This window comes from Bubalus kerabau, chromosome 4 (genome assembly GCF_029407905.1).
Source record: "Bubalus kerabau isolate K-KA32 ecotype Philippines breed swamp buffalo chromosome 4, PCC_UOA_SB_1v2, whole genome shotgun sequence".
Taxonomy (NCBI): Eukaryota; Metazoa; Chordata; class Mammalia; order Artiodactyla; family Bovidae; genus Bubalus; species Bubalus kerabau.
Window position 1 is genome coordinate 129,561,557 of NC_073627.1, and position 1,084,221 is coordinate 130,645,777.

The 1,084,221-nt window shown below is 45.9% G+C and overlaps 12 protein-coding genes, 8 long non-coding RNA genes and 1 pseudogene across 40 annotated transcripts; 11 read left to right on the plus strand and 10 right to left on the minus strand.

Annotated features, from left to right (window-relative positions):
• The first annotated feature begins 26,315 nt into the window (after positions 1 to 26,315).
• On the plus strand, positions 26,316 to 29,279 carry FOXE1 (forkhead box E1). Its single transcript, XM_055578600.1, has one exon. It carries the CDS (start codon positions 26,340 to 26,342, stop codon positions 27,459 to 27,461), a length of 1,122 nt encoding a protein of 373 aa, XP_055434575.1. The 5' UTR covers positions 26,316 to 26,339; the 3' UTR covers positions 27,462 to 29,279.
• A 169-nt stretch (positions 29,280 to 29,448) lies between these two features.
• On the minus strand, positions 29,449 to 35,753 carry LOC129650291 (uncharacterized). 2 transcript variants are annotated; one of them, XR_008713699.1, is made up of 4 exons: positions 35,632 to 35,753; positions 33,552 to 34,118; positions 31,763 to 31,845; positions 29,449 to 31,390 (listed from the first exon to the last, which is right to left on the minus strand). It is a non-coding gene; the product is annotated as an uncharacterized LOC129650291 (long non-coding RNA). The 2 variants fall into 2 exon arrangements; XR_008713698.1 differs by having other exon boundaries at positions 35,472 to 35,750.
• Positions 35,754 to 37,293: 1,540 nt separating this feature from the next.
• Positions 37,294 to 37,663, plus strand: LOC129650964 (60S ribosomal protein L22-like 1; annotated as a pseudogene).
• Positions 37,664 to 62,431: 24,768 nt separating this feature from the next.
• Positions 62,432 to 73,373, minus strand: TRMO (tRNA methyltransferase O). 2 transcript variants are annotated; one of them, XM_055578602.1, is made up of 5 exons: positions 73,218 to 73,373; positions 71,042 to 71,216; positions 70,054 to 70,211; positions 66,439 to 67,080; positions 62,432 to 63,011 (listed from the first exon to the last, which is right to left on the minus strand). In XM_055578602.1, the coding sequence occupies exons 1-5, from the start codon at positions 73,291 to 73,293 to the stop codon at positions 62,887 to 62,889; spliced, it is 1,176 nt and encodes a 391-aa protein (XP_055434577.1). In that variant the 5' UTR covers positions 73,294 to 73,373; the 3' UTR covers positions 62,432 to 62,886. The 2 variants fall into 2 exon arrangements, with proteins under 2 accessions (XP_055434577.1, XP_055434576.1); XM_055578601.1 differs by having other exon boundaries at positions 62,432 to 63,146; positions 73,218 to 73,372.
• Positions 73,374 to 75,124: 1,751 nt separating this feature from the next.
• Positions 75,125 to 85,131, minus strand: HEMGN (hemogen). The gene is made up of 3 exons (XM_055580252.1): positions 84,883 to 85,131; positions 79,053 to 80,116; positions 75,125 to 76,682 (listed from the first exon to the last, which is right to left on the minus strand). The coding sequence occupies exons 2-3, from the start codon at positions 80,041 to 80,043 to the stop codon at positions 76,576 to 76,578; spliced, it is 1,098 nt and encodes a 365-aa protein (XP_055436227.1). The 5' UTR covers positions 80,044 to 80,116; positions 84,883 to 85,131; the 3' UTR covers positions 75,125 to 76,575.
• A 43,070-nt stretch (positions 85,132 to 128,201) lies between these two features.
• ANP32B (acidic nuclear phosphoprotein 32 family member B) lies at positions 128,202 to 152,296 on the plus strand. 2 transcript variants are annotated; one of them, XM_055578605.1, is made up of 7 exons: positions 128,202 to 128,575; positions 137,971 to 138,120; positions 141,108 to 141,230; positions 146,584 to 146,773; positions 149,422 to 149,546; positions 150,823 to 150,898; positions 151,819 to 152,296. In XM_055578605.1, exons 1-7 carry the CDS (start codon positions 128,522 to 128,524, stop codon positions 151,884 to 151,886), a joined length of 786 nt encoding a protein of 261 aa, XP_055434580.1. In that variant the 5' UTR covers positions 128,202 to 128,521; the 3' UTR covers positions 151,887 to 152,296. The 2 variants fall into 2 exon arrangements, with proteins under 2 accessions (XP_055434580.1, XP_055434578.1); XM_055578603.1 differs by lacking the exon at positions 128,202 to 128,575 and adding an exon at positions 128,899 to 129,006.
• Positions 152,297 to 165,646: 13,350 nt separating this feature from the next.
• On the plus strand, positions 165,647 to 185,461 carry NANS (N-acetylneuraminate synthase). The gene is made up of 6 exons (XM_055580253.1): positions 165,647 to 165,888; positions 169,260 to 169,475; positions 176,802 to 176,901; positions 177,860 to 178,014; positions 183,265 to 183,531; positions 185,224 to 185,461. The coding sequence occupies exons 1-6, from the start codon at positions 165,757 to 165,759 to the stop codon at positions 185,431 to 185,433; spliced, it is 1,080 nt and encodes a 359-aa protein (XP_055436228.1). The 5' UTR covers positions 165,647 to 165,756; the 3' UTR covers positions 185,434 to 185,461.
• Positions 185,462 to 190,433: 4,972 nt separating this feature from the next.
• Positions 190,434 to 213,268, minus strand: TRIM14 (tripartite motif containing 14). Its single transcript, XM_055580254.1, has 6 exons — positions 213,018 to 213,268; positions 210,384 to 210,479; positions 202,462 to 202,695; positions 198,905 to 199,067; positions 195,611 to 195,700; positions 190,434 to 191,690 (listed from the first exon to the last, which is right to left on the minus strand). Exons 1-6 carry the CDS (start codon positions 213,231 to 213,233, stop codon positions 191,155 to 191,157), a joined length of 1,335 nt encoding a protein of 444 aa, XP_055436229.1. The 5' UTR covers positions 213,234 to 213,268; the 3' UTR covers positions 190,434 to 191,154.
• Positions 213,269 to 218,066: 4,798 nt separating this feature from the next.
• CORO2A (coronin 2A) lies at positions 218,067 to 285,617 on the minus strand. The gene is made up of 12 exons (XM_055578606.1): positions 285,435 to 285,617; positions 243,278 to 243,478; positions 230,686 to 230,802; positions 229,597 to 229,746; positions 226,958 to 227,137; positions 226,147 to 226,263; positions 225,339 to 225,443; positions 224,517 to 224,613; positions 223,438 to 223,550; positions 223,027 to 223,117; positions 221,984 to 222,258; positions 218,067 to 220,961 (listed from the first exon to the last, which is right to left on the minus strand). The coding sequence occupies exons 1-12, from the start codon at positions 285,600 to 285,602 to the stop codon at positions 220,830 to 220,832; spliced, it is 1,746 nt and encodes a 581-aa protein (XP_055434581.1). The 5' UTR covers positions 285,603 to 285,617; the 3' UTR covers positions 218,067 to 220,829.
• LOC129650295 (uncharacterized) lies at positions 268,274 to 269,135 on the plus strand. The gene is made up of 3 exons (XR_008713700.1): positions 268,274 to 268,429; positions 268,520 to 268,648; positions 269,093 to 269,135. It is a non-coding gene; the product is annotated as an uncharacterized LOC129650295 (long non-coding RNA).
• A 4,877-nt stretch (positions 285,618 to 290,494) lies between the features above and the next one.
• On the minus strand, positions 290,495 to 332,992 carry TBC1D2 (TBC1 domain family member 2). 4 transcript variants are annotated; one of them, XM_055578609.1, is made up of 14 exons: positions 332,760 to 332,895; positions 332,548 to 332,661; positions 329,765 to 329,906; positions 325,217 to 325,364; positions 319,766 to 319,899; positions 315,720 to 315,904; positions 307,429 to 307,803; positions 302,775 to 302,885; positions 300,963 to 301,156; positions 299,151 to 299,627; positions 294,751 to 294,871; positions 292,455 to 292,640; positions 291,606 to 291,727; positions 290,495 to 291,023 (listed from the first exon to the last, which is right to left on the minus strand). In XM_055578609.1, the coding sequence occupies exons 3-14, from the start codon at positions 329,886 to 329,888 to the stop codon at positions 290,816 to 290,818; spliced, it is 2,385 nt and encodes a 794-aa protein (XP_055434584.1). In that variant the 5' UTR covers positions 329,889 to 329,906; positions 332,548 to 332,661; positions 332,760 to 332,895; the 3' UTR covers positions 290,495 to 290,815. The 4 variants fall into 4 exon arrangements, with proteins under 4 accessions (XP_055434584.1, XP_055434582.1, XP_055434583.1 ...); XM_055578607.1 differs by having other exon boundaries at positions 332,548 to 332,992; XM_055578608.1 differs by lacking the exon at positions 307,429 to 307,803 and having other exon boundaries at positions 332,548 to 332,992.
• LOC129650298 (uncharacterized) lies at positions 309,532 to 327,558 on the plus strand. 2 transcript variants are annotated; one of them, XR_008713702.1, is made up of 5 exons: positions 309,532 to 309,667; positions 314,245 to 314,378; positions 316,315 to 316,407; positions 320,662 to 320,825; positions 326,778 to 327,558. It is a non-coding gene; the product is annotated as an uncharacterized LOC129650298 (long non-coding RNA). The 2 variants fall into 2 exon arrangements; XR_008713701.1 differs by lacking the exon at positions 309,532 to 309,667 and adding an exon at positions 310,115 to 310,286.
• A 195-nt stretch (positions 332,993 to 333,187) lies between the features above and the next one.
• On the plus strand, positions 333,188 to 334,278 carry LOC129651618 (uncharacterized). The gene is made up of 2 exons (XR_008714245.1): positions 333,188 to 333,323; positions 333,408 to 334,278. It is a non-coding gene; the product is annotated as an uncharacterized LOC129651618 (long non-coding RNA).
• A 23,436-nt stretch (positions 334,279 to 357,714) lies between these two features.
• GABBR2 (gamma-aminobutyric acid type B receptor subunit 2) lies at positions 357,715 to 730,449 on the minus strand. 4 transcript variants are annotated; one of them, XM_055578611.1, is made up of 19 exons: positions 730,129 to 730,449; positions 610,967 to 611,104; positions 579,163 to 579,333; positions 538,563 to 538,664; positions 525,652 to 525,717; positions 509,606 to 509,806; positions 493,285 to 493,521; positions 458,053 to 458,113; positions 440,690 to 440,770; positions 436,911 to 437,061; positions 434,258 to 434,390; positions 418,059 to 418,166; positions 410,427 to 410,549; positions 369,098 to 369,208; positions 366,254 to 366,478; positions 364,288 to 364,470; positions 363,784 to 363,913; positions 360,840 to 360,957; positions 357,715 to 358,141 (listed from the first exon to the last, which is right to left on the minus strand). In XM_055578611.1, the coding sequence occupies exons 1-19, from the start codon at positions 730,447 to 730,449 to the stop codon at positions 357,976 to 357,978; spliced, it is 2,826 nt and encodes a 941-aa protein (XP_055434586.1). In that variant the 3' UTR covers positions 357,715 to 357,975. The 4 variants fall into 4 exon arrangements, 1 of the variants encoding a protein (XP_055434586.1); XR_008713705.1 differs by lacking the exons at positions 357,715 to 358,141; positions 360,840 to 360,957; positions 363,784 to 363,913; ... (13 more) ...; positions 610,967 to 611,104; positions 730,129 to 730,449 and adding exons at positions 392,715 to 392,962; positions 411,175 to 411,190; XR_008713704.1 differs by lacking the exons at positions 357,715 to 358,141; positions 360,840 to 360,957; positions 363,784 to 363,913; ... (13 more) ...; positions 610,967 to 611,104; positions 730,129 to 730,449 and adding exons at positions 392,715 to 392,962; positions 410,640 to 410,653.
• Positions 426,113 to 426,751, plus strand: LOC129650301 (uncharacterized). Its single transcript, XR_008713706.1, has 2 exons — positions 426,113 to 426,313; positions 426,501 to 426,751. It is a non-coding gene; the product is annotated as an uncharacterized LOC129650301 (long non-coding RNA).
• Positions 469,644 to 476,741, plus strand: LOC129650302 (uncharacterized). The gene is made up of 4 exons (XR_008713707.1): positions 469,644 to 470,541; positions 472,029 to 472,092; positions 472,666 to 472,847; positions 476,031 to 476,741. It is a non-coding gene; the product is annotated as an uncharacterized LOC129650302 (long non-coding RNA).
• Positions 730,450 to 765,059: 34,610 nt separating the features above from the next.
• Positions 765,060 to 817,916, minus strand: ANKS6 (ankyrin repeat and sterile alpha motif domain containing 6). 5 transcript variants are annotated; one of them, XR_008713709.1, is made up of 17 exons: positions 817,290 to 817,916; positions 810,428 to 810,918; positions 805,620 to 805,664; positions 804,740 to 804,944; positions 803,868 to 803,974; positions 802,093 to 802,241; positions 800,592 to 800,790; positions 799,742 to 799,791; positions 796,647 to 796,850; positions 795,451 to 795,604; positions 792,404 to 792,573; positions 783,410 to 783,596; positions 778,475 to 778,542; positions 776,039 to 776,155; positions 768,743 to 768,839; positions 767,201 to 767,315; positions 765,061 to 767,080 (listed from the first exon to the last, which is right to left on the minus strand). XR_008713709.1 is itself a non-coding variant. In XM_055578614.1 (16 exons), the coding sequence occupies exons 1-16, from the start codon at positions 817,634 to 817,636 to the stop codon at positions 767,049 to 767,051; spliced, it is 2,619 nt and encodes an 872-aa protein (XP_055434589.1). In that variant the 5' UTR covers positions 817,637 to 817,916; the 3' UTR covers positions 765,062 to 767,048. The 5 variants fall into 5 exon arrangements, 3 of the variants coding, with proteins under 3 accessions (XP_055434589.1, XP_055434588.1, XP_055434590.1); XR_008713708.1 differs by having other exon boundaries at positions 765,060 to 767,080; positions 767,201 to 768,839; XM_055578614.1 differs by lacking the exon at positions 767,201 to 767,315 and having other exon boundaries at positions 765,062 to 767,080; positions 783,410 to 783,593.
• Positions 817,917 to 833,964: 16,048 nt separating this feature from the next.
• Positions 833,965 to 837,710, minus strand: LOC129650305 (uncharacterized). Its single transcript, XR_008713710.1, has 3 exons — positions 837,000 to 837,710; positions 836,369 to 836,582; positions 833,965 to 834,794 (listed from the first exon to the last, which is right to left on the minus strand). It is a non-coding gene; the product is annotated as an uncharacterized LOC129650305 (long non-coding RNA).
• Positions 835,987 to 868,015, plus strand: GALNT12 (polypeptide N-acetylgalactosaminyltransferase 12). Of its 2 annotated transcripts, XM_055578616.1 has the most exons (10): positions 835,987 to 836,421; positions 846,498 to 846,667; positions 851,739 to 851,928; positions 854,876 to 855,061; positions 856,267 to 856,384; positions 858,078 to 858,254; positions 860,309 to 860,440; positions 863,407 to 863,520; positions 865,363 to 865,509; positions 867,576 to 868,015. In XM_055578616.1, exons 1-10 carry the CDS (start codon positions 836,057 to 836,059, stop codon positions 867,714 to 867,716), a joined length of 1,740 nt encoding a protein of 579 aa, XP_055434591.1. In that variant the 5' UTR covers positions 835,987 to 836,056; the 3' UTR covers positions 867,717 to 868,015. The 2 variants fall into 2 exon arrangements, with proteins under 2 accessions (XP_055434591.1, XP_055434592.1); XM_055578617.1 differs by lacking the exons at positions 858,078 to 858,254; positions 860,309 to 860,440.
• Positions 868,016 to 952,481: 84,466 nt separating this feature from the next.
• COL15A1 (collagen type XV alpha 1 chain) lies at positions 952,482 to 1,055,355 on the plus strand. Of its 6 annotated transcripts, none has more exons than XM_055578619.1 (42): positions 952,482 to 952,600; positions 953,053 to 953,153; positions 953,232 to 953,317; positions 987,163 to 987,710; positions 989,215 to 989,289; positions 990,839 to 990,919; positions 996,080 to 996,227; positions 999,542 to 999,651; positions 1,002,584 to 1,002,736; positions 1,003,657 to 1,003,809; positions 1,005,788 to 1,005,937; positions 1,006,454 to 1,006,594; positions 1,010,134 to 1,010,193; positions 1,011,356 to 1,011,448; positions 1,012,841 to 1,012,966; positions 1,013,544 to 1,013,606; positions 1,019,618 to 1,019,653; positions 1,020,070 to 1,020,210; positions 1,020,389 to 1,020,454; positions 1,021,264 to 1,021,299; positions 1,021,404 to 1,021,487; positions 1,022,909 to 1,022,974; positions 1,025,382 to 1,025,417; positions 1,027,938 to 1,028,000; positions 1,030,412 to 1,030,480; positions 1,030,590 to 1,030,625; positions 1,034,857 to 1,034,910; positions 1,035,005 to 1,035,064; positions 1,036,505 to 1,036,573; positions 1,036,689 to 1,036,730; positions 1,039,057 to 1,039,102; positions 1,040,880 to 1,040,960; positions 1,041,371 to 1,041,420; positions 1,041,516 to 1,041,617; positions 1,042,497 to 1,042,641; positions 1,046,408 to 1,046,472; positions 1,047,765 to 1,047,893; positions 1,048,041 to 1,048,100; positions 1,048,860 to 1,048,919; positions 1,051,334 to 1,051,519; positions 1,053,117 to 1,053,232; positions 1,054,232 to 1,055,354. In XM_055578619.1, exons 2-42 carry the CDS (start codon positions 953,143 to 953,145, stop codon positions 1,054,443 to 1,054,445), a joined length of 4,110 nt encoding a protein of 1,369 aa, XP_055434594.1. In that variant the 5' UTR covers positions 952,482 to 952,600; positions 953,053 to 953,142; the 3' UTR covers positions 1,054,446 to 1,055,354. The 6 variants fall into 6 exon arrangements, with proteins under 6 accessions (XP_055434594.1, XP_055434599.1, XP_055434596.1 ...); XM_055578618.1 differs by lacking the exon at positions 952,482 to 952,600 and adding an exon at positions 952,644 to 952,862; XM_055578624.1 differs by lacking the exon at positions 952,482 to 952,600 and having other exon boundaries at positions 952,643 to 953,153; positions 1,003,657 to 1,003,713; positions 1,054,232 to 1,055,355.
• A 5,277-nt stretch (positions 1,055,356 to 1,060,632) lies between these two features.
• Positions 1,060,633 to 1,065,457, minus strand: LOC129651619 (uncharacterized). Its single transcript, XR_008714246.1, has 4 exons — positions 1,065,189 to 1,065,457; positions 1,064,519 to 1,064,638; positions 1,062,948 to 1,063,014; positions 1,060,633 to 1,062,312 (listed from the first exon to the last, which is right to left on the minus strand). It is a non-coding gene; the product is annotated as an uncharacterized LOC129651619 (long non-coding RNA).
• Between the last annotated feature and the right edge of the window lie 18,764 nt (positions 1,065,458 to 1,084,221).

Below are 1,084,221 nucleotides of genomic sequence, written 5' to 3' on the forward strand. Positions count from 1 at the left end.
GCAGCGTGACCTCGGTCAACTAACTCAGGCTCTCCGGGATGCTATCCTTATTGCTTTTTAATGAAGATCATTATTCCTACTTCATAGGGTGGATAAGAGGATTACAACTTACTTTCACCATTGCTGACTTTGTATTCTTCCTTCTTATTGTAACCTGTAAATCTTGACTCAATTTGTATATTGAGAGTCAATCCAACCCATGTTCCCAGAAGGCCTTGCCAGGCTCTGGGAAGGCAGAGCCCAGTTGGGCCAGCTTCCTGCCCTCCAGGAGCTCCCAGTCGTGTGGGGCAACTGGACACAAACTCAGAGAACTACAGCTGACAGCCTGAGTGCCATGGGGGAGAGATACAGTGGAGGTAATGAGGTGTCTCCAAGGAGAGCTATGGTACCAGAGATGGGTCTCAAGCCATGAGTAAGATTTCAACAGGCAGATGTGGACAGGGAGTGCATACTAGGTTGCCTCACCTCCCTGAGCCTCAGTTTCCTCTTCAGTAAAATACAAATCCTACCATCTACCTTTTGCCTGCTACTGTGAGGATTAAGTGGGATAAAGCCAGGGAAGCACCTACCACAGTGTCTGGTTCATATTAGGCACTGGATAAATGAAGGCAATTACTTTTCTATTATGCTGAATAATAAAACCCCAGTGGGTGGCCCCCTTCCATAATGGAATTATCTTCTCCTTCCCTGTGACTCACCTCCAAGAGCTGGCCCAGGGGCTGGGATGTCCCAAGCTCCTGGGCAGGTTGGAACTACCAAGCTCCCTAGAGTAAGGCCTTTATTCAAAAAAGATCAGTATTCAGGAGAGCTCACCTCATCTCACACCCCCACTGTGCAAACACAGATCCTTGGTCCCCGAGAGAAAGCTTGACCTCAAGTCCAGATTTCCACCATCTCAGAAGACAAAGTCCAGGTCCTCCCAGCCTTGTCCTAAACAGCCTGCAATGCGGGAGTCCAGAGAGACCTGCTGGGAAGAAGTAGGAGCACAGGGTGCTGGAGATCTGGGTTTCAATTCACCCAGTTGCTGTCTGAACCAGAGTCACAGCCCTTTCCCCTTCTAGGCCTCCATGTTCTGAGACTGGCTGGAGTGGGTTGAAATTCCCACCCTTGGCTGACCATCAAAAAACCATGAGGATAGCATAGACCAACCAGTGCAGACACAAGTAGGGTCCTAGTGGTCCTGTCCCAGGCTAGGCATGAAACATTTGCTGGTGGGGGAAGGATAAAACATGCAGAGCATGCAGTACGTATTTCCCAAAGTGAAAATGAGTCAAGCACACACCTCCTGCCTGCCCCCTCCTCCTCTCAGCGCCCAGCTCTGTGTCTGATACACGCCGGCTCCACCTCAGGATGTCCAGTGTGTGTCCTGCCAGCTCCTCTTCCTGAGGAAGATCCATATTCCTGAAGAAGAGGCAGGGACCTCATGAGGTTTTTTTAACTGAATTGAAGTATAATTTATACACCATTAAATTAATATATTCTAAGTGTATAATTCAGGACTTACAACATAAATCTACAGAGCTGTGCAACTACCACCTAGTCCAGTTTAAGGATGTTTCCATCATCCCCCTAATTTCTCTCATGCCATCACTCCCCATTCGCAGCCCCAGCCCCAGGCAACCACTAATCTGCTTTCTGTATCTGTAAATTTGCTTTTCCTGGACCCTTCATATAAGTGGAATCATATGATATGTAGTCTTTTGTGTCTGGCTTCTTTTACTTACCATGATTTTTTTTTTTTTTTTTTGGAAATTCATCCATGTTGTGGCATGTGTCAGTACTTCATTCCTTATCTCATTCATTTCACATCCCTGGTACAGTACCGGTGCCCAGCACATAGTAGGTACACAGTAAGGGGCTAAGGACTCTCACATGGGGACCAGAAGACTTTCCAAAATGAGAGCAGCTATGAACCAAAGAAATTCCAGTCACTCCCCAAGCTGCGAGATGATTGAGGTGCTGTTCTCCATGCCCACTGCCAATGATGTGAATACAGCACTTTGTTATCAAACCCATGATTGTACACCAGCTGTACACCAGCTCTCAACTTCAGAGGTGTGCTGCAAATCCATCTACTTATCCTGAATTATTCTGCCCTTATTCCCCCCTCATCCTGTTTCTGAAAACCATGGTGACTCATTGCTCTGCAATTAACTCTCTTTCTTCAACAATGAATTGCATGAACTAGTTGGAGAAAAATGATATTCCAAATACAAATAGTCTCCAACTATTACCATAGACTTGTCCTTCTCTCTCCTCTAGTCTATCCATTATTCTTCATATACTGGGGGACTCTATTTGCAGGTATATGCATGTTTATAGTTGTTACCTAATTTAATACTTATTGATGGATTACATTTTTATGAACATGTATTGTCCTTCTTTACCGCTTGTAAACTTTTTACTTGAATCTATTTTATCTCCAAAAGCACAGGCAACAAAAGCTAAAATAACAAAATGAGACCCAAACTAATACATTTTCTCACAGCAAAGGAAACAATCAACAAAATGAAAAGGCAAACTGTGGTATGGGAGAAAATATTTGCAAACCATTTATCTGATAAGGGCTCGCCAGGTGGCTCAGTGGTAAAGAATCCACCTGACAATGCAGGAGACACAGGAGACATGAGTTCCATCCCTGGATCAGGAAGATCCCCTGGAGGAGGAAATGGCAAACCACTCCAGCATTCTTGCCTGGGAAATCCCATGGACAGAGGAGCCTGGCTGTCTACAGTTCATGGGGTCGCAAAGAGTCAGACACAACTAAGCAATTGAGCACACACATATCTGATAAAGAGTTAATACCCCTAAGTATATAAAGAACTCATACAATTCAACAGCAAAAGAGCAAATAACCCTATTTTTTTAATGGGCAAAGGACCTGAATAGACACTTTTTCAAAAAAGGCATACAGATACATGGAAAGATGCACCACATCACTAATCATCTGGGAAATGCAAATCGGAACCACAGTGAGCTAACACCTCACACCTGTAGCATGGCTATTATCTAAGTTAAGAGATAAAAAGTGTTGGTGAGGATGCGGAAGAAACTGAACTCTTGTGCTCTGTTGGTAGGAATGTAAATTAATGCAGCCAGTGTGGAAAACAGTGTGAAGGTTCCTCAAAAAATTAAAAATAGAGCTATCATATAATCCAGCAAGCCCACTTCAGGGTGTGCATCTGAAGGAAACAGAATCACTGCCTTGTGGAGATGTCTGCACTGTAGTGTTCACTGCAGCATTATTCTCAACAGCCGAGGCACGGAAACAACAGAAGTCCGTCAGCCGAGGAATCGGTAAAGAAATGTGGTGTATACACACCATGGCATATGTTTTCAGCCTTAAAACAAAAGGAAATTCTGCCACTTGCGACAACATAGATAAACCTGTAGAAGATCAAGCTAAGTAAAATCAGCCAGACACGGAAAGACAAACATCACATGATCTCACTTATATGTGGAATCTGAAAAACAAACAAACAAAAAGAGCAGAACTCATAGCAACAGAGAGTAGAATGGCGAAGAGACTTCCATCAAAGGGTACAAACTTTCAGTTACAAGATGAATAAATTCTAGAAGCCTAATAAGTTCTAGAAAACTAATGTCTGTAGTTAACAGTAACATATTATATACTTGAATTTTGCTAATAAAGTAAATCCCAAGTGTAAATCCTAAGAAAGTAAATCCTACACAAAATGGTAACTATGGGAGGTGATGTATATGTTAATTTTATCAGGATAATTAGTTTACATGTATATATGTATACACATATATGAAAGAAACATGTTGTAGACCTTATATATAATTTTATTTATAAAAAATAAGTTTAAAAAATTTTGATCTGGGACTTCCCTGGTGGTCCAGTGGCTAAGACTCCTTGCTTCCAATGCAGGGTGCACAGGTTCAATCCCTGGCCAGGGAACCAAGATCCTATATTCTGTGTTGCACGGCAAAAAACAAAAAGTCAATATTTCATTAGTGAAAAATTTTTTAATTATTTAAAAAATTTTAATCTATTTTGTCCAATAATACTGTAGCCATCCCAGTGCTCTTTTGCTCATTATTTGCATAGACTATGTTAAAAACATCAGATGCCCACTTCCACAGGACAACTAATAGACCTGTTGAATCCAGAATGAGGCACCAGGTCTCCATAAGTCTTGGTGGTGTGACCATTAAGAAGTTTCCTGTTTCTGTTTTCCTTTCCTATGAATCTTCACAATAGTCCACTAGCAAAGCAGTAACCTAAACTCTTCTTACCACCTGAAGTGGTTGAATTATCAGAGCCTACTAATAGAAGAACAAAAAAAACCCCATAAGGTAGGAGGCAATGCATCCCATAAATATGTACATAGCACATCTAATATGCTGTGGAAGACCTTCAACTCAAGTGATTCATTCATTCCTTTATTTTGTAGCCCCTGAGCACCTATTCTATGTTATGGCCTGAGATGACATAGCACTGGGGCATTCTTGGCCCCTGTACTCGATGATTTAGAGGACGATGCAGGCAAGAGGGGCCATTTTAAGACGTTGACATGCTATACATTTCCAAATCTTTGAAGTGGTGAAAACAGCACAACCTCATAGGACTACTATAAGTGTTGCTGCTGCTGCTGCTGAGTCGCTTCAGTCGTGTCCAACTCTGTGCGACCCCATAGATGGCAGCCCACCAGGCTCCCCCGTCCCTGGGATTCTCCTGGCAAGAACACTGGAGTGGGTTGCCATTTCCTTCTCCAATGCATGAAAGTGAAAAGTGAAAGGGAAGTTGCTCAGTCGTGTCTGACTCTTTGCGACCCCATGGACTGCAGCCTTCCAGGCTCCTCCATCCATGGGATTTTCCAGGCAAGAGGACTGGGGTGGGGTGCCATTGCCTTCTCCCCTAGTACAGTAAGCACTCAGTAAATGTTACCTATCATCAATCATCAACATCATCACCACCAACAACCTTAATTACTTCTTTGGAACCTTTATCCTGCCAGTTAAATTTTAAAATATTGTACTATAAAAACATTTAGCATAAACATTTTACATTTTAGTGTAAAAATGTTTTAGTATAAAGTAAGTTGGAGAAAGCCCTGCTCTCAGAAGACCTCCTCTACCTCCAGTTCTATCTCCAGGCAGGCTGCCTCCAGTTCTTCTGCTTCTGAGAAGAGCTGACAGTCTCTCTGTGGCCTTTCTACCTAGGATTAGGGTCCTGGTTTTAAAGCCCAACAGTGTATGCGTTCCTGAGGGCAGGATGCAACCCCACTAGCAGAGGTGCTTAACATGCTGGGTGCAAGACTGAATGGACGAGTTGAACTTTCTTGGAGCTTCCAGATCCACAAATACTTCCTGCACAGTAATGTTTCCCTTTCATTTCATGCATCTGTATTCTGTTCCTCTCTCTAACAGCACTGAGTACTCCCTGCTTTATATAACTGAGGTGTCTCTCCACTCAGAACCATGAGCTCCCCGAAGCAAGGGACCAAGGCTGAACCATCTTTGTATCCAGGGTATGTATCACAAAATTTTACTCAAGACTGAGATATAAATCAGTTCAGTTCAGTTGCTCAGTCGTGTTCGACTCTTTGCGACCCCATGAATCACAGCACTCCAGGCCTCCCTGTCCATCACCAACTCCCAGAGTTTACCCAAACTCATGTCCGTTGAGTCGGTGATGCCGTCCAGCCATCTCATCCTCTGTCGTCCTCTTCTCCTCCTGCCTCCAATCCCTCCCAGCATCAGAGTCTTTTCCAATGAGTCAACTCTTTGCATGAGGTGGCCAAAATATTGGAGTTTTAGCTTTATCATCATTCCTTCCAAAGAACGCCCAGGACTGATCTTTAGAATGGACTGGTTGGATCTCCTTGCAGTCCAAGGGACTCTCAAGAGTCTTCTTCAACACCACAGTTCAAAAGCATCAATTCTTCGGCGCTCAGCTTTCTTCGCAGTCCAACTTTCACATCCATACATGACCACTGGAAAAACCATAGCCTTGACTAGACGAACCTTTGTTGGCAAAGTAATGTCTCTGCTTTTGAATATGCTATCTAGGTTGGTCATAACTTTCCTTCCAAGGAGTAAGCATCTTTTAATTTCATGGCTGTGATCACCATCTGCAGTGATTTTGTTTAACTAAATTGTTTTGCTATTAAAAAAATATTTTATATTCCAAAATATTAACCATATTTTTATACTAGAGAAAAACTGAAAGTAATTTAAATATCCAACAATAAGAAAATGACTGAGTTAATTACAATGAAGCTTGATGAAATATTCTGCAGCCATTCAAAATAACAAGCATGAACAATGAGTAACAAGACAGAAAAGTTTTATGAATTGAAGTTAAGCAGAGAAAGTAGGTCATAGAGATGTTACACACTCTGACTACAGATCTAATTATCAACGTGTATTAAATGCTAAGCACTATATAAACATTTTCTCACCTACTTCTTATGACTCTTTGGATTAGGTATTATAATTCCACTTTCACAGAAAAGAAAACAGAGGTTTGTAGAGGTTAAGTACCATGCTCAAGACGGCAACCTACCAGGCTCCCCCATCCCTGGGATTCTCCAGGCAAGAACACTGGAGTGGGTTGCCATTTCCTTCTCCAATGCATGAAAGTGAAAAGTGGAAGTGAAGTCGCTCAGTCGTGTCTGACCCTCAGCGACCCCATGGACTGCAGCCTTCCAGGCTCCTCTGTCCATGGGATTTTCCAGGCAAGAGTACTGGAGTGGGGTGCCATTGCCTTCTCCATCAGATGAAGGCTAATTAGCCAAAAGAACAAGACTTGATTAGAGAAGGTTGAAACTTTCAGCCCTTCCTTCCCACCCCTGACCTGGGAGGGGGCGAGGGGCAATCGGCCGGAAATTGAGTTCAATCATCACTGGTCAATGATTTGTATGAGTGTATACAATCAATCATATGTAATAAAACCTCTGTTTTTTACCATCTGAAATACCAGGGAAGCACAAGAATACTGGAGTGGGTAGCCTATCCCTTCTCCAGGGGATCTTCTTGATCCAGGAATCAAACTGGGGTCTCCTGCATTACAGGTATTCTTTACCAGCCAAGCTAAGCCTCTATTTAGGGAAAAAAAAAAACTAAAAGATGAGTCTGGAGAGCTTCTGAGTTGAGGAACACATCAAGGCACTCAGGCGGTGGTGCACCCTCACGCCATGGGGAAAGAATCACCTCAACTCTGGACTCTGGGATATTATCCCGTGTACTTCCTCACTTGGCTGTTCATTTATATGCTTCATAATAAACTGCAGTTGTAAGTATAGCATTCTCTGGAGTTCTGTGAATTGTTCTAGCAAATTACTAAACCCAAGGAGAGGAATTGTGGGAAACCCTGACATTGTAGCCAAGTGATATGGCACATAACCTGGGAACCCACTACTTGCAAAGTGAGGGCAGTCTTGGGACTGAGCCTTTAACCTGGGAAATCTGACACTGGCTCCAGGTAGTCAGTGTTGGAATTGAATTGAATTGTAGGACAAGTAGTTGGTGCCAGAGAGCTGAAGAAGTGGTACTGGAAAAGAGAGCATATATGTGATGTGAGGGGAAGAAAAAGAAACCCTCATTCCCATTTTACAGATGAAGATCCCAAGACTTGGGAGACGGAAAACACGTTGTCCACAGTCACAGCCCTGGCAAAGGCTGAGCACAGGGTCTGCTGGACCGAGCTGAAGTTCTAAATTTGTCGTTAACTCCCTCACCTTCCACAGGGGATTAGGGAGGCCTGCTTCCTTCCTTCATGAGAGGCTTCAGGGATCCATTGAGATGATGAACATGGAGCCACTCTGTAAACTGGAGAGATAAGAACTGAAGAACTAAAGGGTCTGACACGGGTTCAAATCCCAGCTTCACTGTTCGTTTCCTGGGTGACCATGAATCGTTAACCTCTCTGGACTTATTTCCTCACCTACAAAATGAGGGAAATAGCACTGACCAGTGAGGATTTAATTAGATATCAGATGTCAGGCACTCCACACACTTCCTGACACAGTAAGGTCCAGTAAATGGTAGCTCTTAATCATAGCAGCATGTTAAATACAGAAGGTCACTAACCATAGTGTTTATTTTTTAACCCAAAGGCAGGAAGACATAGTGTCAAAGCCAGACTGATACAAGGGATGTGATTTACATGGAAATAAGAAAATTGTGAATAAACAAAACTAGCCAGGCCAGGTGTGAAAATAAGACCCTGAGGCTCTGGTATTTTTAGAAGCCATTTTCCCTGTCACTCTTGCTTCATTTCCCTAGCTCTCTGTGGATCTGGGTTTTTAAATAATTTGACTGCTGATCTGCAAACAAATCCTCATTCAAGGCGATCAACAAGTGTCCTCCATTCCTTTTCATTCATCCAATTATCTGACCATTTAGCAAACATCTACCCAGCAGCTGCTTTGGGCCAGGCCCTGCAGTAAGGGCTGGTGACACAGTGGTGAACCCAGACCCATTCCTGGCACCAAGGAACTTCTAGTCGAGTCCGGAAAAACAAATCAATCATCTGGTACCAGAAGGGGACAGCTTCCCTGAAGAGGTGGCACATGAGGAGCTACCTGGTGAATGGTTGGGACAGAGAGGTGAGAGCAGGTCAGAACCAGGTAAGAGAAAAGCCAGAGAGATGCTTTGGAAAAAAGGGCAAGTAAGGAGATGTGGTGGAGGAGAAGCCTGGTGATACATATCTCATATATGTATGTATATTAATATATTTGAAAATAAGAAATAAACGTGTCATTACTCACAGATTATAGGATTATCTACATTGAAAAGAAGTTGAGAACAAATTATTAGATTTTTTAGAAGAATTGAACCAGTTACTGGATACAAATCAATCTTTAAAAAAAAAAAATCAGTTGTATTACTATCCATCAGTAACAAACAAGTAGATAAAAGCAGTTTAAAAACAGCTAACATTTCTTAAGTCAGACAAACAAAGATAAATACTGTATGATCTCACTTACATGTGAAATCTAGAAAAGCTAAACTCATAGAAACAGAGAGTAGACTGGTGGTTGCCAGGGGCTGGGGAGTGGGAGAAATGAGGAGATGTTGGTCAAAGGGTACAAACTTCTGCTTATAAGAGGAGTGAGTTCTGGGGATCTAATATACAGCATGGTGACCATAGTTAACAATGCGTTGTTGTACACTTAAAAGTTGCTAAGGGAGTAGATCTTAAGTGATCTTACCACCTGCTGCTGCTAAGTCGCGTCAGTCGTGTCCGACTCTGTGCGACCCCATAGATGGCAGCCCACCAGCCTCTGCTGTCCCTGGGATTCTCCAGGCAAGAACACTGGAGTGGGTTGCCATTTCCTTCTCCAATGCATGAAAGTGAAAAGGGAAAGTGAAGTCGCTCAGTCGTGTCCGACTCTTAGTGACCCCATGGACTGCAGCCTACCAGGCTCCTCCATCCATGGGATTTCCCAGGCAAGAGTACTGGAGTGGGGTGCCATTGCCGTCTCCTCCACCACACAACAAAAAATGGTAATTATGTGATGTGTTTACTAACTTTCTTGTGATAAACATTTTGCAATTTACACATGTATCAAATCATCACATTGTACACTTTAAACTTACACAATGTCACATGTCACTTATATCTCAATAAAGCTGAGAGGAAAAAAAACAACACTGAACATATCCAATTTTATCCAAACAAGACAAAGTATTAGAAATAATTTTAATAAATGTGCATAATCTTTATGGAGAAAAATAGAAAATATCATTGATGGACATCAAGGAAAATCTAAATTAAAATGATAAGTAAAACATGTTCATAAATTGGAAGTTTTAATGTCATGTAAACTTTTAGCCCTAGTCACCAATGTATGGGATATACAGAAGATAGAAAACATGTTAAATTATACTGTAAGAACACAATCCAAAACATGGAAAACACTATAAAACCAACAATCCAGTTTCTTCAACAAAGTCCAAGGAAAAAATTAAAGATAGAGTGGAAATTTCTATATTAAATAAGACTTAAGACCAATCAAGACCAATCCCAAGTATTATCACAATTTAAAAAAATTTTTAAATCTCCCCAAAATATAAAAATAAAATAATTATGTTCATGAGCAATCAGAAATCTGAAACTTTACTTTTAATAAGCCATCAAGTTGCCCTTGATAATATTAAGGAATTATTATGGCTTTTCTTTTTGGGGTATTTTTGTTGTTGTTGTTCAACAATGATATTGGGGTTTTATCTTTTACAAATACATATTGAATTACTTACACTGAGTGTATATGAGGTCTGGGATTTGTTCCAAAATAATGTGTTAGTAGGGGAAGATAGGGATACAGATGGGACAGAAGTGAACAGGACTGATGGTTTTGGAGCACCAGTGTGTGCAATATTGAGCACTTGAGAGTACATCATATCATTTATTTTGTATATGTTCAAAGTTTTAAATTTTAGATTAAATGTATATCAAATATACACAGAATTTCTCTAATCCATTTATAGATTCAATACAATCCTAATCAAAATTTTGAGACTGATTAAATAAATGTAATATATGTGTTAATAAAACCCTCAGCAGGTTTTAAAATGATGTTCTTGAAAAATATTTAAGTACATTGAAACTTGTTTACACATGTTGTTAAAAGGCCAATTAAACAGCATTATGTGTAGTCAATGGCATTTATGTAAAAAATAGACCAGCTGAGGACCAGAACTAAGATAAGTTTCTACAGAAGGTTAAGTATTAAGAGAAGTTAATTTAGGTGAGTAATTCTTAATCTTCACTATGCACTAGAATCACCTATGAGAACTTAAAGAATATGCAGATGCCAAGGTCCCACAAAAATCCATTTTAACTGGACCAAGATGGGATCATGCATCAGTAGATTTTAAAACCTTAACAGGTGATTCTAATATGCAGGGCTGAGAACCAATGATCTAGATTTGCAAAGAGAAGCACAGATGGATGGATGGAGAGTAGAAAGATAGACAAATGATAGATATATAGACAGATAATTCATAGATAAGTCATAAATAATTCATACAGATTTTTATTGCTAGATAGAAGACTGGTAGATAATAGTTGATTTGAAAGTCTAAAGGGAGGGAAGATGGGGGGAGGAGAGGAGAAGAAAGAAGGGAATATGGAATGACATATGCAGATCAGAAATGAGCCACAACTCCTTGTCTAGTTGAACAAAGACGAGAATGATACACAAGTGAATGTGGAAAAATATGATAAAACAAAAAGTGAATATGTCTAGCTAATACATGAAATTTGAATTGCTTATTCCTTTATTATATTTATTCAAATCCATACCCTCTACTCACTTTACAAGGATCGTTTGATATCTTAAAAGTTAAAAAATGGGGACTAACAGCTTAATGAGTAAGCAGTTTCTGTTGTGGGGTGATGAAAATGTTCTGTAACTTGGAGAGTGCAAAGGTTGTACAGCACAGTGAGTGTAATAAATGCCCCTAATGGTAAATTCTATGTTCTATATATTTTATCACAACAAAAAATACATTAAATAAAGACTGATAAGGGACTTTCCTGGCAGTCCACTGGTCAAGAATCTGCACTTCCACTGCAGGGGGCACAATTTGATCCCTAATGAGGGAACTAAGATCCAGCTTGCCTTACAGTGCAGCCAAAAAAAAAAAAAAAAAAAAGAGTAAAGACTAAGATGGGAACCAATTAAAAGGAGCAGAGGATGTTACCAGGCAGTTGGGATGAGTTAACTATTGCTCTAGTACTAAATTTGTTCCAAGTCTCCTAGCTGTTAAGGCAAAAGAAGAACTGTGGCAGGGTTATCAGATTCTCTGTATATATTGAGGGCTGTTTGTATATCAGGGGCTACCTCTTGTTTCACGTAGCCCACTTGTGATATCACATGCCCAGAATTGAAAATGGGAGTCCTTTTGGAAGGTTTGACTCAGCTGAGAAAGGAGGATTTGCCTTGGCCGTGTGAGGCAAGTCGGAGCTTAGCTCCTTCCTCACTAGAGTGCATGGCACCTGCTTAGACTGTCATTAAACTGCTCCCAAGAATAGCAGCTCCTGCCACTGCACAGCCTCGGCCTCAGCTGGTGGGGCTGAATGGCTGTTTGTTCAGCCTGAGCCAGGCAGAATCAGCCCTGACAGTGATGGCCCAGTCGGTATTATGTAAGGAGACCCAGCTTACCTGCCTGTAGACAGACAAAGCGGATGATTTGACAGGCAAAACAGAGCCAGCCTCTTCACTCCCAGGCAGCCAAGGGGCTATTCAAAGCCAGGGCCTGGAAGATTTTCATGAGGTGCTGACATATGAAGCCGGAATGCAGCAGGGACAAGGCAGAACTGACACCCCGTGCAGTCAGGCATGGCAGGTGTCTCCGGCATCCAAACTGGGACTTCAGGAGCTTTGACTGGGCCCCACCCATGAGGGAGGGAGAGAGAGCGAGCTTTGGGAGAGAGGCCCCAATTTTCAGGCCTGAATCTGCAGCAAACCACACCTTTACCACTGCCCTCTTTATTGTTCAATCAAGGAAAACATTCCAAGCCTTTGTCATGTGACACAGGACTCAGGTGTAAAGAGCTGGGAGTACTTGAGGCCTCGGTTATTGGTCAAGCTGTCCACACCCGGGGCTAGTGGAGGCAGCAAAGGAACAGGTGCTGAGTGCCCACCACATGCCAGACACTAAGGGCTTCACCCCCACAGACACTGATTTCACCCTCACAGGAGCCCTACAAGGTAAGTTATCTCTATGTTGCACATGAGAAAACAATCTCCCAAGGAGGAACTTGCCCAAAATCACTCAGCTGGGAAATGGTACACCTAGGATTTGAACCCAGGTCTCCTCAGCACCAAGATGTATGTTCTTTCTACCTAAAAGCTGGTTCATAAGACCCACAGGCCCCGGACTCACACCCTGTTTGCAATCAAAGCGGCTTTGGCACTCTCTAGGCCTGTGCTCCTGGTTGTATCCCTTCCCTACTTGGGGCTTCAGTAACCCCATCTGTAGTGTAAGGCTCTTGGGAATACTGGATGAGATAGATGTTGAGGATATTTGGTTGTTCAGTGGTGTTGGGTCAGTGATTCTGGGCTTCATTACACTTTTCTTTTTAATCAGTGGTTGTCTTTATTTTTTTTTAATTGAAGGATAATTGCTTTACAATATTGTTTCTGCCATACATCAACATGAATCAACCATATGAATACATATGTGCTCTCCCTCTTGAACCTCCTTCCCACTTCCTACTCCTTCATCACACTTTTTGATTGTTCTCAAAAAACCACCTCCATTCCCAGAGCGGTGGGGGTGGGGGGGTTATATATATAAGCCAGACCTACATAAATAACTTTCTCTGGTCCCGTCTCAGGATTCTGAAAAAACATTCTCTTCCCAGTGTCATGAGCACCTTAAGAGCAGAATTGCATCCAACTTGTCCACGCACAAAATCGTCAGCACAGAGCCCAGCATTTACTAATGACTTAACTGAGTGATCAAAAACATGAATGAATGGTTTGCCATGAGATATATCACATATTGTGATGAAAGGAGCTGGGCAACCGAACACCTGGTCCTGACTTTGCCATTAACTCACTATGTGGCTTTGGGCCCTCTCTGGACCTCGGTGACCCCATTTACAAAATGAATTAGGTACTGTCTAGCAGCCCATATCAGCTCTGATTTTATAGGGTTAAGAGGAAAGAAAGATCACACTTTCTGCAGTGATCTTCCCCCGTCCATTAAAAGCTAAAGCTATACCATAGTCACATAATGAGGTTAGTCAGGAAACACTCTAAATAGATGGCAGATCTGTAATCCCTGGTTCAATCAGAAGCAGACAAGCAACATTCTTAAGTCAGGTCCTTTGGTCTATGGAACAGAGACTCACTCATGTATGCCCAATACTTTACAGTTTGCAAAGCACCTCCTCTCCCTTCTTTCATTTGAACCTCAGCACAGACTTATGAGGGGACAGGGCAGATGTCACCACCACATTCATTGACTTGCCCCCAAGGGTATAAGGAAGAAAAGTAGAATTGAGATGTGAACCCAGAACCAATTCCTGACCTCAAAGTCTGCTTCCTTCCCTTCACAGGGCTCACTTGTACACAGGAAGTGAGGAGACAACCTCAATCAACCAAAACAAGATTTGGAGGGTTTACCATTTACAAGTTTACCATCTGGGTGTAAAACTTGCCTGGCACGATGGAGCATTTTAAAGTCAAATTGGGGGCAGAAGGGTATAGTGCACTGATACCAGGTGGGCTTGTGGCCACAGAGAGTCAGCTGTGCCGGAAGAAGAGTCCAAGCCCATGTCCAGGCTTTGTATGCCATCTCCGTGCAGCCGCTGGAGATTAAGATACTGAAATGCTGTGATGCCCCATAAATAAACAGCCACTGCTGAGCCCCCACACCCCAAGCTGTCCTTCCCCTGTGATTCCCTGGAATGCCCCTAAGATTCTGTAACTAAAAGGTTAAAGCCTGAAACAGCAAGAAGAGGTGGATGGCTATTGTCCTAGCAGGCTTCCATTCTGATTGGGCCTGGTCCAGCACATTTACTCTAATTGGTCAATACCCTTGGCTTACTGATTTTTTTTTTTAACAGCTTTATTGAGCTACAATAAGTACACAAAAACCTGTGCATGTTTAATGCATTATTTTGATGAGTTTGGACATATGCATATATCTGTGATACTATCGCTATATTCAAAGTGATAGATATATCTGTTACCTCAGAAAGATTCATTATATCCCTTAATTTCTGTGTGTGTGATAAGAATATTTAGCATGCAATCTACCCTAAATTTTAACAAAATTTTAAGTGCACAACTATAGGTACTATGTCCTACAGGAGATCTCTACAACTGATTCACCTTGTATAACTGTAACTTTATAGCCATTGAACAACTCACTGTTTGTTAAATGTTTACTAGTACTCCATCTGGCTAGAGAGACTATAGGGAGTCTTTTAGTGCTTTTCAATTATTTTGAGTGTGAGAATACTTTTTAACAGCTATAAATTCCACAGTTCTCACAAAATGCATATAAGGTAGACATACGTACATATAAGGTAGACATATTTTTCAGTAAACATGGATTGATAAATTTCAGGTCCAAAAAATTACCAACATTTCAATAACATCTTTAAATGGATTTGTATTTTATTTAAGACAAAACTTTACACACACTTAAAAAGCAGTCATACATATAGAGGCAAGACCTATGAATGACTTAATCAATAGACAATGCCAAGTAATCTTGTGGACTGGAGCATACTTTGCATTCTCCTCTTCCATGGGGTAAGAACAACTATTGATCAAGCCAACCAAATCTTCCCCTCCCATTCGATGACTAAATAAACAGCCTGGAGAGGAAACAGAACCTTCTCAAACCCACTGTTGGGCTGCACCTGCAGGCCTGTAAGCCCTATACTTGCTGAGCCACAAGACAGAAGAAAGAGCTCAGAGACAGAGACACAGTGCTTTATTGGACAGAAGATCTCATCACAAAATGGTTCTGGAATGACATCCCTTCGTGGATGCGGACAGCAGGCAGCCATCTTTCCTACCGTCGGGGGAGGGAGGTTACCAGTTATGGAGGGAACTGACATCAGGTTGGTTCATTGGTTACCAAGGAAATGATCAGAGGCACGTGCCCCTCACTACCCTTTGATAAACTGTCCTAATGGAGACCTTCTGATCTAAAGTTTAGAACAATCACTAGCTGGGGCCAGCGGGCAAGTACCTAGGCATTTACTGATTAGGTTCTATGATCAAGAGGGAAGGTCAGTCAGATGAGTAGAGTATAGGTGAGGCAGGGACTGACTGAGCAGGGGAGGTAGAGAGAGAGAACAGCCATCCTGGATGGCCTGATCATACACCCACTCACTATTTGAAGCTAAAACTTGAAGCAGTTTCACAACCAAAATTTGTTGCATCTAGGGGCATTGAAATAGGAGGTGTTGACTGGGCAGAAGACATCTCAAGCTGGGCCACAGGTGACTCTTCCATTATAAGGCAGATATCATTCATGAAGACAGCCAGAGTAGAGACTTACTGTCTTTCACTGTTGGAGGTCAACCTTACAGAGGCCACTCAGGCCTTTTAGAGTAGAGGCTACAGGGAGGTTTTGCAACACAGCTCAGTCTCTAAGGAGAACCCAGGCTGCTAGCTAAAACTGAGTGATCAGAGGCCCTGCACATTTTACTGTCCACTAGAACTTACTCCAAGAGGTCTTCTGAGCCCTGGAGGCAAAGGACACTGTGAGGCAGAGCTGAAAATGTAATAGCATGTGAACAGACTACGGTACCACAATGAAAGTCTATGGGCTTCAATAGGAAATAGAGCGGGGGTTCAAATCCTTCTTAGGTTTATGGCCTTGGTGGAGTTTTACTTAACTTTCCAGATTTCAATTTCTAAATCTGTAAAATGGGACTGTTCTGAGGACTGACTAAATGAACTACATCAAAGCCTGATACAGGTACATTGTTCAACAAATGTTCCGTTTCACAGAATCATTAGGAAAATTCAAACTCCTCTCCAGTAGGAAAACTACAGCTTGACAAATCTTTTTTTTTTTTTCCCAGAACTGTAAAGACTGACAAATTGTCAATTTTGTCAAATTTTTAAAAATGACAATTCTGCCCATTTTTCCAATGCTTTGTTCTTTCATTTCTTCTTCTCCCCAATTTCCTCAAATCCAGCAGTATTTCAAAGCAGCTTTAAAGCTAAAGCTTTGACCCATTTTAACATGGGTCAGTTCTGCCAACTACACCTGGCTAAGCCACACCCAGATTCCTGATCCATAGAAACTGTGAAAGAATAAATGTTTGTTGTTTTACGCCACTAATTTTGGGGGGTAATTTGTTACACAGCAAAAGATAATAAACACATCATTAGTCCTGAGGGAAATGCAAATTAAAGCTGTAATGAGATACCACTATATACTAAAAGGGGTAAAATTTAAAAGATTGTACGAATAGGTTTTGGTGAACAGATGAAGTAATTCAAACTCATCTACTGCTAACAGAAATAAAAGAAATACAGCCACTTTGTGAAAAGTTTAGCAATTTCTTAAAAATTTAAGACCTACGTATTTATTGAAGGTATTTAGCCACACAAAGACTTATACAAAACTATTCATAGCAGCTTGTTTAAAAGAGCCAAAATTGGAAACAACCCAAATGTCTAGCAACAAGTGAATGGATAAACAAACTGTGGTATGTCCATGTAATAGAATATTATCTAGCAAAAAAAGGATTTGATTATTATAATAACATAGATGAATATCAAAATAATTACGCTCAGTGAAAACAGACAAAAAATACACTGTTATTCCATTTATATAATGTTCTATAAAATGCAAACTAGTCTGTAGTGACATAAATAGATCAGTGATTGCCTACAGATAATGGTGGGGGGTGGATGAATCAATCACATGGGGCACAAGGAAACGTTTAGGGGTGATGAACATGTTAATTATCTTGATTGTGGTGAGTTGCAAGATGTCCTGGAGACAACATGGTAGAACTATATTAAAAAACACAAAAATAATGGGGAGGGAGGAGGGAGGAGGGTTCAGGATGGGGAACACATGTACACCTGTGGCGGATTCATTTCGATATTTGGCAAAACTAATACAATTTTATAAAGTTTAAAAATAAAATAAAATTTAAAAAAAACACAAAAATATTCTTTATTCCATAAATCTCACTCTTAGGAATTTATCTTAAGGACAGTTCAAAGTAAACACCAAGTTCTTTATACAAACACATAGCAGCATCACCTATAGGAGAGATATTGGAGACTATCTAATTGCCTATCTACCATAAAAGGATTAAATCAACACAAGACCATGTCACTCCCAACTAAAGATGAAAAATGGGAAGTAAAGGGCAACATGCAGTTATGTTTACAAAATATTGTAAATGAATTGTGTATAGACTATAGAATTGTACACACTCTATTGTTACACCTATGCAAAAATATATAGATGCATAAGAACACAAAGGAGAAAAAAAAAACAAAACATAGAAAACAACCTCAGTAGATGAATGATAGGTAATTGGTATGTGGGTGACTTTTTTCTTCCAGCTTTATCTTCTGTAATGTTATGATGTTTTCATAACAGTTTTTTAAATGTCTTCTTGTTGGTTTTGGCTCAGTCTCCCAACCTGGTGATTATTCTGAGTCTTGCATCTGTCAGCTACCAGCATCAGCACCTCAGTGTGGTCAGCCCACAAGCCCAATCAGCTTCCCTTCTATGGCTTCTTCTGTATCATTGATAAAATGCTGAACAGAGCTATGGTGTGGTGTGAAGAGCACACTCTTTTCCTCCATTGCTGTTGGTCTGCTTATGTTATTTCAATTCCATATTTGACTAAAAGCCAGTTCCCAAGGGAGAGGACTAGGAGATGGGAAGCAAAGTGAACCTGAGAAGGAGGCAGAGATGCTTACCTGAGTTTGGACTGTATGAATCACTCATTGAGTAAAATCAGTGTCAATGATCCCAGGCCAGCAAATGCCACCACAATCAGCCCCACAAACTACATATAGGCTATATATGAGAAAGTTAGAACTTAGCAGGGGAAAAAAATGATAGAAGCCTGTAGATAGAAGCTATTCTATTATTGCACTGAACCAGTGCTAAATTCCAGCAGTTCATTTGGTCCCCGCACCTGGGATCAGTTTGGCCTGGCCAGGACTCAAGGAAGACAAGGAGCCACATATAACACTCACTAAGGATGAGAACCCCTAAAGGGACCCCAGGAGCAGTCTCTCACCTCTTCTCTACTCTTGGTGTATGTCCAAATCCATATCAGGAGGGTAAGCCCATGGCCCCCAGACTCCTACCCTACTGGGTGGCATGTCTTCAGGACTGAAGAATATGCCTCTGAATATGCCCAGTTCCATGCTGAAGCTCTCCTCAACCCTTGTGCCAAAAAGTTGGGCCAGATCTGCCTAGACAGAAACCAGAGATGCATAACAGATCCAAGGCCCTAAGTTACCAGGACACCACAGGGAGAGGTTGCCCCATGACACTCTCAGACTTCAGTCCAGCAGAATCAAGCTGGACCAACTGTGCCTCTCAGATAGCCCCAGGCTCATCCCGGGGGCCTCCATACCTGAATCTAGGGCAGAATATGCTGTTCAGCATCTGAACCTTCCCTTAGGCCCCGTCTACTACCTGTGAGACCCCTGCTTTTGGGCTTTTTTGCAGCTGTCCTCCTGCCTAGATGACATATCAAGTCATTACACCTTCTAAAGCCAGTGCTCTGCCTGTTCTCCTGGATGTCCCCCCAGTGCCCAGTTAGTCATAGGCCTGAGACTTGCTGCCAGGTCTCCTGGCATGTTAGTGTACTTCATGCACAAAATTGCTTAAAACCGTATCTGTAAACAGAAGAGTTTTGCAAGTATTTGCAGTTAATAAAACCTACCTTCACAGCTCTCTTATGACATTAGTATATCCCCATTTTGTAGATCAAAAAGCTGAGGTTCCGAGTGAATAAGTGGCCAAAAGTCACACAGCTGAGAAGAGGTAAACATAGGAACTGACCTAGGCCTGGGTGACTCTGAGTAACTGGCTCTCACAGCAGGGCCACATTTTTTTTCTTGGGCCAGGCTCTGTGCTGATGACCCAGGTGCCCAGTTGCAGGAAACTATACTTCCTGCCATCAAGAAACTCCCCGAGAAGAACAGCAACAGTCACATAACCAAATTACTACACCACAAAAATGTGTGACAAGTGCCAAAATCCAGTCATGCTGGGGCAGGCTGAAAGAGGGAGTGTTCGACTTGGGCAGATCAGGGAGGACTTCCCAGCACAGTTCATCAGCACAGTTCTTCTGCTGATTGTCTCTGCACAAACTGGGCTACTTGGCTGCTCAATAGGTCCTCAATGACTCCCAGCCCATTTGGGCTTATGGGGGAGTGGAGGGGGGCTGGTCCAGGCTGAGGGCAAGAACTTATATGAGAGAATGGAAGAAGACTTGGCAGGGAGTCCTCTGAAGCTGGGGACAGAGAAGACTAAGGGAGACAGCAGGGGTGGGAAGGGGCTGTATTGTGCTGGAGGGCTCTGACCTGCCTGTCCAGGGAAGGTGTACTTGATCTTGCCCTGGAGGAGGGGAGTCATTGAGGGCCTTTGAGCAGCCAAGTAGCCCAGTTTGTGCAGACAATCAGCAGAAGAACTGTGCTGATGAGGACTATTTGGATTCTTAGGTTTTTCCAAAAGGCTGGCATGTGGAACTTTGTGTTCCCCTCTTCCCCAGCCAGGCTCAGCACAGCTCAAGGAGCTGAGAGCTTCCAAGGTGCCTGGGCAGAAAAGCTGAGGATCAGGACAGAACCTGTGTCTGTCCCAGCCCTGATACTGTCTGCACCATCCTCTGGGAGGGAAGGGGCTGGTATGGGCAGCCCAACCCTGGCTGAAGTGTGCAGGCTCTCTTCCAAGCGATTCTGGGGAAAGGTATCCAGGAAGGGAGGATGTGAAGGCCGGTTCATACAGATAGGCAAGAAAGGGGGAAGCTGGCTCAGACAGCAAAGCGTCTGTCTGCAATGCAGGAGACCAGGGTTCGATCCCTGGGTTGGGAAGATCCCCTGGAGAAGGAAATGGCAGCCCACTCCAGTATTCTTGCCTGGAAAATCCCATGGATGGCGGAGCCTGGTAGGCTACTGTCCATGGGGTCGCAAAGAGTCGGACACGACTAAGCGAAGGAAAGAAAGAAAAGAAGACTAAGAAAGATATACACCTTCAGGCTAGACAGAGAAACAATGACAAAAAAGCCTGAAGGAAAGAGGCCAGAGGCGAGTTTGGCCACCCATGCACGCATGCATCCACAGACAAGTGTCTTTGGGCTCCCTCACTATTGCCCCCGCGGCGCTGCAACCAGCCGCTGGGTGGGCTGGGTCCCTGCCTGAGCACTGCACCACGCTCTAACCTTCTGGGTCCGCATCCCGCCCCGACCCTGGGAGCCGAGATAGCTTCAAGGTGGAAGTGCCCTGATGGTCACGGCGGGGCAGGAGGCCTCAAGGAGTAGAATCAAAGGCCTGGGGCTGAGCCTGGCCTGGGGAGGGAGGTCAAATCACTGTTTCTTCCTGTGTCTCAGACAATACTTGAACCCAGTCTGGTGCATTTCCGCTTTGAGAGGGAGAGGATAATCAAGGCCCTTTGAGATCGTATCGCAAACCGGGAACTCTGTCCACTGAAATGAACATTCACAATCTTCCCCGCTTCTTCGAGTCCCAAGGCCACAAGTAGAGCTCAGATTAACCAAGACATCAGGATGCCGGATGATTCTGGAGAGCCATTCCTGCCCCACAGGCCCTCGAACCCAAAGGAGGACCTGAGCCTACTGAGAACTCACCTCCTCCTCCGGCCGTGGAGGGGGCGGGGTGGGGGTGGGGGGCACAGCTTTCCTAGGAGAGGGCCCAGGCACAGCCCAGCTCCCTCCCGCTGGTTCTGAGCAAAATCTACCTTGAGCTCCTCTGTCCTCGGCTCAGGAATGCTCACAGCGGCTGGGAAAGGGCGGAGGAGCTAACCTAGAGGCGGGGGTTGCTCAGGCTCCACTCAGACCCCAACACGCTGTACGCAGCGGGACAGGTCCGCGTCCTCCGGAAGGTTTGCCCTTTTCGCTGCAGCCGCCGCGGAGCTCCTGGGCTGTCCCGGCCGGCTCCTGAACTCCCCATTCCGAGACCAGGGGGCAGCGCTGGGAGAGGGCTCTGAGTCAGGGATTAGGAGCTTCCTCGAGGTGAGCTGGGTGAGCTGGGAGGCTGGCGGCAGGGAAGCAGAAAGCTCGCCTCTCTGGGCCCCAGTTTCTCTGCCCCGATGATGGTAATTCTCTGTCCACGGTATTTAAGTGAACCAGCAGGAGAAAGCGTTAGAAACCGTGTTGTTCTGACTAAGCTCCGGGGGTCCCTGCGCCTCCGTGGAGCAAAATAAGGTCACACTCTTGCAAACTCGAAAACTTCCAACACTCTCCCTACACACATACTGCCTTCTAGGCGGGCAGAAAACAATTTACTTTAATCTAGGGCTACTTCTTTGAGGACAGCATCTCATTCCCGCGTATGAGCGGGAACGACTTTAATTTACCCCAGCAGCCTTTTTTTAAACAACCATTTTTGTCTTGAAAACAATTTAAAAGACAAGATGATCACGGGTTGGCGATATGCCCCACTTCATCCTCTTGACTCCGTGGAAATGAAACGACAGGAAGTCCGGCACTTCCAGATGGAGAAACTGAGGCCTAAGAAGGACAACAAATAGTTCAAAGCTGCTGGGCCGAGTGACAGCTCTCACTCGGTGCCACTGCTGCAACCAGCGGCTAGGCTGAGCGCGACACAGGGCTGACTGCCTTTGTGGCACTCTGAGGCCATACCTACAACCCACTGACCCTGACTGACTGTCCCAGAGTAATCCAGAAGTCCCTGTGTTCTAGCTGCCCCGAGATTCTTAGATCTGATTGGCAAGCATCTGGGCCTAGGGCTTCCATTGTCCCCCTGTAAGGAGACTGGTGAGGGCCAGGACTTCAAGCACAAGTGAGGACAGAGAACTCAGGAAAAGACAGAGAGGCTGCAGGCCCAGGAGGTAAGGCCCCAAATACCTGTGTTTCCCTTTCAGTGTAGAACCTCCTCTACACAACTTTAAGCAAGCCCCTTTGACAATCTGGGCCTGGTTTCCTTCCAGCTTGAATTTCCAAGATTTCCTTAAGAGCAGGGTACCTCTGCATCTGTGTCCAAAGATGTGGAGGAATTTCCCATAACTCCTAGAATCCCCTCCTTTATATTTACGAAACTCTCCGAGGGCACTTCAAAACTCGGTAGTTAGGGGAAGAGCTCTAGCATCTTCTACAGATCAGCAGCACTCCTCCTCTCCCCCCAAAATTTAACATAAAATAGCCTGTGAGGGGGAAGGTTTTTCCAAAAGGTGCTGAGGATACACTCAGGGCTGTAGGTAGTCAGAAGAGGATGGAAAGCACCCAGCATCTGTTCATATCAACATCAACCCACCCCAGCTGGACTAGAAGAATGATTTCCAAGGGACAAGAGCTAACTCTGTAGCTCTCAAATGGTTCTCAATGGGTCTGTTAATCCTATACATATTAAGGAGCACTGCCCCAGAGAAGAGGTGAAGACTGGATGAGAGGAAACTGAGGAAGTGGCCTGGCACTGAGCGGATCTTTCTGTATAGTTTTGATCCAAACGGGTTAACTGTCCCAGTTCACTCAAATCCTTTAATTCAAATTTTACATCTTCAAAGTACAGAATTTTGAAAAGTGTTATTAGAATAAAACATTTATGGAACAGCATTTTAAGGATTCTTTGTTTATGAAATTCTAGAATCACAGTCTTAATAATTCTAATCTCAGAATGCTAACGCTTGGTCTGATGCATAGGCAGAGCTCAGTAGCTGAAAAGTTTGAGAAAAAGGAATCGGATTTCTAGAAGAGTGTGTCCACAGTCACAAAACAATGAGGATCAAAACATCCTGAGACATGGAGGCTTCTAACCATAGTAACTGGAGCTTAAAAGTCTCTGTCTTAAAGTCATTAAAGCATATGGTCACAAATATTATAAGAATTGTTAGGTTATTTGAGTTATAGAATAGTGGATCTAGTACTAATATTTTAGAATGAAATAAGAGAGATGTGGATTTATAGGACCCAAATCTTCCAATCAGACATTCCTAGACAGGAATTAAAATTAAGCAATATGTACCTTAGAGCTGCAAAAATGTCTAAAACGGAGAAGTTACAACTGCCAACAGTGGCATCATATTTTCAGGCACAAAATCTTACTCCCAGCATCTTAATATATAAGGAATATGCTTTTATACTCTGAACAGAAGTTTAAAGTCATAGAGATATAATCACAGTCAAAGAATTTAGACACTGGTCATAGAATCTTAGAATTACAGAAACACATTATTTGATTTAGGGATTCATGCTAGGATAGTAGTCCAAATTTTAACATTTGGAAATCTGAATCTTGGAACCATAAAATTCAGTATTAAAAGACTGCTATGATGTAATCTGGTTAAAATTTAACAACTTTAAACCTTTCCCCCTTTGAAAAAAAAATAGGATGAAACCTGGATTTTCGCAGCGTGGTTACTTTGGAAGAAGGAAGCTGGGAGTGTTTTGAGCAAGTGAAAAGCCTCTCCAGTCGTTCGAGTGTGCATCCGCGGAGGAAGGTCCTCATGCAAATTGTTCGGATTGGCTTCCATACCCGGATCGGCGGAGCGAGGACTTGGACTCTTTGCCTCCTGCTTCCGAAGGCAGTTGCCCAGTGCTTGGTGGGGCTGGATCTACCCGGAGCTCGTCGCCACGAAGAACGCGACTAAAACCCTTGAAGCCTGGCCGCCCGTGCTCTCGCGGCTCGCTCCCCCCAACCCTGCATCCGCAGCCGGAAAGCTGCATCTCGGCCGGAGCCTCTGGCTGTCGGCACCAAGTCTCGAAATCCTAAGGATAAAAGCCTTCCTCCTTCTCCTTCCAAGATCTGCACGTGCTTTTCCTCCTTCAATTCTCAGAAAGGAAAACTGTGGGCTTGCGGGTGGGAAGGGACTGGCCCAAGGTCTCCCTGCAAAAGATCATAAAAAGAATCCAGATCTGCGGGACCACCGACGCAGGAAGTCTTGGGTGAGGCCGAGCTCGGTCTTGCGGGGTGGCAGAAAACGAACTCAGAAACCAGACACCCTCGAAGCAAACAGGCCCCCCGTGCCCACCCCTTTCCAAGGAGACGCGCCGGCGGACGGCCACAGCTCCCCCTTCCCCGGCCCCCACTTCTCTCAGCCCTCCGCCCCGCTTCGGGATGGAGCGGCTCGGCTGCTTGGAGCCTTCTTGGCCTGAGCGAACTGGAGGAGATCACCACGAGAGGGCAGAAGCCCAGCCTTCATCCTCTTTAAACTGTGCTTCACTCCCCATCATATAGAGAGGGGTCCCGAGCCACCCAAAGATAAATGATTGGAGGTGGGGGTAGTGCGGTGTTTCCCTAAATATCAGCAATGGAAGGACACGAGATACAAAATCTCGGTACAGTCGAGGAGCCTAGCACCCAAAGAGGGAAAGTCGCTGCCTCTGACACATGGCGAGGAAACGCACTAACACAGACGTAGGCAGGTATGAGGTGGCTAATCCGCGAAGTCGCGGTGGAACGGTAGCAACTTACATCCTCTATAAGACCTAGGAATTCTGTCTGAAAGACGAGGGACTGGATGGAGAATGGCCAGGGAAGCCTTGACTTAGGGTTTGAGAATCATCCCAAAGACCTTGGGAGCCAATCACTTGGGACTTCTCCCTTCCTCGCCCCCACCCACAAGAACCAAGAGCCCCCTCAGTCAATTCTCACCCTCTCCAGCCAAAAAAGTGAAGCGAGCCCTTCCTTTCACCTGTGGGTCCCAGCCTTCTATCCAGGCTGGTAAAGTCCGAAAGCGCCGAGTTTGCGCGCCGACAGTCCCTGCCTCTCTCGGCCTCATTCTCCCCGTCGGTGCGCAGAGAGAACCGGCCGGGGAGATCTCCAAGCGCCTTCGGCGCTCCGATCATGTGGTTCCCGCCGCGCCGCCACAGCTGCTCCTACCTGGGGAGGTGCGCCGGGGCCCAGGGGGCGGGTAGTCGGGGGGCTGGGGGCGGGCGGGGAACCGGCACCGCCCCGAGCTTCCCGGCGCCTTTAAGGAGGAGAAACCCGCGGAGGGAGGAGCCGGTCCGGGTGTGTTCAGGGGAGCGCCTCGCCAGAAGTATTGGCGGCTGGAGGCCAACCCTTCGGAGAGGAACAGTGGCCGGCCACCGCGCCTGGCCCACGCCGCGACCTCGCCACCGTCGCCTCGACTCCTTGCCCTCCGCGCTTTCAGCGGCTGCGGCCTCAGTGACGCGGCCTAGGCCGCCCCCAACACAGTGCCCACGCCTGCACTAACTGCTACCATTTCAGGCCTTTGGGCCCGCAACCTCCTCTGCACTCGCGACCTCGACGGTTATCCTCAGAATCAGCGGGAAGCCCAGAACTGATGCCAGCGCCTCAGCCCCAGGACCAATTCCAGACCCGTTGATCGCCTGGCACCAGCGCGCAAAGGACCCTTCAGCCCTAGACAGGAGTCTAATTTCAGTACCAGCGTCGCTGCCGGCGCCTGGCTTCGAGGTCCAGAACACGAGCAGAGCCGTCGGTGGGCGGGACACTTGAACCTCTGTCTGCAGACCGCCAGTCCGGAAACCGCCGACGCCAAGCCTCCTGCGAGCCCCTGCCAGGGAAGCTCCCGGTGCCAGCTGCGAGGACCCTCTCAGCTCTTTGCAAAGGGAACCAGCGTTGGTCCCCGCGACCCAGTGTCCCGGGCCCCGCAGCTCCCAAAGCCGTCGCCCGATCCTCGAAAGCAGCGGGGACGCCTCGGGGACGCGGGACGGCTGCGCCATGACGGCCGAGAGCGGGCCGCCGCCGCCGCCGCCGCAGCCGGAGGCGCTGGCTGCCGTGAAGGAGGAGCGCGGTGAGGCGGGGGCCGGCGGGGTACCAGCGGAGGCCGTGGGTCGCGGCGCCGGTGGGCGGCGGCGGAAGCGCCCCCTGCAGCGGGGCAAGCCGCCCTACAGCTACATCGCGCTCATTGCCATGGCCATAGCGCACGCGCCGGAGCGCCGCCTCACTCTGGGCGGCATCTATAAGTTCATCACCGAGCGTTTCCCCTTTTACCGCGACAACCCCAAAAAGTGGCAGAACAGCATCCGCCACAACCTCACACTCAACGACTGCTTTCTCAAGATCCCGCGCGAGGCCGGCCGCCCGGGCAAGGGCAACTACTGGGCGCTCGATCCCAACGCCGAGGACATGTTCGAGAGCGGCAGCTTCCTGCGCCGCCGCAAGCGTTTCAAGCGCTCTGACCTGTCCACTTACCCGGCTTACATGCACGACGCGGCCGCCGCCGCCGCTGCCGCTGCAGCCGCCGCCGCTGCCGCCATCTTCCCGGGTGGGGTGCCCGCTGCGCGCCCTCCTTACCCTGGCGCGGTCTATGCAGGCTATGCCGCACCGTCGCTCGCCCCGCCGCCCCCGGTCTACTACCCGGCTGCTTCGCCAGGCCCGTGCCGCGTCTTCGGCCTGGTGCCTGAGCGGCCGCTCAGCCCAGAACTGGGCCCCGCGCCATCGGGGCCCGCCGGTTCCTGCTCCTTTGCCTCGGCCGGCGGCTCTGCCGCTAGCACAGCTTACCAGCCGGCCGGCTGCGCCGGTGCCCGACCCGCCAACACTTCCGCCTATGCGGCCGCGTACGCTGGCCCCGACGGCACGTACTCGCAAGGGGCCAGCGGGGCCCTCTTCGCAGCGACTGGCCGGTTGGCCGGGCCCGCTTCGCCCCCCGCGGGTGGCAGCAGCGGCGGCATCGAGACTGCGGTGGACTTCTATGGGCGCACATCGCCCGGCCAGTTCGGAGCTCTGGGGCCCTGCTACAATCCTGGTGGGCAGCTCGGAGCGGGCAGTGGAGGCGCCTACCACGCTCGCCACGCGGCTGCCTATCCAAGCGCAGTGGATCGGTTCGTGTCCGCCATGTGAGCGGAGCATACAGGCGAAAATTCATAGATACCTCGACTGTCCTTACGAACTAAGTATCGACGAAACCTGAGGACAGGACTGGACAGAGGGCCGAATTGAGAGCCACGTGGCAGGGACCGAGCCGGCGTGACAGGCGCAGACTCCCGGTGCACCGCGTACACCGGGCGCCTACCGGGCGGCTTTGAAAATGGGAGGTGGGGAGAAGCGTCCGAGGCCCATGGACTGGGACAATAGACCCTCATAGAGGCGCAGCTCCAAAGGTCTTGCCTTGGACATTCTAACCGGGGAGGGCCCTTAGCTCTAAAGGGGGCACAAGGTAGCGTCTACTCCAGAGTCTAGAGGAATGGTGGAGAATCACATGATTTCACTCTTCCCTGTACTTTTCAAAACTCTTTTTACACAGTTCGACCTCTTGTGCCTTTGACTATCTTACTACAATAAAAGACTCCTATAGCGTCTTCCTACATAAGGTGAGGAGGACAAATTTGCAAAAGAAGTAACTTTTTTAAAAAATGGGAAAGATCTCTGTTTAGCTTGACCGAGGCCTGCTTTTCCCAGCCTCTGAGAACTGCAAACCTGGCTCTGAATCCGGACTGTGCTGGGTTGCCACAGTGTGACCCATTTCCATCACTCACACCCTGCAGTGTTCCCATGTGATATACAAGAGAGCTGTAGAATCCAACCGTGCCCCATATGATCTTTAAGGGCCCATCAGGGTTGCTGCCGCCCTGCATATTTGGCAGCATGGATGGGCCACCCAAGGCCTAACCTTACTCCAGGGAATGGGAACAGAGCTCATGGCAAGCAACTCTGGATTAGCTCCAGGCCCCGATTATGTCATAATTTCAGCATGATGTGCTGATCATTCAGCAGCTATTACTGCTGGGTCATAAATGTGGTTTTCCAATGATGCAGGTAGAAATACATTTGTCTATTGCCCACTCTTTCTTTTCATTAAGCCCTGGACCCAATGGGTGAGTTAAAAGTCAAAGAGATGACAAAACTCTCTTGAGTCTCTTGGTGAGGGCTTTCATTTTGCGGGCTGGCCCTTCCATCCCTGGCACCTTTTCATGCAAAAAAAGAAAGAAAAACTGGGGCAGTCAGTTAGGCAGGCTTAGAAAGAAACTGGTATTTAACTTTGTTTCCATTTATTTCTTTTAAGCTACAAGATGACCAAGATCAGAAAAAAAATAATAAATCCAACCATTTCCCCACCTTTCTCAGGAGATATCTTGTAAGTTTTGATTCTGGAGCAAAACTTTCAAGCATTAAATATTTCAGAGGCTCGTTGTGCAGTTGCAGATAAACTTGAGTGTTCATATGAACTGTTTCTAATAAAGATCTTTGAGGTGAGTTCTGGCAAGAGAAAGGCAGCCTCTTTCTGTGTAATTAATTTACTAGGGAAGAGTTGGGGAGTGTGGGAAAGAAGACTGAAAACCATTGGTAATTTTTAATTTCATGGATTGCTCTATCCTGTTCACAAAGACATGTGAATGTGATTCAGTCCAGACGGGTATCTGTCTAAAAAGTGCTGCCCAATAGAAATATCATGCAAGCTGCCCATGTAACTAAGATCTTTCTGGTAGCTGCATTTATTTTAAAAACAAGTGAAATAGTGAGATTAATAATATACTGTATTTAACACAATTTATCCAAACTATCATTTCAAGGTATAATCAGTGTAAAAATTGTTGAGGTAGTTTATGTTTTTCATACTAAGTCTTCAAAATGTGGAGTGTATTTTACACTTACAGCTCAAGTTTGGACTAACCACAAGCCAAGTGCTCAATAGCAGTGTGTGGTTGATGGCTACGGTGTTAGCAGGAGTCGAGACACTGGTCCTTCCTAACTCTGACGGTGGTAATGGACCACCTGGAGGCAGGGAGCAGCTGCAGCACTGATCCTACGACCAGTAGGTCCCGATTTCAGACCTAGCCCTGTGAGCTTGGAAATGCCTAGGTGTTAGGCCTCCCTTATCTCCCTATGGATCCTTGCAGGTTGAAATTCAAAGGTTCTCCTGTGCAGCTAGACAGTCTGGCTCTCCCAGGCAGAAATCAGGATGCCTTGCCTAGCTGGCTGCTGCTGCTAAGTCTCTTCAGTCGTGTCCGACTCTGTGCGACCCCATAGACGGCAGCCCATCAGACTCCCCGTCCCTGGGATTCTCCAGGCCAAGAATACTGGAGTGGGTTGCCATTTCCTTAGCTGGCAGTAGTCAGAAATTGAAAGGCTTCCACCCCAGGGTCTTGTCCTTGGCTGCCTAAAGCCCAGCTAGGGGATTAGGGCTGGAAAAGGGCAGTCTATGCGCCCGGTTAATGCGGTGGTTGACCCTTTCTCTGTGTTTTATTTAGCAAATCCAATGCTTTGACAGCGCCATTAACCAGTCCCTTCTCTAGGGGCCTCATTTGTGAGTAGGAATTTGTGACCCCTCGCTCAGAGTCCTCCTAAAGTTAAACGAATCAAGAGAGGTAGATACGCTGTAAACTGTAAAGCGCTTGGCACACGAGGGAAGAAGGGCTTTACAATTAAAAAGCGCCGGCTTATCCCGAAGCCTCCTGGAGCGTCGAGGTAAAACCCGGGTGAAGGAGAAAGATGGAGAGGCAAAGTGCACGCGTCTTCACTCCCAACTCTCTCTGGAAACTGGGACGACAGGTGATATGGCGCCAAAAGCCAGAGTATGTGACGGGAGAGGGGACGCTGCGAGTTGGGAACTGGGTGCGCACAGCGAGAGCCCGGAAAGACAGCGGGACTCTCGAGGTTTTGGAGAACGTCGGCGCTTTTCGGCCTCCTGCCTGCCGGCGGCACCCAAAGCTCGCGGGCCACCCGGGCCCTTCAACCACAGACGGGCCGAGCCGAGTCTACCCTCCACGCGGCCGAGCCGTCCGCGCGATTCTAGGACCTTGAGAGCATTCATTGCTGCGTCGAGCGACAGTCCAACTCTCCGAACGCCCAAACCGCCAAACAGGACCTCCCCATCTAGGGGCTCAGAGTCGGGAGGTGCGTTTCTTTGTTCTTCTTCCTATCTTGAAACCAAAAAAATTGTGTGCCCCTCTCTGGGCCCTGCACCCCCAGCGTCGTGTGCACAACCCCCCGGGCTGTGGGTAATTAGATGCGTTCTTCTCTAATTTCCCAAGGCTCGTTAGAATTCGCCCCAGAGCTGTAACATTTATTTTCTTTCAAATTAACTTTGCTTGCAATTAAGTTTAAGAAACCAGCAACAAAAGCAGTCTTGGCCCGAGGTCGTTTACTACGAAAACGGATTAAGGAATCTTCCCCGATTTAAGGGGAAAGATTCCTGCAGCGCTAGGGGAAGCGTTCCCACAGCAGAGGCCAAGGGGGAGTAGGAAGCTGCTTTCGGCGGCTGTGGATGGTGACGGCATCGGCTTCCTCAACTCGACGACCCGTGCGCCTGAAAGAGTAAGGGTAACCTCGCTGAAATGAACTCGTGAGCGTTTGGGCTGAATTCCACAGTCATGACATGAAGCTGCTGTACACAGTTATAGTTTATCCAGAACACTCATAAACATAATCTCATTTACTAAGAACTTTGTGAGAATGTTTTCATTAAAATTACATTTTTATTACAAAATTGGTACACTTTCATTGTAAAAAAAAAGACAACAACCACAGAAAGAAGAGTCAAGGTAACATTAATTCACCCAGGGAAAGCACAGAAAACACCTCAGTGAGTATCTTTTCTAGTTTTTGTTTTTCCTTTGCAAGAGGCCTGAGTCCCAAATTTGTCACTGAAATACTTTGAGATCTTGACCGAGCTTGTACCAACCGATGTTGCACTATCTACAAACCTAGGTGGCAGGTTCCCTTTCATGCTCACATTCTTGAACTCCTCTTTTTTTGGTCATCTGAATCCAGGATGCTGTTCTCCAAGAGCCAGTAGAAAGGCTGAGAGCAGGCTTGCTGTCCCTGCTGTCCTGCACAGGAGACAAAGGCCTTGTAGCTCTAAGTGTGGGCCATAGACTACCAGCATGGGCATCCCCTGGGAGCTCGACAGAAATGCAGACTCTCAAGCTCTACCCAGATTCACTGAAACACAAACTGCATTTCAACAAGACCTGAAGCATTTCTCTGCCCTACGTAGAGAGGCAAAGCTTTAGAGAAGTGTGGGGCGGGGTGTCGGTGAGGGGTAAAGTGTTACGTTGTTGATCAGAGACCCCAGAATAACTTCCAGAAACTTCCTGTTTCTGAGCAAGAACCCCAACCAGAGATGGCTGCAGAGAGAGATGGCTGGGGTAGAGCCCTTCACCTCCACCCTTGGGTACACTTTACAGTCTTGGAATCCTCACCTTTCGAAAGCATCTCATCTCATGTTCCGTGTCTGATGGGTGTGAGTGTGACAGTGCTTCAGTGAGAGTGTATCTGAAACCATCTTGAAAGCTGGGGTGTCAGAGCCTGGCCAGGAACCCAGGCTCCTGACTCCCTGCTGAGCTACTTTGGAGACCTTGGGCTCTGGTCTCTGTATCCTCTAAGCAGCAGTCATTTGCCTAAATAGGGATTAAGCTTGGCAACTCTAACCCCAAGTCTGGGCTAGTTGAGGTTTAGGAGAAAAATAAAGCTCACTTTTCAGGACCCAATAGCCAGCAGGAAGAGCTGAAGGATCCTCCAGTAAAGCAGTTTAAGGGTCCCTTGAATAGCCCAAGATTATGAGTGCCCTAATGAATCCCCCCAACCCCCGCCATCCCCACAGTCCCCCTATCCCCACCCCCAATACACACAGCTTTCTAGAGAATTCAGTTTCTGTGCTCATCCTGTTCCTGAGAAGTGCTGACTGCTGGGGCTGGCATGACAGAATAACTGGAGGGAGCAGGGAAGGTCCCTGGTGAAAGTTGTTCAGACAAGGGGCATGTACCAGACTGGATTTTCTTCCCAGGATCACAGAGCAGCTTGGTGGAAGAACCAGGACTCTCATCTCAGTGCTCACATGAGTTTTCAATAATAGGAATAAATAGGAATACGATGTGTGTGTATAGAGCTTCTACAGAGCTAAAGGGACACATGACTTAACCCAGATCTCATAGCTCTAAGTGTCCAAGCCTGACTAAAACCTATGCCTCCCTCGAAGGAGACTACATTTGATTATCATCCTCATAAAAGGCAATGTGGAAATGGAAGTAATCAGATGGGGGTGGTGGTGAAGGTGAAGGAAGTAATCAGATGGGGGTTGAGGGATGGAGAAGGAGCAACTGGGTGGGGGCCCTCCATTCTATGGATGGGTAAAGCGAGCCTGGGATCAGTTAAATACAAAGCTTAGAACTACCCAGAGGGAAGGCAGTGTGGCTAGTGCTTTTCAGCCCAAACTGAGCAGTGAACTAAAGAAAAAGCAGAGCAGACAGGTAGGGCAGAAGAGGATGGGAGGCCCTCCCTCTTCTCTCCAGGTAGAGGCCAAAGCTAGCAGAGCTCCTGGGATGGAAAGGACGACTGCTCCCTGTGGAGCTCCCCATTCCCCTCTGCCAGCCCCACAGCCCCTCTTCTAAGAGCTGAGGCTCTGATTTCCAGTTCAGCCCAGAAGGGTTAACCAGGTGCAGAGGCACGTAGTCAGAGAGGCGCTGGGGATCAACTGTCAGCCCCTCCCAGGTTGAGGAAGGGACTGGGAGCCAGAATCAGGGTGGATCTCTGCCCTGGTCAGAACACCGGCTTATCTCATTATCTGAGAACTTGGAGCGGCTTCCCAGCTATGATTTTTCATGCATGGAGGCAATCAGCAACCAGAGATGAAGTGTGAGAAGCACAGCCTCATACAGCCCAACTCTCTCCACTGCTCTCAGCCGCCTGTAGCCAGCCAAGCCCGCCCCTGGATGCTGTTACCTCCACCCCCATTCTGCCCACACTGCCAGCCTCACTTCCAGAAGCTGAGCTCCAGTCCTGTGGGCTCAGGCTCCGTTTTGTCTGTACCAGAGAGCCCAAACTCCTCACCTGTCATTTGGGGCCCTCCATGATCCTTATGCCAACCCACTTCCTGGCCTCATCTCCCACAGTTGCCCTTCCTACACCTCTAGGCTCCATCCAACACCCCCACTTGCTGTTCCTAGACACCCCTATGTGTTCCAGTCACCCCAAATTTGCTTTGATCATCACCTCTCCAGGAACCACCTAATCCCATCTTGCACCTCCAAGGACAAAACCCAGCAGGAGCCTCCATCATCCCTCTCCTGGATCACAGCATCAGCCTCACACACAGAGCTCCCTGATCCCTCCACTGCTCTCCTCACTCATTCCTCACAGCAGCCAGTATGTAACTCAGCTCAAACATGAATGGATCATGTTATTCTGTTGCAGAGGTCCAGACCTCAGGACAAGGGAATGAGATTAGAAGCACGGTGTGTTCGTGAGCAGCCCTGTGAAGGGTTTCTTTTTTTTTTTTTTTTTTAATTATTTATTTTTGGTTACGCAGGGTCTTTGTTACTGCGAGCAGGCTTTCTTTAGTTGCAGCAAGCAGGGGCTACTCTTCATTGCAGTGGAATGGCTTCTCATTGCGGTGGCTTCACTTGATGCAGAGCACAGGTGTATGGGTTTCAGTAGTTGTGACACACAGGCTCTGAGGCATGTGGAATCTTCCTGGACCAGGGATTGAACCCATGTCCCCTGCACTGGCATCAGACTCTAATCCACTGTACCACCAGGGAAGTCCAAGGGTTTCTTACACTATGAGAAAATTATACTTAATATGAGCATTTTCAAAATTTCCCCCTCCCATGTAACACTTTCCTTCTATCCTAGATTTCATCCAAGCTTCATACAACTACTCAACATTGGGGTGTGTTCACGTTTTCTCTGTACTAGTGCTCAAAAGAAAGAACAGTGTCCTATCAAGGGAACTGGACAAAGGGTTCTTTATGGTAGAGCTGAGATGCAGCATACTGAGGACAACTGAACAGTGGGCAACCCTGGACAGGAGTAAAACAATATGCTCTCTTTCTGGCTTATTCAAGAAGGTGTGCCAGATACTCATAGTTGTCATTCTGCCCCCTCTCTGCTCACAAGACTCTGATTTTGTTCAGGTTGTAATTGGTCATGTGTTGTAGGGGATGTCTTACACCCATTGGAGTGCCCACTGGCTCAATCTGGACTTGTCTAAGGTAGACATGGTGATGATTCCATCACTCCTGCCAGTGATTATTGAGAAACAGGCCCAGGATACTTTCCAGGCCAGTGAGATGTCCAGAAAAGTCTGCTCAGGACTTCTGGGAAATATTTCCTTGTTTTTAAAGCAACAGGGGGAAATAAATAGCCATTTTGTTCCTCTTAATGTTGTTAGAGTGTGACTCCTGCAAGTGTGACAGACATGTTGGGCTCGGAGGGTACCAGCCTAAGAGAACAAGACAACCTGCTGAGGATGGCAGAGTCAAAAGGTGGGAATAACCTGGGTACCTAATGACATCACTGAGCTACTGAAAGAACCAACCCTGGAACAATTCGTTATACCTGTGTTCGATAACAAACATCCTGCCATTTAAACCTCTTATCTTTGGTCTCTCTGTTACTTGCAGCCAAATACATCCTAACCAAAGAAGGTGACCCTTTTGGAGGCAGGAAAAAATTGATTCTTGGTTTTCCTGTTGAGATTTCCTTTGCCATTCTTATATTTAAAAAAACATACAGCTGAAAGGTAATATAATCTTACCCCTTGATTTATAGAAGGAAAAAACAAGGTTGGGTTTTCCCAATGGCTCATCAGGTAAAGAATCCAACTGCAATGCAGGAGACATGGGAGATATGGGTTCAACCCTGGGAGGGGAAGATCCTCCAGAGAAGGAAATGACAACACACTCAAGTATTCTTGCCTGGAAAATTCCACAGACAAAGGAGCCTGATGGACTATAGTCCATGGGGTCACAAAGAGTCACACACGACTGAGCACATAAATAAAGAAGGTGACTTTCCATAGCTGTACAAGGAGCTAACATCTTAGATCCTTGTCCAGGGCTCTCAGCACACCATTGCTCTTCCCTAGCTTCAAGTGGTTCAGCCATGGCACAGCTGACTAACATAACTCACATTATCCATGAGTGGCTTTGTTCATGCTGTACTAAGAACTTCCACATATGCTCTCCTTTAGATCTTCACAACTGCCCTAGGAAGTAACAGTTTTCAGGTGCATTTTTTCAGATGAGAAAAGTAAGGTCCAAGAAAAGAGGGCAAGCGCAAGGTCACAGACCTTTGTCTGCAAGGGATTCAATCCAGGTGTAACAAAGTTCACAGCAAAATGAATCAAGCATGTGAGGATCTGTGCTCCTTGGATATGGGAACCGGGAGGCTTGCGTGTTGGTTTGACTGCAGCTTGGGGGAAATCCTTTCTCGTTGAGTAGGGTGGATCCTCCACACGCCCCTGACTTACCTCCACAGGGCGTGTGAGGCTTAAAGATAAAGTTTGCAAAGTGTGTGGATCTGTTTGCTCCAGATCCTACAAAGCAGGACGGTTAGTGCCAAAGCTGAGGGGGACGTGGCTTTAAATGAGCTCTACCATTATGGGCCTCTTTTCACCCTCCTATCACCCCACCCTGACCCACCCAGCTTCAGCCAGCGATGGTCCCACCAAGGCAAAGGCTGCAGGAGCAGGCCTGTGGTTTCCAGAACACCTGGGAGAGGCTGTGGGCAGCTGGGTGATTTCCAAATTAATTGTAGGAGAAACCTAACAAAACAATCTGCAGGCTAAGCGTCCCGGGAGCTCTCCATGAGACTGACAGCCTGGAATCCAGCAAGTACAATGCAGCGACCACAGACGGGAGGGCCTTTCCTCCTTGAGGGGAGGAGGGCCGACTTCCTTCCAACAGGGGCCAGTCTGGGCCTGCAGCCGGCCTGATAGGAGAGCAAAACCCCAGAACTGAAACAGGCTTTCCACCCAAACCCCAAACTATAATGAACATAAATGACTTTTCCGAAACACTACTACAAGGTTGGTTGGCCGGTGAGTTACATGCCCTGGCAGACACCTCGCTTCTCAGTAAGTGGCTTTCAAATCTCTCACTCTCTTTTTTTGTAAATTGTATTTATTTATTTTGGCTGTGCTGGGTCTTCCCTGCTGTTGAGGCTTTTGTCTAGTTTCAGTGAACAGGGGCTACTCTCTAGCTTCAGTGCGTAGGCTTCTCATCGCAGTGGCTTCTCTTGTTGCAGAGTATGGGCTCTAGGGCATGAGGGCTCAGGAGTCGTGGTTCTCAGGCTCTAGAGCACAGGCTCAACAGCTGTGGCGCATGGGCTTAATTGCTCCGAGGCATGTGGGATCACTCTGGAGGGATCGAACTTATGTCCCCTGCATTAGCGAGTGGATTCTTGACCACTGAGCCACCAGGTAAGCCCTTTCAAGTCTCAGTTTGAAGATTTCCTCCTAAATCTATCCTCAGGAAACTTGGGCTGCCCCCCACTACACACAAATGCATGAAATGAATCGAGAGTCTGATATACTGTTAGTAAGGGTCAAATCTGAACACTGTTCGGTACTTTCCTATTTTCTGAGCAGTTGCCCACCTTTGTCACAAACACACTGGTTCGAATCCTGGCTCCAGTACCTGTGCAAGTCTAGCCTCAACTTCCTCAACAATAAAATGGGCACAACAATGCCTTCCGTCTCTGATACCAGTCACAATGGCTAACATTCAGTGAGCTGCAGTGGGGGTAGGGGGGTGGTGGGCACTATCTAGTGCTTTCAGTCTCCACAAACTCCCCTGAAAGGTAGTGACCGTGAAGTAGAACAGGAGGAGCAGTTTGAAGCCAGGCATTTGGGCACCAGAACTTCTAATTGATAATACTTTGCATCATGAGGCTCCTGGGTTAGAGGAGCACTAGGCTAGAAGTCAAAAGACTCAGGGCTGCTCTCTGATTGCATGGCCAACCTTCAAGATGGTGCCGAAGAAAGACAAGGAAGCCCAAGAAGTCAACCTGGAAGTTTAATTTGGATCTTAATCATCCAGGAGAAGATTCTGGAAATTTTGAACCGTTTCTATGTGAGAAGGTTAAAATGAATGGAAAACCTGGAAATCTTGGGAATGTTGTTTGCACTGAATGCTTCAAGAATAAAATCATGGTTGTTTCTGAGAAACAGTTCTCTAAAAGGTATCTAAAATATCTTACCAAGAAATACCTTAAAAAGAACAATTTTGGTGACTGGCTTCAAGGGTTGCATCTTATAAACTTATAAACTTCGTTACTTCCAGATTAGTCAAGATGAAGACGGACCTGAGTCTGAGGAGTAGTGAAGCCATCCCTTATAGGCCTTTGCTTGCCAATAAAACAAATGAAGCATACAAGACAAAGAAAGATCCAGAAATTGACTTAGTTTATCAGTGAATGGAAAACATTGTACACAATATGTTTCTAAATAGTCCATGGGTAAAAGAGAAAGTCTAGAAGTTGGGGGAGAAATTAAACATGGAAGTGAATGAAAATGAAAATACAGCATACCCAAAGTTGTGGGAAATAGCAAAAATAAAATGCTGAGAGAAATTCATAGCACTAAAGGCATACATTGTGAAAAATGGAAAATCTCAAATCAATAACCTAAGCTCCACCTCAAGAAAATAGAAAAAAAGAATCCAGTCAGTAATATTATAACTGTATGGTGACAGATGGTAACTAGACTTATCAGGGTCATTATTCTGTAACATACAGAGCTCTTGAATCACTTATATACCTAGAACTAACATACTGTTGTAGGTCTATTAGGCTGGAAGGAAAGAAGGAAGGAATCAGGGAATGGTGGGAGGGAGCAATAAAGAGTCAAAATCATTGAAACTGAAGATGGAAAAACAATAGAGAAAATCAAGGAAATAAAGAGCTAGTTCTTTGAAAAGATGAATAAAATGGTAAAACCTCTAACAAAACTGATTAAGGAAAAAAGACACAATCACCAGTATTAGGAATGAAATGGAAGCTATCACCACTACCCTACGGATATCAAAGTATAATAAGGGAATTCTACAAACAACTAAAAACACATAAATTTGACAACTTAGATAAAATAAACCAATGTCAAAAAAACAAAAAATACCACAACTTACTCAATATGAAATAGATAATTTGAATAGCCTTCTAAGTATAAAGGAAATTGAATTCATAATTTTTTAAAACTCCCCAAAAGAAATGTCCAGGCCCAGATGATTTCACTAGAAAATTCTATCAAAATTTTAAAGAAATACCAATAACACAATCTCTTCCAAAAAATAGAAGAGGAAAAAATACGTCCAATTTATTTTCTATAAAGCTAGTATTAACCTGATGACAAAATCAGATTAAGGTCATATGAAACAACAACCATAAACCAGTATTTCTCATAAATATAGACAGAAAAGTCTTCGATAAAATATTAGCAAATAGAATTCAGTGATATATGAAAATAATTATATAGCATAACCAAACACAGTTGACTTCAGAGGACGTGAGGCTAGTTCAATAGGAAAAATTAATTACCACAAGCCACCATATTGATAGACTAAAGAAGAGAAAAATCACATAATCATATCACTGCATAAAAAGCATTTGACAGAATTAATACCTATCATGATAAAAACACTCAAAAATATAGGAACAGAAAGGTTCTTCCTCAACTAGACAAGGAATGTGTACCAAAAATCTACAGCTAACATTATACTTAGGACTGAATATTTTTCCCAAAGATCAAGCTCAAGGCAAGATGTCCATTCTCATCACTCTTATTCAACATAGTACTGGAAGTTCTACCCAGTACCAAAAAAAAAAAGTCTAGAAATTAAGAGTTACATAGAATGGAAAAGAAGAAATAAAACTGTCTCTATTTTCAGAGGACATGACTGTCTACAGTGAAAATCCAAGGGATTCCATAGGGAGAAAACAACAACAACAAAACTCCTAGAACTAATAAGTGAGTCCAGAAAAGTCTACAAGCTATAAGACAAACATATCAAACAATTATATTTCTATGTATTAACAATGAAAGTGTGCATACCAAAATTAAAAATATAATACCATTTATAATCACCCAAAAAAAACAGGTGGTAAATCTAACAAAACATGTACAGAACTTGTATGTTGAAAAGTATAACATACTGATGAAAAAAAACAAAGAAAGTCTAAACAAACAGAAATCATATGCACGGTTGGAAAACTCAACATATGAAGAAGTTGATTTTTCCCGAAGTAGACACACAGGTTTAAAGTAATTCCTATCAAAATTTCAGCATGAGTTTTTACTGATATAGACAGGATCACTCTAAAATATACGTAAAGGCAATGGAACTAGAATAGTTAAAACAATTTTGAAAAAAGAGTATATTTTTAGTCAGTTTAGACTGCTATAATAAAATACCAGACTTGGGGGGCTTATAAACAATAAAAAAATTATTTCTCACAGTTCTGGGAGAGTGCCAGCATAGCCAAGTTCCGGTGAGAACCCTCTTCCAGGTGCAGACTTCTGACTTCTCATTATATTCTCACATGGTGGAAAGAGGACAAGAGAGCTCTCTGGGGTCCTTTAAAAAGGACACTAATTTCATTCATGAGGGTGCTACCCTGACCTAATGACCTCCAAAAGGCTCCATCTCCTAATACTCTCACATTGGGAATTAGGATTTCAACATTTGAATTTTGAAGGGACATGAATATTTAGTCCATTTCAGGGAGAGGAATCATTTAACCAATTTCAACACTTCTTATATCCTATAGTATTCAAGACCATATTGGTATTGGTAGAGGAACAGACACACAGATCCATGAAAAAGAATGCATTGCTATGCTAAGTCACTTCAGTCGTGTCCGACTCTGTGCGACCCCATGGATTGCAGCCTAACAGGCTCCTCCGTCCATGGGATTTTCCAAGCAAGAGTACTGGAGTGGGGTGCCATTGAACCCCAAAATAGACCCACACATAAATAACCAACTGATTTGGGACAAAGGTGAAAAAGCAGTCCAACAAAGGAAACACACCCTTTTCAACAAATGGTGCTGGAGCAACAGGACATCCAAAGGCCAAAAAAAAAAAAAAAGAAATTTGATCCTCAATCTAAATTTCATACTTTATGTAAAAATTAACTTTATGTGGATAATGGACTTAAACATAAAATGTAAAAGTACACAACTTTTAGAAAAAAATGGGAGGAAAATCTTTGGGATGTAGAATTAGGCAAACAAAAAGTTCTTAGAAATGACACAAAAAAGCACAATGCATAGAAGAAAAAAAGTGCTAAATAGGACTGTTAACATTACAAACATTTGTCTAGGAAAGACTGTTAAAAGGAAGAAAAGACAAACCACAAACCAGAAGAAAGTATTTTCAAACCACATGTTTGACAAAAGATGCCTATCTAGAATATATAGACAAATCTCAAACTCACCAGTAAGGAAACAATCCAACTACAAAATGGACAAAAGAGATATCGCACCAAAGAGGATACACAGATGGCAAATAAGCACATGAAAAGATGTTCAACATCATTAGTCAACAGGGAAATGCAAATTAAAACCACAATGTAATATTGCTACATACCTATCACAGTGACTACAAAAAAAAAACAGTGACAACACCAAATGCTGGTAGGGAGTTAGAGAAACTGGATCAGTCATACAATGCTGATGGGTATGTAAAATAGTACTGCTGCTCTAGAAAACAATTTAGCAGTTTCTTATAAAGTTAAATAGGTAACAACCATACAATTCAGCAATTGCACTCAGGGGCATTTATCCCAGAGAAATAAAGACTATGTTCACACTAAACTTCCTATGATAACAGCCTCAAAACTAGCCTCCTGACTTCTAGTCAAGCGCTCAGTCCTCTACACCCAGATCCACAGCAGAGCTGCATTTAAGTTCCATTCTCTTGAGCATGACTAGTCTGTTAAATGTGACAGGTGAAAGTCATTCAATCCAGTGCTGCCTGGATGTGCAACTCCAGGGTCACCATGCACATAATACAATACTGTCAACTCTCATCTCAGATGTCTGCTTTCACTCCCAGAACATCCTCTTCAAGGCACCCCAACATCCAAGCCAACTAACCACGCCTCTGACAAAACCAGGAAGGAGCAGAGTAGGGAAAATCTTGTCTACAATGGGTTCTCAACTCAGCATGTCCACCCTATTCCTTCTGCCTTTGCCAGTAGACAAATGGCAAGAAAGGAGACGGGACCTACTCAAGACGACCCACCAGGTCAGTGGCAGAACAGGACTCTGAGCTGTCAGCACTAAGCTGGTGGCAGTGGGGCCCATCCACCCACCTTGCATGGAAGCAGCCCAGGGAATTAGCGCTGATGCCAACGCCCCATTCTGGAGCTCCTGACACTTCTTGGACCTAGGCCCTTTCGAAAGGAGCATTTCAAATAGGAGCCATCAACACTTACAGAGGGTGGGTCTTAATCCATAGAGGATCACTAGCTTCACCCAAGTGATGGGATATCCATCGGCACCTCCCATTCTTCTACCAATTATCTATCTGCTAATTATCTGGGATTTAGACTTGACACGGAGCAACATGGTCATTAAACACATATTTGCACAGCTTATTCATGTTAGTGGGGCTGCTCAGTCTAACTGGACACGCCCACAATGCTGCACAACATATTTACATTTGGTTGGCTGTCAACAGCCAATAAAGGACTGCAGGATGTGTTTCCTTCCAAAGTGACTTGGCTCTCAGCAAAAGCTTTCTGCAGGCAAGCTGGGTGTCTTGGCTTTTTGGCAGTACTGACTGAGGCTTAACTCAGAGCATGCATTCAATCACTTGTCAGATATTCATTAGCTCGAGCACTATAGCAGCCATAACACTGGCTCCAGGAGATTTTACAAAGGTGAATGAGACACTGTTCCTGCCACCGCAGAGTTTACCACCAATCAAGGAAACACGTGTAAGCAGAGAGAGCTAAGGGCCCTGAGAGAGGGGAAAACAGCATGCCATGTGAACACAAGCCCAGGAGAGATCTGTTTGGCCTAAAAAATAAAGGGAGGCTTAATAGAGGAGGTGGCATTTTCAGCACAGAAACAGATTGAGAGAGGAACTAGAAAAGCAAGGGCCCAGAGATGTGCCAGCAGAACAGGTGTGACTCAGTGTGGATGGCACACGTGCCATAGGTGGGAGGGAGATGCCCTGGGTCGTATCACAGAGGGCACTGAATGTACTGCTAGGGTTTGGAAATGTTTCTGCTGGTTATGAAGAACATGGAAGGAATTTTGCTTTGGTGTGTGGGTGGGTGTTGGTAAACTTTTAATTGAAGTATAGCACACATACAGAGAAGTGCAAACCTTTTCACCAACTGACCACACCTCTGTAAACAGCATCCAGCTAAAGAAAGAAATCATTACTAAAAACCCAATAGCACTCTTTCAGGAACTACCCAATCACAAGAGAAAACAGTATCCTGATCTTAACACCATAAAATAGTTTTCCGTATTTTATTGTTTTTGGCTTCTTTCACCGAACACAATGTTTTCAAGACGCATCCATGTTGCCATATATAAAAGTAGTTTTTTTTTCATCTTTATGTTAATATCCCATTGTATGAAGATATGACAATTACTAATATTAATGAGCATCACCTGGTTTCCAGTTTGGGGCTATAAAACTTCTTGCATCTGACTTCTGGTACTGGTATGGATGTCCATCTGTTTGGTACATATCTAGGAGTGGAATTGTGGGTCATGGGGTATGCATGGGCTTCCCGGGTAGCTCAGCTGGAAAAGAATCCGCCTGCAATGCAGGAGGTCCCAGTTTGAGCCCTGGGTTGGGAAGATCCCCTGGAGGAGGGCATGGCAACCCACTCCAGTATTCTTGCCTGGAGAATCCCCATGGACAGAGGAGCCTGGCAGTGCAGACAGTCCATAGGGTCACAAACAGTTGGACAGGATTGAAGTAACTAAGCACGGAACAGGGTATATATATGTCTACTTGAATAGATACTACTAGTCTTCTACAGTTGTTTTGTCCATTTACACACCCACCTAACACAGAGTGAGGTGCTTAGAAAAGGGGGAGCTGGCACACAGGAACCAGCCAGGAGGCCAAGCAATACAGCCCTGGGGAGGCATAATGAAATCAGTTGCAACAGAACTGGAATTTAAAAAGGCTGATAAAAAGAGGCAGTATAGGGTGGAACACGTCGGATGAGGAGGCAAGGGAGAAGTGTACTTGAGAGATAGAGAAAAGTTCCTGTATGGGGTGGCTGGTTGGGTGAGGGGTGTTAGGTTTGAAGGCAGGAGAAAAACATCTTAGTTTGGGACACATTGTGTTGAGATGCAGGGCTGATGAGATGATGATGTCCAATAAACTGCTGGCTACCTGGTCTGTTTGCTAAAGGATGAGGTCAAGGCTGGAGACACAACGTTAGAATTTATCATCACAGAGACAGGAATTGAAGCCAGGGGTGTGGCTGAGGTTTCCCAGGAGGTGCTGTGTGGAATGCAGAGGAGGCTGAAGACCAGCCGCCCACCTTGAGGGGATGAGAGGAGGAAGAGGAACAAGAGACAACATCGCTTCCCTCTGAAACGCTGGCGGGGGCTGTGAGGCGTGAGTCAGGCCCTCCGAGCCCCAGCAGCATCCAGGGGTCCGACTCACCAGCCACAGTTGCCTCCTGAATGAACTTGCATCACTAACCTCAAGGCTGAGTTGCGAAATCCGCATCAGATTGCGTACCTCTGGCGGCGTCCTAGGGACAACGGGCACCAAAGACTCATAGCATCTCGGGGCAGGGAGTTCTCTTCCCACCACCACAACTGCCCCGCCAAGATGGTATCCAGCACCCCAGGCAGGAAACTCAAATTTCCCACGGCAGCCCATTCCACAGTTGAGCAAGTGAGACAAGAAAAACCTTCCCTTATAAATGCCATCTCATGACACTGGAAGTCAAAAGAAGAGAAAACAGCAACCCTTCAATGGTGAGGACCCTGGATAGAGTAAGATGCAAGGGGCTTTGTATTCTGGAAAATCTTTCTACTAACGTGTCCCTGACCACCTTCCTGTTGGGGTCATGGAGCTCCACTCCTCACCGGAAGCTGCAGTGATTTCACTACCGCTCGCACCTGGGCTGGGTATGTGCTCATCCGCTGCAGGCATTCCTCTGGCTTCATCAAGCAGTGAGTCCTGCCCTGGATGGTGGCCAGGCTCTCAGGACTGAGGCGGTGCATGCCACGGCACAGATCCACTGGGCTGGACACGCGGAGAGAACGAGCGGCGGCTGGCAGAGAGCGAGCCCACTGTGAGCACAGCAGGCACCATGCCATGCGGTTCAACATTTTTTTTTTTTTCTAAATATTTACCTGCACCCGCTATGCGTGGGTCTCTGGAGAAGAAGAAGGAAGTCAGATAGGATTAAGAAATGACTTCCCCCATTCCCCATCTTGGGGAGAGCCGTACAAGAAATGGGTGTAAGAGACAGAGACGGTGGCTGGAAAAAAAAAAAAAAAAGTTTTTTTTTTGGTCTTGCTTTTAGAAATTTTCAAAACACCCACCTAAGCAACCTCTGCTGCTGCTGCTGCTAAGTCACTTCAGTCGTGTCTGACTCTGTGCGACCCCATAGACGGCAGCTCACTAGGCTCCTCTGTCCCTGGGATTCTCCAGGCAAGAATACTGGAGTGGGTTGCCATTTCCTTCTCCAATGCATGAAAGTGAAAAGTGAAAGTGAAGTCGCTCAGTCGTGCCCGACTCTTAGCGACCCCACGGACTGCAGCCTACCAGGCTTCTCCATCCATGGGATTTTCCAGGCAAGAGTACTGGAGTGGGGTGCCATTGCCTTCTCCAAGCAACCTCTGCATGATCTGAAATATGGAGATTTGGTTTCTGGAAAAGACATCAAAGGAAAACTGTCCTTGAGCCTTGAAAGAGAGGGTCTCATCAGCCACTATTAACTGACAGCATGAGCCTCCAATGTGTTATCCTTGGATACACATCTGCCAGCTGAAGAGACGCCTCACTTTCTCCCGACTACCAACCATCCAGTCCATCAGACCACAGACAAGATTCTTAGGAATTTTCCAAAACCGGCAGACTTTGGAAGTGGCTAGCTTCTATCCAAGTTGACAGAACAGGGTTAACTTTCTGGTTCTACAGAATCCTTTTTCCTTGCCTTTGCTTTATATAGATGCTCATCTTGCCTATTATTATACACCACACCCGCTGTTTTCTCAATACGCTTCCCATCATCTTCATCCTATTACTTTGATGCCCTATGGGCATGCTGCTGCTGCTAAGTCGCTTCAGTCGTGTCCGACTCTGTGTGACCCCATAGACGGCAGCCCACCAGGCTCCTCGTCCCTGGGATTCTCCAGGCAAGAACACTGGAGTGGGTTGCCATTCCTTCTCCAATGCATGAAAGTGAAGTCGCTCAGTCGTGTCCGACTCTTCATGACCCCACAGACTGCAGCCTACGAGGCTCCTCCGTCCATGGGATTTTCCAGGCAAGAGTAAAGGAGTGGGGTGCCATTGCCTTCTCCACCTATGGGCATAAGAATTGCCTAATCCACAGGCATGGAATTCCACCCAGCATAGCATATGACCTGTGCGGGGTCATACCTGTAAAAGTGGTATGGGGATGGCCCGTGGTCATGGGATGAATAGCTTGATAATCACCTAATGAAGTTGGAGGCAGCCAGCCTCACAGACTGCTGAAATGCCCTTCTAAAGGCACAATTGATATAGGCAACACGCTGAAGGAACAGAGTGCCATTCTTCAGGATGCAGTGCATTTATTAAATCAGAGACCTCTATAGTGTGTGCACCCCAGCAGGAAGGACAGATGGCCTGGGAGGCAGCTGTGGCTCCACCATTACCCAGTGTCCTACTATATGCATCTTTGTGCTTCCCAGCCCAGCACCTCTGGGCTCTGCAGGGTCACGCCTACTCAATCTCATATGAAGCTACCAGTATGGGAATATGTATTACAGTTTATCAGTTGGACTTCTTGATTAGAATTTATTTTACTAATCAGTGTTTTACTAATTATCTCATCTTCTTGATTGTGGTGGTGGTTTCACTGGTATATGCCTATGTCAAAACTCATCAAATTGTACATTTTAAACAATTGTGCCTCATAAATCTGTTAAAAAGAAAATTTGACGATGTGAAATGCATGATCTCAAAAGAAAAAAATGTTGAGATTATTTCAATAGAGAAGGTGGTAAAAATATAAAAAATAGATGAGGGATGAGGGATGGTATGGGGAGGGAGGAGGGAGGAGGGTTCAGGATGGGGAACACATGTATACTTGTGGTGGATTCATTTTGATATATGGCAAAACCAATACAATATTGTAAAGTTAAAAAATAAAAAAAAAAATTTTAATTAAGCAAAAAAAAAAAGAAAGAAAGAAAGGGAATTCATCAGAGAGGATTTTTAAGTTGTTTACTATGGTGTATGTTTATGGGCCGGTCTCCCTCTGGTCACTTCCACACCGTCTTTTAAAAAAGGCTGCATTGCTAATTCTTTTATGTGTAAGTGGATTTTCCTGAGAATAATGAAGGGAGCAAAGCATGAGTTGTGCGTCTGTGTTGATGCAAGGCAAAAACAGATTACGTGGAGAGGCTGGAGCTAAAGACTTCAGTGTAAATCCCTGGAAATGAGCAAAAAATTCCAGAACTGAAAGAGCTTCAAAGTCTATGGAATTGATGAAGTTCAAGTTGAGATTTCCCAGAGGTCAAGAAGGATCCGGTTAATATCTAGTTCTAGGTGGAAGAAATAGGAAATAGCATAAGATAAATGATATGATGAAAAAATGGAGTGGAGAGTAAAAAAGACCCAGAGAAGAGTGGAAGAATTTAGAAAAGCTTGAGGGACTGCTAGGCTGAGAGGCTATCCCCCACCCCTCAACCACCACCCTAGAGAAACTGAGAATGAGCCCCCAGCAGAAATCAAGGGTTTTTCTTTCCTGTCCCTCTTCCCAGTTTTCTAAATTAACTATGTTGGCCCAGAGAAACAACTGAGATGGGAACTCTCATGAAAGAAGATACTATCATCTTTGTGGGAGAGAGAGAGGCTAGAACAGAGACTAGTAGGGCCTTTGTCCAATACCCCAGACCATCTGTTTGGTGTTGTAACTGGCTCTGGGAAAAAACCCAACCAAGCAATTCAGGGGCCATGGATTGGATTATTAAGAGAGTTCAGAAAAACTGAAGAACAGTCCTCAACACTGGTTCATCAGTCATATCCCACCCCAACCCTGCATCCAAGGTTGGCCAAGCCTTTCCTTTGTGTTAGAGCTGATCTAAATAGCAATGCTGAGCCTCTAATCAGACACTGAAGCCACAGTGCTGTCCTGGAGCAGAACCTCACCTTCTGGAGCAAATCCTGTCTGAGAGTTTGTCCCTTTGTTCAGGAGAGGTCTACCAATGGAAGAAAATCAACTGCGAACCCCACACAGCCAACTTTTGAGATTTCAAAAAAAAAAAAAATATATATATATATTTTTAATCCATTTTATAAATGAATGAAATAGAAACACAGAGCTCTGTTAATGCAATGTAGAAAGATTTATCTGTGAATAATAATTTGTCTAAAGAGGGGAGAATAAGAATTGAGTCCAAGCCCCTCATTCTCTTCTTGTTTTTCAGCATCAGTGTGGAGGGAGGAAGAGGAACAAAGAGGGAGCATGTGGTAGGTAAAGGTTCTGACTATTCAGTCCATAGTACTCCAGGGTTAACCTTAATCTCTCCTTTTCCTGAGACCCAGGTAGACATCCACAGTCTGCTAGAGCTCACCCTCTTAGAAAGCAAAGCCCTCATCGGAGAGAGTCACAGGAAGGAGTTACAACCTACCGCACTTCGCTGGTTCCCTGCTAGGTCCGTCCTAGGAGTGGAAGAACGGTGGAGCTGGCCGGTGGGTCTTGCCCACCAGGTGGCAGTGTGAGACACAGTGTAATGGATATCCGGAGGCAGACCTTTGGGGTCCTGATTTGGGACAGATTGTTTTAACTTTTCTAAGGCTCAGATTCCTCCTCGAGATACACTTGACCTTCATCCCTCACAGCTGTCCCATACTTGAGCCTGTCTATTGTCACTGTTTGACCTTGCATGCTAATGCATGGGGCTCTTGAAGTCTAGTCTCCCAAGAGCCTCCCTCAGAGGGCAGTTTTTTCCCCCTAATCATTTATTCATCTATTCTTTGTTCCTTTGTTCATTTACACAAAATTTTCCCTTTAACAAAAACACCGAGTATCTGCGATACATAAGCCACTGAGCACAGAGCTGTGCTAGATTCAAAGATGCATCAAAAGCTTCCCCAATTATCTAGAAGACTGGTTCATTTGGTTTTGCTCAGTCTCCTATAAGACTCTTTGCTCCTTCCTTCCCTACATGTGACCAAGTCTTCTGATTTCCTAGGAGAATTTTCCAGAAAGGAGTGCACATGACATGGGACCTGCTTGCTCTTTGGGAAAGCAGGTATTGACGAATCTCTTGTCTTGTCCCCCTCTTCCTAGCATGGATTCTGTAATTGCAGGGCCCCCGCGCAACCATGGTTGACATGGGAGGGTAATTCTACAGGGAAGGGAATGTGAGAGGAACCCTCAAGGAATAAAAGTAGCATCTTCGAGTCAGTGATATGGAGAAGGTGGCTCCTGCCCAGCCTGCTGAGCCCTCACATCCCCGTCCTGCTCCCAACCGTAGTTTATACATCCTGTTTTTGCAGCCATCTGGGCAGGCTTCTTGATGAGGACAGTTTGTGGAAGACCCCTGCTGGGAGCATCATGATAGGGTGATTGTAGCAGTCACCTTCCAATGTCTGGGAGGTTGGGAAGTTGCAGTGGCCTCCGCATTCCTTTGCCTTCCACAGTTCAGAGCCCTCCCCTCCCTCAGAGGTTCCTTGTCACTGGGGAACTCAGCCAGCAGGTGTGCTGAGCTGGTAGCCTATCTTCCTCAGCCCTGACCTCCAGGGGCTCCTGGAGACACAAGTCACAAAAAGAGCTCATTTCCGAATTATGGAGGACAGAGAAAAGGAGGAAGCAACTTACCAAGCAACTGAGGCAGACTACCAAGGAAATCTTCCAGGACTACTTCAGAGTCTCTTGTGGACACACAGGACACCCACAGACTCCCAAGCCCTGTAGAGCATCATAGACAAACCACAGGGGCTGCAGTCCAGAGCAGTTCCCAAGTCCCGAAGTTCAAAGGGACTCTTTGCAGCAGAAATGGAGCCAGCTCTTTCAGGGTCTCCCCTCTCAGCACAGTGAGTCCCTGGGGCTACTGTCCTGGCCTTGGGTGGCTGGTCCCCACTAGGGTCTCTCTTTGTCTTATTCAGTACATTCCCAGTCCATATTCAGGCTAAAGAATCCCCACTGTAGCCCCAGTCCACTCTGATCTTGAATCCCACCCCTAACTCAGGCCTACATTCAACCTCTCTCAACCTCTCTCCTACTCTGTCACCCTAGACAGGGCCTGCGCCAGTGTCCTTCTCTGAACCCCGGGATGAAGTACAGTCTCTCAGGCCTAACTCCCAGAGCAGCACTTACAGCATAAGCAGCTGGAACTCTTGGTCCAAAGATCTCAGGAAAACTTTCATCCTCTCACTCCCAACATTCCTCAGTGTAACGTGGCCTCTTTGCCCCCAAGTACCAGGCTCCATAATGGCTGGAGAATCTCCTACTAGCATTGAGATCTGGGGGTAGCTTGAGCACCACCTTTCAAAGAGTTTCATCCAACACTGGGCCCTCCTGGTACAGAGACAGCCTTGGGGCAAACTGGCAGGAATTATGAACCTTCAGAGCCCTCTGTGGTGGGGCCAAAGCAGCAAGAAGAATCTTGGCCACAGGACACTGATGGAACCAGGGAATTTCCATGTGAAAGTGCTGGCAAAGTGACCCACAAGAACCCTGGCATGTTGCCTGAGGAAGAGCTCTCAAACAACCTAGGTTTTTAGAAAGCCACCCTGTGAGGAGTACGGGGTCTGACTCTGAGGAGACAGGAAGTGACTTGGTATGTCACCTGGGGATTCAAGGGAGAAATTAGATCAGAGGCAACTGGAAAACACCCTGAAGATTCACCTGGACAAGAAGTTGAGTAGATGACTCTGGCAGGAGCCCTATAGGTGAGTGTAGTTCATGGCCTGTGGCCACCTGTACACTGCCTCCTCCTGGGAGTCAGGAGCACCATCTGGATACCTCTTGGAAACGTAAAAAACAAATGATTTCTTTATTGTTGTTTGTGCTGGGTCTTCATTGTTGTGTGGGGGCTTTAGCTGTGGTGAGCAGGGGCTGCTCTTTGCTGCAGTGCATGGGCTTCTCATTGTGGTGGCTTCTCTTGTTGCAGAGCACAGGCTCTAGGCAGATGGGCTTCGGGAGTTGCAGCTTGAAGACTCGAAAGCTTGGCTCATTAGTTGTGCAGTACGGGCTTAGTTGCTCTGCAGCACATGGAATGTTTCTGGACCAGGGATCAAACCCATGTCCCCTGTATAGGCTGGTGGATTCTTACCCACTGTACCATCAGGGAATTACCCTCTTGGAAGTTTTCCTGCCTGATCCAGATGTTAGACAAGCACCAGAAGCCCGGACTATATGGTTTGGGGTACAGCAAAGTTAGGGCTTACCTCTCAAGCTCCTTGAATCCATAAACCATTTAGCTAATAGAGACTCAATCATGGCCTCTTCCTCAGCCCACCTTTCTCTCTCAGCCACCCATGGGATGAGGGATGGCTAAGCTGAGGGAGAAACCCTTGGCAGGTCAGGAGACAAGCTTATCACAAAAGTTCAGCCCCCATCTTGGACAGTCCTCTCCCGGTTGCTCAGCTGTGAACAAGGAAGCTCAGATGGCCCTGAGATGTTGGCCATGGTCCACACAGGACCTTAAGTCTGAGGAGAAGAGCAAACAAACTTTTTAGCTTCTCACACCCATCATCATGGACAAATTGTGGCAGAGTGGGAATGTACAGGGGACGAGAGAGGCAGTCTGGAGTCACTCCAAGTCAAATAATGGCAGGACATGACCCAAGAAATGAGAGTGGAGTCATGTCCCAACAGATTCCAGTCATGGAGGAGCAGAGACATAGAGGCAGAGAAAAGAGAGGAAGAGGTCTGGAGGGGAGCATCTTCTTTCTACTTTAGGAAAAGGATGCTGGAGATTAATTTAGGAATTCCTTTGAAGGCCAAAGAGTCCAGGGAAGAAGTCCAAGAAGACTGCAGCTCCTGAGCCACAATTGAAGGATGTCCTGAGGGCCAGTGAGCTGGGAGGTGCACAGAAACTGAATGGACGTCTGAGTGGTCAATGGGGTCCAGTGACCAAGGAATTGTCCTACCCCCTGAAGAGTGCTGGTTGCCCAAGATCTGGAACAGCCAAGCCTTAAAGAGTAACTTGCTGATGGACTGAGGCTGATACTGGAGATAGAGATGCAGAGCCAGTCTCAGGATTTTCCCATTGAAGTTCTCCTTGGCTCAGAGAGTCTGCCTGCTCCATTTCCTTCCATCCATAAATCAATTTGAGGAGAGCTGATATTCTATTTTAATGATACCATGTTCTCTAATTCACAAACACTGTAGATCTCTCAATGTATTTAGGCCTTCTTCAATTTCCCTTGGCAAAGTTCTATAATTTTCTGTGTACAAATATTACACATATCTTGATAAATTTTATCTCTTTTTCATATTTTTACATAAATGCTATTTTGAGTTTCTAGTTGTTCACTGCTAATATAGAGAGATAAAATTGATTTTTGTTTGAAATTCCTGGTGGTCCAGTGGTTAGGACTTTCACTGTCATGGGCCTGCGTTTGATCCCTGCTTGGGGAACTAAGATCCTTGCAAGCCATGTGGTGCAGCAAAAAAAAAATTTTTAACTTTTTTAATTTAAAAATTTTTGGTTTTTTCACCTTATATTTCATATAACTTTTGTTAAACTCACTTATTAGTCCTGTGGGGTTTTTTTGTTGACTATTTAGGACTTTCTACATAGATGTATCACATATAAATAAGGAAAATTATATTTCTCCCTTTCTAATCTGTGTGCTTTTTCTTTTTCTTGCCTTACTGCAATAGCTAGTACCTGCAGTACAATACTGGATAGAAGTGGTATGTATAGACATCCTTGTCTTCTTGATCTTAGTCTGGAAAGCATTCAGTCTTTCACACTAAGTATGATGTTGGCTGTAGATTTTTTTGTAGATGCCCTTTATGAGACTGAGGAAGTTCCATTCTATTCCTGGTTTTGTGACAGTTGTTACCAGATTGGCTATTTGGTCAAATGTTTTTTCAGCATCTATCAAAATGAGCATAGAGTTTTTCTTTTTCAGGTTGTAAATGTGGTGAATTACGTTGATTTATTTAATGTTAAAACCAACTAGACATTCCTGGGGTAAGTCCTACTTGGTCATGATATATTATCCTCTAATATGTTGTTGTATTAAATTTCCTAAAATTTTGTTTAGAATTTTTGCAAATGAGAGATAGTGGTCTATAGTTTTCTTTCTTGTAATATTTTTGTCTGGTTTGGGCATCATGGTAATGTTGGGGTCATAGAATGAGTTGGAAAGTATTCCCTCATTTTCAGGATTTTAAGAGCTTATTTAGAATTTTTTCCTTCCTTAAATATTTGATAGAATTCACCAGGGAAGTCATCTGCACCTGAAGTTTTCTGTGAGAAAAGGTTTTTAACTACAATTTTGATTCCTTTAATAGATATAAAGGCACTTCAAGTTATTTATTTCTTTAATCAGTTTTTATAATTTGTATATTCATAGTTTTTGTTCATTTCATGTTTTTAAAATTGGCACTTTATTATTCCCTTTAAGTATCAGCACAATCTATAGAGGTGTCACCTCTAATTCCTAATACTGTTAATTGATGTTTTCTTTTTTTCTGATCAGTTTAGAAAGAAGTTTATCAAATTGACCCAAAATAACCAGCTTTTGGTTTTACTGGTTTCTACTTTTAATCTCCTGTTTCCTTGATTTCTGTTTTGGGTTTAGTTTTCCCTTTTTGCTGCAATTTACTGGGATTTTAGCAGGGAGCAGAAACAACTGCATGAGTTCACTAAATGTTTATCCAGAAATCAGAGATGTGATCTGAGGGAGAGAGGTGGTGGACTTGGTTTTAGTTTCACTTTATGGCTCTCCCACTGGAGTTTATGGAACCATTTATAGATTCCTCTAGGCTGGAAGGGCTTCCCAGGTGGCACAGTGGTAAAGAAACTGCCTATCAATTCAGGAGACACAAGTTTGATCCCTGAGTTGGGAAGATGTCCTGAAGAAGGAAATGGCAACCCACTCCAGCATTCTTGCCTGGGAAATCCCACAGACAGAGGAGCCTTGGGGGGGTGGCTACAGTCCATGGGGTCACAACGAGTCGGATACAACTTAGTGACTAAACAACAATAAATATGTTTCTGGGCTGGAAACCTTGGAGTTATTAGTGTTTAAAATGTTGTTTGTGCAGTCTGATAGACTCAGGATTTATGTCCTAAATTTTCCCGCTTTCTAACCATGAAACCTTGTAATTTAATGCCCTTGAGCCTCAGATTCTCATCTGTACAACAGAGATAACAGTATTTTTCCTTATAATGAGATAATGCATACTGATACTCTTAACTCCAGTACCTAACATGTTAGCTATTATTACTTTTTCATGACTTTCATCACAAAAATCTATCCTGCCTTAAAAACCCCTTTTTCATTTAAGCATTTTGTCATGTTAACCCTCCTGCTAAATAAACTCCCGTCTTCCACTGCTCCTCTCAAGAGTGTGGTAGTTAAATGCATAAGCTAGCTTTTGTTTTATAGCAAATCATCCCAAAAACAGGGACATAAAAAAATGAACAAGTTTCCCCTTCATGATTCTGTGTATTGGCTGGGCCATCTAGGCCAACTCAGAGTTGGATGATGTAGGATAGCTTCACTTATATGTCTGGTAACCAGTTTGGTGTCTGCTGAGACTCAGCCATGTATCCCTAACCATCCAGTAGGCTAACCCAGGCTTGTCTGTGTGGTAGGACCCCAAGAGGAAGAGAGGGCAAGCTCTGATGACCAAGCTCCTCCCACCACAGGATCCAGCAGATAGTCTGTGCATGGCTTCACTAATCAGTCCACTTTATGTTGCTTGTTTTCCCCCTTGCCTGTTTCCAAGCACTTCTTACTCGTGTTGTCCTCCTATATGTTAGGTAACTTTGAATGTGATCTTTTATCTTCGCAAATACAGGATGCTGGGCAAAGAACTAAGGAATAAAAATCTCCAGCTCCGATATGAGGGGGTCCCTGACTTCCTGTCCCTGAAGTCCCTAGATAACCCACCTAACCCCTCTGGGACTCCGTCCTGCCTTGGCTCTGCCAGCTCTCTCAGACCTTGATTCCTCCCCAACCCAGGTAGAGCCTGAGCCTCCAATCTGTCAACAGCCCTACTCCACCACCACCAACATACTCTGCCACCTGCCACTGTGCCAGCCTGCCCTTCCTCCTAGTCTGCCCCACTTCCATCTCCCCTTGACCTAAGGGAACAGCTAATTCCCAGTTCTTAGCCTCTCCTTTCCTGCTGACTGAGCTCAGAGTTCCCATTCTGACAGTGGGTAAGGGCTGGCCCTGGGGACCCAGGGAGAGCAACCCCCATCTGTCACATGGCCTGTGCTAAATGCAAGTAGACAGAGAGCTAGTGGGTGTAGCTGACATCCACTAACGCATCCTGCAAGCAGAGACCCATTCCTTCTTCCAGATTGGATGAACTGCACAGGTATGGGTCTAAGGTGCTCTCAGCGGCTCAGCCCTCTGCCAGAAACACCATCCATATAGGCGCCTGTCTTCTGCCTGGAGGCACAATGCCTTATCCAAAACCTTGTCTCTGGGAGAAGAGAAAAGATCAGTGCATACTCGGGAACAAGCTGCCCAGCCCCAGCAGTTTACCTGCCCCAAATGGCTCAGCTCCACAGGTGATGTGTGACCTGAGTGGTTTCTGGTTCTCTGATCCACACATGATGCTCTAGGAGAAAAAAATGTCTCTAACTATATTTACCAGATCTTTTTGGGGGGGAGAGGACAAAGATACATAGTTTAATATTTATATAATTGAACTTATTTAAGTTAGGACATTTTATTCTCCTTATGCTCCACATATCGGAGAAGGCAATGGCACCCCACTCCAGTACTCTTGCCTGGAAAATCCCATGGATGGAGGAGTCTGGTGGGCTGCAGTCCATGGGGTCGCGAAGAGTTGGACATGACTGAGCGACTTCACTTTCAGTTTTCACTTTCATGCATTGGAGAAGGAAATGGCAACCCACTCCAGTGTTCTTGCCTGGAGAATCCCAGGGATGGCGGAGCCTGTTGGGCTGCCGTCTATGGGGTCGCACAGAGTCGGACACGACTGAAGCGACTTAGCAGCAGCAGCAGCAGAAGCCTGCTCCACATATAAAAACAACACATGCAAGACTTCCCTAAGTGGTCCAGTGGTTGAGTCCACCCACCAATGCAGGGGACAGAGGCTTGATCCCTGGTCCAGGAAGACTCCACATGCCATGGAGCAACAAACCCATGTTCCACAACTGCTAAGACCAAGTGCTGCAACTACTGAAGCCCACTCACCCCAGAGCCCATTTTCTGCACCGAGAAGCCACCACAGTGAGAAGCCCATGCACCACAAACAGAAAGCAGCCTATGCTCGCTGCAACTAGAGAAAGCCCATGTGCAGCAACAAAGACCCAGCGCAGCCAAAAAATAAATAAAAAACTTAAAAATAAATAAAAATAACATTCTCATGATTAGAAAAAAATCTACAGTATACTACAGAGAAGAAAGTGAAAAGTTCCCGTAGCCGCCAAAGAACATGCCTCCCCACCAAGCAACCATTGTTAGCATACCTGTATTTATCCTTCTAGAAGTTTCTACATATGTGTAAACATGAATTTGTTATAATCCTGTTTTACATGTATGAATAGAACACTGTAACAGTTTACTATTTATGTTGTATTGGTAAATTTTCTCATGTGGCTATATGACAAAATCTTTCCAAAATGTAGTTCATGATTTAGAAGCACGTGATAACTCAAAAACCTATTTCATAAATAACTTTTCTAGAACTCAAAACACCCTCTCAGAGAAATAATGTTCTAAGTCAGGGTCCGTAAACTTCTGTAAAGGGCCAGATGGCAAGTATTTTCAGCTTTGCAGGCCATGATCTCTGTCACTGGTTCTGTTTGGGGGGCTGTTTGTTTTTGTTCACAATCTTTTTAAAAAGTAAAGACCAACCTTGTCTCTTAAGCTGCACAAAAACAGGCTGTGGGCTAAATTGGGCCTTCAGAGTATAGTCTGCTGTGCCCTGTTTGAAATACCAGTTAGGCTCCCAGCTTAGCACCCAGAAGCAAAATCCACCCAAAATGCTGCTAAGATACCAAATGAGTCAATATATTTTAAATGGCTTTGCAAACCATAACATCTACACCACTGTGAAGAATTACGACACTTCTTCAGTGTTTAGCATGTGGGTAATTTTTTAAAAAATAAAATTTGTTAACATTGAATTAAAAAGTTCTATATATCTTGAATTGCATGAAGAATTAGTGAAGAATCTGAATAGAATTTTCCAGTTATCTGCAAGGTAGAAGAGGTGGGCAACCGTGTTATATCCAATCCTAATGTTTTTGTCAACACAATGTAAATATGCTGCTGCTGCTGAGTCGCTTCAGTCATGTCCGACTCTGTGCAACCCCATAGACAGCAGCCCACCAGGCTCCCCTGTCCCTGGGATTCTCCAGGCAAGAACACTGGAGTGGGTTGCCATTTCCTTCTTCAATGCATGAAAGTGAAAAGTGAAAGTGAAGTCGCTCAGTCGTGTCTGACCCTCAGCAACCTCATGGACTGCAGCCTACCAGGCTCCTCTGTCCATGGGATTTTCCAGGCAAGAGTACTGGAGTGGGGTGCCATTGCCTTCTCCTCAATGTAAATATACGTGGGCCCAAACTTGACTGGTTTGTGTGGCATAAGTTCATAGGCCAAGCAGCCCCCTCCATCAGTAAAGAGAGTGTACCACTGAGTTTCCGTCTCTTCCCCGAACTCCTGTGGGCACTGAGAAAGGCTTCTCTTGTGCTTGTCACTTACATTCACATGCACTGACCTAAATCTTGAGTTCTCTGTGAGTTGCCCTTCTGGTAACTCACAAAGGCAAGAGAAGGGGCAGACAGCAGAATAACAAGGATGCTGGAGAGTCATTTGAGAACTCCTTAGATGAGGAACCTTATTTTTAACAATGGCCAAAAATCCTTATTGTATTTCATTGAGCTTTAATCCTTATGACTCACCTCTTTTCTGTCAGAGAGGTAGAACTTACCTTAATAACTGCACTTTATGATTACAATTCTACTTTCATACAAAAGAAGTGCAGACTACCCTGAAATACTTGGGCTGGCATTAGGAAAGAAGGCGGGAGAGAAAGGGTGCTGAGAAGGATCATGAGTGAGGAAGGGCCTGAGCTGGGGGTGGTGTGCAGGCAGTGAAGGCAGCTCCTGGTACATATACAATTTCAGGAGGGAGAGCCAGGTGGGCAGGTGGCATAAAGTCACCTGGGTCCTTAAGATGGGGGCACTTTGTCAGTTCCCTTAGCAAAACATCCTATAACTGGCTAAAAGAAGTTATTTAAAAGAAAATTCTGTAATGATAATAATAATAATAAAATAATAAAATAATTCCATACTTGAAGCACCCCTTGATTCTCCTGAGTCTGCTTATCCAGTCACGTAAGCCAGAGCAGGCTGTCAGAGAAAGCGCGTTGATGATGACAGGTACAATTTAAAAACGACCTAAGTTGGACTTCCCTGGTGGTCCAGTGGTTGGGGAGTCCACCTGTCAATGCAGGGGACACAGGTTTGATTCCAGGTCTGGAAGGATCCCACATGCCTCAGAGCAACTGGACCCATGGGCCACAGCTCCTGAGGCCTCGCACCCTAGAGCCTGTGCTCTGCAACAAGAGAAGCCACTGCAATGAGAGGACTCTCAGAGTAGTCCCTGTTCACCACAATTAGACAAAAGCCCACGCAAAGCAACAAAGCCCCAGCACAGCAAAAATAAATCTGTGAGTCTGTTTCTTAAAAGTTAAAATTAAAATGACCTACGTTTACAGACCACAGAAGAGTTTAGAAAATACTTTCCCAAGCATTATCCTTGTAACAACAACTCCATAAGGTCAGGGAGGTGGAGATGGGCTCAGTGACTCGCCCAAGGTCACAGAGGTAGCACAGGGCTGAGCAGAAAGCAGTGCGTGAAGTTTCTGAGGCCAGTCACAGAGCTCCCCACATCTCCCACGCTAAGGAGGTGCCAGGCAGATCTAGTGGGAATGGGCATCCCTGCCCCTATTCTCCTCCCTCTTCATTTAGTGGTTAGATTCCCATGAACATCACTCTAGGTGAAGCATGCTGTGCTTATGAAGCATCTGTGTGTGTTAGTTGCTCAGTCCTGTCCAACTCTTGGCGACCGCATGGACTGTAGCCCGCTAGGCTCTTCTCTCCATGGAATTCTACAGGCAAGAATACTGGAGTAGGCTGCTATTTTCTTCTCCAATGAAGCATATGGAACCTCAAATAAAGCATCTGGGTCAGCTGAGCATCTGCCCCTGCACAGGGGAAGGTATGAGAGCCACAATGGGAAGGGAACCAACTCCAGGGGCAGGTCAGATGACAGGGATGACATCCTGAGTGCTTGGCCGACCAGCTGTGTGAGCCTGAGCACATCATTTAACCCCTGGTCAATGTAGAGAAAGCAAGCAGCCCAGTGCCAAGGACCCACTAAAAGTGTAGTAACTGATACAGATTTCATTATAATGGTACCTTCATCCTTTGGGACCTTATCATAAAAAGAAAACTACCAACAAGAGCTTGATAAACAAACGGCTCATCAGTTCAGTTCAGTTCAGTCGCTCAGTCGTGTACGACTCTGTGACCCCATGAATCGCAGCACCCCAGGCCTCCCTGTCCATCACCAACTCCTGGAGTCTACCCAAATTCATGTCCATCGAGTCGGTAATGCCATCCAGCCATCTCATCCTCTGTCGTCCCCTTCTCCTCCTGCCCCCAATCCCTCCCAGCATCAGAGTCTTTTCCAATGAGTCAACTCTTCGCATCAGGTGGCCAAAGTATTGGAGTTTCAGCTTCAGCATCAGTCCTTCCAATGAATACTCAGGACTGATCTCCTTTAGGATGGACTGGTTGGATCTCCTTGCAGTCCAAGGGACTCTCAAGAGTTTTCTTCAACACCACAGTTCAAAAGCATCAATTCTTCAGTGCTCAGCTTTCTTCACAGTCCAACTCTCACATCCATACATGACCATGGGAAAACCCATAGCCTTGACTAGACGGCCCTTTGTTGGCAGAGTAACATCTCTGCTTTTTAATATGCTATCTAGGTTGGTCATAACTTTCCTTTCAAGGAGTAAGTGTCTTTTAATGTCATGGCTGCAGTCACCATCTGCAGCGATTCTGGAGCCCCAAAAAATAAAGTCTGACACTGTTTCCAGTTTCCCCATCTATTTCCCATGAAGTGATGGGACCAGATGCCATGATCTTCGTTTTCCGAACGTTGAGCTTTAAGCCAACTTTTTCACTCTCCTCTTTCACTTTCATCAAGAGGCTCTTTAGTTCCTTTTCACTTTCTGCCGTAAGGGTGGTGTCATCTGCATATCTGAGGTTATTGATATTTCTCCTGGCAATCTTGATTCTAGCTTGTGCTTCTTCCAGCCCAGCATTTCTCATGATGTACTCTGCATATAAGTTAAATAAGCAGGGTGACAATATATAGCCTTGACATTTCCTATTTGGAACCAGTCTGTTGTTCCATGTCCAGTTCGAACTGTTGCTTCCTGACCTGCATATAGGTTTCTCAAGAGGCAGGTCAGGTGATCTGGTATTCCCATCTCTTTCAGAATTTTCCAGTTTATTGTGATCCACACAGTCAAAGGCTTATGGGTTTCGCTAATTCCAGCCTCCACACACTGGAATAATCCATCCCACACCTTAAGCCAACTACAATTTTCAAATTTAATAAGTGGCACTAATCCTTCTCCTCTCTCTATATATGTGATTGACAAGTATCAGCATTCCCTGTGCTAGTTACTGTTTTGGAGAGCTGGAACAGATGGGCGGAAAGCCAAAATTACCTGAACAGCTTGAGCTCCTGGAGTTACTCTCCAAACTAGTGAAAATTATCAGCTCTCAGGGCTCCCCCTATAGGCACCAGAAAGCCAAGGCTAACCTGGAAGGTGGATGTCATTTGTGTCCCTTTCTTTAGAAAAAGTTCCCGAGATGAAAAGGATTGGAAGGTTTACTTCCAATGACTTCTCTTGCTGAGGGATGGAAGTTCATAACCTAGAGATATGAACTTCCTCACAACCGGACATTTTCTTGCCTAGAGACAAAAACTCACACAGGGGAGTCAAGGATTGGGGGTGGGTAGAGGCTATAGAACTTGTATGAGAAACAGCTAAAAAAAAAAAACCATGACAGAGTGATTAGCCTCACCCTCTATGGCCCTGCCAGAGAGTGTAGTTATCAGAGAACAGACCTGCTCTCATGTAAAGGAGACCCTTTAATAATGAGCTACACAGGGCCGGGGTGAAGGGTCGTCACTGAGGGGCTTATGCAGGGAGAAAAAGGCCAAACACTGGGAATACTGAAGAGACTGATGAGCTGGCAGAAAACTAAGCTGGATTATATTTAGGGTTTTAGTTCTAAAACCCTGAGAATGTATGTTAAAACCGCAAACAATGGAAGAGTCCTCTTGCTAGAAAGTTGACTGGTATGGTCCTCAGAGTTATTTTCTCCATATTAAATATCAACATTTTGTGTTTCAAGACCTGAAAGTGAAAGTGAAGTCACTCAGTTGTGTCCGACTCTGTGACCCCATGGACTGTAGCCTACCAGGCTCCTCCATCCATGGGATTTTTCAGGCAAGAGTACTGGAGTGGGTTGCCATTTCCTTCTCCAGGGGATCTTCCCAACCCAGGGATGGAACCCAGGTCTCCCACATTGCAGGCAGACACTTTTACCGTCTGAGCCACCGGGGAAGTCACTCAGTCTCAAAGTGATTTTAAGAGATAAGAATTCAAAATCAAAATAAAGGATGGATTGTTACCTATGTCCGTTTCCTAGTTTTAACATTATACCATAGTTATATAAGATGTTACCATGAGAATAAGCTAGGTGAAGGGGTCACAGGCCTTCGGCACTATTTTCGCAATTTCCTATGAATTTATAGGGTTAGCAGTAAAGAATCCACCTGCAATACAGGAGACGAGGGTTTGATCCCTGGGTGGGAAGATCCCCTGAAGGAAAGCATAGCAACCCACTCTAGTGTTCTTGCCTGGAGAATCCCCATGGACAGAGGAGCCTGGCAGGCTATAGTCCATAGGGTCACAAAGCATCAGACACATTGAAGCGACTTAGCACACACATGAACCTATAATTGTCTTGAAATAAAAAGCTTTTACAAATCAAATTAAAAATACTTCCCCAAGAGGTTCTAGGTAACCTCAAAGACAACCCAGTTTGTTTCCGGAATGCAGTGTCATGAGCCACAAATGACTCTGCAAGTATCTACAGGCAGCAGGGCTCATTTCAAAACCATGATCAATCAGCTATTAAGATTTATGGTTACGATTAGGAAAGCCTGTGTCATGCTGACAGGTGTCTAATTTGGTTATGCTGATCATAAATCTTCAGCTATCTGGGATCACATTGCTAAAATCATCTATGGGCAATACGTTCTTGAAGCTGCTTCCTGTGTGGTGCTCACACAGGAATCGTGCACAGACTTAATTACTCTCTTTATCTGACTGTAATACAACAATGTGCTTGTGTCTTCTTCCTCCACAACTATGACTGGCAACAAGAATGGCATCCAGTTTAATCTCAGTCTACCACTGAAACCCCACTCACGGTAGTTCTCAGTCAATGGTCATAGAATAAATAAGAAATAAATCAGTAATTAAGTTATTTTTCTTGGACTTCTCAGAATGACTTTCTTTTCTGATACAAAGGCATCCAAAGAAATCCTAAAGTCACCATTTTGGAATCAGTATTAAATATATACACATACGTGGGTGCGGGGAGCAAAGTCTCTAAAGATCTTTATAACAACTTTATTTTGATTTGTTAGTTTCTCAAGATATCATAACTCAGTTTGATTTAGAACAAAATAGAGAGATCAGGCTTTTTCAGACAAAAAAAAACCCAACATGAATGGCTGAACACATCCCCTAACTTCTGCCCAGTTTTACCAAGTACCAAGGACAACTTACTTCTTTCAGAAAACCCTGACATAGCATCACCTTTGGATTCTTCAGTATTAACTGATCAAAAGCAATCATGATATAGTGATTTCTCCAAATTCTATACCTCTTAGTTTATTAAAATACATGTTTTTCAAATAAATATTGTGAACAAGCCAAATCACCAAATGTGTGAGATCACAAAGTGTCATGTTACTTCCTTTTGCAAAGAAGGCACATCATTAGCTTGTACTGGTAACCCAACAGCCACACCCAAGTCAATCAGGCTGTCTTACAGGCTCCATGGAGGATCCTCACGAACCCAAAGACACCGGGGACTCCGCAGGCTTGCTCATTTGAACAGGCTCAGAAGCCGGCTTGATCCTTAGGACTTCCGCAAAACCATCACCAAACCAGCATGTGACGTGTGCCGTGTCTACTGTAAAGTAAAAGAGACGATCTTGGCAGAGCTTCCGTCGATATACAGACCGAGGATCAGCTGACAGCACAGCCTCGATGGCATGCCTTGCTTCCTCCGCTGACTGAAAATATTTAAATGAAGCCTGACCAACACCTGCAATAAGAAGAACACAGCTTGGGAATTCTCTGGTGGTCCAGTGGTGAGGACTCCATGCATTAACTGCCATGGGCCCAGGTTCAATTCCTGCTGGGGAAGTAAGATCCCACAAGGCACACAGCCCCCACCCCCACCCCACCCCAAAAAAGGACCCCATGACTTAATTATCAAAATCAAGCAAGTCAAATTTCAGTACAGTGAGTTTCAAAGTGGAGGCTGGTTGGAGCCTTGAATATCACTTGGAAATCTACTTAGTCATCATAAAGAATGTGGTACTGTCATTATATTAAAGTGGTACATATTCAAGTGGTATATTCAAGTGGTACTGTCATTATATTAAATTTATGCACACTCAACCCAGATTCGAAATCTGCTGAGCAAAGAAAATCATGGCAATAATTTTCCTTAGTCTCCTAAGCAGGACAGCTGAACTTTCACTTTTGTGCACCCAAAATGTCACTTTCTATGCTCAGTGTAGAAAGTGAAAGTCAGTCACACAGTCCTATCCAACTCTTTGTGACCCCATGGACTGTAGCCTGCCTGGCTCCTCTGTCCATGAAATTCTCCAGGCAAGAATACTGGAGTGGGTTGCCATTTCCTTCTGCAGGGGATCTTCCCAACCCAGAGATTGATCCTGGGTCTCCTGCACTACAGGCAGATTCTTTACCAACTGAGCCACTAGGGAAGCTCAACATAGACTTGAATTCAATTCCTTGTCATTTTCCTCTCACAATGCAGGCATGGTCACTGAAAGGCATGACAGTCCCAGCATGCTCAGAAGGCCACACATAGCCAGAGCACTACCTAAAGGCAGGGCAGGGTGCCTCAGGCAGGGGAGGTGTCACACACCCACAAGTAAAAGTAACGCTACTTTCTGTAGGAGAAATGGGAGAGCCCTTGTGAGAACAGTGAAGCGGGTAGACTAAGGTCAACACCATCACTGGGAAGAGGCTACCCCATTCCCCAGGTTTGTATGTCAGTAAACACAGGAAGCGGAAACATTTCCTATGTTTATAACACTGTGGGTGTGTTATAATTTTTAGAAATATATTACATACAAAACTTAAATAAAAGATTAACTGTGACCTAATTTTTAATAGCTGCCACATAACATACATCCAAACAAAGACCAGGCTCTACCAGGAAGGCAGGTGCTTTACAGAATGTTGTCCCTGTTCAAAATATCATCTGGAGTGGTACTGGGGGGTGGAGGTGCTGTCTTTATCCTTCTGAAAACAAATTCAGATTTTAGAAAACAGCCAAATATCACTCTGGACTATGTCCAATTAAAAAGTTAGTAAGTAAAGTCATGAAATACAATCTCTGGTCAAAAACTGAGGACTAATTATGCAGTGCTAAGATTCCTTTCGTGTTTGGTACATAAAACGATTCTAAGGCCACTCTAAAAAGAAGGGTTCCCAAGACACCACACTCTTCAGTAACTGTTTCCCGTAGAAGCTCTAGGTCTTCCCTTGGCTGTTCATTTGGCGCAGGTGCCCTTCCCTCACTTCCCTGCCTACTTATGTTTCCAAGCTCAGCCCAAATACTTACCCTTTCCTCCAAGAAGCCTTCTCAGATTTCCTCCCCAAGGAGATAGAAGCCTCCCCAGATTTTCTGCTCCCCAAGTTAGAATACACTCTCCTTCCTGTTCCCACAGCACTCTATTCCAGTGCCAATCCCACCTCTCCATTCCAACATCTTTTTATCCTTTCTACACTCTAAACTTTCTGAAGTCATTTCTTATTTCTGTCCTGGCTCAAAATTCTGCTGCTATAAATCAATCAGCACCCATTTTATAGTTACAGTTCATTATTTCTCTTTTTAATCACTTTTTAAATCAGTAAGACATAATGTAGCCTCTCAATGAACTACAGTTTGAAAAACACAAAACTTTCCAAAGCAGGAAGCATTTCATGATAACCACCAGACAAGGGGCAAATATATGGTACCTTTTAGGCAGCACTGCTTTGTTCTACCACAAAATCCTTTTTTTGACTTTCCTTGGGAATGCCCTGGTGGTCTACTAGTTAGGACTCCAAGCTTTCACTGCTAAGGGTGTGGACTTAATCCTTGGTCAGGGAACTAAGACACTACAAGCCATGTGGGGCGTGACCCCTCCAAAGAAAAAAAAACACCCAAAACTGACTTCCTCTTCCCATGAACTGTTCTGCTGCTGTTTAGTCACCAAGTCATGTCCCACTCTTTTGCAACCCCATGGACTGTGGCCTGCCAGGCTTCTCTGTCCAAGGGATTTCCCAGGCAAGAATACTGCAGTGGGTTGCTGTTTTCTTCTCAGGGATCTTCCTGACCCAGGGATCGAACAGGTGTTCCTGCATTACAGGTGGATTCTTTACCCATGAGCCATTAGGGAAGCCCCCCCATGAACTAGATGCAGTGATTAAACAACGTTCATAAAACTTTTAAAATAAAGAGATCAATTTAAAAATTAAACGTTCTGTTTAAACATAAAGCCTTAGGATAGAGTGAGAAGCACAACCACCCAGTGGCAGGTGAAATCTGACCTCTCCTTGGCAACAACGAAATGGCTACTTCTTACTGGAACCACTGAACCCACTTCTTAACGGGCCCTTCCTTCATTCTAGACAGCTGCTTGGAATCTGCTTGTGGGCTTGAAAAACCAGATAACAATGTTTGTTAACATTATGTATTAAACAGGTACCAAGTAAAAGACCTGTGGCGGCTCTTCTGCAGTGCTGGGACTTTACAGGGACAATTTCTGTGGTAAGACACTCTTTCATTCTTACTACTGGGCTCTGTGCCAAAGGCTGAGCTATTGGCCACCTGACAGTTAAAATAAGATGAGACATTTCTCTAGTCAGCGAGTGAAACAGATGAAAGAAGATCTACCTAAGTATAGAACAAGCACAACTTAGCGTCTGCATGCCATTTGAGAACTCCAAGAACTACTGCTACGAGTTGACAAGAGGCCCTATTCCTGAGCAGCAGCTGTCCTGAGTAAACACGTGACTGAGTGGCTGGGACTCTGTGCTGAACAGTTGCTGACTGAAAGCCATCAGATGATGACATTGTCCAAGTTTGATTTTATACTCCTACGTTTCTTTACAAGTCATAATGACCAATACTCTATATACCTGCCCTCAGAAATAGCAATTTGGTCTATGGCCATACCACCCTGAACATGCCTAATGTCATCTTGGAAGCTAAGCAGGGTCAGGCCTGGTTAGTATTTGGATGGGAGAAACACCAAGTTTGCCAAATCTCCTAGCAAAGGCTCATCTCTTATTCACAAACAAGAAGTGGAAAGTACCTGGTTCACCTGAGCTGAGGTGCTCAAGGTCCATCTCTGCGTGAGGAGTAAACCGGACTGCCAAGGTGGCCACAGGGGCCTCTCTCACCCAGGCAGGGACCAGGCTGCAGTGGGCTGTACCGGCCACCCTGGAAGGAGCCTTGGGGGACATCTCTGGGCCGTGTCCTTCTGGGGCCACTGCTTCTTCCCCTCTCTTCAGCCTGCTGTCTTCTTGTTCCTCTGAAGGGCTCTTCTCCTGGATACGTGGGCCACTTTGCTCTTGTGCCACCCTGGGACTGGATTCTTCACCCAACTCTGCTGCTCTCTTCCTCGGCTCAGGTGAGCTTTGCTGGGTGTTTGCTGCGTCATCAGATCCCACATTGTTTTCCCCTGAAGTTCTATCTTCAGGACATTTGGGTTTCTCCGTAGTGCGGCGGCAGGGCTGTGATTCCTTGTACTCTGAGAGCTGTTGCCAGTCACAGCTATCAGTCTTGCCTTCAGACTGGGACACGGTTTTTGGTTTATGTTGGTTATTCTGTAAGGTGAAGTCCCCTGAAGACTCAATCAAAGTTTTCGGTGAGTCATAATCAGCTATGTAGGGCTTTATGTCTAGTACAGGTGTGCCATGAATCATGTCAATTCCAGAAAGGTAGACAGCTCCACCTGTAATGTGAAAAACATCTTAGAGATACTAACAATGAAGAACAGCACAAACGATTAGAGACTCAACACCATCTGCCTAAACCTCACCAGGCTTAGTCACAGTTCCTTCACACACCAGGCTCTCTTACACTTGGTGCCAATACACACTTCTCTTTCTACCTAGAAACTCATTCTCTTTTTAACCTGTCAGACTGCTGCTTGCTCTTTAAGGCTCTCATGTAATACCTGCTTTACAGAGCCTTTCTGGCTCTTTCAGACAAAAGTGTTCTTTCCTCTGGGTTCTGCAGAGGAACCTGTGCTCAAACTTCTCCTGGCACCCTTGTCACGTGGTCTGGCAATGGCCTGCTTAGAGTCTCTCCCCCTAGACAGTGAGTAGGCCTTCGAGCACTAGGTGGGGCCCACTCACCTTTGCATCACTGGAGGTTTCTAACTTTGTTCCAAGTACATCAGAAAGATAGTTGCTCAGTCGTATCTGACTCTTTTGAGAGCCCATGGACTGTAACCCACCAGGTTCCTCTGCCCATGGAATTTTCCAGGCATGAACACTAGAGTGGGTTGCCATTTCCTTCTCCAGGGAATCTTCCTGATGCAGGGATTGAACCCAGGTCTCCCGCATTACAGGCAGATACTTTATCGTTTGAGCTACCAGGGAAGCCCAGGTACCTCAGAGTCCTGAGTATCACCTCTGTGGGACTGACGATGGTTTCTACTGTGGCAAACAGCATCTAAGGTGGCCCTGTGATGCTCATCACCTAGTGGTGTATGATCCCCTCCTCTTGAGTATGATTTGATATCACTCCAGTGACTATGGTATCTAAGACTCCTGCATTTGCTGCAGATTCACTTGACTCTTCTTGTGGGCTTGATGAAGCAAGCAGCCACGCTGGGAGAGTCCATATAACAAGGCACTGTGGGTGGTCCTTAGGTGCTATGGGCTGCCTCTAGGAGCTGGAGGCAGCCACCAGCCAAAAACCAGCAAGAGGTCAGGACCCTCAGGATCACAACTGTAAGGAAGTGAATTCTGCCTACGACCAGAGTGGGCTTGGAAGTGGATTCTTCCACAGTCAAACCTCCAGAAAATAACTCATTTCACATGACACCTTCACTGAAACTTGGTGAGGCTCTAAGCAAGGACCCAGCTAAGCTGTGTCCCAACTCCCTAACCCATAGAAACATCATAATGTCTTAAACATGTAATAAATGTGTGCTGTTTAAACTGATGGGGTGTGGTAATTTGTTACACAGCAAGAGAAATATAATATTCCATCATATAATTAAGCAGAATATAAATCAGATTACCAAATACTAAGGAAAGGTCTCCTGCTGTCCCACTTACACAGCTGTTGTCCAGTTAGTAGACTCTGCTGCAGAGTCTACTAACTTGACCCTTGGAAAACTGGTCCAGTGAGAATCAAAAAACCACATGTGATCACACTCGATCCTATCTTCATTTAAGAAAAACATGACTAACAAAGGACTCTGATTTCTAAAACATGCTTATTGTGAATGAATCTGGAACTCTGGAAAGAAGATTTTGGACTTTCTAAGTGATAGATTGTGCCTAATGATGTCTGCAAAAGACACGGGGTTACAAGTGAGAGTTCAAGGGATTTGAAGTCAGACTAACTCTTGTCTGGATGCTGTTGGGTAAATTATCAAACATCCAAGACCTCAGTGTCCTCATCCACAACAGTCAGACTGCTACTCTAGCAAGTCCACGAGCCACTGTGAGATAACATACATGAACACGCTTTATAAACTGCAAAGCACCACAAAAACACTGGTTATCCTTATACTGCTTGCTTACAGGAGTGTCTATAGTGCTGCTGTGTTTGTCTTCACCTCTTTGATTTGATCTTCCCCATTAGAATGCTAAGCTCTTCTGGAGAGCAGGGATTTTCATCTATATTTGTTTGCCACTATATCCCCAGCACCTAGAATAATGCTTGACACATATTCAGTGCTCAGAAAATATGTGTGGGTTGCACAAACAATCATAAAATGTTCCAGTACTATTACCCAAGTTGGTTAGCCATCAAAAACTGAGAAAACTCAAGTTGGATTGGCTCTAGAATTTTTCTGGAAAACCTAACCAAGGCCCTGTTGAAATAATCCAGCGAGGGAGTTCAAGCTCTCAGAAAGAACAAATGAAGTAATGGCTCTCATCTTTTTAGTCTGTAATGTACCCTTAGAGCCTTCGTAAGATCCTCAAAAAAATATCCCACAGTGAATACTTCTCCTTTGGCCACTTTACAAACAAGCAAGCTGATGCCTGGAATGTCCCGATTTCCCATATAGCTGCCACTCCATCTTCTGCCTCTTTCACAAATGTGCTGATCAGGTTGGAGGGATTTGAGAACCAGAAGCTTTCAAAAATGAACAGCTCAGTAGCAACATTATACACAAGCACGCAGTTAAAACTAATCTAGTATTCCACACAGGTTCTCCCACAATCTGACAGATGTTCAGTCTATGGGGTCTTCATCCCAGCCCTCTGCCTCATGTCTCAGTGGACAGCAGCACTGCAGCTAGGATGCTCGTTCATTCCTCGGGGCTGCAAGGAAGAAATGACCGACCACCGCAGGTGCTGACCATACATGCACGTGCAACCAGTTGCTGTGTGTTAAATTTTGAGCGTGTCCAGTTATTTTTAGATCATTTTGTATTTACAGAATTTCGAGTTAGAAAAAATTTGGTTGCTAATTTAATGACTGTGAAATCTTAAGAGTTATTTTGAAATAATAACTTCTGATAAGTGCAGTGACATAAACTAACTCTGAGCATCCTATGAGAGCTTATTTCAAAGTGTTTCAATGTTCACATTCCTTTAATCATTTCATTCTCTTCAATATCTGGTGGGTCTCAGGGGCTAACACCATTTGTATTTCTGTGAATAACAGCCAGTGCTGAGTACAACATTGATTTTATAAGACTTCTTTTGGTTAAGGAAGAAAAGGTAAAAGTATAAATTACCTTCTACCCTTTCCAGTTTGGCCAGGGTCAGTCCTATTGCATTGGGACGATGTGGGCTCCTTGTAGAGAAAACGCCAGTCTTTGCACCATTCAGCCTAGGAGGCTGTACTTTTGCCTTATAGCTCAAATGACCATTTTTGTGAAAAACAAACAAAATCCTATGGAAAATAAACCAAATTACTGAGTAAGAAAAGAAGACAAAGAAATTAATCTATCATAATGATATGGAGGAGGAAAAAACTATAATCCTCACAAACTAAAACAGAAAGAATGCCTTTAATGGTATTTAAATTTTGATCAGCGGGGGAAAAAATGTTGGGGTGAGGAAGAATGAACAGAGACAAAATTTAAGTGACGGCAAGTAACGCTAGTATAACACAGGCCTTAATATAGCTAACACTTTACTTAAAAGTATCAAGATTTCTAAGGTCTCTTTCGTCTTTTAGGAAGAGCAGACTTAATACTTCACAGGTCTAGAGCAAAGTCCATAAACTTTTTCTTTAAAGGAGCAGCTGGAAAATATTTTAAGGTTTGCAGGTCAACCAGTCTCTGCTATGAACATTCAACTCTGCTACTGTAGCACAAAAGCAGCCACAGCCAACACATAAATGAATGCTCGTGGCTGTGTTCCCATAAACTTACTTAAAAAAACAGAAGATGAGATGGGTTTGCTCCATGGGCCATAGCTTGCTGAACCCTGGTCTAGAAGACAGAATAATGACCCATGGGCAGCACTGAGGCCTACTGATGGATTTCAGTCATCCATCACAGTTAGAACAACTGCAAATGCAGTGTGCCCCCTCAGTGGATCCCACACTTCCCTGAGGGCGTCCAAGTTATGCCAACATTCACATTCATGCCTATAGTCCAAGAATCCCATGCAATAGACAGGGGTGGTCTGGATGGCAGTCTCCAAGGGTACTTCCAACTGGAGTACTCAGAGACAAGTTCTGGTTCAGAGTACATTTCTAACTATAAAACAACTTACCACACATGAGAAAACTGTTCTAAGCCCATCAAGGAATGTTCAGGATTATTAAAGATGCTTTTTCTAATCCTTAAACAAGCCCGTGAATGGCTACAAATGGATGGCTGCCTTGGAGTACCATTCTTGGCTGAGAAACAGGATTCCAAGTAACCAATTGGCTCAGTTAAAAGATTCCCTACAGAAGAAAATTAGGTAAGAAATCATTAATCAAAAGGTCAAGTAGAAGGAAATAATGCCATTTGCAGTAACACAGACAGACGTAGGGGCGTCTCTGATAGCTCAGCTGGTAAAGAATTCCCCTGCAATGCAGGAGACCCTGGTTTGATTCCTGGGTTGGGAAGATTCCCCAGAGAAGGGATAGGCTACCCATTCTAGTATTCTTGGGCTTCACCGGTGGCTAAGAAGGTAAAGAATCTACTTGCAATGAGGGAGATCTGGGTTCAATCCCTGGGTTGGGAAGATCCCCCAGAGGAGCCCATGGTAACCCACTCCAGTATTCTTGTCTGGAGAATCCCCATGGATGGAGAGCTTGGCTAGCTACAGTCCATGGGGTGTCAAAGAGTTGGACATGACTGAGCGACTAAGCACAGCACAGACAGACCTAGAGATTATCATGCTAAGTAAACCAGACTTCATGCTAAGTGAGAAAACCAAATACATGATACTGCTTATAGGTGGAATCTAAAAAAAATTATAGAAATGAACTTATTTACAAAACAAATGGACTCACAGACACAGAAAACAGATTTGCAGTTACCAAAAGGGGAAGAGGAGGATAAATTAGGAGTTTGGGCTTAACATATACACACTATTCTACATAAAACAGCCAAAAATGACCTATTGTACAGCATGGAGAACTATACTCAATATCTTATAATAACCTATAATGGAAGAGAATGAATAAAAAGAATACACACATACATATAACTGAATCAGTTTGATGTACACCTGAAACTAATACATTATATATCTACTTTATTTCAATAAAAAATTTTAAAAATAAAATATAAAAATTTTTAAAAGAGAAGGCACAATTTTCTACATAATAGTGTTAACACAATGTATTAAAACCCACCATCATTATTTTTCTTTTCCAAGCAAGCAAAAACAAATAAAAAAGGTCAAGAAAAAATGTAGGAAAACATGTTTTCTTTAACAAATTGACTTCATAGTTTTAAAATCTACCAGATGTTTCGTGCATGCGTGTATGCTCAGTCGTGTCCAACTTTATGACGCCCTGGACTATAGCTGGCCAGGCTTCTCTGTCCATGGAATTTTCCAGGCAAGCATACTGGAGTGAGTTGCCATTTCCTACTCCAGGGGATCTTCCTGACCCAGGGATCCAATCTTCACTTCCTGCCTTGGCAGGTGTATTATTACCACTGAGCCACCAGGGAAGCCTCTACCAGATGTTCAGTCCAGTTTAGTTCAGTTCAGTCACTCAGTCATGTCTGACTCCTTGCAACCCCATGGACCACAGCACGCCAGATGTTATTCAACTATAAAACAAGATTCTTAAAACATTCATAAGTACATATAAATATCCTCATCATTACATATGCCTTGTTATATCCTTTTAGATAATAAACTGGAAAGAACATGGGTGAAAGGAAAAATTCATTTTTAGAAGACTTACTATAATTCAAATTCTATGCTACCATAACTATGTATGTGACCTTGGTCAGGACTGTGGAGTATTTCAAATAGAGGGAATAAGGTGCACAAAGTTAAGTGACAAATTTTCTAGCATAAGAAGGGAACAAAACAGTTTGACTGGAGTGTGAGATACAAAGCAAAGAATAATAAAAGATGAGGAAACGGGTTGCATATAAGATGCTTTCAATTGAAAACAACACAATACATGAAACGAACTAGTTTTAAGCAATAAAGGGAGTGCATGGGGTCACAGTACACAGTAGTTCTTAGTGTACGTGGCTGTTCTGCCAAGACCTTGCCAACCTTAGCCACCAAAGAGCAAGAGAGATGACATCATCCCGCTCGCCTCAGACACATCACGTGGTGGCCTGAGCACATGATCCGTAACTTCGCAATAAACAGGAAAAACGACCCTTGCCATTCAAGGTCTCGCATGTCCCGTCCCCCCTCTGCAGTGAAAGCGGTTCCCAGCTCTTGGAGGTCTTAACGCGTGCAGAACCGCCAGCCTCTTAGAAGTTACCTGTCTCCAGGGCCGGTTTCACACACCCGCACGGGGTCGCTGTGGCGCGAGGCCTGGACTCTTTCAAGTCGCGCATGGCTACGGGTCATAGGCGCCCACCCAACGCGTTCAAACCTTCCGCTTCCGGTTTCCCTACCTGGCGCCTGCGTAGTAGCTGTGCCGGCGGATGGCGCCAAGATCGAGCACGCGCGGGGCGGGGGCGCTAGGGGAGTGAGGCGCCGGGCGGGGGATGTCAGAGGCTACCGCTAGGTGGCGATTAGAGGTTGGAGGCCTTATCCCGCTTCTGAATCTGTGTCTTGTGCTGTCTCGCGCTGACCCGCTTCAGTTTTAGGGTCCAAGTTACCGCCCTTCCCATTGAGAACAAGTCGATAAAGATTTATGCATAAAGGTACTCGAAATGATAAGCAACCTACTCATCCAACGCATGGCGCTAATTTTTAAATAAGAATATGTATATACAGTTATCACACAACGAGATGACGGGATGTTAGAAAATGTTAATACTTCTTGAATAGTAGGAATGCACAGATGGTCGTTTATACTTCTCTGTATGCTCCCAATTTTTCCATAATAAAAGGATGTTTCGTCAGAAAAGAAACGCAAATAAACCTCGTTTCAAATCTAATGGATGTGTAGCTCTACACCAGACTAGGTAGGGATAAGAAGTGGGGACTATTCCTTGTGCTCCGTACCTCACGATAACTGAAGCGAGAATGAAACGGAGTCAACGGCCATATACATTGGGATTGTAGTGGTTGTTCGGGGGAAGCTCTAAAAAGTTGAGGGCCTACAAGAATCAGTTTTCAGCCACTGCAATGACCAGTTAACCCTGCAGCTAGCCTGGCCTCTTAACGTGTGTGTGTTAGTCGCTCAGTTGTGTCCGACTCTTGGTGACCTCATGGACTGCGGCCCGATAGGCTCTTCTGCCCATGGAATTCTCCAGGCAAGAATGCTGGAGTGGATAGCCATTCCCTTCTCTAGGGCATCTTCCCCACCCAGGTACTGAACCCAGGTCTCCTGAATTGCAGGCAGATTCTTAACTATCTAAGCCACCAAGGCCTCTTACCTACTTACTTATAACCTCATCTCTCACCCGTATATTTATAAAGTTTCTCTGTATACTTAATTCTACTTCTGAGTTTTTTATCCTGTTTTTTCTTGGGCGGGGGGGAGGGAGAGAGACATATTGCCTGCAAAACAAATTATTCAAGGTCATAAAACTCCACAGATTTAAAAGTTTAACAACCATGAAAAGCTGTTCCTAAACATGTTCATTTGTCATGAACTAATATACCACTATCAGAAAATAACCATCAGAAGGAGTCAAAGATTTAAAGAGAGGATTGTAGGTTTTAAAACAAAAACTTTAAAAACTGATAAAATTCATACCCCTACATGTCCTCTGATAGGTTTTTTCCAGGTGAAATTGGAAAAGAATGCCTTTATTCTGTTTTCAGGAGGGAACAGTTCTGGGCAGCTATGAAACAAAAGTAAGTTAACTGTTGAGCTTTTTGCACGATGTAAAACTCGAGCCGTAATGGCTGCAATTTTCCACTAGATGGGGGTGTTGCTAAAAGTGATAGTCGCTTTGTGGCCCAACAGAGGTATTTGCCTTCTTGGCCTTAGATACCATATACAATGATAGTCACGCCAAAAATACGATACCAAGTGTGACATGTTCTGAAATGCACAGCAGACTTGGAGACGTTGATGAAGTAGATTGTTACTTGATTTAAAGGAAAAAGTTCTCTTTATGGAAAGCAGGGACTTAAATATGTAGCACTTTAATTATATGATTTGCAATTTTTATTATCTTGTCTAGAGGACATATGGTTATATAAATAACCATTATATGTGATTATTTGTAGTTTATGATACAGCCTTTTCTCTAGAGGTAGGATCTAGGGATCTGCCTTAAAAAAACCAAACCCTAAATGATTCAAAGTAGGTATCTGCCTACACTTTGAGAAACACTCCTCAGTATAATAATTCCTTTTTTTTTTTTTTTTTAGTTGCAGCCCAGAGGATCTTTGTTGTGGTGTTCAGACTTAGGTGCCCCGTGGCATATGGGATCTTAATTCCCTGACCAGGGATCAAACTGAGTCCCCTACACTGGAAGGTGGATTCTTAACCACTGAACCACCAGGGGTGATCCAGTATAATGATTTTTAATCTTTCATTTGAGTGAAAGATCCTTCTGAAAATCAATTAAACCTTTGGATCTTATCACATATCATATTAGATTTAATATCATAAAATTCATGGATTTTAAAGAACAACAGTTGCACCCACAATGAGAGGAGGTTAGCCCAAGGTAGGACTAGATGGATTCTTGCCAAACTTTAATTCTGCTATTCCACATGGACCTTGCATTAACTGTAGTACATTGCATGCACTTCTTGAAACATATCTTGAATTCACACTTCTCTGTGTCACATACAATAATGCTGCTATCCTCACCTATAATACAAATCTTCTCCAACTTTCAAGGGTCCACTTGTGTAATTTTTTCAGGTCACTCTGGCAAAAAAGTGAGTATTCCCTTGGTTGTATCTTCTATCCAAAGAGCATTAGCATTACTCTCTTCTTTGTAATTATTTGTTTTCTGTTTTATTCCTCCACGAGACTAGATTAAACTCCTAGTAGGTAAGGACTATGTGTTATAGGTCTTCTGACCATCACAGTGCTTACCATGATGTCCACACAGTTAAACATGTACTAATGATTTAATGTACATTTTGCACAATTACAATATTTTAAAAGTGAAAATAGAAAATCAAAATTCAAATATGCAAGTACATACATCACTCCAAAATATCTTTAAAGAAGTCCTAGAATGATAAGAATTGTTAAAATTATTAAATTACTAAAAGCTAACTTAAGCCTACATAAAATTTTGATATTGTTACATTAATAATTGATCAAAGTTTACAAGAAAACTATATACTTCCCCAAATTTTAATTGTTCAGCCTTAAAAATGGAAAAAAGGAGGGCTTGATAATTTCCCCCAAGAGCAAACATTTCTTTGATTAATTCTTAAGGGGAGTAAAGCTATTAAGTCTGTTCCCACCACTGTCCTCTCCCCAGATTACACATACATATACATATGTGCACACACACACGTGCACACACATACACACTAGCAGAATATTGTCTATGTGGTAGAGCCTGAGAAAAAACATTAATTCTCGCTTTCAGATATAGTCTATATATCTATAGACTATATATCTATAAGCGGGGAGATACTGTTAAAATATTAATGAATATTGTAGAGATTTCCACCGTATTTTGAGAAAATCACACATATGATGTACTAAGATGTGTATTTTGTTGGATGACTATGATGGTTGAACATTATTAAAATAAAACATAACTGTAGATGTCATTTTCTGGGTTACTTTCTTGAGGCACATTTGGAATTTCTATTATCTCTGGTTCTTCTGCTTTGGGATTTTCCTTCATTTCTGTAAAACAAAAAAAAAAATATGAAAATAGATTCAGTGAACAGTATTGGGACAATTGGCTATCCATTTGGAGAAAAAAAAAAAAACTACCTCACACTTTGCACAGAAACAAATTTCAGATAAATTAAAGATTTCAATATTAAGATACAATAAATGTTGTAGAAACAATAGAATATTTCTTTAATCTTAAGATTTTAAAAGCCTTTCTAAGCAGACCACAGACTAAAAGCCATAAAGAAAAAGATTGACAGGTTTGAATCATTAAAAACTAAAATCATGACAAGTTTGAGTAACTAAAAACTAACATTAAAATTTTGGTCATATAGATGTCCAAACCTCTATAAACAAAGTTAAACCACAAACAACAAGAATAAAAATGCTTATGACTCAACTTATATGTAGGCAAAGATTTAATAACTATTATTTAAAGAGATTTTTAATCAAAAAGATAGATATCCAAAATATAAAATGGAGCAAGTAGTCAAACAGGTTATTCTCAAAAGGAAAAACTTAAATTCATAATAATTTTAAAAGCAAGCCTGGTAGCATAGGTCATCAAAAAAAGTGGAAATTAAAACAATTAGGTTGGTTGGTCTTTAAAAATCTAGCAGATAGGCGCAGATTTTGAAAACATAATCATGTGCAGTGTTGGCAAGGGCATGGGGACTAGGCACTTAAATAAATTCTTGGATTCTGTGAATTGCTACACATTTGGGCTAGTCTGACTGAATGTATCCAGACTTTAAATCCTGGTACCCTTTGGCCCAGCAATTCAGTTTCTAGGAATTTATCCAAGGAAGTAATCAGATCAACTTAAGCTTCCAGTGCCTTAGTTTCCTTATCTATAAAATAGGGACATATTATTCATCCACTCGGGTTTCTAACATTGAATAAAGTAATTCACAAAAAATGTTTAATAGAGAGTTTGGCAGATAGAAAGTACTATATAAATTTTAGTTAAACAACCGTTACTTCCCATGATGTTCATTAAACACTGGTATAACAGTAAAACTTGTCAGTAACCTAGGTGTTCATCATTATAAGGACTGGTTGAATAAATTGCTGTATATATAACATAATACTGGACGACTGTTACAAAGATGTCATTACTATTACAAAGATGGCCACAATATATATGGCATGTAAAAAAAACAGGTTATAAAATAGAATGTACTGTACCATCTCATTTGTTAAAACAAAAACTTAACATTGGGGATCAGAGATAGGAAGTGGTATCATAGGGCACTTTATAGTCACTTAGATATTGCTTTAATTTATTATAATGAACATTTATAACTATCATTATAGCAATATTATAATCAGCAAAAAGGAAGACATTTCTACTTGTTTGGCAAGAAAAGAGAAAACAAGATAAGCATTAATTGCCAAAAAGCATAAAATAATTAATTAATTGCCTGTCTTAACCTCACTGGGTTTAGAACAAAACCCTGAGAATCTGGTGTTGTGTTGATTAGAGGCGCGTCTCCAGCAGGGGACTCCTGTCAATACAGGTAGTGTTTCATATGTCTACTTTTACTGTAATTTAAAAAAGGTATTTCCTCAAAACCTATATTGCTTGGAACCCAACTTAAGCCCAGGTTTTTGTTGCACTCATATTTTAGGAGAAAGAGAAAATAAGCTACCAAAGGAATTTCTTTAGAAAACAGTTCCCTGGGGATAGGCTGCTAGGCTCAACCCATTTTCTACACTGAGAACAGGACTGAATAGGAGAGCCAAGGCTCTCAGTTATGTCCCTGAGACAAGTAAAATTGAATAAAGGTCACATTGTTTTTAAAATACTATGCTTTTCAGGGACAAATATTGAAATAGGTAAGCCTGTTAACTCCTATAACAAGGAGTTCCCTAGTATCAGGATCCTATTTTATGTCTTTGTATCTTTCTCAGTACCTTGAACCATGAATTTACTTGCCTTTAGTTTGCCATGAAATGTTAATTTTCTAGAAAAAAAACCTTTATTCACCAAGATTTTGTGTTAATATAAATATAATTGTCCAAAATATTTTGCACATAATTGACTCTACATAGGGTTCATTTTTCTTCACCTACTAAAGCTTCCCAAAATGCATAGTATATACAGGTACCCACTATATACACTTATAGTTTCAATTATTTTCTTTAAATTTCATGGAAATATACCAAATATCAAGTGAATGATAAACATTTTTCACTTAAAACTGGACAAAGACATCAAAGATACCTATTGAGATAACTGGGATAACCCAGGATTGTCAAAGAAGGCTATAAATCAGTGGTCCAAGGGAGAGACGCCTATTTGGTGCTCTGATTATGAACAGGGAGCAGTTAAGAAATGGCAGTGTCACTAACTTGACCCCAGTAAGAAACCCATACCTTGAGGAAAAGTATAGACATCCTTAGCATCTTCCTGGTGTGCTTTAGGATCCTGGTCTTGGGGTCCACCTATTTCCTGGTATAGTTTGGGAAAGCATTCTTTAGGAACATCTTTGTCTTTATATGTCTTAGTAGAGAGGTCTTCAGGCCCAGGTGTTTCTTGGTAAATTTCAGGTGCATAGGCTTCAGGTCCTGGTGTTTCTTGGTATATTTCAAGTGAATATTCTTCGGACCCAGGTGTTTCTTGGTACATTTCTGGGGGATATTTTTCAGGAACAGATGTTTCTTGGGTTGTTTTATGAGAGGGGTCTTTAGACATGGCAATTTCTTTATATATTTTATGAGAAAAGTGTTCAGGTTCAACTGTTTCCTGGTGTATTTCTGTAGAAAGCTCTTTAGGCACAGCCATTTCTTGCTGTGTGTTAGAAACAAAGCTTTCAGTCTCAACTATTCCTTGACCTGTTTCAGAATCGGGTTCCTCAGGCTCAGGTCTTTTCTGGTATGTTTCAAGAGTGGAGGCTTTGGGCACATCTGGTTTGGGGTGTGCTTCAAGAGAGCATTTCTCCAGGTCAGTTGTATCTTCAGATGTTTTCGAAGAAAGGACTTTGGCTGCAATGTCTTCTTGGCATGTTTTAGGAGAGACGTCTTCAGGCTGAGCCATATTACGGAACATTTTGAAAGGCTGGTCTTGAAATATAGCTATTTCTTGGCACATTTTAGGAGAGAGGTCTTCAGATTCAGCCATATCTTGGCATATTTCAGAAGGTTGGTTTTGTACTGCTGTTGCTTGGTACTCAGAAGAATTTTCCTGAAGGGTAACACTTTCTTGACCTACTTCAGAAAGATGTTTCTCAGGCGCAACTCTTTGTGGGGACACTGCCGGAAAGAGAGCTTCGGTCACACTCCCAGGTGGCTCGATTTCTTTCTCTCCAGGTGCTGGCGCTTTCTCCATCATTTCCTTTTCTAATTGTGATGGAAGCTCTACCTTCATTTCTGTATTTTGTTGTCTCTTTCTGCCTCTTTCACTTCTTTTCCCTGTTCTTTGCCGCTTGTGTTTTTTCTCTCTATGGGGAAATCAGAATTACTATCAAAAATAGGACTCCAGAATTCAAATAAATGTTTGGCAGTAACTGTCCCAGGACTCCCACTGCCTTGTGGCGTGACTTTGAACAAGCCACTTAATCTCTCCAGGCCTCAATCTCCTTGTGTGTACAATGAAGAAGCAGTGCTAAATGTTCTCAATTGTCCGGAGAGGAAATGACCCTTAGGCTTTTTTGTCTTTGATGAGTCCTTCAACAAGCACCTTCTTAGTGAGCGGGGTGTGTGTGTGTGTGTGTGTGAGAGCGTATACTTAAACTTTGGTTATAGAAAATGTATCACTGATGTTATAAATGAACAGACTGGCATTCTGTTTTACGTAATAGTCTCTTTGGGTTTAGCCTGTGTGAATTCGTTTCTCTATGCCAGTGGGAAAAACTGGTATGATTGTGTTGCTAAATCTGCAACGCAGCCCTGCTTCACATCTGTGAAGCCTGCAGGTGATGAGCCTGGCTTGCTCATTTAATACAGTGTCTTCTTGCCTGGAGAATCCCAGGGACGGGGGAGCCTGGTGGGCTGCCGTCTATGGGGTCACACAGAGTCGGACACGACTGAAGTGACTTAGCAGCAGCAGCAGCAGCTTATGTAAAATAGGCTAAGAGGCTGCAGTGTGAGTTGAATGAGATGTACTATAAGCCGGGTCCAAAGCTACAAAAACATGTTCTTGAGGTAAAGCAGCTTGGTGAAAAGGTGTGAGTGGTCATATTACACCTACTTTGAACTGATAGTTTAAGATCTAGAAGATGGAAAGATATGCATGAGAACTGCAGCCAATGACAAATTGTTAGGTATTGCAAATATAACCAAATACAGAAGGCTAATACAGATGGACTGGGGGAGGGGGAGGTACTATAAATAAGCATTTCATCACTTTCTAAACTTACTGAAACTCTCTGTTCCATGCTATCTGCCCCATAGAGCCTTCTCTAACAGGCCACAGGACTGAAATGCTCTCCATGCTTACCACTCCTATAGGATTTATTATGAGGATTATGCTTAATGGAGAAACCCAAATTCTTTTAGTAAACTGGACTTTCTTTCAAGATGAATGAAACCAGTGTTTTTTACACCTCTGCAGTTCTCATAGTTCATGCACACTCAAAAAATGTATACCCTGTTCTACTTTTGTTGTGTCTGAAAAATTCCCATAATTAATTTTTTTAAGACTGTCTCATCAAAACCAGTTTGAAGTCAATATTTTAAAGGTTTATATTGTAATAGTATAGTTTAAAAGAAATATTAAAAATAATATAGAAGGTAGAAATAATATGATGATACGAAGGTAAAAATGATAGCTCAGCATTTTGAAGTTTAAGTCCAAGTAACCAAGGTAACAAGATAAATTTTAAAGTCCTTATTAGCAAATTTTTAAAAGATGATGTATAAATTTTTTTTAATTTGAAACGTTTTTAAAAACTGATGTACGTGAATTCTTCAGGAAACACTTATTATCCTAGAAATTAAATCCTAAATAATTTGCTATGTAGATCTCTATATGAGGGAGTCTGAGTAATACAATGTTTCATGTTCTTTCTGGTAGTTTCTCAAAAGATACAAATATATCTGTGTGGTCTAAAATTTAATCTGTACTCTTAATTATTAGCTATGTGATCATGGGCAAGTCAAACTCCCTATGCCTCAATTTCTTCAGAGGTAAAATGGAGTAAATAGTGTCTGCCCAGCCTCATGTAGTTGTTGTAAGGGCATGTAATAACTTACATGGATGAATTGTCCAAATAGAAATCTGTACTCATATTAATATAGAATATACTATATATATATATATATATATATATATATATATATATAGTGCTTCCTCATGTCAGGCGCTGTTTTAAGTAATTTACTTATTCTGTTATCTCATGTAATCTTCACATAAATTTACAAGGCAGATACTATTATAATCTCCATTTTGCAGATGAGAAAACTGAAGCACAGTTTTCTGAGTAACTTGCCCAAGGTGAAATGACTGGGACATGAGGGAGCCAGTCTTCATATCAAGTCATCTGACTTCAGCCACCGGGCTCTTAACCATTACACTCTGTCCTTTCTCTCTGGAACTGAGGTTTCACTGTAGTGAGAACAGCCCTCAGCAGTCTAGAAATGCGTCACAACAGCAAGGCCAGCCCGCTACCAAGAGGCTCACCAAGGTTCCACCTACTCCAGTGATTTCTTCAGCCTTGGACCCCTCCCCCAACCCAATGAGTACAGAAACCCAATTCTAAGAGCATAGTGAAACCAGCCTCATCCATTTCTCGAGTCAGGGCTCAGCAACCAGCTCAAAGGGATTGATACATAAACCTAAAGACCAATTTTTAAATAAACTGTGAGAAAAGCAAAGTGACAATGCACTTCTTCTCTGTAGCAGGTACTTGCTTTTGCTGCTGCTGTTGCTAAGTTGCTTCAGTCGTATCCAACTCTGTGCGACCCCATAGATGGCAGCCCACCAGGCTCCCCAGTCCCTGGGATTCTCCAGGCAAGAACACTGGAGTGGGTTGGCCATTTCCTTCTCCAATGCATGAAAGTGAAAAGTGAAAGTGAAGTCACTCAGTCATGTCCGACTCTTCACTACCCCATGGACTGCAGCCCACCAGGCTCCTCCATGCATGGGATTTTCCAGGCAAGAATACTGGAGTGGGGTGCCATCGCCTTTTCCAGCAGGTACTTGGGAAGCCAATAATGACCAGAAGGTTGCTTGGTGAGTATGGAATTCAGGGAGCCAACTGGGTATTCTTCAACAGAGTCACCTGTCAGAGGACCTGAGTACAGAAGGTTCCGCTACAACATATATGCATTCCTGAAAAACCTCACTTTCTGCAAAATCATGCACTAAAAGTGACAGCGCTTATGGGAAGAAAAAAATTTAGTTGGGGCAAATGAGTCAAATCCTATGCAACTTTATAACACTAGGATAAACAATAGTTGGTACTGGGGAGATAACTGGGATAGTCCAGACAGGCAGCTTTTTCTGTGGGGAGGCTGCCTTGGGGATGGTAAAAAATGCACAAAAGCACCAGTGTGAATGCAGGCTTTCAGTGCTGAGATCATTCAAATGAGGATGATGCTCTGAGCCAGCAAGGCTGCCACAGAGTTGAGCACAGGAGGAAGTGCAACCTGCTATATGAGGAGATCTCTGCAGAGCTAGTGATGTCCTTCTCTGCAGAAGGAGCCCAGATGCAGGCTGAAAAGAATCCTATCTACACAGCAGCCAAGTTGAAGGCTTTTTCCTTTCCTGCTGAAGTTTTTAATTCTATTCCCACTATTCTGGCTTCTTTTGACTAGGAAAAATTACAAATTAACACAACTTCCACGTTAAACTGACACCACTCTATTTACCAATTATATGTGAGCTAACTGGTGTTATAGAAACACACGTTGTAGCAGAACAGACAATATTCCGTCCACAGTGAGAATAGGAACTTAAAACACCTGCATTGTATGCTTTTTTAAAAATGATGCTTAGAAAAATGTATACCTATGTTATTTTTGCCACCAAAGGACACATTTTTCCAAAAAAGAAGAAATACATAGCTAAATCTTAATCAAAATTCTGTAAAGGGACTTCCCTGGTGATACTGGATAAAAATCCAACTGCCAATACAGGGGACATGGGCTCAATCCTTGGTCTGAAAAGATTCCATATACAGACGAGCAACTAAGCCTATGCACCACAACTATTGACCCCTTGCTCCAGAGGTCATGAGCCACAACTACTGAGCCCATATGTTGAAACTACTGAAGCCCGTGCACTTAGAGCCCATGCTCTGTAACAAAAGAAATCACCTCAATGTGAAGCCCATGCAGCACAATGAAGAGTGGCCCCTGCAACTACAGAAAGCCCACATGCCTCAACGAAGACCCAGCACAACAACAAAAAAAAATTTTTTTTTTTAAAAGAAGAAGAGAACTTAGATCAGTGGCACTCAACTGGGAGCAATTTTACCTCCTCTTCCCCCACCCCATGAGGCATTTGACAATGTCTGCCGGCATTTTTGGTTGTCATAACTGGGGAGGGAAAGTTCTATGGGTTTCTAGAGGCCAGTGATTCTCCTACCCACAGTTCTAGTGACACCAGCGTTGAGAAACCCTGGCTCAGATGGATGTTGTACTGTGGCTCTTTGGGTTCCCCTTTTCTACCTCCAAGCAAGCAATACTTCTGTTTTCACAGTTATATTCTACATGGGGCCGTTAGATGCTGCCTACTGTATAGTCATGCTCATGTCTTCCCTCCCTGAGATTCCATACAGCTGACTTTGGACACAGGAACTCTCAGACTCTTCCATCACTCATTTACAGACAGTGCTTTGGTTTACTCCATGGAGAGTTAACTACACTCATTAAAGAAGAATTTTACTAATAGAAAGCTTGGAGAACAAGCTTGGGGGTCTTCTCAATGGTGTCTCCTACTCCCAACAACAATGGTTATATTACTAAAGTGGTTGAACAGCAGGCCTCTCTACAATATACATAATTTGATCACCTGGTAAAAGAGAGCAGCAAGAAGATTCTGTTCCCATCACTTTACTAGCTGTGTGACTTTAGGCAAGAGATTTAACCTTCAGAGACTTGGTTTCTTTCTTTTTTGGGGGGGGGGGCGATGAATATGGATAACAGCTCCTGATTTGTGGGATTGATGAAAAGATAAACTATAGTGTATAAAAGTTCTCAGCACCTCTTAAGTAACATATGCTAAGTAAATATCAGTCCCTTCTCCCTTGCAGTGATACTATACCGATATTGCCATTGTGAAGTTTGCTTTTCTTGTGCTTCAGCTTTTCTTTTTCTGAGTTGCTCTCTGTTTCGCAGACTCCAAGTTCCAATGACTTCTGTAGGATCCAAATGAAATTTATGAGAGAGAGTGATGAATTATGGCGTTAACAGCAAGGAGTCCTATAGCAAAATGATAGAATCCCCTTGTGTCTAAGTTTTTCTCCTACCCTTTTGAGGACAAGGACTATCTCTTATTTATCCTTGTGCCTCCTGAAGCATGCCTGGGAGCAAACATTCAGTCAACATTTTTTTAATGAAAAGATCAGTATTTGTACATAAATGTGCTATTAATTTCTTCAAAATAGTGTGCATATTGTACAAACATAAAAGGAAAGAAAAAAACCAGCCATGTTCTGCCATCCTTAACATTATAACCTGTTTTCATTTCATTCCTCGTATTCATTCATCTGGTGTGGTTTAGTCGCTAAGTCATGTCTGACTCTTGCGACCCCATGGACTGTAGCCCGCCAGGCCCCTCTGTCCATGGGATTTTCCATGTATTCATCTAGCCCCTATATTAAAGTTGCAAGGATTGCATACCACAGTTTTACCATTTATTAACCATCAGAAATAAATTCCATCATCTAGTCCTCATAATTGTAACTTTAGTGACTACATGATATTTAATCTAGTTGATGCATTCTCATTTATCCACTCATTCCACTTATACTGAACTTTTAGGTTGTTGCCAGTTTGTTTGTTTTGTTTTGTTGTTGTTGTTGTTGCCACTGTAGATCAACTATAATAAGCAATTCACACACAGGTTTTTTTTTTCTTTTGTATTTTTTTCCTTTGGATGATGTTTCTCCAAGTTCTTTGGAATATTAAAGTTACTATCAACAACAGTACTGCTGCCATCCAAGACTGTGAAAAGTTAATGGGTCTTTGATGTAGAACTTCTTAGAGCCAGTGGAATGATTTCAAATTTGCACTGGGACCTCCCAAAGTGAACATACCTCATGGACCATGACACCTGTTGATTTTAGAACAGCAGTCCTTAATGGTGAACTTGGATGGGGGAAAATTATAGCTTTATTTTTACCAATCTAAATGCCCATTTCCTTCAATTATGAATGTAGATAACAAACCACAGTGGTTTTAGCAGAATATGACTTTGTCACAAAAAGAAATTATGGATTTTTTTCCATATCACATTACAGTTATTACAGATACCTTAGAATATCATTTATTTGAGATGAAATATTTGATTTGATACAGTGGTAATGAGATCCATCACTGGATCTTGTTATTTAATGCACCTGTAAATAAGCACATATATTATTATATCAGTTTTTTATTTTGATGCTTTTCTTAATATAATTGCTTCCTTTGTAATCATATGTAATTAACTTTATGTATTTAAAAAATTTAGTCTAAGAAGGTGTCTAGAGTTTCATCAGAAAGCCAAAGGGATCCGTGGTATACAAAATGTTTAAATCACTGTCTCAAGGCCTAGGGTTCTGCAAAAGCAGCCAAAATGCTGCTTTAGGATATATCCAAAGACTAAGATTAGTCAGTCAACAGAATAAACACTCTTATAGTTCTTGCTACTTATTGCCAGATACCTTTCCAAAAGTTACACTATATTTGTGCTACATATATGGCTGTACTTGTTTTACCACACCATCCATTATTGGGTATTTTCATGATCATATATATATATAATTATTTATTATTTCCTTGTGTTTCTCTTGCTTACTAAAATCTTAGTGCTAGAAGTCAGCTCAGAAAGTTATATAGCCTCTATTCTTCCTTTCTAATACATGAATGTACCCACCCAATGATGCCCCTTTTTGGCCAGACCCATACAAAGAGGAAAATAATCCTAGCCCAATCCTTCCCAACAGCCACTGTCTCTTAAGGTTTCTTTCATTACCTGGAACATGGGTCTCTTCTTGATGATGATCAGGTGTCTGATGGAGCTTTGAGAGAGACTGGTCTTTTCCCAAATCCATCTTGCTGCAGTATCTTCCTGCTTTTGGTCTGACTTCCACAAGAAGCCTTTTTAAAAATGTCAAAAGTAACTAACAGTTAAAAAACACACATAGACAAGTTCACTTGTCACTTGACTTCCCGCCTTAAAGTTTTATCTAGCTGGACCACAGCTGTGGGCTACTTCTACTTTCTTTATCATCCTGCACAGGTGTGAGCAGGGTCATGGCTGATGCTATGTCCTCGTCCGTCAGCACAGTGGCTAGTTATGCAGGCAGCCCCGCAGCCACAGGCTAGTATATCCCAGCCTCTGGCATGGCAGCCATTTGTCTCTGCATGCTCAGAAGTGCTCGAGTCTGATGTTCCTTTTCACACACAGAGGTGGCATAGCATAGGAAGGACATGAAGTTAGCACTTAACCAGCTTGATATCCTTGAACAAATCACTTCCCATTTTTGTGACTCTCTTTCTTCATTTTCAAAGCAGGTAAATAATTCCTGACTTGCCCACCTCACACAGTTCTTGTGAAAGTGAATATAATGAATGTGAAAATTATAAAGATGTGAAGTTAATCTTGTAATGTTTTCCTGCATGTGGCATTTTTCACCTTAACTGTATGCAAAGTAATGGAAAGTCTTGCTGTTAGATAATAGACAAAAAGATATGAATCAGGAATTCAAAACTAATTTGAACCCTCTTCTGCTTACCAGATCATTCATAAGTGACTCAAGACAACTAGTGAAATCCTCTGTATTAATCCAGGGAAGGTCAAAAAGCATTTCTTAATGAAAGTATCAGCACATTATGTCACAGAAATTGAAACCAAAGTTGAAACCAAAGGAATCACCTGTCTTCAATTGGTCACCCCATTTGTGAAGGCATAGGGGCACAGAGCACCAGGATTGTTCACCTAGGAAAGAAACACTGACTACCTCCTGATATGGGCAACTAGTCTGTGAAATGAAGAGTTAACAATGTGTCTGGAGTCAGATGTTGAGTTGAAGAGTGTTTGAATTCCAGTGTTGCCACATTCCCTAATTCAGTTACCTTAGGCAACTTAGAAGGCAATGGCACCCTACTCCAGTACTCTTGCCTAGAAAATCCCATGGGTGGAGGAGCCTGGTAGGCTGCAGTCCATGGGGTCGCACAGAGTCGGACACGACTGAAGACTTAGCAGTAGCAGCAGTAGCAGTAGGCAACTTAGTTTTGGAGCCAGTACACTCCCTACAATATGAGGCAATATTGGTATGCATCTCATGAGGTTAATGAGATGATTGAACCAAACAATGTACTGGACCTTCCCTGGTGGTCCAGCAGATGAGAATCCCCTCCCAGTGCAGGGGCCATGGGGTCCATCCCTGATCTGGGAGGATTCTGCATACCAAGGAGCAACTAAGCATGCGCGCGAAAACTAAGACTGGGCCCTAGAGCCCACCAGCCTCAACTACAGGAGCCCTCATGCTGCAACTACGGAAGCCCATACACCTAGAGCTTGCCCTGCAATAAGAGAAGCCACGGTAATGAGACGCTCGTGCACCCCAACAAAGAGTAGCTCCTGCTCACGGCAACTAGAGAAAGCCTGCACGCAGCAGTGAAGATCCAGGGCAACCAAAAATAATAAATAATAAAATTTTAAAATAATAAAAATAAAAACAAAAACTGGAAGTGTTCATTAAATTTAAAACAAAAACAAAAAAACAATGTACATAAAGCATTTTATAGGTGCCTGGCATATTGAATACATGGTGCCTAGAATATCTAGCCTGCTTAATAAATGTTTACTTTTCAGGCAAGAATACGCGAGTGGGTTGTCATTTCCTCCTCCAGGGGATCTTCCCGACCCAGGGATCAAACCCCCGTCTCCTGTATTGTTGCTGCTCCCATGATGGTTAGACTCCCACACTGTATCTCCTAAACTGCAGGTGAATTCTTTACCTGCTGAGCAATTAGGGAAGCCCTTTAATAAGTGTTAGCTGCTATTATTAGTAATAAAAATATAGTGGCAAGATTTTGGTAAGTCAAGTCACAGTTTAAATGTTTTAAAGAAACTCAGAGAAAATCTGAAGGAGATTCTTTATGAAGAGAAAACCTTTATCATGTGAATAGATGCCCTTCACATCCATAGACTCATAAGGCTTTAGCATCCCTTCCTAAACCATCTAGTCCCTCCTCCTATTTTATATACAGAGAAATTGAGAACCAAGGAGGGGAAGGATTCACCTGTCCTAAATTTTCTTACTTTTTGCTGTCAGCACATCTTACTGATTATAAGGTGGGTCATCTTGTCATGCTTGATCTTACCTGGGTAGGAAAATGTACGTGTGATATGAACATATGAGAGAAGCAAGCTTCTTAAACACACTGAGAATTCTATAACAAGCACTCCAGGACTTACCACCAAAACTTAATGTGGAATTTAATAACCAGATTCTAAGCTCTAGCTTTAAGTTTCTTGGTTCTGCAGACTTTCTCATAAGTAAATCTCTATCTAAAAACTCAGACAGCTTCAGGGAGTCCCTATTTCAAGAAGTCCTAAAGGAAATGCAAAGTGTGATTTGTAATTTATCTCATGGTAATTTTAAAATTTTCTGATACAGGGTTTTAAAAACTCAAATACAGGTTTAAATAACTTTGAAAATTAAAAGAGTGTTTTATAATTTAAACAGGCTTTTAAATACTAGTGGCCTTATTTGAGATGTTTTAAATCTGACTGACTAGGTTATTTCTTATGATAATGAAATAAGATAAGCTTTTAGAATACTTCTGGGGCACCTTACAGAAGATGCAAAATTACTTCTTAAATACAGTTATCCTTAAAGCTTCTAAGACCCAGTTCAGTGATTCAGCAAACCTTACTGAATGTCTCCTCTGTGCCATGTACTGAGCAAGCTGTCAGGCTGCAGAGGTGAACAGATGTTTGTCTCTGGGTCCTGTGTACTGTGAGCCCATAGAGATATGCACATCTTTATTGGAGGGAAATAACATTTAGACTCTCTACACCCTGCTGCAGCCTCCCCAGGCTGTTTCCACCCCTGCTTCATGTTCTGATATCTCGAAGCAGAATGTGGAGGGACTATGTGAAGGTGGGGTCTCAAGTTAACAGTAAAATTAGGCAGCAGTATTGGGTGGAGGGAGCTGGTGGAGGGAGTTTGGAGCAAACAGATTGGAAGTCAGGCAAGGTGTCTCTGGTGTGATAAGCAGGCTACAGCATGAACTTGTCTGGAACAGAAATAGCCACATAGTAAATTCACAAGCCATAGTTCATTGTCCTTTCCCTCTGCAGTGAAGTCTAGAGTAGTTAGCAGAATGTATCACAGAATGTTAGGCATTAAAGACTGAATATTTTTAACGAATGCTGCCTCTTTCTAGAGTTATTTATATATCTACAAGATACCTCTCTCCAGGCCACAAATTCTCTGAGGGTGGAGACCACTCCCGATTCACCTTTCTATCCCCAAGGTATAATCTAGTAGGAGGCTTGGCCCAGAGCAGTCCCCATAAACGCCCTCACTCCTGTGTGCAGTGCCAGCCTCACGGGCGTGCTGCCTGTGCAAGTACTTTACACACACACACAGACGCTGCTGTGACTTAATTATAGTAACACCATCATTTGTTCCAGAGTTGTTTCTACTGTCATTCACTGGCCCTGACCCATGTGCTGAAGACATAGCAGTTAAAAGTAAGTCTCTGCCCTTACAGAGCCTACATGCTAATGGGAAGAAATCAACAATATGCACATAAACAAAAAGATGTATTAATATCAGATGGTGGTGAGAGCTTTGGAGAAAAGTGAGCGGGGAATAGGAATGAGGATAGGATAAGGAACAAGGGGGAAAAGCTGCTGGTAGTTGCTGTTTTAAACAAGGTGACAGTTGAGCAGAACTGGAGACTGAGGGGCCAGCTAGGCAGCCCTCTTGGAGGATGTTGGCAGAGAGGCACTGGTGAATGGCCCGAGGTGAGGGAGTGGCAGGAGGTAGGTTCTGAGAGGGAGCTTATTGCCCTTGTAGGGATTTCTACTCTGAGAGATGGATGATCATGGGATGGTTCTGAACAGAGGACTGATGCCATCTGATTTTTTTTTTTTTGGCTGTGCCATGCGGCATGTGGGATCTTAGTTCCCTGACCAGGGATGAAACCCAGGCCCCCTGCAGTGGAAGTGTGGAGTTTTAACCAGGGAAGTCCCTGACATATTTTTAAAGGATTATTCTGTCTACTGTGTGAAGAACAGACCATGGGGACAGGGTGAGGAGGTGGAAGCAGGGAGACCAATTATAAGGATCACACATAATCTAGACGACTAAGGCTTGGACTGTAATGGGAGTGGTGAAGAAGAGGTCAGACTCTGGAGTAGCTTACAAATTGGATAGGGAATGAGCAATAAAGAGGCAAAGACAAGGTTTTGGTCTGATCGACTGGAAGGATGGAGTTACCATTAACAGATGAGGAAGACTGGGAGGAACAGGCTTGCAGGAGATGATCAGGAATTTAGTCTAGGACATGCTGATAGACTAAGGAGAAAACAGCAAAGGAGCAGCCAGTGTGGGTAAGAATAACCAGGGCAGTGCAGGGTTCTGGAAGTCAAATGGAAAAACTGTTTCAAGGAGGGGGTAATCAACCAAATCAAATTGTGTTCATAGGAAGGTAGAAGAAAGATTGAGAAGTGTCCTAAGAATTTAATTAATTATGGACTGGAGCCCAGAAAAGTTAAGTGACTTGGCCAAGGACACACAGGCAGGACCAGTGACATAATTTACAGGGCCCAGTCCAAAATGAAGATACAGACCTCCTCCTTCAAAAAGTGTTAAAAATGTCAAGACAGCTACAGCAGAATCTCGAATGCATCACAGGGTTCTACTTCCACATGCACTTGCCTGAATCTTTGCAGCAAACTTATAAAAAAGCTGTTAGTAGCCTCGTTTTCCAGAGCATGGCACTGGTGCTCAGAGTGTTGAGGGGCAGTCTCCATGTGAAACCTGAGCCTGCAGCCTCCAAGTCTGGCCTTCTTCCTACTCAGACACTGGATATTGAGAGAAAGAACTGCCTTCCTGTCTCCTGACCCACGCGCAGCAGGCTTAAGTATTAAAGCCCTGTTCACGCACATCAGAGGTCTGGTTGAACTGGGCCGATGTAGGAAGAGGGAAACATGCTGCTAAGAACTTCTGCCCTGGGACTCTTTATGACAGGGGTGAAAAGGGAGCATTGGCTACTATTCAGTGAGAAACATGACTTGATAAAAAAAAGTTCCCCCAAACTCACGTAGCTTTAGGTCACATTGATAGAAATACAGAAATGATGGTCACTTCACTACACATTGGCTTGTCATCCCATACGTGGAGGGTTATACTGTGAAGACCACGTGAACGGGATTTGAGAGCATATAGGAAAAAAGAGCAAGGGATTTGGGGCTCTACCATTTCCTGGCTGTGTACCTTGAGGGGAAATTGCTCGATTCTTTCTGGTCCTCAATTTCTTCCCTTACAAAGCAGAGAAAAAGTAATACCTCCCAGGGATTCTGGGAGGATAAAAGAAATCGTGAGAGCTTTCTATAAAATGAAAAGCACTGCACAGACAGACATGCCATAAACGCGGGCAGCATTAATAGTATTATTAGAGAGTTCTTATGATGCACCTGGGCATTTTCCTGAAGTGCTTTTGGGTGGAAAAAGTAAAGAAGGGGAAGCTATCATATGCCTTTTTTTCCCTTAGTGTTCTTTCCTTGCTAAAATACCTTTTCAAAGCTTTTAAATTCTTTTCTAAGAGTTGATCAAGCTTTGTTTCCTGAGTGGAGAGGGAGAGTTTCTCAGTTTCCTCTTGTCTCATAGCCTGTTGATATGTGATAAATAAGTCCCCTGTCTCTGCTGAAACAGATGCTGCCGTACACATACAGATAACATGGTCTCAGACTTTAGAATGGCTGTAACCTGACTTTCAATCTAGTTTGTTTTGAATTCCCTCCTCCGGCCTCCTCCACCAATATTGCTTTCTACGTCTTAATGTATAGACGGTAAGCATCTCTGGATAAACACTGATGTGTGGTCATTTAACTGAGGAAGAACAATACTGCTCCCACCTCGATCCCCCATCACATCACTGTCCTTACATTCCTGAACTTTCAGAACAGTATACACTCACGTCTACCGCTTCCTTTTCCCCACATCACTTCTTCTTTCCTTTGCATCTCCAATCTAGTTTTCTCTTCCACACATTGTTTGCTCATAAGTCAGCAATGACTTCCTAATGGCCAGCTCTGGGGATCCCTTCTCAATTCTCTCTATGACCTCACTGTAACTCACAATTCCTCTGAACAACTTCTGTCACTCTCTTCTTGGTTTTGGTGGTAATGTTCTTCATCCCTCCCTCCTCCCCGTCATCTTCCTCCACACACTTCTTTTTCACCCTTCTAGCTGTGAGAAGTACTACTCAAGGATGACTCCTTGAGTCTCTTCTCTCTCACTCTTAGGCAGTCAAGCCAACTGTATACCTTTAGCTATTCTCTCTATGCGGATATCTTCTAAATAATTATCGGTCTGAGTTCTAAGATCACATTTTCAAGTGTCTCTTGAATATCATTCTTCACCTGAATATCTCACTGCACCTTAAACTTAGCATATCAAAAAGCAAATATATTTTTCCCCTAAAGCCAGGCTCTCCTGTGCTTTATTTCTGCCGTTCTTAACTATTCTGCTGTAGAAGAGCAAAGAGCAGCACCATGTTCCTGGCTGTCCAGTTCTAACTGGCGATCCAGTTCAGAACTGTCTTTGCCTCTGCCCCTTCACTTGGCTTTTCAAATCCAGCTGGACACAGTTCTGTGAGTTCATTCTTCCCAGTGTCCCACACATCCGTTGCTTTTTACCAATGGTAAAATACCATTGCTTTTCCCCAAGCCATCATCCCAGTGGGGGATCTCAACTTTTCCTTGAAAGTATTGGAGAAGCTTCTTAAGTAGTTAATTTCCTTCTATCTCCCCTCACCTTCCCCAGATTGTCCTGTACACACAGCCAAAACATTCCCCATAAAATAAAGCTGGCTCTGAGGGCTTCCTGGGTGGCTCAGTAGTGACGAACCCACCTGCCAATGCAGGAGACATGGGTTTGATCCCTGATCCAGGAAGATCCCACATGCCAGGAAGCAATGAAACCCATGTGCCATAACTATTGAGCCTGTGCTGCAGAGTCTCAGAACTGCAACTACTGAGCCCATGTGCCGCAACTACTGAAGGCTGAGCACCCTAAAACCCATGCTCTGCAACAAGAGAAGCCACTGCAATGGGAAGCCTGTGTATGACGATGAAGAGTAGCCCCTGATCACAACTAGAGAAAAGCCCAAGAGCTATGAAGACCCAGCACAGTCAAAAATAAATAAATAAAATTAAAAAAAAAAAAAGAAACTTTGGCTTTGAACTGCTCACTACCCTGCTTAGAAGCCTGTAAAGTCTCAGTATTTCATGTAAAATAAAGACTAAATTTGTCAGCCTTGTATTTAAAGTCAATTTCCCAATCCTCTCTGCCATGACTTTCCTGACAATACCCAATGATCCAGTCAAATAGTGCCACTTGCCCCCCCATTTTGGCCTTGACTCTATCTAACACCCACAGTACCTCTACTCACACCTCCTGGCTGTTCAGTGCTCCTCCCCTGTGTCTGCCCATCCATATAGTGAGTGCCTCTGTCACAAAGCCTTTGATGATGATCATGATGATGGTATGCTGGTTACTCTACAAACCATAATAGGCAGTGACATGTTACAACACGTTACAAACACTTGAGATCACTTGATTCTTCTAAGGAGTATTATCCCCATTTCTCTGATGAGGAAATTATGGTTTAAAGAATTTAGATTACATGCCAAGGTCACATAAGCTCATAAATGCTGTAGTTAGGGCTCAAGACTGAAGCAGTCTGACTCCAAAGTTCACTGATTTAACCATTCATTCTTTTCTACTACCTTTCCTACATGGGGTGATTTCTCCTTTCTGAGCTGAAGTGTCACTCGATCTGAGCCTCCTTATGATAAATATCATGTAATGTTTTTCATCTTACTGTTCACATACACATATCTTTTCTATAATATTCATTCAGTAAACATTTATTGAACACTCACTTCATGCCATCCCCTTTACTAAGAACTGGAGAAGAGACAAACAGGAGTCCTTTCCTCTAGTCCTTAGTCTAGTTGAGGGTGGTAGACAGCAAGTAACTAAATTTAGAATATAATTCAGTGTGATAATTTCAATATCAGTATTTCAGTATGTTCTAAGAGTAGAGATAGAGTCTTTAATTTTGCTGTCATAGAAGTGGAAAGATAAAGATATTACATAGTGCATCCTCTAGCTGTAATTCTCTTTAATTGTAACTGCTTTGGAATGACTCTACATTGGTCAACAAGTAGAATTGGGAAAATGATGAGGTTCTATGTGTGTAATAGTACTACGCATTTTCTTCACTTTACAATAGTATGAACCCTTTCCCCTTTTATTATGGAAATAATAATAGCCAATACTTATTGAGCACCTGCTTGTCTTATCCCAGGCAGTCTTCTAGGTATCTTTACATATGATAATTCGTTTAGTCTTTACAACAGCTTTTAAGGCAGGTACTATTGATAACTCTGTTCTGTAGATGAAGAAACCGAAGCACAGGTATTGAACCTGTGCCCTAAGTCACACATCTAGTAAGTGGCAAAATTGGGTGGTTTGGATCTAGGAGGCCATTTGCTTAACCACCTTACTGTCCTGCCTCTCAATTTTACTCCTTTGATATTTAATAGAATAAGGCAGAAATATATTTTCTTTTTCAGTCCCTTCTCTCTTTCTTTCCCTTTTCCCTCTCCCTCATTCTCTCCCTCTTTCTGCAATTTGTTGTCTATGTAATCTGTGCCCCCAAAGTATGTACAGTGCTGAGAATACAAATGCAAATAGAAACCTCCATAGAAAATTAAGGGGACACAGAGGTGGGACATCCAACCAAGATGAAGAGATGAGGTCAAAGGAGTCTTCCCGGAATATGTGATCTCGAGCTGAGTTTTGAGAGTGGATAGGACTTTGCTACTATGACACAGTCAGGCTCAGAGGAACAAACACAGGCTCCAGAGTCAGATCTAAGTTCATTCAAATCAGATTCTGTGCGGCCAAGATCTTCCAGCATCGATTCCCTCATATATGAAATGGGTATTACTACACTTACCTTCCATGACTATTATGAGAATTAAGAATGATGACTCTTGAGGACTTCCCCGGCCATTCAGTGGTTAAGACTCCACCTTCCAATACAGGGGTGCAGATTCAATTCCTGCTTGGGGAATTAAGATCCCACATGCCAAACAGTGAGGCCAAAAACAAACAAATAAATAATTTTATAAAAAGAATGATGAATGTTGGAAAGCGTCTGGCACATAAGACTTTCCTGCTCTGGCTGTCATTATGATTGTTCATAATCTCAATAACAGTAAGTGAAATAGAACCACTAAATAATAAAGCTAAGTGAGGCATGAGAGTTATTTTATAGAGGGAGTCAATGTCACACAGGCCTAGTGGCAGCTGGAACCGGAATCCAGATCCTCTGAGAATTCTACCATTTTCCCTTTACCTGACTGCTATTCCGAACCCTTCTCTCTACAAGTCAATCTACGTTATCCCCTGGTTTGATGAAGTATTTCCGAAACTTTCCAATTGTTACATTCTCTCTTCATGATTTTTACCATATTATTGTCATAACATCTTCTGTATTATTATTTATTTAATTATTTCTTCAAATAAACTTATTTTTACTGAAAGTGTTTAAAATGAAAATTTCATATCACCAATGTCAATGGAAAACCAACAATATCACCTGTGAAGTCACAGGTTTGTGGTATATAACAAATTCTTCTAAGGCACATTCAAATACACACCAAACTATTAAAGTAAAAGATATTTCATCTGAAATTTTCTGTACTACCCCAAGTGGAATGAATGCATACCACCTCTTGAGAAATGCTAGCCTATGCAATTAATCACTGAATTCTTTTTATTTCACAGAATTTCTAGATCATGTCCAAATTATCCTAAAATCAAACTGCCCTTTACAGTACCTCATTTATAATTCAAAAGGGACAGAACAAAAGACTCAAAATCATTCCCTGTCCTGCCACTGACCCAGTGTTATCATATCAGCTACTCTCCACAGGGTCTCTAGTTGAACATTAACCTCTCCCATTTTTGCTCTTTCTTCATCCCTTGGAATTTTAGCTACTCTGGCATAGAATATGTACTAGTACCTAACATGATGCTTTCATCTTTTAAAAAATATTTTTTCATAATAAAAAAAATTAATTAACTTGGCTGTGCTGGGTCTCCCTTGAGGCGAGCGGGGGCTATCCTCGAGTTGCAGTGCATAGGCTTCTCTTGTGGAGTACGAGCTCTAGGTGCTCCGCTTCAGCAGTTGCAGCATGCAGTCTCAGTAGCTATGGTAAGTGGTCTTAGTTGTCCCGCCTGAGACATGTGGGATCTTCCTGTGTCAGGGATCAAACCCATGTCCCCTGCATTAGCAGGCAGATTCCTAACCACTAGACCACCAGGGAAGCCCCACTTAGTCTTCTTTACTTGGAAACTTCACCTCCCTGCTTCCAGCAGATTACATCCCCTGGGCTTGATGTTTAGATTAGAATAACCTAGACGAGTCCTTGAACTCGGCTGATGAATTGCAACCTTCCAAATGGTTCAGACCCAGTGCCCGCCGAGGGCCCAGCACAAGGTATACATTCAAGTAAACGGTCATCACCTGAACCAGTTGCGGTAGAGGGGACTCTAGCTAGAACTGCTGCCACTAGATGGACATAAAAGGCAACTGCACCATTCTCACCTGTCAACTAGGCTCTGGCATTTCCCCTTAGAGGCAGCCGACCATGCTCCCTTATTCCCTTGACGCTCTCTGTTCCCCCTCCCTACAAGTCCTCCTCTGAATGAATTAGCATCAAGGATGTTTGCATACCGAACACTAAGCTAACTGATATTCTGCCACAATCTGTTCAACAAATGTTAGGCTTTTTTGTATTGTGTGTGTGTGTGTGTGTGTGTGTGTGTGTGTGTTTTAGTGACACTTTGGTTGTATTTTTAGCCAGGTTGGAGAGGGAAGAGAGGGAATTACTTGGGCAGGCAGAAAACATATTTCCAGGTCTTTCCTTGTTGGTATTCTCCTAAGCAGCTGTGAACACTCTTAACAGATGGAGCTCAAGATGTGATCAGATCTGATTTTATCAGCATGTATCCTGGGCAAGTTCAACGTGAGGATGAAGACTTCCTTTGTGCTTCTTTGTGTTCTGTATTGTCACCCTCTATTGTTAATACTCTCATCTCATTTTAGGAAAGCCAGCATTTCTCAGCTGTGATAGACACCAGTGTGGGAGTCGTGTAGCAAAGTCTGATATTCCACTGGAAGAAAAAAGCAAGCAGTTCTGGCCCAGTGCTTTGTAAAGATTTTTTTACTATTATTAATTTTAAATTTTCATATATTTTTTTTATATATGGTTGCACTGGGTCTTTGTTACTGTGAGCAGGCTTTCTCTAGTTGTGGTGAGAGGGGGCTACTCTTCGCTGTGGTGCAAGGGCCTTTCATTGAGGTGGCTTCTCTTGCTACGGAGCATGGACTCTAGGTGCCCGGGCTTCAGTGGTTGCAGCACGAGAGCTCAGTAGTTGTGGCGCGTGGGCTTAGTTGCTCCAAGGCATGTGGAATCTTTCCGAATGGAACCCATATCCCCTACGTTGGCAGGCAGATTCTTACCCATTGTGCCACCAGGGAAGTCCTGGCCCAGTGCTTTGTGATGAGCTCTCCCCTCCCCATCAGCAACAAGAACGTCTTATTTTTAAAGTGTCAGAATGTTCTTGGTAGTCAAGAGAGAAATTAAAACAAACCCCTACAGGATAACCATCTTCAGAGATACCCAGCAATATACCCAGAATTACCCATAGTTCTTCTATCTGATGGACTTGGTCTTCTTGATGAAAATAAAATAGGCTGTTATATGTTATTATTGCTATAGCCTTCATTATTGAAATTGGATACCATACTTCACTTCTCAGGAAACACTAACTAATGGGAGTAATTATCACCCTGAAGAGTATGTGGTGCAGCAGATAGAGCCTGGACTCTTGGATTAGAAGATAAGCAGGGTATCTATTTCCACAGAGCTGTTATTAACTTCTGTTTTTATCCAGTTCAGATGGGTGTACAACACTTTGTTCTCAAGCAAGGAGACTGGACAGAATTGTCAGGCAGAATTTAAATAACTTGGTTCATCCAACCAAGACAGACTTTCCTTTCTAGAAAAAGCCTACTCCTACCCTGATCTATGTAAAACTCCAATCCTGTATCCAACTACCAAATATGGCACCCACAAGGATTCAGACACCTCTCTGAGGAGGAATGAGTACCACAGAAAGTGAAAGAAAGTGAAGTCGCTCAGTCGTGTCGGACTCTTTGCGACCCCGTGGACTGTAGCCTACCAGGCTCCTCTGTCCATGGGATTTTCCAGGCAAGGGTACTGGAGTGCGGTGCCATTTCCTTCTTCAGGGGATCTTCCCAACCCAGGGGTCGAACCCGGGTCTCCTGCATTGCAGGCAGATGCTTTACCATCTGAGCCACCAGGGAAGCCAATGAGTACCATGAACCTTCACTAATCCAGTCAATTCAATTCCCCTTTAGTGGAAATTAAATTAAGATCTCAAAAATACATGGTGACAGTTCTGCTTTCTAGTCTTACATAGAAATTATACCTTTAGCTCTATATTCTAGTTATCTCTGACAGAGGAAGTGAACAGCTGGTCAAGTAATAGAGTTGCCTCAGAGTAGGGAGTTAGAGTGGAAAGAATAGATTGATGACTAGGTGATACACTAAGTAAGAAATGGGCTTGAGACTTTTTGGTAAGTCAGACAGGGATGCTTAAATGGGCAGGAGAGCTATCTGTTTTGGAAATTACTTGCAAACTTACAATTGTACTATATGGAGTTATGTGAACCTGGGACAGAGTGAAAAACAGTTTATAGAATTTCAGAGCTGGAAGAAATCTTTCATGTCATCTAGCCAAATTTCCCAAGAGATGTCTGAAAACACTGTACAGACTCAATTTACTAGAAAATGTTTCTCATTTCAAAAATTTTCTCAAAGAAAACTCCACAGAGACTTTTACAAATAACCCCATGAATTATAGTTCTGATTATTACTTCACAACCAACCCTGGGAAAGTCGCTTCATTTTTGCTGGTCTTTGCTCAAAACATGCCCTTGGGCAAGTCACTTCACCTCTCTGGATATTAGTTTCCTTATCTATAAACAACAACCCAGTTCTGTCTTGCCTGCCCCTCAGGGTGGATAACGGGCTCAAAAAGATGATAGAAGTGCAAAGTCTTGGTAACCACTGGATAGGCTGTATTTTCTAAAACATAAGAAGCCTTGCTACCAGCACCTTCATTCCCCTGCCAGTGACCTCCCCTTGCTAAGCAAGAGTAGCAATGTGTCATCCCTCTCCATTCTATTAAGATGTTTCTCCCCCTTGCCCATAATTCTTCCCCATAGAGTTTACCCACAGATGTGTCCCTTCAAGAACATTCTCCAAGGGGCCCTGTGTATTTTTCGTGAAAGACAATGATTGGACTTGTGCAGGTCACAGAGTCTGAGAGGGAACAAGTCGCATGCATACAGGGAGGCTTTCAGTGGGAGCAACTGCAGGCCTCCTGCTTTTCCACCCATCCTCCGACCAGTGCCTCTTGGCCCTCAGCCTCTGTGAGTGTGGGTGAACCCTGAGGAGTGAGGCAGCAACCACACAGAGGACCCTTCTAGCAGAACCTCATAATGGCACAGATGGGTGTTCTTTCTAACAGACATTTAGTAAGTGTTTGTTATGAGTCAGGTCCTGTGCTTGCCGCCAGGGGTAAAAGATGAGTCAGACATGCTGCCCACCCTTGAGACCTCACAGTTTAGTAGGAGAAACCAACTCAGGAGTGTTATGTACAGGCTATGTTATGACCAATGCCCCCACAGTGTTTGGGAACAACTGATGGATCCCTTGAGTCTGTCTGAGGGCAGGGTGGGCTTCTCAGAGGCTGTAAGATTAAAATCTAAATAAAGGTGTAGACATTCTCCAGGGGGATTAAGGGTGGTGGGGGTGGGGGAGCATTTCAGACAGGAAGAGCTGCGAGGATACAAAGGCAGAGGGATGTGAGAGGGCAACTTGGTTCTGGGTGCAGTAACAGAGGAGCCGACATGTGAGCTACACATCAGAAATTGAAAGGACCTGAATCCCAAGGGCTAGCTGGGGGCCCAAGGAGAAGCCTTTATGACACTGAGGGGTTCCAGCAAGTAGAATGTCATGGTCAGCTAAAGTTCTTAGAGCATTATGGGGGCTGGGTGAGAAAAGACAGAGAAGATAAATTTACTGAGGGTATTAGAGGAAAGGACAGATTCTAGACAGATTTAGAAGGTAGAATCGATAGATCTTATGAGAAATTCCAAGAGCAACAGCACAGGAAATTAAAAGAGAAAGAAGGCAGACTGAAAATTTTGTGAGGGCCCACAGGTAAGATGACAACATATCTTGGATCAAGCAAATAACACTCCCTGATTTCCATTTCTTGACTGCCTGGCTGAGATGGCCTATGTAATGTTTATGGACAGGAGGTCAAGAGCTTTCATCACAAATTATTTTTAAAGCTACAGTGGTGGAGTCAGCAGTCCTGGCTGGCTAGGCCAGAGTTCCTCATTCTTCCCTTCCTGTCCCATGAGTCTTAGCCCCAAAGTTAATTGTTTTGTCCAGGAGGATGCCTTCCCCTGATAGAGAAAGGCCACACTTTGTTTGTGCTGTGCTGTGCTTAGTCACTTCAGTCATGTGCGACTCTTTGCAACCTCATGGACTGTAGCCCACCAGGCTCCTTTGTCCATGGGGATTTTCCAGGCAAGAACACTGGAGTGGGTTGCCATGCCCTCCTCCAGGGGATCTTCCCAACTCAGGGATTGAATCCAGGTCTCCCGCATTGCAGGCAGATTCTTTACCATCTGAGCCACCAGAGAAGCCCATGAATACTGGAGTGGGTAGCCTATCCCTTCTCCAGGGAATCTTCCCAACCCAGGAATCAAACCAAGGTCTCCTGCATGGCAGGTGGATTCTTTGCCAGCTGAGCTACCAGGGAAGCCACACATTTTGGTTAAGGATTGACAAATAACTGTGCCAGGATTGCCATACTAAGTACTGCCTAGACCCATGCATGACCACTAACTGTGTAACTCAGAATGCTTGGCAGTCTATAGCATACACTCACAGATCATACATGTGGTGAATTCCCAGAAGAAGTGATGTTTGCGCTGGGTCATAAAGGGGAAAACAAAGAGAATATAAGTACATTACAATGATATCCTACCTGTCCTGGCCCTTATTTATTTATTTATTGGCCAGATCATGAAGCATGTGGGATATTTGTTCTCCAGTCAGGGATTGAACCAGCACCATTTGCATTAGAAGCACAGAGTCTTAACCTCTGAACTACCAGGGAAGTCCCTAGCCCTTTTTAAGAAGTACATCTAGAATGTTCTAGACCAGAACTGTCCAATAGGAATTTCTACAATGTTGGGAATATTCTTCTGTATGATCCAATATGGTAGCCATGAGTCACATGTGGCATTTGAACACTCTGAATATGGCTAATGTGACTAAAGAACTGATATTTTGAATTTAATTTTTATGAATGTTAATTTAAATAGCCACCTGTAGCTAGTGGCTATCAAGTTGGACGGCACAGCTCTGGAGCCCACTTAGCAAGCTGAGATTCTGTTTCACGTGGTCTTTTTTTGCTTCACTCCTTATGCCCATCTCTGTTCTCTTCTGCCTAGCCCCTCCAGTTTGATGTACTAAATGACTAACTCCTAACTTCCAACATTGGTCCTGTTTCCTGGTTATTGATTTCCTCTGTCTCTCATCAGAGCAGAGCCCTGGACTATCTTCCATGTGACTCATACCTTAATACCCCCCCAGCCTGTGTTGGTGTGTTGGCCCAGAGAAAATAGCTTCAGAGAACCTGTTTTCCCATGCTGGGCCCTTCACCAGGCCTTATCCACTCCCTCCCGTCTTTTTCTGTTTCTTTTCTAGGTCGCTTTAATCGGCCAGCTAGTAACCTGGAATATCCTTTGGTGTTTTCCCTCCCTGCCAGCTTGAGTTAGAGTTGAATTGAGGTGTGCATATTTGGATGGGGAGGGAGAGAGACATAACTGCTTGAATAAATACTTTGATTTCAGGTCTCTGAAAATAGGTGAAGAGCTCCATCCTGAGACCTCTCCTGTCAGGCATTTCAAGCTTTGATTTATAAACGGATAGCAATATCGATAGGTTGATTACACCTGTTGATGGAAAGGATTGATTCAGGACACAAAAAAGTTTCTTGATAGACCAAAGCACTGAGCCAAATTTAACAAGATGTAATGTAATGGCGATAAATCTCAGGTCCTGTTTTGGGGTCTAAATGGATCATTGCCTAAGTACCAATATATGGCTTAAAAGATTTGGTAGTTTTAGCTAATCAGGAATCAGTGATGGATAATGAGAGAGACAATATACTCTGGGAAAGCACTAATGGAATCATATCCAACAAGAGCATTCGCATCCAACAGAGACCTACTGATTTCCACCCTGACCAGACCACACCAGGATCATTGCTTCAGGTTCTGAACGCCTCACTGTTTTTATTTCAAGAGGGGACACTGACAAGTTGAGTCACCACAGTGGTAAAGGCACTGGTAACCTGTCCCATGAGGACCTGGGACAACTGAGCCTTACAAGAGCAGACCGTGGGGACAACGTCACTGTCCTAAATCTCTACAGGATAGTCACAGGACAGAAAGCAGACATGTTTTACATGGCTCCAGAGGGCAGAGCAAAAACAGACAAGTGAAAACTCAAGCAGATTCCAGCTCAGAATGAGGAAAATGTTTCCAATTGACAAAACTGTGATTCGGGTGGTTTATCCTCTGCAGAGGCGAAGTTTGTTAGAGACCCTGGAGAAATGATGTTAAACAGGCCCCAGAGCCAGTCTGCTCAAATATTGATTGTCTCCGCAGTGATGGATAACTAATTCAAAATGTGTAGGCCCTGTATATGCTAACCCATTTAGCTTTCAGGTTCTATATTAAGTGTCACTCCTCTCATTCTAGCTCAGCATTCTCAGTAAATAACCTTGGTTCCTTGTATGTGGGAAACAGGTTTCAAGCACAGAGTCTCTAGCACCAAGCAAAATGGCAACATAATTTTAGCTCCTGAGCAAAATGGGTCTCACAATAGCATCAGTTTGGTGTGCACATTAACATTTGAATATGCTGTATAATAAGCGTGCTAATTACTCTGAGAAGAATACTTGAAGAATAAAATAAGCTTTGATCATTAGAGGAGAAAGGGGCTAGCAATTTACGGCATGGCTGCTTGATATTCAAAAGTACATGACAGCTCTCATCGCAGGTAACAGGTAATTACTGTGATTATAAAATGTAATGACAGCTGCAAGAAGTGATCAGAAGTTTATTGGAAATCAGTTTGTGGTACAGTTTGTTTTTAATCACATTTAGATTTATTACTCATAAAAATGTGTCCTCATTTGATGGTTTGGTTCCTTCAAGCAGTTCGAACATAAATCCACTGCTGTTACTAATCTCAGCTTTGTAGGAAGTAGCCAAGTTTTCATTGTGAAGCTGAGGTGGGGAGGCCTCAGGTTGGATATGGGAACATGATCATCACTTTGTGCTGGGACAGAAGCTGTCATGGGGAGCTGGCTGACACCCCACACCCTGGATGACCTAGACCAGCGGTTCTCAGAGTCTGCTCTGCAGACCTCTGGGGAATCGTGATACTCTTTCAGGGGGTCCATAAGGTCAAAATTATTTTCATAATAATATTAAGATGTTAGTTGGCTTTTTCACCGTATTGAAAGACTTCAAATTATATGACTCAACTTATATAAAATCTGTGTGTGTGTGTGTGTGTGTGTGTGTGTTAGTCGCTCAGTTGTGTCCAACTCTCTTTACAATCCCATGGACTGTAGCCCGCCAGGCTCCCATGGGACACGCCCATGGGATTGTCCATGGGATTCTCCAGGCAAGAAAACTGGAGTGGGTTGCCATTTCCTGAGAGGCATTTATAGAGACTGCTCTGTTACTAATCTCAGCTTTGTAGGAAGTGGCCGAGTTTTCATTGGAAATGAGAAGCTGAGGTGGGGAGGCCTCAGGTTGGATATGGAGCCATGACCATCATTTTGTGCTGGTAAGGAGTTTCCAGGGGCTAGGGGAGGCCAGAAGGGGGAGTGACTGCTTAATGGGTATGGGGTTTCCTTCAGCAGGGAATGAAAATGTTCTGGAACTAAGTAGTGGTGGTGGTTGCACAACTAAATGCTACTAAATTGTCTCTTTTTATATGGTTAAAATGGTGAATTTTGTTATATTTTACAACAATTAAACAAATAAAAAAGGAAAGGTTGCATATTAAAGGAAGCAAAAGGGGAGTTCCCTGGCAGTCCAGTGGAAGCTCCTGGCCTCTGGAGCTTCCACTGCAGGAGGAATGGGTTTGATCCCTGGTCAGGGAACTAAAATCCCACATGCCACAAGGCACAGCCCCCCCAAAATAAAATAAAAAATAAAAGAAGCATTAGAGCTTCTTTCCATCCACAATATTAAAGCTGCTGGAGGGTTTTCTAACCCTGAAAGTTCTCTTTGCTAGGTCTTTCAATAGCTGTAACTCTGAAAGTATGAAACATTTGTCCTTATTCTCCTAACGTGCTAAGCCCTTCAAAACTACTTCTTTGAACTTTGCCTAATGCTAGTCTATACTTGAAATATCCTTTCTCTCAACCTGGAAGGCTACTACCTGTTGTGTGAAGTCCATTTAAAATGACATTCCCTTCAACTGCTGAAGCCTGCATGCCCTAAAGCCCATGTTCCACAACAAGAGAATCCACTGCAGTGACAAGCCTTCACAGCGCAGCAGAGTAACTACCCCCAAACCCCACGCAGCAGCAAAGACCCAGCAAAGCCATAAATAAATAAAATTCTTATTTTTTAAATGACATTCCCTTGATGAAATCTTCCTGGGCCTCCACCCCCAACCCCACCCCAGAAAATTTGGTCCCTTCCCTCAGTCTAGGTTCTTACAGAGCTTTGGTTGTGTTCCTTATGTGGTACTCCTGACATAAGATCTTGTCACCTTGTATCACAGTTACAATACATAACACCACTTTTTGTCTCTCTTAAAAGGTATTTCTTAACAGTATCTTCTTTTTATCTCTGAAGCCCAGTACACACACACACACAAAGCGCTCTCCAAATGTACTAATTAATAGCTTTATGTTAAGTACTTTTCAAAAGGCTTTATAAACATTGACTAATTTAATCCTTATAACTTTATATACATTTTATAGATGGTTAAACTGAGGAAAGAAATACTTTAGGACATGAAAAGATGTTAAAACAGCAAAACGGTGTGATAGCAAAACCACATGACGGCCTTTGGTGTCACACTTGGGTCTTGGTCGGTGCTCAGTAAATGGCTGTTCATCTGACTGAGTAAAAAATGTTGCCTGCCACATGAGTAAACAAAGGATGTTGCAGCCATCAAATTAGCACCTTACAGCACCCCAATGGTGAGCCCTGAGGGAACTCAGGATACAAACCAGATGCCAGCTATCAAGCCAGCAGCCTCTGCAGCCACTTGCCATGGTGTGCCCTGAGGAGACTCAGGATAGGAAAACCCAGGGCACTGGTCACAGGAAAGTTGGGGTGCCTATCAAAGGAATTATTTCACTGAGCCCAGACTTCTGCATCTTCCCACACACAGAGAAGTATTAAATTCATTAACTTGAGTTGTCTGGTTTTCTTTCATTAACAATAATATTTTGGACTTCCCTGGCGGTCCAGTGGTTAAGACTCTGTGATTCCAATGCAGGGGGCATGGGTTCCATCCCTGAACATGAGTTTGAGCAAACTCTGGGAGATAGTGAAGGAGAGGGAACCCTGGCATGCTGCAGTTCATGGGGTTGCAAAGAGTTGATTATGACTTAGTGACTGCACAACAAATCTTTTGAAGTTCTGACTATCGGCTCTTTGTTGCAAATACTCCTGTATATCCTAGCTCCTCCTCCCTTACCTCCTCAGAGCAATCTCAGTGATATCTGAGAGGCTCTGTCCTGGGCTTAAAGCTCTGTTTTGTCTGCCAAATAAAACATAATTCTTTCTTTCTTTTTTTTTTTTAGTCGCTCAGTTGTGTTCAACTCTTTTGTGACCCCCCTGGACTGTAGCCCGCCAGGCTCCTCTGTTCATGGGATTTCCTAGGCAAGAATACTGGAGTGGGTTGCCATTTCCTTCTCCATAAAACATAATTCTTGACTTTTAGGTTGTGCATATTTTTCAGTTGACATGATAAAAGAAAAAATGGCTAATAATATTAAGTAAATGAAAGAGATTCATTCTTGTGACTTGTTAAATATTTCCATATATTTTTTAGACCTCATAGCATGTGAGACCTTGGAGAGACCTTGGTTGTCTCCTCATGCAAGTTGGAGATTGGGCAGGGGGAACTCCAAGGTGATCCGGTGGAAGAAATATGGATCTGGAGCCTAAGAGGTGAGATTAGGAGTAGTAGAGCAGAGTGCTTAAAATAATAAAGAGAGGAAGGGCAGCTTTAAATTATTATCAACCAGCATTTAAGAAACCCCCTACCCAGAAGAAAGGGAAAGGCCAGAGAACTAGGAGATGGGAGAGTCCCAGAGTAGTGCAAGCTGCCCCAAGACATGCATTATCAACAGGTGATACAAAGAGTTTCAAATTAAAGAACACTTCAAGGCTTCCCAACAAAACCAGCTGCCTTGACTTGTCCCATCCCACCCTGATGGGTCTCCCCAGAGGCAACTTCTGCCAACGTTTTTAGCTATTTCTTCTGATGTTTACCTCGTATTTATAGACACATGCTTATGTTCTATGCTTTCGTTTTTTCCACTTTAGATATTATCTATTGACTTTTATCAGAAGATTAGGATTTAGTTCTCTTCTAGCACCTCTAAAAGCTGAGTGGGCACTAGTAAGCTGGAAACCAAGTGACCCATCTTAAAGACAGGCAACTGCTACTCAGCAGGTTATTGCTAGAGAATGCAGCTCCCCACTGGCAGAATGTACCAGAGTAACACTGACACTTATGTTCAGATCAGATCAGATCAGTAGCTCAGTCGTGTCCGACTCTTTGCAACCCCATGAATCGCAGCACGCCAGGCCTCCCTGTCCATCACCAACTCCCCGAGTTCACTGAGACTCACGTCCATCGAGTCAGTGAGGCCATCCAGCCATCTCATCCTCTGTCGTCCCCTTCTCCTCCTGCCCCCAATCCCTCCCAGCATCAGAGTCTTTTCCAGTGAGTCAACTCTTCACATGAGGTGGCCAAAGTACTGGACTTTCAGCTTTAGCATCATTCCTTCCAAAGAAATCTCAGGGCTGATCTCCTTCAGAATGGACTGGTTGGATCTCCTTGCAGTCCAAGGGACTCTCAAGAGTCTTCTCCAACACCACAGTTCAAAAGCATCAATTCTTCGGTGCTCAGCCTTCTTCACAGTCCAACTCTCACATCCATACATGACCACTGGAAAAACCATAGCCTTGACTAGACGAACCTTTGTTGGCAAAGTAATGTCTCTGCTTTTGAATATACCATCTAGGTTGGTCATAACTTTCCTTCCAAGGAGTAAGCATCTTTTAATTTCATGGCTGCAATCACCATCTGTAGTGATTTTGGAGCCCAGAAAAATAAAGTCTGACACTGTTTCCACTGTTTCCCCATCTATTTCCCATGAAGTGGTGGGACCAGATGCCATGATCTTAGTTTTCTGAATGTTGAGCTTTAAGCCAACTTTTTCACTCTCTGCTTTCACCTTCATCAAGAGGCTTTTTAGTTCCTCTTCACTTTCTGCCATAAGGGTGGTGTCATCTGTATATTTCAGGTTATTGATATTTCTCCCAGCAATCTTGATTCCAGATTGTGTTTCTTCCAGTCCAGCGTTTCTCATGATGTACTCTGCATATAAGTTAAATAAGCAGGGTGACAATATACAGCCTTGACGAACTCCTTTTCCTATTTGGAACCGTCTGTTGTTCCATGTTCAGTTCAAACTGTTGCTTCCTGACCTGCATACAGATTTCTCAAGAGGCAGGTCAGGTGGTCTGGTATTCCCATCTCTTTCAGAATTTTCCACAGTTTATTGTGATCCACACAGTCAAAGGCTTTGGCATAGTCAATAAAGCAGAAATAGATGTTTTTCTGGAACTCTCTTGCTTTTTCCATGATCCAGTAGATGTTGGCAATTTGATCTCTGGTTCCTCTGCCTTTTCTAAAACCAGCTTGAACATCAGGAAGTTCACGGTTCACATATTGCTGAAGCCTGGCTTGGAGAATTTTGAGCATTACTCTCCTAGCGTGTGAGATGAGTGCAATTGTGCCGTAGTTTGAGCATTCTTTGGCGTTGCCTTTCTTTAGGATTGGAATGAAAACTGACCTTTTTCCAGTCCTGTGGCCACTGCTGAGTTTTGCAAATTTGCTGGCATATTGAGTGCAGCAGTTTCACAGCGTCATCTTTCAGGATTTGGAATAGCTCAACTGGAATGCCATCACCTCCACTAGCTTTGTTCGTAGTGATGCTTTCTAAGGCCCACTTGACTTCACATTCCAGGATGTCTGGCTCTAGGTGAGTGATCACACCATCGTGATTATCTGGGTCATGAAGCTCTTTTTTGTACAGTTCTTCTGTGTATTCTTGCCATCTCTTCTTAATATCTTCTGCTTCTGTCAGGTCCATACCATTTCTGTCCTTTATCGAGCTCATCTTTGCATGAAATGTTCCTTTGGTATCTCTGATTTTCTTGAAGAGATCCCTAGTCTTTCCCATTCTGTTGTTTTCCTCTATTTCTTTGCATTGATTGCTGAAGAAGGCTTTCTTATCTCTTCTTGCTATTCTTTGGAACTCTGCATTCAGATGCTTATATCTTTCCTTTTCTCCTTTGCTTTTTGCTTCTCTTCTTTTCACAGCTATTTGTAAGGCCTCCCCAGACAGCCATTTTGCTTTTTCGCATTTCTTTTCTATGGGAATGGTCTTGATCCCTGTCTCCTGCACAATGTCACGAACCTCATTCCATAGTTCATCAGGCACTCTATCTATCAGATTTAGGCCCTAAATCTATTTCTCACTTCCACTGTATAATCATAAGGGATTTGATTTAGGTCATACCTGAATGGTCTAGTGGTTTTCCCCACTTTCTTCAATTTAAGTCTGAATTTGGCAATAAGGAGTTCATGGTCTGAGCCACAGTCAGCTCCTGGTCTTGTTTTTGCTGACTGTATAGAGCTTCTCCAACTTTGGCTGCAAAGAATATAATCAATCTGATTTCGGTGTTGACCATCTGGTGATGTCCATGTGTAGAGTCTTCTCTTGTGTTGTTGGAAGAGGGTGTTTGCTATGACCAGTGCATCTTCTTGGCAAAACTCTATTAGTCTGCCCTGCTTCATTCCGTATTCCAAGGCCAAATTTGCCTGTTACTCCAGGTGTTTCTTGACTTCCTACTTTTGCATTCCAGTCCCCTGTAATGAAAAGGACATCTTTTTTGGGTGTTAGTTCTAAAAGGTCTTGTAGGTCTTCATAGAACCGTTCAACTTCAGCTTCTTCAGCGTTACTGGTTGGGGCATAGACTTGGATTACTGTGATATTGAATGGTTTGCCTTGGAAATGAACAGAGATCATTCTGTCGTTTTTGAGATTGCATCCAAGTACTGCATTTTGGACTCTCTTGTTGATCATGATGGCCACTCCATTTCTTCTGAGGGATTCCTGCCCACAGTAGTAGATATAATGGTCATCTGAGTCAAATTCACCCATTCCAGTCCATTTTAGTTTGCTGATTCCTAGAATGTCGACATTCACTCTTGCCATCCCTTGTTTGACCACTTCCAATTTGCCTTAATTCATGGACCTGACATTCCAGGTTCCTATGCAATATTGCTCTTTATAGCATCGGACCTTGCTTCTATCACCAGTCACATCCACAGCTGGGTATTCTTTTTGCTTTGGCTCCATCCCTTCATTCTTTCTGGAGGTATTTCTCCACTGATCTCCAGTAGCATACTGGGCACCTATTGACCTGGGAAGTTTCTCTTTCAGTATCCTATCATTTTGCCTTTTCATACTGTTCATGGGGTTCTCAAGGCAAGAATACTGAAGTGGTTTGCCATTCCCTTCTCCAGTGGCCCACATTCTGTCAAATCTGTCCACCATGACCTACCCATCTTGGGTTGCCCCACGGGCATGGCTTAGTTTCATTGAGTTAGACAAGGCTGTGGTCCTAGTGTGATTAGATTGACTAGTTCTCTATGAGTATGGTTTCAGTGTGTCTGCCCTCTGATGCCCTCTTGCAACACCTACCGTCTTACTTGGGTTTCTCTTACCTTGGACGTGGGATATCTCTTCACGGCTGCTCCAGCAAAGTGCAGCCATTGCTCCTTACCTTGGACGAGGGTTATCTCCTCACTACCGCCCTTCCTGACCTTCAACATGGGATATATATGTTCATATACACATAATTAAAACACAGCCAGAAAACTGACTTAACAAAGTTCACATCAAAGTACCACATCCAAGTGTGTGGTGTTAGTCACTCAGTCATGTCCAACTGTTTGCAACCCCATGGACTGTAGCCCGCCAGTCTTCTCTGTCCATGGAATTCTCAGGCAAGAATACTGGAGTGGGTTGCCATTCCCTTCTCCAGGGGATCTTCCTGACCCAGGGATAAAACCCGGGTCTCCCACACTGCAGGAAGATTCTTTACTGTCTGAGCAACCAGGGAAACCCATAGTGTTGTTTTGACTCAGCCCAGCACCCACGTCATCAAAGCTGACCTCGATGTGAGATGGTTCCAGACAAGCCCCAGTGCTCCTCGACCATATCCAGATAGATACAGGTCACTTCTGGAAGCCTTTCTCTCAGCGGTCCTAGCATATCTCTGTGGACTTGTACCTGTAGAAGATACTATGGGGGTTTGCCCTGATCTCCTCTTCAGGGGAACACATCTGTCCCTCAGCTGCTGGGAATAGTCTTGCTCTCAGCCTCAAGAAGCCATGCCCCCAAAGTTTTATACCCCCTCCCAGGGTGCAGCCTCAGGCCCATGACTGTCTGATGTGGGAACTCAAACATCCGGCCCCCTTACTTCAATCTGTGACAACTCTGAAGGGTCACCCGCATCCTTGAGTTCTCGGGGTCAGCTGAGACTTTGGTTGTAACTGCCACTGCACCTACTTTGCTGGTCAGTTTCTCTCCACACCCACCTCTGTCTTCTTCGCATCCCGATCAGTAACCTTCTCTCTTAGTAAACCTTCAGCATCCAAGTCTCATCTCAGATTCTGTTCCCAAGGAACCCAATCTTACAACGGTGCTTGTTTCTGAATCAGTAAAGATGACAAAAGGTAAGATTATGCTGATGAATTCAGATAAGTTTGCATGCCATGTTCTAGAACCAGGGATGGGATCCACCTCTCCAGCACACATAAGCTGAACAAGAGGGGATAGGGACTTTACTAAAGGGGGAAACTTTTGTTTACTTTACTAAAGGGGGAAACTTTTGTTTACTAAGGGAAGAATCATTGGTGAGGCAGCTACACAGATCTTTGGCTCTATCAAGAGAAGTCAGAAACAGTTTATGTTAAAAAAAAAAACAAAACATGCCTTTCTTTAAAGTTTTTTTTTTAAAATGTGGACTATTCAAAAAGTCTTTATTGAATTTGATACAATATTGTTTTTGTTTTTATGTTTTGGTTTTTGGGCCAAGAGGCATGTGGGATCCTAGTTCCCTGACTAAGGATTGAACTTGCACCCCCTGCATGGGAAATCGAAATCTTAACCACTCGACCACCAGGAAAGTTCCCCTCATGATGTTTTGATGTTGAAATCTAATTGAAATATTTTGAAACATGGTCTAATACTGGCCCACATTTAAGAAGTTTGTGATCTTGGCCAGAGAGAACACAGGTGTATTTTGCAGCCCAGAGAGCTAAGTTGACACTAATGGTGATCATGAAGTCAAGATTTCAGCTCAACCCAAAAGGTTTCCTAATGATTTGAGCAATATGAAAATGCAATGAGGCACCTCAGGAGGTAGTGAGTTCCTTGGCACCGAAGGCCATTGTTTGAGTCTTGTTAGAATTTGAATTATATGATTTTTGAATTCCTATTCATTGATATCCATATAAAGTGCTGTATATACATATCACCCATACACTCTTCAGCTAACGTCAATAGCAAACAGCAATGGGATTGCACCAATGGTTCTACTGAAACACAACTCAATTTCCTTTTCCTGGAAAACACACCGCACTTGACTCGTGGCTTCTGGATACTTCAGCATCAAAGGAAATAAAAGGTGAAAAGAGAAGCGTGAGTTTCATTGCCCTATTCTAGTCTTAGATACAAAAATGTCACCAGCAAATCCATTATGAGACCCTCTGTTGCTTAGAAATTAGCATTATATTCTAGGTATCAGAGCTGGAAGCATCTGAAAGATCATGCAGTCTTGCTCTTTCATTCAATAGGAGAAACCACAGAAAAGAGAAGGAACCCACCTGAAAGACATAGCAAAGCCAGGATTAGAATCCAGATCTCTTTACTCTTGAAGGTGAGTTCTTGCTACAACCCCAAACCCATTTTTTATTTTTATTTTGTCATTAAATTGCTATCGGCAAGTTATCCTGGACTGATAGGACTTCTGGGCTAATGGACCTCAAGATTCTCACAGACAGGAGGTAGCCAGACTCTGTCTTTTTCAGCAGTCTAGAATGCCTAACCATTTATAGAGATAGTTTATTTGATTCTGTTTAGAATCTTTTCTAAAAGGTAATATGCGCACATGGTTTAAACAAAAGAGGTATACACTAAAAGTTTCACTCCCACTTCTTCCCCCAATACCTCTTTCCCCTCCTATAGGTGATCTTTCTTATTAGTTTCTTGTGAATCATTATAAGAAATTTGAAATTACTTCCCCTGATTTTCAAAACCATCTTGGTAGGGTGGGGATATGCACTCATCTTCATTTTACCTATGAGGAACCAAGACTTAGGGAGCCTCAGTGAATGAAAGAATGAAAAACTAACCAAATCCAAACTCAGTGTTTTTTCCAGAATGTCACTATGACTTTCAATAGCCCCACCATGTGTGGTAAAAGCTTAGCTACCAGGCCCAGGATGAAAGGCACAAGTGGGCCCAAAAGGCAGGTTGAGCTGCTGAACCAGAACCTCCTTACGTTTCCTAACACAACAGAGCCTGCAAAGGGAGTGATCAACCCAGGTCCTTCCTAAAGAGAAGGAGGACATACCAGGCAAATGACTACCTGGAAACAGCACTTGTTTCATCCTGCTCCTTCATTCCATACATCTGTCACAAAGCCCTGTCAAGCTTTCCTGTGAAATATTTAATCTATCTGTCCCTCCCTTTCTTCACAGCAAAAACAGTGGTGTAGACTTCAGTTACCTTACATGTGGGTTGCTGTCACAGGCTTTTAATTGGTCTCCTAGTGCACAAACAGCTTTAACCTAAATGAGCATGTATTACACCCAATTTCCATTTGTAACATGGGTGTAAATTATGCTGGTCCTTTAAAAAGTCTATTTTGTAATCTTTCAACTCCATGCTGTGGAAACAAGCCCATTAGTGTGTTAGTGGGAAAAAAAAAGGTAACGTAAAGAAGACTTGCTCCAGCTCAGAAATAAAGCTAGTCATAAGAGAGAAGAGACTTGTTTAGAAAATGGATAACTAAATCACAATGTATCCATATTCTGGAATAGTACTCATAAAGAGAAATGAGCTACTATTTTACTCAACAACCCAGATGAATCTCAAAAATATGTTGAGTGAAAGAAGTCAGACACACAAGAGTACAGGTAGTACGATTTCATTCGTATGAAGTCCCAAAGCAGGCAAAGTCGCCTCTTGGGGCTATAATTGAGAACGAGGGTTGCCTCTGATGGGGCACTGGAAGGAGTACACGGGGATGCTATAGCAATGTTTTCTGTCTTGACTGGGGTGCTAGTTACACAGTTGAACACCTTTGTTATAAGAAGCCAACTGAAGATTTTCCTGGTGGTCCAGTAGCTGAGACTCTGTGCTCCCAATGCAGAGGGCACAGGTTCAATCCCTGGTTGGGAAACTATGATCCCACATGCCGTGCAGCACAGCCAAAAGAAAAAAATTTTTTTTCAAATTTTTAAAAGTTACCCCCAAAGTCACCAATTGTAAGTTTAACATCTGTGCATTGTACTGTAATTATTCTTCAATTTAAGAGAGAAAGATGGGAGAAAAAGCAAGCGAGAGGGAAGCTGACCTTCTCAGGCTAATGCAGAAAGGAGAACCGGATGTCCAAATACAGTGGCTTCAGAGTAATCCCTGCCTTCTCTCAACTTCTCTCTAAAACACATTTGAATAAATTGGGAAATTAGGGATCTCCCAACACTGTACAAAACTTGAAAGAAATGTCATGCCAGAAACTTAGCAATGTTTCTGCTCTTATAAAGTGTGTGTTGCAGCTGGATGGAGCAAATCTGACCCAATTTTGAGCTCCTATGACGCCCACCTCCATTCCAGAAGCAGACCGCCTCAGAAAGGGTGGGGAGGCCCTTGGTCCCTCCCACACCATCTGTCCTCTGTGCTCTGGGGACTTCCAAGCCCTTTTGGAATAGATCTCAGGCAGGCAGAGCACCTTTTCCCAGCATCCATACCCACAGTCAGGAGCCACTTCTGCCAGCTTGCATGCTTTTTTTTTTTTTTTAAGGAGACTTTACTCACCCTTTTTATTTATTTATGATATGTACACACTACTTTATTTATTTAGTTTGGCTACACTGGGTCTCCATTGCTGTGCGCGGGCTTTTCTCTAGTTGCAGAGAGCAGGGGCTGCTCTCTAGCTGCAATGCCCCGGCTTCTCATTGCGGTTGCAGAGCACAGGCTCTAGGTGCACGGGCTTCCGTAGTTGCAGTACAGCGGCTCATCAGTTGTGACTTGTGGCCCTAGAGCGTGCAGGCTTTAGTAGTTGTGGCAGGTGGGCTCAGTAGTTGCTCCACTACATGTGGGATCTTCCAGGGTCAGGGGTTGAACCCATGTCTCCTGCACATTCTAAGAGGTGAATCCTTTTCCTCAGAATTTCCTCAGGAGGCATCAAATGCTCCACTGTCTTCTAGTTACCCATGTTCTATTAAGTCTCATGCATTTTGATTTTTGAGCTTTTCATTATAACTTTTTTCTCTCTTAGGACACTTGCATTTGTTTTTTCATTACAATATTCCTTGATAGGCCATTTCAGTCTGGAAATCCAAAGGAACTGTGTTGTATTATTGCTTGATAATTTCATCCTTTACAGCTATAGGTACTGAAAATACTGGCATTTGGAGGTCTCTCCATGGAAATGCCAGCTTGCTTCCTGATCACCATGAAGTGATACCCACTAGTCTCTAAGACCTACCAGCACATCAGAGTTTCTGATCACCTTTTAAGTCCCTCTCTTGTAAATGTGAATGGATATTCAAGGATGACCACATACTCAGGAAAGACTTGTGAATATTAACAAAGAGAAATCGCACTAAAACAGAGTTGGGAGGCCAGAAGGGGAGCTCTCATGTATGTACTACACAACATCAATATAGATCCTCACAGGTAGAGACCTCTTTTGCATCTCTGGGAGGAAGTGACACTATTATGCTGCCTTGGGAGGAAGAAAAATTTCTCCTTGCCTGGTAACATCTCAGCCAGTTTCCTCCAATGGACTTTTTGTTTTTAACAGCGCATCCCAATTTCTCCTCCTCTTCTATAAAAGAATTTCCTTTCTTTTTCTTAACTGGACTTGCCAGTGGTTCACCGCAGTTGCGTGGCCCAAGTTGCAATTCTTTGCTGGTCCCAAATAAATTCACTTTGCTGGTAAAATAACTGGCTGTTATTGTTGCCGGTTAGCAGACTCTAATACAAGAGCCAGAAATCTGAGCTAGTAAAAAGGAACTTGGAGGGGACTTCCTGGTAGTCCAGTGGTTAAGAATCCACCTTGTAATGCAGGGGACATGGGTTCAATCCCTGGTCCCACATTCTGTGAAGCAACTAAGCCTAAATGCCACAACTAGAGAGTCCCTGTGCCACAATGAAAGATCCTGAGTGATACAATAAAGACCCTTTGTGCTGCAAATAAAACCCAACACAGCCAAATAACTACAATTTTTTAAAAAAGGAACTTGGAGAAAATGGAGACAATTCAGATATCAGAATAAAACTTATCTCCTCAAAGATAAGTGGTGTTACATCCATGAAATAAAAACAGGATGCTATAAAAATGAATAATTATAAAGACAAAAAAAGAGCCCTCCCTTGGAAATTACAGCTAAAATAAAACAAAATTTGGTTATCTTAGATGTTTACTCTTAAACCAGTCACTTTCCTCAGAAAAGAATCTTCCAATCTCCTGCCTTCAGAGATAGCTATTAGCATTCTGTAACTAAGTGGGGAAAGGGGTGTCAGAGGGGTACCTATATTTGGGATGTGGACTCCATTTTATCTTGTCTCTATTTCTTGAATTCTGATTAGTCAGATATTGGAACTCTGAGACTGATCCTTTGATGTTATTTGTCCTTTAGTATATTTCATTATCTTTTTGTTCAGTTTCTGGGAAATTTCCCCCAACTTTATCTTTAAAGCCTTTTGAGGATTTGGGCAAGTGTGGTGATAAGCATATGAGTTAAATCCACCACTGTTGTTGTTGTTCACTAAGTTGTGTCTCTTTGCAACCCCAGGGACTGCAGCATTCCAGGAATCCACCATGACTAACCAGAAATCCTTCTAATACCATTTTACATCTTGTCTGATTATCCAGTTGACTCTTGAACAACACAGGGGTTAGGGTTGCCTATCCTTCCTAAAGTTGAAAATCCATGTAAAACTTTAGAGTCAGCCCTCCATATCCAATTTACATCCATGGATTCAGTGAACCTTATATTGTATACAGATGTAATTCATATTTATTGAAAAAAATTCACATATAAGTGGTCCCACACAGTACAAACCTGCACTGTTCAAGGGTCAACTGTGTATTCTTTGGGGGACGAATGATAAGAAATAGGAAGGGAGAAATGTGCTGGGGAGCACAGGACTGGTGGTGTCACTGTGCATTCTGAAAGGTGTGTTCTCCACCTTTTACGTGGTTAGTGGAGATGCACTCTCACCTGGGCCTGATGTCTCCGAGTCCAGGGCCACTCCAAGCCCATGTCTCCAGAGAATAAATTTCTGGTCTTCTGCCATTTGTCCACTGGCTTCCCATTTGCTAAACTGTCCCAGAGGGTATAGACAGAAAAATAAGTGAGTAAAGAAGGAGGTCCAGAAATAGACTTAAGAATAGGAAGAATTTGGTATGTGATACAGGTTACATTTCATATTCTTCGAGGGAAAGATGGTTATTTAACACATGGTATTGAGACAAGTAGCTAACCATTAAAAATAAAGAAAATTAGACCTTTACTTCAAGCCATACATTAAAATATTAATCTATATAGATTTCACATAAAAATGAAACCAGAAGTATCAGATGAAAATATATGTGAATACTGATTTAATCTTGGGATGGGAAAAGCTCTTATGACATGAGAGCAATAAACACATAGATTAATTTTATCTTAAATAAAAATTTAAAATTTTTTCATCACCCTCACCAGTGTGTGTGTGTGTATGTGTATGTTTATTAATACATACATACAATTTTAAAAGCAAACAAACAAGTGGGGAAAAATAGCTTGAAGATGAATATCAGGCTAAGTGTTAATATTCTTAACATATATGGAGCACTTGTTAATAATTTTAAAATACCAACAGGACATAAACATGTAACTTACAAAAGAAAACAAACAGCCTTAAATACTTGAAAAAAAATTCAGCCCTATTAGTTATACACATAAGTACAAATTAAAGTAAAAATGATATATCATTGTCAACTTGCCTAATTGATTAAAATTTTTTACAGTTTTATTGAGATATAATTCAGATACCATAAAGTTCACTTCTAAAGATGACAATTTAGTAGTTTTTGGAGAAGGCAATGGCACCCCACTCCAGTACTCTTGCCTAGAAAAATCCCATGGACGGAGGAGCCTGGTAGGCTGCAGTCCATGGGGTCGCTAAGAGTCAGACATGACTGAGAGACTTCACTTTCACTTTTCACTTTTGTGCATTGGAGAAGGAAATGGCAACCCACTCCAGTGTTCTTGCCTGGAGAATCCCAGGGACAGGGTAGCCTGGTGGGCTGCCGTATATGGGGTTGCACAGAGTCGGCCACGACTGAAGCGACTTAGCAGCAGCAGGAGTGTATGTTCAGAGTACTGCAACCATCAGTATCAAATTTCAGAGCATTCCTGGGGACTTACCTGGTGGTCCAGTGGCTAAGACTCTGCACTCCCAATGAGGGGGCCTAGGTTGGATCCCTGGTCAGGGAACTAGATCTCACATGCATGCAGCAACTAAGAGCACAACCAAATAAATACATCTTTTTTCCCCTAAATTCCAGAGCATTCCTGTTACCCCAAAAGAAACCCCACACTCAGTTCTGTCTGACTCTGCGTGACCCTATGGACTGTAGCCCACCAGGCTCCTCTGTCCTTGGGGTTCTCTAGGCAAGAATACTGGAGTAGGTTGCCATGTCTTCCTCCAGGGGATCTTCCTGACCCAGGAATCGAACCCTCATCTCTTCCATCTCCTGCATTGGCAGGCAGGTTCTTTACTGAGAAGCCCTCTTTGTACACTGGTGACAAATCAAATCTTGCAGACAGTTTTGGGTGAAGTAGCAAAGGATAGCTTTAGTGCTTTGCCAGACAAAGGGAGACACACCAGGTTTCTACCTCAAAAACTATGTGTCCCACTCCCAGAGAACTTGAGTCTTGCTTTTTCTAACAGTGGGTCAAAGGCAGGGTCTCTGACAAGATTAGGGTGTAAGCTGGTCTTGCACTCCCTCGTCTCAGTCTCCTCTCAGGCGGTGGATCTCCCAGTCCTAAAGAGTTTCTCCAGTCTCTTTAATCTTGCCTCAGGTGATTCCTTGGCTACTCCTCCCTTGATTAGCAACTGTTCAAATCTGTCCTTTGGAACTCATGGAAGGTCACTCAGACTCATGGCTGGGGTCTTGACTATAAGAAATGGGGGACAGAAAGGCCTTTGTGCCTGGGAGCCCCACAGGGCCCCACTCGGTTTCATTAGCAGTCACTCCCGATTACTCCCAGCCCTTGCTGACCACTAATCTATTTTCTGCCTCTATGAAAAAGTGAAAGCATTAGTTGCTCAGTCGTGTAGGATTCTTTGGGATTCTGTGGACTGTAACCCACCAGGCTTCTCTGTCCTCATGTAACCCATGCACACTCCTCTTGCATGGAATTCTCCAGGTAGCCATTCCCTTCTCCAGGGGATCTTCCTGACCCAGAGATCGAACATGGGTCTCCTGCATTGTAGGCAGATTCTTTACCGTCTGGGCCACCAGGGAAGTCTGTGTGGATTTTCCTACTTTAGACACTCCGTATAAGTGGAATCACACAGTCATCTTGTCAAAGTTCTTTCAGTTAGCATAATATTTTTACAATTCATCCATGTTGTAGCACATATCAGTACTTCATTCCTTCCAATGACTGAAAAAAAAATCCCATTGTATGTATATACCACATTTTGTTTATCCATTCATCAGCTTATGGACATTCACATTGTTTCCAGTTTATAACAATTATGAATAATGCTGCTATGAACATTCATACACAAATTTTGTAAGGACATATATTTTTATTCTGTTGGGTATATACCTAGAGGTGAAATTGCTGCCTCTATGTTTAACTTTATGAGGCACCTCCAAGCTATTTTCCATAGCAGCTGCACAATTTTACATTCTCCCCAGCGATGCACAAGGGTTCTAATTTTTCCACATCCTCACCAACACTCATTGTCCATCATTTTAATTACAGCCATCCTAGTGGGTGTGAAGTGGTATCTCATTGTAGTTTTGATTTTCATTTCCCAAATGCCTAATGATGTTAAGCTTTTTGTGCTTATTGGCCATTTGTATATTTCCTTTGGAGAAATGTCTATTCAAACTTTTCTGTCCATTTTTAATTGGGTTTTCATTTTGTCATTGAGTTCTAATAGTTATGTATTCTGGATACAAATCCCTTATTAGATGTATGATTTACAAATATTTTCCTTCATTCTATGTATTGTCTTTTCATTTTCTTGATGATGTCATTTGAAGCACAAAAGTTTTAAATTTTGATTAAGTCAAATTTATTTCTTGTTTTCTTTGGTTTGTTGTACTTCTACTGTTGTATCTAAGAAAGCTTTGCCTAATCCAAGGTCATGAAGATTTACTTGGTTTCCTCTGAGTCTTATAGTTTTATCTGTGTGTGAGCTCAGTTGCTCAGTCATGTCTGACTCTTTTCAACCCCTTGGACTGTAGCCCACAAGGCTCCTCTGTCCATGGAATTTTCCAGGCAAGAATACCTGAGCATGTTGCCATTTCCTACTCCAGGGGATTTTTCCGACCCACGGAGTAAACCCTCACCTCTTGTGTCTCCTGCATTGGCAGGCAGATTCTTTACCACTACACCACCCGAGAAGCCTCTTATAGTTTTAGCTTTTGTATTTAAGTCTGTGGTCTATTTTGAGTTAATTTTTGTATTTGCTGTGAGGCGGAGGTTCAACTTCATTCTTTTGCATGTGGATATATAAGAATTGATGCTTTTGAATTGCGGTGTTGGAGAAGACTCTTGAGAGTCCCTTGAACTGCAAGGAGATCCAAGCAGTCCATACTAAAGGAAATCAGTCCTGAATATTCATTGGAAAGATTGATGCTGAAGCTGAAACTTCAATACTTTGGCTACCTGATGCGAAGAACTGACTCACTGGAAAAGACTCTGATGCTGGGAAAGATTGAAGGCAGGAGGAGAAGGGGACAGCAGAGGATGAGATGGTTGGATGGCATCACCGACTCTATGAACATGAGTTTGAGTAAGCTCTGGGAGTTGGTGATGGGCAGGGAAGCCTGGCGTGCTGCAGTCCATGGGATTGCAGAGTAGGACATGACTGAGCGGCTGAACTGATATGAATCCAAGCACATTTTGTTAAAAGACTATTCTTTCATGTTGAATTGTCTTGGCACTCTTAGGTCTTCCACCTTCTCATTAGGTGAAAAACGATAAAGATTTTTAAAGATAATATCCAATTTAAGCAAAAATGAGGGGAAGCTTTACACACTGCTGAGGAACAGCCTCCGAAGGGTGATTTGCCATGTATATCTGATTTGAAAAATATATACTGATTCAGGAGTTGTACTTCTAGGAATTTATTTCAAGGAGATAACTGTAAAAGGATGTATGAATGAACTGTTGCTCAGTTGTGTCTGACTTTGTGACCTCATGGACTGTAGCCTGCCAGGCTCCTCTGTTCATGGGATTCTCCAGGCAAGAATACTGGTGTGGGTAGCCATTCCCTTCTCCAGGGGATCCAATGGTGAACAACTGAAGTAACATAAATGTCTATCAGAAGATGAGGTGAATAAATTGTGTTACAGCTGTACAATGAAATATGATGCAGTCTTTAAAATGATAAAATGATTTATTGACTTGGAGCAATAACTGTGACGTACTGCTAAGTGAAAAATAAAAGCATGTTACAAAGCACCCTTTATAGTAGTATTCCACTTATATATTTTACATATGCATCTACATTCATAGAAACAATTCACTGTTAACAAGAAATGTTAACAGTGGTTGCTGCTAGGTAATGGGATTTTAGCTAGCTTGTATTTTCTTCTTTATACTTTTGGTGCTTTTTATGTATTTGCACCATGAATATGTATTGTCTTTATATTCAGAAAGAGAAAAGCTATTTTCATTTTGCAGAAGAATGTCCTCAAGGAATATATATCGTAGAAGATTATTCAATGGCATGGAAATATGTTCATAATATGTTAACTGAAAAAAGCAGGTTATAGTATCATCCCACTTAAATTTTTTAAATGTAATACACACAGTATTTCCTAGGTACTATGATACCTTTTTTCACCACTTACTATTTCTGAAATAAAAATGTCTCTTGCAATCAATATGAATATTTAATGTAGTGGTTTCCCCCCTCCCTGCCTGCCTGCAAAGCTGTTATTAATGAGATGATCCTTCTGGCAATCTGAGACCTGAGAAAGTGCCATATGTGTGTAGAGAAAAGACTGGAGGAATAGACACCAAAACGTGAGCAATGCTTAGCCCTGAACTGAGATTTTAATTTTTTTGTTAAGCATACTTTCCAAGTTTTCTGTAGTATGTGCATAAACAAACATAAAAGAAGTCAGGAAACTGGCTGCTCCACTTTTCAAAGAAGCAGAGTGTGAGGGTATTTGGGACTTTGGGCCTTTACAAAATAAGAGACTAGCAAATTAGGGTCACACACACCACCTCAGTAGTGTCAGAGTCTGGAGTAAGGGAGGACTACCTTGCACGCCCATCAAGGGGCCCAGGCTGGGCAGGAGCTGGTAAAGCAAACTTTAGAACAGATAGGAGAGCTCAGTGAGCAGAAGCAGGGCTTTTGGATCAATCTTAGTTCTGTGAGGACAAGGAAATCCCTAAGAGGTAGGAGAGAGTCCAGATGGTGGGGATGCTGGCTAATTATGGATGAGAAGGATGCCCAACACTGTGAAGCCACACAGATATTTTCCAAGAGTATATTCCCAGTCACTCAAGAGAGACCAAGGCTGCATGAAAGTGAACATGAGTCCACCCTTCTTAAAAGTCAAAACTTACATTGGTTAGGGAATTCCCTGGCGGCCCAGTGGTTAGGACTCGTCACTTGAACTATGGTGGCCCAGGTTCAATTCCTGGTGAGGGAACTAAGATTCCACAAGCTGTGCAGTACAGCCCCCCAAAACAAAAACAAAACAAAAAATACCTTATATTGTTTTGAGGTGAGCCCTTCCCTCAGCCAAAGGGGCAGAATAAATACAGGAGATGAAGGGCATGGAGCAGAAGTGGAAGATTAATGGCCAGAGTAGAACTTCAATAGCCCCTCAGGAGCCAGTAAGCTCTGGGCCTCTGCTAAGGAGAAGCGAGGGGTGGGTATTAACTCATTGAGCTTCCCCAATGACTCAGCCGGTAAAGAATCCTCTTTCAATGCAGGAGACACAGAAGACATGGGTTCGATCCCTGGGTTAGAAAGATTCCCCAGAGAAAGAAATGGCAACTCATTCCAGTATTTGTGCCTGGGAAATCCCATAGACAAAGGACCCTGGTGGGCTACAATCCATGCAGTTGCAAAGAGTCAGACACGACTGGGCACATAAACTCACCACTTATCATAGTAGGTGAAAAAACAAGTATCTGATGCCAATATTGTTTTTAAAATATGTATAATAATAGAAAAAAGCTACAAGGATATACATCTTAATGGTGGATATGTCTCAATAGCAGGAATCTAATTTTAAAATTTTTTCTTTAGTTTTTTTTTTAACTTCCTCTCCACCTCCTCCTTGAGCATGTAAATCTTCTTAAAATAGAGAAAACAAAAAGGATTTTCAAAAGCAATTGTAAAGACTAGTGGATCAAAGTAATGAGAATGAATACAGTGAGATTTTAATTACATAGAAATCCAGGTTCTTACTAGCTATGTGAGTTCTACTTGACTTTGCTAAGCCTGTTTCCTAAACAATGAAACGGGATTATAAAGTCTTGTCCCAGCGAGCCATTGCCAGGATGATCTGAGATGCAATGTACACAAAAAGTCCCAAGCACAGTACTTGGCATAAAGATAGTGCTTAATAAATATTAAACTCGACTCTCGGTGGTCGAAGCTCTCCCTTGCTGCCCCCGGAAGGCCAAGCATCTACAGCTGTTTCAGAGAGCAAAACGAATCTGGCTGTCTTGGCAGGGCCCCTTACTGGACCTGCAGCTGCCTGCACACCTGACACTCTCCCATCTTCTTTTTCTTGCCATCTGGAGACTAACAGGATCTCATTCCTTAACCCATTTTCACCCATTTGCCTTCCTTCTCTGTCTAGTGTCTCAGCTGTCTTTCGATAGTATTTTTGAGTACACGTGACATTATTTCAACATAACACACAATTGCAGGGCACCTATGTTCTAAAGATGGCCCCAGGCTCCTGCTCTCCATTCATATCGTCCAGAAATATTTGTATGAGCTCATAGTCTCGCTGAGAATTTAGATCCTTCAACAGCTCCCACGTGTTGCCTAACTGCTATAAAAGGCACACACACCATGCTGTAGAGACTCAGAGGGTAGATTTACCAGTGCACGCACATGTGTATGGGAGAGGAGGGAAAGAATGGAAGTATTTAGGATTTAAAGAGTAATGATTTCTTCACCCACATCTGTTTCATATACTGTCTTTCCTAAAGAGAAAAGGTGCCCCTTCTGCTAAACTGGTTTCAAGGCCAGTTAAGCCAATGCCTGTGTGGGGCTCTTCCCTCTCATCTTCAGATTTGTTAAACTCTGTACATATACTTAAAGTTTGTGGAAGGCTCTGGTCATCTGATGACATTACTGGGATGGAGAGCAGGTCCAAGGAGTTACAAACTAGCTCAGAGTGTTCTCCTTAGACATTTTGGAGATAGTTGGAATACATACATTCTGATTAACAACCAGTTTTAAGACTCAACGGAGTGCCAAAACAAGGTGTTGTTTGATATCTGTATTACTTATTGGACAAACATTAACATCAGTAGAAGTAAAAAGAGATTTACCCATAGTTCAGATTCCCTCACAAACTAAGATTTTTTCTTTTTTCCTTATTCCCTTCTAGTCGTTCCAAACCACAAATTCATGGTCATGATAATAATTGGGGCTTAGATGCAGTTCAACATTCTACTTCTTTCTCACAGCCAGATGCATACACAGAATGATGTTAAGTACAGCATATCCAAAACCAGGGCAGTGTGACAACAGCCCCTTCAGGCCCGTGGACTGACAGTCCAGTGGAAGATGTTGGCAGGGCAGTGAGACACACCCTGTTCTGCCTGTGTTATTTATGCCTCTGGCAGTGAAGCCCCTGACAAAGAAGCATGTCACTGGAACACATGCTCTTTGTTCACAGAGGTGCATGCCAGCACCGGCTGTGTCAGAAGGGACAGTACTGGGTCTGTAGTCTCTCCTTTGGCTCTTTTGCTTTTTTATTTGCTGCACATTGTGGCTATGTTTATTAATTACTTTGTAGCTTAATCTTATAAAACACACATTTATCTTTTGAGTCCTCATACCCTTGAGTTGGGCTTCCCTTGTGGCTCAACTGGTAAAGAATCTGCCTTCAATGCGGGAGACCCAGGTTCAATCCCTGGGTTGGGAAGATCTCCTGGAGAAGGGAACGGCTACCCACTCCAGTACTCGGGCCTGGAAAATTCTATGGGCTGTGTAGTCCATGGGGTCGCAAAGAGTCAGACATGACTGAGTGACTTTCACTCACTTCACTTCATGCTTGAGCTGCTCATAAGGAGAGGATAAGTACCCCAAGATTTTGCCCTCTTTCTGTAAGGATTGATATCACCTCTCCCATGAGCTACCCAGATTCTACTCTAGCACAGAGCTGCCACTTCTCCTTCAGCATCTCCTCTTTACCTACAAGATGGCACCAGCAGCCTCTGTTTGATATTAAAGGCTCTCTACAGATTGTACCCAACCTACTGTTCCAAAGCAGACATCCACGCTATATGACTTCATTCCATAGACTGATGGTGTACCAGAAGAGACTGAGGCCTTGGAGTCAGACCCATCTAAGTTCAAACCCTGGCTGCACCTCTTGTTGGTCACTTCTGCATCTGTAAAAATGAATAAAATATAATCTACTCGACAGGGTAATCTGAGGATTAAATTAGAAAGAACAGTATTAAGCCCTAAAAGTGGATGCTCAATCATTGCTTGTCAACTCATGTAACTAATTTGCCCACTTCATCTCGCCGGCCCTGTGGTTCCCATAAGCTTACAGTTACAGACTTCCTGTGACATCCTGAAGAGCACTTCCCTCATTTCCCTCACTCATAGAGATGTCTCTAAGGCTAATATTTTAAAGACTTAGGAAACAACATACTGGAAAATTTTTTTGTTTGTTTTCCATAATCCTTCTAAAATTTTTTTGTTTTGGCATTTTAATGCATCTGATGTTTTTAAAATTGATAGTTTTGTTTGCCACTAAATGAATTTAGGTTAAAAGGAAGAGTGCAGTCTTTCTTAACATTCAGAAAAACTGAGGTTAACGCATAGAATTATGCTTTTCTCTATTCATAAGTTGTTCTCAATCTTGGAGGCCCTCGTCTATACTAGAATTAAGATGGTATCTGATCTGACAAATGACGTGTTTACTTATTTTAAGCGGAATGTAACCTTGCATTACTTCCTGGAGGTCTGCAAAGCCGGCCTAGGGCTCTAACCCTGTCTCTCAGGGAGCTCTTGGAGGCAGCCCATTACAAAGGCTACCTGCCAAGCTTCCCCGAAATGGAGCCCATCAAGAATTCACACACCTCACAGGGGTGCCCTTAAAGATAAAAGTATTCGGGGAAACTCTGTAACTCCGAGGCCCCATTAGAAATGCTAATTGCTGCCTTCGTTAGCCTATATTTAAATGTTAGAAAACCCAGGGAGATCCTCCAGGACTGGGGGACTCTCGGCTCCTCTGTGGCTTGGGCAAGCGGCCCGGGCTACCCGGTCCCCGCCGGCCGCGAAGGTCGACTCCGCCCGGTGCCACGCGGTACAACACCGGACCGCAGCGCTCCTGCCGCCGCCTGGGGTCTTCGCAGCACTTTCAGACCCATCCGCCCAAAGAGACTGGGGGGTCGGCCTGCTGGCCCCACACGGTGCGGAGGCGCGGAAGGAGAACCCGAAAGCCCTTGTCCCACGCTCTCTACACCTTTCCCGCCTTCGCGGGTGTCGGGCTGGCCTGGTCGAGTCTTCGAGGAAGAATTTGGTCTTAGGGACCCCCGAAGACGGGCAGTAATTTACTCCCCCCAGCCCTCCCAGCAAACGTCCAAGCGAGGGGGTGGAGACCCGCCTCCGGACGCGTGGAGGAGGGACCCCACGGTCTCAACTCAGCGGCAGGCGGGGAAGCCCCCAGGCGGGTCTTACATCAGCCACCCCACGTACGATCGGAGGGCGGGAGTAAGTCGCTCCAGTCCCCGGGGCTGCGCCTTTCTCCCTCTCCCACCCCCAGCCTCCGCCCCTCCCGCCGCGCCTCTTCCCCGCCCCGTCCTTGGTGCACAGCGGCTGCCGAGCCGAGCGGCGCCGCGCGGGGCCGAGTCGAGCCGAGCAGCCACCCGCGCCGCGTCGCCGGTTTAAGCGCAGTGCGGGGCCGCGGCCGGGGGCGGCGGTAGTGAGACCAGAGCTGCGCTCCAGCCCCCTTTTCCCTCCATGGTTTCTCTCCGCTCCCGCGAGTAACTTGGCTCCGGGGGCTCCGCTCGCCTGCCCGCACGCCGCCCGCCACCCAGGACCGCGCCGTCGGCCTCTGCCTCGAGCAGACCCCTTCCGACGGCCCTCGCTGCGCAGGCTGGGACGCCTCTCCCCCCTCTGCCCCCGCCGCGGAAAGTTAAGTTTGAAGAGGGGGGAAGAGAGAGAAACATGGACATGAAGAGGAGGATCCACCTGGAGCTGAGGAACCGGACCCCGGCAGCTGTAAGCAGACCCCCTTCGGGCGCCCTCTCCCCCCGATGACTTGCATGTAATGGTGGCCACCTGCGGGGCCCGGACCGCGGGTTTGCCGGCCCCGGCGCGGGGAAGAGCGCAGCTCGCGGGCTCGGACGGGGAAGGCGGGCGGGCGATGAGGGGGGAGCGAGCGCGCGGGGATTAACTCTTTGGCGCCCGCGGTTGCCCGCGGCCGTACGGGGAAGGCAGTAGGGTAGGGGAAAGCAAACTTTGAGCTCCTCGCCCGCCGGGGTCCTTTCCCTGAGGAGCGCGTGTGCGTGTGGCCGGCAGCGAGGGAGGGAGGAGGGGATTGTGTAACGCTGGGAGCCATGTTTGCAGCCTCCCGGGATGCGCGGCCGGGCGGAGGTCGGGCCTGCCGAGGAGCCGCGCGGCCAGCCGGAGCCGGGCCCGCTGCGGGCCAGGTTGGGCTCCGCGCGCCCCAGGCCGGCGGGGGAAGGGGCTCGGGGTGGGGTGGGGGGCGGGGGAGGGTCTCCTCAGGCCAGGCCTAGCGGTTGGCCCCGGCCGGACTCGGGCAGGGGCCGAAGGGCGAGTAGGGGGTTCTTCGCCTCTAAGGGGGACGGGAAGCCCCCTCGGGCGCCAGGGGGCTAGAGCGGGCGCGGCTGGGCGCGCGCGGAGCGGGGGAGGGGCGAGGCCGGGCGGCGTAGGTGGCGCAACCGCCGCCCCTCCCCGGGCTAAGTTTGAAAAAAGGACGCGGTTCCCGCCATTTTTCAAGCCTAAAAATAAAACTTTCTCCCCCATTTCTCTCGCTCCGCTTTCGCCCCCGGCCTTCCCCAGTCCCGGCCTCCCAAAGCGGGCGTCGCTCGGCCGGGCCGGCCGTTGTGGCGTAGACGGCTTCTCCCTCCCCCCGCGCCGCGGCGGCGGAGTCCGGGGGCCCCTGCCCGGGAGGCTGGCCCCTCGGTGTGGGCGGGCGGCGGCTCCTCGCGTCAGCCCGGGCGCGCCACAAGCCGACACAGCGCCATGTTGGCTAGCACTCGTCTCCCTCCGCCGCGTGAGCCAACATGCTGGCTCGGCCTGCCAGGCCCCGCTCGTCTGTCCCGGCGGTGGCTGTGGGCCGCCGCTCGCCAGGCCGAGCTTGCGGCTTGTTTGGCGCCCGCCTCGCCAGGGCTCGGCTCGTTCTGGCGGGAGCTGCGCGCTCCGGCGGCCGCCGACTCATCTCTTGGGCGCACTGCCGTCCCCTCCCCCCTTCTTAAAAGGGCAACGCCAGGCGGCCGCCTCCGCCCGAGTCGGGCGTCTAGTGGAGTGGGGTACTGACGGGTTTGGGCTGGGCTCTCGGGCCGGGAGGCCTCTGCCTCCGCACGTGCTACAGGCTGTCGACCGAGGCCAGCACTCGCCTGCCGCGGCGGGTGGGCCTTTTAAGAACCGTCTTTCTTTTCCCCTAGTCCTCCTCGCGAACTAGAGCAGCTTCCTGCGGCCCTCGCCGGGGGGCCGCACCTCTGCCAAACCCCCTTTTCGGGTGAGTGGCGTCCTCTGTCCCCGGGGCAGCCCATGAGGAGTCCTTCCATCTCCGCCCGGGCTGGCGATGGGCTCGCTTCGTGCAACCAGAGAGTTGTGGGTAACAAGTTGCCCACTTGTGGAAATTTGTCAACCCGGCCTTCCCTTGTGCGCACGAGGTTTTGAATCCCTGAGGTCCCCACAAATGAAGTGCGGGGTTGTGGCACCTCGTGGCCTCCCCACTCGTCCCTGGAGGACCTCGAGGGGTGAGCGTCTCGATTCCGTCCTCCCGAGTTTTAAGGTTGAGGTTTAACCGCGGTCGTCCCTTCCGTCCATCAGTCAGACATTTTGTTTCGGCCACGTGCTAGTATCCTGAACTGTTAAGCTTCTTCACACCGTAAACTTGCAGAGTTGTGATCTCATTTTGAGGCGTTGTTAATTTAAGACGTTTGAATTATTACTGCGTAGTTCCAAGTCAGTATAATATGGAGGTATTTGATTTAGCCAAATTTTCCAAAAGAAAATACACAAGAATCTTCACAGTGCCTTAGAATGTAACATTTGAATTCTTCGAATGTGCATAAAGCACTATTAAAATACTCAGCTAAGAGCACCGTTGTTCCTTCTGGGAAACACAACTGGGCTGGTTGTATATGGATAGTCGTGTGGCTATTTAACTTAAAAGGTTAGTCTGTCAGTTGCACTGTTCACATATCAGGTACTCAAGCCACAAGTGACTATTGGCTACTTTATTGGACTTCACTCTCCTACTGTAACCCACGGGTTTTATTAAATAAATACTTATGTGCCAACAGTATGGCAGGGCCAGAAAAAGCAGTGTGAATGAGGCAGAGAGCAGCCCCTTCCCTCCTGAAGCCTCAGAACCGGGTGGGGCCTGTTGCATTGTGCAAGTTAGGGGCCTTGGGAGAGTGCCTTGGGAGCCAACCAGGATTATGGGGTAAGAATGGCTCCCCTAGGGACTTAAGGGATACTGAGTAAGGCTTAGGTTTTTAAATTTTTTAAATTTAAAAATGTCTTGCACAAAAGCATCATCTTTAAGGTAAGTGAGAAGTTACAGAATGATTCTAAGTCAGCTAGTCACGGGGCTCCATGTGTTGGGGAGCCAGCTGTTAGATTAGGCTTGACCTCTGGGATCCTGTAGACTCTTTTCATCTGGGAAAAGAGGAAGAATCCTGTCTCTTGTAAACCTATTGGTATAAGACAAGAGGCTTTTAAATGCACAACAGTATATTCCTTGGTTGACCTTGATGTCATCGAGTGAGATGAAAGACTGAGGAGGGTAAGTGGAGTTTGATCTTCAGTGTTTTTGTTTGAAGATCAGATGAGCTTTTTTTTTCTGTGAGTACGGCTTGTTTTTATTTTTATTAATTTTTCATTTTAATTGGAGGCTAATTACTTTACAATATTGTATTAGTTTTGCCATACATCAACATGAATCCTGTTTTTATTTTTTTATTTGGAAGTTTGAAGAAGGCCCTGGTAACAAACACTTTATCTTCTTGTGTTCTTTAAGATAAAGTGTTACCACTTTACCGTAAGACAGACCAAGAGAATAGGTTCCATTTCACCTGTTACTAACAGGTGTGCTATTTACCTAAGGGAGCGACTCAAGAAGTACATAATTGAGTTTTTTCTGAGTCCAATACACCTCTTTATATCAGAAGTTTGTTCTCATAGTGGAAAAATGGCTTAAAATGGCATTATAAAGTTATCTTCAAAAAGAATAGTGATCACTATTTTAAAATACAGGCAAAGGGTAAGAATTATTTTATACAAAATATTGGTGTTGTCAGTTGTTTCATTGAGAGCAAATTGTATAGCACTAGAACATGCCAGGTACACCACAGAAATTGATGGTACTGTCAGATGTGGAAAGAGACACGTGCGGTAATGAGATACTGATACAGTCTGGATCTGGATCTGGAATTTAGATATATACCAGAATAGGAGGAAAAAATGTCTTTATGTGAGGCTGTCATTTTCCTATTATGCCAGACATGCCACTGTTACGAGCACCTCAATGAATCTAGGGACATCTGTCCTTGATGTTCCAGTCTGTTCAAAGTTAGAAAGTCTGTGCAGCTGGTGGGAACACGGGTGGCCTGTATGCTAAACTGAGACATTTTATATTCCACAAATAAGCATACTTTTTCCTTAGTCCCAAGATACTGACAAAAAATTTTTTTAAAATACATAATGTGAGGGGACTTCCCTGATGGTCCAGTGGTTAATACTCCATGCTTCCAATGCACGAGCATGGGTTTGAACCCTGGTCAGGGAACTAAGATCCTGCATGCCACATGGCAGTGGCCTTTTAAAGAAGAAAAAAAAAAGTCTATAACGCAGGAAAAACCTTTCCCCCAACTTTTGGCATTTATTGTGTCATGATTTTAAACTCAAGGGCTTATTCAGATTTGCTGCATGGCAGCCAATTGGGTTCTTTTTCTTGTATTATATAGGATATATATTTCTTGTATTCTTTAGTTTACAGCTTCATTGAATGAAAAATTAGATACAGATAAGCTAAAAAAAATAGATATAGATTTAAAAAACTTAAAAAAAAACAAAAAAAAAACAGAAATCTCACAAACACCCATTCTACCACCAAGATATTCTGGTATAGTCCACAGGAAAAGTTTTTTCCGAACTTGGATCTTGCGAAATGAATATAACACCTTGTTAAAGTATAGTAAACATCTGTCTTGCATTGTTAATGTCTACATAGATCATAATTTAACCATCCTCATTAGGTGGTTAGAAAGTTTTTTGCTGTTTTAATTAGTATTGTAACAAACATTTTGTAATGTGAATCTCTGCCAAATTGCTTTTTAGAATGGTTCTCTTTTTTACCTCCCCACCAGTAGGATGAGTGTTTCTTTCCTTCATACAGGCAGTTTTGCCACTCAAACACATTTCAGTACTACTAATGTTCTATTGTCATTTAGCATTCTTTTAAAATAGTAGCAGGGTGGAAGGTCTGAAGGTTGGTTAACTCAGAAAGATGGAAATTGTCAAGGATGGCAAGAGTTACTTTTCATGTGTTTGGATTATTTCACTCACTATAATAACCATTTATTTTCTAACTAAAATAATTGATAACTTAATGATCTTTAATTCTCCATATTGTCTTTTCCCCCTCTTATAACTGTTGTAACTGATAATTGGGGAAGGTCACTCCAAGAGTAGCTAGGTAGCTTGTTCAGTGAAGAACCAGCCTGCAGTGCAGGAGATGCGGGTTTGATCCCTTGGTCAGGAAGATCCCCTGGAGAAGGAATCGGCAACCCATTCCAGTATTCTTGCTTGGGAAATCCCATGGACAGAGGAGCCTGGTGGGTTACAGTCCATGGGCTCCCAAGAGTCAGACACAACTTATCGACTAAACCACCACCAGCCAGGGAAATGGGAAATGAGACCAAGTGGACAGGATGAAAGGAAAATTCCTTGATCTCCTCTGTGGCTCCTAGCCCCAATCTCTGTAATTTGGCTACCATGTATTTCAATTTTCATGGGAAAACTAGAGTATCAGCTTTGCTGATAGCTGTGGAAAACTAAAAAGTTGCGTAGGAAATAGTTTGGATTTTTGTTTTTAGTTCTTAAGTGTTTACCTTAAATTCGTGTTTGAGGAAAAAGAACTAATTTAGTTGGAAAATAAGGGATGAGGAAGAGTGAACTTGGCCCCCAAAGTTGTCATGTATCTTCAAGCAGAAGACCAAGTAACTGTGCCTTGGATCAAATAGTGGTAAGTGGTACACACAGATGTACAATTGCCTACCAACATTCCCTCCTGGGAGGGTTTGGGACATAAGGAGGAAAACTAGGGCTGTTTTCCCTTGATTCGAACCTCCCATTTATTCTCGGTCTATATCAGGAGGCAGTGACGACATACGTCCCCCATCCCGTACACCCTCTCTTGTAAGGTATTCTGGATCCTGTCACACTCAGGAAGGCCTTCAGGGAGAGGGAAGGCCCAGTTAATCTCATATGCTGCTGACATAATGCCTGAGAACAGACACCTTTCCCTCAAAGTCCTGTTTAGAACTTTAGGCTGGCTAGAAGGGTGCTTATGGCAGGCTTTCCAGGCCTGTCATCCTTGGGCACAGCCCTAAGTGAACCCTTCTTTGGTCTCTGCTTTCTGCAGTAATTTCCACTCTGCTGTGTGCTTTTTTGTGGCTCATCTTCTTGCTGTGACTCTGTACTTTGTTCTGGGGTTAACACATTTCTTTACTACATCCTTAGCCTTGCTGGAAAAGTTCAGGGACATGACTTCACTGCTGAGCCATACAGCCCTTCCCTGTACTCACCCCAATAAATTGTTTCCTCCTACTCATGGAGAAAATTAAAGGTCTCAGGTATGTATTCCCTGACTTCTTCTCACTCCCCACTTGTAAACTTACCAGCTCCTTTTCTTATCCTATCTCTTCTCCCTCCTCGAGAGAGTAGAATGACATCTCATTTTTAATACGTATCTTTTATGATTTGTTGTAAACAAATGAGTTTGTTTACTGATTACCTTTTTATGACTTGTCTGCTTTTTTGTCATTATTTATTTTGGGGTATTTGGTTTTTTCCCTCAGGGTAAAACCAATATGCTCAAGAAAAAGGTAACTATATGCATATACCTAGAATTTCCATATATCAAGAAAGGTAACAGAAAAAGCTTGAGAGAGGTTGATTGTCATTTTAAGATAAAGAACTTGTAACTCAAAAGATTCTGATGTTTGTTTTTTCACCTAGCAATAGATTGTGAGGAGATAATCCTTATTACAAAAGAAATTTCACATAAAAAGATAGCATGACATTATTTATAATAGGGAAAGTTGGGTAACATGTTCATTAGGGAGTATTGTAATTTATGTTACATCATACCTTTTAATTTCTTTAGACATTAAAAAGTATAGTTGTTAATTAAGTAATACTGTTCCATGTTACTGTATTTAAAATATACAAAGACTGAAAAAAAAACCCAAAATATTAAGTGACAAACAGCAACATTCTTTGCATGTGATTATGCCTATCATCAGAAAGTAGTTTCTTTCTATATCCAGGTTTCCTGTTTTCATCCTTTCCTCAGTCCTCTACAATCCTGACACAAGTTCCTATGCCAGTTTTTCCGTGTTTGACTGTTGTAAATGCTCTTTCTCACATTGGAATATCCAGTTTAGTTGCTCAGTTGTGTCCGACTCTTTGCAATTCCATGAACCGCAGCACGCCAGGCATCCCTGTCCATCACCAACTCCGAGAATATAATGGTAACTAAAATAGGCATGACCCTGCCATTGTGATGCTTGATGAAATTTAAAATCTAGCACTGACTGTTTTTAACCTTAATTTTTTTTAATAGATCAATAATCTCATTGTAAAAGTGTTAGATAAGATTATGGAAGAGTTCCCAGGACAGTCACTTTTACTCCCTGAGAAGAATATAAGAAAGTGAATGTGTGACAGGTTACATAAATGAAAATATTTTATGTATTCATCCCCCAGTGTCTCCTGGAGATGTCTCTCCTTGATGGACAAATTATCTAATTTTTTTAATCCTCCCCCTTGCCCCAGTAGCTTCTTATGCCTTATTTTATAAGCCTTTCTACGTGTTTGAAAGTAATGCTTCACATTTGGGTACTACTACTACTCATTCTTCTCAAGTTTCCTTTGCAGGATCCCCAGGATTCCATCCTTGGTTCTCTTCGTAGGAATTCCATCCTTCCACTATTCTCTGCTCTGGTGACTTCCAAATACAGAACTTAAACCTTGAACTCCAAATTATCCTGTCCAACTCCTTGGGGATACTTTGACCTGGACTTTTCATGAGAACCTTAAACTTGGTATTCATTACATACCTGCTCCCCTTCCCGCGCCCAAAGCTGTTCCTTCCTATTTCCATCCAGTTGCATAGTTCCCATTTCTTTAAACCAGAACCTTAATTCCTCTCCATCTTCTTTCAGACCCAACAGTTTGGTTTGCAGATTTGGACCACTTTAACATCTTTTTTTCCCTACCAGTTTCTTTTTCTTGATTCCTATTCTGCTGTTTGCTTCAGCAGACTTGTTCTCTTTGACTCTAATTAAAGCGGAATTTTACCAGTTGAGAAAAATGTCCAAGAGGTGATTTCACCCATGAGCTGGGAGACAAAATGGCCATCTAAATTTCTCCTTATTTGGCTTTTGGCATATTGGTGTCATTCTGTATAACATTTTTGGATTCTCTGTCAGATATAGTCATAGAAAACCCCCAAATCAAATGGAAATATTTAGTTATATTGCAGTATACTGCTTAGGTTGGTGGGTAGTTACAGTTGACTTTTTTTTTAACGATTTCTTGGTTTTCCTTTTTTTAATGCAAAAGAGAGACATGTTTGTAGAAGATTTAGTACAGACAGGAATAAAGTAAACCACAAAGGTCCTTGTCATTCTACACCTTTTCCCAGAGGTATTTTCTCAGCTTTCACTGTGGCTAAAGCACTACTTTCTACAACAGTTCTACTTCACCTTGAGGACACTGAGGCATGGATAGGTTAAGTGACTTGCCTAAGGTCACAGAGGTTGTAAATGGCAGGGCTAGAAATTGACCCTAAGCATCTGTCTCTGGTGCCCAGCTCTCCTCAGTTTACCTTAAGTTTTCAGATAGGCTAATTTTTATCAGAAGACGGAAGACTGTCCATAAAGAGAAAAGTGGAAGGAAGGGAAGAAAGAAACAAAAAGATGTAATGGCCCTGTGTGCATCCTGAGAGCAAGGCTTCTAAAGAGGAAGTAGAGTAGTAGCGAGTGAGAAGTGGTGGTGGTGTGGGTATCCCTGACTCTCTTAAATCTGTTTCCTTCTCTGTAATTGGGGGGAGGGGGGGTATGGTGGTAAAAAGAATAATGAGTTAATTCTCCATAAATGTTAGCAATTACTAGAGTGGTATCTTTGGATTTTATATGGGAGGATAAAGATACTAACTCCTATTTTCATTTTAGAGCTATCAGCATCTCATACATGTTTGATTACTCATTAATGCCATTAAATGTGTTAGATTTACTGCAAGAATGCCTTTGGCAGTTAAAACTTATTTGCATCCGTGTAAATTTATCAAAACGTGTTTAAAACTGGGAAGTGTCAGAGTCAACCACAGGGCAAGAACGGCAATAGAGATTAGCATGGTAGATATTTACACAGTAGGCTTTATTAAATAATCAGTATTCAGAATTTTCACACGTGATACTCTTGGATGGGTTTGAATTCTGAATTTCAGGACCTCTAAAGGAGGAGATTTTGTGGCCTGAAAAAGGAATCTAATAGCTAACTGTTCTCTTCCTAGAAATAGCTTTTTTACATATAAAACAAAATGATCTTGGTTTTGAATTTAAGAGCTCTTGCATCTTGGTCTTTTCCAAGTGTCAGGATAATCTTAGTAAGGATTAATGAGACCAGAGGTAGAAGTGTGTTAGTCCAGAAACCTGTAGCCACAATCTCTTAGTGACCTTGCTGGAAAAGTGAAGTTTTCTTCTTCTTGTTTCAGTCTCCTGGGCCTTGTGGCCTAGAGTTTATGGGTGGGATGGGCCGAGAAGAGGGGTGGGTATCTTCTCCTGCACTTGTAGTTAAAGCGCCTCTTGGAACAGACTTGGGAAAAGGACTAAAGGATAGGGGGTATTGTTTCTTCACTTAACATCTTAAGAGCTATAGTTTCTGTCTGGAAAGTAGAGTTAAAATCTTTATTTGTAACCATGGTGTGACATTTCACCCTTGATATCTATTAGAATATTGTTATTAAAGGCTTAATCATTTTTTTCATTTATTTATAACTATGATCTGGGTCTAAGTAGAGGCTGCCCCTATATGTGAGTGATTTGTTGGGTATTTATGGTTGGAGGTTTTGCATTGTTCTTTGTTTTCTGTATGTTTTTGAAAGCTTTTCTTCCCTGCTTTGTCACCTACAGGTTCGAGAACTTGTCCTGGACAACTGCAAATCAAATGATGGGAAAATTGAGGGCTTAACAGCTGAATTTGTGAACTTAGAGTTCCTCAGTTTAATAAATGTAGGCTTGATTTCAGTTTCAAATCTTCCCAAACTACCTAAATTGAAAAAGGTAAGTGCTTTTTCTTTTAACAATAGAAGAGAACCATTCTGGGGAAGGGAAAAATAAACAATTCTATCTGTAAGGAAGCATTTAGTGTAGCAGAGAGCACATGGCCTTTGTAACTGGGCAGATATGGAACTCAGTGTTCCATCCAGCTCTGTCATTTCCCAGATGGGTGAATCTTTCTCAGGTTATGTAATCTCTCTAAGACTCAGTTTCCTCACCTGTAAACTGGTGATACCACCTGATCTTGCGAAATTGCTATAATGTTTGGAAATAATACATGTTGGATGCTCAATAAATAGTTATGATGAATAATTTAGTACTCAGTAATTGTTATGGATTTGTTGCTGTAATGTAACTACATTTTGTTCTTAGTATGCTCTGGTTTAGGAATCATGGGTTCCTCCTGCTTTTCATGTTTAATGTTGATTAAGGGAGGATTTAAGTATAGACCTTTCAGATTTGTAGCCTATGATATTTCAAATCCATTATGTAATTCTTAATGACTAGGGAGTTTAAAATGTGTTGTGACTGACTGAGAATTCACTTAAACAAAACTGCTGTATTTCCCTTGGCTAGTTAATGGTCCATTGTTAGGGCTTTATTGGTCTAATTATAAACCAATCGCTATCCTCTCTAACACTGTCCACCCCCACCCCCCCACAAACAGACACACACACCCATCCCTGCCACGCACCAAGAAAAAAAAAATTCTCAAGAAAAACGTTTTTTGTGTCTGGGCGCGTTAACCTGTCACAAAGCCTCTGCCAGAACTGAAAGAAACTTAAGATCTTCTAGCCTTGTTTATAGGCACAGACCCAGCAGTAGACCCAGACAGGTACAGTAATTTGCCTAAAGCCACCCACAGAAGTGGTTTAGTACTAGAGCCAAAACTAGAACCATAGCTCTTATTTGCTAACCCACTGCCTTTTCCATTACATATAAAAATGTGTGTGGTCTTGGCAGTGTTGCACAATTCTCCACTGTTTACCTAATCTCTTTATTAGGGAGTTTAAGTTGAAGCTTCATCTAAGAAAGATACACATAGAAAACTGAAATGCAATTTAGGCAACAAATAGGTAGGCTGTTCCTATATGCTTGCTTGAATCTTGAGAGGGACTTGTTTTTTGGTTAAATACATGAATTAAAATCCAGAAGTGCTGTGTGTTTTAAATGCTCAGGCAATGCTCATGAGTTTCAGGGCAACTCTGCTATTAAAAAGAATTCTGTTATATTTAAATTTGTAAATTTCTTTTCTTTTTTTCTGTTAGGTATCTGCTTTAGAGGTTCAAGTGTAATCCATTTTTGCTTATGTAGGTTATCATGACATTGGAAACTCTGTAACTGATGGCATTTTAGCCTGTATCTACATAAACCTGATACTGGCAGGTCCCTACTGTGTGTTTTGTGTTCCCTTCTGCTTTCCTAGCACCCTGGTACATTTTCCTGAATTACTGTTGTCTCTGTACTGTCATACTTATTCAGAAAGTCACAAGAAGCAGGTTCTGAAAGAAATGTCACGCGTTTCCTAAATTACACATTGATTTCATTTCAAAATAAATATGCCACTGAATGTTTTGGCAGATTGCCTTGTTATCTCTCCTCCCTAAGATACTCATGTTAAAAGGTTGTGAATATTATATATGTCGATATTGTAACCAACCAAGAGAAATTTTAGATATTTTACTGGACTGCCCATCAGAAGGGGGAAAAAATGTATTGAAATGTTGTATTTTTCTCTTCTGAAATGCTTAAAAACACCTAAACAGGCTTCTTGTCTTTTAAACTCTTTCTTTTGGTGAATATTTAAATTTTTAAGAGTTCTGCTCTGCATCGTATACTTCATTTCATTGCATGTCAGTCTAGATTACATAAATTTTCATTCTGTTCTAGGTGCCTAGCATAGGGAGGAGCACTGAAGCTAGGCTCCCTGTGCAAATCATAGGCTCACCACTGTAACAGCTGTTTGATCTTGGGCATGTTGCATAGTCTATTCTTGGTTCATTTTCCTCATCTGTAAATGGGGGTAATAATTCTACTTACCCATAGGGTGATTGTGAGATCAAATGAGTTCATGGATTTCTAGTTCTTCGAGCAATGCCGTAAGTACTTGGGTACTTAACACTTAAGTACTATGTCAGGATTAGATACAGTTACCATTGTGGTTGCTGGCAGTTAAAGTAGAATTGAAACCAGCTGTCTGGCCTCAGTTCTCTCATCTTCGAAATAAAGAGTTTGAATTAGATGCTCTCAACGGGTCTTTACTTTTCCAGGCTCCAGTTCCTTTCACTGTAATATTCCTTGGTGAAGGCTTATTCCTTCATTGGCATACCACTTACCACTCAACTTGACCTGCAGCAAAGAAATTAGAATTCTTATAAAGGCTAGTGATAGATTCGTGTAAGAAGTGTCCTCTGGGGAACTGGTTTCCCCAGCCCTGAAGCTATTGCCCCATTCCCTTTCTTGAAGTCATGGAACTTCTTTAAGGGCTTGTACCATTCCTGTAGCCTTCAGGGCAGCATTCCCTGGTGGCTTCCAGATGTAGAACCCCATGGCAAGTCAGCACTGTGCAGAAACAGATTAGGTTTCAAGTGGGCATCACGAGTTTTGCTTGACACACAGAATAGCTGCTTAGAATGCACTTACCTTTCCTGGCACATATAGCGTATGGCAACTTCTCAAAGAATTCTAATTTGTTTTGACCCACTTCTTAGGTTAGAAAATGTATTCACTGATGTTAGGGGCCAAACTGTTAAAATTGGCAGCTGATTAAGAAAATGCAACTCTCTCATCCTTACACATCTCTCCTTCCCTGAAGTGTTCCTAGGATCTGTAATTTGGGTTTAATCAAACAAAATGAACATACATGCCCTAATAAAAAAGAGGTCATTTGGTCTTGGTAAGTGTGTGAGAGCTGTATTTGTTATTTCTAACACTTTAATGATACCTGTTTCTCTGTGTGTTTGTGCGCTGTGTGCATTTTCTCTTAACAGCTTGAGCTCAGTGACAATAGAATCTGTGGAGGTCTGGATATGTTAGCAGAAAAACTTCCAAATCTTACACATCTAAACTTAAGTGGAAATAAACTGAAAGATATCAGCACCCTGGAACCTTTGGTAAGTAATTGAGAATTTGGAAACCAGGACTTATTTGGTCATTTTCATTTTCATATTTCTTTATTGTGAGGGAAATAACTGGAAATAATAACTGAGAAGGTGGTGGTTTTTTAATAATACTTTTTATAAAAGGAGTCCAGAGTAATAGATCAGAACCTTTAGTTACACGTGTTCCTGTGACTTTGCTCTCCCTCTCTGTTTATTGTGGCCACTAACTTCAAAGGGGAAGTCTTTTCTTTTTTGTTCTTTTTAAATGTCATATATTGACTATAGCCTTAAACATTTATCTTAAAAAATTTTCCCCAGACTGGCCAGGCTACTCTATACTTTTATAGAAAAGGCTGTCTATATTGGGTTGGGCATCTGATTTGATGGAACAGGCCAAAGGCAGCTCCAGTGAGTTTTAGGTCTTCTGATTCACAATTTTGAGCTCCAGCTGGCTCACTCTTTGCATGGGAACCCCCAAATTCTCCTCCTCTTACATGCTGGGATAAACTATGGAAAGTTACATTTAAGTGCCAGTTGGGTTATAGACTTTGTTGTGTGACCTTGGGCAAGTTGCTTCTTCTCTCTGGGCCTCAGTTTCCTCCCTTATGAAGCAGGAAGGATAGTGATCCCTGCCTTACTTATCTCACTTAGGAGTTCTGAGAATAAAATAAGGTAATGTACTTACTTTGTAAGTTGGGAAGCTGTGCTGATGGGGGTCTAGTTAAGTGGAAGTTGTAGTGACCAGAAAAGAGCTTATGAAGCAATGTGGGGGGCCTGTTGCTCTCCTTTGCTCCATGAATTTTGCCCCCCCCCCTCCCTTTTTTCCCCCCTGTTATAGGTACACTCAGATACTTGGGCTCCTTCCTTTCTCACTAGTTCTGTTTTCTTCCCAGTTAATGGCGGGTGGGATAGCCCCACAGACTCTCTTCTTTTGATGCCACCTGGAAATTCCTATGATTTCAAGATTGTTAACTTGACTTTTTCCCCTAAACATGACATTCTGTTCACAGACATAGAATTCAGTTTTAATGAGACTGATGAAACTCAGACTTTTTTCATATCACCCAAGGAAGCCTGTGGCAGCTTTCTTTTTTTCTGTTTTACATAAAGTCAGTATTTCCATTGGACTTAACTTGCAGACATTAATTGGGAGAGGGGCTAGTCAGGAGATAGGAGCTGTCTTTCAGGATCCAGCAGAGCAGAACTCAAGAGGAAAAGGCATCCTTCTGCTGTCTCTTATCTTTTCTGACATCACAATATATTAAAATACTTGAACTTTTTATCATTTGCATAGAATATTGATATTTCAAGGGAAGATAAGAGTTAAATTATGACTTCCTTTAATGAAGATTTCCTGCTGGAACTAAGAGTTTTTTTCTCTCCTAATAAGTAATCGAGGCTGTATTCCAGTGTAAATTTAATCACTGTTTACCAAGACCCTTGTTTTTATGTTTCGTTAAGTGGAGTGCATTTAGCTCATTTCTCATAAATGTTGGGAGCCTGTTGCTCACCTTTACTCCATGTTTTGCCCCTTTTTTTCTATTAGGTACACTCAGACACCTGGGCTTCCTCCTTTTTCACTGTTGTTTTCCTCCAAGTCAACATTTCTTGTGTATAAGCAGACTTTTATTGCAGTTTTCCTTATTCAGAGATGTTAACATTTGCCCATTGTATCCTCATGTAATGCAGAGAAGAGAGGATGTTATTTTAGAAATGAGGAGACTGAGTTTAATTACACAGCAGCTTTAGAATAAATGGTGAGCAGGAATTCAAATCCAAGGCCATTCTTTCTACTGCCCTTGGAACCTGTTCTCTTTTTAACGTATAAATTTACTCCATACCCCAAAAAACCTAAACTGGGAGTTCCAGTACTAAATTAAGCTCTGATGGTCTCCCTTCGGTCCCGTGGGCTATACTAAACCTTTGTTGTGTGTTCAGTGACAGCCCTGTCAATTCACAGTAACTGTAAGCACAGGAACCCCTTGTCTCTAGAACATACCTTTCCTTGCTAGATCACTGGCCATTGCCTAATTCTCATGGCAACCTTAGTCTTTGATGTTTCATCAGAAGCTGTTGTCAGTGTCCTAGCATTCAGAGGCAGAGCAGAAGCAAACGTTGTGTAGGGATTGTTTGCACGAGTGTTCCTGACCTGATAAGTGATTTATATAGTGGGACCCTTTGGCAGTGAAAGTCTTAATCCCCTGAAACAGTGAAATATGAGAAATAATCATTATATAATATTTACTGTTGTTGGAAGATCTACTGTGTGCCATACACGGTAGTGGATGTTTTATGTATGTTATCCATTAATAATCTTCAACATTTCTACAAAATGGATTGAAATAACATGGCCCTCATTTTACACATGAGGAAGCTGAGGCTTAGGGGAAGCTGAATCCCTTGTCCAGAGTCACATACTTGGCCTGCCAGTGACAAAGCCATGGCACCGCACACCCAGGACTGTCTGGGGAAGGCAGAGCTCCTGCTATTCTCCTGAACTTGCTGTTCCAGTTCCTGGGGGTGCTAGGTGGGTCTTCCTGAAGTTATAACTTCAGGATAAATCTGTAGGAGGAGGTGAAGAGGGGAAGTGTTGGGTCCATTTTAACTTCTGAAAGTATTCTTCAGTGGGGAAAACACCATCTCATCCTCATCAACCACATGCATTTTGAACACCGTCTACGTTGAGCCCAGTTCTTACAGTCAATGCAATGATTGTGAATGCCTCTGCTTACTACAGGGACATTAATCGAGAGACAAAGAAGGCATCAATTCAAACTTCCTTGGACACCTTTTTTAAGAGACCTGGGCCATCCAAACCATCCCCCAAAGCCCTTCTAAATTCTAAGAAGGCAAGCAAAATTATTGTTAATAAAATGTTTACTGTTTATTATGGCTAGCCTATTAGTTTTAGGCCAAATTTCTGAAATGGTAGAGTTGTGATTTTTTTTTTTTTTTTTAAGCAGTATTTACATATTACATTGGGATCCTGAATAATCTGTGTGTAGTGTATTTGGGGTCTTAAAGCACAGTTTTAGCGCTTTAAAGTTCTAGAGTACTCCAGTTATTTGGGGTTTGTTGTTTATTTGCTTTCACTTCATTTTCTAGCATACTGTTCAGCATGTCCAAGTTATTCATAATGGTTCCGTTCTGAAGAAGTGGCAAAAAATGTTATCGATTCAGAGTTTCAGAAACTGGAAAGCCTTGGAGGCCCTGTGTACTAGGCTAGTCAAAAGAGTTAGAAAACGGGCTTGGAGCACTGTTGAGCATGATCGGGAGTTGTATGTATTTTTGCACATCCATTCCTAGGAAATAATGTTGACCAATAAATGGCTCGTTCCTTTGAGCGAAGAATTTTATACTGAGCCTCTGTGGGAAAGCTACCAGATTTACTCATGGTTCTATCGTAAGGGGTATAGTGTCAACATATTTGTGAAGAGAAAAGTTTCCCCAGTTACCTGGTGTGGTATTTCAGCATTTTTTCCCTCTTTGGCAAGAAGTCATACCTGGACTTCTTGGGGTCGGGCTGTCCTATTCTGAAAGCTACATGACATAAAAGTCATTCTCCCTACAATCAGGACCGGGGACAGCTTTCTTAAGACTTTAGGTACTAACTTAATAAGCACATTATTGGATCTACAAACTCGTGGATAACTGCACATTGGTGTTTTGAGGAATACATTTTCCTGTTGCTATAATAACCCTGTTCCATGTTCCCTGCCTGGCTCTATGTTCACAAGGGCTGTTCACTGAGAATAAAGCCAGTGTGGGAACCTTTTTGGTAAGGAATATGAAGGTTTGTGAGTGCAGGGGTCAGCAACCCTTGCCTCCGCAGGGCCGGGTAGTAGATCTTCTAGGCTTTGTAGGCCATATAGTGTCACAGCTTCTCCACCTTGCCATTGTAGCACAAAAGAAGCCATACGTAGTACATAAACAAGTGAGCATGGCTGTGTTCCAGTAAAACCTAGTTTACAAACACAAGAGGCAGGCCAGAGTGGGTCAGCCAACTGTCATTTGCCAAGGTCGGCTTTAGAGCAAAGATTTTTAAGTCATTTTGTAACTCCCAGCAATTACACGGATACTTCAAATCCTGAAGACAGAGTTTTGTTTCATTTCTGTATCTTCCCAGGTGCTTGTGAACGTTGAAGTAGATTTCCCAGTAAAGCATCAGTCTTTAAACAGCATTTATTTTTTTTGCAATTTACTTCATAAAGAGATCCTCTTAGTAATATTTAGAGAATGCCAACCTTTTTGTATTGACTCAGAACCATTGAAAAGTTAAGTTTATGAATCCATATATCCATGTTCCCCACCCCCACTCCCTATTTTAAAAGGCACTGAGCCACATAGCCGTTTACATTTTGTGTTCACTCTTTATCATTTGCTCCCTCGTTTCCTCCCTGGGAGGGTCTGTTGTCACTTTCTGTTGCTATCTGCTTACTTGCCTGTAATACTACCTCTGCCCTCCCGATCTGTTAATTCACCCTTAATCAAAACTTAATAGACCTGGTATTGAAATACTAGTACACTGAGGTAATAAATGATCTGAGTAGAATACACAGATATTTTCCTATCAGTTTGGCTGCTCAGAAAACTTCCTGGGCCAAGTTTTTAGATCTTAACTATTTTAGATAATGAAACAGGTTTCAAACAAATGAAGTATTGCAACAAAACTTTAAGGTATGGTAAAATCAGAAGAATTTTGTATCAGGAAGGTCTGGTAATAGCATCAGTCTTTGCCCCCAAAACTAAAAAAGAAGAAAAGAGTGTAAAGTTTCTCTTACTTTCGAAGTTTCAACCCTGAGTTCCCCTTGTTTTCCCCCAGCTTACATTGACTTCTGTCTTCCAGAAAATACTTATATCCCCACACCTTGTACTTTACTTTGTTCCGTTCTCAAGTGTTTCGCATCTGTGTCCCTAAGTAGAAATGTCAAGGACCTTGATGCTGGCTGAATTGATATGACTGAAGAAAATGTTTCCCCTATTTTCCTACCACCCCAAAAGCACTGATTGCTTGATAACCCAGCATGGTCTTATTGGTCATTTGATTACTCAAGTCTCTGATTTGTCTCATACTGTAAAAAGATCCACATTTAATATTTAAAATTCATATTTCTTAAGATTATTCATTCATAGTGCCAAAAGGAAACAGTTCTCTGAGAGGACAGAGGTAGAAGGGAAGACTAGTTAAAAATCTAGTGACCAGTCATAAAGATTGCGATGGACTTGAGATGTTTTCCTATGTACAAGGCTGAATAGGTAGTAGCTTATTGAATTCAGAGTCTAGAATTTTACCATTTTAGGAGATGGTTTTTGTTGCTTATGTTCCTTTGGTTTAGGAGGTATGTTTCTTGATCCTTTTCTTCAGAAAAAGTTGGAATGTCTGAAGAGCCTGGATCTGTTTAACTGTGAGGTTACTAACCTGAATGACTACCGAGAGAGTGTCTTCAAGCTCCTGCCCCAGCTGACCTATCTGGATGGCTATGACCGAGAGGATCGTGAAGCCCCAGATTCAGATGCCGAGGTGGATGGTGTGGATGAAGAAGAGGATGATGAAGGTGAGTGGGCACTGAATGCTCTTGCTATCAAGAAAAATAATCCATGCACGTAGGCCTTCTGTTAAATTTGGGGTTCTTAGGATGTTGAATCTGCCTGCAATGCAGGAGATCCAGGTTTGATCTCTGGGTCGGGAAGATCCCCTGGAGAAGGAAATGGCAACCCACTCCAGTATTCTTGCCTGGAGTATCCCATGGACAGAGGAGCCTGGCAGGCTACAGTCCATGGTATTGCAAGAGTTGGACATGACTTAGTGACTAAACTACCAGGACTTTGAAGTCTTCAAATGATTCAAAATAGACAATGGTTTATTAGCTAATTAGTTTTGAATTTGGAGTGTTTATGGTTTACTAAAACGACCATTGCCTCAAGTCTCGTGCCTTTCTCCTAGCAGTTCCCCTTTCTTGACTACTGCCTATTTATCCTTACCATCTCACCTTTGTCAGCACTTCCGGGAACCATTTTGTGATGCTGGAGTTCCTGTGTGTGCCCGAGCATTCCCTCGCTTACCTTTCTCATAGCACTTGTTACTCTGCCATTCTTGTCTGTTCTGACTTTGCTATGATTATCTTCTTATCTCTTTATTCACAGGCCCTTGCACTTAGTGGGTACTTGGTACATGATTTTTACATTCAAATATAAATATCTTTCCTACTTTTGATATATGGCTGCTGCTGCTGCTAAGTCGCCTCAGTCGTGTCCAACTCTGTGCGACCCCATAGACGGCAGCCCACCAGGCTCCCCGGTCCCTGGGATTCTCCAGGCAAGAACACTGGAGTGGGTTGGCCATTTCCTTCTCCAATGCATGAAAGTGAAAAGTGAAAGTAAAGTCGCTCAGTTGTGTCCGACTCTTAGAGACCCCATGGACTGCAGCCTACCAGGCTCCTCCGTCCATGGGATTTCCCAGGCAAGAGTACTGGAGTGGGGTGCCATCGCCTTCTCCATTGATATATGGGTTTTAAAAGGTAATGATTTGAAAGCACTGTATGTTGAATTCCATTTTCTCTTTAATAAAGGAAATAATCTTGGCTATAACATGGAATTAGAATATACTTTTTACTTTAGACATTTGATCAAGGTTTTTTCATCCTATTACCTTTAAGAATCTTAATTTTCTACCCAAACTAATCCTCCTGCTTAGCTTGTGCTTTCCTTACACAGTGACTTATTTAGTAAGAGTCACTCTTAGGATAAAGGTTTTTCACCTGAGAGGCTTAGAGGACGCAGAGCTATTAGTTATCACATCAGTCAGCATGAAGAAAATTTACTTTCCTGGAATTCCTCATGTTGCTGGAATTCACAGTATTACTATATTTGAAGTATTATTTTTGATATCTCTTTAAAGATAGAAGTTTATAAGGCAGAAGTAATCAAGAAAAGTGAAGAACACCATCAGGAACCTTGGTTACAATCAGTAGCATAGTATTCTGGAAACATTTTACAGTTTTGTTTTGCAGCAGATTTGAGACAAGGCACAAAGAATGGGATGTTAGATGGTAAAGTGAATAGGACGCTGAATAGGATGCTTCATCTTGTTCCAGATGTTCATTTCACTTAGTCCCTTCACTGCTGGATGTCTGTTTCTCTTACAAATCAGTCTGGTTATCTATTTAAGTTCACCTTAAATGGGTAGAGCAGCCACTTGTGTGCAGAAACCTGACGAGTAAAAGGCAGTTCTTAAGAGCAGGATCAGTCAGGCGAGTATTTGAGAGTTTCCTGCATGCCAGGCTGTAGGAAATAGTTTTAAGAAAAAACAAACATGGTTCCTGTCCCCTTGGAGCTTACTGTCTACTAAGAAGAGAAATGTTAAGTAATCGTAACTAAATAAATAATGATAAGTGAGCAAAGTGTATAGTAATGGAGAAGGACCCAGGTACTTGTGTGTGAGCATATGAGCTGAGATTGCGGGTCTGGCCTGAGGAAATGATGTTTAACTGAGACTTGAGGGCTGAGCCAGTGTTAGTCATAGAGGAAGGAAAGGGAAGAGGCAGGAGAAAGCACAGTGAGCTCCAGGACCTGGAGAGGTAAGAACTGCTTGCCTAGGGGCCTGCACCAAATGCAGTAAAGATACAGGACACAGGTGCCTGGCCGCCACCGCTGTCCCCGTCGTGGAGTTGTTATGGGTGTTCTCCAGGTTCCTGATTTGCACAGCTGGTTTGTGGTAAAACAGGTTAACACCAGAGAAGAAGGTTGGTGAGGGTTTTTTGGTTGTTTGGGGGTTTTGTGACTTTGTACTATGGAGAATTTGAGACATAGACAAAGGTAGAAATAACAGTAAAACTATTAGGTTCCCATTACTGAGTTTCAGCTGTGATTGGCTCATACCTGATCTTATTTTATACACATGCACTCCTACCCACTTCTCCCCTTCCTTATTTTGAAGCAAATTCTAGACACTGTATCATTTCATCAGTAAGTATTATAATGTACATAAGACTCCTGGCCTCTGGATTTTATTTATCTCAGGTCAGAAGAGCTGAGCCTTAGCAGCTTTTGAGGAAGGAGGTGACTGTGGTTCATGGTTTTTTCCCTGATATTGGTATGGCCCAGCATTTGTCTGTGGGCCAACCCAAAGCTCCCTGCCACCTCAGTAGGTATACCTTGTGAGACACACAGGGTGTTTGATGTGTTCCTTTTGGACTGTTTTCAGAAGGAGAAGATGAGGATAAGGAGGAGGATGAAGATGGTGAGGAAGAAGAGTTTGATGATGAAGAGGATGACGATGAAGATGAAGATGTAGAAGGGGAGGAGGATGAAGATGAAGTCAGTGGGGAGGTCAGTGCACCTCCTGGCTGCCCTGCTTCCCTCTTGTAATTAAAGTGTGGATTGTTTGAAAAAGAAAGTCTTCTGAAGAAATTAGTATACTTGTAAATAGACTAATAGTGGTCTGACTAATTTAGCTTTTGTCCCCCTTTTAGTAAGTATTAATACTAAATGGAATGCTTACTGAATGCTAAACTAGACAGTGCTTGGCTCTGCAGAGTATGTTTTGACCCTTTAACTTTGGGAGGCAGTAACAAGTTGAGTATTCATTCATTAGGGTGAGAAAGCTGGGAACATTGAGAACTGATGAGATGTCCTTCCTTTTGTTGTATTGAAATGAAAGGTATCTTCACCAAGTCTAAACTTCTTGTATATCCAGCTTAATGAAATAAGTACATTATGTACCTTCTGTGATAAACAGTTAAGGATGCAAAGTTGAAAAATGTGGTCATACTCTGAAGGAGCAGAGAAGGGGGTCTAATTTATGGGACACGTAGTAATAACAGAATCTCTGAGGAGCTGAAGAAGAAGCCATAGCTATCCTTCTAACCATAGAAGGATAGGAGAAAGGAGTGACTTTAATCCTAATGGGGATTTGTAAAAACAGGCCAAGAAAATTAGATGTCATCAAAAAAAAAAAAATGTTCTTTTATCGTACAAATATAAGACTGAGCATTTGTATAATCTTGTAGGTAGCTAATGAAATTAAGTTTCTGAATGAAGCATTTTATTTAAAAAGTGGTGGGGGGGGGGGGTTGGATATAGAAATATTTGTCCAGGGACTTCCCTGGTGGTCCAGTGGTTAAGAATCCACCTGCCAGTGCAGAGAACATGGGTTCAGTTCCTGGTCTGGGAAGATCCCACATACCTGGGAGCAACTAAGCCTCTGCGCCGTAACTACTGAAGCCCACAGGCTCTGGAGCTCGTGCCCCACAAGAGAAGCCACTCAGTGAGAAGCCCAGTGCACCGCATCTGGGAAGAAAAGAAATCTCTGTCCAAACCTGCTTTGAAGTTGAAGGTTTTAAAATTAATTCTGGAGTTATCCATTGTAAGTTGTATACTAATTAAACATCTGGAAAATACTTCTGAAAAGCAGTTTTTAAAGAAAACTTTTAATTAAGCCCATTAAAGAAAAACCAGCAGCTCTCAGTATCTTAAATAGATAAAAGTAACATTACAGTTTTCTCCTTGAATGAACTGTTAAGTTTATTGACAATTCTTATTTTTCTTTGTACTTCTTAGCTGGGCAGAATTAATCTAATAATGGTATGCTGTTTAACATTTTTAGGAAGAAGAATTTGGACATGATGGAGAAGTTGATGAAGATGATGAAGATGAGGATGAAGACGAAGATGAAGATGAAGGTGGGTTAAGGCATGCACTTTGGTCCCCCTCAGTTAAAGATCAAGGGAAGTGTTCATTAATACAGAATTTGAAATCATGGAGAAGAAAATAAAATACCTTTGGCCCTGGTGGTCTTCAGAGGCACAGATAAAAGGCCTGTTCGTGTGTGTGTGGCTCATCCCCTGCTTTACAGCAGTTAGTAATGCCTGTGTGAGGGAAGGAGGCCCTGGCCTCACTCCCCGCATGTTGTGTTTTTAGACCCCAACATTTGTGTTACTGTTAGGCATGAGATGCCTATGTTCATAATAATTGGAGTGTAATCTTTGCAGGATAGATAAATAGCACTGTTCCAGTTTTCCTTTCCCCACCACAATTAAAACCAAAGAAACCCTTGTTTGTTAAAAAGTAGATTTTAACACTTGTGTAAGTTTCAGAGCGCTGAATTGTTTGCTGCGCTTTCTGTGAGTTTATACCTTCCAGCAGCATCTTTGCTCTGTGCCTGTCTCAGAACTAAATTTACTTTGGATACAGCAGTGATCAGTGCCTGGTCTCTGCCTCCAGGGAGATTTTTAAACAGTTTAGTGCAGATTTAGTTAACTTCATAAAAGTAATCATGAGTTTACTAGTTGAAAAGACAGAACAATATGAAAGTCTCTGTGTCTCAAATACCTCGAGTCTAAGAAATCTCTTAAAAGTTAATATGAACTACAGTTTGAGTCTTGCCATATTCTAGGCTAAATACTTTGCACTGGTTCACTTAATCCTCAGAATAACCCTATGGAGTCAATGCCATTGTCCCCATTTTCCTAGTGAGAAAACAGGCTTAAGGAGCTCATCTCCTAACCATTAAATTTATTGTTGTTGCTTCCATTTGCAACAGTTAGGCAAACTATACATATGCCTTTCCAAATGTCTCAAAGTGAATTTTTTTCTCGTACAGAAGAGGAAGAAAGCGGGAAAGGTGAAAAGAGGAAGAGAGAAACAGATGATGAAGGAGAAGATGATTAATAAGACCCCAATAACCTGCAAAAAAAAGAACTGTTCAGTATTGGTTGGACTGCTGACATGGATTTGGTAGCTTTTTTTTTTTTTTTTTTTAAAGGAAAAAAAAAAAAGGTAGCTGTGATACAAACCCCAGGACACCCACCCACCCAAAGAGCCAAAGAATAGTTCCTGTGACATTCCACCTTCCTCCATTTAGTCCCTCTTGGAAATCCACCACCAAGCTTGGGGACTTCACCCCAACAAAATTGTAAGCGTTTGTTAGGTTTTTGTGTAAGACTTGCTGTAGCGTGGATAGCTGTGATTGGTGAGTCAACTGTCCGTGGCTACCAGTTACACCAAGATTGTAACAGCATTTCTACTTTCTGTACAACAAAGAAGCTTTGTAAATAAAATCTTAACATTTTGGGTCTGTTTTTTCATGCTTTTCTTTTCAAAGACACTTTTTTACATTAGGACATTGTGACAACTGGCAAAAAAATATTTTTAAGAATTTAAGTGAAATAAACACATTCCTCTTTGATAAAGCCTAGTTGTATGCTTACATTTGTAAATTAAGACTTTGTAAGCCTGTGTTAAAACACACTAAAGAACTGGTTTCTTTGGTATTTTTTTTAATTAGTGGTTGTTGAGAAATAGACAAGTGTGTAGGATCTTTGAGCATTTAAACCTAATCCTCGATGACTATGGGAGTAAAGGAGGTAGACTTCTGAAAAATGATGTTTGAAATTCAGTGCTGTGGAACCCCTGAAAGGCAGTAAAAAGTCATGTTAGGTTCAAATAATAGATGAATTAAGGAAAGGAGGGTCATATAACGGAGAAGAGTGCCAGGAGATCTGGATTGTAGTTCTGGCTCTGCTGCTGGTTTCCTGTGTGACCTTGTGTCGCCCTCTGGATTACCTCCCAGTCTGTAAAATCGAGGGGGTGTGACCAAATGGCTTCTCAGTCTTTTGCAGCACTGATGGTCTCTGACCCTCACTGACAGGAAGGTCTGAAGGAAAAAACGAGCTTTGTGCTAAGTAAGGCTGAAACACGTAGGGATTGACTGACAGGTGAACAGAGGACGGTTTGTTACCAAGACAGGCGTGCTGAGGAGGAGTGACATGTGAAAAGCTTGGCCGGGGAGTGGGTAGGCACTGCCTGAGGTCAGCTCGGCAGCTTTTTTTTTTCTTTCTTTTTCCAGAAAGATGGAAATTTGCTCTCTTACAGATCTTAAAAGGATTTGGGGGAGGCGTAAAATACTCGGCAGTCTGTATGCAGTGGTTCAATACACGTGTGACTGTGTGTGTCAATAATTTTTGTAGTGGAAGGAAGATCTGAGGATTGTTTTGGTAACTTATCTGTAGGCTACTGGATGAGTGGGTTTTTACACAAGTAAAAGCAGTGTTAAAGATTGGAACCTAATCTGAATTTAGTTCTAGCAAAAGTTACATAGTGTCAGTGGAGCCCCCTGATGCTGGGAAAGATTGAAGGCAGGAGGAGAAGGGGGCGACAGAGGATGAGATAGCGGAATGGCATCACCGACTCAATGGACATGAGTTTGAGCAAGCTCCCAGGGATGGTGAAGGACAGGGAAGCCTGGCATGCTGTAGTCCATGGGATCACAAAGAACTGTACATGACTGAGCGACTGAACAACAACTAGGCTTTAGAGTGGAAGTTGCTTTTTACAAAGGAATATTAGGAAAATTAATTTCCAGTTTGACATATTTTCCCCAACACAAGGTCTTAATCAGTGCCCTTTGGCACACCTTCAATACATTATAAAGTGATCTGTACAACCTAAGCGTCCTTAGGTTTTGCATATATTGTCAAATAACAAACAGTAACTTCCGATGATTTTGTTTTCCTGCTTTTTTCAAGTTTATAGAACTTTTTGGTATCTTCCAACCTCCTGGGATATGCCAGGCTCTCCGTGGCTGGGCAAGAGGAAGGGGGTTGGGATGGAGACAAGCCAGTCCTTGGATGCTCACCAGAAATATAAGGAAGAGAAGACACGTGGGAGTGATACTTACCAAGACCTAGAACAGGTGGTCCTGTAAGAGGGTAATTCAGAGGTAGGAAGGGCAGCTTTCAACTGGGAAGATTTGTATTCGAGCCATACACGCGGTTATGAGTGACTTTAGAAATATGAATGGAGAAAGGAGGGAAGAATGATGGACAGAGGTCACGGGTAGGGAGTTGTGTACGCTTGGGTTCAAAGAGGCAAGTTTGAGTAGAGAATGAGGAAGAAGAGAGGAATGGCAGGTGAGACGGGAGCAGTGATTTGGGACCTTATCCCAGGGGGGCTTGAACGGCAGAGCTTTTCTATGCATTCACTTTACAAAATGTCATTTTGACCTATGACCTGTGGCCAGTGAGGATTTCTAGGGGACTATCAGACCTGCTTTTCCTTGTCTTAAAATGAAAATTTCCAGAAGCCTGTAACATGCAGACCTCCGATAGGGCCGTGAGGCCCAGGTGCTCTCAACTAAAGACTTAAACTTCTTGAGAAACAGGCATTTTGGTGATGAGGTCACAGAGCAAACCCTGTTTCTGGAGTTCTCTCTCCTCTGAAGGAGACATTAATGGAGTGGACTTGCTCCCAGCTTTTGCAGTGAATGTTTTAAACATCTGAGCTGGGTGGGAGCTGTGATGGGCTGGATAACTGCTCCTTACCTGTTCCTGCAGGGTAGGGAGAGGGGTCTCTCCCACACACAGCTGCCCTCCAACCAGAGTAACGACCCTGTTCTGTGTGACACGGAATGTCATGATTGCATTTGTCTTTTAAAAACAAAGGGTTAGGGACTTCGCTGGTGGTCCAGTGGTTAAGAATCAGCCTTGCAGTGCAGGGGGTGTGGATTCAATCCCTGGTCAGGGAACTAAGATCCAACATGCTTGGTGGGCTGCAACTAAGCCCACACGCCACAACTGCTGAGTGAGCCTGTGTCCCACCAATGGAAGATCTCACAGGATGCACCTAAGACCTGAAGCCAAATAAATATTTAGAAAACAAAAGAGAAATATTGCTCCCTGTACATACGGGGAAACAGGCATAGGAAAGCATCAAGGACTGGCCCAAGGTTTCCTGATGAGAAGCAGTGAAAGAACCAGGCCCTGTTCTCAACTTTGCTCTTACCTTTAGTTTACTCCTGCTGTAGGAATCCCGGCCCTAAAGAGTGAATGACACTTCTGATGCAAATGCAGAGCACTTTGTGTAAAATGCTAGCCCACACTCATCACCACCGCTGGGACCTCTACCTAGTACACGTGCGAGCCGAGTTAAGAGTCGTTTTCATTTCTGGCATCCTATTTGGGCTGCATCACCCTCCCATCAGAGAAAGATGAGACAGAACCAAGTGGTTCTGTCCCTAGGCTATGACCTTCCCTTTTCTCCAGTCTTGTCAAGTTGTGCAGACATCAGTCTTAATGAGACTGGTGATGCCACTGTGTTGACAGTTTGAAAAGGGAGTCAAGTTACCAACTGACTTAAGCTTCACCTGCCAAACAGTTGCTCTGCAGGAAAACCACCAAGATTGAAGCAAGTGTAGAAGTTCTTTCTAGAGCCAATTAGGTCAGCTTCCTAATCTCCAAGTATATTACAACTTGTCCCAGAGGTGTCAGAAGGGCATTATAAAGAAAATGACCCTTACTCTGTCTTGTTAAGGGGACTTGACCCAGACCAGCTTGTGTATGTTCGTTAGAGCACTGCCTCAGCCCAGCCCTGGAGAAGAGGAGTGGAGGTGTGGTGAGGGAAGCCTCAAAGAGAAGCCAGAGATCTGTTCTAGCCCCAGCCTGGCCACTAGCTAGTATTTGACTCTCCTGAGTCATTTCCCTTCTGGGAACCTTCAGTTCCTTGACTGGAAATATGGAGCCCAAGCTTAAGTGAGCTTGCAGCCCTGATATAGCTATATACATCAGAACGAGGTATATATACTCCAAGTTCTAACCAGCAATATGATAGTAGTTACTCAAGCTGTTACTCCCAACTACCCCGCCTTCCTGAGGAGCAGGTAAGGATTTGGGCTGGTGGAAAATATGAAAGCTGTGCCTTAGGCTGATGGAGTAGAAGGGGATAGACCTGTAGCAAGAGGTCAGTGAGGAGGCGGTTACCGTTATCTGGACAAGTGTGCGTGAGGGCTGCACCACTGAGACTGATGGTGAACGAGGTGTCTTCAAAAAACTGCAATAGGGATACTAGTAAATCCATTTTACTACTGCAGTGTTGGAGAAGACTCTTGAGAGTCCCTTTGGACTGCAAGGAAATCAGTCCAGTCAATCCTAAAGGAAATCAACCCTGAATATTCATTAAAAGAACTGATGCTGAAGCTCCAATACTTTGGCCACCTGATGCGAAGAGCCAACTCATTAGAAAAAGACTCTGATGCTGGAAAAGATTGAAGGCAGGAGGAGAAGGGGATGACAGAGGCCAAGATGGTTGGATGGCATCACCGACTCGATGGACATGAGTTTGAGCAAGCTCCAGGAGATGGTGAAGGACAGGGAAGCCTGGTGTGGTGCAGTCCATGGGGTCACAATGAGTCCGACACGACTGAGCGACTGAACAAGTCAGACTAGTCAGTCTGGGGAGTATTTATAGCCTTATAGACTCACCTTAGCATGTGCAGGATGTATGTCTGCCCCTGGGGGGCACTAATGTTCTGAGTTGGAGGGAGGGAGGCAAACTGTATTCCTCACTTCACAGCTGTGGAAACTGCAGGATTTAGAGGTGAAGAGCCTCCAAAGTCAAGTAGCCAGTAAATAGCCAGCCTGGCTGGAGTTCCAACCCAGCTCTGCCCAAATTCACAGCTTCTGCTGATGGCTAAATGCTCCTCCTCAGGGCTGTCTGGCTCCTGACTCTGTTCTAATGAGAAAGTTAGTGGGCATATTTCTTCTCAGTCTGGAGAAAAGTAGATGCGGGCTAACATGAGGTTCAGGGCAGAGTAAGAACAGAGCTGGTTTTCAGAATTGGGACCATGAAATGCTTTAGGGGTGCAGGCAAACAGTGAACATTCTACAAATACAACTACCACTCTTAATCATAATACTTTCACACTGAGAGAGGCAGCCCTGCCATATAACAACTTAGTGAGCCAGCAAAAGACACTCTGCTTCTTGGAACTCAGTTTTCCATTCCTAAATCGGGGTTGCCCTGCACACTCTCTGCGTTAAGTTAATGAGTATGAAAGTGCTGGACACCATGAGGGGTAATGTGGAGAACTGCTGGGAACAGCCTACACCATGGGCTCCTCTCAGTGGCAGACTCGGCTGGCCTGCCTGCAGCCAGGGTTCTGCACAGCAATGCACCGAGGAGCTGCTGCAGCAGCAGCAAGTGGGTGAGAAGTGGGCATCTGAGCAGAGTGGGTGCTTGGGCCCTGGAGGAGTCGGAGTGGGTGACAGGACCCTGGGGAAGCAAGTAGTCCTCAGGATCCCAGCCAGCCCCTAAGGAAGGGAATTCCTTGACTTGGTCCATTCCAGTGCTAGGTCAGGACCCTGCCTTGTCCCTGATATGTCATATGGTTCCCTGCCTGCTGGGACACCAATCCATTGTTACCCTGTTTCTGTAGCCACCTGGTGCTCCCTGCCTGTCGACATCCTATTCTACAACCTCTCTGCCAAGCTTAGGCCTGACTTGTCCTAAGCCCCACTTCTGACACAAGGATGATGGTCCCCAGGTTTTCCATAGTATGCTGCCGTTTGCAGAGCTCACATCCATTATCTTGTTCCAGAGAGGCAGTGTGAGGATTCCCACCCCATCTTTCAAACGAGGGAACAGTCAGGGTGACTGTTGCAAGGCCCCCAGGTGCAGAGCACTTGTACTTCTTTCCTTGCCTTGGACTAATCGAGGGGGAAAGGCCAGGGATGAGCCAGTAACTAGACTACAGGACACAGTCCACTGAGCTTGAGTGAGCTCATCTCAGAGGATCCCTTACGTGGATGGGAACTTCTGAAACCCAGAGTGCTTGGGTGCTTCAGCAAGAGGAAGATAGAGGGCGATGGAAGAAATGAGGCTGAGGAAATCCAAGTTCCCACATCATGGGCCACTTGAGGCCTCTGTGTCCCACCCAGGACCCATCCTCTCTAGGCTGCTCAAGGGACCTCACCACAGTTGCGCTCTCCTGATGCCACTCGTGAACTTTCCGTGACTTTCTGGCACCACACCCCCCAATCCTCCTTTCCAGCCTTACTTCCTTCCCCTAGTCCCCACACACCCTCCTAGCCATCTGAACATTCCTGTGTGTTTCACCTTGCTTGTGCTGCCTCCTCTGTCTGCACTTTTCCTCCATCTGCATAAGCAAATTGATCCCAGGAACTTCCGTGGTGGTCCAGTGGTTAGAGTCTGCCTACCAATGCAGGGGACACAGGTTCCATCTCTGGTCCTGGAACTAAGATCCCCCATGCCATGGGGCAACTAAGACCATGCACAGCAACTACTGAATCCTTGTGCCTCAACTACAGGGAAGCCCACGTGCCCCAGCAAAGATCCTGCATACTGCAACTAAGACCTGATGCAGCCAAAAATAAATAAAAAACAGACAAAACATAAGCCAAAAAAGACCCACCCCAGTTTCAAGAGCCAGTGCAAAGGCGTTAGCCTCTCCAATGACCCAGCAGACAGGAGACTTTCCTCCCTGCATTCCTTGTTCCATGACTTTGATGGCCTCGTTCTCACTGCGCTGGCTCTGGCTGCTTTGCTCCCTGCCTCGCCTTCCCTGCCAGGAAGTGAGAGCTCTGGGTTGTAGGCCTGAGTCCCTTTGCTGTGCCTCCCACACCAGTGCACTCGGTGCACATCTCCTCAGTGATTTTTACCCATGGCTTCCTGGGGCCGCCGTAACCAAATACCAGAGCCTGGGCGATATAAACAGCAGACATGTGTCATCTCACAGTTCTGGAGGCTGGAAGTCCATGGTCAAGGTGCCGGCAGGGTTGGTTCCTCCTGAGGGCTGTGAGGGAAGGATCTGTTCCAGGCCTCTCTCCCTGGCTGGTAGATGGCCATCTTCTTCCTGTGTCTCTTCAAGTGGCGTTCTTGTGTATGCGTTTGTGCACAAATTTCCCCCTTCTATAGGGACATTTATCTTGGATTACAGCCCACTCCAGTGAACTCAATTCATCTGCAATGACCCTTTTTCCATGTAAGGTCACATTCTGAGGGACTGGGCATGAGGACTTCAACATACACATTTAAGGGAGGGGTCATAATTCAACTCAGAATGCCAAACACAAGAACTGTGAAAACCTCTGGGCAGAGAATGGCAATCACATGCTGAAAAGCCCCCACTTGGGTGTTTGGACTTAAAAGCAATGTGATTAAAAGGTGGACCTGGGTGCTCAGGTTTGGAGAGGAGAGTCAAATACAAATTTTTTGTGGACACATTTTTTTAATTTCTCTTGGGAATATATTTAGGAGTAGACTTGCTGGGTCATATGGTAATGAGATAATTAACCTTTTGAAGAACCACCAGACTGTTTCCCAAAGAGGCTGCACCATTTTCATTCCATCAGCAGTGTATGAGGGCTCCAGTCTCGCCACACCTTTATCTGTCTTTCTGATTCTAGACATCCTGCTGAGTCTGAGGTGGTATTTCACTGTGACTTTGATTTGCATTTTCCTGGTAGTTAATGACATTGAGCAACTTTTCATGTTCTTGAAATATTGGAATGTTATCTTTTAACACATTAGGATCAATCTGGTTGGGCTTGAGTTGGCAGTATCACATAGTTGAGACCGGGTTGCTATAGGGTGTTCTGGCGTACTGGGACTGTTTCTAGAGATGGTTGTGAATTGAGCAGGCAACCACATAAGCAGTCAGACTGGGGTTGGTGATGAAGATCTGGGAGTTATCCATGAGGGTGTACCTCTTGAAGCCCTGTGAATGGATGATATTCTCAACGACAGCATGAGGGAGAAGGAGTGAAAGTTGTTAAAGTTTTGGGGACTCTTGGAAGTTAAGAGTGAGAGGGCAAAGGGGAGACAACAGATTCACTGTTGTTTTTTTTTTTTTTGGCTGCTCCGCACAACTTGCAGGATCTTAGTTCCCTGACCAAGGATTGAAACTGGGCCACCACAGTAAGACTACCTAGTTTAATCACTGGACTGCCAGGGATTTCCCTAGACCCACTGCCCTTAACTGGGGTGGTGAGGGGGTAGGACCTTTCAGACAGCAGGGTACGGTGGAGGGTGAGGAGGAGATGAGGCTGGTGACAGGCACAGACTGTCAAGATGAGATATGAGGAGGGGGACGGTCCTCCAGGCCACAGGCAGTGGAAGCAGGCCATGGGGCAGGGGCTCAGGACGAGACTTCTTTCTCTCGAAGTCTCTGGGGCGAGAACTCTGGGCAAGCAGGTCTCACATGCCTGGTCTCACACGGTTCTCGCTACTGCTCTCTGGTGGTGGTGGTTTCCATTCGGCAGGAAGTTGAGAAGGAACAGGGCTGGGAGTAGAAGCCGGGCTTCGCTTATTCCAAACACTGCGATTTTTTTTCCAGGACACTATACTGTTTCAACCTCCTGTGGGGGCCAAGCTTGCAAATAGATTATTATCATGTGGAAGGAATTTGGGATGGGGGTCTCAGCTTCAGTGTTGATCCTTCAGACAGACCCTTCCTGACAACCTGTGTGAAAAATGTCCCCCGTTAGTCACACACAGCATTCAATGGCTTTCCTTCACGCCCTTCTTATGACAGTTCATGATTTTATAGCAATGTGTGAATATAGTTTACTTTCATCGTAAACTACTTTTACTGTAAAATGCAGTTTATAGGAAGAGGCCCCACACTCTTTGTTCCCCATTCTATTCCTGGTTCTTGGCATGGTGCCTGGCATGCAGCAACCCAAGAATCATGTGTTGGATGGGTGAGTGAGGTGGCATTTGGAAAGTGGAGGCAGGTATGGTGTGTACCCCATGTCAAAATCCTTCCAACAGAGATAGTGTGAAGTGACTTCCATCTCCCATACTGCCCCAGGTGTGACAGTGGGCTTGTTCACTCTGGGACAGTATAAAAATGATGCTTCTGTTCCAGAGATGAGGACCAAGGTTGAGGAAGCAGGAACTGGGTATAAGTCAGGGGGTGTCCATCAATGGTGCCTATAAATGGAGCGACTGAGAGAACCTTGGGAGAAGCAGACTCTTTGGCCATTTGACACCAGGACAGGTCCTTGGTGGCTGGGGGTTGGGGAGCTTGGGTGGATTAATACTTCACTTCTTCCTCAGAGGAACTTTCCAGAAAACTGACTTCAGGGAATGGTCGTGTTCACCTAAGAGGCTGAATGCAGCCTGAAGAGTAAATACGTGAAGTCAATTACGCCTCAGTCTTCACTGTCATCTTTCCTTTCCTGTGCTTAGCCATTCAGAAAATTTTTATCAACACCTATGAAATGTTATGTTCTGTCTGTGCTTGGTGCTACGGATATAAGAGGAAACAGCTGAGGCCCTGTTCTCAAGGAGCTCTTTGTTCTGGAGAACTCAGTTACAATACAAGGCTCTAAGCCACATAAGGGCAGAGGTCTGGTCTGTCTTGTTTGTTCACCATGGTGTCCCTAGAACTTTGCCCTGGGTTTAGCACTGACTAGCTACTCCAGATGGTTCCAAGCCAAAGGAGCTCACACTCTATAGAGAGAAAGACAGACAAGAGGCAGTTCCATAAAGGAGGGAATAAAGAAGGTCATGCAGGAACATAGAGAAGGCTGTTGGGGAGATCAGAGAAGGTCCTGAGAGGAAGTGACTTCTACCCTGAAGGACTTGCAGAAGGACCTGCAGAAAGCAGGGGCTCAGCATGGTGGGTGTAGGGAAAGAGGGAGTGTGCAGGTTCAGGAAACCACCTGTGTCAAGGCCTGGAGGAGAGAACACGATCCTTTAGAGAACTCAGAATAGTCCACTGTAACTAGAACGTGGAGCAGTGACAAAAAATTAATCAGAGTTCTAGGTTGAAGGAGGCTTTGCAGGAATTAACTTCAGGAGAGGCCAAGCACAGTTGAACTAGCTACTGAGGTCCCAGGCCCCAGCGTCTCAGTTCTAGGAACTATGTCCAATCCTTGACCTTGACCCTTATGACCCAGCACTCTGGGTGCCGCAGTTTCTCCAAAACTAAGTTCTTCCTTGCCCTTTCCTTCCAAAAAAAAAAAAAAAAAATCCCTCATTGGTTTTGTTTTTAAGACCTTCCCACATGTCCTCATCCATTTCAACAGACTGAACACTGACTCATTACCCAAGCATGGAAACTGGCTTTAAAAACAAGAACAAGAGTAGAATAAAAATTGCATCTTTTCCTCCTTATTTGTGGTAGGCACTAAATAAGTGTGTATTTTAATGTATTGAAAGTTCTTATTTAACCACAAGTAACATTAGCCCAACTTCCTTTCATGGTATCATTTTTTAAAATGTGACGTCACATTTTTTTCTTTAATTTCCACTTATATATGAATTATGCAAAACCATAATGGTTTTCTTTAGTCAAGTGACTGAGTTACTTTAGTGCTGGGTTTAATTTTCTCTGTAATCAAGGCCTGTTGCTCAACCTCACCCAGCTGTGAAAAGCCATTTAAACTTGAGAGACCTAAAGCACGTGGCATCTAGTCTAGACATATTGCAGATGAATGAACCCCGCTGCAATCTCCTTGTTCCTTGGTTACTTTCTTGCTGTCCATCCAAGCTCCTCAACCCCAGCCACTGAAGGCCTGCTCTGGTGTCAAGTGGCCAAAGAGTATGCTTCTCTCAAGGTTCTCAGTTGCTCCATTTATAGGCACCCTTGATGGTCACACTCTGACCTACACCCACTTCCTGCTTCCAAACTTGCACTTCCTTGGAACCCCTCAACTTTAGGACAACTCCCCCCACCCCCAGCCCATGGTCCATTTTCCAGCTGCTTTTTAAAAAATATATAATTTTTTTTTATTTATTTGTGTATGGCTGTGCTGTGTCTTCACTGCTGTGCAGGCTTTTCTCTAATTGCAGTGAGTGGGCTTCTCATTGCAGTGGCTTCTCTTGTTGCAGAAAACAGCATCTAGGGTGCATGGACTTCAGTAGTTTTGGATCATGGGCTCAGTAGGTGTGGTTCCTGGGCTGTAGAGCATAGGCTCAGTAGTTGTGGCCTATGGGCTTAGTTGCTCCGAGGAGTGTGGGATCTTCCCAGACCAGGGATTGAACCTGTGTCTCCTGCACTGGCAGGCAGATTCTTTACCACTGAGCTATCAGGGAAGCCCCTTCCATCTGCTTTTAACAACTGAACTTTTTCAAGAAAAGATCCATTTTTGCCTCCTCTGTTTCCCCATCATCCCTTGACCACCAAATCTGTTTTCTCTAGCATTCCCCCTGTTCCCATGTTCCCCACTGAGTTCTTGCTCCTCATTCTCACGCACTGCTCTGGGCCTTCAGCTCTGTGGGTCTCTCCTCCTCAGGACACACCCTGCTTCTCTGTCCTTCCAGGGCAGCTGCACAAGGCTCACTCCTCCACTGCTCAGTCCTCTGCACACTCTCTCCTTCAGGAGTCTACGTAGTCAGTCTTTCCTCACTCAGAATGGCTTCTGGATTTCTATCTCCAGCCCAGACCCACATTGAGACTCAGAGCTGCCTCTCCTCCTACCTAATTAACAGTTTCACCTGTATATTTATTTTTAATATTTATTTACTTTGTCTATGCCTCGTGGGACCTTCAATCTTCTGTTGAAGCATGTGGGATCTTTAGTTGCAGTGTGTGGGATCTAGTTCCCTGACCAGGGATTGAACCTGGGGCCCCTGCATTAGAAGCCTGGTCTTAGCCACTGGACCACCAGGGAAGTCCCTCACCTGCATATTTATACCAAGTGTCCCAAACCTACCCTTCTCCCTTCCACCCAGAAGCGCCTCTTCCTCTCCCTTCCGTTGTTGTTACTTTGCTCATTAGTTCTGGAAGTCAAGCGGAGAATCAAGTTTGCTTTTTCCTTCAAACTTATTTCTCAATTTTGTTTGCAACTCAGTATAGGGTATTGCAATACGTGAACCATGAACTTCCAGATGTTCAAGCTGGTTTTAGAAAACCAGAGGAACCGGAGATCAAATTGCCAACATCTGCTGGATCATTGAAAAAGCTAGAGAGTTCCAGAAAAACGTCTATTTCTGCTTTATTGACTATGCCAAAGCCTTTGACTATGTGGATCACAATAAACTGGAAAATTCTGAAAGAGATGGGAATACCAGACCACCTGACCTGCCTCTTGAGAAACCTATATACAGGTCAGAAAGCAATAGTTAGAACCAGATATGGAACAACAGACTGGTTCCAAATAGGAAAAGGAGTATGTCAAGGCTGTATATTGTCACCCTGCTTACTTAACTTATATGCAGAGTACATCATGAGAAACGCTGGGCTGGAAGAAGCACAAGCTGGAATCAAGATTGCTGGGAGAAATATCAGTAACCTCAGATATGCAGATGACATCACCCTTATGGCAGAAAGTGAAGAGGAACTAAAAAGCCTCTTGATGAAAGTGAAAGAGGAGAGTGAAAAAGTTGGCTTAAAGCTCAACATTCAGAAAACCAAGATCATGGCATCTGGTCCCATCACTTCCTGGGAAATAGATGGGGAAACAGTGGAAACAGTGTCAGACTTTATTTTTGGGGGCTCCAAAATCACTGCAGATGGTTATTGCAGCCATGAAATTAAAAGACACTTACTCCTTGGAAGGAAAGTTATGACCAACCTACATAGCATATTCAAAAGCAGAGACATTACTTTGTGAACAAAGGTCTGTCTAGTCAAGGCTATGGTTTTTCCAGTGGTTATGTATGGATGTGAGAGTTGGACTGTGAAGAAAGCTGGGCGCCGAAGAATTGATGCTTTTGCACTGTGGTGTTGGAGAAGACTCTTGAGAGTCCCTTGGACTGCAAGGAGATCCAACCAGTCCACCGTAAAGGAGATCAGTCCTGGGTGTTCATTGGAAGGACTGATGCTGAAGCTGAAACTCCAATACTTTGGCCACCTCATGCGAAGAGTTGGCTCATTGGAAAAGACCCTGATGCTGGGAGGGATTGGGGGCAGGAGGAGAAGGGGACAACAGAGGATGAGATGGCTGGATGGCATCACCGACTCGATGGACATAAGTTTGGGTAGACTCTGGGAGTTGGTGATGGACAGGGAGGCCTGCGATTCATGGGGTCGCAAAGAGTCAGACACGACCGAGCGACTGAACTGATAGAGTATTGCAAGAGCCCTAGGCTGGAAGGCAATCCAGGGTCCTAGTCCCAGCTCCACCGCGGCTTTCTGGATGGCTTGTGGACAAGTCAGTGAACTTTTTGAACTTTATGCATCTCATATAATAGGACCAGCAACCACTTATTGAAAGCTTACAGGCCAAGTACTGTGATCAGGGTGATCTATACGCTATCTCACGAACCTTAGGATGTAGAAACTATAATTTTTCCAGTTCAGAGAAAAAGGAAAATAAAGCTCACAAGGGTAAGGTATTCATGATCAACAGCAGGGATGGGCTCGAACCAGCTCTGTAATTGTAACTCCAGAATTCATTCTTTCCATTACACCGTAGGGCGCATTCTCTCCACGCCCAAGGAAGCCAGCCTTCAGCCTCCTTAGGGGAATGTTTGCTCACCGATGCAGGCACCCTACGACCGAAAGAGGTTACGCTCGCGGCTGTGAGCCGCACTCCAAGCTCTGGACTTCCTCTTTCCGCCGCACCGCTCTCCTACAGGGTGGCTCCGCCCCCTAATCTGATTGGCTGTCGGGAGCGAGGCCGTGCTTGGGGATTGGCTGCCCGGCGGCCAAGGACTGACGTGGCGGGGCCGGTGTGTGTGTGTGTGTGTGGGGGGGGGGGCCGGTGTGTGGGTCCCGCTGGGCTGCGGACCTAACGCTCCAAGGAGGTGGCGGGACCCTGACTGGTGGTGCAGCAGGGAAGCGTAAGCCACCACCATGCCGCTGGAGCTGGAGCTGTGTCCTGGGCGCTGGGTGGGCGGGCAGCATCCATGTTTTATCATTGCCGAGATCGGCCAGAACCACCAGGGCGATCTGGACGTGGCCAAGCGCATGATCCGCATGGCTAAGGTGAGGGGACGGTCTAGACAACTCGGGCACTAGCCCGGGGGCGGGGGGCGGGGTAGGGAAGGGCCTGGAGGAAGAGCGGCCTGGGCCGGGGTGGGGCGGGGCTGCGCAGAGACCGAATCATCCTCGCTCTGCCTCTCTGTGCCCTGCATCTGGCCTGGCGTCCAGCTCTCCAGGTCCACTTCCAGACGTTTCGAATCCTGTTCCTCATCCCTTTGCCACCCTCCTGATTTGTTTGCATTACTACAGTTGCTCCCTAACCCGACCTCTTTCGCCCCTTTCTGGTGGCAGAATGATCTTTCTGCAACACAGATTTGATGAGCCTTCAGTGGCTATGTACTGCCACTGTAGAGTCGAAACCCTTTAATAAAGTCTTCAAGACTTTAATGACCTGACCTCTTCCAGCCTATCATTTTTGAAATCTCTGACATTTTCTGCGACAGTGAATTACTTCCAGGAAGTTCCTGAAAGTTGCTGTTGTCTCTCTCATCTGCCATTCCTTGTAATTACTTCATAGAATTTTGAGAATAAAATAAAGATGTAAAGCTCTTAGTACAGTACGTGGCAAATAGGACTCAATACATGTTAGCTATTAGTGATATGATGTTAATGAACGCTCATGCTGCCTCTTCTCTTGGACGCTTTCTCCAACTCCTCCTTTCAGAGTTGGGTTCCCGTAGTTTTTCCCATGGCATTGCATTGTCAGTGTCTGTTTAAACTTTCTGTTAGACTGTGAGTGCTCTGAAGGGGGGACCTGTCACATTCTTCATTGTAAACCCAGTCCCCAGCATAAGATCTGCACTGTGATTTCTTGATTTAGAGGTAGTTCACTAAATCTTTTTTTCCTTTCACTTCCCTTCAGCCAGAGTTGTTCTGTCATTCATAATTAGGTTTTATTTTACTCTTTCAGGACTAACTCTGCTTTTATGGAACCCTGCAGAATCATAAAGATACTTTATTTTGGGACTTCACTGGCAGTGCCGTGGTTAAAACTCTGCTTCTACTGTAGGGGATGTGGATTTGATCCCTGGTTGGAAAACTAAGATCCTGGGTGCCACGTGGCCAAAAAAAGGAAATACTTTTATTTTAAATTTTTATTTAATCATTGAAGTATAATTGATTTGCAATAATATTAGTTTCAGGTATACAACATAGTGATTCAATATTTTTATAGATTATACTCTTCCATTTAAAGTTATTGCAAAATAATAGTTGTATTTCCCTGTGCTGTACAGTATATCCTTGTTGATCATTTATTTTATACATAGTAGATGGTACTTCTCAATCCCACACCCCTTTCTTGTCCATCACTCCTTCCCTCTCCCCACTGGTATCCATTTGTTTGTTCTCTAGATCTGTGAGTCTGTTTGAAACCTAAGTTTCCACCAACAAATGAATGGATAAAGATATAGTATGTATGCACAATGGAATATTATTCAGCCATAAAAAAGTGAAATTCTGTCATTTACAACGATGTGAATGGACCTGGAGGATATTATGCTTAGTGAAACAAGTCAGAGAAAAACAAATACTGTATGTTATCACTTATGGGTGAAATCTAAAAAGTAAAATGTGCTTTTAAAGAGTAACAATTGCCAGAACTTTTTAATGCTTACTGGGTCAAGTGCCTTAAATGCACCACCTAACTTTCAAATTTGATGCAGAGGGTGTGTTACACCTTGACTTATTTGTCAGTTTGCTTTTTTGCCGGTAGAGAAGCAATAAAAGCTTGAACAAAGAAACCATCAGCAGTGGGGTAAAACAGGGACAGTGATTGTGTTTTCTGAACCTAGAGTTGACCATAGCATTAAACAGATACAGAAATGTACCTCATTTAGGAAAGAAGTGGAGAAAAGAAGGGGAGGAACTTTCTGTCCTCCCAGTACAACTGCTGTCGTGTGGGATGTGGTAGAACTTTCTCTGATCTCTCCTCATTAGTACTTTCTGCTGTTTTACTTCACTTTATTACTTCCTATAAAGGGAAGGTTTGCCTAGATGGAGACAAGCTTTGTAACCTCTTGAGTGTAAGTCTGCTTCTTGAGGCAGACGTGAGAAGCAAAGGAGGGAAGCGTTGCGCTATGAAGATCATGTCGTGCAGCCCCCAGAAAAGCCCTCTGGCCGCCTCTGCCAGAGAGTCTCCACACAGTTTTGGTCAGGTCCCTCTAAGCCTTGGGATCTTTATCTAGACAATGAGGACTCAGTCGTCCAAGGTCACTTTCAGGTCTAATGTTCTTTGAACTTCTTTCTAGCATCAAGTTTTGACCATGCCATTTTGTGGCTTTTCCAGGAGTGAAAGTGACGCTCTGAGCACAGACATTTCTGGAGCCCAGGTTTCCAGCAACATGAACACCTGTGTGTCTGTAGCAGTGTCAGTGAGCTGAGACTTGAGAGAGTTTTCCTTAATCTTTCTACCGAGTGATTTAAAAAAAAAAACACACAATTTTGAGAGCTTGGAGGCTGACTGGCAATAAAATTATAGCTTTTAGAGTCAGATAATCCAGCTTTTATATTATAGCTTCTGTTCAGTAAAGCTGGGGCATTTCTAAATTTTTTTGCTTGCCGTTACCCCAGAACCTCTTGTTCAAACAAGATGCCATATAGAAACCACATGTGCAAAACAGCTAACAGCCACCCCCATCAGGGGCTCCTCAGAAAGTTACAGGCCTTGGAGCTGTTCCACATGGCCATTTGTATAGATAGAGAAACTGAGGCCAGAGATAGGGAGTGACTTATCCAGGAGAGTCAGAGTTAAGGCAGATTCTTTTCCCCCTAAATTCTCGTCCGTGCTCATATCCTGAGTTATACAACTCTGCTGAGTTATACAACTTAAAATCTTGATTGTTTGATTAATTATTTTTAATATTATAATGTAAAGCGAAGTCCCCCCACTTTTTTTTTTTCTTTTTTTTACATTTTAAGAGGGAAAAACAGAGGGGAACTCCTATCCCCAGCCTTTTCTTCTTTTGAGACTTCCTTGCTTCTGTTTCTCTTCTTTGGGAGTTCTTAAGAACTCTGTCATTCAATGTTGGCATTTGTTTGTTTGTTAAATATTTGTTTATTTACTTGTTTGGCTGCATCAGGTCTTAGTTGCTGAGCCTGAGTGAGAGAGTGAGTGGTCTGAGTTGTGGCATGCAGGATCTTTTAGTTTTGAGATATGCGGAATCTAGTTGCGGTATGTGGGATCTAGTTCCTTGACCGGGGATTGAACCCTGGTTCCCTGCATCTGGAGCATGGAGTCTTAGCCACTGGACTGGCAGGGAAGTCCCCTTGATGTTGTTTTTAAAGATAATGGTTTAATAGCAGCTGCCCCAACATTTCTCTTCTCTCTGAGAGCCCGTGACCAAAAATTAAAGGAACCCTAATATGTGTTGCAGGAGTGTGGGGCCGATTGTGCCAAGTTCCAGAAGAGTGAGCTGGAGTATAAGTTTAATCGGAAAGCCTTGGAGAGGCCATACACCTCGAAGCATTCCTGGGGGAAGACATACGGGGAGCACAAACGCCATCTGGAGTTCAGCCATGCCCAGTACAAGGAGCTGCAGAAATATGCCGAGGAGGTTGGCATCTTCTTCACTGCCTCTGGAATGGATGAGGTGAGCCCTCTGCCATTTTACCAGACTTAGGGGACAACAGGTGGCCTGGTGTCTTGGTGTCTTTGACTTTAAGCCAGCTGCAGGCCTTGCTCTCTTTACACTGTTCTGTGTTTTCTGAGCTAGAGTTCCCCATAACGTTGACCAGGTGAATGTCCAACTAAACAGGAGGCCGGGGGGATTGGAGGCCCAGTGAAATTTGGAGGAAAGAGAACTATGGTTTTCAAAACAGGCTGTCTCTGGGAGTAGGGGGCAACCACCTGGAAACCCAGCGTCCCTCAAGCCAATGGGAGATCCCACTGGGCCAATTTGCTCCCAGTGGAAAGTGGCCTAGACTCAGAATCGGGAAACTGCAGTCCTAACAGGAGTCCTCCTGTTGCCGAGTGGCTGTGGGTGATCTGGGTGGGGTGACACTGCATCTTCTAGAAGGGAGTGGCTCCCAGGATGGCCATGCCCACATCCTGGAAGAGACCAGCTGGTGCCAGGTCTCAGGTTCCATCTGCTCTGTGACCTGCCTCAAGACTCCTTCGTGGGCTCTTTCTTCAAATATAAAAAAATTTAGTTATAAAAATAATGTCACAGAAAGTTTAGAAAACAGGAAAAAAAAGGAGAAAAACTGCTCTTTGTACATATTTCCTCCTGAACTTGTTTTATATGCGTATTTTATTACCTGGTTGTTATATTTTGAATGTTTAGTTCTGTGTTTGCTTCTTCCAGTTAATCTTATACCACAGTGTTTACCCATATCCTGGTTTTCTTTCTCAGCTTTATTGAGCTATAATTGACATGTAACTCTCCATATCTTTTGCTGAAAGTTATTAATCGTGGTATAGTATTTCTTTTGAGGATTTATAATATATGTGACCATTTCTTTATGTTTGAACATGAGGTTACTTTCAGCTTTTTGTGCTTTTAAATGATGCTGAGATGACCATCTTTCTGTGTTTTGAGTTTCCTTAGGATAACTTTGCAGAAACAGATCAGTAGACGAAACTTAACATTTTTAAGGCTCTTGGCTAGTGATTCTTTTAGTCAGGTAGGGTATTTGAAGAGACTCCAGTTCATTCTGTAGGCCTCTGACCTCTGTGTTACTGTTCCAACCCTAAGCTGTGCCTGTAAATTACATCAAAAGAAGCATCACTCTAGTCTAGACCATTAGTAGATTAAAAAAGGAGGGGAAGCAGAGAACCTAGATGTCTGGGAAACTTGACAAGTTCAGGCATCAGTTCCATAGCCCAGATTCATTCTTTAATTGACAGCCTTCATAAGCATGACATTCTTCAGATCTAGTTGTTCATCTAATAATCATAATTTCCTACATCTGAATTTGATGTTATAGTTTATGAAGCATCTTCGCTTACAGTAATATATTTTATCCCTACTATGTCCCATTTTACAGATAAAGAAATGGAGGCTCCAGGGGCTAGAATGTCTATGCAATGTCGCACAGTTAGGAAATGGGTCTTGAGGGCAGATCTGACACCTTTCTGGGGTCCCCCAGTGGCCACCTGGGTGCTGGTCCAGGCATGTACAGCTTCCCAGAGCTCAGCAGAGCCTTTGGGCTTCCCCCTGTTCTTCACCACCCTCCATGTTGGTGGCTGGAGAGTCTTGGACCCATGTTGCCCCTAGGACAAGGGCACAGATTTTTTCTTTTTTTTTGGCCTCATCATGTGGCTTGCGGGATCTCATTTCCCACCAGGGACTGAACCCAGGCCAAGGCAGTGAGAGTGCCAAATTCTAATCACTAGACTACCAGGGAATTCCCAGGGATAGATTTTTTAATAACAGCTTTATTGACACATCATACAATTCACTCAATTAATTTTAGAACATTTTTATCACCCCAAAAGGAAGCCCTATACCCGTTAGCAGTCATTCCTCAATTCCTTCAATTCTCCCAGCCCTACTGCTGCTACTGCTGCTAAGTCACTTCAGTCATGTCGGACTCTGTGCGACCCCATAGACGGCAGCCCACGAGGCTCCCCCATCCCCGGGATTCTCCAGGCAAGAACACTGGAGTGGGTTGCCATTTCCTTTTCCAATGCATGAAAGTGAAAAGTGAAAGTGAAGTCGCTCAGTCATGTCTGACTCCTAGTGACCCCATGGACTGGAGCCTTCCAGGCTTCTCCATCCATGGGAGTTTCCAGGCAAGAGTACTGGAGTGGGTGCCATTGACTTCTCCTCTCCCAGCCCTAGGCAACTTCTAATCTGCTGTCTGTCTCTATAGATTTGCCTTTTCTGGACATTGTATATAAAAAGAACCAGACAGTATGTGGTCCTTTGGGTATATATATATATATTTATGGTAACTCAGTGTTTAACTTCTTTGAGGAACTGCCAGACTTTTTGAAAGTGGCTGCACCATTTTACGTTCCGCCAGCAATGTATGAGGTTTTTGCCTCTCATTCCTGGTAAGTCCAGGTGGAGGTTATTTACCTTCTTTGTGCTTCTGTGTCTTCAGCTGAACTCACCTCGCAGGGTTGTCATGAGGATTAAACGTGATCACCCGCAGAAGGCGCAGCACGCAGCCAGCGCTCGGCCACATTAGTTACAGTTGAGGAAGCAGCCCGGGCTGAGGGTCAGGAAATCCAGGTCCTTGCCCTGCTCTGCTGAGTTCATCTGCATGTGAGCTTGGCAAGTTGCTGCCCCGCTCTGGGGCCTCCATCTCCTTTCATGTGTGAAGAAGCTGTCATCCAAAGGCTCTCCGTGCTCGTTTGTCCCGAGTCAGCCTAGAATCTGGCAGGGTCACTAAGGTGACTTGGACCTGGAATGAGGACTTTCCTGTTAAGACTGTTCCCAGACACCTGAGCTCCCGGATGTGGGCTCTGAAGGGAATGCCTGGCCTCTGCTTGCAGCTGGGCAGCCGCTGCTCAGGAAGTCACTTCTTTAGGTCTTTTGCTGCAGGGTGGCTTTGAGGTTAAGAGTCAGGAGCAGAGAGGGGAAGGAGAGGAGTCTGGGTGTTGGTGGCTGGGGCTGCCTCCTGGTTTCCCAGGAAGCACTTTGGTGTGTAAATTTGAGCTCTGCAGCCACACTCAGGTGCTGACACACTTGCTCTGTGAGCTTGGGCTGGTCACATAACCTCTTTGAGCCACAGGTGTCCGTCCATCTGTGACAATGAGGTAATCAAGATGCCCACCCCACAGCTGCAGTGAGGACCTGGTGACATGAACCTGGGGGCTTGCAAGATTTGTACCCACTGACTGACAGCTGTTCTGTTGCTTAGAATCCTTTTCTCTGCTTCACACTTAAAGGGGCAGGGAGTCTTTTCTGTCTCAGGAATGCTGTTTGCTCCCCACTGGTGTCCTGACAGACCAAGGCACAGGCAGCGAGGAGAAATGTATTTTTTTTTTTAGATTTATTTATTTATTTTTGCTGTGCTGGGTCTTTGTTGATGTGCATGGGCTTTCTCTAGTTGTGGAAAGCAGGGGCTGCTCTTCCTTGCTGTGCGAGGGCTTCCCGTTGTGGCATTCTTAAGAGCCTTTGCAAGAGTGCCATTTGCTTTGCTCGCCAGGTCCCTTTTTGCTGAACCAGCAAGTCCTGTCTACCCGGCTGTTCGAGGTGGGTTGGTCGCTTGTTCCGTGTTTGTCTAGAAAGCAGCTCTGAGAATTCACCCCCGCTGACTTCCTCATGGACAGTAAGCATGTACTGAGTGCCAGCTTTCTCTACCGTGTGTGCTGCCCTGAGCGTTCTTTGTGTGCTGAGGAAAGGTTAAGGCATGGTGGAACTTTATGAAGACCAAGAAAATACCAGGGCACCTGGTCAGAAGCTGCACAGAGGCCTGTGGAACTCGACTGAAATGAGCAGAGTGCCTTTGGTCGAAATGGAGAGTTTTGTTGAGAAAGCAAATGGGAGCCATGACGTAGAGGCGGCCCTTGGAGGACCAATTCCAGCAGAGCCACCCTTCCCTCCTCGTGCCTGCCCCCATAGTGCCTGCCCTCGTTCCTCCAACACCCCTGCTGCAGGGCACCCCTGCCTGTGTTGTGGTGTGCTCTGACTGGGCTGAAGGCAGGCTGGGCCTTTTTGGCTCCATGCTTCCCTGCCCCCCATCCTTTCCTCAGCCTGGGCAAGCCCTCCGGCAACTGTTCTCCCAGCTTGGTGTCAGAGATCCCGAAATCAAGGGGAGTGGAAGCAGCTTTAGAAAAACCCCATTTCCACTCCTGTCTTTTCTGTTACCCCTTAGATCAGCAGGCTCCCAAATTTCTCATGGGATACATTATGGAAAGGGGGTTCCTCATTAATTCATTAATTAAAAGTCCCTTCCCCAAATAAACAAGGGTTCTGTGCTGAATACGTGTGGGAAACACTAGGAGTAAATTAGCTAGAGGAGTGTACTCACTAGGACCCTCCAAGGTGAGGTCTTACAGTGCAGTGTTTCACCCAAAACAGTTTGCTGGTAGGACCCTTTGCTCTGTGTTTAACTCCTGGATGCCTAGTGAGGGTCATACTCGATTGAGTTCCTTTCAGACAGGCTCAGAAAGCCTTTGTGATGTGGGGCAGAGGAGAGGAGAAGTTATGAGGCTGCCTGGCTGCGTTGTATCGATATCCCGTAGATGGAAGGGGGACTGAAAGCAGCATAGACAGAGGAAGCCAGGAAGTCCACAGAGAGAAAGGCAGCCACTGGCGCTGACCCAGCCTGACGGGGCCTGGGCCCAGTAATACTGCCTCAGAATGGAAGGCTACTGAAACTGGCACCCTTTGCAGAAGAGATTAATCCAAAATGGCAGTTTTCTAAGTGGCCACTAGGTGGGGCTGGCTCCCTAGGAAGGCTGCAAGAAACCAGCTGCACCTTTCTCTGCCAATAGGAATTTACCCCTTTGCTCGCTTCAAAATTGTAGAGCTCCATGCATATTTTCCTGGAGAAGGAAATGGCAACCCACTCCACTATTTTTGCCTGGAAAATCCCATGGACAGAGGAGCCTGGCAGGCTACAGCCCACGGGGTCGCAAAGAGTTGGACACAACTGAGTGACTTCACTTTATGTAGATTTTACAATCAGCCATAGGTAAGCTTTTGCAAAGCATTTTTCCTACATTTGGCCCCTCCTTGCCCCTATGTGCCCTGCGCCTCTCCTGATTGGGCTCATCCATCTCTTTATGGCCCTGGGGACTCTGATCATGAGCCATGCTCTCACAAAGTGGAGCATTAGAGATGAAATTTTGCACAGGATTTTCCCTCTTAAAATAGAAAACACTCTCTTCATCTGCCAGATAGAGTGGGGAGGGTGGGGACACTAGACTTTATTCAATAAATATGTTTAAAACAAATGCTTTTCAGTTTCATCTTAGGGCTGGTTAATAGTATGAGACACACATACACAGGAGAGAATGACCTAGAAAACTGTGGAAGGGAAGAGAGAGACAAGGAAGACATAAAGCAGAGGGGAGGAGGCGGCGGTGGTTTAGCACCTTGGACGTGAGTGGTGCTTTGGCCATCCTGAAAGGTGTCTCCTAGACTGAGAGTGTCATCTGCCTTTGGCCTGTTCACTGGCTGGTTAGGCACTGTATGTCTCTCCAGAAGCTCTGCTGCTGCTGCTGCTGCTAAGTCGCTTCAGTCGTGTCTGACTCTGTGTGACCCCATAGACGGCAACCCACCAGGCTCCCCCGTCCCTGGGATTCTCCAGGCAAGAACACTGGAGTGGGTTGCCATTTCCTTCTCCAATGCATGAAAGTGAAAAGTGAAAGTTAAGTCACTCAGTCATGTCCGACTCCTAGCGACCCCATGGACTGCAGCCCACCAGGCTTCTCTGTCCATGGGATTCCCCAGGCAAGAGTACTGGAGTGGGTTGCCATTGCCAGCAGCTCTGCTGCTGCTGCTGCTAAGTCCCTTCAGTCGTGTCCGACTCTGTGCGATCCCATGGACTGTAGCCCACCAGGCTCCTCCATCTATGGGATTTTCCAGGCAAGACTACTGGAGTGGGGTGCCATTGCCTTCTCCAACCAGCAGCTCTAACCCCTACTTATTAGAGGAAAATGATTCTCTGAGTGAGGCCAGTGATTAGAGTAGCTCATCATCTGCTGGGAAGATGGGAGAAAGCTCAGGCAGTACTAGTTTGATTCAAAGAACCTGCTGGCAAGAACTTCCCTGGTGGTCCAGTGGTTAAGACTCACCACTTCCAATGTAGGGAGCACCAGTTTGCTTCAATCCCTTGCTTGGGAACTAAGATCCCACGTGCTACATGGTAAGACCAAAAAAAGAAAAGAAGTAAAAAAATAAAGAACCTGCTGGCAGAATGACCTCATACTGTTCCTTACCACCCCCAAACCCTTTGGATTTCCATGCCAGTAACCTTGCTCCTTGCTAATCTAAGTATGTTTCACAGAGCAGTAACAGTGGTATTACTGAGGAGCTTACAAGAAATGCAGACTCTTGGGCCCCACTCTAGATCAACAGAATCAGAACGTGCATTTCATTCATCCAAGATCCATGGCAGGTTTGTGTGCCTGTATTAAAGTGTGAGAAGCACTGACCTAGCTAACTTCCAAACTTACTTCTGAGACTTGGCCAGCATTTTAAGATAGATGGAACTTAGATACTGGGAAATATTCCAAGGCATTGACTCTCTCTACTTCTGATTTTCAACTTCAATTAAAAAAAATAGTAATGAAAAGTAATTTGGGAAGTTTTGGTAATTGTACACCAAATTGAGATTTTACTCTTAAAACTTGTGGTCCACTAATTCCTTCAGGAGGCATTTGCTGACATTTGCCAATTTCCTGAGGGTTATTGATGAATCCCAGATAAGGATGGTGAAGGGCCCTAGAGAAGTAGCCTCAAACAGTCAGATTGGTTTTTTTCTGTGGGCAGCATAATTTGAGGTCTGAAAGGGCTTGGGTTTGATGGACCCTGCCAGCTGTGGATCAATGTGTCAGAGCTGAGCCATGAAACACTTCATTTCTTCTACTTTTGGCAAGGATTGAAATGGCCTCTCTTTTCCTGGCTGTTTGGTCCTGAGGCAAGGATAAGGCCTTTGAGGGACACTCACTTTCTCAGTGCCTACTTGTCTAAGTCAAGATTAGGTCATGACCTTTCTTGTTTGTTCACTGGGCCCCAGGCCCCCAGGGAAGGAAGGTCTGGCCAGGGGTCTGATTCTTTTCCAGATTCTCATAGACAGTGTGCGCCAGGGTGCAGTGTTTGTTGGACAAATGGATGGGTGGATATGAGTGAACGAATGTTTGAATTTGAATGAAATGACTGATAACGAATCTGTGTCTGCTTTCAAGTTGCTGGGCAAGAGAAGGGGTATTTCTATTTGTAGGTGGCTCCTCGCCAGTCTTGAGGATGGTGATTTTGAACCGTGGTGAATGTGAGCCCCCCCTTTGATTTTTGTAGATGGCAGTTGAGTTTCTGCATGAACTGAATGTTCCCTTTTTCAAAGTTGGATCTGGGGACACCAACAATTTCCCGTATCTGGAAAAGACAGCCAAAAAAGGTGAGTGTTTAATTTTTGTCATACAATCTGAATCCAGACTTTTTGTGTTTTTACACCGTTGGTAATAACCCACTAAAGAGTCTGCTGAAGACAGATTTTCCAATCAGCATTTACTCCCACTTTTTCATGTGCTGAGTTGAAAGAAATTAAAGATATACAGTTTTTATAAGAATTTTTAAAGATTTCTTTTTTTGATGTGGACCATTTTTTTAAAAGTCTTTATTGAATTTGTTGCAGTATTGTTTCTTTTTTATGTTTGTTTGTGGGCCATGAGGCATGTGGGATCTTACCTCCTTGACCAGGGGTCGAACCCATACCCCCTGCATAGGAAGGCGAAATCTTAAGCCCTGGACCACTAGGGAAGTCCTCATAAGAATTTTAAAATGAAAATTATTTTTAATTTCTAATAAAATACTTATATAAAATGAAGGATATGACAGTATAAATGAAACTCCTTAGAGGCAGCTCTGACTTGGAGAAGTACTCTCTAGGTATATTAGAACATCCAGCCTCTGCACATCAGAGCTTGTACAGTGGTTCTCATGTCAGTACTGGGACTGAAGCAGGTCATATGATGATGATGCTTTCTACTTACTTCATAGCCAAGAATCTGAGACCACACAGGTAGGACTTGGCAGCTCAAGGCCTCACCCTCTTGAATCTGGGGCATGCTCACCCTATCACGCTGTGCAACCTCTTAATACAATGAGATGCTCATCTTTCTCTAAAGAGTGTCAGATTCCTCTTAATTTGGTTCACTTTGCTGCACAATAATGTTGTGGGGTGAAGGGAGTCTACGTTTCTTGTGGTTGAGGACAGAAACCCACCGACTTCGCCTGTGTTCCTCCACTGTGTAAGAGTTGTTTGAATGATGAGACCAACAGCAGGGGTGTGCTTAAAGGGAGAATCGGAACCTCTGAAAATAAAGTGATGATGGTACTGGTGTTGGGTCCTTCAGGCCGCCCAATGGTGATCTCTAGTGGGATGCAGTCCATGGACACCATGAAGCAAGTCTATCAGATTGTGAAGCCCCTCAACCCCAACTTCTGCTTCCTCCAGTGCACCAGTGCCTACCCGCTCCAGCCTGAGGACGTCAACCTGCGTGTCATCTCGGTGAGCACAAGGGAGGGCCCTTGGCTGACTGGGTCATTGGCTGTGGGAAAGATGCAGCCAAAATTTTAACCAGCCTTGACATGCTTTGTAATTGGGACATCCTTCCAGTGTTCTGGCCTGGAGAATTCCATGGACTATATAGTCCATGGGTCGCAAAGAGTCGGACGTGACTGAGCGACTTACACTTCCGCTTGATAGTCTTGCTGTTCCAGAATCAAATTAGAACCAACTATGGAGTTAAGCAGTCAGATACATTCTTAAAGATTATAAATTAAATTTTCTTAACACCAATCTTAATTTCTCTCATTATACAATTTAAGGTGGAGTCTTTCAGGGTTTTTTTGTTTTTTTATTTGTTTTTTGTCGTTTTAAGGTAGAGTCTTTGTAATTGGCCATATACATTTTTTTTGCCTGTGTGTATTGGCCATTAGGGGTCCCTTTTCTGTGAATTGCTGGCTTTTATCTTTTCTTAATGAGTTATGGATTTGTTTTTGTAAAATATACATACAATTTGCCATCGTAGCCATTTTTTGGTGTCTAGTTCAGTGGCACTAAGTGTGTTCACATTGTTGTGCTACCATTGCTATGTCCATCTGAAGAACTTTTTCTCATCTCAGAGTCATATCATATTCTATACTCATTAACATTGAGTGCCGTCCCCACCCCCACCAGCTCCTGGCGGCTGTCATTTTATTTTCTGTCACTACGAACAAAGCTAGTGGAGGTGATGGAATTCCAGTTGAGCTATTTCAAATTCTGAAAGATGATGCTGTGAAAGTGCTGCACTCAATATGCCAGCAAATTTGCAAAACTCAGCAGTGGCCACAGGACTGGAAAAGGTCAGTTTTCATTCCAATCCCAAAGAAAGGCAATGCCAAAGAATGCTCAAACTACCGCACAATTGCACTCATCTCACACGCTAGGAGAGTAATGCTCAAAATTCTCCAAGCCAGGCTGCAGCAATACGTGAACCGTGAACTTCGTGATGTTCAAGCTGGTTTTAGAAAAGGCAGAGGAACCAGAGATCAAATTGCCAACATCTGCTGGATCATGGAAAAAGCAAGAGAGTTCCAGAAAAACATCTATTTCTGCTTTATTGACTATGCCAAAGCCTTTGACTGTGTGGATCACAATAAACTGTGGAAAATTCTGAAAGAGATGGGAATACCAGATCACCTGACCTGCCTCTTGAGAAATCTGTATGCAGGTCAGGAAGCAACAGTTCGAACTGGACATGGAACAACAGACTGGTTCCAAATAGGAAAAGGAGTACGTCAAGGCTGTATATTGTCACCCTGCTTATTTAGCTTATATGCAAAGTACATCATGAGAAACGTTGGACTGGAAGAAACACAAGCTGGAATCAAGATTGCCGGGAGAAATATCAATAACCTCAGATATGCAGATGACACCACCCTTATGGCAGAAAATGAAGAGGAACTCAAAAGCCTCTTGATGAAAGTGAAAGTGGAGAGTGAAAAAGTGGGCTTAAAGCTCAACATTCAGAAAACAAAGATCATGGCATCCGGTCCCATCACTTCCTGGGAAATAGATGGGGAAACAGTGGAAACAGTGTCAGACTTTATTTTGGGGGGCTCCAAAATCACTGCAGATGGTGACTGTAGCCATGAAATTAAAAGACGCTTACTCCTTGGAAGGAAAGTTATGACCAACCTAGAGAGCATATTCAAAAGCAGAGACATTACTTTGCCAACAAAGGTTCGTCTAGTCAAGGCAATGGTTTTTCCTGTGGTCATGTATGGATGTGAGAGTTGGACTGTGAAGAAGGCTGAGCACCGAAGAATTGATGCTTTTGAACTGTGGTATTGGAGAAGACTCTTGAGAGTCCCTTGGACTGCAAGGAGATCCAACCAGTCCATTCTGAAGGAGATCAGCCCTGGGATTTCTTTGGAAGGAATGATGCTAAAGCTGAAACTCCAGCACTTTGGCCACCTCATGTGAAGAGTTGACTCACTGGAAAAGACTCTGATGCTGGGAGGGATTGGGGGCAGGAGGAGAAGGGGACGACAGAGGATCAGGTGGCTGGATGGCATCACGGACTTGATGGACATGGGTCTGAGTGAACTCCGGGAGTTGGTGATGGACAGGGAGGCCTGGCATGCTGGGATTCATGGGGTCGCAAAGAGTCAGACACGACTGAGTGACTGCACTGAACTGACTGATGAACATGACTACTCTCGGTTTCTCAAATAAATGGAATCATACAGTATTTGTCCTTCTGTGTCCACCTGCTTTCACTTAGCATAACGTCGTCAAGGCTCATCCATGTTGTAGCGTGTATTAGCATCTCATTCCTTTTTAAGGCTGAATAACATTTCATTGTGTGTGTATACCACTTATGGCTTATCTGTTCATCTGTTGATGGACATCTGGGATGGTTCCACCTTTTGGCTATTGTGAATAATGCTGATATGAATGTTGGTGTGCAAATATTCATTTTTCTTCATATTGAATTGTAGGAGACCTTCTTGAAACTTCTGAGTTTTCCTGTTCTGTTATTTACCAGCTCTCTGATTCTTTCAGTACAGTATTTGACATTCTGAGGTTTTCTCCCCCTGATTATGTAAGCTCTTATACATTTTTCTAGAGAGTCTTTCCTATTTAACTTTTAAAAAAGTAATCTTTTTTCGAAATGACATGGCTGTCTTTGTAACTAAAATTTTAGTCCCTCCCAGTTTTGTAGTCTTTTCTCCATTGCTCGCTCATCTCTAAATCATATTATTTTTAAAAATAAAACATGATTTAAGAAAAAAAAGAAACTCAGCCCTGATGTATATAACATAGAAAGTGAACATCCTCTATAATCCCATCCCACAGATTACCATAATTGACAATTTAGTGTGTATGATGCCAAATATTTTCCTCAGTTTTCTTCCTTTGTGAAGCGTGGTCCTGTTTCCCTTCCACCGTCCCCCTCCTCACCTCCCTGGTGTGCTCATGTCCTTTATCCTGAGAGCAGGGCATGATCAGAGTTGAACTGCCCGCCAGCCCCCGACCCCTACCAGCCCAGCCCACCCCATCACGGCAGGGTGAGTACTCTGACCTACAACCTGCACTTCCTTGTCCAGCACACGCTCTTAAGCCTGGTTTCTGAGGCCTTTGCCACTCAGCCGTCCTAATCTTTTATTAACTCCCGTCTGGGTCTTTCTGCTGTACTCAGGCCTTCTGGCCGCCCTCCCTGACAAGGCTTACTCGACTTAGCATGTCTTTTGTTGCTTCCAGTGAATTACAGATAACCAATTAATTAATTATTTAGCATTTCCACCGGAGGATTGAGATTGGGCTGTCTGTATTATTGATGGTGATCTTTGTGCATATAGCATGTTTGCTTTCAGTTCAGTTCAGTTCAGTCGCTCAGTCGTGTCCGACTCTTTGCGACCCCATGAATCCCAGCACGCCAGGCCTCCCTGTCCATCACCAACTCCCGGAGTTCACTCAGACCCATGTCCATCGAGTCCGTGATGCCATCCAGCCACCTGATCCTCTGTCGTCCCCTTCTCCTCCTGCCCCCAATCCCTCCCAGCATCAGAGTCTTTTCCAGTGAGTCAACTCTTCGCATGAGGTGGCCAAAGTGCTGGAGTTTCAGCTTTAGCATCATTCCTTCCAAAGAAATCCCAGGGCTGATCTCCTTCAGAATGGACTGGTTGGATCTCCTTGCAGTCCAAGGGACTCTCAAGAGTCTTCTCCAACACCACAGTTCAAAAGCATCAATTCTTCGGTGCTCAGCCTTCTTCACAGTCCAACTCTCACATCCATACATGACCACAGGAAAAACCATTGCCTTGACTAGACGAACCTTTGTTGGCAAAGTAATGTCTCTGCTTTTGAATATGCTCTCTAGGTTGGTCATAACTTTCCTTCCAAGGAGTAAGCGTCTTTTAATTTCATGGCTACAGTCACCATCTGCAGTGATTTTGGAGCCCCCCAAAATAAAGTCTGACACTGTTTCCACTGTTTCCCCATCTATTTCCCAGGAAGTGATGGGACCGGATGCCATGATCTTTGTTTTCTGAATGTTGAGCTTTAAGCCCACTTTTTCACTCTCCACTTTCACTTTCATCAAGAGGCTTTTTAGTTCCTCTTCATTTTCTGCCATAAGGGTGGTGTCATCTGCATATCTGAGGTTATTGATATTTCTCCCGGCAATCTTGATTCCAGCTTGTGTTTCTTCCAGTCCAACGTTTCTCATGATGTACTTTGCATATAAGTTAAATAAGCAGGGTGACAATATACAGCCTTGACGTACTCCTTTTCCTATTTGGAACCAGTCTGTTGTGCCATGTCCAGTTCGAACTGTTGCTTCCTGACCTGCATACAGATTTCTCAAGAGGCAGGTCAGGTGATCTGGTATTCCCATCTCTTTCAGATGTTTCCACAGTTTATTGTGATCCACACAGTCAAAGGCTTTGGCATAGTCAATAAAGCAGAATTAGATGTTTTTCTGGAACTCTCTTGCTTTTTCCATGATCCAGTGGATGTTGGCAATTTGATCTCTGGTTCCTCTGCCTTTTCTAAAACCAGCTTGAACATCATGAAGTTCACGGTTCACATATTGCTGCAGCCTGGCTTGGAGAATTTTGAGCATTACTCTCCTAGCGTGTGAGATGAGTGCAATTGTGCGGTAGTTTGAGCATTCTTTGGCATTGCCTTTCTTTGGGATTGGAATGAAAACTGACCTTTTCCAGTCCTGTGGCCACTGCTGAGTTTTCCAAATTTGCTGGCATATTGAGTGCAGCACTTTCACAGCATCATCTTTCAGGATTTGAAATAGCTCAACTGGAATTCCATCACCTCCACTAGCTTTGTTTGTAGTGATACTTTCTAAGGCCCACTTGACTTCACATTCCAGGATGTCTGGCTGTAGGTCAGTGATCACACCATCCTAATTAAATGCGAGAGATGCTTTCTGAGTCAGTTTAGGCATTTGGTTATAGTTCTGGTGTTATTCCTGGTGGTTTGCGCAGTGTGACACATTCTTCAGATGTGTTCCTGATAAGAGCAGTCATTAGTTTTCAGCCTTCACAGTGTGCTGAGTGCCCTCCACGTGCTCACAGCAGCTCCCACCAGCTATCGTCGTCCCCAGAAGGAGAGGCTCCGAGAGCCTCAGAGACTTCCTGGAGCTTCACAGATAGTGAGTGGCTGAATGGGGCCTCAGATCCATCAGCCTGACTCTGGATTGTATGTGGAAAGCACTACACTGTTTAACCTTTTCCTTTTTCTATTTTAAAGGAATACCAGAAGCTCTTTCCTGACATCCCCATAGGGTATTCTGGGCATGAAACTGGCATAGCGATATCCGTGGCTGCAGTGGCTCTGGGGGCCAAGGTCTTGGAGCGTCACATAACTTTGGACAAGACCTGGAAAGGGAGTGACCACTCGGCCTCGCTGGAGCCTGGAGAGCTGGCCGAGCTGGTGCGGTCCGTGCGCCTCGTGGAGAGGGCGCTGGGCTCCCCGACCAAGCAGCTGCTGCCCTGTGAGATGGCCTGCAATGAGAAGGTGGGTTCTCCTGGCCTGCCAGGTGCCAGTGTTGAGAGGAGCTATGTGGGCTTACCTGAGAGGCAGCAGGAACCAGCCCTACCTGAGCCCAGAACGGTGGGGTGATGCAGGGATGTTGCTGCGAGCCCCTGAGGTTTTTGGAGTTCATGTTAGCAGCGGGAGGAACTTACTGAAGAACTTTAGCTGTTCCTCTGGTTCCCTGGCATCATATGACGGCTTTCCATTAAGTCTCTGTGGCCCCAGCGCTGAAGACCCTGGTGGTGTCTGGGGCCTCATGAGGCATGCGGAGAGGTAGAGTCTGGGGTCCCATGTTGTAGGTAATCCTAGAGGCATGTTCAGGTGGAGGGGTTCCATGAGGCAGGGGCAGGAGGGCTGTGATAAGTCAAGGAATCACTAAGCATGGGGAGAGACTGGAAGCATGGGGCAAGGGTTCTCACGGGCTTGCTGGGGGATAATGCATACATTCCCTTGGGAGCCCTTTGAGCTAGCTGTGCAGCATTAACCTTCAGACAGAGTGGACGAGGGGAGGCCAGCAAACTCTGCCTGGCACAGGGGCCATCGGGCCTTCCTGGAAGCCAAGGCCTAGACCTGGCTCAGCCTCTGAGTCGGGGCTGCCAGGGGAGCAGGCACTCACTACTCTGATGCTGCAGGCTGTTTGGGCCAAAGCCAAGATGCCACACCAGGCCTGCTCCAGGAGGGTTGTCTTTTATTCCAGTGGGGCCTACTTGCTGCTCTCAAAGATGTATATACACTGGAAAATTAAAATAACAGTAAAAAGAAACTAACTGCCTTGTATCAGAAGAGAGGAGAAAGCTGGCTCAGAAACTGGAATAAGAGTTTCAGCAGCTGAACACTGAATTTTGTTCTGAGCATCCTGGCTCTGTGGGTAGACGGTGAGACACCACAAGACGTAACATTTGATAATCATCTGCTAACAAGACCTTTGTCCTGACATAAATTCCAGAATGGATTCCTTGGCCCTCACCTGGAAGATGCAGAGTTAGATACTTTGTGGAACAGCATTTATAGACCAGACCTTAGAACTGCTGGTTCTGAGCTCCAGGTCTCCTTCATTCCTCTCGTTGCCCAGCCTGTCTGCCCCTTCCATGCTTGTGAGCCCTCCATATTCCTGTTGTACTGAATGAGGAGGCCGTAAGGTTTGTGTCCGTCGAGCCGCGGGCCAGGGGTCAGGGATCCCAGGTTCTCCTGGCTCCTTGCAACCTTGGCCAGCTTACCCGCCCTCCGTACACCTCCATTTCCATGTGTTTAAAATGTGATACTGAACTGGATGATGACAAAAGTAATCACCATTTTTATTTACCAAGTCTGTGTTCCAGGTAGATTACGGGCATTATCATCACTAATCCGACAGGATAGAGGCACTGTTATTTCCCATTTTGCAGAGACTCTCAGCCTCGCCTTGTCCCCAGCTGCCTGGGATTTGGGTCTTGCTCTCTTTGGCTACATAACCTGAGTCCTTTATTGTAAAGGCCACCCCTCTGAGTCTGAGTCCACCCCACACTGGCCAAGACCCTGCTGTTTGTGAGCTATTGTTCTAGGCACCCAAGGGGAAAACAGACTCCCTGCTTTCCAGGGACCTTGTGTGAGAAAACTGATCAGGGACCCTGGGGGTAAAACAGCGTGTGCTAGTTATTTGTGTGGCTGGCACTGAATCTTAAGTTTTATCCACAGCTGGGCAAGTCTGTGGTGGCCAAAGTGAGAATTCCAGAAGGCAGCATTCTGACACTAGACATGCTCACTGTGAAGGTGAGTGAGCCCAAAGGTTACCCTCCTGAAGACATCTTTAGCCTGGTGGGCAAGAAGGTCCTGGTCACTGTGGAAGAAGACGACACCATCATGGAAGAATTGGTAGAGAATCATGGGAAAAAAATCAGATCTTAAAATAAAGTGCCATTCTCTGAATTCTGAATTGCCTTGCTGGTACCATCAGGTGCATTTGGGTGAGGTGGGGCAGGACTGCTGGTCTCTGGGGATCCCCAGGCAGCAGACATTTTGGGGCCAGGCCCTGGGTCAAGCCCGTTGGAGGGATACAAAGAGCAAATATAGGCAGCCTCTTCCTCAGGTTGGCTGGCCCAGAAGGCGCAGTGGGCTCAGAAGCTTCTCCTCATTGCCCATTGCAGTGCAGAGGGGTGAATGCTAGCTGTATGGGCCCTTCCTTTCAGCCTGCCTTCTTCCAGCCTGCAAAGCCAACCCTAATGACCCCAAATGTCCCTTCCTTCCAGCTCTCTCCCCTTATCTCCTGCCTGCCCTGGGTTTTTTTTTTTTTTTTTAATATATTTATTTATTTTAATTGGAGGCTAATTACTTTACAATATTGTATTGGTTTTGCCATACATCAACATGAATCCACCACGGGTGTACACGTGTTCCCCATCCTGAACCACCCTCCCACCTCCCTCTGCCCTGGGGTTGAATCCAATTAGCTATATAGTGATCACTTGGCATTAGAGAAGAAGGGGTTGGTCAGTGTCTTACAGGCAGAGGAATGAGCAAAGAGAGGGAAATGGCATTTATTCCTTCATTCAACAAGTGTGGAGGGCTTGTCACGTGCCAAGCCCTGCTCTGTGGCCTGAGGATGCAGGACTTCCGTTCTGATGGGGATGAATGCTTCACAAACCAGGAGCACAGGAAGTAAACCACAGCGTGTTAGAAGGTGACATGTGCAGTGAGGTGTGTGAGGGAGATGGGGAGCGTGGGGCTTGGTGTGTTTGCAGCTTCTGGTGACTTGTACGTATGCCAGTGATGCTAAAATCAGCCTTTCTAGGATTTGCAGTGAAATTACACCCAGCTAACAAAATAGCCTCACTGCTGGACTTCCACTACAGCACGAACCTTTCACAGACATTCCATATCATATTCCTCTTTGTTCTTTTGAACCAATACTGAGATTATTTTCAGATTCTTAATCTTTGTTCGTATTTATTTGACCTGGTTACTGTAACTCGTGTTTCAGAGTGTGTCTTGGGGTCTCTCTTCAAATGTGTGAATTTGCCTTCTGAAGATTCTTTACTTGTGAAGATAGGGCCTCCCTCTCCTGTGGGTCCCAAGACAGTTTCTGGAAAGGCACCACCCTTATGGCAGAAAGTGAAGAGGAACTAAAAAGCCTCTTGATGAAAGTGAAAGAGGAGAGTGAAAAAGTTGGCTTAAAGCTCAACATTCAGAAAACAAAGATCATGGCATCCGGTCCCATCACTTCCTGGGAAATAGATGGGGAAACAGTGGAAACAGTGTCAGACTTTATTTTTGTGGACTCCAAAATCACTGCAGATGGTGAGTGCAGCCATGAAATTAAATGACGCTTACTCCTTGGAAGGAAAGTTATGACCAACCTAGAGAGCATATTCAAAAGCAGAGACATTACTTTGCCAACAAAGGTTCGTCTAGTCAAGGCTATGGTTTTTCCTGTGGTCATGTATGGATGTGAGAGTTGGACTGTGAAGAAGGCTGAGCACCGAAGAATTGATGCTTTTGAACTGTGGTGTTGGAGAAGACTCTTGAGAGTCCCTTGGACTGCAAGGAGATCCAACCAGTCCATTCTGAAGGAGATCAGCCCTGGGATTTCTTTGGAAGGAATGATGCTAAAGCTGAAACTCCAGTACTTTGGCCACCTCATGCGAAGAGTTGACTCACTGGAAAAGACTCTGATGCTGGGAGAGATTGGGGGCAGGAGGAGAAGGGGACGACAGAGGATGAGATGGCTGGATGGCATCACTGACTCGATGGACGTGAGTCTGGGTGAACTCCGGGAGTTGGTGATGGACAGGGAGGCCTGGCGTGCTGGGATTCATGGGGTCGCAAAGAGTCGGACACGACTGAGCGACTGAACTGAAGTACCTGCCAGGTGGGAGGATTCAGTGCTGGGCGTATAGTGTGGCAGCAGACAGTCCCTGTCTGCTGGTACTTCCACAACCAGGCCCTGCATGTGTGAACTTCTGAAATGTTTTCCAAGTCATGGGAGCTATAAGAGTGGGCCTAGGAGACGAGGCGTTGGCCAGGGAAGCTGTCCTGGAGGTTGTGGCACTCTTAGATCAGCCTTGCAGGTTCAGAAGTGACTGAGGGAGGAACTGTGGGATTTGAGGCATGGGAGGGGCTGTGGGTGTCCAGGTGATGGTTGGGCAGGGATGGCCACATGGAGAGGAAAGAAAAGATTTGGAAGGTGGTCAGGAAGCAAGCAAGGTCTTAAAGCCTGCTGACTTTGACTTGCATTCTATAAGCAATGGGAAGCCATGGAAGGCATCAGAGCAGGACATGGGGAACTCAACCTTGGGCCTCTCACTCTTAGTGCTTATCCACCCCACCTTGTATGCAGCTTGGCTTCCTGGGCAGGCAGTCTCCTCCTCATGGTATGGGCTCCTGTCCACCAGGCCTGGCTGTGCCGGGCCACCTCTATGCCCTCTGCTAGGCTGTCTCCCACAGGCTATCATCACTGTCCCCTTCTCCCTGACAAAGAAGAACTGCAGAAACAGAAGAGATGATGGAAGGTCCCTGAAATCTCTAAATATTAGTAAGTGACCACAGATGGCTTCAATGTCAATCAAAAATTACAAATATTATCTTGGATAGGAACAGCTGGAAGGCAGGATTTATTTCCACATGAGTTCACTCAGTGAACTACCTTTAGAAATAGTGATCTCCTCCTGCTATTAGAGATACTCCATCAGGGACCAACTGACAGCAACAAGGGATTTGTGGAGAGGGTGGGAGATGAGCAAGGCCCCGTGCAGGCCTAGGTTCCGGGTACTTGAAGCAACAGAAACTCCCAATGAAGAACACGGTTAAAAGGGATAGTATTCATGTTTTATTAAAACAAACCACATCTGCAAGCAATTTGCTCTTATTAATAAAAAAATTTCTACAAATTCAAGTCTGCAAAGACAGTAAGTGATGGGTTACCATTTCAGACCTGGACCCCAACAAAGCTCAGTCCTGTGTTGAATGCTGCCGGAGGCGCCTGCTCCTGTCAGATGGCAGCTAGGACTATCGGCTGTCTTAGCACTGCCATGCCCAACAGGAACCCACTGGCATGCCAACAGGTCCTGGCATGGCACAGCACTGTAGTTTTCAGGACAGTTCACATCCTCTGGGCTCATTTGAGCCTCACACCACTGCTAGGTAGGGTCATTAATCCCACTTTACAGATGATCTCCCATCAAGTACAGCGACTAGCCTGAGATAATGACTGTGGACAAAAGCTGCAGTTTTTGCCCTTTATAGTTCAGCTCTGACTCTTGCTACAATACATGAACCCAAAACCTCAAATCTCCCTCTGGGTGTAAGACTTCCTCTCAGAGCCCATGGAAGGTAATCCAAAGATAGATTCAATCCCACAGAGTAACCAGGCAAAAGCAGGACATCACAGGCCTCATAAGAGAGGGGCCAGAGCAAGTAGGCACCGGCTCGAGACTGGCTGCATTCACCTAAACACGGTGAAAGAGCACAGACCCCAGCCCCACCACTAGCTGTGAGATATTGGGCATGTTATTCATTCTCTAAGTTTTGCCATGTGTACAACTGTCAAACTGTCTTTCTACTAGGGGTGATGTAAGGATCGAATGAGTTAATAGTTGTAAAGCATTAGAACAGTGCCTGGCAAAATAGCAAGGATTTCTACTTGGACCCTGTGGCTGTGAGTCTGGGAATAAGTCTTACAGAGATGAACAGAGATGTGGGGTCAAGTGTACCCATCTCCCTCTGTCAGGAGTGCCCTCTGCCTGTCAGAATTCAGCTTGGGGCCATCCCCGGTAGAATTAATTTCCCTTTTCCTGGAGTGTAGTGTTTAAAACATCTAGCCAAGCTAGAGTTTTAAATGATTTGGTTAGGACTAAAGCCACTTTTGAAGTTCCTTCTGCCTTGTATTCTACTTGTATTACACTGCTTCATATGAAATTACTGTTTTTAGGTAAAAAAAATTAAGAAACCACTGGATATGGGCAGTTTTATATGGTTCAAACTAATTAATGCACTGAGAGTCTGTTTAAACCACGGAGATTCAGCCTTGCATGTTCCTCATCCTACCACTGCCCTCCTGTCAAGCACCTAAGAAGATAACTTAAGACAGTATAACTTCAAAACCACATAAGGAATTCGACAAACAGGATGCTGAACGTTCAGAACCGAGGCACAGACCCTAGAAAGAGGCCTTTCCCTCCCTCCTGGAGGAGCTGACTTCCTGCTGATTTAACCTTCTCTATTGACAACATCACTACTTTCTGGAAAGCAGGGGGTCTCTGCATTTCCTTGGCAACATTTTGGACCTGAGGAAAACAGGGATGCCTGAGCTGCCCAAACCCCACTCATGGTGAGTTCCTCTCCTTTTGATTCCAAGACAGCTGGGAAAACTGCCTGTGTTGCTTAGCAACAGTCATCTGCTGATTTCTTCCCAACACCCCCTAAGAAATGAATAAGCAGTAAAATCTTCCAGGCTGAAAGCTGGGCTGGAAGGGCTGGGCCAGAGACACATGGCTGGGTGCTGGGGGGTGGCCCAGTCCTTAATCTCTGTGGGTGACTTGAGGCAACTTTCTTTCACGACCTTATTCTCCCCAAATGTACAATGAGGTCAGGCTGGGTGATCTGTGAGGCCCTCCCAACTCAGCTGTTCTGATTCACTAGCAGTCAGCTAGTGGTCATCGACTCACTGCCTTGGAGGGAAGGGACTTTTTGAAATTTTCAGGGTGAGGAAGGCGTAGGACATGGCTGCCCTTAGAAATCTTCCAATCTAATTGGAAAGACAGGTTGGGGAGACTTCCTGGGGCAGTTAAGCCTGGGGAGGGAAGACAGGCAAAAAGAAGAAAGGGCTTTCCTGTATAAATGTGTTTGTATGGGAAGGCAAAGGCACGGGTATACAGGTGCAACTATGTGACCCAGTTCTGATTGAAAGGTCTCAGAAAAGAGCAGTAGGAGCTAGATGAGGGTATGTACTTTGGGGCAGACTAGAAAAGCCTTGAATGCTAGGGTTAAGTGATTCCCCTTCCCCTCTCCCCATTGTAGTCCTTGGGAAGCTTTTGATAGTTCTAAGAAATTAAGTGAGGTTACAAGCAGATCACTCTGGCTGTAAGGTAGAAAATGAGCTTGGGAAACTGTTCAGGCCAGGAGGCGGTAAGAACCTCTTGCAGCTGCTCGTAAGGGAGGTGACATGGACAAGCTGAAGTAGAGTGAAGAGGAGGAAGCATATCCAAGGGACATTAAGGGATAGAAGAGTCCTAGCGACTCTCACTCATTCACATATTTATCTTGCGCCTACTATGTGCCAGGCAGTTCTGGGTGCTATGTGAGCTGATGCTGGGGATCATGTTCACTGACATGGTCAGGGTGCTTAAGGCTCACCTGTGGGTGTGTGCTTTCAGGAACCTGAACTAAAAGGCAGTGTAGTATGAGTGTCCTGGTGGCAGTGGCGGGGTCGCACGAGAGAGCAGCAGGAGAGGACCTGCAGGTTTAGGGCTCGTTTGAAGCTCGCCTACTAGGAGAGGAACTGTACAAAGCACAGGGAAGGACTGGTGGGGGAGACGATGGGAATGCTTACAGAGGAGGTCATAGACCAGCTCCGTCTGGATGCGGTAGAGTAGAGCCGTGGAGAGCCTAAGGCGGTCACTAGGGTCTCGGCCACTAGGGCAGCCGGGAGATGCTGATGGCCCCTTCCCAGAGCCGCAGGGCCGGGTACAGCGGCTCCTGGAAGGCGGCCCGGAAGGTGTGTAGGTGGCTCATGCCGCCCGTCACATCGTAGAAGGCCAGGACGCCGGCCTCGTAATCCAGGAAGACACCGAGCCGGTCAGGGTCGTGGCGGGGCCGCAGGCGGCTGCGCTGGCAGTCGTGGAAGGCCCAGTACTCGAGGTCATAGCGTTTGAGGCACCAGGACTGGCGGTTGCAGCCCAGGCGGGCGGCGTCCGAGGCCCCGTGGCGTCGCAGGGAGCCGTAGGCCGCGCCCACCCACCAGCCGACGCCCGCCTCCTGCACATCCACTTCCCAGTAGTGGCGGCCGGCGGCGAAGCAGTCGCGGCCCAGCACCTGCCACAGCGCGTCGAAACGCAGCGCGGCAGTGGGTCCCAGGCGGCCGAGGAGGCTGCAGCGTACCGTCAGGAGGTCAGCAGAAAGGCGCAAGCGCGCGTGCATCGTGTCGGGCTCCAAACAGGGCGTGCGCGCGTCTGCGGAGGGAGGGGACACCGGGCCAAGCCTGAGGGGCGGGGCAAGCGACCCCGACACCGCCCCGCCCCGCCCCCGGGAGAAAGACAGTGCGCGCGCAGGCTGTCCCGCGCTTGTTCAACGAAGAAAACTGGAAACACGCAAATCACCAGTGAGGAGGTGATCGGGGAACACGGGGAGGAGACAGCATTTTAATACACATCCGTTGTACAGCTTGAATTTTGTACAGTGGAATTTGCTGCCAATTTCTAAAAATTTAAAAATAACCCTATCACTATTTTAACACTTGGGTGTCCTTCCAAAATTTTTTACTTGCCCCTTTATGGTTTTTTTCTTAACATTAGTGTCATACCATACACTCTTGGTAATTTGTTTTTTAAATGTATTGATGTATTTATGAACATTTTACCACGTCGTATAATATTCTTTTATAAGAGCATTTTAATGGCAACGTTAAGATTTTGATGTATAGATGAATTCAAATTTAATCTATACCTTCCCCCTGCTTTAAAAAAATATTTAAGCTTTTAAGAAGACTTTTAAAAACACTAATGAATACATCTTTATATGTCTGATTATTTAGGCTATATTCCTAAAAGAATTGCTGGGTCCATGGGGATGATTGCATTTTTAAGGCTTTTGCCAAACTGTCCTCCAGAAAAGTGGTGGTGATTTGAACTCCCAGTTACAGTTCTTGTTGCATTATACACATTTGGAGACATGAAGTTAGAGAAAAATCTAGGTCTTAGGGCATGTGGATGTTCAACTTTAGTAGATATTACCAGATAATTTTCTTGGTAGTATTTTGGAGTTTTCTGGAGAGCGGTTTTATATATCTTTTATTAGATTTATTCCTAAGTTTTTAGAAAGTGTTACTGAAAATAATGTTTTAAACATTTCATTTTCTAATTGTTTATTGCCAATACATGACCTAAATCAAATCCCTTATGATTATACAGTGGGAGTGAGAAATAGATTTAAGGGCCTAGATCTGATAGATAGAGTGCCTGATGAACTATGGACGGAGGTTCATGACATTGTACAGGAGACAGGGATCAAGGCCATCCCCATGGAAAAGAAACGCAAAAAAGTAAAATGGCTGTCTGGGGAGGCCTTACAAATAGCTGTGAAAAGAAGAGAAGCGAAAAGCAAAGAAGAAAAGGAAAGATATAAGCATCTGAATGCAGAGTTCCAAAGAATAGCAAGAAGAGATAAGAAAGCCTTCTTCAGCGATCAATGCAAAGAAATAGAGGAAAACAACAGAATGGGAAAGACTAGAGATCTCTTCAAGAAAATTAGAGATACCAAGGGAACATTTCTTGCAAAGATGGGCTCGATAAAGGACAGAAATGGTATGGACCTAACATAAGCAGAAGATATGAAGAAGAGGTGGCAAGAATACACAGAAGAACTGTACAAAAAAGATCTTCATGAGCCAGATAATCACGATGGTGTGATCACTGACCTAGAGCCAGACATCCTGGAATGTGAAGTCAAGTGGGCCTTAGAAAGTATCACTACGAACAAAGCTAGTGGAGGTGATGGAATTCCAGTTGAGCTATTCCAAATCCTAAAAGATGATGATGTGAAAGTGCTGCACTCAATATGCCAGCAAATTTGCAAAACTCAGCAGTGGCCACAGGACTGGAAAAGGTCAGTGTTCATTCCAATCCCAAAGAAAGGCAATGCCAAAGAATGCTCAAACTACGGCACAATTGCACTCATCTCACACGCTAGGAGAGTAATGCTCAAAATTCTCCAAGCCAGGCTGCAGCAATACGTGAACCGTGAACTTCCTGATGTTTAAGCTGGTTTTAGAAAAGGCAGAGGAACCAGAGATCAAATTGCCAACATCTGCTGGATCATGGAAAAAGCAAGAGAGTTCCAGAAAAACATCTATTTCTGCTTTATTGACTATGCCAAAGCCTTTGACTGTGTGGATCACAATAAACTGTGGAAAATTCTGAAAGAGATGGGAATACCAGATCACCTGACCTGCCTCTTGAGAAATCTGTATGCAGGTCAGGAAGCAACAGTTCGAACTGGACATGGAACAACAGACTGGTTCCAAATAGGAAAAGGAGTACGTCAAGGCTGTGTATTGTCACCCTGCTTATTTAACTTATATGCAGAGTACATCATGAGAAACGCTGGGCTGGAAGAAGCACAAGCTGGAATCAAGATTGGCGGGAGAAATATCAATAACCTCAGATATGCAGATGACACCACCTTTATGGCAGAAAGTGAAGAGGAACTAAAAAGCCTCTTGAAGAAAGTGAAAGAGGAGAGTGAAAAGTTGGCTTAAAGCTTAACATTCAGAAACTGAAGATCATGGCATCTGGTCCCATCACTTCATGGGAAATAGATGGGGAAACAGTGGAAACACTGTCAGACTTTATTTTGGGGGGCTCCAGAATCACTGCAGATGGTGACTGCAGCCATGAAATTAAAAGACCACTTACTCCTTGGAAGGAAAGTTATGACCAACCTAGATAGCGTATTGAAAAGCAGAAACATTACTTTGCCAACAAAGGTCCGTCTAGTCAAGGCTATGGGTTTTCCAGTAGTCATGTATGGATGTGAGACTTGGACTGTGAAGAAGGCTGAGCACCGAAGAATTGATGCTTTTGAACTGTGGTGTTGGAGAAGACTCTTGAGAGTCCCTTGGACTGCAAGGAGATCCAACCAGTCCATTCTAAAGGAGATCAGTCCTGGGTGTTCTTTGGAAGGACTGATGCTAAAGCTGAAACTCCAGTACTTTGGCCACCTCACTGGAAGAGTTGACTCATTGGAAAAGACTATGATGCTGGGAGGGATTGGGGGCAGGAGGAAAAGGGGAGGACAGAGGATGAGATGGCTGAATGGTGTCACCAACTCAATGGACATGAGTTTGAGTGAACTCCAGAAGTTGGTGATGGACAGGGAGGCCTGACGTGCTGCAGTTCATGGGGTCGCAAAGAGTTGGACACAACTGAGCGACTGAACTGAACTGAACTGAACAACTAATTTTGGTATGCTGACATAACATCTGGCAGCTTTTCTAATTCATTTGTTAACTCTAATTTATAGCTTAATTTGGATTTCTGTAAAGAATCATATCACCTTTGCATAATGATCTTTTTTTACTCTTTTCCTATCCTTAGAGCTTACATTTCTTTTTCTTGCCTCAAGTCACTCTCTAGGACATCTAGAACAATGTTGCATAGTAGTGGTTATTCTGGACATCCTTTTCTCCTGTTCCTGGGTAAATATCCAACAGAAATGCATATAGTTGCATCAAAAGATATATACAAGGATGTTCATATCAATATTATTCATTATAGGCCAAAGCTGAAAAAAAAAATCTGTACACACATGTACTTTAAAAATGTCTGGAAGAACATATGCCAAAATATTAACATTTATTTCTGGGGGAGGCAATTGTTTTCTTTTCATATAAGTAATTTGTAATTCTCTACAAGAAGCATGCATTACTTGTATAATTTTTTAAGGACCAAAGATATCCATAATGTATCAGTAAATGAAAACACAGATTACCAAACAGTATGTATAGTATGACATCATGTTTGTAAAATATATATATATTAAATATTTATCATTGTATGTTTATATAGATATGCCAAAGAAAGTTAAAAGGGCAAATAGTAGTACTTATCTACTGCTACATGTCTGCTTGGTAGGTAAGCAGAAAAACTTCCAAAGCTCTTCAGTGATTTATGAGTTATTTTCTTTTAAAATATTTTGTTTTCTACAGTGAACATGTATTATTTCTGAATTAAAAAAAAATACCTGATAATAAGGGTTGGAAAAAACCAAAGGTGTGTCTCTCAGGAAGAAAGGGAGGCCCCTCTACTTCAGTGACCCTCCTTCCCCACCGTTACACCTCACCCTCTTCCCCCTCTCCCCACACCTGGGGTCTTACATTTTAAGAAGAGTGATCGCTCTGGTGAGGGGCTTGTTTTCAACAAGGAACCCGGCTGGACACAGGAGCCCGAGAGCTGACAGTTCCTACCTGTAATGAATTGTGAGAAATCAGTGCCTGGTGTTTGGGCAAGCAGCACAAACTACAAAACATTACTAAAAATATTACAGAACTGGAGATTCACATAATCTCTCCCCAAGAATGGTATGCAAATTTAAGTAGGAAATGCAAATTCACAGTAACAGGGAAACTCCAGGACAAGGCTCAGATCTACAGAGAAAAACACACTTTTCAAGACTGGAAGCAAATTGAGCACTGGCAGGCCAATGTGAGCAAGCCCCGGACATGGGGAGGAAACTGCAGGCTCCAGGACCATGCTGAGAATCAACCATGTATTCAATGGTCAAGGAAGGGGGCAATTTCATGGCAGACATGCAAATTCTAGGATAAAGATAGAAAACAGGAAATTAAAGCTGAGTCCTCAGCAAGGTCATATTCATCCAGGTCAAAGGGAGTTCAGGTAAAAGGTCCTACTCGTTTCATATTCATCCAGGTAAAAGGTCATACTCATCCAGGTAAAAGAGAATTCAGGGGAAACTCAGGTCACAGTCCCTGTCTATAACAATTCAATCAGGTAAGTGAGGAGAGAAATGGGCGTGCTTGAGCTATGCCGCAAGGTAGAAAGTGCTCTGGATCCAATAAGAGACATGAAAGGGCTCCAGGGCTTAGAGGGGTCAGTGAAGGCTTCCTGGAGGAGGAAGCACCTCAGCTGGCCCTTAGATTTGGGGAAACTTTGGACACCCAGAAAAAGGATGGGAGGCTTTCCCAAGAATATAGCAGGAGCAAAGACAGGTACTTGGAGTATTATGTAAAGTGAGGAGCCAAGGAAGGTGTTTGAAGGAGCGTAGACATGAGCAGAAGAATTTCTAAGCCTCTGATGGGGAATGGATGGGGTAGGGTGAGAGTAGAGACATCCTGTGGGTAGGCTCATGGCTGACCTGGGGCAGCAGGGATGGAAAAGGAGCCAGGTTCAGCATATACTGCAGTGGTACAAGTTCCAAGGCTTGACTCTACTGGGAGTGGGGAATGAAGAGTAGATTGGAGGCAAGCAGCAGCGGTTTGGGGGTTAGCGGGTGGAAGATGCTGGATTCCATTTCAGCCTGTTGAACCTGCAGTGTCTGTGGAACTCACAGGTAGGGCGGTGAGGCGGGATGCTGGAAGGGCAGTGGTGCTGCAAGACCCCCATCTCCTTGGAGCCTTCCTGGGAGGCAGTACCTGTCAGTATTACCTGCGATAGTGAGAATGATGGCCTCATCTGGAGGTGGATGAGGGTGATGGCCTGGGAGGCAACAGACTCCAGGGGAAGAGAACACAATCCCTGGGACCAGAGTCTGTCTTAATTCTGCCTCGACTCCTACCAGCTGTGTGACCTAGGGCCAGTCAATTAACCTCTCTGACCCTCAGCTTCCTCATCTGTAAGATGGGGGATAACAAAGGCGTCTACCACATACATGGGGTGGAGCTGCTTGTTGTGCTTTTTAGCAAAGCACAGAGAATACATGAAGCAAATGACCGTTGGTAATCTTGCCATCAACGTGAGCTTCAATCACGGTTTGCCATTTTTTGATCATGGAGCGTATTTTGACATGGATAAGATCCATACCATGAAAGGCAGTTTTTGCCCTTAACATCTTCGGGAATTAGCTTTAATTCTCTAAACGCAGCTTCATCATTCTACAGATCAGCAAGACTCACTTCAAGAGGTGACCTTCAAGGCCATCAGATGCAATTTGGGTTGCTACAGTTCTTGTGACTAGGGTTTTTCCAAAATTTCTTATTTGGAACATAGCTGCTGCTTTCACAACCTTTCTTAGAAAACGGGTCAACCACTCACTTTCTTCTTGGTTCCTTTTTGCTGCCTTTCGTCAAGCACTTGCTCTTGCAAATCCCTATAGTGCTACTCAGACAGCCAAAAGGGCTGTTCATTCCAATTCTAAGTGCTCTTTTTCATCTCAGAATATGACAACTTCTTTCTAGTTGTTCAGTTCAAAATCTTTGGAGTTTCCTTGGTATCTCTCTTCTTCCCTCTTGTGCCCACATCTACTCCAATTGACTGCTTCCGCCCCTCGCCCTTTGCTCTTCCTCCAGCAAGTCAAACTCACAATTGCCTTGTGCCTCAGGACCTTTGCACTTGCTTTCCCCTCTACCTAGAAGACATTTTCCCCAAGATGTAACAGCAGCAGTAACAATACTAGCTAGTGCTCACAGGTGCTTATTACGCCTGAGCACCATTCTGAGCACTTTACATGTAAGAACCCACTTTAATCCTTACAACAACTCTATGAGATGGGACTATATTATCTTCATTCTATGGATGCAGGAACAGAGGCATGGAACAGTTAGGTGCCCTGTTCAAGATGGCAGGGTTAGGAAGTGGTGGACCTGGGATAGAAGCCCAGGCAGTGTGGCTCCAGAGTCCATGCCTGTGACCACTAAGCTCTCTGGGCCATGCTTCAAGTCACCTCCCACATCCCCTTCTCAAAGAGGCCTTCCCCACTTCACCATAGAAAATAGCTCTTTCTCCTGGTCACCCTCTATTCTCCTTACTCAGTATTATTTTTTCAAGGCACTTCTTATTGCTGATACGTATTCATTAGTTGACTGTCTTCCCCTTAAAAGACTGAGCACTACAAAGGCAGAATCACTGTTTTGTACCCTGCTGTGCCCAGCACTTAACAGGGGCTCAATAACTGTTTTGAATGAATCCTAATAACAGAGACGAAGGAATGGATACTTCTGAGCACCTGCTTTGTGTCAGGCCCTATGGTGACCTCAGAGATGGACCCAAAGTGGTTCTTGCCCTCCAGGCATTTAAGAGAGGCAGAGAAGGGCCATATATCCAGCTCATAATCACCCCCAGGCAGGAGATGGAGCAGGCCCAGGGCAGAGGGGCAGATGGCTGAGAGAGCAAGGGAGCCCATGGAAGGGCTTCCCAAGTAAGTGCCTTGACCAGGTAGAGGAGGTGGGGGGAATTGGTCCGTCCAGCTGGGAGCTGAGTGCAGGCAAAGCTGAGGTGAAGCAGGACCCCGGGAGCGACTGAGGGGCAGGAATAGAGCAGAGCGGCTGTGAGAGACAGGACCTCTCTCAGGACAAGTAGGAGGTGAGGTTGGCAGGGAGGGTTGGGCCCAGCCTTGGGCCTCTGTGCGGGAGAGACATGATTCAGACATGACTGCACCATCTCTAATGACAGGACCAGGGAGTGAAGGACCCAAGGTTGGTCACACAGTGACTTACTTTCCTTAAGGCGGACATCCAGTGGCGTCTGCAGCAGTCTCTGCATGGCTTTCACGAGGTCCTTAAAGAAGCTCTTGACGGGCTCGAATGAATGGGGCACGGGGTGGCACAGCTCCCCCAGGCTCATCTGCTGCTGTATCTGCTGCTCAGTGGCTGTGTACTCCTGCAAGGGCATGTGGGGCTCAGGGTAGCTTGGGGCCATGTTCCAGTCTCCACCATCATGCCCAGGAACAAACCCAGCCAGCGAGCATAGGCCCCACCTGGCCCTGACACCTGCTGCCAGCCCAGACCCTGTCCCCAGGAGCGGACCCCCACCCCCAGTGCTGGGGGGCTGTTGGTTCTTCTCTCCCTCCCTGCGGTGTGCACTGAGGTCCACTCTGCATTAGGGGGCAAGGGAGGGGGCAGGCTGATTGCCCTTGCCTTTAGCTCACTACCTTGAAAGGGACCCCAAAGCTTTACAGACACTGTGACAGGGATTGGTTTGAGGTACGGGGGAACAAAAAGAGTGAGGGGCCAGTTTTCCTGGGGGAAGGTGCTCCTGGGGCATGTCCAAAATGGACAACAGAAAACCACGTCCCCCAAAATGAAAGCCAACGACTCTGGAAGCTCAACTGGAAAGCTGACTGAGGGGACATGCCCACCACAGTGGGGGGCTGTCTTGTTTTCTATCTGGACAGTACCTTTTATTAAATACCCTTCCTGTGTTAAGTGTGGCTTTGCTAAGCGGAAGCTTGAAAACAGTCCTGGTCCCCCTTGCACCCATAGCATCTCCACTCCAAGTTCTGGATGTGGAAGCAAGGGTGGGCGGTGACAGTGGCGTGTGGCTGTCAGGGGCAGCAGTGGGGGAGTTCCAGGGGGTGGCCCTGGGTCGGTGGTGTGAGCTGTGACATCTTGCCCAGGGGAGAAGCAGTGGGGTCTACACTGGAGCAAGCCTGTGCCACAGCCTTGGCTTCACTCCTGTGGCCTGGTTTTTATCCCGACTTTCTGGCCCTCCTGCAGATCCTGTGTGCTACCCAATACTTTCATAAACTGCTTTCTTGCTTAAAACAGTTACAGAGGATTCTCTTGTTTGCACCTAAGATTCCCTGTCTGCACTTTCTGGAGAGTTGTCCCAGGCAAGGATTTAGAAGATAGAAGATTGCCTTAGGCGAGCAGGCCCTGGCTGGTTGGCAGTGCTGCCCAAGATGGGAGGGGCAGATGGATTCCCCAGGAAGGAAGGAAGGTGGCTCGGCAGGAGGGATGCTGGGCCTTGGGAGGGGTTGTGGGTACTCTCTAAGCCCTGTCTACCTAGGAAGCTACAAGTCTAGAGCCCGTCTTCATCTGGGTGAGGAGAAGGGAATTTGTGGGGAAAGAGGGCTAAGGTCACACCCAGAGGGCTGGGCAGGGAGCAGCTCTGGGTAGCAAGAGGGTGACAAGAGGGAAGATGGGTGGGGTGGGGCTGGGAAGGGGAATGAGGGACAAATGGGACCACCTGGTAACACCAAACTGCAGCATTTAGCATAGGGCCTGACACATAGAAGGTTCTTGATAAATGTTCATAATGGAATAAATGAATGAACGAAGCATATCTATTTCTTGCCTTTGCAAACTCAAAGAACAGCCATATAGCCACGTATCTCTCTGCCAGAAACCAGCTGTCATCTTGGATTCCCCTAATCACCAATCCTGTCATATCTCTCAAACCTGCTTGCTTCTCTGCATCCCCACTGCCCCTGCACTGGTCCAGCCCCTCCTTATCTCTCTCCTGGATACCTGTGGTCTCCTCCCTGCTTCCCTTCCAGCCTCAGTCCTGCATGCCCAGTCCAGCCTCCAACCTGTCACAGTGTCCTTTCTAAACCATTGATCTGACCATGTCATCTCTCAGTCCCAAACATTCCCCTGACCCCTTTTCTCTTTACAAGACAAAGTCTAAACTCCATGACTAGGTATATAAGATGCTGCATCAACTAACTCTGGCCTCCTTATCCAGTTGCATCTCCTAACAACCCCTCCCCTCTCGTAAACCTGCCCTGCCTCCAGCCAGGCTGAACCCAAGTGCTTCTCCAGCCTGCCAACCTCTCGCAGGCACATGGTTCCTTCTGCCTGGTATGTCCTCTCTGCCCCATCCCTCTGTATATACCCAGTGAGCTCCTCCTTATCCTCTCACACCAGCTCTACCGTCACCTCCTCCTGGACGCCTTCCCTGATTCCCCATACACAATTGGACTTCTTTGGACACACCTTTACTTGATAATTTGAAATGGCCAAGGCCACATAAAGGTATAAGAGTGTAAATATCCTCCAGGGACTGGCTTGACTATTTTGTACTGACTTATTTGCCTGCCTTATTTTGCAGCCAGAGCCCATGCTCATCTGTGGTTATTCTCAGTGCCATCTTTACTTAGTTGTACTCTGTCTCATCCTACAAACCTTTAAAGCATCTTACAAAAGTTTGCTGCTGCTGCACAATTTTCCTTTACTGAGAAAAGTGAAGCCAAGAGAGAACCAGGATAAGAATGTAAGCTAGAAGCCAGTAAGATGAGGCACAAACTATATGAACAAAGTCTATCCCAGCTATATGAAACATATTTGGCTCTGAGCTTCCCAGAAGCCATGCCAAAGAGAAAGAGGAAGAGTCAGATGAGTAGAAAAGCAATCCAAGAGCACAGGAGACTGCACAGGAGCCTGGTGGATCAGATGGTAAAGAATCTGTCTGCAGTGCAGGAAACCCAGGCATGCTCCCTGGGTCAGGAAGATCCCCTGGAGGTGGGCATGGCAACCCACTCCAGTATTCTTGCCTGGAGAATCCCATAGACAGAGGAGCCTGGTGGGCTACAGTCCATGGGATCTCAACGAGTCGGACCCTGAGCGACTACACTTTCACTTTCACTGACAGAAGAGTTTCTCCCATGGCTCTCTGAAGACAGAAACTCCACCCTCAACAGCAGGCTTTCACTCAGTGTAGCAGTGAACATCACAGGACTAGTTTTTAGACTCTCCTTCAGTATAACAGCCTCCAACAGAGCCCGGTGGCCAAGGAGTCCCGTCCTTCTCTCCCCTTTGAGCAAACTGTGACTCAGCTCTTGAAGTCTGCTTAGTAGATTTTGCAAGGATACTGGATTTTCCAAGAGTGATGTTTCGATTAAGACTGTATAGTCAGAGGACCAGGCAGAGATGTCTTGTGGCTTTAGATTCAGACAGACCTGATTCCTACCAGCTGTATAACCTTGGATGAGTTCCTGCATCTCCTGGAGCCTCAATTTCTTCTTAGTAAAATGGGATGAGAATATCCAATTTGCAGAGTTCTTAGTAAATATTAGAGCTAAGATACCTAAAGTGCTTGGAACACAGAGGCCCTCAAAAATGGTGGCTGATAATGTCATTTAACTAGTCCAAGATGTATATTATCTTCCTAACAATGTATATTTTCTGACTTGTGTGGGGGCAAGGAAGTCTACATGCTGGCAAAGAAATTCTCTGTGCTTTTACTCAATGTATGAACACTGTGTTCAGTGCCACATTAACCAAGATGAAATATGGTGGCCAGTGTCCACTGTGGAGCAGAAACCCAGCATTACCTGCAGCAGCTGTACAGGATTGGTTTCTTGGCTGATAGTCCAGACCCTGTTGGACAGAGTGTTCATGACATCAATTTGTTCCCCACAAGACTTGATTTGCTCTGTGTATGCCTGCAGGGCAAGCTGTGTGTTTTTATCAATGAATTTCTTGGCCAGAGCTTCCTCTTCTTCAAGTAGTAATTTGAGTTCAGTAAATTTCCCGGTCAGCCAGGTTTTACTTGACTCTGCATGAGCCTAAAAAACAAACGAACAATACAAAACCAGTTGTAGATGATATAATTGCCAACCAGGAAATCTAAAATAATCAATATGAAAAGAAACTATTATAACTTCTGAAAGGAGAGTTCAGCACTTTAGCTTTTTTATAAAAAGCTTTCCTAAGTACTAGCTATAACCCATTGGAAAATGTATGGAGAAATAAAGATCATTTTTAAAGCAGCAGAAAAAACAGCAAAATATTTAAAATTAAACCCAACAAAAACTGTAAAGGCCTAGATAAATAAAAGCATAAAATTGTATGGAAAGACAAAATCTGAATGCATGGAAGAAAAACCATATCCTTGTCTGGGAAGATTGATTACCATAAAAATGTCATTTGTCTCCAAATTGGTGTATAAATTGGATACAATCCCAATCAAAGTCTTAACATGCATATTAACCAAATGTTAAATTATTGTGAGAGAGAATAAGTACAGGAAAAGTCAAAAACTGTTTTTTAAAGGATCAATGAAGGGGAATTCTCTGGCAGTCCAATGGTTAGGATGCCATGTTTTCACTATTAAGGGCCGCATTTGATTCCTGGTCAGGGAACTAAGTGGAGAAGGCAATGGCACCCCACTCCAGTACTCTTGCTGGAAAATCCCATGGACGGAGGAGCCTGGAAGGCTGCAGTCCATGGGGTCACTGAGGGTCGGACACAACTGAGCGACTTCACTTCCCCTTTTCACTTTCATGCATTGGAGAAGGAAGTGGCAACCCACTCCAGTGTTCTTGCCTGGAGAATCCCAGGGACAGGGGAGCCTGGTGGGCTGCCGTCTATGGGGTCACACAGAGTCGGACACGACTGAAGCGACTTAGCAGCAGCAGCAAGGAACTAAGATCCTGCAAGCCTCATGGCATAGACAAAAAATAAATAAATAAAAGATCTGTGAAGGATGAGCTGCCTTGTTGTTCTTTAATTGCTAAGTTGTCTCCGACTCTTTGTGACCCCACGGACTTGTAGCCCAATCAGGCTCCTCTATCCATGGGATTTCCCAGGCAAGAATACTGGAGTGGGTTGTTATTTTCTTCTACAGGGGATCTTCCTGACCCAGGGATGGAACTCGGGTCTCCTGCATTGCAGGCAGACTCTTTACTGTCTGAGCCACCAGGGAAGTCAAAACGAACTGTAAAGATGCAGGATTTAAAAGTATGTGGTTTAGGCATAGACAAAAAGACCAAGAGAAAGAATAACTTAGAAAAGTATAAATATATATACTTGAATTGTATATAATCATGTATTAATATTTATAATATAATTGTTTATATAATTATATATTAATATTATATAATTATATATAATTCAAGAGATGGTATTGGTACACATGCAATTAATCATCTATTTGATAAAACTGTTAGATACTTACTTTATTCTGTATACAAACATAAAGTCAGACAGAACCCCACCTGTGAAGTACTCTTGTGAAAAATGTAAATCTGAATCTGATAAGCCTCTAGATCTAACTTAAAGACATAATTTAGAAGACATGTAGAGGACAGAGGAGCATGTTTACCATCAACTTAAGAAATAGATCCATTAACTGCATTTTGAAAACTTTATTTCACTCGTAATTCAAACAAACAAAATATGACATTTATAAAACAACTGGGAATGTGACTACTGGTTGGATAGTTGATGTTATTAAGGAGGCATTGTTAATATGGTGATATTAATATGATATTAATATAATATGATATTAATATGATGATACCTGATTTAAAATACTTTTTTTATGTATTTAAAATTGATACTTGATTTTAAAAATGAGTCCTTATCTTATAGATACAGGTAATATGCTCAGAGTTTTACCAATGAAATTATAAGTCTGGATGACATGTATGTATGCTTGAGGTTTTCCACAATAAAAGCTAAACAGACAATTCTAAATAAATTAAGGCGCTATACATTAAAAAATAATAAACCTATCAAAATGAAATATAGAACAATTTTATTTTAACAAATTTGGGAAGGGAGGACCTCAGTAAGACTCAGATAGCAAAAAGGGAGTCATGACAGGTTGGATCACATGAAAAAAGAAACTCTTCGCAAGAGGTAAGGCATTATAAACAAAGCTACATGACAGGTGACAAACTACACAGGCTTACTGTCCATAATATATAATTCAAAATAAATCATTCCGTTTAAAAATGGACCAGAGATATACAAGTGTCAATTGACATATGAAGAGGTCCCTCAGCATCCCAAACAATCAAAATCAAGGAAGTGAGCAGCACTATATATATATATATATATACTGGCCATCAGACTGGAAAAAATGCTAACTGATGAATAACACCAAGAATCCGTAAGGGTGTGTGGAATAGGCATTTACATACACCGTGGGTGGCAGTGTCTATTAGTAGCTATTAGAATTTGTAGAGGGTGATATAACATCGAAATTTTAAATGCTTAAATCCTTTGATGAAGCAACTCCTCTTGCAGAAATTGATCCTAGAAAATGTTTTCACATGTGCATAGAGATTGGTGTAACAAGACACTCACTACAGCATTGTTGGTGACAGAGAAAAGTTGGATAAAAGTTTCAATATGAGAAGTACATGTATGTTCATTGTACAAATTATGCATTCACACACTGAAATAACATCCAGTGATTAAAATGAATTCAGTGTTCTGATATGTGCTATAATTCGGATGAATCTTGAAGATATGATGCTAAATGAAATAAGCCAGACACAGAAGAACAAATGTTGTATGATTCCACTGATATGAAATATCTAGAATAGTCAAATTCATAGAGACAGGAGGTAGACGAGAGGTTACCAGGAGCTAGTGGAAGGGGAATCAGAGAAGGCCATGGCACCCCACCCCAGTACTCTTGCCTGGAAAATCCCATGGACGGAGGAGCCTGGTGGGCTGCAGTCCGTCACTAAGAGTCGGACACGACCGAGCGACTTCACTTTCACTTTTCACTTTCATGCACTGGAGAAGGAAATGGCAACCCACTCCAGTGTTCTTGCCTGGAGAATCCAAGGGATGGGAGAGCCTGGTGGGCTGCCATCTATGGGGTCGCACAGAGTTGGACACGACTGAAGTGACTTAGCAGCAGCAATGGGAGGGGAATGGGAAGTACTTGCTTAGTGATTACAGAGTTATGTTTAGGGTAATGAAAAACTTTTGAAAACAGTGCTGATGGTTGCACAATACTATGAATGTAATTAATGCCACTGAATTATACACTTAAAAATGGTTAAAATGGTCATTTTTACGTGTATTTTGCCACACACACACACGAAGAATGCAGTGGACCTGCATTCTTGTCATGGAATGTAATTAATGTCACTGAATTATACACTTAAAAATGGTTAAAATGGTCATTTTTACGTGTATTTTGCCACACACACACACGAAGAATGCAGCGGACCTGCATTCCTGTCATGGAAAGCTCTTCAAGACATCCTGTGAAATGAGGCAAGCTACAGAATAATACATACAGGATGGTCTCATTTATGTAAAAAATCACAAAATAAAAACTGTATATGGATATCTGCATCTGTACGTCTGCAAGTGCATTTAAAATATCTGTCCGGTCATGTCTGGGGAGAGGTGTGGGGTGGGGAAGATGGTCAAGAGGGATTCTTACTTTGTACTTGCCAAAGTTCTACACTATATTCTAATACACTATTTAAATTTTTTAAAACTGAAATGTGTTTATGCATTACTAGTGCAATTAAAAACTAAAATCATAAAAAAATTAGGCCAGTATCTTTCCTCAGACCAAACATTTATACGACCCACAAGCAGGAAGATCCTTGGTATCCAGGCAGGCATGGGAGTGAGCAGGCTCCCCTGTGGTGCCATGTTCTCTCCTTAGTTGGGCAAGAATGTGTGGTTTGTCAGGATCCAGGGGATGAGTTCCCAAAGTCTGTGCTTCCCTTACAGTGTTCTACGCAGTGGTCAGGCTCTGAGTCTAACTTATGCCACCACATGCCACAGAGATATTAAACAGTTTTTGGCTACCTTGGGAATTAGTCTACAACATGGTTTCTATGAGTCAGCAAGCCTGTAAAGTACATCTTTGTTGAATGACTAAGTGAAGGAAAGAAAATGTGTTCTAAACCCTTGATTTATCAACACATTTTGGAGGCAACATATGTACATGGAGGACCTTTTTCTAGAAACTGAGAGCAAACGTCTTCTCCCAACAAACCTGTACTCCAAGCAGTTTCTACAGATCCACTTTTTAAAGAATATACAAAATAAGCTTAATGATACCACACATTGTTATAAATCTCAACATAGAAAACTTAAGGTATAAGCAACCTGAGACTGATTATGCAATATGGTTTAAAAAAAGAAGAGAGAATTCTGGCAATGAAACAAAGAAGTACTCTGGTTTGGGCCACATCAGTTCAAAGTGAACCGATATACTATATATATATTATATATATTGTTGTTTAGTTGCTAAGTCATGTCCGACTCTTTGTAACCCCATGGACTGTAGCCCACCAGGCTTCTCTGTCCATGGATTCCCAGGCAAGAACACTGCAGTGGGTTGCCATTTCTTTCTCCAGGGGATATTCCCAACCCAGGTGTCAAATCCAAGTCTCCGGCGTGGCAGGAGGATTCTATACACTGTGTATTTATATACTTTTTTTGTTGTCATTTACAAAAGTATCAAAAGCTCAATGTAGAAAATTTGGAAGATTTGAAAGAAGACTATAACCACTCTGATATATGGTCATCTTATTCCAGTTTGAGTAAAAAGTTAGGGCAGCAGGTAAGTGTTGATTTTCCCTATACCTGGATGTGTGTAGGGAAACACACATCTCAGCCCCCCTCCCCGGAGCCGTGATGGGGAAGCAAAGAGCCTATTAAGGAAAAATCATTTAAAGGGTATTGGGTGGGGACTCAAGATCAAGCCCTTCTTGATTGCTCTCTGGAAAGACGTGGTTGGGTAGGCCTGGTTGTTGGCTTCTGATCAGTAGACTTTGGCCAATTATGAACTTTATTGGTTTTAATTTGTTTACCAAGCTGTTTCATGGGCTAATTTCCAAGCAGATGATCTTTGCCCTAGTACTGCCTCTGAGAAAGCGAGGACGGAGAAGCATGATTGCCCCAGACCTCTCTGCCACAACCGAGCCTGCTGCAGTTTGGTACAACGCACCAGAGTCCCCACAAACGTCTGTGCCTGTTGAGCCAGGTGACTCATGCTAGGAACGTGTTCCAAAGGAAATAAGTCAAGGTGCCAAATATCACTGCAGTGTTGTTTCACCTGAGTGAAAAACTGGAAGGGATCTAAATGTTCAACCTTGGGAAAATGGTTTCATGAATCATGGTCGAGCCATTTAATGGCACACACAGCCTCTAATACCAACACTGATAAACAACTTTTAATGACATAGGAAAGGGTTAGCATCTTAAAAAACAACCACAACACCCTACCCGAGTAATGACATATGTGCTGTGCTTAGTCACTCAGTTGTGTCCGACTCTTTGACCCCATGGACTGTAGCTCTCCTATCTAAGCCACCAAGGAAGCCCAAGAATACTGCAGTGGGTAGCCTATCCCTTTCTCCAGGGGATCTTCCTGACCCAGGAATCGAACCAGGGTCTCCTGAATTGCAGGTGGATTCTTTACCAGCTGAGCTAACAGGGAAGCCCAAAATGACATGTGTGTGTGTGTGTGTGTGTGTGTGTGTTAGTCACTCAGTCGTGTCTGACTCTGCGACCCCATGGACTGTAGCCCACCAGGCTCCTTTGTCTATGGGATTCTCCAGGCAAGAATACTGGAGTGGGTTGCCATTTCCTTCTCGAAAATGACATAGTTTAGTCAAAAAAGGGAGAAGGAGCAGACATGGGAAATCTTCCTTCCTACTACTTTCAAACACATGGAAATGCTGAGCAAATTTTAAAGTTACATAACCAGATTAAAAAAAAAAAAAAAACCCACAATCAAACAAACAAAAAGGAAATCCCCAGGTCCCCAAAACAAAGAAGGAACTTGGTATCAGAACCACGGTGAGTGACCTGGGTGGCATGGAGGTGGAGGGGCATGAGACAGCCACACCATGCTGGAGCCTGGGTCATCTAGGAGGGCGCTCTGGGCACCTGGCATCATTCCAGTTGGGAGTGGGAACAGGGCCATCTGACCCGAATCAAACCAGATTCACAGAAGGCTGCTCCATCCATGAACCAGGCACCAGTAAAAGTCTATCCACTGGCGGATGGGGCAAGGAATCTTGTCATCTACCCAGGGTCATGCACTACTTTTCCAACTTTCCATAAATCTGTAATTACTTCAAAATAAAGTTTAAGTTGGGTGAGTGAGTGTGTTAGTTGCTCAGTTGAGTCCAACTCTTTGTGACCCAGTGGATTGGGGCTTGCCTGGCTCCTCCATCCACGGGATTTTCCAGGCAAGAAGACTGGAGTGGGTTGCCATTCCCTTCTCCAGGGGATCTTCCCAACCCAGGGATCGAATCTGGGTCTCCTACATCGCCAGCAAACTCTTTACTGTCTGAGCCACTAGGGAAAACTAAAGTTGGGGAAAGCTTCAAAGAAAACCATTCCTTAGATTAAGCTGACACCTGCCCCCCTTAAGACTTTCCACACAAATCCTAACTTTTTCCTCGGGAGCCTCCAGACCATGTCTGCTCAGAGATTTACAGATAGTGAGCCTGTTCTCGGGGCCGAACATCCCCAAGCACCTCCCCTATCCCTTTGGGTGTGCCAACTTTTAGTTCCCATATTGTCTTAGACTGATGTTGCCTGAGCCCAGAGCTGTGCTCTTGAAGACGACATGATTAATAATTAAGCAAGGGCCACAGGTGTAAGACATCTGTCCTCAGTAAACTGGGGCAGGCTGTCATTCAAAAGCTAATGGACGCTGGACAAACAGGGGGCCAATTCTGTGGCCTAGTCTGGGTGCTAACTATTTCCATGGTCAGAGCCAGTCTCACTGCCTGACTTGAGGTAGCCAGTCCGGGTTCACAGAGCCCTCAGTGAGACAGGCCTTGGGAGGGCATCCCACCCCAGCCCTCACTTTGAGGAGCCCTCACTTCTCAGCGGTGGCTGAGAAGGGAAGGGACTAGCCAAGTTCACCTAAAAGGCTCCTAAAGAGCAATAATACCATTCTCACAGTTAAAACAGCAGCTAGGATCATGTCAGTCCCAACTTCCTACTTAAAACTCACAAAAGAATCCACTTAAGTAAACATTGTTACGACAGGATTAGCCTGAAGAACATGTCATGAAATATATTTAAACCTATTTGCTGTTTTTCAGCAGTGAAACTGAAAGTGTGATTTGTATGTTCCATTTTCTTTGCTTAAGGCAACTTGGGGTGTAGGAGGTGGAGGACTAGTCTGTCTAAGAATATGGCCTTGGAGATGGAGGGAGAAAAGACCATTCCTCCACTTTGTCAGGCGTTTTGGGACAAGGCTAGGCCTCCGGGTAGAGGCAGATTCACTGCAAAGCTAATGAAAGAGAAGCCCCAGGCCACTCTCTAGCATGACCTCTTCATGGTCTTGCAACTAATTTTGTGCTTTTTCTTCAAAAGGGTCCCCTAAATTACATAAGCTCCAGACCCCACCAAACCCCCCTTTGACGTTGGTTTTCATTTTCCCTGGCTCCATATTGGGGAGAACCCTGTGTCAGAGCAGAGAAGTAGACATCTCAACTAGGATCAGGAAGAATCCCCCACTTGCCTTGAGCTTCTCAGCAGCATCTTCTATCTGGGTTATGTTGCCAACTTGCTGCTGCTTCTTGGTTGCCAAATGCTTTAAGCATTCTTGGGTGAATTTCTGTATGTGAAAAAGTTAGGACAAAAGTCTTAATGTTGTCACTTTTGAGATAACAAGTCACTCCAGGGGTCATCTCCTCTCAACCCTGTATATTTTTCAGTGGAGGTATCTGGAACTCAGAAGGTATGGCGACTTGCCCAAAGTCATGAGGCAAGTTGGAAGGTGAGCTGGGACTAGGGCCCCTCTGATCCTCAGAGGCCCACATCAGGTATTCTCTGAACCTTGAGGTGCTCCCTTCTTTCTAGAACAGTCCTACTTGTGACCTGCTTTTCCAGGCCCTCTAACAGGATTTTAGGGAAGCAGCTTGGGCTCAGTGGAAGAGCATTCACTTCTAGAGTGAATCCTGAGTACTGTTAGTGCTGGGGTCTGTTCTAGGAGCTGCCTTCACAGAACCTCCCTCCAGGGTTGTCTGTGGTCCTCTGGCCTGGATTGGTGTTCAGAGGACCTGCATGTGTAAGAGGTCCCCTCTCCCACCTACATGGCACCCTTCCATATCTCTGCTGTTTGCAATTGCCGTTTCTTCAAAGACCTGCTCTGTGGACTCCCCTACGCTGTGACCTTACCTCTGCCTTACCTTCTTATGGCTCACCTTACATTCATCTGTTGGACCAACTATGCACTTTCTGAGGGCAGATCTGCTCCATTCTTGGCTCCTGCTCCCCAACAGGCACAAGGGGGTGTCCCTAAAGTGTTTGCTGAATTGAACAGAACTACCAGGGGCTGCCAGCTTCAAGTGGAGAGCTGGAGCAAGCTATGTATGAGCCCAAGTCCCAGAGTCGGACAGGACCTGCTAGGTCTGAGTCCTAGCTCTCCTTCCACATGACCTAGGCAAGTGGCCTCACCTTTCTAAGCCTCGGTTTCCTCAGCTGCAAAAAAAAAAAAAAAAAGGTGGGGGGACAACCCCACAGAGTTGCTGTAAAGAATGAGGACACAAAGTGCTTGGTGTAGTGCCAGGCACACAAAATGCTCAGTAGGTGTAGCTTATATGGGGGATTGGGAGTGAGCGCTGGGGGTGGGAACACAATAGGAACCCAAGGATAAGCCATGGCCTCACCTTCCACCTTCCAGGAGCACATCCTCCATCCCCCCCACCCCCCGCCCTTGAATCTTCTGGTCAAGCTCCTGTCTGTCAGCCAAGGATAATGTGGCATCCCGGTGCTTGAGCCCTCCAGTCACAGGGTGCCTCTCCTGTCTAGGTGCTTGGTGAAGCCCCACTTACTCGTCATGGCCAGTTCAATGGCACCCCCCACCCAGGAACTCTTCCTGGGCTTCCTGTCCCTGGTTCATTCTTCTTCTCTTTGGCTCCCACTGACCACTGCCTCAGGCTCCCCAATTACAATACTTATCATACTGTGTTGTCACTTGTTTGTTCTTCCCCTACTAGCCAAGGGACGCCTCCAGCTCGGGGAAGAATTGGTCTGTTCCTTGACTCATGGCACAGGTATAAGCTGAATGGATGTCTAAGGAATGAATGGGTGTGTGGTTACAAAAGAAGTAGGTGGACCTACCTATTAGAAGATGTTATCTCTGAAAAGCAGCCTTGTTAACTCTGAAAACAGCATTTTGAGGAACTATTGTTATTATTAACTATTTTATAGATAAGAAAAAGAAGATCTTGGAGGCAGAGGAAAGCCTTGAATCCTGGGCTCCACCTGCTAGATTAGCCCAAGGTGGTCCATTCTCACCTTGGAGCTTCAAAGTCACAATGGCTAAATCAAGTGCAGGGAATGGCTGTAGGGCTGGATTAATCACTTCCTGAAGGTAGAAGTGGTAGAATCAAATCTATGAGAGGAGCACCTGTCTAGCCCAAAGAGGGCTTTGCAGGGGTTTGGCCAGTCACTGGACAAGTTGGCCACTAGGCTGGAACAGGAGTCCAGAGCCCCCTTCCACTATTAGGATTAAGCATGGATGAGCGCTCCAAAGTGAGACTGGGCCCGTGGGGAGCAGTCCTGAGTTCAAGGCCCAGCCTCTGCCTCCAGAAGCCTCTTTTTGTCGGCGAAGCGGTTGACCTAGCTCCCACTGACTGCGGTTGACCAGCTCCCACTGGCTGTTAGGCGCGTGGTATGGGGCGTAGGGAGGGGGAGGGGCGGGGTTGGGCAGACCGGCCCAACCCCAGGGCCATGGGGACCCACAGCCCCTCCCAGGAACTCCAGGAGGGAAAACCAGAGGAGGCGTGTGTGTGGCTTTCCGGAAACACAGTTGTTTTCTAAGCTGGAGGGATTTTTTCATCTTTGTTAAAGGCAGCTTTTCTTTAGGTCCAAAGGCCGTGGGGTGGACCCACCGTGGTGGATGAGGTCCAGGATACCCGGCCAGCCGGGCGCCCAAGTTCTTACTCCCAAACCCACCTCTTCTGATGCTTAAATGATGGCCTTGGCTCGCCGGTGCCCTTCCTCAGTCTCTCTTTCTGAACAACAGGTCGGCCTCCGAGATGGTCCCCGGGCCGCCTTGCCGGTCCCGGTTCCAACCGGGAACTGCCAGTGGGACCCAGCACGCCCCTCCCCGCCCGTTGCTGCGGGGCTCGCGCCCCAGCGTCCCCACCTGCACGCGCGCCGCCTCGTCCAGCGCCAAACCGATCGGGTGGCCGCGATGCGAGCCCAGCACCGGGCAAAGCGCGCACACGCAGCGGCGGCAGCGGCGACAGAAGAGCTCAACCACGCGGTCGCCGTGCTCTGAACAGGGCCAACCGCGCGCGTCTTCGGACTCCGAGGGGCCCAACCCCCCAGGACTCCCCTTGAGCACCGCCGAGCCCGCCATTCACCCTCCAAGTTTCTGGGCCGCGGCCGAGCAGCAGCGAGAGGCCCATGGGGAATCGAAAGCTGGGCGCTGGGGCGGGGCGCGCCCAGTTCCGGCAGGGAAAGGCGGGTAGCAGGGCGCCGCACGCAGGCCGGCCGGAGGCGGGGCAGGGGGGTGCGGTGGCGGGTACGGCCGCAGCATCAGCCCCCTGAGGAATGCGCTGTGCCGTCCGGTCCACCTGCCCCGCAGTGAATGAATGCTCAGGCCTGGGTTCCCGGCTTAGTGTCTGGCCCAGAGGCAGCCACAGCAGAAACGGGGGTCACATCGAATGGGCTACCTGGAAGGAGGTGGGCTTCCCCGCTAAGTGACCCTTGTCTTGATCAGGAAAACTGCAGCCCTGTGGGTGGAACCAAAGTTGGCAGTGGCCTTCTGGGATGTTGTGCGTTACCTACATTTTTCATTTTCCCTTAATTCTCTCTTGCCCTTTCCCCAAGAGAAATAACCATTCCTGCAATTGTGAGAAACCGTTCAGGAAACTCCGATTGCCCCCATGCTAAAGTTTCAGCTTCTATGGAATGTCGGTTGGCATTATGGAAGCTCCTCAAAATATTAAAAATAGGACTACCGTATGATCCAGCAATCCCACTTCTGGGTGTATATCCAAATAATATGAAGTCAGAATCTCTGTGGTATCTGCACCTCCATGGTCACAGCAGCACTATTTACAATAGCCAAAATATGGAAACAACCCAGGTGTCCATCAGTGGATCACTGGAGAAAGAAGATGTGGTATATGTATGTATAGTGAAATATTATTCAGACTTAGAAAGGGAAATCCTACCATTTTCTAAATAAATGAGCCTAGAAGACATTACAGAGAAGGCAATGGCACCCCACTCCAGTACTCTTCCCTGGAAAATCCCATGGATGGAAGAGCCTGGTAGGCTGCAGTCTATGGGGTCGCTCAGAGTTGGACACAACTGAGCGACTTCACTTTCACTTTTCACTTTCATGCATTGGAGAAGGAAATGGCAACCCACTCCAGTATTCTTGCCTGGAGAATCCCAGGGACGGGGGAGCCTGGTGGGCTGCCGTCTCAGGGGTCGCACAGAGTCAGACACGACTGAAGCAACTTAGCAGCAGCAGCAGAAGACATTATGCTAAGTGAAAAGCCAGGTGGAGAAAGACAAATACTGTACCATATATAAATATGTGGAATCTAAGGGGAAAAAAAAAAGTCAAACTCATAGGAACAGAGAATAGAAAAGTGGTTGCCAGGGGCTGATAGAAAAAGGTAGGGTGGGGGAAAAGGGTAAAAATTTTAAGTTACAGAACCCATAAGTTCTGGGGATCTAAGGTACAGCATGGTGACTGCCATTAATAACACTATATTGTGTACTTGAAATGTGTTGAGATTGGCTCTCAAATGTTCTTCAGTTAAGTTCAGTTCAGTTGCTCAGTCGTGTCCAACTCTTTGCAACCCCATGAATCGCAGCATGCCAGGCCTCCCTGTCCATCACCATCTCCCGGAATTCACTCAGACTCACGTCCATCAAGTCAGTGATGCCGTCCAGCCATCTCATCCTCTGTCGTCCCCTTCTCCTCCTGCCCCCAATCCCTCCCAGCATCAGAGTCTTTTCCAATGAGTCAACTCTTCAAATGAGGTGGCCAAAGTACTGGAGTTTCAGCTTTAGCATCATTCCTTCCAAAGAAATCCCAAGGCTGATCTCCTTCAGAATGGACTGGTTGGATCTCCTTGCAGTCCAAGGGACTCTCAAGAGTCTTCTCCAACACCACAGTTCAAAAGCATCAATTCTCTGGCACTCAGCTTTCTTCACAGTCCAACTCTCACATCCATACATGACTACTGGAAAACCCATAGCCTTGACTAGACGGACCTTTGTTGGCAAAGTAATGTCTCTGCTTTTGAATATGCTCTCTAGGTTGGTCATAACTTTCCTTCCAAGGAGTAAGCGTCTTTTAATTTCATGGCTGCAGTCATCATCTACAGTGATTTTGGAGCCCCCCCAAATAAAGTCTGACACTGTTTCCACTGTTTCCCCATCTATTTGCCATGAAGTGATGGGACTGGATGCCATGATCTTAGTTTTCTGAATGTTGAGCTTTAAGCCAACTTTTTTCACTCTCCTCTTTCACTTTCATCAAGAAGCTTTTTAGTTCCTCTTCACTTTCTGCCATAAAGGTGGTGTCATCTGCATATCTGAGGTTATTGATATTTCTCCCAGCAATCTTGATTCCGGCTTGTGCTTCTTCCAGCCCAGCATTTCTCATGATGTACTCTGCATGTAAGTTAAATAAGCAGGGTGACAATATATAGCCTTGACATACTCCTTTTCCTATTTGGAACCAGTCTGTCATTCCATGTCCAGTTCTAACTGTTGCTTCCTTACCTGCATATAAGTTTCTCAAGAGGCAGGTCAGGTGGTCTGGTATTTCCATCTCTTTCAGAATTTTCCACAGTTTATTGTTCTTACCATGCACAAAAATGGTAATGTGAGGTGATGGATGTGTTAATTAACTTGATAGTGATGACCATTTCACAATATATTTATATATTAAGTCATTATCTTGTATACCTCAAGAAATCACAAGCAACATAAATATATACAATTTTGTCAATCACACCTCAATAAAACTACAGGAAAAAAGTCTCAGCTCCTGCCTACAAGGTCCTTGCCTCTTTAAAATTAAAAAAAAAAAATTTATTATTTATTTGGTTGTTCTGGGTCCTCGTTACTGCATGTAGACTTCTCTTGCTGTGGCTTCTCTTGTGGTGGAGCACGGGCTCTAGGGCACATGGGCTCAGTAGTTGTGGCACATGGGCTTAGTTGCCCCATGGCATGTGAGAATACTCCAGGATCAGGATTGAACCTATGGCAGGCAGATTCTTACCCTCTGGACCACTAGGGAAGTCCCCCTTGGCTCTTAGTACCCATGATCTCTGCCCTGTCTATGCTACCCTTTGCTTGTTTCCAGACCAGGGAGTAGGTACTTTTCTCTGTGTGGAACACTGTTTTCCTCAAATGCCCTTTGCCTTGTTTACTCCTATTTATCCTTCAGGTTTCTGCCTAAATATCGTTTCCTCCAGGAAGCCTTCCTTGCTTCCCTTCCAAAAGCAGCCTGCAATGTCCCCTACCTTGGCCCTCCCTTTCCTTCCAACCACAACAGAGGACTCTTTGGAGGCCAGGAACCAAATCTGTCTTGCCTGTTTCCCAGGGTGGTTTCTGGCCCAAACAAGTAGGTGGTGGTGTTGTTGTTGTTTGTTGTTTAGTTGCTAAGTCGGGTCTGACTCTTTGCAACTCCCATGGACTATAGTCCACCAGGCTCCCCTGTCCAGGGGATTTCCCAAGCAAGAATACTGAAGCGGATTGCCACTTCCTCCTCCAGGGGGATCTTCCTGACCCAGGGACTGAACCTACGTACTTCCCTGGTGGCTCAGACGGTAAAGTGTCTGCCTACAATGTGGGAGGCCTGGGTTTGATTCCTGGGTTGGGAAGATCCTCTGCAGAAGGAAATGGCAACCCACTCCAGTACTCTTGCCTGGAAAATTCTGTGGACGGAGGAGCCTGGTAGTCTACAATCCATGGGGTCACAAAGAGTCGGACACGACTGAGCGACTAAACTTTCCAAATTTCTCCTGCATTAGCAGACGGATTCTGTACCTCTGAGCCACCAGGGAAGTCCCACCTGTCCTCTAGTCTCCCATAATTCCCCATCTACCAGTCTCAATAACACAACATGGTTAACACAGGGATTCTCTACATAACCTTGCACTTGGTTCCTGGAAGGCCAAGATCACATTTCTTCATTTCTGCACCTCTAAGTCCTTGTGCATGCAGATGGCTCTCAGCAAAAGTTGGTTGTTTGAAAGAATGAAAGGATTTATTTTGGCTGTATGAAACAGTTTCTGAGGCTGTTGGCTTAGCTGATTCTAAACTCTGAGAAAGCAATGACTGTCTTGCCTACCTGATATTATTCCCAGAACTTTGCCTGGAACCTGGCATTTAGTGGGTAAGTACAAGGGCAGATGAGAATTCCAGGGAGAGCCCATTCAGTATAAGGAGAAGCACTCCTTGTTGCCAGAAGTGGGTGAACCTCACTGGTCCTCTTTCCTCTGGACTGTGGGGGGCAATTGGCGCTACTCATCACATCTCCCTGAAACACACTTTTCTCTAACCTTCCAAGATCCCACATCCCCTGGATTTCCTTGCACCCATAGCCACTCCTCTGATGTCATCTCATCCTCCTCAATCTCAAACTGTCCAAAGAGCTCATAGTCATCTCTGCAGGACACTCCCTAGGCACTGCACCTCTCCATCCAACTGCTTTCCTGGCTTTTCAAAACAGATCTCTCCTGCATCTGTCCCTACAAAATATACTCCTCTCCCAGGCTCCCTCCAAAAGTTCACTGTATGCCATCTTGCTTTCACAAAAGACCTACATTAGTATTTGTTTTCACTAACAGAAAACTGAAGCAGATTTTCGCTTTTATTAAAAAAAAAAAAAAGGCAAAAAAGCAAAAAAAAAGAAATTCAGCATTTGTTTTGCGGAGTGATTATAGAGGCATCAGGCACCTCCTAGCACCCCAGGCAGTGAGTGCGGCATTGGCAAACTCCTGCGGGAATGACACTCAGCATTCTTAACATTAACTGTCTTAGCTTTGAGCTGTGTCTGTGAACATCTGTGCTTCCCCTTGACTTATTTTGCATTAAGATAATTGCTTCTTCACTTTTTAGCCATTTTGGCTTATGAAAGGTTTCATGAGCACCTTCTCCTTTCAGATAGCGAGCGAAACCTGTATTTGTGAAACAAGTCAAAGAAAACTCCATGTACTAAAATGTATAGGCAGATGTTTATTATTTTGTTACCTTCTTTCCATTGCACAATTCCACATCTACTTATTTTCACTTTTAGTTTTTTTTTTTTATAAAGGTACAAGGAATTTCAGAAACAATATTAAAACAATCAAAGGATTTCAGGCACGGTTTTGTATTAAAAGCATAGCTCAATTTCTGACTTCCTGCTTCCCTCTATGATACAATCTCAAATGATTGTAGATACACCCCAGAGCTCATCTCCCAGTGCTGTCTTCACTCTCAGAAAGTTCCTGAGTCAAGAGTCGGGGGTTCTTAGGGTATGGAGTAAGGAGATGAGTACACAGTCTGCTTGTCCTGAGCCTGAGGGCCCTGCAAATGCTGGGCAAGTCCTACTTCATCAGCCAAGAACAAAAACAATTTTTTTAAAATGGCTTAAAAAAATATCTGATAAAAATTACCTATCCCTCTCCCTTGCTGTGAAATAATTTAAATAATTTATTGTAGATGTAAAAAAAAAAGGAAAAGAAGTTTGTTCATGGATACCTTCATATTGTTTTTAAGCACGAGGTACGGGTCCCTTAGGGGTGGGAAGAGCTTGAGCAGGAAGGCTCCGTGTGGAGGAGGCATGTGGGCAGCTCCCCAGACAGGACCTCACCTTCCTGCCTTTCAGCTTGTGCCTTGGGCTTGATGATTCTTCATTCTCTGAGGCTAGGTATTCCCTTTTGAACTTGGGGATAACAGAGCCTAGCTCACCTGTTTAAAGAGTAGGACAGGTCAGTGAGTGGGGTGAGAGGGCTTTGTAAACTGTGAAGTGCTGGTCACAGATGAGGTGGGGGGAGATAACCCCATTCAATGGAGCTCTGCTTCCCCGACAATGCCTGAGATTCGGCCTTTGGCAAGCTTGGCAGGACCCAGCAACTTAGTAAACACGACAGGGAACGTGGGCATGTGGTGTGTGTGTGGGCAAATGAGGGGACTCAGCCATGGCAAGGGGAAGGGGGCCATCAGGAGCACACAGCCTTCATCGTGCTGCAGTCAGGGGTCCCAGAGACCCCCAGGATGATGTTTCCTACTTTTTAGGAGCTTTCAGCCTGGACTTAGAAGATGGGGTTGGAGTCCCAGATCCTGTCTGGCACTCACTATCCTCATCTTCACTGAAAATAGGTACAGATGCACCAGTCCACTGGGTCTCTGTCCTGTGTTGCAGAATCATCTGGGAACTTAAAAAACATATACCAGGCCAGGCCCTACTCTGGAGATTCTGCATCAGTGGTCTGGGGTTGGGCCTGTACATCTGTGGTTCCTGAAGGCTCCCAAAGGAATTCAAAGGTACAGCCTGGGTTGAAACATACCAGGCCTGAGTGGCCTCCTGCAGTTCCCATCTTAGTTCCAGGATCACCCTGTGCTTTGGGCAAAACTCATGGCTGGCACAGCCTTGGTAAGGAGGGGCACATTTAACTTCCAGCATTCCCTGCCTCTAGCTGCATTGTTGTACTGACCACTGTGAGAGAGAGCACCTTAGAGAAAGGGCTTAGAATACACAATAGAGAGACACAGAAAAACTGTCAGTCTGGAAGGGAAGTCAGGGTCATCCTTCCCCAGAAGCCCTCCTGGGTGGGTGCCGATGGGGCTCTCCTGCCACACTTCCAGGGCGGGGGCTCCCCACCTCCTGGGGACCTCTTCTGTTACCTTGGGCTGAACTCTACCTACATCATCCTGGAGGAGGCAGGCTCTATGACCTCAGGGCTTTGGTGGTGGCAGTCAGTGGTCACGGGCACCACTCTGCTGTCTGCATCCCCACCTAAGGGACAGTGTCTACACATATTTGGCTGATTCTGGTTGAAGGGAGAGAGGATGGCCTTCTGTCTGTGTTCCACCATTAGGCGGAACCTTGACTTACTTCCTGGAAATTAAACTTCCTCTGCCCCTATGTCGTTTGAGTTCCTGCAGCAAACCCAGATCATCACCCTGCAAAGTAGCTTTCCTCAGGTCAAGGCCAAGGTTTTTTCATCTCAGGTGGCAGATCCTCTAAAGGACAGCACATTCCAGGGGCCTCCTTGCTCAGATGGAGAAAGTGAGACCAGAGAGCGAATGACTTCTGAGAGGTCACAGAGCAAGTCAGGGGCACAGATGAGGCCAAAACCAATGGATTCCTGCCCTGTGGGCTGAGAACAGCACATGTGCTGCCTCGCAAACAGCAGATGGACCCAGGAGAACAGGAGCTCAGCCCAGCCCAGCCATGGATTCTCTAGGGACCTTGATTACCTGCCTGTATCTGGGCCTCAGTTTCCCCACCTATGAAATAAAGAAGCTGGACCATGCCACTTCTTTGCAAACTTCTAATTTTTAGTAGGAGAATTATGTATTCCATAAAAGCCAATGTTACAAAACAAAACAGCCCTCCTGGCTTAATCTTCCCCACCCTGCCTTGCTATGAACCACAGCTTGAAAACCAGAGGCAGCTTCACCTCCTAGGTCCTTCCAGCTCTAACTTTGTACAGCATTGTTTTCCCCTTGAGAAATTATCGTGGACCCTTCAAAACAAGTAAACCGAAGGCAAGGTATCATCTAAAAAGAGTCAATTCAGACACCATTGTTTTAAGAAGGCAAATGGAAAATCGGCAGCAGGTCCCACTGGAATCTTTCAGCGATGAAGAGTTTCATTTCTGGTAAAAAATATAGAAATAGTAGCTGTTCTCGGAGGACCTGTGGTTTGATTCTGGACCTCCTCATGGAGCCGACTGGTGTCCCTGAGGGCGAGGAGGGCAGAGGACTCTGTTCAGAGCCTCGGTGAGCTCATACGCAAGTTTCTGATCTCCAGTTCCAATTGTTTGGCCTGGACCTCGCGCTGGGTCACCAGCTCCCGGAGCCTTCGGATCTCGTCTTGTTGCCGATAGAACATCTGCAGCAGCTGGGGCAGCACAGAGCAGAGCGGAGGGTCACTGGGCTGTCCTGGGATGCAAGGGTGCAGGACCCCAGCAGAAAGCACTGACTTTGCCCCTTTGTCACTCAGAAAGGGGGGTGATGATATTAACATGGCTGAGACCTGAGGGGGCAGCCACAGTAGATCTTTTACAAAAACCTTGTTGTCTTCACCCAGGAAATGAAATTCAAAAAAGAACTGACATTTCAGGTATTTCTTGTTTCCTTAGATTTCCCCATGGGTGGAGAAAAGGGTACTTGACCCTGAAGTTCCAGAGACTGGAGTTTTCACCACCACTAAACTGTGTGACCTTGGACAGGTTACTTACCCCTCTGAATTTCAGTTTCTTCCCCTGGAAACTGGGGGTCAGAAAACTAACCTCAGCATTATTACAATTGCTGCCAGTGTACAGGATGGCACTAGATGTTGGGTGTTTCCCCTAAGGATCTCTGTTATTCCACTGAATGCTGACAATACCCCATGAAGGCGGGAAGTAGTATTAATGCTCCCACGTCACCACTGTGGAAACTGAGGCTGGGGGGGATTCAGCCCCTGAGTCGCAGAATTAGCGCTCAGGAGAGCCAGACTCAGAATCCCTCCACGAGACACCAGCCCTTGTATCTGTTAGATGCTACTTACTCCCGGGGCTGTTGAGAAAACACAATCAGATGATACGAGTGCCTATCTAACTGGGACCCGGCACACGGTAGGCACTTAATAAAAGTTGACTCTAAGAGCACAGAAAATCCTAGAGAGTCAGAACCGGAGGGACTTTAATACCCAAGTCAAACCCTTGTCTTTTTACAGATGGTTCCTCACCATCTGTAAGTAAACCCACCATATCTTGGCATGTGGATGGTGCTTATGACGTGCTTGTTAAGTGAACCAGCAAGGTGAGTTAAGTGGCCAGGCCAGGCCACACCGTGGGTCATTTTTCTCACCCTCACTTTCTCCCTCCCCTCCCCAGCTGCTCCCCTCCCTTGGTAGACCCAGCCCCGCCATGTTCGCACCTCATTCTCTGTCTTTGGTGGGGGGCATTCGAAGATGTCAAAGCCATCTGAAAGCCAGGTTTTCTTCTCCTCCTGTCTGTGTTCTGCCGCCCACCTTGGCGCCTTCTCCTCTAGCAGGGAGAAGGGCCTCTGGCCATCCTCTGCAACCAGGCTTTCTGTCTGGTTGAAGAGATGAGGCGAGGTGGGGGCCGTGGGCACGGAGAGGGTTCTCTCTGAGGGCAGAGGCTGCGGGCTCAGAGGCTCGGCACCAGGTCTAAGGGACATCAGGACGGGCTCTGGGAGGGAAGCAGAGGGCTGTGAGAGGCTGGAGAGCCCCTGAACAGACGGGCCTGAGGGGTGCTGACACACACGGAGCCGCAAACAGACACAAAGATACATGCCACACGTGTGCCCCATGCAGACAGGCACAAGCCCACAGGCTAGAGTGGAGTGCAAGTGCACACTCATGTGATTAAGCGAGGCTTGGTTTGCAGGGGCTGCCCCAGAACACCATGAGCTCCTCCCGCCTGTGCTGCACTCTGCCATCTACCAGTTCACAAGTTCTCCCAACACCCGCCTCCCACTGTGCAGGCCCTTGTGTTGGCAGACCCAGGAGTGAGGGGCAGGGCAGGCAGAGGGGGCAGAAGGGCCCGTGCAGGGGCCACTGCCTACAGGGTCTCTGGGGTTAAAGAGTAATTGCAGAAGTGGTGGGAGGATGGGCAGGGGATCCAGCTGGGACTGTCCAGTCACTCTACACGGCCCAGGGTATAAAGACATTTTCCATGGAGCAAAATTCCTTGAATTGGGGGGAGTTTCCTGAGCCACTGGGGGCAAGCCCCTTCCTGCCTCGATCCACGTATATGCATCCTAATGGCCAGAGTCTCACCAACTGGACCCCCAGGAAAGGCCCCTAGTCGCTCTTAACCAACTGTCAACCACCAATCCTCTGGGGTTATGGGTTACGGGAAGACACAAATATCAGCCAGACCCTCTCAGCCACTTGGGGCCACTGGACACTCCAGTGTCCCCCACATTCACCTGGGCCTTTTCTCTGCCTTCCTCACCTTTATTCATCCCACTGAGCCACTCCTGGGCTGTCAGAGAGGGCTGGGCACTGGCCGTGGGCGGGTAGATGTCCTCTTGGTAAGATTCTGACTGCAGGAGCAATCAGGACAGTGAGAGTGGGGATGGTTGGGGGAACCTCTTAGAGAGCCTGGGGTGCAGACTCTCCCCCCGACCCCTGTGAGTGGAGGAAACTGAGGCCCAGAGCAAAGGGACGTGCCCCAGGTCGCGGAGCAACTCAAGAGCAGCAGTAGGTGGAGGGCACACTGCCCATGAGAAAGGCTTCCCTTTGAGGGGGGCCATCAGCCTCCCGGTGGCTCCCAGGGGCATGGGCTCCAGCCTCCAGGTCCCAGGCTCCTCCTCCTCCAGGAGGGGTTCCTCCCTCCCTTGGAGATGGCTCCTACCGCCCTTACCCGTCGGGGTACAATCATGGATACGGGCTCGATGAGGCTTTTGGTTGTGATCAACTTGTAGAAACGGAAGATCTCACAGGAGGACACGTCGAGACCTCTCTTTGGCATAACACCTGTGGGTAGATGACGGAAGAGGGCCAAGGGATTCCTCAGCTGGGGCCTGGGGCAGCAGGGCCCCAGGGTGAGTGGCAAAGCCAGGCTGCACACCTGGATGTGAACAGAGACCACCCTCCTCCCATTGTTCTTCCCTCAACAAAGCGTCCTACATTGGGTCAGGCCCTGTGCTGGGGAGATGGGGTTGGAACCATCAGACTTTGCCTCCCATCTTCAAGGATTTTAGCCAGACTTTTACAGGAAGTGTGCTCTGCTCTAGGCCCTCCATCACTATCCCCACAGCTCCCAACCCAGATGGTCTTTATTAAAAAAAAAAAAAATTATTTATTTAGGTTGTGCCACTTTAAAAAAAAATTTAGGTTGCGCTGAGTCTCAATTGCAGCATATAGACACTTAGTTGCGGCACGTGGGGCCGGACCAGGGATTGAACCCAGGCCCCCTGCAGTGGGAGTGTGGCGCGTGACCCGCTGGACCACCAGGGAATTCCCCTAGATGCCCTTACTACAGCGACTCCAGCTTCCCTTTGATTAATGTCAGCACGCTCTTATCTTTCTCCATTTACTTTTAATCTAGCTGTGTCTTTATGTATAAGTGGGTTTCTTGCAGAGGGCGCAGAGGTGCATCCTGTCTTGTTTCTTACCCCTAAACACACTTAAAAACTAGGGCCTCTCTTAGGTCAGTGTCCCCCATCTTCTTGCTACTGTTGTAACTGCTCAACTTTCAGCTACGACACCTTCATACTCTCCCCATGCCTTGCTCGGCTTCCCTTTTGGCTCCTCAGGTCTTGCCTCCTCCAGGAAGCCCTCCCTGGCTTCTTCCTGCGTGCTCCCAGAGAACATCCCACATACCTCAAGTAGAGCTCCCATTGACTCAGAGTGTTGACCTGCCCAGCTTTTAGGGCAGGGCCTGCAGCTGACTCATCCCTGTCTCCCAGGCCCCCCGTGGCCTCTGTGTCCCACACTCACCGATCCCCTTCTGTGGATTATAGGAGTGGTATTCCGTCAGGTAGTTCAGGTGAGGTTTGTTGGCACTGATCTCATAGTAGTGGATGTTCCTGTCTCCCTGCGGAAGAGAGGGTACCATTCAGGGCCGGGTCCCACAAGCCCCCTGCCTGGCCCCACTGCCACACCTCAGAAACCTGATGCTCACTATGAGTGATGAGCTGGCAGAGCCACCTCACACAGGGCACACCAGGGAACGGTCACCAAGGCAGCAGGGGGTCCTCACTTTAACACTCAATCCCCCCAACCATGACCCAAAGCCCACCCATGTGTCTCCAAGGCAGAGGCTTGAGGAGCACAGACCTGAACCCCACTCCATCCAAGAGCTGCACACGAAGGTCAAAAGTGCAGTGTCCTGAGACCATTCAGCGGGTCTTACCCCTGGGGCACTTCGGGTGGTCGTTGTCATAATGACTGGGTGGGCGGGTGGCTGCTGTGCCTGACACTGGGGTGAGGGGCCAGGGATGCCGAGTACAGGACAGTCCTACCCGGTGAAGACCCCCCTCCGCCCCAGATTCGAAGGTGCCCCTGCCAAGAAACACCAACTGGTCCCTCCTCATCTGGACCCAGAATTGCGGGGTGAGGGGGAGGTCAACTAGCTCAGGGTGTCCGGCCAAAGCCCTGGCCCCAGGTGTTCCTGTGGAGCCAGGAAGGTGGGAGAGGGCTGGGGGCTCACCACAGGGGTAGAGGATCCAGCCACTCTTGCCTGGCCCTGCCCCTGCCTTGCACTCCAAGGGCCCCAGGCCAGTGGGACCAGGCAGCGCCTCCCTCCTGTGCCAGACTGACCTTTCCCACCACGTAGAGCATGTTGGTGTCCGCATCATAGAAGGGAAATAGCACACCTGAGGAGCCATCGAGGTCCACCTCTGTGACAGGCACAGAGAGGTCATCCTGCAAATGAAGGAAGACCAGGAAGGCCTGTGGGTCACTCATGGAGGACCTTGGTGGTGCTAACATAAGAATTCCTGCCCCAGGGCTCTGTGTGTGTGTATGTGTGTATGTGTGTGTGAGAGACAGACCACCTCCTTTTGCCTTGCTGGCATTTTGCCTTTAACAAATCACTTCTCATATGCATGATGTCATTCCAGCCTTCCTCCTCCTGTATTATATCTACTATGAGGCAAGGAGATTCAGAGATAGAGAAGAAGTCTGTTCAACTCTGGACAAGAGCTCCTTGAAATCAATACTACTTGGCCTGGTCTTCACCCTCTTCCTCACCCCCACCCACGTTGAACAGGCAGCTCTTCTTGCTCACATGCCTCCCTATTTCATCCTAAGTCCTTGCTCCAGCTGTTCCCCCCATCCAGAAGGCCCTTTGCTTCTCCGACCCCACCCCGAGTCCTGGTCCCAGGCCCAGCCACCTCCCCTCCCTGACATCAAGGCTTCTCCTAAGTCCTAACGCCTCCCTCTCCTCGAATGACAAGATGCACAAGGTCTGGGTGAGTGCCATCAGGCTGCTGGCACCTCCCTGGTTGTCATCAATCAGTTTGGTCAGTGAGTGAATGCATGAATGAACAGATGAAGCAGCACTCGGCTAGGGGGTACTGGGGAGGGTGCGGCGAGGGGCGCTGGTAGGGCTGCTCTGGTGACTCACCTGGTCCCAAAGGGCCATCTGCCGGTTGTTCCACCGGGATGTGCCTGTGGACAGCAGCTTCTTCAGGTTTCCCAGAAACAGCACTTTGTTGGCCCGGTGCCCTTTATAGTTGGCTTCCTGGAGTGACATGTGTGGTCAGGGACTCCTTGGCTTCCACCCAAAATGCCTTCTTTTCTCATCCCAGCTTTGCCTGGGGGAATCCTTCCAGAGGCACCACCTCCAGGAAGCCTTCCTGGATCTTTCCCATCCATATAAAGTTTCTCCCACTATTTTTGTTGCGGGTTCTTTTTTAAATTAAGACAGAGGCAGACTTCAGCCCAGCTCCATGTTTTTGCTAAGATTATTATTGAGCATTCACTACATGCAAGTGGGTACTGTCACCTGGGTTATTTCATTTAAACTTCCCAGAGGAAGGACTAATGTCCTATTGTTGCAGATGAGAAAATAAAGCCTCAGAGAGCAGAAAGCGCTTGTCTAAGGCCACACAGTGGTACCTTATGGTCTCCTGACTCCATGTCATGCCTCTTGACAGAGCCGAGGCATATTGACAGCTTTGGAGTTAGACCAGGTTCAAGTCTCTGCTTTCAGTGTGGGCAAGTCCCTTAGCCTTTCTTAAGTCTTACTTTTCTCATCTGAAAAATGGGTATGATATATTCAACACCTCCCAACAGATGGGGATAACATGCATAAAGACTTTGGCTAGAACACTGACAGCCTTACTGCTCTGTTCTCAGAAGCCCCTATGCTCCCCCCGTGCCCACTCCACTCCTTGCTCCTCCGGCCCCAGGCTGGACCCCAGGCTAGCACTAACCTGAAGGACAGTCCCTGCTCGGGGGTCTAGAACCCGAATCTTGCGGTCTTTACAGGCAGTGGCCAGCAGGCTGCCGTTGGTGTTGAAGGACATGGAGAGGATCACATCTTGGTGACAGTTAATTGTCTTCACGGGGCTCATGATTACAGACTCCTTTGAATCCAGGTTCCAGACCATCACCTGCACAGCAGAGAGCCAGCTCTGAACCCAGCCCCACCCCCAGCCCCGTCCCAGTCCCCACAGTCACACGCCAGCCAGGCTGCAGTGAAACATGGTATCCCCAGAGGGAAGCCACAGATGGCAGTCTGGCCAAAAGGCCTCGGGTGAGAGGATGGATCTGCCCGCTGAAGTGGCCACGTGGCAGGAGGGGGAAGTCAGCAGTCAGCCTGTCTAGCAGTGAAAAGAAAACACCATCTGCTTGGAGCAATGAAACATCCATGCTGGGAGGACCCCAGGGAATCAGCTAATCCAGGGGGTTTCAAACAGTCATTAGGAACAGTTTCCACCGCACAGTTAATAAGGGATGCTGTGTTTAGCTGCACACGCTGTGCAGTGCACAGCTCCAGGGCAACCCATTCCCATAGTCCAAGATGTGAACGGAGCCCCCTGGAGTTGTGTACAGATAAAACTGTACAACCATAAGCAGTGAAGTGAAAGGCGCTCAGTCATGTCTGATTCTTTGCACCCTATGGACTATAAGTCCATGGAATTCTCCAGGCCAGAATACTGGAGTGGGTAGTCTTTCCCTTCTCCGGGGGATCTTCCCAACCCAGGTCTCTCACATTGCAGGCAGATTCTTTACCAGCTAAGCCACAAGGGAAGCCCATAAGCAGCAGCACACCCTATCTAAACAGATAACAGAGCACTTCTGATCAGAATGGTGTAGAGGACCTTTCAACCACTCCCATCCCACCCTCTTATCCATCACAGAGGCTTCTGAGGTGCCTCTGTAAAGCCTTATAGAGTTGTGAAAGGAAGAGTTTAGAAGTTATGATGGTATAAACCCCATTTATGTACAGACTGAGGCCCAGAGAAGAACAAGGACTTTCCCAGGTCACACTGCAAGTCAGAGACTGAGTGGGAACAGAATCAAGATCTCCTATGCTGTGAATTTTCTCATTCCACAGGGCCCACAGCTTGCTAACTTGACAGTCAATGAAGGAGGGTGAGGCATCTCTGAGCAGGGTCCAGCTCACCCCCTCCAGGAAGACTAATGAATTGAATAGTGTCCCACACCAAAACTTATGTCTACCTGAAACCTCAGAATATGACCTTATTTGGAAATAGGGTTTTCACAGATTTAATGAGGTCTTGAGAAACCTATATGCAGGTCAGGAAACAACAGTTAGAACTGGACATGGAACAACAGACTGGTTCCAAATAGGAAAAGGAGTACGTCAAGGCTGTATATTGTCACCCTGCTTATTTAACTTACATGCAGAGTACATCATCAGAAATGCTGGGCTGGAAGAAGCACAACCTGGAATCAAGATTGCTGGGAGAAATATCAATAACCTCAGATATGCAGATGACACCACCCTTATGGCAGAAAGTGAAGAGGAACTAAAAAGCCTCTTGATGAAAGTTGAAAGTGGAGAGTGAAAAAGTTGGCTTAAAGCTCAACATTCAGAAAACGAAGATCATGACATCCGGTCCCATCACTTCCTGGGAAATAGATGGGGAAACAGTGGAAACAGTATCAGACTTTATTTTTGGGGGCTCCAAAATCACTGCAGATGGTGATTGCAGCCCTGAAATTAAAAGACGCTTACTCCTTGGAAGGAAAGTTATGACCAACCTAGATAGCATATTCAAAAGCAGAGACATTACTTTGCCAACAAAGGTTCACCTAGTCAAGGCTATGGTTTTTCCAGTGGTCATGTATGGATGTGACAGTTGGACTGTGAAGAAAGCTGAGTGCTGAAGAATTGATGCTTTTGAACTGTGGTGTTGGAGAAGACTCTTGAGAGTCCCTTGGACAACCAGTCCATTCTGAAGGAGATCAGCTCTGGGATTTCTTTGGAAGGAATGATGCTAAAGCTGAAACTCCAGTACTTTGGCCACCTCATGTGAAGAGTTGACTCATTGGAAAAGACTCTGATGCTGGGAGGGACTGGGGGCAGGAGGAGAAGGGGACGACAGAGGATGAGATAGCTGGATGGCATCACCGATTCAATGGACGTGAGTTTGAGTGAACTCCGGGAGTTGGTGATGGACAGGGAGGCCTGGCATGCTGCAATTCATGGGGTCGCAAAGAGTCGGACACGACTGAGCGACTGAACTGAACTGAACTGAAAGAAGTATCAATACAAGGAGGCTATACTGGATTTGGGTGGGTCCTACAATGACCGATGTCCTTATAAGAAGAGAAGACACATAGATACACAGAGAAGAAGACAGAAGATGGAGGCAGAATGCAGTGATGCAGCTATGAACCAAGGAATGCTTGGAGCCCCTAGAAGCTAGAAGAAGCACAGAAGGACTCTTCCCTATAGCCTTTGGAGAAAGCATGGCCCTTCTAACATCTTGACTTTGGATTTCTGGCCTTCAGAACTGTGGGAATACATTTCTGTTGTCTTAACCCACCCAGTGTGGTTCTATGTCAGGGTAGCCCCAGGAGACTAAATACACAAACCCACCTTGTAGTCGTAGCCAGAGCTGAAGAGGATGTTGGCAGCTGTGGGATGCCACTCCACCAGGCCCACTTTGCGGGCGTGGCTCACCAGCTCCTTCCTGAAGGCTGTGAGGTTCTTGGTCAGCAGCTGCTTGGGGATGTCCCAGATTTTAATCTGTCAGGAGAGACATGGCCCAAGGGGAGTATTAGCTGGGGTCCCCTCACACCCCGACAACCCTGAGCAACAACATTGGCACTGCCCCGCAGAAGGGCCAGGGCAAGTCTCTCTGTATCTACCTGTCATTCAGTGGAGAGGCAGCTGGGGCTCCTCAGAGGGACAGGGGCTTTCCCAAGGTCCTCCAGCCCAAGCAGGGGCTGGAGATGAGCCCAGGCTTCTGGGAACCTGTGCCATCCTAACCAGTAGGTGAGTGGATGGGCCATAGACCTGATTCCCAGGCTGGAGATCACAGCAAGTCCACCTCTCAGCCTATAGAGAATATCCCTCAGAGTACAGTGGTCCCAAAGGCTCAGGGGAGAGCTCTGAATGCCAAGAGGAAGGGTTTATGCTATATCCTCAGGGTACTGGGAAGCCAGCGCAGTCTCTGGAGCAGGACAGGGCAGGGACAACCCCCAACCCCTTCTGTGAGAGAGGCCCCCTTGGATGGCCCAGAAGAGGAAGACTAAAGATGAGAAGGTGGCATTTAATGCTCCCAGTCTTATCCTTTTAAATCTTCCATCTAAGTAAGATCTTCCTTCCCCACTGTCTATGAGATTATATGGCATAATATTTTCAAGCCACAGTAAAAAATGCCCTTCACAGCATTTTATAGTTTCCCCAGAAGATGTGCATTCCCATCAGGAAATGACACTGATCCGATTGGACAGTTGGGAGCTATTAGGCCCATTTTATAGATGGGGAGACCGAGGCCCATAGAGAGGAGGGGTGGCACCCCAAGTCCCATGGAGCCCAGAACTTCTATCTAATTCATGCCTTCCTCACACAGTGACCTCACCTTGTCAAGGATGGAGGAGTCAGGAGCGTCAGAGATGCATCCAGATGCCATTCTATCTCCCTCTACCCCAGCCCCACTCCTTTCAGGAAAGGGGCACTCACCGTGGCATCTTCAGAACAGGAGGCGATCTCAAAATCATTGAAAGGGTTCCATTTGACATCTAAGACATTCCCTCTGTGCCCGCAGACCTTCGGGTAGTGGGGGTCCAACTTTCCTGTCTGTAAAACAGTACCCAGGGAGGCTGAGGAGAGGATGCGGCTAATTCCACTTTAGCATCTGGAGGACGGTCACTAGGGCAGCCATCAATCACTGAGTGGACAGGAAGACGTAGAGGGCAGAGCTAGTAGTGAATCCAGGACTTACCACTAATCCCTGTGTGATCCTGGGGGAGTCACGACACCTCTCGGAGCCTCAGGAAAATGGAGGTAGTAATATATTTCAGAGAGTTCGAGTGAGGGTCATAGGAGGTGAGGGATGGGAAGGGTCTAGCTCAAATGTCTAGCACACAGTAGGTGTTTAATAAAAGGACATTTCTCTTCATATACTGCTGGCAGGAATGCATAAATGGTACAGCCATGGAGGAAAACAGTCTGGCAGCTCCTCAAAAGGTTAAACAGAGTTACTGTATGACCCCATAACTCACTCCTAGGTACAGCCCCGAGAGAAATAAAAACATAGGTCTACAAAAAAACGGTACACCAATGTTCACAGCAGCATTATTCAAAATAGCCCAAAGGTGGAAACAACCCAATTGTCCATAAATGGATAAATGGATATATAAAACCGTAGTGTATTCATACAATGCAATATTTTTCAAAAAAGGGAATGAAGTCATGTCCAACTCTTTCCGACCCCGTGGACTATAGCCCACTAGGCCCCTCTGTCCATGGGATTCTCCAGGGAAGAGTACTGGAGTGGGTTGTCATTTCCTCCTCCAGGGGATCTTCCCGACCCAGAGATAAGAACCTGCATCTCCTGCATTGCAGGCAGATTCTTTTATTGCTGAGCCACCCAGGAAGCCCCAGTATATTCATAAAATGAAATACGTTCAAAAAAGGGAAGGAAGTACGGACACACGCTACAACGTGGGTGAACACTGAAAACATCATGCTAGCTGGCAGACACCAGACATAAAAAGCCACATATTGCATGATCTGCTTAGATGATCTACCAGATGTGGTTCTGCTGCTTGAGCAAAGAAGCACACTTCCTGGTACCTAGAATTCTGAACCCTGACTGATACATGTGAGAAGTCCAAGATAGCGGTAATTCCCTGGCTGTCCAGTGGTCAGGACTCTGCGTTTTCACTGCTGGGGGCCTGGGCATGTCTCAAGTTGGGGAACTAAGATCCCAGAAGCTTCTAGGTGTGACAACAATAACAAAAATCCAAAATAGTTAATCCTTAGAGACTGAAAGCAGACTAGTGGTTGCCTAGGGCATGGGGAGTGACTGCTAATGGGTATGGGGTTTCTGGGGGTGATGAAGTTATTTTCAAATTAGTGGTGATGGTTAGACAGCATGTGAATATCTAAAACCCACTGAATTATACAGTTAAATGGTGAATTTTACAGTATGTGAGTTATGAAAGTGAAAGTCACTCAGTCATGTCCGACTCTTTGCGACCCCATGGACTATACAGTCCATGGAATTATCTAGTCCAGAATACTGGAGTGGGTACCCTTTCCCTTCTCCAGGGGATCTTTCCAACCCAGGGATCGAACCCAGGTCTCCCAGATTGCAGGTGGATTCTTTATCAGCTGAGCCACAGGGGAAGCATATGAGTTATACTTCAATTAAAAAGAAAGGGTGGGTTTTTCCTGGGGCACAGTGGATAAGAATCCACCTGCCAATGCAGGAGACACAGGTTCAATCCCTGATCCGGGAAGATCCCATATGCCATGGAGCAACTGAGGCTGTGCACGACAACTACTGAGCTGGTGCTTTAGGGCCAGGGAGCTCCAACTACTAAAGCCTGTGCACCCTTAGAGCCTGTGCTCCACAACCAGAGAAGCCACCACAACGAGAAGCCTGCGTACTGCAACTAGAGAGTAGCCCCCATTCACCGCAGAAAAGCCTGCGCAGCAACGAAGACCCAGCACAGCCAAAAATAAATAAATCAAAAAAAAGAAAAAAGAAAGGGCATTTCCTCCCTTCCCCTCTTTGCTGCTGAGAATTCCTGTCTAGGGGCTGGGAGGACACACAAGTTTCACGGCCCTGCAGCTGAGAACTCCTGGGTCATAAGAAAACTACACCAGTTCAAGCACAGAAGCTGGCAGCTGGCAGGGACCAAGACACTGATTTTACTCATCACACTGCATGGCCCTGGCAGTACAGGGCCCAGAACGCCCTCTGCCTGCCAACGCAGACACCGCCCACATCCGCTACCCAGCCTCAGGTGTTAGAGCCCACCTACCGGAAGGCTCCACCCTTATATCTAAGTGAAGGAGACAGGGGAGAAGAAAACTGGCTGACACCCACCCATCTGGCAGATCATTACAAGGAGCCTGGAGGACAGGCCCAATGCAAAGTGCTGGGTGAACATGAGACGCAGTACTTGACCTCACATAACTAATAGTCTCTGGGATATTTAAAAATGTATTTTCAAGGACAGAGTGAACTCAGGGAACATCCACAGGCTCTTCTTCCCTCACCTGCCCAACTCTGCAGAGCCCCCTGCACTCTTGTGGGATGTCCTGAGACCATGCCCAAGGGAGAGGAAGCAAAGACCAGGGACGCTCTATGGCTTTGCCTCCTAGGGCTACAGAGAGGGCAGCTGCCGTGACTACAGACATAGGACATCCTATTACCTCTGGCAAACTAGGAGACAGACACCTGAGCCTCTGGTTCATGCAGCTTAGCTCTGAAAATAGGCCATGGTCCCAGGCTCCCCTTCAGAAATCCTCTGCCCAATTCTGATCTCATTCCTTGGGAAAGGGTCTTAGACATCTCTCCCTAGACTGGATCCCTTCCAGGAGAGGGAACTCTATAAAGCACATTATTTGACAAATTGGGACTTGAATGGTAGACAAAAGTATTGTAAAGCTCAACTGAGTGAATTTGACAATGTACTGTGGGTATGTAAGAAAAAATTCCCATTTTTAGGAAACATACTAGTATTTAAGGATAAAGGGAAAAGATATAGGTAACTTACCATCAAAGAGTTTAGAAAATAAAAAAATACTTTCACATACATTGGAAAAGACCCTGCGGCTGGGAAAGATTGAAGGCAATAGGAGAAAGGTGGCAGAGGATGAGATGTTTGGATAGCATCACCAACTCAATGGACATTAATCTGAACAAACTCTGGGAAATAGTAAAAGAGAGGGGAGCCTGGCATGCTGCAGTCCATGGGGCTGCAAAGAAGTGGACATTGCTGAGCGACTAAACAACAACAGACATTCAGAGACAGAGAGAGAAAATAAAAACTTTGGATATGTCATTTGATAGTGCTGTGTGAGGAGGTGAGCAAAAGATCAATTTCTTTCAGATTGTTTAGCCTTCTTCTTGGATGAAGAAAACGGGCCCCTGGGCAGGCAAGAGAGCAGCAAGGCAGCACCTGGAGGGAGGGCCCTGCAAAGAGATCTCCGCACCCACAGGCCCAGCTCAGGTCTCCATGGGACCATCGCTCCAGCCACTACGTCATTCTCTACTGTCCTAAAATATGACTAATAATCTCTTCCTTGCAGGGTGATGAGGGTAAAATGATGTACTGTAGCTGAAAAGTCCAACAGTGATCTCCTATAGTAAGTGCTCAAATAAGAGCTTTTATTATATGTGCATGTGTGTGTACACGCACATGCATGAGTGCTAAGTTGCTTCAGTTGTGTCCGATTCTTTGTGACCCTAGGTACTGTAGCCTGCCAGGCTACTCTGTCCATGGGATTCTCCAGGCAAGAATACTGGAGTGGGTTGCCAACATACACATACATCTACATATGTGTATATATACATGTGTGTGTGTATATATATATATATATATTTTTTTTTTTATAAAAGTTTTTGGTTGTGCCTCTTGGAATGAGGGATCTTAGTTCCTCCCTGACTAGAGATGGAACCCACATCCCCTGCATTGGAAGCACAGAGTCCTAACCATTGGACGGCCAGGGAAGTCCCACACATGTACACTAAAGTTGAGAAAAAAAGACTGGAAGGAAATGCATCAAACTGTTATTCATGGTTATCTCTATATGGTGAGCTAAATGGGTGTGGCTTTTTAAAAATCATCCTCTGTATCTTAAAATTTTTTCTAAACTATAAAAACTGTGTAAAATTTTGCAATAAAAAGGTATTTAAGAGGGAGGTTCAAGAGGGAGGGGACGTGTATACCTATGGCTGATTCATGTTGATATATGGCAGAAACCAACACAACATTGTAAAGCAATTATCCTTCAATTAAAAATAAATAATTTTTTTTAAAAAAGATATTTAAGACAAGACTACAGACTTTCTGAAAAGATAAGGTCCTTGCAGGATTAGCTAAAAATTTCTGATAAAACTGCAGTGTCTGAGGGGCTCTGCGATCAGGAATGGTAAAAAACACAGCAAAGCTCAACTAGCATGCACCTATGGCAGGCATTACTAATGGATCACTGACCACCCCCACCCCCACGCCCAGGCTGGAGGAGGAACTTGCCCAGGGTCATGGGGAAGGTGAAGGGCAGAGTTGGGCTGGAGCCCAGGGTGAGCCTGTGGCATACTCACTGTGGTCTGAGGGAGCACCAGCCCTGTCTGAGTCAGTGTCCTGACCCCCTTCCTGCACACAGCCTTTCCCTTCTCTTGGATCATTTCCTGGGCCAAAGGGCCAAAGCAGTCAGCAGCACTGTCTTTGGCTGTGGCCTACCCAGGTGCTCTCAAGGCCTTGATCTCTGCACTCTGGCCCAGGCCAAGCCCCAGTTTCTGCCCTGAGAAAGGTTTCTCGAGAGAGCTGATTGTCCCTGGCCTTGGCTGACTGGAGGCAATGTGCCCAGGAGCCCTGTTCAGACTCCAGACTCCAGCTCTGTGAGCCTCAGACTCGGAGGTACCTGAGAGCCAGGCCTGGCTCTGGTGGGCACTCCTTCCAGGCCTCCAAGAGCAGAGGCCCCAGCCTCACACAGCTTCTCTTCCTTCTTAGTAAACAAAGGATGGCAGGTGGTCCCCAGAGGCTGGTCGGCCCTGTGCCTAAGAGGGTTTCTGTGGGAGGACCCACATTAATAGACATTAGCCAGTCTGATGGGCTATTGACCAGGCTGCTAAAAGCCCTGTCAGGACAGGGATATTTATAATCCAGAGGCCATTGCTGCCTTTCAGCCCATTAGGCCAGCAGTCAGCCAAGGACAGGACTCTGATTTATGGATGTGCGTGCGTGTGTGTGTGTGTGTGTGTGTGTGTAGGCTCTAAATGGAGGCTTCCCAGGTGGTGCTAGGGGTAAAGAACCTGCCTGCCAATGCAGGAGATGTAAGAGATGTGGGTTCGATCCCTTAGGAAGATCCCCTGGAGGAGGGCATGGCAACCCACTCTAGTATTCTTGCCTAGAGAATTCCCATGGACAGAGGACCCTGGAGGGCTATGGTCCATAGGGTTGCAGAGAGTCGGACACGACTGAAGTGACTTAGCGCACACAGCACAGACTAAATCAGAGGAGACACACCTGTCCCCCTCCTAGACGCCAGGGAGCTGCTCAGCCTGGAGAGACAGCACCTCCGAGTCTCTGAGGGGCTGTCCCGGGGCAGATGGGGTGGACGGGACTGTAGGACCCAGAAGGCAGGAGCCAGGTGGGGTGGGACAGGAGAGGCTGTGGGGTTACTGTCGTGACCTTAGGGCTCACAGGGAACCTGCCTCTCGGTCAGTTTCCTCATCTACTAAGTGGCAACAGTAGTAGAATCTCAGGGTGGATGTAAGGATTAAATGAGTTCATACACATACAGTGCTTAAGACTCTGTCTCGGGAATTCCCTGGTGGTCCAGTGAAGGACTCAGAGCTTTCATGGCCAAGGCCTGGGTTTGTTTCCTGGTCGGGAAACTAAGATCCCACAAGCTGTGTGGCATGACCAAATGAAAAAAAAAAAAGACTCTACCTGGTACATGGTGAGCTTTCAGGAAATTCACTAATATAAGTTCATCAGAACTAATCACAATTACCCAGCTTTATTGTTGCTCAGTACTTTGCAGGGGCCAGGATGTACTTAGTGAGGCCAAGGGGTCCTCAGTGAATGCACTCAAGCACATTATTACATCTATAAGGAACATGTTTGCAAGTATTTTTCTTTAGGAACCATAATTTCAGGAGTCATTTATGTGCCAGGCCCTGTGCTAGGGGCTCTGATCAATTATTTAATTTCCCTCCAGCCACCCCAGGAAGCAGTGCAAGAATCCCCATTGAGAACGCAGAAGCTGGGGATAGCAAGGGTTGATAATCAGAGCCACTCCAACCACGGCAGAGCTGTGAGAACTGGGAATGCTTTCTCTCACTCATGGTCTGTCTCTTGCTATCCTCACATCATAGTTATCATCACATCATGCAGGCCTTTCAGTGAGGATCTACTATGTGCCAGATCTTATGTCCCATGCAAGTGGCGGCAGAAGATGAATTACTCATGATCTGTGCCCTCCAGGAGCCGCCAACTTGTGGAGGAGGCAAGATATAGTTGTACTCAGGGCCTCATAGGCAGAAGAAATGCCCTGGGGGGGGGTCAATCCAAGAAGGCTTCCTGGAGGAGGATGCCTTGAATTGGGCCTTAAAGACTTTGACCAAACTAGGATGAAGGGGAAGCATCGCAAGTCAGAAAGGCTGGGCCATACACAGATAGGTTTCAAGTAGAGAGATCGTAAAGCAAACAGGAGGAAAGGTAGACTGATGGGTAGGAAGGTAGAGAAGTCCAGACAAGAGGGGACAGGTCACCTTGCATAGAGAGAGATGCACATGGAGAGATGGATAAGTGGACAGATGAGACGTGTCCTAACTAGAGTCAGTGAGACTTAGCCAGAGGGCTGCCCAGAGGAAACAGCTGAGCAGGGAAAAGATGACAGGAGTGTTCCCTAATCTTGCAAATACACGTGCTGCTAAAATGCAAATCATGTTCCCAGGAGGATTTAGGGAACGCATCATTCAACAGCCCTCCTCTCACATGCACAGATGAGCCTGGGGAGGGTCCACTGTATAACCCCACACCCAGGACTGGAAGTGGTGAACAGTGGAGGCTATCTGGTAACCTAGCTTGGTCACCTCCAGAGGTGGGGAGCCCATGTCCCCGCTAGGTGGCTTATTTCACTTTCAGACCTTGTTACAAACTGTGAGCAAACACTTCTTACTTGGAACTTAGTATAGCCTCCCTGTGGCCCTCCCCACTCCCCTTACTCTCCACTTCTGGTTCCAGCTCTGTCCTTTGGACCCCAAAGGACACCTCCACCCCACGCCACCTCCCTGGTCCCAGGCCAGCTCTGTTCCAGGCTGAACAGACTCTTAGAACTGGAAGAGACTTTCTCCCCCAAAGAAAAACAGTAAAACAGTCTAGCACACACCCTGCATCTCTACATTTCTAGAAGGGGAACCTGAGTATGGAGGGAACAGGTGTATGCTGTGGAGGGCTCTGAGGTTTACAGCGTCAGCTGGGATGTGGATCAAGAGTTCTGGTGAGAAAGGCAGGACTTTGTGTGCAGGCAATGGGAGAGGCGGTGGGTCCTAGGAGTGACATGGCATGACACAGGCTTAAGCAGGGTCTGGCTGGCCTTCAAGAGCACAGCAGTGAAGTGCTCCCCTCCCCCTGCTCCCAGGCACCTGTTCACCATGCGTCCCTTTGGCCCCCCAAGCCCATGCCCTCCTCTGGCCTGGTCTACTCCCAGCGATGCTGCAGGGCTTGACCCCAGAGCTCTGCCTGTTCTTACTGGCATTCTTCCCGACCTCCACACCTCATAGCAAAGTCCACCTCCCATCTGATCAGGTGGGTCTGCCATAGGCCTGGTGCCAGGGTCCAAAGCCCAACCTGGCATGTCCCCCAGGCTCAGGGCGGGCGTGTCCCCAGACCTCCCTCCCCACTGAGCCTTTGTTCCCTGAGCGCAGCCCTTGGTTGCCTAGGCTGCCAGCGCCACCCTGCAATGGGTTCACCCTGGGTCACAGGGTGGAAGAGAAAGGGACTGTGGAGTCACTCCCTTTAGGACACCTGACACCACATGGGGCAGCCTGGCCCTTCTGAGAATAAATCCCATACATGGTGGTAAAGCCAGGAATCTTCCAATCCTGTGCTAAAATAAGGAATTCGCTAGCTTGTCCCTTCCTTTCTTCCTTTACTGACATTCTCTGTGCCTGGATGGGACTTAAACCCTGGTAACTGACAAGGAACCGATGTAAACCAGAGCCAAAACTCAGGCGTGCAGGTCGGCTGAATGAGAGTGGGGCCCCAAGACCATGTCCAGGTCTGGGTCCACACCGTTCCTGCTCAGGGTCCTTCAGACAGTCAGCTCCCTGAGCCTTGGCATCCTTATCCATATAATGGGGCAATACGTCCCATAAAATGGGCTAATAAAGGTGCAGCGCAAGCTCTGGTCCTGCTGACCACATGGAAAAGGGCCTGCAGGCCTGTGTGCCCAGGTAAGCACTGCACCATGGGACCAGCAAGGGTCCTTTTCCTCTCTCAGCCTCTCCCTCCTGCTCCGTCACACTGGATGTGGTTACTCAAGAAAATGTCAACCAGATGCAACGTGTGGACCTTCTTGATGCTGATTCAAACAAACCAGGAGCAAAGAGGCATTTATGAGGCAATCAGAGGCTTTTTCACATAATAGGAAATTGCTGTGATCCTGGCATTGTGGCATCATAACCACATTTGTTATGTCACATTCTGTTATGTCAATAACAGAAAATGTTATTATTTTATAGAATTGCAAACTGAACTCTGTGGGGGTAAAATGACAGTCTGGGCTTTGCTTTAAAATATTTCAGGAAAAAAAAGGGATGGATGAAGCAAGCATGGCAAAGTCTTCAAAATTCTTGAATCTGGGTGTGAAGAGTTCACGATATTGTTTTTACCTACCTTTGTGTTTGAAAATTCTTTTTGTAATTATAAAAAAAAAAAGAACTGGAATAGAGCATAGCTGCTGAAAAACAGCAGCATTGGCATCACCTGGGAGTAGAGACGCCAGATTTAACAAATAAAAAGATGATCCCTGGTAAAATTTGAATTTCAGATAAATAGCAAAGGACTTTTTAGAAGTTATGTTCCATGTAATACTTTACTTATGCTATAAAACTATTTGTGAAAATAGCTTGGCAGTTTCCTATAAAATGGAACATGTAACTACTTTATGATCCAGAGATTGCACTCCTAGGCATTTATCCCAGAAAAATGGAATTCACTTATGTGCACACAGAAACCTGTACACAAATGTTTATAGCAGTTTCATTCCTAACAGCTCCAAACTGGAAACAGTCCAGATGGCCTTCAACAGCCAAGGGTTCAACAAACTGTGCAACCACACCACAGAATACTGCTGCTGCTGCTGCTAAGTTGCTTCAGTCGTGTCTGACTCTGTGCGACCCCATAGACGGCAGCCCACCAGGCTCTCCCGTTCCTGGGATTCTCCAGGCAAGAACACTGGAGTGGGTTGCCATTTCCTTCTCCAGTGCATGAAACTGAAAAGTGAAAGTGAAGTCGCTCAGTCATGTTCAACAATTCGCAACTACAGAATACTACTCGGCAATAAAAAAGAACAAGCAATTGATACATACAACAACCTGGATGGATCTCCAGAGAATTCACTGAATGAAAAAAGTTAAGCCTGAAAGGCTACATACTGTATGGTTCCATTTGTATGATATTCTTAAAAAGCAAATGTATAGAAACAGAACAGATTTGTTCAATCAATGAAAATGTGTAAGTATCAACTGTGTGTGCCCACCGGGTGATATATGGGTAAGCAAAGAACTGGTTCTCCCCAACTCCTCCCACATTGCAAGTACATTAAGAAGTACTACCAGAAGAACATAAGTGACTCTAATTCAAAGCACTCAGGGCATGGTATCCTAAGAAAGCAATGTGCTATGGAATATATAATAAAAAGGAGAATGCTCTGGACATTTGGAGGAGGGGAGAAAAGTGACTATTCATGAACAGGGCACACATTTCCATTTACTTAGATCATCTTCATTATTAGCCTGTCAATGATGCTCTGTAATTTTCTTCTATTCAGTTTTGCTTATTAATTCCTGGGTATCTACTCTTTTCATTCTACTGGAAATATTTACATTTTTCTAAGCACTCTTGTTATGTAAAAATGCAATTCTGACTTGGATTCTGATTTTTCATCCAGTCACCTTCCAAACACTGATTATTTTTTCTAGTAATTTGACTCTATGTTCTTCTGGTTTTCTATGTAGACAATCACATCAGTAAATAATATCTTATTTTATCTCTTCCTTTTCAATCCTTATACCTTTAACTTATTTTTCTAGTCTTACTATGCAGGCCAGCACCTTTTATATTCTTTTTTTTGGGGGAGGGGGAGGTGTTAGTTCCCTGACCATGGGTCATACGGCATAATGAACTGAGGATACAACATCACTTATTTAATATTCTTGCCAAAAACGTATGACATGAATCTAATCACAAGAAAACAATAGGTCAAATTCAATTTTAGCAACATCCTTCAAAACAGCTGGGCTTTACAGCTTTAAAATGTCAATATTATGAAATGAAGTAGACTAGTCTAATGAGTAAACTGACAACTAAATATAATGCATGATCCTGGGTTAGACTTGACCAGAAATAAAATTTTTTTATACACACATACAGAGAGAAAGATATTAAAAAAAGACAAAAAGTAAATTTGGCAGAATCTTAACAACCAGTGAATCTTGGTGAAGGATAATCATTTATTCAACTATTTTTGCAACTTTTCTGTAGGGTTGAGAGTCTTTCAAAACAAAACGTTTAAAAAATTCTGTTTCCTAGAAGACAAGAGCCAGGTGGGGTGGGACAGGAGAGGCTGTGGTGCTACTTCCCTAGTGGCTCAGTGGTCAAGAATCCACCTGCCAGTGCAGGAGATACGGGTTCGATCCCTGATCTGGGAAGATCCCACATGCTGCAGAGCAACTAAGCCAATGCAGCACAACCATTGAGCCTGTGCGCCTTAGAGCCCGTGCTCCGCAACAAGTGAGGCCACTGCAACGAGAAGTCCGAGCACCGTGACTAGAGAGAAGCCCATGCACGGCAACTGAGCACAGCAGAAAATACATAAATTAAAAAAAAAAATTATGTTTCCTATGTTAGTGAAGATCCCTTTTCCTAGTTTGCAAAGAATTTTTATTTTGATCATGAATGGGTACTGAATTCTGTGTGTGTGCTTGCTCAGTTACTTTAGTCATGTCTGACTTTTTGCGACCCCAAGGACTGTAGCCCGCCAGGCTCCTCTGTCCGTGGGATTCTCCAGGCAAGAATACTGGAGTGGATTGCCATTTCCTCCTCCTGGGGAACTTCCCAACTCAGGGATCAAACCCACGTCTCCTGAGACTCTTGCATTGGCAGGCAGATTCTTTACCACTGAACTACCTGGGAAGCCCAATATAAGCATTAGTACTGCAAATTTCCCTTGAAGCACCACTTCCCTGCATCCCCATAATTTTACTGATATATTTCATTTTCATTCATGTCCAAGTATTTTTAAATTTCCATTTTGATTTCTCATTTGATCTAGAAGTTGTTTAGAAAGGTGTTTTTATTTATTATTATTATTTTTTTTGGCCAGGCTGATCGGCTTGTGGAATCTTAGTTCCCTGACCAGTGACTGACCCTGTGCCCCCTGAAGTGGAAACATGGAGTCTTAACCAATGGATCACCAGGGAAGTCCCTAGAAAGGTGTTTTTAAACTTCTAAATGAATGAGAGTTTAAAATTTCTCTTTTGTTATTTATTTCTAACTCAACTGCATTGGGATCAGAAAACCTGATCTATGAATCCATTTTGTGTGGTTTTAACTTCTAAAGTCCTTTAGGGCTCTAAGTCTGTGGTTTGTTTCTTCAGCTGATGCTTACTCATGCTTACTTACATGCTTGGTAGCTCTCAGCTTATGAACTTGCCTAATCTTAATCTGTGGGAGTCCTGTTGACACTGAGATACTTTTCTCTGGAGAAACTTTCTATCCAAAAACCAGCCCTCCAAGTCCCTTCAGAGATGCTGCCTCAAGGCAGAGACTCAGGATCCTGAAAAGATCTGCTGTTAAATTAATCTATATGAAACTGCCATTTTGGGAATCAAAGTCTGTTAAATATCAGCAATTGCATACGTCCCAACTTATGCTGTCAACGATTGCCACAAGACAAGCCTGTTCTTCCTGTTCACCTGCTGCTTACCTCTCCTACTTAGATTCCGCCTCAAGGTTCTTTTCTCTCTTGGAGAGAGGAGCTGGCTTTGGAGACTTCCCCAATGTCTTGTGAGCCCGGCAATGCATTTAATGTTATTCAGGAATGAATTTGCAGTGGAGTCCTAAACGTAAGACTCCCCATAGGAGTCCTAAACAATTGCAAGAAGCTGAAATCCCAGGAGAGGAATACTTTTCCAATGAAGAAACCAAGACTGAAAGGGGTGAAATGACTTATTCATGGTCACACAGCAGGGCTAGGACTTGAACCCATGTATGGAATCCACACTGAGGCTCTTTCTACTTTCCCTCTGTCCTGTGCTGCCTCCAGAGAGCTGTTTGGGTCTGGGCCTAGCAGGCGTCCTTACCTGGTTCAAGGGGATGACGAGGAAGGCACCCCCACCAGTACACTCAGTCACGACTGCAATGAAGTGGGGGTTCACAGCGCAGAAATGATTGTCTTGGACGCTGTGGGTGATGGGTACAGAGTCGTAGCAGTTCTCCTTGCTGGCTGGTTTGCCAAAGACGTGGCGGAACTTGGAGCTCCGGTACTGGGGGTGCCATGACATCTGTGAGAGACAAGTGGGACAGAAGAGACATGAGGTTCACCAACTGAGAACAGGACATATGGAGTCTCACCTCCTCTCAAGGTGAGGGTGTGAGCAGAACAGTGGTCAGTTCTATGAGGACAGTGGCATGCTAGGAAAGGTGCCCCGGTGAAAAGGCTAGAATTGTGGCTATTTGGAAGGGCCTGGTGAGATGGTGTACAGTTTGCTTTTCATTCCTTCGAGTGCAAACACAAAAAAGCAGAAAAACTGGAGAGAACTCACCCCACCCCTTTCCTTATCCAGCACCTTACCAGACAGCCCAGCCTCCCTACCAAGCCCAGCCCAGCTAAGTGGGTTAACACTGCATCCTCTGGAGCCAGCCTGCCCGAGGTTCCAATTCCAGTTCTGCGCTTACCAGTTGGGTGGGCAAATAACAATTTCTGAAGTCTTGGTTTGCTTATTTATAAAATGGGGATAAAGAAAGTATCTGTCTCAGATGCATCATGAGATTAAATGAGATGATACACTAAGATCCCTTGCTCAATAGTAATAATTACTACCACTATTATCATCCAGGCATCTTGACCTTCCCTCACTCCTCATCCAGCCTTCTATTTGTTCACTCAATGTGTACTGAGCACCACAGTGCGACTAGGCCCTGTGCCAGACACTGGGGGTTTGGAGAGAGCAAGCCTGAGTCCAGCCTTACAGGAGAGAAGAGTCCCATGAGTGAGGCCATTAGGGGAGTCTGAGCCACTGGGACCCAGTGTATCATAAGTAATAATGGAGGTTTGTACATGGCAGTCAGGGAGGACTTGCTGCCCTCAGAGGAAGTGACACGTGAGCTGTGATTTGAAGGATGGGTAGGAATTGGCCATGTAAGCTAGACCAGGGTAAGCTGGGGAAAAGGTGTCCTAGGCAGATGGAACAGCCTCAGCAAAGGCCCTGAAACAGAGGCCAAAATGGAATGTTTGGAGAACTATATATGCTATATATGTAAGATTAGCAAGATGCTAAAAAGAAAAATAAATACACACACACGTATCCATGTAAACTGGATGATGTGAATGAGGAGAACAGAAGCTGGAGGGGTAAGCAGGGCTATATCATGAATGGCCTTAAGAGGACCCAGGGCTCATTAGTGGCCAAATCTATGGTGCCATGTGGCCTCCTCTTGCCCCTGCTGCTGCTCAGTTCAAACCCCTTCCTCTTGGTCTTGTTGACCCACTAGGCCCTCCCACCCTCTCTCCCCATGCAGCCAGATGGACTGTTCTGCACAGCAAGCCTGGCTGTATTCCTCCAACCTAGGCCCTAACCTCAGAGCTCCCTTTGATGCTCCCCATTCACTGCTGCTTTATAGGATCAAGGCCAAACTCAGCTTGGGTCCCACCTCATATTCCAAGATTCCCTTTTTCTTGCTCATCTTCTAAACGGCACCTTCCAGATAAAGAACACTACCCAGTCTCCCTGGTACCTAGTGCATTTTCAGTCCTCTGGGCCTTCATTCTTGTCTTTCCCTCTGCTTGGCTTGCTCTTCCCAGGCCCTGGTTGTCTGTACTCGTCTCTCCTCTACCCCAGCTCCCAGGCGGCCTCCACCAAAGCCAAACCGAGTAGCAGAGATCTCATTCTTCTGTCTCTCCTCCCTGCTCTGAATTGGAGTTTGGTGTCAGGGCTCCTCTACCAGCTTGCAGGTTCCTCAACGGAAGGCCTGGGGCTGCCCCAAGAATGCCCAGCACAGTGCTTTGCCCACCCCATGCTCCCAGGCACTTCTCAGGAAAAGGCATGTTTGACTGAGAGGTAAAGACAGGGCTGGTGCTGACCCAGCCTGGGTGGTCTGCCCTGAGGCTCTTCTCTGTGCTCAGTCCAAAGGCACAAAATTAGGCAGTTGACCTCAGGAGGTCACAGTGATCAGGGGCCTGACACATGAGCCAAGCCCCTTATACAGCACCAGGTAGCCCATCAGCCTCATGGCAGCAGGTCTGTCCTGTGAAGCTCAGACATTTCAACCCTCCTTTTGGGAGCTTTGCCCAAAACCCTGGTGGCATTTGCCAGAGCTACGGGAAGCAGCACAGAATGCAGGGGCTGCTTAATTAATGCCCATTTGATCCCAGAAAGGATGCGAGAAGCCTTACAGAAATAGAGAGAACACAGATAGAAGGAAATAAAAAGAAAAAGCCCTGGTGAGGAAATAGGGACAGAGGGAAAATCAGGAAAAAAGAGATCACTAGGAATGTAGAGGGAGCAAAGCTATGAATGTGGGTTGCCCGATCCTGTACACAGAGGAGGTGGGCCTGGGGGATTTGTGTCTGAGCTTCCTAGCTGTCAATTCAACACGGGCAACAAATCAAAAAGGGATTTATGTACTCAGTGCCTGTAAGACAAATGCCACCATTTGCTAAGGAGCCACATGGCTCTTCTCTACACCAGGTCCTGAGAGAAATAAGTCCTATAGATTGTCTTAGGAAAGAGGAGCAAAGATAATGGTCTCCCTTCAGTTCAGTTCAGTCCCTTAGTCGTGTCCGACTCTTTGCGACCCCACAGACTGCAGCACGCCAGGCTTCCCTGTCCATCACCAACTCCCGGAGCTTGCTCAAACTCATGTCCATCAAGTTGGTGATGCCATCCAACCATTTCATCCTCTGTCATCCCCTTCTCCTCCCACCTTCAGTTTTTCCCAGCATCAGGGTCTTTTCCAATGAGTCCGTTCTTCGCATCAGGTGGCCAAAGTATTGGAGTTTCAGCTTCAGCATCAGTCCTTCCAATGCATATTCAGGACTGATCTCCTTTAGGATGGACTGGTTGGATCTCCTTGCAGTCCAAGGGACTCTAAAGAGTCTTCTCCAACACCACAGTTCAAAAGCATCAATAGATTCAAGGGATTAGATCTGATACAGTGCCTGAAAAACTATGGACAGAGTTTTGTGACATTGAACAGGAGGCAGGTATCAAGACCATCCCCAAGAAAAAGAAATGCAAAAAAGCAAAATGGTTGTCTGAGGAGACCTTACTAATAGCTGTGAAAAGAGGAGAAGCGAAAAGCAAAGGAGAAAAGGAAAGATATATCCATTTGAATGCAGAGTTCCAAAGAATAGCAAGGAGAGATAAGAAAGCATCCTCAGTGCTCAGTGCAAAGAAATAGAGGAAAACAATAGAATGGGAAAGACTAGAGATCTCTTCAAGAAAATCAAAGATACCAAGGGGATATTTCATGCAAAAATGGGCTCAATACAGGACAGAAATGGTATGGACCTAACAGAAGCAGAAGATATGAAGAAGAGGTGGCAAGAATACACAGAAGAACTATGCAAAAAAGATATTCATGACCCAGATAATCACGATGGTGTGATCGCTCACCTAGAGCCAGACATCCTGGAATGCGAAGTCAAGTGGGCCTTAGGAAGCATCACTACGAACAAAGCTAGTGGAGGTGATGGAATTCCAGTTGGGTTATTTCAAATCCTGAAAGATGATGCTGTGAAAGTGCTGCACTCAATATGCCAGCAAATTTGCAAAACTCAGCAGTGGGCATAGGACTGGAAAAGGTCAGTTTTCATTCCAATCCCAAAGAAAGGCAATGCCAAAGAATGCTCAAACTACGGCACAATTGCACTCATCCCACATGCTAGTAAAGTAATGCTCAAAATTCTCCAAGCCAGGCTTCAGCAATACGTGAACCGTGAACTTCCTGATGTTCAAGCTGGTTTTAGAAAAGGCAGAGGAACCAGAGATCAAATTGCTAACATCCGCTGGATCATGGAAAAAGCAAGAGAGCTCTAGAAAAACATCTATTTCTGCTTTATTGACTATGCCAAAGCCTTTGACTGTGTGGATCACAATAAACTGTGGAAAATTCTGAAAGAGATGGGAATACCAGACCACCTGACCTGCCTCTTGAGAAATCTGTATGCAGGTCAGGAAGCAACAGTTCGAACTGGACATGGAACAACAGACTGGTTCCAAATAGGAAAAAGAGTACGTCAAGGCTGTATATTGTCACCCTACTTATTTAACTTATATGCAGAGTACATCATGAGAAACGCTGGACTGGAAGAAGCACAAGCTGGAATCAAGATTGGCGGGAGAAATATCAATAACCTCAGATATGCAGATGACACCACCCTTATGGCAGAAAGTGAAGAGGAACTAAAAAGCCTCTTGATGAAAGTGAAAGTGGAGAGTGAAAAAGTGGGCTTAAAGCTCAGCATTCAGAAAACGAAGATCATGGCATCCCGTCCCATCACTTCATGGGAAATAGATGGGGAAACAGTGGAAACAGTGTCAGACTTTATTTGTTTGGGCTCCAAAATCACTGCAGATGGTGATTGCAGCCATGAAATTAAGATGCTTGCTCCTTAGAAGGAAAGTTATGACCAACCCAGACAACATATTAAAAAGCAGTCATTACTTTGCCAACAAAGGTCCATCTAGTCAAAGCTATGGGTTTTCCAGTAGTCATGTATGGATGTGAGAGTTGGACTATAAAGAAAGCTGAGTGCTGAAGAATTGATGCTTTTGAACTGTGGTGTTGGAGAAGACTCTTGAGAGTCCCTTGGACTGCAAGGAGATCCAACCAGTCCATCCTAAAGGAGATCAGTCCTGAATATTCATTGGAAGGACTGATGCTGAAGCTGAAACTCCAATACTTTGGCCACCTGATGCGAAGAACGGACTCATTGGAAAAGACCCTGATGCTGGGAAAAACTGAAGGTGGGAGGAGAAGGGGATGACAGAGGATGAAATGGTTGGATGGCATCACCAACTTGATGGACATGAGTTTGAGCAAGCTCCGGGAGTTGGTGATGGACAGGGAAGCCTGGCGTGCTGCAGTCTGTGGGGTCACAAAGAGTTGGACACGACTAAGAGACTGAACTGAACTGAACTGATGAAATATTGCTCTTCACAGCATCGGACTTTACTTCCATCACCAGTCACATCTACGACTGGTGGTGTTTTTGTTTTGGCTCTGTCTCTTCATTCTTTCTGGAGTTATTTCTCCACTGATCTCCAGTAGCATATTGGGCACCTACCAATCTGGGGAGTTGATCTTTCAGTGTCCTATCTTTTTGCCCTTTCATACCATTCATAGGGTTCTCAAGCCAAGAATACTGAAGTGGTTTGCCGTTCCCTTATCTAGTGGACCACGTTTTGTCAGAACTCTTCACCATGACCAGCTGTCTTGGGTGGCCCTACATGGCATGGCTCATAGTTTCATTGAGTTAGACAAGGCTGTGGTCCATGTGATCAGCCTTGATCACATGGTTGTTTGTGATCAAACACAAACACTTGGTTGGTTTTCTGTGATTGTGGTTTTCATTCTGTGTACCCTTTGATGGAGAAGGATAAGAGGCTTATGGAAGCTTCCTGATGGGAGAGACTAACTGCGGGGAAAACTGGCTCTTGTTCTGATGGGCGGGGCCATGCTTAGTAAATCTTTAATCCAATTTTCTGTTGATGGGTGGGGCTGTGCTCCCTCCCTGTTATTTGACCTGAGGCCAAACTATGGTGGAGGTAATGAAGATAATCATTACCTCCACCATAGTTTGGCCTCAGGTCAATATTTCATCGGACAGAATGTGGTCCACCGGAAAAGGGAATGGCAAACCACTTCAGTATTCTTGCCTTGAGAACCCCATGAACAGTATGAAAAGGCAAAATGATAGGATATTGAAAGAGACATTCCCCAGGTCAGTAGGTGCCCAATATGCTACTGGAGATCAGTGGAAAAATACCTCCAGAAAGAATGAAGGGATGGAGCCAAAGCAAAAAGAATACCCAGCTGTGGATGTGACTGGTGATAGAAGCAAGGTCCGATGCTGTAAAGAGCAATATTGCATAGGAACCTGGAATGTCAGGTTCATGAATCAAGGCAAATTGGGAGTGGTCAAACAAGAGATGGCAAGAGTGAATGTTGACATTCTAGGAATCAGCGAACTAAAATGGACTGGAATGGGTGAATTTAACTCAGATGACCATTATATCTACTACTGCAGGCAGGAATCCCTCAGAAGAAATGGAGTGGCCATCATGGTCAACAAAAGAGTCCAAAATGCAGTACTTGGATGCAATCTCAAAAATGACAGAATGATCTCTGTTCGTTTTCAGGGCAAACCATTCAATATCACAGTAATCCAAGTCTATGCCCCAACCAGTAACGTTGAAGAAGCTGAAGTTGAACGGTTCTATGAAGACCTACAAGACCTTTTAGAACTAACACCCCCAAAAAATGTCCTTTTCATTATAGGGGACTGGAATGCAAAAGTAGGAAGTCAAGAAACACCTGGAGTAACAGGCAAATTTGGCCTTGGAATATGGAATGAAGCAGGGCAGACTAATAAGAGTTTTGCCAAGAAAATGCACTGGTCATAACAAACACCCTCTTCCAACAACACAAGAGAAGACTCTACACATGGACATCACCAGATGGTCAACACCGAAATCAGATTGATTATATTCTTTGCAGCCAAAGATGGAGAAGCTCTATAGAGTCAGCAAAAACAAGGAAAGGAGCAAGCAAAACAAACAAAAACAAAAAAAAAGGAGCTGACTGTGGCTCAGATCATGAACTCCTTATTGCCAAATTCAGACTTAAATTGAAGAAAGGAAGGAAAATCACTAGACCATTCAGGTATGACCTAAATCAAATCCCTTACGATTATACAGTGGAAGTGAGAAATAGATTTAAGGGCCTAGATCTGATAGATAGAGTGCCTGATGAACTATGGAGTGAGGTTCGTGACATTATACAGGAGACAGGGATCAAGACCATCCCCATGGAAAAGAAATGCAAAAAAGCAAAATGGCTGTCTGGGGAGGCCTTACAAATAGCTGTGAAAAGAAGAGAAGCAAAAAGCAAAGGAGAAAAGGAAAGATATAAGCATCTGAATGCAGAGTTCCAAAGAATAGCAAGAAGAGATAAGAAAGCCTTCTTCAGCGATCAATGCAAAGAAATAGAGGAAAACAACAGAATGGGAAAGACTAGAGATCTCTTCAAGAAAATTAGAGATACCAAGGGAACATTTCTTGCAAAGATGGGCTCGATAAAGGACAGAAATGGTATGGACCTAACAGAAGCAGAAGATATGAAGAAGAGGTGGCAAGAATACACAGAAGAACTACCCAAAAAACATCTTCACGATCCAGATAATCACGATGGTGTGATCACTGACGTAGAACCAGACATCCTGGAATGTGAAGTCAAGAGGGCCTTAGAAAGCATCACTACAAACAAAGCTAGTGGAGGTGATGGAATTCCAGTTGGGTTATTTCAAATCCTGAAAGATGATGCTGTGAAAGTGCTGCACTCAATATGCCAGCAAATTTGCAAAACTCAGCAGTGGGCATAGGACTGGAAAAGGTCAGTTTTCATTCCAATCCCAAAGAAAGGCAATGCCAAAGAATGCTCAAACTACGGCACAATTGCACTCATCCCACATGCTAGTAAAGTAATGCTCAAAATTCTCCAAGCCAGGCTTCAGCAATACGTGAACCGTGAACTTCCTGATGTTCAAGCTGGTTTTAGAAAAGGCAGAGGAACCAGAGATCAAATTGCTAACATCCGCTGGATCATGGAAAAAGCAAGAGAGCTCTAGAAAAACATCTATTTCTGCTTTATTGACTATGCCAAAGCCTTTGACTGTGTGGATCACAATAAACTGTGGAAAATTCTGAAAGAGATGGGAATACCAGACCACCTGACCTGCCTCTTGAGAAATCTGTATGCAGGTCAGGAAGCAACAGTTCGAACTGGACATGGAACAACAGACTGGTTCCAAATAGGAAAAAGAGTACGTCAAGGCTGTATATTGTCACCCTACTTATTTAACTTATATGCAGAGTACATCATGAGAAACGCTGGACTGGAAGAAGCACAAGCTGGAATCAAGATTGGCGGGAGAAATATCAATAACCTCAGATATGCAGATGACACCACCCTTATGGCAGAAAGTGAAGAGGAACTAAAAAGCCTCTTGATGAAAGTGAAAGTGGAGAGTGAAAAAGTGGGCTTAAAGCTCAGCATTCAGAAAACGAAGATCATGGCATCCCGTCCCATCACTTCATGGGAAATAGATGGGGAAACAGTGGAAACAGTGTCGGACTATTTTTCTGGGCTCCAAAATCACTGCAGATGGTGAGTGCAGCCATGAAATTAAAAGACGCTTACTCCTTGGAAGGAAAGTTATGACCAACCTAGAGAGCATATTCAAAAGCAGAGACATTACTTTGCCAACAAAGGTCCGTTTAGTCAAGGCTATGGTTTTTCCTGTGGTCATGTATGGATGTGAGAGTTGGACTGTGAAGAAGGCTGAGTGCCGAAGAATTGATGCTTTTGAACTGTGGTATTGGAGAAGACTCTTGAGAGTCCCTTGGACTGCAAGGAGATCCAACCAGTCCATTCTGAAGGACATCAGCCCTGGGATTTCTTTGGAAGGAATGATGCTAAAGCTGAAACTCCAGTACTTTGGCCACCTCATGTGAAGAGTTGACTCATTGGAAAAGACTCTGATGCTGGGAGGGATTGGGGGCAGGAGGAGAAGGCGATGACAGAGGATGAGATGGCTGGATGGCATCACTGACTTGATGGATGTGAGTCTGAATGACTCCGGGAGTTGGCGATGGACAGGGAGGCCTGGTGTGCTGGGATTCATGGGGTTGCAAAGAGTCAGATATGACTGAGCGACTGAACTGAACTGAACTGAATGAAGATAACGGTGACCTCCTTCAAAAGGTCCCATGCAGGCACTGCTGCTCGCAGTGCCCCCAACCCTGCAGCAGGCCACACCTCCACCAGGGACTCCTGGACACTCATGGGCAAGTCTGGGTCAGTCTCTTGTGGGGTCACTGCTCCTTTCTCCTGGGTCCTGGTGCGTACAAGGTTTGTTTGTGTCCTCCAAGAGTCTTTTTTCCCAGTCCTGTGTAAGTTCTGGGGGCTCTTTGGTGGGGTTAATTGTGACCTCCTCCTAGAGGCCTTATACCATACGCAGGTGTATTGCACCCAGAGCCCCTGCCCCTGCAGCAGTCCACTGCTGACCCATACCTCTGTAGGAGACACTAAAACACAGTTGTGTCTCAGTCTCTGTGGGGTCTCTGGGTCCTGGTGCGCACAGGGTTTGTTTGAGCCCTCTTAGCGTCTCTGGCGGGTATGGGGTTTGATTCTAAACGCTATTTCGCCCCTCCTACCTTCTTGCTGGGGTTTCTCTTTTGCCCTGGAACCTGCGGTATCACCTTAAAGTTGCTCTAGCACCATGCAGCCACTGCTCCAGTGCCCTGAAGCTGCCACTTTGGCAACCTGCAGGTAATTAGTGGCAGCTGAGGAGTTGCCTGGGGCCTGGGCTGGGGTTAGCAAGTCAGCAGGCTCAGCTCCTGGCCCACACCCCTGTCTTGAGCAGCAGTATCCACTCCAGCGTTCTTGCCTGGAGAATCCCAGGGACGGCGGAGCCTGGTGGGCTGCCATCTATGGGGTCGCACAGAGTTGGACACGACTGAAGTGACTTAGCAGCAATAGCAGCAGCAGGGGAGGGAGGGGCATCTGTCTGTGGCCCTGATGCTCCAGACACTCCATCACTCCCCTTATATCCCAGCCGCCCTACAGTTAGTCCTAGCCTAGGCTTCCCAGGTGGCTCAGTGGTAAAGAATCTGTCTGCCAGCGCAGGAGAGGCAAGAAACTCCGGTTCGATCCTTGGATCAGGAAGATCTCCTGGAGAAGGGAATGCAACCCACTACAGTATTCTTGCCTGGGAAATTCCATGGCCAGAGGAGCCTGGTGGGCTATAGTCCTTGGGGTGGCAAAGAGTCGGACGCAACTGAACACATTAGTCCTAGCCAGTGCATCGTGGGCAGGCATGATATGTCACCTGCCTGTGGCCCTCCAGAACTCTCGTCCTCGGCTGGAGGGATGAGCAGGCCACAGGTTCCAGATGGTGCAGATTCCCTCATCCTGAGTCCCCCAGGCACTCTGTGAACACAGTACCTCTTGCCAACTGACTCATGTTGGACACACAGCGTGACAGAGAATTACATTTGTGTAGTGAACCACTGAGAAACAGCAGAGGTATTTGTCACCCAGCAGACCCTACCCCCGGTGGCTCTTGGGCTTCCCTGGTGTCTCAGCTGGGAAAGAATCCACCTGCAATGCAGGAGACCTGGGTTTGATCCCTGGGTTGGGAAGATCCTCTGGAGAAGGGAAAAGCTACCCACTCCAGTATTCTGGAGAATTCCACGCTGTATAGTCCATGGGGCCAAAAAGAGTTGGACACGACTGAGTGACTTTCACTTTCACTATCGCTTACCACTCCTGACTAACGCAGAGTTGGATATGACTTAGTGACCGAACAACATGCACTGCTCCTGCGTGCATGTATTTATCAGTTCACGAGTGAGTTTCAGGACTCAGCAACTCAGAAAGCAGGAACTTTACGTTCCCCACAAGCAGGTATTTGCCTGGAAATGAGTACTATAGTGGGCCCTTAGCACTGTGAGGCCTTGCCCACAGGCTGGGCCAGAGCACAGATCTGGGCCAGGTCTACCCCATGTCACTTGTCCCATCCTGCCTGGTCCCATCCAGCTGGGCCCACATCAAAGCCATGGCAGGCCTTCTCAGGTGGAGCAGGCCAGCTCCCTGGGGCACAAAGCAGAGGGTGGCTCCTTCTGCTGCTGCTATCCCAAGGGTGCTTAGCGGGCCAGATGCCACAGGATTAGGCTCTTTGGGCTGAGAATTCCCTGCCCTGCAAAAAGATTAGTCATCACCGGGTTTAACATCCTATTGAGGGTTTTTTTAAAACAACAACAACAAACTTTTTATTTTTTGGCTGGCCACTTAGCATGCAGGATCTTAGTTCCCTGGCCAGGGATTGAACCCACACCCTCCCCCGTATTGGGAGCATGGAGTCCTAACCATTGGACCACCCGAGAGTCTCCATTGGGTTTCTTTCTTACTGCCTGACAGTGGACTAGTTCGATGCCCCTACAACCCTCCTGAGGCCTGTTGTCCTCATTCGGTGCCGAGGGAGCGACTTGAGCAAGATCACAGGAGTAGGAGCAGCGGAGCGGGTAAGCAGAAGCCACTACCTGGTCTAGATGCCCCTCTTCCCAACTCCTGCTCCCCTGGGACTTTTGAGAGAGATGGAGACATAGATAGGGCACAGAGACCCAGACATTGTCCTGCCTGGCCCCAAGGGCCTGTCCTCCTAGCCCAGCCCTGCATCATTGCAGGACAAGGGTTAGTTGCAGGGTGGCTGAAACCGAATCCAAACTGGGTGTGGTACAAAGCAGCATAGCAGATTATTCATTAATGGTGCTGATCCTGGCTGCAGAGAGAGAATGAAATTACCTGATTTGGTCTTCGAATGTCAGGGGTGGGGAGGGTTATCCACCGATTCCAGGCTACTATTGTCCCCTTAGTAAGCTTGTGTTCCACATCTAATATTTGGAATTACACTTTATTCTTTCCCTTAAAACCCAACTTTGTGGTCATCAAGCTGCCTCCAGACACACCTCCTGGGAGGGTATGAATCACCACACTTAACTTCAGCCACAGTTAATAGAAGATTAGAATCAAAAGTTTCTTAGCTTCACAAAGTAAAAAAAGATGATCATAACTGTATTTAAAGGTGATCTACAAAGACCAAGAATTAACACTAATTATGGATAGGTCCCAGATCTTGACTTCAATCCTGGGTTGACAGTTATGGAACAGGAAGGAAGAGGGCAGGGCACAACCTTTGAAATTATGTCATAGCCCAAGGGCACAACGTAAACTGATTAGATAGAACCAAACTTGTTCAAGGCAAGTCAACCTGACTAGACCTTGATCCTCAGGATACTCTCACTAACACATCAGCTAGCTGACACACCCAGAGGTGCCATGACAGTTCCAAGGTCAATCGTCAAAGACCAAAAAGTGGGCAGTGGCCCAACCCCGGAAATCCACACCCTTTCCCCAAAATAGTTGGAATAATCCTCCCACTCATCAACCTATGAAATTACTCAGCCCATAAAAGCTAACCACACTGTATCTCGAGGCTGCACTCACCCTCTGCAACGGCCCACACTCTGTGGAGCGTGTTTCTCTCTGAATAAAAGCCACTTCTCACCTACCAGTTTGTCTCTCACTGAATTGTTTCTGAGATGAGACATCAAGAACCTGAGCTTCATTTGGCTCTGAAACCAGGCCTGTGATCGCAGTTGGAAGACCATGGGTTTTGACTGGGTTCAAGTCCCATATATTGAGTTTTGGCTGGGTTGGAATCCCAGCACATGGGTTCAAGTCCCAGTCTGAGGTAAACGGTTTCAGCTTTCCATCACAGAGTTTATTTTGATCCTGGCTTTGACCCTAAACTTGACAGGAAGTTTCTAATTCCTTTCTAATTCACCCTCTCAGATCCCCCACCCTCACCCCCAGGACCGGGTGAGATATCTGGTTCAGGAAGCCTAGGCCCAGTTGAGGTCGAGGCCCCCCCTTGCTATCAAGACAGGTCTCTGCCTAACCACAGAGCCCTCCTTTATTACCAGGCAGAAAGAAGAAACCACAGGTCTCAGCTACTTCTGAAGTCAGGCCCTGGCTTAGCTGCCACTTCTTGGCACTAGGTGTCTTTATTTTTGCCTCCAACAGGCCAGTGACAGGGTCTGAAGTGATGGGGGAGGGGGGTGGGGATGGGGCAGAATCCAGGGAACTGGGACCTCAGGGTCTCACCCCACAGGCTTAGTTTTCTTCCGTCTTTCGAAACAGGGAGAGTCCTTGTTGCCCCCCACAGAAGCAGTGACACCAATTGTTCCAGTTTGTCCAGGTTGGGGTGTGGGGTCGGTATTCCTGGGATGCAGGACTCTCAGTGCTAACATCAGGAAACTTTTGGACAAACAGGGAAAAGTTGGTCACCTTGCCACCTACCGTAGAGGCCTCCAGAAAACTTTTATCCTATTCACATGCAACAATTCTACCATAAATCATGAGTAGCCTTGACTCTGACAACTTGCCTGTGAGATGGAAGGCTCCAGAACGACTTCTTAAAGAGCCCATCATACTGAATCAAAGAACAGAACATCTCTAAGCAGAAAAAGCCAAGGTCTGTAAAGTGAAAGTGATGTCGCTCAGTCGTGTCCGACTCTTTGCAACCCCATGGACTGTATGTAGTCTACCAGGCTCCTCTATCCATGGGATTTTCCAGGCAAGAATACTGGAGTGGGTTGCCATTACCTTCTCCAGGAAATCTTTTCAACCCAGGGACTGAACCCTGGTCTCCCACATTATAGGCAGATGCTTTACCATCTGAGCCACCAGGGAAGTCCCAAGGTCTGTAAAGAGAGGTGAATATGGGTACATGCTGTATACTCAGTTGTGTTCCCACTCTTTAGCACCCCATGGACTGTAGCTCCTCTGTCCATGGGATTTCCCAGGCAAGAATACTGGAATGGGTTGCCATTTTCTTCTCCAGGGGATCTTTCTGACTCAGGGATGGAACCTGAGTCGCCTGCATTGGCAGGCAGGTTCTTTACCACCGAGCATCAGGGAATAATTTAATTCAATCAGCAGATTTATCCACTACTGACTTAGTGCTTATTCTGTGCCAATCCAAGGGCTGAGTGCTGGGGTAAGGGGGCAGTTCAGTCACTGTTCTCCACCTATGTGTACTTCTCAGGGACGTGGCTGAGAGCAGGAAAGGATGAGATGCCACGATCTTAAAAGGATGCTAGAGCACAGAGCAGTGGTTTGCAATTTTGAATGCACATCAGACTCACTTAGATCATCCATTAAGGGACCCAGGCACCAGCTCTGTCCAACATGGGAGTCTCTAATCACACATGGCTTCTAAATTAAAGTTAAAATCAATTAAAATGAATTAAAATATAAAATTGGCTCCTCAGTTGCACCAGCAACATTTCAATTGCTCAGCAGTCACACATGGCTACCAGGTACTCAACTGAACAATATAACTACAGAACATGTCCACTGTGCCTTTGTGACCTGGGGCCAGTTACTTAACATGTCTATTTCTCACTAGTAAAATCAAGCATAATAACAAATAACAGCTCACACATTGCTTACTATATGTGAAGTATGTTCCAGGTACTAACTTGATCCTCACCAGGTAAGTATAGCTGTTAGGGAACTATTGACTGAAGCTGCCCTCCCTGGCCAGGCACAATATTGACCGCTTTCAATAGTTATCTCACAACAGGAGGGCCCAATAAGGAACATGTTATCTCCAGACTGAAGAAATCGGGAGGGGCCAAAAGGAGGGCGCAGACGCCAGTCCCTAATATATCCTACCAACTTCCCAGAAACCTTTGCACATTTGGTTTCCATCTTGGCTGAGAGATGCACGTGACACTAGGAAGGATCTTGAGTCAGACCAAATATGGGCACAAGGAAGATGACTGCCCGGAGACAACCCAGAAAGTAACCATTACCATAAACCCTGAGACTGCCATCCATGTGGCAGAGCAGTTCTCCTGGGTTCCTTCACCCCACTGCTCTCCCTTCAGGTGCCCTTTTCCAATAAAGTCTTCCGCTTTCTCAGCACATGTGTTTCCTTGGACAATTCATCTTTGAGTGTTAGACAAGAGCCCACTCTTGGGCTCTGGAAGGAGTCCCAGAGCAACATTATTATCACTACATTATTACAGATGAGAAAACTGGTAGGTTAAGTAACGTGCCCAAAATCATGCAGCAAGTACACAGATGAGCTGGAATCCAGAACCCAGGAGTTTAGTCCTGGGTCGACACTCTCCTATGGGGCTGCCCTGACAATTAGAAGAAATAATCCATAGAGTACATGGACCAATGCCAGTGCACATTGTTCCCAACAAATGTTTGCTGTGAATGTCAGGGGAACCATTGACTGAAACCGCCCACACTGGCTAGGTTCCATAGTAACCACTTGCATGAGTTGTCTTAAACAGGAGGTCCTGGTAAGGAATGTGGAACTAACAAACTACTACCAAGTGGAAGAATTCAGGAAAGGTCAAAAGGAGAGAGGAGACGCCAGTCCTACCAACCTCCCAGAATTATTTCACTGGAATTTATCTTGGCTGGCAGATGTGCAAATTGAGACTGTTCACCTGATGCGAAGAACTGACTCGTTGGAAAAGACTCTGATGCTGGGAAAGATCAAAAGCAGGAGGAGAAGGTGATGACAGAGGATGAGACGGTGGGATGGCATCACTGACTCAAGGGACATGAACTTGGGCAAACTCCAGGAGATGGTGAAGGACAGGGAAGCCTGGCGTGCTGCAGACCATGCAGTCGCAAAGAGTCGGACACGACTGAGCAACTGAACAACAAAATGTGATTTAGTACATGACAGGGACGTGTTGAGGGCCCAACATTTTGGGGATGTGAGTAAAAATCCCAAACCAGAAAGGGCAAAGCAGCCTGCTAGGTGCAGAACTCTGACCCTCAGTAATCATCACATTGATGAGCCACATGAAAAACTAACAACCCCCGTGGATCCAGAAGAACCTGGAGACGAAAGGCATATATTCGTGCATGTCTCTGGCGGCGCTCTCTAGGGTACAAAAGCCTGCAGCTTCCTAGACTTCCCCTTAGCTCCAAAGGGCAGATTCAAACACTTATTAATCTTGGAGGTGAGGGAATGCAGAAAGAAAGGAGAGGCAGTCAAACAATAGCACAGTGATAAAGCAGAGTTCTGGTTCATCCTTAAGGGATATACGTAACAATATATCTTTGAGCTCTCCTACAGGAACTAAGGCCCCCCTACCTGGTTGAACCAACTTTTAGGCTGAGCACAAGATTCCTGGAACACCACTCAAGTGCCTCACCACCAACCAATCAGAAGAAAGTCACGCACCCTGAAGCCCTCACCCTAAATGTTGCCTATAAAAACTCTTCCCTAAACACCACTAGGGAGTTTGGGTCTTCTGAGCAAGGACCACCCATTCTCCTTGCTTGCCCCTGTAAGAAACCTTTCTCTGCTCCAAATTCTGACTTCTCGGTATGTCTGGCCTCACTGTGCATTGGGCACATTGACTTGGGTCTGGTAGCAGAGGCCAGCAGCCTAGTTTGCCCCTGTGCTGAGGGGACTGAGGGTCTTGGTGGGAGTGGGAGGGGAGGGTGGCAGGGCAGAGGAAGCCCTTTGGTTCTCTCCATGGGCACAGCCAGGGCTTCCCTGGTGTGGTTCAGCAGTAACGCATCTGCCTGCAGTGCAGGAGACCCAGGTTTGATCCCTAGGTAGGGAAGATCCCCTGGAGAAGGGAATGGCAACCCATCCCAGTATTCTTGCCAGGAGAATTCCATGGACAGAGGAACCTGGCGGGACTACAGTTCATGGGGTTGCAGAGTCAGACACGAGTGAATTACTAACACTTTCACTTTCACACGGGCACAGCCCAGGCCGGAAAGCAGAAAGAAGCTGCCTGGGGATGATTCCCTCATCAGCCAGTCCTCAGCTGCCTGTGTTCAACAGCAGCGGAGGCTGCGGAGCCCTGCAGCCAGCATGTAGACACAGTGCTGTCCCCGGGTCCGCTCTGCCTCAGTACCCTCCCGCCTCTGCCTTTGTCACCCCTCCTCCAGCTCTACGGTTCTTCTGGTCCACACAGATGCCTCCCCGCAGGCCCACAGGAAATGCAGATTGAGTCCGAGAGAGCCAAGGCCTTTTTCCTCTTGATGAGATTAGGCCTGAGTGAGTGCCTCCTCTGGACATCTGACACTGCCCAGAGCCAGGTCCCTGGGCCCCAGGGGGGAGCAGGGCATCTCCTGAGATGACCCAGCCTCCTGGCCCCACGGTGCCCTTACTCTTGACCCTTCGCTTAAGCTGTGCAAGGCCTGGTCAGCCTTTTTTCTCATTGACTCTGTTTCTCCTTCACCCCAGCCCAGGCTTCCTACTCTGCCCCGACCTTAACCCTGTCATTTCCCTTAAGAGCTCCCCCTATCCCCGCCTCACAGATCACCTCTGTCCTCAGGATAAAGCCCTCTGCTAGACTTGTGTTTTGAGGCCCCTGCTCATTTCCTGATAGCCTTCCCCTCTGCTCCACACACTGCCCTTTGAGCCACACTGATTTATCTGAGCTCCCCTCAAAGTGTTGGCTTTCCCAGACACCCCATCTTTGCTCACAGCCCTTCTCTCAGCCTAGACCCAAGTCAGCCCAGGTAATGCCAAGGTTGGCCCTCAGCTGGGTTCCTAGGATGCCCCCTCCTCTCATTCCACCTTTCTGGGCTGGTTCAAATAGGACTGCCCCCAGGGAGCCTCCCAAGCTCCAAGGCCTGGGCAGTATCTCTAGCCCATGAAGTACCCCATCCTGCTACTCAGGGAGGGGAAGAGGAGGCACCTGGTTCAAATCCTGGATCCCCATTTGTCTCTGGGTCTGCCTGCAATGTGAGAGACTCTGGTTTGATCCCTGGTTTGGGAAGATCCCCTGGAGAAGGGAATGGCAACCCTCTCCAGTATTCTTGCCTGGAGAATTCCATGGACAGAGGAGCCTGGTGGGCTACAGTCCATGGGGTCGCAAAGAGTTGGACATGACTGAGTGACTAACACACATGTCTCCCTCACGGGGCCTTATCTAGGATTAAAGGAGGTAACAGATGTAAAATGCCTTGCCCGTGTCTGGTACTGTAATTGGATACAAGTTCATGTGCCCGATGCATGGTGAAGCTAAACCAATGCAAAGTACGGAAACACTGGAGTTTAGAAGAGAGAAAGTTTTACTGCAGGGCCAAGCAAGGTGCTCATGCTCAAAAATCCCAAACTCCCCGATGGTTTTGGGGGAGAAGTTTTTAATAGGAAAAATTTGGGGTGAGGGCTGCAAGGTGTGTGACTTTTTTCTGATTGACTGGTGGTGAGGTAACAGGGAGGTGTTCCAGGAATCTTGGGTCCAGCCTGAAGATTCCATCCTCCCCCTGGGTGGGGGCCTTAGTTCCCACAGAAGAGCACAAAGGCATTGTTTTAGATATCCCTTGAGGAGGAACTTGGATCCTGCTTTAGCTACATGACAGCTAATTTTTCTTTTTTAAATATTTATTTATTTGGCTGTGCCAGGTCTTAGTTACTATACCCAGGATCTTCGATCTTCATTGCAGCTTGTGGGATTTGTAGGTGCGGCATGAGGAAGCTTTAGTTGCAGCCCACGTGATCTAATTCCCTTACCAGGCCCCCTGCATTGGGAGCTGGGAGTCTAAACCACTGCACTCTAGTTTCTTGATCGTTTCTCCTTTGTTTCTGAATTCCTTATTTCCCTAACTAATAGCTTTTTGCATTTGCCCTTTGGAACTCTGGGAAGATCTAGGAGACTGAAGCCTTTATCCTACGAATAAGAAATGGGAGAGCCAGAAAGGCTTTTTGTGAGACCCGGGGGGCCTCACAGGGTCCTGCTTGGTTTCAGTACTAAGTAGAAGTTCAGTTGATGGATGTTTCATTCCATTTCTCCTGTCCTGTTCCCTGTGTCCCTTCCTTCTTTCATCCAAGCCATCCAAGCCCAAGTGGTCCTCTCCCTTCAGCTTTGGCCACCCACAGGCCAGACCCCACAGGCAGGTACCCAGAAGGAGACTGCCCTAGCTGCTCTTCTGAGCTTTCACTCACTCCACAGACCTCTCCTGAACACCCTCTCTCTGGGTACCAGGAGCCAGGGACTGGGCCTCTCACTTCCACAGGAGGTCAGGTTGGAGAGTCCTAATTCTGATGCCAATCTGCTACATGACCTTGGACAAACTTGTCCCCTCTTGGGTTCTGTTTGTCTACTCATAAAACGTAATGCCTTTGCCCTACCCACCTGTTAGAACCATCCGTTGAGGGTTCTGCAGCCTGCAGGCGCCAGACCCTGGGGCCACAAGGGCAGTGGGACTGTGAGCCTGGCAGCCACCCCAGCCCCCAGAGCTGTTCCTACCTTGACCTCCGGAGAAACAGAGCAGGGCTTCTTCCTGTCTATGCCCCCTGACCAGGCCCTGACCAAAACTCCACAAAGATTTATTGCCCCACAATTTCCTTATCTGGGAGTTTCGAGAGACAAGGGTCACAGAGACTTTTTAAAGATGCCTCCTGGAGGTTGAAAATCTGGTAGCTTCACTTCCTGCTCAACCATCCACTCTCTGGCACAGCCTCTGGATCTGTCTTTGGAAAGAGAGGGACACTGAGACCCCGAAAGGGAAAATGCCTCATTTAGAGCCCCAAGGTGACCCTGGGGGAGGACTGAAGCAGCCCTGGGATGGGCACCCAGCCAGGGGGCCTAAACTCTGTTGTCAGTGGACCCACACATCACCCTGCCCAGCTGCAGGGACCTGGGGCCCAGAGTGAGTCCAGGTAGCATCCCTGGGACCCTCTCTGAGCCCTGCCTGCACCAGATGCTGTAGGGCAGAGGCAGGAACAATCCTTACCCCCTGGGAGCCCAGATTGAAGGGAAAGGCCAGCGAGCTCAGTTCAGGGCAGTAGGGAGATTGAAACCCAGTGAGTGGGTGAAGACCACCAGGAGGCTCTGTTTGATCTCAGCCTTCAAGGCCGAGCAGAGTGAGCCCAGGACAGAGCAGGGCCAGCACTGCAGGGGGAGGGCTCAGTGAAGGCAGACAAGGGGCTCATGGTGGGGGGATGGGCAGGCAAAGGCATATTCAGGGCACCCAAGGGTCCAGTTCAGCTGGGGCCTGAGCAAATGCAGAGGAGCAATGAGGGCTGAGGGCTTCCCAGGTGGTGCAGTGGTGGAGAATCCGCCTGCTGACGCAAGAGACGCGGGTTTGATCCCTGGGTTGGGAAGATCCCCTGGAGAAAGAAATGGGAACCCATTCCAGTATTCTTGCCTGGAGAATTCCATGGACAGAGGAGCCTGGTGGGCTACAGTCCATGGGGTGACAAAGAGTCGGACATGACTGAGCAACCAACTGACTGAATGAGGGCCAGAAGCTGGTTGGGCGAGGCTCTGAACACCCGCTGAGCTGGCACTTGAGTCCATGGAGGGTCAGGTGTCAAAGTCTGTAACCAAGGTGTGGCCTGTTGGGGCTGAGGCAGATTAGGAGGGCAAGAATTTTCTTTCCTCAACTACGGGCTGTGTTCAAGGAAGAAATAAGTGAGTTCATTTCATGCCCGGCTCCTATCTGCTGGAGGGGCTGTGGAGCACGTTGAGATGAGGAGGATTCTGGACTCAGGAGGAGACAAGCCTCACTGACCAGGGAAGAGCTGGCAGGCAGTTGACCAGGGGTCAAGGCCTGACTGCCCCGCCGCCACCCCCTAGACCTCAGCTCTTTGAGAGAAACACTGAGTCAGGAGACCCTGCCTCCAGGTCCATTCCTGGGCCACTTCTCAGCAGCTAGAGTTTTAAATCAGAAAAATAGCTTCCTTTCATCACTTAACCCATCTCCCTGTGGAAAGAGTCCCCAGGTACGACTGAGGGCTGCTTGCTCCTGCCTGAGCCTGGGCAGCCCAATATTTCATTTCCTGGTCAAGCCACATACACACACACACAGGAGGGTGATGGGAAATTCCTACCTGCTTCTCCCCCACTTGCTTATCCACCTGGAGGTAAATGCCCCTGCACAGCCTTAATCAATTCCCCAGGCATTGTCTGCAATAGACACCAGGAGAGGATGGTGAGGCCTTCTCCCCATTTCCAGCCTCCCTGGACTCTGCCCACACCTGTTCAGGCTGGTCCTGCAGGCCAAGGAGGGAAGGAGGGTGGGATATCCAGTGTAGGACAAAGAGTAGAGGAGAGATGTCAGCACCTCTGGCTGAGGAGGCCCTTCTGCTCCGGGACTGACTCTGCCAGGACCTGTGATAGTATCTCATTTACACTTTGTAAGAATCTCTCCAGAGAAGGAAATGGCAACCCACTCCAGTGTTCTTGCCTTGAGAATCCTAGGGACGGGGGAGCCTGGTGGGCTGCCGTCTATGGGGTCGCACAGAGTCGGACACGACATTTCCCTGGTGGTCCAGTGGCTGAGAGTCCACCTGCAGCACAGAGGACACAGGTTCAATCCCTGTTCCAGGAAGATCCCAAGAGCCAGGGAGAAACTGGACCCATGTGCTACAGCTACTGAAGCCCACAGGCCTAGAACCCGTGGGCCTGCAATGAGAGAAGATGACATCGCAATGAAAAGCCAGAGCACCGCAACAAAGACCAATCTCTCTTACAGTGGTTCTCAAGTTTGAGAGCACATCAGGGTTTCCTGGAAAGCTGATTACTACCCAGACCGCTGGGCCCATCCTTGACTTTCTGATTCAGCAAGTCTGGGGTGGATCCTGAGAATCCTGCATTTCTAGCAAGTTCCCAGGCAGCACTGATGCAGCTGGTTCAGGGGCCACTGTGAGAACCACCGCTTTACAGCCCTGCTCTGTGATTTACAGAGACCTTCCCATTCACTGTTTAATTCACTCCTCACAACCACCCTGGGGTGGGGAGAACTAGCCCCACTTCCTGGATGGAGCAAGCTGCACTCAGCTGGGAGCGATGAAGGCACTTTCCTGAGGTTACACAACAAGAGGGAACCTGATCTCCAATGACTCTGTGAGCACACAGCCACATCCTAACTCAGGGCTACTGGGGGCCGTGGTCCTGGGCTTTCTTTCTCCAGTATTCTTTCAATACACAAATGCAGTTCAGGCCAGCATTAAGAATTGGACAGGTGTTCTCACGACAGCTTCTGAACAGCTATCTGAATAACAGGCATCGAGGGCAGGTGGTCAAGACACTGGCTTCAGAGTCAGAGACCTAGCCACCAACCCAACTCACCTTCCCTGTGTCTCAGCACTACACGGCACCTCCCAACAGCCAGGCTGCTGTGAGATGAGGCAAGTAGTGGGACAGAGACCCTAGCCTTGGCACACAGTGAGGCCTCAATGAACCAGTGGGCACAGACAAGAGCAGTGAGAGATGTAAGGAAGATCCAAAATCTCTCTGTGTTTCAGTTTCCTTAACTGTAGACTAGGGTCAAAAACAAAAACTACCTTATAGGGGAATCATAAGGATTCCATGCATTTATCCATTCATGTTGCCTTAGAACAGTACCTGACCCAGGGCAAACTGCGTTAGTGTCCTACGTATGGTCCCTCTGCTAAGCATGATAGTTTAGCACTGAGTGCTCACTTTTCATCCACACATGGAAGCAAACCATTCAAGAATAGAACACAAAACAAAAAAGAAAACATTAAAAATCAAATCAAAACCAAACAAACAAACAGAGTAGGCTGTGAGTGCAGGCGTGCTAAGTTGCTTCAGTCGTGTCTGACTCTGTGGGACCCTACAGACTGTAGCCCATCAAGCCCCTGTGTCCATGCAATTCTCCAGGCAAGAATACTGGAGTGGGTTGCCATGCCCTCCTCCAGGGGGATCTTCCCCACCCAGGGATCAAACCTGCATCTCTTGTCTCCTGCATTAACAGAAGGATTCTCTACCACTAGTGCCACCTGGGAAGCAGGCTGCTGTTGCTGCTAAGTCGCGTCAGTCATGTCTGACTCTGTGTGACCCCACAGACGGCAGCCCAACAGGCTCCGCCATCCCTGGGGTTCTCCAGGCAAGAACACTGGAGTGGGTTGCCATTTCCTTCTCCAATGCATGAAAGTGAAAAGTGAAAGTGAAGTCGCTCAGTCGTGACCGAGTCTTCTTGACCCCATGGACTGCAGCCCACCAGGCTCCTCCGTCCATGGGATTTTCCAGGCAAGAGTACTGGAGTGGGGTGCCATTGCCTTCTCCGCCAGAGCAGGCTATGCGCAGTCAAATGAATGTGCTTCATGACACACAACAGTACACTTAAAAATGGTTAAAACGATACATTTGATGTTTTGTGTATTTTACCACAATAATAATAATAATAAGATAAAAAGAAACAGCAGCCCCATATTAGAGTGCCCAGCTCTCCTGCACTCCTCCACTGTCTCTGCCCCTGCTTCCATGCTTGTTTTCCCAGGGAGCTCCTGCTTCTTTCAACCCGCCCTGAACTCTGTCCTTAGAGTTAGTCCCTGGTGTGACTTCAGGGGGTGCAGGACAGGTTGGTTCCCCCCTCACCTTTTCATTCTGGGCTAGTCAGGGGCTCCTCTGCCTAGGCCTCCCGCAGAAGGGGCCCTGTGGGGGACGATCCTTACTACTCTTCCAGGCAGGTGCCTTCAGGACAGCCTCGCTCTGCTCCCAGGAAGAGGGTGGATCTTCCATCGACCTCCCTCTGGCTTGCTGGCCCTCTCTGTGGAGCTGGCTCTGCTCCTCATGGTGAAGGAAGGGGCCCCTTGAGGGAGCAGTGCCCTCAGTGACCAGCACATGCTCCCACCGGGCTTCGGCTGGAGCCCTGCTCTGTTCAGGGAAGGTACACAGTTACTGAGACCAGGGCTTGGGCTCCAGTCTGCTCTGCCGTCTTTTGCTGTGTGACCCTGCTCAAGTCATTGTCCCTCTCTGGGCCCCAATGCCCCAGCCATAAAATGCAAATGTGCATCCCTGCCTGAGACCCTCCTAAGGCTTTAGGGAAGCACTGAAGGGAGAATAGAGGCAAAGGTGCTTTCTTTCTTTATTATACGACATGACCATGTTGAAAAGTGGCAGAGCAGTGGTTACAGACACGGTTGGGAGCCCGTCTACTGGGGTTGAATAGCAGCACCTCCTCATACCAGCTGGAAGACCTTGGACAGGTTAGTCAATCTCTCTAGGCCCCAGGCTTTCCATCTATAAAATGGGGTGGTAATTAATAAACGAATTCATATCTGACAAGCACTTATAGTACTGCCTGGCACACGATAGTTAGTCACTAAGTCGTGTCCAGCTCTTTGTGACCCCATGGACTGTAGCCTGCCAGGCTCCTCTGTCCATGGAATTTCTCCAGGCAAGAATGCTGGAGTGGGTTGCCATTTCCTACTCCAGGGGATCTTCCCAACCCAGGGATCGAACCTGGGTCTCCTTCATTGCGGGCAGTTTCTTTACCGGTAGTCTGAGCCACCAGAGAAGTCAAAAAAGTGCTAGTCGCTCAGTCAAATGCAAGATAAATTCAAAATAATTAACAGCAGCTCCACCGTGGGGCAGATCTAGAGTACTATGCTAAAACACAAGAATGTGTGTAACAAAACAGAAGCAGATTCACAGACATAGAGAACAAGCTAGTGATTTCCAGTGGGGAGAGGGAATGGGGAGATGGGGCATGGGATTAAGAGACACAAACTACTATGGATAACATAAATAAGCACCAGGGATATATTGCACAACACAGGGAGATATAGCCATTATTTTTTAATAACTTTATCTGGAGTATAATCTATATAAACATATTGAATCACTATGTTGTACACCTGAAACTAATAAAATATTTTAAGATGCATATACTCAATAAAAATAATTTAAAAAATAAGTAATAACTTCTATAGACTACTCACTGTGAGGAGGCACGGTTTTAAACTGTTTACCTGTATTAATGGATTGAAATGAACATTTAGCAAAAATGAGTCAGGACTTTGAACAGGGCTTACAGATTAAACCAGAAGCACAAAGAGCCCATGTTCCTTTTCTCTTCAAAGAGGCGACACCTAAAGACCTAAAGATCCAGGGATGGGAGGGGTCATCTGTGCTCAGAGCCAGGAAAATCTCCTTAACTGGAGGAAAACAGAGGAAGCCTTGCACCCCTCCCCCACCCTCAGCAAAGATTTCGAATCTAAAGCTCTAATTCTTATCTAATCTAATTCTTAGCCAGGCCCACTAACTCCCTCTGTCAAATGATCTTATTACATCTGGAGGCAAGAAACAGACACAGCATCCCAGGACTGCCCAGGGTCAGGGACCCAGAGGGGCACGCAGCCCAGCTCTCCGCTCTCCTTTTCCACACCATTCCATCTGAAAAGTCTGCAGATCTAGGCTTGCCCCATTCTACTGTGGAGAAGCTCACCCCTTCCGGGGACAGAAGAGCTCAATGATTAGACTTCCTCCTTTTACAAGCGGAAATCTACAGTTTCCTCCATGGCCCTGTCTCCATCCCTGGAGCCCCACCAACCACATCCGTTTCTCTGCCCCACAGTGGCCCTTCCAGAGACCTGAGGCACCTGATCACCTGTCCCCGGGGTGGCTCTTCTCCAGGTTGGGAGTTTCTTGGGTGACTTAGTTTCCCATCTCCCCATTTTAGTTACCTCCCAGTAATGCTCCAAGCTGTCCCCATCTCTTACCCAGTTTGGAAGGATCATAGCCAAACCCTCCAGATGGAGGCTAAGAACCACTCAGCAGAGCAGGTCTCCAAAAATAACCCAGACTTTGCATCTCAGAGAAGCAGAACTGGCCAGACCCCACAGAGATCATGAGGTACAGATGGGGAAACTGACTTACTGTGCCCAGGGCCACCCACACAGGGCAGAACCAGGAACAGGATCCAGGTCTCCAGCCCTCAAGCCTAGGAGAGTCCTCTAAGATGGGGAACAAAGTTTCCTTTGATCCTGCGTCTGGATACAGCATTAAATATTTTATTTCTTATCTGTGTTGCTGTTCTTGAAGGAACAAATTCCAAGGATAGCTGGGGAAGAAGGTCTTCTAATTAGAAGGCCGAGGGTCATATCCCCTAGCTAGGGTCTCCCAAGGCTTAGCCCTTTGGAAGGTGGGCTGTCTTTCTCCAGAGTAAGGTTCAGACTGGGGGAGATGGGGCTCCTTAGGAGAAGGAGAGGAGACAGACCCCAAGTCTTTGCTGCTAGAAAGTCCAGCAGAGCATGAAGGGTAAACTAAAGCACATCAACTCAACTCATATTTTCTAAGTTCCTAGTTGGAGACAGGCCCTTATGTTGGGCTCTGTGGGCCCAGAGGGAGTCTCGGAGTCTCTGCCCCGACACAGGAAGAAAAATGAACAAATCGCATCCCACTCAAACAAAGGACGATCACAAACGTGGTGGTATGTCAGAAGTGGCAGCAGCAACGAAAAGACCAGGAAGTTAGAGCAGTGGCACCCAAAATGTTTTGATCATTTACTACTTTCAAAGGGAAAAAGATTGAGCTCACCCACCCAAATATATTACATACAAGTAAACATGGGCTTCCCTGTAACTCAGATGGTTAAGAATCTGCCTGCAATGTGGGAGATGTGGGTTCGACCCCTGGGTAGGGAAGATCCCCTGGAGAAGGGAATGGCTACTCACTCCAGTATTCTTGCCTGGAGAATTCCATGAACAGAGAAGGCTGGCAAGCTATAGTCCATGGGGTCCCAAAGAGTTGGACACGACTGAGTGACTAACACTTATGCACTAACAGACATAAGGCACAATCTATACAAGAGGCAAGATTTAATATTAACCAGAGTGACTAAATCTCTACTTCAAATAGGGTCCTCCCCCTCAAAAAATCTTGGACTAACTTCTTGCCTCATGGTTGTTTTTTTTTTCCCCTTTCCTTGTGGGTGATGAACTGATTGTGCTAAAAATCCAAGTGTTCATTCTCCCATTCTCTTATCCTCATGCACTAGCATTATCAGAATTACTAACAATTCAGTGACCTGGTAGGAATCTTTTAAAATCGCTTGCCCATTTATTGAGGGTTAGTTTAGTTAAAACTAGTCAATATAATCCACAAATCCAATCTGGATTAATTAATCTAGATTGACCTGAACTGACGGACCAGGTTAATTAGTTGAGATAACCTGCCTAAAATGAACTAAAGAGTGGGGTATCCTTATCACCCCTTTCTCAGAGACTTCTGGAGACATGAGACATGAGGCTGCCTGACCCCTTCCTGGAGAGGGGGTCAGTGTGTCTACACCTGGCAAATGATGGCAAACTTGAATTATTTTCTTGTTTAGATAATATTTTTTCCTGCACTGCACTGAGCATTTTGCGTACCTTCTTGGATGCCATCAGAATAGAAAACAGGGAGATGCTCAGAGAAGATATTCAGGCTGCAAGGGCCGGTAGGGATGAACCAGTTTAACCCCTCATTTTGCAGGTGAAGAAACAAAGACCCAGGAAGGGCTATAACTGGTCCAAGGTCACCAGGCTAGTCAGTGGCCGATCCCAGAGGGATTGCAAATCTCTAGTTGTTGATGGTAACACCTCTCTGTTCTGGCCACAGTCAGCCCCTTCTGGCCTCTCTCATTGGGCCATAGGCAGCTCCTTGACCTCTCACCCTTGGGGCTGCCTCTCTTGTGATGTAAGATCACCTGCTGGGCGGCAGGGAGATGTGCATCTCAGCAAAGGTTACAAGTGCTACCAGGATGGAGGACATGGTGTCTCAGTAGGCCACGGTTCTGAGAGTCACTCTGAAGCCTCACTTTTGTTATCTGTGAAATGGGACTAATCAGGTTCAGCTGTTGTCTGAGTGCCCATGTGGTCCTGGCAACATGTCTATACAGGGAAGTAACCCCAAAGGCTATTACTACTGTCCTTATTACTACCGCACAATTGCACTCATCTCACACGCTAGCAAAGTAATGCTCAAAATTCTCCAAGCCAGGCTTCAGCAATACGTGAACCGTGAACTTCCTGATGTTCAAGCTGGTTTTAGAAAAGGCAGAGGAACCAGAGATCAAATTGCCAACATCTGCTGGATCATGGAAAAAGCAAGAGAGTTCCAGAAAAACATCTATTTCTGCTTTATTTACCATGCCAAAGCCTTTGACTGTGTGGATCACAATAAACTGTGGAAAATTCTGAAAGAGATGGGAATACCAGACCACCTGACCTGCCTCTTGAGAAACCTATATGCAGGTCAGGAAGCAACAGTTCGAACTGGACATGGAACAACAGACTGGTTCCAAATAGGAAAAGGAGTACGTCAAGGCTGTATATTGTCACCCTGCTTATTTAACTTATATGCAGAGTACATCATGAGAAACGCTGGACTGGAAGAAACACAAGCTGGAATCAAGATTGGCGGGAGAAATATCAATAACCTCAGATATGCAGATGACACCACCCTTATGGCAGAAAGTGAAGAGGAACTAAAAAGCCTCTTGATGAAAGTGAAAGAGGAGAGTGAAAAAAGTTGGCTTAAAGCTCAACATTCAGAAAACAAAGATCATGGCATCCGGTCCCATCACTTCCTGGGAAATAGATGGGGAAACAGTGGAAACAGTGTCAGACTTTATTTTGGGGGGCTCCAAAATCACTGCAGATGGTGACTGCAGCCATGAAATTAAAAGATGCTTACTCCTTGGAAGGAAAGTTATGACCAACCTAGATAGCATATTCAAAAGCAGACATTACTTTGCCAACAAAGGTTCGTCTAGTCAAGGCTATGGTTTTTCCTGTGGTCATGTATGGATGTGAGAGTTGGACTGTGAAGAAGGCTGAGTGCCGAAGAATTGATGCTTTTGAACTGTGGTGTTGGAGAAGACTCTTGAGAGTCCCTTGGACTGCAAGGAGATCCAACCAGTTCCTTCTGAAGGAGATCAGCCCTGGGATTTCTTTGGAGGGAATGATGCTAAAGCTGAAACTCCAGCACTTTGGCCACCTCACGCGAAGAGCTGACTCATTGGAAAAGACTCTGATGCTGGGAGGGATTGGGGGCAGGAGGAGAAGGGGACGACAGAGGATGAGATGGCTGGATGGCATCACTGACTCAATGGATGTGAGTCTGAGTGAACTCTGGGAGTTTGTGATGGACAGGAAGGCCTGATGTGTTGCGATTCATGGGGTTGCAAAGAGTCAGACACAACTGAGCGACTGAACTGAACTTAACTATTACTCTGGAAGGCTCTGTTTAGGAGGGTGAGATCTGGGGTGCCCTTAGAGCCCAAGCATTCTGTCTCTGACCACAAACTGCAGCCCAGAACACCATAGGACCTGGAGTTCTACAGCACAGTGGTCCCCAGGGTGTGTCAACCCAGGCCTGGTAAAGTGGTGGGCATTTGTAGGCATGGATCCTGGGCCTTCTGAGGTATTGGCTAGAATCCTGCTCCTGTCTCTAGGGCTCTCTTCCCTCCTGCTGTGAAGGGGAAGCTGGGGGTGGGGAGACAAAGGCAGTAGGGAGCTGAGCAGTCAGCTGGGTGCAGAAAGTAAGAGGGGCTTTTTCTATAGAGAGCTTAAAAACAATAATAAAATCAACAAAAAGCCTGGCTTCATTATCATGATGTGCCTACAGTTCTAAACAATGTCAGTGATAAAACATTCCTTCCTGCCAGGGTAGGCTGCTCCCACCTCTCTGCCCTTGGTGTCTGGCCAGCATCTGATACTATTCCCTTTAGATTGAGCCAGACCAGACTGTATGTTCACCACATCCCAAACAGGCTCAGTGTGCTTCCCGTGCCAGCCCTTGGCTTCTGCTGTTCCTTTGCCAACATCTCCCTCCTTACCACTCTGTATGTCCAGCTGCTACAAGGCCCAGCTTAGATGCTTACTCTTCCAGGAAGTCTTCCCACATGCAGTTCCAGCCATCCCCTAGCTGGCTCTGACTATCCTCCCAAGATGCAGACTAAATGGTGCCATGTTCTCAGCTCGAGATCAAGATAAGTGAAAGGGATTACCCTCTGAAATCTGGAATCCACAGCACAGAAAACCATACCAGGGAGTCACTTCTCAGCTGTGTGACTTCAGACGAGCCCCACGACTGAAACAGTCCGACCCGCTTCCAGAGTCACTAGTTCAAGCACCCCTTGCTGACCACACCCTCCCTGCTTCCAGCTTACTGGCACTTCCAGATGTGACCCACCCTCTGTCATCACCCCTGAAAAGTGAAAGTGAAGTCGTGTCCGACTCTTTGCGACCCTGTGGACTGTAGCCTACCAGGCTCCTCTGTCCATGGGATTTTCCAGGCAATAATACTAGAGTGGATTGACATTTCCTTCTCTAGGGGATCTTCCCAACCGAGGGATTGAACCCGGGTCTCCCGCATTATAGACAGACGCTTTACCGTCTGAGCCACCAGGGAAGTCTCACCCCTGATGGATCAATAAAAAACAGGTTCAGGCTCAAGGAGCGAGCTTTGGACCAGAGACCCCTCTCCAGGACAACATAATCCCTCAGGCTTGGATCCAGTTTTTCTGAAAGGCCAGCTTGTAGGATGGTGTCTGGGCCATGTGATATTTGCATACCATGATGCCCATTCCTTGTCCCAGCAACCCAGGAGATCAGGCCAGGCTTCACCCACTGCAGACACCTTCCCCCGTGAGAACTTCCACCACTGGCTTCCTCTGCCTTCTCTCCCCTACCTGCCCATTCTCTCTTCACTCTCTTTCTTCCAGCCAGTTCTGTGGTCTGTCGTCTCACTCTTAAGAACACCATAAAATCTTTCTTCCTCCTGACTTCTCTCATTATTATCTGGCAAAACCCTGATGCTGGATGAACCAGGATATCTAAACACTTTGGGGGAAAAAAATTGACGGAAACCCACAGGGTGAGATCCTTTTCCACTACTGCCTGTTTCCCCCCAGCACCCTTCCCTCTGTGAGTCAGGCCTTGCGAAAGGCACAGTGGGCAAGTGAGATCCCAGCCGTGTGCTCCACGTGTGTGCATGTGCAGTCGCTCAGTCGTGTATGACTCTTAGTGACTCTGTGGACTGTAGCTTGCCAGGCTCCTCTGTCCACGGGCTCCCCCGCCCAGGGGATTCTTCAGGCAGGAATACTGGAGTGGGTTGCCGTTTCCTCCTCCAGGGGATCTTTCCGACCAGGGATCCAACCCACTTATCCTGCATTGGCAGGCGGATTCTTTAACACTAAGCCATCTGGGAAGCCCCTTTCTCCTTGTATCTAAAGCCAATCCATCATTCACCCCTCCCTCCTCTATGTCCTAAATATCTCTTAAACCATGCACATTGGCTACTGTTCCCACAGCTACCACCGTGTTCTTACCTGGTCACATAGTCTTCGATAGCAAACACCTTGCCCCTGATCTTTTCAAAAGATGGAAATTCAAACTTCCCTGGTGATTCAGTGGTTTAAGAATCTGCCTTCCAATGAAAGGGACATGGGTTTGACCCCTGGTTGGGAAACTAAGATCCCATATGCCACAGAGCAAATAAAGCCTGTGTGACATACCTAGAGAGCCTGTGTGCCACAACCAAGACGAGGCCCAACCGAAAAGAAAAAAAAAGATGGAAGTCTGCCCACGCCACTCCAGTCCATTGCTGCAAGGTCTGAAGGGTCTGGCCCACTCTTATCTCTCCAGATTCACCTTGGGCAGGGATCTGAGCTACAGACACTTGGGGCTTTGAATTCCTCAACAGCCCATTTCCTCCAGCCTCAGGGCCTCTGCACAGGCTGTTACTCTGGTCTAGAATGTTCCATTCTCATGGAGCATATTCCACCCTCACCCAGCTACTCCCCTGCTTATCTTTCAGATCTCAGCTCAAAAGTCCTTCCCTTTACAACAGCCTTCTGCAGTGATCCTGGACTAGGGACATTTCTCCTCTCTGCCTGCTCCATATGCCCTCTCTTTTCCAGGTTTTGTGGGACTCTCTGGGTACTGCACAACTCTCCTTTGATCTGTGAGCTCACTGAGGCAACCCCTAGATTATCTGTTTTGCTCCGTTTGATATCCCTAGCACTGAGCTGTGTGATGCAGAAAGTGATCAATGTGTGAACAAAGGTCTTGTTCAAATAACTCAATTGAAGAATTACTTATTTAGGGAATGAATGAGTGGGCCAGTCTAGGTGAGGTTGTAGGATTATCTGTGCTGGACAGGCCTCTGCAGTCTCTCTCCAGGGCAGGCCATGGGCCAACCTACTCTTGGAAATGGTCATAACAAGGATGAGATTAATGACTCAGCCAGTAAGCTCTCAAGACTCCCTCCTGTCCACGAGCTCCTCAGCCCTCCTCCAGGCCCCCCATTACTCAGAGCACCTGGCATTTAATGGCCAGTCCACCGGGGCATTTCTGCACTGACAATACGTTTACGCTGCTGAACATTATTCCCAAGAGTCAGAGCTCAGGAGCTGGTCTTTGGAGTTGGATTAGGAGCAAGTGGTGGAATCCAGTGAAAACAGGGTTCGAATCCTAGCTTTACCTCTGGCTGACTGTGTGATCTTGCAAGCCACTTCGCTGGGCCCTGGTTTCCTCATCTGTAGAAAGAGGCCAAGAATATCTAGCCACAAGGTTGCTGCACATATTAAATGAGTGGATATACAGTAAATTAAGAATCTAGGTAGGGGCTGGTCACATGTCATATTTAGCTGATTCTAAGACACAGTTTTTAACATCTTTGAAACTGGGATGCAGCTTACAGTTTAATTGCTTGCCCTTTTTCTTCCTAATGGATTATAAAATAGTGGTATATCTTACAACAGGCGGTGCTCTGCATTCCATGAAATAGCACTGCGGCTGCTGCTAAGTTGCTTCAGTCGTGTCCGACTCTGTGCGACCCCATAGACGGCAGCCCACCAGGCTGTCCTGTTCCTGGGATTCTCCAGGCAAGAACACTGGAGTGGGTTGCCATTTCCTTCTCCAATGCATGAAAGTGAAAAGTGAAAGTGAAGTCATTCAGTCGTGTCCGACTCTTAGCGACCCCATGGACTGCAGCCCACCAGGTTCCTCCGTCCATGGGATTTTCCAGGCAAGAGTACTGGAGTGGGGTGCCATTGCCTTCTCTGTGAAATAGCACAGTAACTCGATTTTTCTAGTCTCTTTGCAAAGAGGTGGGACAATTTGTGAGAGTCCCAGGGACCAAAGACTGAGAATCCACATCGCTGAGGATGAAGGGTCTTCTGGGGTCTGGCACGCTGAGGGGGAAGCCTGAAGCATCACAGAATCTGAAAGCACAGGCTCCTCCCCAGCCTGGCGGCCTCTGGACCACTTGCAGCTGCCCCAGTCCCACTTGGGGGGGGAGGGTGCGGCCCAAACTCCAGCAGGACCCTCACTTCTCTGGATCTGACTCTATGCTTCTGCTGATGTTGCCCGGGGTCCCTGGCTTTGGGCAGTTAGTCATAATGCTGACTGCTTACCTAAACTTCTAGTCTTTGTCCCAAAAGAGAGCCCTGGGAACCCCTCTGAAGACCCCTGGAGACCTCTCCTCCCATGTGATACCTACATCAAGCCATCCGTGGCCCCTGCCCTCAACTGTTCTGGAAGACCAGCACTGAGGATCCACTCCCCAGGCTTTACCCAAGTCCTCACGCTGTGGGTATCTCCTTAAACCATCCAGCCTGGTGACAGGAGACTGGCTGGATTACTACACCATCTACATTCCATTTTAACACACATTACATACAGCCACCTCTTTACGGAAATAAAATGTCTATCACAAAAAAAATTCAAAATTCAGAAAAAAGAAAACAAAATTTTGTCATCTAGAGATAATCAACCAGCTTGATGTGTGTTGGCCTGAAAATTTTTCTGTATTTACCTGTGTGTAGATCTAGTCTTTCTTCATATTCCAAACCAAATCCCATAACCAAAATGGGCTCACTCCGTACACTGCTCTTTTCCTTGATTTTCCAGGTAAGACAAATTTGCAGACCTCTCACTACACAAGCTGGTTTCTTCCTGGTGACCTCACGGTGCCCCTCATCCTCTCCATCCCTTCACCTGGAAGGTCCCTAGAGCCCCCCTTGGTCAGGTCCTTGAGGCCTGGCCTGGGTGCCCAGCCTCTAGCAGGGTGCAGGGCTTATGGCCTGAGAGGTTCCTAGGGACACTTGCCCTGCTTCCTCAGGACAGGACTGTGACTGGATCGCACTCACCCTCGGGGCCTCCTCAAAGCACAGCTGCACCCCAGCACAGATACACTCTAGAACCCTTAAATCAAGGGGTGCGAAGTGATTCGTGGCTGTCTGTCCCTGCTGGGCTTGACCACAGACCTTTCAGAACAGACCGAATGTTCTCCTGGACTCAGATGCTGCCTTGATATTTCCCTAAGCCCTGGGGACTTAAGATAGCACAGTAAACAACAGAGAACAGGTGCCTGGCATCCACAGTTCATTGAGTGTTTGCATGCTCTCTGTCCAGTTTTGGAACTCACAACCACCATATTCATTAAGCAAAGCAAGTGTTTATTATCCCCATTTTACAGATGAGGAGACAGAGGCTCAGAGGTGGGGCAATTTACCCATTGACCTTTCTTGCTTCTCTCCCCTTCAGAGTTTGGCCAACTTCAAATCCCACTAACAACCTGGCCCAAGCATTACTTCCTCCAGGCAGCCTCCCCACTCTACCTGCCTCCCCAGGCTGCATTAGATGCTCCTCCTTAAGGGCCCATAGCTCTGGGGTTTCCCTATCTGAACTGAGCCCCTCACCAGAATGCGTGCCCTTGAAGGTACTGATGGATCTGGCTTATTCCCATTCTTACTCCCCAGGCACAGTAAAACCTCAATAAATGGCTGCTGAGGGATAACAGATCCCAATAGATGGAATGAAGATGGTTACGATTATTAAGGCAGGAAATGCCCTCCCCACTTTACAGAAGAGGACAAGGGGTAAAAAGAAGGGACAGGACTTGCCTACAGAGCATGTCATTGACCAGGACAGGTCTCCCTCTTCAGAAGGCTCTTTTGTTCCACTGTGTTCCTTGTTGCTTGCCATCTTAGATGCCAAGCCTCTGCTTGGGGTTCATTTCCATCTCCTCCTGCACTGGCTAGGCCTCCCTGGCCAAGCAGGTGTGAAAGGGAGCACTGAGGAGGGGGCTCTGGCTGGGAAGGCTTAGTCCCCCAGCCTGGGCCAACACCCTGGGGTAGCCCTAGGAACAGCAAGAGCAGTTGGCTCTCTATTGAGCTCTTCCATGAGCTATGCCCTGTGCCAGAACTTTCCATCTCCATTTCCTTCGTCCTGCAGCTAGTAGGTGGGGAGAGAAGGATCCCAGCCTGAAGCTCACCCAGTGGCAGTGCTGGAATGGGAAGCCAGGGCTGCATCCCTGGTAGCAGGTGGCCCAGGGAGTTTGCTGGCACCAGCGCCAGAAACAAATGCACAGTCAGAGTACCAGAGACAACTCCCAGGGGGTCTGCAGGCTTGGCAAGGCCCCAAACTCTCCCTCCCTACCCTAGTCACCTCCCAGCAAGGCTGCTGGAGGGCTGAGATTCTTGGGCCCAGGGAAGACAGGCCCGCCCTGGAAATGCCCAGCACTCTGTATGTGTAGGTCATGGCACCTGCCAGCCTCCTGCAAGCTCTGGGCTCAAGGCCAAGCTGGAAGCAGCTGTCATATCAACTCTACAAATCCTCAGCTCCCTGTTTCTTAGAATGAGATCGCACATATCTGCCCCCAACTGGCTGAGAGATGCTAACTAAACAAGGCCTCACCTTTCACTGGGCCTTAACTTCCCTGTCTATGAAATGATGCTGGGGGTGGGGTGAGTGGAGGCTGTGTGTCTCAATAAACTTACCAATGGACATTCTAGTTTGCCTACAGGCAACGTAGCTCAGTGATTAAGACCCTGAACACTGGAGTCAGATGATATGGGTCCAAATGTATGACCCTGGGCAAGCTGCCCAACCACTCTGGGCCTCAGTGTCCTTATCTGCGAAATGGGGATAACAGTAGAAAAAGAGACAAAGTAGACATTACTAAAATGTTTATATTGATTATCTGAGATAAAAAGAGAAGACTGAGTGATTTATTTTGTTTTCCTCTCTTTTTTCTAAATTCTCTATTATCATCAAATATTTATAACAGAAAAAACAAATATACTTTCTTGGCAAATTAACTTCATTGAGACATAATTCACATATAATCTAATACACCCATTAAAAATAATAAGTAATAGTAACTTATTCTATAGATTGTTTTGAAGATTGACTGGGCCAGTTAAAATCTTAGATGGCATCTGAAATAAAAGAGGTGCTATTAAGAATTTGTTAATACCGAAATCAGATTGATTATATTCTTTGCAGCCAAAGATGGAGAAGCTCTATACAGTCAGCAAAAACAAGACCAGGAGCTGACTGTGGCTGAGGTCATGAACTCCTTATTGCCAAATTCAGACTTAAAATGAAGAAAGTAGTAAGGAAAATCACTAGACCATTCAGATATGACCTAAATCAAATCCCTTATGATATACAGCAGAAGTGAGAAATAGGTTCAAGGGATTATATCTGATAGAGTGTCTGAAGAACTATGGATGGAGGTTCGTGACAAAGAACTATTGACGGAGGGATCAAGACCATCCCCAAGAAAAAGAAATGCAAAAAGGCAAACTGCTGTCTGAGGAGGCCTTACAAATAGCTGTGAAAAGAAGAGAAACGAAAAGCAAAGGAGAAAAGGAAAGATATAAGCATCTGAATGCAGAGTTCCAAGGAATAGCAAGAAGAGATAAGAAAGCCTTCCTCAGCAATCAATGCAAAGAAATAGAGGAAAACAACAGAATGGGAAAGACTAGAGATCTCTTCAAGAAAATTAGAGATACCAAGGGGACATTTCATGTGAAGATGGGCTCGATAAAGGACAGAAATGGTATGGACCTAACAGAAGCAGAAGATATGAAGAAGAGGTGGCAAGAATACACAGAAGAACTACCCAAAAAAGATCTTCACGACCCAGATAATCACGATGGTGTGATCACTGACGTAGAACCAGACATCCTGGAATGTGAAGTCAAGAGGGCCTTAGAAAGCATCACTACGAACAAAGCTAGTGGAGGTGATGGAATTCCAGTTGAGCTATTCCAAATCCTAAAAGATGATGATGTGAAAGTGCTGCACTCAATATGCCAGCAAATTTTCAAAACTCAGCAGTGGCCACAGGACTGGACAAGGTCAGTGCTCATTCCAATCCCAAAGAAAGGCAATGCCAAAGAATGCTCAAACTACCACACAATTGCACTTATCTCACACGCTAGTAAAGTAATGCTCAAAATTCTCCAAGCCAGGCTTCAGCAATATGTGAACCGTGAGCTTCCTGATGTTCAAGCTGGTTTTAGAAAAGACAGAGGAACCAGAGATCAAATTGCCAACATCCACTGGATCATGGAAAAAGCAAGAGAGTTCCAGAAAAACATCTATTTCTGCTTTGTTGACTATGCCAAAGCCTTTGACTGTGTGGATCACAATAAACTGTGGAAAATTCTGAAAGAGATGGGAATACCAGACCACCTGACCTGCCTCTTGAGAAATCTGTATGCAGGTCAGGAAGCAACAGTTAGAACTGGACATGGAACAACAGACTGGTTCCAAATAGGCAAAGGAGTACGTCAAGGCTATATATTGTCACCCTGCTTATTTAACTTATGTGCAGAATACATCATGAGAAATGCTGGACTGGAAGAAACACAAGCTGGAATCAAGATTGCTGGGAGAAATATCAATTAACCTCAGATACGCAGATGACACCACCCTTATGGCAGAAAGTGAAGAGGAACTAAAAAGCCTCTTGATGAAAGTGAAAGTGGAGAGTGAAAAAGTGGGCTTAAACAACATTCAGAAAACGAAGAGCATGGCATCCGGTCCCATCACTTCATGGGAAATAGATGGGGAAACAGTGGAAACAGTGTCAGACTTTATTTTTGGGGGCTCCAAAATCACTGCAGATGGTGACTGCAGCCATGAAATTAAAAGACGCTTACTCCTTGGAAGGAAAGTTATGACCAACCTAGAGAGCATATTCAAAAGCAGAGACATTACTTTGCCAACAAAGGTCCGTCTAGTCAAGGCTATGGTTTTTTCTGTGGTCATGTATAGATGTGAGAGTTGGACTGTGAAGAAGGCTGAGCACCGAAGAATTGATGCTTTTGAACTGTGGGGTTGGAGAAGACTCTTGAGAGTCCCTTGGACTGCAAGGAGATCCAACCAGTCCATTCTAAAGGAGATCAGCCCTGGGATTTCTTTGGAAGGAATGATGCTAAAGCTGAAACTCCAGTACTTTGGCCACCTCATGCGAAGAGCTGACTCATTGGAAAAAACTCTGATGCTGGGAGGGATTGGGGGCAAGAGGAGAAGGGGACGACAGAGGATGAGATGGCTGGATGGCATCACTGACTCGATGGACGTGAGTCTGAGTGAACTCCGGGAGTTGGTGATGGACAGGGAGGCCTGGCGTGCTGCGATTCATGGGGTCGCAAAGAGTTGGACACGACTGAGCGGCTGATCTCATCTGATCTGATCTGAGCGACTGAACTGAACTGACTGAAATAAATAAGGCCCAAAGCCAGCATGGCTTCCTCCTCCTCTGGCTTGGATTCCTATTTCACCCCAAGGACCAAGCTCAGCAGATCCTCTGCCCCCATGTTCAATGGTTCACGCTGCCCTGGTCCAGCTTCATCATTCCAGCCCTAGACTCTTTCCACAGCCTTCTCTCTGTACAGCAAAAGAATTGCAGTAACACTCAAATGTGGCCATGTTCTTTCCTTGTTCAAAGCTTTCCATGGCTCCTACTAGGCTTGACCAAAAGCCCTAGCTCCTCTATGAGACAATGTTTCACCAAGTTACTGAAACTCTCTGTATCTCTGTTCCTTTAAATGAAAAAGAGAAAAATCGTACCTCCCTCAAACTTACAGAATTCCATACTGCATGAGACGGGGTACACAATCTGACCACGGGCCTCCCTCACCTGTATCCTCTTCCCTCTTACCACTACTCTAGTCTGCTCTTCCTGAAGGTGCCAAGCATGGTCCTACCTTAGGGCTTTTGCACTGGTCATTCCTTCTACTTGGACAGCTCTTCCCCCAGGAATCAGCCAAGCCTTCTTCCAAAGGTCACCTTCTCAGTGATTCTCCCCAACAACTATTTGAAACCACAACTCTTCCCTTTCATTCTCCCTCACACACATGAAATATCCTTTTATGTTTTATTTGGTCCATCTCATTTATCACCACCTATTTTATTTGTCTGTCTTCTTTTCCTATGAGACTGTAAGCTCCTTTAAGATAGATTTTTTTTTTTTAGTCTATTTTGTTTACTGTCAAGAACCCCTCCTCACCATACCTAGAAAATAACCTAGTGCAGTGAAGGTGTTTAATAAATGAAAAGTTGAATGATCAAATGTGAAGCCCTTAGGAAAATCGGGCAGGTGGTAACTACTCAATAAATATTAGCTTATTATTATTGTTATTGATAATTCAAGGCAAGGCTCCCATGTTCTTCCTCCACGACTTTTCTGAGCTTACACAGTAATCTAATCACTCTTTCCCCTACAGCACCCTGCCAATCTCTCAATTATATGGTAAGGAACACAGTGCTTTTTAATTATATCTTTTTCCATTCAGGCTGAACCAAATAAAATGGCCATTTCTTGTTAAGTCAAAAGTAGCCAGATATTGGCCTTTTCACATAGTTTAACTTAATACGTTTCCCATGGTGGCCTGCAGGCCCCCGGGAGGCACCTCAAGGTCTAACACAGTAGGTGTCCAGTAAATGTTTGCTCCAACTCCTGGCCCTTCATAATAGGTGTGATTGCTAAACACCTATAATCTGTTCTGAAGGAGGCAACATAAAACAATACATGGAGAATCTTGGTGAATTATTTTCTGATCCTCCTGGAAAATCTCTGTCCCCTAAAATAATCCAGGTTCTGGCCATTTCGAGATAACAAAGCTCTAAGGCTGAGGGAAACCCCTTCCCTAGAAGAAAAATGCTAGCTAGTTGTTTGCCTCTAAGAGGATTTATTTAATGATGGGGTCATGGGGTAGGGAGGCTGGAACATTCTTTGGTTATCCTTGTGTTCCCTGCTCCTCCTAATAAAGGCTTCTGCTACAGAGATTTGCTCAGTCTAGAACGTGAGTTGTCCAGAGCTCAAGGAAATTCAGCAATCACTGAATCTACCCCACTTCACAGGTAGGGGAAGTGAGGTACAGAAGAGGGCAGGAATTGACCTGAGATCACAGGATGGGGTGAGGAAGAATCTTCGCCGAATCTATGCTGACATGAGTCTTGGGGCTTTCCCTCTGGACCACACTGCTCCTGTGTTAGCCAGACTCTGGTAATGGAAACTTCAGTATCATTATTTTAAAAGCTGTACTTTTTAAATGAAATGCTTATTCAGCCGTAGTAAAACACCAAGCGCTTCTTTACCATAAGATAACTTCTTGTAAATAACAGCACTACACTCATCTCTCCTATAATTACTTCCTTAGGGCAAAGTCCTCAAAGTAGAAGGCTAGGGGCAAACAGAAGTTAGGACCATTTTCATGGACTTTTGGAACAAGCTGCCAGATTGCCCTACAAAATTAAACGCTACTGGAGAATCCCTATAGCTTTACCAGCATAGAGTTTTATCCTTTTACATTTATTTCTGCTAATTTTATAGGAATAAATAGAGTGCTTTCATTTACTATATGGTATGTGTTTTCAGACACACACACACACAAGTCCTGGGGTTGCTTGTCTGCTGTGTGATCTTTGACAAGTCACATACCCTCCAGGGACAGAGGATATCTATCTGTAAAATGACGGGGTTGAATGAGATGATTTTTTAAGATTCCTTTCAGCTTAGATATTTCATAATTCCATGGTGCATTTTAAAATTATTGACCTAGGATGACTGTTTAATACCCAGGATCTGCCATACCTTTAAATCAAGGTCCAAACAGCTTGGACTAGTGGAACAGGAAAGCAGAGCCCGGATTATACGCAGGTAGAGATGACAGGAGACATAGGTAGTGCTTAAGCCTGTGCGAGGGAGCTACACTTGAGTGACAGTACAGATACTTAGTCTGCTTTTATGAGGGAATAATAACACTCATCTGTGGTCTGGCCTCAAGTCCCGTGCAGCTCCACCATGCCCAGAAGGTGAGGTCCTGGTCACTCTACTTCAGCCTGAGAGTCCCAGACTTGCAGTCAAAGGTACCTCACCCTCAGCAAGTGCTTGGCCAACCTCTGCTCACACACCTGTGAGGACCCAGCGGGCACCCCCTGCCCCAGGAGCCTCGCCCTTTTTTTGTCTGTAAGAAAGCTCCCAGGTGAGGGACAGGTCTCGCAGGAGGACAAGGGAGACTAGAAGGCTCAGACCTGATGCTCTGAACCTGCTCCCTCAATCAGGGTGGGTGACAGGAGAGGATACGGTCTAGAGAGAGGCTCCTCTGGCTCCTCTCACTCCAGACCTAAGGCAGCTCACCTGCAGGTAAAGTTGTGAACAAGCCCCAGGCTGACTACTGCCCTCTCTGGGGCAGACACCTCAGCTCCCTGGTCCCGCCTTTGCTCTCTTCAGCTTCAACAGGAGAAACAATGCTGGATGTGGTGGTGTTTATCTCTGAGGAGTCCAGATAACTACCCCAGGGTGGGAGGCAGGGAGGAGTCAGATGTTGTCTGTGTGCTCAGAGCAGGACTAGCAGATCCTAGCTCTGTTTACAGCTAGTGAGATTCCCATAATACGGGGTGTGCAACTGGGCAGCAAGACCTTCCAAAGGGCATCTGACCAAGGGGCTGGGCCAGATGCCAGGATTCTTCTTTACACAGAGAGTCTGGAGCCACACACAGTCCCTCGGACACCTGCTCTGTCCCAGACCCAACCCCACCCAGACATGGCTCTCCCTGTGCTGGAGCCCCTCTGGGGTCCATGCATGGACCTAGCCCTATCACAGCAGGCTGGGACACTGAGCTGGGCGTCAGCACCTGGTGGGGAAAGGAAGGGAAGGGGAGGGCAGGTTCCACACCATTCCCTAAATCCAGGTGCCTGCACAGGTCTGGTCTAGGCAAGTCTGGGGCCGAGGGCCCCACTACCTCCAACCCAAGGCTCTCGCCGCCCCAGACCGCGAGGTAGACTTAGCTGGCAGACTCTGATGGCCCCACCCTGCATGCCCAGGCCAGCTCCACAGGGACCTGGGGGGTGTCCGCTCCCCCTGCCTATTTCTCGTGCCCGGAAGCTGAGGCCCAGCAGATTTCTTAGCCAAGAGAGGGTAGAGTACCACACGGGTCCCGCGGGGCACCCAGGCCGCTAGCGGGGGCCGGGAGGGAGGCTGACGGGCACGACCAGCCACACCCAGCATGAGCCGCGCTCATTCCGGGTGGGCTGTGCAGACAGTGCCCATGCGAGCTCCGCGCCGTCGGGAGGCTGGAGCCTGCGGCGGCCCCTACTCTAACAGTCAGGCGAGGAACGTGCCACCACTGCGCCCGCTATTCCGACGGGGAAACTGAGGCCTGGAAAGGAACAGTGCTTTGTGCAAGGTCACGCGGAGGGGCTGGAAGCCAGGTCCCCCGCGCCCCGCCAGGTCCCCCGCGGTGCGCCGAGCCCCAGCATCCCTCCCCAGGCGCTGCAGCCCAGAGGCGCAGCGCGCACACATCGCACAAACCGGGAAGGTATGGCCGGCGGCCCGGGGCCGCCCTACCTTGATGACTGCCGCGCAGGTGGCGGTGGCGGTGACGGCGGCGGCGGCGTCCAGCTCCGACTCCGTGCTCTTCGCCGCCGCCGAGTCCCGGAGCCCAGCGCCGCCGCCTCCTCCTCCCCACCGAAGTCTGCGGGCGGGGCCGGTGGGCGGGGCAAGGGCCAGGCACATGCCCCGCCCTCGCGCCCCGCGAGTTCGCGGGGCCACCCCTCCTTTCTCCAGCCCTCGGCCGCGCTCCTGGCCCCCGGGGCTGGTCCCGGGGCGCGCACACGCGCGCAGAACGGGCGCGCACACCGGCGTGCACAAGCCGCAGTGATTGGGGCGGGCTACCGGGCTAACCGAGCCGAGGCTGGGGACAGTCACACTCGCCTGCCTTCGCGTCCCGCCGCTCCCTCGCCGAGTGGCTTGGAACAAGGGACTCGACCTTCCGGGAGCCTCAGTTTCTCCCCTGGTGAAAGGGAAACAGTAACTGTGTCTGCCTCAGAGAGCTGTTTGAAAATTAAATGAGAAGATCTAATTTACCCGCCTGGTGAAGTGCGTGCGCAGAGCCGGCCTCAGGAGCAGCGCTCGTTGAACCTGGGCTGGTGGAGTAATTCCTGAGGCTTCTCTGTCCGCCTGCAGGAAGAGGGCGGGGAGGACCCGGAGGACGCCCTTCTTTCCCTCTGCAGCCAGGAGGGGGCGCTGCTGCCCGTTCTCGCCTGCTATGGGGTTTTGCATGCTAGGCACTGGGACAGAGATGGGGGTGGTCCAGCCTTTTAGGAATACCGTCAGCCAGCACTTAATGAGCCGGGCACAGTTCTAGGCACCTTCAATGCATCACCATAGTTTACGTCACACAAACCCATGAGGTTACCTGTTACTCATCTATTTTACACATGAGGAAGCTAAGGCACAGAGAGGTTAAGTAGTTTGCCTAAGATCACACAGGTAGTAATTCAACCCTAGGCAGAGTGGCTCCCAAGCCCAAGCTTCTAACTACACTACCACACCACCTCTCTTGTGAAGAGCTCTTTGTTTAGTGGTGTATCTCTAGGAGCTAGAACAGTACGTGGCTCAGTAAGTGTTAATTCACCTCAACGTCTTAATTCACCTAGTGCCAGGGCCAGTAACTGGTGCATCCCCCACCCCCTTGCACTGTCATACATCTGTGCCTTTGTTCATGCTGCCCCCTCTGCCTGGAGTTCTCTTCCCTCACCTCCTACTGTCCTTCCTTCCAGGGCCGGTACCGACGTCCCTCTCTGGGAAGTCTTCCCAGATTCCAGTGGCTGTGCCCTCCCAGCCGTGTATCTGCCTTTTACCCCTCTGTGCCATGATAGTGGGTGGCTGGGACCACGTTTGGGGACAGGCAGGTTGCCAGGGACCTTTCTGGGGGGCCTGGACATATGACCAGTGGGGAGGCCATTGGAGGGCTCTGCAATAGACACACCCTGGGACTCTGCCTAGAGATGCTGTGTAGGTGTGCTTATCCCCCTGCCCCTTCCATCCCCCTAACGCTGACCCATTTGATGAAGACTACCTGCCCAGTAGTCACGTACGGTTGTAGAGCTGAACTGTGAAGAAGGCAAAGCGCCAAAGAATTGATGGCTTCGAATTGTGGTGCTGGAGAAGACTCCTGAGAGTTCCTTGGGCAGCGAGGAGAGCAAACCAGTCAATCTTAAGGGAAATCAACCCTGAATACTCACTAGAAGGACTGATGCTGAAGCTGAGGCTCCAGTATTTTGGTCATCTGATGTGAACAGCTGACTCATTGGAAAAGCCCCTGATGCTGGGAAAGACTGAGGGCAGAAGGAGAGGGTGTTAGAGGATAAGATAGCTGGCTGGATGGCATCATGGATGCAATAGATGTGAACTTGTGAGGGACAGGGAGGCCTGGCATGGTGCAGTCCATGGCGTAGCAGAGTCGGACACGACTGGGCAACTGAACATCAACACCCGCTGACTATCTGAATTGCACACATGCGGAAACTGAGGCCAGAACGGGAATGACCTATCCAGGGGTCTCTAGCTAGGAAACACACAATAGGTCTGGTCCCAAAGTTGGGTCCATCTGCTAGGACCTTCTATTGGGCCTTATTGCTGATTGAGATAGGCCAGAAATCCAACACCTTCCTGTGTCAGCATGGCCTTTGTTTAATTTGCTGTGTGTTGGGACTTTGCTGGTGGTCCAGTGGTTAAGACTCTGTACTTTGAAGGCAGAGGGTGCAAGTTTCAACCGGTGGTTGGGGAACTAAGATCCTATATGTTGTGCGGTATGGCCAAAATTTCCTTTTTTAAAAAATTAACCTGCCACATGTAGGTAAATGTCTTCTGGGTGACCAGAACCTGTTTTTGCATGTGTGTGAGGGAAAGTGGCAAGTTCTCCCCTATCTGCCCAGCATGGAGCTTTCTGTACCATGTGGTCCTGTGCTCATGGCAGGGTGAGCTGAGGAAGGAGGGGACCTGTGCCTGGGAGGATCAGGGTTAGGGGGAGGTTCTGAACATGCGGGAGAGCACCCTGAACACGGGCATCCTGTAGAAGTTAACATATATCTCCCACTTTAGGGTTCGGATCTTCCACAGTGGCCCCCTGCTGTTTTGAGGAGCCCCTTTATTCTTAGGGATATTGCCCAGGAAGGTTCCCTGGGTAACTCCTTTCCCTCACCTGTAGAATGGAGCGTGTCCTGATTGCTGGGGGCCTCGTGTCTGGGAGAGGGATGCTCTGAGCTAGGGGGCCCACCCCTGGGGTAGGGAGGTGGGGCTGTGAGGGATCAGATCCTCCAGCCGGGAAGGCAACAATCCCTGGGGATGGTGGGGGCGACAGCTGTGGTGCGGGGCCAGGAACCTGACACTGGGGCTGCGCCCCAAATGCCTTTCAGGAAGAGCTGAGGGAGGGTGGGCAGGCTCCCAAGGAGCAGCAGCCGCCCCGGAGATTCTCGGAGTTCGGCCCCACCCGCCCCAAGTCCCTGCTACAGCCTCCCTTGTCAGGTGGATGGTTCTTCCTTCCATTTTCCTTTGCCTGGGGTACCCCATGGCCCTCACGGCTCAGGGGGCCATAGGCCAAGCTTGCCCTTTCTCCTGGGTTCTTGGGGGAGGTGTTCTAGCTTGGAGGAGCTCTCCCTGGATTTTCCAGTTAGCAGCCTCTAAGGCTTAAGCATGGCTTAAACACTTGTGGCTTTTGTGACTTTGGGCAAGTTGGCTAACCTCTCTGAGCTGTCTCCTCATCTGTAAACCGAGCTCTGTCTGGATGAGTGGGTGCTCTAGGACAGGCAGTTCACATTCCTGGCTCTTGCTCCAGCTCCCCGATACAGGGCCGGAGGCCCCACTAGTCAGTCCTCGTTGCCTGTGGTCCCCAACCCTGTCGCTGTACCGTAACACCCATGCCCCACAACAGGCTCTGACCCAGCACCCAGGTGGTACTGTGGGGCAGCCAGGTAGGAACCAGAGGTGACACAGTGCTGGGTCAGCTGCATAGTACCACCCCTCCCAGTGAAGGAGGAGGAGGGGACGGACACTCAACTTTGGGCAGAACTTCTTTGCCCGGGCGTGGCATGTGTGTATGTGTGTGTGGCAGGGGCGGGCGGGGAGAGAAGCAGAGGGAAGACAAGTGAAGACAAAGGATGAGGGAAGGAGGAAAGGGAGGTGGGAGCAGAGGCGGGTGGCAGACGGGAGGGGAGGGGTGGGGGTGCGTTATCCAGCAGCCCTGGTCTGAGCTGGGGTCACGTGCTGTATTTTTGCCAAGGAGGGAATCTGGTTTTAAAGGCTGGAGTCAGAGGGACCAGCTGGACCCAGTCTCTCCTGGAACGGCGGGCCTTTTCTGGCCCTTAGGGCCTTCCCGGTGATGCCTTCTTTATGAAAAGGCCATTCACTGCCGAGGCTGTGTGCTTCACTCTGTGCCCGGCAAGCAGACGCAGCACCAGCGTCATCTCCTTTAACCCTCCCGGCATTCCAGGAGGCCAGACCCCCCAGTCTTCCTGGTGATGGCCCTGAGGGATACAGCCTGCAACCTGCTGGGGGTGCAGCCAGGACCCCCCCACCCCAGGCTGCCCTCAGACCACCATCATGCTTCACAGTTACTGTTTGGTGGTGAAAGGACCTCAGCAGACGAATAAGTCTGGCAAATATGAAAAGGCCGTCAAGCCTTGGTGTAGTGTTCACAGCCGCCCTGATGAATGTGGGAGGAAAGGAACCCTGAGGGTCCTCTCCCTGGGGCTGGTGGGGGTGGTGATGGGAGGGAACAAGGGGTCTGGTGCGCCAACCCCTCCAAGTTCACGCTGGTGGGTGAGAAAAGGGCCTGTCCCTTGTCCCCAGCAATGGGTGTGGCCTCCCTCCCAAGCCTCGAAAAGAACCTTGGATCAGAGCAGGAGGCTTTTCTGTGAGAAGCCCTACCCTAGTCCCTCATAGCAAAGATTGCTGAGCCCAAGGCTAGCCTGGCAGACAGTCACAGGCTTTGCTGAGGAATGAGCTGCTCACATCACTTGTGCAGCCTCGACCCCCTGCACGGAGGGGGATGGGGGAAGCCTGTCTGCTGAGGAAGGGCCTGGAAGAGCCCAGAAGAACTGGAGCTGAGTTCTGCACAAGCTAGCCCTGACCTGGCTGCAGGCTCTGTCTGTCTCACCACCTTTTTCTCTCTCTCTCCCAACCACCCAGTTTTCAAAGAGGTGACCCTTCTTGCCCCTGACTATGAAGTTGGTGGTGGGAGATCAGACTTTGGCCAGCTAACCAGGGCTCTCTGTTCAATCCCCACACCAAGTTTCTCTTGGTGGTGGACAAGGGTTTCCCTAGAAACCCCCCAACACCCAAGATGGGCTGTGAGGAGAAAGGAGAGGGCAGGTGCAAGGCTCAGGAAATGGGTGGGTGGGAGCTGGGCCTGGATCAAAAGCCTAACCAGTATTTGAGAGATGCTGTCGCCCACAAAGATGGGAGCTGTAAATGCATATGGACCCAGCTCCTCCAGGAACCAGGACTGGCCCTGCAGAGACACCATGAGAAACAGCAGCCAGAGACGTCCTAGGCTGAGAAGGCCCTGGTGGTGCGGCATCCTGGAGCCCCAGGCCCACCCAGGAACAACCAGTTACTGAGAACTGTTTAGGTTCCAGAGCTTGTGAACTATTTCCAGTATTTACACTGTTATACACAGATAAAACTTAGAGAATGTTCAAGGTTAACCCTATAAAGACAGCACTCTTGCTTGTCTGGGTGCTAAAGTGCTCTGTGGAGGAAGTGAGAAGGGGTGCTCATGAGGAGAAAACCCAGTCAGTGGCTTCAGAAGCCAATGTTTCAATGGGGAGACTGAGTCCCAGAGAGGAGAAGGGACTTGCCCAGGGTCACACATCGCTGCATGGCCATCCTTCTCTGGGCCTGCCAGCCCAGGGCGAGAAAGGGCTTGGGGAGGGCAGGCAACCATGTCAGGGCTCTGCCTCCCCCTCATCCTCGCTCGGGGAACCCTCAGGCACCGCGGGGCCCTGGGCTGCCCGGGTCTCCAGGTACTCGGCCTTGAGCTGCTCCAGTTCGTTCAGCTCGGCCTCCAGCCGCTCCCGGTGGGCCGCCCGCAGCTGGCGCAGCTGTTTCATGGGAAAGGGGTTCATGTCGTTGAAGGCGATGTGCATCAGCTTCCTGGGGAGAAAGCAGAGTCAGAGTCAGTAGGCATCCTGGGCACCCCTGCCCATTCACTCTGCTCAGGCAGCCGAGGCCCCTTCCTGAGAGGAAACAGTGACTGAGAAGACAGTTTCCACTCGAAGTGATAAGTACTGAGGCAGGAGGAAATCTAGGGCTGAGGGACCTCTAACCTTGGAAGAGCAAGTTGGTCAGGGAAGGCTTCCTGGAGGAGGGGACTGTGAGCTGAGTTTTGAGGAAAAAGCACAGGTGGGCGAGACAAACACGGTGCTGGTGGGAGTGCAGGGAGGCATTCTTAGCAGAAGAGCCTGCAGGGCCAGAAGCCCAGAGATGGAGGCTGTCCTGGGAACTCAGACAGCTCTGTTGGGCAGGATCCTAGGGCATGGGTGTTGGGGGCAGGATAAGCTGGGCAAGAAACGAAACTGCGTGGGGTCCTTGAATGCCATGTTAAGGGGACAGATTCTGAGGCAGTGGGATGTCCCTAAAGATTTCTAAGCTGTGATGGAGGGTCAGTGCTCTGCTCTGTGTCCTGGGGTCGTGCTTATGGGGGTGGTGGAGGGGCGGGGGAAGAGCGGGTCTCACCGGCTGTCACAGATGGTCTTGGTGAAGAAATGCAGGTACTGGTAGATTTCCAGGCTATCCTGTAGCCTCAGGAGTGCCTCCTCATTGTACTTGAAGATGGCCAGGGCATAGCGGAACACCACCTGGGGGGCAGAGTCGGGTGCAGGGTGGGGATAGGGAGCCAGGCAGGGAAGCCCCAGAACCCACACCCCCCAGGTGGTGTGGACGGCCCTGGACAGGCTGCAGAGATGGGAGGGTTGGAAGAAACATGTGGGGCAAAGCCAAGGCGGGGGTGGCTGGAAACCACATGGGGAGCTCAGCTGGCAATCTGGGGATTGGGAGCCTGACTGTCCTGGGAGCCGGGGCAAGGTGTTGCCCCTGTTGGATCTAATGAGGGCAACCCTGTCTTTACATGGAGTGCTAGCAGGAATTGCATGGAGAGATGGATCCGAGGGTGCTTGGTGAACTGTGAGGTCTACCACCATGGGGAAACGTGGCAGAGGCCAGGGGAGGGCCTGCCTAGGGTCTCCTCGCAAGGAAAAGGGCAGAGCTGGGAGAAGCTGCCTCGTCTAGGGCTCGGTCTGAACAGGAGGAGGAGGAGGCAGCAGTGATGTGCCTTCTGGGCAGGCTGAAGCCCCCTGTTCAGGGGAAGGGAATCCTCCCAGCTCTAGGATGGTCTTCAGAGGCAGAAGCGCCACTTCCTCTCAGGGGTGCAGAGCACTTGAGCTAATGAAGCCAGGCTCCCTAGAGAGGTCCCCCAGAGCCCCACTGGGTGGACTCCATCCTCCCATTATCCAGGGGCAGAATCAAGACCCAGAGGAGGCAGGGACTTGCTCAGGACCCTCCCGCTCGCCCTCTGCAGTGCCCTACCTTGATGCCCTCGTAGAGGAAGGCGTCCCAGACCTGGAGGAGGATGTTGCTGATGAGACTGTCTGCAAAGACCACAAGGAACCAGTTGAAGGTGATGAAGGACAGGTCTACGTGGCGCTGCCCCAGGTGGGCCATCAGCCTGGGCAGCTTCTCCAAGAGGAGGTCCTGTAGCACCCGCTGGTCCACCTGCAGCCAAGAGAGAACCTGTCGGCTGCTACCCTGCAGGAGGGGCTGCCTGCTTCCCATCTACCCCTCACGCCCAGCCGGTCCACACACAGCCCTGGGGCTGCTCCCAGTGGGTCCTGCCGTCTGGGGTCACACAGTGTCCAGAGGAGCTGGTGCCCAGCCTGACAGGGAGACACGTCACTCCATAGGTGAGTAGCCTTCCAGGTTGGGAGCTCTGATGCAGAGGTCTCTGTAGATCAGAAGTTCTTAGCCCGTGGAGTTTGGGCCCCTTTGTCCTGAACCCCAAGCCAAGCAGGAGCTGAGGCTTGGATCGGTTGATACCACAGCCTCAACTTTGCACCTATTTTGGGTCTGATGCACAAGATACTCAGGGCAAGGTCGTGGGGCCCAGAGGTGATGGTGCTGAGCGTGGTCACTGTCATGCCTCTGTCCTTGTTTCACTGGACTCGGTTGATCACTCCCAGCAGTGGCTTCTTCCCTGCCCTAGGACGTGGTTGTTCTGTGGCTGCTCCTATCTCAGTGATGAGCTCATTTTAGGGTCCTCTTGCTCTTTCTTTCTTGAACTGCTGGTTTCTCAGCCCTCTCCCCATTTCAGTCTTCTTCCAGACTTAGCTCTCAGCTGTGGTGAACACCCTCTTCCCTCCTTCCTCACCCTGAACTCCAGGTCCACTGTGGCGCTCAAAGCCTAGGGTAACCCACTAAATCTAAGATGCTACTGAACCCACTGAAGGATGCATGGATGGACTGATGATGTCTGAGATTTACTTCAGAGTCATCAAAGTAGGGGGAATGGTGTGAGTATAGGTGAGAATAGTACTAACCTCCCTGTGTTGGTAATTATTGAAGCTAGGTAATGAATACATGGAGGTTCATTACACTTTCTCTCTGTTTTTGTACATTTGAAATTTTCTGTATTTCAGAAAATACATGACCAGAGATGGTGTGGCCATCCTCTGATCATAACAGACAGCAAGAAGGAGCCTTTAGCTTTCTCATTATCTGTGAAAAATAATCCTCCATTTAAGCCACTATTAGGAGAGATTAGCTCAAGTTGGAGGAGTAGAAGGAAGTGAACTCACCCCTTCTTATGAAAACAATAAAATCACAACTAACTGCTGAACAGCCATCATCAAAAAAATCCCTGGAACCTACCAAAAAAGGCACTATTAAGTTGGGCCTCCCTGCCACACAGCAGAACACAATCCTCACCTGGTTTACCACCTATTTCCTGATGACTACTAAGTCTTCCTCTCCATCCCTGATCTCTCTCCTCACCTCTCCACCCAGAATGAGAAAACAGTGCGGGTGCCTGAAGTAGGAAAGGGGAACAGGATGGGGGGCGGGGGGTGGTGCAGGTAATGGCTTGGTAGGTTTCGATGGGGAGTGAGAAGGTTCCCGCTGAGTAGCATCCCTCTCTTCATCAGGCAGATGCACCGATGCAGCAAGTATAGGACAAGGGGTGAGGAGGGAGAGGCTGGAGGGAGGAGGTGTGAGATGGCCTCGCATTTACACCCCTCAACAATCCCAGGAAGCAGTGCTACGCCCATTGGGAAGCAGGCAGGCCTGAGGTTCGGAGAGGTGATGCCACCTGCCAAGGGCAAAAGGCTGCTTTCCGAGGGGCTGGTTCTGACCCTAGCTCTGCCTGACCCCAGGGCTGACCTGCGCTCAGAGGGCAGCGGAGGGGCTGTGAGAGGACAGAGGCAGCTGTGCTTCTCAGTGGGCGATTATGGGAGCGTGTGAAGCATCCCAGTCATCCCGCCCTCCCAAGTCCCAGCTTCCTTGTTACCTGACCTCTCTTTTGAAACTCTTAGCTGGCAAACACCAAGTGACACTAGATTTCCTCCTCCTCCCTTCCCTAGGATATCTCATAACATAATGTCCTCCCTGGAGTAACAACCACCTATGGTGTGGGCAGGGCCCTGACAATTCTCAAGGCCATCAGCTCACTGGAATATCACAGCAGTCCCAGAGCAGGGTTTATTGGCCCATTGTACAGAGGGAGAAATGGAGATTCAGAGATTCATTGGCTTTTCAGAGATTCATTGGCTCCTAGGAACAATTCCATGGCACCATCCTGCATGGCCCCCAGTCCTCTCCCTGACCGGCTCACCTGGGATGCCAAGAGCGTCTTGCTGTAGTAGTCCGCTGGCATGATGGTCTCCACAATGGCCACCAGACACCAGAAGGCACTCTCCTCCTCATCCAGGACCAGCAGAGCGATGGCCGCCAGTCTGGAGTGGGAGGAAAGGAGGCCGGGAGTGACCCGCGGCAGTTACAACCAGGCAGCCTGGGGCAGGTGCGGCTCCCTGGGGCGTGTCCTCCCCACCACACTCCCTAACCAGGCTGGTGTTCCTGGAAACTGGGGCGAGATGAACGTGCTTTTGAAGAGGACTACCTAGGGGATTTATGGAGCAATGGGGATCATCTTAGAGCAGGGCCTCTGGAGTCCTGTAGCTTCCTTACTGGGTGACTGTGAGCAAGGTCCTTAACCTCTCTGAGCTTCAGCCTCATAATAATCACAGGACTGTTTCAAGGACGAATGAAGTAAATACACGCTAACTGCCAGCACAGTGCCTAATGGGCTTCCCAAGTGGCGCTAGTGGTAAAGAACCCACCTGCCAACGTGGCAGACATGAGACGCGGGTTCGATCCTTGGGTTGGGAAGATCCCCTGGAGGAGGGCATGGCAACCCACCCCAGTATTCTTGCCTGGAGAATTCCATGGACGGAGGAGTCTGGCGGGCTGTAGTCCATGGGGTCGCAGAGTCTGGCGCAACTGAAGTGACTTAGCATGCATGCACAGTGGCTAACATGCAGTGAGATCTCGTTATAAAGTTTAGCTGCCCTCATCTTAATATTCATGGGCTTTGAGACCTTGGCAAGCGTGTTAGTCTCTCTCAGCCTCACTCTCATTACCTGTCCAGTGGGGTTAACAATATCCCTCTCCCAGGCCTGTGACACACGAAGGCGACAGACACACAGCATCTTGCTCACTGTCTAGCACCTACCAGGCACTCAGTACTCAGAGTCCTTTTCTCCTTTGCTTCCCCTCTCCCCCAGACTTATCACGACGCTCTAGAGATCATGGATAAAAAAGAAGAAAACCCCACAGTGCTGAGCAGGGATGTCTGCCTTGAAGAAGCACTATTTTCTCTCCTTCCCTGGCAGATTTCATCCAGCATCTTTTTTTTTTTTTCTTTTTGGTTGTGCCAAACAGCATTCAGGATCTTGGTTCCTGACCAGGGATCGAACCTGTGTCCCCTGCAGTGGAAGCACAGAGTCTTAACCACTGGATCACCAGGGAAGTCCCCAGGGTGAATCTGAGAATACATTGCCCAGGAATGTTCACGGCATTATTCATAATAGCCAAAAGGTAGAAACAATCCAAATGCCCATCAGCTGGTTAGTGGATACTCAAAGTATGGTACATCCATGCAGTGGAATGTAGCTCGGTAAAAAAAGAACAAAACATATGCTACGACAAGGATGAACCTCAACAACATGCTAAGGGGAAGAAGCCTGATGCAAATGACCACACATCATATGACTGGCATATGAAATGTCCACAAGAGCGCTCACAGAAACAGAAGGAAGATTTGTCATTGTCCAGGGCTGCAAGTGGGAATGGAGAGTGACTGCGAATTGGTACATGATGTCTTTTAGGGGTGATGGAAATGCTCTAAAGTTGAATTGTGGTGAAGCTACACAAGTCCGTGAGTTTTCCATATCATTGAGTTGCACACTTAAAACCGGTGGGGAAAAATGGTCAGTGATGAGAGGCTGCTGGCATTCACTAGGGGCCTATCAACCTCTTGGGGCTACAGCCAGACTTCAGCTAAATATATTCAGGCCTGAGAAGGTCTGCAAAGGAGGGTGATGTGGGAAAGAAAACACTATTAATACTTTAAATAACTCTACTTATATATTAGAGAGAAATGAACTTTAAAATTTTGCTCTGAACTAGTATTAAATCATTACTATGATATGTGTCTTGCTCTAAACAGGCTGGGTTTGTTGCATAAAAGCAGGTTCTGTCCTCTTGAGACACCACACATGCAGTTCTAATGGCTGCCACTGGAAGGCAGCACTCAGACAAGTGAAAGGGGCTGGGTTTGAAGGGCCTTTGAAAGAATACAGAGCACTCTCCACATTTCAACAGGCTCTATTACAAATGTGTGTGTGTGTGCGCGTGTGTGTGTGCATGTGTGTGTGTGTGCACACGTGCTCAGTCATGCCCGACTCTTTGGTATCCCATGGACTGTACGAATAACCTTCTATTTAAAGCAATAGTATGAATATCTGCCTAAATGCCAATAAATACAGCATTCAAAGAAAGAAGTAAAGAAATACCCCAGCTGCTCGTCTACAGCCTTCAGCAGCCTTTGTGCAGCCTCTTCCCACCCCGGGAGAAGCTTCTTTCTTTCTACAAGCCTTCCACAAGGCTTACCTCCAGACACTGTCTTGCTATGGGAATTTCCCCCTGCTCCTTCAGCATAGATTCGACTCCAAAGCTCATATGTGGCTAACCCCATTCTTGCTCCCCAAAAAGTTATATCAGGAAAAAAAGTTTCTGAGTGCTCTCAGCACACTCTCCGCCACACAGCTCCCATTGTGAGTGTGTGGGCACACGGTAGGAAGGACCAGGTCTGGGGACTGGAGACCAGGGTTAGCAGTTGGCTTAGCCCCTATGCAGAGTGAGGCCCAGGTCAGGTTCCTTAGCTTCTCAGACACTCTGTTGTGTCAGCTGCGCAATGTGGGCACCAGTGCCCACCTCTCAGGGCTTTCCTGAGGATTAGATGACATCAGGTATGTACCTGGCATCCAGGAGGCTCTCCTTAAGTCTTAGCTCCTACCTGACCTTTGCGTGAAATATACAAACCATTCATACTAATCTCATAGCTTTCAGTTCCCTTCAAATCTCATCTTAAAGAGGATTCAGAAGTTTTGTCCTTTCTGAATTTTAACATGTTCAAACAGATAAGTGTGCACGTTTCTGCTCAGCTGCTGAATGAATAAATGTATAAATTTCTTCAGACACCCCCTATAGCAGATGTTTAGAGTAGTGTGAAATCTGAACAAGTTTCCAAAGAGGCATAGACTGAGAGGCATTACTGTTCAGGTTTAACTCTGAATTCCCAGAAACTGTACATGTATAGGGCTTCCCTGATGGCTCAGTGGTAAAGAATTCGCCTGCCAATGCAGGAAATGTAGGTTCAATTCCTGGGTCAAGAAGATCCCATGGAAAAGGAAATGGCAACCCATTCCAGTATTCTTGCCTGGGAAATCCCATGGACAGAGGAGCCGGGTGGGCTACAGTCCACTGGGTCGCAAAGAGTGGGACGTGACTTAGCAACTAAACAACAAGTGCTCAGTTTCACCCAATTTGAGCTGGAAAAAGGTATTAAAAACAGCTACGTTTGGGAACCATTCCAATTTGAGTAGGGACACTCTGAATATTTATTCTGTGTTAAGTAAATGCCATATACTCCCTATTCTGAAAAAAGAGCTTCTATATGAATGGCTTATGTAAATTTTGTCTGAGTATATATGTGTTTAAATTAAGTTGAACCAAAACTTGCTTTGGGATATATTTGAGATTAGGCCACCTCTATGGGGGCAGCCTTGAGAGCTCCCCATAGTACTGGAAAGGCACCTCTCTGTCTCTTTCAAGCCTCCCAAGAAGTCAGAGAAGTCAAACAGATGGGGACAAGCACTCAAAAGGACATGTTGAAGACAGAGTTGGGCCAGAGTCCCAGCCCTACCAAGTCACCCCATCCCAGCTCCCCCCTATCATCCCTTGTCTCCTGCTGTTGAACCAGAAGTAAAAATGAATCCAGGATGGGCCAGACTCCTTCCTTTGGGAATTTAGGCCTGCAACATGAGGGTGTCAACAAGTGGGTTGCTGAAAGCCTTGACTCAGGGGCTAAGGTCTCTATTCTGACAGTCCTGATGGGCCGGAAATATCCACAGAATGACAGTAAGATTGGTCTGCTGAGAGAGAAGGAAGCAGCCATGTATTATGAGAGGTCAGAGACCTCCACAGAGGGCTGTAAAGTCTCAGGGAACAGCATCTCCTTGGAATATGGCACGAATGGGACCCCCTGGGGTTGTGCCGAGGCCCCACTAGAGACAGCAGTTGCCTCGGCTTACAATGACCATCTGCCCCCAGCCCTACTTCCTTTCTCAACTTTCGGGAGCCTCCTCTGTCACATTTACAAATTCTCTTTTCCTTGGGCTCCTCCGAGTGGATTTTGTTTAAAGCAATGATCCCTGACCCAGGCAGTGGGCTACACGACCCTAGTGGCCCTCTTGTGTGCTCTGTGGGAGCGGCACCACCCTGCGGACACATCACAGGGGAGGGCACGGGACGAGGAGCCTGGGGCTCTGACCCAACTCTGTTTTCAGTGTGATCTTTCACGTGCTTGTGCCCATCTGGTTGACCTCCCTGGCTTCTTGGGTGGCTCCAAAGGGACAGAGAGGTGCCCTGGAAGGTCGAGGCTGTGTAGCTTACCTGTTTAGGCCCTGGCAGTAGCCAATGGTGGGGTTCTGCCAGGAGAAGGCCAGCAGCACCCGGCGGAGCTTGTCAGGGAAGCTGGAGGTGGGACAAGTGAAGTGCTTGTTATTGGGGAAGGTCCGGTTCAGGTCCAGCTCAATCTGGCGGGCAGCGGAGTGCTTGCAGGCCTGGCCCCGGCTCAGCAGCGCCTGGTAGCAGCCAGGGGCCTGCAGGTGCTGGACGCGGAGGCGGATCAGCCACCTCCAAACACGTGGCCGGTGCTCGTGGGGCACGCCCGCCCGCAGCAGCTGCTTCAGTTCTGCTGAGGGGGCCAGCTCGCCCAGAGTGGCCCAGCGCTCCCGCAGTGGCCGCTCCACGGCCTCGTGGGCCAGCAGGTGGTGGGAGTGCACTTCCAGTGCCTGGATCTTGGCCAGCAGCCTCAGGTCCTCCACCTCGTAGTTGGGCACCGTCAGGAAGCCGTACTCGTCATACTCACTGCCAGCAAAAGTCGGTGTCAGCAACACTTTGCAAGGCCCTTCCCCAGATAAGGGGCAGTGAGGAGAGGGTGAGGCTTTGTTGTAGGTTGGCCATGTGGCTCCGGGCAGGTCACTTCAGTGCTCTGGACCTCAGTTTGCTCTGTACAGTGGGTACAGGAGCTCCTGCACTTTCTCACGAAGACCCAGTGAAATCCTCGGATGTAAACTGCTAGGGGCTAGACTAGACAGTGCCTGGTACATAGCAAGTGCTAAAAGAGATATGCTCATTCATTCTGTGCAAACATAAAGGACCCTCGGGACTTCCCTGGTGGTCCAGTGGTTAAGAACTTGCCTTATTATGCAGGGGACGTGGGTTCAATCCCTGCTTGGGAAACTAAGATCCCACAGGCTGTGGAACAACTAAGCTTATGTGCTGCGGCTAAGAAGCCTGTGCCCTCTGGGGCATGTGGGCTACAACTAGAGTCTGTGCGACACAATGCAAGATCTTGCATAACGCAACAAAGATCCTGCATGCTGCAAGTAAGACCTGATGCAGCCAAACAAATAAGTATTAAAAAAAGAAAAAAGAACCCTCTTATTACTCCATGAAGCCTTAGGCCCTAGGAGGCTTGTACTACCATTGGACAGCCACACTTCCGCAGCCAGGAAGCCCAAGGCCAGAAGGGGAGCAGGCAGCACCAACAACACGCAGGACCGGGCAGTGGAGACCCATTCCGCACAGCCTTTCAGCAGTCAGCATTCATTTGCCCCTATTATGTGCTCTGCCTGTGCTATCTCATTTAATCCTCATGATCCTGCGAAGCTGGTGATCTCAGCCTACGTCTTAGGGAGGCTGAGTAGGAGGCTCAGAAAGGTAAAGTGACTTGTCCAAGGTTACACAGTGAGAAAGCCAAGTCCGGCTCCAAAGTCTGGGTGCTGGCCACTGGATCACCCAGCCTCTAGGGACCTTTGACCCCAGCCACAGCCCATTCTGTTTTATTTAACTGCCGGGGTCCACCGTCCTCAGCAAAGGCTTGGCTCAGAGGAGGCAGGTGGCTTGTGTCCCCTCCTCCCCTCTCTGACAAACACCTCTGGGAGACAGTCTGGGGCAGCGGGACAAAACAGAACTTGGGAGGCAGGCCCATGGCAGCTACACTAGTGTGCTGTGTGGCCTTGGGCAGGGGCCTGCCGCACCTCTCGGCTATAAAATGGGGTTCATCCCAACCACATGCTCATCCGTCTGAAGGTCCAAGGAGGTAAGGGATGGGCAGCACTCACACACGGTCAGCAGCACTGGCAGCAGGGTGGCTGGCGGCACCCGGGGCCTGCAGACCCAGCCCTGCTCCGGGCTCACCTGATGGTGCTGGGGCTGAGCACGACGCTGTCGGCCGAGGCCTCCCTGGCTTCCCACTGCAGTGCCTCCTGGATGAGCTGCCTCAGGAGCTCCGAGCACTCGCCGGCCTCCACCCCCAAGGCCTCCTGCAGCCTCCGCAGCCCTGCCAGGTACTTGCTCTCCACCCGACAGTTCTGGGCTTGGAGGTAGGCGCACTGTGGGAGGGAGAGGTCGGGGGTGGTCAGGCCACCTGGTTGGGCTTGGGCCAGAGGCCTGAACAGCTTTAGGCAGTCCAGCCCTTCCAGCTGTCATCTCCCATCCCCCCAGCCCCAGCCATTCATATGAAGAAAAGGAGAGGAGCTCCGAATGCAAGAGTTTACAGTAAGGCAGAAAGGGCCCCAGGCTAGAGAACCAGGCCCAGGGCTGGAGCTAGATTCAGAAACAAGAGGGGCGAAGTGGGCAGGGGCAGCACAGGCTCTTGCGTGGCCTGCAGTCCCATCCTGTTCAGCCACTACAGGCTGGGTGACCTACAGCAAAATTTCTTAACCTCTCTGTGCTTTAATGTCTTCATCTGAACATTGGGGATAATAGTGTCTGCCTCAGAATTCTTGTGTGACTCAGATGAGCCAAAGCCCTTGCAGGGCACTTGGCCCAGAGCAAGCTCCCTGTAGGGGGCATACCCAAGCAGTGCCCAGGGGATGGACATGGAGCTCTGGACACTGCCCTTGTGCCTTCTAATGTCACCTGGGGGGGCTTTTCCTGTTCCTCCAGCACACCATGTCTCTCCCACCTCGTGGGGCACACACTGCACATTCCCCATCTGCCTGCCCCCATATCTTCCTGTTTCTTTGTATGCCTCATGATATTTTGTTGAAAATGGAACATCTGAACCTAATAAGGTGGGGTGGAATTAATTAAAGAAAGCTCAGCGAAGAAAAGAGTCCTGTCAGGCCTGTTTGGGGACCTCTCAGGTCCTGTCCCCTGCAACACTAACTGCTCCAAGCAGGAAGAAGTGTACACCTACATCTCTGATGGGAAGGTGCCTCCACTTCATTCTCGAGCAGGAAAAGCAGAGACTTCAGCAGTCCAAACAATGAGAAGCCTCCATACCTCTAGTGGACTTTCTGGTTATCACAGTCCCTCCTAACCCTTCCCTTTTCCCTATAAAAAGCAAGTTTCCCTTCCCTGTTCCTTGAATTTGCCTGCGGTTCACCACAGTTCATGGATCCCAAGTTGTAATTCCTCTGGTTAGTCCCAAATAAACTTGCTTTTGCTTGTAAAATAACTAGCCACTGTATTATTAAAACTGACAGTGGTAACTCTGGGAATCAGGTTCTCCCTCTTACTCTAGGGTTTGCTGTTTTTGATTGTTTATACCTCAAGGATAAACAATAAGGTATAAACTTAAGTTCTTAGGTCTTTTCTGTGCCTTTCCCTGGGCACATGTGGTCACTTTCTAATTTCCCCCACATCTGCAGTTGTTTTGGAATATATAGTTAATACCTGGCTCCCAAAAGGGGGAAAAGAGAAGTATGAAGTTGGCAGGGGGTTGGGGGGAAGGGTGCTGGCCCTTTAAATCCAGGGGGCCCTGGGCTTGCTACAAAGTGGGGAGGTAGGACAACAGTGGCTGCCTGCCTCTTCCTCTCACCCCTGTGATCAGAAGCAGCAGCCAGCAGAGCAGATCTCTGACATGTGGATGAAGTTCACGAAGGGCACAGTCTGGAGGGCGAGCAGTCGGGTCAAGAGGAGAGAGTGAGACAGTGGTGAGGGGGTGAGTGGACTGGAAGGGTGGCTGGAGACAGAGATGGCCAGACCTGGGCTCCTGACCCTCACCTTCATCAGGAGGGCCTTCTCCTTCTCAGCCACCTTCCTCCAGATCTTTGTGACCTGGTGGATCTCAGAGTTGAGAAAGCGGTTCTGAGTCCGGTATGCTTCCATGTCATCCTGAAGAAGAGAGCAAAACATTTAATGGGCTGCACCAGAACCATCTCCCTGGTCCTCACTCTCAGATGTGCTGCCAACACTTCCTTCAGAAATATCCAATTAATTCCCAATATTGGCAAACAGAAAAGGAACTCTGATAGAAAAAAAAAAATATTGATAGTCCCCTTCTCTAATCTTGATACCAGTGTGATATGGTAGAGAGAGCATTAAGCCTAGAGTTCAAATCCTGGCTCTGATTTCTGGACGGGAGGCCCACTGAGTCACTCTGACTCTGCTTCCTCTTCTATAAAAGGGGCAAGTTTCAACAAACTCACTTGGCAGCTGGAGACTAAGTGAGCTAATGTGTACACTGCTACAAGGAGCAAAATAGCAACCATCCCAGTAGTGTTTGTTTTTTAAATAAACATATTTTGTCACACATTGGTGATCATATTGAGCAATTTTGGGTGAAAATTTTTTATGTAGTGTCACTTTGTAAATATTTTTCTGTGTTTCTACAGAAGCTTCCTAAAGATGATTTTTGACGTCTGATGACTATTCTATGAAGTCATAGATGACATGATCTAATAGTCATAGATGACTATTCTATGAATTTACCATAACTTAGATATAATCCTTCTCCTGTTGCTGTTTTTTCATTTGAGTCCTAGATGTTTTTGGTTTGTCTCTCTTATGAATAAATCTGTGAGGCCTATCTCTAAGCCTAGAGTTCTCCTTTTTGCAAGCTGTCCAGTGGAGGGAGCATGAATCCTCCTGTCTGGGGCAAGGAGAAGCTGACCACCCCTGAGGCGGGTGAAGCAGGAGCCTGAAACAGCGACCACAGCCACCACAGCCGTGGCTCCGTCTTTATTCTGCTTGGAAGGACTCTGCAGAAGCAGTGGACAACACATGTTCACGTGATTCCAGGGCATTTACTAGCTGAAACTCAATCCCTTTCTCTTGCATTCAAACAATTGTACTGGGCTGGCTGTAGGTGAGTGTGAGAGACTGCTGCAGGTGTGACTAGATAGGACTGATAGGGGCAGAGTAAGTAGGTGATTAAATAATTCATAACTCAGGGAACTCACACTGGGGCTCTGTAACAACCTAGAGGGGTGGGAAAGGGTGGGAGGTGCGAGGGAGCTTTAACAGGGAGAGGACATATGTATACCTATGGCTGATTCATACTGATGTATGGCAGAAACAAAACCAATATTGTAAAACAATCATCTTTCAATTAAAAATAAATAAATTGAAAAAATAGCAAATCCCACTAGGGGATTATAAATAGAAAAATCATAGCAGACCCTTGTAAGTTAACGATTACTTGAAAAAGGTTTGCCTAACCGCAAAACCAAGCAGGCTTGCTTAGCAACCAACCCAAGCAATAGAAGCACTAGACACGCCCCCAGGTAATAAAACAATGGTGGCCTGAGACCACATCCTGCCCAGTGAGCTCAGTAAGTTAGGACACGTTCTCTGCACACATAAAAAACAATAATTTGTGGACCTAGCTTGACCATGGAAGGACAAGAAAACTCCCCTGCTCAACTTGGAGAAGCTGATGATGGAAGCAGGATGTCTACTCAAGAAAGACAAAGAAGGTCTTCTCGCCGTCCCTACTTTTCTTTTGATTATGAAACTGTAGCCCAGTAAGCTCTCTAGCATGGCACTCTCTCACCTGGCCTCTTGTAAGCCTCACAAACGTCCTATTTCAATAGATCACTCCTTATCTATCACTCTGCATCTCGTTGAATTCTTTCTGTGCTGAGACATAAAAGACTACGGTACTGGAGCTCCTCGGAACCCCCTGAAATGCCACCCATCTCTTTCAGGCCCTGGTTAAGAACAGCACACCTTGCCTGTGGCACTTCAACAACGGGGATGAGTCACTTGCGCATGGCTGACAGGCCATCCTGACCCTCTCCATTAGATCCCTCCCAGCCCAGAAGCTCCAGTTCACGTCCAGGGGCTCTCCAAGGCTTGGGACATGTTGCACAGGGTGCCCTGCTTGCAGCCCAGACAAAGAGGGCAGGGACGAGTGCCCCGTGGAGCAGCTGTGGGCCTGGTGGCGTCCGGGGGTGGCGTCCGGGCAGTGCCTTCCCGTTCACTCACTGCCCTACCCTGAGTGTTCTTCTTGGCTCAGAACTGTAGGAAGGAAAAAGAGAGACCTCAGAGAAGAGAAAAGCCACGTGACTGTCACCAGGAAAGCAAATGAAGAAAACACAACTGGAGAGAGGGGACAGGGAAGAAGTGTCTGCCCACCTGCTCTCACAGGGACGAGGGAGCCGGGAACCCTCTTTGGAAAATGGCGTGTAGAGCGGCCCTGGTGCTAGTGGGGAGGGAGCAGATGGGACATGGGGAGAGCCAGGGTCTGGCTGCCATTTCTGCTGTGTTACCCTGGATCAGTGCTTCCTCCTCTCCAGGACGTGGCTGGCCCTGCCAGCCAAGCCCTGTATTCAAGAGGTCAGTGATTCTGTTCTCACACTGACAGTTTGGACAACAAGGGGCGATTTCCTCAAAGTTGAGTGTCCTCAACCACAAGGGCAAGCAGGAGATGTGAACACGTTCTGTCCCCAAACCTACAAACAGTGGAGTTTTGATGGATCTTCTATTTTCTCCTGGATCAAACACCCAAAGGCTAAAAGTAAGGGAGTCTAGTACATACAACTCTTTCTAGCACAAAACACCTCCACGGTGTCAGCTGAAGGACTGATGGCTTTCTAACAACCTCGGGGGAGCAGCTGTCAATGTAAGCATGGGTGATGTGCATCGTACCCAGAGTCTCTTCATCTCTGAGCTCACTGACAAATTCCTGGACATGCAAATTCAGGGGCACATTCAGTCTCCTAGGTGAGTCCATGCTTGCGCAAGTCCATTTTTCTCACCCCCATGCTGCTTCACTGGGTCTTCAACAGTGGGTTCCAGCAGAATGGCACAGAAAGGAGAAAGACACTTAGCAGGCGGAGCAGAGTAGGAAAGCAATCTGATGGAAGCAATCTTCCCTCTTTGTGAGGGACTCAGAGCTTCCCTTATGGCTCAGCTGGTAAAGAATCCACCTGCAGTTCGGGAGACCTGGGTTTGATCCCTGGGTTGGGAAGGTGCCCTGGAGAAGGGAAAGGCTACCCACTCCAATATTCTGGCCTGGAGAATTCCATGGACTGTATAGTCCATGAGGTCAAAAAGAGTTGGACATGACTAAGCAACTTTCACTTCAGAGCTTTCTAACAACCTAGCTGCATCTGCATTTGAAAGATTCTGTTTTCCTTTTGAACTCAAAAGAATTTCTGATTTTAGACCAAATAAGGGAAAAGGTTCAGAGACTAGTTATGTGCTTTTTCCTGCTGAAAAAGAAAGGGAAAGAAATTTGGGTTTCGTGTCATCTTTTATCCTTCTAACAACTAGGACTGGCTAGGCCGTGTAATGTAAAGGCAAGATAACTTGCCCAAGGTCACACAGCTAGCAAGAGGCAGTCTGCCTGACTTCAGAGCTTGGGGAGTGGCTATTGCACCACACTGCCCACTGGTTTCTCAAAAGCTCCTGCATTCCTTTATCTCTTTTTTCCTTCCCCCCGCCCCCACGACCCCCAGCAATAGCAGTTCTTTGATATAGCGGTTTGGGATTCCCATGGTAATCCGAAGTATATTTATGTGGCTGTGAGTGCCAGGGTTGGGGCAGGACTGACTGGGGCTATATGGCTGCCTGTAGGGACGGTGGAGGCTGAAAGCACCTGTCCCCAGCTCCTGTCACCATCCTCCAGGGAGGAGGTTGCAGCCTGTGGCAGGCATCACACCTTTAATAAAGTCCTCACCTCCTGAGCAGTAACTGGTCCCTGGGAGATGGGTGAGAGCCACGGCCTGCACGAGGGTGAGAAAGGGATGACAGTGGTGGCTAGAAGCACTGGGAAGGCAGCAAAGCAGACAGAATGATCAGAGAAGGGAGCTGGAACCCGGGTCCAGTCCCCTAACTTCCTCCACACACAGCCCTGGGCAAGCAACTTCACCTTTCACAGCCCTGGCATCCTCATCTGTAGTGGGGAGCACATAAGTGGCTGCCTTCCAGGGCTGGTGCAAGGATTAAATGAAGTGATGTAGAAAGAGCACTTAGGATGGTGGACGCCTCACCATCAACAATCTGTATGTAGGGCTACCGATTATTATTGTCATCATGACCAAGTCACAGCAGCACAGGTCACCACTTGTGTGCAGGACTGCTGAAGAGGGCCACTGGGCACCTCGGTGGCTTCCAAGGACATCAATGTGGCACTGAAGGAAGCTGACCAGGCCGGCCCCAAAATGCTTAGGAGTTCTGACTCCAACTTGGGCTTTTCCATCTCTACTCTGATAATTTAGAGATACGTTCACGTTTCAGCTTAGAGTATCATGAAAACGTCAAGCTGCATTGGGTCCTCTGGATAAGAAAGTGAGGGAGTGTGCAGCAACGCTTCCACCAACATCTGTTTCAAATATGAAATTCTCCAGATTAAAGATCATCCCATTTCTACCTAGAAAACCCCTGGGGTCAAGATCAGTGTCCTCCCCAAGGGCCCAGGGCCCCTACCTACCTTTAGGTGCTCCATCTTCTCCTGTTGGCTCAGGAAGTCCTTGTCGGCCTCCTCTGGGGCCTTTATGAAGTCCTGGGTGACCTTCTCAGAGAGCTTGCAGATGACCTGCTGCTTGGCCTGATTCTTGTCCAGGAGCAGCTGCACGTGCTGCTGCAGTTCCCGTATCTCCTGCTCCTGCAGGCTTGCTGTCTGCGCCAGGCTCTCCCGCTCCCGCTCCAGGGCCTCCACCCGCCGGCTCAGCTCCGCAATCTGCCGTACTTTGTGACGCACCAGCTCCAGCCGGTCCTTGTCCTGGGCCGCTGCCAGGTATGCGATGGACACCCTCTTCTCCTGCTGGGCTGCCTCTAGCGCCTTGTGCAGGATCTTTACAAGATCCTGGGAAAGGAGAAGCGCCCACTAAACTCAGGGAAGGCCTGTGAGGTGCCAGAGGCAGGCCGAATGCTGTCATCAGTTCTCCTACAAGCCCTGGGAGGTGGTGGGTATCATCTCCTGCATGCACGCCAAGTCGCTTCAGTCATGTCCGACTCTGGGCTGTAGCCTGCCAGGCTCCTTGGTCCATGGGATTCTCCAGGCAAGAGTACTGGAGTGGGTTGCCGTGCCCTCCTTCAGGGGATCATCCCGACACAGGGATCGAACCCGTGTCTTTTATATCTCCTGCACCGGCAGGCGGGTTCTTTACTACTAGAACCACCTGAGAAGACCATCATCTCTTGGGCTATCTCATTCTAGCACCCACATTCTCTCTTTCTGTTTAAAAGAGCTTTAGGGACTTCCCTGCTGGTGCAGTGGCTAAGACTCTGAGCTCCCAGTGCAGGTTTGATCCCTGGTCAGGGAACTAGATCCTGCAAGCTGCAGCTAAAGATCCAGCAAGCCACAACAAAGATCCAAGATCCTGCAAGCTGCAACTAAGATCTGGCGCAGCCAAGTGAAAAAAATTAACGTGTGTGTGTGTGTGCGCGCGCGCGCGCGCGCGCACTCAGTCATGTCCGACTCTTTGCAACCCCAGGTAGGAATACTGGAGTGGGTTGCCATTCCCTTCTCCAGGAGATCTTCCCAACCCAGGGATCAAACCTGAGTCTCCCACACTGAAGGCATATTCTTTACCGTCTGAGCCACCAGGGAAGCCATAAAAAAAATTAATAAATATTAAGAAAAAAGAGAGAGTTTTAGTTAGACACATGGATCCCCAGCAAAGGATTACATCGCCCAGCCAAGCTCACAGCTAGATGTGGCCAAGTGATTATTCTGCCTAAGTGGGATATGAGAAATGCTGTGGGCAGCTTCTGGGTCATACCTTCCAAACCACTGCACACACACTGCCCTGGCCCAGTTCCCTTTCCTTCTGCCTGGGAAATGGCAAGAACTGAAGTAGCCACGTTGGGCTCACAAGCAGAACTTGCATGTTGAAGATGACACAGTTGTCCTGCCAGCTCAGAACTTCACTCTGGATTCCTCAATGTCAGAGAGAAATTAACTCCCAATATGTTATAGGCTTTAAGGCTTTAAGCTTTATAATACTTTAAGGCTTTTGCCCGTACTCTAATACATGTCTGTTTCAGAAATGAACAAACGAAGGCCCAGCAGAGTGGAATTTAATCCCAAGTCATTCAGCCACTGAGCTGCCTGTGCTTGGTCAGTATTGAAGGTGGAGTGGCAGCGGTGTGGCATGGCTCTTCCCTCTCACTCCTGAGGCAGATGTTCATAATCAATCTCAGTATTCCTTCCTGCTAACCCTAGCTGAGGCCTCAGAATCCTTCTGAATATGGCATCCACGCAGTCACTACCAATCAAGTTGAGGCGGCATTAGAGAGAAAACATGCTGGCAATCCTCACACCAAGCCACAACACCTGGGGCTTCATTCAATCCATCTGTATCCACACCTCTGCCTACCAAACGATGCCTGTGAGGCTGGTACAAGCAAGCAGCAGGGAGTTCAGAAGCAACAGACCTTGATTTAGTTCTTCGCAGGGCCACCTGATTCATTCAAGTAAACTGAGCATTCAAGGTTTGGTTCCCTGTGCCTTTGAGCTTCCAACCTTCCCAGCACTGGGGACCTGTTCTGCCCCAAAGCAGGGATATGAATCCATCTGGGGCCAGGACCAGGATATCAGAAATCAGGCAGCTCAGCAGCCAGTCTCATGTGAACCTCAGACCTGCAGGTGGGGTCTTTAGGTCACACTGCCATGCTCCATGCCAGTCTCATCTGGAAAAATGTGGTTCCCTGGAGACACATTAACTGTATGTATGCCAAAGCATTAAAATAAATGATTGGCTGGAGAGGGTGGTTTGCTAAGAACAATTCCATTTTGGAGGAGAACTGCCCCAAATCATAACTTCATTTGAGAAGCTAATGATAAGACCAAGTTAGCATACAACTTCTGAAACCTTGGTACTAGTGACTGTCCCTTTTCTGGTTCTTTCTCTTCTATCCATCCATCTAACCTGTATCAAGTGCTCACTCAGTGCCAGGCCCCATGCCAGGCCCTGGGACCCAGAGAGGGACCAGTCACCATTCCCACCCTCAAGGGCCACAGAGGCTGGTGGGAGCAAAGGTGAACCACTGCTGAGGAGTGATTTACTGCAAGAGACGGAAGCAGGGGTGTCTGTCGGGGCACAGGGCAGTGGGCAATGACTTTCGTCTGGGGTGGAGGCAGGGGTGCCAGGGGGCGGGGCGATCAGTACACTTCATATAAAGGTGGAGCAGCTTAAACTGATCCTGAAGAATGAGGAGGGCCAGAGATGGTCAAGCAGCAGGTGGGAGACATGGGGCAGATGGAGGGAGCTGAGGATTGGGAGGACTTTGCAAATGGGGCTGAGCCAACTGCTTACGCAAAGGCTCAGTGGAGTGAAAGAACAGGTATGCAGCTGCAGGTCCTGGGTGTGGAGGGGAGGTGGGTGAGGAGGGCGGTTGAAAACCAAACCGGAATGTTGGGAATTTTTAGAACTCAGCTCCGCAGGGCTGTGCAAAGAGAGATTAGCATTCCTGTGGCTGCCGGTAACTGAGAAGCCCAGACCATTTTCTGCTTCAGCTGAGATTTGGAGGCCACCCTGGGTAACTGCCTGGTGAATTAACCCCACGCAGGCCACTGTTTGGACTTGCCCTAGCCTCAGAATTGGGTGGGTATCTGTCCCCCAGGCTTGGCACAGTCAACTCCGAGGCCCATTTCATTCCATCAGCTGTCTCCCTCTTCCCACATCTGGCTCTCAAAATCCAAGACCAAAACACCAGGCCAGGAGTCTGTCCTCTCAACCCAGGATCTGGGCACCAGAATGAGACAGGAAGAAAGGGACCCGGAGATAGTGGAGCCAGAGCAGCAAGTGAGAGGAGGAGCAGGAATGGATCATGGATTTGTGAAACCTGGAGGCTGGCCGGCCCCGGGAAACCACCTGGTCCAGTCACCCCACTGTCCCATGGGGACACTGAAGCTCAAGGAAGCAGAGAACTAAAGGGACCTGGTGGATCCTGAGTGGGGAAACTGCAGCTAGAGCAGAGGGCTCCCAACTCCAGTCCTAAGACCTTTGACTTCTCCATGATGTGTAGTTAATGGGTTTTGCATAGAAATGCTTCTTTTGATTTCTTTAAAAATAGAAATAACCCATATTCATAGCAGCATTATTCACAAAACCCAAGACGTGGAAACAACCCAAGTGTCTATTGATGGTGCATGGATAAATGAAATGTGGCATACGATGGAATATTGTTCGCTCTTAAAAATGAAGGAAATCCTATTACATGTTACAACATGGATGACCTTTGAGGACTTTATGCCAGGTGAAATAAAGCAGTCACCAAAACACATATAAACATCAAATAGAAATACTAAAAACAAAAAGCAAAGCTAGAACATCCCATTTTGAAGCTGCTTTTGTCCTTACAACACGTGAAAGCAGCTCTCCAGGTCAGTCATTATCGAACAACATGCATTTGCAACAGTTCAAGAGTATTCCTTGTATGGAGCACATGATAACCTTCATCCCATCCCCGAGGATGGACACCTGGCTTGTTTCCAGTTCCCACAATCCCCAGCAAGGCCTTAGGACCCAGGCTTAGAAAAGCTGGCTGAGTGATACTTTTAATATTTCTTAATCGAATCATTGTTTGGCCCACCTTAGATTTTAACAATGGGTAACAAGTTGTCATTTTAGTAAGTATTTTAAAAGTCAATAAATCATTTATCTTATGAACGAGTTGATATCTTCACCACTCACTAAAATCAAGGTGGGTGGGTCCAACAGTGCTTGTGGGAGGAGCACTGGACTGGGCATCCTCTTACCCCTAAGGGGCTCAGGGCCAGCTGTGAGCAGGTGAAGGAGCCCTGGGTTCAGAGTTACAGAGGCCACGGTTCCCATTCCAGATCCAAGAAGGTGGACCTAATGTGCGTATTTCAGAAAATGGAATCTCAGCTTTCTCGTGTGTAAAATAGATAATGGTCCTATGCCACCAAGAGGCACCAAAACGATGACAGAGAAAGTGTGGCAAGCGTCCTTCCCCATGCTGAAATATCCCTCTCGATCTTTCAGTGCTGAAGGCGCCCTCTCAACCCTCCCTCTGTGACCCCAGGACCTGTATTCTTAAGTCTCTATTTGCAGTTCTGGGGAGTGAGGGCTTGCACTTTGCTCCAACCAAGTGTCCTAAGCGAGTTACACACCTTCACCAAGTAATCCTGAGTGCACTAAGCTGGCCACAGGCAGGGCCCAGGAGGAGTTCGTCCTGCTTAGAAGCCAAGAGATGGCCAACATTACCACAAAGGCCAGCCTTCCATCTGCTGGAGCAGACAGCCTTCAGGTTGGGTGCAAGGCTGTCGACTCTAAAAGCCTGACTGACCAGGCCAAAGCTGCCTGGTAAACTCTGGACACCTCCCAGAGTCCAGATCTCCTTTGGGGCTAGCACTGCAGGGGCCTAGGATGGGTAATGACCTCATGGGTATAGGAATCACAGGAAGTGCGTTCATTTCTCCTGAAGAGCAGTTGCGGTGCTTGTGACTGACATGGGGCTATCCTGTGAGACTACAGAGGAGGCAGCTGGGCTGTGAGGAGTCCTGTACTTGGGGAAGGATATCAGTGCCCAAGGCCTGGCTCTTCCAGCTGTGTGACCATGAGCAAGTCACCCACCTCCTCCGAGCCCCTTGAACAGGGTGCAGTGAAAAGGCAGACTCCAGAGCCTGATCCCTGGTTTGGTGCCCAGGAGGTCATGGGCATGCAGAACCTCCCAGGACTCTGGTGTCTGTCAGGAAAGGCGAGGATAACTGCTGTAAGTTAAGGAGACAGTGCATGAAGGGCGCCAGCCAGCACAGTGCCGGGGCCAGCCTGCACACCAGCAGTGACTTGTGCTCACATTTTCTCCATGTTCCGGGCAGTGGAGTCCCCATGTACCTCTGTGCCCTCCAGAGCAGCCAACAGAGCTTGAGATACGAGCTCTTTACTACTGGCAGTGTCTGCCTGGCTGACTGAGCCAGGACAAGACCCCCAGTTCCTGGATCCTTTTACAGCCTAAGGCAGGAAGGTGGTATCTTCCCACTGGAGAGACACAAGCAGGTATCTGTTAGCGCCAGGCCCAGGAAGCCCAGTGGACTCTTTCTGCAGCTGAAGCATTAGACTTAGATGGTCTCAGATGGAGAGCTGCTCTCTGACCAGCATTTCTGAGTGCCTAGGGTACCACTGGGCACCCCAAGATGGTGCCAGCCTCCTCTGTCTCATCTCTGGGTCAAGAGTCTACCTCTTCTCCTTCCTCTCTTTGATTTTGGTATTTGGGTTGCGGGCAAAACCCCAGTTGGTAAAACTGGGGTCCCCGTTCCAAATGTGGAATAAAGGTAAGGACAGCCTCTGGCCCACAAGTAGAATTCCCAGAGGCCCTCGGGGTGTGTGCGGGAAGGAGTCAACAGGGAGGGCACAGAATGCCGAAGTCACAGCCAAGATGACCACACTTGCATGTCTGGGGCAGCTGCTGGGTGCCAGGTACTGAGTTTTGTGAGTCTTGACACAGGCTTTTTCAGTAAAACATGATAGCCCTATTTGATGATAGCTCCATTTACAGAGGAGGAAGTGGAGGCTGAGAGAGGTTAGGGAACTTGCTCAGGGCCAGGACCGTCTTATTTAAAGGTCTGTGCATTGAATTGCCCACTAGACTGAAGTGCATTTGGGAGATGGGTCGGAGAGCAGGCAATTCACTCATTCCCTGAGGCAAAAGCTCAGCCCCAAGACAGTCTCTTCCCACTCTCTGTCCCAAGAAAGTGCACGAGTAAGAAAGTCCAGATTCTCTAATGCTTGAACAACTTCTCCCTGATGTTTTCAGGCTGACTGTAGGGGAGCTGTCAATAGCCTAGGTGGCCCTTACTAATGTCCAAGAGCTGGCCTCATTTAGTGAAGAATGAAGAATCCTCCAGGGTTGCACAACCACTAGGGGCAACCACTAGGTCTCCCAGGGCTTCTTCACTTGACAAGAAGGCAATGGCACCCCACTCCAGTACTCTTGCCTGGAGAATCCCATGGACGGAGGAGCCTGGTAGGCTGCAGTCCATGGGGTCTCTAAGAGTCGGACACGACCGAGCAACTTCACTTTCACTTTTCACTTTTATGCATTGGAGGAGGAAGTGGCAACCCACTCCAGTGTTCTTGCCTGGAGAATCCCAGGGATGGTGGGGCCTGGTGGGCTGCCGTCTATGGGGTTGCACAGAGTCGGACACGACTGAAGCGACTTAGCAGCAGCAGCAGCAACACCCTAAGAGGAAAGGCCACCCACACTTCCTAGAAAGAAGGGAGAAGATGCACAGAAAGGAGAGGAAGTGTCTGCATTCTACATTTCTCTTCCTTTCCAGGTCAGGTTTGGGACTTCAGCTGTCCTGGTCCAGGAATCAGGAAACTGCTACAGCTCAGCTTAATGCCCTTGGTTCTCAGGAGCAGCCTCATGACACTCACGACAGGAACACACCCTCACGACGGGAACACAAAGGTAAGGGGAGACAAGAGTGATGGCTGGGGTGCTAGGTGTCATCAGAGGAGACTTCATTTGCTGTAAGGATATATTTGGGTGCTGTAAGGGCTGTGTCTTTTCTCACTGTTTGTTCTCCAGTGCCTAGAATACGTGTGTCTGTAACAGGGCCTCAGAGAAGCCTGGGTGAATAAACAAATGAGCAGAGAACACAGGAATGGATGAGTTTCCTCCTTTGAGGACTCTAGTCACCTGCTGCTTCATTAAATGTAACCCCTGACCTGCCAGGTATGAAGGCTCTGCTGGTTCCCAAAATAACTGTTTAGGGTGAGAAAGGCAGAGAAAGGGCCAAAACAAGGTAGGGAGAGTGCTTTTCTGGACTGTGTTCTCCAAAAACAGAACAGAACGGAAAAGAAGAAACCAACAAAGGAGAGACTATTTAGAAGTAAATACAGTATACTCTTTACCTCCCCAGGAGCAAGAGCAGAAGTAATGCAGAAAGAGACTCAGGGTTTCATAATAATTTTCGTGTTGGGTTTTCTTAGCCAAGGCTCAAGCATGCGAGTGTAGGCCTTCCTCTCAGAGGAGAAGGAGCCTGGGACCTCAGCGGGGCCCATCTCTAGAGCACCACGGGCCCTGAGCTCAGGATTTTCGGTAGCAACTGTGCTGGTGTAATCATTCTTATTGTGCTAAAGAGAACCTACTGCCTCTGCTGCATCCCCCACTGCTGCTCTGCCACGTGACCCTGACTACTTCATGAGGTCACTGCCAGATGTGAACCTGATCTACTCTCTGGGTGGTAGGATTTTTGAAGGATTTGCACGTCTGTGTATGTGTGTGACCTGTTTTCTACAATGACCATGTAGCTCTTTCTTTTAACTGCTAGAATTAACTTCTCTCTCTACAACACTTGAACCTTCCTCCCTGTCACTGTCCTCTGTGCTTAGCCCTTGGGCCACACACAGAGACCTGTCTGCTTTTTCTGTCCCGTGACAGTCCTTCAGAAATCTATACCCAGTTACCAGCTGCCAGCTCAAAGATCCCCCAGTTCCTTCAGTGGCCCCTCCCAGGAGCTTGCATGCAGAGCACTCTCCTCCAAACACTGTCCCTCTTCAGGTGTGGGGTCAGGTCATGGACAGTCTCCCAGGGGAGATCTGAGAGACCCTGTCCTTGGTGGCCTTCGGCCACCTAGTCTGAGTGACAGCATGTCCCTGACTGATCAACAGCACAGTATTCCCAGCCACCTGCAGTTTGGCCGTTTAAGGACCTAGACTAGCGAACACACCATATCTGATTTGTCCAGGGGCACCAGACCCAGAGGGGAGCACCAGAGCCTGGGGCCTCTCTGGGGCCAGAGCTCACCTTCTGAGCCTTTAGCTCCTTGGTGAGCATCAGAACCTGCTGCTCCAAGGCCAGTACTTTCTCCTGGGCAGTTCGGTTCCGCATGAGCCCTTCACTGAAGAGCGGGAAGGTGTTGCTCTGGCTCTTGGCTTTCCGAATGAGACTGGTGGTCAGAGAGGACTTCAGAGAATTTGCTGGATCCTTCCCTGCTCAAAAGGAGAAACACCGAGGTTGTGATCAGCGGCCTCAGTAGTTCTCAACCTTGGGGTTGCTGCAGAAGCCCTGGAAGGCCTGGTAAAATGTAGACTGGGGACCCAACTCCCAGAGTTTTTCCATCAATAGGCCTGGGGAGGGGCTTGAGAATTTGCATTTTTAACCGTTCCTAGGGGATACTGATATAACTTGTGCAGGGATCACATTCTGAGAATCAAGAAATTAAATCAACATTGTTTACACTGTGCTGGCTGGCTCATCCAGCCCATCCTCCAAACCGTGCCTGTTCCCTACTCTCTGATCTCAACCTGCAGGTGCTACCTCCTATGACCCTGCTGGTGTCTGCCAGGTGGCCATCTCCTCAGCCACAGGCCCAGGCTGGATGTACTTTTTCTTATTTCAGGATTCCTCCTCTACACTCCGGGCAATTTTCAAAGCACACAGATCTGTCCACTGACAGGAGCACAGAAGATCCATACTCTGCCTTCTCGTCCCAGTGAGTAATGGAAACCTTCATTTGATTCTAATTACAAGCTAAATTAGGAGAGACATACTTTCCATAGCTGAATGTCTCAAGGCTATATCCTTTTATTTCCTCTAGAGCCTGGGTCAGCAACCAATGGCCCATAGGCCAAATCAGGCCCTGGCCTGCTTTTGTAAATAAAGTTTTATTGGAACCCAGCCCTGCTCATTTATGTGTGCATTGTCTGCACTGCTCTCACACCACAAAGGCAGAGTTGAGTACTTGCCATAGAGACTGCATGGCCTACAAAGACTCAAATATTTGCTATTCTGGCTCTTTGCAGAAAATGTTTGCTGACCCATGCTAAATTTTATTCTTAAATCAAATCTAGAGTTTGAAAAATCAATTGCCCAGACCTTGTCCCATCCTACTCCCAGCCTGTGCTTTAGAGCTCTGCCATCAGCCTGCATACAGGGCTATGCAATGGTCTCAAGGTCAAGAGATCTTCAGAATTTTGACTGCATGGCATACACCATGTCTGTTATGAGGCCCCAACAGAAATTCTTCTCAGCTCTTAGTGCCAGAAAAATCTTTGCTTCTTTCAAGAAAATATGTGTTTATAGTTTTATGGACATTGAAAAATAATCTAACTGCTTACATTTCCCTCTTTGCCTTGGCTGCTGAAAAGCTCAGAGCCACATTTGCTGCCTACTTTGGTACAGTGTAGGATTTTTTTCTTGAGCCATCTAAATTTTCTAACTCAATTTACTCATTTATCTTCCCCCAATATACATCTTAGGGAGTCATACCTAGTCCTTTTAGGACTATGATGTTAAAACTAAGGATGAGATATGAGATCCCAGGGGAGAGGACAGATAGGACTCGCAAAATGAGCCAGATGACTTTAGCAACTTTCTTCAGGGGCCAGGCCAAGGGACAACCAGATAGTCTGGAACAGATGAAAAACAACTCCTTGGCCTTGTTGAAGGTAGGAACAAAATGGTCTTTTTCTAGACTTAAAAGAAACCTGATTGTTGTTGTTGAGTCACATGGTTGTGTTCGACTCTTTGTGAACCCATGGATTGTAGCTTGCCAGGCTCCTCTGTCCAGGGATTTCCCAAGCAAGAATACTGGAGTGGGCTGCCATTTCTTTCTCCAGGGGATCTTCCCAACCCAGAGATCGAACCCTCATCTCCTGCTTTGTAGGCCGATTCTTTACCACTGAGCCACCAGGGAAGCCAGGGTTGCCACGGAAGCCCAAAAGAAATCTGGTTGGGCCAGGTACAAAGCAGCCTGCAGTGCTCAGATGAATGCAATGCTTCTCTCTCTTGCCATGGGGTCTAAGACAGCAGCGAGGCTCCCTGGAGCCCTGCTACCCTCTAATAACACTGCTGTCCAGCAGCCCTGAGGGCAGGCAGGGTAGTATCACTGTGCCTATCTTACAGTTGAGGAAAAGTAGGCCTAAGGCAGTGGTTTTCAATCAGTGCCCTAGGATTTCACGGGAGTGCCTCAAAGGCTGACTAGGGAGAGGCTCTGAGAGAGCCTAGACTCCCAGTTCTGCTTTTATCTGCTTTGTGTATCAGATTTTGCTTGTGGGGACAAGGTTTCATGACAATAAAGAGGTAGATTTCAAAGGCAAGACTTAGAAATGAGGCTTCAGGCAGCAGTATGGGGCCAGATTGTTGGGCCTGAATCTTATTCTGTATTCACTGTGCAGCCATGAGCCAGTCACTCCACACAACCGTCCCCAGTCCACTTGGTTATTAAATGAGGACAACAGTATTTACTGCTCAGGTAGTTGTAAAGACTAAACGGATTAATGGACTGTAAAGCCTTTCATGTATGTGGATGAAACTTGAAAAGATCCCGCTTTAGTAAAAGACACCCATCACAAAGGACTATATGTGGTAGATTCCATTTCTATGTAATGTCCAGAAAAAGTCAATCTATAGAGGCAGAAAGAAGATTAACGTTTGCCTAGAGCTGGAGGAAGATGGAGACTGAGACTGATGATTGAGCAGTACAGGGTTCCTGCTGAGGGTAATAAAAATGTTTTACGGATTTCTCAGTTCAGGAGCCTTGGGTTCAATCCCTGGTTGGGGAACCATATTCCACATGCCACAACTCAAGAATTCATAAGCTGCAACTAAAAGAGTCTGCATGCTGCAACTGGCACAGCCAAGTAAATAAAATAAGAAAAAAGAAAAGTTTTTAAATTGATTATGGTGATGGGTTGCACAACTCTGTGAACATACTGAAAGCCACTGAATTGTATGGTTCAAAAGAGTGAATTGCATGGTATGTGAATTACTGGCAATTTGATCTCTGGTTCTTCTGTCTTTTCTAAATTCAGCTGGTACACCTGAAAGTTCTTGGATATCTTAATGAAACTGTGACCACCGCCCCCCGCGTTCCCCACCCCCCCCCCAAAAAAAAAGGAAAAATGTTTAGAGTAGCCCTGGCACAAAGAACCTGCTATTGATTTGATATAGTACTGATTTTCTCTTGGGCTGTTGGTTCACCAGACAGTGCTCCACAGCAGTGCTTTCTAAAGTCACTTCTGTGCAGCCCAGGGGTTCTCTCTACCATAAGACTTAGCTAGTTTTTTCCCAATTGTTTCCAAGTTAAAATATGTCCTAAGGGTATGAATGCCCATTCAAAGATGCCAACCCACCCTGATGGGTCACTCATATTTTGAAAAACAAATAATAAAGTGCCATATCATGGTAGGAAAGAATACTTTGAAGTCACTTGTTCTGCTTCTTCAGGCTGATCTGATTTTAATCATCCCAGAAAAGCATTTTCATATCCTTTCCTTACAAATTGAAAAAAAAAAAGAAAGAGAGAAAAAGTGAGAGATATTTTCCTTTATTACTTCAAGAATCATTGCTTGGTGTTTCAGTTTGGGAAAATGAAAGGTGTTCTGGAAATGGATGGTAGTGATGGAAAGTGATGGTAGCACAAGAAATGTGCAAGTACCCTATACTTAAAATTGGTTAAAGTGGTAAATTTTGTTATGTATTTTTACCACAATTTAAAAATAAAAGTGGGTGGGGGGACTTCCCTGGTGGTCCAGTGGCCAAGGCCCTGCATTCCCAATACAGGGGACCCAGGTTCAATCGCTGGTTGGGGAACTAGATCCCACATGTCGCAACTAACAGTTTGCATGCCGCACCTAAAGATCCTGCCTGTTGCAAAGGAGATTCAGCACAGCTAAATAAATTCAATTAAGAAAAAAAAAAAATCGTTACTGCTGCTAGACCCATGGAAGCCCAGGAGGACTGATCTGGATCGTTCCATCTTTGACATAAAAGCAGGGATGCTGGTTTAGGGGAAGACAGAGGACACCCACTTAGTCTCTGAAGGCAGCTTGGGGGGGGGCAGAGCTCACCTGGGGCGCCAGGGCCAGTGGGAGAGGGCTGCTCCTCTCTCTGCGTCTCCTCGCTCAGTGGAGAATCTTCTCCGGGGGGTCTGTGGTTTGCTCCTTGGGTCTGCTTGTTACCCCGGATGTTACACATTGTGTTTCTGAAAGGAAAATAGAGGGTCACGAGGCTGATGGCCTTGCTGTGCTGCCCGCTGCCCCTGCTGGTGCTCAGGCTACATCCCCAACCCCGATCACGGCCTGATCAGCCTGCCTGACTCCAGGCTCCCTGCAGGATGCACCCCATCTGAGCCTCTCCCAATACCCTCATCCTTCTCCTTCCGCTTTTTCATCATACACATCATCTTCCGTACATAACGTTCCTTGTAAGCAATACAAGCTTGACTCCTCTGCCTCCAACTCCACTGCTGGAATGTAAGCTCCATGAGGGCAGGGGTGTTTGTCTGCTTTGTTCACTGAAACAGACCTGTCGGATTAACTTTCCTGAAACCTTCACCTGGTCTTATAACGACTTGGCTTAAAAAGCACTAGTGGCTCCCGACTTCCGCTGAGAGAAGCTCCAAGCAACTTCCAGCCTCCTGCTCCCTTTGCTTTCTTTCCCTGCTCAGACCTGTTCTCTCAGCAGCCTTCACTGATCACCTCACAGCCTCCAAGGCGCTTACTGCACTTCAGAGGTGGGCCTCCCTTTGACCAAGCACTTGCCTAGGCTAAGTAATGGTGTCTTTTCTTCAAGAACTGGGCACTAACCTACCTGCATGCCTGTGGGTACCTGGCACTGGGTCACATGCGCCCAGAGTGCAGACTCAACAGATTTTTTTTTCCAACGTGGGCCATTTTTAAAAAAGTCTTTATTCAATTTGTTACAATATTGCTTCTGCTTTATGTTTTGTTTTTTTGGCCACTAGGCATGTGGGATCTTGGCTCCCCCACCAGGCATCAAACCTACACTCCCTGCATTGGAAGGAGGAGTCTTAACCAGGGAAGTTCCCTCATCAGTGTTTGCTCTGCAGGAAGGAACTCGGTATCACCAAAAGCTAACCAGGCACTACAGACCACAGAGAAATTCACAGTAAGTTGAAATGGATGAAAAGGCAGTTTAACTGAGTTTATTTTCCCTCTGCAAAGCGATAAAAGCAGATATATTCCAAAATATAAACAAGGAAGAAAAAAATGAAGAGTTCACTACATCCATGTTTTTTAAACAGGATATGAACCATTGTACAAGCTGCTCACTTGTGTCCGACTCTTTGTGATCCCAGGGACTGTAGCTCTCCAGGCTCCTCTGTCCATGGGACAAGAATACTGGAATATTGGAGTGGGATTGCCATTTCCTTCTCCAGGGGATCTTCCCGACCCAGGGATCGAACCCGGGTTTCCTGCATCACTGGCAGATTCTTTACCATTTGAACACCAGGGAAGCCCATGGTAGACTGAAAAATCAGTTTGCTATCATGAGAAACATCTAAAAAATGGAATAGAAAATATCAGAATGCATCCCACTTAGAAAGGGTTTTCTTTTGTGAATTACATATATGCATACTGAGCTATAAAATAAGATGGTCCTCTGTGTGTGTAAGTTTTTGATAACTAATTCAATCTCTTTACTTGTTATAGGTCTACTTAGATTTTCTATTTTTGAGTCAGTTTCAGTAATTTGTTTTACTCGGTATTTGTCCATTTCATCTGAGTTATCTAATTTGTTAGCATATAATTGTTTATGGTATTTCTGGAAGGAAAGTTATGACCAACCTAGATAGCATATTCAAAAGCAGAGACATTATTTTGCCAACAAAGGTCCGTCTAGTCAAGGCTATGGTTTTTCCTGTGGTCATGTATGGATGTGAGAGTTGGACTGTGAAGAAGGCTGAGTGCCAAAGAATTGATGCTTTTGAACTGTGGTATTGGAGAATACTCTTGAGAGTCCCTTGGACTGCAGGGAGATCCAACCAGTCCATTCTGAAGGAGATCAGTCCTGGGATTTCTTTGGAAGGAATGATGCTAAAGCTGAAACTCCAGTACTTTGGCCACCTCATGCGAAGAGTTGACTCATTGGAAAAGACTCTGATGCTGGGAGGGATTGGGGGCAGGAGGAGAAAGGGACTACAGAAGATGAAATGGCTGGATGGCATTACTGACTCGATGGACGTGAGTCTGGGTGAACTCTGGGAGTTGGTGATAGACAGGGAGGCCTGGCGTGCTGCGATTCAGGGGGTCACAAAGAGTCGGACACGACTGAGCCACTGAACTGAACTGAAACTGAATAAATCTTTATATTTTTGTAAGGTTGGTAGTAATGTAGCCCTCTCGTTTTTGACTTTAGTCATTTTAGTCTTTTATTTTCTTGGTCTTTCTAGCTAAATGTATGTCAATTTTGTTAACCTTTTCAAAGGACTATCATTTGATCTTAAACTTGTTTTTAAAACAAAATCCAGCCTTTTGGTGTAGATGAGTCCAGAATAGGAAAAGAATGAGATTGTTCTCTTATGGCGAGTACAGCTGACTGATAGAAGGTAAAATTAATCAATTAAATTAAGAACAGAGAAGAAATTAGAACTCAGCACTCCTAACACCTGAACTTGAATAAGGTACCCTTGACTCCCTGGGCTAGACATTTCCTCCTCCTAGTTCTTACTATGAAAGTATTAGTTGCTCACTTGTGTCTGACTCTTTGCAACTCCATGGATTATATAGCCCGTCAGGCTCTTCTGTCCATGGAATTCTCCAGGCAAGAATACTGGAGTGGATAGCCATTCCCTTCTCCAAGGGATCTTTGCAACCCAGGGATTGATCCTAGAGGAGCACTATTACCGATTAGCACTCTGTGCTGGTCTTGTACTGAGCCCCATGACATGAATCTCACACATGATTTGGCGAAGACCCTGGGGAACATCCTGTAGCCAGAGGCACGGTCTGGTGGGGTGACTGCACTTTGCCTTGCCCAGGGACTGCAGCCTCCCCACCATGTCCAGGGTCTCACAAGTAGTCACTCCTGGCGTATGGGAAGGCATAAAAACCCCAACTTTGTTCAGTAAAGATCGTTCTAAGCCCTTGCATATGTCTCTGCTGGGGACAGGAGGCTCACTAACTACTGTCACAGACCAGGTGGCCACAACCCACCCAAACTACTGTGCTTGGAAGAGGCATCTCCACTCTATTGACTTTGCTTAGAGCAGTTTGTGGATCATTTTCTGTGTAGGTTTAACTAGGTCTGAAAGGCCTGGTTGAGCATGGCAGCAGTGGTCATAAAGCCTTGTTCTGGAAGGACAGATAACCCTGGGCAGGTCATTTATCCTCTCTGAGCCTGGGTTTTCTCATGGGCAATGAGATGAGGGATAGATCCACAACCAACAATGACCTGGCCCTTGCATGGGCCAGGTCCAAGAGAAACACTAGGAATTCACTCATCTCATCCTCACCTACACAGACTCAACTCATTTACTCCCCACAGGAGCCCAACAAGGTAAGTCCTGTTATAACCTCCACTAGACAGGAAGAATTGAGACTTGGAAAGGTTAAGGAGTCAAAGCCACAGAGCGAACAAGTGGTGGAACTGAGCCACAGATGTGGATGTCTAACCCATGTCTGAGAACTTAACCATTAGATGCTACTTTTCAAGTTTGTCCAGACATCTCAGTGAGAGCATAAAGCACTGAGCACAGTGTCCTTCCTTGAGTATGACTGGGGCTCATGGCATTGCCAAGAGCAAATACCAAGCCCAGTCAGGCAAGGGCGTGCAGGAGACAAGGGTCTTTCCAGGGCTGTGAGGCAGACAGGGCACTTGCAACACCATCTCACATTTTCTGTGGGTTATTTCAAGTAACTGAGTGATCCTCGGAAACTTCCTTTTTTGCATGTTCTTGGTTCCGTTTCTCTTGTTTGGTGGCCGTCAGTAGGCATGATCCTGGTTTGATCTTCGTGACACCACTCTGGACACACACTGGCTGGGTGTTTGGGTTCCTCAGGCTCCCTCTCCCCACAGCAGGCTCACCCCCTGTACCCAGCTCCTTCCTGCTTCACCCAAGGGAAGATCCTCTGCAGGGTGCCCTCCTTGTCCACTCATCCTGGGGGGCTCAATCATGCCGCATACCCCCAAGTCTCTCTCTCCAGATCAGATCTCTCTCCTGAGTTCTAGGCCTTTCCATCCAAATACCTGTGGTGGTAGTTCCATCTCTAGCCAGTAGGCCCTAAAGGACACTCATCGTTATTTTCCCTAAAATCTGTTCCTCTCCTGGGAACAGCACCACTCCCCTACTAGTTACCCAAGCAAATTCAAACACTGAAGTCGACAGAGAGGAATGCTATATTTGAGTCACACAGAACCAAGGTCTCTAATTCAAGTCCAGCAAACAATCTATTCTGCTTTCTAAGAGGCCCCAGCTCATCTGACGTCCACAGAGAAAACAAGCACCCAAACAGGATCAGTAGTGGGTATCGTCTGAATTCCCCAAAGCTTCCACCCCTTCAATTAGAGCAACAATAAAAGCAGCAGATAATATTCAATATTTAAGTGCTCACTGATACCCAAGCACAATTCTAAAGCAGTTTACCTTTAAACTTCTTGCCCCAAACACACATGAGGCAAACATTACTGCATTTACATTTACTAACAATCTGAGTGAAGCACAGAGAATTCAAACCTCTTGCCAAGGGTGGAATAGCCTATGACTGGTGGGGCCAGGATACAAATGCAGGCAGTGTGGTCTGAGAGCCAGGCTATAGTGCTGTCTTCTTATAAGCTGTTTAAAACAAAGCCTGCCAGTAGGAAATATAAATTATATATACCACACATGAGTAAATGAAAAAGAAGCTGAGACATAATCGACATACAGTAAATTACACATGCAAAAAGTGAATAATGATGCATTTGACATTTGTAGAAAACTGTGAAGCCATCACTCCGTTACACTGAATAGATCTCAATTATGCGCATATGTATGGATTTCCCTGGAGCTCAGTGGTAAAGAATCTGCCTGCCAATATAGGAGATAAGAGTTCTGTCCCTGGGTTGGGAAGATCCCCTGGGGAAGGAAATGGCAACCCACTCCAGTATTCTTGCCTGAAAAAATCCCATGGACAGAGAAGCCTGGTGGGCTACAGTATATAGGGGTCGCAAGAGAGCTGGACACGACTGAGCAACTAAACAACAACAACAATGCGCATGTGTGTACGGAAAATGTGAGGAAGGAGGTGCTAAGAATGCTTGCCTGGGTAAAAGGACTATGGGTAATTCTAAAATTTATACCTTTCTGGGTGTTTCTAATTTCTTACAGACAACGTGTACTATTTTAAAAATCAGAACAAATGTAGTATTTTAAAGTAATGATGGCATGAATTGGAAATAAAGAGCCTAACCCCCAACCCAGGTCCACCTCCCCGCAGGGAAGTCATACCAGATTGCTGTAAGCTCTGAAGGAGGGGCTGCCTGCAGCTTGGCAGGCCCCTCAGCTGCATGGCACTTACTGTATTTCAGTTCCCAGGTGCTTGAGGGAAATATTCTGAAGGGCCGAGGGCTTGGCATGGACTGGCTGCCAGGCAGCTGCCACACCCACAAGATCAGTGGGTGTTTTCACGGGACACAGGAACGCCTCCTCCTCCTCCTCCTCTTGCCCTGGGGAACAAAGAAAAGGGAAATCATCCATGCTCTAAGTCACTGCACTTAGGAAGACAAGCCGGGCAGTGTTATGATTGGGAGCAAGTGAGAGTCTGTGAGCTGCAGAGCAAGGCTTCCCTTTAGGTTAACAGCAGCCAGAGGCAGGCTTTTCGCCAAAGGTTTTGCTGGGACAACCTTCCTGGAAACCCCCTTAAAAATCTGCAGAACTGTGGATATTTCTACACCTGAGAATTCATCCCAAAGAAGTTCTAGGAGATGCAGACAAAGCTTTATGAGCCAGGAGGTTCATCCTGGCACTGTTTGGCCTCACACTAGAAATAACATTAAGGATCTGGGGAGAGGTTAAACACATCATGATGCCTTCAGGCAATGGACTATCACTCAACCATTGAGAACAATGCTAATAAAGAATGCTTAGGAATATGGGAAATATCCACAGGATATAAAGTGGAAAAAGTTGAGATTCTAGTATGATCTCAACTGTCCAGAAAAAGTCTCAAAGAAGTACACTCTGCAATCTTAACAGAGGTCAGAACTGCATGATGGGGTTAGAAGTGGGCAGGTTATGCTCATTATAGTTTACTTCTCCCCCCACCCCAAAATTTTCTACAGTAAACATGGATTCTTTTTATAAACAGAAAATATATATTTATCAAAAGCAGATGTTAATAACAAGATTTTATAACACAGGGAAATTTTAGGGACACAATACTGAGTGCCAAAAAAGCTAAGTAGGGCCTTTTGTATTATTATATGATCAGAGATATGTTTAAATAAAAGGCAGGCAGGAGTCCATGACATTACATTAACATTGGCTGTCTCTGGGTGATAGGCTTATGGTTACTTTTTCTTCTAGTATTCTATGTTTCCAGTATGTTCTGCTTCCTCCAAAATGTTTAATAGTAAGGTAGGTTTCAAGGCTAGGAAGCATTATTTGAAGTATAAAAGAGAGGGAGGCAAAATATTTCAAGGTCAGTTTTGAGTGTTACAAAAAGTGGGAGAGAACTCAGGCCACTGGAGGGGTGGCATGACCCTGATCAGGCAGCCCCTGAGGACGACAGGATAGCAGACACTCTTCGTTTGGAGCCCTCTCACTGAGAGAGTACAAGATTGCAGGGGTAGAGGAAATTTATTTTTGCACTACATCTACACAGAGGGCATGGGTGCAAAAACATAAAAAACACAAGCACGCCTCTGAAGGGCTAAGGGCTTGGCATGGATTGTTTTATGGGTTCAGTTCCAGACAGATGCCCCCATAGAAAACAGAACTGATATGACCCAAGGCTCTGGTGTGGGGTCTCTGGGCCCCTCTCCAGCCTAGAGAGGGAGGTATACATGCCCTCAGGGAGGTGCCCACACAAAAAGCTTTCAGCAGCATTTCTTGTAATTCTCCTTTTGCCTGAACTGTAGGGGCTGCCACATCACCAGTCTGAAGAAATCAGCACAATGAAATTGCCTAGCCAGAAGGCCGCTGCTTCCCCAAAGGGCCCTGAACACATGGCCAGTTGCCCCCACAGCCTGAGGGGTGTCGGGGGTGTGTGTGTGTGAATCTGAAGACTAGGGTTCAAATTTCAGTGCTGACATTTTCTTGCTGTGTGACCTTGGACAGGTCTCTTGACCCCTTCGAGCCTCAGTTTCCTCTTCTGCAAAACGGGAATAACTACCTACCTATGATCTCTGTGAGGATTAGGGAATGTGAGGCACTTCAAGTGTGAGAACAGAGTCAGTAAGTGGTATATGTATTTCTATGATGATATACATAAAAGTCCTTCTTAAACTGTGTCCTACTTTGGCAAAATGTTATTATTATTATTATTATAGATCTGCTGACTCCCCCTTGATCCTCCATGGCTCTTATAGAGACCAGTGTTTACGGCAACTATAAAATAAAGGTGTTTAAAATAAAGGTGTATAAAATAAACACTTAAAGGCCGCAGAGAACATGCCTTGCAGATTGCTCAAGGACATGATTAAACACTTTTGTAGAAGATGAAGTGTCCGTGACTCAAAGTCAGATGCAAGCCTGTTGGTTTTTGCTCCCCTAGGAGCATGCCTCTGCTTCCTCCCAGGAAGGGTGGAGGCTGGAGAGGTGGGGCAGTCTGCTCTAGCGGGGTCTGCCAACTTGCTCAAGACTCCGGAAATGTCTTTCTGGGGGAGGTTCCTCAGGGCCCTTGTGTCCAGGAGGGTGGAGGCTGCTGTGGGATGAGAAAGGCTTCAGAGGAGAAGCCTACATCCTGGCTTCCTGCATCTTACCCCCACCCCACTCCCCAACCCACCCCCCCCACTCCCCAACCCACCCCTCCCACTCCCCAACCCACCCCCTCCCCCACCATGCCCCGCCCCCGGACCCCTGCAGGAGACTGGTGCCTGTTCATTAAGGCAACTCCCCTCCCCCCACATCCACTGCAGGGGCAGGCCCAGAAGAGGCCCACTGAGTGTGCTGAACCAAAGGCATTCTTCTGACAACCTGGTTCTTTGGACACTTGGGAATCCTGTCAACGGAAGGCTTCCTTGGTACTCCTAGTCTGAGGTTGATCTGGCAACTGTGTCATTCAGCTACAGGTTCTGGCGTAGTCAGGGCTATTGGCTCTCCCAGAGATGGGAGAGGAGGGAGAGAAGCGCAGAAGCAAAAGCAAACACACCCTTCCCCAAAGAAAGTGCTTAGCAGCATAAAACACACAGAAGGTTCTCTGGGGAAATTATGAATGATTATCATAAACCATTAAAAAGAAGTATTTACCATGGCAGTGTACAGACACATTCAGTAACTGCATTATTAGGGCAGTTCTCAAGCACTGAGCATTCACTATGTATCCAGCATTATGCTAAGGGCTATATATTCCTTTTCTCACTTAATGATAAAATTCAATGTACTTACTGACACATTCATTCAGTAGATACCCAATGTGCCTGGCAGGGCATCAGGTACTGAGGATACAGGTGACAGAGACATGGAACCCACCCTTGGAGGGTAGGGAGCAGAGACTGACAAGCACACTGTGATTAGAACATAATGTTAACTGTCTGCAAAAAGCGTTGAGGGCTCACAGAATCCAGCTGGCAAAGTCCTGGAAGGCTGCCAAGAGGAAGTTAGCAAGGAGGTGACAGTGGAGTGTGGCTGGAGAGTATAAGCAGGAATGTGTCAGGTGAACAAAAGTAGGCAGGGATGCCTCTGGTGCTGCTGAAGTGCACAGCACAAGGTGGGCACTGGGCGCACAGGCAGAGGTGAGACCAGGAAGGACAAGGCCTGAATCTGGTGCTAAAAAGCTGGGCCTGGGACATGGAGGGCGGCCATGGAAGGGGGTGCGGCTCAGGCTCTCATTTGAGAAAGCTCGCTTGGGCTACAGTGAAGAGGTGGGGTCTGCGGTGGCAGGCTGGGACACGCGGACACTGGAGAGGAGGCTGCTGTGGTTGTCCAGCTAAGAGTGGAGGCCTGACCCAAGACAATAGCAGTGAGGGCCTGGATCTGATGTGCACGCCAGAAAGCAGACATCGCCGGCCAAGGCGACTGACTGGACTGGCTATCTGAGATTCAGGAAGGGGCAAATGGTAAATGAAGGCCATTGGCTGAGGGAAGGAAAAGTGGGGAGAAGGATAAAGGCAGATGAGCTCGGTCTGTAATGCATCTGGGTACTAGGGTCTAGGAGGTGGCTGGCCACAGGTCCTGCCCTCGCCCACGGGGGTCCCTGTCAACTGATGGTGAAGCATAATGGACACGCTACAGCCCTGTGGGTGGTTTTCTGTCTCAGTTCTAAAACCTGCCAGTCACAGTCCTGGCTGCAATATGGGTGTGGGAGGGTATGAGCTCCAGGACTCCTCCATGCTGAGACGTTTTAGGATTTGGGTTCTTATGGGTCACCTGGGGGTGAAGGTTCTGCCTTATAGAAACATGGGATAAGATCACAGATCTACTCGACTCACAGCACAAAAGCATTTATGTCAGAAGCAACAACAATAACTGCATTTTCTCATTAACCTTCCTCACAGGTTGTGAAATTTCTTGAAATCTTCGCATAATTGCCATCATCATAATATTAGCTGACGTCTACTGAACTCTGACAATGCTCAGACGTCATTCCAACCACTTAAGCTGCGTAGATTCATTTAATCCTTATAATAACCCTAAGAAGTAGGTATAGTTTATTAACCTCATTTTACAGGGAAGGAAATTGAAGCTCAGAAAGGTTAAGCAACTTGCCTAAGATTACACACGATGAGGATCTAAAGCCAGCCAGCATGGCCTCAGAGCCAGCCATCCCTGCCATGGATGCTATACTGTTGCCCTAGCTGATCCTGAGTCACATCCCTGACTCCTCCCATTCACTCCCAACAGGAGGGTAGAGGCTTGGTCACCAAAAGCCCTGGGTGTGTGAATAGAAGGCAAGCCTGTTGGGTACCTAGCTCAAGGCGCAGGGTAGGCCCATTCCCAGCCAGGGCAGCGTCGGGGGCAGCAGGAGGTGCAGGCAGGCTGTTGTGGAACTCCCAGCGCTTCATCTGCAGCTGCTGCAGCCAGTACAGCATCACTTGCTTGGTGGCAGCCTGAGAAGCACAAGGGTTAGTTGGCAAGGTCCTGTGCCCACACGGTGGGACTGGGTGAGGGATGTGAGAAGGTCATGGGAAGTTTGGCAACTCTCTCCTTCCTGAGAAAACAAAAAACTGCCACTGTGGATAGGTGTCCATCTTTGAAACACCACATGCTCCTCGGTCATAGAAGATAACGAGGCTCTGATCTTCCACTCAGAGATATCTTAACCTTTCTGGGCCTCAGTTTTTTCATCTGTACTATGGTGATGATAACACTCGGTCCATAAGGTGGTTATGAGGGTGAAATGAGGGAAGGAAAGTGTCCAGCAGAGTTCCTGACATGCAGCAGGAGCTCCAAATGTGCTCACTGGATAAAAGAGTTTGGAGACATTGAGAGAGAGGGAGAGAGCTTTGAAATTCTCACTTGGCTGGGGCCCGGGTAGCATCACTACCTTCTTGTGTGACATCTCAGTGTCCTAGTCAACTTTGTGGAGTGAGGAGAATCCCTCACTTTCTGAGGATGATACGACTGGGACCTGGAAAGTCATATGCGCTCAACAACAATTCAGTGGCACCTCCAGGCAGCCCACACAAGGTACGCCTGACACTGGTCATCAGTCCCCCAGTACTGGATGGTCCACACACCTACTCTCACATCCATTACGTTGCCTGATCCTCCACTGGGGAAGCAGGGTAGGAGTGCTTGGCCCCTTCTATAGATGGAGAAACTTGGAGAAACTAAGGCTGTGAGGTGGCCCAGGCAGGTGGTGGTAGAGCTGGTCCCAGAACCCGGGTCTCCCACTTCTAAGCCAGAGACCTGTTATAATTTATGGCCAGGAGATTGTGACTTACAGAGAGAAGGCCTGGGATCAGATGGGCTGCAGAAGCTGGGCGGCTCGCTAGGATTGGTAAGCCTCACAGAGATGACCACAGTCAAGGCCATGTGAGAATATAAGCAAGCAACCAGGGCAAGCCCTCTTCTCAAGAGGGCCAGGGGTGAGGTGTGCAGAAGGCTGGAGGCTCCATGAAAGGGGCCCTCAGCCTGCCATGGAGGGATCAAATCAGATAAAATGCTGTCCACCATTCTCTTTCTATATATCAACGCTTTCCATGAGAGACCTCAGCTTCTTCCAGGGCTTCACCATGACCTTGTGCTCACAAACTCCCACTCATACCCAAACATCCAATTTTATTAATTCTCTGGACATGTGTATATTGAGCATCTATGGTATGTGTCAGGGACTGTGGTAGGCAGTGGAGACACTGGTGAGCCCACATGGCCCCTCTCCTCTTAAAACTTAAGAATCTACCAAGGGGACATATGACTGCATGTCCTGTTGTTTCCTCATCTGGGGTTCCCTCCTGTCAGTGACTGGCCCAACCAGGCAGTCAGCCAGTTACACAAGCCATCCTTGACTCCTCTCTCATATCCATAGCCACCTGCATATGTCTCCTTTCCCAGTGCTACAACTCAGCCATCATTTTCTCCTGATGGACTCTCACCCACCCCCCACTGCAGCCTGGTCACAAGACTGGCCTAGTCATTAAAGTGCAACTAAAAGCTGTGAGCTATATCCAGGGGGCTCAATAGATTCTCCATTGGCTGGAAGTAGGGGTGGGAGGGAAGCAGTCTACTGGCACACTCCTCTTTGAGTGTGAATTCCAGAACTCCTAGCCCACACCAATCTTTCTTTCCAGTTAAGTTCTAGGCACTTTCACTGGACAAGAACTTTCTGATCTTGGTTCTGTCACTATGTGTGCTCAGTCAACAAATACGTGTTGCGCACCCACTAGATGCCAGCAGTGGTCTAGGCTGAGATTAATTCAGCAACTTGTGATGTGCCAGGTGCTCACATACCTTGTTTTAGTCTCACAAACTATCTCGGTACTAAGAGGTTAACTTGGCCAGAGTCACACAGTTAGTAAGTAGCTGATACAGAATTTGAATCCAAGCCTGTCTGATTTCAAAGCGCATGGCCTTTGCAATGCTTCAGGCTTTTCCAGTTAAATATGATAATAAAACAGAACTTACTGATGAGAAAACAGGTTTGGCTATGCTTCAATGAACAATGTAGGTTGATCAGTGAAACCTAAGCGTTTATCTCCCAATCTCTGCCAACGTTTTCTCAGCATTCACTCCCCTTGGCTACAACATCAAGAAAAGTAATTCAGAATCCAGGCCTTGAAAGAGGATTGCAAAGCTCGAATCTTGACTATACTTCAGCCCTAAGTAAGAAAGTTATGGTAACTGCCTAGTTTTTTGTTGTTAAGCTGGTTAAGTTTTGTCTGACTGTTTTGCAACCCAATGGACTGTATCCTAAAAGTTTTGATAGGGTACTGAGAAGTAGGGAAGCTATGAGATTCCAAGTGTGGGCTACACTACTTTTACTGGTGTGACTCAAACCAGTCCCTTTACCCCTTTATGACTCAGTTTTTTGATCCGTAATATAGGTCCATCATCCCGGCCTTTACTGCAGGAACCTAATGAGGAAATGGGTGTGAATGCGCTTTGAAAAACACAAAACCCTGGGCACCCAGGTTCACTGAGGTGATCGGGGTCGGTGATTATGATAGGTTTATTGTGACCACCCACCTGTGCTCGGCGGTGCCCTGGGATCCCATCCCGGCCAAAAAGGGAAAACAGTGCTCCATTTACCTTCAAGGTAATTATCCGGTTGGGAGTCTTGATTTCGAAAGTCCCCTCCTCGGCGTCCGCCTTGCAATCAAACACCGCACTGGAGAGGTCGATGCTGTCCAACGGATTCGCATCCTGCGCGGTCCGCGAATAATACAGGTGACATTTCCTCTCGTCGAAGAAGAACCAGCGGGATTTCCAGCCCCGAATGGGCCCCTTGCCACCAAACTTACTTAAATATCCACAAAGCTTTTGGGGGGTCGCCTCCAGGGGCCGGGTACAGCCCTCCGACTCCTCCGAGAGAGACACCTCGGGAACCTTGGCCGAGCCAGCAGGCTCTTCGGACCACAGGACGGAGGAACCAGACTCCGCGGGGTTCTCCTGCACGTCCTCCATCGCAGAGGGACTGGAGGTTAGTGGCCCAACCCCACTCAAATCTTGAAAACTCAGGTGATAACCTTCCAAAAGGGAGTGATCGGACGGGGGCGGGGCCAGTGGCGACCCGCCTCCAGGAGACGACGGAGGGACTCGGTTGGCTGCAGCTTGTGAGCCTCATAGATCGAAAGCCCGGTGGGGGCGGATGGCCACGCCCATTCGGGCCTCGGCCGCCAGGACACGCCCCGGCACGCCCTCTGCCGGCTCCTCCTTTCCCGCCTACTTCAGGCTTTTCCTCATTGCCTGTGCGCCATCTTTACTGGGGGCAGCTTCCGGCATGAGGCAGTCCACAGGTTGAAGGCGTGGTGTCTCTGAATTAGTTAACCCGCGGAAGGGAAACTGAAAGAGACGCGGGTCCTCCGGTACACTGCTCTGGTAACTCTCGTAATGGCGTGGAAGGCTGGTCCTTTCTCGCGCCTCATGGGCCTCTTGCCTTTTCTCCCCAGGTACCGCTCCGGTCACCGTCGGACGGCGGACCGCGCGGCCATTGGCTGAAAGGGACGCCCTGCTCAGTGTCGCCACATCCGGCACCGCTCTCGGCGTGTGGGGCTCGTTGGCTCATTACCCGCGGCTGTTTATTCGTGATTCACCCCTGACCGCGGCGGCCTCTCCGCCCTCCGTCCCAGCCTCCTTTTCTGGCTGCTTGCGTTACCTGGGGCGTCTGGTCCGGCTGCTACCCTGAAGGAACCCGGTGCCTGACTGGGGTTGGACTCAGCATATTGTGTACACAGACAAATGTGTACCTAGGCCCTGACTAACTCGCTCAACTTCATGTCTCATTCTACCACTTGACCTTAAGTTTTTCCCCTAATCTCCTGTCTTAGGCGCATCTCTTCTCTTGGGCTGTAGAACCCATTTCTGTCAACCTCTTTCGAGGCATCACGGTGCCCTAGCCCTTTCTTAGCTCCTCTCCCTTTAGCTTCTCTTTCTCTCCTGCTGCTAAGTCGCTTCAGTCGTGTCCATCTCTGTGCCCAACAGGCTCCTCTGTCCCTGGGAGTCTCCAGGCAAGAATACTGGAGTGCGTTGCCATTTCCTTCTCCAATGCATGAAAGTGAAAAGTGAAAGTGAAGTCGCTCAGTCGTCCTCGACTCTTAGCGACCCCATGGACTGCAGCCTACCAGGCTCCTCCATCCATGGGATTTTCCAGGCAAGAGTACTGGAGTGGGGTGCCATTGCCTTCTCCAGTCCTTAACAAAATTCTCGTTTCCGGGTAAATTATGACCAGAGACTGAGATTGTCTTTGCCAGTACAGTAATTTTTTAAATACAGGTTCACTGCAGAAATTATAATAACAGTATTTCCCAAGTCCCTAGTATATGGGATAATGTCTCTTAATAAGCTAATGAAAAGAAGTAACATCCTCCAAACTGTAAAAGGGCCACAAGGTTAAAACTGTTTTGATAGATGATTTCTAAAACTGTTTTTCCTATCTTCCCCTTGTGTTGCTGGGAACTAAATTTGCATTCTTTGTTACTGATTAATGCTGGCGGGCCTTCTTGCTAGTTTTGCTTGTTCCTTTTAACCCCAGTCTCAAGACTTTCCTTAAATACTCCTGGTTTCTCCCAGAAAGCAGTTCAGTAATTTTCAGGAAGTTAGTCTGCTACTGTCCTCATTTGCTGTCAAATAAATATATTTCATTTTCCTTTATCCTTAGAACCTTCTTATTATCCTCAGTCTGTATTGGGAAGGAGGACCGAATTTTCAGTTACAAAATCAGTGATATGTTAATTATACTGTTGTTCCAGCCAAAGAGGGGTTTGAAAGCAATAAAATCCAAATTTAGTTCAGGTGTACCTTTCTATGAGTTGGTTCCTGGTATAGTCAGTCATTCCTTCCAGTTGGGTATCAGGGTTAGGACCCATTACCAATGTTGGTAGAGGTTGCTCCCGAGGTTATTCCTCCAGGGACCCTTACAGGGCTTGTGCCACTGCCTACAAGGACTAGCACTGCCAGGTTAGGAACAGATCTCCCTTCTTTTCTGAGTTTAGTTCAGTTTAGATGCTCAGTTGTTTCTGACTCTTTGTGACTCCATGAACCGCAGCACGCCAGGCCTCCCTGTCCATCACCAACTCCTGGAGTTCACCCAAACTCATGTCCATCAAGTCGGTGATGCTATCCAACCATCTCATCCTCTGTCATCCCCTTCTCCTCCTGCCCCCAATCCCTCCCAGCATCAGAGTCTTTTCCAATGAGTCAACTCTTCGTATCAGGTGGCCAAGGTATTGGAGTTTCAGCTTCAACATCAGTCCTTCCAATGAACAGCCAGGACTGATTTCCTTTAGGTTGGACTGGTTGGATCTCCTTGCAGTCCAAGGGACTCTCAAGAGTCTTCTCCAACACCATCAATTCTTCACCATCAATTCAACACCATCAATTCAAAAGCATCAATTCTTCAGCGCTCTCTTTTCTTTATAGTCCAACTTTCATATCCATACATGACTACTGGAAAAACCATAACCTTGACTAGACGGACCTTTGTTGGCAAAGCAATGTCTCTGCTTTTGAATATGCTATCTAGGTTGGTCATAACTTTCCTTCCAAGGAGTAAGCGTCTTTTAATTTCATGGCTGTAGTCACCATCTGCAGTGATTTTGGAGCCCAGAAAAATAAAGTCTGACACTGTTTCCCCATCTATTTGCCATGAAGTGATGGGACCGAATGCCATGGTCTTAGTTTTCTGAATGTTGAGTTTTAAACCAACTTTTTCATTCTCCTCTTTCACTTTCATCAAGAGGCTCTTTAATTCTTCTTCACTTTCTGCCATAAGGGTGGTGTCATCTGCACATCTGAGGTTATTGATATTTCTTCCGGCAATCTTGATTCCAGCTTGTGCTTCCTCCAGCCCAGTGTTTCTCGTGGTGTACTCTGCGTATAAGTTAAATAAGCAGGGTGACAATATACAGCCTTGACGTACTCCTTTTCCTATTTGGAACCAGTCTGTTGTTCCATGTCCAGTTCTAAATGTTGCTTCCTGACCTGCATACAGGTTTCACAAGAGGCAGGTCAGGTGGTCTGGTATTCCTCTTCCAGAATTTTCCACAGTTTATTGTGATCCACACAGTCAAAGGCTTTGGCATAGTCAATAAAGCAGAAATAGATGTTTTTCTGGAACTTTCTTGCTTTTTTCCATGATCCAGCGGATGTGGGCAATTTGATCTGTGGTTCCTCTGCCTTTTCTAAAACCAGCTTGAACATCAGGAAGTTCATGGTTCACGTATTGCTGAAGCCTGGCTTGGAGAATTTTGAGCATTACTTTCCTAGCGTGTGAGATGAGTGCAATTGTGCGGTAGTTTGAGCATTCTTTGGCATTGCCTTTCTTTGGGATTGGAATGAAAACTGACCTTTTCCAGTCCTGTGGCCACTGCTGAGTTTTCCAAATTTGCTGGCATATTGAGTGCAGCACTTTCACAGCGTCATCCTTCAGAATTTGGATTACCGTATTTTTCTTCAATACTGTATAAATTCCAATTTCCATAAATCTGGATCCACATGATCAATATTGCTAGAGTTACTTTGGTTTTAAAGTAATTTGTGTGAAACTACAAGCACAGAGGGTGGGACACAGTAAATGTTAACTATAATTAAAACTCAGTAAAGACGACCTTGAGGCAAAAGGCAGTAAACCACAGACAGGATGGTAGATTATATAGTAGAATTCACACCATGTAAAACTTGGAAATACTACAATTACAACTGGAGATTTTAGCACCACTTTTAGCCTTTGTGAGATTTGCTGGAAGACAGCCACAAAAAAAACAAAGATACAGAGATCAGAATGCAATGATAAGGTTGAATCAATTAAATAGGGATTACTTAGTTTTTTTATATTATGCTCCATGTCATTTTGACATGGAGACATTTTTGTTATCTAGAAAGATTTCATGCCAGCAAATACTTTGTCATGAAAATTTGAAAATAATAACAAAGTTAACCAATCTAATCTCTTGGAAGTAAAAACAAATTTTCTAAATAGCTATTGGGTAAAAAGGAAAGTAGCTGCCATTATGAACTATTTGGTGGAGGAAGTTAAAGACAGTAAAAGCTGTGCTTATCAATATTCAGCTTGAATGCTTAGTCACTGGTGTCATATGGACCTCCAGTATTTGAATTCTAGCAGCAATGATTATTAATTGTGTGATCTTGGGACATAGACTAGAACACTGCCATTCTTGTGGGTAAAGAGTTGGAAGGGGTATTGCACGTTTCTCAACTTTTTCATCCTGTTACAGGTTGAATTGTCACCCTTAAATTCATATGTTGAAGTTCCAACCCCAGTATCTCAGAATGTGACAGTGTTTGGAGATAGGGCCTTTAAAGAAGTAATTAAGGTAAAATGAAGTCAGTAAGGTGGGCCCTACTCCAGTTTGACTCATGTCTTTATAAGAAGAGATTGACACACACATACACACCCACACATGCATGGGTGCTAAGATCTGGGGAAGACAGCCATCTACCAACCAAGAAGAGTGACCTTAAAAGAAACAGCCCTGTTGACACCTTGATGTTGGATTTCTAGCCTCCACGATTGTGAGAAAATTAATTTCTGTTGTTTAAAGCCCAGTGTTTCTTTAGGGCAATCCTAGTAAACTAATACATTCCCTGAACGACAAAGAGCTTCCTTGGAAACCCATCACAGCACAGTTCATAATGAATTAGAGCAGCCATGAAAACCCTCTGAAACTTTATTTTATAAACATAAATAGCTGCAAATTCATATCAGTTTAATATAAAGTATTTTACATTAATTTCTAAAAAGCTGAACAGTGGAACCCTACTCCCAACCACTTCCACGCCGAGGGATGGAGGAGAGGCAGGGTTACAGGCCCCAGCTGGGGTGCTATGTGTCCGGAAACCTGGTCACTAGAATTTTCATTGGCCCTTTATAACCTCTCTGGGTTTTGGTTTCCTCATCAGTAAAATAAGGATAACAATTCCTCCTCAGGGCATCCCATTGAGTGTTTGTGCAGACTAAAAAGTAACTATGGAAAATTTAGGGGTTGGTATCCCTAATCTGCAGTAATGTTAACATGCTCATGGTGGGAATTCCATGATGGGCCAGTGGTTGGGCCTCTGTGCTTCCACTGCAGTGGGCACGAGTTCCATCCCCAGTCAAGGAACTTGGATCCCTCAAGTTGCAAAAAAACCAGAAAAACATGCTCTGGATTGCTCCAGGGGAAAAGAAGAGGAAGACGGTAAAAATAGATTTAACTTTTAGGTTTAGGGATATTAGAGGGAAACTTCTGTTAATCTGGATGCATTAATTGCTGTGTGTTCTAGTGGATGCACTTCTGGTTATTGCATCAAAATACAGTAACATCCTTCCTCTTCTTCCCCCTCAAAATTTAGTAACATCCTTCCCCTTGAAGAATGCAAAGCTAGAGGCTGTCAGAAAGCGACACCTTGTGGCCTTTGTGGTGTACTGTCCTGGGGTATATTGGGCGTTCCCAGGCTCTGAAAAAGTTGGCTTAAAACTCAACATTCAGAAAACTAAGATCATGGCATCTGGTCCCATCACTTCATGGCAAATAGATGGGAAAACAGTGGAAACAGTGACAGACTTTATCTTTTGGGGCTCCAAAATCACTGCAGATGGTGACTGCAGCCATGAAATTAAAAGACGCTTGCTCCTTAAAAGAAAAGTTATGACCAACCTAGACAGCATATTAAAAGCAGAGACATTACTTTGCCAACAAAGGTCCATCTAGTCAAGGCTATGGTTTTTCCAGTGGTCATGTATGGATGTGAGAGTTAGACTGTGAAGAAAGCTGAGCGCCGAAGAATTGATGCTTTTGAACTGTGGTGTTGGAGAAGACTCTTGAGAGTCCCTTGGACTGCAAGAAGATCCAACCAGTCCATCCTAAAGGAAATCAGTCCTGAATATTCATTGGAAGGACTGATGCTGAAGCTGAAACTCCAATACTTTGGCCACCTGATGCGAAGAGCTGACTCATTTGAAAAGACCCTGATGCTGGGAAAGATTGAAGGCAGGAGGAGAAAGGGATGACAGAGGATGAGATGGTTGGATGGCATCACCGGCTCAATGGACATGAATTTGAGTAAACTCCGGGAGTTGGTGATGGATAGGGAGGCCTGGCGTGCTGCAGTCCATAGGATTGCAAAGAGTTGGACACGACTGAGCAACTGAACTAAACAGGCTCTTTTGCTAAAGGGCTTAAAGTGAAGTAAAAGTCGCTCAGTGGTGTCCAACTCTTTGTGACCCCATGGACTGTACAGTCCATGGAATTTTCCAGGCCAGAATACTGGGGTGGGTAGACTTTCCCTTCTCGAGGGGATCTTCCCAACCCAGGGATCCAACCCAGGTCTCCCGCATTGCAGGCAGATTCTTTACCAGCTGAGCCACAAGGGAAGCCTCAAAGAGCTTAAAAGAGGTACCAAATAATGTTCCCCTTTCCCCACAATATATTGTAAACAGGAAGGTTAATAATTTGACATCTTTAAAACATATATATTTTACATATTCCTTCAGCCTGTTTTTTAGTGAAGGGTAGAGAAACAGATTTTCTTTTAACGAAATCATGTATTTCTTTGTATTCAATATAAGGGTTGATTACATGCACTAAAGAACATTTTTTATTAAGTAATTTGGAGTTGCCTTCAATATTGAGTTTTTTTACTTATTAATACTTTGCGACAATTTCAGTTCTCTTATTAAGGAAGGAGTACAGTCCTATTTAAAATAGGATTTAAAAATTTTAGGCTTTCTGGTCAGGAAAATGTCATCATATAATGTCTAACATTTATTTTTGAGTAATATTTTCAATTGATAATAAGCCCAGAGAATTAATGTTTATTTGACAGTTTTTATTTTTAAATATATTTATGATTTTGTTCTTTCAGTGTTGCTGCTGCTGCTGCTAAGTCGCTTCAGTCATGTCCGACTCTGTGCGACCCCAGAGATGGCAGCCCACCAGGGTCCCCCATCCCTGGGATTCTCCAGGCAAGAACACTGGAGTGGGTTGCCATTTCCTTCTCCAGTGCATGAAAGTGAAAAGTGAAAGTGAAGTCGCTCAGTTGTGTCCGACTCCTAGCGACCCCATGGACTGCAGCCTACCAGGCTCCTCCGTCCATGGGATTTGCCAGGCAAGAGTACTGGAGTGGGGTGCCATTGCCTTCTCCTGTTACTGAGATATAATTGACTTATAGCACTGAATAAATTTAAGGTGTATAGCATAATGATTTGAGTTCATACATCATGAAGTGATTATCATAATAAGTTTAGGAACATCCATTATCTCATGTAGTTACAGAATTAAATAGAAAATTTAATGGAAAAATATTTTTTCCTTGTAAAGAGAATTCAGGATTTACTCTCTTAACTTTCATATATAACATACATACAGCAGTATTAATTATCTTTATCATGGACATTTTATCCCTAGTACCTATTTATCTTATAACTGAAATTTTGTACCTTTGACTTCCTTCATCCATTCCCCACCATACCCTACTTCTGACAACCATAAATCTAATCTCTTTTTATGAGTTTGTTTGTTTTTGAAGTATAATTGACTTAAGACACTGTGTTAGTTTCTTATACACAACATAGTGATTTGATATTTCAGTACATTTCAAAGTGATCACTGCAGGAAATCTATTTATACTCTGTCCCCATACAAAGATTAAATAATTATTGATTATATCCCCCAGACTGTACATTACATTCTTGTGACTCATTTATTTTGCAACTGGAAGTTTGTACCTCTTAAATCTCCCTCACCTATTTCTCTCCCCCCTCAACCCCCTCTTCTCTCGCAACCACCTGTTTGTTCTTTGCATCTGTTTCAAAAACCCTGATTCTGTTTTGTTATATTTATTAATTTGTTTTATTTAGTTTAATTTTTTGGCCACACCACCTGGCATGAAGGATCTTAGTTCCCCAACCATGGATCAAACCTCTCCCCCTGTAGTGGAAGCTAGGAGACTTAACCACTGGATTGTCAGGGAAATCCCACTTTTCTTTTTTTAGATTCTGCATATAAGTGAAATCATACAGTGTTTACTTTTCTCTGTCTGATTTTGTTTTTACTTAGCATAATGGCCTAGCTTTATCTGTGTTGTCACTAATGGCAAGAGTTCATTCCTTTTTGTGGCTATGTAATATTCCATTGTGTATATATGCCAGATCTTCTTTATCCATTAATCTGTTGATGGGCACTTAGCTTGGTTTCATATCTTAGCTATTATAAATAATGCTACAGTGAACATAGAGATGCACGTATTGTTTTCAAATTAGTGTTTGCTGGATTGTATGGTAGTTCTATTTTTAATTTTTTGAGGAATCTCCTAGTGGCTGCACCAATTTACATTCTCACCAACAGTGCATGAGGCTTCTCTCTTGTGCACAACTTTACCAACACTTACTATTTGTTATTTTTTTGATAATAGCCATTCCTATGGATGAGGTGATAGCTCATTGTAATTTTAATTTGCATTTCCCTGATGATTATGATATTGGGCATCTTTTCATATGCTTGTTGGCCATCTGTATGTCTTATTTGGAAAAATGTCTGTTCAGATCTCTGCTGCCCGTTTATTAATTGGATTGCTTGTTTTTTAAATGTTGAGTTGTATGAGTTATTTGTGTATTTTGAATCTTAACCCCTTATCATATAAGTTGCTTGTAAATATTTTCTTTCATTCAGTTGGCACCGTTTTTGTTTTGTTGATAGTGTCCTTCACTGTGCAAAAGTTTCTTGGTTTGAAGTAGTCTCATTTGTTTACTTTGGTTTTGTTTCCCTTGCCTAAGGAAACGTCCCCCCAAAAAAAAATGCTGCTAAGATTGATGTCAAAGAGCATACTCCCTATGTTTTTTTAAGTCTTTAATCCATTTTGAGTTTATTCTTGTGCATGCTGTGAGAAAGTATTCCAGTTTGGTTATTTTTGCATGTAGCTGTCTAGTTTTCCCAAATACATAATTTTAAGGGAATTTTATTTAAATTTATTTTTTAGTTTTACTTAAACACACAAGTCATTTGCAAATAAGATTCTCACTGACAGTTTTCCTATAAAAATATTGAAGTAGGCAGACAGAGAAACAATGTTTAGTTTTGCATGTATACTTCATAATGTCACATGATCTCAGAAGTTAAGATAGGCTTCCCAGCTACCTGGCAGGGTCACTGTAACATAACAAGTGTCCACTACGTTGATCAAATTTTGCATGATTGAACATAATGGAAACTCAGTTCCATGTGTCCAGCACACACTGCATAGCATTTAGTTGTAGACTCTTGAAAGAAATGACCTGACATTGAACAGTTTTATTTTATATTCCCTTTCGAATTCTGAATGTAAACCAGATTCTGGAAAAGGAACTTCAGTTCCAAGGAAACTTTCCTTTTTAATTGTTTTATATTTTAAAGAATCAAATAATGTGGGAGAGTATTTTTTGTTTAATTTTCACTGATTTGTAAACGAGAGAAATGAAAATCCGAACCTCTTGTATTTTGTGTTCTTGGTGGGCTTGGCCAGAAATGTAGCCACATCAGTTAATGGGTAGGGAAAAGAAATTCCTATGGGAAACTATCAAATCTGGCACTTTCATCATTTCTCCTCTAGCATCTCTGGAGTTAGACTGTCTGGATTTAAATTCTGGCCCTATCATCACTAGATGTGTGACTTTGGACAAGTTAGTTAACCTCTCTGTGCCTGAGTTTCTTCTTCTGTATTTCTGAGGATAATCTTTTTTAAGAAATTAAAAAGTATATTTTTTTGTTTGAAGTACAGTTAATTTGCTCAGTCCTATCCGACTCTTTGTGACCACATGGACTGTAGCCTACCAGGCTCCTCTGTCCATGGGATTTTCCAGGCAATAGTCCTGGAGTGGATTGCTATTTCCTTCTCCAGGGGATCTTCCCAACCCAGGGATCAACCCGGGTCTCCCGCATTGTAGACAGACGCTTTACCATCTGAGCCCATCTGAGTCCCATTTGGCTTCCCTGGTGGCTCAGACGGTAAAGCGTCTTTCTACAATGCAGGAGACCTGGGTTCCATCCCTGGGTGGGGAAGATCCGCTGGAGAAGGAAATGGCAATCCACTCCAGGACTATTGCCTGGAAAATCCCATGGACAGAGCAGCCTGGTAGGCTACAGTCCATGGAGTCACAACGAGTCGAACACGACTGAGCGACTTCACTTTTCACAGTTAATTTACAATGTTGAGTTTCAAGTATACAGCAAAGTGATTCAGTTATAACTAAGGATAATCTTAATACCTATTCTGTAGTGTTTTTACATGTGAGATAAACCACCTAAAGTGCTTACATAGTGTCTGGCCTATAGAAAGCATGTAGTAAGTGTTGGCTACTATTATTAGTATGAGTTTTAGGAATCATAGGTTTTTTGAGCTAGTAGGACTCTCAGCATTCTTTTGATCCAAAATTGTCCAAAATCTCTAATTTTTATTCCAGTCTAGCAGATAAGATGGTTTTTCTATTTATTGCAGGTCATTAACAGGATGCTCTGAACTCTTCTAAAAGGTAGTCAACTAGATAGTAATCTTCCTTCAAGGAGGAATAATGTTTCTTTAAAAATGTAAATGCTTTTGAACTGTGGTGTTGGAGAAGACTCTTGAGAGTCCTTTGGACTGCACGAGATCAAACCAGTCAATCCTAAAGGAAATCGGTCCTGAATATTATTGGAAGGGCTGATGCTGAAGCTCCAATATTTTGGCCACTTGATGTGAAGAACTGACTCATTGGAAAAGACCCTGATGCTGGGCAAGATTGAAGACAGGAGGAGAAGGGGACGACAGAGGATGAGATGGTTGGATGGCATCACCGACTTGATGGACATAAATTTGAGCAGGCTCCGGGAGTTGGTGAGGGACAGGGAAGCCTGGCGTGCTACAGTCCTGAGGTCGCAAAGAGTCGGACACAACTGAGCAACTGAACTGAACTGAACTGAAAGACATAAAGTGGCCACTGTCCTGGAGGTGGTGTGCATGGTGATGGGCGCATGACCCGTTAGTCCATGCACGTTTCAGGAGCTGCCTTTCTCCTTTCCATTGGGTTATTGGGAATCTCGCTCAAGGGCTGAGTGCAAACAGCCATTTGGTGATTTTCTGTGCTGTTCACATGCACTGCAAATCTTTGGGAGCACAGAGAGAGAGGGAGGATTGAGATAACATAGCTCTATCCTACTGTTTCAAGTGAAGGTTGAGAGTTAGTAGAATACAGCCAAAGTCACTTGATCACTCACCTGCAGAGAAAAGGCAAGTAATAATATACATGGGTTAAGTGGGTTGAGTACAAGGGGAAAACCCTGTAGTGCAGGCAGAGTAATAAATGTCAGTGGACACTTGGCTGTGATATTGGGTAGAGTGGGGAGTGGTGCTGGCCATGGTGAGCTAAAGAACATAAGACCTGTGGAAAGGAGCACCTCTGCTCAGCTCTGTTTCAATAGCAACAACAAAACACTCTGAAGGCAAACAGTGTACAAATAAGAGCAAGTACATCTGTTTGCCCCATATGACATGCATGTCACCAGTTTGCAACCTCCAAACAAAGGTCTTTGGGCTTACGCATTCCAACTTCTCACCTGATATAGGGATTCCCTCTCTAGCCTCCCTATTTGAACACTTCCGGAGAGTGGCCACTTCCTCATGAGGCTCTCTGCTGAACCGAAACTGTCTCTTTGAACTGGCTGCAGGTTGTCCTCCTTTGTCCCTTTGTAGAGATGAGGAGTAAGACACATCTTTGCTAGATGATGACTTCCCGCAGGAGGTAATAGTTGTCATGCTGGGCTTCCCCGCTGCCCCCGTCTTTCTTCAGCTGTGACATGACATGGTTTCTGGGCCTCACTCTCTGGTTCCTGTCCTCCAGAGCTGCTTGTCCAGAAGCCTCATGATGAGAACTGCAGGTATGAGGGTAAGGCAGCTCTTGTACACACTTTGTAACTTTGATCTCCAAGAGGCCAAGCAAATAGGGACGTCTGTCCTGCCAAGTCCTATCTTCCTCCTTTGACATATTTTGGGTCCATCAGAGAATGGGGAAAGAAAGATCTCACTTTTGCAAAGCCATCTGGAAAAGTGGAGGGGTTTTACTGAGAAAGGAGTTTCTTTGAAGATGATAGGTGTTTACTCTGGGACCCTGAGATGCTCAGAACAGAAGGAGATACAGAAGCCTACTCTGGAAGCTCAGCCTTCTCCTCTCTCCTCAGCCTCTTAAGATAGCTGAAACCCCCACAACCTTCCTCAGTGTCCATTCAGCCCATGGGAAACCTATATCCTATTTTAATCCACTTTATGGGAATGCTACTGGCTACTCTGGCCCTCCTCCTCCCCTCAGGCTGGGCCATCTTTTCCAGCCCCTTTCTCCACACTCTAGCAGCACCAGCTCTAGGCATTGGGCAGTCCAATGGTTCTGAAATTTCAGATAAAAGGTGTTGCCAGTCCTTTATTGCTGAAGGGGAGAAGGTATGTACAAATACTTCGGGTGCCCCTAGTCTTACAGGGGCAGGAGAACATGTCTAATGCCCACCCTGCTCCCTAGGGAATGGGAAAGTGATGGCTGTTGCTCCATGAACTCTACAGTTTCTTACTTCCTCTACTTTTGACCAACAAGTCCCCACTCTACCATCCTTCAGGCTGTATGTATGGGGTCAGAAGTGATTAGTGAGTGAACATGCATGTTGGGCCTGCTCTGCAGAAATCACATGAAATCACAACTCCGTATAGGCCCTTCATTAAGATAACAGCCTCACATCTGGTGGCCCTTTGAACTCAGAATGGAGGCTCTAAAATCAAATCCAGAAATGCTGGTAGCAGTCCACCATGCTTTCCCAGTGCTAAGTTAGAAGTTACTTTGAAGTAACCTCTACAAACAGTGGGAAGAGGGTGGCCTGGATTTTCTCCCTTCCCTGGGTTCTTCCCATACAGTGCAGACTGCTTGAGCTTTGATAAATGTGCATGAGACACTTTCTCTAGTTTCAAGAAATGGTCTAGGTAGAATTGTTATATGGATTTCCCCCTATTGGGTGAGCCATTGTAGCATGAAGTTGTGAGAGGGAAGGGGTTCAATGCATGGGTTTCCTCTTTTTAAAAAAACTTTATTGAAGTATAGTTGATATACAGTGTTGAATTAACTTCTGCTGTACAGCAGAGTGACTCAGTTTTATACATATATCTATGTTCTTTTGGGAGAAGGCAATGGCACCCCATTCCAGTACTATTGCCCAGAAAATCCCATGGACAGAGGAGCCTGGTAGGCTGCAGTCCATGGGGTCTCTAAGAGTCGGACACGACTGAGCGACTTCACTTTCACTTTTCACTTTCATGCATTGGAGAAGGAAATGGCAACCCACTCCAGTGTTCTTGCCTGGAGAATCCCATGGACGGAGAAGCCTGGTAGGCTGCAGTCCATGGGGTCGCACAGAGTCGGACACGACTGAAGTGACTTAGCAGCAGCAGTAGCAGCATATGTTCTTTTTCATATTCTTTTTCATTCTGGTTTATCATAGGATATTGAATATGCTTCCTTATGCTATACAGTAGGACCTTGTTTATCCATCCTATATGTACTACTAGTTTGTATCCGCTGTTAATAATCTCAAACTCCAAATCCTTCCTTTCTCCACCTCCCTTCCCTTGGGAATCACAAGTCTGTTCTCTATGAATGTCTGTTTCTGTTTCATAGATATGTTCATTTTTGGGGTAGTTTAGATTCCACATATAAGTGATATCAAATGGTATTTGTCTTTCTGACTGACTTGGCTTAACAGGGTAATTTCTAGGTCCATTCATGTTGCTGCAAATGAAATTGCTTCATTCTTTTTTATTTCTGAGTCATACTACATTGCTTATATATGTAACACATCTTCTTTATCCGTTGATTTGTTGATGGACGTTTCGGTTGCTTCCGTGTCTTGGCTATTGTAAATAGTGCTGCTGTGAACACAGGGTACGTGTATCTTTTTGAATTATGGTTTTGTCTGGGTATATGCCCAGGAATGGGATTGCTGTATCATATGGCAACTTTATTTTTAGTTTTTTGAGCAATCTACAGACTGTTTTCTATAATGACTGCACCAGTTTATCTTCCTCCCAACAGCTTCCCTTTTCTCCACACCCTCTCCAGCATCTATTATTTGTAGACTTTTTAATGATGGCCATTTTGACTGGTGTGAGGTGGTTTCTCATTGTGGTTTTTCTTCCCTGGCTGCATTGGATCTTTTTTGCCGCTCGTGGGCTTCTCTCGTGGTGGTGTGTGGACTTCTCTCATTGTGGCTAATGGGATCTTAGTTCCCCAACCAGGGATTGAACCCAAGTCCCCTGCATTGGAAGGCAGATTCTTAACCACTATACCACCAGGGAAGTCCTTCATACAGCAGTCTTTATTTAAAGTCTATTTTGTCTGATATGAGTATTGCTACTCCAATTTTCATTTCCATTTGCATGGCATACCTTTTTGTATCCCCTCACTTTGTTTGTGTCCTTAGATCTGAAGTGAGTCTCCTGTAGACAGCATATATATGAGTCTTGGTTCTGTATCCATTCAGCCAGTCTCTGTCTTCTGGTTGGAGCATTTACTATATTTACACTTAAGATAGTTATTGATATGTTTGTTCTTGTTGCCATTTTGTTAAATGCTTTGGATTTGTTTTTGTAGCTGTTTTTTTTTTTTTTTTTTTAATTCCCTTTTTCTTTTGTTCTCTTGTAATCTGATGACTCTCTCTCTCTTTTTTTTTTTGGGTTGTGCCCTTGTGGCTTGCGGGATCTTAGTTCCCTAACCAGAGATTGAACCCAGGCTCCCACAGTAAAAGCGCCAAGTCCTAACTACTGGACTTCCAGGGAACTCCTTGACCATCAAGGATTGCTTTTTCTTTTGTGTGTGTGTGTGTATCTGTTGTAGATTTTTGGTTTGCAGTTAACATGAAATTTTGATATAGCAGTCTGTATATATACAAGATTGTTTTAAGTTGGTTATCTTAATTTCAACTGCATTTCCAATGTTCTGCATTTGTACTCTCCTCATGAAAGAGTATAAAACCTTGCTGGCTTTGATACCATATTTGTATGCACATGATTTCTTATCTCTACTGTATGTTTGCTTTTACCAATGGGCTTTTCCATTTGTAATTCTCTTGTTTCTAGAAAAGTTGTTAGAGAAGTTCCTTTAGCATTTGTTGCAGAGCTGGTCTGGTGGTGCTGAATTCTGTTAGCTTTTGCTTGTCTGTAAACCTTTTGATTTCTCTGTTGAATCTGAATGAGAGCTTTGCTGGGTGTAGAGTATTCTTGGTTGTAGGTTCTTCCCTTTCATCACTTGAAATATATATTGTGCCACTTCCTACTGGCCTGCATGATTTCTACTGAGAAATCAGCTGATAACCTTATGGTAATTCCTTTGTATGTTATTTGTTGCTTTTCCATTGTTGCTTTTAATTTTTTTTTTCTTTGTCTCATTTTTGTCAGGTTGATTATTATGTGTCTTGCTGTGTTCCTTTTTGGTCTATCCTGCCTGGGACTCTCTGCGCTTCCTGGACTTGGGTGACTGTTTCTTTTGCCATGTCAGGGAATTTTTCACATGTCAGTGAGTTTTTCACATTTTTAAAATCTCTTCAAATATTTTCTCAGGTCCTTTCTTTCTTCTCCTTCTGAGACCCCTATAATATGAATGTTGATGCATTTAATGTTGTCCCACAGGTTTCTTAGACTAACCTCATTTCTTGTCATTCTATTTTTTTTATTCTATTCCACAGCAGTGATTTCCATTAGTCTGTTTCCCAGGTCACTTAATTGTTCTGCCGCATTTATTCTGCTATTGATTCCTTCTAGTGTATTTTTCATTTCAGTTATTGTTCATGTCTGTTTGTTCTTTAAATCTTCTAGCTTTTTGCTAAATACTTTTTGTATTTTCTTGGTCTGTACCTCCATTCTTTTTCTGAGATCTTGGATCATCATTGTTCTGAATTCTTTTTCAGGTAGATTACCTATCTTCACTTCACTTAGTTATTCTTCTGGGGTTTTCTTTTGTTCCTTTGTTTGGAACATATTTCTATGTTATCTAATTTTGTTCAACTTTCTGTATTTGTGGACTCCTTTCTGCAAAGTGAAGGATTGTATGTCTTCTTGCTTCTGGTGTCTGCTCCCTAGTGGGTGAGATTAGGCCAGGGGCTTGTGCAGGCTTCTTGTGGGAGGTAACCACAAATAGGTTTACCTGTGTTTTCATTTTAAGATCATCTGCTGCTAAGTCACTTCAGTCGTGTCTGACTCTGTATGACCCTATAGACGGCAGCCCACCAGGCTCCCCCGTCCCTGGGATTCTCCAGCCAAGAACACTGGAGTGGCTTGCCATTTCCTTCTCCAATGCATGAAAGTGAAAAGTGAAAGTGAAGTCGCTTAGTCGTGTCCGACCCTCACCGACCGCATGGACTACAGCCTTCCAGGCTCCTCCATCCATGGGATTTTCCAGGCAAGAGTACTGGAGTGGGGTGCCATTGCCTTCTCCGTTAAGATCATCTAAAACAAATTAAATAGGTATATTCTGGGTCATCTGAGTCCAGCTAATTCTATTGAGGCTATTTGTTGTGCTGTGCTCAGTTGCTTCAGTCATGTCCTGACTCTTTGCGACTCCATGGACTGTATGTAGCCTGCCAGGCTCTTCTGTCCATGGGGATTCTTCAGGCAAGAAGACTGGAGTGGGTTGCCATACCCTCTTCCAGGGGATCTTCCCAACCCAGGGATTGAACCCAGGTCTCCCGCATTGCAGGTGGATTCTTTACCCTCTGAGCCACCAGGGAACCCCTAGGCTATTTAAAAAGTATAAAGGGTATATTCCGGCCTTGGACTGATGTGTTCAAATTTCCTCTCTCCATCCCAGCTGTGTGATACAGGACAGCACTTACACCCTGTGCCTGAGTGCCTTTAGCTGCAGAAGTGTGGCAATAATCGTTCCTACTCTGGGGTCCCCGTGAGATCTAGGTGAGATTATGCTTGCAAAGCCCTGCGCCTAGTGCTTAATGAGCATCAGCACTCAATCACCATTCGATTTGTGTATATTATCTGGATGGCCCCACGATTGTCAGTAGCTCATGAGAAAAAAACAAAGGTGGATTTAATAGAGAAGTGATGTGTTAGAGTTGAGTGAAGGCCAAATGATATTACAGTGTGCTGAATAAATGAAGTTTTCACAGTAGTTTAAATAAAGAAAAGCAGTGTGATAATTGAGTTATCACACCAGGCAGGCTGAACTCAAAGAGACACGCCTAGGAACAGTTGGTACTGTGCTTGTGTTAAGAGCTGCAACTTACTTTTCAGCAAAACCTCATTTATTCCTTTAAATCTGTGTTGTTAAGATGTTTTTATTGGTCTTGTCATTTTCTGTACATTTAAGTCTAAGTCTATTTGGCTTTTATATGGAAGATATAAGCATGAGTTTACATTTAGTTTGAACATATTTAGGTAACTTGCTGTATAATAAAGCAAGTTACCTAATGCATTTTAAAAGGTATCCCTGTGGTTTCAAGTACTACCCTAGGTCTTTTGCATTGGAATTCAGATGGAAGGAAGCAAATGTTCTTCCTCTTGGTGGAGGGCTCTAACTGTCCTGTTAGGGTGTGGTGGACCAGAGCAGAGACCTTGAGCATGACCTCAAAATCAAAGCCTGCCCAACTGACAGCTCTTCAACACCACCAGTCTGCAGGCTGGTGGCTTCTCCAGTTTTAACCCCCACCAGAGCTTTGTGTGTGGACTTGATTTTGTGATCCAGTTGACCACAGTGTTACTGGCTGTGTGCTAGTTGCTCCGTCATGCCCGACTCTTTGCAACCCCGTGGACTACCCCGCCAGGCTCCTCTGTCCATGAGATTTTCCAGGCAAGGATACTGGAGTGGGTTGCCATTTCCTTCTCCAGGGGATCTTCCCAACCCAGGGATAGAACCTGGGTCTCTTGCACTGCAGGCAGATTCTTTACAGACTGAGCTACTTTCTAGTATTTCTGCCTTTGCAGTCAGGATCTTTGAGATGTCTCTAAGGGATAAAGTGTTTCCTGTTACTTATGTAACCTGGATGTCAGCAGGGGTTACACTGCCTAGTGAGATCTGGAGGGGATTAATCCAAACTTCCCATCCCTACCATACCTGACTCTGGAAGGCCAGTGCCTTTCTGGTATATGTGTGGATTTCCACAGACCTTGTACTTATGCTAACCTCTGGCTCCCTGTTTCTGCTTGTGCAGAGAGATTATTTTCCCCTCTGCATCTTCTTTTATCCCTACTTTGACTTCCATCCAGATGTAGAATTTGTCCCTTTCTTTCATTTCCACTAAAACCCCTAAGACTTCTACTTGTATAGTAAACTTTACTGAAGGTTTAGGGGTATTTTGTGGGAGAGAGTGTAGGGAAGGGTAGAGGAGATTTTATTTTATAGCAAATGAAGGACAGGGGAGCCTGGCATTCTGCAGTCCATAGGGTGACCAAAGAGTCGGGTATGACTTAGTGACTGAACAAAATGACTTGACATCAAATGTTTAATGCTTCTGTTCTTCCAGATCTTTTGGCCACTCTGCTCTCTTCCTCTCTCACCTTTCTCTTTCCTTCTACTCCTAAATTTCTAGTCCTTTCAATTGGAACTGTTCTTCTCTCTCTATTTTAGCCTTGTCTTCAGAATCTCACTTTTCTCCCCCACCTCTTGTCAAGATAGTCTCCCTAACAATGAATGTCCTTCCCAAGATGCATTCTGTTGTGAGGGAGTTAGATTGTGGGCTGCACCCTGCACTGATTGAAGCTCTTCACTTTACATTCCTCTTGTCTGGGAATAAAACAAATATCAGCTTAGTGCTTGCAAAGCACTTTCACCTACATGAGCCCTTGGGTGAGATATGCCCATTTTACAGATGTGGAACCAGAAGCTCAGAGAGGTTGAGTGAATTATCCAAAGCTACATAGCCAGATGAGTTGGGGAGTAGAAATCTGCACCCAGATCTGAAGATTTTCATCTGTGACCCATGTCATTGTACATAGGATGAATGCTGTCTGAACCTTCCGGCATCGGAGGCCGCACGGATTCCAGTGTAGATGATTAACATAGGATAACCCAGTCGGCCTAAACGGGGAGCGTCAGGGCAGCCCCAGCAGTCCGTTGGTGTGTGCATTCTGCAGGAGGAGGACGACCAGTTCCCACCCCATCCCCACTCTCCCTTCCCTCTTTTGCTGGCTAGCTCTTTCTCACCTTCAGGTCTAGGTGTAGAACTGGCTGCACAATGTGTGGGACTCAGTACAAAATGAAAATATTGAATTTCAAAATGAGCAAAACATTAAGCTAAGTATTGGACTCTTGGAAGCAACTATACCATCACATGCCCAGGAAGGCAGACCTGTAGGGAGGTTACACCCCCAGGAAGCATCCTCTGGCTGCCCATTCTGAGCTTCCCACTTTGAGCTTATTACATGCTGTCTTTGTTTCTTCTTTATGCACCTGCTCCCCTGTTACTCTGTGAGACACGTGTCCTGTTCACTGCTGTTCCCATGTTCCCAGCACAGGCCCTGACAGAAAGCAGGGAGGGGCTTAGTAGATGCCCTCTGGGGGTTTGGGGCCCTTGGAATTGGGACCTGGAGGAACCAGGTGGTGAATAGTCATGTCCAGGCAGGACCCACCCAGGCCTGTAAGAGTTTAGACCCATTGTGACTGAGGCTATGGGACTTGGCAGAGGTTTAGGGCATGGGGTACAGGTTGGGTAGGGACTAATTTTCTCTTCAAGAGACTGTGTTAATCATTAATGCCCAGAACCTCAGAGACCCTACTGCTCAGGACCAAGTAAGGTGTAACCAGTCAGGGAGATGGGGCATAGGCAGAGGACAAGCTCAGAGAGCATGGAACAGACAGCTCCTTCCTGGGGCTACACAGCCTGACCCACACTGGGCCTTCCTTAGCCTCCTTAGGCTTCTAAGGCCCCCTCTCCCCTTACCTGCCCTCTTTGCTCAGTGGTGGGTGTGGGAACGGATATATTTTCCTAATGTCTCCTCATAGCTAAGGGAAAAGAGGGGGGCAGAATTATCAAAGTTTCAGACAACAGAGAGCCTCAAAGGCAAGTATGTCTTTAGGGATTGCTGATCCTTGAGCCCAGATGATGTCAGAGCTGTTTCTCTTTTTTCATTTCTCTCCAGTTGTAAGGCAAGATTTGAGACTAAACTCTGGCTGAAACCCTGGAAGGGCTCTGATTGGCTGGGCTTAGGTAATGAGCACATCTTTAAGCCAATCTGTGTGTCCAGGGAATGGGACTTCCCTTGTGGCTCAGCTGGTAAGGAATCTGCCTGCAATGTGGGAGACCTGGGTTTGATCCCTGGGTTGGGAAGATCCTCTGGAGAAGGGAAAGGCTACCCACTCCAGTATTCTGGCCTAGAGAATTCCATGGACTATATAGTCCATGTGGTCACAAAGAGTTGGGACACAACTGAGTGACTTTCACTTTCTTTCTGTGTCCAGGGAAGGGAGCAAGGATGGTTCCTTCAGGGTCCCTCCCATAGGTCCCTCTCCTCCCCTAACAAACAGAGCTGTGTTGCCAGGGGAGGGGCAGGAATGGGCAGGACAGGCAGAGCAGCCAGTGACTACTGGTATGTTTTCTTTCTTTCTTTTTTTTTAAAAACCCAGCACCACCTCCTCTCCCTGTCCTTGGCTTCTGAGCCTCTGGAGTCAGATCCCATGAGGATTCTTCTAGAGAGGAGACTGCTGAGCATGGAGAACAGTCTGGAAGGTCAGGGCTCTGGCTGGTGCCCCAGGTTCAGTGTTTTCTAGACACTTTTCCCACCTTCCTTCAGAGCATATCATCCCAGGGTCGTTTCCACAGCACAGGGTAAGGAGACTACCAACCAGCATTTTCTCAAAGTGCTTCAACTCCGGAATGCTTCTCTTTGAGGCTTGGAAATAGTCTTTATTTTAGTTTTACCTCAAAAACAAGCTAATCATAACCAAAGAAAGTCAAAGAGACCCCTAAATGAAAGAATGAGGTGCCCACCGTTCTTGGGTCCTTTAGACTTCAGTTACCACAGAGCTGCTCCCCAAGGTCAAGCAAGGCATGAAGAACTCTACTGATGATGGTGATGAGCATTTTCTTCAGTCCCGTGAGAATTTTCAAAAGTGTTAGGAAGAAAGGCTAAAGTTTTCTTCAGTTGATTCCTTATTTAGTGGGGAAATAGGAAGACTTCTCAATAACCTGAGGTGGTGGAGCAGTGTCTCCCTGCTGTGGTTGTTCTGGGTCGTGTGTGAGGAAGAAGCTGTATCTCAAAGTGAGAAAAATCCAGGCTCCATGCCTGCCCTCTCAGGACTGTCTGCTTGACCTTGGCTCCTGTCATTGGTCCTCAGCTTAGCCTATGTGTGAAGTGAGGGGTTGGACAAGCTGACCCCTAAGGTTCTTCTTAACTCCTAATTTCTGTGAGTCTAGATCAGGTAGAGAAGGCAGATTAATCAGGATTCTGGTTCTGTCCCTGCCTTCACCGTGACTCATTTGGTGACCTTAGATAAACTTGTTGGACCTGTTCCCCACCCTTGACCATCCTGTCACAGAGGAGGGCTGTGTAGAAGGTGGTCAGGATTCAGAGGACCTGATCCTTAGGCTCACTACTGAGGATCTTGTGCACTAGGAAACTCCAGCCTGGATCCAGCCTTCTAGTGAAGTCTGTGGGTCCAGCCCCCCATTTTGGGGACTCTCACCCAGTCACATGGCTTCAGGCCTCCCTGGACCACTTTGACCACATTGGCCTTGCTTAGTCTTCCAGACCTGGAAACTACTATGGACGTGCCTCAGCCACAACATTCAACTCTGCAGGAGCCTCGTCAGGGACTGTTCTGAGCCAGTGAGAGAGCTTGATGCTGGGGGAGTTGGGGACGTGGAGGAAGTAGATGTACCTCCCATCCTTGGGGAACTCGTGGTCTGTGGCGGAGAGGAAGGGCCAGCATGAGCCTGTACCCAGTGTGGTGGGAGAGGGACAGCAGAAGAGAACATTTCCGGTTGAGGGAACTAAGAGGGCATTTTGGATGAGACCTTGAAGGATGGGGTGGACTTGAGATGGAGCTGTAGACTGAGGGCCAGTGTGGTGAAGGAAGTGCAGTCTGTAGGGCCCAGGGGAGGTGGGTGATGTGTCTGGAAGGAGCTTGGGACCAAATCTCCATAGGCTGTCATGGCCTGGAGTGGGAGTCAGGGCCAGGGAGGCAGTGAGCTTCTAAACTGGTCAGGAACCTTTTGGTTGCAACTACTGGGAACTGAACTTGAACTAACCTAGGCAGAAAGAGTGATTCATTGAGAGAACTGACAATCTGAGGACCAGGGGTCTGCTGTCCTTCAGAAACAGCTGACCCGGTGCTTGGACACCACCATCAGGACACATCTCTTGATCCTGTTTCTCTCTATGCTGGCTTCATTTTCCTCTTCTGTGGGCAACTTCTCTGCCTTGGAAACAGACTTACTGGCCCAGCTGAGGTCAGGTTCCCTCCCCAGGACCTATCACCAGAAGGCAGTAGGGCTGCTCTGCTCCTGTCTGCAGAGGCAGCATCTGAAGGAAGGGACATGCTGGCCAGACTCCCCCAGAGCTACCCCGCGAGTTTCTGAGCAGAAGGCTATGGCCTGATTTCACCTGCATTTGGGGAAGAGTAGGCATTAAAGACAGTTTTTTTCCTTTTATTCATAAAAACAAATTTGCAACAATTTATTAAAAATTTATACCATGCAATAGGGGTATGAGAAACTCCTCATTTACATTTGATTCTGGCAGTTCCAGTCTAATTTAAAGCATTTGTGCACTAACGTTCATTGGAAAACACCTTCAGGCTGAAGCCTCTTAGGAAATGTATGGTGTGTTTGCTGCATATAAAAGAACAGAACCGTTAAATAGCTAGAGTCACTTCTGTGGGTCTTGTTATTTGTGGGGAAATTAAAAAAAAATTGGGTGAACCTACAGTATCATTAAGACAGAGAATGTACTGTGTGGGTTACTCTAGAAGACTGTGCACGCTCAGGAGTCACAACGGGTCACGGATGCACACACTCACCTCCGACTGTCCGATACTTTTGTTTTTTTTCCTGCTATGCTGGATTAATATTTCTACAGGTATTGTTATTTTTCTGTGTGTGTGTGTGTGTATACATTATGTACAATGAATTGTCTCTTTCCCCTTGAAAAATTAAATGTGATCCTTTAAATTAAATCTGGTTTGGTGAAATCAAGAAAGCAAGTAAATACTGTAATACACAGTGAGTGACAACACCGATTTTTAGTGCCTAAACAGTGACTTCAACTTGACCTGTGATGTGTTAACATTTTTTTTTCCCCCTAAAAGCTACATTCCTCCATAACCTCTCTTTGGGGGAGCGGGGGGGAATGCTATGCTACGTGAAATAGGGTGTTTTGAAATGTTGGCGACGGCTGAGACGCCCATGGGCCCTTTTGTCAAAACCTGGTGGTGACAGCGCTGTATCCCTGGCTTCCGCGCTCTGGGAAGAGATTATTGCCTGCCTGTTGGAGCTGCCATTAGGTTTCTTTAGGGAGTTGAGCGACTGCTCAGCTGTGCAGACGTCCCGGACATTGTCATTCAGGCCTTTCTTTAGCAGAGAATGAACCTGTCTAGGAATGTCACAGAAGTCATCGGGAGCCCCTCTCCAGCTGGGTGGATCCTGGCAGAGGGCTGTGCTGGGTGCTTCTCTGGGCTGCAGCCCTGACTGTCCTGAGGGCTGAAGGTCATGGTCATCCTGATACCTCACGGGTCAGGGCCGCTTCACTGATCGGTAGGAAGCTTTTCTGGACAAGATCAAGTTTTGATCCTCAGAGCGACCCTGTGAGGTAGGCAGGACGGGTGTTATTTCAACCCCAGTTTGTTAGTGAGGGAAAACAGGCTCAGAGAGACACAAGAGACCTGCCCAAGGTCATGGAAGGAGTTAGCAGTGGAGCAAGGGCCTGAACCCAGGTCTGTCACTCCCAGGCCAGTGCTCTTTGGGGTTCCTTTAAAAGCGAAGAGTGATCTTATGAATGAGAATCAGTATGCTGATTGATTACCCCACCCCACCCCTCACCCCCGACTAGGGCAGAGCCTGCCAGCTTGTCTGGATGAAGGCTGCCTTCTGGAAGGTAAGGGAAGTGCTCAGCTAACACTCTCCCCATGACTACAGGGGTGTTCTCTAGCAGATGCCCCAGATTCACTTTGGTCAGAAACAAAGTCAGTGGAAAAAAAACAAAACAAAACCCCAGCCAGCCCTTGGGCCCTGATGAGAGAGGTTAAAGTGCACAATCTTTCTTTATCGTGTTTGCTGGGAACAGACATTCTATGATTAGCTGGGGTGCTCCCCTTATTATGGGGAGCACCTAATAGGAACACAAAGACATGGCCGACTGTGGGTGAATGCTGCAGAGCGTGTCTGCAGTGACGTGCCCTAAATCCCCACGGTCCCGGAATGGGTGTTATTGTGTTAATGTGTGAGTCAGCCTACTCTGGTACCCCAGCCCTCGGCCCGCAGAGCTATGCCCGGCCCTGCTTCCCACAAGACTCCCTGTTCCAGGAAGGCTGCGGTTGGCTGGACTGGCCGCTGGAGGCCTGGCTGCCCTGCCTGCCTCCTTCCCCAGAGGGGAGAAGGGCTGGCCTGGGGGGCCACAGCCAGTGGCATGTGTGGAGAGGCAGAGGCGGTTTCTCCAGAAGCCTTCGCCTCTTTTCAAGGCTGCTCAGGGCCACTCAGTGACTTCTAGCTGGAGTTCTAGAGACTTTCTCCTTGTCTAGGATTTTTTTTTTTTTTTTTTGCAAAGTTTCAAATATCCTAGCTCCTCTTCCTTTGCAGACATGAAGGAAGAGGTCATTTTCATTCCTCTTCTTTGTGAAAGAATAAAAACTTCACAAATAAGGCGCGAGGTCAGGTGCCAAGTGCCCCCCATCCTGTGCACCGCATGCCATCTGAGTAGTCCCACAAGGCCAGCCGTGGCGCCAGCTTCTCCACAGCCAGAGCTGACAGTGTTCCTGCAGCAGCTGCCTCTGCTCTGTGTGGTTCTGTCATGGGGGAGGCCCCGGCCCCAGGCCTCCCACCCTTACAGGCCCGAGACCATAACTCGGAAAGAGGGTGGCACGTGTCTGTGACGGGGGCTGGCGGTGGGGCTGACGCAGGGGCTGACACAGCTGGCGTCCACGCCTCCAATGGACGGGAGGTAGGCGTGGTGGAGGATGGGGAGCTGGAGGGACAGCCGGCGCTGGATGCTGCGGCAGGGAGAAAAGAAGGGAGGAGTGTTAGTGAATGCTGGCTGGTTGTGCTCACCAGGAAGGGCCCTGGACTCGCTTGGGCCAAGAAGCTGATGGTAGGGAGTGCAGTTCTCTCTCAGTCCAGGGTCTGACTTCCTGTCATCCAGTCACTTACCTATCTGGCAGGTGTTTAATGCAGGCCTACCTGTGCCAACTGCTGCCCGGCAATAACCACGGTGACAGTAAGCAGGGAGGAGGCAAGGCTTCTTGAGCTTCCAGTGCTTCCTAAGAACAAGACTTTGCCCTTTGAACAGGGCTTTGCTGCAAACACAGACAGTTCTCTACTCTTGCAAGTCTGCAAATGGACTTGGCTTTGGGTTCCATCCCTGAAAGGCTTCTCAGCTGCTCTGTCCTTGCTCATTGGCGTCCCTGATGCTGGCCAATTCCAAAAGGTTCCTTCCTGGTCTTGTGGCTTCTTTGGTGACTAGTGTACTCTTTCCTACACTGGAATGGGGCATTCAGGGCTCCCCAAGATCTGCTTCTTGCCAGGTTCTTCAGGTGAATATTCTACCTGCTCCCACCAAAAATTTTACCCTCTTGTGGCTAGTTTTCCCCAAAACCCTGCTTATGGGCAGTCTTCCAAGCCTCTGCACATGCTGTTTTCCCAGCCTAGAAAGCTCTTCCTCTGCTTTCCCTCTAAGGTCCAGTTTAAATGTCATCTGTTTTGTACTACCCCCACCCCCACCACCAGAAGATGAGCTCTTTCCTCCTCTGAGCCCCCAGAACCCTTGGCAAATTCCAAGAAATGCAGTAAAAAAAAAAAACAAAAAACCTGGGGCTGGGTAAGCAGGATGACAGAGGAGGAGCAGAGACTCCTTGCTCGCTGCCTACCCTTCTGCCTGCCTTCTCGTTAGTCCTCATGGCCAGCAGGCAGCAGAGTCACCTCAGTTGTTGTGAAGACTGCTTTGGGGGATGTGCACGGGCCACTGATCCCCTGCTCTGCTGTGTCTTGTACAATGCTCCACTGCATCTAGGAAGTTGCATTCCCTGAACTCTTAGGCCTCCTTGTGTCCCACAGGCCATTCAGGTGGGAAAATCCCTAGACCTTCACAGAAGCCACTAGGCAAAAAAAGTATTGCTATTCCCATGATAAAGATGAGGAAAGGGTACAGAGAGCCTGCTCTTCTGGGTCCAGAAACAACCAGAACCAGGGAAGGTGAGGCTTCTTCTGATGAAAGACAGTGCTTTATGGGGCGGTAAATCAACTCACAGGGCACCTGGTGTGTAGGCAGGGTGTTGGTGGGGTTCTGAGACGCTTGGAGCCAGAGGCAGCGCTACCCCCGCTCCCTAAGGACCTGCTGGCCAGAATCGTGTCTCCCAGTGTTCATGAGAGATTAGTGTGTTGGAGACCTCATTTTGAAATTCAAGTTGAACTTGTATAATGTCATTGGTGTTGGCAAAGAGTCCAGGAAAATAGGGAGCTGGAGAATGAACCTGACCTGGGAAAGGGTGTTGTGCCTGAGCACCCTGAGCAGCGTGGGATCTGTGTGTTGCTGTCAGAGCCATGTGCTCTGCTGTCTGTTAGGATCCTGTTTGCTTTTTCATTAATTCAGTGCTAGAAGCTGTGTTCAATCCAAGGAACATAGGAAGGACTTACACCTTACTTTCAAGGTGCTTGCCTTCTAGTGCACGGAACTCATAGGTAGGTCACTGATGAATGCCATTAACCATCAGTGATTATACTGGACCCATCAGCTTCAAGGCCTTGGAGCTAAGTGGGTCGAGAGGCTCTTAACTCTGTGACTACATGGCCCCAAATGACACTGCAGTTGGTGAATGGGCTCCTTTTGCTGGCTCCTCCCCCCATGTTGTCACTTCCTAGGGAGCAAGTTTCAGGGTTGACATTTCTAATTGCTGCTTCTAATCTGTTGTAAACTGGGAAGAACTAAAAATGACCAGTGGGGACAAAGCTGCCAGAGATGTCCAGGGCTTTGCTTAGATGTCACATTCTCACTGAGCCTGCTCTGACTTCCCTGTGTAAAATTATACTCTCTTAATTTTTCTCCAAAGCACCTATCATTTACATACAGGGATTTGCTTTTTTGTTAAGTTATTGTCTTGCCAGATAGAAGGTAAACTCCATGAAGGGAAGGATTTTTATTTGTTTTCTTCACTTCTGTGCTTGATACATATAGGTCTCAGTAAATTAGTGTTAAGTAAATGTATTCATTTTACATGTAACAAAGGCTGTGTGCCTGCTCAGTGGGTTCAGTTATGTCCCACTCTTTGTGAACTGTAGCCCGGCCAGGCTCCTCTGCCCATGGGATTCTCCAGGCAAGTATACTGGAGTGGGTTGCCATTTCTTTCTCCAGGGGATCTTCCTGACCCAGGGATCAAACCCATGTCTTCTGCACTGCAGGTGGAGTCTCCTGCTGAGCCATCTGGGAAGCCCAACAAAGGAAGAGAACATGGGATTTGACATTGGACAGACCCAAGTTCAAACCCTATCCCTTGCATTTGGCAACTGGTAAGCTTTGGCAAGTCACCTCGCTTCTTTGAGTATTAGTCTTCTTATCTGTAAAATAAGCATTGTAATTTGATCTGTATCATGAAATTACCGTAGAGTTCAAATAAAGTAATGCATGTGAAAACATGGTGCCAATTGTAAACTCTTGTGCAGTACTCTGGCAATAATTCCAAAGGAGAAGGCACTTACTGTTCTGGGGAGTTTATATCTTCTATAGGATCTTTGCATGTTCGAGAGGGCTCTGTTGTGTTCCACTGTAGCTGGGGATTTTGATCGAGGTGATTTTTTAAAACGGCCTTTCCCCCATCTGAATGCAGAACAACAAAATTGCAATAATTCTGTTAATTAAAAAAAAAAAAATCAACAGTGTATCCATTTTTAGGATACTGCCCAAGAAGGGAGAATGCAGAAGAGCCCATCTTCCCTGAGTTCTCTAAGCGCTGGTCCCTGAGCTGCTCTCTTGAGCCCAAGGCAGGGAGCCTAGAAGCTCCCATCCAGGGATGGACACGGCATGCTGGAGATGTGGATGGTGCACCCTGGGACCTCCCTTTCTATAAGAAAAAAGGGAATCAAGTTGACCAATGTAGGTAACATAACTTAGTAATGAGAGGTTCTAATATGAAGGTTCTCTTCTTTGGTGTGTTAGGGATGTAATGACAAAGAAAAAAGAACTCCAAGATTGCCACAGACTGAAAAGAATAATAGTAGTAAACTGTTGGTGAGAGTATAAACTGTCATAATCTTTCTGGGAGGTACTGTCAGTAAGTATCGAACACTTTAAAAAGTATGTTTCTTTTACTCAGAATTTCCACTTTGAGAAACTATCCCAAAGAAATAGTTAACAATCTGTGTGACGATATATACAAGATGTTTAAATCACTATCCTTTACAATATCAGAAAGTTGGAACTAACCCAAATTTGTGCAGTAATAATGGATTTGTTATTTACTAATATGTACAAATGGGGCCTCCAAAGAAATACTGCATAGCCACAAAACATGATGCTCTCAACCTTCTTTGTACTTCAGAACCACCTGGACAGAACTAAAGAAATATAAAAACATGATCTTGACCTGAGAGATCTGGATTCATTTGGTTTGGAAAAGAGCTTGGGTGTTTTCTTTTTCTGCTGCAGGGGGCAACCTTATATGTATGTCATTTTGCATCCACGTGAACACAGTCAATCCTCTTCATTCATGGATTCTGTGTTTGTGAACCTGCTGACATCTGTCTGTAACCCCAGAGTTGAACACCCATGATGCCTTCACTGTCATTTGATAGCACACACAGAGCATCAAAAATCTGAGTCACTCTCCCAGCTGAGGTTGAACAAGGCTCTGCCTTCTTGTTTTAGCTCTCATGTTATAAGTATGCTTATTGTGGTCTCTGAAGTACCACATTGTTCACAGTTCTGGGTGTTGTGATGGCGATTATTTCACTGTTTAGAATGGCCCCCTTGCCTAATGCTGAAGTACTGTCCAGTGTTCTGGTCAACCTCTTCTTTTGTGGTTTCTCTGTTTTACAACAAACTGAAAAGATTCCCCTTCCCCTGCTGAGATTACAAAAGAAACTCTCCTATGGCTTCTTCTGGTACATTCATGGTGTCACTTTCTTATATTTAAATCTTCTATCCATCTGGAATTTATTTTTGGGTAAGTTGTGAGGTAAGGATCTAACTTTATTCTTTTCCAGGTGGCTACCCATTTATCCCAATGAAATGTATTGAATAATTCATTTTTCTCCACTAATTTGAAGTGCCCAGTTTCCTTGTTACTTATCTCAGTCTAAACTTTTAACAGTCAACCCTCAATATATAAGAATTTTATAATATTGTTTATAAAATAAAATACTTATTACTTATAAAAGAGAAACTAAAGATTTTTCATTGACTTAAACAAACTGATTTTATAAAATTAATGACTATATGCTAATGACAGGATGCAAAGAATAGAGAAGTATATAAAATGAAATTAATTTTCTCACCCACTCTCCTCACATACTGTCCCTTTCACACAGGTAGATACTGTTAACAATCTGGTGTTTGTTCTACCAAATTTTTGTTTAAAAAATGCACTCATACAAACACATATACATACATGTGTGTGCATTTGTGTATATCTTAATTTTGGTCTTCATTGAACTTTTCTTAGAGATCATTCCATATCTGCACAAATAGATTTTTGTTGTTTGGTTACTGAGTCATATCTGACTCTGCAACACCATGGACTATAGGCTGCCAGGCTCCTCTGTCCATGGGATTCTCCAGGCAAGAATACTGGAGTGGGTTGCCATTTCCTTTTCCAGGGGATCTTTGACTCAAGGTTCAAACCCACATCTTCTGCATTGGCAGGCAGATTCTTTACCACTGAGCCACCTGGGAAGCCCTGCACAAATAGATACACCTCACTTTTTAACAGCTGTATCATGTGCCTTGTTTGGGCTGTATCGTAATCAACAAAACCACCCCAAATGACAAACAGGTAAGTTAATTCCAGCTTTTCTCACCTATAGGTAGTGTTACGATAAGCACTGTGTGTCTACACCTTTGACCATGTGCGACTGTTTCCAAGAGGCAGCCTCTTGCTAGGGGAATCGTTAGTGAATGAGCTTAACATCTGACATTTAGAGAGTGCCAGACCAACTTCCAAAACATTGCAGGAAAATGTCCATTTCTGTATGCTCTTAGCAACACTAGGGATCTTTTAAAAATTTTTGCCTAAATGTAGGCAAAAAATGGACTGCTGTTCTTCAAGTGGTTGGTGGGATTGAGCGTCATGTCATCTTATAGACTATCCCTTTCCTGTACATTGATGAGGTGTGTTTGAAACTGTAACGTTGGGAGAAGTATGAGTACATTATTCACTAAGAACAGTGTGCCCCTAATCAGAACACTGGGAATACTGGCCATGCTGTGGACATGTGGAGCTGAAGCCTAGGGGACTGAGGAACAGAAGTGCCGTGTGTAGGTGGATCCCCAGGTGGGACTCCAAACACTGAACTGTGCTCAGAAGTCATGGGTTTCAGACACTCCAGCTTGGCTTGTGGGACTTCAGACCTGCCCTGCACTGCCCCTCTGAGTCTCAGGGTCTTCATCTGTAAAATATCTCATACCCAGGGTCCCGCCTCCTCCTACCTGTGCTCTCGGTGAAGTTCCCCAGGTTGAGGATGTCGTTGAGCTCTTGGTAGTGGTTCTGTTTAATGTAGGTGGTCTTTTCTGGTGTGTCCTGCAGCTGCATGGTGACCTCTTCCAAGTCTTTGTCCAGCTAGAAGACACAGGCTCCAGCTGAGTGAGAGCTCCTGCCCTGGCCCCAAGTAGGAAACTGAGTTTTCCCAACTCATTGCTATAATCTGGGGGCTCACAAATCTCTAAGAACTCCTGTCAGAGAATGTCTTGAATTGGGCATCGCTGGACCCCATAGCCTGGGCCAGGTGGGCAATAAACTCCTGTCAGATTCTGTCTAGTTTATGTTCCCCCAGTTCTTGTTGCAGCCATAGTGACAGGAGATGGGGCTGCACCATCACGACGTGGCGATGCTCTGAGGGGATGTGGGAAGTGGCAGCCCGGAGAGTTCCTGCACAAGGCAGAAGGGCTCAGGTGGGAGGACGGGGCCCTGATGACCAGCCCTGTGGGAGGTACCTCTGTGATCTTCATTCGCAGGCGATGGTTTTCTGACTGCAGGCCCTCCAGGCGGGATGTGCTTGCTTGGTTCACGCTGGTGACTGAGGTGGAGGTTTTAGAATCTTCTTTCTTCTGATTCTGAGTGAACTGGAATCGTCTGTTCTGAGTTGCTGCGTCTGGGTTTGTTCTCAGAGTGATGAGCTGAAAAGACAAAGGAGGGCTGAAAAGAGGACTCTGGGGTCCATACTTCCCCCATGTCCATCCAGCTGCTTCCAGGGGTCCTGTGCCGGAGGCAAGATGGGACCCTGGGAACCACACCGTCTGGGAGTGAAAGCCCAGTCAGGCTTTCTCTGTCCTTTTGTTTTGTTTGTGCCCTTGGGCAGGCCCTTCCTTTTGCTAGGTCTTGGGTTTTTTCCTTGCTCCTAGATGTCTGGTCTCCTGACCCTGATTCCATGAGAATCCCAGCCATCCTGCAGAGCCCACCCAGTGCCCCTTAGCCTCAGTCCAACTGAGCCTCATTCCGCCTTAGCCTTACTCCACACAGAAAATAAAAACAGTTGTAGGCGACAGCTGTGAAGACAGTACGCAAGCTTGTGCTTGTTAGAACCATGGCCACAGCCTCTGTTCACCAGGACCTCATGGTTCAGAGGCAAGGAGCACGGATGGAGAAGGGATCTTCACCAGGCCAGAGTGCTCACCATACTGCTCTGGGCCTGGGCTTGGATCCGTGGAGGGTCTGTGGAAAGATGGTGAGGATAAAGGAAGTCTAGGGAGAAGGAATGGCAAATGCAAACACAGGGAGGCCTGGGGCTCAGGGTGCTGATAGAGAAGGGCAGCTGTATGGTGGACAGAGTTCTTTGGGAGAGACAAGGAGATCCAATGGTCCTGGAAGGCAGTCCCGTGTTGGGGACTCGATCCTGGAGCCAGGAACGCAGTGAAGAGCTATAGAGGGTGAAAAAGCATAGTGACCCGATAAAAGCTGGGCTTAGAATCATCTGGCATCTCTACAGGGTGGAGGGGAAGTCAGAGTGCAGGCAAAGAAGCTGTGGTGTTAACCTGGAGCTGGGGAAGGTGTTGACAGCTAAGGGAAGGAGTGTCTGCCAGAGGCATTCTAGAACAGAGCTGACACTGCCTTGCCCAGGAGGCCGCAGGAGCCGTGGGACCCCAGTCGTCTCTCTCCCCCTTTTCTAAGGCAGATGCTCCCTAATCTGGGTCAATGGCTTCTCAGCTGTTTCTGTTTCCTGCTCCTCCTCTTATTCTTGAAGGTCAGGTTTCCCTCTATACAGATCAGCCTAGTGCAGGGGTCAAGGCCTCTGGTTCACCTGCCCACTGCTGGATAGGATAATGTTTGGAAAATATCTCTCAGGTCAGCCCTGCAGATGAATGAAAAATATAACCATTAAAAATGGTTATTCCTTTTGATCCACTAGTACTACTTCTGTGACTCCACCTTAAGGTTATAATTAGAAATAAGGAAAATGTATTATGTAGAAAAAAAAAGTTCATTTATAAAAATCTGGAAGAAACTGTAATACTCACCAATAAGGGATCAAGTGGATGAGTAAATTACAGTACTTGCCCTCAATTATGATTATAAACTGTGGGACAGTACAAAGGGCAGAAGTTAAAAAGGCAAACTACAAAGTATACGATAATTGTAGCTATATCTGAAAAAGCATCGCTGCGTAAATCATTAAAAAAAAAAAAGACTGTTAATCAGAAATACTAACAGTAAAAAAACCAAACCATAATATTAACAGTGATTATTTTTGGGCAGCAGGACTATGTAAGATTTCTGAAAAATCTGGTTTTGCTTTTCTGCATTTTCCAAACTTCCTGTGATGTTAACTGTGGTCATTATTATTTTTTTTTTAAAGTGCCTAAAACTTTCAGAAAGCAGAAGAAACATGGCAATCCCCTTGTGAGGGAGCCAGAGGCCAGATGCCAGGGAGGTGAGGGTGGGCTGTTGGCGGCCGCCCCATACCTTCGGCACGAACACCAGGCAGAGGGTGATGGTGCTGCAGAAGATGATGACCAGGGCCACAATGCAGAACTGCACGTTTGGCTGGTCCCGCGTCAGGAAGGACACGGCTGCCCCAATGATGCACATGATCCCCACGTTGTAGACACTCATCCCGATGTACTTGCTGTCGTTGAGCGCGGGGATGCTGACGTTTCGGGTCTCCCAAGCTAAGAAACAGCCGAACAACTGGAACAGTGAACAGAGAGGGGAGATGGTTGTTAGCAAGTGGCGGCATGCGCTCCTGCTCTGAGAAGTGACTGAACTGAGGGTTTTTCTGTCACTCCTGCCTACGCTGCAGTAAGGGCCAGCGGGATTGCTGCTGGCCAGGTCTTCTGGATCTCACAGTCTGTCCCTACCTGTGGCCCTGGGTTGAGTCCTGCCTAGGAAATGCAGAGTGGGGTGTTACACTGTCTGTTCTCCTTTTACTTCCACCACTGGTTTACACACAGGTTCACAGGAGGCCACAGTGGGAAGGAATTTCAGACATGGTCTCAACCACATCCCCTCCCTTTACAGAGAGCTGGAAGGCCCAGAAAGGATGGAACTTGCCCAAGGCCACAGAGCAATACGGTGACAAAAGTGGACTGTCTCTAGACATTCAGGCAGGTCTTTTTTCTGTTAAACCAGGCAGAACTCATGTGTCTAGGACTTCTGTTATCCTCCAATGCACTGAGCCACCAAGAATAGTGAGACTCCATTTCCTAGTTGTCCTTGAAGCTAGGTACAGCATATGACTGGGTTCAAGACAGTGGTTCAAGAAGTGGTGTGTATAAGCTCCAGGAAGTGTCTTCAGAGGAGAAGGCTGTTCCTCTTCCACCTTCTTAGTAGATGGAGTGGAATGTGATGGCAGGAGCTTAAGCAGTCATCTTAGACCATGATGTGGAAGTTGTATGATGAAGGTGAGGGAGACAAGATGCAAAGGGCTCAGATTCTAGGAGCCTCCACACCAGCCCTTTTGCTTACCTGAGAGGGAAATTATCTATTCTTAAACCACTATTATTGTGAGTTCTCTGTCACTTGCAGTTCTGAGAAGTCAAAGTGTTAAGTCACTGAGTTGTGTCTGACTCTCTGTGACCCCATGGGCTGTAGCCTTGCAGCCTTCTTTGTCCATGGGATTCTCCAGGCAAGAATACTGGGGTGGGTTGCCATTCCCTTTTCCAGGGGATCTTCCCAATCCAGGGATTGAACCCAAGTCTCCTGCATTGCAGGCAGATTCTTTACCATTTGAGCCACCAGGGGAAGCCCTCACTTAAAGCTCTATTCCTGACTAGTACATTTCCAACAGAAATGAACAGGATAGAAGTCAAATGTGATCTGAAGTAGGATGTGCTCTGAAGTACGCTCATCCCAATGTACTTGCTTTCATTGAGCATGGGGATGCTGATGTTTCAGGTCTCCCAAGCTAAGAAACGACTGAACAACTAGAACAGTGAACAGAAAGGAGAGATGGTCGAGGGTTTAGCCTCCCCTCTGAGGGTTGGGCAGGTTGCAGAGAAGGTGCAGAGGGGTGCTGGGTGGAACGGTGGTGTGGGAGGGAGAGCTGACCACAGCCATTGAATGGTGCAGGGGCCTCAGCTGGGGTCCAGCCCCTCCAGGAGGCCATCCTACAAAGGGTTCCTTTCCCTCTGGCTTTATCACTGAAGAAGTCTGGGCATCCAACAGCTGCATGAACCAGTTAACATCATCCCAAGGGCCTACACTATCTCATAGGGCTTCTATCCAGATGAAATGAGAGGATGGATGTGAAAGCATTTCATAAGCTGGTATATCCATTATAAGTTAATAATTATTTTGTAATTTGTATTTTTACAACCATAGTTGTTTTCCTCTCCTCTAGGTGTGTTATCTCACAGACTGTTTAATTGTTATTTTTAATTCCAATCAGAATGGGAACCAGAAGCCCAGGAAACAAGATACTGAGAGAGGGAAGGAAGCCACACTGCTGAACGCCTGCTTCATTCTGGTTTCTTCAATCCTACAGCTGGGTGTGGCTGTCTGCATCCTAGAGGGGAGGAAGCAGAGGCCGGGCAAGTCCACAGACCTGCCTGGGTTCTTCTGGCAATGTGTAGCAGGGCTGGATGTGTGTCTGGGTACCTCCTCTCTGCCACAGAGGCAGACGGTGGCTTAACTTTCCTGTGGAAGGATCTGAGGGTGCAGTGGCCAGTGTCCTGACCCCGAAGGTATTTAGGTGCAGGTGTGTTTTGCACAGGATGTGGAGAGAAGATTCAAGGGTCAACTCAGGATACGGTCAGGTGGAACTGCCCTTTCAAGTCCTTCCCAACCTTAAAATTTGACAGTTGTGTGAGGTGGGCTTGGTATGTGATCTTTGTATAACAGATGAATGGAGTGGAAAGAGTATTGGGTTTGGAGGTTACCAGGTGGCCGCTAGCAAACCCTTGAACATGTCTGAGCCTGACTTTCTGCATCTGCAAATGGAGATGATTCCACCCACCTCCCACAGGATATGAACATGCACTGGATGTCAACAGACCGCTGTCAGGGAGCAAGACAGTGGCAGCTGGGAGGCACACTCACAGGTTTGGGGGTTATTCTGCCACTTACCAGCTCAGTGACCTTGGGCAAACCAAGCCTCAACGTCTTTATCAGTGAAATGGGGATATTATTTGTACGTATCTTATATGGTTGCCGTGGGATTGAAATGGTACGTGCCGGGCACTGAGAGTGGCAAAGAGCAAGTGCTTAGTCCTGGGGGTTCTGTTTACTTTTACGTTGATGGAGACCCCTAGGAGAGGGAGCTCTGCCAGAGAAATATCTCCCCTACTATGCCTGTAGCTCTGCACCTACCATGAGAAGCCCCTTATAGGCATAGACGATGCCAAGCCAGATGGTCATGTGGGTGTTCTCACAGTGCTCCAGGAGAGGCCGGATGGAGATGTCCCGTCCTGCTGGGTCCGGCTGTGTGAAGAGAAAACAGAAACCCAGGGATGGCACTGGCACCCTCCTAACAGGCAGGCCCTGTTGCATAGCCCATTTCCATCCCCTGAGCCACAGCCAGTGCTGCCATCCAGGAGCCCGTTTGAACCCCATCTCTTGTGTCCCATGGGGCTCAGCCCGCAGCCAGCATTGACTGCTTTCTGCTTGTTGGTTGTGATTAGCTCTAAACTTCAGTTATCTGAGTTTTTTATGCCTTTCCAACTTGAATCAGAGCGAAGAGAGTAGGGACTGGGTCACTTCTGTGCCGTAGGACATAGCATAAGACCTGGCCCAGAGCAGGCATCCACCCATAGCATGTGTTAAAAGAGTGAAGGCAAGAATGAGGCAGAGTCAGGGCAGGAGGCTTCGGGTTTCTCTGGAATTAACTTGGGTAGTTGGAAATATAGTATCTGGTGGCTAGACCAAGCATGGGGCCTGCCAAACCCCTTGAAGGAGACCCTCTTGCCCACCACCTCCATGGAGGAAGCAGTGGTAGCAGCCATGTTATGTACCACATGACGAACTCTGGGCCAGAGCTGATTTTACAAGGGGTAGACCCCTGAACTCAGGCAGCCAATCCAGAGGCTTGTCAGAGACCTATGCACTTTCCTAGTGCAAAGTGCTCTGCCTCAGAGGGGTGGTAGAGAGGATTCAACCCAAGCGTCCTTCTCTGAGGAAAGTGAGCTGAGAAACTCCAGGAGAGAATCAGCCAGATGGTGGTAAGAGGAGAAAAATACAACCAGAGAATGAAAAAATATAAACTGCACATATATTTTTAGTGAGCCATTTGAGAGTTAAGTTTCAGACATCATGGCCCTTCTTCATCCCTAAATAGCATGTATTTCCTAAGAACAAAAAGATTCTCTTATATAACCACAGATACCTACCAAATTCAGGAAATATTGATACAGTATATTATCTAATACACTACCTATTTTTTAATTTTGCTGATTGGTCCAGTAATGTCGTTTTAGGACCCAGTCAAGGACCATGTGTTACATTTACTTATTGTGTCTGTAGTCAGCCTTGGAACCAGCCCTTTATCCTTCAATCTCAAGACGTCAGGAAGCCTAAAAATAAACCCACATACAACTACAATCAATTAATCTTTGACAAAGGAGGCAAAAATATAAAATAGGAAAAGACAGTCTATTCAGCAGTGGAGCTGGGAAGGTTAGCTGTATGTAAAACAATCAAGTTAGAACACACCCTCACACCACGCACACAAAAAAACCAAAGTGGCTTAAGACTTAAACGTAAGATACGACACCGTAAAACTCGAAGCGAGCAAAGGCAAATCATTCTCTGACATAAATCATATCAATGTTCTCTTAGCCTCTCAAGGCAGTAGAAATGAAAACAAAAATAAACAAATAGGGCCTAGTTAAGCTTAAAAATTTTTGCACAGCCAAAGAAGCTATTAAAAAAAGCCAGGAAATTCTGTGGAGATCCAGTGGGTAAGACTCTGCACGTCCACTGCAGGTGCACAGGCTTGATCCTCGGTTAAGATCCTGCATGCTGTACCCAAAGAAGCAAAAACAACCCCAAAACAGTCTGTGGAGTGGGCAAAAATATCTGCAAATGAGGCTACCAACAAGGGCTTAATATCCAAAATATATAAACAGCTCATACATACAATTCAAAAACAACGAAAAACCTCCAAACTGAATCAAAAAATGGGTAGAAGACCTTAATAGACATTTCTCCAAAGAAGACATATAGATGGCCGACAGGCACACGAACAGATGCTCAACATCACTGATTATTAGAGAAATGCAAATCAGAACTACAATGTGGTAGTACCACCTTATACTGATCAGTATGACCATCATTAAAAAGTCTACGAATAACAAATGCTGGAGAGAGTGCAGAGAAATGGGAAACCTCCTACACTGTTGGTGGGAATGTGAATTGGTGCAGCCACTGTGGAAAATGGTATGGTGGTCCCTTAGAAAATTAAAAATAGCATTACTATATGATCCAGCAGTCCCACTCCTGAGCATACACCTGGACAAAACTATAATTCAAAAAGATACATGCAGTCTTATAGTCGCAGCAGCACTATTTACAACAGCCAAGACATGGAAACAACCTAAATGTCCAATGATGGATGGATGGATAAAGAAGATACATATATACAGTGGAATACTACTCATAAAAAAGAAGGAAATAATGCAGCAACATGGATGCAACTAGAAATTATCATTCTTGGTGAAATAAGGCAGAAAGAGAAAGACAAATACCATATTATATCACTTACATGTGGGATCTAAAATATGGCACAAATGAATGTATCTACAAAACAGACACACAGACATGGAGACCAGACTTACGGTTGCCAAGGAGGAGGGTAAGGGGGAGAGGGATGGACAGGGAGTTTGGGGCTGGGAGATGCAAACTATTAAATTTAGAATGGATAAACAACAAGGCCCTATTGTATAGCACAGAGAACTATATTCCAATCTCCTAGGACAAACCATAATGGAAAAGAATATTAAAAAAGTATGCATATAACTGAGTCACTTCACTGTACAACAGAGATTGGCACGGCACTCTAAATAAACTATACTTCAATATAAAAAAGACCTCAGCCCACGTCAGTCTTTCATGTCACTGGCATTTCTGAAGATTCCAGGTTATTTTGTAGAATGTCTTTCCATTTGGGTTTGTCTGAATGTGCTTTCATGACCAAATTCTGGTTATACATTCTTGGCAGGAATCCTAGGTAAGTGAAGTTCTCATCTCCTTGGTGTTTCACATCAGGGTCAATTTATGACACTATGTCCCATTATTGGTGATGTTTGTGATCATTTGGTTGAGATGATGTCTACCAGATCCCTCCACTTCAGAGGTACCTATTTCCCTCTTGTAATTAATAAATAATCTGTGGGAGATACTTTGAGACTGTGTGAGTATCCTGTTCCCCCACAAACATTAACTCAGTGGTTGCAGCTTCCATTCATGATTCCTATTTTGAGTAATATTACTTTGGTGGCTGCAAAATGGTGATTTTCTAACATTCCGTTTAGGTACTTGGCAATATACTGTTAATAAGATATTTCCTTTCCTGCCACTCATTCATGTATATCAATATAGACTTACGATCCTTTTAGACTCAGTGTTTTATAATCCATTACTGTTATTCATTTTGTTTGAAATTTTCCAGATTTGGCCAGTAGGGAACCCCTTCATGCTGCCTCCTGTGGTTTTTCAACATGTCCTCATAGTTTTTTGGGAGCATGTTCCTACTTCTAGGCGCAAGATGTTCCAGGCTCTCCTTGTATTCTCCTTGCTCTAGTCTTGGAATCAGCTATCTTCCTGAGGAGTTCTGGTTCTTTTTAGCAGAGAATAGTATTTAGAAACATATCTGGATACTTGATGTGCTCACTGTTGCTGGGCTATCATTACTTCTACACCCTTTTATCTGTCTTGCTATCTGTCTATCTATCCATCCACCCACCACCACTCTAGCTATCTCTTCATCATCTATCTATAGCTATAAATAAAACCCAATGCCACTGCTTCTTGCTTACTCTCCCCCATTCCATATTTGCATTTTTATTCTCCCTCAGTGAGATCCCTGGTTTCTAGCAACATCAGGATATTCACCCATTTTCTCAATTCTGTAACAGACACAAAATAGTTTCAAAATTGCTACATCCACACACTACCAATAACAAATTTACTGTGCTGAAGATTTCCTTGTAAATTTGTTTGTCTGCAGCACAGATCCCACTGAGGGTATCTCATCAAAGAACTGTGTTCTGGATGTTGCCTTTTAAGGCCCATGATAAAGGCCCACTTCTGAGGGTGAAAAGTAGGCACCCCCAGGGTCAGTCACAAGGAAGAAGGGGCATGTTGGTGGGATCCAGGGATGGGAAAGGTCTTGGTCAGGTGGAGGATAGAAACACTATTTCTTTTAGCCCTGCTCACTAGATTTGACTTTCAAGGCATGCCATTGTCTGGGTACCTGGGGAAAGATGATGCTCCCACATGGATGCAGGAAGATGGGAGGGATGGGGCCAGTGGACTCAGGCCATTTTGTAACTAGATCATCCAGTGGCATGTTCTCAGGATGATTCCCCTTTCATTGTCCCAAGTCACAGAAAGCCTCAGCTTAGCCTCTGGAGTGGTGGCCGTGGGGACCACAAGAGCCCTCTGCAGTGGTGGCCATGGGGAAACACCCCAGGGTAAGGTCTAGAGATTTCCTCTCCTCTGCTACCGACCCAGATTCTAAGAGTGGCGGGGGCTTCTTGATGTCCTTTCAGTGTTTAATTGAGGAGACTGGGAAAGGACTTGGCCCCAAGGTCAGCAGTGACCTAATGGCACAAGTGGGTTTCCTCCAATGTCTGACAACTAAGCAGACCTCAGAATGCAGTAGCACAGGCCCATTACAGTCTTACGTGAACAGCAAGCCCATTAATGATGGTTGGGTCTGTTGTTCTACAATGAAAGGCGATAATTTATGATGAACTCTTAGATTCTGGGTAGAAAGGACTGATTCTGTCATACTCCATTGTTCAATGTAATGAACAGTCCATTCATGGGAAGCTGACAATGACTGCTTGGCTTATATACCCCCATGGACAGAGCCCCTTCCTCCCACTCTTGGTGAGATGGCTGCACAGGTTTTCTTTCTTTCTTTTTTCTTTTTATTAAACCAGAGCCTTCTATACCTCCCACCACTGATATCAAACTCCTGTGTCTGCACGCTCTTCCTCAGGAGGGCAAGATCTAAAGTGAAGCATGTATTGCCTCTCCCCACAACTTGGCCTGGTCCTCCTAAACTGCTTCAATTTACTTTTGATTGGCAAACCTAGAACTGAGCTCAACACTTCAGGTGGTAGGTACTAGGCACCCTTGCTCCAGATCTCCTTGGCTTTCTAAATAACTGCCTTCCATTGGTGATTCACATGTTCCTTATGGTTAGGACCCCCTAGGTGGAGGCTTCCCTAGTAGTCCAGTGGTGAAGGCTCCATGCTCCCAATGCAGCGCACCTGGGTTTGACCCCTGGTCAGGGAACTAGATCCCACATTCTGCAACTAAGAGTTCACATGCCACATGAAGATCAAAGATCCTGCCTGCCGCAGCTGAGACCCAGCCCAGCCAAATAAACCATATCTTTTAAAAAGACCCCATAGGTAGTTTGCATGGAACTGCAGCTAGCTCTGTCTTTTCCCTTTGGCAACTGACATTCCAGCCTCATTACCCTTTGCCTTGTTAGTAACCCTCTCCTCATGCCCTCCATCCTGCTCTGCTCTGCCCTCTTCAAATCCTGAAATCTAAATTCTTGTATCCAGTCTTTCAGTCCCCCATTCACCCCATTAACTGCAAGCATAGCCTTGCCTGCAGAGGTGGGAGGGAAGCAAAGAAACAAGGGTCTGCCTAGAGTTCGAGGGTGATGGTTGGTAGAAATGGTTCTACTCCATCTCCCAGCATGCAGGCACTGACGCAGAAATAAGCCACATGTACCTGCTGGCCATCAGTGTCTCTCTCACACAGCCCCATGTCTGTGCACACTGGTCACAGATCAGTGATCTGGGGTGGTTTTATGAGTGATGAAGTTTATGTACTCATGGGGCTAGAGGACAGGGAGTCTGAATACAAAGTCAAATGAACCCTGAATTGAGTCTCAAAGCAAACGTAACAGCCATGTCCTTTCTTGTATGATCCATCTTGACAGTGCCTGGGGCTGGAGTTCAGAATGCTCTGAGCAGTCACACACACATTCCCGACCAGGCAACGGTAGAAGGCACGGGACCTGGGCCACTACCCGAGCGCTTACCTGGTGTCATTGTCGTGCACCAAAGCGCCACTAGAGGGCGCCAAAGAACCGTGTGGAGGGTCCGCCCGGCAGCTGAGGATCACCCTCTGCTGGGCATACAGAGCTACTTCTGAGGCTCCGTGGGGCCACAGGTGGTGAGCTGCCAGGAGCATCCTGTGCTATTCGAGAAGGCACTCAACTGGCCTTAAATGAAGCCAGACTTCAGGCACATTGGAGGAGCTACCCCTCTACACCCCACCCCCCCCACACTTTGGGGCAGTGGGTGAAGCAGAGTTGGGGGAATATGGCGGGATACTGGGGAAGGAGGGGTCAGAGGGCCCAGGCTGTACCTGACCGTGGCGCTCCCCCTGCTTTTAGTGGGCTGGCCATGGAGGCCAGCACCAGGGAGCACAGAGCATTGACCCCTGGGATCTGATGTCAGGGCCTGAGCCAGGATCTCAAGCCCTCTTCTCTGTACAGTTGTGCACTGTGTTATTTCCACTGGCCTAAGACTGTTTCCCTTTTCCCAGATGACTGGCCTACAGGAACTTTCAGTTTGCTTTTTCCTCTTTTTTATTTTCCTTCCTTCCTTGTTGTTCACCTGGGCAATTTCCTAAGTAATCATTTATTCATTCATTGCATAACTGTTAAGTACTGCACTGCCATCTTCCAGGTAACTGTTTTGGGCATGGGGAAGGCAGGACTGATGAGAGCCGTGTCCTCAGGGGGCTTCCATTCTAGTAAGATCAGGACAGTTTCATGAGAGACGACCTCAGAGGGGAATGGGCTGGCAGTAATAGCCACCCTAACACCTAGAGCTGCCTTGTCCTGAGTGGCAAGTGTGCTAGTTGTGGGCCTGTGAGCTCTATACTTGTCTTGTTCAAGGTGCATAAGAACCTAACAAGGTGTTAACCTCATTTTACATGAGGAAACATGCACCAAGAGGTGAAGAAACTTGCCCTAAATCTCCAGCTATTAAGTGTCAGAGCTGAGATTCAAACCCAGGTTTGTCTGATTCCCAAACAAGTGTTTGTTCTTTCTTCTCTGTGTGTGTCCCCTAACCGGCCCTGCCTCATATTCCAAGGAGACAGTGGGTCTAAACCTGTTCTCTAGACTGTGAGGTACTGCTCAGGGAGAAATGGCTTAATTGCTAAACATTCGACAGGGGCCTCCCTGAAGCCCCTGGAGCCCTGGGAAGGCTGTGCTTTGGTGCTGTGAGAAATCAAGCTGATAAAACGCTCTTTCTGCCTGACAGGGCGCAGTGCCCAACAGAGCGGCCACACCTGTCTGTGATGGCTGGAGGCTGCACGTGCTCACACCTGACTCTTGGTCCGGCCACTGCTCAGCAGGAGGCAGGCAGACGCTGCCCGGGAAAGCCTCCCCCATCTGTGCAGTGAAAGGAGAGCAGCTGGCCTGAGAGTCCCTCTGCATGATGCAATTATTCACAATGTAGGTCAGTGGCCCCTACAAACATCCGGCTTTGTCAGGCTGCACAAGTGGACCAGCAAGAGTCTGAGCATGGCTTGAAACCTTGAGGCCTGAAAGGTCAAAGGGCTGGGTCCTGCTATAGATTCACTGGATGACCTTGGGCAAGTCCTCGCCTTCTTCTTGACCTCAGTTTCCCATCTGCAAATGAGCCCAGGGGTTAATTTACAGTATAGTTAATGTAAGCCTGAGTAACTGAGAGATGACTCTATTTGTCTTACATCTCACAAGTGTATTTGTCCTACATCCACTCATTCAGAATCGACTTGGCCAGTAGTTCTCCTGTGCCTGCTGTGTACCGCGCACTGTGCTGGATGCTGGGGTCTGGCTGTATACGGATGCTTGCCTTCTTGGAGAGTGCATCCCGGGGAGGGCACAGCAATGTGACGAACCACAGGGCACAGGTACAAGTAGAGAGGTGAGGGGTGTTCCTGAGGGGAACTACAAGGCTCTGATGGCTACCAGCCATAGGACCCACTTCAGATCAGGTTGTCAGGGAAGGCTCTTCTGGAGTGGCGACATTTAGTTTGAGACCTGAATGGTGGAAAGACCAGTCAAGTGAAACCCTTGGGGGAGAGCATTCCTGGGAAAGTGAACAGCAAGGTGGCAAGACCTGAAATGACAAAGACTTTGGCATGTATTAGGAACTAAAAGGAGGCTGGTGTGGCTGGAGTGTAATAAGTGAGGGGCCAGCATTGCTTCTCACTCCTTATATAATGTGCACACAAACCACCCCAGGGGCTTGTTAAAGTGCAGAGGGCTCAGTAGGTCTGGGTGGGGCGAATCTCAGGGATTCCCAGGGATTCCCATCAAGCTCCCAGGGATGCTTGATGATGCTGGTCCAGCACTGGCCTTTGGGCAGCAAGGCCTCAAAGGATCTTAAGCAACAGGATGACATCTGGTCCTCAGCTTAGCAGGCCTGTGGTTAAGAATGCAGACTTCTTCAAAAGGGAACCCTCCTACACTGTTGGTGGGAATGTGAGTGGGTGCAGCCACTGTGGAGAACAGTGTGGAGGCTCCTCAGAAAACTAAAAACAGGATTACCACATGATCCAGCAATCCCTCTCCTGTCCTGATACCCAGACGAAAGCACAATTCCAAAAGATACGTGCACCCCTATGATCACAGCAGCACTATTCACAATAGCCAAGACACGGATACTACCTAAAGGTCCACTGACAGATGAACGGGTAAGGAAGAATGTGGTGCGTATGTAGACAATGAGCACTGCTCAGCCATAAAAAAGCAAACAATGCCATTTGCAGCAACATGGATGCAACTAGAGATGATCATACCAAGTGAAGTGAGTCAGAAAGACAAGTGACACCTGATATCACTTACACGTGGAATCTAAAATATGGCACAAAGGAACCCATCTATGAAACAGAGAGACAGACAGGTGGATGCCACAGAGGGAGGGGGTTGATGGAAGGATTGAGTGGGAGGTTGGGGTTAGTAGATATAAGCTTTAATATAAAGGATGGATAAACAAGGCCCTACTGTGTAGCACAGGGAACTATATTCAATATCCTATGATGGCAACCCACTCCAGTGTTCTTGCCTGGAGAATCCCAGGGACAGGGTAGCCTGGTGGGCTGCCGTCTATGGGGTCGCACAGAGTCGGACATGACTGAAGTGACTTAGCAGCAGCAGCATGATAAACCACAATGGAAAAGAATATATAAAAATGTATATATACACGTAACTGAATCACTTTGCTGTCAGCAGTAATTAACACAACATTATAAATCAAATATAGTTCAATTGAAAAAAGTGAAGACTGCTTTTGTCACTCACACACCTCTGACACAGAGTGTCAGCTGAGCACAAGGGCAGACTTGTCATTGCATGTCTGCGTGTTCAGACCCTGGGTAGGGAGGGTGAGGAGCCTGGTGAGGGGGCATGAAGGGCGCCATGTGCGTCCCCTGTGATTGTGGGGCCCTTGGCTCCGGTCTCAGACCTTTCAGGCTGCCACTGCTGTAGGTAGCTCAGCTTCCCAGGCCCCACCTGGCTAGAGATTCTTTAAAGGAGGGGGTTCCTTCCACCTTTTGACCAGCTCCCAGAAGCTGGCTTTTGGCCTCCTTTTTAAATTTTAATTTCAAAGCTGATTTTTGAAATATATGGTAAAATTGGTAGGTTTCTCTCCTGGAGGTGTGTGTATAAATGTGAGTTTGAGTGTGTGTGGCAGGGAGAGGTGGGAGCATGTCTGATGCTTCTGGGCTGCATTTCAGTCTTGAGCTGCTTCTCTTGTCCTGGGAAGGCATGTGAGTCAGCACTGCCTCTTTTAGGGGAAGATTGTGGGGTGGGGCGGGGGTCCCACCAAGGAAGCCAAGGCAGGGAGAGAGGGGCCACTGGGCTCAGATCCCAAGTCCATCCCTTGCCAGCTGTGTGACCGTGAACACATCTCTAAGCCTTTCTGAGCCGTGATTTCCTCATCTGCAACCTCCCAGGTTTGGCACAGTGATCAAAAGTGGTAACTAGCATGTTTAGCAGGCTTTTGAAACTTGAAAGCCTGCTCCTTATGTGTAAACCATCATCATTATCTCCCACTGCAGAGAGCCACAGAGCGCTGGAGCCAGGAGGAAACTTCCAGACTTCTCTGGGGCCGGTTGCTTATCTCAACAGCAGCAGCCCCACATCTCCGAGGCAGCAAAGCTCTAAGCTGTCATTTCAAGGTAAGATTTTCTTTTTAGACTGTTTGATTATGAGTTTAGGTGGATTTTTTCAGAATCCCAGATCTAGAAGGGACCTGTGAGATCACCCACAAGGGTTTCTGTCTGGGGGCACTTCCGGCAATTATTTCCATGTGATTCTTTGTCGTGAGGGACCGTCCTGTTCAGTGCAGGGCACTCAGAACCTCTGGTCTCTCAGCACTGAATGCCAGGAATGTCCTCTGGTCACCATGGCAGCCAAAATCTCCCTCCCCAGGCTTCCTCACTTTTAAAACACTAAAGGGATTACGTTCTAGTCCAATTCTTCTTTTTACAGATGGAGAAACAGGCCCAGAAAAGGACTCCTAGCAAGTGGGTGACTGACTGGAGACACGGGCGCAGGTGTTCTGACCTTGCTCCCATGCCCTGCGCTGCACAGCCTCGTGGGCTGCTCACCAGCCAACATTTATTGGAATGGACCATTCCCAAGCGCCAGTCATGGCCAAGTCAGCCCCTGGAGCTGGCCTGAGGGCCAACCTCTGGCTTTTGGACTTATCCAGTCTGCTGGTACTGTGCACCCTTGCTCAGGTGTGCCTGGGGCCCAGAGCGGCTCACCCTGTCCTCACTGGCCCTACCCGCCTGGAGTCCTGCTTTGTGGAGGGGAGATGAAGTGGGGGAGGTGGCTGGGGCCTGGCTGGGGAGGGCAAGGAGCCTGGGCTCAGCATTGGAATGCCTGGTCCTGTTCAGAGCGGCATCCTGAGTTTGACCTTGGAATCTAGCAGAAAATCCTGTGGTCGTGTAAGGGTCATAGCTGAGGTAAGAATTATCTTGGGGAAGTTAAGGGCTGACAAGTGCAATAATAGGTCCTAACATTTCTAGTAACAGCTCATACATGCAGTCATATTAAGGGCTCTTTCTGATTTTGACCTCAGGAGCCAGGAATTTTATACTCATGTTGCAGGTGAGGACACTGAGGCTCAAAGAAGACAAGAGACTTGCTTATGGTGACAGAGCAAGTCAGAGGCAAAGCCAAGCCAGACCTCTGTCCTGCAAAGCAAGTCGGGGCAGCTTGGCTTCTGTGGCTTGGTCCTGCTCCCCTTCCTGTGGATACAGGCCTGCAGGGGTGCCCCTGCTCTCTGCAGGCCTTTGAGGCCTCTGGGGCAAGCTCAGAGCAGAAAAACTCCCAAATGTTGCTGCTGAATGCAAAGCCAAGAGGTGCTTGAGAGGGCTTGGGGGCTTCCACAAGGCACTCTGTGAACGGGTGATGGTGCCGCTGCTCCGCTTTACTTCATGGTCTGCAGCGCCCTCCTGGCACAGGGGTAGGGCGTCACATACTTCAGCGGGTCTGACTGTGCTGGGTAGTGAGAGACCAGGGCCCAAACTGGCACTTCCCCAGAAGAAACGATGACCCAGTGCTGAGGACAGGGAGGTGGCCCCACACTCCTCAAGAGAGAGTCACCAGGGAATGGCTGGGCCCCGGGTGGGAGCCTTCCTCGGCCCTAGGGCAGAGAGACACTCGTGCCCTCAGGCAGTGTGCAGGGCTGCAGGTGTGCTGAACTTCACCTCTACAGCATTTAACATTTTCAGACTTCATAGTCAGTATTTAAACCTCAGGTGATTCCACACAACACCCAGATTTCTGGCCTCTTTTGGAAATGAGAGACTCAGCAGCACAGGGCCTGTCTGTGTGCATGTCACTGCTCCTGAGCTGGGCCCGCCTCCACCTTCCGGTATCCTGGCCAGCACGGCTCCAGTATTCGCTACAGAATCAAACGAACGCTTGGAAGGGCTTATAATTCTAAGGGCATATTTGAAGCAAGTGTGACAGCTGTTCTTTCTTAAGTTGGTAAAAGAACTGGAGAGAGAGAGAGACAGAGAGAGCAGTGGTTGAAAGCAACTGATGTGGGTGAGGACAGGTGTTCTTCACTGTTGGAGAAATCACCACTGTCTTAGCAGCTGGAGGAGAATTCCCTTCGGGGGAGCAGCGACTTTTGTGGAAAGCGCTGGCTCTGGGAAGGTGAGCGTCATGGGCACCAAGTGTTCAGAGGAGGCCAGGGGCCCTGCGGGAGCCAAGAAAGGGATTGGCCGGCTCCTGGAAGAGAGGACTGAGGAGGGGGCAGGTGGCTGGGCCACCGTGTTCCTCCCCCACAGACTTGTGCAGCTTTAGAAGTTCTACTAAAATGCAGGATGTGTTTGGTTGGTGAGAGGAACGGTGGGGGATCTGGCAGAAGGGCCTGAGACTCACCCTGGGTTCTATGGGGTGAAAGAGAGATGGCATCCATGACCTAGGAGCTGGACTGGGCCTGCCAGAAAGTGGGGAAAGAGCCACAATCTCTGGGGTGCTTGGGATGTCCTTAGGCTCCCCCACCTTGGGGGTGGAGGCAGTTCTTCCCAGCCTGCCCTGGGATATGTGGAACTGTGGGTTAACTGTTCCCATGATCACCTGGTTTGTGTGGAACTGGTGTTGAGTAGAAAGGTCTGCGGGCCCACTGTGGGCAGGCAAGCCCTTCCCCTCCAAGTGCCAACGCTTGGTGATTCTGTGGTGGCAACACCACACAGGAAGCACACTGCCTGGCTTGGCGGCCTGGAATCTGGCGTGCGCCCATGTTCAGCAGGACTGGGACTCCTAGACCCTCATGCTCTAGCCTGGCGGGGCCCCCATGTTTCCCAGGGGGCGCATGAGGACCATGAGTGCCTGCATGCCCTCCACCCTGAGAGCGATCAGACCCGGCATATCTGTCCAGCGCTGACTCCTGTCTCCCAGCCTCATCCATGGCCCGGTCCCATAACCTGCCTCCTGGTCCTTTGCTGAGCATCTCCTTGTCCTGCGCTGCCCTTCCTTCACCCCGTTCCTCCATCTCTGAAATCTTCCCAGGTCTTCTCACCCCAAGCCTGCCCCTCCAAGGCCCCAGTGCTTCCGGCCTTTCTTTGGGGAGGACTGTGGCCTCGTGGTATAGTGGACTTCTTCCTCCCTCTACCTGCCCCCCCAGGCCCTCCACCACTTGTACTTCCTGTCCCCTGACACGTGCTAACTACTCACCGTGTGCCAGATTCTGGGCTAAGTCCGACTTCCTCTAAACTGTTGCCATGGAGTGAACCCCAGTACACCCCCCATTTTAGGGGGTGCTGGGTAGGGCTCGGAGAGGCTGAACCATGGGCCCAAGATTACACAGGCATTCAGTGACAGCTGAGACTTGAACCTGGGCCTGCCTACTTCCCAAACCTTTTCTTTAGATGCCAATCCAGAGCTACCTGTAGCGGTGCCTGTTACTGGTGTTACTGGTGTGCCAGTAATGGATTACAGACGTCCCAGGATGGTGTTATGTCTTGGGGTGCAGGGCTGGGACCAGGCATCTCCAGCCACAAGCAGACTGGGCCACCCAGGTCCCATGAGAATCATGTATCACAGTGTGAAAAAGGATGGAAAATCCTGCCCTAAACTGGACTTGATCTTGGCCCTTGGTCGGCCCAAGGCAGTTCGCTCACCCTGTAATTTCAGCCTGGCCTGGGAATACCTGCTGAAGCTTCCCTCCCACATCCTACCTCTAGGCCAGCACCCCCCAGGACAAAGGATCTCCGTGTGTGGGTAACTGTCCCTGGCCTGGGATAAGATTGGTGGCCCCAGAAGTGAATGGAGCTTCCAGGGGGCACTGCCCAGCTCAGCCCTTGGCCAGAGAGGCCTCTCGCCTGCTCAGCCTTCAGACCTCCCGAGCTTAGACCTCAAGGCAGCTGAGTGGCCCTGCTCAGCCCTGGCCTGGCCACAGCCATGCCTTGTCTCTTGTCACCCTCTCACAGGAGTCTGCTGCTAGCTCAGGGCACCACCTGGCTGGTGGTTCATGTAGACCCTGCTATCAAGTCAAGGCCAGCTTGGTGTGAACGGGGAGGTGACAGAACTAGGGTGCAAAGATGCTCTAAACCAGGGGGCTGGAGTGCTGGGATCCTGGACAGATCGACTCTACTCCACTGCGCTGGGCACACCACTCACATTTATGCTTTTCAAGTGTCATTAGGTCTGCCTGACAGCGCTAGGAGTTTAGCTTCATTGCCATTTTGCATAGATCTTGAGCCCAGGAATAGACTTACTCACCCAAGGTCACACAGCAAGAAACCCGGGGAGCTGGCATTTGAGCCCAGGGTCCTCTGTTGTTTGTACGCCTACCTGGGAACTCTGGCTAATTCTGGGAGTCCCAGCTCCCAAAGGCAGGTGGCTTCCTGGACAAGCCTCCAGGGCTCCCTCTTGCGTCTCAGAGTTTACAGTTTGCCAGTAGCTACAGGCAGCCACTTGCCTGGCCCCCAAGTGAGGGTCTGGCCCGGCTCTGTCACATGCTCACTCCGAGCCCAGGTTCTCCTTTGGGACGTGCTGGAGTCACCTGCTTTGCGAGTTGTTCTGAGCATCGAGCAAGAGCATGAGATGAAGGGCTACAAAGCAGAGACGCACCCCCTTGGTAACACACGCAAGAACAATGCATCTGTTTCATTTGCCTGTTGCCATTCAAAGAAGCAAGTGGACTGGGAGCCCCAAAAGGTTGCAGAGATTGCTTCAGGATAGGAGGGAATCCCAGGGCAGCAGCGGGCCGGGAGCGTGTGCACGACCTTCTTTCCTCTGCAGGGCTCCTTTTCTGGGGCAGGTTCCTCTTCCCTGTCAGAGCTTTCTCCTCCGCACCAGTGTGGGGTTTCCAAGGTGAACAGGATGCTCCAGTTCACTGTAGCTATAAAGCTGTGCTCCGTGTGTCTTTCACACCCAAAAGCAACAAACAGAAGTCTTCTGAGGTCACACTATTCTGGTTTGTAATCACACAACTTCTGGGCTCAGATACACTGAAGTGTCTTCTTTTGCCTCCTTTCCGTACTGTGCAGTCCCTGCCAAAAACTTGTCCAACCTTTCTTTGCACAACTCTGGTGATGAGACACTCACTACCCTCTCCGGAAGCCCAGTGAATTTCTGGATAGGGCAGATGGAAAGGTGAATGTTCTTCCCCCTCCTGAGCTGAAGCTGGACACTTCTGTGTCCCCAGAAGTGCCCCCGCTGACCTTGGCTCTTCCCTCTGGGGCCCTGCAGATCATGATTCCTCTCTTGGACCCGGGACAGCCCCTCTGAAGTGCAGAGACAGCCACAGTGTCCCTCTGAGCCTCCTCTTTGCCAGGTTGACATCAACCCTTTCTGTGTGGCACAGTTTTTTGTTCTTTGCCCATTCTGGCCGCTCTTCATCTTGTCACTGTCTCCACAGGGCCTGGGGCCCAGATAAGACACAAGACTCCAGGAGGATCTGAGAGAGTGAGACTGCTGTCCCCTCCCCACGCCTAGGGCCCGACTCACCTGGGGCTGTCCCTTGAGCTAGCCCTGGTTATTCTGCAGCCAAGCTATACCATGAAGCTTGACGGTCCAGACTCTCAGTGTCCACATTTGGGGGACTGCTGGTGCTTGGAATAGCCCCACACACACACCACAGCTCCACCCCAGTGTTCCTTAGAGATTTACGGAAGCATGGATCATGTGGAGCAGGGCCCTGAGAGTTTTCTCAGGCCTCCTTGTCACCCCTCAAGGCATTCCAGGCTCACCTTTTCCGTGCAGGGTGTGCTGCCCATGTGCCATTCCAAAAAATAGGCCACCAAAGGCTACTTATAAGTGGCTTTACTGATCTCACTGAAAAACAGTTCAAAAGACTCAAACAAGAGGAGGAGTGGGCAGTGCAGAGGTGAGATGGACTTGGAGGGATCAGAACAGCAATGTAGATTTAAAGAAGGTTGATGTCATACATTTCTCCTATGAACTGACGAGTGTGATGTGGCTTTGGCACAGCACAAAGTAAGCATATGCTCACTTCCTACTTTGACTTAGCATTTTTCACATACTTAATTCCGTGCGCCCCTCTAACACTCCAATGTAAGGCAGGATAGGCAGTGTTAGCTCTGTTTTACAGATGAGGAAACTGAGGCTCAGAGTGGGTAAGTGGACTGACCAAAGGGAATGAAGGACTGGCAGAGGCTACAGCTCCCCAGATGCCCTGCCCGCAAGCCCACAGTTCTCAGCCCCTGTGCGTTAGTGGGAGTCTATGACTAATTCTGGCTGGTGGGCAGTGGGCAGACGTGACGTTTGACCCTGATGGCTGAAGCACAGGAGAGCTGTTTGCAAGACCTGTGTGCTTCCTGGTGTTGGGCTTCAGATCTTGGAGCTGTCTTATGGGAGATGGTTGCTATGGAGACCACCCAGCTTCACAGGTGGACTTTGTAGGAGTGAGGAGTAGAGCTTTGTTGCACTCACCTGCTAAGATTTAGGGGCTCTTTATTACTGTAGCCTCGCGCAGCCTATTGTGATTTATATGGAAGAGCAATTATTTGTTCTTATGTTATCCTGTGTCTGGCACTGTACTAATAAGGACTTTGCACACGTCCCCTCACACAATCCTTGAAGCTGTCCTGCGAGGAAAGGATTATTGTTCCTCTCTACTGCAGGGGAAACGGGGACACAGAGAAGCAGAGCAATTTGCCCAGGGTCACAGAGCCACGAAAGTGTGGGCTCGGAACCTGAATTTGGGTCTGTCCGATGGGAAAACCTCGATGAGCTCTGATGAGTTGCAGAAACAGGTGCTATTGTGTCCCAGCACCCCGTAGGGCTAACTGCTTCCTCGGAAGATGGAAGACTGCACAGACTGCTTTTCTCATTCAGATTTTATGCCTGAGTAAAACCCTTGTGCTGTGATTTATTATAGCAACACTGATTTTCCAATTTCAAGACAACAATGCAACTTGAAATAAAATGGAAAGAAAACATTGAAACATTTGAAACCTTCACTTTAGATCCGTATTACGTCTTGCTTGAACTGTTCCAGGCCTGTATCATTCTCTCCTCTTTTCTCCAGTCTCCCCTCATTCCAGCTGGCTGCCACAGCCACCTTTGTAAAGCCGAATCTAGGCATGCCCTCTGCGATTCAGAACCCACAGAAAGGTTCCTGGTCCCCTCCACCAGTACTTCCTAAATGACATTCCTCATATATATGATGTAAATATGCGACATCCTGCAAGTGAAAAAGGAGTTCCATGGCCAAAGGAGTTTTGGAAATGCTGATTTAAAATATTTATTATTGGACTTCCCTGGTGGTCCACGGGGTAAGAATCTATACCTGCCAATACAGGGGACATGGGTTCGATCCCTGGTCTGGGAAGATAGCACATTCCACAGAGCAACTAAACCTGTCCACCACAACTACCATACTGAAGCCCGTGCACCCTAGAGCCTGTGCTCCACAAGAGAAGCCACCGTAATGGGAAACCCACATACCTCAACTAGAGAATAGCCCCTGTTTGCTGCCACTAGACACAGCCCATGCATAGCAACAAAGAACCAGCACAGCCAAAAATACATAAGTAAATTATTTATTATTGGGACTTTCCTAGTGGTCCAGTGGATAAGACTGCTCTCAAGACAGGGGCCCCAGGTTCAGTCCCTGGTCAGGAAACCAAGATCCCACATACTGCAGCTACTGAGCCCACGAGCCCCAGTACAGCCAATATACATATAAATTAATTAAATATTTATTATTAAAAATTAAAGTTAAAAACTTCTGGTTAAAAATTGTAAACTGTGGGACTTCACAGAGCCTTTAACATGCTAAAGCCCACTGTACTTTTCCAAGAGGCAGATTCATCATTTTGGGCATTTCTTGGACTTTTGGACCATGAAATCTCCCCAGTCTCTTTCATTTGGGGGTACCTAATAGAATTAGTATTCCATGATGTATAGTCAGGGAGGATGCTGGCTCTTGGGTAAAGTTTGGACTTCTCAGCTAACATTCAAGGCTTCCTGAGACCTGTTCCCAGGTCACTTTCCAGTCATCTCACAAACCTGTTCCTCCATCTACCCCAGGGTTCAACCCCTCTCACTCCTCCTCCTGGACATGTTACTATTTATCACTCAGGTTGTGGGACTCTCTGAGCTGTGACCTGGAGAGGAAATGAGGATTGAGGAACAAAGTCAGAAACAACACAACGTAGCTTCCATCTGGGACAATGTTAAAAGCACCCGATCAGTGATGTGGCTGAGAAGAAAACGGGAATGATGACTGTGAGACTAATTGAAAGCCGTGTGTTTACCGAGGCTCAAAGAATCCCTTTTAGAAGTGGGAACTGGGCCCACATATGCCAACAAACAAGGCAAAATGGGTGCATGCTCAAAACAAAAAGCACGAAGATGTGCTGGGCAGAACCAAAGATATTGACGTAATTAATAAAGTAATTAACACGCACAGGAATGCAAAAGCTGCCAGGAGGCTGATAAGAGAGGGTTATTAAAAAAGAATGAGCAATGTAGCAGGGAAGTGAAATTAAGTTTTGCATTTCTTTTTTTATTATGGACCCCCAAAATACTCTATAAGTAATAAATAGGCCTTGATTTACTGCAAAAATACCAATAGGCTGGGGCCAGAATTTGCTGTTGACCCTCTCCCTGGCAAAATAAACTGACCGATCACTCACTCAGTCAGCCAGTCTCTGAGAATATGGGGGGACCTGCACCCAGTGCTGTAGATGAGAGTAAGGTGATTAAACATGTCAGATCAGAGGCCAGAGTGCCTGACCTCTAGTCCCAATCCTGCCACTTAGAAATGCTGAAACCTTGCAGCAGCTATTCAGCCTCACTGTTGCCATCTGTAAAATGGGTGTAAAATCCTGTGTATAACACAGGATCTCCTCATACAATTAGGGATTAAATATACAGATAGGAGTAAAGCCCCCTGACCAGCACCTGGCCCGTGAATGACTCAGAGTCAGCGGTTGCTGTTAATCACCCCATCTCCACCACCCTGCAGCAATCTATACAACAAAAGAGTTCTCAGTTAACATATAAATTCAGAAAATGTTTCAAAGGATTCACTAAGAAGATCAGAGCAAACTCACGTTCCCTCCTCATTTCTCCTGTCTGGTTCCCGGAGCATTCAGGGGATGGGCAGGAAAGAAAACAGCCACAATGAGGACCGGTGTACACTGGTAGCTTATCCCAGTCACTCCTCTGGCTTTGGGACTTTGGGTGAGTCTATACCTCGGTTTCTCCATCAGGGAAATGAGGGGTTGGCTTAGGTGATTTCTTAGGTCATTTCAAGCTCTGAAATTCTATGAGTCATGTGTTATGTTAGTCACATTAGCAAGCATCCATTACCAAGACAGCAAAAATGACCCTCCTTGGAGGCTCCTCTTCCTCCTTGGCTATCTTGCAGCTCTATTCCTGGCCCTGGGGTCCTCCTGGGCCCTCAGGCTGGAAACTGCAGTCATGAGACGACTGTGCCTCCCTCGTCTACATGCCCACCCGCCCCAAGCCCTGTGTCTCGGGTCTCTGCCCATGTCAGCATCGGGCCACCTTTGGCCCCAGACCACGGGGTTTGGGCTCTCATGACCTCAGCACAACAGTTCCCCAGCCTGTCCCTCCCTCAGAAAGGTCTCTCTCTCCCACTGCCACTTTTCTTCTTTGCTCACATTGTTATGAAAAGCTAAACAGTACAATGAACACTTGTGTACTCTCCTTCAGGATTCAGAAATTTCTAACATTTTGCCATATCTGCTGGCTCACTCTCTATATATAGACTGTCCCCAAACCATCTGAAGGTAAATTTCAGGCTCCATACACTTCAGCATGTAGTCCTATGTGACCACAATATTATTATACCTACGGAAATAGTAGTATCTCCATAATATTTTCTGAGAGCCAGAATGAACTTTTTAAGGGGTCCCTCACGCTGCTCCACTGCTGAAGTTCCTTTCCTGGCTCCCCACTGCCTTCAGATTATGTTACAAACTCCCTTCAGCTCTGCACTTACTTTCTGTCCAAGGTAGCCAGATCCAACAGATTCTTGAATTTCTCCCCAGACATACCCTCCACCTTCCTGCTCATGGATTTTCATCCTGGAACCCCACTGCCTCCAATATTTTCTCCTCGAGGTTTTGTCCATTATGTAAAGCTCAACTAAAATTCCACGTTGTCCAAGGAATCTTCTAAGGTTTTTCTAGTTGAAACATATCTTTCTTTTCATATCTCCATAATACATGGGAAGCTAGTATGATGACATAGTTCAAATATGGAGGAAGGCAGAGACAAAAGAGACAGAGAAATGGACTTCATCTCGGATCAAACTGCCTGAACTCTATGTTACCTCTGGAATTTTCCAGGGTGCTAATACGTTTCCTCTAGGCTCAGTGGTAAAAGAATCTACCTGAAATGCAGGAGATGCGGGTCTATGGGCTTGAGCCCTGGGTCGGGAAGATCCCTGGGGAAGGAAGTGGCAACCCACTCCAGTATTCTTGCCTGGAGAATCCCATGGACAGAGAAGCTTGGTGGGCTACAGTCCATGGGGTCGCAAAGAGTCAGACACAACTTAGCAACTAGACCACCACCACTGTGTACTCCAGTTTGAATTAATGGTAGCCAAAAGCACCCTAATGAATACTGCAGGGATTAGGGCTGACAGTCCTTTAGCCTTCTAAGGCTGTGAAGCAACAGTAGAAAAATACAATGCATTATACTCCAGGTACACTGGATGCTTCCTGTTTCCCAAGACCATTTTCCCTTCCTCCTACCCTTGCCTGAATTCCCTCATCAACCTTGTCCTGTCTTTAAAAAAAGAAAAAAGAAAAAAAAAAAAACTGAGGTAAAATTCAGAAAAATTCACTACTTAACCATTTTAAACTGTACTTTTTAAAGTTTACAACATTGTTTAACTGTATCTACTATCTAATTTCAGATAATTCTCACCACTTCAGAAATCTCATACCCATTAGCAGTCACTCCCCCGTTCCTCATCCCTCTAATCTAGGTTCTATCTCTATGGATTTGCCTGTTCTGGATATTTCAGATAGATGGAATTGTACAATATTTGGCCTTTTGGCATCTGGTTTCTTTCACTGAACATTATATTTTCAAAGTTCATCTATGCTGTAGCATGCATTCTTATTTATGGCTGAATAATATTCCATTGTATGGATATACCACATTTTATTTATCCATTCATCAGTTGATATAGACATTTGGGTTGTTCCCACTTTTCTGGCTGTTATACATTGTGATGCTATATTTGAATACACATTTTCATTTCTCTGGAGTGTATACCTAGGAATGGAATTACTGGGTCACATGGTAACTTTAATTTTTTGAGGAACTGCCAGACTGTTCACACAGCTTCTGTTTTCTCTGTCTAAATCCTACTGTTCTTTCAAGAATTAGAAGAAAAAGTACCTCCTCTTTCATGAAACATTTTTCAAGGCAGAATGACTAACCACTTCCTCTGTGCTCCCCCAGGGCTGGAGGCTAAGCTATCCCAGCACTTACTACCTGCAGTGATATTCTCCATTTATACACCTGTCCCTCCTGGACTGGGGGAGTCCTAAGAGCAGGGATTATACCTTAGCCGTGGCTGTGACCCCAGCATGCGGCACACAGTGAATGCCCAGTAATGTGAGTTTGGCCAATGAATGAACAGCATATGTCTCTTGAGTGTCCTCATGGTACCTAGCCTAGCTTACAAGGGCTTCTTCATCACAGAGGGTGGGCTGTGCTGAGAGCCTCCTAGATGTGGGAATGAGATCATAAGGGTGGAGCAGGGGGTGTGGACACATGAAAAAGCACGTGGAGGGGAGTATGCGTGTGTGGATGCAGTCCTACAATGCTTGCCTGAGTTCAGAGACTGCCATGAAACCAGCTGAATGAGACTGATCCAACTGGCTTATCCTAGAAGAGGGAAGAAAACACGGGGGAATGAAAGGCTGTGAGGATGCCTGATGATCAGGGAGGTGCTTGAGATAATCACAGTGACAGGCCTCAAGCTGGGGCAGACCTCTGCTCCCCAGGAGGCAGCTTCCCATCCATCATCTCACAGGAGAGTCAGCATGGGGTATGGAAGGAGCCTGCCTGTGGGGAGCGGTGGCCTGGCTGAGTGCCTCTGAACCCCACTTGCTACCTGTGTGGTCCAGAGCCCATCAGTTCAGTTCAGTCACTCAGTCATGTCCGACTCTTTGTGACCCCATGCACTGCAGCACACCAGGCCTCCCTGTCCATCACCAACTCCTGGAGCTTGCTCAAACTCAGGTCCATCGAGTCGGTGATGCCATCCAACCATCTCATCCTCTGTCATCTCCTTCTCCTCCTGCCTTCAGTCTTTCCCAGCATCAGGGTCGTTTCAAATGAGTCAGTTCTTCCCATCAGGTGGCCAGAGTATTGGAGTTTCAGCTTCAGCATCAGTTCTTCCAGTGAATATTCAGGACTGATTTCCTTTAGGATTGACTGGTTTGATCTCCATGCAGTCCAAGGGACTCTCAAGAGTCTTCTCCAACACCACAGTTCAAAAGCATCAATTCTTCAGCACTCAGCCTTCTTTATGTTCCAACTCTCGCATCCATACGTGACTACTGGAAAAACCATAGCTTTGACTAGACAGACCTTTGTCAGTAAAGTAATGTCTCCAGAAATGCATTCAAAGTAGAACCATGCATTTAAAGGTGTAAATCTACTCCATAGGCAGCAGCACTGCTCAAGACCTCCCTGGGAGGCACGCTGAGCCATCATGTTACTTTCCCTATAAAGGCAGGAAATTCTGAGTCGGGGGGTGGGAACAAAAGTCACAATGATGGGTCTCCTGGGTGTCAGGCTTAGTGCTAGGCACTTGAACACATGACTCCAGTCAGTGCTTATGGTAAACCTGTAAGGGAGGAGCATATATTTCCTTATGGCCACTGAGGCTCAGAGATGGTGAGTCACTCAAACAAGGTCACACAGCTAGGAGGTGGCAGAGTATGGATCCAACCTTGGATCATAGTGTTTAAAGCTACCTTGTTATTCCTCCAAAGCCCACAGTGCAGGAGCCTGGGTTGGTGAATGCATTCCATTTCCTTGGTATGCGAATACATTTTCAGAAGGCTGCCATATATATTTAATAATTGGTATGACCATATAATCTCTTGTCAGCCAGCTTCCTTTCTGCTGCAGGATGCAGATAAGAAAGAAAGAGCAGAGTGGACGCAGGAAAATCCTACACACCTGTTGGCAGATTTCACTCTGGCCCAGAGTTACCTTCTTGATTTAATTCCCCAAGACTTCTATGTCTGAATCATGTAGGAAAATGACTTCTTGGGTGAAATATTAAAAGGCCACACGTGGATGTTCACAGCCTCCCTCTGACAGCTCTGGTGATAATGGCTCAGAGGGAGAAGCGGGCTCTGCAGCCTGCATCTGGGAGTCAGATGCGAGTCCTCTGAGATTCCTAAGCCAGGAACATGCTAGGCTGGGCTCAGGGGGCCCAGTGACAAGGAGTCAGACACAGGAAAGCGGTAAGATGAGCGACTAGCTCTGAGGGGGTTCAGGGCAGGGCTGCCTGCTAGAAGCAGGTGATAGATAACGTGTCATCTAATATCTCACCTTCATTGACTGGTTTCAAACTGCTGGGCACATGCATGTGCTTCATAGGCACACTGTCTCTTTTAATCCTAACCCCAAAGCCTTAGGAGGTGGGACCCATATTATGCATGAAGACACTGTGGGCCTTGTAAGTTGCCACTGATTCTACTAGTTTCCTAGGGTTGCCACAGAAATCTCCATAAACTGGGTGGCTTAAAAGGAATAGAAATTTATTCTTGCACAGTTCTGGAAGCAAGAAGCCTAAAGGTGTTGGCAAAGCTGCGCACCCTCTGGAGGCTCTTGGGGAGAATCCATGGCCTCTCCTCACTTCTGGTGCTCCCAGAATTCCTTGGCTTATGGCCGCATGTCTCCTAGCTCTGCTTCCATCTTCATATGGCCTTCTCCTCTGTGTCCTCTCCTCTTCTGCTTCTTTTAATGACACTGTAATTGGATTTAGGGCCAATCTGGGTAATACAGGATGATATCATTTTAAGATTTTTAGTATAATTGTATCTGCAAAGACTCCCCTTCTAAATAAGGTTGCATTCCTGGGTAAGGATGTTGATATATCTTCTGTGGGTCACAATTCTACCCACAACATTACCTAACTTCACACAGTAAATGGCTGAGATGGGATCTGAAGTTCAGCCTAACTCCACAGTTCATCTGCTCAACCACTGTGGGCTAAAACTGTGTACTTGCCTGCTGTGTGACTGTAGCCATGCTATTCAACCCCTCTGTGCCTCAGTTTCCTCACCCGCAGACTGGGGTAACAGACAATAATGGTAATACTTCATGAGGTTGTTGTGAGGATAAATGAGTTGATCAAAGGAAGCGCCTGGAACAATGTCTGGCACAAAATATGAACTCAACAAAAGCTGCTGCTATTATTACTTTTGCTATGGTTGCTATCAAGGCAATGCAGCTTTGCTGGCATCCTGGATGGAGGCTGAGCAGACCTGCAACTGAGGATGAGGCTGGACCTGGAAGCAATGCTCTCAGATCTGAATTTGCTGGGTTTGAACATCTGCTCACAAGTGCTTCACTCTTAATGAAATATCAACCAGATAATCACAGATGAGAGACTTAAATATCTATAAGACAGCACTCTGCACAATGGATTATAATAATTTTCAAAGCATCAATGAAGGGAATGTTTCTTTAAAACAAAACCAAGTAAAACATAGAACCAATGCAAAAAGAAGCAGGAAGTATGAATAGACCAACAGACCAATCCCAGCAGAACCGATCCTGAGTCATCTAATACCACCTGGCCCAGGCTGGGTGTGTTTCCAAGATATAGGTCTTCTCAGGCCAGTCAGTTCATCTCTCTAGCCTGTTTCCCCATCTCCAAAACAGCAGCGTCAAGGTGCTTTGTAAACTGTGCCTGCTGTAGAAATGTGAGGCACTCTTATTATTACAGTATGTATTTGCCAGTGTGGGACAGATGGGGCCCTGGGGTTAGGGCCCCAATCCAGAAAAGGGCAGAGGGTGGGTGGGCTGGGCACTGAGAATTGAGATGACAATGCTATTGTCCCCTGAGCTCTTAGGGACCCACATGTTGTGTCAGTGTCTTCTGAACTGAACTGAGCATCTTTGGGTCATGTTAAGTGTTCCATCCTACGTCAAGGTCGAAGTGATCCAGTATTTGAAGTTTAATCCACTGTCTCTTTAGGGAGACACTCCTAGCCAAACAGTGGCAGAAATAATGAACATCCCACCAAGTGGCTGACGGTTCTATTTCAGAGAACTGTGGGTGCCGAGGTGCCTGGACACCAGTTCCCTTGTCCCTTGCTTCCCTGTCAGTTTCTGTGGTTGATGGCTTCCTGCAGCTGCAGGCCAGGTGTTTTTAACCTGCCTAAGTTCTGGTCTGCAACGTGCTCACCCTCTGACTCTCAACTGCAATGAAAAGTGCTACAGAAAACAGAAATCTCGTAGTTTTTCCTTCTTTCTTAGCCCTTGCTCTCTGTCTTCCCTGAGGGAAACAAATGTATTTGAACATTTTCAGGACTTTCAGGAAAACGTGAGCGTGGAGGGACTCTTTCAGGTCTGTGGGGTCTGCACATGTGAACCTTCCCAAGTGGCCCCCCTCCAACTCAGTCTGCATTTTCTTTGTCCCCATCACAGTCTCTAGCCAGGGGTTGGAGGGAGGGGTGGTAGGGGGCCTGGGAGTCTGGGCTTCAGGGTTCTTAGATTCAGGTTTTTCTTCCCTCCTCTTTTAGGCTTAAATGTACTGTCCTGGGTCTGTTTCTAACTGGTATCCAAAGTGCAGTCCTGGGCCCTTCCTAGAGGCTGGTGAGGGTCTGGGTTCAGAAAGTTACAACCCTGGCTGCACACTAGAACCCATGGCAATTGCTAAAATATCCCAATGTCCAGGCCTCTTTCTAAACCAATTAAATCAGAATTAATGGGGTGTGTGGCGTAAGTACCAGTACTGTGAAAAAGATTTTTTCTGGGGTGACGTGACCAGGATTGGAAACTACAAATCTACTCTACCTTTATGTAAATAACTCTTACAGCTCAACAATTAAAGGATAAATAATTCAGTTACAAGGAATGGTCAAAGGACTTAGGTAGATATTTCTCCTAAGAAGATAATGCAAATGGCCAATAAGCACATGAAAAGTTGCTTAACGTCATTAGTCATTCAATAGCGAGTCTTATCAAAACCACAATGAGATACAACTTCATACCTGGTAGGATGACTATAGTCAAACATGCAGGTAAATAACAAGTGTTGGCAACAATATGGAGGCCCTGGAAAGCTCAGGCATTGGTGGTGGGAATGTAAAACGGTGCAGCCACTGTGGCATGGTCTAACAATTCCTAAAAATGCTAGAAAGAGTTACCATATGACACAACTATACTACTTCTATATATATGTGTGTGTATATATACACATATATACATATGTATACACACACACACACACACACACACACACCAGCGTGGTTATCTGGGTCATTAAGATCTTTTTTGTATAGTTCTTCTGTGTATTCTTGCCACCTCTTCTTAATATCTTCTGCTTCTGTTAGGTCCATACCATTTCTGTCCTTTATTGTGCTTATCTTTGCATGAAATGTTCCCTTGGTATCTCTAATTTTCTTGACGAGATCTCTAGTCTTTCCCATTCTATTGTTTTCCTCTATTTCTTTGATTGATCACTGAAGAAGGCGTTCTTCTCTCTCCTTGCTATTCTTTGGAACACTGCATTCAGATGGGTATATCTTTCCTTTTCTCCTTTGCCTTTAGCGTCTCTTCTTTCCTCAGCTATTTGTAAGGCCTCCTCAGACAACCATTTTGCTTTTTTCCATTTCTTTTTCTTGGGGTGGTCTTGATCACTGCCTTCTGTACAATGTCACGAACCTCTGTGCATAGTTCTTCAGGCACTATGTCTATCAGATCCAATCCCTTGAATCTATGTCACTTCCACTGTATAATCATAAGGGATTTGATTTAGGTCATATCTAAATGATCTAGTGGTTTTTCCCTACTTTCTTCAATTTAAGTCTGAATTTAGCAATAAGGAGTTCATGATCTGAGCCAGTCAGCTCCCAGTCTTGTTTTTGCTGACTGTATAGAGCTTCTCCATCTTTGGCTGCAAAGAATACAATCAATCTGACTTCTGTATTGACCATCTGGTGATGTCCACATGTAGAGTTGTCTCTTGTGTTGTTGGAAGAGTATGTTTGCTATGACCAGTGTATTCTCTTGGCAAAACTCTGTTAGCCTTTGCCCTGCTTCATTTTGTACTCCAAGGCCAAACTTGCCTGTTACTCCAGGTTATCTCTTGACTTCCTACTTGGGCATTCCAGTCCTTTATGATGAAAAGAGCATCTTTTTTTGGTGTTAATTCTATAAGGTCTTGTAGGTTATCATAAAACCGTTCAACTTCAACTTTCTTTGGCATTAGTGGTTTGGGGCATAGACTTGGATTACCGATATTGCAGACATCCTGAAATGCAAAGTCAAGTGGGCCTTAGGAGAATCACTATGAACAAAGCTAGAGGAGGTGATGGAATTCCAGTTGAGCTCTTTCAAATCCTAAAAGTTAATGCTGTTAAAGTGCTGCACTCAATATGCCAGCAAATTTGGAAAACTCAGCAGTAGCCACAGGACTGAAAAAGGTCCATTTTCATTCCAATCCCAAAGAAAGGCAAAGCCAAAGAATGTTCAAACTACTGCACAATTGCACTCATCTCACACGCTAGCAAAGTAATGCTCAAAATTCTCCAAACCAGGCTTCAGCAGTACATGAACCAAGAATTTCCAGATGTTCAAGCTGGATTTAGGAAAGGCAGAGGAACCAGAGATCAAATTGCCAACATCTGCTGGATCATCGAAAAAGCAAGAGAGTTCCAGAAAAACTTCTACTTCTGCTTTATTGACTGTGCCAGAGCCTTTGACTGTGTGGATCACCACAAGGTGTGGAAAACTCTTAAAGAGATGGGAATCCCAGACCACCTGACCTGCCTCCTGAGAAATCTGTATGCAGGTCAAGAAGCAACAGTTAGAACCAGACGTGGAAAAATGGACTGGTTCCAAATTGGGAAAGGAATACATCAAGGCTGTATATTGTCACCCTGTTTATTTAACTTCTATGCAGGGTACATCATGCAAAATGCCAGCTGGATGAAGCACAAGTTGGAATCAAGATTGCCAGGAGAAATATTAATAACCTCAGATATGCAGATGATATCACCCTTATGGCAGAAAGTGAAGAGGAACTAAAGAGCCTCTTGATGAAAGTGAAAGAGGACAGTGAAAAAGCTGGCTTAAAACTCAACATTCAAAAAACTAAGATCATGGCATTGGGTCCCATCACTTCATGGCAAATAGATGGGGTACCAATGGAAATAGTTATAGACTTTCTTTTCTTGGGCTCCAAAATCACTGCAGTTGATGACTGCAGCCATGAAATTAAAAAATGCTTGCTCCTTGAAAGAAAAGCTATGAAAAACCTAGACAGCATATTAAAAAGCAGAGACACTACTTTGCCAACAAAGGTCCATCTACTCAAAGCTATGGTTTTTCCAGTAGTTATATATGGATGTGAAAGTTGGACCATAAAGAAAGGTGAGCGCCAAGGAATTGATGCTTTTGAACTGTGGTGTTGGAGAAGACCCTTGAGAGTCCCTTGGACTGCAAGGAGATGCAACCAGTCCATCCTAAAGGAAATCAGTCTTGAATATTCATTGGAAGGATTGATGCTGAAGCTGAAACTCCAATACTTTGGCCACCTGATGCGAAGAAAAGTCCCTGATGCTGGGAAAGATTGAAAGCAGGAGGAGAAGGAGATGACAGAGGATGAGATGGTTGGATGGCATCACCAGCTCGATGGACCTGAATTTGAGCAAGCTCTGGGAGTTGGTGATGGACAGGGAGGCCTGGTGTGCTGCAGTCCATGGGGTTGCAAAGAGTCGGGCATGACTGGGCAAATGAACTGAACTGATACTCACATACACACTCAAGTACATACCCAAGAGAAGTAAAAAATGTGGTCACACAAAACTTGTACATAAATGCTCATGGCAGCATTACACAAAATAGTCAAAAAGTGGAAACTACCCAAATATCCATCAACTGATAAATGGACAAATGAAATGTTGAATATATCCATATAGGGGAATAGCACTGAGCCATAAAAAGGAATGAAGCACTCATACATGCTACAACATAGAAGAACCTTAAAAACATTATGCTAAGTCAAAGAAGCAACATACAAAAAGTCACATATTATTGTATGATTCTATTGGTATGAAACCACCAGCATCAGCAAATCCACAGAGCCATGAAGTAGATCAGTGGTTGCCCAGGGCTGGAGAGGAGGAGAAATACAAGGTGATGGGTAAAGAGAATAGGGTTTCTTTTAGGGGTGATGAAAATTTTCTGAAAGTAGATAGTGAGGATGGTTGAACAACCTTATGAATGTACTGGATGGCATCACCAACTCGATGGACATGGGTTTGGGTGGACTCCGGGAGTTGGTGATGGACAGGGAGGCCTGGCGTGCTGCGGTTCATGGGGTCGCAAAGAGTCAGACATGACTGAGCGACTGAACTGAACTGAAAACCACTGCAGCATATATTTTAAAACCAAACTTTATGGTACGTGAATTATATCTAAAAAAAGATATCTGCCATGCAGAATGGCTTGGAAAGGGCTACAAGTGGGAGCAGGCCTGCTTAGAAAGTCGTGGTAACAACAATAAACAACTTAGTGACCTACAGAGTGACGGTTCTTGACTCATGGTCCCTGCTGTGCAGTGTGTGTGAACGTAGCTCTGCCTCACAGCGCCCCCTCTGGGATGGGAGACGATGGTACTTTGGACCTCAGTGGAAGGAGTGAAGTGGTGGATAGGGATAGCATTTGGTAGTAGAGTGTGCAGGACTAGCACAGACCTTCTCTGAGAATATCCCACTGATCTGATCATAAGATTGCCCTAAGACTGGCTTCATTCAGTTGTATTGAGTGCGTTCTACATACCAGGCATATTTGCAGGTACTGGGGATACAGCAGTGAATACGCAATTTTGCCTCCTCCCTATTCTCATGGAGTTCACACTCTAGTGGAGGGTGGGCAGCTGTGAGTGATGGGAAGTGGATGGGAGGCACTACAGTAGCCATTACGGCTGAACATCAGTACCGATTTCTTTCTCTCCTGGGTGCACAGTAGGTCTGCTCTTTCTTGCCCTGCTGAACCAGGCATGGAGAATTAACATGTTAGGGTGAATGAAATATGAGTGGAAGTGACATGTGACAGCTTGGAATGGAAACTCTTGCCAGGCATTCTTTCCCTTTGCCACAATATCCATCCTAGAAGGTGCCCCACCAGCTGTGTCCTGGGGTGAGGATCTGCGGGTGGAGGCTACAGTTGATTCTCTATGAACAAGTGCTACGATGAGCAAAACCTAGCACACCCAGTCCTCTTTCACTTTTCACCCTCTGAGGGACATTACATCCAAACCCAATCCTGGCTCATATTTTAGAAAAGCAAGCCCAGTATCTCAGCACATAAGGCAAACACAAAACCAGGAATCTGGAGACATGTGTCATGGAGAAGACGACAGCCCATCCTGTGTGGATCTCATCTTGCCCATCAGACTGTGCAGACCACATGGGAGCCTGAGCGTGGCACACAGTAGGACTCCCATCAATGATGAGGGAGCGACCGGGTGACACACGATTTACAAAGAGGAGGACTGGTTGGAATTCCCCCACAGAACAGAGGCAATGTCTCCATGTTGCCACAGCCCATGTTTCTGCCAACATGGACATGGCAGGAATCATATTTAACGGCTGTCTTTGCTCAAGAACTGGAACGTCTTTACTATGTGATCAAAAGATGCCAGTATGGCAGATAATTTTCCAGCTGTTTTGCCCCCATGGTGCTTGGGAATTCCTAGTACACAGCCCACCGCCTGCAGAGCACCTGGACAGGTAGAGACCAGAGGATTTCTCACCACAGGGCCTTCCCCTGGTGCAGTGGGATCTGCATCTTTAGCTTGGTGTCCTGAGGGGCCTCAGCAGCCTAGGTACCTCCTGAAGACACTAGGGAAGCCAATCAGGAAGCTGAAACAAACTGCAGTCTCCCATGGACCCAAGATGCCTTCTGAGGAGAGATGTTCCAGAAACCCAGCTGTGGGTTTCGGGCAGAGTGGCCTGTCCACAGCCGGAGCCCACAGTGCCGATGGCAACTGGAGCTGAGCCGGGATTCCTGCCAGAAGGTAAATGTCTGCATCCTTACAATGTCTCTGTGGCATATCATTCCAGTTGAATCTCGCCCAGTGTTCTCAGTTAATAACTTAATCTGGAACTTACACCTTGTCTCCTCTCCCAAAGGACCTGAGGTACCACATAATAAAAGCCCAAACACAACAGGACAGTTAAAAATAAAGACGAACGCTCAGAAGGCGAGATAATCCTTCAGGAACTCGAGAAACGATGGTTATGACGGCTGAGTGTGGAATTTGGCTCCAACTTTCTGGCAGCCAAGGTTAAACAGAAAACAGAGTGTCTTATTCAGTAGGGACTGCTTGATCAAAAGAAGGAAGCAGATGCAAGTTCATGCCCGGGCGGAGTGAGGGTGGGGTCAGGGGTGAGCACAGCCCATTCCCTGGCACTTTCGTGAGGATCTATCCTGTGGATCTTTATCTCTGGAGCATTAAGTTACACACTGAACAACAGTCTTATAGAAAATGCTGAATCATTCTTCAATTGGCAGCTTTAGCTTCGTAAGTGGGCCCTTGATAAAAGGTGAGAGTGTAATATTAAATTAAATTGCAACTCAGCAAAGACATTTCTTGGTGAAGTCGGCTTAATGGGCCCAGACAGATGGGGTGAATTTGGACATATGGAGGCACAGGGAGAGAGTTCCAGGTGGAGGGAACAATTTATTCAGTAAATATTTACCGAGTACTTACTGTGAGCTAGGCCCTGCCAGTGGGTGCTGGGGACACGCAGATGGCCTTGGCCTCTGAGGAGGTCACAGACTAGGAGGGGCCAGGTGCACAGACAGATAATTACCAGTGTTGCGACCAGATGAGGGGCCAGCAGGGTGAGGCAGGGGCCCAGACAGTGGCATCCAGGGCAGCCTGCTGTTCCAAAGGCTCCTGGAGAAGATGCTTCTGACCGCCTCTTGAAGGTCAAGTAGGAATTTTTAGCATGGAGATGGCATATTGGGGTGGGAAGGAGGGTGTCCTGGGCAGAGGACAGCAGGTACATGGGCATGGAGGGAGAGAGTGGGACATTCTGGAGAAGTGCCAATATTAAGGGGAGCTGAGCACAGGGGCTGAGGGAGGGGGCTGAGAGATGAGGTGGGGCAAGGGGCAGAAATGAGGCCAGATCATTGAGGGCCTCCTGAACTGCTAAGGAGTGAGCTCACCCTCTGGTCGATGGTGGGGGCAGGATTTAAACAGCAGAATGACAGGGTCAGGATGTCAGATGGTGTAGCCCCTCTCCTGGAAGGGGTTAGGGTGCTGGGGTGCTCTCAGCAAGTGGAGCCACCCAAGGTCCACGACCCTGGCTGGGATGAGGTTTGCCTCAGGTGGGGCCTGAGCAGGGCCATCCAGAACCCACAGATGGCTTGCTATGAGAGACCTGTCCTGCTGTTCAGGGCTGGCAGCGATGACCCGCTGGCTAGAATGTGACCTTGATATTGAAGCCTTGGGCTACCAGGATGCCCAGGGGCAGCCCACAGAGCAGGGTGCACCCTGCACACCCCTCACCCTGGCCATTCTCATATTTCTTATTTCAAAGTGAACAGTGTGAGATGGAGCTTGGACAAGCTTTATGAAGATACCAGATGTGTCTGCTTTAGGATTGGATTTTTTTTTTTTTTTCAGCACAACTATAGAGGGAGGCAGAAGATGAGAGTTAAAATTATTTAAAACTCTTATGTATTTGCCTCTTCCAATATCTGTTTCCATAGAAACGTAACTGGAATAAGACACCAGTTTCAGCGCCAAGTGCAGCCCATGACTTCCAAAGCCCCCATCTGCTTCCAACAGAAAGCACCGCCAAAGCACAGAATTTGGAGGGAAGTTTGAAACACTCCTCTGGCCCAGAGTGCCCTTTACTCAGTTACTGTCCGGATGGCCAGAAAGCCACAGAGCCCAGAGCCTAGGTGGTTCCTGCGGTAGACTGCCTGGCAGCCCGTGCCGCCAGCCTGCTGCCATTTCTGTGAGTGAACGTCACACACGTGGCTCCCGTGGGTGACCATCTGCACGTGATTCCATCTCTGCCGCCACCTGTCTGGGAAGCAGATGGGAGGAGCTCAGGGAACACAAGGCAGCCTGGGGATGCTGCCTGAGGGGCTGCTGGGGCTTCAACGCTGGTGGTCTTTAGTGCTGTCGGCCTTCAGAGGTCATCTCCCCTCCCTTTCAAAACCCCTTCAGAACAGCTAGGTGGAGGCATAGGCCGTGGCCCGGTAGAGAAGGAAGGCTTGGAAAAAAGCAGACAACCCTTCCATCTAGATTCACAGGCTGTCTTCACACTATCCTTATACACTGCTTTCACTATGAGGGAAATGATCTCAAATTATTTTCCTTAAAAGAAAAAAAATTCCACTTGGGTGTGTGTGTATGCACACACATACACAGTGTCAGTTCTTGGTTTTCATCTTACTTGATCTAAAAGCAGCATTTGACACGCTTCATCAAAACTTCCTTCTTGAAACATTTCCTTCGTTTGGTTTCCTAGACACCAGACTCATCTGATTTTCTTCCTGTCTCTATGGTTTCTCCTTCTAGGTCTCCTTTGCTGTTTACCTCCTACTTCCCAGATCTCCAAACACTGGGGTAACTGAGGGTCTGTCCTTGGTCCCCTTCCTGTCCCCATCTATGTGCCCCCGCCCCGGCCCCGGTGCTGTCACCTAAGGCTTTGTGTCATCTATATGTTGACTGCATCCAAGCTCCCCTCTCGAGCTCACCTTCTCCCTGAACACACCCATGTGTCCAACACCTACTCACCATCACCACTGGTAGAGTAGGTAGACAAAAAGAGAGTTTTCCCCTTTTTTCCAAGAATACAAATTGTATTTAAAAAATCTTTTTAACATATTTGGCAGATTTGTCCACACCTGCTACATCTGAAATACAGAAACAGCCAATCTTCCCATCAGAGTCCATAAAGCAGAGGATGCAAGGGGTGAGGTGCCACGCAGGAGCACTGAGGACTGGGACATGTCACCAAAGTGGAGGTAGCCTGTTAGTCCTTGTCTTGGTTGGAAGCCTTTGTCTCTGGAGACCTCTCCTTCCTTCTTCAAACACCTCCCATGCAGGGACAGCTTTCTCTCCCTTGCCCCCATCTCTGGGGAGCTCTCTCTCCTGGCTCCCCACTTCCTTACTGATCACCGGGTCAGAGTCCCCTTGCCTGACCTCCTCCTGTTTCCATCATTGCTTAGCGATTCCTTGGGCTCCAGTCAGGGTGTCTTCACTCTGACTGGACCCATTCCCTGGGTGACCACACTCACTCAGCCCCACATCTCCCATGTTCAGTGTGTTGACCACCCCTCTCCCAAATCCCTATCTACTGGAAGAACTGCTCCCTGTGCTCTAGGACCCTGCATCGTCTTCTGAGGGCCTCTGCCCAGAAAGGAACCCCTCACGTTCCCTCCAGAAACTGCTCCTCATTCTGTACCTGACCTCGTGATGAGGTCCAGTGTCCATCTCCCAGTCCATCACCCATCACCCAGTCAGAAGTCCTGGCACCGCCCTTGCTGCCTCCCTGTCCTTCCCCCTTAGAGTTGATCAATCGCCAAACCCTGTCACGTCTGCTTCTGTAATGTCTCTCAAATCTACCCACTTCTCTCTGTTCCCACTGCAACTGCCCCGCTTTAGATCTCCATCAGCTCCTGCCTGGATTACTACAAAAACTGTCTGAGCCATTTCGGCCCTTTGGCCTCACCCCTTCATCTGTTCTCATCCTGCAGCCAGGAAATCTGATCATGTCACTCCCTGATTAAATGTCTTTAATTTTGAATTTTAAACTCCTCTGCTTAGCAAACAAGGTCCCTAATGACCCAGGCTCCACCTGTGTCATCATTTGTCCTTCCTGTCAGCTCCCCAGGCACCCTCAACTTTGGACAGCAGAACCATGTTGTATATATTTTTAAACCATTTAGAGAAAATGATAAACTAACATCAAGTTTAATGTTGAGAAGCTAGGTGCTTTCCCTCTAAGATCAGAAAGCAGGCAAGGCTGTCCTTTTTCACATTCCTGTTCAACATTGTACTGGGAATGCTAGCTGACACAGAAATAAGACAAGAAAGGAAACAGAAGGTATATGGATTGGGAAGGAAAAAACAAAATTGTCCCTTTTGTTGATGACATGATTATGTAGAAATTCCTAAAGAATCAACAAAAACACTCCTGGGACTAACAAGCAATTATAGCAAGGGGGTATGACTCAAAAGACTTGGTAAGATGCAAAAGTCAGTTGCTTTCCTATACAATGAGCAATTGATTTGAAATTTAAAAATACACCATTTATATTAGCACTGAAAACAAAGTAAAATACTTAGGTATAAATCTAACAGAATATGTATAAATTTATGAGGAAATCTATAAAATTCTGACAAAAGAAATCAACATAGAGCAAAATAAAAAACTTTTCCATGTTCATGAACAGAGACACAATATTGTCAAGATATCAGTTTTTTCCAACTTGATCAATAAAGTCAACACAATCCCAAACAAAGTCCCAGCAAGTTACTTTGTGGATGTTAACAAACTAATTCTAAAATTTACACAGAAACACAAAGACACAGAATAGACAACACTATACTGAAGAGTAAAAGTCAGAGAACTGATACTCAACTTATTCAACTTATTAGGACTTAGTGGTTTCACTGCTACAACCCAGGGTTCAATCCCTGGTTGGGGAACTAAAATCCTGCAAGCTGTGAGACATGGCCAAAAAACAATAACAACAAACAAAAACTAAAATATACAAAGAATTCTTAAAACTCTAATTAAAAAGTGCATAAGAGATCTAACCATATACCTCACCAAAGAAAAAACATAAGTGGCAAATAAGCATATGAAAAGATATTCCACATCATACGTCATTCGGGAATTGTACATTAAAACAACAATGTGATACCACTACACACATTAAAATGGCTAAAATCCAAAATACCAACAACACCAAATGCTGGCAAGGATGGAGCAAGACACTCCCACTCGTTGCTGATGTGAATGCAAAAGTCACTGATAGTTTGGCAAAACTAAACATAATCTTAGAATATGATCTGGCAATCTTGCTTCTAGGTCTTTACCCAAACTAGCTGAAAACTTATGTCCATATAAAACACAAAAATACTTAGAGCAGTTTTATTCCAAACTTGGACGCAACCAAGATGTCCTTCAGTGGGCAAATAAATTGGTATATCCATACAACAGAATACTACTCAGTGATAAGAAATGAGCTATCAAATCATGAAAAGACATGGAGGAATCTTAAATGCATGTTGTTAAGTGAAAGAAGCCAGTTTAAAAGTGTTACATTATGTATGATTTCATCTATATGACATTCTGGAGAAGGCAAAGTCATGCAGACAGGGAGAGGTCAGTGGTTGCCAGGGGTTGGTAAGGCATAGAGGGTATTTCAGACGGTGATACTGTTCTATGTAACACTGTAATGGCGGATACACAACTTTACGCATTTGGCAAAGCCTACAGAAGGTCCGGGGCTTCCCTGGTAGCTCAGCTGGTAAAGAATCCACCTACAATTGCAGAAAACCCTGGTTTGATTCCTGGGGCAGGAAGTTCCCCTGGAGAAGGGATAGGCTACCCACTCCAGTATTCTTGGGCTTCCCTGGTGGCTCAGATGGTAAAGAATCCACCTGCTATGTGGGAGACCTGGGTTAGATCCCTGGGTTGGGACGATCCCCTGGAGATGGACATGGCAACCCACTCCAGTAGCCTGGAGAATTCTATGGACAGAGGAGCCTGGCTGGCTCAGTCCATGGGGTCCCAAAGAGTCAGACATGACTGAGCGACTAAGCACAGGACATAGAATGTACAACATGAAGACTGGATTCTATGTAAACTATGGACTCTAGCGGATAATAATGTATCGTTATTGGTTCATCAATTGTAACAAATATACCACATAATGCAAGATGTTAATAGTGGGGGAAACTATGATGTTTAGGGGAGGACATATATTCAAAAGCAGAGACAGTATTTTGCCAACAAAGGTCCGTCTAGTCAAGGCTATGGATTTTCCAGTGGTCATGTATGGATGTGAGAGTTGGACTGTGAAGAAGGCTGAGCACCGAAGAATTGGTGCTTTTGAACTGTGGTGTTGGAGAAGACTCTTGAGAGTCCCTTGGACTGCAAGGAGATCCAACCAGTCCATTCTGAAGGAGATCAGCCCTGGGATTTCTTTGGAAGGAATGATGCTAAAGCTGAAACTCCAGTACTTTGGCCACCTCATGCGAAGAGTTGACTCATTGGAAAAGACTCTGATGCTGGGAAGGATTGGGGGCAGGAGGAGGAGACGACAGAGGATGAAATGGCTGGATGGCATCACTGACTCGATGGACGTGAGTCTGAGTGAACTCTGGGAGTTGGTGATGGACAGGGAGGCCTGGCGTGCTGCGTTTCATGGGGTCACAAAGAGTCAGACACAACTGAGAGACTGAACTGAACTGAACTGATGCATGGAACTCTCTATACTTTCCATTAAATTTTTCTATAAACCTAATAAGTATAAAAACTTTTTAAAACTGCACTGGGACGACCCAGAGGGATGGAATGGGGAGGGAGGAGGGAGGAGGGTTCAGGATGGGGAACACGTGTATACCTGTGGCGGATTCATTTTGATATTTGGCAAAACTAATACAGTTATGTAAAGTTTAAAAATAAAATAAAATTAAAAAAAAAAACAAAAAAAAAAAACTGTTAAACATCATGTATTTAGAATAATATCTAGCACATGACAAGTATTATAAAAATATTTATTACATACAAATGAATAAATGAGGAGCTGGGAAGCCCCCAGTAGGACTCCAGAATCAGTTTCATTCCCCGGACACTTGTACCGAGAGAACCTCTTCCACAAGTTATTCCAGAACTCTTCTGTCGTTCTCGAGCCTGTCACCCTGCTTATTTGCTCCCGGCTGCTACCAGAATCTACGCAGTCTAAAGTGACTGTGCTTATCTGCTTGTGTACTGTCTGCCCCCACTAGCCTGTGGCTCCATGAGCTCAAGGTCACACTACTGTGTTCATCCCTGTCTCCCAGGGAGGTGAGGTCTCGGTTCAGGAGGGTGATCTACAAAGCCCTGTCCTGCAGATGTGGGCAGTCCCGCAGGGGTGAGCAGGGCAGAGCTGCACACAGCAGGGGTGAAGCAGACATGCTGAGTGTCCCGAGAGGAACACCTAGATGCTGGGGACAGGAGTGGGGAAGAGCAGGGGCTTAAATCTGGTGGAGCTCAGGAACACATCAGCTAATACAAGGGCCTGGAACTGAAGTTCATTTACTTGTCAGAGAAGGTTCTGGAAGAAGGGGACAGCACGGACAAAGGCTTGAAAGTACAACACAGAGAAAGGCCTGCAGTTGGACTCCTGAGGTGTTCAGAGCATCCTGGGAGACCAAAGGCATCCGGGGTCGATGTGGTCTGAGGACAGGAGAGAACAGACCACAGAGATCTTTCATCACCTCACCCCCAAGCATAAAATTTCTCTCTCACTGGGGGTTCTGGGGAAAACAGCCCCTCGAGGAGAATTTAGGACCCTCAGTCCCTGGGCACACTGCTCAGTCGTCCTGCTGAGTCTGACAGAGGAGGGTCTGAGGGAAATCAGCCGACAGCTTGGCGATGTTTGGTGGGAAAATGACAATAAACCGACAGGACTGTGGGTGGACAAATCAAAGGTTCTGCTGCCATGGCAACAGAATGACAGGGCAACCCTAAAATTAGAGGAGCAAAGAGGATCAAGCCGGGAAAGGTTTGGAGAGAAATCTCAGCAGATACTTAAAGAGAAACACAGAGACAGGGTACCGGGGCCTTGATCCAGGGATGTGGCCAGACCCCCTTCAGAAGGCTAGAGCCCACCGGCAGGACCCCTCCTTCCCAGGCTCTTCTACACAGAGATGCACTTCTGTGGCACCCGGCAGCTCCTCCATTTGAGAGCCATTCCCTGGAAGGTGTGGAATGGGCTCGGCCTCTAGGCACAGAGCCATGGAGAGAAGCAGTGCTTACCACAGAAAACAAGGAAGGAAGGTGATGTGAGTGATGGTAAGCTGTCACTTACACTAATCGCCTGCACAAGATCCATCTCCTGTAAATGGTCCAAGGGGTCAGGCTTCCTGGATTTATTTCTGGAGTCAGCTTATTCAGACTGACTCTAACCCCGCAGCCTCTCCCACCAGAGCCAGATCCCAGGGACCCTGTTGCATCTCAGCCCCCACCTTAACCCTGAGTGAAGGTGGCAGCCCCCTGCCTTGCCGGCTGCCGTCGGGCTCAACACCAAGCCATCGAGGTCTGTTCTCTGCTCACCTGCCCCAGCTCCAGGTCTTCCCACGGGCTCTGCCTTGCTATTTCTGTTACCTAATTTTAGGCTTTATCTGCAGAACGTGAAAACACTGCTTTGCCCAACCCACTTCACAGACCAGTCAACAGTCTATGACAACACCTGGAAACTACACAGCACTGTGGTACACTGGAAGACAGGACGGGGAAGCGGCTGAGGCCAATCGTTGGTGGTGCTGCCACCAAACTGCAAGGTGACCTTCGTGTGTTAGTCACTCGGTCCTGTACGACTCTTTGCAGCCCCGTGGACTGTAGCCTGCCAGGCTCCTCTGTCCATGGAATTCTCCAGGCAAGAACACTGGAGTGGGTTGCCATTTTCTTTTCTAGGGGATCTTCCCAACCCAGGGATAGAAACCGGGTCTCCCGCATTGCAGGCAGATTCTTTTACCGTCTGAGCCACCTTAGGTGCCTTATATAATCTCTCTGGGTTTCTGCTTCCTCATCATTAAAATGGGAATTCAGGATAGCACCTAGTCCACAGAGTTCCTGTGACAATTAGTGAAATTAACACACACCTCTAGCTACTAGCATCATCATTATCATTACTCTTATTAGCATTATTGCTTATGATTATCGTCTCCCTAGCCAGGGGGCCCAGTCAGCCAATAACAGCTCTTCCTCCTGTTCACAACCTGTCTGGATTTCCAAATCCTGGTGGTAGGTGGTGAATTCCCCTGGGATGGAGTTGGGGGCAGGGCCCCCTCCTTTGTCAACTGTGCAGACAAGTGATGACCAGACACCACCTCCCCTCAGCCACAGCCTGTCTGCCTGAGGGGCCTCAGCTGAGTTCCTGCCCCCTTGGCCCACGAGCACAACCAGCACAGGTCTGTCCTCTGCCGAGCCTGGCTCTGCCTGTCTGGAGCCCTGCTTCCTCCCAGGATGGACACTTAAGGCAGTGAGATGAAGGCACACAGCCCTAAATCCTTCCCCTAAATCCATGTTGTCAGGAAACGGCATTCTCTGCCACTGCTCCGACTGTATAACTTCTTAACTAGGCTCAGCGAACCCTCTGCCTGTCTCCAGACAAATGAGGCTGGGCAACTTATTTGCTAGAAAACCTTGTCCAGAAGGATAAACACCTATGTTCTCAATGCATAAAAATGACTGTTTCCAGTTTAGTTTTAAATTTCACACTAAATCCCACAAAAAGATTTCCACAATAATGCAGTGAGAGCACTAGAGAAAACTCCAGTTTTCTCAATAGAATCTGCTAACCTACAGGGAAATGAGATAGTAAAGCCACTGCCTTCAAGCTGGCTCTTTCCAACAAAGGCGTCTTTAACTCTTCTAAGAGAAAGTCATCTCTGCAACTTCCTTAATTGTGAACTTCCCTAACTGGAGCATTCTAGGAAGACCAATGTGAGTTAAGAGCAAGGCCAAATGCAAGACTACTAAAATATATATTTAATGGTACTTTTATGTAAGGTTCTCCTTTTTTTGACAAGACACCACTTTGAAGATTCTCTAGTAACTAGGAGGAGCTATCAGAGTGTTTATTCCCTAACAGCAGTCCTGAGGGGACTCACTTTAAAGGAGAGATTAAAAAAGCACTGTAATTTCTTGACTGAAGCATCATATAAATGGGGGCTTCTACAATGTGTAAAGAATACACTGGTTTAAATGAACCAAACTTTCTCCTTAATTCTGCATATAATAATACATCTAGGCAAACGCACCATCTTTTCCCAGGAGTGACGACCTTATATTTGGCCTTCCTGAGTAATACCTCAAGGGAAAGGAACAGAAATAAGGAGATGTTCCTGATAGGGATTGTGGGTCCACACAGAGCTATGATGAGTTCCTTGTAATCACCTTGATTTCTTCTCAAGAAGCACAGCTGGGGCAGCCAGGGAGACATACGGCCTCCCTCCCGCTGGTGCCGGGCGCTTACCTCCATGCTGTACCTCTCCACCGTCCTTCTTAGGGGATCTACAGCCTGCCAGCAGATCAGGATGCACAGGTCAATCAGCAGCATGCCCCCGACGATCACAAGCAGTTTCTGGTCCTTGATGATCTGCAGAAAGGCCAGGGCAGAAGGGATGTAAGAAGGCTTCCCAAACAGCAGCCAAGGGGCTGGGTCAGGTGGGTGAGTGAATGGCTCCACCTGAAAATTCCCCCAGGCTCCTCATCACCCACGGGGTAAATCCAGACAAGCTCCCTTGCTTGGCATTCAAGGCCTTTTATGAGCTTGGCTTATCTACACCCCAGATACACACATATACTGAGTTAAGTTTGATGACTCTCAGGCTCTGGCTGTGCTGTGGTTTTTCACCCCAGGCCTTCATGGGTGCTGGTTCTTTTGTCTAAAACACTCTGTTCTATGTGACAGACTGCTAAAATCCTTAGAGACTCAGATGCACTGTCACCTCCTCCATGAAGCCTCCCTAACTCCCACAGAACTAATTACTCCTACAGCATTTTGTTCCCATACTTATACTTAATAAGTTCAATACTTATTATTATGGCTAGTAATAATAGTAACTACAAGAAGAATAAATACAAATGCTATCATTTAGTGAACACTATGCCTGCCTCGAGGTTGATTGTTTTATATATATCGTCTTATATAAAGGCAGATACTGTTATTATTCCCATTTTTCAGCTGAAGAAACTGAGGCTAACACTGGGGGCTAACTAACTTGCTCAGTGGAATAGAGCTACTAAGAGTTAAAGCCTGCAAGCTCCTCCTCTCTCCAGACAGCACACCCTCAAACATTTATAGCACCTACCAGATGCTACAGTGACCAGGTGCTGTATTAAGTTGTATACAGTCTACCCTCCTCAGTAAACTGGGGAACCCCAGACAGAAGGGAAGCCTGTATTATTTATTTGTTTACCTTCAGCACCTAGCAGGGCCTGGCATGCAGTTGGTACTTAAAAGTTTGATGGATTGAATTGAGATGAAGGAATATATAAAGAAGAAATATAACTCTTGTCCCACTTTGCAGCTGGGGATATCTTTATTACACTGTGAAATTCCTACCCCACTTTATGTCCATTTGATGGGGACTGGCCTGGGGACAAATGCTGTCAGGGGCAAAGCGAACCTGTATTATTTCACTCGGTGGGTGTTCACGTGTCCTCGCCCCCCTCCCCTACCCCTGCCCCAGTGCCAAATAAAAGCTAACGTGATGAAGTAGTTCTGGAAAAGACTACAGAAAAATAAACCACAAAACTGAAGTAGAAGCTTAAGAAATATCACCAGGTCTGGCTTTTAATGAGTAAAGCTATCCTTAAAGGAGAAATAAAAACTCAAGCGGCCTCTGTGGCTAAACTGTGAAAAGAACAAGAGAGTATTGCTGAGTTAAGGCCAAAGGGATCAAATCCACCAAAATCACTTGACCTGGGGGCGGGGTGCTGACCAAGTCCCATCATCTGAGATTTTACAGAAACATTCAGGGAACCCCTGATAGCTTTAGAAACCTGGCTTGACCCTTGCCCTCAGGGGAACCAGGTCACACCCTGTTAGCCTTGAGAAATCGGGGTAAAAGGAAGAAATGCCCGAGGAACTTAGGGCAGGCTAGAAGGGGGCTCCATACCTGATGCTCACCCAGCTTCCCTGACTTTCTTATCGTTCAGCTTTCTCTTCAAAAGCGGCACAGACTCTCCTCCGTTATGTCTGTGCACACTGATGCCATGAAACTCAGTTCTCTCTCTGAGGCTAGGAGGTTACTAGCCTCCATCCTCACTGAATGAGAGATTGCGAGTGAAGGCACCCAGGAACAATTAAATATCAAGTTCTGGAATCAGATCTGAGTTTAAGTCTTACTAACTAGCTGTGTGTCCTTGGTAAATTTCCTAATCCATCCGAGCCAGTTTCCTCATCTACACAATACCGGATGATGACCACACAAACTGATAGATTACCATAGTCTGGTCGACTTCACTTTCACTTTTCACTTTCCTGCACTGGAGAAGGAAATGGCCACCCACTCCAGTGTTCTTGCCTGGAGAATCCCAGGGACCGGGGAGCCTGGTGGGCTGCCGTCTATGGGGTCGCACAGAGTCGGACATGACTGAAGCCACTTAGCAGCAGCAGCATAGTCTGGTTTACAGTTCCTCATCAGTAGATGTCCGCTATTATTATTAAATGTTACTCCCCATGGTTTTTCAGGGCACAGATCAGCAAACTATGAATTTGGCCCACTGTTTGTCTTTGTAAATAGTTTTACTGGAACACAGTCACATCCATGCATTTATGTGTTTGTCTCTGGCTGCTTTTGTTCTATAACAGCAGAGTTAAGTGGCTGAGACAGAGGCTGTATGGCCTGCAAAGCTGAACATATTTACCATCTGACTTTTTACAGGAAAAGTTGGCTGACATCTTCTTTTGAGAAAATGGCATTTCTTTATTTCTTCTAAAGACCTCAGATACTTTGACTTGATTCAGACTGGTCTCCCACTAGGCTCAGCTCATTGCCTACTTCCAGCGATGCCATTCCAGAAGGAATAGAGCGTGGATGGTGCCCCCAGGTTGTACAACCAGCAGCCCTGCCTTCCTGCCATCACTCAGATGACAGATACTCTCCTGGCATTTTTTTGAAGCTGAGCCTGGATGAAATTCTGAGCCTGATGGTATTATTTACAACAGTATGAAGTTATATATGTAGCAAACTTTCTTTGTCTTCCCAAAAACATCTGGCTGCAAAATAGATCTCATCTCTAAGTTACTGCTCTAGTCTCAATGTTTCAACTTGGTCCTAGTAAGAATAAGAGGCAGAATAAAGATGGTGGTAGTGAGGCTTCTCAATTCAAGATTTTAGGATTGATCTTTAGGGAAAAAAAGGTTACATACTATAAAAATACTGAATTTAGAAGCATTAAGTGACCACATGTCAATACTTCCTCTAGCAGGCTTTGTGTCGCTTAATGTCTTTAAAAATGTAGGCATATGGGGTAAAGTTTGTATTTGTGTGTGTTTGGGGAAGGCATGACACGGTGAGGAGAGGGAAGACAGATGAAGTGGGAGCTAAGGAAGGAAGAAAAGGGTGAAAAGACTGAAAAACGTGTCAGACTGCATTTACAAATTTAGTTAAATCTTGTATATGTGTCAGTAAAAAAAATTAAGGGGCTCACTTTTAAAAAGTCTAAACTTAAAAAAAAGCCAAGAAAATACAAAACAATGACAATAGAAACTGACCTTATGGCTCCATAAAAGGTTGGAACCAAGGAGAATTCTAGTTTTGCCCTGTGACTGCTACAACCCTTTTAAAGTGATCTGGTTCCTGACTTGAGATTTTGGTCTGGGAAAGGTAAACATGTCTTTTATATCCTCTTAACTTCCTCTAATTTGGCTGACAAATGATACTCAGCTCTAGTGCCACAAGGCTGTTATTGGAATAACTAGAAACCCTAGAGCAAAATATGTCTCACATTGGAAAGGTGTGTTCACCTGGCTTAAATCATTTTCACAACAGACTAAACTGGTGACTGAATCTTGTACTCAAGGCTTTCGACAGTGTCTCAGACAGACCCCCTCCCTGGACACCTGCCTGGCTCTCACTTTGCCCAACCCCTGGGGGGTGCAGCAAGTCCCCTTGTCCCAGGCAGCATAGCAGGCTGTGGCCACATCACAGCTCCAGCCTCTGCGGAGTTTTCAGACAACTCAACTCCTGAAGTCTTCCCTGGCATGTTCTGCCAATTGTTGCCAGACAATCTGAGTGTTCTTGCTTAGTGATCACATGAGTATTGGAAAACTAAGACTAGTTCTTTACTACCAATAATAATATGCATGAATCACATATTGACACAAAGGAACCAATACTGATTCTTCAAAACCTCAATGGACTTTTCATAAATGACAGAGCCACAGAGCAGGAGGGGCCCAAGAAGTCACCTGTGCCTGTCAAACTTTGGCTTGCATCAGCTTCGCTGAGAGGGCAGGTGGAAACACATATTCCCAGGCTGCAGGAACCTGGCTCTGAGGGCTGGGGTTGGGCCCAAGAAACTGCATTTCTAACAAGCTCCCAGGTGATGCCAATGATGCTGCTTTACAACTTATACTCTGGGTAACCTTGGTCTAGACAGAAACCCAGGCTGTATATTAGTACAATTTGGAGAAGTCTAGTAACTCCTACTACCCACTCCAGTGTTCTTGCCTGGAGAATCCCAGGGACGGGGTAGCCTGGTGAGCTGCCGTCTATGGGGTCACACAGAGTCGGACACGACTGAAGCGACTTAGCAGCAGCAGCAGCAGCAGCAACTCCTACTGGCCAGCTCCAGCCCAGGAGGTGTGGGCTGGGTTACTTTTTGTAGTTTTCAAAAGCTCCCGTTTGACTGTAATGTGCTCTGATTGTCAGCCCTGAGAAGGACCAGGTGGCCAGGCTCCTCATCTTACAGACAGAAGGGTATGTCACAAATGCTCCTGAGGCCCAGTGAGAGCAAGGCCTTCCAGGTGAGCACAGGCAGTGGGTGGCAAAGCCAAGCTCTTTTCTCCCTCCAAACGCAGCCTGTAGTTTTCCCAAGATGGTCCGGTAAGGGGGGTGGGGAACAGAGAACGAGGCTACAGCTCCCCTCCCCCATCTGGAGAGCAGTTCCTAGAATAGCCCTGGTGGTGAAGGGGCAGGTGGTGGGGCTGACACCTGAGAGGTACCACTGGGCAGAGGCAGAATCACAGCTCAGGAGACAATACCATTTCAGTGCACCCCCATTCCACAGACAAGGAAACAGGCCCTGAGAGATTAAGTGCATGTGTGTTAGTTGCTCAGTCGTGTCCAACTCTTTGCAACCCCATGGGGCGTAGTCCACCAGGCTCCTCTGTCCATGGGATTTTCCAGGCAAGAATACTGGAGTGAGTTGCCACTTCCTTCTCCAGGGGATCTTCCTGACCCAGGGATCAAACCCGGGTCTCCGACTTTGCAGGCAGACTCTCCACCATCTGAGCCACCAGAGAAGCCCTTCATCTCAGCAGGGAAGAGATGAAGAGGTTTGCCAAAAGGACCCACAGCAGGTCAGCGGTGAAGCAGGGAGTAGAAGCCTGCTCTCCTGCTGTGCCTGCTGGCCCCACCGCCTTGGGCTCGCTGCTGTCTGCACGGGCGTGAGGGTTCATGACCCAGGCAACAGGATGGCAAATGCAAGTTTGGGATGAAGAACTGGAAAAGAGGCACCATGATCCAGAGCAGGGTGAGGTTACAGTGCAGGATCTTCGAAGCAGATGTCTGTGAATGGGTTTTACACACATCAGGGGTTTAAAAAGTGTGTAAGGGGGGATGTGGGGGGTAGAGGGGGAGATGAATCAAGAAGAGGACTTTTTTTTTTCTTATGTCTTCCCATAAAAATGGGAAGCACCACATTCATTAGTTTATTTATTTTTTTTGTTTGTTTATTTTTTTATTTTTTTAAATTTTATTTTATTTTTAAACCTGAAACACTGTATAAGTTTTGCCAAACATCAAAACGAATCCGCCACAGGTATACATACGCTCCCCATCCTGAACCCTCCTCCCTCCCCACACCATCCCTCTGGGTCGTCCCAGTGCACCAGCCCCAAGCATCCAGTATCGTGCATCGAACCTGGACTGGCAACTCGTTTCATACATGATATTACACATGTTTCAATGCCATTCTCCCAAATCTTCCCACCCTCTCCCTCTCCAACAGAGTCCATAAGACTGTTCTATACTTCTGGAAAGTGGTGTCATGATGTTATCTCACCTCATCTCCAGGTGACAGGATGGGGGATATGCTTCCTCTATGACCTCAGATCAAGAGGGAGGCTTAAGAAGAACACTCAGATGGCTTGAATGCTAGGCTCCCTGCAGCCTGGGGACCTGGTGATCCTATGTCTGACTCCTGCCTGAGAAACCCCTGGAAGGATGATGGGTCAGCTGCTCCAGTGTGGAGCAGAAGAGGGGAAGCGGCTACAGCCGGATCAGTCTCCACCCCTGAGTGTGTAGGAGTGAAGGATGTGTAAGTGCCTCCTGAACAGCAGTGTGGGCTCCAGGTGAGGGAGGGCTGTGCCCAAGGCAAGCTGGAGGGGCGAGCCCAGGAGAGGGGCACTGCCACGTGCCTGGGGAAGGAGCTACAAGTGGCCAAGCAGGGGAGTATTTCCCCCATGTATTGCCCCCATAGGGAACTGCAGAAGAGTAAGTCCCAGGAATGGGGGCTTGGAAAATCCCACAGAAGGACTCCATGAGAGCCTAAGGTGAAAGCGAAAGTTGCTCAGTTGTGTCCAACTCTTTGCAACCCCATGGACTATATAGAATTCTCCAGGCCAGAATACTGGAGTGCCTAGTCTTTCCCTTCTCCAGGGGATCTTCCCAATCCAGGGACCAAACCCAGGTCTCCCGCATTGCAGGCAGATTCTTTACCAGCTGAGCCACAAAGGAAGCCCAAGAATACTGGAGTGGGTAGCCAATCCCTTCTCCAGCAGATCTTCCCAACCCAAGAATTGAACCAGGATTTTTTGCATTGCCGGTGGATTCTTTACCAACTGAGCTATGAGGGAAGCCCATGAGCGCCTAAAGGGCCCGCTTATCCTCTCAGGAGCAGCAAGGTCAATGCCGCTCCTGGCAAGTGAGGTCTTCCCTGCCCCTTCTACCACTTGAAGCCCCAACTCCTGAGGGTTCGGAAACCTTGGAGATGGGATGGTGGGGAAGAAACTCAGCCTGGCAAGACAGAGAGGCAGCTCATCCACAGCCGCTCCTCTCCCAGGGCAGGTGACTGGCTGCTCAGGACAAGCTGGGGGAGGGAGAGGAGCTGCCTCTGAATGCAGTTTGGGGTTTTGAATTAGTTATGATGGACTCCATGTATTCATTGTTGACCACACAATCTTCTAAGTCAGGAGACTTGCCTGAATTTTTCTCTAGGAGTAAGGGAAAATAAGTGCCAGCTGTTGGAGGAGTTAAAAAAGACCAGTGTGGGGAAAGCTCTCTGAATGCATCCTAAGGGTTGAGCTTGATCAACACGGTGTTTACAGCCAGCGACACGGGTGGCAAACGCTTTCCTTCCACATGAAGGCAGGGCTCCTGTCCTCTAAGGGCCTCTCTGAAAACGGCAGCACCGCATCAGGCCCCTTCCCTGTTTCACTTTCCTCTTTCAAGGGCTTCTCACTGCCCACAGGTTACAGTTCAAGTTCCTAACTGTGGCTCCTGCCTTCCCCTGCAGCCTCCTCTTGTACCCTGTCCCCATGGACCCCTCAGCAGCTGAACTCTCCCCTCCCTTGCCCAGGCCTCCCTGCACACTGTTCCCTCTGGGAGATGGGTAACCCCCCAGCCTCTGCCTCCCTCTCAGCCTCCAGGTGTCACTTACTACACGACCCCTCCCTGAGTGCTGTGCCCCAGTATCCCCCATACGCACCCAACCAGCCCTTATTACCCTGTCTTGTAAACAATTTGTAAAGCGTCTGATCTCCCCAGGAGGCTGAAGGTGTTGGGGGTTTGGGTTGGAAGCGGGGAGGATTGTGTTTAGCTTGAATCCTCAGCAAGCAGCCCAGTGCCTGGCTGTACAGTAGGCGCCTAAGAAGTCTTTTAAGAATAAATACTGGGTGAACACTGCAAATACTCTGCCACGAAGGAGCCATTACCTTCTTCTTCATTTTCACATTTTTGAAGATGGCGTGGACTCTCCATGTCTTTGCAAACATTGCCCCGAACGCGGTGGTGTAGCCCACGGTGAGAATCCAGGTCCTGACCTAGAGGCCATGAGAAAACAGAGGGTCAACATCTCCCAGGTGGACGGACCTTGTCTTTCATGAGAGTGTCCCAACAGTGGGGCTCTGGATGGTAGGGGCAGATGCTCTACTTCACATATGGTGGAGTTTCACTAGCATCCACAGTCCTTCCATCACATGTCAATCAGATAGACCTTTAGTTCTATCGACCACTCACCAGACCCAGGGCCCGAGGTGCGGAGGCATGTGAGATTCAAACTCTGCCTTCCATGGGCCCACAGCCCAGTCACTGAGAGAGGCACAGAGGGTCCCTGGGACCACTGAGGGGTCATAGACCAGCCTTCCGGTCCTCCCTTCCTCCTTTCCTTCCTTGATGGCCTTTTGCGTGCCTGCGAGGTGACTGTAATTGCTGATTTCTCTGCCTCCTCACCCAAGTCTCTAGGAGACCAGGCGGCCCCAGGAAGCTCTTCTACAGTACTCCTTGCTCCTGGGGTGTAGACAGTGGGGAGGGGAGGGTGCTGAGCCATGGGGGCTGAGATGGGGCAGGACAACAAGCTTGCATGGCCCTTCTCTGGTATTAGTGACCCGGCCACTCCTCTAGGCAGGGCAAGACTCAGCCAGAACTGGCCCCGGGGACACCTGGCTGGCAGCGGCACTAGCCCAGCTCCCGGGCATCATGAGGGGCTGCTCAGTGATGGGGTGGAAGGCCAGAGGAGAAGGGTTGTAACCTTTCCACTCCCACCTTGGGACTATCTCTTCAGGCCTTTAGAGAAAGACAGGAGTGACACTGCCTGGGTCTAGCCTTGGTCCCCGAGCCCACACTTGGACCTGAGGTCCTTGCTTAGTAGGACTAAGGCTTTATTTGGCTGTCACCTGATCCCCAGGACTAAAGTGTGCCCTGATCCCTGGCCCCAGGCCAGTGGCTGCCAGAAACCACCAGCCCTGATAAGAGCAGAGAGCCTGATTCCTGCAGGCGGGGGTGGCTGGTAACCTTCTGTTAGGTCGTGGGGGCTCCTGAGTGCCCCCCTCCCCACCTGCACTGCCATCGTGGCCAGGCCCCAGCCTCTCCTGAGTCCACCCTCACTGGCTGGCCTGGACACCCTCCAAGACCCAGGGGACGCACCTCCTGGGCCCCCACACGGCCCAGCCCCGGGCTGTGTGGCACTACTTTCTGGGGCCTCCCACTCATGGGGATGAAAAGGCTGTATGCTCTGTGAGCCCTGACTATGGTCTTTCTTCTGTTCTTCCTCAGCTCTGCTGAGCTGAGTTAACCTCTGAAAGGCCCCCACCTGCCTCGGCTGAACTCAGCAGGAAGGAAGGAAGTATAGTAGGGAAGAGAGCGACAGCTAGGGTGGACAGGTCAGCTCTCCATGCCCAGAGCCCAGCAGATCTGCCAGGCCTCAGCGGCCCATCCAGCGCAGGGCTGCGAGCAGTTGTGTAGGAGGTTCCCAGATACGCTCCCTTCATGCAGTCCCTTCACTCTGCCTCTTAGTAACTTGGCTCCCCAGCTTCTTAGAGACACAACATTTCCCCTTTCCATTTTATCTGCAAAAATAGGAACTGGCTAGGGAGATGGAAAGACCAACCCCTAAGGAAAGACAACAGCATTACGGTGACTGGTCAGAAACACAGACACATGAGGTGTGAATGCTGATAACAGTACAGGTGAGGACTCAATCTTTTTTTTTTTTTTTTAATTTTGAAAATTCCAGACAGGCAAGAATGAATCACTGTATTCTACAGAAGGTGTAGGATGGCCATATTATACAACAAGGATGCAAGAAAAGTAAGCGGAACAGAGACAGGGAAGGAGTCAATTACTGGGAACTTAGACCTGAGCTTATTCGATGGTAAGATTTCACATTCCTAGCCTGCTGGAGTTACATAGGACCTTACAGATCATTTCATTCATCCATTCATTTGTTCATCTGTTCATTCAATAAGGATTACTAGGTCAGAAGCTAAGTATATAATGATAAAAACAAACGAATAAAACCACCACCACCAAAACCAGGGTGATTTTTTCTAGAGTCATCAGTTGAGTGAGAAAACCCCTCTGTAGATGAAGTAATTGAGACTCAGGGCATTGAGGTATTTCTCTCAACCCTGCAACCTGGCTCCAGAGCTAAGCCTGGAACTCAAGGCCTTGACCTAGTCCAGCCCTTTCTCCTCCTCATCCTGCTGCCTGTCCCGCAGAGAGCCTCCTGACCCCAGCCGGGGCCACCTTGCCCAGGAGGCAGCCGCCAGCACAGCTCACCGGGGCAAGCAGCTGGCCAGCCTGAGAACACTTCCCTGGCTGACTTCAGCACACTTTGAGAGCTAGTCTTTGTATGAAGACCAGTGGTCTCCAAGTGTTTTTGACCATGTTCCTCTATCAGCAAAAACTATTTAAAAACATGAATATATACAGAACAAGGACATTTTAAAAAGAACGGTAAGAGATGGAATATTTTTCTTCATAATGTGGCAGACAAAGACCTCAAAGACCTTTTACCTGGGTAAAAGTATTACTCCATTATGCTTGGCATTATTATATTTGCTTTGACTTATGCTTTCTCTGGGGCCATTATTTTCAGGCCACTTGTCTACTCTGTAGGGCCAAACTCATTAAGACAAAATAGTACAAATGAGTTAAGTTAGTTAAAACTCGACGATATACATTTAACTGGGCATCTGGAAACTGCAATATGGTGCCATAAACTGAAAGCAAAGAACGGGCGAGGATGCCTGGTCAGAAAAGAGGGAACCCACAGGGCCCAAGACCTGCTGGTAAGGTTCACTTAAGCTGGTGTCTGAGAACCTGGGTTTGGGGAGGGTCCCACCATTTGCCCAGTGATAAGAGTGACTCTGTGCCTGAACGGTTTGTGCAAACAGTGCGTTTTATGCCACAAATCTGCCCTCCTTCTGAGAGCCTGGAGTTTGGGTAAGTGTTCGGGAGAGGGGACCTAGGTGACTGGCCCCCAGTAAAAACCGTGGGCGCTGAGTGTCTGCTGAGTTCCCGAGTATACATTTCATGTGTTGTCACAAGTCAGTGCTGGGGAATTAATGGCATCCTATGTGAGTCCCCTGGGAGAGGCTCTGGGAAGCTCGAACCTGGTTCCCCTGACTTCATTCCACGTGCCTTTTCGCTTTGCTGATTTTGCTTTACCTTCTGTCTCTGTAAGTAATCACTGCCGTGAGTACACTTCTATGCTGAGTCCTCCTAGAGAATCACTGAGCTAGGGCTCATCCCGGGACCCTGGACACAATGCCCTGGGGCTGGCTGGTGTCACAGCTGACCAACCACTCCGTCCTCAGTAGAGTTCCTATATGAGACAACCATACACATCCACTGCCATTAGATTTTAGTAAAGCTTAATTTCTTTCATTTTTTCTACATATAAAGTAAGTAAAGGCTGTAGTATATTCTTCCACAGCCTCCCTGGTGGCTCAGACAGTAAAGAATCTGTTTGCAATGCAGGAGACCAGGGTTCGTCCTTGGGTCAGGAAGATCTTCTGGAGAGGGGAATGGCAACCCACTCCAGTATTCTTGCCTAGAGAATCCTATGGACAGAGGAGCCTGGTGGGCTACTGTCCACAGGATCGCAAAGAGTCGGACATGACTGACCAACTGTCATCCTCAATTTCTTTCATTTGTTTTTACATATAAAGTAAGTAAAGGCTGTAATATATTCCTCCACAAGATGATCCCAGGGGATTCACGTCCCTTTGGAGACAATCTGGAGCTCTTCAGACAATGATGAAACAACAATGGAAAAAATATTCTGAAAGCAGGACAGTGGGACCCCTACCAGCAGGCTCGGGCTGCCTCTGCTCAGGGTTACCCCTGGGCTTGGCCTTTGCAAAAGGAGGTAGAATTTCTCTCTCCACTCTGCCATCATCATTTTAAGATGGAAATGGACCCTGGGGCTCAGTCCTGAGCCCGCTTTGTCCTAAAAGTGTCCTAAGAGTCCCTGGGTTATCATTGCCACCCTCAGGCGTCAACCATTCTCCTTGTGCTGACAATGCCCTTAGCTCTTTCCCAGCTCCTACCTCTCTTCCGAGCTCCAGACCTGCATATGCCACCATCATGGAGACCAAGGTGACACTTAGGTGTTCACCAAACCTTCACACTCCGGAGCCAGAGCTGAGCCCATCAGCCCTTCTGCTGAGTAGCTCCACTGCCAGCTGATTCAGGCAGGGATGGTGCCTTTATCTACCTGTCACCAGAAATAGGGACCTGGAAGTCCCCCAGGAACCCTCTCCTCTCCCCCCACATTCAGTCCCCAAGTGCTTCTCCTTCTGCCACCCTTCCCATGCTCTAAGAGGTGGGGCCCCATGCCAGCACCTCCCAGCTCCTTTGCTCTCTTGTGTCTGTCTTGATGTTGGGTACCATCAGGAGACTGGAGAGGGCAGAAGAGAGAAGATGGGGTGTGCACTCCCTGTGGCCACAGCATCTGTGCCAGCTCTGGCTGCAGCCGGGCTCCATGTGTGGTCTGGCCTCTCTGGGTATAGGAAGACCCTCTTCTTTACCCCTTCAGGCCCAGGAGTGGTGAGGGCTTCCTGCGATGGCCTCTATACCAGCTGCCTTAACCCCACCCACACCTGTGTAGGTGGTCCCTCCACTGCACCTCTCGAGTGAAGCACCCAGGTGGACTCTGTCTGCTTCCAGGACTTTGACGACAGTCTTACTCCCACGTCTCTTGCTAGTAACCCCTCCTCTCTGTTCCCGTGGTGCCATCCAGATGAGCCATTATGAGCGGGAACTCTGGAGTGAGACTGACAGAAGTTCCAGTCCTTGCTCTGTCACTTACTATCTATGTGAACCTGGGCAGGTCATATAACCTCTTTGAGCCTCAGTTTGCTCATCTGTGAAGTGGGGGCAACTAATGTATCCGACATTGTGGTTGTGTGGATGAGATGAACGAAGGTGTGTAAAGGACTGAGGTTCTTAATCAAGACTTGGCTTTTGTCCATGTATCCCTTATCACTGCTGACGGGAACATGGCATGAGCCTCCAGCTGGCCTCCTGCCCCTCAGCTCATCTGCTGCTCATCCATCAAACACCCCCCAAGGAGGAACAATCCTCCACAGCAAATCTCAGCAAGTCTCCTTGACTTTAAACCCTTTATTGCCCCATCGAGCCCACAGGTTAAACTCCAGATTCTTAGCAGGGTGTGCCCTCCATCGTCCACACCCCTCCTGCCACAGCCCATAGAGCATTTCACATCCAAGCAATCCCACACTGCTTCAGCGTCCCCGCGCACCACACGGCTCACGCTGGGGGCCCGGCACTGGCTATTTCTTCCACTCAGAATGCCATCCCCGCTCTCTAAGTTCCTTCGCAAATTTTCATGAGTCCTCCAAAGTCCAGATTCACAGGCCATCCCCTCTGAGAAGCCCTCCCAGGTCTTGCAAGGAGGTCACAGCTGCCTCCTCCCTGCGACTTCTGTTCTCACGCATGTCTCTGCTGTGCTGGTCACACTGAGATCATGTCCATTTGATTACCTGCCTGCCTCTCCCTACGATATGGTGCAGAACCTACACTGCCCACCTTTAAATCTCTGGATCCAGCGCTGAGGGGGTGATCGGGCTAGGTGGGCTCGCTTAGGAGGTAATGAGATCTCTGTCACCAAAAATGTGCAAGCACTTGAAAGGAAGACCACAGAGGGAACTGGAGCACTGAATGGCAAAGGAGGCTGAGCTTATGGCCTCAGTGGTCCCTTCCTCGCAATGAAGCATCTGTGAGGTAGTGAGCTCCCCATCACTCTATGGATTCAAGCAGACCTAGGAGGACCCTGTGTATCAGGGTGTTATGGGGCATTTCCTGCACTGGGGAAGTTTTATTTGATTTCATCCCATGTACCTTCCTTCTGGGTGGTTCTATGATGCCAAATAAACTAGAAGGTTCTGCAGGGCTATAATGATTCTGTTTCTAATTGTTGTTGTTAGTTGCTAAGTTGTGTCTGACTCTTTTGCAACACCAACCCCTGGAGGAGGGCATGGCAATCCACTCCAGTATTCTTGCTGAGAAAAATCTCGTGGACAGAGGAGCCTGGCAGGCTACAGTCTGTCAGATCATAAAGGGTCGAACAACTGAGACAGAAGAGACAGAAGCAACAACTGAGACAGAAGCAACTGAGACAGATGAGCCCACCAGGCTCCTCTGTCCATGGGATTTCTCAGGCAAGAATACTGGAGTGGGTTGCCATTTCCTACTCCAGGGGATCCTTCTGACCCAGGGATCAAACCTGCATCTCCTACACTGGCAGGAGGATTCTTTACCACTGAGACCCCTGGGAAGCCCCTGTTTCTAATACAAGTCCACCGGTTCATCAACCCAAAGTCTTAAACATACTTATTCTAATTAAATAATTATTCTGATGTTAAAGTCTTCCTTTTTCTCTCCTTAGCCATAAAGTTTCCTGGCCCCTCTGCACACAGAGTGATAGCAACCATGGGAGGCAATGCTCATCTTAGTCTCAACTACGAAGAAGGAAAAAACAGTGCACATCTCCAGATGGAAAGAAAAATCTACACCTGAAACAATTCTGTTTAGATGCTCGCTCAATTGATTTTGGGAAGGCCTGCCTGGCAAAGTGAAGGGCTTTCAGTGCTCTTTTGGGACTAGCAGGGAAAGAGACACAGAGCCCCTCCCACAGTTCTGTTCTTCCAATGTCTGGGGGTGGAGGAAGCTGTGTCGACTGGATGGATGCTGGGTGGCGGGGGGCAGGCGGGGTGGTTAGCTGTTTGCCTGCTGTCCAGAAAGGTTAGAAAAAAGGGCCTTTTGTTTCATTCTGACCATCCACCCGAGATGATCAATAGTGAGAAGGCAGGCAAGGGAGACCCAGACTATCCAAAAGCAAGCCCCAGACCTCCGTTACCATGAGGCGCTATAGCCTGGAGCTGAAAGGCTAGGGTTCAGCCTGGGATCTCCAGGGTCTGCCTTGTCTTCCTGGGAAGAGGGTGGGTGCTGGAGAGATTTGCAGTGCTTCCAAACACAGGGTGCCTCTGAAGAGCATGCTTCAGAAACAGCTCCAGAAGACTCTGTCTTACCCAGGGTCCTTTAAGTAAGATCTGCATTGAAAATCCTTCCAGGGTTTAGAGTACAGCAAAGACTTTCTGGGCTTCCCTGGTGGCTCAGTGGTAAAGAATCCACCTGCAGGAGATATGGGTTCAATCCCTGGGTTGGGAAGATCCCCTGGAGAAGGAAATGGCAACCCATTCCAGTATTCTTGCCTGGGAAATCCCATGGATAGAGGAGCCTGGCGAGCTAGAGTGCACAGGGTCACAGAATAGTCATATACTACTTAGTGACTAGACAACAACAGCAAAGACTTTCTGGGGGAACAACTCCAGGGCTCATGGCACAAACAAGGGTACTTTGGGACTCGAGTTAGGGCCAATGGGGTATCTTAGGAGCCCTGGTGCAAATCAGAGAAAGCCACCCCCTCTCTGAGAGGAAGAGTTTCCAACAGGAACCCCTCGAGACCCTTTGTGAAAGATCCCCACCTCCATAAGACCTACCAGCCGAAGAACTCGATCCAGAGAGCAGATCACAGGCTGAACTCAGCGCCTGCCCACTCCTGACACCAACAGCCTTATGCAGTGCACAAAGCACACAACTGTACTTGGTGGCCTTGACTCAGGCTCAGAAACAGGGAGGAGGCCCTTCTCCCCTTCCCCCTGACAGCCCTGGCAGTGGCTGGAGGTTGGGGAGCTTCCTGGAAGCATAGCGTGGAGAGAGGCAGTGGAGACAGGGGGGTGTGGGTGTGTGCTGGGGAGGGGGCCTGATGTGTGGCTCCATGCAGCTCTGTGGACTGAAGATGTGGATAAGTGGGTGCTGGGGCAAGAGCAGAAAGTGAGGCAGGCAATATACAGGCCCCAGGCTGAGCAGCTGCAACTAGTTTAGGCTCTGGGCTGAGCAGCTGCACCTGGGCTCCTGCTGACATTTCAAGATAAGATACCAGCAGGAGCACTGGATCCGGATCAGGTGAAAGACAATGAAGACAACATCTTCATTCTTGTGGCCAAGGGGAGGGCCCAGCCTGACGCATGCACAGAAGAGGCCCTCACTCCAGGGGAGGGCCAAAAGGAGGAGGAGGCACCAGCTCCTAACATATCCTGCCAACCTCCCAGAAACCTTTGTGCTGGAAGCCATCTTGGCTGAGAGATGCACGTGCCACCAGGTCAGGACCCTGAGTCAGACCAAATATGGGCACAAGCGTGATGACTGGCCAGAGACAACAGGAAAACTGCCCCCCGCCCCATATAAGCAACCTAAGCCGCCCCTATTGCACACAAAACACTCTGAGTTCACCCATGTGCTCTTCCACACATACTGGGCTTCTAATAAACACTTTTATCTTTTCACAGTCTTGGTGTCTGCTGAATTCTTGCTTCAAGGAAGACAGACTGAGGTCCTTCTCCCAGCCATTCCACCGCTGGAATGAGAAGGGGAGGTGGATATGCCCTCAGGACTGCAGCTGCTAGGGAACTTGTGAGCAGACAGGAGGCATCTTTCAGGACTTCCAGAAATAACCGCAGCTCATTCTGAGGGGGTCTCCTATTTTAAGTCTCCCCGATTGGTCCCTCTGCATCTGGCCCTCACTCATGTAGGCCTGTCTGCATCAGGGCATAAAACACACTGAGTGGGAGTTATTTAACTACATCTTCCCATCTGCACTGTGGACTCCCTGTGGGCAGTCATCTGTGTGTCCTGCTCTGGGCCTGCAGAGCCTGGCAGACAGAGGTGCCTGGGAAATGTTATCACATATATGAATGAATTGTAAGACAAGGATCCGGGCTTGCAGTAACCCGTGTGAGGGTGTGTGGGACGAAGGGACATCATCTGACATCATTTGCTGGAGGTTTGGGGAGCCCCTGGCACTCTCCTCAGCCCCCTCCTCTGGAAGCTAGAGGTCTAGGGAACTTTTCACAACTAGAGGCCCCTGATGGCCAAGCACAGAGGAGACGGCGGGTGGGAAGGCTGCAGGCTGCCCAGGGTCCTAACTGGTCGAAACAGACTTTGTCAGCACCAGTCCCTATAACTACAGCCCTAAGTTGCTCTAAACCAGCCAGGAAAGGCCACCATCAAACCTTGTGGGCTTCCCCTGGGCTAGCTTTCCAGCCACCTTGTGAAATCACAGAGCTCTTTATTGTGGCCAGCCACAAAATCATGGGATCACAGGCTGAAACAGTCCCCAAACCACATTCTTACATCAGATTCTCTCTCAACTGTCTCAAACAACAACAAAAAATTCTCCAAGCAAAAAAATAATCACAGATATTTATGGTCTTTCACTTGAAAACATCGCTAATTCCTATCACTCTTCAGTTTACTGGGAGGTCAGTTGGGTGTTCCCAGGTAGCCTTTTGAGTCAGTTATAAAATCCTAGTATCTCTGGGGGGCTTCCCAGGTGGTGCTAAGTGGTAATGAAACTGCCTGCCAATGCAGGAGACGTGGGGTCAGGAAGATCTTTTGGAGGAGGGTGTGGCAACCCACTCAAGTATTCTTGCCTGGAGAAGCCCATGAACAGAGGAGCCTGGCAGGGCTACAGTCCATAGGGTCGAAAAGAGTTGGACATGCCTTAAGTGACTTAGCACAGCACAGCACAGCATCTCTAGGAGGGCTGGAAGAGGACACTGTGCTTCCAAATCCAGTACCTGTACCCCCCCACTATTTCAACCCTTCCCAGCTGCTGCCCATGCAGAGCTCGTTCATACACCTGTGAGAGGGTGGGCAGCTGAGAGCATGCTCCAGGACCCAGAACCCAGCGCTCTGTCCTGTGACTGGATGGATGGCCCTGCTTCTGAGATTCCGAGGTAGAGGTCTATGATCCCCTTTCCTCCTCCCGCTGATCCTCATGGGACAAGGTTTCTGGTGCTTCCATTGTCTTACATCACTGGTCTCCAACAGACAAACTCAATAATAAAGCATGGTTTCTAATCTTGACCTTGCTACTCTAACTGTGGTCTGTGGGTGCAGCAGCAGCACCCCAGAGCTTATTTGAGCTGCAGCGTCTCCAGCCACCCCAGACCTAACAGTCACCTGAATTCCCCAAGATCTGCAGGTGATTTACGTGCCCTTTGAGCAGCCCTGTCTGTGCGGGCAGAAGTCAGGATGGTGGTTACTCTGGGGAGAAGGGTGCAGACAGTAGCTGGAATGGGGTAGGAAGGGCTTCTGGGATGCTGGTAAGGGCCTGTTTGTTGATCTAGATTCACAATTGAATCCAGTTGTGAAAACTCACTGAGCTATACACTTATGAAATGTGCATGTGTGTATTTACTTTAATAAAAGGTTAAACAATAAAGGAGTCGGGATTCTCAGCAAGTGGAGGTAGCTGGGAGGTAAAGCGGAGCTGCGCTCCTCAGCGCTGCCATCGGAGCCGCGCTGCGCTGAGCTGGCTTATGCAATGACTGGGGGCTCATGTCCAAGTAAGTGCCCTTGGAGGTCTCACGTGCATCACTCTTCGCTCTCTGACAGCCTGCCTCCAGGCTTCTCTTTGCACTCAAGGTGGCAGAAGTACAGCAGCTGGGCTTTGACTCAGGCCCCGAGTCTATCCCTGATCCAGATCGAGCAGAGCAAGGGCACAGAAAGATGGAGGTTTTGCCATGGACACACCTACACCAAATCAGTCAGCATCAGCCTCAGTTTTCCAGCCTCCTCTTCATCCCAAGTTGCTCTGTTTTATTTGTAACTCTCTTAGAGGTGTCCAGAGGTGAACACAGTGGTCCAGACACAGTCTCATCACTCATTCATAACGATGGTGACTGGCGCTTATTGAATCTTATGTGACAGGCACTAAGTGCTTTACATGCACTATCTCATTTAACCCTCACAATCCTATGAGAATGCCCATTTTACAGGAGTCAACTAAAGCTCAGAGATGTTAAGTAGCTTCAAGTCACACAGCAGGGAGGTAGTATAGTTAGGATTTGAATGCAAGCAGTCTAACGGAAATTCTCTTATACACCAAGCACTATGATATTACTTTGGGGATGTATAAAAAAATAAATGAATAAATACACTAAAACAACTGAATTATACACCTTAATAGGGTGAATTTTACAGTATGTGAATTATTGGCAATCTCTGTATCTGTGTGTTCCACAGCTATGGATTCAAACAACAGGGAACAAACTGAAAACATTTTTTTAAAAAAATTCTAGAAAGTTCCAAAAAGCAAAACTTGAATTTGCCACACCAGCAACTATTTACATAGCATTTACATTGGATTTACAACTATTCACATAGCATTTGCATTGTATTAGGTATTATAAGTAACCTAGAGATGATTTAAAGTACATGGGAGGACTGCGTAGGTTATATTCAAATATTACACCATTTTACATAAGAGACGTGGACAACCTCACATTTTGGTATCTGTGGGGGTTCCTGGAACCAGTCCCCAGTGAATACTGAGGGATGACTGTATACCCCAAGTTTAAAAAATCTGAATAGACAAATATTTTAGTTGAGATACATATTGTTCACATCTCTAAGAATGTAGTTGACCTGTTTCTCCTGGTATGAACCAGCTAACAAAAAAATAAAAATATTTCTTTAAAAAAATGAATGAACTGTCCCAGACATCTCTGTAGTCCGACAGAGCTGGTTCCATATTTCAGCCCCGCCACCTAGCCATGCATTAGAGCTTCGGCTTTCTCTCTTATGAAGCAGGGACAGAACCTTGCATGTAGTGGCTGTGGAGATTTGAAGGAGAGGCTGCACCTGGTGGCTGGCCCGAGGTGAATCACAGCAGAGAGTGCTCGTTTATGAGGGCGCAAGCTTGGGTGGGGCACATGGCGCTGCCGAGCGCCTCCACGCCCAGGAATGCTCTGGGTGCCCCTGCAGCTGTGGAGACCCGCACTTGATCGAGGCCCACCTGGGTCTTCTTGCCCTCGCCTGCAGAGTCCTTCCTTACCCCTCCACACTGTGCAGGGCTTTCTGCCTAGGATTCCACAAGGGAGGCAAGCACCTTGTTTCTTCCCCACCTGCCCTGGTCACTCTCTGGGCTGCCAGGGGCTGGGATTCCTGAGCTGCGTGAGCGAGTGTGAGGGCTCTCCATCCCCCTGGCACCAGGGCTCTGGCCCACACCCAGCACTTTCCTTATAGGTAGCTCTGTGCCCACAGGGGCCACGTTGCTATGGCGACTCCACTACCCACACAGTGTCCAGGGAGACAGCACGGTGTAGCTGGAGCTGTTAGCAAGACTTGCTGAAACTACGCTGGGAAGATGCCAGGAAGGGTCAGAGGGAATGGGGGATGGAACTGAATGTAACTGCTTCCCTAGCTCTGAGTGTATGTGTCTGTGTATGCACGTGCACGTGTGTGAATGTGTGTTCACTCATGCACTCACCCACTGCCCTTCTGAGCAGAGGCACAGCCCCTAGAGAGGCACAATCCCGTGACTGTCACAGGTTGCTTCCTGAGGTGATGTTCACTGTTTATCTCAGTGTTTAGTTTCTATGTTGAAAACTAAAAGGGGAAAACGTGGCACTCACATGGCAGTGGAACAGAGTGAAGGGAGACTTCTACCGCTCCACATCTGAAGCTGCTTCCTGAGCCACCCTGCCTCTGTCCTCTACAATTCCCTGCAGAATGCAGAGTGGACACCAGGAGACTGTACCTGATGGGGAGGATGATGCCTGCTTCTTCCTACTTGCCTTATGCTCCAGGTGGCTTCTCTAAATAGTCTCATGAAGACCACACCACAGTCCTGCCTGAGGCTTCCCGGTTGGCACTAATGGTAAAGAACCTGTCTGCCAGTGCAGAAGACAGAAGAGGCGTGGGTTCAATCCTTGGGTCAGGAAGACCCCCTGGAGGAGGGCATGGCAACCCATTCCAGTATTCCTACCTGGAGAATCCCATGGACAGAGGAGCCTGGTGGGCTACAGTCCATAGGGTCATAAAAAGTTGGACAAGACTGAAGCAACTTAGCATGCAGAGCACACACAGTCCTGCATGGGGGTTTATTGTGCTCATTTCACAGATGACAAAACTGAGGCTCAGAGGGGCTAAGTCACTTCCACAGTCTGGAGGCAGTATGTGTACGAGGTAGGAGTGACGCTCAGGCTGTTGAAGACCTGTGCTCACCGCCCTAGGGGGCCCTGCTCCACCTCCGTCTCCGCACTTGGTGGGAGTTTACTGGGGGTGTCTTCTAGGTGCAGAAGGAATGCAATCCAAGGCACCACATGAAATAAAGAGCCAGCCCCCCTGGAACAGCAAGTGGAGGACCACCCAAATCATACCCACTGAGACTGGCACTTAGGCTCTAAATTCAAGAGCTTTGGGTTCCCCTTCCTGAGCAATATTGTGGATTATTAAATAAGTGACCCTGGTCCTAACCACGTACACATTTGTGCTGACCCAATTCAATCCACAGTAGTTATGCCTTTCCCCCACAGTTATGAATGTGGGCTCCCCCATGCAGAACCTCTGAAGCAGCCCTGACTGCAAATAAATGAATCCTTGGGGTGGGGAGAACCAGGCCCTAACATCTTCAGAGCCCTCATGTTCCAGCTAATGCTTATTTGTACAGCGCTTTATGCTTTATTCATACCGTCTTGCCAGGCTTCCCAGGATAGCCTTCCCCTTACACACAAATGAGCGTGACTCCCAGAACGGGATGTCAGGCTTCATTAAAAGAAAGCATCTGGGTGTGCAGGATGTCCTTAACCAGGCTCCCTAGTCTGTGTCACCCGGCATCTGAAATTTGGGGCACACTCCAGGGAGCATATGTGCTCTGACAGCCTTTGGCTCGTGGGCAAGGTGAGGGGGCAGGAGCACCCCTCTGGGAGGGAGTGGCTCCCTGAGGGCTGGGACTCAGGTCTCAGCACCAAAGACTGGACCTCAGGCCAGTGGCTGTGTTCCCAGATGGCAGGTGCCAGTGACAAGGAGCCGGGAGGGACCAAGTGGAGCTCTGCCCCTTGATTCTCAGCTAGGAGATGAAGGTGGGCCCCTCAGTTCTTGGGGAGTCACCGTGAGAAGTATAAATGAGAAGACACCAAACTGGCCCCTGGAACCATTTTCATTATTGCTATTGTCACGGTCTCCTCAAACTTGGGGAGGGAGTCCCCAGGGACAGAGGGGAGCTAAATACCCTCCTCGTTTAGCTTTTTCAGGATGCCTCAGGAGCAGCCCCTTCCTCAGGCCTCACTACTGCCCAGGAAAAGCGACCACAGACACACACGGTGCCATGAGCCCACAAGGCTGCACAGAGCACATAAGTCACGCGGATGCAGAAATGAAGGGGGACCTCATGCGCTTCACACCATCCCCAGTGAGCAAGACACAAACTGCAGTCATCATCCTTGTGTCAGGGGTCACACTTCTGAGGGAACAAGCCACTAACCCACAGCCACAAGGACTTCCAGCAGTCTGACGCAAGGTATATGGGGGTCTTGTGACTCTTGACTTCACCTCCTTAACCCCTAGAAGGGCAGACTGAAATGGAGGCAGAATAAAAAACTCTGAGTGGGAGGCCTGAACCAGGTGAGCTCTGGAGCACGTAGGGTCTGACTACCCTCCGGGTCCATCCCAGAGAGAAAGGATGCCTGAGCAGCCCAGGGACCCCCAGGGTATTGGGGACTTGACTGTGCACTTCTCAAATGGAACCTTTCAAAGTATGTGTTCCAGGGACATCTCACTAGCTAGTCAATTCATGATGAAGTTACTGGTGATTAACAGAGTCAGTCCAGCGTCATCATCTGCAGGAATCAGGGGAGCATCATCATGGGCTCCGGGGCCCTCCCTCCAGTCCACAGGCTGTCCCAGAGTCTAGGGACCCACTGTGGTCCTGAAAGTCCAAGATGTGGCTGGTGACCTGCAGCACATTTAAGGGGTCCTCCATTTGTTTATCCCTCGATGCCAACCTATACTTCATAATCATCCAGTAGTGGGCAACACTGAGACCACAGAACAGCAAATATAATCTATTCATGAAAGGGACTGCTTCCCCCAAAATGGACCTAGACTGCTCTCAACACCTTAAAGGAAAATAACCTTAATACAAGAGTTGCTTTTGGATTAATCTGGTCAACCTGATCCTTTGACCGTCCCTTCTAGCTCTGGTCCTCCAGGCAGAGTATTAGATGAATTACTGCATTTGGGATAAGAGAGAGACCCAAACGTCTAACCTAGTTTTGAAATATCACCATAAAGTCCAGAAATAAATCCCAGCTGGTCAGCCTCATCTTAAAAAGTAACCAAAGATACTTTCAACCGAGAGTTCTACACAATGGCTAAAAAAATTAAATTAAAAACAAAACTAACAACAACAACGACTTGGCATCAACATTTTTAAATAGGTTAATTTTCAAAACAACATTGCTAAAATACAGTAAATAAATTACACTGTTTGGGGCTTCCTTAAATTTATGCATTCTCAATGGGAGTGATAGTAGTTCCCAAGGGGGACAACACTGGTTCTTGAATGTGAATAAATATTACTCTTTTATGTAGAAACTATAGGGTTGCAAAGAGTAGGACACAACGCATGCACAAATATATATATGTACAGCACATAAACAGACATACAGCATATCTTTGGAATTTAAATTTCAAAAATGGATAATTAGAAAAAAAAAGTCTAAAGAGGCTTCTTAGAGGGGCAGTTAGCAAAAAAAAAAAAAGGGGGGGGGAGCTGTTGAGAAACAGTGCTATTAAAAAGAGGATAAGGATCATGATCTTTTCCATACAACTCGAAGTCATCCATGCAGATATCTCTCCTTACATTCTGTGATGGCTGTTAAGGTTGACGGGCAGAAGTATTCCTTCTTGCATGGCCCTGACCCTGACTCCAGGCATAATGCTTTTCTGGGGGTGGGTATTTTTCTCCCTTACTTTTCAAGATTACCCTGTCAATCTTAGTGGGCTGTCTTCTAGCAATGGCCTGTTAAATCCATTATCTTAATTTTACAAGCAATACTTAATTTTATAAGCAATATTCTGTTCTGATCTGAAAGCTACACCATGTTTGCCCTGTTGAACTGCTTGAATGGCTGAACAAGTTGCCTGCCACCTGTTTATGCATTTTCATGCAATTTGGGTTGTATCTGTGTTTCTGGTGATCGTGGCCACCAAAGAAAAGCTTATATCACAAACCACTGGAACGTGCAGAATGACTTACGGTGCAAAGGGTTTCGAAAGTCTTTTCAGAGACAAAGGACCCATCAAGGCCAAAGAGAAAGATGGATGCATAGGAAAGCATTCCTCCCAGGATGATAAGGTTGTTCATATATGGACTCGACATCTTTATCAGCCTGACGAGAGAAAGAGATACTACAGTTAACCGAACTGCTAATGTAACTATTTCTTCAGCAAATATTTTCTGAATGTGTATCTTGTCACCAAAGCTAGAGGGGAAGAGAAAAATGGAAGCCCTGGTTTCCTCCACTGCCCCCTCCCCAAGGTGCTGCCACCTCCAAGGGGCTTGTCTCCCCGTCACTAAAGGACCCAATGCTATCTATTTCTAGATGTTGATTTTCCTGTCTTCTCAGTCAAGTTCACCTATCACTTCTCTGGGGATAGCTTGTAGCGTTGGCTTCTTCAACCATGAATTTTTACTTTACACAAAGACATTGAGTCAACATTTTTTGGGGGAGGCGGGGCGGGGGGGCTGGGGCTGGGAAGATAGCCAAATCTAGAGAATTCTAATCTAAGTTCAGCAACCTGTCACAATGCTGGGCTATACCACACTCTCCCGTGCTGAGTGGACCAGATCTAGGAGGCATATAGGTGAGAATTCAGGGCTGCTCAGAACTGTGGTCATCAGGTGGTAAGCCAGCATCCACTGGGGCTGCCTGAAGCTCACACTGTCCAGAGCACAAACAGGGCCACGTACATGTGCCTCTCAGCACCAGGTGACGGAGGTGGACAATGGAATCCCCGCCCTCACTCTCCCCGTCTTCAGCAGGCGGTGTTAAACCATCAGACGGCTGCCATGTACCCTCAGAGGTGCCTGGCTCCCCCAACACACTCTGTTCAGAATGTTCTGGGCTTTCAGGTGCCCTCATGGTCCAGGTGCTCTTTGGCAGATTGTAATTACAATCAGTTGTTCCCTGAGCATTTCTTTTGCATTCTGCAGTTCTGTTTATCCATCCACACTTAAATGCAGTGTCAAAGTACTAATAGTCGAGAGATAAAAAACTGGCTATAAATTGTGGACCCCTCATGGGCTTTTGAATTAGGAGCCCTGAGCCCAGCAAGCACCTGTGTAACCCCTCAAGGTGCACCCCCAGCAATCCAATTAGCACACTGAGTTTCCTCACCTATAAAAGCACAGATGTCCTTGACTAGGGCACACGCGAAGCTGAGAGGGGGCTGGGTCCCTGAAGGTCCTTTTGCACACCATGAATCCCTAAGGCTCCTTCAATCTTATTACCATAGGAAGCTGGGGAGGGGAGAGGCCAGGAGTCCAGGCAGGCTTCCTGGGTGGGGCGGACCTTAGGGATGAGTAGCATTAAGGCAAAAGGAGACAAGAGCGGCAGAGGATGAGATGGGTAGATGGCATCATCTACTCAATGGACATGAGCTTGAGCAAACTCTGGGAGATGGTGAGGGACAGGGAAGCCTAGTGTGCTGCAGTCCATGGGGTCACAAAGACATTAAGGAAGAGAGAAGAGAGGGGGATCTGAAACTACAGGGACATTTATTTCCTATCTCTTTGCAGACTCTTTAATCTGCAAGGCCAGTGAAAAAATTTATACAGAATCCAGCCTACTGGAAAGAGTAATCCCCACCCCCACCCCCGCCACCAGGAGGCCAAGAGGGGGCAGTTAAGGAATTAAAGGAGCATAGTCATACCACAGGGACCACTTGCTGCTATGATGAGAACTCCTGCAACTTGTAGGAAGGAAATCTAACATTGAGAGCTGACTATGTGCTCAGACCTTGCGCCAAGTGCTAACAGGCATGGTCATCATTCAAGGTTTGTACAGAGTAGATGAGAGATGCTTCAATTTTTTTTTCTTTTGAGGCAATGTATGTGATAATAAGACAACAGAGAATAAAACTCGTTCTTCAGGAAATAGGTTTGACCTAAGCAGCTGCCTCTAAAATAAAAAACAAAACAAACCCCAAAACAACAACAAAAAATCCAGAGCCTCCAAATCCGGCTTCTGCAAGCAGGGAGAGAGAAGAACTTCTCTCTGGATTCCGCGTGGTCCTACAGCCCGGGAGGCTACGCTGTGTGGCTTCTGGGCCCGATGATGGCAGAGCTGCCCCGCTGGGGGTAGGCACGGGGTTGTGTGCCTGATGGCCCACACGCTGAGCCCCTGCTCAGCACTCCTACAACAGGGTGGGGAGCAGGGTGCAGGGATTTGCTATGGAAACCAGAGAAGCTGGCCATGCTCCGTAAATACCACTGCCTGGGGTGGCAGCCCATTCTACCCCCGGCTGACCAGAATAACTCAGAAAGTGAGCTGCTCTCCTCCGGAGAGGGAAGGGCAAGTGTTCGGGAAACCCAGGGGATGGGCTCTGCCACACGCAGCCGCGCAGCCTCGGGTGGTGGTGCTCCAGCCTCCGACACTGAGCCAGCACTGTCTTATGGAACTGGGATCATTATTCCAGGGCCAGTTGAGACGATGAAGGAGGTTCACTTCCTGCCCGTGATGTGCTGTACGGATGGGGAATGCCCTGACTGAACTCAGTGGTCCCCTTCTGGCAGTGCTTTCTAAAGGCCCTGGGGAGTGGGGCAAAGACGTGTGGGGGATTCTACACTTTGTCTATGAGGCTTGTCAATCCAGAAAGCACTATCTGAGAGAAGGGCATGAGTGACTTACTTCTGATTCCGATTCTTGATGTTGAAGAAGAGAAAAGCGCTGGCCATGATCATTCCCAGGATGGTAAGGGCGGAGAGGATGCTGTAGAGAGGCAGGGAGATCTTACGAAGCTGCTCCAGGATGATGGTCTTGTCTTTTGGTGGTTCAGACCCTAGAAGATCAAGGAAAAGGCATGAGATGAGTCCAGTGCCCAAATCAGACCCCGAGAACATCCTTGCCTGGCTGTCCTTGACATCGGCCCCCTGTGCACACAGTCTGCGCAGCATGTGTTCCTGGGTGAGCAGACTCCAGCGGCTGGCCAGCATGCCCAGCAGGGAGCCTAAGTCAGGACTTATTTCTTTCTCAAAACAGAATCAATAAGGGATTTGTGATGCATTTAATAGCCATTAGCCATTAGAAGACTAGAATTTGATTTGGTCTACCACCAAGTTGAAAAACCATCACCATTTATTCCCCAAAAGGTATTAGTGGTTTGGAAGGGGCAGGGCTGGGTGCTGGGAGTGGGTACCACTGGGTGCCTCTGAGGGTGAGGAACTCGGCTTGAGCTCTTAGGGATTCTGTTCCAACACACGATCAAGATGTCAAGGGCTGGACACCTTGCCTGTCAACTCCATGAGACATGCAGGTGCTCTGGCTGTGGATTTTTCTGCCTCAAGGTCATTATGTTATAAAAGCTCTTTCTGGTTTTTCCACTCTCATAAGACTCACTAACCGCGGGAGGCAGAAGCTACTGGCAGTCCTCTCCCTCCCTGCTGTGCCAGGACTGGACAGAAACTGTAGGCTTCATCCTGCCACGTGGCTATAGCGATGGCCCTGTTTATGTTTCAGGGACAGCAGGCACCTGGGGGGAGCCACGAGGGCCTCAGAGGAAACTCATCTTTATGGATGGTGGCAAAATCATCCTGTTCTACCAGGAACAGACTGCAGGGATACCCCCTCCTCACCTTCCCACCTCTCGTTTCTTACAAATCCCCCCTTTCTCAGTTGCTATTTCAGGTCAGGTTGCTGCTATGGGACTGTGAAACTTAGGAGTGTGTCTCGCAGTGGGGATGTGTGGAATCAGCCAGATGCTCAAAAGCGGTCAAACCTGGGAGAACCACTAGGGTTCACGGTGACCCCACCATGGCTGTGCCAGCCTCAGCTATGCCTCCACTCCCAGAAGACAAGCAGAGGATGGGCAGATGGGGTTGCAGGGACTGAGAACTCCCCTGAACACCTGTGTTTAAAAACTGTGCTAGCAAGTTCAAATGTGTTTGGAAACATCCAGTGGATAAAAAGAGTATGAACCATCTAAACAGTATAGGGGAGCTGTCAGGTTCAGAAACAGCCAAGAATCCTCTGGCTTGATTAATGTAAAGCATTAAGCACATCTATGCAAGATAATACACGAGCGACTTGGAGGCCAAAAGTCAAGGCAAAAGCAAACTCAAGGTGACAGAGGTAACACCATCTCTTGTCTCTAGAAGTAAAAGCTCAAGCCCTGGAAAATTTTCCTGCTACTTCCCCTCCTCCTCTCCTCTAATCCCCCTCCCCCACATAGCGTGGGCTGCATTATCCAAGAGCCTTCTGGGTAGAGAGGATTATTCCCATTTTACAGGGTGAGGGAATAGTTTTCCAGGTACTAAGTGGTTTTTACAGATAGTGAGTGGCAAAGCTGGCCAGATTGGAACCCAGATCTGCCTCGCCAGAAGCCTGTGCTCTCAGCACTCTGCAAACTGCCTGTAGTGGTAGGGTACAGGTGGTGTGAGAGCACAGCACAGGGAGGCCTGAGTGCAAGGCAGGGAGCAGAGTGCAGTCTTGCCCGATGGGCTCAGGAAAGGCTATAGAAAGGAGATGGTGTGGGAGCGGAGCCTTGGGAGGAAGGTAAGTAGTTGGCTGTTTGCGAGGAAGACATGGACGAAGGGGCATTCTGGGCAATGGGCCCAGCACAGGCGAAGGCACATTTGCAGAACTGTAAGCGGTCTTGTGGAGACTGGAAAGAGGAGACAGAGAAGTGGGGGCAAGGTGCCATCCTGGAGGTCTTGGAACCACCCCTCTCTGTGAGCAACAGGGACTAAGTGAGCCTCAGAGTGGGGTGTCTTTCAGTGCAACATTATAGTCAAGGGTGGAACAGACTTGAGGGGGTTAGACTGCTGGTGGGTGGGTAAGGCCCAGGGGGCTGGATGAGAGGTGAACCCAGGTGGGGTGAGGACAGGAGAGCTGGGCTCTGCCCTGCGTCCAGAGGCGTCCTGACTCGGCTCTGGGCTCAAAGACTGGTCATCCACCCTCTGGACGGTGCAGGGAAGCTCTGAGAAGCAGGAGGTGAGCCAGGAACAGCTGCTGCCTCAGGGTTACCTTGGCCTCGTGCTTCCTAACTAGAACCAGCTACTATCCTGGCTGGGCTGTTAAAATTTTTTACTCACATTTTTCCTCTCAGTTATGTTTTGTGTTTTTAGTTTATTTTTTGTTTGAATTTTTCTTTCAGTGTGTAAACCCAGAATCCTTATTCAGCAAACCCAGATCTCCCGCGTCCAGAAGCAAATAGCCCTGTCTTGGGGATCAGACTCTCGTGGTTAGAACTGGCTTTGTCTCTCACAGGCTCTGTGAATTTGGGGTTTTCTGAGCCTTTTTCTCATCTGAACAACAGGGATCACGGGACTAACGAAACCACCTTTCAGAATTTTTCTGTGGCTCCACGAGGTAATATGTGACTGCGGGCTTGGTGACAGCTCCCTCGGTGGGAATGGGAAGACCACACCTCCTCTCTGAGACCACCTGGAGCTTCAAGGAATCCCATAGATCCAAAAGCTGACCAAACAGTTCATGGGATCGCCTTTTCTGGTGGCCTTGGATTTAAGAAGGAACTCCAGGTGCAGAAAGCCAGATGTCTAGTCTTTGCATTCCCAGTGGAATCCAAGTAACAGCATCCTGGTGCTGTGGGTATACAAGCTTCCTCCCCAGCCACTCCTTGATGAGGCTGGCCATCTACCAGCCCCACTCCCCCATCTATCCATCCATCCACCCACCTGTCCTTCCATCCATCCATCCACCCACTTCCTCACTGACTAATACGCTCACCCATTCACTCATTTATCCTCCCACCCACCCATCCACTGACTTGATCAATCATGAATTACTTTTTCATCACATATCACTGAGCCCCCATCATGTGCCAGACCCTGGCTGGTGCCGGGAATTTAAAGTCAAATAGGATCTAGTCAGGGAGCTCATGGTCGAATAGCATAGTAATTTCAATGCAAAGGGACGGCGGCCATGGGAGTGACAGAGATGAAAGACTGTGGAAGCAAAGAGAAAAGCGCCATGAACTCAGTTGGGTTCACCAGGGCAGGCTGAACAGAGGAGGAGTCACCTGATCTGGTTCTTAGTGCTGAGGAGTTCTCCAGCAGAAAAGAGGGAACGGTCTTCCCAGAAGAGCAGCAGGTGGAGGGGCCTTATTACCAGCCCATCCACGTCTTCTCCGAGGGGGAGATAGAACAACATTTAACTGGGCCACACATGAAAAGAATTACTCCTGGTCATTCAGTGGTTTAAACACAGATGTCTTGGTGAGAGCTAGCACTCCATGCAAACACAAGTGGCCCGTCCAGGGGCTGGAACCCAGCTCCCATGTGAGTGATGGTGGCCCGTCCTCAGGGAGTGAGTGCACGGACTGAGAGGAGAGGATGTTCCCTCTTTCCCATGAAACCAGTGACTCCGAGCTTGTCCCCAGCTCTCAGACAATACCCAGGCCCGGGAGGACCTGAGCAGGCCCCCTCCTCCGAGAAGTCCACCTGCCTTACCTTGGAACCTGATGGTGTCGTTGATAATCTCCAGGGTGTCAGCCACAGCGTTGTATTCTCCCACCTTCACCTCCCGGCTGTCTGTGGGAAACAAGGGACCGTGGCTGGTTAGATCTGAGTCCTGTGTTTGTTGTCTGGGTGCTCCTGTCTCTGCTCTTGCTTGCCCACAGGCCACAGCTATATTCCTGCAGGCTTTTCCTTTCCTCCATTGCCTTTTCCAGGTGGACTCACAAACACTCTCTCACATGGTCTCATCAGCTGGTCATTCATCCTCTGCAGTACATCTATGGATAGGGAGTCTACCCCCCACCAAGAAACCGGACTCTCCGCCTGTCACCAAGTCTTTTGTGCATTATCAAGCCGAATGCTTTCTCTGTAACTTTACTTTGCCATCTGGCTCTGCCCTCTAGGACCACACAGACCACCCCTGCTCCCTCTGCCCCAGGAGAGCTCTAGAGACTTAAAGATAAAAACACATCATCCCTCTGGCAGTCGCCTGGAACCCCACCTTTTGTTGTTGTTTAGCTGCTAAGTTGTGTCCGACTCTTTTGTGACCCCATGGACTGGAGCCCACCAGGCTCCTCTGTCCATGGAATTCTCCAGGCAAGAATACTGGAGTAGGTTGCCATTTCCTTCTCTGGGGGATCGTCCCGACCCAGGGATTGAACCCCCATATCCTGCATTGCAGGCAGATTCTTTATCACTGAGCCACCAGGGAAGCCCCCGCCCTCCAACCTCAGTGCCCACGCATCATCGGGATGGAGACATCCTTGGGTTTGGAGCTGGGGTAGCAGGGGTGGGGGGTGGAGAGAGCTGGAGTCATTGGCACGTACTGAACATCATCACTGAACATCACTTCTACTTCCCACCATTTCCAGGCCCCGACTTAGACCATACCTCACAACATCACTGTCTGATAGTGTGTAGATCCGAGGACTGACCAATACCCTTTAGGCATGATCTAAATTCATGTGAGTAGTCAGCAGCAAGTAGAAAGGACAACTCCCTCCTTTATTCCACACGTTATATTCCTATTAATTCATCCTGAAGCAAAATTCACATTCTTCAGAGGCCGCACTGCTCTATGTTACACCCAGCACCAAGTCTCCTTTATATGTTCCTGTTCTGGGTTCCTCCAGATAGATGCACTTGTTCAGGTATCTTTTCAGATCCAAGTGATACATGTGAATTTACCTTCATCTTTGATACTGTTCTGTTGGCAGGCTTAGATCATGAAAAGACTTGTCCAGGGTGGTGGTAGGAGGAATGGAGAGGTGGGGATTAGATTTGACAAGTTGTTTTTTCTCCAGGTAAAATGTGGACAGCTGGGTGATCAGCGGGTGGGGAAGATGGGGAACAGGGGAAGGAAGCAAATGAGGGGCAAGGGAGCTCAGGGCCATTCCTAATGGGGAGCCCAGGTGGGGCCAAAGAAGGTGGAAAGATGACAAGTTCCAGTTTGGACATGCTGAGCTTGAGATACCCATGGAGAGACATCCTTGGGTCTGGAGCTGGGGGAGCAGGGGTGGGGGGTGGAGAGAGTTGGGCTCATTAGCATGTAAACTGGGAGTTGGAGCAGGGGGCAGGAAGGAGACCTCCAGGGACAGTGCCAAGTGAGAAGAGAAGAAGATCAAGGGCAGACCCTGGGAAGCACTGATCTCTGGGGTGGGCAGAGCAAAGACGAAGCGAAGCGATTGGGGAAGAGGGGCCAGGATGTCAGAAAGGGACAATTTCACAAGGGAGCTGGCCAGCCATGCCACATGCCACCAAGACAGGGACAAGGATCCTCTTGAACAGAGAGTTCATTCAAGGTGGGGTTAGAGGCAGAGAGACAAAGGCAAGGAGTAGAGAGTGGGGCCCTGGAGTAACGCACACTGGGACAGGGTGGCGAGTCGGCGGGGAAGGGCCAAGGGGATTCAACTTTATGTGCCTTTCCTTGTTTAGTTCTCACAGTTGTGTGGAGTTAAGAGGTTTCAGTCCCACTTTACAGATGAGAAAACTGAGGCTCAGGCAGGTTACAGCTTTGCCTAGGGCCCCACTGATCCTAAGAGCAGAGTCGAGGCTCAAACCCAGGACTGTTTCCACATGTGGCTACCTCAATGGGATCTCTGAGAGGTGACAGTTTTGGGCCTGGGCTGCCCACTCCATGGACCACCTGGGCATTCTGAGTATAATAACTACAGAGAGGAGTGCCCACCTGCCCAACAGAGGGGCAGGAGGGTACCCAGAGCTGCAGACCCTGGTGCTCAGAATGCCCAAGGGTCATAAAGGGACACAGCAGCAGGAATTCCAAGACCGTGGCGGGGGAGCTGCCCCTGGGGCTCTGGCTCTAAGTGGGTTTCTCTGCAGAGACGCAGGTGTGCTGCTGGCTCCTTATCGAAACTCAGGAAATGAAACAGGGAATCCCACTGGCCACATTTCTGCTTGCGTTCCTTTGACTGGAGGTGGAACAGGGGACTGTAAAAGTCACTTCCTTCTCCCTGCAAAGGTCTCCCCGCCACTTGTGGGGGGGCCTCATACTGTGTAGGCAGCTGTTACTTGCCGGGGTCACCCAGCTCCTAAATGTCACATTAGCAGACTCGGCTGGGAGCTCCAGCATCCCTGCTCTGGCCTTTTGAAGTCTCAGCCCTAATCAGCTCCCACTGCTCAGAGGAGGCTCTGATTTATTTATTTGGTGTGGGGAGGCAGCACATGAAATATGCAGGCTGATTGGAATAAATCACCAGGAGCCGGAAAGTGGTGTGGCTGGCACCTCACCGCGCCCCCCAGCCACACAGCCCGCCCCTCTGACTCACACACCCCACTGTACCATCCATCCTGCGGCACCAAAATAATACTCAGCTTCCTGCAACGAACACCATAATCACCGTAATCTCTCCCTGGGGGCACTGCTTGGAGGCTGGGGGAGGGGAGCCTCACACATTCCTGCATCCAGAGTTTCCCAGCAAACCCTGAATCAGGCGTAATTCACCCCAGCGTGCAGGTGAGGGAGGAGCCTCAAGTTGGTAAGTGGACACTGAGGGCCACATGCTGGGCAGCAACTAAGGGGTTGCCTGAACTTGAGTCTCAGTTCCGAATTCAGAGCATCTTCCTACGCATACTGAGCAACCAGGGCTGCTGGTGATTCGGCCCATACTTATTGAGTGCCTACTGCATGCCAGGCCCCGCCTGAGCTATTTCATAATGAAGGATCCCTCACAAGAGCAGGTGGTGGAAGCTTAGCTATGTTCTCTTCCCTGACCGAGCTGACCTTGGACGTCTGGGTGCTGAAGGCTGTGCATATGAAATCCCTTAATCACTTCACTCACTCAATAAACGATGGGGTGCCAGGCTCTGTGCTGAAGTTACAAAGATTAAAAAATAATTCACAGTCTCTGACCTTGTATTTTAGTGACTGTGACCTCACCCAGCTCTACCTGGGTGGGCAAAATCTTCCCAGTTGCAGGTCCTACGTCCCTTCCTGCTGTGCCCTGTGAGTGGCTGGGCTCTAAGTGTAAAATGGCAGCTCTCACAGTGGCTGCGAGGGCTACAGAGGAGACGAGAGGCAGTTTCTGGCTTGGGGCCTCACTCACAGCAAGTGTTCAATAAGTTGTGGCTATTTGAGTCATGACAAAAGTAACTGTGAGCTATTTGTGGGGTTCCTGAACACTGTGTGGATCACAATAAACTGTGGAAAATTCTGAAAGAGATGGGAATACCAGAACACCTGGCCTGCCTCTTGAGAAACCTATATGCCGTTCAGGAAGCAACAGTTAGAACTGGACATGGAACAACAGACTGGTTCCAAATAGGAAAAGGAGTACATCAAGGCTGTATATTGTCACCCTGCTTATTTAACTTATATGTAGAGTACATCATGAGAAACGCTGGGCTGGAAGAAGCACAAGCTGGAATCAAGATTGCCGGGAGAAATATCAATAACCTCAGACATGCACATGACACCATCCTTATGGCAGAAAGTGAAGAGGAACTGAAGAACCTCTTGATGAAAGTGAAAGAGGAGAGTGAAAAAGTTGGCTTAAAGCTCAACATTCAGAAAACTAAGATCATGGCATCTGGTCCCATCACTTCATGGCAAATAGATGGAGAAACAGTGGAAACAGTGTCAGACTTTATTTTTTTGGGCTCCAAAATCACTGCAGATGGTGACTGCAGCCATGAAATTAAAAGACACTTACTCCTTGGAAGGAAAGTTATGACTAACCTAGATAGCATATTCAAAAGCAGAGACATTACTTTGCCAACAAAGGTTCGTCTAGTCAAGGCTATGGTTTTTCCTGTGGTCATGTATGGATGTGAGAGTTGGACTGTGAAGAAGGCTGAGCACCTAAGAATTGATGCTTTTGAATTGTGGTGTTGGAGAAGACTCTTGAGAGTCCCTTGGACTGCAAGGAGATCCAACCAGTCCATTCTGAAGGAGATCAGCCCTGGGATTTCTTTGGAAGGACTGATGCTAAAGCTAAAACTCCAGTGCTTTGGCCACCTCATGCGAAGAGTTGACTCATTGGAAAAGACTCTGATACTGGGAGGGATTGGGGGCAGGAGGAGAAGGGGACGACAGAGGACGAGATGGCTGGATGGCATCACTGACTTGATGGATGTGAGTTTGAGTGAACTCCGGGAGTTGGTGGTGGACAGGGAGGCCTGGCGTGCTGCGATTCATGGGGTCGCAAAGAGTCGGACACGACTGAGTGACTGAACTGAACTGAACACTGTTACTACACTATGGTGCTTTCTTACTACCATTGTTTCCCACAAGGGTCTCTCTGCTTGGAAGGTGGCTTTTCCCTCCCTCTAGCAAACCAACACGTCCAAATCCTATCCACCTCTTCCAGGAAGGCTTCTGCGAGAACTGCTCCTCTCCAGTTGCTGTGGGCTCAGGGCACTGGGTGACATGTGAGAAGCTGTGCTGGAGCCATGCCCTTGGTGTGCCCAGGCCTTGTGATTCCTGCCAGCCCGTCAGTTCCTGAGTGGAACCTCAAGTTTCGCTTCGGCGGTCCTGGGCAGCACAGGGTCCCCTCCCCTGCACTAGGCCCAGCCAACCCCACCCCGCCTGGCTCTTCAGGGGAAGGATGGTGTCCCCTGTGTTTCTCCCTTCACCCACAGCCCAGCCACTTTCAACTTTTAACTCTTGGGCTCCTTGGTAACTCTGTTGTGCAAAGAACATCAACCACTTATACAGACGTGCAGACTGCAGAACAGGGGACTTATGGACAGGCTAGAAAGAGGATTCACAGGGGCAGGAGAGAATAGAGCAGGGTAGGGGGGAAGAGGGTGTGGTATTGCATCTGCCACTGGCTCGCTTCCCTGCCCCGCTTGCCCTGCTGGAAGTTGCTGCTGACTTATTTTGTGACCTTGGACAGATCATGCTCTTTTTTTGGGCCTCAGTTTCTCCACCCACAAAGTGCACTGCAGGGGTTCCAATAGTTCTCAGCCCTGGCCAGGCACTAGAGTCACCTGGGGAATTTCTAGAAAATTCAGATGCTTGGGTCCCAACATGGATCCATTATATTAAAATTTCTAGTTGTGGGGCAGGGTCGGGTGGGGTTGAAGGGTGAACCCTGGATGGCAGTATTTTTAAAAGTTCCCTAAGTTGACTAATGCATAACTAGAGTTGAAAACTGCTGGATAAAACCATGAACCCTGCAACGCTGACACTTTCTGTTCTCAGAGGCTCAAAATACTGTAAAACACAGAGTCCCTTTTCCTGTAGGATAATACCAGTTCCTTGTTGTGGTGCAAAAAAAAAAAAAAAAAAAAGTGTTTTCCTAGAAAAGTGCATTTTTTATTTTTCTTTATTTCAAACTTTGGATTTGGACGATACATAAAGAAAATAAGTCCTGTTGGTGAAAATTAGGCTGCCGAAAAAAGTCCAGTCTGAAAATACTCTCTGGCTGTGGGCCCGAGAGCATCCACGAGACAGCTGGGGGACCGCTTCAGTCACAGAGCGATCCTGCCTCCCTCCTTCCTGCAGCCCGTGGGTGGGAGGGACAGATGTAGGGTCGCCTGCCTCCTGCTGCAGCTGGAACCCCACATCCTGCTTCCTGGCCTCTATTCCCCTCCCCACCAAAGGTTCAGTCTTCCTCAACGGACTCAAGGTCTGCACTGAGGGAAGTATGCATGTGTCCTCAAGTCGTTCAGTCGTGTCTGACTTTTCATGAGCCCATGGTGTGTAGCCTGCCAGACTCCTCTGTCCATGGGATTCTCCAGGCAAGAATACTGGAGTGGGTTGCCATGCCTTCTTCCAGGGAATCTTCCCGACTCAGAAACTGAACCCCCATCTCCTGCATCTCCTGCAGATTCTTCACCCACTGAGCTACCCCTGGGAAGCCTGAGGGAAGAATATGTGTCCTTTTTTCCAGTGGTCATGTATGGATGTGAGAGTTGGACTGTGAAGAAGGCTGAGCACCTAAGAATTGATGCTTTTGAACTGTGGTGTTGGAGAAGACTCTTGAGAGTCCCTTGGACTGCAAGGAGATCCAACCAGTCCATTCTGAAGGAGATCAGCCCTGGGATTTCTTTGGAAGGAGTGATGCTAAAGCTAAAACTCCAGTACTTTGGCCACCTCATGCGAAGAGTTGACTCATTGGAAAAGACTCTGATGCTGGGAGGGATTGGGGGCAGGAGGTGAAGAGGACGACAGAGGATGAGATGGCTGGATGGCATCACTGACTCAATGGATGTGAGTCTGAGTGAACTTCGGGAGTTGGTGATGGACAGGGAGGCCTGGCATGCTGCGATTCATGGGGTCGCAAAGAGTCGGACACAACTGAGCAGCTGAACTGAACTGAACTGAAGGTTTAATTGTTGTTGTAAACATCTAGAAATGTAAAACTCTGAGATGTAAAACAAAAGACAACCTTGGCTCAGCGAAAGTCAAAGATTCTATAAAATTACTCCATTCTAGGACTCAGGGAAAGGAAAGCGCTCTGGCTGGAGGACAGGGCCCCTGGAAGGGGTCTTGGTTTTGCCATCTTCTCGGTAACCAGTCCTGGGGAAGTGCCCTCCTCTGCCTGGGTGTTGATAAAACAAGTGGGCTAGACGTGGAAATCTCTGTGCCCTCTTGCTCTTGTTCCACGATTCTGCAACTGCTCTGAAGGGTCTTCCTCACTCCAAACTGAAGCGTGCATCTTAAGACTTCCTCTCCCAGTCCTGGCTCTGCCTGGGGTCACACATCATAGCCACTCCTACTCCTGACCAGGCTTCAGAGACAGGGACATGGCGATTTTGAGTCTTGATTCTGCTTTTCTCCGGGCTGGCCAGCCATCCCTCGGGAAGTGATTTTTTACTTCATTGACCCACCCACGCCATGGACAGAGGAGCCTGGCAGGCTACAGTCCGTGGGGTCACAAAGAGTCGGACACAATTGAGCGATTGAGCATGCATGCACACACCCCATCCCGCGAAGTCTGGTCACTGCCTGTGGACAGGACCTCGACAGCCACTGTCCTCCCATGGGGCGCAAGCAGGTCTCAGCAGTACCTCTCAGCAGCACCAGGCAGAGAGGGCTCCCTGGGCCTGGAGCCCTCCCCTCAACTCGTCTCTAGCACAAACGGTACGCCATTGCCACATTTTGAATAGGTTAACTTCGTCGACTTTTGTTTTGAGATTTTTAACAGGCTAAGTGGACACTGGCCAAATGCCCCAGGAGTATAATAATCTTGCCAAGGGTAGACTTGTCCACTGATTTATGCAAACTGTCCCAGAGACAAAAGCTGAATGCCTGAGGAGACACAGAACATGCACAGATACAATGGGTTATTTGCATCTAGAACACCTTTCCTCACTTCTTCTTGGCTAACTCCTGCTGGTCCTTTAGAGTTAATCTTGAACGCTGCCTCTCCCAGGTAGCTTTCCTGGAATCTGCCAAGTGGAGCAGATTCAGACTTTCCTCTGAATGCCCTTATCACCTATAACACTCAGGTGGGGGTCCTGTGTCTGCCCCCTACTAGACCAAGGTTCCCTAATGGCAAGGGCTATGTCTTGTCCATCTCAGTACCCCTGTGCCATGCTGATGCCACGAAATGACCATTGAGAAACTTAAAAAGCCCAAACCATAGGGTCAAAAAAAAAAAAGAATGAAAATTAGCACATCAAAATTAAGAACTTCCGTTCATAAGGGACTTTAAGTTTAGAGACAAAGCCTAAAGCCCCAATGCTGCTGCTGCTGCTAAGTTGCTTCAGTCGTGTCCGACTCTGTGCAACCCCATAGACGGCAGCCCACCAGGCTCCCCCGTCCCTGGGATTCTCCAGGCAAGAACACCGGAGTGGGTTGCCATTTCCTTCTCCAATGCATGAAAGTGAAAAGTGAAAGTGAAGTCACTCAGTCGTGTCCGACTCTTTGCGACCCCATGGACTGCAGCCTACCAGGCTCCTCCGTCCATAGGATTTTCCAGGCAAGAGTACTGGAGTGGGGTGCCATTGCCTTCTCTGAAAAGCCTCAGTAGGAAGCTGAAATAGAAATTATGTGAGGAACTCTTGCAAATCAACAAGAAAAAGGCAATACCCTCAAAATAAAAGTGATCCAAGGATCAGAACCGACAATTAACAAAAAATGGCTGACAAGCACAGGAAGAAATGCCCAAACTCATCAGTAATCAGGGACAAATGACACTTAAAACCACAGTATAATATTACTTTATATCTTCAGACTGGCAAACAATGAGAGAGATGGGAAACACAAACTGAGGGTGGGAGGTGGGGACATGGAATTCCTCATGCTGATAGGAGCTGCGTGGGTAGGGACATTTCTGAGAGCTGTCTGGCAAATTTTAGGCATGTTCAGTGTTGACACCCCTTCTGACCCCACAATTCAGCTCGTGGGCATTTGTCCTCAAGAAACGCCCAGCTGGGTTCATAGGGAACATGTCCGAGGACACTCACTATGTGTGGAGGCAGGGAGTTGAAGGTGATCTAGGTGGTGTCATCAGGGGAGTGGAGGGCTATGTCCTGTGAGGGCCACGGCCTAGATGTACACTCGGCCATGTGGAGTAGCTTAAAAACAAAGTACTGAGTGGGAAAAGAAAGAAACATCCAGTTGCTTTGATGCAGAGTCAAAATATGCACACAAAACAGCAATACACATTTTGCAAGGACACATACAAACACAAGATATGCATTAAACACTTAGAATGCTTGCCTTTCTTGGGGCAGATGAGAATAAATAAGGGAAATAAAGGTATAGACAAACAAGCAGAGGGGCTTCCATGGACCAGTGATAAGAACATTCCATGAAATGAGGAGTGTGAAGTGTGTCCTGAGGAAGCAAGACAGCACCTTGCTCAAGCAGTTCTGGACATGGTAAATCTGGGATCATTGTGAAGAGTGTCCGTGAGAGAAGCAGGAAGCCCGTAGCTGTCATGGCTCTCATCTGCGTTAGTCACTGAGCCAGGCTCATTCACAGCCTCATGTCAGTGGATTCTCACCATTACTTTTAAGCAAGGAAAACCTTTCATTTTACTATTTCAACTCGTTATTGACCAGAGAGGTATTAACACATCTTTTCTTAGCCAACTGTTATTCACAGGAGATATTTCAATACTCACTTACGTAACAAATCGCCAGCCACAGGTGTTAGTTTCTGCAAAAATCCCCTGGTCAATAATGTGTTAAAATAAGTGCTAAAAGATGGCTCAGAAAGATTAAGCCACAATGCATGGCTAGCAATGATTAGGTATGCCTGCTTCGAAACTCATAAACTTTCCACATGATAGGAGGTAAGTTCCCTGTCACCGGAGGCCTTCAAGCAGAGACAATGCTGTAAAGGAAAGTCAGGGTTCCCCTCAACATGGAGAGTTTGTGGCTCAATGAAAGACAAGGTCTGCTAAATACTTCTGTCTTTCCAAGCCATCTTCCTTGAGCTCCAAGAAAAATAAGCCCTGGATCATGAGGATGAGAGGCATCAAGCTCAGGGTCAGACTTCCAGCCTGAAAGAGCCCATATTCACGCGTGTCCTTCCATTTCTGCTGACCCACAACCCTTCAGGTGTAACCTGCAGTTTAGTGGACTGTCTCCACTCAACTACGTCAAGCTGAGAGGCAGTCCAACAAACTGCTCTTTCAAAACCCACGGCTTAGTGAAGAGGGCTATGATACATGCCTTCACAGAAGGAAAAGGATATTAAAAATCAGCCTTGAGTTTCAAACTGGAGTCAAACTAGCTCCGAAAGTTTTCTAGTAGGTTCTTGGAAATTATCTTCCCTCTTTTATAGGCACTGGCACTTGGCCAGGGAGATTATGAAGCCCCTGTGGGGAGGGGCCGTATCTTATTCAACTTGGCTTTCCCAGAGGAGCTGGAAAAGCACCTGGCAGATGCTCAGGAAACGCACACTGAATAGAACCATATCTGTTACCCTGAAGACCAAATGGTAATTAATGTTTGCAAGTGGGGAGGACAAGCCTGCATTTCATAGGTACCTTCTGAATGACAATTATGTCGTTAGATGGTGGAAGACCCCATTCTTTCAGATCAGGTGCTGAAGTATAAAACTCCAAAGTCTGAGTCCTTTATGCTGCACAGAAGCAGTGCAGAATTCAAGCAGATTGTCATTCACCGAATTCTTACAAACAGGCCTAATGAAGGCAGGGGTGGTGAGTTAGAGCAGCAGATGCTGGGGTTTCACCAAGAACAGCATAAACAAGGCTCTAATCATGGCTTCACTCAACTTCCTTCCCTGCTGCAAATTCTGAGCCATGTTTAGACTTCGTTAGTAACATGGATTCTTTCTTCTCTTATGGGGAAAAAAAGTGCCAATTCCCTAGTATTCATCCTTATCTATATGTGATTTGGTGCAAGTCAGCAATGGCCTGGAGGGAGGGGTTCTGAACTTGGGAGTTGAAAGGGGGTTAGGCCCACTGCACCCCAGGTGTGTGGTGAGGGGATACTAATACCTGCCTTACCTACAGCCATGGGTGGATCCCTCAGAAGGGTGCCTGGGACAAGAGAGAGTGCATGTAATTTATTTGGGAGTGATCCTTGAATACTCTAACAGAATGTGGGGTGGTGAGACAGGGAAGGGAAGGGAGCTAGGGCAAGGTGCATTAATGAGCAGGTTCCTGAGAGCCCAGCTGAGGCTCAATTCCATGGGGACCTCAGTAGACAGAGCAGACACACCTTGGGGTTCTTGGGAGTTTCCAACCAAGGGAGGAAGGACACTGGGGGATTTATCCTCTACTCCTCATCCATCCCCAGCTCCGGGCTGCCCTGGAAGCATTCTCTCCCTGGATATTGGCCCTGCTCCTTGCACAGGGTGAAAAGTACAGGTGCTCTTACTAAGGTGATTGTTTGGAACCATGAGTGTTCAGGGACTACGGGTGGGACAATGATGGCATCCGGCACACCTGCCCCCTCTAGGATTGTCCTGTTGGGAGGTAAGGTCCCTGGGAAGTCTTGATAATGGAGTGAATGGAGGAAAGCCAGGGGTGAGGAAGGTCATGCTTGGGCTTTGAATCCCTCTCTGGATTCAAAATGTTTCACCCTCAAGAGGGACCAGGAGGTCCCTGACACATTATTTTAGAGGTAGTTCTGTCTATCCAGCACTCCTAAGTTTGCAAAAAAAAGTCCATTTCTCTAGCCTGGGACAGCAGTGGCCGCCATTGTGAGGTAGGTTTGGTTTATGTTTCTGTGGTCAAGACCAGCCGCTGTTTGTCAGACATTCTGCCTAGACTCAAGCCACTGGAGACCACAAATAAATGCACATGCTTTCAAAATTCCATGAGCTGAATCACTCACCAATTCAGCAAACATTTACCAACAGCCAGTCAGGAATGAGGCAGCATGCTAGTGAGGTGACTAGTTTCCTATCACCCAGAATTTATAGAGCAAGATCTCATACAGTCCAGCCCCAGGGGACAGGCAGGGTTGGCATTAGCGTCATCCATTTTCCAGAGAAGGAACTGGGGCTTAGGGAGATGAAGTGACTTGCCCTGGGTCACATTGCTGGTAAACTTCTGAGCAGAGGCTTGAATTCAGGTCTTTTGCCTGCAGATTAATTCAATAAACTTGCACCAGGGTCTACTGTGTGCCACGCTCTTGCGATACCAACCCTACACTTCTGGAATAAAAAAGTCGAGCAGGACCGTGGATTCCTGGCTCTCCTTTTCATCTTTTTCCCTAAACTGCCTCCCATTTCCAACTACTTTGTGTTTTAGTTTTACAAAGACGGTAACAGAGCCTCCTACTAAATGCTTTCTCTACAACAGATAAAAGGGTTTAGAAGGCACCAGGAACTTTATAAACAAGAAGCCAAAAACAGCATCTTTCAAGGTCTTCAGAGGGAGGGTGGGATGGGCCGACTTCCAAGATCCTGCCAGCGAGCACTGAGGCAGCCTGGGTGTCTCTGCAAAGGGAGCCCCACTGCTGGGGCTGGCTATTTGTAAGTCAGCTCTGCTGTGCCACTGTCCCCACTTAAAAGAGGGCAGGAGGTAAGGGAGAGAGAAACAGACAGGGAGAGGGAGGACTTGAAGGGCACAGCAGAAAACAGCATAGCGACCTCATTGAGAAGCCTTTTTTGAGGTCAGTGGCATGAGGCAATTTAGGATCTAGTAACCCCAAGGTTTCTCAAGAGGTCAGGTGGTCTGGTATTCCCATCTCTTTCAGAATTTTCCACAGTTGATTGTGATCCACACAAAGGCTTTGGCATAGTCAATAAAGCAGAAATAGATGTTTTTCTAGAACTCTCTTCCTTTTTCCATGATCCAGCGGATGTTGGCAATTTGATCTCTGGTTCCTCTGCCTTTTCTAAAGCCAGCTTGAATATCCGGAAGTTCACAGTTCACGTATTGCTGAAGCCTTGCTTGGAGAATTTTGAGCATTACTTTACTAGCATGTGAGATGAGTGCAATTGTGCAGTAGTTTGAACATTCTTTGGCATTGCCTTTCTTTGGGATTGGAATGAAAACTGACCTTTTCCAGTCCTGTGGCCACTGCTGAGTTTTCCAAATTTGCTGGCATATTGAGTGCAGCACTTTCACAGCATCATCTTTCAGGATTTGGAATAGCTCAACTGGAATTCCATCACCTCCACTAGCTTTGTTTGTAGTGATGCTTTCTAAGGCCCACTTGACTTCACATTCCAGGATGTCTGGCTCTAGGTGAGTGTGAGTGATCACACCATCGTGATTATCTGGATTGTGAAGATCTTTTTTGTACAGTTCTGTGTGTTCTTGCCACCTCTTCTTAATATCTTCTGCTTCTGTTAGGTCCATATCATTTCTGTCCTTTATCGAGCCCATCTTTGCATGAAATGTTCCCTTGGTATCTCTAATGTTCTTGAAGAGATCGCTAGTCTTTCCCATTCTGTTGTTTTCCTCTATTTCTTTGCATTGATCGCTGAAGAAGGCTTTCTTATCTCTCCTTGCTATTCTTTGGAACTCTGGATTCAGATGTTTATATCTTTCCTTTTCTCCTTTGCTTTTCGCTGCTCTTCTTTTCACAGCTATTTGTAAGGCCTCCCCAGACAGCCATTTTGCTTTTTTGCATTTCTTTTCCATGGGGATGGTCTTGATCCCTGTCTCCTGTACAATGTCACAAACCTCATTCCATAGTTCATCAGGCACTCTATCTATCAGATCTTGTCCCTTAAATTTATATTCCTGCCTCTTGAGAAACCTATATGCAGGTCAGGAAGCAACAGTTAGAACTGGACATGGAACAACAGACTGGTTCCAAATAGGAAAAGGAGTATGTCAAGGCTATATATTGTCACCCTGCTTATTTAACTTATATGCAGAGTACATCTTGAGAAATGCTGGACTGGAAGAAGCACAAGCTGGAATCAAGATTGCCGGGAGAAATATCAATAACCTCAGATATGCAGATGACACCACCCTTATGGCAGAAACTGAAGAGGAACTAAAAAGCCTCTTGATGAAAGTGAAAGAGAAGAGTGAAAAAGTTGGCTTAAAGCTCAACATTCAGAAAACGAAGATCATGGCATCTGGTCCCATCACTTCATGGGAAATAGATGGGGAAACAGTGGAAACAGTGTCAGACTTTATTTTTTGGAGCTCCAAAATCACTGCAGATGGTGAGTGCAGCCATGAAATTAAAAGATGCTTACTCCTTGGAAGAAAAGTTATGACCAACCTAGATAGCATATTGAAAAGCATAGACATTACTTTGCCAACAAAGGTCCATCTAGTCAAGGCTATGGTTTTTCCAGTGGTCATGTATGGATGTGAGAGTTAGACTGTGAAGAAAGCTGAGTGCTGAAGAATTGATGCTTTTGAACTGTGGTGTTGGAGAAGACTCTTGAGAGTCCCTTGGACTGCCAGGAAATCCAACCAGTCCAATCTGAAGGAGATCAGCCCTGGGATTTCTTTGGAGGGAATGATACTAAAGCTGAAACTCAAGTACTTTGGCCACCTCGTGTGAAGAGTTGACTCATTGGAAAAGACTCTGATGCTGGGAGGGATTGGGGGCAGGAGGAGAAGGGGACGACAGAGGATGAGATGGCTGGATGGCATCACTGACTCAATGGACGTGAGTCTGAGTGAACTCCGGGAGTTGGTGGTGGACAGGGAGGCCTGGTGTGCTGCAATTCATGGGGTTGCAAAGAGTCGGACACGACTGAGTGACTGAACTGAACTGACTGAATCCCAAGATAGAGGTCAGGCCCACCCTCTGGGTACAATTCCAGAAAGGTCCCAGAAACAGTCTAGGCCAGCCTATCTTGGAAGTGAACCAGAGAAGTGAAGGAACGAATTCACTGCCCCAAAGCCAGTTCCTTCCCATGTCTGAGCTTTAGTTTCCCCTCTGAAATAAGATGATAACCAGGAGACCTTCCAACTTGGGCAGCCTACTCAACAAATCAGTGCCTCTCCATCCTGGCAGTAAGGTACATCCGAGATCCTATGAATTTGGAAAACTGTTGTGCTGATGTGAACATGCTCCCAGCACGGTATGCTCTGCCAACAAAATCAGTGTCTGTTTTAAAAACATGTAAATGGGAGTATCTGCAAGGCCCGGCTCTGACAGTCAATAAAAGCTGGACACTAAAGTGGCGAAGGGAGGACAGTTGGGCACAAGTGTGCATCTGAGCACGAAGAGGTTGGCACTTGGGGAAAGCTGAGGTCTAGTCCCTGCTCTGCCACCAGCCAGTTGCGTGTCCCTGGGTGGAACACCTCCCTTCCCTCAGTTTCTCCATTTATACCATGAAGTAGTGGGGTGAAATCATTTCTAAGGCCCTGCACATGTGACACCGTACATGTCATTAAGGGTTGGGAACATCTCTTAAGAGGTAGGCGGGCTTCCCATGTGGTGCTAGTGGTAAAGAACCTGCCTGCCAATGCAGGAGACATAAGGAGACATGGGTTTGATCGCTGGCTTGTGAAGAGTCCCCTGGAGGAGGGCACGACAACCCACTCCAGTATTCTTGCCTGAAGAATCCCATGGACAGAGGAGCCTGGTGGGCTATGGTCCATAGGATCACAAAGAATCAGACACGACTGAAGTGACTGAACACACACGCATGCTCAGGGTAGGCAGAGAAAGTGGCACCCAGAAGGTTTCAACGCACCAAGAAAATGTGGATTTGTCCCAGGCAAGTATCATAATTTTTGAGTAAAAGCTAATCATGATAGCTACTACTTGCTGAGCAGGAAAGATATGCACATGTTTCTCTGTGCCGTGTCATGTAGCTCTTCCCACATCCCAAGACGGTAGACAGGATCATATCCCTATTTTATAGATGAGGACACTGGCATGTGACTCAGAGTGGTGAGTCACATGCCTATCTATACACTGGACTTGTGCTCAGATGGTTTTCAACTCACCTCTGAACTGCTGTTTGCTACAATGCTTTCTTTACAAATGCCTAAAACCAGTCATTGGAGTTGGTGTCTAATCCTAACATTCAGGGGAAAAAAAGGCAATAAAATTGGCATTCACTTGTAGCTGTGATTGGCCAATCAATATTTTACAAAATATTCTCCCAGAACGATATAATTTGAGAACTGGAAATGTGACAAGAGAATTTAGTTGCAATCACTCACTCAAAAAAAAAAGTAAGTATATCTTTGCCAAGATGCTTACATTGTTCAGCCAATGAAGAAGTAAGACTTAACAAATGGAAAAATAATTATGTTTGCCTAAAATTACATCTTTTGTGCACACCAGAAAGCTGACATGCGTTTCAATTATCCGCCACGGGAAGACAAATGGGTAAATCTACAAAGTCGCATTATGGAACAGTGGTACCAGAGAACACCTGATTGAGCTGAATCTGGTTGAGATTTGCCTGAATGGATCTGAATAACTTGATTTCATTTTTTGCTTTTCCCTGGATGATTCTGGGATCTGCTCAAAATGAGTGGACACAGAAGGCACTGCTCATTTCTGGATTTTCCAGAAACATTCAGATACTGAAAAACATTGCATTAATGAATGGTCTGTCTCATGGTTCTGCCTAACAACCCTACTAATGACCATCAAAGGCTGAATCGAGGTTCCTCCAGGCAGAACACCTGGCCCAGCTCCTCACAGATGCCCTATGGGCCTCCATCTCCCCCTCGTCACATGAGGAGCATTGTCTGAATGGCTGCAGAGGTCCCTTCTGATTCCGACACCAGGAAAATCGAACAAATGATTCGTTTTCTTAAAACAAAATAAAACAAAAATGGCCTGAAAATAGTGTGTGTGGGAAGGTTACAGATTAAAGGGGACTAAAGAGACACAGCAATCAAATGCAATGAGTGGACCTTGTGTGGATTCCCTAAGAAACCAATTACAGAGTCATTTTCAAAATAATTAGAGGAGCAACATAGACTTGGAATAAGCATATTAAAATATGTTAAATGCTTAAGGTACAATAATAGTATTGCGGTAATGTTTTAAAAAGTCCTTATCTAGTAGAAATGCATACTGTGATATTTATAGATTGAAATGAGATAATGTCTGGGAGCTGTTTTAAAATATTATAGCAAAAAATGGGGGGTGGGGAATGGGGCGAGTCAAGATAAACCAAGACTGGCAAAACAGAGAAAACAGTTGAAGCTGGGTGATGAGTACATGAGATTCACTGTGCTATTATCTCAACTTTAGTGTCTGTTTGAAAATCTCTGTAATCAAAAGCTAAAACAATGCCAGATTCCTCAGAATACTGGCACTGACTTAACTGCCACTCCCCATACATTCATGCGCCTGAGTCATGTGGAAAGACTGAATAGCCCTGAGAAATTATGCAGTTGAGAAAAAATATTCTAAATAAGTTGAAACTAATGTTTTCACAGAGTATTTTCTATTGACTTTGCCTTCTCTTATCTGGAACATTGTACTTTCATTTCTTCTGACATCTTTTATTGCATAAACACAACATCTCTGAATATAGAATTCATCAACTAGAAAGAATAAGCATAAAAAAAGCCTACCTTGAAATTGAGTAAATTTAATGGTCCCCATTCTCTCCCCGTTCCGGAATACAACTTGACCCTAAAAACAAAACAAACAAGAACAAAGAAGAAATGCCATATTAGCCCGAACACTAGTGATCTCAACTGAAATTCATTAATTGTAGAACGCAATTATTACTGGAGAAAGAGCAGACTCCTGAGGAACCACAGATGCAAAATTAAACTAATTGTTTTTAGAATGGTTGTGACTTTATCTGGATAATTTGAGGAGCACAAAATAATGAAACCAACACATGTATATTAAGGCCAAGATATGCACCATCATTATCATCATGACTATTTATTAAACACCCATGTGCCCTGGACAGGGTCTTCCAGGGTGGTTGGAAAGATGGAGGAAGAGATGAAGCCCTTGGTGCCTGGCCCTGGCTCTGCTTCCATGCCCCACCCATAAAGATGCTGGTCTTTGCTGAGGCTGTTTATCTGAAGGGTCAGAAGGGATACAGGAATACAGGGTCGAGGCCTGTATTTCTTATTAAGGACAGAGAATGTTTCTGTAAGTCCTTCGCAAGTGGTGATGTCAGCCCCAATTATAACTGGGCTATGGGGCAGCACAAAATTAAGCTTCTTGAGCCAGTGAGACCTGACTAGTGTCACAGGCAGCTGAGCATCCCTCATTAGGGACCCCAGGAGCTAAAGACAAGAGTCATCTGCTGCATCTGCTTTGCTGGCTGATACCCGGCTTCCATATGCTGGGCTAAATAAGCCAGGAACATAAATTTAGAGAGGGTGTGGTCTCTCTTTGTCTATTTACGGTCCACCTAAAATTCTGCAACCGTGCAAGGAAACTGACACAGGTCATATCAATGAGCGTTTATGACACACTTGAGCGGAAAGGGGGGATGATTCTAATTTTACAGATCAAGAAACTGAGATTGAAGGAGGTTAGGCCAAGGTCATTGCCAGTGAGGCTGCTAGATTCAAACCCGAGTTTGATTTTAAGGCCTGTGCAACTTTACCACAGCATGTTGTTTCCGATCCAGAAATAAATCTCTTCCATTCTTTCCATTAACATGAAATTAAGAAAATGAATTGTCTTAAGGGTACACAGCTTTACGAGCAGTAATAAGCTTGCATTATCAGGGAACAGCACAGACGATACCATGGATTCTATGCAATTCTCAAGAGAAAGTGACAGAAAGTACATGTCTTCCCATGGTGGAAATCCAAAGTCTGAGCCCCTGAAGCTTTTGGAACAAAGAGAATCACTTAACCTGTTGTCGCAATGAGAGACACGTTCTAAGGCTACTTTGACACCTTTTTGAAATCCTGAAGACAGCTGCGAGTAGTATCAGTTTGAAACTAACGCCCACTGAATTCTATATTCAGGTGACGGTAAGCAATTCCCTGGAGTGTGAAAACACTTCAGCGTAAGGTGAGACAGGAGCTGTGATTTTATTTCTAGGGATGATTGAAAAACATAGAACATCTTCCAAAGGATCACTTTTATGCAAATGGACCACTTTGCAAGGGTGGAAAAGATGCAGATATTGTTCACAGGACATTTCTTTGTTTGACAGAGGTGGACATCTAACTAATTCACCCATCTTCTGCCAAGCTTTGAAGAACTCCAAAGAGCTCTGGATATAAAATGTGGACAAATTCTGAGGACTCTTTATTAAATGAAAAAAGTATATTGAAAGGTATTCAATGTGTGGATGGAATAATACTGGAGTGGAATACAGGACGGGAGAAAGAATTTCCTTTCACTTTTGGGTTTTTTTCTTTTTTTCCTTTCTCCTTTACTTTTTAGATAAAACTAGTTCATCTTGGAAGTAAGGTCTGTCATATTTTATTTTTCTCACAGTAACTATGTTTGTAAACAGGAGCTCCTCCTATCTCAATTTTTCAGGTAATGTAGTGGAAGGAGGCCAGCGTCTCAGTATCTCGAAGCTGGGTTCAGGGCCCCCTCGGGCAAGTCCCTGAGCACCTGAGTTATGGACCCTGCACAGCTCCTGGTCTTCAACAGGCACTCAGTAAATGGCACCAGTAATTTTTATCTAAATATACTTCATAGCAGAGAGCTGAAATAAAAAAAGATTTCAAGCACCAAGAAGCTTTCCAACCTTTGGGAAGACATTTTCAACATCACATGATTTTAGCTGGCAAAGGGGTAAACTGTTGGGCCCTAAGCCAAGGTGGCTTCACAGCTCAGAAACATCAGCCTCTAAGTGACTGAGTTCCCAAACCACATGGGCCACTGTGTGTTCAAAGGGAGAAACCTCAGAGCTCTGTGACTATGGTAACTGAGAGTACTGTGGCCACATGGGTGGGTAACTGGCCATGTCGAGGGTCTGCACCAGAGAAGGGCGGTGAAGCTTGCCAAGCCCCCTTCCGAGGAAGATTCGACATGTGATTCTCTCCTAAGGTTGTGACCATGGCATCTGCTGGGTTTGACAGTTGATGCCAACTCTGCAAACTTGACCATGGCTGACTGGATGGGGACCACCGTCCCAGCCAAGCCCACCTGGATAAGACTGGACGTGAGTGAGGAAGGCCACAAGCCCACCAGGTGATGTTCATGAAATTCTGCCTGATGGATGTCCTCCATGTGAGCAGGTGCTCAACTCACAACATTCCACAAATATTTACCTGCTCCAGGCCAAGTCCTCTTTTAGGTGCTGATTTCTGCTCTCAGAGACCTTTACATATGATTAGGACAGACAGGCAAAACATGTTCACCAATAAATGAATGAGGTCACATCAGTTACTCAAGAGTGCTGTGAAGAAAATCAAAAGGCAGCACCTGGGCGGTGGAAAGAGTCTGGTGGCTCACATGGTAAAAGAATCTGCCTGCAGTGCAGGAGACCTGGGTTTGATCCCTGGGTCAAGAAGATCCCCTAGAGAAGGGAATGGTTATCCACTCCAGTATTCTTGCTGGAGAATGCCATGGACAGAGGATCCTGGCAGGCTATAGTCCATGGGGTTGCAAAGAGTCAGACATGACTAAGCGACTAACACACTTTCAGGGAAGACCTCATTGAAGAGGGGACATAAGAGCTGACGCCTGCACGGCAAGAGGCAGCTACTCCAGGCGAAGGGAAAGGCCAAGACAGAGGCCCTTGGGTGGGAAGGATCAGAAAGGGCCAGCAGGGGGAGCGAGGTAAGGTAGGCAGAGTCTGGGGGCCCCAACTGGGCTCTGGAGGGGATGCTGAGTGCAATGAACAGACATGAGGGTGGGGAACCTAAACAAAGAAGTAATATGATCTGATTTAAGATTTGAGACGATTGCTCTGGTTCTTGGAGAGAAAGTGGGAGTAGGGACATGGGAGGGAGGCTCAGGCATCTGGTCATCCAGGTGTGAAATGACAGTGACTTAGACTACAGTGGTGGTCACACTCTCCCACTGACCAGTCCAGAGTGCATCGCCAAGGTGCCTGAGCACTGTGGCCGGGCAGCAGACACTTCCCTTCTACTTCTATCCTCTGGGAGGGTATGTGGTGAGCACCGTGGTGTATGACCAGATGTCCCCAGGATACAGACATATTTCCCTAGCATCTTGGCTGCTGCTGGGTTGCTCGAAGGGTGACGATTAAGGTTAAGTCCCTCCCTGGGCTCAGCCTACATCCACTGGTCAAAGTGAAGGCACACAGCAGTTTGAGTCCCCTTGCTCAGGGCAGCTGTGAAGGACCGTGGGCTCCAGAGGTCCCCCAGGGGTGGCTGAGGCCGGGACTGCCGCTGCGCCCAACTCAGCTCATCCGTCTCCCTAATTCTGCTTCCCTTCTTTGGTTTTGTCCTGAGAGCCTCCCTGATAAACCTCCCATATGTGAATCTCTGTCTCAGAGTCTGTTTCATGGGTAACCTGGCCTAAGACATCTGCCATCAGAAGTCACTGGAACAATCTCTTTTTCACAAACCAAAGGAGCCTGAGCGATAACTGGTGGGAACAGAGGCGATGGGTTCTGAGTCAAGTCCGCATGGCAACTAGACTCTGGTTTCACGGTGGCCTGGAAAGCCATCTTAGCCAGGAAAGCCGGGCCGGCTTTGGTTTCTAAAACCCCAGCTTGATCAGGGATTATTTTCTGCTCTTCTCCCCACACGCATATTCTTTATGTACATAGAAATGCTGAGACTCTCCTTAAGCTTTTGTTGCGTGTGGTCCAGGCTGTAACAGAGGATCATTCCATCGACCTGAGACCAAACCACGTGACGCATTACATTCCAAAGCAATGGTGTTCGGTAACTGTGGCTGGGGTGGGGGCTGGAATCTGTCGGCTCCCAGTCCACACTCACTCTACTATGTCCTCCTCTGTGTCACAGGGGCCCACAGCCCAGAAACCACACTTCCCAGAAGCCCCTGCCAGCTGGTGTCTATTTAGGTTCTGCTAATGAGAAGCATTCACAGGGGGTTAGAAAGTATGCAGCAGGGAAAAGCTTTTTTAATTTTTTTTTCTTCTTTGGTTGCAGCAGCAGGAGCTGAGTGACTGCAGGTGTCCAGGGCCCCAGCAGCTCCGCACTGTTAGTGTGTGTATCGGGGCTCTGGCTAACTGCTCAGTAGCAGTGTTGGGGTCCCAGTGGCAAAAGAAATTGCACTGGCAGGAGCCTCAGAGGCCAGAGTGCTGGGGTCTCCGTTATTTTATCTGCATTTCCAGTCTGCTCTGTGGCCACTTAAAGACTCCGTGGAAGTTGGAATCCATTACCAATCAGCATGCAGCCAAGAAAACAGAAAGTACTTCAGGCATGTCAGAGGCAGTGGCAACACCAGTCCACTTACTGCTCCTGCAGCCCAAGGGGCCTGGTCATTTTCTGTAAATACTTCTCTCTGGTGACAGTGCCTACCTGACTTGCTCCTCCACCCCTTCCAACAAAGTTGTAACCAGTTCCCCGTATTAAATCTCCCTCTGAAATGCCTGAAGTGCTTTCTGCTTTCTTGACTGCATGCTGATTGATAACGGATTCTAACTTCCAAAGGAGCTTATAAGAATGACCACAGAGCTGATTTGGAATGCAAATAAAATAATGGAGGTAAAACCCCAAGTGGATAGTTTATAAGGAATTTTCTTCTTCCTGAAAGAGATGTTGCTCATGTCAAAGACAGCAATCTGTTTCATAAAAGCTGATCCAAACAGTTCAGGTTGAATTGGGACACATAAAGCTGAATTTTCTTTTTTAGAGGAATCTTCAGAACACATAGGATAACATATGGAAAAAAGACTTTAGTTTCTGCATTCAACAGACAAGAGTAAATTAGCCACCAGTGTGACCTTGAACAGTCCTTGAATGTTTCTGAACACCAATTCTCCTACTTGAAAAATAGGAAGAAAAATACTTCTTGGGATTGTCTGTGAGAACTGCTGCTGCTGTCTGTGAGAACTAAAGAAGACAATTATGAAAAAAGCAAAACCCAGAATTGCTGCACACAAAGATTAACTCTTATAATCCTCCAGATAATCTGAGTTTGCAAAATTCCACCATGATGTCAGTTGAGAATCCCCAGAAAAATCAGCAGAGAGTAAAATGAACACTAAGGATTCCTGCAGTCAGTAAGATTCAGTGGTACCCTCTTAGAAAAATTAATTCTGTTTTCACTGCTCATCTTTAATGTTTCACCACTAAGCATGAATAAAATTTATTCCAACAACAGTTTATGAATTGCACAGGCCAAGCCCTACATTGGAAATTTTTTTTTAATCTCTTTCAATTTTACATTAAAGGGCAGGGACACCCTGCCTGGAAAATTATCTGACGCCGGGCTGGAGCTGAAGGCTACAAAAAGGGAAGACTTGCTTGGCTCAGCCTAATCTCACGAACTCTGGGCCCACTAAGGGACACAGTCTCAGCCGGACACATGCATTTAGGGAAGGCGTTCTGTCTTTAATACGGCTCTAACTGCGCTCTTGTCTCCAGGCAGTTGTGTTCGTCTTTGGGAGATGTGAGCAAACATGATCAGCTGAGTGTTTGATTTATGCTGTGGGGAAACAAGATCTGCCCTGACATGCCACACAGACAGCAAAATCTCTAAGAAGATGGAAGCTGAAGGGTGCTGGGGGACCCTGGCCAGCCCATCACTGTCTGTGTGGATGATTCAAGACCACTGTAGGCTGTTCTGCTGCCAGCCCTTTACCTAGGACAACACTGGTCTCAAATGAATAACGAGGACTTTGAGAAAATTTGGGGGTTATATTGCTGGTCAGATTTCCCATAAAGAGTAGAGCTCCTCATCATGTAGGTTTGAAGAAGAAGGTGTTTTCTGTTTCCCAGCGGATGACAGGGCATAAAAGAGAAATACCGAGAAACTGGGTATATCTACCCACATGTTCTGCAAAGGTGAAAAATACTCCGTTTTTCCTTGCATGTCCCTTGGGCTATAAGATAAGGCATATTTTGCATACTATTTAAGATATTTTCTTACATAAAAATGCTTTTGATAGACCTAAGTCTTGAGGAAAATTTGATGTATCCATTGAGTCTTCAGCAGCTGGTTTGCAGTGAACTAAAAGGAGGGGCAGGATGGGAAGTGTGCCCTGTCCACTGCCATCCTTCTGCTGGTGCCATTAACTGCAGGGGCATCCTTCTGAGGGATCGTGATCAGATGGCCCATAGGGTTAAAGTGGTGTCCAGCCACAGAGGGAGTGGTGGTCTAAGGCAGGGTTTAGTGAAGCGGAGAACAGTGGAGACCAAGAGAAGATGGTTGGCTGGCTGGCCTAAGAGAGGTGGGACCAACTCTCTCATTTCTTCCTGTAATGATACAAGAGTCAAGCTTATTTAGAATAGCAAACTATCAGATATGAACGAGATATCCAAGAAATAAGGAAACACTAAAGTGAGACAGATGCATGGTGAAATCTTATGATACACACATTGAATCAATCAGCACTGTTGAGCACCTATATGTCAAAGTTGTGCCAGGCAGGCAATGGATAAAGAGTGAGCAAAGTTCATGTGGTCCTAGAGTGTGTGCAGCTGGCAGTCTGGTGGGAGCTACAGACATTAAACAATAAATACACTGATAAATATATAATTACAAACTACAGTAAGTGATATAAAGGAAAAGAACAGGGTAGTACAAGAGAGAACTGCAAGACCCCAATTAGACTGGGGATCAAGGAGGACTTCCGGAGAGATGGCATTTGCATTGAGACCTGAAGGAGTTAGAGTGAGGGGAGAGTTTCCTCCTGGGAAGAGGAGCTGCAAGTACAAAGGTCCTGAGGCAGGAAAGAGATTGGGAAGTGGGAGGAGCTAAAGCAGAGCCAGTGGAGCTGAGCGGAAGAAGAGCATGGAGTGGAGTGGGCAAGGGGGTTGTTGTTCAGTCGCTAAGCTATGTCCAGCTCTTTGTGACCCTGTGGACTGCAGCACGCCAGGCTTCCCTGACCTTCACTATCTCCCAGAGTTTGCTCAGATTCATTCTCTGCCGCCCTCTTCTCCTTTTGCCCTCAATCTTTCCAGCATCAGGGTCTTTTCCAATGAGTCAGCTGTTCACATCAGGTGGCCAAAGTATTGGAGCTTCAGCATCAATCCTTCCAATGAATATTCAGGGTTGATTGGTTGTTCCTGGGTTGTGGGATTATGGCTTTTTTGTCTTTTTACTTTTCAATATTTTCCAATATCCTCTAATGAGCATGCATTACTTTAATAACAGGAAAACTTTACTGAAAGGCTATTATAAGGAGGCACATATTTTACAGATAAAAATAGCAACATCATCACCAACAAAATAATACTCCCTCTTGGAATAGATTAAGTTTTACTGACAGCTTAGAGTTTTCCTGAATAAGAGCCAAGGATCTGGGCAAGCATAAGCACATTTCCCCCTCAACTTAGAAGAATGGAAAGAGCAATGAACAAGGGGTCTGAGAGGTAGATTTGGGCCGTGCTCTGCCATTTTCCAGAAAGGGAAGCTGGGGCAAGTCCCTTTTCATCTCTGTCTCAGGTTTTTCTCTGCAGAACATGCAGTGATAACAATCTTTAACTTATTTTTAGCTCTGCTAAAACACTTGTGTATGTTATCTAAGATTTTTTTCCCGGGGTTCTCCTTTATTAATTAATTCTCAACAACAACCTCAATGGAATGAACCATGTATTATTATTATGATCTCCATTTTAAGGATAAGAGAACTGAGGGCCTGAGAAGAAAGTTGCCTAGGGTCACATCTAGAGGCAGTAGAACTGAGACTCACCCTACACATGTCTAACTTCAAGCTCAATCTTCTGACCACATACTACCCTGCCTTCATTTCAAAAACTAGTCACTGATCAGAAAATTAGCCCTTTGTGGGGGTGAGAGTGAGTCCCAAGCAGCCTTGGGCTAGGGGGAAGAAGGAGGAGTGGAATAGGAGGTAGGTAGAAGAAGGAGTCAAGAATGTGTTGGTAACTGTTAAACTGGCTTTTTGGGGTGGGGGCTGATCTGTAGTGTTTGCCAATTTCCATAGTGTAAATATTCCCACCAAGGCAGATTTCAAGCGATCAACCATTAACAACTGGCTCTAGGCAGCCTGCAGGAGCTGGTTTCAGCACAGTGGCCTGGTCAGTCTTCTCAGGAATATGAAACTGAAGAGAAATTCAAAATGCCTAGTTTTTAATGGCTCAAGGGATGGATGAGAATCTCTTCTTAAAGCGGGGCAGGGGGAGGGTGTTTCCAATCAGAGTGGGAAGAGCTAGAGGAGGGGCTGTCCCATTACTTCTATTGTCTCTCAGCATCCAAGCTGCCCTGGTCCACTGGGCTCTGTGTGGCTGGACCTGGGACTCTGTGGGCCATGTCTCCGAGCCTCCTTGTCAGCTCTGCCAATAGCCAACCCTAGAGTGAGTGGAAATTGGGAGAAGACACAGACAATACTGTTCTGTAACACTTGACACTTGCTGAAGGGGTAGAGCTTAAGTGTTCTCATGACTAAAAAAGATAAGAAAAAGGTAAATCTGTGATGTGATGGCTATGTTAAGTACCTTGATTGTGGTGATCATTTTACAATGTATTCATACATCAAATCATCAGATTGTACCCCTTAGATATATATCATTCCTATTTGTCAGTTATATCTCTATAAAGGGTGGGGGGAGAAAAACTACTTTGGCTGCTGTGTGGAAAATGGATGGTTACGAGAGCAAGACTGGAGACAAAGAAGTCAGTTAGCAGCTGATGCGGAATCCAAGTGAGAGATAAGGGTGACACAGACAGAGAAGAGCTGGGAAGGAGGTGGACTCCTCGGGGCCTAGAGGGGGCTGGGATGTGAGGCGTGCGGAAAGCGGAGAAGTGAGGAAAGGCTTTTTGATTCGATGGTGCCACTTCTCATCAGCACAGCTGGAGCGGGGATCTGGCGGGGCCAGTGAGTGGGGTCCTTGCCCGGGTTCCTGGGTGAGCGGCCATGTAGCTCTAAATCCAAGAATCACGGAGCCTCCTCTAAGCTTTTTGCCCCCACCCTGAACCTCCCTTCTTTCCTGGTCATTTGCAGATGCAAGCATCCCCATGATTAGAAATATTTAATTTTGCTTTACTGTATGTTCTATTTTTGTTAAATAGATTAGTCTCCACAAGGAAAACCAGACTGCTGACCAGTCAACCTGAAAGTCTGAGACACGCAGTTTGCAATCTGTTGGAATCTTCACTTTAAGTCAGGTGGGCTGCAGACAGGCCTGGGGGCCAGAGACAGAGTTCAAATGAGGCAGCTGGTACTGCAGCAGTCCAGGCAGACTGCCAGGGGGCTTGGGCTGCAGGAGGTAACCAAGCAGAAAGAAGGGTACAGACTGGAGAAATAATAAAGAAAAAACGGTCAGGACTTGGTGATGCAAGGACTAGTGTTTCAGAAAGGGTGTGGGGCTGGGAGGTAGGCTACTGAGGTTCTAGCCTGGGATCCTCCACTTGATTTGGTTGTGATCTCTATTATATAAAGAGATAAAATCTATATTATCTGAAAGCTGGGCTAAGAATTCCCCTTACAGAGGGAACAAACTTGATGTAGAGAGGAATCTTGATTAGAAGAAAATGTTGGAGAATATCTTCAAAGCCTAAGGGCAAGGAAAAACTTCTCAAACAAAACTTCAAAAGGACAAACTATAAGGTAAAAAATTTGATTATATCAGAAAAGAGCGCTTCTGTTAGACAAAGGCCCCTGAACAAAGTCAATAATAGGCAGATGACAGAATGGAAGCTTTTGTAAGGTCTACAATAAAGATGATATTAACATCCAGATTGGACACAGCTCCTGAAAATTAACACTACATACAAGCAGCAAATCCATCAGAAAAATGGGCGAAGCACAAACAAGCAATTTACAAAAGAGGAAACCCAGAGTGAAGAGGCACATGAAAGGAGGCTCAATATCATTAGAAATAAAATTGATGTCATTTTATACAAATGAAATGGCAAAAATTAGAAATACAGATCATGCAAGTATTGGTGAGGACTTGATAATGATCTAGTGTGTCACTGGTAGGATGTCATAGGAGCAGATATTCTGAGCAGCATCTGTCACTGCTTAGTCCAATTAAGTGTCCACACACCCTCTGACCCAGAATTCCACTCGTGGGATACAGCCTCGAGAAGTTCTCACAGGGGACTCAGAAGAGTGCTAATTACACACATTACAGTGTGTGTGTGTGCATGTATGTGTCTGTGTGTGGGAGAGATGGAGGTGACCTGGGGAGAGTCATCAGCAACAAATTAGATATACAATGAGCAAAATGAATGGATGCATATGAATTAATAAAAAATAAGAAGAGAAGAAAACATATAACACAATACCACTTACATAAATTAAAAACACACACAACAATACACATTTTGCAAAACTACATACCAAAAAAAAAGGTATACTTAGATTTATTAGAATGCCTGTTGTGGAGAAAGGAGGGTGGCAGTGGAGAATGGGGATAAAAAGGAATGAATAAGTGAATGGAGAAATGAAACAGAGTTGGGCCAGTTCTCTGTACCTGAGGAGGTTAAACAAAATAAAACAGAACCTAGACTTTGTCTTAAGGGCATTAGAAGTCAGCTGGAGTCAAAGGGGTCTGTGGTATGTTCATCTGTATGTTGTTCATTCAGTCATTCATTCATTCACTCATTCATTCATCATGTACTGGGGACCTTTCTCCGTTGGGCCAGGTTTGCTGGGCTCTAGGGACAATGTAGTGAACAAACATATTCCTGGGCTCTGGTCCCACTTGTCAGGCTAAGCATGGTCTGCTCTGGTATTAAATGGATCCAAGTTTGGGCAAACCAGGTGGTCCACAGGCCTGGGGATATTGCCATCTTCCCATTTCTTGGATGAGGAAAACGAGGCTCAGTCAGGTGAGTCACATGCCCCGGGTCACTGCTGTGAGACCGCAGACCTGGGGTGTGAGCTCAGGTCTGCAGAACTCTGAAACCTCCTACTTTCCCTCCTGCCCCAGTACAGTTCTGCCCTAGATGGGCTGTAGTCCCAGCATCAGCTGCCTTAGCTTACTCACTCAAGGAAGGCCTGTGAAGGCTTCAAGGAGGAGGCATAAAAGACCCAGGCTGGAACCTTACAGCTAAGTCACTCCTGAATTCCTGACTCACAGAAACTGTGTGAGATAATAAAAGTTTATTGTTGCTTCAGGCAACTACATTTTGGGATAATTTGGTATGAAGCAATAGATAATAAATACAGGGTCACAGGAGGAAACAATTCACCCTGGATGGTTCAAAAAGGACTTTATTAAGGATCACTTACTGAGAGAGGGGCAGATTAAAGCAGCAGACAAGGGAAGCTTATGTGCCTGTACACTAGCAAAGGCATGAGCTGTTATTTGAAGGCAAGGAAAGAGTGTTGGTGGAGCTTCATAAGATCGGGAGACACAGAGAAGACTTAGCCCTGGAGGGAAGGGCACAGCTATTTTAAGAGACGCAGCCCCAAAGTAGTGGTGGAGGTAGAGGGGCTGCACCCTGACCCCTCTTGCTCCTCCCACCCTCCAATCTCCTGCCTATGTTCTCCACTGACCAAATTCAACCGGAAGCCCAAGGACAAGAGATCCTGGGTGATCTATGAAATCAGCCTCTCAGGGCACAGAGAATGGTAGAAAATGGGTCCGTGGGAGAGAAGAAAAAGAGAGAAAAACCAACAGAGGGATCTTCTAGACTCTACTCTCAGTCTTGAAGTTTTGTGAAGCTGACTCTATGCAGGGCTGGATCGCATGACTTCAGTTCAGTCGCTCAGTCGTGTCTGACTCTTTGTAACCCCATGGGCTGCAGCACACAAACTCCCAGAGTTTATTCACATTACTTAGCCCAAGCCAATCAGTACAGCCTATCCTCTAGCTACAATCACTGGTTCAGGGATGGGCACATGACCCAAGATAGCCAATCAAGGCTAAGAGGGATCTCCAGGGATTTTGTTGGCACTTTTGGGGAAATGGGCTTCTCCACTCCCACCACCTCTAGACTTGGTGCTGTGATAATGGGAAGAAGAAGCAACTGGGCTGAGGATGGAGCAGAGAAAGCAGAGCCAGAGATGGAGAAATGACAATGCTGCATCCTAAACCTCACAGTTGTCTTCGGTTAAGTACGGCTTTCAATCACTTGCACCAGAAGAGTCCTGAATGAAATAGTCTCACCCATAGCTTTGATGATCTTCGTGGCCCCTGCTTGGGGTAGGCTGGGCAGAGATCATTAATTCCATTTTATAGATGAAGAAAATGAGGTTCAGTTCTCTTTATCACTTGGCATCCAGCTCGTTTAAATTCATAATTAAATTCACAATGCTAGCCTAGGTCTTTGCTATATATTTTGTCTTTACATTGTATGGTTTTAGATTCCTGACTTCTGTTTCAGTGGCCTTGATGTATGTATGCCTATTATTGACAGCTGCTTCAAACTCTTTTTAAGTAGATGGCACTCAATAGTAATTTTGATCAAACAAGCAAGCAAAGCATGTAGATCTCCGCTGCTCTCCCTCTCCGTGCATCTCTCTCCTCTCTACTGCTCTGCCTGAAAATTCCAGCCTCCTTGGACTCCCTAAATTCAAATTTTCAACTCTCCTCAATGTGGAGAAGCGTCAACCAGGCTCTGTTTGCCTGCCCCCTCTCCCCATGTTGTGGCCTGGAAACCCTCCAGGCAGTAGGCTGGGCAACCATAAAAGTCATGCTCTATGTGTCCCTTCTCGCAGAGGTCACTCTCCTCTGTGATCTATAGTCCGATGTCAGAAAACTATTGTTTCACATCATTTGAATGTTATTTTAGTTGCTTAAGCGTGCATGCATGCATGCTAAGTTGCTTCAATTGTGTCCGACTCTTTGCGACACTATGGACTCTGCTGTCCATGGGATTCTCTAGGCAAGAATACAGGCTTGGGTTGCCATGCCCTCCTCCAGGGGGGTCTTCTCGGCCCAGGGATCGAACCTGTGTCTCTTATGTCTACCTGCACTGGCAGGCGGGTTCTTTACCACTAGCACCATCTCGGAAGCCCAATTGCTTAATGCAGGAGGGTCTATCCAGTCCTTGGATATTATTTCTCTATCTTGACCAGAAGTAGAAGCTCCCCTCCCGCCGATGCAAGTGCTCCAGACGCGCTCCCCCTAGACTCTTGCACCGGCTGCCCATTGTCTGGATCACTCTTACCCCAGTCATTGCACGTTTCGCTCTCTTACTTCCTTCAAGTCTTTTCTCATTGTTACCTTCCCAGTGAGGCCTCCTCTCGCCATCCTGCTCCCCTCCCCTTCCACTGGTGGCATTTCCAATCCTCCTTCCTCCTGCATGTTTCTTTTTTCTTTTTCTGTTCGAATAGCAAGCATGCCTTCTGACCGACTATATGATTTACCCATTTACTGTGTCCATATGGACCGCCTCCATGCACTAGACTGTAAGCTCTCTGAAGGGTCTCTGTTCACCTGGCTCACTGCTGTACCCCTAGCTCCCAACACAGTAGCTGGCCCAGTGTAAGTTCTCAAGAATGATTCATTAAATGAATAAATGATTGAAAAGATGACAGAAAAAAAAAAAAACCCATGAGCACTGTCATTAAGGTTAAACATTATGATGTCCATAGGGGAGAGCCGCTAGCACCCCTTCCGTGTGAAGAACAGGCTGAGGACAAACAGCTGGGAATGCAGGTTAGAGCCTGAGGTGGGGGGTGGGACCCCTAAAATGCCAGGCTGTATCCTGTAGGCAGTGGGGGTGGGGGTGGAAGCTCTCAATAAGTAATAACATGGTCATAGGTTATTCAGGAAGAATAATGTGCTGAGTGCACAAGCGAGAGCCAGAATAAATGAGTGGCAAAGGGGAGAGGGAAGAGAGGCAGTACTTGGGATTTCAGAGTCAGCAGAGGCTGGCAAGTGGAGGGGGGAATGGAGATGACGCCTGGAGACATTTCTCTAGAAACATGGCTGGCACACTAGTGCAAACTCGGGTTCCAAAGGATTCCGCGGGGGTAGGTGGGCAGGGGTGCACGATGAACCTGGGCACTGGAGGTGGCTGACAGCGTGCCTGAAACCTGGTCCCATCCTTCCCACCGTGTGAATGTGGGCAGGCCACACAGGCTCTTGAACGCTGGTTTCCTCCTCTATGAAACAGTACTAACCACACCTCCCTCACAGGCAGGGCTTGTTCCCTGGACATTCAGTACCTTGGGGATTTAGTAAATTTCGGTTCCTGTTTCGAAAACCTTTTCTCTTGCACTATTTCAGCATCACAAGAAGCCTGAGAGATCTGAGAGGCTCTTCTCTGGTCACGTCAGACAACGTCCCCCCACCCCACAGATGAGCTGAGGCACAGAACTCATCCCGAGCTGAGGTCCACAGCTGTCCAATGGAGGGGACATCTGATGAATCCCACTGCCTCTTATGATTGCTGCTACTCATAAAAACGGGTAGGAAGCAAGAGCCCAGGGAGGAGATGCCAAGCTGGACATCTGCTCCAAATCTCATTTCTGTGGGGGTGGGGTGGGGGAAACAGGACTCACTTCCATTACACTGGAGTTTAGAACCTCAGGATACTCTGTTCACAAGAGACCTTAATTCCCAGGACAGCTGTCTAGTGGCTAAGGCCATTAAACATGGATTACTGAGGCAGCTCTTTATAAGCTAGTTGATAGGATGACTAGATTTGAGGACAAACAGGGAATTTTTTTGAACATCTCAGAAAGCACTGCAGAGCCTGCACATACTGCAGGGCCCTGCCAAACGACTGAAGGGGAACTGACGGTGGTTATGGGGATTAGCTATTGCTACATACGGCTTCCCAAGGATCCTGTGTGCTGAGGAGAGAATCTAGGTCACTGTTCCATCACATACTGTGGGCCTGTAATAATATGCACATGTGTACGTGCGTGTATAAGATACATACATACACATATACAAAATCCTGTGCTCTTCATCCATGTACACTAAGAGGCTACAAGAGCTGATCAGTCACAATTAGTAATTAACTGTACACACCCTAAGCCCTCCAGACCTCATTAGCCCTCCAAAAGACTTTTTCAAGCTAGCCTATACCCTGTGTTAGGGTGTGTAACACTCTATGTAATTTTTATTATACATATTCAAGATGAAATTGCATAACATGCCCTCAGTTAACTAGACTCCAACTAGTGGGGATCAACTCAGCAGAGGCTGGCATGGAGGAGAAAGTAGATGGAGTCAGTTCTTCCAGGCGGAGAAAATTGCGGCCCCCACCAGGGCAGGACACACTGAAGGCCTCTCTGACATTTGCTCCCACACTTTCTCCCCTATCTGCCCCACTGTTTTTGAAATTGAATCACCAAGCAATATATTATAAACAATCTATGCCATTAGATACTTTTCCATAACAACTATTTTTAGTGGCTGCCAACAATTCTACTGGAAAGATGCATCACAGTTTATTTAGCTAAGCCCAACCACTGGGCATTTAGGTTATTTCCAGGGTTTCCTCTGCCCCTCCTGTAACAAACCATGTTGTCACGAGCACTCCAACTGGCCCTGTCTTTGCTCATGTCATGACTGCTTCCTGAGCAAAACACTTCCTTTTCTAGAAGTACAGTATTCTAGGTCTAAGGAGACACAGTACTCCTCACACAGGGATGGAAAAGTCTGGGTGCTTATTTCTAGAAAATATTTTCTTCCTTGCTCCAATTATCTCTGATTTTCCAAACCCAACCTGTTCTTTGAAGTCAAGCCCAACTGTCTAGACTAAAAGTCTAGGCCACTGGCCCAGGGGCTCCTTCAATGTTTAAACCAATAGGATATGAGTCACGTATGTCACTTAAAAGACTTCAGTAACCAAAACTAGTTCATCACAGTAATCAAGTTTTGTTTCTGCAGCATTAGGAGGGGCGATGGCACCATCCAGTTTCCCCTGGGCCACCATGCAAATTTTCAGCTTATCTAGTGTTAAAATGTACAGAATATCGTAGAATCTATACATGAATTTTTTTAATTTACTGCAATAATCTTCACAGTGTATATAATTTGAGAACCATTCAGTTCACAATAGGAAGCAACTGCATGAGGAGTACATACTTGATCATCCCCTCTTTTCTACCATAACTGGTCAATAACCTTGCCCTGTGGTTTTCCTCCTTGAATCCACCTGCCTCTCTGTGTACTCCACTGCCGTGGTTGGTACCTCATCCTTGCAGTTGCTCTTGTCTCCTTCTCCACTGTTCCTTCCCACTGCAGCCAGGGGAAGCTTCTCAAGAACAGCAACCAGGTTCCTGCTGATCTTGGGATAACAGGCACGACATGATCTGTCCTCCACCTACTTATCTCCCCCACACCCAGGCTCATCCCATCCCACCCTCAGCTCCAGTTACATGGGCTTTCTGTTGCTTTCTCAAAGGTGCCCCCACCCCAAGGCCTTTGCATTGATTCTTCCCTTTTCCAGGAATAGCCCTCCAACCTTTATGTAAAGATCTGAGACTTTTTTGAGGTTACCACTGCTAAGGTGGAGGGGACAGCATGCAAGCCTAGGTCCAAGGACTCCATGTCCAGTGCTCGTTCTGCCACTGCTAGCTTCCTCTCCCAGCAAGCTGAAGAAGCACCCAAATGAAAGAGTGTCACTTCAGTTTTGCCTGGCATTTCTCTCAAATGCTTTCAGAATCATTTTTGCAACTGAAACATCTCTCAAAGCAAGAAAACTAGTTCATCACAGTAATCAAGTCTGTCATAGAGGATGTGTGATGATGTTTGAAAATATAATCCTATGAACATCAGAACTGACAACTCTGAAACATCTCTAGGCTAAATCTGCTAATAACGGTCTTTAGCATTCAGGCTGGCACTCACATGGGTTTGGTGTGATACATTTCACAGCAGAAATGCCCTAACAAGGAGCTTCCTCAAAGAGTAACCGGGTAGAGGACAGATTTTAATGAGGCCCAGTCCCTGAAAGGGTGAAGTGTGAGTGAAGAAGAAAGGCCTGAGATGAAACATGGATTTCTGTGTGAGTCCGATGACAAGTGGGACCTCACATCAGAAAATGTGGCAAACACTTTCTAGAGAGGTCAGGACCTGTATAGAAAAGGAGTCAAGACATCAGGGCTATCACCTCTGAAGATCCTCCAGGAAAAAAATGTGTTTTGATTAGAATGAAGCAGACACATATGAACTGCCAATGCCTCTTCTAAGCCTGCTGTTCACTCATTCACTCCTTCTCACCCACCTATCCACCCACCAACTTATCCACTCATTCATCTATGTCTATCCACCCACCTGCTCATCTACCTACCTATCACCTACCCGTTTATCAATCCATCTGTCCACCTACCCACATGTCTATTCATTCAGACACCTACACATTCATCCATTAATCCATCTACTGATCTTGCTCCCTCTTTCTCCAGCACCCATTCATCTACATCCATTCACCTACCCACATATCCATCCATCCACTCACTTATCCACTTGGCCATCCAACTATCTGCTCATCTGCCCAGTCCTCTCGCCGGTCCAACTGGCTAGCCAGTCTTTCCTGTATTCCTACTATGCCTTAAGTCCTGAGGAGATGCTGAAAGAGGGTGGAGACAGGAGTGGTCATAAAAATATCTCTGATGTATTTGTTCCTTTACCATCAGCTGGAACTCAAATACAGGCCAAACTGTGGACCCGAGAACAGAGGTGAACCTCAGACAGACTGCACCCTCTAGGAGTAGGCAGTAGAAGCCTCTGCTGTAATGCTAACCAACCACTTGGGAATCAACATGACTGCACAGCAGGGACTGACGCGAGCATTTCCACATCGTGCTGCTTGGGTTCAAGGGCCATGTTTCAGTGGACACCACAGGCAGCTCCACCTGAAGCAGCTTGGCTCCTGCCTGTTTAATGGACACCCCCTGAACAAACACATTCTATTACTAATACCACACGGATGTGGTGAAAGGGGATCAAAGAGAAAAGGCTATTAACCCTACCACCAAAAACTTGTGTGTACAAGTACGGCTCTATTTGCTGCTTTGATAACTGTACACGCTGGCTAAGGAAAACAAAGTTAAACTGCTGGTCAATCTCTCACTTGTTCTCTCTCTCATTCTCTTTCCTACTCTTTCAAGATTCATTTCTTAGCCTTTTAAGAGGATGATCATAGTGCCTTTCAAGACAACGTGAGGATAAAGCAAGAAGGGGGTCACTACTTCTAAAACCTCCATCATACGTGTGCCACGTTCACAAATTTCAGCCATCTGTGCTTTTATTAACTATCTGCCTTTTTAAAAAAAACTAAAAGAGAAAAAGAAGATGTTATCTCACTACCTTAAATACCAGCTATGCTTTTACAGTACACATTAAAATCAAACAGAGCTATTAAAATAGAGTATAGGTCCTCAAAAAACTAAAAATAGAAAAATTACCATATGATCGAGCAATTCCATGGCTGGGTATATACCATAAGAAAATGAAAACAGTAATCCAAAAATATACATGCACCCCAATGTTCATAGCAGCATTATTTGCAATAGCCAAGATAGATATGGAAGCAACCTAAGTGATCATCAACAGACGAATGGATAAGGAAAGTGTGATATATACACATATATACAAACATATATGCATGCTGCTGCTGCTAAGTTGCTTCAGTCGTGTCTGACTCTGTGTGACCCCATAGACGGCAGCCACCAGGCTCCCCTGTCCCTGGGATTCTCCAGGCAAGAACACTGGAGTGGGTTGCCGTTTCCTTCTCCAATGCATGAAAGTGAAAAGTGAAAGTGAAGTCGCTCAGTCATGTCCGACTCTTCGCGACCGCATGGACTGCAGCCCACCAGGCTCCTCCGTCCATGGGATTTTCCAGACAAGAGTACTGGAGTGGGGTGCCATTGCCTTCTCCAATATATATGCATATGTATATATATATATATATATATATATATATATATATATATACATGTGTATACATACATACTTATACAATGGAATATTATTACTCACCCATTAAAAAAAAATTCCACATCATCTGCAACAACATGGAGGGATCTAGAGGGCATTATGCTCAGTGAAATAAGTCAGAAAAATACACTGTGTTGTTACTTATATGTGGAATATAGAAAATAAAACGAATGAATATAATGAAACAGAAACAGACTCACAGATACAGAGAATAAGAAAGTGGTTAGAAGTGGGAAAAGGGAAGCAGGGAGAAGCAAGATAAAGGTAGGGGATTAAAAGGTAGAAACTAATATGTATAAAGTAAATTGGAATCAAGATTGCCAGGAGAAATATCAATAACCTCAGATATGCAGATGACACTACCCTTATGGCAGAAAGTGAAGAGGAACTAAAGAGACTCTAGATGAAGTGAAAGAGGAGAATGAAAAAGTTGGCTTAAAGCTCAACTTTCAGAAAACTAAGATCATGACATCCGGTCCCATCACTTCATGGCAATTAGATGGGGAAATAGTGGAAACAGTGGCTGACTTTATTTTTCTGGACTCCAAAATCACTGCAGATGGTGATTGCAGCCATGAAATTAAAAGACACTTACTCCTTGGAAGGAAAGTTATGGCCAACCTAGACAGCATATTGAAAAGCAGAGACATTACTTTGTCAACAGAGGTCCAGCTAGTCAAGGCTATGGTTTTTCCAGTGGTCATGTATGGATGTGAGAGTTGGACTATAAAGAATGCTGAGCACCGAAGAATTGATGCTTTTGAACTGTGGTATTGGAGAAGACTCTTGCGAGTCCCTTGGACTGCAAGGAGATCCAACCAGTCCATCCTAAAGGAAATCAGTCCATCAGTCCTGAATATTCATTGAAAGGACTGATGCTGAAGTTGAAACTCCAATACTTTGGCCACCTGATGGGAAGAGCTGACTCATTTGAAAAGACCCTGATGCTGGGAAAGATTGAGGGCAGGAGGAGAAGGGGATGACAGAGGATGAGATGGCTGGATGGCATCACCGACTCGATGGACATGAGTTTGAGTGAACTCCAGGAGTTGGTGATGGACAGGGAGACCTGGCGTGCTGTGGTTCATGGGGTTGCAAAGAGTCAGACACGACTGAGCGACTGAACTGAACTGAAATGAGATATTAGGATACATTGTATAATACAGGGAAATACAGCCATTATTTTATATATAATAATTTTAAATGGAGCATGATCTGTAAAAACATTGAATCACTATATTGTACACTTGAAACTAATATAATATTGTCAATCAATTATACTGAATGTTTTTCTTTTAAAGAGTGGAGGCTTGGGTACCAGCTAAGATCATCCCCTCTCCCACCTCTGAGGCACCGTCAAGGGTCCTGCCACCAAGGCAGCCACCCTCGAGTCCTTCTCAGGGGCCTGACCAGGCTAAGCTGAAATGATGGTTTGGGCCAGATTCCCCATTAAGCCTTTGTTTCATCTTTACGCCTGAAGAAATTTGTTTGCTGAGTTTTAAATAGAAAAGAATGGTTAACAAAGTCTTCCAAAGGGCAAATTTGAAAAAAAATAAAGTAACATCAAGTATAATTTTATTGTTAATGTAAATGTTAAATGAGGAACAATGATATTGGGCTTATATGTAAAATCTCCTTTGAAAAACAAGTTTGAAAACCAGTGGAATAGACTGATAAATCGCTGTACATGCAATGAACATGAATACCCATAAATCACACCTTTAGGATTGTGTGTGTGTGTGTGTGTGTGTGTGTGTGAGACTGTGCTACTGTGTCTATGAATATGAGAATGTGCATTACCAAAGATGGCAAGAGCTGCAAGAATGCAACCGAAGCAGTGATATGGGGATCCACTAACCCCAATATCTCCTGGAAAATTAATTACAGGTGTTTGAGGGTCTAGAGAACTGTGTGTCATTGGTATCCAAACGGGTCCTTGCTCATTATCCTTGTACTAATTTAGCACTTACTATGGCCCAGGCATTCTGCCTGTCTAAACCTCTTTAATCCCCACAACCCAGAACTTCCCTGGTGGTCCAGTGGTTGAGACTTCACCTTCCAATGCAGGGGTTGCAGGTTTGATCCCTGGTCGGGGAGCTGAGATCGAACATGCCTCATGGCCAAAAACCAAAACAACACCCCCCCCGAACCCAGAAATTCAATAAAGACTTTAAAAATGGTCCACATGAAATTTAAAAAAAAAAATCCCCACAACCCTTTAAGGTATGCCCTATTGAGAGTCTCAGCAAGGCCACTACCATGGGGAACTGCCCATGGGCAGCCGCCTAGGGACACATCTCTCCTGGGCCCAGCCATGGTCAGTGACTGACGGACAAGAAGATCCAAAGGCTCAGGCCCCGTGCCTCACTCTGGACAGCAATGAGGGCCATCCCAGCTCCAGAACTCCTCTAGGATTGGCTGCAGCCTCAGCTACAAACTTCAGATCAACTTCTTGCTCTGCCCAATCCTGCCATCCTCACTTCCTTCACACTATTGCCTCCTAAGGAAGACAAAAGTGGGCACCTCCCCACATCCAGTTCCTTCCGTACCTTACCCCCACCTCCACTCCCTGCTCCACAATCTACATTGCTCTGTTTAGACTCCAGGTCTCTTTTATTGTCATTTAGTCGCTAAGTCACGTCTGACTCTTTTGTGATCCCATGGACTGTAGCCGGCCAGGTTCCTCTGTCCATGGAATTTCCGAGACAAGAATACTGGAGTGGGTTGCAATTTCCTTCTGCAGGGGATCTTCCCAACCCAGGGATCAAACCTGTGTCTCCTGCATTGGCAGGTAGATTCTTGACCACTGAGCCACCTGGGAAGCCCCCAGGTCTCTCTACTCAATGAAAATTAATAAAATTTCACTAAAAATTGTCATCAGGAGGCCAGAAGGGGGAGCTCTCACACACAAATCACTCATATTATTCACTTTCTCAACATACATCCCAACAGAGAGAGACATACCTTGTATCTCTGGCAGGAAGCCACCCTAGCTTACTATTACCAGCAGGAAAGACTTCTCCTTGCCTGGCAACAGGTCTGCCAATGAGAGACTGTCACAACTCAGCCAATACAAAGCCACTATAATTCAAACTCCCCATTTCCTTCAATGGACTTTTGTTTATAATACCCCCTTCCAACTTCCCCTTCTCTATAAAAGAGTTTCGTCTCCCATGCTGAACTGGACTTACATGTGGTTTGCCATGGTTTCATGTCCTGAATTGCAATTCTTTGTTGCTCCTATATAAACCCCTTTTGCTGGTAATAGGCTTCTTTATTGTTTTAGGATAACACTACCAAACACTGGTTTAAGCAAGAATTCTAGAAAGCTTGAATTCCACTGAAAAAGAAGAAAGGGGGTGAAATGGTATTGCAATTCCATGAGAAAAGGAATCTTTCCAGCTTCTTTCACCCCCTTCCCACAGGGCTGGCCATTAGCTTGGCAGGCACAGAGGCTTACATCCAAGTGTGTGTTAGTAACCCATGCTCAAGTACTCACAGGCTGAGCTGGCATCCATTAGCGTTCAAAGCTTGTCAGCTGAAATTTATGTCAGCTGTCCTCCCCTGATCATAGACGAGTTCCCTCCTGCTTAGCAAGCTCACAGGCTAACACACCTTGACACACACTGGGGGGCATTCTGATCTGATGCAGAGAGAAATGCATGGGGTGTATTAGTATTACAGACCTCTTCAGATTTGTTTTCCATACAGGATCTGGGTGTATCTTTATCTAAAGATTTTCCTTAATAGTGGGGATACCACTAATGTCTAACTACATTACTTACTTTAAAATGTTTGCTCACTATTTATATTCTCAACATTTTAAAATGTACATTCTTAGGTTTCTGTATTGGAAAGGCAACCAAACTTTTGCTGGGCTAATAACTGTTTGGTTGGACATAGCTTGCAAATACTATAATTTCCCTTTAAAATGAGTTAGCAAATCACTTATGATATCTTGACAAACACTTGAAAATAACTAATAAATATCCCCATAACAAATCATAGCTTAAAACGATCACTCCTAATGGGGAGTTATTGTTCAATAAGGACAGAATTTCTGTTTGGAAAGAGTAAAGCATTTTGGAGATGGACATGGTGATGGTTTCCCAACAGTGTGAATATGTTCAGGGTCACTGAATTGTATACTTACAAATGGTTAAAATGGTAAATTTTACGTTACATACATTTGATTATAATTTTTAAAAAAGGAGGGATGAGGTAAAAAGATTGAGAACCATTGCCATAGAAGAAGCTTTATAATGTGAAGGATCAAAACAAATGGTTGGAAAGAATTAAAAAAAAAAAGATATCTGAGTGTGAAGTGTAAGTGCTTACAGGACCCCGCAGGTCTGTCTGATTGATGAAGTTATGGTGACTTCAATTTTCTCTTTGGTGCTTGTCTTGTGCTGTTTACATTTTCTGTAATGGAAATGTGATATTTCAGTAATCAGAAAAAGAAATAAATGTGTATATGTGTATAAATGTAAATATATGTGAATAAGAGGGTAGTAAAGTACCCTCCCTCTCCCCAGTCAGGGACGCAGTGAGTAAAAGGCAAGGTGCTGCTTCTAGGATGATCTGGCCAAACTGAGACGTGTAGAACATCCCCCCAGATAGCAGCAGCTGGGTGTCAAGGAGGATCGCCCACCTAGAAATGAAAGACCTCAGTCTTGGCTTCAGCCTTGCCTCTTATTTACAAAGAAAGCTGAGCACCGAAGAATTGATGCTTTTGAACTGTGGTATTCGAGAAGACTCTTGAGAGTCCCTTGGACAGCAAGGAGATCCAACCAGTCCATCCTAAAGGAAATCAGTCCTGGATGTTCATTGGAAGGGCTGATACTGAAGCTGAAACTCCAATATTATGGCCACCCAGCTCCTCTATCACGAGCTTTGTGAGCCTGGGTAAACTAACCTCTTAGTTTTCTTGCCTGAAAAATGCTGATAATAACAGTCTATAACATCTCCACTGTGTGGGATTGTACTGAATATTAGTTTTGTAGGGTTGCCTTAACAAAATACCCAGACTGGGTGATTTAAAAGAAATTTCTTGTCTCACAGTTCCAGAGGCCAGAGGCCCAAGACGAGGGTGTCAGCAGGGCTGGTTCCTTCTGAGGGCCATGAGGGAGACTCAGCTCCCCAGCTATCGGTAGCTTGCTGGCAGTCGTTGGCATTTCTTAGCTTCTGGAAGCACCGCTCCATCTTCTCGTGGGGCTCTTCCCCATGGGTATGTCTGTCTCCCAATTTCCACTTTCTATAAGGACACTATTTGCACTGGATTATCCAGTATGACCTCATCTTGACTAATTACATCTGTAAGGACCTGATTTCCCAATAATATCACATTCTGAGGTACTTTTCATTAGAGTTCAACACATGTATTTTTGCTGTTGTTGTTCAGTCACTAAGTTGTGTCCAACCCTTTATGACTCCCATGGACCGCAGTACACTATGCTTCCCTGTCCTTCACTATCTCCCAGAGTTTACTCAAACGGAGGTCCACCGAGTCAGTGATGCCATCCAACCATCTCATTTTCTGTCACTCCCTTCTCCTCTTGCCCTCAATCTTTCCCAGTGTCAGGGTCTTTTCCAAAGAGCCAGCTCTTTGCATCAGGTGGCCAAAATATTGGAGATTCAGCTTCAGCATCAGTCCTTCCAATGAATATTCAGGGTTGATCTCCTGTAAGATTGACTGGTTTGATATCCTTGCTGTCCAAGGGACTCTCAAGAGTCTTCTCCAGCACAACAGTTTGAAAGCATCAATTCTTCACACTCAGCCTTGTTTGTGAGAGTGGTCCAACTCTCACATCCATACATGACTACTGGAAAAACCTTAGCTTTGACTATACGGACCTTTGTCAGCAAAATGATTTTCTGCTTTTCAATACACTGTCTAGGTTTGTCATAGCTCTTCTTCCAAACTCATAACAGGGGTTATTATAAGAATGAAATGAGATACTACATTTAAGGGCCTAGCAGATTACCCAGCATATAGTGAGCACTCAGCACTGTTAGCCGTTCCTATCATCATGACATCAGTTACTACAGCAATGTTAGTACAACCACCATGTCACTGAACCTTCCCTTAGTCTGTTTCTTGCAGGCACCTGAACAGAATCTGTACACAGGGCTTCTGCTGAAGTTCTCATAAGATGGTACACTCCCCTACACTGCTTCTCACAAGGAAACAGCTATTTTTGCCCTGACTTGAGGAAGTCAAACCTTCAAGCTTTGGAAGGCTAGGCATCAATTCAAACAAATTGCTAAACCACATTATTTTGATCTTTCAAATTTAGCTGACAGCAGAAGGAGTAGGTTTCTTCCCTGTGCTGTACATTATCTGCAGTCATTTGTAATTGTGTTTAAATAAACGGGGGGAGAGCAGCCAAGCAGTACCCCAGAACAGATCTGAAGACACTTGCATTTAGAATCAGAAGCCCTGGGATGTGGATCTGAGAGAGGCTCACTAGCAATACACTGTGGGACCCAAGCATAGCTACTTTGCCTTGCTGAGCTACAATTTCCTAATTCATTCAGTCAGCAAACGTGTTTCATAGAGTAAGGGCCACTATTACACAGGGATACAGAGAGGATTACAGGCCCCAGTGCCAGGTAGGGGCTCAGAGGCTCACTGTCCAGTGGGAAGGGGCAGATGGACACATAAATAACCGAGTGCAGAGTGGGGACCTCGATATCCTTTCCTATTAACATGGGGAGAATGGTTCCTGCTCTCTCTCCAGAGCATCTAATATGGTTGTTTGGACAGTGAGTTCTTTGCAGGGCAAGCCTTTTATCTTACTCTTCCTGCCTGGCCCAGGCCTGGCTGATAGGGTGTGCTGGGAATGCTAGTTGAGTTAATAGAACACCTAAATGGTTAAGAACATGGGCTTCTGAGTCAGCCAGACTGGTCAGCTTTGAATGCAGTGACACTGGCTATTTGTAAGATGCTCAGTAAATCATTTATCTTTGCTCAGTCTGCTCAGTCTTTTTTTTTTTTTTAAATAATGATATGGTTGCTAATTAGCTAAATCATTCACTCATTTAATAGATATTTAGTAGGCATCTACTATGTCCTAGGTACCCAGTTCTAAGTCTCAGAGATATGGCAGAAAATGAAACAGACAATGAATAAGAAAAAAAGAGTGCACATCAAGTCAGGTAACTATTGTGAAGAAGAACGAAAGGGATGGGACTGCAATTTTGAATAGGGTGCCAGGGAAGCAGGTGTGGATGCGTGGACAAAGATGCGACGTCGGCTAGAGAGGCAGATGCAGCTCACTAGGAGGAGCACTCCTGGCACTGGAAATTACACATCCCCTGCTGGGTGGCTGTCTTAAACATCGCATTCAATAACGTGTACAGTGCTTAGGATGCTGCCTGGGAGGCAGTAGGAGCTCATTAATTGAGAGCTATTATTAGCATGATGTTAATAAATGTAATTGTATTGAGGAAAGAAGAAAGAGACTATAAATGTACCCTGTGCACAGGGCAGTCACATCGAGGATTATTGTTATAGTTGGTGTTTATTACTAGCAATTAATTACCTCCAGGAAATGCTCCTGACAGTCTGAAGTTACAGAGGGCCCAAGAGCCACTCCCTCTCTCCTCAGGCTCTGGGATTTGAGTCCTAGTGAAATGCTGATGGGGAAGACTCGGGAAGGGGTAAAGGCTGGGTTTCTCTCCTGCCTCACAGAGGAAACAGTGAGAGCCCTTCATGCCCATCCCCACATATACATGTGTCACGGAGATTTCCACAACCTGCGTGAAACAGTGACACCAGATGTCACAGCAGTAATTTGGGAATCAGTATCAGCAGATTCAAGAACTATAGACCCTGTTAATACTTCTGTTGTCAGTTCTGATTATTTATTGGATAGCAAAAGTCTTTAGTTTATAGAAGCCTGGAAGGCAGCAGAGTAGGAGAGTGTGACTGAATTTCTCAATTGTGTGTGGATTCAATCCCAAGAAGTTAACTCAAGGTTACCAGTGTTTACTGAGATTCCTCCAGGTGTAAGTGCTAGGCGAATACTGAGGGGACCGGACCCACAAATCTGGGAGCTGCTAATTCATTGGAGAATATGAATACGGCTTTCCCACAGGCAGACTGCAAGAGGCAGGGCTAGGAGCCGGGTGCAATGGACTATAAGGGAGAGGAGTCTGGAACTGGCTACCTGGTGTGGGGGAGGTGACAGGAGAGGCTTGGTGCTAAACTTCATGCACAGTTAACAATTAGCTTACAGTAAAAATTCCCTCTTTAAAATGTTTAAATTTCCCACAAAGACACCTAGATGTCTCAGATTGGGTCCCCTGGAAGTAGAGCCTAGGACAGGGAATCATGTGCAAGGGATAGATTAAACATGTGTTCTCAGGAGACTCCTGTAAGAGAGAGAGGAAGAGGGAAGAGGCCAAGCTCTGTGCAATGTGTTTCCAAGTAAGGCAAGTCTCAGCCTGATCCTCCAGGGAGCCCCTGGAGGTGAACAGCGCTGGTGTCACCAACACACCACCCAGTCATCCCTGCAGGCTGCTGGGGGGGCGGTGTGTGAGTCCCAGGCACCTCCAGGCTAGGAGGTTTCCATCCGTGGGGGACACTGGCAGGGGCACCTGCACAGCTGGGGAATGGGCAAATCTCACCTAACTCCTAAAAGGGCAGGGATCTGGCTGGGGCACCAACAGCACCTGCTGCTGTTAGTTTTTGTGTATGATACTGAGTGATAATTCTTAGGGCTGTGGGACCCTAAGTGGCATGGAGCTCGACTAAAGGGAGGAACAAAGGGAGGACTGTGACAGATGTCTTCCACCTTTCAGGTGACTATCAAATCCCTAGAGTGAATGGTGGCAGCAGGAAGAGAACTCAAAAGCATTCCTACAACCTTAATACAAGTTCACAATTTGCTGAGAGAATTAAATGAGATAATATATGTGAAACAGACTGGTACTTAGTAGAGAGAGAATGATGGTTAGACTTGATTCTAATATTCCTTGATTTAGACCTGCATAAACTGGGCTTTGAAAAATCATCATAATAGCATGGGAATAATAATAATAGTAATGATGATGATACCACTGGGTACTAAACACCGTTGTTATTTCTCATATCAACCCTATGAAGTAGGTTGTATTTCCCTACGTAGATGAGGAAACTGAGGCACAGATAGGTAAGCAATTTTCCTGAGGTCACACAGTTCTAAGAGCTGGACTGAACTGTGGCCTCCTTTTGCCTGACTTTTCAAATCTTCATTTCCTGTTACAGTTCATCACTGCCATGCCCTGGGAAATGGTGGATTTTATGTGAGTTTGAGGGTAGGCTGCTTAGCCAGGGAATAAAGGGAGAGAGATTAGGTTCCCAAACCAGCTCCCATGTTAAGTTTGTATATAATGCAATTTCAGTGGAACTCCTTGGGTCTGGGTGGGGTGGAGACAAGTAGGGTGCAGAGGAAGTTCTGGAAGGGTTTGCTGTTGATCCTGGACAATAGCCAAGAAACACTCATGAAAGGGAGACCTGAAAACAGAAAAGCCTGAGTGGCGTCAGGACCTAGCACGAGGTCACTGGGACAAGTCCCGTTTTCTGGGACACGCAGTTGGCACATCACGCTCGGACCATGGCAGAGTTTCTGACAAGCTCTCCAGTGATTGCTTCGAGGATAAAATCGAAACAGGTGGAATCAGGAGAGTCCAGGGGATGGAGTCATGACTGGTTGAATGACCAGCCCCCAAAGGGGTCAAATCCTAAGTTGGTAGGCTTTTCTCTACTTCTGGGTGGAGTTCCTAGTACTCTAGTTCTTGGCTCACTCAAATTCAGCCTAAAAAAAAAAAATCTAAGGCAAAATGATGATATCAAATAGAAGGCACAAATGGGTGGCTGGTGGGAAGCTTCTGTATTGGAGAATAAAGCCAGGACCCCAGAGATCAGAGAGGCAGGAGAGATAGGCGGACTTGAACAACACGAAGTTTAATTCATTCATGTGTGTGTGTGTAGTATAAAGTTTCCTGTTTGATAAAAAAATCAACCGTACAACTTCAGGGTCACAGCATGGCCAGGCAACAGTGGGAATGAAATAAATGAGGCTTCAGTCAACAGAGTGTCATTTTCCTGGGACGAGGAGCTGGTTAGCTTCCTCTAACGACCTGGTTCCAAGAACTTAGTGATTGGGATCCCAGCCAAACTGAGCTTACTCCAGGATGTCCTCTTTTCCAGGAAAAATATTGATTGGGGATGGGGGCAGTATTTGAGTCTTAATAGAGATTGTGAAGAAGGCTGAGCGCCGAAGAATTGATGCTTTTGAACTGTGATGTTGGAGAAGACTCTTGAGAGTCCCTTGGACTGCAAGGAGATCCAACCAGTCCATTCTGAAGGAGATCAGTCCTGGGATTTCTTTGGAAGGAATGATGCTAAAGCTGAAACTCCAGTACTTTGGCCACCTCATGCGAAGAGTTGACTCATTGGAAAAGACTGATGCTGGGAGGCATTGGGGGTAGGAGGAGAAGGGGACAACAGAGGACGAGATGGCTGGATGGCATCACTGACTCGATGGACGTGAGTCTGAGTGAACTCCAGGAGTTGGTGATGGACAGGGAGGCCTGGCATGATGCGATTCATGGGGTCGCAAAGATTCGGACACGACTGAGCGACTGATCTGATCTGATCTGATCTGAGAGATAATTTTGTAAAAATCTCCCATAAAAACTTGAAGTTTAAGGGGCACACTGGTGAAGGCTGGATTCCCATTCTTCAGCAACAAACACAAACAGATCATTGAACTCTGCAAACTGCCACCTGCTGTCTTTGTAACCTTCTTGGCGAGATCAATTAGTGATAACAGCCATCAGAGGTGACTGCCTGAACTTAAGGCTGCAGGCCTCTCCCAAGATGTTAAATTGAGATGTCGAGGCCCGCAGCTGTTTGAGAGAGGCTGGGCGAAGGATGAAGATTGGGTCTATTATTATATCTGGAGGAACTCATGGGTCACCCTCTTTGCCGCTGTGATCGCTTCTATACGAGGTCCACCCACAGGGAATGAGGAGGTGATCACAGGAAATAGTTTAGAAAGAATGGGCCCTATTCTCACGGTCAAAAATATTCCCAAGAGCCCCTTTCAATTTCTCCATGCCCAAGTGCTCATGTAAGCCTCCCAGCCCTGACCCAAGTGTGGGGTAAAGGCTCTCAGTGACTTCCTGGAGAAACTGGTGCACACGATAGGATACAATGAGATTCTATGAATTTAGCCTTTGTCATAGGCACCACAAAATAAATACGGCGTTGTTTCAAAAGACAAACCAGAAGAAACATTCACTAAAGGAGGGATACTGCTGGTTAGAGCCCTCGTATCTTGGTCTGACACACCCAAAGGATAACTGGTTGGAATTAAAACATGTTCACCCCCTCAAAATTTAAGCTTTGGTTTTTTACCTGGAAACTCAGCACACATTCCCAAGTAGCCTTTGAAGGGTTATGGATATTAGCTTGTTGATGAATTCAGTGTCTCTTTGGTAGAAAAGCCTTCTTGGAAGAGTCTATTAAACCACAGTATACAGCCTGAGTGCTAGGGAGGAGGGAACTTAGCAGCGCACCCTCACTCCCCAGGGCATGGCACAGGGAGAACTCGCAGCACAGGCACCTTGCGGTTACCCACACATGGAGTTCTGCTTACTGAACTGCGGGAAAATCCAGGACAGCTTCCTGGTTTTTCCTCTCATAAGCAGAATGGAGTCCCTGCTCCAAGGGTCTGACCTTGGACAGTGACTGGCAATTGTTATCTACCATCTCTCTACCACTGGGTAGGGAACCCACAGACCACATCATTCTTCTTTGTGCTCCCAGCTCCTAGCACCCAGCACAGGATCTGCTAAGGAGCGAATGAATGGAGGAACAAATACATCTGCCAGAGCCCCAAGCAATTCTCAAAACGTTGCTATTTGAGACTCACCAGGACTACTTGTTAATAATGGGAATTTTCTGGCGCTACTGCAAAGCCACTCAATCAGAAGTTCTGAGGCAGGGCTAGGAAATTTGCATTTTTAACAAAGTTCCCTGGGAGGTTCCCACATGTGTATAGACGTTTAGGAATCCTTGCCTTAGAGGAACTCTGCTGACTGGGATTCTCAGGATGCTCTGGGCTTTTGAGACCTAACAGCCAGTTTGAGCCTGAGTTTTATCAGGTGTTTGTTAGAAGAAGGGTTTCCAGGTGAGAAAGCATTCTGAGATTTGCAGAGCAGAGAGGTAACGACAGGGCCAGAAACCGGAACTGTGGGCTCAGGGAATCAGAGGTAGCAGGCGCCCCAGACCATCAGTGTACAGCTGGGGACACAGGTCCTATTCTCCAGTGTTCTCGGAGGAAGGTGGCTGGGAGGAGAGCTCTTAAGAAAATTAAAGACACTAGGGCCCCAGACTAAGCCAGAGTCCCGACCTGGGGTGCCCGAAGAAATCTCTTTAACACACCAACTGGCAGCCACAGGCCTGGCTCCCAGGCGAGAATGCATACTGAATCAATTGAAATTGAGTCACGGATATAATTAATTTAATGTGTTTAAACGATTTTCCGTATAGTAAACAAGCTGAATGAGGGTGACCCAGAATAAAGTGTCTGCCTGAGAATGGAAAAATGGATACTGTGTGTGCTGTATAATGAAAACCCTTCAGCAAACAGAAAATGCTTCAATTTATTTCTACCTCCTGTTCCCTTCCTTTCCAACTCTTTATTTATGTCTGAACTTGGCCTTCTGCGGTCTCCTTGGACCACAGGGACACTTTTTATTTGGTCAGAAATTGGTCTTTTTTCTCTGATCAGAAGACAATTTTAATGAAACCTGTCTCGAGCCCAGTGACAAGCACATATTAATATGTGACGAAGGGGATGAGGAAGGGGAAAAAAAACCTGAAGACCTGTTTCACTATTGCAATCTTTTTCTCAACTAATGGAAGATCTGTATAAAGAGGAGAGAGACAGCACCGGTGTGGTGACGGCAGGCCCATCTGAGCTACTGTCCTGCCTAAATTGAACCCTCTCTCTGTGTGACTTTGAAACTCCCCATCCGTACCTCAGACACTCCTCTGCAACCCGAGGGGGTTGAATTTGAGGATCTCTAAGATCACTGTCAGTTCTGACATTCCCTGAATCATGAGTCACAAATGAGACCAGGCATAAATATGAGTCAAGGAATGTCCCATCAAAAAGAAACTCATCTTCAAGCTGTGTAAAGCCTTTCAGGCAGCCTCATCTAATTGCGCATCAAGTAGGGATCATGTATTATTTGGCAGCATTTAGGAGTAGTTATAAATGATCTTCACCTAAGCTACATCAGGCATCTAGACAAAATGCTGCATTTTAGAATTAGGAGAGGCTTCCTAGATTCTGTAGCTCTCTATCCAGCCACTTCAACTTGGGGTACTACAAATCCATTCTACGAAATAGGAAACCAAGCGTGACAAGATGGCCTGAAAAATGGACCCATATTTTGAGACAGCTTTGCCACAATGCTGCTGTGGGACGCCTGGTGAATTCCGCCCTTCTCTAAGGCTCTGTCTGTGAATTTGTTCCATGGACAGAAAGGACTTCTAAAGCATTTGGTGCTCTGTGGAGCCTTTCTGAGGGAGAGGTCTCAGGAGAGGTGAGGTGGGATGGGATGTGGAGGGGGCTGATCTGGAAGGGCTCTGGGCTCTTCTTCCATTCACCTGAGAATCTTGTCTTTAATTTATATTACACACCAGGGACCACGTACAATCTGATAACAAGAAGTTCTGAGGATAAAACAAAAGAACTTTTTGAAACCACTGGGCTGAGGAAAGCTGTTAAAGTTTTCAGTCTGCCTCCAGGATGCACTGCAGACATGACCTTTACCGATAACTAACAAGAGCCTTCACTTCCGAGCTGTGGGAACAGATGTCCAGGTCTCAGGTCAAGAGGGGCTCTATTTAGGAATTTGGAACTCTCCTTCTTTTTAGCAAACCTCAATGTTCCCCAATGCCCAGAGCAGTGGTTCTAAACTCTACTGTGCATTAGGGGGTCTGTTAAACCACAGATGGCTGTGCCCCAACCCTGAGATTCTGATCCAGTGGGTCTGGGGTTAGGCTCAAGAATTTGCATTTCTAACCAGCTCCCAGGAGATGCTGGTGCTGCTGGTCAAGGCACACTTGGAAAACTGTTGGCCTGTAAGATAAGGCCAGCCTCCTTAGCTTTCCCTACAGAGCTGTGCCCCAGCTCACCTTCCCAGCCTCACCACCCTCCCTTTCAATATTCCCAACAAAGTACATGCACCTCACCACACTCCATCCAGCTGGACTGCCAGCCCCCGTCTGCAGGTCTAAGGCACAACCCCAAAGATTCCACTTCCAAAGTCTTCCATGACTTCTTCATCAAAGGTCACAGAAATCCCTCTAGGCTCACACAGGCTCTCCCGTGTTGCTGAGCACTTTCAACCTCTTAATGTCATTTGAGTCCAGGTCTCATCCCTGCATCTGGACCACAGACTTTAGGACAAGGAGTCCATCTTATCTCGGAGTCCACGCCATAGTCTACACTCAGCACCTGCACAAGTCCTGGCCTGTCAGACCAACAACCCAAACCTGAGCACATGCGCAAAGGAACATGAACGTGTAAGAAATACCCCAGTTAGCTCATCTTATATACTCTCAAGACAGACGGATTCTCTAAATGCCCTTTTAAATTAGAACAACGGGCAACACTTTAGCCATTTCAAACTATTCTTTAGGCAAATTTCCCTAATTTTCTGGGAGCACTGCTGCCGCTGCTGCTGCTGCTGCTAAGTCGCTTCAGTCGTGACCGACTCTGTGCGACCCCATAGACGGCAGCCAACCAGGCTTTCCCTTCCCTGGGATTCTCCAGGCAAGAACACTGGAGTGGGTTGCCATTTCCTTCTCCAATGCATGAAAGTGAAAAGTGAAAGTGAAGTCTCTCAGTCCTGTCTGACTCTTCGAGACCCGACCCTATGGACTGCAGCCTACCAGGCTCCTCCATCCATGGGATTTTCTAGGCAAGAGTACTGGAGTGGGGTGCCATCGCCTTCTCCATTCTGGGAGCACAGTCAGTGACAAATACATCATTGTGAGACATAAATGACTACCACTTATGTTCATGACCAGAAGGTAGTGTGATGCAGCTTTTAAGAGCTAGACCCAGGTTCAAATCCTAACTCTACCTCTGATTAGCTGTGGTACTTAAACGTGCCAAGCTCCAGGCTCCTCAGCTTTATTGGGGGTGGTAACAGCACCCACTTCCTAGGGATGGCACACAGATGCAGTGAGACAATTATTAACCACAACAACCACGAGCATTTCCTCCGCGTCTACATGTGCCTAGCACTGGGCATACATCATCAAGCTAATCTACATAAATGCTTAGCACACATCTAGCACATCACAAGCATTCAAGAAATAGTGATTCTCATCGTTCCCAATTTTCCTGACTTCTGTACAAGACAGCCATTATTATTCCCATTTGCCAGCTATTTCAAGAATCTTAAAACTCAGAACAAGTAGCTTGCTCAACCAACTGCTAGGGCAGTTTTTAATTTGTAACAGCTAATGTTTATGACTGCCTTGCCAGGTAGGTATTATTTCCATTTGGGGGCTGAAAAAACTCTGTAGTCTGAAGACCATAGCTTGAAAGTGAATGCCCAGAATTTGAACTTGACTCTGGATCCAGAGCTTCTGTTGACTCACCCCCACCCTACCGCCTGGTGGATTCCACCTGCTCTGTGTCAACTCACTATGGCCTTTCTAATCCACAAGTTATAGACAGGTAGTTTCCCAACACATCAGACAGCGTTACTGGCCATGCCCGTTTCAGCAGCCTTGCAATCACAGAGCCCACAGGAAGTTATTTCAACAAGCGAGAAATGAAGCATATATCAGAGGGCCTGTAACACAGTGCCTCTTGCCCTGTGTGTCACCAAGGGGAGCTAAGGAAAGCAGAGCCCAAGGGGCCTGGGACTGACCGTGACCCCGAAGAAGTTGGTCTCGTTCATGGCATTGAGGATGATCTTGCCCAGCGTGTGGTCTGTGTAGTTGAAGTCCTGGATCCGCTGGTGCCGGCTGCTGGCGTGCAGCGTCTCCATAGCCCTCTGGAGCGTCTTGGCGATGACCCAGATGCCGTCATAGGCATACCCGTGGAACTTGCTGGGTCCTACTCCTGACCGCTTGTTGTTGTACTCTCTCTCATACTGCTGTGGCGTCTGGAAAATAAGGAGACCAGGGACACCAAGTTACAGCCAGCCAGGACACGAAGCACACGGTGCTGAGAGCTGACACTCCCCAGTGCTTATCATGAGCCAGGCACGGTGCTAGGCTCTTAACGTGCATTATCACATCTAACCCCCACAACAACCTTGTACACTGGGACTATTACTGTCCCCATTTACAGATGAGAAAATTGACTCAGGAAAGCTAACTTGCCTAGGACCAAGTGAGTGGCAGGGCTGGTATCTGAAGTGGAAGGAAAAATGCATCCCGAGCAGGCCTCCTCCTGACATTAGCTGGGCCTGGAGCTACAGCAACAGTGGAGGCCCATACACCATATGTCTAAATATTAAGTTATAGACAACAAACAGACTGTTGAATAAAATATTTTCTATCTTTTTGTCATAATGGGTTAAAGGAAGGTAAATAAACCTTCCTAACAAGCTGGAAGGCCAGGTTTGAATTCAGAAGTCTGAGACCCCTCAGAGCTTCAGTCTGGACACAGAAGCACAGGGGAAGCTAACTTTGCTCAGGGGCCCACCCCCTTCTCTTCCCACTTGACTCCATCCCACAGGCCAGTCAAGCCAGTCCACCTTCTTCTGGCATCAGTAGTCCCATGACCACCCTGAGGCTCAGTCCTCCCTGAAGAGGCTCCTTGGACCCTGGATGCGGCTCCAGGCATTTGGGCAGGGAATTCAGGGGATGGCCCAAGATTGGGAGGGGTGTAGGCTCCGGGTGGGCAGGTCCCTGTGGCCTTGTGGATTTTGAACCCTGTGGGGCTTGAGTGAGGTCCTCTTAGAGCATGGGACCCCGGGCAGGTCCTAGGTGTTCAGTTGTAAGGTCCCTTCTGATCTCTACATTGTGCTCTTCCCTTTCATCTTCCAGAATATAGCAAGGTCTGCAAATAACTTCACATTAAAAAATTTTTTTTCTCCCATTGAGCTGGATTTCATAAAATAATTTCATTGGTAATATTAACATTCTGATTGAGGCCACAAAGTAGTGAAACTGCCTTTTTACTCTCGTCCCTGAGGCTTATAGATCCAAATGAATGCTGCTCCAGGGGAACCCATTACCCTCAGCTCTTCATGGGCCTTTTCTCAAATCACTTCTGAACTCCTCTGCCAGAAATGTCATCAGAGCCCATGGCTTAGTCTTTGGATAAATCCTCCTTGGGGACAAATCAAACATAGAAACCAGAACTCATTGTCAGTTTATACCAGAAAAGGCCCCTTAGAGACAGTCACACATGCCCTCTCAATCTGCAGCAGGAGACACAGAGAGGTCTAGAGACTTGCCCAAGGTCACACAGCATGAGTATGTGTGTGTCTCTGTGTGTATAGCTAGACTGGTCTCATTTTATCTTTGCTGCTTCTCACACGTTTGAATTTTGAAGTCATAACTGCCTTTTGAAAACCACCCCAAGTTGTTTGGGGCCAGTTCTGGTATCCGAGTAGAGTGGTGAAGCTGAGCCATTGAAGACTGGGTTACTCCACGGCTGGATCTCAAGTCTCTCACCCTTGGCTCAAGGCATTAGCAGAGCCTGGGTAAAACCAAGCCCCTCCAAATGTGGAATCTGCAGACAACCAAATGAGGAATCTGCCTGACCAAATGTGAATGGTATCCCAGCAACAAATCCACCACCTTTAAAAAAAAAACCAAAAACATTTTGGCTCCTATTGGATAGCTCAGGTTTTATCTATTTATGATTTCCTTTGGAAATGCATCATGTTCAGCCATCACTGTTCCGTTCGTCAGTCAAAATACCTGGCAGAAGTTCTTCAAATCTAAGGGTTCTTCAAGGAGACAGCACCGTCTCCAGCCCAGCCCAGCTCCTCAAGCCCTTTCTCATAGGTAACTGCACCCCTCCACCTGGAGGCTGGCTCTCCACAGGCATCCTCTGCCTGCTCACTTCTTATCAGGGAGCATGAGATAGTGTATTATGAGGCTTCCTCTCTTCCCTGAACCTGTTGGGTCTCCTTCATTCACACCAGACTTGTTTACACTTGGGGCTGTTGCGCTAGATGCCTCCTCTGCCAGGAAGCTTCTGCCCCAGCTCTTGCCTGATATTCTCGGCACACAAACATCAGCAAGTGTCGTTTCTCAGGGATGCTTCCCTGACCCACCCTTTCTACAACCTCCTCCTGCCAGGCAATCTCTATCCACTAGTTTTATCTTCTTTATTGCAATTTTTACTTCCTGCAGTGCATCTACCCAAAGAATTAAGCTCCAAGGGGTCAAGGGTGTTATCTTGATCACAGAACCCAAAACAATACCCGCAGAGACCTTTTCTAAGCATCAGTTTCTCCATCTGAAAAGTGAGAAGGTTGGACCAGGTGATCTAGAAGCCTCTTCCCGGTGAGTGATCCATGGAGGAGCCTGGCACAGTGGTTAAGAACACAGGATTTGGAAGCAGGTTTACCTGCCCTCCAGTTCCAGCTCAGTGGTTTGGTAACGTGACCTGGGGCTGGGGTCCTATCTCCTACAGGTCTCTGCATCCTCCCATCTAGGTGGCTGTGACAGGTCCATGAGGTGAAGAGCGCACAGCATCGGTCCTATGTTCAGGATGTGTTGGTGCCCCAAGAGCTCCAGTCACTGCTAGTAATAGTACAGGTGGTTGTTCACCTGGCCACCTGGAACAACTGCGCACCCAGGATGCCCTAAAGACCCAAGACTTCGCCTGTGCCGATAGGAGGTAACAGCCCTCCAGTGTGTGAATGGCCTACTTTTACTTCCTTAGCTAATTTCCAATTATTGGACATTAAGGCTTTTTTCTAATTTTTCCCAATTACAGGATTGCAAAAAAAGCACCCTTGTATCTAAATTTTCTGAACACATACTGATAATTATTTTTTCGGAAGAAATTTCCAGATATATAATTGCTGAGGCAAAAGGTATAAAACCCTTAAATGCTATTCACATATCTACAGGGCCAAATTATCCTCTCCAAACATGAAAAGCTAAAATTCCACTCTATATGAAAGTGCCCATTTCCTTGCATCCTGGACCACAATAGGCATTTCTTTCTTTCTTTCTTTTTTTTAAGCTGCTCAGCATGCAGGATCTTGGTTCTCCAACCAGGGATCAAACCTGTGCCCCTGCAGTGGATGTGCAGAGTCTAACCACTGGGCCACCAGGGAAGTCCCTCAATTTTTAAAATCATTGTCAGTTTCTCAAGTTAAGAAAAAAATGTACATCTTTTTTCATTTTAATTTGCATTTCTCTAGTTAACTATTTAGAGTGATCTCCACATATAGATGGGCAACTTTCACTTCTGAGGTGTGTTTCCTCTTCATACCATATTGGTATGGTGAGAGTTACAACTTTTAATGCTTTGTTTCAACATATCCTTGTTATTTTTCTATTTGGCTATATTTTTCTTGATTTTAAAATGTAATCTGGGGGAATTCCTTGGCAGTCCAGGGGTTAGGATTCCATGTTTCCACTGCAGAGGGCCTGGATGCTATCCCTGCTTGGGGAACTGAAATCCTACAAGATGCGCAGCGTGGCCTAAAAGAAAAAGAAAAAAAGAAATTTGGGTATATTTCAGGCTATTAATTCAGCTATTGGCTATTTTTAAAGTATCAAAAATTTACCTGAATGTCTATTTATCTAATTAATTGCTTAAGCATCAAAGGAATGAGGCCTATTGAATTCTTCTCTCCAAGACTTTGCTGCTCTGAGGCTTTTTCTGATGCAGGCAAAGGCATCCAAGGGCTGGTGGTGTCTCTTTGAGTCCTGTTTGTTCAACCTAATGAGTACATTCAGATGACGTTTCAAGACTTCTTCTCTATCCAGGACATGCCACTGGGGCCTCCTTGAAGGTTTCTGCGACATTCTTAAAGTTGTTGCTGGTGGGAGGAGTCAGACCTTCGGCGAACAGACACAGTATTGCCTCACCAGGAGGTAAATGAATGTAGTTTTTAAACTTCTTTGATATAGTTTATTGGTGATATTTCCATGTGTGTAGATAATAGAGGGGATCAAGATCAGACTGTTTATTCAATTTGACATTGGGGGCCAACACAAGCCCCTATATATTTTTTAGGTGTACCTCTTATAAATCCCTATCTTTTCTATCTCATAAAACTGTTCATCAACCAGAGGAAAGGGGGTTGGAGAACACTGGCAATGTGCCTGTTTACCTCACTTCTGTGGGTAAAGTCCTTGGAGTGGGACACCCGGGTAGCTTAGCCCTGAAAGGTGACCTCATTCTCCCTGTCTTTGCAAGCACCACGCTGAACTCATTGCTACCACACTCTGTCCGGGACCATTCATCACTGTTCCCCGGTGAAGCCGGCGCCGATCTCCCTCAGGCAAAACAATGACAGCAGAAACAGACACTCTCACAATTGTCTGAGAAAAGCTCATAGTTGTTCTTAAAGCAGGTCTCCAATTATTCAGGGCAGAAGAATTTCTTCCGCTGTAAAGCAGACACTGAAAACTGATTGATTACTCACGCTCTGAGGTCAGGTTTATCTTGAGAGGCTAAAAGTTTCTGAGAAAACAAGTTTTATACGAAGAGTCCCAATTACTGACAGGTTGTGCCCCACATATTTTTGAGAGGCAGTTGTTGGAACATGGAACATCTTTTCATACAGAAATTATGTTATAAATAGTGGTTAGGTTCCCAGGCTAGCCCACATAAGTTTGCTACCCCACACTGTGACTAAACGTTACGGGTCTGTCATTTCAACAGAGCCAAACTGAGTCCTGCTTCTTGGGAGACGGAAGTCTCATGGACAGAAGAGAGGAGAAGGGGGAAACATCTCCTTCCATATCTCCAACTGCCACCTCCCAACCCCGCAGAGCGGCAAAACCAGCGGAGTTTCTCTCTCGCACCCTTTGTGGGACATTGCAACCAGAGTCTCCTTTGGAAGGTACACTAGGGCGCAGTCTCTTTTCCTCTAGTTCGTAGGTCATCCAAGGAGCCTGTTGAGAATGCAGGGCCCTACATTTTGTTTTATTGTGTCTGTGGGATAACTTCGACAACTGTATTTTATTTTATTTTTTTCAGTGTTACAGCTCTATTTTATTTAGAAGATAGCAGGAGAGTGAGAGAGAGAGAGAGAGAAAGAGAGAGCGTGCGTGCACGCTGGAGATAGAGTCCCAGAGAAAGCGCTTTGGCTCCTCCTTTTATATGTTTTTTCCTCCACCTGGGCCTGCCCTATGCAAATTGGGCTTAGCCAGGAGTGCTGTTTGTTCTGTCTGAAGTCTTCACTCTGGTCCTCGGACCTTCCTTGTCTTTTAGCCACCACCATTTTGGACTCCTTTTCCCTATTCTACCTACCTAACATTCCCCCCTCAAGAGATGGGAGGCCCAATTCTTGACAACTGTATTTTAAAAGATCTTTTAAGACTTCAAGAATACATAAATTGGTTAGCATTGATTAAATCCCTCTCACAATCTGATTATTGGATTTTCTCAATAGCAGCTTCCAGGTGTTTTCTGAGCCCTTTCTCAGACTCTTTCAGTGCTGGGAAAGTCACTATGTCCTCAGGGAGAGCCTTCCACTTAAGGAATGCTTGACGTCTATGAGATCAGTCTTCCAGATACAGAGTTTATACCTATCTCCCTGTAGCTTGCTATGTCTTTCTGTGGAGCTGCAAAGAACATGTCTGCTTCCTCTTATCCATAACATCTCTCAAAGAGCTGAAGTCAGTGACATGCTTACCCTGTCCTCAATGCGCTATTCTTCACCTTTTAAGCAAAACAGTCTCAGTTCAGACATCCAATCTATGACAAGATAGACTTATGGGGACAAAATAGACTTCATGGGAGACTAAAGCTCCCATGAAAAACATTAAGGAAAGCAGAATAAAATATAAATATAGCTATCCAAAGGTATCAGAAAGCAACCAGGACATCTAGGACTTGAAGAACCAAGATCCTGGAGGGAAGAAAAATGTTTTGAGAAGAGTCCAACATTCTTTGCTGCTTCCCCTGGAGGCATTTGTTGATCTGCAAGTGGGAAGGCCAGTTGTAGGAACAGAAAACAGTGGATCAGTGTTTTCATCAGTCCCTCAGAGATGGGAAGACAAAAAACTATAGTTCAGGGTTATCAGGGTGGCAAGGCTTATAGGGCCAAGGTCTCAGAGGAAGAGGAACCACAGGATACCAGTATGCACACTGACATCTGCACTTGTGATATTTGGTGATAGCTAAGCTGCATAAGGGGCTTCCCTGGTGGCTCAGAGGTTAAAGCGTCTGCCTGGAATTCAGGAGACCTGGGTTGGATCCCAGGAGAAGGAAATGGCAACCCACTCCAGTATTCTTGCCTGGAGAATCCCATGGAGGGAGGAGCCTGGTAGGCTACAGTCCATGGGGTCGCAGAGTCGGACATGACTGAGCAACTTCACTCACTCACTTACTCAAGCTGCATAAGGAGGATGGCGTGGCGAACCACTCCAGTATTCTTGCCCGGAGAATACCCATGGACGGAGGAGTCTGGCGGGCTACAGTCCACGGGGTCGCAAAGAGTTGGATATGACTGAGTGACTAAGCACAGCACAAGCTGCATAAAACAAGGAGGATGAGAAGCCAAGTGAAAAGTGGTGGCTAAGGGGATAAGAACACAAGCAGGTATGTTTAAAGTCTCAGGACATTAGGAACAAAAGTTGGAATCCAGGGCCAGTAAACATCCCAGGATTTTAGTCTAGAATGTTAAAGGACAGATAGGAATAAAGTCAAACCAAAATAGACCAGATATTATGAAAACTAAAGCCAAGCCTGGAATCATCTCAGTTCTTGACTGGATAAAGTGAACTGCCCCTATTCTGTTTGCTCAAAGAGAAAAATCTTCTCTGAAGAAAGATAATGCCACCTGTAGCTTCTTTCATTTTTCATATCGAATTCAATTAATTAAACTTACTAGGTATACCAGGTAATAGGATCAAATCTTAAAAAAAAAAGAAGGAAGAAAGAAAGAAAGAAGAAAAATAGGCAACAAAGCAGATCTACAGGTGGTTCATATCTTGAATGTATTAGGCCTGGACTTTAATGTAGCAGGTTTATATGTTCAAGAAAATAGACAAAAGATACAGAATATCACCAGAAAACCAGGGAGCAAAGAAAGAAAAAAAAGAATAAAATTAAAATCCTAAAAATGTTAAAATATTAATACAACAAATGAAACTAAGAACTCAATAGATGGATGAAACAGTATATTAGACACAGCAGAAAGTAGGTTAGTGAACTGAAGAAATGTTAGTAGTAAATATTCAGCCTGAGGCACAGGGAGGGAAAAAGGACAGAAAATAAGCAATAAACATAAGAGATACATGGAATGTGTTGAAAATGTATAGCACATGTATGACTGGTGTCCTAAAATGTGAGAAAAGGTTAAAAAGGTAGAAGCAGTATTTAAGGGATATTTTCCTAGAATTTCCCCCAATACATATCAATCCACTGATTCATGAAGTTCCATTATGCTTAAACTCCAACCAAGATAAAACCAAACAAAACCGTTCTTCAGCACAGCATATAAAACTGCTGAAGAGTCAAGCAAAGATAAAATCTTAAAAGCAGTTAGAGAAAAAAAAAAAGGATGCATTATCTTCAAAAGAGCAACAATTAGTCTGATGGCTGATTTAACAGAAACAAGGGATTCCAGAAGACAAGACATTTCAGAATGACCTCTGAAAGTGCTAAAAGAACACAACAGACCACCTAGAATTCTACACCTAATTAATATATCTCTCAATATTAAGGTGAAAGAAAACTTTAGACAATCAGAAACTGAGAGAATGTGTCTCCAGCAAAACCAAAAAACATCTTTTCTTTCTTTACAAGAAAGACCAAGAGAAGTTCTATAGGCAGAAAGAAAATGATCATAAACAGAACAGAAATGAAGGGAGGAATGAGAAGTAATGAAAAGTGTAAATATATGAATAGATCTAAATGAAACATGACATCAGGTTTAAGGACATCCAAGAAAACCTTCTAGAAGAACAAAGATGAGGGACTTAACATTACCAGTCATCAGGTCTTAAAAATCTTCAATTATTAAGGCAGTGTGGTATTGGTTAAAGGATAGGCAAATAGACCAGTGGAAGAGAACAGAAAATCCAGAAATAGATCTACACACACTGAAGCTAAGTCATTTCAGTTGTGTCTGACTCTTTGCGACACCATGCACTGCAGCCTGCCAGGCACCTCCGTCCATGGAATTCTCCAGGCAAGAATACTGGACTGGGCAGCCATTCCCTTCTCCATGGGATCTTCCTGACCCAGGGATGGAACCTGGTTCTCCTGCATTGCAGACAGATTCTTTACTGTCTGAGCCACCAGGGAAGCCCCAAGAATACCGGAGTGGGTAGCCATTCCCTTCTCCAGGGGGATCTTCCCAAACCAGGGATCGAAACCTGGTCTCCCACATTTCAGGCAAATTCTTTACTGTCTGAGTCACCAGGGAAGCCCACCTCAGATGTTACATAAAATCAGTTTCACATGATTTCTATATCTAAAAGTGAAAGGTAAAACAAACTTCTCAAAGACAAGATAGAAAAATATCTTCATGAGCTTGGGTGGGCAAAGTTGCTTAAATTAAGACACACATGATGTAAGTAATAAATATAACTGTCTAAGAATTCATACCCAGAATACAAAAAGAACTTTTACAAATCAGTGAGAAACATGCAGAGAATCCAAGTGGAAAAATGGGCAAAAGACTTGAATAGTCAATTTATAAAAGAGAATATCAAAATGGCCAATAATAATATGAAAAGATCAACAACTTCATTACTTATCAAAGAAATGTAAATTAAAATAAAAATAAGATACCACTACTCATCCACTAGATTGGCTAAAATTTAAAAGCTAACAACGCCAAAAGTTGGTGAGTGTGTGAACCAAATGAAACTCGCAACCTCTGCGGGTGGGTGTGTAAATTGGTACAACCACTTTAGAAATCTGCTTGGCAGTGTCTATTATAGCTGAGCATATGGATTCTCTATGACTCAGAAATTCCACCCCTAAGTATGCACCCAATAGTACTGTGCACATATATTCACTAAAATACATCAAATACCTATAAATAAATCAAATAAAAAACACGCAAAAATTTCACACAAAAGATTTCTGAGGGAAATTGAATGGATGGAAAGACTCTATATTACAAAGATATCAGTTTTTCCTAAATCAGTCTATACAATCAGTAAAATTCCAACAACAAACCAGAAAAGGTTTGTGCATATAAATTGACTCATTACTCCTTTCTCCTGACTTCAAGGCTGCTGCACTGATGAAGGAAGAGAACTACAATTTATTGAGCACCTATTGTGTGCTTGGCACTTAGCAAGGTATTTTCCTCGTATTACTTCATGTAATCCTTCTAAATCTGTAAAAGACATATTACTCCAGCATAATCAGAAACAATTTGAGAAAGGCCAAATGACTTGCCCAATGTCACTATATCACTGTTGATTAGGTTCAGTTATATAATATAACAGACAAAAAATTATTGGTGACTTAAATGAAATAGTTTATTTGTCTCTCAAGTAAAAGTTGTCCATGGGTAGGTGGTGCAGGGCTTCTACGGCAATTCCACAGTTTAACCAGAGACTGAGGCTCTTATCTTTATGCCCCGCTATCCTAAAGCTGAGCACCGAAGAATTGATGCTTTTGAACTGTGGTATTGGAGAAGACTCTTGAGAGTCCCTTGGACTGCAAGGAGATCCAACCAGTCCATTCTGAAGGAGATCAGTCCTGGGATTTCTGTGGAAGGAATGATGCTAAAGCTGAAACTCCAGTACTTTGGCCACCTCATGTGAAGAGTTGACTCATTGGAAAAGACTCTGATGCTGGGAGGGATTGGGGGCAGGAGGAGAAGTGGACAACAGAGGATGAGATGGCTGGATGGCATCACTGACTCGATGGACGTGAGTCTGAGTGAACTCCGGGAGTTGGTGATGGACAGGAAGGCCTGGCGTGCTGCGATTCATGGGGTCGCAAAGAGCCGGACATGACTGAGCGACTGAACTGAATTGAACTGATCCTAAAGTTTCCTTCTCAAGGTCACCTGTTGATACAAAATGGCTGCTATAATTCCAGCCATCTCATCCATATTTCAACCAATACAGAGGAGAAGAAAGAAGAAGGGTAAGCTCTCCTCTAAAGTAGGCTTTTAGAAGTCTTGTATAATACTTCTACTTAAATCTCACTGGTTAGACTTAGAATCCTGGCTCTATCTAGCTGCATGGGAGGCTGGGAAATGTATATTTTCAGATGAGTGGCAACATACCCAGTTAAAAATCAGAGTTATGCTACTGAAGAGGAAGAAGGGCTAAGGATGTTGCATGAACAACTATCTGCCACACCACACCTTTCCTCCTGAGCCCATGTTCCTTTGCCACACGGCCCGTCTCCCAGGGATGTGAATATCTAGGGAAGTAGCCGGTAACAGGAGCTTTGTGGGGAAGGTGGGGGCAGAGGCAGCAGCATCATAAAGCTTGACTCCCTGGGGAGCATCTCTACTTTTCCATATCACCTTCTCATCCTCCTCTCTAGAGCCCAGAGCTTCCTAAAAGCCCCAGGTTCTTTGTTATGGAGCTCCCATGGCAGTGACAAAGAGATGTGTGCAGCTTTTCCCAGGTCATTGCTCTAATTTGAGGACTCATTAGATCTCTGTTTCCTTTTGTTCTGCTGTGTTGGATAAACAGTCGTGGGTGGTCACAGAAGTTTCTTGCTGGAAAACATTACAGAAATCTTCCAAAGAAAGAGCCTGTGCCTTTGGTGGAGGGTTGGGGCCACTTCTGAGGTTCCCACTGATTCCAGGGTTCTGTGAACACATCCATCTGGTGCCTTGGCCTAACTCTGTGTATCTCAGCAGGAGAATGGTAACAGGGAAGAATGTCCTTATTGGAGAGGCTAAGCCATCACTGGAATTTTATACAAAAATTATAAATACTCACAGTGGAAACAATCCCAATGGGACATTGAAAAGTGAAAGCTGACACTGGAAATCACCAATGTCAACAGAGTCACTTTAGGGGAATAGAGTGGTGATGGGGAACAAGGAGAAAGAGACACGAGAGCCAAATCAAGTATCCAGAAGCTATTTACGGGAGGTTCTGGAAAATTGAACTCTGAACGTGCTTGGGGAAGCCCAAAGGTCTGCACTTGTCCCATCACTGGGAATTCCAACTGGCAGGGACTGATGAATGTGCTGGGAGGGAGACCTTGTTATTCCTCCTCCCAGAAATCTCCTGGATGCCAATGAACAAGCTGGGGCAGCTTGGCACTAGAGACAGGCATATGGAAGAGAGAACTGCAGAGAATGCATTCCAGGAGGGCCCACTATTCCACCCGATTCTGTGACTTTATCATGGGTCACCTCTATCCTGGGGGTTCCAGAGTTTAACATTATAACCATATCACACAGCTCACTGTAATAACTCAATATCATACTTACACAGAATCAGAGAATTTTACTGTGAAAGGATGCTTGGAGTTATATAGTCCAAATCTCTCATTTTCAGTTGAGGAAACTGAGGCCCAGGGATAGTGAGGGTCTAGCTGAGGTGGCAGATGGAGGCACTAAATCTCCTGATTACTAGACTTATGCCATCCTGTTCTGCCACTTAATAACAGGCCCACTAAGACATCACAAAAAGGGCCAACTTGGATGTGCTCTGCTCCTAGGCAAGTCCCAAGTTGAGAGGAAGAGCATGGTAGAGGGCAAGAGGCAGTGAGTGGGAATTTAGCAGTCCTGGTTTCCAGTCCCTGGATCTGTCCCTGACCTGCTGGGTGTCATTATCAGTGTCCTGGGGTAGCCATAACAAATTTCCACAAACTCGGTGGTTTAAACAGAAACTTATTGGCTCACAGTTATAGAGGCCAGAAGACTGAAACTAAGGTGCTGGCAGCGTTGGTTCCCTCTGGAAGCTCCAAGGGGAATCCATTTCATGCCTTTCTTCTAGATTCTGGAGGCTTCCAGAAATCCTTGGAGTTCCTCGTCTTGTAATTCCAATCTCTGGCTCCATCTTCACATGATCTTCTCCAAATAGCAAACCTCCTCTGCCTTTTTTTTATAAGAATATTTGTCATTATGGCAACCCACTCCAATATTCTGGCCTGGAGAATTCCATGGACGGAGGAGCCTGGTGGGCTACGGTCCACAGGGTTGCAAAGAGTCAGACACGACTGAGCAACTTCACTTTCACTTTCAGGTAGTGGCGCTAGTGGTAAAGAACCTTCCTGCCAGTGCAGAAGATATAAGAGATTCAGGTTCAATCCTTGGGTTGGGAAGATCCCCTGGAGAAGGAAATGGCAACCCACTCTAGTACTCTTGCCTGGAGAATCCCATGGACAGAGGAGACCGGGGGCTACAATCCATGTAGTTGCACAGAGCTGGACACGACTGAAGCAACTTAGCATGCACGTCTGCAGGTAGTCTAGGATAATCTCATCTCAAGAGCCTTAAATTAATTACATCCATAAAGACTCTTTTCCCAAATAAGGTCATGTCACAAGTTCTAAGTGTTAGGAACCGGACATATCCTTTTAGGGGCCACTGTTCCTGTTTAACCCACTACAAGGATCCTGGGTGTGCTATTCCCCTTTCTGCTCCTCAGCTTTTCTGTGTGTAAACAGTGAGGGTGGAAGAGTCCACTGACTTGGTTCTATAAGTGTTTGCTTGTTTTATGGATACTGACAGACCCCAGAATACAGGTACTTACCCAAGAGCCTGTGCCATGCTGACCAAGGTCCCCAGCAGTCACATATACCACAAAACCAAATTCAAGAACTATTTCATGACTTTCTAGAACTTTCTTGAGCCATATATTCTTGAGGGTTGGTTGGGGAAGTTGGCTTGTGGTCAGACCACAAATAGGAATGCCTCATTAACTCTGGGCCCCACACCCTGTTGAGAGAGCATTCAACACGATCAAGTACAGAGAATGGGCTGAGCATGGGAAGGGGCCTGACAAACACAATCTGTGCAGGGCAAGGGCCAAGGGGAGGTGAGTGAAGCCTTCCCTTCAGAAGCAAAAGGAAGAAGTGGCCCAAAACCTCAGTAATCAAGATTATAAAAAAAAAATCAAAACGAATGCAAAAAAAAAATCCACGATAAGCAAAAATTTAAATAAAGACAAGATGTGTTTCTGTAATTATGTGACTCAAATCAGTTCACCCTAATGGTGACCTTGTGGAGCCTGTCTTTATTTAACATTTTGATATTTGATTTTCCCACTGAGGTCCATGGCACCCCCTTAAATTCTACCCTTAGACCTGGTCCTGGAACTATGAGTTACAACTGGAGGGGTGGGCCCATGAGGGACAAGGAACGCCTACAGGGATATGGTGGTTGCCAACAGGACCTGTGGAGGCCCAGAGGGGCCAGTGGGGAAAATTAGGGGATCAGTTGTAAGTCCTGTGCCACTGGAAGGATCTGAGAGTCTGATGGGAGGCTGGTCTACATGACCCATTGTTGTTGTTTAGTCGCTAAGTCATGTATTTGTGACCCCATGGACTGTAACCCACCAGGCTCCTCTATCCATGGGACTTCCCAGGCAAGAATACCGGAGTGGGTTGCCATTTCTTTCTCCCGGGGAACTTCCTGATCCAGAGATCAAACTGGAGTCTCCTGCATTGGCAGGCAGATTATTTACCACTGAGCTACCAGGGAAGCCTGTCAGGAGAGCCCTAAACCCAGAATCCCAGAGGCAAAGAGGCTGAAAATTTCCCTGTGTAACTTCAATCTTTCAACCTTAATATTGTAAGAAATGCTGCCTCTTGCCTCACTGACTGTGGGACAGGGGCTGGGTCATCTGGAATTTCAGAGCTGCCCCAAGCAGGAAGGCTGCCTGGCTCTGCTCCTGATGGCATTGCTCCATCTGGGGAGGCCCAGGAGTGGGTAACCCACACTGTGGGTGAAGTGAAGAGCCCCAGGAGTAGCTCCAAGGTGCCCATTCATGTGTATAGTGATATGGGGATGAGGTCAGCCTCTTCGTGTGTGCATGCTAAGTGGCTTCAGTCGTGTCTGACTCTCTGCAGCCCTATGGACTAACTAGAGCCCGCCAGGCTCCTCTGTCCATGGGATTCTCCAGGCAAGAATACTGGAGTGGGTTGCCATGCCCTCCTCCAGGGGATCTTCCTGACCCAGGGATCAAACCCTCTTATGTCTCCTGCATTGGCAGGTGGGTTCTTTACCACTGGTGCCACCTGGAAAGCCTCAGACTCCTCACTGGCCCCAAATTTAAAAAGTTTAAATTAAAAAGGAAAGCCAGTGGCTTGGAAGGTGTTAAGATTCCCAGGTAGCTCAAATGGTAAAGAATCTGCCTTCAGTGCTGGATATCTGGGTTCAGTTCTGGGTTGGAAAGATCCCCTGGAGTAGGGTATGGCAACCCACTCCAGTATTCTTGCCTGGAGAATTCCATGGACAGAGGAGCGTGGCAGATTACAGTCCATGGGGTCGCAAAGAGTTGGACGTGACTGAGCAACTAATGCTTTTTGGAAGATGTTATAAAGTAAAAATGTTTATTCCAAAAAACACTGCAAAAAAATGATCTTCCCAAAATGCATTCCTGTGCATTTCTACATCCATGCCTAGGTAGCATTCACGCTCCTTGGAATGACATTTGCAGCCCTTGGGGCGTCTCATAGCCCTTACCCCCACTTAGCTTCATAGATCTCATGTGTAATCATTTTCATCTTTGGTCTTCCTTAAGTTTCTCTTTTTAATTATTATACTGTCTGCCTGCGTGGAAATTTCTTCTTAGTTTTTGTACTTTCCTCAAATTTTATACTATTTTTAGATTAAAGTATAGGGTATCCCTGGACCCAAGAATCTTCTCTAATAAACTGCAAACTTCAACACCTTTAAAAATAACATTTACTGAAATAAAAATGAGTTGTTTCTACTTATTATTCAGCATGTCCCAACACTTTATATGGTCACTGACTCAGGCATGAAAATACTTCTTTCAACATTTTCTACCCAGAATGTTTTTCCAGGCCCTCTCACGTGCCACATGATTTAAAGAGCTGCTTATAAAATGTGTCCTAATGATTTGCCATTTTTGGACAAATCAATAAATCATTCTTGTAGTATTGGCTCTGATTGAGAATAAATAATGGATAAAACTAAATAAATATATATTATATATATTTACTTTACTATGAAACTGATTCTTTAAGTGAAATTGAAGGTGGGTGGAGGATTTAAAAATCTGAGATCAGAGGAGACAGAAAAGAATCATGTGCCCTGCTGTACTAAACTGTGGCTGGTGGTTAGAACTGAGAGATGGATGTTGCTATTGTCACTGGGGCTGTCACCATCTGATTCTTGATAATGCTTTCAATGATAGAGAATAGTATACTTAGGAAATACTTTTACATACACCATGCTACCTGTTCTCTCACAGCCCTATGATAAAAGCATGCCAGGGGTTAGTCATCCCTAATGGGAACATCCCTAGTGGAGGCCTGAGTACGTAAGCACCCTGCCAAGGTCCTCCTCCCAGCTATGGCAGCACAAGGTGCCAGGCATCATGCCAGCCACATTGCACAACCTGCCAACCAGTCCTCCTTTTGACCCCAGAGGAGGATATTTGCACTGCCATGATACAGATGAGAAAAACAGCAGCTCAGAGAACTCAAGCTCAAGGTCACACATCTGGTAAGTGGCAAAACTGGGGTTTGGACCAGTCTTTCTGGTCTTTAGTACCTGTTTCCCCAAGTCTACTTGAGGGGTTATTCTTCTCCTCCAGGCTGACAGGAGCATCAATGAGACTGAGAAATGACATTCCAGGTCAGAGGGTACAGGGGATGAAATGGTGGTCTCATCTGAAAGTCAATGCCTGCAGTTGGTACTATAAGAGTCATGACTCCATCCCTTACACATACACCATGTTATGTGCTTAGAAAGCACCCTTACCTCATTTGATTCCCACAATTCCCTAGAAGAGGGAGACAGCCAGATATACTCCTTTAACAAATACAAGATTTGTTTATACTCCTATAACAAATAACAAATAGAGCCTCAGAGAGGTCAAATGATTTGCTCAAAATCACACAGCAAAGGCCAGAACAAGATCTGGGCGCTTTCTGCCGACATCACTGGACAACATGGCACTGACCTTCCCGGAGATGGTCTTGATCTGCTTGGAGCTCAGGGGCTCGAAGTCCACGCCGATGTAGCCCTCCATGGCAGCAAGCAGATGCTTCCGGAGACAACGGGAGGAGTTGGCTTCTGCGTGCACCTGCTCCCACCAGGAAGGCTCATACCAACCCGGGATGATCCACTGGTATTTGCTCCCATACATATTCTCCTCATATGCCTGCAAGAGATGGGTTGATCATGAAGGCACCAAGAGACAAACATTTTTTTCAAAGCTTTGAAACCTGTGGGAAAGGTGGGGGTGTGGGGTGGGGGGACTCGGGCTTCCTCATACCAGAGGATTTGTTAATTTCTCCATTACTTGCTTGGTCTCCTCCTCATCATCTCTCAAGGTATCCAAGGTTGTTTATAGGAAACGTATACTAAAATAATAAAACACTGAATAAAAATGAAAACATAAGTGCTTGGGAAAATATAAATTATAATATGCTTACTGGAGGTAATATGCTTATTGGTGGTATCTTCCTGGGTCAGGAAGATCCCCTGGAGAAGGTAGATCCCTCCAGGTAGATCCCCTAGAGGCTACCCACTCCAGTATTTGTGCTTGGAGAATTCCATGGACAGAGGAGCCTGGTGTGCTGCAGTCCATGGGGTCGGACATGACTTGGCGACTGAACAACAACAATAACAAATAAGAATCTGCCTGCAGTGCAGGAGACCTGGGTTCAATCCCTGGGTGGGGAAGATCCCCTGGAGGAGGGCATGGCAACCCACTCCAGTATTCTTGCCTGGAGAATACCCAAGGAAAGAGGAGCCTAGTGGGTTACAGTCCATAGATCCACAAAGAGTTGGACATGACTAAGTGACTAACACTACTGGAGGTAAAGGGAACAGAGGATAGATGAGTCCACTGAAGGTTCCAACGCTATAGGTGATGACCTTCCTGGCAGCCCAAGAGAAAAGGGCAATGATATTAATTGCAGAGCTCTCACTTTCACTAAGGAGAAAAAACACCAGTCTCTCAAGGACGCAAAATGTTTTCTAGGCTTTAATCCCTAAAAAAAAAAAAAAAAAAGCCTCATATGGAGGATACTGTCAAATTAGCTAGCATGGTATCAACAGTGTCCCCACAACAAACAGATTTCATAAGGCTATTTTTGTATAGATTTTTACGAAAAGCTGGGATCATAATCTTAAAATATAATTCAGGGGGGAACAATTTTGCAAGGGGGCCAAGAAAATTTAATGTAAGCATGCAACTTATGTAAGATGCCACTTGGCAAACTGAACATCCCTCTGAATCTTTACCCAAAGCATGGTGGGCATAAATCCAGATCCTAAAAAAAGTCCCTTATATTTATATGCTTTGCGCCCATCTTATTGGTTCTTCATGTTCACCATTTGAGATGGTCTGGGCAAAGTTTATCAATCTCATTTTAGAGATGAAGAAATTGGGAACCAGAGAGGGAAAGTCACTTCTGCAAGGTCATAGAGTCTGGAACCTAGGTCTCCTCCTCTTATGCTGCAAAGCCGCACTGCCTAACTCCCATTTAAGCAAAAAATTGTCAGACTGTTCTCATACACCCCCACTTGGCTTTAATTCTTACTGTGATGATTTTACATCAGGAAAAACATGCTTTTTGATAGCTTATATGCACCCAGAAAGTCCCAAAGTGTAGGAAAGTCACATTCCATCAAAGCTGAGTCCAGAATGGAGTTTTTGAGTAGAGCTCACAGCCCTCTCAGGAATCAAAATGCCCGGAAGTGACTACAGAGTGATGGTTATGCAAATGCTTTAGGTGTGCTGTAATGAACTGCATACATTTAAAATGTGAGCCTAAAACAATCCAGCAATTCATTCCTGGGGAGTTACCTATGTTAGGAGCACACATGGGGAAAACAATTCATGTTACACCCTTTATGTTCCTTGACTTACAAGAAAGACAGCATAGAGGCCAAGAGAGTGTGGAGAGAGGAGCCTGTAGGATGGTTCTGGATGCCTGGGAGGTTTTGGTTGCCCTCCACTTAGGCTCTAGCATGCTAGGCCAGGGTCTGCCCAGAAAGGTGGGCTAGAGCCCCTATTCTGTCTGGTACAGAATAGTTATTATCAAGTCCATGAATTGGAGGAGTGTTCCTTTCATCCCTACATCTGGGGAGGCAATTCTAAAATTCTCTCAACACCTGAAAAAGCCCAGCCTGGAGTGTGAAGCATCTGCTTGGGGGTAGAGGTGAATTAGAATATTTGTTCCTTAACTTAAGCTCAGATTCCATCTCCATGGCCTCTATTCATTGATTCAGTGAAGTCTCCAGAGAGTAAACTGAGATTGTTTCATAAAACAGCTCTTCAACTATCTCAAGTCAATGATCACATTTCCTGTTCTCTAGAGTCCTCCAGTGATACGGAACTTTCACCTCCCTCATTCTAGACACTGTACTTTTCATGATGCAGCCTCAGATCGTAGTCATTTTCCCAGCAACTACATTATACTCTTGCCCCAATCAAAGCTGTTGTAGAAAAACACAGCCCTTATATTACAATCACATAACAAAACCGCAGTTCAACAAAAGAAGGCAGCCACCTGGGCTCCCCTCTAATAAATGGGGTTTAGCCCACAGAAACTTTTTTTTTTGTTTTCTAAAGATAATCCCAGATCCTGGCTGGGGGCTAAACCTCTGAACAAGAGAGTCATTCCAATGATTCCAGGTTATTTAATCAGTGGTCAAACCTGTGAGGGGGATTCCCTTGTGTAGTACTAAAGAATCCTGCAATTGAGGAGCCACAGGAGATGCGGGTTCAACCCCTGGGTCAGGAAGATCCCCTGGAGCAGTAAATAGCAACCCAGTCCAGTATTCTTGCCTGGGAAATCCCAAGGACAGAGGAGCCTGGTGGGCTACAGTCCATAGGGTCGCAAAGAGTCAGACATGATTGAAGCGACTTAGTACTCACTCACTCAAAACATGTGAGACTTCACAACTCTCACCTTTCACTGGCAGAGAGGAACTCACATATATTGAACCCCTATTATGTGCTTGGTCATTTATATACAGTATCTTATTCTCACAATAGCCTTATGACGTGTATGCTATTATCTCTATTTTATAGACAAAGAAATTGAGTCTTACAGATTGAGGAATTTGCCCAAACACATTCAGTTAAGTCAAGAGGACAAGACCCAAAGTCTTTTTTTTTTTTTTTTTTTTAATTTCCTTCCATTCTTAGTAAAACAAAGTAAAACTTTTCTGAAGCTTTCTTAATCTTTTCTTATTTTGGCCACATCACTCAGCTTGTGAGATCTCAGTTCCCCAACCAAGGACTGAACCGGGGCCATAGCAGTGAAAGCCCAGGATCCTTAACCACCAGGCCACCAGGGAATTAAGTTTTCTCAATCTTAAAAGGTGAGGCAAGATAGCCCCACCTATTAAGAATATATGGTAAGTAAGAGTCAATAGACAGAGAGACAACATGAGGAGGTCTTTTCATAAGACACAAAGGCAGATTTGCATTCCTCTCTGGAGAAGGAACGGAGAAGGCAATGGCACACCACTCCAGTACTCTTGCCAGGAAAATCCCATGGACGGAGGAGCCTGGTAGGCTGCAGTCCATGGGGTTGCGAAGAGTCGGACATGACTGCGTGACTTCACTTTCATTTTTCACTTTCATGCATTGGAGAAGGAAATGGCAACCCACTCCAGTGTTCTTGCCTGGAGAAGCCCAGGGACCGGGGAGCCTGGTGGGCTGCCGTCTATGGGGTTGCACAGAGTTGGACACAACTGAAGTGACTTAGCAGCAGTAGCAGCAGCTGGAGAAGGAAATGGCAACCCACTCCAGTGTTCTTGCCTGGAGAATCCCAGGGACGGGGGAGCCTGGTGGGCTGCCATCTATGGGGTCGCACAGAGTCGGACACAACTGAAGCGACATAGCAGCAGCAGCAGCAGCAGCAGCTAAGATCAAAGACCATGTGATCATTTGGAAGCAGCATCCCAGGAATCTGCTGTGATAGCTGTTTGACCTGCCACTGTTCTATTAGGTGTTCCTTGTGAGTGAATTTTCCACAGAAGCTCAGTCCATTTGAATGACAACATATTTTGTTTAGAACATTAGTCAATTTTGATGAAGATAAAATTTTTTCCACTGATCTCCTGGGGAAAAGAAGACTATAGTCAAGCCAATTCTGTGCCACATAGCATCTGGGTAATCTGGCCCATAACTCCTTGGATCTTGCTTTTCTCACCTATAGCCTTTGGAAAGCAAAGCCCATCTCATTGGGTTGGTGTAGGAATTAAATGAGGAACAAAAAAGCAACCTAATCAAAAATGGGCAGAAGATCTAAACAGACATTTCTCCACAGAAGACATACAAATGGCCAATAGGCAAATGAAAAGATGCTAAACATCACTAGTTATTAGAGAAATGTGAATCAAAACAATAAGATTTCACATCACATGGTTAGAATGGTCATCACTAAAATACAAACAACATTATATTTACAATATCTACAAATAATAAATGCTGGAGAGAATGTGGAGAAAACGGAACTTTCTAACACTGTTGGTATGAATGTAAATTGGCACAGCCACCATGGAAAATAGTACGGAGGTTCCTTAAAAAAACACAAATAGAATTGTTATCAGTTCAGTTCAGTTGCTCAGTTGTGTCCGACTCTTTGTGACCCCATGGACTGCAGCATGACAGGCCTCCCTATACATCATCAACTCCCGGAGCTTGCTCAAACTCATGTCCATCGAGTCGGTGATGCCATCCAGCCATCTCATTCTCTGTTATCCCCTTCTCCTTCTGTCTTCAATCTTTCCCAGCATCAGGGTCTTTTCATCTGAGTCAGTTCTTCGCATTAGGTGGCCAAAGTATTGGAGTTTCAGCTTAAGTATCAGTCCTTCCAAGGAACATTCAGGATTGATTTCCTTTTGGATGAACTGGATGGATCTCCTTGCACTCCAAGGGACTCTCAAGAGTCTTCTCCAACACCACAGTTCAAAAGCATCAATTCTTCTGCACTCAGCTTTCTTTATGATCCAACTCTCACATCCATACATGACTACTGGAAAAACCATGGCTTTGACTAGATGGACCTTTGTCAGCAAAGTAATATCTCTGCTTTTTAATATGCTGTCTAGGTTGGTCATAGCTTTTCTTCCAAGAAGCAAGCATCTTTTAATTTCATGGCTGCAGTCACCATCTGCAGTGATTTTGGAGCCCAAGAAAAAAAGTCTGTCACTGTTTCCATTGTTTCTCCATCTATTTGCCATGAAGTGATGGGACCAGGTGCCATGATCTTAGTTTTTTGAATGTTGAGTTTTAAGCCAGGTTTTTCACTCTCCTCTTTCACTTTCGTCAAGAGGCTCTTTAGTTCCTCTTCACTTTCTGTCATAAGGGTGGTGTCATCTGCGTATCTGAGGTTATTGATATTTCTCCTGGCAATCTTGATTCCAGCTTGTGCTTCATCCAGCCCAGTATTTCGCATGATGTACTCTGCACAGAAGTTAAATAAGCAGAGTGACAATATACAGCCTTGACATACTCTTTTCACAATTTGGAACCAGTCATTTGTTCCATGTCCGGTTCTAACTGTTGCTTCTTGACCTACATACAGATTTCCCAGGAAGCAGGTAAGGTATGATCCAGTCCTGGGCATATATCTGGAGAAAAATCTGATTTGAAAAGACACATGCACCCCTATATATGTATATATATATATAGCTGATAATACTTTGCTGTACAGCATAAACTAACACAACATTGCAAAGCAACTATACTCTTTGTATAAAATAAAAACTTAAAGCTTAAAACAAATGAATAAAATAAAGGATACATAGAACCCCTATGTTCATAGCAGTACTACTTATTTACAGTAGGCAAGACACGGAAGTAACCTAAATATCCACTGACAGATAAATGGGTAACAAAGATGTGGTACAGCCAGAAGGAAATGGCAGGACATACTTAAAGTGATGAAAGAGAAAACCCTACAACCCAGATTACTGTACCCAGCAAGGATCTCATTCAGATATGAAGGAGAATTCAAAAGCTTTACAGACAAGCAAAAGCTGAGAGAATTCAGCACCACCAAACCAGCTCCTCAACAAATGCTAAAGGATCTTCTCTAGACAGGAAACACAGAAAGGGTGTATAAACTCAAACCCAAAACAGCAAAGTAAATGACAACGGGACCATACTTATCAATAATTACCTTAAATGTAAATGGGTTGAATGCCCCAACGAAAAGACAAAGACTGGCTGAATGGATACAAAAACAAGACCCCTATATATGCTGTCTACAAGAGACCCACCTCAAAACAGGGGACACATACAGACTGAAAGTGAAGGGCTGGAAAAAGATATTTCATGCAAATGGAGACAAAAAAAAGCAGGAGTAGCAATAATCATATCAGATAAAATAGACTTTAAAATAAAGGCTGTGAAAAGAGACAAAGAAAGACACTACATAATGATCAAAGAATCAATCCAAGAAGAATATATAACAATTATAAATATATATGCACCCAACATAGGAGCACTGCAATATATAAGGCAAATGCTAACAAGTATGAAAGGGGAAATTAACAATAACACAATAATAGTGGGAGACTTTAATACCCCACTCACACCTATGGATAGATCAACTAAACAGAAAATTAACAAGGAAACACAAACTTTAAATGACACAATGGACCAGCTAGACCTAATTGATATCTACAGGACATTTCACCCCAAAACAACGAATTTCACCTTTTTCTCAAGTGCACATGGAACCTTCTCCAGGATACATCACATCCTGGGCCATAAATCTAGCCTTGGTAAATTCAAAAAAATTGAAATTATTCCAATCATCTTTTCTGACCACAATGCAGTAAGATTAGATCTCAATTATAGGAAAAAAACTATTAAAAATTTCAACACATGGAGGCTAAACAACACACTTCTGAATAACCAACAAATCATAGAAGAAATTTTAAAAAAATCAAAATACGCATAGAAATGAATGAAAATGAAAACACAACAACCCAAAACCTATGGGACACTGTAAAAGCAGTGCTAAGGGGAAGGTTCATAGCAATACAGGCTTACCTCAAGAAACAAGAAAAAAGTCAAATAAATAACCTAGCTCTACATCTAAAGCAACTAGAAAAGGAAGAAATGAAGAACCCCAGGGTTAGTAGAAGGAAAGAAATCTTAAAAATTAGGGCAGAAATAAATGCAAAAGAAACAAAAGAGACCATAGCAAAAATCAATAAAGCTAAAATCTGGTTCTTTGAGAAGATAGATAAAATTGACAAACCATTAGCCAGACTCATCAAGAAACAAAGGAGAAGAATCAAATCAACAAAATTAGAAATGAAAATGGAGAAATCAGAACAGATAACACAGAAATACAAAGGATCATAAGAGACTACTATCAGCAACTATATGCCAATAAAATGGACAACTTGGAAGAAATGGACAAATTCTTAGAAAAGTACAACTTTCTAAAACTGAACCAGGAAGAAATAGAAAATCTTAACAGACCCATCACAAGCATGGAAGTTGAAACTGTAATCTGAAATACTCCAGCAAACAAAAGCCCAGGACCAGACGGCTTCACAGCTGAATTCTACCAAAAATTTAGAGAAGAGCTAACACCTATCCTACTCAAACTCTTCCAGAAAATTGCAGAGGAAGGTAAACTTCCAAACTCATTCTATGAGGCCAACATCATCCTAATACCAAAATCAGACAAAGATGCCACAAACAAAGAAAACTACAGGCCAATATCACTGATGAATATAGATGCAAAAATCCTTAACAAAATTCTAGCAAACAGAATCCAACAACATATCAAAAAGATCATACATCATGACCAAGTGGGCTTTATCCCAGGGATGCAAGGATTCTTCAATATCCACAAATCAATCAACATAATACACCACCATACGATTATCTCAATAGATGCAGAGAAAGCCTAGGACAAAATTAAACATCCATTTATGATAAAAACCTTCCAGAAAGCAGGAATAGAAGGAACATACCTCAACATAATAAAAGCTATATATGACAAACCCACAGCAAACATTATCCTCAATGGTGAAAAATTGAAAGCATTTCCCCTAAAGTCAGGAACAAGACAAGGGTGCCCACTCTCACCACTGCTATTCAACATAGTTTTGGAAGTTTTGGCCACGGCAATCAGAGCAGAAAAAGAAATAAAAGGAATCTAGATTGGAAAAGAAGAAGTAAAACTCTCAGTTTGCAGATGACATGATCCTACACATAGAAAACCCTAAAGACTCCGCCAGAAAATTACTAGAGCTAATCAATGAATATAGTAAAGTTGCAGAAATCCTTTGCATTCCTATACACTAACAATGAGAAAACAGAAAGAGAAATTGAGGAAACAATTCCATTCACCATTGCAACAAAAAGAATAAAATACTTAGGAATATATCTACTCAAAGAAACAAAAGACTTATATATAGAAAAGTATAAAACACTGATGAAAGAAATCAAAGAGGACACAAATAGATGGAGAAATATACCATGTTCATGGATTGGAAGAATCAATATAGTGAAAATGAGTATACTACCCAAAGCAATCTATAGATTCAATGCAATCCCTATCAAGCTACCAATGGTATTTTTCACAGAATTAGAACAAATAATTTTACAATTTGTATGGAAATACAAAAAAACCTCGAATAGCCAAAGCAACCTTGAGAAAGAATGGAACTGGAGGAATCAACCTGCCTGACTTCAGGCTCTACTATAAAGCTACAGTCATCAAGACAGTATGGTACTGGCACAAAGACAGAAATATAGATCAATGGAACAAAATGGAAAGCCCAGAGATAAATCCACACACCTATGGACACCTTATCTTTGACAAAGGAGGCAAGAATATACAATGGAGAAAAGACAATCTCTTTAACAAGTAGTGCTGGGAAAACTGGTCAACCACTTGTAAAAGAATGAAAACAGAACATTTTCTAACACCATACACAAAAATAAACTCAAAATGGATTAAAGATCTAAATGTAAGATCAGAAACTATAAAACTCCTAGAGGAAAACATAGGCAAAACACTCTGACATAAATCAAAGCAGGATCCTCTATGATCCACCTCCCAGTGTATTGGAAATAAAAGCAAAAAATAAACAAATGGGACCTAATTAAACTTAAAAGCTTCTGCACAATGAAGGAAACTATAAGCAAGGTGAAAAGACAGCCTTCAGAATGGGAGAAAATAATAGCAAATGAAGCAACTGACAAAGAATTAATCTCAAAAATATACAAGCAACTCCTGCAGCTCAATTCCAGAAAAATGACCCAATCAAAAAATGGACCAAAGAACTAAACAGACAGTTCTCCAAAGAAGACATACAGATGGCTAACAAACACATGAAAAGATGCTCAACATCACTCATTATCAGAGAAATGCAAATCAAAACCACAATGAGGTACCATCTCACGCCGGTCAGAATGGCTGCTATCCAAAAATCTACAAGCAATAAATGCTGGAGAGGGTGTGGAGAAAAGGGAACCCTCTTCCACTGTTGGTGGGAATGCAAACTAGTACAGCCACTATGGAGAACAGTGTGGAGATTCCTTAAAAAACTGGAAATAGAACTGCCATATGACCCAGCAATCCCACTGCTGGGCATACACACCAAGGAAACCAGAACTGAAAGAGACATATATACCCCAATGTTCATTGCAGTGCTGTTTATAATAGCCAGGACATGGAAGCAACCTAGATGTCCATCAGCAGACGAATGGATAAGAAAGCTGTGGCACATATACACAATGGAGTATTACTCAGCCATTAAAAAGAATACATTTGAATCAGTTCTAATGAGGTGGATGAAACTGGAGCCTATTATACAGAGTGAAGTAAGCCAGAAAGAAAAACAGTATACAGTATACTAACACATATATATGGAATTTAGAAAGATGGTAATGATAATCCTGTATGCAAGACAGCAACAGAGACACAGATGTATAGAACAGTCTTTTGGACTGTGTGGAAGAAGGCAAGGGTGGGATGATCTGAGAGAATAGCATTGAAACATGTATATTATCATATATGAAATCGATCGCCAGTCCAGGTTCATTGCATGAGACAGGGTGCTCAGGGCTGGTGCACTGGGATGACCCAGAGGGATGGGATGGGGAGGGAGTTGGGAGGGGGGTTCAGGATGGGGAACACATGTAAACCCATGGCTGATTCATATCAATGTATGGCAAAAATCACTACAATATTGTAAAGTAATTAGCCTCCAACTAAAATAAATAAATTTAAAAAACCCTTCACTTTCAATTCTTACATCACAGTTTTAATAATATAAAAATCATGATGTGAATCAACATAGAAAAAAAAAAGATGTGGTACATATATACCATGTGTACCACATGGAACATTACTCAGCCCTAAAAATGATTAAATAATGCCATTTGCAGCAATATGGATGAACCTAGAGATTTCATACTAAAGTGAAATGTCAGACAAAGAAAAATACCATATGATATCACTTACATGTGGAATCTGAAATATGATACAAATGAACTTACTTACAAACAGAAACAGACTCACAGACATAGAAAATAAACTTATGGTTACCCAAAGGGGAAGGGGGAAGGGATAAATTAGGAGTTTGGGATTAGCAAATACAAACTAGTATATATAAAACAGATAAATGACAAGCTCCTACTGTATAGCACAGGGAACTATATTCAAGATCCTATAATAAACCACAATGGAAAAGAATATGAAAAAATATACATAACTGAATCCTTTGCTGCTTACCAGAAACTAATACAACATTGTACATCAACTATACTTCAATAAAATAATAACAATAATAATAAATGAGGTAATATGTGTACATGCTTGGCCAACACTATGTGCAGGAACATTTCAGCTGCTCCTTCTCATCCCATTCTCATTTTGGTAACTCAAGGCTTTATTCTGAACATTAGCCATTGTTTGGGCTATGGGCAGTGATACTTTTGAACATAGGGAAGATTGGTCCAAATACCAAATGGGCCCAGACTGTTGTTCTTGGCGTTTTTGATCCGTTTTTGATGGGTTTGTCTCCTTCCCAACTGTCAGGTCTAGGCTGTCACTTTCATTGTCATTAAATCCCTCTCCCCACTCTGAATCTGCTGCTTTTAAATTGCTATGGAAAGCAGGGATTGTTAAACATATGTGTAGAAAAAAAGTACACAGGTTTTGAGTGAGGGTCTAAAAGGCTCTCCTGCAAAGGAGGTGGACTGGGCTTAAATATAGCATCTAATGTCTACAGCAACTGCAGAGAAGCCTCCGGGCCTCCATTTCAGCATTCCCACATTCAGAAGAGCTGAGATTGTGGGACACTGACCTTTAAGAAGCTGCTGGTATCTTTGTCTGTCTCCTTTGCCAAATAGGGAGTTTTGGGGTGGGGTGGGGGGGTGGTGTCTGCTCTTCCCAGGGTCCCCAGTGCTGAGCACAGTGCCTGATGTATAAAGGGCATCCAATAACTGGTTGTAGAGTGACTGACTGAACACACTTTCAGTTGACTTGGTCACCTTGGTTTTCATTTTTTTTTTTTTGCCTCTAGTAGACCTCTAGTAGGTCTCAGGCCCTGTGGCCACCAAACAGCCCTGCCAGGTAATGATGGGCCGTCCTAAGCCCATGTTCTTCAGTCCCATGAACCACTCTGTTCTCATTAGCTGCAGACAGGTGGCCATGAGGTAATTTTAAAATCCAATTTCCTCTTTTTATTAAGTTTCCTTTTGCCTTCTCACCTCCCTATGCAAGAAGGATCTTTCCCTTTTACAGGCATTTCACAACCACAACAGCAATAAATCCTCACATCAGTAACGCAGTTCACAGTTGGGATGATGGTCATCCTTTGGTGACCTTGTATAAGCCTCTCAACCATCCAATGAGGCACATGAGGCAGAGGTCATCGCTTCCACTTTAGAAGTGAGGCAGCTGGGGACTGGAGTTGCACAGTGGCCTGTCTGAGGTCACACAGCTGGCAGAACTAAAACCAGAACCCAGGTCAGAATGCTCGAGAATTTAGAACAGACCACCAAGCAGAGAGAAGTGACAGGTCACGTTCATCCTTTGCTGGAGCCAAAGTGAACATTTTGCCAGAGGGCTATAAAGAGGCTTTGCATTTGTTGGACTCTGCTCTCTCATTGGTGGCAGGTCCAATCTCAAGAACACGCAGCAACATGCTGCAAAGTTTGCACTGCATGTGGCATTTGGATGGCAAAGACACGGCTGTCTCCATCTGGTTGCGCCTGGACCCTGACCCTGACACAGGCAGCAAGGCCCTGCATCTCTGCTCTAAGCAGCCTCTCCCTCCACCATACGTCAGAGTCTTGATCCAGTGTGAAGACACTGAGAAGACTCTCCTTGGGATCTTCCATGCCTGCCAGAAGAGCTCCTTCCTAAGCACGTAAGATGGAAAGTCCTGACCGAGAGGTCCATCTGAGGATCTGACACACGGAATAAATGCCAAACACAAGACTTCTGAGAAACACTTCAATGAATGAAGATGCCAGCAAAGACTCTAAGAGAAAGGCCCCTTTAAAATGCCCAACGTCTAAGAGGAAGAGGAAAGTGGGGATGAGAAGGTAAGACGATGTCCCGTGCTGTGGAAGGCAAGCAGCCTGGGGCTTTTGTTCAAGAGGGAGACAGCCAGGCCGTCTGTTCCGAAATGGAAACCACACTGCTGGGAATGCCACTCGGAAAATAATCCCAGCACGGAGGGCAATCACAGCCACACCTTGGCTTAGGGTTTGGCTCAAATCAGAACAGGAGGTCTGTCTACATTTTGTACAAACAGGAGATGGTCAGGGCCCAGTGTGACGTCTTCCCGGGTCATTTTTATTGATTTATTTTTCCTATTGGATCAATAATCACTTACCGTGTGCCAGTTGTTTACAAGGCTTTGGGGATATGTGGGGATAAAATTCATCTTCTTCTCTAAATATTTATGTCTTCTAATTTGGAGCATTATTTTCCTTTTTCAAATGGGCCATTTCTGGACCTTAGATGGTAACATGTGAGGTATTATGAGTTTGAAGTAAAATGTATTAAATCAATTTGCTCTGTTTTTTCCATTTTTCTCTCACTCCTCCTTAGATTTTCATATGAAAAACTCCTTGTTATCCTTAACTGAGACATAGGATGCTTAACACAATCTTGTAAAGTTTACCAGTTAGTAACCTTGCCAGCCCAATGGTGGTTCATTCCATCCTCAGAAACCTACATAAACAAAAAAATATTGCTGACATCTGTGGAGAGTTCACTGTATGTCAGGCATTATGCAAAGTGTTTTTGCTCATTTAATCTCTGCAACAACCCTATGAGACAGGTGTTATTATTATCCCCATGTTACAGATGAGAAAACTGAGATTCAGAAAGTGTCAACAAGCCCATATTCAGTTACTAAGCTGCAGACCAGTGGTCCAAGCCCAAGGAGACTGATTTTTGAGTGCTAAGTGCTAAACTCAAGAGACGTCCCTGAAACCGCAGCCAGTAGCTTCTGCCTCCTCCCTTCTATTTTGAGAGATCGGGCGGTTCCCACTTTGCTCCTGAGCCTTCACAAGGAAACATCCTTGTATGACTGTGTTTTCCAGCCACTGCTCTCTCCTCACTCCTGGCCTCTTCTCAGTTCCTTCATCTCTTCTAAAACAGGGCACCAGGAGCTGAGCAGGACACCCTGGGTGGGGCCTCTCCAGCAGACGGCTGAGAGACCACCCACCCTGGTGTGGGTGTGTAGCCAGATGGCCACCTTGGCTCCCTGCCAGCTGTGCTCACACTGGTTACTCAGGGTAACCTTGAGGTCACCTGATACTCCAAGTATCTTTTGCTCTAAATGCACAGTACTCCTCAGCTGTGCCTCTACCACCTCAGACACAGGCAGCCCAATTTGTTCTAATATAACCTTCTATTGTATGTTAGTCACACAGTTGCGTCCAACTCTTTGTGACCCTATGGACTGTAGCCCACCAGCTTCCTCTGTCCATGGGATTCTCCAGGCAAGAATACTGGAATGGATTGCCATTTCCTCCTCCAGGGGATCTTCCCAAACCAGGGATCGAACCCGGGTCTCCTGAGTTAGATTTAGCCTTCCTAGATTTAACCAAACATTCCAGCTTGGTAAGGTTCTTTGCACCCTGGATCTAGCTTCCAACATAGTCCATAACTTCTAAAATTCCTATAAGCATATTTTTATAATCATCCAAGTTACTGAAAAAAGGTCAAAGAAAACAGAGGCCTGTGGCCCATCACTAGAGACAAGACCTAGAATAACCTCATTCTAAGAGGAGGAACTTATTGGGTTGACAATGACTCATGTGACTAGGCTCTCACTCTGTTGACTTCTCTCTTGACCCTAGGGTGCAGGAGCGGGAGCCAGGGCATCAGAATAAAAAGACATAGTTGCCGTGTTAGAACTCTTACATGTGCTCAGTTTAGACTATCGCGTGGAGGAAAGAGGATCTGATTGGGAATCAGGTGAACGGGGATGGAGTCTTGGCTCTGCCCTTGGACAAGCCCCTCCAACCTCTCTGGACCTCTAGTTCCTCATCTATAAAACAAGGGTAACAATAGTAGCTTCACTTGCTTACTGAAAAGCTTAAATGATAAAAGGTTGAAAAATGTACTTTGTCATCTATCACACACCAGACAATGAAAAGGATTTGGTGGTAAATACTGAAAGGTTGATGGTTTGTGCTAAGCCTGACACTCTGAGCCCGGCTTACAGGGCAGGAAGGGGTTTGAGGCGCCCCTGTCCCACCTTGGAATCCTGTGTCTCCCCCTGTGTGGTGCACACAGCGCTGCTCCATTAAACACGGCTGGGTTGAGGAGACTGAGAACTAGCTGGCAGCACAAAGGCAATGGTTAGACAGTGGGCTGCTGCTGCTGCTGCTGCTAAGTCGCTTCAGTTGTGTACGACTCTGTGCGACCCCAGAGATGGCAGCCCACCAGGCTCCCCCGTCCCTGGGATTCTCCAGGCAAGAACACTGGAGTGGGTTGCCATTTCCTTCTCCAGTGCATGAAAGTGAAAAGTGAAAGTGAAGTCGCTCAGTTGTGTCTAACTCCTAATGACCCCATGGACTGCAGCCTACCAGGCTCCTCTGTCCATGGGATTTTCCAGGCAAGAGTACTGGAGTGGGGTGCCATTGCCTTCTCCAGAAAGTGGGTTAGTGGATTAGTAAACTGAGGTTCCTGGTTTTTCCACAGCTGAACTGTTCTGAGCCCAGGGGTTTTAGCTCCCCGAAAAGAGCAATGAGAATAACACTTCTGCTTCCAACACGCCAGACTCTGGTCCTGTTGAAATGGATCAGGACCCTATGGTCCTTGCCCACTCCATGTCCCCTGCCTGCCTTTTGTCTGTGGAAAACTTTGGTCAAAGATTAAGTTTAATCAGAGAAATGAGACCAAGCAGAATCAAAGGAAAACAGTCAAAGAAGCCATATAATAATAATGTAGTTATGAAGCATAGTCAAGGACCTTTAGTTTCTTCTCAAGGGCTATAGATAATACTCTGAGCCATTTCCTATGAGTTGTCTTATAGATACTGAAACCCCAGGTGGAGAAGTTAACTACAGGATGACCAGACTGTACCCACGACATAATTCTAAGAAATGGCCTCAAAGAAATGGAAACAAACAGACCTTGGAACTGAAGATTAATTGTACCCAATCAACCAAGATAACACAGGTCAGACCTCTGATGACCAATTTGATGATGACTGTCAGAGCTGACTATGCTGTTTCTGAATGTAGCCCCCTCCATCTGTCTATAAAAGAGCTTCCCCACTGACTGTCAGTGGTGGGGAGCTGGCCTTTGGACAGATATCCACCCTCCTGCCAAGTTGCCGCCATCTGAAATGAAGCAAACTTTCCCTTCCACCAACCTGGTATGTTTATTGGCTTCTAAGTAGCGAGCAGCCAGATCCCGCATCTTTCCATAACACTATGATGCTATTTAAGGATCAGGCAGTAAGAATGAATCCAAGAAGAAGCTTCATGAACCTCCCCAAAGACACAAAGGACACAACCAAAGTGTTACTTACACAACAGAACACTTTTGCTGCCATATTCTGGTCAAACTGGCCGAGGATGATCCGCACGTCATTGCCCTGTGGACAGAAGACACGGATATGGAGGTGAGCATGTGATCGGCACAGCCCAGGAGGCCACAGGCTGCAGGCCGAAGCGAATGGCTCGGAAGGGCCTCTCCTTCCCTGCTCTCCTCCAGCAAGAGCAGGCAAACACTGGGGGACACTGACACAGCGTCTGCTTTCCAACCTCACTCTACGCTTAGGGAAACTGAGGCCAGACGAGAGAAAGGAACTTCCGAGGTCCCCAGGGTAGTTGGCAGCAGAAAAAAGTTCCCAGCCAACACCCCACCCCTCAGTATGCTAGGCTTTTCCACCTTCCAGGAGTCCACAGAGCTACCCAGTTAAGGCATTTCAGAGTCTCTTCGAGTTCTGAGCTTTGTTCAAATCTCAGCTCCACTCGGGTGGCGTCAAGTGGCTCTTTTCCCCAACTTGGCCTCAATTTCCTCATCTGCAAGATGGGAATAACTTACTTACAGTGCTTACTTAGAGAGCTAAATGAAATTATCCTTATAAAGTGCTTAGCATAGTTACTGACAAAGAGGAAACCCACAGCTAGAATAAGTTTTTTATAACCTTCTCCCAACCCATGCTTCTCTTTTTATTTCAAAGGAAAATCTATATTCAAACGTTCTATAAATAGTTATTATCTTATTACCTCAATGGGCTTAATAGGTATATACTGTACCATAGGTTCTGTGCCGCATGCTAAGTCGCTTCAGTCATGTCCGATTCTTTGTGACCCCATTGACTGTACAGCCCACCAGGTTCCTCTGTCCATGGGATTCTCCAGGCAAGAATACTGGAGTGGATTGCATTTCTAGGGGATCTTCTCGACCTAGGGATCGAACCTGCATTTCTTATGTCTCCTGTGTTGGCAGGTGGGTTCTTTACTGCTAGTGCCACCTGGGAAGCCCCACCATAGGTCCTTTGACTCATTTATTCATTCAACAAAGATTTACTGAGTGTCTTCCTGAAGTTATCTCCTGGGTCAGGGTAAGGGGTTCTCGGTTGCTTTCTAGGGGACGGGATCCAGGCTGGGCCCTGCCCCATGGAGAACAGGCAGAAGGAGGATATACAGGCAGCCTCCAGGAGACAGCCAGGCCTCAGCCCACACGCTTGCTCCCAATTGCAGTCCTACCCTCTGCACTGAGATTCAGCCCTGCAGGTGACGCTACCTTCCTGACATTTATCCCGTCCTTCCCAGCAGGCCGCAAGGCTCTTTGATGCATAAAGAAGAGAAACATCCCTTTAAACATCAGTTTTTAGCATCTTTCAAAATTGGAAAGTGCTGACTGGGAGGCCATTTTACTCATCATGTACTTTAGCAAAATAAAAAAGGCTTGGATTCTAAAATCATCCTTCGTTTACAAGCAAGAATGGAAAGACGGAAAAAAAAAAAAAACAACCTTGCTCTGAAAGGACTTTAAAAGATCTTTAACAGAGCCCAGTCGAAGGAAGGCAAGCCTTTGTCATCACCACGTCTGCAATGCTATAAAAAGTTCTAAGCTGCTTCCGTTCTGTGGCCTTGCTCCTGGGACACTTTAGGGTCTTTCTGCTTATTTGCTAAATTTTTTATAGAATCTCTTGCTGCTAACACTATTCACCTATCCATATCCATCCAACAAACATTTATGAAGCATCTACTTTGTGCCAAGCTCTGTGTTGCTAAACATGGTACAGTAGAAACAGCTTATTGGATTTTGGAGTCAGAGAGACCTTGGCTGACATCCCAGCTCCAGCACCTGACCCTGGGTCTTAATCTCCTGCAGCCTCGATTTTCTCATGTCTTGAAACAGGCGTAACACTCCTTAGCTGACCCGGTGGTTGTAGGATTCATGATTTAATGAACCCACCTCTGCCCCCTGGTGCTGGCTTCCGTGATGCTCCCTCCTGCCTCCTGGTCATTCCTGCTCAGATTCTCAATCAGCCCCTCATCCTTCTGCTCACCCCTAATGCTGGTGTTCCATACAGTTCTCCCCCTCATCACTCTCCCTGGGCAACCTCATTCATGACCCCAGCACAACTCCCCTCTGAAAGCTGTGGACTCCCAAATCTCTCTCCTGAGCCGCCTTTTCTCTAGCTGTCCCTTGGATACCTGGATTACATGTGGATTCTCCCAGGCACCTGAAGTTCAACGTGTCCCAAGTGAACTCACCATTATTCCCAAAATGCCTCTTTCCTCCTCCTGTACTGCCTATCTCTAGAATGGTGTTGCCAACCTCCTACTCCCTAAGATCAGAAACTTGGGAGCCACCTGAGGTTCTCTCCTCTCCTCACCCTAGCCATAACCAGGGCCTGTTGGTTCCCTCTGCTCACTAGCTCCTGAATGCCTCTGGTCTCTCCAGCCCCGTTGCTCTGGGTTGAGCCACCATCACTCTCTACTTGGTGAACCACTACAGCCTCCCAGCTGGATCTCTCTGCCTTTAGTCCTGCTCCATCTATCCAGTCTCCACAGAGCAGACAAGGGAATCATTCCAAAATTCAAATCTGATTGTGTAAAATCTTTCCATGTCTTAGACCTTGACAAATCAAGGTCTGAGCTCCCTAGAACATCTCAGATTCTTTACCAACTCACTCCTGCTCATTTCAATAATCACATTTCTTGCCATACCTCCACATCCCAGAGAATGAACCACCTGAAGTTCTCTTAGATTGTCTGCCATACACTCATCCATTCATTCACTCACTCATTCATCCACTTTCTCACTTGTCCTCTCTTTCTTTATACAAGTTCACGCATCCAGAATGCCATTCCCTCCCACCCCACTCGTTCTGCTCTCCCTTCCTGCCTTAGCTCAGGAGCCCCTACTCGGAGAAACCATCCCTGTCCCACTTTCTCCTCTGTGAAGTTCTCTCCTGGGACCCAAGGGATCACGGATCTACTTAACTCCTTCCTAGAGATGCAAAAGGCTTTCCCAAATCCAGCACAGCACCCCAAAGCCAGCACTCTCACCTTGGTGCCTCCTGACCATTAGAGGGCCCTGGAGAAAGAGCCTATCCAGGGCTAGGTTGCACTTGATGCAGGAAGATATTCACACCCACTCTGATTCTAGATGGTGAGTAAAGGGCAAGGTGCTGCAAAATCTAGGAGAAAAGAGGACAAGCCAGCAATTGGTGCAGGTGGAGCCTGGATCAAGTGTCGGGAGAGGACAATGGGAAACGTGACTGGAGTGATACTTGGGGGGTGCCTTGAGAAGCATAAAGAGTTGAAGGTGCTCTCAAAATGGGATATGTGTACTCCCAGGGCAGAGGAGTTCTCCTGAGAGTGTAAAAACTGCAGATATACCTGGTTGTTCTTTCTGGAGTAGCAGTTTGTTGGAAGACTCAGGGGTGAAGGGGAAGATTCAGGGGTGAAGGGAAAGATTTTGGATTGGGGGAATCTTAAAAATTTTAACACACCCACACTATCACAAAAGTTCCAGAATCTTTTCAATGTTGTATAACTTGTATGGTTTGCTTAAAATCCAGAGAAAGGAAAGAGCTTTGTTGGCAGAGGACCCGCTTCTGGCCATGGCCACCCACCTCCCTGCCAGGGGTATAAAGGCACTCTTCTCTATAGATGAAAGGGCTTAGGGGGCAGTTGAAGGATTGCCAGAGGGTAGGGGAGGACAGCCATGTCTGAGGATGAGCGTGCAGAACAGTGCTGTGACGTTAGAGACCCTGGAAGTGGCAGAGGGCAGGGTCTCAGAAGTCCCCGCCATGGACTTTTGCTTGGCTCTGCAGGGGGCTGTCTGGAGTGAACATAGATGTCCTGAGATCAGACAAATGACAGCTTCTTCTTAGAGGGCTAGCTCTACGGTCATGGATGGTAGCGGAGACCTGTGTTTACACCCTCAACAGGCCACACTCACAGGCGAGTGCACACATGGAAGGAACAGCCATGGGCTGGGAGGCCCCAGAAGGTGTACTCAGTCCAATCCTTGGGTGGATTTCCTTTCCTTTTTCTTGGCTCCTCTCATCTGTTGTCTAGAAAGAAGCCCTTTGTCTCTGGGGCCCTTAAAGGGAGCTAAAATCTCACACAAAAATAACACTTAAGAAGCATGACTCAATTCAAAGCACTAGTGTATAACCCTCACAAATGACAGCTCCTGAACTCTTTCTAGCTATTGCCTTAGGAGGTAGGTGCTATTATTATGCCCACGCTGGACAGTCTCATGTGCAAACTGAGCCCCAGAGCCTTAAGTGCACAGCCTAGGCAGAGCATATGCTGGTGGTCCTATGGCACCCCCTCCTTGGGGCTGGAGCACCAACCCAGTTGCAGTGAGGGTGGGCTGCCACCAGGTCCCTCCCTTTCCTGGAGAACTTCCCTCAGCCAAGGGGAGCTTCCAGGCCCTGGAAGGTCATGTTGCACCTCACCCTCTGTAGCAGCCAGTGACTGACTCACACGGTAGGAAACTCCAGCCCTCTTGTTGAAAGGTGGGACCAGCTCTGTGGTGCAGATTGTGCGCCAGAGAGCCAGCAAGGCTGGGTTAAACCAGTCACCAGCCAGACATTCTGACCTAGCTCCCCTCTTGCCCTACCCCACGTCTCTCCCCTTCTCCTGAGCACACTCTTGATAAATCTCTTTCACAAGGGTCTCAGACTCTGTTTTTAGGGAGTTCAACCTAAGACATCAGGTCACAGGGATAAGAAGTGGTGGCTTTGGCCTCGACCCAAGGTGAGTTTGGCCCCAGAGCCCAAGCATTTGACCACTAATCCCTATATATTCCCTCCCGAGCTGAGAAGGCCAACCCCCCAGGGCCTGGGCTGCTGGGGCTCCACACCCAGTCTGCTGCAATGACAAAAGTACCTTGGATTTTGAAGTGGAAGGACTTGAGGGGCAAATGCAATCCTGAGACATTAAAATAGCTGATGTGCATGTAAAAGAGCAGGAAAGCAGAAAGCCGCCCATCTTGCTTCCCTGTGACAGCAGTGTGGGGGTTCTGCTAGAAGGTCAAGGTTGACCCTGACACTGACCTGTGAATTATCTGATGTCTCCTGACACCTGAGCATCTGTCTAAGCCCACGTTTAATAGCTTCCTGGCTTTCTACAGCTTACTCTACCCACTAGGTAGCTGAAAAATCAAAAGATACCATCTTCAATGTTGTAGAAAGGGGTGCCGTGCAATGAGCACAAGGTGGCTGAGCGATTAGAGGCCCGCCATGATGTGGGCTGGGAGGCGGCCTGGCCTGCGACAGTGGGCGCACTGGTGAAAGGGTCAGAAGCCCAGGCCTGCTCCTGGCCCCTCACTTTGGTCTCGAGACCTGGGGTAAGCCTGAGAGGGTTTGCCTAGATGCTTTCCAAAGTTCCCCCTGGCTCTGACAGACTGATTCCACACCCAGAATGAGTATTCTCTTTCATTTAGCTAAAATTAGTTCTTCTTAGACTATTTTTCCTTCCCCAAAAGCAGAGAATCAGAAGCCATATTCTCTTAAGGATAGGAGTGAAAGAGGGAACAGCCCCAGCAGCCCTGGTGAAGCATGGCACTTCTTTAAAGTTTATCATTTTATCTTGAAAATTCATGTATATTTAGCATTCCGATAATGTATCTCTGTTCATCTGAAGATAAAAATAATGCTTTTCTTCCCATGTCTCTGAGAAAAGCTGGCCTGCTGGGAAGATGCACCACATTTATTCTGTAGCTTCAAGTCCCCTTGGGGTACTTGTATGAACCTCAAGTTCAGGCAGTCAGGCTGGGCTTCTGGCCTGTGGGGTAGAGAGTAATTCCCACTAGGACTTTCCCATGGAGCAAAGTGGGGAACAGTCCTCCTCAAGACCTGTCTTTGTGGCCTTCCTGTAATAGCTTCCCAAAGATGTCCATGTTCAAATCCCTGAAAGCTGGGGACATGCTATGACACGGCAAGGGGGAGTTAATGTTGCAGATGGAATGAAGGTTGCCAGTCATCTGATTTATAAAACAGGGAGATTTCTCTGGAGTCTGAATCCTGAATGATGGGTTGGTGGCTGCTCCTGAAATTGATAGGGACAACGTAAAGGGACAAAGGAGGCAATTAAACAGTTAATCCCACTAAAGGATCATAAATAAGGAAAAAAGTATGGGAGATCTTGTAAGTGACTGATTCATCAAGAGAGCAGTCTTGCTTAACAACGAATGCAACAGAATCATGAGACGTACCCCCAGACAATAAAACAAGGGTGGCATAAGACCCACATCCTGCCCAGTGAGGTAGGTAAGTTAATGACTTCTAGGACATGATCCTCTGTACACATTAAAAACAAAAATATAGGGAAAAGATGGTCTTAAATCGAAACCTGAGATGATTTACCATATTTTAGTATATTTTACCACCTTCCTGCTCATTTTCATAGCTCCACGACAGTCCTAGTTCGACTATGCAGGGACAAGAAAACTCCCCTACCCAACATGGAGAAAGAACTGATGGTGGAAGCTTGACGTCTACTCAAGTACGAGGAAGAAGGTGGCCTTCTCCACCTCCTCACTTTCCCTTTGATTATAAAACCAGAGCCCAGTAAGTTCTCAGTGCCTTACTCCCTTGCCTGCCCAGCTGTGTCTCTCACAGCACCCTATACTAAAAACTCTTCCCTTACCTGTCACTCTGCCTCTGATTGAATTCTTTCTGCACCAAGACAGAAGAACCCTATGCTGTACTATGTCCTGGAATGCGTTCTGTGGCTTCAAAATGAACAGAGGATACATCTGGAGCCTGGTGTTCTCCCTGACACAGTCCTGTGCTTCAGCGCGGGCACCATGGAAATATTCAGGGCCCTGCGAGGGGTGGCCTCCTAGCCCAGCCTGGTGACCACTTACATTAAACATTCCTGATCAAAAAACAGGTCCATCCAGAGTGAGCTTAAAGCCCTGGGGTCTTCATCTCACAGAGATGGTTTTATTTCCTGCCTTTCTTTTTTTTTTTTTTTTCACTTTGCAAACTCCATTTTTATTTGGATTAAAAAGCTTTAGATGAACAAACATATGATACATACATATTGTAAGACTAGTTACCACTTGAACCTTTTTTGATACAGAAGTTAGAATAAACCAAGTTTTAATCAGGTTTGAAAATGTTCAAATTCAAAAGTCAACAACACCAATTTGGAGATTTTACACAAAGAAGAGTCCCCTCTTAATCTTCCTCATAGGAAGAAAAGGAGGAGCCTGCCTTTCTTTTATACAAACTTTTATATATATGTGCTAAATCAGCCTGATTAATCCCATTATTCAGTTCCTCTACGTTCTTGCTTATTTTTGAATGGCTGATCTGTCCAAGACTGAGAGAAAAATGTTGTACTGTGTTTGCGTCACTTCTTCTTGGTATTTTAACAGGCCATTCTTTATATATTTCAGTGAGATATAATTTAGAGCAATACTGGTCCATGAGTATGCTATTCTCAGGGTGAATTGTACCTTTATCTATAAAAAACCACTTAATCCTGGTCAATGCCTGTACCTTGAATACTCTGTATTCTAATGTGAACATCGGATCCTTGCTTCAGTTTGGTTTGCTTGATATACCTTTGCTTGACCTTTTACCTTTGACCTTTCTGTGTCACTGTGTTGTAAATATAACTATAACTATAGCTAGTTCTTTAAAACACAACCTGAAAGTCTTTGCCTCTTTATAGGGAGTTTGACCTATTTGAATTTCTGGTCAGAATGATTATATTTGATTCTCAGTATTAGTTTATGTTTTCTGGTTTTCATGTTTGCTTTGTTTTCTGATATGTGGACTAGATTTTCTTTGCTTTTATCTTCTGTGTTTCAGGAGCTTTGGGTTCTGCTTATGTTATAGTATTAACATATTTGCTATTAAGTTATTCAAAGCCCTTTAAACTTATATTTTTCTAATTATGAAAATCATAAGCAAAATAGTCTCTTTTGAGCCCCACTTCTAATTAAGATCAGGACTTTTTTTTTACTCACATTTTGGCCTCTGTTAATGGAATTTGGGTTTTTATATCTCAATTACTGTTAATTCAGTATTTATTTGCAATATATGTATATTCGTGTTTGCTTTCAAAATGAACTTCTGCATCTGCATGTACTTTTATAACAACTACTTAGTTCTTTCTACGGTTTCCATGATCCCTGCTCACCTGCTTCTGTCATGACCTCAGCTATAAAGTTAGCTGTTGTTCAAGGCAGGCTGACATAGGACTTCAAGGGTTAACTTCAAGGGCACCTGGCTAGTAATACAGCATGTGAACCTCACATGTGGGAAAATGTCTCCTAGCTGCTCTGTCGTTTCTGGGATTGAATGCTGCAGGGGAGTCGAGGTAGACTGGTTTTGCACCTTTGTGGGCAATTTTTTTTTTTTTTTTTTCTGGCCTAGGTACTTGTAGATTTTCCCTTTTGTGTTTGTATTTCAAAACTTTTAACAAAATGTGTCTGGGTATGACTCTCTTTTCACCAATTCTGTAGAATTGGTGAATGTAGAAAGGCCAGCTAGTCTGCACATATAGTCTATATATTTCCTTACGAAACTGTTGACTTTGTAGTTATAAAATGGTTCAATATTGGCAATTTTGTATGGTCCCATCTAGGAGTTCTCTCTTGAATCCTCTTAAGTTTGTTGCTTATTTTTTTAAATAAATATCTTGAGAATAGTTTTAGATTTATGGAAAAATCACAAAGAAAGTATAGAGAATTTCTAAATGTCTCTCACCCAGTTTCCCCTATTATTAACATCTTACTTTAATATAGTACATTTGTTACAATTAATAAATCAATATCCATTCATAATTAACTAAAGCTCATACTTTATTCAGATACTCTTAGTTGTTGTTGTTTTTTTCTTCTCTAGTGTCCTTTTTCTCCTCCTGGATCCCATTCAGGATACCACATTATATATTGTTGTCATGTCTCTGTAGGCTCATTTTGGCTTAAGCATTCCTTAGTTTTGAAGACCGAAAAAGTTTTGAGGAGTACTGGTCAGGTATTTTGCAGGATGGCCTTCAACCAGAATTCACTTCTCAGTTAGACTGGGTTTATAGGTTTGGGGGATCATATCAAAGGTATATACTATCAACAGGACTTACCATGTAAATGCTGACCTTGGTCACTTGGCCAAGGTAGCATTGGTCAGGTTCTTCCACTCTAAAGTTACTCTTCTTTTCCCCCTTTTCATCCTGTGCTCTTTGGAAGGAAGACACTTAACAAGTGGGTACTTCTGCTCCATTTCCTTGGGCCTGAAATATCTACACAAATTATTTGGAATTCTTTGGCACAGAAGATTTGTATATTCTCTCCCATTTACCTACTCAGTCATGGGCTTTTGTTTTATACTCTGGGTTATAATCCAATACTACTTTTACTGTATTGCTCAAATGTTTCAGTTCTGGCCATTGGGAGCTCTTTCAGTGGCTACTTCATTTAGTGGTGAACAATTCTGACACCGCTCCCCCTCCAAATCAGTGTGTGTTGTTGATGTGGTTTGAGCACGTCCTCAACTTTCTGGCACTACAGGATGCTCCAGGATCATTTGGTATGTTTCCTATCCCAGTCCCAGGTCAGCCATTTCTCCAAGGATCCCCAGTTCCTTTCCATGGAGAATGGAAGATCTGGGTGGTAGCTGAACTTACTGATACTCGGGTGCCTATTTTGTTTTAGATTTTGGTTCTGTTTCATTTGTCCCAGTTTTCCCTCAGCATCTATCTTCTCCAGTGTCCATAACTTATCTTTCCTCTCATTAGATTGATCTCTTTGACCATTTCCTCTGAATTTTGGGAAAGTATTTCAAGTTTGTCCTGCATATTATTGATTTTTATTTTTTGTGGCATTAACTCTGCTCTCTACTACCGCCAAAGCAGATTTTAATTTTGCTAGTCACTATTTCAGAGAAGGCAATGGCACCCCACTCCAGTATTCTTGCCTGGAAAGTCCCATGGACGGAGGAGCCTGGTGGGCTGCCGTCTATGGGGCTGCACAGAGTCGGACACGACTGAAGCGACTTAGCAGCAGCAGTCACTATTTAGTTTTCTTCCTTGTCCGCTGTACTTCCTTCTCTATCTTATCCCACCAGATATTTGCTTCTTCTCTGAGCTCTCCAGAAGTTACTTTTATCTGAGTGTTTTATCCTTGTGTTCTGTTGGCTTTGTCTGTCCAGATTTGTATTTGGTTTATGCCCACTCAGCAAATTTGTCGAGCAAATTAGGTTTGATTCCAGGTGGTGGAGAATAAAACAGTGATCCAGACATACAGAAACTGCTGCTTCCTAGAGCTATCATCCTAGTACGAAGAGACAGACAGCAAACAACTGGGAAAAATGAACAGGAGGTCATATATTGTTATGGGGTGATCTGCATCTCCCAAAGATATGTTGAAGTCTTAACCCCTGATACCTCAGAACGTGACCTCATCTGAAAACAGCATCATTGTATTAATAGATGAAATCAGTTAAGGTAAGGTGATAATGGAGCAGGGCAGGCTCTTAATCCTCCAAGACTAGATTCCTAAGAAGAAAAATATGTGAAGGGAAAGAGGGGAAATGTCAGTTTAGGCAAAGGAGTTACATAGCTGCAAGTCAAGGAATCCCAAGGATTGCCAGTTGACACTAGAAGCTTTGAGAAAGGTACGGAAGAGTCCCTGAGCCTGCTATAGAGCATGGGCTTGCCAACATCTTGACCCTGGCCTTCTGTCCTTAAGATGTAAGAGAATAAACTTCTGTTGTTTTAAGCCACCTAGTTTATGGTGCTTTGTTATGGCAGCCCCAGGAAACTGATACAGATATCCATCAGTGAAATGGAGGAAATTAACAGAAAGGGGGAGTGGGAGTGTGAGGGGCCGGGATTTAAATTTTAAATAAAGCCTCTGGGAAAGGGGGACAACTGAGAAAAGACTAGAGGAAGGTTTGAGAAGTAGCTACGCAGGTGGTGAGGGAAGAGCACTCCATGTTGAGGGGAGCCTTTGCCAAGAGACTGAGCGTGCTGTCCTTGGCTCTGTCTCCCGGGCTTATGTGATGCTGGAACCCTCTCTCAGAACCGCAGCTGTGCGGGGTGGTGGGGGAGCTGGACCATGGTGTTGCCCAGATCCGAGTTTGAATTCCAACGCACCACTTTCCAGCTGGGTGACTAGGGATGAGGTCCTTAACCTTGTTGAGCCTCAAGTTCCCTATTTGTGAAATGAGGATACAAAAATCCCCTCTGGCCCAGGGCTCTGGGGAGGACTGAATGGGCAGGTGAAGCCAAGAGCTCTAGCCCTTGCTCAGGGCTCTGGAAAGGCCAGCTGCTATTTCCATCAGCATTCAGATCACTCTTGCTTCTGGTGGCGTTGGCTGGCTGGTGAGCAGAGCACCAAGCTCTAGCCCCAGTTCCTTGCAGACTTTCAACGAGTGCGTCTGCTCCACACACAAGGACTCTTTAAATTTTAAAGCCCACAGAATTCCGCCGGGCCTCCCAGGTGCAGGAAGCTATTTCCAGTGCCCACCCTGGGGAGACACTGCATGTGGCCGGAGAATGTCAGCGCAGCACCAGGGTCCCAATCACCCCAGGTGGTCCCTGCAGAGCAGGCACTCCTCCCCTCTGGATGCTCTGGGCCCCACACAACCCGAGTCCACCCTCAGATCACATGGCCTGTGGGGAAAGAGCTGGGCACACACCCAGGCTACCAGCAGGCCCTTCCTTACTACCGTTTCCTCATCGGCAGAGGCTTCCGGGGCTGAAATATCATGTGCACATGTGGTGTCTGCTCCTGGGCAGGTGACAAACAACTGGTGCTCTGCTCCCTTGTCCCCATCTCTGTGTCTCAGTCTCCCCGTGTGTGAACTGAGGGCTTCATAAGCTCTAAACGGCCACCTGCTCTGATCAGTATAATCTGGGATCACGCCAAGAGAGAAGGGACATGTCAGCAGTTGGCATCTGAGGCCGCAGGCTACTTTCAGTGTGGGCATGGGGAATGGAAGAGTAGGGTGACAGCGCTAACTAACGTCTGTACCTACATACAACCCCCAGAAGCTCCCCGCTGCCTGGCACAAAAGACCAAACTTCTTAGTTCAACATTCAAGGCTCATGGAAACTGGCTCCAAACTCTATTTCCAGCCTTGGCATCTTTTCTGTGCCCCCATCCCGATACTCCAGCTTCCTGGAATTCCTGCTGATCCCAAGTACAGAGCATGGCCGCCCTGCCTCTGATTTTTACCCTGCGGGTCTCCACCCTGTCCATCCTCCATGGCTGTCCCTTCTCTGCAGCCGTGTCTGAATCCTCTCCTGGGTGGGATGAGTCACTTTCTCCCTTTGTTCCCCAGCCCCTCTGTTCCTGGCTTCCCTGGGAGGTATCTGCCTTCAGACACCTGAGGACATAGGCAAGCCTGATAATGGCTGTGAACCCAGGAGAGGGTCTGGCACAAACATGGCGTTTGAGAGAGTTTGGGAAATGAATTGCAGATGACAGCTGGGGACTACTTACAACTGCAAACATCTAGTTGACCCTTCTGTTCCTGGAGTGAGTGTCACTGGAGGGGGTCAGGAGCCTGAGCTTTCAGTTCCAACCACATTACTTCCTTGCTGTGGGTTTGGGCAAGAGAGGTTCTGACTGTGAGCCTCTTCACAACAGGAAGGAAGCTCCCTGAAGGCAGGGGCCAGGTCTGAGTCTTTAGTGTTCCCACTAGCCTGTCCTTGAGTGGGTGCCAGTGATATCTGTTGTGCCCTGCTTGCCTCTCAGGCTCTGCTGAGAGATACGAAATCACCCAGCAATTCCACATGGCCATGCATCTGGCAAGCAGGCCTCTGGCCAGTGCTGGACAACAAGCAAGGGACAGCCAGCTCCTGGGAGCTTTTCCTCACATCTCAAATGCCAAGGACAAAATGAAACAGCCTGAATTCAAGACTCTTTCAAAGTCAGGGATTTGGGGGAACCCCACGAACATGCCATCAGTCTGGCCTCCAGGCCCTGGCCAGCTGCACGTACCTTAAGCTTTTTGACACTGGTGCAGGGATCATTGGAGAAGCTCTCGGTGTCTGAAATCTCGATGTCCTCACCATACAGAACCCCAGTCAGGTCGTTTCTCACCTGCCAGCAAAGAGAGAGCAGAGGGTGGGTGTGCCGGCAGTCATAGGAAGGGCCACTTCACATGGGTCTGGGAAGTGGCTCAAATGGGTGAGGTGATTTTCTCCATCGATATGAAAAAGGAGTAGGTTTTATCTTCATTAAAAACTAGATTGTCCCCTGGGACCTTGGAGATTCCCCTCCCCTGAGGACACACAAGCAGAAGGAGGCCAGACAGGAATTTCCTGGAAGAATTAAGACAAGCATCCAAGTCACTGGACTTTCATGCTGGTGTTTCATATCATCTCCAAATCAGATTAGGCAAATACATCACACTGTCTCCAAATTAGACTATTCAAATACTTCCCTATTTATATTTTTCATTATTTCTTTGCAATATGACTTCATTTCTAGGGTGAGGAAATAGCTGAGATATTCAGATAGACAAAGCAAAAACAGAGGAGAGGGTGGGGGGTGCGGGACCAGCCTATGATGTTAAACATATCAATGCATCTCTGACACACAGAATAACTAACACCTATGTGCTTAGAGCAGACAGCTGCAAGCTCCAGTGTCATACGAACTAGCCAGTGTGTGAAGCAGTCTGTGCGGAAGGATACTAGGGAGTGGTGGGGCCTGGCAACAGTGTGGCGAACTAACGCTTCACCTAAAGACAGCACTTGCCGCTCAACTCCAAACGTGCTATGCCAGAATGTTGGTCCCGAATCACCAGACCTTCTGATTTGGAAGGGAGAAATAAGAAATCCATATTTTTATTTATTTTTTGGCCACACTGCACAGCATGCAGGATCTTAGTTCCCCAACAAGGGATTGAATCTGTGCCCCCTGCAATGGGAGCATGGAGTCTTAACCATTGGACTACAGGGAAGTTCCTAGATTTTTAAAATAAAGTAGGATCCCTCACATCTTAAAGGGCTTCCCAGGAGGCACTAGTGGTAACAGGAAGATCCCCTAGGGAAGGAAATACAAGCCATTCCAGTATTCTTGCCTGGAGAATCCCATGGACAGAGGAGCCTGGCGGGTTACAGTCACACAGAGCATCTCAGCACTGAGCATCTCAGCATGAGCACATTTTAAAATGTTGACACTATTTTCAAATTAAAAAAAAAATAAAGTTAGGATCAAAACAAATAAATCTGAAATCTGTATGCGGTCCATGTCTATGACTGTACACACTTGGACAGAAAGCCATGGAAACTAGACTGTGTTTTAGTAGAAATAACCGCGTGGGAGTTTGGGGACCCAGATTCCAGGTCTTGCTATGTCACTGACTTGCTTGTGACCTCAGCCTCTCTGAAGGACCCTTTCCCTCTTAGCATTTCAGTCTCTTCCTCTTTAACTGAAGATGAGCTTTGAAAGCACTTCTTGTCTATACCTGTTAAGATAGCTATTATCAAAAACCAAAACCCTGCAAGTGTTGATGGGAATGTGGATAAACTGGAAACTGGAACCTTGTGCACTCTGAACATTTCTCATCATATGGTAATATGATCCAGCAATTCTACTTCTGGGTATATACCCCAAAGAAGTGAAAACGGGGACTCAAAGAGGTATTTGGATACTTGTGTGCATAGTAGTATTATGCCAAAATACTTCTGGAAGCAATGTCCATCAACAGATGAGCAGATAAACAAACTGTGGTTTATACATACAATGGAATATTATTCAGCCTAAAAAGGAATGGAATTTTGACACATGCTACAATATGAATGAAGACATTATGCTAAATGAAATAAGCCAGATGCAAAAGGACAAAAGTATGATTCCACTTAGGTGAGGTACTTAAAGTAGTCAAGTGCATAGAAACAGAAAGGAGAATAGTGGTTTCTAGAGCTGGGGGATGGGGCAATGGAGTTGTGGGTACAGAGTTTCTGTCTGGGATAATGAAAAGTTCTGGGGATAACTGCTGGTGCTTCTTGCACAACAATATGAAGGCACTTAACGTCCCTGCACTGTAAATTTTACAGTGGTTAAAATGGCAAGTTTGATGTTATGTACATTTTACCATGATAAAAAAGTACTTCCTGTTTCAACAACTGATAGATCCTCCCAATGTATATATCAAAACATTTTGAATAATTTGGCCCTGACCCCCACACAGACGGGGAACAAAAAGGGTTGCGGTGGGAACTGCTGTATTTCATTTTTTTAAAAGAAATATGATGCCAATAGAGGAAAACGTGAACACACTAACTCTGGGTAGCAAGACCATGGGTGTTGAGTGTTCTGCGCTATGCTGAATGCTTGAAATACTTTGTGATGCATACGTTTGTAAGAAGAATGAAACTGTCTCAATCAGGGTGAACCTCGTCCATCTTTAGTTTTTACCTCTATTTTGATGGAAGATTGGGAACTAGTTGGTTGAAAAAAAAGTTGACTTTGCCATTATGGTTTATTTCTGCTGCGTCAAATCCTTTTTGGATGCAGGTAGGGTTCCATTATTAGGTTTCTGTGTCATGGGGGTGCTGTGGACCAACAATTATTGATATGCAACATTAAAATGTGCAAACTCAGCCCTGCCAGAAGGCAAAGCAGCCAATGCACATACTACTAAGGCATGCACAGTTGAGCCCTGGCTCTCCATGTCCTCGCCACCCAAACTGAAGGAAACTTCTTGAGCTCTTTTGAATCTGTCTTTTCACCTATAAAATGGGAGTTATACAGCATGTAACTTACAGGGCCCAGCAAAAACACTGAGGATGGGAAATGGCTTTGTAAATTCTAAAGTTCCTTATGCTGCCTAAAAGCTGGAATGATCATTTCCAGGTATAAGACCCAGCATCAAGGCTGTCAGTGGCTTGCCATATCTATCTGTAAATAAGTGTTGTCATGAGAGCTGTATATAACTATGGCAGAAAAAAATATTTTATAGGCGCTCAGAACTCAAAACAAACCAACCCGAAACACCCTAGAGGTCATCTCATTTCGCCCCTAATTTCACAAATGAGGAAGCTGAGGTGTGACTCCCCGGCCAGTGCTCTCTGAATGGTCTCAAGTTGGCTCTTTTGGATCCTGCCAGATGTGGACAGTTCCTGAGGCTTATGAGCCAGAACAGGTCAGAACAGATGGTTGGTGCCGTCAGCCACTCACTGACCATAATTTCAGCACCAAGAAGTCTGCTCAGTGGGAGTATTTACCCTAATGGACATTTTTAGGGAAAACAAATGCAAAAAACTAGTAATAAATGGTATTTTAAAATAACCAAAGCATGGTAAAGAAATAATGCAATTGATCTACCTCACAAGGAAATAAATTCATACTCTCACATGTAGATGGAAGGATCATTCAATGCACTGATCAAAGATTACTAAGTTAGAAAAAACACCTTTCTTTTTTTTTCCCCCATTCTGGTACTGCAAGTATCTCTTGTTTTACAGGGCCAATGTCTTTTATCAGCTTGCTATAAACTGCATTTCAGCAAAGTGAATCCTATTTTTTATTCACCTCCACTATAAAAGCAGAAATATGTTCTTCCTGGAAAGGAGTAACACTTAATTCTCAAGAAAATAAAATATATTCACACATACACACATGCTCAAGTACAGCTGGAGTCCACCTGGGCCCTCATCTGCATTTGGGGCCTTGGGAGGCAGCCATCAGGAGTCTAATTTGCTAAAGGTCCTGGCCATCCTGGAAGGAAGGGAGCGAGATGGGTGCTGATGGGCCGGGAGGGGATGGAGAAGAAGGCTGCCCATCACCTGGAAGGGAGGGCCAGGCTGCCAATGGAATGAGGTGAGTTGGGCCCCGAGTGCTGCTACAAAGAGGACTAGGAAGGGTTGGGAGTCCTCAAAGCCTGGGTCCTCAGGACCAGCTCACAGGGCTGAGACTGCCTAAGGGAAGAACTCTCCCTGCTTCTGGAGCAATGAGTCCTGGCCCTGGCCACTGGAGCAAATCTGAAAGGAACCCAACTCACTTGGCATCAGGGAGAACCAGGGGGTCAGAACTCTAGGAATAAATGATAAAATATAGGCTTAGAGGCAACAGCTGTTGATTTTTTTCCCCTTAAGAACTGGTATGATATGAAACGAGTCGCCAGTCCAGGTTCAATGCACGATACTGGATGCTTGGGGCTGGTGCACTGGGACGACCCAGAGGGATGGTACAGGGAGGGAGGAGGGAGGAGGGTTCAGGATGGGGAACACGTGTATACCTGTGGTGGATTCATGGTGATATATGGCAAAACCAATACAATATTGTAAAGTCAAAAAATAAAATTAAATTAAAAAAAAGAACTGGTATGGACTGTGGATACAAAGTCATACCAGAAAGCCTGTCCCTAAAGCAGTGGTTCTTAAAGTGCAGCCCTGGACTAGTAACACCAGCATCACCTGGGAGAACCTGTTAGAAAGGCAAATTCTCGGGCCCACCTGAGACCCACTGGGTCAGACACTCTGGGGTGGGGTCCAGCAATCTGCGTTTTAGTCGGCCCTCCAGGTGATTCCGACATATGTTCAAGTGTGAGGACCACTGTCCTAAACGAGGCAGGATAACTTTAAAATGAATATGAAAAAAAATGCTTTCTATGGCTTGGATATTGTCCCCTTGATTAGGAGACCAGCATGTGTTGATGTGAGTAAGGCAGTTGCCAAATGGGTGAGTAGGACTGGGATCCACATTTAAAAAGACATCACATCTAGAATGATGGAGGGGACAGTCACCATCTAGTCTACCCACCTCAGAGTACACCTGGAGTGCTGGGCTCAGTCCTAATTGGATTTATCAGGGATCATGACAAAGTGGCTCAGGCTCACAGGAGAGAGGTGTGGCTACAATAGGGACCAAGAATCTTCTAAGAAAGACCATGGACATGGTGGCAGAGGGGTTGGAAGTATAAAGGTCACAAAGGGTGATATCAATGACTCCTCAGGGATTCCGGTACAGCCTTGGGAATCACAGATCCAAATCCAAGAATTTTAACACTTAAACTCATATTTCAAGCCTAAGGAAATCCAACATCTTGAAAGAAGTCAAGAGCCAGGCAGAGTCAGTGGCTTTAGGGGAAAGCTCAGAGCTGGGAGCACCGTCTTGCTCAGGCCAGAGGCAGAACACACCATCAGGTCAGATCAGCTGTCTGAACCTCGAGTCCAGGGGGTCGATCCACAACTTCCCCCCAAGCTGGTTCACGGACCGTGGGAGAAGGGGTGACAGGGACCTGTCACTCCGATGAAGCCATCACAATGGCCTCTCTCCTCCAACCACGCACACAGCCTCTATCCACAGGCTTGGCACTGGGGACACACAGCTGGTCCTGCGAGGACAGGCTGGAGGAGGAGAAGGGGATCAGAGGAGAAGGTGAAAAGCTAACGGAATCAGGAGAGTTAGAGGTGAACAGGCTATTCGGGAGAATTTCTTGGCTTAGTGTGGCTGAGTCCATGTGACCCGTTTTAGGCATAAATGGGCCCACCCTGTTCTATGAGGGAGGCTTGTCACTGCCTCTGAGCAGGCCACAGTCCAGTCCACCTGCAGGCCTCCTCCCTGCTCCGAGGCAGCACCTCTCCGCTAACACACCCAGCTGCCCAGGTGATTCTCCCTCTCTGGAAATCACCTAGAGACTGGGCTTACGAAATAATGGCATTGTGTGCTGCACCCTAAATAACTGCCTTGTGGGTCAGGCTGTTGTCCCGGCTTCAGGGTCCTGGGACCACATTTGCACGCCCTGGAGGTTTCTGTCCGCCTGCAACCTTCTGCCACACACAGGTAGGGCCCACGAACTCCCTTCCCCTAGACAGCCCCCACCGCAGCCCTGGAACCCCTCTTCCTCCAGCAAGGCAATGTAAGGAGCCTGAGGCCAGGAGGCCGGCGTGGCGAGGGGCCTTCTTACACCTCAGGTTTTCACTCAGGGCTCCTGTTTCATTTCATTCCATCTCCTGTCCAGTCACTCCCTAGCCTGTGGGCTCCATCCTTTTCTGGACTGCTACCTAGCACCTAGGCACCATCTTCCTTTACACCTGGGCCTCTCTCCTGCCCCAATCAATAATTACGTCTCTTCTTTAATCTTCAGATCTTTCTACTCCTGGCCCCCAGCAGCACGAGCAGATCGGACCACGTCAGAAGGCCGGATGGTGAGAAGGAAAGCAGGGAGAAGGGGATGAGAGAGAGAGAGACAGGAAGAGAGCAGCAAAGGACTGTTACAGCTGAAGTTTCTCACATTCGTGCCACACGTCCCAGGCCAGGAGGGCGCTGACGGAAAGTGAAGCACCAAGTGGAGGCGAGGCCTCGGGGACTCTCAAGACCCCAGGACACTGGGGGTCAGCAGCTCCCCCAGACACCTTCCCTAAGGAGGCCACTGTGCCAGCTGTGGAATCATCCAGAAAGGCAGAGATCCAGCTAAAGATGGGGACAGCCAGGTCTGCACCACTTGCACTTTACAACTCTTTGAAAATTCTAATTAGGTTACGAAATGAACTTGAGAGCAAAGCGAATTCCCAGATCTCCTATGGAAGCTGAGGTAACCTACTTTGTCATTCAAATACACTCGCTATATATAGCCCTAGATTGTGCCGAAATGTCACTCCTCTTACCTGACTAAAGTGTGTAATTATAGATTTACTTCTATTCATTCATGAAATGTGTCTTCACTTGATTAAACAGTTCATTCAAGTAAAATCCATTAAAATATGGAACATGCAAAAATGTGGCTCGTTAGAGGCAGAGGGCACTGCTGTAGTTAAGATGCTAATTAGGATAAACAGGCATTTGAAACACTCATATCTTTGAACATTCAGGTCACTTTTACTGGGGCTGGAGCTCCCCAAGAATCAACATTAATTTAAGCTAATTAAAAGATTAGTCTGGAGAAGAGTAAACTAAGGCAGGAAGTGATGGGCGACTTCAAACACTGAAGGACTGTCACGTGGAACGGAGGGCACCCCTGTGTTGGAGATGGGCCCAATGGATGAGTCAGGAAAGCAGATTTTGTATTAAAGCCAAATGAACTTTCGAACGGTGGAATAGGCAACTTTGGTATATAGTGAGCGCCCTGTCATCAGAGGTGTGCAAGTAGAAGCTCGTCAGGATGGTGAAGAGGGGATTTATCTTTCACCACCGATGTTTGTGGTTCTAGGAGAGTAAGTTTCAAAACCTTACCTGCGCCATCCCCCAACTCTTTGCCTTTTTGAATTTTACAGTTGCTAAAGCAGCCCTCTGCGGCTCTCAAGTTTTTCAAAGATTCGAGGCATGTACTTACAGTCCCAGAGAAATTATCCATGTGATTGTATTTCTACCTTTCTAAAACTGATGAACACTTACTGAAGAAACTGTTCCTTTTGAAAAATGGAGCTATCTAATTTTCAGATTTCTATTAGCTCTTAATAACCTATAGCTGGAGTTAAGTATAACTGAAACTTGTTAAAAAGGGCAAGTACATAAGTGAACATGTATGGGATCTACTGCATATATGTGATACTAGCATGATACACACATGACATTTGCACGTTCACACTGCAGAGCCAGTGGGTTGGATGGTGATGGCCCAAAAGGTGTGTCCTATCCTAATCATCAGAACCTATGCAAGTGACCTTACTTAGAAAAAGGGTCTCTGTAGATGTAATTAATTCAAGGATCATCCTGGATTACCTGGATGGGCCCTAACTCCAATGATAAGTGTCCTTTTATGAGAAAGGCAGAGGGAGACTTGGGCAGAGGCATAAGGGAGAAGGTGATGTAAAGACAAAGGGAGGGGCAGGAGCGATGCAACTACAAGCTGAGGAGCGCCTGGGCCCACCAGAAGCTGGAAGAGGTAAGCAAGGATTCTCTCCCAGAGCCTTCAGGGAGAGCATGGCCTCACTGATCCCTTGATTTCAGAACTCTGGCTCCAGGACTATAAGAGAATGAATGTCTCCTGCTTTCAGCCGTTCAGTTTGTGGTGACTCATTACGGAAGCCCCAGGAAACTAACATACCTGGAGCCTCCTGAGATCTGGTGACTCGCTGGTTCAAACCACACTCCCATGATTAAGCCCAGGTTTCTCGTCCTGTTTACACCCTCACATCACAGGCTGAGGTTTCCTGAAGGAAACCTGGTTTCCCTTTACTCAATGGCCACTTATCTGTTCCCCCCAAGTGTGGTTCTTCTCACTTTCCTAGAGTTACCAAGAGCAGGAAAGCAGGCAGCAGACCATAGTGGCAGTGTTATGAGACATGGGGGTCTCTGTGGGGGCCACCAGCCTCATGAGCCTCCATGGAGGGCTCAGGAGTTCAGGTCACTGACTTTGTGCTGGTTTGCAGAGCTGACCACAAGCACCAAGGCTGTCACACCCCTTCCCCAACTAACACGGCAGTGCTGCAAAGTGGGGAGGAGTGGGGCTTTGTTTTGTTTCCAGGGTCCAGCATCATGCTTTGCATGCAGTTGGTGCTCAAAGCTGTGAGATGAATGAGAGAATGAGTAAATGAACACTGTCCATCTAGTCTATTGTGTAGATATCCTGAGCCCGGGAGGGTTTATGCTACATCTTGAGATGGTCATGCAGGGCTGTGACAAATGCCCAGGGGCTGGGCTGCATGCCTCTGCCTGAAGACACAGCCTGCTGATGTGAGGACCAGGCCTGGGGACAGGACTGTGGTCTCTGTGGGCACCCTGGGGGACTCATGGGATCTGAGGGCAGATAGTGTCCTCTGGGACAGTTCCTGCCCTCCCATTACTTAGGCACAGGGTTGAGGGGACCTGTGACCTGAGCTCTGCCCAGATACATCAGCCCTTCCAACAGCTCCCACCTGCTGGGGGTTGTCCAACGAGTCCACCTGCTGGCTTTGAAGATGAAGGATGGGGCTGAGAGCCAAAGAAAGAAGGCTTTTAGAAGCTGGAAAAGGCAAGGAACAGATTCTCCCGGAGTTGCCAGAGGAACCAGTGCTGCTGACACCTTGATTTTGGCTGAGAGAGAGCGATTTTAAACTTCTGAGCTCTAGTACCATAAGATAGCAGATGTGCTATTTTAAGCCACAAAGTTTGTGATGATTTGAATAGGAAATCTGAAATCCTACACATCCTCAATCACCCCTGAGTACAGAAGACTTTCCCTCGTTTCCCAGATAGTGGTGACCACCCCACCACCGCCACCCCCAACTAAATTCCAGAGTCCTGTGCTTAAGGCCACTCTCCCTGGCTAAACAGAGGCTGTTCTGAAAGTCTACACACCCTCCATCTTGAGATCCCCAGGGCCCAGACCAGGGCTGCCTGAGGAAGGGGGACCAGGCCCAGGCCCCCTTCTCACATAAGGCATGACCTCCTATTCTGGACTCCCCAGCCAGGAGTCTTCCCTCTGCCAGCAGCCCCAAGGAACTCACCACTCTGCTGGCGGTCCCTGAAGTCAGGCCGCACCGACTTGTTGGAAATGAAATTAGCCTTCAGAACCGTGTTGCTTTCCCGTGACAAAGTGCCTATGGCTTTAATTGCAGCGGTCTCCTGGGACCAAACCAATATTTACAGAAACATTTGGATATTAATAAAACAGGAATATTATCCAGTTAAGATGATGAACACAAACCTCTATAGGAAATCAACAAGATGTGAAGTGCACCTCTGACACCAAAATAGAGCAGCAATATTAGAGAACTCACACCTGTGAGCACTAAGGAATGTGGAACACAGAGTCCTTCTCTGGTCTCTTGAGCCCCATGCCCACTCCCTGTCACTGGAGGAGTGGCTGAAGGGACAGGAGGGAGCCAGGTGGACAGGCGGTCCAGGCCTGTGAGACATCCCCCCTGCCCATCCCAAGGAGCTGTCACCAATGCTAGGGGAGTAGCATGGCATCTGGGAGCCAGGGGAAGGGTCAGCATCAGTGGGGGAAGCCACTAGGAAATAGATTTCAGCTCCTGCAGAGGCAGAACTTTCTAACAAGAGAGCAAGCTAGGGATGGGAAGGCCTCCCCCACACTGGAGTGAGCTCCCCACCACTGCAGCTGTGCAAGCAGAGGTGGGGTTGCTAGAGAAGGGATTCAGGCATCAGATGGACAGGCAGGAAAGACGGCTGGATCCCCAAGGAACGGCTGGGATTCTCGAGTCTGTGCCCTAGTTGAGTGCGACACTTGGTGAGGGCAGCTCAGGAGGCACATGTTCACCCCTGCAGGAACAAGACCACCTAATGCAGCTCCATAAGCTGGAGAAGCAACTGGATCCGAGGCCCACCCGCTCACTTCATGGCAGAGCTTAAAGGACTCCTCTCAGACCCTGGGGCCTCACTGCCCTTTTAATGCACAGCTTTCTCACCAGTTCTATATTCCAAGGTGGGTTCTTAGACCTCCACTCCAGTGTTCTGCTTGAACATCCTACAGCCTAGCATTTGAAGCCCTCCTTCTTAGCCTACCTGGACTCTCTTCTTCCTCTAGGACTTCAGATATGGGGGGCAGGTCAGGGAAGGAAGTGAAGGCATAGGGGTCAATGGCTCCCCAGAGCCTGCCTCTCTTCCCCCGACTCTTTCTCAGCCCCCTTCTCCCACCCCTCACTGTAAGCCCTCAGGGAGCAAGCAGGCTGTAGAGGGCACAGCAGGATAATCCTGGAGTGAATTTCATCCTCTCAGCTATCTTAGGAAGCAGATGTCATCACTGTGCTCATGTCACAGATGATGGACCTGAAAGGTTACGTGACTTACCCAAGGCCTTACGATTAGTAAGCCAGAGGGCTGAGATTCAAACTCCTGTTTCCAGGAGGGTTGGGTGGAGGGAGAAGAGAGAAGCGGGCTAGGGGGCACCACTGACCCACACTGCTGTGACCCACAGTGACAGCACCCACGTAGGGCTTGGTTACTTGAGTGTCTTCCCCAAGACTGGGAGGCCTGGAGGGTTGGAACTGTGTTGGAACCTCTTCCTGTGCCCATGTGGGACACACATCATGACCCGAATATTGGGGAGAGAGAAGAGGGCAGAGCTGGGCATATCCAGGGGGTGATCATTTCAACCAGAAGGTGAAAATGATCAGGAGATCGGTGGATGCCCAAGGTGCACTTTCGCTCCTGGCCCCAAGGTCACGACCAAGAAGGCCTTCTGGTGGTGCTGCCGCCCTCAGGTCACTCCCCACCCCTCTGAGGCAGGGGCCGAGCTCACAATGGGCCTGGCTGTTCACCAACCCACCAGCCCTCACTGGACAGTGGAAGAAACTGAGGTCCTGAGAGGGGCTGGGACATGCCCCAAATCACATAGCTGTCCTGGGGCACAAATGGACTCAAACAGTTTCCTGCCTCCCAAATGTTGCCTATAGCCCTGTTGTTAACAGCAGCAACAGAGCAGTAACTCTGCAAAAAGCCATCACCCGTAGCCTTCAGGACCCTTTCCCAAATCCCTATAATACAAATGTTGCTCGAGGGCACTGCTGGGCCCTGTTCCTTGGTGTCCAGCACCCAGCGCAGGGCCCGGCAAAGAGATGCACAAAACTGGAAATCTCCCTGACATCAACTACCTTTGGGTTCAGAGATTTATGAGCAGTGGCTTCCAAGCCTACTGTGTATCATGTTCCCTGCAAGCTCTGCAGAAATACAGACTCCTGGGGCCCACCCAAGAGAGCAGTATGGCAGGAGCAAGAGGGAGGCCAGGATCCTGTTTGTATAGAGTGCCCTGGGGTCTTGGTTACACAGCCAGATTGGGGACCACTGGCTGAATTATGCCCTTTCAGCTGCCCTGGTTTGACTGGTCCTTTAGCCTAAACAGAAGCAGAAGATAGTAAGAAGAGGTGGCAAGAATACACAGAAGAACTATAGAAAAAAGATCTTCATGATCCAGATAATCACGAGGGTGTGATCACTCAACTACAGCCAGACATCCTGGAAAGTGGCGTCAAGTGGGCCTTAGGAAGCATCACTACGAACAAAGCTAGTGGAGGTGATGGAATTCCAGTTGAGCTATTGCAAATCCTAAAAGATGATGCTGTAAAGTGCTGCACTCTATAGGCCAGCAAATTTGGAAAACTCAGCAGTGGTCACAGGACTGGAAAAGGTCCGTTTTCATTGCAATCCCAAAGAAAGGCAATGCCAACGAATGTTCAAATTATCACACAATTGTACTCACCTCACACGCTAATAAAGTAATGCTCAAAATTCTCCAAGTCAGGCTTCAGAAATACGTGAACCGTGAACTTCCAGATGTTCAAGCTGGTTTTAGAAAAGGCAGAGGAACCAGAGATCACATTGCCAACATCCGCTGGATCATGGAAAAAGCAAGAGAGTTCCAGAAAAACATCTATTTCTGTTTTATTGACTATGCCAAAGCCTTTGACTGTGTGGATCACAATAAACTGGAAAATTCTGAAAGAGATGGGAAAAGCAGACCACCTGACCTGCCTCTTGAGAAACGTGTATGCAGGTCAGGAAGCAACAGTTAGAGTTGGACATGGAACAACAGACTGGTTCCAAATAGGAAAAGGAGTACATCAAGGCTGTATATTGTCACCCTGGTTATTTAACTTATATGCAGAGTACATTATGAGAAAGCTGGGCTGGGTGAAGCACAAGCTGGAATCAGGATTTCCAGGAGGAATATCAATAACTTCAGATATGCAGATGACACCACCCTATGGCAGAAAGGGAAGAACTAAAGAGCCTCTTGATGAAAGTGAAAGAGAGAGTGAAAAAGTTGGTTTAAAGCTCAACATTCAGAAAACTAAGATCATGGCATCTGGGGCCATCACTTCATGGCAAATAGATGGGGAAACAGTGGCAGATTTTATTTTTCTGGGCTCCAAAGTCACTGCAGATTGTGACTGCAGCCAGAAATTAGAAGACGCTTACTCCTTGGCAGAAAGTTATGACCAATCTAGACAGCATACTAAAAAGCAGAGACATTACTTTGCCCACAAAGGTCCATCTAGTTAAGGCTATGGTTTTTCCAGTAGTCACATATGAATGTGAGAGTTGGACTATAAAGAAAGCTGAGTGCTGAAGAACTGATGCTTTTGAACTGTGGTGTTGAAGAAGACTCTTGAGACTGCAAGGAGATCTGACCAGTCCATCCTAAAGGAGATCAGTCCTGAGTGTTCATTGGAAGGACTGATGTTGAAGCTGAAACTCCAATACTTTGGCCACCTGATGTGAAGAGCTGACTCATTGGAAAAGACCCTGATGCTGGGAAAGATTGAAGGTGGGAGGAGAAGGGGACGACAGAGGATGAGATGGTTGGATGGCTTCATCGACTCAATGGACGTGAGTTTGGGTAAACTCCGGGAGTTAGTGATGGACAGGGAGGCCTAGCGTGCTTCAGTCCATGGGGTCGCAAAGCGTAGGACATGACTGAGAGACTGAACTGAACTGAACTTAGCCTAAACTCCCCTTTTCCCAAGGGCCCTGTGATGGATACTACAGTGTACTCCTGGAAACTTCCATTCTCCCAGCTTCTGACAACTCATATATTGTTGGCTACTGACAATTCACATCTGTGTATCTCCCTGGGATTTGCCCTTGACTAAAGGTGGTAGCCTTGTCTAAGGTCACACCCCTTTCCCCAGGGCAGCCTGTACCCAATGGCCAGTCCAGCCTCTTGCCTCGATTTGGGCCACTCTGAAGGACCAGCCCAGTTCCACAGCGCTCCCTCCCCACAGGTTTGGCTCAGGCCTCTACTACCACTGCATTTTGTGTTAACTTTTTCTTCCACCTCATTCCCTCCTCTGAGCATTCCCCAATAAACCTTCCACAAGTCTCAGGTTCCTAAGGGAACCTGACTGAGGCCAGGCTCACCCACATTCACCTTGGCTCAGCTTAAGCCAGTGGTTTGTTCTCTGTTTTTAAACAATGACACCTCTGATGCTGAGAACTCAGGGACAGCTGCTTGCTTCAGGGTATTTCTGTGCAAGGCCTCGTACCAGCTCAGACAAGTTGCAACCTTCTGACTCAGACTTTAAGCTTGTCCAAGTAATTTCTAAACTTCACCAAAAGTCTGAGAAAGGAGGGAAAGTGATACAATTATCCATATTCCCAATACACTAAGCCAACCAGCATAATAAATATGTTGTGTTTGTTGCCCTCACCCACACTTTCCAGCCTGCTCTCTGCTACTGTATTTCTAGATTTTGACTTTTACATATGGCAGGACTTGCGCTCCCTGGTCCTGTGACTTCCAGGTAGGCTTGGTCAATAGGAGGTCCTGGCAGGAGTCAGAGGGCTAATGGGAGGTCCTGGCAGGGGTCAAAGTGCCAATGGGAGGCCGTGGTAGGGGTCAGAGGGTGGAATGAGAAAGAACTCACAGTATCTCTCCCCACCTGCTCCCTGGCTTAATTACAGCCCTTGTCAAGCAGCCCCTCCTCCCAGCCCCAGTAAGGCTGCTCCCGCCCCGCATTCTCCAGGGCACATGGGTGGTCTGACTCCCACTGTTGTAGTTGGCAGTTGACTCCCCTGGTCCTGTTCAAAGTACTTCTTCACTATTTGAGCCCCACTTCAAATAGCCTCTCTCCCGTGAAGTCCTTCTGGATTTTCCAGAAGCTGTGCTCACCCTTCTGAATGCCTGCATTCTCAGCTCCTCCCTCCGAGGCCTACATTTTCTTGGCCCAGTTCTGGAGGAACTGGGAAGTTCCTCAGGTCACCCACACCCTCATAACAGCACATATCACAATATGTCCTTGGCTTTAGTGAGGTGGCTAGGGGAGAATGCCAAAGTCTCATGGACTGATGGAGAAGAGCTAAGCTGTCAACAGCTCCTCCAAGGTCGGGAAAGACAGTTTGCCCTTGCCCTGGCTCAGAGCCCAAGGAGACAGCCCCAGCCCAGAGAGGTGCTGAGTATGTGTCCTGGGAGGGAGGTGGCAGGTCAGGTGAGCCAACCACGTCCTGGGGTGGACAATGCATCAAAGAGCTGAGCAGGCCAAGAGCCCAGAGTGGGGCTTGAAGGTGTGCTAAGCTAAGCAGTTTCTATAATGTATCTTCCTGGGAGCAGCATGCAGATGCTGGGGAACAGGTATCTACTCTGCAGAGTGCAAGGGGAATTTTCCAAAAGGGACCAGAATCTGGATGCACCGTGGTTATGGCTATTGTCATGGCTATTAACCCGTGCAGAAGACCTGGGTTTGAATGCTGGGTCAGGAAGATCCCCTGGAGTAGGAAATGGCAATCCACTCCAGTATTCTTGCCCGGAGACCCCCATGGACAGAGAAGCCCAGCAGGCTACAGTCCGTGGGGTCACAAAGAGTAGGACACAACTGAGTGACTGACACTAACACACACTGCCCCTAGGCTGAGAGCTCCTACAGGATGTGCAGCCTGTTGAGGTCCTGTCAGACTTCACATATAGGTCCGGCTCAGTCACCACTGACTGACTGAATGAATGAGACCAACAGAACACCCATTCATCTGCCTGAGGTGAGCATCACTTATGCCTGCTGCCCAGGATTCTGAGGAGAAGGCTCAGGAAGCATCTGTGCTTCGTTTGTGCTGTGGGGTATGAGAGAAGATGAAGGGCTCTCAAGCAGCCATGTCAGCATGCTCCGGAAAGGAAGCTGTGGAGCAAAAGTGGAGAAGGCTGCACATCTGCGGCAGGTGAGAGAAATAACAATGACAGCACATATTTACTGAGCGCCTGTCATATGCAGAGTCCCTCACACATGTCATCTCACTCCTCTTGACTGTTGGAATAAGCCCAAAGGTATTGTTATGACTAGTTCACGGGTAAGTAAAATGAGGTTCAGAGATGTTAAGTCAATTGCCCAAGGTCACACAGCTGGGAAGTAATGAGCATCTGATTCAACTTCCAGTCTATCTCTTTCCACAGACTTGATGAAAGTCACTAAACCATGGTTAGCAAATGTTTTCTGGAAAGGGCCAGATAATACATATTTTAGGCTTTACTGGCCATATGGTCTCTGTCACAATGACTCAACTCTGCCTTTACACTGCGAAAGCAACCATAGACAACAAGAACATGAATGGTCATGGCTATGTCCAATAAAACTTTATTTATAAGGCAGGGGGCTGGATTTGGCCCACTGGCCCACAGTAGGAGACCCAGCTCTGAGCCCACAACAAGGGCCTGTGGTTCTATTTTCCCCTCTGGGAAGGTAGTGGGAGAGAGGAAAGAGTACAAACTGGAGCTAGCTGGCTGCAGACTGGAAGTGCTTGGCTATGCCTTGTACTGGGCCACCTCGGGCCAACAAGAGAATTCTTAAAGCACTTTCCTCACCCATAAAAGGGGCATAACCATGGCTTATTTTAAGATTGTTACACAGATTAGAATAAACTGATGACATGCTGCATCTACCATGGCTGAGGTTCAGTCAATGGCAGTGATCAGTACCAGTGGTGATACTGAGGTTGGGAGAAGGGAGGAAAGAGCTACTGCTGCCGCTGGAACTAAAGCCTGATGGATGCATCTTCTCACGAAGGGTGGGTACTTTGGGCTTTCTTCAGGAGAATGTTATTCCACACCCCACAAAACCCCAAAGGGAATTCACAGGCACCCATGGTGGGAGGAATCTCTGCACTGTCCCCGGAAGGAGCATATGTGTGGCGCTTGGTGGCTCCCTGACAAGGGTCTGCAGGCAGCTGTTCAGAGACTTGATATGGCAAGTGGTGTGATGTGCTGTCTTCCTGGGGCTGCTGGCCAAGCAGCAATGGGGGCCTCTGCCACCCTCTCCCCACCACCTGCTGCCCACGTCTGCTGATTCACACGAGAGGATGCCAGAAGGAATCCGAAATGGCTCTAGTGCAACACAAGGCTTAGAAAGGAGACTGAGGACTTGGGGGCAGGAGGACGGTTCCTTCTCTGTTTCCATTTGAAGGTCATAACTTTGGCACAGAAAGGAGGATGTGGGAAACACCATCAATATTGCTGGAGCCCAGGCTATGGCTTATGAAGCCAGAAGATGAGCCCCTGGAAAGGGCTGGCACTCACCACCCTAAGACTGGAACACCATGTTTCTGGGAGCATTTATCCATCTGATCAAGAGGATGCTAAATTGAAATTTGAGAGGGAGAGGAAAAGTGTTCAGAAAAAATATAAAACCAGATATGATGCAGGCCAGCATATATAAGGAATTTTCAAAGGGGGCCACAGAAAAGGAAATGCTCAGGATCTGTCATATATCTGTATTCCAAAGTACAAAGTATGGGTAACAGTGTTAACTGTGAAACTTTTGAGAAAGATGGTAAAGCTGAGCACAGATGTCCAACTCCCACCTAAGCTACCTCCTTCTGCAAGTGACAGAAAGGACCAAGGGAGTATAAAAATAAGGGAGATCTGCTCCAGCATTGGAAAATAGGAAAGAATGCCATCAGTGTGCCATCAACTTTGAGGAATTTCTGCTGGGTAGAGTGCCAGTGGAGCCAGATTGAAGGCTGACTCACAGCTCTCCTTCCTGAGAAAGCAGCATGGTGCTGCAAGGAGGGTGGACGTGCCCACAGGACCCATTTCACAGCCTTCGATGGCTAGTGAATGAGTGCTAGAGAAGAGGCTGGGCCACAGGAGGCGTGCAGAGGCCACACAGGGAGCCCACCTCTCACAGCCAACAGTCTTTAGGAGTGGCTGGACCATTTGATCTAGGACAAACAAAGCCTACTCAAACCTGGTTCTCCCAGACACAGAGAATGGAAGAACAAGGAAGAGACCAGAAGGGATAAGACAGGACACATTGGAAACAGCTCTGCCAAAAAAGTAGAGAAGAAATATGCACAGCACAAAATGACCCCCGACCCCTCAGGCTGCTTGTCCCTAGTTGGTAATGTGAACTTCCATCACCTAGTCTTCCAGATTAATGTCTGAGGTAAAGCATCCAGATCAAGTAATGAGGGGGTCCCAGGAGATGCGAACAAATACCAGGTCAGGGATGACCTAAAGTGCACATGGACCTATGAAAATCTTCTAGAACATAAAGGAGACAAGCAAGGAATGCACACGAGGAGGAGCATCAGCTCTAAAAAGATTGACCACAGGAACCAGAAGTAGATTGTATCATCTGTCTTGTACTTCAAGGAAGGTAAGGAAAACCTGGCCTCTAAGATGTAAGAAATAGCATATGCAATAGAAGAGGCTGAAACCGAAGGAAAGCTGGTAGGAGATGATAATGACAGGAAATGAATAACTTTATGAGAATTCTGAGAGGCATTAGAAGCAGTAAAGAACAGAGTTTAACTGTAGGAAACCAATCGATGTTGTGGAATACAATGATGAGATGTTTTCTCAGAATATACAGAACAAGGACTAAGACAAAAATGGCCAGAGAGAAAATAATGATGTGGAGAACAAACAACAGAGACACACTCATAAATTATTGCTATTTCTAAAAAAGATACCAGAACAATAAAGTCTGATATAATTAAAGATATACTAGAAGAAAACTTCTGCAATATGAACACTCATTCTTCAAATTAAAAAATGGTAATCGTATTTTAAACAAAATAGACAAACATCTGACATGAGCCATACTTTCTTTTTTTTTTTTCTAACTAAAATCATTTTATTTTTTTAATTTTTTTTATTTTTAAACTTTACATAATTGTATTAGTTTTGCCAAATATCAAAATGAATCCACCACAGGTATACATGTGTTCCCCATTCTGAACCCTCCTCCCTCCTCCCTCCCCATTCCATCCCTTTTTAATTCCAAAGATGAAGAAAGAACCCAATAAACATCTAGCACAGGGAAAAAAAAAAAACTTATTGACAAAGAGATCAATCAGATTACATCAGACTTCATTACAACATTGATGTAATGTCTACAGAGGTTTGAGGAAAAGTATTATGATCATAGAAATCTACACTTCATAGGAGAAGCAACAGAGACAGACTGTGGTCTATGCAACAGCACAGACCACAGTCTATGGTGTAGATAGTCTATCAGCAGATAGAAAAACGATATGCTTCCTGAAAAATATTATTCAAAGATATATTCATGCCACAGAGAGATAAATCAAGACACAACTCATGAAAGATATGTCAATAAAAATTGAAGCCATATAAATATGGATCTAAATCTTAAAATCATAGTTATTGTAGTACAGTTTTCAAATAAAATCAGTATTTTAAATAATTATTGAAAAGGAATATTCATAAGCTCCAATACTTTACCCACCCGATGCGAAAACTCAACTCATGGGAAAAGACCCTGCTGCTGGGAAAGATTGAAGGCAAAAGGAGAAAGGGGCGGTGGAGGATGAGATGGACAGATAGCATCACTGACTCATATACATGAATTTGAGCAAACCCTGGGAGATAGTGGAGGACAGAGGAGCCTGGCATGCTATAGTCCGTGGGGCCACAAAGAGTTGGACACAACTTAGTGATTGAACAACAACAACAAAAAGAATAAAGTCAAAATAGACAACAGACTTGTGGCTGCCAAGGAAGGGGGAGGTTAGATTGGGAGTTTGGGATTAGCAGACGCAAACTATTACATATAGAATGGATGAACAACAAGGTCCTATTGTATAGCACAGGGAACCATATTAATATCCTGTAATACATCATAATGTATGAAAAAGAGAAAAAAATATATAACTGAATCACTTTGCTGTATACCAGAAACTAACACAACACTGTAAATCAACTATTCTTCAATAAAAAAATAAAGTCAAATAAAAACTCAAACTATAACAATTCAAAATTAGAGATGGTGAGGGACGCACAGTAAACAAATGTGCTAATTTCTGTAGCTAACGACAGATATTGTATTTTCATATTAGTACTTACAGAAGTAGATGCCTAACATTTTAAACTGAAAATGCAATTATAGAATAGTCTTATTACAATGAAGATGCCATATTTTTTGCTAAAAATATAGGATTTGGCTAAAGTTGTAATCAAAGGCAAATGTATTGGCTTAAATACACTTGATAGCAACTAAAAAAGAGTAAAAAATAAATATGCAAATCAAGTAGTTAGAAAAAGAATGGCAAAACAAACATAAATGAAGAAGGATGGTATTAATAAAGATAAAAACAGAAGAAAATAAATTAGAAAGCAGGCAAATAGAATCAAAGCCAATAAAAACCCAAGCGCTGGTTCTTTGTGTTAAAAAAAAAAAAAAAAGATAACAGGATGTTTTTAAACTGAAAATTTTACTTGTGTTTTTGCTTTATGTTCTTCAGCAAAGGAAATGTCTGGAAAACCTGTTTATCTCTGGGGAGGGGAATAAATCTTTAAAGGGGAAGCAAGCAGACCCCCAGAAGCAGCCAGTGTCTGTTTTAAAGAGGATGAGCAAAATGGAATACGACTCTTTAGGGGTAGGGCTGTAAAAGAAATCTTTCTGATTCTTGAGGAGTATGGATATCAGGTTAGAAGAAGCCAACAGAGGTTCTGGATCCACAGGAGGAAAATGACCAAATCACCTCTCCTGCATCCTGGGAGTGGCTCCACAAGGAACCTAGAGAGGAGCCTGAGGATACCCAGAAGCCTGTCTAGGGACCTCCGTCAGTGGAGGTAACCAGTTCAACCAGTATCAACAGCACCACTAAGTGGCTGCAAAAGAGCCTCTCCCAGCTGGATCACTGGCTGTTTTGGAGGAGGGTGACACTGAGAAAGAGAGGGGCTGATCCCAGTAAATCTGGCAGGTGGAGTGCTTGATGCAGGTTTTAATTTAATTTGGAAAAATTACAAATGTGACCATTTTTTGCATGCTGAATTTAAGATGTTAATACCAGTTGCATCAGTAAAGAAGCAAACCTTAATCAGGAAAAAAGCGGGGAAACATCTGTAATGAGAAAGCATATGACAAAAGACAGAAAAAAATATTAAACTGTACTGAAATACATACTAATAAATTTTAAAATCTCAAGCAAATTTACTAGTCTCTGGAAAATGTAAGTTCCAAAATCCACACAAGAAACATAAATCTAAAGTGATCAAGAAGCATGAAGAAGCCAAAAAGATAACTTGCAACAAGGTGGGATGGGGGACAAAAAATCCTGAATGGTTTCACAGACCCACTGTTTGATTTTCAAAGAGCGGTTAATCTGTATATTCTATAAACTGTTCCATAGCACCTAAAAAAATATGGAAAGCTTTATGATTCATGCTGTAACACCAGAATAACTCTGACAACTAAACCTGATTGAAGATGACATAATCAGAGTAAAATATAACTATTTTCATGTGTTTACAGAAAAAAACTAGATAATTAAATTGATTAAAGAATAATTCAGCATAATAAAGAAAAGTCTATTTTAGGAATGTCAATAGGGTTTAATGTAAATGTGAATTCCAGATGCATTCATGTTGCTGCCTAGTCAACATCTCTTTCTGAATATCCAATAAGCATATCTAAACTACCTGTTGATTTCCTTCTCTAAAATTTGCTCCTCTGCATCCTTCTTCAAGTTAATAAGTAGTTAACTTATTCCTTCCCAGTTGCTCAGATCAAAAACTTGGGTGCTGTCCGTGATGACTCATTATTTTTCACATTGCGCATATATTCCATCAAGAAATCTACTTTGCCAGCTCTACTGTAAAAGAAATATCCAGGATCCAGTTGGTTTTCATTATCTAGTTCCAAGCTACCACCTTATACTCAGCAGCCAGGGTGATCCTTTTAAAATGTAAATTAGATCATCCCCTTCTTTTCTAAAAAAAGTTCTCAAGTGGTCCAGAAATAAATCCATGCCACTATGGTCAACTAATTTTCAACAAGGATGCCAAGACCATTTAATGGAGAAGTAACAGTCTTTTCAACAGATGGTGCTTGGACAACTGGACGGCTTCATACAAAAGACCCCTACCTCACACTGTATATAAAAATGAACTCAAAATGCAAAAAGATCTAAATGAAAGAGCTAAAACTATAAAACTCTTAACAGGAAGCATAGGTTTAAGTCTTCATGATCTTGTATTAAACAATGGCTTCTTAAATATGACACCAAAAGCACAAATAACAGCAACCAAAAAAACCAAACAAATAAACTAGACTTCACCAAATTAAAGGTTTTTGTGCAAAGGACGCCATTAAGAAAGTACAATGACAACCCACAGAATAGGAGAAAATACTTGCAAATTAAACATCTGATAAAGGTCTGGTATCCAGAATATATAAAGAACTAACATTCAATAGCAAAAAGACAATAATCCAGTTAAAAACTAGACAAAGGATTTGAATAGGCATTTCTTCAAAGAAGATATACAAACAAGCCAGACACAAAATGCCATGTATTTTATGGTCCCCTTTTTTCTTAGTTTTATTGACACATACTTGACATACCATATAATATAAATTTAAGGCATATAATATAATAACTTCATATATGTATATATTGTACGATGACTATCATGGTGTGTGTGTGCTCAGTCTTTGCAACCCATACCTAGACCCATGCATAGGAGCCCACTAGGCTCCTTTGTCCATGGAACTTCTCAGGCAAGAATACTGGAGTGGATTGCCATTTCCTAATCTAGGGGATCTTCCCAATCTAGGGACTAGACCCTCAACTCCTGTATCAGCTGCATTGGCAAGAGGATTCTTTAACACTCCACAACCTGGGAAGCCTGAATACCAAAGTAAGCTAGTATCCATCATTGCTGTTGTTGTTCTGTTGCTCTGTCATGTCCAACTCTTTGTGACCCCCATGGACTGCAGCATGCCAGGCTTCCCTGCTTTTCAACTGTTCTTCCCTGTTCTCCCGGAGCTTGCTCAAACTTATGTCCATCGAGTCGGTGATGTCATCCAACCATCTCGTCCTCTGTCATTCTCTTCTCCTACTGCCTTCAATTCTTTCCCAGCATCAGGGTCTTTTCATATGAGTTGGCTCTTTGCATCAGGTAGCCAAAGTATTGGAGCTTCAACTTCAGCATCAGTTCTTCTAATGAATATTCAGGGTTGATTTCCTTTAGGATTGACTGGTTGGATCTCCTTGCAGTCTAAGAGACTCTCAAGAGTCTTCTCCACCACCACAGTTTAAAAGCACCAATTCTTCGGCACTCAGCTTGCTTTATGATCCAACTCTCAAATCCATACATGACTACTGGAAAAACCATAGCTTTGACTAGATAGACCTTTGTTGGCACTTAATGTCTCTGCTTTTTTAACATGATGTCTAGTTTGGTCATAGCTTTTCTCCCAAGGAGTAGGCGTCTTTTAATTTCATGGCAGCAGTCACCATCTGCAGTGATTTTAGAGCCCAAGAAAATAAAGTCTGTCACTGTTTCCACTGTTTCCCCATCTACTGGCCATGAAGTGATGGGACTGGATGCCATGATCTTTTTTTTGAACGTTGAGTTTTAAGCCAGCTTTTCCATCCCTCTTTTACCTTCATCAAGAGACTCTTTAGTTCCTCTTTGATTTCTGCCATAAGGGTGGTGTCATCTGCATATCTGAGGTTATTGATATTTCTCCCAGAAATCTTGATTCCAGCTTGTGCTTCATCCAGCCCAGCTTTCTCATGATGTACTCTGCATATAAGTTAAATAAGGGTGACAATATACAGCCTTGACGAACTCCTTTTCCTATTTGGAACCAGTCTGTTGTTCCATGTCTAGTTCTAACTGTTGCTTCCTGACCTGCATACAGGTTTCTCAAGAGGCAGGTCAGGTGGTCTGCTTTTCCCATCTCTTTCAGAATTTTCCAGTTTATTGTGATCCACACAGTCAAAGGCTTTGGCATAGTCAATAAAGCAGAAATAGATGTTTTTCTGGAACTCTCTTGCTTTTTCCATGATCCAGAGGATGTTGGCAATTTGATCTCTGGTTCCTCTGCCTTTTCTAAAACCAGCTTGAACATCTGGAAGTTCACGGTTCACGTATTCCTGAAGCCTGGCTTGGAGAATTTTGAGCTTTATTTTACTAGCGTGTGAGATGAATGCAATTGTGTGGTAGTTTGAAAATTCTTTGGCATTGCCCTTCTATGGTACTGGAATGAAAATTGACCTTTTCCAGTCCTATGGCCACTATTGAGTTTTCCAAATTTGCTGGCATTTTGAGTGCAGCACTTTCACAGCATCATCTTTTAGGATTTGAAATACCTCAGCTGGAATTCTATCACCTCCACTACCTTTGTCCATAGTGATGTTTCCTAAGGCCCACTTAACTTCACACTCCAAGATGTCTGGCTCTAGGTGAGTGATCACACCATCGTGGTTGTCTGGGTCATGAAGATCTTTTTTCTATAGTTCTCTTGTGTATTCTTGCCACTCTTCTTAATATCCATCATGTCACACAGTTAATTTTTTTTTGTGATAAGAATTTTTAAGGTCTATTCTCTTTGTTGAGAGTTGGACTATAAAGAAAGATGAGCGCCGAAGAATTGATGCTTTTGAACTGTGGTGTTGGAGAAGACTTTTGAGAGTCCCTTGGACTGCAAGGAGATCCAACCAGTCCATCCTAAAGGAGATCAGTCCTGGGTGTTCATTGGAAGTATTGATGTTGAAGCTGAAACTCCAATACTTTGGCCATCTGATGTGAAGAGTTGACTCATTTGAAAAGACCCTGAGGCTGGGAAAGATTGAGGGCTGGAGGAGAAGGGGACAACAGAGGATGAGATGGTTGGATGGCATCATCGACTCTATGGACATGGGTTTGGGTGGCCTCCAGGAGTTGGTGATGGACAGGGAGGCCTGGAGTGTTGCAGTTCATGGGGTTGCAAAGAGTCGGACATGACTGAGTGACTGAACTGAACTGAATTCTCTTTGTTGTTGTTGAGTCACTAAGTCAGGTCTGACTCTTCTGTGACCCCATGCACTGTAGCCCACCAGGTTCCTCTGTCCATGGGATTTCCTAGGCAAGAATACTGGAGTGGGTTGCCATTTCCTTTTCCAGTGGATCTTCCCGACCCAGGGATTGAACCCACGTCTTCTGCATTGGTGGACAGGTTTTTTCTACCACGAGCCACCAGGGAAGCCCTATTCTCTTTAGTAACTTTCAAATATACAAAACATTATTGTTAACTACAGCTACCATGCTGTATATTACATCCCCAGAACTCATTTATCTTATAATTGGAAGTTTATACCTTTAGATCACTTTCGCCTATTTCCCCTACCTCACATCCTCATGGTTCCATTTATATGAAAAATCTATTATAGGCAAATCCATAGATACAGACCAGTATTCTGGCTTCCCTGATGGTTTATTTGGTAAAGAGTCTGCCTGCAGTGTGGGAGACCTGGTTTCAGTCCCTTGGTCAGGAAGATTCCCTGGGAAGGAAATAGAGAAGTAGCAACCCACTCCAGTATTCTTGCCTGAAGAATTCCATGGACAGAGGAGCCTGGTGGGCTACAGTCCATGGGGTCTGAAAGAGTCAGACAGGACTGAGTGACTAACACTTTCACTTTTCATAGATACAGAAAGTAGATTTGTTGTTGCCAGGGGCTGGAAGGAGTGAGTTACTGCTACAGTAAATGAGTTACTGCTAATGGAAATAAAATTTCTTTTTGAAGGGAGGAAAATGTCCTGTGTATATACCAAAACTATTTACTGGTATAATACAAAATGGTTAAAATGGTAGATTTTATCTTATGTGATATATCCTCACTAATATCTTGTAAGGGCCAGAAGCACCCTGCCCCCAACTCTCCTCCCCCTAAAAACTGCTCCATTTCCTCCTCACTCATTCTGTGAGGGGCTTCCCAGGTGGTACTAGCGGTAAAGAACCCACTTGACAATACAGGTAAGACGTAAGAGACCTAGGTTCGATCCCTGGGTCAGGAAGCTCCCTTGGGGAAGGAAATGGCAACCCACTCCAGTATTCTTGCCTGGAGAATCCCATGGACAGAGAAGCCTGGTGGGCTATAGTCCATAGGGTCGCAAAGAGTCGGACACAACTGAGGCAACTTAGCAGCAGCAACATGTTATGTGAATTGCTTCTCAATAAAAATAAAACCCCAAATACTCTCTAGTAGCTTCTCAACTGGAGAAGGCAATGGCAACCCACTCCAGTACTCTTGCCTGGAAAATCCCATGGACGGAGGAGCCTGGCAGGCTGCAGTCCATGGGGTTGCTAGGAGTTGGACATGACTGAGTGACTTCACTTTGACTTTTCACTTTCATGCATTGGAGAAGGAAATGGCAACCGACTCCAGTGTTCTTGCCTGGAGAATCCCAGGGACGGGGGAGCCTAGTGGGCTGCCGTCTATGGGGTCACACAGAGTCGGACACGACTGAAGCGACTTAGCAGCAGCAGCAGCAGCAGCAGCTTCTCAACTGACTCAAAAGCCGAAGTTCTCACTAATGTCTTGTAAGGGCTAGAAGCCCCCCAACTCCCCTTCCCTCTAAAAACTGCTCCACCTTCCCCTCACTCATTCTGTTCCAGCCATAATGGCCTCCATGATGTGGTTCCAGCACCATCAGATTCACTCCCATGTCAGGACCTTTGCACATGCTATTCTCTCGGTCTGGAAGCCTGTTCTCCCAGACATCCTACGACTTGCCCCTCACTGCCTGCACATATTTACTCAAATGCCACCTTATCTTTGAAGCTGTCCTTGACCTCACCCCACCTCCCATGGCATATTCTATTCCTCTTACTCTAGATCAGTTTTCTCCCTAACACTTACCATTATCTGATACACCATATATTTATTTGCTTAACTATATTTTTTAAAAGTCATGTGTCTCCCCAACCAGAATGCAAGCTCCTTGAGGGCAGGGATATTGCTTCATCCACTGATGTGCCCACAGTGCCTAAAACAGTGCTCGATGTGTGCTAGGTACTCAATAAAGAGGCTTTAAATGAATGACACATTTCAGAATGAACACGAGGAAACTTATGACTGCAATTTGCCACACTAATAGAGCAAAGAGAAAAAACCATGTACGTTTTTATATAGATTCTAAAAATACATCTGATTTTTTCAGCATGCATATCTTGGCTTAAACAATGAATAAATAAAAATAGAGTATCCCTTAAAATGATGAGAATATCTGTCCTTCTAACAGACATCATACCTTACAAACAGCATTCTCACTGCAGTCAAGAACGAGACAAGAATATTCACTATTATCACCATTTTAAATGTAATACTAGAATATTTAGTGAATAAAGCAAAGATAGTAACAATAATAATAGCCATAATATATTGGGTGCTCTTTTGGGCACTGTTCTAAGACCTAAGTGCTCTATATGCATTAATATATTTTAATATTCACAATATCTGAGGTAATATGAGTACATTCCCATTATCAGGAACATGGAAAAGTTACATGATTTGCCCAAGGTCACAAAGTTGATAAGTGGCTGAGTCAGAATTGGAATCCAGGAAGTTTCTCTGTTCTAACCATTATACACTACATCCTCAATGAAAAATTATGAAGATAAAAATAGTGTAACCTTGGAAAACAGAAAGCAAATTTTCTCTTGCTCCAGATAGTATTGTTGTCTATCTAAAAACTCACGCAAATTAAGAGAGGAAAAACTACCAGAAGTAATAAAAATTCAATATAGGCACTCAGAAGATGTAAATACAGGATCGACAGCTTTGCTATATTCTAGCAAGAACCATTTTTAAAAATGTCAAGAAAATTAGATCTCATTCCCAAAAGCAATAATAAATATAGAATACTTGAAAATGAACCTAACACAAAATAAAAAATATCTGTATGAAGAAAATGACAAAGCTTTACTGAGGACCTAAAACGCTTTGAGTGAAGAGATGGTTATTCATGAATACATAGACTCAGTATTATAAAGATGTCAAATGTCTCCTAAATTAATTCTGGATTTACTGAAATTCAAATAAACACACCAATGGCATTTTTAGACTCGTACAAAAATTAATGGGTAAAAATAGAGACAACTGTGAAAAAGAAGGCAAGACTACACATAAAAGTATATCAAAGAAAGAATATTCAAAACACTGGGATGCCAATTCCAGAATAGATAGTTAGATCAAGGGAACAAAATTTTAAAAATACATAAACAGTCTAAAGGTACACTGTTTAATAGGTGGCCATTAGCCACATGTGGTTCCTCTGCATTTGAAATGGCTAGTGCCACATGTTCAAATGATAATGTTTGGGGTATACAGCATTAAATAAAATGTACTATTAAAATTAATTTTTCTGATTTCTTTTTTCTTTTTAAAATGTGGCTACTAGAAAATTTTATTTTCTTGGGCTCCAAAATCACTGTGGACAGTGATTGAAGCCATGAAATTAAAAGACACATGCTCCCTGGAAGGAAAACTATGACAAACCAAGACAGCGTATTAAAAAGCAGAGGCATTATTTCGCCAAAAAAGCCCTGGATAGTCAAAGCTATGGCTTTTCCAGTAATCATGTACGAATGTGAGAGTTGGTCCTTAAAGAAGGATGAGCACCAAAGAAATGATGCTTTTAAATTGTGGTGCTGGAGAATACTCTTGAGAGTCCCTTGGACTGCAAGGAGATCAAACCAGTCAAACCTAAAGTAAGTCAACCCTGAGTATCCACTCGAAGGACTAAAACTAAAGCCGAAGCTCTAATACTTCAGCCACGTGATGTGAAGAGCTGACTCACTGGAAAAGATCCTGATGCTGGGAAAGACCGAAGGCAAACGGAGAAGGGGGCAGCAGAAGATGAAATGGTTAGATATTAATAGCATCACCAGCTCAATGGACATGAATTTGAGCAAACTCCAGGAGACAGTGGAGGACAAATGAGCCTGGCGTGCCATAGTCCATGGGGTCTCAAAGAGTCGGACATGACTTAGTGATTGAACAACAACTAGAAAATTTAAAATCACATATGTGGCTTATATTATATTTATATTATATAGAACTGGAAATTATATGCAAAAAGCAGTATGTTATTTTCCAAAGATAATATTTAGCATAGGCATTTTAAATGGGTCAGGAAAAGATGGATTCATTAAATGCTGGAGAATTACTGAATGACTATGGGGGCAGAAAAAAGAAAAGTTTGATCTCAGGCCACATGCAGAAATTCTGGGCCAATTAGAAGAAAAGAAGAAAATGAAGGTGAATTTATGGAAATTTGGGGGGTGGAAAGAGCAAGACAAACTAAACTTAAAAGTGAGGACAAACAGTCTTCTTAAACTTGACTATAGTAAATATTAAAATTTTTAATATTATCAAATAACATAAAAAAACAAAATTGAATGTCACTTGAAACATGATGGGATACTTGTAACAACTGTGACAAAGAGTTGATATCCTCACTTTATAAAGAACACTTATAAATCAGTAAGAAAGACTCCAACAGGAATACGTGCCAATAGCATTAACAGCCAATTTACAAAAGGAGAAACAGAAATGAGAACGATTCCTAGTAAAAAAGAAATTCCGTCTTAGTAGTAATCAAAGAAATGCAAATTAAAATAGCAATTGCCAAGGATCAAAAAAGAATAATATACAATGTTGGCAATGAGTGCTCTCATATACTGCTCTGAAACTAAATTGGTATGATCTTTCTGGAGGACAATTTGGCAACATGTACAAAAGGTTGTAAAATGTGCACACATTATTTCTAGGAATTTATCCTTGAAAAGTAATCAGAGATGTTCACACAAAAATACAAGTATGGATTTACTGCATTGTTGTTTGTAATCAGGAAAAATTGGCAAGTATCTATCTCCACGTTTAGTAAATGGGAGCTTCCTTGAGTAATTATGGTATATCCATAGGGTAGAATTTTTTTCACCAGCTATCAGGAAAAAAAAAATAAAAAATCAGCAACAGAGAACACTTCCTGTACCATCCCAGATTCCTCAAAATGTCAAAGATTTTTTAAAAATCTCTAAACGTTCTGGAAAATGACTAAGAAGACCACCAATGGATAGACTATTTGCAGAACTATATTGGAAGACAGGAAGGGAACAGATCAAAAGATAAAGAAGACGAGAAGAGCAGCCCCAAACATGTCAGGCTGTGGCAAAGACAAGCACATTTCACGGGGTCGCCAGGCCCAGAGCTGCCAGGCCATTACGAGTCACTGTGGTGGAGAATATCTGCTAGCTGGGGAAAATGTTCCCACTGGGTTGCAAGATTATGGAAGCCATTTCTATAGTCAGAGCATGTATTTGTTAATGCAAGTTCACTCATGTGTATGGAAAAAAATGTTAAAGACATATGCCTATAGATGTTAACACTGACCTTTCGGTGGGTAGTTATGGCCAATTTTTACTTATCCTTTTTTGCTCTGTGTTTTCCAAGTTTTCTGCATTGAGTACATATCAATATCATGGTTAGAAAACATCATATGAGTATTTTAAAACAAGCAAAAACTAATAACAAACAGAACTTGAAGGTTTTATGTAAGAAAGTGACTACAGTCTTATTATTTTTCTTTTGAGTCCCTGCAGTAACCTTCTGGCTGGTTTCCCAGACTCTAGTCTGCTCGTCCCAATCAGCTCTCAAGATTGCTAACCGTCTCTCACCCCTGATCTGAAACCTTCCTTGTCTCCCTGCTCCTACTGCTGACAGGTGAAGTCCAAACATGGAGGCTTGTGGGGCCTTCACCATCCTTTCGCTCAGCCCATTCGCCCCTTCTTGCCCTACACACTGAACTGTCTAGCCCTAACTACCTTCTTTTCACAAAGGTTCCCTACACCTTCCATCTCCACTTCTTCACTCACATACCCTGGCACTACCGAAGCCAGGCAGATGGGCCTTGGAGGTGGGGGAACCACAGCCGGAATTACCAGAAGAGCTCTGGGGACCCACACATGACAAGACGCACCGCTTTGTTAGCCAAGCGCAGCCAAGGTTGTGACAAATTCCCCTGGAACACTAGCTAGGAGCTGATGTGGCGGGATGGCACTGGGATTTGGGGTCTGGGAAGATCATAAGACGTACACGCAGAATCTCATGGCAAAATCCCAGGGGACTGTGAGGAGCCCCGCTTGAGACATGGATTGCCTGTTCTAGACACCTACCTCCTTGCTCCTGAGGTGGGTGTTGGGTGGGATGGGAGGGGGGATACTGGCCCAGGCCCATGTCTCCTTCTCTCCACAAGGAGAGGCAAAAACCTGGGTTCACACCTACACCTGCCCCTGCTTGGTGAAGCCTTGGCAAAGTGACTTCATCCCTCCTGAGTGAGTCTGTTCTGCTAAATGGAGACGGACCATGCTGGGCGACTAAACGTCATCACCTGCATATGGTAGGTACTCCACAAATGGCAGTAGATGATGTCATAACTTAAATACATTTTCCTACCCAGCGGTTCTGGAGCAGCGGCTGCTTCACGGGGCTGCAGTCATGCTCTGAGAACCTGGCCCAGGGACTGTGCAGGACCCCCAGGAAGTATCCCTGTTCAGAGCTGTGAAATGGATGACCAGGACGCGCCCTCCCTCCCTCTCTGGAGACCTCCAGGAACTCCTCTGGGCCCTCACTCACTCGTGTGTTCCAGGGTCCACGCTGCCTGGGTGGAGATATAGTTATCTAATATCACAGCCCTGGTGAGCAGCGGGTGTGGCACTCACCCTGGCCCCCTAGGCAAGCACCCATCCTCTCTGAGCAGGGTCCAGGGCAGCTCCTTTCTTCTAAGAGCTGGGGTGTGTGAGGTGGGAGGGTGCTTGGCTTTGAAGACCTGCTGGGGAGTGTCAGGAGGAAGCATCTGCCATCTCCTCCCTGGGGAGAGGAGAAGGGAGGGTGTGGGCCATCCTTCCAAAGGTGGAGCTCTAAGCCCAAACAAGGCATTCCCCTCAGAGGCCTGCATTTTAGGCTCAGCCACTGCAGCCACCTCTGGACAGGAAAATGTCCTAAAAGCATGAGCAAGTTCTTCAAATAGAAGTTGGGGCATAGAGTAGAACCATCAGGGTCAGAATCTGATCTGTCAGGAGTCCCGTCCGGCCTCCTAATAATAGAAGATCTGCAGGTCTGTGGGTGACCCTGCAACCTAGAGGAATGCCAAGGACAAAGACCAGAGCTGAGTCTGGCCCTACTTTCTGATAAAGTGGGCCTCAAAGCAGAGATGCCTCAGTTGAAAGCTTCCCATTCTTCTAATACCGGGATTCTCCAACTCCAGGGTGCTGAGCCCCACGCCCAAGGGTCTGATTCAGGGGGCCTGGGGTGGAATCCTCATATTTGCTGGGAACAAGTTCCCATTGCCGATGCTGCTGGTCAAGGACCACACCGCAAGAACTGCTTTAGGGGATGGGATGACCTGATCAAGCGGATACTGAAGTTATGACAACTCAGAACGAACATCCTAGAGAGCCAAAAACACAACTCAGACACAAGCGATAGTGAGCTCATTCCCAATGTCCAACTCTGACACCACCCAGAAGAACCACAGAGCAGGTCCCAGGTCACTGCTGCTTCCAGCGGCTGGCCCAGAACCTTCCACTGAGATCTCTAGAAGAATCCTCCACTGACAAACAATGCCACATCCAAACAAAAGTCAGTTAACAGATGTCAGAAAGACCTGAGCTGAGCTCTGTGGGAATGTGGCTTCCCAACTTTGTGGGTGCCTCCCCTCTCCCCGATGGCCCTGTGACTCACAACAGGGACTGACACTTCCCTACAGCCCCTCACCCCCATCTCACCATCCTAGTTGCAAGCAGACTACGGACCCCAAAAAAGAAACCACTGCCTTGGCCTCTAAGAATCTGGCCTAGTGGACAGAGATTGATTTACTGAAATCCTTACTGAACACATATGCTCCAGGGTTAGGGGACAGAAAGGCTCTTGTCCACAGGGGCCTTCCAGTCCAGGAGCAGTGGGTGACTGACAAGGAAGCAGGTCGGGTATTTCTCTGCCCTGCACACAGCTGGTACAGAGAGCAGGCTGAGGGGAGGGGAGCACAGAGACACGCACCTGACCCAGTCTGGGGAGGAAAGTTGAGCCAGGTATGGGAGAGGACAGTCTGCAGAGAGAAGCCAGCACAGAGGTGAGGTTGGACCAAAGTAGGGAGTGCCGGAGGTGAGACAGACAAGGAGGCCTCAGGGTATGTTTCTGAGGCCACCCCAAAGAGCTCATCCCTGTTCAGGGCAGCAGGGAAGGCTGACGATTCTACTAAGGTTGGCTCCTAGACGAGAAACAAGCACAGGGTCCCCCTACCCTCCAGTGTGGGCATGTCCTCCAAGCCATATAAGTGGCAACTTTAGAGAAGGTGACCAGAGACCCCTTTGGTTGGGGCAGATGGTGACTTGGCAAGCAAGGAAGGGCTCCAAGGGCCATGGAGGGCTGAAAGGGCAGGTGCTTTGAAGAGGAAGCTCTGCAGATGGTGCCCTTTTGGTCTTGGACAGATCAAGGGCTTTGGTGGGTCCCAGCTCTTGAGGGAGGCTCTGAAATGGAAAGGTCAGCCCCAGAAGCGCCGAGATCACTGAGCCAGCGACTAGGCAAGGAGTCTTCGAGCCTGCCTGGAGGGAGCAGAGGAGAAAGGAGCAGTGCTAGCGGCAGGCACTAAACCCCGCCGTATGTCTGGGCTGCTGAACGGCGGCCAGCCATGGGTTAAGGAACCAGATTCTAGATGACAATAAAAATAACTGCCACCCCTTGCATGGTGCTTATTATGAGTCAGGCACGCCTCTTAGCACTTTAACTTTCAGAACACATGTAATCCTCACAAGCATCTTTAGAGTTAGTTACCATTATTATCCCCATTTTTAAGAGGAAGAAACTAAGGCGCATAGAAACTCAGTAATTCTCATGGTCACACCCCTGGGAGTGGCAGGATCAGGGGCAATGACCCTGAACCTTCACCACAAATTCCTTGAGCTAGGAGAGCTCTTAGAGGTCAATCGACCCAACTCCCTTATCTTACGGAGGGGAAACTGAGGCCAAGAGAGACTGAGTGGTCTGTTCAATGGTACTAAGCTGGTTAGTTTAGCATCATGGGATCAGGAATCCAAAGAATAACTTAGTGAAGATGGTTTGGTAGACCACAGGACCAGGAGCTGGGAGAATAGGCTCAAATAACCTTCTGGCTATCTGCTGGTCCTCAGCCACCCCTGCTCACTACCTTCATCTCCACCTCATCCTTGCCTCTATCCTATGCCTTCAGTGTACACATAAACACCACTTGGCACCCTGGTCTCTCATTTCCTTGCCCCTAATCCTAGTGACCTCTACCTTCACTCAGCTTTAGCTATTCATTCATCACCAGGGCTTGGCCCCCCCAATCCCTACATCCCTCCCCCAGCTCTGCCACAGTCTCCCATTCTTCTAGCTCCTTCATCTCTACACTCTCAAGCTTTTCAGAGACTTCCAGAGCTACACTTTATTCAAGCCCACAAGCCACTGCCTGTCCACTGCTCCCCATCCCGGGTCTCACCTCTCAGCAGTACTCTCTTTATCACCACTTTTACCTTTGTCTTCCACCTGGTGATTCTGATGAGCAACCAGAGTTGAGAACTCAAAGGAGGCCTGACACTTACTGACCTTGAAGCCATGTCCACTCCTCCCTGGCCTTCCATGCCCCAGGTTCTGTGCCTTCATAGATGTTGGCACATAGTAGGCCACATCCGTATTTTTTGAGTGAATGGATATGCCTTCCTAGGGCTTGTCCCAAGTACCAGTGGAGGCGAGAATGTCCATTTAATGAACTCCAACTATGCAGAAGTTTTTCATTTATGTTTTTTCATCTAACCCTCTCATCTCCCAGTGCCTGTGAGGTGGGGATAAATATCTCTACTTTACACAAGGGAAACTGGATCTCACTGAGGTGTAGTGAGTTGCCTGGGGCCGCAAAGCTTTTGCTTGGTAGATCTGGGCTTAGAGATCTTCTGGTACCAAGTCTTTCCTTCTCTCCTCTGATGTAAGTCTTTGACCCAGAGAGGGTAGAGCTGAAGCAAGCGCCATCTTTCTGGCCACTGGTTCCCCATGGACCCCTGAATGTCCTGGCAGCAGCTTTAGATCTGGTACACTTGAGCCAACAGGGTGAAGTGAACTGCCTGGGGTCCCACAGCCATTGCTTGGCGAAGTAGGGCCCAGAGATCGGCATATCTGATCCAAGGCCTGAGCAGCTCTGGGTTACTGCACACTGGCATTGAATCTCATGGACGGGGGCTCCAAGAAGCAGCTGGTTCCAAGGTAGGATAACCCTCAGCCCTCTACCCCTTTCAGAAGATTAAGGTTTTAATTAAGGTTTCCCCCCATTCCCCTCTAACTTCGGGATTGCTTTCATTTGACATTCCTTCCAGTGCACCAGTCCGGAACAGAAGTGCTTGATGCTGCTGATCGACCAGTTTCATAAAAGGAATCCAGTTTCCTCTGCACTCACGAAAAGCTGTTAGCCCCTGGCGAGTTTCCAGGGCCTGCACTCCAGTGATGCAGCCAGACATCGGGAGAGGGATGCCAAAGCCCTTGGGCACAGAGAGGAGTCAGCTGGGCTGAGAGATTAAAATCGAAAGGGGTTCTTGCCAGCAATACCACCAAGCAACATCCTGTCCTTAAAAAAGAGGCTTCCCACTGAGATGCCCTGAAACCTGGCTGAAGGCTCTCACACAGCTGTGCAGGGACAGAGATGTGGTACCAAACTGACATTTCCTGACCCCGGTGAGGACAGAGAAATGGAGAAACACTGACCAACAGTCTGTCAGGCTTCCAGCCTCAGCTGGGCTCTTTACCAGCAAGTGCCCTAGGGCAAGAAGGCACCTGCCCTCTGTGAGCCTCAGTTTCCTCATCTGTAAAATGGGAACCATAACCTCTCCCTAAAGGGCAACTGGCTGTTTGGAAATCTATAAAGCTTGGGGCTGATCACGTATCCTCTTTAAACCAAAGATTGGGGTTTTTCAAACCTCTCTACACAAAGGTAGTTCTCATGTGACTACAGGTAGTTAGGGATGGAAAGAAGGAGCAATGGACTGTCTGGACCTGGAGTCTAGATTCTGGGATTCAGTCCTGACTTCTATGTCAACAATCTTTCATGACTTCAGAGGTGCTTTGAAGCCCTGAACTTTGTTCATTCCTCTCTCTGGGCCTCAGTCTCTCCTTCTGTACAATGAGGAGGTTGGGGGAGGTGTCTCTAAGAGCCCTTCAGGCTAAGTCAGCCAAAGACTCCATTGCAAAAAAGCAGGTTCCTCCAAGTCTCAGCAGAGTCCACGTGGATGGGGCCACAGGACTGGCCCTGCGCACCCTCACCATTAATCTGCTTCACACTCATTCCAGAACATTCATGGCTGCTGTATAAAGGGCAGGCTTCCAGCAACAGTCTCTCACTGTTTGGCAGTGAGTCACTCCCACTGGAGGTCAAGTTCTCTTTGTGCCTCTGCCTGGGGACTGGGAAACAGAGGTGGGAAGCTGAGGACCCTTCTTGTCAGGGAAAAGCTGGCCTTGTTTGGATGACTACAGACTACTTCTGCTTTTCAAGCACCTCTGAAAATATCCCTCTCGGCGCATAAACTGTATAGCTTGCAAAGCTCTTTGAAATTCATGACTCATCTGATTTTGGCAGGAGGTCTGCAGGATGGGCTTGGGAAGGGTTATTGTCCCCATTTTATAGGGGCGGAAGCTGCAGCTCAGAGAAGTGAGGTGACTTGGCCAAGGTCGCACAGCTAACGCATGGAGTGGTCTCTCCCATGGAGTGGCCTCTCCTTCCCAGGGAAAAACGGGGCAGAGCCTCGGAAAGGCAAGTGCAGAGCTGGCGTGGAAACTGGGTCTGGTGGTTCCCAGCGCTGCTCTGCTCCACCTCCCCCACCCCACCCCACCACTGGTGGGCGTGTCCTCCCCAACTACTCTCACAGAGGTCTGCCTGCACACCCACCCCACACATTTCCTTGAGGTTCTGCTCACAGTTGTTTCTCTTTCTTTATCTTGGGCTCCTAAGCAAACCTGGACTGTATCATCTTGTGGGGAAGCTCCAAGGACCAAGAGCACACACAGGAGAAGACTGGAAAGTAGGGACTATAAAGAGATGAAGAAAAAAAGTAATAAACCATTCTGCACTCAGCTGAGTGGAGAAAGCTTTTTAAAAGATTTGCTAATATCCACTGTTTGTAAAAACGCGTGGAAATTTTCAAAGCGGTTGGAGGAACTAGAAATTAGAACAGGCTTTCTGGAGGTCAGTTTATCTCAACGTTTTAAATGTCCCAGTAATTCTACTTCTAGAAATCTATTGTGAAGATGCACACCTCCGTGGAAAGGTGTTGGCTGTGATATCAAAAAGCTGTAAACATTCACTAATTTACCATCTATGCACCCGACAAGAACATCATAGCCCATTAATAAGAACGAAGTCAATCAAGATCTCAAAGATCTGTTGTAAAGTGAAAAATGCAAAATATCTACCTAGTATGAGGACATTAGGTTTAAAAGTACTGAAAAAGGTCTGGGCAGATGAACATAACACAGAAAGCCAGACTTGACTTGAAAAAGAAAATGGATTTAGAGGAATTGGGTAAAGCAGCCCTTTTCTTTCTTTCTTTTTTTTTTTTTTAACTATATGTAATTTAACTTCTCTTTTCCTTGCAACAACAACAGCAAGCCTCAGAACACCAAGTATTGATGTATATTTGTAAATCATTAAAACAAACAAAAATTTTGTTAAGGATTTTTGCATCTATGTTCATCAGTGATATTGGTCTGTAGTTTTTTTTTGTGGGATCTTTGTCAGGTTTTGGTATTAGGGTGATGGTGGCCTCATAGAATGAGTTTGGAAGTTTACCATCCTCTGCAATTTTCTGGAAGAGTTTGAGCAGGATAGGTGTTAGCTCTTCTCTAAATTTTTGGTAGAATTCAGCTGTGAAACCGTCTGGACCTGGGCTTTTGTTTGCTGGAAGATTTTTGATTACAGTTTCAATTTCTGTGTTTGTGATGGGTCTGTTAAGATTTTCTATTTCTTCCTGATCGAGTTTTGGAAAGTTGTACTTTTCTAAGAATCCAACAATACATTAAAAAGATCATACACCATGACCAAGTGGGCTTTATCCCAGGGATGCAAGGATTCTTCAATATCCGCAAATCAATCAATGTAATACACCACATTAACAAATTGAAAAATAAAAACCATATGATTATCTCAACAGATGCAGAGAAAGCCTTTGACAAAATTCAACATCCATTTATGATAAAAACTCTCCAGAAAGCAGGAATAGAAGGAACATACCTCAACATAATAAAAGCTATATATGACAAACCCACAGCAAACATTATCCTCAATGGTGAAAAATTGAAAGCATTTCCTCTAAAGTCAGGAACAAGACAAGGGTGCCCACTTTCACCATTACTATTCAACATAGTTTTGGAAGTTTTGGCCACGGCAATCAGAGCAGAAAAAGAAATAAAAGGAATCCAAATTGGAAAAGAAGAAGTAAAGCTCTCACTATTTGCAGATGACATGATCCTCTACATAGAAAACCCTAAAGACTCCACCAGAAAATTACTAGAACTAATCAATGACTATAGTAAAGTTGCAGGATATAAAATCAACACACAGAAATCCCTTGCATTCCTATACACTAATAATGAGAAAACAGAAAGAGAAATTAAGGAAACAATTCCATTCACCATTGCAACGGAAAGAATAAAATACTTAGGAATATATCTACCTAAAGAAACTAAAGACCTATATATAGAAAACTATAAAACACTGGTGAAAGAAATCAAAGAGGACACTAACAGATGGAGAAATATACCATGTTCATGGATTGGAAGAATCAATATAGTGAAAATGAGTATACTACCCAAAGCAATCTATAGATTCAATGCAATCCCTATCAAGCTACCAACAGCATTCTTCACAGAGCTAGAACAAATAATTTCACAATTTGTATGGAAATTCAAAAAACCTAGATAGCCAAAGCGATCTTGAGAAAGAAGAATGGAACTGGAGGAATCAACCTACCTGACTTCAGGCTCTACTACAAAGCCACAGTTATCAAGACAGTATGGTACTGGCACAAAGACAGAAATATAGATCAATGGAACAAAATAGAAAGCCCAGAGATAAATCCACGCACATATGGACACCTTATCTTTGACAAAGGAGGCAAGAATATACAATGGATTAAAGACAATCTCTTTAACAAGTGGTGCTGGGAAATCTGGTCAACCACTTGTAAAAGAATGAAACTAGAACACTTTCTAACACCATACACAAAAATAAACTCAAAATGGATTAAAGATCTAAACGTAAGACCAGAAACTATAAAACTCCTAGAGGAGAACATAGGCAAAACACTCTCTGACATACATCACAGCAGGATCCTCTATGACCCACCTCCCACAACATTGGAAATAAAAGCAAAAATAAACAAATGGGACCTAATTAACCTTAAAAGCTTCTGCACATCAAAGGAAACTATTAGCAAGGTGAAAAGACAGCCTTCAGAATGGGAGAAGATAATAGCAAATGAAGCAACTGACAAACAACTCATCTCGAGAATATACAAGCAACTCCTACAGCTCAACTTCAGAAAAATAAATGACCCAATCAAAAAATGGGCCAAAGAACTAAATAGACATTTCTCCAAAGAAGACATACAGATGGCTAACAAACACATGAAAAGATGCTCAACATCACTCATTATCAGAGAAATGCAAATCAAAACCACTATGAGGTACCATTTCACACCAGTCAGAATGGCTGCGATACAAAAGTCTACAAACAATAAATGCTGGAGAGGGTGTGGAGAAAAGGGAACACTCTTGCACTGTTGGTGGGAATGCAAACTAGTACAGCCACTATGGAGAACAGTGTGGAGATTCCTTAAAAAACTGGAAATAGAACTGCCTTATGATCCAGCAATCCCACTGCTGGGCATACACACTGAGGAAACCAGAAGGGAAAGAGACACGTGTACCCCAATGTTCATCGCAGGACTCTTTATAATAGCCAGGACATGGAAGCAACCTAGATGCCCATCAGCAGATGAATGGCTGAGCTATGGTACATATACACAATGGAGTATTACTCAGCCATTAAAAAGAATACATTTGAATCAGTTCCAATGAGGTGGATGAAACTGGAGCCTATTATACAGAGTGAAGTAAGCCAGAAAGAAAAACACCAATACAGTATATTAACGCATATATATGGAATTTAGAAAGATGGTAACAATAACCCTGTGTACGAGACAGCAAAAGAGACACTGATGTATAGAACAGTCTTATGGACTCTGTGGGAGAGGGAGAGGGTGGGAAGATTTGGGAGAATGGCATTGAAACATGTAAAATATCATGTATGAAACGAGTTGCCAGTCCAGGTTCGATGCAGATACTGGATGCTTGGGGCTGGTGCACTGGGACGACCCAGAGGGATGGAATAGGGAGGGAGGAGAGAGGAGGGTTCAGGATGAGGAACACATGTATACCTGTGGCGGATTCATTTTGATATTTGGCAAAACTAATACAATTATGTAAGTTTAAAAATAAAATAAAATTTAAAAAAAAAAGAAACATTGCAAACAACAACAACAAAAATAAATAAAAAATAAACAAAAACTAAAAAAAAAAACCACCCAATCCACAGTGACTTTGGTAATCTTCATTCCAAGCTGGCTTCTCCCTAAATTCTCCTCACAGGAGAAACACTCTTGGTGGCACCCCATGATTTTAGATCATCACTAGGGTCGGCAGCAAGAACAACACATCTACAGGGAAGGTGAGGGAATAAGCCACGTGATTTAGCCAAAAGGCACAATGGAAGGGAAGGTTCCACTCCTGAGCTGTGCGAGTTGGAGGTCTTCACCAGCCCCACGCACAGTCAAATACCTCGGCAGCTCCAAGGCCCGGAACAGTGCCCAGCCTGATGGAGCTGTCTCGCCCCTTGCCTGGAGGTGGGTGAGGGGCGCCTCCCAGCGGCGTGTACCTCTGAGAAGCGCTGCACATCCTGGGTCAGCGTGCCCACCCGTCTCCACTGGTAGTGCTTCAGCAACTTCAGGATGGCTGGATTCACCGCATTATCTGATGGGACTGTCCGAAAGAAGTAAGGGTATTTCTTCTTATCTGCTAGAACAGGCGTGGTGGCAGCAAAGGAGAGCTGAAAAACACAAAAGAGACAGCATTTTACTGGGGGGACCTCATAGCTGTGGGCCCAGGATCTTTCCTAAGGGAACAGAGGTCTTCAGTTCTCACTTAAGGTACAAACACACGGGCAAAATACTTTTAACCTTCTTACTGCAAAAATAACTTGTTACAAGTGAAGAGGCTTTTAAAAATGTAAAATAAGGAGAAAGAACCTTCGTTAACGTTGTTGTCTGCCTCCTTCAGATCCTTTCTCCGTGCATGGCAATGAACTAAAAAAAAAGATTCTTGAGATCATTCTATATACGCATTTGAACTGTTTGTTTATTCCCTCATTAAACATTGTCTTAAAAGCATTTAACCATCCTGTTAAAACTTCTTGCAAACATTTTATCATGTAAACTTTTTAATAGTTCCATAATATTCTAGCATCTGAACATACTGTAATTTACTACATTGTGTTTAATTTGGGGACATTTAGACTATTTCTAATTTGTCATGATTATCATATTATTCTACAAGCACCTTTGTGCTTAGCATTTTTCCCCTATATTTCAGGCTTTTTCCATAGGGTAGAGTCTAGGATGTGAAATTTCCCAGAGAAGGAATGTGAGCTTTTAAAGACATGGGATGATTTGAGAGAATAGCACTGAAACATGTATATTACCGTATGTAAAATATATAACCAGTGCACATTCGTTACATGAAGCAGGGCACCCAAAGCCAGTGTGCTGGGACAACCCAGAGGGATAGTGTAGGGAGGGAAGTGGGAGGGTGGGAGGGGGTTTCAGGATGGGGGGGCACACTTGTATACCTGTGGCTGATTCAAGTCGATGTATGGCAAAAACCAGCACAATATTCTAAAGTAATTATCCTTCAATTAAAATAAGGAAATTAATTTAAAAAATAAAGACTTCATACTTATTTCCAAAAAGGATTGCATCAATTTGCACACCCACTAGCCAGGTATAACTACAGAGGATCAATTTTACCACATTCTTGTCAACAGACAGAAATAAAACATCATTCTATCTAATTTATTAATGATTTATTACTGAAAAACTGGAATCATATTGCATTCATTGGTTATACATTATGTTGAACCTTTTTCTATGTGGCTGATTACTAGACATAAGTCCTATTTTAGGAATTGCTTTTTCATGTCTCTTATTTATTTTTTGAGTGGTATTCTAATGCTTTCCTTATCAAATTTAATGAAGATTGTTATACATACAGCATTCAAACTCAAGCTATTACAGGTGCTGCAAACACCCCAGCTTGTTTGCTTTTACATTTCGTGTGTGTATATTCTAATTTACAGTCAGCAGTCAAATCTGTCCATCTTTCCCTTTATTAGTCCTTCTTTTTCTTTTAAGTGCCTGTGAGTTGCTAAATTGGATTTTAATTATCTGTTCTACAGGGCCCAGCATAAATGTCACCTCTTCTATAACATTTCTTCTGATCTCTGCTTTCTCTTCCCCTCAGCCTCATCCACAGAAGGTGGTTATCAAATGTTTTGATCTTTGCAGTGTGATGGTAGAAAAATGGTATCTTCTTGTAGTTCTGATTTGCATTTACCTTATTAAGAGTGAGGTTGAGGATCTCTCTGATGTTGAAGAACAATTTGCAGTATCTTTATGGAAAGTATTCACATCCTTTGCTTGTTTTCCAATTGGACTTTGAGTCTTTCCCTTACTGGTTAGCAGGAGATTAGCCCTTTGTGATATAAGTGGCTAATTCACCCTCAGTCTGTACCTTTTCTTTTGATGTTTCTCATGATGTCTTTTGCCATACAGAGGTGTTTGTGTGTGGCTGCATTTATTAATTTTTTTCCTTTCTGTTTTCAGGCTTTATGTCATATTTAGAAAAATTTTTCTCAATCTGAGATTGTATGAGAATTCCTCCGTGGTACTTTCTAGTCTGTCTGTCATCCTCCCCTGTCTGTCCTCCCAGGTCGTGGCCTGGTGAGGGAGGAGGAAGATTCGGTACCCGCATGTGATGAGCGCTGACCCAACTGATGGTTAGGCTTTATATGATCCTGTAGCCCCTGACAAATCATTTTGTTTTTCATGTGTCTCAGTTCAGTTCAGTTCAGTCGCTCAGTAGTGTCCGACTCTTTGCAACCCCATGAATCACAGCACGCCAGGCCTCCCTGTCCATCAACAACTCCCGGAGTTCACTCAAACTCACGTCCGTCAAGTCAGTGATGCCATCCAGCCATCTCATCCTCTGTCGTCCCCTTCTCCTCCTGCCCCCAATCCCTCCCAGCATCAGAGTCCTTTCCAATGAGTCAACTCTTTGCATGAGGTGGCCAAAGTACTGGAGTTTCAGCTTTAGCATCATTCCTTCCAAAGAAATCCCAGGGCTGATCTCCTTCAGAATGGACTGGTTGGATCTCCTTGCAGTCCAAGGGACTCTCAAGAGCCTTCTCCAACACCACAGTTCAAAAGCATCAATTCTTCAGCACTCAGCTTTCTTCACAGTCCAGCTCTCACATCCATACATGACCACTGGAAAAACCGTAGCCTTGACTAGATGGACCTTTATTGGCAAAGTAATGTCTCTACTTTTCAATATGCTATCTAGGTTGGTCATAACTTTCCTTAGCAAGTATTTAATAAACTCTTGTAGAGTTTTTTTGTTGTTGATGGGTACCAGCAGCTCCAGATTTTTGTGACCACTGCCATGGTTATGTCTGCGCATCACTTGTTAACGCTACTTGCTTTAGTTTAACCTTCTTCAGTATGCTTCATTTACCAAACTTTGTGCTCAGCATACCTAAATATTGTTTTATTTTTGGCCATGCTGCACAACTTTCAGGATCTTAGTTCCCTGACCAGGATTGAACTCATGCCCTCAGTAGTGAAAGTGGGGAGTCCTAACCACTGGACCACCAGGGAATTCCAATACTATTTTTAAAAAGTAGTATTTCCTTCCTTCTTTTGTTTCGTTTAAATCTTTGATCCAGAGAGGGCATGGCTGAAGCAAGATCTCTCTTTGCTGCCACCAGCTTTCTCCCCCAACGTTTGCTATTCCAGCAGCTCTAGATTCAATATGCTCAGAGTCCAACTTCAGCATCTTGGGAAGAAACATCCTGGCACCCCCAGCCCCCAGTTGAAGTTGCTTTGCTGCTCTTCCTGTGACCCGAGGAAGCACTTCTTCCCCCCAAGACTTCAGCAGAGCAGGGCAGTGGCAATCTTGTCCCTTTGGTGACCTGGCTCAGGCAGTAGATTGCCACTACCTCGGATCTCCTCGGTTCACTTGGCAGCCTCAACAGGTCCCACTTGTTGAAGGTGAACACACAATAACCCATCAGCTGTCATCAGAGCTAGAGAGCATCTATAGAAACCAATTTCCAAGATCCCCACAGAGACAGGACATCATCCCAAGCTTGGTTGAGGTCAAGGATAGATCAACTGTTAAAAAAAATTGGGGGGGTAGAGTAAGCCCCAATAGGGGGTACCCAGAGAGAGGAAATCCCAGCTGGACACAATGAGGACACTCACATCCAGAGTTGTCCAGCAAGGGAAGGCCTGCTGACAGAAGCAGTGAGATCCCTGTGTCTGGAGGTGTGCAAATGGAGGCTAGCCTGTGGCCCAGAAAGAACACAGAAGGGCTTCAAAGTGTCTGAGAACTCCTGAAAACCTGTATGAAAACACCTGTGGGGCATGCATATGCATACAGACACATACATTTTTCTGAAAAGAGGATCCATGGCTGCCATCAGATTTACAACAAGGATCTTAAAACCAAACAAAGTGAGCACATCTGCCTGAAGGTGATACTTAGGTCCCATAGCGATGTAAGAAATAGAAGCTCTCAGACCCAGTATCTGTGATTCTTCTCTCAAGATTAAAACAACACTTTCAGTTTCCTATGCTCAGTGTAAGAAGGAGCTATTAAAAAATCAGGGAGACACTATTTCAGGACCTGGGATGGTATATGTACAATTGCATCCCCAAAAATGCTTATCTAATACAATTTGGAAAATATTGGTTTTCTGATGTGATTTCTGAATCACACTCTGGTTGATACTTTGCTGTTATTGTCCCATTAGTTCCAGGTCCACAATTAATTGTTGCTTGAACAACCTCATATGTTTGCCCTGTAGGTAATTACAGTGGTTACTGTTCAGTGAATAAATGGCCCATTGTGTTTACAATGGGCTTGGAGTACAATATATGCCCTGGGTCTAAATCATGTTGGGTGCAAAATATTAACTGGCACTGACATTTTCTGCACCATTTGAGATAATGCACACTTTGATTAGATTGCTTTGCATCACTGTTCTTCTAGATTTAGCCTCCTAAAACTTTCTTCTATCGGCAAAGGCTGCAGGCGCTGGGTAGCACTGCTGAACTTCGGAACTGAAGGAACCTGAGAAATCCTCTGGTTCTGGGGTTCTGTCTCTACTCTGGCTACAGACTGGAATCACATGAGGAGATTTTTTAAAATAATGATGACTTGGTACCACTCCAAACCAAGTGAATCAGAATCTCTGGGCATAGAGCCCAGGTATCAGTATTATTTAAAAACTTCCCAAGGTGATTATGGAGCCCTATGAAGGTTGAGAATCACTGATACAGCTCAACAGCCCTAGTTTTGAATAAGCAGACTGAGGTCTTGAAATGGAAAGACATCAAGATACCCATCAAAGTTAGTAAGAGGTAGAAACAGGATTCGAATGCAGAGCTAACGGACTCTAACACTGGTGTTCTTTCTTCCTCTGATGGCTGTCCTCTGCTGCCCGTGTGCCAGGCCTTCCTCCTCCAGCAGTCACCCAGTTTCTGCAACACGTGGCCGGTCAGCATCAGGACCCCATTCACAGATCCACTCTCCTGCCTCATTTCACACAGCCAAGTCCACGTCTAAACAGACTATGATTGAGGTTTCAAGCTAATCCCTACCAAGGATTATTTCAGAGAGTACTTTTAAATTTATTTTACAGTTTCATTATCATTTCTAGTTTTATTGCATTGTTTTGAGAATTTGGTGTATACAGTGTCTGCTTTTGGAATTTATTGAGATTTTTTTGGGTGGCTTATTATATAATCAATTTTTGTAAAAGTTCCATGGTAGCCAGAAAAATAGATGCAGTCTCCAGTTGTAAGCTATAAAATTCCTTATCAAACTTTTGATGCATAAGAGATATAACCCAACTAACCAATTATATTACTAACACATGCTTTGTATTTTTGTCTACTTGACCTACCAAAGACTGAGAGGTATGTTGAGCTTTTTTCTATTGTCTCTGACAATTTCTCCACGTTACTCAAATTTTTTGCTTTTTACATTTTGATTTTATGTTTTGAAGATAACTGCTCATTACAATTACATCGTTATTTTTCAGCAATGTATATATACCTTTCCCTAGTGCAAACAGCAGGTACTTACCAGATAATCAATGAATGATTTGAGGATTAAAATATTTATCAAGATAAAATAACCCTGTTTGTCATTTATTGCTGTTTGTTTCATATAATATCTTGCTCAATATTAATACTGAATTAATATCTGGATATTAATATTGAAACCCTTTATTTTTTTGCTTGTATTTACCTGTCATAGCTCTGATTCTCCTTTTATTTGTATTCCATTAAGATTGTTTTTAAGTATATTTCTTGAAATGACATGAATGGATTTTAAAATACATGCTTATTGCTGCAATAAATACTTGACATTGCATTCATCGTCTTGCTGGCAGTCTTTTTTTAAAAAAATGTTTTCTTTTGTTCCCTTTGGTATTCAGACTTCTCCATTCTGGATATATTAATCTTGCTTTTTGTCTTAAACTGTTAGATATCTTTTCACATTCTGAAGAAGGGTGAGGGGTTGAAAATTTGCTGAGGATGACCCTCTGTTGCTTTGATGCATGGTAGAATATATCTGGATATAAAATTCTTGGGCTACCATTTTTCTGCTTTGAACCTACAAAGTGGTGCAGAGGAGAAATCTGAGGATAGTTTGACTGTTATTCATTTACAGGTAACTGACTTTCTCTGTTTGGATGTCTGAAGGGTTTTTTTCTTTATTCTTAGAATTTAAAAAAATTTGCCTAAATAGATGTGGATGTGGCACTCTTGATTTTATCTGGAACACAGGGAGGCCTTCAATCTATATGCTCAAGTCTTTTAACTAAAAAACATATATATATGTGTATGTACATACACACATATATACATAAGTATAAATACATTATATAAATGTAGCATTTATATATATAATGCTATATATTCATTATATTTATATTACATTAATATTCATATATATTCTTGCCTCTCCACTAGAATACTTGATTATCTATGTACTGTCTTTTATTCCCCAAATCTATATCTGTAGTATTTTTTCTATGATTTCACATCTTGGTCCTTCTCCTCTGCATTCTGAAAGACCATCTTATTTTATCTCTTATTAGAGGGTACCTGAAAATTCAGTTTCACTAATTTCTGGTAAAAGGGCCATATCATCCACAGTCCCAGTGACAGAGCACCAGGGTTCTCATTTCTTCACATACTAACCACCATTTGGTATTACCTGACTTTTTACCTTTTTGCTTATCTTTTAGGGATAAGGTAGCTCTTTATTAATAATTGATTCTGCAGCCCCCTGAACATAATGTGGTTGAGTCGCTGTACAGATACACCATTCAAGTTCTTTATTCAGTGGGCTTGCTTTTCAAGTCACTTTTAGTGTTGCTGTCCTTGCCATATTTGTTATTGTTATTGACTTCTTCCATTTTCTAGTAATTTTTTAATGATCAGAACCCTTTTTGCTCCATCCTATCTCATGTTTCATGGAGACCATGTCTTTCCTGCATATGACTGAAGCTGCCGGAAGTCTTTCTAAAGTTTTTTTCTTTATCCTACAATAGCTCATCTTCGGAGCTGGACTCTTCCTCTACTTCTGGGTATTGTGAGTCTTCGGTTATTTTTGCACTATTTTTTCAAAGTCTGAATGTTAGGTATTTTCAATGTACTCATCCTCAAAAGCATGGCAAGTATTTTGAGAGGTGGCCTATTAAGAGATAATACATGGATTTCCCATGGCCCTATTTTCTGTCTGTTTACAATACAACTCAGTATTTTTTTCTCAGAAAACTGAGGAACAAGTATTTGAGCACAGATTTTGGTGTCTAGTACACTCCCACCTTACATAGTTCTGTATTAATGAGTGCCTTATTTTCTGATTCTCTGGATCAACACAGTACACCAAATTTCTGTCATGCATTGCTGCCAGGAATTTTCTTTTCTGCCTATAAAATTTTACTTTGGAGATTTCTGTTTAAACTTCTTGTGCTCTCCTGTCTACCCTCTATCTAGCTTTTTCTAGGAATGTATAGCTCTGTTTGAATTTAGAAAGATAAATGAAAATAAAGAGAAAAAAAGCATCTTGATTGCCTCAAAGATCAGCAACTGTGACTACAGGCATAGTTGTCCAAATTTCTGATTGGATGGTAATGAATTTGCCTGCAATGCAGGAGACCCAGGTTCAATCCCTGGCTCAGGAAGATCCCCTGAAGAAGGAAATGGCAACCCACTACAGTATTCTTGCCTGGGAAATCCTATGGACAGAAGAGCCTGGTGGGCTACGGTTCATGGGGTCGCAAAAAGTCGAACATGACTAAGTGTTACCCAAGGAAGGAAGGATCTGGGTCCCTAATAGATTCTGGGGGTTGGGGGGGTGGGGAGAGAAAAGTATATTATTTTATAGGGCAGCTGTAATTTTATGCAGCAAGTTTCCGAGTGCCAAGAGACAACATTTGGTAGAATTTTTTCAAGCATATCCCATCTACTTTATAATCAGCAAAGCTTCCAAACATCTAGACTGTCAGTAAGTCTTAGAGTCCCTTAGTTCTTTGAGGTAGGATTTACTATCCATTTTACAGCTAAATAAACCATGACCCAGAAAAGCGACACAATCCATGCAAGTTCAATGCAGGAAAATGTAATTTTGACTTCATATCTGGTTGCCTTTCTTTTTTTAAAATAAATTTTAATTAATTAATTTATTTATAACTGCACTGCCTCTTCATTGCTGCACATGGGCCTTTTATAGTTTAGTTGTTATGACTCTGCAACCCCATGGATTCCAGCACACCAGTTTTCCCTGTCCTTCACTGTCTCCAGTTTACTCAAACTCATGTCCATTGAGTCAGTGACACCATCCAATCATCGTGTCCTCTGTCACCCCCTTCTCCTCTTGGCCTCAATCTTTCCCAGCATCAGGGTCTTTTCTAATGAGTCAGCTCTTCACATCAGGTGGCTCAAGTATTGACGCTTCAGCATCAGTCCATCCAATGAATATTCAGGGTTAATTTCCTTTAGGATTGACTGGTTTTATCTCCTTGCTGTTCAAGGGACTCTCAAGAGTCTTCACCAGCACCACAAATCAAAAGTATCAATTCTTTGGGGCTCAGCCTTCTTTATGGTCCAACTCTCACATCTGGTTGTGGTGAGTGGGGGCTCCTCTTCGTTTCAGGGCACGGGCTTCTCATTCCAGTGACTTCTCTTGTTGCTGAGCACAGGCTCTAGGTGCTTGGAATCCAGCAGCTGGAACACACAGCTTCTAGAGCACAGGCTCAATAGTTGTGGTACATGGGCTTAGCTGCTCCGCAGCATGTGGGGTCTTTTCAGACCGGAGATCAAACCTGTGTCCTCTTCACTGGCATGAAGATTCTTAACCACTTAACCAGAGAAGTCCTGGTTCTCTTTCTTCAACCAGCTCTGACCCATCAGTCCAAGATGAGGTGGGGCAATGACCCAAGGCTTGCTCTCTCTTCTGAGACCCACTAGCACAGGGAAAAAACTGCTTATTTCAAGGCTTTCAGGGTTTCTCAAACATAGCTGGTATCTATGGTGGGCATGGTTGGTCCTGGGAAATTCTGGGGGACACACCCTTAACCAGAAAATTAGAACAAAAGGTAGCCATCAGCATCTCTCTCTGAGTTTTGGCTTGCCGTGGAATATTCTGTAAAAGTTTAGGGTTAGTGTATGGAACTGTGCGTCTCTTTCACATTAAGGGCCCAGAGGTAGAGAGATCAGGAGAGTGAAGTTAACTATTCAGGCACTTCAGGGAGCTGGAAAGCCAGGCTTACCCTTGTCTGTATGGCTTTGAGAGCAAAGCAGAGCATTTCCCCTCTGTGGGTGTCTGTTTTTCTCATCTCTAAAAATGATGGGTTGAACCAAAGACTTGAAAGTTTCCTTCATCTGTATACCACACAACTCTATACTTCTCTCTTCAACAATTGAGGAGAATGATTAAAGAGTTGGTTAGTTTTGTGTGGGTGTGTGTTTCATTTGATCTGATTTATTCTGATAATTGCCATTGTGTTTCACTTCTCTTTTGCAGATTCAAGCCTAGCTGAAAAATGTAAATACACCTCCCAATTTCAGGGTCTTTATTAAACTCTCAGCCACTGATGAATTCTTCTCTAAATGTAATTCCTTCTTTACCTGGTTTGGGGCCTCTGGGTTTAACTTGTCTGCAGAAATAAACCATTTTTCAAGTGGAAAATCTAACCAAGAGCAGCCCGGGTTGCTAAATCTTAGGTGAGAAGTGTGGGCCAGATGCCAGGGGGGAGAAGATGATTGAGGCTTGCTCTTTTCTCCACTTGGTTTAATCTTCTTCCATGGGTTTGCTGACTGTTTCTGTAATTAAATGAGGGAGGTATTTGTCATCTAGGGTTCCTTTCAGCCAAGATGAATGGAATGCAACTTTCTCAGGAAGCTTCTGACAAAACCCTATTTGTGGCCAGTGCCAGGACATATACAAAGGCGCCAGGCTGTGTGCGTTGGGAACTGGGGTCCACTTCAGATCTGCGCCAGGTCACCGCTGCGCCCAAGCCCTGGCGAAAAACTGTTTGGACACAAAGTGCCTCAACACAGATGCCTGTGAGACTAATGTGATGTGGGGTGGCCACAACGCATTTCCCAAGTTAAGGAGGGAAAATGAAAGCCTGGCATTTGGGCAAGTTTCTGCAGCCCCACTCCAATAAGGCTTGCTGAGCAGCATATGCAGACTGGCTCTGGGGCTTGAAACGGCTTCTGGAATCCCCTGGGGACAATCACCCTCCTTCTTATTGATGAAATTTAGTGCTAATCACTCAGAGATGCACAGCAGCTGAGTTGTTATCACCCATGTCCATTGTCATGTCCTTAAAAACTGGGGACTTGCAACAATTCCTGCTGGAGGCAGGGAAGGTATAATAGAGTTTGCTCCTCGTGGAGAGACTGAAGCTCAGAAAGACACAGTGCCCTGCCTAAGGCCCCATGAGCAGCAAGGGGCAACACTAGGATTTGAACTCAGATATTTTGCCTTCTTCAAGGTATTGCCTAGTGAGCACCTGCCTTGGGGCCAGCATTGTGTGGGGGGCTTGACGTGAAGGGTTCACTTTGTCACTGAATGTGCGAAACCACCATATGGCACAGACATTATTTTGATCTGCATTTTTCGATGAAGCAACTGAGGCTCAAAGAGGCTAAGCCACTTGCACGTCATCACACATCAAGTGACTGGCAAAGCAGGGAGACTAATATCACCAGCTTCCATTCCACAGACTGTTATGCTTCTTCTGTGTGATGAACAACTTCCAAAATTCATTTCCTACTTTAGTCTAACTTTGATCTTCACAAAACCCCACAATACAGAGTAGACTTTATTGCCCTAATTTTATAGATGAGGAAACGGAAGCTCAGAGAGATAAGTGACTTGCTCAGAGTCACATGTGAGCAAGTAGCAAGGTTAGGGCTCAAACTTGGGACTTCTCTCCTTGAAATCTGGTTCATCTCTCCATCAAAAAGGCTGCTTCTTAGGAAGGCACCCAGATACAATATGGGAAAGCAAGTGGGACCATTTAAGAGAAAGCAGAAGAAAAAAAAAAGATTTGCTTAAAAGAAAAAAAAAACACAACAATACTAAATCTGTGGCTTATTATGCTTCAATTGCCTGTTGCTGCTGCTGCTGCTGCTGCTGTTGCTAAGTCGCTTCAATCGTGTCTGACTCTGTGCGACCCCATAGATGGCAGCCCACCAGGCGCCCCTGTCCCTGGGATTCTCCAGGCAAGAACACTGGAGTGGGTTGCCATTTCCTTCTCCAATGCATGAAACTGAAAAGTGAAAGTGAAGACGCTCAGTCGTATCCGACTCTTAGCGATCCCATGGACAGCAGCCCACCAGGCTCCTCCGTCCATGGGATTCTCCAGGCAAGAGTACTGGAGCGGGTTGCCATTGCCCTGCTCCTCAATTGCCTGAGATGTTGCAATTCAATTATATGAAATAAAACTCATATGTATATTTGACATTTTATTGAAGATCAAATTCTTCACATTTTTCTTTTTAAACTTTTATTAGGATTATAAACTACATGTATAAGTATATAAAATATATATGTTCAGTTCAAGGAGTAATAATAAAATCAATATTCAACTGTCGATCACCCAGTTTGAGAAAAGTTTTTATTTATGTGTAAATATTAAATTGTAAAGTAACTTAATTTTTTGCTCTTTAAGATACATTTTTTTCCCATGTGCCATTCTGTGACTTTTATTTCCTTCTTTACTCCCCTCTACTATATTTCTATCATTGTTTTACATAAAGAAGTTTGCAAAACAAATATTACTTCCTCAAATCCTTTTTTTCCTCCTTTAGAGTAAAAAGCTATAGTTAAGTAGAGAAAGAGCACAACCAAGCCAGTGCCGAGAAAGCAGTATGGTCCATGGGGTAAGAATTCTGAGTTCCAGCTTAGACAGGCCACACCACTCACTACATGACTACAGGAACATTACTTCACCTTTGGGGATCTGTCCCCTCTAAACCAGGGTGACAAGCCCCCTCCCCAATCTTAGGGCTATTCTGAGGCTCTGAATGCACAGGCATCCAATTAATGATTGTTAATGTTAGATCACAGTTTCTAGACTAAGAAGTTATGAGAACTGGATGGTATTGCTAACAATTAAGAAAAGCCTTTTAACTGACAAAATACTTTCCTTCAATAATACCTCAACCCCATGAGGGCAGAATGGAGGAGAGTTTACCCATTTTAACACGCGAAACCTCAGAGAATGGAAGGGTCTGCTCACAGTAATGTGGCTACTACCAGGCTGAGACATAATTCTAACTCATAATTAGGATCTAATTCTAAATCCTAACCTAGCAACTTAAAAATGTCTTGTTAATTGGAGGATCCTTGGTGTCCAGTGGTTAAGACTCCATGCTTCCAATGAATGGGGCATAGTCTCCATCCTTGGACAGGGAACTAAGTTCCCACATGCCAGGCAGCGTGGCCAATTAATAAATAAAATCACTTAAAAAATGTCTTGTTAATTTTTAAAAAGTAATGATTGTTTTGCTTGTCTAACTGTGCACAATTAGAACATATGTCTTTAATTTTTCTTAAACTTCTGGTTAGATGCTTCATTCACGTCTCCCTTACAGCTGTGTAGGTGACAAATGCAGGAAATTAACAAATTACAATAGAAGACTCTGGTTTCCTCAGTTCCTTTGCACTTTGCCTTCAGTTGATGTCTTTAAGGGTAAGAAGCACTTGTGTGTGATCACAGCTGTGAAGCCAACTGCCTTTTAATTACCACACTGCAAAAATCATGTCTCCTCATGTCAATTTAGCACCTCTAATTAGTTGATAAGTTGACATCACATCTATGGAGGGGGAAAGGTGTGCTGGGGCCCCTCGATGCTTGCAGTGGGAGAAGATACAGCATTCCCATCTGCTGAATCCTCCCATCTCTTTAGAACCAGCTTCTACTCATCTGTCCAGGACTGCTCACAGCCACCTCCTCCATGAAGGCTTCCCTGCTATCTCTCAGCTCTTCCAGCACTGTTTCCTTCCCTTCCTTTGGAGTGCTGAGAAGTGATTGATAGCTAGGCCCATTTCATTGACTGGTCTGTGTGCATTTTGTGGGCTGTCTCCAATCCTCTCTGTAGTTATGAGAGAAAAGAAAACAGAAGTGGACAGAGGAGGCAACAGGATCACAAGAGGCCTCCGTGCTTGCCTTCCAGACAAGAACTCCCCATGGTTTTCACACAGAATGGGGCTGAGAAGGAAAGCAAGCACTGGTTTCTGTGGCTGAGAAAAACATGGTTTTAGCTGGGCCTGTGACCTTGGAGTATCTAAAGAGAGTCCAGGCAAACTCTGGGCTGTAGGACTCTACTCAGGAATCACTTGACCAGGACAGGCCAAGACTCCTGAGGGGACCCTGCAACACCTGCCCCACCAACACAAAGACAGAGAGTCCACAAAAAGGTCAGGAGGGTGGAGGTCACTGGGCATCTCAAAGCCTAGACAACTGGGCTTTAAAGGAAGGGGTCACTGTAGGTTCTATTTACAATTGTGAGCTAACACCTCCCAGAACCAAGGAAGGAGAAGCAGAATGCTGGACTTCAGACCTCTCAGATTTGCTTCATGATCAGTCCTGGGGAAACTGAGTAAGTTAAATCAAGATAAAAGATTCTAAGGTGCTTTCCAAGAAGGTGAAGTCTTCTTCAGGGGGACAGAGAAGGTCATCCTGGACCAGTGAGCCTGGGGCTAGGACACAAGGAAAGCAGTGTGACTATGGAACAATCAAGACCCTGCTCTTCCAGTGTAAGCTGCATGCCCACCAGCAATCCATTAAACCTCAGTCTCCCTACCTATGAAATGGAAAGAATAAGTCCTGTCAACTCTCCAGGGCTCTTTTTTTTTTTGAAATGAGAACTTAACTGTGAAAATGTTCTACAGGAAGTAGGTCCTTGTGCTAATGGAACATGAGGGTTACAATACCCACCTAGTCAGCTCATCCATCACCTTTTTCTACCACTCTAGCCTCCTTTCTCACCCTCATTCTCCAGCCTTTTACTTCCCAAAGTATACCAGGCTCTTTCTCATTCCCCGACAAAGAAGCCTTCCTAAACACCTCCCTACACCTCCAGTCCGAGCCAAGTGCACCTCCCCACCCCCATCAGATCTATCACACTGAACCGTAACTGCATCCTTACTTCCCTCCATAAGACAGTAAGATAACAAGCACTCAAGTTGTTACATAAGAAGCACACAAATATTAATATTTGTTAAAAAAATAAGAAAGCTCAGATCAAAGTATGACTGTTTCAGGGAGGCTAATATGAACCAATAAAGAAGAAATATTTAGTAATAAGGTATTCAAGAATGAATCACAATCTTGCTAAGTACTGAGTTCCCCGTCACTGGAGGTATTCAAGGAAATCTTGAGGATCGTCCACCAGGGTCAAGGATGGGATTCTCAAGCCAGCAAGGAGTTTGCATGTGATGGCGTTATGTTTTATGTGAATTGGTGGCACACCCAATGGTTTTAGGTGAGCCCCAATCTAATATTTTATATCTTAATAGGTATGTTTTTCTCTTTATTTACTTTTATACTTCTTCTTAGTAAATGATCCTGATTTTCCATCCATGGTATTTAAATAAAAGATTGAGTTGATTTAAAGGAAAATACTAAATAAATTAATAATACAGTGGTATGGAGATTTGGCAAAATCAAGAAAGTGGCAGCTAAATGATGTCTGGGAAACCTGGTGTTGCAGATGTGTTAAGCAGTCTTACAAGAACATATGGCCCTTGGAAATAAACACCTACTCAAATCCTCATCACTTTCCACTACATTAAACCATAATACGAATTTAAACAATATAGACTGAGCTAGATTCTTACCTCGAGACTGGAGAATGGGCACCATCAGAAGTACCAAAAAGAGGGTGGATCTCTCAGATGAAATTAATTATATAGAAAAAAAGAGAAATATCTGTAGAAGTAGAAGTGGCCTAAGAGTGTTGCCATATTTAGAAATGTTGGGGACACACATGTACTAAAAATTTATTCTTTATTTACCTGAAATTCAAATTTAACTGAGTGTCCTATAATCTATCTGGTAATCCTAAGTAACCATCTAAGCCAGAGATGATAAATAGGCTTGAGCCTATGTGACATCATTAACAGGCTGACAGTGGCTGGCGAGAGAGATGGGTTAAACCAGTGAAGAGCGTGTGGCAATCAATTCGTTATGTCTGCAATTAGCACAGGATGGGGGAAATAATGGCACCAATTCATTAATTTATCTGCCATCCTGGACTTGTCCAACTCCTCATTTTACACAGTGAGGACCAGGGAAGACAAGGGACTTGCCCAGGCTCACAGCACAAGTCCACAGCTGGGCTGAGCTAAACTCATTTGCCGCTCCATGCTGCCTGCTTGGAATCAAAACAGAATGCGACCAACGCCATGATTATGTAATTTCCGACTACACTCAGTAACCATGCCCACCCACATCGTCAGCCAGAATGCACACGGCCAGCCAGTCCCTCCACCTGATCCAGCTTACCATCATGACTACATTTGAATGCCCCAGAATAACATAAACAATGCGAAACAAAATCCATTTAAACTAAGACAATTCTGTTTAAGGAGAGGTGGCTGAGATAGAAAGCACTCAGGGGTCTGAACAACCATGCCTCTCATGTGCTATCTTGGGGTGCTCAGTAGTACAGTTTTACATTTGACAATTTGCCTTATTACAAAGCAGATATTTCACCTACTGTTCATTGAATTGGATGGAATCAAACTAAATTTGTGTCTTCTTTATCTTTCTGTTCTCTTATATTTCTGGGCCTGAGGTTCCTAACTGCTAAAATAAGGAGACTGCACCAGGTGGATTTTTAGTTCAGCTCTAAAATTTCATGATTTTGTAATTCTATGCTTAATTTACAAACCAAGGCAAAATTCTCTCTTCAGGCGAGAAAATAAAAATCACTGGACTAGAGACGTCGCCAGAAGGGTTTTAAGCCAGCCTCTTTCACAAAGAGAATTATTTAGTCTAATTGCTTTATGTCTCCATTTAGATACCAGCCTTTTACTTTCTGCTCTTCTTAATCAAGTTCGTTCATTAGTATTCTCATTCATTCAATAAAGCTGTATTTTCTAGAAAAATTAGAGATGCACTTTCACTTTGACCTAGAAATTCAACTTCTAGGAATTCATCCCCAGCTTACACTCACACAAATACGACATGTGACCAAGGTTATTCCAACAGGTTGGCAACAACCTAAACGTCCATCAATAGGGGACCTGCTGTACAAATTACGGTGCATGCGTGCTAAGTCGCTTCGGTAGTGTCCAACTTTTTGCAGCCCTATGGACTGTAGCCCATCAGGCTTCTCTGTCCATGGGATTCTCCAGGCAAGAATACTAGAGTGGGTTGTATGCCCTCCTCCAGGGGATCTTCCTGACCTAGGGGTTGAATCCAAGTATCCTGTGGCTCCTGCACTGTAGGCTGACTCTTTACCGCTGAGCCACCGGAGAAGCCCACAAATTATAGTATATTCACACAAAGAAGTGCTCTGCAGCTGTAAAAAGAATAAGCAATGTCTTTAAGTAGTGATAAAACAGTAAGCTCCAGGAAAATTAAGTGAGAAAGCAACTTGCCAAATAGCATATATATAGTATGTTCACTTTTACATAAGGAGAAAGAAAAATAAACACACTCGCACATGCATTTGTGCTTATTTGCAACAAGAAACACTAGAAGAATAAGTTTGAAACTAACAAAAATTGTTATCTACAGAGGTGGCATGGAATAAGAGGGATGTTAGATTGGAGCCAAGAATTCTCTGCTTGTCGAATAGTCTTGACTATAGAGTCATATAAAAGTTGTAAACATTTTACATGCTTTCCCAGAGGTCATACAATCAATTTAAAACATAACACCAAAAATAGGCACTTAAACACACATCTGTTTTGAAGCAATTAAATAAATTGTAATCAAATTCAACTGAAATGAACGACATTGAACTCATCCAACTGGATATGTACAAAGATTGTGTGTTAGCTGGAATTCTCCAAGAAACTATTGCAGGATAAGCTGAAATGGTACAATTATTCAGATGAAGGAGAGAAATAAATATTTTAAAATGCCTTAAACCACATTTTGCAATCACTTAACTTAGTAAGAGAGGATCTGAGAAACAGTAACTCTAGATAGGTTAGTTTGGAATGCACCTAACAGGAAACATCAATCACAGGAAAGTTAAATTAATTTAATTAAATGTAAATTAACTTTTAAAAATTTAATTTAAAATTTTGTTTATATTTTAAAAATAAAATTAATTAACAATAGGGAAAAGATCAAACCCTGAAAACTGAAAATAAAGGCACTTTAGAGTATACAATTTTTTTTTTAAGTATATAAAGCTGTTAATGTAATCACATGGAGAAAAATCTGTAAAGGGACTTTTGGACACATCTTTATTGACCAAATAAGGAGGGCTCTAGTCTCTCCCCACCCCAAACCCCACACAGATTCATAGCTTTTTATTGTGAGAATATTCAAACCTACAAAAAAGTTGAAGAAACAGTACAATGAATATCATATGTCCTTCACCACTCACCATTTCCTGTGTCTGCTTTCTTTCTCTATAAATACATACATATATATGAATATATATGCACACAGACACACATATACATAGAGATACACTTCTGTTTTCAATACATTTGAAGTTAACTTATAGACATTTTGACAGTTTACTTCTAAATAGTTCAGAATGCATCTCCTCATAATGACATTCTCCTGTATCATTACAGCATTATTATCACACTAATGAAAATGAACAGTAATTCAGTATTATCTAATGTATAGTCCACATTCAGATTTCTTCAATTTCCCAAATATGCCCTTTACATTTTAAACATTCTGGTTCCCATCGACACATGAGCCTTGCCTTTGATTGTTATATATTTTTTTCAATCTCTTTTCATCTAAACCAGTGCTCTGCCCTTCTGCCACTGTTCTTATTTTCTGCAACATTAACTTTTTGGAAGAATCCAGGCCAGGTGAATTGTAGGATGTCCTATATTTGCATGATTATCTTCTGATGGTCAGATTCAAATTAAACATTTTTTTGTTTAAAACATTAAAAATTATAGTTTGAACCTGAGTTCACTGAAAAAACCTAGAAGCAGTGAACCCCAGTGGCAATGAGCATGCCTAGCATGCATGATTCCCCATCAGAAAGAATCAGGGCTCTTGGGAGAAATAGTTGACTCCAAGTCTGCTGCTGCTGCTGCTAAGTCGCTCAGTCGTTTCCGACCCTCAGCGACCCCACGGACTGCGGCCTTCCAGGCTCCTCCGTCCATGGGATTTTCCAGGCAAGAGTACTGGAGTGGGGTGCCATTGCCTTCTCCGGCTAAGGCAGGTAAAATAGTAAGCACCCAGACTGACAGCAGAGAAAGGAGGAAGGGAGAGAAGCGGGCAGGAGGAAGGAGAGAAATGGTCAAAAGGGAACACTATTCTGTAGATAAGAATATCAGCTTAAATGTGGAAGGAAAAATAGAACTAGAAAATGACCATTTTGCAACCCCAATATAATTAACAATATTCAGGCAAGGACCATCAACAGATGCTAAAACCAAAGATCATGGGGGACAGGATATTCACATGGTCTCAAAGTTTTACCCCACAGATTACATCAAAATTACTAAGGGGAAAAGGTATTGTTACAACAAATGTAGCAGATACCACTTTAACCTAGTGATCAAACTTAGCATCACTGATAAGAGTTTACACGTGGGCCTCCTGACACACTGCACTGATATAAAAAATGTAGCTTCACCTTGCCCAAACTGTTTAATCTGAATCTAACTGTGAAGAAACAAATTCAGATTCTGGTTTTGTGGGACAGTTTATAAAACAACTAGCTTGGGATTTTCAAGAAGGTCAATATCCCAAAAGCATCCCCCACCCCAATTCCCACCAAAGTAGGAGGAATGTTCTAGGTTAAAGAGATTCAGCACATGATAACAAACGTAACACATCCTCCCAGCTGGACCCTTGATCCCTTCCCACCTACCTTGACAAATGGCAAAAGGGACATTTTGGGGACAAGTTGGAAAATTTGAATATGGACCATATATTAGGTAGCATTTCTGTATCACTGTTAGTTTTTTAGATGTGATAATTATACTATTGTTAAATAAGAGAATATAATTGCTCTTAGGAAATTCATGCTGACATATTTAGGGATGAAATATTGCCTCTGCAAAGTATTGTCAAGTGCTTTAACAAAAAATAAGAGTGTAGTGGCAGGGTCAGGCAGAGGGAGAGAGGGATAGGGAAACGCATAGGGCAAAATGCAAACAACTGGAGAATCTACATAAAGGGTGTATGAGGTTCACTGTACTCGCTTTTAGCTATTTTGATGGGTTTGAAATTTTTCAAAATAAAAAGCTGGAAAGAAGGAAAGTCAGAAATATAAGTAGAGCAGGAAAACGGCTTTAATGTCTATATTAAAAAAATAATGTCTGCAACTGATTGGAATACAGTCCATTTAATATATTTTTAAAAATCCATGAATTCACAATGTTACTTTCCTAAAAGTGAGAGATTAAGAAAGAAGGAACTCCCAAACAAAAACAAAACAAGGAGTCCTTGGAGGTTCTCCTGTATTCCAGGCCACATGCTGGCTCTGGGATTCCAACTGTGCCCGCAAAGGAGATGTGATCTCACCCTCATGAAGGGAGCTGACAGCACTCAGGCAGGCTCAACACTGAACCAGGAATTGAACCTGCGATGATGCTGCAGGGCTGGGAGAGGCAGGTGCCATGGACGTGTCTATTGGAGGCTGTGATCTGCCTAGAAAGGCTTTCCAGAGAAGCGGTGTTGAAACTGAGAACTGAGCAAAGATCCCTTCTTGCTAGTGCGGGTGCAGGGTCGGGCTGGGGCTGTTTTGCTGTGCCGAGGGTCTAGGCACCCATTACTCTAGCAAGGCACCTGGGGTTTTCGAAGAAACCCAGGACAAGAAGGGAGCTGTTTTCTGGTTAAGCAAAGCCATGTTAACAGTCTGTGTGGGAAGCTGGGGGAAGTTTGAGAAAATGATGCCTATATCTGCATCTGAGCATAATGTCTCAATAATCACCTGACCTCAGATTGTTTTTCTTAAGTTGAGCGCTTCCTACTGAATAAGGCTCAATCTCGGCATCAGGGAAATAATCAATTATTCAATCTTCTTAGTAAACAGATTCAAGGCAAAAGCCTTCTGTATAATTCAAAACGAAAGTAGGCTATGCTCTATTTTAAAAAAAATCAAGCCATTCATTACAAAACCACCAAGAGTAGAACTCTAAGTACTATATGCTTGAAATACTTAGCATGTTATTGATTTTTATGACAACCAGTCCATCTATTTTCTGAGTTCAAAGGAACCATTCATTTTTTATATACAACAAGTTACTGGATGAGTAATAAGTCTAAAAGTGTGTGTGTGTGTGCGTGCACATCATGAATGATTTACAAGGAGAACACAGGTCTACACAGACAGACTCATATCAGCCTGGGTCGTCATCTGCTGACAGGCAAGTTGGGCTGGGGAGGAACCCCAGAGACAAGGAGGGAGCCCACTCCTACACCCTGAGGTCTGCTTGCAGCAGGAAGCAGGGAAAGTCTTGCTCTTTGCATCTCATTTTCCTCATTCCGCCTCACTAGGATGACACCCGTTCTTCCCTCTCCGCAGTGTTGCCCTGAGGACTGGATGAAGCTGTGAGAGGCAGTGCACCAGCGGAGGCCAGCACAGGCTCCACAGCTATTTCATGCCGGCAATCCCTTGGCAAGACACTCAAGCTCTCTGTGCCTCTGTCTCTTCATCTGTGAAACGAGGAGAGTGTGTCCAGCTCGTGGGGTTGGTGTGTGGAGAAAATGAGCTCATTTATGCAGTGTTTAGAACTCTGCCTGCCCCATGGCCAAGGCCATTGAAATGTAGGCCAGTGGTACTGCAAATTGGTTTTGTAACATGCCACCCAGATGTGTTCACTTAGCTTCCTGAGTACCAACTAAGTGCCAGGTCCTATACAAGGTCCTTTGGGTACAGCCAGGACTCAAGGAGTTCACAGAAGGAGTTCACAGTGTGGTGGGTAACATGCAAACCTCATCATAGAACTGCAATCTACTGAAGAAATGGCAGAGATGAAATAAGTGAAGAAAAGGCAAAGAGAGGTGGCAAGGAGCTCCTACAGCTGGAGCAGGTTGGGGAAGATCAGAGATCTGCAAGGAGATGGCACTTGAACTAAATATCAGAAAATGCAGAGGACTCTGCCAGGTGCAGAGGGGAATCGAGAGGGCATGAGCAGTGGACACAGCATAGGCAAGGGCCTGGGAGCTGCAGAGAGCAGGTTCTATCCCTCAGCATGCGGGGAGGGACGAGAGGGGGACCCAACAGAATGCTGGCACCGCAGCTCTGGCACCATTTGTGGTGTGACCTCATGCAGGCTGTCTCACCTCTCTGGGGTCACTTCCTTCCCCTTGTAGGGCAGGGTTCTCTGCCTGGAGAGCTCTGGGGCACAATGCCACGCCTAAGTGGTAAGCCGCTTAGGAATGGAAGGAGAACCAGGCCCCAGGCTGTCAGCCCCTGGGGGAGGGAATCGCATGCAGGGCCCAGGAGGGAAGCTACCAGGGTGAAGGCAGGTGCTGATGGCTCTGAGCCACAGGAGATACAGAGAATCAGGACACAACTATCAAGGTTATCTGGCCCATCAGCTGGCCCACCCCTCTCCGTCGATGATAGGGGCCCAGAAAGGGATGCACCGAGGCTACACAATCAGCCTCAGGGAGCCGGCCCAGACCCCACGACCCTGCCCCTAGCTGGGAGGCAGAGCAGGAGGCCATGTGGGTGCCCTGGTCCTTGAAGGAGTATGAGCATGGGTCATATCAGGTCATCTTACAACCAGCCAGGTCAGCACAGTGCCACGGAGGTCACAAACAAGGAGCCGAGCATGGGGAAAGGCTAAGTAATCTGCCAAACAGCTCAGTTCAGTCGCTCGGTCGTGTCTGACTCTTTACGACCCCATGGACTGCAGCGCGCCAGGGTTCTCTGTCCATGACCACCTGCTAACAAGTGCCAGAGCCTGGATGGGAATCCCAGCCCATGTGACCAAAGCCCAAGAAAAACACTGCTATTATTAGTATTAAGAGTTGGCCAAGCATGTCAGCCCCTCTGGGCCTCCGTTTCCTCATGTGTACAAATGGGCACAAGCCCACCTTATCAAGCAGGACGAGGAAGGGGCCGTCAGTGCTACACTGTAACACAAACCCTGTTTTTTTTGCCCCAGAGCAACCAAACACCCCAGGCTTTGCCCCACACGAGTTCACCACAGTCCTGGGAGGAAGGCAGACAATCACAGATAGGATGCTCAGGCTCCAGCAAGGGGAGGTGGTTTGTGTAAAGCCATCCAGCTGAAGACGGCAGGCCCAGGATGGCCAGCCAGGAGTCCTCGTGTTGACCCAGTGCCCTCTCCTTTGTTCCCTGTGTGGAAATACAGGTCCCCTCTGTGCTCCTGGCCACCACGGCTGAAAGAGCCTCCCAGGTCAGCCTGTCACAGTAAGGCTCGAGCAGCACAGTTGGACAAGGGCCCTGTGGTCCCTGATGCTGACTGCAGGCATGTCCAGAGGGGCTGAGAACACTACTGCAACTGCATTTCCACTCTGACATTCCAAAAGCGGATCCTCAGCCTGAATCTGGAAAAGGCAATGGCACCCCACTCCAGTACTCTTGCCTGGAAAATCCCATGGACGGAGGAGCCTGGTAGGCTGCAGTCCATGGGGTCGCGAAGAGTCGGACACGACTGAGCGACCTCACATTCACTTTTCACTTTCATGCATTGGAGAAGGAAATGGCAACCCGCTCCAGCATTCTTGCCTGAGAAACCCCCGAACAGAGGAACCTAGTGGGTTACAGTTCATGGGGTCACAAAGAGTCGGACATGACCGAGCACACGTGTACTTTGTCCTGTCACCCTGTTTTACTCACTGGTCCTCCTGGAGGGACTTCCTTTTCTGATTTCCTTTCCAGTTCTTTCCAGATTCAACTTGTAATTCCAGACTCGACTCAACATAATGTGCAGTTGTGCTGCTTCCTAGCAGCATCAGCCGTACCGTAAGCAGTGCGAGTAATTTATTTATTTAGAATGAATTATTTACACCCAGCATATTTCCAGGCGGTGAGAGACGCATCAACAATGAGGCCATTGGAGTTACACGCTGGGAACTGATATTACTTTAGATACCGTGGTCTTGAATTAAAAATGGGGGTCAGAACCCTGAATTGAATCTTTTAGCAGATGGACAAGAAAGATATGGGTTGGGTTGTTGGCAGGAATAGACTGGAAACTGCCATGCACTTGATAACATCGTGCCCTTCTTTGCTTCTGCTTCTCTGAAAACTCAACCAGGAAAGAGGGTATGCACGTTGCTTACAGATGCCTTGGGCTTGTTTGGCCTCTCCTGCAGGGTCTCTGTTTTAATCTCACTGTTCTGGTTTTAATCTCACCTTCCTGGTTTGTGATAGTTCATTTCACCCACAAACCTTTTAGTCTAGAGACAAATGGAAACATAGTTTTTCAAGGAGTTTCCCCTTGCCTGGGGCCTGGCTGGTATTTCAGATGCCAAAGCGTCAGTAATGGTAACATGAACCTTAATCTATAGGGGCTGCAGTCTGAAAAGGGCCATCACCTGCTCCGCCTTCCCTGTCCTACCTGATGCTCTCAGGGGCCCCAGAACGGCAGGTTTAGTTAGCCCATTTCACAGATGAGTTCCATGATGCTCCAGGAGCTTGCCGATTTGCCCAAGCCTACTGTCAGAGAGAGACATAGGAGAGACAAAGACCCAGAGCTTCTAGATTCCCGGGTTCTGTTCTGGCTACTAGGCCTAAGTGCTCTTCTGCCAACACCCACCTGTCCTGGGGTAGCAGCACTGAGCAGTGGAATTTGCGCTGGTCTGGGAGAGTGTGCAGCAGGCACTGCACTTGTTAAAGAAAGGAATGAATAAGTAAATATGAGCATGAATGAACGGAAACAGTGCACTTTCCTTTCCCCACAGACTATCAATGGGTTCTGCCAGGATCCTGGTTGAGGGCTCATACTTCCTCCCACCCATTTGCATGCAAACCAATAGCTGGAAACCTTCGCTCCCCTCATGAACGACCCTCCACGTGCTCTCAGAACCTTCCTTTACTGCACCAGGCCTCCAATGTCATTGACATGAAGGGCCATCCGTAATCTCCAGTCCTCAGGGTTTCCCCGCCCCCCGCCACACAGCCCATAGTGCATGCTTTTAATATTTCTTCTCTTTCTCCTCCCCCACCTTTCTTTCTTTCTTTCTTTCTTTTTTTTAATGAATCCAGAAGGTGGAAGCATCTCATAGATTATTAATGTGCTAAATGGCCCCTCTGGAGACCAGTGCCAAGAAATGGCTCCAACCCGCCCTGGATTATTGGCCTCCATTCTCTTTCTTAGAGAGCTGTGCAGCAGCAGCAAAGTTCCTAGCCATGCCTAAGCACGCCACAGCTCCTAAGTGGTTTTCAATCAGGTCCACAGTTCCCATCGCCCACTCCATGGCAAGGGTGTGGCAGTCACGTGGGCTGGGCGGTGGCAGGATTCCAGACTGTTGGATTTTGACCCTAGAGGGCTGAGAAGCAGAGGTCATGTGCACTTTGAGTGTCTTGCTGAAGAACCCCCATCCTGCCCGCTATGTCTTTGTTTCGGGTCTGCAGTGCCAGAGTAAATAACCTTTGCTGTTGACGCAAAATGGGGGCTATCATCAGACGTCTGCTTCTGGGAGGAGTCTCTCTCACTGTGACATTGTCACATCATGACATCATAAGAGCAGCTACTGTTCTGCAGTCTCTAAAGGTGCTTTCAGCTAAAAAAGGAAACACCTTCATTGATGCTCACAGCTGTACAGAACATACGAGGCTACTTTGCTATTTCCATTTTACATGAGAGAAAAAAGTGAGGCTGAGAAAGGGAAAATAAGACCAGGGGGTAATTACAAAGCTCTGGAGAGTGAGCCACGGGATCCAGCTTTGCTGTGAGAACTTGGTTAAGATCCTACCCACTTTGGGCCTCTGCTCCCAGTCTATACAGGGGAGAGAACAGACCCAGTGATTGCTAAGACCTGATGCCTTTCTATGAATACATACCAAAGTCCACAAACCACAGCTAAGTAAGAAACGGTCTCTTGATTTCTCAGGCAACCAATAGCTTTCATAAAATAATCACATGAGAAAATCAAGTCAGATGACAAATTTTCTGTTCCTATAACAGAAATGGCATTGACCAACAGTTTAGAGCTATGCTAGTATTCAGTAAATAGCAAAGGGCCTGATTTAAGGGTTTTCACAGATTTGTTTTTTTAATGTCAAAACCAAGCATGATTCAGATTTTTAAGAATTCAAGTCCTAAATGTGCCAACATTTACACAGTCAGGGTTCTCCCATCCACATGCCCTCCTCACCTCCACTCCCTCATGAGAGCTCTGCCAAGGAGACCACCCCATCACACAAACTGAAATGGTCCTGCCCAGGAAGGTCCTCGAGGGAGTGTTGGGGCCGTCCAGGGGGCAGGGTGGGCTACCTGCTGAGGGGAGGCTTGGGACAGGGCCAGGAGAAACGCATCTAAAATTTAATAATCTGCTCCAGCTGCCTTTTAAAGGACAGGCTCTGCGGGATACGGTTCTTGACGAAAGAGTGTTTGCGTTTTCCAGCGAGCAGCCCTTTATCCCTTCAGGAACCTGACTTTATTTTCATCAGCAAGACTATTTCTGTCTACAAGCTGAGACCACTATCATCTCACTCCCTAGAAAGAATTTTGTCCTGGTCTCAGGGTGTGAACCCTCTCTGGCCACGTCTCTTGCATTTTTGCTGGCTTTGCTTCCATCTCTTGTTCAGGCTACCCTGTCTCCATCTTCCCCACCCAGCTCCAAATCCTCCCACTCATCCCCAGGCTCCGTGCTTTCAGGGGGACAGACTACATTGGGGGAGGTTTATAGAATGTCTCCAAAACTGTGCAAGGCAGAGTCAGAAGCTAGCCACCTTCAGATCTCCGAGGAAAGGATTCTGAGCAGGTCTGAAAACATTTTCAAAGGAAGCATATCAGTTACAGAGCATCAGGGCCAGAAATGGGAGATGTGGGCTAAAGCCAAGCCAGAGATCATTTCAGATGTCCCTTCACGCCCTTTTACCAAGGGGCTGCAGCTGGAAAGCCCTCGAGTCCCTCTGAGTCTGAGTCTGAGTCTGCCCTCATCATTAGGGATGAGCCTAAGGTGCAGAAGTCAGGCATCCAGCTCCAGGGACCACTCAGGATCTGAGTCAGGACCACAGCAGGCCCTGACCTCTGGCCGCTTGAGGGCGGGGGTGGAGGGAGGCGCAGGCACAAGGCAGCAAACGCCATGGGAAGACTAGGCAGGTAAGGGAGCACAGGGGGAGGAACAGGAAGCTTCACAGAGGAAGAAGCGGCCAAACCACATCTGGAAGAATGAGCAAGCTCTGCCAGGCGGAGGGACCACAGACTGAGGAGACAGCCTGTAAGTGGCCGCTGGATGAAGGAGCAGGTGGGTGACAAAGAGAGGGGTGAGGTGAAGGAGAACTTCTTGCCACGCTGTGGGCTGCGGGCTTTGTCCTGGGATGCTGGCCCCAGCAGCAGCCCCTGCTGTCTCCACGTCCTCTTTCCAACTGGGGCTGCGTAAATTAAACTTGTGTGAACCAGCAGCACTCGTCAGCGTTCTGAGGTTTGGGAAATGAGCAGGACTTAGAGATCACCTGGCCTAGCAAGTTCCCAGAAACCAACTGCATCTGTGCCACCTGAAACGACAGTGGGGGTGAGGAGTGGGGTCCACAGTCCTTGAAGGATGTGATGAATCCCTTAACCTGGACCTGCTCAGCATGGAGCCCGGAAATTTGCGTTAACATGAGCACATCTTTGGCCCTCATAAAAGATGCTCACCATATAGTGTGACAGCCAGCAACCTGGTGTATGCCTACTCTGGGTATTAAATCTCCCTAACAGTAGGACTGGATGAGACCAGAATGTGCGGGGCAATGGGGCAACAGAGAACTCACTACTTCACAGCCAGGAAGCCTGCTCTGTGCCTGATGCCTCCAGCAGCAAGGGCATGACTGCTGGGAAGCCCTGCTTCCCTCTCACTTCAGCATGTTCCTGCATCACCCCACCCACATCTCAGAAACCCGGCAACGTCTCTCAAAGAGCCATGCAGCTTGGGCAGCTAGGACTCCTCTGTCCTCCCCAGCACCCTGCAGGCTCTCCAGTCTGAACGTGCTCAGTTCTCCAACAGCCAGAACCCTACCCTCCCCAGATGCCCCCAAGGCTATGCCCTGGTGGGTTTCCCCTGAGGTGAGGCCCAGATCTGAGCCCGCACCCTGAGAGGGATCTGACCAGGACGACAGGGACAGAGCCCGCATTGCCTGCCCTGGACTCCACGAAGATCCTCCCCTCTAGTTGGAGGAGCTGACGCTCCCAGTGACTCACATCACGACTTAAACAATATTAGCCTCTTGATGCAGCAACCATGAATCAAGAAGCCCAGCAAAAGGCAAAAGTTAAATTTAACTGATTTTAGCACCAGGATGAATTTTCACCCCTTTGTGGCGCAAATCTCTATTTTTGTAGCACCAGGAAACAGAAACAACTGATTGCGCATTCCAGACTGTCTCTGTCCAGCAAGCATTGTTCCCCCAAAGGGCAGTCAGAGCTCCTTTTCAATTACACAAATTACATGCATTTTCCCATTTGTGAAACTCTGTTTCAGAGCCCAGTTTTGAATAAGTTAAGGGACTGATCAAATCCCTTGAGCAATGGCAGACTCACTCACCCGCCGTCTTTTCAAACTCAGCCTCAGGGGGCGGGGGAGGGGGCAGAGGACCCCCAAAATCCAATCCACAGCAAGTGGGGCTGTGTTCTGCAAGAGTAGGGGGCGCAGAAATCCTCCAGAGCTACTCTCCATCGGGACCCACATCTTTGTTCCTACCTCCTCCTTGCCTGGCTTCTCAGGCTGGGAGAAGTCTATTCTGAGCTCACCCTGTGATTCAGGTCCCTGGAACTCGCCAAATTGCTGGGCACTGCCCAGTTCTTAGCCCCTCGGTGTCCCTCACCCATGCACAGCTGGAGCCCTGGATCTGCCCCACAGTCTGGCAGCAGATGCCTAGGGCAGGGGGGAATGGAGTACGAGAATCACCCTGTTGACAATGCAGAGGGATTCTGCTGAGCTGGAGGCTGAAGATCTGCATTGTTCTCCCAGGTCCTTGGCCTCTTCGTGGTCAAGTCCACATTGTGAGAAACTCTGCCATGGAGGGTTTCAGAGTCCTCAGCTTATTCCCTGCACTTAGTTCAGTTTAGCGCTCTGTGAGGACCTACTTGGTACCAGGCAGGCCTTGTGCTAGGCACTGGTAACTAGGAGATGAAGAAAATGAGAGTCCTCTGCCCCCAAGAAGCTTATAGTCTAGTAGGAAACACCTGGATACAGGATAGACTATTCTCCGCACAGTGTAATTCACTTTGTAATGGAACACAGTATGTGATATGGAAGTGATGTAGAACCATATACGTTCCTCAATCTTTTTTTCATTATCATTCTCCTAAGAAACCTGTATTTTTCCTAATTCCACCACACTCATGAAATTGTATTACCACAGATATACTGTTTCTGCATTGTATGTATGAGTGCTAAGTCGCTTCAGTCTTATCCGATTCTTTGAGACCCTACGGACCCGCCAGTCTCCTCTGTCCATGGGATTTTTCAGGCGAGAATACTGGAGTGGGTTGCCATTTCCTCCTCTAGAGGATCTTCCTGACCCAGGGATCGAATCAGCATTTCCTGTCTCCTGCATTGCAGGCAGATTCTTTACCCACTGAGCCATCAGGGAAGCAATAAATAACACAGCCCGCACCTCATAAGCCATTTCTTGTCTTGTCAACTTCTCTAGGCCAGAGGCCCTCCTGTGCATACTCAGGCTGCAGAGCTACTAGCTGCCAAGCCAGGAGTGTGCAACACTGTGCTTGCTCCTGCAGCTCCTAGAGAATTCTGAGGGGCAGACAGTTCCGAGTGAGGCTAGGAGAAGTCCAGGAAGCTCCTAGATTCCTCTCTGGATGGAGATTTTCCAGGGAACTTCCATGGTCTCTCATGTTGGGGCAAAACATCCATCTGCAGATCCTTCCATCCCTCAGAGCCTCCCTCCCTCTGACTACTCAACAGACACCTAATAAGGTCTGTGAAGTGAGAGGCACCAGAAAAAAACAGGAGTAACCCAGGTCCGTTTTCTGTCCTCAAGGAATTCACAGCCCAACTAAATACGTCCCCATATCCGCAAAGTCCTAAGAGGAGGGAAGGGCTTGGGGTGGGGTGGGCGGTGTACATGCTCTGCTAGAAATAAACAGGGGAAAGGAGGAAAAGAATTTCCAGAGCGGCTACTTTAGACAGTGCAATAAGGAAAGGCTTCCTAGAAGAGGCAGCATTTAATCTGGACCTCTGAGATTGGATTGGTCTTGGCATACAGGTCACGGGGAGAATGGGATATTTCAGGTGGTGGGAACAGTGTTTCAGGAAAGACAAGGAACGCTACGTAGTGCGGGTATTCAAGTGGGTATTCAACTCTGGGAGCAGCAGAAGGCGGGGCAGGGGTGTCGACAACAATAAAGCAAGAAACCCTTATTGCTGAGGACATGCCAGGGCACAGTTCTAATCCCTGTTTAACAGTTTAGCCCACACAGCAGCCCTGTGAAGTCCACCCTCTACTGCCCTGCTGTACACGGGAAGGCTGAGGTTTAGAGAGGCAGCGCTGGGCACAACCAGCAGGAGTCCGGTGTGCTCCTGGGAGCTGGGGAGGCTGCTCAAGGACAGAGAAGGTTCTTGATTCCACTAAGGTCTCAAGGCTGTCTGCGGCACCACAGACAGGCGCCCCGGGAAGCCAGGGGCCCTCAGCACACTTGAACCGCGCTGCGTCCCATCATGTGGCTAGGTTTGCACCAAAGCACGCTGAGCTGCTTTCCCGGCCTCAACCACGGTTGCATTCGCCCACACTCAGCGTGGCCTGCTCCGGCCACAGTGAATGACTCACTGCTCCCCGAGCCCACGTTCCTTCCCACCTCCTGCTTTTGCCCGCCCAGTTTCCTCTGCCAGCAGCACTCTCCCCCACGTCACCAGCTGTCCAACGCCCTCTCCTCCCTTGCAGCCAGCTCCACGTCACCTCCCCTGAGAAGCCCTCCTGAACCCAGGGCTGGCTGAGTGGGTGGCTCTCCCTTGGGACCCCACCCTTCCCTTGTCACAGCTCTGCCACTGCTGCTTCCCTCCCCTCTGGGCCACCAGCTTGGGGCTCTACCCTCAGCACCCCATACACCCAGGGCTGGACTCAGAGAAGACTTTAATCACCATGAACAGTATGAAACCAGACTTCCCTGGGGATTGGCTCTTGCCCACCCCTTCATTGTCATTCTCACCACCCTGACTCCCCACCCACCACTCCCACACTCCAGCCCCAATGACCTCTTTGCTGTTCCCCCAACAAGCCAGGTTCGTTCCCCTCACAGGCTGTCTGCATTTGCTATTACATCCTGACTTCATCCAACCAACCCTTTCTCGCCCTTCAGGTCCAAGCTCCTCTGAGGGGCCTTTCCTGTCGAGGGGACAGCCACTGCCTATCCCCTCACCCTGTTTACCTCTATTCTAGCTGTTTCCTTACCCCAATCTTATTTCAAGGGTCAAACTGCCTGAATTTAAATCTTGGCTGTGTTACCTATGAGTTGTGGGTCCTTGGGAAAGTTATTTAGCCTCTGGGTGCCTTGGTCTCCTTATCTATAAAATGGGATACTAATAGTACCGACAGCATACAGCAGTTATAGTTAGTAAATGAGTTAATGAAAATACAAGCTCAGAATGGTGTCTGATACATTGCAAGTCCAACATACATACTATACAAGTATTGCTCTTAGTATTATTACTACTTACTTGTTTATTTGCTTACTGCCTGCCTCCCTCCTAGAATGAAAGCTCTGAAAGGGTAGGAACCATGCCTGTCCTGTCCAACACTATATCCCCAGTGTCTACCCAAATTCCAGGCACATAGTAAGTTGTATTATATTTGTTGCATGGATGAATGGATAGCGAATGGATGGATGAAGCGAAGAAATAAAACATGTGCCTGGGCCACCACTCATCCTAGGTTCACATTTTTTATATTTTTCTCTCACATTCCAAGTAAGTGTTAGCACTGGTGATTTTCACCTGCAACAGACCATATACTCACTGGTGAAACATTTGACAGTGTATAACATTTGCCAGTGTAAAGAGTGAGTAACAGCCAAAAGTGCCAGGAAAGGCTTAACCAAGGAGAAAGGCAGTCTTAGCAGACCAAATAATTTCAGTGGGGGAGGGAGGTCTGGATCACCTGGTTAAAGAAATAGCTAGAGCAGGATTCTGAGGCCTGAAGGTCTCGGGTGTACTTAAGGAAAGCTGGGTACATGGAGTGAGTGGCAGGGATAGAAGATGAGACTGGATAGGAGGACTAGCTGGATGTCGATGGCCCTGAAAGTCATGCTAGGGAGTCACTGATATATCTCAAACACACAGTGATGGTGTCAGGCCTACCCTTTAGAGACCCACTGTGTTGGCCAGGACAGGACAGAGAATCAGGCCAGGAGCTGAGGACAGTGGGAGGCTGTGCAATCATCCAGAAAAGAGCAGGGGAGGCCTCAACCTGGCAATTTAGGAAGCATCTTGGGCAAGGAACCATCCCTGAGAAAGACTAGTGGCCAGTCAAAGACAGCTCCCCCACCAAAGGTGGCCCAGACCTTACCTGTACCAGATTCCAGCCTTGGAGGGACTCTGCGATGATGGACGTAACAGACGGACAGACTCCTCCAAACACCATCAAGTGGTTCGGCCCATATTTTATTGCATCGTAGAAGGCTTTCAACCCTTTTGCATTATCACACTGGGGAGCAACACACAGAAAGAGAAGCCAAAATTAGAAACAGCTTTCCCCAGGGACAAGGGCCCTATGGTGCATTCACACAAACAGAGCTCCCTCATGGGAAACCTGGGTGTCAGGTCTCCCGTCGTGAGGCCTCGCTTTAAGCCAGTCTTGAGTCCATACTGTGAACACAGTGAGGTGTGGTCTCAGTACCCCTCTTCCTGCTTCTCCTCCCTCCAAGCACCCTCCAAATCTAGGACCTCAGGCTCCGAGCTATCTTCCTTCAGACCACACTGAGGAAAGGGCCCCAAAACTCCTCAACCTGGGCCTCTCCCATCACGGTCATCTGTATTTTAAAAGACGATAAATCCACACCCATTAGGATGGCTATTATCAAAAAAGCAGAAAACAATAAATATTGGCAAGGATGTGGAGAAATTGAAATCTTTGTGCATTGCTGGTAGGAATATAAAATGGTGCAGCTCCTACAGAAAACAATACTGCAGTTCTCCAAATCAGAATTCAACAGAATTATAGGATCCAGCATTCTGCTTCTGGGTATATACCCCAAAGAACTGAAAGCAGGGACTCAAAGAGATGTTTGTATACCCATGTTCACAGCAGCATTATTCACAGTAGCCGAAAAGTGTAAGCAACCCAAATATTCATCAAGAGATGAATGGATGAACAAACTGTGATTTACACAAACAATGGAGTATTCTTCCGCCTTAAAAAAGAAAGGGAATTCTGACACATGCTAAAACGTGGATGAAACTTGAAGGCATTATATGCTAAGTGAAATAAGCCAGACACAACTGGGCAAATGTAAGATTCCTCTTAGATGAGGTAACTATAACAGTCAAATTCACAAAGATAGAAAGTTACCGGGGGCTGGGGGAGGGGGAAATGGGGAGGGTAGCGTTTAATGAGTTCCGTTTCAGTTTGGGATGATGGAAACATTTTAGAAACGAATGGGGGGTGGTAGTTGCACAACAGAGTGAATATACTTGATGTCACTGAACTGTACACCTAAAAATAAAGTGGCATTTTTAAAATGTTATATATATTTTATCACAATAAAAAAGGAGGAGGAGCATGAGGTGAATCTAAGTGGAAGAATTCATTCAGCAGACACTCGCCAAGCACCACTCTTGTGTTCAGCCCAGGACTGGAGACTGAACAGAGAAACCTGGACACAGCCCCTGCCAAGGAGCTCACACGTGAGAGAGGAAAGCAGATCCTGGTGACCCGCTATGGAAATGAACAAGGACAAATGTCCTCGCATGTTGGGAGTCAGTCACAGCCCACCTCCCTCCTCTCCACCTCCTCCTCTCTCATCCACTCGAGTGGCTGTCTCTCCCTGGACAGAGGGATTGGCTACAAACTGGGTGTCTTGCTCCCCTGAGACCCAGTTAAGCCTCTTCATCACCTCACAGTCTGAGGCTTCTTTGTAAAACATAAATTAGTCCTTTTTACTCTGTGCACTTAAAACCCAAACTCCTATCAGAATATAATTCTCAAAAGGTTAAAAACATAATTCTCATGAAAATCAACAGTGGGTACACAGTAACCTTTTATTTAACTCATTAATAAAGGGAATCTGCTGGACAACAAAGTGGATTCAAAAGAAAATTTGAAATAGGGATTTTTTATAGGGAATGGAAAAACAAGAAATAAGATTGCTAAATTAGATACAAAACTGGTTAATGCCCCATGGGGCAATAAAGCTATCACCTTTAGGGACAGAAAAAGAAATTATTGAAAACCAGCACATCTTACCAGTTTTAGAGAATTGTAAGCTGTCTGGGCCTTAAATTTCACCCTCCTCCCCATCAGATAACCCTAAAGCAGGGCTGTTAGAAAATGCTCTAACTGGGTTATATAATAACTATTTTGTATTACTGACTATAGTTTGGTATGATATTCTTCACCCTCCTTAACATAATGGATGCAAGAAGCCACAAGATCTAGCCCTGCCTCCCACTCTGACCTGATTTCCCTCCACTCTCTTCCTCGCTCACCAAGTACAGCCTCACCAGCCTCCTTCTTGATCCTGGAAAGGAAAAGCAATTTCCTTCCTGCCTCTGGGCCTTGGCACTTGCTTTTTACTTTGACGAGAATAATATTTGCTTGGTTCTCAGCATGGCTCACTCCTCATCAAGTCTCAGCTTAGCCGTCACCTCCTCAAGGAAGTCTCCGCTGTTGCCTTACCGGAAATGGTCCCCACCCCCAGTCACTCTCTAACACGCCGTCCTATTTAATGCTATGATGTAGTTCCTAAAATTATCTGAAGTCATCTTTTCTACTTTTGTTTGTCTGTATATTCACTGTCCTTTAATTAAAAAGAAGCCACCTGAGGACAAGGCTTTTGGTCATTGTTTCCGGTCCTATCTCCCCAGGATTTACCCAGGGGCCTCCCTAAGGATCAGGAAGGGTCTGCTGGATGCCTGAGAGGCCCAATGACGTCCTCCCTAGTGTTGTCTTCTTGTCCATTCTGTGTCTTCCTTATTCCCTTTGCTGCCCCTCCCTTCCCCTCAAAGTGGGACCGTAAAGTGGGGTCAACGTGCGGTAGTATCTGTTGCTCTCTTCTTGTCTGTTTGAGAGACTTTGGACTGAGATCTACGGTGGGTGTCAACAGGGATAGAAACATGATTGGTTCTATGGCCAATATGTGCTTCCTGGCGTCGGAGATCTCACTGTCCAGTGAGTTAAGGGTACAGGTGGCCCCAGTAGGGGGTGGAAGGGCTCAGTGCTGGGGCAGAGGCACTATGGGGGAGTGCCAGAGCGGGCTCCGGGGGCTGGGTGCTTAAGATCTTGGATGAGGACAAAGTGGCCTGGGCTAAAGCCAAAGAGCACTCTGAACGTCAGCCTAGAGTGTGGATAGTAATGATTGAAATTTTTAATTTAATTTAAAATTTTTTAGCTACCTGGCTTCCTAGGTGGCACTTGTGGTAAAGAACCTGCCTGCCAATGCAGAAGACTTAAGACATGTGGGTTAGATCCATGGGCGGGAAGATCCCCTGGAAGAGAGCATGGCAACCCACTCCAGTATTGTTGCCTGGAGAGTCCCATGGACAGAGGAGCCTAACAGGTTACAGTCCATAGGGTCGCAAAGAGTTGGCCACGACTGAAGTGGCTTAGCAGGCATAAAAATTAGCCAAGCTAATTTTTCTTTTTGCCAAGAAAAAGAGAAGGAGAGAAAGATGGGAAGGAAGGAAGAAGGAAGGAGGGAGATCAGGAGGAAGAAAGATGAAATTCTTGTTTCTTGGGGCCCTCTAATAATTGTTCCTGTTCCTTGATTGAAAGCAACACTTCCCTTCGTGGGCAGAGCACAGGCAGATATAACAAAGCAGTTCATGTTTTAATTGTTTCTAACATGATTTACTGAATCATTTTCCATTTTAATACATTCCTATAATGACTTTAGCTTGCTTTCTAATCTGTACTAATGACAATGATGATACAGTACCATAAGATTTATAATCAAAGTTGCATTAAAATAATATTAGCAACAATGAACTTATTAATACCTGTTTGTTCAGCAAACATTTCCCCAGTACCAAGTCCCTGCAAGAGTCTTCATTAATAATGATGTCCTGGCTTCTCACAAACAGATACCTTTTGAATACGTCAACTCAAAAATCTGAGCATATTTGGCCACGGGTATTCAAGCTGCAAAAGTTTATCTGACTCAGTTTTCACCAAGCTGTGTGGAGGGCAGAGTTCTGGCTCCCATGACATCCATGGTCTTACTCTCAGGAATCTGTTATGTTTTGTGGCAAATGGGACTTTGAAGATGTGATTAAGGTTACTGATCAGCTGACCCAAAAGTGTTACCCAGGTGGCCCAACGTATCCACACAAGCCCTGAAAAGCAGAGATGTTTTCTGGCTGACAGCAGAGGGGTAATCAGAGATTCAAAGCATGAGATGTACTTGACGTGCTATTGTTGGCTTGAAGCTGAATTCTGCCAATAACCTGAATAGTCGGGCCTCCAGAACCCAGCCCAGCTAACACCTTGATTTTGGCCTTGGGAAGCTCTGAGCAGAGGGTTCAGCAGAGTCATGCAGGCCTGGATTTATGGACCATGGACTGTGAGACAATGCGTGGTTGTGGTGTTTAAATTTGTGGACATTTGTTGCAGCATCAATAGAAAACTAATGTAGTGAGGTAAAATGAGAAAAATAAGAATAATATAGCAAGATTTTCCTTAACGTTAAATATACTCCATTTAGACAACTATCCTTAGTTTAAAGATCCTTTGTGGTTTGTATCATGTTGAAATGTGTTTCTGTTATAAAATTGCAGATAGTAGCAGGATTTTGTTTTTATTTCCTAACGTGGCAAAATAACACATCTTCTAACCTATGTACATTGCTGTTCCATGCTCCCCTGGGACGCAGTCTCTTTGGCCTTTGCTGGAGTGTAAGATCCAAATGTGGGGGCATTGCCAACCCAACACCCTCATTTTCAGATACAGGCAATGAGGACTAGAGCAGTGAAGAGAGTTGTCCACTGTCCTTTCAGGATTACGGGAGATAGTTCGGGACCCCCAGTTCAGAGCTTTCTCAATAGACTAGAGAACTCAGCTCAATGGGTGAAGGGCAGGGAAGTCAGCAGCATTCTAGAAAGGATCATTCCCCTCAGGGCAGTGCTAGGAGCCCAAGCCTCTTCCTGATCAGCACACTTGACCTGAGGCGGGAGAAATACTCTACTGGGCACCAAGTAAGAAAGAAAAGGAGAGAAATATGGGAAGGAAGGAAGAAGGCCGCTTCTCCAGCTCCCTGAGAGAGCACGTCCACAGTGAGTAACAACATAAAAATCACATGCATCTACCTGTCCTGTTTGAGAGGCTAATGTCACTCCCCCTCATTTCTAATGTTGTCTCTTCAGAGCTGATATGGTCAGTGTCCCCAATAGATGGGCTCTCCAGTTGACCAAAGCTGAGTCTCTGTGGCTGGACCAGCGTGGAGGTTTTCACATTCATCCCATCAGGGTCCTGTGACCCAGCAGAGATGTTTGGGGGCCAGTGAGAGAGGCTCTGGGCGCCTCACTTTCACTTCAACCAGCAGTTTTCCATTATCTGTTCTATATATAGCATCAAGGGGCCATATAATACTTAAATTTGAAAAGAGGATTTCATGGAGAGCCGCAAAAAGAGGTTTGAAAATCCCAAAGGAGATGACCCCAGAGGTCCTTGCCTGTGTATGATTTTTGTCTCTGGCTCAGGGAAGTGCGGGTGGGCGCCCCGCAGGAGAGCCTGGATGAGCCTGTACTTGAGCGCACGCTACAAGCCTCTCACTGAAAGTTCATCCACGGCACATCAGTTTGCCCGATGATCAATTCACCAAACCACTGGGGGATTTCTCTAAACCTGAGTCTCTCAAGGGATTCCTTGAAGACACTTCACATGGCTATTTCATAAGGATTGTCCTTGAGGCGCAAGTGAAAGTCAATTTCAACTGTATTTCACATTTCAGTTCTTCCTAAATGCTGTACTTGGAGACGTTCCCCTAATGCCTGTTTATTACTGTCCTCTTCTTGCGGGGTCCAGACCTCCCCCTCCATGAGCCAGGAAAAATGCTGAAGCTTTTCTATTCCCCACTTAAGGTGCCTGTCAGATGGCTTTTAGTGAGCTGGTCACTGGGCAAAACCATCATTCTGAGAAATTATTTATGACATGTTGTCTTTGAGCAATCTGGCTTTTGAAGAATTGTTCTCAGAGCCCCTGTAAGGGGGTCCTTGTGTCCTCTAAGAAAGCTACAGACTTTATCATGTTCTCTTACTTTCCCCTCCTCCCCCACTAGGAATCCCTCCCCTCGCCCCTCCCCTCCCCCCTCCTTCCCCATCACTCCCCTCTGCAGGGTATTCTGACAGTCAGCACAGGCACACCTGATCGGTAGATAGGGAGCTAAATCCACCAGACTTCACGTTCTCTTGTAATAGTTTAAGGCTAAATGACCAGCTACAGCCTCTGATCTGAGTCTTGCCGCTTGGACACGGGCTCTGGGACATGGGAGGTCCTCACTCTCTCCCTGCTCCCTCCCTGCCTTCTCTTCGTCAGGATTTCCACCCCCTTGCCTTCCATTGACTTCACATCTCCAGGAGCTCATGGTCACTACCTCCAAACTCCCTTCCGTTTCACTTCCAAAGAGTTCTCCTCCCCTGCCAAGATGGACTTGTCACAGAGAAATCATAATGGACACATATAAGCTCTTAAAATTCAGCACCTATAAGTGGGAACATATCCAAAAGCCATGAAAATCATTTTTTTTTAATGAAAAAGTAGTACTCTAGAATAAAATCCATTTTCATTTAAATCTCATTTTTAAAGAATTAAAATACCTTTTTGACTGAAAAATTTCAAAGAAAATGTTGCTGAGAGTTAAAATGTAGAAACGCCAAGAAAATGTCAGAGTTAATAACGACCAATTTGAAACTGGGAATTACTCTGCACAGAATTTCAGAGTTAATGTAAAAGCTAATGTGTCCAGCTCATGCCCCCGGTACAAAGTCGTCCTCCGTGCATCCCGCTCCTGGAGTGGTCAGCATCTGCTTACATTCCTCCAGTATCAGGGGTCTCACTACCTCACCAGGAAGCTACTTTGCCTTAGGGCAGCTCCTCTTCTTAGAAGTTCTTATGCTAGTCTTGAAATTACGCTGCTTTTACATCCCCCATTCCAGCTTCTCATTCTAGAACAAAGGTCAGCAAACTTTTCCTCTAAGTGGCCAGGCAATTTTTAGGCTTTGTGGGCTACACAGTCTCTGTTGCAACTTCTCAACCCTTTGGAGCAGGAAAGCAGCCACAGACAATATGTAAATGAATGAACACAGGTGCAATCCCATAAATTTTTATTTACAAAACAGGAAGCAGGTGGATTTGGACCACTGACTGCAGTTTGCCTACCCCTGCTCTGGAATCTCACAGAACATGTGCAGTCCTCCACCCCCACGAGAGCCCTTCAGATACCTAAACTCAGCCAGCTTGCCTCCAGGAGATGCTTTCAGGCCAAATGACTCTAAGCTCTTCTCCCATCCAAGTAATAATCAGGCCCAACCCTGCTTGGCTTCCAAGATCAGACAAGATCAGGTATGTTCAGGGGGATATGGCTGTAGACCCTTAGCTCTTCTAAATAACTCTGAATGACATGATTTCACATCCTTCCCGTCTATGGCCATCCTCAGGAATGCCTTCAGAGGACAGATATCTCTAGGGAAGCACCCCAAATACCAGCATCTGCCCTGCACAGGAAAACAACACGAGCTGATGTATATTGTGTACTCACTCTGTATCAAGCATGGTAATAAGAACTTCATATAAATTATCCTATTCATTCCTCACAGTATTATGTAAAGTAGGTACTATATTATTTCCATCTCAAATAGAAGGAAATGGAGGTTCAGAGGAGTTTAAAAATTTGCCCCAGGTCAAAAATGGTAAGAATTACATCTCTAGGCAGTGTCATTTCAGAGCACTGTTTTATTTTAAATAAGAATTTATTATGAAATATTTCACTCGTAGGAAAGAATATATATGCACATATAACTTATACAAAGCATGAAAAATAGGGATGTGAACATACAGTATGCCCAACACCCAGCTTATGCTGAAGCCCCTGGTGCCTACCCTATTCCTCTTCACAAGGAAGAACCCCCCAGTCTGAATTTTGTGTTTATCCTTCCTTGCTTTTCTTTATTATCATATGTATGTTTCCCAAACACTGTATTATTTAATTTCACTTTGTTTTAAGTCTATATGTAAATGGAATCATGCCTGAAACATGCTTTTATAGCGTCACATCATGTTTGTGAGATTTCTATTGTTGAATAAAGCTGAAGTTCATTCATTTTGACAGCTGTGTAGTATTCCATTGTGTGAACATGCCATGGTTTATTTGTTAATTTCCTTGTTGACGGATACTTGGGTTGTTTCCAATGTTTTATTTAGTTGCTGTTGTAAACAAGACAGCTAAACATTTCTGTATGTGTCTCCTGCCACACATGTAGATCTTCTCTAGGGTATAAACCCAGAAATGGAATCACTTGTTCACAGTATTTCCCACATTTCGTCAATGTGATTTTATCCATTTACCACCAGCAGTATTTGAGATATCTCATTACTTCATCCTCACTGACTTGAGTTTTTGCCAGTCCTATGGGTATTTGATATGTCATTTCAATGTGTATGTTCCTGATTATTGAAGAGGATAAGTCACTTTTTCATGTTTGTGTTTCTACTTCCTCTTTTGGACTGGTGACTTTGCCCACTTTTCTGTTGGATTGTTTGTCTTTTCCTTATTGATTTGATTAGAGGATACCTAGCCACAGTTGCTAAAACAAATGAAATGGTGACCTCCCACATTCTGAGCACAGATTTCTATTAACGCAGCCTCAGACCACAGGCCCTATCTCACACAGCGTTTGCTATCAGTGAAAATCACTAAATCAGCATGCATAATCTTGGTAAGAAAACACCTATGAACCATTCTTAGAAAAAAAAAAAAAAGGAGCAAGGAAGGAAGGAACTACTTGATGTTAAAAATCCAGCCACCCACAAAAAGAATCAAAGTATAGATTTCAGGAAAGGAGGGCTTGTGATAAAAAGGAGTGACTGTGAGAGATGGACCCATTTAACATGAAACAGTGTAAAGATAATAATGTAACATAAAATTCAGAATGTGGAGGAGGGAAAAGAAGTGGTGAGATTGCTAATTTCCTCTCCTTCCATATAAGGCCTATAATGGGGGCCATCTAAGGCAGAAAACTCCAGTTTAAAAGCCAGGACTCTCACCTCACTGCTCCTCATAATCTTTTATTACCCTCATATATTTTAAAAACAAATAATTTCTCTAGTGAAGAAAAACTGTTTCATGTTGAGCAATTCCTTCTGCTTTACGCTTCCTTATTTTCTTCTGTTGCATTCAGATGAATAAAATTTAACAGTAACTTCACATAACATGTAATAAGGATCTTTTTATAAAAGTGTTTCAGTCCATCTTTCTGCTCATAACATCTGCATGGAGAGATGTCTGGACTAGAAGTCATCTCAAGTTAAAGATGGTGAGATTTTGAGTGAGTTTTTAAAAATTCTCCTCTTTGTACTTACTTGTTTTACTTAAATTTTTAAAGCACATATTATTTTTATAGAAAGAAACTCATTTTTAAACTGGTAGGCTTTTCACACTCCAAGACGCTTTCTCAATCATTTGAGTTCATCTCTTTCTGTTCTTCTGGGATTGACTTTCTGAGCCAAAGCACAGGAATTAACATTTATTATTGTTAAACCATGTTTAAAAATTAGTCCAGTGCCATGGCCGACCAGAATCCAAAACACTGTATTATTTTTTCATTGAAATTAATTCATTCAAATATTTCCTGAGCATCCACTAAGTGCTAAGAGAAACAAGTAAGTCCCTGTGACATTTAATTCCCTGAATAGAGTAGTTACTCAAGAAACATTTACTGACGTATTAAATCTGGAAATAAGAATGGTAATAATAGCACAGCAATCTCTATAAAGCATTTTTGTTCCAGACACTATTATAATTTTTTAATATTTATTAACTCAATCCTCCCCAACAACACTATGAAGCATGTCTTGTTATTTTCCATATTTTAATAGATGAAGAAACTGAGGGTCAGAGAGGTAAGTAATTTGTCCAAAGCTTTACACAGTGAGTAAGCAGAGCTGGGATTCTGTCCTCCCTGGACGCACAGCAACAGTCCACTCCCCAGTCTCCCTTGCAACTAGGTGAGACCACTGAGTTTTGGGCAATGGGATGCGAGCAAAGGGGATGCGTGCTATGCCCAGGATCGGCATAGAAAGCCTTCCCACAGGTGCTCTGTGCTCTCTTTCTATCCACAGTGTGAGTGGGGAAGACACCAAGGACCTAGACCTCCCAACCCCAAATCCTTACGCCCACCATGGAGGGGCACCACGGCTGCCACAGAAACCATCAGAGGGCGGGCAGCCTCCCAGGTGACAGGCTCTGGGAGCAGTGCCTGCAGCACACGACTCACTCTTCGCAGGTAATCCCAACCCACAGCAGCCAAACAGATGCTCACCATCATTTCCGGTCAGCCCAAGACTCAGCTATGGGCAATCTTGAGCCCCTTTGGTCTGGCTGAGACTTCCTCAGAGCTGCACCATTGTCTAAGTCTCTTTCTAACCACCTCTCCTTCCTTCCCCTTCTCCTTTCAGAGGTGGCAGACCTGCCCACACTCTGAAGGCTTGCCTGGCCTTTCCCTGCTCTCCCCTTCTTTCTTTCACAAGCGTTTCTCCCAAAGCACCTCTAACTGTGGGCATCTGCTTCCCAGAGGACCCAACCAATACATCCTCTGACCTGCACTTGACTATGATATAAGCAAGAAATCACCGTACGACATTAACCGCTGGAATTCAGGGGTGTTTTTTACTGCAGTAGACTGCATTGACCAGTAACATTCTTAACCACCTGCTAGAAGAAGGATGAAATGCAAGGAAATCAACACACCTGGGAAATTATTACAGCAAAGTGAAAAGAATTTGGAGACAAAAATATATATATATTAGGGGAAAAGGTAGGAAGAAATTATGCTGTGCAGTTAAAAATTGTGCCCTATCATTCAGGACACTGACGTCAATCCAAAATTCAAGGGACATGACCAGATAGAACTCAGATTTGCTGCACTGGGAGGTCTTCATCCCCCCTGTCCCTCCTGTGCCCACAAAGGGCCTGGCTCCAGACAGGTGTTTAGTATGTACTGGCTGGACAAAATTACTGTTGCGTGGCAGATACAAGCCCTGCTGGTGGATACAGCCTGAAATAAAAGTAACCATAGCTGTAGCTCTGTCCCAAAGAGCTTATTAACTCCAGCCATCTTGAGTTTTTCACACTCCTTCCCCAGGGTGATGGACAGACCATCTGCTTCTATAAGTCTCCAGAGAGCCAGACTGTCCATCTTGGATACTGAGAAAAACTGGCATTTCTGTATTCTCCCTGAAGCTGTCACTCAGAATTCCTGGCTGGCTGCAGACTGTGTTATTTGAGGATGATGGAGTCACAGCACACATCTCTCCTCTGCACCGGGAAAGCCAATTACCTAATTTACAAAATATTTTTCAAAGACTGGTAGATACCAGTTCTGTTTTCTAATTAGCTGTCAATAAGTACCCACCCCCCACCCCCGCAAATGCAGGTGTGACATTTTAAAAAGTCAGGGTCAAGAACACAAAGCGTATGCGGGCTGCTTGTCAGGAGGGTTGGGAGTGCTGTCCCGCTGCAGGTATGCACAAATATCACACATTGCCAGTCCTTGCCCTGGGGATGGGGACCTGGTCACCTGCTGAGGAGGGACCACACTCCAGCTATGTGCTGCCAAGCCTTCTCCACCCCTTTCTACCCCACATACACCTCTGCAGCGTGCTCTTCTGAGGGGTGAACTGCTCCAGTATTTGCTGAGGGCCTGGGCTACATACAGGGTAAGACATGGTCCCTGTCCTCAGGGGACTTATCATCTAGAGAAGGTACAGGAATAACTTCACAGAATGTAGTAAGAGGTGCAGCGGAGGTTTAGAACACTCATTCGTTCCATTCACACTCATGGGATGACGATTTAGAGCCAGACCCTGTGATAGGTGATGGGGACACAGGAAAGGTTACATACGGTCTTGGCCAGGATGGAGCTCTCACTTCACTGGGGAGAGAAGAACGAAACAAAAGGCCACCACACAAGGCAGGATGAAAGTGGTAACTATGGTAGAGACACAAGTCATGCAAAAAGAAGGGAATGGTCGAATCACACTGAGACAGTCCACCAAGACTTCTTGGAGGAGGTGGCATTTGGGCTGAGCCTTGGAGGATAAGGAAGAGAGTGAGGTGGTGGGAGGGCACCCTGGGCCTAGATGCCAGCATGAACGAAGTCTCAGAGTGGGGAATGCGTACAGAAGAAGTGAGTACTCACTTCTGGGGCAGGAGCACAGGGTGGAGAGGGAGGTGGCAGGAGACATGTGGGTCAGATGAGAGAGTGGGGTCCGTCCCGCTGGTCCCTGAGGAGCCGTGAACACCAGGCAGGGTGCACTCTCTCTTCTCCAGGCAGCGGGAGTCACTGCAGAACGTTAAACAGGGGAATGCCAGGATGGAGGCTGTGCAGGACTCAGATGACTCTGGCAGCTGGGGGAGAGGAGAAAGCACTGACGGGGAAGAAGGTGACCAGCTGGCAGGTGGGAGCAATGGTTCAGGTGTGAGGCTTGATGAGCAACCTGGCCCCACACTCTGGAAAGGACATGAGTCCACAGTGGGGTTCACCTCCCAGAGGCCCATTAACTAATGGGCTTGGAGGCTTGGGTTTGACCAGTACATGATGTCAATGGGACTCGGTCAAACAGGTCACCTCAGTCGCCTCCTTAATGGGAGGCTCCGTAATGGGGAAGACCAATGAGGAAAGACACCAAAGAGAGAATAAAGCCAGCTATGTCAGGCACAGGATGTGGGCTTCATGAGGGCCCCAGGCCCCTGTGACCACCTCTTCACCTGGGCATCACTTATAAAACAAGAAGGTTGAGCGAGCGGGTTTATCAGTCAGGAGAGGCTAGGCTCTGCTGTAGCAACAAATACCCCCAAATCTCAATGGAGAATTCCAGGAAAAATTTGGTTTCTCTCTTAGCAAGGGGGAGCTTGACACACCCTAGTCACTCAGGGGCCCAAGTTTATGGAACAACTGCCATCTTCAATGGTGCTTGTTGCCAAGAGAGAGGGAAAAAGAAAACTTTGGAGAGAGTCAACCAGCAATTAAATGGAACTCACTGGCCAGACTTGGCCCCATCCAAGTACAAGGAACATGAGGCACAACTTGGCCAGCAGAGGAGGGGAACTAGCTGTTAGGGAACTACAAGCGGATGCCACAGTCAATCTCGCAGATTCCTCCCTGCCCTAACTGTCTGTATTTTGGTTTATACATCAGATCTTCATTCAATGTATATGTATACATTGAATCAAGCTAACATTTCTTTAGCATTGACCTACGTATTGGGCACTATGCTAGATTCTGCATATCCATTGTCTCCTTTTCTTTTTATAATGTATCTCATTTAATATTTGCAATGCCTCTATGAGATGGATACCATTTCAGACATACCTTGCTTTATTAAGCTTTGATTTATTGCGCTTTGCAGATGTTGTGTGTGTGTGTTTTTAAACAAATTGAAAGTTTGTGGCAACTCTGTGTTGAGAAATCTATCAGTGCCATTTTTCCAACAACATTTGCTCACATCATGTTTCTGCGCCACATTCTGATAATTCTCATGACATTGCAAACCCTATACCAGCAAAAAGGTTTGACTCACTGAAAGCTCAGATGAGGGTTAGCATTTTTTAGCAATAAAGTATATTTAAATTAAGATATGTGATTTTTTTAGACACAAGGCTACTGAACACTTACTAGACTCTGGTATAGTGTAAACATTACTTTTATACACATTGGGAAACAAAAAAAATTATGTGATTTGCTTTATTGTGACATTTGCTTTATTATGGTGTCCTCAAACCAAATATACAATATCTCCAAGGTTTGCCTGTATTGTCCCCCGTTAACAGAGGTGAAAACAGAGGTTCTGGGAGCTTAACTGACAAGCTCAAGGCCACACTACTAGTAAATCATGAAGCCAAAACTCAAATCCAGAGAATCACACTCCAAACCCTAACTCTCATCTCTTACAATCTGAGCTGTCCAGAGATGGGGTAAAATGTCTCATAAAGCACTGGGCTGCCTGTCACTGTGGTCATGCTGACAGAGGCCTACAGAAGAATGTTGAAGAAAAGGTAATTTCACTGAGTAAAGGAATAGATCCAGTCCTGGATTTTCAAGAAGAGAGGCGAGGAAACAGGAGAAGTGGGGGTAAGTCTTGGGAACAACAAGTGGCATTCCAAGTTGGAGCACTCTGTAGATAAGAAAAAAAGGAGAGGTGGAATTGGAAAGGGAGGTTGGGGTGGCCATGGTGGGCCTTGAGTCGGACTCTGGGGAGTTTTTCTTTTGGTTTGGTTGTTTAATGATTTTAACCATTTTTCAAGTGACAACTCAGCGGCATTAAGTGCACTCACTATGTTGTATAACCATAACCACTATGTATCTCCAGAACTTCTTCATCCTCCCAAACAGAAAAAAATTTAAGCTCCAGGGAGTTCTTAAAAGGGCTTAAAACTTGACAATGACATCTTCAGAGCTGCGATGGTGATGACACCCTCAGGTGGAGAGGACAACCCTGGCTGCCATTTGAAGGACATTATTGGAGGGAAGAGAGGCTGGACAAGGGAGTGGGTGATAAAACCAGCACAGGGCCCAGGTGGAAATGGCAGGAACCAAAGACAAGGCAGCCAGAGGCGCAGAGGCAGGTGGTCAGATTTGGAATTACAGGAAGGGAAACCGCAGAGCAAAAGGGGAGCCCTAGTTTCCTCCAGGGGCCCTGAGAGTCCTGGGCCACCAAACACTGGGGCAGAGGAGCGAGGAAGGGGCCACCACTGAGTCTTGCACTGGACTGGACACAGGGGAGCCACTGGCGGGCTGCAGGCTCCACCGTCTTTCCCAGGGGAGGCACATCCCCAGACTGGACAGTCCCTCCTGGGACAAGAGCCAGCGCTGTCCCTGTGGCTCCTCAGAGGTCTGCAGCCTGACATGGACCCTGATTATACTCAGACATTCACCAGGTGCCGGAATGGAAATGAAGGGCGACTGCAGGAAGGGTGGGCTTGTCGCCCCCGTCGCTGGCAGCCGCGCTCATTCCTCAAGGCAGCCCGCCCGCGTCAGCGGCAGCTCAGCTGGAGTTAATTACATGCTTCTCTTGTCCTCCAGCTGGGGACACGGAGGTCACTCCCCCGGCTGATGGATGAGGGATGGTCTCTGTCACACATCATCACAGCCAGGGGACCCTACTCAAGGGAACTTCCAATGCCTCAGCCCTGTCACAAATCCTTCCACCTCTCTGCCATGTGGGCTCCTGTGAGCACCTGACTTCAGAAACCTTTTTGAGAAGCAACTTTCCCAACAGCCCACTACTCGGGCCTGCTCCCCCAGCTCCCATCCCCACCTCCACCTGACCCCTGGTGCAGGCTGACCTCCCTTGGAAGCTGACTTCGGGGGGCCTTGCTGCACGAGCAACCATAGCCCTCCCCATCCCAACACCCTGTTCTCAGGCCCCACCTCTTCCACCTTTCCAGGTCTCTATCCCCAGAACCCAGTGTTGCTCCCCGCCCCCATGGCTGAGCTTCTGCTAAGTGGTCCCCAAGGCCATCACAGCACTGCCCACCCAGGTGGCATTGCACAGGGCTGCCCCGGACTCCGAGGGATGGGAAGCACCACCTAGAGAGTGGCAGTGTGGTGTCACTTGAAGTCTAGTTAGAGAGACAGACCCCAAAACAGATGCCTCTGAGTGTTGAGAGGGGAGCAGGGAGGCTCCAGGAGGAGGCCTCCTGGCGGGGATGGGGGTCCCCTGTGGTTCTTGGGGCAGCTGAGTGCAGTGCACTTCAGAGTATGATCTGCTCTGAGGGAGCCCCTTCACAGGACCCCTTGCCTGGAGGGCTGGCAAAGCTCCAAGAGCAGCAGCCTTGGGAAGGCCAAGGGGAGGTGCAGACCCTCAGAAGGCAACCTGGCCCAATCCTCACATCCTTGCACCTCTCTTCTTTGTAAAACAGGGAAGCGATGCTGGGAAGGCCTAACCGTAGGGCCCTTCCAGTGCTAAACAGGGCAAATGCCTGAGAGCCCTTGGATAGCCGTCAATGCTGCTCTGATTCAGTCTGATGCGCTAGGCATTTGCTGAGCACCTTTCACGAGCCAAGCTCTGTGCCAGGCGCTGGGCAAACAGAGGAAGCCAGTTAGAGCGCATCCTCAATGAGTTCACTGGCTAGGGGAGACGAGAGAGGAGCCAAGGAGTACAGGCTGGGAAAGCACACCATGAAAGGGACAGCAGACAGTGTGGGGCCTAGAAAAGGCCACTGAATCCAGCACCAGCAATCAGGGTAGGCTTCGTGCAGGAGGAGGCACTTATGCTGAGCCTCTGTACATAAGAAGAAATTAGCTAGACAGAGAGGGTAGAAGAGAGTGGCCTACAGTGACAGGAACATTCATTCATTCATTCTACAAGAATATTTACCTTTTAAAAAAAAATTATTTATTTATTTTAATAAGAGGCTAATTACAACATTGTAGTGGTTTTTGCCATACACTGACATGAATCAGCCATGGGTGTACATGTGTTCCTCATCCTGAACCCCCCTCCCACCTCCCTCCCCATCCCATCCCTCAGGGTTGTCCCAGTGCACTGGCTTTGAATGCCCGGTTTCATGCATTGAACTTGGACTGGTGATCTATTTCACATATGGTAATATACATGTCTCAATGCTATTCTCTCAAATCATCCCACCCTCACCTTCTCCCACACAGTCCAAAAGTCTGTTTTTTATATCTGTGTCTCCTTTGCTGTATTGCGTATAGGGTCATCATTACCATCTTTCTAAATTCCATATATATGAGTTAATATGTTGTATTGGTGTTTTTCTTTCTGACTTACTTCACTCTGTATAATAGGCTCCAGTTTCATCCACCTCATTAGAACTGATTCAAATGCATTCTTTTTAATAGCTGAGTAATATTCCATTGTGTATATGTACCACAGCTTTCTTATCCATTCATCTGCTGATGGACATCTAGGTTGCTTCCATGTCCTGGCTACTGTAAACAGTGCTGTGATGAACATTGGGGTACACGTGTCTCTTTCAATTCTGGTTTCCTCAGTGTGTATACTCACCCAGCAGTGGGATTGCTGGATCATATGGCAGTTCTATTTCCAGTTTTTTAAGCAATTTCCACACTGTTCTCCATAGTGGCTGTACTAGTTTGCATTCCCACCAACAGTATAAGAGGATTCTCTTTTCTCTGCACCCTCTCCAGCATTTATTGTTTGTAGGCTTTTTGACCGCAGCCATTCTGACCGGCATGAGATGGTACCTCATTGTGGTTTTGATTTGCATTTCTCTGATAATGAGTGATGTTGAGCATCTTTTCATGTGTTTGTTAGCCAACTGTACATCTTCTTTGGAGAAATGTCTATTTAGTTCTTTGGCCCATTTTTTGATTGGGTCGTTTGTATTTCTGGTATTGAGCTGCATGAGCTGTTTGTATATTACTGAGATTAATTCTTTGTATGTTGCTTCATTTGCTATTATTTTCTCCCATTCCGAAGGCTGTCTTTTAACCTTGCTTATAGTTTCTTTCATTGTGCAGAAGCTTTTAAGTTTAATTAGGTCCCATTTGTTTACTTTTGCTTTTATTTCCATTACTCTGGGAGGTGGCTCATAGAGGATCCTAATTATTTGAGCACTCACTACGGGTCAGGCACTGTGATGGTAGCAAAGACACAGCAGGGAGCAGAAGCCCCACCCATGGAGAGTTTCCATTCCAGTGTGGGAAGGAGGGAATAATGAGTAGGGTAAGTAAAATGCTAGTAAAATTTAAGAGTGAAGTGATAAGCAAAATGCATTGTCTATGATGAGTGTTAAAAGGAAAAACAGTGGGGAAAAGACTGTTTGGGGTGGTGGTGGGAAGGGGTTGAACTAGGAGCTTTCGGCAATGATTGACACCCAAAACAGGGCACAGGGAGGCAGAGAATGGAGAGGCTGTGAAGGAGTGTGAGGGACACCTGGGAGGGCAGCTCTCGGGGAAGAGACAGCAGAGAGCTGACCCCAGAGAGCACCATGGAGAATCACTAATAGAAATCATGATTATCATTAAACCACAGCCATTGGCTATTGTTCCCTGATGTTCATCTGAAGGTCAAAGCAACTAAGAACTGTAATGATTTGGGGAAAATGCCCCTCCAAACTTCAAAAGACTCCAAACCTTGCCAATGAAAACAGCCACTCAGAATCTCAGAATCTGAGGGGTTGAGAATTCCCTATATGGCCACACCCCAACCTGGCGTGACCTGCCAGGTACAGAGCAGCACAGAGGCAATGGGAACACAGGTGGGAGAAGCGCTGAGCTGGAAGACCCAGGGCACTGGAAGCAGTGCCTCTGGTTGGACCAGCACTCATGGCCCAGCCCCTACCCTCTAGTCCAACTGGTAGGCGGGGACCATTGGGCAAGTCTCATCCCTCCTACGCTGCTTATAAAACAGGTCTAGTGAGCCTCCCGCCTTCACGTGGCAGAGGCCCGATCAGACTGGACAGAACCTGTGGGCCCTGGAAGCATATGCATGTTGAAGGGCCCCTATTGCTACTCATACCCAGACCCGAGGGCAGAGTCTGCCGCAGACTGAAGACTGAGCTCTTGTTGGTTTGCCATTTGCTGGGTGACCTTGGGTTGGGTCCCTCCTGTCTCTTGGCTTCAAGATCCTCACCCCAGGACAGCCTCTGGCCTCTCTGAGCTCCAAGGCTCTGTGAGGTTTCTTATATACAGTAGTTTGTTATCTCTAGAGTGAGTCCTGCCAGAATCACCCCCCAAAACTGGGCCCAGTTCTAACCATGACGGGACTCCCACCCAGATACGAGTAAGGCAAAGTTGCCCGTGGCCTGCACGCCACCCCCTCCTCAGGACTGCTCCACACGCACCTGTCACAGCCTCCTGGGCCCTTTCCCAGGTCGAGGGCAGGGAAAAATTACTTTCATAAATCCTGCAAACAGAATAGGAAGATTTCTCAGGGCTTATTCATTCTCATGCAGAAAAAAATTATGATTATTTTTTTCCCAGAGTAGCAGCCTTGCTGTGAAATTCTTACTTTGTTTTCTTTAACAGATCCTTCCTGAGCCTTGAAAAATTATTTAAATGGGCTTTCTCAAAAATTTTAAAAAACAAGCAGGATGAGAAATAAACCAGACAAAAAAAGGACAAATATTGCGTGATTCACTTAGACGAGGTACCTAGAGCAGTCAGCATAGCAGTGGTGCTAGTGGTAAAAACCCCGCTTGACAATACAGGACACATAAGAGACCCGGGTTCAAGCCTTGGGTCGGGAAGATCCCTTGGAGAAGGGCGAGGCAGCCCACTCCAGCATTCTTGCCTGGAGAATCCCATGGACGAGGAGCCTGGTGGGCTGCGGTCCATAGGGTCACAAAGAGTTGGATACACCTGAAGCGACTGAGCACTAGCACAGAGCAGTCAACTTCACAGCAAGGGAAAGTAGAACAGTGGTTTTCTGGAGCTTGGGGAGGGAGGAAAATGGAATTACTGTTAAATGTATATGGAGTTTCCGTTTGGCAAGATGGAGAAGTTCTGAAGATGGATGGTGTCGATGGCTGCACAAGTGAATGTACTTAAGGCCACTAAACGGAACTCCTGAAAAACAGTGAAAACGGTAAATTTGATGTTATGTATATTTTACCACGATTTAAAAAAAAATTAGCAGGAAGATAAATATCTTCCCTAAGACAGGTCTCATGGCCTCACTGGGCCTCAATTTCCTAATCGGTGAAATGGAAGAGAAATCCACTCCTCCCTAGTCTCTGAGCCTCAGGACAGAGAGAAGCCACCACCCTTTTTTCAAATGATACTTTACAAAGAACCTAAAGAGAAGTCAAAATGCACCTAAATAATGACTAGCAAGAAGCACAAAACGGCCTGGTGTCTAGAGGGCAGACTCACAAGCTCTCGGAGCCTGGAGGCCTCCATACCCGGCTCCCCTCCGCCTTCTCTCCCTAAGGGAAGCAGAGTGGGGTGAAGGAAGTTGCCCAGGGCTCGCAGCGAGCCACTGAGTGAGATGGGCCAGACCCTTCTTCCAGACCCCATGCTCTCCTCAGCCAGCAGCAGCCCCCAACTCCTCAGACTGCATGCGGCTCTGCCATGACAGCCATGTCCACAATCTCTGTGCCTGGCCAAGCCCAGCGTGTCTTGCTTCCTCCCAGAAGCCTTCACTGGGTGAGACACCCTTCCCATGGGTTGACCCAGTGTCCTCTGGGGTAGAACAGCCGAGGGCAGCCCCTGAAGTGTGGCTTTCTAAGGGTGGGGCTACTCCTATACTTCTGCAGCATAATGGTCAAGCGTCCAGCCCTGGAATGAGGTACCCAGGTTCAAATCTTCCATTTAATAGCCTACCTACCTTGAACCAATTCTTTAGTCTTTCTGGGCATCCATTTCCTCCCCCGTAAATGAGGATAACATGTCTACTGCATACAGATGTTGTGAGGGTTAAACTGGTTAATTCAAAGCCCTTGGAAGAGTGCCTGCTACCTACTGAATGCCTGATAAGCGTTAGCTGTTCTGTGTACTCTCCTCAGGAGCCTGCCAGCCCTGGCATGCATGGCATACACAGGAGTTCTGGGAACATTTGCTGAGCCATGCTGGGCAATGAAAGGAGTCATGCAGCCTTGGAGGTGGGCCCTGGCTCCTGAGTTTCCTTCTCAAGCTTCACATTAAACAACAATGGAGACACCAGGAAGTGCCTGCCCCTTCCAGTCCCTCACAAGCCCCTCAACCCACCATCTAATTCTTCTACCAGCCTGATCTAGCCCCAGTCCTGCTGTGGAAGGAGCGGGTGGTATGGTCATGACAGGCACCATATGGGGACCCGCCCCTCTCTACTTTGGGCCAATCTGTTGACATGACAACCAGGTTTCCTGACCCTGATGCCCAGTCTCCATCCTTGGGTTCTGCCAAAAACATCCTTCACTGGCTGCCTTGCTGGTTGGAGGCCTTTCTCCACAAAGCAGCAGGTTTGGGACATCATACCAGGCATCCCCACCCATCATGGAAATGAAACTGGCAGCTCTGCTCCCCAGAGTCCCAAAGGAGGGCTTAAGGAGGCACAGAAGTGGCCCCCCTCTCCAAGCTTTCCAGGAAATCCTCAACCAGGAGTGGAGAGGGACCCACCCCATGCAGTGCTCAGTCTGCAGGTCCTCACACTTTAGGGAATGGCAGGTCAGGAAGAACGTCAGGAAGTCCTCTGAGTCGAGCTCTGCCTTCTACTGTTGGGGAACCCAAGGAGTATGGCTTGTCTGAGATCACAAAGCGCACCCCACCTCCTGCTGGCCCCGGATTCCCTGTACCCCATCAAGATTCTATTCACACTGCTCTAAAATAGACTAAAGAATGTGCAGGATTCTTCTGTATAACTACAGAGCATATTAAATTTTAATTCTAAATGGGGAAACTTGAGACCATAATACACGAAGGATAAGACACATAGGTGGCAATAACAGCAAAAGAAATAATAATAATAGCTCTCAACCCCTGAGGCTCACTACATGCCAGGTAAAATCCTAATGTCTTCACAAACATCTCAAGTAACCAAATGTTCACAGCAAGCCCATTTTACAGATCTGGGAACAGAAGCTCAGAGTTTAAATAACAATTCGAGGACATAAAGCATAAGAGGAGCTGGTCTATGCAGTTACCCATGACCCCATGAGGCCAGGGGTGGGGGGACAGGAAGGGGGTACTAAGGGAGAAGGGGCAGCAAGTAACCTTGGGCCACCTAGGGTGATAGCATAGACAAGGAAACTTCCAGAAAAATGCTCAGAGAAATGAAGAATGACTGGGGGAGTGTGGGGAGGAATATTCATTTATAAATAGTTCCAAGAACCAGGCACTAAACTAGTACTTTTGATTAGACCATCTGTCCACCTTGCTTAAAGGTTTCTTAGGTGGGGATGGGGGAAGGTCAGTTGACCAGGACTAAAGAGACTGGAAGAGGCTTCTTGGAGGAAGAGGCTTTCAAACTGGAAGGAAGACAGGCCTGTCTGAATTCTCCACAGCTTAGGAAACGCATCACCTACTTTGCGGTACAAAGTACGCCATCTTGACACCACACCTACACGACACTCTCCACAGTCTCTGGAAACAGAATGAAAGTAAAATTCCACAGGGAGATGTACTGTTAACACAGTGCACAACAGAAGACAGCAAAGGAATTTCACTAGGAGGCTGGCCGATGCAGTCAGCTGAAATAAACACATTAAAACGTGGTATTGTTGTCCCCTTTGTGTATGGTAGTTTTAATTAGTGTTTGCTGAAAAACTAAGACTTCACATGTGCAAGAAGGAAAAAAGATTCCCAAGCCTGTGCACCACAGGTCTCTGTGGAACGTCTACCTTGGGGTAAGCAGGGTGGACTGCTGTTTTCAGCTGTCGTGGCAGGGACAGCCAGGGGCATGGCCCAGCAGATGTTCACCAAGTGCCTTGAGTGTTTTTCCACATGGCTGGGGGAGGCATGGACCTAAAAACTCATCCTCTGCTCATGGATGCACACACACCTCCTCAGCCTCAGAGCCCACCCCAGGCCATGTGGGATGGACAGGATTTTCTGTGGGGTCACAGCACACCAGTGTGTCCTCTGCGGGTTTCACTCTGTCTTTTATTAAAAGACTGTTGTTACCACAGCAGGCTCTGCTGCCCCGGGGGTTGGACATACCTGAAGGCTAGAACCATGTCCAGGCCATGTCTCCTGAGGCTGGTACTGAACTGGAGCTCTGTGCCGTGCTGCCAAACTGAGCATGAGACAAGATGGGCACCCTCAGGTGTCAGATCAGCGATGAGAGATGTGGAGGCTGTTGCTCCTGAATGGGGTCTTTGGTGGCCTTGAGGGTGAGGACTCCAACCTAGGGATTCCAAACTCAGTTCCTCAGGAGTCCCCTCAAAGCACTAACCTGATGGGACCCCACTGGGAAGGCTCTGGGTTCTCACCTTGCCATTTAACCAGGAAAGTTCCTTTCTGCCTATTGCCAGGGCTTTCTTTTGACTGACTGGGGTTGAATTACAAATGACCTGTATCATAGTCCATCCATGGTACGATAACAAATACCACTGACTGAGTGGCTTAGACAACACATATTTATTTCTATTTATCTCTCACAGTTCTGGAGGCTAGAAAGTCCAAGATCAAGGCACCAGCAGTTTCGGTATCTGGTGAGAACCTGCTCCCTGGGTCATAGACTGCAGGCTTCTCACTGTGTCTTCCTATGGCCAAAAAGGCAAGGGAGCTATGGAGTCTCTTTCATAAGGGCTTGGCACCCCACTCCAGTACTCTTGCCTGGAAAATCCCATGGACGGAGGAGCCTGGTGGGCTACAGTCCATGGGGTCATGAAGAGTCGGACACGACTGAGCGACTTCACTTTCACTTTTCACTTTCATGCATTGGAGAAGGAAATGGCAACCCACTCCAGTGTTTTTACCTGGAGAATCCCAGGGATGGGGGAGCCTGGTGGGCTGCCGTCTATGGGGTCGCACAGAGTCGGACACGACTGAAGCGACTTAGCAGCAGCAGCAGCAATACCATCATGAGGGCTCCATCCTCATGACATAATCAGCTCCTGAAGGTCCACCCCCAAATACCATCACATCGGGGATTAGGTTTCAACATATAGATCTTGGCTGGGGGTGGGAGGGTACACAAATATTCAGTTGTAGCACCTTGAATGCCAGGCTGATGGACATCACCTCCGTCCTGTGGAGCCTGTGGGCCCAGACCCCTAACACACAGTACATACTGGGTGCTGATGGGTCCGTGCAGGCTACACAGACATGCCAAGACCAGCCTAAGTAGGCTTAGATGTAAAATGCAGGGTACAAACCAATCCATGTGACTCCACCCCAGGTCGGCACCAGGAAGATTTTCTGAAGGGAGAAGAAGGGGAACAGGAGGGTGTTCTGGAGTAGAAAATGAGGCAGGACAGTAAAAGGCAGAGACAGGAATGGGCAGAGGCATGCTGAAGATCTGACAGTGAAGTCTGGCTCACACAGACCACAAGGGAGGTGGACAGAGACAAAGGCCCGATGTGGACGTGAATGTGGGCGCCTGAACATAGGAGAGTGACCCGGAATGGAGCAGGCACAAGCTTGCTAGTTGCTGAAACTGGATGATGGCATCACAGAGGCTGTTTGCCCTACTCTTTCTACCACTATTTTTCTGAAATCATCCATGATAAAAAGTTCAAGAAAAAAACAAAAGAAAAAGACAGGGCCAAGCAGACCCCAAAATCGTCCCTTTTCTCGTTTCAGTTATTCCAGGGACTCCTACGAAAATATACAACCAAACGCCCAAGTCAGTTCAGAAGAGAGGCATAGAGAGCTGCGTGGCAGGACAGGCCCCACTTCTCTCTGTTAAGCGATCTCCCCCACCGTCCCACTGCATCAACCACCTCCTGAAGCTGATGACCCTAAAGCCCGACCTCCACCCTTGCTGCCTGCCCTCAGCCCCAGACTGACCCTGTCTTCACCTGCGTGACCCATAGGTCCAAACCTGCACTCACCACCTTCCCCTCAAACCCAGCCAATGTCCCAGAAGGCAGAATGCAGTTGTGACAGGTAAGAGACAGGCTGGAGACTCAGACCCTGAGAAAACTGCTTTCTCTCTGGAAGCCTTCCTTATAGGTAAAGCACTCAGCAGGTGCTCAGTGCACAGAAGAACTCAGTAACTATTACTATTGCGATTTGTGTCTGAATTAACATGAATCCTCCCCTTTGCAGGTCCTGCGCCCACCAGCTTCTCATGACCCCTTGAACCCAGACAGCCGCCAAGTCCTGAGGGGTTTACTGGCTGCAGCACCGCACCAGCCTCTCTGTCCCCAACACCATGTGCTCCTGTCCAGCCTCATCATCTTTCCCCTGACCGCAGGCAGGCCCCTCTGCTTTCAGGCCTGCTCCCTCCCCTCTGCTGCTCACCTTCCCTCTCGAGTGATCTCCCTATATGACAGGCTGCTCATTTCACTCTCTGCTCAAAGGATTTCATGGCCCTCAATGGCCAAAAGCACTTAGTCCAAGTTCTTCATCTGCCTCCCACATCAGCCCCCCACACTCCCAAGCTGGCCTTCTCTGGTCTCTCTGCTCTCTAGCTCTCCCTGCCTGAACTTCTCTTTCAAACTGGCAGGCAGTGTTCTCAGGAGCCTCTCAGTTCTGCCTGGCTTTGCTCACCAGCACCTCCTCCTGCAACGCCCCTTTCCCGATGAGCACCTTCTCACCTTGCTTTCCAAGGTGCAGCTCAGATGTCCCTTTCTGCCCCCAAACCTTCCTGATCCCAGCAACCAGACACACCACTTCCTCCCTGTGCCCACCAACCTCAAACACTTCAGTACTGGCAGCGCCCAAACTCCTGGTTATCATAAAACACACAATTCCTCTGTTCACCACTCCCCAAATCAGAATGCCAATGGAGGTTGTCAAATTTTTCTTCTCAAGTGAGGAATAAAAGAACAAAACAAAATGAGCAAACAAATCCTAACATCTATCACCACGATTTAATTTTTTAAAGGATGTGATAACAAGGAAGGAGGAGAAGAAAAGGAAGAGCACCATCTCAAAGTAAAGAATGGTCTTTAAAGTAACAGCATGAGCTCATCTTTATTTTTCTCATGTTGATACGTCAGTGAAAGCTCTGTCAAGGCCAGTATGGGTCAAGGGCTGGTCATTGTGAGCATTTCCTGGATCGTCCACATCTCCCTTGGGGACTGTGAGCCCCCAGGCCCAAGGCTGAGCCGGGACATGCCCAGTGTGTTCATGGATGGAGAAACACGCAGGCACATCTTCCCAGGGCTGTGAGTGTCAGGGTCTCCCCCTCCGCCACTACCTGGGAAGTGTTTTCCCATAACACACCATCACAAGCCCATCCAATGACAGGGAGGGGCCCCCAGCTGGGCTGCCGAGTTGGTTTTAGAAAGATTTTACTAATCACCTGCTCTTTCTAATATCATTCAGGAAACACTCCTTGCAATAATAATAAAATACAAACAAACCTGTCCAGGCACTTGGGAACAATTCTCAACTGTTAATTAATTCAATGGGCGAGGGAAAACATGGAGGAAAGGGAACTGAATCTTTTATAGAAATGCACGGTTTCTTTTCATTTTTAGCAAACTACCTTGTACCTGCTGCCATTTCTACCTTTCTTAAACACCCCCAAAGAGCCATTGAATTCCACAAAGTAGTGGGGGGCACAGTATGCAGGTGTGGTCCTGGGTACAGCCGGGTGGCCTCTCTGGGACTCAGCATCCTCACTGATGTAGTGCAGTGATTCCTTTTTGAGTTGCCTCCTAAAGCTGTAGGGAGGGACTAAGGCGAAACACAGGAAACTCCAGGACTGAGCAAATGCTCGGGACTGCTGCCAGAATTATTGTTATTGTTGTTGCTAATAAGACTGCTAACAAGTGTAGGCTAAGAAAGAAATGGGTCGTGTGTACGTAAATAGCCTGCTCTCTCTGGCCTGTCTCGGACAGCGCACCTCATTTCATTGGCCAAGGCATTCCCTGTTTCGGGGAGATAAACAAGATCCCTGAAGGCTATAAATTAATTCTTGCAGCAACTTCCTCCTTGCCTGCTGCAACCAAGACCCAAGTGGACCTTCTCAAAGCAAAGAATTTGGTCTGGAACAACTTTTCCACTGTTTCCTCAATATTCAGCATTCATTCACACAGGAGAGAGAAGGAATTTAATATTTCTAATTACTTTGTAGGGAGTAGTTTATTCCTGGAAATTTTGTAATTGATTTTTCATCTGGTTTCCCCTTGGTTGGTTTTATTCTCTCATGACCCTTACTAAGCCTCCCGACTACACTTCTTTTCCTCTTCATATTCCAGCTATGTCTTTGCTTTTTTGGTCCTCCCTCAAGGGCAAAGATCACGTCTGCAAGTTGCGGATTCCAGCCCTGCCCTCAGCACACAGTGGAGCTAAACAAGCCAATGCACTGGGAACAAAGACCAGAAGAAGAAATTATTTCCCCTACCCATGTTTTCTCTAGCTGCAGCTCAGAAATCCCAAATGGTTCAGGTTAAGAAACTGGCCCAAAGATGATTAATTTTGCAAAACAGACCTTCCAGGATAGCACGCAAGATCTTCAGAAAAAATATTCTGGTTTTTACTTCCCACCGAGAGCTGCCGGGACCATAATTAGAGCAGTATGGAGCAACAGACTCAACTTGAATTCACTAAACCCCAAGAACCTTCCTACCGACACGCACAAAAATAACATCCTGTTCTGTTTGAAAATACCACCTCGTGTTCAGATGTGTGCTGTCCCATTGCATTCTGTGCATTTCTAAGGAGCTCTGTTTGGCTGGGTTTTGACAACTGGAAGCTGGGGCACAGAGGTCCACTTCAGGCACAGGGCAGTGGACAACTGTGTCAGAACCAGGCAAGGGGCTCGTTAAAATGCCACTGGTCAAATTCTATTCCAGACCACCTATTCCAGATCACTAGGGCTGGTCTGTTTTTAATTAACATCCCTGATAATGTAGATGCACACTAAAGTCTGAAATGCCAACTAATTTTTCTGCTCCCCCCCACCTTTTGCCCCCACGTCAGCTTCTCCCCACCCCATATATATATTTATTCTTCGTATTTTACTGAGCAACTATTTCCGCAGGACAGGACATCTGGGGCTGGGGCTCTACGAGATTCAAAGACCGCAGACTCCAAAGTTCTCAGGGTTTTGGTCTGCAGTCGAACATTCTCCTTACCCTTTCTGCGATGGTCACCAGTCCACTTTAAGCTCCTACTGTTTACTTTTGTTACCAAAGACTGTGTTTTCACAGCTTCATTCCTCCAATGGCAATGTGCAGAAGGCTGGGCATGGGACAGGTCCTGAGAAATTGCCTGTCGATTGCCCATCACTTGGAAACACCTCCTCCATGGACTGGAACCCCTCAGTGGAAGGCCATTCCTTAAATATGCATGTATTATTGAACTAAATATTAGTACTGACAACAACAATAGTAATAAAGATGCTAGTGATATTCCTGATACAAAGCCCTTTCCAACTCACCAAAGATAGGTCACACTTTCCCTTTGACTCTCACAGTCACCTGTAATACTGCCAGGACAAACATGGTCACACCCACTTTACAAATGGAAAACCAAGGCTTAGAAAGATTAAGTGACTTTCCCAAGGCCCTACAGCTAGTTGGTTACAGGAATGGTGCTCAGTCCAGACCTCCTGACTCTCAAGAGTCAACCATTCTTTCCTGATCCAATAGATAACATTGAGTACCCGCAACATGCCATTCCTCACACTGCTGCTGGGGATGGACCAGTTCCTGAGTCACATCTAACTGCACTGCTGTGAGCCCCAGAACAGGAAGGCCAGGGAAAGCACCGCTCTTGGCACAAACAGGGGTACTGTCCAGAAAGGGGGAGCCCAGGGCCCATTGTAAGCTGCACACGCACCAGCAGAGAATCTGTGACCGAAACAGGATCATTTCTTACAAAACCTCTGAGCCTCAGTGTCTTCATCCAGAAAGAGGGAATGACAACAGTACTTATTACAGGGCTGTGGCGTGGCCTAAAGGAGCCGGCATATCTGAAGTAATTAGGCTACAGTGCCTGGTCCACAGTCAGTACTACGGAAGTGCTCGCTTAGTCATTATCTTTCAGCACCATATAATGAGCTGCATGGTGGCCGCAAAAAGATGTCCTAAGTCACAGAACCTGTGAATGTTACCTTACCAGGTAAAGGCGTGAATACTACCTCATATGGCCAGAGATGTGAAAAGTTAAGGATCTGCAAGGAGATGCTTATCCTTGAGTATCTGGGTGGGCCCTACATCTCATGAATGAGGCAGAGGGAGATGAGACAGAAGAGGAGGCAGCAATGTGACCACATAGGCAAAGATTAGAGCAATGCAGATGTGGGGTCAAGGAATGCAAATAGTCCCCAGAGTCAGAAGAGCAAGGAAGGCAAGAAAGAAATGACTCTTCCCCTAGAACTTTCACATGGCCCTTGATTTTGGTCGTCTGGCCTCTGAAACTGAGAGAATACGTTCTGTTGTGTCAAGCCACTGACGTGTACAGCAGCCCTAGGAAACGAAGGCAGGTACATCCTTGACATCAGCCTCTCTCACACCTTCCCGCCATTCTCCCTGAAGTTAGTCATTCCTCTCCACCTTCTCCAGTATCAACACAGTCCCCGCTGATCCCTACAAGGTTATTCCCATCCCCACCTATTTTCTTTCATTTTTATTTTTTGCTGCACTGAGAGGCTTAGTTCCCCAACCAGGGACTGAACCTGGCCCCTCAGCAGTGAGAGAAAGGAGTCCTAACCACTGGGTCGCCAGTGAATTCCTCCCAGCTACTCTCTATCCAGCAGCCACCGTGATCTTTCTCATGCCCCTCCCATACCAATCCAGGTTAAGTATTGCAATCAAGATCAAAATCTCACCCACAGCCTACAAGATCCCATATGCTCTGGCCACTGCCACTGCCTCTGCTACCTTGCCCCATTCGTGCCCTCCTGCCCAAGGCTCCAGTCACAGTCCCTCTTATGTGCCATGTCCCCTCCAGCCACAGGGCCACCTCATCCACTGTCAACCCTACCTCATCCCTGACCTATATAATCTGTATTTGAGACTATGCAGACTACATCCTGAGTGCACTCGAGGAGTGGATCAATGGATGGATGGCTAGATGAATAAATGAATGAGTGAATGATCTACAAAGGTTCTCAACAACCCAGGCATAGCTAATTGGACAAGGTATACAATCCCAACCTATAAGCTCCCACTGACCTATAATCTTGGAGGTGATGGAGCAATGAGCTGGCCAGGCAGAGATTTCCTCTCTTGAGAATCTAGATTTGGAAATGTTAAGAAAACAAAGACATCACTTCCTTGAGGGAAATCTCTTCAAACCTGGTTGGGTCCTGCACACCATGTACCTAGCCCCTACAGCCTGATCACACAGCATCTGTCTCCCACACCAGACTCCAAGCTTCATGGCAGTCTTGATCACCACTACATCCCTGCTGCACCCAAGGAATGATGAATGATGGTTGACCAAGGGGCCGTGGGAGTCCACCTCATGAGGCAGTTCATGGATGCACATGAAGAGAAAAGGTCCCAGATCATGGAGATGGGGCAACAGAATTTCTCGGTTTCTGGTTGATCCATCTAAACCCACCTTTGAGGCTCAGTCCAGACCCTGCCTATGAGAGACGGGGAGAATGGGCAGAGTGTCCGTGGAGACAGCCATATGGGGAGAGGATGGGCCATCATACCCCACGAGTTCAGGCTGCAAATCCTGGAGGGGTTCAGCCTGGACAAGAAGAGGCCCAGTTATGGCCTCCACACTGACGCATTCTCAAAAAGAGAGCATACAAGCAACTCCTACAGCTCAACTCCAGAAAAATAAATGACCCAATCAAAAAATGGGCCAAAGAACTAAATAGACATTTCTCCAAAGAAGACATACAGATGGCTAACAAACACATGAAAAGATGCTCAACATCACTCATTATCAGAGAAATGCAAACCAAAACCACTATGAGGTACCATTTCACACCAGTCAGAATGGCTGCGATCCAAAAGTCTACAAGTAATAAATGCTGGAGAGGGTGTGGAGAAAAGGGAACCCTCTTCCACTGTTGGTGGGAATGCAAACTAGTACAGCCACTATGGAAAACAGTGTGGAGATTCCTTAAAAAACTGGAAATAGAACTGCCTTATGATCCAGCAATCCCACTGCTGGGCATACACACTGAGGAAACCAGAAGGGAAAGAGACACGTGTACCCCAATGTTCATCGCAGCACTGTTTATAATAGCCAGGACATGGAAGCAACCTAGATGTCCATCAGCAGATGAATGGATAAGAAAGCTATGGTACATATACACAATGGAGTATTACTCAGCCATTAAAAAGAATACATTTGAATCAGTTCTAATGAGGTGGATGAAACTGGAGCCTATTATACAGAGTGAAGTAAGCCAGAAAGAAAAACACCAATACAGTATACTAACGCATATATATGGAATTTAGAAAGATGGTAACAATAACCCTGTGTACGAGACAGCAAAAGAGACACTGATGTATAGAACAGTCTTATGGACTCTGTGAGAGAGGGAGAGGGTGGGAAGATTTGGGAGAATGGCATTGAAACATGTAAAATATCATGTATGAAACGAGTTGCCAGTCCAGGTTCGATGCACGATACTGGATGCTTGGGGCTGGTGCACTGGGACGACCCAGAGGGATGGAATGGGGAGGGAGGAGGGAGGAGGGTTCAGGATGGGGAACACATGTATACCTGTGGTGGATTCATTTTGATATTTGGCAAAACTAATACAATTATGTAAAGTTTAAAAACAAAATAAAATTAAAAAAAATAATAATAAAAAAAAATAAATAAAAGGGGAAATGCACAACATTTTAGAATCTAGGCAAAACAAGCAAAAATAAAACAAAAACAAAAACAAAAAAAAAAAAAGAGAGCATACAGATGTGGTGATTTGATTCCAGAGGGAGAAAACAGAACCAGAATTAGAGGAGGGGGCTTGGGCAGAGAAGTTATAAAGAGGCAAATATCAGCTAAAAAAGAACAACTTTTTTAAAAAACCAAAGCTATTCAGAGACAGGACAAAGAGGTGACAGACCAGTCATCCAGGCACTAGAGGCCAACCTGTGGTGCAGGCATTAGAGGGGTTAAAGCAAAGAATGTTCCTTCTAACCTTGAGAGTCTGAGATTTTGTTCTTACTATCACAATTATGTACATTCTAATGTGGCTGTCACATCCTCATCCATTTCCTGCAGAAAGTGACAAACACAATTTTATGAAGAAAGTAAACATAGGAATCCCAGCCAAGGTGTATCACAAATGAAATTCATATCCTGAGGTTCCCTCCTCCCCACCACACCAAGCCCAGAGCAGTGATAGCTGAACTACAAAAATAGAAAATTTAGAGATGTGAATTATTCAAAAATTAGATAAAATTCTCAACTAGAAAAAAAGAAGACAACAGTGTGTAGGTGGAGATGAAGATGCAAGCTTGATGGGCTCTGAATGTGAAATGGCCAAAGGAACGTGGCCGTGTGAATTCCCCAGGACAACAGAGACTCACAGCATCCCCAGAAAAGGCCGGGGCAGAGCCACATTCAGTGTAGAGGGGGACCAGAGTCAAGCTCACTATTTGAAGCAAAGCAGGTTGAGGACGGCCTCCTCTACTCAGGACAAAAACAGAAACAAAGCTGTACTGCTGCCTGGCACCACACACCACATGAAGCCAGGTGCTCAGGGTGGCAAGACACAGCAGCAGAAACAAGTGATGGACTGAATGCAAAAATGGCCATAATTATCCAGTCATTCCTATACCTATGGCCTCTGTAAAATGACTTTGCAGTTCCTCCCATCAAAAGATGGAAATTACATTCCCACCTCTTGAATTTGGGCTGGGCTTGTGATTGATTTGGCCAGTAGATTACAATGGAAGTGACAGTAAGCTGGTTCTAGGCAAAGCCTCAAGAGCTACCAGGAAATAAGAGTTTATAATCAATACCCAGATAGACAGCAGGCTTCTCACCAACAACAATAGACCTAAAAGACAAAGTTCTGAAGGTAAACAATGGTTTACCAAGGATTCTATGCTCTGCTAAACTATGACTCAAGAGTGAATAGACAACAGACATTTTAAGACATCCAAATGTTAAGAGAGTTGACCACCCTTGACACCCAACATATGTACTGACTACTTTTAAGAATGAACTTGGCAAGAAGAAAAATGGACCCAGAAAAAGGAACGGGATGCAAAATATAAAAAACAATGGTGAGCAAAGATGTTTGCAAACTGTGTAGGCAAGTTAAATTATTAACTAAAAAACAAAAATAATAACTAAAGTTGTTTTTTTTTTAATTAGTAGACCCAACATTCTTTGAAACAATAAGAAATATAGAGCAGGTATTAGTGGGTTTGCTCGACACTGTTACAATTCTTGTCTGATTCAGTAGAAAAGAAAGATACTGAGTAGCTTTATATTTTAGGAGAAAAAAGAAATACAATTCAGAATGTATGCTGAAATGTTAACGGTATAACCACAGTCAGCAGAGAGAAAAAAGGGATGGCAGAAGGAACACCCAAAATAAGATGGTAGAAATATGGCAGCAATCACAATAAATATAAACCAAGTAAGATCACCTATTAAAAGACAAACTAAAATGAGTATAACAAAATGAGATAACAACATGTTATTTACAGTATGGTGTTTATATAAAGCTTTAAAAATGCTATATATTGTTTATGGACATGTAAATCTGTAGTAAAATATAAAAATAGAGATGGAAAAAATACAACCAACTTCCAGACAGTTGTTTTTTCTGCGGAAGGAAGAAGGGAGGGAAGTGGGAATGAGGGAGGGTAAAAGAGGTGACCCTGGCTGTGTTTGCAATGCTTTAGTTCTTTGTGAGAACTAAAGTGAGATCTGGAGGGAAAATAGTCACATATAATTCAAATCTGAATTATAGGAATAAGCTGTATTTTTTTCTGTATGTTTGAGATATTCTGTGATATGTTTTAAAGTTGGAAGGGAGGAGGAAAGAACTAAGGAAGGAAAGGAAGGAGGATTAACCATCTCTTTTATGTTCTGTGCTCTGATGCTTTGACATCCAGGGCCTTGCTGACCCTGGAGGGCCTGCCCCTCCCAACACGTGCCAATTCCTAGAGATAGTCAGTAACCAGACTGAGAACCTTTAACACACAAGAAGTTCAGAGCCCAAACCCCAACCACTTTCCTGGGCTCTGGGCACTGTACCCCTGCCTTCAGCACATCAGGGACAGGTACTAGACGGTTAGGGACCGCCTTAAGCCCCAGAGCCCCTGCAGCTATTCAGTCCCAAACCGTTTATCCTGCCTGGCCTATTCCTCCCAGTGCAAACCACAATAAAGGCTCCAGGCTACGTTTTCCCCTCAAGCCTCTGCCTCCTGACCAACCATGGTGCTTCGCTATGTAGGAAGTGCTGGGCTTCCTGTTTCTAGGGGGCTGCAAGTATTAACTTCACGACAGTCATTTCCATGTTTGCATGTCCCACTATACCTGGTTAAAACAAATCTCCAGTACCCTAAAAACAGGAAAAGAAAAAAAAGATGGGAGGGAGAGAGGAAGGATCAGTCCTAGAACTTGACCAGAAATTGAGAGCTGTAAACTCAGTTCATCCAGGGGCTGGCTCTTTTTAACCCAGTTCTCAGTTATTTTATTGCCCAGAAATAGACTTTCAGGGTAAATAAAACTGCTTCTCGGTCTCTGTGGTTCTCTCAGCCCTGAAGAGCTTGTCTGCCCTGCATCCTCTTCTATCAAAACCTTCTCCTTCTAGGCTCAATGGATTCCTTCCTAATTTCTCCGCAGAAGGAATTTTACCCCCAGGCTCATCCCTCAATTCAGCCCAAACCTGGCTGGCCCACCTCTGTAACCCTCCCTTGATGGGCTCCTGAGGCTGAGATGTTGATTCATTCACCTCTGGGTCGCCAGCCCCTAGCAAGCACAGGCAGAGCAGAGCGCACCACACCTGTCCTGCAAATGAACGGGACAACAGTGACAGCCCTCAAAGGCATGGACAGCTGCTCTGGGAGTGAGCATTCTGAGAAACAAGGAGCGACTGCAAGCCCACAGCATAGCAAAAGGCAACATCCACAGTGGGACCATGAGGCCGCCTTGACTCTTTCACGGGAGTGTGTATCTTTACATGTCCAAACTTTCAAGTATTTTTTGATAGATTCATTTTTTAAGTGTACACACATTTAGACTCACCTGCAGGTTTTAAACATGTTCTTATTACTTACAAGTCATTCTCTTTCCCGCAATAAGCATATATTAAATTGCTAAGGTAACACATTCTTGTAGAAAATTCCAACAATATAGTAATGTATCAAGTAGAAATTACTTGATACGAGCTCCTACCCTCTCCCCTAAACAGCATATTGAGCTCCTACCCTCAACCTAGACAGCATATTAAAAAGCAAAGACATTACTTTACTAACCAAGGTCCATCTAGTCAAAGCTATGGTTTTTCCAGTAGTCCTGTATGGATGTGAGAGTTGGACTTAAAGAAAGCTGAGCGATGAAGAATTGATGCTTTTGAACTGTGGTGTTGGAGAAGACTCTTGAGAGTCTCTTGGACTGCAAGGAGATCCAACCAGTCCATCCTGAAGGAAATCAATCCTGAATATTCATTGGAAGGACTGATGCTGAAGCTGAAAGTCCAATACTTTGGCCACCTGATGAGAAGAACTGACTCACTAGAAAAGACCCTGATGCTGGGAAAGATTGAAGGTGGAAGGAGAAAGGGACAACAGAGGATGAGATGGTTGGATGGCATCACCGACTTGATGGACATGAGTTTGAGTAAGCTTTGGGAGTTTGTGATGGACAGGGAAGCCTGGCATGCTGCAGTTCATGGGGTCGCAGAGTCTGACACGAATGAGTGACCAAACTGACCCTCTCCCCTTGCCTCCAGCCTCACCCTCCAGGTATGATCACTGTTGACCACCTGCTCTCCTAAACAACTGGTGTGGTACACAGCCTGAATCCCTTATTCAAACCACTCAGCATGTGTGTGAAAACTAGGCACCATAATGTAGGTTTAAGCTAACCCTCTAAACAGCTCTGTGAGGGACGCATGATTACTGCTCCCAGAAAACCAGCCTGGACACGAATGTGACATGGAGCCTGGCTGCCTGGCTTGGAATCTGGTTCTGCCATTTACAGGCTCTGTGGGCTTGGGCAGCTTTACATCTGTGCTTTCATTTCTTGGCGTTAATAAACAGTGCACACTTCATGATCAGCTGTGAGAACTGAATAAACTGACACAGGTAAAGAGCGAAGAACACACAGGAACCCAATAAATGACGATTTCCACTTTACAACTAAGGTAATGGAGGCTCAGAAAGGCTAGGCCACTTACCAAATCCAACATGTGATTATGAAATCATGCATGAACCTGCCAGCAGAGCAGGAAGCTGCCCTCCTCCCGGAAGACACAGGAGGTGAGTGTAACTCTGCCCTACAACTTCATTCCCCCCAATGTTTTTTTAGCCCATTCGTCCTTCTCTGACATGTTTCCCTCTCTTACCCTCTGAGTCAGGAGGTAAGCTGTCACTTTTTGCTGCCAGTTCCCCACCTCCATCAACCTGTCATCCACTCTCAACAGGTTGATTTGCTGTAGACTGGAAACCAAATATAACTTGCTGGAGAGAACAGTGCACGAAACAAATATAAGTAGGCATGGAGAGAAGCCCTAAGCAGAGTTCCTGTTCATAAACTGAGTGAGTCTAACAAAAGTCTTATTTTCTAGCTTTTAGGAGACCTGCAGATATTAATAGATTCCAGGCTGGGTTCTGGAGAACTGAGGTGCTAGGCTCATGCCCTGTGGATAAGTGAGTTACTGACACATGAATATTGCGGTTCAGTTGCTTTGTTATGTCTAACTCTTTGCGACCCCATGGACTGCAGCATGCCAGGCTCTTCTGTCCTCCACTATCTTCCAGAGTTTGCTCAAATTCATGTCCATTGAGTTGGTGATGCTATCTAACCATCTCATGTTCCCATATTTTAAAACTAAAGTTTCTGATTTGCCTCTTCTGTTTTTTTGCTACTCTATATGATTTGAAGCTTTGGAAAGGAAGTGATAAATACCAAGGGTCACATTACAGATGTCTTCTTAGCCAACTTAGCTACAGATTACATTTATGGAAGATGCTGCTTAAGTATTTGGTCACTTAGTCTTTTATAGAACAATTCTAATTCTTCCAAGCCTTTTATTTAGGAAGTAACAATATTGTTAAACAATAATCCTGAGAAATCACTGAAAATTGTGAAAAAAGTGTACTTTCTAAAATTTTACAAAAAATTACTATATGATAATGTGTATGTTGTACTCTTTACCACACAACTAAAATTTTAAAAATTGATCCTTGTCATAGTGGCCGAAAGAATAAACAAATGACCAAGCATATTCACATATTAAAAAAAAATATTTTCTGTATTAGGCATTTTTCAATTTCTCTGCTCTCACAAGACGGAGTTGCAAATCACAGTCACTCTGACAGGGTATTTCACTTCACACACAAGCATTTCAGGCTCCCCCAGGTACCACCAAAACCTAGACGCATCAGGAAGTGCTGTGCAGCATTTAAATATCTTCCCAGCTCAGCACTGTAACTCTCTTTATGATGATTGGCCACAAATTTCTGTCAGGTGTGTGTGTGTGTGTTAATACTAAATTATGCTGAAAACCAAGCACATGTGGGGCCACAGCTCTGGGCTAGGTCCCAGGGGAACCAAGGTAAGCAAGACCCAGGTTGCACCCTGAAGAAGGTGAGAGTCCAGAGGGTGAGGTGGGGCCAGGCACAGGGAAGTAAAAGGCAGTGTGAGAAGTTCTATTGAGAGGCTAAGGATGCCTGGAGGAGGGGATGCAAATAAAGCTTGGGGAGAGCTGGGGACACGGCTTGCTTTGCGGCCCCATGGCCCTCTAAATTCTGATTTCATAGTTACATCCCTGTGTTTGCTGAAAGCATGTACATTACACACTGCTGTGGTTCATCAAAATACCAAGATTCAGCGGGAGGAGAGACAAGGGAGCCGATTCTTTGGCTTACATGCACAATTAGATAACCCGGGTTCCCAGATGGATTTCTTTGGCCTTCATTCTCTGATCAGATCACTTTGATATCCCTACTTCTGGTGCATATGGGAGACCCAGATCATCTGCTATCCAAAGAAGTTTCAGGAAACTGAGCACCCACATCATAACGGGGGTAGGCTTGGCAGGGAAGCAGTATCACTCATGGGGGTCCCTGTGTAGGCTCCTGGGTGAGGGCTTGGCTGGGAGTCCAGGCTGAGAGACCAGCCTCACAAGGGAGAGAAGGCATTTAAGGGCTGAACACACTTAGCAAACCGTGAGCCTGCAGGCCAGGTGCCAGGTTTGAAGCGGAGAGGCTGAGAGGTGCTGGACTGCCTCCCTGAAGTATTGATCTCCCTGTGAGACCTGGACTTACAGCCAGAGAGACTTGGGTCCAGTTTGGTTCCACTAGCTACAGACTGCATGACCTTGAATGGTTTGAACCTTGGTTTCTTCACCTATAAAATGGGATGACATCCATCCCAGTGGGTTGTCTATGAGGACTAAAAGGAAAAAAAAGGTACATAAAAGTCTTAATTAGCCCCTGGGATATACAAAGTGTTCCTGAAAAGTTCTTGCCATCATTCAGAAACGTGTTTTTTATTCATGTCAGAGACTTTGTCCCCACTGCAGTCAGGCCTTGGGGCAAACTGATCCTGTGACCCCAGTTCTCTGGTCTCAGCCTCGAGAAAGGCATCCACCTTTGCTCGACAAGATCCCTCTAAACGGCTTAATAATAGGGGCCCTCAGAAGGGGAGCCAGACTCAACATAATTACTGCTCTTGTGCCCTCTTTGTAATCTTGACTTTGTGGGGATTGTTTGATCACAATAGTTGGGGTTTGTGTGCAGTATTTAATTAAGCAGATGAAAGCATGTTAGAATGAAACAATAGTATCTCTAATTTAATGGCCTGTTTTGCATCTTATCCTAGAACCATGACAAAAGACGCTTCCATGCAAAGAAAAGAACTTCTCTCTCCCTCTCTCTCTTTTCTTTCTCTCTCTCCTTCTCCCTCCCTCTCTCTCTTTCCCCAGTTGAAATCCCGCTAACATGGTTCCCACCTCCCCACGATGTTCTGGTGAATAAACCATTGCTAACCATCCCTCACTCCCTTATGTGTGACCTGCCTGATGGAATTCAGAAGACAAAGGGACGGGGGGAGGAAGTGTGGTGCAGGGGTGAGTGCCGGGCCTTCCAACCTCAGCTCCAGTTCCAGTTCTGACCTCATGCCACTCACTCCCAGGCCAGACTCCTCCGCTGAGAAGTGATGTCTTCAGCTTAAGCCTATCCTGGCTCTTCGTTTGGAAAATAAAATATTTATTAGAACGTGTGCCTGTGGAATCAAGATTTGGGGAAGATTTATAATAGTAAATATAGTTTTAAATGGGGTAATTAAACATAATAAAAATATTGTCCAGCTAAGCAGAGTTTAGAAAGAGATATTAACAGATAAGAGGATGATCCCTGAACTCTTGTCTAGCTCTAAAATTCCATTATTTTAATTCTGAGCTGTAGAATGCCAACATTTACCCAAGTCAATAAACATCAAGAGACTGATATTTCATCAGAATCCAAGCCTGATTTTTCAATATTGATTTTTCTGAAGTCAATTTTGGTTTAAAGTGCCTTTTTAAATTGGTGCTCTGTGGTGTCAAATGTCAACATTTATTTTTCCAGAACTCTCCTTCCTGTGGGGACTTTGGTCAGTGAATGAAGCTTTTGATACTTGGAGTTCCTATTTTTCTTGCTTCTGATTGAGGACCGTGCTGAATAGTGTAGGGAGTTTTACTGAGCCTTAGGTTCCTGTTGGAATATGAAAAGTAACTTCCCTGTGAGTGCCCATCATGTAAAAGCCAGAGGAGGAAGAGCCAAAGAGTAGAAGAAGGTGGAGGGTTCATTTTGGGTCTAGCTAAATGCTTCAAAGACTCCAGCAGACCTGTGGCTCACCGTTCACCTGCTGTGTGACCTTGGGAAGGTCACTCAACTTCTCTGAGCTTTGTTGGGTTGTTTGCAAAATGGGGATAAGAATATCTATTTCACAGACAGGCTGTGAGAAACAAGTGAGACAGCCCATGCCAGTGCCAGGCCCACAAAAGGCATTCAGCAAATGCTGATGCTCCCTCCACCCCTTGAATTATTTTCCCTCCACTGCTGTATTTTATTGAAAAATTTTCAAATTACAGAAAAAGTGTAAGAATAATACAATTAACACATTAATATGCCTTTTGTCTATTCACCAACAGTTAATATATTTTCACATTTGTTTCTCTCTTTTTCTGCTTTCCCCCTGAATTATTTGAGTGTAGACTGCAAACAAAAGACCACTTTACCTGTAACACTTTGTGATGTATCTCAGAAAAATGAAGAACCTCTCCCACATAACAGCATTTCTACTGTACACCTTAAAAAGTAATAGTCATAAAATAATATTGTTTAAAATAAAATTTGCATTTTTGTGATTTTCTTTCATTCCAAATTCTGTTCAACATTCTGTAATAACCTAAATGGGCAATGAATTTGAAAAAGAATAGATATAAGTATATGTATAACTGAATCACTCTGCTATATACCTGAAACTAACACAACATTGACAATCAACTATACTCCAATATAAAATTAAATGAAATTTAACAATTTTGTAAATCACACATGGGATTTCCCTGGTGATCCAGTGGTTGACTATGCACTTCCACTGCAGGGCACAGGTTCTATTCCCGGTCAGGGAACTAGGATCCTGCAAGTCATATGGTTAATAATAAAAGAAAAAAGACACATTATATACTTGGTTGTCAATTTCTCTTTGCCAGTCTGCCCTTAATTTTTAAATGATATGAGAAAAGAGATACTCTCCTGGGCAAGCAGGGGCAAAAGAGCAGATGTTAACTTAACAGCAGAAGAGACAAGAATTGAGTTCAAATCCTGTCTGAGCCACTGGCTCTGGGTGACCTAGGGCCGAATGCTTCCTTCTTACGGATGTTTTCATCATCTGTAATCGATGGCTTGCACCACTTCCTCTCAGGACCCATTTTCCCTCAAAAAGAGGAAGCTGAGGTTCACAAGCTTTTGAAGTCCTCCAGAGCCCAGTTTAAATTCTACTCACTAGCAGTGTGACTCTCAGCATTAGCTTCAAATTATCTTATGGCTCTGAGCCTCAGTTTCCTGACCTGCAAAACAGCTGTGCTAATATTACTGCCCACTTTATAGGACTATAATTAGAATTACATATCGTAATTCATGTGGAGCACTAAGCACAGTGGTGGGCACAAAGTAATGGCTCAGTAAAAGGAAGAAAAGCTATTATTGTTATTAATATTCGGATATTATGGACACTTCAATCAAAGCTCTTATCTGCACAGCAATTACCTCTGGCTTATGAAGAGCCCTTCACAATTTATAAAGCACTTTCCCTATTATCTCCTGGAATGCAGTCTGGAGAGATGGCGGCATGGGGACAATTTCCCCCACTTCAGAGAGGAAACCTGGAGGCTCAGAGAGGTTGAGTGGGTTGGCTGAGGTTACCCAGCTGGTTACGGGGGAACCAGGACTCAGAGGGGCCCCACCCTCATCCTGCCCTCTGGTTCTGAGCTCTTATTCTGTTACCATGGCATCAGCCTCATGTGTTTCTCCAGCCATTTCTGCCTTGAGAGCACTCATCTTATTTAATTTTAGTCCTTTCAATGTCCAGTCAAATGTGGACACCACTGGCATCCTACTGTGTGACCACAGGAAAGAGACTCTGCTTCTCTGAGCCTCAGTCCTCCTGTCTGTGGGATGGATATGAACCCATTGCCCCAGCAAGCTGCGAGGGGTCTGAAATGCAAAGCAGAGACTCACACTGTGAATTGCTGAGCATTTTAGAGAATGATTTTTATTTTATTTTTTTAATATAAATTTATTTATTTTAATTAGAGGCTAATTACTTTACAATATTGTAGTGGTTTTGCCATACATTGACATGAATCCGCCACAGGTGTACATGTGTTCCCCATCCTGAACCCCCCTCCCACCTCCCTCCCCATCCCATCCCTCCAGGTCATCCCAGTGCACCAGCCCCAAGCATCCTGTCTCATGTATTGAGCCTGGAACGACCACTGTTATCATCAGACTCTGTGGGCTACTAAGGGTCCTTCCTTAGAAATGACTCCTTTACATGTGTAGCCAAATAATTAGTCCAGTCCTCGTTTTTGAATCATAAACTACAAGAAACAAAGTCATTTTGAAAAATGGCTTTTCATTTGTCATGACTTTTTCATTTCCTCCAAGAGAAGGCAGACTGTACTAGGCAAAAATCAATGCTTCCCCATAATAACGTGCTTACAAGAGATCCGGGGCAGAAAGCCTCATAGAGAAGGGATGGAAGCTTATCTATAGGATACATCAGCCACAACACGAATCCAAAGATCAATACCTTATGGACTTACATTAAAAATGCACAACTTTTAATCAAAATACAAAACAACAGACTATAAGGTTTTAAGACAAAAACTATGTCTCGTCATTGAAAAAAATGCCTGCAAGCATCCCAAGTTTTTTTTTTTAATGTATTCTTCTATCAACCTAAATATTATCATTATCAAAGCATCCTCCATATTCCAAGCACCTAGTCACTCCACCTTCACCCCACCCACAGCACATACATTTTATAACCACTAAAACCAGATCCTATGGCTATGACAGGAAGGAAGGAATAAATGTTAGGTGCTGGCTACATGCCATGGTCTGTGCGAGCTGCTGGAGAGACAAGGGTGCTCAAGCTGGGTCATATGTCAGACCGCAGCACTCTCTAGCCCTGATCTTCTCGTGGCACCCCATTTCTCTTGCAGTCAAGGCCCCTATAGTGCCCCCCACCTCATGTGACCTGCTTGTAGCTCCATCCACACTCATGTCCCCTCCTTTACTCTTCAGCCATGCTGGCCTCTTCACTGCTCCTGCATGCTTCCCAGGGCTGCTCTAACAACTTACCACAGCTGAGGGGGTTAAGACAAGAGAAATACATTCCCTCACAGGACTAGAAGATAGAAGTCCAAAATCAAACCATTATCAGGGCCATGTTCTTTCAAGGCTCTGGGGAGAATCTGTTCAATGCCATTCTCTTAGCCGCTGGTGACAGCTGGCAATTCTTGGCATGCCTTGGCTTAGAGACATATCATTTCAATTCCTGCCTCTGTCATCACATGGCGCCCCCTCTCTCTCCGTATGTCTCTGTCTCTCTGTGTCTTCTTTCCTCTTCTTATAAGGACACCAGTCACATTGGATTAAGAGCACAGCCTTGTATGGTGCCATCTTAATTAATTATATCTGCAACAACCACACTTCCAAATAAGGTCACATTCACAGATAGTGGGGACGAGGATGTCAACATATCTTCTGAGGGGACATAATTCAACCCACAATGCATACCAAGCCCCAGGGCCTTTGCACTTGCTATGCTCTCCGTGTTGAAAGCTCTTACCCCAGGTAGCAACATGGTTCACTTCTTCATCTACTCCAAGTCTTCGCTGAAATACAGCCTTCTCAGTGAGACTTTCCTGTTTACACTGTGTAAAACTGCAACACCCCCATCACCACAACACTTTATGCCTTCTTTTCTTCCATGTTCCTTATCTTCTGCCTGTATAATTTACTGATTTGCTTCTCTCTCTCCTTGCTAGAACAGAATGCAAACTCAAGGTGGGCAGAGATTTTCATGCATTTTGTGAAATGTTTCCCCCGTAGTGAGAGCTTAAAATTACAACACAAGGTGATGGGGTCTGTAGGGCACAGCACAGGAGGCTGTGGGGATAAAGAGAAGGCAGTGGTCAGGCTCCAACCTGCTGAGAGAAGCAGCAGAGGTGGATTCCTGGAGGAGGTGTTATCTGAGCAGAGTCAGGAAGAGCAAATGAAATAATCAAGTGCTAAGGCTGGGTGAGAAGGGGAGAGCAGAGGGGGCTACTCCAGGTGGATCAGCAGTATTCTAAAAGAGATGGGAACAATGACAACAACAACAATAATAACTACTGATGTCTCCTGAGCATTTATGTGCCAGACATTCTTCTAAGCACCTGTCTTAACTCCCTGAACCTTAATAACCTAGAAAGTAGGTCCTTCTATTAGTTTCCTATTGCTGGTGTAACAAATGACCACAAATTTAGTAGCTCAAAATAACAAAACAATTCTCTCACTGTTCTGGAGGTCAGGAATCCAAAATAAGTCTCACTGGGCTAAAACCAAGGCACTGGCAGAGCTACTTCCTTTCTGGAGGCTCTCAAAGGAGAGAATCTATCCCTTTGCCCTCTCTTCTTCTAGAGGCTGCCTGCTCTCCTTTGTTCGCGGCCCCTTCCTCCATCCTCAAAGCTAGCAGCACAGCATCTTTGGATCTCTCTCTGACTTCCACTTCCCTTGTCACCTCTCCTTCTCTATTTGAACTTTCTAGTCTCTCTTATAAGGACCCTTGTGATGATACTCAAACCACCCAAATAATTCAAGATAATCTCTCCATCTCCAGATCCTCAACTTACTCACATATGCCAAGTCTCTTCTGCCATATAAGGGAAGATATTCACAGGTCTAAGATTAGAACAGAGACACCTTACGGGGCCATGACTCTGCCTTCCACAGTCCTCATGCGGTTTTCAGATGGGGACCCTAAGGCTCTGAGTGGTTCTAGAACTTCCCAGGCTTCTTGGGGAAGGTGGCTGAGCCAGAATTCAAAGCACAGTCTGACTTGCAGAGGCCATGTCCAGCCCCTGACTCCATGAGACAGCTCAGCTGGCACACAGATCTGCAAGTAACTCCCCATGGCTGGAGAGTCAGGGATGACGGGGGAACAGCAAGAGCTAACACAGTCATAGCAGGGCAGGTGAGATGGCGGAAGACCTGTGAACTAAGAAGGAGCTGGACTTTCTCCCTTGGGAAGTGGGGAGCCCCAGTAGGGTGTGTGTGAAGGACAGGCTGGCAGCGGCAAGGCAGGTACCTACAGGTCTCAGCAGCCATGCACTCACCACAAGGGTGCAGGCAGAGCAAAGGAAGTAAAAGATAGCTTCACCTTGATTGTCTCAGCCTGCGATGGTCCAGAGGGAACTTGAACTTTATCCCCACTGGGACACTAGTGTCCTGCCCCCGTTCCATGAAAGGTTGATATGTTTTGGTCAGAATTGTGAAAGAGAAAAACTTCAATTATCCTAATTGTTCAAACACTGTCTTCTAGGAGAAAAGAAATGAAATGTTAAACAAAAAGTGGGTGGGTGGCTGCAACAAAGACAGAATTAGGGCGGGAGGCAGAGGGTGTGGAGTGAGAGAGTCACTGGTGGGGGAGGGACAGGAGGCATGAGGAGCTGCCGGGCAGCTGCAGAGGAGAATGGCGGATGGCAGCAGTGCCCAGGCTGGGGAGGGGTGGGCCTGAGCAAATGCACAGAGGGTGAAGGGCCAACCAGACTAGGAGCCCGAGTCAAGGGCAGACAGGCAGGCAGCTTGAGCTGACTTACTGTAGGGCCTTGACAAGAATGGCTCTCCCTCTGGGCCTCTGTTTCCTAATGTGTATCAGAGGCTATGAGAGACAAGGGGTCAGCCTGCTGTTTCGTGGGGTTTTCTGCAACATCCAAACTCTTTCCTGTTGTCCGGCTGGCAGAGCCCCCAGTACCCCTCCTCCAGCCTCCTGAGGCTTTGCTGGTTGCCTCCCCACCCAGGAAGAATACCCTTGCTGGAACCAGGACGTTGTTGGGAGCCTATGCCTGGGCTAGCACGCACGACCGGGTAACAGGCAAAGGCTGCAGCTGAGGTCCCTGCAGAAGGTGCTGAAGCCTAGCCTGCATCCTAGTGGCCATGCTGCATACCCACATCCACAAGTACACCTGTGCTCTCTGCACGCACCAGCCCGCCCTGCACCCACCTCCACATCCCACTCAGGCAAAGGAACCCCAGACCATCAACACCAGCTCAGGACTCTAGACTGTCTGGGAGATACCACCCCACCAATGCCCACACCACCTCCTGTGGTTCCTCTGCCTCCTGCCAATGTGTCCTCAGACCCCATGTAGCCCAGGCCCTGAGGCGCCGTGCTGAGAGACCATGAGGCAGAGAGAATGCAGGCTCAGTAAGGAGTGTCCTGCACACTGGAAGGCTCTACACAGAGGCAGAGATGGTTAGGATCATTCCTCTTCAATGACTCATGCACAGTTACTGGCTCAGAGCCTCTGAATGTCTCAAACAGGCCCAAGACCAATCAAATCCATACTCCACTGGCCCCATGGCCCATCAGTCTGGAGGAATGCATATATGCAACCATCTCCTTCAGTCCTCATAGCAAACTCAAGAGGCAGAGACTGGTTTACACCCATTTCACAGATGAAGAAACTACGGCTTAGAGAGGTTTCAGCAGCTTGCTAAAGAGTACACAATACGTAGTGCTTGGCATTCACACCAAGTCCACCTTCCACCCATGCCTGAGCAGGGACGTGCCATACCCAGGGAAGCCAGGGCTCAGAGAGGACAGTGGAGGGAGCATCCCTGCCAACGAGGGCAGGGCCACTGCAGGCAGTGGGAGCAGCCCAGCCAAGCCCTGGAAATGAACCTGGAAAATGATGCTAAAAAAAAGAGCCCATTTACAACAGGGCACATACAAGGTAATTCCATTTATAGGGACCATCCAGAATAGGAATATCCGTGCAGAGGGAAAGCAGACTAGTAGTTGACAGGGGCTAAGGGAATTGGGGGTGGGAGGGAAATAGGGAGTGACTGCCAGTGAGTACAGGGTTTCTTTTTAGGATGATGAAAATATTCTTAAATTGATTATGGTAATGGCTGTTCAACCCTGTGAATGTGCTAATAATCACTGAATTATATGCTTTAAATGGGTGAATTATATAGTGTGTGAATTCTCTCTCAATAAAGTTATTATTTTTAAAAAGGATATGGAAATGGGTCTGACCTCTGGTTTAGCTCAAGGTGAAGTCTTAGTGAGGTAGTTAAGAGCCTGGCTTCAAATCCTGCTCTACTTGCTACCTGAGTAATCTTGAACAAGTTACTTAAGCTTTCTGTGTCTCTGCTTTCCTAGGCATACAACCGAGGAAATGATACCTCTCAGGATTATGAGGTTTAAGTTAAATAATGTAAATACCTGTTCTTAGAAAGGCCTCACCCATTATAATTTCTAGACAATTACTTGTTGCTATTTTTATTACCTGAAGAAATACCAAGCATGAGGGCCTTTAGTCCAATTTGCATATTGTTTGTACAAAGCTGCCTACTCTGTTCTAGCTATCATGAAGTGACTTAAAATCTGAAGGAAGAGAAACAAGCATTCAGTCAACAAACATTCATTTTTGCTTCTGACTGGAACTTTTCCGGTTTCCCCTGGAGAGCTGAGCCAGCAGAGAAGTTACAAGGAAGTGAATTTTAAGATACCCCTGAGATCATCTTGCCTTGGGAACAAGGAGGACCTGAAACATGAACATGCCCCAGTCTGAAATCCCCTTTCTCAAATGAGATGAGGCAGATGTGGCATCTGGCTTCAGGCAGGTTAGCTCAGCCCCTCTTCGGCCAGTTTGTCAGAGTGGCCCCGATTTCAGATGTGCCCATGATGCTTCGAGCCCACGCTGATTCCAGGCTTCCTCCTTGAATAAGCTGTTGGACACTGGAGGTCAAGCAGCCAACAAGCTGTGACTGGCCGCATCATCTTCCTTGGCAGCCTCACTCCTCCTTGGGAAGGATACCTGGACCACATGAATGAAGCCAGCCTCTGGGACCCAGACAGAGATACTGGGAAGAACAGTCACAAGGCACCCAAGAAACAGGCGGCCCTCTCAAGGGTTTAGGTGCTATGAATAAGACAGAGTTGGAATAAGTTATTCCCCAATCTCTTATCCTCTGTTCTGGCTACTGCTGGAATCATCTAGAATGATCACATGGAATATTGCATTCCAGAGGTCTTTGTAAGTTGTGCCCAACCATGGGTCTGTTAGTCTCATTGTGAATACCTTACTAACAACTGGAGCGGCAGGAGTGGAAAGCTGTTTCATGAAGTAGTATCCTCCCTGTCACAGGGAGATGACATCCACATGGGGCAGATGACAGGTAAGCACCCATCAAGGATGTTTTGAAGGGGATGCAGATGCTGCCTGACCATCTGTGAATTCCCAGGGCCATCCTCCTTGGTTTCTGAGACTCTCAGCAGTACTGCAACCTGAGGCTCAGTCAACTACAAAAATCACAAACCGAATGAGTTGGAAGGGACCTCAGAAACCATCTATTTCCCCAAGGAAAAAACTGACTTTGCAGCTGAGAAGTTAACTTGCCCAAGGTCACTCAGCTCCTCAGGCAGAGCCTGAAGTCTTAAAATTGGCCTCTTCAATTGGGCCTGAAGTTGGGCTTTGGCAGCCCAACTTTTCTGCTAAAAAACGGTTTCAAGACTTTTTGTTTCCATGAATCATAGCCAAATGGCTTTTAATCAGATGAAGATGCTTCTCAAACACAGAGAATTTTTGAAAAATATAGCTTTCCCTCAGTACCATTAACAAACAGCAATCAGAATAAATGCTTTGAAAAGTTATAAGATGTGAGATACAAGAATAATGACTTAACATATGTTTAAAATGATCCCACTTGAATCCAAGAATAAACTTTTAATTTTAGCCCGATTTTACAGATGAGGAGGTTGAAGACCAGGAAGCTTGAGAGAAGAAAGAACTAGAAGCATAGGCTGACTTCAAACCTAGGACTTTTGCTATTACCCAGGTATCCTAAAGTGACATGTTATAAAGAGATACACAAATTTTCAAAGAAAGGGGAGCTAATTATCTGGGCTGCCTGCTGGCTATAATCTCCCCCTGAATCACACTTGCTGAGGCCAGAGCCTTCTCTGAGCATTTGCTGGAGTTTGGCCAGCTCCAGGGCACCTCTGGGCTGCAAAACACTTGAGCTTGCTGTGAAATTGCCCACTTTCGGTGGTAACACCTCTCTTTCTTTCTCCTTTATATAAGAAGTACATGTAATGCTATTTCAAAGTGTTTCTATTAGCTACACCACTGTACTTGACTTTTCCTCTGAGCAATCACACCTCACTCTCTGCTCTGTGTGACCCAAACTGCCCTGAAAATGGAACTTACCTTTGCACATAGCCCTGCCTCCAACACTTCCTGCCAACTGCTAGATATTTTCCCTGAGACAAAAGGGCAAGGATTTGCTGCATGACAGGGTGTGGGTCCCCTACCAGCCAACTTCTCTTACCTGCAGCTCGCCCAGCCTTCTCCATGCAGCTTAAGAAAACACACATCTTGTAAGAACAGGGCTGAGCTCCTCTCCCCTTGAGCATGGTTAATTTGTTTGCCAAATCTGAAACTAAGTCTAAGTCAAAATCAAGAGTAAATCCCAAATTCTGAGTAAAGAAAGAGATCATTTCTATACACACCTGGTACTAAACACCAAGAGTACATCTAAGCAAAGACGAAGTTGAGGTTGATGAGTGAGGCAATTCATTTGTGCTTGATATTTACACTTTTCCAAATGTGCTCCAAAATTATGTGCACTTTTACTTAGAGAAAATAGAGAGTATTCAAGTTTATGCTATTATTTTAATAAAGAATCATAATTTTCACAGAAAAGTCTAGAAGTGATCAGATGATGAGCCTAGAATTTCTGCTTGCTCTTATTCATACCCAAGCTGATTCTAATCATTAAGCTGAGTGAGCACATTTACTGAGAGAAGCTCTGTAAACCATAGGCAATTTTCTTTTCCTCAAGACTAGATCATATAAACCAAACCTGAAAGCAATGGCCATTATTTTCCTTATACCCCTAACAGCTTCAACATCCTCTGTACTCCAATTTTTTAAGTGGATATAGTAGACAATGGTGGTTTCCTAACTAAGCATTCATCTTTCTCTCCCCTGATAGACCCTGATCTTCATCTGGGCTCCCTCCTCCCCTAGGTGTAACAGCCTGCTCTGTGCCTGTGGGATCCTGGCCCATGAGTGGAAACAAATTGTGGCTTAGCCCCTTTTCCTTGATCGTGATTGGTGCAGCTGTAGCCAGTTAGAACACACAAATGCCTGAAGGAATGTAGTTGGAAAATTTGGGCCAGTGAACTATGAAGGAAAGTTTCCTGTAGTTACGGAACTGGACTCCATTATGACTAGGGTGGGCCTAGGTATTTTTGCTTTCCTAGGCCCATTCTTCAATAAACAAACAAACGTGAATGTGTCTGTACTAAAAACTACATTTTATGACTGTATTGGTATTTGTTGTTTAGTCACTAAGTTGTGTCTGACTCTTCTGTGACTCCATAGATTGTAGCCCACCAGGCTTCTCTGTCCACAGGATTTTCCAGGCAAGAATACAGGAGTAGGTTGCTGTTTCCTTCTCCAGGGCATCTGCCTGACTCAGGGACTGAACCCGTGTCTGTCTCCTGCATTGGCAGGCAGATTCTTTACCAATGAGTCAGCAGGGAAGCCCATGTACTAGTATAAAGGTAAATTATTAATATCACATATCAGTGCATTTTCTCTAACTTCAAAGTTCTTTCTTCTTATTAAAAAAAAAAAAAGTATTTTTTGTGGCCTTTTAAAAGTACCATGAGTCCTAGATATTGTGCCTACTGTATCTTACAGGTAAGATGACTCTGTTACAGGCTGAGTTGACCCCAAATATCCCCCTTACTCTGGACTTCTCATTGTGAGCCTATGGATTTCCTTATGGTTTATGCCACTCTGACTGGCTTTTCTATTACTGACAGCTGAGAGCATCCAGACATGCTGGAACAAAAGACATGAAGAATGGCCGGATGAGAAGCACTGAAGGCTGTAGATGAGCCCAAATCAGAAATCAGATGTTGGCTTAAATACCCATAACACTAATCTTTCTGGGTCTCAATTTTTGCATCTGTAAAATTATGACATTATGACAGGCGGAGCTGCAGAAATTGGGCAACAGGTAATGGGCACAATGATGAACTATAGACGGGGGTTCATGACATTCTACAGGAGACAGGAATCAAGAGCATCCCCATGGAAAAGAAATGCAAAAAAAGCAAAATGGCTGTCTGAGGAGGCCTTACAAATAGCTGTGGAAAGAAGAGAAGCGAAAAGCAAAGGAGAAAAGGAAAGATATATCCATTTGAACGCAGAGTTCCAAAGAATAGCAAGGAGAGATAAGAAAGCCTTCCTCAGCAATCAATGCAAAGAAATAGAGGAAAACAATAGAATGGGAAAGACTAGAGATCTCCTCAAGAAAATTAAGATACAAAGGGAATATTTCATGCAAAGATGGGCTCAATAAAGGACAGAAATGGTAGGGACCTAACAGAAGCAGAAGATATTAAGAAGAGGTGGCAAGAATAAACAGAAGAACTGTACAAAAAAGATCTTCACAATCCAGATAAGCACAATGGTGTGATCACTCACACTCACCTAGAGCCAGACATCCTGGAATGTGAAGTCAAGTGGGCCTTAGAAAGCATCACTACGAACAAAGCTAGTGGAGGTGATGGAATTCCAGTTGAGCTATTTCAAATCCTGAACGATGATGCTGTGAAAGTGCTGCACTCTATATGCCAGCAAATTTGGAAAACTCAGCAGTAGCCACAGGACTGGAAAAGGTCAGTTTTCATTCCAATCCCAAAGAAAGGCAATGCCAAAGAATGCTCAAACTACCGCACAATTGCACTCATCTCACATGCTAAAGTAATGCTCAAAATTCTCCAAGCCAGGCTTCAGCAATACATGAACCGTGAACCAAATGTTCAAGCTGGTTTTAGAAAAGGCAGAGGAACCAGAGACCAAATTGCCAACATCCGCTGGATCATGGGAAAAGCAACAGAGTTCCAGAAAAGCATCTATTTCTGCTTTATTGACTATACCAAAGCCTTTGACTGTGTGGATCACAATAAACTGTGGAAAATTCTGAAAGAGATGGGAATACCAGACCACCTGACCTGCCTCTTGAGAAACCTATATGCAGGTCAGGAAGCAACAGTTAGAACTGGACATAGAACAACAGACTGGTTCCAAATAGGAAAAGGAGTACATCAAGGCTGTATATTGTCACCCTGCTTATTTAACTTATATGCAGAGTACATCATGAGAAATGCTGGGCTGGAAGAAGCACAAGCTGGAATCAAGATTGCCGGGAGAAATATCAATAACCTCAGATATGCAGATGACACCACCCTTATGGCAGAAACTGATGAGGAACTAAAGAGTCTCTTGATGAAAGAGGAGAGTGAAAAAGTTGGTTTAAAGCTCAACATTCAGAAAACTAAGATCAAGGTATCTGGTCCCATCACTTCATGGCAAATAGATGGGGAAACAGTGGAAACAGTGGCTGACTTTATTTTTGGAGGCTCCAAAATCACTGCAGATGGTGACTGCAGCCATGAAATTAAAAGACGCTTACTCCTTGGCAGGAAAGTTATGACCAACCTAGACAGCATATTAAAAAGCAGAGACATTACTTTGCCAACAAAGGTCCGTCTAGTCAAGGCTATGGTTTTTCCAGTGGTCATGTATGGATATAAGAGTTGGACTATAAAGAGAGCTGAGCGCAGAAGAATTGATGTTTTTGAACTGTGGTGTTGGAGAAGACTCTTGAGAGTCCCTTGGACTGCAAGGAGATCCAACCAGTCCATCCTAAAGGGGATCAGTCCTGGGTGTTCATTGGAAGGACTAATGTTGAAGCTGAAATGCCAATACTTTGGCCACCTGATGCGAAGAGCTCACTCATTTGAAAAGACCCTGATGCTAGGAGGGATTGGGGGCAGGAGGAGAAGGGGACGACAGAGGATGAGATGGTTGGATGGCATCACTGACTCAATGGACATGAGTTTGGGTGAACTCTGGGAGTTGGTGATGGACAGGGAGGCCTGGTGTGCTACGGTTCATGGGGTCGCAGAGTCGGACATGACTGAGCAACTGAACTGAACTGAATGGGCAGAATTATTAGGGGTTGCAGGAGTTTGAGTAGAGGCTCAGTGACTGGCTAGTGTAGGAGTGACTCAATTTCCACTTCCATTTGTGTTTCGTTTCTTTAACTCAGTAGCAACAGGGTCAGAGAAATGATCCAAACAAAAACAGCAAAAGAAGAAAGAGAAACAAAGGGAATTTATTTGGGAAGTCAAGAGACTATTGGGAATTGGGAAACTAAAGCCAGCAAGAACCACACAATAAAGGCAAAGAGCCAGTGAAGGAAGTAGGACCTTGGGGTCCTGGCCCGTGTCTACTGTTAACTCACCGCAAGCCCCTGGGAAGTCCTTTTTTCTCTTGGGCCTCAAGTCTCCCTTTGTTAAAGAAAAGAAAAAGGAAAAGAGGAAGTACGCCTTTTTCAAGTGCTCACTAGCCTTATTTGGTTAGTGGCTACCATTCTAGAAACCACAGATATACAACAGTTCCATCATCACAAAAAGTTCTTTCATACAGTACTGCTGTAGAGTACATAAACCATTGTTAAATACTATGTTAATATAAAAACTGGGCTTCCCAGGTGGCGCTACTGGTAAAGAATCAACCTGTTAATGCAGAAGACACAAGAGACACGGGTTCAATCCCTGGGCCAGGAAGATTCCCTTGGGGAAGGAAATGACAACGCACTCCAGCATTCTTGCCTGGAAAATCCCATGGGGAGAGGAGACTAGTGGGTCACAGTGCATGCGGCCACAAAGAGTCAGACATGACTGAGCACACTCATTTTTAACAAATAAATAAAATAAAAACTATCGGTGATAGCCATAAAATCAAATGGAATGGATTCACAAATACCTCATGAACTTCTTTGGTGCTTACATACGTAAGAAAAAAGAAACACAGGGCAAGGAATCCACAAATTTGGATTCAAGCCTTGACTCTCACTTCCTGGCTGTGCGACCCTGGAAGAGACAACGTACCTTTCTAAGCCTCAGCTTCCTCATGTGTAAAATGAGAAAAATAATAGTTTCTATCTTGTAGGGGTATTGCTATGATCACAATAGCTAATACACAAATTCAACGAATATTTATTGTGTCTACTATGTGCCAATAACTATCCTACACACTGGAGATAAACAGGTAATGGAATAGACCGATATCCCTGCCTCCATGAAGCTGACATTCTAACATTAGATTTTAGCAAATGTGAGCTATCAATCCTGATAATCATACGGCAGTACTCTGATTCATATTGTCATTGTCATTGTTATTGTCAATGTCATTGTCATTGATGGAGACTCGTCTCTCAGGCAGTAAGAATGTAATTTCAATTTTAAAATATTGGGCCCTCTAACTTATCTCCCTCCCCAACACAGAGCTCAACTAAAAATTCTTTAAACTTGTGCGCTGCTATGGGTTACATCATAAAACCAAAGACTTTCCTGTGACATCTGAATCTAATTCAAGAAAAAAACCTGATTTCAGCAGCTTTTAGTCCAGACTTTAGAAAAAAATTAATTATGCATGCATTCAACTAGCAATGAGCAAACTTGATAATTTAAGCAGTTTAGCAATTGGATTGAAATTTTACAGCTAATTTAAAGTACTCCACACTACTGACTTCAGACTTGAGGTTACAAAGCTGAATTAGCCTGGACAAGAGCAATTACTCAGCACTTTCTGTGCACGTGGCCTTGACTGACTTTTAGGCACAATGAAGTGACTGCTCACATCCAGCCACAGTCAGCTGGACGCATATATGCCACACGGACCTTGTTTTTGTGCTCTCTGAAGCAAGGCTGGGTCTTATTTATCCTTGTCGGCCCCAGCCTGACAAAAGTCACCGCACACTCCACAAATGAATTAATAAGGAAGTCTTAGTAGAAAGGTCACAGTGATAAATTTATCACTGTGTAACTTTAGGCAAGCTCCTTAACCTCTCTGAACCTGTTTCTTTATCTGCAAAATAGAAATAATAACAATACTTTCAAGATAGTTGTGAAAAACTGAGATGATGTATATACAGCATCTGGCACATAGTAGGTACTAAATGTCAGTGTGGCCATTTAAAAACATGGCACCAGAACTCTTAGACATATCTCCCTTTAGAGGAAGTGTGTGTGTCTCTGTCCCCTCCTCTCAAATTTGAGAAGACTTGGGACTGTTCTGGTCAACAAAGTATGGTAGGAGTGATGCTATATGACCTCTAAGATAGAGTCATAAAGGCCATGTAGCTATAACCTGCTTCTCTTGAAACATGCACTCAGGATTTCTTCTTGGGCTCTCAGGAGGCTCCATCTCAAAACCCAGCCACCTGCTGTGGGAAACCGAACCATATGGAGACACTGTGTTGGGCCTCTGACAGTCTCAGCTAAGCTCAGACATCAAGTCTTCCCAAATCACAGGGCAGGACAAGCCATCCCTGTGATTTCCTGACCCACAAGGTCCCTGAGCATAATAAAGTGATGGAAGGATGGTTGTTTCACCCCCAAGTCTGGGCTGCTTTGCACTGAGTGGTAAGCAATCGGAACACCCAGTCAGTATCATTCATTCACTCAGCCCCTACTGTGGCCTCCATGCATGTAGCGATGCATTGCACTCTGGAGAGTCTCAGAAAGTGCACAGGCTGGTGGAGAAACACAACTGTGCACAGCTAGTGGTGTGCTGGTCAACGTTACATAAACACCTGAGGGTAGGGGACAGCCTGGCTTGAGGCCGTGGACAATTTCCGCCTTGTGAATACTTCCATCATTGCCAATATCAAGCTACCAACTTGAGGTCAGCCAGCTTCAAACATTCCCAAGAAGTTCCCATGAGCTCTTTTGAGCCAGTGCGAATCAGTTCCAGATGCCACTGTCAGCAGATCTCTGTGGGGTGAAAAGGCACCACAAAAGGGCAGCAAAAATGTTAGGGGCAAAGGAGAGCTTGGGGATGAGGTAATGAAGGCCATTTAAGTCCCGAACTCCCAATATGGTCTCCAAGGAACAGTGAGGAACAGGAAGAACACATAATATGCACACCTTTAACAAAATAGAAGATGCCGATTCCCCAAACCTCAAATTACCTAGAAGTGGAAAAGCAAAGTCAAAATCTCGTGAGAGCAAGTGCTAACTGCAGAGGAGAGAGGAGCCTGTAGCAGGTAGATGGTTTTAAAGCTCATCTAAAACTATCCTAGAACAAGAAAGACCCTGGAAATAAATATCAGTGGGTCCAACTACAGGGAATGGATTGGTAAGGAGGAGAGGTAAGGAGATGGTCTTTCCAAGGTAATGCCTGAGGGAGGGGGAGAAGAGGATCAAGGAAAAGAGAGGTGCCATGGAAGTCTCAACGAAAAGGGGAGAGTCTAGAATCTGGCAAGACAAAGAAAATCAAAGAACATGCAATCCCTCCCCTCGCCTCTTCCTCAAAAGAAAAAAAAATGTCAGGGATGGTGACTGAGTCTCTCCAGGGCCAACACTGTCCCATCTGTAAAAGGAGGCTGGGTCCAGGTCTAAATGTGTATGAGTCCATGTTTTAAATATCCTTGTAGGAAATCAAGGGTTCCTCCTAATCTGCATTTGTGTTAGTTTCCCCAAGAGCCGAGCTTGCCTGAGAGTAGAGAGGCCGGCCATCCTGCAAGGGAGCCAAGAGGCAAGACAGACAAGAAGAAAAAGTAGATGCAGGGCAAGTTGTTGAGCCAGTCATTGCTGTGGGCAACTGAGGAATTGTCAGGAATGCTTCTCCAAACTGGCCCTCAGGAGGAGGAGGCCAAGGCATCCAGCCTGTGTTGGTCTAATTCCTCGGAGAAGCAGATGCCAGGACAGGATTAGATGTTTAAGACTGTCACAGGGGAAAGGCCTCTGAGAGAGAAAGGGGTTGGGAGAGCCTGAGATCACAGTGTAGGTCTGACCCCAGGAGCAGGACAGAGAACACTCGGGAAGCGTGGACAGTGGAACAGTCTTGGATGGCAATGCAGTTCTAGGGGTGCTCAGCAAGGCTGATGGGGAGTCTTTGAACCCACGATGTCATGAGAGGAGACCTGTGTCTCCCGTGACTGGGCCTGTTCTAGAGTCCCTGCTCAGCTCAGTGCTGGCTGTGACGGGTCCCTGGGAAGCCTGGTCTCCACACAAAAGAGGTGACAGATTTCAGAAGCAGCAGCTGAAGTTGCGGTGAATCGTCTGCCACTCATGGGTATGGCTGAGGTGCATTTTCATAGCTGCCATATGTGGCCAAGTGGCCTACAGACAGGGACCCAGAGAAGGGCAGTGGGGCCTTTAGGGGGGACCCCATCAGCATGCAGGAGACACAGATGACCTCAGGGGTGTTCAGGAGATGGGCAAAGAGCCTCAGCTTACCTCCCAGCTGGGTTCCCCTGATTGGGCCCTTGATAGAAACATCCTTCCCATTACTCCAGTCTATCCATGTGAAGGCCTAGCCAACAAGAATATGGTTCTTCCTGGGGCAGGGCATTAGAAGGTGAGCACATTCCTGGTAGAATGGTTTACATATATTTTTAGTGGGTGAAGTAGTGTTCCCCCAAATTCACATCTATCTGGAAACTCAGCATCTGGCCTTATTTGGAAATAGGGTCTCTGCAGATGTAATTAGTGAAGGATCTTGAGGTGAGACCATCCTGGGTTTGCAGTGGGCCCTAAGTCCAGTGTCTGGTGTCCTTCTCTATGTCCAAGAGAAGACAGAGAGAGATATACAAGGAAGAAGGCCATGTGAAGGTGAAGGCAGAAACTGGAGTGATGCTGCCACAAGCCCAAGAACATAAGGAGCCATCAGAAAAGGCAAAGAAGGATTCTCCCCTAGAGCTTTCAGGGAGAGCATGGTTCTGCTGCCACCTTAATTTTGGACTTCTAGCCCCTAAAACGGAGAAGGCAATGGCAACCCACTCCAGTACTCTTGCCTGGAAAATCCCATGGACGGAGGAGCCTGGTAGGCTGCAGTCCATGGGGTCGCTAAGAGTCGGGCACGACTGAGCGACTTCACTTTCACTTTTCACTTTCATGCATTGGAGAAGGAAATGGCAACCCACTCCAGTGTTCTTGCCTGGAGAATCCCAGGGACGGGGGAGCCTGGTGGGCTGCCGTCTATGGGGTAGCACAGAGTCGGACACGACTGAAGCGACTTAGCAGCAGCAGCCCCTAAAAATGTGAAAAAAACAAATTTCTGTTGTTTCAGGCCACCCAGGTTGTGGTCATTTGTTATGGCAACCTTAGAATACTAATAGACTGATAAAGTATTGTTAGTATATATAAAATAATAATGAACTAACAATTTATGCCCAACAAAAGTGTAGACATCAGTGACTCCTGACACTGGAATGTATGACAGCCAAGCCTCTGACCCTCTATCAAACCTCTGAGCAGAGTTCAGTCAACTTCTGCTTGAATACCCCTCAAGTGATGGGGAAATAATCACGTCAAGAGGAAGCCTCTTCGTTTCTGGCAACTTTGACTGTCAAAGCCCTTCCTATTACTGATCTAAAATATCTGCCTCCCTGTGATCCCCTAACTTTCAGTCTAACCTTGGTCTATGACACCCAGCCTGTTTTTGAGAGTACTGCTGCTGCTGCTGCTGCTAAGTCACTTCAGTCGTGTCCGACTCTGTGCTACCCCATAGACGGCAGCCCACCAGGCTCCCCCGTCCCTGGGATTCTCCAGGCAAGAACACTGGAGTGGATTGACATTTCCTTCTCCAATGCATGAAAGTGAAAAGTGAAAGTGAAGTCGCTCAGTCGTGTCTGACTCTTAGCGACCCCGTGGACTGCAGCCTACCAGGCTCCTCCGTCCATGGGATTTTCCAGGCAAGAGTACTGGAGTGGGTTGCCATTGCCTTCTCCGTTTTGAGAGTACATCTCCTGCTAAATCTTCCTGGAGGCCATTGGGCCCCAGCTCCTTTAAGAAATAATGTAACTTACTCGAAATACAACAATGAACCAGAATATGCAAATTATCTTATCAGCTGTACTCTATAAAGACAATCTTTCCCTGATTAGCATACTGGCTCTGTCTCTATTTTCATCAAAGATTCACAGAAATGGCACGTTCAGAGCTTCTAGCAACCACGGGGCATTTTGGGACAGCCACTGAATCTGGGAGGGCACACCAGGCAAAGTTTAGGAGGTGAGAAGTGGCAGAGTGGTCCCTGCATTCCACACACATCTAGAGAGTGACCCTGCAGAGGAAGAGAGTAAGAGAGACTGTCACCCAGTTAATTCCCAGAACAACAGTGTGGGAGACAGAGCCAGAAATACTAACTGGAACTCATGACACAACTCAATGAACTGTCATGCTCTAGCTCAAAGAGAAACACACAGGCAAAGGCAAGAGGTGTGACTGCCTCCTGAGGTGGAATCAGGGAAAGCTTCCAGAAGGAGGCATCTGTAGGTTGAGCCTTTAAGTCAAATGTGACAATCAAAACAAAAGGGATGGGACATCTCTGGTGGTCCAGTGGTTAAGAATCCACCTGCCAATGCAGGGGACATGGGTTCGATCCCTAGTCTGGGATGAGTCCACATACCATGGGACAACTGAGCCCGGGTACCACAATTACTGAGCCTGCCCTAGAGCCCATGAGCTGCGACAAGAAGCCAATGCAATGAAAAGCCTGTGCACTGCAACTAAAGAGTAGCCCCTGTTCACCACAACTAGAGAAAGCCCTCATAGAGCAACAAAGACCCAGCACAGCCACAAATAAATAATTATTTTTTTAAAGCAACAGACCAGGCAGAAGGAACTGCCTAAGCAAAGGCAAGGCGATGTGGACCTTCAGGTCATGTTTGGGGAATGTAGACAAACTTAGTGTGGCTAGAGCAGAGCAGGTACATGAGTAGTTGCAGGAGGAAGACAAAAAAGTAGAACAGGAAGTAAAAGATGGTCTCTATAGACTGGGTAAAGGTTTCCTCTCTTTAGCTATTTTTTCCCATGAAGCTGAGTATTTATGGTGGTTCTTAGGCTCCAGCATGCATTAGAAATCACCTGTGTGCTTAACGTGCAGATGCAGCCTCGCCACCACATGCCCACCGCCACCACTAGCACCCCAACTCCCTTGCACATGCCACCATACCCCTCATTTTGAGTCTGTGTGTTACAGAGCCTGGGTTTCTGCATCATAAATATGCTCCAGCAATGATTCCAAGAAGGAGGTGGCAAACCTCAGCAAGGAAGCAGTCCTGTGCTCCCCACCTTTCTTCATTGTGACAAACGATGTGGGTGGCATGACAACATATTAGGTTATGCCAGAAATTCCGGCAATTTAAGTTCATGTGAAAAGATGCACTGGGGAGGGAAAACCAATTTCAATTCTCCATCAAGGTACTTGGTGAAAACGAAAGGCCAAGAATTTATCAGAAATTACCTCCGTGGTCAGAGAAATGAATCGTGGGACTACCAAACCCTTCTCGTGACCCTCAGGGCCACCTGTAACTTGTAAAGGGAGCCCCTCAGGTTGTTTCACAGTGGGCACAGGGTTCAGCCCCAAGATCTTTCAGGAAATTGAAACACACCCTTGAAGAGAAGTCAGCCCCTCACAAAGGAGCAATGGGGATTTAAACAGACAATTCATCTTGTTTTTGAAAAGCAAAAAAGAATTTCAGGAGCAAAACATCTCAGGGGTGAAAGATCCTCTGGGTCAATGTCTCCTTTAAGTTAGAGTTCCAGGCCCTCTACCAGAGACTCTGGTACAGTGGGTCTGGAGTGAGGCTCTGGGAATCTGCTGGTGAGAGACGTTTGGAAACATTGATCTAGCTTGCTGGGCCTACGTTTACACACCTCCACGGACAGGGAGTTCCTTCCCTTCAAGGGAGACCCATTCCAATTTTGAAGAGCTGTGATCATTAAAAATTTCCATTAGACATTTCCGAGCTGAAAATTTCCTCCAGTGCCAAGTCCTCTAAGCTTGGGTCTCTGCACTGACTCCGAGTTAAGTTCAATCACCCTGCCACAGGCAGCCCGGTAGAAAGACGAACTCCACACACAAGGACTAATCTAGTGGCTCTGCACACACCAACTGTGGAGAAGGAAGGTGCATCGAGCTGCTTGGAGAGCCTTCCCCCTTCCCCATTTTTCCGGCATCCCCTCACTCCTATTTCCAAAAGGAAAGGTGAGAGTAATGACTTTCATGAACATGACTAATTATCATTGGCTTACTGTGGTCAGCAGAAATAATGGTCCCCCAAGAATGTGTGCATCCTAATATCCAGAATCTGTGACTGTGTTACATGACAAAGGAGAATCATGCAACAGACGACATTCAGGTTGCTAATCAGCCGACCTTGAAATAGGGAGAGCATCCTGGGTCACCTGGGTAGACCCACTGTAATTACAAGGGTCCTTAAAAGTGGGCATTCTGGCATCCCTGGTACCCAGATGGTAAAGAATCCACCTGTAATGCAAAAGACCTGGATTTGATCCCTGGGTCATGAAGATCCCCGGTAGGTAGACATGGCAACCCACTCCAGTATTCTTGCATGGAGAATCCCATGGACAGATCATGGAGCTGCAAAGAGTCAGACACAACTGAGCGACTAACACTTTGTGGGAGAGGAAGGCAGAGAAGTGAACGATAGACCCATGCAGCATGAGACTCGAGTGCCCATCATGGCCTTAGGACAGACCATGAGCCAACCAAGAGCTTGCAGTCTCCATGAGATTCTCCCCTTTATCTTTCTGAATGCAACACGGCTGACAACATCTCAACTTTATCCCACCAAGACCCATGTTGGATCTCCTACCTCAGAACTGTGAGATAATAAATCTGTGTTGTTAAAAGCCAAATTAGTGGTAACTTGTAATAGCCATAACGGAAATCTAGTACACTTATTATATGCTAGATAGGAAGCATCACTACAAACAAAGCTAGTGGAGGTGATGGAATTCCAGTTGAGCTATTTCAAATTCTAAAAGATGATGCTGTGAAAGTGCTGCACTCAATATGTCAGCAAATTTGGAAAACTCAGCAGTGGCCACAGGACTGGAAAAGGTCAGTTTTCATTCCAATCCCAAAGAAAGGCAATGCCAAAGAATGCTCAAACTACCACACAATGGCAGTCATCTCACACGCTAGTAAAGTAATGCTCAAAATTCTCCAAGCCAGGCTTCAGCAATACATGAACTGTGAACTTCCAGATGTTCAAGCTGGTTTTAGAAAAGGCAGAGGAACCAGAGATCAAATTGCCAACATCCGCTGGATCATGGAAAAAGCAAAAGAGTTCCAGAAAAATATCTATTTCTGCTTTATTGACTATGCCAAAGCCTTTGACTGTGTAAATCACAGTAAACTGTGGAAAATTCTTCAAGAGATGGAAATATCAGAGCATCTTACCTGCCTCCTTCGACCTGTATGCCAGTCAAGAAGCAACATTTAGAACCGGACATGAAACAACAGACTGGTTCCAAATTGGGAAAGGAATACGTGAAGGCTGTATATTGTCAACATGCTTATTTAACATATATGCAGAGTACATCATGAGAAACCCTGGGCTGGAGGAAGCACAAGCTGGAGTCAAGATTGCCGGGAGAAATATCAATAACCTCAGATATGCAGATGACACCACCCTTATGGCAGAAGGTGAAGAGGAACTAAAGAGCCTCCTGATGAAAGTGAAAGAGGAGAGTGAAAAACTTGGCTTAAAACTCAACATTCAGAAAACTAAGATCATGGCATCTGGTCCTATCACTTCATGGCAAATAGATGGGGAAACAATGGAAACATTGACAGACTTTATATTTCTGGGCTCCAAAATCACTGCAGATGGTGACTGTAGCCATGAAATTAAAAGACACTTGCTCCTTGGAAGAAAAACTATGACCAACCTTTGCATATTAAAAAGCAAAGACATTACTTGGCTGACAAAGGCCCGTCTAGTCAAAGCTATGGGTTTTCCAGTAGTCATGTATAGATGTGAGAGTTGGACTATAAAGAAAGCTGAGTGCTGAAGAATTGATGCTTTTGAACTATGGTGTTGGAGAAGACTCTTGTGAGTCTCTTGGACTGCAAGGAGATCCAACCAGTCCATACTAAAGGAAATCAATCCTGAATATTCATTGGAAGAACTGATGCTGAAGCTGAAACTCCAATACTTTGGCCACCTGATGCGAAGAACTAACTCACTAGAAAAGACCCTGATGCTGGGCAAGATTGAAGGCAGGATGAAAAGGGGACGACAGAGGATGAGATGGTTGGATGGCATCACTGACTCAATGGACATGATTTTGAGGAAGCTCCGGGAGTTGGTGATGGACAGGGAAACCTGGCGTGCTGCAGTCCATGGGGTCACAAAGAGTCGGACATGAATGAGGGACTGAACAGAACTGAACTAGGTCATATACCTGAATATCTCATTTAATAGCAAAACAATCAGAGGATAGATATTATTACTATTCCTGTTTGACATATGAGTAAACTGAGGCTTACATAACCTATAAAGAATCTGCCAGGGGTCACACAGACAGAAGTGGTACAGTCTAGATTCAAACCCAGGTCTGTCTTCCCAAATCCTTTTTGAAGAAAGTGAGGGGAAAAGAGGAGCTAAAAATAGGAGGACAAAATGGGAACAAAGAGATGAAAAGATCTGGAAAGAGACCCAGAACAAAATACATAACTCTACAGTTATCCAAAGGGTGTTCTAGATTAATGAGAAATGCTTGCTGTCTAATTCTAATCACTGACTCAAAATGTCTGAGGTTGCATGCACTTAGAGATAATCGAGTTCAAACCCTCCAGGTTAAAGCTGGAGAAGGAGACCTGGAGAAGGAAGTGACTTGTCCAGGGGAACAGAGAGGCTGGTGGGAATAGGCAGGAACCAGGGCCCCATTTCCCAAGCAGGGCTGGTTCTTCCTCTCCCCTCGCCCGTACTTCCTTTCTTCCCTCCAAAAGACTCTGTGATGACCCACAGGCAGCTAAGGTGAGCATGTGGCTCTGCCAGGAGCACAGTGATGGAGAATGCTGGGAGCCCCGTGACTAAGACATCTCAAGAGAGCGTCCTCTCCAGCAGGGCCTCTTGCTCCGAGACATCCAGCAACCACCACAGAAACAGGTCATATTTGCCCAAAGTATCCACCAGGCGTGTGGCTGCGTGTCACTCACTGCCTTGCACGACTGGGGTAACCTGGACCGCCACACCCATGAACCTGACAGCGGCCAGGAGCCTGGCATTGCCTTGGGATGGACAGGACCCGGTGCCACCCCCTACCCCCCAGGAAAAGAGAAACTGCATGCCTTGTAGTGACACGCTTTTCCTACAAATACAACTTAATTAACCTGGCATAAATTTCAGCCTCATATCTAATCATCAACCATCTCTCTCACACATGCATATGCAGAAGAAAAAGTTTCAAAGACAAGACCCATTTATGATGGGCCAAGAAAATCCTGGTTTCCCACATTCTACTTCGGGGAGAGCCTCCCACTCAGCCTCTCCCTGGACTCAGGAGCCCCTTCCTGAGATCTAGCTGCCCACTCAGTGCCAGCCTCTCCCTGCCAGCTGCTCCCTCTGAGAGTCTCATACCTTAGCACACATGGGAATCACCTGGTGGCCTTGTAAAATGCAGGCTCCTGGGCTCCCTCCACACCCCTCCACCTCTGCACAAACAGAGAATCTGAATCAGTAGGTCTGGGATGGAACCCAAGGATCTGTGTGGTAACTGACATACATACGTACCATATACAATACACATAACACACACACACAAGCACCATGCATTCTACCCCACACACACATCATGCGTGCACGCGTACACACACACACACACCCCATGCACACCACTCCCACACACCACGTCATACACATACACCATACCCCTACACACGCAGGTAATTTTGACTGGAGGACTGCTCATAGATTCATACAACACCCACTGAGTTACTGCAAGACAAATCATCCAATGTAAATAAAGCAACAAGCATGCACTTGCCACATCACTGGTGTTCAAAAAGTTATTTCTCCTTCCTTCCTCTATCTTTGTTCCTGAAGATTTTTGCAGTTTTAATAAGGCAGACATTGCATTCTGCCTTCACTTTAGTTGAACTACTTTTATACGTATCTTTGTGTTTCTCTGTCTGGTTCCCCAGTTAAGACTATGAGCCCCTTAAGGGGAGGGACCAAATTAGCATCCTCAGCATCCAGTGGGCCCCTGGCCAGGTAAGTGTTCTGTGAATGAACGGCAAGAACGCAGTACCACCCCACTGCCCTCCAAGCTGCTCCATCTGAATCGTGCAGTAAGTAGGCTGATGAGCTGGGGGGAGCCAGAGGGCCTCACCCAAGGGGAGGAGAGGGGTGCTGTGAAGAGTCGTAGAATGAAATCCATCAAGAAGCAAGGCGGCTGCAGCACGGTTACTTCCCACTTACGACAGCCCTGGGAACAGTTCTGCTTCCTGGATGCATTAAGTACAAGCTGCTTGACCAGTCAACAAGTTCTTTATGACATATCCAGACTCGCAGACTGGAATAACATTAATGAAACTTTCATGCCCTGATAAATAGTTCATCAGGAACCAAGGAAGGTGATGGCCCCACCCTCATCCACTGAGCCAGCCTGGAGCCCCAGTGTCTCTTTCTTACTTTCCTTGGTCTTCAGGCCCAATTAGGCACTAAGGCCAGGTGCCGCCACCATTGGCTCCCACCTCTCCACCCCCTGACCCAGCTCTAAGCAGACCCTGGAGCATCTCAGCTGGACCACAAGGCAGGCTCCTCACAGGTCTCCTTGCTTCTTCAGCCTATCCCCTACACCGTCATCATAAGCTTCCTGAAGCTCATCCTTACTGAGAAGCCTGCAGGGGCTCCCACCACTCTCAATCAAGTGCAGATGTTTCAGCCTGAAATTCAAGCTCTTCTGAGGGCTCGTCTAACCTAACTTTCTCCCTTATCACCCGCTACTCTGATTCTTATCCCATTATCTCTAGTCTAGTGTTTTTTAAACTGCATATCCCACTTTATAAGTGAGACACCAAATTGATCTAGCTGGTCTGACCAGGAATTTTTCTTAAAATCGAACAGAATAAGAAATGCCAGAGTGCATCGCACACAGGAAGCTTTCATTTCATGAAAATTCTGTTTTAGATATGTCTATGAGTGTGTGTGCATGTGTAGGTGTAGATGTACTGTATCACGCTATAAAATGCACATCTGACTATGGATCACAGTCAACAAGACTTGAAAAGTGCTGTTTGGGCCAAACTGAATCCACTGTCTCTCTTCTATGTTCTGTGAACTCTGTTCCATCTCCAAACTTTCCCTCCTGCGTTGTTTCTACCTTCCCTCCACCCTAATCACCTCCATCCATCAGATGGCTCAGTGGGTAAAGAATCCACCTGCTAATGCAGAAGACACAGGAGAGGTGGGTTTGATCCCTGGGTCGGGAAGATCCCCTGGGAGAAGGAAATGGCAACCCACTCCAGTATTCTTGCCTGGAGAATTCCATGGACAGAGAAGCGGGCAGGTTACAGTCTATGGGGTCACAAAGAGTCAGACACGACCGAGGCAACTGAGCATGCATAAACATCTTACTTATTCTTCCAGGCTGTCTTAGCTGCTTTCTCCAGAAGCAGACTCTGGGATGAGGACATTTATTTGAGAGATGACCGCAAAAAACACCACTAAGGAAAAGCAGAAGTGAAACAAAAGAGGAGTTGGAATCCAGAGTGCTCTGTCGAGCAGGTTCCTGCCGCGGGTGACTGGACTCAGTCCACCGGGGACTTTGGGGTCAAGGGAGCTGGGATATACATCCACCTACTATTGCAAGATCCTGGCAGGCTGTCAGGGCAGCATGGCGGTGTTGCATGGTGAGTGCCCAAAGGCTATCAGCGGGGCAGCGACAGTGACAGAGAAAGGTAATTTCCAACAGGAAATCCCCACTTAAGCTCTGCCCATCACACACACATAGACACAAACACACACACACACACACACACACACACACACACACACACACACAAACACAGGCATCATAGTTCCACATGTGTAGTAGACTTTGCTCCCTTTGTCTCTGTTCCTGAAATTTGCTGATATAAAGATTTTAATAGAGCAAAAATGTCATTCTGCCTTTATTTTAGTTGGGACCCCTCTTGATGTTTCTGTGTCTGCTTCCCCAAAGACTGTGAGCTCCTTAGGGAGAGGGAAAGAATTAGCTCAATACCCATGCCTTCCTCTTCTGGAAACAGAGCCCATATTTTCCATGGGCTTTCCACCCTTCCTCTGCTCTTAGCTCATGTGAGCTAACTGTATCCCCATGGCCACAGTGACAGGGGCAGAGATGGTGCTGACCCCAACAGGTCCACTGAGGCTCAATCTGGGGACTTCTGTCTGCTCTGTTAGCAAAAAGAATCTGTTTTTTTCCTGGTGTTGCTGAGAGCTGCTGGTTGCTGTCTTCCCACCAAGAGGAGAAAAGCTACAAGACCATGCAGCCAACACAGGATCAAAAAGGGAGGGGGGAGAAGAACCAAGTGCTAGTGTGAGTCTGTTCCTGGAATGATTCCGTTCCCACCCAACTGATTCCTTCTCTCCCCTGAAGTCAGTTTGAACTGAGTTTCTGTCACTTGTGGCCCCAAATCCCATCTAATGCAGCCTGCCTTATATCCCTCGCTGCACTGTCACCTTGAGAACAGAGCACATGACCCATCTGAACCTCTGCACGTGGCACTCGTGACACATGTCTGGGTGCAAGTGCCACCCAGACACGGGCTTTTTTGCACTGCAGTTCCTGGTCGCTGGCCTTCATAGACACATGGTCACTGACCCAGTCGTAACCCATGGCCTCCAAAAACAGATGTACTGGACAGCTACAGACACAGACGTAGGCAGCAAACAGCAGAAAGGACAATATCGTGAATGAGGAAAAGGAGGCCGGGAACTGAAGTGTGTCTGGGTTGCCTGGGTCAGTCTAAAAGGACCCCTGGGTTCTAACACGGAGACCTCAGAACTTGCCGGCATATTAACCCAGATTCAGCTCCAGGGAGGCCCCTAGAAGCACAGTTTGTCAGAGCTGGGGGACTCTGGAACATCTTGTCCAGCCCCAAGGAGTGGCAGGGGCCAGCCTGAGGTCTCTGAGCAAGCTGGTGGCATGGCTAGAACTAGAAGCTGGGTTGGTCTCTTCCCACCGCACAGGGAGGAAGGTGGATGAAGGGGGTCAAGTTCATCATGTCACTGCTGTCAGACTGCTGGAGGGCTACCCTGTGCCTTCAGCCTTTCCCATCGCCATCAACCTCCTCCGGAGAATTTTCTCCAGTGCAGATTCCTCTGTGCTCAGGAGGCCAACAGTAACCAAGTCTCTACCTCACCCTCAGGCTCTAACAGTCCCCAGGTGTATAAATGCCCAGACAGCAGGCCAGGATGGGAACCCAGGCAGCCTGGCTCCAGGTTCCCCAGGGAGGACCACTGTGCAATACTTCCTCTGTGGCCAAAAGGTTAGTGGAACAGGCCAGCGATTGTATCCTTAGAAAGGCCTGCTCATGAGGGTGGTCCTTGGCTGGTACCCGGAACTTGGAATTTGAGGAGGGTTCCCACCATTTCCTGGTAAGAGCAACTTACTATCCCAAAATTGTTCGTGCAGATATGGTTTATGCTCCACACCTACTTATCTTCAGGGAGTCTAGAGAATTTGGGGAATATGCTCAGCAGAGGGTGCCGAGGCAACTGGCTCCCAGTAAAAACCCTGGGCACAAGTGTCCACGGAGTTTCCCTGGTAGATGGCATGTCCCGCATGTTGTCACTGCTGGGGAATTAAGTGCATCCCATGTGACTCCACTGGGAGAGGCTCTGGGAAGCTCGTACCTAGTTTCCCTGATCTTTGCCTCATGAGCCTTTTCCCTTTGCTGATTCTGTTTTATATTCTTTCACTGTAATAAATCATATCTGTGTGTGATGAGTCTTGAGAGTTCCCCTAGTGAATCACTGAACTTAGAGGTAGTTTTGGATAACTGACACATCCTCCAAATCCTTAAAGCTAATCACCTGTAAGAACATCATAGAAAGTCCCGGCTCAGTTGCTCTTGGATGACATTTCTCTCAGGTGTCTACTTACATATTACATAAGACTATCTCTCTGGTATAACAAGTGGGATGTCCAGCACTGGGCTGGCACAGGGTCCCAAGGCTGGCAGGGATCTCAGAGTACTGTCTCTAAGAGGGGCCCCCCACACCCATCCTGGCCTCATAGGGCATCAGAGATAAGCCTTCAGTGAACAGTAATACCAGCAATGTTGTTTAATCTATAGGGAAATGCAGGCTCTGAATGATTGTGTAATGTTCTTGAAGACTAGAACCTCTGTCTCTTGACTTTCCATCCAGGGATCACTCATGATCTATCCCAGGCACAATGATTAAACGGGGCAGGGAGAATATTTGCTTGCAATATAAGGAACAATACCCCTCCTGTAATAGGGGATGCTCTCAATGCATTGAACAAACAGAGGTAACGTGCTAGAGAGGCAAGAAGAATCAGACACAGCTCCCGTCCTACAGAGCTCACATCCAGGGAAGGCTTTATTTAAGGGACTGAGCTCCTCATTGCTAGGAATGCTCAAATAGAGGTTGGGGGGCTGCCTGTTGGGAATCCCTGCCTTCTAGCTCCTGATACTTGGATTTGGCAATTCATGTTATTGAATAATTTTTATGTTATTTTGCCTGATAATGCCAGAGGAGCATCTCTTAGGCCTGCTATACTCTTCAGGGAGTATACTGAAGATATGGGGGAATATACTCTCCCACTCTTCCTCACTGCTCAGTCATTCTCCCCCAGGCCAGGAAGCATGTGGGTCACCAGCTCAGAAGACGTAGTGGGCTCTGGAAACAGAGGGCCCCAAGTTTGGTCTCAGCTCTGTCTATCCCGCACTAATTCTGGGATTCTGGCAAGTGCTGTAAGCCCTCTGACTCTGCTTCCTCAATTGTGCATAACAGAGGCCCAGGAGGCTGCATGAAATCCGTACCTGGCTCCATGCCTGTTTCCCAGCAGGAATGTAATAAAATTGTGCCCTACCCCCCTTGATGCCCGGAGTGCTGGATGTGCCAGTTTTATGAATAGGCCACCTACTTTCCCTTCTTCACTCCACCAACAGGAGGAAGAATTAGGTTAATTACATTGAGAAGAAATACAAGAGGGTAATAAGATCTCTAATCCCATCTTTTGCTCATAAGTTAAATAAATGTAAAAGTTCTTACCCATATGATGGTAAAATATTTGACCTCATTACCGTGAATTCTGGCCATGGTATGGGGGCTAGTCACTGGGAAGAAGATTACAATTATTCAAGTACAACTTCCCTATATAAGAGTGATATTTATTTGAAATGCTATTTATTTTTTTAGATTTTTTTCCTCCAAACAAGTTCACAACAAAAGGAAAGAAAGTATCCAACAGTCATATACCCAATAGAGAACTATTTCTCTAAATCTCCCTCCCCCATTCTATCCTTATTTATATGTGGAGTAGGAAATGGCAACCCACTTCAGTATTCTTGCCTGGGAAATCCCAGGGACGGAGGAGCCTCATGTGCTGCAGTCCATGGGGTTGCAAAGAGTTGGACACAGCTAAGCGACTAAACAACGGTCATCCAGGATGTACTACTGTCATTTAAGAGCATTTTTGAAAGCACTTCCATGTTTTGACATCACCTCCATATGTGCTATTTTCTCAGGGTATAAAATGGTAAGCATCCGAGAGCACCTCTGCAGACCCAGTTCTCCCTCCAGGGAACTCCTCCCCTGCCCCTTCTCTGTGTCTCCATTTCCTTATCTGGAAAAGGATGAGTTTGGACTAGACCAGCAGTTACCAAACCCAGCTTGGTTAGCATCATAATCAATGGAGGAACTTTTAAATATCCAGATTCCCAGAACTCACCTGGATCCACAGAATGAACCTCTTGAGAGTGGGGCCTAGCAATCTGAATTTTCAGCAAGATTTCCCACCCCTAACCTCCCAGGGCACTCAGATGCAGCCAGTCTGGCAACCTGCCCACAGACCAGCTGGACTAGACTACGTCCTACCAAGGCTGATATTCTACCTTTTGGATGACCCCACAGAAGGAAATGGCAACTCACTCCAGTACCTTTGCCTGGAAAATCCCATGCACGGAGGAGCCCGGTAGGCTACAGTCCATGGGGTCGCAAAGAGTCGGACATGACTGAGCGACTTCACTTTCCCTTTTCACAGAAGTAATACCTGGTGATAACCTTAAGCATTCCTCAATTTCTAGGTTATCATTTTAGGTGTCTAAGTTACCTTCCATTTTCCTAAATATGACTCTTTTTAAATGGGTCGCGCTGGCTATCATTTTCCCTCATTCGCAGGCATCCACAGAAAACACAGAGCCCAAAGGAGCGTCCACATCCTAAAGATCCATTAAAAAGTGATGGATGTCTCAGAATCCAGGTCAGTTTCAAAGGTAGATTTCTCCTGATTCATCTCTCAGTGACGACAGGGCAAGGCTGGGTAGATTTGATTTAAATCTAACTGATTTAACTCTCCAGTCAGGAAGACTCAATTTGACCAATTTTTCTCCTACAAAAGATTGTGTTCTCTTTTTCCGAAATATAACCTTAAAGCTTCCTTTACAGCTTAGAGACAAATGTAGCTTTCATTTTTGTTTTAAAAAATTGTGATTTCTTAGCATCCAAGCATCCTTAAATGTCAAAGCTGGAAAGGCCCAGCAGTCACCCAGCTTGACCCAGTAAGGCCCCACAGAGCGTTTGTGGCAGGGCCGGAAGAGGAGGATAGCACTCCGGACCTTTGGACACCCGGAGTCTTTTCCATCACAGCCCCCTGCCTCCAACTTGCTTCCCAGTCTTCCAGGAATCCCAAGGCCACAAAAGAACCCTCAACAACACCTGGGCTTTACTTTTACTCAAAGCTAATTGGAGCAGTGGGATACAAACAGCAGCAAAAGAAAATGTTCTCCTTTCAGTTCACAAGCCCAGAGACTAAGGTTTCAGACACTTCTAAAGCTCTGCAGCAATCAAAAAATATGTACACATTTACGCCTACCAGAACAGACAGAGAAAAACAGACCTGATGGAGTGGTGGGATTAAGGATTTTCTCCACTTTCCAAAAAGGTGTTGTGTTGTTGCAAACATACTTATAAACTTTACAACCACAAAGACATGAAGCTCTTAGAAATGGGGCATCAGGGGCTCTCGGTAAGACAGGCAGCCATTCACCTGGCTTTATTTCTGCTAAGAGGCATGCCTGTCTATTCTGGATATGCTCTCTAGCAACAAGTATTCACAGCTCTGTTAACAAAACACCCTGCTGGGGACTTCCTGGTGGTCCAGTGACTAAGACTCAGCGCTTCCAATGCAGGGGGGCCCACCTTCCATCCCTGGTCAAGAAACTAGGTCCCACACGCCACAACTAAGAGTTTGCATGCTACAACTGAAGATCCTGTATGTTGCAATGAAGACCTGGTGCAGCCAAATAAATAAATAAAAATAACTATTAAAAAAAATACCTTGAGATGGTTCATGTGTTTACATTAACTTCTGACAGCTATGAAGAGATTTCTCCTCCATTACTTGCCACTGATACTCACACTATACCTTACTCATTTGGAAGGTAATTTAGGTGTGGTCTGGTGACATTTCCTGTTCACTTGATTTCCACCTCTTTTTTTTTTTATCATGTGTGTTTTTAAAGTTTTTTTCATATGTTTAAGTCCTGTATCCCCAGGAATCTAAATCATGATCTCTTTTTGATTGACTAACCCCTCAGCTTGAATAGCAGTATATAGCATAATACAACTTGATGGCCTGGCACAGAATCCTGCTCTGCACATGCTAACTGGGTGATCGAGGTTGAGTCATTTAATCCCCACTTAACCTGCTTCCCTATCTTTAAAATGGAGGTTCAAAGAATTGTACTCACTGCATAGGGTTAATTCAGTTTATACATTTTTAAGTACTGAGAATTGTGCCTGGCACAGAATGAGTACAGTATAAATGACAAAATGTAAAATACCTTCACCAGCCCAAAAGTTAATGAGGTCATCAACAAAATCCCAGATAGTGGGGAACACTACAGGACAAATGACCCAGTTTCATCAACAAGTAAATTGCAAGGAGAAAAAAGGGAGAGAAGAGGAGAGTGAGAGAAAGGAAGGAAGGAGAGAGTTGAAGGAGGTACCTACAGGTTAAAAGCCACTTAAGAGATATTTATACACCCATGTTCATAGCAGTATTCTTCACAATAACCAAAACAGCCAAAAGATGTGGGCAACCCAAGTGTCCATCCATAGATGAATGAATAAATAAAATGTGGTATATAAATACAATAGAGAATATTACTCAGCCTTACAAAGGAATTAAATTCTGACACAAACTGCAACATGGATAAACCTTAAAGACATTATGCTAAGTTAAATAAGCCAGTCACAAACAGATAAATACTGCATGATTCTACAAAAAGGCCAATACTGTATGATTCCATTTATATGAGATACCTGCAGTAGTCAAATTAATAAATACAGAAAGCAGAATGTGGTTCCCAGAGGCTGGAGGGAGGGAGGAATGAGGAGTTACTGTTTAAGGCGTATAAGGCTTCAGTTTGGGATGATGATAAAGATGTAGAGATGGAGGGCCGTAATGGTAGCAGAACAACGCGAATGTACTTAATGCCTCTGAACCATATATTTTAAAATGGTTAAAATGGTAAATCTCACATTATGTATATTTTACTACATCTTTTTAAAAAAGATGCTTAAGAGATATACCAACAAATTGCAATGTGTGGACTTGATTCAAATTAAACAAAAAAAGTATGACATTTATGAGACAATTGGAAATTTGAGCACCAACTGGATATTTTAGGATACAAAAGAATTAATCTTGATTTTTTACAATGTGTGATCATAATTATTGAGAATCCTTATCTTTTAGAGATACAAATGAAGATATTTATTAATGAAATGATTTGATATGTGAGATTAGCTTGAAAATAATAAGAGGAGAAGAGGTGAATGGGGATAATCATAAAACAAGACTGGCCCCAAGGTGATAACTGTTGAAGCTGGGTGATGAGCACATGGGGATTCCTTATACTATTCTGTCTACTGGTGGTATGTGAGTCTCTATCATCAAATAAGGTCAAATAATTTATTATCATGGGCTTCTCTGGTAGCTCAGCTGGTAAATCCACCTGCAATGCAGGAGACCCCAGTTCAATTCATTAGTCAGGAAGATCTCCTGTAGAAGCAATACACTACCCATGCCAGTATTCTGGCTCCCTTGGTGGTTCAGATGGTAAAGAATCCACCTGCAATGTGGGAGACCTGGGTTTGATCCCTGGGTTGGGAAGATCCGCAACTCACTCCAGTATTCTTGCCTGGAGAATCCCCACAGACAAAGGAGCCTGGCGGGCTACAGTCCATCGGGTCACAAAGAGTAGGACACGACTGAGCAACTAAGCACAGACAAAGGGCTGTCACGTTATGTGTATTATCTCTATTCTCAACGGTCTAGAATGACTCCTGGCACACCACAGCTGGTCTATCACTACTTTTTAGTCTTATCTGATTAATTCCAGGTCATTTCAGTTCTAAAACTAAGGACTATGGAAAGCCATAGCTCTTCCCTCTGACCTCACACCTGCACTCTCAGTTCCAACACAGGCTCTTCCTACTGCTCATCCACCTAAAATGTTAAAGGAGTGAACAGCCTCAGACTTGTCTTGTAGAGCTCTTTTCAGCAGAATGAACCTCATTTGAGAGATGAGGACATGAGGACCCAAGAGTGTGGTGACTCATCTTGCCAACAAGCTACAGAATCAGGACGTAAACCTGTGCTCTTCCACCCTCCCCTAGCAGCCACCTTTCTCCTGCCTTTCCATACGCCCACCTCTTCTCTGTTCTCCTTCAGAGGCAGTCTGGGACCCATTTCCTACCAGCCTTCCTCTGTCACACTAGAGCCTCTTCCCAGCGCTTCCCAGATGAGTGGGGATTCTTGCTGGGCTTGTCCAAGTATACACTTGGAGACCGTGGGTCCTCTCTCAGGCGCTGCAAATCAGAAGAGCTGCCACCAGGTGGCCTTCCCGGGCGGCTCTGTGGTCTGACAACCAGGCTTTCCAGTACCGGCTCCCAGGAGTGGTGGCTCTCAGCTCTGGGTGCACATTCAGATCACCAGGGGAGATTTCAAAACACTAATGAATGCCAGGGGCCCACTTCCAGAGATATTGACCTAATTGGTGTGGGTGGCCCCAGGCATCATGTTTTTTAAACTCTTCAGCTGTTCCAGACTGCAGCCAGGGTTTCCAATACAGGCTCAGGACAACAGCATCCCTTTCTTTAACTAGTTAGCCTTCTTGACCTACAAAATAGGACTCTCTTTTTTTAACAAAATGGCTGAAAAATACTAATATTGGCATAAACATTGAAACATAAACAGAGTGTACAGTAAACACTGATTGAAAAGATCAACTAAATTAGAATAAGATTTAAAGAAATGCCATCTCTGAGTTTCCTAGGAAGAATTAGGTATCTTCAACTGTCACCTCTTTCTAACTTCTCCTGGATATGAATTCAAAAGCCACCAGAATATGATAACATCCTTCTGCTCCTGGTGGCGGTTAGCACAGCCCCTCCTTTTCATGCCTAAAGGGCCTCCCCAGAGGTTTTCAATGTAGCAGCATGTGTGCATGCAAACACACACACACACACACACACACACACACACACACACACTCAAGTCTCCTTTAGTCTCAATTGCTGGGCTAAGACCATGCAAAACATTGGTCTTTGGCATCACAAATAGTTAAAAGAATCTTTCAGAGGGACAGGGATCCATACACGGTGGATCTTTTAGTTCATGGAGAAACTAGTTCTAACATTACAGAATGCATGTGGTGTGCCAGGCACTCAGCACTTCACATGTGCCCCAATGTCCCACTTCACTCCTGAGGAAACCAAGGCTTGGAGAGACTAAATGACTGGCTTCAATGGTCTTTTAATCTTACCACCACAACCATCCTTCTCACATGCCCATAAAAAATGTGCACAGACACAGAACTACAGTCACCTGTGAAGCCCTGGCAGGGACGCTCATGACTATAACAAGCAATTCTTGGTGCCCACTCTTCACTTGGGCACCATGGAAACAGAGCTGAGCCTCATTCTGGGTCCCTCTGCAGTTGGTACACAGCTCCATCACAGCCCATCTCCCCCCGAGTATAACAGTCTATTTAAATACCTGTCTCACGTGCAGGCTCCTCTGAGGGCCCATGATGGGGCAGAAGAAGTATTCTCTTCACCACCATTCATTCACTCAACAAATATTTATTGAGTGCCTTCTATGTGCCAGACAGTGGGGACTCAACAGGGAGCTAACACGGAACTCATATACCAGTGGTTAAAACAGGTGTTAGTCTAAGAGTTATAGAAATATGTGTATAATTACAAGCTGACAAGTGCTACAGAAAAACAGGAGGTTAGAGAATATGCAGCAAAAAGAGGAGGACCTGATCTCAAGGGAGGACGGCTCAAGGGAGATTCCTCGAGGAAGTGGGGTCGGAGCTGAGCACTGAAGACGTGGTGGGGTTCACTAGGTAAGGTGAAGTAGGATGTAGGGAGTGGTCCATAACAAGAGAACTACAGGCACATTTGAAGATACGAAACAGGTGCAGATGCTGGAGCCAGAAAGCAAGGGGACCAAAGCAAGAGATAACAGTAGTAATATAGATGGAAGGTAGTCCATACATAATATTAAAATGATGTTAAGGATTTTACTCTTTATGTAAAGAGCAATGCAACCCACTGGGTGGGTCCCAAGCAAAGAGGTAATATACAAAATTTCAATTCTGAAAATCCTATCTGGCTACAGCGTCAGGAATGAGCTAAGAGGGGATGACAGTGGATACAGGGAGGTAGTTAGAAGGCCAGTGCAGCTGCCAAAGAGCAAGAGGGTGGCAGCCTGGAATAGGACAGGAGCAGGGATGAGAGGAAATAAATGGATCTGGGAGATATTTAGGATGGATATGGTGGAGAGGCAGAAGGCGTGTACAGGATGTCCCCTAGCCTTCAGCTTGCAGAAATGGATGGATGGTGGGGCCATATACTAGGATGGGGAACTCTAAATGAACTGCAGGACCAGGGAGCAGAGGCCAAGATGCTGCATTCACATCCAACAGGCTCTATCACTGGGCTAAGCCCAGCCTGCATTGCTGTCTTATTATGAAGGGAGAAAAAAATAGTAGAGCTGATATTTTGAGTAATAAGTGGGCAAGCACTTCAACATTTAATTTATATGTCACTAGTTCCAAAACTCATTTAAAAACCTTCCTATAATCTTACCAGGTTTACGTACACTGACATTATAACACCCAAATTATTTCTGATCTAAAAATAATTACCCATATGTTGCTTTGTCTGAAAATGTGTTGAGAGAAATTATTGGCAAGGAATACTTTTCCATTGCCACAGAACAGTGAGCCAATTACCAGTTATGCCTTAAATCATTTCATCTATTCTTAAGAAAACCTTATCAGAGGAGAGACACATTTTCTAAGAATATTTAGGAATGAAGGTGTCCCAGCAAGAGGGCAGAGCATTGATTATGAAAATGATTATGGAAACATGAAATAGGGGGAGATCCAGACAAGAATCAGTCAACAGTTGGGAGGTCTGTTAATGGATGGGTGGGTAAGGAGTATTGGCAAGAGTAACCAGGTCTTTGATCCTGGACCAGAGCTTGCAAACTGGTAGTTCCTGGGCCATATTCAACTGTAAAATGTTTTATTTGCTCCCATAGTGCTATTTTTAAAAACTGAGCCAATACTTTTTAAAAAAAAATCCAAATTTCTTGCTTCTCTTGAAAAAAAAATCAGTAGATTTGTTCAATTTGGCCACATTCCCATGTGGTAGTGATCAGCTGAAGCTGAGTAGCCACTACCCCTTCAGATGGGCAGGGCTTTCTTCTCCACCGTGTCTCCATGACTTCCCATCTTTATCCAACAGCATCAGCTGACATTTATCATTGCACTTGCAATGTTGTTTTTCTTATGGTGAAGAAATATTTTTCTGTACCTATGTTTTGATTAAAAGTGGGAAAACAAAACAAACCACAGAGACAGTATGTTTCCAAGAAAAATGGAGAAAGTGTATTTCTTAACAGAATTAAAAAAACTAGTCTGACAAATGTAATACGTGAAGTGTGACTGCATCAATTACTCTTGCCCCTGTTCTCTCTCATTTATATTACCTGCTGACCCGTGTGCGCTCTTGAATTTGTAACTTCTCAAGGCACTAAGGCTCCAGGCCTGGGATTCAGATACAAGGAAGGGTTCCTGTTTAAGGGGAAAGGGTTATGAGAAAGACATGGTCACAGAAATGACTAACATCCAGTTCTTAGAAACAGGCTTCAGGATAAAGGCCAACTCAGCCAATTCAATGATAATGATGATTCTGACCATGACCGTCACAACAGCCCTTACTGTATTAAACCACGACTTACCAGAAATAACCACCATATAAATTGCATATGGTACATATCTTTTAAGACATTTTCATATACATGTTTTAATAAAATCTGGATTATATTATAGATACTATTTTTGACCTAGCTCTTTCATTTAACAATAAGTCAGCATTTTTCAATGTCAAAACTGGATACAGAGGTATTGCACAGATATGTCAACATTTATTCAACCAGTCCCCTCTTCTTGAATATTTAGGAAGTTCCCATTTTTCACTTGTAGAGTATTTTAAATTAGTTTTTCATTTTTAGATTATACTCCAACCATTACCTTAGGATACAGTCTTAGAAATGGAATTTCTAGATCAAGGAAGATAACAAATTTTATTAAAGTCATTTGATAAATATTCTCATATAACCCTCCAGAAAAGTTGTACCTATTTACACAACATTCCCACCAGCACTATTTGAGAGTATTTCTTTAATCCTCCTCAATAAGAACAAGTTTTATTTCTGCCAATATGATAAAAAGTGGTATCTTGACTGCTTTAATTTGAATTTCATTGATAGCTAGTAGAGATAAACATAACTAGGGAATATATTTTTAACTGCATTTGTATTATATTTGTTCTTTGGAGAATTTCCTGTACAGGTCTGAATTCGTTTCTTATTGCTGCCATAACAAATCACCACAAACCCAGTGGCCAAAGCAACAAAAATTTATTCTCTATGCTTCTCGAGACAGACAATGCAAAATCTTATGGAACTAAAGATAAGACGTCAGTAGGGCTGTTCCCTTCTGGAGGCTCCAGGAGAGGCTCAGTTTCCTTGTCTTTTTCAGCTTCTAGAAGCTGCCTGCATTCCCTGGCTCAATGCCCCTTCCTTGTAGCACTTAAAGACTTTTTGATTCCACTGTCACATCTCCTATTACTCACTCTGGTCCCCTGCCTTTTTCTTCTAAGGAATTTTGTGATTACAACGGGCCCACCTGCATAATCCAGGGTAATCTCCCCATATCAAGATTCTTAACATCTTCAAAGTTCCCTTTGCCATATATGGTAACATTCACAGGTCCCAGGAATTAGAATGTCGCCATCTTTCAGGGGTCATTATTAAGCCTACACGGTCTTTTGACCATCATTCCTTGGAGTCTTCATCTCTTTACTATTTTTCCCTTTGTACATTAGGATACTTTGATTTTCATGATGGATGCTACGGTGCACTGCCCAGATCTCCCCTTCAGGACCAAAACATTCATTTGCCCAGCTGCTAGGAGGCTGGCTCCTGGTGACACACAGATGTCTCTTTCTACAAATTGCCCTGGGCTGGAAGTTACTATTCTGCCCTAGACTCCCAGGAGCAGCCTGCATCCAGCACGGCAGCACCAAAGGCTGGCCCTTGCCATGTTTCAGGACATCTCCAGAGCTTCCTGGGGAACTGATGGAGGCTTCTTTGCCACTGAATTGCAGTTCCACTTTCTCCTCTGCCCAGTCCTGCTTCTTTCACGCCTTTGCAGGCAGTGTTCCTGAGAGCACTTGCCAAAAAAATTCCTGGATGCAAATCTCAAAGTCCTAGTTTCCTAAGGAACCCAATCTAAGGAGCTGGCTTCAGAAGTCATTCTAGGAAGCAGAGCCACTGTGAGATTTTGGAGCTGGCACAGAGAGCCCCATCATTGGCGGCAGGTGAAGCACTCACAATCCATGGCATGCGGAAGCAGTGAAACTGCTAACCTTCCTCCATGGTGGATGGGAATGGGACACTGGTGGGAGCAATATCATAGGCATTTGAGAGACACGAGGGAAGTAGTAACTATAAGGAACTTTGAATCAGATGGCTGTTTCTGGGTACAATCAACGTACTTTAGGAAGAAAGGCTGAGAATGATTAATCACCAATTTAAGTGAACTGTGAAAATCAGACACCTTCCTTGGCATCACAGAAAGAGACATATCTCCTGTAAGTAAAGCACAGAAAAGGCTGAGGTTCAGACCCAGGACTCTGATTGGGGAATGATACCATCAGACTTGGGAGATATCTGGTCAGTGCACTCAAAAAGTTGAGTCCTCAGGTTCTCCTAAGCCCTCTGGGCCTGCAATCATGACCCACTGCTCCCTGTGATGGGCTAGAGCTGTCCCCTTGCTTGAAGATGATGCAGAAACAATATGACATATGCTCATTCCTCGAGATTCATCCCCCATCTCCTTCCCTGACCATCAGGCCAAAAACTAGAGTCAAATCACAATATAGCCCAATCAGGGATGTCCTGAGCCTGAGAAGGCTTGAGCTACAGGACCAGCCAACACAGGAACAAGAAGGTTATGTATGGACCTGGATTCCGAGGATGGTACATCAAGGGGGATAGAACACGAAGCTGGTTAAAGGCAAGTGTTATCAATATGGGAGCACCCTCCCATGATACAGGATATAAGAGCCTGGCAAGTAGCCTAAGAGGTATTAACACAATGGCTTTTAGAAGCCTGCTCTACACTAAATGAAGCAGAAATGCCATAACTCTTATGAAGACAGTGGAAGAAGGGATCAAAAAGCTTAGAGAAGTAAGCAATACTAGAGTGAATACACTACTAAGGCTGAGAAACCCACCAGGAGACCGTGTTCTGCTGAGGGGATGAACCCTGGTGGAGAGGATCAGCATGGTGGAGATGCTCTGGCCCTCAGATCTTCCCTGTGGGCCAGAGCTGATGGCAAGAAATGCTGCTACAGCCTGGACTGCCTGACAGCAACAGGAGCAACAGGGCCCCAAATAATAAGAGGTCAGATGGCAGCACTTAACTGTTAGAAGCAAGGTGGGTGCAATTATCAAAATGAGCAGCAGGGTCAGAGTGGTAGTCAGAGGGGCCTATTCTGCAGAGATCTAGGAAGATGGTTAACAGAACACAGTGTACCTAATGGGAAAGACAGATGGGCAGCCAATGAGAAAACTGCTTAATTTATACAACCAAAAATAAATGAATGAATGGATGATCAGGAGATGGAAGGCAGCTATCCAACTAAACAAATCACAATGTCTTGCCCAGTTAATGCACCTGAGACATTTTTCAGACCAGCTAGGGATTCTCATGAGGAAGGATCCTAAAACACCACAGCAAGAATATATAATAATGATCCTCCCCAGTCTTTCCCCAGAGGAACCTACAGAATATATTTCCTGTAAACACAAACTTAGGAAAGAGAAAGACTCAGGCATTTCGAAGATAGTTAAACACAGGATCTGAGTTGATATGAGTATCTGAGGTCCCAATGGATTATCATGGTGCCCTGTTAGAATGAAATTGATGGGGGACAGCCAAATCTCAGGTGGCGCAGTGGTTAAGAATCTGCCTGCCAATGCAGGAGATGCAAGAGATGAGGGTTCTATCCCTGAATCGGGAAGATTCCCTGGAGTAGGAAATGACAATTCACTCCAGTATTCTTGCCTGGAAAATTCCATACATAGAGGAGCCTGGCAGGCTACAGTCTGTGGGGTCACAAAGGGTCGGAACACAATTGAGCACCCATGCACACACACACACACACACAAACATATAGCCAATAAAAGAAGTTCTGGCCCAGGTCCAGATCACAATGAGTCCACCAGATGCATAGACCTACTCAGTGATCACGTCCCCAGATGATTCACCAAGGTATCTCTCAGTGGTTCTTTGCTCAATTTTGACAATAAATGGACAGTGGACAGTGTAGCACTCATGGCTTCAAAAGAACATGGTGGCCAGGGGTCTAGAGCCCTCAGGGTCACCCCATCTAGGAAGCCACCAAGGTGAGCAGAGATGCTATGGATCCAGAATAGACAGCAAAGGAGAGAGGTGATAAATATCAGTGTTCCCCAAGACCAGCTGTAGCGGCGAGGGCTGCATCCTGTGCCACTAAGCTTCTCTTAGAAGTCTTTGAGGAAAAGAGATCACAGAACTTTGGAGAAGATACTCGAGATGGTTGAACTTATAGTCAAACAAATGGAATGCAGGTGGCAGAAGCACTGGGAAAGTGTGCTGTGATGCACCTCCCAGACCCTCCCCTTCAGGACCCAGGTATGTGTTCCCCCAGCTGTGGGGAGTGTTGGCGCTGACCTCACAACTGAACCCACTGCAGGGCAGCCAAAGTGAGTTGCCTCACCCAAGTTTTTACATCCCCTTCCCAGGGACAACCCTTACCCAATAACTGTTCCATTCGGGGCTATACAGGCCTGGAACCCTTGCCCTGATTCAGAACAATCTTCAGAGCTCCCTGTAGGATCAGCTGAGGCCTCTGCTGCAGCTGCCTGGAAGCTCAACTTCTCCACCAGCCCCATCCTGCCTCCCTCCCTCCCCGACAGGTGCTGCTCCAGAGCATACCTCGGTGGTGTAAACCTCCTGTGCGCAGACCTCTGAATGCAGGGAAAATACTTACCCTGACTCTTTAGGATCCTGTGGGGCTCCACCCAGATCCCCTTTGTTCTTCAAAACCCATCCCCCGACTTCTGGAAATGGCCTATAACTGAGTCCCTTACTGGAACCTGCCCTCAGCCTCAGGAACCGCCTCATCCCAGTGGGCAGCCCACACCAGTGACGGTTTGATACAGGGAAACAAAGACCCAGGCCCATTGCCTCAGTCTGGGACATCCCTAAAGGGCCCTTCCAGCTCCAGTGCTCCCCATGAAGTCAGGGAGGCATCCCTTGAACAACAGTGGTCCCCTCCTGTCATCCTTGCTCTTAACTCTGGACTCTCAGACCAAGTAAGGCTTTTGCATGCACATCTCAGAGTCTCCTGGGAGCCCAACTCAGTATATAGTGGTTTTGATTTTCAGACATTTAAAATTTTTATATCCAAACTTATCAGTCGTTCCCAAAAACGGCTGCCCATTTTTGAATTAGGTTGTCTTTATATTTTAACTTTAAATTGTGATGAAACACTCATCCTCAACACACTTTGTAGAATAATTCAGCTTTTATCAATTATTCTACATTTTGTATATATGAACTTATTGTACTTATTTAGACACGTTCCTGGGATTCCTACTCTGTTCCTCTGATCAGTCCAGCTCTTTCTATGGAATATACCTTTTAATCAATATAGCTTTGTAAGTCATACCTATTAACTGATATTTTGTTTTAAGCTGCAATTGAATCATTTTAGAAACAAGGAATTAATTTTTTAATTATTTTATTTGGTTGCGCCAGGTCTTAGCTGTGGCATGCAAGGTCTTCGACCTTCATGGTGGCTGCATGATCTTTTATTGCAGTATGCAGGATCTAGTTCCCTGACCGGGGATCAAACCCAGGCCTCCTGCATTGAGAGCACACAGTCTTAGCCACTGGACCACCAAGGAAGTCCTCAATACCATAAATTTTTTTTTTTAATATAAATTTATTTATTTATTTATTTATTTTCTTTTTTTTAACAGAGGACTTAGATTTTATTATTGTATGAAAAGAAAGTTACAATTATTTAAAATTTTCACTCCTTTATCTTTGGTAAATTAGTAATTATCAACAACATGTGAGCATGTGGCAGGTACACTTAAGGGTCTTCACTGGTTTTATTAGCTGTAGAACTGAGAGGACAATCCTGACCTCTTTAAGCCGTTTTGCTTTCATTGCAGGAAAGTAGCATCATGCTCATCTTCAAACGATTTAGAGGTTATGTGAGTTCACACTTTGCAGTGAGGAAGGCAATTCTTTAGTACCTTTAAAATTCTAATTTATAGTGAGCACTATATTGAGACAGATTTTTGTTAGCATGGGTTTGATTTTTGCTAATTCAGATTCCTTGGAATATACTTTTATTTAGCTGTGATATACAGATTCATTTCTTAGATTTCTACTTGTAGAGGTAATGTGTAACATTGCTATGACATTGGTGTAGTTTCCCTCTTTATCATCCATTTAGTTAGACACGATCTTTGAGGATATAGTACAGATTATACCATAGTTAACATTTTGAGGTGTGCAAAGGTAGTATTACTAATTTGTTCCAGGATATACATTTTTCTTAGAGAGATAGACTTTTATATGAAGTGACTGAAGAACTATTTAATAGTAAGGTATTAACAAGTACTTAGATATAGTATACATTATAAATGGTCACATTTTAGAGGATTCCTGAAAGAGGTCTTGAAGCAGCTTTACAAATGTCAATTCAAAGACTGGTGGCTGGTGGTGAACTATGACAAAGTTTTCACTATTCTTTTCTTTTTTTTTTTTTTTCTGTTTTTTTTTTTTTTTTTTTGAAAATCTACAGAAGTTTATTATCTTTTTTTTTAATTAATTTTATTTTATTTTTAAACTTTACATAACTGTATTAGTTTTGCCAAATGTATTGGTTTTGCCATACATCAACATGAATCCGCCACGGGCGTACACGCGTTCCCCATAATACCAACAATGTAAATGATTAATAACGTCACAAATACTTTTGAAGCATTATTGCTAGGACCTGAGAACACGAGACATACAGAATAGTCGGGGGTTGCGGGGAGAGGCCAAAGAGCTGACACACACAATTAAGCACAGACATGCGGGAAACAGTAAGTACCTGCTTGGGGAACCTTTTACAAGGAGTCAGGAAAGGCCTCCTCAATGAGGTGATGTTTGAGCCAGAATCCAAACTAGGCAGAGTTAGGAGAACTCATCCAGGAGAACCAGGCAGCTGACAGGGTGGAGGTGGCAGGGGAGGCGCTGCAGGCAAGGGCAGCATGCCATGCATGCAGTGTCTCCAGCCAAGACAGGACTCAGGGAGGAGAGCCGGCGGGCAAGACCCCGAGGGCCAACTGAAGGATTTGGTCTTTTTTCCTACAAGGAAAGCCTATAAGGCTTTAAAAAAAAAAAAAAAAGGCAAGCCTTATTGAGATATAACTCACATACCATACAGGTCACCTACTCAAAGTGTACAATTCAATGGTTTTTACTACACGCATACATACGTGCAACCATTTTCATAGTCAGTTTGAAAACACTCAAAAAGAAACTCTGAACCCTTTAGAAACCATTACTCCCAACTTCAGCTTTGTGAAGTGAAAGTCACTCAGTTGTATCCAACTCTACGCGACCCCATGGACTATACAGTCCATGGAATTCTCCAGGCCAGAATACTAGACTGGGCAGCCTTTCCCTTCTCCAGGGGATCTTCCCAACCCAGGGATTGAACCCAGGTCTCCCACATTGCAGGCAGATCCTTTACCAGCAGAGCCACAAGGAAAGCCCAAGAATACTGGAGTGGATAGCCTATCCCTTCTCCAGCGGATCTTCCCAACCCCGGAATCAGACCAGGGTCTCCTGCATTGCAGGCGGACTCTACCAACTGAGCTATCAGGGAACCCAACTTCAGCTTTAAACAACCACTAATCTAGTTTCTATAGATCTGCCTATCCTGGACATTTCCTGTAAATGGAATCACATGTTATATGGTTTTTTATGACTAGTTCCTTATTTCTCTTATAATATTTACAAGGTTCACTCATGTTGTAGCATGTATCACTATAACATTTTTATCCTTCCCCCCCCCCTTTTTTTTTTTCAGGAAATGAGCTATAACTAGATAAGATGGTTATATATCCTGGAAGCATAATGCTTGAAACTGAGTCACTGTCACGACAAGGTCTTAGTATAGTACTGACTATAGAGCTTTCTGCAATGATGGAAATGTTCTCTATCTGTGTAGTCTAACAGGGCAACTACTGGCCACAAATAGCTATAGGATACTTGAGATGTGGAAGTGCTACTGAAGTGCTACATTTTCTACTTTAATTAAACTCAAATTAAATAACTGCCTGTGGCTAGGAGCTATTGTGTTTATCACTTCTTTTGATGGCCAAATAATATTCTATTTTGTGGATATACCATATTTTGTTTATCCATTTATCAGTTGATGGATGGTTTCCACCTTACTGGCTATTATAAATAACGCTGCTCTGAACATTTATGCACAAGTTTTAATGAAGACATACGTTTTCATTTCTCCTGGGTACATATCTAGGAGTGGAATTGCTGGCTCATATGGTAACTCTACATTTAATAAGCAGACGCTTTATCCTCTAAGCCACCAGGGAAGCCCATTTTCCAAAGCAGCTGAACTATTTTACATTACCATTAGCAGTGCATGAGAGTTCCAATTTCTGCACATCCTCACTAACACTTGTTTTTATCTGACTTTATTATTCTAGCCATCCTAGTGGACATAAAGTGGCATCTCACTGCGGTTTTCATTAGTATTTCTCTAATCACTAAAGGCTTTTAACAGAGACCCTGATACAATCAAGACTTTCGAAGAGTTCACTCTGGAGAAATGATTTGAGGACAGAAAAAAGGCCATGAGATGATGTAAAGAGGCCACTGCAGTGGTCTGGGAAAGATGATGGTAGCTTAGACTGTGATTGAAGAGATAGTAAATAGGGAATAGTTGGAGAAATAGGAGATAACATCTACAAGGTCTAGAGACCACTGGATGAAGCACACAGAAGGACGCCAAAGGTTTCCAGTTCCTAGAACTGGGTAGATGGTGGTGTTCCCACAGAGGGAACACAGAAATTATTTTATAACTTGTGATAAAATATACACAACATAAAATTTATTGTCTTAACCATTTTTATGCGTATAGTTCAGTACTGTTTATATACAGTACAAGTATATTCACATTGTCATGCAATCAGTCTCCAAAACTTTTTCCTCTTGCAAAACTGAAACTCTATATCCATTAAACAATAACTCTCCATTCCCTGGCAACCACCATTCTACTTTCTGTCTCTGAATTTGATACTCTAGATGCCTCATATAAGTGGAATGACACAGTATTCATCTTTTTGTGACTGGCTTATTTCACGTAACACAGTGTCCTCAAGATCCACGTTGTAGTATGTGTCGGGCTGCCTTCCTTTTTTAAGTGAAAACACAGAAACAGTTCTTTATTGACCAAAAAAAGCAGTTTTTTCAAAACTACTTTTTTTTCCCTCCCCTCCCTGCCCCTCCCACCCAAAACTACTTTCTTATTCAAAATATACTAAGTTTTAATCTAAGCCTTCTTCAGATTCATTTTCAAGGTTCTTCCAAGTCAGTGCTTGCTTGCCTCAGCCAGATATGCATAGCATGGTGCTGACACCCTGCTGTTCATGAACCACTCTTCATAACCTTAACCCCACTGGCATCTTTCAATTCAAAGAATAATTCTCAGGCAATCTGATGGATAGGAAGCTTTGATCTGATTTCCTTATTTGGTTATTTGCAGGTCCATTTTTTCTTAATTAAATTCAATCTATTGATGAAAGAAACTAGATAGTTTCTCTTGAAAACAGTCCCAAGCTTTTAACAATTTGGAGGACTTGACATCCCTCCATAACAAAAATTTGGCCACATTTACCTCCCTTAACTCTGAAAATTCTAAGATCTATTCTGAGAGATTCGGCGATTTCTGCTGCCTTTAATCATCTTGCCCGGCATGTAACAGGCAATCTTCTGCATTCACAATACTTTTATTACTTCATTAATGCATAATCTTTTGGAACACATAATGAGAAATCATTTAGGAATTCAAATGCAAGTTAAAATTCAAGTAAGTGTAAGATCTCCAAAAAAATAAGTGACCATTGCAACTAAGGTAGAAATAGATGAAATTCCAACTAAACACAGACGATAGGAATCTTCATCAGAACTTACTCCTCGGCCTGCTGGCAAGACACATCCCAGTTTCAACAATATAAAAATGCTAAGGGAAGATTGTGCATCTTAGAATCAAGAAGGTGTGGTGCATGGAGAGAAGCAAAGGAATACAAAGAAGGTTTAATACAGCAGCGGGTAGTGCCAGCAGGCACAACGAGAATGAGAAAACAACAAAATAGATAGCAACTACACACAGCACTCCTTATACTCAAGAATCATAGTGTAGGAGCAGCAAAAAATCCTACATCCCTCATGTAGCTTCCCACAGTAAAAGTAGAAGATAACTGGAGATTGAAATGAAGATACTGAACCATCAAGAAAAGATTAAATTAAAAGTGCCATTTCTTAGAAGGTGGGATGTTAACAGTACTTCCCTCTGAGAGGAGATTAAGGTAAAGTTTTTATTCCTTATAAGTATTTTCTAGGATTTTTGCTACCATAAACATACACATGAAAAAACTATATGTTTTTAAAAAACAAAAAAATTAGAACAATATTTAAATCAACTATATGTTAATAAAAATGTTTAAATATGTATTTAAAAAAGAAATACAAAATGTCCAATATTTTCTAAGAAAACAGTTTCTGGTGTTTAAATATGGAAACCTTAGTTCCCCGAAAATAAGTGTCTCAGTTCAATTCATGTCCTGAAGAGCCTGAACAAATGAGGCATAACTGAACAGGGGACCCTTGTGTAATCACCAGCACCACTTTGGTTTTGCTGTAAAGCACTGCTGAAATAACAAGCCCCTGTCTGACCCCAGTACTAATTCTTCAGCTGCTCTCTCTGAAGGTCACAAAAAGGCCTGCTGAGGAGATAAATGGTAATAGTTTCTGTAGCAAGGAAGCCTGTTTGGAGCCCACAAGCCACTGCAAATGCCACCCACACACCCCACATCAATCCTCTTGGGAAGGAACAAAGGTTTATAAACTTTGCTTAACAGCCAGACCCTCCATCCTTTGGGCACCATGGGTCCACCCTGCAGCCTTGTGAGGTTCATGATAGTTGACCATTTTGGTCTCTGTCATCATCTAGGGAGGGGGAAGAAAGGCTTTATAAACTCTGCTTAGCAGTTCCCTCCAGTGCCCAGGATGGTGCCTGGAATAAAAATAAAAAGAGCCTAATAATTTGCTGCTGAATGGAAGGTAGAGCCAATCCTCCCCTGGATTCCCAGGTCTAGACTCGGTGACCTCACCAGGCCTGACAAGCTGGTGAAACCCATCAACACAGCCCAGAAATCACAGGGATTCTGAGAGAAAAGAGCACCCTCACCTATGAAAGCCACATTAATGTCTGGGGATCCTAGGATCCTTCACTCTCCTGTTCGTTCCTGATTCGGGGGCCCTGAGGGCTGGTGGGATGGGGTGGGATGGGACTGGGGGCTTGGCAGGAAGCAGAAACGAACAAGAGAAGATCCTGCACCGAGGATACCAGCCTAGTTGGGCAAACAGCCCCTGGCACATCACTTGCCCAAGTACAGATTCACTGCTTAGGCCAGATGAAGGGGATGAGATGACTCCGCTGGACAGTCAATGACAGACAAGACAGGAAGAAAGGTGACAGGGCAGCGGGGCAGCCTGCCAGTCCTTCACAGCTGACTGGGCCCTGGGATGCCCTCCCTGAGCATGGTCTCAGAGACTGAGAGCCAGCAGTCCAGCCTGCCTTCAGGAGTGCACAGGTGGCCTGGGGAGCCCCTGAGCCAGAGGGTCCACATGCCAGGGAGACATTAAGGAGCCACTTGTGGGCATACTATGCAGGGATCCCTCCAGACCCTCTTTTCTTTCTGGCTCCCCAAGCTTTGGCTGGCAGGAGTCCGGCCAGGTAACCAGGTTGGAAAGGAATCACCACTTCTTAGGAGGAGAGCTCAGCAGGCCAGACCCACCCATCTGGTGAAGAAGGAAACTGAGGTTCAGAGGATAGACATGTCTTACCCCAGCCTCACAGCAGGTCTATGGCTGAGGATAAGGCCCTGAGCTGGAGGTTCTGACTCCAGGGCCCTTTTCGTCTTCCCATCTTGGTCAAACACATGAAGACTGAGAGCAGATGAGTTTTCACCTGATAGAAACAGGGATCCCAGCAGAGATTTCTGAGCATGGTGGGGAGAGCAAGTGTTCTCTAGTCAGTGAAACCAAAGCAGGAGCCTCTGTGGACAGTGGAGGCCTGAAGGAGGAAGGACTAGATGGGTGAGGGTCCAGGAGAAGTGTGGAGATTGTGTCAACCGCACGGATGAGGAGCTGGGCCAGTTCCATAAGCAACGAGGCTACCAAGAAAGGGGTAGGAGTGAACATCTTGAGATCTGAAAATGTGGAGGCTAATGGGGAAAGGGGCTGGTCAAGGGAAGGGAGTGGACAGAGAGGAAGCCAAGGCCTTCAGCCTGTGTGATCAGGAGGAGGACAGTACAGGGAAACCAGGAGAAGGAGCCACGCTGGTGGCCCTGGGTGGTAGGCTCAATGTTAGCTCTATAGAGCCACATGTCTGTGGAAGGAGGCATCTGGCCCCAAAATGTCCATCATTCTGAAGGTGGGGGCAAGTGATGGAGTCCATCAAGGGTACAGAACTTGGCAATAACAGATGTGGGCAACTGATCTGACCATGGGCTTCCTTCTAAGTTCTCTTGTCCAAACTTAGAGTATATATCCTTAAGGATCAGCACAGGATGCCTGATACCCTTTGCTTTTCTATAAAGAGATACTGGTTAAACGAGTGAATTTCAGGGTAGTAAGGAGTGGCACTCAATATCCAAGCACATCATCCTGATGTCATCACAAAAGTCCTTAAAGAGGAAGCAGGAGACTAGAATGAGTAATAGGAGATGTGACAACAGAGTCAAGAAGTTTGAGTGATGCAAGGAAGGAAATGGCCATGAGCCAAGGAATGCAGGCAACCTTTAGAAGCTGAAAAAGGAAATGAATTCTCCTGTCAGAGCCTCCAAAGGAACAAGCCCTGTCAGCACCTTGACTTTAACAAGACTCATCTTGTATTCCTTACCTTCAGAACTGTAAGAGAATAAATTTGTGTTGTTTCAAGCCACTAAGTTTGTGGTAATGTTTTATAGCAGCCATAGGAAACTAATATACCACATCATTAAATTTAAACTCGGCATTTACCATCAAGCTAGAGATCAAATGTAACCATCCTCCCTTGTAGCTGGGCATGACTATGTGACTAATTTCTAACAGATAGAACAGAAGTGATATTTACAACTTCTGGACTGTCTTCAGCTTTAAGACAGGATGCTTGCTCTAGATTATTGCACTTTCTCTTCCCTCTACACCCACTGTAACACAGATGTGGCTGTGACCCTGTTCAATCACAGCAACAAGGACAAATCCTGTAGGCTTGGCGGGACAGCAAAAGTTAAGGAACTTGAATCCCTGAACTATTTGGTAGAGCAGAGATGTCCTAAGCCTGGACCAGCCAGACTACAGGTTGACAGGAAAATAAAATTTTAACTGATTTAAGACACTATATTTTGGGGTCCCTCTATTATATGGCAGCTCACCTATCACCCTAGTACACTGCCTAAAGAAAGTCCCAATTAACTCAGACAAACAAAAACAGAAATAGAGCTTTACACTATTGTAAGAAGAGGCTATATTATAGAGATGACCAAGGTCCAGGCATACAGGAGGCCTCTATGGTGGATCCAGGATCTCAGATGGTCATTCATTCAACATAAGCCCTCAGTCCAACCTCTCCTGACTTATGGACTTATAAAACACAGTAAGGGTAGCAATAAAGATGAAACGAGACCAAGAGGGCTCTTTGTATCATGTAAAGCCTAAGTGTACTACCGTTGCCTGAGTCCTGTGGCAGTTATTTTCAGCTCAAGACGATGATTCTGAGCCACCTGTATGCCTCCAGACCCAAGCTCCTGACCAAAGGGAAGGATCTGGCAAACTCTACACTGACCAGTCCCAGACAGATGAAGGCCTGATCCAGACAATAATCTGGTCAAAAAGGAAGAGTCCTACTTCTGGACTTTCCCCATATTAATAACCTGAGGGCATCTGAGACAAGTTTACAACATCTTATAGGTATTCAGGCATTGTTGTCAATTTTTCAGAATTTTTTTCTGCTTTCTGTGGTGGTGGTTGACTACTTTTTCTGTGTATCTTTCATTTTCAGCCAACTATGTCTGCACTGCCAAAAAAAAATTTCAGAAACGAACCCAAAATGCCTAAAGACAGAGTTTGGAAAACGGCCCTAAAACACAAGTCAGATCACATCATTTCTCTGTGCAAAATCCTTGAACATCCCACGGCCATCAAACACTATGTGATCTAGCCCTTCCCCCTCACCAGTTTGACCCTGAAGCACTTCATCATCTTGCTCCAGCCCCAACAGTCTCTTTGCTGGCCATGAATTCCCGAAGGAAACTGCCTCAGGACCACTGCATCTGCTTTGGCACTGGCCTGGACATCACATGACACCACAGGCTCTCTGTCTCCCTCTATCCAATCTCTGCTGAAATGTTATCTCACAGAGGCCTTCTCTGGACACCAACTTCAAAAAGAACTCATCCAGCCACTAAATCATCATCACTCACCCCCTTACTGTGCTTTATTTGTCTTTTCTAGCTCTATCACCATCTGACATGGTTTATGGTCCACTAGCTAAGATGTGTGTTAATTTAGGCAACATTTCTCCATCTCCAGCGTCAGCATCCAAGCTCTCAGGGACAGTCTTTGTTGTGTCCACTGCTGTACCCCCATTGCCAACAACAGTACCTGACACACAGCAAATCGTTACTATTTGTTGAATAAATGAATAAGGCACCCAAACTACCCACATGTGAAAATCCAGCAAAGAGGGAATGATTCATTTTTTGCCAACTCATAATTGTGGACCTAATTTTCACCTTGATCATACTGTTTTCAACCAAATAGTTTTAGAACAACTTGTTTTCAGCCAAATGGACTGGCACAGTTCTGGGGGCACCTCCAACCATTGTACAGCTCCTCACCTGACACCTGAATCCCTTATTTATTTAGAAAGCACATCTAATTCCCTAGACAAAATTTGCCCCATCACAGCCACACCTTTACTGCAAGGTGCTTGCTGGGAAGGCTGCCTGCCAGCCTGGCAGCTGGCATAATCATGAGGTTGGTAATACCAGGGCTCAGGAAGACTACAATTAGTTCTTGACAAGCACTTTATGGCCTGCAATTTAAACATCTATGCCATTGTAATTCAGTTCCTTGATGAGGCAAACATGATACTAACCTCATCTGGAGAACTGGATGAAATGCCTCCTCGCACGGATGGCGCCTAATTAGTGCACAAGGGAAGGTGAGGCTCTGCAGCCTCCCCACCTCTGAATTTTGAGAGTGCTTCCCTATAACATCCTTCTAGAAATTCAGGACAGTGAATGTATATCTACTAACTCTCACACACATTGACTAAACATTGACTGCAGGGGGAGAGCAGAGGATTGAATGGTTTTAGCTTGTCGTTTCTCCATAGGGTCTCAATACAGCTGGGGATGGATGATTTTAGATGATTTTGAGGACAAAGCCCACTCACAAAGTGTCTACAGTCTAGCTGCAGATATGCAGTCACCCTTTGGGCCTGCTGAAATAAATCCTTGAAATGCAAACAGTTCATACAGAAGATGTTGAAAACACATTTAATAAAATTCACTTAAATTTCTTACTTAAAACCGTAAAACCCAACCCTCCTAGTAAATGAGAAAGAAGGTACCTCCAGAACATACCAAAGCCTGGCACAAACCACAGCCAGCATGCCCAGCAACAGTGAAACACACCATCAAACAAGAATGCCTGTGTTCACAACATCTACCTGGTTCTGCTCTCACAGTTTATGACAATTCAATCTGTGGACAAAGAAGCCACATAAAAATATTGAAAAAAGAAGAGGTATAAGTATTGTTACTTGCAGAAAAGGATGACTGTCTACTTGGAAAATCCATGGGGAACTATTTGGACCAATGAGAATGCTCAAGTAGGTGGCTGGTTGTGAAATATTCACAAACCAAAGCTTTCTACTTACCAGCAATAATCAGCTAGAAAATATGGTGATGAAGGGGAGCCACTATAAAATAAAAGGATATCGCTCACAATACAACAAAGACATAAAACACTGATAAATTAAGTTAGTCAAACGAGTAAGATCCATATGAAAAGGGCTACAATGTCTGGAACTACCCAAGAAATATTTGTGGGATGAATTAATAACTACCAATTCTTTGAGAGGGATATAAAAGAGGTAAGAACAAAAGAAAAGATGCACCTTGTTTCTTGAATGAGATGAACCTGCAAAATGAATCTGCAAACATTTCAATCTCTAAGTTTGCCAAGTTCCAACCAAAATATCAACTTCATGATTATTATTTTTAGAACTCAACAAAATAATTTTTAGTCCTAGCATGAGGACAAATGGATGAGGATAGTTAGGAAAATCCTTGGAAAGAGAAGTACTATTAACATTATGGAGAGGACTTACCTTATCAGATATTAAAGACTAATAAAAAGCTAAGGTGATTTATATAGTGGGGCACTGACCTAGACACACCTTATAAAACTTAGAAACCTAGAAATTCAGGAACAGACCAACTATATATCAGGTGTCATTTCAAGTAAGTAGAGAAATAAATTTTTCAACAAATGGTATTGGAACACTGGATTAACCATTTGGAAAATAAACATATCATTAGAGGTTCACTTTATTAAAAAATAAATGTTAAATGTATTAAAGAGTTAAATATTTAAAAAATTAAATCATTAGTATAACCAAAAGAAAATCTAAATGGGTTATTTATAAAGCCATGGATTATTTGCAGGATGTTCTAAGTATACCCCAAAAGCAAAATTATAAAGGTACCAATCTAGCTACATGAGATTTTTTAAAAAACTCATGTTAAAAAGTTAAAAGACAAGAGAAAAAACTGGAAAAATATTTAGTACACACATTAGGGTTGGGGGTGGGTAAAGAACTGTAATATATAAAAAGCAGTTTCACAATTCAGTAGGAAAGAGCTAGGTATATTAATAAAAATACTCAACAGGTATGACAATTCAATTCACTAAAACGGAGCTCATTAAACACTGAAATACATTCAACCTTTCTGATAAAGAAGTGCAAAATAATAACTTATCAACTGCCCAATTGGCAGAGCTTTTGTTTTTGTTTTTTATTTAGTAATATCTCCCAGTTACATGCTCAAGGGAAGGCCTCCCTCCCCCTTCCCCACCCCCACCCCCCATCCACTGCTGTCTGAGGACAGACAGCTTAGCAATAAGTAGTATAGGATTCCATTGTGAGTCCTGCAGGCAGGTAAGTGGACTTGATTCCCTCTATGTCCTAGCTCTGAGGTCTTGGGTAAGTTACTAAAACTCTCTAAGACTCAGATGTTTCATCTTAAAAGAGGAATAATAATAGTTCCTAGGCATGTTATGAAAACTAAATGAGACGATGCATATAAAAGCACTTGACTCTGGTCCACAGTAAGCTTTCCAGAAATGGCATAGATAACTAAGTTTTAAAATATTTAAAATTTGCATACCCTTTGGCTCAGGCAATGCTAGTCTAAAGAACGAATCATAGAGAAGCACCCACATTTTGTTTCAAGGCTGTATGCTGCAATGTTGTTAAGATACACACACACATTCACACACACACACACACACAAACCAAGAAACTGCACACAATCCACATTTCAACAAGAAAAGATTATCCATGTATGGCCTGGTGGAATACTGGTAAGCCACTTAGAAATACGGAGTAGAGGTTCTGAAATGGCCCAGAAAGCTCTTCATGATATAAAGTTAAGGAAAATAAGAGCAGGTAACAAGGAGCAAATAATCTGATTTTGTTTAAAAAAAAAAATCAGAATACATGCCAAGATATCTATAGTGATTATATTAGATAGTGAGGTTATGAGTGATTTTAATTTTCTTCTTTTAATTTGCATTTTCTGAATTGTCCTCAATAAACATAAATTACTTTTATAATAAGATAAAGATACTACAAGTTTTTTTTTAAATCTTAATGTCAACTCTCCAAGTACAAAAGTCGGTCATTAGGAAGGCTTTTCAAAAGATGCAAAGGATCTTAAAAGCATGCCTTTCTCTTCCCAGCTGGACTAGGTCCAGCAGTGGAGATGGACTCCTCTGGCATGATATTGACTGAAGTCCTCAAACAGAAATTGCTCAGCTACTCAATGATATCTGTTTATTACTCGGTACATTTGTCCTCATTCTGGGAATGGGGGCTATGATTCCAAGATAATGTACCTATCCCAAAAGATCAACACCAAATACATTCTGCTATACTCTACAATAACATTTTTCAAAAACACAGAGTAAAACCACTATCTGTGATAAGAGAGAAAACCGCATCCCAGCCCAAAGCTTCTATCCTTAGAGATCTGTATTTTGTCCATGTGATGGCCTCTGCCTGAATCTCCTGCTCTAAGGATGCAATTCTCTCCTTTCCTCAAGGCCACTTGCTGCCTCGCCACCACTCTTCACCTGCCCGCTCAAAGGCAGAATGAACTATTCTGCAGAACAGAAGGCATTCCACCCCAGGCTGCCCCGTCTGGGCTCACCTGTGTGTACCTCAGCTCCTGATCGCACCTCTGTCTGCTTCGGGATGCCTGGATTTTCCCCAGGGCCAGTCTGACGGCACCACCCCAGAGACCCTGGCATCACCTACACGTATGTTGCAGAAAAGACATGGGTCATAAGCTCATGAGGACAGGGACCCTGTTTGGTACTGTCCACCAGTGCCCACTGCAGTGCCTGGCATCCTGAGGTCTTACTTGATAACCATCGGTAGAAGGGAGGGCGAGTGTGAGGAGGGAGGGTAACCTGAGATAAAGCCAAGGTCGAAGCCAAGGTCATCAGCAGAAGCTTTTCTCTACTATAGCTATCTTCCATGGTCCTACTGGCACTGCCTTTCCCAACACATGCCCTGAAAGAGGTCTCATTCTCAGCAGACTCAGGACTAACAGTGGCCTGCATTTACATCAGCACAGGCGCTAGCTTCCAGCTCCCTCCCTTCAGAGAGCATAATGAGTCATGGTCAACTAGGGCCTCAGTCTCTTTTCACACCTACTCCCTTTAAGCCTCATCAACTTCATTCTGTCCTTAAGCAGCTGGTTGTCGGAACCCAAGAGCCAGTTGACGTAGTGAACCCTGAAAAAGAACTCTTGGAATCCTGGCGCAATGGTGTGAATGTGACAAGAGGAAATTTGTTTTCTGGCTCTGTCACCTGAAATATTTGCTAATCCTCTTAGCCTGACATCATTAGCAAAACTTGACCTGTAAGACTTCTCTGATTTTATTCAAGTAATTGATTAAAGAAAGAATATATATCTTCTCTTAAAGATAGATACATAGAAAATGATAGATCTTCCTCAACTTACAATGGGTTAAATCCTGATAAACCCATCACAAACCGAAAATACTGTTAAGTAAGAAATGCATTTAATACATGTAATCTAAGAACATGATAGGCTAGCTTACCTTAAGAATGTTCAGAACACTTATCCTACAGATTTGGACAAAATCATCTAACACGAACCCTATTTCTTAAAAAAGTGTTGAATATCTCATGTAATTTATTGAACAGTGCACTGAAAGTGTGAGACACAATGGTTGTCTGGGTAGAGGACAGTTTTAACTATATCGGTTCTCACCATTGTGATCGTGTGACGGAGCAGGATGCTTGCTGCTCACTGCCTCTGCCCAGCATCACGAGAGAGTACTGCACTGCGCTAGACCATGAAAAGATAAAAATTCAAAATCTGAAGCACGCTTTCTCAGAATGCATACCACTTTTACACAAACCACCATAAGCTGTAGACCATATATAATTTTTTTAAAGCCCAGGCAAAGAACAGACTGCAAATCAGCGGTCCTCAATCTTTTTGGTACCAAGGAGTGCTTCTGGGGAAGACAAGTTTTCCACAGACTGGAGGCGGTGGAATGGTTTGGGGATGATTCAAGTGCATTACATTTATTGTGTGCTTTATTTCTATTATCACCACATGAGATTATCAGGCATTAGATCCCAGAGGTTGGGGACCCCTGCCGTAGACACCCACCCCAGACTACTCCCAGATTAACACCTCTTGGGTTTGAGATGCAAACAATGAACAGATGCGTCTAAATGGACCATCTTTTCTACCTGGTTGAAAATTCACAAGAGATTCTGCCAAATACCTTCATGGAGTTCACATCTGCTAGTTTCCCAGTTCCCCTAACCTCATCAGTTTGTAACTTCCTCAACAAAGTAGTGAGGTCAATGCAATCCATCATGTTTTTGAAGAACTCAGAGGGATCTCGTCTTCCTTTTCTAATTGTTCAGACCACCCTCTGAGCATGCTCTGAGCACCCACCTTGGAATCATAGCTGGTGAAAGTTCCTGCCAACCGACCTGTACCCCTCAAGCAGCCTCTGTGGACAGTGGTGAGGGCCACACCAGGGAGGGGTCCTGGCAGCCAGAGTAAGCCCAGCAACAGAAGGAGGACTTGCTGGTTTGAGAGTGGAAAGCATGCCAGGGATGAGAAGGAAGAGCCCCATCCGGGCCACATGCTGATGTGGCTCTCACTCTCTCAGAAGGAGGAAAGAAGCCCAAAAGGCAGAAACTGCTGGGGAAGATCATTCCTGTAAAGAACAGCAGGGTTCTAATTCCAGTTCACCTGCAATCTCACTGTGTGGCTTTAGCAAATCAGCCCTCTTCTCTTGGTATCTAGCCCGTTGGAGCTTCTAGAACAGACACCATGGGCTGTATGGCTTATAAACCACAGAAACTTCTCCCTCACAGTTCTAGAGGCTGGGAAGTCTAAGATCAAGGCACCAGCAGATTCAGTGTCTTGTGAGAGTCCAATTCCGGTTTCACAGATGACTGTCTTTTGCTATAACATTACATGGTGGAAAAGGCAAATGAGTTCTCCTGGGTCTCCTTTAACAAAAGACACAAATCCTAATCACCTAATCACTTCCCAAAGGTTTCACCTCCAAATACTATCACACTTGGAGTCAAAATTTCACATATTAACTGGCAAGAGCAGCAGGAAGGAAGGGTAGGGGCACTGGGCCTCAGCTTTCTCATCTGTAAAATGGGGATAGTGACAGGCAGGCAGACAATTGGACCACTTGATCTTCTGAGGTCCCTTTGAAAGCCAGAAACAAAGACCAGTGCTTCATATTTATAAATGTGGGCCCTAGAACCACAGTGTGCATGTTCAGTCGCTCAGTTACGTCCGATTCTTTGTGATCGCATGGACTGTAGCCCACCAGACTCCTCTGTCCATGGGATTCTCCAGGCAAGAATACTGCAGTGGGTTGACATTTCCTCCTCCAGGGGATCTTCCCAGCCCAGAAATCGAATCCATGACTCCTGCATTGGCAGGCGGATTCTTTACCACTGAGCCACCTGGGAAGCCCCAGAACCACAGTGCCTGGGTTTAAATTAGTCAGTTACTATCCATGCAAATTTAGGCAGATAAGTAAATTTCTCTGTGCCTCAGTTTTCTCATCTGAAAAATGGGAGCAATAAGAATGCTTATCTCCAAGGACCTTGATGAAAAGTAGACAATTTACTCCCATAAAGAACAGAGGCTAAGCCCATGGAATGTGTTTACTCTGACGATGCTGCAGTCCTGATGGGTAATTTCATGCCTGCTCCCAGGGGACCCAGACAATAACCAGAATTCCCACATTTCTGGTGCCTGGAGGATCTTGTTGAGCTCTAGACAAGAAGAGCTGGACTGGAGAAAGCAAACTGCTTCAGAGAGCAGAGAGGCTGGTGTCATCCTCCAAAATATGCTATTGCAGACGTCTCCTAGCCTGACTTTTCTCCAAAGGAGTCAGAATGTGAGGGGGTTGTGGCAATGTCATGCTCTAGGATCCTAACACTGTTAGGTCAATTACATGATTTATATCATACGAACATCTGAAAGCTTTTAAGCCAGCTTCTTATACACATCCAAGCCACATAAGAAAATCTTTTCAGGATATATTTCTTTGTTCTGGGGGCCCTACATCTCCTCTGACATTCTGACTTCTAACTTTTACAAGATGAAAGAATCCAATTGCCCATTTTCTGTCCTAAAAAATAAATTCTGACTTAAAAACAAGAATAGATAGCTCAGTCTTTACATCCACTGCCCTATTTCTTCCTTAAACCTAAATGAGACCTACTTTAGTTCCTATTATTTTCGCAGTATTCCTTTTTCTGTAGCTTTCATGATTTCCTTCTTCGTGCATCCAGGCAAATGCCACTGTAGGGCTCTCTCACAGAAATGCTTAACAATCCCAGATAGTCCTATCTTGACTTTTCTCAAGGGCTCTCCAGTGCCATAATCTGATTTAAGAAAAAAAAAAAAAAAAGAAAAAATCACCCTGGGAGGGTAATTGAAAAGGGTACCCTACCTACTTTACAGATAAAGAAACCAAAGCTCAGAGAGTCCAGCTCCCATGAAAGACCATGAGGTCAAGACTTGCAAGAGCCATACTTATATTCTGAACACAACTCTCCTCCTCCCTTCAGTTCCCCCTAAGGCATTACAACTCTCTTTCTCCAAACATCCAAAGGGAGTCATTTGGGTAAAAATCCAGTTGAGTCTTTATACATCAACTTCTTTATCAGTGGTTTTGAGAAAACCACTCTGTTGCTCTGTTCAGAATCTCTTCTATCCAAATAGGTTTTAGGAATGGCCTGTTGCTACTCAGTGAAGAAATGTTCTGTGGCAGGCAGGAAAAAGGTTGGAACCTGACAGATTTAGCCATTCTGAATCCCAGGTGGCCGTAGTGGTAAAGAATCCGCCTGCCAATGCTGGAAACGTAAGAAATGTGGGTTCGATCCTTGGGTTGGGAAGATCCCGGGGAGCAGGGAACAACAACTCACTCCAGTATTCTTGCCTGGAAAAATCCACGGGCAGAGGAGCCTGGTGGGTGACAGTCCATGGGTTCACAGTCAGACATGACTGAGTGACTGAGCAACCCAAGAACCCATCCTCTCAAGACAATCTGCCCAATCACTAGACTCAAAACGACAGCCAGCCCCTGCCACCAAGGAGACTTTCTGTCTCCAAACCCAGAGCCTGTCCTTCTAGGGGTGGGGCAGGGTGCTAATCCTTGCCCTACATCCCATATCCAAACAAAGACAGGTCTCAAGGACCAGTGCAGTCTGTGGCTCACCCCATGTCAAAAAGGGAAACCTCTGCAGCCAGACTGGCTACCCATCAGGCTGACAGTCAGCCTTGGGGATGATAGCACCAGCCTTCTGCCCTCATACCACAGGGCCAGGGCTGCCAACCTGGCTTCTGGCTGCCGAGGTTCCCACAGTTATTTCGGCATGGATCCCTCCCTGCTACTCTCTGCTTCCCTTCATCAACAAAGCCATTAAGAGAAACGTAAAGCTGATTGCATCTATTATGTCCACCTACAGACCCAACTTGGAGTAAGCTCTGAAATCACTCTGGGGCCCTCTTTAGACCCTGAGTCATTTTTCGGTTGTTAAAATTAGAATGGGCTCATGGCAGACTTGCTCCTGAATCTAATCGGTGTCAAACATGGCTGGGTCCTACTCCCATTCAATGTTCTCAGAGGGTACTTCCTCTCATCCTTGACTTCCAGCCAGTCCATCAGGCAGGAGCCCACATCCCAGCTGTGCAGAAGGAAGCACAGGTTCAGTGGGATAGGGGCTTGCCCAAAGACATGTCTCAGCAAGTAACAAAGCCAAGATTAACTAAATCTGCCTGATCTACCTTCTTTCCCCTGCACCCTAATCTTTGCTATGTCCCTGGAGATGACCTTGTCCAGCTCCCAGGTGACGTGGGGGTGTGTCCTCCAGTGTCAGCCACAGAAAGCCTCTGTGCTGACAGCAAGTACCAGAAACCAGGACCTTGCAGGAGGCCCTTGATAAGCACTGATTGATTTTAAACTATCCTTTCAGACACACAGAGAAGGCAATGGCAACCCACTCCCGTACTCTTGCCTGGAAAATCCCATGGACGGAGGAGCCTGGTAGGCTGCAGTCCATGGGGTCACTAGGAGTCGGACACGACTGAAGCGACTTAGCAGCAACAGCAGTTTCAGACACTGCAAGCCCAAAGATGGTTGTTTTTCCAGATCTTGGCTCTCTCTCCACAATGTCTTTTATAGCTAGTCACCTATGTGCCTGCCACACCTGAATGGCTCAGCATTAACCCCTCAAAGTCCCACCTCCCTACCTTGGCTAGGGTAGTTCCCTCCTCCCACAGGGTTCTTCTCACATCTCCACCTCTGCAAGCCCAGCTCAAAAGTCACTTCCCAGGCTGATAAGCCCTCCCAGGCTGTACCCAGTGAGAATTCATCACACTTCCCTTCATGCTCCTATAGCCTCTACTTGTACCTTCCTAAGAGTATATTCAAATCAGCCTCACATGTTTTGTTTTACTTGACAACAACTTCATGGCCCTTATGATGTATTGTGCAGTGGTTGAAGTCTTCAGCAAATTTAGTTTTTATAACTATTCTTTGAAATAGGTACTATTATTATCACCCACTGTACAGATGAGAACACTGGGGCACAGGAAGGGGAGTCGCTTGACCAAAATTAACACAGTTGGTAAGTGAGGGCGAAGGAGTCCTGCTCCAGAGTCAGGTGCTCCACTAGAGTAACTTGTTCACATGTGAGTTGCCCACACTGTCACATATATTCGAGTCATGTTCAGATGCCCACAGCCACAGGTGCATCATTCTTGTTCCGAGATGGAGCTCAATGTCCAACACAAGGTCACCTCTCCCCCATGACCAGCTAACACTGGCCTGCATATGGGTTCTGGTCCAAACCTCCAGTCTCTCTGAACATCTGTCTCCCTGCTGTGGATGGCCTCCTCTGGCAGTCCTTCCTGAAGCGCTTAAGAGGATGAAGTCAGAAGCACTTTATCATCCATGAAGCCAACAGCATCTGTAGACACAGCTCTCTTAAAGGGCCTTCAGGAACGCCCATGATGGATGGCTCCCTGGCATCTGACTTGATCCCCGTGAACCCTGTGAACCCAGAACCACACAGCCCATCTGCCTAGGCCAAAGTGTGCCCGGCAGCTGTGAGTATGCAAATGGCACTGGGCTTAGAGCCTGGCAGACTTAGTAAGTCTCTGCTTACCATCTCACCCTGGGCTCATCACTCTGAGCCTCAATTTCCCCATCGATAAATGGGGCTAACGGAAGAATTCCTCTTACCAGGTTGTTATTAGATGATGCATTTGGAAGAAATAACAGACTCTAGCACTACACACAATCTGTAATTCTTGTTTAATTGTTGAAAATATCGACTACATAAGGTCATTATCAGAACAAAATAAGAAACCAAACTGCACTTCACACTATACCAGACTGGGGTAGAAATAAGGTAACACTTCTTTGAATGTTCAAAGATGAGAGGGACAGGGCAGCTCAGGTATTCTGGGAGCACCTTGCTCAGTGCACCCTGGCTCTACAGGTGGTTTATGCTGACAGGTTGATGGTCTTCTTCATCTGCACCCCTTGAGGTCACCCTGACCCCACACCTTGAGCCAGGCCCAGCTGCCAGTCTCAGTTTCATTCAGCTGCCATGTTGGCCACAGAGGCTTGTGATCTGCACTAAAACCAGGGCCCTGAGGGGTCAACCCTGAGCCAGGTTGGCCAGAGCCAAGACGAAAACTGAGGGTGACAGTTCTCAACACTGAGCACCTTCAGTTTATATTGTATCTGCAGTTACCACCCCCAGGGCCTCCCCCGGGTATCTTAGAGGAGGAGGGCTATTTCAGCATCAGTTCCTATCTCCAAGTTGCCTGCCCTCAACACCCCCATGCCCTGGGCCCCCACATTAAGTAAAGCTCACCTCAGAGCTCTTTTTGCCCTTTCCTGCAGCATACCCTTCTCAAAGTTACGCCACCTCTCAGACATGTCCTAACAATTTCAAGCCCCAAAGAGAGGGATCAGAGTCTCATTCCTCTCCCTCCCAGGGGCCACACTGTTCTTTAGACAATGAAGCCACCGACCCCAGCAACCTTGAAGCTTCCTAACGTAAGGGAGGGGCTTCTAGAATCATCTGAATACAGAGCCAGACCAGAATAGGACCTTCTTCTAGTTATACCCACCTCTCTGATTTCCCAAACCAGAAGCACTTGGCTTTATATGTGTGCAGGCGTAAATCACCCAGGGGAATAAAACTAAAACCTACAGAAGTCCCTATCCTCAGGAGCCAGAATCCAAAGCAATTCTCAAAGGCCAGTTCTGCAACTTCCTGCCTGCACCTCACACCAAAAGAGAAGTATGTCATACCCCAATGCATATTCCACCCTGTGGTGTCTGCTGAACACCCTCTGGGCACTAGATTCTATGCTTTTATTTTATTTAGTCTTCAAAACAACGCTGATCATCTGATATCAAACTTCCATGTTATACACCAGGGAAGGGAGGCCCCAAGCGAAGTGACCCCCAACAAGGTTGCCCAGCAGGGCTGTGAGCCAGACCGGAGCCCCTAGGGCTCGGAAGCCCAGGCTCTTTCTCCTACACCTTGCCTGCTCTGGTGAGCACATGAGGGCACCTGGCAAAGTGCTTGGAGCACAGGAGGGGCTCAGTAAGGGCCTGTCACTTTGTTTTGTCCATGGTGGAGCCACCAGGCTGGAATCAGGGCCACAGCCTGCTGAGGATCTAGAGTGGCCAAAACAAAGTCAATCAGACCATCTCAAGACCCACTGTCCACATGAGTCCAGCAGGCAGGATGGGCTTAGCTGGGGATGTCATAGCTGGGGAGCTTCTGGGGTCCCCAAATCTCTCAAACCAAACTCATCATCTCCACACTGCCTGGCCCAGAACTCTTGAGGTCTCAACAAAATACTTGCACATCTGTTGGCAAGAATCAAAGCTCTTTTTGGAGAAAATAAATACAATTGCCTACCCACTCCAGTATTCTTGCCTGGAGAATTCCATGGACACGGGATCCCCACAGGCCTCAGTCCATGGGATCACAAAGAGTTGGACACAACTGAGCGACTAACACTTTCACTTTCATCCCAGCCTCCCACTCCTGGGCTGTATGAACTAGCCCAGTCCAGACATTTCACATTTCAATCAGATATGCCAGGCTTTGTCCCAGTCCCCAAACCTAGCAACCCCCCATGCCTTCCTGGCTGGATCCCAAACTGCTGCTTACAGCAGACCGCCCTAACTCCCACACCTCCAAACTCCTGCCTGGGACCCGTGTTCGATAGTTTGCTTGCAGATGGTTTCAGATCTGACACCTGCCAATGAATGGATGAATTCTGAAGACACCTGACAGATGACAGGAAGACATGTTAATCACTTCTTGTTCTAGATACTTCTTTCTGTAAGACAGCCTGCTGGGGTAGAAAACCTCAGCTCCCTGGCTAACTGCTTCCATAGTGTTGTTATCTCACACTGCTCTCCTTACTTAATAGAAAGTTGAATGAATCACCTATGTGAACAACATCTCTGTGTCTTTGATAAAGATGTTATTGGAAATATCCAAAAGCCCTGGGAGAACAACCCAGAATTAATTACTCTTTGTGCTTAGTTTCAGACACATTTGATATCTGTAACTCTTTATGACTTTTTAAAGTCTTTTCACATTAATCTATTTTTCTCTCTCTCTCCCCTGCCTCCCTCTTCAATGATCTCTACAATAATTCCATGGACAAGCAGGGCAGGCATTATTATTATTCCCATTTTACAGATGATAAAACTAAGGTGTACAGAAGTTAAACAACTACTTCAAGGTCACCCTAGTGAGAACCAGAGATGGGTCACCCGTGGCAAGTGCAGAGCCCTTTCCGCTGAACCACCTGGCCCTTGAGCTAAAAGATCTGTCTTTGGCACCTACAGGGAAGCACGTGCTCCCGACATGGTAACCCCAGAATCTTTCTCTCTTGCCTTCAGCCCCAGCATGCAGGTGGAGCAATCCATTCCTCACAGATGCCTGATCGTGTCTTCTCCCTCTGCTTCCTTTAGAGGCGCGGTTGTGATTTTATCCAAAATGGTCATGCTGCACATTGTGTTTATGCCACTCATGCAAAAAGCATTTGCTAAGCACTTACAATGTGCCAGTGGCCATGCTAGGTGCTCAGATGCATGGGCAGTCATTCACTCACAGATATGGCTGAGGGCCTATAGGCTGCACCCTGGGTATGGGGACACAGGAGATACAAAACAGAAGACACACCTATCCTCACACACTGGCTCTGCTCACAGCCAGGCTTTGTAGTGGACAATAGCCAGCAGTGACAACACCGAGCTATAAGGACTTCACAGGGGTCAACAGCACACCCTGGGCCCAAGGAGATTCACCACGGAACTCTCAGTGCAGCTCAGCTCCTTCTGGAAATAGACAGGGATTCGGGAACAACCACTTCACCTAGACTCTCATTCAGCAACGCTCAGACGCAGATCTCACACACTACTTTGCTAGCTTCAAACACAGAGTCCTCCACTGAAACAAAAGCTGGTATTTATAAGAAGGCTGAGCGCTGAAGAATTGATGCTTTTGAACTGTGGTGTTGGAAAAGACTCTTGAGAGTCCCTTGGACTGCAAGGAGATCCAACCAGTCCATTCTGAAGGAGATCAGCCCTGGGATCTCTGTGGAAGGAATGATGCTAAAGCTGAAACTCCAGTACTTTGACCACCCACCTCATGAGAAGAATTGACTCATTGGAAAAGACTCTGATGCTGGGAGGGATTAGGGGCAGGAGGAGAAGGGGACGACAGAGGATGAGATGGCTGGATGGCATCACTAACTCGATGGACGTGAGTCTGGGTGATGGACAGGGAGGCCTGGCGTGCTGCGATTCATGGGGTCGTGAAGAGTCAGACACTACTGAGTGACTGAACTGAACTGAACAGCATTTTACATTTTCATATGTGTTATAATAAAATGACAATAATAAAAGTCAGTGTCTGCCTATCAACGTGGGCCCCTGTGCTTAATGCTTTACATGAAGGTTCTATGACAGCCTTCAAAATAACCCATCCCCATTTCACAGATGAGGTCACCAAGGCTCAAGGAGTGAGCAGCACCAGCACACACACCCAGGCTTCTGATGCCATGTGTGATGGTCTCTCCACAGTGCCTGGCTGTCCTCCCCACATTCACACGGATATGGGAAAACACACAGATGCCATTATAAACAACCAGATGAGGCCTCATAAATCCTTCGACGCTCATCCGTTCATTCTGCAAATATTTAATGAGCATCTACCATGGGCTCAATAAATATTCGCACCAGAGGGCTTCCCTGGTGGCTCAGGCAGTGAAGAATCTGCCTGCAATGCAGGAGACCCAGGTTCGATCCCTGGGTTGGGAAGATTCCCTGGAGAAGGAAACGGCAATCCACTCCAGTACTCTTGCCTGGAGAATCCCATGGACAGAGGAGCCTTGTGGGCTAGAGTTTGCGGGGTCGCAAAGAGTTGGACACAACTGAGCGACTAACACAACCACCACCAAGTGCTAGAAACTGTGTGGGGCACTATGGCGAGCCAAAACCGACCAAGTTCACAGTCTCCTGCCAAAACAGGGGAGACCAACACTGATCAAACATTTCGGCAATTTAAAATCGCATCTGTGAAAAGCACTACAAAGGTTCAAGACTCTTACAGAAACTGCAGTAGAGGTTTCTTTCTCCCAGTGAGCGAGGACAGAGAAAGCACGCTTGAGCTGGTATTTAAAAGATGAAGGAAGATGGCAAAAAGTCCCTTCCAGACGGTGGAAACAGCCTGTGAAAAGGTCCCGTGCACACTCTCTGAGCATGATCACCAGAGAAACTTGAAAGTACCCCATGTCTGGGCCCAGAGACAGAGGGAAGAGTTCTCAGGAATGAAGCTAGGAGTGAACAGGGCAGACCGCAGGGCTTCCAAGGGCACAGGGAGAAGTTCTGTTCCCATTCCTAGAACAATGATGAGCCCCTGCAGGGTATTAAACAGGGAGGCCACCTGACCAGTGTGCTGGGATTCTGGGGGACAGCCCCTGCACCTGCCCTAGGCTGCACCATCACACTTCTTAGGCTGCATCGTAACAAACCCCTGGTGGCCTCCCTTTGAGAGCATCATTGTTTTATACTCACCTCCACATGCCCCATGACCAGCACTGCGCCTGGCACCAAGTAGGTGCTTAGCAGGTATGAGCTCCACGTATAAAGGAAGCATCACAGCTGCTCTCGACATGATCTAAGTCTAAAAGGAGACACACACACAAAGACACAAATACTGATGCCCCAAATAAGCACATAGGAGGTGACAAGTTCTGCAGGAGCAAGGGGAGCAGAGAGCAGATCCATGTGAGCCAGGTGTGTAGACAGACACACTTAAAGTGAGTAGATAGTACAGCGCTGGCTGTGTGTGACTGAGTGGGCGGACAGGGAAATGGGTGAGGATGAGGCTGAATTAAAGGGAGAGGGAAGCAGCTGGGTGAAATTCATCAAAAAAAGAGAAGCAGTAGCTACTGACAAAACGTGCCACTTGCTTTCATGGGAGGCAGATAGCTCCCATGTGAAGATGCTATTTCACTTTAGAGTTTAAGCTGCAGAGATCAAAGTCAGACCATCCGGATTGAAATCCCCAGCTCACCACTTGGTTGGTTGTGATGTTAAATAAGTCACTTAACCTCTCTAAGCCTCATCTGTAAAATGCAGACAATAATAGCACCTACCGCATCAAATTGGCGTGAGAATTAAATAAGTACTTGACACAGGACTGACACATGCTAAGCACAGGATAAAGGTGAGAAACTGTTGTTGTAGTCTCTCTTTCCTCACCTACTTGCAAATAGTGTTTTCTTTTCCTTTTTCTTTTTTAAATGACAATAAGATTAGAAGTTCTCCAAAGACTTCCCAATGTTTCTAGAATTCAGAGTCCAGCAAGGAGGGTCAGAAGGGTCAGTCGGGCCCTGAGAGGACACTCTGTGGAGTGATGGGTGAGCCAAAAGTCTATCAAAGTCAACACGTTGGGTGGAAACATGTGCGTGGACTCTGATCATATGCCCTGGGGTGGGCTTCCAGGTCCCTGTCTGCCACTAAAATCCCTGAAACAATTCTGGGCATTCTCAGACAAGCTTCAGTGAATGGGTAGTTTCAGAAACAAAGCGATTTGGATAATCGATTTGGATTTAGTGATTATTATTAGGATGGCTGTTGCTTTCAAAATCAGTTCCCTCTGAACAAAGTCAAGTGGATCATGGGCAGAGTGTGAAAATATCATTTTCTCTCTGCCACCTCCTGACCCTGCACCATGAGAACAACAATAATGCATCACTCCACAAGTCCTTCTTTGGCTAGATTTTATCCAAACGGTGACTGATGATGTCCTTGCCAAATGGCAGGAGAAGGGGTCTGCTTCAGCCAGCAGCTGTGGAACATGGGCACTGATGAAGACAGATGAGTCCATTTACTCAGTACTTTGGATCTACCACTAATTTTCTAGATGACAATGACACTTCATCCTTCCAGCAATGTAGACTGTTCAAAAAAGACTGAAAAAGTAGAAAGTGGGGTGAAAAGAACGCCCCAACAGCCCTCAAAATGTCACAACGTTCAGGCCCTTGACTCAAGCAAAAATTCTCAAATCTTCAGACATCAGCTCATAACCAATTTACTCATATTTTGCACATGATTCTAATAAGCTGTTTGATTTGGGGTTCAGAGCAAAACCAGATCAGAGAAATAGTCACCTCCAGACTGAGCTTACCCAGTTCCTGAATCAGTCCTGACCACAGAAGGATAAAGAGCAGAAACTTCCAGCCCAGGAGCAAGGCACCTGGAATATATCTTGCTGTTCAGGGGACCCCAGAACACCTCTTTATTCATTATATTTAGACTTGCCACTAGACTACCTGGCTCACCAAGCCTGATGACTTGGCTTCATTCCTACAGTGTCTGCTGGGACCAGAGCTCAGCCAAGTCTCTGTGGCCTGATACTCCCTGGAGGTGGGAATGGGGTATCAGAACCTGATTCCTACAGCTGGCAACTGCCAGTTAGAGTACTGCTCCAATAAACTAATCTCCTAAAACCATAATACTTCTTAGATGCTGGAAAGTATTTCTTCCCCAGGTTTGATATTGGAGGACCTTGGAGGATGGTGTGTGTGTGTTTGTCAGGGGAGAGGAGACTGACATTAGCTCTGCACAAAATTCTCTATTGGAGCATCTGACAAGTACCCTTTTCCCTCTGCACAACTCCTGGGTCCCACAAAGCACCAAAGAAGGAATAAAAAGCAAGCAGAAAGCTCACCCCACATGGCTTGGCATAAAAAGCACTTCCTCAATTTGTTAAAACTATACCCATTAATCCTCTTCGAATCAGAGAGCTGAGTTCCAAGCTTTTAGGTCTATTTGCTTGTTCAATAAATATTTATTGAGCTCCTGCTCTGTGTCTGGCCCTGAGATACTGCCTAGAGAGGTGGGGGTGTACACAAGGGAGCCAGACACACCCAGTGCCTGCCCTCGCAGTGCTTACAGTGGAGCAGAGATCCTCAGTATTGAAATTCATAGAGAAGAGCAAAGACTTATTAACTAACCCAGCACCAGCATCTAGACCATCGAGGTCTTAGCAACCAACCTAGCACCAAAGCCCAGACCACTGACCCCAACTGGAGCTCACACTCCTGTTGTTTCAGCCTGGCACACCTGCTGGATCCTGGAAAGGTACAGAGACAAAGGCATCTCACCAGCCTCATTGCAAACTGTTACATAAGCAGAGAGAATAAGAATAAACAAAAGGAGCAGATGAATGCGATGCTCATTGGGCAAACTATGCCATTTAATTTTCTCACCTTCCTAGAACCAAGATAAATAACCAAAAAAGTAAGCAATAAGAAGCCACTTACATTTCATCCCAAACGACATGGGGAATGACCAAACAGGTGCCTCAAGAAGGGGTATGCCTTCCCCATCATCCTCCCCTGACCCCTCCTGACCATGGTCAGGTCACACTGTGTGACCGCCAGTTAGGCTGTGAGACCCTCAAGAGCAGGATCCATGTCACATCCATCTCTGTACCCTAGAGCCTAGAAAAGGGCCTGGCAGAAAGCTCTCTCCATCACAACATGTAGCATTAGTATGATGGAGCAGAAATAGGTGGAGCTGTGGCAGCCATCTAGGTGGGCCAGTCAGATCTCCTTTAAAGAGAGAATCTACAGGACAAGTGCCCTCAGCTAAGCCTCCAGCTGTGGCTTCAAGATCTGTTGTAGTGTTTAATTAAGACAAGGACACATTCTTCCCAGGGTGCCTGCAGCCCGTGACCAAGCTGGGCAGGGATTCTAGAGCCTGGTTCTTTCGGTCTTCGATATGTGATCCCACAGGCTTCCCTGGTGGCTCAGATGGTGAAGAATCTGCCTGCAATGCAGGAGACCTAGCTTTGATCCCTGTGTCAGGAAGATCCCCAGGAGAAGAGACTGGTCACTCCAGTATTCCTGCCTGGAGAATCCCATGGACAGAGGAGCCTGGCAGGCTACAGTCCACGGGGTCACAAAGAGTCAGACATAACTGGGTAACTTTTACTTTCACTGATCCCTCTAACTGGCAGTCTTTGCTCTGGAGCACCCCATCCCAATGGGCTGGCCAAGACTTTCTGAGACTCTTCTCCCAGCTCTCCTTCCTTCCCCTGTACTTTCACAGGTGTCAGAACAGCACTGTGATCTGAAGCTTTCACTACCTCCTCTTTTACCTTTCATGGGCATTACCCCTAAGATCTCTGGGACCTGTACATCCATCTTGGCCTGTAACTCCTGACGGACCCCAAACAACAAGCGTCCGTGACATCCACACGCTCCTTTACATAACCTAGCCTCCTTTTAAGTTAGGTTGGTCAACAACTATTTCTGATCAATGAAATACGAGTAGAAATAATACATGCCACTTCCAAGTAAAGATGGCCAAAAATCTCGTGTGCCTTCCCCTAAGGATTTCTTCCCGCCCCCATCTTCTTGAGGCCAAAGATGGGAGAGTGAAAACACAAGGGCAGCCTGGAGTCCTGTGTTCTCACTTGGAGGAGGGCCTCCCAGGAGGTTCTGACCCACACTGGATTTGGCTGAGCAGTATATAAATTTGACTGTGTCAAGCAAAACAGATTTCAGGATTTGTTGATGCAGCACTGCCAAGTCCACCCTAACCAACAAAAGTTATATATCCTCTGTGTGTGTGTGTGTGATAAGTCGCTTCAGTCATGTCCAACTCTTTGCAACCCTGTGACCAGCCCACCAGGCTCCTCTGTCCGTGGGATTCTCCAGGCAAGAATACTGGAGTGGGTTGCCATGCCCTTCTTCAAGGGATCTTCCTGACACAGGGATTGAACCCGGCATCTCTTATGTCTCCTGCTTTGGCAGGCAGATTCTTTACCACTAGCACCACCTGGGAAACTCAGTGAATTTATTTAGGACTTCTATTTTCACCCCTGTCTTACACTTTCAGCTTGTTCATTTCCCTGTTGAGATCTCACATCTCTGCATAAAGAAGTTGATGATCTTCCGTAGAAGGGAGACCAAACACATGAAGAAGAGCCCTTTAAAAATATAGGTAGTGAGCTAAAAGTCTTAGCCCAATATCTAGTTCTTTTTTTTTTTAATTTTATTTTATTTTTAAACTTTACAAAATTGTATTAGTTTTGCCAAATATCAAAATGAATCCGCCACAGGTATACATGTGTTCCCCATCCGGAACCCTCCTCCCTCCTCCCTCCCCATACCAATATCTAGTTCTAAAGGTGTATTATTCCATGCACCTTCTCCTGGGTGCATGGCTAGGTCTGAGAAATTGGTTGGGAGTAGGCATGGCATGACCAAGGGCATTTCCCTCACACCAGGAAAGCTCGGGGGTCGGTGCTCGTGGGAACATGCAGGAGGCAGCTCAGCTTAATCCTGATCCACGGGGTCTTCTAAGGCCATTGGTCATGAGGATGTGGAGCTTCTCTGAGGAAGTGATCCAGAGAAATCATTCATACTATGGGAAGCTAACTCAGAAGGCAGATTCTAATTGATTCACTTATAGTTCAGTTCAGCAAACATTCACTGATGCCCACTGTATGTAAAACACTGGGGCATCAGACTGGCTCTGCCCTCACAGAGCTACAGTCCAGCAGGGGAGAAAGAGACAAATATGGAAGATGTGCTGGGAGATACACATGAATAAAGATCTCGCACTCACATCCTCTTTATCCAACACCCTTTTCAGCAACATGGCACCGGAAAGTGATGACAGAGAAACATGGCTTTACATCATGTTTTGAGATTCCATATCCATTATATTTATTCCTAATTCAGCTCTGTGGGGTCAACATCATCATATCCACTTGGTACAGGAATAGTAAGACTGGTGACAAAACCGGCATGAATATTTACTGAGCACCACAGACAGAGGAGCCTGGTGGGCTGCAGTCCATGGGGTCAAGAAGAGTCAGACACTACTGAGCGACTTCACTTTCACTTTTCACTTTCACGCATTGGAGAAGGGAATGGCAACCCACTCCAGTGTTCTTGCCTGGAGAATCCCAGGGACGGGGGAGCCTGGTGGGCTGCCATCTATGGGGTCGCACAGAGTTGGACACGACTGAAGCAACTTAGCAGCAGCAGCACAGTACATCAAGCATTGTATTACTTTACCCAGATAGTCTTCTTTGTTCTCCATATCCTACCAGGCAGTTAGTATATTAGCCCCATTTTACAGATGAAGAAATAGAGGCAAAGCGGCTTGTCTAAGGTCACCAGGCAGGTACACAGTACCCAGTGAGGATATAGACCCAGGTCTCCTGACATGATGAGGTGCTCATCCGACAGGTGCTTGGAGCCAAGGGAGCTGAAGGGCCTGGTTTTGTGCCCAGCCTCATGCCCTCGGGGACCCTCTCTCCTCGTTCCCCTGCAGTGCAACTGACTTCAGATACTGTCTGGTCTGCCAGACGCCCCCACTCTCAAGCTCCCCTTTGCCGCCCCTCCTGCCCAGTCAGGCCTCAGAGCACCTCCATCCCCTCTCCATCTCTGCTCAGGGCCCAGCACCTACCCCATCAGTTGCTACAGTAGCTTCCTGGCTTTTCTGTCTCCTCCTGCTCCTATCTACCTTCCCGTCTCTACATCCCTACTGTCCTTTATCTTGTCACATTCATATTCAAAAATCTCCCATGGCTCCTCACCGTTCCAAAATGAAGGCCAACCTTCCTGACACGGCATTCAAGGCCTTCCACACCCACCACCAGACTGCCTTTCCTCCTACAAACCCTGCACTCAGCTGAAAACAGAATCGGTCAGTGCTCCCCAAACACACCTCACACTTTGTGTCCTCTGTCCTTTGATCCTGGTGATTGTTTCTGGGATCCAACCTCCATCTGCCTGAGCCCACACCTCTTTGTGTCAACATTATATTCACCCTTCCAGACTCATCTTGACCTCCTCTCTTCCAGGAGATCTAGATGTGGTCTTCCCTTTCTCTTGATGCTCCTGGCATCTATTGCTTCTTTCTTGAGCTTAGCATTTCCCAAGTAGATATCTGTGATCAGATCCACCTGGCATCCATCCTACTTTAACAGCCTCCGATGTACTTTGAGGAATCACCTCTTCTCCACTCTGTATTCAGTGTGGTTGGATGGGGCTGACCTCACCACCCTGTTCCTGCATGAAAGGCTGATGGATGTCCCAGACCCACCAATACCATGTTATTGGTTCGAGGATGGACACATGACCCAACTCAAGCCAATGAGAACTGAGCTTAGGATTTTTGCTGCAATAGTCAGGAAAGAAACACCCTTCTTACTGGAGTTTCTAAACTGGGAGGGTGTAAACTTGCAGCTGCTAGGGGCCATCTGTACAGCCAAATGGGGAGAGCCTGACTGAGGGTGAAGCCAAACACAAAGGAAATCAGAGCCAAGAGACAAAGAGGGAAACAATTTTTAAGATATTTAAGTTCTTGGAGTCAGCCATATCTGAATACAGCTCACTCCAGGACTTTTCAGCCACATGAGCCAGTTAAAGTTGGGTCTCTGTCACCTGTAACGAGGTTCCTAAGCAGTAAACCTACTAAGGGTCAGGTACCATGCCAGGCAGTGGGGTATAACCACAGAGATGTGAGCCTGATCCTAGAAGACCTCATTTTCTCTTTATTTCTAAACATAGCTATACTGAACTATATGCCATACTGAATTCATATGCTATAACATTTATTCTTTTAAAGTCTGTAGTTCTATGGGTTTCAGTATAGTTACAGAAATGTGCGGACATCAAGATGGATTTTCTATCTTGTGTTGAAAACGACAAACATGTGCTTGCTGTGTTCTTCCCTATCCACCAGCTCCTCTCCTGAATCCAGGACTGGATTTACTCCTTCTTTCTGCCATACCAATAAATGCAGTAAGTGCTCAATTAATGCCTACTAAGCTGTACTTCGTCTAGTCAAGGCTATGGTTTTTCCTGTGGTCATGTATGGATGTGAGAGTTGGACTGTGAAGAAGGCTGAGCGCTGAAGAATTGATGCTTTTGAACTGTGGTGTTGGAGAAGACTCTTGAGAGTCCCTTGGACTGCAAGGAGATCCAACCAGTCCATTCTCAAGGAGATCAGCCCTGGGATTTCTGTGGAAGGAATGATGCTAAAGCTGAAACTCCAGTACTTTGGCCACCTCATGCAAAGAGTTGACTCATTGGAAAAGACTCTGATGCTGGGAGGGATTGGGGGCAGGAGGAGAAGGGGACGACAGAGGATGAGATGGCTGGATGGCATCACTGACTCGATGGACGTGAGTCTGGGTGAACTCCGGGAGTTGGTGATGGACAGGGAGGCCTGGCGTGCTGCGATTCATGGGGTCGCAAACAGTCGGACATGACTGAGCGACTGAACTGAACTGAACTGAAAGCTGTACTCAGACCTCCTTGAAAAGCTTGGCCTCCATCCCACAGTTGTTCAGGTCCCCTCTAAAGCACAAAGAATGAGACAACAGATATTTGGCAACCCACTCAAGGAAAGGACATACTCACCAATCACTAGGTTTTCTAAGCTGGATCCCTGCAATGGGGTAGACTTTCTGAGAGGTGCACACCTGGAACGTGCTCCTTTGGCTCCCTGAACTTTCCCCAAGTTTATTACAGAATAATTTAAAATAGTAACAAGTGGGAAGACATACAAATCCAACAAAAGGGCAATGACCTAATATTTAATAGAATAGAATAGTAAACAGCCACTAAAATTCATCTTTGCAAAGAGGATTTGAGGACATGGAGAAATAACCATGCTATAATATTAAGTGAATGAAACAAAATATAAAAAGATGCATAGAGATCTCAAGTACACAAAATAGTAAACACCAGCAACTGGAAGGGAATAATGCTAATTATTAGATGCAATTATCTTTGTGTAGGTAGATTATATGCAGTTTTCTCATGTTTCTCTACTATTTTTTTTCCAAAATGAATATCACTTTAAATAAATCAGAAAAGCCAATAATATTTGTAACTCATCCCTTGGTTATTATTTAATTTTATTAATATGACTACCAAAGAATGAGAAACAACCACACAAAGAATATTTCTGAACCTGTAAAACTTTTATTTAAAAAAAATTGTCCCTCAGAGTCTTTTAGACAAACATATAAGTAATCTAATCCACCATGTTTACTTTTTAACCTTGACTGCCAAGAAGCTCAGAGCTGAAAATTCACAAAAATGCAATAGTCATCTTAGCCCAGGTTCTGGGTTCAATAACGCCCATTTTTCTATGTGGTTTCTGATGCTTCCTCTTATCTGTATTTTCTGTTGTCTTGCTTGTGTTTTTATATATTCAAATGTTCCTTGGAATACATAAAGAAGTATTTGCTGAAGTGATTTGAGGTACACCAAAGAAGAGAGGTCCTGCCTAGCAGATATTCTGCTGGGATGTTTCATTTTTACAAACACATGGCACTGAGTGGGGCTTTGATCCTTTATTGCTATTCTAATTACAGCAGAGGGGCAACTGAATAAGTGTGTGCGGGAGGCTCCTTTTTGGAGACAGGCTGGTCCCACTGATCAGATTAACGCATGTCTTGCTGATGTCCATCTCTTCGAAGGCTGTGTGGACAGAGGTCCATCCTGGCTGCCCAGTTTCTGGCCATTGACTGAGAGCAAATGATAGCAAAGTCTGCTACAATATGTTCACCACATCCATCCTGTGTTCAAGTCTATACACATCAAGTGACACTGTCAACAGGTGACTAAAGAGTACATTCAATCCATAAAGACATCCTATCTGAATAAAATAGGCTCCAAATGCTCTAAGACGAGCCCCAAACACCCTTCAGGTTTTATTGCAATTACCCAGCCTGATCCTTTACTTTGGCTTTAGAAAGAAAGTCCCTCTACTCTATAAAGATGGGCCACTTGAAAAAATTAAGTATTCTATCACCTGGGCGTTCTCCCAACTGTGACCCCTCATGGCAGGAGATAACATATTTATCTGATTCTAAGCCAAGATTCTTTTCTTCTGGTGATAACTTCACTGACTCTTCATGAGATGAGGAAAAACAAGTAAGCAAACTTAACATTTTAGTGGTGACCATTTTGCCACATCTAAAGTCGCAATGTCTTACTTGTGAATCTAGGACAGAGGAAAGGGAAAGCAGGAAGGGAAAGGAAGGCAGGAAACATTTATTGAGCGCTTACAGCATGCCAGACAGAGGACTGGCCGCTGCGCTGCCACTCAAGGCATTTTCCATTCCAGCCAGTTGTCTCCCTTAAGCGTCACAATACCATCCTACAGAGTACATATAATAGTCCCAGTTTTTCAGAAGTGGAAATCTAGGCTTAGAGAGATTAAATCCCTTGCTCAAGGTCACCCACGGGGAAGATACTAGGTTTCTGACCAGACTCAGGTCAGAGCCACCCCAAAGCCCATGCCCTGTGCCCCTTCAAATGGCTAGAAATGCCTCTGCTTGCATGAGGCTGAGATTACCCTCTGCCCTCCTTCCCTCGAGCTCAAGTGCCTTCTGCCTGCCTCATCCTCTTGACGTTAGGCCCCCTCTCTCTCAGAAAGTCATCAAGACACACTTGAAAAATAAAATATAAAAGCATCAACCCACATCCTGAAATTGAGCACCCTTCCCTTTGCTGTCACTAACAAGCTAATATGAAATCTCTTTCAGGGAAGCTTTCTGAATGGAATAAATTGGTGAAAACATTATGCAGCTGACAATATTCGGTGATGATGCAAACAGGGCTGCCCTGTCCATAAATGGTTTTGTCTCCAAAGAACCCGCTCTCCTGTGTCCTTTTCAAAAAAAAAAAAAAAGATCGAGCAACAGAGAAACAGTACCCAGAAGACATGGCTCGGTATAATTGCATTGCCCTCTCTGTTTATGTGTGTCGGACAAGTACCCCCAGAGAACTTGAAATGTTCTGGAGAAGACAGGAATGTCATTCAGAGATGATTCCACAGGGGCTGGCTCTGCACAGCTCCCAGCTTACATCCTCCCAGGGCAAAGGAAGCCTCTCCGCTTGCAGCAACCTCCGTGCACCGCCACCAACTGCCACCCGTTCCTTCACCTTTTATTTACATCGCAGAGCAGACTGGTTCATCAGTGAAGGGGGGAGGAGGGAAATAAGATGCAATCCAAATTTCTGCTTTTTCCGGGGACCCAAAAGTGGGGGAGTGGGGTGGGGGTCACACAGAGAAGGAAGTGGAGCCTGGGGTGCCCGATCAGCGTGGCACGACGACCCTCCCCTCTCCTTCTGCACCAGTACTCAAGCAGAAGTGACCAGGGAGCCCCAGAAAGCCGGGTCAATTAACCCCATTGCCTTGGCCGAGCTTGGCGCGGTGCAAGAGGCGCCAACAGAGCGTTCTGCACAGGAAATCACTGCCCCCTTCAGGCCGCGTCTCAGCCGCTGTGGCCGGAGCATAGGTGCTCCCTCAGTCTGGAAAAACTCGCAAACCCGACCTCACGCGGCCAGCGATTGCTCCTCTGAGCCCCCTCGGCGCACCCTAGTTCTCGGGCCGGCGGAGATGTGCGCTGTTGCTACAGCTGGAACGCAAGCTGAGGGTGTAAGGAGGGGTCTTAGGACGGAAATCTGTCGGCTCTTCTGCTCCCCTCAGAGAAAGAGGCCAGGAAGGCAAGCCGACTGCTTGCGCTCCAAGTCCGTGCTTCAAGTCTGCGCCCCGGGAAACTGCGCCGGCAGCCGCCCGGCCACCAGCAGCGGCGCGGCCGCATACTCTCGCGCGTCCGGGGTGAGACCTGCTCGGGACACTCTGAGCAACTAACCGGAAGGGGTCTCCGCAGGAAACCGCTCGGGCCACAGGCAGTGTCAGGCACCTGCAGGCAGCAAGCAGCGCTGCAGAGCCGGCAGCCCCACACCAGCCGGACCGGTGCGGGTTCCGAGCTGCTGGCGCGCACCAGGCGCCCGGCCCTGATGCGCGCTCCAGCCCCTGGGTCCCCGAGCCCTCTGGACCTCAGAAGCTCAGCTCGGCTTTTCTGAGGCCCGCGAGCAGCCCTGGATGGCCCAGTTTATAGTCAATGCGCCTGTTCTTCCCACCTAGCACTCCACAGCCCCACCAGCGGGACTTGGGCAGGGGTGACCACTGCAGGCCTTTCGGGAGATTCAGTTACCACCTTCTCCACTCTTTCTCTGGGCAAAGGAGACCCTAGTTTTCTATCCCACATCCCACAAGCATACACACATACACAATCCCAGAGGGGAAAGATGCTCAGCAAATCTTGGCACCAGCTGTGCGAGCCAAGCCCGGCGGGACCCAGAGGGTAAGCACTGAGACACAGCCTGAGGTGCCCTCGGCAGGCTCAATGAGGGCTCTGCCCAAGGGCCGAAGCTTGCTTCTGTCCAACACGCCCTCCCCCATTGCCCCTACAGCCCCGACGGCGCGGGCGGCCGGACACTCACCTCGGTGTCGTAGAGTCGCAGGTCGAGGAAGTAGGGGCGCAGGAGCGACTCGTTGCGGATCTGCTCGATGGCCAGTTCCACCGCGGGGAGCACGCCGCGCCCGATACTGCCCTTGGCCACCTCCTTGGTGAGCGGCATGAGGCCCATGATGGAGAGCGGCGGGCTGCTGGGCGGCGGCCGGGGGGCACCCCGCGCCCAGCCCCAGGCCCCGGGCGCGAGCGGCAGCAGCAGCGGCAGCAGCAGGAGCAGCAGCAGGCGCGCGGGCGGCAGTGGCGGCGGCGGCGGCGGCCCGGGCTGCCCGGAGCTAGGCGGGGAAGCCATGCCGCGCCGCGGGCTGCGGGCGCCGGCTCACTCGGCCCGCATGGCCTGGCCCGGCCCGCCGCCCCGCGCCAAGATCTCCCCGCGGCGCCCGCGCAATGGCGCCGATCCCCGCTCCGGCTCGGGCTCAGGCTCCGGCTAGGCACAGAACGGCCGCGGCGGCAGCGACAGCGGCAGCGGCTGCGCCCGTGACGGATCAATCACGCCGGGAAGGGGTGGGAGCGAGCAGAGTGCGGGAGGCGGGGAGCAAGCGAGCAAACGCGAAGAGGGGGGCCGGCGTCTCCGCGCGCACCTCTCTCCGGCGCGGCCGCCCCGAACCCGGCCGCCTCCGCCCGCCCCCGTGCGCGCTCTGAGCTGCTCTCCCGCCGCGAGCCGTTCGGCAGCAGCCCCTGGAGCCCGGCCGGGGGAGGGCGAGCGGCAGGAAACGCGGGAGGCGAAGGCGAGGCTGCTCCGCGGCGGCTCGGGCCGCCTCCGGGGACAGGGACGGGCCGTGCGCGCCGGGGGAGGGGAGGCGCTGGCGCTGCGGCGGCCGTGGGGAAGGCCGCCTTCCCAGCACACGCACACCCGCGCCCCCGGCCCTCCGCCGCGCGGGCTGCCCTGCGACCGCCTGGACCTGAGCTCCTGGGGGCAGCGGCTGAAGGAACGAGCACAGCGTGCTGGCACACGCAGTGGCCACGGTCGCTTCGCCGAGCGCTTCCTGTAGCACCTGCACGATGATTTGGGACTGCCTCTCGGAGGTCTGGCTGGGAAGGTCTGGTCTGCGAGCGCGCCACGAGGCGTCCTAGAGGCACCTGCAGCCTACACGCCCCTGCTTTACGCTGGTGTCCGGGGGGCCATGACTGAGCCCGAAGCGGCGGCCAAAAATGCCGCCGGCGGTTGAATGCCCTTTGGTGCTGAGGTTTCTGGCCTTTAAGGTTTGGCTGAAAGCCCCCTTCTTCCGTCTAGTCTGAGCTTTCCTTTGCCAACCTCAGGAGCCTGGAGTCTTCACCTTGCGTGTGCTATCGCCCCCTCCAGGCGTTTGACCTCCCCCATGTCCCCATTCCCAAAGGGGGCTCCGCCCTAGAATTCTCCCACCCTTGCCTCTCCAGGTCGGAGTACTATCCTCAGGCCACAGTGGATCCAAGCTCCCCTTGACCTGGCCCTCTGGCTGACAGGTCGCGCCAGCTGCACTGGCTAACCTTAATTAGCAGTCCTGTAATCTGACCTAGAGCCTCGGGTCCATGTACCTCTCCAAGCTTGAACAATAGGAATCATGGTCATTAAAATATAAAATCCCAAGAGGTGATCAATAAGGGGGACACAGTAGGACATCGTTTCAGAAAACCTTGAACCAACCATTTATGGGCTATACCGACGACCTTGTAACAAGGTTGAGAATTTAACCTTCACTGAACACTTGCTACATTTATGAAACCCTCACAACAGCCCTAGGAACCAAGAACTTTTATATCATCCTCACTTTACAGACCAACACACTGAGAGGTTTCACAGCGCGTTGAAGTACAAAGAACTATTGAGAGAGCACTGGAACCCAGAGCCAGCAGGAGCTCTATACACAGTGCAGTGGAAGTCAGGACCAGAAACATGTTCCCCTGTGGGAAGGGAACTGCCCTGACTGAATTGTTTTGGACCTTGCTTTCCTTGAGCATGTGGTGAAGGAGTTGGACCACATGCTGTCCACAGACTTGATCTTCTGGAGTGAGGCAGGGGCAGCCTTGAATCACAGGCTAGGTTATTACCAGGAATCATGAAGATGGAGAGGAGAGGCTGAGCCCAACTCCTGGAGAGTAACTTGGACAGCTCTGGGGAAACCGGGCCAAATTTTTCCTATCCAACTCCTCTTTCTAGGCTTCTGCAGACACGACCTCCCAAGCTCCACTTAGCCTTTCCCAGCTGGAGGGTTTGAAAGGGGTAGAGCTCACTTGGGCATCTCCACCAAAAAAGGTGGTCCAGAGGACAATGTTATCCTCAAGATATCTGTGATGTGATCTTAACATCACAGATATCCCCTAGTCATAGGCTTCCAGCAGCTACCATTCCTCAACTTCTAAGCTCAGGTTTCTGAATTAGCATTTTCCTTTTTTTCCCTTAGTCATTTATGTTTTCCTTGTAAGCCATGCCAATATGGAGTATCTGCTGACACCTACATCTGGGAATAAGTTGAAAGCTGGAACAACTTTGCTTGACATTTACTAAGTGATTGAAGACCCTGCCTGGCAACTACCTTTCCACCTCTCTGTCTCCATTTATGAGGTGACCTGACCTCTAGACACCAGGGATCAGCCCTGACCCATGGAACTCCAGTCTTACTCTCCATCAGTCTGGCTCCAGGCCAAGCTGTGATCTCATACCCCACTTCTGATGTCAGGGCATCTCTCTGGTTCCCAGATCCTACTCTGGCCTGTGTTCCAGTCTGGGTAACTGGATCATTGGCATGCTTCCTTGGGTCTGAGTTCCAACCGTGGTCACCAGTTTCAACTCCATGTTCTTCTAGAGCTTGAGTTCAGCCCTCTTGCTTTATAATAATCATTCATTCCTTCAATCAATGTTTTGTAGTGTCTACTATGTTCTGGGCAGTGTCCTAGAAGCTGAGGATACAGAAATAAACAAGCCAAACTAAAATCTCTGCACTTGAATAGATTCACAGACATAGAGAAGGGACTTGTGGACACAGTGGGGGAAGAAAGTGGAATGAATTGATAGAGTAGCGCTGACATATACACACTGTTGTTGTTTTTGTTTACTCACTAAGTCGTGTCCAACTCTTTGCAACCCCATGGACTGTAGCCCACCAGGCTTCTCTGTCCATGGGATTTCCTAGGCAACATTATTGGATTGAGTTGCCATTTCCTCCTCCAGGGGACATTCCCAACCCAGGGATTGAATTTGCATCTCCTGCATCTTCTGCATTGGTAGTCAGGTTCTTTACTGCTGAGCCTCTGGAGAATGGGGATATATACACGACCATGTATAAAACAGAGAGTTAGTGGGAAGCTGCTATATAACACAGGGAGCTCAGCTTGGTGCTCTGTGATGTTCTAGAGGGGTGGGATGGGGGTGGGAGGGAGGCTCAAGATGGAGTGGGTATATGTATATTTATAGTTGATTCACATTGTTGTACAGCAGAAGCTAACACAATATTGTAAAGCAATTATTCTCCAGTAAAAATAAAATAAAATCCCTGCCTTCATAAAATTGACATTCTAGTGGAGAAAGAGAGACAATAAACAGAAAGAAGAAGATATTTTAGTATCCCGGTTTATGAAAAGTACTATGGAGAACAATAAATTGAGAAAGAGGATTGAAACTGACAGGGTGGGGCTGCAATTAGAAATACGGAGGTCATGGAAGGACACGCTGAGATGACTTTTCAGCAAAGACGTAATGGAGGTAAATAAGACAGACATGCAAATAGTGTTCCAGGTGGAGGAACAGCAAGGGCAGAGGCTCCGAGACAGAAGTGTGCCTGGCATGTTCAAGGAACTGTCAGGAAGCCAGTGGAGCTGGAGTGGAGTAAGCAAGGGGAAAAGCAGTAGTACCCAAGGTCAAAGGCAAGCGAGATCAGGTAGCACCTGGGCATTGTGAGAACTCTGGACATGATGAAGTGGGGAACAACCAGAAGGAACTGGTGCATCAGCAATGTGATCTGATCTATCAAGTGAAGAGAAGCTGGTAGGGGGAGGAGAGGAGGCAGGGAGACCAGTGAGGAGGCTATTGCGATAAGCCACATATGGTAGCAAGAACCAGGCTACAAGCAGAGGAACTGGTGAGAAGTGGTAAGGTTAATAATCGTTCATATTGTTAATGGGAATAAAATGCATTGGCAGATGCCAAGTTCCAGGATTGTGGTGAACAACTGACAAGAAACACATAGAGACTTTAGAAAGCAATATGCTCAGGGTCACACCCTTAGAAAGTGATAAAACATGAATGTCGGTCAGGTCTGTATGGCTTAAATACTCCTCTTCCTCCCCAAATCCTGCCTCCTTAAGCAATCCTTTCTCCCACGCCCTCTTCCTACACAAATGAACCAGAAGCTAGTCTCCAAACTTGAGTCTAGAGGTTGGGGCTGTGTTGAAAGAGGATCAGTTCAGTTCAGTTCAGTCACTCAGTCATGTCTGACTCTTTGCGACCCCATGAACCGCAGCACACCAGGCCTCCCTGTCCATCACCAACTCTCGGAGTCCACCCAAACCCATGTCCATTGAGTCTGTGATGCCATCCAACCATCTCATCCTCTGTCGTCCCCTTCTCCTCCTGCCTTCATAAAATTGACATTCAATCTTTCCCAGCATCAGGGTCTTTTTCAATGAGTCACCTCTTCACATCAGGTGGCCAAAGTATTGGAGTTTCAGCTTCAACATCAGTCCTTCCAATGAATACCCAGGACCGATCTCCTTTAGGATGGACTGGCTGGGTCACCTTGCAGTCCAAGGGACTGTCAGGAGTCTTCTCCAACACCACAGTTCAAAAGCATCAATTCTTTGGCACTCAGCTTTTTTTTTTCTTTCTTTCCTGCTTACCTTTTTTCTTTTTTTAAATATAGATTTATTTATTTTAATTGGAGGCTAATTACTTTACAATATTGTATTGGTTTTGCCATACATCAACATGAATCCGCCACAGGTGTACACGTGTTCCCCATCCTGAACCCTCCTCCCACCTCCCTCCCCGTACCATCCCTCTGGGTCATCCCAGTGCACCAGCCCCAAGCATCCTGTATCATGCATGGCACTCAGCTTTTTTTATAGTCCAACTCTCACATCCATACATGACCACTGGAAAAACCATAGCCTTGACTAGATGGACCTTTGTCGGCAAAGTAATGTCTCTGCTTTTTAGTATACTGTCTAGATTGGTCATAACTTTCCTTCCAAGAGTAAGCATCTTTTAATTTCATGGCTGCAGTCACCATCTGCAGTGATTTTGGAGCCCCAAAAAATAAAGTCTGCCACTGTTTCCACTGTCTCCCATCTATTTGCCATGAAGTGATGGGACCAGATGACATGATCTTCGTTTTCTGAATGTTGAGTTTAAAGTCAACTTTTTCACTCTCCTCTTTCACTTTCATCAAGAGGCTCTTTAGTTCCTCTTTGCTTTCTGCCATAAGGGTGGTGTCATCTGCATATCTGAGGTTATTGATATTTCTCCCAGCAATCTTGATTCCAGCTTGTGCTTCTTCCAGCCCAGTATTTCTCATGATGTACTCTGCATATAAGTTAAATAAGCAGGGTGACAATATACAGCCTTGATGTACTCCTTTTCCTATTTGGAACCAGTCTTTTGTTTCATGTCCAGTTCTAACTGTTGCTTCCTGACCTCCATACAGATGTCTCAAGAGGCAGGTCAGGTGGCATGGTATTCCCATCTCTTTCAGAATTTTCCACAGTTTATTGTGATCCACACAGTCAAAGGCTTTGGCATAGTCAATAAAGCAGAAGTAGATGTTTTTCTGGAACTCTCTTGCTTTTTTGATGATCCAGTGGATGTTGGCAATTTGATCTCTGGTTCTTCTGCCTTTTCTAAAACCAGCTTAAACATCTAGAAGTTCACGGTTCACGTATTGTGAATCCTGGCTTGGAGAATTTTGAGCATTACTTTACCAGCATGTGTGATGAGTGCCATTGTGCGGTAGTTTGAGCATTCTTTGGCATTGCCTTCCTTTAGGATTGAAATGAAAACTGACTTCTTCCAGTCCTGTGGCCACTGCTGAGTTTTCCAAATTTGCTGACATATTGAGTGCAGCACTTCCATAGCATCATCTTTTAGGATTTGAAATAGCTCAACTGGAATTCCATCACCTCCAGTACCTCTGTTCGTAGTGATGCTTCCTAAGGCCCACTTGAAAGAGGATACCTGTTCCCTTTCTGGGGACTTGAGGGGACCGTGCAAAGTCCAGTGGTGTCCACTGACACTGCATCCCTTTGAGCAGGATCCTGACAATGGGAGACTAACCAGGCCTCCCCTGCTGTCTGTCCTCCTTCCATATTGGGCTGGATAGCCCTCGCCACTCTGGTGCCAGTTGCTCACATCTCCAGTCCCACAGCTGCCCTCTCCTGGGAAGTGGGTCTAGTTTCCAACACCCTGTTTTCAATCTGCCCTGTCAGTCATGCCTGCCTCTGTTCTACCTCCCAACAACAGGGAGGTCTTCTCTTAAGCTTTCTTTAAAAACAAAAAAACAAACAAAAAAAATTTGTAAATATCTCCCATGTATATTTCTTACTCATGTCTACTTTACATTGAAATGTTTCTTTCAATCAAGTAGTTCAGCTGTTTTTTTAAGTACATTGTTTGTTTTCATTTCCATCTTTAAATGGATAAGTTATGAATGATGGATCCAAAAACTATTAGCTGAATGAATCTAAGTTGCTTTTCTTTTTTCACAAGGCATGTTTTTTAAACCATAAAATTGGGTTTCAGGCATCAAATGTGGTCTGGTGACACAGTTCGAGTAATAATAATAGCTACCATTTATTAAACGCCTACCTATTCTGTGCCAGACACCTTGGTATGCATCATCTTAATCTTCATGACTGCCTGAAAAATAGGTGTTAGGATCCCAGTTTTGCAAATTATGAGACTGTGGTCCAGATGGATTAAATGACGTGTCTAATGATACTCAGCAGAGGCAGCAACAGGGCCCAGACCCAATCTGTCTGACCCCAGACTCCTACATTTGCCTCTCCTCCACATGCGTCTCCTTGGAGATGCCCTTATAGGACTTATAGGAGGAAAGGGTCTTTCAAAAGTAAATAATGCTACTGATGGTCAGCATGAGAAAGAGGTAGGATGATTTGGCCAGGATCCCCCACTGAAGGAGAGATGAAGTTGGTTCTCCTTTATCAGGGGAGAGAGTCTGGCCTGGAGACAGTCTGGCTAAACCTTTCAGGAGTCAGTGCCAAACCTGAGGCAGGGGCTGGAGAGGGGGACAGGGTTGGGGGAGCCCAGCAGGGCCTGCTCTTTGTACAGTCTGAGGACAGTAGGAGGATGGGGGTGTCGCCATGCTCCATGTCGGCTGGACAGGTCCTAAGCGTGGATAGGCAGAAAATTTAGCTCATAACTGAGAGGTCTCCAGAAGGACACCTCCTCCCATTTAGAGGTTTCAAAAACACTAAGATCCCTTACAAAGAGGATCAGAGATGGACAAGAGGCACAGTTTAGGAACAGAGCCTTAGACGGGGAAGCATCCTATCAAGTGTCTGGTCCAACCACTCACCAAACCTTAGGGGTAATGGCGAGTTTTGGAGTCGGGCTGACCAATCATTAGTGGTACAATTCTGGGAAGTCACTCACCTTCCTGAGCTTCAGTTTCCTCACCTCTAAAGAGGGAATAAATTATTCCTCTTTCACAACAAGGTTGTTGTAAGGATTAAATAATAAAAACAGCTAATATATATTGAGTACTCACATATGCAGGGGACCCTTCCAGGAACTTCACATATAATTATCTCCCTCATTAAGTAAGATGATGCATAGTAGTAGTCACTTATTAGGCAAACAACTAATAATATTAATAGTAATAATAATACCATCGAAGATGGCAAGAGCAATGCCTCATGAGGCTCCCACTCCATTATTTCATTGATGGGATTTTTGTACATTATTTCTTAGGCTCCACCTATAGCCTTCCTGCAGCATTCATTATGGGTCCCAGCTTGCTGCTGGAGTCCATGGTGCTCCCTCTCACCCATGGTGGCCCCTGACCAAGACAGCTCACTTCGGTACCTCCTCATTCCCTTCCAAATTAAGTCTTCCAACAGAAATATCCCCAGATTCCTCAGTCTTCCCTGGCCACCAATCTGTCCATGGCTCTCTTCAAAAATGATATCTAGAGGGACTTCTCAGGTGGTCCAGTGTCTAAGACCCTGGGCTCCCAATGCAGGAGGCCCAGGTTCAATCACTAGTCAGGGAAATAGATCACACATGCCACAACTAAGCCAAATAAATAATTTTTAAAACATATATTTCAGGGCCATCCCTCTGTGCTCAGGACTCTGGACTGCTGTCCCTGCTGCCTGCACAGTCCAGAGTCACTTCCACTTGGCTAAGGCCATATCACCCCCTTGGATTCCAGGAGGCGTGTGGCTCCCCAAGAGCCCTAGGTTGGTTTTCTGTGGAGTTATGTTATTTCAAATCAACAGAAAACTGGATCTCTCTGATCCTGTTTATCAGCAGTTTAACTCAGGGACTTATGAACAGGTTTGAAACATTCCATGCATGATTATGTCCCACTGTTCCAGCCTATCGAGGGTATTCTGCATCTTAGAACTGTTCTCTTTCAGGACTTCCCTTGTGGTCCTGTGGTTAAGATGCCTCACTTCCACTGCAAGTTCAGTCCCTGGTGGGGGAACTAAGATCCCACATGCATGTGGGATCAGCCAAAAGCACAGGTTGTTCTCTTTCATAGTCATCATTTCTCCCAGTTAGTGCCATGACTGTTGGACAGTCTGATTTTCTTCCTTAACCTGAAGCATTGGTCAAAATGGTAAATAGGAGAATGATAAGGACAGAGCTTGTGCTCTATCCTACCCACACTGGGGGCCTTGTGACTAGGGACTGAAAACTCCCTCAATTTCCAAATTCTGCAGCCCATGTCTCACCATCTTACACTCCAAAATATTGTGAGAAACTTGTTAAAATTTTTGCTGAAATCCTGATGCATATGGTCTCCTTATTTCTCTGACTTGCCAGATTAGTAACTTTTCAAATACAAGGGATTATATATTTAGGCTTTATGGGCTTGTTTTTGGTGAGCCCACATCCATTCCTAGGGACCACCCCCTCTCCTCTGTGTAATCACACACCATTTGTATAATCAGTCCTTCTCAAACTCTTCGGAAGGTCAACACCCAAATCCCTTTTGCTGAGGTCACCCTTTTAGTCTCTCGGAATATCAAAACTCTGCTGTGTCCCCCACTGCCTAACCCCTAACTTCCTTTCATCCCCCAAAGATCCTTAGATGCTCTCTCTGATTCCCATCTACAGTTTCATGCCTGGCCCTCACAGGTACTTCATCTGGACCTGGGCTCATTGAAAGCATCTAGGGGCCCTCTGAGAGTTTTTTCATCTATCCGCTCTTAACCATGCTCATTCTGATATTTTTGTTTGCTGGTCATTCTCCACCCAAATGTCCAGTGTTTCCCTCTCACAAGCCTGGAGGTGAGAAAATTCTGTGTTCCCTTTATCATTCTCCCTTGCTTGCTCAGAATGCACCCTGCAAAGCCCCTAGTGTGGTCTCTGAGGTTCTTCCAAAGCCTCAGCTCATTCTGAGATTGAGTGCCTCTGTGTTCCAGCAGGTTCTTTCTGTCTAGACCTCTACTTCCATGTCTTTCTTCATGGACCTAATTTCTGTGTGTGTGCGCGGGGGTTGGGGGGCGGGGCATTAATTGTATTGAACTACAACATACATATACAGTCAGCAAAAACAAGACCGGGAGCTGACAGTGGCTCAGATCAGGAACTCCTTATTGCCAAATTCAGACTTAAATTGAAGAAAGTAGGGAAAACCACTAGACCATTCAGGTATGACCTAAAACGAATCCCTTACAATTATACAGTAGAAGTGAGAAATAGATTTAGGGGACTAGATCTGATAGATAGAGTGCCTGATGAACTAGGGATGGAGGTTCATGACATTGTACAGGAGGCAGGGATCAAGACCATCCCCAAGAAAAAGAAATGCAAAAAAGCAAAATGGCTGTCTGAGGAGGCCTTACAAACAGCTGTGAAAAGAAGAGAAGCGAAAAGCAAAGGAGAAAAGGAAAGATATATCCATTTGAATGCAGAGTTCCAAAGAATAGCAAGGAGAGATAAGAAAGCCTTCCTCAGTGATAAGTGCAAAGAAATAGAGGAAAACAATAGAATGGGAAAGACTAGAGATCTCTTCAAGAAAATTAGAGATATCAAGGGAACATTTCATGCAAAGATGGGCTCGATAAAGGACAGAAATGGTATGGACCTAATAGAAGCAGAAAATATAAAGAAGAGGTAGCAAGAATACACAGAAAAACTACAAAAAAGATCTTCACGACCCAGATAATCATGATGGTGTGACCACTCACCTAGAGCCAGACATCCTGGAATGTGAAGTCAAGTGGGCCTTAGAAAGCATCACTACGAACAAAGCTAGTGGAGGTGATGGAATTCCAGTTGAGGTATTTCAAGTCCTAAAAGATGATGCTGTGAAAGTGCTCCACTCAATATGCCAGCAAATTTGGAAAACTCAGCAGTGGCCACAGGACTAGAAAAAGTCAGTTTTCATTTCAATCCTAAAGGAAGGCAATGCCAAAAAAATGCTCAAACTACCACACAATGGCACTCATCTCACACGCTAGTAAAGTAATGCTCAAAATTCTCCAAGCCAGGCTTCAACGATATGTGAACTGTGAACTACCAGATATTCAAGCTGGTTTTAGAAAAGGCAGAGGAGCCAGAGATCAAATTGCCAACATCCACTGGATCATCAAAAAAGCAAGAGAGTTCCAGAAAAACATCTACTTCTGCTTTATTGACTATACCAAAGCCTTTGACTGTGTGGATCACAATAAACTGTGGAAAATTCTGAAAGAGATGGGAATGCCAGACCATCTGACCTGCCTCTTGAGACATCTGTATGCAGGTCAGGAAGCAACAGTTAGACCTGGATATGGAACAACAGACTGGTTCCAAATAGGAAAAGGAGTACATCAAGGCTATATATTGTCACCCTGCTTATTTAACTTATATGCAGAGTACATCATGAGAAACGCTGGGCTGGATGAAGCATAAGCTGGAATCAAGATTGCTGGGAGAAATATCAATAACCTCAGATATGCAGATGACACCACCCTTATGGCAGAAAGTGAAGAAGAACTAAAGAGCCTCTTGATGAAAGTGAAAGAGGAGAGTGAAAAAGTTGGCTTAAAGCTCAATATTCAGAAAACTAAGATCATGGCATCCAGTCCCATCACTTCATGGCAAATAGATGGGAAACAGTGGAAACAGTGGCAGACTTTATTTTTGGGGGCTCCAAAATCACTGCAGATGGTGACTGCAGCCATGAAATTAAAAGACGCTTACTCTTGGAAGGAAAGTTATGACCAACCTAGACAGTATATTAAAAAGCAGAGACATCACTTTGCCAACAAAGGTCCATCTAGTCAAAGCAATGGTTTTTCCAGTAATCATGTATGGATGTGAATGTTGGACTATTAACAAAGCTGAGCGCTGAAGAATTGATGCTTTTGAACTATGGTGTTGGAGAAGACTCTTGAGAGTCTCTTGGGCAGCAAGGAGATCCAACCAGTCCATCCTAAAGGAAATCATTCATTGGAAGGATTGATGCTTTAGCTGAAACTCCAATACTTTGGCCACCTGATGTGAAGAGCTGACTCATTAGAAAAGACCATGATGCTGGGAAAGATTGAAGGTGGGAGGAGAAGGGGACAACAGAGGTGAGATGGTTGGATGGCATCACCGACGTGATGGACATGAGTTTGAGTAAACTCCAGGAGTTGGTGATGGACAGGGAGGCCTGGTGTGCTGCAGTCCATGGTGTCGCAAAAAGTCAGACACGACTGAGTGACTGAAGTGAACAACGTACGTATAGAAAATGCATGAATCTTAAGTGCACAGCTCAACTAATTTTCATAAAGTGAACACACCCATATAAATAGCAGAAAGAACCAGAACATTGCCAGCATCTAGAAGCCCCCATTAGGTCCCCTGCCAGTCACTACCCTCCCTCAGGGTAGCCACAGTCCTGACCCTTAACATTATAGATTTTGTTATTGTTGTTGTTCAGTCACTCAGTCACGTCTGACTCTGCAACCCCATGGTCTGCAACACACCAGGCTTCCTTGTCCTTCACCATCTCTCAGGGCTTGCTCAAGCTCACGTCCATCAAGTCAGTGATGCCATCCAGCCATTTCATCCTCTGTTGTCCCCTTTTCCTCCTGCCTTCAATCTTTCCCAAAATCATGTTCTTTTCTAATGAGTCAGCTCTTCACATCACGTGGCCAAAGTATTGGAGCTTCAGCTTCAGCATCAGTCCTTCCAATGAATATTCAGGACTGATTTCCTTTAAGATTGACTGATTTGATCTCCGGAGAAGGCAATGGCACCCCACTCCAGTACTCTTGCCTGGAAAATCCCATGGGCGGAGGAGCCTGGTGGGCTGCAATCCATGGGGTTGCAAAGAGTCGGACACGACTGAGTGACTTCACTTTCACTTTTCACTTTCATGCATTGAAGAAGGAAATGGCAACCCACTCCAGCGTTCTTGCCTGGAGAATCCCAGGGACAGGGGAGCCTGGTGGGCTGATGTCTATGGGGTTGCACAGAGTCGGACAGGACTGAAGTGACTTAGCAGATTTGATCTCCTTGCTGTCCAAGAGACTCGAGAGTCTTCTCCAACACCAAAGTTCAAAAGCATCAAGTCTTTGGCACTCAGCTTTCTTTATGGTCCAACTCTCACATCCATACATGACTACTGGAAAAACCATAGCTTTGACTAGACGGACCTTTGTCAGCAAAGTCTCTGCTTTTTAATATGCTGTCTAGGTTTTTCATAGGTTTTCTTCCAAGGAGCAAGCATCCTTAAGCTTCATGGCTGCAGTCACCATCTGCAGTGATTTTGGAGCCCAAGAAAATAAAGTCTGTCACTGTTTCCACTGTTTCACCATCTATTTGCCATGAAGTGATGGGACTGGATGCCATGATCTTCGTTTTTTGAATGCTGAGTTTTAAGTCAGTTTTTTCACTCTCCTCTTTCACCTTCATCAAAAGGCTCTTTAGTTCCTCTTCACTTTCTGCCATAAAGGTGGTGTCATCTGCAAGTCTGAGGTTACTGATATTTGGATTTGCCCTTTTTTTATCTTGATATAAATAAAATCACTGTTTGTCCTCCTTTGTGTCTGTCTCAGTGTTGTGTTTGTGACATTTTCCCACAATGTTGTGTGTGGTTGTGGATTTTTTATTCTCACAGCTGTATGGCTGCCTCAGTCTTTTACAATCTAATTTCCTCTCATGGGCCTACGTGCAGCCCCTCAGTTTTCTCTCCACCCAACCTGGTGGGCTGCAATAGTCTAACCTGTAACCTTGCTTTGATTCTTACTCTTCTCCAACCTAACCTTCATACACCCTGCAAGACTAACCTTTCCAGAGCTTGGCTCTAATCAAGTCTCTCCCAGCTCAAAATAATCTATGCTTCTCCATCATCTATGAGTACAAATCCCCAGAACTGGGACTAGGGCTACTTACAATCTGGTTTCAGTGTTTCCTCCTTCAGTAACTAGCTCTCCGTCCCCACATCTTCTGTGTTCTGCTGCTCAGAATAAAATAGTTGGTCCGTAAAAATGCCTGCCCTTTTCTGCCTCAATACCTTTGCCCATGTTATTCTTTCAACCCAGAATGTTTTCCCCCCTCTTTCTCCCACTGGCAAAATCCTTCAAGACCCAGATCAAATGTCACCTCCCTGTGATACCTCCAGTCATTCCAGCAGAAATAACTGCTACCTTCTCTCAGTTTCTGTAGCAAGGTTTGGCTCATGCTGAGAGATATCACTTATCACTTCTTTAAAAGTTAATTACCACACTTCACTCATTCTAAGACACACATTTTTATTCTTCTCTGGAATAACGATGCACCTTTCCACTGATGGCATTTTATAATCGGCAGTATTTTTTTCTTTCTTTCTCTCTTGGTGATACCCAAAATGATGCTGTCTTGGACTTGATAAAATACAGTATTTCACTTTTTATCTCAGCCTAGTCTAGAAAGCGGAGAAGACAATGGCACCCCACTCCAGTACTCTTGCCTGGAGAGTCCCATGGATGGAGGAGCCTGGTAGGCTCCAGTCCATGGGGTCGCTAAGAGTCGGGCACAACTGAGCGACTTCACTTTCACTTTTCATTTTCATGCATTGGAGAAGGAAATGGCAACCCACTCCAGTATTCTTGCCTGGAGAATCCCAGGGACAGAGGAGCCTAGTGGGCTGCCGTCTATGGGGTCGCACAGAGTCGGACATGACTGAAGCGACTTAGCAGCAGCTGCAGCAGTCTAGAAAGACTTCATGGTATCACTCTACATTGTACAGTTAGTTTTCTACATCTCTGCATCCCTCTCCTTGTGTGAGACTATAAGCACACATCTATGTTTGTTGAAAGAACATGTGCATTATTCACTATTACCTGGATGACTTCTTCACGTATCTTTATACTGAGGAGAGGAGGTAGCATGGGGAAGCCCTTTCAGTGTGGCTTTTCATGAGTTTCCTTACAAAGAGGAGAGGATTATCCTTTTCTGTAGGGGTGCTGAGGGGCAGGTGATGGTCAGGGAGGGCTGGAGACAGCCACAGAGGTCTTGTTTCCTGTGGCTGGCATAGCTTGGGAGTGGAAAAGTCACAAAGGACTCATTTAGTGCCAAATCCTTGATCAGCAAAGAATAACACCCTTCCTATTGGGTAAATATGCCTTGCTTTTCAAGGATCTGATTTACAGCCTGGTTATCAGGAGCACACTTCGAGCAGAAGCAGTACATCCTACCCCGCCATCTTGTTCCAAGCCTCTTCTGTGAAGAACAACAGTGAGTCTTTTCATTTGCTTTTTCCTAATGAAATCTGTTATTCCCTCTGCTCTGCCAACCCAGCTCTATAATATATTAAATAACAGAGGACAAAGAAAAGATGGCATCTAGTTTAAATGATATTCTAGTTACTCTCTGCCTATTTCTTAATATTGCAGCCACTTAAGATGATTTTATTAAAATCCAGCATATACTTTTTCAAGTGCTTCTAAAATTTGGAAAGGCAGCATACATTGTCAAATGCTTTGGGATGATCCACTTTATGTGATTAATGATACTGTCTTTTTCTGATATTATACCACCTTGCACAAGTGTGTAGGCCTAAAGAGTCCTTGACTTCAAATGGATCCATGTCTATGTTTAAAGGATGGGTTTGGAATAGTCTGCTTCTTTGTTCATCAGGTAACAGTTTTACAGGATTTTTTTCCAGTTTTAGGTCAGTATGATAAAGAAGTCATTATATGTATGAGACGCTGCTTTCTGTTGGATGGTTTTCCTGGATATTTCAAGGGCATGGAGACAGCCAGGCTGATGAGCATGATAAAGTTCAATTGCATGGCCATCTGGACTTCCTTTGGGGAGTTTGATTGATATCTTTATTTTGTCAGGATCTTGGAAAGCCCTTAATCCTTTTACACAAAGTTCATTCTCTTTTGGCAAATTAGATGCCTCTGGGAATTTTCCAAATTTCATCTTCTCCTTCAAAAGATGGACATATCACTTGTAATGTGAAAACAACAAATAAAAAGATTCTTATAGTCAAGAGTGGCAACCTCTAGCTAATAGGACCAATTGTTGTTTAGTTGCTCAGTCATGTCCCACTCTTTGTGACACCATGTACTGCAACCCACCAGGCTCCTCTGTCCATAGGATTTTCCAGACAAGAATACTGGAGTGGGTTGCCATTTTCGTCTCCAAATAGGACTAGGAGTGAGAAATAATGGAGAGGTGAAAAGAAACCTATTTCTCACCTTACATCCTCTGTACTGTTTGATTTTTTTTTTTTCACCATGAGCATGTATTCCTTTTATTAAAAAAAAAAAAGTTTCTCGGATCACTTTGCTCTCTGTTTTGTTATTACTTTTAGTTCTGTTTTTCTCCGTTATACTTTAATTTTGAGAAATTCAGCCCTCAGATGACTCAGTTCATTAAAAAAAAAATACACCCAAACAACAAAATGATTTTTTAAAAACTACATTGGATTCTATTGCTTACTGTTGCCTTCCCTTTTCAATTTCCTTTTTATTTATGCTCTTATTTTTTACCCAATATTAGATTTTATCTTATTATAGAAACAAAATAAAACCCTTATGTCTCAAAAATAAACTTATTTGGGGAGAGTTAGTGACCCTTTTGGAGAAGGCAATGGCAACCCACTCCAGTATTCTTGCCTAGAGAATCCCATGGACAGAGGAACCTGCCAGGCTACAGTCCATGGGGTCACAAAGAGTCAGAGATGACTGAGTGACCAACAACAATAACAAGTGACCCTTTAGGAAATCTGGGGGAACTACAGACCCCCTCTGCAAGGGGAGGAATAGACATACAGCTTTGGAGTGCACCCCTGAATATCTATTCAATGTAACAGAGGGTGCAATGCCCTTTGCATATATTACCTCATTTAATTATTTCATTAACAAATCTTATAAGGTATTTTTTGACCCATTTTACAGAAGAGAAAATTGGAATCTTAGCGAGGTTGAATAATTTGCCCAAGCATAGGGAAAGGGACAAACTACGGGCTGCCATTCTGGACTTGAGACCAATTGGTCTCCCGCATACCATAGCTTCAAGACTACGTGGACTGTTGATTTTCTAGCTTCTCATATTGCTTTCCTTGCCATTTCTTTTGGAAAGTTCCCCTGTGGATTGAATGTTCTCTGGACATCATTTGCTGCTGGGTATGAGTCTCTAGGGTGGTTACTGGACTTTGTATCACTTTGGAGGTTCTCAAGGAACAACCCAGAAGAAGTCACAGAGTTTGACCTTTCTCACTTCAGCACCCCTGGCATATACCAGCAGGTAAGGCAGGGAAGGGAAGTGGGGGTCACAAAGGAGAGACAGACATGGGAACTGAATTCTGTTACCAGTATGCTGGCACTTGGAAAGCTCCTTGGCTTCAACTTTCTCTTTTTACAACAGGGGAAATGATGATCACGAGCAATTTTAACAAGAAACATCCTGGGCATTTACCACATGCCTTACGCTGTGCTCAGCACTTTAGAAATGAGCAAAGCTGGGAATCTAATCTTGGTTTGAGAGCCTCTAGGGCAGGGGTCCCTAACCTCTGGTCTATGGACTGGTACGTCCTGTCAGATCAGCACAGACATTAGACTAGAAATAAAGTGCACAACAAATGTAATGTGCTTGAATCATCCTGAAAGTACTCCCCTTACCCCTGGTTTGTGGGAAAACTGTCTTCTACAAAATCTGTCCCTGGTGCCAAAAAGGTTGGGGACCGCTGCTCTAGGGCTTTCTACACTATACCTTGCCTGCTGTTCTATGATACCCCAACAGGACCACAGTTCCTAACTGATGGACAGAAGATCAAAGGAACATGAAAAGAGATGCCACACTCTTCCAAATATCTCTTTTCTCTCTTTTTGTGAAAAGCATTTCTTGCTACAGGTCTGCACTTTAGGTGTTCATGAAAATGACAGTATGATCAATTAAAAATTAACATTCTGTGGCTATTCTTAGGCATTTATTTGTCTCCCAATCCATGATGATAATGTTAACTAAAGTGGGAGAAATTCTACCCATTGGGTTTCATTTATTCCCTAACTCACATAACCAGAGTATTTCTAGGGTTTGCTTTAACTTTAAAATATTTCTGCATTCACATAAATTTGAGAAATTTACCCAAGACAGAAGGTAGGATTACCCTCTTCATTGTGATAATCTGATATGCTTTCAAATTAGCCAATTCCATCTCCCTAATAGCACAAACAGCCCAACTTTGTGCCTTGTGCACACAAAACCCTCCACCTGGAAAGTTTTTCCCTCCAACTCTAAACTGCATCCAGTTTTCAGGGTCCAAATTAAATCCCATCTTCTCCATGAAGCCATGCCTGGTTTTCCCCTCCAAGGAGGTGACCCCTCCATCTTCTGAACTTGCCCTTGACCCTTAACCTCCTGCAGGCACTAAGCATGTCTGACCTTGCACCATCACTGCCGGTGCTCAAGGCTGCCTCTTCACAAGGCTGTGTCCATCCTTCTCTGACTCCTCTTCAATCCCTGCCCAGGGCCTGGCACATAGTGGTCCTCAGCAAGACATCTGTTGAAACACACTGGTGATACCCCAAACTCATCATCTTCATTTTCTATCATTTATCCTATTCCCCTGTTCAGCATTCTGACTCCTCTGGATCAGATTGATTCTCACTCCCTCTGACCCTCAACCTCTGATAACCTTCTCAATTTTATTTCACACTTCACTTGATGCCACATGTTCTGGTAATCTATTGCTGGCATGACAAACTACTCCACAATTCTACAGCTTAAAATAGCAGCCACTTTGTTTGCTTATGATTGTTCTCGGGGTTGGGCTCAGTTGGGCGGTTCTTCTGGTCCTGCCAGTGGTAATTCATGTGGCTATGTTCAGTTGGCAGGTCAGCTAGGGAGGGTGGGCATTTGGGAACATCTGCCTCCAGTTAGTCTTGGAGCTGCTCCCTTTCCATGCAGCCTCTGCATATGGTGTCTTCATCAGAGTAGCTATACTTTTTATATAGCAGCTCAGGATTCTCAGAGATCAAAATCCTCAAACTTCTTAAGTTTTAGGTCCAGAACTGGCACAATGTCATTCTTCCATTATACTCTATTGGAAAGGAAGTCACAAACCCAGCCCAGACTCGAGGCGGGTGGCGGGGGTGACATAAAAACAGTATGGATACCAGGAGACATGGTTCATTGTGGCTACCAGTGTCACAGACCAGCACACCACACATCAGGACTGTATGACTCAGTGTCTGTCCCTCTCCCATAAGTAGGCAGAAACTGTTTCCCCAGGACCAGCACAGTGCCCCTCACAGAGCAAAGGACTTGGTAGAGAAGACAGAAGGGGGAATTCCCCAAATAGGAGTCTGGAAACCTGGGCTCTGGACCAGTTTTACTACAGTGTGACTTTGGGCCAGTCCCTGCCCCTCTCTGGACCTCAGTTTCCCCATCTATACCATGAGTTTGGACAGATCTTTAAGATCATTTGGGTGTAACTGACATTCCATGATTCCACCAGCACAGTACTGATTACAGACCCATGTCTCAGTCACACCCTACTTCGGTCTGTTTCCCAGATGGGTCACTTTTAGGCCTCTACACTGTTTTATATGCTATTCTTTCCACCTGGACTATCACATTCTTATCTCACTCATCCTTTCAAGACATAATGTACATTAAATTTCATTTGCAGAGGGTGAGTTGACTGTCTCCTCACCTTGAGACACTCATCATGGATTCCATGCAACATTCTTCTCCCATTTTGTTTTCCCTTTATCCCCAATCCCCCTTCCTCCCCCAACACCAACGTGGCCACTCCACCAGTATGCCTGACACAGACCACTTGTTTTCTATCCTCAAAAAACATCTGTTCCTCTGGCAACGGGTGTCCATGCTACTTCCAGCTCTCCATTTTCTCAAACACCATCCTGTAAATGTCCCTGTACATCTCTCCTTAGACACCTGCAGGAGAGTCACTCTAAAGTATATACCTGGGGTGGGGACTACTGGATCACAGGGATGTGAACTGTCTGACCAGAGAAATGGGAACTGCTTGAACACTTAAAGTACTCAATGCAGGGAATCGGTTACTGAGAGAATGAAAGAGCTGAGACACTACATGGGGACAATGAGGCAGTTAGGAATGAGCAACAGCGGGAAACTTCTGCCTTCCCTGGCTGGAGGGCGAGAGAGAGGAGGGGTAACCTGGGAAAGCTGAAATCATCCTAACCTGATCTGACCCCAGGAGACCTGAGGCGGAGAGAGGGGAAGAGAGATACCCTGTCTTCTCCCTTCCTCCCACCCTCAGCTTCCTGCCAGTGCCTCTCCGTGGAAGTCAGCTGATGAGGAGCCTCAGAAACATAACCTGCAGGAACCAGACCCCCATGATACAGAGCAGAGAAGAAAGACAGGAACAGATCTCAGGGCACACAAACCTGGGGCTGGCACCTTCAGTTTAGTTCAGTTCAGTTGCTCAGTCTTGTCCGACTCTCTGTGACCCCATGGACTATAGCATGCCAGGCTTTCTTGTCCATCACAAACTCCTGGAACCTACTCAAACTCATGTCCATCACGTCGGTGATGCCATCCAACCATCTCATCCTCTGTCGTTCCCTTCTCCTTCCGCCTTCAATCTTTCCCAGCATCAGGGTCTTTTCTCATGAGTCGGTTCTTCGCATGAGGTGGCCAAAGTACTGGAGTTTCAGCTTCAGCATCAGTCCTTTCAATGAATATTCAGGACTGATTTCCTTTAGGACGGACTGGTTGGATCTCCTTGCAGTCCAAGGACCTCTCAAGAGTCTTATCCAACACCACAGTTCAAAAGCATCAATTATTCGGTGTTCAGCTTTTTTTATAGTCCAACTCTCACATCCATACATGACTACTGGAAAAACCACAGCCTTGACTAGATGGACCTTTGTTGGTAAAGTAATGTCTCTGCTTTATAATGTGCTGTCTAGGTTGGTCATAGCTTTTCTTCCAAGGAGCAAGCGTCTTTTAATTTCATGGCTGCAGTCACCATCTGCAGTGATTTTTGAGCCCCCCAAAATAAAGTCTGCCACTGTTTCCCCATCTATTTGCCATGAAGTGATGGGACTGGATGCCATGATCTTAGTTTTCTGAATGTTGAGTTTAAGCCAACTTTTTCACTCTCCTCTTTCACTTTCATCACGAGGCTCTTTAGTTCTTCTTTGCTTTCTGCAATAAGGGTGGTGTCATCTGCATATCTGAGGTTATTGATATTTCTCTGAGCAATTTTGATTCTCCAGCTTGTGCTTCATCCAGCCCGGCATTTCACATGATGTACTTTGCATATAAGTTAAATAAGCTATACATACCCAGCATCTCTAAAACCTGTCAGAACACTCTCTTGATGGCTGTAGCACTTTAACACAGCCCACATACTTGCCAACACTAAGCATTACTCACCTTTCTAATTTTTTTAATTGATGAGTATAAAATGGAATCTTGCTATTGTAATTTGCATTTCTCTCAATCTCTGGTGAGGCAGAGCATCTCTTCATATATTTGTCAACCATTCAAAATTCTACCTCTCTGAAACTGCTTTTTCTTGGTTTACAAATATTTCTCGTAAATCCCTTATCAGATTTAAATATGACAAATATATTCTCCCTGTTAACTTTGCAACCTTCATTTAAAAAGAAATTTTTCATGTAGTCAAATCTACTATTACTTGTTTTGATTCCCCCTTTTTTATTGAGGTATAGTTGATGCACAATAATATGTACGTTTCAGGTGTAGAACATAGTGATTCACAACTTTTAAAGGTCATATTCCATTTATATTTATTATAAAATATTGGCTATATTACCTGTGTTGTAGAATATATCCTTGTCATTTATTTATTTTATGCAAAGAAGTTTGTGCATCTTAATCCTCTATCCCTAGCTGCCTCCCCTTCCTTCTCACCAGGTAACCACTACTTTGTTTTCTACATCTGTGAGTCTGTTTCGTTTTTGTTATATTCACTAGTCTTTTTTTTTTACTTTTTTAGATTCCACATATAAGTGATATATATGATCGATATCATACAGTATTATCTTTCTCTGTGTGACTTATTTCACTTCTCATAATACCTTCCATGTCCATCCATGTTGTTGCAAATGGCAAAATTTCATTCTTTTTATGGCTGGGTAGTATTCCATTATATAGATGTACCACATCTTCTTTATTAATTCATCTGTTGATGAGCATTTTTTAATGTTGCTTCCATGTCTTAGCTATTGTAAATAATGATGCTATGAACACTGGGGCACATATATATTTTTGAATTAGGGCTCTTTGCTTTTTGTATCTTATTAAAAATTTCTCCCCACATACCAGGTCTTTGACCCCAGGCAGGTGGTGTTCCTTTGGTTTCCTGTACTGCAATTTTATAAACCTATAACTGCAGAGAGAGAGAGGAAGAAAATTGGTCTTTTCTCCAGATTACTTGCATGGCCCAATTTTGAGCTATTGCCTCAGGGAGAGTCTCTGCTCTGTTCCTCAGGCTGAGTGTTCACCACTAAAGAAGGCTTTGTTTTCTGTGGTGTTAACTTTCCAGAGAACATACTAGATATCATCTTCACGAACAACACCAAAGTCGGAAATAGCAAGGCAAAATATGAAGAAAGATGCATGTAACAGAACTGGTTTCCAAATCAGGTCCATCTTAGAAAATGGCAATAAAAGGAAGTAAATAAAAGTTGAAAGTTTGCATTTCTAAGTTCTCACTTTCCTCAGGTGTCATGTCTCAATGAAATATACCTGTCCCAAGTTTATTTTCATTTCCATAATTTCTTCAAAGGGTTTAGAAAGTGATATATTTCACAGATGTGGCAAGACAAAAAGGGCTTTGGACTTAGATGTCCAACAGACCCCAGTCTAACAAGCAGCTAATTTGTGATTTTTCACAAGTCACCATACTTCTTTGAGCTGCAGTTTTACCTGACCTGGAAAATGAGATGTACTGTGTATCTCTTTCCTAAGAAGTGTCAATCAAAGAATAGAAGTGGAAGTGCTTTGCAACTCTTATAATTTTTCTAAAAGCACCTAGACACTGGAGTTACTCTTTCTTATTTAATTCTCACAATCACCATAATAAATTTATTATTTCCATTTTACAGCTGGAAACACTGAGAGATTCAGAGTTTCAGAGAGATTCAGTTCTCAAGGATTAAGCAGCCAGGATTGCTCTGCTCCTGTCCTTAGGTGGACTGGAAACATGGAGCTATTTGGTGTGAATACTAGCTCTTCCATTAGATATTTCTCCAGTTTCAGACTGAACCACTAACTCCTGGGAAATGTGAAGGAGCTACAGTTCCCATTCTCCTGTCTTGGGAACCGGGATGGAAACAAATCGCAGATGGTGCTATCCAGATCTATCCTCTGCAGCTTGGGCACTCTAGCAGCCCTGGCAGCCCCAAGGATCCCCAAACCCAGCTGCCAAGGCTTGGGGGCTCCCTTGAGATAGCTATGAAGTGGTTCCTATGGCTCCAATTATGTGGAAAAAAGATGGGAGGACTCACCTATCCCAAGGGGAAGAAAGCGAGTATGAACCCAAGGAGATGCAGCTTCCAATGAACACAACAGAACCCAGAAATGGCCAGGAGCATCCCCCAGGAGTCAGGCTTCCCAAACTCCACTCCTAGGAGATGAAGCTGCCCACAACCTCATGGTGGGACACTGGATCAAGAAATCCGAGGGCAGAGTCTGGGTGGTTGAGGGCGTGATGGGGTGAGTTGGGGGTAAACCTAAGCATGGGCATGTGCTCTGGCATTGGTACCCTTGGTGTCACCTGCAAGCTTAGGCTACAGGTCCTGGAGCCTTGATTGAGAGCAGCAGCCTCTTTCCCTTTAGACTGTACAGAGTGTTTCCCTCCATAGCTTATTCACAGAAAATTCCCAGGCCCTAGCCAGAAAGGAGCTGAAGGGCCAGTGCTGATGTCTCTCAACTCAGATACAGGGCAGCTGATAAACAAGGCATCAGGGTGATAGAGCTTTAGGAATATTGGATCTCCTTTCCTTTCTTAGAAAATAGCTATCAAGTCACAGAACGTCAGAGATGAAAAGTCACATCAAACCTGCCTTATGGTACACATGGGAAAAACAGGCTCAGAGAGAGCAAGCTGACTGGCAGCAACCACCCTGGGCCTGCATTCCCAGTAGTGTTCTCTGCTCAAATGATTCCTAGCAGCCCCCATGAAAAAGTCCTCAACTACAGGAGATTTCCGCTCCCCCCTCCCTGCTGGATGGGGGCCTCGATGAAACCAGGATATTCCTATAGATTTGAAAACCCAAAGGCATAGCCCTCTTGTTTTTAAAATTTCATCTTAATTCATTTGGGCTCATGTGGTTTACAGAAACCTTGTTTCTTGCAAGAAAAATAACAAAGAAATGATGGCTCCCTGTATCAAATCTCTGGGAGGTGTAGGACACAAGAAACATTCTGCTCCTCATCTCACAGAGTCTGTGGGGAACCAGAGAAATCCCAAGCCTAATGTTTCCCAGGGAGTAGCACTATGATGCTGGAACAAATATCAAAGGAAGATGCAACTGGCAAAGTGGAAAAACAGTGATTTAAGAATTGAGAGATTTGGGTGCAGGTTTCAGTTTTGTCATTGATGTTCTTTGCGACCTTGGGCAAACACCATCCCATTCCATGCCTGATTCATTACCAATAATTTGGAGGAATGAAAACAAGAGGCTCTCTAAACACCCTTCCAGCATCAGCTCTGACTGGAGTCCCATGTCTCTTCCTGTTATCCCTGGACACCACCTCCAGCCTTCCTTCTGTGCTTGCAAAGCCTGGGCAGAGGTGAGAGGGTGTCTCCCAGCTATGTTGTATCTCCATTTAAAATCAGATTTATTCAGTTACTTGTCCACTTTTCTCAGGAAGTGACAGCTGATGCATAAGGAGTTCCTGAGGTGCCTTGTCCAGACCTAACCAGGGAAATCAAGGAAAAGACAATCTCCAGATTGCTCTGGCTGCTGCTGCTGCTATAAGATGATGTTAATTCTGCTGTTTACAGAAATAAGTCCAGTGTGAGTTGAGGCTTCTTGGTGTGTTTAAAGCCAGATGGTATTTCCTGCCTTGATCAGCCTCAGAGCTTTGGTTCCCATGACAACCTCCAAGTTCCACCTACTGCAACTTCTCCATTCTCTGAGTTTCTTCCTCTTCCACCATTGTGCCAGGGTCCCTGGAGAAGAAAGCCACTAACTCGCAGCTTGTGCATGGGACTTGACAGTTTACAATGCACCCCAGCATTTATTACTTGATTTACTCCTCACCACAGCCTTGCCAGGTAGCACTTGCTATTTCCTCCATTTCACAGATAGGAAAACCAAAGACTCAGAGATGAGGCAATCTGCCCTCTTGGCCGTCAGTGGTGTCAGCAGGACTCAAAGCCAGGTTTTATGACTTTGGACCTCATGTGGGGCCCGCTGTGCCAGTGTGCCCCACCCATCAGACCACCTGCTCACTTAGGATTCCTGTGGTCAATTCCATAGTGATCTAGATCAAGGTGTGACATACTTAGGAAAGTTATTTAACCTCTGTACCTCGCCTTCCTCATCTGTAAAATGGGTAGTAATAGTGGTCCTTCTAGATGGACAGGAGGATTGAATTAGCAAAACCACAGTAGGGCTTCCCAGGTGGGTCAGTGGTAAAGAACCTGCCTATCAATGCAGGAGATACTGGTTTGATCCCTGGGTCAGGAAGATCTCCTGGAGAAGGAAATGGCAACCCACTCCAGTATTCTTGCTTGGGAAGTCTCGTGGACAGAGATGTCTGGCAAGCTATAGTCCATGGGGTTGCAAAGAGTTGGATAGAACTTAGCAACTAAACAACAACAAAACCATAGTAAATGTTTGCTGAGAAGCCTGGGTGAGTCTCAGTTCTATTTTAACCATGTTGTGACCTTGGATGGGTCATTTTGCTTGCTGGGTCCTGTTTCCCCCTCTGTGTAAGAGGTGACAGCATTATGGTGCTCATATGGAATTCACATGTGATGAGATTAGTGCACAGAAGGTGCCTTAGAGGGACACTCTCTCAAACTGAAGCATGTATATGGACCCTCTGGGCACCTTGTGAAGATGCAGATTTTGGCTCAGGAAGGCATTTCTTACAAGCACTCAGTTCAATTAAGTTCAGTTCAGTCGCTCAGTCATGTCCGACTCTTTGCGACTCCATGAATTGCAGCACGCCAGGCCTCCCTGTCCATCACCAACTCCTGAAGCACTCAGGGGATGCCAAAGCTCCCGGTCCATGGACCACTCTGAGAACCAAAGCCATAGTGAGAAAACCACCATACAAGTATTATTAACGATCAGTAATGCATAGTGCTCAGTGAAGCCATCTGGTCCTGGACTTTTGTTTACAGATTTAATATTACTTTTAGTGACAGGTCTGTTCAAATTATCTATTCCTTCTTGATTAAGTTTTGGTGGGCTGTATGTTTTTAGAAACTTGTCCATTCCTTCTAGGTTGCCCAATTTGTTGGCATATAATTATTTATAATATTCTCTTAGGGATTTTTGTATTTCTGCGGTATTGGTTGTGATTTCTCCTCTATCATTTCTTATTTTGTTTATTTGGGTCTTCTCTCATTGTTTCTTGGTGAGCCTAGCCAAAGGTTTGTTGATTTTGTTCACCGTTTAAAAAGAAAAAAAACACAACTCTTGGTTTTATTAAATTTTTAATCTCTATTTTATTTATTTCCTCTCTGATCTTTATTATTTCCTTCCTTCTACTGACTTTAGGTTTCTTTTGTTCTTCTTTTTCCAATTCTTTTAGGTGGTAGGTTAGGTTGTTTATTTGAAATTTTTCTTGTTTTTTGAGGAAGGCCTGTATCACTCTGAACTTCCCTCTTAGCACTGTTTTTGTTGCATCCCACAGATTTTGCAGGACTAAGTTTTTATTGTCATTTGTCTCAAGGTATTTTTAAATTTCCACTTTGACTTCGCTGATTTTTTTAGTAGCATGTTGTTTAGTTTCCATGTAACCATTTATTTTTTTCTCTTTCTGTGGTTGATTTCTAGTTTCATGTTGTTGTGGTCAGAAAAGATCCCTGAAATAATTTCTATCCCCCTAAATTTGTTGAAGCTTGTTTTGTATCCTATAATGTGGCTTATCCTAAAGAATGTTCCATATGCACTTGAAAAGAATGTGTGCTCTGGTTTATATGGACACAATGTCCTGAAAATATCAATTAAGTCTAACTATTCTATTGCATCACCCAGAATCTGTTATCTTATTGATTTTCTGTCTGGAAGATTTGTCCTTTGATGTCAGTGATATGTTTAAGTCTCTCACTATTATTGTATTCCCATCAATTTCTCCCTTTATGTCTGTTAGTATTTATGTATTTAGGAGCTCCTATGTTGGGTATACATATGTTAATAACTGTAATATCCTCTTCTTGTAGAGATCCTTTTATCATTATGTAGAGTCTTTATTCTCTTTCTTTATGGCCTTTGTTTTAAAGTCTGTTTTGTTATGTGAGTATTGCTACCTCATGCTTTCTTGTCATTTCCATTATTATGTTACTATCCAAAGCGATCTACAGATTTAATCTGATCTCTATCAAATTACCCATGACATTTTTTACAGAACTAGAACAAATAATCCTAAAATTTATATGGAACCATAAAAAGCCCAGAATTGCCAAAGCAATCTTGAGGAAAAAGAACACAGTTAGAGATATAACACTCTCAAATTTCAGATACTACTACAGAGCTACAGTGATCAAAACAGTGTGGTACTGGCACAAAAGCAAACAAATGCATAAATGGAACAGAACAGAGAGCCCAAAAATAAACCCACACACCTACAATCAATTAATCTTTGATAAAGAAGATAAGAATATACAATGGAAAAAAGACAAGTCTCCTTAGCAAGTGGTGGGGGAAAGCTGGACAGCCACATATAAATCAGTGAAGTCAGAATACTCCCTCATACCATAGACAAAATAAACTCAAAATGGCTTAAAGACTTGAATATAAGATATGACACCATAAAACTCCTAGTAGAGAACATGGGCAAAACATTCTTTGACATAAATCACAGCAATGTTTTCTTAGGTCTGTCACCCAGGGCAATAGAAATAAAAGCAAAACTGAACAAATGGGACCTAATCAAATTTATATGCTTTTGCATAGCAAAGGAAACCATAAACAAAATGAAAAGACAATTTACAGACTAGGAGAAAATATTTGAAAATGATGTGACCAACAAAGGCTTACTTTCCAAAATACACAGTTTATACAAGTGATAAACAAAAAAACAACCCAATCAAAAAATGAGCAGAAGACCTAAATAGACATTTCTCCAAAGAAGACATACAGATGGCCAATAGGCACATGAAAAGATGCTCAACATTGCGAATTATGCAAATCAAAACTACAATGACATATTATCTCACACTGATGAGAATGGCCATCATTAAAAGTATACAAATAATAAATGATGGAGAGGGTGTAGAAAAAAGGGAACCCTCCTACACTGTTGGTGGGAATGTAATTTGGTATAGCCACTACGGAAAACAGCATGGAAGTTCCTTTAAAAATTAAAAATAGAGCTACTATATGATCGAGCAATCCCACTTCTGGGCACATATCCAGAAAAGATGAAAACTCAAATTCAAAATGATACATGCACCCCTATGTTCATGGCAGCACTATTTATAATAGCTAAGACATGAAAGTAATCTAAATGTCCACCAACAGACGAATAGCTAAACAAGATGTGGTGTATACATATACAGTAGAATATTACTCAGTCATTAAAAAAGAATGAAATATGCCATTTGCAGCAACATGGATGGACCTAGAGATTATCATACTAAGTAAAGTAAAGTAAATCAGACAGAGAAAGACAAATACCATGTGATATCACTTATATGAGGACTTGCCCTGTGGCTCAGAAGTTAAAGCATCTGCCTACAATGCAGGAGACATGGGTTTGATCCCTGGGTCAGGAAGATCCTCTGGAGAAGGAAATGGCACCCCACTCCAGTACTCTTGCCTGAAAAATCCTATGAACAGAGGAGCCTGGTAGGCTACAGTCCACAGGGTCACAAAGAGTCGGACACAACTAAGCGACTTCACACACTTCATACATCACTTATATGTGGAATCTAAAGTATGATACAAATGAATTTACAAAAAAACAAAAACAGACTCACAGACATAGAAACTTATGGTTATCAAAGAGGAAAGGGGGAAGGAGGGATAAATTAGGAGTTTGGGATTAGCAGATATAAACTATTATACATAAAATAGATAAAAGTCCTACTGTATATCCCAGGGAACTATATCCAATAAAAGAATATGAAAAAGAATAACTGAATCATTTGGCTGTATACCAGAAACTAACACAACATTGTAAACCAACTATACTTCAAATAAACAAACAAACAAAGCAGAGTGCCATGCCCATAGGCCTCCAGTTATAAACTTACTTGAAAATTCAAGAAACTTGGAAAGCCCACTGGAAGTGTCAGCAGGAGCCCATTTGGAGAGTTTTTCCAGGTGGGAAGTTTCTATCAGGAGAAGGGCTCCTTAGGGGTCACAGCCCCAGGCTCTGTGCATCCTAGAACCCCCACAGGGTTCTTGGGAAAGATATATCTAATCTTGGGGCTCAACAGAGGATGTAAAAAGTCAGTGTGTTATATCAAGTACATCAAAATATACTCACTGCCAATGACTTGTGCAATTGTTCAAAAATAAAACTAAAACTTTTAAGTAAAAAAAAAAATCACCTATGGCTGATTCATGTTGCAGTTTGACAGAAAACAACAAAATTCTGTAAAGCAATTATCCTTCAGTTAAAAAATAAATTAGAAAAAAATCAATGTGATCCAAGAATGCTAAGTGAAGTGGATCAAAGTAGAAAGAGGTATTCCATGAGTCTAAAGAATACAGGAGACATGAGTTTGATCCATGGTCTGGGAAGATCCCACATGCCATGGAATAACTAAACCTATGTGTCACAACCATTGAACCTGTGCTGTAGAGCCTGTGCTCTGCAACAGCAGAAGCCACCACACTGAGAAGCCCATGTACTGCAACTGGAGAGTAGTCCCTGCTCTGTGCAACTAGAGAAAAGCCCATGCAGCAACAAAGACCAAGCGCAGCCAATATATAAATAAATAAAATTATTAAAAAAAAAAATAAAGAATACAGTCTGTATCTTGTGCTTTTTTCCTCCAATTATTTCTTTGCTCTGAATTCTTTATGATTGTAGGTTGCAAACTGAATTATGTGGGTTAAATTCATTGCTATTCAATAATGGTGGTGGTGGTTTAGTCACCAAGCCGGGTCTGACTCTTGCAACCCCGTGGACTAGGGTCTGCCAGGCTCCTCTGCCCATGGACTTTTCCAGGCAAGAATATTGGAGTGGGGTGCCATTTCCTACTCCAGGGGTCTTCTCCACCCTGGGATCCAAGCCATGTCTCTTGTGTCTCCTGCATTGGCCAGTGGATTCTTTACCACTAGTGCCACCTGGGAAGCCCTAAGAATACTGGAGTAGGTTGCTGTTTTCTTCTTTAGGGAATCTTCCTGACCCAGGGATAGATCCCATGTCTCCTGCATTGCAGAAGGATACTTTACCACTGAGCCACCAGGGAAGCCCCTTGCTGTGCGATTAACAAATATTTTCCAATTGTTCTTTCAATTCATTTGGACAGTGCATCCCTGGCCCTGTTGCAGTTCCATAACCTAGCTCCTCTGGCTGCTACCAGCTCAGGGTTCCTTAATGTGGCTGTGCTGAGTCGCGGTTCCAGCAGAGCACAAACATTCCCTGCACTGCAGCTAGTGAGGAAGAGCTCATGTGGCCCTGACCCTCCAGGAACAGGGAGAGGAAATGAGCGATTACAACAGCTGATGACCCAGACACTCATCCAGCGCCCAGCATAGTATTGAGCACTGGACTCGAAGTTAAGCCTTGCTCTGCCTTATGAGCCAGGACTGTCACCACCCCAGTGGATCATAAGCTCTGCCAAGGCAGAAACTTGGATTTGCCCTCTGGAATCCCCAGTGCCTAGGACAGTGCTCCATCAGCGGATTTCCCTGACTCCAGTGGTTAAGACTCCCAGCTTTCACCGCGGTGTGGGGAGTGGAGGGGGTGTGGTTGGGGAATCTAAGATCCCGCTTGCCACGTCGTGCGGCAAACAACCACCACCACAACAAAATCCCACAGATTCCGCTTACCTGAGGAAGCTGCCACCATGTACACAACATGCTGGCAAGTCTGCTGCCTCAGGTGGCCTGACAGACTCTCCCCCAGAGGACTCCCTCTGACTCAGGCTTTCGGCCACTGTCCCTTATGAAGAGTTAGTAATTTCCCCTGAAACCACCTCACCAATGAAGCGAACCTACAGAAGCTTCAGGAACTCTGGAGTGTAGTCTCCAGTTCTAGGTTCTTCTTTACGGCTTAACTTCCTCTCCACACATGCACAGCCTCACACTCATAATGCCCCAGCTCACAGGCCGGCCTCCGTAGGCGCAGACTCGGAGTACACGCTGGCCTGCAGCGCCTAGTTTAGGCAACGGGTCTGGGGATGGACACCTGCGGCAGGGCAGGGAAAGTGGAACTCGGCACAAGGCGGCAGGGGCCTTGTCACCGGAAGCGCAGAGGCTGGTGGTGGAAATGGGCATCGGAGGCCCTGGGGCCCGTCGGTGGAGTGAGTGTCCAAGCCAGTGCTGAAGCTTTTCTGAAAACGCTTGTCTGTGACTCAAAGGGAGTGTTTCTTATTTTGAGGAAAGTGGAGACAATTATTCTTTTGAAGGAACTAGAACAAGTGAAGCAGAGAAGCCCCGAGGCCCGTGGAGATAGGAAATGAAGCCAAGAGAAGAGGCTGGAGGGCAAGGGAGCACGAAGTGCCTCAGGGAGCAGGCCCACCTTCCCCAGGGGCTCGCTTCCCCCAGAGCCCGGACAAGGGCGGCCCCCCCTCATTCCTGCGTGTTTTCTGCGCAGGGCTCTGGTTGGGACTCGCAGTCCATCTAGACACCTCTGATGAAGGGGACAGAAAGGTGCGTGTACATAGGTGGAGGAGGGCAGGGGGCAGAGGGGAGGGAGCAAGACCCTACGGTGGTTACTATCCTTCACACTGAAGAGCAAGGGCGAGAAGGTGAACACTGACGGAAGGGTGGAAGACCAGCCAGGTCATGAGCTCTCCTTTTCTTCCTTTTACAGCAAAAAATACATAAAATTTTACTATTTTAACCATTTTTTAAAGTGTACAGTTCAGTGGCACTAAGCACACCCATAATGTTGTATTGATATACCCATCACCATTATCTAGTTCCAGGGCTTTATCCTGACCCCAAAACGAAACTGCCTACACATTAAGCAGTGGCCCCCATTTCCTCAGTCTCCAAATCTTAGCTTCCCAATCCAAATCTCATGGACTGACCAATTCTATACATTTCATATAAATGGGAATCACATACTATGTGGTCTTTTGTGTCTGGCTTCTTCTTCTCTTGGCTTTTTTCAAATTTCATCCATGTTGTGGTGTGGATCATTACTTCTATGGCTGAACAATACTGCACTGTGTGGCTAATCCCACTTTTGTATATCCATTCATCTATTGATGGCCATTTGCGTTATTTCTACCTTGTGGCTATTGTGAATTGTGCTGCTATGAATATTTGCATACAAGCTTTTGCTAGACTATCTATTTTCAATTCTTTGAGGTAGGAGTAGAGTTGCTGGGTCATATGGAAGTTTGATATTTATTGAGGAACCACTTCCCCTTCTTTTTACAGATTTTCACAGACTCAGGAGGCTGGGACTCAAAAGTGAGCTAGAACAATGTTTCTCAAATTTTGGATTTCACACACCTCTAAAACTAAAACTCCCATTACCACCACCCCCACCAAAGTAATAGGGACTTGTGTCAGGAATAAGGCCAACCTCATAAAATGAGTATATTTCGAGTCAGGTAAACTCTTTGCCTTGTACTTCTTTTCCTATCACCTCCACCACTGGGTCGTTTGGCGAACACTTGCCTGGTCCAATCTGCATCCGAAGTCTGAGTTTCCCTCTCCAGCTGCCCTGGGCTTAAGCAGCCTCAGGGGACCATCTGGGGGATACTCTCCTTTCTAGGTAGCCCTGGTCCCTGGAATGTTCTTCCTCATGGAGAGTTGGTCCTACTCCCAGTCTCTGCTCCCCACTCTGGGGGTCTCACAGACATTGGCCTCATTTCACTTGTTTCGGGACTGGGACCTATGCTATTTTCTGTTTCCCAAATGCTCTACAGGGCTGAACACAGCTAACATGAGACACTGAGAGCAGAAGAGGTGGAGATAAGGGAGTCCCCCAGTTTGTGAAGATTCTTAGCAGAAACAAAGAAAATCTCCAAGCTGTATGGGTGTGTGTGTGTGTGTGTGTGTGTGTGTGTGTGTATAGTATTATAGTATTTCATAAACACCTCTCCTCCTACACACACAGAAAAAGTTGTGAACAAGCTATAAAGACTAACCAAGTTTTGTTTTGTGGTTGGCTTGGCTTATCCCAGTTCAACATTTCTGTATGGAAAGTCAGCAAGATAGCATGGGGAGAATTCAGAGCTGAGGCGTGCATTCAAATCAACCTTCCCCCGTTACAGGGTGACCTTGGTGAGGTTAATATGTGTGCCACACTCACCAAATTGGTGGAAAAGGGATTTTAAGGCAGACTCATGAGATTATCATGAAGGTGAGGCTACAGAAGTGCCCAGCACACCATAGGCACTTGCTCCATAACAGTTCTCACTGGAAGAAATCTGAGCAGCATTTTATACCTTCTATGAGCAAAATCAAAGTGAGAAGACATTATTTAATATACATTTGGCAAACAAAAATCCTTCAAAGAATCAAGTCCCTGTATGAAAACACAATAACAGAAAGAAGTGTTTGACGGTAAGGAACACGGGAACACACAGCAGGGCTGAAACAAAACACACTTTGGTCTCTTATCAGAGGATCCAGGGGCTCTGCTGAGGTCAAACCCTGTCCCCGCCACCTGGACAGTGGGACAAGGTCTCCCAAGAGGATGGCCATGCCCTGTGTCCATGAGCCCCGCAGAGGCAGTTCCAGCGGGAACTGGGAGGGACCTTACACGGAAGGCAATTGGCTCAACCCACTGGGCAGGAAGGACCCTGAGGAGGGGCCCTGGGTGGTCCCTGCCTTAGGAAGGAAGCTGAAAAGGGGACTTACCACCCATCTTCCCTAGGGAGGAGATTCAGTCCCTGGCTGGTCCTGCCGAATTTGGTACTGACTTCAACAGGGAAAGAATCAGGTCTCTTTATATGCTGATTAGAATCTGTCATCTGATTATCTTGCCTGAAAAAAGTACAGGTGATGCTTTACAACACCTTCAATCTGGGCTGCGAAATCTTCCTAGGAAGGGTCCCAAGCCCTCGAGATGTGCTTTCTTGGAAGGTCAGTGTAGATGTCCACAACTGTCTAGCCTGGGTCTGGCCTGCTGGGCAGTGTCCATAGGCAGCTCTGAGGCAAGAACAAACTGGAGGGGTTTCCTGCTTCCTTGTTGCCCCGGATCAGCTCCTGCAATCAGGCTGGAAGGTCTTCCTGCTGCTTTCTGTCCACCTTGGTGGGAATCCCAGTGACATAAACACCAGAGTCGGCCACAGGTGGAGGGTGGGGATCCACCTCCAACCCTCACCGCTTCAGGGCTCCAACGCCAGCAGAACCACCCAAGCTGTGGCTATCTCTGGCTGGAGGCTGCTGCTTCTGGCCCCACCCACCTGGCCCAACTACATCAGGGCAAGCAGGAGTAGGCAGAGGGATTAACAGAAGATTTCAAACAGGCAACCATCGTGGAGATTTCTCACATCTGCAGAGCTCCACATAGTGTGAAAAGGGTCTTCATCTTCATCTGACCCTCAGAACACTCCCCCCTGGGAACCAAAAGGGAAACCGAGGCTCAAGGAGGGGAAGAAACACAGCACCCATTAAGATGAGGCTGAGCCAGAACCCAGTGCTAGGACTGGCTATATCGGTGCTATGCGTTCAAAGAAAAGAACCAAAAATTGGAATAACAGATATCTAACATACCCCAGGGAGAAGGCGATGGCAACCCACTCCAGAACTCTTGCCTGGAAAATCCCATGGACGGAGGAGCCTGGTGGGCTGCAGTCCATGGGGTCTCTATGAGTCTGGCACGACTGAGCGACTTCTTTCACTTTTCACTCTCCTGCATTGGAGAAGGAAATGGCAATCCACTCGTGTTCTTGCCTGGAGAATCCCAGGGACGGGGGAGCTTGGTGGGCTGCCGTCTATGGGGTCGCACAGTCGGACACGACTGAAGCGACTTAGCAGCAGCAGCAGCAACATACCCCAGTGTTTAACCCATAAATGTCATACACTGCCTGCCTTCACACACACTGTCCCCCCAACTGGGGAGCACTTTCTCTTCCCCACCTGCCAGCTGTGCTGACTCACCCTTTTGGACCCAGTCTTTCGAACAGGGCACATCCATGCCGACCTGAGCTGTCACCCACGATGTCCTCACCTTTATAAAGCACAAACCTTTATTATGACTGCTCATAGGCACTTACGTGCTTGTCTCTTTTAAGATACTGTGGATTCTTTGAGAGCAGAGGTGAGTGTTTTTCATCTCTGAATCCAAAGCATAAGGAGAGGATGGCACAGGGTAAATGCTCAGTAAATGTACAGTGAATGAAAAAGTAAATGTCTTATTGCAAAACTTGTGGCCTCCATGTAATGGTCTAGTGCTGAAGCAAGGAGGTGGGAGCCTTCTCCTGGCCACTGCGGACAGGGCTCAGACACGCAGCACTTGCCAGACAGCACACTGTACCAGCACTGGGAAATGATGATCTGACCCTGCAGGAGACGCCGTGGATGCAGAGCCCTCTGAGCAGGATCCTGCTCAGATCCTCTCCATCAGAGGATGCCCTCACCATGATGTCCCACTGCCAAGCAAAGAGCTGCTGGGAAGAGGCAGTTTACCAAAGACCCTGACCCAGCTGAGGGCCTTGAGTGCCCCCTGGGCTCACCCCCAGCTGCTGTGAGGCCTCATGACTGCTGCTGCCCAGTCACAGGAGGGTTTCCCTGACAGTGGTCAGGGAACCCGTCTTGTAAGAGTGCTGTGAAGCCACATTCTGTGATCAAACATGTGGGAAATGCTATCAGTCATATCGACTCAATGGACATGAGTTTGAGCAAACTCCAGGAGATAGTGAAGGACAGGGGAGCCTGGTGTGCTGCAGCCTGGGTGGCAAAGAGTTGGACATGACTGAGCTACTGAACAACAATGATAGTATGACCCCCTTGAAGAGATTCCCCCATGTGTGGAGTTCTAAGGATTCTGAGGTGTATATAGCAAAAATCATGTGACTGGGTTTTGACCCAGTATCTGCCTAACCTATTAACCACAGAGCTTCACCCCCACTGGCACATATACATTCCCTCTCCCTTTATTTTTTATTAAAAAACCTGTTAACATTCTATGGAAGTAGGGTTTCAAGGAACGTACTTTGAGGAATGCTGATGGATCACCTCATAGGGCCACCAGTAAGTGGGTGACCATGGTCCAGAAAGGGTGCCAAGGATCTCTCACCAATCAGCCCACAAACTTCCTGGGAGAAAAAGACTCAGAACCACTGAGTCCAGTGAAAAAGATGATGGAAGTAGCTGCTGTGAGCCTGTTTTCCCATCTGCCAAATGAGAATGAGCAGACTATCTGCCTGGGGTCACTAGATGAGATGTTGGAGGTGTGCATTTGTGGAAAGCTGACCCCCAGCACGACTCTTGCATGTCACACAGATTCTATCAAACTTACCCAAGTGACAGCCATGCAAATACAGGAGTGACGAAAAGGGCAGGAGACCAGCAAAGAACGGACACAAAACCTCACAGCACCTAACTCTGGGGTCCATGTGTATTTTAGGGACAAACAACCCTACACATACTGATAGGCTCTGAAGATATGAATACATTAAAACCACGAGAATCCCTGGTGCCTCTAGCCCCAGGAGTCTATGAGAGTCGGCAAAAGCACAGGCTCAGAAGCCCACTAGACCCAGGTCTCAGCCAGCTCCGCTCCTTCCCGGCTGGGGAACTGGCCTGCAGCTCCACTCCTCTGTGTCTGTGTCCCCAGCATGCAGGATGAGGTTAAACCATGCCAGCCCCCAGGCTGGTGGTGAGGAGAGATGACACTGGAGTCCAGCGGCCGCACAAAATAGGTGCTCAGTGATTGTGTCTCCTTAGAGAAGGCTGGGATGCGAGGAACATTTATAAAGGCATCTTGTCAGTGATATCTAAAACAAAACCTCTTTCTCCAGTCATGTGGGAAGTTGGCTTCTACAGGTGGGAGGATGAAGGAGGAATAGCACCTGCTGGATCGACGGACGGGAGGGAGAACACGATGAGACTCCAGTTATGACTGCCTCTAGCAGCCAGCAGAGGGGGAAGGGGCGCTCACGGCCAGGAGAGGGGGAGATGAGAAGCTGTACCTCCTAAGGAGACCAGTATGCAGCCAAGCAGAGATCCCAGTAGAGGTGGCAACTCTGCAAAGGCTCCCATCCACCGTGCACGTCCCACAGACCAGGTACTTGACGCACGCTGGCTCTAAGCACCAACAGAGAAGCCAAGTTACCTGACCCTGGCCACACAGCTGGCCAGCCGCTGGGCTGGACCAGAACCCTGAGCCCGAGTCCAGAGCACACGCTCTCTCCACTTGTCCGTGCTCCCCCTCAGGACAGGACCATCCATTCGCATCTTCTCTTACTATCAGGGTCCTCAAGGGTGGGGACTGGATCTGACTCATCTCAGCACCCCCAGCACATGGCAGAAATGCAGCAAGTGTTGGTTGAATGAATTACATGCTTGAAAACATTTCAGAAACCTGTTGGACCTAAAAGTCCAAGTCCCTTTCCCAGAATATGACAGTAGAAAACTACACGAGCTGACTCCCTCCTGAGGAATGTGACCTGAGGAAAAATTCCAAATTCGCCTAGAAAATGTGAGCACCTAAGTCCTTCTACAATGTAATATATAAGAGTCTTCTGCTCCCGCTCAAAGTGGCAAAGCCCTACAGTGTTATGGGGTGAGCAGTGTGGAATATCAGAGCATTGTGTTGCCTGAACACAGACAAGGAGACTGAAGGTCCGGAAGAAAAAGAGATCCCTCAAGGTGACGCCTTGGGCCTCCCCCTTTTTCCTATATAAAAGGCTGCCTCTGCAAGAAAGAAAAACGCATTCAACATACACAGCCTGAACAGCTGCTGTGTGTTGTCTACAGCAGGTGCAGAGATGTGCTAAAGCAGAGTCATCTCACAGAGCAGTGAGGGGCCCCAGTGGCTGGAGGAGTGAGTTCTGTGTAAGGGAGTGGAGAAAGGCTTCATTTGATAGGTGACATTAGGGACCATTAGGGATATGTTAGAAGGTCTAAGGGAAAGTATGGAAGAGTGGCTCATCTTGCCCCAAAATATGTGTTCCCCCATCTAAGTACAGAGTTCTGTATTGTGAGGCCACTACCGGAACAGTGACTACACTTCCCAGTCTCCTCTGCATCCAGGTGGGGCCACGTGACTATGAGTGGCCGATGGGACATAAGATGGAGGAACCAATGGAATGTGAGCAGTTAAGAGCAAGACAGCTAAGAAATGGTTATATGCCTTTTTCACCATCCCTTTCCCCTCTGCCAGCCAGAAACAAAGACTCGGAAGCTCCCAGGAACGGCAGAGCCACAGATGAAAAGAGCAGGGTCCCTGAATCACCATGTGCTTCTGCCAAGCAGAAGCAGCCACACTGGACTTCATGGGAGAATAAGTCTCTACCGTGTCGGACTTTTGTTACAGCAACAAGCATCACCAACTACTCCAGCAGGGAGGGGGAAATGGGTGTTTCGGGACCTAAGGCACAGTGGTGTGCCAAGGCGTAGTGTGTTTCAGGGAATGGGGAAGGTCTGATGATGGCGGGAGCATCGGCCATGTGAAGAGGATACTGAGATTCAGAAAGCTCACGCTGCTGACCACAAGGAGGAGGGTCACGTACAGGGATTGTTTCCAGGGGCCCTGGTGTTGCTGGCGCTACTCTCGAAGGAAGAGTGGAAATTGTGAATGGTTTCCTGTAAAATCTGTCTCTCGCGTCCCTGTGGAGGAAATTGAAAACAGACAGAGAAAGTCTTGTTAAATCTTTTAACCATTAATTCAGTTGACATAGTGCTGTTAACATTTAACTCATACTTGAAAAACCCATGGGCGTCTTGGAGAAAACAAATTACCTAATTGAAAGAGCACTGGGTTTAATAAAAACATTCTGAGTCAGCACCCACAAACACAGGATGCCAGGGCTGGAGAGCCCCCCAAGATGCAGAGGTTCAATCTCCCAGAGGAGGATGGGCAGCAGAACCCAGACAGCAGGCATGACTTATCCTGGGTCATTTGGCCCAGAACGGACATCTCCTACCCTGCCCTGCTCTGTGCATATTTCCAGCCATCACATTTCCAGGGAATTTTCCAGGAGCCGAACTTTGTGATACAGACTCAGAGTCTGAACTGCCTTGACTCCCCCTTGTCCAAAAGATGACAGGTCCGTCTCCATAGTGATTCACTTCTCACCCCATCCTTGCAGACTCCCCTCCTAGTTGCCACCCTTTACACACACATTTTAAGATGGGAAAAGAGGGGGGAATGTGGACATTTAAGTCCAAAGAACATCTTCACTGAATACATAACTGAGAGGCAGTGATACACAGAGATTAATAACAGAGACTGGAATCAAACAGCCCGGGTTCAAATCCCAACCTCTCCCCATTTACAAGCTGGGTTACCTGGAACTAGGTACTTCATCTCTCTGTGACTTACTTTCTATAAAATGAAGATGATAATTGTAACTCAAAGGGTGCTGCTGACATTGGGCTGTGGGTGGGTAGCAGGAGGCTGGCATGTCCTGACCTCAGAGGGCAGCAGTGTAAATTAAAAAATATATATTTTTAAACCAACAAATACATGTGGTCAAAATCTAAAGTAAAATAGACAGCCAGTGGGAGTTTGTTTGTGACACAGGGAGCTCAACCCAGTGTTCCGTGACAACCTGGAGGGGTGGGATGGGGTGGGAGATGGGAAGGAGGTTCAAGAGGGAGGGGACATATGCATGCCTGTGGCTGATTCATGATGATGTGTGGCAGAAACCAGTACAATATTGTAAAGCAAGTATCCTTCAATAGATTTTTTAAAAAATAAAGCAAATAAAAAGTGAATATCTCTGGAAAACTATTCCCTCCCAAGAGTAGGGGGGGAAAAAAAAACCTCTACCAAACATGACTAGACTTTAACCTTCCTCTTCTTTCATTTCATGGACTGCCCTTTCCAGACCCCCAAGCAGGGACCTCTACTGCTGATGAGGCTCCTGGACACCCAGAAGGGCAGAAGAGTCTCCCTTCACACAATCCATCCCAGACACCTGGAAAAGTGCCTTCAGGATTCCATCAACACACACCTAAAGGCTATGGGGCAAAGGTCAGAACACCAGAGGTGGGGTCACAGGACCCCGAATCCCTACTCCACCACTCACTCTGTCCCAGGCGTGACCCCATGCTGCTGAGTTTCTACATCTCTAACAGGGGGAAGGCATTGCATGCTGGTGCTGTGATGTGGCTCAACCTGAGATAATGAACGGGGGTGACACTGTGCAGACTGCAGAGGGCTAAAAAAATAAAAAAATAAATAGGGGATGACAGCCATGTTATTATTAGACCACCTCAGCCTTAATTGCTTGAGAAATGAGGTCAGGGTGAGACAGGGTTCCAGCACGCTCCTAACCTCAGGAGTGAGCCGTAGATGATGAAAACCATAATCGCTCCCTGTATCCACAGCTGATTGAAGATGATAATGATAATTGCCCTTTAAAAACCCCAGGCTTCAAAGGACCATCCAGATAATTCTCAAAAGAAAAAAGCAAATGGCCATTAAAAGTAGAAAAAAAACATGTTCAGTCTATCTAGTAGTTAAAGAAATGCAAATTAACACAAGGCATACTTCTTGGCCTATCAAATTAATAAAAATTAAAAAGCAAATGGCTAGCACCCAGTGCTGGCAAGGGTGCCTCTGGAACTTATATCCACAGCTGGTGCAGATGTTTACTAGCTCTTTCTGGAAGGTATTTCAGGATGAAGTACTATATACCTCGATTTAGACTATTTGACTCCACAAATTTCACTTTTTTTTTTTTTAGATATCTATTCTGAGGAGATAATTAGAAAGGCTCATACACGAAGTTGCCCACTGCAGCACTATTTATAAAAGTTTGGATATCTACATATCCAACAAGTAGGGATTAAAGACAAATAATTTTAGTACATCCTAGCAAACTTATTATATTAAAAAAGAGTTCTTAATGACATGGGTAACTGCATATATTTAACATTAAATGCAGTAAGTAGAATATAAAATTATAGATTTAAATTTATCTCAGCCACATAAAGAAAAATACTCAGCACAAAACACTGCAGAGTGATCTTCCCAAATACCAACAGCGTTGGCCTTTGGGTGGCTAGATTGTGATTCCTTTGTAAGTTCTTTTTCCCCTTTCTGGTACTGCATACATTTAGTACAATGAATATACACAGCTTTGATAATAACAAAAAAATAGGAATGGAAAGAAGCAATGGCTTAGGACCAACTAAAGGTGAAACTCAGGCTATCATTTCTGGTTAACCTTCTCCAATATATAAACCTGTTTGAAACTAACACACTAATAAGCAGACTCTGCTTATTCATAACTCAAATGCTGAGGTGGGTTCATCAGAAAGTCAAATGGTTTGCAGGCTGAGGGGCCACACTGCTTTGCTAATATTCATATGGCTGAGCCAGGTTTTGGGTGAATATTCATTAAAACAATTTTTTTTTGGCTAAAATATTCAAACTTTTTTGATTATGTAAGAAATACATTTTACATCACAACCCATGTAAACTGATGCAACTGAAACACGCTTTAGTATTCTTACCTGCAGAGAATGTTGATATTTTCTACTCTATTCTATTTCCCTTGTTAAAATGCTGCTCATGAACTACTAAAAAATTGATTCCACAAGCCCCCAGTGTGTTGTGGACTGCAGCTAGAAAGACATGGGGGCAAGGGGGCAAGGAGAGCTGGGCTTATCCTCTCCCACGTGTCCTGAGTTCTCAGATACATATAGAGCATTTGAACCACAGTGGGTACTCTCTTGGCCAAGGTTGGGTTTCAGAAGTAAAAGGATGAATGTTAGGAGAAGCTCATGCCCTGGAGCAATCAAAGAGACAGGAGTCAGGGTCAGGCGGGTCCAGCCCAGAAGAGAAGCGGCCCCAGGCATCCAAAGAGCTCTTAGAAGCCACACTCAGTCTGAGAAATACTTTGCTCTTTCTAAGAAGCAGCACAGACTTGCGATGGTGACCTAGAGTAGGGAAGATACACTTGCTTTTGTGACATTCAGCTTCTCCCAATCACATCTTTGCTCTCAGATACAGTTGATGCGCATGGTACTCATTTCCACAGCATTCTGCCTGGCACAGCTGACCCTCCAATAACAGGGCTACTATACAGCAATCGGTTCAGATCAGCCCCTTCCCTTTGCACCGATCTCCATGGGGGATTGCTTGACTTTGCAGGGTGGTGCCTGTGGGGAGGACATGGATGTCTTGGCATGTTGGAAGCACCTGGGATCTTTCAGCTGGGAGGTGGTCAGCTGAGGGCCCCAAGATCTTTGTTATGGGTTAAATGTTTGTGTCCTGTGTTGAAACCCTAACCCCTCAAGTGATGGTGGTGTTAGGCGGTGGGGCTTTTGGAAGGTGATTAGGATTAGGTGAGGTCATAAGGGTGGGGCTCCTGTGATGCCATCCATGTCCTTTTGAGAAGAGATAAAGAGAGATTTTGCTTCTATTTTGGGCCACATGAGGAATTGAGAAGGTGGCAACATGCAACTTGGAAGAGGAGCCTCATCAAACTCAACCACTCTGGCACCCTGATCTTGGACCCCCAGTCTCCATACTGTGAGAATTAAACTTCAATTTATAAGCCACCCCATCTAAGGTACTTTGTTTTGCAGCTTGAACTATGACAATCACCAACAGCTGTAACTCTGCTTCTCTTGATGGGGCCCTGTTTAGTAAACAAGGAGAAGGGGGAGGCCAATGGATTTGAGAGAAAACTATAAAAAATGTCCTAGTCTGTACAGACTTTAAGAAAAATACCCTCCTTTGGAGTGGGGCTCAAGACTTCATATCATCCACTCTGACGATGACTATTAAGTTGCCTAAGATTTGCAAACTAACCCAGTGTGTATTCTTTTTGTGATTCTGGACCAAAGAGGCCATGGCCACAGACAGCAGAGGGGAGGTTCCAGAAATGCTGGCAATTATCATCTACCAAGACTCAGACCCTGCTTCAGTGACACCCAGCTCCGGTCTTTCCACGCCCTCTAAGGTCCTTACTGCCCCTCCATCTAGAACCTCTTTTGTCTTTCCTTTTCGACTGGTCCAGGCTTGGCTTCCCTCACCTGCATCCTCTCCTTGGCTCACACGTCTGGCCCTTGCAGGCCTGAAGAAGGAAGGGTCCTAACTCCTGAGCTACAGCCTCCTCACCACCACTCACCTTGTCCTCTCACACAAGCCTCTGTGTACTTGCCTGGGTTACCCTCGACCATGCTGGGAGCCCTAATCTGTCCCCTCTGGCCTCCTCTCACACCAGGCTCCTTGCTCTCCATGATTCAGCCACTTCTTTAGTTCTTTTCGTTAATTAATTTTTAAAAACTTTTGGCCACACTGCACAGCATGTGGGATCTTAGTTCCCTTAGGGATTGAACCCATGCCTCCTATAGTGAAAGCCTGGAGTCGTAGGACCACCAGAGAAGTCCCCTTTAGTTCTTTAAATACACCACACACGTCAGCGCAGCGCCTGTGCACACGTACTTCCCTCTGCCGGTACCCTTCTTCTACCCGTGCCAGGTGGTTCTCATCTTCCTTCAGATGGCGGCCCTCCTGCCCTTCCTCAGGGATGTCTTCCAGGCCCTTGCCTTACCAGGCCCCACCCTCTCACCGGGAGCTCTCCCAGCAGTTTGCCTCTCCTGTGCAGCCCTCCTGCCCTTCCTTGGGGATGTCTTCCAGGCCCCACCCTCTCACTAGGAGCTCTCACAGCACAGTTTGCCTCTCCTGTGCTGGTGGATTACACCAAGGCAGGACAGCACACAGGTCAGGACACAGACACTGGGTTCTAATCCTGGCTCTGCCACTTACTGACTGGGTGATTATGGGCAAGTTCTCTGACCTCTCTGTGCCTCAGTTCCCACATCTGTAAACTGGAACCAACCTCAGGGGCCTTCTGTGAGGGTGACATGAATGACTAGATATGATGTGCTCAGAGCAGTGCTGGGCTCAGAGTGATTCTCCGCGCTCAGCACTCACACAGTACCTGGGACATGGCAGAGAGTCAAAGGACAATTTTTTCATGAATAAATCAATGGTCCAAAGACTTTGGTGCTGGCTTCGGGTGATCCACCCACAGTAAGCCACCCTAAGGTTTCTGTTCCCTGGATGAACCCTTCCCAGCAGCCAAGACCTGCCCACCTCCTGCCCTTCATGTCTAAGGGAAGAGCAGAAATGGTGCTGGTCTGGGAGTCAGGAGTCACAGTGCCTCTCGGAGCCTCTGCTTCCCTCTCTGTAAAGTGAGGCAGTGAGTGTCCGGGACAGGTGAGCAGAATCAAGCAAGGGACCTTAACAAAGCACAAAGAACACACAGCAAAGATCTGCAGGAAAATGCTCAGGCTCACATGCATGGGTAGCAATGCCAACCACAACATTTGCAAGGCCCACTTCACAGCCTTGATGTTGCTGGCTAGTCTCTTAAGTCGTGTCTGACTCTTTGTGACCCCATGGACTGTAGCCAGCCAGGCTGCTCTGTCCATGCGATTTCCCAGGCAAGAATACTGGCGTGGGTTGCCATTTCTTTCTCCAGGGGAATCTTTCTGACCCAAGGACTGAATCTGCATCTCCTGCATTGGCAGGCAGATTCTTTACCACTGAGCTAGCAGGGAAACCCACCCCACAGCCTACAGACAAGCAAAACAGCAATGACAACGGCAATAAAACCAGCCCCCAGCCTGAATGGGCTAGGGGCGGGTTGGAGAAGGGTGGCAGGGCTGGCTGGAGGAGCTGCCTCCATACAGATCCGCCCTCCCCATCCCCAACTCTCTCCTGGGCTGAACAAGGGAAGTGTGCGGGTACCGGCCGCCCAAATTAACTAAGGAAATGTACGTGAAGTGATCTGTGAACGACAAAATGCTACATGGATATTCACTTGCCATTGTCACTTCAGGTCTGATCAATATGTCTGTGCCTACCCGGCAACATATAGACAGAACCATACAACACTCACAATCTCTGACATAACCTCATGTTGTGGCACACAGCCTGAGGAACAAGACAACAGAAGAAAAAGCATAAAGGCAGACAAGTCCACTCTGACACTATTTATAATGGTAACATCCCATTATTGCCCAACGAGTGAGGAGCTGTAAGGCAACGTGTGAAGAAGCATCATGTAAGCAAGCAACATTTGGCCAATATTGGTTTGGCCAAAAACTTTGTTCAGGTTTTTCAATAAGCTGCTATGGAATAAGAGACAAAAAAAAGCCAGCCCGCAGTAGAAGGAAAGGCAGAAGGCAAAGGAATGTGAACAGCCCAAGAGCAACTGTACAGCTGCAGAGTGACTGGTGCCTTGCTTCTGTGTTTTGCTTGCTTTTTGCATATGTGCCTTTGGGTGGGTGGGTGGGTGGGGGCACTGCTAATCTTTAGCTTTAAAGCTGATGACAAAAGTGCAGGATGCCAACAATAACAACAGTGACTGGCAGATCTCTGTGTGCCAGGTGCTCTGCTAAGCATCTCAGTCCTGGCAGTCAGCCCATCACCCCCACCCTCCAGACCAGAAAGCTAGGCTCAGAGAGGGGTGCGACTTGCCCAGGTTCACTGTAAGTGGAGGAGCTGGGTCAGCCTGACTTGGGGGCCTGTCTTCATCAACTAACACTGTGCTCCAGAGGGCAAAACCCAGCCCTGTGGGTTGAGATGACTGGAGGGAATATTTAAGCTGGATCTAAAGAGAAACCATCTTATGAGAAGAGAGGCCTTGGGAAAGGAACAGACATACTGGAAGGTAAGTGACCCACTGGCCTTGAGAAGTGTGTGAGCGGGGCCAGCCTCCACCAGGCATGTGCGGGAGACAAAATCAGACCACGAAGGTCCTTGGAACACCAGGGCCAAGGATCCTAGTGAAGCTCTCAGCTGTTCGAAACAGAAAAAATAAAAAGATTGGGAACAATACCTTGCCTGCATTCAGTTCAGAAATTGCTGCCAAAATCTGCTGCCTGGATCCATCTGTCTTAATACCCAGCTCCTTCAAGTCGCCATCGGTGAGTGTGAGGAATGCTTCCATATCCACCTGGGGAGAGAGAGGGGGATTTAGTACCATCTGCTCAGTGCCACACCTCTTTTTTCCCAACCACAACCGGACTATCATGATTATGAGCTATTAGTGCTTATTAGTAGTGAATTAATGATGATTTACTACTTTTCAATTCCTGGCTTTATGCTGAATGTTTATTTGAAAATATCATTAAAAATAAACTCTCCTCAGCTCTCAACCAGGAATTTTTAGAAGTGCATTCTGGAAAGACTCTGAAAACAAAATAAGTAAGGGAAGTCTGAGACAGTAATCTGGGTGACCAGAGGGGTAGAAAGCCAAGTCCTGCTGATAGAAAGTTCATGGCAATGTTGCTGCACTTTGAACAGTAGAGGATACTGTACAGAAAATACGAGTATATGGCGGTACTTACCCTGTTTACCCCCCAAGGACAAGAGAGATGCAGACTGTGGAAAGACAGAGTGAGAAAAGAAACCAGAAGAAGCAATAAAGGCAAGAAAGACTGTGGAGAACCGAGGCAGAGAACGGCTCAGAAAATGGGCATCTCAAAGCTGTTTGATCCCTGGTTTTTACCGGAGACATTCTAACATTTCTGGCATCCCTGCCGGGGCCTCAGCTCCAGGAGAAATCTCTTCCCTTTCTTTCAATGTTCATTGTACTTTCCTGGATTAAAAAAAAAAATCTTGAACCAAGTTTGAGTCAGTGGGGAAGGGTCTGCTCCCGCACCCAACACCATGCTCTCTCTGAGATGCAGAGAGGGCCCCTGTGATAACGATAAGCTCCCTGCATCTCTCAGGGGCTTTTCAGATCACAAGACACTGACAGGCTGAAGGAACAGGTGACATGGTTTTGATGGAAAACACCTGCCCCTTGACCCTACTGGCCACTCCCCTCCCCCCAGCATCCCAGACCTGAGGCAGAGACCCCACACCCAGCCTGTGTGTGGGTCCCTGTGGCCAGCTCCTCAGAAAGCAGGGAACACATGAAATAAAAGCAGCCAGCCATCTGCAAACAGGAAAGATGTTTTTGACAACGAGAAAAATTGCCACTGAAGTTTACGGCATCGAGAAGGCCGGAAGGACAGACTGGATAGGGCAGAAAAGCAAAACAAAGGAAGAAAGTTGTGGCACCCCTGACTTCTTGAACCGAAACACAGACTCCTTAACTGGGTCTCAAGCTTGCTGGAGACAAGGAGGGATTCTCGTGCTACATTAACTATGACCGTTGTCGTGCACTAAACTGGGCACTAGAATGTTCTAAGCCAGTGACTGTACCCTGGTAGCTAATGGGCCCACTGAGGAGTTTTATTTCGCTGACAGTAAAAATTTTAACATCTTATTGAGATGTAATTCACTTACCATACAATTCACCCATTTAAAGTGTAAAACTCAATGATTTTTTAGTACAGAGTTGTGCGATCGTCACCACACTTAATTTTAGAGCATTTTCATCACCCCAAAAAAGAAAACCCATACTCATTAGCAATCACTCCCATTCTCTCCTCCCCACATTCCCTGGCAACCACTAATCTACTTTCTGTCTCTACAGAGTTGCCTATTCTGGACATTGCATATAAATGGAGTCATACCATATGTGGCCTTTTGTGACTGACTGCTTTCTCTCAGCACAGTGTCTTCAAGGCTCATCTGTTTTGTTGAGTGTATCAGTACTTCTTTCTTTTTAATGGCCAAGCTACATTCCAAGGTAGAGTGATAACACATTTTATTTACTCATTCATCAATTGATGGGCATTTGGGCTGTTTCTACCTTTGGCTATTATGAATAGTGTTGCTGTGAACACTGTGCAAACGTATGCTTTCGATTATTGTGGGCATATACCTACCTAGGAGTGGCATTACTGGGTCATATGGTAATTCTCTTCAACATTTTGAGAAACTGCCAAACTGCAGAACAGTAATTTTTTAAAATGTGATTGTAAGTGCTTTTAGGATTTTGAGAGCAAATAGGAACTCTTTTAGACTAATACAGACTCTTTATGTCCAGATATGTAACACAGACTCATTAGAATTTGCTTTTTACCTACTTTAAACCTAAAAACTGGCTAGGTAATCCCCTTCAACTAAAAGAGACCAGAACAGACGCAAACTTTACTACAGAGAGCAGAGCTCAAAATTACAAAATTTTATTATAACACAACAAGCCAGAAGGTCCCCAGGATTTCACTGTTATGAATGAACCAAATGTGCTGAACACAAATTCTATTTCTTCAGCCATCTCAACGAAAAAGATTAATCCAGGCTTAAAGAATGACAACCCACATATTTAGACAACTGTTTTATGCTACGATTTAAATGGACACTCAAAGAGTATTCTTACCTCTTGCTCCTCAAAAATGGGCTGATATTTCTCAAGTGATAATTTCTTAAGGATTCCAGTCAGTTCATCTTCAAGAGGGAAAGAATGTAAAATAAGACATTTTAGAATTGGGTAAAATTGCCTCAAGAGTGATCTTCAAACTTTCATAAAGTCGTGGTAATCTTATTTCAAATGAAATTCTACAAGAAGCCCCGACACAGAAAGCAGATCTACACTGCACTCCTGGGGTGCAGCTGCAGGTGGGTCTCGAGCCACGTGCTGGTCACATTCCCCCCTCAGGGCAGGCTCCCAGCATTCCCCACACCCCAGATCGGGCTGTGAAGACAGAAGATGGGGAGCCTTGTGGCTAGGCTGACTCTTCAATGGCTGCAACCACCACGTTCTTAGAGTTCTAGCCTCTGGGCCTAAAACCCTGCACTCTATCCCAGAACAATTTTAAATTATGATTTCTCAACTGCTGTTAGCTACACTTGGAATAAACACTAAGACTAGCACCCCTCAGCTAGACAGAGAAAGACCTGGAGAGAATAGGCAGGCAGGCTTCAGAGTCAAGGTTTGGTTTAAGCATTTGGAGACTGTGGGCTTCCTGAAGAAAAGGCAGGTCTGAGTGGAACAGGAGAGCCAGACGGACACAGACCAGGGGAAAACAGAAGATCTGGGGTATCAAGTGATCAGAGCAGGGAGGGAGACAGGGAAGGAGACAAGACCAGCATCTGTGGGGCTTAGAGAAACATCCATGCACACATTCAAAAGGGGTTTACCAGACAAGGCACTGGGACTCAACAGGGACCAAAACAGGCCACAGGCAAGCTGACAGGGCGGTAAAGAGAAACAGCTGGGTGGGAGGGGCTGACAGGGGATCCAAGAATGCTGTTCTATAGACGGTGGTCAGGGAAGGTCTCTCAGGAGCTGACGTTTTAGCAGTAAATGAAGGAGCGAGCTGTGCAGATACCAAGGCGAAGAGCACCAGCAGCATCCAGGCAGCGAGAACCAGAAGTGCAAAGGTCCTGGGGCAGTGGGTGCCGTGCACAGAAGAGTGGACTGGAGGTCAGGTGGTCAGAGGTCCACTCATTCATCATCCAGCAATGGCTACTGTGCCCACTACATGCTGGGAATGCAAGTACAGACAGGGCCCTGTGGTAAAGGAACTCGGCGTGACTGGGAAGATATACTGAGGAGGGTGACGGATGATGCCCCGTGCTCACCATCAGGAACCCTGGTTACCCATTTGCTCTTAACAACCCCACGTGGCAGACCCTATCACTGCTCCCACTACAGATGAGGAAGTCACAGAAAGCTGGCACCATATCTCGGGTGACATCACACCATTAGTCCACAGCACAGTGGGGATTCAAACCCAGTGGTTTAGCTACCAGGCCTGTGCCACACTCCACTCTGCCACCCCTCCCACAGGTGGTGAGCACATGGTGAAGGGCGTGACTAAGGGGACAGAAAGGACAGCTGACCACCCAGGGGACCAGAAAAGCTTTACGGAAGAGCTGCTAATGAGCAGTGGTGTTATGAGATGAAATGAGTCCCAGCCCACACATAATCCATTATAGATTCAGGATGCCTATAATGCTGTTCCCTCCATGAGTCTCTCTTCACATTTGTGTGCTGGCTTTCTGGGAGGGGGAATGTACACATATATGTAGATACATAACTTTACAGCAGATTTTACTCAAGTAAGGATGTATGTGCACAATTTATATATGATAATAAATTACATGATACTCTATATTATAAACTCCATATAGCCAATGCCTTCATTGGATATCAGGCATTTCACTGAACGTCTTCACTGATTTTTGCATCCTTCTTGTAGCCAGAGGGAATGAGTATAGTTCCTACATGAAGGCTTGCTGATGCTTCTGTTTAGGTGAAAACGTGAGATGAAATGAAACAACGAAGACGAATGTTGGAACTTCAGATAAAGGTTTTCAAATCCTGAAAGACTATTTAGACTATTTTCTCAATTTTCAGTGCTAGAACAGCTATAGACATGACACTTTAAAGTTGAACCTGCAAAATTAACATTGTCTAGATGATATCCAGATGATCAATAAAACATTAACTCAAGTCCTGGTGGGTATTTGCTGATTTCCATGGTGTAAATACATCACCATGGCTGACTTCAACCTGCCAATGTCATGTTCCTGGAAATGGAACTGGAAAAGACGCACAGAAGTAACACATCAGTACACGGTATTCCCACCACAAAGAAAAAAAAAGACATAAAGAACTTTAAGAGCAAAGATATTAGAATGCAGTAAAAGATAAGAAAATAATATATTTTGATTTAAATGCCACATACCTTAACATGTAGCATAATCAGCTTAATTATAAGTTCATGTAATTTGACTTGTCCATTTTTTTAACACACATTTTTGTTGTTGTTGTAACTTGACTTTTAACAGCTGTGTTTAATTGCCAGCTCATATGTTTCCTTGGAGAAGGAAATGGCAACCCACTCCAGTATTCTTGCCTAGAGAATCCCGTGGACAGGGGAGCCTGGTGGGCTGCTGTCCATAGGGTCACACAGAGTCAGACACGACTGAAGCGACTTAGCATGCATGCATGCATTGGAGAAGGAAATGGCAACCCACTCCAGTTGTTCTTGCCTGGAGAGTCCCAGAGACGGGGGAGCCTGGTGGGCTGCTGTCTATGGGGTTGCACAGAGTCGGACACGACTGAAGCGACTTAGCAGCAGCAGCAGCAGATGTCTCCTATAAATTTAACAATCAGCTCTGGCCCAACTGCACACTGTCTGCTCAGTCCCTGCAGCCCGGCCCGAGTGCCACTCTTCAGTGAAGCCCACGATGATGCTCCATGCCTTGCTGGTAACACAGATTTAATCCCACCTTGTGTTATAATCATTTAATGTTGTTATGCAGAATGTATCTGAATCCCCAGCCTGATGAACGATCAGGACACCAGCACAGGTTACAGCTCCCAGGGCTGCCCCAGGCACCTTCACGGAATGAGTGTGAAGCTTACACGACATTGTCGCCACTTCACCATTTCCTTCAGGAGAAGCGAACAGAGGGACACAGAGTGAGCAGGGTAAAGGCTCGCACGTGACCCTTCACCGAGGCTACAGGTTTTCCACAAAAATATCATCAAGAATGGCTCTTTAGTGATGGACTCCAGGCTCTGGTTTGTGATAATCTAATGCCTGCAGGACAAGGGTCTTGCTGCCTCGGGACCCAGAAACCCCAGGAAGCAAAAGTAGGCTTTCTAAGCCAGAGAAGGTAACCTTTAAAAAAAAAGTGCTCTCAAGTCTTCCTCTGTTTTTTATCCCAACAAGGCTTTGCAAATGTTTTTTCCAATAATGAATAAGAGGGGAGAAGAATAGGCACAGACAGGGCATTCAGATATCCACTGTCTCAACTCTTTTGGGGGAAAATGTGGGGCACAAATCCCAAACTGAACCACTAGAAGTTTAGATTCCTGAGGCCTTCCGAGGCAGGAGAGTTCATGGGCGGGGAACTTAAGATGCCACACAGAAATTCTCTGGTGGTCTAGTGGTTAGAGTGGTTAGGACTCCACGTTTTCACTGCAGAGGACACGATTCAATCCTTGGTTGGGGAATTAAGATCCCACAAGCCACGTGGTGTGGCAAAAGAAAAAGATCATTATATGTATATATATAAAGAAAACACAGGGAGGAATGGGGTTGCTAGCCAGCCTCTGAAGCTTTCATAAATGATCGCGCTAGACAGCACAAAACAATAAAAGCAGTACCAAATAAAGAGGATGCCAGTGGTAGTGTACATTTATCAACGCAGGACAGACCATAGCCTGTGCAGTTGATTTCAACTTATCACTTGCTGGGCAGAATCTGCTCTGCACTCCCTCCCAGCAGCTGCAGTGAGACGCCTGCAAACCACACACACAGCGAGAATCTCCTCGCCTGTCTGATTCGTACTCTGATTGCACCTGCCTGGTCCCTAGCTCTCATCAAAGCTCCGCTCCCTCCTCTCCCACCCCTCCTCCTAGGAGCCACCAGAGGGCAGTTTTTAAAAGGATGAGCTTCTTCTCTCCGTTATCATTTACGTCTTCACACCTGGGACCTCACTACAGTGCCTCCAACTCCCTCCCTGCTGTCTGATCCATCTCCCTTTCCTCATCACCCCCACTCACGCAGGTTCCTGCTTTTACTTGCCCTCCATCCACTTCCATTTTCCTTTAAGGAGCTACTTCCCTCCCACTCCCAATCCACACAATCTGACCCTAACCGACCCTGGCTCCAAAGGCAGACACACTCTGCCCTTGGGGACAGAGAGATAGTTAAGGATGGGCAAACAACCCAAGTCATTATCAATATAGCCAAGACAGGACAATGATCTCTACCCGTGGGGTTTTGCCAGAGCTGCTAAGAAAGTAGCACACTTTCTACTGGGGTGTCTAGGTTAGTAGGAAGAAGAAGCATGAAGCTGCAGGGGGTATCCCTGCCACCACTTGAAGAGAGCCTACCTGAAAGATGGAGTGAAACATTCCAAGGCACATGGATTTAGACACGCTTGAAGCACACCCTGGATAGTTCCATTATGAGCCCACAGATGATCAGTGTTTTGGTTTTGTTTTTGCTTAAATCAGTTTGAATGGAGATTTCATCCCTTGCAACTGACCGAATTCTGATTTGTACAAGGTTCAGGGAAAGGTACATAATGGGTGGTGGAAAAGCAGTTTTACAGGTGTACATCTGTGTATATAAACAAAACCAACCTACATTCAGAAACTACTGTATACCTTTTAGGCACATAAGCTCAGTGAAAACAAAAATGCAAGGTACAATCAGGGAAGGGAAAGATATTTTTGACTAAAAAAACTAAAAAACACCTGACCCAGGACAGCTATAGCAATAAAGGGCAGCTGCCAGGTTACCATGGTGAAGAGGGAAGGGTGGGGTTTCAGGACCTTTCAGGGGCTCACCCTCATCAGTGATGGTGCCACTGCTGGAGCCCCCGCTGCTCTTGGACTGCCGGTGGGACGAGGAAGAGGACACGGAGGACTCGGCCGCGTGCCCCTTGGGGGAAGGAGAAGGCGTAAGGGTAGGGGAGGTGCTTTTGGAGGTAGTGGAAGTTCCAGATGGAGGCCTTTTGCTTGTCTCCAGTTTCTGCTGAAAAGAGTAAGACAAATACATAAGCTATCACCTGGAGGGCAGACATGATTCAAACAGACACCCACAATAGGGAACACGGGTGATATATGACTCAACAAGATGTCTAACCAGGACTATGAAATCTACTTCATAGAAAACATGCAAAGCAGAAACCATAATATCAAAACAGTTTCAGGAAACTCCTCCCCTGAGAAGAGACAGGGAAGGGGATGGAAAAAGTGGCACAAGTGGAGCCAGAAAACCCCAGTCCTAGTCCTGTCCAGATAGCGGCCAGCAGCACGTCCTTGGCCGAGTCCCCTGACCTCTCACTGCCGTGCCATGCTAAGTTGAGTCAGTCGTGTCTGACTCTGTGCGACCCGATGGACTGTAGCCCACCAGGCTCCTCTGTCCATGGGATGCTCCAGGCAAGAATACTGGAGTGGGGTGCCATTCCCTTCTCCAAGGGATCTACCCGACCCAGGGGTCGAACCCAGGTCTCCCACATTGCAGGCAGATTCTCTACCGTCTGAGCCACCAGGGCAAGTCCTTGAACCCACATCTCTCTGGCATCTCCTGCAGTGGCAGGCGGGTTCTTTACCACTAGCGCCACCTGGGAAGCCTGGTGGCTGCTCACTGACCAGCTCTACAATGAAAGTGTGGCTTATTCACACACGTAGGCCCATTCTGCTCTGGATGTTCCTTCATCTAAACCAGTCACTTTCAACCACTCACCACAGAAGACTTACTATTTTTCCTTTGTATGTGTTGCACACAAAAAAGGCCTTTTTATTTTGAAGTACTTTTGTTTATTTTATAGAAGTACAGTTGATTCACAATGTTGTGCCAGTTTTGGGTGTACAGCATTAGTGATTCAGGTGGGGTTTTTCTTGCAGCTTATATTCCATTATAGGTTACCACAAGATACACAGGGATTTACTGCTTATACAGTAAATTCTTGTTACTTATCTATTTTATATGCAATAGTTTATATCTGTTAATCCCCTACTAATTTGTCCCTCCCCGTCCCCTTTTGTAACCTTAAGTTTGTTTTCTATATTTGTGAGTACTTTTAGACTTACAGTTATGGGAACTAAGAAATTAACACTGGGATTATACTATCAGCTGAACTGCTGATAGTATCTGTAGTTGTTTCACTGATTTGTACTTTGGTCCAGGATTCATGCTGCATTGACCCATTTTGCCTTCTTGTACTCCTCACCTGTAATAACTCCTTGGTCTTGCCTCGTCTTTTATGACCTCGTTACTTTCGAAAAGTCCTGGTCAGGTATTTGTCAGGTATTTGTAGTGGGTTTGTCCTGTTTCCTCATAATGGCAACCCACTCCAGTACTCTTGCCTGGAGAATCCCATGGAGGGAAGAGCCTGGTAGGCTACAGTCCATGGGGTCTCAAAGAGTCAGACACAACTGAGCGACTTCACTTTTCTTTATGGATCTTGAGGTTGACAACCACAGAGGTGATGGGCCATTCTCAGTACATCACACCCGGAGGTACAAAGCACCAATGCCTTACCACTGATGATGATTTAGTTAAGGTGGGGTCTGTCAGATCTCCCCATTATGAAGTTACTATTTTTCCCTTTATAATCAGTAAATATCTGGGGAGACATTTTGTGCTAAATATTTTTTTTTTCCTGTTTGTCTGTTAACTTTAACATTCTCTGGTGCATCTTCTCTGGAGCAATTACTACCATGATGTTCTAATGGTGATTTATTTCCCTTATTCCTTCCACATTTATTACTTGGAATTCTGTCCAGAAGAGTTGTTCCTTTTCCCCTATTTATTTGTTCAGATCAGTATGGGCTTGTGGATATATATTCTCTGGGCTATAATCCAATACTATTGTTATGCCCTGGTCCCTTTTATTGGAGGGTGGTATTTAGATACTAAAATCTGGATAGTAGGTTGTTCATGGCTACTGGGATGTCACTCCTTCTAGGTCCTCTCAGTGAACAGAGCAAGGAAATATATGAAGTCTACTAACCTACGCATACACATGTAGCCATACTTGGTCCTCTATCAATCTGTGTATACATGTGTACTTACAAGCATGCACTCATACTGATAGCTCTGACTCCAATCCAATACCCACAGGCTTAGTTCCTCCATTTCCCCTATGACTCAATCTCTGAGTCTCATTATTTGTTCAACCTTAGTATATGTGTAAAGTGTATATATACACACACACATATATATATACACACACATGTAAAGCAGCTTCAGAATTGCTAGCCTATAACACCTACAAGGAAAAAAAAAACTCAACTAGAATACAATGCTTATGTACAGTTCTTTTTGTCTTTACTCTTACAATCTCCATTGACATGTTTTCGCCCACCTCCTACAGTGTAGCTATGTCATTCACTTGTAATACAGCTAGATCTGTTGTCACAGTCTGCACACATCCTTAGTTCCTGGTTGATTTAAAATCCACATGCAGTAAAGATAACTTCTGCATACAATTCTTCAGGTATTGATAAAAAAGTAGAGTTGTGTATCCACCATGGAACAGCTCCATCATCCCCCAAATTCCCCTGTGCTGTCCCTTTCTAGTTAACTTTTCCCCCACTCCAATCCATGGAAATAACTGCTCTGTTTTCCATTCCTATAATTTTGCATTTCAAAGAAACTGTCATACACATGGACTCAAATAATATGTACACTTTTTTGTCCGGCTCAGCGTAACACTTCTGAGGTTCATTTAAGTTACTGCATGTGTCAATAGTGTATGCTTTTCCATTGCTGAGTAGTAGTCCATTGTATGGGCTTCCCGGGTGGTGCTAGCGGTACAGAACTTGCCTGCCAATGCAGGAGATGTAAGAAACATGGGTTCAATTCCTGGGTGGGGAAGATTCCATGGAGGCAGGTATGGCAGCCCACTCCAGTATTCTCGCCTGGAGAATCCCATGGACAAAGGAGCCTGGTAGGCTACAGTCTACAGCATCGCAGAGTTGGACATGACTGAAGCAACTTAGGACGCATGCACATATTCCACTGCATGGGTATTACCACAGTTGGTTTACGTGTTTACCTGTTATAAGATGTTTCTAGTTTAGGGTATTTATGAAAAACTGCTGTAAACATTCACAAACTGACTTTTGTATAATTTTTTAAAAATCTATTTGGGTAAGTATCTAGGAGAGAGGTCACATGCTCAATGTATGTGTAGTTTTATAAGAAACTGTCAAACATTTTCAAGGTGGCTGTATCATTTTTGCATTCCCATCAGCAATGAATGAGAATTCCAGTAGTTCCACATTCTCACAGCTCTTGTAACTTAATTTTGTTTTTTTAAATTTTAGGCAGTCTAATAACAGGTGTAGAGTGCTATTTCATTGTGGCTTTAAGTAGTATTTCCTAAATAATGATGTTGAACATTTTATCATATGTTTATATGCCATCTATATGTCTTCTCTGATGGACAAACTGTTCAGATATTTTGCCCATTTTAAAATTTGTTGGTTGTTTACTTACTGTTGAGTTTTGAGAGTTCTTTATTCTGGATACAAAACCATTATCAGATACATGATTTACAAATATTTTGCCTAGTGTGTGGCTTGTCTTTTCATTCTCTTAATGCTGTCTCTTGCAGGGCAAAAGATCTGAATCTTTATGAAGTCCAATTTAACATTTTTTCTTTTATGGATCATGCTTTTGGTACTATATCTGAAACTCCATGCCAAATTCAAAGTTACACAGATTTTCCCCTAGGAATTTTATACTGTTTCATTTTATATTTCAGTGTATGATCTATTTTGAGTTAATCTCTGAATTCACTGTGAGATATATGTGGAGGTTCATTTTCTTGCATATTCAGTCGTTCCAGCACTATTCGTTGAAAAGACTACCTGTTCTTTGTTGAACTGCCTTTGCACCCTGGTGAAAAAAAATTTAGTTGACTATTCTTGTTAGGTCTATTTTTAGCCTCTCTATTCTGTTCCAATGACCTATGTGTCTGTCCTTCCCTAATACCATACTGTTTTACAGTAAGTCTTAAAACTAGATATTAATAGTATGATTTTTTTTCATAATTCTTTTGCTTATACTTTCTTATTGCATCTTAAAATAAATTTCAGAATCACTTTCTAGATCTCTACAAAAAGAGCTAGCTGGGATTTTAATTTGGATTATATTGAATCTATAGATCAAACTGCAAAAAAAAAAAAAAAAACACCTGATACCTTAACAATATTGAGCCTTCTATTGCTCCATTTATTTAACCTTATTTATCAGTGTCTTGTGGTTTTCAACCTATAGATTCTGCACATACTTTATTAGATTTATACCTAAAGATTTCACTCTCATAATACATTTTCATATAATACATTTCTAATGTACTGTAAATGATACTTTCAGTTTCAAATTTAAAAAGTCTAATTATTCTAATTGTTCATTGCTACTGTATAAAAGTACAATTGACTTTTGTATACTGACCTCATATCCTGAGACCCTGCTGAACTCACTTTTTAGTCCTAGGAGGGTTTGTGTAACTTTTTTGCACTTTCTGAGTAGACAAACATAACATCTAAAACTAGAGACAGTTTTATTTCTTCCTTTCCAATCTGTGTACCTTTAACCTATTCCTTACCTTATCACACTAGCTATAGGATAAGTTTTGGTACAAAGTTGAGAGAGGCAACATCCTTGTTCCAGATCTTTGGTGAAAAGCACTCAGTCTATTATCATCAAGTACAATTCATATGAGGTCCAGGGAGTTCTTTTCAATTCTTAGTTTGCCGAAAGTTCTGATCATGAATGGAGTCTGAATTTTGCCAGGTGCTTTTTCTGCATTTTATTCTTCAGTCTATGAACCTGGTGAATTATGCTAACAAAGTGCTTTTTTCCAGTATTTATCCTATTCAGTGTTCTCTGAACTTCCTGGACCTGTGGTTTGGCATCTGTAATTAATTGGAGGAGAAATTCTTGGCCATTAAAAATATATATATTCCTTATGCCCCACCATTCTCTCTCTCTCCTCAGGGGTTCCAGTTACCTGTATGAGAGCATTTGTTACTATCTTACAACTTTGAGGCGCTTGGCTTTTGTTTTTGCTTTGACTTCTTCTTTACTTCATGTTTCAGTTTGGGTAATTTCTATTGCCCTATCTTCAGGTTCATTGATTCCTTCCTTGGCTGTGTCAAGGAAAGAATCTTTCTACTGAGGAGCCCATCAGAGGCATTCCTCATCTCTGTGTTTTTTATTTCTAACATTTCCATTTGGCTCTTATAGTTTCCATTTCTCTGCTAAAATTGCTACTCATAGGAGTCTGCATGCTGTTCAGATTGTTCACTAGAGCCTTCAGCATATTAACTGTAGTTCTTTTAAACTTCCTGTTATATAATTCCAACACCTGTTTCACATCTACATCAGATTCTGATGACTGCCTTGTTTGTTGGGAGTCTGGTGTTTCTTGCCTTTTTACATGTCTTATAGTTTATGTTAAAAATTGGACATCTCATATAGGATAGTAGAGACCAAGATAAATAGTTTTCATGCCTAGAAATGGGTACACCTTTCCTTCTGCCAAGCCTTTAATGTTCCTTCTTGCTAACTACATCCCAGGGTGGAATCAGAAGTCCTTTTCTTAGACTTGAAAAAACTTTGTCAATAAGATGTCTATATTATTAATGGATTCTTCCTTCTGCTTTTTTTGTAAAGATAGCCATTTTATAATAAAGCTTCTGATTAAGCAGGAGACAACTGGGATATCCCTACAAAACAGATTCTATTTCAGTCAAGGGCAAATAAACACAATACTCTAGGCCTGTAGGCAACATTATTGGGGAGGAGGCAGGTAAATATAAGATTTGGGGTGCTCTGAAATATTTGAACTATTCCTTTCATCTCCAGTGTGGCAGATTAATCATGTCGTGGCATCATCTCCACCCTTCCTCTACCTATACTCTTTGCTACATAACTGTGTGGTCTCCTGCAGTGGGTGTGATGACTTGCTTAAACTTCATTGGTTTTCAACTAATGCCTCTGACTGTTGCCATGAGAACATGTCCAAACTTGTTGTGGACACACATGGACCCACTGTTTTGATCACCCAACAGTCAAACATGTAAGAGATCCCCTCAGTCCAGAAGCACTGCCTAGCTAAGTCCAGACCAGGCTGCCCAGCCACAGATGTGCAAGTGTAAGAAATGCGTTGTTTTCAACCACTGTGCTTTTGGGTGGGAACAGAAAGCTGATATTCCCAGGGGGCCTTTGGGCTTTCTGAGATCTGGGAAGTGAAGCACGCTCCGGCCCCACCCCATCTCCACTCTGTATCTGCTAAGGCACACTTCACATCAGCAGTCATGCCTGAGAAATATTCTATGCTGCAGTGTGCTTGGTTTAAGCAAAGTGCAAAACCCAGAATCATCAGGCTCATATTTTGAATACTAATTTCTAATTCTCCCTAAGGGAGTCTTTGAAAAGCACTTCATGTCTCCATTTTGCTGCTAGAGCCTTTGACAGAAAGCCCACTCCTGTGTCCTTTGATTTAGGGCAGTGATTTCTAAGAACTTGGGCTGGGCTGGCTGCAACACTCTCGGAAGAGAAAAACAGATTCCTCAGACCCTACCCTGAGAGTCTCATTTAGCTAAGCTGTGTGGAACCCAGAAATCTGAGTTTTTAAGTAGCTCCCCAAGTTTACAGCATATTCTTATGCTAGGAATATCAGGTGATCATTGAACTGGATTGTTTCTCCAGTTTTCTGTTGCCTGAATGCCTCTTCTGACACAATTTCCGTTCATCAGAACACACTTGTACATACCTTAGATATGACAGGTGCATCCAGGTGATGCAATGGTTAATATAATTTATAACTTAGATGCCTCCCTATTTCCAGCACCAGTGAAAGGAAGCTAACAATACATAACACATCTAATATGACCATCAAAACAGAAACAGAAAATTTTACACAACAGAGAAGAGGAAAACTATGTGAAAATTCTAGAGTAGCAGATTTACTGTAATGAGTAGCTGAGTTTCCTAGCAGCAAAGGCAAAAAGAGAAATACGCTAATTACAGAATTTTTACTATTGGATGAAATAAAACATATTGAAATATCAATAGACATTTTGTACCTAGCACTGAATTCTAAAAGGAACTTAATTTCATAAATCCTAGTACACAAATAATTTTGAACATAATAGAAAATATGCTAACATATACAGAGACTTTTTTTTTTCTGGAGCTACACTGTAAAGAAAATAATTATATAAGACCAATTGCATAAGGGACTTTGAATAACAAAGAAAGCTGTATAACTAACAATGGTTGGACAGAAAACAAAGACTATTTCTCATATATGCATTATGATATTAATCTCTGAAAGCACTTCTGGGCAAAGGTCCAGGGCTGAGGCCTTCAGATGATCTAACTTTTCCCAGGGAGAAAGCTTAAGACATCTAGAAAATAAAATGAAAAGTGGGGTTGTGCCTTCTGAGAGGACTTGGGTCCTCTCAGAAGAGGGAATGGGCTATGACACCCCTATGGAGAATCCAGGGAGCCACCTGTTAAAGGAGCCAGTTCATGTTCATGACTAGGACCCCCACTCTGGGGCTTACTCCATTAATCAACCCAGGTGGAGGGACTAAGGAGGTGGAGGGGGCAGATTCTTTAGATACTGGGAGACCTCCACTCCCTGAGGCATGTGGGGTTTCTCATCCATTGCAAACCCCTCAGGTGCTAACAATGTGGTGACTACTCTGTGCTTGCACACTAACTGCTCTGTGCTTGCACACTACATTGCTTCAGCCGTGTCTGACTCTTTGCAACCCGATGGACGGTAGCCCGCCAGGCTCCTTGGTCCATGGAACTCTCCAGGCAAGAATACTGGAGTGGGTTGTCACGCCCTCCTCCAGGGGATCTTCCCAACCCAGGGATCAAACCCACGTCTCTTAATGTCTTCTGCATTGGCAGGCAGGTCTTTACCCCTAGGGCCACCTAAGAAGCCCGGTAACTGCTCTGGGGCTCATTAATGGAGGCAGATGAGTCCTCAGCTCTGTCCTGCTCACCATCCTTCCTATAGCTCCTTTCCTATGCCACACATTCACCTCTGGAGCTCTGCACGTGCCATCACCTCACCCTGGGACAGTCTCACCCCATCCCACCCTTGACCCTTTCACCTTGCCCTTCAGATCTCCATTGCGATGTCCCTGGTGCCCTCAAGAATCGGCAAGGACACATGCCCCATAGCATCCTCCCCTCTCCATAAGACACACTGCTGTGTCTGTAGTGACACCAAGAGAACAGTCACCAACCCCTTCATTCACTGCTGGATCCTCACTGCTGGAAGTGAGCACAGAGCAGATACTCAGATGTGGCTATAGTGGAAGGATAAGGGAGGAGGGTGATTACTGCTACAACTGTCAACAGTAACCCCCGACACTTACGCAGGTGTACCAGGTACCAGCCCCGTTCTAAACGCTAAAATGTGAGGCTGAGATCAGAACCCAGGCAGTTGCTCCTGAAACCACTAGGAACCCTTTTGCTCTAAATCAACGAACAAAAACGTGTTGTGTGAGACTGGATGACCAGCACAGGGCTGCGAACCTGGTGCTCACCCCAGCAGCACCCCATACCTCTGCACCCGTCCCACCTGGAGGTATCTTGGGGGAGGTGAACACGCGTGCACACGACACCAAGGGCATGGGGTGTGATCTTGGAAACCACCCTTCTTGGAAAGCCCAAGGGCAGCCGGATGGAAGGTTTAGTCTGTCCCATGACAGCGGCACTGCCCGCGCTCCCCAGGGTGTCAGCGGTGCTAGGACAGGACCTACGAGCATCAGAGGAGGAGACGGAAACAGAACAAGCACCTTGCCACCAGGAACACTGCCGCCTGCCGGGGAGACCGGGAGTTCAGACGGGCTGGAGCTGGGCGCTGGCCCAACAGGACTTGACCGATGGCTGGGCTTCTGCTCAGATAATCCGGCTGCTTTTTTCCTCTGGGCAGCAATCTGGGAGAGGACACTGTCTATGCTGCCACCTGAGGAAAGAGGAATAGGAATGACTGCCAAGGTCCAAAGCACTGCACGGTGGGCAGTGGATGTCAGGGGCTGACCCAGCTGAGCCGAAACCACATCGCCCAGACCATCCTCTGGCTCTGAGTCAGGGCTGACCACAGGACTGCGTATGACAACTGGCAGGTGGACAGGCCACCGAGGCTCCAGTTTCTGCTCGCTTTCCACCACACCATGGCCAACTCAGTCAGCCTTCAGCAGGCCAGACACCAGGCCAGCCCTGGGTTACCACAGCAGCCCCTCCCAGTGCCCTCTAACAGCCACACACACTGCCCCACCAGGGCTCCTCCAACACCATCCAACACCCTCCCCAGCTCCCCATTCTGAACTTCAGATCCCCAGCTACTCCCACAGCTGTGTCAATAGCCTTCTCACTCCATAACACTCAGGGGCTCGGCTTCCTTGCTTGACTCCTGATTGCCACGTTCCCTCTCCCTGTTTCTCCAAACCTACCAGCAACCTTGAATTATGATGAAGGGAAAGGGGAAAATGATAATATCCAGGTCTAGGGAGGGCATCAGAGGGGGAACACTGATAACTACGATTTACAGGGCACTGACCAGGTGTCAGGCACTGCTGGAAATATTTTACATGTATAAACAGGGCCATTCTGGAAGGCAAAATGGAAAGCTTCAAAAACAGGCAAACCCATTGACCCTGCCACCCTGATTCAAAGGCACTTACATTAAGCAAATCACTAAGCAAGTGTGTAAGCCCAGTGCTCTGAAGCCATTACTTATAGTGGGATCTACAGGAGCAAAAATCTCGAACAGCCTCAGTGTTCAATAAGAGGGAACTGGTTAATTAAAATTGTGACACCTCAGATGAGTGGAAGGCTGTTTGGTTATATAAAAGATGCTGTCCACAGGGAACTCTGTTCAATGTTATGTGGCAGCCTGGATGGGAAGGGAGTTTGGGAGAGAATGGATATATGCATGTGTATGGCTGAGTCCCTTTCAGGCTGTCCACCTGAACATATCACAACATTGTTAACTGGCTATGTGCTAAGTCACTTCAGTCGTGTCCAACTCTTTGCAACCCTATGGACTGTAGCCCATCAGGCTCTTCTGTCCATGGGATTCTCCAGGCAAGATTACTGCAGTGGGTTGTCATGCCCTCCTTCAGTGCTGCTGCTGCTGCTGCTGCTAAGTCACTTCAGTCGTGTCCGACTCTGTGCGACCCCATAGACGGCAGCCCACCAGGCTCCCCCGTCCCTGGGATTCTCCAGGCAAAAACACTGGAGTGGGTTGCCATTTCCTTCTCCAGTGCATGAAAGTGAAAAGTGAAAGTGAAGTCGCTCAGTCGTGTCCGACTCTTAGCGACCCCATGGACTGCAGCCCACCAGGCTCCTCCATCCACGGGATTTTCCAGGCAAGAGTGCTGGAGTGGGGTGCCATTGCCTTCAGTGCTACTTCAATATAAAATAAAAAGTTTAGAAAATGAAAGAATCTGTAGATACACGTGCATTGGCATAAAAAGGTGGTTACAACATGGAAACAGGCAGAAAGGGAAAAGGTTACAAAGCAGAGTATACTCAGAAGTCAGCCTGCCTGCACGTGGGTCTGGCTCTGCTGTTTCATTGCTGTGTGACTCCGGCTGAGTTAATTTAACTCCCCTGAGCCCCAGTTCCCCCTTCTGGAAACTGGGAAGGCTACCTCACAGGTTGTTGGAAGACTGAAGGAGATAGATAATCCACTTAAAGGGCACTGTGCCTGGCACACACTAAGTGCTCAAAAACTTATTCTTCTTTCATAAAGAAGCGAAATGTACCTTGCAAGATATACATCAAAATGTTAACAATGATTCCTAGTGGGTGATATTATACTTTTCTTTGCCTTTTGCTTTAGCTGGTTTTCAAGCTTTCCCACAAGAAGCATGCATTACATTCCTATGATGGCATAAAGCATGGTGCCTTCCTGCAAAGCTCGCTTTACTTAATCCTGGATACCCTAGGAGAAGACTAGAAAGTATCCTGTAACCAGCCACATTACCTTTTTCCATATTCTGTTTTGTTTGTTTTTTACAGCATTTACTATTCTCAGATTAAAAAAAAAAATTGCCAGGCAAGAATACTGGAGCAGGATGCCCTTTCCTTCTTCAAGGGATCTGCCCGGATCAGGGATTGAACGCACGTCTCTTGCATCCTCTGCATTGGCAGGTGGGTTCTTTACCACTAGCATCACCTGGAAAACCCCCACTTAAACATCTATTCAAAATTATCTGTTTGCACCAGAATACAACTTCCTACAAAACTGACTTTGAATTCTTTATTGCTATGTGTTCTATCACCTAGACTTTGGCTTATATCTAATAAGTGGCCAGTAATATTTTCTGAAAGAATATGGTAAATAAATGTAATGGCTGAAAACAAGTAAACTTAAAGAGAAGGAAAGTATGCCATAAGCCCAAAATAACGGTAGGGCAAACGGCTTTGAGTTTTCATTGTCACCTCCTTGCTGTGTACTCCTGGGCAAATCCATCAACCACTCTGAGCTTCAGTTCCTTCATTTGTTCATTGAAGAATCAGGATGAGAAGATACCTAAGGTTTAACCTTCAAGGATTTTAAACACCACAAAAGCACTATTCATTTCTCTTAGTTTCTTGCAAAATTTTCTAACAAAATAGACCATTACAGACTATCTCTTCCCTTACCACTCCCCACTTCCTTGCCCTAAGAAACTGCATAAAACAAACTCGGATTGTGAATTCACTGAAAAATCCTTTAGGCACATCAAGGAGAAAGACAGTGTGCATGCAGTGGTCTCAAGGACTGTCTGCAGTTCACACCCTCAACCCTAAGTGATCTTCCTACGTTCCTGGAGTGGGCTGCCTGGGTACCCACCTGAGCGGTTATGCAGCTCCCCACCATGCCTGCTCATGCCTCCTCCCCCACTGGAGCCACCAGAGGAATGAGGTGAGTGGTTGAAGTTTCCAGAATTAGCGGGGGAGGCTGGGCTTCTGGAGAGAGATGGAAATTTAACTGGCCTGACGAGAGTCTGCAAGAATAAGGCAGATATGGCAGTTAGGGTGTGCTGTTCATTCCGTCTGACACACAGGTCATGATGGGGAGGGCCCTGGAGTTCAGCTGGCCCATCCTAGCCGATCCTTGCTCAGCCTGCAAGGAGGCCCCCAAGGGATGGAAGTGCACATCTACCTGCTGACAACTCGACCGACCACTAGCTCAGGCTAAGCACCTGTGACACCACTTCCCACAGGTCACCACCTCCTCCCATGTGGTGGACTTAACATAAACCCACTCTGTCTATTTTAAACACTTCCAGGCACCAGGGCCTTGGTCTCCAACTAGTGATTTGGCATTACAACAGTCCAGGAAGGCAGCAGCAAGCACCAGGGAGTCAGACAGAGACGGGGGCTCGGAGTGGCTCCAGTCACTCAACACAAAGCAGCAGGGTCAGGGTCTAGGTCCCTGAATCTCCATTGTCTACAGTCTGCTCGTGTGGGTATCAGCTCCCACACTGAAAGGGACCACCTCAGTGCATCACAGCAACACACTGAGGGCCACCAGGTCAGAAACCACCATGGTCAGAAGGACAGAAGTCACACTCTGGTTGCAAGAAAACTCTAGGAGCACACAGAGCGCTCTCCAGTGTTTGAGTCTGGTCCTGAACCTGTGCAATAATGTGGTGTGGAGCCTGATTAAAGCCAAGAACCTGATTTTTGGTCCCAGCATCCTCAACCCCACTTGGCTCAGTGACCTTCAGCAACTACCTCCGTTCTCTGGGTTGTTGGTTCATCTATTAAAGGGAACGTTCGGTTAGATCAGGTCTTCAACCTGTGTTCCTCAGAGCTCCAGGATTCCAGGGAGAGGGGCTTCCACTTTCGTTCACTCTAATCTGCTTACATATTTAATTCCTTTGTAGGGTTTCATTAGACAAAGGAGTATCACTCACTTAAAAGAAACTAAAAAGCTACAGCCCCCCTAGATCAGAAGGGATCTGAGGTCCCTCTGCCTGCAATCCATCACGACATCAGAGAGTGGTAGATGAAACGTCGAAGTATGTGAACTGGACAACTTACACTGTCCGTGCTCCCTCCACCCGCGGGGTGGCCTCTGCCGGCTCTCTGAGGCAGCACAGTCTTCATGGGGTCTGCCTTCCCGTTGTGACATGTTCGGGACCGATCCGAGCTCCACAGCTCAAAGCTGGAAGGGGGCAAGAAAGGGGGGATGACTGCCTTCAGCTTGTCGCTCGGGAGTCTGGTGAAGGGGGCTCCATTTCGAAGCTGAAAAAGACAGGCTGTGGGTTAGGCAAGCCCCAGGAGGGCTCCTGGCTCTGGGAGGAAGACTCCAGGTCTCTCCTGCTTCTCAGAGAATGGCAGCACCCCCGAACCCCATCCCCCACCACAGCCAAGCCAGAAACCCACGTGATGTTCTCAGCTCTCCTCCCAGCAAGTGAGTGATACCCTCGTCTGCTCTGCCCCACACCCCCAGGTTCTCTCGGGTCTGTGCACAGCAACAAGACTAGCACAGGGGGAGAGGCTGCAGAGAGCCACAGGGGAGTCTAGAAGTGCTGGGTGTGCTGTGCTGGGAGAGGGCCCTGCAGACCAAGGGAATGGAATGCAGGAAGGACTAGAGACAAAAGGAGCCAAGACCAGTGTGCAGAACAGCAAGGAGGCTGGTGTGGCCAGAGCCGGGGTTCCAGGAGGCGGGGATGAGGGCACTGGCAGGCCCAGGCTGGCTCTCTGCAAGCCCAGCAGACACTCCCATCCCCCATCCCACCACCTCCTTCCTGCTATAGCCACACCTCCCACTGCTGACATTTTTAACTGCAATTTTATTTTAAGTTTTGAAAATGCGATTTGGGGTCAGTATAAAATCCACACCATGATAACTGGTGGATCGTCAAGGAAAAGCTTTCACATGGTCCACAGTAACTTTAATTAAGAAAAGACAGTGAACTTGGTGCCAGATGGTTCTTTGCAGGGAAGGGCATCCCACAGCTAAACCTGCCTCGGGAGCCGGGCAGGCGGGCATCTCCGCGAGGATGGCTGCAAACGCCTACTCAGCAGAGCACCCTGGCCATCCTCCATCTGCCACCGGGCAGGTGCGCACACCACCGCCCTCTACAGGGCATAAGGAGGTGGGACAAGAGAGCAACAAGATGCGAAGTGGGGAGCCTCCTGGGTTCCCATCCAGGCACTGTCCTGCTTTTCTGAGAGTCTGTGAATAAGGGCCGACCCCTCTGGACCTCAACAACTTCATCGGCATAAGGATAATTCATCAGAGCTGTGAAAACAAAAACTAGGAACCCCAAAGTCCAGCAGGTCAATCTTGGATAAAGAGATGATGGATTAAATACATCATTTAATCATTGGATGCGTTGGGGCCAAAGAGTGTTTCTGACACAGAAAAGATGGTCATGACAAATTGTTAATACAGCAGGTTCAGCACAATGGGGGAAGATAACAGTGCACCACCGACTCAATGGACATGAACTTGGGCAAACCCCGGGAGACAGTGATAGGGAGGTCTGGTGTGCACAGTCCCTGAGGTCACAGAGTCGGACGTGACTTAGAGACTGAACAACAAAAGTGCCTGACCTGGCATGGTTTTTTGGGATATAAATGAGTGAATATATGTAAACTGCAGCAAATACTTAATAAGCATTTGGCTGGTACATATTTAGTGCTGTGCTATTTGTTTATTATATATAGCATGATATCATATTCACAGATACAAAAAAATGATTAGGAAAAATACTCAAAAGATATATGCCACAAAATGTCAATCACGATTATATCTGGATGTGTGACCAAGGGCAATTTTTTCTTTATACTTTACTGCATCTTCCAAAAATTCAATAAGATCATTTCTGTCTACATACTGAAAGCAATGATTGCTATTTAATAACATTATCCAATGTTGTAAGTCCCACGGTCAGTGTGCAGATACCAATTTATACCTATCTCACAGCAGGGCAGAGCAGACAGACCCCATCAGGGCCCCAAAGATCCTGGGGTAGCTTAGTTCTTTGGGGGCACCTCTGATTCCTTCTTCTCTCCAACACTGCCCTCTCCTGGCCAGCCTCCAGATTAGGGCCTCAGAGTTAAAGGGACTTGAGCCCAACTCCAACCAGGAGACTTTCATTTCAGAGAAGAGAAATGAAGCCCAGAGAAGTGAGGTAACACATCCAAGGTCACACAGCAGATAAATAAGAGTTCACTCTGGGTCAGACGTCATGTTAAGATCTTCCTGGGGATTATACTTAAAAACCACAACCATGAGGGATAGCATCTCCTACGGAAGAGAAGGCTAGCTATTGCCTAATATCCATCCTCCATATCTCCTTCACAGACATGCTTGATAGATAAGCACATGACCAACTTGGAACAAAGACTTCTATGCAGTGTGAATGGGCCATGTGACTAAATTCTGGCCCATTTAATGTGTGCAAAAAGTGATGTGTGAATTTCCAGGAAACTTCTTTACAGACACCTGGCCTGTGCCCATGGTCACCTCTTCTCCAGTCATCTTTGCTGTCAGCTGGAATGAAGCAGTAACGGATGGAGCTCTGGCAGCCATCTTAGACCAAGAGGTAACTTTGGTAGTAGAAGCCATGCCAGGGAGACCAAGAGGTAAAAGGAACCCAGGTCTCTAATTCTATGGATCAATGAACCAGTCTTGAACTTCACTTACTTGAAATATCCTGTCAAATTTATGCCAATCATTCGGGGATTTTGTTACTCACAGCTGAACCTAAAACTGATAACATCTCTAATTTATAGATGAAGACACTGCGGCCTCTCTTAAGCTGGAAATATACTCTCTTCTTTGACTCCTCTCTCCTTGGCTCTCCATAACCAAAATGGTAAGTCCAATGTCACCATCAGTTCCTCCCCTGACACGGCCCCTGTACTCAGTGCTACCTCCCTGATAACATGATCAGGGCTTAGCCCTGGCTGCTAAGCACCAGCACAGCCTTACCCAGAATTTAGGGCTGGCATCTATTCTGATTCCTTGGTGCCAGAGATATACCCATTGCTAAACATTTTGACATCGACCCCATCTGTAACCACCACAAAGAAAGACAAATGTGACCACATCCCTCCTTATAAGTTAATCCACTAACGATTGGAAGAGATCTGAAATGCTTTTAGAAAAGCCCCACACTCACCATGGTTGTCAATAACACATCTTCCTTTTCTCCTCTTGTGCTCCCAGTACCTGAGAAACAAATGGAAGTTTCCTGAAATGACTCCCTCCCCCAACCATAATGAATTCACAGCATGAGGACAGGTGACCAGGTCAGCCTTTATCCTGGAAAACCAACTCTCTTGAGTGATTAAATATTTAATAATAATTGGTATTCAATACTTGACGAGAAGAGAAGCATTTAAAAGCTATCTTAGAGTGTGTTTGCAGCTTTTCCATAAACCATTGTCATGCTGGGTCAGACAGTGGTATGTCGAGCTCAATAGTCTGTCTCAAACAATGGTACCCAAGGAACTAGTCCGGGTGTGGAGAGTCGGACTGTTAGAACGGATCTGACCTAATCAGTTTTCCAGTGTGGGAATCTTCTTCAGTGCCCTGGCAAAGTCATCCAAGCTGTTGAATATCTCCAGTGGTAGGGAGCTCACTATCCCCACTCTAACCCTAGTAACTCATTCTACTTCAAAACACTGCTGGTGGGTGCAGACCAATCACATTTGGCAAGAAGGAAAATCTCCTATCAAAGGCTAGGAAGAGACAGTGACTGGCCAAAGGTTTTTCAACAGGGCATGCAGGACAGGAAGCCGGGATTTGCTGCCAGCCTCCCCGTTCTACCCTTAGCAGTCAGTCCCTTAGATGAACTTCTGTCCCTTAAGTCTTCACCAAACTGGCCATTCTGCGCCAGTGTCACATCCCAACATCACCTTCTCTCTGCCATCAGCCCAGGAGGGGGGACGATGGGCAGAGGAAGAGGGCAAAGAGGTTCAGGCTTTGACCATTCTGGAAATCCTACCGCACATGCAACTTTTTCTTACCATTGTCTTTGGTCATGGGGGCCACATCAGGGAGCCCAGAGCGGCTGGTCTTGTCCAGGGGTGCCGCCCTCATTGTGGAGTCCAGTGCTGGCTCTGGCTCATCACAGAAAGGCAGTGGCTGGTTGCTGGACAGCCCACGCGGCAGTGTTTGCATCAGTTTAAGCTTCCGGAACCGATTAGACATTCGGTTCCACCAGGACTGCCAAGGGAATGCAGAGCAGAGGTCAAGTTCCAACAATACCGAGCCCAGGGAGAGCAACCACCCTCCACACGTGCCCCACCTCCCCTCTCCTGGGCCCACTGAAGGCATTACCCATCAACCACAGTACCCTTAGTTCTCTCTAAATCCTTCCTGACCCAGCCTGCAGGGGCCTTTCCAATAGTCTGGAGGTGGCAGGGAACCCAATTTGCTAACGCCCTACATCAATCTCCTCATTGCACAGTTTAAGACACAGAGACCCAGCGATGTTGACTTGCTGGACGTCTTAGAGTCCAACAGGGATGGACAGATGGACACAGAGGCAACACCAAACACCTTAACATCTCAAGCTACATAACCTCCTTCCCCCTATTCCAGTAACAATGTGAGAACTATCAGGTTGTCCACTCCAAGGCCTGGGCCATCTGCTCCTGCAGCTGATGCCTCTTCACCTAGAGAGAGGACAGGTGCCACCCCCAGGGCATCTACACAACCCCACGAGAGCTCAGAGGTTACTGGCATGGCACCAAAGGGAGGCTGCGAGGCCCTGGTCTACAGAGATGGCAGTGAGGCAAGGACGACGAGATCTATGCAAACAACACTGAGAGGAAGGATCCAGGGCCTTGGGTGAGCAACAGACATGAGAAGAATGCCAAGTCTGCAGATCTGAGAAAGTGTTGGAACCCCAGCCAGGAAAAGGGAAAAAATAATTTTGATTTTCAACAAGCAGAGCAGGGCTGGGAGGATAAGACATTCAAAGAGAAACATTCAACTTGCAGTTTAGAAATAAGCAGCTGGAGCTTGGTTCTGGGGCTTCCAGTAGCAGCTGATGGTGGCCTGTGGACCACAGACAGGCCCTAGAATGTGCAGTCAGCAAATACTGTCCACACTGAAGCACAGGCCACAGACAGATGGCCAGGGAGGAGAGGTGTTCGAGGCTAGCCAGCTCAGCACTACATCATGCAAAAAGTGTTAACCATTCTCTACATTTATAAATTGCATTTCTGCATCAATATCTGGGGTTTTAGTTTCTCCTGAAAACGAAGGGAAGACGTAGCAACATGGACCCACACACTTGCAAGCAGCCACTACTGCCACTAAGTGGTTACGATCACCTCCGTTTTCCCTGGTCACCACCGTTCCTTACTGCTCACCTCCAGTTTACTTCCTGCCCCTACTGTTAACCCTACTTGTTACCCTGTCCTAAAGCAGCTCTGGGTAATGAGGAAGTGGCAAGCATCTTCCTGCTTCACCTATTCAGGCATGGCTCTCTGATGCTCTTTAAGACAGGAAAAGGCAAACCTTGAGTCCGCCTTTGTCATCAGGCAGCACCGGGACACTCCAGGGCTGTCGGACCTTCGAGTGGGGCAGAGGTGGCGGGTGGCTGGGCCGGCCTTTGTCTTTATTCACCTGCATGCAGACAGATGCCAGCAGTCGAACAAGTTCCGTGTCTATGGACACAAAAGGCAGCCTTTTACCTGCAAATATGTCTGTTGGGCCATGGGGGGAGGGGTCTCAAGATGACCCCTAGCAGCCTGAGAACTCAGTACCGCAGTGCCAGCGCCTGTGTTACTCCAGGATTAAGGTGCCCCTGCCTCTCCACTGGCTCTTCAGAAGGGGCAAACATGGCAGCAGGGTTTAATCCACTTAAACAGAAATAAAAACCAGATGCCCTGTCCTACCAGGAGGGCAGAGGGGTGGAGTGTTTAAAAAGTAGAGGCTCTACAGCCAGATGACTGAAGTTGGAATTCTGCCTCTGTTCTTCCCAGGCTGTGTAACTGCAGGTCAATCAAGGGGTGACAGTACCCACCACATAAAGGTATCTGAAGGATCTGAGGGAATTCCTAACATATGGTAAGTGCTTAAGAAAGATTAAGTAGCATTAGTTGTTATTATTAACTCAACTAGGCTATTAAAAAAGCAACAAGCAGAATTGAGAAAAAAATACTACGAACTATGAATATGCTTTTCTCTTGACTGTTGCTTTTTTTTTTTCTCTCCAGCATGTGTCTCTTTGAAAATTTCAGGCAAAAACTTCATTTGAAAACCCACTAGGAAAAAAAATCCACTGGGGTAGGTTGTTTTATTGGGAAAGGCAGGGAGGATGAATGGAGGGAAGGAAGAGACACAGTGGAAGAGATAAAGCTGTTGGAGAAAAGCCTGGGTGCGATGCAGTCCAGGGTCCCTGGCAGACTACACGCAAGGAGAGAGACCATGCGACCTGCATGGAGGGCCCACCTCTCCAGCCAGGGTCAGTTACTCCTGGGCACATCCTCTCTGCGAGGATAAGATGGAACCAGCACGTATCTGTGACAAGGGGGTCCCACAGGAGGGGAGGGTGAGGGGATGGTTGTGCTGGCGGTGAGGAAGGGCACTTGGCCTGCTGCCCCCGTACTGAGAGGCAGCGGGAGCCCCTCCCCTCGCGGAGGCAGAATCCTCCCCTCCCCAAGTCAGCAGGGTTGGATCCAGCTCAGGACTCAGAGGCTGTTAGGTCAGAAGAGCCTTCCAGCTTCTCCCTCTCTGGGCTAAAACTTGGGGGTCCCAAGAGAGACCCCTTACCCCTTGAGTTAGCTAAAGGGAGGCCACAGGTTCCAGAGGAAGGCCTGTCAAAGTGGCAGAGGGTCCGAGGTCCTAGCAGGTGCTAGCTGGGGGTTAGTAATGTTGACAAGACCCTTGACCTGGAGCTTCCACCTACACAATAAGCCAAGGCGGTCCCTGCTTTGTCTATTCTCCTTGTCCATGGGGGCCTGTTTCCTCCTGAGTCACTCAGTTTCCAGCTGAGAGGCACAGATACCATTCCAGGATTTGTGTGGATGGCCAAGGCCTTCCTGCCTGGAGACTCCTGGAAGGCTGGAGCAAGAAGAGGCCTCAGGGACTAGCCGGTCCCAGCTGCACCCATTCTCCCCAATGACCTTCACTTGGGAGAAGTGAAGACTTGCCTGAGGCTCTGTGGGGAGCTCTGGGGGCTTGACAGTGGCTTCCGCCTTGAATACGCAAGTGCTTACACACAGGGGATGATCTGGATTCCCAGCCAGAAAACCCAGCAGGTTTAAAATGCTTTTCCTAAAACAACCCACCAGGATCGCTCAGCAGCATCACTAGGTCAAAGGCTGTGTACCCATTTTTTGCACGAAGAGTAACATCAGCTCCTTGGTTTAGCAGATATTTGACAATCTCTTTGTTCCTGTGGAAGAAAGAAAAAAAAGCCAGAGTGAGACCTGCTGAAAGGGAAAATGTGGCCTTGCTCCTGGGCAACAAGAGCGGTGGCTTTAACTCCAGCAGCATCTGTGCACGTGAAAGAGGGCTCGGAAAGCTCTCTCCCAGCCCTTGTTCCCTACCCTGTGGGCAGTCATGACAGAAATCAAAGCCTGAGTGCTCCTTCCATGAATAAAATGAAAACACAAGGCTCTGCCCCAAAACCACTGGCTCCCAGGACCACACACAGACCCCATCCCTCCTGCCCCTCACTGGGACCTGATTGAAGTCCTCCGGCAGGCCAGAGTCTTTGATGTGGAAGTCTGAGGATCAAATGAAGAAGAAAACCACTTTCAGAGGACACAGGAGAGTGCTCTGATCACCTAAAGCGGGGCAAGGACGGAGCCCCTAATTTGGAATCAGATCACCACTGATCAAGTGCAAGGCTATGTGCAAATCCCTGCCCCTTGGTCAGCCTGCCCCAAGGAGGAGGCATCCAGGAAGGTAGAGGGGTGACTGGATGAGAAGGGATGCGGAAGCACTAGGTAACACTGCCGAAGCAATAGGAAATCTGGACACAAAGGGTAGGAATGCAGGACAGACCAAGCATGCACCGTTTTGAGTGTCTCAGCATCTTCACAATGGGCAGGGCGCTTATCTGCAGCATCTCAGGACCAGCAACCCATCAGGCACCCAATTTCAGCCCGGGGCACCCTCTTAGGCTCCCTGCTGAGGGCGGAGGGCTGGCACTGACCCGTGGTAGGTAGCCTGCATGAGGGCTGTCCAGCCGTGGACACTGTCCTGCTTGTCCACGTCGGCATGCCTCTCCACCAGCAGCTGCACCAGAGGCAGCTGTCCCATGACAGCTGCCAGCATCAGTGGGGTGGCCCCATCCCCGTTAACCAGGTTCACATGGTTGGGGTCTTCATCAGCAATCTCTTTGACCAGCTGAAAGTTTCCTGCCAAAGAAGCAGAAGTCCTGGTGATCCACGGGCCTGGCACTGCAGGATGATTTACCCAGTGGCTTCCCATAACAAATGTGCTGAGCTGGCCTCTGTACTGGGTGGCTGCACCTCGCAGGGGCTACAAAGATGAGTCAGAGGTAGCCCCTACTCTCCAATCCTTCAGTCTACAAGGGATGGAGGCAAGCACGCAAATAGCTTTACTGAAAGAGAGACGTGTTATTGATATCTTAAGAGAAGAGGGATGATGAGGGGCAATGCACATGCAGGAAGAGCGCCCAGGTCTCCCTAAGAGGTGAGGATCAGGGTGGGCTTCCTGGAGGTGGAGGTCTGTTTCAGGAGAGACAATTTTACTAAATAGTTCTTCATTACAAAGAGAGTGGAGTAGGCAGCCAGCATTTCAGAGGTAAGTAAAAGTTAGGACATAGCCACAGAGTCTAGCAGGAGAGGCAGAGGGGGCCTGAGAAAATAATCTGGAAGTTGTGTGCAAAGCACCATAACTACCAGCCTCCAGGGTCTGAACCTCCCTGGGTGAAACCAGAGTCAGGAAACAGCAAAACACCTGTGTCTTCCTCAAATACTTTGGGTGGCCTGAAAAGGACTATCAGTATTAGTTTGGGAGAAACAGTACTGTATTCTTAAATATCCAAAAAGATTTTCTAAAGCGCTTACCCATTTTTAACGCGTGGAAAATATCAGGTCGCCTTTTCTCCTCATCTGGGTAAACAAAGATTTTTAAAAGTTAACCACGGAAAAGTGTAAAATAACAGAAAAGTCACAAGGGTGTAACGACCCAGCCCACCTTTAAAAATGATTTACTTTTCACAAGCAATCTAATCAGAGACCTAGGTAATGGACTAACTCCAGCAGCCCTTCTGGAAGGGTTATCGTCAGACTGTCTGAAAACGCTTCAGAGACAGACTGTGGGAGGTCATCTGGCCAGGAAAACATGAATAAGCAGACCATTTCCGGATCCCACAACTCATAAAGCAGTCTTTTTTAGGCATTCCAAATTTTGGAATGTCCTTTCTCAGATATAATGGAAAAGTATAGTCTTGGAAAAATCTGTATTCCTATGAAGATTTTAAGAAGAAACAATGATTCTTTTATTCTAAAAAGTAAATGTACAACCATGAAGTAATTCCAGAGCAGGTTTTCATTCTAATACCTAAGACACTGGGCAGCTAAGCCCAGAGGAGGTCATGGTTGCCAATGCTAATATTTGCTTTCTTTCCCAAATAAGCAGCCATCTGAGTGATTCTGAAGGTCACCTATGACCCAGACCTGCAGATGCTCCCATCTGATATCTTCATGCTAGGCCTCGCTGCACCCACCCAATGCCTGCCCCTTCCTTATCTATTCTCCATCACCCTCCTTGAAGCTAGAGCTAGTGGGTAACCTGCTCCCTCCTGTCAGAAAGTAGCCACCCTCACGACTAGTCTTCTCGCTGGTAAGAGCCAACGTAGGACTTCCTTTGACTAATACTAGAGGTCAAAGCAGCTGCAGGAGAAAACCTGTGACTCTGGGCCACATCCCTGGTCTTGATCGGCCTCCGCCAGCAGCTGGAAGAAGGTGCAGAGTGGCACAAGGAGTCTGGAGCCAGGGTGTCTGGATTCACGTATTCCCAGAGAGATGTGTCTCCTCATCACTGATAATGCAGACAACATGCTAACATGGAAAGCAGGTGGTGGTTGCAGGGGTGGATAATATAGATGGGAAAACACTCCAGAAATTTTTAAGCTCTATACAAACAGCTTCCCTCAAAGCTCAGTTGGTAAATCATCTGCCTGCAATGCAGGAGACCCAGGTTCGATTCCGGGGTCGGGAAGATCCCTTGGAGAAGGAAATGGCAACCCACTCCAATGTTCTTGCCTGGAGAATCCCATGGACAGAGGAGCCTGACAGGCTATATTCCACGGGACTGCAAGAGTCAGACACAACTTAGCGACTAAACCACCACCACCACACAAACAGCGATTTTTGTTATCTTTCCTAGTGACCAGCACTCACCTCAGAAAGGGCACCAGTTAACTCCAGGGCACTTATAGCAAAGTATAGACAGGGCCATGGAACCAAGTGCCTAATTCTGCCTTTGAGATACTATAAAGAAATGATTATGAAACTTCATTTAAAAAAATATGCCTCATTCCTTTAAGTGTTTAAGAGTCTAATTTGCTATAGGCCACAGCCTCCTTCATGCCAAGACTCTTTGACAGAAAAGAATGTGTCAACTGGGCCTAGTGTTGGTTGCTAAGCAACCATCTGGTACAAACGAATCAATGACAGTCTAGCCTGACCTCAGGAGGCTGGAGCAGCTATGCTTGATGCCAACGGACCCTGGGGTGGTCCCTTCCTCATTCTGGGCTCCAATTATTGCATCAATATCAGAGCAACTCCAGGGACCCCTCCACAGCCCAGGGAATGATCACACTGAGGGTGAGGAGGGTGTCACAGTGACGATTACAGCCTCAAGGGTACCCTTTCCTGCAGCTAACGTGAGGGAGAGAGCTGGCAGTCTCCAAGGCCCTGATGGCGGGGCGGGGCGGGGGGGGGGTTTCCTAGCACCTCACAAAAAGAGCTGGGGTCAAATACTATTTGTTTAATAATCTGTCATTATTAGTAACATGGCTCTTTTAAAGGCTCTTCTCTGAAAGCCTGAAAATGGAGCACTTTCTCAGCTCCTGCAACTCAGCTGAACTCCCAGCTCCTCTCAGGGGCCACCCAATGACCTGCTTCATATGGTGGCCTGCACCACCCAGTACCTCCACTGCTCCCAAATCCTCCACCTCGCCCCCGTTTTCTTCCTCACCACAGTACTTACCACCTACCTTACTATGTAACTTATTTAACATGCTTGTTTCCTACTTCTTGCCTGTCTCTCCTCCAGAAGCCAAGGTCCTCAAGGGCAGAGGTTGGATCTGGTTTGTTCACTGGGGCCTAGAGTGGTACTTGGTACATTGGCAGTCAACAAATACTTGCAGAATACTAGAATGAACGAATGGTGAATACAAATCCACTTTGGTAGCTTCCGCTCACTGCTCTCTATGTGCCAGGCTCCGGGGTACTCAGGGGTACTACCAGCATTATCTTCCTACTGCTCATGGGACCTCACAAGGCAAGTGCATTTGTTACACCTGTTTTATGAAAGAGGACATTGGAGTCCTAGAGGGACAATGAACATGCCGAGGCCTCCCAGCCACAAAGTGAGAGCTGAGCCTCAAACCCATGTCTGCTCGACAGGGAAGTCTGCTCGTAACCGTGACCTGGTCCTGTCAGTTACGACAGCAAAGGTAACGGGTGACGGCAGCTGCCGGCATCTCTCACGTGCTCTCTCTGGGCTGGCGTGGCCTCATTTGATTCTCAAAGTGGTCCTGGGAGGCAGGGGACCTCACTTACAGAAGACAAAATTGAAGCTTGGAGAATGGAGGCAACGGGTCAAGGTCCCTCAGCCAGCACAGTCACATCCAGGTGGAGCCAGGTAGAGGGTGACCTTGGCTACGCCCACCACTGTGTCTGCACCTCCACATTTTGAGGAGAGGAGGGCATTGCTTCCCCAGAGTGCCAGGGCAGTCTGTAAGGAGGTTCGTGGGGAGCTAAGACCCCAGAAACCCGGCTGGAGGAATCTGAGGAAGGAGGAATCAGCTGCACAAAAGGCACAGCTCAGCACCCATAGGTGGGGCACACGTCCCCGACCATCACTTCTAGGGCAGAGGCCTTGAGCAAGTCGCTTGACCCCCTCCCTGAGCCTGACCTCCCTCACCTGCAACATGGATGAATGCTCCCCAAGGGGGAGGTGAGAGCCTGCCCATCAGGCGTGGAGGCACAGCAGGGACGGGAGGAGGCAGTTCCCTTTCCCATCTCGGCTACAATCACACCACCCAAAGCCTTTAAACGAGGGCAGTGGCCTTGAGTCAAGAAAAACACCCTGGGTGAGACTGGAGCCCTAACTTCTAACTGCAGCTCTGCCCAGGACCTGATGCTGAACTGCCATGTTCTGGCCAGAGGGCTCGCACACCAGAGGCCAGCTTGTTTTCTGTTCATGACCTCCTGGTAGTTGCCATTGAGTCCACTCTACACAAGAGACACAGGGAGGCTAAGAGAGAGTTCAAGCGTGTCCAGATCCCAGAGGCCCCACAAAGGCTAGACTGGGTGGGGTCACACCCATGCTCTTCCCACAGAACCCCCTACCTCCTAAGTGTCACACAGCTTCTAACAGGTGTGTGACCTGCGACCAGCCTCTACTCCTCTGGCCCTCACTGTCCCCATCCACGCAAAAGTAAGAGATCTGGCTTCAGGCAGGTTTCCTTAGACTTTACTTCTTTTTCCCTTCTGTTTTGGTGTTCTCTCCATTTTTGCCATCTCTCTGTTGTTACATGGTTTTACAACATGTTTATTTCAGGGTTTTCTGACCAGACAGTGTATTTCTAATAAGCATTTCTCAAATTTGCAACATCTTTTGATTGATGGGTTTTCTTTTTTTTTAAATGGGCCACTTGAATTTTTTTTAAGTTGAAGTGTAGTTGATTTACAATTTCATTGATGGGACTATTTGCGTATTCTCTGGATGGTATCAAACTTTGCAATACTTTCAAGTCTTTTTAGCCAGTTTGTCTGAAGACCTTTTCTTTCAATTTTTACCTTTCAGCCTTAAATGCTCACATGCTGCAGTCTGACCTTACAGCCTGGGCTGTCTCAGGAATGACGCAGAAATCGGACCCATTACTGACAGAGGGCACTGCGGCTGTGCAGCTCTACATTACATGCTCTGTTACACATGATGAACTAGGGGTTTTAAAACATGGTATGTTCTGTGGCAGATTTGCTAAGGAGTGCTTAGACAGCTCTTTATATGCCAGAAAGATGGCAAAAAGAAAAAAGAAACAGGATACACTAATAGATGCTGAAAAAACACAGCTCAAAAGTAGGCTGAATTTCCTGTGAATTAGTCTTTGGGGACTGGTCATTGGCAGCTGAGGTTAGGCACAGTGCCCTAAGAGCTGAGGTTGCCAAACCTGCCCCTATGCCTGTTTTTAGAATTAGAGTTTTCCTGGAACACAGCCCCACCCACCCTTGACATATCACGTAGGCTGCTTCTACTCTAGCAAAACTGAGGAGTCACAACAGACTGTACGGCCCACAAAGCCTACAATATTTGTTATCTGGTCCTTCTCAGAAGAAGTTTGCTGACCACTTTCTAGAAGGGTCCCAGAACCTCCTACACCAGAATCATCTGGTTAGGAGGGAGAGGCCTTGCTGTGCAGCAGTCCAGGCTCTTCCGAGAGCTACAGATCACTCTGTGGAGGGTGGGCCAGGCACCTGCATGCCATGTCTTAAGTTCCCCTGCCCCCCGGGCTGGACTATGATTTCTGCAGGCCCTTTTGTTTGGGCAACCCTTGGCTTTTGCTGTTTAAACACAAATCTGGGTCCTCTGGGAAGCCATGGTGGGATGAGGGGGTAGGTTAGTGGTGGCACAGCCTGACCTGTCTTGGGCCTGACGGTGGTCAGCGGGTCCAGGTAGTCTGCAAGGTCCCTGTGCTTGCGGTCAAGTGCCACCTCGAAGGCAGTCTTCTCTAGCACACTGAGGTGGTCGGGGTTGGCCCCCTTCTCCACCAGCTGCTGAGCCATGCCAAGCTTCCCGATGAGTGCTGACAGCATCAACGGGCTCCAGCCCACAGTCCGGGCCTCATGGTTGGGGTCTGCGCCCCACTCCATCAGCAGACGCACCACAGCCTCATGTCCATGCTGGATGGCAGCCATCAGGGCCGTGATGTCCAGCAGCTCGTCCCCGCTGTCCCCCTCGCCTGAGGGTTTGTGATGGTCCACGAAGGCACCAGCTTCCAGGAGCAGCTTTACCACACCCAGGTGTCCACCCCGAGAGGCCACGGTGAGCACACTGGCCCCCAGGCGGTTCTGGGCATTGACATCAGCCCCATGATCCAAAAGAAGATGTGCCACGCTCACGTGCCCAAATCTGCCAGGGAGATGGACAATTAGTGACACAAGACACCTGATGAAGAGAAAGCTCATGTAATCAATTATAAATTGTTAGGGCTTTCCTGGTAGCTCAGTCAATAAAGAATACTCCTGCAATGCAGGAGACCTGGGTTCTATCCCTGGATTGGAAAGATCCCCTGGAGGAGGGCATTGGCAACCCACTCTAGTATTCTTGCCTGGAGAATCCTCATGGACAGAGAAGCCTGGCAGGCTGTAATACATGGGGTCGCAAAGAGTTGGACATGACTGAGTGACTAAGCACATCGGTTGTTAAATTATTAATTATTGAACCATTAATTTTTCACGCTGTAATAGCTGCTTATAATGAAAGGCCTTCCTCTGGTGCTAGGCACACTGCTTGCTCTGTGTCTGCACCACCACAAAGGCAAGACACTGCCCTGTTTACAGTTTCGAATCCAGCTCTGCCATCCACTGCATATCCTGGACAAAGAACTTTAACTTCTTTGTGCTTTCACTTCCTCATCTCTAAAGTGGGGATATGACTGTGTCTACTAAAAGAGCTGTGGAGGATTAAATGAGTTAATATATATAAATATATAATATACATAAAGCACCTAGAACAGTGCTTGTCCAAAGGAAGCACTACATAAATGTCAGCTATTAGAAAGGGAATCATTTAAACATTCTTATATCACACAACGTGCCAAGGTCACCCAGCTGGTGAGCGAAATCCACAGGGTCAGAACCCCAGTCTGTCTGAATCCTGCTGCCCCACACCTCGCTGCTTCCCGCGTGGCAGAGCTCATGCGATTCTGCTTCAGAGCTGGGTGAGCTGTCTCTCTGCCTGTGCTCACTCCGCAGGGGCAGGGCCCAAGTCTGACTCACATCTACCCTCCCCAGCCCCAAACACACATGCACAGAAAGCCCACAGACCCCACGCCAAGAGGTGTGGCATAGCTGTGGTCAGCAGAGGCGGGCTGGGGCACCTCTCCCCAGAGGCCTGATGCCCCCTGCTGGCTGGAATGTCCCTTGCTGGCGGCTGAGAATCTAGTCTGGGCCAGACCCTCTCCAAGGAAACTTGAGCAACCTCCCCTGCTGGGGAGACAGACAAGTACCCAACTCTGATACCAGGAAGAGGAAAACAGACGACTCTTCCCAGTAAAATCTCTTCCTTCTCCCACCAGAGGGCAGGAGAGTTCTGTTTTGCAATATTTGCAAATACACTCTTTCTAGTGCACTCTCCGGGCTCAGAGCTGGAAGGGCCCCCCAACCCCCACCCGCCCCGTCCCCTACCCCGCGCCAGGTTTTACAAGATGGTAATGTCGGCAGGAGGCCTGCATCTGTGAGGCAGCTTTTGAATGAATCCCTTGTGGCGCTCCCTCCTTTCCGGAAGCGGTTTTGCCTCTCATCTAAACCCAGGGCCTCCCTCCTCCCTGTGGAGGCAGAGCCAAGGCTGAACAATGTTCTGAACTTACAAATACCTTCTGGGCCATGAACCTTAACGGCACCGGGGTCACCCCACCAGCAGAGTGTGGAGGGAGCGCTTGGTGAACTGGCTTCCCCAGCTGCAGGGGGGCCAGGCCTGTCCCGCCCCTTCTCCAAGAGTGGACGGAATCTGACAAAAAGGCAGAGAGCTGTAACCCCAGCCTGTCTCCCTGCCTGTCCTTCACGATGATATTCTCCAAACCTAAATCTCATGGCTACTGCCCCACGTCCCACTGCCCGGAAAGGACTGCCAACTTTGTCAACCTCATTTCTTCCCAACGCTGTACTCTGGCCTGGCTCACCTGCACTTGGCAATTATTCTCTGTCCACGCCTCTGCCATCCTGCCTTTCTGACCCTCCTGTCCTTTTTGACTAAGCACATCCTTTATCCTGCTGCAGGACTCAGTTCGGATCCCATCTCCTCTGAGCAGCTTCCAGATGATGCCCCCACATCAACTCAGGTACACCTCACCTGAAAACCCACAATCCCCTGTCTTCACCCTTACTGATGTGCCTGGGCCCTCCTTCTATAATTCTGTCTTCCTGTTAGACTGCACTCCAGCAGAGCTCAGGCAATTCTGTCAACTGAATGAGTGAATGAACACTTGGCATAACCAAAGAGGATGGTCAAAACAGGCAACAGAAACAGCTGAAGAACTAGTTCAGTTCAGTCGCTCAGTCGTGTCCATGAATCGCAGCATGCCAGGCCTCCCTGTCCATCACCAACTCCCGGAGTTCACTCAGACTCACGTCCATCGAGTCAGTGATGCCATCCAGCCATCTCATCCTCTGTCGTCCCTTTCTCCTCCTGCCCCCAATCCCTCCCAGCATCAGAGTCTTTTCCAATGAGTCAACTCTTCGAGTGAAGAACTGGTTAGATAATTATAAAAGATTACGCTATTTAGTCATCAAGCATGAGATAAAAATCTAGCAGCAGATAACAAGATACTATCCTGTTTTTATCTATTGGATCTTAGTAAGCCCTGAGATAAACTGCTAATAATGTATTTCACAGATGAGGAATCTGAAGATTACAATGGAAAGCAATAATCCAGAATCTCTCAATTTGGAAGTGATTGAGTCAAAACTTGAACCTAGACCCTAAGATCTGAAACTCCAGTTCTTCTGGTATAACAAACTCACAGAGGAAGGAAAAGCCTAAATCTAGGCAGGAATGCTGACACTCGGGATGCTTTCTGAATTCAGGAGTAGCCCAAGAGGCCATTGAAAATTAGGCTGAAAATATAAAAAATGATTCAATGAAGGCTGAGATAATTTGGGGGATGCTAACTTTCTAACAGGTAATTACTGAAGATAGGGAAGTTTGGGGCTTTCTGAGCAGCTGTTACGATTAGCAATTAATTTCAGCAATTAACACCTCTGTTGAAAGACCTGGCATATACTCCCACTCTCAGAGAGCCCTGGGCGGAGAAGCCAGCTCTGCCACGCTGGCAGGCAGAAAGTAAGGAAGTCAAGGGTAAAATTGGAGCCAAAATAAACACCACACAACCTGTCCGTTTAGTGTTAAGCAAATTTGGCAAGTGGCTTCCTTGTGACCAATACCAAGAGAAAACAGTGAGTTATGGGACTCATAGCTAGGAGCACAGGCTCTGGAGCACCTGCCTAGGTGTGAATCTGACTCTATCCATTCGTAGCTGTGTGGCCTTGGACAAGTGAACTAACTTCTCTGAGCCTCAATTCTTTATCTGTAAAATGGAAGACAGCAGTAGCATTTCCTCAAATTTTGCATAGACTGAATGAATTCACTCATTTGCAGCACTTAGCACAGAGCTTGACACAAAATAAGTACTCAATAAAGGTTGTTTTAAGAACAGGAAAAAAAAAACAACATGAATGACACCATCTCTGATGCTGAAACATTCACAAGAGACCCAACTGCAGTCCAGGCACAGGGTCTCTGGTGGTCCTGATCCAATGATGAGCTCTGGAACACAGAGAGCTGTGACAATAAATAGATGCTCCCTTCGTTGAAAGTGGTGGCTGCCGGGAGCACCATTGCTGAGGCACGTCTACTTTCATGGAGGAAAAGCACAAGACTGGAATGTGTCAGCACACAGCCATGTGCTTGGCCATCCTGATCCAAGGGAGCCATTGTGGGACACACACAACCAGTCATTTCAGAAAGATCTGGAAGCTCTACAGAGGAGGGATTACAGAAGGCACACTTGGAAGAAGAGAGAGAAGTAGGAAGCCACTTATAAATGTGTGCCCTGAACTAAGTAAGACAGAGGGGAAGAAGAGACAGGATGGCACAGACAGGTACTGGAATGAGGACTTACCTGGAGTTTTAAAGCCTGGAAGAATGGATGGGGCCACGAAAAGAGACAGGGAACCTCAGAAGTAAGGTCCATAGCCCAAAAGACATTATGGGCACCCCCAGAGAGTGCCGGGCAAGAAATCAGGTGTCTTAAGACAAAGGGTGCCTGACACACTGATAGATGCATAACACACTGCATTACCCATGCGAATGGGCAGCCAAGTGTTACAGCTGGGATGCACCCCCTAGGTGTGTTTATAGACTGAAATAAATGCCCGAGAACTAAGGTATGGTTAATCAAAGCACAGTACTGCCCATGGATGATATATCACAAAGCAGTTGAAAATGACATATTTGAAAATAATGCACAATAAAAATTTTCCTGCAATACAAGTTAGATTAGAACAACCGTGTGACACTTGGAAATGAACTCAGAAATAAAATATAACTGGGTCATAATGAGAAGATTATGGGTAAGAATGTTGTGATTTCAATGCCTTTGAGAAAATCAAATGGCTCATACATATGGAAAGATGTTTTACTTCACTCAGTTTAACAAGCGCAAATCACAGCCACACTGAAATATTTTTCATTCATCAGATGCAAAAATCCAAAAGTTTAATAATATACTCTGTTGGACACGTTGTAGAAAAACAGGCACTCATAGACACTGTTTCGGGGAGGGTAAACTGGTACCACTACTGTGTCAACAGAGTAATGGGCTCCCCAAAGATGTCCAGATCCTAATTCCCAGAACCTGTTAAATTCTGTGGGAAAGGGGAAATTAATCAGCTGACCTTGAGATGGGGAGATTATCCAGATGAGCTCAATGGAATCACAAGCGATCTTTAAAAGTAGAAGAGGGAGGTAGAGGAGTCAGAAAATATGATGAAGAAGCAGGGGTCAGAGTGATGTGGTTGCTGCTAGCTTTGTAATAAGTTGTTACAGCAGCCATTGGAAAGTAATACACTTGCATTGAGGGCAATTTGGCAAAATCCATCAAAATTACCTAGTAGCTCAGCTGGTAAAGAATCCACCTGCAATGCAGGAGACCCCGGTTCAATTCCTGGGTCAGGAGGATCCTCTGGAGAAGGGATAGGCTACCCATTCCAGTATTCCTGGGCTTCCCTGGTGGCTCATCTGGTAAAGAATCCACCTGCAATGCGGGAGACCTGATTCAATCCCTAGGTTGGGAAGATACCCTGAAGAAAAGAACGGCTACCCACTCCAGTATTCTGGTCTGGAGAATTCCACAGACCATATAGTCCATGGGGTCGCAAAGAGTTGGACAGGACTGAGTGACATTCACTTTCACCAAAATTACAAATGACCTTTGTTCCTTTCTTGGGAAATTTCTCCAAGAAACTGGGTGGGATCTAAGTAGATGGCTGACAGGAGTGAGACCTCACAGTATACCTCACAGTATATATAAAAAAAAGAGATTCTTCTTTTTTAAAAAAAATTATTTATTTGGCCGCATGGGGTCTTAGTTGCGGCACGCAGGATCTTTAGTTGTGGCATGTGGGAACTGGCTCCCTGACCAGGGATTGAACCCGGGCCTCCTGCATTGTGAAGTCTCAGTCACTGGAGTGTGAAGTCTCAGTCACTGGACCACCAGGGAAGTCCCCCCAGAGTTTCTTTATACTAGAATTTCAAGTCTGGTTCATCCTATTTCCTGAATACATCTCAAACTCATTTCTTTGCTCTCCCACAGCCATCTCTGCTCTGGTCCAGGCCACCATCACCTCTTTCTGGGTTGCTGCAATCCCTTCCTAACCAGACTTTCTGATTCTAGCTCACTCCTCCAATCCATCCTCAAACTGCAGTAAAAGTGATCTTTCCAAACATAAATCTCATTCTGTCACTTGCTCTGCCTAGAATACTCCATTACTCCCCAGTGCCCTTACGAACTGTCACTTTTCCCAGCCTTGCCACCAAGCATCTGCCTCTTGCTCTCCAGAGAAGACTCATCTCCCACTACTCCAAAGCCCTTCCAGCCACAACATCGTTCTAGCAGTCCTACGAATGCATATTTCACTTTAGCTTCCAAACCTTTGCACCTATCACCCATCTTTCACTCCCTCTATCCAGGTCAACACTTAGGTATCCTTAGGTCTCGACAATATATACCTACCTTCCCTCACTTCCTGAAACTGAGTCGGTTCTCCAAGAGCTCCCTCAGATTGTCCCCCCAGCAGTCTGTTCCTTTGCCTGGCCCGCCCACTGGCAAATGCACCGCTTCCGTGGGGACTTCATCTGGGTACCGCAGCATCCCCAACACCAAGCCAGGGTGGGTAGGTAGGTTCTTTGGGAAAACCTTGCTGCAATGAATATCACTAAGCTTCTAAGTCTCTAAGATTCTATTTGCTGTCTCCAGATTCTGTGTTTGAAAGGCCGATGCTTTTAGGATTCTGATTTTACGTTATTAAAAAGAGCGTCCGCTTCTAGTTCGTATCCCTAGCTGCTCAAAGTTTACGATTTCAACTCTCTCGAACCAGTACTTCACTCTTAACCTCCCGGAGCGTCTGCTAGGGGCCGCCGGGCAGGTTCGACCGCGTGAGCCCACCCGCGCCCAGGGGTCATTAGACACCACCCAGGCTCCCTGGCACCCCCGACCCCCTCACCTGGCCGCCTGCATGAGCGCGCTCCAGCCGTAGTGGTTGCGGCTGTTGACCGAGGCGCCGCGTCGCAGCAGGAAGCGCACCAGCGGCTCGTGGCCCCCAGCCGCCGCGAACTGCAGCGCCGTGTTGCCCGCCTCGTCCGAGCAGTCCACGGGCACCGGCGCTCCGGCCGCCGCCCCGGGCCCGGCCGCCTCGGGCCCCGCCGGCTCCGCGCCCGCCTCGGGCTCCACGCCGCGCTCCGCGGGTTCCGCAGCCCCCGGGTCCAGCAGCCGCCGCGCAGTCTCCGTGTCTCCCTGATCACAGGCGCGCAGCAGCAGCTGGAAGGCCGGGGGCAACCCGCCCTCACCCATCGCGGCCCGCGGCCCGGGCCTGTCTGCCGGGCGGGCCGCGCCAGCTCCGCCCCCGGATACCGCACACCGGCGCCCACTTCCGCCGGCCCGCGCGCCTACTGTGTGCCGGCCTTGTGCGGAGGGCCGGGGCGCGCGCCTACTGTGTGCCCGGCGCGCGCCCGGAGCGAGAGCGCGCCTCAATCGCCCGCACCGGGGGCGGGGAACCGGGCGGAGGTGGACCGCGGGTTCCGGGAAGCTCCAGGCAGCGTCCGCCCGCCGAGCTCGCGAGTTCGGCTTTGAGTTTTCGGCGCCCGCTTGGGGTCCTCCTCGCAGCTCCAGAGACTTCCTGCCCCGTACGGAGGTCGGAGCGGCCTCTCCAGCCCTCCTCACGCTGCGAGTTCCTGACCACTGGGCCAAGGTCTGAGACCGCAGCCTCATAGGCCTGTGGCACGCGCCGCTGACCCTCAGCACCCAGCACTAACCCGGCGCCTCCTAAATGGTCGTTGACTGAGTTAAGGTACAGTTGGGTCCACTCTCTCTTCCCACAATGTCCTGCCCGGCCATCAGGGCCGTTCTTGTCTGGGACAGGCGTTAGGGTTACAAGCACCTCCTGTACCTTCATGTCTCTTCATCAGTGGTTCTTGAAGCACCACCGTCTGCGACATTTTACAAATGCAGGCTTTCTCATCTTACCCAGACCTACTGAATCGGAAACCGAATATGGAGTCCACTCACTTGTATCTTAAGCCCCCTAGGTGATTCTAAAGCACGTTCAAGTTTGAGACCCACTGTTTGATCCTTAACAGCAATGCTGTCGGCCACGGGGAAGGGCCCAGACTATCACCTCCAATTTACAGCGTAACTAAGGCTGATTATGAACAGCCCACACATTGGAAAAGACCCTGATGCTGGGAAAGATTGAGGCAGAAGGAGAAGAGGGCAACAGAGGATGAGATGGTTGGATGGCATCAAGGACTCAATGGACATGAACTTGGGCAAACTCTGGAGATAGTGAGGGACAGGGAGGACTGGCCTGGTACAGTCCTTGGGGTCACAAAGAGTTGGACACAACTTAGCAACTGTACAACAACAACTAAGGCTTGAAGATGTTATGTCTTGCTAAAGGCCACACAACTGTCATGCGGGAAAGCTGTGACTGGGACCCAGGTCTTCTGACATCTAGTCCAGTCCTCTTTCTATCTCAAGAAGTATTTACTGAGTGCCTACTATGTGCCAGGCACAGTTTTAGGTGCTGGAGAAACTTCAGGGAATGGAAAATAAAATTCCCTGCCATTCTGGGCCTGCCAGTGGAAAGAGACAGGTACAAGCAAGTAAGTAACTTGTATGTTAAATTATGATGTGTTTTTAAACAAGAAACAGAACATAACAAAATCCAAGTAAATGGACTAAAGGATGGGATGTCGTTTTATAATAGATTGGGTAGAAAAGAAATCACTGAAAAGATGACATTTTCACAGAGACCTGAAGGAATTGAGTGATCAAGTAACGCTGATATGTGGAAAGAGTGCAATCCAGGCAGAGGCAAAGACAAAGATTCTAATAAGAGCAGCCCGGCCAGCAAATTGCTTTATGCTACATTCCCATTTATCACGATAACAGAGGTTAACATTCTGATCTGGGGTAATTGGTTCCCATAGACTGTGAGATGTGGCCCCAAAGTCTAGCACAAAGCTATATGTTGAGTAGGTGTTTAGTACATTATTGTTAAAAGGACTATGTCGTGTATGTAGAATTATAATACAGAACAAAACTGGTTGAGGGTGTGAGGAAGGAATAAAGGTCATGGCTTTGGTAGATCGAAAGAAGGTGGTAATGCCCTTAGGGTCTGGGCCGGTGGGCTGGAAGAGAGTCTTTTAGGTGAAGAGTAAAATGAGGGGACGTCTTGAAAGTACACAGGGCTCAGATTGCAAAATGCTTCAGTACCAGGGATTTATTCTGTGACTAATGGATAATCATAGAACATGTTTGAGCAGATGAGTTAACGGGGACAGAGCCAATCACTTTGGCAGTTTTGCAGGTGGTACAGTGATATTTCAGAGATAATGTGGGTTCCGTGCCAAGCCATTGCAGAAAGGCGGGTCGCGTGACTTTTGGTTTCCCAGTGCATACCAAAGTTATGTTTACACTATACTGTAGTAAGTGTGCCATAGTCTGAAAACACAATGTAAATACCTTAATTTAAGAATACTTTATTGTGAAAAGTGCTAAGCATCATCTAAGGCCTCAGTGAGTTGTAATCTTTTTGCAATAGTTAACATCAAAAATCACTGATCACAGATCACCATAAGATGAAATCATAATGAAAAAGTTGGAAATACTACAAGAATTACCAAAAGGTGACAGTGATACAAAGAAGGCAAATACTGGTGGGAAAATGGTGCTCATAGACTTGCTCCATGCCAGGTTACCACAAACCTTCACTCTATAAAAGATGCCACATCTGGGAAGCACGATAAAGGAAAGCACAATAAAGCAAGGTGTGAGTGTACACAGTCACTCATTTCCAGATTTGGCTTCATTCACCAATAGAGATGAGAACAACTTCCTTCTCAATGTCTAATGAGGACTTGGTTCCTTGAAAATCCTGAGCAACTGCTTCCTTGTATTATTCTATTTATTAAGGTGTCTTTTCTTATACTTTACTAACTAGTTGTTTCATTATAGAAGTAAGATACATGGTACAAAAAAGAAAATTCCAACAGTACAAAAGGGCATAAAGCGAAAGCAAAAGCTCCTTTCCCTTTTCCACTTTCCCAGTCCTACTTCCCACAGGTAACCAATATTCACATTTATTTTATCTTTACAAAGATATTTCATATGTATTCTAACATGCACACCTACTTATAGGCATTAATCAAGCTTCTTGATTGCAAGTAGCAGAAATTAACTCTCTGAATAATTTAAGAAGAAAGGGGATTTAATATGAGGTTTTGTTCATAGTTCACAGATCCCACAAGGGCCAGAGAACCAGCCCCGAAGGCTCCACAACCAAGAACAGTGCCCCAAATCATGCCAAACTGCATCCTACACCAGGGTGGATTCTACACAGGCCCTTTTTTGTGTCACTGGCTTCAGAGTCCGAGCCAGAGATGGGAGCATCAGAGTGGCCTGGCCAGGTCGTGTGTTTTGCCTTGCAGAAAGGGGGCTGGGAAAGTGCATTTCTGGCATTTTCAGCATGCATAATGGGAGGTAGGCTCCACTGTGGGTGCCCCAGAAGGTAGGGTACCTGGATAGGAAAGGGTTATGATGCTGGGCAGCCAAGAAGGATAACAAAGGTCTACTACAAATATTCCCTCTAGAGTGGATCTCTGTTGTTTATACCTGTCTTGCCTCTCCTACTCAGGAAAGAGATACCCTCTCTTTTGGGGGAGCTTCCTTCCCCCACTCTCAGTCTGAGTGGTTTAGTGATTAGTGTATGTCCAAGCCCATTCCAATTCCTTCAGCCCAGGATTTCTTGTCAAAGCAGCTGGGAAGAAGACCCTCTCTGCTGAGGTCCTCAGCTGTCATAAGTAGGCTGGGGCTTGCTGTGTCCCCACTTAAAGATGGCCTTCCTGAGAGTGAAGCCACTATACAGAAAAGCAGAGACAAGTGATAGAAAAAGATGGAGCCATAACTGCTCCCCATCTCCCAATTCTTTTCAGTTAGGTTTGTCTTGAGCAGGGTGGTGGTTATTTGCAATCCAAGCCTTAACAAATGCATTTTTTTTTAACTTTTTAAAGCAATGGGTTCCTACTATGCATGCTATTTTGAACATCCCCTCCACCCTTTTTTTCATTGAACAAGTGGCTTAGGCATCTTTTCATGTAGGTGAATATAGATCTATTGCATCCTTTTTAATGGTTGCATATAACACCATTAAGCAGATGTACCATAATTTATTTAATCATTTTTTAATGATGCACAATTAGGTTGTTTCCAGTTTTCTGCTGTTATTAAAAAAAAAGTCTTCATTGAATGGCACTTGTAGCAGTCAGGGTCCCAGCAGGTGACAGATGGTACATTTGGCTGGGGAAATGAGGACCATTTTATTACAGATATGTGGGCAGATACTAAGAGCCACAAGGGATGATGCAGTACTCAGAGGCTGATGACAGTAGGGAGCCATTACCAATCCAGGCCTAAAGAGGGAAGGGAGAGAGCAGTTTCTGGAGTTCTGCAAGAGAGAAAACTGGAGAAATGTACGTGATGGGAGTTGTGGTCTCTAATAGAAGGGCGCAGCCAGCCTATGGCAACCCAGCAGAAGCAATCCCCAGAGGAATAAAAACCTCTGGCCTCATCCTCCTCCTGTCCCCTGATCTCTTGCCAGTGCTCCTCATTGGCCAAACCTAAGTTAGCCAGAGGTTCAGAGCCTACTGACGTGGTCCTCACGTCAGCCGCTCCCAGGGAGGAGAGACTGAGGGGGCAAATAAAGAATCCAGTCCCTTGCTGCTCAAACTGGTCCCTGGACCAACAGCTTCTTAGAAATATAGCATCTTGGGTCCACCAGACACCAATTGAACCAGAATCCATTTCAACACCATTCCCAGGTGATTTGTGTACACAGAGATTTTGAAGAATGGATCCAGCACATCTTGGTACATAAATCTCTTCTGCAAGTGTATCTACAGTCTTATTATTTATGAGCTCTCTTCTAGGACTTTTTCACTAACCCTTATTTTGATCTGGGTCCTCTGAGAATCAAATGCCATAATGGTTTTTGCCTGGGAGAAATGCTTATATAGGATAAAGGCGGAAGGAATCAGGAAAGAGAAGGAGCGCCTTCAGACCAAGATGCAGGTATAACTGGGAAAAGAGAGTGGGAGGGAAGGAGCCTTGGGTAGAAAGAGCTTCAGATTGCCCTGCGATTTTGGGGATGACTCAACCAGGCTGATGGGGCGTGCCCAGGCAAAGGGAGTCTGCTAAGGCTTCGTGCATCAAACAGAAATGGCTGGGTTCTGTGTCCTACCATGCTTGGTCACTGGGAGAAACCAAAGGAAGCGTAGCCTCAGGAAGAATATCACAGCTAGAGGTTCTCAGCAGGCTGTTCTCCCTGAAGCAGGTTCTCTTGAAGGGCCAGCTGAGTAGTGCACCTCCATCACAGACACAGTCCCTGTTCAACCAACTTTGAGTGCCTCGTGTGCGCCAGACACTATGTGTGTTAAGGTGGTCCCCAGGGAATCCCACATGATTGTGGAACAGGGCAGACTGTAAGCTTTTGTCGTCAATTCAGAGTAAAGTGTCAGAGTTCGGGGGTGTCACTGACAGTTTCATGGGAAAGCTTGACCACAAGTTGGGCCAGAAAGACTGGATGTGATCTGGGTAGTTACACAAAAAGGGAGGAAATAACGTTGGAAAGAGAGAACAGGGATCCAGAGATTGGTGCAGTGGATTAGCAGGGAGGTAAGAAGTGTGGAAGTAATCTCTAAAGAATATTGATTTACCTTAAAATATCTTTTTTTCCTGATAAGATGATAATATTTGTTTTAAGAATTCCAGTGTTGTAGAAATATAGAATGTTGGCTTCTTTAGCTCCATGACTTTGGGTATTTACCATCATATCCCTTGAATCTAGTACATTGCCTGTCAAGTAGTAGGTGATCAATAAATATTTGTTGAAAAAATAGTAAATGGAATGAAGATGAAAGGGCCAAAGAATCTCACTGATCAGAAATAAGTATGACATGATTAGTGGTTTGGTGAATATTTCTTTAGAGTTTTTCCTTTGTTCATATCAACATACTTTACCCAAACAGGATCATACTATTCATTCCGCTCTACAACTTGCTTTTTTTTACTTGACAATGTAGCTTAAGCTCATTTGTATGTTAAACACCCAGAATTAATGTCATTCTTGTTAATGACACTGTATGGATGTGCAGGACTTTATTTTGTAATCTCCTTTTAGTGGATATCTGGGTTGTTTCCAACTTTTTGATTTTACATACAATACTGCAATAAGCTTCCTGTAAGCTTATCTCTTGAGCACTTATGAATCTATTTCTGTTGAATAAATTGGTAGATGTGAAATTGCAGAATCAACAGGATATAAATACTAACATTGCAAATAAATCTTGCCTAATTGCTTTCCAAAAGATTATACCAGTTTGCATTCCTACCAACTGGATAAGAGTGCCTGTTTATTCACATCCTTGACAACACTGGAATTAATAACCTGTTTTATCTTTTCCAATCTGATAGGTGAAAAACTATTTTGGAATAAGTTTAGTTTGCATGCTTTTTAAGTAGAGAAGTTGAAGATACTCTGATACATTTATAGACCTTTTTAAATCTCTTTTTTGTGGGAGCTGTCTATTCAAATCCTTTGGTCATTTTTATTTCTATTTTTTCTTTTTATTTCTCTGTTAATTTATATATTGAGTAAATGTCATCTGCAAATATGTCTTTCTGACTTGTCTTTTGTCTTGAGCTTATATTATTTTGGACCTTACAGAATTTAAAAATTTTATGTAGTCAAATTTATAAAACTTTCCCGTAATGATCTCTGGGTTTTTTTATCCAATACTTTCATCATTGGATTTTATTTTATTTTTTTGTTTACTTTGACATTCTTAGATCATTAGAAATTTGCTTTGGTGTAAAGTGTGAGGTTGCAGCTTCCCAGGTGGCACTAGTGTTAAAGAACCCACCTACCAATGCAGGAGACAAAAGAGACGCATGTTCGATCCCTGGGTCAGGAAGATCCCCTGGAGGAGGGCAGAGCAGTCCACTCCAGTATTCTTGCCTGGAGAATCCCCATGCACAGAAGCCTGGCAGGCTATAGTCCATAGGTTCACACAGAGTCGGATATGACTGAAGAGACTTAGCTTGCATGCAAGGTATGAGGCTGGCATTTAACTTTATTTTTCCAAATGTTTATCAAGTTGCCCTGATCACTGATTGTATCAGCTATCTTTTCCCACTTATGTTTGAATTACCATTACCGTATATCTTACTAGACTCTAAAAGAAATGTAATGACCCTCTGTGACGGGAACTAATATGACAAATCAAAAGTGCCTTCTACAGAAATCTATCTGTTGGTTGAGCAGCAAATAAGATGGTGTAATCAAAGAACAAATAAGCTCCTCAAACTAACAAGAAACCCAAGGAGAGGGTAAGCTACTCAATTTGGGAAGAGGTATGAGAAGAATTAAGGTCCCCACTGAAATTGCCCTCTATGGGTGCCAACTTATCATCATTAGTAATATTTACATAATACTCTGGTTAAGCAGAGTAACTTGTTACTTTACCTCTATTAACACACTATTTTAGTTCTAATAATTCCCAGGTGGTACCAGTGCTGCTAATCTAAGGACCACACTTTGAGTAGCAAAGCACTAGGCATTTACCATTGCTCTTGCAAAAGCTCTTTCCACCCTTTCCAAAAACCTTACTCAGGTACTATTATTATCAGCAGCATTTTAAAGGTCAGCACTTTGAGTTGAAAGAGGTTACGTAACTTTCCTAAGGCCTCACAGCAGTCTGTGATAGGGCTGGGGTTTGAGCTCAAGCAAGTGGGCTCCAAGGAAGTGCTCCTGCCACGAGGCTAAGCTGCCTGTGGTCTCACAGTTGCCTGCCATTGAGGTGTGTGGTAGAAAATCCTGAACTAGGTCCTTGACCTGGACTAAGATCCTTGTTCTGCCACTTGTATATTGTGTGACCATGGATAAACTATGCCTGAACCCGAGTTTTCTCATCTGACTACCTTGCAAGGTTGTCAGGGGGTAAAGTAAGATTATACATGAAAAATAAAGTCTAGCAGTCCATTTATATATATATATATATATATATATATATATATATACACACACAGATATAGATAAGGTCTAGCAGTTTATATAAAGTTTAGCAATTTATATATACATATATATGCATAGATTTTATAATACGCATATATATAAATAAAAAGCAGTTTATATATATGCATATTATAAAGTCTATGCATATATATGTATATATAGATAAATTGCTAGGCTTTATATATATAAACATGCCTGCCTAAGTCCCTTCTGTCATGGCCAACACTTTTCAACCCTATAGACTGTAGCCCGCCAGGCTTGTCTGCCCATGGAATTCTCTAGGTAAGAATACTGGAGTGGGTTGCCATGCCCTCCTCCAGGGCATCTTCCCAACCCACGGATCAAACCCATATCTCTTATCTACATTGGCAGATGGGTTCTTTACCACTAGCGCAACCTGGGAATATATATATATATATATATATATATATATATATATATAAAACTATATAGGTGCTCAATATTATATATATATAGATGCTTAATAAGTGATAGCTTGTATGCATTACCTGGGACTTGAACCTAGGTCTTATAAGGCCTAATTCCATCACTCTTTTCCCTGCAACTGAACCTCTGTTGGGATGTATTCCAATCTGGTAAACGAATCCAAGTTGTAATCCTTGTCTGTTTTCTAATCTGACCACAGATCTTAAATGTGTTGAGTGTTTGGACAGAGGCCAAAAGACACAGCTCCAAGCCTTTCCTATCACACCTGCCTTCCAACCTGCAGGCTCTATTGTGGGTGGAGTCACCTCCCACTAGTCTGATACCAGCAGCAGCTCTGGGTCGGAACTGCGTTCCCTGGTTCGCTCCAAACCCCATTCCCCCCTGGAGCCCTGGGGGAGATGGCTCATGAAAGAGCCATACCCTCCAGGGAGCCCAGTTACTAAAGACTGTAAATCGAAGCAGATGGCAAGTTAGATCCTACTCTGCCTGAGCCATCAACTTTTTGGACACCATCTCCCCACTCTGTGTCTCAGGCTCCCCATGTGTAAAATGAGAGAATCAGACCAGACTTCTGCTTCTTAACTTTTTGGCTGTGATCCCTTTGAAAATAGTGAATATCTGATAAAAACCTTTGGACTAGCTTACCAATTTACACACTCTAACTTTCTATAGGAGATATAAGACTATCAATTTCCCTGAGTTGGGCACCAGCAGAAGGAGTTCCAGATTAACCAATATATGATTTCAAATCTCTGATATCACTTTAACATTCAGGTAACTTCTTCACAGCTGCTGCTGCTGCTAAGTTGCTTCAGTCGTGTCCGACTCTGTGCGACCCCATAGACGGCAGCCCACCAGGCTCCCCCATCCCTGAAGCCTTCCTAAACCCCTAAACCAGATTCTACTAGTATAAGTCCTTTTAGCACCCTGTAATTTTTCTTCAAAATACTTATCACAATCCTAATAAGTTATCTTTTTTATTATCTATCCATTCCAACACACTCAACACCATGATGTCAAAAGTATCTGTCTTATAACAAAGATTTTCTCCATGACCAAACTCTAGACAGGTTCCTCCAAACCCTCTTCTTGACTAGGGCTCAACCATGGGCTGTAAAAGCTATAGACTCAACACAAATGATTTTATCCACCCATTTCCCCTCACATTAAAAAGACTTAAACACTAAGATAGTTTCAAAGACTATGACCCTGGGACTTCCCTGGCAGTCCAGTGGTTAAGACTCCAGGTTCCCACTGCAGGGGGAGCAGGTTTGATTCCCTAAGAGGGAACGAAACTAAGATCCTGCATGCCATGCAGATCAGGCAAAAAAAAAAAAGAGAGAGAGACTATGATCCCTTAAGTGCCTGCCTAAGAAAGCTCAAGGCTATCCAAAGAATTTGCTGTTTGTTCTGTCCAACACCTAACCAGAGGCCCCTGACCACCTTTTCTTACAGCATTTACTAAAAGGGGCTTACAGTTGTAAATCTTTCTCTGTCCCTTAAGATGTGTATATATCTCCTAAAATTCAGGAGTATCTTTCTCAAAGACCTGAAAGCCATTCTTTTAAAATGCAATCATCAGAAAGGACAGGGCCTCTGTTTCCCAGCCACAGCGGGAACACAGAATCTGACTTTGATGACTGCCAGCCAACAGACATGTCTGGGCTAATCATTTACACTGACCAATCCTTTGTAATTTTTCACTTCTTCAAGTTTACTTAAAACTCCCAGTTACCTCTGTACAAATCAAAGTTGAATGAGTTCATACTGGACCCTCTTTCCTAGTGCAATAGTGTGTTACTGATTCAAATCTGTTCTTCCCACTTTAACTAGTGTCCAGCTTTGTTTATCATTGACACGTGCTCATTATAGCATGCCTATCCCCTAGCGTGGTACCTAGCACATCACAGATGCTCAATAATATATCCTGTTGAAATATGTTGATTAAAATCACCCATTTGTTCCAGTTATCTATCGTTGTGTTACAGACCATCCCAAAACTTCATGGTGTAAGACAATATTATGTTCATGGATTCTGTGGGTCAGGGGTTTGAAGACAGAACTTCTCTGGTCTGATGTCTGGGGACACAGCTGAGATGATGTGAAATGACTGACGAGGATCTGCTTCCAAGATGGCTTCTTCACTCACCTGTCTGATGCCTGGGCTGTTTGGGGTGGCTGAAGGTTGGGTTCAGCTGACACTGTTTGACTGGGTGTCTACCTATGGCCTCTCTAGCATGATGGCATCAGGATAGTCATATTTCTTTCCTGGCAGCTCAAGACTCCAAGAACAGTGGGCCCATGAAGTTTCCCAAGGTGGAAACTTCATGGCCTTTTATACCTAACCTAAGAAGTTAAACCTAACTTCTTTGCTAACTTCTTTTCTACTATAAACCTAACTTCTTTGCTACCATATTCTATTGGTTGAAGCACTTATAAGTCTGCCTTGATTCAAGGGGAGGGAGTTTCAAAGAATTTGCAGCCTTGCTTTATTTATTTTTGTTTATTTATTGGCTATACTGGGTCTTGTTTCTGTGTGTGGACATTCTCTAGGTGCGGTGACCGGGGGCTACTCTTGTGTTGTGGTGCATGGTCTTCTTATTGTGGTGGCTTCTCTTGTTCCAGAGCATGGGCTCTAGAGCATGTGGACTTCTTTTGCTATGGCTTGAGGGCTCTAGTGTGCAGGTTCAGTGGTTTCTGGCGCATAGGCTCAGTTGCCCTGTGGCATGTGGAATCCTCCCAGACTAGGGATCGAACCCATGTCTCCTGCATTGACAGGCAGATTCTCCACCACTGGAGCACCAGGGAAGTTCTGCAACCTGGTTTTAAAATCACCATAGTATCAGAGTCAGATTTGGGAAGAATTCTCTTGCAACTAATCCTCTGTATCAGTGAGGATTAGACTTGACTGCCTAGGACAGAAAACCCATAGAAACAGTGGTTTCAGTACTATAGAAGTTTATTTCTCTCTCACATAAACAAAGCCTGGAAGGAGGCCATCTGGACTGGTTCAGTGTCCACAATGTTAAGGAACTGGACTCCTGCCATGGTGTTTCACCATTTTCAGTGGATGACCCAAGGAGGTTGGTTGAGCTTGTCTTCATAGCCACAATCCAGCCAGCAAGAAGAAAAGGTAAGGAAGTTTCCTTTGAGGACATGACTCAGAAGCCCCATCTGACACCACCATTTATGGCCCATCAGTGGCACACTTAAGTCACTTGGCCATGCCTAGCTGCAAGGAAGGCTGGGAAATCTAGTCTTTATTTTGGAAGATCAAGGGTCCAGAAAAATAAGCAATTTTTTTTTAAAAAGGATTCTACTGTTAAGGAAAATGAGAAGATTGGATTTTGGCAGATACTTAGCAGTCTCTGCCACACCTTTTTATCCTGTTCTATTTCCTGTTCTGCTGATCAGCAGTAGGCCTGAACAAGATGCTTCCTCTGGCCTGGTTACCAAGTTCTCTGGTAATTAGGGAGGAGGATGCTGCAATCTAATAAAGAAGTTGAAAAGATTAAGCAAATAAAGTGTCAAGGCTCTGATTTCAGGGAGAAGAACTGGAGCACCACCCAATCAGCCTCCTTTCTACTTTTCTGGGTGGTTTTCCCCTGGGATTTCTGGGAGCAGATTTTGAAAACTCCCAAACAGATTTGCTAAGTTCTTTCCAGCAAGACCTAAAGAATTCATGTCTGTTACATTTTGGGAATAACTTCTCTCTGCACTTAACCAGGCTGAGCCCTCCATCAAGTATTAATACTTTCCCACTGAATTCAAATAGGTGCCTACAGAAGTGAGTGTGTGACACAAAGTCAGCCATGAATCGAGCACTTATGATGTGTCTGACACTGAACCAAGTTCTGGGATCATAAAGTTACCTCGGCCTTAATGAAAGGTGAAAGTGAAGTCGCTCAGTCGTGTCCAACTCTTTGCGACCCCATGGACTGTAGCCTACCAGGCTCCTCGCTCCATGGGATTTTCCAGGCAAGAGTACTGGAGTGGGTTGCCATTTGCCGTCTCCAGGGGATCTTCCCGACCCAGGGATCGAACACAGGTCTCCTGCATTCCAGGCAGACGCTTTACCATCTGAGCCACCAGGGAGGTCTCAGCCTTAGTCCTTTACATTCTTTTTGTTACAAGGCCAGGTTGTGAATTAAATACAATCCATTCCCAGGTGGCGGTAGTGGTAAAGAGCGCACCTGCCAAGGCAGGAGACATAAGAAATGTGGGTACGATCCCCTGGAGAAGGGCACGGCAACCCATTCCAGTGTTCTTGCCTGGAGAATCACATGGGCAGAGGAGCCTGGCGGGCTACAGTCTGTGGGGTCATAAAGATCCATAGGGTCCTAAAAAGTCAGACACGACTGAAGCGACTTAGCACACAGTGTAGCAAGAACATTGAATTGTGCCCCTCCCCCTCAAAGATCTTTACAGATGTAATCAAGTTAAGATTACACTATAATCAAGATATAGGATCAGGGCTGGCATTAGGGTGAGATGAATGAGGTGAGCTGTGTAACCACAAGGTTCAGTTCAGTTCAGTTGCTTAGTCGTGTCCGACTCTTTGCGACCCCATGAATCGCAGCACGCCGGGCCTCCCTGTCCATCACCAACTCCCGGAGTTCACTCAAACTTACGTCCATCGAGTCACTGATGCCATCCAGCCATCTCATCCTCTGTTGTCCCCTTCTCCTCCTGCCCCCAATCCCTCTCAGCATCAGAGTCTTTTCCAATGAGTCAACTCTTTGCATGAGGTGGCCAAAGTACTGGAGTTTCAGCTTTAGCATTATTCCTTCCAAAGAAATCCCAGGGCTGATCTCCTTCAGAATGGACTGGTTGGATCTCCTTGCAGTCCAAGGGGCTCTCAAGAGTCTTCTCCAACACCACAGTTCAAAAGCATCAATTCTTCGGCACTCAGCCTTCTTCACAGTCCAACTCTCACATCCATACATGACCACAGGAAAAACGATAGCCTTGACTAGACGGACCTTTGTTGGCCAAGTAATGTCTCTGCTTTTGAATATGCTATCTAGGTTGGACATAACTTTCCTTCCAAGGAGTAAGCGTCTTTTAATTTCATGGCTGCAGTCACCATCTGCAGTGATTTTGGAGCCCAGAAAAATAAAGTCTGACACTGTTTCCACTGTTTCCCCATCTATTTCACATGAAGTGATGGGACCGGATGCCATGATCTTTGTTTTCTGAATGTTGAGCTTTAAGCCAACTTTTTCATTCTCCACTTTCACTTTCATCAAGAGGCTTTTTAGTTCCTCTTCACTTTCTGCCATAAGGGTGGTGTCATCTGCATATCTGAGGTTATTGATATTTCTCCCGGCAATATTGATTCCAGCTTGTGTTTCTTCCAGTCCAGTGTTTCTCATGATGTACTCTGCATATAAGTTAAATAAGCAGGGTGACAATATATATCCTTGACGTACTCCTTTTCCTATTTGGAAACAGTCTGTTGTTCCATGTCCAGTTCTAACTGTTGCTTCCTGACCTGCATACAGATTTCTCAAGAGGCAGGTCAGGTGGCATGGTATTCCCATCTCTTTCAGAATTTTCCACAGTTTATTGTGATCCACACAGTCAAAGGCTTTGGCATAGTCAATAAAGCAGAAATAGATGTTTTTCTGGAACTCTCTTGCTTTTTCCATGATCCAGCGGATGTTGGCAATTTGATCTCTGGTTCCTCTGCCTTTTCTAAAACCAGCTTGAACATCTGGAAGTTCACGGTTCATGTATTGCTGAAGCCTGGCTTGGAGAATTTTGAGCATTACTTTACTAGCATGTGAGATGAGTGCAATTGTGCGGTAGTTTGAGCATTCTTTGGCATTGCCTTTCTTTGGGATTGGAATGAAAACTGACCTTTTCCAGTCCTGTGGCCACTACTGAGTTTTCCAAATTTGCTGGCATATTGAGTGCAGCACTTTCACAGCATCATCTTTCAGGATTTGAAATAGCTCAACTGGAATTCCATCACCTCCACTAGCTTTGTTCATAGTGAGGCTTTCTAAGGCCCACTTGACTTCACATTCCAGGATGTCTGGCTCTAGGTCAGTGATCACACCTTCGTGATTATCTGGGTTGTGAAGATCTTTTTTGTACAGTTCTTCTGTGTATTCTTGCCACCTCTCCTTAATATCTTCTGCTTCTGTTAGGTCCATACAATTTCTGTCCTTTATTGAGCCCATCTTTGCATGAAATATTCCCTTGGTATCTCTAATTTTCTTGAAGAGATCTCTAGTCTTCCCCATTCCGTTGTTTTCCTTTATTTCTTTGCATTGATCTCTGAGGAAGGCTTTCTTATCTCTCCTTGCTATTCTTTGGAACTCTGCATTCAGATGCTTATATCTTTCCTTTTCTCCTTTGCTTTTCGCTTCTCTTCTTTTCACAGCTATTTGTAAGGCCTCCCCAGACAGCCATTTTGCTTTATTGCATTTCTTTTCCATGGGGATGGTCTTGATCCCTGTCTCCTGTACAATGTCATGAACCTCAGTCCATAGTTCATCAGGCACTCTATCTATCAGATCTAGTCCCTTAAATCTATTTCTCACTTCCACTGTATAATCATAAGGGATTTGATTTAGGTCATACCTGAATAGTCTAGTGGGTTTCCCTACTTTCTTCAATTTAAGTCTGAATTTGGCAATAAGGAGTTCATGATCTGAGCCACAGTCAGCTCCGGGTCTTGTTTTTGTTGACTGTGTAGAGCTTCTCCATCTTTGGCTGCAAAGAATATAATCAATCTGATTTCGGTATTGACCATCTGGTGATGTCCATGTGTAGAGTCTTCTCTTGTGTTGTTGGAAGAGGGTGTTTGCTATGACCAGTGCATTTTCTTGACAAAACTCTATTAGTCTTTGCCCTGTAGATTCTGCCTTTATTAGAGTGGCCCACATCCAATGACCAGAGCCCTTAGAAGATAAGTAGAAGGGACAAAGAGGCAAAATCATAAGAGTGTCATATGAGTGTGGAGGCAGAGATTGGAGTAAGGCAGTCAAGGAATGCCAAGGATGGCTGACAAGGGTGAAAGAGATTCTCCCCTGGAGTCTTCAGGGAGACTGTGGCCCTGCTAATAAGACTGATTACAGAACTCTAGCCTCCAGAATGGAGAAGACAATGGCACCCCACTCCCGTACTCTTGCCTGGAAAATCCCATGGGCAGAGGAGCCTGATAGGCTGCAGTCCATGGGGACTCGAAGAGTCGGACATGACTGAGGGACTTCACTTTCACTTTTCACTTTCATGCATTGGAGAAGGAAATGGCAACCCACTCCAGTGTTCTTGCCTGGAGAATCCCAGGGATGGGGGAGCCTGGTGGGCTGCAGTCTATGGGGTCGCACAGAGTCAGACACGACTGAAGCGACTTAGCAGCAGCAGCCTCCATAACTGAGGGGATAAATCTGTGTTGTTTTCAGCCACCTAGTTTGTGGTACTTTGATATGTCAGTTCTCGGAAACTAATAGACATGGCCGGTTTGACGTGTCACCTTGAAAGTGAAAAGTGAAGTCGCTCAGTCGTGTCTGACTCTTTGCGACCCCATGGACTGTAGCCTACCAGGCTCCTCTGTCCATGGGATTTTCCAGGCAATAGTACTGGAGTGGATTGCCATTTCCTTCTCCAGGGGATCTTCCGGACCCCTTGGCTAGGCTTTAATCCTTAGTTATTCAATCAAACAATAATCTAGATGTTGTCTTGAAGGCATTTTGTAGATATGATTAACATTTATGATCAGCTGACTTTAAGGAAGGAGGTTGTTTAGGTGAGCATGATTTCATCAGTTAAAGCCCTGATGAGCAGAACTAAGATTGCCCTAGAAAATAAATTCTGCCTGTGGACTGTCACAGAGTTTCAGCCTGTCCTTCCTGATGGCCTGCCCTACAGATTTTGAACTTGCTTGACCAGTCTCCACAACTGCATAAGCCAGTTTCCTGTGATAAATCTCAATATATCTTTTACTGCTTTGTTTCTTGTGTGGAACTCTGACTAATATACAAAAGGATAATGTGAACTTCAAATACGTTTACCTAAAAAGCTATGGAATTGCTGAAGGCTTCATGGAGGAGGTGGCTTTTGGCAGGGCCTTGAAGGATGGGTAGGAGTTTGTTAGGTGGGGAAAAGCTTTTCCAACAGAGAGAACAGCCTGTGCAAAGGCCTGGAAACCATGCCTCCTCTACCCTCAGTGATAGGCTTACAGAATTTGGAGTCACATTCTGGGGGCCTCTCCTGCAAACTGAGGACTTCAGCACTTGTCCTGGAGGCTAGGGAGTCTCCTTTATTTTTTGTTCTTTTTATGTATCTCTTTATTTTTTGCTTTTAAAACACCAAGATATAACTTTCATAGGTCTAGTGCACAGGTTTTAAATAAGAACTTGGTGAATTTTTGGATATGTATATATCCATGTAATCCCCACTATAATCAAGATATAGAATCTGGGCTGGGATTAGGATGAGGTGAGTAAGGTGAGCAGTGTAAGCACAGGGTCAGATTTTGCTTTTAAGATTTTGATATTTTGTTCATCATGGACTTTTGGCATTCATTTTGATTTTGAAAACTATTGTTTATTTTGATTACTTAGGTTTATTTGGCCCATATTTGAATTTTCCACCTTGGAGAGAGCCTCATGCCTCACTATAGTTTAGACCCTATTAAATATTTCCAGCAAGCTTCCCTAGGGAAAACCTGGAGCCAAGGCCCAGGGTACTTAACATGAAGGCCTGGGGATGTGTGCAATCATGTTATGGGTGCCTATGCATGTTTTTCTCAAGGGATAGTTCATTCCTTTGATCAATTTCTTGGAAAGAAAGTGAAAGTGAAGTCGCTCAGTCCCGTCGGCCTCTTTGCATCCCCATGGATTGTAGCCCACCAGGCTCCTCCGTCCATGGGATTTTCCAGGCAAGAATACTGGAGTGGGTTGCCATTTTTCTTGGAGGCATCTGTAAAGTGAGGAATAAGAAACAGAGTAGGTATTGACTAACAGGGAGCCAGTGGAGGGTTTGTTATGCAAGGTATGGGAGCAATAAGTCCTAGGTCGGTATACCTGCAGGCCTCAATGAAATAGCCTGGAGTCAATTAGCCTCACTGTGCCTGGGTCTCCTCATCTGTAAAATGGAGTAGTCCAATCCTCTCTTATTGGACCTACATTCCATCTGGTTGGGAAGATCCCCTGGAGGAGGGCGTGGCAACTCCACCTCCATTCCAGTATTACCTGGAGAATCCCCATGGATGGAGGAGCCTGGTGGGCTACAGTCCATGGGGTCGCAAAGAGTAGGACACGATGGGCGACTAAGCACACAACAGCACAAAGGTCAGAGGAGATAATGGCAGTGAAATTTGTAGCGCCCTGCACAGCGCATCGAAGAAGGCAATGGCAAACCACTCCAGCACTCTTGACTGGAAAATCGCATGGACGGAGGAGCCTGGTAGGCTGCAGTCCATGGGGTCGCGAAGAGTCGGACACGACTGAGCGACTTCACTTTCACTTTTCCCTTTCACGCATTGGAGAAGGAAATGGCAACCCACTCCAGTGTTCTTGCCTGGAGAATCCCAGGGACGGCAGAGCCTGGTGGGCTGCCGTCTATGGGGTCGCACAGAGTCGGACACGACTGAAGCGACTTAGCAGCAGCAGCAGCACAGCGCATTCGCCCAACACTTACGGAGTACTTACGACGTGCCAGGAGCTGAACTGAGTCTATACCTTTTTAATAAAGCCCACAATTCGGCGAAGGAGGTCCGCGTCTCAGCTAGCCGGCGTGCTGCTGCTGCTGCTAAGTCGCTTCAGTCGTGCCCGACTCTGTGCGACCCCATAGACGGCAGCCCACCAGGCTCCCCCGTCCCTGGGATTCTCCAGGCAAGAACACTGGAGTGGGTTGCCATTTCCTTCTCCAATGCGTGAAAGGGAAAAGTGAAAGGGAAGTCGCTCGGTCGTGTCCGACTCTTCGCGACCCCATGGACTGCAGCCTTCCAGGCTCCTCCGTCCATGGAATTTTCCAGGCAAGAGTACTGGAATAGGGTGCCATTGCCTTCTCCGTGGGGACCCTGCAAATATTCGCCCCCTCTGCAGGCGGGCTGGGCGGGAAGGGGGCGGGGCGCAGGTGGGGCGGGGAGGGGGCGGGGCGGCGCGGTGGTTCCGGGATCCGGGTCTCGGGCTGCGCCGCCGCCTGGGGCGCGCCGGGCGCTGGCCGCAGCTGGCGGGCGCATGTTGGGGCGTGCGGCGCGGAGACGCTGCCCGCGAGGGCTGCGGCGCGGCCGGGAGGCGCTGCTGGCACTGTTGGCGTTGCTAGCACTGGCCGGGCTGGCCTCGGTGCTGCGGGCGCGGCGCGGGGCCGGGGCGGCCGAGCCTGGACTCCGGCGCACCCAGCGCTCCGGGCGGCGCGACCCGGTCCTGCCGCGGCCGCCGGTGCCCGAGGACGCTCTGGGCGCCCACGGCGAGGCAGTGCGGCTGCAGTTGCAGGGCGAGGAGCTGCGGCTGCAGGAGGAGAGCGTGCGGCTACACCAGATCAACATCTACCTCAGCGACCGCATCTCGCTGCACCGCCGCCTGCCCGAGCGCTGGAACCCTCTGTGAGTCCGCAGGTGGCGGGAGGAGCATCGCCCACTGAGTCTCCGCGTCTCAGTTTCCGCGGCGGTGAAGTGGCGGGGTGGGACACGGCTCTCCAAAGACCTGGGGATCTCGTGTTTTGTTGAGTCACTCGCAAGTGGGCAGTGAAAGTGTTCACAGGGGGCTGGGAGTGAAGAAAGTTTTAAAAGTGTTAGTCGCTCAGTCGTACCCGAGTCTTTGCGACCCCAAGGACCGCAGCCCACCAGGCTTCTCTGTCTATGGGATTTACCAGGCAAGGATACTGGAGTGGTTTGCCATTTCCTTTTCCAGGGGATCTTCCCGACCCGGGGATCGAGCCCCGGTCTCCTGCCCTGCAGACAGATTCTCTACCGACTGAGCTACCAGAAAAGTTTTTAAAAGTGACCAAAAAAAAAAAAAATCTCGGAAACCTACAAATCTGCAGACAGGTTTAGTATGAGACCCTTAGGGCGCCCTTCTTGGGTTGTAAGGGACCCCCAACCCCCAGTCTAATTCCTCCTGAAACCTTCTACTCTGGCTAAACTAAGAACCCGTGGGTTTCAGATGGGCTTCACTCACTTACCTGTGTGCGCCAGGGCCCATAAATGAACCAGGAGTGAAGGGAGCCCCGGGCAGGTGAGGTGAAAGGTCAGGGCAGCAAGAAGGGCAGGTCAGAAGCAGCAAGCCTCCTTCCCCCTCTCTGGGAGCTGGATTCCTCAGCTTTACAAGGAAGACAGGGAGGAGCAGCTGGTGGGAAGGGGTTCTTCTGGCACTGGTTCAGCCTAGCTTGCTCCTGTGGGTGACACAGCTGTGGGACCTGTGTGGTCAGAGGCCTCATTCCTGTTGGAGCTGTTGGCTGGAGGGGTTGTGCCCAGGGCTTAGTTAGGAAGGGAACAGGCTGGCGGGTGGAGCCTGGCCTATCACCTTTCCTCTTTTGGCAGGGGTCTTTCAGGTCCCTGATGGAGTCCCCTCCTGAAAGACTTGGTAGAAAAGAGGGCTCAGAGAGGAGATTCTGGGAGAAGCCAGTGGGACAGCTTCCAGTGTGCACCAGGCACCACCCTTCCCTGCTCCTTGTCCTTCCTGCTTACAGGTGTGGAAATAGGCTTAGGTCAGATGACTCACTCAAGGGCCCAGAGCTGGAAAGTGACTAACTGGGCTTGGGGGACATGGCCCTCCTGGCCCCTTGGGCACTGTGCTGATTTCAGGATTTTAGGGAACTGCCCTGTGGATTCTTGGCCAGAGAGAGCATGGATGTCTGCAGGGAGAGACCCAGCTCTGCAGCCATCGGAAAATGTAAATGGTTAGCACCTCACTGTCTCCGCTGCTTTTCAGGATCTACTTGTGTCTAGCCTATGCTTTTACCTTAGGCATCTTCAATGTTTATCTTTTTGAGTAGAGCTTTGTTTGTTAGTGTTGGTAGCAGTTCCTCCCCTTCAACCAAATGGTTAAACACATGTTTATCTCCTTGAAACTCCAGGGGTACTTACTGAGGAGGCAAGGTCTAGGGGAAGCTTTCAGGTCAGACTCAGAGTTGAGACCCAGTTCCTATGAGATAAAACCCTGGCTCTTTTGCTCATCAGCTCTGTGATGTTGGGCAAGTTATCTGGCCTCTCTGAGCCTCAGCTTCCCAATCTACAAAATAAGGGATGGGTAGAAATAACACAAGCTAGGAGTTGATGAAACACCTGACACCTGGGAGCACACTATGTACTCAGTTCTTATTTGTACTGCCAACAGTCCCCTCAGGAGGGTGCTATTAACAGTCATCCAGGGATTGGTCATAAAGTTTTTCTTTTCCAGGTTCTGACTTCCTTTATCATTGGAGGTTGTGAAATCTCTTGGAAACATTGTGGGGTTTATGGTATCCCGTCTCCATGGTGACACAGCTGCCCTGTGTCCTGTCAGGATTTGCTTATAGATCCTGCTGTTGCTTTGACCCTGGGAAGTTAATCCAAACCCAGCGTGATAAGGAATGTGAAGGCCTCTTGCCTTTTAATTCCTGCAGCAAAGCCTGTTGGGTCATTCTTGCCTAGCTGGAGAGAAAGGTGAGCTCTATCTGTGTTAGTCTCAGCCCAGCCAGGCCTTCTGATATGACTGAGGTGTAGCCAGTAGTGTCAGGGCCTTTCATGAAGACTCACTTGTTTATTCCATACAGGCTTGGAGGACCTGATAAGGCCTTGAGATTTTAGCTTTAGGAACTGGAGTAGCAGCTTAGGAGTTCAGTCAGGGTCATGGAGGGTTGGAACTATAATTAGTAACAAGCGGAGGTGTGGTTAGGACCCTTGAAAGTCATAGCAGAAATGGCCCTTGAGGGAGCATCCAGTCTTACTAGAGAGGATAATCTGTGCCCCCAAAGTAACACACAGATCTGGAGCAGAGTCAATCTAGAACCGAGGTCTTTTATTCCCTCCTCCCTTTCAAGATGGAGGCAGTTATTTATCTATTAATTTTAATTACCAAAACAATACATGTTCACTCTAGAAAATTTTTCATATACAGGGAAGAAAAAATGAAAAATCATCCATTAACGTACCACCCTGAGGAGAATCACTGTTAACATTTTGCTGTGTATCCTTCTAGACTTTTAGGTATACAAAATAGATTTTGAAAAAGATATATATGGGTGTGTGAGTGAAAACATATTCAGACATGAGTAAATACAAGGCCCACACACATTTTTAACCAACAGAGGATAAACCTGTTATCATAGGCAAAGAGTTAGGAGCTACCATGGGACTGTTTGGCTTGGTTCTTCTGGTGTCTGCAAGCCTTGATAGCTGCTAGAGACACTTTGAAGTATTGACTCTAATTCCTCGAGATTTGACGTAGACCCCTGCCCTTCTGCAAGGCTCATTATTCACACGCCAGTGGATTAGGTCACAGCTTTTGTTTATTTATTTATTTTTAGTTATGGCACTGAATCGAGGGGGAAAAGGAGGAGAAGGAGGATGACAGAACGTCCTTGCATGGTAGTTTAGAAAGTATAGGGTTTGAAAAACTCTTTCACAAATACTGTCTTATTTGAGCCTGGCAAAGAGAGGGAATTTTCACTCTTGAGATGGTGACAGGCCAAAGTGGGGAATCAGGTAGCTAGGTTTGTGGCCTTGGGAAACTGAACAGTTATGTAAGGGACCATCCCCAGAAAAATTAGGAAGAGTTTTGAGTTGGGCCGAGGCTGGGGCTGATGTGTAACTATGGTTGAAAGCTGAGAGCCTGTGAATTTCTCGCTCCGAAGAGGAAGGATGGGAGTTTTTGAGGGTGTGGGAGAATACCAGAATTAGATAAAATGGGGATTGGTAACAAGTTAAATGCAGCTGAGACTAGTGGTGAAATCACATCCAGTTTACAAAATAGATGGTGGCCAATAATGTACCAATACTTGGAGAAAGTTTCAGTTTTCATTGATCAGTTCTTGAGATAATCATCTTCTGTCATTCTCATTTGCATTCTGACCTGTTATTTTAGCAGGCTAGGAAGTTGGAGTGACGGCACCCTTGGGGCTGTGCAGTTCCACCGCACACGTATGGGGATGCCACGTGTGTGAATGTCAGCTATTCTCTGCCATCGCTGACGAGTTGTGAACCACTGGTTAGAAAAGTGTGTCAATAATACACACAGGTTTTTGCATTTCTCGAATGTTTTGCCCTGGTTTTAGCCTCATTAGTGCTATAGTTGCAGGTGTGTGTCTGAGTTTAAGGACTAGGACTTGGGTGCTAGGATGGCGAAGAGTTTCAACATAGCTCCAAGCAGATAATTCAGCAACAGGTAATGTTTGTGTCTTGCAGGGAGTTGGTTGGGATTTCTCTTTTTGCGAGAGATAGCCTGCTTGTCTGTTCTCTTAACAACATTACCTTTGGAAAAACATATCACACATGGGGTGGAGCTTATTAGACTTGTTTCTCTGCTTTCCCAGTAAAGTTGTAAACTGAGGCTGTTTTACTGGGTCTTATTAGACCCATCTTGTGGTTGTCAGTATGATTCCATTCTTTGAATCAGTACTTTAAGCCTATAGAACAGGTTCTTTTTAGTTAGAAGTTTCATGATGCCTTCTCCTATCCTTTCACTTCTTCTGTGACCTTAGATTTTAGGCATGTCTCTAATCAACTTGTTGCTGGATTTTGTGTTGTCACTGAAAAAAAAAAAATCCAGACTGACAATCTTTAACTAAATATTTATGTCTATTTATACTTACTGTGCTTACTGAAACTTTAGTGTTTGATTATGCCATCTTATTTATGCTTTCTGTTTATTATGCTTTTTCTATTTTTTTTCTTTTTTTTATACTGCTTTTTTGAATTGATAGAGGTTTTCCTCCCCTTCTGCTTCTATTTTTCTGACTCTACTGATTTGACAATTATCTATTTCCAGTCTTTAGTGGTAAATTTGAAAGTTCAACATCCATTTATAATAAAAACCCTCCAGAAAGCAGGCATAGAAGGAACATACCTCAACATAATAAAAGCCATATATGATAAATCTACAGCAAACATTATCCTCAATGGTGAAAAATTGAAAGCATTTCCCCTAAAGTCAGGACCAAGATAAGGATGCCCACTCTCACCACTACTATTCAACATAGTTTTGGAATTTTTGGCCACAGCAATCAGAGCAGAAAAGAAAGAAAAGGACTCCAGATTGGAAAAGAAGAAGTAAAACTCTCACTGTTTGCATATGACATGATTCTCTACATAGAAAACCCTAAAGATGTCACCAGAAAATTACTAGAGCTAGTTAATGAATACAATAAAGTTGCAGGATATAAAATTAACACACAGAAATCTCTTGCATTCCTATACACTAACAATGACAAGACAGAAAGAGAAATTAAGGAAACAATTCCATTCACCATTGCAACAAAAAGAATTAAATACTTAGGAATAAATCTACCTAAAGAAACAAAAGACCTATATATAGAAAACTATAAAACACTGATGAAGGAAATCAAAGATGACACAAATAGATGGAAAAATATACCATGTTCATGGATTGGAAGAATCAATATAGTGAAAATGAGTATACTACCCAAAGCAATCTATAAATTCAGTGCAATCCCTATCAAGCTACCAATGGTATTTTTCAGAGAATTAGAACAAATAATTTCACAATTTGTATGGAATTACAGAAAGCCTTGAATAGCCAAAGCAACCTTGAGAAAGAAGAATGGAACTGGAGGAATCAACCTGCCTGACTTCAGGCTATACTACATAGCAACAGTCATCAAGACAGTATGGTACTGGCACAAAGACAGAAACATAGATCAATGAAACAAAATAGAAAGCCCAGAGATAAGTCCATGTACCTACAGACACCTTATCTTTGACAAAGGAGGCAAGAATATACAATGGGGAAAAGACGATTTCTTTAACAAGTGGTGCTGGGAAAACTGGTCAACCACTTTAAAAGAATGAAACTAGACCACTTTCTAACACCATACACAAAAATAAACTCAAAATGGATTAAAGATCTAAATGTAAGACCAGAAACCGTAAAACTCCTAGAGGAAAACATAGGCAAAACACTCTCTGACATAAATCACAGCAGGATCCTCTATGACTCACCTCCCAGAGTAATGGAAATAAAAGCAAAAATAAACAAATGGGACCTAATTAAACTTAAAAGCTTTTGCACAATGAAGGAAACTATAATCAAGGTGAAAAGACAGCCTTCAGAACGGGAGAAAATAATAGCAAACAAAACAATTGGCAAAGAATTAATCTCAAAATATACAAGCAGCTGTTGCAGCTCAATTCCAGAAAAATAAGCGACCCAATCAAAAAATGGGCCAAAGAACTAAACAGACATTTCTCCAAAGAAGACATACAGATGGCTAACACATGAAAAGATACTCAACATCACTTATTATCAGAGAAATGCAAATCAAAACCACAATGAGGTACCATCTCATGCCAGTCAGAATGGCTGCTATCAAAAAGTCTACAAACAATAAATGCTGAAGAGAGTGCAGAGAAAAAGGAACTCTCTTACACTGTTGGTGGGAATGCAAACTAGTACAGCGGCTATGGAGAACAGTGTGGAGATTCCTTAAAAAGCTGGAAATAGAACTGCCATATGACCCAGCAATCCCACTGCTGGGCATACACATCGAGGAAGCCAGAATTGAAAGAGACACATATATCCCAATGTTCATCGCAGCACTGTTTACAATAGCCAGGACATGGAAGCAACTTAAATGTCCATCGGCAGATGAATGCATAAGAAAGCTGTGGTACATATACACAATGGAGTATTACTCAGCTATTAAAAAGAATGCATTTGAATCAGTTCTAATGAGGTGGATGAAACTGGAGCCTATTATACAGAGTGAAGTAAGTCAGAAAGAAAAACACCAATACAGTATATTTAATGCATATGTATGGAATTGAGAAAGATGGTAACGATGACTCTATATGCAAGACAGTAAAAGAGACACAGATATAAAAAACAGACTGTTGGACTCTGTGGGAGAAGGCGAGGGTGGGATGATTTGAGAGAATAGCATTGAAACATGCATATATATGAAATAGATCACCAGTCCAGGTTTGATGCATGAGGCAGGGTGCTCAGGGCTGGTGCACTGGGATGACCCTGAGAGATGGGATGGGGAGGGAGGTGGGAGGAAGGATCAGGATGGGGAATACATGTACAACCATGGCTGATTCATGTGAATGTATGACAAAACCACCACAATACTGTAAAGTAATTAGCCTCCAATTAAAATTTTAAAAAATTAAAAATTGAAAAAACAACAACAACAGAAAGTATATATTTATATATTCAACTCAAAAAGGTCTAAATTAATCAGTGGATCTTGGAATGCTTTAACACTGATCACTTTCTTTCCCAGTTTGTATGTCATTTTATACCAGTATTTTAATTCTCTCTTGCTTTTTAAATCAACACATTAAACATTTTTTTAAATGCAATATTTGTTTACATTTATCCACAAGTTTATTTTTTCTTCTCATCATTCTTTCCTGAATGATGGTCTTTGTATCTTGGAGATCTTTCTGGAATTCTTTTCTTCTTCCTGAAATATATCATGTATTTCTTGCTGTAAGCAAAGTTATTGTTTTAAACACTCAGTTTTACTTATCTGAAAATGTTTTCTCTTTTTGTTCTTGTTCTTGAAAAATAGATTGGGTATTTAATTCCATGTTGATAGTTTGGCATTTGAAGATAGTATTCCACTGTCCCCTGGCTTGCTCCATCACTGTGAGATGTCTGTCTATACTGAGTTAAATTTTCCTGTTATTTTTGTTTCTTTGTCCTTTGTTTGAGGTTCTCTTATTTATTTAATCATAAGAAGCATACTTATTCATGCTCTGTGTCTGCTACTTCTAATATCCAGGTATATATATTTTCTTGTTGTTCCTGGACTCTGAGGACTTCTTTTGTTTTCTGTAAGCTGATCCATACATTTAAAAGTTTTTTAAAAGTATTTTATCAAGAATTTTTTGAGTGTCCTTTACTACGTGTGAAAGTGTTAGTTGCTCAGTCGTGTCTGACTGTTTTTCGACCCCATGGACTGTATCCCACCAGGCTCCTCTGTTCATGGAATTCTCTAGGCAGGAATACTGGAGTGAGTAGCCATTTCCTTCTCCAGGGGATTTTCTTGACCCAGTGATCAAATCTGGGCAGAGCCACCATCTGAGCCACCAGGAAAGCCTAATCTTTCATACTGCCATGAGTGGAAGTCCTAAAGAAAGTGAAAGAATGAAAGTGAAAGTCACTCAGTCATGTCCGACTCTTTGCAACCCCATGGACTGTAGCCTGTCAGGCTCCTCTGTCCATGAGGATTCTCCAGGCAAGAATACCGGAGTGGGTTGCCGTTCCCTTCTCCAGGAGAATCTTCCCAACCCAGGATTCAAACCCACGTCTCACGCATTGCAGGCAGATTCTTTACCATCTGAGCTACCAGGAAAGCTCATGGAAGTCCTATATTCACTTAAAAAAAAAAACAACTTTCTCTTTTACATAGGGTTCTTTTGATTAAACTGACTAAGTCAGTTCAGACTGATTTAAACATAAAAGAAAATATATTGACTTCTATGACAGAAAGATCTAGGATTTGAACTGGATTCGGATTATTCTGGGCCCTGGATATAGGGACTCAACTTATGTCATCAGGAAAATGTTGATTGGCCGGACCTGGGACATGTAACCTTCCCAAAGAGGGATGTGTATATTTGTGTATGTATCCATATGTGTGTATATGTCCAGCCCTGTACAAAACATACAGCTTGAGAGTCCAGGAGGCATGGTTCCTGAAAGGGAAATCAAAGTACACTAAGGTGAAGAAAGGAGAAAGCATTCTGGGCCAATAAAACACACCTGTGTCCACTGTGACCTTCTTGGCCTGTTCTCCAAAGGATGTAAATTTTCATTGTTTTAAAGATGTTTATGTGATAACCTAAATATAAACATAAAAGATCAGGAGGTGTTTGCCACACCCATTTATTCATAACCATAAAATACATAGACATATATTGTACTGGTGGAGATTATGGTATCCTCATCCAGAAGGGTTTTTATGAAGATTATAAAGAAGATTATAAGGAATAATGCTTGTGGAATGTTTAGCACACTGCCTATCATATAGTAAACACTCAATAAATGTTACTGTTATTACTAGATACAGTGCAAAGCACACAGAAAATACAGAGTAAAATACAACTCTACCCCTGCCTTCACAAAGCATATGGATTATACCAGAAAGTTAAGGCAAAGATGGCTTACTATGATTTCATAGTAAATTTGGTTCTGAGCTCTCTTTGTCTTTCCAGAAGTAGAACCCTGAGTGATACATGTCTGCCTTTGTCTAATTGAACAATACACAGCTTTTTATTGCCCAGAAAAAGAGGGAAATGTTTTTCCTGGATGCAAATTTAGAGATGTTCAGGAGGATATATTGAAATTCATGAAGGAGAATGCATTTAAAGGATGTTTTATCTTTTTTTTTAATTGAAGAATAGTTGATTTACAGTGTTGCATTACTTTCTAGTATACATCAAAATGATTTAGTTATTCTTTTCCATTTTGGTTTATTACAGGATATTGAATACAGTTCCCTGTGCTATATAGTAGGACCTTGTTGTTAATCTCCTTTATTTATAGTAGTTTGTATTTGCTAATCCCAAACTCCTAATTTATTCTTCTCTCTCCTGCTTTCCCGTTGGGTAGCCATAAGTTTGTTTTCTATGTCTGTGAGTCTGTTTGTGTTTTGTAAATAAGTTCATTTGTGTCATATTTTAGATTCCACATATAAGCGATATTTGTGTTTCTCTGGTAATAGTACCCACCTCCTGAGACTGTGGAGGCCATTAAATGATTTAATACACAGCTAGTGCTTAATTATATCTGGATTTAGCATACCTCTGAGTAGTAGACAGGTTGCATAGAAAAGCTGCCATAGCCCACTAGAAGCATCAGAAAGAACTAATTGCTTGTACTACATGAAAAAAAAGTATTTTTCTGAAACCTAAAGTTAAAGACTTTTTTAATCTTTAAAACAAAGCAAAGCTAACATTTAGTTCCACTTGTGCACAGATCCAAAGAGAAATGGTGGAAATAATGACAGTGAGGTTTTCAAAATGAATTTATTCAATTTAAAGAAAGGGTGAACATATTCAACAAAGACTTTAAAAATGGTCCACATCAAAAAAGCCTTAAAAAAAAGAAATAAAGGATGCAGTCTGAGCAGAGTCCCAGCAGTGGGGTTGGAAAGGCGTGGACAGATGGGAAAGGTAGGTGTTAGGCGGGGAGAACTGACAGTACCTCCTCCTTTCTGAGTCTGCTGAGTTTGAATGTTGCAGAAATCTGAAAATGGCTTTAAAGTTTAGAAACAGCATCCTGCAGGTCAAGTTCATTAGGTATCATTTTAGAACCTTTTAAAGAATCTGCTGGGATTCCTACTGGATCATGGGTGACTCTGGAAGATCCCAGCAGGTTATTTACCATTCCCCAGAGGGAGGCCCTGAGACCATGACCTGTGTTCCATTCACTCCAAACCCAGCACCAGCCTGGGCCTGGTATACAAGTCACCAGTAGGGTCTTAATTCCTGAAATTGTGTTGTATTTGCAGGTGCAAAGAGAAGAAATATAATTACGATGAATTGCCCACGACATCTGTCGTCATAGCGTTTTATAATGAAGCCTGGTCAACTCTCCTTCGGACAGTTTACAGTGTCCTCGAGACATCCCCAGACACTCTGCTAGAAGAAGTTATCCTTGTAGATGACTACAGTGATCGAGGTGAGCCCCTGACTTGGGCCCTTGGAGGAGCCTGCCCTTTGGTGACTGTGCCTGCGAGGCGGGTGTGACATGGGTGCATAGAACAGGCCGGGAAGGATGGGCTTCCTGCGTCTCCCTGTGCCTGGCCCCTGCCCTCAGGGAGCTTGGAGCTGGGTAGGGGGATGCAGACGTGATGGCAGAGTGCTCTACCACTCAGTGCTATAGGAGGCAGAGAGGGGGCACTCACCCACCTGGGTGCTCAGGAGCAGGTGGTTGACCATAGTCTTGAAGGCTGGGTAGTTTGTGGACCGCAAATAAGAAGGGAGGGCGTTTCAAGTGGAGGCCACAGGATATGGAAAGCCTTAGAGTTGCAGTGCTGTGTGGACTGTGTAGGATCTGCAAGTAGTTCAGGAAGGACAGAGAGCTGGCTGCTGCAGGCAGGAACAGGAAGAGGGTGCAGGACTTATATGCAAGCCTGAGGAGTTGGGGCTTTGTCCTGAGGGAGAGACCAAGGCAGAATTTCAAGCAAGAGACCCGTCTGCTCTTTGGGGAAACCCTCTGGAGTGGAGTGTGGAGAATGGGGTACTGGGAAGCTCTGCAGGGAGATGAGGGGGCCATGGAGGTGACCAGGTTGGAGGGATGGGGAGGGCAGGAAGGTGGGAGGAGGATGTTCAGGAGGCAGCACATACAGGCCTGGAGACTGGCTAAGCTGTGAGGAGGACACTCGGGCTTCCGGCCTGGGTCTCCGGGTAAGTGGTGGTGCCCTCCTTGAACTGGAAAAACCACAGGGCTTTGGCCTTGAAGATATGGACTTTGAGGTAAAATAGAAAAGGGGCAGTCCAGATAGAAGAACTGAAGCCAGGGCAAGATATTCCATTGAAAGGATGGCCGGTGTTCCTGCAGGCCTGACCAGTGACCTGGGATCCAGCAATTCACATGCAGTCCGAGGCTGGCCCTTTATTATTCAGGAAGCTTTTTTTTGAGTGTGTGCTGGGTGCTGGGGATTCCATGGGAAACAAGATAAATCCCTGCCCTCATAAAACTCACATTCCAGAGCTGTGGGTTGAGATGGTCAGTAAACACATGAAGAACATAACACATGCATCACATAATACAACACTATATATATATATCACACGTACATCACATAATACAATATACAGCATACCATAATAGAACATGATACTATACTACAGCATGAGTAGAAAGTGCCCTGAAAGAATAATGGGAATAGGAGAACGCCTAGAGCGTGGGGACCAGGACTACTCTAGCTGATGGAGATTAGGGAGGCCTCTTTAAAGCCAAAAGCTGCAAACTCCAGGGACAGTGAAGGACAGGGAAGCCTGGTGTGCTGCAGTTCATGGGGTTGCAAAGAGTCGAACACGACTGAATAACCACAACAGTATGAATAAGGAGGCAGCCCAGTGAAGGTCTGGGCAGGGGGGCCGGGCTGGGAGCAGCAGGTGCAGAAGCTAAAACAAGCAGCCATTCTCAGGGTCAGACCACCAGCCAGTGGAGGGTGACCTGGGGGATGGGATTGCGGGGTGGATGGGGCCAGATCAGGTGGGGCCTTGGAGGACAATAGAAGGAATTTAGTTTAAATAGGAGCCTGTAGGGAGCTGCCTGAGGGCTGTTGGGAGAGCTGTAAGGTTGCTAGGTCTTGGGGACTCTCTGTGCTGCCCTGTTGAGACAGGCTGACTGATGCTGGGGGTTGGGGAGCAGGGATGGGGGGTGAGGATGGAAGGAGGATGTGTGTAGGGGCTGCTGTGGCCTTGCCCGGCTGGGGTTAGTGGTATCAGTTAAGCAGTGGTCAGATAAGCTTAAGCGAGGGGAAATGTCAGGGCCTTACCAGAGGGAGAGCTGTGGGTGTGGTGCTGAGCCTGTTTCCGACCCAGTCACCAACCTCTGGGCACCCCCTTAGGGTAGAGCCGCTGCTTATCTGCCGCTTCAGGCCCTGAGGCTGGTCTGTCTGACCTCAGAGCCTGTGTATCTGTCCTGACTGGTAGGTGTGCTGTTCTCACAGAAACACAAAATAACTGATTTACATGAGATAAAAGTTGATTTCTCTCTCCTGTTGCAAATCTGGGATAATAGACTAAGGCAAGTGTGGCAGCTCCATGGTGTTAGGGCCTGGCTCTTGCTGCCCTGAGTTTCCCCTTTCTCAAGGATGACATGGCAGGCTGGTTCTTCACCTCCTGTTTACTCCTGTCAGTGGAAGGGTTTCCAGGGGACTGGGAGTCCACTTGAAAGTCACCCTTACATCCCACTGAGTAGAACAGGGTCACTTGGCAACAGCTGCTTGTGAGGGAGACTGGGAACATCATCTCTATGGTGGGTGGCCATGTGCTCAGCTGAAAAGCGTGGGGAGAGTGAGTCAGGGGACAGCTAGCATTCCCCCTGGCAGCACACAAGCCAGGCTGGAGGCCGAGGTTTACTGTAGTCTACAAGGCACTGAGGTACGGAGTCTGCGGCTGTAGGTGAGCTTTACCATAAAGCTTTATCATAACCTGTCACGACACCTCGGGCAAGTCACTTGTCTTCTGATTCTTGGTTTCTCATCTGTAAATGAGTTTATGTACACTTAAATCAGGGCTTCCCGGATGGCACTAGTGGTAAGAACCCGCCTGCCAGTACAGGAGACATAAGAGACTTAGGTTCGATTCCTAGGTCCGGAAGATTCTCTGGAGTAGGGCGTGGCAACCCACTCCAGTATTCTTGCCTGGAGAATCCCATTGACAGAGGAGCCTGGTGGGCTACAGTCCACAGAGTTGCAAAGAGCTGGACACGACTGAAGTGACTTAGCATAGCACATTTAAATCAGAGATTTGTGGTGAGGAATGAATGAGATCACGTGTAGCACAGAACCTCATGTAGCAGCCAGCATATAGTAGACACGTGTCTCCATTTTCTTTCCTCCCAGGGTTGTTTTAAATATGTCTATGTAGACACTGGTTCTGGGTCACACCACATAGCCTAGAATCCCAGCTCCAACACTTTGCAGCTGTATAGCCTTGAGCATAGAGCTTAATCAGTTTCAACCTTGGCTTCCAGTCCTGTAAAATGGTATAATAGTAGTTCCTACCTTGCAGGGTCATTGTGAGGATTAAATGAGGTGGTAGCTTGTTAGGACCTGGCACATTGCTGGCACTTGTTCAATGATAACTTCTGTTTTTAGGAAACATTTTAAAAACTGTAAAGTGCCTGAAACTTTCAGAAATGTATTCATTCAGAAGTAGACATCAGATTATTTCTTTTTATGGGACGAAGCCACTGCTCAACAGGCAGGAATATGGTATGAACCCCTTCAGTACAATTCAGTTCTCCTGTAAATGCAAGGTTCTGTGGGGCCAAGGTTCTCCGTCCCCATGGTGGTGATGTATAAACCAGGATTCTCCCCTCAGCCTGTTCTGGAGGAAGAAGTCCTGCCCTGCGCTCTCCTCCCACACTTCCTGCACCCTCCTCACACCCTTCCTGCAGTGTCAGCCTGAGCCCATGAGACTTGTCAGCACCTTCCAGGATGGGATAAGACAGTTCAGGCAGACAGAAGATTGATGCCGACCAAACCCATAATGAGCAGTGGAGAGCTGCACCAGCATTTTCCTGTGTGGTCACTGGGCCCTGCTACTAATTAGCTTTGCTTGGGAAGTCTCCTCCCTTATTCCTGCTATCCGCTTGTACGCAATTATATTTAGGGTTGAAAAATCAATCAATGAATGTTTGTTTTTGTTTTTTGTTTGAGTATCAAGAATATTTAGAGAAACATTTCACCAACAACAAAGCAACTTAGGACATTTTACAAAGTTTTCCCCTTCACTGATGACTGAGGATGACTTTGAGACAAAGCCCACGTATTAATCAATGTGGGGAGATGCCGTCCTTTTTATTTTGCTGAGTGGTTCCCACCTGACCCACTGAGGGGTGTGAATTGGGGCCTTTAGTTCCAGGGCCTGTGTGTGGAGTCAGGAGTCCCGGGGCCAGTTCTAGCTGTGTGCCCGTCCTTTCAGCTCCTAAGGACTCATTTCCTCTTCTGCAAAATGGGGTAAGCATGTCCTCCTGACAAGTTTTGGATTTGTTTAATAAGGATGAGAGACTGTAGGAGAAAGCTCTGGAGGCAGTGTTAAGGCTGTGGACTCGAGCCTGAGTCCTTGGGTTCAAATCATAGCCCCTCTGCTCTCTTGTCTGGGACCTCAGCTCATCACTTAGCCTCTCTCGCCTCAGTGTCCTCATCCATAAAATGGGTACAGCAGTAGTACTGTAGTAGTAGGGGCTTCCCAGGTGGCTCAGTGGTAAAGAATCCGCCTCCAGTGCAGGAGACGCAGGAGACTCAGGTTTGATCCCTGGGTCAGGAAGATCCCCTGGAGGAGGAAATGGCAACCCACTCCAGCATTCTTGCCTGGAAAATCCAATGGACAGAGGAGCCTGGCAGGCTACAGTCCTCAGGGTCACAAAGTGTGGGATATGACTGAGTGACTGAACACACGCACACAGTAGTACTTACGTCATAGGGTGAGGTATGTGAATCACTTGGACAGTAGTAATTAGCACACTCAGCCTTGTAATGTTGGCCACCATTATTATTATTACTGTGTCAACTGAATTGTGCTTCTGAGAAAATTTGGATTAATGGAATTATAAATAAAATCTGTGTTAACATAGTTCCATGTAAATTAAAATTTTATGATGTATTATATATTAACATAAATTAACATTCATGTAAGAATTTTTTGGAAAAATTGTGAATGGATGGTTCTTGTGCTTTTATTTAAATGTTTACAAGTCAGGGTACTTTTGGTGGGGAGGATAGCTTTATTGAGATAGATCCACGTGCCACATTCACCCCTTGCAAGAGTACAGATCTACCTACCTGTGTTTTGAGCAGGAGCCCTTCTTCAGTGGTTCTAGAATCCTCCACCCCTGCCTCCCAGCTTTCCGGGGGCTTCCAGGCTTGATTCCCAGCACAGTGAGGATATCCCTGGTGCAGAACAAAGGAGGCTCGTGTCTGTTTAGTCTTCTTTTTGGGACAGGGAGGCCCTGGGAGGATGCGACTGGGGATGTGTGGCGGTGACCCTCGTTGTCCTGCTTGCATCTGCAGAACACCTGAAGGAGCGCCTGGCCACCGAGCTGGCGGGCTTGCCCAAGGTCCGCCTGATCCGCGCCAACAAGAGGGAGGGCCTGGTGCGAGCACGGCTGCTAGGGGCCTCCGTGGCCAAGGGCGGCGTGCTGACCTTTCTGGACTGCCACTGCGAGTGCCACGAGGGCTGGCTGGAGCCACTGCTGCAGAGGTGCGTCTGTGGGTGGCGGGGTCCCCGGCAAACTGGCGTGGGAGGTAGGGGTGCTGGGCTCAGCGGCTCCTTGGCCAGAGCCTCTGCCCCCTGGCGTGGAGGGGATGTGTCCTCCCACGTGGAGGGGATGTCCTGGGGCTGTGGAGGCTGTTAAGTTAGTTAATATATAGCCAGCACTTAGAACATGCCAGTAGACAGGAGGCCCCAGATGAGTGTTTGCTTTTATTACTGTTTATTTTACACATTTATTGTAGAAAACTTAGTATGATCAACCAAGAAAAAAATAGTCACGTAGAATTGTACTCCTAGAGAATATGTTTTGATGTATTTCCTTCAAGCCAGTAACCATTACACCCAGTACCAACAATGCCTAGGGCCCACCTGTGAAACTTTAAGGGACCCCCCCCCCAAAAAAAATTGTGATAATTTCTTTTAAAATCAGAATGGAAATTGAATATCACAATAATGAATATAGCCTGGGTTGTCTTTATACCTATAATATAGTCATAAAATATGGGCTTCCCTTGTAGCTCAGTTGGTAAAGAATCTATCTGCAATGCAGGAGACCTGGGTTCGATTCCTGGGTTGGGAAGAACCCCTGGAGGAGGAAATGGCAACCCACTCCAGTATCCTTGCCTGGAGAACCCCATGGACAGAGGAGCTTGGCAGGCTATAGTCCATGGGGTCGCAAGAGTCGGACACGACTTAGCGACTAAACCACCACCACCACCGTAGTCATAAAATATTATTTTTAATATCTAATTTTATGGAGTCATGAAAGCATAAATATGGCCACGTCTTCAATGCCATTTGTCCTGCTGTCCCACAGCCTCTTGTGGCTCACCCTTGGCTGACTTTTGTTCTCTTCTCTTCCGTTTCCCTCCCTACTGATTCTGCATCAGGAGCTGGGCTGGCAAGCCCTGAGCTCCTCCGGGTGCGAGAGGAATGTCTAAGGAGGGGCAGGTTCTCTGCTTGGTCCCCACTGTGGGGAGTGGGTAGAGGGCTGGAAGATCAGAGTTTGTGCATTTGGGAAACTACTTTCCCCTGGCCCCCAGTGCTTAGTTGCCAAGTTCTATCTGGAAGAGCTGGGGACCCCCTCGCCTTCCTTCCTGCATGAGACCAGGCTCTGCTGACACTTCTGCCATCCTGGACCTTCGATGCCTCATTCTCCTCCCTCAGCTCTAACGGGCTTCAGCAGCAGCAAGGACTCAGGGTTCCTCAGCCTAGTGCTGGAGTCTTGAGATCACTTAAAACATAGTGACAGCTGGGTGCTCCCTCTGCAATCTGGCCTAATGGGTTCACCCTTCCCTCCTGCCTGCACTTTGCCTACAGAGGGCCACCTCTAGTCCTATCTAAAATCATAGGTGGGGGTGCACGCTTTTCCCCTTCAGCTGATGCATAAATGCCATCTGGAATTCCAATCCACTCCAGTCCACCCTTTGGAGAGAGTGAGGTGGCATTCCACATAGTCACATCCTTGTTCCATACCTGGAGTCAGAGGGATTCTCCCCTGGTTACCCATTAGAAATAGCTGGGGAACTTTAAAAAGTCCTGGTCCTGTAGCAGACTATTTGGATCTGAATTTCTGGGGTGGTTCCTGGCCTTCTGGATGTTTCAAAAGCTCCCCGGGGAATTGGGTATGCCTCAGAGTTGAGACACTGGACTGTAGACTGTCCCTCAGGTGTGGTCTCAGCCAGGCACAGTAATCCCTTCCCTTAGGGGCTTTTGAAAGTGGAAGATGTTCTTGGTTGTCACATTAATGAGGTTGTGCTCTTGGCATTATGAGCTGCTGTTGATATCTGGGGCAGAACCATTCTTTGCTGTGTAGGACTGGACTGTGGGATGTTTGGTATCCCTGGTCCCTGGCTCCCAAGATGCCAGTAACCGCTGCAACTGGGCCAGCACATTCTCTAACTGTGATTTAGAATCCTTTACTCCAGTACTGGCTCCCTCCAGTTTTCCCTTTCTTGTAGAAATTAGGCTACCCCTGGTTCCAACCCGCTGGATGCAAGTCACAAGTTTATGGTTTATGGGTTTATAGGCAGATTCTAGAGAACTGCCCCCAAAATATAATCCAGAGAAATCTGATGTTCACATATGGTCCAGTCTCAGTTCATGCTTCCTGGTGTGCTGTCAGATGCTAAGAAACACAGTCTGGAAGCCTGCTGAAAGATGGTTGGGCTTGTAAGAATGATTGTGGAGAGAATCACTGAAGCCTGTGCACAGGCTGATGGCTGCAACAAGAAATTATCACATTTTCCACTATATGTAACATTTAACCATAAAGAAGATTAAAAGAAAAGTATAGCTGTAGTTCCAGGTCCTCTGCCAGCCTCTCACAAACATTCTGTTGGGGAGTCCACGTTAACCCTCCAGGTATGTAGTATTGTTTCAGAGGCATCAGGCTCTGAGTGGTTAGATGACAACACTAATGTCACACAGCAAATAAGGGGCAGGATTAAAATGTATTTGCTAGTTCCAAAGCAGACCCCTTAGTCTGGGTGCATCTCTGTTCATAAGAAAATAATTATTTCTCGACTTTAAGATGTTTCATTGTGATTACAGGAAGAAATCGCTTACAGTCTTGAGAAACTGAAAGTCTGCTTTCTGCTTTAAAAGTTAGCTTGGATTTTGACATTGTGAGTTTCATAGAAGGATTCAAGTTTAACCAGAATATCTTTAGACAGAATCAGACTGTTGAAGCTATGGAACTTTACATACCAGGGCTAGAATCCTTGTACCTGCCCCTCCTCCACCCAGCACCCCCATAATGTTCACCTGCCGGGGCTGACCTGGCTGCAGACACCTGGAATAAGAGAAGCAGGCCTTTCCACACAGGCGTTCCTCCTTTTAGTGGAAGGCTGAGGGAACTCGATTCTCAGGCTTCCTGGTGGTCCTCCTCCTGCCCGTACATGGTAGAATGTCAGGGTGTTCTGGTTGTTTCCAGGATCCATGAAAAGGAGTCGGCGGTGGTGTGCCCTGTGATTGATGTCATTGACTGGAACACCTTCGAGTACCTGGGGAATGCTGGGGAGCCCCAGATCGGCGGTTTTGACTGGCGGCTGGTGTTCACGTGGCACACGGTTCCCGAAAAGGAGAGGATCCGCATGCGGTCCCCCATCGATGTCATCAGGTCGGGGGCTACTTCTTTGAGTGCCTTACCGCATCTGGCCAACTTGTCAGTGAAGGCTCTTGGGAGGGATGGTTAGCCGTTGCCTCTCTTTTCATTTTATAGAGTATTTGTTTATTTTTGATAAAAATCTTTGCTATATATGTGGATTTATATTGTTATATTTTAATAATTTTGGTAAGTATGTATAACATAAAATTTACCCTTTTTAACCGTTTTTAAATGCACAATTCACTAGCATCACATACATTCACAGTATTGTACAACCATCACCTCTATATATTTCCAGAACTTTTCCATCATCTAATGTTGTTGTTGTTTAGTCGCTAACTCATGTCTGATGCTTTGTGACCCCTAGACTGTAGCCTGCCAGGCTCCTTTGTCCATGGGATTTCCCAGGAAAGAATACTGCAGTGGGTTGCCATTTCCTTCTCTAGGGGAATCTTCCCAACCCAGGGACTGAACCTGGGTCTCCTGTGTGGCAGTTGGATTCTTTACCACTGCACCACCTGGGAAGTCCTATATAGAAACTCTGTACCCATGAAGCAGTACCTCACTTTCCTCCCCTCCTCCAACCCCTGTTAACTAACCATCTCTGGATTTCCCTATGTTATGTACCTCATATAAGTAGAATCACACAATATTTATCCTTTTGTGTCTTGTTTCTTTTCCTTAAGAATTTTCCTGAGCAGTGCCACCAAGCCTGGCTCCTGCCAGCCTCTCAGAACTTGGCCTCTCACTTCTCATCTCTCTCTGTTGTCTGTGCTCCTAGAAGTTCAGGGGTTTCACTCACCCTTAGGCCTGTGGTCATGCTCCTGTCTTCTCGGAGAACCAATCATTCCTCTTCTGGGCTAACTCCCCTTTGTTCTGCAGACCGTTCCTCCTCTGAGAAACTCAGCCCTGCCTGCCTCCCTCCCTATCTCATGGCTTCTTCTGTATTTCCACAGGGTCCCAGGTTGACCTTAGTCACCCACAGAGTTCTGTGTTGCCTAGTGAGATGTCCATGAGCTTCCCCAGGGCAGGGGCTATGGGGCAAGGGCTGTGGGGGACATCCAGCTGCTGGCCCATCTTAGCTGCTAGCCTCTCTTAGGCAGAGAGCGTGAACTCGGGATGTACTTATGTGAGTGAATGGACTCAAGGTTTGTGGTAGAAACCAACTGTGATGATTTCCTGCTGCTTACCTAGAATTATGATTCACATGCCTCTAGATCTCCAACGATGGCTGGTGGGCTGTTTGCTGTGAGTAAGAAATACTTTGAATACCTGGGGTCTTATGATATAGGAATGGAAGTTTGGGGTGGAGAAAACCTCGAATTCTCCTTTCGGGTAAGTACCCCAGTCTTCTGTTTCCACTAGTTCTTAACCTGTTTTTTGTCTCTCTCTGGGAATGATGGCTTTGGTAGGAGAGCCTGGTGGACTTTTCCTCTATATTGGCAGTTTATCCAATAATCCTGAAAGAATACAATGCCACATATATCCTATAAATACTCTTAAAATACACATTTAATAGATTTGGGGCTGCTAAAGTTCTTGGAAGTCACCTAGTTCTTTTACTTTACTGAGGGGAGGGATGGCGGGTGGAGGGGGAAGTGACTGGCCCAGGATCAAAGAGCACGTGACAGACTCTTCACTTAAACACAGGCACCTCCTGAGCCCATGTTTTGGAGCCTTAATTTGCTTGGCTGCTTGATAAAGTAGCCTCTTTATTTGGCACATGTGTGCTGAATCACTTCAGTTGTGTCCGACTCTTTGCGACCCCATGAACTGTAGCCCACCAGGCTCCTCTGTCCATGGGATTCTCCCAGCAAGAATACTGGAGTGGGTTGCCATTTTCTTCTCTGTTTATTGGGCACAGTGACTTTCAAACTTTGACATATATAAGATTTGTTAGGGAAACTTGTTAAAAAGGCAGATTCAGAGGCACGGTCTCTGGAAAGTCAGATTTGGTAGACTTATGGTAGGGACTGGGTGTCTGCATTTTGTAACAAGCCCATACATTGATTCTGCTGTGTGTGATACACAGATGCCCCTTTGGGAAAGCTTTAGCATTCTGGTAGATTTCCTAGTTAACTGAATCTTGCATTTTAAGTATCAAAACCTTATGTCGATGTTTGTGCTTTTAAATGGAAAATTTTCAAATTGAGGAATATCTTATATGGTCTGCTGCTTTAAAAGAATTAATAAATAAGACTTTGGCCCTCCACTGAGGACTCACACCTGCCCCCCATTATAAGCACTAGATGGCACCCCACTCCAGTACTCTTGCCCGGTCAGAGGAGCCTGGTAGGCTATAGTCCATGGGGTCGCAAAGAGTTGGACACGACTGAGCAACTTCACTTTCACTTCTCACTTTCATGCATTGGAGAAGGAAATGGCAACCCACTCTGGTGTTCTTGCCTGGAGAATCCCAGGGACGGAGGAGCCTGGTGGGCTGTTGTCTATGGGGTCGCACAGAGTCGGACACAACTGACGTGACTTAGCAGTGGCAGCAGCTATCTTTGGTCATATGTCCATGAAAAAGCTCCAAATGGCTGTGTGCTGAGTTTTGGGGCGTGCTTTTAACAGTCTTTCTGCCTCTTCCCTAGGTGTCAGGCTGATCTGCCTGCCTCTAGAAGCTCTTCCTTTCCCCCTTCCAAACCTCTCTTCTTACTTGCTGCTTTCTTATCTTCTATGGCTAGGAGACCACGTAATCAGCATGTGCTTTACCTAATAAGTAAGTGAGTTCCCAGTGAGGTCCATTGGGGGTGCTCCTAGGCGTCAAGTGCATGAGCCTTCGTGCATGGATTTTGGGGTCTGGATTCCAATGGCTTATTTGTCTTTGGGGCTGCTTTCTTGCTCTTTGACTGCATCCTGGTCCTGAATATTCCGGGGAAGTGGCCACCTGCCTCATGGAGGGTGAGGTCTTGGCAGTGTTCACCATGACCTCTGTGTGCCCAGCCTCCTTACGTAGGCATTGTGGACCAGCAGCTCACTCCCTGCTCAACCCCATCACCCCGCCTCCTCCCCGCTCTGTGCACAGATCTGGCAGTGCGGGGGGACCCTGGAGATACACCCGTGTTCGCACGTTGGCCACGTTTTCCCCAGGCAAGCTCCCTACTCCCGCAACAAGGCCCTGGCCAACAGTGTCCGCGCAGCTGAAGTGTGGATGGATGAATTTAAAGAGCTCTACTACCATCGCAATCCCCAGGCCCGCCTGGTGAGTCCCCCCTCTACACCCACACTCCTTCTGGCTGCATCCAAACAAAAGCAGCTGATTCTGGCCTCCTACTGTGGTAGATCTGGTTCCAGAAATAGAGAGGAAATCGGGTGCTCACAACCCAAGAGGAAAACTGTATTCCTTCACTTATAATAAACAACAGATAGTTGATTCTCACTCCTTACCATAATTATGCTCCATACAGTCACCGAACCACAATCACTGAATTTGGGACTGACTACTTAGCCATTGATCATGGGGGAAATACAGGATTAGGTTACTGCAGACCTCTTGCAGGTAGACATTTTTATCAACTGATCAATACATAACTTGGTTTTATGTGTGCTTCTGTTTAAATAATCTATTTAATGTATACTGTTGATTGGTTGCATTGAGCTCACACCCAGGTGAATCTAATCCGACACACCTCTTTTCTCCCTCCAACACATCACCACCTTCTTGCACTAGGAGCACTGGACAGCACTAACTACTCGGGGGCCATTTTAAACAGTGAAATCACCAACACAGTACAGAACAGTCTGAAAACCCTGGTGCTAAGTAGTAAACAGGACACTTGCTTTCAGGACGAGAGCTGAGCTATAACCTCAACTGGGAACGTGCACGCTGCGGGACCCTCATGTCTGAGAATGACCGTGAAAGTGTGAAGACACGACAAGTATTGATTTTAGTGTTAAAAATAACATTTTATCAGAGAGCCCCACTGCCACAAACAGGCCACCCTCCACACACGCCAGGACGGGGCTCCCACTGACCTATCTTCACGTCACTAAGGGGCCACGTGGCAAGACAAGAAAGTTGGCTCCAAGGCCTCTTTCCTGGCCACTTGTAAATTTCTTCTTGTGAATCTTTACAGCAGTCCTTCAGAGTAACTTGGAGATTTTCATTTTGTAGATGAGAAAACTGAAGTTCAGAGAGAGTGATTAAAGGAACTTGCCCAAGGGCTCGTAGCAGATGTGGGAAGAACTGGGTCCACTCCCGTGGCACTCTCTCTGCTCTGCGGAGCCCTGTGGACACTCACCTTGACCTCCACTGTGGCCTTTCTCTGCCTCTGGGCTACAGGGTCACTGCTTCCTCTGTCTTGCCCAAGGCTGCAGGTTAGAAATATCTGCTCTTCCCTGTCACCCAATCTAAAACCCACAGATCAATCCCTCTTTCTGAGGGTTCCCAAAGAATAATATGTTAGAAAGAGGGGCACTCATGCACCTTTTGTCTGAATGCCCAGTGGCATAGTGTTGAAATGGATATTTGGTTGAAGATGAGGTCACAATGACTCTCATTGAAAAATGAACTTCTGGGAAATAAGCAGAAACCTGAAATTTTATTCAGACTTTTTCCTTATTGTTATCATTTTGTTAAATATTTTAATTTGTCAAATTTTAACCATTTAACGGCATAACACAGGGACAGTCCTATCTCTGCACTCAGCATTGCTCTCATGGCTGTACATTTGCTGTGCTAAATAGATGCTTGCTTTATTTGATTATTCAAAAATTCGTAATCATTGGTTTCGTCCATAAAACAAGTATTTATCATTGTAGCATTTTGCTCTTACTATTGGAAGAATATATTTAGACTTGAATAGATTGGGCACATAAGAAAGTTTTCATTCATAATTACCTCTAGAATACTTACCTTTGTTTGGAAGTGAGTGTCCAGGTATCAGTGGTAAAACTATCAGAACACTATGACATACGTGTGCTACTCACATGCCGCTGGTCTGTGACCACAGGGGGCCAGGGATGCTGGTGCAGCCCCTGGATTCAGCTCCTAACCCATCAGCAGGGGCTTTGTGTCCTTCCTTCCTGCACCTGGCCACACCTCCCTGCAGCAAGAGCACCTGGGGATGTCGTTGTTTGAGCAACAGTATCTCCTGCTGGGGTGCTGCCACTATGTCTGAGACTGTTTCTTATCCTCTCTGTCCTGTGCAGGCTCTGCACACAATAGGTGCTCAATAAAGGCTTACTGGGTGAATGAAAGGCTTTAATAGGAAGCGCTGTGGCTTGCAGGGGCTCACCATTTTGTCCTTTTCTCAGGAGCCTTTTGGGGACGTGACAGAGAGGAGACAGCTCCGTGCAAGGCTTGGGTGTAAGGACTTCAAATGGTTCTTGAATACCGTGTATCCAGAGCTGCACGTGCCCGAGGACAGGCCTGGCTTCTTTGGGATGGTGAGCGAGGTGGGCCTGTGCTGGGCAATGTGCTTCTGCCCTCCAGGAGTGACCTGGTCTCCTGAGTGACCAACCCTGCAAAAGAAACGCCCCTTTGCGGGGACAGCTGACTTCTCTCATAGGGCTCCCCCTTCTCATCCAGTGTCCTTCTTTCTCCCCTTGAGTGTCTGGGCCTCAGGTCCAGAATGTCAGCACTGGAAGCATCTCTCAGTTGGTGAGTAGCCTCCTGTTTTACAGATGGAAACTGAGGATCAGTTGGTGTTTCCAAGTCTTTTTTTTAACTAACTCCTTATCACATGACTTCAAATCCACAAAAGCCATAGTAAGGAAGAGGAGTCACTTCTGTTAATTCAAAAAACCTAGAAGAAATATTGGTGGGATGAGGTCAACTCAAGTGTCCAGCACCTTTGGCTTTTGTTTGGAACTCCACCAACTTAGGGAGGCCTCCTCTGCTCTGTGGTGTTCATCAGAAGAGCTGGTGTTCCATTCTGCAAGTTTTGATAATTGCAAAGCAGGGTATTTTCAGTTTTCATTATAAAAATGTTCAAACATGCAGAAATGCAGAGAGAGAGAGTGATATAATGAACTCTGTCCCTGAGATTCTGTGTTTACCGAGAAGATGTTGCCTCTTCTGCTTTCCCTTTCCTCTGCTCCACCCTCCCATTGACAGTGTGACCCTGAATAAAGTTAAAGATTCCTTTGCAGCTCTATTTATTTATAGAATATATTTCACTAAGAAGGTGTAGTCAAACACACTATGCTCTAAAGTTATTCAAAATCATTCTTTAAGTCTATCACCAACTTGATAGAGTTAGCTTAATTAATCTAAGTTTTAATCGTTAGGGGTTTCTCCCTTTTCTTCTTTAGTTTTTTTTTTTTCTTTCCAGATTCTTTTGAATCTGGGAACTCATCTGAGGTTGAGGTCCTTTGGTGGTCAAGAGTGCCAACTTGGCTTCATAACATTTGAGTTCTTCTAAACCTAAGATGCCCTGATTATTCACCTATCCTGTTCCCAGGTTCCTTCACAAAGTTAAGGGACCTGAAGAACATGGAGGTCTCTGTTTTATGAGCCAGTGGATTATGGATTCCTTCTTTCTATATGGCTGAGTCTTATTCTCAGAACCAAGCTAGACAAAGGTGGACAAAGGCCAGGGCCAGAGTGGGGTTCAGAAGAAGCCAGTGAAGGGTTCTTTGAAAGTGAAAGTGTTAGTCAATTGTGTCCACTCTTTGCGACATCATGGACTGTAGCCCACTAGACTCCTCTGTCCATGGGATTCTACAGGCAAGAATACTGGAGTGGGTTGCCATTTCCCTCTGTCCATGGGATTCTACAGACAAGAATACTAGAGTGGGTTGCCATTTCCCTCTGTCCATGGGATTCTGCAGGCAAGAATACTGGAGTGGGTTGCCATTTCCCTCTCCATGGGATCTTCCTGACCCAGGGATGGAACCTGGGTCTCCTGCATTGCAGGTGATTCTTTACCAACTGAGCCACCAGGGAAGGTTCCTTAAACTCTCCAGAAAGGGATTTGGAAGGTACTTGATGCTAGGAAAAATTGAAGGTGGGAGGAGAAGGGGATGACAGAGGACGAAATGTTTGGATGGCATCACTGACTCAATGGACATGAGTTTGAGTAAACTCCAGGAGTTGGTGATGGACAGGGAGGCCTGGCATGCTGCAGTCCATGAGGTCGCAAAGTGTCAGACACGACTGAGCGATTGAACTGAACTGAGTCTCTTTCTGGAGGCTCCTGGAAGGGAGGTGGAAGCATGGAATCTTCCAGGGCTTTTTGCTTTTAGAATAATTAAAGGGATTTAGATCCAAAAGTACCTTAGAGATGACCTTGAGTGATAGAGAGAGCACTGGACTTGGATTCTGAGGTCCTGGATTCAAGACTCAGGTGTCTCCACTTATGTGTTGTATGACCTGTGTGCAAACCATCGGCTCTCTATTATACTGTCCTTGTAGTCTACAGTGGTGGACTTCTGATCTGAGAAGTGCCAGGTCTCTTAACTGGGGTATCCTTTGAAGATAATGTAATATCAGGAACTCCTTGGTACACAGGGCTTCCCAGGTGGTTTTAGTGGTAAAGAACCCACCTGCCAGTGCAGGAGATCCAAGAAATGCAGTTCGATCCCTGGGTCGGGAAGTAGGAAATGGCAACCCACTCCAGTATTCTTGCCTGTAAAATTCCATGGGCAGAGGAGACTGGTGGGCCCAGTCTTTAGGGTCACAAGAGTCAGACAGGACTGAGCACACACTTGGTGCATATGTGAGGTGACAACCCAGCTATTGGACTAGTAAAGCAATAAGCCTGCGCTAATGAGACATGAAGCAGTGTGAGCTCTCAGGCCATAAAGAATTCATCTCTCTGCTCCTCAAATTTATCTTCCTAAAATGTGTATGAATCATATGATATCACTTAGATATGGAATCTAAAAAAAATGATATAAATGAACCTATTTACAAAACAGAAATAGAGTCACAGATGTAGAAAACAAACACGGTTACAAGTAGGGAGAGCAGGGGAAAGGATAAATTGGGAGATTGGGATTGGCATATACATACAATTATATATATATATATAATAGATAACTAATAAGAACCTACTATATAGCACAGGGAACTCTTCTCAGTACTCTGTAATAACCTATAAGGGAATAGAAACTAAGAAAGGCTGAATATGTGTATAACTGGTTCACTTTGCTGTGCAGCAGAAACTAACGCAACAGTGTAAATTAACTCTGCTCCAGTGAAAGTTAATTTTAAAAAATGGGGCTTATGATTCCTGCCTCTGGTATAGAATGGGAAAGACGTTTAAGACTAGAAATGGAAGGGGCTTTTAGCTCTGAGACTGGTTCTTCAGGCAGCCACTCCTCTCGCTCCATTTACCTGCCTTCACAGCCCTGGGTGGAACCTGTTGTGTATAAACCTGGACCAAATGCCACCTTTATGTTTTGCTTAGCTCCAGAACAAAGGACTGAGAGATTACTGCTTTGACTATAACCCTCCCAACGAGCACGAGATCACAGGACACCAGGTCATTCTGTACCGCTGTCACGGGATGGGTCAGAACCAGGTAGGGGCTGCTGCTTTAACAGCTTGACCTTCCCAGGCTGAAGGACAGTGGACAGCGGGAGGCCCTGTGTTCAAGGGATCATCGGTGTGGGCCTTTAAAGAGGGAGATGAGGGGAAATCTGTGTGTTTTTAAAACATTGAATATGTGATTTCTTGTTATAAAGGTAATATGTACTCGTAATAGAGCATTTAGGAAATATAAAAAGTAGAAGCAAATAGTAAATGACAAGACCCAGAATGACCACCATTATAATTAAGATTTATTTACTTCCCATCTTTTTTAATGCATGACCTTGGGATTATGTATTTTTTTTGGGGGGGGGATTATGTATTTTAAATGGTTGTTGTAATATCTGCATGTTTTATAGTCTATCATGTCCATTACTTAATCATACTTGTCATGTGTTGTTAGAGATCCTTTGAGAACATCGTCCATAACAGCCTCTTGCTAGTCCTTTGTGTGACTGTATTAATTACTGTTGAGGTAACCAATTCCTTCCTCCCTGTTTTTGTAATTATAAATAACCCTGCTGCTAACATCTTTGGTCAGAAAGAAAAAATGAAGGAAAGCAGATCTGCATTTCAGATGACTTATTCAGAATTAAATCTTACATGGAATTATAGGATTTGATATGTAGTGCCACATTACAAAGCAATTTTTAGGGCAGTTTCCTCAGTCAGGGCCCAGGTGGATATGTCTGGGTTAAATGCTGAACTGCAGGCTGGGCAGGGGAGCAAGACCTGGAAGGTCTGAGTACTGGAGCAGGACCCTGGCCTGAGAAGCAGGCACACTGCCAGGGCGGGGCCAGGGGGAATGCAGGAGAGAACAAAGCGTTGGTTCTAGACGTTCAAAGCCTGCTGTCCTGAGTAAAGGGTGAGATACCGGAGACGAAGGGTAGGCATTCAGATATTCCTCTAACCTGGACTCACTCTGATTCCGTTTGAATATTAGGCCCCATTATGGTCAACAGTAAACTTTCATAATTCAGACCCTACAGCCTTAAATTTTTCAGGTTCTTCAACCCCTTTTAGAACAGCACTCCTCAAAGGTGGTACCATCAGCATCACCTGAGAGCTTAGAAATACAGATTCCCAGACCCACCCCATCCCTCCCCAACCCACCTCTAGTCTTGACTGGTTTTCAAGGGAGATTTGTTTAAGAAGCACTACTCCATGTGCCTTGGGAACCTGTCACCTGTGTCAGAATCTCCTGGAAGCAAGGGGGTGGAGCGGGGCAGATGGGCAGCTGCCTGTCTTGTTAGAAGTGTGAAAGAACAGCTTCTTCGGCCCCGTCTCAGACAGAGGGAACCCTCATTTCCTCTTTGGGACCAGGACCCTGAATCAGCATTTTCCCTAGGCACCTAGGGTAAGAAAACCATTGCTCTGAAGAGCAAGTCCTCCTGTTAGCCATCCTTTGTCTGCTGTGTACAGCACTTTGTGGTTTCCAAGACATGGTTGCATCCATTTCATTTCGGGGGAAGGAGGAGGAAAGGACTGAAGAAAAGGAGGGGAAGTGGCTGGTCAAGGGCACAGAAAGCCCTCAAGGGCTGGAACCAGTCTATATTCTTTCCTGCCATTTTGCACGAGCCCGGGGTTAGGCACAGCAGGTGCGGGGTGACCCGGGCCATCCCCCACCTCATGCTCTTGCAAACGAGAAGGGCCCCTCCATTCACATTGGCTACACACCTCTCCAGAGGTGTACAGGCTGCTCCGGGGACACAGGCTGGTGTGAGGACCCCAGCACCCATGCCCCGGTTACCCCAGGTTCTCCTTCCTCTCTCTAAAGATTGCCCTCTTTGCACATCAGAGGCTAACTGGTGCATGTTGGCTACTCCATTTCTAGTTTTTCGAATACACATCCCAGAATGAAATACGCTACAACACCCACCAGCCAGAAGGCTGCGTGGCAGTGGTGGAAGGAACAGACGTCCTCATCATGCACCTGTGTGAGAACACCACCCCAGAGGACCAGAAGTTCATACTTCAGGAGGTAGGCGACCCATCTCACGCCTTCCTTCTGTGGCTCCCCATCCCGTGGCCTGCAGAGGAGGTTGTGGAGGTAAAGTGAGTCCCTGGTAAGTCTCAGGGATGCAGCCCCTACAGGAGACCAGGCACTTCAAGGTGAACCCGAGGGGTCCCATGGCATCCAGCACCGGTAGCACTTCCCTTCTTTCCTCCCTGTCCACTCCCTATCAGTTTTCCTGTCCCCCTTACACCTTGAGCTGTGGCTGACTGGAATAGGAAGAGGCGCTATCCCCAGTGCAGTTGGAGATTACTTGGGGTTCAGGGGTTCAGATGAATGAAACAGACCACCAAGTGTAAGGACATGAGATTAGACCCAAGTTTAAGCCACTCCTGTTGTCTAAGGCTCATCTTTCCCAGCTCTGAAGTGGGGATAATAATCGAAGCCTTATCTACCTCTAGTGAAGAATAGATGTGCAGCCAGAAAGAGTCCTTGGAAGCTATAAAGCTCTACATTGTTAATTTGTGGTGCAATAACCAAGAAAACTTCTCTGATGGAGTTGGTTCTCCGTCAGAAGAGTCACTGCTGATTTGGAACTGGGTGTCATTTCAGGTCTGAGGGGCACTACCTCTTGCACATTTGTAAGAAGCTCACGGTGGGACTCATCCATCAGTCATATCTAGTGACTCACTAAAAAACACTTGAGGACATAAATCTGAAGAAAATAATTCAAAAGAAAGAATTAGGTCACTTTTATCTCCATGAAGAGCTTTCATTCCCAGCCTGGCCCCAGGGATGGAAAGATCCATCTGTACTACTTATAAATGAATTAATTCTAAGTATAATTAGAAGTCAGAATATGTTTTATTGTAGAAAGTGTTAAGATCAGCAGTGAAATTCTCAGGTTTCCTGGAAAAGCCAGGCACTGTAGTGCTGTGTGATACAAAAAATAATAGGGAAAATATTTCTGTAAACCCCAAAAGTTTTGCCCTTCCCTTCTTTCTTCCAACGGGAAGCCATTGTAAGACCTCAAAGAAGAGTAATGCAAGGTAGAAATCACAAAATTGGTTTGAAATGCCATTAAAATTTTATCTTAAAAATCTTAAATTTCAGTGAACATTTAAGCAAGTTTCTTTAGAGGGGTGTCAGAAAGGATGCTTTATTTGTTTACTTTCACATTATTCTGAAGGCAACTTGTGAACACTTTTAAGGGCTTTCCAGATTAATATTATTGAGCTTACAACAGAGAGAGAGAGAGGGAAAGATTAACTTCAGAAACTGGGGAGAGACTTGGAAAGTGAGCTCAGCAACAGTTGGGGAAATGAAGAGATGGAGAGGACTTAGAGAGGGCCATTGTCCTTTGGGGTTTGGACATTGGCATCGTTTGCGGGCCCTGCTTCCTCTCTGGTGACCTATCTCCTCACCCAGCTGGTCTGTGGCTGAGCTGGGACTAAAGCCAAGTTCCCTCATTCTCCACTTAAATACAGGAGAAAGAGGCCTCCAGAGACCTAAGAGAAGTGGAAGAGATTAATAAAGGACCTTTGGACCTGATTACTCTGAAGAAAAAGAACATCAGTAGGGGTGAGATAGGGTCCTGATCCAGGTGGCGCAGCGATAAAGAATCCACCTGTCAATTCAGGAGATGCAAGAGACACAGATTCAGTCTATGGGTTGGGAAGATCCCCTGGAGTAGGAGATGGCAACGCACTCCAGTATTTTGGCCTGGGAAATCCCCTAGACAGAGGAGCCTGGTGGGCTACAGTCCACAGGGTCACAGAGAATTAAGAGGGGAGATATAGGGTCTGACTGATCCCAGAACAGCCAGCAGGTGGCACCATCGGCCCTGATGGTAGAGTCGAGGACCCCCTGAAGAGCTCCCAGGACAGGCAAGCGTGACACAAGCCTCCACACTCCTCTCCTGTATGCACAGACGGTCATGGGCTGCCTTCATACCTGCAGACACTTACTGCTCAATAAGTGTTCCTGAAATGATAAAAATCACCCTGAGCACTTAACACATTTTAAGGAAAAGGTACTTTCTCAGGAATTGCTTGTAATTCTCTTGAACGCACAATGTCTATTATCTTTTGTAGGATGGTTCTCTATTTCATGTACCGTCCAAGAAATGTGTTCAGGCTGAGAGGAAGGACTTGAGTGACAGTTTCGTACCACTCTTACGAGACTGTACCAACTCGGATCATCAGAAATGGTTCTTCAGGGAACACATTGTGTGAAGCGTCACCGTACGACGGAGCCCGTCAGAGTGGATGGGGGAAGCCCTGGACTGTATTTAACAGACACTTAGCTAAGCACAGAGACAGACCCACCAAACACTTGGCTGCTCTTCTTTTTGTAAGGAAATCATTTTGTGATTTGTGAAAGGAATGTTGGCTTTAGTAAAAATGTGAATAACAATTCGTATTGATTTTGAAAACAAAATTGTTCCCAAATACCCTGTTTTCAAAGGGTAGTCACAAAATGTTAACTCTTGGTATTTAAAGAATTAAAAACTTTAACTATTTTTCTATCAGGATGTATTTTCTACTGTCATGTCTTTTTATTCCCCATAGCAAAAAGGTAAATATTTTATTTTCATATTTGAAAGGATCCCCAGATATGAAGATGTCTGCTTGGAGAATAGACTTTGTATAGTCCATGTAATGGACTTTGCATAAACTGACAATACCTTAAACTTTGGGTTAGACTTTTCTCAGTATAGGTGTGTGGACACTGGGAACATATTGATTCCTTCAGGTCCTGGAGATAATCTACATTTATTTAACTAAGAATGCTCCTTGGTTATGTGTTGCTGCCGTAGTCAAAACTGCTGTTAAAGTTTATGTTAGCCAAAGAGGACTAACCAAAGCTGAAATTTCAAGGGAACAGTTTGACATAGGGGGCTAATATAAACTTCTACCCCACAGAGTGGGCTTCTGACAATGCCTAACCGCCATATGGATGGCTTCTTTTAGCAGCCACCAGGATGACTTTAAAACATGTTTATATCATTTTTAATTTTTATCACATATTAGTGTCAGGGAGAAATTTAATGCTCTTGGTGAAATTCAGTTTTCAGATTTGTTCATTAATAATAATTGGTCACTGAAATCCATATTGGATTTTGTGCTGCAGCAACTTTACAGTTTCTCTTCATAATTATGATTTGTGAACAGTTCCAGATCTATTGATATTCTGAGATCTTGTCATCCTGATGAAGTCAAGAGGAGTGATTTTCTTTTCTTTTTTTTTTTTTTAAAAGCAAGAGCATTGCTAATCTTTGGTTTTGCAGTCTGGCAGATGTGAGAGATGAAGACACATGTCTTCAACTGATGAAAAAGCATCAACTTTCAACTTTTGTCTCAGGCTCTTTTCTACATGTTTCCCTCTGAGAGATCCAGTTTAACAGTTAACCAGGAACAAATCCAGTTAACCTGGCTTGGAGCAATCTGATGCATCTTAAACCCCTCTGAACTTCACTTCATCTGTGAAATGAGAAGAATGAAAGCAAGCTCGTGGAGTAGTTGCAAGGACTAAATAGCAAAGAACAGGGTAGGACTTAGCTTAGTCCCTGGCATGCAGTACGAGTTCATTACATTTCCATTTTCACAAATGCACTTTATAAAATGTGAAGCACAATAAATATCAATAGGCGCTTATCAAAAATAAGTATTAAACAATTCAGTTATTTTATCTTTACAGGATTAAATACAGCAGGCAGAAATACAGTATGAACTCCTTCCAGCACAGCTCAGTTCTCCTGTAAATGTAATATGCTGTGGAGCCAAAGCTTCCCTCCTGTATTGGGGTAACTTATAAAACAAGGGAGATGCCTTCTCAGCCTGTAATGGAGGTGAGAAGTCTTGCCCTGCACCCTCTCCCCCGCTTCCTGCAGTGTCAGTCCGAGCTCCGCTGAAGGGGAGTCAGCCCCTCCCAAGGTATAGGAACACAGTTCAGGCAGACAGAAGATGAATGCCAGTCAAACTCATCATGAGTGCTGGGAGGCTACACAAGTATTTTTGTGTGTGTTCACTGGGCACTGATGATAATTAGCTTTGCTTGAAAAGTCATCCCTCTTACTCTTGCCAGCAGCTTCTACTTGGTAATTTTTAGGGTGGAAGAACTAATGAAAATATTCAGGGTGTCAAGAAAACTATTTTCACAGACTGGAAGACAGTTTTCAATATTTTTAGGATAGTTGCCTTGTCTAATGGATGAGGAGTCAGCCTGGGCAGGTCTCCGCCTGCCCCACTGGAAGGTGTGGCTTGGCCTCTGGTCCTGGTGTGTGCAGTCAGGATCCTGGGGGCAGCCCCAGTGGGGTAGGTTGTTTCACCTGCCAGCGCTCGTTTCCTCATTTGCATAATAGGGAGAGCAATGTCCTCTGTTAAGTTCTCAGTTATATTTTTAGTGGTTGCACTAAGGGATTACATTCTGCTTCCTGGATTTATTGCAGTCTTCTTCACTCTTAATATTGTGTTAATTCCCATAAAACTTAGCAAATTTGTAGCAGTATAGCTCCTATCTCCTCCCTTGTGCTATTATGGACATATATGTTATAAACTCAGTAACAGAGTGGTTTGCCTATTGTTTTAGTAAGGCATAAAAAGAAAAAATATATATGTACAAAATACACAGTCTTTTATGTTTACCCACATAATGTGCCATACTCCATGCTCTTCATTTCTTCCAATAAATCTGAATAACCTTCTGGTATAATTTTCTTTCACTATAGGCCTCTCTTTGGTATTTCATCCAGGATAGATATGTTAGCAATAAATTCTGTGTTTTTGTTTATTTGGGAATGATTTTATTCTGATTTCAAATTTTGAAAGATAGTTTACTTGGATATAGAATGCTAGCCGACAGGTTTTTTTTCTTTCAGCACTATGAATCTGGGATTACACCACTATAATGTCACCACTGTTTTGGATGAGAGATCATCCATTAATCATTTTGCTATCTGTATGTGATGAGTCATTTTTCTCTTACTGCTTTTAAGATTTTCTCTTTGTCTTTCAGCAGTTTAAGATATGTCTAAATGTGGTTTGTATTTATTGTACTTAGAGTTCATTGAGCTTGGAATGTGATTTAATGTTTTGAAAAATAAATTTGGAAAGTTTTTAGCCATTATTTCTTCAAACATTTTTTATGCCCGTCTGTTCTTCAAATTGGGTAATTTCTGTCTTTAAATTCATTGATTTCTTCTGCCAACTCAAAACTGCTCTTGAGCTTATGTAGTTATTTTATTTCAATTATTTTTCAAATCTGAATATCCATTTGGTTCTTTTTGGTAGTGTCTGTTACTGTGCTGAGATTTCCTAAATATTGACTTATTGTTAGCATGTTTTCCTTTAGTTTGATTTTAGTTTTTTTAATTATTTGAATATACTTTTAATAGTTGCTTTGACGCCTTTGTAACTTAGCAACTTAAAACATTAAATGTGTTACCGTACAGTTTTAACAATTCATGTTGTCCCCAATAATTCACATCCCTTCTACATGCAAAATACATTCATTCCCTCCCAAGGTTTCCAGGTGTCTCATCTTATCACAGTATGAGTTCAAAGTCCATATTTCTATCGTCTAAATCTCATGAGAAAAAAGTCTGAAGTCTAAATCAGGTTCAGGTCCTGGTGTGGCTCCTGGGTATCATTTCAGCGTGTGCAGCTGCTGTGACGTAATTGCTCTCCATCTGTGGACTTGTTACATTGAAGAGCCCGTTTATCCACCCCAGCACTCCCGACATTCAGTGGTGGGAAGGAATAGGATAGTGCTTATAGATACTCTGGCTCAAAGAAGAGGAAATGAAAGTCAAAAGGAAACACAGGTCCATAATGGTTTTGAAATCAGGTAGGTGTTCGACTTTTCTTGATTCAGTTTCAAGACCTGGGACTAATCCTTGGGGGCTCTTGGCTCTTTCTTCTGGGGATGTGGTTCCACCTTCTTGTCATTCTTCCTATTTTATGACAACACATCTGCAGTGCAGTAGTTTTCTGAGCCTGTTTCTTGCCAGTAGAATTTTGGTTGTCCAGCCGCCTCTTTCTATTTTCTTCTTTTTCTCTGTTCCGTTTGGTCCAAGCTGGCAGTATTTCTGCTGAGATAATCCCCAAGAACTTGGTGAGTCTTGCATGGATTCACTGCTTTCACTCCACTTGACAGAAGCCACATCCACAGATCGTTTCAAATAAATCCCCTTTTTCTCTTGGCCTCCTATTTAGATGGCTGAGCGATAATGACCTTAAGCTTCCTGGATGCCCCCGGTTTAGTCAAGAAGATCCGTGACGTGCACACACTCTTAATCTCTTAAAAAGGTTCTTTGTGTGACTGTGACCTTTTGATCTCTCTGAGGTCTTAACGGAAGATTATACAGTCACGTACTCAGCCTTTTCTCTGTGCCACATTTTCAGCAGCCATTCTGACTTTTAGCATCTTTTGCCAACTGGAGAGGCTGAAAATTTTCCTAAATAATTCAGTCCTGCTTAATTTTTGTGTTATGACTTCCCTTCTCTCTCTCTCTTCTTGCACTTTATCGTAAGCAGCAGGAAGAAACCAGGCAGCATCTTCAGCGCTTCTTGGAGATCTTAGCAACAGAACTAGGTTCCCTTAGCTATCTAATCAGGTTCATCTCTTAAAAATTCTTCATAACTGCCAGAGACAATCTGCTAAACTTTCTGCCACTATGTAATAAGGCTCTTTCCCCACTTTCTAGTAACATGTTTCTCTCTTCCTTCATAACCTTCAGCAGCAATGTCCTCAACATTTATATTTCTACTAACAGTCTGATCAAGGAAATATAAGCTTTCTGTATCCTGTCCTGCAGAATTCCTCCGGCTTCCTCCTACTGCCCAGTTCTAAAGCTGCTCCTACATTTTAGGTGTTTGTTATATAGCACATCTCACTTCCAGGTACCAAAATCTGTGTTAGTTTTCTATTGCTATGTAATGGATTGCCACAAGCAGAGTGGCTTAAAACAGCATAATTTATTGTCTCCCAGTTCCTATAGGTTATAGTCTGGGCATGGCTTAGCTGAGTTCTCTGCTCTGGGTCTCACTGGATGAAATCAAAAGTGTTGACCAGGGCTGCTGTCTCAGCCGGGACTTGGGCTCTTCTTCCAAACACAGTTTGTTGGCACAATTCAAGTCCTCAAGGTTGTAGGACTGAGAACCTCAGCTTCTAGAGGTCACCTGCTGAGAGATTGTCCTGCTGGCTTTGAAGAAATCAGCTGTCGTGTCATGATGGGCCATGTGGTTAGGACCTGAGATGGCCTCTGGGAGCTCAGAATGGTTGAGTTTTGAATTTTGAATTTCTGGAAGCAGAGACTCATCAGTATGATTATTCCATTAATAACAATGTAGACTGTGCAAGTGCCTTTGAAACTCTGGTTCAGGGATGCCCATATCAGATGCCTACTTACCATTCCAGGAGGTTCGTTTTTGAAAACTTGTAAAAATTCCCAAGAACCTAAACCTTCATTGCATGATAGTCTTCTTAAGTGTCAGTTGGGAAGGATTTGTTTCATTTATATGGGTCAATTCTGAATGTATATTAAAATTAAATCTCCTGTCCTGACTAGCTTCCCTTTTCTCCTCCTATTAAAGCAGTGCTTTTCAAAATTTCGTGTTTCTGGGAATCCCTTGGCATCTTGTCAAAAGGTAGATTCAGATTCAGTAGGTCTGGGATGGACCTCGAGACTCTGCATTTCTCACAAGCGCCCAGACGATGCCAGTGCTGTTGGTCTATGGATCAGATTTTGAGTAGCAGGTTATTCAAGAGAGAAAAAGAAGGTCCTGGGTGGCTGGTCACTGGTGTCTGTTCTCACATGCACACTAGGTGGGGGTGTCAGCTCAGGAAATACAATGCCTTAGCTGTGGACATGTCTGTTGGTCTAAAAAAATCCTGTCTCGGGTCCATGGGATGCAGACCTGGATGGCACCCAGAGATCACTCTGTGCCCATTGTAGCTGATGGAGTGGGGAACAAGGCCCATGAGGGAAGGGCTTTGTATGAGATCACATAGCAAGTTAGGGACAGCATTTTCTTTGTCAGTACTTTTCATTCTATATAGTAATCAGTGTTCTAAATTTGGGTTGGGTGTGTTTTTCTTAAAGTGTTAAATTGGTACTCTTAAAAATCGTATCTTCAAATATTGGCTTTGCTAAATTAAATTATAAAGGAAAGTTAGTTTCCTATTTCAATAAAAAGTTCTACAGACTTTGCTGCATGGTTTCTTGTATCATAGCCACAATGTTTATTTAGCAAGTAGAGTAGGAAATGTTAGCCTCTTACAGTCTCCTAATATTTGTGAGAGTTAATGCACCACACATCAAATTTCTCACTTATATATAACTTCAGAGTTTCGTTTTCAAGAGTTTTATTTTGTTCATTCCTGTAAAGTCAACCAAATGAGGATTGCTGTCTCCTTTTCATCATCAGTAGCTGCTGCTAAAAATAATACCATGAGTTGGGCGCTCTTCTAAACACTTCATGAAATGGGCTAATTTAATGCTGAAAACACCCAGCGAGGTAGGTATTGGTCCTCCCCTTCACTCTTCCCAGCACCACCCCCCAATTTAAAAGTGAGGACACAGGCTCAGAGAGTGTGGGAAACTTGTCTACGGTCACACAGCTAATCAGTGGCAGTGCTAGAATTGAACCCAGGAGAAGGAAGTGGCAGCCCACTCCAGTGTTCTTGCCTGGAGAATCCCAGGGATGGGGGAGCCTGGTGGGCTGCCGTCTGTGGGGTCACACAGAGTCGGACACGACTGAAGCGACTTAGCAGCAGCAGCAGCAATCTTACTCCAAAAGTTCAGTTGTAACTGCTGTGACTTGGTGCCTCCTGAAAGGGAGGGGAGGTGACTTGCCCAAGCCAGGCGGCTTGGACACCCTGGCCACAGCCCTCCCCTCACTCTTAGTCCAGTTACACCACACTGCCAGTCATGGCACCATAATGAATGAAAGTCTGTCCTGCTTGGAAAGTACAGAGGTCACAGAAGAGCTGTGTCTCTGGGTAAGTGCCAAGTCGGGGACAGAACCAGGGACAGAGCCCCAGGCCCAGACCGGTTCCTCCAGGGGCCATTGTCCAGGGGGAGCTCCATTTTGCCCACACTCACACTCTGCCCTCTTTCTCTTTAAAACAAGGCAAGAATGGGAAGGCAGAACTTGTGGGGGGGGGGGGGCGAGCATTTCTTCAAGTTTCCCCTTTGAGATTCTTGCTGCAGAGCCAGGAGACCCAAAGTACATGGCCAGATCCACAAGTTGCCCCATCCAGCGCTTCGCTGTCTTTGGAGGATTTAAAGCCCATGGGACTGAGAGTTGTGTCCCATCTGCCATGTCATGATTGCTCTGTGAATCATCTCAAACCTTCTTTTACAAGGCAAAAGTCAGTGGAACTGATTGTTCATCAGACTGTTAAGATGGTTACTTCAGTGTCCTAAAAAGAAATTGCAGATGGGTGTGACTATTGGGCAGCTCTGGTTTTTAACTCAAGAGTGATTGCTGAGCATCACTGCATTCTGATTGCAAGCTGTTACAAAAGGAAGCAAGTTACTGGGTTATAGAATTTACAGGGACTTTATAAGTCGTGTATTCAACTCCCTCCTAAGCAGGATTTCCTTTTCTTCTCCAGACAGCCCTAGCTTGTCCATTGCCAGTGGGGGGATGTGCCCCCCTTCACAGGCCATCCGTTGTGTTCTTGGATGACTCCTTATGAAGCTGAAATCTGTCTCTCTGTAGCTTCCTTCTTACTCTGAACCCCCCTTGGAGGCCACCCAGTGTGTGTGCTCTCCCTGTCCCTCAGAGATTCCAGGAGAGAGGTTATGTGTCTAAATCTCTGCTCCAGGCTGTCTGCCCTCCCTTCCTCAAACCATCGTTATGGGATGTGGTTTATACTGGAGTTCTGGGAGGGAGTAAAGATAGACGTTTGCATTAAACCTGCTGCATTTAACTGAAGGTCAAGGCTCCATTCCCTGGACTTCCCTGGTGGTCCGGTGGTTAAGAATCTGCCTAGCAGTGCAGGGGACGTGGGTTCCATCCCTGGTCGTGTAACTAAGATCCCACGTGGTACAGAGAAACTAAGCCCACACACAGCTAGAGGGTCCGGGCACTGCAATGAGAGGTCCCACATGACAGTGAAGACCCGATGCGCTGCAGCTAAGACCTGGTACGGCCAAATAAATCAATTAATAAAAATTAAAAAAAAAAAAAGGACTCCATCCCCCATCCCTTCAGAGAGGTCTAGTCTAGCGCAGGCTCCCCCAGATCCTCTGAGGACAGTAAAATGAAATTAGTGGGAGGGCAAGAGGGAGAGAAATGGTGCAAGTGAAGCTCCATTTTCCATAATAGGAAGTCAGTAATAATGGCCTGAAAAATCATGAGAAAGCAGAGCTAACGTGTTATTTGAAATTCAGAGGCAAATACTGGAAGAAATTACTGGAAATGTTGAGAGGAGGGGCTGTCTTGAGAACCAGATCTGAGTGGGGTTGGGGAGGAGCAGAACTGGGGACTGCTGATTTTATTATAAACCTTGAGTACAATTAGGCTTTTTAAGCTAAGTACATGTACTTAAGCTAAGTATATTTATGATCTTTTAAAAATTCTCCCAAATGGAGTCTGAGCCCAAAGTCTTTGTTAGTAGGGAAACAAATAGGGACCTAGGTTTGTCTTCATTTAGCAGCATTTGTGTGTGTGTGTGTTCAGCAGTAGACACTTATCCACAAAAGATGTCAGGATATGTAGAACACAGACCTGAATGTAAATTCAGTCTGGTGAACTTGCCAGCTTTGTGACAAGTTACTTAACCTCTCTGAACCACAGTTCCTCATCTGTAAATAGAAGCAGTGCTAGGACCTAACTCCAGGGGGGCACGAGGATTAAATGAGATGAGGCAGGCTTAGGGCACTCTGAAGAATAGGGGCTCGGGGACCATTTCCTGGCCACAGATTTTTTGTTGCTCAAGCCCAGAGATATCCCTAGGACCAGAGAAGCTGTCAGAAAAAGCACATATCTCAGCTCCCACCGGCAGAATGTTTGCTCTTCATGAAAGTCCTGGATTCAGGGCCTTGTGGCAGAAAAGCAGGAGCCCTTGGTGGTCCCTAGACCTCCTTCCCTTTCCATCCTCAAGGATTTTAACTTTTTAACCCTTCTGTTGTAACAAGATTATCTCCAGGAAAACTTTGAATCCAAAGCAAGTAGGGGCTTGGGGATCAATTTAGTCCAATCTTTTTGCCATGGAGTGGGGGCAGTGGTCCTCAAGAGGGGCCAGGAAGGGGCCCCCAGGCCAGTTCATCCCCTGTGCCTGCGAGTAGGGGACAGAAGCATGAGCTTTGGCTGCTCTGCAAAACCCTAGCAGGCCACGGGCTTCGGAAGATTCGAGAGCTTGTCCCGAGATGGACTGGGCTCAGCTCACTCCTTTTGGAACCAGAAACTGAAATAAAACTGCCTTTTTCTGGGTAGGATTCTGGACAGTTCTGGGAACTGGTCTGCAGAACAAATTGATTTATGGGGATCCAGCTGTGAGGAGCTGTACAAAACAGGGATCAGAGGAGATACACTCCAGATGTGGCTTCATTAAGGGCAAGGGTGGAACAATGAGGTTGAAAGACTTCTGAGGTCCACTGGGCCATGGAGACTTCAAGAAAATATAGCCAAGGGCCGTGGCTTCCAGCTGCTGATTTCAAGCTGAAAAACAGCTTACAACTTGTTCTGTCCAACCTCTCAAAACTACAGACGGGGACCCCATGGCCCAGAGAGGGAAGGGGCTCGCCCAGCATCACACAGTGAGGAAAGACAAGGCTGAAACCAGATCCCACATCTGCTGCTGCCGGTTCCAACATCTGTCTCATCACCCGCCCCTTCCTTTTAGAATCCGGCCCAAGGTTGCTTTCTTAGTCAGAAGTTGAGGGAAGGCGTAATTCTGCCACACTGATGGTGAGTGGCCCGGAGAGGAGACCAGGCTGACACTAATGCTGGCGGAGGGAAGCTCCCTCCCCACTTCACTGCTGCTGAGACCCTGGGCAACACCTTCTGTCGAAGCAGTTGGTCCCTGCGCTCCTGGAGCTGCGTTGTCAGGGCCTCTTCCTCTGTCAGGTGTCAGGTTCCTTGAGGGTGAGGACGGGATCCCTTCCTGCTGCGCTGTCTGTATTGGGAATGGATTTCAGTATTTTTTAAACTTAGAAATGAGATTCACATTTGCAGAATCTCAGATCAGTCTGATCTCCTCTTGTCCTACGGCACTCCTGACATATCTCTTCTTTTTTATCAAACGCTTTATTTTTTCCAGATTCAGTTCAGTTCAGTTCAGTCGCTCAGTAGTGTTCAGCTCTTTCCGACCCCATGAACCGCAGCACACCAGGCCTCCCTGTCCATCGCCAACTCCCGGAGTTCACTCAAACTCATGTCCATTGAGTCAGTGATGCCATCCAGCCATCTCATCCTCTGTCGTCCCCTTCTCCTCCTGCCCCCAATCCCTCCCAGCATCAGGGTCTTTTCCAATGAGTCAATTCTTTGCATCAGGTGGCCAAAGTATTGGAGTTTCAGCTTCAACATCAGTCCCTCTAATGAACACCCAGGACTGATCTCCTTTAGGATGGACTGGTTGGATCTCCTTGCAGTCCAAGGGACGTTCAAGAGTCTTCTCCAACACCACAGTTCAACAAAAGTATCAATTCTTTGGTGCTCAGCTTTCTTTACAGTCCAACTCTCACACCCATACATGACTATGGAAAAACCATAACCTTGACTAGATGAACCTTTTTTGGCAAAGTAATGTCTCTGCTTTTTAATGTGCTGTCTAGGTTGGTCATAACTTTCCTTCCAAGGAGTAAGTGTCTTTTAACTTCATGGCTGCAATCACCATCCACTGTGATTTTGGAGCCCAGAAAAATGAAGTCAGCCACTGTTTCCATTGTTTCCCCATCTATTTGCCATGAAGTGATGGGACCAGATGCCATGATCTTCGTTTTCTGGATGTTGAGCTTTAAGCCAACTTTTTCACTCTCCTCTTTGACTTCCATCAAGAGGCTCTTTAGTTCCTCTTCATTTTCTGCCATAAGGGTGGGGTCATCTGCACATCTGAGGTTATTGATATTTCTCCCAGCAATCCTGATTCCAGCTTGTGCTTCATCCAGCCCAGTGTTTCTCATGATGTACTCTGCATATAAGTTAAATAAGTAGGGTAACAAGATAGAGCCTTGACGTACTCCTTTTCCTATTTATCAAAATATATATGCTCAGCTTAAAATTTGGAAATGGCACAAGAATATAAAATCATTTAAGTTCTCACAACCTGAAGACAGCACCATTTGGAAGTGTTTCCTTCCAGCCTTTTTTCGTTATTGCAGTTCCTTTGATTTGGCTGAAATCGGCTCAGTATCAGCTTTTACCAAACGAATGCAGTTCTATCCTTTGGGGAAATACAGAATTAGTCTCCTTCCTCTGCCTATAACAGGAGGGCAGATAGGTGATGACAATACACATCCCCAGATTCTTCCCTCCTCTAGGAGAAAACAACTCCATTTTAAATGCCAAGGTTTTTAACAGTATGATCCTTGCCATTTATTAAGAGTGAACTACTTAAAAGGCACTATAGTGACTGATTTGCATACATCGTTTAATCTTCACAACAACATCACAGAAGAGGTATTTTCTAGCTCCAGTTTACAGGGGAAGAAACTGAGGCTCAGAGAGAATGGGTCCCCTCTGAACTAAGGGGAATCAAGTTCAGAGAGATTATTACCTCCCTTAATCTGGTCTTTTTATCTTTATTAATATGATCTTACTAAAACTGCCCATCTTGAATGCCAGACATGCAAAGCAAGCCTTTTTATTTGTTTCTGATAAATTTAGCTCCTTCATTCCGGCCCACAAAGATCTTTTTTTTTTCCCTCGTGACAGTTTCTCTGACGCAACATGACTCATGTAAAATTCCTAGCAATAATAAAAAAAAAAGAAAAGAAAACCCTCCTAGCAGAGTGCCTAGCACAGAGCATTCACTCAGTACCTGGTTGCTATTATTATTATATAGGGTGGGTGACACTGTTTGTTTGGTTCCCTGGGTTTCCCTCTTTTGCCCACAAAACACAGAACAATGTGCTAAAAGTAGCATCGTGCTAAGGAGGGGCCCATCCACAGTGGTTGGTCTCTGAGGTGGCTTCCAGAAGCATCCTTCCTTTCCAGCTGTTGGCAGAAACAAGGAGCCCAGAAGATGCTCCCTTGAATGTGGGCCCTTCCACCCCACACCTGACCCCACCCTTCCCCTGGAGTCTCAGCATCCCACCCGTCAGTTGGTGAGAAGACCCCCTCCCTGCCATCAGCCCCCCAGTCCAGACATGGCAGCCTGCCTTGCTGCTACTCCTCCTGCTGGTCCCTCGGAGGAGACATTCCTTTCAGAGGGGTGGAGCTGTCAAAATGGATTTTAAAATATGGGTTGTATTTTAATTTTTGGTTGTTTTCTAAATTTGGTCACTCATGTCGTCTTGTTCTAAAAAGAGAGAAAGGAAGCAGCTGCCCTCTTGGAATGCTCCAGAGAGGAGAAGGGAAGAAAGTCCTCACGCTCCCTGCTGATTGTTCAGCTTCCTTCCTGAGCTCTTGAAAGCCCACTCTGGGGGAATAGAAGGGACAGGAGTGGGCTCTCTGACCTGAGAATTTCATGGAGGGCAGACCATCTGTCACCTGCCCCTGACGACACTCACTAAGGCAAGTGACCCCCTGCAAGTGCCAGACTGCACAGACCCTGTTCCCACCTGAACCCAGGCAATATGATTCAAGGTAGACACAGAGATGGGAGGAGCCTGCGGATAGAGTGGTCCGGTCTTCCTCAGAGAGCACTGGCAGCTGGGCCATCTTGAAGGGCTGAGCAGGCAGGGGGCTAGGCAGGGGGATGACGGTCCAAGGGGAAGGCAGCCTGGCCAGGAATGGTGGGTGGTGGTGTTGCCTGGATGTGAAGACCGTCCATCTCAAAAGCTGCAGATCCTATCACCCTCTGAGGTTTGGCTTCTCTCCACAATCCTGCACGAACCTCCCCTGCCAAGGTGCAGGACCTCTCGCTTGCTAAATCCACCGATGAGTTTTCTTCCTCATGTTCCTGCATCTCGCTGCCACATTTGGCCTGGCCCATGCCTGTCTCCTGGCCTTCTCTCCTCTGGTGCCACCACATCTTCAGTTCTCCACTCACCCCAGACTTCTGTGGGCTTCCTCTACAACATCCTTGAGCCACATTCCCCTGGATTCCAAGGGACCCTTTATGTTCTCTCTCTGCCCAAGATCTCTGACACAAGTGTGGCTTCAATGCCAATGATTACCATCAGTTAGGAACTATAATCAGCTGCAAGTAGCGGAAACCTGAAAAGCAGTGGCAAAATCAACTTCAAGGGGATTCCCAAGTGACTCAGTGATAAAGTATCTGCCTACCAATTCAGGAGAAGTGTGTTTGATCCCTGGGCCGGAAAGAGCCCCTGGAGAAGGAAATGGCAATCCATTCCAGTATTCTTGCCTGGAGAATTCCACGGACAGAGGAGCCTGGCAGGCTATACAGTCCATGAGGTTGCAAAGAGTCAGACATGACTTAGCAACTCAGCAACAGCAACAATCAACTTGGAGGCTTTCTTTTTCTTACACGAGAGGGTGTCCAGAGTTAGACATTTCAGGGCTGATTTGGTGGCTTATGGTGCTACTAGAGATGGTACTCATTCTATCTTCCCATTCAGCCATGCTTAGCTTGTGTCTATCCCCCTGTGGTTGTAACATGTCTGCCCCTGACCCCACTCTCACCAAACATCTAGTTTGTCTTCATTCAAGGAGAAGGGTAAAGAGCAAAAGGCCTGCTAAGTCTGTCACCCATTAAAGAGTTTTCCCAGAAGACTTTTCCCATTTCTATATTAGTCAGTTATGGCCACAATACTGCTCTGTAATAACCACTCCCAAACTCAGTGTAACAAGTTGATTCTGGCCAGGCTCAGCTGGGGAGCATTCCAGACTTGCACCAGCTGGCCTTGATCTAGGTTAGCTCCTAGTGCACTAGCTCTGGATCCTAGGCTGAACAAGCAGAGATGACCCAGGGCAAACTCTTCTCATGGAGAGTAACCAGAACAAAAAGCAAGCCAAACCATGCAAGCAGATTTAAGATCTCTGCTTATTCCTTCTGCTAATGTTTCAAAGGAAGTCATGGAGCTAACGCCATCAACAGCAGGTGAGTACTCAGCCTCCATACACAAGCGGAGAGGAGAGTGCATGTTTGTGGAGTAATATCCACGTGCACACAGTCTCCATCCAGTCTTGTGTCCTGTCATCCCTTCTCCAAACAGGAGGCTGGTAAGTGTGGTCTTTCTGGCTGGTGTTTTGCCATCCTAAACAAACTCAAGGTTTCGGTGACGAGGAAGTAGGGAAGAGCAGAAATCCAGTAGGCACACTTTGGCAGGACTTTTTTCAATAGTTGTAATCCAGGGACTACCAGGTAAAGGTAATGAAGTTAGAGACCACACTGACTGGCAGTGACATTGGTGACTAGACTTCACATGCTGTTCCTGAGCCAGGGAGCCCAGGATGGCTTCCAAAGCCCAAGGCGTCACTTGCCCTCCTAAGCTTCTCTCTCACCACATACACAGGGGCGACTCACGGATCTCCCCCCAGCCTGGGTCTCTCCCAACCTGTTGCCTGCTTTCTCTGGTTGTCCCATCCACTCTGCAAACACAACACATTCCAACCTGGACTCATCATCATTTCTTTCCCTACCCTGCTATTCCTCTGCCCTGGCTGTTCACAGAGCTGGAAAGATGTGGTTTATCTCCCTGACCTCCACTTCCCTCTACTCTGGCAGGAGCCCCAGTGTTTCTTCAGGATCCACCCCTTCCCCTCTTAGTTCTCTGTAGTCTGTATGATTCCAGCAAAACTCATGGATCAGGTCTAAGTCAATTATCATAATCGTAACTGGTTCGGAGGTGAGCATGTGACCTAAGCTTATGAATCTCAGAACATTCATGCAAGTGCTGGGACACAAGCTCTTTGTTTCCGTTGGAATTAAACTTGGAGGATATAGCTCTGAGCGAGGCAGATGAAGCTAGAGCCTGTTACAGAGTGAAGTAAGTCAGAAAGAGAAAAACAAATATCGTGTGTTAATGCATGTATGTGGAATATAGAAGAATGGTATTGATGAACCTATCTGCAGGGCAGGAATAGAGAGGCAGACATAGAGAACAGACTTGCTGACACCACGGGGGAAGGAGAGACTAGGATGAAACATATACATTAGCATATGTAAAACAGACAGCTAGTGGGAAGTTGCTATATAACAGGGTGCTCTGTGACAACCTGGAGGGCTGGGATTGGGGTGGGTGGTGAGGGAGGGGACATATGTACATTTATGGCTGATTCATGTTGCTGTATGGCAGAAACCAACACAACATTGTAAAGCAATTATCCTCCAGAAATTGTTTTAAAAATCACCTTGGAAAAATCAGAGTATATTAGTTTCTAGGGCTGCCATATAAAGTATCACAAATGGAGGGGCTTAAACAGCAGAAATTTTCTCACAGGTCTGGAGGCTGAAAGTCTGAGATCAATCTGTTAGTAGGGTTGATTTCTTCTGATGCTTCTCTCCTTGTCTTGTAAGTGGTTGTCTTCTATTTCATATGATCTCTCTCTGTGTTTCTCAGCCTCATCTCTCTTTCCCCCCCAATTTTATGGAGAGATATTTTATATATAAGCTGATGAGAATGTGGAAAACAAGAATCCTTATACACTATGGGAATGTCCATTGGTACAGCTATTATGAAAAACAAAATGGAAGTTCCTCAGAAATTTAATGATAAAATTATCATATGTTCCCAGAATTCTACTTCTGGGTATTTATCCAAAGGGAATTAATTCACTATCTTGGAGAGATAATTCAACCATCATGTTCATTGCATCATTATTTACAACAGCCAAGACATAGACAACATTAAGTGTCCATGGACAGCTGAATGGATAAAGAAAGTATGGCATACATATAGGACAGAATGTTGCCCTCATCTCTTTTTATAAAGACACCAGTTATATTGGATTAGGACCCAGCCCAGTGAACTCAGTTAACATTATCTGCTGAAGACCTTTTCTCCAAATACAGTCACGTTCCAAGGTACTGGGACTTAGAACTTCAACATATACATTACCCATAATTTGAGCCCATAAGACAGGGTGTACACAGGAGGGACAGGGAGCAGGAGCCATCAGCGCCTTCTCTATGCCAGACTTGGAGCAAAGTACTCTGGGCCTGTTTTCTCACCAAATCCCCAAATAGCCCTGAGAGCTACAACAATCACTGTCGAGATCCTTCCTCGCAGTAACCTTGGGCCAGGCATGTTTTTAAGCGATCCCACTGAGTCCCCACAGGCACTCCTTCTCACCATCACAGATGTGGAAACTGAGACCCGGAGAGGAGAGGGCACATGCTCAAGGTCATTCAGGGCATTGGTGCTGGAGTTGGGTTCAAGACTCAGGGGACTGTTCTTCCTGCTCTCTCTTCCCTCTCCACATCCCTGCACTGCTCCTCAGGATGCCACATTAGAAGTCCCTTTACACTGACATCATATAAACGCTGGGAGGGTCTCTCATTGTGAAAGACGAAAAACAGTGATACACAGGGACTTTCCAGGTGGCCCAGCAGTTGAGACTCTGCACTCTCAATGCAGAGAGCCCAGGTTCGATCCCTGATCAGGGAAACGGATCCTCCCCGCCGCAACTAAGACCCAGTATGGCCAAATAAATTAATTAATTTTAAAAAATATTTATGGTATTAATGTTCTGCCTTGTTCCTAAACCGATTCAATACAGCTTAAAACAAAATAGCAGCTAGTATGACTTACAGAGCTACATTGATTTAAAAGGTTTGTTCTATAGCCAGAAAGAGCAGGACTGGATACAGGAATAGAATATGAACTCCAGGAGTGTGCCCAAATAAATACAATAATTTCATATGTTAAAAAATGTAAAACTAGGAGCCTGAATGCTGCAACTAAAGATCCCACATGCCACAACTATAATCTAGGGCAGCCAAAAAAAAGAAAAGGTAATAGTAATATATTTAAAAAAGAAGGAGAAGTGACCCATAAGAAGAAATCTGCTGGCAATATCCCAGGTGCTGGGTCTGTTGTGTGACAAATGTGGGATGCCAGGACCCTTTGCAGGTGAGAGGCTGGGTTAGTCCAGCCTCAGAAAGGAGGCACCGACTCTGCCAAGTGGAAGGTTTGTGTAGCTGGGCTTTGCAGCATACCCTGGATGGGGGCACTCACGGTGCCTTCCTCAGTCCTGAGAGCCCCTGTTTCCTTCTGCCACTGGATTCTCCTTCCGTATCCCTCATCCCTGGGGATGTTTGTGCATCTACACTTGGGCCGTGGGATCTTAGAGTGGGCAGAGGTGCCCTGGAGGTGCCAGTGACCAAGCCCACTGAACCTTGCGTGGATCACAGACACCTTTGAGAATCTCAAGGAAACTATGGGCCCCATCTCTAGGAGAACATGCATGGGTGTGCGTGTGGCTGCCTGGAACACGATCACCGCTGACAGCACATACCCACAGGAGTCTCCAGGGAAAAACTTCTGCCTTAGAAGAATCCTCCTTACAGCATCTCCAGCCTTGTTGAGAGCCCTCCAGGCTCTCACCACCTTCCACACATGCATTCCACTTTGTTGCTGCCTTTTCTTGGAACTTGTTATGCTTCCCAGTGACTTCTTCCCACTGGTCCTTGTCTTGCTCCTCAAGGTCACCTAGATGAGGTCACTTAGTCCTCCCATGACAGAGATGAGAAGATAAGGAATTACATCTCCCAGAATCTGCCCTTCTCCATGACGTTTGGCTGCTGCTCTTTCCTCACAGGATGGGACATCCAGACCCTTCTCTGCGCATCTTGGCCCCAGTCACCCTCTGTTTCTCAGTGTTCCCATTGAGGGCTGGTCCCAGAACACAGCATTCTAGGTGCAGCCTGCCCATTCTGGGGAAAGCTGACCACTCACCCATTTGTTCTGAACACTAGCTCTGGGGACAGACAGACAACAGCAGATACACTGAGCTAGAGTTCAACTCAGACGCCTCAGATTTTCTCCCGTAAACAGCTGTTTGGTCATAACTTACTTTTGTTGTAGGATAAAATGGGGCACAAGAGGAGGGTCATGTCCCAGGTTTCGAGTGAGTCCCTGGGGTGGGCTGCCAAGTGAGGGTCCTTGGCTTCCAGCAGAAAGAATTCAAGAGCAAGTGATAGCATTGTGAAAGCAGGTTTATTCGGGGAAATATATACTCCATTGATGGGTGCAGCATCTCAGAAGTTGAGAGCTGCACTGGGAGATTCACATTCCATAGACAGAGTGCCATCTGTCTCAAAAAGTGAGAGTGGAACTGAGGTGTGCAGGTGGTTAGTTTTTAGGGGCTGGGTACTTTCATTGGCTAGGGAGTGGGAGGAATATTCTAACTATCTTGGAGAAGGGGCAGGGATTTCCAGAAGTTGGGCGTCACCTGCTTTCGGACCTTTTATGGCCAGCAATCTGCCTGCCTGTGCAAGAGATGCAGGAGTCACGCGTTCCAGGAAACAAACTCACTCAGAAGGACAATGCAGATAGTGGAGTGAAGGTGATCACACTGGCGGGCCCAAGGCAGAGTCTCCTCTTAGCCAAGGACCCCAACAAGTTTTTGTGAAAACCTTATATACCCTAAGTATACGTGCCCAAACCCACCTCCCCAAATTCCCTGAAACTAGTCTGAACAAAGGAAAAGAAAGATACAATCAAAGCTAACCCATGACAGATAATTAGGGTATTCTTTTAGGCGATGGAGAGCCCTGGGGCTCCACCTTCTGGGGGCCTGGTTTTCCAGTTGGTATGTCTTTTCCGTAGATACTGGGCATCTAGCTCAAAGTCCACAGTCCGGCCCAAGATGGAGTCCTGCTTTCAAGACGGAGCCTGTTCTGTTTCCTCCTTCACTTGGGTTAGGAAGATCCCCTGGAGGAGGAACTGGCAAACCACTCCAGTATTCTTGTTTGGAGAATTCCAGGGACACAGGAATCTGACGGGCTACAGTCCATGGGGTTGCGAAGAGTCAGAGAGGACTGAGCATGCACACACATATACAAAGGAAGGGTATATGTCAGGGTGCCTGTGGGCGTGTCACTTAGCATATGCTAATGCATTACAATGAGCACAGAACGAGGCTCAAGGTCTGCTGGGAGTTGAAGTTTCTGCCATCTTGGGACTAGTAGGTTCTAACTGGTTTCTGTGGTATTCTATTCTTCCTAATGGTTGTGTCATTCTTTTAACAGGTGTTCCCTGCCCTCTTCCTTCCTGTCTCACTTTCCCTTTTTCTAGGATTTGGGAGATTCTAAACTGAAATCTCAGGTTAGACGACACATTCAGGTTTCTGTCCCATTCGCTAACTTTCCATAATGTCCTCAACCAAAGACATTTCCATCCCTTCCCCACCCAGCCTCCATTTCCTCACAGGTTTGTGGGCTGGTCAAATATATAATGAAAATACTGGGGCTTTGAAATACGTTTAAAATTTTTTCTGTTACTTGTTATTTCGGAAAAGATTTCTGGTCGCTTTTGTTGACTAAAAAAACCACACACAACATTAAAGCTGAGAGTTAGGTTTTATTCAGTGGGAATGTTAGGACTTGAGTCCAGGAGACAGTATCTCAGGTGAGCAGGAGAGAACTGACTCCGAGGAGGCAGGGGAGGAGCCAGGTTATATACAAGTTTGCAGCAAGGGGCAGGTAATCTGAATAGTAAAAGATTACTGTTAATTAAGAGAAAACTAAATCTCTCACATGAAGAGATTTAGTGATCCTCTATGTTTGGGAAGATGCAAGCATCTGGGCTTGCTGAAATAATTTCTTTCATATGTATCTAGCTATTTGGGGCCAATCCTGCTTTCTTTATTGTTTATTCACTAATTCCTTGCTTACCGAGAGACAAGGCAGAAGTTGCGGATGGCTGCTTCAGAATTTACCAGGGAGGAAGTAGCTGATTGCTTCCAAATAGCTGGCTTTGTTTCACCTGAGCTCAGAAATTTGCATTTGGAAAGGCTTGTTTACTGGTAGAGTGTAGAGCACAAAATACTTCATTTCACATTTCCAAAATCCATTTCCCCTCCTTTTCATAAGAATAGAAATTTAGCACACAGATGCTCAACTTAAGATCATAAATCCTAGCCTGCCTTGTGTTAAGTGTGGCCCTGGGAAGTGAGAGGAGTGAAGTGAAAGTTGCTCAGTTGTGTCCGACTCTTTGCGACCCCATGGATATACAGTCCATGGGATTCTCCAGACCACAAAAGTGGAGTGGTAGCTGTTCCCTTCTCCAGGGGATCTTCCCAACCCAGGGATCAAACCTAGGTCTCCCGCATTGCAGGAAGATTCTTTACTAGCTGAGCCACCAGGAAAGTGAGAGGAATGGTGCAGTCAAAATGTGGTCGTGCCTTCAAGGGATAGTGTGCCTTTCCCTGCCCTCTGCCCCTCCTGTGGCTGTGGACCGGGTGGTGTGCCATTTTTGAACGGCAAGTATGAGTACAGCACCGCTGGAATGACAGAGCAACAAGACAAGGAACAAGGAAGGTTTCTGGGTCTGTGATGACTTCAAAGAGCAGCCTCCTCATACTTGGGACAACTTTTATGTGAGTGAGAAAGAACTCCTATCTCCTTTAAGCCACTATTATTTGTGATGCTCTGTGTGTGTGCTCCGCTCAGTTGCTTCGGTTATGTCCAACCCTTTGCGATGCCATGGACCGTAGCCCACCAGGCTCCTCTATCCTTGGGATTTTCCAGGCAAGAATACTGGAGTGGGTTGCCTTTTCCTTCTCCAGGGGTTCTTCCTGACCCAGGGATCGAACCTGCATCTCCTTCGTCTCCTGCATTGGCTGGCAGATTCTTTATCACTAGTGCCACCCTATTGTTAGGGGAAGCACACCGATTGAAACCACCCACCCTGGCCAGGCACCATAGTAACCATTTGCATGAGCTGTTTTACGACAGGAGGTCCTGGTAAGGAACAGGGAACTGATACGTCTCCACCAACCAAAAGAGTTCAGGAAAGGTCGAAAGGAGACACCACCTGCCCGACCACCTCCCAGAATCCTTCTCTCTGGCATCCATCTTGGCTGAACAAGGCATGCACCACCAGGAAGGACTCTGAGTCAGAATGATTGGCTAAGGACAACCCAGAAACTAATCCTATCACCATAAAACCTGCAAGCCATGTGACAGAGCTGCTCTCCTGGGTTTCCTTACCCTACTGCTTTCCACCCGGGTGCCCTTTCCCAGTAAAATCTCTTGCTTTGTCAGCAGATGTGTCTCCTCAGACAATTCATTTCCAAGTGTTAGACAAGAGCCCAGTTTCGGGCCCTGGAAGGGGTCCTCTTTCCTGCAACACTATCTCCTTTCAGCCACTATTACTCCTGCTGCTCAGCTCACTTTTATCCCAGCCTAATGATTGAATTTTCTTGAGGCATGTTAATTTTAAGAGGGAAGTGTTGGTTTAAATTAATACGGAAGAGTTGAGTTGAGTTCAGTTCAGTTCAGTCACTCAGTCGTGTCTGACTCTTTGCGACCCCATGAATTGCAGCACGCCAGGTCTCCCTGTCCATCACCAACTCCCGGAGTTCACCCAAACCCACGTCCATTGAGTCGGTGATGCCATCCAGCCATCTCATCCTCTGTCGTCCCCTTTTCCTCCTGCCTCCAATCCCTCCCAGCATCAGAGTCTTTTCCAATGAGTCAACTCTTCACATGAGGTGGCCAAAGTACTGGAGTCTCAGCTTCAGCATCATTCCTTCCAAAGAACACCCAGGACTGATCTCCTTTAGAATGGACTGGTTGGATCTCCTTGCAGTCCAAGGAACTCTCAAGAGTCTTCTCCAACACCACAGTTCAAAAGTATCAATTCTTTGGCGCTCAGCTTTCTTCTCAGTCCAGCTCTCACACCCATACATGACTACTGGAAAAACCATAACCTTGACAAGACGGGTCTTTGTTGGCAAAGTAATGTCTTTGCTTTTTAATATGCTGTCTAGGTTGGTCATAGCTTTTCTTCCAAGGAGCAAGTGTTTTTTTAATTTCATGGCTGCAATCACCATCTGCAGTGATTTTGGAGCCCCAAAAAATAAAGTCTGACACTGTTTCCACAGTTTCCCCATCTATTTCCCATGAAGTGACGGGACCAGACGCCATGATCTTAGTTTTCTGAACGTACAAATAGCTGTGAAAGAAGAGAAGTGCAAAGCAAAGGAGAAAAGGAGAGATATAAGCATCTTAATGCAGAGTTCCAAAGAATAGCAAGAAGAGATAAGAAAGCCTTCTTCAGCGATCAATGCAAAGAAATAGAGGAAAACAACAGAATGGAAGACTAGAGATCTCTTCAAGAAAATTAGTGATACCAAGGGAACATTTCATGCAAAGATGGGCTCGATAAAGGACAGAAATGGTATGGACCTAACAGAAGCAGAAGATATCAAGAAGAGGTGGCAAGAATACACAGAAGAACTGTACAAAAAAGATCTTCATGACCAAGATAATCATGATGGTGTGATCACTCACCTAGAGCCAGACATCCTGGAATGTGAAGTCAAGTGGGCCTTAGAAAGCATCACTACGAACAAAGCTAGTGGAGGTGATGGAATTCCAGTTGAGCTATTCCAAATCCTGAAAGATGATGCTGTGAAAGTGCTGCACTCAATATGCCAGCAAATTTGGAAAACTCAGCAGTGGCCACAGGACTGGAAAAGATCAGTTTTCATTCCAATGCCAAAGAATGCTCAAACTACTGCACAATTGCACTCATCTCAAATGCTAGTAAAGTAATGCTCAAAATTCTCCAAGCCAGGCTTCAACAATACATGAACCATGAACTTCCAGATGTTCAAGCTGGTTTTAGAAAAGGCAGAGGAACCAGAGATCAAATTGCCAACATCCGCTGGATCATGGAAAAAGCAAGAGAGTTCCAGAAAAACATCTATTTCTTCTTTATTGACTATGCCAAAGCCTTTGACTGTGTGGATCACAATAAAATGTGGAAAATTCTGATAGAGATGGGAATACCAGACCACCTGACCTGCCTCTTGAGAAACCTATATACAGGTCAGAAAGCAACAGTTAGAACCAGACATGGAACAACAGCTTGGTTCCAAATAGGAAAAGGAGTACGTCAAGGCTGTATATTGTCACCCTTCTTATTTAACTTATATGCAGGGTACATCATGAGAAACGCTGGGCTAGAAGAAGCACAAGCTGGAATCAAGATTGCTGGGAGAAATATCAATAACCTCAGATATGCAGGGAAGAGTTAGGGACCTACAAATACCCTGAAGAAACCTATGTTTCCCTCTTTATTTCTTTCTTTATTTCATTTCTCTCTCCTCCATCCCGTTCGCCAGAATTTATTGGGTTCTTCTTCTGTATCAGGCCCTCTTCTTGGCACTGTGGATGTGAGATGATTAAGGCACAGTGCCTGCCAAAGGCTAGCAGGGGAGAGATATATAATAACTAATTATCTTCAAGTCACAAGATCACTGTGGAGGTGTGTACAGGATGATGGATGAACCCAACCACAACTTTGGCTTGGGCAGGCAGAAAGCAGGGACCTGAGTTGGTCCATGAGAGTTGAGTCAAGTTTCTTTAGAAGAAGGATTTGCTTTGCTGTGATTGCTTTGTGAGAGATCAACTTCCTTCTGACAAGCCCTGAGCAAGGAAGAGACAACTGCTTTGCAAACAAACACCTCATGTATTATTTCCTCCATTCTCCTCACATATCTCATCTCCTCCCCTGAATAATATGCCTCCCTGTGTCACTTAATTTCCACAGGAAGCTGGAAAGAGCAACATCTGTCTAAATTTCCCCTAACTCACTCCAGATTTCCAGGGTCAGGATGTGGACCCTGGGAGATGGAGACACAGTCTCTGTGGGATCATAGGTGACAGCCCCAGGACTGGTGGGCTCCCACAGAGCCCTTGTGGCAGCTGGGCCGCCCTGGCGCCAGTTCTCTGCATAATACAGATGTTCTGCTCAACAAGACTTTCACTGGGAGCATAATCAGCGGCTGAGGCAGCCCCTGGAGAGGCGAGTGCAGGCCTCGTTCCCACGGGCTCCTGCCCAACGTGGTTCCTGAGTCTGCTGTTCCTAGGAGAGAGGGCGGCCAGCAAATGCTCCAGCTCCCACACCAGCTGCTCCAGGAAAGCAACTTCCTCATATGGCTTGGGGCCGCTCCCAGCCATGGGGACATTGTTTCATTCACAGCCCACCAGGCTTCTCTGTCCATGAGATTTTCCAAAGATACTGGAGTATCTTTGTATACTGGAGTGGGTGCCATTTCCTTTTCCAGGGGACCTTCCCTACCCAGGGATCGAACCCGGGTCTCCTGCACTGCAGTCAGATTCTTTACCAACTGAGCTACAAGGGAAACCTAGTATACTATAGATGACTCTCAATAAATATTTAATGAATGAATGGATGAATGAATGACTCGCCCAGAGAATCTAGAATTGGGTGGTAGAATGATGACAATGGAAAGAGGCTTCATCTGCTCCTCCAAAGCCACTCCCAAATCCTTGATCCAAGTAAAAGCAGGGTGCTGTTGGTACAGGACAATGCCATGTTCCCCAGATCACCCTTTCAAAATGCTGCCCCCCCCAACCCAACCAGGCCCCACAATGGCATTTCCTCTGCCTGTATCGCTCCTCCCCTACTTTCAGATCTTCCTGCCACCATCCTTCCAAATGACATTTTCACACATCCTGCCGGTCCCTCTGCGCTCTCTTCTCTCACAGCATCTGGTCCTTTTCTTCAGCGAACTCATGACATTTGTAATTACACCTGTATCTTGTACTTACTTCCTTAATACCTGACTCCTATCTTGCTATACAGTTGACCCTTGAACATGAGGCCGGGGGCATTTAGGGGAGCCCATTCCCTCTGGGGTCGAACATCAGTGTATAACTTTACTGTCAGTTCTTGAGTTCCATATCCTCAGATTCAACTGTCCATTGATTGTGTAGTTGTGTAGTATTTATAGAAAAAAACTCACATAGAAGTGGACCTATGAAGCTCAAACCCATGTTATGCAGGGGTAAATTGTATTCCCATTGCCTAGTATAGTGCCAGTAAATAGCTGACTCTTGATAAATAACTGATGAATCAGTGAATGAATGAATGGCTTGCCCAGAGAATCTAGAGTTTAGTAGTAAAATGATGACAATGGGAAGGCAAATGGCTGCAGACAATGCTGTGGCACTAGGCCTTGGCACCAACTCTGTGGGTACAAATCCTACCCTTGAAGCATGGGTCCCTGGGAGGGCAAAGTCATTTTTCCTCTGAGCCCCAGGAGAAGACTATCTCAAGAAAGACAGGAAAGTCCCCTGTGTTGAAATGTTTCTGAGAGGTGCAGGGAGGAAGTAAAGGTCTGAGACATGTCTGTTGAGTCTGCCAGGGGAGGTCATGGTGACCTTGAGAACAGTTTCAAAGGATTAAGGAGTTGGGAACTAGACTGCAGGGGAGTTAGCAGGAAGTGAGGAAATGGAGGCTGTGACTTAATGACTGTTTCTAGACCCTAGAGCAGGAATGGCAAAAGAGATGCTATTAGCTATTTCTTGCCATACAGGATCACATCAAAAAAATTTCTGAATAATAAAAATGATTCATCTACTGGATGGCTAGCAAAATATGATGCCTCAACTCCTTTCTCTCAGAAAAGTACAACGTCAGAGTTGAAGCGATCTCAAAGGCCAGAGGTTCCAACACAACCCTCTCATTTGGTAGACAAGTGTCTGAGACCTAGAGAGGGGCGGGCACTTGCTCAGTCACACAGCAGAGGAGAAGCACAGCCAGATTTTAAACCCAGGCTTCTGTAGGCCCAGCTTGAGGTTCTTTTTCATATTTCATGTCTTTCTTTCCTCTGTCCTTTCCAAACAAGCTTTATTGGCTCCAGGAAATAGGGAAGATAGTTATTTTTAGTTTATTCAAAATGAATAAAATGGGTAATTTTTTTTCCCCATACATCAGATCCAAAGTATGTCTTATGTAAGAGCTAAATGGGATGAGAAATGGTTCCACAGCAAGTACAAAGATTCCTTTGAATATTAAAAGTTCCAGAGTGAACTCCAAATGGGCCCAAATGACTGGGACCAGCTTCCCTAGCCTAGCTGACTGCAGAGAGTTGTGTGTGTGTATGTGTATGTGTGTGAGCGGGTTGGGAGAGCAGGTAACAGGCTCCATCTGTGGGGTGTGATTGCCTAAGCACCACAAACCTCCTCAATACTTCTTTATTATGATAATTATTTTTAAATATTTTTAGATTCACAGCATAGTTTAGAGCAAGGTACAGAGATATTTCCCATATACCCCTGCCCGTACACACGCACAGCCTCCCTCCCTGTCAGCACCTAGCACCAGAGTTAAGCAGTGGGCCCTTGAACAACATAGGTTTGAACTCCATGGGTCCACTTACGTGTGGATATTTTTCAATAGTAAATACTATAGTACTATAGGATTGCCAGATGGAGAACCACCATAACAGAGGAATCTCGGATGTGGAGAGCTGACCGTAAGTTATGCTCTGATTTTCAACTGTGCAGAGATCAGCGCCCTTAAACCTGGTGTTGTTCAAGGGTCATCCATATGTTTGTTGTAATGGAAGAATCTTCCCTGACACGTCACTATCACCCAGAGTCCATAGGTTACATCCGGGTTCATGGTATTGTACATTCCAAGGGTTTTGACGAATGTATAGTGATGTGACCCTGAACCTCCTCAATGCTTCTTTATTATTATTATGGTAAAATACACATAAAATTTGCCATCCTGACTAACCATTTTAAAGCATTATTCACACTGTTGTACAAACATCACTACCATTCATCTCCAAAACTCTTCTTGTCTTGCAAAACTGAAACTCTGTACCCATCAAATGCTTGCCCTCCATCCCCCTCAGCCTCTGGCAACCCCTTCTGCTTCCTGTCTCTGGGATTTCCACACTCAATCTCCATCACAGAAGTGGAATCCTGCAGTATTTGGCCCTTTGTGACTGGCTTCTTTCACTTTCAGTCCCTCGCTGCATGTGCCCCGATTCCACCACTAGGAAGCCCCGCTTCTGGCAGAGGATCTAATTCTCTGCTGAAGAGGGGCATGTGCCCTGAGAATAAAACACTTCAGGTGTTACTGGCAATTTTTCTTTAATGTCCATCAGTGGATGATTTCTTGAGAGCAGATTTTGAAGGGGGTTGGGGTGACCCTGGTTGAAAGCACTGGGTGAGTAAGAGAGAGAGGGAGAGACATTAACAACAGGAAAAAAATTCCTGTCTGAAAAAACAATGTTGTTGGGATGATAATAAGTGAAGTTGTGTAATTGGTTTTATATCGTAGCCACCCCCCAAATTTATGTCTCTGGGTCTATTGACCTTCTGTTCTTTTCTGACTTAATTCCTTGGGGCATCATGTCTGAGGCACCCCCTAACGACTGCTAGTGATAATCACAATAATAGCTTTGTGTTTGCCTTGCAGTCTACAATTTAATTTAGTGCACGTTTTTCAATTACAGTTGATTTACAATGTTGTATTAGTTTCAGGTGTACAGCAAAGTGATTCAGTTATATATATATAAATATATTCTTTTTCAGATTCTTTTCCATTGTTAGTTATTACAAGATATTGAATATATTTCCTTGTGCTCTACATGTGTACATGCTCAGTTGCTTCAATGTTCTTCCATGTGTGCATGCTCAGTTGCTTCAGTCATATCCGACTCTTTGCAACCCTCTGGTCTGAAGCCTGACAGGCTCCTCTGTCCATAGGATTCTCCAGGGAAGAATACTGGAGTGAGTTGCCATGCCCTCCTCCAGGGGATCTTTCCAATCCAGGGATCAAACCTTCATTTCCTGGTCTCCTGCATTGCAGGTAGATTTCTGCAATACCATTAGAAACCCCTGGGAAGCCTGTGCTATACAGCAGGTGCTTGCTGTTTATCTTTTTTTTTTTTTTAATTTCTATCCATTTAGTTGATCAGAATGACAACACTTTGAAGTATTTAGAATAGGACTTATTATCTTTATTTTTCAGGGCTGTTTTGACCTTCTCTACTTGTTAGTAGAACTGGATCAAGAACCCAAGTCTTTAGTCCAGGGCTCTTCTCAGGGCTCCAAATTTCACTGGCATTTATTAACTTAAAATATCTAAGGATAACATTTACTTGCAAATGTATGGTCCTCTCCTCACCCCTCACACTCAGCCTTCCACTTGATCTCAGACCCAGTCCTTCTCCAAGAATGACGCATTACCATCCAGATACTCAGATTAGAAATCCAGGAGTTGTCCTTGACATTTCCCTCTCTCTTGCTCCGTAATCAATCTTCAATTAAGTCCTGTGGTTTTCAGTTCCTAAATACATTTTCAGTATACCTATTTCTCTGCCTGTGTCTAGGCCTCTCTCTCTCACTTGGGAGTTGACCCTTTGTATGGTTAGGCTGTTCTTTCTACTCATCTGTTCCTCTGTGATTTCTTGAGAAATGTGGATTTGAACAATGTTAATCAGGTTTCTGTGTTACAGGATTTCTCTTCGGTATGCTAATCATGGTCACAGCGACTCTTCAAGATGAGGGATTAAGCATTTTGCAAGCCCCAAACCTAGTCATTTGGGACTCTTGCAGTCCATTCTCCAAACTAAAGCCAAAGTGATCTCTAACTGCCAACCCAACCACGTCTCCTGCTCTCCCCACACCTCTCCTGCCCCCCTGGCCTTTCTGCTTCTCTGCCATGCGTAGGACACAAAACAGTGCCCCACGATGACACTTCTCCAGGCTCCAGCTCCAGCTCCAGCAGCCCTCACTGCTGACACCCACAGCTGCCTCTTCTGGGGAGCCACCTACTAAGGAGGCCACATACCCCCACCCTCCACAAGCATCTTCTAGCCATGATCTGACTGGGTGAATGGGTCCACAAAAGGCCGCCCACCCTCACCTCAAGGAGAGAAGCTCTGCTGTGCAATTTATGGTCCCAAGCCAGACATGGATCAAGAGCCAGTTAGACTTTACCCAATAGTACCTCCTCACTCTTGTTATGCTTCCCTCACTCTCCGTAGGTTTTTCCTGACAATTACTCCCTGGATACTTCCTTTTGTTAGGCTCCATCCCTGAGTAGCTCTCTCTAAGACACCTGCCACCTCTCAGCTACCAGACAGGTCCTCGCACAGTATACTTCACTCTCTTGCCTCATTCTCTCATAAAGCAGGTCTGTCCCTCCCATGGTGCTGCCAATTTCATCAGAGACCACGTGTGTTTCTGTCCACAACTCCATCCCTGATGCCCGGGGGGGGTGTCTCAGGATTTGCTAGATGAAGTTAGAAAGCATCATAGATACCCAGAATGCAAATGAAAAATATTCATAAAATATGGCAGGCAGCAAAGTAACATCTAGAACATATTAAAAGCTTTTGGCAACAAGAAGAGGCAAATGTCTTAATACAAAAAGGAACATGACCAAACAATTTATGCACACAAATGGAGATGATTGTTACATCTATGGGAAAGTAACTTAATCAGAAAATAGCAAATTAAAACAATGGTTGACAGAACAATTTTTTGACTATGCTGGAGGGGAGGAGAAGCCAGGCACTCTCATATATGCTGGTGGGAAGATAAGCTGGTACCATGTTAGAGCATAGCTTCCCAGGGCAGAAAGTTTGTCTTATTCTCTGTTGTATTTCCAGGGCCCAGAACCATGCTTGGCATTGGGTACCAAATTAATATTTGTTGAACAAACAGAGGCAATTTGGCAGTATCTATCAAGAATCTTGATATTAGGACAGCCTGGTGTGCTGCGATTCATGGGGTCGCAAAGAGTCAGACACGACTAAGTGACTGAACTGAACTGAACTGATCAAGAATCTTAAGTTTTTCATACCCTTTGCTTTATTAATTTTACTTCAAAAAGAGACCTTTGAAGAGTAGGACAAAGATAGAGTAAGTCCCCTACATACAAACAAGTTCCATCCTGAGAGTGTGTTTGTAAGTCCAATTTGTTCAAAAGTTAACCTAGGTACTCGATTAATACAGACAGTTATATGGTACTATACTATACTGTGGGGCTTCCCTGGTGGCTCAGAGGTTAAAGCGTCTGCCTGGAATTCAGGAGACCCAGGTTCGATCCCTGGGTCGGGAAGATCCCCTGGAGAAGGAAATGGCAACCCACTCCAGTACTCTTGCCTGGAGAATCCCATGGAGGGAGGAGCCTGGTAGGCTACAGTCCATGGGGTCACATAGAGTCGGACACGACTGAGCGACTTCACTTTCACTTTCTTTCACTTTCATACTGTACTGTAGTAGATTTATAATACTTTTCACACAACACAAAACAAAAAACCAAATGCAAAAAATAAAGAAAACATTTAAATCTTATCGTACAGTATCTTGAGATACTGTACAGTATCCCAGTACAACAACTGGGCATGGTTGCAACTTGGAAAATTTGCAGTTTGAAGGCTCTTATGTAAGGGACTGGCTTCCCAGGTGGCACTCATGATAAGGAGTCCGTCTGCCTTTGCAGGAGATGCCAGAGCTGCGGGTTTGATCCCTGGATCAGGAAGATCCCTTGGAATAGGAAATGGCAACCCACTCCAGTATTCTTGCCTGGAAAATCCCATGGACAGAGGAGCCTGGTGGGCTATAGTCCATGGGATTGCAAAGAGTGAGACATGATTGAGCTTGCACCCACAGGTAAGGGACTTACTATATTTGTATCAGGACATTTTGCACATTCACTTATAGAATTAGAAGACTGGAAACAGCCTGATTGTCCACAGACAGATGACTAGTTAAATTAATTATGGCACATTCACACTGACCAATCTGGTATAAATGATAAAAATGACGTATTTGAAGGATATTGTGTATATAGGATTAAGCTACTGATAAATGCTAAGTGAAAAAAGAAAATAGAACTCATACAGTGTAGCTTCAATTTTTGTAAGAAAAAAACCCTGAGTTATTAATGGTGGGTTACAGGGATTTTTATTTCTTTGTTTTTCTCCTTATTTTCCAAAATTTTAACAATGAATATGTACAGCTTTTATAGTCAGGAAAAAAAAAAAAGAATTTTGAAAAAGAGAGCGTGGTTAATAACAAAATTCTGGGCAGCCGGAAAAAGTAGGAGTTACTGGTAATCTTATTTTTTCCCATTAATGCTTCGTAACGATCATTTGATGGTGGGTTAGGGAACCTAGGCCCTGATTGGATTAGTTTGGTTTTATTTAGACAACAATGAGAAGTAAATTATGTGCTGCTGGAGTCACTTGGTATTGTTTTCATGTTCTTAGTGTATATTTTTCCATGACCTAGAGAATCTTAAAATACTGGCTCTACTTTTTAAAAGAATTTCACAACTCATTTGACTGGAATTGATTTCTCCTGTGGCTCCTGGGGTCTGTAAAAGGCATCAGGATGCGACATGTCGTTGACCTTTATTCTTTGCCTTGGCCAGAGAATTTCCCTATGGCTGGCTCAAGGTTTTCAAGAGGAAGGCAATTAAATGACCTAGCACAATTGCCTGGATTCTGGACCCAGACCTTATCTTGATTAGGAGGAAGTGGATAGTTGTTCCAAATTTAGAGCACAGAAAAGAGCCAGATGTTTGAGACTATCACATGGAGGAAGAATTAACCCTTTAGGGCATTTGTCCTACTCACCACTTCTCAGATTATCTGCTAGTGCCCATCTTGACACAAAGCAAAGGAGTTTTAACTTCCATTTTCCCTTTCCCAGGAAATCTTTCCTGGATTCTAAGTTCATTGTATGGCTTGTGGGATCTTAGTTTCTTGATCAGGGATTGAGCCTGGGCTTTCACAATGAAAGGGCTTTCCTTGTGGCTCAGAAAAATCTGCCTGCCAGTGCAGGAGATGTGGCTTTGGTACCTGGGTCAAGAAGATCCCTTGGAGAAGGAATTGGCAACACCCTCCAGTGTTCTTGTCTGGGAAATCCCATGGAGAGAGAAGCCTGGTGGGCTACTGTCCGTGGAGTCGCAGAGTCGAACACGACTTAGCAGCTAAACGACAACATCAAAGCACAGAGTCTAAACACTGGGCTGCCAGGGAATTCCCCTGTTGGCTTATGTTAAACCTTCATCAAGTCCTGAGTTCACAGCCTGGTAGTCAAGGCTCTTTACTACCTGGCTCCTGCCTCCGTCTCCTACCATTCATCCTCACTACAGTGAGAGCGCAGCATTTAAGAGAACAAACTTCAGGGACTAGACACAGATTTGGCCCCTAGGGGTGTGGAGAGACAGGCATGAAGCAGAGAGTACATTCTTCTGACAGAGGATCTAGGTTTGAAGACCAGCTACACCTCTTACTAGCTGTGTGATCTTGGGCAAGTTATTTCACCCCTCTTTGCCTTAGTCATTTCCTCTGTTAAAGGGGAATAACAATAATAATATTAATAATAATAATTATCATACTTCGTGCCTTTGCTCACTTGTTCCTTTTGTCAATAAATCTTCCCCCCATTCTCTGCCATTTGAGGCCTTTCAAGATGCATCTTAAACGGCATCAACCTTGTAAAGCCTTCCTGATCCCCAGATTATGACCTCACCATTGTCTCTAGTGCTGCACAAGCTCTCTGACTCTAGCCTTTCCACTTGCATCAGAGCTGATCAGATAGAAACGTCTCCCAGTGGACTGCAAGCCCCTTGAAGGCAAGTATATGCTTGGCCCATTTCCATGTCTCTGTGACAGCACAGGGCCAGGTGCACTGTCGATGTTTAAGAAGTGTTTGTGGTTGAACGAGTGAATGAGTGAATGAATAAAGGGCACCTGACATCATAGGAGAAACTGCTGCATTGACAGGGAGACGAAGTAGAAGGATGCTTCCTTCCTGTAACAGTATTTTATCTGCTCTGCAGATAGTTGGATCCCTCCTACTAATTCATTTATGGACAAGGATAAGTTTATATAATCATTGGAAACTTGGAGAAAGTGCATGTTCGCAGCAGTATCTGCCTGAGAAAGCTCTCCTGAGTGTGGCTTTCAAGTTGCTAACATCATCAGGAGCATCCTGAAAGGGTTAAGACCCTTGTCCTGGTGCTGGTCTTATGCTGTTCCATTTTCTTTTCACTTTGTGAGAGAGACTATTTAAATGGAAGTGGAGTTGCTCGTGCTGATATTGCAACAGAAATAATTGGGTGTACAACCACATGTGCTTTGGGGACTGGGATACAGAAATTTAATTATTTAATTCTAGTTTCCTCACTTATTTGTTGGGTGACCTAGGGATGACTCTTTCTCCTTTCTGGACCTAGTAGTGATTGTAGGAGGCAAGAGTTAGGGTGGTGAGACAGATTAGTACTCTCTAAGGTTTCTTCCCCAGCTCTGATAAGCCATATCTGTAACTTACATGATCAAGTTGACCAAAAGCCCATGACACTGAGTTGCTGGAAAGTGATGTGAAGTTCTGGAGAGAATCCCAGTCCTTGTGAGTTCATGGCCATGGAACCAAAAGCTCAGAAATGCTCTGAAACCACAGATGGTGAAATCCACCCACTGGAAGTTAAGAACAGACTCACTCAAATATGTAAACTAAATGCAGAGTTTCTTGAGTTGCTGGGAGGATGCATGGCTAGATATAACCTGGTAGTGGATGTTTGGGTTGACTCATCATAATGAGGGAGAGCTTCTCTGGATCGTAAAGTGAGGAAGCGTATCCCTGGTGAGTCTACCCTGGCCATCAGAATGTAAAAATCCCTTAAGGGAGTCTTATTCAGGCACCAGGTATTAATGACACCCTAAAGGAGTTCTTTTTAAAAAAAATTTTTTTCAAAATATTTACTTTACAATATTGTGTTAGTTTCTGCCATACAGCTTTAAAAAAGAATGAATTTGAGTCAGTCCTAATGAGGTGGATGAACTTAGAGCCTGTTGTACAGAGTAAAGTAAGTCAGAAAGAGAAAGACAAAATATTGTATATTAACGCACGTGTATGGAATCTAGAGGGCTTCCCAGGTGGCGCCAGTGGTAAAGAATCCACTTGGCAATGCAGGAAACAAAAAGAGAAGTAGGTTCGATCCCTGGGTTGGGAAGATTCTCTGGAGAAGGGAATGGCAACCCATTCCAGTGTTCTTGCCTGGAGAAGCCTATGGACAGAGGAACCTGGCAGGTTACAGTCCATGGGGTTGCAAAGAGTCGGACATGCCTGACGTGACTTAGCATGAGCACGAGCACATGGAATCTAGAAAGATGGTACCAATTAACCTATTTGCAGGGCAGCAGTGGAGATGCAGACCCAGAGAACAGACTTGTGAACACAGTGTGGGAGGAAAGATGAGACAGACTGGAAACATACATTACCATGTGCAAAATAGCCAATGGGAATTTGCTATGTGACAAAGTTCTTCTAACTCACTGTTGTAGAGGCAACAACAGGGTCAGTAGAGAACTGAGCCCACTCTCAGTAGTGAATTGCAACATTTACTTTTTAAGCACATGAGATATAGTTCACATACCATAAAATTTGCCCTTCAAAGTGTATAGTTCAGTGGTTTTTAGTATATTCACAAAGTTATGCAACCATCAGCACTAATTCCAGAACATTTCATCACCCCAAAGAATACGTTAGCAGTCACACCCCATTCATCTCTCACCTTAGTGCCCAGCAACCACTAACGTGCTTTCAGTCTTTATGGATTTACTTATTCTGGACTTTTCATTAAAAAAGAATCTTACAACATGTCGCCTCTCAGGTCTGACTGCTTTCATTTTAGCATAATGTTTTAAGGTTCATCCCCGTTGACTGTATACTTTTTGAACAAGTAAAATTTACATATGCGTATCAACTTCTAGCTAGCACAGAGGCAAAACTGTAGTGTGAGTTTGGTGAGATCACCAGCTCATCTTTGTAGACCTAATGAAGAACAAGGCTAGCTAGGTCCTCCTTACTTCATTATTCCAGTTCCATTTTTTGCCTTTTTAAAAGATTTATACATATCTTTAAAATTAAGTCAAGTTAATGAATTTTTTGTTTCATCTTTGCTGGCAAGTTTAATTTTTTTTCCCAACCCAAGATTATTTAAATGTACATGTATTTTCTTGTCATAGTTTTATGGCTTTATTTTTCTATTTATAACTTTAATTTATCTGGAATTTGTGAATGATGTGAGGTAGGCATCTAATTTTAAGTGTTCCTGTGTGGTTAGCAAGTTGCACCACCAGACATCTTTTTCTCATTGATTTGGAAATAATAGCATTAGCATCTACTACTTTTTATATACAGTTGAGATTATTTCGGAACTTTATTTTCTGCACTTATCTGTCTTTTCTTAAGCTGCTAGCATACTGTTAAATCTTTTGCCCTTTTATGATACAATTTAATAATTGTTTGGATGCGTTTATATTATCACTCATTTTAAAAACATGCCTTGTTATTATCATATGTTTATTTTTCTAATTTAGCCTTATTTGTTAAAATGATATACTTGTTTTGTATGATGTGTATTACTATGCTATTAAAAATTTTAAACTCTGACTCAGAGAACAATAGAAACAAGCAGCAGTGTGACATATTACAGATGAAGTTAGTAGAGCACGTACAGGCCTTACGTTGATGGGGAGGACAGAAGGACCAAGGAAGCACTAAATATTCACGAGGTCTGAGACATCAGATATATGTGACAGCTATAATAGAGCTATGATATGAGAGCCACCTTGGTGATGACTGAGCAGAGAACTGGAAGGTTCGGGTCTCTGGAGTCCTAGAATTGCTGCTCCACCAGCCGGGTCTGCTCCCTCCAGCTTAGGCGAGTGTCAAAGATGTTTCTGTTTTGTTTAGGCCAATGATTACATAAAATTGAACATAACCCTCATTAATATCACCTCTAACTTCATTTTTGTATTTGGTTGGCTGGATTAGGATTTGCAGAACAGTGTTAATAACACCTCTGGTTACTTATGTGAATGGAATGGATCATTAAGAATCCCAATGACTTTGATTTTATAGAATACATTTGTCACCTTAAGACAATATTCTGCTTCTTGAGATAATGATGATTGATGATGATGGAATATTGAATTTTCTCAAGTGTTTTTTGTCACCTATCAAAAAATTTTGTGATATTTCTCCTTTGCCTTACTGGTATGATGAATTAGACTAATATGTTTTCCTAAAGTTGAAACATTTATGCAATTTCAACTTTTTTCTTTATCTCCTCTGTTCTCTTCTATATGCAGAAACTCCGTTGCAGCTATTGGTTCTCCAATTTTTCTTTCACCATTTTTTATCTCTTTAACTATTTCTTTTGCATTCTAGGAGAATTGTCCACGTGTGTCTTCTGATTTCTTACTCCTGAAAGTGTGGTCTAGGGACCAGCAGTATCAGCATCACTTGAGATTTCTTAAAAATGCAAATTCTTGGGTCCCATCCCAGACCTACTGAATCAGAATCTGCATTTTAATAAGACTCCTAGGTGATTTGTGTGGTGCCTTAAAATCGCTCTTGCCAAGTTTCAGACTTTCCCCATTATTACCGTAGTTTGTTGTTACAGTAGTGTAAATTTGGAAGGAGAAGTTCAATGCAAGGCTTTAGGTCACTTTTTGGGACCAGAACCCACAGGCTCTTTGTGGCAGGATATGGGGAAGCTTGGGCTTCCCAGGTGTCTCAGTAGTAAAGAATCCATCTGCAATGCAGGAGACATAGGTTTGATCCTTGGGTTGGGAAGAGCCCCTGGAGAAGGGAATGGCAGCCCACTCCGGTATTCTTGCTTGGAGAATTCCATGGATAGAGGAGCTACAGTCCATGGGCTTGCAAAGAGTCAGATACTACTGAGAGACTAACACACACACACACACACACAGATACACACATGAGAAAGGGCAGTCAGTTACTGTGTGTGATGACGTGAAATAAAGACATCTCAAAGGTCATCAAAATCAGGCATCATTAGCCCAACAAGAAAGGATCCTTGTGTTGCATTTCTGAAGAACAGTGTGTATTCTCCAGAGGGCTTTGCCCACACAGTTCTTCAACAAATTCATAAGTGCCAACTGGTATCCACATGAAAACCTCTTGTCCTGAGCTGACAGAAGGGGGAAGGGTTTCTGAGAGACTGGTTTTGTGTCAGGCATGAATTTCCCTCTTTCCTTGGTGAGTAAAAGAGACTTCTATGATCACTGATGTTCTGGGGCTCCAGTATTATGCCTGAGGGCTGCCTCGGAGGAGGCAGGGAAATCACAGACCTAAACTGTATGAGTAGTAGCATGTGGAAAAGATTTTCCTTAAATTTTTTAAGGAAAAATTTAATTGAATAATACCCAGTTCTCCTCAGTCATGGCAGAATTGGCAGGGAAAGTCTTGGTAAGGCACAAACGCTGCTGAAAAGATTCTAAAGAGAACAAGAATCTTTAGGACAAGTTGGCTCATTCTTTACTGCTATCAAACCCTTTATTCCCTGGAGATTGTTGAAACAATACAAGTGCATAACTCTCATTGTGGAATTAACAAACATCCTACTTTTCTTAATGGTTTAGTGAAGTTGTTGTCTCAACAGGAAATTCTGGGCATTGTCACACATTCTTCTTGTTTATTATTAGTAATAATAACTTTGCATCATAAGTGGGCTCTAACCTTATAAGGCTTTTCCACACAAAGTAGGTCATTTGGTCTTTCCTGAGAGCCTGTGGAGATAGGAGGATCAGCAGGCATTAATATACCCATTTCTTTAGTAGAAAAAGGAACGAAGTTGTCCAAGAAATTAAAGGATTTTCTTAAGGGCACGATGTACAGTAAATGGCAACCTTAGACCTCAGACTTGTTTCCTGGCTTCAGGGAAGATCTCCAAATCATATATAGCCAAGTGTCTTTGATCCATAAGCTTCCCTGTCTACTCAGTGATTACTGCTTTTTTGCAGTGCCGTACATATACAAAACATTGAGAATAATCTCCGTCCATGTGTAAAGCTCACTCTCTGCAATTTTATGCTGAAATGCCACATGTAACTTTAGTGAATTTACAATCTTCAGATTAGATTTGCATGGTTAGACATCTCCAGTTCTCTGTACACTGTTTAGATTTCCCTACTTAAAGTTGACAGACCTTTATTAAACTTCTGCTAAAGATCTACTCCAGCCCAAAGAAGGTGAGATTCGTTACAAACCAACAGGAACTATTTATAAGTTATTTTTTAAATTTCCTAAATTTGATTCATCTCAACTGATGGGAAAGAGTGAAATCATCTTATTTCTGCTCTTTTATCAACTAAACTTCTATTTCTCATTGCTCCATTAAAGAACTCACCGAATTTCCTAATGTTCTTTTTATTCTCCCTTCATATGTTCTCTTCCCTTTCTTTCTTCACTTCACTGCTTTCACAGTTTTTATCCTTAATGAGACCCAGCTCAAAAATTATCAGTCTAGGTGATAAGAAAGTCTTAAAGAAGGACTACTTAAATAGAGCAAGAATGAGCTGTAATAGCTGATACTTTTAAAGGACAGGAGGTACTCAAAACTTGCCTCATTGGTTTATCTTGGATTCTGTTCCTTTACATCTCCCAGGTTAGCCATTTTAGTATAGAGCTCTTTATCAACATCTTTTATAATTTTGTCCAGGGCCAGGCCACCTTGGGGGGGGTTCAACAATTTCTTTGGTATTAGGGCATTTTTTTTCCAGCTCCTTCACAATCAGGAAATTAATACTCCATAGTTCTCAACCTTGGCTGTAAATAAGAATCACTTAGGGAGCTTTAAAAATTACTGATGGGAAATTTTCATGGCCTGAAGTGTTTTGCTGAGTACTAAGCTGTACATGCACAGAGCGAGGCTCTGAGAGACATGGCAGGAAACAGTTACTGGAAGGTTATGAGCTCAACAGAGATTTAAGTAGTCTCACAGTGCTGATGGATACTGGATTTCTGTCTAGCCATTTTAGAGAGACATCACTGAATGCTCTGGATATTTAGTTGAGACCCCAGAAAGGCTGTGCCCTTCTGTCTTTAAAATACTGTCAACTGCCTGCCAGAAAAAAATGAGACTCTTTTAAAGGAGATAGCAATCTAGACTTTTAACATTGTATCTACAATGTCCAGCAACACAAAAATGACTGGAAACATGAAGAAGCCAGGAAATGTATACCAAACTAAAAGAAAGAACAGTTAGTAAATACAGGTCCAGAGATGATGAAAGGATGGAATTAATAGATAAGAATTTAAAAATAGCTGTTATCAATATGCTCAGAAAAGGAAGAGATGGACAAAATGAATAAACAGCTGGAGAAATCTCACCAGAGAAATGGAAACAAATAAAAAACTCAATAGAAACTCTAGAACTAAAAAATACAAGATCAGAAATTTTAAAACTCACTAGATTGGATAATAACAAATTGTACACTGCAGGAGGAATAAAGACCAATGGAAAAGGTATATAAATATATGGACACACTGAAAGACTTTTTTCTCAGTACTTCAGCCAGACGATTGAGGTCATCATCAACTGTTAGAAGTCACATTATTAGTATGTACCCTTGACATGATGTGATGAGAGTGATACTTTATCTCTGTGGTCTTCTTTCTCAGAATTTATAATCCAAATCTAATTTTGAGGAAAAACATAAGGCAAATCCCAACTGAGGACACCCTATAAAATACCTAACACTTTTCAATGCTGACGAAGTTATCAAGAACAAGGGAAATCTGAGAAACCGTCGCAGCCAAAAGGGGACTGGTAGAAGACATGCTGACTAGATGTAATGTGGCATTGTGAGTGAACTTCTGGGACTGAAAAAGGACATTAGATAAAAACTAAGGAAACCTGAATAAGAATAACATGCTTACAATGGTTGACTAAGTATAGCAAATGTTAAGTGTGAATAATAAGGGAAACTGGTGCAGGATATATAAGAGCTCTCTTAGCTACCTTTACAATTTTTTTCTGTAAATCTAAAAGTGTTCTAAAATAAAAAGTTTATTCAAAAAACTAAACTGACAATAACAAGTGCTAGCAAAGATGTGGAACAACTGGAATTCTCATCCATTGCTGGAACAGATGTAAAATTTGCACAGTTTGGAAAACAGTTTGGAAGTTTCTTATAAAGTTAAACCTCTACTTACGGTATAACCCAGCAACATCTCTCCTGGGTATTTAACCAAGAGAAACAAAAATGTATGTCCCCACAGACTTGCTTGTGAATGTTTATAGAGGCTTTCTTCAGAATTACCAGAAACTAGATACGACCAAAATGTCTCTTGACTGCTGAATGGAGAAATAAATTGTACACATCCATACAATGGAATGCTTAGTCACATCCAGCTCTTTGTGATACCATGGGCTGTAGCCACAGGCTCCTCTGTCCATGAGATTTCCCAGGCAAGATAACTGGAGTGGATTTCCATAACCTTTTCCAGTGGATCTTCCCAAATCAGGGGGATGATCCTGCATCTCCTGCATTGACAGGCGGATTCTACACCTCTGAGCCACCTGGCAGGGAGTGGATTGTTATGCTGACGGGAGTGTTAAGCTGGAAGTGGACCGGTGCAGGTATTACTGTGGGGCAGGGGGAATTATTTTTCCATAACAATTTTGAAAATGTTTCTGTCTTCAGTTAGCTGGTACCACACATAGAACAAGGTCCCACACACACAGCAAGGTCCCACTGGATTCTGCATCCTGACCTTCATCCTGATTTTGTCCTCTTGGTAACTTCGGGAAGACTAAAAAGAGAGACAGTGGGACATGCCTATGTGTTGAGCACGTGCCCTGCACTCTGCTGGAACTTCACTTCTTGTTTCTACTTCGGGGTTAACACTGTAACTGCATAATTTTTCTGTTAGCCATTTTTCTTCTTTTGAAGTTGACAGGCAACCCATTAACATTTTTAGGGTGAAAAAACACTTCTCTTAAAACTTTATCCAATATTAATAAAACTGTATAAAGAAAACTGAAATGATAAATCACAGCAGTTATTCCATGGCTGCTCTTTTTCTGATATGTATATCAGAACACACGGCCATGTTTCTGAGAGGTCTCATTAATAGCTAGGACTTTGCCTAGCCATTTCATCTAGGGTGCATCAATAAATTAAAATATAGACCTAGACACTTCCAGTTGAAAAGAACTTTAGAGGTGACTAGCCCAGTCCTCTCATATAGTGCCTGAACAGCTGCTAAGCGGTACCCAGTCTCTGCTTGTACATGTCCCAAAACAGGGAGCCTTAGAAGACAACCAGCACACCTGTGAGCAGTTCCAACAGCAGGATTTTCCTGGTGTGAAGCCACACCTGCTTCTCAGTAACTTTTAGAGAGCAGGAGATCCCTTTTTCTGTTTGCTGTCCTTGAACCTTTTTCTGCAACAAGTTAAACATCTCCAGTTACTTAAAACATTCCTCCTATGATTTGGATTTTTCTGCACTCACCAGCTCGTTTTCTCTTTCCCTCATCAGTCCTAGTCCATTTCCATCCACATCAACACAATTCATCTGAACCAATGTCACCTGAGCACCTTCTCAGTGCCAGGAGTCACTAGGCTTAGTGCTGTGGGGAAGACAGGAGCAAGTCAGCCTCGGTCTTGTAAGAGAGAGAGGGCTTGTCTGTAAATGCCGAAGAAAATGGGCTGTGATACAGGACAGGAGAGAGGAGGGACAGTCTCCTATTTTCCCCCAGATCTCCCAGGTTCTCATCTTTCAGTGCAGCATGTTGGCTAAAATACATAACTATACAATCTCAGGGCATGATTAGAGTAGAAAAATTTAAAGTGTCAGTCAGTCAGTCATGTCCGACTCTTTGTGACCCCGTGGACTGTAGCCTGCCAGGCTCCTCTGTCCGTGAGATTCTCCAGGCAAGAATACTGGAGTGGGTAGCCATTCCCTTCTCCAAGGGCTCTTCCTGACCCAGGGATTGAACCAGGGTCTCCTGCATTGCAGGCAGATTCTTTGCCATCTGAGCCACTAAGGAAACCCTGATTAGAGTAGGCTAGTCATCAAATGTTTATGAATGCATGTCAGTTGACTAAGTCTCTGTGTTTCAAATTCCTGGGAGAGGGTGTGATTGGCTCAGCTTGGGTCTAAGGTCCACCTGGCTCCATCACCTCTTGCAGCATCTCACAAGAGGCTGCATCTGCTGGTATGAAAAGCCACAGTTTTTGAACTAGGAACAAGGAAAGCTCCATGAAGAGTATGAATGACATTGGGGAGGAAATGGTAGGCATCTTAGAGATATATCATAGATGTAATCTTCATGATATGTAATACCCATAGGTATACATAAGCAATATAAAATATCCATAAGCATCAATCCTGGAAGATGGGCATTTTCTCCATCTGGGAGAAACAGATTTAGAGAAGTGAAGTGACTTTGCCAAAGTTAGTGGTGGTTAATGGCAAACTTGGGGTTTGGATTCAAGACTGCCACACTGACTTCCTGCATTTCCTCAGCAATTCTTTCTGGAATTCATTTAGTCATTCACTCATCTATTCTTATATTCATTCAACTAAAATTTCTCCAGCAACAACCACATGTCTGGCATTACGTGAGGGTGTGGGATGCAGTAATTAACCACATAGACATGTCTAGAAGGACACTTGTCAAGAGCATAAGAGAGGATTCCTGCCCTGCTCAAACACATGGTTTTACTGGAGATGAGACATACCATACAAACACCACAGGTTCAGGCAATGTTGCATGAAATGACTCCAGGAGTGACCAACATTGGGAGGGCTAGATGTCAGAGTAGAGGGAGATACCTGCAGACTGGCATGATTGAAGACGCCTCCTGGAGGCAGAACTTTAATTAGGTGTTTGAGGATAGAGAAAGAAGGAAGAATTCCAGCAGGCAGAAATTTACACTGAATTCTGTCTTCTGGGTATTGCTTGTTTATATCCACTTCTCTCTGTTCCCCACTGTGCCCTCCCCTGGTCCATGTCACCAGCTCCCCTCACCTAGACACAGCAAAAGCCTCCCCAGCAGAACTGCCACCGCCTTGCCTCATTGTCCACAAATCCAGTAAAAAGTTCAATCGCCAGAAACTTCAAACATATCAAAAAGGAGAGGGAACAATGCAAGAGCCACAAGATAGTAATCATTTTTACTCAATAGATAATAACATTTCACTATATTTGCTTCAATTCTGTCTTTTATGGAATTATAAAAATATAATTTCAGCTAAATTCCTACCCTATCCCTTAACCCTCCCTTCCATCCATACATGTTAAGGCGCTTTAGTTGTGTCCAACTTTTTGCGATCCTGTGAACTGTAGCCTGCCAGGTTCCTCTGTCCATGGGATTCACCAGGCAAGAATACTGGAGTGGGTTGCTATGCCCTCCTCCAGGGGATCTTCCCAACCTAGGGATCAAACCTTCATCTTTTACTTCTTTTGCATTGGCAGGTGGGGTCTTTATAACTGGGAAGCCCAACCTTCCCTCCAGAGAGTAAATAATATCCTAATTTGTTGTGATAGATTCTCATATGTATTTTCATATCTTTTTCTACTTATGATCCACAAACCACAAGGTATTACATTCATATCCTTTTGCAAGTTGCATATTTTCCCCCACTGCTCTTTATATTTTCAGCTTTGTCCTTGATACATGGAGATCCATTTCATTCATTTAGTTATTGGGTAGTATTCCAGCAATAAGCAAATTGCTGTTAGCAGAGTTGTTTGTCCACAAATGCCTGGATAACTTATTTCTACTTCTTTTACTAAGACAAATTGTGCTTCAGTGAATATCCTCACATATGCCTCTTTGGGTAGGAACCAAAGAATTGGTTAAGAATACCCCAACCTTCAACTTTACTAGGTATTGCCTAATGGTTCTTTAAATTGATGGTGCAGGTTATATGTTTATATCCCATTGTATCAGAGTATGGGAGTTTCAATGGCTCCACAACCTCAGAGAGGCTTGGTATTGTCAATCTTTTTTCTTTTTAATCTGAGACCCTCTTCCCATGGCAGACAGAGGGATCTTTGCAAAGTCATGCCTGACCGTGTGTCTTCCCTGCTTATAATCCCGCCAATCCTCCCCCACTTCTCTCTCTGTGTACCACCCAGAGTCTTGCTCTGCAAAAGCTCGTCCATGCCCACTTCTCCAGGGTCACCTCTCTATCCTCTCCTACTCCAACACTCATGAGTGCACACACAAACCCATGCATGCATACACACATATATATACCCACACACATTCATGGGCTACTGTTCAGTCAAACCAAACCATGTTTGTTCATGTCGCCTAAACTTCTCTTGTCTTTGGGCCTTGGTTCAAGGTACTGCTTCTTCCTGGAATATTTTCTTTTTTTCTTCAGAGAGCTGATTTCTACCAGATCTCAGCTTGATGTCTCATCCTTTGGGAGGTCTTTGCAAGCCTCCCAGGCGGACTTGGATGCCTTTCCTCACGTTCCCCCAACACCCTTGACTTCTGGCATCTCAGTTCTCAGAGCACTGTCTTATAGCTGCCTGTCACTTTTCTGCCCCACTAGTCTGCAGACTCTTTGATAGCAGAGCCTGTGTAGAGCTTCTCACAGGAGTGTGCTCTGTGCCCAACCTACTTATTGAATGGATTTGTTAAATAATCCATGGCTGGAGCAGAGATGGCAAAAAGGGGAGCAGCTGGAAATCAGACTGGAAAATCATGCCCACCACCTTCACTACCCCATTTTCCAGGAAAGGAAACCGAGACTCAGCAGGTGACTGACCTCTCTAGAGTCGTGCATTTAATAAGTGACAGAGCATCTTTGATTCCCTGTCTCCTGACTCTGTGTCTGGACTCTCTCTGCTGCCCCTCAGCTGCAACCAATGGGAAGGAGCCAACAGAGCGGGAAGGAAGGCTGAACTGGAGAGGGAGGCCTTGGGATCTAGGACACAGGTGGAGGGCTTGGCCCAGCAGCTACAACCCTGGATCTTCTGAGCCAGAGAGGAAGGAAGACCATTGGGCCAAATTTCTAGATCAGATACTTGTTCAGACCGTCCTGGGAGACTTGGATGGGTCAGCCCTTCTCTGGGGAGGAGCAGACTTATGGAAAGTAACTCAGTATCTCCCTCAGCACCCAGCCCACCCGAGTGGCTTCTTCCTGCTGCACCAGGAGAATGATTTCTCAAGGCCCCCTCTGGTAAGAGGGAGACCAGAGCCAAGCACAGCTGGGAATAAACAGGAGCCTAACACAAACAGGCAAAAGCTGGCCCAGGGCCGAGGGCCCAAATGGAGAATCCATGGGTCAGGTTCAGAGACTCCATTTAGTTATCAGGCATCTAGAGGAGCTCACATGTGCCAGGGCAAGTGGACATTAGTAAAACAGGGACAGTAACACCCATGTCTCATGTGATTATGGTGGGATTAAGTAAAATGAAATATGTAAAGGGATTAGGATAATTCTCAGCACATAATGTTACCCAACTGTAGTTATTTTTTTTACAGGGTTATTGGGAGGAGTCTATAGGATCATATGGTGGACAAACCTGTAAAACTGTATGAGTGTTGGTGAGCAGTCTTTTTTTTGTCAGGAACTTGATAAATGAATGTGGACAATGTGGAACATCTAGTGGACAGAGAAAAGGGGTGTGGACTCAAGTGACCTCCATTCCTTTGGTTTCTTCACCTGACAAGTGCATCAGAGACTATGTGAGTTGGTTCTGGGAACTGCTTAGAAACGGCACAGTCTAATCCTCTAGCTTCTCATGAGTCCTGGTGGAAGCAACTTGACCCGGGCTGCACACAGCACATCACCAACTCAGATTCAACACTGCTCCCTCTGCACCTTCAGTTCAGCCCCAGCTCAGGACATGTCTCTTTCTGCCAGGTCAGCAGTGGGCATTTCTTCCATAGTTGTCCATTCCCACCCCCAAAGTCAGTGGGTCTCCTGCCAGCTCTAAGCACCTCTGTCTCCAAGAGCTCCCTGCTTTGATCCCTCTCTTCCTATCTTCCCACATAGGGCAGTTGAAAGTAACTGAAAGCCACTTCCAGCTCTGTTTCCCCTACAGAGTTCTCCTGCCCTGGGCCTCTCTTGGAGAGGTCGGGGGCAGGTCAGTGGTGTGTATACACCTGCTGCCTTCCCCAAGTTTCCTTTAGCACTGGGCAAGTGTGAGCATTTCCCTTCCCTTCAGACAGCATCCCCTCCCTCCTTCCCTCCCTCCCCACTTCCCTCCCTCTCTTCTCAAAATGACACCCCCATCCATACCCACCATGCCGTTGAGCTTGCCTGGCAAGAACATTTCTGAAGGACCCTGAGTCTGTGTTCCTGTTGCGCAGGTGGGGTTTCTTTACTGAAAAACAATTGCCAGAGAAAGCAGATAATGAAATGTCAGGCTTGCTAAGAGCCCAAGGACAGGCTGACGTCCAGAAGGCAGATTGAGTAACTGAGCTTACATCTTACTAAATCATTTGGATTTTACTTTCTGGGTAAAAAGTTATCAGTCTGTGGCCACTACAGTTACTTTGCAGACATGGATCATTCTTATGGCTTCTGGAAGGAAAGCCCCCCCACCAACATCCCTGCATCCCATTTCCCAAAGCAAGGAACACCAGGCCTCACTCATCCTTCCAGCCAGGAGAGCTGAGAGGCCAGCGTAGGACATGCTTAGAGAAATGGAAGAAGGAAACTAATAGTATTTCTCAAGGACTGGGCTTCCCAGGTGGCGCTAGTGGTACAGAATCCATGTGCCAATGCAGGAGATGCAAGAGACTTGGGCTTGATCCCTGGGTCAGGAAGATCCCCTGGAGAAGGAAATGGCAACCCACTCCAGTATTATTGCCTGGAAAATTCCATGGACAGAGGACCCTGGCGGGCTGTAGTCTATAGGGACACGACTGGGGACACACGCCTAACTGCTTGTATAGGTGTGGTCTTAGACTTTCACATATACAAGCACACCTGGGAGGTAGGTATCTCAGGTTCAGTTCCAGACCACCACAATAAAGAGAATACTGAAATAAAGCACATCACACAAATCTTTTGGTTTCCCAGTGCATATAAAATTTATGTTTATACTACACTATAGTCTAATAAGTGTACAACAGCATTATGTCTTTTAAAAAAAATATGTACTTTAATTAAAAATACATTATTGCTTAAAAAGGGTAGGCAAAAGGAGAAGAGGGAAACAGAGGATGAGATAGTTGCATAAATCACCGATTCAAATGGACATGAACTTGGGCAAACTCCAGGAGATAGTGAGGGACAGGGAGGCCTGGTGTGCTGCAGTCCACAGGGTCGCAAAGAGGTGGACACGACTTAGCAACTGAAGAACAAAAACTGGTAACCATCATTAGAATCTTCAGAGAGTTATAGTAGTAACATCAAAGATCACTGATCACCATAATAAACATAATCATGATGAAAAGGTTTGAAATATTGTAAGAATTACTAAAAATGTGATACAAGACACTAAATGAATAAATGATGGAAAATGGTGCCAACAGACTTGCTCAGTGTTGAAGAGTTGCCACAAAACTTCACTTTGTTAAAAAGAAAAAAAGTGATGTCTGAGAAGTACAACAAAGTGAAGTGCAATAAAAAGAGGTCTTCCTGTAATACAGGGGCTTCCCAGGTGGCGCCAGTGGTAAAGAACACACCTGCCAATGCAGGAGATATAAGAGACGTGGGTTTGATCCCTGGGTTGGGAATATCCCCTGGAGGAGGGCATGGCAACCGACTCTAGTATTCTTGCCTGGAGAATCCCATGGACAGAGGAGCCTGGCGGGCTATAGTCCATGGGGGTCTCAAAGAGTCAGACATGACTGAAGTGACATAGGATACACATGCATGCATGCGGCTGTAATATGTGTGTATGCATTTGCATACAATAGCCCAGGGACAGATCCTGGGCTCTCCCTGATCCCCAGAGGAAGAAAAGGAAGCTCAGCTGCCTGATAGCAAGAGTAATGGAGATTGGATCTGAATGTTCAATTCAGTCTTCTCTGAGATCTTTCCACCCAGCCTTTCTGCACACTGATGACATCCAGAAAAGGTTGGTGCTGCCTTTTCAGAGCTGGAATGACAACATTAAAGGCCCCTGGAGCTGGTCTGACCACCTGGGGCTTTCTGATCTCCCAGATGCTGTCCTTCACCCCAGTCTGTCCCGCTGATGTCCACTGAAAGAGCTGGAAGGCTGGCCCGGGCATCCAGAGGTGAAAGCTCCGTCCTGGGCAAGGGGCTACTTGTTGTTAAGAGACGAATGCTGCTGCTTCCCTGGGAGGGGATCCATGAACCCAGCTGACAGGACGTGCTGGCTGCACAGGTTTGCCTGCTATCGGAGCCAGCGCAGTTGGTCATAGGGAATTTGATGAAAATAATCAGCTGCAAACTGCTCAAAAACAAACAGACTACGATCCAGAGGTTTGAATAACAGCCCCCTCAGCCAGATGGCCGCAGGAGCCTTGCCAGGGAGAAAAACTGATCTCCCACCCTGAATTTCCTCTTTGTTCTGGACCTTGCTCTCTCTGGACATCATTGGTTTCCCGCCCCTTTCATGCGCCAGCCACCCAGACTGAGTTTTGTGTTCAGGGAGCTTAAGGAAGCTTTCCCCTAGATTAGGATTTGGGGACAGGGAATCCAAGCAAAGAAGCGGCTTTCTTGCCCCCAAATGAGTCACCCTAGTTCACAGCTGTCTGCATCTGGACCTGGAATGCTGCTTCCTCCTCTGAGGACACTCCCAAGAATCGGGGACCCTTGTGGGTGCAGAGCAGGAAGCCATAAACAGGGCCGCCCTGTGTGGGGCAAGCCCTCTGGACACTGCAGTCCTCACCAAGAGACCATCACGTCTAAGCTATTGGGAAACTGAATGCTAGCCTGTTTCCACATTAAATTAAAACCATCCCTGAGAGAATGGTGACCAGTATGCCCTGCCAAACTCAGCCTCGCTGTGGCTCCAATACAAGCATTGATGTAAGAGTGAGGCCAATGTGAGTTTGAATCCTTCCTCTGCTTGTGGACAACTTCTTTGACCTCTCTGGGCCTTAGTAAGAATGATAAAGAAATTGTATCTTCAGTGCATGTAGCACAGTATCTGCTACACAGCAGGCACTCTATAAATATTGGTTTCTTCCCTCCCAGACCTCTGGTCCAGAGCTTTTTGGTACTATTTTTTTCTATTACCCAGTCTTAAATGCTTTTGCTGATCCATAATTTAATATTTCTTTCTTGACTTCTAGCAAGGTTCCAGGTACAGTCTTCTCTGGTTTTTCCCTGAGTGGATTCCAATTTCTCCTCCATGGTTACGCTAGTTACACTGTTTACCAATATATATTTTGACTTGCTAAGCTACTACAAAGTTTGTTTGGAAGGAGACTGAAAAATGTAAAGTGTTAGTCGCTCAGTCGTGTCTGACTCTTTGCGACCCCATGGACTCTAGCCCACCATGGTTCCTCTGTCCAATTTTCCAGGCAAGAATACTGGATAGGGGTTGCCATTCCCTTCTCCAGGGCATCTTCCTGACCCAGGGATCGAACCCAGGTCTTCTGCATTGCAGGTGGATTCTTTACCATCTGAGACACCAGTGAAACCTAGAAGGTGACTATACCATCAATTCAGTTCAGTCGCTCAGTCACGTCTGACTCTTTGTGACCCCAATGGACTGCAGCGTGCCAGGCCTCCCTGTCCATCACCAACTCCTGGAGTTTACCCAAACTCATGTCCATTTAGTCGGTGATGCCATCCAACTATCTCATCCTCTGTCGTCCCCTCCTGCTTCTGCCTTCAATCTTTCCCAGCATCAGGTTCTTTTCCAGTGAGTCAGTTCTTCACGTCAGGTGGCCAAAGTATTGGAGTTTCAGCTTCAGCATCAATCCTTCCAATGAATATTCAGGACTGATTTCCTTTAGGATGGACTGGTTGGATCTCCTTGCAGTCCAAGAGACTCTCAAGAGTCTTCTCCAACACCACAGTTCAAAAGCATCAATTCTTCAGTGCTCAGCTTTCTTTATAGTCCAACGTTCACATCCATACATGACCACTGGAAAAACCATAGCTTTGACTAGATGGACCTTTGTTGGCAAAGTAATGTCTCTCATGCTATCTAGGTTGGTCATAACTTTTCTTCCAAGGAGCAAGCATCTTTTAATTTCATGGATACAGTCACCATCTGCAGTGATTTTGGAGCCCCCCAGAATAAAGTTTGTCACTGTTTCCACTTTTTCCGCATCTATTTGCCATGAAGTGATGGGACCGGATGCCATGATCTTAGTTTTCTGAATGTTGAGTTTTAAGCCAACTTTTTCACTCTCCTCTTTCACTTTCATCAAGAGGCTCTTTAGTTCTTCTTCACTTTCTGCCATAAGGGTGGGGTCATCTGCATATCTGAGGTTATTGATATTTCTCCCGGCAATCTTGATTCCAGCTTGTGCGTCTTCCAGCCCAGCATTTCTCATGATGTACTCTGCATATAAGTTAAATAAGCAGGGTGACAATATACAGCCTTGATGTACTCCTTTCCCTACTTGGAACCAGTCTATTATTCAGGAAGGGTATAATTACCTGAAGTCACAGCAGTGTTATTTAATTTACAAGTTTACTTTATTCCCCCATAAGAGGTAATGACATAAAAAAATCTTAACAACAAACAAATAAATGAATATGTATTCAGATTATAAAGCATATTAGTCAGGGTCAGCTGAATTTTGCTGCAGTAACACACACCTCCCAAATACAAAATGCTTAAGACAGCAAAAGTTTGTTTCTCCCTCAAGCTGCAAATCCATTGTAGGTCAGTGGAGTCTCTGCCCAACACTGACCTCTCTTAGATACTCAGGGTTCACCATCTGGAGTGTTGTTTACTTCTGCAGCTGGGGGAGGAGAAGTGCTGCTTAGCACTTAGCAGAACTGGAATGCCTCTGCCGGGGTGTAACACACATCACTTCATATTTCATTGGCTACAGCAAGTCACATGATCGTGCCTAACCTCAAGAGAACAGGCACATCCAATCCTAATGTATTTAAGGTGGGAGATAACCGATGAACAGCAACAGTACTGTCAACCACTTGGAATCTCAATGTTTTTAGAAGAATGGAGGAAACCCTGCAGGCAGGCAGATTCCACCCCTGCCATCTACCCCTAGGGAGTTGCTAGTCCTTTGAAAAGCAGGATATGCTCAGATATTTGCAAAGAAGTTTCTTTTGTCCCTCCCTTTATTGTGTTTCTTTGGTCCTCAGTTTCCCGTGTGCACAAGAACTATTATTTGACTTCTCAAAACATTGTGTATACAAGGCTACTTCTGCTGCTGCTAAGTCACTTCAGTTGTGTCCAACTCTGTGCGACCCCATAGACGGCAGCCAACCAGGCTGCTCTGTCCCTGGGATTCTCCAGGCAAGAACACTGGAGTGGGTTGCCATTTCCTTCTCCAATGCATGAACGTGAAAAGTGAAAGTGAAGTCGCTCAGTCATGTCCGACTCTCAGCGACCCCATGGACTGCAGCCTACCAGGCTCCTCCGTCCATGGGATTTTCCAAGCAAGAGTACTGGAGTGGGGTGCCATTGCCTTCTCCATACAAGGCTAAAGGGTTTCCAAATTGTTTTAAGCATACATAGTTTTCCCTGTCTGTGCTGAATTTAGGACCTGACTTGTTAGGGTGTGATTCTATAGTATTAATACTAGTGCCTGATTTTATTGTTTTTTTAAACCATTTTATGGAGGTATGTGAAAGTCGCTCAGTCGTGTCTGACTCTTTGCACCCCATGGACTATACTGTTCATGGAATCTTCCAGGCCATTCCCTTTACCAGGCTATCTTCCCAGCCCAGGCATCGAGCCCAGTTCTCCCGCATTGCAGGCAATTCTTTACAAACTGAGCTACAAGGGAAGCCCCTATTGAGGTATGACTGACATACAAAGAGTTGTACAATGTAATGAATACAATCTGATGAGTTTGGAGATAAGTACACATCCAAGGAACCAGAGATCAAATTGCCAACATCCTCTGGATCATCGAAAAAGCAAGAGAGTTCCAGAAAAACATCTATTTCTGCTTTATTGACTATGCCAAAGCCTTTGACTGTGTGGATCACAATAAACTGTGGAAAATTCTGAAAGAGATGGGAATACCAGACCACCTGACCTGCCTCTTGAGAAATCTGTATGCAGGTCAGGAAGCAACAGTTAGAACTGGACATGAAACAACAGACTGGTTCCAAATAGGAAAAGGAGTACATCAAGGCTGTATATTGTCACCCTGCTTATTTAACTTACATACAGAGTACATCATGAGAAACGCTGGACTGGAAGAAGCACAAGCTGGAATCAAGATTGCCATGAGAAATATCAATAACCTCAGATATGCAGATGACACCACCCTTATGGCAGAAAGTGAAGAAGAACTAAAGAGCCACTTGATGAAAGTGAAAGTGGAGAGTGAAAAAGTTGGCTTAAAGCTCAACATTCAGAAAACGAAGATCATGGCATCTGGTCCCATCACTTCATGGGAAATAGATGGGGAAACAGTGGAAACAGTGTCAGACTTTTAGTTTTTGGGGATCCAAAATCACTGCAGATGGTGACTGTAGCTATGAAATTAAAAGATGCTTACTCCTTGGAAGGAAAGTTATGTCCAACCTAGACAGCATATTCAAAAGCAGAGACATTACTTTGCCAACAAAGGTCCGTCTAGTCAAGGCTATGGTTTTTCCTGTGGTCATGTATGGATGTGAGAGTTGGACTGTGAAGAAGGCTGAGCGCTGAAGAATTGATGCTTTTGAACTGTGGTGTTGGAGAAGACTCTTGAGAGTCCCTTGGACTGCAAGGAGATCCAACCAGTCCATTCTGAAGGAGATCAGCCCTGGGATTTCTTTGGAAGGAATGATGCTAAAGCTGAAACTCCAGTACTTTGGCCACCTCATGTGAAGAGTTGACTCATTGGAAAAGACCCTGATGCTGGGAGGGATTGGGGGCAGGAGGAGAAGGGGACGACAGAGGATGAGATGGCTGGATGGCATCACTGACTCGATGGACGTGAGTCTGAGTGAACTTTGGGAGTTGGTGATAGACAGGGAGGCCTGGCGTGCTGCGATTCATGGGGTCGCAAAGAGTCGGACACGACTGAGTGACTGAACTGAACTGACACATCCAAGGAGCCATCACCACAATCTATGCCATAAGTATGCCCATCACTTCCAAAAATTTCTTCCCACCGTCTTTAACTGCCTGATTGTTCCAACGTTTAATTGCCTTCTCTTCTGTGCTTTTTTAAAGCTCTTAGGGGCCATTTCATCTCTGAATCCAATTGCAGTTAATGTTTTTTGATTTTGCATATGCACTTGACAGTAAGACAGTAAGTCATAACTGATTTGTCTCCAAAACTCTAAAAATGTCTTCCACATATATGATGTCATTTAGTAATTCTCGCCATGACCCCAAGGAGTTGGATTATTAATGGAACATTTCCATTCTACTGATGAGATGATGGAGGCTCAGAGAGGCTGAGTGAGTTGCACAAAGACACACAGTACAGATGTGTTGAGGTTAAGTTTTAGAGCTTAATTCTGTCTGCCTTCAAATTCCGCAGGGACTGCTCTGGGCACACAACATTCTGGAACCTGGACGTCCAGGAATTCCCGTCAATTAGGCATTTATTCGCGGAATAAACATTTCCCTGAAGCACTCTCCACAGCTGGCCAATTGTTATGGCCCTGCCACAGTTCGGTCTAGGTAGTGAGATGCCCGTTTGTCCTGGAGGCGTGACATGAAACATGCACACTCACAAATGTATTGAACTGTCAGTGTGTAACGTGTGTGTGAGCTGGGTTCTGTACGTGGTGCTGTTTGTGTAAGCTTTCCTTGATGTGCAGGGTCATGAGATAAAATACGGACACCTAGTTAAATTTCAATTTCATATGAACAACAAATTATTTTTAGTGTAGTAAGTCTGTCCTATGCAATATTTGGTATATACTTATACTTAAAAATTGTTTTTGACCGGAAATTCAAATTTAACTGGGTACCTTGTGTTTTTATTTGATAAATCTGGCAACTCCAGATGTGCAGGCATGTGTGCAGGTATAAATAGCCTTGCTCATTTGTGTCTCGTGTGAATCTGAGCATGGGTGTGTCTGCGTGTTTTCGTGTGCTCATGGGGATCTGTGTGCACGTGTACCCTGGCTGGAGAGGAGACAGCAAGTGGTTAGGAATAAACCGGTCCACCACCCAAAAGCTCATCACTGGCCAGGCCAACCCCACTGGAGCAAATGAGGTCAGGAGGGGCTGTGAACACCAGGCTAGGGGGCTTGCACCTTCTCCTGAGGGCAATGAAGGGCCATGAAGACTATAGGCTGGGGATGGGAAGCTTTAAATGTGTGCTAAGATGGCCATCTGACTGTGTGACCAAGTAAGAACTGGAGGGGTTCACAGGGCAAGGAGGCTGAGCATGTTGGGAGGGAGGCCTCGGTGAGAGAGGATAAGGATGAAGATCTGGGCTCAGGCCTTGGCAGTGGAGATGGAGGGAAAGGGGCAAATTGCAGGGCTTGTTTCATGTTCCTGCTGGGGCTTTAAGGAAGGAGGAGTGGAGGTTACTTTCTCCCTTGGGCACCTGATGGGCTATAGGCTCCTTGAGGGTTTGTCTTGTTCCCTTCCTCATCCTCAGTGTCAGCCTCGGTGCTAGGCATGTAATGGATACTTTCTTGGTGTTTATGGCACGAATACGTGCTTACATGAATAAGAGAAACGGGAACCCAGGAGGAGGCAAGGAGGAGATGAGAAAGGAAGGCAAGGTCTGGGAAGTAAGCTGTCCTGTTACTTGGGGAGACTTTGAGTCTGAGGCAGAAGGGGAACGTCCCAGGGAGACGTCCAGTAGGAAGCTGGCCAGATAGCCAACTCAGGAGAATGGTCCAGGCTGGAGAAGCAAACTCAGGGGATGTGAGTATGTAGAAAAGGTATGAAACCACCAGCTGGGATCATCTCACTACAGGACACAGTGAGGAAGGAGAGGGCAGCAGGAGAAGGAAGTTTGGGGGACAGCGGCATTTAAGGGGCTGTAAGCAGGATACCGAGAGGGTCAATGTTCCCGCTCACTGGGCTGCCGGGGGTTAAATGAAATACTCATGGCCTGGCAGCTCAGGAGGGTCAGGCAAAGGTGATAAACAGAACACTTAACAGGCACCGGCCAGTCAGATCCGGCCGAGCTACCAACATGTGCCAGGTCTTCTGGGCTTGCAGCTGTGTTGGAGTCAACTCTGGAGTAGCTGGATCTTAGGGAAGTTAGTGGGGAAGGATGGGAGGAGGGCCTGGGGCAGCTGGAGAAGGGAAGGAGACACTCGGGGGCTCAGGGCAGCTGCTCTATAAAACAGAGCATTACAAAACATGTAAATATTTTTAACAAGTAGGCAGTTATATAGGGACATCCTGGCTGCATGTCAGCCCTGGGGACTGACTGTATGTATATATTTCATTCCCAGCTGTGACCTCACATTAAAATAATGCCTGTGCATGCGTGCTAAGTTGCTTTAGTCGTGTCCAACTCTTTGCTACCCTATGGACTGTAGCCCACCAGGCTCCTCTGTCCATGGGATTCTCTAGGCAAGAATACTAGAGTGGGTTGCCATGCCCTTTTCCAGGGGATCTTCCCGATCCAGGGATTGAACCTGCATCTCTTATGTCTCCTGCATTGGCGGGCAGGTTCTTTACCGCTAGTGCCACCTGGGAAGCCCTAGAATAGCGCCCCGCAGTGAGTAAATGAGACTTCACGTCAGATCCCCTCACAGCGCCTGGTATTTAGCAGGCTCTCGATAAGTGTGCTTCCAGTCTTCTTTTCAGGGAATAAAGATGCCTCCATAGTAACAAGGAATTTCCTCCCCTGAACATGATTTTCCTATTTTAGGGAATCAAATTTCCTTTCATTTGGGAAAACCTGTCTTTTCTGCCCTTGAATCCCCAGGAATTTCAAAGGCACCAGGCTGCAAGCTCGCTGAGGTTCACAGGATAGTCACAGCCCAAGTGAACAATGGCCCGATCTCGAGGGACAGCTGCAGTCAGGGTCACCCCTCTGGTAGCTTCCCCTTCCTTCTGACACAGCCTAGTCATCTGTCGGGAACTTGGGCTTCTCCCGGGCCTGGCACACAGACTGTGCTGTGTAAGTGTTTGCTATGATTATTTTTGTTATTACTGCCCCTGGGTCTGGTGTTTCCTCAAATTGAATCTTTCTTGTGACTCTAAAGCTTAGTTTATTTTACTTTATCTAAGCCTCAGACTAGTACCTCAATGGTTTTGGATTCCCAAACAGGGTCATTTTGTAGTAACTCATTCCAACACAATCTCTTTCCGGTGATTTTTTAAACACTCACAGCACAGAGGAAGATAGGCTTCCTTCAAGAGCTCACTTAGTTTACTTAAATATTTGGCCTTGTGGATATACAAACAGTCCTATAAAATGTACCTTTTCCTAGGTATAAGGTCTTAAAAGGATTTTCAGGATTCAACACATATTCACTCAGTTATCAATCTGTCGACTTACTCATTCCCACTGGAATGTCAGCGAGGGTAGGGCTTTTTGTCTGTTTTATTCACAGTTGTAAACCCAGAGGCAGAACAGTGCCTGTCACATCAAAGGTGCTCAGGGCATACTTGTTCAAAGAATAAGTGAATGAGCATCTGTGTGTCAGGATGCCTGGCACTGGAAAGCCAGACTAGGACACAATCACCCTGTTGACCATGAGATCATGGTCTTGTAGAACACCCCCACTTCCCCATAACATCTGAAATTCAAAACAGATCAACATAACTCCCCATGTGATATGTAGACACCCTGTACTGGTCGCAGGAGCCTGGCAGGAGGGATGGCACTGCTGTTGGGAGCGCCAGTGAAGGTGCCCTAGAAGAGGTAGCATTTGAATTGGGTTTGATTTCAGCAGGAGGAGTTGGCAGAAGAGAAACATAGGAGACAAGTTCCAGAGCAGGAAACACTGGCTTAGGAGAGGAAGTTGTGGGAAGGCAACCCGGATTGTGTAGGTCCCTGGAGTATAAGCTCCAGGAGGGCAGGGGCTGTGTCTGTCTTGTCCCTTGTTACGTGACACTGCACCGGTGCATAATAGGTGCTCAGTAGATTATAAATTGTAGCTTAAGAATGAATCAGTGACACGAGAACAGAAGGAAAAGATGAGACCTAGAAATCTTTTTGGAGGTTTGTTTAGCACCTACAACGGATTTCATTCTCCCATCCTCTGGAGTAGGAAATGGCAACCCACTCCAGTATTTTCGCCTGGAAAATTTCACGGACAAGAGGAGTCTGGTGAGCTACAGTCCATAGGGCTGCAAAGAGTCGGCCATGACTGAGCATGAACACATGCTTTTCCATCCTGTGTGAATGTCCATGTCTGCAAAGAACCTTAAGATCAACCCCAATCACCTCTGTAACACCCCACCAAGGCATCATGTACTTTTGGTTGGGATGCCTTTCAGTGATGGGGTGCCCCCTCCCTCTCACACACTGACCCCTTTTTTATGTAGATCTGATTGTTAGAATAGCCAGCCTTATACTGACCACGTAGAAGCAGAGGGGAGGCAGGGAAAGACCACTGAACTTGCCACTGACTCATGTGGCTCCTTGGGCAGGGCTGGTGTAGCCAATAATTTTAAATGTGGGCTCTGGTGTCTAACAGTTATTTGATATCTCTGTGCCTTAACTTTCTTATCTGTAAAATGGGGATAGTAATAATAGTGCTTTCCTCAGAGGATCCTTGTGGGGAGCCTATGAGTTCTCAGTACTTCATTGAAAAGTGTAAGTGCTAGTCACTCAATCGTGTCTGACTCTTTGTAACCCCATCAACTGTAGCCCACCAGTCTCCTCTGTCTGTGGAATTTCCCAGGCAAGAATACTGGAGTGGGTTGCTGTACCTTATTAGCAAATTATAAGTGCTCAGTATAAGTTAACCATGATGTGTAGTGTTACCACCTCCTTTCTGACTCTCAGTTTCTTCTTCTGTATAATGGGACTAAGAACACCTGGCTTAGACGTCTCAGGTGGTTGGTGTGAAGAGCCAGAGAGTACAGGTGAGAGGCATCCATAGCTCTGTGAAAGTGCTGCGCTCCATAGACCAGCAAATTTGGAAAACTCAGTAGTGGTCACAGGACTGGAAAAGGTCAGTTTTCATTTCAATCCCAAAGAAAGGCAATGCCAAAGAATGCTCAAACTACCGCACAATTGCACTCATCTCACATGCTAGTAAAGTAATGCTCAAAATTCTCCAAGCCAGGCTTTAGCAATACATGAACTGTGAACTTCCAGATGTTCAAGCTGGTTTTAGAAAAGGCAGAAGAACCAGAGATGAAATTGCCAACATCCTCTGGATCATCAAAAAAGCAAGAGAGTTCCAGAAAAACATCTATTTCTGCTTTATTGACTATGCCAAAGCCTTTGACTGTGTGGATCACAATAAACTGTGAAAAATTCTGAAAGAGATGGGAATACCAGACCACCTGACAAGCCTCTTGAGAAACCTGTATGCAGGTTGGGAAGCAACAGTTAGAACTGGACATGGACCAACAGCTTGGTTCCAAATAGGAAAAGGAGTACGTCAAAGCTGTATATTGTCGCCCTGCTTATTTAACTTGTATGGAGAGTATATCACGAGAAACGCTGGGCTGGATGAAGCACAAGCTGGAATCAAGATTGCCAGGAGAAATATCAATAACCTCAGATATGCAGATGACATCATCCTTATGGCAGAAAGTGAAGAAGAACTAAAGAGACTCTTGATGAAAGAAGAGAGTGAAAAAGTTGGCTTACAGCTCAACATTCAGAAAACTAAGATCATGGCATCTGGTCCCATCACTTCATGGCAAATAGATGGGGAAACAGTGGAAACAGTGGCAGACTTTATTTTTTTGGGCTCCAAAATCACTGCAGATGGTGACTGTAGCTATGAAATTAAAAGATGCTTTTAAGGAAAGTTATGACCAACCCAGACAGCATAATAAAAAGCAGAGACATTACTTTGTCAACAAAGGTCCATCTAGTCAAGGCTATGGTTTTTCCAGTAGTCATGTATGAATATGAATGTTGGACAATAAAGAAAGCTGAGTGCTGAAGAATGATGCTTTTGAACTGTGGTGTTGGAGAAGACTCTTGAGAGTCCCTTGGACTGCAAGGAGATCCAACCAGTCCATCCTAAAGGAGATCAGTCCTGAATATTCATTGGAAGGACTGATGCTGAAGTTGAAACTCCAATACTTTGGCCACCTGATATGAAGAACTGACTCATTGGAAAAGGTCCTGATGCTGGGAAAGATTGAAGGTGGGAGCAAAAGGGGATGACATAGGATGAGATGGTTGGATGGCATCACCAACTCAATGAACACGAGTTTGAGTAAACTCTGGGAGTTGGTGATGGACAGGGAGGCCTGTCATGCTGCAGTCCATGGGATCTCAAAGACTGAGTGACTGAACTGAACTGAACTGAACCCATAGAGGGGAGGGTTGTGTTCTATTCCTACCAGCTGTGGCCTTTGCCATGGGAGACCTCATCGCATGGCTGACCCCCCTAAATTACTCCTACCCCACCCAGATCCCAAGTTTTCTCTCTACCTTTGATGCTGGGTCTCTGCGTCTTGCTATCTTATATCCTGACATCTAAGAAATATATTTAGAACAGGTCTGCAAGGAATGGAAGGAGGAAACGAAGGAAAGGAAACAGGCAATGTTCTCTCTTTCAACAAATCCTTGAGGGACTCAGGACTGAGGTTCCTTTGCAAAGTAGGCTCGCCCAGCCTTTGAAATAACCACTTCCTTCTCTCTTGGCATTTTCAGATCAGAGAGTTTGGAGGGGTGTGGAGGTTCAGTTCCTGGACTAACTAAACAGGAGGCTGCAAGCTTTCCTCTGATGTGCCCCCTTGTCCAAGGGCCCTGCCCCTGGGAGACAGGACTCTGGGCTGTGGCCACTCCTCCTGGTGTCTGCTTTGGACTTGCCACAAGCCCAGCTGCTATTGACCACCTGGATTTCTTTTAAAAGGTTTGGCTATTTTTTCAGCAGGAGGTGTTATCAGACCTGGAAAAGTTGTTGAGACTCTTGGGCAGTCTCAGTTCAGTCTCAGCCCAGTTCAGTCACTTGGGCTCCCAGGCTGGGAGCCTCTGGGTGCTGGGTTCCTCAGATTATTTCCAGTTCTTTCAAAAGCCTAAAGGAAACAGACTATGGCCCCTATGTGAGGGCTCACAGTCTCTTAATAGTGTCAGGTGCTTCCGTGTTTCCAAAGTCAATTCAGCATGGCCCCTCTGTACCCTCACATTTGGAGAAACAATAACAGCTTCTTATTGAGCCTCTCCTCTGCCAGGAACTGGATAAAGCCCTTACACATATCACCTCACTGATCTTCTATCCAGCAAGGTAGGTGCGTTCATGATTCCTATTTTGTAGATGGAGAAACTGAGTGTCAAGGGGCTAAGCAAGCTGCCCAAGGCCACACAGCTAGCCAATATTCCCGTGCAGACAGGTTGAAGCCCAGCTCCACCCTCAACCACTAGGCCTAGTCTCCTGGAAGCTCTCTTACATGTCTCTGAATATTGCAACAGGGAAAGACATTCGTCATTACTCAGGAAAAGGCACTGGCAGGGAAGTTTTTCAGATGCCAGCATTCAGTGTAAGATGAATAATAACAGAGGTAGTGAGATAGTGCGAACCAGCCTCCTTATGCTGGCTTGTGTTGTAGAACCAAGGCCCAGAGAAGTGAAGGTCTCGCCCAAGGTATTCTTGTGAATTGGTGACTGGGACAAGAACTTCTTTTTTTACTTCAAGTGGACTCCTCGGGCCTGACTCCAGAGTGTCCTTGGCTAGCCAGGAAGCAGGCCAGCAGTGGGTTTTTCCAAGCTGATGGCTCATGCCTCTGATGGCATAGGCCTGTGGCTCTTCCTGGCAGAGACTCTGAGCTCCCCCCATGCGGCAGGCTGCTCCTCCACACATCCTGACTAATTCTCCACTAGTCCCCACATACTCCCACCAGCTGCACAGACTATGGTCTTGCTACTCCACAGGGCTGCTGAATGCTGGAGTCGGGGGCCAGTGGTATTTGTCTTCAGCAAACTCTTCCTTCACTACCTCTGTGACTTCCAATTCCATACTTGTGCATGCATTTTAGAGTGTGCAAAGCGTTTCCACATCTATTATTTCATTTGAGACCCAAGGCTGCCCTGGGAGCTATGCAGGGCAGGGATGAAGCCCTGTATTACAGAAGAGGAAAAGGAAGTTCTGAGAGGCAAGTACCTTGTTCAAGGTCACACGCTCAGCTAAGAAATGGAGCCAGAAGCTGGAGCTAAGTCGGCCTGTCCCACCTCACCAAACAGTCTTGCCCCTTTAAAAATGAGGACTCAAAAAAAAAAAAAAAAAAAAAAAATGAGGACTCTCAGGGAGCAGTGATGAGTAAGGTGCTAAGCAGTGTCCTGCAAAGCACTTTGGCTCAGTGGGTAAAGACTCTGCCTGCAATGCAAGAGACACAGAAGGCATGGGTTCAATCCCCTGGGTTGGGAGGATCCTCTGGAAGAGGAAATGGCAATCCACTCCAGTATTCTTGCCTGGAGAATCCCATGGACAGAGGAGCCTGACAGGCTACAGTCCATGGGGTCGCAAAGAATCAGACATGACTGAGCGGCTAAGCACAACAACATCTCCATTAACCGTATCTTTCTTTCTGTATTATGTACAAATACAGGTACCTCACTTAAAACAGCTAAACCTGTGTCAACTAAGAGTGCAGTCCTGCACTCTGAGAACTCATGATGTGATGCAAATACACAGATGCTCAAGTCAGAAGAGGTTCCTGTCTCATTGTCATCATCTGAGCCTTGTGGCCCAGTGGACAATGAAGGTGATGATAATACTTACCTTGCTTCTTATGAAAACGAGCAGGACCATCACACATAAATTTCTTTGAGAATTAGTTATACAACTGTTACACATGACAATGAATATTCATAAGCAGGGAAGGCAAGGTAAATTCACATTTACAAGCTAATGATTATGAAGTGCTTCCTGAGTAATTTACATGAATCATTCCATTAATTTGAACAAGAGTTACATGGTTCATTCCATTAATTTAAACAAGAGTCTTTAGGAGGCTGGTACCTTTATCATCTCCAGTTTAGATGAAGAGACTGACACCCAGAGATTTTAAGTAACAGACAGCAAATGGCGGGGTCAGAATATTAAGTCTTGGTAATTTAGTGCCAGCAAATGAGCATTTTAACTATCAGATGCCTCAACACCACCTGAAGGTCTGGATAAAACAGAAATTGCTGGGTCCCACTCCCAAGGTTCTGATTCAATAGCTTTGAGAATTTGGTTTCTAAGACGTTCCCAGGTGACGCTGATGCTGCTGGACTGGGGGCCACACGGTGAGAATTCTGTGTCACACAGAGCTCTCCTGGTACTTCCTGCCCCATCAATGTCTAAATCAGGATCTCTGAGGCCTGTTTGCACAGGTGAGCTGGACATCTGTGTGCACAAGGTGATTTATGTCATGAAGACATTTGTTACACTAATGGGAAAAATAGATGAGGACGCTGAGGAGACTCTGACTTCTTCAGAAGCGAAGTGAGAGAAGTTGCTCAGTGCTTGATGGCCCTGCCACTACCCAAATCGTTGTAGCTCTGGCTGCTCAGACTCTTCCCCAGAGCTGGCCAGGGGGAGGGGAGGCCATTGTCTGAGGAAGACACAGAGAACAGATTCACAGCCTGCTTCCTTAGCTTCCCTCAGCTTTGCCCTTTTAGCTGGTCACACTCTCGGATTTCAGAAATCATCTATGAATGGAGAGATAAGACATAGCTTGCAAGAAGAGAAAGCATAGGCCAAGAAGATTTAAACTTAATTAATATTAATTAAATTTATGGTTTTTAAAAGGAATAAGAAAAAAGATCTCTAGAAGAATAATAGGGGTTGAGCCAAAAGCAGAGGTCATAGGCAGAAGAGAGTTAAAAAATCAAGACATATAGATATACTGTTGTTCCAGAATTCTATTTGTTGAGAGGACTATGCTTTCTTCACCAAACAACCTTCACAGCTTTGTCAAAAATCAGTTGTCCAAATTGAAGAGCCAAAACAATCTTGGAAAAGATGAATAAAGTTGCTGGACTCAAACATCATGATTTCAAAATTTACTACAGATCTACAGCAATCAAGACTGTGTGGTACTCACATAAAGATAGACGTATACACAATGGAAAATAATTTGAGAATCTACAAAGAAACCCTCACATATATGGTTAATTGATTTTCTGCAATGGTGCCAAGACTGTTTAGTGTGGGTAAAAACAGGGTCTTCACCAAATGGTATTGGGATAACCAGATATCCACATACAAAAGAATAAGGTTGGACTCCTGCCTCACACCATATACAAAAGTGAATTCAAAATGAATCAAAACTATAAGATTCTGAGAAGAAACATAAGGGTCAATCCTTGGGCACTTAGATTAGGTAATGGGCCATCTCTCCATTTATTTAGATCTTATTTAGTTTCACTCAGCAATGTTTTATAGTTTTCAGTACAGGTCTTTCACATCTTTTGCAGATTTATACCTATTTTATGCTATTACAAATAATGATTTTTACATTTTAAGTTCTAATTTTTATTTCCATTAGTGTATAAAAACAATGTTGATCTTTGTACATTGATTTGGTACCCTGCAGCCTCACTAAACTCACTTAGTTTTAGAAGCTTTACTGTAGATTCCATCAGCTTTTCTCCGTAAACAGTCATGTCATTTGTGCATAAAGGCAATTTTACTTCTCCAACATATATACCTTTCATTTCTTTTTCTTGACTTAATAAACTATCTGGAGCCTCTGGTATAGCATAGAGTCACAGTGAGAGTGACATTCTTATCTTGTTCCTGATCCAAGGTGGAGAGAAGCATCTTCCAGGAAGATATTAGCAGTGAAGTTTGTGGGTGTCCTTAGACAGAAAGAGAAAGTACCCTTTTATTCCCTTTCAATTTTTAAATTGCTGAAACTTTAAATTAAGAATTTTGTCAAATGCTTCATTGGTTTCTACTGACACAGAATATACCATGATCACAGATGGAAGAGAGTCCAAACTCAAGAGTGGCCTCTGTTTCTCTCAGAAAGAAGAAAACAGGGAAGAAAGAGCCCTGCCCAGTGAAAGGAGCCTGTTTTGGGGAGCTGGGCTTGCTCCACTTCTGCTCTGCACCCCTCTCCTTGGCTGGTGTTCCTAGAGTTCAGATCCTATCCGGCAAACTCCAAAACCAGTGCTCTTGCCTCTACACTAAGATGTCTACAGTCTTTGACTTCAGAACATCACATGGTTGAGGCCCCAAAGATGGATGATCCCTCAGGAATATAAAATAGTAGTAGCCATTTACAGAGCACTTTTAGAATATCAAGAATCAAGGCTGGATAAAATAAAATTAAAAAAAAAAGAATCAAGGCTGGGATGAGGGTGGGCTGAGTGAACCATCTCTGGATGCAGAATTTTCTGGTGGCTCAGACAGTAAAGCGTCTTGTCTGAAATGCAGGAGACCCGGGTTCGATCCCTGGGTTGGGAAGATCCCTGGAGACAGAAATGGCAGCCCACTCCAGTATTCTTGCCTGGAAAATCCCATGGACAGCAGAGCCTGGTAGGCTACTGTCCATGGGGTTGCAAAGAGTCGGACACAACTGAACGACTTCACTTCACTTCACTGCACCCATAGGACCACAGGCATCTCATTCGCCTCACCGTCATCCCAGCCCCACAAAGAACAGTGCTAAACAGTTTACTTGTATTCCTTCCCTTAACCCTCAAGAAGCCTACAGCGGTAGGTGCTATTATCATTCTTATTTTGCAGATGAGGAAACAGGATCAGAGGTGAAGTGACTTACCTGAGTGATAAGTGGCAGAGCCGATTTTGAAGCCAAGTCTGTCCATGATCTGTCTGTGCTCTTAATCAGTAGTTCTTAACCCCAGTGGATCAGAATCTCCTGGAAAGTTGGTGAAAACATTGATGGCTGGGCCCTAGCCCAGAATTTCTGATTCAGTCAGTCTGCTGTGTGGGCAGGGCAATTTGCATTCCTAACAAGTGCCCAGATGATGCTAATGCAGCTGGTCCGGGGACCACACTTTGAAAAGTACTCATTAAATCTCAGAGGGCATGAAGATTCCAAGAGTAAAAGAGAGAAGTCTAAGAAAACACTGCCAGATCCCTCTGGCTTATGAAAGGAAAGAAAGCATCAGTTTCCCAGGACTGGACCAAGAGTTTCTATGTCATTCTTGCGTCTGTTAGAGCCCCAACCCCATTCCAGAACTCCTTTCAAAGAATCAGTGAACAGTTATTAGTTGAACTGAGGTATTAACTGACCAGTCATGATGGACCTCTGTAGGGACTTATTCATCTGAAAACAATGCTTGACATTTATTCTGAAAGCCGTCTTTCTATAGACCCTCAATCCTTGTAGAACCAAATGACACTTGCCCCTATATATATTTCAATGAATTTCAAATATTTTCTAATTTATTCTTAGACATGTGTATCAGAGGGATATCATTCATCAAATTTTACAAGCCTTTGAATAAGGGCCATTGCAAAATAATAGGGAAGGGAAAAAAACCAACACAGAACTATTCATCATGTTATTCAAAAAAAGCAAACTTAAACAGGGTTTGGCAAAATGTCCAAGCTTTAAACAACATTTCAGAGTTGACCCTAGTGTCCAAAGGGGTTAAATTTCTTTAATTTCCCAAGTCTTCGGACCCCAAGACCCTCATTCAGCTGCACTTATCCCTAAAGTGCAATAAGAAAAAAAGCTAATTTTATTCATTAACTTGATCTTTATCAGTAGTATCACAAGGAATGCTCAGCCCTGGTGGCCCACTGGAGTCACGTGGGGAGCTTCTAAAAATCTCTTTGCTCCTGGCCACATCCCAGACCAAGCACATCAGAGCTCTAATGAAGCTTGTGAATCCTAAATATCTCCCTTAAAGTGAGGCCGCTTGCTTTAGAATATGGAGACAGCTACTGCCCAGTGCTCTGACTGAAGGGGTGATGAATTGGGAGAGAACTCTTCCTTGTTGAAGATCTTCTGATGCCAGCCTTGTCCCAGCCACTTAACAGCCCTACAAGACAGGTATTACTGTGTCCACTTTGTAGAGGACACAGCTGCCAGTCAGGAAGGTGGAGTGACTTGTTCAAGGTGGCAAAGCGGGAATGTGGAGGCAGGCTTCACTCTTTCCTCCTCAGGAGAGAGGAGAGAGATGAGAATTCCTGTGACATCCTCTACCTGCTCCCTCCTGTGTAAGGCAACGCCTCTCTGTCCTTCCACCTGGACCCCTGTGCCCAGCTTGGAAACAGTTCATGACCTGCTCCACTTCTAGGCCTCTGTAGCTAAAGGCCAAGGTCAGGACTCCTCTCCCATCCCCACGTCCCCAGGACTTGCTGAAAGATAGATGGTAGGTGACACAGGCCCTGCTGGCTTCTCCCTGAGACTCTCTCTTCTGGCATCCTCTTCCTTTTTGTGATCTGACCAGTAATCAGCCACTCAGCAGCCGCTGAGGTCACCACGTGTCCTCTCTTCTCTCACAGATCAGGAACCAGGGCTCTGGATGACCTGACCAAGCATGGCCAGAGCTTGTGCCTTCTGCTTCTCCTAATGTATGCACAGCACTCAACAGCTTTTCTCCCCCAAACAGGTTGTGATATTTATAATATTAAATATATATTTGGTCTTCATCCCTATTTCTGGCACAGAGTTCCTAAAATCTTTGGAATTTCCTGTGGTGAGAGGGATAAAGGTGACTTTTGTTACATTAATGAGGTGACTTTTAGACCTGCACCTAAGAATGGGGGCTCCTTGACAGTTGGAACTTTCATTCCCACCTCCAGACCCCTGGAGAGGGGAGAGGGGCTGGAGGCTGAGATCAATTGCCCATGTCCGATGATTTCATCAATCATGCCTATGATTGAAGCCTCCGTAAAAACCCAGAAGGTGGGATTCAGAGAGCTTCAGGGTTGGTGAACACGTGGAACTGTGGGGAGAATGGTGCGCTCCCAGCAGGGTTGGTGAACACGTGGGACTGTGGGGAGAACGGTGCACTCCCAGAGGGCTGTATGCTCTGAGCTCCACACTCCTTCCCTGACCTTGTACTGTGCCTCTTGCCCATCTGGCTGTTCCTGAGTTATATCCTTTTATAATAAACCACTGATCTAGTGAGTAAAATGTTTCATGAGTTCTGTGAGCAGCTCTAGCAAATTCAAACCCAAGAAGAGTTGGAACCTTGTCTACAACCAGTCGGTCAGAAGCACAGGTGACAACATGGACGTGCAACAGCCTCTGAAAGGGCTGGAGGAAGTGGGCAATCTTGTAGACTAAACCTTTCACCTATGACTTGATGCTACCTTGAGTTGAATTTTAGGACATCCAGCTAGTACCAGAGAATTGTTTGGTGGTATGAGAGGTGGAACCCACCCCTCCCAGCACACATCCACACTTTGGAAACTGGAAAAGGTAGCTCAGACAGCAAAGAATCTGCCTGCAATGCAGGAGACCTGGGTTTCATTCCTGGGTTGGGAAGATTTCCTGGAGAAGGGAATGGCAACCCGCTCCAGTATTCTCGCCTGGAGAATTCCATGGACAGAGGAGCCTGGCAGGCTGCAGTTCATGGGGTTGCAAAAAGTTGAACATGGCTGAGCGATTAACATTTTCATACTTTCAAAGAATCTTTAAGGTGTCAAACAGCTTCACTGGTGCATTGCAAGATAAGATCTTTATCCTTGGTTAATGGCTAAGGAAACTGAGACTTTGAGGGCATAGGGCTTGAAGCAGCTCCCCTGGGACCAGGGCCAGGTCCCCTGTCTGTAAGAACCTCTCTAGAATTCTAAGATCTCCACTGCTCATTCTTTACCCCCAAGTTCCTCATGGCATCCTTTCCACATCATGTCTGATTCACCTCTCCAAGGCACTGCCTGGCTTATTCCTTCATTCAGCAAACTTAAATGACATTGAAAACAAATAGTTTTTTTTTTATTACAGGAACTTTCAAAGAAATAGAGAACATCCTTCCCCTAACTACCAACTCCTCACATCTTTTCATCTTCACCCCCCAACCACTGCTCCCACCCCTCCATATTTTGGACAGCAAACCTCAGATTTCATATCATTTAATCTGTAAACATTTCTGTATTTGTCTTTAAAAGATAAGGACTTGTAAAAAGTATCCACAATAAACATTATCATCTTTAACAAGATAAAACAATTCCTCAAGATAAACAAAAGCCCAGAGTTCAAATTTCCCCCAAAGTCTCTTAAATGTTCTTGGAACAACTGACTAGTTCCAAATTGAGAAGGGAGTATGACAAGTCTGTATATTGCCACTCTGCTTATTTAACCTATATGCAGAGTACATCATGTAAAATGCTGGGCTGGATGAATCACAGGCTGGAATCAAGATTGCCAGGAGAAATATTAACAACCTCAGATATGCAGATTATACCACTCTAATGGCAGAAAGTGAAGAGGAACTAAAGAGCCTCTTGATGAAGGTGAAAGAGGAGAGTGAAAAAGCTGGCTTAAAACTCAACATTCAAAAAACTAAGATCATGGCATCCAGTCCCATCACTTCATAGCAAATAGAAGGGGGAAAAGTGGAAGCAGTGACAGATTTTATTTTCTTGGGTTTCAAAATCACTGTTGATAGTAACTGCAGCCATGAAATCAAAAGACGCTTGCTCCTTTGAAGAAAAGCTATGACAAACCTAGACAACATATTAAAAGGCAGAGACATCACTTTGCTGACAAAGGTCTGTCAAAGCTATGATTTTTCCAGTATTTATGTATGTGAGAGTTGGACCATAAAGAAGGCTGAGCGCTGAAGAAGTGATGCTTTCTAATTGTGGTACTGGAGAAGACTCTTAGGAGTCCCTTGGTCTGTAAGGAAATCAAACCTATCAATCATAAAGAAAATCAACCCTAAATACTTATTGGAAGGACTGATGTTGAAGCCAAAGCTCCAGTACTTCAGCCACCTGATGTGAAGAGACAGCTCACTTGAAAAGACCCTGATGTTGGGAAAGATTGAAGGCAGGAGGAGAAGCGGGCGGCATAAGATGAGATAGTCAGATAGCATCATTGGCTCAATGGACATAAATTTGAGCAAATGCCAAGAGGTAGTGAAGGACAGTGCTGTAGTTCGTGAGGTCGCAAAGAATTGGACACAATAGCAACTGAACAACAAAAACAAAATAATTCATTTGTTTGGATCAGGATCAAAATAATGCCCCATTATTGCAATGGATTGACCAATCTCTTAAGTTTCTTCAAACCTCTAGATTCCCCTTCTGCTTATTTTTCTTTTCCTTGTAATTTATTTGTGTAAAGAAAACTGATCATCATGTCCTATAGAGTTAGTGTCATGCACTAACCGAATTTTTCTGTTTGTATCCCCTACAGTGTTGTTTAACGTGATTCTATGTTCTTTATATTTTAAAGGAAAAAAAGTCTAATAGGAAATGTAATGATCTAATGCCATTGCCCTAATAAAACTATTTTTATTCCTGTCTGTTCTCCTTTGATCCCTGTTTATATGCATATAATCTTTGGTGGATTTTTTTCTGTTTAACACCACACTGTAAACATTTTCCATTTTTCTATGTAAAATTTTCATAATTAACATTCTTACTAGCTACTTACTATTCCATAGTGGTGTCAAGCCTTAATCATTTTCTTACTGTTGAACTTTTAGGTTTTGTGTATTTTTGTACGTCTGATTGATAATAGTAAATCTTTTATGTCTCTGGTATAATTACTTTAGGGTAGATAGATGCCCAGGAGTGAGACAAGGGCTCAAAATGGATGAACAGTTTCATGTATTCTGTACCTACAGCAAGGAGTCTTCTCAAAATGTTGTCCCCATTCACATCATCACCAGCAATGTATGCACGAACTCTCCCTCCAGGTCTTTACACTGCTTCCTCCCTGTGACTTCCCCCCAGTTCCATGTACGTAAAATGAAGCTGTTGTCCATCAGAGTCGACCACAACTTTTTGCTATTTCTCCTATTTTGAGGTGGAATCTTATTCCACCCCACCTTGAACCTGGACTAGACTTACTGATTATCTGACCCACAGGTATGTGACTGAAGTGATGTTCTAGAATATCCAGCTAGTTTGCAAGAAGTCTAGGTCTCTGAATGCTTGCTCTGGGCAATGCCAGCTACCATGTTAGAGCTCCAACTTGCAGAGGAGACTGCTGGCCTGGTGTAGCAGCTGTGGTCAACATACCCAGCCCAGCCCAGCCTGCCAGCTTCCCCAGGCATCAGGCACGTGAGGGAACTTTTGAATCCTCTAAACTCAGTTGCCAGCTGTGTACCACTGAGTGTCCTCAGATGCCATGAAGAGCCTTGCCTGAATTCCTGACTCAAAATCGTGAAATACAATAAAGCAGTTCTTATTTTAAGCTGCTAAACGTTAGGGTAGTTTGTTATGCAACAAGAGAGACTGGAACAGGTGCCTTTATGCCCTCCCCTGTATGTTTCTTGTGTTAAGAACTATGTTCCTTTGGTTTAAATTTCCAGTTTGCCTTTTCCCAGCGATTTGGATTTGTGGGATTTTATTCACCAGTCCATTCTAAAGGAGATCAGCCCTGGGTATTCTATGGAAGGAATGATGCTAAAGCTGAAACTCCAGTACTTTGGTCACCTCATGCGAAGAGTTGACTCATTGGAAAAGACTCTGATGCTGGGAAGGATTGGGGGCAGGAGGAAAAGGGGACAACAGAGGATGAGATGGCTGGATGGCATCACCGACTCGATGGATGTAAGTTTGAGTGAACTCCGGGAGTTGGTGATAGACAGGAAGGCCTGACGTGCTGCAATTCATGGGATCACAAAGAGTCGGACAAAGACTGAGCAACTGAACTGAAGTGAACTGATTCACCTTTGTGGGCTTCCCAGGTGGATCGGTGGGTAAAGAATCCACCTGCAATGCAGGAAATGCAGGAGACTTGAGTTTGACCTCTGGGTTGGGAAGGTCCCCTGGAGGAGGGAATGGCAAACCCACTCCAGTATTCTTGCCTGGAGAATCCCATGGACAGAAGAGCCTGGCAGGTTAAAGCCCATAGGGTCGCACAGAGTCCGACATAACTGAAGTGACTGAGCACACACACACATTCACTTTTGTAAATTGACCTTGTTTTGCCCCCGAGTAGAACTTGGACTCTGGATTCACATTTATATATCGTGTCTGGGACCCTGCATGTCCCAGCCCCCTGCCCCCCAACTCACTGGGACATGTGCTCCTGCCAAGGAGATTTCTGGAGAAGGCAATGGCAACCCACTCCAGTGTTCTTGCCTGGAGAATCCCAGGGACGGCGGAGCCTGGTGAGCTGCCGTCTATGGGGTTGCACATAGTTGGACACGATTGAACCGACTTAGCAGCAGCAGCAGCAACAAGGAAATTTCTACCTAAATGACCTGGATGACCCAGAGTTTCCTTCCAATTCTTCCATGATTCTTAGTGTCCTGGATGGTGGAGAGATAAAATGAGATTTGTTTTCTAAACCCAACACCCATATCCACTGGATCATGGCATATCAAGTGCTGCAGATGATATAAAAACTGTAGTTAGACACTAAGTATCATTTCAGTGCTCCTTTACAAGAAGCCCCTTGTAAGTGGATCCATAACAACCTGAAAACACAGAAATAAGAGAACCTTTAAACCCTGAATGGTTTCTGCAGTAATATAATTTGGACTCTTTTGTTTCTTAAACAAGACTATATTTTTATATATTCTTTTTGCATATATTTTATATTTATTTCATAAAACATGAAACTATTATAACACAGTATTTAGGCAATAAGATGGGCAGTTTCTCAGATTACCCCCCAGCCTCTACTAATGATATTTCTTCCTACTTAAAGCATTAATAATAGCATTGATTGCCTTCTTTTTTTTTTAGGGATTGAACTTTTTTTTTTTAAAGGCTATGGTTTTTCCAGTGGTCATGTATAGATGTGAGAGTTGGACTATAAAGAAAGCTGAGCGACAAAGAATTGATGCTTTTGAACTGTGGTGTTGGAGAAGACTCTTGAGAGTCCCTGGGACTGCAAGGAGATCCAACCAGTCCATCCTAAAGGAGATCAGTCCTGGGTGTTCATTGGTAGGATTGATTTTGAAGCTGAAACTCCAATACTTTGGCCACCTGATGTGAAGAGCTGACTCATTTGAAAAGACCCTGATGCTGGGAAAGATTGAAGGCAGGAGGAGAAGGGGACGACAGAGGATGAGATGGTTGGATGGCATCATCGACTCAATGGACATGGGTTTGGGTGAACTCCGGGAGTTGGTGATGGACAGGGAGGCGGGGCGTGCTGCGGTTCATGGGGTCACAAAGAGTCGGACACGACTGAGCGACTGAACAGAACTGGTAATACTAAAAGAGAAATTTGAAAACAAGGTAAAAAAATCTATAAGACTACCATATTAACACAGTGACAAGTACATTTTTATATTCCCTGCTTGTTTTTATAAATCGTGTGTGCAAGTATTTTCCAGACCATTTTTTAACTTAATACTTTATCATAAGTATTTTCTTTGATCCTTCATAAACTTCATACCATCATTTTAATGGTTATAGAATATTTCTTCAAGGCTTATACCCCAATTTATTTTACCATCCTCTCTCCCCTTTTTGAATATTTGGGCTGCTTCCAGTTTTTCACTAAGCAACTCTTTGATGAGTATTTTTCTGTATATGGCTTTTTCCATATTTCAGGGTATTTTCTTAGGCTAGCTTCCCAGAAGGGGATTATGGAGTCAGAGTGTATGAACATTTTTTATGGCTTCAAAGCATCTTTTGAAGAAGGTAGGTGTTCCATTTCATGAGGTTCACAAACATAAAAGAGGAAACTTTGCTTCAGAAAAAATCCCTTGTAACACATGTACATAAAAATTTGGGCAAAGAGCTGTTTTAATAGTTTTTTAAGTTATTAAAGCTTGCCCTTTTATTTTTAAAAGTTACTTTTGATTCTATTTGTTTTTGACGAGAGTCTTTGCTAAGATGTTTTACACTTCTGAGCTTTTCTAAAAAGAACCCACAGAGCACAGTTTAAACTTTTCTTGATGACTCACGTGATCAGTATCACCATCAGCTGTTTCCCTGGGCTGAACACCCTAAGACTTTCAGGAATTTTTCAGGTGGAGAGGCTACTGCTCTCCTTCACAGACCAGGAGCCACAGACCAGGAGCACTTCTGGAAATCTGTCCCAATCTCTAGTTTCATGGCTCTGCATCTGAGTTGCTGGCTACTTGCAGTGAGCTGCCTTCTCAGACACAGACTTATCTGGCCAAAGATGCCAATGGCTGCTCTGATCTTTCCTTTTCACTCACAGGCCACAGGCAGTTACTGGAATTGGTCTGAAGGATCTGCTCCCATCAGACAGCAAGCTACGCACATCAGCAATTGTCCCTCTTGGCAAATACTATTTGTGAAGCACAAATACTGAAGTGGTGAAAACTGCATGTTAGGATTTCCCTGGACTCACTGTTGGAAACTTCCATCTCCCACTGAAGTCCCGTGAGACTCCTGCAACTTCCCACGTGAAGGTGAAAAACTGCCAGTTGTCTTTATGTGTCTCTTCTGGATAACGAGGTAGGTGAATGGAGTTCTGAATAAAGCCTGGGTGCTTTACTGAGGTGGTAGAGACAGTAAAATGTGAATGGAATATTCATGGGGGGGCCGGAAGACTCAAGTTCAAGTTCCAGCTCTGCCCTTCACTAGCCTACTAGCCTTGAGAGAGTCAGTTACTTAACCCTTCTGAGTTTCAGTTTTCTCATCTCTGAAAGGGATAACAAGATGTGCCCTGTCACCTCCAGCGTTATTGTGATGATAACATGAGATCAGTGGTAAGGAAGCTATGAAGGCCCCTACCTATGTGGGTCATCATAACCTTGTTCAGATTGTAAGAATACAGACTGCTGAGGTCAGTGCAAGAGGACATTTTATTTTGTCAGCGTTTTGGTGGGAAAACGTATGACATTTCATGCGTTATTAAGAATGTGAGCCCTGGCAGGGCTGGGATCCCCAGAGCATAGAATGGGTGAGGGGAGGGTTTGAGGAGTTGTCTGAATCCTTGGTGGCAGTGAGATGCCGCAGAGAGAGTGTGATATTCTTCTCAAGGTTCTGCATGTGAGAACACCAAGTCGCAAAACCCAGGAAGCAGGAAAAGCATAAACCAATATAGGGAGGGATTGTCCATGGAGAAGAAAGAGGAGGGCCACATTTTCAGGTATCATTTCAACCATTTAAAGTAATATGTTAATATGATGGTTGTTACGAGTGCAATAAAATATTAGAGGAAGCAGTTGGAAGAAGGAATCAGTCTATGATTGACTTTAGTGGTTAGGAGATGTCAAAGGGTAGCTGAGTGTCCCACTAGTTAGTGTGACAACCCCACCCCTTGAGTCTAACCTTGCCCTGGGCTTCCCAGGTGGCATCTACTCTTGTACTTTCCCCTCTATTTTAGAGCCTAGCCTTCTTGCACACAGTGGCAGGGCAGGGTGGGATCCAGCTGGAGAACCAGGTTGACCTCTGCCATAGGTGCCAGGTTGTAGTTCAGAGAAGGTGAGAAGAACTGTCTTAGAGCCTTTCAGCTGAATTCAGGGTCCTCAGCCCTACAGCCAACACCTCTCACCGTGGCTAGTTCCACTGTCCACTGTGATGCAAGAGCCTTTTCACTGTTGGACCCATTTGTTCCCACTGTGGGCAAATGCAAAACATATGGGCCACTTAGCGCAGAGCAGGGTCCTGTGAAAACCGCAGGCCTCAATGATGGACCATTGTTTGTCTCTCTTTAGGCATCTCTTTGGGAGACAGAGCATGACAAGTTGAGCCCATCAGAAGTCACTGGGGATTTCACTTTAGCTCTGAAATTTCCCGTGTCAAGTAGTGTGGGTGACAGCAAGCAAATGATTCTTACAGTGAGAGTCATTCCATATTCTACTGCTGCTGCTGATCACAATTTTGACATGATCACATCCTAAAATGAGTTTTGGCCCATTTGGAGGTCATGAAATCTTTTGGGTAAGTTTTTTTTTTTTTTGGTAGGTTTTGACCAGTCTCTCTCTGTCTTTTTAATTCAGTGGAATAGTACAGAATAGAGTAGAAAATACCCAAGTTCATACATGTAATAAGGGCAAATACTGTTCCATGAAACTTTTGTTTCAGAAGGGTATGTTTATGGGACTGTGAGACCAAGTGTCTTGATCAAAAAAATTTGGAAGTCACAATCTGCTATCATTCACAGTTGGTAATTTTTCAGGGCTATTTTTTGTTGCTGTTATATAGATTGCCTTTTGCATTGTAGAACTCAGCATCCCTGGTCCCTGCCTGCCAAATGCCAGTGGCATCCTCATTCAATGACAAAAGAAACTTCCCTATTTGGACGTTTCCAAACACAAGGTGCAACTGATCAAATACTTGAACCTGTAGGGTTGAGGAAAGAGGAAGACACCATCTATTGCTGATTTAAGACCTCCTGCAGATTTGCAGTCCAGGCCAGCAGAGCCAGGGCGGGAGGCACATAAAGGAGGAGAGAGAGAAGCTATAGATTTTGGAAGCTGTACCACTTACTGGCCACTCTCAAAAGGAAAGTGTGGCCTTGCCATCTGGGTTCATCAGTCTTTAGTCAGTGATAAAACCCTGTTACTTTGGGCAGATTTCAAGTCCTGCCCTCTCTGACTTATTACAAGGACATATTTATCAACTCTCATCCTCCTTCAGATAAAAATAGCATGATTCCATATTCAAGACAGATATTCCATATTCTTTACAGATATTGGGGAGAGGACAGTTATTATCTGGTGTTTGGGGTTGGGTGGAAAATAGGTAGCCCCCAGAGGAGAGATTTGCCCACACATCCTCTTCAACAGGTTTCCCTCTCCAGTCAAATGGCAGACAGGGGATCCCCTGGTTCCCTTATTTCTTTAAATTTGCATAGCAGAGATGGATTTGATAGGACTTGGGATCAGGTGCAAGGTCCCTTCCATTTTGGGCTGCTTTGTTTCCAAAATCTTGGCGTTAACAATGCAGGATCTCTTGCTCTATCAAGGGTGTGGCAAATGGGAAAATTCATCCAAGAGAGGTTGTGGCAGCCCTGTCTGAGCTAGAAGCTGCAAAGGCATCATTGTAGGGGGTTATATTTGAACAGTGAACTGTCTTAAGGCAAGAAATGGCAAGATAGAGGTCAGAAACCAGGTGCTATAAGAAATACAGATGCAAATTTTAGGCCAATGGAAATGAAATTTCAGTGTGCATAAGATAGACCAGAGGAGCTTCTGAAAATTCAAATCCCTGGTTCTACCTACAGACATTTTGATTTGGTAGGTGCTGAGTAGAGACTCAGAAGCTATACTTTTAATATTTTCTCCACGAAATGATTCTGATGCTCATGGGCCACAGGTTAGGAAACACTGGTCTGGACTGAGGCTGACTGATGCTGATTGGCAGAATGACTAAGACTTTTATCCTTTAAGGGTCTGCTCTCTTAGGTACCTTGTTTATTTCATTTGCTCACTTACCATCATTATGGAATATGGAACCACCAAGAAATTCCCCCAAAATTACCTGAGTTCCTCTCTGTCCCCAATAAGGTAGTCACTGGTAATACTTCTCATGGTAATCAGGGTTCTTATCCCCACAAATACAGCCACACTTTTCTTTGTCTACTGGCTCTCTGGCAAGAACAACTTAAAATGGTCAGGTGGTACTCTCAGCTTTGAGTGGCCTTACTATATTTTTTGGAAGAATTCTTCCCCTGAAAATCAGCACCTTTACCTCAAAAGAGTCTAGGGTTTCAGTGGATCACTGGAAGAGGTAAAGGGCTCAATCCTAGTACTATCCTTTGATTCCCAGACCCAAGTATTCTAGCTCCTGGGGACATAGGCCCATACAGTGACCATGAGTTCCATGTTCTAGAGCAGAGTGCCATAACACTGCACTGTATCGCGCCTAAGCTGATGCCTTAGCTGAGCCTTTAATAGGCCCGTCCACCACTGTATGAAGTTAGCTGCTTCTTGTGATGTGGTAAAGCTAAAACCAATGGATCCCTTGGTCATTCATTCATTTTCACACCTCTCTTGCCATAAAATAGGTCCCTTCATTTGAGACAGTGTTATATGAGACACCACATTGATATATCAAGCATTCTGCTACTCTTTGAATGATGGTGCTGGCTAAGGTACTTGGACAGGGAAGGCAAACCCATACCCAGAAAGGTATCAAGAAGCTTGCACAAGCCTTTTAGCCTCATCTATCAAAATCACTGCAGATGGTGTGTGCAGCCATGAAGTTGAAAGACGCTTACTCCTTGGAAGGAAAGTTATGACCAACCTAGATAGCATATTAAAAAGCAGAAATATTACTTTGCCAACAAAGGTCCATCTAGTCAAAGGTATAGTTTTTCCAGTGGTCATGTATGGATGTAAGAGTTGGACTCTGAAGAAAGCTGAGCGCTGAAGAATTGATGCTTTTGAACTGTGGTGTTGGAGAAGACTCTTGAGAGTCCCTGGGACTGCAAGGAGATCCAACCAGTCCATCCTAAAGGAGACCAGTCCTGGGTGTTCATTGGAAGACTGATTTTGAAGCTGAAACTCCAATACTTTGGCCACCTCATGCAAAAAGTTGACTCACTGGAAAAGACCCTGATGCTGGGAGGGATTGGGGGCAGGAGGAGAAGGGGATGACAGAGGATGAGATGGCTGGATGGCACATGAGTTTGGGTGGACTCTGGGAGTGGGTGATGGACAGGGAGGCCTGGCGTGCTCCGATTCATGGGGTCGCAAAGAGTTGGACAGGACTGAGTGACTGAACTGACTGACTGACTGACCAGAGGACAGAAAGAAGAAGGAAGAAGAATTACAATTCTGTAGCCCACAGAATGAAAACCACAATCATAAAAGTTAATCAAAGTGAAAAGGCAGAGGATTATATCCCATATGAAGGAACAAGATAAAAACTGCAGAAAAACAAATAAATGAAGTGGAGACAGGCAACCTTCCAGAAAAAGAATTCAGAAAATGACAGTGAAGATGAGCAGGATCTTGGCAAAAGAATGGAGAAGATGCAAGAAATGTTTACTGAAGACTTAGAAGAACTGAAGAACCAACAGGGAAGGATGAACAATACACTAGAAGGAAGCAATGGCAGAATAACTGAGGCAGAGGAACATACATGTGACAAAACTGTGGAAATCACTGCTGCAAAACAGAATATAGAAAAAAGAACGAAAAGAAATGACGACAGCCTAAGAGACATCTGAGACAACCATTAAAACACACCGACATTTGCATTCTGGGGGTCCCAGAAGGAGAAGAGAGAGAAAGGACTGAGAGAATATTAGAAGAGATAATAGCTGAAAACTTCCCTAACATGGAAAGGAAATAGTCAACCAAGTCCAAGAAGCACAGAGAGTCCCAGGCAGGATAAACCCAAGGAAGGAGACATGGAGACACACAGTCATCAAACTGACAAAAATTAAATAAATATTAAAAGCAGCAAGGGAAAATGACAAATAACATACAAGGGCTCCCATAAGGTTATCAGCGGATTGCTCAACAGAAACTCTACAAACCGGAAGGGAATGGCATGATATATTTAAAGTGATGAAAGGGAAGAACCTGCAACCAAGAATACTCTACTTAGCAGAAGGGTGTTGATTCTGGTGAGGAGGAATTGCTCAGAAGGGGTCTGAAGAAATCAACTTGTCACCAAGTGGCCAGGTGGTCTCTTTGAGGAATGGTACCATATTGAGGAGTCAGTGTCAGTCCCTGTAGCCAGCAGGTTGGCCTTTCCACAAAGTCGGGAGGTAGATCAGCTTCAGAAGGATGGGGCCCATGTTGCTGGGTCTTTACCTACCATTTGCCCCTGCCATCACTGTCACTCTTCTTAAGGCTCCACCATGTCAGCCCTGGGATAGCCAAGGTGAGAGGCTAGCTAACATCCGCAGGATGAGTCACTCTGTCCACCTGGCTGTTGCACGTCTCCTCTGTGTTGGAAGCTCTCTGGTGAGCACTATGAGATTCAAAGACGAACACATTTTGTGCCCATTCCTATACATAATCACATAATACTCAGCTTCCAGCAGAACCCTTATATTAACTACCTGACTTACAAAAAGGTTAAGTGGAAGTCCTTGAATCTATCTCCCTTTTTCCACCTCCAAGAGTAAATCAGCACCAATACCACATCCCAGGAAGTATTGCAGAATTTAGAGCTACTGCATAAATGCTAAGTCACTTCAGTCATGTCCAACTCTTTGCTACCCTATGGACTGTAGCCCACCAGGCTTCTCTGTCCACGGGATTTCCCAGGCAAGAATACCAGAGTGAGGTGCCATTTCCTTCTCCAGGGGCTCTTCCTGACCCGGGGATCGAACCCTCATCTCTTATGTCTCCTGTATTGGCTGGCAGGTTCTTTACCACTAGTGCCATCTGGGAAGCCCTCAGAGCTGCTATTAACACTTAAATGGTACAGGGGCAATAGGTCCATTATATTTCCACTAATTCACTAGTGTGGTCTTTGCAAAAGCCAAATGGATTATGGTGGATAATAATGGATTGCTATAAACTTGGCCAGATGGTAGCCTCAGTTGCAGCTGCCGTGCCAGATGTGGTAGCTACTGGAACATATCAACAACATTTGACATATGGATGCACGATGATTTGGCAAATGCAGTCACGGTCTCCATGGAAGGGGAAATCAAAAGCAATTTGCTTTCATATGGTAAGGAGTGTGGTCCATATTCACTTTTTGTTCCTAGAAATATGTTAACTCTCCTGTTCTCTGTTATAATATAGTCCATAGGGACCTTGTCATCCTAATGTTCACCCCCTATTGGGTAACATCATGATGATTGGACCTGGTAAGATGGAAGTGACAACCAGTTTAGAAACCCCATTATTATCATGAATGTGAAAGATAAATTCCACCATCTAGCTTATCCTGGCTCACACACTGAAGTGTTACTCAGTCTTAGGTGCCTCTTTGGTATTAGGGAGTAAAATCCTAGGGACCAGAAGTAAAGAAAAGGGAAATGAGGCAGGGAAGAAGAAACTGCTGATGAGAGAGATTATATGATTGATCCCTTAGTCTTGTGAGAGTGTCTCTCAGATGCCTTATAAATGACCATCTCAGGACAGTGCATCTGGGAGAAATAGGGAGAGAAGTATATCTTCTGGCTTCCGTTGGCTAAATATTTGCTTCCTGGGGTGTCATTTCTACTTACTTCCAGGTTGCTCAGAGCGGGTTATACAGTGTGTCACAGGTCAGCGCCCACAGGACGGCCCTGAGTAGGAAGGGAGAAGTGCTCAGTGTGCAGAAAGGGCAGGGGCTATGACACGGGCAGGGACTCCAGGGGTCTGGAAATTCCCGCCAACTGGGAAAGGAAGCTGAGTTTTTTATCCATGAGCTCCTGCAGGCCATTGGTTGAGAGCAGCGGGGAGGTCAGCGTTAATTCCCCAGCAGCCAGAGAAAACGCTCAGGCGAAGGGCAGCAGTCGCTGACAGCTGGATGGCCTTGTCTATACTGCACATGAGTGATGGAGGCAGAGAGTAGGCACTGGCAGTGGCACCTAAGAGGTATTTTACACACTCTTCCCTTCCTTTGCTTTTGCCCTCTTCCCACTAAGATTGTCAGATTTTCAAATTCATCTCACTTATGAAGAGGGCTTCCCTGGTGGCTCACAGGTTAGAGCATCTGCCTGCAATGCAGAAGATCTGAGTTCGATCCCTGGGTTGGGAAGATCCCCTGGAGAAGGAAATGGCAACCCACTCCAGTATTCTTGCCTGGAAAATCCCATGGACAGAGAAGCCTGGTGGGCTACAGTCCACGGGGTAGCAAAGAGTTGGACAGGACTGAGCGACTTCACTTACTTACTTATGAAGAACAAATCGACTCTTCTCAGCCCATGGTCCCCTTTGGTGTATCCAAACACATCAAGGCGCTCTTCAGAACTAAAGCATCCTCCGTGGAAGGCACTTTTGGGATTGCACTGTCATTGTTTCCTCTTGATTACCCAAAAGGCAGTGCTTTTCTCTGAATAGTTAATTCTTCTCTGGTCCACTAGCTAGGTCTCTTCTTTTTCTGCTCTTGAAACCAGATGAGGGTGCAAGCTTTGAGTGTCTCTTGTGAACTTCCTCACCACAACTCCACAAGAGAGATGTTATCCCCATGTTCTGAGGAAACAGGTTCAGAAAGAGGTGTGCTATGTGCTTATATGTGTATGTGCACAGTCGCTAAGTCATGTCCGACTCTTGGTGACCCCATGGACTGTTGCCGGCCAGGCTCCTCTGTCCATGAGATTTCCAAGGGACGCATACTGGAGTGGGTTGTCATTTCCTCCTCCAGGGGACCTTCCTGACCCAGGGGTCGAACCTGTGTCTCGTGCAGCTCTAGCGTTGGCAGGTGGATTCTTTGCCACTGAGCCACCTGGGAAGCCCCACTTTATCCCAAACCACAACCCAGAATCCTTCTGGTTTTTGTGCCCCTTCTAACTGATTGAAACAGTCTGGAGGATGCTTTTGGAGACCGAGTTTACTGGGACACTTGAGTGGTATATAGGAAAATGCAACAGCCCATTAATTTAATTGAGTCCTGGAAGAGCTGGGACATAGATCCCCTATCTCCACACGTCTCGATCTTGTAGATTGTACTGAAGCCATGGTAAACAATTTAGACCAGTTCCAGTATGACACAAAGCTTCCTCTTGGCTATTTCTACAACTTCATATTGAATAGAAGGAAATCGCTTAAACCCTCAAAACACAGTCTGGCAGGAGGCGAACTGCCTTGCTTGGCATGCTGCCCTCATCCCTCCCACACGAGCAGCTGGGACCATTTGGTCCCCTTCAACTCCCAGGCCAGACACCCTCTCTGTCCTCCATCATCAGTCAGTTCACGGTTCCCCTCTCCAGGCCCAGCTTTAAAATGAAAGCCCTGATTGCTGACGAACATGGTCTGACTTCCCAAGAGAAATAAGTACAAAATTAGAAATATTAACATGCATCTATCTCGTCATTTATAGGAAAGAAATGTGCTCTTGGGATGTTTAGATTCTAGTGAACTGGATATTAGCAGATATTTACACAGAACCAACAAAATATAAAATGTGTACACAGGACTTCCCTGCCAGAGTAGTAAAGGAAACTGCTGCCTTATGTGTATGTATCTTGGACTGATAAATTGGACCACGATCATGCCCACCAATCAAAACGCACCTGTTCTTTCACACATCAGGTAACATGCATAACTGAGGGGGACCAGGTTTGTTTCATCATGGCATTTTAGTTTTCATTCTTTCAATGTAGATATACTTAATTTGTGTATTAAACATGAAGAAATATGTTCTTCCACATCTTTCTTGAAACATGCCCCCCTTCTCTATCTGCATATCTTTCTCCCCCTATTTTTAACATGACATGAGCACTCAATCTATTCCACTTTTTTCTTTCTTATAAAAGGCAGAGTGCATATGTGATGATAAATGGCAAATGATTCTTAGCTTTGGTGTTGGGGAACAATAGGGATGGTAGTGAAACTGAAAGTTACTCAGTCAGGTCTGACTCTTTGCAACCCCATGAACTATATAGTCCATGGAATTCTCCAGGCCAGAATATTGGAGTGGGTAGCATTTCCCTTCTCCAGGGGATCTTCCCAATCCAGGGATCAAACCCAGGTCTCTGGTATAGAAGGTGGATTCTTTACCAGCTAAGCCACAAGGAAGCCCAAGAATACTGGAGTGGGTAGTCTATCCCTTCTCCAGCAGATCTTCCAGACCCAGGAATCAAACTGGGGTCTCCTGCTTTGCAGGTGGATTCTTTGCCAACTGAGCTATCAGGGAAGCCAGGGATGGTAGGGACCATGGCAAACTGTAGAAATTGGCCTTGACTGAAGGTAGCAGTCCCTTTCAATGCAAATCAATCACTGGCACAAGGAACACAAGTCCCATGTTACCAGGTTTTCCAAAAATTTAAAAAGAAGCCAGAAATCTGGATTTTAATGTAAACCAACTAATTATCAAATATGAAGTGAAGTGAAGAGAAGTCGCTCAGTCGTGTCTGACTCTTTGCGACCCCATGGACTGTAGTCCACCAGGCTCTTCAGTCCAAGGGATTTTCCAGGCACAAATACTGGAGTGAGTTGCCATTTCCTTCTCCAGGGGATCTTCCTGACCCAGGGATCAAACCCAGGTCTCCCGCATTGTAGGCAGATGCTTTACCATCCAAGCTAAATTATCAAATATATTGCTAACTAATTTAATTTGGAGATTGATACCAGGCACCTGAACAATACCTATCTATGGGCCAAGCTAAGCCACCAGTTCATAGCCTTCAGTTTTAAGTGTTAAACAGAACAATAGAACTATTATATAATCATAGTCAATGTGGCTCTTTCGAAGCAATATAGAATTATAGTTCTAAGAAAGTCAATTACATTCCCAGTCATTATGGTACTTTATACAGAATAAAAAATATAGAACTAAGAAGGCAAATTCCTTATGGTTAGGAAACCATAATAAAATGGTATGTCCAGCGCACCGTGACTGCAAGTGGGAAAGAATTCATCTTCACAGACAATATGAAGAGAATAAGAAAGAAGCCTGACCGTGTTGTTAGAATGCACTGGATCTGGTGTATTAGTTTCACGTGGGGCCATCCTAGCTCTGGAGCTGCCTTGGCTGTTTTTCTGCTCCCTCCTGCTTGCACCCGCAGACCCACCCCCCCCCACCCCCCCCCACCCCCCCCCACCCCCCCCCCCGTCTGGGTTAACTTTACTTCTCTATTGAAGCCTCGCCCGCCTTCTCCAGGCCATGCTGAATTTTCTGTCTGTTTTGAAGACTGTGTGCATTAACCCCAGACCTGACCCCTCACATCTGCACAGTACTTTACAGTGGACAGAGCACTGCTGATGCATGTGACCTCACTGAGACTCACAGGCATGCGCTCACAGCAGGATCATTACATCCATTTTATAGATGATGAAATGGAAAGTCAGATAAGGACAGGATCTGCCCAATGTGGGCCAGAACTGGCTGGGAATCCAGGCTCCTGACTCCAGGCTTGAGCTCCCTTTGGAGCCCTTACTGCCTGTGTGGGTATTAACCCCTTCATGCCTGAGTGCTCCATAACTCCAGTGCGATTTTGCTCTCAAGGGTGGGGAAACGGGTCTAATCTTGTTGTTACAGACAGGTAGCATGACAGAGTGGTGAAGAGCATGGGTGTTGGCCAATGTCATGCACTAGCTCAGGCACTTTTTAGACCTCAGCTTCCTAATCTATGAAATAAGGATCACTGAAGTACCACCTATCCAGGACTGTTGCATGGATTGACCTTTGTGAGTAAAGCATTTAGCACAGGGTCTGGGACACAGTCAGCACTCAATACATGTTAGCTACTATGTCCACCACCATCCCATCTCTGCAGGGCCAACTCATATTACTGTCTCACTTGGCAGGTGGTGACCTGTCATCTAGAAATGAAAACCAGGAACTGACCACAGAGCCACAGCCCAGTGTGGCTACTTCGTACACGAGGGGGAGAGAACCCTGCGCCTGCCTGGCTTCAGAACTGTCCAAGTCTCAGCTCATCTCAGCTGCGCCTCCTCTCCCCCAAATATCTTACACTACTGGGCCTGGTGGTAATCATAATAAAGAGCCACCATTTGAGGGTTTAGCCAGTGCCAGGCCCTGTGCTATGCCTAGTGCATGTGGAACAGTCTACCCTCTGCTCCTCCTTCCCCTGTGAACTCTCCTGATGGCTTTTGGAGACTGAGACTGGTTCATCTTTACCCAGTCATCACAGTGCCTGGAGTGGTATTTCACTTAAAAATTGTGTTCCTTCCCCTGTTTATTGGCATCTCCTATGGCCAGTTACTATTTTAGACAGAGAACAAAACAGATGTAAATTCTTGCTCTCCCGGAGCTTATGTTCTGGTGGCGGGAGATGGTGGTGCAGGCAAAGCACAAAGAGGAGAAGCTTGGAATATTAGATATATTTACATTTTAAAAATTAGGATTCTCTTTATTGCATTTATTTATATGTATCACTTATTCCCCTTCACCCCACCCCCACCAAATGTGCGGTTCCTGGGCGTTCAAGGGAGTTGCGAGTCAGGGGTGCAGGGCAGGGTCCAATCCAGCTGTGTGACCTTGGGACATTCCCTGCATCTCTCTGAGCCTCCAGGTTCTTCGTTGTCATTTAGGGAAATCACAGCGATTCCAGCCTCTCTTGGCTGGTGAGAAGATTCCATTGGCCCGTAAAAAGGGAGTGTTTTGTCGGCCGGGCAGCCCGGACACTGACAGACTAGAGGGCGGGAGGGAGCTGCCCGCTGACCCAGACGAGCGCGGGCGCGGGGCTTTTCTTGGTTACCCAAGGCCGCCCGGGTGGAAGCTGCGGCTGGGGGGCGCGCATCCGTCGAGGGGGAAAGGGGCGTGGGCAGGCGGTAGTTGCAGCCAGGAGTCCCGGGGTTTGAGTGCGCCGCTGCGGCTCTGCCCGAGGTGGGGCGCGGCTCTGCCCTAGGTGGGGCGCGGCTCTGCCCTAGGTGGGGCGCGGCGCGGCTCGCGCGGGAGCGCTGGGTGCGGCGGAGTCGGGTTTCAGAGCGCGGGTGACTCAGGACGCGGGCCGTGCTGGGATCCTGCCCGCCGCTGCCGCTACCGTTGCCCCTGCCCAGCGCCGTCTTTGTTCCAGGCAGGAAGGACGACCGGCCCGCGCGCAAGGTCCGTTGCCGTCTGCGGAGCTCGGCGGCCCGGTGCCCTAGGGGGCCCGCCGAACGGCGGGATGGCGCCCAGGTATGACTCGCTAACCCGCGCCCCAGCCCCAGGCCCCTACCGCCCGCCTCACCTTTCTCCCTCGACCACTTCTTGCAGGAGGGACGCACAGTGCTGGCGCCTGCTTTTGCTGCTTTCCACCTCCGCGCTTCTGCCCGGTGTCACTCGGACCCGCTCCGCGACAGGTAAGCAGCCCGGCCCGAGCGCTGCACCGGCAACCTCCGCGCCCCAGAATAGTTGGTCTTGGCGGCGGGAGCGGCTGCGGTGCGCGCCTCATTCCTGGACATAAAAGGGAGTCCTCGCCGCTCGGGGCGCACTGGTGGTTCGGCTGCGGCTTCCCCAGGCGGTGCAGGGGATTCGAGGGTTGAAAAAGAGTCTCCGGGCGGCCGAAGCGGGCGGAGCAGTATCCTGGAACCCGAGGCGTCCGAGCTAGGCGCAGCCCTTTCAATCTTGGGCATAGAGGGACTTTGGAAGCCCAGTAACAGTGCCAGCGGTCTCCACTGGAATATTTCGCTCCAGCTCAGCCAGCGCCCGCGCTCAGGTGGTGCGTGCTGGTTGGCTCATTGCAAGGGCAGATGTGATGACCCGTCTGTACACAGGTGCAGAAGCAGACCGCTACCACCTGGCGCTTTGCCGCGCAAGAAATAACGGGACCGAATTGCTCTGATACTAACTTAGCTCTGAGTTACCTGGAGAGCCCCATCCATCGTGGGCAGTGACTCTATGGATGATGGGAAGAGCTATAGACTGGGAACCAGGGGATCTGGTACTTTCTGTTCCTGGGTCTTTCTTTCCCCACCAAGACCCAGAGGCGGTTGTATGAAAAGAATCTGAGTTAAAATAGTTTTGACCTAAGGTGTGTGGCTGGATTAGGTGCCATTGGACAATGAATTTTACTACTCTGTGCCTCACTTTTCATATCTGAAAAAGGGAAATACTTAGACCACCTTTCCTCCTAGGGATGCTGTGAAGATTAAAAGAGATAATTAGAAATAATATGCTTTCCACACCATGACACAATATAAGTGATGGAAACTGCAAGTTGATCCTTGCAGTAGCTGTGTTGGAAAGCATTGCAGGCATTTTTACAGCAGAGGATACTCAGGGTGAGACAGGCTTTAGAAACGGTTCTGTGCAAAAGGCAGGGCTTGGGCCCAGGTCTCTAGGCTTTCTTTCCCTGCTCAGCCCTTTCTCCATGCAGTTTTGCAGGAGAACTACCGCGCTCCAAAGAGTAGTCTCTGACTGCGTTTGGAATTAGGAGATTAGTACACAGTCTCAACAGGAGTAAGTGAGCAGTGTGCAGGGAGACTGTGGTGGGGGAGACAACCTCTATCCCTTGAAAGAAACTGAGAACCGCCTCGCTGGCTGTGTTTAACTCTCTGTGTGCCAGAGGAAAGCTGGCACAGCCCAGACTGTGTCTCCTTGGGAGCAAGACTCAAAGGCCATGACAACTTTTCCTGCCAGAGCATCCAGACTGGCATTTCTTACAGATCGAAGGGCAGCTGGAGCACAGTTTTGGCTTCTCAGCACTGTGGCCCATGTCAGAACGTTGCAATTTTGCATGTGATATAGGGTACTTCCAAGTCAGCGGCAGAGGGCATCTTCAGATTCTGTGGTCTTTTGTGAACTTTGTTGTAACCCCATCCCCCAAATGGAGAAGGTTCTGGAGTTTCTTTCTCCTCCTGCATTTGTAGACTGGCTCCCTCAACGCCAGGTCAGGGCTGTTTTTCTAACACCGAAGAAGTCCTGTAAATATCCATAATGTAAAAAGGGCCTGCCAGGAAACCCTCAGGAGATGAAAAGGGCCTGGAGAGGGCCATTTGCAATTGATGGGTAATTGATGAATATTCAATGTCCCTCTGGGATTCTGGAGAGACTCTTCCTAGATGTGGAATATCCTCTGCAAGTCAAATCTTGCATGAAGTTTATTGAGGCTAATGCTTGTAAACCACTTCATAGGTGTGCATGATACGTTCATACTTCATTCATCCAGTCCTCACAATCACTCCAGGAGCTGGGTACTGGGACTGTGCTCAGATGAGGAAACAAGGCCCAAAGTCCCAAGGCTTCTCAGCTCCCAAGGGTTTCCTGGCCCACCCTGTTTAAAGAGACCCTTGTCAATGGGCCCCTTGTCCCCCACATCGACCTTTCGTGTCTGATTTCTTTCACTCAGCATGTTTTTGAGGTTCATTGATGTTGTAGCATGTATTAGAACTTCATTATTTTATGACCAAATAATGTTCCATTGTATGGATATAGTGCAATTTGTTTATCCATTCTTCCATTGATGGAGCCATTGGTGTTGTTTAAGCTTTTTGGCTGTTATGGTTAGTGGTTTTGCGACATTTGGGTACAAGGCCTTGAGTACTTGTTTTCAATTATTTTGGTTGTATACCCAACAGTGAAATTGCTGGGTTATATCATAATTCAATGCTTAAATTTTAGGAAACTCTTAAACTATTGTCCATAGTAGCTGAACCATTTCACATTCCCACCGGCAGTGTACAAGGGTTCCAGTTTTATCGTATCCTTTCCAACACTTGTTATTTTCTGCTTTTTAGGTTACAGCCATCTTAGAGGTAGCTTTCTGTGGTTTTGATTTGCATTTCCCTAATGACTAATGATGTTGAGCATCTCTTCAGGTGTTTCTTGGTCATTTGTGGGTCTTTTCTGGGAGAAACTCTGAATACTAATCAGGGCAGGTTTAGGATTTCCCACTAATCCTCTGACTCTTGCTGGTGGCCAGCTGATGTGCTTTCCTGAGTGAGAGACAAGGGGATAAGAGTCACAGCTAGGATTTTACATCACTGGCCTCCTGGCTTACCTGTGCTCTAGCCTGTAATGAGTTCCTGTTGTCCACGTACCATTAGAAGTTGTGATGAATATGAATGATTGTAGTATTTTAATTACTGGCTAAATTTTTGGTTTTCCCTAAAGTTGGGAATGCCTATGGTGGCATAAGGTCCTGCTTATATGTTTTATAGCAGATTGAAAACTGTTTTACAGAAGATTGAGGCTGAAAACCCCCAGCACACTGAGCCACTCATAGCTCCCCATGTATATTTGGGATTTTGTAGTTTCCTTGGCTGTGCACAAGATGTGAATGAATCTCCCTGTCTAGAGTGCACCTCCTCACCCTGTTTCTCTTTAGGGTCTAATTCTACCTCCCAGCTTAAACAGCATCTCTTACAGAGAGCCTTCCCTAGGTCTCCCCAGCTGATCTTTCTCATCACTAAGCCACCACAGCCCTTCATCTATCTTTCCAGCACCAGCCACTGTCTCACCCTGTGCTGACAATGTATTTATTTCACACTTTTTTTCTATGAGAGCACCTTGAGGGTGTGGATCATGCCTTATTCATCCAGAATTTGCCACTTGGACCTTGGCCATTTCATCATTATGATAAATAGTGCTGTTGGGAACATCTTCAGACAAATGACCTTTGTTTTCTTCTGGGATTATTTCCTTTAACTAGATTTCCGCAAACAGATTTGCCCATCAAATAACAGACTAGTTGGATAATTCTTAATATATATTTAGATGGGTCTTTCTGAGATACAAATTGAATCGTGTTGCTCCTTAGTTTAATTGCTCCTGCTGGGTTCTCCGTGCACCTAGGATGGAGTTATGCTTCTTGCCTCCAAGTCCCCGTGTCCCACCTCTGTGTCTTTGCATGGGCCAGTCCCTTTTTGAGAATGCCTTTCCCCTTGTTCACCTAGCACCCCCTCATTCATCCTTTAGGATTCCTCTCTGGGAAGCCCTCCTATTCTACCAGGCATGTTGACTGTCTCTCCTCTGGGCGAACACTATATATCACCACCTCTCAGTCACAGGGCTTCCCAGGCTGGACCATGACCATTGATTACTCATCTGTTCGCCACCCGCCGCCACCCCCCCCCCCTCCCCACTACACAGGGAGTTCTGTGAACCAGGGACTGGGCCTTGCCCAGATTCTGAATCCCAGAACCTAGCACTGGGCCTGGCACAGAGTAGGTGCTCAATGACTCAAAAAGGGAAGGAATGGGCAGGTCCAGCCTGTGGTCTAGGGAAAATGCACCCATTTACCATGTCCTCTGCTAGGTCTAAGTCCTCCCCATTTTTCCACAGCTCTGCCAACTGTGGAGTGGCCATGGCTGAGTAATCAGGGCATGTTATAGGGCTTTTAGTTTTATTTAATTACTTTAATAACTAGTTATGCTGGAATTTTCCCTAATGTTACTTTGCTCTTTATCTTTTTTCCATTACATCTATTTGTGTAAACAATTTATTTTCTAGCTTATCCCGCTCATACCTGAAAAGCCTCTATTTTGTCAAAAGCTGTGTCTTTCTCTGCTAGCTTAATATATGAGCTTATTTTCAAGTTTTCCTTGAATGTCCACAGCTTGATCCATTTAAAATGGACCATTGATTAAATAGATTACATAGAGTATATGCTGAGGTTAGTTCTTTTTCAAACTGGTACCCAGGATTCCCTGAAATACTAATTAAAATGTAAACTATTTTTCTATCATAGCATTGCTTCTGGTTATCTTATAAAATTTTCCTTTTCATGATAGAATTTTTTTGTGTAATCTTTATACTATTCTTATGCATATGTGTTATTTTTTTTTTAATTCCACATGGTCCTGATAACTATTGTTTTGTAATATGTCTTAAAATCTGGTAAGGGAAGTTACCCCTTCCTTCTTCACTAAGTCATAAATCCTTAGCATAGACTGATTTATCACATAATTTTCTCATGATTTGATTGGATACTGGGAGTGTTGTGGTGGTGGTGGGTGGGTGAGGGTTATAAAAAGTGAGGTAATCTTACAATAAGATTCAATTTAAGACCTTAATATGCGGTAAGGAGAACAGATAAGCAACTAAGACTTCAAAGTCAGAGGAGCAGGTTGTGGGGCCTGAGTTATTGCTGTTGATACAGAGCACAGTTTGCTGAGATGGGTCAGAGGTGTTGGGAGGGGCCCAGTTTGCTCACTGACCTCCTTCTTCCTCTCCTTTTCAAGAGAAAAAAAAGTATAGGGTTAGAGCAGAACCTAGAGAAGGCCCAGACCTCTTTCTGGGCAAGATCTAACGAGGCAACACATAAGGCTTAGGTCACCTAGTGAGTACAACCCACTCCTTACCTCCAATCAGAATCAACTCAACTCAGCCCAACCTAATCCCAGCGCAATCCATCCCAACCCAACTTTATCCAGTCCAATTCATCTCACACTTGTTACATGCCTTGTTACATGGATGACTTAAAGAACTGGACAGGGCAGAAAATTGTTCTGAGGGCCTTCATGTCTCTCTTGAGTGAGCAGGACCCTTGGTTTCAGGTGTTGGGGGAGCCCTTTTTCAGTTTGGAGAGCTTGGCTATAATCTGGCCTGCAGAAAGCAGCGCTGCCTAGGTCTTTCCGGGAGTCACCCCTCCTATCACTGAGCACCTCAGATAGGGCCCAGCTTAAAAGCCCGCTTCACCACTGGGAGGTCTTTGCAACTAATCTCCTCCCAAAGTAAATGTCTGCTGAGGTCCTTAAAACTGTCAGCTCTGTTCTGTGTTCTAGCTACTACTATAAATTTCTGTCTTTCTCCTGTATTTCCTGGCTGCCTGCCCTCTCTAAGGCCCACTGGGGTGGGTGGCGAGATGACCAAAGAGCCACATGGGACCCTGTGACCGTCCTGGAGGGACTCATAATCTAGTAGTAGAGACCGAGGTGCAGCAGCTGGCTTGAATGCTATGGAGCTTGTCCTGAGTGTCCTAGTGTGGATACAAGCAAGCCTCTGCACCACTGAAGTGGGGGTGTCCATTTACACCAGAAGATGGGGGAGGCGGAGGGAGGTAAGCAGGCTTTGAAAGAAGAGATTTGTATTTTTCAATAACATTAAAATATTTTGATAATAAAAATAATAGTCACTGTACAAATCTAGGTTGGAAAAAAAGGAGTTTTGAAAGGTCACATGTTATCTCATGACTCAGAGATAAACTCTGCTAACATTTGTGGACTGTTTTTCAAGTTTATTTTCCATGCCTAAATATGCACGTATATATGTTATAACATGAATAGATCATTCTGTACGTTGTATTTTGTTGCTTGACATTTTTTCCCTTAACTATTATCTAGACACTTCCTCTGGAACATTTAATATTCTTCCCTAAATCCTTTGTAATTGACACAGTATTTCATTATGTGGATTTCCCACAATTAACCTAGGCCTCTTTTAATCCTTTAGGCTGTTTCCAGTTGTTCTTTCCATAAACACTGTTGTGATAACCCTATTCTCTTTTTATTTATTTTTTATATTAATTTTTATTTATTTATTTTGGCTGCACTGGGTCATCATTGCTGCGCGGGCTTCTCTCTAGTTGTGGAGAGCAGGGGCTACTCTCTAGATGCGGTGCTCGGACTTCTCATTGCAGTGGCTTCTCTTGTTGCAGAACACAGGCTCTAGACGCACAGGTTTCAGTAGCTGGGGTTCCTGGACTCTAGAGCACAAACTCAATAGCTGTGGCACACTGAGTTAGTTGTTCCGCAGCATGTGGGATTTTCCTGGACCAGAGATTGAACCTGTGTCTCCTGCATTGGCAGGCAGATTCTTTACCACTGAGCCACCAGGGAAGCCCAGTGATGACCCTGTTCTTGTATCTCTGTATTTGACCTTTTCCGTAATTATTTCTTAGCGCAAACTCCTAAAACTGTTGGGTCTGGTGCTTGCCCAATTTTTTCAAAGTCTTTCATTGTGTGTTTTTTTTTTGAAAGGTGTAGTAATTTATATTCCCTGCAACGGTGTAAGAGAATACCCGCCTAGCTTACTCCACTGTTGTCCACTGCTGCTGTTTTGCTCACTGAAAGGAGAAAATGACAGCAGGGCAATGGACAGTGCCCAGCATTACTGCTCCAAATTGTCCTTAGCTGAATGGTGTTGGGGATTTCCTCCTCCTCCCTACCATTTGTTCATCAGTTTGGCATGGGCCTTGTGGCAGGGCTAGAGAAGAAGAGGGTTATTCAGGAAATTAGAATGCACGAGCTCAGGTCACAAGGACTTTGGTGGTTCTCAACCCTGGCTGTACCTTAGACCCTGATGCCCATCCTCCCCATGTCCAGGGTTCTTCATTTGTCTGGGGTCTGGTCTTCTGCAGGTTTTAAAAGTTCTTGGTGTGATTCTAAAGTGAGGCCAGAGCTGAGAACAAGCAGTGCAGTCCAGTGACTTCGTTTGAAAGGTGACAGTCCTGAGTCCTAGAAAGGGAAGGTCTTACCCGTGATTGTAACGCAAATGAGAGGCAGAGTTGCCACTGGACCCCAGACGAGCTCTGGGAGCCCACACCCTGGGTTCAGATCTCAGCACTGCTACTCCCTGTTGAGTGCCCTCTCTTATCCTTATTTTCCTTGTCTGTCAATTGGGACAATAATTCCCACTATGAGGAATAATGAGGGAAGCATGGGGCCTGTAATTGGTACAGTTCAGTACCTCTTTCCTTCCTGCTCCCACATCTCTGTGAGTCCCTGGAGGGCATGAACCCTACATTATTTATCCATGTTTCCTCAGCGTCTGACATGGCACTGAATGGACACAATGAGCATTTGAACACATTTATGAAAGAATCATTCAAAGCCTGGGACTGTGGAGATCTGAGTGAAAACGCAGCATTAGGAACCCTGGACCATAGCGGAGTCTGTGTGAACCTCCAGCTCTGCTGGAAGACCACCCACAGCCATCCACTGTGAAGAGGGTGCTGCTGCTGCCGACGGTGGTGGTGGTGGAGGGGCCAAAGCAGGGTGGGAGCAGGGGCTGTGTATAACAGATACGTCAGGGATGGAGTACATTCCATGAAAGAAAATTGAAGGGACGCTTTTCCGGTCTTAAAAAGTTATAACCATTGCATTCTGTAGAACAGAGTCCAAAAGCAAGTAACAAACTCAACCTAAATCCATGAAGTTTCAACAGTGCCACACACTGTTGGTTCAGCCAGCTGCTTCTCCCCTTCCAGCTGTACAGTCTTAGTGCTAGCTTGTCCTGTCTTTGTTTTAGGCCAGCAAGAGTGTCTCCAGGCCCCCGTTCTCTCCACCTCCCCCTCTGTATTGCAGCCTTAGGAGTCTTCTGGCTTCTTTCCACTTAGGTGTGACCCACCAACCAGCAGTATTGGTATCACCTGGGGACTTTGTTAAGCTGCAGACTTTCCAGTCCCGCTCACAGACTCAATGTATTAGAATCCGCATTTTAATGGGATCTTAACCTTTGAGGAAATGGCAACCCACTCCAGTGTTCTTGCCTGGAGAATCCCAGGGGCAGGAGAGCCTGGGGGGCTGCCGTCTATGGGGTCGCACAGAGTCTGACACGACTGAAGCGACTCGGCAGCAGCAGCAGCAGCCTTTCAGCGGCAGTGTGAAACCAGCTCTTACTATGTCACCCCTGCTGCAGAACCTCTCGTCATCTTCCCAAGCTGACCAGCTGTGACAGGCAAAGTGCTGGCCCTCCAAATATGTCCACGTCTTAATATGACCCCAGAAACTGTGAATATGTTAGGGTTCCAGACAAAGGGGAATTAGACTGCGTATGGAGTTAATATTGATAATCATCTAACCTTCCAAAAAGGAGAGGACCCTGGGTTACTCAGGTGGGCCCAGTGCCATCACAAGCATCCTTGGAAGTGGAAGAGGGAGGTGATGTGAGACGGACTTGACCTTCAGCAAATCAGTTGTATTTGCTGATGTTGAAGGTGGAGGAAGGGTCCATGAGCCAAGGAATATATGTAGCCTCTAGAACCTGGAAAAATCGAAAGAAAACAAAAACAGATTTTTTTCTTTAAAGCTTCCAGAAGGGAGCATGATCTGCTTAATTTTGATCTAAGATCTGTGTTGGACTTCTGACCCACAAAACAGGAAGGTATTGGTCAATTCCTTAACACAGTATGGAAAAATCCAAACAAACTTTTTGGCCAACCCACTAATACATTTATGTTGATTTAAGTCACATAATTTGCAGTAACTTGTTACAGCAACCATAGAAAATGATTTTAACTCTCCTTATCATGGCATTTGAGACCCTCTGAAGTCCTCCCAGTATGCTGTTTTAGCTGCATCTCCTGGAGTGTCCCTCCTCATAGCCTTATCTCAAACTGCACAGTCCCCAGGGTGGCTGGAACGTTGGGAGGCATCCTGAGAGTCTGGACTAACGTTATTCTCCTTGTACCTCCAGCACCTAGCCCCATGCCTGGCTCTGGCAGGTACTTGGTCAATGCTTGTTAAATGAATAACCCAGTTGAAGCCTGCTGTGTTCTTTCAGATCGCCACCAGCCTCATAGGGTCCCTAGTAGGCTGGAGGCAGATATGGCAACAGAGGGGCTCTGCTTCGATGTTTCCCCTGCTCTTTTGTTTTGGGCAAATGGTTGGCTCTCTATGAGCCTCAGTTTCCATATCCTGGAAATAAAGGAGTTGGACTAGATGAACCCTAAATGCACTGTTAGCTGGAACTTTCTAGGATATCTGAGTTCACTTTGCCCAAACTTTGTGGTGGCTGTGGGAGGTGATCCAGCTCAGCAGCTCTCAGTCTGGTTCCCGCCCTTCCCTGACATCCTTTTCCATGGTCAGGGTACAGAACTGTGCCTAATGGCTGTGTGTATTTGGTACAAAACGGCGACCACAGATTTTCTCCTTTCCTCTCGAGTTAAAATGTCAAATTACTCACTCTCCACAGGACGAAAAAGGGAGGGAAAAAGAAACCATTTCTCACTGCAGAGTTTTTCCATGTGACACATTTTCTAATTTTATTTCAGGTTTAACTGTCTAGAGTAGGTGGTGCCATTTCAGCGTCTCCCCCTCCCCTTTTAGAATATGAGCTCCCAGTTGAAGAAGTGGAATGGTTTTGCTTGTTTAACATTTGCAAATGTGGGCTGCTATCAAGCTGCAGCTGAATGTCTTTATTTTCTCTGCTGGAGGAAGTGCTCTTAGGTGCACAGCACTAAGCTAATAGTAGGATTCCTGGGGTCTGGACTCTCTGTGGGGAGCTTGGCCAAGTCACTTCCACTCTTGGACTCAGACACTTAATCTGCAGAGAGGGAAAGGCTGGGTCACTATAGAGACTGCATGGCCCATTGGAAGAACCGATTGGTGGGCCCTGTTTCTAAGAGTAGTTTTGTTTGAAACTTTGTGGTAATCATGTGCACCTAAGTTTATATTTGCCATCAGCTTTGTCATCTCTGCACTGTCGCTGGAAGTGCATGGATGACTGAGAAGTTTTCAGCGCCTGGGAAGAGTGTTGTGACTTTGTTTCAGAGAAATGGATTCTGCCCCTGCAAGGTCGGTTTCATCCAATCTCATCCTTTCATTCCTTCACCCCACTGGGTCCAGGCCTGTGTCATGCTCAGTAAGGGACTGTCACAGCGGCTCCCTGTCCTGGCCTAAGACCCCCCATCTCTCTGACCTCTAGTGCATCTTCTCACTGCAACCTGAGTGGCAGATGCCATCATGTCACATCCCATTAGAACCCTTCCCTGCTTTCCATTGCAGCACCTGAAATTCTACCCCAAAGCTCTTAGTAGCATGCCTGGAACACCATGAACCCTCAGTGAAGGGTAATGGCCATGGTGATGAGGTTCAAACTCAATGCTAACTGATGAGTTAAAGTAACGGACGATCCCTAAACCTTCCTGTGGCCTCTTTGAGCATAGCTTGTACCTGGTTTCTTCCATCAGAATCACTTGTAAGTCCATCTCTCCAAGGATGGGGAGAGCCAGGGCAATGCCATTCATCTTTGGAGTTCAGAGTCATTGACCTTGCAGTGGAGGGAGATAAACAGCCATAATCCAATGTGGGAAAAATGAGATATAGTTAAGCATGGACTTTGGAAGTATGGTTGCGTGAGTTGGATAGATTTAATGCCAACATTTCTTGATGGTCATCCTGCCTGTCACAGCCTGGTAGGTTTTTCAGTCACTCATTTGTTCCCTCACTTTTATTTAATAAATATTTATTAGCTGCTTACTGTGTGCAAGGCAGTGTGGGACATCCTGGGTATAAAATGATGAACAACGTAGGCGTGGTTCCCCACATTGTGGAGCCTAGACTCTAATGCAGGACATAGACACTAAACAAAGGGTTGTACAAAAAGCCCTAAATACCTATGAAGAGTAAAAAGAGGTATGGAGAAGTAGGGAGCTGTGAGAGGCTTCCCAGGTGGCTCTAGTGGTAAGGAACTCACCTGCCAATGCAGGTTAGACATAAGAGATGCGGGTTCAATCCCTGGGTCAGAAAGATCCCCTGGAGGAGGGCACTGGAACTTTCCAACCCACTCCAGTATTCTTTCCTGGAGAATCCCTTGTTCAGAGGAGCCTGGCAGTCTGCAGTCCATAGGGTTGCAAAGAGTTGGACACGACTGAAGCAACCTAGCACACACATACGGAGGGAACTATGAGAGCACACTCGTGGCCACTCTGATCTGTACTGTGGTGTCAGGAAACGCTCCCCAAGTTATGACAGTTTAGCCAGGAAAGGGGTGGGGCTGGTGGACTAAAAGAGAAGGAGAGTGTTCTAGGTAGAGGCGACTGAATGAGAAGAAGATGGAAGCAGCCTCCTGGTGTGTGGCCTGAGCAGTTAACTCTCCCAGCCCAGGCAGGGAGGGAGGCCGGGATGGGACAGGACAGGATGGACGGGATGGGGCTGGAGTGTGTGTGTCGGGGGGTGGTCTCCAGTCTCCAGCATGAAAGCAGAGCCTCCGTCCAGTAGCTGCTTTCCTGACCCTGGCTCTGGGCGAGCCTCTGGGCTTCTGCCATGCCTTGGGTCCTTCCCAGTGCTCATAGCCCTGGGTGAGGGCCTCTGGGTGCTCCTTCCTGCCTGGCTCTTGCCTCTACATATCCAAGAGCTAATGGCTTCAGCGAGCGGCACAGGGTCTCCACCTTTGTGTTGCCCAAGAGACATGTTTGTGAGAGACTTGCAGTAAAATGATAGGGAAGCAGGGATGAATGAGAGCCCAGAGCAGAGTCTCTGGTCCCACCTCGGCCACCCAGAGCCTCCTAGGCCAACCCAACTGCCCAGCTGAGAGGTCGGGAAGGTCATGGGGAAAGGATTCTAAGAATTGCCCTCTGCAGTTAGTCTACAGTTAGTCTTGGCTCTGAAAAGTTTCTTCCTGTCTGAAATGAAGGGTTGGACCCGCCCTGAGGCTCATCCAGATATTATCTCTTCTGATTTCTCTCTCTGGATGTCTGTGTTCAGAATGTGTATCCACAAGCACAACACAGAATTCTCTTGCCAGGGAATGGAGGTCGCGGGAGTAACTCAGGTGGGAAGTTTTTAGATGTTTTCACTTGGGGACCAAGTCCTTTAGAGATGGTGGCAGAAGAGTGATGCATTGCCCACTTCTGTTCTGGCCGTTCCTTTACAGACCTGCTTCTCAAACAGGGTGTGCTCGTGGTCCTTGGCTGTGTGACAGTGACGTGCAAAGCCACATTGTTTATTTCCTCATCCATTTTACCCAGCGGTTGGTAACTTGGGGAGTCCAGTGACAACTGGGAAGTAATTTAGAACATTTTTATACTAAACAGTCCACAGTTATTATGGAGTGGAGTGCAAAACTTAAGTGCTTTTAACAATAGAGCAGGAGACTTTAATTAAATTTCCAAGCTCTGAATGGGGGTGGGGCAGGGGGTGGGAAGGGTGACTCTTTGGGTAGACCCAGGCCCCGCAGAATAGGGTCCCCTCTCTGCTGGTAGGATGCTTTAGTGGAGATGTTATATATAGATTTGAGATCCCCAACTGGTGGGAGGCTTGAAATTATTGTAGTGGCTGCCAGAATCCATTCTTGTACGAACATTTCCTCCATCGATAGTTACCTAATGCACTTGTGTGTGGAAAAGGCTATGGATGTGTTTTTAGCTATCGATAAGATGGAAGTCGCTATTCTCCATAGCTCTTGTACTAGAACTTTCAGCTCCACGAGGGAAGAAACTTGTCTGTCACTGCTGGAGCCCCAGTGCTTATTGGGGGTCAGAACCACATACAGTGCTGCTAAGTCACTTCAGTCATGTCTGACTCTGTGTGACCCCATAGACAGCAGCCCACAAGGCTCCCTTGTCCCTGGGATTCTCCAGCCAAAAACACTGGTGTGGGTTGTCATTTCCTTCTCCAATGCATGAAAGTGAAAAGTGAAAGTGAAGTCTCTCAGTCGTTTCCGACTCTTAGCGACCCCATGGACTGCAGCCCACCAGGCTCCTCCGTCCATGGGGTTTTCCAGGCAAGAGTACTGGAGTGGGGTGCCATTGCCTTCTCCACCATACAGTAGGTGCTCAATAAATGCTAGTTGAATGAATAGTATGTGTGTTGGTGGCTATAAAAAGCTTCCCTCTCTCAGTCAGGAATTACCTTTCCAGGAATAAGTGTGTGGGGTGCATGAGCATGGGAACGTTGGGTGGAATGTGAAAAATGCTGTTCATGCATATGCATGCAGGAGACTGGCCAGTCCCACTCAAGTTCAAGGTTTCTAAGAATCCTTTTGAAGGCAGCCTCCTACCCAGTGTGGTCCGTGCCCATAGCGGCTCCTTGTGGGGGAAGGCACAGATCACCATTCATGTGCCTAGGGTAGCTGGGGATCCTAAGCTTCCTCTTTAGGGTCCATGTGTCCCTCAAACACCTCGCTCCCACCAAAACCCACTGGGGACCTTGAGGACCCAGAAAATGTTGGGCTTTCAGGGTCCTCTATCTGGCTCTCCTAAATTACAGAGAGGCGGGTGGAGGCTCAGAGAGAACAAGGGACATGATGAGAGTCACACAGTTCAGATATAAGGAGCTGGATCCAGAACTGGGTCTTCTGATATCCAGGTGGCTGGCATCTCGCCACCCTCAAAGTCCCAGGTTTTGCTGCTGTTTCACCATAGACACATTGTCCCATCGTCCTCAGGGATGGGGAGGAAAGGTGGGGACAGGACTTCACACATGCTGCGGGTCTCTTCTGTGCCTGGCAGCCTGTGGTTACAAGTAAGCCTTGGAAACATCATGTGCACGTGCTTAGTCACTCAGCTGTGTCCCACTCTTTGCGACCCCACGGACTATAGCCTGCCAGGCTCCTCTGTCCATGGGATTCTCCAGGCAAGAATACTGGAGTGGGTTGCCATTCCCTTCTGCAGGGGAATCTTCCCGACCTAGGAATTGAACCTGGGTCTCCTGCATTGCGGGCAGATACTTTACCACCTGAGCCACCAGGGAAGCCCTTGGAAACATCAAATGGATTTCAAATCCCAATTCTTCCATGTATCAGCTGAGTGACTTGGGCAGATTGCTCAGAAGGAAGGTTGGTTCCCTCATCGGGACAGGGGGTAGTCAAGGTGCTGCCTCCCGGGCTGTGTGAGGCACTCAGCGTAGAGCCTGAGATGGCAGGGCCTTGGTGGGTGAGGGCTCTCCCTGAAGCCATGAACCTCACCCTGTACATATAACAGCATCCCTGGGGAACTCTTAAGACATACCGAGGCCTGGGCCTCACCCCCAGAGATCCTGACTGGGGTGGAGCTGGGTATCAGTCTTCTAAAGCCCTCAAGTAGTTCTTCTAAAGCCCAGCTAGGAGCTCAGTGCTAGAGCATACATGCCATGAGGGCAGGGGACACGTCTGTCCTGTTCACTCGTAAATCTTCCACAGTAGCAGTGCCAGGCATGTGGTGGTTGGTGCTTGAGAATATTTGTGAATGAATGAATGAACAAACAGATGAACAAGGCAAGCTTCCCTATCTCTATCTACACTTACCTTTTCAGGAATAAGTATGTAGGCTCGTGAGTTCAGCATCTGCCATTACTCTGTACCGCCACCCTGAGAACTGGCATTGTCCTCTCTATGTCCAGATAATGAAACTAAGGCTCAGAGGAGTAAACCAACTGGCCCAAGGTCACCAGCTGTAAGTGATGAGTTCTCTCTGGAATGGAATTCCATGTCCTTCCCAGCATCTGCTGGGCGAGGCTCAAACTCCTGGGGTCCTCTGCCCAAGGTCACCCTCAGTTTTGGGTCTCCAGTTAGGGGCATCTCCTGGGTACCCAGCTTGGAAGGCCTCATTCCCTCTCCCGTTACTCCAGAGTGCACAGGCTCTTCCTCCAGCTAACATTTGGAGGCGATCAAGCTGTACTTTCATCTAGATTGAACAAGAGTCAGCCTGTTTCAAAATATGACTTCAGGGTCACCATCTGTTCTGGCTGTTCCCTTAAACTCCAGTCCCATTTCAGGGCCACACAGGGCTCCAGCAGCATGCAGAGAGCACGTCTCGGCCCAGTGGAGCAGGAGAACCTGTATAAAGCAGCGGTGTGCTTGATAACAGCTGTAGGACTAAGTTCTTATGTCGTTCGTTTCCCCCTATGCAGTGGCATCAGGTCATTATATGTGTGGACCACAACCCCCCCCCGCCCCCCGCCACTATGCATCCATTCCCATATTGGGCACCTACTGTGTACCATACGCTTCCCCATGCCTCACTTTCTTAGGGAAATGGGTGAGAGTAGCCTGGATGGTGGGAACATGAATTGCTGGGCAAGTCACATTGTCAGTCTGGGCCTTGGTTTTCTCATCTCGGGGACACTGGACTGAAGTCCTTCCCAGCTCTGGAGGTCACCCCAACTCTCCAGGCCTCTATCAGCCTAATCAGTGTAGGCAAGATTGCACAGTGCCTGCTGATGCCATGAGCTCATTCTGCTGGCTTCCTCCCTGCTCTGGCTAAATTCACACAAGCTCATCTGTGGACGCCCTGGGCCATTCCCAGGGCAGCTTGATTTTGCCCAGGGCATAACATGCCAAGTGCTGAGAGGCTGCAGGAAAGTATGTCTCCTGCTGTTGCCAAAAGACCGCCTTCGCTCCGCATTCCAAATCACCCAATCCACCCTCTCCTTGGCAAGGAAAAGGAAGGGCCCCGACTGCCGGGGGCAGCAGCTCGAGGTGAAGTGGTGATAGCTCCTAAAATGGTCAGCAGCAGCCTTCCTCAGAAACCTTTCAAGGCACCCCATAGCCTGCAGCATAAATTTTAGTCTCCTCAGCTTGACATTCAAGGCCCTCCCTAATCTGTTTCCAATCTCCCAAGTGAAAAAGTGATTAAGAGTAGAAAGAGCTAGGAAGGACCTCAGATGACCCACACGTGGGCTGCAACCACCCCATTCCAGCTCTGTGATCTTGATCTCCTTCAGCCTTGATCTGCAAAATGGGAGAGCAATAGTCCCCACCTTATCAAATTGTCCTGAGAGTGAATAAGCTGATGTTGGCTTTACACTTCTGAATCTGGCTTCGTAATTCTCTCCTTGCTGCTCTAATGGTGGAGGTTACCTGAGCGTTCCATTGCTCCCCTCCTCCAGGACCACTCACAAACCCCTCAGTTTCCTAACCCCATGGGTTTGCCTGTGCTCTGCTTGTTCCACGATGTTCGCCTGTGCAGAGTCCTCTGGTTCAGACACCTGTATCGGGGCTCTGTGTGTTGATGTCTTGCCCCCTTTTCTAGGCTGAGAGCTATTCAGGACCAGAGTCTGAGTTTTCATGATCTCTCAAAGTCCAGCCCAGGCCCGAGTCCAAAAGAGGGTGGCCACTGGGTACTGGTTGTGTGCAATGCTGAAACCCTCTACTGGGACCAGGATAGAGGGAAAGACAGGGAGGTCTGCTCCTGCCTTCCCTTCCAAGATCCATCCTCCCCTTGTGGCTGCATTCTCTCAGGGCACACAATGTAAATTATGACCAAATTGCATGTGGTTAGCAACTCTGTAGGAGATTTTATGGACCATGTGGTATCTACCATGGGAAAAGAACTCAAATACCTAAGGACATGCCTCACTTAGAGACTTAGAAAGCTCCAGAATTACTCTTTCAAGCTCCTCCCATCCCAATGATGCCCCTCCCACCTCAGTACCTTACATCAAGAAGCTGGGGTCAGGGGAGAGTGGGACATGGCAGCGAGGAGCAGGAGTCTTATCCTTCTTCCAGGACCACGAGGGCTGGCCTGTCCCATCCCATCTTGCCCAGTGGCCCCAGCTCATGCCCTAGCCCCCAGGTGGCAAGGAGCAGCCTCCCTGAGGTCTCCAACCAAACCTCAAGAACCTTACGGTATATAACCAGAAGGGGAAGCATATGTGGTTCACAGTCCCTACCCAGACGCTTGTTTCAGAGAGGCAGGAGGTGGAGGCAGCTGGAATTCAGTCTGAAGTCTAAGAGGCCAGTGTGTTTTAGAGCGGCACTCCCAGCTCAGTCGGTGGGTGAGAGCCAAGGCAGGCGTTCTTCAGAAGACTGGTCATTCTGTGCCCTCCTACTTAAGGGTCAGCCAAAAGGATGGAAAATCGCAGCACTCAGAAAAGTTGACATCAAGCCTCTGTGTGGCTATTAAGACTACGTTGTACTTCAACAGTGGGATCAGCGGAGAGCTAGACTATTAAGTGCATATTGAGCTAAGTGGTGCTGGTGGGATGACGGCGACAGCAGCTGGTGTTCTTTAGAGTTCTTCGTAATTGATGACAAAGACTATTGATTTTATCTATTGATGAAAATAAATGCAATATGGCAAGACAGATATATGGTCACTCTGGTCCAGAATCCGTTAAGCTCATTTATTCACTTACATGTGCATTATTCATTCATTCATTCCTCCATCGATGCTCAATTCTTGCCTAACTCAGGCAAGCCCTGTGCTTAAGGGGTCGGGGTGAAGCTGGGAGATATAAACATGAAACAGATGATGCCTGCTTGCCCAAGGGCTCACAGACTGGTGGGAAACATCGGCAAATAAACAGATAATAACAGAGTATTGAGGAATTGGACCTTCCTGGGAAATTTACCAAGGGAGGGTTTCTTGGCAAGATTGGGTAATTCATTTGTAGGCATTTAGAAAAAGTCAGCTCTGAGGCCCGGCTTCCCATGTGGCTGGAGAGGAGTTCCTGGAGTCTTCAGGCCCCTTAAGCTCCGGGCAGGGCAAGGGGACAATGGGGAGGCAAGGGAAATAGCTGTTGCTACCCCTCCTGGAAGGCGTGGGCTCCTCCTGCTTGGGACAGGCTTTCTCTGGGGGAGCAGCCCCCTTGGAGTCGCAAGCTTCCTCTTGGCTGCAGAACCCTTGCCGACATGCCCAGTTCCCCTGGGCTGACCTCCCAAGCCTCTCTGCATCCTCAGACCACCAGCCTCCTTCCCACAGCTGGGTTCACTTGGCTGCCTCTCCCTGTTAGTGGGATCTAGTCACTCAGGGGACTCAGCCTCCTATCAGCCTGTCTGGGAAGCAGCCCATTCACTGTGGCTGTACTGTGATCCGAGGGAAGCCCCATCTCAGTTGGGGCCCTGCCTAGCCCCGTGCCCGGGTCTCCGCCCCTACAGTGGACTTCTCTGCTGCTGGCTGCCTGCTCGTGTCTCCTGCTCCGTGATTCCCCCACTGCTGGCCATGCAGGTCTTAGGCCTCCAGCTTCTGCTCAGCAGCACAGTGTAGGGCAGTGGGTCTCAAACTTGAGTGTGCATCATTACCTGCGGGGCTGGGTAAAACACAGGGTGCTGCTGCCCTCTTCCCTGCACGAGGTCTGATTCAGCAGGTCTGGAGAAGAGCCAGAGCATTTGAATCTCTAGTAAGTTCCCAGGTGAGGCTGATGCTGCTGGTCCGGGAATTGCACTTTGAGAACCACCGTTGTGGTTAAGCAGGTGGGCTATGGAACATGGACCCAGGCTGGGTTCTCGTCTTGTCTCTGCCACTTACTTAGCTGTCACACTTAGTGTCTCTGTCACACTTAGCTGTGTGACCTCCTCCCTCTGCATCTCGGTCTATTCATAAAGAATACACAGGTAGTAACACCTTCCTCACTGACTCAGTCCAGGCACTGACTGTACTCAGAAGAAGACTGGCATACAGATCAGTCGCTCAGTCGTGTCCGACTCTTTGCGACCCCATGGACTGCAGCATGCCAGGCTTCCCTGTCCATTACCAACTCCCAGAACGTGCTCAAACTCATGTCCATCGAGTCAGTAATGCCATCCAACCATCTCATCCTTTGTCGTCCCTCCTGCCTTCAATCTTTCCCAGCGTCAGGGTCTTTTCTAATGAGTCAGTCCTTTGCATCAGATGGCCAAAGTATTGGCGCTTCAGCTTCAGCATCAGTCCTTCCAGTGAGTATTCGGGACTGATTTCCTTTCGGATGCTTGGCATACAGTAAGCAGTCAATGAATGCTTTAGGTTCCTTGTCCGCTGTAACAAACTACCACAAACTGGTAAAATTCTAGAGGCAAGAAGTCCAAAATCAAGGTATCAGCAGGGCTGCACTGCTTGTGGAAGCTCTGGAGGAGAATATTTCTTTGCCTCTTCCAGCTATGAGGGCTGTCCCTAATCCTTGACTGCATCACTGTATCACTCCGGTCTCTGCCTCTGTCTTCTCTCTGTCAGATCTCCCCTTTGTCTTATAAGGACACGGGTTATTGGATTTAAGGTCCACTCGGGTAATCCAGGATCATCTCTTCATCTTGGGATCCTTAAGTGTATCTTCAGAAGACCTTTATTCCAAATAAAGCCACATTCACAGGTTCCAGGTACCTATCATTTTAGAGGCCATCATTTGGTCCTCTACAGTGAACATGAACTATTATTATTATTATTTAGTTACTGTTTCTTCCAGCTGCTGCCATTAGCCTGCCTTGGGGTCAGGAGGGGATGGAGTGGGAATGTTATACTAATTTCTAAGTTCCAGCTCCCCTTGGTCAGCCCCATTTTATTCAAGCCATCTCCAGGCTGGGGCAGGAAATTCTGTTTTTGAAGTTACACTGGCCACATTATAGCATTTCAGCAGGTTTGAATTTCACTACTCTGAGAAAAACAGCACGCTCCTCCTCCAGACACCAGTTTAGAGTCCCCTGTCCATTTTAGTTGTTCCTCATACCCGAGCAGGGTACACTTAACAAAGCATTTCCACATGCAGACCCACACTTGACCCTCACTGCAACTAAGCTGAAGGAGATCATATCACCCCATATTGCATGTAAGAAAACTGAGACCCAGAGGGAAAATTGCACAAACCTACCTTTCCTGGCAATTATAGACAGTAGTTCAGCGGGGAGAAAAGAAGGCTAATGTCATTGACGATGACTGCAATAACAACACCCACTGTGCTGTGTACAGCGTATGCTTTGCTAGGCCCTCTGCTTAGTATTTTATGTCTATTTCTCAAAACTCTCTGCTGAAGCAGGTGGCATTACTCCTGTGTTATGGGTGTAGACTCCAAGGCTCAGAGAGATGAACTGCCATGTCCAAAGATGCACAGCTTTTAAATGATGAACTTGAAGCCAGAGCTGGCTGAGACTTTCTCCCCATTACTGTGCTGCTTGGAGGTCCTTTTCCAGTTGGAAAGATAGTTCGGAGCAGCCAAGATGGGAGAGGTGGCTCTCCAGGTCCCTCCCCAGATCTGCTCAGGAGATGAAGCTCGTAAGAGACTGTCTCTCTCTGGTGCTGAGTGCTGATGCTCAGAGCGGTGGGGCGGGGCAGCAGGGCAATGGGAATAGAGAGGCAGATGGGCCCAAGGTCACTGAGGGCTGGGACAGTCAGGGTGTGCTCCCTGGAGTGGGCCACCCTTGGCTTGAAGTGACATTCCTGGGCAGCAGAGGGAGACTCCACTCCTTGCCTCAGGCAGATGGGAGTTTAGAATTGCTAGTTCTGGGCCCTGATAACTGTGTGCCCTTGGGCAAGTTGTGGAACTTGTGTGTGCCTCTGTTACCTCATCTGTTGACTGAGAACAGCAGGAGTGGAGTTGTTGTAGAGAACTGGGTAGGGGGGCTGTGAATCAGCATCAGCTGGGGTGCTGGTGCCCAGGCCCCGCCTGGACCAACTGAATCAGCATCTCGGGGGAGTGGGCTGTTGGCATCAGCATTTTCAAAAAATCTCCCCAGTGATCCTGTGCAGCCAGGGTTGAGAACCACTGCTCTGCAGCTAAAGTACATGGCACCCAAGACACAGTAAAGGCTCAGTAGGTCCGTCATTATACGTCCCTCATACAGTCATGAAATTAACATTTATTGGGGTCCTACCTGTGCCAGGCTCTACGAGGTGCCCGTATCACCTGCAGTGCATACTTCTTGCTCAGCCGTTTCTAGCACTGATTCCAAGAGCGTCAGTTAATTGGGTTCAATGCTGTATGAAGACATGGTCCAAATCTAATATTCTAAAAAGAGTTTTACAGACAAGGGGGAGAATCTGGAAAATGTGCCTACATCAGAGAAACAGAAACCCTTTGTGTAGGAAGAGCAGTCAAAGATCTCCAGCCCTTTACAGAGGCAACTGGAGAAGAAAGAGTGGGCCGCAGACTCTCTGTGGGTCCCCTGGTGAATACCTGCCCCTACAGTGCCCTCACTTCAATATTTATAATGTGGAAAGGTTTCTGTTGGGTGCCTCTGTATTGAGGGGTTAGTTTTTAGCTGCAAAATTCTTTCCTAATGAGACCATAATTGGAACCCAATAAATTAAGCAAGAACTTCCCTGCCATGCAACCCCTGGGGGTGTGGTAAAGAATCTGCCTGCAGTGTAGGAGCTGCAGGAGATGTGGGTTTTATCCCTGGGTCAGGAAAATCCCCTGGAGTAGGAAATGGCAACCCACTCCATTATTCTTGCCTGGAAAATTTCATGGACAGAGGGGCCTGGTGGTCTATAGCCCATGGGGTTGCAAAGAGTTGGACATGACTTAGCGACTCAACAACAGCATATTAAGCAAATCAGATCTGAGTTGCTTTGGTGTGAGTGTGTGGATCAGGATAGGTGAGTGAGCATGTGTGAGAGTCTCCACGAACAATTTGCAGGTGGATATGTGTGTGAGTGTGTGAAGGCGTCAGGGTGCTTGAGCATGGGATGAATGCAGGTGAAGGTATGTGTCTGTGTGAATGTGTGTGTATGAGTACCTGTAGCAGAGTGTGAGTATGTTCATGGGACTGTTGTGAATAGGTAAGAGTGTGTGTATGTGTGTGGTTTTCGAGTGTGAATCTGTACGAATGTGTGGGATGCATATATGTCCACGTGTGTTACGGGCTGGGGGCAGGCCTCCTCCTTATCCTCCCCTCTCCTGCTTGTGGCCTCCTCCACATCCTGCCCTGCACTCTTGCCTCCCCTACCCCTGGGGAACAGTTAGGAACCATCTGGTCCACACATCTGTCCTGACCCCACCACCCTGCCAGCCTTGGTTCTGTGTCCCCTTGCAGTACTGAGCCAGGCATTGCCAGGAGTTCCTGAAATTGGTGGAGACCCAGCTGGTCTCCACCTATTCCTTTCTGGACCCCTCGTGTGCCCCGGGCAAGCCCCTTCTCCAGGCCAGTGAGTTTTCCTTGCAGAGCTAGGGGCCCAGTCCTCCAGAGCTGCTGCCCAGAGTGATGACTCACTGCAGCTGATGTCATCCTCAGGAGCCCAGGCCCCCATCACACTCAAAGAGGCTTTGTTCCCCAAATGGAAAAGGACGGGCCATAAACTGAGAGAAGTTACTGCAAGACTCTTCCCAGATGCCCGCGGCCCTCATGCCGCCACACCTGCCAGCCTCTGCTGTACCACTTGGTGCATGTGGTCCCTGCGGTGGCTTTGAACCCAGGTTCAGGGAAGGCCATGAAGAAGGGGTCTGAAGGCCCTCACTGCAGCAGGAGAGCAAGACACACTGCCTGCTTCCTGGGGCTCAAGTGTGGCTCTGACACTGGAGCCAGTTCCACCTAGCTCACAGGGTGTGTGTGTATGTGTGTGTGTGTGTGTGTGTGTAGCGGGTAGTGCAGGCCCTGGCCACAGGATGAGAGTCATACCACTCTCCAGGCTCAACTTGTCAGTTCCCTGGTCTCTAGGCCTGCTTATCCAATTCTATTATCTATTCTGAAATGGCTAACAGTTGGGGGATGGCTGTGAGGGGAACTGCAGAGACCACAAGGGTACCTGGCTCAGAGTCGGTCTATTCGCTGGGTCCTGAGTGCTCCTGATGCGCTGAGCCCTGTGCTGAGCACAGCCCTTGTCGGGTTGTCCATTCTCTCCAGGACAATAGAATGTTGTCCATTCTCTCCAGTCTCTTCTATTGCTGCCCTGCTCTACAGATTAGTCTACAGCTCAGAGAAGCCAATTGGCTTGCCCACCCCAGTTAGTGGTGGACCTAGGGCTCACACCCAGGTTGTTCTGCTCCCAAAGCCCAGGTGGTTAACCCTTACCTGTGTCTGCCAACCAGGCGAGGGCATTAGACTCACCCAGGCCAGACTCTGGAAGACTCTGATTTGATAGGGCCGGGCAGGAAGAGCAGATCCCTGTCTTTTCAGAAGCTCCTTGGGTGACTCTGATGAGTGCTTAGGGCTGGGACCTTCATACCACATCATACTACATAGTCAGATTTGAATCCTGACTCCAGTTGCTCATTATCTTCATGGCCTTGGGGGCAGTAATTGACTTTTCCAAGCCTCAGTTTTCTGTCTTGTAAAATGAGGTTAATAATATTATCTACTTCATAAAGAAGGGTGAAGAAATGATGGAAAGCTCTTTGAATAGTGCCTGTCATGCAGCACGCCCACAGTAAATCTTAGCCACAGATCTTATTGTTTCTTTTCATCCCTTTATGGGTCACCCTTGCCGGACTGTGCTGGTACTGGGCACCAAGAGATGGATCTGCATGGTCCATGCCCAGGAGCCTATGTCTATGCGTATCAGGGAAGGAAGGGCACTAACCACCAGAATGCAGAGAGGAGTGTGCTGAGGTGGAGGGATGGTCAGGTACTGTGGGGACACAGATGGAAGGCCATGGGGGAAGCCAGGAGGCGGTGGGCTATAATAGGTTGGCTCCTGCACTGCGGCTTCAGGCGAGTTACTTTCCCTCTTTGGGGCTTGATTCCTTCCTTTGCCAAATGGGAGAATGACCCCCATCTTGCCTCCCTTCTGGCAGAGGGAGCAGATGAGAGGATGCTTCAGAAACCACAGGGGATGCTGCTGGGTACAGACTTATTTCTACTGGGGCTGCCAGCTGGACCCAGCTCCTTCCAGCTGCCAGGCAGGGCAGCCAGGCTGCAGAGCCCACACCCTGCTAGGTCTCTGACCACCTTCAGGCCCCTTCAAAACCATCCTTTTCTCAGTTGAGGTCAGAGGCCTGAAAGAAAGAGCGTGCGCGAGAGAAAGGAAGGCTCATACAGTAACTTCATTGAGCAGGAAAATTCTTGCACTATATATGAAAACCGGAAAAGGGAAAGAGGCGTTCTAAGTTTACATGTAGAAAAATGCTCTTCTGTAATTCAGAAAAATGAGGTCTTTGATTGTTGGCAAGCCCAGGTCTCCCTTCTAAGTTGATCCAGGATTTTTTTCCCTGGCAGGGAAACAGTTCTTTTTTCTAAGAAATGCATTGGGTGGTAGGTTTTTCTAAGAACCTCTTGAATCTTTGCTGGGTGCAGATAGAGCCCCTGCAGCAGGAATTCTGTTGCACTCATTTTCCTTGGGAAAGGAGTCAGGTAGAGCTGGGCGCCTCAGGGACTCCAGGCTGGGTGGGGTGACGTTTCCTCCCAGGCAGAGCCATGACATTTTCCTGGGCACAGTGCTCATCGCCTCTGGCCAGGTTGCGCTGCCCAAAGGCAAGGACATCTGTGAGGGGAGGGCTGGATTTGTGCTGGCCCCTTTTGGAGTCATTCCTTCCAGGCCTGAAGGCTGTAGGCTGAGGGAACCGGCAGTTAAGAGTGGTTAGAGAAACTGGAAAACAGATGGGAGATGAGGATGCAAAATTGGAGACATTCAGACCTGGCAAGGGCCTTTGGAAGCCATCTGATGCAAGCCTCTCATTTCAGATGAGGAACCTGAGGCTCAGAGAGAAAGGAGACGGCCACATTGGGCTGGTGGCAGAGTCTGCCTCACAGGCCGGGGTCCCACCCTGTATAATGTCCGAGAGGCCACGGTGTGGAAGTCCAGGCTGACTCGTGTGTGGTCCAGGGGGCAGAGTTAGGCCCAGCCAGGCAGGTGGAGGCTACAGAGGGACACGCCTCAGCTTACTGACTTCGATTTGCCCAGCAGTGGCCAGGGTTGCCCTGGCGTGGGGGATGAGCTCCTGGACAGTGGACATATGCAAGCAGTAACCAGATGGACTTACGTCGTGGGAAGGGGATGTGGCGGAGGAGGCTCCTTCTCCAGATGGTGAGCTGCACATTTTCTGCGTCAAGTCTGTGGCTTGGTGCACTCGCAGCAGGCAGCATAGGAGGTTTTGGGGATCTCCCCTCTGAGTGCAGGGACATCCAGGAGAGAGATGCCCTGCTGGGGCCCCCAGGGCAGTCACGCGCACTTTACCTATACATACTTAGCCTGCTGGCTCCAGTAACCTGGGGTCATCTGGACCCCTGTGCCTGCCCCAGTGGGAGCAGCAGGAGTCAGTGAGTTGCTGTTTAAGCTGACTGAAGTGTTCTGTAGTCTTCACAGCTGCAGGTGGAAATGGGATGTAGGGAGGGGAACACCCTTTGCCTTCCCAGACAGCCGGGGTAGGAAAGGGGCAGAGGATGGGAGGGAGGCACCTGGGTTCTAGTCCTGTCTTGTCCACAGTTCCCCACTGACCTCAGGCCTGCTCTCTTGGGTCACTTCCAGACCTGACTTTGAGTCTGTTGTTGGGGCTGCATTCTCCCCGTTTCCCTAGGCTCAGGCAGTGTCCCTCTCAGCTGCAGCCCAGGAAGCCCTTCTTGCGTTTCATGGGTGCAGTTCTTTGTCTGGCCACCAGGGGCCGCTGCCGCGCGCGTTCCTGAAGTGTCCTCAGCCTCCCTGTCTGGCTCTCTGCAACCCTCTTTGACCTAGAGCCAGAGGAATGCTCCTCAGTCCCTTGGGGCTGACAAGCACGAACACTGGGCTCAGGTCCCAGATACTCATCTGTGAGATGAAGATGGAGTTTTGCAAAGCCAGATTCAGTTCCCTAAGGAGGCAAAGCTCCATAGCCCAGGCTAACCCCAGGCACTGCTTCAGGACCCCACAGATGGAAAGGCTGAACCAGCCCATTACACAGAAGGAGTGAGGTCTGCTTGGGGAAGAGAGGTGTTAGCTATCCTGGAGAGGAGGAGAGGTAAGGGTTCCAGTTCTTCACCTCCTCTGGCCTCTGGTCACTGTCATCTCTGTGGAAAGAAAACCTGAACCCTGCCCTGTTTGTTTCTTCATCACTAGAATTCTGTCCCAGTTTCCATGGAAACTAGCTTTGGACCCCTGGGAGGAAAGTTGCACCATGTGGTGACTGTTCAGATTTTCCTCTGCCCAGTCCACCTCTAAAGCCGTCTGATTCCTCTTCCCTGTGCCCCCGGGAGGGGCTGCTGCAAAGTTGTACTCCGGTGCCCAAACCATAGACTTGAGGAGAGTGAGGCCCAGTTGCATCTGTCTGCCCCCTTTCCTCAGGCCACAGCTCTGAGTGCCTGCTCTCTTCCAAGCTCTCATGTGGGTATTTGAATGGGGGAGTCATGCCTGTGGCTCTGTGTATAGTGTAGGAGTGAAGCTCTGGGGTCTCGGGGTGCAGCTGAGTGAGCTTAGAAAGATTCAGCTGTGAGAAGATAGGGGAAGGTATTACCAATAGAAGGGACAGTGAGCAAAGGCAAGAACAGGAAAAGGGGGAGAATGAAGAGAAGAATCAGAAGGTGTCTTGAGTGGAAATTTGACTTGATTCTGAGCGTGCCGGGGAGCCATTGAAGGCTCTGGAGTTTGTGAGTAGCATAAATGGCTGACTGCTAACAGAGACATCTAGATCAGGAACTCCTTGAGAGCCTGCATTCTGGTTTCAGTTCCACATCCGCAGCTGCACACAAGGCGTGATGTGGGGGCTTCACAAATGTTATCAAATTCACGAATGGAAAAGTGGGTTGAAGAACCCCCACTGAATGAAGCTGAGAGTGTGTGTGCCAAGTCGCTTCAGTCGTATCTGACTCTTTGCAACCCTATGGACCATTGCCCACCAGGCTCCTCTTTCCATGGGATTCTCCAGGCAAGAATACTGGAGTGGGTTGCCATGCCCTCCTCTAGGGGATCTTCCCAACCCAGGGATCGAACCCACATCTCCTGCATCTCCTGCATTGGCAGGTGAGTTCTTTACCACTAGTGCCACCTGGGAAGCCCAAAAATGAAGCTATCCCTATGCATTAATGAAGTGAGATTAAGACTGAGGTCAGATGTCCTCTGAGATAGGCAGTTGTCTGTGGAGAATTGTGGCACCCTCCCACAAAAGGCCCCAAGCTTCCTGAGGCTAGAGAGTTCTGTGATCAGTCCCCTATTAGCACCACCCCCTCCAGTCTTGCCCCTCAAGGATGGTGGAACGTCCTCCCAGCAGCTGTGATCTCCATCCCCCTGCTTCCCACCCAGCACAGAGCCATCCCAGGACAAGCCTATGGACCTAGCTGCTGGGCCTGTTTGTCTTGGCTTCCTGGCTTCTCTCCCCTCCCTGGTGGCTGCCTGAGCAGGTGGCCCTCCTGCCAGAGGCCAAGGGGAAGTGAGCCAGTAGGCCCAGGCGCAGCCCTGAGCATGGGTCACTCCAGGCCAGGGGTCACTCCCTGCCATCCCACAGCATGCCGTGGGACAGTGTGTGTGGAGGGAGGGGGTGGTTGCTGAGAGCACAGCAGGGGCTGACTTGGACTTCCTTTAGGTTGTAGCTTGGCTCCCCCTGTGGCTGACCCAGTGGAAGCAAGGCCTGCTGCTTGCATGCTGGTTCTCCCTCATAGCCGAGGTCTGGGCAGCAGGGAGCAGGTAGGATTAGGACAGGATCTCTTTGCAGACTTTGGTTTTTACTAAGCTTAAACCTTTGGATCAAGCAGAAGACCAGTTTCTACCATTTGTTGAGCACGTATACTTTTCCTCCATTATCTCATTTGGTCCCCATGTGTGAGATGGGTGGGACATTCCTACATCACCAGTAAGTTATCTGCCCAAAAGCTGCCTACTTGGTAACTGGCACAGGCTGGATCCGAACCCAGCTCTGTCCAGCGCCAAGGCAGTTCTCTACAGGCTGCCTCTTCCGTCCACTCTAGAGCTGGCCCACCAGTGGCCTGTGCCTAGCGTGGCTAGGGCAGCCCAGGGGTCATGGAGGGGCGCCAGTTGTGGGTCACCTGCCACTCCAAGTCACCCCAAGGCAGAATCAGATCTCCCCTCCGCCCATTCTTGCTTCACTGCTCCACCTGTTACTTCCTGGATGTGTGTCCTGGTCATGAAACTCTCTCCTTGACCGTTATTTCCCTGTCTATAAAATAAGGAGGTTTGCTAGATGGGTGATTTTTTTTTTTTTCCCCTGAAGCAGAATCCTCCTGGAACTAAGAATTCCCAAAATGGCCATGTGGAAGCCTGGGCTTTACTGCTTTACATGGCAGCACTGGGCTGGTTTAAGCAGGCTTCTGGGTGGAAACCTCTCAACCCCTGTCCCGGAGTTCCTGAACCCCCACCTTTTCCTTGAGCCCTTGGAACACCACTTAGAAACAAGCCTCTGGATGCGAGGCCTGGGTCATATACCCACTGTGGAACCACACATTCTGCAGACCTGGAGCATCCCACCGGAAAGGGGCTTCCTCTCCTGTTCTCAGTAGGAGAGAGAGATGAGCTGGAGGAAAAGCTTTCACTGGATCAGATGGAGAAGACAGAAAGCTATCAGCAGGGTACTCATGCTTTTATTTGTTTTTATCTTTAAACTGTAGAGGGGAGAAAAGAAATCTCAGTGGGGTGCTTGCTTTTATTTCTGTTTCATTTCTTTTCACTCTTTCCCCCTTTCTATGCAGAAATGGGCTATCTTTGAGTGAGGAAAAACATAAAGAAAAGATTTTGTACTTTCTAAAAGAGGATGTAAAGAGTTAATATCTTTAAAAATATGTAAATGTCTATTTTTCACTTCATGTGCTTGAGGTAAAATTCAAAAAGTACAAAAGAGTATCCACTGAGATGAAAGTCTGTTGTCACCCAGCCACTAGCTTCCTTCCCTGGAGAGTCTCTGGCCTCAGCTTCTTGTATATCTTTCTAGAAATATTCTAATATATATTTTATGTATTTAATATGTATTAATATATGTACTTCCAATGGATAGCATGGCATCTGATCCCATCACTTCATGGGAAATAGATGGGGAAACAGTGGAAACAGTGTCAGACTTTATTTTTTGGGGCTCCAAAATCACTGCAGATGGTGAATGCAGCCATGAAATTAAAAGACGCTTACTCTTTGGAAGGAAAGTTATGACTAACCTAGATAGCATATTCAAAAGCAGGAATATTACTTTGCCAACAAAGGTCCGTCTAGTCAAGGCTATGGTTTTTCCAGTGGTCATGTATGGATGTGAGAGTTGGACTGTGAAGAAAGCTGAGCGCCGAAGAATTGATGCTTATGAACTGTGGTGTTGGAGAAGACTCTTGAGAGTCCCTTGGACTGTAAGGAGATCCAACCAGTCCATTCTAAAGGAGATCAGTCCTGGGTGTTCTTTGGAATGAATGATGCTAAAGCTGAAACTCCAGTACTTTGGCCACCTCATGCGAAGAGTTGACTCATTGGAAAAGACTCTAATGCTGGGAGGGATTGGGGGCAGGAGGAGAAGGGGATGACAGAGGATGAGATGGCTGGATGGCATCACTGACTTGATGGATGTGAGTCTGAGTGAACTCCGGGAGTTGGTGATGGGCAGGGAGGCCTGGTGTGCTGCGATTCATGGGGTCACAAAGAGTCGGACATGACTGAGCGACTGATCTGAACTGAACTGAATGGATAGCAATTCTATTCTGCACCTTGTTTTTCTGTTTGTTTCTAGTTAATACATCTTGTTGTTGTTGCTCAGTTGCTCAGTTGTGTCTGACTCTTTGTGACCCCGTGGACTGCAGCTTGCCAGGCTTCCCTGTCCTTCCCTGTTTCCCGGAGTTTGCTCAGATTCATGTCCATTGAGTCGATAATGCCATCTTCTGTTGCTCGCTTCTTCTCCTGCCCTCAATCTTTCCCAGCATCAGGGTCTTTTCCAAAGAGTCGGCTCTTCTTGTTTCATATTAACACCTAAGGAATCACACCTTTTTAAAGGCTTCACAAGTGGACTTCCCTGGTGGTCCAGTGGTTAAGAATCTGCCTTGCCGTGCAGGGATTGTGGGTTTAGCCCCTAATTAGGGAACCAAGATCCCACATGGCACAGCGTAACTAAGCATGATCAACTAAGACCCGAGGGAGCCAAATAAATAAATATTTTTAAAAAATAAATAAAGGCTGCATTGGATTGCATTGTGTGACTATAACAAAAGTTAGTATTTATTTAACTCCCTGAGAATTCCAAGATGGAACGGTTTAGATATGTTCAGATACATTTTAAACAGTGCTGCAATGGATATTCTTTTAAGTTCTTTATATGTCACATATATAACTTTATCTGTTTAAAAAATTCGTAGAAGTGTAACTACTGCATCAAAGAGTACATGTGCACTTTTAATTTTGATAAACATAGTGAGAGTGCTCCTCCCACAGATGTTATCCCTTTACACACTTCCACCAGCAGTGCGTGCAATGGCCTGTTCCCTCAAACGCTTGCTAAACAGGATGTTAGCCAACATTTTGATCTTTACCAGTCTGATAGGGAAAATGCTGTCTCTTCATAATCTTACCTTGTATCTTTCTTGTTCTGAATGAGGCTAAGTATCTGTTCGTATGTTTAATAGCCCTTTTTTTTTTCTTTTACTGTGGAAAGCCTTTCCTATTCTTTGCCCGTTTTTTCTTTTGGATTATTTTGTTGTTGTTCAGTCTCTCAGTCGTGTCTGACTCTGCGACTCCATGGACTGCAGCACACCAGGCTTCCCTGTCCTTCACCATCTCCTGGAGCTTGCTCAAACTCACGTCCATTGAGTCAGTGATGCCATCCAACCGTCTCATCCTCTGTCCTCCCCTTCTTTCTTCTTCAGTCTTTCCCAGTATCTTCGGATTATTGACCTCCTGCTTATTCATTTGCTTTGTGTAATAAGGTAATTTGTTTGTTGTCTGTGATATATGTAGCAAATATTTTTGTCAAGGTTGGGATTTTATTTGACACTGTGGGAATTTATTTTTGCTATGCAGAACTTAAAAAATTTGTGTGTCATTTAATTTAGCCAAATTTATGAATCTTCTTATTTTTGCCTTCTCGGGTTTGCTATACTCTACTTTCTGTTTTAATGCAAATTGCAAACTGGACAGAAAAAGCATTGGATTGAGAATCAGGTCTGTTTATAATTGCTAAACCCCTCCCCTCTTTTAACCTCAGTTTTGCCTTCTTTCTGTAGACTGAAGAGGTTGAATTTCATTTATTTGTTCATTTTTTTTCATTCATTCATTCCTTAGCACTGAGCTGGATGCGGGAACAGAGAGATGAATGGTGTGGTCCAATGGAGAGAGAGACAAGTGACCCAACAGTGACCTGTAGCGTACAGGGGGTGAAAGTGGGGGACCCTAGTGTGTTTTGAAGGAGGAGGATATAGGTCAGGAGGTGAAACAAGGGATTTCGGGGGTGGGGAGAATGAGGAGTTATTCTGGTAAAAATAGCCAGTGGGATGAGGTGTGGAGGGAAGAGCATTTGACATGCGGGGAGAGGACCTGCGATGGCCTGGGGCGCTGGAGGGACACCATCAGGCTTGCTGGGGAGTCGGTGCGCTGCTGGGTCTAGACCAAGAGGCCTCCAGCCAGGTGCCCAGGCCGCTGGGCACCCTGAGAGCACAGATGACCGGAGACGCCTTCTCATTAAGGCCTCAACATGATCAGACTTGCCCTTTTGCTGAAGATGCAATAATCATTTTCTTTAGTGTTGTGAAATATTTACCATGACCATTTTTAACAAAGAATACTACAAGGAATACTTTCGAATATCACCTAGTTTAAGAAATAATATCATCGCTGTAGTTGAAAAGCCCCATGGACTTCTCCCCAAATCTCATCTCTCTACCTCCTCTAAATGTTGGCAGGAACATGCTTCTAGAGGGTATGCAAAATGGCACAGTTGCGTCTTAATGATAATCAAGATAATAATTACATCAAAAAGAAATGATAATTATAGCATGTGAGGTGGGCATTAACTAATGCTAGAGTGGTAATCATATTGCAATATACAAGGGTATCAGATCAACACTTTGTTCACCTTAAACTTATACAGTGTTATTTATTGGTTATATATCAGGTTTTTTAAATGTTACAGTTGCTTAAGAGAGCAATTTAGCCATACTCAGTGAAGTTACAGGTGCAAATGTCCATATCATTGAATAATTCCACCCCTAAGCGGTGGACTCACTTGCACAGGTAAGCACAAGGAGATGTGAGTAAGAAAGTCCATAGCAGCAGTGGCTGTAATAGTGATGGGAAACCTCACTTTCCATCAGCAGAAAGATGAAGTAATCCGCAGTGACTTATTTATACATAGGATACTGCTATGAAAACATAAGACTTGGAGCCACACTCAACAGGGATAAATCAAAAAAATACAATGTTGAGTGGGAAAAAAAAGTTGCAGAATACATGCAGCCTGCCAACACTTACATGAGGTTAGGAGACAGGCACTGCAGTGCTGAGTTCTGTTAGAGACATATACTCGTGTAGTAAACACACAAAGGCATGCATGGGGATGATAAACACCAGACCCCTAGAGTGGCTGCCTCTGGGGCATGGGCAGGGGGAAAGGATCAGAGAGTTCCTGAGAGCTTCGGCTGAGTTGATATTTCCTTTCTTAAGTGGGGTTCTGGGCCCATGCCTATTCCTCATGTTATTCTTGTCTTAAAAATGTTAATAATATATTTCATATAGCCCAGAGTGTCCCCAAATTATCATGTCAACGTGTAATCAATCTAAACAGATTAAATAAAATGACAATCTTACATTCCTTTTTTCAAACATTACTTTTTCAAAATCCAGTTTGTATCTATGTCCATCTGCAGGGTTCCTGTCCACCTCTCCCTGGGACCTGCATTCTTATCTCATCACTCTAGGTGCATGTGGGTGCAGGTCACTAAGCCAGCCTGCAGCCTTCTCCCAGGGAATAGTGGTTGGGTGCCTCAAGGCTATGAGCCTAAGTCCTCTCCAGGCCACCACAATGGAGCCCTACATTTCTCCCCGCAAGGGGTGGTGGTTAAGAGCACAGCCTCTTTAGTCAGATGCTCTGGCTTTAGACTTCTGATGGGCTTACTTTGGGCAAATTTTTTACCTTCTCTAAGTTCTCTCTGGGGCTTCCCAGGTGGCGCTAGTGGTAAAGAATCCACCTACCAATACAGGTGATACAGTTTCAATCCCTGGGTTCAGAAGATGCCCTGGAGTAGGAAATGGCAACCCACTCCAGTGTTCTTGCTTGGAGAATCCCATGGACAGGGGAGCCTGGTGGGCTACAGTCCATGGGGTTGCAGTGGGGCACAGCTGAGCAACTGAACACACACACACACAAGTTCTCTCTGGAATAGAATGGGATAATAGTACCGATCCTCATAGCATGGTTGTGAGGAGTAAATGAACTAATGTACGTGAAGAGCTTAGAGCCTGCTAGAAATGAGAGATCAGGGAATGTGGTGATGCTCTCATAACGACGACAGTGACATAGGGAGTTGACAGTGCATGACAATGATGCGAATTTCAGTTGTCCTAAGGTCTGGGAGCACTTTGATTTGTCCCCGCTTTCCCCCATATCCTGAGGCACTTGAACAGTAGACTTCACTCAAAACACAACAAAACAAACCTGCCCACTTTTACAGAGCGAAATGGGGGGAAATCCCTATGTTGATGTGGGGGAACATTGTAGAAATATTCTGATATGTTTTCCAAACTGCTAATCATGACTTGTTTGTGGGTAATGAAATCAATTTAGTAGGTTGTTTCCAGCATGTTTTTAATAAAATAAAAGAGAAAAAGAATTGTGAAATGGAAAGGAAAACATCATAGTGCCTGGTGAGTATTAAAAGTAAATAATGTTTTATGAAACATCTGTTTCAGGGTTACAGATATATATTTGTCTAAACGTGCATAGTGGGTGGCCATGTAAATGTATTTCTTATTGTGGGTCATTGTCAAAAAAGTTTGACAAACAGAAATTCAGATGCTGCAGTGGGCTTCTTGAAGGATCCCATTTCATTTCCTGAGTATATTTCCTCCTTATTTCCAAGCAGAGAGGAACGTATGTATGAAGCATGGGCTCTTCTCTCCCCGCAGAATCGGCTTCCCGGGGCCCCCTGGACCTCACGGAGCTCGTCGGTGTCCCGCTGCCCTCCTCTGTGTCCTTTGTTGCTGGCTATGGTGGCTTCCCAGCCTACAGCTTTGGGCCTGGTGCCAACGTCGGCCGCCCGGCCAGGACCCTCATCCCGTCCACCTTCTTCAGGGACTTCGCCATCAGCGTGAGGGTGAAACCCAGCAGCCCCCAAGGCGGTGTGCTCTTTGCCATCACGGACGGCTTCCAGAAGGTCATCTACCTGGGCCTGCGGCTCTCGGGCGTGGAGGACGGCCGCCAGCGGGTCATCCTCTACTACACGGAGCCTAGCTCCCAGGTGTCCCGCGAGGCCGCCGCCTTCCTGGTGCCCGTGATGACCCACAAGTGGAACTACTTTGCTGTGGTCGTCCAGGGCGAGGAAGTGACCCTCCTCGTGGACTGTGAGGAGCATGGCCGCGTCCCCTTTCCAAGGTCCTCCCAGGCCTTGACCTTCGAGCCCAGTGCGGGAATCTTTGTGGGCAATGCAGGAGCTACGGGGCTGGAGAGATTCATTGTGAGTTCAAGTCTTCCAGACGAGGAGGCTGCTGGACACTGCAGCAAACACGAATGACTCTTCTTATTATCCTTTTATCCTTATGTCCTCGGGCATGCGTTCTAGTGGGACGAAAGCTAGGCTCGAAACTCAGAACTTAGATTCTATTCCTGAGTTTTCAGTGTAGCCTGATGATTTTAAACAGCAGCTGAATTCTCTGATCCTCTCTGTGTTTTCTTATCCGTGAGTGGGGATTAGAAAACTTAGGCTATAGGGTTGTGGAATCATGTGAGCTAGCCTGTGTGAAAGCACTTTGTCTGTTTTTAGGCATTATAAAAAGGGTAAGGTTTGTAATTCAAGGTTCACTCAGTGATTTTATCTTTGGAAAATGGTGGCAGCTGCATGTAATTTCTGCAAAGGTGGAAGAGCTGAGATGAGGGTGTGAGGTAGTTGCTGTCTCTCCTTTGGGACAATGTGTCTTGAAAAAATATCAGAAGACTGATTTTACTGTCAAAATGGATTTTTATGAACAAGCCATTCTAAAGCAAATCCCAAGTTATTGTGGTCATTCATTTAGTCACCACTGTTCTTACTGGGTTGGGAGGATCCCCTGGAGGAGGGAATGGCTACCCACTCCAGTATTCTGGCCTGGAGAATTCCATGGGCTGTATAGTCCATGGGTTCGCAAAGAGTCAGACAAGACTGAGCAACTTTCAGTTTCACTTTGATTCTTACTGATACCTTCCCAAATGATTCAAGACAGGACTGAGCTGGAGTTTGGGTTTATCTGTAATACAGTGGAATATGGATTTTAAGAAGGTAGAATCCAATGAACAGTTTTGAAACTCTCACTTGGAGATGGGCTTCCCTGGTGGCTCCGATGGTAAAGAATCTGCCCATAGTGCAGGAGACCCGGGTTCAATCCCTGGCTCGGGAAGATCCCCTGGAGAAGGGAATGGCAACCCACTCCAGTATTCTTGCCTGGAGAATTCCATGGACAGAGGAGCCTGGCAGGCTACAGTCCATGGGGTCACAAAGAGCTGGACACGACTGAGTGACTCCCGCCAGGACCACATATGCAGAATGGGCTCTCGGGGGTGGGGAGGGGAGGCAGAGTGGAGGCAGGGAGCCTGGCTGACAGCCACTCTGGGGACAAGTCCTTCCAGCTGGGAAGCTGTGAGCCATGGGGGAGAGACACTTTCTGGTGGGGGAGGCGAGTACTTTAGGGTTCCTTGCTGACAAGTTAGGGACCTGGGGACCTGTTAGGAGGCTGCTGTTATTCTGCACTTTGAATACTGAGCTCTCCAAGGGCCTCTCTGGTTAGTGAGGCTCATTTTACATTGTCCCAGGGAGAGTCCCCCTTCATGAGAGCAGGCCTGGGGATGGCATGGTTTTCTTTTCATGGCCTCGGGCAGCACTTCTCACTCCTGTGCTTTCACTGGTTCTGCTCTGTATAAAAACAGTCGTGTGTCCCAGTGGCGCTTGTGCTGTAAACGTGGCCTCTGACCCCTCTGCTTTCCTCTAGGGTTCCATACAGCAGCTCATCATCCACCCTGACCCCAGGACTCCCGAGGAGATGTGTGAAGCTGAAGACTCCTCGGTGAGCCGCCCCACTTCTCCCCGTCACCCCCACTTCTCCCTGTCACCCCCACTTCTCCCCGTCACCCCCACAGTGGGCCCTGAAGCCCCAGCAGCCAGAGAAGGGCCCGGCACCCAGGCAGTTTTTCACCCCAAACGTCATGGAGTCTCTGAAATCCCTTATCTTGGCAAGTGCTCCATCAAGTCCTATTTTGAGCTTTTTGGCTTCGTTATTATTTTTGAGAACTTCAGCCATGTCTTTGGTGTTTGGTGGAGGATTGGTGGCGGAGGGAGTTGTGTTTCTTCTAAGGTGTTAGGTTCTTCCATGGCTGTGCCAGTCAATGGCCTGGTTTCCACACTTCCTGCCAAGAAAGGGTGTCAGGATTCTAAAATAAAAGTTAAAACTGCAAGACATTCTGAATGTAAATTCTTATAAAAACAAACCTAAATTTAGCTTTTATGCTTGACAAATGAATCAATTCCTCAGTTAAAGGGGGTGGTGAGCAGGGAAAAAAAGATGGCTCCTTTTCCCTCTTCCTTCCTCCTCCCCCTCCCTCCAGGATTGACTGAGTACCTGCAAGGTGACCCGACTTGGGGAGATGCGGGAGATAAAGAGATGAACTGGGGACTGTCTGCATCCTCAAGATGCTCAGACATACCCAAAAGCAGTGATAGACCTGAGTGTAATTGGTCCTCAGACCCAAATTCTACAAGTCAGGCGGGGGCAGGAAGGTGGAAGAGGAAGAACAGGAAGCCGGTCAGGAAGGAGTTGATTCCTGATCAGTGACAAGCAAGAGTCAGCCAGATGAAGAAGAAAAGGTATTCCCAGCAGAAGACACCACACAAAGAAGGAAAGTCATAGGCCAGCAGAGCATGGCGTATTTGTAGACCTTCAGATCCTCTATCTGTCAGCCCCAAAGCTAAGCATAAACTTCTTTCATTCATTCAGTAAAAAATGTTGCCAGTGTACTTGGACAGCCAGCCCCTCAGAGGTAGAACTTGGCCCTGGGAAAATATTTGCTCTCCTCGAGTCCATGATTCCAGCCTGGCATTCCCATGATGCTGAGAGAAGGGAAAACTTGTGTGTATATATTGCTTCATCTCTATGGTGCTATTAATATTGAACAAACAGAAACAATCCAAGGGTCCACAAGCAGGTTACAAAATCTTGGCACACGGTGTCCTGGCTGCCATCAGGGGGCTAATTGTGAAGACTAGGTAACAAGGGGAGGATGTTCTTCAAATATAGTGGTTTTCAGTGAGAAATTCTGATGACAGTCACCACAGAGGGAGTGCCTTTTGATCAAGATAGGAGGGCACTTGGGCAAAATGTTAGTAGGTATGTTGGAGAGACTACATTGATTGTATTTTTTGTTTGAGCAATAAAATGTGGAAGGAGACAAAAAGAATAGCTCAATCACATGCTTTCCCCTTCATCCCACTTTCTCTGTACACCTCCATCTACATCTTTCCTTTTACATGCACCCTGCTTCTCCATAGGAGTCTGTTTCTATGACTCCCCAATTATAAACTTTTCTCCCCCTCTGCCCACATGATTTGTCTCCACACAGGCATCTGGAGAGACCAGCGGGCTCCAGGAGACGGATGGAGTAGCTGAGATCTTAGAAGCAGTCACCTACACTCAAGCCCCAGTGAGTACCGGGTACTGTGCTATGTCATCTTGGTCAGCTTTTAGAGGGCTAGGCATTGTCCAAGAGGACCCAGAGTCTTGGTCTGAAGTCTCTGTCCTCACGTCTGTGACTTCATTCGACAGCTCACCTGGGGAAGTCAGGAAAATACTGGCCAGTGGGCATTTTGCAAAATCCTCAGTATAGGGGGATTCCCTGGTGGCTCAGAGGTTAAAGCGTCTGCCTCCAATGCGGGAGACCCATGTTTGATCTCTGGGTTGGGAAGATCCCCTGGAGAAGGAAATGGTAACCCACTCTAGTATTCTTGCCTGGAGAATCCCATGGATGGAGAAGCCTGGTAGGCTACAGTCCACAGGGTCGCAAAGAGTCGGACATGACTGAGCAACTTCACCTCACTTCACTCAGTGTAGGGGAACGCCGATACCCAGGTGCCACCCTGTGCTGTGACCAGGGGAGGGCTTTCCAAAGGCGAACTCTGCTCCATCGCCTCCCAGCTGTGTGAGCTTAGGTGACTTACTCAGCCTCTCTGAGCCTCAGCCCCTCTTCCACCAAACAATAATCAGAGTGCTATCTTGTGGGGTCCTTGCGAGGTCCGATGAGGCTGTGCAAGGAAAAGGTCTCAGCCCAGTGCCTGGCACAAGGGAAGTGGCTGTTGTTGCCCTTGTTCGGGGCTCTGGCTATGAGAGGGAAGTTGGGGCCCTCACTCCTGTGAGATGCAGAGCCCTCCTAGGAGCTCATTTCTGGTCCCATGGGAAAGGCAGCGGTGGTGTGGGCCTCCTCCCTCCTGGGAATGTGCCCTGTGGCCGAGACAAGGAAGTGGTTTTGAAAGCATTGAATCAGACTGTGGAGACACCAAGGAGCCTGTTCTAATAAAAACAGCCAGCAGTGTCTGAGTCACTGAACACGGAAGCCCCAGCCATCTCCTAGACTGGTCTGGCTCAGTCTATGGACACATCTCTGATGGAAGAAAGCAGGGAGCTGGAAAGAAGGCAGAGGCTATAAATCACAGACCTCCGGTGACAGAGGTTTGGGTGGGGCAGAATAGGACCAGAGTCTGTTACTGTGAGAGGGCCTTAACGGTCACCTCTTCCTGTTCAGAGAGGTACAGAAAACTGCCCTTGGTACTACTGAGCAAACTGTGAGGTCCAAAGAAGGAAAGAGACTGGGCCTAGGGTGTGTGGCTGAGCTGAGGCTAGAGCACAAGTCCCATTATGCCCCATCAAGGATTTGGCCATGACCCTGTGCTGCTGGCCGGGGTGGTATTGCAGGGGTGCCCCCCCCAGGACCACAGCCAATTTGGGGGTAGCTGTGATGGAGAAAGTGAAGGGTCCAAGGTGCCTGCCTGGGTGGTGACTCGGGGTAGCTGTGCTGAGCAGTGTTGCAGTCCCATGAGCCCATCATCCCTTGGCCACCCCACTGGCATGTCCAGGACGTAGGGCAGCAGGGCACAGAGCCATGATCCTCTAGGCTTTCTGGTCTGATGCTGCCCCCCAGTGTACCAGCTCACAGCTAGGAGTGAGGCTGACTCGGGCAGAGAGACTAATAACCCAAGGTGGTACTGAGGGACGGACATGAAGTGGGGCTTAAGAGCATGGGACGCCATGGAGGTGGAGGCGAGTCAGGCACGGCTGTAACCTCTTTCGCAGGGCGGTGTTTTCCTTTCGTTCCCCGGGGGAGGCACTGAGGTACACGGGAGTGCAAAGCTTTGCCTGAGGATGTGCAGTCTGGAGGCGGCAGAGCCAGGTTTCCAGCCTGGGTCCAGGCCACAGTCAGTCACATCAGCCCCAAACTGGGGACTGCCCCCCCCTTCACCCTCCCCTGGAAAACTACCCCCCCCCGGCTCCCCACCCCAGGATGGGGGAATTTCCCTCTTTGGCTCAGATGTTCCCCTCCCTTCTCTATCTGGCTTTTCTCTTGGAATGAATCTCACTTCCCTGTCCTCACCCTTTGCAACCTGCCACCCTCTAAGATACAAACCATGACCCTCAGACTGAATCATGGACTGCCTGAGCGGTCAGGGACTTAAAAAGCCAGCCCCTCCTCACCTCCTTCCCCATTTAGGGTAGGAGTCCCTGCTGCCCCATTCTTCCTTCTGTGTCAGTGTCTGCTGACACACCTTTCCATTTCTGGAAAGTTCTATCTTTGCTGAGTTAGAATTAATACCCTATGGTTCTCAGCCCTGGCTGTGCATCAGAGTCCTGAGTGTGTGTGTGTATATGTGTGTGTATATGTCTGTGTGTATGTATGTGTTTATGTATAGTGTGTGTATGTATGGGATGGGGTGGGGGGTGGGCGGAACTAGGAGTCGGTCTTAAAAAAAGCCCCTTGTCTGGGCGCATGCCCAGACGTTCAGATTCGTGAATGAATGGAGTGAGATCTAGGGTCTGTCTTACACAGAGCTCTGCAGAGGATTCTTTTCCACATCCAGGACCTCTCTTCCAGCGACACCCAAGGCTCACAGATCCCCAGCACACCCCTCCCTTTCACCCCTCTTCCATGCCTTGGCTCCTGCGGTTCCATTTGCCAGGCGGGCCCTCCCCCATCCCATCTCTACCTGGCCAGTTCCCACTCCTTCAGGGTCCAGTCCAAAGCCCCTCATTGGAGGCCACGGCCTCGCTCCCCTCCTCACGTGTGGCTCTCCATCCTGTAATCTTACAGCAAGTAGTGTCTGGGTCTGTGTCTCCCCGATTGTCCAACAAGGACAAGTTCAAGGACAGACGCCCTTCTTATTAATTCATTTCCATATCCCAGGGATCAGGTAAGCCATGGAACACAGTAGGGCCTCAAGAAATATATGTTGAATGAGGGCCAGCAAATTACCACATTTTAATTTAAAATTAAAGACTCAACATTCGCATTTTGTCACAGGCCACACTGGTTCTCCATCTACACTAACCCCTGAAAACCAGCAGCAGTCTGTTGGAGGCAGGACCCCTGACCTTGACCACCAAGGGTTGGCTCACCAGCTCTGCCTTGAACCCAGGCTTCATGGCTGCCTTGGTGGGAGTTTGTCTAAAGAGGTTTTTAGCTGACAGGCTGGAGTCAGTGATTCCCTGTAACCCAGCATTTGCCACATTGAGTTACTAAGCTTAGCCCCCCCTTTCCTGACTGTCCTGTGTTTCCTGAACCCTGACCTGCCCTGCCTACCTCATCTCAAATCCCACGTCCCTTATGAAGCCACTTGGCTTCCAGCCACCAGCAGCCTTGCTCCAGGATAAACACGGGCTTTCTTGGCCCCATCAGGGAACCATGTGAAGTGGCTTCCCCTGGACCCTTGGCAGGGAGAGGAGAGGAGAGGACCTGCCTGGGGCAGAGGTGCTTACTGCTCTGCTGGATCACTATACAGCTGGGAATGAGGAGTCCTTCTTGGTGCTCTTCCCAGCCTCTCCTTGGGTGGGAGCGTGCCTGTGTCCTGCTCCCACTACCCCTCCTGGTTCGTGCCTCACCAGGCTTCTTTGGTGCATCCTCCTGGTCTCCTGGCCTAAACCTCAACGCCCCAGATCCGTGCTCTCATGAACACCAGGGTGAACTCCCTAAAGTTCACACCTGCCCGGATCCCCCCGTCCTGCCACCCAAGGGGATGCTGTTTGTTGCTCCTTTACAAGCCCAGACCTCTCACCTAAGAGCCAGTGCCGTCCCTCCTGCTGCCTCGCCAGGCTTCATCCCCCTGCTACTCCGCCAGCCCTCTCCAAGATCAGGTTTCAGGCCCTGTCAGTGCTTTGTCCCTTCTTACCTCAATGCCTTCCTCCATTCCTGCTTTCTGAAACGGTTTCTTCTTCAAGGCTCAACTTCTTGAAGCCTTCCATCCTTGCTCTCACCTTGGAAACTTTAGAGTACAGTAAACTACATCTTTTTTTAGTACAGAAATATTCCATATTCATTATTGAAAAAACAACTGCAGGTGAGCAAAAACACAATTATTACCTTTAATATCAATACCCAGAGAAATCACATCTAGTGATGTGGATGGTGGCTACCATTTATGGGCTCATGCTCTGGACCTGGCCTTGCACCAAGCACCTCCATGCACTTTATACCTTTTAAGTAGTTATTATTGGCCCCATTTTATAGGGGAGGAAGCTGAGGCTCAGTAAGTTATATGACTTACTCAACATAACACAGCTAATAAGAGGAGAGTTGGGATTTGACCTGAGTTTGATTATGAGAACTGAACCATTAAGTCCTAAGTTATGGGGCCCATAAGAATCTTCCTTGTTCTGATGGACCAGAGATTCATCATTTATATACTAGGTTCTGACATTAAGAAAATAGCTTTCTGTTATTAGTCAGGATAGGTAAGTGATGGTTGTGGTAAGAAATTTACCCTGAAACCTTAATGTCTTAGTTATTTCCTGTTCTTACCACAGACCCAACACTGGTCGGCAGGATCCTTCTGTTCACCCCAGTCCCTTGAGCTCAGAAAATGATGAGACTGTCTGACCCCTGATGAGCCCTGGGTCACAGGAACTGCTGTTTGATTCTGGGTCTGGGGATGACCTTTGCTACCCTTTATCAGGATTCCTACCTAGGTCTCTGAATTGTTGTTTCCAACTGTTGGTTTTTTTGTTTGTTTGTTGTTTCCTAGTTGGCAAAGGTGGTTAAGATATAGGTTGGCTTTGAAAAAGCTACACAGAAACTGAAGTTTCCTAGAAAGGAAATCATACCTGTCTTTTATTTTCATAGGCATGCATGATTAGTATACATCTGGGATGGGATTTATCCAGCTTTCGCTGAACACAGCCCTCTTCCCCCCGCTCCCTCTCTTCCTTCCTTCTTCTCACCCTCCTTCCCCCCCTTCCTCCCATCCTTCCTTCCTCCATCCCTTCCTCTGTCTCCTCCCTCTAACACATCTTTACCGAGCACCTCCTCTGTGCTGGCCTGGGATGCAGGGATCACAGGAATGTGATCTCTGTGCTCCAAGAGCTTCATCCAAGAGTAGCAGGGTCTCGCTGTAAACTGAACAAAATTTAATTATCCCAACATGCACCTTTTTCAGGGACTGAGGAAGATCAGTGATGACCCAGGTACATAATAGGCAAGATAAGGCTTTCTGGGTTTATTCAGCTTTTGTGGAGATACTGTTTTCTCCAGTGATACTCACTGCCGTCTTTTCTGCTCTCATGCCAAGTAAATCCTTTTGGGTCTCATTTTTCCTCCCTGCAGTCTAAAGAAGCAAAAGTTGAACCCATACACACACCTCCAACTCCATCCCCTGCCTCTGAGGATGCAGAGCTTTCTGGTGAACCTGTACCTGAAGGGACCAAGGAAACCAGCAACTTAAGCGCTGACCTGCACAGCAGCCCCGAGCAAGGCAAGTCCCTGGAGCTCCTTAATACTCAGTGGGTTATGTTGAGTGATGACTGGGTGATGTGTTTATGTATAGATGATGTGTGTGTGGAGCATCTCACTTGCCTTTCCCTTCAACCTTGAGTAAGGAGCTGCAATCATCCTCAACTTACAAATAAGATGGAGAAGTCAAGTCATGGAGAAGTGATGTCACCCAGCTAAGATTGTACAGCTCATAAATGGCAGAGCTGGCATTTAATCTTGATACCAAGCACTTTTAACCCCCAGACTCCACCCCTCTAGGAGGGCCTGGAGTGTGAAAAGCTTGTGATCATTGTGACTGTTTATTAAATACCTACTGTGTGCCAAGTGTTATATACTTCCTCTCCAATCCCTACAACACATCTCCTAGTTGGTAGTATTAGCCAGGATTTTACAGATGGAAAAACCGATGCTTGGAAAGGTGAGCAACGTGTCCACAGTCACACAGCTAGTGAGTGGTGGAACTGAGCCAACACTCAGGCCTGACTCCAGAATCCCTACTCTTTCCAGCCTTGGCCACAAACTCACCAACTCTCAGAGGATCAGGCCATCTAAACTCCTGTTGGCACTTATCGGAAACTAACGGATGGCCAGAGAATGGCAGACACCCAGGAGGTTATCAGCAAGCCTGGCCTCCTGGTTACCCATCCAAGGCTCTCACCATTGCTCAGCCATACAGAGGAGCCCCGGCAGAAGTCCAGGGTCTGACAGATCCCCCAGGCAGCAGCTGGACATGTGCCCATAGCCTGAGATCAACCTGCGTTTTCTGCCCTTTATCAGAGGGGTAGCCATTCAAATTGAAGTAAGTTATAGCCAACACCAGAGCACCGAGATTTAGGTGCAAAACCCCCCATATTCACACATGCAGCCCTGGAACTGGTGACACAGAAGATTTAATTACACAGGGACATGGTCGTGGTGAACTCCGAAGGAAAAGCAGCTTTCAAAACTTTATGTGTGCTATGACCCTAAATTTGAATATATGTTACTTATATCTGTTTATATATTGCCACATAGAGCTGTGTGTGTGTTTGTATGTGTGTGTGTGTTAGAATGATATACAACAAAATGTTGTGAGTAGGCATAATTATAGGTGGTTTTCATTTTCTTTTTTCTTCTGTATTTTATAAGTCTAAAAAGATGACTTAGATGGTGAAGAATCTGCCTGCAATGCAGGAGACCCAGGTTCGATCCCTGAGTCAGGAAGATCCCCTGGAGAAGGAAATGGCTAACAACTCCAGTATTCTTGCCTGGAGAATCCCCTGGACCGAGGAGCTGGTGGGCTACAGTCCATGGGGTTGCAAAGAGTGAGACAAGCCTGAGCAACTAACACTTTTACTTTCATCAGTAAATGAATGTTATTTTAGCAAGTAAACTTGGGAAGTCTGTTCGTGAGAGAAGGTATACAGTACTGAATTAAAAAAATTGTATAATAATTTAATAAAGTCACAATACCAGCAAGGAGTCAGGGTGTAGCTATGGAAAGACTGCTGGCTGAGAGTAGATCCTTTGGACGAAAGCCCTGCTTAGCCACCTATTTGCTGTCTGGGCAAGCTGCTCAACTTTTCCAAACTTTGGATTCCTCCTCAGTCCACTGGGAGCATTCACAACCCCTGCCTCCCGGGTGGATGAGAGGGTTGAATGTTGCCTCTGCGGGTATGGAAGTGGTTTGTGAGCTGCGCATGCTGCTCTCCAGAGGGTGATTAGGATCTCAGAGAGAGGAGCAAGGCGAGGGCAGAGACTGCGGGGTTGGGAGGCGAGGCCTCTCCTAGACTGAGAAGTGAGTGCGTAGGAGGTGGGACCCAGTCTGAGCGCAGCTCGCCTGTTCCCAGCATCTGCCAGATTCCTTCTGTGGCAGACAGAGGCCAAGCGGAAACAGCAGAGCTGGCTAGAGACCTTTAGAGGAAGGAGCTGGACCCCGAGCCCCAACTCTGGCTAGGGAAAGCCTCCCAAGAGTTGTATTCCAAGGGTCGCTGACATCATCCCGGCACAGGACATTTGAGCCATCCTCACCTTCATTCTTCAAGGGGTGGGGAAGCAGAGGCTTGGGGTCCCTCTGGCTGCTTGCACAGCACCCTCTGGTGGCCAGAGTAGGGAGAATGAGAGAGTGACTGGCGAGGGGCTGATGACTCCAGGACATTCCGTTTTTTAAAGTGCACACGGGCACAGGTTCCCTTGAATAGTTCAGCATCTCCCTTCGACACCGTCCTTACACCGTCCTTACGGCGGGATATGGCTGAGCACAGCATGTGTGTAAATGGCTGGCTTCAGGGCCCCTCCCAGCCTCTTGTGTGGGACCTTGTTCTTCCTCTGCAAAATGGGACTAATAATCACAAGGTGCTAATATGCAGATCAGAGCAGGACACATGCCATGGGGTGACAACGGGGAGACTGAAAACGTGGGACTCCTACCTTGGTTCTGCCCACCGACTGTGAGGTGGTGGGAGGTCCTTGTAGGGAGCATCGATGGGCCCGCCAGAGGATTCCAGGAAGGAGTGCATGGCACGAGTTAGCCTGGGACCTAGCCCATAACAGGCAGGCATTTGTGTAGTTTAATGTCTTTTTCTTTGCTTTAGGACTCCATTTGCTTTTTAAATTGCAAAAGAAATATGTGCTTGCGGTAACAGTTCAATCAATGCAGAGTTGTACGAACCAAAAAAATGGTAGTTTCCTCTCCTGTCCTCTGGAGGAAACCAATATTAAGTACTGTGGTTTAGCTTAGTATGTGTGGTTTATCTGCACACACATATATATGTATGTATCTGTATGTTTTATATGTTATGTATAACAATATATTAATTACATATTGATGATGATATATCTAATGATAATGAAGTGTGTATTCTCATACATATATTTTTTTCCTTTTAAAAATATAGAACCACGCTAACAATGAACATTTATCCATCACTAACTGTATGTCAGGCACCGTCCTCAATGCTTTTCTTATGTTAGCTTAATTAATCTTTGCAACACATAATCTTCAAAATGACCCTATGAGATAGGAATTACGATCCCTTCTTTATAGGCAAGCAGCCTGAGCCACAAGTTAAATGACTTGCCACAGGTCACATGCCCAGTAAATGGCAGCGCTGGGTTCTCACCCTACAGCTGATGCTGGAGCCTGTAATTGAAACCACCTTGCAATACTGCCTTTCAGCGTCTGTCTTTCTGCAGCACTTTTCCCCTCTTAATCCTGTATTACGAACATCTTTTCAAGTCATAGATGAAAAGAAACCTCATTCTTTTTCACTTGCAAAGTGCAGTTACTCATTGAAAAATGCCTGCTTCCTGTAGGGTCTGGTGAGATCCTGAATGATACACTGGAGGCAGTTCAGACTGTGGACGGTTCCCCGACTGCAGACATTGGCTCAGGGGATGGGGTCTTCCTTCATGTCACTGAAGAGGTGAGTGAATGGTAAATTTCATGTAAGTCGGTAGTACATTTGCTTGCTTATTTCAGACCTGATGGTGACTTGTCTTGGGCACTGCAGAAGGCTGCAAGAGTTTTAGTTGAACACCATGGAGACTGCCTCCCTCTTTCTGGTACAGAGGAGGTGGGAGTCCCAGGGCCCAAGATGCTCCCCAAGGATGTGCCAGGACAGGGGAGGAGACACAGCTCAGGCCGGTCCTCAGACCTCCCCAGAGGTGAATACTGGGCTCTCAACACAGAACCTGACTCCCTCCTGTTGTGAAGATGCACAGCCTCTTCTGCCATTTGAGCCCCTTCAGGACAGAATCAGATTTTAGCAGTGTGTCCACTGTATTGTTTGGAAATTGGCTTTTACACATGCAAAGCCAGTTGTTTAAAATGCTGGACATGGGAGGGTGCCAAATTAAAACATTATGTTTCTCTCCTCTGTGTTAGTCGCTCAGTCGTGTCCGTCTCTGAGACCCCATAGACTGTAGCCTGCCAGGTTCCTCTGTTCTTGGAATTCTCCAGGCAAGAATACTGGAGTGGGTTGCCATTTCCTTCTCCAACTCAGAACCTTCTTACCTCTGACCTTTACTAAGAACGGTGTGTCAGCTCACTCCTTCCCCTATCCTGGGACGAAAATTCAAGACACTCCTCTCCCAGTCACTGTCTGGTAAACAGCCTATTTTCACAGGTATTTCCAAAATCCAGTCCAGCATAATATAAAAAATCCAATAAAAATACAGATACAACCAGGAGCCAGGCAGGGAAGGAAGCACAGGAACTTCCTGTATATTTTCTTACTTCTTTCTCCTCTCTCTCATCACTACCCACCCCCCAGCAGCTGTTTTCAACATCTGCAGAGCCTGGCCCATCTGGAGAAAACGGCACAGTTTTATGTGTCTGGTCAGACTGTGATCTGGGCCTTTTGTGGGGAAGATGTCTTATTGCTAGAATATTCTCTCATGGGGGCTTTTGTGATTCCCCAGAGGTCCTGCAAGGGATCTAGGACCCAAGTCCATTTTTGACCTTTTAACTTCCTCCTGGGCTTCCACCCTCTGGTCACCCTGAACCTCTAGGGGGCCCTGTGGGGTGAGTTCATCTCAGGATGGCTTTAATGGCTCTTTTTGGAGCGGTTGTTATCATTCTATCACCAGGAAAGCAACAGCAGGACAGTTATCTCTCTGTCTCTCTCTCTCTTCACTCTGAGTCTAGATAGCTCCCTGCTTTTGCCTTTGGTATTTCCCTAGAGGAATCAAACACCAGTCCCTTTGTCTCCCAAAGTCCGAGGACTACGTATTGTGCTTAACAAATGATGGAGGGTGGGGGGAAGCCACAGCACACAGAAAATTGTCTCTAGAGGAATCTTTTTTAAATAATTTTTTTAGTTTATTTATTTATTTTTGGCTGTGCTGGGTATTCGTTGCTTTCACTAGTTACGATGAGCCAGGGTTTCTTCATTGCAGTGCGTGGGCTTCTCATTGTGGTGGTTTCCCTTTTTGCGGAGCACAGTCTCTAGGGCAAGTGGGCTTCAGTAGTTGAATTCCCAGGCTCTAGAGCGCAGGCTCAGTAGTTGTGGTGCACAGGCTTAGCTGCCCAGCAGCACGTGGAATCTTCTTGGACCAGGGATCAAACCTGTGTCCTCCGTTGGTAGGCTGATTCCCATCCACTAGGCTACTAGGAAATTGCCGAAAGGAATTCTTGTTCTCTAATTGCTTAGCCCCTAAATGAATTCTTTCCCTTTTCTTACATAGCCCGGAGGCAGGTGGAGGGCAAATATCGATAGGATAGGATAGAACTGATTCTGTTTCCTTTCATTGTCTCTGTGCATGTCCCACATAAGTGGTCTGGCTCTTTTTTTTTTTAGAGGTTAACAGAGGGTATCTGGAGCCTCTTGAATTATACTTGCCCTTTGGAACTTTAGCTGACACTGAGTCAGAATAAAATCTCGTTTTAACAACTTATTGACCAAAGATTTATTAATGCGTCTTTCGCTGCCCAAACATTATTGACTGGAGTGTTTCAATATTCACTTATATAACAAATCGCCAACCAAAGGCTTTAGTTTCTGCAAAAATCCCCTGGTCAATAATATGTTAAAATCCTATGACATCATCTTTTCTCTTTTTGGGGGGGACAATAATTCTATAAGGATTTAATGTTATGTGGGAAAAGAGTTCTGTAGCCCAGTGGGTTTGGGAAATGCTCCTCTCTGTATTCTGGTTATAGGCTCTAAGTCTTGCAGCAAAGAAATCTAACTCTGATCAGGTTAGTGTTTTTAGTATCAAAAGAACTATTTTCTGCAATGAAACAGAGCAAAACCCCACCCAAATATTTTTTTTTAAAAAAACAAACCTTTGTGAAACCGAGATAAAGCGCAGTTGGTTTGGTGACACCAGCCGCATAAGTTGCTCTCTCGCATCATATCCTGCATCTGCTGTGTAACCTTCAGAGAATCTGCCTGTGAATTTTCTAAGGAAACTGAGTCACAGGGAAAGAGAGTGGTGTCCAGTCTTGAGAAGGCTGAGGAGGACAGGGTTTCTGCCTACATACCTCTGAAGCAGTGTCATGGGGGAAGACACTCACCCTGTTCCTATGCTCCTGGACGGGCACGCAGGAGAGGTCACAGGGAGGCAGACGGGGCTGGACTGAAGTGTCTAGTACCCGAGCAGGTGTCTCAGGAGGCAGCGATCTCCCAGTCACTGGTGTGGCAAACAGATGCTTGGAATCAGGTGGAAGACACAGGGGCCTTGCAGTCTCTCCTGCCACAGGGATTCTGGGGGCTTTTGTGGAGCTGGGGCAACATCATAGATAAGAAAGTACTTTGAGGAAAGAAGATACAGAGATGCAAATTGCCAGCCACAGCCATCTTGATCAGGGGTATGGGCAAGTGATCTGGTCCCTAGTGATGTCTTTGTTCCCAGAGTCCATACACAGAAGATTTGGCAGCAACAGCAGCAGCTGGGGAGGCCAAGATGCCCATCAGCACTGCTTGGGAAGCAGAGGCCAGCAGCGTGCCCACCGGGGGACTGACCCTCTCCATGCCCATTGAGGACCCTGGGGAGGGGGTCACTCTGGTAAGCAGCTCAGAGTGCATGCTCTACTTCACTTGTTTCTGGAGTTTGGCGGTGTCTCGGGTGGGAGCAGTCACTGGTCTTCCTCACCTGCTTGCAAAGTACAGAGCGATGGCCTTGTGGGGCCAAGTCCAAGTAGACTCAGATTTGGAGGCCCAGGCCTCTGTTGACTGACTCAGCAGGTGTTTGTGGAGTACTGCACTGTGCTGGGCACCAGGTGAAAAGGACAGATCCAGCCCCTGGGGGGACAGAGAGGGGAGAGGTACGATAGGAGAAGCACAGGGGAGCACAAAAAAGGGGGCCCAGAACCCAGAGTTGGGGGTCCAAGAGGCCTTTCTGGGTAAAGGATGCTGAAGGGGAGACCGGGGGATGCTTAGAAGTAGCCTCGTGATGGGAGTGAGACAGGTGTTCTAGGAGGTAGGCCAGTAGGAGCAGAAGCTGGAGGCATCAAGATGAACACAAAAGACCTACCCAAGTGCAGCATGCCTGCAGGGCCAGGCGTGAGCAGTAGGGAAGGGAAACTCAGCTGGAGAGGCCTCTGAGACCACGGGTGCGTGAAAAAGAACCTGAACGCTCAGCAGAAGTGGGGAGTCACTGAAGGGCATTTCAGAGGAAGTGACCTAGTCACAGCAGGATCTTGGATCCCTTGACTCCTAAGTAGGGAAAGAAGGAAGTAAACAAGCCGGGAGGTAGGCAGGTGGGTTTGGGGGCTATGTCTAGGTCTGGAACAGGAATGTTGCCTTGCTGTAGGAGTAGTCAATGATGCCACCTCCTGCCAAGAATCCCAATGAGTAAAGGCCTGGAAAACATCCATCGGATCTGTCACAATGATGGTTGCTGCCCTCAGGGAGGGCAGTTCAGTTCCTTCCAGCCATAGTGCAGCAGGTCAGTGATGGTGGCCCTGGTGATGTCTTCCTATTCAGGGTCCAGAAAACGAAGAAGGTTCAGCAGCGACAGCAGCAGGGGAGGCCGAGGAGCCCGTGAGCATTGCCAGGGAAGCAGAGGCCAGCAGCGTGCCCACCGGGGGACTGACCCTTCCTATGCCCACCCAGGACCCTGGAGAAATGGTCACTCTGGTAAAGAGTGTAAAGTGCTGGAAGGCTGTGGGTCACAGCTGGGAGCAGATCCCAGCCTTCTGAGAGGGCCAGTCTCCATTCTGTCTAGCAAATCCAGAAGAACCTGAATGGGGAGGGGGCACCTGACAAATACTCCCTCAGAGGTGGGGTCTGCCGGTGCCCATGAGCGTGCTGTGGAGAGTGCTGTGGCCCCTGGAGGCATGGGGACAGCGCAGGGCTGATGCAGGGCTTGGGAGCGGGAGTGGAAGAGTGCTGGATGTGAATGGAGGAGGTGATGGTGGCCACAGCCACGCCCATTTGTGGGCACAAGCACAGGTGGTCAGAGCACAGTGGAGGGTCAGGTTCAAGCAAGCCCTGGCATGGTCCAATGGCCTGGCCAGGCCTTCTCAACCCTCCTTTCAGGCATCATGGAGAGATGCTCCCATCTCCTGAAGGCAGGATGCAAGGATCCAAGGACACTGCAAGTCTGTCCTGTAACACTGTCATAATGGCTGTCCTGCACGACCTTCAGACTCGACAGATTCAAACCTAGACTCCTTATTCTCTTGAGTTCCTGTCTCAGATGATGGAGTCCTCATCCACCAGCTGCCAAATCCAGAATTCTCTTCCCTCTTCCATACTTCCCACATTCTGTCACGTGTCAAGTCTTGTTGATTTTTCTGCCTCAACATATCACACTTGTGCCTCTTTCTACCTTTCTCCAGTGCCAGCCCCCTGGATCGAGCCCAGCCCAGACATCCCCAGCCCAGACGATGGCTAAGGCCTCCCCTGGCCACCTCCACCCTCTCTCCCAGCTCCTCCTGGTGGGGGCAGCTGTTGTGGGAGGCTTCCCACTGTCCTCCTTGCAGGCCCTGCTCCCCCACCTGGCCGCCACGGCTTGCAGGGTTCAGCCTCACCAGCCTTGGGGCCACATCTTGGGCCACTGTCCCTGCTCTCAGTGCTCCAGCATCACTGGTCTTTTTTCAATTTCTGGATCATACCTCACTCCTCCTTGCCTTAGAACCCTCCCACCCCCTCTCTTATCTGCCTGGACCTTTTCCTCCTCCTCCTTCCCTCATTTAATTCCTGCTTATCCTTAGAGTTCAGCTCAAACATCACTTTATTAGGAAGGCGCCTCCCAGGCTGTGAAGTCTGCCTGTCAGACACATTCACAGCACCCCTGAATGTCTCCTTGGAAGGTCTCATCACAATTGTAATTAGGAGTAGACTGGGTAAATTGCTCATTTCTGGCTCAGCTGGGCTGTGGGCTCTGTGAGGCTGGGGAGCACACACATCTTGCTCATAGATCTGTCTGCATCCCTACAGATGCTGGGGCCTCAGTAGATGTTTGCTGGGTGCGTGAAAGGAGGGGGTCGTCAGGCCGTCACATACCAACACTGGTCTTTGAGATCCTTCCACACATTCGTTCTCAGCCTTTCACCTCTGGTACTAATGTCCAGACAAGGAACCTTTACAGTGGAGAGGGCATGCCCCTACCAGGTGATGGAGTGCCCCAAGCCACTTGCTGGTTACATGGATTATTTTAATTAACTAATCGTCACTACCACCTGCTCTTTCTTTTTCTTCCTCTTCTTCACCTTGCTTCCCTCCCCCCTTACCTTTCCTTCCTCTTAAAGGCAAATCCCTTGTCACAGGGTGAGAAAACCGGGGATCAGGTTCCAGTCTTTACTCAAAAGAAACTAAGCTAGCAGAGCTGTCTGGAGATAGAAGGGCTTCCTGTGCAGGTGGGGAGCTCCCATTACTCAAGCTGTGCATCCAGCAGAAACGTCTTTGAGGGGACTCCGGGGCAGGGAGGGGATGACCTGAGGGGTGCATTCTAAGCCTGGAGTTCTGGGGGTCTGTGGGCTGAGGCTGGTGCTAGATGAGCTATGGCCATGCTTTTGTCTGATGACCTCAGTAGTTTCCTCCCTGCAGTCACACACCCAGCGACCCGGGGTATGGATGAGGTGGATGAGCCCTTGTGCCAATTTCCTTTCAGAGTCCAATCAGTGAAGAAGGCTCTACAACAGCAGCAGCTGCAACAGATGTGCCACTCGGCACTTTTGAGGAAGAAGAGGCCAGCGGGGTCCCCACCAATGACCTGGCTTTCATCACACCGACAGCGGCCTCCGAGCAAGGGGTCACTTCTGTAGGTGTCTCCTAGCATCCTCTCCAGCTCACAGCGGGGAGGGAGGTCAGGGTCATGGGACAGGAGCAGTTGCTGGCCTTCCCAGAGCCAAATGCACAGGCGACTTCGTTAGGGCACGGATTTAGGTTGGCACCAACAGAGGGAGGCAGGATGTAACTGAGGAGCATGGCAGAGGGGGTCAGGGGAACAGGCTTGGTCCTGACCCTACTACGCCCAGCTTTGTCTTAGGAGAACTTTCTCAGAGCGTGGTCCAAAGTTAGACAGCGTTGCTGGGATCAGGGGAGGCAGTGAGCACTGCTAGGGAGGAGGGCTTAGAGGAGATGCACGTTTCAGAAGAGGATCGTGAACCTGTGCTTTGGTGAGTATGTCGGGAGTAATGACAGTTGTAGGTAGGCAAGTGCTTTGAAACTGGGCTAGCACCACTCAAAGGACAGTCGACAAAACTCCCCAGCAGCAGTGTGCTCGTGGCGTTGTGGGTGAGGCGACACGAGTCCTTATGTTGCTTTGGCTTCTCAGGGTCCTGGCGACGAAGACTTAGCAGCAGCCACGACAGAGGAGCCCCTTACTGCGGCTGGGGCAGACGCATTGGGCAGCACTCCCCCTGAGGGGCCCCCACTCCCCTTACCCTCAGTAGCCCCTGAAAGCGGGGCCCTTCCGGTAAGTGAAGATTTCACTTCACACAGAGGTGTGAAGATTTGACTTGGCCAGTCTTACAGAGGAGGGAAAGAAAGGCCAGAGTCGTGGGAAGGGCGTGGGTTTTCATCTTGGTTTGGAACATGCAGAATTGGGGCTTTTGAGAGAACACATGAGGAAGCTGCAGTCTGTAGAGATAAAGCACGAGGTAAGAAGCTAGGGCACCTGGCTTTGTGTTCCAAGTTGCCCACATCTTTAATTGAAGTGAGTCTAACAGGCAGACCTGCCGAAAGGTACAAAGGCCCATCTCAAATGTCATGAGATTCCCATTCTGGAGGTGAGAAAGCTTATAAGCTGTGGCAGAGACTATAAAGGAAATAGAAGCATCAAAGGTGTGTGTGTGTTGAGAGGGTCCAATTACCTTCAGGTGCCGTGTAACACAAGTTTCTATAATTCTGGGTTGCAACTATATGACCTCAGGCAAATCCTTTTTTGGGGGCCTCAGTTTCCTCATCTGTAAAATAGGGTAGCTGTGACGTCAAGTCAGAAATGCAGGTCAGAGACTGTTTGGAAAGTTCTGTGCACAGGTGTGAGGTTGTCACTACTTAAGGGCTGTGACTTTGTCTTTTAGAAGTGGGAAACCCAGAGCCAGTCCTCGGCATGGGCTTGTGTGAACTGGGGAATTAAATTGCCCTTTAAGTGTCGATATTTTTAAAGGAAAGTGTTCCATTGGTGACCAGCTTGGGCTTGCCAGTTCCCCGAGTAGCACTTGGTCACACATGCTTTCAGAGCCTTGAGTCAACCTCCAGGCACGTGGTCCCTCAGCCACAGTGCTGACCCGGGACTGGAGGGACTATGGGATGGTACACCCGAGAGCCAGCTGCAAGTCCCAGATGCCCACTGCGCCAGCCCCTGGTGCTTGCCAAGCACTGCTCTGTCTCTTTATTTTTTGTTCGTTCACTTGTCATGACTCAGTGCACAGCAACTCAGGGCCTTCAGTCTATACACTTGGAAACTGAGATGAATATGACCTCGTTCCTGTCCCCAAGGAACTCACAGTGAAGGGGCAAGAAATAAGCCTTTTGCATGGACATTTATTAAGCACTCTGGGTTCCAAGTTGATCTATACAACGCCACTCTCTGGTGCAAGGAGAGTCATCTCTGTTTCCCAGGCAAGGGGAGTGACATTTAGGTAAAGGAACCTGCCTGCTGTGGCGCGCCCCAAAGACCAGGGCCAGGATTTGAACCCGGGCATACTGGCCTGCAAAGCTCATGCCCTGGCGCATCCCCGAGAGTGTGGTGTAGTGAAGAGGCTCCAGGTTGGGAGCCGGGAGGCTGAGGTTCTGACTTGTGGTGAGTCTTGGTGTTGCTTTCTGTAAAAGGAGAAGATGAGCAAGAGCTCTGGTTTTTAACTTTTCTGCATCTTGGAGACACCTGGATGCTTAGGTTGCTGCAGGTGTCTGAGTCCACTGCCAAGCCAGTTGAGGAGCTCTTGGTGCCAGGGTTCGTGCTCCCGGGAGACTCGACTGGGAAATGAACATGGAACCCACCAGGCTGGCTGGATGCCTGTGGCCCCCAGCTCCTGTGCTGTGACTCCCTAAATGAAGTCCCCCTGCTCCTCTGCTCCTCACCCCAAGGAACACACAAAACCCCAAGACTGCGTCTCCCCACAGAGATGCCACATCGGGTGCAGCAGGGCTGGCTGGCCATGTGCCTTCTCACAGAGCCAGTTCTCCTTCTTCTAAACTTTCTTATTATGGCAACTCTAAAAATTCCCGAAAGGACTTAGAATAGTATAATAAACCCCCTCATATACATCAGTCAGCAACATAATGTGCCTTGCTTTTATCCACCTCCTACAGCTATCTTTTTGGAGTGGAGGGAAGGCTGGAGTGTTTTAAAGCAAATCCCAAGCATCATATCATTTAACTAAAAAACACATTAATGTGTATTGTTAAAAGGTTAATCTGGGACCTTTTCTCCTTTGCCACAGTATCATCCATCAGTGGGTGATAATGGATGTCATTATCCATCTAACAAAGCTGACAATGGTTCCTTCACATCATCTAATACCCTGGCTATTTAAATATGCCTTTTTATGGTTAGGTTGGATCTGAATCCAAACAGGGTCTACATTGTTTGGTTGGTGTCTCTTAAGTCTCTTTTAGTCTGATTTTCTCCCACCTACTTTGTTCTTTTTGCCATTGATTTGTTGGGCAGCCTGGTTCAGTTGTCCTTAGATCCTTTATATTTTGTGCTTTGAGAAGCTGGTGTTTGGTGAGGGCCTGGTGAGACCAGCTATGCTGGTGGCTGTGTCAGTGACTGACTACTTCTGAGAAGTTCTGTGTCAACACATATAAACACCATAAATTGCATTTTGTTGACCCAGACACTTCTGTTCTAGGAATCAATCCTAAAAGAGGTAATCTTATATTAAAAAAAGCTTTCTGTACATGGATATTAATCTTAGTATTGTCCCTAATGGAAAAAGAAAACTGGATACAGTTTAGCCAACAATAGGGGAGTTAACTGAATTAAAGGATGTTCAAATAATGGGACATTATACAGCTATTAAAATTAAACTTACTAGGAGTATTTAATGACAGGAAAATACTGTATAATGCTAAGTGAAAAAAATTGGTTATGAAATTTAGTATACTGAGTGGTCTTAACATATTAAAAATAGATACATGCAAAAGCCCGGGAAGGAAATACCCTTTCTAAATGTCAGCAAGTATGGCCTTAAAGTAGCAGAACTGTGGTGGTTGATAGTTTCCTAATATATGGTGGTGTTTCCACCAAGGGTGCTTCTGACTTTTCCAATGAGATTTTAAAAAATTTCTAAGAAGAGAGGTAGCTCAGTGGTAAAGAATCTGCCTGCCAACACAGGAGACATGACATCAATCCCTGGGTCAGGATTGATTTCTTAGAAAAGGAAATGGCAACCCACTCCAGTATTCTTGCCTGGGAAATCCCATGGACAGAAGAGCCTGGTGGGCTATAGTCCATGGGGTCACAAAACAGTCGGATATGACTTAGTGTCTAAGCAACAAGAAAAAAGAAGAGAGAGGGGGAGAAAGGAGAAAGGGAAAGACGAGCTTGCAGCATTTCATCCTGGCATATAACCTGTAAAGATACCTCACCCTAAGTGCCTGTGTCTGGAATCTGTGACGAGCTGAAATAGGTACCCTGATTCCTCAGGAAATGATTTAAAAACACCACAAAGACAGTAACAGGACTACCCACTCTGAAGTATCTTTTGGATGATTTTGAATCTTAGACTCACCCAAGGTAATGGGTGAGAGGGATACCCACATCTGGCCCTGCCACACCCCTCTCTCTGTCTGTTCGTGTGTATAATGGGGATGTAGACCTTCTCCCTGGGATGAGAATCAAATGAGCTAATACCTGGAAATTTTACCTGGCATGTGGTACATGCTTAACAGATTAGGTATATAAAACTCCTGCATAAGCCTCCTCTGAAGAGGAGCGTAATTTCTGGAGAGAGAAGGGGACAGGAGGAAGGGGTGCCCAGTGCTCCACTGACATCTTGTTCTCTTTAGGGTGAAGCTGAGGAGGGGTTTCCTGGCGCCCCTGGACCTGCTGGGCCTACTGAACCCACGGTGAGATTCCTACCCATGCTTGTCACGTGTACAAAGTGCCGGGGCCAGGGATGCACACAACAGCCACAGAGGATTCTTCCTCTCAAGTGCCCTCCAGTCAGAGCTCAGTGCTCACTCCTGTGCCGGGACTCTCTCCTGGAGCCCAGGAGTTTTATATTCATAAAGCTCCTTTATATCCTGTGCCCTGAAAGGCCCCTGGGTCCCTCACATCCCAAGCTGAACTTGTCACCATGCTCCTAGGCCTGCTGTCCCTGCAGGGCTCCCCTGTTCTGGGAATGGTACCCCATCTTCCTGATCTCCAAGAGAGAAGCCAGGAAATGTCCTCAAGTGCCTCCCCCGCCTCCCTGATCCAGTCAGTCCCCAAGCCCCTCAGTCTAGTTGTGCAACACCTCCTCATCCCTCAGATGGCGACAGCAGCCTCCTAACTGTCTCTCCACCTCCATGTCATCACCTCCCTTCTCCCACCCACACACACACAACCTGCCCAGACTCAGCTCTAACCCCTAACCCAGATCCTCCTTACTTGATGATTGAAGGAGGCTTTGCCTGGTTTCCATCCTCAGGAATTAAGTACCAGAAAGGTGTTTTGGAAGTTTCCTTTTGTTCTTTGGAGGAATTTGATGACATTCAACAAGTAGACACTGAGTGCCTTTTTGGTGCCAGATCTCATGATGGACCCTGGGCACCCAGAGGTGTCTCAGGACTGGGCCAATTCTGGAGTCTTAGCCTAGCGGGGCCGACAGATACACACAACTGAGCTTCAAAGCCAGGTGGCCCTAGGGCCAAATCCAGACTTCCACAGAGGCTGGTGGGAACACAGAGCAGGAGAGATGAATTCTGTCTGAAAACGGGGTTGGGCAGGGCTTCCTGGAGGAGGTGACCATGGAACTGGACCCTGAAGGATGAGTAGGGATTGGAAATGCAGGAAAAGAGAGGATGAGAGGCTGTGAAAGTGTCCTGTGTTTGAGCACTGGCCATATGTTGGCTGCACAGCTGGGAGGGAGAGAAGGAGGGCAGCTGTAGAGGGGACGGGGCGAAAGAGCCAGAAGGGAAGTCACCAGCAGCAGTTACAGGGGCACAGAATACTGGAAAGCTTTCAGTGACATGCCTGTCCTTGGAGAATGATGGTGAAACCCAGCATGGGAACCTTTTCTCTCTGCAGGTGGAAGTGGAGGCTGAGGGCTCCGGCCTGGGCTGGGGCTTGGATGTCAGCTCTGGCTCTGGTGACCTGGTGCACAGTGAGGAGCTGTTGAGAGTGAGTGTGAAGGGTTAAAAGGCCTGGTGTTGGGTGGTGAGGGGAGGGCAGCCTTCATGAGGATCTAGGAGGGGGGAGGACACAGGGATTGATAACAGATGAAACCAGCCTGGCCTCTGTAGATGACTGCTGAGGCTGGCGGTGGGCTCCTGGGACTCACTATACTTCCCATCTACATTTATGTATGCCCGGCATTTCCATCCTTGGTCAGTTTTAAGTGAGTCTGACCTTAGTTTATAGTTAGGAGCCCCACTTTACACTTGCCTCCTTCCCCTGGCAGCCTTCTCCAGCACCTCTTCCACAGCAGGTATGCCCATGACCTTCACCTCTACCACCAGCTCTACCCCCCACCCCCTTACCCATCACAGAGACCTGCTGGCCTCTTCTCTACACAGCATTTCACACTTTGACTTCCAGACCCTTCTCAAAACCCTCCCTACCCTGAGGCAGCCCCCTTTCTACCTCTGCAGACCACTCTTTCTGCCTCCTTGGCAACTCTTGGTCCCCCAGCCTCTTGCCCAAGGCTGGGCCACCAGAGCTCCCTCTAGATCTCCCCCTGGGAGCACCTCTCCTCTCACCTGGATCTCATGCATCTGTCCTCAGAGCCGCAACCTCATTCCATCCCTTCCTCTGAGCCCCTGTCAAGAATCCCCACCTAGAGGGCTCTGCTCAGCTGCCTTTCTGCCTGCTCATCATGACAGGGCTGGAAGGGTTCAGGACTCACTGGATGAGTGGGACAGGACCCACTTAGAACGTCCAAGCTGGTGGCATCAGCAAACCCAGCCCCAGGCTAAAAAGACTAGTACATTGCAGGGGTATTTTAATAAGGCTTAACAAGTAAGCCTTAACTCAGACAGTAAAGAATCTGCCTGCAATGCAGGAGACCTGGGTTCGATTCCTGGGTCAGAAAGATCCCCTGGAGAAGGGAATGGCAACTCACTCCATTATTCTTGCCTGGGAAATCCCATGAATAGAGGAGTCTGGCAGGCTATATAGTCCATGGGGCCACAAAGAATTGGATACAACTGAGTGACTAACCTTTTCACTTTATAACAATAGGCAGTTTTAGACTAACCTCTCAGGTAATCAGAAAACTAAAGTAGAGCACCTCTGAGAATTCCAACAAATTGCATCTTTATCGTATACATACATCTGGGCAGAAAACATATAATGGGCTTAAAAAGACTTGGGTCCAAATCTCAGCTCTTCTCCTAATTAGCTGTGTGCGTGAGCTCTTAAGCAAGTCACATCATCTCACTGAGCCTCAGTTTCCCCATCTTCTAAGGAGCAACACCAGTCTGTACCCGTAGGGTCGTTGTCAACAATGGAGGGAGTGGAACATATTCATTTGTCCCCTCCTGCCCTGTTTTTTAACACGGTGTCTTTTTTTAGGGTCCTCCAGGTCCCCCAGGCCCACCTGGCTTACCTGGGATCCCAGGAAAACCAGGAACTGATGTTTTCATGGGACCCCCTGGATCTCCTGGAGAAGATGGACCTACTGGTGAACCTGGTCCCCCGGTGAGCTACCGAAGTCACCGCCCCCTCTCAGTACCCATGGGGCTTCCTTTAGCCAGGGAGGGGGTACAGACTGCAGACCCCAGTGCTAAGGCTTATGACTAGGTGTAAGCAGCTAGCTGGCACTTGTAAACAAAATCCTCCTCAGCCAAGACATTGCTTTTACTGACTCCAGATAAGAAGCAACAGCCAAGGAAAATAACATCCTACACGTTGTTTCACTGCTTCATCTTAGTCTGTGTAGGAAATACAGGCTCATGTAAAATCTTGGAAACGTAGTCCATCAGTGCTCGGCCTGGGGTGGGAGGCCCCAGAGACCGTCTAGTCCAGCCCTGCCCCCGACTGCCCTGCAGAAGAGAAAGCACAACCCAGAGAGTGAAGGACACTCGTCTACAGGCGCACAGCCAGCAGTGGCCGAGCTGTGGCCAGGACAGTTGTTCCGCTACAGACTGACACAAGGCTTTAGACCCACCCGCCTCACCCGCTGGGTCTTCTCAGCTCTGGCCTCCTTTTCCAAAGAGGGTTCGTATTTGATACTTATCAAAGATATTGTAGGCTGATTGTCCTTGATGTTCCTCAGGGCCCCGAGGGAAAACCTGGACTTGATGGAGCGTCTGGTCTTCCTGGAATGAAAGGAGAGAAGGTACGGGGAAAAGGGGAGGGGTGTTGCATAGGGAACCACCAGGCCCATCCTGCCTCTGTCCTCTAAGCCCGACCTTGCCTCTGACCCCATCCTGGTCCTCCCTGCTGGATGTCTCTCCCCAGGGCTCTCTATACCCAAACCTGCACTCAGCATCTTCTCCCGTCTACTCCTGCATGTTCCCAGCTTCCAAGAATGGCACCGCCATCTGCCCAGTCACCTGGACTCAAAAACAGAGTCTTCTCTAAGTCCTCCCTCCTCTCCTTTCTTGCCACCATCAGTCCGTGGCCAGGAGTGGCCAATCTTAAGTCCACATCTCTCACCCCTCTCTCTGCCCTGACCTGACATTCTTTCTTCCTTGCCTACAGGGTGGCATCAGGCCCCTCACTGATGCCCCTTCTCCCACTCACAGTCTAGCCTCCACCCACCTGCCAGTCCATCTTGCCAGAGCAAGCTCTCATCACTCACTGTCTTTCCACTGAGAAAGCACCCTTGGCTCCCTCATGCCCGCAGGATGGAACCTTCACTGTGTGCAGATCTTCAAGTCCCTTCCTGACCTACCTCTTTGTTCCCTACCACTGCTCCCTCGCACACCCGCCTCCGGGCCAGCCAGCACTACTGAAAGGCCCCAGGCTTGCGCAACCTCCTGGCCTCTGCGCGGGGCTTCCTGTCCTTTCCCTTTCCTCATCCTCCTAGGCCCAGTTCAGATCTATCCTCTGGAAAGTTCTCCTGGACTGTTCATGAGTAGAAAGCACGCTCCTTCCTCCACTTGCCTTTAGCTCAATGTTGATTCTGCTGGGAGCCCTCCAGCCAGGGACACTATAGCTGTTAGCTTACCAGTCTGCCCCCCACCCTACTCTGACAACCAGAGCAGAAGCATTGTCTGTGTCTCCTTAGAATCTAGCACAGGCTTCTGTGAGCAGTTTGATGAATCCTCCATTTCCGAGTCTCACACGTCTTCATTCTCCTCCTTCTCCATAAACCCATGTAATCTTCTGTCTGTTAAGTCTACTTGGTGCTGTGGGGGTGGGGTTCCTGCCAATTGTGTTCCTGGCCTGGTTGATGAGATAAGCTGTGTTCTGCCAGGCAGACAATAAAGATAAGGTGAGCTTCCTTCTAGAGATGTAGTCTTGAGCTTCACTGGGGTTCAGAGGAGGGAGGGTTCATCCACATGGCTAGGGGAGTGGAGACCCTCTGTGTACCCCACCTGGACAAAGCTGTGGGAAATGCTGACTCCCTAGATACCCCCATCATCACTGAACTGAATTTCCGTTTTCAGTCAGCTCTCAAGTGTGTTTAATTGAAACAGTAACTCAGTTTTCATGGAAAGCTCATTTCTCAGAAAAAGAAGAAACAATTGTTGAGTTTTACAGAACTCGTTGTACATGGACCAGCTCTTTCATAAGAAATTAAAATTCGCAGGAAACATTACAAGACTTACTCTCGCCTTCCCTCCTCTTCTTACCAGCTCCCCTGCCCCCGCCCCACACCCCTTCCCCTCACACTTCTACCCCGTCCACACCCTTTGCTGCTCTGGTCTCAGACTGAAAAATGCCCAAGCCCACGCCCACATCCGCCCGCAAACACCCGTGCAGGCGCACTCTGCAGCTGCTCAGACACTCGGTCATGCACAAAAGTGGCAGGCTTGCCCAGAATAACTGTGGCAGATAAATCACTTTTTTCTTCCTGGAATTTGCTATGAGATCTAATTTGTTGCCCTGTGTGTCTATGATGGTTTCTGGTCAAGGAAAAGCAGATTCTAGAAAGACTTGGAAATTTGCTTCAGGAGAACTGAAGGGAAACCTTGAATATGACACTTACCTGCACCCCCGCAAAGTAAACCAAGCAGAATAGTCTGAAGGTGAAATAACAACAAAAACATGCTAAAGAAAGTGAATAATCTCAGGGATGTAACACCACATAAAATCCAATGATACGGGTGATCCTTGAGTCTCCTCCGATCCCTGCTTCAGTTTACATGCCTCCAGTGCCAGAGGACTCATTTCCTGCCCAGGCAGTGCCTTCCACGGCTAGGTGGACACTTGCAGGGAGGTCGTTCCTCGTTGTCACCAGGACATCAGGCTCTCTTCTCTTCACCCTCAAGTATCAGCCAGTCCAGATAGTTGAAAACCCTGAAGAATAAGATTTGGTTTACTTGGCTGGAAATAATATTGTTATAGATAATCATTTTCAAATGTGAGATTGTCATCAAAATGTGGGTGTCATTAAGAATTCATCAAATAGATTATTCTGTGTTGAGTTTGATCATAGGAATATTCCATAGTTTATTTTCCCAAAATTAAGATGAGCAGCCACTCTGAGATCTTTAGCCCATGAAGGAATGGGCAGGGGATGGCTTGCTTTCTCATCTATAGAATGGTTCTGGAAAGGCTGCTGAAGAACACGCTGGAAATGGCTCTCTGAAAAATTTCTTTCTGCTTTTGCACTGTAGATTCTGCCGTCTTCAGCACAGACCTAGGACTAATGGTTGTCATTCTTTTGCTTATTTCATAATCTAACTGATACATGTTATTCTTCAGTCTCAAAAGGCACTGGGATGCCCAGGCAGAAGAGAGTTTATGTTTCAAATTTTCTTCAGTGCCCAGAATTGCTGAGGACTGTTAAGCTCCCAGTAACTGGCTGTGAGTAACCTCACTGAGCTCCTGAAATGTCATTGCTGGGCCCTGTAAAACCAGCTTTTGCATGAGATATGTGAGGAATGCAAGTAAATGACCATCACCTTCCCTTTCTCCAACCAGTTCCAAATTGGCTTCGATCAATTCTCTAAATCTTGTGTAGTAAGGAACAGTGTACCCCTTCCCAAGAACCTGAGTGGTGAGCTGCTCTTAAATAGGATCTAGTAATGGGTTTAGAGCTTATAACAGCTTGTTTCAATTAAATGCTATGATATTGGCTGGATTTCCTATTTTATATCTTCTTTAATCATCAAATGTATTTGGTAAAAAATCTGAATTGTAGGCCTCCATGAAACCATATAGAGCATAGTCAATTTTAACTGTAACAAATTGAAGTTATCAGTGTAACACTATACACAAAACCAGCAGACTTGATAAGGCACTGAGTAAGAAACCACAACTGAAAAGGTCTTTGATGTTGTGTGATGAAGTCTAACATTGTCCTTAGCAAACCCAGCTACCATAATGAGCCAGAATTTTAAAAAATATTTATTTGGGCTGCGCCAGGCATGTGGGATCTTCAGTTAGTTATGGCATGCAGGATCTTTTAATTGTGGCATTCAAACCCTTAGTTGCAGCACATGGGATCTAGTTCCCTGACCAGGGATTGAACTCAGGCTGCCTGCAGTGGGAGCATAGAGTCTTAGCCAATGGACCACCAGGGAAGTCCCCAGAATTTCTAATAAATTCTAGACCATCATTTTGCAACAGGCAGCACTCCCATACCTGGTTCTTTCACAGTGTTTCTGCTGTAGAACTGGTCTCTCCATACCATCATCATATTCAGACTCGCCACTCTGCTGGTTGGAATTCCAGGACAGTGCATAGCCTCACCACACAGCTCTCTCACTGAGGAGTGAAGTATAGGTCTGCCTTCACCATTTTAGCTATGGGGTCTTTGCTGATCCTTTAAATTGGAGCTACCACTTTGACTCTGCCTATTCATGTACGTTATAGTAACATAAGCTCTTCCATCCCCGAACTGATCTACTCATATTCCAAAATGGTGGTCACCAAATCTGTGAGCCAATGAAATGGGCCCAGATACTATCTCTTCATACCTACAAGCTAGATAAAACCATCTGTTTCTGAGACAGATAAATGAAAGGGTAACATATCTTCTGGAACTTCCTTTGAAACTTCTACAAGATGTACTCTTGATTTGAAAAGTCAGAAAGACACTTGAAAAAGTACAGTTTTTCATCTTATGAGCATCCTTTTCTTGAACGGAGTCAACAGTAATAATGTTTTCAGAGGATAGAGTCCAAAAATCAAGAGACTGGGCCAAGTTAACTTCTATTTCACAATATCTCTGACCGAGATTTGACTTATTACTGGAAAAATACATAAGGACAGTACTTCCTTCAAGGACAAATTGCATCGGATAGCAGACGATGGTGGCTGGTCACACCCAAGAAAAACAGACACAGAAACTGTAGCCTGCAGGTTGGGCAGCAAAACTGGAACCCAATTCTTTCTGTTTCTGCTCTGGATGTAAGATCACACTTAGTTTTTCCCAGGTCAGGTTGGCAGGCAGGGAAGCCACAGGACCCCAGTTACCTCTACTTCCTTCTGCAAGCACTCCTCTCCTCCCGCCACCCCACAGAGTAGCCGGGTTCACTCTGGGGTTCTCTCTTTAAGTATGTCTGTTCTGTTATTCAACCTTTCTATAGAGTATTTCTTCTCAGCAGTTACATATCTTTGTCTGAGATCTCTAATTGATTTTTTTCTCTAACCACTGTTCTTATTTCATAATAGTTTGTCCTTGTTTCTTGGCTGTAATAGTATCCTCCCTTTTCTCCCTGAGAATATATAGTATTTACTTAGAGTCCTGATTGGTTTGTGTTCTTAGCTCTGTTTCCTCAGGAGACATTCCATGATTGATGCTGTTCTCTTTCAGAGTGTGCTTTTGCTCAGATGTGTAGGGTTTCTTGCTTGTGTGTTTATGCTTTAGAAATTGGAATCCCTCTTTAATCTGTTTTCTGCCTCTGTTTATACAAAGTACTGGCGAGTTGGGTGGTAGCTACTTCTGCAGGTTTTAGGACAGGAGGACTAGGATGTGCCTCAACAGCTGATCTTAGGTGTTTGGGGTACCCTTGGACCTCCCAGAGTCTGCTAGCCACCTGGGGCTCTGCCATATCCCTTTGTTTCAATAAACAACTCTTATTGTTCTTGTAGTGAAAATGGAAGGTGAGGGGAGAGGGGCAGGGCTCCATGGCTATCTAGCTCCAGAATGTCAACTTCTGTCTAGCAGAGCCATGGTCTGCTCTTGGCTTCCACTCCTCCCTTACCTGATATTTTTCTCCCTGTGGTTTGTCTCCATGGCTGAAGCCTCTGGCTTCAGCTTCCCGTGTTTTCTCGTTGGCATTCTTCACTGTTTCAGGTTCAAGTGTCACTCACCATCTTAGTTTTGAGCATGACTGTTTAACTATCCACTCTGTCACTTCTGTGGATTTGATATAGGAAGGGGAAGAGGGGTTTGGGAGAAGGTGCAGCCTTAGACTGTGGCTTTGTCATGGTGTCGAGAGCCTTCTGTGTGGCCATGCGGTTTCTGGCTTCTTCTCTTGAGGGTGCTTGGGTGGTCTCCTTGGAGGTTCTCCTGCTGGGAACCCCGACTGCAGTCCTCTGATTCAGGGCAGTGTATACTGTGGCTGACCACGCCTTGCCATCAGCTCCCATTGGTCCTCCCCTCTGCTTTGAACTCACACCTGGCTCTTTACTTCGGGATCCACATCTAACCCCCTAGAAAACCTCTACCGTGGCCCCCACTGGTGGTGGACACATAAGTTGTTTTAGAGACCCTCCCCTTCAATTCTGGGGCTATTCCAGCCAGCTTTTGCTCTTTAGATTTTTCCAGAAGAGAGTCAGCCATTATATACCTATCTCCAAAAGCCTAGGGAATATATATCAAAGTCTTGAACCCCCTTTTCTTGGCTTCAAGGAGGAGAGGCACCCCTTTACTTCCATCTTGGGAAGGTGGGGAGAAGGTCCACTCAGAACACTGACAGCTCTCCAGGGAAATCCTTCCTTTACCATCTTTCCCTGGTTCATCTTCAACTTCTGCTTTTCAATCTTGAGGTAGGTAATGAACTAATGGTTGAAAAATGGGTTTCACAAGCTTTCAGCATGACCTGCCTAGCAAACTCACAATTACTGTAATGGGCTCAGGTTTGAGACATCAGTCAAAACTGCACAGGAGGAGTCCCATTTTAATGTCCTGTTACTTACGTGTCTGTAATCCTGCATTTTCTTCTAAATGTACCTAATGGAAGATATATTATTATATTATATATAATCAGCCATCTTTTTTTTTTTCAGGGAGCTAGAGGACCTGATGGCTCAGTTGGTGAAAAGGTAAAAAATGAAAAAGAAAAATTTTCTCTTCCTTCTTCCTGTCTCTCTGGGTTTAGTATAACTGAACTGTTGGGCTGAAGTACAAAACATGTAAATGTCATGGATCAGAGAAAAACATCTGGATGGAACTGCTTGGGGAAGGTGGAACATCTGGAGCTGGAGGAGAGTGAATAGCCTGCCAGGTTCTCTGCTCTGTCACTCCCTCCACCCAAACGCATTCAGTGAGTGCTGTCAGCTTATCTCCAAGTAAAATGTTAGTTGGCAAGACGGCTGTTTCTGTACCATTAAGCAGCACCAATCAGAAAATCCATCCATCTAATGAAATTCAAAGAACAATTTTCTGACTCAGGTGTGAATGTTATTCCTTCCATGAATGAACTCAAGACTAGATAGTCAGCCTGTCCTCTTCCTCACAGGGTGATCCCGGCAACAGAGGCTTACCAGGACCCCCAGGGAAAAATGGACAAGTTGGCGCTCCTGGGGTCATGGGACCCCCAGGGCCTCCTGGACCCCCTGGGCCCCCAGGCCCTGGATGTACAACAGGACTTGGATTTGAGGTATTTTCCTTCATCCCTGTGGTTAAAGAGCAACATGCATTACGGATGACTGGAAAGGCCAGCTAACTGGACGCCACGGTGCTGCTGGTTCCCTGCTGAGCCCCAGCTCCCAGCACCATACCTGGCACAAGGAGGTGTCTGGGAGTCAGGTCTGAAATTCTTCTTCTTCCTTCCCTAGGATACCGAGGGCTCAGGAAGTATCAGGCACTTACATGAGCCCATCTCTGGGCCAACAGCTTCAAGTGTAGGTTGACTTTTGAAACCTTCACTTTGAGGATTGTCATGCTGTCATGCTGGAGCGGGGAAGCTGTGGGGTGCTGTCCTGCTCTGTTACTTTCAATAATTCACACTCTCTGAGCCTCCAGCTTCCAGCTGTGCAGTGGGGAGACCAGGTGGTCTTTATAGCTTGTTTCTTTGAGGAACAGCATAGAGGTTTTGCACAAGATATAATATGGGGAAACTTGAAAATTACCTTTCTCTCTCTCTCCCCAGTCCCTAACTATCAAGCATCTCTGCTTCATTGCCTCCTTTCTGCTGCCCTTTCAAGACTCACACTTTGCCCCATTTCAGAATCCCATGCTCCTAACAGGTACCCCTGCCCGCTACCTCTTCCCCCAGGGAGGTGTGGTCCATCTTCTGCTATGATACTTCTCTCAAGAAGACCAGTCCCCAGGATCTCATTATGTTTGTCAAGTGGTACCCAGAGCTGAGCACACTGGTACAGGAGGAGCTGAGCCCCACAGAGGAGAGCATCACTGCCCCCTCCATGGTTGAATAGGAAGACCTCCCCCATCCCCCAGATGCAGAGAGCTCTGAGGTTCAGGGTCAAAGGACACTCAGCCAGTGCTGGGAGAAGACCTTTGTTCCTCTTGCTGTCTGAGATGTTCCTTCCTTCTGACTCTGTAAGGGGAATTTGCCCTTCATCTTTTGCTACCATTATCAGGGATAAAATCCTTGTGAGAGCTTAGGGAGAGATGGCAAGATGGAAGGGTAGATGGAAAGTGGGCAAAGTGAATAGAAAAAAATTCAAAGAATATTTGTTTGTTTTGCCAGGGTCCCAAAGGAGAAAAAGGAGACCGGGGACCTAAGGTGAGGTCATAGATCTGTAGTAGGGGTGAGAGAAGTTTTCATCCTGGTTCTAGGAGCATTACCCTTATACAGTGATTTTTTCCCACTCTCACTGCTATATCCAGGGTGACAGAGGGATGGACGGAGCCAGCATTGTGGGACCCCCTGGGCCCAGGGGGCCACCAGGGCGCATCGAGGTCCTGTCTAGTGTGAGTATTACCAGGTCAGAGCATGGCTATATGTTTTGTGACTTTGCTAAAGGGGAGGGAGGGTTGTCTACAACTTTGGTGCCTTCAGGGCTGCTAGTTACGCAGGGGGTGTGTAGCTGGCATCTGGTGTTGGGTTTCTACCTGCCAGTGTGGGCCATCTGTCTATGCCTACTGTGATACCTCTGTTGTCTCACATAGTGTGTCCCCAACCCTCTCTTCTGGTTGGCAGCATTTGCAGTCAAAAGTGTAACAGAGCTGTAACTGACAGGCAAGGAACATAAGTGGGGGAACCAGGGAGGAAAGATGGTTTAGAATATGAGAAGTCAAGACAGATTTTCTGGAAGAAGTATCTTTTAAGAGGGACTTGAAAGCTAAGCAGGATTTACCAGGTAGGTGTGGAGGACAGGACTTCCAGAACTCAGGGGGTTGGAACTCTCAGAGCCGAAGCACAGAATAGAAAAACATGGGTGCATCCAATGCCCAGGGAGCTGATGGGCTTGGGGGTATGTGGAGAGTGATGGAAATTTGTAGAGAAGACTGGGGTGTGGGCTGGGACCCGATCGCAGCCCACTGGACATTAGAACATCACATTTGTGAAAAATCGTGGTGCTTATGAGAGAAATAACGTCATACTGGTAGATGACAGAAAGACAAAAAGTCCCAAATAACTGAAAAAAACAATGACTAGAGATTTTTAAGTATAATTCAAAAATATCAAATGTAGATAAGGATGTGGTGAAATAGAAAAATCTCTTTGTTGGAAGTATAAATTGTACAGTCCCTTTAGACAGCTCTTTGGCAACCTGCTAATATGTTCATATTGAAAATTTCCACATGGAAAGACGTCCATTTCATATGATTGAGTAAAAAAGGCAAGTTGAAGAATAATGCATATAGCCTGGTACCATTTATATAAAATAACCACTTGGACAGATACACATAAAACACACATACACATCCCAACAATGCTATTTTCTGTGGGTATTAATATTATTATTAATTTATAATTATATATTAATAACATACATATAATATTAATTGTTTCAGTCACTCTTTCATGTCCAACTCTTTGAGACCCCATGGACTGCAGCATGCCAGGCTTCGCTGTCCTTCACTATCTCCTTTACCATGTATATATTTTAAATTCTAAAAATTAATAAAATTTTAATATTTAAAATTATACAAGAAAGAAGACATTCATATACTGTGCAGTTTTAAGATTTATCAAAAGAGAAAAGTGATAATGTGGTTCAGGGCCACCTTAAGAAGTGGGTGGAGTGTGTGTATTGGCAGTGGGCGGGTGTTGTCAGCGTCCACCTGCATCTGCCATGCGGGGTGACTTCAGTTAAAGCCTCACTGCCAGGAACAAGGTGGGATATGTGCCACCCTCTGTCTCTTTGTCTGATTTTTTCTCTTTTCAGTCTTTAACCAACATCACCCAAGGATTCATGAATTTCTCGGACATTCCTGAGCTCATCGGGCCTCCGGTGTGTATCCACAGCTGCCCTGGAATGAGGGTCCTACCCAGATGCCCCAGTTGAAACTAAGTTGGGTGGGTTTGGAATCTTTGCGCTCCTGAAGGACAGAGCTTAAGTGTCTCAAAGTGGAATGGAAAGAGAGCTTTGTGTCTCTGAGAAGTTGCTGCAACATTAATTTGATTGTGCTGGGAGTTTTGTCCAATGCGGTGGAAGCTTCCAGTCCCTTGCATCAGAAATATGTGTAATGGAAATCAGAGACTCATAACTAACAAGTTAATTGACGTCTGAGCAATGCTTTGGGCCTGCTTTTATTTACGTGGTCTCATTTCCCAGAAGGGGATGAGCCTACTGCTAATGGGGAAACTGGCACATGAAGAGGGAATGTGACTGGCTTCAGTCTTCCTGGCCCCGTTTAGAGATCAGGAACACACAAAGAAGCTAGCTCATTTCTTCAAGTCCACAGAGTCAGTTTGTGACACAGTAGGACCTCAGAGGAAGGAAGCTTCCTCCTGCAGCCCGGGGGGTGGATTCCCATTGCATCTTCCGCATCTGCTGGTGACAGCTGGGGAGAGAGGAAAGAGCTCTGGCCTTGAAAGCTTTGGGTTCCCAGTCCCCAGTGGGGTTGGCCTGAACCCCTGCCATCCACATCCTGGGGAAAACTCAGCTCTCTCCCCAAGGCTCTTGCAATATATATCCTGAAACCAAATATCTGAGAGATTCCTCTAGAGCCAGTGTCTCCTGCCAGGTGCCTCTGTTCCTGGGTCATTCCACTGTCTCTTCCCTACATCTAATGGGGCTCCCTTTCCTTGATTTCTGCTAGAACCACCCAAAACACCCCAATAAGCAAACCCTAAAGCAAAGAAGCAAAAGTCATTTCCCAAAGTGGGTGGGAAAAGTGTCTTCTAATTATTGGAAGTTTAGAGCATTAGGTGGCTTAATTCTAAAGCAGAACACAGCCTAAGATCTAAGAATTGGCATCTCTTTTCTGAGGCCTTAGGCCTTGTCTGCCCGCACCCCTTCTCTTTTTCCCACCCCAAGAATCTTCTTTCTGTCTCAATCCCTGGCTTTCTCTTTGGCAAATCTGGGCCTTCAAGGGTATCTCTAAGGGAGGACCAAGATTTTCCTATTCAGATAGTTCCCTCCCAGTTGCACCCTTATGCTTTTCCACTCCATTATATCAATCTCTGGGTTGGGAAGATCCCCTGGAGAAGGGAACAGCTACCCACTCCACTATTCTGGCCTGGAGAATTCCATGGACTGTACAGTCCATGGGGTCGCAAAGAGTCAAACATGACTGAGCGACTTTCACTTTCATCACTTTTTGTCTGTACACTATATATATATGTATATATTAGTATGTATTAGTATATAGTCCTTTGTACCTGTTGCTTCTGCATCTACATATTCAACCAACCTTGGATAAAAAAAAAAGACTGAAAAAAAAATCCAGAAAGTTTTAAAAAGCAAAACTTGAATTTGCTGCCTGCTGGCAACTATTTACATAGCTTTTACATTGTATTAGGTATTATAAGTAATCTAGAGATGATTTAAAGTGTATGGAGTATGTATATTGGTTATATGCTGACCATTTTATTAAGGGGTTTGAGCATCTGAGGATTTTGGTATCCACAGAGGATCCTGAAACCCGTACCCCTCAGATACCCCAGGGATGACTGTGCATTAGGAAAGTTGTTGTCGTTCAGTTATATCTCTGTATGTATATTCTGCCAAACTCTTATGCCTTTAATAGGTATGTGGGTAGCTGGGCTTGGAGGAAAAAGTGTCCTGGCACCATGTGGAGTGAAACACAAATTTTGTTTCCTAGAGCCTTTAAAGCCGCTGGCCATTTAAAATAATCCCTCTCGCTGAGGGAAGAGAACTGAGTCTCACCAACTGCCCCCACATCTAACCCCAAATACCCCAGCACACCCTTGGGGCCCACTCCTCAGAGTTTGGGAACTTTTGAGAGTATTTGTGAAGGTCAAGCACTGCATTCATTGCCCCAGGGGTTTCTGAGGTCGAGAAGGAGGAGGAGTGGTTGGGGGTGGGGGAGGCTGGGACTTACAGAGCCCCAAGTCCTGACTAGGGGTGCAGAGGCTCCAGGCTTCTGGGCATTTCCTGGCTCCGTGCCAACTAGCTGTGTGACTGCATGGTTCCTCCCTCTGTGGAATGAGTCTTGAGTCCCACTGGGTGGGGACACGCTTGGGCCTTTGGGAGGTGCTAGAGGAAGTGTGTTCTTGCCTGGAGAGTCCCAGGGACGGGGGAGCCTGGTGGGCTGCCGTCTATGGGGTCGCACAGAGTCGGACACGACTGAAGCGACTTAGCAGCAGCAGAGGAAGTGAGCCTCTGGGGTGCAGGTTCCTGCTGGCCTGGAAGTGCTGCTCCTGAGCTACCTCTTTGTCTTTCTGTGTCACAGGGCCCCGAGGGCATGCCTGGGCTGCCAGGATTCCCAGTGAGTACCATGGTAGCCATCTTCCTTTGTGCCCTGTGGCTATGTACATTCTGTTCCTCCCACCTGGAATGCTGTTCCTCTTCATCTGCCCAGCTGAGCTCTAGTAGTTCTTGCTCATGTAGTCTTTCCTACTTGCCCCCACCTAGAGTGATTGTTCCCACCTTTGAGTCTAAAAGGGCTTTATTTTCACCTCTTTTCTGCTTTGAATAACAGTTACTTATGCCCCTATTCTTTTTTCCTCAACTGTACCATGATCAGCTTGCAGAAGATTGGGTCTTGTTCATCTCTTTCTAGCCTAGGCCAGCCAGAGCCAGAGTTGGAGCCCATGGTTGGCTTCCTATAAATGCGAGTAGATCAATCAATCATTTCAGGTAGCTAGCGTTAGAGTGGCAAATAGATGGGGAAACAGCGGAAACAGTGGCTGACTTTATTTTTCTGGGCTCCAAAATCACTGCAGATAGTGATTGCAGCCAAGAAATTAAAAGACACTCACTCCTTGGAAGGAAAGTAATGAACAATATAGACAGCATATTAAAAAGCAGAGACATTACCTTGTCAACAAAGGTCTGTCTAGTCAGGCTATGGTTTTTCCAGTAGTCATGTATGGATGTGAGAGTTGGACTATAAAGAAAGCTGAGCACGGAAGAATTGATGCTTTTGAACTGTGGTGTTAGAGAAGACTCTTGAGAGTCCCTTGGACTGCAAGGAGATCCAACCAGTCCATCCTAAAGGAGATCAGCCCTGGATGTTCATTGGAAGGACTGATGTTGAAGCTGAAACTCCAGTACTTTAGCCACCTGATATGAAGACCTGACTCATTTGAAAAGACCCTGATGCTGGGAAAGATTGAGTGTAGGAGGAGAAGGGGATGACAGAGGATGAGATGGTTGGATGGCATCATTGACTCAATGGACATGAGGTTGGGTAAACTCCTGGAGCTGGTGATGGACAGGGAGGCATGCTGCAGTTCATGGGGTCGCAAAGAGTCGGACACAACTGAGCGACTGAACTGAACTGAACTGAGAGTCAAAGTAGATAAAATTCCTAGAGAGAGAGGATGGTGGTGATGGGGGACCGAAAGGGGGGAATCAGAGCCTGCAAGTCCAGTAATTAGCAGTGTGTGTGCACCATGCTATGGGGCTTCCACCATGGAAGGTGAAAGTGCATCTCTGTGCAGGAAGTGATCAGTTGAGTCTAAATGTTTGCGTCTGCTCTGAAGCCCAAGGCTCCAGAGTGAAGTCTGCACCATTTCTCTGTACAGTGCAGTCATGAAAAGGCCTAAATGCCGCTGATGATGTGTGTGCTGCTTCCAGGATAGGTGAGGGAAATTTATCAAAAAATGTAATGGGAATTTGTCATTGATGGTGGAATTATAAGTGGTTTCTTTTTCTACTTTTTTATATTTTCCGAGGTTTTCTATTTTTTTAAAGGAGCATATGCTATGCTGACACTGAAAATACAGGAGAACTTGACATTAAAAAACAGGAGAGAGTGACAGCCACAGGGAAGACCTCTTAGTTAGGAAGAGGAGGCGAGACCTCTGAGCTCCAGGCCCAGCCTGGCTTCTCCAAAACCAGAGCGTGTTCCAGACACATTTGCCTCTGAATGACTAGTTCTGTGTTCCCGAGGGAGCCTTGGGCTTCTCAGAGGAACCTTTGGGACCACTTCAAGAGTAAGGAGGGGGCCAAGTAAGCAGGATCCAGGGCACTGACAAGGCTCCATCTGATGTATTTTATATATTGGGCTTTTGTTTAAGACTTTACTTGAAAAAAGGAATGAAAAGAGTTTCACTGCTAAAAAATAACAACTATTTGAGGACCACTGCATTAACCCAGAAGAAAGGGACTTGTGAAAAGCTAAATTACATAAAAAGTGTTGAAACTCTTTTTGGGGACAGACGTCTGGCTGTGTGAGTCATTGTCACAGATCTTAAGTGTCTGTTGGAGTTGAGACGAGGTCACGTCTCACCGGATGTGCAGAATTTAGTTCTGCAGAGGGAATAGTGGAGGCATTGGTGGGGGTTGGGGGTGGGTGCAGAGAGGCTAAGGGGACAGGCTCGCCCCTGGTGGAGCGACGGGAGTGGAGGATGAAGTGCCGAGACCATCTGGGAACACTTTGGGTGTCAGACTAGGGTGTTTGGATCCCATTCCTTAGGTAGTGGGGAGCCAGAGAAGGGGTGGGAATCATGGAGGATGGATGATGGGGCAAGTGGGCTGCAGGACAGCCCCAAGGACCCATGGGTGAGCAGAGGCAGCAGGCAAGGCCGTTTCAGTGATGCCCATTGGAGGAAACCATAGTTCAAAGAGAAATGGGGCCTCTAGGGCTCCTAACACTCGATGCTGTCTTCCTCCCCCAGACCACAATTTCCAGACCACTTAAAATGAGGAAAACATCGTAACTGTGACTTCCATTGACACTCTGTGTTCTTTTACTTTTGGGGGAAAAAGAAAGAAACCTTTGTTTAGTTAAAGCATTTTAATTTTAACAACCAACCAAATATTCTCCAATAACTCCTTCTAGGGCCCAAGAGGTCCGAAAGGTGACACTGGCGTACCTGGATTTCCAGGACTAAAAGGAGAACAGGTAAGAAGGCCCAGGTATGTGGGTGGGACAATTTGCTAAATATTTCAAGTGGGTTGAAAGTAGCTGTTAACTTTTTTTTAAAGTTTGAGATATAACTCAGGTACCATAAAACGCACCCCTTTCAATTGTGAAATTCGGTGATTTTTAGTATAGTTGCAAGGTCACGCAGACACCACCACTACCTAATTATAGAACATTTTCATCATGTTGGAAGAAACACTGTGTCTTGTAGCAGTCACTCCCCAGCTGTTCACTTTCATGATCTCAAGATTCCTCCAGGGTGCAGGTGCGGTGCATGGAGAAATAGATTCTCATCATAGTTGGAAAGAGAACTCAGCCAACACTCCCCTGAATGCTCTTCCCACGAGTTCTGTGCTCGGTCTATGCCTCCGCCGGGCTTTCACATTAGAATATGCACTCCCTGAGAGCAGGCACATCCGTTTTCCTTTCTGTAGCTCCAGTACTTAGCACTGTGGCTGGTACATGAATGGCACTCAAAATATTTGCTGGATGAAAGGATGTATGAGTAATGAATGCAATGAATGCTAACATTTAGAAATTCTTATTATGCTATTAAATTATTATGATTATTATAAGCTGGGGCATTCTACAGTTGGTTAGCAGTCTTGGTCCAGAAGTTTTGGGATAAATATTTAGCATGCAGAGCACTTCCTGAGATTTCTAGGACGTTGAAATGATCTTTGTACCTTTCCACATTTGCCTCTTAGAATTGATTTCCCAGTTGGTTTTTATAGGTAAGGGGAGAGTAACATTTTCATACACAGACTGCAGTGACTCTGCATTGGATTCATCTGTTCATCCATCCATTTATATACTAATCCTGCTTACATCCATTCCCTTTGGTGTACCAGCCAGGTTCCTATGCTAGGCGCTAGGAGCAGTGAGATAAGATGTGAGGAACAGACATGCAGAGAGCCACAGAGAGACTGGTTTTATTGCTGTAACGGGGGTCTGTACAAAGCCAGCAGGAGAAACCCTGAGCCTGCCTTGCCATGTCAGGGAAGGTGGGTGCATCTCTAAGAGAAAGGACCATTAGCCACTCTCTTTCCTTCCTTCCCATACCATTTCACACTGGCCCCAAGGAAGTGGAGAGAGTCTCTAGTGTCTGTTGGACTACAGTCCAGGGGATGGAGGGTTCAGTGTGCTAGGTCTGAGTTTAACGCTACATGAGACCTTGTCTTGGGGTGCCTTTTGCTGCCTCGGGCCTGCAGAGAGGGTGTGGGGTCAGGGCAGCTCTGGCTTGCGAGGAAACCTGGTCAAATCAGATCAGCTCTTGCCTTAAACACTCTGTTTTCCATGTGGCAAGGTCAGGTGGATCAAGAAGGACCTACTTGCCATCCCTGCCCCAATCCCCTGCCACCTTGAAAACTGGGAAGAACACCCAGACAGCTCTGCTCTGACCCCTGCGGCAAATGCACTTTCTCTGGCTTTACCTCTAATGCTTTTGTGCTTGCTTCTTCTTGCTGCTGGCGTGCTCAGGACCACTTTTCCTCACCAGTTGAGTGGTAAGATCCAAATATCAAGTGTGGGCGTGGGGGACAGAGAGGAGAGGCTGCTCGGATTGCTTTGGCGCCACTGCCCTGGCTGCTTCCAGCCCTGTTGAAGGGAGACTTTCGTGTGGTCCAGCCCAGCTCTTCAGGGGCCAGCATTGAAGTTTGGAGCCAGAGCCTTGAATGGCTCCTTTCCCTGGCCTTTCTCTGGACATATATCTTCTTGAAAGCCTCCTGGGATGGTAGGTAGCCCTGCGGAGTGCAGAATTGGGGGCAGGATTCTGTGTCCCTGCCACCGGTCTCCCTATCCCCCGTATGTCCCAGCAACTGAGATAACTTTGCCTGATCAGGTGAGTGTTTGTACAGGAGCCTGGAGCTTGGAGGCAAAATTCCACATAGAGACTCAGGACCCCTGTATTGAGAGAAGTCTCCACTGATCATGCTCTCATGGCTTTCCCAATTTTAGATCTTTTAACAAGAATAAGGATTTTAGGCGAGAACAGATCTCAAGTTGAGCTGTTAGGAGCACAAGCCACCAAATATATTAATGTTAGGAGCCACAGGTTCTCAGCGGGGAGCATACAGCCAGAGGTGGGGTGGACCTTGAGGATTGAGGTTCCTGGAGGATTAAGGTGGGGATGCTGAGCAGGCAGCAGCAGGAGCCTTGGAGGGGCTTGCAGGACCCCAACCTGTGCTTTCAGACAGTAACTGAAGTAGATGGAGGCAAAAGAGTAGATGATATTTAACCACTTAGGAGGCTGTGCAATATTTCAGCAAGAGGTCATGTCAGGGCAGGGGGTTGGAGAGGCGATTTGAAGGCCAAAGAAATCATGGTGGGGAGCTTGTGGATAAGGTGGCGAGGTGAGGCCCAGCTTCATTGAAAGGTTCTCTGAATTACAGGGTGAGAAGGGAGAGCCGGGTGCCATCCTGACAGGGGATGTTCCTCTGGAAAGGCTGAGGGGCAAAAAGGTAATTATTCCACTAGACCCTGAAAGCACATGTCTGCTCCAAATCCCATCTTTGTTTCTGCTGCTGACTGTGTTCATCTGAGTGACAGGTCTTTGTCTTCCTGTTTTAGGGTGAACCTGGAGAGCACGGAGCCCCGGGACCAATGGTAAGCCAGAGCATGTTGCCCCTAAACTGGGGTTTGAAGCATTTATCGTACTTTGGCTCAACTAGATTGAGTTGTGAAAATAATGATATGGCAATGTGTGTGTGTATCAATGTATCAAGGGTAGGCTGACTGCGATTAAATAAAATCTCAGTGGTTTAGCATAGTCGTGGCTTAGTTCTGAGTTTTACAAAATCCACTGTGGTGGTTGCCAGTTGGGTATCTCCCCTCCAAGCAGTGACTCGGGAGCCCATGATGCTTGTGTCCTGTGACTTCACTGTCTGGTGGATTTAGATTCACACTGGCATCTTTCAGCTGGCAGGCCAAGCTTGGGGAGGGGAGAGACCATGGAAGATGATGAGTTCCACCTCTGGCCTCCATTGATGCAGGAGACAGTGGGGTGGGTGGTGGGGGAGCTGTGTGTCCAGAAGGAAGTGGGGAAGCAGATGGTGGTGAGCCCCCAGTTGTACCATGGGTCTTGCCAGCTGTAGACTACCATTGCCCAGGCAACCTGGGCCTTTTGGCTTCTGGTCTTAGATCTGATGCTCATTTGCTGTATGACCTCAGACAAGTCCTCTTCTCTCTCTGGGCTTCTGTTTTCCCATCTGCAATTGAGGGTGTTGACTGAGTACTGAATGACATGATTGGGCCTTTCTTGCTTTACTGCTCCAGGAACCTATAACTCATTCAGGCTTCTGAGCAGTTTTAAACTACCAGTTCTCTCCAGATGAACCCTAAACTTCCCTGTCATACATTTGTCCTCAAAGAACAAAGAAAACTCATGCAACATCCACTATGGGTTGGACAGTGATGCTTCAACACAGATCATCTCATTTAATTTTCACCACCCTGAGTGGTGAATATCAGAATGCCCATTTTATAGACCAGGAAACTGAGGTCAAAGCAGTTAAGTAACTTGCCCACTGCCACACAGCTTGTTAATAACAAGCGGAAATTTGAACCGAACTTGTCAGAGTCTGTGTCCTGGTTTTTCCCAGCACACCTCACTGCCTCCCGTGAATGCCTTCATTCTTCTGAAACATTTGGGGCTGGGGAATTGCACACTGGGATTTGAATGTGGGGTTTGTTTGAAGCTGGAACTCTGGACTGGGGAGAAAGGACCTCACATTGCTCTAACAGGCATGTGTCCTTGATGAATGGTGCATAAACTCCAAGGTGCGTCCTTCAAAGGACTTTCTAAGGCCTTTGGTCCCTTCAGTTCAGTTGCTCAGTCCTGTCCAACTCTTTGCAACCCCATGGACTGCAACACACCAGGCTTCCCTGTCCATCACCAACTCCCGAAGCTTGCTCAAACTCATGTCCATCAAGTCAGTGATGCCATCTAACCATCTCATCCTCTGTCATCCCCTTCTCCTCCTGCCCTCAATCTTTCCCAGCATCAGGGTATTTTCATATGAGTCGGTTCTTCGCATGAGGTGGCCAAAGCATTGGAGTTTCAGCATCAGTCCTTCCAATGAATATTCAGGACTGATTTCCTTTAGGATGGACTGGTTGGATCTTCTTGCAGTCCAAGGGACTCTCAAGAGTCTTCTCCAACACCACAGTTCAAACACATCAATTCTTTGGCGCTCATCTTTCTTTATAGTCCAACTCACATCCATACATGACTACTGGAAAAACCGGTTTTGACTAGACAGACTTTTGTTTGCAAAGTAATGTCTCTGCTTTTTAATATGCTGTCTAGGTTGGTCATAGCTTTTCTTCCAAGGAGCAAGTGTCTTTTAATTTCAAGGCTGTAGTTACCAACTGCAGTGATTTTGGACCCAAGAAAATAAAGTCTGTCACTTTTTCCATTGTTTCCCTATCTATTTGCCATGAAGTGATGGGACTGGATGCCATGATCTTAGTTTTTTGAATGTTGAGTTTTAAGTCAGCTTTTTCACTCTCCTCTTTAACCCTCATCAAGAGGCTCTTTAGTTCCTCTTTGCTTTCTGCCATAAGGGTGGTGTCATCTGCATATCTGAGGTTATTGATATTTCTCCCAGCAATCTTGATTCCAGCTTGTGCTTCATCCAGCCTGGCATTTCACATGATGTGTTCTGCATATAAGTTAAATAAGCAGGGTGACAATATACAGCCTTGACATACTCCTTTCCTGATTTGGAACCAGTCTGTTGTTCCATGTCCAGTTCTAACTGTTGCTTCTTGACTTGCATATAGATTTCTCAGGAGGCAAGTAAGGTAGTCTGGTATTCCCATCTCTTGAAAAATTTTCCACAGTTTGTTGTGATCCACACAGTCACAGGCTTTGGTGTAGTCAATAAAGCAGAAGATGTTTTTCTGGAACTCTCTTGCTTTTTCAATGATCCAGTGGATGTTGGCAATTTGATCTCTGGTTCCTCTGCCTTTTCTAAATCCAGCTTGATTATCTCGAAGTTTGGTCCCTTAAGTCAGGCAGAATGGATGCCCTGGAGAGGCGTCCTTGGTCCTAGCTGCAGGCTAGGGCAGACTGGGAGAGTTTTGTGTTAACCACTGGTTAACCACTTACTAGGGCTTCCCAACGGAGAAGGTGATGGCACCCCACTCCAGTACTCTTGCCTGGAAAATCCCATGGATGGAGGAGCCTGGTGGGCTACAGTCCATGGGGTCGCTAAGAGTCAGACACGACTGAGCAACTTCACTTTCACTTTTCACTTTCCTGCACTGGAGAAGGAAATGGCAACCCACTCCAGTGTTCTTGCCTGGAGAATCCCAGGGACGGGGAGCCTGGGAGGCTGTCGTCTATGGAGTCGCACACAGTCGGACACGACTGAAGCGACTTAGCAGCAGCAGCAGCAGGGCTTCCCAAATGGTGCTAGTGATAAAGAACCCACCTGCCAATGCAGGAGACTTAGGAGACTTGCATTCCATCCTTGGGTCAGGAAGATCCTCTGGAGTGGGCATGGCAACCCACTCCAGTATTCTTGCCTAGAAAATCCCATGAACAGAGGAACATGGTGGGCTACAGTCCATAGGGTCACAAAGAGTTGTACACATCTGAGTACTTCGCATACATAGCCTGTCTCAACACAGTCTATTTGCCATTTTTTCAGGGCATGGATGAACATGTTATTAGAGCAGAAAGAAGTGGCTTGATAGGTCCCAGGGTTAAACCAGTCATTCCCCTGAGAGACAGGACAGACCCAGCTTCAAAAAAAAGAGGTGTCCACTGGACATAGAGCTTGTTCTAGGAGGAGATCATGCATTGTATGCATCCCAGGCACTGGAAGGCATGAAGGCTCCTGCAGGAGGGTGGAGCAGTGTCTCTGGGAGCAAGGGGACACAGAAAGCCAGCACTGGAATGGGGTCCATGGGCAGCGCTCATCTGGAGAACTGGGATGCCAGGCTAAGACTCTGGTCCTTAGGGACATGTGGGAGCAAGCCAGGAACCAAATCCTGGAGCAGATTATTGGACTGGGCTGACGTGAGGAGTGGGTCTGGGCTGCATTATTACAGCAGGGGATATGGAGAGCCCTGGAACTTAAGACTGAAGGCAAAGGTCCACGTTCTGAGCTGGCCCAGCACACAACTCCTTGGGAGTTGAGGCCTGGGGCTCCTGACCTCTTGTTTCCTTGTTATTCCTGACTGGCTGAGAGGGTTGGGTCCCATGTCTGCGATGGGGTAGAGCCTGTAGGAGGGATGGAGCAAGTGGGTCCAGCTGAACTCAGAGAGACCAGCAGCCAAGGAACCAGGCAGGGGGATGCCTCGTAGGTTCTTGTCCTCCATCCTCCCAGCAGTGGTTCATTGTCACCACTGCCCACAGAGGTAGGCTGGACACCTCCCATCTCCCTGGCCTTTTAGTTTCTGTTCCTTTGTTTCTTTTCTAGTTGAAACATATGTGACATACAGCACTGTGTACATTTAAGGTGTGCATGGTAATTTGATACATTTATATATTGTCATATGATCGCCATTGTAGAGATAGCTGCTCTCTCACATCACATAATTATCATTTCTCTTTGCGGCTGGAATAAAGATCTAGACTCTTAGCAAGTCTGAGGATTATAATACAGTGTGGTATTCCCTGTACTGTGCGTTGTTAGCTCTCCAGGACCTCGCTGTACTAGTTGCAAGTTTGAACCTTAAGCCAGACCTCTCCTACTCCCCTGCCCTCCTGCCCCGAAACCACCTTTATACACTGTTTTTTTACTATTTTGGCTTTTTTAGATTCCACATATAAGTGACATCATACACTATTTTTCTCTTTCTAATCTGGCATTTACTTTGCTTCCAGGGACCCAAAGGACCACCAGGACACAAAGGAGAATTTGGCCTCCCTGGACGACCTGTAGGTATCTGAGTTCCTCAGACTGCTGGTGGAAGAAGGACATGTGGGCCAGGCTGGCCTGTGGGTTTACTAAGGCCTCTCTCATGGGTTTCAGGGTCGCCCAGGACTGAATGGCCTCAAAGGCGCCAAAGGAGATCGAGGGGTCATGATCCCGGTAAGTGCCACACCAGAGGCCCAGCCCCACAACACCCAGGGACATGGCCCCAGGGTGGATTGAGGAGGATTGGTCGGGTGCCAGGTCCAAGTGAGCAGACAGAATGCTCAGGAGTGTTCTTCTTCCTTTGCTGCCACTTCCAAAGATCCGCAGCCCAGCCCTGTCCTCAGGCTCATTCTCAGGAGGTCCTGCACCAAATCCACCTTAGTGGAGCATAAGCTTCTGCATCCAGACCCAGAGGAGGGTGGGAGAACACGATCTGGGAATCCTCAAGAAGTCTGGTTTCAAATCCCAGGTCTTCTGACTTGGGTTATATCATGTCTTTCCTGGATTACACATTCCTGGGGGTTTCACAGGTCACTGGTGTAGATGGGGTGGGGCTGGTGAGCATTCTTGAGAGAACACAGAAGCTCAATCAGCTGCGTACGCAGAGCCTCACAAGATGGCAGACCCTGGAACATCCACAGTGTCCCGCATCTGCGAGAAGGAAGCCAGTGTTTATTGGTGCTTTTGAGGACAAGATCTCAGTCTTGATAGTAGCTCTCCTGAGAGACACTCTGTGGAGTCCTTGTTTTACACAAAAGGAAACCAGGGCCTGTAGAAGTTAGTCACCGCTGGAGGCCCCCTCATTTGCTACATGCAAATGCAGCTTGAAGTATGTTGTTGATTCTGTCTGCACCTCCTGGTCTCCAGGAGGTCTCCAATTGGTCTCCAATTCTGCATGCCCAGAATTGCAGAGATGAGGTGGTGTTGAATCACTGGGCACTGACTCACTCACCAAGCCCTTGGGGCTGCAGGTACAGCAGCCAGTCTAGTGATCAGGTGGAGCCTCCACATGGGCCGGGCGGCTCTCACCTTCGGTCAGAGCCTCGCCCTCCCCCACGTCTGCTTCAGGTGCAGCTTGGGCTTCAGGATCAGCAGAGAAAACATCACATGGTGTCACTGCCAGGCTGACCTGGCTCTGCCATGGACTCTGCCATGTAACAGGAGTTGGTGTTTATCGTTACATTTATGAGGGGCCCTTTCAGGCACCGTATCCCAGCAAGGCCCCACCCCACCACTCCCTCCATATGAGGGATACGTGGGTAGAGGTGGTGGGCTCTGTATCTGCTGAGCACTGCTCTGGGAGTCAGAATCTGGCTTCCAGTCTCCATTCTTCTGTGAATTGCTGCGTGGCCTTTAGCAGGTCACTTCCCCTTTCTGGCCCTTGTTACCTCCAATAGTAAACCAGCAGTGATACTTGCTCTGCTGTTGTGAAAATCCAGTGAGGACACAGAGGTGGACACGCTTCTGGAAGAGGCTGGCCCACCCGTGGGAGGAGTTAGTTGACTTTAGAAGACCCTCCTTTCCTCGTCTCCAAACCCTGGGGAAGTACCCTGCAGCTGCCTCTGTGCTTACATCAAGCTGAACTCAGGAATGGCCTTTCTTGCCCCTCTTCAGGGTCCACCTGGCCTACCTGGCCCTCCAGGCCCCCCAGGACCACCAGGAGCTGTGATTAACATCAAAGGAGTAAGTTGGGGTGGGAAGGGAGAGAGACCTCCTGGGAAAGCGGGAAATGGTGCCCTACTGGCCTGAGCTGGAGTCGGGTGTCCTCAATCCCTTCTCTCATTCTCATTTCCAACAGGCTGTCTTCCCAATTCCAGTCCGGCCACACTGCAAAACACCAGTAAGTAGAAAACAGTCATGGCCTTAAAGAGCAGGCTTTGGCATAGAAAGCAACTCAGAGAAGAGAAGTTTTTAGTTTTTGTTTTGGGCCACTCTGTCAGCGTTCTCTCTGATGTCTTCAATTGAGTAGGTGGCTCTGAGTCGTATTAGGGCTTCTAAGGGCACACGTGTGGACAATGTTTCTTTGCAATCAATAAGCAGTGTCTTTTGTTATCTTCATGTGGACACGTTAGCTTTGTGCTTGGAGCAGTATAAAAAAAGGGGGAAATAGATACTTTAAAACACAGAGGAGAATAAAGAGGCAATTCTGACTAGTGATCTTCACATTGGGAGCTGCAGGCTAAAATCTATAACTATCCTTTCTTACCTGTCACGTTTCCACACAGTACATAACGCTGAGAGGAGGGACTTCCTCTCTCCCCCTTTGTAATGACAAAACAATCTGTGACTCAGACAAGCTCACCAGCTTGTCTAAGGTCACAGGAAGGACACAGCTGGGCCATTGCTCAGGTCCCCGGGCAGCCCTTGGAACCCCAAGGGGTCAGGCACATGCCTGTTCACCCCACTGGTCAGGGCACTGTCCCGGAGGCCTCACCCATGTGAGGAGGGTCTAGTTTTTGTGGGGAAACGCAGGAGGGTGGGCCTTTCCCCATGCACAGGCATTAGTCACTGAACATAATCGTTCACTCAGCAAGTATTTATCAAAGATTTACGAATGCCAAGTACATGTGAGGCCCTAGAACTGCAGCGGTGAACTAGACAGGCGTGAGCTCTGTTCTCGGGAGCCTGCAAATTACAATTTAGAAAGGTTCTTTGAAGCGGGTTCTTAATTGATGTCTGTAGGGGTGGTGATGAGACTTGGGTCAAGGGCTTTAAAATGACACAGTTTGACTGAGTGTTTGCCCAGACATCTGTCCACGTCTAAACTTTGAAACAATCAATTCTGCAACGCAGGACCTGGGAACTCTGGTCTTGAAGGCAGAGGATGGGACCCACCTGTATAGGGACCTACCTGTGTAAGGTGACCTGAGAGATGGCTGCCTCCCACCATAGACAAGGAATCATAGCCTAGAGAGGCCAGGTCTCTCTCTGAGTTGGTGCCCAAAGCCTCTCCCAACAAACAGGCTTCAGATGGACTGACCGTGGGACAGAACTTGGAAAACTCAAGAGTATTGCATAATGCTACTGCAATTACTGTGACCTATGCGAGGACCCTTTGCAGTGACCATGGCCACTGGGGCTCATGATGTTACTTTAAAAAAGCCAGAGATGAGCTAAGAGCATTTGATTTTGATTTCATGTTGCCTGGCTAGACACCATGCAGGCTTGAGTGTGGATGTTTCTTGACCAGCTCTCAAAGCGGACAGTTGAATAAGAAATGCTTCCTCTCACATCCAGCATTTCATGGGCTTCTTCTCATTTCATCCCCTTTCTAATACCGTAACAATTAACAGCTCACCCCTGGAGTGGAGGAACTTGATCAGCACAGCTCTAAGATACCTGCTTGGCACTGCCGCCTTTGTCTTTAACTTAGAAATGTTTTTCCTGGAAGATTACTGTCCCTTTCCCACATCTTCTGTTGGGGACACCTGAGTAGCTTGTGACCCTCCACCCAAAAGTATGGGAGGATCTGGGATCAGAGGGATCATTTTGATTCACATATTAACTGGGAAAAAGCTGGACTTATAAAAGGAAGGTGGCAGATAGCTCTGTTATTAAAAAAGAGGAAAAAAAATGCAGGAAACTGGGGATGAACTGTGAAGGAATATTATCTTGAACAGCTTGGACCCCAGACCCATGGCACTTAATGGGAAGTCCAGAATAGCGCCCCAATCTAAGGATAACTCCTCTTTATTAATTATCACCACCATCAACTCCTGTTCTGGGTGCTCATCTTTGATTACACATGGTAGCAAAGCTAACGGCTGGCCCAGGTTCATGACTTGAGTACATCACTTACCATCTCTTCACCTCTCATATGAGTCAGTCCTAACTGATCAGAAAGGAGGCCAAGAATGCTCATGGTTGGCCAGACCAACATTGCCATGACTTATCTTTCCCTTTGCAGAGTTGTTCAGCCCATAGATTTCACCCTGGCTCAGCTACATGATGCACCCCCGACCCCTACACCTGCTAACTGAAGACCTGAGATGCTTTGCATTGAGGGGCACTGGGGAGCTCAGGGCTTTTGGGGGCCCCAATATCCAGGGCAGGCCTAACTCCATGACCTTGCCCCTTGCCCCTGGGACAGGGGACTAGCTCCCCACGCATACAAAAACCAGAACAGGGTTTACAGTGTATGACCTTGGCTTTCTCTCTCTCTCTAGGTTGGTACCACGTATTCTGGGAATTCAGAACTCATCACTTTTCATGGTACACACTCCTGTCTTCACCTTATGTTTCTCTGGGATGTTTCCTGACCCTCCTATCTCTGCAGAGGTGGTTTCTGTTTGCCCACTTCTGGGCGTAAACTAGGTGCTCTGAAAAGTCTGACTGCATTGTGGGAGGGGGGCTGAACCAAGGCTGAGCCAAGGGCACCTCTGTTTGCTTGTGTCACCCAGCTGCCTATTTTATGCATCTTGTCTGGGCCTCCTAGCTAGGAGCCAGCACTCCATTTTTCCATCCGTGTGTTAGTTTGTTCGTAATGCGTCCACTGATAGCTTCTCCTCGCCTGGTGCCGTCCCATTCACTGGGCTGAGACAGATGGACCCCATGCTCTTCTTGCCACCCAGGCCCTTAGATTCTGCTGGGAGAAACCATTTAAAAAGTCATTACAATGCAGTATACCAAGAGCTAAGGCAGGGGGTCCCTGCAGCTCAGAAGGCCTTTGCCTGAGAGCGTTCCTGGACCAGCAGCATCAGCACTCCTGGAGCTCGTTAGGAATGTAGACCCTTGGGCCACATCACAGACCTTCTGGGTCAGAAGCTTCGTTTTCATAAGCTCCCTCTGAGGTGTATTCACACACAGTGCGTTGTGAGACACGCTGGCTCTGAGTGATTCGTAAACTTCAGCATGTTTGCGGCTGGTGGGAGCTTATCTACCAGTCATCAGACAGGAAATAGGCTAGGAGACGGGAGCCGCGGGTGAGCAGTGACTCTGGTCCTCTGTCCCCACGCAATGTCACACCATGTGTGCCCGTTTTGATTGAGAAGTCTGGACACTTGCAGTTTAAACAGGGAAAGGCCCATTTTTTCCCCCTAATACTGATCTCTGGCTCAGCTCTGTCACCCCTGGCCTGCCAGGTGGTGGTCTCCCTGATGGTATCTAGTGTCATGGGTTTTTGGTCACTTTTGGTTACGAAATCCAGGATGTTCTCAGACTTCTTGTTCAGATCCAATTCAAGGTTCTCCCTTCCTCTGGTGCCAAGTTGACCTTGGGGAGGAGCAGGTGGAGCTGGATTTGTTTTTGTCAGATCCCCTGTGTGTGACTACACATTGGTTAGTCTCTCTCAGGAACCAGGAGTTCAAAGCTCTAGTGTCCACCCACTTATCCAGGTGGGGAAAGGGCACTGCCTCCTTTTCCAAACTCTACTCCCAGGAGGCTCCCTCTGAGCCCGTCTTCAAGATAAAGAGCTGAGGGAGAAGGGAAGGCTCTAAGGCTGATTCTGCAGAAACAGTGCTTCTCATAAGTCCTCTGGGAAGTGGGATACGGCACTGTTGGCATTCTTCCAACTGTGAGTGGAATACTGACCACCCTTAACTGTCCTCTGCAGCACTCCTGGGACATTCTTCCCTTCCCCTTACACCGCTGTGCTGCCCAGGCTTAGGTGATATGGGACTGAGTGCTTGACTTGGTGTTGAGTCTCAGTCCACGTGCATGAGGCCATCCAAGGGAGCTCACTGTAGCCTTTGCTGTGCTCCCATGATGCACTGCTGGTACCTTGATGATGATACTTATTCCATCCTGCCTGGTGCTACCCTGACTGTGTCTGTCTCCCTGAGAGCTTCCCAAGGTCAGGAATTGTGTCTACTGCATCTACCTCTGCCTCTCCATCCTACAGCAAAGGATTTTATACCCTCAATAAGCTTTTGTTTGTTGATTGGACTTAAGAGGATCCATTTCAAAACCTGTCTCAAAAATGTCTTATGTAGAATGAAGGTGTTTTTCCACTATCTTATTTTTTTAAAAACATGTGTGTATTTGGTGGCAGGTGTTAAAGGAGAAAAAGGATCCTGGGGCCTTCCCGGCTCAAAAGGAGAAAAAGGCGACCAGGGACCCCAGGGACCACCAGGTATCCCAACTCTTGTTCTGGATATTGCCCTTTATTTTTGTTCTCGAGAAAGCCAACAGAGCCAGTAAGTGAGGCTAATTACATTACCACCCTGCCTGCAAGCTCCATGAAATTCCAGAGAGACCCAGTCATGGGTGATGCGTGTTCAAGATGGAACATTGTCAGGAGAAACCAGAAGTTCCCATCATTCCAGCTTCATATGCAGAACGAGCCCCAGAGAATACCAGGGGAAAGCCTAGGATCCCACAGGGTCACAGATCCTGGACTGGGGCTCATTTCCAAGCTGTGTCCCCTCTACCAGCTAAACCAATATGAGGTCATTCCGGCTAGGCGCTCATCATGTTCCTAGACGCTTTGGTGTTTGAGTTTCTGAGACTGATTGCAAATTTTAGAAAGCATTTCTTTTTCAGGCCCTCCTGTGGATCCAGCTTACCTGAGGCACTTTCTGAACAGCTTGAAGGTGAGCTTTTCTGAACTTTTGGCCTGTGTTTCCAAGTTCTCAGGCTTATGTCAGAGACTGGCTCATTTCTGAATGTTCTCTGAATGATCTTCCAGGGGGAGAATGGAGACAAGGGAATCAAAGGAGAAAAAGGAGACACTAACAGTGGCTTCTCTGTATCAGGGCCACCGGGCCTGCCAGGAAGTCCAGGTCTGGTGGTGAGTAGTGACCCCTCCGAGTCCCTTTCCTCAGTGAATCCTGGAGTTCCTGGAAGCCTCCCAGTGTGACTAGGCAGCTGGGAAGCAAGGGCCAGTCACAGGCTAGAGGCAGGCCTTGGGTGTCAGCCTCTCTCCCCGATACTTGCTAACTGGTGGGGAGCCTGACTGAGGCCACGGAGGAAGGGGAGCTGGCCAAGGCCATGTGCATGCAGGTAGCTTCCATGTCACCCACTGCATTGCCTTATTCACACCAGTGGTGGAAAATTCACTCAATGCAAAGAGTTGTTAATGGTAGACTCATCAGATGATAGAGGCAGAAGCAAAGGTGAGGAAGATATTTTTAGAGTGGCTATTTGATTCTTCTGGAATTTCATCAAACAAGAAGCCCCTAAGTCAGCTTGGTCTTCTTAGGATGAGACGCTTCTCCAGGTCACAAGAAAGAAATTCAGTTTACGTCTCCAGTGAGATTATGACGAGATCATTGACCCTCAGGGGCGTGGAACTCGCCATGAGCAAGACAAAGCAAGCCGGGAGGCCAGGATTCTCCTCCAAGCTCTGCTGCCAATTTGCTCTGAAACCTTGGCCAAGCCCTACCTTTCTCTGGGCCTCTGTTTCTCCATCTGTGAAATGCCAAGGCTGAACTAGATGACCTCCAGTGGACCTTGTAAGTCCAGGGCTTCCTGGGCTTCTCTCCTGTCATTCAACATAACAGCTAGGCCACTGCTCTTTAAGTCTTCCACCACCTAGCTTGTGCCCAGGATTGAGGACAAAGATAACAATAGCGGGAGTTTACTGACTTCTTACCAATGTCCTGACAAAAAGACCAGACTTCTAGTGACTGATGGTGCTTTCTCTCTTCTGTTACCATGCACCTGACAGGGCCAGAAAGGGGAAGCCGTTGTCGGGCCCCAGGGACCCCCAGGTGCTCCTGGCCTGCCTGGGCCACCTGGCTTTGGGAGACCTGGTTCCCCTGGGCCACCAGGACCCCCGGGACCACCAGGACCTCCAGCTATCCTAGGAGCAGGTCAGTACCGTGAGTCGCCACTTCTGGGTGGCATGTTGGAGCCACACTGTCTGACAGAGGCTGTGTTGAGCCTTGGATTGAACCTTCTTTCTTTTCTTTTGTTTTAAACTGAGATATCATTTGCATGCCAAAGAATTCACTCACTGAAGTGGACAACCGAATGGTTTTTGATATATTCACAAGGTTGTGCAGCCTTCGCCTCTCCCTAACTCCAGGACATTTTCATCACCTCGGATGGAAGTCCTGTACCAATTAGTAGTCACTCCTCTTTCCAAACCTTGATCTTTCCCTAATCTTGGAAACCTCTAATCTACTTTCTCTCTCTATGGATTTGCCTATTCTAGACATTTCATGGTGGTGGAATCACACAGGGTGTGGCCTTCGGCTTCTTTCACTTACCGCAATGTTTTGAGAGTTCCCCCGTGTCACATGTATCATTTCGTTTATTCATTCATCAGGTGATGGACATTTGAGTTGTTTCCACTGTTTTGGCTATTTTGTGTAGTGCTGCAGTGAACATTTATATACAGGTTTTTGTGTGAACATATGTCTTCAGTTCTCTTGGGTTTATACCTAGGAGTAGAATTGCTGGGTCATATATGTGATGGAAGGTGAAGGGGAAGTCGCTCAGTCACATCCGATTCTTCGCGACCCCATGGACTGTAGCCCACCAGGCTCTTCCCTCCATGGAATTTTCTAGGCAAGAGTACTGGAGTCGGTTGCCATTTCCTTCTCCAGGGGATCTTCCTTCCTGACTCAGGGATCGAACCCGGGTCTCCCACATTGCGGGCAGACGCTTTACCGTCTGAGCCACTAGGGAACCCCCAATATATGTGATTACTCTATATTTAACCCTTGGAGGAACTGCCAGACTGTTTTCAAAAGTGACTATAACATTTTGCATTCCCACTAGCAGTGTACAAAGGTTACAATTTCCCTTTGTTGTCATCATCATTTGTTATTATTATATCTTTTTTATTCTAGCCATCATTCATTCTTGTGAAATAATATCTCATCGTGGTTTTGGTTTGCATTTCCCTAAAGACTGATAATGTTGGACATCTTTTTGTGTGTGTGTGTGAACTTCTTGGCTGCTTTGTCAATGCCTGGGCCTTAAGGGACTTGAGGACCAGAATTGATTCTAACCCTCTATGTAAAAAATTTTTTTACCCCTTGGTACCTCACTTCCTCAAATGAAAACTGTGTGAAATAGAAGAAAGTCTCCATTTATTGAATACTTACTAAGTGCCAGGCCATCTGCTAGTCACTCTCCTACAATATTTTGTGGAGTCCTACAAAGCCTTTCAAGGAAAGTATTAGCATCCCCATTTTATAGATGAGGAAAGTGAGGCCCAGAGATGTTTAGGAACCTTTCTGAGGTCACGTAGCCAATAAGTGGCACCAGATCAGGACCCAGGTCAGAGTAACGCTGAAGCCTACATTCTTTCCACTGTGCCCATGGTGGAAAATAACAGTAGTGGCAGTAATAGCATGAGTACCTCCTTTTTTGTTGTTTGGGTCGGCATGAGCCAGGTGTGGCGGAAGCACACCTGGGAAGAGACCTACAATGTCTGGGGCATCTGGGAGAACTTTACACAGGAAGTGACTCTGGGGCAAGCGACAGAAATGGAACTCAAACTAGTTCAAGTAACAGGGAAGCTTACTGCATGTGAAGGAGGGGTGAACAGTTTGTGGGAGGGGCAGGCATGCAGTGAGACTTCAGATACAGCCAGAACCAGGGGTTCAGTCCCTGTGAGGATTCTCCATCTGTTGCTAGGCTTTTCTCTGGGCGCAGCTTCGTGCTTCTTCACCACAGACCACATCCTCTGCATGGTGGGAAATACCAACAACCTACAGCTTCCACTGTCATCTACAAATCTTGGCCTTCTTTCTCAGTTTTCATTTGAAAAGCCTTGGCATAGGGATGTTCTGGGGACAGATTCTGACTGACCTGTCCTGGGCCAGATGCCCAACCTTGGAGCAGTCACCGTGGCCAGGAGGTGGGCTCACATGAGAACGTGGCAGCTGCTTCTGGACCTGAATGGTCATAGAGGTGAAGGGGAAGCTCTCAGGAGCAGGTAGGGATGCTGGTCCCACAGGTGCCCACAAAACCTTGAGGGATAGAAGGGAATTGCAAGAGGTGGAGGGACATTGCGGGGCGAGTACAGAATGCAGAGACTCTGTTGTCCACAGTAGCCCTAAACTAGGGCCCCGGGACTCCTTGCTGCATTGGAAAGAATTACCTTTCACACAATACATGACGGTTCATAGTTTACAAAACACTCCCATATCCATTATCCTATTTCATCTTTACAGCAACCCCAGGAGGAAGATGAAATGGATAAGATTATAAAACTCATCTTATGGATGAAGGCACCAAAGCTCAGAGAGGTTAAGAGACTAACTCAAGGTCACAAATGTTAGGAAGAGGCATGGCTGGGGTCCAAACCCAAGTCCTCAGGCCCTCTTTCCACTAGAGACATTCACCACCTGTGTGTGAATGTTCAGGTCCTATGTCAGAACTGAAGGCTTCTGTGCACAACCTGAAAAATCTCATGCAGTAGTTTTACTGTGCTGTATTAAGTCGCTTCAGTTGTGTCTGACTTCGCAGCCCCATGGACTGTAACCCGCCAGACTCCTCTGTCCATGGGGATTCTCCAGGCAAGAATACTGGAGTGGATTGCCATGCCCTCCTCCAAGGGATCTTCCCGACCCAGGGATGAACTGAACCTGCATCTCTTACTTCTCCTGCATTGGCAAGCGAGTTCTTTACCACTAGCGCCACCTGGGAAGCCCCAAGTTTTACTGGGACTTTTACAAATATCCTTAACCCTGCCAAGAGTTTTGCAGATTTTGAGGGGAAACAGGAGGTTAGAAAGATAGAAGGAGAACAACAAAATAGCTGTAATGATATTTGTGTTTGCCTAAAGTAAGGGCTATTCATTTGGGAACCATAAACTCCTAGGAATTTCAAGGATGTGCCTCAGAGAGCTATCATCCCACTAACATTCTAAGTAGAAAAGTGTATGTGTGTGTGTGTGTGTATCTCTATCCTGGGGGAGAGGGCCTTGATCTGGTTTTTAAGGGCACTTTGACTTTTCAAAAGCTAAGAATCTCTGGTTGGATACTATACAGTGTGCAAAGCACATTCCTAGTTTGTATTTTTCTCAGTTCTCAACATAGGCTAGTGAAGAAATATCTGTTTATATTTCACTGATGAAGCTGGGATTCAGAGAGCTTGTTACTTCCCTAAGCTCACACAGCTGAGAATCAACAAACCAGGGTCTTCAGTCTTCTGGCTGGAAGGCAAGGGCCCTGGCACTGCCCTACCCTGCCCTCCTGTAGCTTGGCACCTTCTCTTTTTTCTGAGTCTTCTTCCTCTGTTCAGTAATTACCTGTTTGTTTCTTGGGACAAGTAAGTTGTATGAATCAGGACATTTGGGGATGCAAGTGACAGAAAACTCAACTCAGACTGACTTACACAAACAGCAGAAACAAAAGAAACGGATTCACTTACAAAACTGGAAAGTCTTAGGCATGACTTCATTCAGGGCTACAGTTAAGAATCTCAGCCCTCCCCTAAGCCAGCCAAATGCGGCTGAGTCATAAACTGGGCACAGAGCTCCTAAGATTCAGTTACAAGGTGCAGCGTTTGCAGTTGCGAACGTTGTGAGTAAGGTGGTGAACACTCTCAGTGATCGGCTAACATCAGAGGCATTTTGCACAGTGTGCTTTTCTGTAACTTCTCTTTCCTGTTTTATCTTAGCTGTGGCCCTTCCAGGCCCACCTGGCCCTCCAGGACAACCAGGGCTTCCCGGATCCAGGAACCTGGTCAGTATTATCATCAGGGAGTCTTCATCCTTCTGCTTTGGATGAGTTTGTTTAGAACTGTGGCTACAGTGTTTAGGGGCTGGCACACCTTCTCTGTTGGAGTTGGGCCTCCATGACAACAGAATTGGTATAATTCCACAAACAGGATATTTATTATACTCTTTGGATGACTTAGTAAAAAGATACAGACGACAAAATCATTTATGATTCAGGTTCCACAAGAGCCAATTGTATTACATCAAAAACCACAAGACTAGAGTGTAAACAACATTACAGGAGCCCCTGCGCTGGTCACATTTCCCCTGGGTAATGCCGCATTCTCCATTTTACCGAAGAAGGTCTCTTGTACCTTCATTACCCTGATCGCCTGACTCTGTATGGCACACGGAGACTATTGTGATGCACAGAAAGAGGAACAAATGCCTCATTAGGATGTCAGGAGTCCTAGCAATGTATGTTGGTCTTTGATAGACTTTAGCTGGAAATTTGGGCTGCCAGATGAAAAACTGTCCAGCAGTTGATGAAATTTTGATATTTGGTGTCTTTGGGGGATGTCTGGGTCATTTTAATGCACAAAGTCATTAAAAGCTAGGCAAAAATTACAGTTGAAGAGAAAAATAAGAGTTTCCTTTTCTGATATTTCTCTGAGACTTGATACTTCTTGATAGAGTTTTCCTGCTTTTATGTCTGTGCCTAGAGAGGCCAACATGATTTTCTAACCTTTGGCAATTGTCTAGACAGAGAAATTATAGACCCCTATTTTCTTGTATGTATTTATTATTGGAACTACTCAGCCAGGCAAAAAAAAGGTTCAGGACCTAGGTAGAGTCACTCTCTTGTTTATATTTCTGAATCCAAATGAAAACACTTTTGAAACCCTGTAAGGAGCAGCATGAGCTAACGTAACATATGTAACAATGCCTGTGCCATGGTGCAACTCACGCGAATGGAAGCGGCAAAACCCACCCATGATTTTCCCAGTACCAATGCCCAGCAGAGCCAAGTCTATTGACAGTTTTTAAATGTCTTCAAACTCACAGGATATTATCTTCTTTGTTTAATTTTTTTATTGTAAATGAGATTTCTATTTCAAGGTAATGAATGTTTTTATTTGATCAAAAGGAAAGTCCTTTGGTTATTGATGAAGTTATATATCTCTCTGTGGCACAATAACCTTTTCATTGCCTGTGAGGGAATGGCTCATATTTGACTTTACAAAGAGTCTGGGCTTTCAAATCGCACCATCACTCTAATGGTAACTGTGGCGTTTGGTATTTAAAATTACCTAACAGGTTACAACGTTTAGCAACATGGATGACATGTTACAGAAAGCACATTTGGTCATAGAAGGGACATTCATCTACTTGAAGGACAGCACCGAGTTTTTCATTCGGGTCAGAGATGGTTGGAAAAAATTACAGGTAATTCTTAAACTCCTTTTAACAGACTGCCTCCAAGTACCCTCTAAAAATCACAGTCTGCTCCTATAAATGCCATTTTTCTGATTTGAAAATGCACAAACAGTTTCCAGTTGATGTTTCATTTTCAACATCCTCTTTTCCTTAAAGCTGGGAGAACTGATTCCCATTCCGGATGACAGCCCTCCTCCCCCTGCACTTTCCAGCAATGTGAGTCCTCTCCCCGCCTTACTTCTAGCTCCTTCATTCATTAGCACTGACTGAATCCCCTTGGCATCCAGTATCAAGCTCTCTGACTCCGGACAGCCAGCCCTGCAGGGTTCACTATCTGGCAGAAGCCCAGAAATTACCAAGTGCCAAAAGAAGGTTCTCACACTGGACGGCAGGGCAGGCGGGCGGGTCGGGGAGGGGGGTGGAGCTGGACCCAGAGGCTGGAGACCTGCCATTCCCATGTCACAGCTGAGTCCTCTTGGGCAAGGGACTCCCCTTCTCTTGGCATCAGTTTATTGATCTGTGAAAACATGGTTGGCATAAGCAATCTAGAAGAACCCTTTAATATTTGATGCTGAGACTTCCTTACCTGATTAGAACATTAACAACTTGCATTGTCCACTGTTTCAACCTTACAGCTACCCTTTCAGGTAGGTACTATCATTCCCACTTTGCACGTGAGGAAACTGAGGCTCTGAAGGGGTGCCTTGCTCTATAAAGTGAATGAGTTGTTTGTAAAACATGGGAATTCTGCTTTTTGGTTCAGTGCTCTTTCTAAAAGTCTTGAGAATATTGCTCCCTTTCTGAGGATCATTTTTCGTTCATGCATGAAATTTCTTCAGTTAAGTGTGGTCCAAAGACCATGACAAACTGTTTAAGACAGCTTTTTAAGAAACAGTGCACTTGTACCTTAATGTATGGTAAAGAGCAGAGTGAATGTATGTTCAGGACTGTTTGTTTTCTTTTTTTACCGAACAGCCTCATCAGCCTCAACTTTCACTGACGTCTATTTCAAATGTCAATTACGGCAGACCCGCAGTAAGTACCATTCATGCGTTTACTCTACAAATGCCGAAAGTGTGTCTACCATGTGCCAGGCCCCATGCTTGACATGCAGTTTGTTTAGATAATTGCCAGAACCTCAACTGCAGGAAATACAAGGCCTGTGGACTCTTGTCCCTGTTGAGTCTGCTCCACCATCTCTACAGACCAGCCTCTGCAAAGGTCTTTCCTCCTGCCTCCTCTCTACCCTACCCCAGGACACAGACATAGATTACATCTGCAAAACTTGCACACAGCTTAGGGTTGCCATGGCACTGATCCTGGCCCCAGCGCTATGTGATCTTACAGCTGCAGAGCCCATACCCCCTGGCTCAATTCAGAGTCTTGGGAGAAGCCAGTCCACATGGCTCAGACTCCCCTCCAGCCAAATCGAGAGCAGCCAAGAGAATGAAATTGAATGGCCTAAGGCGACTCTTTAGCAAGTATTGTGGGGACACTCTTCAGAGCACAAGGCATGAACTTGGTGGGCACTGGGAACACGTTTCCTGTAGTGCTGCCCTCTGCCCAGCAGGAGATCCTGTGGGGCATGGTGAGTCTGCAGTACCTGTAGGATACCTGAGTGGAGACCCCCAGAAGGAAGCAGCATCGGAAAGTCTGCAACCCTGCAGTGGGTCTAGTCTGGAAATGCAGACTTGGGAGTCTTCAGTAAAGCCATGGCCGTTGTGTTGGGGATGGAAGGATTCCTAAAAGAGAATCTATATGGTGAGGAGAGACTGGATTGTGAGGAGCAAAAATAAAATGCACTGACTGGAGAAAGATGAGAAGGAAACCGAGAAGCTATTGCCAGAGAGGAAGGAATGCCAAGCAAGGTAGAAGCCAACAGTGTCAAATGCTGCCAGGAGGCCCATGCAAAGAGCTAAAAGGTGTTGTTCAAATTGAGAAACTAGGGAAAAGCATTTCCGTAGCATGGAGGGACGCCAACAAGATTCTAGGTGGTGGCAGAGTAGGTGGGGGGTGAGGGAACAGAAGCAAGTATAGGTAAACCTTCAAAAAGCTTAGCTATGCAGGGAGGCATAAGGGCAGTAGCTACAAAAAGGTTTTAAATAGTGTATTATAAATTCTGAAGTAATACATATCCATTTTAGAAAGTCTAGACAATGAATAAAAAGAATGGAGAAGAAACTAATCACTTATAATTTTACAAAACTATAACTATCCACAAAATAACTATTTTAGCATTTGATTATTGAAATGTCATTGTCTTCACAAAAATGATAGCTATTCATTATAGAAATGTTCCAGCAGTTAAAGATACAGAAACATGAGAACATAAAAGCCCCCAATCCCACCATTCAGAAGCAGCCATGGTTCCGGGCCTTTTTCTGCATCTCCTTAGAGAGGAAGAAGTGGTAGTGATGGGGTCAGGGGTGTGGCAGGGAAGCCCCCCTCTCACCACTGCTCCTTTCCTGGGTGTCCCCCAGGAAAGCTCGTTCTATTGAGGCCTCTTGTGACTGCTCTTGGGTGTAGTCCCCAGAGGCACAGTGGCTGGAGGGTGATGAGACCATAGGGCCTCTTCCCTCACATGCCACGGTGTTCAGACATATAAGAAGAGGAAGATGGGCTTAAGATATTTTTCTTTCCTGGAGACTTGGGCCCAGGTCCTGCATCAGCTCTGTGCTTCCCCAGCTCTATACTAATGAGATAAAAGTTACTTCTGACATGCGGTTGAGGAGGGGGATGACTGCTCCTTGATTATGAAATGTAATTCAGAGGCTACAGCAGAAAGGACTGGGAAAGAAGGCTGGGTTTGGGGAGAGAAAGTGTGGAGGAAGAAGATTATGGAATGGCTTTTATTTGGGCTACTGACCAAGGTGTCAGGAATGTGAGGCTAGAATTATTGTATGATGCCTGGTTTCTAAGAGTCTATCTGAACAGTCTTCATAATAAATATCACGACCTTCTCCTTCCAAGGCCTTTTTCCTCTGGTCCCCCAGGATCAGCCCCAGACCTACTCAGGAGGTGGAAGAAAGGGCAGGAGGCAGATAGTTTGATGCACCTCTGAGATCTAGAACCAAAGCCAGTTTAAAAACCTCCTAGAAGCTCAATGAAGGGCAGACCCAGAAGTCTCCAATAGATGGCCTGCCTGCAGGCTGAATTCAGATCTCTGAAGTGCTTTAGTTTGTTTTTCTCGTACATTTCATAAGAAATGTCTACTAGTTAGAGCGGTTCAGACTGCTGAGCCAGACTGCTTTGGGAGACCTGGGCTCTCCTTCACTGGAGATGGTCACACCTGGGCTGGGAATCCAGTGTCAGGTAGAGGTGGAATAAGGTGACCTCAGCGTGCCTTCCAGTGCAGCAAGTCAGGGATCTTATTAGGAACGTGTGATTATGGGAGTTGGAGTTTGCTATCAATTCTCCAACTGCACTGTCTTTTCTCTCACTTTTTACAGCTACACTTGGTTGCTCTGAACACGCCGTTTTCTGGGGACATTCGAGCTGATTTCCAGTGCTTCCAGCAGGCCAGGGCTGCAGGACTGTTGTCCACCTACCGAGCATTCTTATCCTCCCATTTGCAAGATCTCTCCACAGTTGTAAGGAAAGCAGAGAGATATAGCCTTCCAATAGTGAACCTCAAGGTAAAACTAAATATGGTTCCCGTTGCCTCCTGGATGTACTGTTCTCCACAGGGACTTAGGGCAGTTGCCACTCCTCACACCTTCAGGAGTGTGCTATTTCGAGGCCCTGATTAGTTGTGTGACTTTGGGTGGTTACCTTCCCTCTCTGGGCCTCAGTTCCCTTATATTTGCAATAGCCCTTCCTGCTTAGATGGTTTGTGATCCTTGGAGCAAACAGGAGGGATAGTAATGACCTCTTTCATTCATACAGCTTTTCAGTTTATAAAGCACTTCATATCTGTTCTAATAGATACTTCCAATAAAAATGGGAGTTATTCTTTTCTCAGTTTGTTAGGAAACCGAGGCTTACAGGGAGAAACAGTTCACTCAGAGTAACTATAAACTGGAATTGGTTTCCTTGATCCCCATGTCCAGGGCTCTTGTTTCCACCCAAGGGTGCCTTTTGTAGAGAACTGCCTGAGTGGCACCAGAACCACTCTGTCCTGCACCCTGGTTTGCTACCCTCAGGTATTTCTGTGCCCTTGTTCACTGGCAAGGCAGGGCCTCACTGCATCCTTCAGTTACACAATGGAAATAGCCTACTCCTTTAAGGCTACAGAAGAGCAGCTCATTGCTGCTCACACATATCCTGGGTCTTGATTCCTAACCAGATCTTAAAGGTTCTTTGAGACCCTTTGGTCCCTGTGATCCCAGTATTCCAACCTGGAAGCTTGAGCCTGGCAAGTTCGTCCTGACCCCACACACAGCACTTCCTATCCTCTCTTCCAAGGGTCTGTTCTACCATTTCACCCACTCACATTGTTTGTATTCTTAGAATATAAATAACTGAAGGAAAAGGAGTAAAAGATTCATCTCCACATCACCCACTTGTGCTGTGCTTAGTCACTTAGTCATGTCCAACTCTTTGTGACCCCATGAACTGTAGCCTATCAGGCTCCTCTGTCCATGGGGATTCTGCAGACAAGAATACTGGAATGGGTTGCCATACCCAACCCAGAGACTGAACCCAGGTCTCCCACATTGCAGGCAGATTCTTTACCATCTAAGACACCAAGGAAGACTCACCCATTTGTATATTAGCACAAATTTGAAGCTCAGTATATAATTATAAAGGCTTCCTTGGTAGTTCAGATGGTAAAGTATCTGCCTGCAGAGCAGGAGACCTAGGTTTCATCCCCTAGTCAGGAAGATCCCTGGAGAAGGGAATGGCAATCCGCTTCAGTATTCTTGCCTGGAGAATTCCATGAACTGACTGTGGGGTCGCAAAGAGTCGGACACGACTGAGCGACTAACAGTTTCATTTTCATATAATTATACAATGTTTAAAATAGCAATAATAAAATAAAGACCTAAAACACACTTTTGATGGGGAAGAGACATTATGCACATATAGTAAAAGAAATTACCTCAAGAAATAAGATCATAAAGCTGAAAGGGTTCCAAGGATAGATTATAAAATCAAACCAAAGTATTTCCCAAGTTCTCACTCTGTCCAGGATATAGGATTAGAGTTGGGGGCTTCCGAGCTTTGAAGAATGGATAAATATTTGCAAGCTGTTTGTATAATGATTCTAATGTAGCATTTTTGTCTCCACAGGGCCAAGTACTTTTTAATAACTGGGACTCAATTTTTTCTGGCCACGGAGGTCAGTTCAATACACACGTTCCAATATATTCCTTTGATGGCCGAGATGTAATGACAGATCCTTCCTGGTAAGTAGAGGTTGAAGCCTTTGAAGTATATCATATGATAGACAGCTTTAGGAAACAGTCTAACAATGGGATGCCCTTATCAGCTACTCCTCTAAGATGCTGCCAGGATAAAACCCCAGTGAGGCAGCCAGAGGCCTTGGAGAGAGCCTGGCCTTGAAGTTAGGAGACCTGGGTCCAATAACTATATGGGACCTTGGGTAAGGCACTTCCACTATTTGAGCTTCAGTTGCCTCGCTTGTCAAGTGGGCAGAATAATCATATCCATACCATAATAATGCTGTGAGAATAAAAAGGTAAGTGTGAGAATATCTAGGATACAGTAGGCACTTAATTAGTGGTAAGTAATGCTGTTGTTGGTGATTCTTTAACTCTCTCCTGTGAGTTGTGTTCTAATTCTTTGAAAATTATGTATGCTTTTAAGAATACAACAACTCAGTAAATCTTTCCTCATTGTCTACTGTATGCCAGGCCTGATGTCAGGCCTGGAAGGCGCAGTAATAAACCTACACAGCTCCTCCCTTTTCAAAGCTTATAGTCTGTGGGAAGACAGACACAGACTAGCTACCATTCTAGACATGATATTGTCATTGGAAAATGAAGAAACAGATAAGATGGTAGGAGCACAGAGGAAATAGTCAACATTCCTTAGCAGTGAGAAGAAGGAAAGCTTCCTGTAAGTCCATTTAATGGACTTTGAAAGATGACAAGGAATCGCTGAAAATGAAAGTGAGGCCATTCCAGCCTAAGGGGACTCATCAAAGTTTCCAATTCACAAAAGTAGAGAGTATAATTTCGGAGCATGTAGAAACTGGATATGGTCAGAATGTAGTGTGTTCAGAAAGTTGGAAACAGTGATAAAGACAGAGAAGTAATGTGCGGTCAGACCCTGGAGAGTTCAGGAGTTTGACTTAACTCACTAGACTTAGGCTGATTTCCTCACCAAGATATGCCACAAAGAAGGGTCATTTTAAAAAGTAACACAACAAACTTCCTTTGTAGGCCCCAGAAGGTCGTTTGGCATGGCTCCAGCACCCACGGAGTCCGTCTTGTGGATCAGTACTGTGAAGCGTGGAGAACCGCCGACATGGCAGTCATGGGCTTGGCCTCCCCGCTGAACACGGGGAAGATTCTGGACCAGAAAGCATACAGCTGTGCTAACAGGCTAATTGTGCTGTGTATCGAAAACAGTTTCATGACAGATGCGAGGAAGTAACAACCTTCCCATGCTTCTTAAGAGTTTATCAATTTTTTTATGTGAAGAGTTGACACTGAAATCTAAAATGTTTAAGCGTTGTAAATATTAGTTTTTTATTACACATTCGTCACAACAGCAACCAAAGAAAACATACCTCAATATACTCAAAACTGAAGACATAAAGGACTCAGATCAAAGACAAAATCTGATTCATCTATTGGTGCTAGATTCTGCGGGAAACCCCATGCAGTGTAAACACATCCCAAGACGGTTAAGAGCAAGTTAAAAAAGGAGCAGGTTAAAAACAAAGGCCTTGGCATTCTGCCCACTGCATCCTTCAGAAAGTGATTTCCTCCTTTTAACCATTGTTGAGTATAAGATGTCCTTCATGTTTTCTTACAAAGTCAGTGTTTAGAAATGTTACCCCTTTCTAAGTTATGTGCAGACCAAACACTTTGTTCTTTAATATACATCCATTGTTTGCAACTGCTGTTTATATAGACAGAACTGCTCCAAATGATCCTATTTGTATTTTCTGATATTACCAGACTTTAATGTTTTCTTCCTAAAATATTATTGCCATCATACTTTAGGAGTTTTACATTTTTACACAATCATATTTCAGTATGACATCTGTTTATGTGAATGACTTGCTGGAAAAGTTTAAGTTCCCAATGATCTGAAACTAGAGAAGAAATACCACATAATTACTTCCTTTCCCTTGGGGGCCCTTTTCCCCACCCCTACCCTGATTTTATGACTTCCATTTGGCAATTCTTGAATTATAACTCCATTTGAACAAACAGGTTCATGAGGATAAATTTTCTGAGACACATATATCTTCATGCTGTATACTTTTGTTCTTTTTTTCCCATGTGATAAGTGAACATAAAAACATCTTTTCCAGGCGCTTTCTTCTGTTTGGCTTTTTCCCCTCGGTTCCTTTATTCCTCATCACTGATGTGGAAGCGGCCCCAGGCAGGATTGCTAACCCTGCGAGGAAGTGATGTGACGCACAAGTCACTGCCACTTGTCTGTCCCCTCAGGAGATGATCGGAAAACAGGAAGATCTTCCCATCATCCTCTTCTTCTCCTGTGTGTTGTCTTCCACGCAGCGAGGGCAGCGTGGGGCATGCAGAAGAGTCCCAGTGTGACAAATAGGATCAACTGTATCTCAACACATGATTTGGGCAGATCTGCCTTTTTCTCTCAAGGAAGTTGAGATCAAATAAGTAATATCAGCTCTCAGTTCCTAAATATCAAACTTACATAAGTCTCATTTGTCTTTCCCAATAACTTGCAAGGTAAGTATTTATATCTCTGCTTTACAAATGAAAACAAAGTTAAAAAGTTGAGGCTCAGGAAGTCACTTGTTCCAGGTCACAAGGCTGCTGAGTGGTAGGGCTGGTTTCACACCCAGGGTCCATCTCACTCCAGTGCCCAGGATTGTTTCAAGGAGCAACTGCACAAGGCTGCCTTTTTGCTCCCTCTCAGCTCCTAGGCTGTGACTCTGGCTCTTGGCTTGATGCTGCAGGAGAAACAGAATCACCAGGCAAGTAGCATGCCAGGATATTTCCTCCCATTCAGCCAGGCTGGTCCAGAAACTCAGCAAAGTGAATCCACCCTAATGGTCCTTGAGGTAGGAAGGAAGTGGAGGACCAAAAAAAAAGCAGACAGCCCAGGACCTCCACTTTGGGGCTTCCTACATGGAAGAGTGGTGGGAATCTGAGTCATGGGCTGAAGACACATATAGGTTGGAAAGACCCAGAGGTGGACTGTTGAGGACAGTGACTGGGGCGGGTGATGGGGTGCCTGGCGTGCACAGGAACTGAGGGAGGAGGGGAGTGGGAGGGGCTGAGGTCATGAAGTGAAGGTGCTATCCCATCCATTTTAGCCAGAGCCCGCCGAGGCCCTGGGCCACAGAAGGGACAGGGTGGGCTCGGGGTGTGCTGACCCCAAGAAGGAGGTTGACATTCATGCCTTGGCTCCTCAGTCCTCTTTGTGTACTGAAGGAGGGTATGACCAACTGTCCTCCCAGCAGAGGCCTTGAATGAACCCCAGCCCTGGCTAGGCTCAGAATGACAGTCAAAAGCCTGGGTCTAGCATTCAAGGCCCTTCACTGAACATCAGGTCTCCTGTCACTTGCCAAAGGCCACCAGCCTGAGGCCCTCATGATTACTTATGTGAGCATACAGACCCCTGTGTGGGGCTGCTGTCCATGCCCTGCCTCATCTTGGGAAAGCCTTAGCTGCTCTCGGTCTAACCTGGCCCTCTAGCCAACAACCAGTGCAGATTCTCTTCCTCTGTGACATCCCCTGCTCCTCTGAACCTGCCAACCTTTTATCATGCTTCCGCCTCTGAACACCTGGCGTTTTTAACACCTGGATCTTGTCACACAAATAAAGACTGAAAAGTCTCCAGCCTTCACTTTACCCCTGAGTGTCCTTCAAGTCTGGGGAGCAGGCTAGCATTCTCTGGCATAATACAGCATGGAAGATACTCCTCAGTTGTTGGATTTTACAGTGTGAGAGGTCTTGGGGTACTTGCTCTGAGCCCATATTGTGGGCTCTCAAGGTCCGAAGCTGACAGCATCCACAGTCCCCTGTTCAGAAGCAGAAGGACAGAAACAGCTGTCCCATATCCACCCACACCAGGTCCCATGGGGAGGCAGACTCTGGAAGGCACATAGCAGCCAAGAGACTGGCAAGGAATGGGAGGCATGGGAGACAGAGTGCGGAGGGGGACATGCAGGGTGAGCTCTTGGCCGACCTGAATGTGGCCACACGGCGGTGCCTGCAGAAGAACCGAGAGAATGAGGAGAACGGATCACAAGAGTCATTCAGATTTCCTGCACCCTTGAACTTAGATGGCTCAGACTGTGTTGCTTGAACCTGTAGGAAGGGCAAGTAGGAGATGGCATGGACCCCAGGGAGTGTCAGCAGTCCAGTATGGGTGAATATTGATCAGTGAAGGAAATGCATAAGCCAAAAAATGAACAACCAACAAAAAGGAGTGTATTGGCTTGTGAAACCAGGAAGGACAGGGAATCCAAGAGACTCAAGCAACGTAGTCACTTCGTCTATTTTTTCTTCTGTGTGAATATGTCTGTCTGTTGTGCTTTTGCTTTTCTCTGTATGTGGCTTCCTTCTTATGGTGAGAACAAGATTCCTTCATGTGGCAGGGATTGCTCCCAGCTCAAGGCTTACATTATCCCAGCACCCCAGGGAGTGGCCTCAGAGGAAAGAGAAGACTCTCTCCTGTCTGAAATTATATTAGTTCCCAGAAAGAATTCTGTTTAGTCCCGCTCATGTTGTGTGCCTATGATTGCAATTGGCAGCTCCACCCAAGATGAGTTGTGCAGAAAAAACTATTGCTCCACCCAAAATGTGAAGGGGGGTTGCATTGACCAGAAGACAGGGCTCAGGAGGTTAAGAAGACCAAAGAGGGAGAGAGACAGATCCCAACACCCAACAACAGGGAAGGGCTGAGGGTGGGGGATGTGGTGGTAAATGGCACACTGGCCTTGAATTCTAGGGTGCGGTGTGTGGACTTCATCCTGCTACTGATAGAGCACCTTTGGAAGACAAGAAGCTGAGATTTGGGATCAGTTTTATGTTTGAGAAAGATCAAACAGGACTTTGGTTTGTTCATTTATCCATCCAGAGATATTTTTAAGTAATGCTTTTTTACCCAGAACCATGTTTAAATTTGGAGATGCTGACATAAATTTGGCTTCCCCAGTAGTTCAAACAGTAACGAATCTGGTTGCAATGTGGGAGACCTGGATTCGATCCCTGGGTCAGGAAGATCCCTTGGAAAAGGGCATGGCAACCCACTCCAGTATTCTTCCCTGGAGAGTCCCATGGACAGAGGAGCCTGGTGGGCTACAGTCCATGGGGTTGCAGATAGTCAGACATGACTGAGCCACTGACAAGATAAATGGTGCCCCCACTTTTCACATCCACCAAGCCCATTTTGCCACAGATTGTTTCAAATCCCATGTGTATCTTCTCTTCCTCCAAATCCTCAAAGACCTTGCCAAGTGTATGTGTGCAATTCTTGCCTAACCTATCGATGGAGGAGTACCTCTCTGGTTATTCCTTGAGCTTCTGAGTCACCAAGACACCACTGAACCTCCTCAGAGCTCTTTGATCTCCACTGGCTGATTTCCCCCTTTACCTTCCATCCGTACTCTAACTTACAGGGCAGTTGAATGTAGACAGGTCTTTGTCTGGGTTTGAATTTGGGCTCTGCCACCTACCAGTCATGTAATCATAGGCATGTTACTGAAAATCCTACCCTACACTCAACACTTCCCTGCAGCTCAGTTTCTTCATCTGTAACAGAGATAGTAAATGAAACAACTCTCCACTGAGTTAAGTTGTTGGAAGCTCTAGGAATGGGGTTGTGACCGTGAGTAAGAATCCAGTAAGTGCTGACTGTCCTTATGACCTGCCCCAGGTGTCTCTCAAAATGAGCTGGGGGCCCTTTCTCTAGACTTGCAGGGTGGCATCTTCCAATCTGGCTTTCTGCCTTCAAGCCCAGGGCTCTGACTCAACCCGTATACACTAGTGCAGCTGTTACCTGTTGATGAATATCCACTGTCCCCAGCCCCTGGGGGTCCTGGCTCTCCTGCCTCTCTGCTCATTCTCCCCCTAATTCTACAACTAAAATGTTATCATCTGTCCCAGTAGGAGCTCCACGGTTCCGATCTGGCACTGGGGCTGGATTCCTTCAGATTGACAGGAGCATGTGCCATAATGACTGTGAGATAATCTGATTATTCCCCTGCCTAAGCCTGCCCAGCACCCTTAGTTCCAAGCAGGACCCAGAGTGCCCTGTTACCTGATATGTTCATAGAGGAGATGCCCCACCCCTTCCTCCAGACTTGCTCCTTCTCCTCTGGTCCTTCTCTCAGGGAATGGTGCCACCAGCCAACCAGTAGCCTAAGAGTCATTTGCTTATCCACTAATCAGGATATTTTCTGAGTGCTTTCTTAGTAATAACAGAAACAATAATATTACAATGTAAAGTAGGTGCAAGGAAGTTCAGCAAAGTATGGCTTGTTCCATGATGGCTACTTCTTCTAAATGTCAAAGTGTTTTTAAAAAGATATCTCTGGTGAGTCTTGCTTTGCTGCGCATGTTGGTCCTCCTTTGAGATAAAGAGCTTGCTTTTACTTCTGTAGGACTGCATCTCCCATCATGCTGATCTCCTGGCCCACAGCTTCTCCCTTCCAGCTCATTCTCTACACCAGGAGAGACATCTTTCTCAAAAACCTGCCACACTGTCAGTGTTTGGAATTGGCATCCTTCTTAGATGAGGATTCATTTGCCAGTAGTTTATGTGGGAGGTGATCCCAGGACACCGGATAGGGGAATGTGGGTGTGAGACAGGGAAAGGAAGGCAGGCTTTGAAGGGGGGCATCTAGTCTCTGCTGGGAGTGACCAGATAATCCTCTCCTTTTAGGAACTCTAGGATTCAGTGTAGGACAGGCACCGCAGAGTTTCCCACCTAAGGGACAAGGAGCTATGGTATTTATACACCAACCCACAGCAGTCACTGAAAGGCGGAGTGCGTCACCTGGTACATCTGGCCTGCTGAGCTCAGTCATGGCGGGCTCTGACTGCCGGAGAAAGCGCTCAGGCAAAGACACAAATGCTGGCAATCAGCGGTCTGAGGGCCAGCACCACAGAGCCCATTTCATCAGGCTCATTTAACGGGAAGCCATGCAGCTTCTATTTCACGATAATAATTTGAGCTTACAATAACTTTCCCAAATCTCATTGAAGTGATAAAAATAATAAAAATAAGAGGAGGTAGAAAGTTCTGAAATACTATTGTTGCAAAGGAAGAACAAAATCAACCAGGCAGAAGCCTCGAGAACTTCCTGGAAGAAGTGAACCTTGTGTGATTGGATATCTTACAGCCACAGCAAAGGCAAGGCCTGCCTGTGAGTCTGTCCTGGGATGCTGGTTTGCACAGAACTGTGCCAGCCGGGGCTGGAGGCAAAGATACTCTGGGACCTGTGAAAGGAAGTTCATGGTGACCTGGGAGGTTGCTGCCAACACTGAGAAGAGCTATCCATCCTTTTCAATACAGGCTTTCATACTTTTAAATAGCAACATATATTTGATTTGACAAGTCTCCAGTCATCTGAGAAGATTAAGCAGTCTCGAATAAGGGAACCAGGAGATCATTCAGAGCCAGTGGCTTTTATTAAAAAGAATTATTACAGAAAACTGGAGCAAATGTTTGAAAAATTCAAATTTGCTTTTTGAAATGTCAGAGGATAAAAGAAGCATAAGATAGGATACTAGAAGAACAAGAAACAGTCCTTGAAAATAAAGTACATGATTGTATGAGCCCAAAATAAGACAGGACTGCAATATATATACCATTGAAAACTGATTTAGTGAATTATCAGTAAGCTTGTAAGAATTAATACAGTCCTCTCAGAACACAGACAAGAAGATAAATTCATGAGATAAAAATAGAGTGATAGATATAATGTCCCAATGTTAATATAGCAGGAGTCATAGAATAAGAGAAAAGAATGGATAGAAGTGAAATATTAGTTAACAAAATAATGAAAGGAGATTTCCTGAGCTGAAAGAGTTTTAGTTATGGATTGAAGAGATTCACTAGTCCTGGGCAAAATTGTTGCAAAAAATTCACCCAAGGGCATATCTGGTAAAATTTCAGAATTCCAAGGTTAGTATAAAAATCCTATAAACTTTGATCCAGGAAGAGATTCAGACTGGCACTGGAGTGCTCGTTTGTCATATTACTGGTGGCTCAGACAGAAAACAATGGAACAATGGATAAATAATCCTGTTGATTAAGAATTATAGCATTAAAATTTTGCAGCCAAACTGAGAACAAAAGAGAGATACTTCCAGAAATGTCAAGACTTGAAAATATAACCCCCAGGTAATGTCCTGAGAAACAAACTTAGTAGAACAATTATAACCCCATAAAAATGAACAGAGAATTAAGATCTCACCAAGTAGAGGGCACTGTAATACACTAGAAAGCTAAAGAGAAACAAAGTAATTTTCAGCTTTATCTAATCAGTGTTTCCCAAGTTGTAATATGTATACCACACCTAGATTGATTTTTCCTTTAATAGTTATATACTTATTTTCACATGTGATTGAAATATACGGGGAGCACCAAATCAAAATTTTCACATTTATTTTTAATTTAATATGAAGTGTTTAGTGGGTAGTTAAATTTTTAAAAGTTTGTTGAAAAAAAAATAAAAAACAAAAGTTTGTTGATTTAGGACTTTCCTGGTGGTCCAGTGGTTGAGACTTCTTGTTTCCAATGCAGGGGGTGCAGGTATGATCCCCCGTTAGGATCATATAGGATCACTAGGATCCTGTATGCCATGAAGCACAGTCAAAAAAAATTTTAAAGTATGTTGGCTTAAAGAAAAATATTAAGTAATTAACAGTACAAATGGTATATTGTTAAGATAGTAGGAAAATGAGCAAGTTTGGAGAAAGTGGACTAAACAATTGTTGATATTGTGGTTATAAAACAAGTTCCAGACTTAGCAGTTTGTGATGACAGAATAGGTTCAAGTTTCTTTTAAAACTCAAATTACAAATCTGATGTCCTCGGTGGGAAAATAACACAAAGTCCAGTCCTTTTCTTCCCCAAATACCCGTGAATAACTCCACCTTCCAATAATCCACGCGTGCTTATATTTCCCCCTGCAGTCAGGTCTCCTCATTTTTGCCTGTGGGTCCCTGCCGGGAGAGAAGAACAGGGATGTCCCTGGCGCCAAACTCACTTGCCTGGTGTCAGTGCTCCATCCGCAGTGAGTGGGGACCTCATGGTGCTGAGAACTGTGCTGGTGTCTCTCGATGCAGGTGATCTCGGGGAGCAGAAGAGAGACAATGGGGAGAGTGAGACAGAGAAGGGGGAAAAGCCCATCTAAGGATGCGTATCATCACCCTCTCTACTGTCAGCAAAGGGAGTTCAGTTCCACCAGGACCTCTGAGAAGTGTACAGAGTAGTTCTTCAAATTATCCATCTGCTGGACAAGAGGCTAGATGCTTTGTCCATTGGCTGCCATTCTGTATTGGTCAAGCGTTGCCCATAGGGTAGTAACTGCTTTTCGCTTCTAAGCTGCGCTTATAAGCCAGCCCAGAAAGTTCCCTGGCATTGAGAGAAGGCCCTGGCACAGTATGGAGCAGACAAGTGACGTGAGTCTAAAGGCAGAACGCCAGCAGCAGAAGGTGAATGGGAACTACCCACTACAGCTAAGCCTGGATGGACTGCTAAAGGTGCAAATGCAGAGGTGTCTACTACAATCCCTTCAGCAGGTCAGCTCCCCTTCTCCTTAGAGTAAGTTTCAAATCAGGGCCCCAGTATCCACACTGTTCTATAAAATATAGATATAATCAATCATGTGATATGAAAACAATGATCAAAACTAATGCAAAAATACATAGAAAAGCTGAATATTCTAACCACAAATGAAATGTAAAACATTATAAAAAATCTCACCTCCCCATATCCTGCATTCTTAGTTTTATGGCCAGGATAGGAGTGATTCCTCAAAGAAAGGGGGATGCTACAGAAGAAAGGAAAAGTGAATTGGCAAATGAGAAAATAAAAGGTGCTTATTACATTTGGCCTCTTGGGTTTCTCTCTTTCTCCCATATCTACAATACAGTTAACTCATAAAAATGTACTCAGCTTCCCCCCTTAAGATTTGACAACCAAAGTGACATTCAGCTGTCACACCCAGCTGTTGCAAGTTGAGGGTCTCTGGATGATGTACAATCCATTCCACCAGGTCCTTATGCTAGTCACTCAATTACTAAGTATTTATTGAGCAAATTGGGATATTGTTGTTGCTGTTGTTTAGTTGTATCTGACTCTTTTGCAACCCCTGGCTGTAGCCTGCCAGGCTCCTCTATCCTTGGGATTTCCCAGGCAAGAATACTGGAGTGGGTTTCCATTTTCTTCTCCAGGGGATCTTCCCGACCCAGGGATTGAACCCATGTCTTCTGTACTGACAGGTGGCTTCTTTGCCACTGTGCCACCTGGAAAACCCAAACTGGGGGTATAGAGGAAGAGTAATTGCCCTCAAAGATCTTATATTTCAGTGTGAGGGGAAATAGATCATAAGCATGCAAACAAATAAACAGATAAGATGAAATCAGGTACTGATTATTGCTAAAAGTAGGCCAATTAATGAGGTATGATTGGAAGTGGGGAGGAGGCTGAGATACCCTTCCGAAGAGATGGCATTTAAGATGAGATGTTAGCAACTGGTGTATTGAGATATCTTGATTAAGATAAAAGCATGGAACTATTAGACTACAGACCCTCATGAACCTCTGGGGAAGTATATGAGGTAAGGTCCATCCAAAAGACCAAAAGCAGTCTTAATATTTGAAACAGAGGGAATCTGATGCAGACAATTAGTTACCCAAGTTCTGGGGAAGCTGAGAAACTGAACAGGACACAGTAAGACTATCCAGATATCACCAAAAGTGGGGCAAATGAAGGAGGATGTGTTACCAGAGCTTAGAGATGAATACCAAACAGCGAAAGCTGGACCGCATCGGGCCTGGAGTCGTAAAGGAAGAAGAGCCCACAGCCGGAAGCTGCAGTAGATGCAGATAAGGTATAAGAAAAATGCCTAGATTCGTTCCTTCCTCCTGCTTTCCAATCCCTCACCTATCAAAGGTAGTCATCTGAGCCAACAGCTTGGGCAGCATGGCCAGCCAGGATCAGGTCCCCACCCTCAAAACGGGGCAGAATTGGGAGAGAGAAATACACCTTGAGGGCAAACAAGCCCAGACAGACACAGGAAGAGTCCACAACTTCCTGGTTATTAAAAGTTTACTATTTCAGTTGCAAACTATTACAATCTCTTCTCCCTTTTCCCCTGCCCTCTCACGCTGAGCATTCTTGAGCTAAGTCCCTGCCTTCTAGGGATGAAGATGGGGAGGAATGTGATTAGGGTCTAAGGTATCTTCTTCTCTTCCTTCATCAAGGCTCAGCCCTTCAGGTGTATTTGCCATGGAAGGAAGGAGAGGAAATAGGACAAGAGTTTCTTTACTCACCTGACCAGGGCTATGGGTCCTTTCGAGGCTGGATGTTCCTACTTGCCTGGCTTACAGGGGGGCCACTGATACCCTCTGCGGCAGGCAGTCGGACGCTGGTGAATCCTCTGGAGGACCTTCCTATGGGAGATAGGACCAACTGCCTTCTGTGATGTCCGCTTAGCCCAACTGGGAATCTCACCAGGACAACAACAGAACATATGCGTAGTTCCACTTCTGCCCCAGTTCCCTCCTTGAAGCAAAATCAATCTTCTTCCACCCTGACTCAGCTAAGCCCAAGGGCAAATTAGAAAATGATAACCAACTTTGGAGCAGCACATCAATTTCCCCTCCTCTTGGGGGCACCACCTCCCATGGCTGAATCTTTGAAGCCGCTCCAATCTTTGGCTTGGGGGAGAATTACCTCTCACTACCAACACTGCATTCCCCACAAGGCGGAGGGTGCTGACTCTAACTCCCCTCCTTCTCTCCTTCCCTGTCATCTCAGCGAAGATTAGGAAGGAGGGATGGTGGGGAGGGACTGTTGGACACCTTCCTGGGTGTCCCAGGAAAGGAACTTAGTGTCATGGTGGGCTGCTGTCTCAAGATAGAGCCATGCTCTGGTCCTCATCTCTGGGCTTTGGCTGGAATTACTGGACGACGGGTAAAGTTCCAGTGAGTATCCTGTTACCTTTGAACGATGGAAGGGAGGCAAGCTTGCAGAGACCTAAGGGTAGAGTGTCTCAGGAACGAACAGCAAATTTCGTAAAGGTCTTGAGATGCAAGCTCACTTAGTGTGTCTAAGGGACAGGAAGAAGCTGGAAGGCGCTGGAGGGGCAGTAAACGGGAGAGAAGACACGGCAAGCCAAGGAGGCCAGGGGAGGCAGCTGCAGGTCACCTTGCTGTTGTAGATGAAGGCATACGGTATGGATTTTACGTCTGGTTGCTCTGAGAAGCTCCTGGAGGCCTTCAAGAGAGAGAGGGACATGAACCGGTTTTTACTTTTATTTTTTGAGGCAGTAATATCATCAAGGCATTTTTTATGGTTAGAAAATACAAAACCGGCATTGACTCTTTAAATACATAAGCAGAGTCCTCACAAACACATACCTCCTACAGCTAGTGCTCATTTTATTGTGGAGAAAGATACAACTATCTAGATTTTTGCTGTGAACAAATCTGTTAGGTTTAAAAGTATATGAACTGATTTTTTTTTGGAAAGACCACTGTGACTTATGTATGCTGAATGGACTCTGGAAGCAAATGGACCAGTTAATGAGCTGTTGCCATAATTTAGCTGATTGGTAATGATGTCCTGGGTTAGGGCTGAAGCACTGGAGAGGGTGAGAAGTGGGCAGATTTGGGATGGATTTAGGTGGAGCTTTGCTGAAAGGTCTCAGTTATGAGAGAATGATTCCTGGGATTTGAGCCTGGCTGGGTACCTGGCTGGTGGTACTATTCCTGGTCTGGGAAGGAAGATACGGGCATGCAATTTGGTTTTGGTTGTTTGTTTTCTTCATTATAATATCCTCAGGGTCTAGAAGAATATCCGTCACTGGTAAGTGCTCAGTCAATATGTGTTGAATAATTGAAAAAGCAATAGTTTGATCAGGTTCTAGATGGGACGCCAAATGGCTACACTCATGCTCTTGCCACCTGTAATTAAATGGTAGAGTGAACCACTCCATATATTTTGCAAATTTCTATTCAAAACAGGGAAGGGGGAACAATTCCAATTAGTTGTCATTTGCCAAGGGACAGCAGAAACTCATTTCCCTGGCAGGGGAACAGATTCCTCTGTCCTCCCATAGGTCCTTCTTCTTGGGGGACTTGGGAGCATTTCACTGAGCAATGGCAACCTGGACCCCAGAGTGGAATCGCCTTTGCTATTCACCACAGGCCTAGAAGAGGGTCCACTTTCTGGGGACTTGGCCCCTTGGCCTGAGCTTCCTTGGAGCTCCAAGTGATGACAAAGGTCCCCACAGGCCCTGGGCTCTGTTCTAGTCCATGTGGGTTTGGGATGAGATTCTCCCTCTTCCCCCAGCTCCCCCAGGGTATCCCTCTTCAAGGCCACAGATTCCTGCTGTTGAAATACTTTAAGGAGAAAGATCATCAAACTCTCTGCACCCTGAGAATCTCGCTGCAAGGAGAAGGGCCTCTCTTTTATCTGCCTGCTGCTCCCTTCTGTTTTCAAACAGCCCAGCTTCGACAGAAGCATACTTTTGGGTAGCACATAGCCAACCCCCTTTGACATCCAAACATGCTAACATCTTTGGACCTCGACCTCTCATTAAAAAAAGGTACTTGTTTTGATGTACATATACATAGTAAAATGATTACCCCTCTGTGGCCAGGGGTCAAGAATCAGTGACTGGCAGCCTCACTAAATCTACCACCTGGCTGTAGCAGGGGAGGAACAGATCTGTAAAGGAAGAAGGTGAGTGTGCTGTCCCTTAAAAAAGGAGTTGGTAGATGGGGAAAAACAACAAATCCCTTTTACGGGAAGTCACGTTTAATGCCAGGAACCAAAGAAAGAGTACACATTCAGACGCTGGTTTTGTTTTCTAAGTGAGACCAGAGAAATGAACTTTGTGGGCAGGAATTGTAATGAGGAAGTGAGTGCAGGGGTCTTACTCCGTGAAGAAAGATTCTGAAGGGGAAGTTGAGAGGAGGCCTGCCCTGCAGCCCGGCCCGCAGGAGGCTCTAGGAGGTGGCCGCCATTGCAGGTGATGACTCAGTGCGGTGTAGCACGTCGTCCTCAGTTCTGCTTGGTCCAGTTCTCCAAAGCCAAATAAATAGGAAGTGTGGTAGACTGGGTTCTTTTTAGCTGCAGTACACTTGGGTTTGCTTTCTTGGGCATGAATCCAGTGGAAAGCAAGTATTCTCTCTTGCCTCTTTGCTACATCAGAGAAATGGAGGAATTGCTGCATCAGAGGAATGGAGCAATTTTAAAGACATTTCAAAGAAACAATTTTGTAACTTACAAAATGGAATCACAGTAACCACAAAGTTGGCTGTGCTGATTGTCCCATGACTGGTTCTCCTTTTCATATACATTAAAAAAAATCATTAAAATTCTATGTATTTAAAATGTACACGTTTTGGGAGTTCCCTGGTGGTCCACTGGTGAAGACCAGTGCTTTCACTGCCGAGGCCCAGATTCAGCCCCTTATTTGGGAACTATTAAGATCCTACATGCCACATGGTATAGCCTAACAGGAAAAAAAAAAGTACTTGTTTTGATGTATACCTAGTAAAATGTTTGATGTATAATGTTTTGATGTATACCTAGTAAAATGATTACTGGTCGAGCTAATTAACGTATACATCTCTCCACATGGTTACCATTTGTGTGTGTGTGTGTGGTGTGAGTACCTGAGATCTATTCTCTTAGTAAGTTTCCAGTATACAAAACAATATCATAAACTGTAGTCATCCTGAGGTACATTAGATTTCTAGAATGCATTCATTCTATTAATTGTAACTTTGTACCCCTTGACCAACATTCTCTCACCTTCCTACCCCTGGTAACCACATTCTACTTTCTGCTTCTATGAATTCGACATTTTTAGATTCCACATATGAATGAGATCATACTGCATTTGTCTTGCTGTCTCTGGCTTTTTTCACCTAGCATCATGTCAGCTAAGTCCATCTATGTTGTACATGGCAGATCCCCTACTTTTTAAAGACTGGATTATATATATAATTTCTTTATCCATTCATTCGTTGAAAGACACACACAGGTTGTTTCCATATCTTGGCTATTGTGAATAATGCTGCAATGAACACAGAAATGTAGACATTTCTTCAAGGTACTGATTTCATTTCCTTTGGATATATACCCATAAGAGAGACTGCTAAATCATATGGTAATTCTATTTTAAATTTTTTGAGGAATCTCCATACCATTTTCCATAAAGACCAATTTACCTTCCCACCAATGGCATACAAAAGTTCCGTTTTCTTTACATCCTCTCCAATACTAATTATCTCTTGTCTTTCTGATGACAGCCATTCTAACAGGTGTGAGGTCTTACTGTGGTTTTGATTTGCATTTCTCTGATGATTAGTGATGTTGAGCATCTTTTCATGTACCTGTTGGCTGTTTGTATATCTTCTTTGGAAAATTTCTATTAAAATTCTTTGCCCATCAGACTGTTTTTGTTTTGCTTTGAGTTGTGTGAGTTCCTTATACTGTGAGTATTCACCCCTTACCAGATATATAGTTTACAAATATTTTCTCCTATCGCATAGGTTACTTTTACATTTTGTTGACTGTTTCCTCTGCTGTGCATAAGCTGTTTAGTTTGATGTTGTCCCGCTTGTTTATTTTTGTTCTTGTTGCCTCAGCTTTTGGTTTCCTATCCCCCAAAAAAATTACTGCCAAGACCAGTGTGTCAAAACTTGTTCTGATCATATAGTTTCTATGAAAATCTTAGCATGCCAAAATCAGAAGGGATCTTAGAAATCATAGCCAACCCTCTCACATTCTAGAGAAGTAACTGAGGCCCAGAGAGGGGAAGAGGGGGATTTAAAGGACCCAGTGTGTTAGAGACAGAGTGAAACCTAACCCTGAGGTCTTCTGAATCGTTGCACAAAGATCTTTCCATTATGTCACTCAAAGATGCTTATAAGGGAGTGTCTGCTACAAATTTGCTTCTAAATGTCCTTGAAAGCAGTTGACAGGAAATTTCAGCCTGCCGCGTCAAGTGAAATTGCTAAATGAATTTGATTCTTGCATGCCAAAAATATCTCTGCAAAGATGTGACTTCGTCATGGTTTAATCACAGGACACTTGAATTCAGCCATCAAGGATGTGCCCTCACTTCCCAATGGCCTTTCTGTCTCTGAGTTCCTGTGGTCTGAAGGTAGTCTTTCTGAATCACCTCCTTGATTGTGCTTTTGTCCTCTGGTACCCTCTGGGTTCCCCCACCATGACTGTTGGGCCCTGTTGCTCAAGACTGGCCCCCATTGAGCTGCCTCCCAGTTTCACAATGAGGCTGTGTGAGCCAGTTATTCCATCAGAACCACCTGGCTCTGTGCCCTGCAAGCTGGTCCACGGGAACACAGCAGTAGGTTTCTCTTGCCCCGTGGTGCCCAGTTAGGTTTGGCCAAGTGGTGATGGGAGGAAGGGAGGAGAGTGAGCTCAGGGTACTTATTTGCCAGTTTCCATGTCTGTGGTTTCTCCAGGTCTGGCTGCCTCCCTCTGTTGAAAAGCTCAGTTCCTGTCAAGCAGCTCCCTGCACATGACTCTCTCTCTAGGCACCAACCAACAGCTCTGCTCCCCTCCCCTATTCAGCCTGGACTGGTGACAGCACCTTCTGTTACCAGTGCCTCCATGAGCCCCTGGGGTTCTGTATTCTCCCTTGTGGTTTCTCCATACCCTGCCATGCCTTTGAAAAATAACCCTTTTTTAAACTCCCGTCAAATGACCCCATTGAATGTGCCACCTGTCCAGCTGGGACTTGGGCTGATAAACGACCTGATTCTAACCTGGGGTCTCAATCTTCCCCAAGCTCTGAGATATATTCTATCCCAAGAGAGAGAACCTTCAGAGCCTCATTTCAGGTATCAGTTTGTCTGTGGGGTCCTTGAACCTGAACTCCTATGCTTTAATAACAAATTCTAACCTTATTCTAGAGAGCAGGCCTCTGGGACCTTAAGGTGGAAAGGAGATGGCAAGGAGCCAGAAGTCAGGACCTGGAGTAGGAGCCTGCAGAGCTGGGCTGGCCATTTGTCTGGTGTTAGGTGTGACATGTGAAAGAGGACCAGCACTCCTGAAAGAGAGCCTACTCTGGCAGTATCGGAAGCCAGTGTCCCTGAGGCCCAGGAGAGTTGGGGGAGGGATTTATGTCCACGTTCAGGCCAGAGGCCTGGGGAGAAGCAGCACCTGTCGGGGCCTTGCGGTCATGGTGGCGGGAATCTGCCAGCTGGACTGAAAGAGCCCCCAGGGAAGGTGAAGTGCAGCACTCTCCTCTCAGCTCTGCCCCCTGCCCCCTAAACGCCCGATAATCCCTGGCCTCCATGAAGCTCTTAAACTCCAAGTCCTTGTTCCGATAATTGCAAGCTATTCAGTGGTAGCCAATGTCATCTTTATTTGCTTCTTCATTGTGCTAGACACAAAATATGTTAGATTGAGAATAATTTACAGTTGCTTACAACCTGCTTCCTTCAGACTACCACTTGGGTACAAAACTGTGGGGTAGCGCCTTCACAGAAGGAGAAATAGACAGTTGCAAATATGCCCAAAGTGAAAATATTATCTCACATTTTTTACAGTTTCACAGTTTGTCAGAGATTTTTTTCATGCATCACATATCAATTGACTCTCACAATAAACCTAATATATATGTGTGTGTATGTATGTGTATATATATATATATATATATATATCTGTCATTTGTCTTGTTATCTGTGTATCTATCTGGTAGCAATTTGTCTATCTGTAAAATGTATCTGAAAAGCCTGAAGCTTCAATAAATAAAGTAACTTACCCAAGTTCATATATTTAGCCAAAATGGATTGCCTCTTTATATTTCTTATGATTTCATTGTGATATATATTCATTGTGATTATGGCTGTCTTCCACTCAAATCTGTGAAGTCATTAAGTAGAGTTCATGGCTTACTATATGTTTTTGTCATGCATACCAATAGGGGTGTGTATGTGTATACAGACATTGTGTCCACATTGCATCATTAATGTTTAATAAATATTAATGACAAAACAACCAGCCACAAATCCACCACTTAGATTAGGAAATAAAATATTGCTGTAACTGTAGAAAGACCGTCTCTGTCTCTCCCCTGGAGCTTTCTCTCTCCGTCTCAGCTGCTATTCCAAATGTTGTCTTTATCACTATTTACTTGCGTATGTCATTTCACTTTGTATACATGCACACATGGCCTGTTTGTTCTCATTCCTCCCGCACATCCTCTACATACACAGACACTGCCCGGCACACAGTAGGTGCTCAGACTAGCCTGGCCCTCGCATAACCAAAAAGCATCTGTGTGCTCCCTGTGCTCTCCAAAGGATTGAAGAAGTCTAGTCTAGTTGGAGTGGGTTCTGGGTAAGAAAAATCACAGAACAAAACATCTCAGGGCACCCAGCTGTGTGGCATGAGCATATTGGCACTCCAGATGAGTCCCTTGTAGCCCAAGTCCAACCTAATCAGGGGAATAGTCCTGGTGGACTGTCTCACTCCTTGAAGCTGGAGTCCCACCTTAAAGCTCAAAAGTGTCTTCTCCCAAGGCCTTTTCACAAGTGGCAAGTACCACCTGTATCCACTTAATGACCTTGTACACTCTATTAACCCAACTTCCACTTCCCTACACATTTCCCCCTTAAATTCCTGGAGAATTTATGACACGTTTAACAGCTATTTAAACAATGCCAGCAGTTTGTGCAGGCCTGAAGAGTGCCATTTTTCAAACTGTGGCCCACGAACCATTAGTGAGTAGTGAAGTCAATCTACTGGCTCAGACCGGGATTTTTAAAAATTGAAACAGAACTGAACATTACCTGGTCAAGAAGCTAGAATTACAAAATATGAGTGTGTGTTCCCAGGAGCAAGTGGTAAATACTATCTTGTGAAAGTCCACAGTGGGATTACCTTGTGGTTTGGATGGGCTCTAGGCATTTGAGTGTCCATGACTGACCTTAACAATTACCGTAATCCCAGGCACTTGCCACTATGATTGGGTCAGGGATGAGCAGTAATCCTAGGCCTTGACCAATTAGAACGTACCACTCCTTGGCCACAGGGTGGGGGGACACATGTCCAAGTTAATCCAAGGTTCTGTCCCTTAGGGAATCCAACCAAACCCTTTGATGGGCCTGGAAATTTTAAAAATAAATACTTTGGAGATGCCCAATCTGGTCTGAAACACAAAGGGGCTATTCACTGTCCACCCCACCCCCATCCCAGGCCAAAATTTGCTGGGTAGAGAGGAGAGACCATGACCAAACAAATAAGACACAGGGTAATTTCCAAGTTACATCATCAATAACCTACTTATAAAAGTCATGGTTTTGCTGCCCTAAAGAGAGCTTTGTTGGCAACCACAGGTCCATCTCAAGCTCTAGGCTACCCTAAGGAGTAGTTAACATACTAGAAGAACCTGGGCACATAGGGGGCTGATTTCCTGGGGAAACAGGGTTTTGGGAGTCAGCTGCACATCCATGCCAGGGGTGGGTGGCAGGCAGGAGAGCATTTGAGGTTATCCAGGAAGAGCTGTAAATTGAGTCGAAGTGAAAAGATGTGGCATAGACCCCGGCAGGGGGTGGGGTAGGGGGAGGGGAGCAGTAATGCTTGGGGATGGACAGAGAGGGCAGTGGTAAGATTCCTCTTACACTTACAGACAAGTGCCCACCACCACACTTGTACTGTAGCATCGTGGTGACACAAAAGGAGCAGACTCTCCCTCCTGCAACCTCTCCAGCCTGCCAAGACCTGGTCCACATTCGCCTGCCAGATTCGCAAGGCTTTTGGGATAGAGATCTGGGTAAGCAGGAGACATGGAAGGAGACTAACTGGACATAGGTTAGAATGGATAGAGGACCTCTCAGAAGGAAGGTGGCATATGTACAGATTTCACTATAATCTTTCTGGCACCATTTAACATTTTTCAACAAAAACTGAAATGGTTTTTTTTGTGTTTGAGGGGAAATCAGACCATTGTTTCTTTTGATGAAACATCATGATGAGGGGACTAGGAGGTGGTCAGCTCTAGTGGAGTTATGACACTGTGATAGGTATTAACTGTGTATAATCCTCACTATACTATGGGCTCCCAGAAGGGAAAAAGAGCTCGACTCAGAGGAGGTGACCTGCCTGTGTTTGATAAAGGAAAGCAGAGTTGAGTGGAAAGATCTTATGCTGAAGTCTCACCCCTCCAGCGGCCACTGCCCTTCCTCCACTCAACCTGTCCCATGAGAACCACCCAGGAGACCTGACCCCACACTGGCTTTGGTTGGAAGGAAGAAATCCACCTCAGAAATACTATGGAGTCATGCATAAAAGGAACTCAAATAGAGTGTGGAGCAGAACCTTCCAGAAGCTGAGACACATAGATTTCTATAAGCCTGGCGGATATATGGCATTTTCTTCTTTCATTTCATTTAGCTTTACAGTTAAATTTCCTTGGAAAGTACCATACTGTCTCAACTATCTAACTGGAAATGAGGAAGAAGTTTGCGTTATATTCTGGAGTCTGAAGGAGGAGTCAAGAACTGTCCTCTAGGGTGGAGCCCCGGGGTAGGGGGAGGGAGAGCTAGCGATGCTGGCATGGTCTGCCCCGACCTGAGCAGTGTTCTCTGAAATCTCTCCTAAAAATGTGTCCTAGCCTTTGCTTTTGATTCATGTGAGATGCTTCCCAGAGTCTGGCTCCTGTAGCCACATCCCTCATCCCTCAGCCCAGCTGTGGAGCCATGAAGACACTGGGGCTCCTCCTTCCCTCTTTCTTAGAAGTCTGAAGGTGGCCAGGGCCCTGGGAACACCACATGACCTGGTTCTGATAGGCTCACCCAAGGGAAATGGCGCTTGCTCGGGTTCCGCTTCCACGGAACCTCCCTCCTGGCTTTCCCTCGGTCCAGCATGTTCGGTCCAGCTGACTGTTGGTGCTGACCGGGGACGTAAGGAGCCTTGACTTCTTGGGGCCAAACTCCAGGGCGCATATGGAGGAGTCAAAAACTCAAGGGACCAGGAAGGCCCACATGATAGGGTGAAGGGGGATTGGTTTTGAGCTGGAGTCCTGAGATTTTAGGATGTGGAGTGGCGGAGGCCTGGCTTAGCAAAAGGGGGCTGAAAATTTTTCCCTTTGGTAGCACTCACATTTCCCCTGAAAGATGAGGGCAGTCGTCTGCAATCAACAGCAATGGGTCTTTGTCTACATAGCATCCTTCTGGTAATAGGAACCTGGTGATGATTCCTTTGGAAAATGACTCCTTCCCAACCATTGGTGCTTTGTGATGGGTCTGGCAGGGTTGCCAAGCCCAGTGGCCCATCCATCCTGATCCCTACCACAGGAAAGGGCAGGTGGCAAGGGCACCCATCACCATGCCCCGAGTCCCTGGCTTCAGCAATTGGCACAAGGCAGTGGTTCTCCGCCTAGGGTAGTACTGCAGCCCACAGCCCTGGCCCTGGAAGTGGAGGGGTACAGTTGACTGTTGTCGTCTGGGAATCACTTTGGCATTTAGTGACCAGGGACCCTGAATACTAGAAATGCCCTGAACAGTGCTTCAGAGCAAAGAATTGGCCTATTCAACAGCTTCTCTAATGAGAAACCCTGACCCAAATGACTCAAACGATGGGCACCTGACGCCAGGTGGGCAGCCGGAGTCTATCCCTGAGATTTTGTTTCAGAATGACTGTCAGGTGTCAAGTAGCCACTCCTCTACCCCAAGGCATGCAAGAGTATGTCTGAAAGAGAGAATGAGGACTAGGCAGAGAAAAGGCAGAGATGAGAGATGGAGAAAGAGAGCTTGAGATCTAATGACATCATCTGCCCTTATCCTTTTCAGCTATGACAGCCAATTTTTTTCTTTTTTTGCTTAATGCCTTTGAATTTGGTTTCTTTCTCATAACCCTAAGAATCTCAACCACCATGAGGCTTCAGTTAGCAATGTTCCTCCTTACTGGGCACAGATATAGGGGTTCAAAATTTTAGAAAGCAGCTTTAACTCTTTCTCCAAATATGGAAACAGGTCCAGAGAAGGGTCACACAGCTACTGAATGACAGGGACCATGCCATATGTCAAGTCTCCTGCCGAAGAGCTCGGAACAGAACAACCTACTCTTGTTTAATGAGATCAAATCTAAGCTCCTGCCATCTGGATAGGGGTGCGATTATGTCTTTAACATGCCATTTGGCACTCAAGGGAATGCTAAGAGACACCAGAGGGAGGTTCAGGACCTCTGGGAAATTCCAACCTAATTGGGACCACCATGGCTACCTGGATCCTGTTGGTTTGGCTTAAAAAGTGAAATATTCAGATGGAATTGGAAATACAGGACATCCAAACTAAAGGGCAGGGAATTTCAAACTGGCTAAGGCTCCCCTTCCTTCATCCTAGTTTTTCCAGTTTAAGTAACTTAATGGCTCTGTATGTTCACCCATTTCCTTTGCAAAACACCATCAGGAGACAGTCAGCATCTCTGTTGGGCCCAGAGAATTTTTAGAGGTTGTTTGTGGCCAAGACACTATAATTAGATGAATGAGATCCTTTGCCCTTCCCCTGTAGGTAGGAAGACATTATGTAAGGAAGGCTGGTGCTTGCTGACTTGGGTGGGTGGAGGCTGCCTTAGAGACTGTGGGGCACCTGCTTGCCTATAAGTGCTAACTTGGATCCTGACCTGTCCAGAGACCTGATCTTCTGGAATGTTCACTGTCCACTCTGCCCCCAACCTTCTCACTCCCCACCTCCCCACCCACTGCATAAACTTAAAGTAACTGTCAGTTTTTTCTGGCACTAAAATCGTTTTCATTGTTATCAGTATCGAAGAGAATTCAAATAAAAGCTATTGGCAATACAGTCCAAGAAAAATTCTGCTTCTGCCATTATCTCCCCTTTTCCAACTGTGAGAACGTGTTCACAGGCTGTCTCTCCTCCCGCTTTGAAGCTGATGTCTCTAAATACTTGGGTTACTTTGGAAATTTTTGTATGTGTTTAGAATATTTTGTTTTGTTTTCACTTGAACTTTTGTTAAAAATGCCCAACTTTAAACACACCAGAGACACAAGGATTTATCCTCTACTGTTTCTGCTTTGAAGGAATTTGTTGAGGTTTCTTAATTTATGATCAATTTTGTAAATGTCTCTTTGATATTGGGAAACAGAAGAAAGTACTCTGCATTTTGTGCTTGTGAACCTCTGTGTGTGTGTGTGTGTGTGTGTGTGTGTGTGTGAGGAGAGAGAGACAGAGACAGAGAGAGCATTAGTGCATACTTAGCCTTGGAAGTTATCCTTGCTTGTTTCTTGACTGCTTGATCTGCCAAATAGAGTTGTATTAAGCTCTTCCCAGCACTTCTGTGTTTCTGTTTAATTATCTCATTGAATGTGGGTGCTATTTTTTTATGTATAGTTCTAAATGTGCAAGTGAATTTGCATGTGTGTGTGTGTGTATAAAATTAAACTTGTGCAGATCTCCTACTAAAAGGCCACATGGGCATGTGTTCTATGTTTTCTGGCTTTTTTTCTCTTTGCACAATACTTTTTAAGAACATGTGATTAAAGGGAAATTTGATCCAAGGGGAAGGGGTTGCACTGTGATTAAAGGGAAATTTGATCCAAGGGGAAAGGGCCGTGGTAGCCTATTGAAAACCTCCAATTTGTCTTGGCCACAGGGAATCTTCCTGACTGATCAGGGGGAAAAGCTAGGCTCTCGCTGAGATAATGCAACTGGACAGGGCAGACCAACCCAGAGGAAGATTCTGTGACCTTCGTGAGGCACTGAGTTTAGTGGGGGCAGGCAGCAACCAAGGGAAGAACATGACCATGGGTAAGCAGTCAGTTCCAGAGATGCTGTAAGGAGCGAGATGTTTCCAGGACAAAGAGAGAGCAGCAACATATACCTGTAAAGCGTAGGCAATCATATTAGAACGTTCATCTGCATGGAGCAAACACTCATCCACTGAGCTTGGTTTTGGCCAGAGATTCCAGTATTAGAAAGGGGGTGATAAAAAGGAGTTTGGCCAAATGGAGGATGTGGGCAATACAGGGCACCGGTGCAGTGGCCTAGACTTGGGAACGAGGCAGAACCTAGTTATCCGTCGGCTGGAGACTGAGTCGCAGAGAGGGAAGCTGGAGGACTGCTTAACATCCAGCTGTCTGAGGGCAGGATGGTTGCAAAGGGAGCCACAGTCTGCAGCTTGGGACTGCTTCTCATGGCCAGACGGAAGACAGCTCCAGCCTGCAAGCCCTCAGCCCTAATCTACAAAAGCCAGGAAATTGGCATTAATTTTTGCTTCTCTGATGAGGTAAGGAACCTGGTCAAGACCAGAAGATGTGTCTCTAGGGAAAGAGGGAAAGCAGAAGAAGAGAGATCAAACAGTCAAAAATAAGCAAAGGTTAACTACCAGGATTAAATATACACACACATACACACTCACAAATTCACATGAGTAAAAGAGAGTCCACTTGTTTTCCAGTATCTGTGGGGCATTTATTGAATTAATCTAAATAAAAAATAAAATTTTCAAAGTAGAGAAAGTTTCCATGGAGCAATTCTTTGTCAGTAGTGTGTTTAAAATTAGACTTTCATAATGAAGGTCCAATTGAAAACAAAACAATACAAAACAGAAAACAAAACATTCTCTTAAAAGTAACCCAAGCATTTGGGGGAACCAGCTTGACAGAGGCGAGTGGAGAGACAGCCTGTGAACATATTTTGAATGTTTGAGAAGCAGTAGAGAGGCTGCCAGAAGCTGGTTGTTCGCGTTCTGTATTGCAAAACAACTTTTGTTTGAAACCCTGTGAGATCTATAACAGTTACAACTGTATTCTAACAGGTAAGAGATAACTGAATAGCGATTTTTAAGGTATCTGTAGGATGTTAGGCAGTAGGAGTTTCATTCCTGATAAGTAGTGGATTGACCCTCCTAAGGAAAAAATTTCAAATGCAGAGAAAATATATCTTCCTAAGTGCATTTCTGAGTTGCCAAGAAAGCAAGAGGTTCAGGCCAAAATCCTAAGTGAGTTCTAAGTGAAAGAAGGACTACGCTGGCTGTGGCCACTGGTTGAACCAGGTGGGCTTGAGCTTCTGTTGTTGGGCCTCACAGAGGACAGAGAATCATGAAGTACAGAGATCAGGGCCATCCAAGGCACCTGGACACCTCGCCCATAAAGGTGAGACCCCAAATGCCTACACTTCCAGATTGTATAAACTGGAAATAGTTATTAACCACCTTAACCATCAGGGAGTTGCAAGACCCTAGGTCCTGAGCAAAAAAGGAAAATTAATGTCATTACTGAGCATCTGGGACCACAATCTGTCCCTCATGTAGCTTGAGGCCCAATTTCATACTATCTGTGTGTTCTAAATAGTAAACAACCAACCACCCTCCACCCCCAACACTCAAACCAATACTTTGTTAGGTTAATCCGAGACTGGTAGTGGTATTGCTGGCAAGAACTAGTGCAAATCTTTGATAGAGGAACCTGCCTTTATTTCAGACCTTAAAGAATTTCCACAAATAAAATCTCAGGGAAATGCACAGCTTTCAATAAAAAGAAATGATCCTCACACAGAGGCGCTATAAATGAGAAAAAAACAGACTGCAGAAAGAGACCCGCAAGAATTCAAATACTGGAAATATCATGCACAAACAAAACTCTGAAATAACTATGATTGCTATATTGTTTTTTGAAAAAAGACCAACTTGAAAAACATGTTGGAAATGAGGAACTATAAGGAAAGATCAAGCAGATTTAGACAAGGTCCAAATACAACTTCTACAAATAAAAAATAAAATGAAAATGAAAACTTAATGGAAATGACAATTAGAAAATGAAATTTAGTAATTAATTCCAGTGAATTCCCTAGTGGTCCAGTGGTTAGATCTTGGTGCTTTCACTGCTGAGGGCCCAGGTTCAATCCCTGGTCAGGGAAAGAAAATCCTTCAAGTTGTGTGGCACAGCAAAAAAAAAAAAAAATTAACTCTACTTACAATAATGTAAAAATTTACCTAGAAATAAATTTAATAAATGTTACAGAAGGCTCCTACCAATTAAAAACTACAAAATGTTGTTGGAAATAAAAAAAGTTGTTGAGAGAAATGAAAGACTTGAATAGAGAAATATACCATGATCACAAATTAGAATAATCAATATTATAAAGATGTACATTCTCCTAAAATTGATTTATAGATTCCAGGCAACTCCAATAAAAATTCTAGCAGGGTTTTATGTAGATATTGACAAGTTGTTATTAAAATTTACTTGGAACTATGTAGGTCTTAGAATGGGCAAAACAACATTGAAGAACAAAGTTGGAGAGCTAATAGTACAAGATTTGAAGTGACTTAGCAGCAGCAGCAGCAGCAATGATATTGGATCTGCCTACAACCCGGGAGACCTGGGTTCAATCCCTGGGTTGGGAAGATCTCCTGGAGAAGGAAATGGCAACCCACTCCAGTACCCTTGCCTGGAAAATCCGATGGACAGAGAAGCTTGGTAGGCTACAGTCCATGGGGTCGCAAAGAGTCAGACACGACTGAGCGACTTCACTTCACTTCAGTGATATTGGCACTAAGATAGACAAATAAACCCCTGTAAAAGAAAAGAAGGTCCAGAAATAACCTACAATCAAGTTATTTTTGACAAAATTACCAGTGTAGTTTTATGAGGAAAGAAATTTTTTCAATGAGTCAACAAATTATTTATAATTTTTATTTATTTATTTATAAATATTTTATTTCTAAAATATAAAGTCTATTTAAAACACAGGGAGAAAAGATAGATCACCTACAAAGGAGAAATCAACTAACATCTGATTTCATAAAAACAGCAATAGAAGCCAGAGACAGTGGGATGATGTCTTCAATTGTTGAGAGAAAACAATTATCACCCTAGAATTCTACATCCAGTGAAAACACCTCCCATAATAAAGATTAAAAATAGACATTTCAGTCAAACGAAAACCAAAATTGTTTGCCGCTAGTTAACGCTCACTAAAGGGAATTCAAAAGGATATGCTTCAGGCAGAATGAAGGTGACCTGAGATGGAAAAATCTAGAGGTAAAAAGAAATGAGGATCAGAAAAGGTGGTGAAAGTGAAGTAGCTCAGTCTCGATCCCTGTAGACTGTAGCCTACCCGACTCCCCGGTCCACAGGATTCTCCAGGCAAGGATACTGGAGTGGGTTGCCATTTCCTTCTCCAGGGATCATTTCCTTCTCCAGGGATCTTCCTGACCCAGGGATCAAACCCAGGTCTCCCGCATTGCAGGCAGATGTTTTACCGTCTGAGCCACCAGGGAAAAGGTGGTAAAAATATTTTAAAAATGGGCACACCTATTCCTCTCTTGGTCTCCATGCCCCTTTGCAATCTGGTTTTCCATCTCCATTTATCAAGAGATGGAGTCTATTTTTCCACCCTTTGAATTTGGGCTCGGCCTAATTCATGCCCAAACCAATGGGACAAGGCAGAAATTATGTTGTGTTAGTTGTAAACTTCCATTTAAAAGCTATTTTGGACCCCTAAACTGTCATGTTAACAGGCTTAGGCTAGCCTGTTAGGATTAAAAACCGCATAGAAAAGTGGTTGAGATTATTATAGATCTTTTCGGCATCGAGTTGATTTGCCATCTGACAGCAGATTCATATGTGAGCTCAGCTGAGATCTGCTTAAATTGGCCTACATCAGAAACACTGCCCAGCCTACCCACTGCCTTTTTCTACCCACTGGTGAGAAATAATACATGATTACTATGCTAAGCCTCTAAGTTTTGAGGTGATTTGTCATTTGGTTCAGAGCACCACGAGTTAGCAATAGATAATAATGAATGATATGGGCTTCCCTTGTGTCTCAGCTGGTGAAGAATTTGCCTGCAATGCAGGACAGCTGGGTTCAATCCCTGGGTTGGGAAGATCTCCTGGAGAAGGGAAAGGCTACCCACGCCAGTATTCTGGCCTGGAGATTCCATGGACTGTATAGTCTTGGAGTGGCAAAGATTTGGACACGACTAAGTGACTTTCACTTTCAATAATGGTATAAATCGATCATGTCTGGTGGGTTAAAAATTAAGGTAGAAAATATATAGCAATAGATAGCGTAGGACTAGAACTATCTATTTCTGCTTTATTGACTATGCCAAAACCTTTAACTGTGTGGATCACAATAAACTGTGGAAAATTCTGAAAGAGATGGGAATACCAGACCATCTGATCTGCCTCTTGAGAAATTTGTATGCAGGTCAGGAAGCAACAGTTAGAACTGGACAGGGAACAACAGACTGGTTCCAAATAGGAAAAGGAGTACGTCAAGGCTGTATATTGTCACCCTACTTATTTAACTTACATGCAGAGTACATCATGAGAAATGCTGGGCTGGAAGAAGCACAAGCTGGAATCCAGATTGCTTGGAGAAATATCAACAACCTCAGATATGCAGATGACACCACCCTTATGGCAGAAAGTGAAGAGGAACTAAAAAGCCTGTTGATGAAAGTGAAAATGGAGAGTGAAAAAGCTGGCTTAAAGCTCAACATTCAGAAAACTAAGATCATGGCCTCTGGTCCCATCACTTCATGGGAAATAGATGGCGAAACAGTGTCAGACTTTATTTTTTGGGGCTCCAAAATCACTGCAGATGGTGACTGCAGCCATGAAATTAAAAGACGCTTACTCCTTGGAAGGAAAGTTATGACCAACCTGGAGAGCATATTCAAAAGCAGAGACATTACTTTGCCAACAAAGGTCCATCTAGTCAAGGCTATGGTTTTTCCAGTGGTCATGTATGGATGTGAGAGTTGGACTGTGAAGAAGGCTGAGTGCTGAAGAATTGATGCTTTTGAACTGTGGTGTTGGAGAAGACTCTTGAGAGTCCCTTGGACTGCAAGGAGATCCAACCAGTCCATTCTAAAGGAGAGCAGCCCTGGGATTTCTGTGGAAGGAATGATGCTAAAGCTGAAACTCCAGTACTTTGGCCACCTCTTGCGAAGAGTTGACTCATTGGAAAAGACTCTGATGCTGGGAGGGATTGGGGGCAGGAGGAGAAGGGGACGACAGAGGATGAGATGGCTGGATGGCATCACTGACTCAATGGATGTGAGTCTGAGTGAACTCCGGGAGTTGGTGATGGACAGGGAGGCCTGGAGTGCTGCAATTCATGGGGTCGCCATGAGTCGGACATGACTGAGCAACTGAACTGAACTGAACTGAGAACTGAAGTGTTCTAGAGTTTTAAAAAAGATGTTTATTTTTCTAATTTCAGAGTTGGTACAGTTGCTTAAGGAATTTATCAAGGACCCAGACTCTCTTTTATTTTCCTCTTCATTATTCCTAGTCATGGCCATCATCCTGACGTTCACAAGATGGCTGCTGCACTTCTAGGCATTGCAACTGTGTTCCAGGCAGAAAGAGGGTGAGAATGTGGTATGTCTGTCTCTTCTTTATGAGGAAAACAGCATCTTTCCCAGAAGCTCTACTTGGTAGACTTCTGATTATATTTATTTGGCCAGAGATCTGTCACATGACCATATCTAGGTGCCAAGCCTGGGAAATTTTTAGTTAGGTGAACTCCTTTGCCAAAGGAAATGAGGAATCTGTTATAAAGTGAATGTGGGAATGGATGTAGATTAGGCAACTAGCAGTCTCTGCTCTCTACTTGAGAGAAAACATCTTACATGAAGAATGATGAAAAGCAAAGCAAGCAATGTACTCCGCATACAGATGGAGAGACAGTACTGTGTAGGGACTAGAGTGAGAATCTCTAAGTCTTAGCTCTGAAGGTGACTTGCTGGAGGACTGGTCCTCACTTTCTTCCCCTTTAAATCACAACGTTGGAGGGAACAAACTGTGTTTCTTTTTGAGGGCCTGTAGATACTGTGAAGGGAAGTCACATCATAGATGCTTCATGTGCAAGAACACATTTAGACCTTATAGCAAATATATGAGTCAGTGTCATTATCTCATTTTACACCAGGGTGATGTAAAATCTCAGAGAGATCGGGTAGAATGCACAGATCCTACATCTAGGAAATGGCAGAGCCAGAGTTTCAGCAGAGCCTTCCTTCCATTGCCCACCCTATTTCAAAAGGGGAAATAAGCACATGCATTTTACAAATTGAATTTTAAGGTCACATTTCCTAAACCAAGTGTCTTTTAAAGCGTGACCTGGTGACACCAGCAGCTAAATCCCCTGGGGGTTTTTATTACAAATGCAGACTCCTGGACCTCCTTCAGATGAACTGGAGCAGAACTGAAACCAGAAATCTGCATTTTAAAAAGCTCCCCTGGTAATTTGGAGACATTTTAAATTTGAGAACCATGGTTATAAACTTATAATTTATCATTCCATTCTAATGTAGTTTATTTATGGATCTGTGGCTCATGGAAATTTCCTCCACGTATCAGGAAAACAAAATTTAAAAATAGTCTGTTTCTCCTTCTTGTTCCTCAGTTTCCTAATAAACACACTCAATTCATGGAAAATGTGAAGGGCATGGAAGTGTGTCACAGAAGATATCCCAACACTGATTAACTGAGGCTCTATAAGGCAAAAGCGTGGATTACTATGAATGCGAATGCTGATTAGAATCACAGAGAGCTGGAATAGGATGGGCAAAGGAAATGACATTACTAAATATTTACTATGTTCCAGACACTGTTCAGACACATTACGTCATTTAAGGGGCCTAAGACATGTGATTTGATCCGTTTTATTTATAAATGGGGAAGGTATTCTTATATTTCCATTTTAGAGATGAAAAACAATGATGAGAGAAAAACAACCGCTTGTCTGAGATAAATCATTCATTCATTCACACAGTAAATATCTCTTGAGTGTTTATCTTAAGTAAGATATTGAGAGTAGAGCAGCAAAAAGAGGTCTAGAGACTGCAGGTGTCACCAAGTCCTGATTGACCCACCCAGTCTCCATTGAAGAAACCAGAACTGAGAAAGCAGGTTGGGGCTGGACCCTGGCAGAACAGGCTCTCTGGGCTTCGCCTGCCTGCTGCAGGGAGCTAAGAACAAAGCTTCTTGCTGGTGATCTCAGGCAGC

What these genes read in the sequence shown, in the direction of transcription:
- GABBR2 (XM_055578611.1), bottom strand. Translation starts at nt 730,449, where the DNA reads ATGGCTTCCCCGCCTAGCTCCGGGCAGCCCGGGCCGCCGCCGCCGCCG. An exon ending in TAAATTTACTCAATTTCAAG is followed by an intron (nt 440,771 to 458,052) that starts GTAGGCTTTTTT and finishes TGTTTCCCACAG; the next exon opens with ACAGCCGGGAGGTGAAGGTG. An exon ending in TGCGAATGAAGATCACAGAG is followed by an intron (nt 363,914 to 364,287) that starts GTACCTCCCACA and finishes TGTGTCTTCTAG; the next exon opens with CTGGACAAAGACTTGGAAGA.
- TBC1D2 (XM_055578607.1), bottom strand. Translation starts at nt 332,922, where the DNA reads ATGGAGGACGTGCAGGAGAACCCCGCGGAGTCTGGTTCCTCCGTCCTG. An exon ending in ACCGGATAATTACCTTGAAG is followed by an intron (nt 329,907 to 332,547) that starts GTAAATGGAGCA and finishes TGTGCTTCTCAG; the next exon opens with GCTGCCACCAAGCAAGTGAT. An exon ending in CTCAGCCCCAGCACCATCAG is followed by an intron (nt 299,628 to 300,962) that starts GTGAGCCCGGAG and finishes TTTTGCTGGCAG; the next exon opens with TGAGTATGACGAGTACGGCT.
- TRMO (XM_055578601.1), bottom strand. Translation starts at nt 73,293, where the DNA reads ATGCGCGACTTGAAAGAGTCCAGGCCTCGCGCCACAGCGACCCCGTGC. An exon ending in GAAACCGGCCCTGGAGACAG is followed by an intron (nt 71,217 to 73,217) that starts GTAACTTCTAAG and finishes TTTCTTCTGTAG; the next exon opens with GGAATCTTTTAACTGAGCCA. An exon ending in CCTCAGCTCAGGTGAACCAG is followed by an intron (nt 63,147 to 66,438) that starts GTACTTTCCACT and finishes TTCTTATTGCAG; the next exon opens with GTGTTGGTCAGGCTTCATTT.
- TRIM14 (XM_055580254.1), bottom strand. Translation starts at nt 213,233, where the DNA reads ATGGCGGGCTCGGCGGTGCTCAAGGGGAGTCCTGGGGGGTTGGGCCCC. An exon ending in ATCCTGTACAGCTGCTGCAG is followed by an intron (nt 199,068 to 202,461) that starts GTAATGCTGGGT and finishes ATGCCCTTGCAG; the next exon opens with GAGTACACAGCCACTGAGCA. An exon ending in GCGATCACTCTTCTTAAAAT is followed by an intron (nt 191,691 to 195,610) that starts GTAAGACCCCAG and finishes CTCCCTCCGCAG; the next exon opens with ACGCGCGCACGCCCTGTTTG.
- ANP32B (XM_055578603.1), top strand. Translation starts at nt 128,914, where the DNA reads ATGTTTGCAGCCTCCCGGGATGCGCGGCCGGGCGGAGGTCGGGCCTGC. An exon ending in TCAGCACCCTGGAACCTTTG is followed by an intron (nt 141,231 to 146,583) that starts GTAAGTAATTGA and finishes CCTTTTCTTCAG; the next exon opens with AAAAAGTTGGAATGTCTGAA. An exon ending in AGACGAAGATGAAGATGAAG is followed by an intron (nt 150,899 to 151,818) that starts GTGGGTTAAGGC and finishes TTTCTCGTACAG; the next exon opens with AAGAGGAAGAAAGCGGGAAA.
- COL15A1 (XM_055578619.1), top strand. An exon ending in TCCTTCATGTCACTGAAGAG is followed by an intron (nt 999,652 to 1,002,583) that starts GTGAGTGAATGG and finishes CTTTGTTCCCAG; the next exon opens with AGTCCATACACAGAAGATTT. An exon ending in ACAGTGAGGAGCTGTTGAGA is followed by an intron (nt 1,011,449 to 1,012,840) that starts GTGAGTGTGAAG and finishes GTCTTTTTTTAG; the next exon opens with GGTCCTCCAGGTCCCCCAGG.
- ANKS6 (XM_055578613.1), bottom strand. Translation starts at nt 817,636, where the DNA reads ATGGGTGAGGGCGGGTTGCCCCCGGCCTTCCAGCTGCTGCTGCGCGCC. An exon ending in ATGACAAAGGCGGACTCAAG is followed by an intron (nt 800,791 to 802,092) that starts GTTTGCCTTTTC and finishes TTCCCTTGGCAG; the next exon opens with TCCTGGTGGAACCGAATGTC. An exon ending in GTGGAGGGAGCACGGACAGT is followed by an intron (nt 795,605 to 796,646) that starts GTAAGTTGTCCA and finishes TTATTCTTGCAG; the next exon opens with ACTCTCGTCAGGCCAGTTAA.
- CORO2A (XM_055578606.1), bottom strand. Translation starts at nt 285,602, where the DNA reads ATGTGCCTGGCCCTTGCCCCGCCCACCGGCCCCGCCCGCAGACTTCGG. An exon ending in CCTGCGCGGCAGTCATCAAG is followed by an intron (nt 243,479 to 285,434) that starts GTAGGGCGGCCC and finishes TGTCTCTCACAG; the next exon opens with ATGTCATGGCACCCCCAGTA. An exon ending in TAATCCACAGAAGGGGATCG is followed by an intron (nt 223,551 to 224,516) that starts GTGAGTGTGGGA and finishes ATCTACCCACAG; the next exon opens with GTGTTATGCCAAAGAGAGGT.
- GALNT12 (XM_055578616.1), top strand. Translation starts at nt 836,057, where the DNA reads ATGTTGGGGCGTGCGGCGCGGAGACGCTGCCCGCGAGGGCTGCGGCGC. An exon ending in AGATGACTACAGTGATCGAG is followed by an intron (nt 846,668 to 851,738) that starts GTGAGCCCCTGA and finishes TTGCATCTGCAG; the next exon opens with AACACCTGAAGGAGCGCCTG. An exon ending in GCAATCCCCAGGCCCGCCTG is followed by an intron (nt 858,255 to 860,308) that starts GTGAGTCCCCCC and finishes TCCTTTTCTCAG; the next exon opens with GAGCCTTTTGGGGACGTGAC.
- HEMGN (XM_055580252.1), bottom strand. Translation starts at nt 80,043, where the DNA reads ATGAAGGTAGAGCTTCCATCACAATTAGAAAAGGAAATGATGGAGAAA. An exon ending in TGTCTATACTTTTCCTCAAG is followed by an intron (nt 76,683 to 79,052) that starts GTATGGGTTTCT and finishes TTTGTTTTACAG; the next exon opens with AAATGAAGGAAAATCCCAAA.
- NANS (XM_055580253.1), top strand. Translation starts at nt 165,757, where the DNA reads ATGCCGCTGGAGCTGGAGCTGTGTCCTGGGCGCTGGGTGGGCGGGCAG. An exon ending in GCATGATCCGCATGGCTAAG is followed by an intron (nt 165,889 to 169,259) that starts GTGAGGGGACGG and finishes TATGTGTTGCAG; the next exon opens with GAGTGTGGGGCCGATTGTGC. An exon ending in AGATGGCCTGCAATGAGAAG is followed by an intron (nt 183,532 to 185,223) that starts GTGGGTTCTCCT and finishes TTTTATCCACAG; the next exon opens with CTGGGCAAGTCTGTGGTGGC.
- FOXE1 (XM_055578600.1), top strand. Translation starts at nt 26,340, where the DNA reads ATGACGGCCGAGAGCGGGCCGCCGCCGCCGCCGCCGCAGCCGGAGGCG.